Source organism: Pholcus phalangioides, unplaced genomic scaffold (assembly GCF_987345545.1).
Source record: "Pholcus phalangioides strain wild (caught in Gottingen) unplaced genomic scaffold, Ppha-v1.0 ptg000012l_1, whole genome shotgun sequence".
Taxonomy (NCBI): Eukaryota; Metazoa; Arthropoda; class Arachnida; order Araneae; family Pholcidae; genus Pholcus; species Pholcus phalangioides.
The window spans coordinates 12611357-13764789 of NW_028301605.1; the positions used below are offsets into that span (position 1 = coordinate 12611357).

General features: G+C 38.5%; 10 protein-coding genes, 1 long non-coding RNA gene and 9 other non-coding genes across 28 annotated transcripts; 9 read left to right on the plus strand and 11 right to left on the minus strand.

The window, feature by feature from the left end:
- Positions 1–2642: 2642 nt before the first annotated feature.
- On the minus strand, positions 2643–53755 carry LOC149079601 (uncharacterized). 3 transcript variants are annotated; one of them, XM_089240208.1, is made up of 17 exons: positions 53399–53612; positions 28266–28374; positions 28098–28174; positions 25649–25783; positions 25413–25481; positions 25012–25217; positions 23424–23490; positions 22447–22524; positions 21728–21856; positions 21219–21357; positions 17610–20602; positions 15806–17528; positions 14010–14047; positions 9141–9219; positions 8096–8178; positions 6124–6205; positions 2643–2776 (listed from the first exon to the last, which is right to left on the minus strand). In XM_089240208.1, the coding sequence occupies exons 1-16, from the start codon at positions 53501–53503 to the stop codon at positions 6170–6172; spliced, it is 6066 nt and encodes a 2021-aa protein (XP_089096334.1). In that variant the 5' UTR covers positions 53504–53612; the 3' UTR covers positions 2643–2776; positions 6124–6169. The 3 variants fall into 3 exon arrangements, with proteins under 3 accessions (XP_089096334.1, XP_089096333.1, XP_089096335.1); XM_089240207.1 differs by having other exon boundaries at positions 15806–20602; positions 53399–53755; XM_089240209.1 differs by lacking the exons at positions 23424–23490; positions 25413–25481; positions 25649–25783; ... (1 more) ...; positions 28266–28374; positions 53399–53612 and having other exon boundaries at positions 15806–20602; positions 25012–25101.
- Positions 53756–55748: 1993 nt separating this feature from the next.
- LOC149079602 (uncharacterized) lies at positions 55749–85288 on the plus strand. Its single transcript, XM_089240211.1, has 6 exons — positions 55749–55830; positions 57229–57357; positions 58937–59010; positions 75171–75354; positions 83927–84013; positions 85070–85288. The coding sequence occupies exons 4-6, from the start codon at positions 75289–75291 to the stop codon at positions 85085–85087; spliced, it is 171 nt and encodes a 56-aa protein (XP_089096337.1). The 5' UTR covers positions 55749–55830; positions 57229–57357; positions 58937–59010; positions 75171–75288; the 3' UTR covers positions 85088–85288.
- An 11601-nt stretch (positions 85289–96889) lies between these two features.
- LOC149079603 (uncharacterized) lies at positions 96890–124373 on the minus strand. 2 transcript variants are annotated; one of them, XM_089240212.1, is made up of 6 exons: positions 124238–124373; positions 118909–119384; positions 112956–113066; positions 106929–107067; positions 104779–104888; positions 96890–100758 (listed from the first exon to the last, which is right to left on the minus strand). In XM_089240212.1, exons 1-6 carry the CDS (start codon positions 124239–124241, stop codon positions 100084–100086), a joined length of 1515 nt encoding a protein of 504 aa, XP_089096338.1. In that variant the 5' UTR covers positions 124242–124373; the 3' UTR covers positions 96890–100083. The 2 variants fall into 2 exon arrangements, with proteins under 2 accessions (XP_089096338.1, XP_089096339.1); XM_089240213.1 differs by lacking the exon at positions 124238–124373 and adding an exon at positions 123502–124015 and having other exon boundaries at positions 97125–100758.
- A 1928-nt stretch (positions 124374–126301) lies between these two features.
- Positions 126302–150659, plus strand: LOC149079604 (interleukin-1 receptor-associated kinase 4-like). 2 transcript variants are annotated; one of them, XM_089240215.1, is made up of 8 exons: positions 126302–126640; positions 129952–130118; positions 130902–131367; positions 133161–133275; positions 134360–134478; positions 134718–134970; positions 135137–135295; positions 150599–150659. In XM_089240215.1, the coding sequence occupies exons 1-8, from the start codon at positions 126444–126446 to the stop codon at positions 150629–150631; spliced, it is 1509 nt and encodes a 502-aa protein (XP_089096341.1). In that variant the 5' UTR covers positions 126302–126443; the 3' UTR covers positions 150632–150659. The 2 variants fall into 2 exon arrangements, with proteins under 2 accessions (XP_089096341.1, XP_089096340.1); XM_089240214.1 differs by lacking the exon at positions 150599–150659 and adding an exon at positions 136969–141077.
- LOC149079605 (zinc finger MYND domain-containing protein 10-like) lies at positions 141279–160091 on the minus strand. Of its 2 annotated transcripts, XM_089240216.1 has the most exons (12): positions 160039–160091; positions 159713–159844; positions 159167–159275; positions 157294–157407; positions 155705–155835; positions 153381–153527; positions 152947–153127; positions 147643–147732; positions 146439–146564; positions 142930–143051; positions 142390–142515; positions 141279–141557 (listed from the first exon to the last, which is right to left on the minus strand). In XM_089240216.1, the coding sequence occupies exons 2-12, from the start codon at positions 159805–159807 to the stop codon at positions 141479–141481; spliced, it is 1320 nt and encodes a 439-aa protein (XP_089096342.1). In that variant the 5' UTR covers positions 159808–159844; positions 160039–160091; the 3' UTR covers positions 141279–141478. The 2 variants fall into 2 exon arrangements, with proteins under 2 accessions (XP_089096342.1, XP_089096343.1); XM_089240217.1 differs by lacking the exon at positions 160039–160091 and having other exon boundaries at positions 159713–160026.
- An 11233-nt stretch (positions 160092–171324) lies between these two features.
- On the minus strand, positions 171325–195928 carry LOC149079606 (pelle-like serine/threonine-protein kinase pik-1). Its single transcript, XM_089240219.1, has 15 exons — positions 195772–195928; positions 191460–191645; positions 190383–190489; positions 187576–187778; positions 186209–186378; positions 185906–186093; positions 185497–185573; positions 183051–183165; positions 179723–179841; positions 179196–179385; positions 178576–178638; positions 178134–178289; positions 177323–177380; positions 175002–175260; positions 171325–173966 (listed from the first exon to the last, which is right to left on the minus strand). The coding sequence occupies exons 1-15, from the start codon at positions 195866–195868 to the stop codon at positions 173624–173626; spliced, it is 2331 nt and encodes a 776-aa protein (XP_089096345.1). The 5' UTR covers positions 195869–195928; the 3' UTR covers positions 171325–173623.
- Positions 195929–196228: 300 nt separating this feature from the next.
- On the plus strand, positions 196229–200568 carry LOC149079607 (uncharacterized). Its single transcript, XM_089239971.1, has 3 exons — positions 196229–196379; positions 198225–198422; positions 200395–200568. The coding sequence occupies exons 1-3, from the start codon at positions 196277–196279 to the stop codon at positions 200418–200420; spliced, it is 327 nt and encodes a 108-aa protein (XP_089096097.1). The 5' UTR covers positions 196229–196276; the 3' UTR covers positions 200421–200568.
- A 6643-nt stretch (positions 200569–207211) lies between these two features.
- LOC149079608 (plexin-A2-like) lies at positions 207212–655496 on the minus strand. 3 transcript variants are annotated; one of them, XM_089240220.1, is made up of 38 exons: positions 655364–655496; positions 485205–485266; positions 338217–339453; positions 322993–323175; positions 264302–264430; positions 245531–245631; positions 245298–245427; positions 239507–239669; positions 234497–234590; positions 232479–232593; positions 232189–232320; positions 231957–232064; positions 231548–231641; positions 231235–231419; positions 230838–231007; positions 229642–229771; positions 228601–228737; positions 228271–228462; positions 227901–227994; positions 227178–227441; positions 226824–227000; positions 226428–226677; positions 225823–225965; positions 224069–224199; positions 223631–223690; positions 223395–223472; positions 222716–222782; positions 222156–222302; positions 221138–221327; positions 220879–220982; positions 220648–220744; positions 219620–219717; positions 219151–219240; positions 218841–219010; positions 218501–218713; positions 215861–215936; positions 213599–213673; positions 207212–207942 (listed from the first exon to the last, which is right to left on the minus strand). In XM_089240220.1, the coding sequence occupies exons 3-38, from the start codon at positions 339402–339404 to the stop codon at positions 207841–207843; spliced, it is 5877 nt and encodes a 1958-aa protein (XP_089096346.1). In that variant the 5' UTR covers positions 339405–339453; positions 485205–485266; positions 655364–655496; the 3' UTR covers positions 207212–207840. The 3 variants fall into 3 exon arrangements, with proteins under 3 accessions (XP_089096346.1, XP_089096347.1, XP_089096348.1); XM_089240221.1 differs by lacking the exon at positions 655364–655496 and adding an exon at positions 519271–519292 and having other exon boundaries at positions 207218–207942; XM_089240222.1 differs by lacking the exons at positions 485205–485266; positions 655364–655496 and adding an exon at positions 418388–418529 and having other exon boundaries at positions 207218–207942.
- Positions 502842–502915, minus strand: TRNAS-GGA (transfer RNA serine (anticodon GGA)). The gene has a single exon. It is a non-coding gene; the product is annotated as a tRNA-Ser (tRNA).
- Positions 632559–655492, minus strand: LOC149079610 (RING-type E3 ubiquitin-protein ligase PPIL2). Of its 2 annotated transcripts, none has more exons than XM_089240223.1 (2): positions 655364–655492; positions 632559–635196 (listed from the first exon to the last, which is right to left on the minus strand). In XM_089240223.1, the coding sequence occupies exon 2, from the start codon at positions 635176–635178 to the stop codon at positions 633610–633612; it is 1569 nt and encodes a 522-aa protein (XP_089096349.1). In that variant the 5' UTR covers positions 635179–635196; positions 655364–655492; the 3' UTR covers positions 632559–633609. The 2 variants fall into 2 exon arrangements, with proteins under 2 accessions (XP_089096349.1, XP_089096350.1); XM_089240224.1 differs by having other exon boundaries at positions 633475–635229; positions 655364–655450.
- A 13206-nt stretch (positions 655497–668702) lies between the features above and the next one.
- Positions 668703–668776, minus strand: TRNAT-GGU (transfer RNA threonine (anticodon GGU)). Its single transcript has one exon. It is a non-coding gene; the product is annotated as a tRNA-Thr (tRNA).
- A 205-nt stretch (positions 668777–668981) lies between these two features.
- TRNAT-GGU (transfer RNA threonine (anticodon GGU)) lies at positions 668982–669055 on the minus strand. Its single transcript has one exon. It is a non-coding gene; the product is annotated as a tRNA-Thr (tRNA).
- Positions 669056–669260: 205 nt separating this feature from the next.
- On the minus strand, positions 669261–669334 carry TRNAT-GGU (transfer RNA threonine (anticodon GGU)). Its single transcript has one exon. It is a non-coding gene; the product is annotated as a tRNA-Thr (tRNA).
- A 231-nt stretch (positions 669335–669565) lies between these two features.
- On the plus strand, positions 669566–669639 carry TRNAT-GGU (transfer RNA threonine (anticodon GGU)). The gene has a single exon. It is a non-coding gene; the product is annotated as a tRNA-Thr (tRNA).
- A 205-nt stretch (positions 669640–669844) lies between these two features.
- TRNAT-GGU (transfer RNA threonine (anticodon GGU)) lies at positions 669845–669918 on the plus strand. The gene has a single exon. It is a non-coding gene; the product is annotated as a tRNA-Thr (tRNA).
- A 205-nt stretch (positions 669919–670123) lies between these two features.
- On the plus strand, positions 670124–670197 carry TRNAT-GGU (transfer RNA threonine (anticodon GGU)). Its single transcript has one exon. It is a non-coding gene; the product is annotated as a tRNA-Thr (tRNA).
- Positions 670198–670402: 205 nt separating this feature from the next.
- On the plus strand, positions 670403–670476 carry TRNAT-GGU (transfer RNA threonine (anticodon GGU)). Its single transcript has one exon. It is a non-coding gene; the product is annotated as a tRNA-Thr (tRNA).
- A 100785-nt stretch (positions 670477–771261) lies between these two features.
- On the plus strand, positions 771262–771335 carry TRNAT-GGU (transfer RNA threonine (anticodon GGU)). The gene has a single exon. It is a non-coding gene; the product is annotated as a tRNA-Thr (tRNA).
- A 304688-nt stretch (positions 771336–1076023) lies between these two features.
- LOC149079619 (uncharacterized) lies at positions 1076024–1081178 on the plus strand. Its single transcript, XM_089240432.1, has 3 exons — positions 1076024–1076554; positions 1076637–1078395; positions 1078513–1081178. The coding sequence occupies exons 1-3, from the start codon at positions 1076024–1076026 to the stop codon at positions 1081176–1081178; spliced, it is 4956 nt and encodes a 1651-aa protein (XP_089096558.1).
- Positions 1081179–1084811: 3633 nt separating this feature from the next.
- LOC149079620 (uncharacterized) lies at positions 1084812–1087032 on the minus strand. The gene is made up of 3 exons (XR_016193643.1): positions 1086944–1087032; positions 1085739–1085944; positions 1084812–1084915 (listed from the first exon to the last, which is right to left on the minus strand). It is a non-coding gene; the product is annotated as an uncharacterized LOC149079620 (long non-coding RNA).
- Between the last annotated feature and the right edge of the window lie 66401 nt (positions 1087033–1153433).

Here is a 1153433-nt window from a genome sequence, read left to right on the forward strand (position 1 = left end):
GCAGCACCCCCTTTCTCTAGTCAAAGTTTATCCGCTGCTACCCAGAGCAGTTTAACAAAGTATCTCTTCAAAAAAAAAACTTATCTCGGGGCAGGCACTTCGGGCATAAAGGTTGACGCTACTGTGCACTGTTTGAGAACCCCCTGGTCTGGCTTAATACAGGGTGAGGTTAATTTAAAAGCAAGTTATATGTTATTGAATACTAAAAAAATATACGTTAAACCATACATTTTTATTGCTTTTCATACCAGGGATTTCTGGTAGGAGAAAATAATTAATATTTCAGATCTAAATCAGTCTTTTACTAATTATTTACACATTTGTCACATATTCACAGAACACTCCTCATATATTTCGGAGGAGAAAAAATGCTATCACATTGAAAAAATTCACAAGCGTAATCTAAAATTAAGATTGCCATACGGTATTACTTGCACTTGTCTGCTTCTAATGCTACTCATATCTTATAGTCAAGTAAAAAAAACAATTAATCATAAGCAAAATCTAATCTGTGTCTCATGTAAAGACACAGTTCCTCATTTATAGTGATTAGAACCCTGGACGAAACTCATTCTGAGAGATCCTGAAACCTTAAGTTTTTAGCCTGTCAAGGCGAGAAATTTTACCTGTTAATGCCAGATTTTCTTTTAATTTGTCCATTAGCCTCCAACTGTGTAATGTCTGGAAGACTTGCAGTTCTTGGCCATCAAGAAGGTGGCTTCGCATTTGCCAAGAAAACATTTCCCCACAAAATAGATATCCAGATAATAGAAGAGATGAGAATCTGTTGGTGTAAGGCAAGGGTGCTCAACCTTTTATAGAGTGAGGGCCACTTCATTGGTTTGAAACATATGACGGGTCACTCAAGTGATCTGGAAATGTGTGATGGACTACTTAATTGATGAGAGAATGTGCTGTAGGCCACTGAGGCGATCTGTAAATGTGCCGGGGCACTTGAGTGATCTGTGATTGTGCCCCAGGTCGCTTGAGTGGTCTGTGAATGTGAGGCAGGCAACTCATCTGATAATGTATATACCCCTAGGCTGAGAACTTTCACAGGCCCTTCCATAGTGAATTTATAGCGTGAAAACAAAAAATGATGGTAATTGTCCAGCCCCCCCCCCCCCTGTGGGGGCCATGGCCATGAGTCACTTAGGTAATTTTTACAAAGTTTGGTTTTTTGGGAGCAGACCGCATCAGATGGCTCAATTGCCGCATTTGGGCCATGGGTTGAACATGTATGGTATGAGATCTGCTGTTCCCTAGTAAGGCAACTTCAGTCTTCAGAGTCCCAACTCAGTGGGTTTGGTAAGCAAGCTCAGCACTGGGACTACTCAATGTGACATCCTTCCCTCAAGTGCAGGGAGAAGAAAGTCTGGGTCCAATGGAAATTTGCCTTGCCCGCACAAAGCTGAGATTGATGGTATAGGCATTGCATCTGGATGGTTTCCCTGAACTAGAGAAGGCTGATGGTCAAAACAATTTAGTGTCCAGAGGAAATAACATGTCTGGGAAATTTTTCACGAATGAGGCAGACTTACAGCAGGAGCCCACAAACTTCTTGGCATCAAAGATCTCTAATTTTTTGCCAGCAAGGGCATTTTACAGCTAGAGGAATGTTGGCAAAAGGTGCTAGATGCTGATTGCTCGTCTACCACCGCGAAGGTTGCTGTCATGGTCCTGGGTTCAACCCCGAGGGAGGATATAGATATTTTCCCTAACAAGCTTGAGGCGGCCACCTATAGATAGGGCCTTCATTTCTAACCCATCTCATTAATGGCAGTAAATTGCAATATGGCCAGAGTTGGTGTTTGGTGAAGTAGTAGATGCTGATGGGGATTGCTTTCAGGACTTGCATCATATGCACCATACATATTTTTTCTTTCCAACAATCAAAAGGGGTAAGAATTTGATTACCTTATAGTAAAATGAGGTCACATGCCTTTCTATTAGTTCTGTATGCAAAAAGGCTTGACAAATTTACAGCCAACAAAAAAAAATGGAGCCATTTTTTTTCCTCCGAGACTAATGGTCAAAAGTAATCCTCCTAAATTTTATCAGATTTAGTGTGCCTATCAGCACGGGAAAAGGCCCTAATATAAATTCTGAAAATTTGGTATTGTCCGGCTGACCGAATAATTTAAAATAAATTTCACGCCAATATAAGTTTCTGAGTCACCATGGAGACTCAGTTCGTAGGATTTGGCAAGTCCATGGCATCAATCATGCGTTTAGCCAGTACCACCCTCCTTCAAATTGGATATTTCAACATTTTGTATTGGTTTTACACTCTAAAAAAAAATAATTCAGTGACTATCCGATCCTCATACACACACGTACACATTTATATAGCTACTTGTGAAACGAGTGGCAATGCATACTTGACTCAAACAAATATTGAAACGTGGCAAAGCAAATTTCATACCAAAATCAGGCAATCTCAATTCAGCATTATAAAACATTGTAGAAAAATCCACTGGGTAAATATACTCTAAAAATTTGCAACACAAATTAAAACAATACAGTTAGCAAGCTTTTGCAACATCAGTCGGGGGAAAGGGGGAAAAAAACTAGCACAGTTTCACTGCGCAAAGCAGTCTTCAATAAATTAAGTACAAAAGAATAAAAACGAAGCCGATTTCTAAAGCATCACTCTACAATACAAAAATGTTAACTGCATTCAAAAGCTGTACATACACTTTATTTATACTTTATACATGATGACAATAATATTGATTCAGTCTTGTAAGCCATGCTCATGACTGGTTTTACAATTCTGCAAGATAGTAAAATAAAAATATTTTATCACTCCAATTATCGCAAACTGACGCATTAACACTATAAGAAAAGAATTTTTCCATGTGAAGAAATGTGAAAACTCTGTTCTCGAAAGGTATTGTTATTTACTCGCATCATGAAAATATTGTTGCCCTACAGTTAAATTTTATGTGTGAAACGCAAACAGGATCCTGTTTAAGGTTTATTCAGGCACACAAAACAGTCAAGGCCCACCTTTGTTCTGAGAGATCCATCTCTCTGAAACACATTGGGATTAGATCGTGAATTTTGCCTGATAAGAGTGAATGAATAGGCTAGTAGAGAGAGAGAAATATTTTTTGAACAGAGACGAGACAGATCTCTCAGAACTGAGACAGGCTGTGACTAGTTAGTGTGAATAGAATTCAAGTTATATAAAAATCAATCAGTCAGAAAAACTACAGGGGAATTACATTTTTTGTATAAGGGGCCATCCAAGTATTATGTCAGCATTGATGGGGCTTGGATTTGCTGACTTTTGATGACAGGGAGGAGGGATTGGAGATGCTTACATTACCAACCACCCTTTATAAATATATGAAATATTCTTAAAGACATCCTCTTTACTGGGAATGCCAAGAAGAAGAAAATCCTTTTCCTAGTTTGTGTTCACCTGAACATCACCCCCTTCCCACTGATTAGTCCTCTATCAGAGCAGTGTTTTCAACTGATGCTTCACAGCTGCTCTAGGACAAGAAAATAAATCTGATAAATAAACGCCTGTGGGGCTCTGCCACATAGAAATTATGTACTAAAAAATCCTCGAGATAAAAAAGGTTGAAAACTACTGCTCCATTGACCTTCTCTAGTAGACTTCTACAGACCTCCCCCATCCTCACTTCCACAGTGTCACACTTTGGCTTATTGTGTCCACTCAGCGTGTCACATGTGTCGTCCTTGAGCTTGAGTGATTTGTTGGACTCCCGTACATAAAAACATACATGCTCTTCAAGTGAGAGTGGGGAGAATGTGTTTCACCGAGGGTGTGCATGGCGATCGGAAGGGTGAATCGCCTACTTTTGCCCTGCTGCCAATGCTATTGATAAAATTTTCTGTGAATGGTGAATCGCCACCCTCCCCCCACCTCTGTACCATCTATGCTCCTATATGAGTTACACAAGAAAATAAGCTGCGATGATCAGGAGCGGCTTAAGTGAGGGTGCAAGGGGTACGGTGCACCCGGATGGCATCTTGAACTCACGTTGGACACGAAAATTTCTAACAGTAAAAATTTGCATGACATCACGTTGAAAACAAAGGTGTTGAGGTAACTTGAGAAAAAATACAGGGCCTGGGACAGTATTACCAGAAATAAAAATGCACTCTATCACAAGAGGCAAACAGTAATTTTTCCGGAAGTCAAATAACACAAAGGAAATAATTCGTCCTCTCACTTACCCGGTCCCTGAAGCATTAGAAACGGCTTTGAAATAAATTTCTTTATAAAAATTGCTTCGTTATACATCAACTTCACAGGATAAGTCAAAGTAATGGTGGCCCATCAGTAAGTAGTTTTGTGAATTATCTGGTATAATCAAGAATAGTAAAATAACGAGAGAGAAAAAGACAACAACTCTGCATTGAAAACGTCATATTTTCTTCAAAGGCGGGATATATGGTCAAGGGCATTTTCTCGATGGAGACTTGTGTGCGGCTTTCTCTTGAAAACAAAATAGGCTTATCCCAAGATCTCCTACGATACAGCTCTGTCAGCCTCCCGCCAGAATCGTCTTTAAGGGAGACCCATAAGGCTTTGCACCCGGGGGGCAGGTAAGCTCGAGCCACCCCTGACGAAGATTTACAGGACAAGCAAAGAGACTAATGCTCATGGGAACAATTTTCTTGTATGATGGAAAGCTGTGAGCGCAACTGGTTTGTGCATAAGTGGGATATTTTTTAAAAAACGAACGTTTGGTGTATCCATTTACTATTCCCCTGAAATACTTCATCATGCATAGTGTGGGCCCACTTTGCACTTGAAAAAAACTGGTAATCACTGGCTGCAGTCAAGACCAGAAGCATTCTCAATAATTCCATTGATCACATCGATAGCCAACAAACCAGTTGTTTTTAAGCAACCATCTTGCCAGAATTTAGAGAAACCATGATGAAGAAAGAAGACAAGAGCTGAATGCTCGGTACTTCGCACCAATTAGCAACAGCAATCTATGACCCCTTTAATTAATGCTTAACTGAAACCAGTAATAATTTAAACTTGAAACCACAAGCTAAAAATAGAATGTGTTCCGTCTATAGTCATGTGAAAAATAATCCCAGTGCATACATAGCAGTGTCAGACGGTGTTGGTCCGACTCTGCATATTTGGAAGGACAATTCATAAAATTCACAATATATTCTAGAAGGACAATCCAATCTGAGGCATAAGCAGAGGATTGACCTCTGGAGGGAGGCATGATGAGTTCTTAGACTTTGAATAGCATTGAAATCAACAGAAATTCATTATAACATATAAAGGTATTTTTTAAATATTTTTTGCACCAAAAAAAAATTTTTTTTGATCGTCTGGGAATTAAAACAACATTCCTGTTGAAATTTATCGGGAGAAAAAGAACACCAGAGGAATGCTGTAACCTGGGGAAGAAAGAGAAACCGTATGCAAATCTGCGTCACAGTGAATAAAAGATGTGGATGCTATCTCATATGTTACAACTGTTAGAACATCTGCACACTGGAATAACTTCACAGGGCTAGCATCCGCGCCTTTTATTCACTGTGATGCAGATTTCCATATGGTTTCTTCTTCCCCAAGTTGCCTCGTGTTCTTTTTATCCCGATAAATTTCAACAGGAATGCCGATTTAACGTTTGAGGAGCAGCCATTTCGAAAAGTGCTAGTGCGTTTCATGTTAGACCATGTATTCTCTGAAGACAATTGCTTGTATTGGTGTACATCTACATTGTACCTCTTCAAGTTTTTCCCATCTTTTCTGAATCACCCCGTATACTTCACGTTAGTTAGTTAAATATTCACTCAATAGTCTCAAGATTTTTAACGAATATCTCTTTCTCATTACTTTGAGTACTAGGAAGAAGATATTTTTGTTTATTGAGGTACAACTGTACTAGCATGCAGGGCCAGAAATGAAGGCAGGGGGCAACTGCCCTGGGCGGAAAATCTTAGTAAGGAACAAAAATACTTTTCCTTCTTTCTTTCAAACTGAGGTCTTATTTAACTCGACAGTGATGGAGACAAAATCATGTTTGTGTTGACTATTCCCCTCCCCAACCTTATATAAATCCTACTTATGGCCCAATTATTACGATATAAAAAAATACAAAAACATACCCTTTCATTTTGAAAGTTTTGGAGATAGACCAATTCACGAACACAATCAGCATTTCCTGTACACTACTGGACTTTTTTCAGGCTAATAAGAAAAATTCACATTTCCACATAAAATTTTTAAAAAAATACATAGATAAATTATGCATAAGTACACACACACCACCTAAACATATCTAGAGATATGCTCGTCTGTTATGTATATATCTAGGGATATATATATATATATACATTTTGGCACATGAAAGGTTCGGAACAATTGGTCTACACAGACCAAAAGTGAAAAAACTGCTGCACATCATATAAGAGCCTAATTGTTTCTTCAAAAAATTAATGGTGATATCATGTACATACTCATTTTATTGGTCTTTGATACATATAATTATAGTTAATTTGTGTGCATATCACATCTATACATATAGGGTGATTCAGAAAAGCATAGCCAAACTAATTGACTATAGTAATTTCGGCTGCTTGCACAGTGATGACTTTCTTTTTTTTTTAAATCGGAAACTGACTCACATTTTCGCTTTAAAGCTGAAAGACCATTGCAAACCATCTTCAGCTGCACTATCGCTGTTATTATCAGAGTTTCCCAATGGAAAGCCCGATGAGGGGCCGATAGTTTAAATAAGGAAGGGGCCGCAGTTAACCTAATCCAATTTTTGGGGTCAAAGTCGAGAGCGTGGAAACTTGCCAGGAAAATTCGGAAATTGATTACAAAAAAAAATCTGCTACGTTCTCTCTAATTTCGCTAACTTTTCTGGACTTCCAGCAACTCTTTCAACGAGAGACCATATGAATTATCAGTTCGACATGCTTGTGTAGCAGTTTAAAAAAAACATCTTGGGGTAAAGAAGCGAAGGGTAAATAAATATTAAATATTTTCTGATTGAAAATTTTCATTCAAATGTAAAAAATATCTCTTTAGAGTGCTTACAAAGTGTGAAAAGCACGCATAGTTATATAGCTCGTAAGTTTTTTCCCAGCACTGTACTTTACAGGGTAGTCAAACTACTTTCCAACAGAGGCCACTATTTTTTCAAGGTCACGCTATAGTACGACTACAGAAGATAGGAGGAGGTGGTGCTGAAAAGTACAGATAAATAAAACACGCTCTTCTCGGAAAGAATCATTTCGCAGAGAGCAGAAACAAAAATTTTTGCTGTCCTTTTTGAAATTCCTGGCATACTGAGGCAAAATTCACTATTTTGGCTATTGGGCATAGAAAAATTCTAAAATACATTATTTGAGCAGGATGGCGCAAGATGTTAATTTTAGTGCAGTGTGGTGCGATTGGAGCAGAGTTCCCACCCCTGAATAATGTTATCAGCCCATAGTTTTCTCCAACCAGAATTTGGGAAAACTTCAAACATGTTTGGAAAAGTTTCAAACCGCATATACACGTGGTAACTATGCTACATCTAGTTTCATATTGTAAACAGTCAAAAAATTAACACACAGTGCAAGAGTGTGAGTGTGGCAAGCTAACAGGAGACTGGGGGAAGAATATTACCCAAAATTTCACAGTACGGACGAAAGCTCAGTTGTGATGTGAAAATAAATGAACAAAGCTCAACATTTTTGCTCATAATGCGAATGCTCGTCATCACTCATTAACCGAGTCAAAATCTGTTAAAAACTTTTGCTCCTTAACCAAAGCTCTATTGTATTTACACTGGTGATCACATCATATGGCTAACAAAGAATTAATTATATTAATTTTTTGTCTAAAGCTGGGATTACACTATAAAAGTTTGATATAATATTTTTTATAAAACTTGGAAAAAAAAGCCAAATAAGCCTATTGATTGTATTTGCTCGAATGTAACCAATACGCTTATTGCTTGCACATTTTTCAAGTTCTATTAAAGAACTTTTCTAAAACTTTTATAGCATAATGTTGGCCAAAATAGGTCATTGTTCACAACTTTTAAGATACTTCCTCTCATATATAAACCATCAATCTTCATACCTTCGATGCCTCATTTTTTTGAGCATTGGCTAAACTCCTGCTTGAGAGCTGCACAGATTTCCTTAAAACACCAACATGCTTGTCTAGAAAGAAAATATTACACTTTGTATTTTATAGACTTTCTACCATGAAATATTCATATGATCAGTACATGGCACTTATTCAAGTCACTAATAATGTTATGTTTGGATATTATTATCCCTTTTGAAAAGCACAGACTCACTCTTGAGTGTAAGAAAAGTTATGCATCTCTTCCCTAATAGCAATACTTATGCGTGTGTGTGTTCATTTTTTTTCTCACAAATCATAGCATGATCCATGCATGTCAGTGATTCTCAAACAGTGTGGTGCAACATCCAAGGGCACCATGAAATCGGTTGGAGGTGCCGCATGCTATCATTAAAGTATTTAATGATAGAATTTATTGAATTCAAATTAGGGCAATGGTTCCCAATGAGTAAGTTGCTAAAAATTTAGGGTGCCATCAAAGTATTTCGAGATAGAATCAGAGTGCGGCAAGACATTCCAAAATATCAGCTGATGTCAGGGTTGCAAAAATTTTGGAAAGATCAATATAACTGGGATTTTTTAATAGAATGATATTTCATTTTAGAATTGACATATTTTTTAGACCAACCACCTTTACAATAATGGGATCAATATTTAATTTTTTTTCATAAATCATCTCAATTTGCAACAAATTTCTAAGGTGAGATATGAGAAGTTTTGAATTTGTGTGGCTACTCAGTTGATAAGGTTTTTTTTTTAGTTTTCAGAGATATTCCAGTGTATTGTAGTTCGGCTGTTGCTGTAATGAAACTTTTTGTAACAACGAAAGCCAATTAAAATTTTAATATCAATAAAATTATGAACTTATCTGGTCCTTTTATCGAGAAAAGTCATTCTATTGTCTGTACTTAGTAATCAGATAATTGCATGATTTGCAATGAAATACTTGAATAATATATGTTAATCATAAACTTGAAAAAAAAAATACTAGCGAAGAACAAAATAGAAAAACTAAAGTGTGAAAAGTATGTCTTACCCCTTGACTTGATATCATCGGGAACTTCAAAGGCACCTCTAGACTTTGCTGGGACTCTTGGTGCAACAGACTCTTCAAGCTAGAACAAGAGATTAAAATTTTTATAACAATTTGAAGATTATCACAATGATTATTCATATTTCATTCTTTTTATGTGATAGAGCGTATTTTAATGATTTCAAGGCAATATTTTGCATATTTCTGCATTTTCAATGGGAAATGCTTTTTTTCCTTGCCATCCCATCTCCTACTTACACAAGATAAAGAGGAAAAAAGAAGGATATTGGTGTTCAGAACATCTGTACATTCATCCTAGTGACAACATTAATTCCTTCTTCCCCCCCCCCTCCCCCCATTCGTGCTAGAGCCATAATTTTACGGAGCAGACCTGTTGTTACATGCTAGAGCAGTTTTCCAACCTTTTTTTGTCCCATTGCCCCATTCTTCAGAAATTTTTCTCCCATCTCCCCCCAACGCAATCTAACCCATAGGATCCTATGTTATACCCATATCTTCTACCACCCCCATGAACTTTCCATCGCCCCCCCAAGGAGGCATTAACGCCCATGTTGGGAATCACTGTGCAGAGGCTTGTCCTCAAGTTTTCCTGTTGATCTCTCAAGTTCTATTTACACTATCCTCCTCAAGAATAACATGGCAGTAAATTCATTTATAATTTTTGTTTATTAAATTGATTTATAATTTATGTTATGAGTTCAAGAAAGTGTCATCTGTCTTCAAATCCAAAAGCATCAATTCAGTAAGTTATTTGTATGTATGTATTACCACATCAATACAGAAAAACAAGACAAAATTCAGTTGAGCTTCGTTACGAAATCAAAAAAAAATACAGAAAATATTTCATACTGAACTCTAATTTTGTATCAACCACCAAACAGTGAATTGATTATGTTCAACGTGAAAAGTATTTAATTTGCATTAAGCAAACATTGTCTTGAGGAGGTTCGGCTATACAAGGTGAATAGGTACAGGGCATATGCCGCTGTGGTGTTCGAGTGGTTATAGTGCCGGACTCGTGATGCGAGGATCCGGGTTCGAACCCCACAGTGGTGGTCGGCTGAAGTTGGTTTTCTGTGGTTCCCAACTTCAAGGCGCTAATGCGAGCCGATCTCCCCGTTAAAAAGTCTCGCCACAGAGAGCGACAGTCCTACAACGGTAAATCATTCAACCATAACACTTCACTCATAGTTAGTAAAACTGGGGGCAGATGACAGCGTTACACATAACAAGCATTACACAGAAACAAAACTTTACGTCAGGTTGCACTACACGTACACGCACATTCCCGCATGTACCGATTCGTTGGGGGGTTCCGCGGGGGGAGGGGTGCATGTGTGGTGTAGCAGTAGTAGGTAGGGGCTCGGGGATCCATGATGTTCTTAAGTCAGCCACCTCGTTGGGCAATTTGCCTGTTGTGGCGTTGTATTTGTATTTGTATATGGCATTTTACTGGCGAACTGTTGATTCTAGAGTACTTTCAATTAGAAAAAGTTTCTGAATAGAGTGTGGACCTCAGATATGTCATTCATATTGCAAGGGGTTCTATAGATTAAAATAAAAAAATTAGCTTTTTATATGAACAAGCTGTGTTCAAGCATCCAATTAGAAAGTTATTGTCCTGAGGCCAACAAAAAAAGTCCACGTTTTTCAGTGCAATATTAATGGAGATATTAAAATTATAAAAATGGAGTAAAGTTTAGAAAAAGCATCAAATGCAGGAAATACGGTTTACCCATAGTTAACACTGTTTTTTCCAACTTTGCTCCATTTTTCAAATTTGAATTTTTTTTTTCGGCATCTGGAGAGACGGGGAAACAACTTTCTAATTGGGGTTTTGGGCACACAGGGACTGTAGAAGAAAGTTAATTATTTGGATACTTATTTTATTTTTCAAATTAGAAGTATGCCTCTAGGATCAACAGTTTACCAGTAAAATGCCATATGACCTGTGCACCCAGCATATACTCCATTTATCATTTTAATATATATTATCATTTTAATATACATATAGTTTTTCAGTTTTTTTTTTTTTTTTTGGAATCTTGCACATAGCAAAAGGCATTTAAGATTTTTAAGAATGACACTCCTTCGAGACCACTTTCAAAAAGTGCAAAATATGTAAATTACAAGCTCCAATGTAAATAAGTCAAGGTGAACCAGATGGTTTTACTGTATTGACATCCCTTTTTTTAAAGGGATTTGTTTACATTTTACTGTTCAATACCAGTGTAATCGTTTTTGAAAAATGAAGCACTTTCATTCCTAGCTCTTTGCTGAGTATTGTATACATCGTTTATGCCTCTGCATGCCCTAAAAATGCAGAAGACAATGGAATGCTATTGGGTAGCATAAGAATCACCAAACCTAGAATAGGTCTGTGTATCCAACTGCTTCATAATGCAGACTGTTGCATCACCTATACACAAAATGTGTGCCATAATTTTAAATGATGACTGCTAGTTACTGTCCAAGACCATGAAAAGTAAATAGAAAACTATTTTTTCCATCCAGACAGTTTTTAATAACTACTCTACTAAATTTTGTAGATAGGATTTGGTAATTGAGGAAGTAGGACATTTTACCAAAAAGTAGGATGAGTGGGAGTCCTGCACAATTGCATTAATATTTTAATATTTCTCATTGATACATCATTTCACTAAATTAACTTTACTAAAAATAGAAAAGGAAAATTTTTAGATCATTTTTCTTGTTTTCAAAAAAAGGTGCATGGTGAATTAAATTAAATGGTCTATTTTTTCATTATTTAGCTTTTTTATTTTCCAAGTAAGCAAACAAATTCACAATTTTTTTCCCAATCTCTGTGTTATGTTTGGGACTGTATTGAATTACAAAGTTTTGAAAAAGTTAAGCTCAAAAGATGATAAATACAAACTCAAATCTGGAGCTGCATTCAATTTGCTTCTATATTTATTTTTTACGTAAGTATACAAAGAAACCGCCCGTTCAGTAAGCCCGTGCTAACGAACGGCAACTAAAACATTATGGCTTTTCTAGAAAGTTCAACGTATTCGTCACAGTGACAAGCCCAAAAACTTACTAGGTTCACCATTCCATCATTAAAGAGGATCTTCAGAGGGGTATCTGATACGAGCTCAAGCAATTTCCCCTTTTCTGAAATCGACAATGAAACCAGTTCAAAATACTCTTCTTTGAAAGGATTAAATGTCCACCGATCACCCATTTCCGGCTCTAGATATTTTTCAACGAGGATTTTAATCCGTCCAAGTGGCCAGCTGTTAAATTTAACTCAGCTTGTAACAAGAAATCGGGAAGTGTTTCAAACACTTCCTAAAAAATGGGCTAACTCATGCCAAAGTTCGAACAGCAACGTCAGGATGTAACCCTGGGACAACCACCTAACTTCAGTGTGCAAAAGAAAAACGTTGTGAAGGATGTCCATGTCTTCACTTCATCAAGAACGTTTCACAAATTTGGAGGCAACGGTTTCGATGCAGGGTTCTGTCTGTGAATATAGCTGAGAGTCCATTTCATTTTGGGAGCGATTTCTGCCACGCATGCACGACGGCCTGAGTATCAACCTTCCGTGGATGTGGTGAGCCCAATGCATTTTGACCACTGAATTTTTTTCTCAATGAAATAATGATTAATTGCTTTAAATAAGTCTTTAACAGTCGTACAACCCCTTCGATGGATGACAAATAAAAAGATTTACTTCGAACTCTCTTTCAAGTACTTAGCAATTACAAGTAGCACAGAATATTGTGCAACGTCTGTACTTTCGTCGACTTGGATAGAAAAAAAATTCACAACCTTTGACGTGACTTATGACTGTGCTCTCAACACTGTCTGACATGTCCTGTATTCTTAGAGACACTATCATTTGACAGAGGTATTAAACTCATTAGAGAGCACTTTCCTCTGCAAACATGCATCTGACAGCATATTTTCACCAATAGTGTAATTTTTTCCTTGTTCCTCAATACGATAGCTAATGTAGTAGGAGGTTTCAGTAGCTTTGGAAGAAACTTCTGAAAGATTCAAAATATGTTTTCACATTTACGGGTGCACGGTATTTCATTTTGGTGTTTCAATCCGCTTCCGCACAGATCCAGTTTTTAGCCACTGATCCATAGCGCAAATCACATGAGTAGTAGGTGCTTGGTAGAAAAGTTGACATAGAAAATTGTGGGAATAACACGCACACGCCTCAATATAAACGCCACAACAAAAGTTGAACACAACACGAATTAATTCTTTGCTTTTATGCACAGCCCAGCATGTGCCAACAATCAAATCTAAAACGCTGAAGAAAAGTGAGCCAAGAGGAAGCAGTCCGCAAATACGGATCATAGGGCAGAAGGAGGAAAGGCCAAAATTTCCAGCGAACGCAACCCCCTCTGTTATAGAAGATTTTATTGATAGGGAGGTCAATATATTACAGCTGACAATATTAGTTATTAGTAAAAACCTCTACCTACTTTTTAAAATTCTTTTTAATGTTTTTTTATTATTTTGTTCTTTTTTCAGATAGATGGCCGCCATTACCATTTTCTTTTCACATACTCCATAACAGCCTCACGCGTACCCCCGGTTGGAAACCGCTGTTTTATACAAACATATTTCTCATTTTTTAGGGCATAAATGCATTACTTATGGAGCATTTTCAAGTAATTTTTAGATCATAAAAATCCTAGCCCTATTCATCAAAATCTCAAAAACATTAGGTGAAGTAGCCCTGAGGTATTACACGCAAAGCCATTACGACACCCATGCATCTACAGACTGTTGGATTTAAAAAATTGAAACAAGAACAAAAAAGTTTTAATCAGAAAAATAAATATGCAATTAAAAGTTGGTGTAACTTACTTCGGATGATGAAAGTGGAACATTATTACTCGACGAACCTGAAATTTAAGAAAAAATTATGTTGTACTTAGAATGGCCTTGAAATTACTGGAAATCCCACATGGTTTCAAGCTTCAGAAATAGGGATATACAAATTGTAGTGCACATGCTAATTATTTTACAGAGATGTGGCCAAGCTGCTCAAGCTTCATGACAGGGTTTTAAACATCTCCAGCTGAATCATTTGGAGTGTAAAAAGAACGTGCTTTGCTGCTAAAACTTTTGCATAAACAGTGATTCTGCATCAGAAGCCACACTAAGATTTTCTACTTTAAAAGGGGCCTCGAGAAATTTTCCCATTCCCTTGATTAAGATGTTTTTATAGTTTGATATTTTTTTGATGGGAAACACATGAACTTGTTACACAGTTATAGATACCCTGTACAGTAGGGTGGATCAAAAAATCAAAATGTGGATAAAAGAATTGGCGTGGGGTGCATTTAAGCATATACTAGTATAAATGGAAAATTTTTTATGAAATTAATTTTCAATTAATTTGTTCCGGTGCCCCAAGACACTTAAATATTTGCAAAAAATTGATTTTTATGCAAATTTTGAATTTAAAAAAATTAGTTAAAGAATCAATTTTAAAGGGAAATAGTATAGGCAAAGAATGAAAAACCATTTATTGTTTATTATTAAATATAAAAATATTAAGTGTAGTAAAAGTTGGAAGCCGTGGTAAAAGTTGGAAGGAATGGTCAAAATATTCATGCCATACCCTAGCAGTTGAAAGATGCATTCGCCTAGTGTCTGAAGTGTCAGAAAGTGTTTGTGGAGTGTAGAGAAGAGACACGGCTTCATATTGAATAAGATAAAATCAAGAAGGCATATCAAACATTTTAGTACTAAAAAGCATTACAACATTTAGAAATATGTAAATCTTCAAATTAATATAATTAAAAAAGCCATTATATAAGTTCACTTTCTATAACTTTTATGATTTATTGCCCTGATTTTTAAATTTATACTTCATGTGTTATTATAAAATTATTATTCATAAGTTCATACTTTAATACCTGAATACTCTGCAAAATTTATAAAAAAATTTTCACTAATTTACAATTTTTAATAAATTTTAATAAAAATGAGAATTTTTTAACTATTTTTGGGGCACCGGAAGATATGAATGGATTTCAATAAAAAAATTATGCAATTTGCATAATTTTGCGTCTTTGATATGTATATGTTCGCATATAAAACATATACATAACCAAGACAAAACTTTCCCACCCTGTGCCAAAAGTAATTTGGAAAATTAACAAACATTTTTCATTAATTTACAATTTTTAATACATTTTCATAAAATGTCAATTTTTAATTATTTTTTGGGCACTTTCGACACCGGAAGATATGAATGGATTTCAATAAAAAAATTATGCAAACTAATACACCCAAGACAAATTTCCCACCCCACGCCAAAAGTAATTTAGAAAAAAAAATTCCCTATACTTTTCGATCCACCCTACTGTACAGTAAACACTTGCTTTCGTGAACTTGTATGGATTTGAACTATTAGTTCATAAAATAAAAAGTTTTTAAATGGGAAAAACCTTCAAAGAAATGCCGTATTGCTTAGAACTAGGGCTCTAGTTTGTAAAAACGAAGTTATTTCATAAAATAGAGTGGTATATAAAGGTTTTCAAAATTTTGAATTTAAAAAAATTGTGGAGCCCACTCAGAAAATGATTGAGAGTCTACTGTAAATCAAAGCATTTTGCAGTACAAATGTTATATTCTGTGAACGAATTACTTACTTTTAATATTTTTAATGTAGTGAACCTCAGTTGTAGTCCTACGCTTCACCCTTGGTGGAGCTACAGGAGCTGGCCTTTTCTCTCTTGACACACACTTTAATTTCTGTTCGTCAGAGCAATTAATGTTAAATGAACCATTATCGCTCTCACTGCTGCTCGAATTTCCTTCCGACGATGACAATGATGATTTGTTGATCTTTGACTGCACGCTACCAGAAGGCTTCCTGAAACTTTGAATATTGTTTTTGCTATGATACTTTTGATTTCTCAAAGCAAGGAAAATGCTTGCGTCAGAGTGAGAATGTTGCAAGCCATAGCTTCTTGACTGTCCACCATCTTTGCGCCGATGGAAGACTTTTACAGAATCCTTCGGTGGTATTGCACACTGAGAGTCAGATATGTTTTCGAGAACAGCACAGAGCTTTGGTTTTTGCACCATAGCATAAACAGGACCATCTTCTTCAGAATTATGACTGATAATTCTGCTTGTTGAACGAATCTTCATAGATGCACTTTTCTGAAGCTTTGGTGGATCTGGAGCTTTGGCAGCTTTCCTCGAAGGGGACTTTTTTGGGCTTTGTTCAGAAATAGAGCTCTGAGAACCACTCATGGTGTTTGTTGTGTTCTCTAGGAGTTTCTCTGTGGTGAGCAAGGGTGGAAGTGGAGCATGCTGGGCTTTACGTGATGGTTGTCTACTTCTTTTAAACTTTGAATCTTGATCACTGGTATTCTTATTGAAAACATATGCTTCAGCACCATCAATAGATTGTGCAGATCTGTGGAAAGAAGCTTTCACCCTACCATGAACAGACTCAATCGGCTGAATTGGAGTTCTTTTGTTCTCAAGGTTTGTACCACACGATTCCTCTTTCGGCCCACTTCTTGGATGAAGGCGTAATTTTGCAGATGGAGTTCTGGAATGATGGGTGGCCTTTGATCCTTGGGTCACTGAGATGTTATTTTCCGAACTAGCTGAAGTGCTTGAACCGAAAAAAGATAATTTATAGTCCTCTGCCAACTTACTACCAACATTTCTGGATACAGAAGGTTTACACACTTGGGAAGGGTTGGATTCTTTTCGAGGCTGAGGAAAAAGCGAAAGTTTGAATTCATCAGCTAAAACAGGCTGGTGTTTATTAGTGGAAGGTTTGACAGGATAAATAACTTCATATTTATGATCCGAGCTCTGTGAAGATTTTGAACACACAGTTTCTGAAGGCAACAGATTGTTAGTGGATGATGAATGTGAAACAGCCAAATCCACAGTTGTATCTGAAGCAATTGATCTAGGAAGAGTTTGACATTTTTCAAGAGCAACGTTTTCGTAATCGGGATTCCAAGTGCATTGCTGTGGCAATGTTGTGTAGGATGCAGATTTCCTTATGCCTTCTGTTGACATGTTGGAACTGTTCCTAGTCTTGCGAGGCAGAGGAATAGGAAAAGGATTCTGCTTTCTATTCATCTCAGAATTGTTCTCATCACACAAAGGAACCTTACGCAACACATTAGGTTCTGAAGTGTCTTGGCTGTTAGGTCCAGATACCTTCAGGATTCCATTCTTGCAGAACACATCAAAAGTCTCGCACATTGCATCCATCTCAGGAGGGGGAGGAGGCATAGACGGTGGAGGTGGAAAATGGAAAATGATCTCCTCGTCATTCGGGTTTTTCAAAGGCATAGTATTTTTTTCATGAGCATCAATACCGTGAGCCAAATTTACAGACTTTTCATCACCATTGGAACCATCTGAACTGCATAAGGTTCTTTCTCTATCCGATACTTCTGAATGATGGTCCATGCATACCATTGATTGCTTTTCACCATCCTTTGGCACATCCAGAAGTTGACTCAGATCATCCGACAGAGTTTTCGTGGTCAACTCATCTAGCATTGTACTCAGTTCCACAACAGCCTCACTGACTAGAGTTTCCGCAGAATCAGATTTAAAGTCTTGCTTTCCTTCCTCTTCGTCATCTCCAATGAACTGCATCTCGTTTTGCTGCCAAGCTAAGCTTACGCAAGAATGAGATTTCATAACCGGGAAATTTATAGCCTGACGTCTCAGTGGAGGACTGTAACAAACACCCGACTTTTTGTTCTTGGTTGCATTGATATCTTTCTGAGAATTTTTCAAATTACTGTCTCCAGAACTTGTTGTTGGCCATATGACTTCATAACCAGGAGGTTTTGAGCTGCTTGTTTGAGAACTCTGCGAACTAATTTTAGCTTTTGTGGGTTCGGGTAATTTGCTCACTGCACTCGCCAACTCTTCATCCATAGAATATGACTGCCTTGATGTAAGATCAATTATAGCACCACGAGGATGGGTCCTCAAAGTACTTTCAATTTGTTCAATATTTTTCTTCGTAACTGAATTTACATTAATATACAAATTTTTATCGCCTCTATTGTGAGAGCTGTTTATGACGCAGACTGGAACTTCAATCTCTTTCTCCACATCTGAAACTTGTATTTCTTGTACTTGACTAGCCACTTGCTGAACCTTGGTTACTGCAACTGGCAATTTTTCATCAACTTTAAGATTTAATGCAAGAAGACCTTCCAGCTGTTCTCTGTTTTTGCCAATGACCGTCTTCTTTGGTAATGCTGGCGGATTGGTGAATGAAGATGACTGAAATTCTTTATCTACTATCGTATCATGATTTTCTTGTAAGTTATGTTTTGAGAAGGTGGTTGTCGTACTTTCACCAGCAATCTGTGACGAGGGATTTTTGTTGCTAAGAGCTCCATTACTATGATTTTGACAATGTGGTTTCTCTGATGATGATGCTTTAAGAATAGTTCCGTCTTCTTTTTCTTTGCCTTCATTACAATCTACTTTTACAGCAACGTTTGAACTCAGTGGCCAGAAGAATTTAGAATTTCCGACGTCTTCGCCTTTCGCTACAGCCAGGTTTTCTATTCCCAGCACAGAGCGATGATCAGGGGAAGTTGGAGAGTTCAAATACTTCTCGATTTCGGGAGACATACTTTGGGATGCGGATGTCACTACATGAAATTTTGAGTGGGGATAATCACTTTTTGCTTTGTTCGAGAAGGGTTTAAATGGATCAGCTTTTACTTTTGCGGCAATGCTTGGTGGAACACTAGAATCAGATTTAGGACAACTAAGTGCCAAGGACTTCTCTTCAGGTAACACTGCTTTTTTTGCTTTCACTTGTGTGGACTCAGATGGCATTGCAAGAGGCTGAGTATCCTTACCACTTCCCATTGTTCTATCAAGGATAGGATCATTAAATTTTGTCTGATCCAAAAAAGTATACGAATCTTTTGAAGTTTCTTTCATCTCAGATTTTATTTTTAAGCAATCAAAATCAACAGGAAAGGCTTTAGTTTTTGGTGAGATCGGCTTCGCAGATGGCAAATCATATTTTTTAGTAGCTATTGGACTATGACCAGATGACAAAATATTCACTATAAACCTTTGCTGTGTATTCTCTACATTATCTGGAACGTGCACTGGCCTAGGAAGACAGCTTGTGATGATTGAAGCTGCTCCTTTGTCACGCTTTGATGACTTATCTCTCCCACCAGTATCTTTGGCAGCGATCTTCAGAGGTTCTGAGGACCTTTCTGATCGTATAGATGATCTATTAGTATCGTGCCAAGTTGTGTGTGAATTTTGAACTGACCTGCTTTGTGATTTTGGCCAAATCGACTGCATATTACGAGAAAAATTACTGATGTTTTGTCTTATGTGACTGATCGATGTAACTGCTGATTTTTTCAGAGATCGTAGTGTCAATGTTTTTGCTTCTTCTCTTTTAATCTCTTGTTCAGATTTGACAGAGGAGGATCGAAACTTTCTTGACATTATACCAAACACAGACTCTTTATCACTGTCCTTGTTCATGGAACTCAGAGAAGGAGGTGCAGAGCCAGCACGAGAAACATGATGAGAATGGTGCCTAAATAAATTTGGTCTATCGTCATTTTTATTCTTCGAGGATTTCTCGAACAGTCCTTTCAGTCTGGCGATACTTGGACGACGGGATATTTTACTGCCAGCAGAGATATTGGAATTAACTCTGCTCTTCTCATCAGACCCTTCACTACTTGATGCTTTTGAGATCTGTGCAGAGCAGACTTGGCTCTCTGTAGCATCGCTACATTCACTATCAGCTCTGAAAACACTATTCTTTGACTCAACATCACTCTGAGATACACTGCTCCATGTGGGACTGGTGGGGATGGTCTTATTTGTAGCAGGCTCCACAGATTTTGATGAGGATGTCCCAGCACCAGGTGAATTTGAATTACCTAACTGCATTTCAGAGTTTTTACATTTTTGAGGAGCACCAATATATATCCCACTGCCAATGCTGATTCTCTCTATATCCGGGCTGCTGTCTGTGTCGTGGAATACGTCTACAAAGGGATCAAATCTATTAACAATTTTCGATATGCTATCACAACTTGGTATATGCAAATAAGCTCTCCCGCAGCGAGTTCTTACATGTATCTCTGATTTTGAATCATCGTCATCGATGTAAGGTATAGATTCTGCACTGGAAGGACAGTTTAATATGGAAATGGCAGTAGCTGTGTTCACCAGCTTGTTTTCACTACTTGTTTCTTCTGGTCCTTGTTGATCCGACGATAGAAAATGTCCTGCATCATTTGCTTTCATTTCGCTATCTGGAATCGGAAGTTTCTTTGATGATGCATCTAAGGAATCTGCAGTCGCTGGAATCAGGCTTTCTTTGTTCAGAGGTTTGTAAGTTGGAGCCTTATTTTCCAAAAGATTCATTCTTGACTCCGGTAGAGCTTCATTACCTTGAAATAAATACATGAGATTGATTTTTGATTTTTAGAAAAATCTAAGCAGTTATCAAAGAATTAAATTCTGTGTGTGTGTGATGATTTGTCATTTTATCTAATACAGTAAAGTTCTGTTTTCATGTGCTCTCCTAATTTCAGCAAATTTTTCAGCACTCCTGCTTTAATTCCTACTCTTATGATAATACACTGATTTTATTAATCACATCAACAACCTTTTGTGAATATTACTTTTTTGCAACTCGCATGTTTTTCTCAGGTGGTAACACTTAATTTTCAAATCAATTTCTTCCAATTTGAATAGATTTCTGCAGAAATCTGCACATTTCAGTCTTAGATAATATTGCTTTCGGCTGCTTTGTTTTAACCATGACTATGTCTTGCATGCAGGTAACCTATTCAGTTGAAATTCACGGTTACGCTAATTCTGTCATTTTATGCTCCAGATAGAATAATTAGACTATGAGTGATAGTTAAAAACCAATTCTAAATGCCAAACTGACCCAAACATCCATAAAAATAATAAATATCATGCATTGCTGTTATTTTTTTAAACATGTATTAATCTAAGAAAAAGGCTGATAGGCTAGCTCCCTTGGTAAAGAAGCAGTACCTGAAAGATTATCTAGCTTTATCCATGGATCCTCAGGACGCATTTCTTTGTTTTGGATATCATCGAACTTCAAAGATAGTGTTTCTTTTAAGCTTGAATTGACAAAACTTTTTGTATCTCGAAGCTCCAAAACTTTGTTCTAAGAGAAAGAGAAAATACAATTAAATTAATTTCCGTATAATGAAGAGGAAAATTCATAGCACAACATATTCATATTTCAATTACTACATATAAGTTAGGTTGTCATTTTGGTTTTAAAAAAATTGAAAGCATGAATTTTCAGGGATTTTTCAAAAAGTTTTTGAAAGGAAATAATAGTGACACTTTTGTAGTACAGCACAGTTACAGAAACACATCAGAAAAGCATTTAATCACATAGCATATCAACTATAAAACATAAATCAAAGTGATTGTAATTAAAGAGCATGAAAATTTAAGATGAAACAAGTGACTTTTTTTTTATTAGCTCATGAGAAGAGCTATTAAATAAATCTACAATATGTATATACCTTTTCATGGCCATTCAGTGATAGAGGATGACCACTTTTGTCTAAATTTTCATATATGTGACTATCAATAATCTTCAACTGCTGCATAAACATCTCTGCTACAGCTTTATACACCAACATGTATTGCTCCTTCAATACCAAAGAAAAAATATATGAAAGATGAAAATTTTTTTTTTCCTCAAAATATGTAATTGAATATCAAAATAAAGTAACAAGTTCATAGAATGCTACTCATTTGTGATTAAGGTGTTCAATTAAAGAAATTATGTGTGTTTTATCCATTCAAATTCATATTTATTTCATCTACACATATATTACATGAATTGTTAATTATTACATGGATGTAAATGGGATGAGGGAGAAAAGACCATCATGGTATAATTTGAATGAGAGTCAGCTTTAAATAGGAATTCTCATAAATATAGAAAAACATCATTTTCGTTTACAACTAAGGTTACATAAATACCAAAAGTTACTATAGGATTATTCATCAACTATAACTATATTAAGGTCTATAAATATTACAAAACTTCTCAGAATAAGTACAGACTTTACATTATGTGTGATCACAAGAAAAAAAAATTGAATTACAAAGTACTTAAACTTTTCTCTTCATATTAGACAATTTTCATAAAAATGTACAAATAATAGAAGGTATTAGTATTCATTATAACAAATCAATACACAAGTTTTTTTTTTACAGGAATAAAATGACAAACCTTAGTTTGAACCATTGCTATCCTTTGTCGCCTCATATTAGACACTATGTCGTGCAATGAGAAAGTTTCATCAAGTTTCTGCAATGAAGTTTCATGAAATAACTGGTGTCAGATAAAATTGAGTAATGAGGAGTGATGGATGAATAAAAAAATTAGCAATAAAATTATTCATATAAAAATGAACACACGTTTCTAAACATGCATTATGTAACTTTAAAAACCAGAGTTTTTCTAAACTTATTTACTTATTTTGTCTTACCATCTCATTTTTAGAATAAATAAAAACATTGCTCAGTGCATTACCACTTCTTGAGAGGACCTATAGCAAGGGGGCTTCTAACCTTTTAATATTATTGGCATCCTTGGAAATTTCAAATATCGCACAGCACACCTTTGACGACAAAACACACCCCGCTTCCCATCTCATTGAGATATCGAAGCGTTCCCGGAGGATGGGTGTGTCTGGAAATTTTATTAAATATCTTCAGAATAATAAATACAAATATTACATATGGATTGCACATATAAATTAACACATAATCAATGTTCGTCAATGGACGGAGTAATGAGAATGAGTGCACACCTGCACAATGTCAAGCCATTTTTGTAACACCTAAAATGCTAGGATACACTGATTGGGAATCAATTATATTTAACATAGTAATAGGGCTATATCACCAAAATATCTTGCAGCACCAATAACCAATCTCATAGCGCTCCCTTTGGGAATCATTGACCCACAGGAACCTACATTTACCTGTAACTTCTACTGCCACTCACTGCAGGAAACATATCTTTCTTTGAGAAATATTACTTTGAATATTAATTTTTACACAAGATTACTAAATTTTAAGAAAAAGGGGGATTTTTTTATGACAACTACGAAACAAAAGACAGTGAAATAAAAAAAACACAACAGTTAAACTAAAACAAAACAAAGAAACAAACTAAAACAAAACAAAGAAACATAAACTAACCCCTGTTCTAAGACAAGCCCAAATGAAATCAATGGCACAAATAGTCCCAGTTCTACCACATCCAGCACTAAATAAAATTAAAAATAAGTAAAAATAAAAGAGTAAAAAAAACAGACTGCAACACAAAAAACAAAGGAAAAATAATAAGCAAGCCAAAATAAAGTAACTTTAACTAAATAAAACTACAGAATTTTTTCAGAAGACAAACTTCTAGTTTCAAAAATAAAATTTTGCCCCCCCCCCCTCCTTTCCCATAGCTTACACCACAGACATATTCAATAACTTTTTTTTTCTGCTACTCACTCCCCCTCCTGAAAAATTAAAAAATTGAAAGTTAATTATTTGAAGTTCTCGGATAACATGACAGTGTTTTTCTACGCAAACCATTTTATTTTTCTACCGTTATCTTAAGTATAACTTGTTGACAGAGCAGCAGCATCTGGAAATTCCAGCAATTTTGAGGAAAAAGTTTTTTCCTCCATCTTTCCCAGGGCTTATCATGACTTATGCCCAAACTCTCAATACACTTGCAAACATGAAGATGTTATTATGTGTTGTCTTCAGACTCTGCTTTAGCATAGTAAATTAACATTAATAAATAAGTATAGGGAATTTTAAATGGCAATACAAGTTTTTTAGTTGCCATGATGACCTGGCATTGGTCAAGACCGGTTTTAGGCTCTGATACAATCTTTAACAATGTTAAAATATGTATTTTAATGCGAAAGAAAATTTGTTTCTTGGATGTCTGTAGTAATGAGTTTGACATTATACAGTATACATTGTATAATGTGTTCAAGATTTTTTTTTTCTTCTGTGGGGGGGGGGGGAGAAGCTTTATGTTCTTTCCTACAAAATAACACCACAAAAATAAGAACACTATAATTTCAGAACCCTCCCTCGGCTTTGCATATGTATGCCAATGAATGAGATATACATGTTTTCATTTTCAAACATTGCTTCTCATAAGTTGTACTTAACCAAGGTAGCTGGTGTTGAAATTATGTTTCGACTTATTTGATAATATGACAACTTTATGTATATTCAAAATAGTCAAAAAATATCCAAAAAACTCAAAAACCAGTTTCAGTAAATTATAGAATAACCACAAAATTTCCATTTGTTATCTGTTTGAATTTTTACAACAACTAATGAGAGTAACAACTAAGGCTGTTGGGTAAGGTAAAAAACAGACTTTAAGTACCTATCTAAAAATAATGGACTATAAGTTGATAACTGGGTATTATTGTTCTCATTATCTGTGAAAAAACTGTCCATTAAGTTGGAGGAAAAAAAAATTTCATGCCTTACAAATATTAAACAGTAAAGATAATCTAGAAAAACTGATTTACCAGTTTTAAATAATCACACATGATGTATAAACATTCTTGTAATTGGTTGAACATAAACATTAATAATTATTGACCATATAGCACATGTTTTTAATTATTTTTTGACAATTTTAAAATTAATCAAGCAAAATATGTTAACAAACAGAAAAGTAGAATAAAACACACTATTTCTATTTCAAATCAAGCACAGTGAATTTTCACAGAAGAAAACTTATACCTGTTATTGTTCAACCTACCTACAATGCACTAATATAGGAGCAGTTTCGGAGGCTTGGAGCTCTCGAACCAGTCGCACCAGATGTAAGATAGGCTGTACAGTATCTGGTACACTATGATCTGGCCATGTGTTGTAGTGAAACTGCCATATTTCTCGAGATTCACCACCCAGCTTTACAACAAAATTACGCACCAGGAAATCAGGACATACCTGCTTTTGACTGACCTAATGACATAAAGAAAAATTATCATTTAATTCTGAATTTACAGTGATCGTTAAACACAAGACTGAATTATGAAGACATATATTTGAGTCAATAAAGAAAGACAAAATACATGTTATAGTTTTATGTTTAATTGGGTGCATGCAAATTAGTATTTAACAAAAGAAAAGTCAATTAAAACTAAAATATCCACTCACTAGTTTAACAGAAACTTTCCCAAAGTTCAGGATTTCTTCATTTAGAGGCCAATATGAAACACACTTTGTCTAGAATTTTGGGGTAAAAAAAATGATTTAATTATCATTTTAATACCCTGCATTTTTTTTTTCTAGCAATAATTGGCTACCATTCAAACTGACTTCTCTTAAAGAAAAACTTCAAAAATGCAACCAAAAAAATGACAAAGCTCTCACTACATGTAGCAGAAACATACTTTTCCACCTTCCTGTTCACTACAAGCCATCACTATGACTTGCACATCACAAAACCACACCATACGCCAAAAATCTATCACAGTGTTTGAGAGAGGGCCCTGAGCAGCTATGTAGGCAAAAGCACCACTCCCACCCTAAGAAAAAAATAAATTGTGAATCAACTGCTGAAATTTTGTATCATTAAAAAGTTTCAACTCACTAAGTTATACATAACCTATACATATATTAAGCAAATGAGAATAAATGGCGAGAGCCATCATATGACAAGTTTGGGTGACCCCTCAAACCAAATTTATGAGTGTGTTATATTAGTGAGAGCCTACTGTACTTGATTCAATTTGTCAGCAATTTAACTGGTTTAATGTAATAGGAGTAATTCATATTGGAAGAAAGCTACAAATATAAAACACAAAAGGTAGTAATTTTTTTATGTAAGAGGGCTCTATATGACAGGGCTGGACAAATCCCTGGTGCCAGATCGCCATGGCAACTAAAAATTAATATTGGCTAATAAAATTTTCTTTGTGTAGTTACTAGATTGCAGGCTGAGCGCAGCCAAAAATGTTTGGAGTTTATATCTGCCAACATTAATGAGAGTTATTACGTCCTGAAAAAGTCAAAAGCAGCATTATTTTGGACCACCTTCTTAAGATAAAAAAAATTTTATGTCTATAAAATTGTTCCGGCACCTAGATTTTTTTGCAATTTTTTCAGCTCTACTATATGGCACTGAGCTATGGAGAAACTGGAGTGAAGACTTCCCAATACAATAACAAGGATGTGTGCGAGCCTACGCAAGAGAATACAGAAGTGGGAGTGACTGAGCGAAGAGGGCAAAACATTGCATTTTGTATGTGTACTTCAGTATCTAAACTATGGGGAAACTTCCATATTCAGTATTTTTTAGTTGATTTAATTTCTTCCAATTGTTTTCATATAATTTTATTAGTGTAGTTGTCCATCAGCACATATACAAATGGTGATATCGTGTTCTGCAACAATTAATACACATTACCATTGCTTTCTTTATATTGGCACCTCTGGTCTCCCTTGAGCTTCGACTGTATAATTTTGAAAATGCCTATTTAATGCAACGGTTTTTTTTTTGGATAGTTCCAAGTTCATTTAAATTCTAATGTATCGCCTGTGAAATACTTTTTATTGAAATTTTTGGCTACTACCTGATCATCTTCCTTAATGTGTTGATTACTGTTTTGAGCTATGTATGTAATATTACAAAGTCTTAATCAGAGGAAAAGGTTTTAGGTTACGATACTCTTGAAATGTGAGAAAACATGACAGTTGCAGAGTCATAGTGAAAATAAATCTAATTAAAATATTAAAGAGGTTCTTATATACTGTGAATAATTGCATATGTTGGAGGGGAAAAAAACGGAATGTATAAGTCTCATATTTTGAATTTCCCCATTGCATTAACACATTGCTTCAAAAGGGTGTGATGCAGTCGCCTAGGGACAGCTCGCTAAGTCGTCACTCAACTTTCCTTATAGCTCAGTGATATATGATGACAAATTTTCCCTGCATTGCATTTGAATGTAATCTTCATTTGGAGCTGCCAAATTGATTCCGGAAAGCATTTTAAATATCAGAAGTTTTAACAAAATTAGTACTGTATCATGCTTCAAGATTTTTTAAATAAGCAAGTAAAAGAATTTGTACACAAGAAGGTTAAAGTACTTGACAGTAAGGTTAAAGTAATGAAAACAAATTGTCACCTTATAATGAAACTCGTACCTCAATTTTTTTACATGACTTTTTGACAGTTTTGAATTGAGAGCATCATATCTCACCAATTATAGTCCTCCTACCATGAGATGAGATTTGGCTACGGTACGTCATGTCACGTCAAACGATTTTATTTTATCCTAGAAGGACATGCCAATCGTGAAAGCTCAGTCACTGATGAACTTTTCCCGATGTGCAATCGTTTTACCAAAAAAAAATTGAATAAAATCATCCGACATGACGTGACGTGACATGACGCAGCGAAAATTCATCTCGTGGTCGGAGGACTATACAGCTTTGGTGGGGGGGGGGGGGGGGGAATCAGCAATGATCTGTTCTCTATAGAGGAAAAAAATTAACCCCTTTTGTGTGTTATTCAATGGGACCTCATCTTTTCTTTGCTCTTCCTGTAAAATTGGGAATTTTTGATGTACAAGGTTTTCATTATAAGGAGACGAAATGTGCACAACACTAGAGAAAAGAAGTGCATCAGGAATTTAGCAGACAATCAGGCCCGTCATTTGGGGGGATGCAGCTTTTGAAAATACACTAATAATGGTATATATATAGTTAGAAATACATTGAGTACATGTTCTTTGCCCCCCCCCCCCCCCCGGAAAAAGTTGAAATGACGGCACTGCAGACAACTTAGTAAACTATGTACATGAATCTAAGTTCATGTGGAGGCTATAATAAACTTACTTTGATGTAGCTTGCATTGATATACTCTGAGCCAGATACTCCAGCATATTCAGGTAATACGACTCGGCAAAAGTCATCTGAAACGTAGAGGGGTTTCAACCTTGGAAAAAAACTAATACAAGTTTGCAATGACTTTCATCAACAAATGTACATGATATAACAACTTACAAGGCACAATGTCTTTGTATCTGTTTTTCAGCCGGTTCTCTTCCTTTTGCCCGAATATGCAGGAATACTCTGGATCAATCCGCAATTGTTCAGTCAGCTGTTTCAAACGCTACAAGAAGAAATGAAATGAGAAATTCTTTCAATTTTAAATAACTTACTCATACACCTAAATAAAAAGCATTAAGCTAACAAAACGTGGCAAAAATAGTACAACTGCATGAAAATATTTTGAATTATAGTTTCACCGTCATAACAAACTTCAAAAGACAAAAAATTTGGTTCATTATATCCAATTTAATAATAGAATATATACTGTGAGATTGGACTGAAAATTTTGTTTTTTTAAGAGCTTGGTTATCAGCTGGGTCTGCTGTAGCAGGTTTGGACAAAAAAAAATTTATTTTTCAAATATATATCATTAACAAATATTTTATTATTATTCATTGCAAGCATGTGTAGTGAAGTATAACCAGTCTTTTCGGTCACCCCCCCCCCCCCCCAGATGCAGTCACTCCTCTTTTACGGGCAAATAATATCTTATGAAGGTTTTTAACACCTGGCTGATGCAGAGATATATTTAGGAAAGAGAAAATTCATCTGCCATGCGGAGAAATCGCTCTCTTTCCTAAATATATCTTCGTACCAGCCAGTTGTTAAAACCTTCGTATGGAGAGTGACATCATCCTCGGATAAGTCCCCATCTGGTGGCGGTCAGCAATTGCGAGCTTTGGCCTGAGTTAGATCCGATCGTTCATGTAAGGTCCCATTCAGTGCACATGAGCTCCAAGAAAAGATTGAGATATTCGTTGCATTTATAGTCCAGTGGTCTAGGGCGCTCACTCGGATAGTAAAAAGATGTTGGTACAATTCCCCATTATGGTAGTTGAATTTTCTCTCTTTTCTAAATATGTCTTTGCATCAGCCAGCTATTAAAAACCTTCTTCACATGGATTGCGGAGAGTGACAACATCCTCGAAAAATAATAACTTCCCTAGTATAATAGAAGTATGTATTTCAAACTACTAATTAAGTCTTAAAATTTTTTTTTGCCCTGCTCATGGCTGCAGGGGGGGGGGGTTTCCTGTACATATTTTGGTTTTGGGAACCCCCCCCCCCCCCCGAACTGTTGAATGAGAAGTTAAAGGGGATTGTTTGACCAGAGGACCATGAGACCTACATTTAAAGTGCTTCATTCGTGAAAATAATATGGCAATGATCTGATGTGAGAGCTTGAGAATTGTACACAAAAAAAAAATCCATATTTTACATTTGATGCTATCTAAATTATCTACTGCATTTCAATGGGGAGATCTCAATATTGAGGGGTAATATAGTTATAAAAATTGTGAAAATTGCACATTAAATTTTCTACAGTAACTTTTCTCTCTCTCTCTCAGCAACCTCAACTAAACTGCACAATATACCCTGTAAATATTTCTCTAGGAAGTTTCTAACAGATTGGTGCATACTGGAAAGAGTTGTGTGTGTGTGCACATATACATATTCATACATAATCTTTATCGATTTAAGCAAAAAGCTCCTCTGCAATACAGTGTTCATGTGCATGGTTCTAATATATTTATGGTGCCAGAATTGTACAGGTTTCAAGTTCAAGAAGTTCAGCTATTGTTTGCTATTTGACACTTGCTCGTTTCAGGGAATTATTGTAGGAATTCAACAAATTTCAAAATAAAGGAACCCACATTTGCCTATCCCATGCTCCGCTTCCACAACTTGCGAAAGATGTGAAGCAGGATTAAATCCAGTTATGCCATGTTATTATCTGGGGAAAAAGCAACGATTCTTATTTTTTCAACACAAATACAGGGGTTGTCCCCCCCCCCGCTACCCTTTCACTCCGCGTTCGCGGCACCTTTATCCGATGTAGAGGCACTTCAGCAATTTCCAATTGTTCCAAAAGACATCAATTAAGATATGTCCCAATTTAGGCTACCATTGCACTTTGAATTTTATTCCCAATATAGCTCACAGCCTCATTCACCGATCTCATAGTACAATAAAGTACGTTGATTTAATAGGTTTGGACAAGAAATTACACTTCATGCACACTGTACTTGAATTCCTTTAGCCCCCATTCTCCCAAAGAAAATTCCCTGTTCACAACATGATCTAGAAAGGCATTACTCAAGACTGTGCAACAAAGAGAAACACAGTGCATACACATACCCTACATAGAATCATATCTATTCCTATCTATTATTTTTTCAGACTTTCTGGATGACTCAAACATGGTCATCAAAGCCTGCGCCTACATGTGGTTTTCTTTCTCCTTTCAAGTCCTCTCAGGGCAAACCACTGTTACAAATCACGGTTCAGACACCGCAGGGAAAAAAATAATACTAATAAAAAGGAGCGACAAGCGTGCACGCGCACGCAGATGATCCCTGTAGGTTAGAAAAACTTACAACTGACACGCCTTTTCACCTTTTCTTGAGGGTGTGCAATGTTTATTTATAACTGTTCTTGGGGAATGAAGGAGGAAGAGGGGGGGGGGGGTCGTTTCGAATGGCTCTTCAGTTCAAGCATCCACATCGTTGATGACAATTACGTCACAGCGTTTAACAACGTTTACAAAAAAAAAAAATTATAAAACCACCAAAAAATAGCGCTAATTCAAGTGTCCAACGGTATAAACGCAGTTTTCTTCCAAACAAAACCGCCAACAGGAGCCATGCAGTCGAGATTCTTTCCCTTGACGTCCACTGAACTTGACCACATAAAGCTAAAGTGGATCCTTAAACAATCCATCAATGAATTATTTTATTACTTTACTACTTGTATTTAGCGGAAAGAGTCCGAGTTTGTGGAAGCTTTGAACAAAAAAAAGTAAAGAAACATTGAAGAAATTCTCATCAAATATTTCCGTCGAAATTGATGACAATTTTGTTTTGTAAATAGCACTACATGGCGGCCGAGTGGTAAACACGCCAACCTTTGGTTAAACAGGACTGAAATCCATGCAGCAGTGACTCAAATTTTTTTCATCCGCGGCTCCCTTGCCCTGACAACGTTTTTCTGCGACTACCAGGGAAGAAAAAGCCATTTCACAGCACTGAATAGGCAATAATCAATCTCAACAGTTCACCACTACGCCACTGATAGAAATCGGCGACATCCCAAAAAAGAGCCGCGACGCACACTTTGAAGAACAGTGCAATAGAATACACAGGGGTGCAAGTGCCCCTCATCTATTTCGGAGCATCAAATTTCATTTTTGGAGCAGAAATTTTAAAAATGGAGCAGAACTAAAAATGAACTATATCTGTAATATAAGTAATTTTTCTGTGAAATGCCAGAAGTTTTGCCAAAAATGGTTGAAACAAATAATTCTAAATAAATTTCCTTCATAAATTAAAATCCATTTAAATTTTTTCTGAATTATCTTATCTGTCACTACTAAACATGCATTACTGAAATGACGAATAAAAATTATTAGACTCTTTTCAAATTAAGCAACATGCATACTAAAAACCTAGGCAGCAAGAATTTCTGCTGCTTTAACACCAAAATCTTATTCATCCTGATATAGCAAAAAAGTGTGTGCAGGATATAATAAGGGTTTCCGTGAAAAAAAAAAAATTAGCTTCTCACAGAATTTAAAGGAATTATTAAATTTAAAATCAAAATGCAAAAAATAAGAAATATATAAATACCTTATTTACTTAAATAATTTCTCAACCTAATAGCATGTTAATAGATTACTAATCACGAGTCGCTTTCAGAAGTTCAGCATCTCAATGGCAATTTTTTTTCAAATTTTTCATGCCCTTGAACATAATATTTTGTATGTCTTATTCCATTAAAGCATTGGATGGACAAATTTTTTAATGTTTGAACAGACTTTTATTTATTTGTTAACAATGAACTCTTTCACTGCCTGCGTTACCATGTGCTCAAGATAAATAAGCCTTCACCAAAACTGGCAAAATTATGAACTTTGGGCTGCTTTCAACGTTACAAAGTTTGAATATGTCTGCCCAATGTCTATCTATTCTCTGAACTGATTTCACTTCTTGTAATTCTTTGCATTGTAGTGCAACCCATCCATCACACATAATTAATAGTTCTGTTGGTGCTACAATGTTGAGCAACATCCCAGCAATACGTGAGGGAGAGCGAAAAACAAGAAAGGGCGCAAACATTTCATTCTCTCCAACATGTTTTGGAAAGGTAGGACATTAATATAAAAAAGGTATCTCACAGAAGTTATGTAAAATGAGCATGCTCCTAGTACAAACTCCTTCCTTTGACTATTGTTAAGAGCATGCCCCTCCCCCACCAATGCAGTGGCGCACCGTGCGGCCATATTGGGTGCCGCTCTATTAGGGGTGCCAAATGGAGTTGAAAGGGTGAAAAAAGCTTTGTTGACCAAAAAGGAGTCGTCAGTAGCGCCAAAAATAGATTCCGCATGGGTAGAAATTTTTTTCCTCGAGCCGAGAGTTTTTTAGTTGATTTCCAAAGTTTATCATCACTAGCAATATGCATATCATTGTGTAATTAGAACTGAAGTATTCTGTGATAATTGCACGAGGAAGCACATTGCTCCCAAAGCAGAATGTTTGCATTGTTCTACAACGAGCCCTCGGCTGATTGGAAACCTTCTGCGGTAATCTCTAAGAAAAAGAACCATCTCACAAGTGAGCCAATTTTTTTCTGGCCTGAAATTCATTGGCCGCCATAGCCATAAGTCCGACCACTTCCGCGAAGAGCCTACGCTTCGGACACAGACCTTAATGTATATGTCACGGTAAATGTGATAAATTCGGTAATTATACAAAATAACCGATTTTTATCGCATTTACCGTGAATAGTATAACTATCTGTAACATATAAATTAAATAAACTCAAGGGATCCACCTCTCAGAAAGGTTTTTGAGAAACATAATGTTGCTCTTTTCGAGAATATATTAGGGTAATCAGATTTGGCAGGAGGGAAAAGAATTCACGACTTATGTATCAAATACAGTCGCATCCCGTTATAACGAACTCCAAGAGACCGGAGAAATTACTTCGTTATAAAGGAATTCCAAGTTTTTCCATAGTTCCTATGTAAACTTATCTGGGATGATTAAAAAAAGTGTTCGTTAAAACGAGATTTTCGCTGTAACGGTATTCGTTAAAACGGGATTCGACTGTACTGTAATCGTGAATTCCTGTGCAGCTGTCACAAGAAACAATTTCCAGCCAGATATTTCAAACATGCAAAAACGAAAATCAAATTTAATGAGTTGTTTAGAGACTAAATTTAAAAAAAAATGCATTACTGATGTATATACTTTATATGTAAACAGAAAACCGAAGACTAAACGTAATAGTATGCAACAAGTTCGAGTCTATCTCCGGTCGTCTCCCAAAAAAAAAAAAAAAATATTTAAAAAAAATGTACAGCAGAAAGACATTTTTTTTTCTCTCCCATTCCCTTCCTCGTCTTTTTTTTTTAGGGCGACACTTCGGTCTTGAAGCAGCTGACGAGTCACATCAAGTCCAAGTAGTGTAGAAGAGAGGGGGGGGGATCATCAAAGTGGCATTGGCACTGAATCTTAGAATGTGGTGAATGTCTCTACACTTACAAAAAACACAATAACAAGATTCACATCCTCGCCACATGCTTGAATCAACCGAACTCATTCACATGTCCGGCAGCTTTTACAACTGAATGAAATTGGGTGAAAGAAAAAGAGGTTGCGATATCCTGCCATATACCGTAATGCTGTAAGACACGAATTTTTTTCCTATTTGAAAATAGGTCTGAAAAACAGGTTATATATTTATATATATAACTTCTTTCTCGATTCAAATATCAATGCAGTTAGACCTCGGTATAACATCACCCTTAGAAGCCGAATAAAAATGACTTCAAATGCGAGTTGACCTGATCTGAAGCGGATTAGTCGGTTGAGGGACCCGGGCACAAGAAAAAACATTGGGCCCTTAAATTAGAAAAAAAAACCTGTAAAGTTTGGGTTTTTCGGGGCCCTTCAGAAGTTGGGGCGCCCGATGCGCCAGCCGTTAAATCCGCCTCTGGACCTGATAATGAATGAGCTAAATTTGTTGAATATCAATATCCTAGCAGGGATCTTTAAAACCCAACGTTATAAGCAGGTGACCTTAAAAGCGATAAACAATGTACCGAGGTGTGACTACACTTGATATATTGATCAAAAATAAAATTTGAGAATATATGAAGTTCTTCGTCATACGAAACCACCAGAGACCTGGTTTTTATTCCGTTATTTAGAAGCAAATTAAACCAATATTTTTCAACCTTTTGACACCCGTATCTGCCCATGCTTTGTAACCGTTTTACCCGTAGCTCACTTAAATAGTCCAGAAAAGAATCACTTGCTTCACAAAGTACTTTAAAGTACGGAACAGGCATACAAGTTATATCGCCAGCTTATCGTGACGCAAACTTTAAGAACCACTGCCTTAAACGCGTCGCCTATATCTCAAAAGAGGTATAACAGGTTAAAGTTGATTATTTCTATGGGAAGATCTCGATGAAAATACAACGATACCTTAATGTGGATACGTTTTCAAATTATGATACCATGCCATGCTGTACCAAAGTCGTCTTCAACCATTTTCCATTCGCGAGCACTGCCTGTACTCGTCATCAAAATAAGAGCACCCTTACTTCAAGTTTGACATATAAATGCATGAAATCAGGATGATTTCAATCCTTTAATGCAATTTGTGCAAGATGTTTAATTGGAACGTTTATCAAGTGCTCGCGAGCATCGAGCACTCTGGGTACTTCAGGGAGCAACGGGTTAAATGCCGGAATTGCACTAAAAAGTTTCACAAAATTTCTTTTACAAAATTTGAAAAAAAACAACCAATAAACATATTGGTTACCTTTGTAACCGATTCGCTCCTCGGTTGCGTTTTTCAAATTTGGCTGCTATAAAAGAACTTTTCTAAAAATTTTATAGTGTAATCCCGGCCGAAGATGACTGCTGTACCTTACTGAAAACAGGTTATATTTAAAACGCCTGTATATTACGCGGTGCCTTCCAGGCAGGTGCGAAAGGTGCAGTCGCACCGGGCCGCAATTTCCCTATAAGGCCGGGATTACACTATAAAAGTTTTATAAAAGTCATTTTATAAAACATGAAAAATTCAACCAATAAGCTTTATTGGTTGGATTTTTTAAATTTTATAAGGGATTTTATATCAAACTTTTATAGTGGCCTACGCCCTTTTCTTCTGCAATGGGAAATATATGTGGAAAATTTAATTTTTTCCCCCGAAACCAACATCTCGTAGGAAATGAAACAGCTTCCAGTTTCAACCGCAATAATATCAAAGCGCTGATAACTATTAAAATTAGTGAAGTAATTCTCTAAAGAGCAAATGGGTAAAATTGTAATGGGATCAAAACCCTCTCCCCCTAATATTTGTAATACTTATGGAAACATTTGGTTTGAGCGCCCCCAACAATATCTTTGAGCCCTTCCAATCAGGGCCACAACTAGATGCTTGGTTCGTTGGGACGGGCAGGTATTTTGGCACCACCTTCTAATGTTGAAAGAGATTGTAAAGGATGAAATTTTTGCCCTTTCTCTCATCGGGCGCCTGGGGGTACCAGACCCGCTGCTTCCCCCGCCTTCCCAGTTGCGGCCCTGTTTCAAATATACATTGCACCTATGAAAATGAATATAATAAAATGGCTTCTTTTTCTGAACATTATTTTCTCTGCAACATCCGGATTCTGTGCTCTATCACACTGCTTACACAATTTTCGTTACATGCTCTATAACCAAAACTACCAAATTGCTGTTCGTAACTTGGAAAATTCGTAAGTCGGGGAGTAATTTAATGATGATTTTTTTTTATGTTCATCGGGCAGCGAAATTCTTAAGCCCGGCCTTGATTGGTATCACCGGATAGATCTCATCAAGGAAAATACAACGTTAGCTCATTCATTGACATACTTTTTCGAGTTTGGTTATATAACTAGCAGTCTTGTACCGCAACGAGGCGGGAAAAAAACGCATTCATTTAGATTACACAGCCCAACCGAATTTTTTATACGCTGTACTGTATATTAACGAATAAAAAAAAAGTCGATATTCATGAGAATTGGCCATTCTTTCAACAGTTGAGTGATAGTTTATTGTTGCATCAAAATGATAATATGCAAGAAATTGGTTTCTCGTGCAAGTTTCTTGGTTGTTATTATTTTTAATGCACCCAATACTGCAAACACGAACATGCTGGTTGCGTACTACTTGGATAAATAACTTTAAAAACACAAAATGGCCAGGTCATTTTCGTAAAAAATCAGTAGCGAGAGAAACAGACCCACCAGATCTTATTTTAAAATAAATTGCACGAAAATCGGCCCGAGGGTATTCAAAAAAAACAGTCATGGAGCCGTGACTAATGGCGAGTGCCAACTAAGTTCGGCAGACCGTGGAAAAAGATCGGAACGCGGCTCTTGCGTGACAAGCATCACTTTTTTTTTTTAAAATTCACGCTGTCCGCATGGGAGAGTCCTTCTCTACTTTTGAAGGACCCACCAGAGACACAGAGCCACTCTCAGGCGCCACTCGATGAGGGGAGACACCATTCGTGCCACGTCACAGTGACTCCAGTGAGCTGCAACGAAGTTCGCAGATAACTCGCGAGATACAGGGAAAACCACTTCCACACCTTCCCCTTTAAAATATTCGTTTGACATCCTAATTGGATGGGATGATATGTTTGTATGAGTTAAATATATATATACAGAACTGTTATCTGTTTCAGATCAACAAGAAAGGGGGAAAAAACCTCCATCGTTTTACAATCGGCATTCCCGAACACAATGAAAAATTACTCCGAAGGATAATCCTCTGGCGTGTCCTGTAGTTCTTGAAAGTATTTCCGAAACGTTTTGAGGCCTCCGCTCACAGAACTTGCAGGTTAAATACATTCTACACGTTTCCAGTTGAGGAAACTTCGATTTCTTCCAGTTTAGTCACTTAAAAGATGAAAAACAAGAAGCCTAAAAAATATGTCTGTAGGCGCTTTTGCCATAGACACACAAAACTGAAGGGTGGGGGGGGGGGGGTGTTTTCGCTTCAACAAGATTTATCGACAAAACTTGCACATTTTTTTTTATCTTGTATCCATATTTTTCTAGGTATTATATTCTATTTTCTATCCACAGATGTCAAATCTTCTCCATATTTTCTTACCATTGAAAAAATTATTCGGCATTATAAATACTTGAAATCAGTGTTACCGAAATAATAATTTTCAAGACTAATTTCACTCCTCTCCAAAATTTTGAGGTGTAATCTTGTAAAGAGAAGTATTTTTATGAAACTCAGAGAATTAACTATTAAAAAAAAATACCTGAAGTTTTAAGTGTATCTACTGTTCAATGAAATTTGGAGTAAAACTGAATTTTGATGCGTGAATCACACATCTCGATGTGTACTGACGAATGACGAGCACTGCTTGAACTCGCGTTGTTCAATTTAACAAACTTATTTGGTAGCACAGTAGAACCTCGATAACTCGACACCCCAAAAGTACCGACAAGCATGTCGACTTGAAGTGGATGTCAAGTTAGAAAGGTTTCCATTTGATCTCTCCCTCCCAATTTTTAAACATCATTTATGCCATGTACATGAACTTGTACAAGTTAAACAATTCCATTCCATCATCTATAAATTAATTAAAAAAAAAAAAAGATTTATCCGCAGTTTTCTACGAAAATTTTCTCCGGAATCCTGAATAACGATGGAAAAAGCGCAAGTGTATCGAAATATTTGTTATTCGCGAATGAGCAGTGAAATTATCGAAAGTTAAGGGGGAAAACTTTAATTTTTTACTTAAAAATTTCGATCTGAAAAAAAAAATTCAGCTTATTCAACCATTTCTCGCTCAAAAATTTCAGATATCATCCGCGCTTACTTGTGAATTACCATACCAGGGGTATGGTACCCCTAGGTAGGAGGAAATATTTTCAAGACCGACAAACGTCTCGTGAAAATTTATTAGCTGGCCAATTTTGAAAACTGAGTTGGGATAGAATCGTAGCGGGATTTAGATTTCTTGTGCCTTGTTAAAGAAGTTTCTCTCCATTGAGGTTAGTATTATACTAACCATGAGAGTTATTGAGATTCTACAATATTTCTCGAAAGTATTGCTCTTTTGCTGCTAAGTAGCATGTGTATCTCGGGCCTTAATTATAGTCCTCCGGCCACGAGATGAATTTTCGCTGCGTCATGTCACGTCACGTCGGATGATTTTATTCAATTTTTTTTTGGTAAAACGATTGCACATCGAGAAAAGTTCATCAGTGACTGAGCTTTCACGATTAGCATGTCCTTCTAGGATAAAATAGAATCGTTTGACGTGACATGACGTGCCGTAGCCAAATCTCATCTCGTGGTAGGAGGACTATACATGTTCTTATCCCCGATACTCCAGCGAAAGAGGGATCGTTAGCATTCATTAGCTTAACAACATCTATCTAGCTCTTGCTATCACAGTGAATGAAGTATCGCTGCCAAGGCAGGGATTACACTATAAAAGTTTGATAATGCCTCCGCAGATATCCAAAAATTCGTGATGCAAAATTTTGCTTTAACCTAATCTGCTTATTCATTTGTTCGTCTATGCAATGTAGACTGATTTTGTCTTTACCGTATGCTACATCAACTCGCCTATAATTTTGATCAGTGTGAGGATATCCCGGGCATAGCATATGCAGGACTTTCTGAAAGGGAGGGTGTTTTTTTTTTCCACTTCTCACGAGGAAATTCTATTTTGGTTTTCACTCGGATTCAACTCAAAGAAAAAACATACTATCAGCTCATCGGGAGCAGGGGGAATCCCAAAACTAAAACCACTCCTTGCGTAAGCCAGTGATCATGGGTGTGCAACTTACTGCCATTAGCAGCTTTTCCATTATTATTACACCTCTAATTTCTGTAATTCGTCTAGACGAGATTTTAGCGAGGCAAAATTCATTCGCGTTTATTTCAATTGATTTTCTTTTAAGGTCCCCCATGTACGATAGTTCTCAAATTATAGAAGTATCCCCCAGGGCCGCAACTAGATGCTTGGTCAGACGGGATGGGGGGGGGGGAGACAAGAACGCATTTTGGCGCCCCTTGTAATGTTGGAGAGGTTAAAATGTGAAATTTGCGCCCCTTTCGTCTGACACCCGGGGCACCAAACCCGCGTACCCACTCCCCACCCCACGTTGTGGTCTTTTTATCCCCGCTAACACAAACTGCCTCAATACTGCGAAGCTTCGGGATTTCTTGTTGTGCTGAAAGAAACCGATTCCTTCTATACACCAAACGATAAACAAATTCATAATTTTGGACAAATCGATTCCGGGAAATATATAGAGTGAACAGTTCCCCAGTTGTACAGGGGCGTGAGCCAGCGTGGAACAACCCTTCGGGGTACAGTGCTCGCATCCCCCTCCCCCACAGTATAGAGCCAATGTCTGGCTTTACAATTGTACAGGGGCGGCTCAAGACGAAATTTTCACCCGTGCGAGACATAGTTTCGATGTCCCTTTGTGGTAAAGCCGCACTAATAAAACCACCATGAAAACTGGAAACTGTTCCCAGCTAAATAAAATGCATCAAAAAATTCAGTTTTCTTTACGAATCGTTCTACCTGATGTATTCACAGTTCGTATTTAGCGAACAAAATATTTTATTTTTCTAAATTTTTCTGCAATAATTTTTTTCTTTTATCTCCTGATTTGGCGCCCCTTTTATAGCGGCGCTCGCATGGTTTGTACAGTTCTAGAGCCGTCCCCGCAGTTGTGCATCTTTACACATACAATCAACATTCGAAATTCAAACGTCAACAGAGACGAAGGGGGCAAAAAAACTACAATAAACTCCCATAGAAATCCACTCGATTCCTTCCGTGACGGGGCGTGTTCAGCACAAACTCCCAAAGTATTATTATTATAACAAACGTCCGTCAAAGCGGAAATGTCGTTGACCGCCCTAATAACAAAGCTCGAGACGACAGGGAGAAAGCTTCCGGGTCGGGCATGTACGCCACTGACAAACTAAAATAAGGATTGTCTTCATTCGATGCATGTAAACTAATTACTACCAAACAGTAGCGCAATACACACACACACAAAAAGCTTCTTGCCCACGACGCTGAATAAAGAACTATATATAGAAATATCAACACGAAATTCTCGGATAAAGGTAGGAGAGAGAGGACCATACACAATTTTATCTTAATGATAAAAAACTGGAAGGAATGGAATATATTGCGACATAGTTTTTCTAGAAGTCAATGAGAGCATTACGAATATAATAAACAAAATGACGTCGTTGGTTGGCTTCGAAGAAAACCACCCACAAACAGCGTGCGAAGGAAGAGAGACACATTAAAAAATATAATAATAATAAAGGAAGAAGGAACTGCATTTCTTCGTCTTACGGGCCAATCGTCTTAAGTCTGCTTCCATTTCAGGGTCGAGCGGCAAATGTATGTGTGTGTGTTTACTATTATTTTTTATTCTTAATTTTCCGGTCTCACAATATACAGCAAGGACATTTCCATGCGGATCTTTGGTTAGCGTTCGGAGGAATGAAAAATTCGCAGGAAATAAATCTGTCGAAAAATGGTGTCGCTGCTGACACACTAATCACAGCATGTTTTTCTATCAAGTCATTTCTTTACCATGATATTTTTCATTATTTTGAAGGTCTAATGCCATTCAAATTACAGTTTTCGACATTCTGGATTGTCTCTCGGACTAACTGAAAGCGGGTCCGCGAGCAGAATCTCAAACACTTTATACAGGTGCAAAAACGTTTATTTAATTCATGAAATTTACTCCTGCACAAAATAATTTCGGTGATCAACAGGTTTTGTTTTTGGAGAGAAAGGGAATCCCATTTATTCATAGGCTTAACTTGAGATTCCAAGGGCCAGAGCCCCTTCTCCCCTCACTGTAACGAATTTGCCCCCATCTCTGCTATACATATTAAAATATTATGCCCAAGCCCCTAATCTTCACCTTCAGATATTTTCCAAGTCTAATATTTTCTATTACATTTGCACAGTACAGCAGAGTACTCCTGCACAGTATTGCAGTCTGTCAGCAACCGGATGGGCTGTCTTACAGAAAAGAGATGTAATACTTTTCACAGTTATCCAACAGCAGGATCCTGCTTTAAACAGGGCTAGAAAAATCGGAAGAAAAACAAAATTAGGCGTCAGCGAAGCATAAGTTTTTCTTGGAGCAAAACTATACAAAATTCCTTGTTACAGATACACACACACTGATGGGAATTTCGAAAATTGAGCAATTTTTGTTTTAGGCTCCCCCCCCCCCCCACACACACACACACACACACACACACAACAATTTAATAACCACACATCAATACTTTTAGGCACAATGACAACCTAGGACTTGTCATGCACTCAAAGACATGGATTGATATCTTAGTAAATTTTATAGTGCATAAAAAAATTTAATACAGAAGGTGGATCTTTGAGAACAAGGGTTTCTTTCCAATCAGCCTCCTACTTGTGGGAGGTCAACCAGTTGCTGAAAGTTTTTCTCCACTATATTTTGCTTTAAATTGTTTAATTTCCAGACGCCTGTGTGGCTCCCTTATACACTTGATTTTTACCAGTGGTTTACCCCCCCCCCCCCCAGAATATCCCAAGTCCGCAACAGTAGCTTTTTTTGAATTGTGCTACTATTGCAGTTCTTATCAAATAGAAAACAAATTTTAGGAGCCAGCCAAATTTCTTAGATGCTAAAAATGATTTTAATCTGAAGGAAAAACGGCCGTAAATAATGTTTTTTTTTCAACTTTTCCGGGGCTTTAAATACTTTACCTGTGTTAAAAGATACATGTCATGAAATCAAAAAAAAAAAATTGTGTCATATATAGACTCCAATTCAGTAATCACATACAGAAAATTTAAGGCACCAATTCCGATTTTATAGTCACCATGGTGACTTGTACCCAAGGCCGTCTTAACGCATGGGCCGACCCGGGGGCCTGAAGAGAAGATTTTGAGGATCTGGGATTTGTCAAAATATGCACTATTATAGCCGATGAATTGGATTCAAGAGGTTTTTAAAATTTTCCCGATCCACATTATAACTGCCATATTGGAAATAAAAGCTTATTAGGAACCCAAAATAAAGCAGATCAAGTTTGACGAGATATCTCGGGATTGCCGCTTAAGAGGTTGAGCTTCTCAGAAAAATCTGGTTGATCATTTCCCGACCTACTCTCAATTTTTATTTCCAGAAGAAAGAAATGTAATTCAAAATCCTAACCATCTAATGTTCTTCAAGTTTTAGTTTTTTCTCCTTCACACAGAATTTTCCCGACTCTTACCAAATATTTAAATATTTCCTAGTTTGCAAAATATTTTGCATTTCATCACTTTCTAGGTACTTGGGAACCCTGCAGGATGGGATCAAGAAAAATTTACGAGATTATAACGCGTGAGAAGAGACTATTATCCAACTGTACTCAAATCTGGACAGCTCCTGTAGTGTGTTCGAAGTTCGCAATCTTGTTCACCAAGGTCTGAGTGTTTTTTTTCGAGCACGTGAATTAATAATTAAACCGGGCGTTATTTTGTTTAATATATCATCTCTATCCTGTTTTCAGCCGGGAACAATTACAAATACAATACAAAATATACGCGTATATGAATTTCTCCTTGGGAAGCCCTTCCGTGACTGATCACTTTTTCCTGTCTCTGCTTAGATTAAGCACTGCCCACTTAAACAAACATAAAACCCGAACAACAAAAAACTATAACGAGGTTTCCCGAACATGTTTTTATGCAAGGGCTCGGGGATGGCGTACCAAAAGTAAAAATGAAATGAAAGAAAGGGGTATGGTGGAGGGGCTATTTCCTTAAGTCATCTCCTGATCAAGCGACAGGCCCATTTAAATTCATCTACATTCTACATAATACACGGATGGCAAAACGACAGTAATGGAAATGAAAGTCCAAAAGAGAAATAACAAAAAGAAAAGACACTTTTCTTTAAGTGGGAAACTGTGCTGTCGAAATAATGACTCGACGACACAATGGCCAAAGACATCACTGGCAGAGTTCCATGCTCCACGTGACTATCACAAAGACAGGAGGAGAAAAAAAAAAATTTCATTGGTAAGTGTGATTTCTTTTCTCAGAGAAAGAGATGTCTATCCTCTCTGTCACACACACACATATAATAAGTCTTTCATAGTCTCTTTGGAGAGTTTGAACTTGCACTGTTTTCATATCGTGTATCTGCCAGAACTTCCGGACCAAGTGGTCTCTTCTAATCACGAGTCTGATGAAACAAAAAAAAAAACGGGCCGGAGGGGAAAGCGAATTTCCGAAACACGTTTTTTCAGACCGCAACCAGAAACAGCTTTCATTCCTTCAGTAAGAATATACACTAGTGATGAAATTATTCTGAAAAAATAAGAAAAAAATGCGAAGAATTCCCATTGCACGTGAGGTTTGTAACTACATCGAAGAGAAGAATAAAAGGATTCGGTCATGCACACTATAGTGCCAAATTTTTCTACAAAAAATATCTTTTAAAAAAATGCATGGATAGTAAAACCTTCCAACAACGGCCACTAACGGGACCGTGAGAATGTGATCGCTATTGGGAAGCGGCCGTTATTGGGGGATAGCCATTTTGTACCTTGGAAAAAAAGAATTAATCTTTTTACTGTAACATGTGAAATAATCAGTTCTGTAATTGATTACGATAATCATATAATTTATTATATTAGAATATATGATTATATTGATACTGTAATATATAACAGTGATTGATTAATCGAAGGGCCGCAACTAGAGGGGATCGGGCGGGTCTGGTGCCCCGGTGCATGACCAGAGGGGTGCAATTTCACCCTTTAAACACTCCTTCAACCTTACAACGGGGCGCCGAAATGCGTGCTTGCCACGGCTGACCAAGCATCTTGCGTCCCTGTTAATGGATCTACAGCGATATTTCGACATCCTAAAATTTAGGCTCGCAATGCTGAGATAGAACACTACAGAAACGACTTAACCAGAAAGACTGATATGAAATAAGACGGTGTACCACCAACCTCAAATAATTCTTCATTCCCACCCATGGTCAACTAGACCAGCGTTTCCCAACCGGGGGTGCGGGAGAGCATTTTTGCGGGATGGAAAAGAATTGCAACATGTTGACTGATTATTCTGGAAAATTGAAATTGAATTTTCAATTCCTAAAAAATATATAAACCATACCAATATTTTGACGCCTCATCTTCTGACTTCTACTGGAGGAAATGCATCATACGCATTTTGCGTTGTAAAATTTTCTTTTTTAAATTAGCGATTGTACTTGTTTTATATTTCGGTTGAGAAAAAATACCATTATTTTCCTAAACTATTTCGTGGTTTGTCTACATTGGTATTTCGTGATGTTAGCATGTTGTGCTTAGATTTGATACTGTCGTCACACACTACTCAGGAAAAACGTCTAAAAATTCAGTTAAGCATCGAAGAAACATTATAGCTGTTGCGACTGTAATCAATAAGTAAAAACTATTCAGTCAAAAAATATTCAGTGAATCTTTTTTTTTCCAAATCTGAAAAAAATTTTAAATAGCAAATTTTTTTTTAAATATTAGATACAGCCGAAAAGACATTAAAAACAATAAGTAAAAGAATTCATAGAAATTAATTATCGAATAATTAATGTAATAAATTATAGAAAAAAAAAATCAGAATTTCCTAACAGAGAAAAAACATTATCCAAGGGGGTGCGAAAAGGTAAATTGAATTGGTCTGGGAGTGCGGGAAAGTAAAAAGGTTGGAACCACACACTGAACTAGACCATACATGCTCAACCCATGACGCTCAAACCTAATTTTGTAAGAATGAACTGAGCGGCACAACAATAGACCAGTTAAGTGGCCCTTTTTCCCACTCCACTGCCTTCACTATACACATTTAGCATTTGTACGCAGGAAAAGAAAGCATACATAATTCCCCCCCCCCCCATAGAGTTCGGAGGGAAAAAATCCCCTTAAAAATGATTTTTCTCACAGCGTATTTTAGTGTGATACGCGTATTTTTTTTCCGACTCCATGACCAAAGTGGTCATTCAGAAATCTTTGTTCGGAGATTACTTGTAATGTTGTCTATGGGACGCTTTCGGTTCCAACAAAATGTGAAGCTGTCCGGAGGTGACCGTTGGGGGAGGTTTTAACTGTAACACAATCTATAATATAGATTCTATAATTTCGGGAACTCAATGCAACAGGCCCCAAAGCAGAATGTGCCAAAATCTGCGACGCACGTCGCAGAACAATTCGGAAGAATTTTAAGAAAAAGTGCAAAAACACTATTGTATGTATGGGGATTTTTACCGCAGAACATTTCCAGTCAGCCGAGGGCTCGTCGCAGAACAGTGCTAAACATTCTGCTTTGGGGGCAACGGGGATATAATATACCCGTTGCACTGCGTCCCCGAAATCTCATTTTGGAACAGCAATCAAGTTTCAAAAAATAAGGATGAATTCATTCCTCTTAATTTATGACTACTACTACTACTATACCACACATGTACCTCGTCCATATTCCTCTGCGAATTTCTAATGAATTGGTACATGTTGGGATGTGCATGTCCGTGTTGCGAACCTAACGTGAAGCTTGTTTCAGTGTAGGCTTGTTATAGTGCTGTCATACACCACATATTTTTCAAACTATGAGTGAAGTGTAATGTTTGAAGATTTCACCGTTGTAGGCCTGTTGCTCTCTGCGGCGAGACTTTTTGATGGGGCGATTGGCTTACATTCGCACCTCGAAGTTGAGAACCGCAGAAAACCAACTTCAGCCGACCACCACTGCTGCGACAGTGAGGTTCGAACCCGGGGACCTCGCGATGCAAGTCCGTCACTACGACCACCACAGAGGCTTAATTTATGACTAAAGACAAAATGTAAAGATTAGACATAGCAAAAGATTTTATACCGTATAATCGCTTGTGAAAATATCGGTAGCAGAAACGATTAAGAGCGTGATTTCCGTATGGATAAAACTCAGGTTGCCGCATCCGTGACCGAGCCAAGTCCAGGCGAGGATCAAGGTAGACCGAATAATATGGAAGAAAAATCGGTGTGCCCCGGGAAAATGCGATACGATCTTATGAACCTCACAATCGCCCGTTCTGACACATCGCCTTGGATCCACGCCTGGTGAAGTCCCAATTGTGATTTTTTTTAAAATCATTATATATATATATATATATACACACACACACACACACCTATGGATTTGTTCAAAAATCTATCGACACATCATTTACTTTTACATAGCTGTACCGTACAGTTTTAAAACATTTTCGTTATGGTAAAGGAAGGCAAGTCTTTTACCCAAATTTTAAGTCGTATCTACATAAATATCGTTGAATTTGTCCACGCGTGGCATCAATAGGTTGTAGGAATCTGGGGCTTCCTACTCGAGTAATGAGTAGAATTCGTTATCCCATGTCAGCGTTGCTTTGGGAGTTTCGGGGAGGGGGAGAAGGAAAGCCTGGTTTTTTTTCTTATAAAAGAATAGTAATAAATAGGGCTCGAATTTTTATGCCCTAAAGATGAAACGTCGTTGCTGATAGGCTAAAAAAACCTGAATTTACCGATCAACAACGACGTCTCATCTTTAGGGGCATAAAAATCCGAGCCCTAATAATAAATAAAACGGAGCTCGAAAGAATACGCAGGCCATTTCCTAACGGGTATACTGTTCGGAACCTCTTCGGGAACTATTTCTAGAAACTGCGGGAGCAGCGCGGAAACAAGAGCAAAAACATAAAATAAAAAAATAGGCAAGAAATTCGAAGGCAACAAAAACGTAAAACAAGGCCGGCCGCAGACGAATAACAGACAGAACAAAGAGTCGGGAGTTTCTACTATCAGCCCCCCCCCCCCCACCCCCTCCCGGTTGCCGACAAGTGTGGCATGCAAATTCAAAGAATCGCCACAAAGTCTTGCGAGACGAATTCAGAAAAATAAAATGAAACGGGTAAACCCTAGTATTCTTAAAGGCGTGTATTTCTCGAACTGTGGTCCCCGTCCCTAATCAGATAAAGAAGCGGTTCTGAAATTTTTGTTACCCAAGGCTTCCTTACCCTAGTCGAAGTTTATCCGCGGCTCCTCAGAATAGTGTAACAAAGTAAAACAACCTCACAAGCACAGAACAGGCGAAATCAATGTCACCTGTTCGTCGCAACGCCCTTTTGATCCGCGAAGCACACTTATAGAACTACTGTATTAGAGTGATGGGGGCTTTCCACAATTAGGGCCAAGGATGTCTGGTTAGTCAGCTAATTTATAATGTTTAAATCTCTCCCCCCCCCCTCCCCGAACAAACATCAGGCTCTGGGCAAATACCCCATTTGCACCAACAAAAGTCAGACACAGCTTCCGAACAGGTCATCAAAATCCTTTTCAAATCTCATGGCACACCTGAAATAATTTATGAAATTCTGAAGCCACCTCAAAAATGGTATTCTTATTGGAGTACAGTATTACTTGTTGCTGGCTTTCACTATTTTAATTTTTCCGCAACTGAATAAAATAACAGTGCACTTGGGTATCCTTAAACCTACAAAAAATATTTTTGCCAAAGATATTTCGATACCTGACCATGGTGGAACAATTGAGCTTGATGGAGTCTACAAATACAAATAAATACAAATACAATGCCACAACAGGCAAAATGCCCAACAAGGTGGCTGATAAAAAGATGCCCATAAAAATATGGATGTTATATAGTTAAAAAAAAACAGCAACCCAATTAAAAATGCAATTAACACAAATTATGAACAATATATACACATGATAAAATATTATACAACGCCCATAAAAAATACTTATGGTTGTCTTATCCTAAGAATGGATAGCTTCTCGATTTACCCCAACATGTTTATCGTATTTCTTTTTAAACGTGACAATTGTGTTACAATTTACTATCTCCGGGGGTAAGCTATTCCATTTATTAACAACCCTATTAGAGAAAAATTCCCTGCGACAACATAACCTTGCATTGTCCCTCATCAATCGATACTGGTGTCCCCTTGTAAAAGCAGTCGATTGGCGATGTACTAAAAGTTCATGGTCCATCCCATCCATCCCATTGAAAATTTTGAACACTTCGATCATATCTCCTCGACACCTGTGTTCATCCAATGTAAACATATTCAAAAAATGAAGTCTCTCTTCATAACTCAAGCCCTGTGTGCCAATAAGGACATGCGTAGCTCTTCTCTGCACCCCTTCAATAACACAGGTCTACAATGAAAAAGCTTTCTTAAAAATAATTAATGTTTTTTTATGGTTTTTTGAATGCTAATTACTGGTAAAGTAATTTTTAAATTTCACTCGTCTAGTTTTTGAGATAAGTGAAAATTAAATTTCAAAATAAATGCATAGGCAGCATAGAAAACACATTAACACTTATATAGTAAAAACTTTATAAACAAATATAGTAAACTATTTCTAAAGATATTCCAGTGAATTGTATGGTGATTTTCAGGTGCTGATTCCGAATATAGCATTGGTTTTGTCAGATAGGCTCTACTTTTTGAAATAAAGTGAAAATCTAACTTCAATGGTAATGCATAAGCAGCATACAAATCACATTTAAACTGTGCATTATGAATAAATATAGCAAAACATTAGCAAAGATATTTCATTGATTTTAGTGCCTATCATTATAATAACAGCTAGTATATAAATAAGAAGTATGTATTTATAAGGTGATAAAATAAAAATTCTAAAATATTTTGATTTGATTTAAAATATGAAACAGTTTTGTGAAAAAGCTTTACGTGACAGGAAAAAAAAGATTGCATTTTTGGAATCAGCACTGAAAATAGTATAAAAATCAGTTAGAGCAAAACTAAAAAAAGCTTTCAATAATTTTTTTTTTACCTTTGTAATCTACAAGAAAACTAAAAGTGGAAAAGCGACACGCGAAAACAGCATAACCTGGAATGAACCAAGAAGAAAAGAAATCCAAGCTTCCTAAAGAAAACCAAGGCTCACCCCAAGCTGTAGCAGCACTTGAAAAAAAAAAAAGTCTCCAACGAAATATGCTGGGTTAAAGAGAACTGCTTTAAAAATTAACTCAGAAGTTCTTTTTTTCTTTTTCCTAGAGTTATGTACAGCAATTAAAACAATGTAGCATATAACTAAAAGTTTCTCAGAAATCAATAACTATCATGGAAGAATTCCTGGGTGGTGCTCTGTAGCTCATGAAAGAGTAAGCATATCCAATATTTTGCACACAAGTGTGACAAACTAATATGTTTATGCCAATGCTAAATATTTTTATTCAGTGATGACCAAACGTCCCAAAATACTCTCTAAATCCTAAATAGATGTGATACCGATGATGGATGAAAAAGCCCGATAGGTTTCATCAGTACTGACAATTTCGAAAATCTTGTGGCATGAAACTACTTGTGATATAGAAGAGTTGATCCACTTTGCCCAAGAATATTTAGAAGACACCAACGAATAAGGCAAATACACAAAAAATAATAAAAGTCCTAATGCATTTCAACACCAATGGGTGCCGTCTTCAGAGGAAGATCTTCTCCTCTGAAGACGGCACCCATTGGTGTTGAAATGCATTAGGACTTTTATTATTTTTTGTGTATTTGCCTTATTCGTTGGTGTCTTCTAAATACTTGTGATATTTGAGTAGATTTGAATTGGGATAATGTTTTTATACTTCATCTCCTATCCGGACCATACTTTACTCAGGGCTTGACAAATAAAAAAAAAGCTAGGCAGTAGCCAAATATCTTAGGAGACAAGGACATTTTTTTAAAGAATTTTTCCAGGTAAAAAAGCCAAAATAAATTTTGTTTTTCAGTCTTGGTGCCCTTTTCCCATGTTGGCAGGAACACTCACATAAGTTCTAAACATTTTTGTGTTGTCCTCATACTCAGATTTAGTCATACTACACATGGGAAACTTTAGGCACTTACGCAGATTTTTTAGTCACCATGGCAACTTGTTGCTTGGGATTTTTCAAGTTGTGCTTTATTATCTTTATGTAAAAACTGATTACCTAATATCTCTCGGATCAAAATCACTTGAGTAATAATAATAACTAAAGCTGGGATTTTTATGACCTAAAGATGAAACATTGTTGCCGATAAGTTAAAAAAAAAAAACAGGAAATTCATGTTTTTCAACCGGTCAGCAACAACCCTTCACCTTTAGGCCATAAAAATCCAAGCCTTAATAATAACTAAATCACCCTTTTTATAAAACAAATGAAATTACACTTAGTAACCATTTGATAACTTTAGACACAAAGCGATTTGTATCAGATGACAAAATACATATTAAGAGATACATACTTTTAAAGACTTTTCATTACCTCAAAAGTTTTCTCATTCTTGCCACACTTCTATAAAAGAAACGCCACAACCCTCGAATTCCCCTTTAACTCGCCTGATTTCAGCAGGGATAATTTGCTCAGGCTCTATAATTAAAGCCAAAATTCACAGACTATCAAAACAGCTTTTTGACTGGTTACCATGGGGTTCTTATAATGCAAATTACAAGGGGTTTTTTTTTTGTCATATCTTCCAGTGTCCTCCATTGCTGCAATCGGAACTAGAGAAGTCAGTTAGCTCATAAGTTAATTTTTCATCTGGAGAAAAAGAAAAGGAAGTGCGCAAATGTATTTTGACAGGTAATGTTTCTCGAGTTCCTAAAATGTGCCACAAGTAACAACAGAGTAACAATGAAGGCTGTGGCAAAAAAAAAATGTTTTCAATCTGCATTGATACGTTTGAAGTTGAACAAACACTCTGTAGAAGATAACTTCCACAGGGTAACTAATAAGATAGAAAACTCTGCAAAAACTACACATATTATGAGGTCTATTACTCTTGTCCAACATGTAGGGATTTCGCCTTATTGGCTTTCCCTGGTCGCATTCTCTTGGTGACCCAGTCACATCCTTCTGGAGATTTTTCATTATGCTAATGGTTAGATTTTTATCAACTAAACAGCATGCAACAAATTTGCAATGAACGATTTTGTATTCAATGCCTAGGGTTTCCATTTCCCATTGGCCTGCGTGTATATTTGTGCATTTTTCTTTGAAAATATGTTAATTACTCGTCGTTGTTGCCAACAAAATGTGGCCAGGAAAAAGATCAGCTTTGGTTCAAGGAAAGAACTCATGTGTAGAAAATATATCATGGAAATTTTTATCGCAGAACATTTTCTGTCAGCTGATGGCTTGATGCAGAACAATGCAAGAAATTCTGCTTTGGGGGAAAATATGATGGATAAACATGTACGTTCATTAACATTTTTTCAAAATTTGTTTTTTTCTGAATTTTCACAGATCTAAACACTTTCTATGCCCAAAAAGTTCGGATTGACAGAGCTCGACCGATCTTCCAGTCAAGTCATAATTGACCTACATTCCAATTAAAAGTAAATAGAGTGCAAAAGCATGAACAAAGTACCGACAATATTTGCATGGTTTTCATGACAGAGGCCTCTCACCCTGAGGGATGCAGGATAGATTTACTGCATTTTACCACAGAAAATATCCAAGATAGAGGCCTGTAAAAAAATGTAAATTTGGGTGACCTCAGGCCCATAACTGGGCTGGGGGCAAGTTACCTCTTGAAACTGCACTTACTCACAGGCATTTTGCTTTCCTAATGGTATTACTGAATTGTCATAATCTAACTAATGGGAAATGCATTAATAAATCTATGTAGGTACTTAAAGCCATTTAAATTATAAAACTTGTTTTCCTGATGCTCCATTATCATAAACCTGAAAAAACCCTGAAATTTAAAAAAAAAAAAACCTAAGCTTTTGCCAACCCTGGCTGCAGAACATCACTTTGCCCAAGGTGGGGGGGGGGGGGGCGCCATGGTTCTGTGCAAACATTGCCCACTTTCTCAAGAATGCATAAATATTGTACACCCACAATGAGTTGACCTCTGGCTACATCATGAAATATCACGATGGCGTTTCCATTTATCTTCTGTAAAAAGGTCGCAGGGAAAAGGAACGGGTTGGTATTTTCCGTTGGCATCTTTTGCGCTATTTTAGCGAGTTTCCCCTCCTTGGAAAGTGAACTCTCCATTTGTGCATCAAGGTCAGAGGCCAACTCAGTATGGGCATACAATTTCAATCATAACAAAAAAAATTCCCCAAACTTTCTAACTAAACATCTTTGACCCCTTATCACAAGGACCTCCCGATTCCTGCTCTATCCAGGGGCTTCTTCATCTTTGAGTCTAGTCTCGCTGGTTCCCAGCAGAGGACAAAGTTTTTCCTCACACCTGAGGCAGATATTTGCGGTTTTGCCACCTGGGCTGGTTTGTGTGGGTTACACAAACTTTGCCACCCTTCCCCAATTCTAGTTTAATTTTCTAAACCATTTATTTCTCTATGCTAAAAAGCCACCCCCCCCCCCCAATATGCCTTTGTCTCTTATTCACTCATTTAGTCACTCACATGCTTGCACATATTTTTGATCACATATGCTTCAACGTGCTCTTTTGGTATTTTACTGACCTGGTCCCTTACTCTTTAGATCACTCACACACTTGCAGTCTCTGGGTCCCTCTTCTAGTCATTCACCAACATAGCTACTTGCTCTGTAGGTCACTCTTTTGGTCATTCAACTAACAGGGTTCCCCCCCCCCTTTGCTCTGTAGATCACTCGTGTGTTTGTAAACCACTCTTGATCACTCACTCCTTTGGTCTATAGGCATACCCTATTAGTCATCACTGACCTGGTCCGTCCCTCTCGGGGTCACTCACTGACGTAGTCCCTCGCTCTCCACGCCGAGGCTGATGTATGGTTTGACCGCCTGTGGAATATACGAATTTTGCTGAACTGGGAATTATAGCCCGCTTAGGCCCCCCCCCCTCCTCCTCCTCCTGTAAATACGCTTTTGCCTGACACTAGAAAATCCAATATAGGGGTCTCGCTCAAAAATGTGTATAACAGTCGGTCTGTCAACTGACTGATAGATATATAGATGGCATCACAATCATTAAGATCTATAAACTAAATCACTGGAATATCTAAGTTGGGGGGCTTACTTGAAATTCCACCTCGTACTGATCGTCGCAGAGCTTACGTCGAGCTTCAAGATCATCGACGTGATCCAGAAAATTCTTCAGAACAGTTCGTAGTGGAGTTTTCATCTTACTAGTCGTCTACTAGACACTTCTTTATTTACAGTGTCCGATGCTCAAAGACGTTCCGATTCCCGCGACGTCACCCATTTTTTCCGTCTCACGAACGATTACTAGACGTCCCACAAGCGTGAACTAAAGCCATCAAAGAAAAAAAGACGTGCCCGCTTTTTATCGTGGCAAGTAATTAAATAATTTCAAGTAAGTTACATCACCGGATACACATGCACACCCATCATCCATACTCCGCAAACACCACTTACGGATCTGTTCATAACAACGCGCGCCTGGAGCGGGATTCACGGGCAGTAGCCAATCGGTGCAGAAATCATTGTTGTAAGTGTCACTTGGTTAAAGTAATTCTCACTGCGATTGGTGGAATTTCCGCTGTGGAGCAGACGTGCGTTTGAAGGAACGTATTGCTATAATACCGTTCTGTTCGAGGGAGAGATTTATAAGGAGAAGGTCACTCCGTCTGGTTAGTCATTTCCATGCCCGGAAATGAAAAAATAAGAAAACCACAATTCACATGAAATGCATTTTTTCTATAGATTTGTTCTTTTTCATCATGAAATAATTAATAAATATATATATCATACTATCAAAAAGTGAAATTTTATCTTTATAAAAGTAAATTTGTGTCTCAATTTTTGTTTGTATCTTTTGTGACTGTTTAACAACAGTCATCTTTCGTGATCAGATTGGGATTTAGAAAAGGAAACAAAAATGCTTTAGCCGAGGTTCGAACTCAGACTCGAGCAGTTAAAGGCTTTATGTGTTAATCACATTGTATTAATGCAGCTTAGTTTTACTCCAGGCTACAACAACGTTAACGTAAGAGTTTTTAACCTATGAGTCGCGACCTCCTAACCAGATCATGGCCCGCCGCTCTGTCTTAATCAGGAGATTCTAGCAGGTGGTCGATCTAGCCTATGCTGGAAAATGTGCGTGTGTTAAGAACTTAACGTGAAGTTTGTTTCTGTGTAATGCTTGTTAGATTGCTGCCATTTGCCATCGATTTAAGGATTTATCAAACTATGAGGGGAGTGTGATGATTGAATATTTGTACCACTGTAGGTAGCTTGTTGTTATCTGTAGAGAGAGTTTTTAACGGGAAGATCGGCTCACATTCGCTCCTCGAAATGTGGAACCACTGTAAACTACGGGTTGTGACCCAGAACTGGTTTATAGAGGCTTCTGAGAGTGGGGGGGGGAGGGGGGGAGGGGGCGACATATTTATTTTACAACCTATTTGTTGCGCCAGTGGTTTCGGGCGTGTTGGCGATTTCGGTGACGTGGGCGAGGTTCCAGATATTTTTGGGGCCTCTCTTGAACCGTGATTTTATGTAAAGTACTTTTCGGCGTCAAATGTTTTCACAAAAAACATGAAAAACTGAAAATAAATCTTGGAAATTGAAAATTTGTGAGAATTTGAAATCAATGAAAAAAATAGGCAATTGAGAAGAATTATTGACAATTGATTGAAAATTAATGAGAAAAATAGTTGAAGAACTGGTAAAAACTTACCAGTTCCAGAACTTCAGAAATAATGAACATTCAGAATAAATGAAAATTCAGAATTTATGAGAACTTTTAGGTAATAAAAATTACATTATTTTAGAATCAATTGAAAATAATTGAAAATTAATGAAAGAAATAATTTCAGAATTCATGGAAGAAATAATTTCACAATTTATGAAAGAGAGAAATAATTTCAGAATTTATGAAAGAGAGAAATAATTTCAGAATTTATGAAAGAGAGAAATAATTTCAGAATTTATGAAAGAGAGAAATAATTTCAGAATTTATGAAAGAGAGAAATAATTTCAGAATTTATGAAAGAGAGAAATAATTTCAGAATTTATGAAAGAGAGAAATAATTTCAGAATTTATGAAAGAGAGAAATAATTTCAGAATTTATGAAAGAGAGAAATAATTTCAGAATTACTGAAAACTTTCAATCGTTTTGGGTACCTTGTGCAATTTGGGGTCAAGGAGGGCTCAGCCCCTATTGGCCTGCCAAGGACTGATTTCACTAATTTCGCAAACTGTAAATTTTGTTAATCAGGAATATTTGACATTTTTGAATTAAAAATTGACCAATTGGTTGCGAAAATGATCATGTTGTTGATTTTGGGTAGTGGATAAAAAAGCTCAAGAACGGTTGGTCTATCGCACGACCATAATCACTGCTGTGGACGCTATTTGAAAAGACATTATCACGTAACTTAGCGTATGTTTATCTATTGATTCGAAAATTATGTCTTTTTTTTAGCGTAAAACCACCACTCCGAAGATAGGTTTACTGCTAGTACAAAGAGGAATCAATATCGAAGGTAAATTTCATTTATGAGTTGTATTGAAGTAGGAAAAAAAAAATTGTGCACTGTGCTTTGATGAATAATTGTACATAATTATTCAAAATTTTCAATGCTTCCAACGTAATGCCTAGCAAGCAATTAAATGTTCCTTTTATCACCTCGTTTTTCTGAGGCCTACATAGCTAAAAATACCTGCCTACAATTTACATACTTTTGAAAATTATAACCAGAGGGCTGTAACTAAGCTGGGTGACCGGGGCACTGCCCACAGGACTCCGAGCTGAATAGAGGGCCCAGAAAAATTTACACTTATTTTGCATAATAATAACCTTTTCAAGAAAGGCCCTCCAGTAAAAGTCTGTCCCAGGGCCCCGAAAAGTCACACTACGGCCCTGCCAGATCTAATAATCAAGAAGCCCCCCCCCCCTTGGCACACTAGGACCCGGGCAGTGGAAGGTGGATCCATACGTTAAGATGGCACTGATTTCATGGTAATGCAGAGCCTAAATGCAGTGCCCCCCCCTCCCTGCTCACCCAGGCACGGCCCGTGGGCCTCAAGGGGAAAAAAAGGACCTCACAAAAATGAGACCTGGTTGAAATTTTCGAGAATTTGCTAGGTAGGGTCTCAGAAAAAACACTTGGTCCGGGACTTACGATGCTCTTGAGACAGCTCTGACTAAATGCCTATTCAATAATGAACGAATAAGCAGGGCCGTCTTAAAAACATCATGGCCCGCGGGGCGGAGCGATTTTTGTGAGGTCCCCCACGTATCTGGCTAGAAATGTCTGCCTACCAATTTCGCATACTTACTCTCGAAATTTTTAATTACATCCAATTTTCATGAGGCCAACCAGGCTGTGTCCTGGTGGGCCCCATGTGTTAAGGCGGCACTGCGAATGAGTTCTTTGTACTAGGAGTGTTCAAACCTTTCAGTCTATGGATCTGATATGTACGATGGCTGCCTCTCGCGGGTCACCATATTGAAATGAGTGGTATCCACTGGAAAGATGGGCCTTGGGGAAGGGGGGCAGGCGGGAGATAAATTTCAGTCTAGGGCCCCGGCTCCATAATATGGAGGCTATGTGTAGGCATACGGGTGTAGTTATCATGTCTAAGCATTTTTCCCACCCTTTGATCTATCACCACTGAAATTCCCAGAATGCGTGAACTGAAGTTGCCTCCAAGCAGGGCAGATGCTGTATTCCAGTACAATATGGGAAAAGTGAAAAAAATAGCTCTGGAAGAACAAAACCCTAGCATCACGAATATTACCGGGCCTTCAAATAAAAGAAGAAATCAACCAGGCCGTGGGGTTCCAAAGGTTAAGAACTGTACTTGCATTATTAGATTAATTTTTTTTTCATTCTTCATGCATTATAATGTATGGTTGCTGTATTGCTTCATTTCAATAGCTTCGATTGATCTGGAAGAAATGAAGAAGAGGATTCTTCTTTTTCTTACGGTTCTGGCGTCGGCCATGAAGCTCGGGACTACCTACGGACGGTATCGAAGTGAACTGAACTTCATCCATTGCCTGTGCAGTACGTAGCTATACATTTCTGTTATGTATCCTGCACTGTCATCTTCGCAAACACCTATCAATATTACGCAGCCGCAGTGGCGTATGTACAGGAAGGGGCTTAGTGGGGCAGCAAATTTGAAGAATGAGTGGTCAAGAAAATCAGTAGGATGGGAGAAGAGCGCCAAAATTTGTCGCACAATAAAACTTTAAATCCATCTCTGATTAGAAAGCGACGGACCAGGTCAGTGAGTGACGAAATGGGTGACCTAGAGAGTTTGGAAGCATGTGAATGACCAAAAGAGCTACCTAGAGCGTGTGTGAGCATGTAAGAATGAAAGACTAACCAAGAGACCGAGGAGCCACGTCGGTGAGTGACCTGCAGCGTGTGCAAGAGTGACGTGGGGGTGCAAGGGACCAGGTCAGTGAATAACCAAAAGAGTGACACCTGGAGACCGAGGGGCCAGGTTAGTGAAGTAACAAAAGAGTGACCTATTGTGTGAGCAAGAATGTGAGTGACCATGGCTTCCACATTCTAGAGCAGTGCCCCTATGCTGGGATCCTTGACGGGTCCCCAAGCCAGACTTTTCTATTATGAATTTAGACCATGAAAAAAAATATGGTGTCCTGTCAGCCACACTCTTGTGAGAGCCATGCGAGAGCCCGGAACAGTAACCAGGGGGCTCGACTAAAATCTCAACCCTAAAGCTTACGCTTTCTTCCTGGAGCTCAATACACACGTAGTAACACGGGTGGTGGGGGAATGGTGAAGCGTGTTTGTGAGAAGGGGGGGGGGGAATTCGAGGTATGAGTGGTCAAGAAAATCAGACTGGAATGAGAGAGGGGCGTCAAAATTCATGAAACCCACAGGTGGCAAAACCATAAATGTAAATGCGCTTCTGCACACCCACTTCTACGCTGTGACATTCCAACCTGTGGGTAAATTAAACCAAACACTGGTCGTAGGTAGCTGCAGCCTTGACGTGGTTTAGCATTCGTACCCGTGGGTTAAGACTCTCGCGCTCTCGCCCGTATGCCAATCCGCTGATTAGCAACCTGTTGGCAGGGCCGTCTTAAGAGCATCATGTGTCCCCGGGTTTCGATTTTTTTTCTGAGCCCCCCCCCCCCCCCGTACCTGGCTACAAATGCTTACCTTCCAATCAACATGCTTACTCTCGAAAATTTTAAAAATCTTATTTTCTCATTCCTCCTCTGCACTCAAGGCACTCTCCCCGGGCCGTGAGCGGGTGGGCCCCATACGTTGAGACGGCCCTGCCTGCTGGTCAATGTGGCACCCAAGAGCACTCGGTGATTATTCCCGATTTAATGCTGTCACGTTGCTAATCAACACCTCAATTAAGCAATTACTCAAAGATTAACATTACGAAGATTTGAGGGTAAGCATACGTCAGAGTTGCCGGACGGGTGCTCTTCTGTCGCAAATGGACATTGACAGTGCTCGAAAAACACGTTTAAATACATGTACTTACTTTCGATAATTAAACAGATCTCATATTACCATGCTTCACGCCAAAATATTTCAATTGATGCGACTTTCTTGTCTGCAAATTTGTAAAAATTATATTATTGTTATTCTCCAGCTACCCCATCGGAATATAAGGAGCCAAGACTTCAGTGCATGGACTCGTTGGTACCACAGGGCAACCGAAATAAAGTAAGTGCACATGACACTCACTGATGTTCCATTTTTATTTCATTAAATTAGATATACTGTGTTTAGTGAGGAAAAACAACGTGAATTCGGAAAGTGGTGACCGTATTTCTTTGAAACAAATACGGGACGTTGAGATACCGTATATACCGTGTGTATATGTTACTGCCAAAGCCAGAAATTGGCCAATTCGCGGCGGAGCCGGGCGCTTCGCGAACTGGCCAATTTCGATAAATATTGACCCGGTAACTGGCCGGTGATTCCTGGCCAAAGTCCGATAACTAAAAGACATGATTCGAGATCATCGTCAAGTTGGCATATGTTTCCGTGATGATTATGCCCACGTTAGTTATGGCAACCCATCAAACGCACTCACGATGCGGTAATTATTTTTTACCCAAAATTTGGCAAAAAAAAAAAAAAAACTATATTGCAGTGTTTCCCAACCTTTTGGAATTCGCGGTACCCTCGAGAATAACGTTAGAAACTTGGGGCACCCTTCCTTGAATACACACAAACTGCAGTTTGCTACAACAAAAATTGCCGAGTAAAAATATATCAATAAAGTTTTGTGCTTTTAATCATTAAGGGGCCGTTCAAGTATTACGTAAGGAAATTTTTTTGACCCCCCCCCCCCCACTTGTCAGCAAAAGTAAGCAAAACGCTGACTCCCTCTCCCACTTGTCAGCAAAATTTCGTCATCAGCTCTGCCTCTCTGATTCGGGCGACCGCTTCAGACTCTCCCATCCACACTCGTCTTGTATATGACCGATGTTCGATGCGGATGGAGAGAGGTGGCCACGGGAGAGTCAACATGAGAGGTGGTGGCCCAGGAGAGTCGTCTTCTGTAATCTGGCAGGGTAGAGGTTGACGTTAATTTGGTATGGAAAATATTGCATGCCCCCCCCCCCTCATGTTCCGAGAGGAGACTCGTCTTTTGCGTCTATCTGGCCCCCAGTACCTTGAGAAAAAAAGCCTCGTTTTCGACAACTTTTTCCCGAACTTCCTAGTTTCGACCCACCTGATTGGTCGCGGAAGTGTCACATGACACCAGTGTCAGGCTTTCGGCAAAAGCCCGCGAAAAAGATGACTCACTAGGGAGGGGAAAGGAGCAAGAAAGAAATGGCCAAAATGCGTGTCTAAACCAATGCCGTTTAAACGCATGGGGCCCACCCGGGTACGACCCGGGGGCCCTCAAGGAAAGAGGGGCCTCAGAGAAATTAGAACCGGTTGAAATTTTCGAAAATTTGTCAGGTAGGGCCTCATTCGGCCTGGAGCCCCATCATGCTCTTAAGACTGCCCTGGTCTAAACATGATTTTTCAAAAATCTGGAGTTTTTGTGCGCCCGCACGTGGTATTTTGTGGAAGAGCCACACTCTTGGGGCCAAGGAGCTGCATGTGGCTCGCGAGCCGTGGTTTGCCGACCATGGATTAGGGCAGTGGTTCTCAACCGGGGGCTATATGACCTCAGGGGGCCACGGATGAAAATCTGGCGAAAGGGGAGCCACGGCTACGGATACGGAGGCCACGAAGAAGTTTGTGGAATTAAATTTTTTTAGTCACTCTGACTAAAAAAAATTTAATTTCAAACGAAAAATGCATAGAATATATTTTTCGCAATTTTTCCCCATTCAAGTAACATTAAAATGAGGAAGGAAATAAAAAAAAAGCGTTGCATGTAATCTCGGTGGGTTTGGGGATGACAGTGGACCCTGACAAAAACTATAGAAGAGGTTTAAAGGAAAATGGAGTAACTGTAAAAACAGAAAGTTGTGTGCGCTCCAAGACTTTTCATTCAAAGAGGGCTGCCATGAAGAAAGCAGACAAAGATTTGTTGACCATTCATTGACATTCTTTTGAGTGCTGGTAGTAAATGTAATCCAAGAAGTAGATGGGTGAAAAATGAAAGCTTTTAAAAAAACCCATCGTTTTCATGCAGTTACAGACGGATAGCCATGTAGCTTAGCACGAAGCTATCTTCGACCGGCACTGAGTGGTCTGATCATTGATCATTTTTGTCGCACCACGGTCATTTTCTGAACGCGAGGGCTAATTAGACCCCGGGACCTACAATTTATTGCCGATTCCGAACGGCAGACTTGTTTCTTATACTCATCGAGAGGTTGGTGCGCTAACCCCTCGATGGGGGACTCATTGCGGTAATAATTTTCCCTTGCGGTCAAGTCGCCATTTTTTGTTGTACCTCTGTGTCAGGAAGTTTTTCTGACAAGGACAAACCGGGTATCGAACTCGCGACGCCTCTAAACCTGAGTGGTCTGATGGGGAATATATTTATAAAAATCTAACTTTTTATACCATCCCCGTGTGCCAAAGAACCCAATTAAGAAGTTGTTTCTCTGTCTTTTCCGATGACAACTAAAATAATTTCACGTTTCTAAGTGCAATATTCACCGAGATATGCAAATTCGAAAAATTGACGAAATTTGGGGGAAAAAAACAGCATTAAATGCGGGTAAAATGGTTTCCTCGCATTTAATGATGTTTTTTCTCCAACCTTCTTCGAATATCTCAGTGAATATTGCAGTTAGAAACGATGATTTTTTTTGTTGGAGACCGGGAAACAACTTTCCAATTGGGTTTTGGGGCACAGGGTGTCCACATAAAAAGTTAATATTTTTATTTTAATAACTATGTAACCCCTAGCAACATGAATCAAATATCTGAGTACTACACATTATTCAGGTACTTTTTCCAACTGGAAGTATGCCTCTAGGACCAATGGTTCGCCAGTAAAATGCCATATGCCCCGTTACCTATGCGCCCTGTACATTAAATATAGTACGGACTGTTATGTGAAATATTGTGTTGTGTTTAAGCCAACTCGCACGTTACAGATACAGATAGATTAACGTCCTCTATGCCTGCTAAGGGCTTTAGGACAGCTTTAGTTCAAAACGTCAGAGTGCAATCTTGTATAAAAACATTTGCGAAGATGAACAGGAACAACAGAACTGTGGGGAACAAAGTACAATGAAGAAACAGTCTTAGCAAAAAAAAAACAACAAAACAAAACAAACTGGTAGATGATGCAAAGAAAAAAACCCACAAAAATCTCAGCTTCTAGAAAAATGAAAGCAGCCAATGTTAAAAACGGTTACATTTTCCCATGAAAATTTCAAATTCCTTGATCAAAGTGCTCGGAGTCACTTCAATGAGTGTGTGCCAGTCAGATATCTGATTATTACCAAGGCCTACATTCTGCAGAAAGCATTCCCTAAAAATTGACCATTTAGGACACGTAAATAAGAAATGATTGTTAGATTCACAATTGTTGCCACAGATACAGATAGGTGAACTTATTTGATGAATCCTGTGAAGGTAACCATTGGTAGGTGCTCTGTTGGTCATGAGACGATAAAAGAGTGATTCAAACTTGCGGCTAGTAAAATAGGGCGAAAATTTTTTAACAGCATCGAAGAAACGATCTGCAACTGGATAAAGGGGTTGATTACAAAAATATTGATGAATTGATGATTGCCAATTTTTGTGTGAAAGATTAATCACATCCTCGAAGTAAGCATATGTAGGGAAAACTGGATTTTCGGAATCAACTGCTGTACGTGCTAGATGATCTGCAAGCTCATTGTAGAAGACCCCCTTGTGGCCTGGACACCAAACTAATGAGATTCTTGTCGCCCGCAATGATGCTAAATATAAGGCATAAAAAGTTGCTAAAACCACGGAATGTGATTTTGGGTTGATGTTGGCGATTGCTTGAATAGCTGATTTGCTATCGGATAAAATTATGTAGTTTTCATTACTGACAATGAATTTTAGTGCTGCGATCATTATTGCAACACATTCTCCAGTGAAGACAGATGAGCAATCATGGAGCGCTGCTTGAAATGAATTACGAGTTTTTGCACAGAAAATTCCAATAGAGGTATGAGCTCCTTTTGAGGCATCTGTAGCTATAATAGTAGAACAAGACCAGAATTTTTGTTCATGTTCATAAAAAAGTTGCTTTGTGAGGAGATCATTTGATGATGTTTGAAATGGAAGAGAACTGGTTGTGAAATCAATATTGGTGATAAGCCAAGGAGGATTCGCAAAAAACAGAGGTTGAAGAGGAATAAGTAAATTGTTGTCCTTGATGAATTGAATAATAGAAGGATCCAAAATTTTAGTATGTAAGCCTTGACGGTCAAAACTGAAATTAGAACAGATATGTTTGAACACAGAGCTGTAATGGGAAGCTTTTGCTTTGATAATATGATTAGTAGCATTTTTTAACAAAAACAGTGAAAATGGAGGTTTTCCACAGATGCTGAGTAACAGAGGAATCGGTGTTGAGATTGGAAGACCAGTAGCAATGCGAAGAGATTGGTGATAGATAGCAGAACACTTTTGAATATTTTTCTTGGAGCTATTATGCCACAAGAATGAACTGTAATTCATAAAGCTTGAAGTAATGTTAGAACAGATAGCCAAAAGTTTATGCCCTTTAGCTCCACGAAGCCTGCCTGCAATCAACTTCATGATATTACAAATGTTAATGGCTTTTTTGGAAATGTGATTGATCTGGGGGCTCCAACTCAGCTTTTGATCCCAAATAACTCCAAGAATCTTGATATTTTCCTCGTAATTTATCTGAGCACCGTTGATTTGGATATTTGGGAGAAAAGGAACATTTTTTTTCGTAAAAATGCTGTAACTGCATTTTTCAGTAGACAGAACAAATCCCCACTGATCCATCCAATTTGAAACAAGGTTTAAGGCAGAATTCAATTCGTCTGAAACGACATTCAAGTCTGATTTACTGATCCAAAGAAAAATGTCATCAGCATAAATGAAGGGATGAATGGAGTTGGGAAGGTGAGAAAGAATGTCAGAAATATAAATATTAAATAGCCATGGAGAAGTAACACATCCTTGAGGCAATCCCCTTTTTAAGTCAATCCAATCTGACTGATGGTTTCTCCAACTAATGATGCATCTTCTGTCCATCAAAAAATTCTCCATCCATTTAACGAAAGTACCATGAAACCCAAAAGATTTGAGCTTGTATAAAAGAGCAGAATAGATGACAGAGTCATAGGCGCCTTTAATATCAAGAGAAACAATGACGCCAAATTCTTTGAGCCTGAAAGTATTAGAAATAAAGCATTTTAAGTCATTAAGAAGGTTTTGAGATCCAGAACGTGGTTTAAAGGCATAAATGTTCGCTGGGAAGAGTTTGTATTTTAATGAGATCCAGTTGAGTCTGTACAGAATTATTCGTTCCAAAATCTTCAGTTTTACGTTTGTTAATGTCAGTGGACGATAAGACTTAGGACAACTTGGGTTTTTATTAGGTTTGAGTAAAAAAATTACTTTTCCATACTTCCAATCCACTGGAATAGTTCCAGAGAGCCAAATTTTGTTGTATTCAGCACACAAAAGATGAATTTGATAGTCAGGAATTAAAGAGTATGATTTAGCGTTGATACCATCAGGACCTGGCGATGTGTTTGGAGTACGACGAATTGCAGATTTGAGCTCTCCAATGGTAATCGGAACATTCATCAAACTAGAGAAGTCTTGATGGGGGCCACTGAAACAGTCAAAGACCTTGTGAGTGTAATTATTTATAAGAGATGACTGGAGAAGATTTAGCTGATCCATAGGGTCCACCACTTCTAAATTGTTGACCTGGAACACAAGATGACGATCCACTTGGAGTTTAGACTGGATGAGTTTGAGTTTTCTAAGAATTGTAAAAATCTTAGGATAAGTGGCATGAATAAAAATATTTTCTGACATAAATTCCCTTTTTCGGAGGTTGAGCTCCTTCTTGAATTTTGCATTATTTTTCTTAAAGATGATCCAACACGGAGGACAAGGGCATCTCAGATATTGTCTGAATGACCTTTTCTTGCAGATGAGCAATGATCTTAAGGATGAATCAAAATACTCATTATACTGGTGAGGATGTGATTGCACCTTTTTTGTAGCTGATATGCAGGATTTTTCTACATGATCAGAAAAAGAGCAAGTATTGTCAAATGATGTCAACTTTTCCTTGAAAAAATCCCAGTTTGTGATGGCTATTTTGCGAGAAAATTTATTTACCCGAAGATTGATGTCGAGACAAATAGGCAGATGATCACTGTCGTAAAGGGAGTCACTGCTGTACCAGTTAATTTTACCCATTAAGTTTGAAGAACAAAAACATAAATCTATTGTGTTCGACGAATTGCTTGAAAAATGAGTGGCACACTTGGGTTGGATCAGACAAACTGGGTTTTGTTGAAGCCACAAAAAAAGATTTCTGCCAGCTGTGTCTGTCCGAGGACTGTTCCAAGAAGAATGGGACGAATTAAAATCACCAACAATGATGAATGGAGATGAGATTTTAGAAAGAATAGTATTCATGACTGTAGGGATTTCGGAAGTGTCAGCCAAATAGGTGTTTGCTATATGAATGTACTTGTTATGGAAATGAATCTTGATAATGATTACTTCAACGCCTTGAAGACAGAATTTATGAATAACGTGTGAAGGGTATGTAGAGCGAACAGCAGTGAGAACACCACCTCTGCCTGAGCTGTTGTCTCGGTCACATCTGTATATTATAAAGTTTGGTAAGTGGAAACGGTCATTACATGTAAGGAATGTCTCCTGGAGACAAAGTACATCATAATCTTTTTGAAACGAAGAAGGTGTAATCTCTTGTTATTGATGCTGCGCAAGTTCCATTGAAGCACCTTCAATGATGTAAACATACAGAAAATTGAATAATCTTGACTAAAGTAGAAAGAACAAAATCTTGAAAACCATGAATAGCTTATTCAATGAAGTAAAATTGAAAATGAACATATCTGCAAATCTAGCAGTTGAACACAAAAACAGTACCGACTTGTACTGAAATAAGAGAGGGGAAAAAGAAAAACAAAAAAAATTATCATTGATTATGATGGTTTGAACAGTTTCGCTTTGGTGTGACTGTAGAGGACTCTAGCAATGGCTGCTGTGCAGGAGTATCCTTTGAAAGAGGAACTTGTACTTTATTTTTCTTATGAGGCAGTTCACTGGTGAATGCGGATGCGATCAGCTCACTGTTAAGTGCAGATGACAATAGTGGTACAGCTTCCTTGATGACTTGAGATATCAGATCTGGAACAATTGACTGAATAGCTTTAGTGATCAGTGCATGCGTGGAGATTTTCACATCTTCAATTATTTTTTCATGCATTGATTCGATTTCTTTACGGACCAAATTTTGGATATCGATTTTTAAGTCTGTGATAGTTGATGGCACACAATTTATACTTGCTCTGTCAGCAAAAGTTGGCGATTTATCTTGGAAGAATTTGCGAGCTTGATGAATTGGAATCCGCTTGATTGTTTTGTACTTGATTATTTCTGCCTCTTTAATATATGTTGGGCACTTCTTGTCCATGGGATCATGACCTTGAGCGCAGTTTATACATTTAGGAGCATTTGAACATGATTCTGTATCATGATGATCACCACAGGTCCTACAGATAGTGTTCGTAACTGGACAAAATTTAGTACGATGGGTAAATTTGAAGCAACGAGTGCATTGGCTTGGTTTTTCTATAAACTCTTGAGGATGGAAGATTTGGAACCATAATTTGAGATCAGCAGGAATGGAACTGCCCAAGATGGTAATTAACAAAGTATTTGTGGGTATGTTATTTTTCACAAAACGTCTAATGCACAATGGAACCAAACCATTGTCCATCAGCTCTAACGCCACATCACTCAGCTTTTCGGAACATGGAATATCTCTCAGAAGCAGTTTTGAAGATAATGTATCAGTAAGTAGAGTCGCTCTGACCCGAATATTTCCAATAGAGGACAGCGATAGGGCCTCCAATACAACTTCAGGTGATGCTGAAGTGAGAAGTAGGTCACCATTTCTTGCGAATCGGATTTCATCGATGAGTTTTGCATTCAGGAATTTTTGTTCAAGGCACATACGTAATTCCTTGGGCTTTGATTTAGGGATGGTCGTATCTCCAACAATCTTGACGGTGAACTGTAAGTTTGATCCAGATAGATTTTGAATAATGTCCTTGGGGCCGATGTCCGAAACCCAGAGATTATTTTCCGCCGATGTAGAAGGTAAGTCATTCAATGTCTCCATGGGAGAAAACATATTAGAGGATAGAGAATTCAATGATTGATGGTATTCATTGGGAGAGAACAATGCAGTATTAGAAGTATCTACACCTACGTCACTGAAGAAACACCCCAGATACTAACTAGTTGGCCAAAAAGAGCAAAAAAAAATATTATATATACGTTTGAACACTGAAAAAAACAACAAAAGCGAAGAATTAAGCGAAACAGAGAAAAAAAAACCCCTGAAAATTTAGCAAACAGGAAGAAAAAGCCGACCTCAAACGCGTGACGAATAAGCCGCCATTTTTTGTCCTTTCGATATGAACGACTCTCAACTCGCACGTTGCTTCGTTCGCCTGCGAGAGAGCGGCCACATTATGAACCAAAAAGCCACTTGAAGGAAGCTTGTCATCCAACGAAATATCAGGTTTTCACCGTATCGAAATTGAAGTCAACAAATTGATAATTTTCTTATTTGAAAATCTGATTAGGGGTCATTCAAGTATTACGTCAGCATCGAGGGGAGGGAGGGGGGTTTCGGATTTGCTGACTTTTGATGATAAGGGTGGGGGGGGGGGTTTGAAGGTTGCTTACGTCATCAATCACCCCTTTTTGAAGATATGAAATATTCTAAGCTGCTGACGAAATTTTGCTGGGGGGGGGGGGCAGTGTTTTGCTGACTTTTGCTGGCAAAGGGGGGGGGTCAAAAATGGCTGAAAATCTGCTTACGTAATACTTGAATGGCGCCTTATTTATATTTTCCGATGGGCTTGAAATCCTGATAATGAATCATTATTATGTTCACATGAACAGTTTTGTCACTGCGTTACGCAATGACAAAATCCGTGACTCAAAATGTTAAACCGTCCGCCAATAGCAGTTTTTTTTTTTTTTTGCCTTGTAGCATTTGCCGCGAATTCACAATGACACTAACAATTTTAAAAGGGAATTAAAATTAATTTAACACTCTAGAATACACTACAAGACATTCATTTTAAAAATATTGTTGGTGCTGCTACCTACTTTCAAAATCAGAAGTGCCTTATGTGGTGATGACGAAAAGCTCAGGTATAAAAAACTAAATTCTTCATTCAAGTTTTATCCTTATAAACAAAGCTTATAAATTGACCTGAAAGATCAAAATTCCAGTTCAGTAATTTTTTCAAGACCCAAGGAGACATCCAAAACAAAGTACATGCCTCCACTCAAGCAGATGACAGGCAAGATCGTAAAAAGTGAATTTTTCCACACTGCACTTTATAGTAATGTGCTGCCATCTAATGTCAAATTTAAAAGCGACTCATGTGGTGAAGATGAAGTTCAAAGTGAAAAAAACTATATTCTTTATTCCGCTCAGTTCCTTATAAACAAAGCTCTTAAACTGAACTGGAAATTTAAACTATAAGTTCGGTTATTTTATTTGAGCATAAGGAGACGTCCAAAACAAAGTGCCTCTTAATGAGCAGACGACAGAGAAGAAGTTGGTTCCCTACAAGCTAAGCTCACAAACAGAACTGGAAGTTCAAACTGCCAGTTCAGTAATTTTTTCAGGACACAAGGAGACGTTCAAAACGAGTAACCTGGAGAGAAGCAGACGACATTACTGGTCGGACTTATTACTAGAGGGAACATCCAGCCACCGCGACTGCAGCGACATCAAATGCGAGGAAAATTACGGGCTTCGGTGAAAACAAACTTCCCGCCTGTCGATTTGTCCGTAGAAATGTACAGTTCGGTCTCTAAATATTGGGTTTTAAAGATTTAAAAAAAGGATAGAAAGAACTCATTTAAAGGTGAAAAACGATTAAGTTATTTATTTCATTAATACCGGAATCATTCCTTTCATTAATGTGGAATAATTTCTTTCATAATTGCTTGGATTTTCCTTCATCAATTCTGGATTTTCCTTCATTATTTTTTGAATATTCTTTCATTAATTCTGGAATTTTATTTCCTTTATTAATTATTATTTCTTTCATTATTTCTGAAACAATTGCTTTCATTAATTCTGGATTTGTTTCTTTCATTAATGCTGAAACTATTTCTTTCACTAATGCTGAAATTATTTATTTTATTAATGCTGGAATTATTTCTTTCATTGATTCTGAAATTATCTTTCATTAATTTTGGAATTATCTCTTTTTCATTAATTTTGGAATTATCTCTTCCCTTCATTCTGAAATTATCTTTCATTAATTTTGTTATTATCTCTTTCATAAGTCTTTCACTAATTTTGGAATTATGACTTTTATTAATGCTGTAATTATCTCTTACATTAATTCTAGAATATGTTCTTCCATTAATGCTGACATAATCTTTCTTTAATGCTGAAATTATAACTTTCATTAATTTTGGAATTATCAGGGGGGGGGGGGGTCCGTGTTTGTTTTCACCGAGTCACGTGATGTTCCGACGAAAGATGTTGGAGGAGACCGCTGACGTAATACTCTCTCCAGAGGCTTGATTTATATACTGTTGGTGCTGCCATTTAATCCTCGAAATTTCAGGCAACTCATGAGATGATGAAAGAGAGATCGGGAAGAGTTCTTTTTGTTATTTTTTGGCGTGAAATTTTTTTATGAGACGAAAATTTGGGTAACAAAAATTGTACATTTGCAACAATCGATTTTATGTAGAAAAAATAATTATTTCTTTCCAAAAAAAACATTCGGACAATATGGATGATCGAACAAATAAGTGAAAACACGGATTATGTGGTCTTCAGAAAAACGAGACGTAGTTGAATTTTTCGAGAATTTTTCATGTAGGGCCTCCGAAAAGTCCCTTGGCTCGGGGCCTATGATGCTATTACGACGATCCTGCCTGTCAGCCCTACTCTTGTGGGGGTCATGGAATTCTAGTACCTGATTCCTTTACTTCTATTAATTAACATTAAACAAAACCATCAATAAAAAATTCGAAAAATGATCAAAGTCATCGAATTGCAACGTATATTTGATAAAGAGATGATGAAGTGCTTTAAAAGCATGACAAAACTTTATGACTGTTCAATGTGATTCGAGCCACGATGAAGTGTCAGCAGGTGGACCGCGCGCTAATTATTATTAATAATCTATGAATTTTGTAAAATTAGTTTAAATGCCATTCCCTCTCAACGGATCGTGTTTGATTACGATCCAAACTATCAACGCGTTCCTGAAATAAAAAAAAAATTAGAATAATAAAATGCGTTCTCTCTGAAAAAAAATTCCCCTCCAAGATTTATGTTCGCAACTCGAAAGTTTGTAAGTCGGGAACAACTACATAAAATGTTTTTAGAGGGAGCCGAAATTTTTTTTTTCTGCATTGGGTTGCGAAATTCTCCTGAGATCGGACCTGTCTCCGATTTTGAATTTAAATATCTCAGGGTATAAAGCAGTTAAAACATGTGATTTGTTTGTTGGGCTCAGAAGAGAAAGAGCAACAACTGTCTAATTGGAAGTTAGAGGGGGGGGGGGGTCGTACAAAAATTTACATTTTTTTGTTTTGTACACTGTATTTTCATCCTCAAAACTCATACAAGGTGATTTTTGGTCATATTTTGAGAATTTTGAAAAATTATAACCATACCACTACGACGAACGATTGATGGATAAAGGCTGTACCATTACTCCAAGGAGAAACCATTGAATCTTATGATGGCCATAATATTACCAATACGCATGGCCGCAACTAGTGAGGGGGGAGCAGGCGAGTCTGGTGCCCCAGGCGCATTCAAAAGGGGGCGCAAATTCAACCATTCAACCTATCCTTCAGCATTACGGGTGGGGGGGGGGGTGCCTAAGTGAGTGGTTGCCCCGGCTAACCAAGTATCCAGTTGCGGCCCTGCCAATAGGTATCTTATTTCTGACGATTCACCGTTATATATATATTGGGTATTTTTTCTTTTTAGATACATTGTCAAGTTTGTAATTTACACCTGGTAGCATTTCTTTTACTTCTATGGATGAAACTACACAGTTGATCCACTAATGACCCACAAAAATCATGTCCTTATTCTGTAGAACTTGGTTTGCTGCATGGGGCCCATCTGGTCACTTCTGGCAACCAAGTGACAATTAGATCTGGTTCCGATTTTCAAGAGTAAATATCCAAATAGGTAGGTAGGTAGGAATTTTTAGCTGTAGGTAGTAGTGCCTCTTCCAGAAAAGTCGCTTTATATGTGGGCGTGTGATAATGTTAAGAGACAGCCCTGGGCGTACTTTATGAAAATTGCGAAAAGCTAATCGAAAAACTTGGCAATAATGTGAAGTCTAGTTTGCAATATTATTAGATTCCCATCTTTCGTGCCACTCTTGTGATAATGATCTTTAACTATTACAATCAAGTGTTCTTACAATTTTAGGATCTTCTATCGGATGATGGATGTTGAAAAAAAATCCGTGCATTAAAAAGAAAATACTATATGATATCTTTTTGGTGGTGCTCCTTTAGTACGGATGCCCTAAGCACGTGCTTATTTTGCTTAACGGTTAATCTGGCCCTGACTGCGTACATGATTTCTCTGGAATATGAATGTTTCAAACAAATATTTAAAAAATTTTCACACGTATTTTAGTTCATTTTTTTAAGTTCATAGCATGGCTACAACATGAACCTGTATCCTTGATACATTATTGAAAACGATGTGAAAGGTTGAACTTTTCAATTGTGATTCATTTCTGTGTGGCTACTCCCTTATTATATACTACTTTTATCCGCGTGAAGAGAATAAAATTAATAAAACTGCTTGCTACCACTTTTTACGATTTTTATCACTATAAGAATGCGTATTTTGGAAGCTGCAACTGACATTTTCTCAACGAAACCATAATCACATTTACTCAAAAATAAACTAATTCGAAATAATACAAATTTTTCATCCAGTACAAGTAACTTGATGACTTTGTGTCGTCTTCAAGCGCAGAATTTACATTGATTGAAAATAATTTATTCTATTTTTTTGTTACTATATTCCTATTACGTTTATTTTGCTCTTTCGTTATTTTCATAAATTAAAAATTAATCAAATTAAATTCAAACATATACTTCAGACAATTTTTGGATAACTATCTTCTAATGGAAAAACGGAAGGGGGGGGGGGTAGAAAATTATTGGTGTCCGCAAGAGGAGCCACAGGAATGAGAAATGGTTGAAAGGGGGGCCATGGACAAAAAAAATTTTGAGAACCACTGGATTAGTGTACTCCTCTCTCAGTCCAAGCCAAAAAGCAGCCACACCGACGCCTCACTCTTGGCGAACTTGCCTTTGAGTGTAAAATAGGGGAGCAAAGATCAATAAATTCATCTCGTTCGTAAACAGTGAAATCTATTTCCACCGCACTGTCCTGCGAAATCAAATGGTGAGACAAACCAGTCGAGAGTCTCAGTGGAAAGAGATGAAAAAAGTACGTAACTATTGAACCTTGCAATCTTGATAGGTGTTGACAAATGAGGTTTTATCAGCTTATCGGAAGGTGATGTCACTCTCCTCAATTACTACGAAGGTTTCGACAGCTGGGCTGATGGGAAGATAAATCCTAGAAAGAAAATCCAACTGGACTTGCCGGGAATCGAAACCCACGTCCTTTCACTTGCCGAGGAGCGCCTTAGACCAATAAACTACAAAGCCAACGAATCCTCTTCTCCTAGAGTTCGTGTGCGCTGTCCCAACACCATCTACAGCAGAAAGCGTCCAAGCGAAGCTCGTGACGTCATTGAAGAAGTCCATTTCACCTGTAGCCATTGGATACAGCAATAGCAGGCCGACGCATGTGATATCTTTACCTTTTTTTGCGGTATATCTAATGATTATAGGTGAAATGGACTTCTTCACTGACATCACGAGCTTCGCGTGGATTCTTTCTGTTATAGATGGTGTTGGTTGAACGAGACCGTACATGGACAGCCAGACCTAACTCAGACCAAAGCCCATATTGCTGACACTGCTACCAGATGGCGACTTATCCGATGAGTCTGTCATGCATGAGAGTAATTAATTTGACTTAATTTATTTTTATATTAAGACCTTAAGTGGACTGTAATATTTTTTTTTATTTATCTCCATAACATCTCGCGGGACCCCTTAGGCGATATCACGGCACCCTAGGGTGCCGGGGCACACCGGTTGGGAAACACTGCTATATTGTTTGTATAGTTATTTTTATAGTTTTTCTCTCAAATTTCACTTCTTTTTCTCTCATCACATGGAACTAATCCAATACAGTTGCTATGTATGGACATGTATCACACGTTGGCGAATGGATTTGGTTCGGGCCATCTTGCATCAGCACACCGAACTTTGACCACGGATCTCCAGCCACTTCCCGAATCAGCCGGCCAAAGCTCGAATCATTTCTGAAAATCAGAATTTGGCGAAAAACACTTGGCCAATTCGCGAAGTGGCCGGCCCCGTCGCGAATTGGCCACAAACATAATATACATACAAGGTGCATAGCAAACGGGAGCATGGCATTTCACTGGCGAACCGTTGATCCTAGAGGTATTACTTCTAATTAGAAAAAGTTTCCAAATAACGTGTAGTACTTGGATATGTCATTCGTGTTTCATTAGTTATTATTATTATTTGTGTAACTATTTATTGTTTTGACTTACAATGAAGCTCCGGAAGGGGCGGGATGGTTCTGGGGGCGGGAGAATTCGGTCGTGGGGAGTGATGTGGATTTTTGGGTGGTCGGGTGGCGGCTGTTGGGGCTGAGGATGTTTAGTTGGGGTTGGGGGCGCAAACGTCCTGGTGGTGCCGGACGGAGATGCAGGGCTATTGTTGGGTTGGGAATGTGAGGGAGGCATGGTGACGAGAGAGTTTTGGTGAGGGGCGCCCTGGGAGGTTGGATTTTCTTGGGGTGGCTTCGCTTGGCTGAAACACCAGTAGGATTTCCCGGTGCATCCGCGGTCTTATGGACCACTGTGCTTAAATTGAAATAGCGATAGAGCCTGGACGTGCTCGGTTCATTCTGTATTCTGCATTAGTTATTAAAACAAAAAAAGTAACCTGTTATATACAGTCCCTGTATGCCCGAAACCCCAACCAGAAAGTTGTTGCTCTGTCTCTCTTGATGCCAAAAAAAAATTCCGAATTTCTAAGCTCAATATTCGCAGACATATTCGAATTTTTACAATCTACGTCATTGTTTTATGTTTCACGCAACATTGTTTTATTTGTTTACAGAAATTTCGCCCCTGACAATTCGTCTGCCCATGTGAGTGACAAAGAGAGTAGGTAAGTGATCAAGGGAGTGTCCGTATGAGCAGTGCCGTAACTAGCCATTCCTGTGTCCTGTGCAAGAATTTGCATTTAGGCCCCTTCTGCCCCCCCCCCTCCAAGTGGGTCTTGTGTGGGTACACCTGCCTAGTACGGCACTGCGTATGAGTGACCAAGTGAGTGGGTGAGTGACCATATTAGTGATCAACTAAGTGGGTGATTGACCATATGAATGGCCAATTAAATGCATGAGTTTTGCAATGAGAGACCGTATGAGTGAACAAGTGAGTGTGGTTAATCATACGTTCACTCATGCGGTCACTAACTTGATTACGAGTACGATCTTTCACTTGATCATTCATGTTGTCATTCAATTATACACTCACTCACACTTACTCATACGGTCATTCACTTAGTCAATCACTTTGTCACTCACTCACCTAATCACTTGGTCACTCACCTAATCACTTGGTCACTCACCTAATCACTTGGTCACTCACACAGCCAGGACGCAGTAAGTCACTTACAGTTGGTCACTCACTGTCGGTCACTTACTTGTCTACTCAAACAGTCAGTCACTTGCTTGGTCAGTCACTCGGTCACTCATACAGTCAAAGGCAGGCGAAATGCACAGGGGACGAGACTTGCAAGGGGCGAAATGTCGGCGGCGACGCGACGAAATTTCCGGATCCCATTTTATTAATATATGTACTTTTGTTTCCTTGACATGACAAGAACGAATTCTATCTTATTTTTATATGGTCATTTGTTTTGGTGCAGTTTGACCTAACTGTTCCTCGCGCCAATAAAAACAAATCCAATCCAGATCATTTATCGAAGTAACGGCCTGATTGTGTGTAATTCCAACGCAGATCGGGGAAAGCACCCTCTCTTGCGGGAAACTGGCCATCGCTACCAATTTCGGAGACACCATCAGGAAAGGACAAAAACGTGCAGCTCCAGCCCTGGGCCTTTCAGGCCGGTACCACGATGGAAGAAGTTTGCAAGATCACGAATCTGAGACCTTACGAGCCACTTGCCATGCCTCTTAGACAAGTAAGAGCCCATCTTTTGCTAATTCTTTTTATATACATATAATTGCGATCAAATGTTTGCATAAAATTTGCCCCCCCCCCCAGTAGGGTGATGGCCAAAATGGTCTCAAATGCTGCAGACCCCCCCCCCCCCACAAAAAAAAACCTTCATGAAACTATAGGGTTAAGCGGAACACTAGTTGGAAAACCATGCTCTAGATGTCTGGATTGTGCCCACCATCACTTGTGGCTGAGGTTCTGTAATCTCGGAACCCCTTCGCATCGTGGGCATGGGGCTTATTCACAGCGGAACGGGAGGGGGGGGGGGGCCTAGAGGGCTATAACCCAAGGTGACAAATTCGAGGATGAGTGATCAAGAAAAAACTAGTGGGAGAAGGGTGGTGTGTGCGAAATTAGATTAGCGAGCTGATCTCCCGTATTAAAAAAACATCCCGCCACAGAGAGCCCAATCAGGCCTACAACATTTGAAAATTCACGCATGACACGCCAAGCAAAAATAAACCAGCCTTGTCTATTTCTGGATTCAGAAGAAAGAATGCGGCATTATTCAAGCATGCCAAAGAAACAAGTGTCACGTTAGTCCACAACACGTATGCACGCACATTCCAACATATACCAATTCGTTAGAAGTTCCTCGGAAGAATATGGAGGAGGTATATGTGTGGTTTAGTATTAGGCCATAAATCCACGTCTGTCTTGCGAACGACAGTGAATAAACCAACGAGTGAGGGACCTAGAGGATTTGCAAGCATTTTTGGGAAACCTAGAGAGCAAGTGAAAAGGTCAGTGAAAGATTAAAAGAGTGACCTGGAGCACGGGCAACTCAACACAAGGCCAACGAAACTAGTGACTTTTTACGTCCGACCACTGCCGTCTTGACGCACGGGCCCACCCGGGCACGGCACGGGGGACCTCAAGAGAAGAGGGCCTCACAAAAACGATAACCGGTTGAAATTGTGGAAAAGGGGCCATTCAAGTATTACGTAAGCATATTTTCATCCATTTTTTGACCCCCCCCCCTCCTTCCCCCCCCCCCCCGTCAGCAAAAGTCAGCAAAACACTGAACCCCTTCCCCCTGTCAGCAAAATTTTGTCAGCAGCTTAGAATACTTCATATCTTAAAAAAGGGGTGGTTGATGACGTAAGCAACCTTCAAACCCCTTCCCCCCCCTTGTCATCAAAAGTCAGCACATCCGAAATTTCCCCCCCCCCCGATGCCGACGTAATACTTGAATAACCCCAAATTGGCCAGGCAGGGCCTCAGAAAAATCACGTGGCCCGGGGGACCATCATGCCTTTAAGACGACCATGCGTCCGATCGAGGGATGTATTATATTCCCTACGTTCATGCCCAGAGCGTCATACGGAATGTATCACTTCACCAAGCACACAGCGTCGGCCGAACCCCAGGATCGGACAAATAAAATCGCGTGATATCTAGCTTCGTTTTCCGCTGAGGTGGTCGAATGGTCATAGTGACGGACTCGCGTCGTTCCATCTCCGGGACCCGGGTTCGAACCCCACCGTCGCTGTAGTGGTGGGCGGCTGAAGTTGGTTTCCTGTGGTTCCCAACTTCGAGTTAAAACAGTCGTTTTTTAACCGTCGTGAGATAGGTTCGTTTTACCCATAGACTTAAGATATAAATAGACCGCGCACGCTATTCATAAAACTTGTCGAACGTGAAGAAAAGATGAGCAGTATTGTCGGGGAAAGAACAGGTTTCTGCGCTATTACATTTGGCGCGTTTTCGCAGAAGCTAGGATGTTGCTGTAACGAAATTTGACTCAATTCGATCAAGTTGATGAAAACTTTCCTTCATTTTTTCAATGAATTTCACTCATTTTTATGTGAAATATTTAGGGAGTATCAGATTTGAAAAAATAAATTCTATAAAATAAACAAATATTGGAAAACGGAACAACGTATATGTTGTAAAGCCTAATTCGTTTATATTTTTAAATATTCTCTTCATTCACTTTGTCGCTTTTAATTTCGAAAATTTATTTATACGAGGGGTTATTAAAACAAAAATATATCTTTCCAGAACATTACAATTACTCTATATACTCATAATTAATGTATAATTAATTATAATGCATCATATTATGTTACGTAATGTAACACATTCACACTCATACCATATTCAGTCATGAAATAATATTCAAACAATAAGAAAAAGTTTCATTTCTAACATTCCTGAAAAACCTTTTATAACCTCATCACACAAAACTGTAAACACTTACATAATACTTCAGGATTAAAATAGATTTTACTCAAGAAAATTACAGAATCTCATCATCAATTTCTCTAAATTATAAGAATTAAAATTCCATGTAGAGTATATATGTAATAATTTAAAGTGTGTGTATATATATATATATATATATAATATTTTAGGATATAATATTTCATATATATAATATATGAAATTATAATATTATAATATTATATATAATATATAAAATGCATGATGAAATTTCCTACATGTGTAAGCGAAAGAGGGTTCTCATACTTGGGGATTTCAATTACCCGGGTATTGATTGGGAGAACCTTTCATCTGGAAATCAGTATGAAAGAGACTTTCTTAAGTTGGTGCTCGAAAATTTTTTGTATCAGCATGTATCAGAAGCCACTAGGGGTACTGCTATTTTGGATTTAGTTCTTACTAGTTCTGAGGATCTAGTTGAACATGTTTCGGTGGGGGAAGAGTTTTCTTCCAGTGATCATCGTATCGTCAGATTTCACTGTAACTTTTCCTCGGGTAAGGTTGATAACAAAAGACTGGTTCCTTGTTTTCGGAGAACTAACTTTGATGTTTTGAGAAGAAGGTTAGCGGAAGTTTTCAAAGACCGGTTGGAATCAGTAGGGGTGGTAAGTCAATGGGAAGAATTTAGTACGAAGCTGTCCTCTGTTTTGCACGACGTCATACCCTTTGTTCGAAAAAAGCGTGTTTGTACATCACACCCTGGATGGTTCACGGATAGCGTGCGGAACCTTTATCTTGAAAAGAAAAGAGCATTCAGAGAGTATAAAAGTGGACGTGGTGACCTATCATTGTTTACTGATAAAAGAAGACTGTTGAAGAAAGCGATAAGGGATAGTAAAAAGGAAGTTGAATCTAGGTTGGCAGATAACATTGGCTCTGACCCAAAATCATTTTTTCGATACGTCAATAATGGATGTAAGGGGACAGTTGGCCCCCTCTCGATAGGAGGCTCTAAGGTAGAGAGCAATGTAGGCATGTGTAGTGCTTTCAATGACTTTTTCGCGTCGGTTTTTAATGGAGATAATGATATTCGATATACGGGTGTTGCATGGGGTAATAAAACCCTCAACGATATTCAAGTAGAAGACGTGGAGGTCCTAAATCTTCTAAGAAATGTATGTGCAAGCAAAGCTCCAGGACCAGATGATATCTATCCCAGGGTTCTCAGGGAAGGTGCTAATGAATTGTTGGGGCCAGTCGCACAGATATTCAGGAGTAGTGTTGCTGAGGGTATCGTCCCGAGAGATTGGAAACTGGCTAACGTTGTTCCGATATTTAAGAAGGGTAGTAGAGAGGTGGTGTCTAATTATCGTCCAGTGAGTTTGACGAGCTCCCTCTCGAAAATTTTGGAAATTATCATCAAAAGGCAGTTTGTGAAGTGGATAGACGAGAATAATGTATTGTCGGATAATCAGCATGGGTTCAGGAAGGGGAAGTCATGTGTAACTAACCTCCTTTGCTTCTATGATTACGTGACTAAGGCTTTGGGTAAGAGCAAAAATGTCGACGTTGTTTTCCTTGATTTCCAGAAGGCATTCGATCGGGTCCAACATGGCAAACTCTTGAAGCGTTTACACGAGATTGGAATAGGGGGCAACTTGCTGAATTGGATAGAATCGTGGTTAAGAGATAGGTCGCAACGAGTTATGGTGAACGGGGAATTCTCTGGTTGGACAGACGTCACAAGTGGAGTTCCTCAGGGAAGTGTCCTTGGCCCCATACTTTTTTCACTTTTTATCGACAAACTCGATCAGGGTATCGATGGAATTACTAGCAAATTCGCAGATGATGTGAAGCTAATGGGGGTAATCGGGAATGAAAGCGATAGGGAGTTGCTCCAGACCAACTTAAACAAGATTGCAGCATGGGCAAATGAATGGGGCATGACGTTTAGCGTAGATAAGTGCATGGTCGCTCATTTTGGTTCGAACAACCCACGGTTATCTTACGAGTTGAATGGTGTCACTATCCCGGATGCAACTAGAGTCACCGATTTGGGAATTCTCATTGACGAGCGACTTAAGTTTTCTGAACATTGTTCAGCGGTTGTCAAAAAAGCGAATAGAATGCTTGGTCTCATTTTCAAAAAGGTCTCTTCGCGTTCTCCTAAAGTCATTCTTCCGCTTTTTCGAGGTTTAGTTCGTCCTGGACTGGACTATGCTGTAAGGTTTTGGAGACCATACCTACAGAGGGACATAGACTTGATTGAAGGGGTGCAGAGAAGAGCTACGCGTGTCCTTATTGGCACACAGGGCTTGAGTTATGAAGAGAGACTTCATTTTTTGAATATGTTTACATTGGATGAACGCAGGTGTCGAGGAGATATGATCGAAGTGTTCAAAATTTTCAATGGGATGGATAGGATGGACCATGAACTTTTAGTACACCGCCAATCAACTGCTTTTACAAGGGGACACCAGTATCGATTGGTGAGGGACAATGCAAGGTTATGGTGTCGCAGGGAATTTTTCTCTAATAGGGTTGTTAATAAATGGAATAGCTTACCCCCGGAGGTAGTAAATTGTAACACAATTGACACGTTTAAAAAGAAATACGATAAACATGTTGGGGTAAATCGAGAAGCTATCCATTCTTAGAATAAGACAACCATAAGTATTCTTTATGGGCATTGTATGATATTTTATCATGTGTATATATTGTTTATAATTTGTGTTAATTGCATTTTTAATTGGGTTACTGTATTTTTGAAACATATGACATCCATATTTTTATGGGCATCTTTTTATCAGCCACCTCGTTGGGCATTTTGCCTGTTGTGGCGTTGTATTTGTATTTGTATTTGTATTTGTATATTTGTATATAATATTTACACATGTCACATATGTGACATATGTAATCTCTTCGCTCCAAAAGTATGCATATGTTAATCTTAATTTAAGGTATTAAACCGTTTTTAGAATGATTCTTTTTCAAGATAACATCTGAGGTACACAATATATGACTTCAGGTCTTAGTACAGATATTGACTCAAAAAATCAATTGAATAATTAATTTTCTTGTTTGAAGCGGCAATTTCACATACAACAAACATAAATTAATGAATAAAAAAATTTCTTTTCTGTAATAGTTTTATCTCAGGTGTGAAGAGGGGTAAAAATACTAATATTTTTAGAGGTTGTTATGCACTTTTATGCAAAACTGCAATTGTCTAGAGAGGGGGGGGGGGGGGAGTTTTCCTCACATTCTATTTAAATAGAATATTTTTCATAAATTTCTCCTCCTGAAAAGCATATTTTCTTCCAAGTTGAGCAAAAGTCGAATCTCGCCAAATCTTGCGGAGACGTATATTTCAGTTAAAACTTCATAAAACACAATTTCAATCATTTATTGCCAAAAATTCTATTAAAACATTTAATAATGATTCATGACATTTGAATTTTACCAAAACTTGGAACTTTAATTGAATTAAATCCAAAATGGAATCGTTAAAAACTGAGACTACGTCAGAAATCCATTGCATCGTCAATTTAATATTCCAATTTTTAATTTATAAGAAGGGGAATAAGCAAAAAAGTATTCCCTTGTGAAAGGATACTGGTCCCCCCTTTCCTAAACCGCTCAGAACATCCGAAAGCTGCGCAAGTGTTGGCCATTCTAATCAAAAATAAGACAGCGCGTGTAGATCGTCATACGAGTAGCCATAAGGAAAGCATTGCCAGCGAGATTCCCTGACCAGCCTTTCGACTGGAGTCACGTGACTCCGGATCTTTGCTTCACATTGTAACCCCTCGCGCGCACTCTATAGTATTATTACTCTGTGGTTTTACCCTACTGTTGATAGACCAGGGTTCTCTGAATTGATACGCAAGGGGGGGGGGGGGTTAGGGCTTCCGCTTGGTGCACGTTGCACTAAGCCCTGGGGTCAACGGCTTTAGCTCTGTAGCTATAGCTAAAAACCACTCGACGGGCGTTAAGAGAGGTGGCAACCCCCCCCCCCCCCCCCCCGCCACTTGAACCAGACTCTCGACTCGGGAATTACTTCCGTCTCGTCTGTCGGATCTGTACCGAGCAGGATGGCGACGTCCGTTCAACAATTAACCTGTATCGACCTTAGGGCTGGGTCAGGGATGCATACCTATATTCCCAACTTCGAGGAGCGAATGCGACCGTTCTCCCCTTTATAAAATCTCACCACAGAACACAATGGGCCTACACATAACGGTGCAATTATTCAATCATTGCACTGCGCTCAAAGTTAGAAAAATTGACGGCAGACGGAAGCACACTACACATAACAAGCATTACGCATTGACAAACTTCACCCGTTAGATTCACAGCATGTACACGCACACTCCAACATGTACCAATTCGTTAGAAATTCCGCAGAGGAATGTGAACGAGGTGCATGTGCGGTTTAGTAGTAGTAGTACCTCCGTTTTCCTTGAATTGAGTCGGCTGTGTCTAGAGGTAGAGCATTACAAACTAAAATTTACTCAATCCCGGGGCCAGTATTAATTTTGGTGCCCTTCCCCGCGGGTATAAAGTAAATCCAATACCTTTCCTGGTCCATCACCACGGCAAAAGATCCCTCTGCCGTCCCTTCGTTGCGGCCCTGCCTATAAAGAGTTTGCTAGCACGTAAGTGACCGAAAGAGCGAACTACTACTACTAATAATCATATATGCCCCTCGTACACATTCTTCCGCGGAATTTATAACGAACTGGTACAAGCCGGAATGTGCGCGTACGTGTTGTGAACGAAGTTTGTAGTTGTGAAGTTTGTTTCTGTGCAATGCTTGTTTTGTGTAGTGCTGCCATCAATTTTTCTAACTATGAGTGAACACGGTAATGATTGAAGAATTTACCGTTGTGTAGGCCTGTTGTACTCTGTGGCAAGACTTTAACGGGGAGAGGGGCCAGCACCTCTTAGAGATAGAAGGCCTCCGCAGTTTGCATGTGACGTCAGTAAGTAGTTCATTTTCCCTCAGAATATTCCGGGAAAAAAAAAACTCCCTCCTCGTGCCAGTATCATCGTTGTGAGGAAAAGAAATGATCGGGGTCAGAATTGGCGATTTCTATGCCCCACATCCAATCACTATGCTTTGTTTGTGAGCCAATCAGGTTGATTCTACGCCAAAATAAGAAGAAACTAAATAGGATGCTGTGTTTCAAAATGCGGCAAACTTGCTAGGTAGTCCGAATACGTTTATGGCAAACAGTGCAGAGGCCTTCTATATCTAGGAGATGCTGGATGGGCTCGCATTCACACCTCGAAGTTGAGAAAAAAGTGAAGTTGGAAAAAGAAAAAGTGAACTAGAAAAGGCAGCTAGGTTAGTGAATGAACGAAAAAAAACGACCTAGAGAGCTAGGTACTAGGTGAGTGAGCGGCTAAAAGAGTGACTTATAATCAGAGGCATATTTAAATTGAGGGGGGGGGGAAGGCAAACCTGCCGTGGCCCAGGGCGGAAAATTTGAAGAATGAGCGGTCAAAAAAATCAGATTAGCCTACTTGTGCAACACCACACTGACCCTAGTTTACTGGCGGCGAAACCATAAATCCGCCTTTGATCATTAATTCTAGCACCAGCATTTGTAGCAGAAGGCCTCCGCGCGAAGCTCGTGACGTCACCGAAGAAAGTCATCTCACCTATAGCCAGGGCCGGATTTAGACAGGTGCGAAGGGTGCAAGCCGCTCCCGGAGGAGGCACAATGCATTGTTGCTAGAAAGATTATCGAGCTGTGGCTTGGGTATAAAGCTCCTTGGTGTTCACTAGGATGCTCATGGCAAGCAGGATTCTTAGGGCGGGGAGGGATGGTTTAGCACCAAGAAATACTGTTTGTGCACACACAAATGCACTGGGGGGATTGGGAAACCCCGTTTTAGAGGGTCGCAAAGCTGTTCTTGTATCGAGCCGCAAAATACCTAAGGCCGTCCCTGCCTATAGTCATTGGATATACTGCAAAAAAAAGGGGGGGGGGTAAAGATGGCGCATATCGGCCTGCTTTGATGATCCAATGATTATTGGTGAAATGTGTATAACCTTCTTCAGTGAGACGTCACGAGCTTCGCGCGTAGGCCTTCCGCTATAAACGGCGTTGGTTATGAACAGGGCCGCAACTGGGAAGGTGAAGGGGGTAGGTGAATTTGGTGCCGGGCGCTGGGCTAGAGGGGGGGGGGACGTCGAATTCACCCTCTGACCTGTTCCTTCTACACGGCGGGGGGGGGGGGCCAAAATACATGCTTGCCTTTATTTATTTTTTTTCTTGTTTTGACTTTGCTCTTGAAAAATGCTAAATCAAATCGGCCAACGCGCGTTAAGCCCTTTTTATTTTTTTAAATGAATGTAGGCGGTGACAGCGAAAGGCTGGGTCATTGCCAAATGCATACTGGATCTGGTGAACCTGGACCCATATAAAACGGCCGACATGATCCAGGTAAGCAAGTCAGTATATTATGTGCTTGTAATTATATACGTTCTAAAAGCATTGCAGCGTCAAGGGCCCAACTTTTACGTGGGCACCCACAGTGTCTGTCAACCATTTTCGTTTGGATCACGTGATTATATGCTGTCGAATAGCGATTTGCATATTCTTAAGGGTGCACACTCTTATCGTTGTTCAATGGCTATTTCCTGAACCGTTAGTTTTAGGGGACAGCTCTCAATTAGAAAAAGAAAAATGTTTCAAATGATGTCGCCCGTCATCTTTGAATACTGTTCAAATGAGGAAAAAAAATTAATAATAAAAAAGTTACAAAATTTGAATTTTTAGACGGTCCCCGGGCACTATCAGTCATGTCTAGAAAAATATTCTTCATGCTTCAACATGTGCTATAAAAAAAAGGAAGACTGCGATAAGAGTGGACAGACACCCGGTATATATAACGAATCAGAGATAAATACGGAATTTTCGTTCGTTAAATCGAGGAATCGTTGTATCGGGTTTAAGATTGGCAAAAATACGAACAGACAAAAGGAACTTCTAAAGCCGAATCCACACACGCAAAGCTATGCAGCTTTAACCCGCGCTCAATCTAGACTTGCGCAGTGCGGGCTGTTTTTAATGGTTTGATTTTTCGTAGCCGCCTTCGTAAAACTGGTCTTGCGCAGGTCAGAATCACGTAGCGCGGCGGGTGCGGACAAAAAGGCAGGGCCGTCTTATGAAGTATCATGGCTCAAGGGCCAATTGACTTTTCTGAGGCCCTACCAAACAAATTCTCGAAAATTTCAATCAGATCTAATTTTTGTGAGGCCCCCCAGAAGGCCTTTGCTTGAGGCCCCCATGCCGTGCCCGGGTGGGCCCACACAAATTTGCCGCTTTTCTCCCATTCTTATAATTTTCTCGGCCGCTCATTCCCCTAATTTTCCTCCCCTCTGAACTTGCCACCTTGGGCCATAGCCCACTAAGCCCCCCTCCCCCGTAAATACGCCACTGAATGCATTTTAATTACACAAAAAAGTCGTCAATTCTTTTCTATCTTTCTCGTTTCAGAGATGTTGTTATTATTAACCAGTGTGGTGTCACGAATCCCGAGACAATTTGAAGACATTATCACTAGGATGGACCTGGTCGCCTCTGGACTATTTCCGTACACAGATATTGCGCCGGCGAAAAATGTTTTCACGCTTTTTCTTGAAATTAGAAGAAAAAAAAATTGGGACCTAGATTGTAATTTGATGAATAAAACAATTGTTATTTCCTTTTTTTACGAAAAAAAAATATATACATGTTGTTGAAGATTTAAACAAGTAGGGCCGCTTTGGCCCTACTTGTTTGTAACCCTACTGCTATGCTTTTCTTCATGTTTGTACATTGCCGCCCTCCCTGTTTTGCATATGTTATGCATTAACACAGAGAGAGAGTTGCAATTAATTAATATGAGTTTAATAATTAATAATTTCATTAGGTAATACTTTTATTAATTATTATTTTTATTGATTAATATTTTTTTTAATTTGAAATTTTTGCCTACTATGCTTAGAGGACACTGGAGCTTGCTCCACTTCGAGTGCCCTTTTTTTCCATGCCCCACCAGTTTAAATTTCTTATAAAATGGCCTGGTTGGTGTCTGTGGCAGGACTTACATTATTGTACAAAAAGAATTTGTAATATGATGTGTTTTCTATTATGTAGATGCGTATTTTTGATGTAAATAGTATACTAATAGACTATTTTACGATGCCTTTGATGGATATGATAGATAGCACTCTCTCTATATAATCATGATTATTTTAAAATATTTCTATGTAAGTTTAGACCGTGTTTCCCATCGACCACGGCCGTCTCAAATTGCTCGGGGGGGGGGGGGGCTTTTTTTGCCGTAAATCAGTGGTTAAGGGGGTCATTCAAGTATTACGTCAGCATCGATGGGGGTTTCCGATTTACTGCCAGGGGGGGGGGGGGAGTTGGATGATGCTATGCTTATATACGTCATCAACCACCCTTTATAAAAATATGAAATATTCTTAATGGCATCCTGAACTGTGGTTTGTGAGAACCTGAACTAACAATCCCCCTATTGATAAGTCTCCTAGAGAGCCACTATAGTGATCTCTAAATGTTTCGTGGATCCTTCAAGTGATCTAGAAATGTGTTTGGGACACTTAAGTACTCTCGAACTGTGCACCGCATCATTCAAGTGATCTGTAATTATCTGGCCACGCACCACTCAAGTAATTTGGGAATGTACCGGAGTTAACTTGAGTGATGTAGAGCCGCATTGGGAGTCTAAAACTGTCACTCAAGGGATTTCTAAATGTGCCACGGATCGCTTGAGTGTTCTGGAGCTGTGTTGCGGGTCACTTAAGCAATCTGTGAATGCGCCACAGGCATATTTGAGTGATCTGAAAATGTGCCACGGGTCGCCTAAATGCTCTGGAATTGTGCCATGGGTTGCCTAAATGCTCTGGAATTGTGCCATGGGTAACCCAAGCGATCTGTGAATGTGCTGCTTAGGGGCCGTTCAAGTATTATGTAAGCAAATTTTTTGCCATTTTGGACCCCCCTCCCCCGTCAGCAAAATCAGCTCTGCCCCTCTGAAACCTAACGCATATTGGTGGGATCAGAGACGTACACGGGGGGCATAGAGGGGTTCTCTCGTGCCCCCTCTCCACAATAAAATATTTATTTTTTTAATGCAAAAAAACCCAATTTTTTTAAAATTGAAATTTCGGAAGAAAATGCCTTTTTATGTTATTATAATCAATTTCTGTGAATTTCAATGTTATTTGAAGGCTATGAGCTCAAAATTTATCTTTAATAAATTCATCGCGACCCACCCTCTAAGCCATATAATGATAAATCGATAAACGTCCTTGGCCCGCGGACTAAATATGGCCCTGGGGGTTACTTGATGTCGCCTGCCCTGTTCAAACCTAATTTTGTAAAAATGAACTAAACGGCACATTTACAGACCGCTTAAGTGTCCCGTGGTACAATTCCAGAACATTTAAGCGGCCCGTGGCAGATTTTCAGATCACTTACATGACCCGAGACACACTTCCAGAACACTTAAGCGATCCGTGACACATTTAAAGATGACTTGAGTGACATGTGAAGTAGTTTTAGAGCACTCAAGTGGCCCCCAGTGCGGATCTACATCACTAAAATTACTCGCGGCAGATTCTGATTATTTAAGTGATGCGTGGCAGAGTTCCAGATATGTTCGGGCCCTTTAGCGGCCCTAACACATTTCCAGAGCACTTGGATCCGTGAACCATTTGGAGATCACTAAAGTGTTATCAATAGGAGGGATATTACTTCAATTGCCCACAAACTAGCGAAAAGTTTTTCTCGTTTTTGGCGCACCGAGTAAGATGCCATTAAAAATATTTCATATTTTCATAAAAGGTGGTTGATGACGTAAGCATTATCCAAATCCCCCCCCTCCCATCAATGATGACGTAATACTTGAACGGCCCCTTAGTTCATATTTACAAAATCAGGTTTGAGGGGGGGGGGGCAGGCCGCATCAGATAACCCCCAGGGCCATATTTGGTCCGCGGGCCAGAATTTATCATTATATGGCTGAGAGGGTGGGTCACAATGAATGTCTTAAAAGGAAATTTTGAGTTCTTAGCCTTGGAATTAACAGAAATTGATTATAACAACACATATAAAGGTATTTTCTTTCGAAATTTTGATTTTTTTAAAAATATTTTTTGCATTTAAAATTATTTTTTGATCGTTTGGGCCCCCGCGTACAGTCTCTATAGGAGGTGGGGGGACAGAGATGAAATTTTGCTGGCAGGCGGGTTAAAAATGGCTGAAAAATTGCTGACGTAATACTGAACGGCTCCTAAACACTAAATCAAATAAAATGCAATATGCGAGAGAATTAAAAAATCAGACGATTAAAACTCTTCAATGGTTTACGGACCCGTCAGGACGCTATTGCGACTAAGAAAAGGGTCTAACTGTGGTTCCTAGGTTCATGAACTCATAACATTTAATATTTAAATTTGAGCCGGTTAAAATCCGGAAATGCAATGTAGGAGTCCCAAAGTGGTGAAAGGAAAAATGAACTTTCAGCTTCAATAGTTCGCCACTAGATTGTGAAATCACAAAATTTTTAACACAGGGCTCGATGACAATTCTAATGAAACCTTTTTCTCAAAATGGGTAATATAGACCTACACCACTCTCTCTGACGTCACGCCTCTCTTTTATTAATTACAATTAAAATTTATTGCGGTAAGTCCATCAGTAACTGTCATGGGGTTGATCCTTTTCCATGCACCATTTCAGAGCTATTCCGATTGCCAAGGTTCTAGCAAAGCAAATCCTCCTAGAATATGGCAGTATGTAATAGGAGGCTTCAGTTCTAGTGTATATTTCACAAGTTTTCTAGACCGCAGGTTTCCAACATATAAGATCGCATAGGGATGATTGGAGGGCTCAGAAGCCAATCAGCGTTAGGTCAAATTTTCTGGAAATGACTTTCGTATTGGCAAGTTCCTCTTCATTGTTGACTTTCAGTTGGCATTCAACTTGTCATCTTTATAATGCAACAGCTGATAGCGCCACTCATACTAACCTGATAAAAAAAAAAAAAAAAAAAAAACCTTTAAAAAATATCATTCTATCTCATTTTTCTAATGTTTATTGATTAACACCGATTGTCTTCTGAGCCCTCCAATTGATGGTTGCCAGACTATTGCACGGAATCCAAACATCCAGGGACACAATTAAATATTTTGACTCAAACACCCTTAACGTTGGTGTGTTCATCTTCCCGTATTATGCCATTAGAGCAAGACCTCCTGGTAGGTGAAAAAAAACTGGGTAATTAATAAATTTTTAAGTAATTTCATATCTCTGGCAGAGTTCACAGTCTAATCTGCTTGATATGTCTATTTTCCTGACTCCTCCGAGAAAAAAGAACTAAATATACAGCAATTGAAAAAATCTTAGCCTTCCAATTTTTTTTCGAGTCATTCATTTTTCCCCCTGACTTTTATCAAATATGTGTGCATATAGTTCTCTGATCTTTGCCAAATATCTCCCATTCTCCTTGACTTTCCAGGTCGCTAGGACCATTGTATGGCAAAGCTCGGCAGATCAAGAAATAATTTAGATACCAGCCAAAATTTTTGAGAACCACACGAACTTCTTTTTCCCAAGAGAATCAATCCAAAATAATTGGTTTTTCCCCCATGACGGTATAAAAAATGTTGGTTTGATGTTCATTTTTTTCATACATACACTAAAACATAATTTCAAAAAAATTTTGTAACGTCCTGAGAGTACAATTAAGTAATTACACATAAGTATTGGGCGCCGATGCCAATTCTGTAGTAGCTAGGGCAACCTGGTCGTATAATTTTGGGTAGTTATAGCAGGCAAGTCACATGTACACTATATAGCTCTAGGTCAGTGGACGCTTTGGAGAGAGAGAGAGAGAGAGAGAGAGAGTTCAGTTTTTTTTAAAATAAATAACGTGATCAGCACGTATTGTACTTGAATTGTTCTGAAATTTCGGTCATGTTAACCCATGTTTGCACTCACAATTTGCAGTGACAATTTAGTCACAAGTGCATTGCGGAGACAACGACAAAAAAATTAAATAAGAAAAAAGTTTTTGATCGACCGTGTCAGAAAAAGCTGCGAATGATTTGCAACTTTCACAAAATACACTGCTGGCCACCCAAATTGCAACACCAAGAAAGACAAGAGATATCGCAACAATATTTATTTTGTAGATAACATGTTGACCAAGCATCAAATGATTAAATTTATAGACTTCTGTGAAGTGTGGTTCCGGCCAAAATCAGTAGCCAGAGTAGCCGCCATTGTTGGAGATCACCGCTGCCACACGCCTGGGCATTGATTCAAAGAGACTTTGGATGTGTTCTTGGGGTACAGCAGACCAAGCAGCTTCCACGCGTTGCCAAAGTTGATCTGGTGTGGCAGCTGGGGATGTAATCTGGGTCAATCGTTGAGCAACCATGGACCACATGTTTTCTATCGGCAAAAGATCCGGAGAGTGAGCTGGCCAGGGAAGCAATTCAATCTGGCGATTGACGAAGAACCTTTGGACAATGCGTGCCACGTGTGGTCGCGCATTATCCTGTTGAAATATGGCTGTGGGCAAGCCCTGAAGGTAAGGAAGGACAACTGGCTCCAACACCTCGGAGGTGTAGCGCTGGCTTTTTAAAGTACCGGCAATGCGTACTAGAGGAGTGCGAGTGATATCCAATACCGCCCCATACCATATTACCCGGTGCAGGACCAGTGTGGCGGTGCATAACGCAGCTGTTCAGCATCCTCTCTCCACGGTGTCTCCAGACTCGAATCCGACCATCGTGGTGTTGCAGACAGAAGCGTGACTCGTCAGTAAAGACAATTTCATTCCATTGTGCCGTCCACATCCTTCTTTCATCGCACCATTGGCGGCGGAGGCGTCTGTGGTTCTGCGTCAAGGGTAGACGAAGCAATGGACGTCTTGCGGACAGACCACTCTGCTGTAAACGGCGTCGAATGGTACGCGCAGACACTGGATGAGGCGGTACAGACTGAATGTGCTGTGCTATGGTTCGTGATGTGGCTGAGCGATCCGTCACTGTCATACGCACAATACGCCTGTCATCACGTGAAGTGGTGCACTGAGGTGGATGCGATCGAACACGTCGGTCCGTCGTACCCTCCTGCATCCAACGATCACATATCCGCATTACAGTTGTTTGGTTTCGTCCAACACGACTACCGATTTCCCTGAAAGATAATCCACAATCTCGGTAAGCCACTATCCTTCCTCTGTCGAACTCGGATACTTGATCAAAAGATGATCGTTTTTTTGAAAAAACCACAAGAAAAACACAATTGCCGTACTTCAAATCGTCGAAATCTCCAAGCCTTACATAGCGCTTTGAAGTGGCGCCACAGGCGCGCGTGATGTGCGCCTGCGCTGAAATTCTAATCATTTGCATATCTCACCTCCGCTAATGCATGTCGTAAATTTCATATTATTTGCATGCTTCCTTCAGGGTGTTGCATTTACGGTGGCCAGCAGTGTATTTTATTTACCATTTTCAATATTTGTGTGCACCTTTGTGAAAATTGCGTGTATTTTAATGCAGATATGAATGTTTTTTCTGAAATTCTGATTTTCATTGCACATTTTGTTTTGCTTATAACAAGTGGAGTTTCCAACCAAATTCTATGAAACTTGCATAAAATTTTATAAAAAAAAAAAATTAACGTTGTACTGAAATTTAAATTGAAACACAAAATGTGCAATGAAAATAAGAATTTTTAAAAGAAACATTCATATCTCAGTGAAAATACAAACATTGAAAATAGTAATACATTTTTTGAAGGTTAATACAAATCATTTGCAACTTTTTCTGATTATAAGGGTTGATCAAAAACATTTTTCCTCATTTAATTTTTTTGTCACTCCCCTAAACGCACTGAACAAAATTTTCACTGGAAATTGTGAGTACAAGCATAGCTTTACATGACCAAAATTTCAGAACAATTTATTTTTCAAGAAATTCAAAAAATCTCCGAAAATTACTCTGAAGGCTTACCTATGGCTATTAAAAGGTTAGTCAACATATATGCTTATACCACAAACGTTTGATTCGGCCGGCATTATACTATAACTTTGGAAAAGCTCAGATAAAACTTGCAAAATGAAACCAATAAGCCAGGCCACAGCAACCTGTGACCCATTTGAGTTCCAAAAATAATTATATTCACAGGTATATAGTGTATACCCGAAATGACTTTATACACATTTTGGTTGATTTTGACCCACAGCCAAAAAAGGCTGCAGACCCCTGCAATAAGCTTATCGGTTACATTTGCGCACATACAACCGATTATCTTATTGATCATTGCATTTGTTCAGTTTTACAAAAGAATTTTTATAAAACGTTTATAGTGTAATACCGGCCTTAAGCCTACATGGTAATTCAAAATAAATGGTACAAAAAGGAAATATGCCTGAAACCGTATGCCTGAATTTATTTCACACTTACACATGTGATATGAAAGGTAAACTCTCCCAGATCCATTTGGCAACATTAAGAAAGCAATCTCTCATCTCCTAAACGTTCACTAGAAGTGTGAAATAAAAAGCTGTCAGTGTGTGCTTGAATATGCAAAAACTTCAAAGGCTTCTGATTTTTTAACTAATTCGGAAGCAGAGCCACCCTTAAAGGTGTACAACAGGTGCAGTCGCACTGGGTCCCGCACCCATGGTAAATATATATTATATTAGACTTTCAGAAATTCTTTTAATTCTGAATTTTCATCAGTTCTAGACTTTTTTTCTCATATGTTGATTCTGAATTTTTGGAATATTTCTCTTCAAAATTCATCAAGAGAAGAGAGAAAGAACAGAGTCTAAAATTTTCATTTTTCAGAAAACGTTTCTCTCAGTTTAAAATTACGTTCAGAGCGCTGAATTCAATTTTTATGTTAATTTATATTTCTCTATTTACAATTTTTTGCATGGATGTTTTTCTCAGCATTCCTGTATATTCCGAAATAATAGAGATGCTGATTTCCCTCCTACACAAAATATAAAATCGGGGCAAAAAGGGTCCTGACCATTTTTTGGTGTCCCGAGATTGAGATGCACTGGGCCCAGCACCTGGTAAGGGTGGCCCTGTTCGCTAAGTCCTGTAGAAATAAACTACTCTGAACCTAACCTGTGACTTTTTTTACTAATTGTAAAAAATGAGAAGCAATTAAGACGTTTTTGCATATTCAAGAACATTGTCAAGTTATCTCCCTTAATGCTTTCATTTTGAATAACAATTCTTCTAGCGAACATTTAGGATATATGACTTTTTTTTTTTAATGTTGACAAATGAAACTTGGATAGCTAACCTTTCACATTGTGTCAAACATTAGTGAAATAAATTAATTACAGTACTAATGGGCATGTTATATTTTTCCGTACCATAAATTTTAAATTACACTGTATTTAAAAAAAACCAGTAACAACAAGTGGCAAATAATTAACAGAGAAAAACAAGAGAAATTTTTGGATGCAAATTATCCATTTAATAATAGGGCTAGTTTACATGTCACGTTCAGGGGGAAATGGGAAAACAGGTAGCATGAGTAAAGAGACTGAAGGAAAAAAAACACAAAACAGTTCTTGACTGACAAATTTTTAAAAGAGCTAGGGACGGTACCCTGTACCAAAACAGAAAAATTTCATAAAAATGGAGGAAAGCTGAGAGAAATTAAGAGAAAAACAACTCCACCGTAAGAAATACAGCATGTACATCATCCACACTGTGAAAAAAACAATAATTCCCAAAAAAAAAAAAAAAATTTTTAACATAAAAAAAAAAAAAACGAAAAATATAGAACACACTGAACGCCACTGTTCAAGCACTTGCACATCATATTGGTTGAATAATTTTTTTTTTCGTCGCCAATGAATTAGATTCATTGACGAGTTTTTTTTAATCATCTTATCCATAATACGATGCAGTTTCCTTCATATATATATTACATTTTCATAGATACACTGTTGGGTAATACAGCAAAAAACTTTTTTTTTTTTATATTCCAAGCAGCACTAAACTACAATGCGCCTGAACGTCTTTTGTTTTTTAATAAAAATGTTAATTTTTTTTTGTTTTTTAAATTGATTTTCCTCTTATTTTGAATCCATTATCATTCAAAGACATTCACTCCTCTAACATGCGAGCTACCATCAAACATGATGCACGAGGATAAATTTTTCTTTCTTTTTTTCATTGCATTTCCGTTCGTAAAATATCCTGAAGGGGGGGAGCGCCAAAAAAATTTTTTTTTTTTTCCTGTTTTACAGTAAATATACAATTTGAAAAATTCTTATAAAATACTCAATTTTGTTTTTTTTATTATAAGCATTGAAAAGACATTCAAGTAGACTTTGACAGGAGGCAAGATTTTTTTTTTGTCAAGAGGATTTTTTTGTCGCTCCGTGTCTCATATTAAAGCAAGTAACATAATTTACAATATCATACAGATGATTACGCGCACGTACACACATAGAAAGATAGAGAACATGATCTCGAGGAACCGAATCATTTAAAGTACATGATTTCTTCTTTTCCGTTTCACTGCCACGCAACATGGTCCAGCTAATTTTTTTTTTTTTCCTTTTTAATTGTAGACGGTTCACCAAACGGGTCTCTGCATGTTTTATTAATGCACACATTAGTTTTTTTCCTCCTCCGATTTGGTTTGGATATATTTTTTTCGAGAATTTTTCTATAGCATAACCACACTGGAAATATACGTTATCAGGGTGCTAGCACACATTTTTTTATACATACATACAGAGGCCACAATGTCATATCGAACAATTACTATTACAATGCTTCGAGAAACGAAAGACGCTATATACTATGTGTCTACCTATTATTATTTTTTGCCATTATATTTTGAGTAAGAAAATATATATTCGAGTAACATTTTGAGTAGGTTTTTTTCCAGTTTAGTATGGTACGTACAATACAGACTCCTCACACATGCCTTTCAATCCGCTTAAAATTCTAGGATTACAATGCTTTTGAACAAGACCGGGGAGGGGGAAACAATGCATATCATTATCGGACCAGAATAGGTATATTACTCTAACCAATGCTGTTAAAGTCATGACAAGTTTATGCTCAATGATATATTCAGAGAATTTCAAAACAAAGCAACAATTTTTCCCCACTACCATCAATTTGAAATCAGAATGGTCAACGCTACATCTTTTGAATGATCATGATAAGACTCATTTGAATCATCCACATTTTTTCAATGAAACCAACCACCCTCTGTTTGTGTAAAGACAGTCTGATGTACTTATTTATGTGCAGGTGCAGTTCAAATTACTAATTACACAGTAGTGTTTAAATCCAATGATGAAACCGTATTTTCCTTTTTACGCTATACTAATGGTATATGGATGAACCATCGCGGCCAAAAAGTTAGTTCCGAAAAGCCGCACAGACGTCCATTTACTTATCGTAGCTCCAACTTTATATCCAAAGAGCCGTATGAAATCAAGTATGTGAAGCTGACCAATATAAAAAAAAAGCAAACCATTTTTCAAATATATGAAAAAAAAAAAAGAAACCCAAGCTATATAGGGAACAAAAATGTGCTCAGAAAATATATTTAAACCTTCACTCAGACATCAAGGAATGCAGCTATATCCTACATTTTTCGATTATGATATGACCTCGTTTTAGTATTATGGAGAACAGGACAGGAAGATAACTCTTCCTTTGGCATCAATCCTTGATTCAAGGAATTCAGGGGAAAAAAGCTGCACGTCTATCAACGTTCAAACCAACTCATATCGCTGGCATTAAAATTAAAATAAAACAATACACAATAAAATAATTTCGCATTTAAAAAAGAAAATGTGACCGATATATAATGCAGAAAACAGTAAATATATGCAGCATCGTTAAAAACGTCAGCTCAAAAACTCAAAGCAGGCATTTTTAAATGCACATTGATATACAACATTAAAAAAAACAAAAGAATATGGCTCAAAAACTGATGAGGTAGAGTGACGTTGGTTAATTGCAGCGAAAGATTTAAAAAAAGCTAGCAATTAGATGACACATAATTTTGTACTCAGAAATATATAATTGATCAATTTTTTTTTTTTTTGAACTAAAATAAAAAATGAACTGAGCAAGAACATAAAAATTTCCAATAAGAAAAATACAATGAAACATCTATGGAAGGGCAGATCTTTGCAATAGGACCAATTTTATTTCTGGTTCTGAATTTTTCCTGTACACATAATTTCGCCTTTATTATGAAATTCCGAAGGGCCGGTTTCCTGAGGGATTAATGATGGCCCTCCAAGAGAGGTTTCATTGTAATTATTTGTCTTATAAAATTGCAAAAATATACAGTAGTCACTCGCTTTACACGATAAATTGGTTCCACGTAATTATCATGTGATGTGAATTGAACATAATTCTTTGCAAATGAATTACCGAACATATACAGACCTGCCATGCCAGAAAATAAAAAGCTTGTAAAAGTACCTTTGAATGCTATGGGCATAAGAATCATCAAAATAAGTAGTAATTACATAGTATGACTATATTACCCATATTTTTAGTTACCATTTGCGTCCGACTATCCTAAAGAAAAAAGTCCAGTTTTTTTTCCACAAATGCTTCCTAGAATTTCATATTTACTGGACAATTTTGTTATACGTTCAATGTTTTTTTGTGTGAAATCATTATATTTGACCAAGATTTGTAGAAGCCCTCAATTTCCCCGCGTATCAACAATTTTAGCAACAAATTGTGAATTTTACCCACAACTGGCAATGTCTCATATTTTCTTGCATATAGATTGATTTTTTTGTAATTTCTGCTACAAAATTTGATAAGCATAGCAATACTTGCAGAAAATATGGCAACTGAGTCAACTAGCCATTATAAGATGAACACTGATACATATTTATATAAAATTTATTTTCTGTCCGTGTGTATATTCCCTACACATATCTACAATTTTAGCTTGATCGTCGCCAAATATTGAATATATACCAAACAGGGCACGGATTGAACAATATAGAGGTATAGTCAATAATCTCATTTATAACCAATGCTTTAAAAGTTTCTCAGAGTAGGGCAAATTCCCAAAATGGGAGAAAAACCGTTGGGCACAACAATGAAATGAAAAACAAGTCTCAACAATCACTTTCAAAATATTTACTGTGGTTCCCTAGCAATGTGTTTCAGACATACATATGTCTTTACAATGGCTAGTCACTTTTTCAAACCTCCCAGTAATTGAAAAAAACCCGGGCAGCACCGGGTATTATAGCTGGTATATATATATATATATATAAGAAACATTTTCAGCATGAACAGGCTGCCAAATTTTATTAAGGTCATAGATTTAGATGGTAGCCTGTATGAAAAGTCAAAGCCATGTCTGGAGACTAGGTAATGCGATATCGCAAGAGCTTTTTCATGTAATAGGGACAGGATCACTTTTTTATGATTAATATCAATAGCAGCAAAAAAAAACAGCATATTCAACATTTCTTTTCTTCCTTCTTTTTCTTCAAGTTGATGGCAATTTAATTGAAAATTAGCAATATAAATTCATAATCCGGAAGCCCTGAAGGCAAAAATGTAGCATTGCCAGGCTAAATCCAGAAAGTTGGCAGTTCTGTATAAATATCACGAATTCCCGCTGAATGAATGAATTTATTTAATACCATTTTCATTATTCTGAAAACTTTTGATACTGATTAATCCCATGATGAACAGAATGTATCTGGTAAGCATGGATTCTTTTTTTTTATATCCAGAATGGCCTGGGATGATCGACAAATTACTTTTTAAAAATAAAACAGTGGAGACACATTATTCATATCTCTCAATATGTGGAAATTTTTTTATAGCGATCCAGAGAATTCTGAATATCTCTAGCAAATTTAACAATGTCGCATTTGGAAAATTTTCTCAGATCACAATCCCATAACTAGTAGCTTTGGAGAATGAGAATTAGGAAGGCTCGTGTGGATCCAAATCCTGTACAAAAAAAAGGGATTTTCAAAAAACAAAGTAGGAATTTCCTCCTTTTGAAAAACATATCACACTAGCCATCACAATCATCGCCATACAGTGGGTTAAATTACATCTATGCCACAACACTCAAATTAAATCCTGCCAACCAAAAAAAAACCCACCATCAGAACTATAAAAAGTGAACATAGATTTAGCAGGAAATATGGCCATTCAAAGTACAAGTCATCTCACTGATTTGACTTGAGGGGCTGGGGCCGATGCTGGCTGCTTGTGACCACCCCTGCAAAAAAGAAAATTTTCTCTTCCTTTGATGCCCTGACGAAAATTTAAATTATGCTTGTGACATCATTTTGGGGGAGAAAAATAATCAGCTGCCTTTTTAGCAGTTGTTTGATAGGCTCAAAAACAATGCTCCTAAAATTTCATCATTATCTCCAAGAAGTGTTCATTAACAGGCTCTGATGAGTGAAATTAGAGCGGATCATTCACTTTTGCCTCACCAACATCATTGAAACCAACAGATTTTGTCATGACAAATTTGTAAGCTAATTTTTATGATTAAAAATCAAACGAAGCCAAATTTTCAAAACTAATCTTTAAAAATTGAATAACGACAACGTGTAAAGCGAGGTATACCTGTACAGCGAAATCTCTCTGAAAGAACCACCCTATGTCCCTCAGAAAACCAGCTTTTCGAGGAAATGGCAACCTTAATTTAGGCGGATTAATGTGTAGGGGAGAGGAAAAATTCTAGACCAGTAAAATTGGCCCTATTTGGAGGTAGACTTCCAGAGAGGTTTCGCTGAATTTACTACAACTAATACATTTGCATCCAACTAATTTTACAGGGGGAGAAAAAAAAATAAGAACACATTCTAAATAAATTCTCAGATACAGAGAAACTGATAATTTCATCCACTTCCTACTTGCATTAATCACCAAATTTATCATCATTCTATGGGCAAACAAAATAGAATACAATTCCGGGTAATGCACATGTTTTACACAGTTCTTCCAAGTACCCATGAACACAACAACTCAGCCGATGTTGGTCTGATATGTGATCTATTCGCTATGATTTTCCAAAATCTGAAAAATTCACCCATAAAATTAAAATGACAATTGCGACAATCCCCAAAAACATGGGGGGGTCAGGAAACACATACACAAGATTCAAATTTTGAATTCAAGTCACAAATCCCGTAACAGCGAGAAAAAAAACGTTTTCAAGTGGAAGCTGAATGAATCACTAGTTTTTTCCCCAAAAACAAAAAGTCCACGGTTTGAGGCCTCGCTCATTCACGCGCTTTCACACGAACACACACGCACGTACACAAAAGGTCACCTTACACAATTATACAAATACTTCAGCTTTATACAATGATAATAAAGGGGGAAAAAAATGGGAAAAATTACACATAAAAACTATCAATGTGTGTGAAACAAATGAGGGGTGATTTAAAAAAAAATGATTAAAAACTCAAAACGATTGCACACGTAACTAAGTTTAACAGACATTCTGCAATCATGTTTACATGAAACGAAAAAAAAAAATGTTTGAACTGTACAACATGTTAATGCACAAAAAAAAAAATTAAAATGTACATTTTTTTCACACCCTGATGGTTTTGAAATTTTTTTTTGATGAACTAATACGAAAAAAAAAAAGAAAAGGGGAAAAAAAGCATGCAACATGACACAATGATAAAGTAAAACATAAATTACATTGATGCAATAATGCAAAAATTACTACAGCACAAATTTTTTTTCATTTTTTTTCCATTTGTTCAAGTTCATATAGCTAACTGTTATACGATAGGGAACGAGAGAGAGGATGAATATATTTTTATCATTTTCCTTTCACAAAATATTTCAACCTCAGTATTATTTCACGGATAGGATCTCATGTACGAGATCACACACACATGTATTTATATATATAAAGTTTCCGCAAAATTTCAAAGAAGTCTCATGATGGTACTAAGTTTTGGATGTTTTTTAAGGGAATTTTTTTTTTTTTAATGACGAAGACAAACTGGGCCTAAAAAAAAAAAAAAAAAATCAGTGATTGGTTTTGAAAAGGGGGGAAAATCTAATCACTGGTAAAATTATTTTTAAAAAAATGGCAATAAATGAGGTTTCCTGTGAAACTAGGAAAAAATAGAAGAGAAAAAATTGGGCTGTCAACACATGGCCATTTTACAATGCATTGATAAATGCAATGTCAACATACACATATTTAAAATGTGAGTTCTATGAAAATACACACAGCGCACAAATAGTAATAATCTATTTGATGCGCATATTTGTTGAACATGACTACAGAAGGAGGAACTGAAAAATATTTTTTTTTAAAATCCCCAAATTTAAATAAATGAAGACAGCCCTTAATGAAAAGCAAAAAAAAAAAAAAAAAAAAAAAAAAAATGGTTCCAAGAAATGGAAAAAAAAGTATTATATTTCGCCCTTTTTTAACAAAAGGCATATTAATTAGGTCCACCTATAGGGATCCATATGGGCCTGATTATAGGTAGAGGTGCTCGTTGACAAATGAGCTGCTGCCACAGTGGCGGCAGTATGGCTGTGAGCCTGGGTATAGTTAGCAGCTAGGACACCAGCGTGGGCAAAGCTAGGAAGAGAATACTGGGCATATGTCATTGCCAATGAAGTAGCATGGGGATTAGAGAGTGGATGCGACAAAGCGAGAGAAGTGGAGAACGACGGCAACGGTGCGACGTTCGAGCCCGACGTGGAAGAGGAAGATGCCGGAACCGTCATGCCAGAGGGGCTGGAGCTGAGATCCTGTGCAGCGGGTGATGAGGCAGTAGATGCTGGGGTCGAGCAACCAGACGGTGGTGTAGGCTGGGAACGATTCATAGGTTGCTGCTGTGAGGATGCACCTTGCTGCTGCTGCTGCGCCTGCTGTTGTTGTGCTTGCTGCTGCTGCTGTGCCTGTTGTTGCTGCTGTGCCTGCTGCTGGGCCTGTTGTTGCTGCGCTTGCTGCTGCTGCTGGGCCTGTTGTTGTGCTTGTTGCTGCTGCTGCGCCTGTTGTTGTTGTTGTGCTTGCTGCTGATGTTGTTGGATAATGCTGAAAGAGTCTGCAGGACTGTTGCGGTTTTCTTCTTCTGCTCTAGCCTTGGCTTGATTCTGGGCTTCGAGATTTTGCTGGTTGGATAGAAAGTTTCTTCATGAGAAAAGAAAAATATTGTATGCACATCTTTTAACAATAATAAACAAGTCAGTTAATTGATAAAAATTCCAAAGACTTAAAAAGTGGAAACTAAAAATTTCAGTTTGCTACCATGAATTTCTGAATTACTTTTTACGAATATGATTTTCGAAAGAAAATGAAATCACCATCTCAATGGTTTAACTTTTCAAAACATTAGCCCAGATCCTCAAACTTTTTGTCATATTATACCCATCTGTTTTTCTTAAATGTTATAAATCTGCACAATTTTTGAGAGTAATAAAATAGGGTAGACTTTGAAACCAAATAACTGATGGACAACACTTGTGAAGACAATAATGTTCAATATCTTATTGGAAAGGTGAAGATTCAAAGTTTCTAGTCAAAATAATAAAAATAGACAGGAAAAAGACACTAAAAATGCCTAAAATAGGCACTAAAAAGCATTTATAATCAATGGTAAAAAGAAAAAGTAACTGAAAGCCATGATATTGAGGGTTGCAAAATTGGTTAAAATCCTGGCTGCATTCACTCAATCAGTTACTTTTCAGTAATAGATTATAATAACTGTGTGCATTATTAGTCAATTTAATTTGATATTATCCCATGCCAAAGAAAAGTGTTCGGATCCATCAAGGTTAATTTGGAGTTTGATTCAATTGAATACTTGATATGTATAGCTTATAGAAAACAAGCAAAAAAGTTCTAGCTGAAATCAAAGAATTATAAAAAAATCATAACATTTTCAAATGGAATTATTTGAAAAAAACATTTTTATGATAAAATTTTATCAAAATTTTTGAATATTGAGCTTTGTATTCAGTTGGTCAGCATCAATTTTAAAAAATCTATAAAATTCTGGACATGATTTTTGCGTATCTGAAATAACCTTTCATGATTGTTTGCAGTTTATCTATGGTATTAAAAAAAATCAAAATAACATGGGCTCTAGTGCTAAAGCCCTGTCAGCTCTCATCCCATCCTGTTGTAGCTAATGATGTCAACAGATGGGCAATTGGGTTAGTCACTGGTCAGCTATTCAACTTCAATGCTATGCAACACATGTGAAGCAACAAACTTCTAATTTATCCTCAGCTTTTCTTACACTATACATGGGTTGCTTTTGTCTAGAACTCACATTCTTGACGTGAATTCAACTGTATTTTGATTGCTATCTGTAAACTACGTGTAGAGATGAAGTTTTGTCACTCCTATACCTAAAACCAATTTCCCATCTCTCAGGCAGTTATGCCTATTTGTGTCTAAATAGAGATGGGAGAAGGAAGGTATTCTGATGAGAATTAATACTAAGTGTTGAAGATTTTAGAAATATATATAGATATTAGATAAAACTTCAAAAAATATATAAGTTTTATCTAAGAAATATCTAATTCTACAGAAAATGGCCTCTAAAATTCATGAAAAACATAAAACATAGAAATAGGCATTTATAGCAGCCAAATCTCAAAAAAAGACATTTTCACCAAAAAAAAGTTTAAATATAGGCAAAAAAATACATTTATGGCATTTTGTCAGCTTCCGGGGCCCCTAATCATAAGAGTTTGATCTCAAAATGGTGCCACAGAATACCACAATAGTGTTGCAAACATGAAGTACAGAAACTTGTGCCACAACACTCCAACCCCTGTTCTGGTGCATTGATTTTCTGACGGCAAGAGTTCTGTGCCCCGCCCCCAAAGCAGAATGTTTTGCTTTGTTCTGCACAGAGTCCTCGGCTAACTGGAAATGTTCTGCAGTAAAAATCGCTATAATAGTGTTTTCTATACCTTTCTTAAAATTCTTCCAGATTTCGGCATATTATGCTCTGGGGTCTGTGGCATTCATTCATTGTATCATACTCAGACATAAAAAATCGGTATAGTTTTGGACCCCGGCCTGCTAATACCCTTATGTTAGGTGTAATTGGAGCTTAGCAAGTTATACAAAAATGTAGCAAAATAAAATCAATAAAGAGCATTTGATAAAAATCACCGCACCTGGCAGTCCAGTGGTTAGGGAGCTAGCCTCTGACTGCAGGTCTGCGTTTGAATCCCGGTTCGGGCATGGATGTCTGCCATTATTTATATTTCCTGTACAGATCTTACAAATTTCTTGGGAATATGCAATGATTACGTTATTTTGAAATTTAAAAAAATTTAAATTAAAAAATAAATGTCATGTCCAAAATTGGCAATTTTTTTATTTTTCGTCAAAATAAGATAAAATATGACTAGTAAATTGTTTTTGAAACATTGAAAATGATTTGGGAGGATACAGCAATGGGGTGCACAACCTTTTCTGTCTGCGGGCCAGATATGCATATTTTGCTGCTCGCAAGGCAAAAACTTGTATAGACAAGTATATATATATATATATAGAGGTGACTACAAGACCCTATTTTACAGGACATTCTCTTTTGGCAATCCAAACCTTTTCATAAAATGTCTTTCGTTCTTTTCCCTGTATTTTCAATGATGCATGCTTAAATTTTTATTCTTTACTGAAATCAAGAATTAATATTATTTTAATAAACTTTTGATTATATGATAATTATGACTATCATAATTATATAAATATATTATATGACTTGGCCACCTCGTTGGGCAATTTGCCTAGGCGTTCGTATTTATTATATAATGTATAACATACGCATCTTTTTGGTGAATTACATCTTAATCCATTGCGACTTGAAATAGTTCTAATAATACATACAGGGTGATTCAGAAAAAATGGGAAAAACTTTAAGGTGATAGTACACTCCAATACAAACAATTGTCATCAAAGAATGCATGGTCTCACATGAAACTCAAATGCTCAAGAGCGCTTCAAAACGGCGGCTCTGCAAATGTTAAAACTCCATTCCTGGTGAAATTTATCAAGAGAAAAAACACCATGCATGCAAATGTAATCTGGGGAAAGAAGAAACTGTGCAAATCTCGTCAGTGAATAAAAACGTAGGCGCCAGCGACAGGATGGTTGCACGTTGGAATAACTTCACAACAGTTGCAACATAAGGGATAATGGTGCACTTTAATAATACTGAAAGAGCAGACATGTATGAATGAAATGCATGTTTGCGTAATGAATGTGTAAATGAAATGCATGTCTGCTTTTTCACTATTACTAAAGTGTGCCACATTATCCCGTACATTACAACTGCCTGCTATACGTTAGAGGACCCAGTCACTAACATATAGCAGGATAACGACCAGCCTTGTGGTGCCACACCTAACCTAATCTGGAAGCATGGCCGAGGACAGTGAGGGTGATTCTGATGGCGTGGAAGATTTAATGAAACGGGGGCGAGGGAAATCTACATATAAAGCTGAATATAGCATTTGCATAAGCAAGAAATTTGTATGAGCTTGAAACTGTTTTTCTAAAACTGAATAAAAAAAATATATCAGGCTGATGCCAGAAGAGCATGATTATCATGTATGGCAAAGATGATGGAACGCACAACCAGTTTGTCGATTAAGTGCTGTTCTTCACAGAGAAACCTGTTTCATAGTAGAAAAATAAACCACGGGTAGGTCAAGAGCTATACAAATTTTACCATTAGCAACTAATCTGACAACAATCTGCAGACCCATCTGGCAACTAATTTACTCTTCGACCCGAAAATAGCACACACACACAGTTAATGCTTCTAATTTTTTCTCTAAAATTAAGAGAAAATCTTATTTTCAGCTAAACAAGGACAAATTTCTAAAAATTCCAGAGAGTGGGAAGGATAACAATTTTTGGAGTCTCCTACCTAAACCTGGAGTGTCTGAATAATCAATATTGACATGACATGAAAAAGATAAGTGCCATAATGTAGCATGATAATTCACTATATATATTTTCAGCAATTTATAATATAAACAAACCTGTATAATGTAAATCAGATTAGACGAAGAAAAAAGATTTATAATATTTTTCTTATCAAATAAAAAAGAAAGACAAAAATAGATCGGTTAAGATTTTATCCACTACAAAAACTCAGCACTTACTGTTCTTCTATATTCCTCCATGGAATGCTCGTATTGCAATTTTGCTTCTAATTGTCTTTCTACATAAGGTTGCTTATCGTCATCTGACATACTCCGCCATCGCTCACCACCTACAACCATGAAACGTATACCAGTTTTACATACGTGATTCTTTTTTCAGTTTCAGTGGAAAACAATTATAACAACACCACTATGATAATAACCATGTCAATTAAAGTTTGCTTCGACACATTTCCATGTAGAAATGATGGAAGAAAAAAAAAATTATCCAGGACTAGACAAACCCCAGATTGCGACTCAAAAATTGGTATTAGTACCTAAAATTTTTTCTTATATAGTTACTAAATTGTAGGCTGAGAGTAGTGAATTGCCCTGAAAAAGTCAAAAGAAAAATTATTTTAGATCTTTTCCCCTTCGGGTAAAATTTTTTTTGGCACCAAAAAAATTAAATTGTTCTGGTGCCTAGATTTTTTTTTTATGATTTATCCAGCCTTGGCTTATTCTGAAATACAGGTAGGAATTCAAATACAGTGAAAATCCTATACAATGATATTACTCTAGTCCTGATGCAGTTTGCAGTGACGATATTCCATCAGTAACAGTGTTTCTTCCCAAAGTGGGAAATATCGCCTCCTGGTGGGAGATGGAATGCGGGGTGGGAAGTGACAAAGTCCATTTCAGAACAGTTTTGGAACAGCAAAATATAGGATTCGGAGCAGATATTTATACATTGGAGCAGCAACATTAACAAGAATATGTTCGTTAATCCTCACCCCTTTTCAAAATAAAACAACTGCACTGTTTTGTTATCAAACATCTTTTCACCAGCTTGTTTTTTGTTTTTGTTGTTTCAGGCTTTTGACACCTTTGTTTGAAAGAGCGGCTGCGAAATTTTTTTGCACCAGTCTATTTAAGATGATTCTTGCTTACTGAGGTTGCTGTCTGGAACAGCAGCACTTCAAATGGGCTAAAAAAAATTTTTTATACTTGGAAAGAAATTGTTGCAAAATGGGAGAGAATTTCCCAAGAATCAACATGATGTTTGGTGATTCAGCACTCATTATTTGGCGAGATTGGCAATCTGACTCGTTATTTGGCGATTTAACAAAATTATCGTTATTCGCCAAAGTTTCTAAATTAGTATTGGTAATTCGGCGGACATGCTCTTTTTACTCCGGGAATGAAATTCGTTTTCACGAAACATCGGGATTTGTCACAATAACGATTGACTACAGTAATTTCTACTGCTTCCGGTGGAGACTTTAAAAAAAAAAAAAATGGGAACTGACTCATATTTGCGCTTTAAAGCTGAAAGACAATTGCAAACCATCTTCAGTTGCATGATCACAGATATTATCTGGGTTTCAAGATGGAGGGGCTGATAGTTTAAGAGAGTACAGCGGAATAAAACACACACTTCTCGGAAAGAATCGTTTCCCGGCAAGAAGGAACAAAAGTTTTTTGGCGCCTTTCGAAAATTCCGGGCATGCTGAAGCAAAATTTGCTATTTTGGCTATTTGGAGCAGAAAAATACAAAGATATACTATTCGAGCAGGATAGCGCAAGATGTTAATTTTTGTGCAGTGTGGCACAGAGTTCCCACCCGTCACTGTATAAATACACAGTATTTCATCCATGATAATAACTTTCATTTTGATCCTTTGTCCAAGAAAAAGTTCAATGCTCCAGGGGCAATGTAATTTTTTTTCCCCACCACAATTATGGTAAATTTATCTAACCATATTATTTCATTAGCTTCTCACCCGTTCAATCTCCCCGGCCCCAAAACAGAATGTTTTGCATTGCTATGCAATAAGCCCCGGGCTGACTGTAATGTTCTTATGGTAAAAACTTCCATATATAATAGTATTTTCTACACAAAAGAGTTCTGTATTCTTCAAACTCTTCCCAAAATTGTTCTGCCATGTATGTCACAATTTTTAGGTATATTCTGCTTTCTGTCTCACTTCTTTGCAAAGGAATTAGAAGGCCAGAGAAAAAATTTTACAAACTCGAAAATGCAGGCTGTATATATCAATATTTCAGTAGATATTTTCTCAGGTGGGCAATACAACAGAAATTATGGTAATTAAGAATTCAGGATTTCTCTGTACTTGTCTAAAATGAAACAAAATAGATTAATTACTTACCCAATTTAGCCATAGCTGCCACACCACCTTCTGGCTCTTTTCCAGCCATTTCCTTGCGAAAGTCTGCCATGAAAATCATGAAAGCAGTTCCTGGCCTTTTAGGTTTATTAGCATCACGAGCTGGCTTGTATATCTGCATCTAAAGTTAAGTCAAGAATACATGTGAATGAATATTCAAGCCATCACATTCATTCAAATTCAACTAAAAAGCTCTATTTTGTATTCAATAACTATGTATTGTCTCTGTACGTATAAATCAGGGTTGGCAGGTTTTTGACGGTTTAAACTGTCGCACCAAAAACCTCAAATATTGCTTTTTGATTTTTAAAATTCCTATTGGAAATGCACATGTTAATTGTGTGTAATGTTTAAAATGACAATGTTAAACAAAGAATAAATACTTAATGATTGTAAAATAATTTTCTACTCCATACAGAATTATTTTGGACAATATGTATATTTCACCAGAAAAAAAATTTATAATTTGAATAAAGCATAGCATAAAAGCTGAAGTGAAAACTATGGAGATTCGATATTCAATTTAAATTGATTCTTTACCTTCCGAAATTTCTTCAACTGCTTCTATATGTGTATAGATATAAACACCTGCTGTACTCTTTTTATAACAGATCAGTGTTTAAAAAACTCTTTTACACCATATATGTATAATGTTAATTTCAGTTATTAAATTACCTAGATAATCATTGAGAGAGATACTTAAAGCAATGTCCTTATTGTGCATAATGTTAGTATTTTGATTACTAGATATATTATAAGTTGTAGGACGGAAATGTCCTTTAGTTTGGAAGCGTTCTTGTTGTATATGATGCTTAAGAAACTCCAGCAGCTTATTCTTTTAGTGCAAAAGTAAGAATATCAAAATTTGACAATGATACGGTATATTTACTAGCATTTATGTGACTGCAATCGTTGGTCTTCCAATTGAAGCTGTATCTGAGCATGCAAAACAATGCTTTGGGTATAAAGTATTGCCAACTCTGCTTTGATTAAAAACACTCTTTGAAACTTTGGATTTTAAACAACCAAACCAAACTATTTTTAAGTGAGAATAAACGAGTTTAATTATTGTATTAACAGATGTTATATGAGAATTTTTATATGAACTAAAACTTTGGGCAGATCACAGAATTTATAATATCTAAATAGATATTCTATAACTCAGTAATTATAATTCAACATATAAAGCACTTTAATCTACATAAAAGTGTTTTATTATTTAACATATCAGGTTAAAAAAATATTCGACAACATTGACAATAAGTTATTAACTGTTTTAATACTGAGATAGTTTCTGAGGCCAAAAATCTAACACCGATGCCCTATCACACATATTTTGAATAAACAGCTCTATTTTGCTTACTAAATTGAACACAGGTAATCAGTAGGTAAAATAAATTATAAAATATAATTTTATATGTTCTAGACTTTGTATTGAAAAATTCAAAATTGCAAATTAAAATTTTTTGTTTTAATTATTGTAATAAATTGTTTGAAAATAGAATATTTTAATAAGCAAAAAAGTAAGTTTTGCATCATGTTATATACTTATGTTCAAAACATTATTCAACAGCATTCATTTAGGTTTTTGACAAATTATACCAGTTTTTGACACTTTTCATGTAAAAAAAAACCCAATCCTGGTATAACTGTTTTTCTTTTTAAACAGCCAAATTTTCCAAATGCCAAGCATAATGAAATATTACACATATATTTTTCTTCCAGTTTATATTTGTATCCTTTGACAAGAACCTTATTGTATGCAAAGTGTAAACTACATGAATCTTTATTAAATGTGGTACTGCACTGAAAAAAATATATTTCACAATATAAAAATAACTATATTCTAAATTACAACATATAGTAGCTATCATTGGTTTTGGATATTTTTTTAGTAAAGTCTGAATTTCAGAAGAAGTAGTAGGTTCAATCAGGTTCCAATGATTGAAAAAAAACATTATCTATGAGACTATGTTCTGTTCAAGACAGGTTTCACCGTATATTAACACTGTTTAGGGCAGATTCTGAGTACTGTATTCACTTGAGCAAAGAACAAGGTTCTCATTCAATTTCCACAGCTTCAAAAATCTAGGTTGTCTGAAGATCATGAGCAAAGGATTAGTTGCATAATTTTTTTTAAATGTCTAGAGACAGCTCACACTGCAATTATATTACAACCATTTAACCATATATGCACTTTGTACACATTCCAATGTGGAATTTCTAACGAATTGGTACGAATGCATGTTCTGTGTCTATGGCAAGGCCATAGCATGCTTTCTTGGAATCCTGGGGCACCCCCTGAAAGATTTTATGACAAACACATAGGGGACCCCCCATTTTGCTCGAGGCAAGGTTGCCCCAGTCTAATTACAGGCCTGCTATGTGTCCCTAACATAATGTTGTCAGAGGTGAGCTTGTTTCTTGTTCTTGCTGGTACAGCCATATTTTTTCGTCTATTTTTTGAAGTGAAAATAGTAAATGCTTGAATATCCACATGATCATGGTGAAGTATCATACTGTAGGTCTGTGTGCTCTCTGCAGGAAGACTTTTTCAAATGGGAGACAGGCTCTCATCTGTGACTCGAGGTTGGAAAACTGCAGAAAACTAACTTCAACTAACCATCATAGCGTCGTCAATCAGGTTCGAACTTAGATCCTTGTGGTTAGAGTAAAGCACGATACCCACAGGATGGCCCAGTTGCAATTTTAGCTCGCTGCTGGGCCAATCTTTAGAGGTGCATCACGTGGCATTTCAAATGCACACAACAGATCAGAGGACAAGTGAAAGTTAAAAAAAGAGGAAGGTCTGTGTATATAGACGAAAGATGATTAATCACAAAAATGTGTGTTTGCCTTAATACATGAATTTTATGTTTTTGTATGGGAATTGCCAAAATAAGGACTAGCATTAATAAATCTAGTTTTCTTTATTTTAATCTCTAAAAATCATATTCCGTCTTATACATGAGATCGCTCTAAATACGAGTAAATATGGTATATTTTTTCACCAAAACCGGAAAAAAATAGCTGCTCCTCCCTCGCAGAACAATGAATTTAACTTCAAAATACAATCACCAGCTACCATTTAAATGTTGAGTGCAACCTGAAACATTTTTTTATTCCTCACAATGTAGTTCAAAATGGTTTTTCATTCTGCTGATGTGACCCAGAAAACCAAAAAGCTTGGACACGCTTGTTTTCGATCCATACATAGTCTAACTTCAGTACCTTTTAGAAGCACAGGGAAGACAGAGTTGACAAGGTTTTGGACAGAAGGGTTTTTACCGTACTGTCCAAAGCCTCCAAATCAAATAATAAACTTTATACTATACAAATTATATTATGTTATTAATTACACTAAATATAAAATTTTGAAATTCGAAACAATATGTAAAAAGATTGTACAACTGATATCAGGCTATCAAGCTATGGGATTGCATTCAAAACTGAACTGTCTTGAGGTTAAACAATTAGATTTATTGAAACGTGAAAGATACAAGAATAGGATAAAAATTTAATCACATGAAAATTAGAAAAATGCAACAGATATGACTACAGAATGAAATTAAACGTATGTAATAATCAAACACTAATAATCAAGCTCAGCTGGGCCTCTCAACATTCGATAACACATAACTGATTTAGCTGCCCTATCTGTGCCAAGGTGATTTCTAAGATTACAAAATTTAAAAACATTCTTTCAATTTATGCATAACTTGTGGGACATGAAAAAAAAAAAATGTGTTAGGACAGTCTTTTGTTAAGCTGCCTTCTTCCAGTGTTTTTCTGACTGATGTGATAGGATTGTATATATAGCTTGAATTTATTTAGTGAAATATTAGGTTCTAGCCTCATAAGAGAAACAATTTAAATTTAACAACAATTTTTTGGGATCTCAAAGTCTTATCATATAGGCATAATCTGTGTTTGTGAAATTGTGTTCTGTGGCCTCATTTTGTTCAGGTATTTTCCTTTATTTAAAATTAGTATTTGAAATTAAAAATGAAGAATTTAAAATAGTAAGTTAACTTAAAAATTAAAAAAAAAAAAAAAACCATTCAGAAAGTCAAAATAGAACAATTTGCATTGAATAAACACTACACCATTGATATATTTTACATCATTATAATGTTAATCTTATCAAAAAAATAATATTTATGTTGAGTTTCATAATAATGCAGTAATTATAACTGACTATGCATATTTGGTATCTTCAGTATAATACAGAAAAATATTCTGACAGATTCGGCGGGGTTTCGGACAAGCCACTGTCCTAAATACAGTAGCTGATTCACAAATGAGAAATAAGATGCGAAGTAGGAATAACATTTATAACAAACTAAAAAATTGAAAACCGCGTTTATTTAAATAGTTATATGATCCCATGTATCCTGTCCAAAACCCCAACCCTGATTCAAGATTGTGAGATGTCAAATATAGGTAAGTAAGGGATCAAAGATCAGGCAATGGGGGGAAAGTCCGGATATTATATTTCTTTCAATATCACAGAAGACTCATTTCTTTTAGGCCGGGATTACAATATAAAAGTTTTAGAAAAAATTTCTAATAAAACTTGAAAAATGCACCCAATAAGTGTATTAAATACATTTGAACTAATGTGAACAATACTATTATCCGTTGTTTTATTTCAAGTTTTGTAAAACATCTTTTATCAGACTTTTATAGTGCATAGCTGCCAACTTTTGAAAATGAAAATTCGGGAGATTTTCGCGCAAACCCGTATTTTATCCTAAAACCACTCCCTAATAAATACAATAGGGATTTTCCAAACATAAAAGTTAAAGCGTAGGGAATAAAATCCCTACTCAAAAACTGAAGTTAAATTAAAATAGGGATTTTACACACATGGAAGTTAAACCCTTGGGAATAAAATTCCTACGCAAAAAACAAGTGAAATTGGAGGTCAAAACTTCAATGATGTAAAAATAAATATTGTGTTCAATCAGAAACACTGTGAACAAACATTCTGCGCGAATGACCCCAAAATCATTGGAAGATGAAGGAAAATACCGTCAATTTTTGAAGAACACTGACTTTTTGTGACACTTGCTTGTTTTTTTTTTCATTTCACATGAGTGATGATGTCACTCTTTCCACCATGACCTATATCCGTAACACAACTTGTACAAAAAGGGAAAGTCGGCCCTCTTCTGGAACGTTTGATGAAAGGAAATTCATTGGAATAAGTATCTTTAAAATTGATTAAATATATTTTTGCTCATCAGTATTCATGCTTTGTTATATCGCACGTACATAACTTCAACAAAAGAATTTTTGACCATATGAGCGTCACTATAATCTTCAATTATTATCCAGGACTATTGGCTGCTAAGCCATTCCCCTGCACGATAAGACAAACAACTTTCTTGTTACCATCAGAGGGTTTGTAAAACTTCCTTAAAAAGGGTATTTCCCCATTTACGACGTGTGACATCATTTCGAAAGGGGAAAAAAAAGAGGCTTCATGCCCCACAAGAAATTTCTTAGGGATTGTTTTCATAAGCGGGGATTTTTTTTTAATGAAGTAGGAAATTTTTTAGGGACAATTATGGATTTTTGTGATTTTCGTAAAAATTCGGGAGATTTAAGAACTTTTTGGGAGGTCGAGCGATGAAGCTAAAATTCGGGAGACTTGGCAGCTATGATAGTGTAATGCCTGCCTTAAAAAGAGATGATACAAAAAATATGTCAGCATCTTTACATTTCCTCGACACGAGAAATCTACAATCATGGGTCGCAAGAGTTTAAGAGGAAAATATTTCTAGATAACTACAGAAAATTACATTGAATTAATGCGCACAAATGGTTGGTTTTTTTTAATAAAGAAGCTTATTATATCATAGTTTTATGATACACAAGCATACCAATCACATTCATTCAACAATAATTATAATAAATTTCATAACATTTTATAAGTCGCAAGACCTTCATAAAGCAGATTACAAAAATAAAATGCCCAATATTACAATAAGAAATCATACTAACTTCGCGTTGGTAACGTTCCTTGTCACGAGCAGCAGAATCGAAAAACGGTTCTTTTTGCTCATCTGTCATGGAATTCCATTTCGCGGCGCATTCTTTGCCAAACTCGCCGATCTATTGAAAGACGAATAATCAAATCAAAATCAGCAAACAGAAAACATGAATAACTTGCAGAAATATCTTAGTTAAAATATAGGATTCTCCTCGCTCCCAGCGAGCTTTTCAAGTTACCTACCGAGTCCATAGGAGCGACTCTAAACAAGAACACCAGGCTTTTTCCCTCTTCCCCACCTAGACACCTGGGGTTCTTTCCACATATATATACACATTTCTGGAACATTAACACATTCACTACCACCATCTCCAAAGCAAATGCTTTGTCCTCAGCTAACTGAAAATGTGTGTGTGTTCTGCAGTAAAAATTCTCATAACTGTTTTCCCCACACAGATGAATTATTTTTCCTACATTTTTTCAGAACTTTCTGCAGCAACACTACTTGTTCTGTGATGTACGTCACAGTTTTGGGTATGTCCTGCTTTGCTCTCTAACCCTTTCAGTGGTATGCCCAAAAATGTTTTGGGACTTTTGCGCAGAGTTAAACAAAACCAATGTGGCTGAGTTATAAAGTGTAACGAAACGCGAGTGTAAATAGAATCCCAGTGAACGCTCATTGAAAATAATGAACTGTATTTTCTGAGTATGAAGAGGATTTCACAAAATTATGTAAAGTAGAAAATCGATTAAAAACATGAAATGCAATTGAATGTTTGTTAAACTTATCACTAAACATATGGGGGGGGGGGGGGTCATTGTTATGAAATTGCCATAAATCCTGTCAGCAGTTTAGGCAAAATATATTGGATAGAGTTTTTAGTCATTTTCTATTTATAGTCATATGTCTGACATGTTAGTTCTATTTTCAGTTCTATTTAGATTTCTACAAATCTATTTTAGATTTTTTAAAATTTGCGTGAACTAGAGATGTGAGGTCAGAATATTCTCCCGGATGTAAAAATTATGGAATAATTGGGAAATGTTTTTCTTTTAAATAATTGAAATATAAATCAGTTTTCATTGCCTGAAACATTTACAACAAAACAATTTTTGGTATAATCACCCCCAATGACAACTTCTAATTCGAGAATATTCTCTAGGTCATGATGAGAGGTTTTAAAAGTTTGGTTACGAAATTTTAGAAACCTTTAAATTAAGGCCGGGATTACACTATAAAATTTTGATAAAAGATCTTTTATAAAACTAAAAATACAACCAATAAGCGCATCGGTGACATTCGAGCAAGTACAACCGGTGATATTTATGAGTGGTTACCGGTGAGTTTTATCAAAGAGCTTTTACAAAACTTTTATAGTGTAATACCAGCCTAAAACCTTAAAAAATATTTTTAAAATTAGATAAATTTTCAGAAATAAGTTCAAAACAAAAGAAATTAAACCAAAAGTTTATTGATAAGCTGGGTTTATTGGAAGCTATTCTTATACAGTCACCTTCATTCTAAGATACAGAACTGTTGTTTTCTTCAATGCACATACGTTTAAATTCTGTACCACTCACATCTCTTTAAAAGTTATGCAATTCAGCTCTTGTTGGCTTAATTTTTTTGCTTTCAAACTCTAATATTGTGGTATAAAAACTTCAATATTCCCATCTTCTTGACAGGAAGAGAGACAGGGACAGAATATTCTCTCAAAGGACTACTATTATAAATTACTTATATTCCTTAATGTTCTTATCGAAAATAATTATTCTCAAGTTATTTATCAAGATTATTTATTATAATACATGTTATTATATATATTCTTGATAATACTCTCTAGAAAGATTTCGAAATCTGAAGAATATCCTCACCGAAGAGAATATTCTTGAATATTATCTGGAAGGACTATTATTGACTTCAGAATAGGCCTAATTATTTTCTATAAGAATATTCCCCAGTAATTTATAATAGTCCTTCCAGAGAATATCCTCAAGGATATTATATGTAACTGTATTGTATAAATAACAGGAGAATATTCTCATCAAGAATAAGAAAAGAATATTCTTAAGTTATTTATAATAGTAGTCCTACCTGAGAATATTCTCGAATATTGTCCTTGATAAGATTATTCGAGAAAATTTGACATCTCAAGTGTGAACAAAACTTTTTTTTCCTTGAGAGGGAAGAAAGGTATTTTCTTCCTTAAGAAAATGTCTTTCTTCTAACTATTTTTAAGCCTATTTTTTAAATTATATAAAATAACTACCTTAAAACAAAAATGTACAGTTAAGTGTCTATATATGGAACAGCAGCCTCACTTGGGACGATTTCAGACGTTTTGTTTTAATATGTTGGTAGCCATGACAGTTGTTGCAAGTAGTTACAGGTCATCACGTTTGCTGTTGTATTAACATTTCGTGATAGTTTCAGTAGAGTAGAACGTGTTTCAGTTGAGAAAAGTTTACCCATATGTTTTTCTGAAATTTTTTTTTTTTTTTAAAATGAACTATACTAGGGTTTGTACCACAATTATATTTCGACACACTGGGTTTCTATAACTTACAGCAATATTTCTCTCATATAAAAGGTTTCATCTTTTTTTGTCCCCCCTAATTGTACAGCAGAGCTTGAGTATAAAAAAAAAAAAAAAAATCAGTTTGTCAAAACTTGGAACACTATCCCATGTAAAGCATTGTTATAAAGTTAGAAAATGCATTGCCATGTTTTTGAATGTTTATACATGACCTACCACATGTAAAGTGTAATCAGATTCCTTGATGTAAACAACCCCCCCCCCCTTTTTTTGCTACTTCAGATAGACAGTCTGTCTACAAGAACTTACTGTCTATTTACAAGAACTTACATGAACAAAATAGACCTGTTCTTGTTTCCTGATGTTGATAACATTGATGAAGTTTCAATAAATGAGATAAAAGAATTATGAAACCTCTTAAGACCTGACATCAATGGAAGTAAAAAAAAAAAAAAAAAAAAAAAAATACAAAAACGTGAATACTTTTTTTTAGCAGCTATTGTGTTGCCTTAAATAACAACAATGGATCTAAGACACTTGATAAAAACATTCTTTTCTTGATTGAGTTTAATGTCCTTTTTTAAAATATACAATTGAAAACTATTTTCAATCTATAGCATATTTTAATTTAGAAACTTCTATTATTTCTGAAAAGCACGTCTCACATAACCAGTTTTGAAATAACATGTAAAACGTTTACGTAAAATATGTCTTTTTCTTGGCACTAGGTAACTAGAAGGCAGATTTTGATCCTAAAATGGGATAACAATCTGTTACAGTCCAGAAATCTGGCTGGACTGCAACATTAATCAAGCTGCAGTAATGGTTCATCAAAAGACTTTGCTTTACTAGAGTACCCATCATGCTCTATCAAAACAAAAGCAAACTATAAAATCGGCTGTACACCCCGCCTATAAAATTGACCAAACAAATAATAGAAATAAATTTTGAAAAAATAATACTGAAGGAAAAAAAAAAAAAATGTTCAGGGTACCAGTGCTTGTCCAAGTTCAAAATGAGCTACTAAAATAGATGGAAGATGTTGTGTGAACCATAAATATGAAGTTAGTGCTGAAATAGGCAAAATGCCATGTGGGATCCCGTAACATGGCTAGAGTCAAATTTATTTTAAGTAGTTAAGTATTCATTTTAAGTAGACTCAAATTTATATCAAGTTTTAAGAGTGTCCTTAAGATTTTTTTTTTGGATCTTCTGGTTGACAATTTTTGATAATTTTCTATTAATTTTTTAACGAGTACTATAAGAATGATCCAGAATAAAATTCAGGAGTGAACTAAATTTTTTGGAACCAAGCATGCTTCCCAACAAAAAAAAATCCTAAATAATCTTTTGCTTCTGACTTGGAGCTCTTTTCCCACATTGGTAGACAAGCTGACACGACTTCTGAAGATTTTGCTGGAAAAAGTATGCAAGACTTCAATTTTGCAAGTCTACATATTTTTCCTAGCAAATACATTTAAAATCACTGCAGGTTTTCAGTGATGTTTTTCTCGCTACGGGTTATTTTATAATTTCGCTGACAATTCACAATATGTTTGACAAGAATTTATGATCAAGTTTTCCTATAATTTTTGTCGATCACATATGGTCACCCCTAATCAGAATGAAATAATAACCTCATGCACAGTATTTGATTATATCTGATATTTAATTTTTTCATCAGAAAAAGGTCTTGAACACAAGTGGTAATAATGACAAAATTATGCAGAATGTGTAGTAGGTTTGACTATCTCTTTAAGACCCATTCATTATTTTGAATTTTCAAAATGTTTTTGCATTTTTGATACTCAAAATGTTTTCTGTTATAATTTTTTTGTACAGGAAGAAAATATAATTCACTACAAATTTCTTCAGCCAAGATGATGCAAAGTATATCCATCTTCACACACAAGTTTTCCCAGAATTTTATTGCTAAAATTTATGTAATAAAATCACTTTTCCCAGAGGAAGTTTCTCCTGGAAGCCATATTAAAAAAAACCCTGAAAGTGTTCAACTTTAAATTCTGCGATAAAAGCCAGCACCAGAAAAAGTTCATATTCACCATATTTCTAACTCAAAACTTACACAATCCTTTAAGTGAGGGGCTTGACTCCCAGAGATCTCAAAAGAAAAATTCTACTGTGAGAAAAGGCAACTCACACATTTGTGGCACCAGGGTCTGAAAGGATAAACAATGTTCCCAGCAAAATCTGCTTGCTCATTTCCAGATCAAAACTTCGGAAGAAATAAATATAATTGAAAATCTTAATATTTTAGACCTTTTTTTGCCTTTCAGAATTTACCCCCAACTTTTGCCAAATATTTCACATTTTCCCTGACTATTTTTAATTTCTCGGATTTTCGACTTTCCAGGTCACTGGGAACCCTGATACATCAATTTATTACCATATTATAAAACAGCTTGGCAAATTGAGAAAATATTTAGGCCCCAGCCAGATTTCTCAAGAGCCAAGCATAGTTAGTTCTCAATAAAAATTATCCCGAATAGCATTTATTCAATTTCTTGCCAGACCCCTTTACCCATGTTGGGAGAAGTGCTGCCATGAAGGAATAATTTGTGTCACTCTGATTAACCAATTACACATAAAATTTTAAGCGCTCATTCCAATTTTCTAGTTGCAAATGTCAACTTGATGCCTGGGGATATGTCAAGACCTGCTCTTAAAATAAATCACAGAAAATAAAAATCAAAAATTTCAATATATCAACAACTCCAGGAGAACCTCAGTTATTGAGACATCTGCGAGAAATACAAATTCAAAAGATACAAAACTTCTAAGTTATCTGGAAAAATTTATTTATTGGGCTGAATTAATCATAAAAACAAATATAAGCTAAAAGCCATTCTATTCTGAAACCAGTCACCTGGACAAAAACTTCTAAAAGCTAAATCTTTAACCCCTAGACTGCAGAAATCTCTCAAAACGCCTGCATAAAAAACCCTTTTTTCAGTTATATTTTGTGATAGATGGCACTCAAACTCATGTATTGCAAATACAATGCGAAACTTGTTTAATAAAAACAATGCATAGTGAAACCTGTTTTCGGCTGAATCAAAAATTAGACCCTTCATTGATTAATGCTTGTGCATCTTTATAAAATAGGGACCTGTCTGAAATGGAATATTATTTTAATTTTGACGTTTCGTACAGGTTCCATTGCATAACGTCATTTTAAGAACTCCAAGTTAAAAAGAAATTCAGATCATCACAGGATGATTGAGCAGGCTACTACCCATTATATGTAGATGATGGGAACACTACGAGGTTTAAAAAAAAAATGCTGCGAGTACCCAGATAACCAGTTAAAGAAGATTGGCCTTCTCAAATGAAATTTGCACAATACATATTTAGTAAGAATTATTTTAATCAATACAAAAAAAAAAAATCTGTACGCTGATATTACCTTGGGTATTTCTCGTCCACTCCTTTTCAACTCTTCCCGGTACCATTGGGTGAAATGAATATATGCTGTTGTAGCCCGTTTCGGGGGAGGAATACCATCCTTATTTAACTTGTACTTCTTCTTCGATTTCCCTCCTCCGGTATGATGGTGGTGTCCGCCGCCATGGGCACCATGATGGTGTACATTAATGGCATTACCAGTATTTGCACTACTGCTCGTGGAGCCTATGGCGCCACCATACGAATAGTAAGCGTTACTGTTACCTAAGGAGGTCCCCAGACTTCCTGCTGAATATCCCTGATTAACTGAGTTCACAGAGAGGTTTAGTGCAGCAGGAAGTGCTGGGATTTGTGCCATAGCTGAATGCAGAGAAGAACTGTTCGCCGCATTCACAGCTGCAGCATGCTGAGCCATCGCCTGCTGATAGTCGTATTCTGTAGACAAAGACATGTTCTGATGGCGAAAAGGTAATCCATCTGCAAAAAATTGAAAATCACATAAACCAAACTGAAATTTGTGCATACTATTTCACAAATAAAAAAAATAACCCATAAGTTATAGCACAAGGATTGCTTGCATCCTGGAATCGCGGGGGCCCAGTCAAGAAATAATAATGTCGTTTGCGTGCAGTATGGTCTGTCTTGTAACTATCCTTGGTTCAATGTGCACCCCCCCCCAATACTGGAAAATATGTGAGAATCCCATCTTTTTTTTAAAACCTTTATACATCCTCTCCACCACCTTAAAGACATGTTGGTGAGCAAAACCTTCTTTGGCCCAGACAGATGTAATGTCAATCAAAAGAATAAAGGAGCCTTTCACATTGCAGGTTGTTGTGCAACTTGGCAAATCAAAGAAAAATCTAGGCGCAAGCCAAATTTCTCAAAAGTAAAACGTTCCCCCCAAAAAAAAAGACATAAAATGATTTGTTTCAATCTTTTTTAAACTCAATGAACATCTTTTTTTTTATGTTGGCAGACATGCATTCTAAAAATTTTGTATTTCCCTCAAACTTGAATTTAGCAAGGGACGATTCTCATTGTACCCACTCACTGATGAGCGGCCTAGGTTTTCTGAATACTGTTCAACAGTGGTAAAAAGAAATGTACAGAATATTCAGTCTCATTCTCTTCACGTTCTCCTAAAGTGATCCTTTCACTTTTCCTGGGGTTAGTTCATCCTGGATTAACGTATGCTACAGTATAAGGTTTTTTGAGACCATACCTACAGAAGAACATAGACTTGGTTGAGGGGCTTGCAGAGAAGAGCTATGCGTGCTCTTGCTCGCATACAAAGCTTGAGCTATGAAAAGAGACTTGATTTCTTGAATATGTTTACACTGGAGGAATGCAGGATACGATTGAGGTGTTCAAAGTTTTCAACCAGATGAATAGGATGAGACACGAGTTACTAATACATTGTTAATCGAGAAGTATGATGAAAGTAGTGGGGTAAAATCTATACCTATCCACATTCAGATACAAGACCCATAATTTTTTTTCCCTATTAGGCAGTGTATTATTTTATTATTGGTTTTTATTACTCTTTTTTCGAATTGCTGTAATTTTTTTTATTGCTCTTATCGTTAGGTAGCTGTATTTTTCACATCCGTATTTTTTTTTCAGTCACCTTGTTGGGCATTTTGCCTGTTGTGTCCTTTGTATTTGTACGAGTGACATTAAATGCAAATACCAAATTTTCAGTCATCCTAAGGAAAAAATAAACATTTTAGCACTTGCTATAGATAGGATAGTTCATCTCCAACTGCTGCTGGCCGGTGCCATTCCAGTGATGCCGATTATTAAGGTTGAAAGAATGCTGCAATTTCAATCACTAGCACAAGTGATTCTGATTTTATTTATTTTTGCCATGAACTCTTATTTTTCGAAAAATTTATACCGTTTCAAAAGAATTTTTATAACTCCAAAATGGTTTCCAAAACCTTTCGTAACAAAAACCTATAATGAACCAATCGAAACCTCTCCCCATGATACCAAGATAATATATTCTGAGAATACTCTCCAATTAAAAAGTTATCATTACGGGGTGGTTATGCCAAAAACTCGTTTCAGACAGTGAACACTGAATTATACTTCATAATATAAAACAAAAAAAATATTTGAATTTAAAAAAAGAAAAATATCCGATTATTCTTCAATTTTTACATCCAGGAGAATATTTCTTATCTCTCATCTCTAACAAGGACAATGTTAATGGATAGAAGTTGCTACGAAATATTTTATTTTGTTTTTATTTAGCAAATCAAGATTTAAAAAAAAAAACCCGGACCATGAGTTTCTCTAATGCCAATCTATGTTAGACTTGAATGTAATTTTCATCAGAGGCCTCTCCAAGCACCTTTAAAAAAAACAAGGGCTTTAAAAATCTGGGAAAGGGGCAAAAATTAATCCCAGCTGTTATTTCTTGGGAGCTAAATGTTTATTTTCAACAGAAAAGATTCAAACAAATTTTTATTGGACTTTTTGGAGATTTTTTAATAGACCAATAATTACCCAAGGATATAAATTTGGAAAGCTTTGCCTCATCGCCCCAGACTCCAATTCAATAATCACCTGTATGAAGTTTTAAGTGCCAATATAAATTTTCTGTCTTGGTGAAATGGTACCAAGGATTTGACAAAACATGGTAGAAATAACCATGAAAAATATTTGGGTGTATTGATTCAAAGAAGGGAAAGAGTGAATGATGTTTAAAATTAAAGTCTTTCTTAATTCATATTTTTCAAATTGATAATCATGTTAAATGCGAGTTCATGGACCATATCTAGCAACTCTTCAGCCATGGGTTCAGCATTCATGTTCTGTGTGGTAGGGAAAAAAAAAAAGATTTAGACACCAGCCAAATTTCGTAAGAACCAAGCATTGATTTTTTCCCCCAAATAAAAACCAGTCCTATAAATTGTTTTTTAATTAGGGACTTAATGACCTCGTTCTATATCGGAAGACACTGTCATAAAATCATAAAAATTTAAGACGTCTCCCGCAGGACAAGGCTTGACAAATGAAACAAATCCAAGTGCCAGCCAAATTTCTTTGGGGCCAAGAATGATTTCAATTTCAGGAAAAACAGTCCTATAAACAGCTAGGCCTATTTTAAAACTTTTACAGGATTTTATACTCTTTTCCTATGTCAAAAGACTTTCTGAAACTGGGCAAACGTGTCATTCATTCATGGACCAGGGCTGGACAAATGGCAAAAAAATCTAGGTTGCAAATAAATTTTACTCGGGTAAAAAAGTCAGAAATAATGCTTCTGACTTTTCCAGGGATGGTGACCTTCTTTCATGTTGACAGATACGCCGCTTCGAATTCCAAACATTTTGTGCTGCTCTCAGCCTGTGATTTAGTAACTACACGAAGAAAATATTCAGTGCCAACAAATTTTTTTAGTCGCCATGGCAACCTCAGATTTATCCAGTCCTTATTTAGTAATCATGCTTTAGGTGTCCATACCCACCTTATAGCCCCTTATTCATACCCTTTTACAGCCCAGAAAATCTTATCGTTAAAAAATCGTACCTAGAAAATTTCATCTGTCAAGCCCTGCCCTAGAGCCTGATAAATTGACAAAAACTTATGGTACCATCCAAATTCATTAGGAGCCAAAAATACCATTTTCACAACCTTTTTTCAGACTCTGTGACCCCCTTTAAAAATCTGTACACAAACACCGAAATTTTTATTCAAAAAGACAAATGTATCTCAGCTGCTTCAGTTTGAACAATTTGACAGGTTTGCAAAAAAGATGGCACTTATTGCTGCGATTGACCACAAAGGATTTGACATTATCATTTAAGGCAAACTTAAGTGATTTTTCAGCGAATTTATAGTGTAAAACAAATGAAATTTTAGGTTAAATGTCCCGAGTATCCAGCTGGAGCCCCCCTTTAACCTCTCTTTGTGATACAGCGATGAAAACACTATTTTCTTAAAATCCATTTTTACAATTTTTCCTCGAGGATATTCACCTCAAATATTTTTTTTTATCGACTAATAAATGACAGTGATAACTATCACAAGTTTTTTTTTCATAGAAATTTCAAGCTACCAAAAATTAATCAATTAAATTAGTTCACAACCTTGACTGACCTGACTTTAAAAATAGAAGGGTAAAAAACCTCAAAATATGTCGCTCATATCTCATTTTATTAATATTTACGTCAATTAAAACAAAAAAAATAAAAATTCTTAAAATTAATAGAAAATGGGTTTGAAATCAAATCCCCCCCTCCCACCATCCAAGTACAATAGTTAACGGTTCACGCGGCCGTTAGGCCTATTTAGCCATCCACCATGACTTCATATATACAAGCGCGCTCATGAGGATAGATGGGGCCGACTGGAATATACACAAAACACAAAAGTTGTAATCAAGGAATTAATTTCCCTTTAAACGAGCACACGTAATATCCGAACACATTGCATATCTATAATTTTTTTTTTAATATTTTATCATTATATATAGGATTCATAATTTTTTTAAAGATAGCATGCGCCGTTAAACATCAAACAACCAACTAACTATCCGGCGTAAATAATATCCGTTATAAAAAATGCAAAAAAAGAAACATACACAAAACTTCAAGGTCATCCAATGAAAAATTTCACATAAATTCGGGTTTTCTTTTGTTTCCAGCGCCTAGGGTTAACGAGATATTTCTCACGAATCGACTATCTCCGAGAGAAGAAAAAAAAAAAAAAGTTGAGATGACTGGAAGTATCGCAGGCGATCCCGCAACAATTGATTATTTGAACAATTAAAACGAAAAACAACAATACTGCCAAGAAAAAACAACAACGACCCCCACCCTAATTAACGGACGGAGATTTCCCCCTTCTCCCATTGTTTCATAACGCGAACAGCATCCATGAGCGCGGGAAGGGGAAAGAGAAAAAAAAAAAAGGTTATTCTTCCTCTCCGCCACTGTGCGAATGTCAAAAAAATTTTCCTCTACAAACTGCACATGTGTGCCCAACACAACGACGCTAAACAATCGCAGACGACATTTCGTTTTAATGACATTCGTTCGTTAATTTCAAGCGATCGACATGCTCGGAGATAATTTTTTTGCCTTCGGATCGGCGATGGCTTTCTCATGCAAATGAATGCGCAGCTAACTTAACACAGCAAGCCACAAACCGTGCCATAACTCATAACAAAATGGCGGGAAAGGACACAGGCTTTAAATTTTAGATATTCGGCAATTAAAACGCTTTTAAAACCGTTTAAAAACGCCGATCGGCTACGGGATCGGCAACGATCGGTTACATAGAGAAACGACGAAGACATTACAAAGGATTTTACTCACCCATAATTTCAGTTTATGGATTCAAAAAATTATGTTTTTAATTTTACGCCAATGGATGCTACATACGACAAAGCGACGCTGTTGGTACTACATCTACAGTGTTGGATTTTGTACTCTCGAAACCGATTCTTTTCTCTTTTTTTTTTTTGACTGCGTGTGGAGGGGGAAAGACGGAAGGGGGGATTTTCATAATTTTTCATAAGCGCACCCTCGAGCTAAAAGACTTTTTATTTTAAAAATACATTTTCTTGTTTTGAAAGAAATTTAAAATTACGTTGAGGAATTTTATTTTTTAGAAAAATCATACAATTTATGGAAGAATTTTTATTTTAGTTATGTCATTAAAAAAATTCAAAAATCATATCTAAAATTATTATAAAAAATTGATTTTTCTTCAAATTAGAATTAAAACGTTCAGAAAATTAAGAAAAAAATGAACTTTCAAAACGTTTTTAATATATTAAAATAGTATATTATTTTTGTAAAAGAAACATTTTTTTTCGTTAATTCAACGTTCGAAAAGTTTGTGATGTTAAAAGATTTATACTTTTATTAAAACTTTCGTTAATGTTAGTTTTAGGTTTTTCTGTCAGTTCTTTTTAGAATTAAATATTCTAGACTTAAAAACATTCTAGATTTATATTTCGAATCAATTATTCATGAAAAAAAAGATAAAAAGTGGAACATGGCGATTGCCGACTCACGTGTATAGTCTGAAGCAAATATGATATCATCTGTTCGTTGAATAAAAATTCATTGAATTTATTTTGTTTTAATTTACAAAAAAAAAATTGTAATGTTGGAGGATATTTCTTTTCTTCATGAAAAATATTCACGTTCATCATGGCCAATTTTTTGCTAACATACGCGATCCTAGGTTCTTTTGCCTACATGCGTTTCAAAATTAGTCTTATTTAGAAAAGTAGAAAATAGTTGGGATGTTAAACAAAAAAAAAAGGTATCAATTTTTAAATGCTTGTTTTTTTTTTTCAGGATAATTTATTTCCTTCATAGCCTACTTGGTTTTAATTGGGCAGGTTCGTGGAGCACATCTGTTTTTTACATTTATCTTTATCTATGTATTGTTTTGAATTCCCCTGTGCAAATAAAGTTCAATATCATGGTCTTGAAATGTTACTACAATAAATATGGACGCTTTATTATTTATCCTCTTTGCAGGAGTATGAGGCACACACACACATGGAGATTGAAAAACTGACCAATGATAGGTGCTGTTTTATGAATGTTTTTCGTGATTTTAAATAAGAGCTTTCGAACGATTGATGAAATCAATAATCCATTTACTTGAATACCATACATTCTACTATAATTTTCGGTAGTATTCCGAGATCATGTTAGCTTTATTAGACCAGGGATCACCCACTTTACGATCAAAGACGTAATATTGCGTCCGAACGCCAGTGGAATAAATTCAAACAAGTCTATGTTTTCTTTCCTCTCTCCCCATCACCACGAAACTTTGTTGCAACCCTATGAAAGAAAGTCAGTTCTTTTCACCTCCGTTATGAGGAGGTAAAAGGATTCTATTCTAAGGTTAAATAGGTTCTACTATATAAAGGCACATATCAGTGGAAAGAAAAAGGTAGGCGAGGGTGAAAGAGAAATATAATTCATACCTACTGTCTCTTATCTGTAATATAAAAGAGAGTATAGTAATATATTGTTTTTTCCTTTCAGGTTTTTGTTCTTACTTTTCTATTTTTTTCCTTCCTTTTTCTAACATGCCATTACGTTAGAACAAGGTTACCAAGACTTGTATGGTATTTATCGTCGATTCATCAAACAGAGATCAACCGAATTTCTTGCCAATCGCTTGTAAGCGAAGCGGTTAAAAAATTATAGATTCCCCATTTATGAATTTAATAAGGGCAAAATTATCGTACAAAGGCAGGAAAGAGATGAAGGAAACGGATTTGATTTTCTTCAATCGTGATGAAGCTTTTATTTGGAAAGATCAAGAATATCCATAAAACGTCACCTGTCATTGGTCAATGCTTTTCAACATAGCAATGATAGTGTTGCTATGGACATAGATAACAAAACAACCCTTTACACACACAGTACTTGTGTTATGTTTTTCTCTACTTCTCTCAAGCTTCCTTCATTAGCTGTCATGATGCTAAGAAAGGCTTCTTTTTTGAAAAAAAATGTTATAGATTTTTAAAAGAAAATCAATCAACTAAAAATGGCTTCATCAAAGCCAAATATATCAGCTGGAGAAAAATGTCAAATACCTCCAGATACAAAACTGAGGCGTTTAAAGTTAGAACACTGGAGAAAAGTAGTCGGTATATTGTCAATTAACAATAGGTGGCAAGATGTTGCTAGTAAAATTAGAAAGCCCAGTGGCTATGAATTCTTATATTCCTCCGCGGACATTGAGTAAGTTCTGGATGGTTTCGGTTTTTTTTCTCTTTTTCTCCAACAAAAACATCAAAAATTCAAAAATTTCACGAAAAAGTGATAAAATATTGTATGATGTTAACATTAAATCTTCTATTTTCCATAGAAAAAAGAACACATCATGGAGTTTTAACTTTATAAGGAAGGAAAACTTTCTATAAAAGTTCCATATCATTTTTGCTTGCAATAATAACACACTGCACCATTTATTTATTATTTCCTACATTTATATTGCTGGAGAGAAGTTAAATATTCTTCTTTTTTTAATAAAGTGTAATTCAGCAGTCAACTCTAGATAAAGGGGGGGGGAAGAATCTACAGGGGGTGCATGAATTATAATACTTGTTTTGGAAACAGCATAACATATTTATTTTTTGCACAATAATAAATATGGTTGAAAAACAATCCTTTAAGCAGCCTTTAAACTTTTTCTGATCGGTATTATAACTGCCACAGCGGACATCTCTAAACCTTCTAGAAAAACATTGTCACCTATTTTAAAAAAAAAGATATTTTTTTCTCAATTACATGAGCTGATAAATGCTTTCCCCCATCGACACAAGCTAATAATAAAATAAGGAAGAGAAAACTATTGTTTTCTGTTATTTATGCTGTGTGTGCGACGCAAGAACATTACCTCAAAGGGAAAACATCCTTTCCGTTGTCTAACTGAACAGAAGCTGATTCCGCCCACCGGCAATTCATCAGTTAAAGGGGGGGGGGGTGAAAAAAAGGTTTGACTGTGAAATATTTAATGCAGTAATTGGGCTTGCCAAAATAAAGCAGATCAAGTTTGACTAGATATCCCGAGATTGCAGCTATAAGAGTTTAGTTCTCCAAGCATAAAGATGAGACTTGGTTATGTCATGTTGGACGATTATTATTATTTTTTGGTAAAGCAAATGTGCATTGAGAATTGCTCCTCAACAAGAGCTTCATAGTCCACACATCTTGCACCAGGGTTCCTTGGCTGTGACCTTTGGCATGCTCCTACATCAGATTTTTCATGATCCCCTCTATAGTAAATAGGCCTATATATTGAGAGCAAAAAACAACAACAAAAAAACCAATCATCCTGAGGCCCTCGGGCTGGAGCCTTTTCAGCCCCACCCTTGTGGAGGTCCTGCTAAATTTTATGTTTGACTTCTCCATGTGCAAAATAACAAAATCATTTGATGTGATATATCCAAGTCTCATCTTGTGCTTGGAGGACTTAATGTCAGTGTCTTAATGTTTATGTGGTGCATATTAAAGCAGCATCCCAGGCATGCATGATGTTCTGATTGCTTATTGCACAATGTCTGATTGCCTATTCACTTGCTTTTATGTGATAACAACAGCGAGTGTGCAAATAGTTGATAAGGTTTTCGCGGCCATCATTTGATGAAAATTGTCTGTTCAGGTTTGAAGACTCGCATTTTTTAGTTAGTTCTCAACGGAACATTAGAACTAACAACTCATCAAAGATTGTGCTGCTTAAAATTAGCATTCCCACGATAAACCCCATTTTTAAGTAGTCATTTGTCTATAGCGTATTATTCCGTCATGTGGTTAGAGACAGGCCCATCATTTAGGGGGGGGGGGCTTTTGAAAATACACTAAAAATGGTATATATATATATATATACATTGAGTACATGTGCTTTGCCCCCCCCCCCTTCCCCCGGAAAAAGTTGAAATGACGGCCCTGGTTAGAGATGTAAAATTCTTGAGAATAATCTTTAGGAGAATATTCCCCTCGAGGAGAATGTTCGAGAGTATTCTCTGGAAGGACTGATATTATAAATAATTTGAGTATATTCTTGTTCTTGATGAGAATATCCTCATTATTTATAATAGTCATTCCAGAGAAAATATTCTCAAGAATATTTATAATAGTCATTCCAAAGAAAATATTCTCAAGAATATTTATAATAATATATATATTATAATAAATAATCTTTATGAATAACTTGAGAATATTCTCATCCAGGAGAATATTCTCTGGAAGGACTATTATAAGTAACTTGAGAACAATTATTATTATTTTTTATGAGAATATTCTCCAGTAATTTATAATAGTAGTCCTTCCAGATAATATTCACAATATTAATAATAATATTATAATAATACAAATGATTTCAATAAAGAACTTGAAAATATTCTCTGCTGCCCCCCGGAAAAAGCTGAAATGACAGCCCTGTCAACATGGCTAAATTGCACAACTTGCAAATAAATATGAAAGATAAAAAAGGTTTTTAATAGCTTCCTTTGCCAATCAACTTTAGTTTGAATTTTGCTTTGAAAATTTTCTGAAAAAATTTACTTAGTTTTAAATATAAATTTTTTAATCTTTAAAGGTTTTCAAAATCTCAATAACAAAAAACCTATGAAACCTCTCACTATGACCATATTCTCAACCTAAAAGTTGTCATTATGAAGTGATTGTGGCAAAAAATTGTTTTGTTTTAAATGTTTCCAGCAAATGAAAACCGGATTATATTTCATAACAAACAAAATTAGTAGAATGTTTTAATTATTTAAAAGAAAAATTAATATTCTCGATTATTCTCCAATTATTACCAGGAGAATATTCTCACCATACATCTCTAGTCATGGTAACATAGAGGGAAATTAATTGGCCAGATGAATGGTTTAAGTTGTTAATGTTAGGGAGGATGTAAGTGAAACTTTCTCTCTCTCTCTCAAAAAAAAAAAAAAAAACTATAACTGAGAAAAAAAATTGCTCCAGTAAGATTGTAGAATCACTGAACTGAGAGAAAACTCGCTAGAGAGTTATAACGTATACAGCACTCACTGAGAGCTGTGCGATAGGCCAACCGTCTTACTCAAACAATGCTCTCACACCAGTTACTTTTCCTTAAATGTGCAGTTCATTTTGCATATTACCACCAAATGATTAGTGAAATTCTAAAAGCATGAATATGATTGACTTGTTTAATACAAGCTCAGTTTCTCTCAAAATACGGGATGGCATCTACACTTCCATTGATTGTAGAATTGGAGGCTCCATGAAACTCAAATATAACCACGCACTGTCAGCAACTTCACCCCCTACTCACATGAACATTGTTACCAATTTAAAATGGGTGATGTTAAATGCTGAACCCTGTATATTAGAGGTGGTATGTGTTGCTAAAAACTGTAAATGTTATACTAAATGCAGTTGTACGATTAAAAAAGGTGTTTCAAAAAGAGCCATTCAGTTATTAGAAATGTGTAAATTTTTCTGATTTATATGTTTAAATCACTAAATAACTTCTTTATCTCCTCCCCCTCACCTAATTGAAGTGAATTAAAAGCTCAGTCAATGCACGGGACGACTCCAGCTGAAGCATTTCTGGACCATTGGAGCACATCCTTGAAAAACCAACCAACTATTCAAGTTCTTTTGGATGTCCTGGTTGAAGCAGAATTGTATCAAGCTGCTGATGCTGTTTCTAAAGCATTTCTTGGTGGTATGTTCAAAAATTTGTTTGAAGAACAATAAATAATGTAAATTATCACTGAAAAAAAAAATCCTGTTCATTGACTAACATTCTATGGCACAATATTTATTATACAGTCCACAGTTGCAACTTTCGTTATTTTGAGGAAAAAAATATGGGTATCATATGATCTGCATGTGAAAATTTCATTTTTAATGATGAAATCTTAAGCAATAGAAGGAGTTGTTTGTGGCATTTTTGCAGAAAAAAAATTTCAATCACATCTATATACATACATACAGGGTGCATGGGGGCATTTTACTGGAAAATCGTTGATCCTACAGGTATACTTCCAATTAGAAAGCATTTCCAAATAATGTGTTATACTCAGATATGCCATTCATGTTTCAAGGGATTGTATAGTTATTGAAATAAAACAAGTAACTTTTTATACAGTCTGTGTGCCCTAAAATCCAATTAGAAAGTTGTTAGTTACCCTGTCTCCCCTGATGCCAACAAAAAAAAATTCCATGTTTCTAAGCGCAACATTTTCACTGAGATATTCAAATTCGAAAAACACAGGAAAGTTGGAAAAAAAGCAGCATTGAGTGTGGGTGAAATGATTACAGCGATTCAGATTTTTTAAATCTATAATTTGCAGATTTTACACTGGAAAATATGGTACAGTATCTCAGATCAAAACCAAACACAGTCCTTGCACAAATTTTCATTTCTAATTAATCATGACTTTATTGGCGAGGTTAATAATTTGAATAACTTAATACTTCTTTTATGTACTTTTTGTTTTTTCAGAACCAATTTGTCTCGGAAATATTGTGGAAATTAATACAGAAGAGCTTGATTTACAACTACAGAACAAACTGGCTATGAAGGAATGCGACACCTCACAGGATACAATCACCAAGTCACGAATTAGCGATACCAATGCAAATCTAGTCACATCTTTCACTCGAGAAATTAGTGACAGAAGTGAAGCTCCTAACAGAATTCCCATGAATGGTGTCGCTGCCAGTTACTTTGATGATCAAAATGAGTCTGTAGTTAAAATACTCCCCTTGGATTTGTATAAGTATTCTGATTTGTCAGCTGCAACAGAAAATTTCTGTAATATATCTGTTTACAGTGGAGGTTGCAAAATAGGTGAAGGAGCTTATGGGACTGTTTACAGAGCATTTTTTCAGAGAAAATGGGTCGCTATTAAGAAGTTGAATGGCGAAGTCGACAAGCAGTTCTATACTGAATTGGAGGTTTTGTGCAAGTGAGTGAGGTTTGACCTATATTACACGTAAATAATCTACCTATAACTTGAACACTGATGGTATATTAAACCATGCTATCATAGATGATCTCAATTTGCTTCTAAAGGAGAACTATAATATGCGAAGAAAACAGGTGAAAGTTTCCAATGACTCAAGCTTTAGGTGATGTGGAAATTCAAGCACCACTTAAATTAAGGTAGCACAATAAATTACACACTTACGAAAATGAGTTGCTGTTATCAGTATGAGGTTTTGTGCAAGTGAGTGAGGTTTGACCTATATTACACGTAAATAATCTACCTATAACTTTTCATTTCTAATTTCTTCTAATTGCTTAAGATGGACAATAGTGATTTTTGATGGAGAGGCGATCAGAACACAATTAAATGCTACCACAAACCACATGATAACAGAAAAATAATGACAAGATCTGTCTTAACATTGTTTCAGTTTGATTATTTGATCAATTTATTAGAAAAATCACTGAAAAGGTGGGAAAAAGAACAGTATCTTAAGCTTAGAATGAGCTTGTCCAATAGTTTTTTCGGTTCTTTCCTTTATTTTCAGCGATTTTCAAATTCAAATACCTTAGCAAATATTGCACTTAAAAACATGAATTTTTTTTTGAGGGGGGGGCTTGAGAGAAAAAGGGAACAACTTTTTTTCACAGGGTTTTATAGGGTGGACAAATAAAACGTTAGTTTCTTTATTTTAATAACTATACCATCCTTTGCATTATGAATGATGTATCTCTGAGGCCTAATTTGAATAACTTTCTCTAATTAAAAGTATGCCTCTGAGATCAATGGTTCAATAGGTATTCCATGATAAGGGTACTTTTCTATGCATGTTGTATGCCCTTCATCTACAATCTATTTTCATCTCCTCAGTTGAAGCATAATTTTATTGTTAATATGATTCTAAGCAAGCTCTCCTCATGAAGAATAGCCATCTATAGCTGTGAACAAGTATATTTCTAATGAGAAGTTTTCCAACTGTTAGTTCCTTTATTTTGATATGGATGGTGAGTCCACAGTTTTTATGTCAGCCGCTGTTGTAGTCAAGTGGTCATTGTGATAGACTCGCATTGCGTGGACCCCGTTCAAACTCTACCGGCGCCACAGTAGTGGTCCGCTGTAGTTGGTTTTCTGTGGTTCCCAACTTCGAGGCATGAATGTGAGCTGATCTCCCCATCAAAAAGTCTTATCACAGAGAACAAAGGGCCTACAACAGTACAAACCTTCAATCCTTACACCCCACTCATAGTTCAAAAAATAGATGGCAGCACTATAACAAGCATTACACATAAACAAACTTCACTATAGATTCCCAACGTGCACCCACATTCCAACATGTACCAATTCATTAGAAGTTTTGCACAGGAATATGTACAAGGTGCATGTGTGGCTTAGTGGTGGTTTTTACGTTATGATCACGCCTTCACCGAAAATAACTTATATACCACCTACCGATGACAATAACTCTTTTTTGGAGCGTGATAACTTTAATTCATTATAATCACAAGCGATAGTTGAATTTTTTTACAGCTAAAAACTAGAGTAACTGGAATCATTGGTTCATACTGTTTTCATATTCCAGTTTTCCTTGAGGATATGATGAAGATGGCATATCATATGACAATGATATAAATTTTGAAGTTTTGGGATAGGTTATTCCTCAGATTTATTGCATTATAAAAGAGCAGGAACATTGATTTTCTTTTCTCAATTGATGATACTGATGCTGTATTTTTTTGCATGTTTCATTAGTAAAAACTATTTCACTTTCAAAGGTACAAGCATGAAAACTTACTTCCGTTATTGGGCTATAGTTCAGATGGACCATACTGCTGCCTTGTGTATGCTTACATGAAAAACGGTTGTTTGCAAGAAAGACTGGCATGTGTGGTATGTTGATCCTCTATTTAATGGATTTAATTCATCATTAAAGTTAAGTTAATTCAGAATTAACTTTAGCGAAATTTAAGGAATGATGAGATGATGGAGGATATTCAGATCAATCTTTGTGATCACAATCAAAAGTTTATAGTCTAAATCAGGGATTCTGAAGTATTTTGAGTTCAATGGAACCCACAGAATTTGAAATATCTTGAAGCACCCATGCCTATTGTCAAGGTACTTCAGCAAAACTCAGAATTACCATGACACTATGATTGGAATTTTCATGAGAAGTACTAATCACTACATATTTGAAATTTTAGATTTAACTACATTTCATAATTGTTGAACTTACAATTTAATCCTCAAAATATTTTGTGTAACCACTGTCTGATTTCATGACAAACTGTTGGTTTGGCATGGTTCAGGCAATGGTTCTAATGGTTCCAATAGGCAATGGATCTTTTTTTTGGCTCTCGTGTCTATCTTGCCCTAGCAACCAATTAATCGCGGCTTCCTTTTTGTTCTTCGGTTATTTGCCTGTGGCTTCTCTTCCTATAACAATCATTCAACTGTAACTTTCTTTCTATAGTGGTCATTTACCTGCGGTTACTTTTCCATAGCAATCGTTTACAAGCAACTTCATTTTTGCTAATGGAATCAGTTACAAGGTGTTACTTTGCCCTAGCAGTCATACACACAGTTCCCTTTCCCCCAATTATCATTAACTAGTGGGACACTTGCCCCAATTATTTTGTACTCACGATTTTTTTTGTAACTATCATACATCTATGATATTTTCTTGGCAGTAAGTTGAATAGTTGGGTGAAGGGCCAATTCCTCCTAATAATTATGTAGGCACACATCAATATCTTCAGATTGGCATGATCCAATCAACAAAGCTTGGTACTGCTCTGGAAACCACAACACACTTTTTGAGAACCATTGCTCTAAATGTTTATCATGCAAAGTTTATAAATAGTTATTTTACAATAAGAATATGGATGTCTCCAACAAATTTTTGTTCCTCATTCATTCGGGAAAAAAAGCATCATTCATCTGATATTTAATATCTTTATTATTTTTTTAACAGGGCAATACTCCACCTATCTCATGGAAGAAACGCGTAGCTATTGCATACTATACAGCCTGCGGAATCAACCATTTACACACTTATGGAACAAAACCTTTGGTACATCGAGATATAAAGAGGTAAAAAATTTCTTTATTCATTTCTTCCTTAATTTCTTTTTGATAAAAAAATAAAACACATTTTTCAAATACACCTTTTTTTTTAGTGTTCAACAAAATTTTGACAGTTGTGACATGAAATTTTACTGATCGATAGAAACGACAGTTGGAAAAATATCTCTGGAAAAACTACATCATAAAGCAGATAATTAAGCATTTCAAATAGAGTAAAAGGAAACAATTATATTTTTTGTTTTTAGTGCAAATGTTTTGTTGGATGAGAACCTCATGCCTAAAGTTGGCGACTTTGGATTAGTAAGAGTTGGTAGCAGTGGAGGGTCCTCGACCATTGCCCTGACATCTAAAGTTTGTGGAACACATATTTATATGCCATGCGAAGCATTCCGAGGCGAAGTCACCATAAAGGTTGATACCTTCAGTTATGGTGTTGTTTTAATGGAGCTGTTAACAGGGTTAGCCCCATATGACCCATCAAGGAGAGGAGCAGATTTGGTGAGAGAACAGCAAAATTATATATATATATATTCAGTTTGTTTTAAAATATTTTAAACTAAATTTTATCGTATAAGGTATTGAGTAGCTGGAGAGAAAAACATGAGAAATTTTTCTATATAAATAAAAGTGGAAAGTTTTGTGAAAGTTTGATCTCAATTTCAAGATATCCTTCATGGAAGACAACTGTTGTGAGGTGGAAGATATTGTAGGATTACTAGACTCAAGAGGAGGACAATGGGATAGAAAGATCGCTCTTTCTCTCTATGAAATATCAAGGAGCTGTATAGAGACACGAAGCAAGGATAGACCAAAAATTTCGGAGGTATTTTACATTATAATATCTTGTGTGTCTGTGATTGATTTCAATTTGTTTGGATGCATGTGCAGTGACACTAGATATTACATATGCAACATTGTATGGTTGATAGTCTTAATTTTCTCTCTACTACAAATCTTGAACACTGATATAATTTTCTTATACTCCCAATACTGATTCAGTGTAGATGTTATGAGTAAAGCTTAGAATAAGGCTAAATTTAGCTTCACCAGGGTAAAGCTGGCTTTATCCAACTGATGTGAATAATTCCTGACATAAAAAAAAGAGATTTTCATCATTTCCAGGAATTTATTTGAATAAAGTGCACAAAGTACACACACCTACCTGAATAGAAATGTTCTCATACTAGTACACAACAGAAAATATTGAGCAGTTAAATCCTTAATCAATTATGTGAAATAATTGGCAGTTGATGATGACAGAAAATTAAACAGGTAGCGAGCTGAAAAAGCTTTAGCACCAATTTTGGAGAGACCAATATCATACTATGCTTATTCATGTAGTTTTAAAGATTAACAAAATTTGTTGATCTTTTCATTTCAAGGTGCAAATGTGAGCCGATCTCCCTGTTAAAAAGTCTCGCCACATAGAACAACAGGCCTGCAAACGGTACAAATATTCAATCATTATATTTCAGTCACTTTACTTCTGAAATATAGATGGCAGCATTGAAAAATCAGACACAACATTAGATACTCACTCAGACTATTAGGTACATACACTTACGGCACAACTCACTAAGTAGTAAATTGTCGATGGTAATGGACCTGAGTTGTGCTCGGTTTGAAAGAAAGATTTTTTCTTTACATTCATTAGATAGCTGCGATTTCTCGAGCTAAACACTACAAAGAGAATTTTTTTAAATGTCTCCAAGTATGATAATTCTAGTGATAGAACTAAGTATCCTTGATGTAGCTCTCACAGCACTTTATCTTGCTACTCATTCTTGTGGCTGTATGCGAAGAACAGGGCCCAACATTGCTAGAGCTAGGTTTATACAGTTCCAGGCCTAATCTCTAGTGTAGATAGAAAATAAATGAAGTCATAGAACATCTTGTGTGATTTGTTTATTTTCCCCAATCAAAACATGTTACTTCAGATTTTTTTCCTTTCAAAAGAAAAATTATCCCAAAATTCTTCATGTCCTGAATTACAGTTATAACCGAACATTAGAAAGCGTTTTTGAGCGAGATTGACAGTTGAAAATGATTAAAATACATTAATGAGGTAATTTTCTCCTCTGTATTAAATAAAAAAAACGCTAATAACATTTCAAAAGGGAAATTAGGATTTTTGGGGATTATTCTCCAATGGTGGCAACTTATTCAACAAAAACTATGTAAGTTTATTAGATTTGAAATTTCATTTAGATTTCAGTAACAAGTTTTTTTTTTTGTTCTTTAACAGCAGTGAGTTAAAAAATTATTGTGGGAATTTTCACTGTGTTACTTATATTTTGAGGTTGGACACTATGAAGCAGAATATTAGCCATTAAAGAGTAACAAGTAAAATCTGTGCAAGTTGAATTGCATACATATAGCAATATAACATTACACAGACTGCTGATAAAACTTTTTTTGTTGAACAAGTTGAATTGCATACATATAGCAATATAACATTACACAGACTGCTGATAAAACTTTTTTTTTTGGCTTTAGGTTCTACCAAACCTCAAGGAACTTTTAGATGCCATCAAGTAGTTTTGAAGAGAAGCTAATAATACATGGAACTTGTCTCTTTTAATTGTTATCTTTAGCTTATTTTTAGTAGTTAATTTATTCATATTTTTTTAGTTCTAACTCAGCAACACAAAATATACAGTGGAACACTTATATGACAATATTCAAGGGATCAGAGAAATATATTGTTATGAAGGAGTTATTGTTATCTCAATGGGATATATATTAACACTATGAAAAGTGCATTGGGACCAGTGAGTAATATTATATGTGATTATCGTTATTAAGGGTATTATTATATAGGATTTTCACTGTGTTTTGTTTTTAAGGAGAATAATCACCATGCAATGAATGAATCTTTTGAATTAGAGAGGATTTGAAAAAGATTTTTGTTGATTCATAAAAGATGGGGAATACTTTTGTTTGATGGGGAATAAAAGAAAGGTAAGAATCAAAGAATGGAAATGAATGAAGCCTTACTCTTGAATTATTAAGCAATTTGCTAAGATTGAATGACTGCGGAGAAGAGCTGCTAGGATACTAGATTAATAATTGTAATTATGCAGGGTTTGACCTATGAAGAGTAAATTTTTTCAGGTAATTGTATTTGTGAGGAAAAATGTAGGGTAGAAATTACAAAAATATCTGAGACTTTTCAAAAGATGGATGAGAGAGAGAGAGAGAGATGGTCTACAATCAATATCTTTTTGTCAAAGCTCCATATTGATTTCACCTGGTGAGAAAAATTCTAGGTTCTGTTGTGTAGAGAGTTTTATACTAAAAAATTTGTGAAAATAGAGAATAGCACACATTTCTGGATTGCATAAATCCCATATGGTGCACGTCCTCTTGTACATCTCTTGGAGACAAAGCAGGGAACCGTGGATGGTTCGTTGTATAAATACCACTGCACATTAATTTTTTTTTTAAATATATCATTCACCTCAGGATGCATCAAGAAGCTACCCATCCTTAAATGATAACCATATTTATTTATGGACAGTATTTTTTCTTTTGCTGAAGTTTTTGATACCTCATTTATTTATTTATATTTTTAGCTCAGCGTTGCATACACAGGGTAAAATGCCAACCATATTTTTTGAGAGCATTTCTTTTTCAAATTTTTAGATATTGGCCACTTTTTTTGCCTACACTTGTTGTGTTATTTTTATTCATATACCAATACCGCATGAGATATTAAGGTATAATTACAATCGGAAACTTTATAATATAATTTCATTGGCAACATGTACATTCTTCATTAAACTGTAAGATGATATATCTTATTACATACAGGTCTGTGCTGTTGACTGCAGACGCCCAGAGTGCAATTAAGATCCATAGATGTAGATATTATAATAATTCTATATATAATTCAGCATACCTCATTTGCCTCAGGGAAATTCCCCTGTTGCACTTAGTGAGTATAATTCTGCACTTAGTTATGGCAAGACCGTTTGTTAGTTAGAACAAGTACCTACCACGGCTGGTTACAAACTCAATTATTATGATAAGAAAAGTCAAATTTAAGCAATTATATCTTTTTGATATTTGGTTTTTAACATGAATGCATCTTTTAAATCATCTGACAATACTGGGAGCATTCACAAAAAGTTGCGAGACGAAATTCTTTAAATGCTCATGTCTCTGGAAGTACCCAACACAAGTCAAAAGCAATGGTATTGTCAGGTGCACATTGCAAAGGGGCATTCAATGATATCACTCTGGTTTCAATATCTCTTCTTGTCTGGACATCAGGGTCACTGCCCTGATTCGTAACATATTGTTTTATGCTATATCTCCAGCAGTTCACAATGAAAATAGACAACATGAGTGTCATTTGTTAGCTATTCCAAAGAAAAAGCAGATGATAATCAGTACCTACCACATGATTCAAGGCACCAAAAAAAAAAAAAAAATGCATTCACATCAAAACTTGCGGCCGTATCTATGAAACATCTTACCCCAATTTTTTTAGCAAAATTATTAATAGAACACTGATGCAGTTACATTGTTTTAACACTTTATTTATGAATTGGAATTTTTTTTCATGATAGTTTAAGGTGTTCCAAAAGAATTTGATCATTTTTGTCGCACCACTGTCATTTTCTGCACACAAGGGCTAATTAGATCAACACCTGCAATTTACTACAATTTATTGCTGATTCCGAACGACAACACTTCCTTTTTATACTCACTAAGAAGTTGGTGTCCTAAAAAATTTCCTTCGTCGAGTCTTCCTTAATAATACTGAATAATGAATTTGATAATACTGAACGAAGCCTTGCTATTTTAGTTCTAGAGCTGTTGATATAGATGCATTAGGATTTTATGATTCTGTTTTCAAGAAAATATGGGCAGTGCATTATACCTTAAATTATTTTAGTTTATTTTTTGAATTATTACTGTATTTAGGCCATAACAATTATATTTTTATGGATTTTTTTTCCAATATTATTTTCTTTATTTTATCCACTTATTTTTATTTTAATGTTTTAAGTTTTTTCCTTATTATTTATTTATTTATTTTAGTGACTTTGTTGGGCAATTCGCCTAGTGGCTTCAGATTTTTTTTGTAAGAAAGTTTATTATAGAAGTCTTGAATGTGTGTGTGTGTCAAGAGATTTTGATTTTACTCAATTAATTTCAATTTATTTTAATTTGACTGTGCATTGGAATATTGATTTTGTTTTTCAAGTCATGTTAATAATAATGAGCACAATTTACACTTGATTAAACATAATGTGATATTAATTTTGTGATTACGCATGTGATATTAATTCAAGCATGAAGGGAACAAAAGAAAAATTGTCAGACAAAATTAGTAGTATATTTTAGAGGTTTTTTTGTACTTATACATATGTGACTTTTTAAGAAATATTGATTCTATATTATGAAGAAATATATAGTTCATATTTTTGGATGTTTTCTACTTTTTTTACATGATTTCTAGAATCCTTTGTGTATACAATATCATGTAATACAATGCTGGCTACATTACATGGAGGAAGAAAAATTATTTTTAGATGCAGAAAATTTTGTTTACACATGGAATGTTATATGATATTTCTGTGTAACATTAAAAGTCTATAATTGTTATCCCATTCAACACAGAATCACATTCTTTTCATATTTAAATGCATCCATATTTATATCACCTTTAAGACAACAGAAAAAATTATGAAAATAACTGAGTCTGTATGAATGTCAGAAACGCTGAATACAGAAATATCTCATAAGTGTATTTCTTAAATGGGTTATAGTCTTACATACAGCTTGGATTTCATAATATAATTCAGGATGGTCAACTTCTCACTGCTCAAGGGCCAACATAATTGTCAGCTGCACCAGAGACACTTCTCCCATGTATAAGCGCACCAGTAAAATGGCCCAAAAAACTCTCAGATGTGTGTCCATCATAAGTAATATGGTGAAATGCTGGTGATTCAGTTATTAAAATTTTACCCTGGGCTCTCTTAAGAAACTGTTTGAAGAGAAAACAGATGTCCTTTTTTCAGCCTAATGCATCAAGGAAAGACTTTTTTTGGTTATTAAGCTAAGGTGAACTTGGAAAGAGAAGTCATCTGGTCTCTGCCAGGAATTTAAACCAGATCCTCTTGCAAACTGGGCAAGTGTGCTACCATATTCACCACTGGAAACACAACCTTGCTTTCCTTATTTCACACATTGTAGCATGAGGCGCTGAAGTAGAGACTTTAGTAGACTCCCTTAACTTCAACAAATAGCCCCCCCAAGTAGGATGGTAGATAGAGCAAGACGGCTTTTTCTTAGCCGATAACATCAAGGAAATAGACCTTTTTTGAACTCCAAGTAATCTGGTTTGATTCCTGGCAGAGACCAGATGACTTTCTTTGAGTTCACCTCAATGTTAAAACATTGGGCTTTTCTAGCTAAAAAAAACTGACTGTGGTTTGTTTTGTAAGTTTTTTTTTGGTTTTTTTATCAATGGAAAGATTTTAAAACAAAGTGGATATTATCCTGCTGAAATTTTATGTAAGAAAAGAAAAGCATGTCTAGATTATTAATGACTAAATATCTCAATTTGGAAAGTTAATGTACTTCAAATAAGTGTGCACATGAAAAAGAAAACTGATTGTTTGAATCATTGCTGTCCATTCATTTTTTTCAGTCTAAGACCATGAAAAGTACATTTTTGCAGAAAAAGAATTATTTTTTTAATCTCTTGTTCATTAGCATATACCATAATTTTTTATTTCAATAACAAATATTAAAAACTAAACTAACAGAACTGACCAGAAACTAATCAAGACAGTTTTTGAAATTTATTTATTGTGCAAGGAAAAGAAGAAAATCATCTCAGTGATGTTTATTAACCCAAAGGAAAAAACTTGAAATTCCCCCTCAACTAGAGTTACGTTTAATACTGTTCAATTGCAGGGCTAACTTCAACTGCAGCAGAATATCAAAGTTTTATTTGAAGCCTACGTCTCCATGTTTTATCATAACATCATTTCTTGTCTTTTATATCTTTGGATAATAAATCACATATTGGCTTATGCTTGCTCCAATGTTCCACTTGACATTTCCTAAATGAAGTAAGCAGTAATGGAAAGCTTGAGTCAAAACTAGAAAAAACATGAAAATTTAAGCTATGATAAAATATCATTTACTGTTGTCAATGCACCATTATATGGGCAACAAATCACGAGCTAATAGATTTTATATAAATAAAACTTTTTTAACATTAATTCAAGTTTAAACAAATGCTCAAGGCAGCTGAAATTTCTGAGCTTTTCCTTCCCCAAAAATTCCATACATTTTTAATTTTCACTGTCATTTGCTTGAATTTCTGTGCTAATTCACATGTATTCAAATTACCAATTCCATGTGAAAAATTTGAACATACATTTTCTATTTTTTCCCTCCAGTTTATTGGTATTTTTAGTTATGGGGGTATATTTTAGGTATATTTTCTTCTCCATTCTTCTCGCATGTCCATACCATCCCAATCATAATTTATGATAATTGTCTTCACACATCTGAGCCATAATGGTACCATTTTGAAACTTTTTTCTAAGACATCCGATTAAATACCTTTTCTTTGAAGGAGAATGAATGTTGTAACTTTCAAGTAAATGACAATAATGATAAGTAAATTTTGTATAGCAATTTAATAACGATTTTTACTCAAGTGGTCTTCAAAAACTGTTAGTAAGCCAAGAACATAAAAAAATAATGTTTTATGAGACAAGTGTGTGGCATGCCAAATCAACTAAAATTATGCTAATTGCATACAGATTTACTCAATATCAGACATGACTGAAATTGCACTGCACATGGAAAAGATCTTAAATACTTGATAATTATATTGTTTACAAATTCATGATTTTAAAAAAAAAAAATCGATACTGTACTTACCTTCCACAATACCACTCATTTTTGCACCTAGAACACCTTTTATCTCCTGCTTTAAGACAATTGGCACAAGTACTTTTGCGAGACGTAGCTGCTTCCAAACTCTCCATGTCATAGACATCTGACAAACTGTAAAGCAATAATTGAAATAAAAGAAAGGAATAGGACACTGTACAATATAAATGTCCTATTACACATAGGCGTGAAGTTATTGAAAATATAGGGAGGGTTTGGCCTGCTTGAGCAGGAGTTGGACGCTCTGGCCCATTCACTCAATACAAATTTATACCTATGACATTACATAAAAACTGTTACTACACTATGTTTTGTGTTACGAAAATAGTCTTTCAAAATAGTAAAAAATCAACAAACAATTTTGAAGCGATCAATGAAGCAAATCAAATTTTTTCACTCAAAATTTGATATAGGAAAGTTTAAAAATATCAGGATCACAGCGGAAATTACAGATACACACACACAGTATTTTTAAAAAAAAATTTTATTCAAAGTGAAATAAGTGAAATTAAAAGAAAAAATACATACCAGTTATAGAGACTCGCCAGATCTGATTCAACTGGGGAGAAATATTTCACAGCTTGTTTCTCTGCAATCGATTTCCATTTCCCCTCATACCTTCGTATCAGCTCATTTCTTATTTCTGGAACCTAAGGAAAGAAAATATAAGAAACTAGCTATAATACCCGGTGCTGCCCGGGTTTTCTTCCATGAGGCTGTTTGGATCACGTGATATCTCCCTCTTTCTTTGAGGGACATGCAAACCGTGTCTAAGTTAACCAATATGACGACTTCCTGAGCGACTTCATGAAATAAACAAATCTAGATTTAAAGAAGCATAGAAACGAATATATATTTTTTTCCTTTTTTTAAGGGGCGCTAGGTATTTCGATCCCCCCCCCCGAACTTTAATTTATCCATCTGCCTGTTTCAGCTTTAAAAAATGCTTAATTGAAGCTGTGGAATTTCGTCGATGTACTTTACGGGCCCATAATTCATTTTAAAACATCCTAAACTATGAATTAATGCAGTTGAATATCAAAAGACAATACGGAGACATTATTTTTCATGCTTGAGAAGATGTAAATAAAAAGTTGAAATCAATGTTATTGCATGAATGTCCAACTCAAAAGTAGGTCCGGCTAATTACTTCATTTTTAATCTCCTGGGCTTCGTATATCTCTAAGCGACCTCAATATTTCAAAAATTGAGAATTCAATACAATTTTTAAAATTATTGATGGGGCGGAAAATCCCACTAATTTCCGCATTTCTACAGTAAAATCGACAATTTTAGCACTGATTTCTATGAGGATCACCCTTTTCCTGACTTTCAAAGCGATGCTGATGATGATTATGATGTCTATTCAAAAAGCCTCGTTACTGGCAGGATTGGAAATGTATCAAACCATTATAAAGGCATAAACTATTATACATATACTAACAGGATTAAAGAAGTGACAAACCGTTGTAAAGGCATATACACGTCTGAAACGCATTGCTAGGGAACCACGGTAACCAAAGTAAACGTTCGGAAAGTGATTGTTGAGGCCCAAAAACCATTGTTGCCGGACAGTTTTTTGCCCATTTGGGGCATTTGCCCTGGTCTGACGAAATTTTAAAGTAGCCTATCGTTCAAGTCGGGTCCCATTTGGTTTATATGCAAAATTTGGCAACGATCGATCTAAAATTGTAGATTTGTATAGAGAACATACACACACACAGAAAATCAATTTTATATATATAGACTAGCTATAATACCCGGCGCTGCCCGGGTTTTCTTCAATGAGGCTGTTTGGATCACGTGATATCTCCCTCTTTCTTTGAGGGACATGCAAACCGTGTCTAAGTTAACCAATATGGCGACTTCCTGCAATAAACAAATCTAGATTTAAAGAAACATAGAAACAAATATATTTTTTCCTTTTTTTAAGGGGCGCTAGGTATTTCGATCCCCCCCCCCCCGAACTTTAAGTTATCCATCTGCCTGTTTCAGCTTTCAAAATTGCTTAATTGAAGCTGTGGAATTTCGTCGATGTACTTTACGGTCCCATAATTAATTTTAAAACATCCTAAACTATGAATTTATGCAGTTGAATATCAAAAGACAATACAAAGACATTAATTTTCATGCTTGAGAAGATATAAATAAAAATTTGAAATCAATGTTATTGCATGAATGTCCAACTCGAAAGTAGGTCCGGCTAATTACTTCATATTTAATCTCCTGGGCTTCGTATATCTCTAACCGAACTCAATATTTCAGAAATCTAGAATTCAATACAATTTTTAAAATTATTGATGGGGCGGAAAATCCCACTAATTTCCGCATTTCTACAGTAAAATCGACAATTTTAGCACTGATTTCTATGAGGATCACCCTTTTCCTGACTTTCAAAGCGATGCTGATGATGATTATGATGTCTATTCAAAAAGCCTCGTTACTGGCAGGATTGGAAATGTATCAAACCATTATAAAGGCATAAACTATTATACATATACTAACAGGATTAAAGAAGTGACAAACCGTTGTAAAGGCATATACACGTCTGAAACGCATTGCTAGGGAACCACGGTAACCAAAGTAAACGTTCGGAAAGTGATTGTTGAGGCCCAAAAACCATTGTTGCCGGACAGTTTTTTGCCCATTTGGGGCATTTGCCCTGGTCTGACGAAATTTTAAAGTAGCCTATCGTTCAAGTCGGGTCCCATTTGGTTTATATGCAAAATTTGGCAACGATCGATCTAAAATTGTAGATTTGTATAGAGAACATACACACACACAGAAAATCAATTTTATATATATAGACTAGCTATAATACCCGGCGCTGCCCGGGTTTTCTTCAATGAGGCTGTTTGGATCACGTGATATCTCCCTCTTTCTTTGAGGGACATGCAAACCGTGTCTAAGTTAACCAATATGGCGACTTCCTGCAATAAACAAATCTAGATTTAAAGAAACATAGAAACAAATATATTTTTTCCTTTTTTTAAGGGGCGCTAGGTATTTCGATCCCCCCCCCCCCCCGAACTTTAAGTTATCCATCTGCCTGTTTCAGCTTTCAAAATTGCTTAATTGAAGCTGTGGAATTTCGTCGATGTACTTTACGGTCCCATAATTAATTTTAAAACATCCTAAACTATGAATTTATGCAGTTGAATATCAAAAGACAATACAAAGACATTAATTTTCATGCTTGAGAAGATATAAATAAAAATTTGAAATCAATGTTATTGCATGAATGTCCAACTCGAAAGTAGGTCCGGCTAATTACTTCATATTTAATCTCCTGGGCTTCGTATATCTCTAACCGAACTCAATATTTCAGAAATCTAGAATTCAATACAATTTTTAAAATTATTGATGGGGCGGAAAATCCCACTAATTTCCGCATTTCTACAGTAAAATCGACAATTTTAGCACTGATTTCTATGAGGATCACCCTTTTCCTGACTTTCAAAGCGATGCTGATGATGATGTCTATTCAAAAAGCCTCGTTACTGGCAGGATTGGAAATGTATCAAACCATTATAAAGGCATAAACTATTATACATATACTAACAGGATTAAAGAAGTGACAAACCGTTGTAAAGGCATATACACGTCTGAAACGCATTGCTAGGGAACCACGGTAACCAAAGTAAACGTTCGGAAAGTGATTGTTGAGGCCCAAAAACCATTGTTGCCGGACAGTTTTTTGCCCATTTGGGGCATTTGCCCTGGTCTGACGAAATTTTAAAGTAGCCTATCGTTCAAGTCGGGTCCCATTTGGTTTATATGCAAAATTTGGCGACGATCGATCTAAAATTGTAGATTTGTATAGAGAACATACACACACACAGAAAATATTAAAAAATGAGTGGGGGAAAAAATCATCACTGTTATTTAAAATCATAAGAACGTTTCATTCACTACCATTGCCCACTTATTTATGTCATCAAAATCAGCCCTTTTAAAATTGTGGACAAATTTTAAAAGGAATTTTAAAATTTAAAATCTACCATTTAAAAGGTAAAAAATATAATGTGAAAATCTACTTGTTCAATTAGAAGATCAGGTTTAGCAGGCAGTGTGTCAAATAAAACTAGCTCTTCCAAGAAACGTGATAAATCCTGCAGCAATGGAAATTGATTAACAGCTGCTTCTGTCACCAATTGTTTCAGCTGAAAATGAAAGGCATGTTATTTTGATGGAATAGTGCGATTTTGATTTAAATATTATGGAATAAATATCACTTAACATGATCATATAAAGCAGTGTTTCCAGAAGTGGGCCATATCGTCCCCTTGGGGCGAAGGAACAATCCAGGGGGCAGTAGAAGCTATGGGTTTAGTATTTTAGTATAAGATCCTGTGGGTTGGCTTAAGTTGGGGGCGATGAGAACAAAAAACTTTTGAAGAAAGAGACGATAAAATAAAAAAAATAAAAAAACAAATAATAAAAAAGGAGCTATAATATAGAGTGCATCAAAACAACTAAAACATAAGAAACAATATCATAAATACAGAGAATTAATGCATATTCATGAGCTAACATTTATGAAACTCATATGAAATAAATTTAGAAAAACTGGTCACCCTAAGTTTTGGTTTTTGATCAGAGACAACCGACAGTCTCATTTTTTTCATCTGAAAGAAAAATTGCCATCTTGGGCACATTAGGTGTTGGAACCGAGAGGATTCAGGGCACTTGAGCCTCCACAATAATTTGTGGATATGCAATTCATAGCATGCTCTTTTCCCCTGCATGTGCTCTGAAATATTCTACATATGAAACTGGAATGCCTGGCAACCCCTCCTCCATGCTTTCTTTGTGTCTGAATCCAAGTACCAAGTGATTTTTCTGAGGCTCTATCTCGCAAACTCTTGAAAAATTCAACTACTCATTTTTCGGAGGCTCACCTTGTCTTGATTTGTCAGGGTGGGCCCATGCATTAAGTCAGCATTGTCTGTATCTCTGCTTGGACACAAGTACAGTCAAACCCTGACTTAATGGCAAAATATTTATTTTGCATAATTTTGGCATTATATTGAATCTTATTCAGCAGCTTCTTGCACAGGAAGGGAAGGGAGTTGTATAGTCCTGCAAACTGATCAAGGTTTTTCTGAGATTTGAGTGGTGACAAAAAAGTTTAAGAATCTACTGCAAATTCGAAACAGGTTAAATTGAAGCTCATTTGCCTAAACAAAGATGTCTTATCACATTCTTGTGTATCAATAAGAAATATTTTAATAAAAATACCCTCATAAGATGACTTTTTCGAAATTCAGTGATCTCGTACTTCTGCGTACACTGGTTATTCAACAGCAGTTGAAAGAGTGAAATCCAAATCTAGAGTCAAATAAATATTTACGTTAGCACAAACAAAGTAACAAGGGAACACAGTAAACTAAGCAATAATAACTTTCAGGCAAAAAAAACAAAAAAACAATTTAGATCAAAACTACTATATTCATACATTTCCATGGCTTTGGGGTAACATAAAACTGTTATATGTGCCATTTATTATTTCCTACTCAATATAACTAGGTTTCATTCATGCCCTATATATAAATATACAGAAGAATGTTATTGGGTAGCATGAGAATCACCAAATCTAAAATAAATAGGCCTCATAACCCAACAGCTTTACCATGCAAACTGTTGTCACCTATACACAAAATGTTATTGGCTTCTCTGGGTTCGCTGGAAAGGGTTATGCTCAGAAAAAGGAGGGGTTCCCCCCTATTTTTTCAATAACTCGTTTTGGAAGTGCGTCTCTTGCAGATTATTTCAAACAAGAAACTCAAAATTTCCAAGAAAGAAGCAAAATATGTGTACTTTTTCCCCCTTTGTGGGCCCCCAATTTGGCTCGGGCATTATCCCGGTCACCCCAGCCTGAGGCAACTGAATAAGGATTATTATTAAGCTATTTCAAGTAGCTATATGCCAGCCTAGTTCCATTCTAATGAATAATTTATTAAGCCTAATGCAGAATCATCTTTATATAATTGGGCAGAGGCAATCTCTTTAGCTATCACTGGAGCCAAGATCATTTGCATATTTTGGCCTTTTTAGCACTAATGCATAAAATCGAAGAATTTTCAGAATAAGCACATATTTTTGAAGATTTAAGAGCTCCATCACTTTTTTTAATATATAATTTTTCAAATAAATATTGCTCATAATATTTTCATAGCATCGGTTTTTTTTCGACATGTGGGATTTAGTGAATTAATAGATGCAAGGCTCCCACTTGAAAAATTAGTGTAGGACGAGGAGGGCACCCCTCTTTGACAACATAACCAGTGCTGTCTTAACACATGGGGCACAGCCCACGGGCCTCAAGAGAAGAGGGGCCCACAAAAATGAGATCTGGTTGAAATTTTCTAGAATTAACTAGGTGGGGCATCAGAAAAATCACTTGGCCCGGAGCCCATGATGCTCTTAAGACGGCCCTAAACATAACCATAGCATAATAAAAAATCCCTAAAAGTTTTTTGAAAACTTTTTAAATTAATTTTTTTTTGCATAGCACTATTTCAGTATCCTGCAATATTCACTCGAGCCAAAGCAAAATGACAGAAATGACTTGGTAACAAAAGCAATTTTTGGCCAAAATAAAGCGTATTAGCAACCACAGATAATTCTTTTCTGTGGCTCCTCACAATATATATATGTATAGACTCTTGTCCATAAATTAAGGATAATTCAGAATCACACGGAAATCGAAATCTAAAGTAAAAATTTCACCTGTAGAATTATCACACACATCTGCAAGAATGATATGCAAATTTCAGGAAGCTACCAGATGATGCCGATAGTACGTCACAATGACGAGAGTGTAAGAGGGGGGTATATAAGGAATGATGGCAAAGAAGTGAAATTGTTCACAAGAGTTCTGTAAGGCGCTCAGTGCCATAAGCGAATAGTTATGACACAGAGAACGCATGTGGATGATTTTTTACGTGGTAGAATTATCGGCCGCCTGGAATGTGGGCATACTCAGATGGAAGTATACGAGGAACTTGGAATTGCCCAAAGTGTCATCTCTAGGCTTTGGCAACGATTCCAAGATAACGGAAATGCCAGTAAACGTTACAGTACAGGTCGCCCCCGAGTTACAACGCTGAATGAAGACCGGTATTTGGCAGTAACTGCCAAAAGAAGCAGACGGAGCACAACATCCGACCTGTCTCATCAGCTATCTGCAGCCACGGGTACCACAGTTTCAAGGCAAACCGTGTACAGACGTTTGGGAGATATTGGTCTATATGCTCGCAGGCCTGTCAGATGTGTTCCGCTCACGGCAACTCACTGTCGGCAGCGATTAGCCTGGAGTAGAGAACATGCAATGTGGACATCTTCACAGCGGGCTTGCGTGATGTTTTCCAACGAGTCCAGGTTTAGCTTGCAGTCTGATTCATGTCGGACTTTCATATGGAGAACGCCAGGTACCCGTTACCACCAAGACAACATCATTGAACGACACCGTTACGGTGGTGCAGCATTGCTCGTTTGGGGTGGAATTATACTAGGTTCCAGAACAGATCTGCATGTTCAAATCGGAACCATGAAAGCCCAAATTTATCGGGACATCATTCTGGAACAACATGTACGTTTGTTTAGGGGTGCCATGGGCGCAGAAGTTGTGTTTATGGATGACAATGCCCGTCCTCACCGAACAAACATCGTAAACGAATGCCTTGAATCTGAGGATATAACCCGTATGGAATGGCCAGCATTCTCACCTGACTTGAATCCCATAGAGCATGTGTGGGACATGCTTGGCCGACGAGTTGCAGCCCGTAAACCACCTCCTACATGTGTATCGGAACTTCGGAGAGCATTGCTTGCTGAGTGGAGTGATCTTCCCCAAGATCAGATCGATAATTTGATACTCAGCATGCCTAGGCGTTGTACGGACTGTATTTCATCGCATGGGAGACATACAATGTATTAACCATCATACCAACCATGTAATAGTAAGTTTTTGTAAAGGAGGTATTTTTTACAATTGCTCCAGGGAGCAAAAATCATAGTTTTTATGAATGGTATCATACATACACCATCGTTTTTGTTCTTTATCTTTTGTTTAATAAATGGGCTTTATGAATAAGTAACATTTGTTTTGTTTCTGAACCTTTATTTGCCGGAGCTGGCATTATCCTTAATTTATGGACATGAGTGTATATATATATTACATTTTTTTTTTTAGTTTTCCACAGTCCAGTCTGTCAACTCTCTTTGACAATGCACACAGCAAATTATGAAGACATGTAAGTTTTTTTAAGAATGACACTCTTTTGAGATTACTTCCAAAAGCACAGTGCAAAATGTGTAAATTACAAGGTCTGATATAAATACGTCAAGGTGGACCAGATGGTTTCATCGCATTGTCCATCCCTTTTTTTAAAAGAATTTTTTTTGTGGAAAAATTTGTTCCTCAAGTGGGGGGTCGGCTTATACTCGGGTCAGTTTTTGATGAGAGAACATCGACCCCCAAATCAGTAGTAATTTTTGCAGCAGTGTTCGAGAAACCGGCATTATTGGTATGGGATATGTTGAAATCCCACATGGAACGGATTATGTCAAAGCCGAGGCAAAGAAATGGAAAACATCATTGGTTTCGATACTAGGTGGGATAACGTCGATTGTACAGAGAAATTTGTCGATTGTACTCCAAGACTATTTAAAGAATTTGTGGATTGAATGGATGAGTTCCGATGATAAAGAAACTACAAAAAGTGGTGCCTTGAAGAAACTTGACATTGGCCTAGTGTGCCAATGGGTACATGAGGCGTGGAATTCTGTTTCCGTCGATCCTTCAAAAAATGTTGCATCAGCAATGCGATGGACGGAACTGAAGATGATATCCTCTTTGAAAGTGACAATGGCGATGACGGCCCAGATGAGGATAAAAACGAAGATGCTGTGCCCTCTGTGATGATCTGATGGATTACGATGAGCTTGGAGACTCAAAAGAAATGGGTTAAAAAGTTTGAATCGTTTCCTATTGTAAATTTTCGTAAGCTGTTGATTTTGCATAAAAATATAAGATTTTTTTTTCTCTGAAATGCACGGATTTTTTGGGGTCGGCTTATACACAGGTTTTCAATTTATTGCAGTTTTGGTGGTCCTGAAGTGGGGGAGTCGGCTTATACACGAGTATATACAGTAATTGAATGTTATTGGGTAGCATAAGAATCACCAAACCTAAATAAATAGTCCTCATAATCCAACTGCTTTGCTATGCAAACTGTTGCGTCACCTATACACAAAATGTATACCATAATTTTGAATGACAAATGTTAGTTACTGTCCAAGACCATGAAGCAGCAACTGGTTTTTAGGAATTTTCTTTTTTATATACAGGAACCTACAAAATGATTTTTTTTCAACCAGGCAGAAGTTTTAATCACTACTCAACTTGTTGAACTCTCAAACTAAGCAAATAAAAAATAAATAAACCACCAAATGGTCCACATACACCCCCCCCCCCAAATAACTTTAAAAACGATACAATTTCTGCTTTAGCAGAACCATTAATTGCAATCTACTGCATTTGTTTATTTGGCATTGTGTCGATGATTCGCTCCTCAATTAAAATCAATTATACAAATTTTGTTGATAGGTTTTGGTAAAAAAAAGTAGGACATTTTACGAAAAGTAAAACAAATGGGAACCCTCTAGATGTTCGTAATACTGTATTTTCCAAACATCAACTGTTTTATTCCAAGGCTATTTCTAGAAATATATCAAGTGTCCAATTTTTTTAGAAGCATTGTTGAAATTCTATTGTTACTGGTATTTTATTACTGAGCAGCTACAACAAACTAGAAAGTGAAAATGCCTAAACAAAAAATGCGTAGAAATTATTTCCATATGCAGTATATAGGTATGAGAATATTTTTTTAAATGAATATGCACAATAAGAAATAAAAAATATGCATTTTAAAAACATAACCCTTTTTTTTTGCATGGTGATTTTTTAATGCATATTTTCTCAGTTTTGGAAATTTTTAACTTTTTCAGGATTTTTAATGCATATTTTAGTATTTTTTTAAGTGCACATTTGCATATTTTTAGTGCACACAATTTTTTAGTGCATATAATCGGGGCTCTGGCTATCACTCATAGCAATAGGACAGAATGTAGAAAAACAGTTTGTTTCTAATCACCAAGCTAAGAGGGCCTTACTAATCAAGAAATAGTTAGATCTTTGAAAACCGGACGTATGCTGCTTCCCATCTGAGAGAAAAAGTTAAACCATAAATAAGTTAAAATAGTTAGACCTATGGTGTCGCTGCCGACATGTGCAAAAAGAGAAAGTCACACTCCCAGAGCAGTGATTGATGTACACGCTCAAAGCGTCATCATGTGATGATTCGAGTCATCATGCAGTTCGTTTTTTGTCCTGTACATAATTTGTCGTGTAAATAAAGTCTGTCCCTCGTGTAAGATAAAATGCATGTCTGTCTTGAATTGTAACAATTGTTTAAAACTATCATGTTTCGAAAACCATGAAAAATAAATATATGAAGCTAAAAGAAAATGAAATAATACCTGTCCTTCAGTATCCGACAGCTTTTGTTGATCATCAACTTTGACCCATGAATCGACGACAAAATTTTCCACATCTCCAGCAGACGTTCTTCTCTGCCATGGCTTAGCAAGCATCAAGTCCACAAAAACCATCGGCATGTCATGAACTGATAAAAGTCGATGTAGACCACTCAGAGGCAGGCTGAAAAAGATGAATCATGAAAAGGAAAAGTAATCTTGATGCTTTGATAATAATTAATGATGTAATAATTCACTTGAACGTATATTTCTGAAAAAAGTTTGGAGTCTCACACCCTCAAGGAAGGAAAAAAATCTAGTGCTTTCATAAAAAAATTCATTAAATTTTCCCCAGTTAGAAATATTGGCTGTTAAAAGGTTAAAATGATGAACATCAATGCTTTGTAATAACCAACTTAAAACTAATGTATACATACACCTTCAGATGTCTAGTAATATAAGACAAAAATGAAATTGATGTGATTCCAATGGAAAAAGATAACATCTTTTCTTTTTGCAACAGCTCTGACAAATCCCGATCTTCTTCAGCATAGTCTTGGCTTTCCTCAGCTTCTTTTTCATTGCTAAAAGATGCAGGAACATACAAAAAAAAAAAAAAAAAATATTAAATACAATGCTACACTGCATGGTCAGTAATTGACAAATACGCTGTAAAATGTGATAAATTAATTAAACATATCACCACATAATGAAATATTTCTTTTTTGATCATTTTTGTCACACTACGGTAATTTTTTGCACACGAGGGCTAATTAGACCGGGACCTACAATTTATTGCCGATTCCAAATGGTAGGATTGTTTTTTTATACTCATCGAGAGGTTCGTGCGCTAACCCCTCGATGGGTATTTCTTTTTTTTTTTTTGAGACCAAAGTCTGTCATTTTGTGTTATCTGATGTCATTATTTTACACTGCAGGAATGAAATAGATTCAGTCAAATATTGCAGTGTCATCTTTCACAAAATGTATATGCCTGTAGCGGAGAAACAACTCAATATTAGAAATACGGGGTGGGCAAAAAGCCCATAGAAACTTTAAAAATTCATAAAAACTGGAAAAATAACCAAAATAAAATCGGTTTGCAGGGTTGGCATCACTAGGTCACTGGAATTTCTTTAAGACAGGAAAAAACCTCAAAACAGCCGATAGGTGGCGGTGCAAGCGGTACGGTCAGAGGTGTCATGTATACAACAGACCAGCTGCCCTCTGCCGTTGCTGGATTTGTGACACTCCTGCAATGTGTTTATCCCCTGTGGTGGTGGTGGTCATGTGGACCACATACTGCTGTAATAAATGATTTATGATTTGGAGGCATTCTCTTCGTTATTTGCATATCTTTTCTTTGACTAGTGTACGTCATCGCCACCTCTCCGCTGTTTTTCAGTTATTTTTTCCTGTCTTAGAAAAATTCCTTACCTAGCGATGCTAATCCTGCAAACCATTTTTCATTTTGGTTATTTTAATGGTTTTTATGAATTTTTAAAGTTTCTACGATTTTTTTTTGCCCACCCTGTAGTTCAGAACACTTTAGTTAGTCAAGTGGAAGGACTCATATATGTGTTTTTTCTATTGTTGGAGTGGTAGACAATCATTGGCCTATGCAAAGGGGGGTTTTGGGGTTATAACCCCCCCCCCCTCCCTTCAACCAAGATCATAGTGTTATTTTGCAGGAAAAAAGTAACCCCCCTCAGAAGCAAAAAAAATCTGAAAACCTCCCTCGAGAAAATTCTGCGTACGCCTATGTAGACAATAATGCAATAATGATGATGCATATGAGGAATCAGTTGTAAAAGTTTACAAGTGTTTGTCCCATTATATTTTTTTCAAGTTTCAAACCAAAATATTTGGCACCTTAAATAAATCCTAGATTTACTTTTGCGATATTTGGTGAAAATTTTTAAACAAGACCTACCTACTCATCCCTTGTCCTTAGCAGCCCTGACTATAGAATTATTGTATTCAAGGCATTAATACAAAATTTATTCATGTATTGTGTTTGCTAATATAAATCCTGTTATTTATATTTTTCTAATTTTAAAATGCTATTTTTAGAGCACTTTTAGAATAGCTACAGCAGCAAGAGAAAATGGTAAACAAACATTTAAAAAAAATTATATGAAGTATTGTTTTTTACAAGAGATATTTCCAATGTACCGTGTGCCATTATTTATATACATCTGAATGTAACAAAATGACTGGACAGTTCATGAAGAAATACTTGGAAGAACTATTCAAAAAAAATTGTAAATGATTTTGAAGATCTTTGAGGAAAAGAGTAAATATAAAAAAACATAAATGAAAAACTTGTGATCATGGCAAAAGAGCTGAATTTAGAAACAAAAATTATGGGAGCGGGGTGCGGTTAGTCCACTTTAATGAAGCTTGTGAGGAAGAATTTACTAATAAAGGTTACATAAATTTAGAAGCTGTGAAGTTTAAGAAGAAAAACTAAAGCAATACGTAGCATAAGAGAATAAGTAACATATGAAATAAGTGCAAAAGTATTAAAAATGACATCAAAGTTACATAATTGGAATACGTGCACATTCAATAATTGTAATGATATTTTATCAAATTGTGCTAGAAAATATTTCAATAGGCTGGACAGATAAATATGGTTCACGTTCACACTTCACAAGAATTCATGATTATAATGAGCTTGATAAAAGAAAATAATTTAAAAAAACTATCAATATATCTGAAAATGAGGATCATAACTTCAATTTCTTTTAAGCCTCACCATAGCAAGAGTGTCACTTTCCTATGACAAAAATCAATGAGGTCTATCAGAACATCGCTGGCAGATTCCACTACTACTTCATGGAAAAGGAGAGATCCTAACAGGCCTGCCACAATAGTTTCGTGATAAAGCTAGAGTAAAATGAAAAATAGGAGAGTTAGTGAATGAAAAATTTCCAGAAATTTAACCAATAGTATTATGTTGAAATAAATACACATTAAATCATGTAAAACCAGTAGTTTAATACATTTTTGTGCAACGCACCACAAGCTCCATTTTTACAAAAAGTTCACAGACTGATATTTTTAGGCATGTTCTTGGTACAGGTGGTAAGCAGAGCTAGTACTAAAAGTATATATATGAAGGGCCATTTGTATGCCACCCCTCCATAAATCTCAGCATTTTTTTCTTTCATGCCATGGTGAGCTGATGTCATTTGTTCCTTATAAAAGATTTTTTTGCTTAGTATTGGAAGATTTACAATACTAAGCAAATTTACTTCTCAATATAATAGATACACGATTATATAAATTTAGTTTCAAAATGATGATTTGCTTAAGAGCTGATAAAAATAGTCCAAATGATGATGACATAAAGAAGTATATATAACACATATTTTATATTATATACATTTGAGTGGTATTGATACAAAACCACCAATACTATCCTTCAAACAGAGCCACCAGTTGCCGGAGACGAAAGAAAGATTGTCTAAGTGAAAGTGTAATGAGGAAGTAATGACATTGCTCAGTTTACTAAAAAAAATGTTTAAGAAATTTATTATATAGCCTCAGACAATATATAGAAACCATTTCTCTGTGTAGAGAGATTAACAAAAATGTGAGCTTTATGGTAGGTAAATTCATTATAAATTGAAAATTTGTTGCATAAAAGTTTGTGTTGTATTCATTAATACTGCTCTATACATGAATTTTACAATTATGAAAAGTACAACGATTTCATTGAAAAACTAAACCACAAAAGATACCTGATTTTTGTAGTAAAATTAGAATGGAAAATTTTTGTTCAATTTATGTATTCTGAAAAAAAAAAATACAGCAACAAAAAAAACGGCACTGGCTGGTTATCAGGATGATTGGTAATTGGCAAGGAAAATAAACCAAACCTTTCATGAGATTGTTATGACAGTTGAAAAATAAGGTGACTGCTTAACCCACTGACGCCAGTTGGTAAGAAACTTTGCCATACAAAATTAAAATTTTTTCTTTGCCAATAAATAGTGGGAGTATGATTCCACTTCAGTGTTTTTTTTTCTTTCTAAAAATCAGTCATCTTTAATGGGTTAAATCACAAGCACAAAACAAATCATTCTACCATCAAAAAGCACTTTAAATTGTGCCAATATTGAAAAAATGCACGTCCAGATAACCAGTATGGTAAAAATCCCTATTTAGTGGTGGGTTGAGTTTGGTTTTTGAAGATGATATCCATATAACGTCCAGATAACCAGTATGGTAAAAATCCCTATTTAGTGGTGAGTTGAGTTTGGTTTTTGAAGATATCCATATAACTCGCCAGTACTAAAAATATAGCAAAAGAAATTATTTTTGAAAAGTGTAACTGCATACCACAAAATACAGGAGCACAGTTGTAGAAGGACGGAAGTCTAACTTCAAAATCTCGGGAAATACTTTCTCCTTCCATATTTCAGTGACAAGTAGCTCATGAATCAGGGTAGGAACCTATGAGGAAGAAAAAAAAAGGAATCTCAACTCATAATGACAAAATTTTTCAGTCTGCAACAATAATAATCATTGAGATGGTGCTTTCCAAATTATGTGCAGCAGTACCCTGGAATACTGTGATCAGCTTCTGGAGTTGCTGCAATTACATTTTCCACTAGTAGATTTAATAGATAGATTAATAGGATAATCCACTAAAAAAATTACTTGTTTCCTGTATTATACATGAATTCAGTGTCATTTTAACGCATGGCCCAGGGGCCTCAAGAGAAGAGGGCCTCACAAAAATGAGATTTGGTTGAAATTTTCTAGAATTTACCAGGTAGAGCTTCAAAAAAACCACTTGGCCAGGGGGGGCCCCATGATGCTCTTAAGATGGCCTACATGAATTGTCTGTGATTTCAACTTATTACTTAACCAATTCAACCATGCCGCAACTGTTATGTAGGCAGTTGTATATTCTGACTTGGGGGTACTGCGAGCAAAGCATTTTGATGAGGTGCACCAAAAAATTAAAAATTAGTGAAACCAGACAAGCTGGTTTGAAAGACCTCTCTACACCAATGGTTGAATTGACCTAGAAGACGGGAATGCATTAGCAAGATCTAAAAGTCTGTCTACACTGTTAGATGTTCTGGTTTTGTTTCTTTGAAATAATGGTCACCCATTATTTGAATGAATGGAAGATTATTAAATTATCTGAAATAATAGGTGACCATTATTTCAGAGGTGCAAAACCTCTCATCTACGGCTAAATGCAGCCCACCAAGTGGTTTCACCCAGCCCTGGTTTTGTTTCTTTGAAATAATGGTCACCCATTATTTGAATGAATGGAAGATTATTAAATTATCTGAAATAATAGGTGACCATTATTTCAGAGGTGCAAAACCTCTCATCTACGGCTAAATGCAGCCCACCAAGTGGTTTCACCCAGCCCTGGTTTTGTTTCTTTGAAATAATGGTCACCCATTATTTGAATGAATGGAAGATTATTAAATTATCTGAAATAATAGGTGACCATTATTTCAGAGGTGCAAAACCTCTCATCTACTGCTAAATGCAGCCCACCAAGTGGTTTCACCCAGCCCGCGAAAGGTGTTCCTGTAGAAAAAGTATCAATATACACAACACCATAACATAAGCTGATCACATTTCCTTCATAAAAATATGGGAAATCTGTATTCATATGGGATGTCACCAATTATCGCTAAAAAATTGTCAAATGCAAGTAAAAGGGACAATTACAGCCAGTGACAAATGCAAATAAGGTTACAAATTGCAGCCAAAGATTGTCAAAGGCAAGTGAAATTGCTAATTCTAGCCAAAAATAGAATAATTCACAAAAAACTGTATATGTTTGATAGATATGCGAAATAAATATATTTACGTGACAAAAAAAATTATGGTGGAGTCATGCAGAGGCAGCTGTTGGGTCATGTAACCCATACAGCTGCATAGGGTGCTGTTCCACGAATGGTGCCAATTCCATGTCGAAAGGACAAAAAAAAAAATGTCAGGGGCGCCAAAAATAAGTCCTGTACAGGCAGAAAAGCCTCATTGAACAGTTGGATGGCAGAAATTATGGAAATGTCTGGTGAAATACAGGATGTGTGGTCACCCTATATAGGTTATATACAAGTTTCTGGCCTGCAAGTGGAAGAAATGTCTGGCCCGCAGACTGAAAAGGTTGTGCTCTGCTGCATTACCTGAGTATACATGCATACATACAAAGTTGTGATGTAAAAAAGTAATATACTACCTTTCCTATGGACAAAAAAAAGTCTTTTACAAACTCTTCTCCATCACACCTTACACTCAGAGATGACTGAACTGAAAGTTTGTAGATTAGTTTGTGCTGTTTCAGCCATCTGAAGGAGAAAAAAAACTAATTTTAGTATGCATGTTCGATAATTGCATATGCCTTTTTTTACGACTCTAAAACACACTTTGTTTGGATGGTGGAAGGGATTCTACCCCTAGGTTGGGATCCTTGGCAGGCCTCTTCATAGTTAATTTATAATGTCAAAAAGCAAAAAATAGGAATCATCTCAGGCCCCCGGGCTAGAGCCCCGTCAGTCTTACCCTTGTTGGTGGAGGGGGGCAATGAGTAGAAGTAATGTTTTACACCTTTCAATTATCTCACTAATTTTGCCCCCCCCCCCCCACAACCATTGTTGATTTATTTTTGCATTTCCCCAAATCTCCAAGAGTATGCATACCCATAGGTTGAGAACCACTGAATTTAGAGATTACTATAAAATTACAAATTAGAAACGAAATATATATTTATGAAAGAAGGTTGTACTTGGGTGATCCCACAGTAGCGAGGTCAACCACGTTCAAATCTTGAATAAATGCTTCAGCTTCGTTCGGAAAAATCACGTGTCCGCGATTCTCCATCTTGTAAAAATAGTTCTAGGCAATCCTTCCACTTCCTCTACAAGATGAAAGAAAAAGGACATAGTGTTTAAAGACACAGTTTCCATGGCAACATTGTTTTTATATATTAAGCGAATAAATCCCAAGCTTTCCTTAACCACAGCCAATACAAATATTTAAATAAGAACATTTTAGAATATTCAAGTAAAATTCCTATATCATGACATTTGAGAAAGTGGAAATTTATTTTACTTTCAAACCCATACATGGGCGAAATAATTTAAAATTTATTCCCAGACGGCTGTGACCGACATGAAAACTTTTGCTGATTAGGTTGGTTTTTTTTTTCATCAAAATCTGAGTTATATTTTTATGAAATTATAACAATAAATATTCATATTAATTCTAATAATAATTTTTTTAATTATTTATTATTTTTGTATAACCAATTCAGAGAATATCATGTGAAATTTACCTGTCAAGCATCATCATCATCACCACCATCGTCTGATGTTTGTGGGGACAAAATGTGTTTACATCTTGCCCTGATTCAAAATGAAAGTCATTGATTGACACCATAATTATGAAGTGTTCCTACCCGCGATGTAAAATAATTAGTAAGAAATGTCCCTCTCGTGATTTAAAATAATTAGTAAGAAATGTCCCTCTCGTGATTTAAAAGAATTAGTAAGAAATGCCCCTCTCGTGATTTGAAAGAATAAATTATGATGGAGTCTCAGCAAGTTTTTGTTTGCTCCGCAGATGTTGCGGCTTTCGTTGATGCCTTGGAAACGATCGGCTACCCCATGGTAGAGACTCAAATTGTGGCTGCTCAAACGTAAGTTATATTATTTCTCATTGGATATCAAGTAATTCAATATGCATCATCTTGATGGCCGCAATCTCCCTGAAATGGAGGTCCTAGGTGAAAATTTTTGATGGGAGGCCCCGATTCGAGCTTAAGTGAATGGATTTTCTAGTAAATTCACATTGATTGATAAATATCCTTTTCCTGATAGAAACCACAACGAAGGACAAGAACCACAAACATTTCAGGCCCTGTGTCATCACCAAATAAGAAATATTACTGCTCTCGTGCTGATTCCAGATCCTGTTTGGGTTATTTATCCAAATCTTTACCCTGGTCATGTAGCGGGAAAGAGTGACACATTAGGTCTGAAAGACTGACTTATTAGGACATCATTTTTGTATGGCCGAGGGTATACATGGCCAACACAACATTTGTGTTCGTGTATATATGAGACATGGGGTTGCCTCTGTGGTGGTCATAGTGACGGACTTGCATCACGAGGTACCGGGTTCGAACCCAACCGTCACCACAGTGGTGGTCGGCTGAAGTTGGTTTTCTGCGGTTCCCAACTTCAAGGCATGAATGCGAGCCAATCTCCCCCTTCAAAAAGTCTCGCTACAGAGAGCAACAGACCTACAAAAACTCAAATGTAATTCAATCATAACACATCACTCACTTCACTTCTCAAATATAGATGGCGGCACTGAAAAAAAAATCAAGCATAGCACTACATACGCACTCAGACTGTTAGGTACACACGCACAGTTATACTTCCGGCACAACTCACTAGGTAGTAAATCACCCATATATGGTGATAGACCTGAGTTGTGCTATGTTTGAAAGAAAGAAAGGGGTCGGGAAAAAAACCGCAGAAGCTGACTTGCTTGGACATACTTTTTTTTTTGTTGCATGACCCAAATTAAAAAAGTTTAGGGTAGCAAATATGCTATCGTATTAACAGCATATCTCATATAAATTTTTAAACATATATTTGCCCCTGGTCATGCAGTAAAAAAGTTATATCCATATATAAATCAGACATTGGGTCAACAGCAGCTGACTTGTACAGACATAATTTTCACATGACCAGGGATAAAAATTTGGGACTGCAAATCCAATATCATGCAAATGAAACATCCCATTTGGGTTGTTAACCATGTCTTTACCTCTAGTCATGCAAGGTGCGGATCTAGCATGGAGCGATCACGCCTTCCAAGAGCTGAATAGTATGGGAAAAATTGGTCTCTTCTATAAAATACAGGATGATGCAAAGAAACTATATAATAAATCACCCCCCTTTCTGACACATCACCCTGATCCGTTACCTGGGCCATTCAGTTGAAATTATGTGCATACAAGTGACGTATTGGGTCAGAAAGACCACAGCTGATCTGAACGCAAGGCTGACTTGTGTGGACAAAGTTTGTTTTTGCCCCATGACTGTAGACGACATTAAAATTCCACTATCATGCTAATGGCACATCCCATTTGAATTGTAGGACATATTTTTGCTGTGGTCATGCAGCGGAAAAATTATGTCAGTACAAGTGAGACATTGAGTCTCAAAGACCATAGCAGCTGACTTGTGTGAACATAATTTTTGCATGACCTGGAGTAAAAAGTTTTGGATTGTACAAATCCGAGGGGACATTCTCTGTCAGTGTGGTCATATTTGGCAAGGCTGGAACTAGAAGGAGGCAAAGAGGGTAATACTGTCTTGTGGTAAACTCGCTGCTGTGGTGGTCGAGTGGTCAAGGTGACAGACTCGCATTGTGAGGACCCGGATTTGAACTCCACCTGTGCTACAGTGGTGGTCGGCTAAAGTGTTTATTTCTCTCACTGAGGTCCATCATTTCACCTTTCACACAACAATATTTTGTCTCCAGGGTAGTTGCTATGGCACATTTTGATGTTCCCCAACTTCTGCTCATACCCAGAACATGGCCCGCCGCTCCATCTCAACGAAGAGATATAAGCACACAGGTGGTCAAAGACCTGGCTGAATGTTCCCATTTGGAATCATTGACAATGCTCGTCACACCACAGATAAACTGACTGAATGAATGAACGCCAGGACTTTGCCACTGGACTTATCCCGTTGTCGAAATCTCTTCCAGCCCAACTTCGTGGCAAGAAATAAACAGATAAACTGACCAAGGATCAGTCTTCTACTTGAGTTGATCCCAAAATCCCAGTAGGTGATCCGAGTTACGAAAATCTGGTTAGATATTATCATGATAGAAATGTCCAGCAGAGCAAACATGAAGTTACATGACATCAATAATTAAATGAGTGAAATCATCATACCATGTATAGGACATTGTGAAAATCATCGCACCTTAGACATAGACAGGTCACGAACTTTGGTATATCCAAGTCATGTCTCTGTAAAGAGCTTAAGTAAGATAAGATTAAGAGCTCTGTAAGATAAGATTAATGATTACATTTTAAAACGATATGAATCTGCTGGCAATGGTTAAAGTGCCATCGTACAGTCGTTCAAGCAAACTTGCTTTAGATAAGGGACCTGATTTCAAGTGAGGAAAAACATTGACCAAACACTCTATTTATATGAGAGAGAGCAGGGGCGTAGCCAGAAATTTCATTCGGGGGGGGACCAAAGTGACAGAACAATGGATTTGGCCTTTTTTCCCCCCTTTTTTTCGGTCATTTTCTCACATTTCGGGGGGGGACCAGACCCCCAAGTCCCCCCCCCCCCACTACGCCCTTGAGAGAAAACCAGTGTTTTTCCAGCCTACACACCCTGCTTTTCCTATCTCAAAGAGATGTCGAAGTGTTCCCGGAGGATATATGTGTCCGAAAAGTTTTATTTTAAACAACAAAACATTGTCGTCTCAGACGAAGGCATCAAAAACATATATAGGTAATCAAAATTATAAACAAGATTATATGCGCTATGATGCCATATAGGGCAATGCTTGCATGATCTCCAGAGTGTGTATGGCGCGGAGTTCTATCCTGGGGATCCGCGGTCCTGTTTAAATGGTCCTCCTCTTTAACATTTCATTTAAATGTAAAAATGTCAATTTTCTCAATTGTAAAATTTGCGTTCGAGACAGATATTTTGTCAAAACTGTTCGTAACACACTGCTATAATGTGATGAAAAACATATTTTTGTCTCTCTCTCTACAGAAATGCGGACGACGATGAACCTGACGAACAACTGTGCAGAGAGAACTCTTATGTTATAGAGAATGTGGATATCATCAAGCAACAAACGCAGCTGCCTTCCGCTAAGAGGTTCCGCTTGAACGCGAAAGAATTCAAAGACGTCATGGAGAAGCTTTTCGAGGAACAAAAAGCTGTGGTCACCGAAAAGGCTTTCATGAACGTGAAGGGAAACAAGCGTTTCAAAAGCGACGTCTGGAGCTGGTTCGGCGACGTGAAGCTCCTCATCAGCAGGAGTGAGGCTAAGAGCCTCAACATCCCTTATTACTTCAGGCAGTGCGGTAATGAGCGGATGATGTTATCGAAGTTATTCGTTGCTTGCTTCAGGTGCAACGCGCTCTTCATCCACGACGCTCAGCGATCTGGTACTTCGACCCTGCGAGCCCACATGCGAGTCTGTTCCAGGCCGCGTCCCCGCAAGAAGAAAGGATCGCCAACCATCATATTCTTCCAGAGCAAGAGGAACACCAACATAGCTTGCAGGACCGTCACGGACGTGGAGAAAGTTTCGGCTCCCGAACAGGTTCTCAACTTCTTGCTGAGCGCGCAGAGCTCTTTCGACACGGTCGACGATCCCGAATTCGTGAAACTCTTGGAAATGTGCATGTCCATCGGGATGGTGTATGGCGACATAAACATAGAAAGCATGCTTTGCCCGCAAGAAAAACTGTCCGACTTCTTGTTGCATGACCTGTACATGTCTTCCGTCAACGCCTTCTACACCGAATTCCAGTATTCCTATGGCGCCAGTTTCTCAGTGAATATATGGACAGATGAAGATAACAAGAACCAGTATATAAGCATCATGTGTCATTATGCGACAAGCAGTGGTGAATTGAAGACGGTCGCCATACACTCGGAGGAATTTGACACCGAGTTGAAGACTCCAGAGGAAGTTAAGGACTGGTTCACCGGTTTTCTCACGGACATGCCTGTCGTTCCGTTCAAGCGATTGATAGTTACAGACAGTCTTTCTCAGTGTTCAGTCGCTTTCAAGGACGAGGAAAATGTGAAATGTGCCTACCAGGGTCTGAACTTAGTTCTCGAAAATGTCGTAGGAAAAGCATTATCACCGGAAGAGAACGAATTCCTCGATTTCACTCCCCTCGTTACAGGATGCAACGACATCGTGTGTTATTTTGAACAAGTGAAGTCGCAGTACGGTCTGCCCGAGCAACTGAAGCCGTACAATAAAGAGAATTGGTCTTCCATTGTGCCCATGTTGCGATCGATACACGGGCAGTACGAAGACATCCTCAACATTCTCAATAAGACGGGCGATACCCATTTATTCTCGGTAGACAAGGCGATCATAGCCGCCGTCATAGAACTGTTCCACGTCTTCGAGGAAGCTCAGGCAGAGCTGTCCAGCGCCGCCAATCCGAGTTTGAACATCCTCATCCCGTGGATAACGAAAATCAGGAAATACTGTTTGAATTCGCAGAACGATTTCCTCGTCGTCCAGCAGTTGAAGAAGATGATTCTGTCCGAAGTGAACGATAGATTGGCCGGCAGCGTGACAGTGTACCACAGAGTCGCGACCTTGTTGGATCCACGCTTCAAGCGATTGGTTTTCTTGCCGAGGGAGGACCAGATTGCTGCGAATATAAGGGCGAAATGCCTGGTGAAAGAATGCATGGAAGCGCCGCTGGTCGAAGAGGTCAGGGAAGAGCAGAGGCTTCCTAGCGAATCCGGAAGCAAATTTTCCGATTCCATATTGCCGGAAGTGACGAACGAATCTGGCGCAAATACCGAACAATCCGCTCATAAGGAGGTGGATAGTTATCTCGCTGAGCCTTTCAACATCGCCAATTATGAGGTTGGTCAGTCGGGTACTTTCAATCCGTTGAAATTCTGGGCTCAGAATTCGGACAAGTATCCGAACCTCAGTCGTATCGCTTTGTGGATATTGTCTTGCCCGGCCAGTTGTAAACAGACTGCGGACTCGTATTCGAGCAATAACTGGCTTATAAACTGTTTCAGGATACACCAGAAACCAGATTATGTAAATAAAGTGTTGTTCGTCAAATCATTCAAGAATTTGTAAAAAAAAAATTGTTGTACAGTGTGTCACATAGTCAGTCTGTTAAGTAATCGAGAGAAGTATAAATCGTTGAAAACTGTCTCATAGATGCTCATTTGTGTATTTATCTTGTGCAATCAATACTAGAGGAATATTGTTTTTAGGAATTTCTTCCCCCTGCCGCAGCTGCCGCTTGCATAATCGAGATCGTTCATGCATTTAGTGGTATCATGCACCCATCATGGAGAAGTCATGAAATAAGAAAAAAAAGTCACCGATTTCTTTTACAAATAAATTTTCGGATTTCCCCCAGTAAGTTCCCCTTTCTCTATTTTATCGCTAAAAATCAGTTGTGAATCCTGGTCGATATGACAGGAGGGGGTCCTGTAAAATATAGGGTGTTTTATCACCCTATATTTTACAGGACAGATGAATTTTCCCATACAATTTGGCCAGGGGCGGGCTTAAATATTTTGCGGCCCTCTAAAAAGTTTCGCAACTCCCCAGTAACCATTAACCCTGGTGCACGCCAGACTCACATTTGCAGCCAATAATTAATATTAAACGACTATTTTTTTTCAATGGTCATGAAAAAGCATTTGAGAAAGCCATTCGACAATAAATTTGAACAATAGTGCGTTCAAGTGTGCCTCCAGGCACTTAAAGGTTGTGGAGGGGGGAACTGTCAGGCTAGGGAACCGATTATCTGTGGAAACCCTTGGCCAGAGGGCTCGATGTCTGAATTTTAGAGTCCTTGGACAGAATTTTGAGCTATTTGATTTGTTAAAAACATTTAAGTCGAAATGTAATCAAAGTATTTTTTTTCTCGTTTTGCGGCCCAGTGCGCCCGCACCCTTCGCACCTGCCTAAGTCCGGCCCAGTATTTGGCTCTCGGGAGGGTTTATTCATTTCCCCCCCCCCCCATCCCAGATCTGCACCTGAGCAAAGGCAAACCTCTTCAGCTGCAAATGAAGTCGAGGCAGATATCTTCAGCTGCGAATGGAGCAGAGCCAGACAACTTTAGATTCGAATGGAGTGAAGGCAGACATCTTCAGTTACGAATTGAGTGGAGTCGGACATCTCCAGCTCTAAATGCAGGTGTCTTCAGATGCGAGTGAAGCTCATGCAGACATCTTCAGCTGCGGATGAAGCAGCAGAGGCAGGTGAATCAATGGCGATGAGAAGTGAAGAGTGACTTATTGCGAAGATGCATCGGCTCATTCTGTATTTTGGGACATTCTCCCCATATTATTCCACTCTTGGGAGGGATGATCGTCTCCCAGATCCATGCTTGAGCAGGGTTCCGATCACAGAAGTCTGATAGATATCCACGATCACGCAGTGGTAGTTGCTTGAAAATGGTTTTCGGATTTTTAAGCAAATACTCCGGTTTGTGAGCATATAGCGTGGTCCAACCCTTCGGGGTAAAAGGCTTATATCCCTCATGGGACGGATGAAGCAGACGGAGCCCGGGCTATGTCTGGTCTTACAGTTTGTGAGCAAAAGAGCTGTTCTGCAAAATAAAGCATGTTAAATTACCAATGTCGCCATATAACAAATGTTAAATTATCAGTATCGCCAAATAACGAGTGTTAAACAGGCTCGTCATTTAAGGGGGAGGCATGCTTCCCCTCCCCCAGGCTTTAGAAATGGTATATATATATGTATACATACACTAGGTATATGTTCTTTGCCCCCCCCCCCCCCCCACGGAAAAAGTTGAAATGACGGACCTAGTGTTAAATCGCAAATGCCGCCAGATAATGAGTTAAATCAGCAATAATCCAATTAATCAGGTCTACTGTGGAACATGAGGGCTTAAATAATAATAAGTCAATTTAATTTGCACTAATTCTACTTAGTCCCGGGCCGCACAAAATCTCTCAGGCCAGCTGTTGGCCACCTCCCTGCATGGCCCCCCACAAAGGGGGGGGGGGACTGACAGGGCTCTAGCCCAGGGGCCCGGGCAGTTCTCATCATTTTTTGCTTTTTCACGCTATAAATTAACTACAGAAGGGGCCCTCAAAAGATTCCAGCCTGGGGGGCCCCCCTCTCCAGGATGTGGGGGCCATGCCTCCCTGCTACATCGGCGGAATTCGGGGGGCGGGGCGGGGCGGCGTGGGAGCATTGCCCTCCCAGCATCAAAGATGAAGTTGACTGATCTAATGCACATATGTATAGATAGAACCACTCACAATCCCGGACTGATGCAAAGCACCTTACTTCCGTTAACATATAGCATATATGTATAGATGAATTGACGCATCATCATCGTGCCCCCGACCCAGACTTCCAAGTCTATCTCCGATCACGCCTGCTATAAGTTACCATTCTTTTCAGTCTTTTACGAGTTGAGAAATACTGCTAAAAATAAGCACGTACGAATGTTGCCGCATTTGAAAATCTGAAGAGAGGCGTTAGTTTTTAGGACGGATTCTTAACTTTTTCGTTCTATAGACTAAATATATAACCCTCTGTGCTAATAAGATGAATCTACAGCAGGTCATTTTATAAGAAATTTAAACTGGTGGAGCAATAGAAAAAAAAAGGGGCACTCGAAGCGGAATATAAGCTCCAGTGTGTTCACACAAATGATATAGCACAGGCGAAAATTTCAAATTTTAATAAAATTAATGAATAAAAGTATTAAGGAATTATTAACTAATAAAATTATTAAACTCATAAATTAATTATAACTTCATGCAAAACAGGGTGAGCGGCGAAGTAAAAACTTAAAAAAAAACCTTGGCAAGAAATCTATCAGAAGTTTACAGAGCCTGCTGCAATCAAAAATTATGTACAATGGGGGTCACATTGTGTGGCATTAATTCAAAACAATATAAAAAATATGCGAGGTAGAAAATTATTGCATGTACAAAAGTATTGTCGATTATTGCATGTACAAAAGGATGCAAGATGAAATTGTATAGCACATGCAGAACAGTATATAACATTTGCAAAAATAGATACATGAAGGTATGCAAAAAATGCACTAAATAGGCAAAAACAAGAGTGCGGCATGATCGGAAAGGGTTGCGTGGTACTAGCATTGATTCAAAACAATATAAAAAAACATGCAAGGTAGAAAATTATTGCATGTACAAACGTTTTCGTATGAAGATATGGTATTTTTTCTCCCAAAAATCGAAAATTTAACTAAAGATAAAATTCGAAATATCTTGCTCCCATAAAAAAAAAGAAAGATTCATTTCTATGTTTCTTTAATTTAGATTTGTTTCTTTCAAGAGCCGCCATATTGGTTACCTTGTATGTCCCTCAAGAAAGAGGGAAATATCACGTGATCCAAAAAAGACTCCTATAAGCTCAATGTGGAGCTGCCATGTTTGTTGACATTTGAAAATCCGGGCGGCTTTGACCAGTGGTAAAATATCCGATAACAAATTTGCTGTCATCTATGAATTTGTTTTAAAAACAGTGTTTAAAAATAGTACTCGTCGACAGTTTAACGTTTGCTTTCTAAACAGTAGATGAAAGAATTTGTCCTATTCTTCTGTTTGCCATACATCAATGAAGTTCTAGAGTTATCGGATAGATGGCAGCAAAAGGTGCAATCTTTTGACACGAACTTGCAATACATTGGACACGAACACTGAATTGGCCACATTTCTCGGAAAACACGAAAATTCATGATCTCAAACACGGGATATTGCCAATTGTCTCCAATAATGATGCCAAAGGGGAAAAACTACTAATTACGCCAGAAATTCTCTAAAAAATTGCTAAATGGTGGGAAAGGAAGCACTCATATCATAAGTAAAGATATACTTGATGAAGATCTTGGGAGGATCGTTATGTCCAAGCCCAGCTGACTAAGGGGTAAAAGTAACAGAATATTTGTGATATGAGGTAAAACAAAATTCTGAACCCCCCTATTTCAATGTGTTAGAATTTGATCTTTGAGCCGCCAAACTGAAGGACACCAGATATTTAAATGCCGCGCTCCTGTCTTTTCCCAACATTCCGGAAAGAGCGAGATTTGATAAGGATCAAAGAATTACATTCAGCAAAAATCTTGCCATAGAGAACAATACCCTCACAACAGTACAAATAGTCAATCCATGCTTTGAAAAATAAATAGCAATACTATGACAATCATAACACTGAAACAAACTTCATGTTACGTTCACGACACATACATGCACATTCCAACTCGTTGGAAATTCCTCAGAGGAATATGGACGAGGTGCACGTGTTTTAGTAGTAGAATGCATTCACAGTCAGTTCAATGGATTTTCCAGAATCGGTGGTTTGAAAATTTCCCGGCATGCTGGTCTCCCTCAATATTTCCTGGTATGTGGGAGAATATGGCAACAGTTTGAAGCCCTCAGGCCCTAGACTACTGTCTAGCCTATAGGGTCATTTCTGGATAAATCACAAAAAAATCTAGACGTCAGGAAAAAACATTGTATCCAAAGCAAAAGGTCCAAAATATTGCTTCTTTTAACTTTTTCAGGGTAGCCCTCTTTCATGTTGGCAGAGAAGCTACTACAAATTCCAAAAATTTTGTGCTGCCTCAGCATAGGCCGTGATTGACTTGGAAGTCTGGGGCGGGGCGGCAAGGTCATTATTGCTGGGGAGCCACGATGATGTCATTTCATATATACATTAGAAGATCAGTCGACTCCACCTTTGACGCGCTCCCCACGCCCCCCGTATCTCCGCCTATGTGTCTCAGCTTGTAACAGAGAAAATTTCAGGAACCAGTGTAAATTTTTCAGTTGCCATGGTAGCCTGGTACCTGAGGTTTCTGCAGCCCTGGTCATCTGTATACATCTTTGATTTCAGGTGAACAGGAGGATCATATGCTCTACTGACCCCTTTACAAAATAATAATCACTATATTTAGCAATGTTAAAACTAAATAATTTTCCCATCCGAGCTCTCACAGACCTCCTAAAATTTCTGCTCCATGTTAAGAACCTATGGTATAACATGATGCATTTAATTTCAGTATGAATCGGTAGTCTTTTTATTGATCTGATTGTAATGGGTAATTCAACCTATATGTACTGTTCTGTGCTGAGAACATGGGGGATAATTAGTTGGATATTCCATTTTCCGTCTCGATGCAGCCTATATGTGTTGATTCTGAAAGTCCTTTCTTTCCCTTTCCTAAATGCATGAACTAAAACCCAAAAGCGAAAAAATGTCTGGGATTCCAACATTATAGAAAATCAATTAATGTGAATTTACTTTAAAAAGAACAAAAAAATCAATTATAATATGATTTCCTGAATTATGGTTCATCCTGTTTGAGAGTGATTTGGGACGATGAGAGTGATTTCCCTTACTTTTTACTTGAAATTCTGGATTCTCTGCCTGATTAGGCACAGGTGGCAACTGTAGAAAACATTGAACAGTAATTGAAGGGTGAAAGTGGTAGCTGGCAAAAATGTCAGGAAATCAAAAAAAAACTTTTTTTGCAGCACTGACAACATTTGCCGTTTTCACTCTTCGATTTATTATAAGTAACATAATGACAGAAAAACATGTGAGTGAGACATTTCTGAAGCAATATTTTACTGAAACACACATGAAATCAAAAACTATTACAATAAAAATTTTCTGACGATCATGTGAATTAAAAAACTAAATTGAATGAAGATATCATTATCATGACAATCAAAATAATTGCAATTATTATCAAAAAATCATATGTAATACTCAAGTTGTTCTTCAAGATAAATTTACAGCTTCCTCTGCTTCCTAATACAATTTTAAAACAACTTTTCAATATCATTTAAGCTTCCAACACCTAACAATTGAATCATCAATGTTGTACCAACCTCTATACAGATTTCATTCCTAACACTGGGTTATATGCCTCAATATTTCATACTTCCGGGCTACTATGCTACTATCATGCCCCCCCCCCCCACATGGCTAATGTGGGCCTAATCTATCTTTAGCGGACCCTGAAGACCAGACTTTCCACAGGTCCCTCTAACACACAGTGAATTTATAGTGTGAGAAAGCAAAAAATGGAAAGAATCATCTAATGTAGAGAAAGTTGTTAAGAAGTTGTAAAGAAAAAAATGTTCTCAAACTTTTTCTACCCGCGGAGCCGCCTTTCCCTATTCAATGCTTATCAACGAGGTCGCCCGTTTCCCAGAGCTGTTTAACAAAGGTAACGTTCTGATGAACAGCTTCCTGTTCCCACAGTGCAAAGCTAAATGGTTTCGGCTGAAAAGCCATAGGATAACAAGTCATGCAACCATTTTGGCACATTTCTGCTTGCAACATCTCAGGTCACCTTAGCCCATAGGTAACAGAACCTGTAGAGCTGAGGCTATTTGAGCTCCTCCCCACAAAAAAGTTTGTAAAGGAGTTAAGCCCTCATAATAATAAATGAATATACAATGCACCATCCTGTCTAGGAGCTTGAGCCACGTATATACAGGATGAATAGCAATTTTTTAGCATCATTCAATGTTTTCTTCATGTCTGTGCTTTTTCCTTAGCCTTTCAGATGGCGGTGGGTGACTCAAAAACCTTTAAAAGCCTGGGATTAGTAAGAGGACAAAACAGTACTATGATGACATACCCCCGATCATCGCACCTGCTATGGCAAGGCAAATATTTCAAATTTCGAAAAAAGGTGTATAAGAATTTAACTCACTAACCTAATGGTGTATACTTTCATGCATTGAGATTCTAAAGTTTAGGTTGCAGGGACCCAAGAGATTTAGAACTAAGTGACAGAGTCTGTCAATATGCCAATATCATATTAGAAAAATAACTGTAAATCCATTATACTACTACGTTCAAAAAGTTGCGGAATTTTAGGCACCTCAGGACAGATAGAACCTGTTTATTTGGTATTTCCTTTGAAGTAACTACCCTGTAAAGTTATGAATTTTTGCCATTGCTCATACAAAGATGTAAACAGGACTGTCTTAAGAGCACCATGCCCCCCCCCCCCCCCAGGCCAAGTGATTTTTCTAATGCCCTACGAGGCAAATTTACATGCATACTTCTCAAAAATTTCTACTGTATTTCATTTTTGTGAGGGCTCCTCTTCTCTTGAGGGAATCCCCCCCCCCCCCGGGCTGCGCATTAAGATGGCACTGGATGTAAATGAGAATTGCAGGCTTTTATCATGCCCTCAGTGTGATAAATGGCAAAATTCATTGCTCCTTGCTGCACCTCTTCAGAATCTTATATTCATATCGGAATGTGATGTTTATGATGATGTCAGTATAAACAATGGCTAAAACACATAATTGCACAAGGTAGTTACTTTGAAGGCTATGCCAAATAAACAGGTTCCATCTTTATTTATTCTTCCGCAATAAAATAAAATAAGACTCAGAACTTTTGAACATAGTAGTAGTATTACAGCAATAATGTGCATCTTTTTGCACACATATACCTACTGTAGCGGCTCAACATAAGAGGCAAATGAAGCACCATCTCTTCTAAATGATATAATAATCGACTTTCCCATCTAGCACCAAGAAAACTCTATAAACTATCTCTAATTTCCGACTTTTGATTTGTTTTGTTCATTTGCCCAGATTGCTTACTATTTCTCTGACTTTCCAGGTCAGTGAATATATCCACGCTTAACTCTACTTTACTCTGGACTCAAATATTTTCAAAACACGAATGCAACATAGTATTTCAGCTAGAAGTATAAGAGCGAAACGGGAATATCTGATAACTGCTATCTAGTAATAGATATTTCTAAGCAATAGGGACACATTTACAACACTATGTGACCTAATAGTTCTTACAATATGCGTGGAAACTAAGCAAAAAATAATTTTTGAAACATCATTATTGAATATTCTCATGACATTTCCGAACCAATGCTGTAATCGATGCTGCTGAATTCCTTTGACATGTCAGAGATAGAGGGTTCTGTTCCAGACGGTTCAAAATTACAAGAGCTTTCCTCGCTCATTTCTGATACGGGCATGTGAAGTATTGTGAGCATAGGAAGTGGCACTTTGTTATCTGAAACTTGCTCGTCTGAGCTACTGGTTCCCTGAGACTGGATGCTAGTGTTTTCGTTGGAACCAACTGCTCCGGCTGATGCTCCTGAAGAAGGTACAGAATCGACTCGTGCTTGAGCAATGGTTGCAAGTTCTTTAAAAATTCCCGGATCCTGTCCAGAAGCAGCAGATGATTGCCTGCAGAAAATAAAAGCATAGTGTTCAACTTAATACTAGCCACAGATTCTTTAGGATTTAAATTGAAAACAACAACAATTATTAGTTTTCCTCCTAATAATAAAAAGTAGTCTGACAAGTTACTAAATATTGCCAATGATAAATATTTAACATTTCCCCCTTCAGACAATGATTTTATGCATTTCAACTATAATAGAATAATCCTAAGTAAAGAATCAGTGGTTCTAAACTGCTTTATTTCCCTCCCTCCCCATGAATTCAATTTAGATCCTTATACTCCTTTGAATAGTCAAAAGACCATCATTTGATTGCTTTCGTCGCATCGCTGGCACTTTCTGCATGAGAAGGGTTATTGAACCAGAAAACAAAGCCTGAACTTAATCCCAGCCCTCCACTGAAGATTGTGTTACAGCAGTTGAGTGGAAATGGTCACAAACTGTTAGGGCCAATTGGACCAGGGCCTACAAGCTTGTAGCAGATTTTATATCAAATATGTGTTCAACACATATTTTTCCATGTTTTTCACAGATAGTAATGAACAGAGGCTGTTTAATGACTTCTTTCTCCCATACCCCCCCGAGGAAGTAAAGTGGTAGAGAGGTTGGTGTGTTAATCTGTCAGTGGGAAAACTTCCTACAGTACGAATTTGTGGTCATCTTATTACAATTTCTGGTATATCCCTGCATCAGGAAAGATTCTGGCAAGGACTAATCAGGTATCCAATTGCAACGCCTCTGAATATCCTTTGATGCAGTAGACAAATATCTCATCAACCTAGGCTGCGCCACCCATCAAAACAACATAAAATATTTTGTAGATCACACCTGGTTAGGATTCACTGTTATGAGCTAACATAAACATTCACAACTACTACTTAACACTTCTTTTCAGTAATAGTCCATTGGCTATGAGCAAACTATAGATCAAAGATGCGAAAGCGGGGAGGGGGAGGGGGGGGGGAGAAAGCACAGATCACCTTTGGATTGAAACAAAAATTAAATGGTTATTTAAATTTTGAAAAAAGAAATAACTTACCGGATTTTCGATGCTTGTTCATATTCAGCTTGTGACATAGTTAAAACTGGAACTGGAATGTTGATGTCATTGGGCATAGGTGAATTAAAATTTACAGCAGGAGAATATGAGCTCGCATTGGATGTGCCACAACCAATACCAGCTGTTCCAGTTGCAACCTGTTTCTCTTTGCACATGTCATAGAATCTTTGCAGTGCTATCGGAGTACACTGCTTCAGTATAGATGTGTCTACTGCACCACTTCTATCGTTCGACAGTCCTTGAAAAAAAAAGTTACATTAAAATTTTTCTAAAAATAACAGAAATTTTCTTTCAAACCACTTAGTCCGGCTATTGTGGCTTTTGCCCATGTAAACATCTTTTCCCTTGATGTCAGTTGAGGATCCAGCTAGCCAGAGCAGGAATTAGAATTTTTGTCCAGGAAGGCAAAAACTTGACCCCCTGTTACCCCCTCTCTTCTTACTTGTGATGTATGTCTTTATGAGAAGTATTTTTTTCACCCGTTGCATGTTTTGAAGTAATTATTTCTCCTTTTTTTTATACTTAAAATTTGTCGCCTGTGACAATTGCCCAGTGATAACTGCTCCCTCTTTCTCTAGTTGCAGACCTAGTTGTGGTGCACCCTTGTTATGTGAGAAACTAAAACGGGTATGGCTTGTTTCCTAAATACAACCTCTGACAATAAAGTTCGGTGAATGAAGTCAGAACGGCCGATCTGGCAACACTGGCAAAGCAAAATGCTGCACATGTGTAGCGACAGGTGTTGACCATCTGCCGCCACTGTTGTTCAGTTGAGCGTCGTTTGTGTTCCGTGAAAAACTTGTTTTACGAAGTGCTTGTTCAGTGCGTTGGTTCTTAACTAAGAACCGGAAAATGAATGAACAAAAGATCAATTTAAAGTACCTGAGGGAACAACGACGAATGCTGCAAGGTACATTGAAATTTTGACCCGTTTCATGAAATGTCTACGCAGGATACGACCTCAGTATGCACAACAAGGTTCATGGTTTCTTGTTCACGACAATGCTCCCCCTCACACAGCCAATATCGCCAAACAGTTCCTGGCAAAAAAGGGGGTGGTGCAAATTGAACATCCACCATACTCGTCAGATCTCAATCCTCCAGACTTCTTCCTATTCCCACTACTCAAACTCGCTTTGAAAGGAAAGAAATTTGACGATATTCCTGACATCCAACGAAACGTGACGAGGCTTTTGAACTCCATCCCAAAAGAAGACTTCTTGCAAAGTTTCCAGGACATGTATAGGAGATCTCAGCGGTACATAGTAATGCGAGGTGACTATTTCGAAGGACAGTAAGGTAACTTTTGTTAGCGTTTCATCTACGTTAATGTTACAAGACTATTCACCAAACTTTATTGTCAGAGGTTTTATATATTTTTCTAGTTCTTGCTTAAACTGCATATTAGCAGTTAAGCTCATTAACGATGACATGTTCAGACATTGCTGAGCTACAAGAACTTACAGCATAATTAAAAAACCTGCATATGTCATGCAAGTTTTAATACATACATGCAGATAAAAACACTAATACAGTAAGTAGATGTTGTTTATTAAAACCATACATATTGTTATCATTTGGGTATTGTTATCACTATTGCATAGTACAGAATGGACAAACATTACAACAAGAGACAAAACATGTTTGTAGTTATCAGGATTTCGGTTTATATATTATCAGATTTTTTCCTTTGAAAGTTTTTCTTTCCACATATTTTGGAAGATAAGGATAAACAACTCATCTCCCCCATAAGTTATAGTTATCACCTGCAAGACTATGTAGGAGGTCAGATGGTTCCCCCCTCTCCCCTTATCAGGAAAATATTTCCAAACTCTGTTCATGATGTCCTGATCAGAGGGTAATAGCAGTATTTAGTAGCTACTAAATAGTAGCTTTAACCAGAAGACTTTCACAGTAAGGGATCTGTATAACATACCGTGCATTAAAAAAAACATTCTTATTCGTGATACACATTAAACAATTCTATTCTGATTTCTCAGTTTTTGAATTAAAAAAAATATTTTAGTTTAAAGGAAAAAACCTGTTTTATAACAATATTTTAAAAAAAAGATACAATTTGACATTTTGAAACCAGTTATGTGGATAAGAAAAACAGAGTTGTGTTCTGCTCAACCAAAGGGCATATGGTCATTATGCTTACAGCCACGATTTTTTTTGGACATAGATATCAATCGGTTATTGTTGCCAGAAATCCAGAGTACAGGTGTAATCACATTAAGTGACATGAACTGTATATCCGTTATTCAATCCATATTTAGAAAGAAAACCATAAAACTCACTTCTGATGTTGTCATTCATAGATAACTCTTCTTTGCTTTTGCGAAAAAATTCTAAAACCTGAAATAGGCAAAAGCAAATTAAAAAGACAAAACAAACAGATTGAATGAATAATGATAACACAAGAGGAAAAAAATTGGCCATATTTTTCATGAATCTTGATATGGGTCCATGTTAGAATCCGACAACACTAGAATGTGTTCAATTTGAGCCCCAAAGCAGAATGGTTTGCATTGTTCTGTAATGAGCCCTCAGCTGACTGGAAATTTTCGGTGGTAAAAATTCTCATAATAATGTTTTCTACACTTTACCTAAAATTCTTTTAGATGGTTCTGCAGCAGCACTGATTGTTCTGTGACAGACTTCAGTTTTCAGCGTATTCTGCTTCAGGGAATTTGAATAAATACAAAATGTATATTATTGACTTTTCATTTCATATGGAGATGGTTGATCTTTTCTGATTATGATCGGAATAACTAAGAAAATTGATAACTATTAACTGGCTATAGCATATTTCAGATTAAGTGAACACGGATTTATGTGGAGCATGAATGTAGATAGATAGTGAAAAGTTTTATCCCAAAATTTTTGTTTTTGAATGAAAATTTTTTTGGACTAACTGGCACAGTACTTTATACAATCCTTTGTTAATCATTTAAAATTACATAACCACAACTGCACTGTACTAAAGAAATGGCGTTAACAGTAAAATTGAGGTATATTTATGTACTCGAGAAATATAACACATACATATAGTTTAATAAATGTGTACTGCACATTACTGTGTGAGCTTAAATCTATGAATATCCTTACACGATTTATGGTAGGTCTCTTATTTTTATCTTTGCTACAGCATTCTTGACCTATATTCAAGATCTCCATAAACCACATCATGTTCTCCTCCCCAGCTCTAGCATCTCGAATAGAATCTAAACGACCAGATGATCTGCAGTCACTCACAAAAAATACCTACAAATTTTAATTTCAGAAAAAAAAAAAAAGAGCTAAAATTAATGGATTTTGTTGTGAAAGCGATCATAGGCATAACAATGCAATTAGACATTAAAATTTCTTGGAAATGCGCATGCAGAAAATTGCTGTATCAGATGGGAAATATTATCTCACAATTCAACATTACTTTGGCGATGGTTTAGTAACAAATTGCAAGGTACAACTGTAGAACAAGCCAAAATAAATAGCTATTGTGAATGACAAAAATTACTGAGTAATGTAATAGTTTATTTATTGCTAATACCAGAAGTTTTTCTTCTCTTTTGGAATCATATGGTCTGAGACCAGTAGCCATCTCCAATAACACCTGTGGAAAACAAATCAAGTGTTAGCTTTCAAGTTTACATTCTGTATTATTGATAGATTGCATAAACTTAATACTGTTGTCAAAATTATACTGCTATATTTTATGGAAAAAAATTATCAAAATTTAGATTTTTTTAAATTCAAGATTTACTCTTATTATTTACAGATATTATTTTGGATCCTGTTTATAACTTTTTTCAAAAACATGGTAAAAAAACATTGTAAGCAGGAAAATGCTTGAAATGAGAAATCTTTATGAGGATTAGTGAAAACTGGGATCACGAAAATAAGTCATACTGAGTGGGAAAACGTACTAAGTGGGAATGGTATAAGCAGGATCCACAGTATATTATACTCTCATTATTTATTATAAAAGATATGTGTGCGAACTATTTTATTAAAAAAGTGTTGCGGAAAATAAAATCTCAGAAAGACTCCCATAACAATATTACTAGAAAATATTCCATTCAAAACCTTTTTTTTTTTCAAAAATGAAGCTACAAAAGTGCGATTAAGAGGGCAAAAAAACCTCTTAAAAATTCAGAAATAAAAACTTACAACACCGTAACTATACACATCCACCTGAGGAGACAATTGACGATGACGTAGATATTCCGGTGGCAAATAGCACTCAGTTCCATGAAGTTTTGTCACTTTAATGTGAGTATTATCAGAATCTGGACCTTCTCTGGTTAGGCCAAAATCCCCTATTTTTGCTTCCATGTTGGCATCCAGTAGAATGTTGGCACTAAAAACAAGACATAAAAGTCATTTAAAGATTTAATACAGCGGTTCGTTGCAATTCAATATTAATCCATTCCTAAATTAATGCAGGATTGCAAAACTGAAAAATTACAAAAAATATTTTCTATCTCAGTCTATAAGTCTGATTAGTTTATTGCCAGTCGTAACTATCCCATCACTCGGATAAGGGAATAAAGCCATACCATAATGATTTCTTTGCTTTATATATTTAAATATTAAATTATTTTTATCCAACCTGAATCATTCAAATCCTTCATCCCATGAATTTGAACTGACTGTACAAGAAAAATTTTATAGAGGAAGAAAAAACAAACCCTCACCTTTTAATGTCACCATGTACAAGAGGTTTTTCCAAAGTGGTGTGCAGATAATTTAGACCTTTTGCTGTACATTCGGCAATACTACTTCTCTGAGACCAATTCAAGGGAGGTGTGTTGCTCTGTAAGATTTAGATGGTAAAATAATTATATTTTGTAGCACGGCATAATTTTTTGGACAGTTATAATACATCCACCATAGGAAAAGTTCTGACCATACCATTTCAGAAAGTCTAGTTGGTATGGCGCAAAAGTTTTATTCGAAAAAATAATAATAAAACAGTGTCTGTAATGAAAAGAGGAAAAACAGTCTATTCTAAAAAAAAATTTAATTAAAAACATGAAAGAAAAGCTTTCCCTACCGATCGCAAGTTTTATTTTCCGTACCAAACTCAGAGTAATAAATTTAGTTATCAAGTCACGAGAAACAGCAATAACACTAAATGTCAAACAGTAAGGACAAGCCCGCTTCTTCTAATGCAACTAAATTGTTTTGTAGAGAGTTTTCTTTTGAACTAGATTAAAAGAGTTGTCAGATATCCTGCTTCAACATACAAGTCTTTTCTCATTAAGGATGACTACGTCCGAAACTAACAAACTGAATCAAAAACAAACTGAATCAAAAACAATTTGAATACAATTAAGCACTTGGAAATGAAAGAACAAAAGAAAATAATTTCAAGCAAGAAATTTTCCTTCATTTCCCCAAGAGAAAAAAAATTAGCTAAACTGGTTGAAAAACAAAGAAAACTGTATTTTCCTGTGTATAATCCATGGACTATATGTTAAAAAAATCATTGGAATTTTTCATTGTGGATTATACACCGCTGCATATTATCTGCAGCTTTTTTTTCTAAGAGGAAACAGAAGTGAATGTTTGAAAAATTAATTTGCAAAAAAAGTTGTTTTAAAGGTTAATAGAAGACATAGTATGTAAGTGGGTAAAAAAAAATATTTTTTTCTTCAAAAGCATGACAAAGAATATCTTACGTTCCTTAAGATTTCATAAGTGGTGAATGAAATTTGTCAATAAGGATTATACGACACTACAAACATCAGGAAAGGGGAAGTACAATGACTAATAAATGATCTAAGGGAAGCAAGGGAGACGAACATTTTCCAATTAAGTTTAAAGCATATTCTGCTTTTAATGTGTTAGGGGGGTATGATTCTACAATATTTTGGTAAACGTTTATTAATACAATTAATCAAATTTTTTAACAGTCATTTTTAAATATCAACCCCTTATAACAAAGTAGTATATAATACTAATTAATAATACAAAATTTTTTATAATTAATGAAAAAAAAAACTTTTATTTTATTCATGTACCCATTTGCTAAAAGTAAAAAATATACGCTAAGAAATTGAAATCACTGCATATGCAACTCATTACATTTATCTGCTAAATCTGGTAAAACTATCTGTTAAATCCTGGAATTTCTTTGCTGAATCTTGTCATTCTTTTAGAAAATCAATTATTTTAGGTTAGTCAATGATTTCAAAACTGGTTTCAACATTCATGCTGCAGCTTCCTTCTCTTGGGAATTGTAGTGTAGAAACGAGTGTTCTGCTCCTAAATGGTATTGAGTTGGAGTATGGAGTAATAAGCTGACATTTCTCAAATATGAACACTGCTATCACAGTGGAGATGATAAATGTTTTGGTCTTCCAAATCCCCATCAAACTTAATTTGAAACTGAAATTGCAACCAGTTTTCTTCGAATTGACTCATATTTTTCCTCATGGCGAAACATAAGAGCATGAATTTGTCTGAAACATCACTATAGCACTGAAATGGAAAAGCATGGGAAAACATAAGAATTTCTCTACGAACTATCCTTTGCCAACCAATACAATGAAAATGTACCCATGCACCTGCTTATGTGTCATTTTCTGCAATCTATCTCTGATTCTACTTGCTGTCTCATCATTGTTTATGTTGGGCTTGTTATCTGCATGCAAATAAAGTGGTACATGAATGAGGGGAAAAAAGTTTCATGAATTTTTGCCCTTTTTGTCAAATTTTTAGATGATTCACATACCAGTTCATTTTTTAAAACATATTATCTGCTAACATACGGTGACCATATTAACCATGTTTTATGGGATAGAGTTTTTTCATATTATTCTGCAATTTTGGAACTTTTATACAGTAAAATCTGTCTTTAACGAAACCTGTATTAAGCGGAAAACTGTTTTCAACAGAAAAAGATCTTAGTCCCGTAATTTCAGTGCCAAAATGCACATTGAAAAACCTGGATTAAAAGGAACTTGTCTAGCGTGAAACAGAAAACTACCTTCTTAACAGAAAATTTCACACAAATACTTTGAGTGTTTCCTGACCAATAGACCAGGGGGTCATACAAAAGTTAAAGTGCTCTACCAAAATTCTATGTGCAGTCTCTGCTTGCCAATGTGAGTTCTACATCATCCACCCAAACATTAGAAAAAACTGTTTCTGTTCTTGATGCTGTGGTTTCAATAAGCCATATTTGCATATGGAGCAGTTGCTTTCTGAAATTGTAACAAAATTTTTCGGAAAAGTAGGATTTTCTACAGGAGAAATGTGTAAGGGTTGCATTTCCAAATGATTTTTATGCAGAACTTACAATATTGTATGTAAAATGCTTTTCGTGATAGCTGTGCTCAGCCGGGCCGTAATCCGAGGCAGGTGAAGGGAGCAACTGCCTGGGTTGCAAAATTTGGAGGCAGAAGAAAAATTTTAGGTGAGAAGAAAAACACTGTGATAAAATCATCAAATTTTACAGTGGTAGAGTCAGGAAAATCATGTTTCCTCCCCAAAAATCTTAGTTATGGCCCTGGTGCTGAAGATTACATAAAGATAGACGACAATGTCCAAACTGAATCTGACACAACAGACATTGACATCCTCATTGAAAATTTTAGAGAAAATCAAAAAAAGAACATAAATAACATCAATTCAGAAGAACAGTGTGGGGTGAAATTTGTACAGATGCTGTGGAAACCTAACTTCACACATTATGTCAATTGAACCTCTATTACGGGGAACATGTGTTCAATTGAAAAAAATCTTGGTCCATTACAATTCCATTAAATACAGGTTTTACTATATTTTCAAAACATGATTTTATTATTCTAACATTAACCGTGCTGATAAAATTCCAAATTTTTCTTTAGAAATATGGTTACTTGGTTATGTATACGAACATAATTTAAGAGATCTAATCAGTTTAGTTAAATAAATCAATTCATGCACGAAAAAATAAAAAGATCATTCTGATACAATGCTATAGGAGGAAAAGGAAACAGGAGCAAAGAAATAAAAACAAATTTACGTTATACTAACCCTACACAACAGCCTATCTTCCAAGGAACCATTCACCATGAGTTGGTACACTAAGCATGGCTCAGGGCCATCTAATGAGACACCATATAAAGGCAGAATGTGATCAAACCGACAACTGAAGGTGAAAGGTCATGCATAAGATGAAGCATGCAGTAACAAAACAAATATTTGTGAAGAAGCAAAACTAAAAGCATAATAAACACATGCCAAAAAAAAAAAAAAAAATTAAACAAAAGTAGCATGGTAATGCATACTTAAAACAAATAATAATAAGGGATTTGCTCCAAACTGTGATTATTATTATTTCTCTGGTTTCATTCAAAGTAAGCAAACATTTTTGAAATCAAACCATATATTGTAATGTTTTAAAATTATACTACATATACCCTGTCAAATATTCATGCATAACATAAATACAATACTACTGTATTTCCTGGAGTAAGTAATAATCGATAATGCAATAGGACTTATCCAAAATAAAGAAGGCTGATCCCATTTCAAGTCAGAGCTAACGAATTTGCTTGTTTTCATAAGCAACCATACAAGTTTAAATAAATTTATCAGAATTAGCTCAAAATTATTTGTGCTATTTCTATGTCAAACCCCTAAGATTGTTTTTTTTGCCTGGTTGCTTATACCATTCCTTCAATACTATTTTTCTTTAAACACCTCTCTTCCCCAGAATGAAAATGTATCTTCTTAATGCATCAGTATAAGCAATGTCAGGTTTGAACTCTGTTGGCTGCAGGGGACGGCTTGAGAAATTTTCTACCAGTGATGGATCTACTTTTGGTGCCCCCCCAACCATGTTTTTTTTCACCGACAAAGCTTTTTTTGCTGTTTCAACATGGATTACGTGCCCATCCTAGAACATGAACCATGCAGCCACATGGTCCAAGAGCCACCCCTGTCAACAAGACTAATCTTGTCCACAATTAAAATAATTCCATTCAATGGATAAATGAAATTGGGCTTGAACAAAAATTTCATACCAACTTATACGGCGTACAATGTCCATGTAAATTTTGATTTAGGGGAAAATAATTATATCTCCAAATATAAGAAATAAATGAAATGCTGCTAGTTTTTAGAAATAGAACTAGGCATATTATTGGAACTTTAAACTTACTTAATTTCTCTTTAATTTATGTTGTAAATTATTATAAATATAAGAAAGGATCCTAACAAAAAAATATCTCACTAGTACCAAGTTTGAGGGCAGCCAATTTCAATATGAATTGTGTGTGAAAATCTGTATTCCAACATGCTACATCATCTACAATTCCCTCAGTGGCATTAACGAGATAACTCTTAATGCTTTGTTTTTTGGTAATTATTTGGCTCATTAAAACCTTCTTATTTCTGCAATGACAAGCCCAGCTATATGTGTGAGGCAGGCTTTGTTCACTAACATGTTTTCCCATTCTCCCAACCTGTCAAATCAAATACCAGTGGGAAGAGTCAACTTTCGTAGAAAGGTGAAAACCAACAATTAAAACTCAGATACAAGAATTAAGACACCAAATAGCTGTTTTGAGGCTAATATAGCCTGCTTTTTCAGTGGTTATAGCGCAGACAAATTACTCATTTAAATAAAACATGTAGTTGATGTGAGGCTGACACTGCGATGGTGATAATGGCAAAGGAAGAGACTTGATACTGATGATGATGATACAATTACGATTGTTAGGCGGGGTGTACCAATGATGGAGTGGAAGGAAGGGGCAATTTTAAGGATTGGGCCTAAATATTGGAGACATATGGAGTGCTGGAACCAAAGAAAAAGAATTTCTATGATTACGAAATGCTTCAAAGAAATCTAAATCGATGGGTGAAAAACATTTTTGAATGATTTTGGCAGAATTACAGTCAAAGTGGTGATTGTTGGCCCAACAATGTTGTGCTCTGGAAGTATACCATTGAAGAAAGTGCTATTTTAGCCTCAAAACAGCTGTTTGGTGTTTTAATCCTCATATTTTGAGTTATAATCATTGGTTTTCATATTGACACTGTGCTCGAAAAGCATTTCTTTTATATGGAGTCAACTTTTTTCAAATTTTGATAACAAAGAGAGAGAGAGAGAGAGACAGTACCCCCCCCCCCCTTCTTTAGGATGGTATAGGAATATGCATACAGTACGCAAATAATAGAAAAAAAAAGATACAGTATTTCTCTTCCTTGGTTATTTTATTCTTCTCTGGGTGCAGGGGAGCATTATCACCTGCATGAAATCAGAAGTATTCTTCTCGAAAAAAAGTGACATTTTGCTGAGGTTTTTGATTTCCGCTGTGGTAGTTTTACAACGCAGATCAGGGAAATTTTAAAAACTGCAGAGAGGGTTAATGAATGGTGGGGAAAACTTTCTTGAAAAAAAACCCCATGCATGATAAAAAATTGAGCATTATGAAACTCCAACGCTAACTGCATAATTTGAAAGTTAACTTACCATTTCAAAATGGTCAATTCATTTAGAGATTGTTTTAAGCTCACCAAGTGCCGGGAAACAGTATCACCACCTTCCCTCTGCAATATACAAAAAAACCTGTTTATTATGCTTCAACATAAATTAGAGTGACATGATCTAAAAGATATTTATAATGCACATGAATCAGGAATGCTATACAATTTATTGCTTGGCAGAGAAAAAAATTCAAATTTCAGTACAATGAGGAATCTATATAATAAAAAAATTTCTGTTATGGTAAGCTGTCATTACAATAGACTTTAATTGTACTATAAATTGAAGTTATTATTTCATGCTCTGCATAGATTAGTATGTATTATGAAACCTTTACTACATTAAAAATGCTAAGCCTCATTGCAAGAAACTGTTCTCTAGATAAAAAATAGCTTACAGGCATCAATCTTTTGATTGCAACAGCTATTCCTTTCCATTCACCTTTGTAAACAGCTCCAAATCCACCTCTGCCTAGAATGCGGGTTTTAACAAACTCATCAGTGGCCTTTAAAATTTCTTTGTAAGAGATTTTCATAATGTCTGGCAATGACTTCTCGAGTGACTTCAAATCCCCGCAAAATTTTTCTATTACAAAAAAAACAACCAAATCCTGAATTAGCAAACAGTTACAATCATTTAAGCTAAAAATGCAGATATATTTTATACATTCAAACATACTGACTCGATGCATAAATCTTACCTTCTAGTGTATTTGTAGCAGCTTTTCCATTTTTATCTTTCTCTGGAAGTACTACACGCCCATTCTGAGAAGACTGAGGAATGTTTCCCATTTTCTCTGAAGCACAATTATCTGTATTTGATTCATCACAGTTAGCTCCATCAGCTCTGACATTCCTTATATCAGGAGATCTTGATAAAAAAAAAAGGTATACTCATATCATATAAATATGTAAAATAAATTATACCTGCGTTATGCTCACACACACATTCTATCATTAAAAATTCAAGGGAAGGATAGATCAAACTGCCATACTCAAAAATATTAAGGTGAAGAAATCATCATAAGGAATGGGACATTCAATAACAAAATAAAACATTCAATGATGGGATCCAATGGTTGCAAATGGTTTATCTCCCAAGGGTGAGCAAAACACATTTCATTTGCTCCAGGGTGAAAATTTATGATTGGCACGCACTACATTTTGAATATGGACTTTCCTCTTCCAATGACGCATCACATTAGTTTGTACGTTTCATACTTTTAAAGCAATACAAGGGAACAACCGATATATGTTGATCCAAAATTGCAAAAAGAACCACGGCTACACGCGTTTCGAAACTATATGAAGTTCCTTCATCAGTAGCAAAGAGTGAAAATACTCCTTATAGCAGGAGTTACTCGCTATTGTAGACAAAAGAGTAGAATTCAAAATCAACTGGCAACAAGAGCAAAGGAGGAAGAAAGAAAAAAGAAAAATGGTGGAGCGAATCACTAAATGAGAACATGAAAGTGATGCTGATGGAGTAAAAATTATTATTGCCGAAACTGTTGCCAGATTTTTGAGAAGGGTGGTGTGCTAGTTAGGCCAACTGGTTAGAATTTTTGTTGATGTGGAATGATTCGAAGAAGTCCAAGTCAGACAGTGAGGAGCTTTTTGAATAATTTTGGCAGAAGAGAAGTCAAATTTATGGTCAAAGGACCAGCAATGTTGGGTCCAACATTGTATCATTATATTATATGCTGTTAATACACTCAAAGTATAGAAAGTGTTACAGATAATGTGTATTTGTAGACTGTAATTAAGACCATGAGATTACAGAAGCCAGTTTTTGAGTTACATCAGCACAGTTTACTGAGAGCATAATTTTCCTTTGGTTTTAATGGAAATTGTTTTTTTATATAAAAACTCAGAAGATTATTTTCAACATAATTTTTTCCATTAATTTCTCTTGTAAACATAATTTTTAATAATAACAATGAAATAATTTCTGTACAGAAAAATGTGAAGGATCACTTTACCATTTTCAGAAGACATACTTTTTTTTATAGCAACATGTGGAAAAAAACTTGGTTCTATTAAAAAAAGAAGAATGAAAATCGCTTACAATCTCGAGGAATGGTTTGTTCTTGACTGCTGATGTTGATTGAGACTGTTGAGTTTCGTATTTACAGATAACGTTTGCATGCTTTCGTTGATGTTCATAACATCTCTGGTTGGTCGATGTAAAAAGTCATGAGGGTGTCCTTGAGATGGTAAAGAATTTGATCCCTTCACTGTACATGTTATTCCTGTTTCCATCATTGATGCCTTATCGAAGAAATAATAAATATACATTTTCTTTTAAAGCATTAATGATGAAAAAAAAAACTGAACAGGTTGCTTTTGTTTCACTGCGATTTTAGAAAGAAAAATGCAAATAAGTTTGGCATAAGAGAAATCTGATGTGTTTATACATATGTTATATGTTTCAATAATACATTGATTTTGTGATAGCCATGAATTGAGAACACTTGTTATGCTTTTCAATTAAAATGGAAAACTCTGCACCATCTGCTATAAAACTTAACAGATATAATTTTAACAGATGGGGATAAATGCGATCAGTAAAAACTGAAAAAAACCCTTCATAAAACACTTTAATAAAATGTCATTACACTGAATTATGATTCATATGCAGTCTGGAAACTTTAAAAAAAGAGCTCATTGATAAAAATTTCAAATGATTCATACCCAAATGGCTCATATAAAGTATTCATGAATATTCATTTATCTGAATAAAAATATCATATGTATAAATTTTGCATACAGTTGAATCCTGATTTATGTATATGAACGAATCAGAAGAAACCACAATTTTATTTGTTAAATTGATCAGGAGCAAAGAAAAAAAAAATATCGAAACTGCAAATATTAAAAACTACCTATTTTGCACGCGGTTGCTGTGTAGCAACTTACTTCTGACAACAATTGAAAAATATCTATATATATAAAATTGATTTTCTGTCTGTGTGTGTGTGTATGTTCTCTATACAAATCTACAATTTTAGATCGATCGGCATCAAATTTTGCATATATACCAAATGGGACCTGACTTAAATGATAGGCTACTTTAAAATTTCACCAGAGCAGGGCAAATGCCCCAAATGGGCAAAAAACTGTTGGGCAACAATGGTTTTTGGGCCTCAACAATCACTTTCGGAACGTTTACTTTGGTTACCGTGGTTCCCTAGCAGTGCGTTTCAGACATGTATATGCCTTTACAATGGTTTGTCATTTCTTCAATGCTGTCAGTATATGTATAATATTTATGCCTTTATAATGGTTTGCCACATTTTCAATACTCCCAGTAATGACGTCGTAATCATCATCAGCATCGCTTTGATGGTCAGGAAAAGGGTGATCCTCATAGAAATCAGTGTTAAAATTGCCGATTTTAATGTAGAAATGCGGAAATTTGGTGAGGTTTTCTGTCACATCAATAATTTTAAAAATTGTACTAAATACTTAATTTTTGAAATATTGAGTTCGCTTAGAGATATACAAAGCCCAGGAGATTAAATATGAAGTAATTATCCAGACCTACTTTTTAGTTGGATATTCATGCAATAACATTGATTTCAAACATTTATTTATATCTTCTCAAGCATGAAAATTAATGTCTCCATATTGTCTTTTAATATTCAACTGCATAAATTCATATAGTTTAGGTTGTTTTAAAATTAATTATGGGCCCGTAAAAAGTACACAGAAAAATTTCACAGCTTTAATTAAGCATTTTTTGAAGCAGAAACAGGCAGAGATTTGAAGTTCAAAGGGGGTAATCAAAATACCTAGCACCCTTTAAAAACAAAAAATATATATTTGTTTTTACGTTTCTTTAAATCTAGATTTGTTTCTTTCATGAGTCACGCAGGAAGTCGCCATATTGGTGAACTTAGACACGGTTTGCATGTCCCTCAAAGAGGGAGATACCACGTGATCCAAAAAAGCCTCACTAAAGAAAACCCGGGCAACGCCAGGTATTATAGCTAGTATATATATATATATATATAAGCTTAAGAATAAAGTCTGGATACATAAAGAAATTACTTTATGGAATTTGATTTTTATTTACAATAATCCAGAAAGCATGAAATGCACTTACACTGCAAAAGTAATAATAAATAATGAAATATAATAATGAATAAATAATGAAAATCATTAGAAATAATAGTCAGAAGGGAGAAGACTTTGCATATGGAGCCAGGCCAAAATTCTCAATAGCTGAAGCAACTCTTGTGTAGGAGACACATACAAGTTCTGATGGCAGATTGTTCCATATTTTTGGTCTGTCAAAATTGTCATTTTTTGGTAACTGAAAAATGCTTTCTCTTCGGATGACTCACCATTCTTTCCTTGTCAAGACACAGCACAGTGTTTTATGGTATTGATGTACTACACATTCGCCACTGAAACCTTCCCATGCACACCATAAATGGCTTTATTGTCTCCTTTACTTAAAAAGGTACAGATTCCTGCTTCCCCTTCCCATTATGTTTGTCTCTAAAAAAAGACCTGAAGGCCAAATCTTTGGATTGTGGTTTTGGGTGGCGAGAAATAAGAGAGGAAAAAAATTAAAGACAGCGTTTGAAAGAATTCATTATATTGAGGGCTTTGATAGGAGTTTGACCTTTATTTTTGTCAGAATTTAGGCAAAATACATAAAGCATGGAAATCATTGTGAATCAGGGTTTGTTATATCAAAGTCCAACTGTACATATTAAAGATTGAGAAAAAAACATTTCTGATCACTTTCTTAGCTCATCTAATTTATCATTTAAGCAAGCGACTTTTGATGGTATCATAACCAAGTTCGGTCTCATGAATGAAATCCCCTTACAATTATTAAAAACATTAAAGTATGTAACTCACAAATGATGTCAGTAGTGGTCTCCTGTACTGTCCAGTTTCATGACTTTTCCCAATAGAAGTAGAGTCACTGACATCTGTGTGAATAAGTTTGTGGTATTTTTCATCGACTGGAATGAAAACAAAGCAAATATTGAACAAAAAGAGTATATCAAATATATTTTGACAAAAGTTTGGTATAACACATAAAACACACTTTCCTAGAATCAGCAAGCACCCAAAAATCCTTCCCCCCCAGAAATTTGAAGTTGTAAATTATTTATCTGATTGATTCTGGAAATTTCAATTTCATTTGTAAAGACAAAGAAAGTTCCCCCTCTAACACTATTTCGTCTTTAACGAAGTGGCTGGAAACCATTTCTTCAGAATGATCTGTCAGAATAGAGTGTTGGTTCTAGTTGTACAGAGATACCCAAACTTATGTCAGTAATTTGTTCCAAGACTAATGATGTAAATTGAGGAGAATTTTTCCACTGATAAGGTCTATATTTTTAAAAGAGCAAGTCCTTTTAAAATAATGAATCGTAAAAAAAAATATCTGAGAATGCCTACACTGAAATGGGCAGATACTCTTCATCCCTTCTTACTACTTTGTTTCTTTGGAACGCATTCCCTTCTAAAAACACGATGTCGAAACCCCTTAAGCTTTAATCAAAGTGCATTACTGTTTAGCGACAAAAGACGTTAATTTCTATTTAAAGTAAATTTTCATGTGTGTGAAACCTGTGAAAAGCCTAATCCTTCTTTACTGGACCGTTAGTGCCAACTCTTTGCAGAAGCTCACCGGGAAGAAAAAATATGGGCAAAACAGCAAGAGAGCCTGCAAAGCCTTCTTGCACAGATGGCAAACAGCTAAGAGAGCAAACCAAACAAGTCCCAAGAGTAGTGAATGTGCAGCGTGTTAATCCAAGTTTTCAAGACCATAAGTCAGGAATTACTGTACATAAACTGTTTCCTGTTGTAAGGCGATTCTCATAGTTTTTCCATAAACAAAGGAAATAAACTTGCATTATTAAACTTATCATGTAACTACCATAGGTATATCATACACATTTGGATTCGTAACAAAAATATAATTACCATATGGAAGAAGCATCGTCATTGCTCTCTGGTGGTCCATTTTGGCTAAATACACGAACAAATGTTTTATGGTGCCATTGCGTTCACTATATTTATCCAGCAACTCCCATGTCGGACTTTTGTCACGATGTATAGCTTGTCCTATCAATTTGAGAGTAGTGACATCGACGTGCATGTGAATGCCACCTATAGGAAGCAAATATTAATTATAGGAAACATACAAGCTGCAGTATATTCATATAATGAAAGGTATCTACAAATTATTTGAGTTATAGAACATGTCAATTATGAACACAAAAGGTCAAATAGTTATATAAAACGGCTGATAGTTTAGACCAGGGCTTGAAAAATCCTAGGCACCAGATCACCACAGCATCTAAAAAATTTATATTGGCACATATACTTTCCATTCCGCATGGTGAGTGACAGAAAGAGTGAACTAGAGCAGGGTAGCCACCTTCTCTCTGTTCGAGGGTGAAAATAATGGCCAGAGTTGCCGGCCACACCAAGAAACTCCAGTATATAAGCCACATGGACAAGGTGAGAGAACTCTGGCATATAATCTGCACCCAGCCGGAAGGCTGCAAACATTTTGATGGGATTTATTACTAATTAACTAAACTCTTCATTTAATTAAATACTAATTATAAATAATTATTAATGAATTATAAACTGAACTCTTCATTAAAAAAAAAAGTATTCATATGTTCTCTCATAGACAGCGAGATCACTGCAGAAGGAAACTGCATATATAGGAATTGCAGCATGGACTACCAATTTCTTACTAGACCAGATTCAAATTCCCCCCCCCCCCCTTCATGCTCAGGGCTGATGGTGGGATTACAGGCAAACTAGTTAAGAGTCTAAGAAGGTGTATTTAATGTAAGTCAGTAAGTATGTGTTTATGCATGAGAAATATTGTCAAAATCAGGAAATTGCACAATACATTAGTTTCAAAAAATATGGAGAAGAAACATTTCTGGAATAAATAAAGTTTCTAGGGTTCAAAGGCAACTCTTGGCTTAAAGTCATTTTAATTGATGAGAATATTCCCGGCTTCAGTGAGGAGTTTGTTCAGGACTGTTTTTTTATCCTTCTTTGAGCAGCACTTTATAATATCCTTCAGGAAGGACTTTGCTAACTCGAGTATGTGATACGTTGAGTTGGAGCTGGCCGGGGAATCATAATCCTGCTCTGGGAAGAAGGATGGGCCACCATCATCATCATTGCACGTGTATTAGTTAGTACTTTAATGGTGAACTTGGTCTGCTTGTTTGATGATCGGGCTGCTTCTGGCTAAGTCCTCACTGGCTACAATTTTTCTAGAGTTTTTTTCAAAGTCAGAAGATGCATTCTGCAAGTCTGCAAAACTGGATTTGGAAAATTTTTTGGGGTTGACATACATGGTTTCACAACTCATTAGATTCAGCGAAGTCAGTAGATCCTTTATATAGACCGCTCAAGTGGCACAGTGGTAAGATGCGTATCTTCCACTATGAAGGTTACCGCCAAGGTTCATGGGTTCAAATCCAGGCATAGAACATCAGAAGAAAGTTCTTTACCTACCGAGCCTAAGGCAACCACTGATGGATGGAGCTTTCATTTCCCACCCAGCTCCACTGGTTGGAAGTTGCTGTATGGCGATATATGACCAGAGTTGGTGTGCGGTAAAGTAGCAAAGTAGTAGATCCTTTGTGGCCCAGAGAAATTTCTACTGATGGCTTGATTTTGGAGTTTGTTTTCTTCATGATTGCAAAACCTTTTCTCAAGCATTTTTATGTAAAAAGAGCGGAATAATTTGTATAGCCCACACGAATGAGGCAAAACTATAAATCTGCCTCTGCTTGTGACTGCACAAGACGCCACTCAAAAATTATGGGAAGGCAGCTGCAGCAATTCCCATAATTTCGACCCCCTTTTCCCCTTCACCAAATCAGTGGTATAGGGGAAAAAATAATTGAAAAAAATATAGAAAGAAGTGTTTTGTCTGTGAAATTAGATATGAATTTTATGTATTTCATCCAGCTGGGAGTTTTCGTTGTCATTTTTACTGATGTGATTCATATGCCAAATGGCATTGAAAACAATGTCTTGAGCCACCAGTGCGACATAAAGAAGAATTCATACTTATTTTCCATGTTCATAGTTCATAGGGTGCAAGGAAGAAAAGAATTCCTTCACAGCAAATACTGAGGACTACGTTCTTATAATATGCATCATTTTTCTTTTATTTTCATGTCCAAAAGTGACCGTTAATTGGAAATCCTAATTCAGAAGTTACCTACCTTTTATGGATGTGTTCTGTTCAAAGAAAATGTGGTGTTATTCTGAGGCAGGGCCACAATGAGGAGGGAGAAAGCAGAACTGATGTGCCCACCCCCTCATTAGGCATTCACATTGGATGGGCTCAAACCCAATATTTCCACAGGTATTATGGAGATGGTGGCAAATACTGAGAGTAGGGCTCAGGTACAAGAGTTTATACCAGTGGATCCTCAACAGCAATATATTGTGTAAAAACAAACAAACAAATTAATAATGGCATTCATCTCAGGCTCCAGCTCTACCAGTGCACGACTAAGTGGCGTGAGATGCTCATCTACTACTGTGAAGGTTGCTGTCACGGTCGCAGCTGCAAACGCGAAGGAGGATATAATTAAGATATTTTCCCTATTGAGCTTGAGGCAACCACCGATAGACAGCACCTTTATTTCCAACCCGTCTCATTAACGGCAGTAAATTGCATTATAGCAATATGGCCACGGTTGGTCAGTGCCGTCTTAACCAATGGGCCCACGAGGAGCCTCACGAGGAGAGAGGCCTCAGAAAGATGAGAAGTAGTTACATTTTTCGAGAATTTCTAAGGTGGGGCCTCAGAAAAATCACTTGGCCCGGGGACCCATATGATGCTCTTAAGACGGCCCTGAGTAGGTGGACCACTCTAATCATTACTAATTGTTTATTAACTTTGTCAAATTAATAAAAATTCCCTCTCAATGGATTGTGTTTTATTACTATCCAAACCATGAATGCGATCCAGAAATAACGAAAAAATGAGTGTAATGAGATGCGTCTCTCTTTCTGAACAATATTTTCCCTTTCAAGATTTATGTTCCTAACTGGAAAAGTTTGTCAGTCGGGGGAGCTATTACAAAAATTTCTTTTGGAGGGGGCCGCAGAATTTCTTTTGCACCACACCGTGAAATTCTCAAGCCCGACCATGAGAAAAAGTGAGGTGAATTTTTGAAGATATTTCTTTTTTTTCCTTTCCCATCTGTTTGTCTTTTGTATTAAGAGAAGGTATTTTTTTTTTCGGCTCATAATATGCAGGGAAATTGAATTTTCTGGATGTTATGCCGAAACTAATACATATTTGGAAAGAACAGTGATTTGTCTTCTCCGGGAATCGAAACCGGGTCCCCCTGCATACCAGGCAATTGCGCTAACCAATACACCAGAGACACAATTTTCAATTCTTTATAACACGCATTAGTAGCGAGAAGTACTGAGGTGTATTGGTTAGCGCACTTGCCCGGTATGCAAAAGGTTCCAGGTTTGATTCCCGGAGAAGCAAGTCCCTTTTCTTTCCAAATATTAGTTTCGGCATAACATCCAGAAAATTCAATTTTTCGGTATATTTGTCTTTTTTTTATGCGACTCTCTAAGGCAGCTGTTCTCAACTGCTTGGGGCTAAGTGTGCACCTCCTAAGACCTCCGCAGCAGCTCGAAGAAAATAAAATAAATCAGAAATTTGAAAAGTAAATAAAAAAGAGGAAATAGGGCTCTGCCAGTAAGACGAGATGACCTAAATAAGGGTATTGTATCTGTCAGTATAGTGGCACAATCTGTGCCAAACACAGAGAGTTAATTCTTCACGGGGACCTACCCTCGGGGGCCTCAGGTCACCAAGTGGCCCGGGGGCCTCCTATGCTCTTAAGACGGCCCTGCGGTTGGTATTTGGTGAAGTAGCCCTCCCATTCTGTAGGAAGGCCCCTCAGCTTGGTCCCATCAAGAGTGGGAATGAGAGGATCTAGCCCTGTGGTGCGGGACAATTACCATTTTTCATGCTAGAAATTCACCATAGAAGAGCCTGTGAAAAGTTTGGCCGAGGACCCTGCTCCAAGATGGACATGGCCCTCAGGCCTGAATTCTTCAAGGGGGATTTTTTACACTAAATTTGTACAGAATATAAAAGGATTCATCCCGGGCTCCCTTGACTGACGAGGGGTTTGTGATTATGTTGAGGGCCCTCATGCAGTTATTAAATTGAAAAAACACTACAATATATTTATCCAATAAAATACACACAAACCTAATTCTTCCCAACGCCTATCGGCATCCAGTATTCGGCAAAGTTCTCTCCTCGGTTGAAATGGCAGCTCGTAGATATAGTAAGGATTTCTAGCCATCTTTGACAGTTAATAAAGCGAAAGGCAACTCACAATATTGTTATCAGTTTCATCCAAAACGGGATGTAAACATACTCTTGCACCTATCATATGGCGATACAGCTACAAAAAATCACTGATAGGTGTCACTGCTAAAAATCAAATTATTATGGTTAGTATTGAAATCATGTTTTAAATCTGCATTGTTGAATATTAGAGCATTAAAAAAACATTTAATAAAGAAAGTTAGTATTTTCCATGGACTCAAATAATTTATGAATGAATATCTTGGAGAAATATTTGATGCCATCATGTAATTCATTAAACATCAGGAAAACAGCCATAGCAGCACAAAGGTCTGTATAATTTAGAATCCGTGTTCGTTGTTGACAAACGTTCACGCAAGAAATGTTTACGTGAAATTATTTGATGAAACTTGGCATGAAGGAAGTATATTACGCCGAGCTGCCGTATCATATAAAAAGTGAAATATGGGCAATGTTAGACATCGGGTATTTATGGAAAGAATTAGGTTGGTGATTTTGTCGATTTTTGGCTGTGCAATCACGTATCGTTTCCTTCAAGTTTGGCGATAATTGAACCCGATTTCCCTCTCCTCGAAATTCGGCCACCATATCTGCAAAACTAATGCCAAAACTGCTCAACGCTGAAACGGAAAAACTTGTCGATTTCGTTGAAAAAATATTAATCCCAATTTGATGATTAACTTTGCCAACATCATTAGGCTATCAATCGTTGTTATCAACACCATTATCAACTGCTACTAAAGTATTTAAAGTAAGAAATAACAAGGAAAATCTTCTCCCCTCCTGAAGCTTTAAAATTCTACACAATCACAAGAAATAAAAACCTTATCAAACCACTAATGAACATATTAAAAGTCGCCAAAGGAAAAAGGGATTATTTCGCTTATGTTCGTAGAGAACACTTTGAATGCGTGAACGTAATTTGTGAAGTTAATTATGTAATTCCGCAGTTTGTGGAGCTCATGACATAGGTGCTGGAACCCTTTGAGCACCCCCCTCTCAATAATTTCTGAAAAAACAATGCAATGCACCTTTTCCCCTCCTGCGTACACACTTGAGTCCCGTATATATGAGACGATCAGCAACTTTCAGCCCTTCCAATGTTTTCTTCATATCAGCACCTTTGACTCATGAAACTGATGTATGACAATAATCAAGGGACTAAAGGAAAGCTTGGTTGAACCAAATTTATTGGTAGGAATAGACTAGGCTAGGATTTTTTCAATGCATGACCCACCAAACTCTAGTAACATGTGATCAATGGGTCTCTTTAGAATATCAAATGTGGCATGCACTGTGTCAACAGTTGAAGGTCCTGACTAGGCCTTATATTTACATATTGTTCATCCGTCATGAGTTAACTCGTATTTTTGTACTCATACAGAACTAGGGTTACCAACAACCTCCTTTTTGATGTCATTTCAAGCATCCTCCTATGTTTCAAAAAAATCGCCTTTTTGTCCTCCTTTTCAGGTTCCTTGAATTATTTTTAATTTTTTCTGTGCGAACTTATTTTTCTCCACTTTGAAACATATTTCTTCATTGATACGAGTATTTTTGTGTGTTTTTTTACCCCCACACGCATTCAACAATAGCCGTCAAAATTCCCAAGATTTTTTCTGTTTCTGCTGTTTTTAGTGGTTTTAGAGTTGGAAAAAATTGTTGTTGTGACTGGTTTTGTTGGTCTGAAAAATGGCGCCATCTATTGCGAAAATCAGGATAAATGACATTAACCCTCTGGCTGCTCATCCTGCGATTTCCACGGGCAACTCAAATGTAGCAAAATCTGCTCATCCCGCGATTTCTGCGGGCATGTGTTTTTCTTCTTTATTGAGAAGCGCATCCCGTTTTTTCCCCGTTTAACCACTGAAAAAAAATTATATACAGTATTAGACGTTTCATTTACGTTTTGGCCAACAGATGTCATTAGTTGTCCACTAAATTGCGGCATTTGAAGGCACGTGGTATTACCGCTCAAACTTCACTTTTTGAGTGAAAAAAATTACACAATTTTTGAAGCAATTTCGGTCCACAAATTGAGCAGTCAGAGGGTTAAGGGTATCTTAAAGGTCTTCGGATCTTGTAATTCTATACATAACCAGCCTGATGAGTGAACTTTTCCTTAAAAATAAACCAGTCTGCAATGTGTTAAGACCGTTGGTGCTGAGATTGTAGAGTAATATCATTGTAGAGGTTATCATTACATAGAAGTTTCACTGTACATTGCATCCAATGAATGAAAATTTATGTAATTTTGTCATGTCTAAGTGTGTTGAGTTACAAATGCATTCAAGTTTCCTCTGTTTATCACAAGAATATTCTAATTTCAGTGAAAGCTATACCCAGTGGAGCAAAAGATTTGCACATCGATATAGAGTCCTTCGAATTGATGAGATACAGAGGTGACAACAGGTTCTCCGAAGCCGTTTTGCAGAAATTGAGCGAAAGGAACCTGACCATTAAACAGCTGTACTTATTATTATACAAGATCCATCACAGGAAGGGTATGGCAATTTTACGCCCTTATGGTAGGTTACTCTATTATAGTCATCATTTGCTTTTCAACATTATCTACCATGATTTCATGCTTGCCAATTGTCAAGGTTAACAAATTTCAATCAAAAATAAAATATATAGACATCTCTATCCGAGGATGACGTCACTCTCCACCATCCATACAAAGGTTTTTAACAGTTGGCTGAAGTGAATTTTCTCTCTTTCCAAAAATATATATTCGCATCAGCCAGCTGTTAAAAATCTTTGTATAGACATTCTAACTGATTATATTCTAAAACTGCTTACATGACCATCACGAATTTTCAATCACCATTTAAATAACTTGTTGTTACTATGATGAAAGCACATACACCACACGCTTTTCTTTTACTATATGGCCATTATATCTGACAGTGCTTTAAATGGTAATTTTGTGCATGCTAGATCATTTTTACCATGTGTGACCAGGCATACTATTACACCCCTGTTCTCAAGAGGAACTGTTGAAGGCTGCAAGGCCAATGACATGGTAATTTTTTTTAAATAACTTACACACAGGGCAGCAACTAGACATTTGGCCAGTCGGGACAATCATTCATTTTTGTGACTCCTTGACGTTAACGTAGAGATTAAAGGGTGAAATTTACATCCCTCTCTGGTCTGGCATCCGGGGCACCAGATATTTTTTAATGTACACAATACGGTATAGATCCCTCGAGAAAGTCTCTTGGAAAAAGAAATTTGAATCTGGTCGAAAGAAAGAAACTGATCAAGAACTGATAGGAAGTGTGTTTTTTGTCATACATTTGTCTTCATTATGGAAAAACCATTACAAAAGCAGCTCCTCATAGTATTCGCTGTGGTCCATATACATGTGGAGCTGCTTTTGTAATGGTCTTTCCACAATGAAGACAAATGGAAATGATCGTCAACAAGAGAGAGGGGGAAGAGAACATCTAGCCTCTAATTCTGGGGTGCTCATAATGGTGGTTACAAAATACTATGATGGCTTGAGCACCCAGTGCGCCCCCGACTCTGACACTACTATGTGGATCCCTGTGTCTGGCCCAGGGTCCTGAATTCAAACAGGTGGCCCCAAAAGTATTGTGAACTTTCAGAAAATTATGTCTGTCATAAATTGTGAATTTTCATTAATTCTGGAACTATTTCTCTCAATACTTTATTTTATTAATTCAATGGGTGGGCCCATGCTTAACTGAAAATTAATTTTCAATTAATAAAATAATTTTCAATTAATTAATAAAATAATTTTCAATTAATTAATAAAATAATTTTCAATTAATTAATAAAATAATTTTCAATTAATTAATAAAATAATTTTCAATTAATTAATAAAATAATTTTCAATTAATTAATATGATATTCTCTGATTCAAACTTCAATTTTTTCATCAATATTAAATTTTCAATAAATCCTGTTTTTGTTTTTTCAATCGGTCAAAAATTATCTTTAGTTCTATAGAGTTATTTCCTAAATTATAGTTCCCATTTATATTTAATTTTTTTTACTCATATTTCTTTTCTGTTTAAATGTTCACTCACCCATATGTATAGGACGACCTAGGTTTTTAAAACAGTGAAAAATTTAATAAAAACTCTTTCGTATATGCAAGTAAATACGGTAAGTCTCAATAGCTATGAGTACCTTCTTAAGGCATGGGCCCACCCGGCAAGGAACGAGGACCCCAAGAGAAGGGGGGGGGGGGGGAGAGCCTTACACACACAAAAATTAAATCTGGTTGAAACTTTCGAGAATTTGCCTAGTAGGGCCTCAGAAAAATCACTTGGCCCTGGGGCCCATGATGCTCTGAATATGGCCCTGATAGCGATCCAACTACCCAAATTTGACACTGATCTTGACCTCTATCAATGAACCCTTCTAGTCATAGCTGATTCAAATGAGATTTTCATAACTAGCAAAGCTAATTGAATTGACTATTCATATATATATGTGCTATATGGTTTGAAATGTTGTTTTTTTTAGTTGAAGAGACTATAAGAGACTTGTGATTCACAGGAATGAGGTGTGTGTGTCTGCGGCTGCAACTTTTTCCTTACCTGGTGACGAAAAAAAAAGGAAGTTGAATGATAATTTTCTATGTGATCAAAATGTATGCAATATTTTTTAGTTTTCATAAAATATTTTAATGAATAGAAATGATGTTATTGAATGAGTGTTTTTTTTCTTTTAATCATAAAAAAATTTCATAACAATATATGTAACTAGCTATAATACTCGGCGCTGCCCGGATTTTCTTGAATGAGGCTGTTTGGATCACGTGATATTTCCCTCTTTCTTTCAGGGACATGCAAATCGTGTCTAAGTTAATCAATATGGCGACTTCCTGCGGGACTCATGAAAGAAACAAATCTAGATTTAAAGAAACGTAAAAATGAATACTTTTTTTTCATTTTTTAAGGGGCGCTAAATATTTTGATCCCCCCCTCCCCCCCCGAACTTCAAGTTATCTATTTCTGCTTCCAAAAATGCTTGGTTAAAGCTGTGGAATTTCTTCGATGTACTTTACGGGCCCATAATTAATTTTAAAACAACCTAAACTGTATCCATTTATGCAGTTGAATATTAAAAGACAATACGGAGAAAATATTCATGCTTGAGAAGATATAAATAAAAAGTTGAAATCAATGTTATTGCATGAATGTCCAACTCAAAAGTAGGTCCGGCTAATTACTTCATATTTAATCTCCTGGGCTTCGTATATCTCTAAGTGAACTCAATATATATTTCAAAAATCGAGAATTCAATACAATTTTTAAAATTATTGATGTGACAGAAAACCCCACCAAATTTCCGCATTTATACAGTAGAATCGGCAATTATAACACTGATTTCTATGAGGATCACCCTTTTCCTGACCCTCAAAGCGATGCTGATGATGATTATGACGTCTATTCAAAAAGCCTCATTACTGAGAGTATTGAAAATGTGGCAAACCATTATAAAGGCATAAACTATTGTAAATATACACATACTAACAGAAGAAGACTAAAGAGGTGGCAAACCGTTATAAAGGCATATGCACGTCTGAAACGCATTGCTAGGGAACCACGGTAACCAAAGTAAACGTTCGGAAAATGATTGTTGGGGCCCAAAAACCATTGTTGCCCGACAGTTTTTTGTCCATTTGGGGCATTTGCCCTGCTCTGACTAATTTTTAAAGTAGCCTATCGTTCAAGTCGGGTTCCATTTGGTATACATGCAAAATTTGGCGACGATCGATCTAAAATTGTAGATTTGTATAGAGAACATACACACAGAAAATCAATTTTATATATATAGATAAATCAGCAGTTCCCAAGTACTTTTAGTCATATACCCCCAAATCTTAATGTGTGCCATATGAATTCCCTCCCCCACCTTAAATAGCAGCTGAAACTGGAGGCAGCAATATCGAATACAAGGATATCCTGTGACGTGTTTAAAGGAGTAGTGGAAAATCTACTGCCTTTTAAGGAACATTTATAAATTTTCTATTCTCTTTAAGACCTAATTTTTTGTTCTAAAATTTTGAGATTATTTTCATGCAATTTAACTAGGGGTTTTTAGTGTTGTTGGTTACTATAATTTTTTCTTTTCGAATTTTAACTTAGAGAACATGCAACCTTTTCAGAAATCACAAGAATTTAACCATAATTTCTACCAAAAGTTTTTGGGAATCATTTTAATAAGAAATCCTCTCGTTTTGCAACACCTCAGTGCTGAGAGACGCTCAAAGTTTCAAAACATTTGAACCAGGGGTGTTTGAAAAAAATGTTCCTTACCCGACAAAAAACAGTTTCGAGAAAAGAGCATTCCAATGGAAAACATTAGCATGTACAATGCCTGCCAGCAGTTTATATTAAAATTAAAAAAAATACTTTTAGTGCAGGTAACTCGAACGCGGTTAGATGTAGAAAGTTTTATGTAGTATTTAAAAATTGAAATTTTTTTTTTGGAAAATTTGCGTGTACCAACCCAACGGCCCTCACATCCTGGAGCAGGGCCCTATGCTAGGATCTTTTGCAGGCCCTTCTTTAGTTAATTTATAGCATGAATGAGCAAAAAATGAGAATTGTCCTGGGCCCCATGGCTAGAGCCCTTTTAGCTCCCGCCCTTGTGGGGATCATAACCAACCCCCTTAATACACAGTATCAGGCAATTTTCCCATTTAAATGTACAGTTCAAAATTAAAAAATGGAATTGTCTTCTATGTATAAAGATAAGAGATATATAAAATTATCTATCTCATTAACTCTGGAATTATTTTCCATCAATTTTGGATTTATTTCATTAATGCTCATTAAATCTAGAATTATTTCTCTCTCATCAATTTTAAAATTATTTCTTTCATTAATTCTGAAGCTATATTTCTTCTTTCATTAATTCGGTTACGTCTTTCATTGATTCTGAAATTTTCATTAATTACAGAATTATCTCTCTCATTAATGCTTTAATTTTCTTTTAATGCTGGAATTATTTCTTTTAATTATAGGAAAAATAAGTAGTCCCTTCCTTCCACAGGGCCACCCTTACCAGAAGCTGGGCCACTTAGCCCCGATATTTTTCTTCTGAGAGAGGGGGGGAGTGGAAAATTCAGAATATATGAGAGTTTTCAGAATTGATGAAAATTCATAATTCCAAACTAATGAAAATTCAGAATTTCATTCAAGAACTCATGAAAGTTCATAATTTTAGAACTCAGGGCCGTAGTGTGCCTTCTCAGGGCAGATTTTTCCTTGGGGGCCCCCCCTCTAGAAAGTTATGCCAAACAAATATAAACTTTTGTGGAGCCCCCATTTGGCTCGGGGCCCAGGGGCAGTGTCCCAGCCTAGTTATGGCCCTGCCAGGACTGATGAAAATTCAAAATTTCTAGAATTGATGAAAATTCAGAATTCCAAAATGATGAAAGTTCAGAATAAATGAAATACTTTCAGAATAGATGAAAGTTGAGAAAAAATAAAAGAAATAATTTTAGAATTGACGAAAGTTTAGAATAAATTAAAGAAATAGTTTCAGAATTGATGAAAATTTTCAGAATTCCAAAATTGAAAGTTCAGAATTTTTTTTTAAAACAATTCCAGATATGGTAAAAATTCAGGATTTATGAAAGAAATTGTTGTTATCGTAAATGCAGAGCCCGATGCGACCGCACCTGTAAAACACCTTCTAAAGCGAAAGGTGTTGACCTGGCGCCTCTGGGTTTTGCAGAAAGTTTTAATTTGGCCCGGCGTGTCAGAAAGGTTGAAGACCCCTGGATTACAAGCCCTCCAGTGGGTTTTATCGGGGCGTACCACAGAGTAATAATACTATATAATAATACTTTATATCTTAAGTCTATGGGGCGTACGCAAGATCTTTGTAGGGGGGGGGGGCACACAAATTTTCTTCCCGAGAGAAATTGGGCACAACATATATCCAATATTAATTTCCACAATAATTTCAGTTTTTTTCTCTCGCCGAAATATTTTTTTCTAATTTTCGGTCGTCTTGCGGTGGGGGCACGGGGATATTGAGAATTCCCCCTGCGTACACCTCTGGTTTTACCCATGTTTTGCTCGCTAATGTATACGTGCCTCAATACCTTTGTCCCATATAACAAGGGTGATGTGTAGGGCAACTCATGTTTCTCGGAACATTCTCTTACTTTCCCCTAATATCGGCCTTTCCGACTTTATTGAAAACACCGTTTTTTATTGTAGTTTTAATGAAAACATAGGTAAAAATTTTTTTATTCTTCACTGAAATCCAGGATAAAAATTAATTTCCCAACTTAGACGCCCTTAAGGGTGTTCGACAGATGCTGTCGCACCGGGCTCCGCATTTCTTTCGTAAATTCTGAATTTCTACCATATCTGAGATTTCTTTTTTAAATCTGAACTTCATTTTTAGAATTCTGAAAATTTTCATCAAGGATACACTTTGGCATCCTCTCGTAATGCTGAAGGAGAGGTTAAAAGGTGAAATTTATGGTCTCTGATCTAGCGCTGCCCGGGCACCAGACCCCCCCCCCCTCCCCAGTTGTGACGATGGCTCCATAACTTCATATTTGCCCAGTCCTGGACTGATGAACAGGCCCTATTCATTATAGGATGTGATAAATACTTCCATTATTGAGATTACTGATTTCAAATCCCTCACGATGACATTGAAAAAAAAAGAAGACCGATATGATTTATTTCTTTAAAAATTTATTCAACTGATAAACAAATATACAATAAAAAAGCACATTTTAGTTGCACAAAAATTCCAACGACACTTTTTTTTCTTGTTTACCATTCGTTTTATCAAATTCAATTGAAAAAATTTTACTAAAATGATAAAGAACGAAACATAAAATTCATTTTGTTTCTTTTTTTTATACACAGACTTTTCGAGAAACTTGGAAACTTTATATAATAGCACATTATTCACATTTCAAGCACAAATTCTGACAAAAATGTGCAATTTTGAAGAAAACACAATGCAAAACAAAACTGAACTCGAGCGAGAACACAATTAACAATGGCGTGAAATTCATTATTGTGAATGAATATTAAAAGAAATAAAATAAAACAAATTCAAGGATGGAGCGTTTTTTTTCCTCAAGTTTGCGGGGACATAAAAAAATGCATTCGTATGTACAAGCATTAACGCATGTACTCACAATTCATTTAAAGCGTATATAGACAAAAATGTACAGCGAAAAACTGTACATCTGCACACCAAGTAGTTTTAATGTGGAGAAATCATATCGAGAAGACACCAGAACACTTTTCCAACAGCGAAATCTTCAAGTACACACACTCACGCAATCTCTCTCACATGACATACACTCGTACCTTCACATACACACACATACAAGCTCTTTGAAAGAATTAAAGAGCGATATTAAGCTCTTCATAGGAATTTCTTTTTTTTTTCTTAAATATTCTTAATGTTGTTGTGGACAGACAGATTTTTTTTTCCTTCTGAAATATCAAAAAACCAGAAAGTTTCAATTATTTTTTTTTTGGGAACACAGATGAGAGATGACGACACTCTTTGATTATCTATAAAATATTGGAACGAGGTTTTTTTTACTCGATATAATATATGTATATTATATATATTTCATGAAGAAATAACCTTCCATGCAAAAAATGACGAGAACAATTTTTCTTTTCTTTTTTTTCCATTTGTAAATGTACAGCTATCCTCGTAGAAATTATATCAGGCAGTATATTAAGAGACAAGAAAATGATTTCCACAAATGACTTATTTCCCCTCCGAATAGAAATTGTTGCAAGAAAATAAATCTTGTTAGATACAGTAGAACTTCTCTATCTCGAAGATGAAAAAAAAAATTTCTTATCAAATAATGTATTTTTTTAAGATTTTCTCAAAGATTTTGAAAGAATAGAAAGTGCAATTGCTGCAGATAGTATGTACCAATTGCCTGTAATAATCGTAACTTCTAAATTTTGGTAACGTCTATCAATTTTTGCGCCTTCAAATGGCAATTCAAGATTTCAATCTTTAGATCAGGGATTCACATTATCAAAGTTTGATATCCACATGAATTGAAGACATTTATTGAGAATATCATTGAAGATTTAGCCACTGTATGCAATGCGAATGGATTGTTCATCAAATGCGATTTTAAGTAGCTTTCTTAATTGGGTTTAGAATTGGTTTTTCGATGAATTTTTGCTTCGGTCGATTTAAAGAGGTTCCACTGTATTTCAGAATTGCATGTACGTAACTATGTATCCCTCGTGAAAAACAAATTTTTTCAAAACACAGACAGAAATTTTTGTGAAACTATTTAAGACATATAATGGTCTCGATATGGTAACATAATGATCTCGGGAGGTAGCCGCGACACAGCACCATCAATGACAATACTTTTCCTTCCTTCCCGATAATTTTTGTACAAGTATAATAATGGTATCACAGTGCAGCAAGATATCAAATTACAATCATTATCATTCATTTCAATCACACGAGGCATGACGCGTGTTCCATCTTTAGACCCACACCACACCAATTAAAAACTTGCCGCAAAGTTGTTTTCATCCCGACTTGATATATTCACGAGGAAAATGTTCCATATAACGTGTATAGATATAGATATTTATATATAATGTATATAAATTGTCTTCCATCCAAATACTCTGGTTTTTTTTTTCTCGAATGATCATGCACAATCTGGTATACTGATTATCTTTGGATATAAACAGCGGCAAAGATTACAAAAAATAAAATAAAATATAGTAAAAAAAATGCACAAATCACAGTCGAAATTATTAAAAACAAAAAAGGAACTCGTATAAAAAAAATAACGACAAAAAATCAAAATATATGTTCAGCTGGAAGACAGACAGAAGATGGCATCGAATGCAGAGAAACACTAACTACTGGACATAATCTTTTTTCTTTTTTTTGTGAATATATTCATAAAAATAAAGATCTAAGAAAGAGATAGAGGCGAAACAAAGAGTGGATTTGTGGAGAGCAGCTTAAGAGCATATGTTAAAAAGAAAAAAGAAAAAAAAGAAATCCTAAGCTGGGTTTGAAGTCTGAGAGAGAGACCTCCCGCGGATGAAAACTGGGACGTAGCTTTACAAGGCACTGATTATGAATCGAAAAATGAGCAGTTCCTCTGTCTTGTGAAAATCGGGGGGAAAATCGATCCTCCAGTAATATGTATATATACACACTGTATGTATATATTAATACAAAGTATATATATATTTTGTTTCGTCTTGAACAGCCACCTAAAGACCTAGGTTTAACACTGATACAACATCGAGTGCAATTAATATTTCCTTTTTTTTTTGTTCCACACACTTCATTTTAATTCATTTTTTTTGTGAGCACCAACCACTGCGAAACAACACATTTTTTCTCGCAAAATTGCACATGACAAAAATTTCAACATCAGAGCACACATGTTCAAAACCAGTTTTTGTTTGATAGGAAAAAATTACAATCGGGGGGAGAGAGGAACACAACAAAAATAACATCTGAAGTTTGAACGGCTGTTCGTTCATCCAGAATATATAATAGTTTTCCAAGAGAAAATTTTTCCCCCTCATAAATCTGTGAGTGTATGTTTCACTTTCTTGTAAAACTGTTCACGAACATGTATAATCACAGCACATGGGCACACGATTCCACGAGAGATGCACATGAATATGAGATAATGACAGCAACCATCAAAGTATGCTGCACATACACGATTACAATCTTCATTAGTTTATGTTGTTTCTTTTGCCGCTTGTCAATATACTTGCAGACAAAAATAAACACAAAGGACAGTTTATTCTTTTAAATGGATTTCTCATGTCCCTTTCTTTTGTTCAGCCTCAATATACCCATATATATAGATATCTTTTTCTTTTCCTCTTCTTTTATGCCAGTGGACTGGAATGTCAGGATAGAAATGGACTATACCATAACAGTTCTGGGTCATGCATCCGCATCTCCCGACATTATAGAGTGTACTTGATCTAGCTTCCAGAGCAGTCTGTTCTTCTTTGAGAATTCGTCCTCTTCTAAAGTTTGCATCAGCTATGGAGGAAAAACATCAAGACACATTAAAGCAAGATCAAAGTCATTAATTATAATATTCATGCTGTTCATTTAACAATATCATGATAATTTCCAAGGTTTATTCCCTTGCGGTTCCCAGGTTTCAGAACAAATACAAGTGATTTTCTTCCTTACCTGAATGAACCCTGTTCAAAGAATAAATACAAATACAATGACCACAACAGACAAAAAAAAATGCCCATAAAATATGGATGCTGAATATATATCTAAACCAAATCAAAAATACAGCAATCGTATAAGAGCAATAAATAACCAATAATTATGATAAAATACAAATATACAACCATAAAAAATTATGGTTATCTCATCTAAGTATGGATAGCTTTTCGATTTAGGGGACGTTCAAGTATTACGCCAGCAAATTTTTAGCCATTTTTGACCCCCTCCCCCCCCCACCTTGTCAGCAAAACTCTGACCCCCTATCTCAGCAAAATTTCTTCATCAGCTCTGAATCCTAACGCATATTGGTGGGGTCAGACATACACATACGGGGGTGAGCCTCGTGCCTGCCCTCCCAGATGATTAAAAATTTATTTTTCAATGCAAAAAAATATTTTTTATTTAAATTGAAATTTTTGAAGAAAATTCCTTTATATGTTATTATAATCAATTTCTATTAATTTTAATGCTAATCGATGGATGAGAACTCAAAATTTCTTTTTAAGGAATTTATTGCGACCCACCCACTAAACCATATATGAGAAATCATATAAGCCCTTGGTCCGCGGACAAAATATGGCCCTGGGGGCTATCTGATGCGGCCTGCCTTCTCTAAACCTAATTTTGTAAAAATGAACTAAGCAATACATTTACAGATCGCTTAAGTGACCCGTGGTACAATTCCAGATCATATAAGCAGCCCGTGGCACATTTTCAGATCATTTAAATGACCTGGAAGATCGTTCCAGAACACATCCGTGACACATTTAGAGATTCCTTGAGTGACATGTGGCATAGTTTAGAGCACTTGAGCGGTTCCCAGTGCGGTTCTACATCACTCAAGTTACCCATAGAACATTCCCAGATTACTTAAGTGACCTGTGGAATAATTATGGATCACTTGAGTGATGCGTGGCATAGTTTCAGAGCACTTACGCGGCCCGGACACATTCCCAGATAGATCACTTGCATCCGCAAAAAATTTAAAGATCACTAAAGTGGCTCTGTAGGACATTTACCAATAAAGGGGGAATATTACTTCAAGTGACCACAAAGTATCGAAAGGTTTTTCTTGCTTTTGTGCGCACAGAGTAAGATGAAATTAGGAATATTTTATATTTTCATAAAGGGTGGTTGATGACGTAAGCATTATCCTAACACCCCCCCCCCCCACCTTGTTATCAAAAGTCAGCAAAACAGAAACTCCCCCATCTATGCTGATGTAATACTTGAATGACCCCTTATCTCAATATGCTTATCGGATTTCTTTTTAAAAGTGTCAATGGTGTTAGAATTCACGAGCCTCTGGAGGTAAGCTGTTCCATTTATTCACAACCGTATTACAGAAAAACATCCTGCGACACCACAACCTAGAATTGAACACAACCAATCAATATTGATGTCTCCTTGTCGAAGCAGTTGATTGGTGGTGTATTAATAAATCATAGTAAATTTTATTCATCCCATTGAAAATGTTAAACACTTCAAACACATTCCAATGACATCTGCGCTGTTCCAATGTAAATATATTCAAAAGATCGTCTCTCTTCATACCTTAAGTCTCATGTGCTATCAAGAGCATGTGTGATTCTTCCCTGCACCACTTTGATCAAGTCAATGTCCCTCTTGTAAGCATGATCTCCAAAACCTAATGGCATACTCCAATCTAGGGCGAATGAAGCTCCAGAAAAGTGAAAGAATCACTTTAAGAGAACATAAACATTTTAAGAATGCAACAGAGCATTCTATTCCATTTTTTAAACACCACTGAACAATGTTCAGAAAACCTAAGCCGCTCATAAATGAAAATTCCCAAATTGGTGACCAGTTACACATCTGGGATAGTAATAACATTCAACTTGTAAGAGAAATGTGGGTTGTTTGAACCAAAATGAGCGCCCATGCACTTGTCAATGCTGAAGGGCATGCTCCAATCATTAGCCCATCCTGCAATCATATTCAAGTTCATCAATACCCTCTATTTTTCACTTTGATTCTCGACTACTCCCCAGAAGCTTCACATTTGTGAATTTGCCCACAATCTTCTCAATACCCTGATCGAGCTTATTGATAAAAGTTGAAAAGAGTATGAGATCAAAGACATTTCCTTGAGGGATCCCTCTTCTAACACCTGCTGAATCAGAAAATTCCCCGTTCACCATAATCCGCTGTGATCTATCTCGCAATCACAATTCTATCCAATTCAACAATTGGCTCCCATTATCATGTAAATGCTTCAAGAGATTACCAATGTCATGATAATTTTCAGGTTTATTCCCATCCGATTCTAGGTTTCAGAACAAATACAAGTGCTTTCACTCCTTACTCTGTATGAACCCTGTACGAAGAAATCTATTATACATTTTAATTCTTAAGAGGTAGAATGATTAAGGGTATTGAAGATAACCACTAAGGTTCATCCCTGCAACTCTACTAGTGTCAATTATATAGATATTGAGAGAAAAAGGTAAAATTGTTGCACTTAAAATAAATAAATATGCTTTGTTAGTGTCACGATAAAATGAATAACTGGTGCAATATTACCTGGATGAAGGAATCGCTTCCCTGAAAAAGGGGAGGATGAGAGAAAATGAACAAAAATGCAAGGAATTGGCCAAATGGATCGTTGGGGTTAAAAAATTAAAAGTGATATTTATTAAAATTTTGGACACAGAACTTTGAATAAAACAAATGTTTGTACATGAAAAATGAATTAACGTATAATGACTTCAACGTTCATATAAAAATCAGCAATGGGCGCTAGTGTACCGACATGGATTAATTCGACATATGTTCAACTAAAATTTATCATGGCAATTACTAATACTGTTGTTTGACTCTGTGTAAGCCAAAAAAAAAAAAAAAGGTTTCTCATGAATTTTATGGATTTAGCGATCATCATACTCACTGCACACATGTAGAATTGGAGTAGAAAGCACGGTGGTTCAGTGGATATTGACGATTAGTCCTTAGCATGGATCAAACTTTTTTCATATTTAACACCTGGGGCTATGGTGACTACGTCAGCTTAGATAATACCAGTTATCAGAAGGGACGCTGAAATCTGTGGTAAAACTATTGTGTTAGAAGATACATTACGAGCCCTGGATGGATAACGCTGTGCCTTACTTTTTCACATCACATATCATGGTTTAATACTCATTGAAAGTAGAACTTATGCAAGGACTATTTCAAGCACTTTTCCGGGCGAAATTTTAAAATTCAAGGACATTCATATTGTGGTTGATAAAAATTGTGATTTAAAAAGGAAAAAAGAAATTAATTGGATTTTCTCAATTTATATTCGACATTTACTCCTTTTTAATTTCGAGTTTGAAATGCTAATTTATTAAAGAAAATTTTTTAAAGCAATTATAGTTCTCATTTCAACTTGTAGACAATGAAAAGTTCTGATGGTCTTGCTTTTAAAAAAAATGACATTGTTGTTTAATATGCAAATGACATTTAAACAGAAATCATTTTATGTTTGAAACAGTATTGAAATTTGTCTTCGATAAACAAATTTAAAAAGCATGTAGTCATATATCTAAGGTGACCATATGACCTGTATTTCTTGGGTCATTCCTGTATTTTCATGTAATTTTGGCCATCCCGACTTTTCCACGAAAAATGTCCCATTATTTTCCTTATATTTTCGACAAAGCCTCCTACTGAAATGTTCATTCTTTACTGAAGTATTAAAATTATTTTAACAATCCTGTGAATTATATTATGGTGATAATTATGACTTTAAATATGTAACCAAACATCTTGAATATTTGTTACGTTAACGTTTCCCCCTTCCATGTAATTCATTTAAATATACTGCTTCAATGTGATAGTGCATTTTCTGCCTTTGGTGAATTTTTGGTAATTTTAGCAATAATTGGCAACTTTGATTACTTTTTGGCATCATTTTTGGTGGCAATCTGCGATTTTCTCATATTTTCATTGAAGAAATATGGTCAGCTCCAATTAAATGAATTGGATTATTATATGCAACTGGCATTCATTAATATAGTAGTTTCAAATATTTTGAAGCAATATCTTATGTGCAGCGTTTTGCTGCCAGATTTTAGGCAACATCTTTCTAAGCACAGAAATACCTCAGGTATGCCTATACCTATATATGCCTTATATTTAATATTGTCTCCCAACTCATCATTGTTGCTTCAAACATTTTTGCCCTGTGGAATATGGTTTATAGGGGGGGGGGGATTTAGTTGAGGGGGAGAAAAACTAGAAGAAATTCACAAAACATTTTTTTCAAGCACTTTTGAGGATTTTCAAGGACTAAAATCCCTATGTAAATAAAAATCTGTGACACTTTACACAATTTGCACATTTCCATGATTCAATGAGGAGGATAATCAGCCGTAGTTGATAGAGGATTGGCAGCTCTCTTCACTAGGGTGACACTCGGTCTGTACGTTTGTTCTTATACTGTTGAGCGAGAAGAATGTGGGTGTTCTTGAGAAGAATGGATTGAAGCCAACAATTCAGTGTGTTCTTTGTGACAAACACACAAACCTTCTTGGGGAGAAGTATGTATATAAAATTTGCAAGACTGGGGTCGAGTAAAACAAAAAAGCAAACCCATGCCTGTGATGGCACAACAGTTAGCTTTGTACATGGGTACAGGGCCATACACAGGATCGAGCATTCAAATGAATAGAGAAATCGGTTAATGTAGCATATAAAGGGTATTTTCCTTTGAAATTTTTTCCCTCTAATTTTTTGGTCGGTTTAGGAAGGGGGCCTACATATGTCTCTGCGCGGGCAGATAAGAGAGGGGACATGGGGGAAGCAATGGCCCCTCCCAAGATCACAGATATGTATGGATGATCTAATATACAGAGTGTTTGTAAACTGTTTAGAAAATATTGAAGACCTGATAGCACCAATCAAGGCAAACAATATTTACGATCAAACCTATGGTTGCAATCCACACAGAGCATCAGAAAAGCTTAAAGTAAATTGTCCACATGGAAGTTTTACACATTTAAAAAATATATATAACAAACAAAATTATAAGTTTCGTATTTTGATCAGCGAAAGACTCAAAAGAGATGCTCAGTGTGACATCATTAGCATGCCTCACAAAACTTCAAGTCTACCTGCGCCTATGGCTTGGTACAATATCCATTTATGTGATAAGAAGGAAAACATTGCTTATAAGCTTTCAGTTTATAGCAATCTACTTGCTAAACTGTACCAAAATGAACAAGATCTGGCTGTGAATTTATAAACAGGGTTATACATGACTTTTTCCACTGCATGAGGTACAACTGGTTTCTTCAAACTCGCTGATTAGAACAAGTGTGCTCAATATTTTGGAGAACATGGGCCATTGAAAGGATTTAACCCTGACATTTACATCATGTAATTATGTACAGCCCAACAACAATATTAGCATGAAAAAAAAACATTGTTTTTATTTAAAAATAATATTTACCTGATCACTGTACTTTGATGCGTAGGTATACAGATCTAACAAAGCTACATTTGTATTAAACTCGTGAGCATGAACCTGGAAAAAGAAACATTATTGAAGTAACTGCACATTTCAGATATATATATCGAAAACAAGAAAATGCACAATCATTTTCAAAAACATGATATCAATTGCCTATCATGTGAAAATAATCACACAATTCTAAAAACTCTATAAAAAAAATTCAAATCTCTATAAGTTCACGAAACGGTCATGTGATTGGCCAAAATACAGCTAATGCGATCAATGAATTCAAATACAATAAACTCGATAAGTCAAATACAATACACTCGATAAGTCATCGCCCTAATGAATCGTTACTCTGGTTAAATCATTTTTTCGGTCCCATTCAGCATTCATAGATAACTATGTTCATAAGCCTTGGTTACTGGTTGCTAATTTCGATTAATTCATCCTCATGGAAAAGTTTGTGAAAGAAGAGATGATTTCTATGGCTCCTTTTAAGGAAAGGAGATAACAGCACTGCTATATGTTCGAAAGTGACTGCAAAGCCTTATGCACTAAAACAGAACAGCTCAAATAACGAAAGTGACACTGGGGAAGTTCATTTGCCACAAAAAACAACAAAAAAAAAACCCAGCTCTTGAAATTTTAAGAACTGTTCGAGTTGGATCTGATTCCTGTATGGGCTCCTCACAATTTTGAAACTTAAAATTTCAACTAAATATCAGTGTTGAAAAAAACACATTTTCTCCCAATTGAGAATGCCTTCTAATATCCGCTTTGCTCTGCCCAAGGCAAATTCAAATTTGGCTCTGAGTTCAAGACTATGTTAAAGATTGCTTACATTTTTTGCTCTTTCTCTAAAGTTGGAAAATTTTTGATATGTACAAGGATTATATTACAAGGTGGCAATATGTATAATTCACTGCATTATTGTGGTGTAGAGAAATACTATTTTTTCTAACAGCTGATCTCATTAGTCTAAATTAATAATAAAAAAAAAATACTGGTATAAATCGTAAGTGTATCAGTGTATTTTACCATAAGTTGAATACTAAAAGCTGAAAAAAGTGAAAATTTAGTTTTTTTGCAATCTATAAATCTGGTTAATATAGTAATATTTAATTCATATTTAAAAAAAAAAGTTATATTACTTTGAATGTATATGATTTCAACACATTGAAACCGATGGCAATTCTCTTATATATAAGTCGCCACTCCCCTTAAATCATTATAATTCCTCTAACTTGGCAACTTATCGAGGCTTTACTGTACTCTTGAAGTTGGTATCATTATACAAGAGTTTTGCGGTACATTAATTAATCAATGAAGATGCAAAAGAGCATGTACAAATATATATACAAGGGTTGTTAGGGGAAAAAAACTGTACAGAAGACCAAAAATATACTATAGGCAAAAAATTAATGTATTATTGTGTACACATTGGCAATGCTGAATTTGATCTTTAGCTTCTTCCTTTGTGGTCTTTTGTTGTTGCTATGCCAAACCAAAATAGGAATTTCATAAAAAAAAAGAAATAACCCCTGGAAAAAGTGATTTCTATTTTCTGTAACACAAAAGTCATTCATCTGATTGCCCGCATATCTCCCGACATCACAATCAATGTTGTAATTAATGCTGCAACAATAACCTACAAAGGCTTTGATGGGCTATTCAAAACAAACTGAGGGAAATATGCGCAAGTGATGTTCATCTGTTTGGGTTTCTTAAAAAGATTCAAATAGTAAATTTTGAACTCCCCCCCCCCCTCGTCTGGACCAGCGCTTTCGAAGATGGGGGAGGGGGATTGCTTGAGCACCCACAGCAGTCTGTAGTATGAGTTCAAGCACCCAGAGCAGTAACTTAGATATCAAAATCTCCTACACAAAGCTCAAGAAGAGCATCCACTGCTCAAAACACTCCTGATGCCCCTGGTCTGATCCTTGTGCCCAGTGACTCCATTTGTTTCTTTAACTGAAGAAACATGGAGAACAATATGGAGTTATAATGTGGTTCGGATAGCCAATGGCTGATTACTGTGACACTGGAATACAGAAACTAGCACTCAGACCAAATAAATGTCGGGACAATGGTAACATTTATGTAGAAAAAGGTGTGAACTAAAGGAAAATTTCTACTAGAGGTTTTTGAAATAAAAATATTTTGAATAGCAGCCATTGTATCTTTACTTTCTGAACAGCCCTGGAATATCTTTCATTAATATAATTGAATCAACATAAAGAAAGAATTGGTACTAACTCTTGATTCTTCAGCTAACATAGCATTCATATCTTGATCGCTAATTGCAGCCATATTTTTTATGTCTTTGTAATACCTGAAAGAAAAAATTGAATAGATTGTGAAAAAAGGTAATTAAAAATCAATAAAAATTTCATTTTAACTATATTTTTCAAATTCACAGTATTTGCAGTACACAATTAAATTTTGTAGGCCTGTGTAGATGTTTGATAAAAAGTAAAACTGTCTGGGGTTTACGTAATTTAGATGAAATATGATATGACAATTTCAAATATAATGCCAATTTTTCTGTATCATGTAAGGATTTTTTACAATTGTGAATTCAAAAAAATTTGAATTTGAGACATTTTTATAAATATGTGTATACAAATTACACACTTGAAAAAAAGTCAAATGAATAATAATGAAATCAGATATATATCTAAAAAGAAATTAGGGTGTTAAATATTTTACACAATAAATTATTCTTTTTCTTTAAAGGAATGCTTGCGTCCTTTTTTTGGAACTGCTGTATTATCTCTTTTTAACCCCCAACAGTAATCTGCCATCATGTTGACATTCCAGTGTCTATGCATTTTATGTCTCAGTGAAATCCCTCACATTGTTCCTCACTCAACGCACCAAGATTTTCATGTAAATATTCAAAATGGGTGTGAAAAAGTATGTTTTCAAAGGTTTGTGTTACAACCCAGTTCCTTAAAAGTTTTGTAGAATTTTTTCCCACAATCATTGTACAGTTAAGGATCTTTGTTATCTCCTAGAAATCTGTGACGTGTTTGAAACTAACCCATGCTTTTTTCTCGATGGATTTCATTTTTTTCTCAAATTTTTTGGTCCTTCATTAACCGTCTTATATCAAAGCCGATGAACACACTTACTTTGACTTTTCCTTCTGATAAATGTGGGAAAACATCAAATAAATAACAGAAGCAATCACCATTTTTGTCCACAGCTTTCACGAATTATTTCATAAACCTAATTTTATGTACAACGGTGGTAAGAGGACTTCCTTTGGATCCACTAAGTTCTGCCAAATGACATTCTTTGATACTGGATTAAAATTTTCTCTTTGAGGCCATTCTTTCCTTACCCAGTGTTAGTTTTTAGCTTTACTATTCCATTCACATAGGAAACATGGCGTTTATGTATAACCTTGCTGTCCTAATAACATTGTTATAATTTTTAAATCACCCCAAATTTGCCATTTAAAAAAATTCTTGATATTTTATTTTAATGAGAAGAAAATAAAGGTATTCACATGATACTTTCAATATTTCGGAATGAGCTACAAGCAAGATCGTTACCATTATGCAGTAAGACACCTTTTAAGCTTCCCTTACTAGAATCTTCTCTTACTATAAAGTCTCCACTGAGATGGATAATGATTAGTGGTGCAAGACAAATGAGCTACAAGTCCAGGAATATCTATAGAGTATCTCTTGTGCAAAATACCTGGTTTAATTCTTTTTCTCGATTTCTGTACCAACAAAATGCTGTTCAAGTAGCAAGTAAATTTTTATTTTAATGTTGTGGTCCTGAGCACTTTCTTTTGAGATTTAAATCCCATACTAAATCATTTAACACACTTTGTGCAAATTTTTGTGCATTCATGCTTGTGTTTTGGCTTGTGTATAATATTTCGTTTTCATTACTGCTCAATTATTCAGAATCAGGTGATAAATGAAAGGATGTAGGAGGTACAGGCACAGGTAAAGCAGGATCATGCAGTACAGGTCTAACAGCTGAAATGATTTCTGGGTAGACAACATTCCCTTTGTTTTTGCTATTGTAGACTTTTATGTTGGTTAACTAGTAATAGCAATCATCATGACTTGCTGACCATTGGAATAGCAAACCATTGCATACCATTGGAATAGCAAACTATTGCATACCATTGGAATAGCAAACCATTGCATACCATTGGAATAGCAAACCATTGCATACCATTGGAATAGCAAACCATTGCATACCATTGGAATAGAAAATGGACGAGAGTTTATTTCACCTTGAATCCATTTCCGTAAATGTTCAGCACAAGCCTGACAGACTTTATGCGGGGCACATTTCTGGTCCTGGTTGCCAAGTTGCATACCGAAGTAAGCATGATATGCTTTTTTTAACAAAGCTGGTTATGCTAGGTTGTCTTTTCTTCACAACGTATTTACCACAAATGTAACAAAAGCAGTCTGGGTTTTTTATTTATACAACCTTGATGCCATACTGCTGTAAAATAACCTTACAAAATAAGCGTGTAATCACTGCAAACGAGCGGGTTAAACTAGACCACGGTGAAATAGAACATCGAGTGGCACTACCTACAGCATTGTATTTTATATTTATTATCAGTTTACTCAAAAATTAATTATATTTATTATCATCATAATTTTACTCAGCAATTAGTTTTAAATTCTAATAACAATGTATTTTAATCGATCATATTTCATAATATTGTTATTAAATAGGTTCCTTGTTTCTTGATTTGTGAAAAATCAATGGGTGATGGGAAAAACAGATGCCATTTTTGTGATCAGCATGTCTGATTTACTAAAAAAAATCTGCCATTATGCAAACCCCAGATTCATGTTGGCTTGTGTTATCCATGCGGTTATTAATAATCACACATAAGTTTTATCAACTCACCTCTCTACCCAGTCTTTGTACACAGGAATATCTTTAGCATACAGTAGCTTGCTACTCGGGGAGTCTTTCCCTAGACGATGATCCGACGTGGAGCATGCATCCATGAAAGTCTGTGCTACGACTGACAGACATGAGTCGACTATGTTCGATTTATGAATGTCAAACACAAAATTTGGATTCTTAATGAGATTCACCCAGAATCTTAACGGGAGACTGCAAAATTGGAGAGAAAGAAAAAATTGTCAGACCAATAAAATTGTCAAGCATTTCATGTTAATTTATGATGTTTTAACTGAAATAAGCATTTCAAAAATTTAATCACTAAATTAATTCTTGTTACCTGTTAGACTTCCATGTGTGAACTACTTCGGGATCAGTGATGCCATGATTGAGAGCCTGATCATCTAAAAAGTCAAACATGTACTTGATAGCTAAGGGTAAGGCACTCCCACGGTGGGCAGTCGAGAATATTGTCTCGAAGAGATCATCCACAAACTTTTGTAGAGTGCCCTGGAATTTAAAAAAATGTGACTCATAAAAATGAAAATATTTCAAAGTATGTGTACTCAACAAAGGATTCATCAATCGCTTAAAGATGTTTCCATGAATATATACTGAACATGCAAAAAAAGATTGCAAAATATGATTACCTTGGTTGCTAATAACCTCGTTAAGTATATTTCAGAAACCATCTTGTTCCCCCTCTCACCTTCTTTCTGTTCAGCATCATGATGTCGAACCTGAATGAAAGAACATATACAAAATTAATATAAAAAAAAAAATCTCATTTTCACATTTCACTGAATATTAACCATATAAAAAGAAACTTCCTCACTAACTTTATTCATAACTTAAAGACAATATTTGGACATCTACTTTGAAAATTCTGCACACAGTTGTGCGATTTCATAAAACTCAAATATATAAACCAACATGTTTTTACAAATCAGCTCCCTGGTTCCAAACAAAATGCTATTGTTTTGAAAACTATTCCATTTACAAACTAATTTCCCATTCTAGTTTGTAAAAACGAGAGTTGGCTGTATACTGGATGTGTAAATTTTGTTTAACTTTAGAATATTAAGTTTTTTTGCAACATTTTATACAACAAAAACCTACCAGATGCCAGTACTTATAGCCACCTTCAGGATCATGATTCATTGGTGATGTCGCCCTACTAAGTGGCGGACTAGTTTTGAATGGAAAATTTAATGTTTCTGAAAATAAATAGAAAAAAGTGCTCAATTAAGTTAACTATTATAAAATATGCATGTTAAACAAAGACTATTGGCAATTAATATCATACCATTAACAATATTGACGAAAGGAGTAAATGTAGTGTTATCACTATACCAACTTATAATCTATAAATAAAGCCTTGCATTTTTTTAATATCAGAAGTGTTTCTTAAACGTTTTTCATACAAATAAACACTAAAATTTCTTTAATATGGTTTGATACTCTGATTAATGTCATTCTTGATGATTTCTTTACTTTCAGCAGTATATTTTGGAACATTTCACCACAAAAACGAATGGCTCATCAACAATCATCCACTACTAGAAAATTCCTTTTATGCATCAATTTTAACCAAAACTGAAAACCATTTTGTTTGAATACAAAAATACTTTTTCTGTACATGCTTTCCTTTGTTATTTTGAATTCAATTATAGCTATATCCATTTGATTTTGACACGTATGGGTTTAAGAAATATAATTCTCATTAACTTCATTTCATCCAGATCATTCACTGGTTAGTAACAAATGTTTATCATCTTTGTCTCTTCATTTCCATTATTGAGAATTTTTTTTTTTTTTTTCAGGGGTTGTAGACCTATGTAATTCAATCTAAGCCCTTTTTACATAGATCTATATTCTGGCCTGATATCAGAATGTAATAATGTTTTACAAATGGATTTGTATCAGAATCTAACATTTTACAATATGGATCTTATCCATATCGCAAAATGTTAATGAATAAAATGTTAACCAAAGATACAATATCTTTGTGCTACTGAAGAATTACTCTTATATCGTCATTAGTTTGAAATGTTGCAATCGATCAGTTCTTACAAATTGCACTCAATTCACAAAATCAAATGAACTCCTTTTTAACCTTGAGAACTTAACAACGAGCACTATCTCACCATATTTATGAGATTTCTCCAACTTGTCTGTCATGAGGGTTAAATTGTACATTGATGACTGCTTTGGCACTAATGTCAGAAGAGCACCATCAGGGACCTAAAAAGTTATAAATAATGCATAAAATTTTTTAGCGAAAAGAAGAACCTTGTATCACCAAGAAATTAGGTTTGAATTCTGATGTCATCACTACGGAAATAAAATTTACTGGAGAGTTTAAAACAATGTATTACTTTGTAATGGGCAAGAGAATTCAATCTCCTCCACTCCCCTTCTGTTTTTGTAGTTGAATCTTCATCAGAAAGGGTAAGTCTTCCGGAGTTGCCAGCTCTCCATTCTAAAGACAAATATATTATTGTGTTTTAAATATTATTGAAAATTTACATGGATACATTCTGCAGCAAAAACTCAATATCAGATGATTAAAAAAAATATAGTGTTGAACACAAAAACAGTTTCATGAAGTACAAAAACTTTACAAAACTATCTTACCTAAATCTAATACGTCTTTACTTGGGCGTTGAGAAAATGATGTGCTCCTATATATAGCGTCCAGCGCTTTTTCTTTAACTTGAGATATGGTATCGCAGTCCAGCACTTTGACTGGTGTTTCAATGTTTTCTCCATGGGGTTCCAGACCCTGTACATAGACCGTCTGGGAAGACATTGAAACATACACCGTCTGCAAAATAGCCAGAAAAATTGATCAGTAAGATGTAAAACTGAAATGAATAAATATCATTTTTTGTATCGTATCTTACACTATGTTATTCCAAGAATAAAACTTTTAAAATAAATTGTTTTCTTCTCTTCAGATTAAAAAAAAGTATTCAGTTGAGAAAATCTGGAAACATTTCTCTTATTAATTATCGGTTATACCATTAGAGGCGTTGCATCAAAGGGGAGATACATACAAGAGACTCCATACATATCTACTCATACGAGTCAAACTTATGCAAATGATTATTTACAAAATATAGAGGGGTAAACCAATTTCAGTCATTTCATTCTCCTATAAATTTCACTAAAAAATCACTTCAAGTTGCAATGAGTTTGATGAACATTAGTTTTCTCACATCAGTTGAAAGTGGATGCTTTACAATTCACAAGATGCACAGACAATTGCTGATTCCAACAAGATCACAATAATATATTTTTTTCACTTAAGATTTTATAGCAGATTTCCCTGATGCAATCACAATAATTTTGTAAAACAAAGCAAATTTCACATTTACGGTTTTTCAAGTTAACATAAGTATCTTCAACTTGTAGGCCCTTAAGACAGGTTCACACTGGGCCGATATGACAAGCGATTCAATCCATGGTTAAACACAAGAAACTGGTTTTGGTTTCATGTTTTTAACCAATCTGGGCAGATTCCTCACACAACAAGCGATATGATGCTCGACGTATCAGTCCATTGTCAACCTGACCTTAAATTGGATACACTTTGTGAAAATCCAGTAAGAAAAAAAAATAAATTATGTTGCACTAACACATTTAAACTTACCATGCTTTTGTATTCAATGGATTGTCGGATGAGCTTCTCTTCAGAGAGGGAGTACCGAGCTTCGCTCGTTACTGCATCGACGGGACCTTTATCCACTTGTTGTTTGATGGCACGGTACAACATGAATAGAGGCTCGCCCGCACACTCCTATAAAGAATGAATATTATGAACATCAAATGCGACTTACAAATCATTACACAGAAGAATACGTAGAACAGTTTTAACGATTAAAATGCGTTCACTATTACAATTATTAAAAAGTCACCCCAAATCTAGACAAATTTTTATGGGAAATCTGTATATCCAACACCCCTCTCAATTTACCACCATCGATAATTATTGCGTCCAAGAATTAATAGGATGCTTTTCTACTCATTGAAACATCTATAATTAGTCTGCCATAAAATTATGTGGATATGGAAAATGTTCCACGAGTTCATGGACTGCAATCACTATTGAGTCAGAGTCACGGAAATGAGTGTGTACAAAAAAATGAACATCAGTAAAGACAATAGCAAAAAAAAAAAAAAACCAACCAATGAATAGTAGATATAGCTTACCCTAAGGAACTTATAAAGAAGGAATGTGAACCAAGCAGAAAGCATTTTCTCTGCTACGGATTCCGTTCTGAAAGAAAGAATTGTGTTCAATAACAACACACTTTAAATGAAATAATATTATAATATTTAACATTAAATTTTGTAAACAGAAAATACTAATTCATCATCAATCGACATTTTTGTGGAAAATATATTAAAAAATATAAATATAAAAGAAATTTATTGTTGTCCTTCATGATGATGCACAATAAAAAAAAGGAAAAATATGTGACTGAAACAAATATGTTGATACATATGGTTAATTACACAAACAATCATTTTCTCTTAATTAACACCTTTACTTTTTTGTCTAATCACATTGTAATGAATAAAAAAAATTCTTTTTAATGATTAGTTTTGGCTCAGGTTTGAAGCGGTTACAGTTTAAAGAGACCTTTTTAGGACTCCTTAACACCTGAAGCTGTCTTGTCCGCCATCTTAGTGTGAATTTTGATCTCAGAAATACCACTATAGCCAATTGCTGTTCCCTACTTTTTTTTAACGATTAGACGTCACTTTGAACGAAAATTGGTTATACCACTCTAAGATGGAGGACAATAAAGTCAGCCCAGTTATATAGGCAACTTACATGTGCTTATCAGAAAAATATTATGAAATAAACTGAACAGAAAATGAATACCTTCTCAAAAGCAGTTTCGGATGACTTTTACCTTCCATGCATTTTTCGATCAAGTCTGCAAGTAAAGTCTTCAAAATGCTAAGAGAAAGGGAAAGAAAGATTTTGAGACAATGAAAATATAATAAACTTGATAACTGATTAGAAAACTAAAACAGCAATCTACAATTAAATAAGCAGGGTAATTATATCTCAAAATTAAATTTACTTCTTACTTCATAATCAGCAAAATTACTCACTCAGTGCAATAGTCCATTTTCCCTTGCAAGGTCACCATTATGAGAGACGCAACATTGACTCTAAATTGAAAAAAAAAAGATTTGTTCAACACTGTTTTGTAAAATAAAACGAACTAAACATATAATGGGAAAAATATCATTGATGTCATCTCATTTCGAAAAAAAAATATATATTCAGAGATTAAGGATTTATCTTCATAAATAGCTACTAAAATTGTTTCTTTGATTTCCCAATTAACAAATACGCAAGAAGACTGAAACATTACCCATTAAAAATCATTACCATTTATTCTGAAACATCCACTTCACTTTTATTTTATGTGTATTTGATGAAGAAATTCAAATCGAAGAGCAAAAGAATATATTTTATGAAATTGTTAAGATGAAAGTCACTAATTATAAAAAATGTGTGGAATTCATACAAGTAATCAAACTCACCTATCTCTCATTGAAAAATATCGATTTGATTCAAGAGTTCTGATGAAAAGAAGAAGGAAAGTTTTGTTCATGATCAGATGACCAAACAATCGTAAACCATTTTCAATAAGTGGCCTTTTAACTGGATCAATCTAGGAAAACAAAAGCAAACAATGATCACACATAACTCAAGTTATTAATTTAAAAGAGAAATCTCATTGATTCTGAACTATTAAATATAATGTCCAGGATGCCCTTAAGTGCTATTAAATAGCCCAAATGATCATTTATTAATCATTCAACCATTTTCTCATATCAGAATTTTTGTATATGTATGATTTTACAATCACTGTATCTTGAATATATGTATATAATTTTATATATATTGAAGATTTATCATCGGTAAAAGAGCATAATATAATTTATTTGCTGAAACATCTTAAATGCCCATTGAAGTTGAAAATCACCGTTTAAAATCTATGCACATACATTTCATGCATTTCTATGTGTTGAAGTTGAGCAGTTGTTTAAAGAACTGTTGCTCTTTGCCTACAACAATAGAAGTGAGTGATTCAGAGTTGAGAAATGAAATGTGTTGTGTGATAAAAAAATGTCATCGTTTGGGCAAAACGACAGGAAAAAAGTTAATTTAGTGAAAGAAGCCTACAAAGAGAAACAAATGTTTTGGTGAGGCTACGATTCTTAGATGGCCACAGTGAATTGGAAAAGGATGTTTGTCAGCAAAACTGGCTCCTAGATCTGGTTGACATGGAAGTGTTACGAATGATCCAATTGTTACTACACTGGGAAATTTTAGAAACTCTGTAAATTATCAAAGGATAGCAGCGTCAACTAATATTTCGAAAATGTACATATTTCATATTCTATGCAACAATTTACTATTTCACCATGCTTTATTCAGATTAGTCCCTCATCACCTAATTAAAGAACAAATGCAAACTAGAGTTCACCAATATCATGGGTTGAAACTGATCTAAGTTTTCTATAGACAACAACAACAGGTGATGGAAAAACTTGGGTGCATCATTTTGATCCCATCACAAAAAAATTGGGGATGGACTGTATCATAGACATGGCCACAAGTTTTGACATGAATATTATTTTTGTGCTATGAATCACGTGGTAGGTACTAATATAATGAAATTGGTATCATCAGATCTGTCTTTGAAATAGCTAATGAACGATGCTAATGCAATCTATTTTCATTGTGCACTGTTTGAGATAGTGGAATACAGAGAAAACAATTTGGTATGAACCACAGCAGCGGGCCTGGTGCTCAGACAAAAAGAGATATTGGAACCGGAGTGATATCTGACGATATCGTTGCTTTTGAGTTGCGCACGTTGAGTACTTCGTAAGATATAAGAGCGTTTAAAGAATTATGTTATGCAACTTTTTGCGAATGCTCCCAGTATTGTTAGATGATTTAAAAGACATACTAATGTCAGAAAAGAACTTAATGCAAAGAAAATTTAATGCAAATGCTGCCATTATTTCAGCAGTGCAGGTGTCACTGAGACAGCTTACAGAAAACGCCTTCTCTACCTGCTTTGAAAAGTGGATTGAACAATGGGACCATTGCACATCATCCGAAAGAAGATATTTTGAAAAAAAAGAAAATTTTTTTAATGTACCTATTATTTCTTTATTTTAATCTCAGTTCTTATAGAATGCACCTTGTATATATCTGGAATATTGTACAATTATTGAATTTATATGTAAATAGAATTTAAGTGAGAAAGAATAAGTCATACCTGCATTTCTCTGAGAACAGAATGATCATCACTGTTTGGTAGCAATACTTTCATGGCATAAATTCTATAATCAAGGAATGGAATTCCCCCAGTCGTTAGGTCACCAGTCAGATCAGTCATTTCAGTCTGAAGTTCAGCAAATGCTGTTTGAAGGAAAAGATACATATATATATATATATATATATAGAAAAGTCTGATAATCTTCATTACCCAAAAACATATTTTTTGAATATTCATACTGTACATGACTGCACAAGCGATTACTAAAAAATTATTATGTATAATTTTATTTAAATTTTAATATAATCAGAGTAGGATTATATTAAATGTAGAGTATAAAAATCTAGATATTATTTGAACCAATACTGTTAGGCATCTATAACCGTATCACACAATGAGGTATTTCATATTAAATTGCATATAAATATTTAACATAAAATATCACAGAATAGATACAATATATGTATAATGCACAGAAAAAATGTTACTAATTAGTGAAGTGACAATAGCGATGTGGATCAAGTAGTGAATGCATATTATATGAGTCTGATAGATATTGTAATAGACTTTTCTCAAGAAAAAGAAACCCACAAAGGAAACAGTACCTTCTTTGCATTCACTAGCAACACGGAGTTCAAGTACATCCATTTGTTCCTGCATACTTTTCAAAACTCTGCTGCTCTCTGTAGATTTTCTCCTATACGCTATCAGTATGATTATAACTACTATGATCAAAAAACATGCTCCAACAATAACGCCAATGATGACTGGTTTGGCTAATGTGGCATCTTGGTTGGATGGCAGTTCATAGCTTAAGCGACCTATCGTAAACTTTAGATGATCTCCAACTTCAACCTGAGTGTATGGAGAAAGTAAAAGATATGAATTATAATCTTAAAATATGAGCGCCAGAGCAAAAATCATGTACTAGAGATCAAGAATTCAATAGAATTTCCCAGACAACTATTCCTTTTCACAGTGATAATGATTAAACTACTTACCACAACTTGAGGTACCTGCTTAGGATCAGGTTTCCCATTAGCATCTCTAGCAGGAGGTTGCTTTGTTGGAGGACGACATGTCAGTTGAGAGCGAGACAGAGACGTTACATTGCAAAAGCTGACACCGATACGAACAATCACGTCAGTCTCTTGAGAAGCTCGGTCTAGATTCAGGCCCTAAAATGCAGAAATGGAAGAAACACTTTAAGAAAAATTCTCTTCCAGCGAAGAAAGCAAGAAGTCCTGAAATGACAGTATGGGAATATACTCACAGATCATGAATCAGAACTCTAATAAAGTCTCTTTTCTTTGTTATAAATAAAATTGATCCAACTGATGAGAAAGCCAACTTACATTGATAGTCAGATAATCACTCTTGTAGTACTTGACTCTGTTCTTTTCGCTGAAAGGATAATATATCGGATCAGGGTACATCATGAATTTCGAGAACCTCGGATTGTTGCTCAAGTTTTGCACTTGTTGGACGTGATCCATTTTGAAACCATATTCCAACTCGATCGGATGAGCATCAGTATCATCAGAGGCAAAATCAAGTTTCTCTGCGGACACCCTAGGACTCCTACATTTCATTTCTGTGGCAGATTCTATTTGGCAGGTCTGAAAAAAAAAAAGAAAATGATCACACATCAGAAAATACAGTGAAACAGCCCCCTAACGACACAGAGAAAATGTAGCGATTATTGGGAGGTTGAATTATAATGTGGTTATTGAGAGGTTCTGGTTATTCAGAAATTCTTGTTCAGAGGTCAACCTTAAATTTAATCCAATAGGATGTGTGCTGAAAACAAAACCTTCTCCACAAGAAAATATAGTCGTCGTTCAGAGGTTACCATTGTTCGAAGGTGGCTGTTATAGGAAATTTCACTATATCAACATATAGAGAATCAAATACAATTTATTTACGTATAAGTTCTATTCACATATTTAATTCACCTGAATGAACCACTTTAGATTTACTTTAAAAATTGCACCCCCCCCCCTTCCCCTGAATGATGCAACTTCACATGCATAAAAAAAGCAGGTTATGGGCCACTGAAATGTTTAAATTCAACTTACACTATTGTATTCTTCGTTGTCTACGATGACATACATAAATGGATGTACTATTGAATTCAAGTTTGTGCCCCTGACAATAATGGTGACACCTCCACTAGAAAAATAAATGAGAAATATTTTCAAGAAAATGTAAAATTGAAATGAGTTTACATGCATTAGTTAGATGTATGACAATGTTTTTCATCACTCACTTAAAAAATTTAAGTGAATAAAAATAAAAACATATTATTATTAAGTCAACACCATGCAGTTAAACTGTTAGTACTGCAACAAGAACCGATTATATAGAGAATAAAAGTAGTAGATTGAAACTCTCACATTTACAATCAAGAAACATTAAAGAAAAAATAATTGCATGACGAACACTTACCTAGGTATTCCTTTTGGGACACCTCGCTGGCCAGTAGGACCAGATTCTACCACAGCTATTTCAGGATCTTCCACGTAAAAGAACTGATAGTCTTCAAATACCCTTAACCCGTTGTCAAATTTGATTCTCACTTTGTCTTTCATAATCACCTTTGAAGCAGAGGTAATGCAGACAACTCTGTTGGACAACCGACTAAAAAAAACAGAAAAAAGAGGATTTAGATGAATTCATCAGAACTTTAGAATATTGTGAATAAATTTCATAAATAGAACTACACTAATGACTTTTCGAATCAAATTGAAATACAATAAAAAAACTAGCTGGATCTACCTGGTGACATTACACGGCAGACCACCTACAAAGGCTTCAGCTTTGCTACCAGCATTCATGTGAAGTCCCCATATTTCAAGTGCTGTGCCGCCCGACTTTGGACCTTTAGCAGGTTTAACTTCAATTATATGAGGATTCTAGAAATGAAGCAAGTAGTGATGAGTAAACAGAAGAGATGTTTTTAAATATGTTTATATAAATTGAATTACAGTATTTACTCGCATATATGATTAGGCATGACTTTAGAGATAAAAGTAAAAAAAAAACTATATATAGATTTATAATAACTCCTTATTTTGTTTATTTATAGTCAATAGCATTAAATGCACGTATTAAAGCAAACAACCAATACATTCTCAGCACCACTCTCATCTGAAAAGAATCTCCCTCCAAAGCTCTTTGCTAAAAACTTTTTTTTCCACTCACTGCACAAAGCATCTTGCTTCGACCCGTCAGGTTGCTTTTGAAATGCAACATTTCACCATGTGAGTGAGTCATCTGTAAAAATTGGCCAAGCAGTAAGTTATTATTTCAGCGTGAGCTCTAGATGGTTAGAAAAAAAGAAGCTACCTAAAAAGATGCAATGAATTTTTCGCTCATACATAAAGGACAACATAGGTTTCTGAAGTAGAGAAAATTGAATAAAAACCTTGTCCTATATGCGAGTAAATACAGTACTAAAATTCATCAACTAAGTCACTGTTGAAAATATAAGGTGATTCATACATTCTACTCATTTAAAACAATATAAATTAAATTACACTGAATTTTTTTTTTTTACTGATCTGGAACAATAAACATATACATCGTAAGCTGCAGCATAAATTTTATACAAAAACGTAAAAATTCAGGCATTTTCCACTTAAAATTAAATTTCCAATATGGGAATAAGATAGTTGCATTTCTCTAACACAAAAAACATAGCTTGGACAACAAAAATACACGAGGGGCACAGATATAAACTACACTTTCTGATATGCACCAATCCCCAGAACAATGTTTTCAATGTGCATGTGCAGATTAGTAGTAAGCAAAACCTACCACAAAAGAATAATGTTCTCTTGATCGAGCAGTATAGTCGTTCAGGACTTTCACTTCCAGGTAACCAGTTATAGGACCACTTACTAAACCAGTTGTAAGATTTCTTGGACCTTCTACTTTACAAACAATCCTGAAAAACAAAGAAAGCATTTGCAAACAAAGCAACTGAATTGCTCTTTTTAAGCAATTTCTTTTTGGATAGCAAAGTGGAAGCTAATAATTGATACAGAATTTCCATCTTATGATATGCACTTCTGTCAGGTTACATTTTCTTTGGACATATCAATTAGGGCTGGTCTGATCAATCGAGTCGGTTAATCAATCAATTGTAAATGACAGTTAAAAAATTTATTTGAATTAATAAACTCAATCAATCCAATAAAAATTAAATTTTTTCATTAAAAGTTTATAGTTTAACTAGATTTATGTGACGGAACTGATTAGATACCTTAAATTATGTTCCTATACATCTCAGATAATTGACCCTACTTAACCTTGTAATACTAACTCTAAGTCTTAGAAACGTAGATGTATACGCAGTTAACATGCAGTTTTTATTTCAGTTAGTGTTCTAAGATTAAAAATATTAGAACCCGATCAAATTTTTTGAAATAGGAAAATACAAGTCAATTCATTAGAAATTAGTGATAATTTTAGTTTCACATCGAGTATGGAGGTTTTGGGAGGCAAGACCAAACTTTTTTGTCTCAGATGTGTACAACAATCTTTTTATTCTGAAACATCATAGCTCCCCTCCCTCATCAGTACCATTTGAGAGTAGCTTCAAAACAAAAAAAGTAACAGTATAAAAATCAAAATTAGTTTCGAAATCAGTGACAGACATAAAATATTAACTTAAGAAATTCCAGGATATGACAAGTATGTTCAGCATATTACAGTAAATAGCCTCCAAGTGGGCGGTCTTCATTCCTTAATCTATTTCTATAGTTGTTTACATCCATTCAGCGGATAGGTGTGTGAAATGTGAATGGAATAAATTTCAGAGCATCACAATTGATATTATATAGTCACCAATATTATGTTTACTAGGAATGATTAGCATTTGAAAATATTTGATAAAAATTCAATTAATGAAATTTTTTGATTGACAGTTAAAAATTTTAATTGAGTCCCAGCCCTAATGTCAACATTCAAAAACAGAAACAAGAATCAAACTTGATAAGAGGAAGCCTTACTTGGTTGTTTTAACATAAAGCTCAGGATGAGGAATGCATGGTGCGATAACTCTGTGATCTTCATGAATCACTCGAACACCATCTTGGATATCATTGAAGATGCGACCAAGGTTTATTCCTGTGATGGTGATATTGGTTCCACCTTCCCATGGGCCTGATTTTGGATCAAACTATGAAAGAGATAATTGCTTCATTACAAACACCAATATATAGAAGCAAGGAAAATTATGGATATACTATACGCATGACTGACACTAACAAAGCACTAAAACTCAATGAACTGATGGAGAAAACAATATTTGCCAATACTGTAAAATGATGAAAAAATTTAACATTTTAATTCATAAAAAAATTTGACTAATATATTAGCAATGACTTTTTGTAATGAGTTACTTACAGATATTATTTGTGGATTTGGACAGGTTTGTTCTCGATCAAGCCACAAAGTAGGTAAACGATTACAGTGTTCATAAACTTGACAAGAATTCTCAGTGTCTTGACACCATCCACATGCATACTTCTTTGGAAGTTCTAAGCAAATACCACAGCTCTGAGCCATTCCGGAACACCTAAATATTAGAACTATGGAAAGAAAAAGAAAATACTGAATATCATATTGAAACTTTCAATAACATAATTTTAAACACTTGTCAACATGAAAAGCACTTAATTAATTGGACATTTCAGAATATAACTTGACTATCTCATACCATGAATATTCTCTGGATTGTCAAATGGCTTGTTCACATCCCAGATGACTGCAAAAGCTGCCGTTATATTCGGGGCTTGCGTACTGTATGAAAACTGAAACACACAAACATAACATATAATCGAACGAATTGAAAACAATTTTTTTACAATGACAACTATTTATGCTTTATACATAGCTAAGCACACCGAAAGAACAGAACGACAACAGGCTTTACGATCATTTAAGCACATTGTCCCATGAGAACTCTGAAGATCTATTGAATACTAGCTGTTAACCATGCAAATTTAAAATTTCAGTAAAAATCAACAATAAATCAGCTACGCAGACCAGTGTACATCTGAGAACTTGCATGCTATTGGAAACATGAAAATTACCATCTAAAAAAAAAAGACAAGAAAAGAACTTACCACCATCTCGTCACAGTACATGATTTCACCAATCAACTGAGCGTTGACTTGTTTGACTCTACCTTCAATGTTGAACTGACACAGAAATCTCATTCTTGCGATATGTTGCTGAATAGGAATAAATTAAAAGACAAGTATAAAATAAGACATGCATTTTTTCTGATGCTTGATAGTTTGTCATAAAAATTGGAACTAGCCAATTAGATTTTTTGAAAAAACAAAATTCACATACTTGAATATTATCAACTTTTACAGTGATGCGTTTCACGACACTCGATGCTACCAAAATTTCAGTGGAGCCCTCAGCTGTTTTATTGATACGAGGACAGAAGCCAGGACCAGAACGAATACTGGGGCCAATACTCTGTAGAGAAAGTTAGAATATTTAGATCAGTACCATCGAATATTGAACACTGAAACAGAACTTCAAATATGGCTGCTGATTGAATAGATTCAAATTCCTGACAGTATATGTACAAAATATAAAACTCAGAGGGTGAAATAAAATGTTAATGTGCTTACCGATACACCTGTAACGAGAACATCATTTCTGCAATTTTCACCAGTGTCATGCGTGCATCTATGACCAGTAACACACCAATCACATGGAAAGTCACTGGATACACACTGGGTACACCTGGAAATAATATAAAAAAAATTGAGTTAGAGAGAAAAATCAATATAAACAAAAATAGAGAAAGCAATTAAAAAGGTGATTCAACATCTAATAACACTCGGAAAAAGTTAAATGACAGAGAAATGATAAAACTCTGATTATATGTTTATAGTCTCTCAATTACAAGCTGGAAAAATTGTACTTTTAGAAAAGCCCGATTCTTTCTGCTACACATGGAAGAATTAGGGTGAAGGGGGAACGTTAAATATTTTGAAAAACATATTTCGGAATCCATCGAGTTCGATATAATTTTTTGGTGTTTATATGCGATTATTATTTGCATTCTGAAACTATTTCATGAATTTTCCATGATCAATAAAACTCTTGATGTGTACCCAAGGACTAGCTTTAATATTTTGCAGCCCTGTACTAAAACATTTCCTGCCCCTTAAAATGGTTTTCCCAATATTTCAGCTTCTTTGAGTGTGCCAGAGAGGTGTATAGTGGTAAGATGCTCATCTCACTTCCACCATGAAGATTACCGTCAAGGCCCACAGGTTCGAATCTGAGGACGAACATCAGAAACAAGTTCTACACCTGAGTCTGGAGCAACCACCGACAGATGGCACCTTCATTTCCTATCCAGCTTCACTAGTTGGAAATTAATGCATGACACTATATGACCAGAGTTGGTGTGCAGTAAAGTAGTGTCCTCGAAAACACCTTTGCCTGCTAGGTTTATAATAGCGCACGAGTACCACTATCAAACTATGTACTACTATATTATGATAATACAAACATTTTTTGGCAATAAATTTGGGCAGTAGTACCCACCGTCCACCAAGAAAAATTATAACTGCAGACCAGGGCACTTAGAGGTTGCGAATCACTGTTCTACAATTAATTAGAAAATCTGTTCTGGGGCCCCCACAAAAAAGCATAGCCCACAGAGCCATGTATACGATATTTATATGCAATGCCATGACTCTCCATAAGGTTGAGGCTGAATGGGCTCCAGCATAGGGATAATTTTGTAACGTCTTGAGACAAAAACAAACATGAGAAAATTTTTAGTCACTTTGTTTTTTCGCCTCATAAATTCTTTCAGGGGGAGCATGAAAGGTTTGGTCTAAGGGACTAGCAAAGATCCTAGCCTAGGGGCTCTGCTGCCAGATGCCAGGGCCATTCAACATGCACCACAATGGAAGGGCTGTAAATACTTCCCCTGTATTGGATAGAATTTTAAGCTATCCCTTTATTAAGAAGTCAAAATTTAACATAATAAAAGTACTTTTATTCCATTTTTGTGGTACCTAAAATTTAACCGCCCAGTGCGGGTTTTACCTATCGTATCTGCCTAAATCTGACCCTGGGTGTTGACCTACAGTAATATGGTATTTAGATTGGTATCTAATCCCTTAATGCATACTGGAAATAATGCATGCCAGGATGTAAGGCTGTAGCTTGGGGGGGGGGGATTGTGAGTCTTGTCCCCCCGAAATGGGAGAAAATGATCAAAACAAGGGAAAAAGATAGCCAGATCTATTGTTCTATCACTTTGGCTCCCCCCGAAATGAAAGTGATCCCCCTCAGAATGAAATTTATGGCTACGGGCCTGCTAGGATGACTCATGAGTTCTTGATCAACTATTAGCATGACTAAAAAAAAATTGACCAACAAAAAGAAAACCAAAACATGTACATCAACTAGATTTTTGCAACGGAAGGTGAATCACATTAAAAAGGGTCAGATTTGATCAGAGATCACGGTGAGGGGGGGATGATAGATGGAAAAAATAATTCTGCATTAATTGGATAAAACTCATGCAATGAAAGGAGTGATATTTGACCAAAAAAAGTCAGACTTAGTAAGAGTTGATTTGAATGAAATAAGTTATTTGAGAAGATTGATGAGATTGACTTACGATGTGTAAGTACTGCAGTCATAAAAGGTAAAGTTGGTAGCTACAAAATCAGGTCCTGATTTCTGCCGAACTGATAACTTGGCAGTGAAGTGATCTGTAAAAAAAACGAAAAAAAAAATTATTTCATAACAACTAAGCCACACATGTTCAACCCATGGCACAATGTGACCATCGGAGTCATCTCATGTGGCCAGAGACCTCAAAAATAAATTTATAAAAATGAATTAAAGTGGCACATTCCTCGATCACAATGAAATGTGCAGCGTGATCCGCTGCACATTTCCAGGTCACTTAAGCAGTCCGTGGCACATTTACAGATCACGTAAGAGACCCGCGGAGCAATTCTACATAACTTAACAGGCCTGGGGTACTTTAGTTCGCATGGCGGCGATATCTGAGAGCTGTTTTGTAAATAATTACTATTTGTAATTTTTTTTCTTTTCTCTCTCACTTTTTTGAATGTTTTATTGCCGTGCGTGTAACACATTTGTGATTTATACGTGCATAATAAAGCACCCGACATTGTCCAGTTCCTGATCCGGGCCAATGGCTGAAAAATCGTTGATGGAACCTGGGCGGTGAACGGTAAGAAATGGCCTGTGGGTGCTATTACAGCTCGCTGAAGTGACCCGTGGTACATTTTCACGTGGAAAATTTACAGACCATCCAAGTCAGGGCCGCAACTAGGAAGAACAGGCAGGTCTGGTATCCTGGGCGCCGGACCAGAAGTGGAGCCGAATTCACTGCTTCTTCTACATGAAAGGGGAGCCCGAAATTCCGGCTTGCCCCGGGTGACAAAGTATCCAGTTGCGGCCCTGACCAACACCCCTCCCCACCCTATAGATAAGAACACCCCCATAGATCTTATCTATAGTGAGTGTTGCCCTGATTCAAGTGACTCGCGGTGCAGTTCCACATTACTTCAGTGGTCCGCTGCACATTTCCAGATCATTTAAGTGAAAGCACATTTAGAGATCACGTAAGTGTCTCGCTGCGCATCTAAAGATCGCTTAACCCATTCAACTCCGATTTAAATACCCTATGTGTAAACGCTGCACTCAGATTTTATCCAATCAGCTCGTATGAATCGCCGTGGCACGGCGCGTGACGTTCACGTCAACTGAATTAAAGACCCAGTTAACGCGAAAGGACGTGAACGTCTCGCCATACGAGTTGAATTGGTTAAGCTGCCCGCGGCACATTTACAAATGAAGTGGTCGCACTCTACAAAAGGGGTGACCACCCTTGATCTAAGCTTGTGAAGAGGAAAAAAATATGTAAGTGCATATGTGGGCACCATATGTGGTTGCCGGAGGTGATAATGACATTTAAATTGAAGTAGCTATTTATCCATAGTTAAATTTTATTTGACTCCACTAAGACTGTTCAATTCTAGATACGGTTAAATATACGGTTTATTAATTAGAAGAAACACACGGCACGTTAACACATATATACGAAATAAGAATACACGGACACACAGTTAAAAGACATCTCTACTCTGCAAGAAACCAAAGCCTTCTCTCTCAAACAGCGGAAGAGAGGCCAAGAAAAGGCGCGCACACATAACGAGGTGTTGGCAGATTTATGCTATTCGAAACCAACACCTACACACTCTTGCCGACAGCATCGCCACAGTACTCCCCCACGAGTCCGAAGGACGTTAAGCTTGATAAGGTGTTACAAAACGGACTTTCCGTCCGAACCTCGTGACGAAGCCCTGTGGCGAGGCTGGGGCATTACATATAGATGATTTGCAAACATTAGATTCTTTGCATTCGAGAGAATTAAACAAAAATGCAGGTTTTAAACGATCAATAGAAATACACTTAGATTCATTATTGATACGCAAAGTAAAAAATTTATCAGTCCTATTCAAAACTTCATAAGGTCCTTGGTAAGGCTGCTGTAGCGAACGCCTTACAGTGTCAACCCTCACAAAAACGTGTGTGGATCTGGCCAAGTCCTTGTGCACAAAAATGTTTTTTGAGGAATGATTGGACAAAGGCGAAGGACGAAGCTTTGACATAGTCATACGCAAGTTCGTGACATAATCAGATTTTGAGGTGTGCTTACCGGAATCTTTGAAGAAGTCTCCTGGTAACCTCAGAGATGTTCCGTAGACCATGTCCGCCGGCGTAGCACCAAAATCAGGTTTGAAACTTGAGCGTATCCCGAGTAGAATGGTAGGAAGAACGTCAACCCATCTTTCAGTGGCGTGACACATGATGGCAGCTTTCAAGTCCCTGTGGAATCTCTCGATGGCTCCATTGCTTTGTGGGTGGTAAGCGGTAGTACGCACCCTGTCCACACCCAGCAACTTCGCAAGAGATCGGAAGAGTTCAGATTCAAACTGAGAACCCCTGTCCGTAGTAATGCGTTCTGGAACGCCAAAACGGGAGATCCAATTCGACAGGAAAGCGAATGCCACAGTTTCAGCAGTCTGATCGGGTACAGGAATAGCTTCCGGCCATCTGGTGAATCGGTCACTGCAAGTCACAACGTAGCGATTTCCTTTACTTGGTGGAAGTGGACCCACGATGTCAATATGGACATGCGAGAACCTTGCGGAAGGTAATCCGAATGCACCAATAGGAGAATGTGTGTGACGACCAACTTTGGATCGCTGGCAATGGATGCAAGTTTTGCACCACTCTTTGCAGTCCCTTTCTAAAAATTTCCAGATGAATCGTCTGCGAACCATTTCAGTAGTAGCTTTGGCACCAGGGTGGGAGAGGTTGTGCACTGCATCAAAAATAGCGCGGCGAAACGTTGACGGTACGTAAGGTCTAATTGAACCAGTGGAAACATCACACTGTAGAGTGACTTCAGGAGAACCGAAAGTCATTGGTTTTAACTCGAGACCTGAGTCCATTTCACGAAGTAATCGCAATTCTTCCTCATCCTGAGCGCGAGCCATCTCGGCGAAATCGATACTAGGAGGTATTTCAATTTCCGATATTCTTGAAAATGCATCGGCTACTGCATTTCGATCGCCTGAAATGTGCTTGATACGGGTTGAAAATTGACTAATGAATTCTAGATGACGAATCTGCCTAGGTGAACATTTTTCACTTTTTTGGGAAAATGCATAGACCAATGGTTTGTGGTCTGTGAGAATTTCGAAGTCAGATCCCTCCAGCATATGTCGAAAATATTTAATTGCTGAATATATCGCTAACAATTCTCGATCGTACGCACTGTATCTGCGTTCAGCTGAAGTTAGCTTACGCGAGAAGAATCCTAATGGCTGAGTTTGATCATTAACTGCTTGATTCAAAACTCCGCCAATCGCGAAATCAGACGCGTCGACAGCTAGAAGGAGATGCGCACTTGAAATAGGATGAGCCAATAGAGCAGCATTGGAAATCATTTCCTTGCATGACTCGAATGCAGATTTTGCTTCCTCAGACCAGACGATTTTTGTTTTATCCCGTTTTTGTTTGCCTTTAACTAGATCATGCAAACATGCTTGCGTAGAGGCAGCGTTTTTCATGAAACGATGATAAAAATTTATTAGTGCCAGAAAACGTCGCAGCTCATCGATTGTGTTGGGCAATGGATAGTCCAAAAGTGCGGTAACACGATCCGGCAACGGGGAAATGCCCTTTTCTGACACAAGATGACCTAAAAACTGAATTTCTTTGAGTCCAAATTGGCATTTGTCAGGATTGAGAACTAAACCGTATTCGCTTAGTCTCTTGAACAACACATCGAGATCTTGTTCATGCGACTTCTCATCAGCTGACGCAACAAGAATGTCGTCTAAGTAAACATAGCAGAAGTCGAGATCCGAGAGGATGCTGTCAACGAATCGTTGAAATGTTTGTGCGGCGTTCCTGAGCCCAAAGGTCATGAAAACATACTCAAAGAGACCGTGCGGTGTAATCACAGCCGTCTTGGGAATATCACTTTCTTTCACAGGAATCTGGTGGTATGCCTTTACAAGATCGAGTTTAGAAAATATTCTTTTTCCAGCCAGACCGAAAGAAAAGTCTTGAATATTGGGAATAGGATAACGATCAGGAGTAGTTACGGCATTCAACCGACGAAAATCACCACATATGCGCCAACCACCTGTCTTTTTTGGGACTAGGTGGATAGGACTAGCCCAAGGGCTTTTGCTAGGACGAATGATGCCTTGCTTCAAAAGCAAGTTAAATTCTTTCTTGACGGCAAAAAGTTTTTCAGGAGAAAGACGTCTAGCCTTTGCGAAGACGGGAGGCCCTGATGTTTCGATGAAGTGGATAATGGCATGTGGTTTGGGTTGAGAATTTAAGACCGAACCAGTGAGATTTGGGAACTTGGTCAAAATTTTATGGTATGTAGTGGCACCAGAAACTGTAGTTAGACCGAGAGAAGGACCAGTGGTAACGACACCAAGAGAGTATAGAGTTGTCAAATTATCAACCAACCGGCGATTCTTGACATCAACAAGTAAACCGAATCTCTCCAAGAAATCGGCACCCAAAATAGGACTTGTGACGTCGGCCACTAAGAAATTGAATGAGAATATTCTCCTCAGTCCGAGATCAAGTTCAAAATGCTTAGTTCCATATGTGTGAATTTTAGTGCCATTAGCCGCATATAACGAAAGGTCGTCAGGCTTGGAAACTTTGGCAAGTTAACATAACGAGGCGCGCACACATAACGAGGTGTTGGCAGATTTATGCTATTCGAAACCAACACCTACACACTCTTGCCGACAGCATCGCCACACATACACGCAGAACATCCTAAATATCACCAAAATCGGAGCGATTTCTGGAAGTCGTCGTCCATATTGGAACGCTACTAATAATTATTTGAATTTATATATTTTTATGTAAATTGCTTACATATTTCTATACCGCCACTGAACTTCATGTTATTTTTCTTTTTTTTTACCAGCCAACCCAACAAGGTTATATCTTGCCATTGAGGCAATTTACAACTACCCACAAATTACCGGGTACTATTAGAACCTGACGATCTGATCATGGAATGTGGAAGCACTAGAACAAAACTTACGTTCACCAGGTGGAATTGCCGGCAACGAGTCAGTATGCGGCGTGGGACAGTTCACCCCATCAGCTGATCTAGTGGCGTTGGTGACCAGTGTCTTGCCAAAAGCCGTGAAGGCACAAAAAAACTGACCATCCAAAAGTGGTAGATTGTCTATCAGTAGGCTCAACTGTTAAAAAAGAAAAGAAATTATGATAAAAATAAGTTAATTTTTATAGCAATAAAATTTTTTTAGAGAAAAATTCATAATCATCAGGTTATCGACTTGGACCGAACACCAGAGCCGCCCTTATCAGATGCGGGGGGCCTGGTGCGAAAATAATTTCGGGGCTTCTTAGCCCCGATTTTGTATCTTTAGTTGAGGAAGGAAATCGGAATCCAAAAATTCATGCATAACCACAGAACATACACGAATGTTGAAAAATATATATTCATCAATGAAAGAATTAATCAAAGAAAAAAAAATCCCCATTATTGATGAAAATTAAGAATTAACAAGAGGAAAAAAAAATCTATAATTGAGAAAGAGAATAAAATTCAAAATTAATGAGAGAAAAAATCCCAGAACTGATCAAGATTCAGAATTAACGAGAGAAAAATGCCAGAATTGACCAGAATTCAAAATTAATGAGAAAAAAATCCTATAATCCACGGAAGTTCAGAATTAATGAGTAAAAAAATTCCGTAATTGAGAAAGAGATCACAAAATTCAGAATTAATAAGAAAAAAAAATCTTATTATTAACGAAAATTCAGAATTAATGAGAGAAAAAAAAAAAAAAATCACAGAATTCATCAAGATTCAGAATTAACGAAAGAAAAAAATCCCAGAATTGATGAAATCTCAAAATTAATGAGAGGAAAAAATCCCACAATTGAAAATATACTTGGAAAACATATGTTTCTTCAATGCGGGGGGATCCCCACAAAAACCGCGGGAACCTCGATCGCTCGTGTCGCACACTAATGAGGGCGGCTCTTCCTAACACTGATAACAATCAAAATGATCACATAATCCAAAATTTTTCCTATACAGTCGAATCCCGTTTTAACGAATACCGTTATAGCGAAAATCTCGTTTTAACGAACATTTTTCTGATCATCCAAATAAAATTTACATAGGAACAACGCTAGGTAACCTGAAATTCCTTTATAACGAAATTTCGTTTTAACGAAGTGATTCCTCCGATGTCTTGGCGTTCGTTATAACGGGATTCGACTGTATATATATATATCAAACTATTCTAACTTGAAAGTTTCAAGATAGAAGTAATATTGCAAGGGCTGCATGGTTCACATATTGAAAAAGAGGAAAAAGCCAGTGAACCGAAAACTCGACCACCAGTGATGATTGATGATATTGAAGGTAGGAAAGACTTGGTCACACAGCGAATTGATGTAATCTACCAACTCTTCAAAGATTCCAGGAAAAAATATAATACCACAAAAAAAGACCTATATATTAAAAAAATATCTTTTGATGGATTGACTAAATAACAATAATAAAAAAAAATGACGATCCTCAGATACAAAAGGTAATTGATGAATGACGACAATAGATCATGATGAAAATCTCTGGAATGCAGTTTATCAATCATATCTCAATACGAAAGAGTTGCATATACATTTTTTTCCTATTCCTGTTTAGGTATGATGCAAGCATATTCGACAAAAAAAGAAATCAACCCAGAATAAGAAAGACCTATGATTGAAAATCGTATCCGTTTCGATATTTCGGAGCATTTCTCAATGGTTTACGGAAATTTCGCCTCCGACATTTCGACCACGGTACACTTCACCTGCCCTGACCGTACGAGTACGTGAGTGACTGTAAGAGTGACCAAGTGACTGGCTGAGTGACCATAAGACTGACCAAGCGGGTGGGCGAGTGACTGCGAGTGATAAAGTTAATGACCGTACAAGTGACTAGGTCAGTGCACGTATTAGTGCTCGAGTGAGTGAATGACCCTATGGGTGACCAATTGAAGCGGTGAGAGACCGTATGGGTGACCAATTGAAGCGGTGAGAGACCGTATGGGTGACCAATTGAAGCGGTGAGAGACCGTATGGGTGACCAATTGAAGCGGTGAGAGACCGTATGAGTAACACGTGAGTGGGTGGTGACCATATGGGTGTGGGTGACAATATGTAACCATATGAGAGACCAAGTGAGTGTGGTCACTAACTTGATCATTCACATGGTCACTTCTTTGGTCACTCGTATGGTCCATAACTTTATCAATAATATGGTCATTCACTCATAGTCACTCACTTGATAAATCATATGAACATTCACTCATACAATCAATCATGAGAACATTCACTCATACAATCGATCATGTGAACATTCACTCATACAATCACTCACTCATACACTCAGTCATTCGCACACACTTGGTCACTCATACAATCAGTAACACTTGGTCACTCATACAATCAGTAACAATTGGTCACTCATACAGCCAGTAACACTTGGTCACTCATAGTCAGTAACACTTGGTCACTCATTCAGTTATTCCTGCACTCATACAGTCACCTACATGATCATATGGTCATTTGCCCAATCACTTAGTCTTGGTTAGTCTTACAGCAAGGGCGTACCTAGGATCTGTACTAGGCAGAGGGGGGGGGGGGCAACTCACCGATACTAAATTGATACGTCTGCGCTGTGTCTCAATTACTACACTTCAATTTATCTTCAGGGGGGCAGCGGCTGCCTCCTCTGCCCCTCGCTGGATACGCCCATGTCTTACGGTCATTCATATTGTCTCTCACCCACTCACTTTGTCACTCATAAGTCACTCGGTTGATCACCCACCATCACACATTCAAGACAGGCGAAATGTACCGGGGCGAAATGTCGAAAGCGAAATTTCCGGATCCCTTTATCAATACATAATTAGGACGTGAAACAGCCTTTCATATAACAAAACCACGAGCTTTATTTCCAATAAGAGGTCGCTATATAATTCTGCGCATCGGAGTTTTGATGCATAACCAGTTGGATAATCCTAGGAGCAGATTTTCTGCGCCGCTCGCAACGTGAATCACCCAACGCGACACGCCGTCCACTCACCAATAGGAAAAGCAGTACGACTGTTTTCCTACAGAGCACAACACGCCTCACGCCAGCGTTTAACGTCGGGCGTGACAGGCTGAATGCTTCTAGAAGAGTCACATGCATCGTGCGTTTCACCTAAATCTTCTATTCACACACTTTCGTTGCGTTTTCTTTCCTCTGTTCTGTCTCGCTTTTTTTTTCTTCGTACAAAATGACAAAAACACGTGGATATGCACCCGACAGAACAGATGATGCGCCACGCTAGAGAAAACACAAACGCGTAGCGTGATAAAGTCACACGTTTCTGCCGGCGCGAAATGATCTTATTCGGTTCACGCGGCATAGGAAAAACCACCTCGTAGGAAAACCCGGCTTATATAACTAATTACGGTCGAATCTGAAAGAGAGATGAAATCAAACTCGAGCCTTGCGGAATCCCTAAAAATCAAAACTAGCACCAATAGCGTTCAATTTCATCACTGGTATTATTCCTGACAATGCAAAACTTCTAATTCAGTTCATTAAACAACATATTATACGACGAAACTCTAGAAAATTCGATTCGAATACCAAAATAAGCAGTTACTAATTAGAATAATTAAAAAAAATATATATATACATCTTAAGAGGGAAAAACACGATTCAGCTACGACGAGAAATCTCGAATCGATGGCGAAAATTTTCTAGAAATTAATTGCAACGTAAGCGATGGAAATGTTACAAAAAGCGACCATTAAAAAAAAAAAAATTGTAACAGGGACAAAACGCTCGTTAAGAGCTCTTAATGAAGTCTGTCATAAGCCTGGCATTAAAACTAGTCGCTTCATTAAATTCATTACGACGAAAAGTGAACAATTTTTACCTTTTTCCGCTCTCTTTCTAATTTTTAAAAATGGCTACGTATATATATTTTCCGACCTCGATTAAAACATCGTTTTCCTCTCTCTCTCTCTCATATTAATGCCACACACACACATAAAATGAATACACCGAATGAATAGCTGAGTTGACATTTTGTGAATTTTGATGCGCCATGCAGAAAGAACCGGAGAAGGGGGAAAAAAAAAGATTTAATTGGAACCAAAGCGACCAACAAATTTTATTTCGTTGAACAAATTTTGTATATATAGTAATAAAAACCTCAATTTAGGAAGCGGTTCAGACTTTCTACCGTAAGAGGGAAAAATGAACATTTGATACGTCCACGAGCACAGATTGCGCTAACAGCATATGCGTCGGAACCTCGGGGCTGAGCCAGGGCCGTAGAGAAGGGGAGCAACTGTCCGAACAGTGAAATGTGGGGCAGCAGTTTTAGGTGGGGAACAAAGAACACCATTACAAAATTATCGAATTTTAAAGTTATGGGGGCGGAAAAATAATGTTTGCCGAGGACGGCGAAAGTCACGGCCCTGGGCTGAGCAGAGGTGCATTTATGGTTTTGCCGCCACCCTCTCTCATTCCAGTCCAATTTTTTTGACCACTCATTCCTCGAATACGCCTCCCTGTGCAAAAAACCGCTTAACCCTTTCCCCCTCCATTGTTACTACGCCTGTATCTAGAGTCCTTCTAAGTAATTCTTTTGGCCAATGAGATTTTTTATGAACCCCCCCCCCCCACCATATCCTGGAGCAGAACCCCCAGGTTGGGTTTTAGGTGAGCCCACCAAGAGCTAGATTTTAGACAAACACTTCTATAGTGAATTTATAGCATGGAAAAAAAAGATTGTAATTGTCCTGGGCCCTGTTAGTCTCACACTTGTGGGGGGGACCCCCATGCACCATGCATACTTGCTTACTGTTTTGGGCTCTCGCATGGCTCCAACAAGAGTGGGGGGGGGGTGTCAGGGCTACAGCCCTAAGGCCCGGGAAACAATTTTTTTCCATGCTATAAATTCAATATAGAAGGGCCCGTGAAAGTTGGTTTGTGGACCTGTCAAGTATCCCGGCCGGGGTAGTGCTCCAGGATGTGGGGGCAACGGACACCCACATGCTTTCAAACACTGTAAGGACTCTTTTAGTTCTTCACTAACCCGGTCCCCTCTCTTCAGGTCATATTCATTTTTATTTCATCTTTTATTTATTCACCTGCTCTCACGCTAGGTGACTCTTTTGATCACTCACTGACCTGATCCCTAGCTCTTCAGGCCACTCTCTTGATCATCACGTGTTTAGACACGCTCTAGGTGACTCTTTTGGTTACTCACGTACTTGCACACTCTGTTATTGGTCATTCACATACTTACCCACGCTTTAGATCACCCTTTTGATCACTCCCATGCTTCCAAACTCTCTAGGTCACCCGCTTCGTCACTCACTGAACTAGTCTCTTTCTCTAGGGGAGATGGATTTAATGTTTTATTGTCTGCGGTCAATACAAATTTTGCTGCCCTTCCATCCTACTAATTTTCTTGACTCGCTTATTACTCAGTCTTGCCCCCCCCCCCGAATTTGCCGTCCTGGGCTACAGCCCGTTAAGTTCCACTGTAAATTCGCCGCTTGGGCTGAGGTTGTTTGAGACGGCCCCTATAAATTTTGTGAAAAGCTCTCCCAATAATTAATAAATATGCAATGCAATGCTTTCCTCCTTTTGCCAGCATACGGGCGAATCCCGTTTATAAGGTAGGACTGGCAACTTTCACCCCGCCTCTAATGTTTTCTTTATGTCGGTGCCTCTGGCTAAAAGTGAGGTCCATTAAATAACACAATCCAAAATCAAAACTATTATGTATATCACTCACTATGCGTGCAGTTGTTCGCTGTATCTGAGGCGGATGGACTTCCGTAATTGTGGTGCAACGTCCGCTCTTGTAGGATAGCCAGTATAAAGGATCCTGTGCCGCCTCGGCACACGCGCCTCTGAGACTGCATCTACGTTGAAAAAAAAAATAATCCATGCTTATTTACATTCCGCGATCCAATGAAGAGTATGTACAATGTATAAAAAAAATGTCTTCTGCCATGACAAACTTACTTATTTTCCAATGAGCACCATCCACAATATGGGTCGTAAGCTCCGAGGCAGTCCATGCAAGTTTTGTACACGTGACATTCCTGCACTTTTACCATCGTAACCTATAAAAGAAAATAACGGGGTATTCTTAGGTATTCAGATGAGTTCCTCAATATATAATTTAACGACCATCTATTTCAGTATTTTCCAACCTTTTTGATGTCACGGACCCCCCCCCCCCCGTAGTAAAGTCAATGCACCACAGACCCCCTGTAGCATCAGGAAGTCTATTTCAACGTCCCCGCGATAAAACACAAAATGTGTTTATCAGTGTTTATCATTTTCATATAAAAAAATTGCAATTTTAAAGCAAAAAATGTGTCATTCACGCAATAAAAGTAATTGAAAATGATCCCGCGTACCCTGTTATAAAATACTTACGGAGCCCAGGGGATCCGCGGACCACACGTTGGAAAACACGGGTCTATTTTTTTTTCCCTCAGTCACAAACTTTATTCAATCAAATTCATTCGAAAATATAATGTATAATGCGATATATCTAAACATATCCAAGTATATCGATATGTATGAGTTGTCAAGGGGTAATTATGTCCGTACTGACAACCAATCAACGAAATTAATGATCATAGTCATTATGAAGACATGGGAGGCACTATTTCTCAATCAAAGTGTTTCAAGCTTGGTTTTTTTTTTTTAGCGATTTATTTATAGCTTCATCCCTGAAATATTTCTCAGCTAGAAAAACAAATTTGAAACAACACAAGGCCAATGAAACTAGAGATCACGTGACTTGATCCGTCCGATCAAGGGAATTATATTCCCTACGAATATAAATACACATATTCCCCGTGTTCACTACAAGCGCGTCAGCTGAAATGTGCAACGTGATCTTCGTTGGCCTTGAATTGAGGCGTCAGTGGATAAACAGGATGTTCTGACGATAGGGTAGCTAGAGGATTAGGGGTATGAAATTATTCTACAACATTTCATACTAACAGACGGGCACTTCGTGTCTTTAAAACAGTACGAGTTACTTTGTAGTAGAGAAAATTGAGAAAAATTTTACTCAATGTAAGAAACGCTTCGATACCGAAGCCCGTCGAATTAATTTACTACCGATACGATGCGCACGTGACTATGAAACGGATTAAATAAGATACACCAGCAGCACAAACCAGTTGAAAATCACGCAAAAGCGCAAAGAAGAATTCTATTCCCGTTAGAACCAAACGTGCTGGCGAGTCACACACAACAACAAGTTGTTCTATTCCCAGGAAGCTTTCTGCCTAAAACCCGAAGCATAGATAAATCTTGCTGACCGATTTCACCAGCTAAAAACCAACAAATCAAGAGAAGGCCGTTCGTCCCATCTTGTACAGCAAGGCGATAACGAAAAAACTACCAAAAGCAACAAGAATTTCGGAACAAAACAAAAATCGCTTCCGAAGAAAGGTAAAAACAAAGGATGAGGGAAGGGGAAAAAAATAGGTAAAACTCCTGAAAAATTCAAGCGTCATTTCGATCGTACGTGACACAGGAAAGTACACCAAGCGACATCGAGAAATAAGAAAAAACACAACAAAAACCCATCCCCACTGATACAAAAACTACATATACGCGGCTATTCCCGACCAATACGGTAAAGCCACCCACACTGCCCAACGTCCAGCGCGAACGCAACACAAACTCCGAGTTTCCCGTTACCTATATTATAGATACATATATTATAAATAATTGGTGTGCACCTTTTATTTTTTCCTACACTCGGATATTCTGTTGGGATCGTTACTCATAAATAAGGCAAATCTCGCGAGAATCGGCAGAAAAAGTGGTTATACGGATCGGTAATCTGTGTGTGTATCGGTTTAACTGCACAAGTTCGTGCGGTTTTTCGGGTATTTCACGATAAATAATAGAGCGACATGTGAAAAAAACATTTTTTCCCCGCTTTGTTCAGTGTTGATTCGATTTCTGAGCTTGAATGCACGTTTTTGGTCGAGTGGAAAATAATATTATCAGTATTGAATCCACAATGAAATCGATTGAATTACTCAAAAATGAGATCCCCGCTCCAGTAATATTTACTCAAATAGCACCGATTTTAATTGAGAAATTAAATCTTGCATTTATACAAAAATCAATACATCTCTATTTTTTAGGAACGAATCCAATTTCTTTAAAGACATGTGTTTGGAAATGATATCGACAGATGAACGATGAAAAAACATCGTTATCGCTTAGGTGTTTGAAAATAAGTTCAACTGTGTGTGTGTGTGGCGGATTACATGAAACCACACACATAGTTGTGTGTGGGATTTTAAGTTGATATTTGGCTGTTTGAAAACCATATGCCTACAACATGGGTGTTTGAAAACAGTTGTCATCGTGAGGGTGTTGGAAAACAGTTGTCATCGCGTGGGTGTTGAAAAACAGTTGTCATCGCGTGGGTGTTGAAAAACAGTTGTCATCGCGTGGGTGTTGGAAAATAATTGTTACCATGTGGGGCTTTTAAAACAATTGCTATCGTTGAAAACAGGTGCAGCGAATTTGAGAGAGAATAGACCCGCGGGTGTTTGCAAATCATTTTAATGCACCGTGCTTGAAAAAAATTTGACCGGTGACCATTTCGAGAACGTTGCATCCTCCCGTGAATGTTTGAAAACAGTTGTCATCGCGTGGGTGTTGAAAAAATCATTGTTATCGCTTGCATGGTTAGAAAACGTTGCAGCGGATATTGGACGAAAATAAATTTCTTTTGCTACCGCAATAAAAAAGTCGTCATCGCGTGGGTGTTTGAAAAGCATTGTTATCGCTTGGGTGGTTGTAAACAGTTGTAGCGGATGTTGGAAGAAAATAAAATCCGTTATTACGTTGGAGTTTAAAAACAGTTGTCATCGCGTGGAAGAGTAGTCTTTACCATGCTGGGGATTTTTTAAAACAAATGTCATTAGAAACAGTTGTAGCGGATTTAGAAAAAGATAAACCCATGAGTGTTTGAAAACACTTGAACCAGCGGCAGTTTGAACAACGTTGTTATCACGAAGGTGTATGTAAATCATTAATATAGCATAGATGTTAACCAGTAATTATTCGAATCCCTCTGTGGGTAAACAAAAAAAAAACAAAACATATTTTTAGAAAACAAGATTGAAAAAAAAAAAAAATCCACATTAATTCGAAACAAGAAACACAGAAAGCTCCTCATTAATTCCAAACAATTATGCGACTTGCTCCTAAAATAAATAAATAAAACCTCTCAACGTTCAAAGATCAAATGCAACTAAATACCCCCAATTTCATAATGCACAAAATAAAAACACTAAAATGGAGCTTTTCCGAAGACTCGGAATTTATAATCCCATTTACGAAACATTAACGCAATTTTGAAAGGAGAAAAATAATAATAATAAAAAAAAACATCTCCATCAATTTTGAAGAGTCTTTAGCAGAGCCCACTTTAATCTCGTAATGGCAGATGAAGCTGCAATATCGACTTAAAATCACACATCGATCTTTTGGAAGCCTTGGAGACACAGCACACCCTCCTCTATACTCTAGTCTATATACCCCCCCCCCCCACCCCTTCTCATATATATTCTCTATCTCTCCACGACCTCATAAGAGAAGGCACAACCAAAGAGAGATCCTATCTTCTTATAACCACGGTTCCAATAAGAAAACTAGGAAAAAAAAAACCACCCCGTATTTTGTTGTATCTCGTGCCCATACCTACTTCTCCCAGGCACTAGCATTATAAATCAATATTTGTAAGACTCCTTTAGCGCCCCCACCGCCCGCCACCACAACAAATCCACCCTTGTATTCTCTCTCTCTCTCTATATATATATTCTCCAGCAGCGTGGGTACGTACCACTTTTCTCTATACCTTCCCACACAAGCATTAACTCAGAAAAATGCCTCGAAAAAAGGACATACTGTATTTTGGATGGGTGGAAGGGGGGGGGAAGAGAAGAGCGTGGCTTCTACGACAGGGCTGATTCCGACCAATCAGAGTGCGAGTTTCCAACCAGAACGAGAAGATCTGGTGGTGGTGGCACGATGGTGATACAGAGCGAAACCAAACTTGAGGGGTAACTTGTTGAGCCTTGGCTACCATGGCGACGGCAAAATGGCGGACCACGACGCTCTAATATTATGTTCGCGTTTTACCGATCTTTCTTTGAATGACTTCAATTTTTTGTCTCATTTCCCAATACATTATTGAACACGGATAGGCCATTTACAATGGGCTTCCCTCCACAAAACTTGGGCGTATTTTACAATTAAATTATTTGGCTTCAATTTGATTATTCACACAAGTACTACAAAACAAAACTATGAAGTCTCGTTCGTTTACGGAAGCCTTGATAAATCATATCTGAAGTTGATTATGTATAGCCGAATGCAAAAAATTTCAAGAAAGTTTTGGAATTTCTTGTGCACAAGCTGAATTAATTATTAGATTATACAATCATTCAACTATAATAACAACAATCTACCATCAGAGGTCTCCTATCTTTCAGCCCAAAAAAATTTCCATGGAGCCAGAGTGTCAACAAGTCATATTGCAGTATCTAGATTATTGCGGCATCATAGTGGTGTCTTAACGGGGGGGCTCAACGCGGCCTGGCCTCCGAGTTAAAAAGAAGACCCTTTTTATTTGGGAATTTCACTTATTCTGGGATTATTTTCTCTTTCAACAACACGTGAACCTTCATTTAATTCCTGAAATACTTTTTTTCATTAATTCTCAAAACATTTCTTTCAATAATTCTGGAAATATTTTTAGTCTATTTTGGATCTTTACGAGTTGCGAAATAGTTTTTTCGTATTGGTTCTGAAGTTATTTCTCTCATTTTCAATCATTTCTTCAATAATACTAAAATTAATTCTGAAATTATTTCTCTCATTAGTTCTAAGAGAGAGACTACTTTCTTCTCATCAAATTCTGAAATACATTTTTTTATTGTGGTTTTTTTTTAATCATCTCTCTAAAATCTATACGAATGTAATATTTGTCGTTGGCGGCCCACAGGAAAATTTTGATAGGCCACATGTGTGTCCCGCGGGTCATGCGTTGAAGACGCCTGATCTACACAGACCATTAATACTTATAGAACTTTTTGAAAAACAACAAATTTTTAGCATAGAGCGCCTGAAATCTTCAACTATCTATATCCGTATGAATATTCAAAATGTCTGATTACTTTAGAAGCCGAATCGGAAATCTCGGTAGACTTTCAAAACTAAATATTTTGATACGGCAAAAACTCAAAATGTCAGCCGATACATACGCTTACCATAAACCCTCATAGGTCTCGGGACGGCATAAAAGATGCATTTAAAACATCTAAACAAAATCCTAGTGATTAAATATTTTGATATAATATTGATTTTGCTCTTCAAAAATTTCTTTGTAGAACTTATGCCATATTATTGGCGCATTTTTGTTACTTAAAATCGATCTCTAACAACTTATCCTTTATTTTTACTCGAGATAGAAGCATAAAATACATAACAAAATATTAAACAGATTTTTTTTTCAATTTTTAAAAGAAATCTAAAATGACAAGTGCCATCGCAGATTTTCAAATACATGTGAATATACTTGCATTAAAAGTCTAAATGCTATATTTTATCCAGAACTATCATCAGACACAACGAGACAGGAAAGAAAAATTCACAATTCTCAGACTTTACATCTAAGTAGAGATTTGATCTTATATTTTCTGTTTCTAAAAAGACTGAAGTGTCAAGCTGAAATTAACAACGGCTTGATTACATATAATTATTTTCGTCTAGACGATCCGACGAAACCAGCGTATAAACAAAAATAAATGTTGAAAACTACGGGAATATGAAGGACACAGATTAAATATCATACTAGCTACTCAGAAAAAAACTAAAAAGCCGCAAAAAAACTCATTTAAAAACTTCCAAGAACTTCATCGAGAAGTTTGAAAGAAATCTTTTTCAAAAGAAGCGAAAAAACTCTCTCCTGGAGTATAAAAAATATACAACTACGTATAATGTCCAACCAAGCTATAAGGCTTGTAACCACGTCTTCAACACACAGATATGCAACAACTACGATTACAAACTTCCAGCCCAGACGAATATCAAACGATTTCCTCCCAATCCTTATGAAACTTTTACAAGACTGCAAAGTTTTTCTCCCCAACGGGGGCCTAGACTTACTCTCGCCCCTAACCATTCCACCTGAAAACTTCTCCGAGCCAGCCCCCACTCACGCAAAACCGATCGAAAATTCACTAGTTCCCAAGGGCGCCGTAAACAAGGAGTTTGGCATCAACACGTGCAAAAGAGGGGCCACCACTACCACCACCACGGGAAAGGCGGAAGGAACACTTCCAGCATCAAGTCCGCGCGTCCTCCAATCTCCACCTTAAAACACGACACGAGCACATAAGAAAAACCCTGTACAAACTGAAGGCAACAGAGTGGATGAAAATACTGTTGGTAAGGGTGGGTTTCGAGAGGAAAAGCGTGACACGTACATATATATTACGGGGGGCGCGATGCTGTCTCGCGCCTTAACGGCTCCGTAGACGCCGCAAAGGCGTTACGATCGCCTCGGTTCCAGCACTAGCCAAGTCCTGAATATTTTAACTGACGTTCCGATGCAGAGATAGGCAGGGGGATGGGGCGAATTTCCGAAAAGAGAGAGGAAAAAAAAGCTCCACAAGGTCTTAAGTACGCAAGGATCTCGCCAATTTGTACTCGGCTCAACGAGGGGAATGAAGACTTGTCCTTTACGGAATGGTACGGGAGGTAGATATCACACACAAACACACCAACTCTATCACCACCACCACCGTGTGTAAGAGGCACAACGACGCAAGGATTTTTAATATTTCAGATATCTTTCTCCTGGGGATATAGAGAGAGAGAGAGAGGAGGCTGCTGCGTACCATGTACATGTATAGTGTATAAGCCAAGGAAAAGGCAGATGAAATGCCATTTTCCACTCCCTTCTCAGACCTCTTTTCAAGAGCACGACGTGGAATGGAGTAGAAGACGGAGAGCAGGAAAAAAAAAAGAAAAGACACCCACGGGAAATGAACTTTTACGCCAGTCAGGCACATTGGACTCTTATTTCCTGTGGATCTCCTTTATATATATATTGCAACAAAAAAAATGTCCGGGAAAGGAAAAAGGAACGTTGTACTGTTTGTGAAACGACGCACAATTAAAAGAGTGACGAGACGGAACAAAAACCAATTTCGTCGCGAAATTTTGGATTTTCCCATTTCTACCTCATTAAATAATGATAATACCGTAATGAAAAATATGAAGAATGCGAATTTTAAGACCAGTAATTTGATATTTTAGATATACAGGGAAGTGTGCAATGAATTCTTAAATAGTTTAAAAATTCATAAAAATTGAATGAATTGAACTAATTGAATGCAGTTTGCGAAAAAGTTATTCTCAAGAAAGGAGGATTTTTTTGGCACATTAAAAAAAAAATTAGTTAAAAATTTTGTAGATAGAGGACACTGCACCAAAGCAAATCACTGGAAACATGCAAATGGATCCCTATATAATGCAGAGTGTACGATTAACAGCTCATGCCTGGATTTTCCTGTTACTTAAGCTTATATAAAGAATGCTGATTCGCTGATATCTGCGTGAAAGTCGAAATAAATATTTTTGACCTGTTTTCATCGCAAAAAATGTTTGGTGCCTGGATCTTTTTTGCGATTTCTCCAACCCTGATCTAAATGCCATTCACACGGTTGCCATCAAACGCGATTACGTATTTGACTAGTTTGGGCCGATAACCGGAAACCATCCAATAAAATCAATAGGAAAGATAATTTTTCCTGAACGAGATCCCTTAATGAATACGATTGGTTTTTCTCAGATATAGCGTACCAAACTCCCGATACCCAAGCTTAAACGCGTATCCGTAGTATACAGGGTGTGCCATAAATTCGTAAATCAAATATTCATAAAAATTGAAGGAATCGTATAATTGAAATGCAGTTTGCGAAAAAGTTATTCTCACGAAGAGGTGATTCTTTTTTGGAAAAGAAAAAAAAAATTAGCTCGAATTTTTTGTGGATAGTAGGCGCTGAATGGAAGCGATTCACTAAAAAATACGCAGTATCCTATATACAGATTGTACGATTAGCAAATCGTATCTGAATTTTCCTTTACTGCAGGTTTTCATTGTGATGTTGACATTGGTGAATGTATTGCATTATTGATGTCTTTTTACCTCAGCCGCGAATCATCGGATAAAGCTTTATGAACGTTTCGGACGCAGAAGAGAATAAATAAATGTTCAGGTTGATAGCGAATGAGTGAAGCGTCTTCTACCGACAAAAATTTGAAATACTTTTTTTTCCTGTAAAAAAAAAAAAATATTTCTTCGTGAGAATAACATTTCCGCAAACCGCATTCAAATGTAGCAATTTCTTTCAATTTTTTTTATGAATTTTTAATCTACTTACAAATTTATGGGGCTTCTAGTATAATATAACTTATAATTCTATCATATATGTGAATACACACGATTAATTCTTCTTTCATGAAGGAACTGCCAGCTCAGGCACGATTACCCCTGTAAAAGTGTTTACTTTGTAACGAGACCAACTATGCAGGAAAAACAAACTTCGGTCGTTCGGAACTGCAATCACGTTTACTAATGCTCAAATGTATTTTTTCTACACTTCACCTTCTTTTGACGATTCCATACACAGGTCTCCGGCAGAAAAGTGGGATTATGGTATCAAGTTGAGCACCTATTCAATAATACTCTAAAAAGCTAACCAAAGAAAGACTTGCTAATTCATATGAAGTGAATGCCGCTCATAACGTTTTTCAAAAACGCCGTCATCGTTAGCGAGAAAACGCTTTAAAGGGGGAAATCTTGATGAATTTCAGTGAGAGACGGGACCACGAAAATAATTCGTAATAAGTAGGAAACGTTCTAGGGGGGGGGGGAATGGTATCCACTGTATACGATTATAAATTATTTGAATGCAACAAATGTTTAGTGTAGTTAGCTAGGGTACTTGATGAATAAAGATCATACTTCATACATGTGGAAATAGTGCCAAATCTTGTTATAACGACATTGAAGATTTGTGAAATTTTGGTCGCTATAACAGAGGTGTCGTTAAAGTCTAGGTTGAAATTTTCAAAACATTTTTTGATGAAAAATTTCTTAACGAATCTTTCGCATGAAGTTGTTACTCTATTATAATTAAGGTGACCATATTTGATCGAGAAAAATACGTAAATTGGGATCATAAATACGGGACATTAGCAATTCTTGCCTAAAACAATGCCCATTGTCGGCAAAATCGTCTATCATTTCTTAACATGGCGAGAAATGCAATGCTAAAGCAAATTTGCAGTAATTTAAAATGTATTTCACGGGGGAAAAATGAACACAGCAAATATTAACTAAAATTATAATTTTGTCACTGATTATAAAAATAATCAATAAACTATAAAAAATATCTTTCTTAAATAAAAATTAAAGTATGCTTCGTTGTGAAAGTATGACATTTTTATAAAAAAGGCTGGGAATGGAAAATTACGGAATGTCCCGTATACGGGTCGTATAACAACCCTAGTTATGATAGATGAATAATACAAAATAAAAGACAAAAACTGTGTCGTTGTATAAGAGGTCGTTATGTAGAAAATTTCGATTTCTCAATCAATGTTGCGGGTGCTCCGACCCGTGTCACAAATTACCGTGGGTGTTCGAGCACACCCAGCTCCGACGCAACTGATGAAACTACAATTGCATGGTCATTATAAAAGACGTTTGGGTATAACTTTGGCCAATGGTGCCAACTGCCCAGAGAAAAAAACTCCGCGCAGGTGTGCCCTCAGAGAGACAGGATTTTACCATTTTAGTTCTATGGCCTGTTGCTGGGGACAAAAGACCAGTTCATAAAAAAGAGCATGTTCATAAATTGGAGGTTCGTAAAATCGAGCAGCGACTGTATTGCTTTGTTCCCCTTTTGCGGCCCCTAAAATTTAGCAAACGCATCCTTCACATCTGTCTAAGTCCATCTCTACATATGACAAAGTTCAACCGTATCGTATCAGTTGAACGATTATCGAAATTATAAGGTTCCATCCAGACTGATCACTGTACTCGGACGTGAACTGTAAAGGAGTTGGACAGACACCTGCCACACAGTAATTCCTATCGGAAAACACTACACGTAGCATTTATAAAACTCCCGTCGCTCACAAGCAAGACAGGCAAAATGATACACAAGATAAACTTTGGGATAGACGGGAGCGTGTTGATTCCGAGAAACGAACACCTACAGATAAGGACGAAATGAAAGTAAGTGACAATCACCTACGCTTTTTTTCCCTCTATCTCTTATCGCTTACACGCACTACCAAAAAAAAAAAAAAAAACGGGACGCGACATTCGGAAATTCGACACGTCAGCAAGTAGGACCCACCGACTCCTCGAAGACGCTGCCACAAACAAGGCGAATGTACAACCGTGGACGCTTCACCAATACCTTGACAGACAGACAGGAAAGGAAAGGTTGGTTTGGGAAAACATGCCCGAGAGAGAACATGGATTTGCTCTCAGGATCGGCGAGATGGAGCTGACCCGTCCCTCCATCTCTCTCTCTCTCCTAGTAGTCAAGGCGGCCGACGAGATAAATAAGTGTGAGGATAAAAAGAAATCGGAAAAAGAAACATCACGAAAGGGACAACGCTACTCTCACCGGAGGGAATAACATACTCTCCAAGGCAAATCGGTTAGAATGGCTTTTGTCAAATGAATAAAAGGTATACCAGAGCGACTGTCGGCGTTAATGGGAAGGTAGAGTGAAGGCAACTCCGTGTGGTCAGTCTTTCACGAAACGGGTGTTCCAACGGAGCAGGAATGGCGGGTCACCTACCACACCAGTAACACTGGATTTTGTATTCCCATTCATGACAGAAAAAAATCATATATATAGTCAAACTCGGTAATGACGATCTTGGTTGTAACCGAGTATCTACAAGACCTCAGGCACAGAATATAGAATGACGTTAACGAACCTTGCTAATAACGTAAAAATGCCACGAATTCATTTATAACGACATATTTTTCGTCGTTTTATGAGGTGTTTGATGCAACGATGGGAAAAAAGTACTTTTAAGAAATTCATGGGGCCCAGACGTGCTCCTGATTAACAAGGACCGTATACGGGACATTACTCTATTTTTAAATAATTTTACGGAGATGAAGCTATTTTTTTTTTGCATAATTTATAAATTGTGTGAATATGACTGAATAATCATCATAACATATCCCATGCCAGTTTCTTTCGTCTGTGAAATACATTTTATATCACTGCATATTATCTAGTGTTCTACATTTCTCGCCAAGGGTTATTCGTCAGCCTTATTCGGCGATTTCTATGACAGTAGGAAATATTTTTGGCGAGAGAATTGGTGGTATCTCGTACTTATGACCCGAATTTCCCGTTTGCTATCGAGTACACATGGGTCAACCCTAACCATAATGAAAAGAAAAATTATGCGTGAGAATCTCGCACGATAGAAGTGAAACTGCTAGGATTATGACTAGATTCACGGATTTTTGAAAATTTGTAATTATTATAAATATGCCAATATAATATAAATTATGTCAAATAAATTTAAAAAAAATCCATCAAAAACAGCTTGCACGCATGATAAAATAACCCGACATTAATGTAATTGAATAAAAATTTATTTAAAATAAAAGAAATTGTGCGTTATGACAGCGCAGCCAATTAGGAGCTAGCACTGTGACGTCACAAAACTCGCGTTCGCGCAGGGGGATGCGGCGTCATGGGAAGCAGAAAAGGCTATAAACCTTGTCCGACACAAAAACCATCCAAAGCACCCCCCCTCCAAACATCACCACAACCCATCTGCTTCTCGGACCTTCATCACACAATCAGTAAGAGGGGAAAAGAAAATGGGGTTTTGAGAAAAAAGAAAGCGTTTCAGTTTTTATGATGCATTTCCTTTCCCTCACAGAAATTCACTCTTGAGTCGCTCTTTAACTGTTATGCCCCTATAGAAGTTTCACTTCAATAACAGCTTCTTTGTGCATAGCATTTGATTGCATCTTATTAAATTTGTGGTCAAAAAGGATCACGGTCACGAAAACGGTAACCTCGGTTCTAAAGACACCTCGGTTACAACGGAAAAAAAAAATATCCCAGAATCTTCGACGTCATTATAACTGAGTTCCACTGTGTACACGTGGGAGGGATTGACTTTTTTTTCAGTACTTGGTCGCAGTGACTAGAGTTTTTGAACCAAAAAAAAAAAAATCAATTTACCGCAAAGTTGGATGAACGTTGACCGTTCCAACCGAAGGGGAAAGATTCATCGCATCAGTCGAACGCACTAACAAAAGCAAGGAGCTGGCATAAGTAGTTGAAATGATTCAAACCACACGCACAAACACCAGCTTCCACAATAGCATGGCAGCACAGACCCCAACAAAACAAAATTCGGTTGGTTTACACTCAGGGTCGTGAAGCACACGCACAGACACTTTGATGGAAACAGCGCAAATACCATCGACAGAATCCCTGTCCTCTTCACCCAACAGAACCAAACCAACCATTCCGCTGTTAGGAATACAACAAACAATGCCGAGCATACATTCAATTCTCGTTCAACAAAGGCTCCGCCAGCACAATCACGAGCGATTAGCGTAGCTTTCCCCGTGTACGTACACAGTCCGGACACATCCTCACACAAATAACGTTTTGGCCACAGTCCACGATTCCATGAATTGAACCGCTTTCTCCTTTACTCCTAGCAGACTAAAGCTCGTCTTTCTGTCCGCTTTCCCCCCCAACTCTAGCAATGGGCTAGAGCTCGGACAACGAAATGACTGGACGGAAAGCGACTTCATCTCTTGGAATGACTGATCGCCAAAATCACGGAACACATTATGAAAGGAACCACCAGAGCATTATGTAATAATCTCTTGGGAGTTACTCAACTGAGGAATTTTACCACTCTTTGGGAAACAAAAATAGGTAGTAATTTTGCTGAGTACTTGAATTCTAGAGCAGTGGTGCGCAAACCGTGGGTCGCGACCTCTCCCCGAGGGGGTCACGTCAATGAACTGGAGGGTCGCGAGAGATTCACCAAAACAAAAATCTCCAAATAAGAAATTCATTTTTATTAAAAAATATGTCAAAACTAAAAGCCTTTATTCAGCTGAGCTAATTACCATTTATCATACAACAATGAGCAATTTTATCAAATTTACTTACATCTCGCATAAAGGACACTAAGTACATCAAAAAACAAAGTAAATATTTATTATGGTATCGAAAAATGAATATCTTTGGATGTGAATATCCCCTGATTAAAATCGAAACAAGTGTTTCGAAAAGGGATTTCAGGACAACACGTTTACTGGCAAAAAAAATCTGTTCCCGGGACATATGGTCAGCTTATGTAGGGGTCGCCGATAAATTTTTTGGTCAAAAGGGGGGGGGGGTTGCACTCCAAAAAGTTCTAGAGCTTTCAACCAAGTACAGTACTTTAATACCTGACCACGTGATCAAACTGTCCCAAAAACATAGTGAAAAGTTGGAAAATTCGCTTTCGCAAATGAATGCAAAATTTTCGAATTGAGAAATAATTTTGCGTATGAACGCAAAGTGTTTTTGATCAAAAAAATGTTTTTTTTCTCCCGAATGAATGCAAAACTCTCAATCTTACAAGTTATCGCTAATCATGAAACATGGATTTAATTAGAAATAATATATAGATGCCACATTCAAGCCCGGAATTGAACGTAATTACGTATTTGAATTGAGGGGTCTAGAAACTAAAGCCGAATGTATGTAATAAAATAAACAGGGATTTTTTTTCTGAACGCGATCTCTCTTAATATGGATACCATTGACTTTGCTCAGATATGGCGTATCACAGTCCCGATTCCTAAGCTTGAGTGAGTATCCGAAGTACAGGGTATAGTCTGTAAGTATATGTCAATAGAAGGCGCTGTACAAAAGCAAATACCAGGAAATATGTAAATCAGAGTTCTGTAAAATTCAGAGCGTACGATTAACAGCTCATTTCTAAGTTTCCTGTTATTCATTTCTAAGTTTTCGCTTGCATAAGGTTTTCATTGTGATGTTGAAACTGGTGGATAAAGTAAGTTTGGTGAAGTTGTTTTACCTAAGCCACGAATCGTCCACCGGCTTAAGCTTTACGAACGTTTCAAACGCAGAAGAGATTGAAGAAAAGTTCAGTAGCTATCGCTTCTGCCACACTAGCTGTCCATCAAAAAAAATTTTGAAATAATGTTTTTCCCGAGCCAAAAAAACTCCCTCTTCGTAAGAATAACTTTTTCACAAACTGCATTCAAATATACCAATTCAAAATTTTACGAACTTTTAAACTATTTACGAATTTATGCCAATTTCTTGACTTGATGATTCCCTTTACTTTTGGCCATCTCAATTTTTTTATTTAAGATGCGCCGATTATGATAACTATGACTATAAATTTGAACAGTCATCTCACATATTCACCATGTTTTATTTTTAGAGAGAATTCATTTTAATCCACCGTGATTTGCAGTAACCATCCATTCCCCACCATTGGCGATTTTAAGGTGAATTAGCAGTTTTGTTTGTTTTTGGCATCGAGCTCCCGTATATTACAATTCCCCATATTTTTCTTGAGGAAGCATCAGCCTAGGATTACAAGGACCGGGGAATTTTCTTTAGGTAGGGATTTTTCATTTCCACGATTTGTTTAGGGATTTTCCTTTAAAGAAACGAAAAATCAGAAGAACTTTGTTTCCGACCAGCAGAATTTTATTAGGGCTGAAAAATCGTTCGGCTTCGGGGTAAATCGGAAGCGTTGGCACATATACTGCATATGAAAGTTATCCCTAGATACTGAGAACTCGCTTATACTCCACTTCAGATAGATGTAAGAAGCCCCTAAGGTATTTTTTGTTACGCCATCTTTTCGGGAACACACTCAATTCAGTCAGATAGCTGATTTAAAACACGTACTCACGTGAAATGCTAATTGAAAATATTCATTCCTTCGAGTGTTACATCAAATACAAATACAACGCCACAACAGGCAAATTGCCCAACGAGGTGGCTGAATTAAGAACATCATGGATCCCCGAGCCCCTACCTACTACTGCTACACCACACATGAACCCCCCCCCCCCGCGGAACCCCCCAACGAATCGGTACATGCGGGAATGTGCGTGTACGTGTAGTGCAACCTGACGTAAAGTTTTGTTTCTGTGTAATGCTTGTTATGTGTAGTGCTGTCATCTGCCCCCAGTTTTACTAACTATGAGTGAAGTGTTATGGTTGAATGATTTACCGTTGTAGGACTGTTGCTCTCTGTGGCGAGACTTTTTAATACAAATACAAATACATCGCCACAACAGGCAAATTGCCCAACGAGGTGGCTGACTTAAGAACATCATGGATCCCCGAGCCCCTACCTACTACTGCCGAGCCCCTGCCGGGGAGATCGGCTCGCATTTGCGCCTTGAAGTTGGGAACCACAGAAAACCAACTTCAGCCGACCACCACTGTGGGGTTCGAACCCGGATCCTCGCATCACGAGTCCGGCACTATAACCACTCGACCACCACAGCGGCGCCACCATCAAGCATGATAGATACACACTATGCATTAATTTAAAAGCTTAAAAACGAATCACAAAGATCCTATCACACCATGGGGAAACTGGAAAATAATTCTGAATACCAATCAAACAAATGAGGGTGCCTCCAGCAAAGAATATTACTATGCCATTGGGTTACCATCTCTCATCCTTCAATATGTTCATGTGTTCAAAAGTTCTCTTCAAATCAATGCCTCTGAACTCCCCGAAATCTGTCTCTCGATCGGTTTTCCTTCATAAACAACGTCCTCCAGTTGAATGAGAGTTGAAAAAGCACTTGCATCTACTCCTCTGGGTAGGTGAAAAAAACAAAAAAAGACCAGGAATTCCGTATTCAGTGAACAAGACACGGAGAGGAAAATAGGACCCACACGATGTGGAGACACTAAAACAAGCAAGATAACGGACCAAAAACACAAAAGCCAAGTTCTTGTGGGGGTGTTATGCATGGCCGTCTCAACATCATCCCGGGTCCTGGGGGCTCCCCATACACAGCTAGAAGTAACAGATTACATACTTATATTTTAAAAAATCATATTACCAGACCTCATTGTGTACCCCCGACCCCCCCCCCCCGGATACGAGACTTCGGGTTATGCCCACATCGTCCATGGGTTAAAATATGGCCCTGGTTCTATGGACAGTTCTGCTGGATTCTGAAAGCAGTCACATATTTTCGCACTATATTTTATTTCACTTTATCCTTCAGTCTCCCGCCCCTTTACTAAATGTCGTGGCTTATCTTTCATCCGATTTTGACTTGTAGTCCACCCCCCCCCCCCTCAGAATATCCCAGGAACGCGAGGGGGGCCATATGGCTCCAGGTTGGGGACCACCGCCGTATATAACAGTTATCCCTAGATATCAAGAACCCTCATATGCTCCACATACTTCTTGACATATAAGAAATCCCCTTAAGGTATTTTGTTACGCCATCTTTCCGGAAATACAACCGGTTCGGTCCGATAGCTGATTTAAAACAATCATGTGAAATACTGAGAGTTCAGAATAATTGGGAATATGCATTCGAGTGGTTTATCAAGCATGACAGATACATAATACGCATTAATTTGAAAGCTTCAAGTCTTTAACGGATCACGAAGATCCTATCACACGTTGGAGAAACCACTCAAACGTATGAGGGGGCCTCCAGCAAAGAATATTATTACGCCGCTGGGTTATCACTTCTCATTCTTCAACGGAAAGAATTTTCTCTTCAAATCAATGCCTCTCAGCTCCTTGAAATCTGGTTGTGAATTGGTTTTTCCCCCCACATACAAGATCCTCCAGTAGAATCAGGGTTTAAAAAGCTTGCATCCACTCCTCTGGGTACGTGAGAAGAGCAAAAAAAAGACAAGGAATCATTCAGTGAACGGATCTCATCCTCTGCGTTGGAATTGAAGAGGTTTTCAACACAGGAAGGAAGGAAACAACACTAATTAGAACAGGACACCGGTAGGAAAAAGGACCTACGATGTAGAGCCACTAAAACAAGCAAGATAACGGACCAAAAGACAAAAGCCAAACACAAAGACACATCCTTCCTCTCACGATCACACAAGCAAAAGGGACTTGACACCTGGTTAAAGGCCATACCTCTGTCTCTTCTCTCCCCCCCCCCCACCATTCTAGGGAGCCCTAAATGAATTCACGAATTTCAGAAACAGCACAGAGAGAGAGAGAGAGAGAGAGAGAGAGAGAGAAAAAGGGAAAGATAGTCCTTTTCGTACGTATGCCGGGTGATTGAGTTTGCGATATCGGAACAGAAAGGAGAGGATTGTTGCAACAGTAGTTTTATATAGACAAGGGCGGCTCATCCGAGTTACTTCTTGGCTCCTGCAAATGTTATTAAGTTGAGGAGGAACCACCCCTCCCTCTCCAGATAACAATCGCAGGGATTTTCACTATTCGTCCGACTTGCTTTTCGCTCGCCATTCTTTCCTCTCTCCTCTCAGAAGTTCAGGACACAGCTCTGATCATTAACCTCTCGGCTAGCCTTCTAGCTTTCCTCTACCCCTACCTAAAGCCATCAGTTCCCAGGCAAGCAAACATCCTCTCCATCTCCTCCTGTTTATTTGTTCTTCGCGGTTTCAGATCTTTTCCTACCGCCACTGCCTCCCTCACACGAAACGCCCTATTCAATTTTCTAGAACACGGTTCCATACAAGTAACCGATACAAACAGGGTGGAAGAAATAAGAAACAGCAACAAAAAAATGATTCCGGTAGGGCAAGGGTTGAGGAAACAGAGCTAAAAGGAAACGGGAGGAAAACCTTTTGTAACAGAACGAGTCGGAAATTAATTATTCTGAAAGATGTCACGCAAGCTCCGGGCACTAACCGTACACATACAGAGGCTTTTCAAGAGAGGAATGCGGCAATTGTTTCAAGAAGCATTGTATGTGCCGGGGGTGGAGCGCCGTGCCGAGGCGAGGTGCGCCAGAATGGTATTTAAAGACATGAAAGGGGGGTGCGAAGGAAAAGGGCTGCCTGTCGGTTGTCTATCTTTTCTGTTTGTTAAGTTTCCTTTGGGAAAAGCAACAGCTTGCACACACACATAGGCACTACCAACAACATGAAGGAGCACCGTTAGTAAGTGAGGAGGAGGAGAAGGAGGCGACGGATATAGACAGAGATCATAAGATTCCTTAAAGGGAGGTTTTAAGAATCTGAAGAACGGAATTTATGGAATTTTTAGGATCAAAAGGCGAACAACGGAAATCATAGGAGGAGGAAAAGTTCTCAAGAGAATATTTTACGAATTTTCGAGTGATCATGCTGCTTTTCTCAAAATAAGCGGAAGATCTCGCCCTAAAGGGGTGTGTGTGTGTGTGTGTTTCGCAGATGCACGAAGAGAGGATGAGAGAGAGAGGAAAGCAAGACGTGGAAACGGGACCACTTGTTTCCAGACACACACAGACACACACGCAACTAGCGTTAGACAGAACCAAAAACACATCAGCAACTTAGATAGATAGGCAGTGGAAATAATTATAATCAGCTTGGAGGCATGCGTACCTACTCTTCAGAAAGCGTCATCGAAAAGGGCAAAAGTCGATGGACGGGATATTTATTGACTTACCCTTTTCTCGGTCATGACGTACAGGTGGTTCCTTGTCTTGTCGAATACCATGTCCGGGTTGACGGGGCTTCCCTCGTCGATGACGATGTCGCTGTACTCTGCTGCTTTGGTGACCATTTCTACAACCGCCTGCAACAAAAGAAAAACAAATATTTAAAGTGAATATCCTGAAAGTGAAAGAAGAGCATGAAAAATAACGAGCGGGAGTGCACGTATATTCCGCAATTAAAAAAGTCGAAAATTGTCCGATAGAGGGTGCTTTCATAGCTATATAGCTATATTAATAGGAAACTGAACTGAAAAAAATAAGTAAACACGCACGTTTATTGTATATTGCGCGTATGCTGCTCAAAATCACCTCCATATTATTGTCAATAAAATGTATGAACCTGACCGTAGGTGACCAGGGTTTGACAAATCCCAGGCGCCAGGTAACCACGGCGACTATAAAATTGGTATTGCCGCCTGAAATTCTCTGTGTGTGATTGCCAAACCACTCTTCCTCTACACGAAAAGTGTTAATAAAATCGCGGTAAAGTCTAAAAACCATTATTTCGGAATGTTTTCCCTCTCTCTTAAGGGGAAAAAATATGCTTAGCTCCTAAGAAATTTGTCTGGTACCTAATTTTTTTTCGGGTTTTCAAGCCCGTAGGTGACCATTCACAATGTTCTACACATGCACCGAAACGTTGTATTTTAGATGTGATGAAGCGTAAAACGCTCTCTACGCCGGCTGATTATGCAACCAGATATATTATTTCACAACAATCACATTGTGAATATAATTATATCTTATAATGGCTGTCTCATCCCTTACAATAAGCTCTTGCTGCCTTGGCACAGTGGGTGGGCATGGTCTCGGACCAGGTATGTGACGTCACTGCTCGAATACTTTTTAACTGAAATATCAGGGTAGCCGATTCTGTCGGGGCGAGGACGTCAGTCGGTACCGACTTCGGCTTCATGAGACTGTCTCAAGCCCTTACTATACGGCCATGGAATCATATGGCACTTCTGAAAAGTACGCGTGCAAGTTTCGATACCGATCCGGCTCCAAAATGCTATAAAATAGTCTACAGGTAATAATGCCACAACTTATTTTACGATCACCTGGTACATTTGATAAAAACGAATACTAAGAGATAAAAACACCTTAAAAATGAATCACAGTGTTCCCTCCCCCATCATACATTTGAATTGCAAATGAACACATACACCCCCCCCCCCCCCACAACACAAGAATAATTTAAAATTCTTCACATTTCAAAAAGAACATTAACAGGAAAAAAAAAAAATCGACATACAACCCACAAACATGCGTGATTCTGACAAGCACGTGTACACCCGGCGATTCCCAAGAGAATCCTCGCATAAAAAAAAAAAAAAGGACGTACGCATCCACACAAAAATCACGTTACCTAAGTCTAACGCAGGGAGAAGAAGATTGACAAGCAACGGATTTAGGCGTCTGCAAAATCAGGAAGTATCCAAAATCCCGTACAGACTCCATACTTTTAGGAAACTTTAAAATACAGTAAAAATTAAGGATTTATATATAAAGAATATAGATGGTACGGAAACAGGGAGGAGATGGAGTGGGGGGGGGGGGAAAAACTTGTGGATTATCCAGTTAAGCCATCTTTCTCAATGCCCACCCGTGGAACCTTTCTTTCTCGCATCGACATCCCCCAGAGAATACGAGAGCAGAAATTAGGGATTTACCGAGGACAGAACTGAATTGCGTCCCAGCGATTCTGCAGAGAGCGGGTCTCTTGATCCACTTAAGGCACCTCCTCCATATCTCTTCGATCTAGCGGCAGCACAAAGACGGGAAAGAATGCTACGTTATGAGCAGCAGCAGCAGCAACAACAACGTACATCGTCGTGTGGCGCATGAAAAGGTGAGCCACGCACCATGAATCCGTTCACAAAAGTGCGAACTTATTGGAAGATTTTTAAACCCTCCGAGTAGAGCGAGAGGCTCATTTCCCAAGACATCTCCACGATGTTCTGGGAGAAGCGGCGGAGGAATGATTGCCAGCGGGGACTTAAACCTAAATTGATTCTTTTTTCCTTTTATGAACTTCATGTAACAAATGACCGTTTCATGTCAAATTTCTAAGGGAAGAGATTACGCGTAGAAATCCGGAACGAAAAAGAAGGATAATAGCCAAGATTCAATATAAGAAAGCAGGCTGGAAAAAAATTTGATAAAATATTTTGGGTAAGGTATAACCACTGTTTACTTGAAAAATATAAATTATTGACTAGATTCAGATGAACAACTATACCGTAGGTCTTCAACCTTCCAGAAACCGCGGGCAAGATTTAAATTGCCCAAGAAGCCCCTAGGGCCACCAACTGTTACTTGAGGTATTTATAATTTTCAGGAAGAATCCAGATTTTTCAAGGGCTTACTCGCGTAATTTATAGTGGCATCTTAATAAACGGGGGTCAACGGGCTCCCCCCGAGTTGTATTGGAGCAAAAATAACTGAGGACATTTATTCTGAAATTATTTCATATTAATTATCTATTTTGATTAGTTCTGACATCACATTTTTCGCCAAATCCAGGAAAATTTTCTGATTTACTGGTTAATTAAATTGATTGATATTCCTTAAATGTTTATTCCAATTATTCACTTCTCAATATATCATGAAGCCATTTCTTTTGAGTAAGTATGCAATTATCAATTTATTAATTGTGAAATAATTTCTATCAATAATTACGAAATTATTTCTCGCGTTGATTTTTATAAGCTTTTTTACCCTTAACTAACCATTTCAACCAATTAAAAAAAATCCGCTGTAGTTAAATTGCTATGTTGACATTGTTTCAACTAAAAATATGCTAATAGCATCAATTTACAGCCATTTTGTAAAAAGTGGGGGGGGGGGAAATTAATCAATACGTTTCAACGGGGATGATTCATAAGAGGGTTAATAAGAAAAGATGCATTTCATCGCCTCCTTGGAATCTCGATACTGCATTCTTGATCCGAACGGAAAATACGCATAATTTATGGTAAAAGTTACTGGAAAAAAAACATCAGAAAAATCGATTTGACGGCAATAGAAACGTTATTAGACGGGATATAAGCAAAACTACATACTTTCGCCCCGCCGATAAATATCTCCAACAGTACCCGAATGGTGGCGGATAAATTTTCCTCGAGGGTGGAGAAAAGATCAGGTGATACGAGACAGTGAAGGAGATATACTCGGAGCGAAATAAAAGAGATAAAATAAAACTGCGATCACAAATGGAATCATTTTGTCGGCTCTGCCAATGATATTTCTTTTTTTTAATATTATGTACTCAGTACTAGTTAGGATGCCCTTCGGAATAGTTATCCGGTGATCCAGACAAACAGACACAAAAGCCGCTCGAAGGTTCTGTTGTATGTGTGTGTGAGAGAGAGTGTTTTCAGAGTAGTTCGGCTGTATTTCTAAAAGCTAGACCAAAGACAAAAATATTCCCCTGCGATATACAGCGACATTTATGCGTGCAAAAGGATTGATGACATGATTTTTGGTTTCCGAGCGAGACAATAAATAATTTACGAGTCTTGTTTTCGGAGCCTGTTCCAACTGTTGTTATTCACTGATGGGAGCTGGGACTGAGCTATAGTCTGCGATCTCAAAATAGTATTTTTAAATCAGTCTGCCGCATGTAAATGTACGTATTTCTAGGTGTGCCGCGGGTGAAAGAAGTGCGAAAACCAACAATTTAGTTTGAGAAATTACACGATAACAATCGACGTAAGAGAAAAACAAATTGAGACTATTATTGGATCGTTCACTTTGGAAATTAGCTATTTAATTAATGTTTAAGGTAAATGTTCCATTCAAAATTTTCTTGACAGAATTCAAGCAAAAAACGGAATAATGGATTTTTTTTTTGTCAACAATACTTATGTCAAAATTTTTTACCATGTTTTCCAAAGTGTGTCTTAAACAAAATGAGTTTTAACGATGTTTTCCAAACAAAATGATTTTTTAACGTTTTCCAAAACAAATTATTTTTCAACAATTTTTCCGTCAAAACTGATTTTCCAACGATGTTTCCTGAAGAAAATATTTTTCTATAAATGTTTTTTTTTTTTGTTAAAAATAGTTCCCAACAATGTTTTTGGTAAGAAAAAATTTCCAACAATTATTTTTTGCAAAAAATTTTCTGCAACAGCAAAAATGATTTTTTATCAAAAACAATTTTACAACGATGCTTTTTTTGCAAAAACGATTTTCCAACATTTTTTTTTTTTCCACAAAATGTTTTTCCAACAACTTTTTCTGAAAAAATTATTTTCCAACAATGTTTTCTGCAAAATTGCTCACAACAAGCTTCAAAAATAAATTTCCAATAACGTTTTATTAAAAAATAATTTTCCAACATTAAAAAAAAAAAAAAAAAAAAAAAAAAAATTCATCTTGATTAAAAACATTTTTCCTCTTCAACAATGCTTTCGCAACAACTTTTTCCCAATTCTACGTCAAAATCGTTTTACCAAAGCGACAACTTTTTCAATACCGTCTTCATCAGGAACGTTTTCTTCCAACTATAGCTTCATCAACAATATCCACTTTTTCTTTCTAATGTTCTTCAAATAACAATTCCCGGTTTTACGGAATCATTTTTTTCCTCAAGTCATAATTCCCTACTTTTAGGAATAAAACGATTCCATAAAGACATTCATAACCCAAAACCACTACGATGCAACCAGTTCTTTAAAATAACCAAACATAATCAAACACAGGCCTCTGAAAGACAACATATTCAAAAAACGGTGACGACATCAACTTCCCTATAACATAAAATTGCTTCTTTCGAATAAAAACCTCAATTACCGAAAAAATTAAAAAAAAAAAAAAATCCTACAAAACCGTAAAAATAAGTTATAATAAGCACATTAAAAGAAAATAAAAGAGCCAAACCACTTATTATCTTCCTGATGAAGACATTAATATGCCACAAAAACGCAAAATAACCCTCGTAACTTTACAGGTAATTACAGCTTATTGAAGAAACTGCTTTTTTTTTTTTTTGAAATTGACGACACTCGAAAATTAGAAAATTTAAAAAAATATATATTTTGAATGGAAGGCAGCTATTTATCCATCGAATTATATCGAGTGCCATTCGACGGAACCAAAAACAAAAAAAAACTTAGAGAAACGCACCTTCTTTTATATTCAGAAAAGCCATTCATCGATAAGCAAAAAAAAATTTAGAATATTTTAAATATTCGGAAATTCAACTCGTTGAAGAAAAAAGAATTCCCGCGTCGAAATATCTTTAATAATTGAGTAAATGAATAGCTATACTTGACTAAGAGTGGATAGTCATTGAGGAGAGTATTCGATGGCCATCTTTCAGCCCGTTTTATTCCTCTTGTCGAGAGAGGAAACGAAAATTGTTGTTAACAATAAATAATTAATTCCCAAATTAAGCGTTGTGAAAGCATGGGTATAAGTGTTTCCCGTCTAGTTATATGTCGTTGATTTTTGGGATTCCTCTCCCCCCCCCCACCTGAAATTAAACAAAACATTCTGTACAAAATATGAACTTTTAAGGGCGATCTTTTCTAATTTTTATTTGGGGTTTACAGGTATTCTAATTGAAATTGAATCGCTTATTTCGAAAAGTAACTTAGTGACAGAATAGTCTATGATAACAGCAAAATATTTATGATGAAATTTGGTGAAGATATGCAATCACCGTTGTTTATGATCATGTCTTTTTGCGATGTGCAGAAAATTCACTGACACGACAATTCACCGACATGACAATTCACCGCCGCAAAATTCGCCGACATGACAATTCACCATCACGAAATTCACGGATATGACAATTCGCCATCACGGAATTCACAGATATGACAATTATCTACCGGAGAATTCACCGACATGACAATTCTACGACAATTCACTACCACCACACAATTCACTGACATTAAAATTCTCCGCCGGAAAATTCGCCAGCTAAGAAAATTTACCGATACGACAATTCTCCGCCGGAAAATAAACCACTCTAATAAAATTCACTACATAACAATTCTCAGCTGGAAAACTTGCCGTCAAGCAATTCATCGACACAGTGAGTAAGTAGATTAGCAGGTGAGTGAGAAAGCGAATGATTGAACGAGTCGCTCACTCATGCACTTACTCGGTCATTCATAGGACTCACTCAGTCACTCACCCATTCACCACATCATTCATATGGTCACTCATTCGATTGTTCATTCATATGGTCACTCATTCGATTGTTCATTCATATGGTCACTCATTCGATTGTTCATTCATATGGTCACTCATTCGATTGTTCATTCATATGGTCACTCATTCGATTGTTCATTCATATGGTCACTCATTCGATTGTTCATTCATATGGTCACTCATTCGATTGTTCATTCATATGGTCACTCATTCGATTGTTCATTCATATGGTCACTCATTCGATTGTTCATTCAGTAACTCACCCACTCACTTGCTCAATTACTTGGTCCAATCAATTACTGGTAACAAACTGTTGTCAGTGAATTTTCTCGCGGCGAATTGGTGAATTTTCGGGCAAAGAATTGTTATCGGTGAATTTTTGTCGGTGAACTTTCTCAGCGATGAATTTGTCAGTGAATTTCCCCAACGGCGAGTTTTCCGTCGGTCAATTTTCTGTAAATCCTTTTGAATATACAATACACTTAAGAAAGAAAAGCGTTCCATGCCCGAAAGAGTCTGGGAGGAAAACTACTGCAGGGAAAAAGTCTGTTGAGGAACACCATCACTGACCAATAGAAACGTGATACACCCCTACTGAAATCGACTGGACATGTCAGACAATCGTACACGCTACTTCATAGTAGTCCACAGCATGCATGGGCATCGAAGACATCAAGGAATGAATGCTCCCGACGCCGGTTGAGAAGGGAAGGGAAAGAGCAGGACATAGAGAGTGTCTGGCGCAAGATTAATGCAACAGGGATTCCGGGACGCAATGAGTGGTGATTCATCTTGGATTTTGAACACCAACAAGAGGAAGACATCTACGGGGGATCGAAGCGCGTACGAAAAGACAGATACGAACGTCTGCACTCCTACGAATACTATAGAATCACGGGGAAAAAGAAGACAATTTGAAAAGAACGGAATTCAAATTGTCTTGAATATCAATTGTTGATGTAGTGTCTATGAAATTGAGACTTGGTTGCCAATACGTTGGTCACTCTGAAACTTTGGAAGCACATAAAAACTCAGCAGTTGGTTCAGATTTTTGAATCTGGATTGAAGATCTGTAGTTTCTCACGTGACCAAATGTTTCGCTTCCGAAGGAAACACATGCGAATGGAAGGGAAAAATGGATTTTTTTAGCTGTATCGAATGACCATACGACCGTTTTTCCGGGACACCCTCACAATTTTGACCATCTCTACTTTTGTTAAGATGTCCCGATTATGATAATTTTGACCAAAAACGTGAATATTCAGGTCTGTCTAATCACCCCTTACTTTGCTTCTGTGCAGCGTACTCTACCGACCAAAATCTGAACTAATTTTTTTTCCACACCGAAAAAAAAAAACTTTCCCTCGTGAGAATAACTTTTTCCACAAACCGGATTCAAAATTTTCAACTCCTTTAATTTTTAAGATTATTTTAAACTATTTACGAATTTATAGGACACCATACGTATGCATCATTGATAACACGGGCACACGTTCGTCATCTAAAGTGCCACTGATACCAGATAAAAGATCGGGGGGGGGGGAAAGGAGGGTATAGACCAGATAGAACCACTTCATGGGTCCTGGCCATGTCCAACACCAAACGAAATAGAAGAAACACGAGAAACTTCCGAGTGGAGGAACGGAGATAGAAACTAGAATAAGGCAGTATACAGTCCGAAAAGGAGCTCTTCCCAAATTGAATCTCGCGCGTAATTGCCGAACCCTCTACGAATCTCCAATCCCCTCCCCTCTACCAACTACTTCTTTACACCGCTTTTCCAGGGCCAGGTTATATTTAGTGCCCCGACGACTTTCCTCGAAAACCCCGGCAAAGCTTCAGCAATCAGTTCCCTTTTCTTGTCTAATTAAACCGGATTAAAGGAAAACAGGGGTGTTCACCCCCCCCCTCTTCCCCCAAACCTCCGGCTTTCTCCGTTTTCTCTTCAAAGAATACCCAGGACTGCGTTCGGCTGAGAATTTGCATCGATTGGCTTTTAATGAGCGCGCCTGCAACAGCGAAAAGAGCCAGGCCATTCTTAAGTGAATGAGAAGAGGATGGACCGTCTCTCTCTCTACCGCTTCATATGCGAGTTACACACGACCCTACGCTCTGCCTTATATTACTTTGCCGTCATTATTATCGAAAACTTTCATCCGAAAGGACCGACGATGATGGGTAGGTAGGTAGAACTCAGATACGAAGTCTTTCGATAACTTTTGATCACTTTTCGGATATTTGTAGAGAATGAAATAGACATTGCCCCCGAATTTTTTTTTTCCGGAAAATTAAAATATGACGAAAAACATTTTGTTCGTAAGTAAATTCTTTTCGTAAATTTTTTAGCTTATGATTTTCCTAGGGAAATGAAATTTATCACAAAAGAATCCCGAGAGATGTTTCAAGCTTCCATATAAGGGCAGCTACTGGAAGCGTTTGATGGCGGGAAAGTTTTCTAACGTAGGCGTTGTCAAATGAAAACCGCGCGGGGCTACAGAACTGACAAAGAACAGCGAGTTCCACCAAAGTCGAGTGTGACGTTTTGTACAATGCAATGCCACGTGAGCATTACATTAGCATGAGATAACGCAGAGGTATGATTATATTGGCAATCCAATTCACTCGAAGCTTCAGCTTGATAAATGCGGCCGCTGATTGAGTTTCCTTGAACTCAGCCAGCAGATGGAGCCAGCCGATCTGGCGTACTTGAAGACTTTGTGAACTCTGCATTATAAAAGAAGTTCTGGGATTCTAGTAGGCTACGGATGCCGTGCACAGGCGGAGTTAGACTTGCAAGTCCGGGGGGGGGGGCACGAGATGATGATGTCAATGTCAATTCATATATACATACATATATACATTAGGTCAGTCAACTTCACCTTCGACGCTGGGGGGGGGGGGGGCAAAGTCCTCCACGCCCTCCCGTATCTCCGCCCATAATGCATAATGCCGTGTCTTTGAATGCCAGTTGAATGCCTTTGAATGACAGTCTATCCTATTATAGTAAAAACCCCCGATTTCCTCACCACGTTGCTTTGGGGAATTTATAACAAGTTGGTGTAAATGGTTTTTTTTTTTTACCAATTATTGTACTTAATTTTGTATATCACAGGCTGTGTTGTAATCACGCTGGCCATTATTGGTCTTCTTGTTCTACTGGAGGTCACACCCTTCATAAGTATTTTTGCGATTTTAACCGACTACACGTGGTTTGCGATACCATGTTCAGTGGCAGTTTTTGTTCCTATTGATGCCTAATATCACCCCTCCGAGTTTGTCGTCACTTCAAGGCAACACCCTGTATACGAGTGGCTCTATATTCAGAGATATGAATGTTTTTTGTTCCAGAAGTGTTTCTATCTCTGCAATGTTTTTCCGGGAAGTACTGGAACCCCCACCATGCAGTCCGGAGATTTTACCCCAGTGACTTCCACTTATTTGCCCCTCCCAAAGTGAAAAAAATCACCTATGACAACCGATTATCCTCGCGGGCTGAGGCGAAGGACATAGCGATAAATCAGTTGCTTTCGTAGCCAAAAGGCCTACTTTCAGAAAGACATTTAACCCTTACAGAGGCAATCCCGAGATATCTCGTCAAACTTGATCTGCTCTACTTCGGTCACCCCGAAATACCCCGGGTTTTAACATGCTTTTATTTCCAACGTGGCAGTTGTAATGCGGATCAGTAAAATTTAAGAAAAACCGCTTAAAGGGTTAATCACTTTCGGCATCGTTTCATTCGACCAACCCTCTATTCACAAACCTGCGACACAAGTGCCAATGTTAACACGCAAAAAGGGGCACATTAAAAGAAACTTGGATTTTTAGAAAAAAAATTTGTAAAAGATACAAGACAAACAATTCAAAACGAATAAAAAAAATAGCTTCAATTTTGAATTAAATAAAAATATTCCGGGACGCTCAGAGATTTCTTTCAAATACGGGACGTCTTTCAACCTTGAATGAGAGCAATGATAAAAAAAAAACAGCACGGGTAAATATTTTTTTATTTCGGAAAGTGGCACTAGCTAGGAAAACGTTGGCTACCACTAATTCAATTCTGTATGCTCGAGGTATGGGGCAGCATGTCAGAAAAAGAAATATTACGGGTTAGCCTTTTACAGATTTTTTTTGTAATACCTTGTCTTTCTATGGAGCTCACTTGTTTCAAAAAGAGAATACCTGTTATTTATTGAAATATGACATAATTTCTCATACCTATGTGTAGTGCAACGAAAGTACTGCAAATGAATAGAGTTTGCTCAATATTGACGAAAATGGACATAATGCCCTTTACCTACAGCATACAGAATTATTCCCACAATTTTGTGCCCAAAGAGTGAATTCATCTCAATTATTATCCGGTAATGAGACTCTCCAAATGCACTATCCAACAAAACCAACCAATATCCTCAGTACTGAAGAAGTCTGAACCATACTCTACGTAGAGATGGATAATTTTTCCGAGAGCTTTTCCGAATAAAGTCAAAACAGCATATGTTCAATCACCTCGAAAAACGAAGGCATTAGACTTAATCCAGAATCGATACCCACCGACAAAACGGTAGAGAGAGACGCAGAGAAGTCATACGAGATCAACTGGTCCTACGATTGCGACCATTCGATTTCTCCCCTGCCCACCTTGACCTTGCATACCTAGTACATTAATCGAAAAGCCATTTCTCACTAAAACCCTAAAGACACGGACATATACAGCCAATCTCACCACCATCACCCCCCCCCCCCATACTCACAGCAACATCTTTTCCATTCCACCCGACTTCCCTGCTGAAAGGACAACACACACACACACACCTTGAGAGGATGGGTAAGATCCTTCGCAGCATCCCTTATTCCAGATGCACACTCACCAACTTCGGTATGAGGAAAACACACACACACACCCTTCCCATAACCAAGTACGAGGAGGTACAGTACCCTCCTTTATCCGACCGATCTCGCAGATAACCGTCGTCACAGAGAAAGAGGAAGGACCCAAGGTTTCCAAGACAACCGGGAGTGCGGATGAAGAGGATACGTATGTGAGGATGAAGAGAAACATCCTTCCACGTACTCCACCTACTCATCCTCGGCATCTTTTTCGTTACCATGGATACATGGCAATCGCATCACTTACAGGTCGAAATGTATATACATCCTCTCTCTCGCACACACTTCTCTGAATGGTATGAAGAAGCGAGATGGCAGTTCTTTCTTAAAAGGTAGGTATTAGAAGATCGTGAACGCATTCGCATCTGAACGCATGCTTAGCATAGCCCGCGGCCTGTTATATATGCTAAGGGCATGGCAGGAGGGACAAATGTGGCCCTCAAAGTCATCCGATGCGGTTCACGGCAAATAACAAAACTACTGAAGTGGCCGACGAGAGATTATAAAAGCTCGCGTCAAATTTTCAGATAACTGAAGTGGTCCGCGACACGTTCCTAAATCAATGAATTGACTCACACTATTCAAAAGGTTGAGCAGAGCACCTTTGTCATACATTCTCAACCCATATGTGCCCACGGGCCAAACAAGGCCCATGGAGTCATATGATGTGTGTGTGTTGAACCCAAGAAGTCAAACCTAATTTTTTAATAATTAATTAAGCGGCGCATTTACAGATCATTTAAGCAGTGCCGTCTTAACGCACGGGCAAACCAGGACACAAACAGGGGCTTCAAGCGCAGAAGGGCCCTCATGATGAGATCTAGTAACAATTTTTAAGAGCAAGTATGTAAATTATTAAGAGTATTTCTAGTCAAGTAAGGCTCAGTATTCAGTATTCTCAGAAAAATCACTTAGCCCGGAGACCTATGAAGTTCTTAACACGACCCTGCACTCACCCGCAACATGTATACAGAACACTTAAGCGGCCCGCGGCACATTTTCAAATCATTTAAGTGATCTATAGATCACGTAAGTGACCAGAGGTGTTCTTTTAAATCACCAAGTGGCCCGCGACACGTTTTCAAACCAATGAAGTGGCCCGCACTCTTAAAGATTGAGCAGCCTTGCCCTGAGCCATTGTCTCTCAAATTGTGTGTCGCGGCTCTTAGGGGGCGTTGCCAACTTTCATCGCGGCGAGCTTTGAGAAGTGGTTTTCTTTCATATGGGAAAATATCTAACAAACTATTCTGGGGAGCCACCGATGACCAATGAATTAGGCAAGGGAGCCGCGGGGGTGACAAAAGCTTGAGAACCACTGCCCCTAAGCATTACAAAATACCTGACCATCCTCCCTATCCCGCCCAAATCATCAAAGGGCAGAAGAAATCGACAGCAAAACAGCGACTAGTACGTCATCTCTCCTTTTATCGGCGGCGTGACTTGTCCAGTCGCAATCTCCCTCGTTAGTAAAAACCTTACCGGTAATGCCCGTTCCCTCAGGCTCCAGAGATGTCCAAGAGTTCCACTTTTACGACTGAGAGAGAGCCGAGTTATACGACTCTCGGCGAGAACGTTCCGGAAACTCGAGGTAAAAGCGTGAGTTATGGCAGTAACGTAAGCAAAAACAACCATAAAAACACCCCCCCCTGATATTACCTGCCTGATGTAGAGCTCATATACCGTCGCCTAAATGAATAAATATTTATGGAATGTATTCTACTCTATGGAATTCCTCACATCATGGCTTCGAAGTGTTTTGATTAATAGTCGAGTATGTGATGTGTGGAGTTGAACGTGGAAAACCGCGTGGTAAATGAAAATGAGCGACGAAGATTGCAGAGAAGAAAAAAATGCACCACTTACTATGCAAAAGCCAAATGTGGAATTTTTGCTATGGAGCATTACGTCATGAGTTCGGAAATGCCATTTTCGACGCGAAAAGTAATACGAGTGAACTGAAAGATCAATCAGCCAACCACTCCAGCATTTCTGCGGCATAACCACGATCCAAATTCAAAGCGTCAAAGTCACGTAACGTGATGACTAGAGCCCCCAAAGCAGATTATGCCAAAATCTGAGCTCGCAGAACAATCTGGAAGAATTTTAAGGAAAGGTGTAGAAAACAATACACTGAAGTGCCAAAAGTCATGGGATTCATATCTTTTGGTATTGCTGCACTTCGCCGGGTAAAAGGAGGGCCCCCACACGAAATCAAGTGGTGTCCCATGACTTTTGGCACTGCAGCACTGAAGTCATGGGATACCTCTTAATATCGTGGGATCCGCTTTTACCTGGCGAAGTGAAGCAATATCAAAAGGTATTAATCTCATGACTTTTGGAATCAGAGGAAAAAGGTTGAAAAACACTGCTGAAGGAAAATCCATTGCTTTTAATGCCACGCCAGTTACGTGACATTAAAAAAATAAATTAGTGCGGCTGTGTTTTTGCATGGTAAATTCCAAACACGTCTCAGCTGAGCACGAATATGTTCGCCAATTATCACGAAGAAATACTTGAATACTCATCTTCCCAGTCCCGACCGGTCACTATTTCAATTTCACGTGTTTTTCCTCAGTCAACATCTCAAAACGGACGCCGATGCTACTACTACTAAACTACACACGCACCTCGTCCATTTTCCTCTGCGGAACTCCTAACGAATTGGTACATGTTGGAATGTGCGGTGTCCGAGTTGCGAACCCCACCGAAAGTTTTTTTTCCCCGTGTAATGCTTGTTAGTGCTGCCATCAAGTTTTTCGAACTATGAATGAAGTGTAATGATTGAATAATTGCATCGTTGTAGGCTTCTCTGTTCCTCTCTGCGGCGACACATTTTAACGGGGATATAGATTCGCATTCGCGACTCGAACTTGGGAACCACAGACGCTAAGTTGAAGTACATAGCCAAGGATTGGTGGTCCTTACAGCTACAAATATTCAATCACTACACTTCATTCACGGTTCGAAAAATAGATGGCAGCACTAAAAAAACTTCTTTTTTTTTCAAACCGAGCACAACTCAGGTCTATTGCCATACGCAATTTACTACCTAGTGAGTAAGTGTAAGTGCGTGTACCTAACAGTCTGAGTGCGTATCTAGTGTTGTGTATAAAAGTATGGCATCTGAAGACACCACCGTTCACTAAAAAAACTACACGCACAACTAGATACGTACTCAGACTGTTAGTTACACATGCAAATTCCCGGCACAACTCGTTCGGTAGTAAATTGCCTTTGGCGACCGGAATTGTGTGCTCGGTTCGAAAGAAAAAAACCCCCACAGCCGAAGGCTTCCTTTGAGAAGGGTCACTTCTAACCGGTACGTCTATTTTTAACGTCATGGACTCGCATTACTTTTTTTTCATTGGACAAACTTAAGCATCATCAGAATATTATTGAGTAAACACAGCAGATGATGACACCGAAGAAGGGTTCGGTTAAAATATTAAAGCCGTATTGAATTATATATAGCGAGTAAAGGAGAAGACACTAAAGAAATCGAACGATCAATAAAAAAGCTTACGTAAACAAGACGGGAATCTTCTCTCTTTTTATGCTCTCAGAGGTGAGCACATGAACTTGCAAGAACTCTGCCGTCCGTATTTTTCCAAAGAAAAATCGATCCAGAGAAGTGGTATCGTAAATTTGTGAATTTTTTTCCCCCCTCCTTCTTTTTCCTCCGCTGAAAAGATGCTTCCCAAAGCATATTTTTCTACCACCGAAAACTATCATTCCTAAGGCGTTTTTATTTTTTGCTTTTAACTCCCCGTGGTAAGCACAAATTTCCCAAGGAACCGCGAGCACTACTAAACTCTTATGACTGCGGGCATAACTTAGCAAGGAGCTGCATTTTCTGCCAGCCTCAGGAACATATATCTGTTCGAAGTGCACTTTATACCTCCACAGCATACAAGGGGAAAAAAAACAAACCACGACCACAACTATCCATTGCCCTCACGGTAGGAGACGGTAACAGCTCCGGCTGGCTTTCATCCAACAATTCACCCGGCCACGTTATATTTTGACCAGTTATTCCACAACCTGATGTATAACAGAACAAAAAAAACAGGCTTTGATACTTCTCGAACGAACGCCATCTATCTCGATGAAGGAATTAAAAATAATGTGGTTATTAAGAGATTATGAAAATATGATTAATGAAGTGCCATATGCCAGATCGGCGATAGCCTTGAAAATAAGAAGCAAGTAAGTTTCAGTCATGACGGGAATGGATAAAGCTAGGGCCCACGCTCATGTTCAGCCTGGTCCAGTAGCCATTCGCAAATATTTGCTTCGAATGTTTGCCTCCTCCTACTGCAATGAAGTTCCGTAATTGAATTGAATTAATTTCCGAAGGGGAATGTGTACGAGGAGCATATACGGTTAAGTAGTAAGTGGTAGTAGTAATGAAGCACCAGCGGCATAGACTGGCTGCACACTGGCCCAATGTTGCTTGCCGCATATTTGCATCCAGAACACTCTCCTTGTTATGACTGTTGGCGTTCTTCGACCAACGTGTGGCCAGACAGATTGGAAAATCGGGAAGGAAGGTAGCTCCTTTGACTTGGGGGGTGGGTGGGCGATTGGCCTCTTCGAACAGGCTTCCAATACCTTCCAGCAATCAACATTTGACGATCAATGATGGAGCAGCCACATTACTCGCCCATGACCAACCTTGGAACGTATATTGCGGCCAGGCTGGCCACGATGCGGCTTAAGCAGTCCTCTTCGAAGATATATGTAACCCTTTTCATTTCAACCATTAACAGGCCAGGCTGTGAAAGAACATTTTATACAGGTCCGATAAAAGCTAGGTCACCAAGGCTGCCCCCCCCCCCCAGACAATATACTACCATAATAAAAAAAATCGGCGAATATTTTTTAAATTAAAAATATGCTAAATGCTACACAAACCACACCCCCCCCCCCCCAAATAACCCAAGAATTTTCCGCTTTGGCATAATCATTAATTGCAATTTACAACATTTGTAATATTTGGCAATGTATCGATGATTCCCTCCTCAATTAAAACCAATTACACAAATTTTGTTGATAGGATTTGGTGGAAAAGTAGGACGAGTGGGAGCCCTGCACCAAGGCTAATGGAAAAAAAAAACTAGTATTGGCGCCTAAATTTTTCTACACGTCAGGGATTCTTAACGTTCCGTGTTCCACGGGCCTTTTGTGCGAATAAAATGAAGGCCAGGGACCCACTTAGACAATGCAACATTCAACAAATTGAATGTAAAAACTAGTTGTTTTCCATTCAAGCTTCACACTATCAGTTTTCAGCATTTATTTTTCAACTATATTTAGCTCACAGACACTAAAGCTACTTTTTCCTCGCATTCCCTGTCCGAAAACTGACAGTGTTCTCTATGACAGTGTTTCTCAAACAGGGTGACGCCAACCTTCATTAGGTGCGAGCTGGAGATATCGATTTGCGAGCTTTTTATTCACACCCTGAACTGTTTTTATAAGTATGTGTGTGCCAAAATACAATCAGCGCTCGATATAACGACCCCCTCCCCATTCGTCCCGTCGAGAACGCACGTTATATTGAGAGGGTTGTTATACAGAAAGTAAAACATATGATAGTAGTTCTATGAAAACATTTGGGACTTATCCTACCGGTAGTTGAAATGGAATGGTCGCTATAACGTGTGGTCGTTAAAACGACCATCAACTGTATCTACTAAACTATTCTGAGAAGCCGGAGATGAAGCATGAATTGGGCAAGGGAGCCACACGTGACAAAAGTTTCAGAACCACTGCTCTACGAGATAGCAACTGCGGAAGACCGACTATTTCTAGTTACTGACCGTAATTTGAGATCTAACATGAACTCGATTCGACTTTTTTAGATGAAAGTTTGTGCCGCAGCCCACAGTCATATCCCAGAAAACAATGTGAAGTGGAAGGAGGGGTCACCCACTTGGGACGAGACCACCCGGCACAACGACCAAGAAAGTACATAATCAGAGAGCAATAAGGGAATTTGATATTGCAGCAGCAGCAGAGAGAGAGATCTCCCATCTCACAAAGGGGACGACTGCAACCCTTTTACGAGATGCATTCTGCATATAACAAGCACAGCACTCCCCCCCTCCCCCTTTAAGTATTGTGCAACACGTCACAAGAGAGAGAAAGACCGGAGCTTTTCACTTAATTAAAAACTATAGCAGAGTGCTGGCGGCAGCGCCCATGCCATGAAATTTCCCAGGAGACCTTATAAACTCAGTACTCCTCTTCCACATAACACGCGCTCACATTGAACATACTGCACATACCTCTCCAGGGTAGAGAGAGAGAGACTCTTGACAAGTTTCAAATTTGTCCGTCAACCCGTGACGCTTGCCTGCCTGTACGTCTACCCGGACACGAGTCAAAGTTAGCGAAAACACACACGAGATTTTCCAGGCACCACCATGCACGAATACAGTATATCTTAGCGAAATAGGAAATAGAGAGAGGCGGGGGAAAAAAAAAAAGAGGACAAAATACTGTGGTTCGCATAACATCTCGCCAGAAAGGAGTACATCAACAACCATTTCGTTGCCCATTCAAAGAAGAGAAGTGCGGCTAAGGGCCAAGTTGACCTGGAATGGGATATGGGCCAGAGAAAAAGAGCAGAGAGGAGAAATATATATATGGGAAAACCTTTCAAGTTTACGAGTAGCGGTTCAGAGTGCTCTCTCCATTTCCCGTTTTTTATGTTTCCCGTTTTGGTACATACCAAAGTGTAAATTTCATCTTCTTTCAGCGTTCTTTGACCGAACTATTCTATTTTTACTCACAAATAGGCACATACAAGCGTACGATCCAGGAATTTTTCCAGGACGGGATTCGAGAAATAATTAATTTTGATACTAACTAATCCGAATTAAAATCTCCGGAAAATCTTGTGAGTGTTTTCGTCGTGTTTCGAATATTGCACCAATTTTGCTTGAAATTTGACATACTTTGACACACATAAATGACTTTTTCATAGAAAATGAAGATATATTGTTCAAAATTTATTATTGTTTTCACCATTTCGAGACACTTTCTAACAAAAAATGTCATTTAAGTTCTTTTTTAATGTAGCGCGTGAGCGCAAATCACTACTAGATTCGAAAAACTATCAATAGAAAATTACAGACTCAAAATTGAAAATAATTTTTATGAGTGGTCAAGGAGTTAAGAACCACACTGGCCACGAGAGACGGCCAGAAAATGATAATTTTAAGACTCCCGAAAGAGCAGGTGTGTCCGCTTTTCTAGTTTTCTGGGCCACATCGGTTTGAGGAAGAACAATTTCGGGCCACATTGGAAGGAAAAACTGATTAGGGCCGGGGATTTTGGAAATATTTCAGGGGGATTTTGGAAATATTTCAGGGGGATTTTGGAAATATTTCAGGGAGATTGTGAGTTATGATGTAAAAAAAAATCCCTCGTGAACGAAATATTATTCCGCCAGGGCCTTTCAATTTTTTTTTATACAGGTGGTGTAAAACTTTAATCTTCTTGTAACAAAGAGCCCGTGGAACACAGATTGTTGAGACCTCCCTACCCCCGGTTTAGGCAGGACTCCCGGCAAAATCTGCTTGGTCATTTCTCTGACCAAAACTCCTGAAGAAAGAAATATAGTAGTTCGAAATCTTGAACCTCTCAAATATTTTCCGAGTTAGCCTTTTCCCTGACTTTTATTAAATATTTCCATATTTTTTCCTGACTTATACCAAACATTTCACATTTTCCCCCAAACTTTCCGTCCAAGTCGTTGAAGAACCCTGTTAGGAAAACACTAAAAATATACAGAAAATAGAGTGAAGAGAATACTAAGACACAAAACCCGTAATTCCAACGTAAAGAAAACAAGCTCTCTCCTACTATTCGATGGCATTTGCAATTTATCGATAATCCGAGGTGAACGGGACGAGGCCACCTCAGATTACTTAAAACTCGGATAATCCGAAAAAACAATGCAATCGGCTTTTAAGGGGAGCGTGTCTCAGGCCTACGCATTCGGCACTTAACTCTTACTTATTTTATTCTTAATTCAAAGACTTATTTCCTTAAGATTAGGGCTTCCAAGATCGATGGCCTCTTTAATAAGGGCGACTGACAAGGGCTTTCATATTCCTGCGACCCGTTATGAATATTCTGATTTTTGCAATCAATCGCATATTTACCGAAAGGGCGGGGGGAGAGGCTATAGCTTTGTGCCGCAAGTTCAGAGGGGCGTCAGATTAGAGGAATGAGTGGCCAAGAAAATAATTAGAATGGGAAAAGGGCGGCAAAATTTGTATTACGCTCAATAAATCCCCCTTTGCACGGACAGCAAGGGTCCAGTGAGTGACCTAGAGATTTTGCAAGTAAGTGAGGTGAGTCGAAGAGTGATCAGGCAAGTAAGTGAGCGAGCAAAAGCGAGACCTAGAGAGAGCTCTGAAAGAAATAAACCGCAACATTCATTTTGAACGTTACATACCATCGTTTTGCTCATCAACAGTTAAAGCCGTATACTGAAGTGGGGAGAGAGGACAGTGCCATCGTAATCCATGGCCCCAACCAGCACCTCCTAAAGATAGGCTTCCGCACTCTGCTTGTGACGTCAGTAAGTAGTCCATTTTTCCTCAGAATATTCAGGGACAAATAATTCCCTGCTCGTGCCAGTATCATCGTTGTGAGGAAAAGAAATGATCGGGCTCAGAATCGGCGATTTCTATGCCCTACATCCAATCAATATGCGGTATTTGTGAGCCAATCAGGAAGATTCTACGCCAAAATAAGAAGGAACGAAATAGGGTGCTGTGTTTCAAAATGTGGCAAATTCGCTACGTAGTCTGAATGACGTTTATGGCAAACATTGCAGAGGCCTTCTATCTCTAGGAGGTTTTGCCCCCAAATCGGGAGACTCAGGTGTAGACAGTAGCTCACGAAAACAAGATCTGGTCAGATTTTTGAGTATGCAAATTACGTAGTAGATATTTTTGGCCAGGTAGGGGCCCCTAAAAAAATCACTTTGGCCGGAGGCCTCTGAGGGAGGGGGAGACATAGAAAATAAATAGTGGTCTGTAAAGTTCAAGATCTTTTGTCATTACAGGACGTCATCTATTGTAAAAATTAGGAAAAGAGACATACCCCAAGATTTCACGGGCAGGAATAGTCCTCCTTTCTCAGTTTCCCAACCTTGTTACCCTACTTTGCTATCCTTCAGACACTGCGTTAAAGGAGTGCTGCCATCTTTTGAGTGAAATTGAAAAAAAAAATCCCTTGAATGCTTTTCTATATTTCTATGCATAACAGCTCATAATTATGTGTGAAAATTATTGCGAGCAATTGTTTTAAAAATATAAATTTCTTAAAATCGTGCCATTAATCATTCGTGCAACCCCCTGTATATTACCTTTCAGTCATCGCAATGAGAAGATCCCTAGAGAGGGGAAAAACTAAATGATTCCAACTAAAATATAACAACACAGAGAAGCAGAAAAATCAACCAATCCAAAGCAATATAGGAGGAGGATAAAAACTAAATCCAAGATCAATACGAAAAAAGCCGGTGAAAGGAAAGGGGGAACGAACCCCTTTCTTCCGATTTCTTGGGAGCATCCAGATTTATGGAGCATATTTTCTCAGCGAGCCTATAAACTACGGGAGGAAAAAAAAAAGGAGAGCCTAGAATCGGATCTTCGATGATAGAGATATATATCTCTCTCTCTTTTCCTACCGATTTCTTCACTCTTATCGAATTACGTTCGGAATTTCTGCCATCTCTTATCCTTCTTTTGCGCGGATTATCAGTATAAATAAATATTATAGCGTAATTATGGTACGTACCAGTATATTATATACCGTGTCAAGGAACTCCTCGACCAATTCGAATATGTATTGGCTGCGACAAAAAAAATTACCTATTTTCCACGGTGGGGAAGAGAGATTCGTAAATCATCGGTGTGTACAGGGTGCCTTGTGAATTCGTAGGCGATTTAAAAAATTCATAAAAATTGAAGGAATTGGTTTATTTGGATGCGGTCTGGGAAAAATATATTGTCACGAAGGGGGGGGGGGGCGGTTGTTTTTTTTCTGGTAAATAAAAATAATAATTCAAATTTTCGTCGACAGAGAACGCCGTACGAAACCCGAAAGAAAACAAACCTCTGGAAATATGCAAATCAGATGGGTATAAAATGTAGGATGTATGATTAAAAGCTCATTTATGAATTTTCCTGCGACTGGCGGTTATGTAACGTTTTCATTGCGATGTTCATGTTGGTAAAGTGGTGTAACCTCAGCCATGAATCGCTTCGGACACCACAGCGATTGAAGAAACGTTCACGTCGAATCACCCTTGCCGGACTTTCATGCAAATGCGATGATTTTACCAGTTAATTCAATGTTGCAAAGGTCATTTATGAATATATTAAATAATAATGGTCTCAGAACAGAGCCCTGAGGTACGCCTTCGATTGTTTGTAATGGATTACTAAGATTATTTCCAACTTAAACTATTTGAGATCTATATATACATATATATTTAGCTAATTGAAGTCTTAGATTACTCCGTGGCATAAAATAATACGAGCAGGTTAACAAATAATTAACATTTATTCGGTTAACTTGCGAGCGTAACTGAATGCGACCGACGGTTACAACGACAACAAGAAGACTCTGCAATATTATACAGGTACATGAGAGTATCGGACAGAAACGTGAGTGCGCGAGACACGAATGTAGAGCCGGAGAGGGGCGCGCGCGTCACAACAGTCAATCTCAAGGAATATTGCGTCGCCACATATATATATATATAACAACTGTATTACAATGAAAAAAAATACAAAGATCAGAGAACAATACCTATGTTCACAATTCATCGCAGAGCAAAACAAAGGGGATCCGAAGTCGAATCTCATCAACACGGAGAATAATTCGCATCCAAAAAACCATTAACAGCGACGTCAGCATCACAAGTAGCGAGCAAACAGGGTGGAAAAATAAAGTCCTATTTCAAAAGCGGTAACAGAAGTTCATTTTGACAAAAAAAAAAAAAAACCATGGACACGTATTTGTTATTGCAGGATAAAATAAATTTTCGCGAATATCTCGGAAACCTTTCCAAGTCAATAAAAACACCCACCCACGCAACAACAACACGACACGGCAGGAAAAAGCTATAGATGGGTGTAGTTGAGAAACATCCCCCATAGCGAGAAAAAGCAAAAAAATAACATAACACGAAAGCAAAAGCGTTTTTGAATAATTAAAACCATTTCTTTAGATTGCACTTGACGCCACCGCCAAACTCTTTTTACTCTCGCATACAGATCTATACACACACACACACACACACACACACACACAAAAAGAGTAAAATTTTTCTTTAGATGGGGCATGGATGTTGGAAATAGCGCTCGGGAGAAATATGCACGGAGACATTAAAAAACATCGTCATCACATTAATGTCTTGCTCCGGAGACAAATGGCCTACGACAAAAGGCGAGAAAGGAACGACGAAAAAGGCAATTTGCATTAAAAATTCCGAGACACCGAGGGGCAGGCGCGCACACACTCTCTTAAAGACTTTTTGAAGAATTCAGAGATAAAAAATAGAGGAATCACGCTTACATTCTACACACACAAGTACACTTTCTCGCACACCCGGGGCCCCCCCATTTACATAGAGAAAGAGAGGCAGGGGCCCCTTTCGAGTTAACAAAATTAGAAACAGCGAAGGTACAACAGAATAATCAGCACAATAAAGAGCTACAAAAATCCCGTTAAGATGGTTTTTAAAGGAGAGAAAGAGAGAGAGTCATATTTTAACTATTTTCCCTCGGAAAAACGTCGGGAATAAATGGCAAAACGGGACGTTTCAAGTCTAATTTACGGGCTAATGATACGTGAACGGACCTCCGGATGCATAAACATAGTCTGCGAGAGGAGGAAAAAAAAAAATGGGTGACTCTTCCGATTGTGTATTATGCAAACAAATGTATGGCGGTGACTGGGAAAAGGATCGTTTGAACCGTAATTCATGCCGTCGTCGTCGAAGAGAATCTGTTTTTCGGGACTTGTCGTAGAATTAAAGTGTGTCGAGAATATAAAAATTTTAAAAATGCCGGTGTTTAACTGGCATGTTTGACACACGGATTTCAATGTCAGAAGGATATCTTGATGGATTACACAAAATGATTCTGATGCTTCGTTGCAAAACTTTTAGCACGAATTGTGGTACTAATTATGAGCTGATAAAATCTATCAACGGTTTACGGAGACATTGCCCCCCCCCCCCGACATTTGGCCCTCAGAAATCTCGCCTGCTCTGACAGTAAGAACGACCAAGTGTCCCCATCAGTGATCGAGTGAACTGGACATTTCAACTATCCTGACCGCATGAGTGACCATATGGGTGGGTGAGAGACTGTATGAATGAGTATGAAAGAATAAGTAAGTGTGCGATTGACTGTATGAATTACCAAGTGATTGACCATGAGAGTGACCACGATTAATCGAGTGAGTATTTATATAGTGACTGAATACTCTGTCACTATATAAATCACTTGGTGATTGACTGAGATACTCAGTCACTAACTTGGTCGCTCATACGGTCAATCATTTGATCACTCATATGGTCACGCACTTGGTCACTCACGTGGCCATTCCCTCTCACATACTCGTACGGTCACTGAAGTACTCACGTGGCCATTCCCTCTCACATACTCGTACGGTCACTGAAGTACTCACGTGGCCATTCACTCTCACGTACTCGTACGGTCACTGACCTGGCCACGTGGTGCACAATCTCCGTCATAAGTCCAGACGTCCCCCCACACTGTGTGTCCTGAAGAGATGTAAACAATTTCTCCAAATGGATGTGGATCACGGTGGAGGTAGTCAAAGGATGACCGAAACAGGCGGTTAGAGGGAGGGAAATATGACCCCGCAAAGTCGTTCTACCCGGTCTGTGAAAGATGTTCCGGTAGAAAAGTATCAATACATACAACACGATATATCTATATACCGAGGCTGACCATATTTGCTTCAAGGGAAATCGGGATCCATACAAGACATCGCTAACTATTAATAAAATGTCAAATCGAAAGATTTTCTGGCTATTATGCCGAGGTGAACATAGGAAAGAAAAGTTTGCTGTCCCAACCGGGAATCGAACCCAAGACCACTTGCAAACAGGGCAAGCGCATTTATAGTTATACCACAAGACACAATCTTTCTTTAGCGTGACTTGCTGAGTAGACATATATTTCAGCCTCTTTCAACTTCAGCGTTAGTCCTCCAGGTGGAGGCAGAAGAGATCGGCAAAATATTCAGAATACCTCTTGATTTAATGTACCGTGGGCAGGGGGAAAAAACATTCATCTCAATCATCGAAATAAATTGTCAAAGGTAAGGTGAAATGCCAATTACAGCGAAAACAAATTTGTTACTGGTAAGTAAAGTTGCGAACTGTTGCTAAAATTGCTGAAAAATTGTGAAATACAGGGGACGCTGGAACTCGCAATGAATTAGAATTTGAACTTGCTTCGGTACAAACAGTTTCGATTTGCGAGTCAGTGCCAAAATTGAACCACTTCCGATCGGGAAAGGGCTGCCTCCTCGGACGAGTCAAATTCTATGCTGCATGTAATGAATAGTTGCTGTCGGATACGGGCGCAGACCTCAGAGAATAAGACTCTAAAACCATTGCTTGAAGAGTATGAGCCCCACAATTCAACGCTAATTCTGCAAGCCGTTTCAAACCGTTACTAATTCGTACTTACAGATAGAGTTACATCAATAATTAATTATTCATCGTCTTTAGTTGGAAGCATGGGGACCTTTGAGAACGGTGAAACTTCATGCCTAAATGTTGCGAAAAAAAAGAGCACGGCAAAGACATTCAAGTACTCTTCTCTGCCACTCCCTCCAATTCCAAACTTCATTCGAGCAAATCTGGATCAACTCTATAGGACTAAACTGCAGTCAGCAGTTAATTAATGTAACAACCTCCAACTATCTTTACTTTTTTCAAGGTAATCTTGCCGCTACTAAGAATTTGATCTTCCAGACGCACCCATACTCTGAGAACGCTTTGATATGTCATCTAAAAGATGTGAAGAGATGCGTGAATGGTCCGAATACATCATTATCAACGTTACGCCAAATACCCAAAACCGTTTTTGAGAAATTTGGTCACATTGATGCTACCAAATCTCAATTCTGTATCTTTCATAAATTTAACGCACGTTAATACTATTCTGGGGGGATAGGATTTTTGTAAAAATCCATACACGGTAAAAACTGCCTCCGGAAACAACCGACCGGTCATTCAATCATCCAGCCGAGGATAAGCGATATAACGCCTCCATCCCACGCAAGACAATGCCTTCAGATGGCATTAAAACCTGGAACACACCTTCAACACGGAGATAACGTCACCGAAGGAGAGTGGACGGAGAGAAGAAGAGACCGAAGCAGAATTACGATTGACTTGTTCCCAGCTATGCACAGGTGAAAGTCGCCTCAACGAAAATCTCTTTACGGCAAAGTTTCTCCCATTTAATTCCATTAAAAGCCTTACCACGTCTCAAGTAGTTAGAAGCAAGAAGAAATTCTTGGGCAGAGTAAAAAACAAAATAAGACTTCTGCTGGGGGAACCCAATAGATGCATCATAGTTTCAACTGGTATAAGTATTTTATCCATTCTACTAGCTGCACACAAAAGACCCCGAAGAAATGAAAGAATTTAATCTGACTCGAGAACTTATAAAGAGCATTTTTATTCTATCTCTAGGCAATGAGCAATTACACACCACATCGTGGATCACAATACAGGGTTTAAGGCAATTTCACCCATGGTACGTTTCGTCCTCGGTGCATTTCGCCTGCCATGACCTTGTGACCTTATCAGCATGAAATTCTTAAAATGATGTATAGATGGCGTTAGCTCCCTCCCTCCCATTACTTCTGCATTCTCCGACACGATTGTTTATACTAGTATGGGATGAGTACACAAGGGCTGGTGTAGTGGTAGAGTGTCTGCCAGCAATCATTAGTGTACCAGTCAGAATGAGTTCGATTTCAGATGTTTGTATCCAACCCCCCTTTTACCATTTGAAACGACCAAGCTTGACTACCATCCGTCTTTCACGGCAGAAAACTGGGGGGGAGGGAACTTTTTTTTCCCGCTCCCGCAGAGAAACAAGCATTTCTTCGACTATTCCACCAGCCGAAGGGTTGAATAACACGAAAATTCAATCATTTGCCACTTTCACTTCACAATATGAAAGACAGATGGTATCAACAGTAGAAAACGAAACAAGCACAACTATGACAAAATGAACACGTTGGGAAAAAACACACACGCTCTGTTCCTGCATGCACCAAAATTCGATAAAAAAATCCTCAAAATAAAAACTACATATTTCTTCCGGATATAACGCGACTTGACTGAGTAATAAGACAATCTCAAATCTCTTCCCGCAAACATTACACCGATTCACTAGCAGTAAATTAAAACGTATTTAGAATAGTTCCCGATAACCTTCATTAAAAACATTCATTCACACACACACACACATAGTTATCCCTCTCAAACAAAGTCTCAAACAAATGTATCCATCAAACAACACAATCCAGAACAAATCATTTTAAACCACCCAAAATAAGATACAGCACAATGTTTCATTTACGTGTCCGGGACAATACGCACTGTCCCGGAAAAATCTAATAAAAACGATAAACTGAGACAAGCGGTTTTTTCCCCTTCCCCCTCTCTCCATTCTCCTCATATCTCTCTGCACAGGAAAAGAATTTACAGAAAATATAGAATAAAAAATAATAAAAATGTGGAAATACCAGAGCATAGGATATATTATTACCACAAATAGAAACCGAAGCTCGTACAAACACACGTAGGACGACGACCCCGGGAACATAGAGATCTGTTTAGAGATTTACAGTCCAAATAATAAAATCTACCTCTCCACTCTTTTCTTTTTGAGAGAGAATATTACGGTAAAAATACGATAAATTGATTACTATGCATAATAACAGATTATAATCGCAAATCGTCTCGGTAAGTTTGTTAAAAAGTTTACACTTTTACCGGCGATTATGTACACGTCTCATACTCAAGCGTCGTTCGCAAAAATTTGATAAACACTAAGGAAAGTACCACCTTTATAAGTAATTACATATCAGTTATGCACAATATCTAGTGTAATTGGTGAATTCGACAAATATTAAAAAAAAATTCCCAAATAAATATATCGAGGTTCTATTCCAGAATTCGTCAAATATGAGTTTGTTATATTGAGGTCCGGTTGCATACGCACAAACACTTCCCGTTATAACGAATTTTCATTTAGAAAAATCCCTCGTTTAACGAACTTTTAAAAGTTTTTTTTCAGCGTACATAGTTTGTTGGGTGTTCATTATATCGGGATATGGACATAAAATTGATTGAATGAGGGAAATCATAATATCAGGGTACTCAAAAAATCACATTCCACAGGGGGCGCCCCACGATGCTCTAAAGACGGCCCTGGCAACAACCGGTTCTTATATGCATAATAACCCGAATTATCACATTTACCGTAACACATACATCAAACAACGGCAGCAGCCAATCATTTTAAACCACTCAGAATAAATCGTAAATAACTCACATCAAAACAAAATTTTATTCCCCCAATACAACAACCCAACTAATACACACCCGTATCGAACAAGACAGAGAGAAAAAAAAGGGGGAATAAACATACTCAAAGAAAACAAACGATATAGCACAATGTTTCATTTACGTGTCCGGGACAATACGCACTGTCCCGGAAAAATCTAATAAAAACGATAAACTGAGACAAGCGGTTTTTTTTCCCCTCTCCTCTCTCTCTCTGCACAGGAAAAGCATTTACAGAAAATAGAGAATAAAAATGTGGAAATACCAGAGCATAGGATATATTATTACGACAAATAAAAACCGGAGCTCGCACAAACACACGTACGACGACGACGACGATCCCGGGAACATAAAGAGAGATCTGTTTAGATTTACAGTCCAAATAATATCGTATAATCTACCTCTCCACTCCTTTTTTTTTTTTGGGAGCGGGAACACCATTCCACTGCATAAAAATTTTCCCCGGATTAAAAAAAGAAAAAAACCGGAAAATATACCAAAAAACATACACTCGCTAGACAAATAAACCTCCAGAAAACTAAGTTATCGAGGACAGGAAACAACAGGGGGAAAAAAAAAATTTCCAGGATTTTTTTCATTATTTTATTTTCAATTCCGGGACGTGAAACGAGCGTCGAATGATTCAACGACGTGGAATATATAAAAACGAGATTGAAAGAAAAAAAAATGGCGGATTTATATAAAAGTTTTAAGACCCCTTTTCTCTGGGAATAATACAGGAAAAAAAAAAAAAAGATTAACCGGAATCGAAAATCCCTAGAAATATATGAATTTTTCTTTCATTTGAATTTATTTTCCTGGAATTTTTGATGTTCAGCTGTGAGCTGATTTGCATGTGTTTTTATTTTTGTATTTTTGATAGATTATTTCTTACTATGGACGATTATATACCGTCGTTGGAAAAATTGTGTGGAAAAAAGAGCGACAAATTTTTCCCGGACGTGAAGTGCAAAATTTAAGACCTACCGCAATTTTTATTTCCCGTCATTAAATGCTGGAAACGTTCGTTTTCGACGTTTAGATAGGATTAGAATCGTAAAGACAAGAGCTGGAACAAGATTTATTCGTCTAAGATGATTTAAAAGAAACTATTGCTCCCGGAAATGTGAGAATATTTCGCCAGCGTAAGAAATGGATAGATAAGTGCTCCTAAAAATAGAATCAAACTCGGTTATAACGATCTTGGTTGTCACGACAACTCGACTATAACGTCAATGATTGTCGTTTCCGGCTGATTTTCTTAATGTTAACGAGTCTTGCTTTTATAACGTTGATGCGAACGCAGTAACCTCGAATATATAGCGATACTTTTGATACCATTTTTTTTTTATAGCGTTTTCTCTAAGAAATTGCTAGAACTTCAGTTCATCACACTGAGAGAATGTTCGTTTCTTGCTCCACTAATACTTAACAATTTAAAACAAAACATTTATTAGGTATTTTGACATTCCCGTATTTCTAAAAATTGTGCATAAACGTTTTTTTAAAGATATTTTTGGCAATATTTGGTAACATTTTTCATCCGATATTTGGCACTGTCCCGTGGAATACATACAAACGAGATTGAAAAATGGTGTATTTATATAGAAGTTTTAAGGCCGTTCTGAAAATAATAATAAAAACAAGATTATAACCAGAATCGAAAATTCCTAGAAACATATGAATTTTCATTCGAATTTCTTTCCTGGAATTATGATGTTCAGCTGAGAGCTGATTTGCATGTGTTTTTATTTATTTATTTTTTGATGCATTATTTCTTATTATCTGCGATTATATACCGTCGTTGGAAATTCATGCTTAAAGTGCGAGAAATTTTCCCACAAGTTTCTTGAATCCAGTGAATTTTTTAAGACGGAAAGTGCAAAATCGAAGAATTACGCGATTCCCCCCTCCCCTCATTAAATGTTGAAAAACCTTAGTTTTTCGATGTTTAGATAGGATTAGAATCGTAAGATAAAAACTGGAATAAGATTTATTCGTCTAAAGAAGTTTTAAAATGAGATTTAAGAGAAAAAAAAATTACTCGCGGAAGTGTGAAAATATTTAGCACAATATTCATTTCTTAGATAAGTGCTCTTAAAAATGCAGACAAACTCGGTTATGATAATTCATAATTCGCGGTAATCATTTTTATTGTAAAAATTGTACAGAAAAACTATATAACTATATTGTACCAATAGACTTTTTCTCTCAAATTTTTCTTTCTTCAGGCTCTACAGTGAAACCCCCATAGATATTTTATAGTAGCACCCCCCCCCCTCCGGTTTAGCACCAAAATTTTTCAGTGAACAAGTTTTCCATGTATACAGGGATTACACGGGTTAATTTGTGATTCGATATAACGCCAAACTCGTTATAGCGCCAGAAATCTGCGAGACAAATGGTGGCGTTACATTGGGGTTCAACTGTATATAGCCATGTATGACGCGCTGGCGATGAATGGTTTTGGACCCTACCGGACTATCAGCACTTAGTACTTTGACTAGGGATCTCTGGCCAAAACCCGAATCATTTCTGAAAACCACACTTTGGCCAAAACTCGGACTTTGACACTTCAGGCCTTGGCAGTAACATATACGTATACTACTAAGTACTGTGCGTCTTTCCATTAATATCTGCGGATATTACCGCCATATTGGTATTTAAAACCTACAGTTCATGGAGTTGTATGATTTTTAAACATTGATATTGTATTTGAATGTCCAACATTGAGTTTGGAAGCAGTTTTTTTTTGGAATGAATCGGAATGAAAACCCTCAGGTAAATACGTGTACGCATTATTACTATTAATTTCAAATAGCCATAATAATTCAACTAAAATCCTCACTCTGAATTGATATACGATGCTATACACGAACACTCGGCCAACGGAATGAGATTTTAAATTAGTAAATTCAGAAGCCACGAGTAGAGATTCTGATGGAAAAAAAGAAAAATTCGAGTATATGTATAACATTGGGGAAAAAAACAAACAAACTACTAGACGTACAATAAAGCACGTAAATACGTAATTCCAAATACTTTTCAGCAAAAAAGAAATAGAGGAAGCGGTTTTTAATTTATTTACACACAACATAGACTCTAACCCTATCCTCTTCGCAGTACACGTTCTCTACTAAGCAGCAGCGACAGAAAAGCACGACATTCAAGATGGAAGAAAATTAGTTTTATGCAAATTACGAGACTCAAAGCGAGGTTTTTTTGGTATTCTTTAGAAATATGAAAAAAAAAAAAAAAAAACAACTAAAAATCGTCGCCAGGAATGAAATAAATAGCGAAAGTGAATAAATGGCGAGAAAGTCTCTTACATCGGATTACTTTTTTTTCTTCTGGTAGAAGAAACACCTTAATTTTTTTTACCTTTCGGATAGAAACATGATAAATCCAGGTAACAGGAAACTAAGTTTCTGTTTAAAGCTTCCGAATGGCAAGAGACGTTGTTAGTAGAAGCATTGTTTGGAAGGCCATTGTTACATGCAATGTTATATTAGAATTAACATCGCATACCGTCTATTCCCCTTGTCGGTTAGAGTGCACAATTCTCATTTGGAAAAAAAAAAGAACAAAACAAAACCATAGCTGGAGAATGAGAATTCGGGACGTTTTTTCGCGCGGATCCAGATAAAGGGGTTTTTTAAAACATTTTAGGGAATTTTTTCATTAGTAAAAGGGAAATTTTAGGGACATTTTCCCGTTGCAAAAACCGTGACACCGTTGCAAGTCATCGCCAATCATGGCCAACCAGTACGTTAAAAGTCCTTGTGTTAAATTACCTCTCAAAAATCAAATCCCGCAAACCAAAAAAAAAGTCCGTCGGGAACGAAACGGGACATATGCATAAAGCGGATACACACGATTGTGCCAATTTTGGATTTCGAAAAGCCGGATTGGCGCTTGCTGATTGGGCGAATTTTGCGTTTTCTCCCCAAATAAATAGAATATTTTTTGTGATTTGACGAAATGGCAACACTTTACACAAAGCTTATGAAGCAGTTTTTTTTGGGTAAATTTTTGGGGAATAGATTTTCTCTTAAATGTAGAGATTTTTTTACAATTACGGGCAAAATTCAGGGGATACAAGAATTTTTCGGGAGTCCGAGAGATAGAGTAGAAATCCAGGAGTCTTGGCAGCCTGTCAGCTATGCAAAACTCTTCACATTGTTGGCTAGACCACAAATACCAATTTTCATTAAAAAAACTTCTACATTATTGGTTGGAAATATGCAAATCAGAGTCCTTTCATAAAATGCTGGGTGTACGATTAACAGCTCTTTTCGGAATTTTCCCATCACTGGCGCTTCCGTAAAGCTTTCATTGTGACGTCAAGTCAGGTTTTCATAAAGCACTGCTGGTGAAGTTCTATCACCTCAGCCAAGAACCCGCTGATGAAGCTTTACGAGCGGACGCAGAAGAAATTGAAGAGAAGATCTGATCAATCATTCCAGCTGGACTAGTTTCTCTGGCCCTCCATCACAAAAATTTGAAATTTTTCGCAATAACTTTTTCGCAAACGGCATTCAAAAATATTCCAATTCCTTCAAGCCCTTTTAATGAATTTTTAAAGTATTGATGAATTTACAGGACACCCTGTATTACAGCATAAGCATAATGTACAGAAAAAAAAAAATTCAGACAAGGTAATTTGAAATTCCATACGAAAAAAGAACCCAAGAACTTCCCTGCATGGAAACGTGGTCATAGCTAACACATTATGTCGATAACCATTCAGCAGAAAACCCAGTTGAAAAAAACCTGAATAACTCATTTTGGATTACTCTCACCACCAATAAGAAATGCGCATAAAAGGGGTAGTTGGTTCAAAAGACACAAAATAAAAACGATATCTTTCCAAGAATATACATACAAGCATACTTTTCGGTTCGTAACCCTTCGCGGTCAACGAATTCGACGTTACTTCCAGAGAAAAATGAATGAGAGGAAGGAAGGTATCAGTAAGAGAGAGAGAGGCCATGAGAATGGAAATCAATGACCGCCAAGGCATCAGCGAACTTGAAAGCGGAGGGAGGAAAAATAAAATTTGGATCGGCTCCAGTTCCAATTTTTATTTTTTTCGGTTCTTTTCTCTCTCACTCGAAGTTCCAGTGCCCGAGTTCCTTCCTCTCACGAAAGTCATTTCTGATCCATATTTTGGTTCCGGAAACTGTTCCCGTCTTCTCATACTTATTCCCATCCCTGCCTACTCACGTATAGTAAATATAATTCTTCTCATATTTAGATGTATCTCTGTAACTCCGACCACAACCAGCTTTGAAGATGCATGTGTATATATATATACGCGCACACGTAGAAAGGGAATGCTGATGTGTAGGCAGTGGCGTACGTAGCATTAAAGACTAAGAGGAGAAGAAAAAAAAATTTCTAAACTGGACAGTGTCCAACAACGTACCGATGAGTTGCATATGAATTCAGTTTTTCTTGGCTGAGTCATTCAAATTCGCTTCCGGAACGGGCATTAATCTATTTTTCTGGGCATTTCGATATTCAAGAAAAATACACTAGCAAGAATTGTATGTATGTATGCATGCATGCATAAAAGACGCCAACATGTGATCGATTCGTGACTCGATTACCGATTGTAGGTACTTTCAAGTCCGTATAACGGCAGGGTTGGTCTAATTTTGTCCAATCACGAAAAAACCTTGAAAAAAAAAAAAAAACCCACCAAAAATTTACACCTTGAAACTGCACTTACTCACAAACAGTATGTTTTCCAATGATGTTATCGTATTGTCAAACTGTAGAGAAATACATTCATAAATCTATGCATCCAATTCATAATACAGTGGTATAAGAGAAACACATGAAAAAAAACCCACCTAACATTACACCTTAAAACTGCACTTACTTGCGAACAGGACGCTTTCTAATGGCGTTATTGTATTGTCATACACTATCTTAGGAGAAATACATTAATATATGTATGTATTTAATGCAATTTAGATTATAGGGGTTAGAGGAAAAAACATTTTATAATCGCATTGTCATAATAAGAGACACCTCCCCCAAGAATTTTTCTGTAATGAGCCACCACTGATATAATTACATGAACAAATGCCTATAGGTCTATTATATTTATGTAGGCTACACAGCACTTGTAACTTGCTTTCCTCATGCTCCAGTAACAAAAACCCTGAAAAAAACCCTGGTTTTTGTCAACCCTGTAGAACGGTCTTTCATAGATCTGTGTAGGTGACTATTTTAAGGCCACCAGGAAAACTTAAAAAAAAAACAAAAAAAACCCCTCCTCATGTTAGCTGTAGAACTGGGGTGTCTATTTTTGTGGATTGCACTGGAAACAGGAAATACTGTGTTACGGGCTACAATATGAAAACTTATAAACGACAGTTGATGGGGCTATTTCAAAGCCAAACTGGTCATTTTCAGTCGATAAAAAATTATACCGCTTATTGGATAAAAAGCTCTTTTCGGTAATACATAGGGTATCCCATAAATTCGTAAATATTTTAAAGATTAATACATATAGAAGAAATTGGTTCATTTCAAATGTAGTTTGTAAAAAAGTTATTCTCACGAAGGATGATTTTTATTGCCACAGGAAAAAAAAAAATGTCGATAGAGGGCGATGCGCGCGCACAAAAATTAATTATAGAATTCTGAACAAGAGCCTCTCTTCAATTTCTTCTGTTCAAAATTCAGAAATGAGGTATTAATCGTACGTTCTGCAATTTATAGGACTCTGATTTGCATATATCCAGCGATTGCTTTCATGCAGCACCCTCTATCGACTAAAATTTGAACCATTTTTTTTCAGGGGGGGGGGGGGACCTTCCTGAGAAAAACAAATTTGCATTTTAACTACACAATACATTTTACCAATTCTTTAAATTTTTATGAATTTCTTTCAAACTGTATGCGAATTTATGGGACACCCTGTATAAATGCGCGAAATACACACGAACACACGTAACATTAGTGAAATATTTATGTTGGTTTGAAATCGCGAAGGCAGCCTTGTTAGCTGTTACGGGAAAAACTGCGTGTCTGTCAGGTGACGCCTCAGTAAGAACACGCAGATGTGAATCATTCAAGAGAAATATGGTAAGAAAAAGTAACTATTTTTTTAGAATACAGAACTAACCGAAGAAAGGCTGACGGCCTTTGCCTAGAACAGTGTTTACCAAAGTGGGCAACGGAATGGTACAGGACGGTGATAGAAGTTACGGGTATAACATAGGATCCTATGGGGTCGCTTCAGTTGGGGGAGAGAAAAAAATTTCTGAAGAAGGGGGTGATGGAACAAAAAGTTTGGGAAACTATGGCCTAGAAGTACTACTTAACAACACATGCACTTCGGATACATTTCTCTACGGAATTTCTAACGAATCAGCACATGCCGGAATGTGTGGCCCTAACGTATTTATGTGTTTCTCGTGTTTTGGTGGTGCTGCCACCTGTCTTCAATATTTTGTAAACGGCCGATGCCTTAAAATCGATTTAATAAGTACAAACAGTCACGCTTCGGGATGAGGAGAAGAGGGAGCAGAAAAATATGGTCCAATGCGCATGGTCGTAACTAGGAACCATAAGGATAGGCGAAAATTATTTTACCGCCTTTACCACTGCGAAATTCGACGACTTTATAACTGTTTTTGTTCCAACATAAATATTACCAGACGCGGCAGTTTCTTCAACCTCTCTGCACCCCTCTAGTTCCACCCCAGCAAAGCTGCCCTGGGTAAAAAAAAAGGTCAAGAAACACTGGGCTGGAGGACAGTGTTTCTCGTAACTGGGCCTTAAGTCCATTGGTGGCAAGAACGATACCCACTCGTCTGCTGTCCGACACATGCGTCAAAGCGGGCCGGACACACTCTGATCGCCACTCAATAGCGTTGCCAACGGAATTCTCGAAACTCACTGGAATGCTTCGCGGAAAAACCTAATGGATCTGGTCGAAAACAACACACCGCAGAGGAAACAAACTCCGAGACTAATTTCACCAACTAAACACGTATGAAACCCGCTCTTCTCTCTCACACACACGCTCGCTTCTCCCACAAAAGTTTGGCTCATCGAAAAATTCTCGGCCAAACTAGCACAAGGGGTAAATATAATGGAGGAAAGCAAACTATTTTATACAAGGCAGATTCCAAGCGGAGAGAGATTGTTTGTATAACCGGAGAGGAAAAGTTCGTTCCCTAACACGCGTTCATATAAACGATTAGTAACACGGGCGAATCATTTCCTACAGAGAGAGAATATCCACGGAAAACGTTCATCCATTTTCTTAGTTTCTCTCTCTCCCCCCTCGAGCCGTCAAAACCATTAAAACGCGGCAAAAGTATTCGGATGCAGTTGGAACACGGAAAGAAACAAACATATATACCAGCAAAGCATACCTACAACTAATATGCGAGATAGTTCAACACAAACCGCGGAAAACTTTTCCTCCCCGCGGGCGCCGGATTTGTTATTATAATGATAATAATAGTATTAATTGTTAGAGCTTGCAGCCCGAGCTCTATTCCACACACACACATACACACACGCGCGCGCGAGCGAGGAGCTCTTAAACGTTTACGTGAAGGAAATATTTTAAAATACGTTCGGCGAGCCACATAATTGTGGAAAAGATCCATCTCACGAGCCATGAAAAGGTTCCGTACGCCCATTACCTCCTTGGAAATATCATTCGGAAAGTATGCGTACGAACTCGCTAAAGACGCTTCAAAACCCATTTGAAAATTTAAATTAGGTAACGAAAACTGCGAGATTAATTGGATGGGGTGAAACATGGCGAAATAGTCACAGCGGTCACTGTACAACAAAGTTCCTTTACGCCGGGAGTGGGGGGGGGGGGGGAGTAGGTTTCGTCGCGTGGCCCTCCAATCCGTTTTATGAAATAGGCGAAAACTATTGAAAGAGGATAAAATAAATGAGGAAAAAAAAAATTACGAAGCCCGTGAATTCTACTACCGTACCACTTTGTGTGCATCATTGATACATTATGATACGTTGATTACACATTTTTGATGAGTTGTGCATCATTTGATACATTACAATGGCCTCCACAAGTGTTGGTGCCAACAGGGCTTCAGCCCGATGGGGGAGGGGCGGCCTAGGACGATTCTTATCACTTTTCGTTTTTTCCCCCACTATAAATTCCCTACAGATGGGCCCCGTGAAAATTCTGACATAAGGATCCGCGAAGATCCCAAACTCGTAATCATGCTGTTGCATGTGGCGGTGCCGTAGTCCAGGACCGTCTTACCAAGTTTGGGGGGGGGGGGGGAATGGCGTATTTTAGAGCATCCACGACCGCTCCAAAATGTATCTGAAGAGGAAAAAGTGTGCTATACCAAAAAAGAAAAAGTTATATACCAAAGACGACGAATATTAAGAAATTTTCAAATATAGTTTTCTTACAGCTAATATATAATACAGAAGCTCTTACACGGGAGCTAAACCACAGATGTCTCTTATCAAACCGAATTCTTTCAACAAAACATCACATGGCTCTCCAACTGGAAAATATCCCACGTAAATTTTACCTAAGGATATTTTCCAATTCTAAAAAAAAAGAAGCATCCCCTTAAAAATCAACCGAAACCCTTAAATTTCGAGGGCTATCGAAACGGAATCCAAGACATGATCCTCACGAAAGGACAATATAAAAAAGATGGGTATTTTTTTTTTCTTTACATACATATAGACCAGTAAAAACAGAGAAATAAAACACAGAATTTTACTCGAAATAGAAGAGAAGATATACATACTGAAATGAATGGAAGCACAGAATTAAGAAAGTAGAAGAACGTTAAGGATTTTCCTCAATTCCCAACCTAGCACAATTCAATGCCGACTGATTCTTAGATAAAAATAAATGTTTCTAAATTCGAGATATCTAGGTGAATATTGCACCTAGAAATGTGGAATTTTTTTTTTGTTGTTGGCCTCAGGAGAGACAGGGCAACAAATTTTTAATTGGGTTTTTCGAGGATGGAATTTGTACAAAAATTTAATTATTTTATTTTTTAATTATACAACCCCTTGCAACATGACTGACGTATCTGAGTTCTACATGTTATTTGGATACTTTTCTAATTGGAAGTATGCCTCCAGGATCAACGGTCCACCAGTGCGTGCTGTTACCTATGTACCTTGATTATGCTTACGTGAACTCGGAAACAAAAATCATCTTGTCCTTGCTGGGACTCGAACCCAAGCCTTCTTATGCCACAGTGCGTGAAATAAAGAAGGCAGGTTCGTCTCCAATGGTGCAAATAGCAACATGCTTGCCTGATATGCAAGAGAACTTGGGTTCGAGTCCCGACGGGGATAAGATGACTTTCCTTTTTGAGTTCACCGCATTCATCCATTCAAACCGAGCACAACTCCGATCTATCACCATAGGCAATTTACTACCGACTGACTTGTGCCGGAAGTATGAGTGTGGGCCCCCTCAAATCCACCGGGCCACGAAAGCGATTGTATACAAAGTGTACATTACACAAAATACACTCAACTGCCTGACATTTGCCCAGTTGCCGCCTAGCCCTCAAAGTCCAGCCGCCTCGCGAGCAGTTGCCCAAATGGCACGGTTTTAAGGGAGCTGCCTCGCGACTGTTGCCTATGCGGAACAGCTTTTGTCCTTATTTTATTAGAGTCCGATTCTTGACTTCCTCCTCCTTCGCCGCTTCCTCATTGGAAGTCGAGTCCGAGCCGAGTTCAACTCAGCATATAATGCCCAGAAAAATATCTTTCTTTGGAACTGAATTCTTTCAACAAAACAAATATTCAAAGCCAGAAAAAGCATCACATGGCTCTCCAACTGGAAAATATCCCATGCAAACTCTTTACCTAAGGACATTTCACAATTCAAAAAAAAAAAAAAAAAAAGCATCCTTAAAAATCAACCGAAACCATTGAATTTCGAGGGCCATCGAAACGGAATCCAAAACATGATCCTCACGCAACGACAATCTAAACAAATATGACTATTTTTTTTCCTTTACGCACACATATGAACTAGCTTAAACAGAGAGGAAATAAAACATAGAAGAATTTCACTCGAAATAAAAAAAAAAAAAAAAAAGAGAACAGATACACGCTAAAGGAAATGAATGGAAGCAGAATCAAGAAAGTAGAAGAATGTCGAGGATTTTCCTCAAATCCGAACCGAGCATAATTAAATTCAATTCCGACTGATTCTTAGATAAAAATAAATTGAATCTATCTCCTCGTGAAAGTGAAGACACTTTTTTATTTTTCCGTCCATACGCGACGTACGTATTCTAAAAATATTCCCAGCGCTATTCGATTACTGGCCTGGAATAAAGAGAAGTTCTCTTTCTCCACCAGAAGAGAGAGAGAGAGAAAGCAAAAAAATACAGTAAGATAGATCCAGAACCACACGAGAGGAGAGAGAGAGTTCTTCTCTCGATATTCTAAGAATTGCATTCGAGATTCGATTCCTATTTTCGCCACGTCTGGGATATAACAAAATAAAAGGACAGTGGAGTAAAAGTCCTTGGCAAGAGTAAAAAGAAGCAAGTCGACGGATATTAATCGTGGAACCTTGAAGCGAAATGATGGTAGTGGATGTTTCTTAGATGCGTCATTGTTATGTAGAAATGACGAGAGGGGGGGGGGGTATCACGGGAGTAGTCGTTAAATCTGGGCATCTTGAGACAGGAAAGCCGGAGATTAATTTGAATCGCGAACTACGCAACTGATCTTATATATATGAAAAGTACATAGAATTACATCGTTGTGAAGATCAAGTATAATCAGATTTTCTTAAGAGTACGTAATAAACCTTACTTAAAAATTAAAATCTGGAATACAATTAATTATTCCAAGAAACGAACGAGTTTTGATGAGAAATTTTGAACAGTCCGAACCCACTCTTTCTAGATGGAAACTAGTATATTACCCTGATTATTTTCGGACTATTGAACTGTTTTTTACAAATATAGTCAGCCTCGCTTAATCGGAAATCAACGATTCCATCCAACGACTCTGAATAAGAAGGATGTCCGATTTCGCGGGTAACAATTCAATTGTCATTTCACAATGTTAGTACTGTATACATCGTTTTGAAAACTCATGAAGGATCAATATTGACAAAAGCTTTCTCGAATGAATCAGACATCAAAAATGAAATAAAAATTATATTTAATTACGACGCCTAAGATCTTTACCTTTCATTGGGAAAGTTAGCGCCCTCTATTGGCTTAACAGAGTCCGTATGAAGATATGTACGTATTAACAGTTGACGTGTTAAGCATCTATGAGGCCAGGATTAATACAATCAAAGTTTGATAAAATCCCTTTTACAGACCATGAAAAACTCCAGCCAATAAAGCTCATAGGTTACATTCGACCAAATGCAACCCATAATCTTACTGGTTAAATATTTCAAATTTTATCAAAGAACTTTTAGAAAACTTTTATAATGTAATCCCGGCCTGAGAACAATTTTGCTTCTGGAGCATTTTATCCGTATAAGTGAGGTACCTGTTAATCGGTCAGACGATTAAGCGGGGCCGACTGTAGTCGTGATTTGCTCTGACAAATTCTCAATTTCCACAGGCTACAATTTGAGTTTCAATTTGAGACATAGATGCATAGGGTGTCCCATAAATTCGCAAACAGTTTAAAAATTCATAGAAATTGAAAGAATTGGAAAATTCTGTTTGCGAAAAAGTTATTCCCAGGAAAGGTGATTTTTGCGTACATGAAAAAAAAAATCAACAAGTATTTGTCGATAGAGGGCGCCGCACGAAGTTAAATCAGGACCTGAACCTTTTTTCAACCTTTCTTTGTCCGAAACTGTTCATTAAGCTTCAAGCAGCGATAAATTACCTCATTAACACAGTAATCTACCAATTTCAACAATAAAAATCTTATGTAAGCGCCAGTAACAGGAAAATTGAGAAAAATGAGCTGTTAATCGTGCATCCTTCATTTTAATAGGACACTGATTTGCATGTTTAAGGAGATTTGCTTTCGTACAGCGCCACCTATCGACAAAATTTCCCCCGTGAAATAACTTTTTTTCCAATTAACTTTTTTGTTTCGTTCCTAAAAAATTGGTCTGGCACCTAAATTTTAGGGTGGACTTTGAAGAAAATTTCCAAATTTGAAAACTACCATTAATTTCTATGGACCAGAAAAATAATTGAACTTTTTTTTTTCTCGTGATCATCAAATTGATTATTTATCGATTGATTGTAGCTTATCGGTTGTTATATCAATGAACACACGTGTGAAAAATTGAGAGAATTAGCACACTATGTCGAATTTCTGAAAAACTAATGAGCAGATTTTAATGAAATTTAGTGCGAATACAGTTATAACAGAGAAAGAGATGCACCATACAAAAGTCATGGTACGCACGCATAATTGTCAGTAAAGCTCATCATTGCAGGAATGTCCAAAATCCACGTTGCGAGATCGAACCGAAAGAGTAATATGGGGTATGGTCCTCTCTCAGTCAGACAGGTCGCACAGCGCCACGGCCTACTGGATGCGAGGCAGTTGAGTAGTCCCTGAGGCAGTCGGTCCCACTCCAAGCAACAATGCAGTTTTCAGCTCTGGGATGGTTCTCGGAGGTGGGTGGCGAGATGCAATTGCCCTCCCAAAAGCATCTTCAGATATGTTCTGTAATCTATAGCAGCGGTTTTCAACATTTTTTGACTCGCGGAGCCCTTTTAAGTAAAAAATTCTATGGCGGAGCCCCGTAGGCAAATTTTTTAATTATTCATCAAAGTTACTGATTTATTTTTACTATATAAAAATATTTATAATTATTTTTTAAATTTTACTGGTTTTTTTTATATTTACCTCGAGCGGCCGCGGAGCCACTGGAGAGTGGACAAAGGAGCCTCCGCGGTGCACCGGTTGAGATCTGCTGATCTATAGCATAGTTTCCCAAACTTTCTGTTCCATCACCTCCTCCTTCAGAATTTTTTTTCGGGTTTTTAGGTGAGGAGATCTGGCTGGTCGATCCATACGCCGAATATTCTCACTATCCAGATAATCGTTGACAAGGTCAGCCCGATGTGGACGAGCGTTGTTGTCCATGAACGGGAACCGAGGGCCAACTGCGCCCCTGAAAAGCCAAACCATAGGGCTCTAAGATCTCTCTATACCTCCTAGCAGTCAGGGACCCCCCGTCCAACCAGCACCACCTAGAGATAGACGGCCTCCACACGCTGCTTGTGACGTCAGTAAGTAGTTCATGTTCCCTCAGAATATTCATAGGAAAAAAATTCCTGCTCGTGCCAGTATCATCGTTGTGCGGAAAAGAAATGATCGGGCTCAGAATCGGCGATTTCTATGCCTCACTTCCAATCACTATGCAGTATTTGTGAGCCAATCAGGAAGATTCTACGCCAAAATAAGAAGAAACAAAATAGGATGCTGTGTTTCAAAATGTGGCAAACTTGCCAGGTAGTCTGAATGAAGTTTATGGCAACCCATGCGGAGGCCTTCTATCTCTAGTAGGTGCTGATCCAACACGATGCCTTAAACAGACACAATCTGCGAATTCTCTTAATTTTGCACACGAGTGTATTAAACTTCCTAGATAGAATTTTTTCTTTTTTTTATTTGGCTTTGCATGACTCAAAAAGTCCACAGATAGAAGTCACCTGATTGAGAGCCGAAAAGAAATTTAAATACATATTCCAAGCAGGTGATCATCTCTTATCAATCACGAGCGCTGGAATCAGTTTTCAACGAAGAAACGACCACGACGAATTCACTCACTCTGGTAATACTTGCAACAGAGAATTGGAACACTCATTTGACGTAAATGGAGCGACGACAACAAGAAAACAAAAAATCACTGACAATCGATTTTCTATCTTTCCAGAGGTGGATAGATAAAGGGCCATTACTTAATCACTCATAAATTCTGTCTCTTCCCCGCATCTTTCTCTCTCTCTCTGCTTTCGTTTGAATCATCAACTTAATATGATATATAAAAAAAGTTCTTCCCACAAAAATCTACATGATGAGACAGACCAAAAAAAAAATGCACGAAACAGGCGAAAAGATTAAGATTAAAATGGGACAAAAAATCGATGGAAAAAAGAGTAAAAGTGGGTGGAATTGAACAATTAGGAATCTGTACTTCAAATTAGTACTCGAATCGTTACGACGATGCTGATGCCACCCGTTAAAAAGAAACAGGAACGTTAAACCTAGAAAAAAGCCGAAAAAACATCACTTAGGACTTCTTTTCTTGTGGAAAAACTTGCTTGGACTTTAAGAAACTGCACAAAATAACACAAAAATTTTGCTTTCGTTACAGTGGAATTTCAAAAATTGTTCTAGCATTTTTCTAATTTGAAATCTGTTTCAATGGACTAGACAGGAAAATAATTGAATCTTTTTTTTCCCCTCAAGATAACCAAATCGATTATTTATAACTTATATATAGATCATACTCATACATCAAACTCCCAAAATCAGAAAAAATAAAATTAATATAAATTTTTATTACTCGTCTTTTCATGACTCAAGAAGACCATAGGTAGAAGCCATTTTGATGGGGAACCGGAAAGAAAATCCAAATAAATATTCCAGCAATGATCATCTCTTATCAATCAAAGAGTGCTGAAATCAGTTTCGATGAAGGGAAGACCACGGGAAAGAATTATTTTCTTCGTATTTCTTGCCATAGAGAATTGAGACTCGAATTTGACGTAAATGGAGCGATGACAACGAGGAAAAAAAGAAAAAAAAAATCACTGACAAGCGATTTTCCTCTCTCCAGAGGTATTTGGTAGATAGAGAGAGAGAGCCATTACTTAATCACTGATAGAGATTTCTGTCTCTCCCACAGCTCTCCCTCTACTCTCGTTTGCATCATCAACTCAATATGGTACAAAAAAAAAAAGAAGTCGTTCCCACAGTGCTGGAAATTTACATGATGAGAAAGACAGAATAAAAAAAAAAAATTACAGGAAACGGGCAAAATGATTAAGATTAAAATGAAAAAAAAAAATCGATAGAAAAAGAGTAAAAGAAGTGGGTGGAATCGAACGATTCGGAATCTGTCCTTCAAATTAGTACTCGAATCGTTACGACGATGCTGATGCCACCCGTTAAAAAAAGAAATTGAAACAAATTTTACCGATCCCGAAGAAATTGAGGATAGTTGTTAGAGAAGACTCTAACCACCAACACGCAGCCATCACTTCTACCTGATAGTAGTAGATACCAAAAAAAAACCCCAAATACTCTCAACACGGAATGACAATTTTTTTCTCCCATCTCTCTCTACTTTTTTTTTAAATTTCGTTCGGGCGGTTTCTTCAAGATAATGAATTAAATTTAATTAATCTGTTTTTGATTATTCTCTCCATTCTCTCTTATTTTTTTTTCTTCATCTCTCTCTCGACGAAAACGATACAAAGAGAACTCTCTCGAACAAAAAAAACAAGATATACCGAACACGTGGAGAAGTTGGAGACTGGGAGCTAGCTAGCTAGATACAAGGGAGGTTAATTTCCGATAAAGACGACTTCAAAGAACGAAAAAAAAAAATTACAAGTCGTTGAGCGAGGGGGCCCCAGCTTTTTGAATAAAGAAATGATTAAAAATGTATTGATTAAAGAAAATCTATCACACCGTAATGGCGCCTAAACGACGGTCCCATACAGTAGGAAGAGACGTGAGAGTGAAGCAGGCCAGACCCTTCTCTCTATCCTAAATTGCTTTGCCGTGGTCGCTAATTTATTTCCAAGACAGGAAAAGGATTCATTTAGTTAATTGGGCTACTAATAGACAATGCATGTTATTCAGTTTCCACCAAGACTAGAGATATCCCCCCCCCCCACCTACCATCCACGCAAAACGGCTGGGACTTTGCTCGGAAGACAGCTTATTTTCACGGGGTAGAGAGAGATAGAGCCTTCATTTTCAATTACGTGCCTCGATAGAGAGGAATTGGTTACTCCTGTCACAATTTAGATACTGTTCCTCCTCCTCTCAACCCAGAGATCCTAGATTCCTATACAAGTAACGCGTACGTATAGGAATATTTTGGGGGAGAGAGAGAGAGGAATTATCATTGAGTGGTAACAAAGGTCGATAGTCAAATTAGTCGACTCAAAATACATCCATGCCTGGAAAGAACGAGACGAGACTCGGATACAAAATTAAACTGTATCTCGATCTATGTATGAATTTACGGCAGCTTTTCGAAAACATAAAAAGGACGCGTCATAGCTAATAGCGAACCTTGTTGTTGCCAATGAAATTCGTTCGTAACAAGATTATGGAGAAGAGAAGCCTCGACACACACACACACAAAAATGTTCTCCGGTGTCTGCGCCAGATTCGGGATTCTTCTCGGGACAAATTATCCCCGAGAAAATTTTAATAAAAAAAATATATATCATGTACTTTAACTCACAGCGTCGGTAAGTGAAAGTTTAGATCGCAATTTACGAGACGTTAAATTGACGATTCAACACACTGCTCATGTAACACGAATTAAGCGATAGTAAATGATGGCTTATGTTATGAATTTACATTTTTATTTCGTTACGTTTTTAATGGCAGAATTTAATTTTTCGAGTGCGATGAGATCATCATTAAATAATGATTGGAGAGGAAGTTGTGAAACATTCACTTACGAATCGTGGAAATTACTGTGAAATAATAATTAAAACTAATTTTTTGATTTTAATATGTGTTACTCGTAACATCTTTTTCACCAAACAGAATTTATACCTGAGAATTTATTTTCCTATACGGTTCTAAAACACATTTTTCACATACGTTTCTACACATTTTTTATATATCCTCAACTCTCGTCTCATACATTTTTTTTGTACATTTCTTATTTCCAATTTTTTGTCTATATTTCTCATTTTCACTTGTTTTCAAATTTTTCTACCATCTCACTGGTTCCATATATTTTGCCAGATTTCTTATTACGTGTTTCAATAGAGAGAAATTGGTTACCCCTGTCGCAATTTAAATACCGTTATTTATCCTAACCCAGATTCCTATACACACACACGTACATATAGGAATATTTTAGGGACGGAGAAGAGAGGAGTTATCATTGAGCGATAACAAAGGTCGGACAGTCAAATTAGTCGACTCAAAATACATCCATGCCTGGAGAGAAGAACGAGACGGGACTCGGATAGAAAATTAAACCGTACCTCGATCTATGTATAAATTTATGGCAGCTATTTGAAAACATAAAAAGGACGCGTCATAGTTAATAACGAACCTTGTTGCCAACGAAATTCGTTCGTAGCACGATTATGGAGAAGAGAAGCCAAAAATACTCTTTCGGTGTCGGCGCCAGATGAATCCCGGAATTTTCCTCTGGACAAATTATCCTCGGGAAAATAATTTAAATAAATAAAAAAAATAAATAAAATAATAATGAATAATTTATTTAAACCTCGACGACGACAAGCGAGAGAGGGTTTAGATTCCAATTTACGGTATGTTAAATTGACGATTCAACAGCCCGTAACATGAATAAAAACGTTAGCAATCAAGGTTTATGTAACGAATTTAAATTTCGTTATAAGTGTAATGGCGGAATTTAATTTTTCGAGTAATGATTATTGTTATATAACGATTCGAAAAGAGGTTGTGAAACATTCACTTACGGATTGTAGCAATTAATGAAAAATCGAAAAAAAAAAAATTTAAATAAATTACCAATTTTTTTATTTTAATTCGTCATTCACATCATTTTATAACTACTACTTCTTCAAACCTCACCGATTCCTAAAAATTTTACGTATTTTTCTATATGTATTATCCTTACTTGTTCTGCATACTCTGCTACATTTCTTATCCACACCCGTTTCAATTTTTCTACATTGTTTACTACGTGCCTCAATAGAGAGGAATTGGTTACTCCTGTCACAATTTAGATACCATTCCGACTCCTCTCAACACAGGGCTCCTGGGGCCCTACCATCCTTCCATGCTTATAAAAGGATATCCGAGAGAAACTGACGTCTAGCGATCGCGATCACTATAGGTGTCTATCCTGCGAGCGTTTGCGCATTAGAGACAAATAGATGTTCGAGAATTGATATATTTAATTACGAATGGCTATCATCAAGTGTGGAGCAGTTGGTCGGACGACGACACAGAATAGAAAAAGCAACCATAGGGGGAAAACGATGCTTGTTGAAGTGGAGGGAACCCCTGACAGATTCGGATTACGGTATTTTACACTCGCGATCACGTTGCGTTTGTGAAAAATTAATGTTTTTCTTTATTTTTTGAGAAAAATTATTACAACATAATCACAAAACCTCAAATACTTTCATTTTACAATGCAAAAAAGTGATAAAACGTGTGTGGGGCGGCTGGCTGATAGGCCATCCCCCGCAGAAAGCGCATCGTGACTCCACACACACATCTCGGGAATGTCTGAACGTTTAACCCAGTGATTCCCAACGTGGGCGATGGAACGTTCCAGGGGGGCGACAGAAGCTAGGGTATAACATAAGATCCTATGGGTGAGATTGCGTTGGGGGGGGGGGGGGGATGGGAGAAAAAAATTTCTGAAGGGGGCGAGGGGACCAAAAAGGCTGGGAAACTACGGTTTAATCTTTTACCGGACGAATTCGGATTGATTTTTTTACGATTTTGTCGTTTTTCTTTCCTCCTTCGGATCCTTCAGTTTGGATATATTAATCAAAAAATTCATGAAAAAATATATTTCTGTATGTCTCCTGGACTTGCTAATGTCCATAGAAACAACAATATAACATTAAAAACAAAAGAAATAAATGTTATTCTTTCTTAAAAATAGGTAACTGAAAAAAATTGATAGCATGTGTTGAAATGACTGAAATTTTTGCTTTGTAAATTGAGTTTGGAATCTCACATGTTCAGGAAAAAAATGTAGAGATTTTTCATAAACAAAATTCGTAATTAAATATACAAGTTCTCTAACATCTATTTTTCTCTAATGCGCTCTCAGAATGGACACCTGTAGTAATCGCGAGCGCTATAGACGTCAGTCTCTCTAGGATATTCTTTTATAAGCATAGAGGGATGGTAGAGCCTCTGGATTTCTATAACAGTAGCACACAAGCACGCATAGGAATATTTTAGGGAGAGAGGAGTTAGGTAACAAAGGACGATAGTCAGATTAGTCGACTCAAAATAGTCCCGAACGAGACGGGATAGACAGCATTTTGCAAATCTTGATCTATGTATGAAGTTATGGCAGCTTTTTTTGAAAACATTAAAAAGGACGCGCCATATGCTAATAACGAGCCTTGTTGTTGCCAATAACATTCGTTCGTAACAAGATTACGGAAAAGAGAAGCCTCGACACGCACACAAATGTCCTTTGGTGTCTGCGTCAGATTCAGGATTCTTCTATGGACAAATTATCCCCGTGAATAGAATTTGAAAAAAACATACTTTACTCGTGACGTCGACAAGCGAGAGGGTTCAGATTGTAATTTACGGGACGTCAAATTTGACGATTCAACAACCCGCTTCAGCGTAACACGAATTAAACTTCATTCCGTTATGCTTTTGATCTCGGGATTTGATTTTTCGAGTGCAGTGACAGTGATTATTATTATGCAACGATTCAAGAGGAAATTATGAAACATTGATATGAATCGTGCATTAACTCTAAAACTGAAAAAAAATATTCAAATAAATCAAATTTTTTTATTTTATTTTAATATGTCATTCGTAACTTCTTTTTCATCAAACCGCACTAATATGTAGGAATTTAGTTTATTACGTTACTTATTCTCACTTAATTCACCATATTATTTCTATATACATTTTACATAATCCTCTCCATTTCTTTTCTCTTATATAAATTTTTCTTACAAAATATAACCTTCAGAAATAAAAATTATTCTTTCTACGTAGAACAATATTTCTAATAAAACGAAAAAATATAATCCTTATCCTCAAAAACATAAAGCCTTCTGGTCATATTATATATATTTTTCCAATTAAATATTTTCCACTGTTTACGAAAATTTTCATTTGTTATCTTTACATGTTAATATGTTTTTATAATTTCACAAATATAAAATTCATGATAAATACATAATTTGTATAATTTCGTTTATCTTTACATCATCCAATTTGATATAATTTTTTAAATATTTCTTATGTCGGCTCATATCACATATACACATTTTGCTATATTTAATATTAGTTCCACGTTACTCATTTCCATTTTTTTCAAACTATTCATTCTTCTACACATCTCTAAGACTTACTCTTTTTCAATTTTAAATAAAGATGGCAGAACTTCTCACAAAATACGTATTCTCTGGAATGCACCAGTTCAATAGAAATTCTTCAGAGGAATGTTCACGAGTTTCATGTGCGGCCCAGTAGTTACCGCCTTACTCTTTCAATTTCCATTTTTATTTTATATTTCAGTTTTTATTAAAATTACCATACTACTACTACTAAACCACACATGCATTTCGTCCAAATTCCTTTGCGGAACTTCTAACGAATTGGTACATGTTGGAATGTGCGTGTCCGTATTGCGAACCTAACGTGTAGCTTGTTTCGGTGCAATGCTTGTTATAGTGCTGCCATCTGCTACATATTTTTCGAACTACGAGGGAAGTACCAATCGATACTGGTGTCCCCTTGTCGAAGCAGTTGACTAACGATCTATTAATAACTCATGGTCCATTTTATCGATATCGTTGCGAAAAAAAATCATCATGATTTCATACATTTTTCCTACATATCTTATGCTCACCCTTTCCTGGCGTCTTTTTCCTATATTTCTTATTCTCACCCTTTCCCGGCGTCTTTTTCCTATATTTCTTATTCTCACCCTTTCCCGGCGTCTTTTTCCTACATTTCTTATGCTCACCCTTTCCCGGAGCCTTTTCCCTACATTTTTTCACCGCACCACATTAAGCACTTCTCATTTCGATATTTTGTGCAACATCTCTTATCCCACATTCAATATAAAGTAGGCAGGCTCTATTTTTTTTTCTATCGAAACACTCACATTTTCATTCAATTACTCTACATTAAAACTCATTTATCAATAACGAACATTCTATACAACGAATTTTCTGATACAACGACTACAGACTATACTTATTGCTTTTCTGCATCCTATACTTATTACTTGTCATCCCTCCTAGTGTATAGAAATCTATTTTCTCACAATATCTTCTACATTCACGTTTACGCGTCTACGGATGCATTGACATAAAAATTGACGAAAATCCTAGAGATTTCAAGGGATATATAAACGGAATTTCACCCGAAATTCGGTTCAGTAAGCCATTGCCAGGATAGTCTCAGTCAGCAACCATTTTGGACGATGTCGTCTTCGTCGTATCACGAAAAGCTGAGGGCTCCAGCTTGGGGGAATTCGTGACAACGGCAATTAGCGTGAGGTTTTTGGCGTCGGACCGCACCCGCAGTGCAAAAGACATTTATACACATACACAACAACTGAAGGGGGTGGAGGGAGTGATATGGTTGGACGTGAACCACCATCAAGACTCTACATGGAAGGGATATCGATTGCAAATGGTTTAGTACACAGACACGCACTGGCACGGAGTCCCATCGAACTGAAAACCACCACGTCTCCCACTCTTCACGACAATAATAATCGGAAAAATTTTAATTTCTTCACGAAATTTTTCCCGGAAAAAACCGCGAAGACGAGCACGAAAATATACTCACCGACAAGCCCCTGCCAACCCTACATAATCAAATTATTCCTCTACATAATTACGATAAATTGATTTTTTTCCCCCGCTTATGAATAATTTTGAATTATCATCGATAATTGTATTATGGTTTGATATTTGGTGTTACAGTACTTCAAGACAGTTTGGGAAATCAAGAACGTAATTCGTTAAGATGGCCAAGAGCTACTCGTGTTCGTCGTACTCGGGAAACTCGTCTGCCTTCTAATTTTTTTTTTGTACGTGCCCCTTTGGTCTGCATGATCCAGAAATCAAGCAACAATCACCAACAAAAACGATGGACTGATAAGGCTCTACACACACACACACGCTCGTACTCGCTTCGGCAGTACATATACTAAAACTGGAACGATACACACACACACAGGCGTGGTTCTGCTCGCTTCCACGCACTGAGACGAAGAGGTTGCTCAGTGGCTGACAACTGGAGAAACTCGTCAGGTACTCAAAAAACTGTTCCAACGTGAGTGATCAAGTAGTCGATGCTCATTTCGGTAAGACGAAACTGAGCCCACTGGCACATCCGCTTCTTAACCGAAAAAAATAGAACCCGATTTACGATCTTGCCAACTTCACAACTCAACAAATAAACGGACCCTTAACGTCTGATCAAATTTTAAAGTACTTGACGACTCTCACTTATACGTTTTTCTCAGACATTAAAGTTTTTTTGCATTCCCGGTCGAAGATAGGCCTATAGCATGATATTATATCCATTTATACGCGCCTCTCACTTATGCGTCGTTTTTCAGTGTTCTCTTGCACCGACGAATAAATGAGAGATCACTGTCACAACTTGACACACGTAAAACGAGCCTATAGTTGCAGCCCTGTTCGTACAACCATTCACATCAGTCGTGTGCCCAACAAGTAATACGACTACAAGCCGGAGCACATGTATATGGACCGAATAGTAAGGAAAACGTTTCCGAAATCTGCTACGGAAGTAACGAATGCGTTTAATTTGAACTAAAAACTCTTCTTATACGAGTTTCCAAGTTCTCGATCACTCCCCAGAACACCACAATCATTCATCCGGTGATCCCTTCAACAAAACCAACTCATTTACCAAGCATTAAGTATTGGAAAATGTACGGAAACTTCTGGAATGGAGTAAAACGACCAGAATCAGTCGACTCTCACACAGTTGTTCTTATCACAACGGATATATATATATTGCTCAAAAACTGCCTCACACACACAAGTAATAACTATAGGGAACCGAAAAAAAAAGAGGCTAATTTATGACTGGACTAAGCAACTTCCTAAGCCAACACCGAGCTAAAAGACAGCCTGAAAACACACACACAGTCCCGTGGTTATACTCGCTCGCTTCCACGCACAGACGTAAAACTGAGACGAAGAGGTTGGTCGGTGGCTGACACTTAATTAAAAACCTAATCATGATTAATGATACGCATATTGGATCCTTTATCAGCTTTGCAGCCGCTCTCTTTCGCTCTCCCCCCCCCCCCATTCTCTCTCTCTCTCTCATCTTTCAGACTTCAGTAGGGTGATTTTAGCGGTTTTGGTGCACAATAGGACTGCGCATTTGCTGCGCATCAAACAATAGGGCTCCCCACTTGCTGCGCATCAAACAATAGGGCTCCCCACTTGCTGCGCATCAAACAAATGGGTGCTTCGCACTTGTTGAGGCTCGCTAGATGGCGCTTCCTATGACGTCATTCCTAAATTATCGTTCTTGCCTATGATGTCATTCCCAAATTATCGTTTTTCAGGGGGGTCATTCCTAAATTAAACTTTATTTCCCAAGTGATGATTTTTTTCAGGGAACATTCCTAAATTAAACTTTTGAATTCATTTTCTGACTTAGAAAAAATTTGCTCCTAAATTAAACTTTATTTCCTGACTTGTTTTTTTTTTTTTTGGAGGGATGCTCCTAAATTTTTTTTTTCCATCCCAAGTGATGAGATTATTTCAAAGAGGGGTCATTCCTAAATTAATCTTTTCTTCCACAAATTATTGTTTTTTTACTGACTTAGTTATTTTTCTAATGATTTTTTTTTTTCATTCCTAAATTAAACTTTTGAATTCATTTTCTGACTTAGAAAAAAATTTGCTCCTAAATTAAACTTTATTTTCTGACTTGGTTTTTTTTTTTTTCTCAACACCCTGGGAAATTTAAAGTTCATTACCGTTCTTTCAACTCTTTCCCAAATTATCGTTTATTTTCTGACTTCCCAAGTGATGAGATTATTTCAAAGAGGGGTCATTCCTAAATTAAACTTTATTTTCTGACTTTGTTATTTTTTGGAGGGATGCATTTTCTAACTTAATTTTTTTCTATCCCAAGATTTTCCCATAACGTCACTTCGAAGATATCACCAAAGAGAAGGATCTTTCCCAAATTATCGTTTAATTTCAGACTTTTTTTTTTTTTTCTAACTTGGGGATCTTTCCTACATTAAACTTTATTTTCTGATGATTTTTTCATTCCTAAATTAAACTTTATTTTCTAAACTAAACAAAGATGAATCGTTTCATTAATTTTAAAATAAAATTTTTTTCAAGTCACAAATAAACTTTTGTATGTCCAAGCTGAAAAGTAAAAATAAACCAAAGGAGCAATAAAATACAAAGTCATTTTATATGATTTTCATTTATTTCAAATAAATTTCTTCTATCTTAGATTTCAAAACATCAAAATCAATCGCATTAAAACATTTTTCCGCTACATCGTAATTTTCCGCCAGAGTTTTAGCGACTTCGCGAAAGTCAATCAGGGTTAAAGCATGATCAAAATATTTATAAAACATTAAATTATCATTCAACTGCAGACATTCATGACCCAACTGATTAGCATATCCCATGGAACACCCATGGCAGTCAACAATTTTTTCGATGCTAGCAAAAAGTTTTTCACTCACCAATTTAGCCAAAATGTCGGTGATATCCATAGAACTCGTTCCTTTAGTTTGGTTTTCGCGCACACACACTTTCAGATAGTCCAAGCAGAGCGTTTTCTGCACGAGCTCACTGATCACGGTATGAAGTGGTTTATCATCCTCGCTCCAGAAGAGTGCCTCGATTGCCTGGAAAGTCATTTTGAGGGGGTTTTCGGAGCACTTGAAAATTTTGTTGTCCCCGCGATGTAGAGTTTGAATTAGCACATCATCACCGCTGTAGTCCACGATCAGGTTCTCCGACACTAGGAAAGTTCTATCAACGCGTTGCAGCATAGTACGACGAGAGAATTCGGTTCTCAAACATTCCCACACGTACGGCGAAAGAGTCACTCCATTTTTAGCTGGGTGCATGAGTCCATCGCGTTCGAAAAATTCTCGAATATGTACGCGCACTTCACCACTGAAGATCACGACGCTGACGAAAAAGTTCTCCTTCACGTGAAAGATGTTGGGAGGCGGCGCTTCCTTATTGAATCCACTGCTGCGAGATCTCTTAGCCGATGGTGGTTGAGTGTTCGGTGATGGGCGCTTGTTACTCGAGAATTTTTCGAACGCGATGGACTCATGCACCCAGCTAAAAATGGAGTGACTCTTTCGCCGTACGTGTGGGAATGTTTGAGAACCGAATTCTCTCGTCGTACTATGCTGCAACGCGTTGATAGAACTTTCCTAGTGTCGGAGAACCTGATCGTGGACTACAGCGGTGATGATGTGCTAATTCAAACTCTACATCGCGGGGACAACAAAATTTTCAAGTGCTCCGAAAACCCCCTCAAAATGACTTTCCAGGCAATCGAGGCACTCTTCTGGAGCGAGGATGATAAACCACTTCATACCGTGATCAGTGAGCTCGTGCAGAAAACGCTCTGCTTGGACTATCTGAAAGTGTGTGTGCGCGAAAACCAAACTAAAGGAACGAGTTCTATGGATATCACCGACATTTTGGCTAAATTGGTGAGTGAAAAACTTTTTGCTAGCATCGAAAAAATTGTTGACTGCCATGGGTGTTCCATGGGATATGCTAATCAGTTGGGTCATGAATGTCTGCAGTTGAATGATAATTTAATGTTTTATAAATATTTTGATCATGCTTTAACCCTGATTGACTTTCGCGAAGTCGCTAAAACTCTGGCGGAAAATTACGATGTAGCGGAAAAATGTTTTAATGCGATTGATTTTGATGTTTTGAAATCTAAGATAGAAGAAATTTATTTGAAATAAATGAAAATCATATAAAATGACTTTGTATTTTATTGCTCCTTTGGTTTATTTTTACTTTTCAGCTTGGACATACAAAAGTTTATTTGTGACTTGAAAAAAATTTTATTTTAAAATTAATGAAACGATTCATCTTTGTTTAGTTTAGAAAATAAAGTTTAATTTAGGAATGAAAAAATCATCAGAAAATAAAGTTTAATGTAGGAAAGATCCCCAAGTTAGAAAAAAAAAAAAAAGTCTGAAATTAAACGATAATTTGGGAAAGATCCTTCTCTTTGGTGATATCTTCGAAGTGACGTTATGGGAAAATCTTGGGATAGAAAAAAATTAAGTTAGAAAATGCATCCCTCCAAAAAATAACAAAGTCAGAAAATAAAGTTTAATTTAGGAATGACCCCTCTTTGAAATAATCTCATCACTTGGGAAGTCAGAAAATAAACGATAATTTGGGAAAGAGTTGAAAGAACGGTAATGAACTTTAAATTTCCCAGGGTGTTGAGAAAAAAAAAAAAACCAAGTCAGAAAATAAAGTTTAATTTAGGAGCAAATTTTTTTCTAAGTCAGAAAATGAATTCAAAAGTTTAATTTAGGAATGAAAAAAAAAAATCATTAGAAAAATAACTAAGTCAGTAAAAAAACAATAATTTGTGGAAGAAAAGATTAATTTAGGAATGACCCCTCTTTGAAATAATCTCATCACTTGGGATGGAAAAAAAAAATTTAGGAGCATCCCTCCAAAAAAAAAAAAAACAAGTCAGGAAATAAAGTTTAATTTAGGAGCAAATTTTTTCTAAGTCAGAAAATGAATTCAAAAGTTTAATTTAGGAATGTTCCCTGAAAAAAATCATCACTTGGGAAATAAAGTTTAATTTAGGAATGACCCCCCTGAAAAACGATAATTTGGGAATGACATCATAGGCAAGAACGATAATTTAGGAATGACGTCATAGGAAGCGCCATCTAGCGAGCCTCAACAAGTGCGAAGCACCCATTTGTTTGATGCGCAGCAAGTGGGGAGCCCTATTGTTTGATGCGCAGCAAGTGGGGAGCCCTATTGTTTGATGCGCAGCAAATGCGCAGTCCTATTGTGCACCAAAACCGCTAAAATCACCCTACTTAGGTAACTCCCTTGACTGTTGGTCAAGAAAAATAATTAAATATTCTTATACAACTCCCTTATGCCACCTGTTGGGCTATTTTCAACTTTTGTAAAAGCAGTCCCCCCCCCCCCCCATTCTGGTGGGGAAAAAATTTACTTTTACTGTAAATTTAGCAAAAGTGGAAATACTATGTTTTGAATATAAGCTCTTAATCAATTAAGTATTTACGGTTCCCTGGAAATAACACAGAAAAAAGTTGGTAAGACAAGTGATTATTCGAAACCTGCGAGTACATGGCTTCATTGTGGGAGTCACAGGATATTTCAGAGGGACCATTAGTGGGAACCTACGTGGAGGGAGCCATAGACACTCTATGGCTTCCAAAAAAGCAAAAAAACACCTTAAAAGCTGATCTAGAAAACGGAGAAACAGACAATTAAAAAAACCTTTTTTTTTGACTTGGTGGCAACATTCTTTCAAAATAGAAGCTAAGGTGGGAGAAATAGGAGGAGGAGGTCGAAAGAGCACCTTCCCCCCCCCCCCGAGTAAAAAATGTTTGAAAAATATTGGTACGATTCAAAAAATTTCAAATGATTGCCGCGCTTGGAAATGAGTAAGAGACATCCCACTTCGTAGCCTGAAGAGGTGTGTAAATGCCTAGAAGGCTTGCTAATCCCTAGAAACGCACAGAAGGCATATTTACCTTCTAGAAATGCACAGTAAGTATTGCTTACTGCCTAGAAGCTTATTCATTTTTGCTAGAATGCATAAAGTGCTCTTACCCTTGCAAATGAGTGGCAAGTTTTCTAGCCACCTGGGAATGATCATTTGTAAGTGAAGAAATACGTTTAAAAAAAGAAAAAAGAATGACTAGCAACACTAGGTGGGGACAAACTTGAAACACTTATCTAGGAAACTTCTGAGAATATTACCTGAAGTGACGCTCGATTCTCACTGCAAAAACTACACCGAAACCTTTCAATCACCAGAAAATAAAACAGTATCTACACACCTCCACCACCACAGAAGTCAATTATTATGCCAAGCAGGAGGCATATTTGATATGTACACACATCCACATTCGCACGCACCCGACTACGGAAATACGTGGAATATTTCCCTATAGAAAGATTTCGAGCCAATTTTTTTTTTCTCACGACTACTTCTATCCAACCACACACACACACACACACGCTGCTTATACAGTCATAGCTTGGTGAACCGAAAGTAAATACATAGCACAAGACCACGACAGAATTTCCAATGAGACCGTGAGAGAAGGCATGGAGCAAAAAAAATAAAATAAATAAAAATAAATAAAATCGCCAAATCGCAGCCCAAAGAAAATGGTTCGCTATTCGCCATCCTCGGCGAAAAAAAAAACCCAAAAAAGCCCATAGCCATCCCTGACCATCACCGGAAAATTTTTTTTTTTACCCCAGCAACCCATCTGGTAGCAATCAGAGAGAAAGAGAAGGAGGCCGTGGAATAGGTTCCGGGCGAAGTCAAGCAAAAAATCCAATACGATTTGGGCCTTTTTATCTTAACCAGACAGAACATACGTGATCAGATTAGGAAGATTTAGAACGCCGTCCGAATGGCAAACAAGCGTCCGTCCTACCGACTAAGTCTTAGCGAAGGCTTAGGAATGGGGAAAAACCATTTAATATTCAAGCGGAGGGGGGAAGCCAAAAAACACGAAGTACATACAAGAAAATAAAACCCAAAAAGTCTCTCAACAAATATCCCCGGCACAAAGCGTATTGAGGTGCACTGAATAATTCTCCTCCCCCTTCAATGTGAATCAACATCCCAGATTCAAGAGTTCTACATGGTAGGCAAGAATGTTGTACCCACACACGCACCCGTGTATTCAGAAAGGAATTGACGGAGAACTGAACAGCTAACAGGCAGAAACTGCAACGACATTATGTAGAAATTTACCAGCGGGGAAGGATTCATTACAACTCAACCAGAATGCAAAAAATTGAGTATTACTGCTGAGGAAATGTTTTGAATCTAGTAGATCGGTAAAACAGTGCTTGTCAGAGGAGGCGTCGTACAAAGCTGGGAAAATTGATGTGTGGGACTATTTATGGTTTGAAGTGGTTCTTTTTATGGATGCAACAATTTATACTAAACTATTCTGGGGTGCCGCAGAGATGAACAATGAATAGGGGAATAGGGCGGCAGCGGGAGACGTGACATTTTCAGAACCACTGGGTTAAGTCAAATGAGCCGTTGGTCACTCAAGCCATCTGCAAATGTGTCTAAAGTCACTTAAGTGACTTGTAAATGCGCAGCGAGTTACTCAAGTGATCTGTGAAGGTGCCACGGGTCATTGAAGTGATATGTACAGCTGCACAACGGGTAATTTTATTAGTCTACTACCAAACCAGTCACGCACCTCGTCCTTATATCCTCTGCGGAACTTTTAACGAATTGGCACATGTTGGAATGTGTGTGTGAGGGCGTAATTGAATCTTTCGTGAAGTTTGTTTGTGTAATGTTTGTTATGTGTAGTGCTGCCACCTGCCATCAAATTTTCTAACTATGCATGAAGCGTAATGATTGAAAAGTACACCGTTGTAGGCCTGTTGCTGTCTGAGGCGAGACTTTTTAACGGGGAGATCAGCTTACATTTGTGCTCCGAAGTTGGGACATAGACGAACGAGGAATGTTTGAGGTCACGGGCCACAAAGATGCAATTCCGAGGTATATATTTGACTCGCGAGTCATGGGATGAACATGTATGGTGTACATACCACGCATCTGTGTATTCAGAGAGGAACTGACAGAGAAAACTGAACGGCCAATGAAACTAAGACAAAAATTGCATTGAAATAGTTTTGCAGAACGACCATTTCAAATTCACTGAAAAAAAAGTATATTGCTAAAGAATGCTTTAATTGAGTAAAATATTGTCAATGTGGGACTTACCTTCTTGAGATGACCAGATGACGTCCCCAGGAAAGTGACCGTGTAGTCATGAGTCGAAGTGGCAGCCACGGCAGTCAGTAATATGCCCGAAAACCGCAGAACAGGGGCTGCTTCGACGGGCATGCTGCCACCGAGTGGGGTATTCACATCCATTCCGCAAAACTCGTCGTTGATTTGAAGATGCTGGAAACAAAAAAAAAAACGGAATCAAATACATGCAGAAGAAACAAAAGACTTATAAAATTTTAGAACTTTTATCAAATTTAAAAAAAAAAGACTTAAAAAAGCCATTCTTTTTAACCCTTGTTGAAAAAATACCATATCGGGAGTTGGTTTTAATAATGTTCCTGGATTCCCCCAAGTACAGTCAGCCTCCGCTTAATCGAGTAACAGATACTCCGCTTAAACGGATAAAACCCTTCGCCACCGAAATTTGTCTCACAGAGACAATGTTGAAGTTCCCCGCTTAAAATATGATGACACCTACCTCTCCCACCTTAATCGAATATTACGCTTTATATGTCTACTGTTGATACACATCAATCACATTTCGAATAATGTAATGTAAAATGTTATTAAATTAAGATAAATATTGAGTGTAGTTACTGGCCTCCGAGTACCCAAGTTGTCTTCAATACGTACATTTAAACATTTTATTTTTGTTCTCTGTTGAGCCAACAGAGGGCGATAACTTTCCTAATGAAAAGTAAAAATCTTAGGTATTGTGATCATTGCAATTAAATATAATTTTCTTTTCATTTTTGCGATGTCTGATTTATACGAGCAGCTTTATCAATGCTGATTCTTCATCAGTTATCAATATACAAACTATACTAACGTTGTAAAATGACAATTGAATTGTTCTCCGATTAATCGGATAGTGTGCTAGAGTCGTTTAATTTTTTTTTCTTCAATTGCATTAAATTTGCAACGTCTGAGTTTGAGATTGTCATCCATATTTTTTTCCTTCATTTCTCCAACTATTCGCGCAGTCGGAGGGTTAAAGCCGAATTAAAAAAAAACGGACATCATCTATGGGGCTATAGAGGTTGTCCGTTTTTATATAAGCCTAGAATATATAGGCCTTAACATAGATGTTAGAGGTACTATCTAGGCCGTAGATAGTACTCTCGAAAGCTTCGCATCCAACCCGGTAGTATAATCAAAAACGTAATGTAACTGAATTTGCAATTTTCGAACATCACAATTTTTCAATTTTCAATTGTAAAACCAAAATTTACTATTTGCCCGAAATATTTAACGTAAAGTACAGAGAAAAAACCATTTCTTTGATTGTTAAACCATGTCATTTTCCAATTAATATTTTCCATTCATAGACTGTCACAAGAGTGCATACGTTGCAATAAAATTGATGAATGGGCTATTATGAATACTTACTAATCGTCTTGGTGAGTTTGATAAATTTATCGTTTAATACTAAAGCGTCGTTAATAAATTTGATAAATCTTAAAAACAATCAATTTTAGCGCTACTATGCCTAATAACCAAGTGTCGTTGGTAAATTTTATAAATACTTGAAATTTATGGCCTTTACCTGCGATTATGCATCATAATACCCTAACTGTAATTGGTGAATATGATAAATATGTAAAAAAAAAATTCCAAATGAGTCTAGCATGTGTGATGAATATAGTCGGACCACGATATAATCATAACAAATTTTATGTTAACATGGTACCCCGACATAATGATATAATACATGTATGAATTATCATGCATAGTATATCACATACAGGGCGATTTATTATGTTTACCAATGACGGGACGCTTGGGTAGGCCTATTATGCATAACTGCCTCGGTAAATACGACATCCATATTTGTCATGGACATCTTTTTCTCAGGCACCTCGTAGGCCATTTTGACCGTTGTGGCGTTGTATTTATATATTTGTATAAAAGTGATAATTTTTCCAAGCACAGTAAGACCCCTCAGATGCGGTCACCCCTCTTTTACGGCCAAATAATAATTTCCAGTTGAAATACATACTTTTATAATAAAAGTATGTACTTCAAACCCCTGATTAACGGTCACCTCTCTTTTACGGAGGAATATTTTTATCCCGTCGGCGTCCGCAAAAGAGAGGTTTTACTGTACTTATAAAATTTACTAACGACGCTTGGGTGCTATGTATTATCTCCGGTAAATGTAATAAACTTAGTGAAATTTATCAAACTCACCAAAATGGCGCATAATAACTGAATTCATCACATTTACGCATGCCCATAATTTGAAACCGGCCGCGTCTGATGCACTGTCCTATTTACAAAAATAAAAAAAAAATCTCATCCTTCCTTAACCAAAACATTCTTCTAACGAGGGTACGAGCGAACATTCCATTTTGCTCTTGTATTTGTAAATAACACCACACAGCCAATATCCATACAACCAGTTAAAGATTCCATTTTTACCCGGTCCGCCTTGTTTAAAACTTCTCTCCGGGAGAGAAAGAGAGAGGAGACTCAATTTTTATTTATCTCTCGCCACTTCTTTATTTTTGATGATTCTTCAATTTCTTTTCTTCTCTCTCTTCCCACGGTCACTGCTAATGCCAGATCGTATCTAAGACATCTTTATTTCCTCCACACACACACACAACTTTTTTTTTTTTTATATATATTATTGTTTTATTTTTATCCACAGGAGTAAGGTGGGAAGCTTTAAGCCAAAAAAGGAGTGATTTCTGGAATTCCTATTGGATACTGCATCCCAATTTCTTCCTCCACATCTCATTGGTTCCCCGAGGGACTAGAGGTATCTTTTCCTCGACATACCCACCACACATACATACCATCCACACTATAACTTCTTCTCCGTCCGTAGAAAAAGATGAGGATCTCCATCACGGTACACGCATCTATCCATTCCTCCCTCTCTGCCCGTCTTCACGCGATACCATTTTCCCTTACGCAAGATGCAGCAGCAAAAACTCTTCACAAACCTCTCCACATACATACACATATATATATATATACACCAAAGCTCTTCTATTTCTTTTTCTAAGGTTTCTTTTGATACTTCTTATTTCGTTTCTTTATGTTTCTTCTTTTCTTTTTATATATATATTATATATATAAATTGTAGCAGGTGATTTTGCGTCGAATGCTATTGAAGAAAGTGGCCTCCGGGAGCTTTAAAAAGAATGAGCTGAACACAGATGAAAAAGAAAAAAAAGAAGATACGTATAATGTTATTTTTCCTATTTTTTTTTACTTATTTCCTCTTCATTTCTTTGTCTGACAGGCAACGTTTGCCTTTGAGAAAACGGAAAAATTTGTAGAGCTTCTTTTTTACTGGTTATTTATTTAAAAACCGTGTTTATATCTGTCATCAAATATGCACGTACATAAAAAAAGGCTCCGTAAAGAGCAACGACGTATATCGAGTTTTTGTACGTGGGAGGAAATGTTGGAACTGACAAAAGGATTCGTGAATGGCGAGGAAAATATAAAAAAAAAACAGCTGATTATAACTTGGGTATAAACACATCGTAATAGATATTCAGCTGCCTGACACTGGAGTGGTTTTCGAATGCGGTTTTTAAATCCGGAGGTCCGAGAGCTTTTGCTAATCATTATCTATTTTTACCGCACACCAACTCCGGTCATTTATCGCCATACGGCAATTTTCAACCGGTGGAATAGCGGGTGGGAAATGAAGGCGCCATCTATCGGTGGCCGTCTCAGGCCGCTCAATAGCTAAAGCACTGTTTCCGATGTTCTTTGACCGGATTTGAATGCGTGGACCTTGACGGTAACCTTCATAGTGGAAGACAAGCATCTCACCGCTGTGCCACACGATCATCACCTGTAAACGCATTAAAGGGTTAATACGATGATCAAATCAAAATGTGACTGATTCGGTTCATGTAGAGTAGATTCAGGGTCTTCAGATCTTTGATGTAGAGCACCAATGTGACACACTCTGACGTAAGTCGAATTCAAATCACCATAATACTAATCTTTGAATGCAACTTGAATGGGATGTCTATCATTATAATTATTTTATATGAAAATGAAGACTAACTTCGAGAACTAGATTAAACACTGGTGTTGCCACACACAAACACCACCTATAAGGCTTTTTTTTTTTTTTTTTGACCGAGCACAACTCAGGTCTATCGCCGTAGGCAATTTTCTACCTATCGAGTTGTGCCGGAAGTGTAATTGTGTGTACCTAACAGTCTGACTGCGTATCTAGTGTTGTGTATGATTTTTCAGTGCTGCCATCTATATCTCATAAGTGAAGTGAGTGATGTGTCGTGACTGAATATTTGTACTGTTTGTAGGTCTGTTGCTCTCTGTGGCGAGACTTTTTAATGGGGAGATCGGCTCGCATTTGCGCCTCGAAGTTGGGAACCACAGAAAACCAACTTCAGCCGACCACCACTGTGGCGACGGTGGGGCTCGAACCCGGGTCCCCGCGATGCGAGTCCGTCTCTATGACCACTCGACCACCACAGCGGCCACCTATAAGGCTGTGCTTAGATGGCAAAATGTAAGAAGTCACTTTTTTTCACGAGGGCAAATTTGAAAACAATATTTTGCAAAAATGTGGTACCGTGGCTTTTTGACTTGTTGCAATTTGCCTCCGTTGGCATAAACCGAAAGAGATGGACGAAATTTCGTCACCTTCCAAAACTTTGACGAATGAGACTCCAGAATGGGAACAACTATTTTTTGGGAAAAGTGACTTGTGACGTTTTGCCATCTGATCACAGAAATTACTTTTAACATCATTCTACGGATCGATGAATTTCGAGTAAGAATTGTTTACGGGAGCAGATAAATTAATAAAAAACAAAACAAAAAGCAAACACCAGGATAAAAATACAGTATGGCCGGGATTACACTATAAAAGTTTCATAAAAGTTCATTTATAAAACTTTTATAGTGTAACACCAGCCTATCACACACGTACTTGCACTTAGAAGGAAGGAGAAAGCTAAAAAGTCTAGCAATTACTTCTAAAATCGAATATTGAATTAATATGCGAAGAGTAAATGACATAACGCACAGCTCAAAACACATCATAAAACACTATGATTAACACGCCAGATATCGAATATGCATGAAATCGTTATCTGAAAAAATCAAAATCCCTTTTGATGTCACCCATAATAAACCTTCGTAAAAATCAGAAGAAAAAAATTAATATCGGGCGATGAACAAATTTCTTAGGAGCTAAAACAATATGAATTTCAATTGCTTATAGTGGTTAATTATTAATTAGCATTTCGAATCGAAACAAGAATTTTATAAGGCGGCTTTTTTCCTCAGCCAAAAATATATCAAGGAAACGGATGTTTCCGGATTTTATGCCGAAATTTGAACTCGGAAAGAAAAGTCATCTGGTCTCCACCGGGACACGAACCTCAGTCCCTCTTGCAATCCGGTCACTTTTTCATTTGATCAGCATCTTAAATGCGTAGCTTTGCATATGTGCAAAGGGGTTTTTAAACGTTCATTACTGCAGTAAGTGTTTGAAGATGAAAATTCAGAATCACTTTTGCACATAAGGTGAGGTCATATTCTTTCTATTCCACATTTGGAATTTGCTGGGAGATGTCTCAACAACTCTTTGTTTGTTGCAGAGCATGCGTGTCTGTGATTTAGCCAATTTGTCAAAATGATTTGTTTGCATTTCTTTTACCTTGAAATTTGCAACCCGAATTTTTTCCTTACTATAGTTTGAATCGCAAAGTAGGTATTTATATATATTCTGAATGCAATTACTTCAATACATTTACTTTATGGGCGATTTGTGAGGCTCTTTACGGCCTCATTTAAGGCCCCGTAAAAGCATTGCTATTCGAGATTTTTCAGGCCTTTTTATACGTGTCAGTAACTGCGAAAACAATTGAACAGTTAAGGGTTAAGCGAGATCAATTGCATTTTGCAAGGTCTTCTTTGAATGAAACCAATACCAAATAGTGATAGAAACAGGTCCGTAGCCAGAAATTTCCTTGGGGGGGGGGGAGAAACCAAAGTGATGGCACAAAAGATTTGGCCATCCGTCCCTTTTTTCGGTCATTTTCTCGGATTTCGGGGGAACCAGACCCCTAAGCCCCCCTCGCTACGGCCTTGAATAGAAACGATGAAAGCTAGAAGCAGCTAGCGCCAAAACTCAACTCGAAACACCCACGAGACGTCATGTCAAACCTGCCCTGTCAACCTGAAACATCAACAATGTCTAATTCAACAACGACGGGGCCTATATACATATGTCCTTCCCTTTATAAAAACATTTATTATTTGAAACCTTCCGAACTTGTACGTTACGTTATTTACTTAAGCTGGGGGGAAAAAAATGAAGATATTAAAAAAGAAAAACGTGAAAAAATCACGCAACATTTTGGACTTGAGGCACTAAGATAGGGTAAAGAGAGAGGAAAAATAAGCCGTTCGCCAAGTCAGCAGAACTAAAGAAAGAGAGAGAGAGAGAGAGCTTTTTTGCCTTCCGGGTAATACGATTTGCAATCCATTCTACGATCAATACACACAGAACAGGAGATTTCTCCCGAAAACTCAGCAAAAAAGGCCGGGAAATTGGCTGGCGACGTTAGGAGACGCAAAACGCCCATTTTCTTCATGTGACGACGAATAAAAGAGAAACGTGTATATTCTGAAGTAGGGAGAAAGGACAAATGAAAGGAATATGAGCACGCTAGATGGAAAAAAAAAAAAAATCGACTTTTTTTTTATCCCCCTTCATATTTCTTTGCTTTGTACAACACTATCGGTCACGAAATCGGAGCAACGTACATCAACCAACCGCACTTACGAACTGGAATTCGACATCGGGAAAACGGCTGAAATAAAATCGATTGAGATCCCGATCCCGAAATTATTCGCCTTATGCAGCAAATTTCTGACATCACACAAAAAAGTCTTAGTTACGAGATTTCGATCAAATATTATTTTTTTTGCCCTTTCAAAACCACAGATCACAAAAATCAAGATTTGAATTTTAAATCAAGTTAAGTGCGAAGTTATGAGATATCCTGCGACTTTTCAAGACGTATACCCCCTTCGACCCTCAGGACTTGTCATATTAAATTCTGTGGAACAAAAACCAATTTCCAAGCAGGACTCCCATTCAAAAAATTAGAAAAAGTACCCCCCAGACAATCATAGCATAATAATATAAAACAAAATAACACGAAAATAATTTTTGAAAAAAATTTCAAAAAATTCCAAAGTAAAATAATAGAAATGATTTAGCAACAAAAACAATTTTTGTCCAAAACCGCTTGCTAGCAACCACAGATAATAAATTCTATGTAACACAACACGCGCCTCTCCTCACAATATATAACATTCTTTTCCAAAGAGTCCAGTCTGTCAACTCTCTTCCTTGATGCACAGTTTCTAAGAATGATCCTCCTTGGAGAGCAATTCCAAAAGCACAGTGGAAAATGTGTAAAATTACAAGGTCAATGGGAATAAGTCAAGGAGAACCCGATGGTTTCACAGCGCTGTCCATTATTAATTTACATTTTACTGTCCAATGCCAGTGCCATCGTTTCTGACAAATGAAGCACTTTCATTTCTAGCTCTTTGCTTAGCACACATTGTAAATATTGTTTACACCTCTGCACATGTCGTAAAAATACAGAAGGCAACTGAATGCTATTGGGTAGCATCGGAACCACAAAACCTTAGAATACGCCTATGCATCCAACTGCTTTGTTATGCAAACTGTTGTTTTCCACCTATACACAAAATGTGGACCGGAATGGCGAATGCTAGTTGCGGTCAAAGAATACGAAGTGGTAAATAAATACAATATTACTTTTTTTTCTACTAAGACAGAAGTTTTCAATGACTATTTTACTTTTTGAACATTCAAAACTAAACAAAAGAAAAATTAATAAACCAAATGGCTCATATACACCTACAAATAACCTGAAAAACGATACAATTTCTGCTTTGGCGAAATCATTAATTGTAATCTACTACATTTGTATTATTCGGCAATATATTGATGATCCCTTCCTCAATTAAAAACACACGAATTTCGTAAACGCAATTTGCTAAAAAGAGAAAAACTAGAAAGTAGGACGAGTGGGAGCACTTCACGATCAATATGTTCTCCATAGTTCATTCAACGTTTTTTACGAATATTATCAAATCCACTGTTTTTTTATGGTGATCCGACTGCTACTATTTGAACGGGGGTCTTCAACCTTTCAGACACCACGGGCTACCAACTCATACCGAGATATTTATAATCGTATATAAGAATAATACAGGTTTACTCTCATGTATTTCACAGGGACATCTTAATAGAAGGGTACCAATAGGGCCCAGAGTTGTATTGGGGGCAAAAATAATTGAAGACTAGTTTATTCACAAATTATTTATTATTATTTTTATTAATTATCAATTCCGATTAGTTCTAATGGTTATGGATAAAAGCAACTAAGAAAGGCACCATTTTTTCATGGTGAATGAATTTACAAAATATGGACTGACAGACTGAAAATGCTTCCTTGTACCCAGATTGATTTCTCTGCGCAAGAATCCATTGTCCAAATTGTCTAAGCATGCATGTTATTTTGTCATCCCGCACAGGTATTTAAAATTCTGTGCGCAGAGGAACAATTTTTTTTTTTACTCTGCAAGCACTCATGAGCAAACTAATAACCTCAGCGCGATACAGAGCAACCAACACCAAGCCATAACGACGACTAACATGTCCAAGTAGAATGCACCAATTAAAAAAAAAAAAAAAAAAGGCAATTCTTTCATCCACTCCTACAGAAAAGAGGAATGGATGTTCTTCTTTTAGAAATCTGCCACAGAGAAAGAGAGACACATACAACAACAGTCTTTTCTTTTCTAGCTTTTGTTGTCCATTAGGTATTTTCGGTATTTCACAAGCCTTCTCTTATATAGCCTGAAGATAAACAACAACGCCAAAGAAATAAAAAAAAAAGAGAAGAAATAAGAACATACAACGAGAACGACGCAAAAGAGAAGAAAGGCGCGAATGCAACTGACAGCCATTCATTGAAATTGACGAAGGAGAAGTGGAAACGAAGATGGGCTCACCCCCCACTACCTTCTACGAGAAAAAACACACACACAACTCTGCAACTACTTCTACTACCTACAAGACTCTGGAGTTTAACGGGGGACCTCGCACAAAGTAACATGTTCAGATGCAGACGCGAATTTCGTAATCTGAAGGTCTTCAACCATTTTCAAGAGATAGATTGACAGCGAGGGCATCCTATGCGTGGGGTTGTTAACCCCCCTTTTGGCCGTGGACCCCAAATTAGCAACAAGATCAACTTTGCGACCCAAAGGTCTATTTCGAATTTAAAAACGCAAAAATATAAAATATCCCAATGCAGCAGAGTTTTTGTGGTTCTCAAAATTTGTGAAATCAGTCAGTGGCGTCTTGATGCAGGGCCGTAACTAGGTATGTTGCAGCCCTACTTTATCGCACACCAACTCGGGTCATATATCCGCCATACGGCAATTTCCAACCAGTGGAGTTGGGTGGAAAATGAAGGCGCCATCTATCGATGGTCACCCCAACCTCTAACTTTTTATAGTTAGTGCATATAAACTAATAAAATCACCAAAATTTTAGAACAAGAGCATATTTTTAACATTTTTTCTATTAATCGCATGGTACTAATTTTCCCAAGATTATTTTTATCGGTTCTTCAAACTTAGTCATAATTCTTTAATTTTTTTCAAGGAAATATTTCAACATTGTCCATTAGGCCTAGTGTTCATTTTAGGACATATTTTTGATATTTTTAAAAATGAACGCTTTTCTACTTCTAAAAGGGAATGATTTCATTTTCTTCGCATACTTTTGATACTTCTACTGCATATTTTTCTTTTTAGTCCACATTTTAGTGCTTTTAATATGCATATTTTGTTATTTTTCTTTTTGCGCATATTTTTCCTTTTTAGGGAAAAACATTTTTAAATGCACATTTTTTAATTTTACGCATATTTTTCAAACATTTCTATACATATACATGGCCTTTTAGGCGTATTGAAGAAAGGCATATTTTTTATTCTCTGTCCACACTTTAACATTTTTGACTGCTGACTTCAGCATTGCTAAATGTATATTGTCACAATATTTTCATTTTTCGGCACTTTTAAATGATTTTTTTTTTTCATTTTTGTGTATACATGTATTTTTAGATTTTATTTATCTATTTAAACATTTTTAGTGCTATACTTCGACATTATTAGATGGATGTGTTCATTTTTAGCATATATTTTGATTTCATGGCATATCTCGCATTTCTAAGTGCACATTTCAGCGTTTTTAGTGCGAATTTCAACGTTTTGTAGTGCATTATGTGAATTTGTCTGATTTTTAGCACATATTTTTGATTTCATGGCATATTTTGGCATTTATAAAGGCAGGTTTATATTTTCAGTGCTGCACTTGAACATTATTAGATGGATTTGTTGTAATTTTTCGCACACACTTTAGATTTCATGGCATATCTCAGGATTTTTAAAAATTCAGCGCCTATTTCAGCGTTTCACTGTACATATTTTGCCACTTTTCAAACGCATATAATCAGGGCTCTAGTCATCACGATTCCGACCGCGCACGTAATAAGACAACTTACTATTCCGGGTATAAACGGGAAAAAAATCAGTTTCCTCTTTTACAGAAAACAAAATTAAGATCAACGTAAACCGAATTTCTGGGTAGGAAAAACAACCACAGAGTGTACACGGGCTAATCTATTTTCCCCCCAGACAACGTTAGCCCGAGGCCTGCATGCATCTACATGACTGCACCGAGGAAATGAATCACATTGCCCCAGCATCAATCCCAGGGACCTTCCGCTATTATACATGCTACAAAAAACAAACAAGGTAAGAAAAAAAAAAAAAAAAGGAAGCTGGAAGTAAACGCTTGGACGCCGAAAAGAAAAGGCCATGTGACTTCTTCACCCGGAGCAGGGACGCAATGCACTGATCTGATTAACTGCTCTGAAGAAGCTACGAGAAAAACCCAGTAACAAAATTAGAATGGATACCTGCCGGTTTTCCTTATTTTTCTTTTCTTAGTCTGTACTTCTTCCCTGAAACTAACCACATTATTCTCACTTTCTCTCCGAGAACCACGTGGCGTAAAAATAAAACCACCGCCAAAAGCTAAGTAAGTAGCATAGCCCCGAAAAAAAGAAAAGAAATTGGCGAAGAACATTTCGCCCAGACTTGAAAACTTTTCTCCATTGGTTATCACTAACCACTTACAAACATCTCGAGTTCGAAAACTCACAAATACTAATCTAATTCGACAGTGGCGTAAGTCATCACCTACGCCTGATTGTTTCCTCTCTATGTAAATTTATTCAAAGCCGAATAAATTGTCACTGCCATAATTCCGAGTCCCACTATCCCCTAGACGACACCAAAGAAAAACGTGGCTAACCGCGGGAAAACTGGGTTTTCAATATGGATAGGGCTGAATTATTCTGGCTGAAGCGAGCGTTTCGGACAGAGAACTCATTGCAGAATGGTTCAGATCAATCACTCCCGCAGGAATAACACGAAGCGCCCTCTACCCATATAAATTTGAAAAAAAAATTTCTGCGCAAAAAAACACGGTCATAAGCCACTTGATTAAGTGATCTGGAACAGTACCGCAGGTTGCCGAGTGATCTGGACCTGTGCTGTGGGTCACTTAAGAGCTCTGGAAGTGTGGAAAGGGTTACTTTAAGTGATTTGTTAATGTAATGCGGGTCATTTATGTGACGTGTGAATGTGCAGCGGGTCGGTTAAGCGCTATGGAACTGTGCGCACTGATCTCTAAAAATGTTGTAGGGTCACTTCAATGCTCTGGAAATATACCGCAGACCACATCACTTAAGTGATCTGGCAATGTGCTAGTAATGAGATGCCAATTAGTCCATTTTTGTAAAATTTGGTTTTGGGCCACATCAGATGACCTGTGACTCCGAGGGCAACATTTGATTCGCGGGTCATGGGTTGATCATGCATGGAAGAAGATCATGTTGAAGGAAAGTTGACAAGTGAGAGCCCTGCTGGTGTCATCCTGGAGATGGCAACGTAAGGAAGGGCCTCTCAATGATTTCGGCGGCTCCCTTCAAAGCCCAGATTTTGTATATTTCCGAAAGAGTGCAAACATATAGAAGAAACATTCATGAATACGAAAATGCCGATCAACCACAGCACTCAAAATTGAAATTTCAGAACTGGCAAAATTTCAGGATCAATGATTTTACCCATAACTTCACGAATTACACGTTTAAAAACAGCCTACGAATATCTTGGTGTGGACTATACGACGCTGAAGATTACAGATGATTCCCAAGAAATAACGGATATTCGAGATTGGAATCTAGGCTGGGGACAATTTGGCCCAAACTTCAAGAAGTCCAACTAGTCGTAAGTGGCTTCTTAAGGTTGACTTCAGTAAAAATCTCTGTTGTTGTGGCACTAGTGACTCTACTACACCATAGACGCGAAATTACCAAGCAGCGGAATCCCAAGAAAAATGGCGATGGCTTCCTCGAGAACGATGGCAGTATAGTCCACGTGGAGATTTCATTACCGTAACAAAATAAGAAAAGAAAACAAATCCCACGGAATATACAGCATAAACAAACTCAGCCAAAAATTAATTAAGCACATTAGAAGAACTCGAACACGCGCCAAACGCAAACATTACATACCCACAGGGGTTTAAACACACCACCACAAAACGGATATTAAAAAACAACATTGGAAGGGAGACACACACACACACATGAAAAGTGCTTCTGCCCTTTTATTAATATCGCCCCGGCGCGATTAATCTTCGCCAACGGGCAAACCGAGCCACCGATACATTCCCGGGGGCCCCCGCGCCGCCCACAATTAAGCCATTTAAGATCCCATCGAAAAAGAAAAACACCAATGAGAGAGCAGAAAGGACATACCACAGATAGTCCCCTGGAAAAGATGCAGACTTTCAGGATTTCTAGATTCCGGAGAAGAATAGCTGCTCTGGAATGATCTAGTGCCTCGTTCCGCCGAAATTGGTAGCATAAATAAGGGTAGAAAAGGCGGGAGGGAGGTTTTATGTGGGCGGCAAACATTAACATTCGAGCTGGCTCTCTGAGAGGCAAGGGCCAAGGAATAGGGCGTCCGAGGAAGCCATACGGAGGAAAAGACCAGAAGCATCTCTTTTCTTCTGGAGAAAGAGATCGAGGGGGGCCCCGAAATAGCGAAAATAAATTCCAACCATATGCATTCTCCGCTTCCGAAGGGGGGCACTGATTCTAAGAGGCTATATTTACCTACGAGAGTATCGACAGAGCTTTGAAAGGCATTTTAACGTTTGACGATGACTTTCGTCGGAGAAGTCGTTTTCGTTATGCTATCCTTATGTTGAAGTATGTTGCCCAGATTAAGCAACAATAATGATTTTTATTGAAATAGATTAAGCTGTTGTATATGTGACCGAACAGTATAGCCTGGGAAGGGTTAACCTAGCACCCTAGGAGCAGCGGAGATTAGATTCTAGGCTAAAGTACACAGTCACCTTATCGCGAGATTTTGAATGCCTTCGATGCACTTTGAAATGCGATGTTGCTCCTCCCATTTCAGATCCAATCCCCCCCCCCCCCCTTGAGGCGTTCTAAGAACTGTTAAACGATTCGATATGCACTGGAAAGAACATTCCAGACACGAACACATCTGGACATGTCTTACGCAGGGCCGTCATTTAAACTTTTTCCGGGGGGGGGGGGGGGCAAAGCACATGTACTCAATGTATGTATATATATATATCTACCTATTTTAGTGTAGTGTATTTTCAAAAGCCAGGGGCCACCCTAAATGACAGGCCTGGTGATACGGTGTGCCGCAGAAAAAAAGCAGGCAGACTTTCTGCCTGAAACTTAAACATGTAAAATGTACGCATTTGTGATTTTCACTTTTAACACTTATGACAGATGGCAGCACAATTGGAACGATAAAATACTCATAACCTTGATAATATAAATACGTTAGGGCCCCCACATATCCGTACATGTCCACATACATTTACCAATTATTAAAACATTCCTCAGCGGTATGTTTAGGAGGTGCATGTACGATTAAATAGTAGTAATAAGGTTTTTGGTTCTCCTATTTTGTGTTTTTTGTCCCCTTCGCCGGTTCACAATCCTTTAATTTCCTCCAATCCACGAAATTGCTCACTAATTTCATACGTCCGCAAGCACACAAAATGTATAAAAAGGGTTGAAAAATTTTAATATACAGGTTGTTGATTATACTGGGACACCTGCTGCCATCTACAAAAAAAAAAGGGGGAAAAAACACGCACACTACAGTCGATTGTCTGAAGGGAAATATCACGTTACCTGTTAATTTTCAATCATATTCAGCGCTTACTCAAAAAGAAACTACCGAAATTCTACACCAAACTTGAAGAGACACTGACAGATATTGTGTAGTATCAAATTTACACAGGTGTGCAGCATGAAAATAAAAAATATAATGTAATCGTACCATGAATTGTTCATTTTCACGATGCACACACACAGGTATTAAAACTAAAAATCTCATTTTTACTTCAAGAATAATAAGAAAGTTTTGCTTTCATTTATTTGGTGGCAGCATCGGTTCCAGCGTAACGCATATTCATATGTTCAGCACACCAAAAAAAAAGTATTGCTGAAATTCTAGGGCGAACTTGAAAACATAGTAACCGCTATAAGGGCGCATAAAATGTACGCGTTGTGGAGCATAACAATAAAAAAATATAGGGTATTCTAGCACATATTTTCCATTTTCACGGTCTGGTTTTAAACCAATCAATCAATTTCATTCCAGTAACTCTGACAGATATTTTAATTTTAAATTGATAGGTGGCAGCAGTTGTAGCAAACAAAAATTACACTCTTTTGTCTGCTGGTTGGCAAATTATTTCCCCACATGAATTGTTCACTTAATTCCATCGATCAGCAAGAATTGAAAGGTTAGAAAACACCGTTCCATAGCATTATAGATGGCCATCTACGTTAAGATTTTGAACTAAAAACATGTAAACTGCCTGAACAAACTTTGTTGCCCGTCTCAATTTTAATAATAGATTTACTTTTTTTTTTAACCTTAAGCGTTTCTCAATATTGCGTATTAAAAACAATCACTTCATTTCAGGACACCCTGTAGGTGAATAGAGGAATTATTCAACTTACCGTCGGGTAACAAGGTTGACTCGGGTTGATGAAATCCAATCCACGGTGGCCATTCCCATTGAAACAGTGTTGGATGTTCTGCGTAAACTTCCTATGCACGGCCGACAGGGCGTAAACGCACAAGGCCGAGTTGGCACTGGGTTTGTTGTAGATGTCGGCCTCGTCCTTGGACTTGGCGAAGACGGCGAAAAGCACACTATCCTGAGCCGATATTCCCAGAGATTTGGCTAGCTCGGACCCCGGCCTACCGACGTACGCGGCCTGGGCCAGGTTGTAGACTGTGCCGTCCGGCGAACGACACACGAGAGGGACCTCGGTGTACGAGTAATACTGCACATCTCTTTGGCAAACGCGGACGAGCTTCGATATGAAACGCGTCGGCGGGTCGGTGTACTGCTTCTGGACCGTCACGAAGTACGAGAAGCCCTTGCTGCTGAACCCGTACACGTAGGTGATCGGATATATCTCTCGGGACATCGTGTTCACCATGATCTTGGTACCGGTCGTCACGCCAGCGTGTGCGATCACAAACATGTTGCTCGGGTCGAGACTACGACTGCTCACGGCCGGGACGTCAGACCTGTAGGGACCGTTCCCCGTCCACGACACGCCGACGTACAGCACGTGAGTCCTCGGCAGGTTCTTCGGTCCCGGGGCTATGAAGGCCACCGTCGAGGCCGTAGCGTTGTTGGCTGCCACGGACTCGTTGGCAGGCGTTTCGTAGTTCGACACGTCGTTCAGATCGTGCACGGAGCATATCCCCTGAAACAAGCTGCCGCAGGCGATGAGCTTGCTCTGGGAATAGTCGATGACGAGAGCTTTGTTGTGATATTCGGTCGGCCGCTTGGGCTCGTTGGGGCACACCCTTGTCACGGGGCACTTCGGACTGTCCTCCTGTGGCCCCATGACGGCGGTGGCTTCGAGCTTCAGGTCCCGCGACAGCTGGTATATCCGGTTCACTCCGCCGACGTACACGCGCTCCGTGTAGTCATGAACAGTCATGTGATTGAATCTCTCGATGTTGGGGTCCTCGAAGAACGGGTATCCGGCCGACGAGCACGTCGACGACAACATCACAGTCATCAGTACGAGAAACAGCTGCGACGACAGCGACGAGGCGCTGCTGCTGGCGTTGCATGTTAACGGAGGTGGCGCGGGCCAGGACAGCCACTTCTGCCGCTTCTTCATAGCGGCAATTATGGCTATGAACGTCACCGACCCACTGTGGCGGCGCTTACTGCAACAGAAAAAAAAATAGAGTAAATACATGTTTTCATAATAAAAATACATTAACGTAAAACAATGGTCAAAAATATTATCTCCATTTACATCGATAATCCATTATATTCTGACTACCACTTGCTTGCAGCGAACCTAGAGATTTGAGAACGGCGCCGAAGCGCCTCATACGATCATATACAGCAAGGGTATTCAACCTTTGAAAAAAGTGCGGGCCACTTAATTGGTTTGAAAACGTGCCACAAGCCACTTAAGTGATCTGGAACTGTGTTGTGGGTCACTCAAGAGCTCTGGAACTCTGACTGATTTGTAAATACGCCACGAGCCACTTAAATGATCTGGGAATGTGGCGTAAGTCGCTCAAGTGGTAAGGAAATCTACCCCTGTTCAAGTGCCACTCAGTTCATTTTTGAAAAATTTTGTTTAAAGCCACGGGCCACATAAGATGACCCCCCCCCCCCCCGAGGGCAACATTTGGCACGAGGGTCGTAGGTTGATCATGCATGCTCTGCACATTAAGAAGCAACGAACCGGGTATAAGCTCATTTGGAAACACTCTCAAATGCATTTATCTTAGCCTAGTAACACATTTTTCAATAATTCCAAATGCTTCATTAAATAAAAACATTATATTATCACAAAAAATGATCATATCACAAAAAATGATATTATCACAAAAAAAAACGCTATACAACATTATATGTATAGCGGTTGATGTGTATTAACAGTTGACGTGTGAAGCCTAATGTTCCAGTAAGCGGGAAAAAATCGTTGAAATGATCATATTAAGCTAGGAACTTGCCCTTTGGTGCCGGAGGATTTTGTCCGTTTTAGCGGGGGTATCCATTTATCTGGTTATCCGATTAAGCGGAGCCGACTGCATTCTAGGGCCACGCATATACATACATACATACACGCAACACGTTCCTGCACATGTACGGATTCGCTAGAAATTCCGCAGACGAATGTGCACGTCCGGGAAGACACAGGAGGGTGGTTACTGCAACTCATTGTTCATAGTGCGTCAGATCAGCACCTCCTAGAGATAGAAGGCCTCTGCACTGTTCGCCATTCAGACTACCTAAACGTCATGCAGACTACCAAGCAAGTTTGCCTCATTTTGAAACACAGCATCCTATTTCGTTTCTTCCTATTTTGGCGTAGAATCTTCTTGATTGGCTCACAAATACAGCATAGTGATTGGAAATAGAAACCGCCAATTCTCAGCACGATCATTTCGTTTCCTCAAAACGATGATACTACTTTACCGCATACCAACTCCGGTCATATATCACCATACGTCAAATTTCCAACCAGTGGAGTTGGTTGGGAAATGAAGGCTCCATCCATCGGTGGTCGCCCTAGGCTCGGTAGGTAAAGAACTTGCTTCTGATGTTCTATGCCTGGATTCGAACCCATGGACCTTGATGGTAACCTTCATAGTGGAAAGCGAGCATCTTTACCACTGCACCACTCGGGCACAATGATGATACTGGCGCGAGCAGGGAATTTTTTTTACCCTGAATATTCTGTGGGAAAATGGACTACTTACTGACGTCACAAGCAGACTGCCCTTCTATCTCTAGGAAGTGCTAGTCAGATCCCCAGCTGCTACAATACTGGAGAGTGCCCGCGACCCAGAAAAATGTACCACTGCACACTTTGATGCAGACTAGAACATTATACGTTGCAAAGCAATGATTAAAAAGGCTCACACACGAAAGTTTGAATTAGAAAGAGGGTGAAGAAAAAAAATGGGGGACTGTCAACATTACCAGAGACGCCATAGATAAGCAGCCCCAGACGAGACCATTCATTAACAATTAGTATGAATAGCCGGTGTATCAGCGGGAAAATTCATTAACATCGAATAACTAACTCAACATCCGATAGAATAAAAATGAATGACACACGTAATTTTTCTCCACCCCCCGAAACTTCCTTTGCTCGAGGCACCGTCAGATCCGGTGCTCGATCGACAGACACGTCGGATAAGAGATAATCGAATTTGTTGTCTCGCCCAATCAGAAACCAAAACGCCAGTATCCGTTAACTAGTAATGAAACTATACTATCGGATACATAAAAGGAGATATTCAATTTCACCTAGTAGAGAACGGGGAAACAATTTGTTAACAAGTCCCAGAGCTACACAAGGGCTTTTACAGTATTAGAGTACGCGGCGAAAACACCCCAAAAAACAGAGATGGACGATTTTTGTTCGGCCAAGATACATGAAACGAATAAGCTACCTGGATATTATGACGAGGTGAACTTGGAAAAAGTGTTTTCTTCACCGGCAATCGCACTGATCATAACACCACAGAGGGACGCTTTTTTTCCCCTTAAAACACGCACAGTAGCGTGACTCGCTGAGTAGAGACACTTGTGACTCTCTTAACTTCATCTAACGTCCTCCAGGTGGCGGCAGTAGAGATGCATGATGATTTTTACTCGGCCTAAGATACACGAAACCACCTCACACCCAGATAACTTTTTTGGTATATGAAATCAAGAGACTAATTTCTGCCAAAATACAGAATACGATTTTATTGAAATATTTCATCACTGAGAGGCCGCAGTCCATTTCTTTCGAGGTTCCCCCATATCCTGTCTCAGGTCCTCCCCAGAACAATATTTTTCACGAGCCCACTCCTGGCTGCATATTTACAAATCTCATTACATTGATACAAATAGAGGAGAAATTGAGCGTCCCGTGATTGGTTAGTCATAATCAGGGCCGCAACTAGGGGGGGGGGGCAGGTTGATCTCGTGTCCCGGGCGCTGGAGCAGAGGGGGCGCAAATTTTATTCTCAAACGTCTCCTTCCACATTATAAGGGGGGGGGAAGCGACAAATGCGCACTTGTGTGTGTGTGCCCTGGGTGACCAAGCATCTAGTTGTGGTTCTGGTCATAATGACCGACGAAGGAATGTATTGCGGAGTTATTGGCGAAATTGAAGATGAAGTTATAAAATGGTGTTTTTTCCTCCTTGTGCTTACCATTCCTTTTGTCTTTTTTCCATTTAAACTTTACCGTTTGAATTGCTAATTCGTCGAAAAGCTGAAATTCATCTTAAACTTCACCAAAACGCCATATATATTGGCTATTTCCGTCACTCATTGCGACCAATCCCGATAACAGTACGAATTTCTTCCTTACTCGTATGAATGTAGAGTTTGTTAATATTCTGCCTCATGGTGAATTTGGAGCGTAAACATACAGAAACTGATGAGATTAATTTATAGCGAGATTTTGCCTATTTTCTATTCTTCTAGCGACGATAGAAACGTATAAAGCGGGGTGGGGAGGTGTTCGACGCATCACCAGGGCGGTCATATATGGAAGCTTTTTTGTAGTGGACTGTCGACTACATGCCCCCCCCCCCGACAAGAGCAGGGCTGACAGAGTTCTAGTCCAGGACGATTATTATTATTTTTTTTTTCCCACAATAAATTTTCTAGAAAAAGGGCACAGTCAAAGGTCCCGGTCTAAGGTCGCTGCTGCAAGATGTCCATGCCCGACGAAAAGGCTTCCATTGAAGTACGTTAATTCCAAAATTACACTTAGCAAATATCTCAGAACTAATGAGAGAAATAATTTCAGAATTGATGGAGAAAATTTTCATCAATTCTGAAACATTTGATTAAAAAAAAATTCACAAACTCGTGCTTTCCTCTTCATAACTAATGAAAAATATTTTCAGAAATACTTTCGGAAGAATTGACGGAAATTCATATTTAATGAAACAATGTTTCCGTACTAAGGAAAATTCAAATTTCATGAAAAATTTCAGAATCAATTAAAATTCATATTCAATGAAAAACTTATATTTCTGAATTAATGAAAAAAATTATCTCACAATGAATTAAATTATTCAATTATATAGGGTCCCCTCGTTTGGGTGCCGTTAGGCCCACCTGTTAAGATGCCACAGTGTAGATCTAGATACCGCAATATGATTGATTTGTTGGCCCTCGGGCTTCATGGAAATTTTTCTGGCCCGCAATTTCTGAAAGGTTGCAGACCGCAGTTTTGCGGTACGTAAATGCATACCAACTTTGGTGGTGGGGGTAAGTAAAACGAGGAAAATTAATAAAAAGGTTTAAAACATTTACGGCACAATATACAAAGGATAAGCGAACCTCCTAGGCATTCCTAGGGGTCCTCACTCCCTACCACGCATTTCTAACGATTCTAGCAATTCCAGGGGGCACCCGAGGTCGCCATCTACCCGCTAAACGCATTTCAAATGTTGCGAAACTGATTCCCAAGTTGTTTAACTTCCGCACCGAATTCTATTCCAGGTATTCCGTCGACATCCACCGGTACGAAACCATTCATAACTCTTACGACGAAGTGATTACAATCGAAATAGTTTACACGTGGTGATGCGCCAAGTTACGAGAATCGCCCACCGTCAGTTTACATACCCAACATATGTAGGAGCACGTAACAATGCGACCGGAACTCCGAACAACATGTACTCGACCAAAGGGAAAAAAAAAAAGTTTCGCATCAATCAAATGGAAGACATGATACAGTGGCGTAATCCATCACGGAATGATGAATGGACCAACAGGAACTATGAGGCGTTTCCAAGGCGCGTACGTACCCACTCCCTCTCTTCATTTATATTTAACATGAATTAAATTGAAATTGCGCCATCCAAAAACAGTTGGATGACTGCACAATAATCATGCACGTCACAAAAAATTTATCATGGTATTTCGGTTGATCATTAAATGGAATAAATGAACAGAGAATGGATAGTTTCCGATTAAACTTCAGATGATGAATAAGTTCTTTCTCGCAAATTCGTGTCGTTTTAAGTATTCATTCGTTGCCTGGCCGTTCTCCGCCATGTTCGAAACCATTATTACGCTGACACTCGTCTCACACGGCTAGAAAAGTGTTTCAGATGACCGTATGTATGGATCACGGATATGCAATCGTGATCATGGTAGAGACACTTGCTGGACAAGAGAGACAGTGTTTATTTATGTGGTTTCATCAAATCACGTGTCTTCTATTCTGCGACACTATATCAGTTTCCCAACCTTTTCTGTCCCATCGCCCCCTTCTTCAGAAATTTTTTCTCCCATCGCAATCTAACCCATAGGATCCTATGTTATACCCGTAGCTTCTACCGCCCCCCCCCCATTCCATCGCCCCCAAGGGGACGTTAACGCCCACGTTAGGAATCACTGCTGTAAATAATCAATATTTAAATAATTTTTGGATTGTAACATAGGATTGTACATTGTTAGGAAATCGCTGCAATTGAATGGAGGGAATGAATCATTTTGCTGTATAAGTCAGGAGTTCTCAACCTGTCGTACGTGTACTCTTCTATTCCCGGGAGTGCGTGACGATTATTCAAGAGTACGCGAAAATAATCAAAACTGTGGGAAAAAAATGTAAAATGGGGAGTATAGTAATAAAAAAAACAGGCAAAATATTTGTCATGGTATGATACAAGCAAGTACATGGCTCATTTTATATATTCTTATAGGAATACATACATCTCCCATGAATTACTACTTACGTCAGGTGAATTTCAAGCAATAGGAAAGACTCCTACGCATATCTACGAACAGACACTCCTTCCTACTTTTTATGTGGGAGGGGATGGGAGTACGCCTATAAAGTATTTCTAGGAGCACGTAAGTTTCCTACGCAATTACAAGGGGGTGCGCACGGCGTTGTAGCAATCATACAGGTGCGCAAGCCTTCTACGCATTTCTAGGTGGTACTTGAAGCATGAAAAAATTACGTGCAACTTGATACAAGAATGGATTTTCGTCCAGATGGGGGGGGGGGGGGCGAAAATCTTTTTACATTTCCTTCTATGCATTTTTAGAGGGTTCGAAGGTACGCAATACACCTCACTTGCACCTTTCTAGGGCTACCCACGCCTTCTACGAATTTCTTGAGGGTCTGAGCACACGCCTCTTGTGCTTTCTAGGGTTACATACACGCCTTCTATGCATTTCTAGAGGGTCTGATGGTACACAACATACACTTTTCATGAATTTCCAAGTGTACGCGCAAAATATGCCTCTTGTGAATTACCAGAACTACGCACGCCGTATTCCCCATGCATTTCTAGGAAGCTGGGTTTTGTGCGCAACTCCCGCTTCTAGTAAATTTATAGTACTATGCAAACCTCCTAGGCAATTATAGGAGATAAAGTTGTTGCGCCAAAGTTTCGTTGTTCCTACTGCAGTAGGGCCCCAAAGCAGAATATGCAGCAGAACAATCTGGAAGAACTTGTGTAGAAAACACTATTATTATTAAACACCATTACTGCAGAATATTTCCAGTCATAGTATTTTTGCACGCCCAAATGGCATGGTGGTAAGATGCTCGTCTACCACCGTGAAGGTTGCCATCACGGTCCCAGGTTCAAACCCCGGGAAGGGTATAGATATTTTCTCTAATGAGCTTGAGGCGACCACCGATAGATGGCACCTTAATTTTCAACTCAACTCATTAATGGCAGTAAATTTCAATATAGCGATATCGCCAGAGATGGTGTTTTTCGCAATATTCAGCTGAGAGATAGTCGAATTCAATCAAAAATCTGAGAAAAGTTGGGGAGAAAATACAACATAAATAAGGGAAAATAGCGTTGCCTACCGTTAGATCTTCCTGGTCTTTCATAACTTTTCTCCGATATTTGAATTCGAATATCTTAGAGTGAATATCGCACTTAGAAACATGGAATTTTTTTCTGTTTGCCTCGGGAGATACAGGGCAACAACTTCCTAATTAAAAGTAAGGGGGACCATATAAAAATTTAATATTTTATTTTATTACACACTGTATTTTTCCCTCTCAAAACTGGCACAGGGTAATTTTTGAACGACTTTTGAGAGTTTTCAATGGGAATCTTGCCTCTACGACGGACGATTGATGAGATAAAAGGCCGCATTAGCGCACCCTTTATAAGAAATGGGGGGGGGGGGGACCCATAACAAAGTTATAATTGTGTGTGCGCGCTTTTCTTTTTTAAAATAAAAGAACGCACAATGAAAGCACGAACGTCGGAAAAAAAAGCATATTTTCGTAGAAGGAACGATATTTCTCGTAAATCTCGAACGCATAAGAGAAAAAGAATCATTCCAACACACACACGACATAGATAAAAGAAAAGAATTAATTCCTCGAAGAAATATTCACTTCGAAGACAGAAATATGAGAACATTTAAGAGAAGATTGCGTCGAGAAAATAAATACAGCGTACATTTATTTTTTTTCTCCCCACGTTAAAAAGAACAACGAAAATGAATCTTTTCTTCCGTGAACCGAATGAATGATAGCGAAGAAGAGAGAGATACGCATAAAATAGAAGAAAAAAAGGCTTAAATATTTGGAGATTAGAATCACGTAAGACCCCATCGGGGATCCAAAAAGAAAGAAAAAAAAATTACATATACGAGGTATATACGTTATACAGAGCGAGAGGTAAAGAGATCATTAAAACACAGAGGCATTTGAAAACGGTTATTTCCAACTCATTGAGATTCGTAAAACGTTTACTGCGGGGGAAAACTCACTATGCATAGTCCATCAACCCTCGGGAGAGAGAGAGGGCTTCGCAAAATATAATTACGCTGGAATATTTATAGACCGAGATATATATATTTTATTTCTTCTCGTTCTAGCGAGAATCAGTCTAGTATCTACGGTTATAACAACACTCGATGGTTCTCGCGAGAGATGGATGTAAATGTGTAAGAGAGAAAAAAAAAAATTGAAAGTGAGAAATGAAGCGATTTTAAAGACTAACGGCGACATTCGTTTAATAGACTCGCCCTTTCATTGGGAGAATTGTCGGTGCGACGAGACGGTCCAATGATGCAATAAATTAACAAACGTTTATTACGAGCTAATATGTATGTTACCGCCAAAGCCAAAAGTGGCGGGGGATTCTCGGGCCAGTGTTCGATGTACAAATACAAATACAACGCCACAACAGGCAAATTGCCCAACGAGGTGGCTGACTTAAGAACATCATGGATCCCCGAGCCATTTTTTGGAGGCCCTACTTACCACTGCTACACCACACATGCAACCCCCCCCCCCCGCGAAACCCCCCCAACGAATCGGTATGTACTGATGTAAGACGGTCTGGTTGGCCCTAAATCCACGTTTTTTTTATCGCTAACGTGTGATACATGGCTATGTATAATAGCTGTATTGGATTAACTCTATGTGATGAGAAAAAAAAGCTTCTTAAACCTGTCACAGCATTGAATTTAACATTGTAGGCCTAGAGACAACCCCGCTTCCCGTCTTGGAGAGGTATCGAAGCGTTCCCGAAAGATAGGTGCATCCCTAAATTTTATTAAAAACATAAGGCACATAGTCGCCTCAGACGAAGGAACACCAAAAAATGCATACATTTAATCATCATGGAAACATGATTTAAGATTGACGATTGCTGATGACATCCGTCACATCAACACTGTCACAACAACTGATGCGTTTTCAAATAATGCTTACATCTCTCACACCAAGAGATGTATTATCGATGTAATTATAGATTGCATAGCTTATTTTCACCAAACTAGGCTCGCGATTCTTATTTCATTACAGGATTCCCAGAAAAATCTGATCATTTCCTTGTGAATGAGATTCAAAATCTTAACCTTCCATATGTTTTCAGAATTAGTTTTTTTTTTCTTCTTCACAGAATTTCCCCCCTGAATTTTATCCAATATTTGAATACTTGCAGATTTCCTAAACTCTGAAAAACATTTTTCATTGCTTTGACTTTCCAGGTTCGCCGGGAACACTGCATTAGCTAGACGCAGTTAATGTTCAGAGTAAAATCACAATAATACAACTCGATTAATCTCTGGAAAGTCATTCTCCACCAGACTTCGATGACACATAAATAAATTCCACGAAAAAAAACCTAAAAAAAAAAAAAAAAAAAAAAAAAAAATCCGAAGCTAACAGCCATCATCATTTCTATTCTTATTCAGTGACTTAAAAACGATCATGCAAAGCAAACACAATCAACGTAACGATCGAACGAGATTCTTTCATTTAAAAATCACAAGAAAAAAAACACAAAAAACACAAAAAATTCAAATTCCTCCAACCCAATCGACAATAGCCAACATTGTGTTAATGTGGGGGGAGGAATTTCAAACAACAATAGAGGGGAAATATACATCTTTGTTATAGCCTGGGAGAGAAGGAACAAAAAAAAAACATTAAATGGAACGGGGAGAAATATTGTAATAGAGATGAAATCCGGGGGTAGAGACAAAAGCAAAAAAAAAAAATGAAAGAAAGAAAAAAAATCCAATATATAACTTGAATAGGAAAGGGAAGTCGTCTATCCCCCCTTAAAAAAAAACTATTTTCCGCAAAAGCGGACATTTCATGCACTTATTCCTTGCCATTACGCTATGCTTAAAGCATCTCTATGACTGCTTAAACGCTAAACGGGAAACAACGCCAACTAATGGAATATCTTCCCCCCAACAAAGAAAATAACGATTTTCTCTCTCTCTTCTCCTTTTCCTTATTCTTATATTTTCATTCCTCCTTCAAGGGAATGATGAGAATGATACACACATACGCATGCTTATGTGTATGCATGGATATATAGATCCCAGCTTAATGCCAAAACGTTTTCTACCATGCTGCGTTCAATACAAATACGGTAGGGGCACACGCTTTTCTTTCACATATAAACACAGAAAAAAAAATTTTCATTCAACTTGAAGAGAAAAATACTAAAAAAAGAAAGAAATTTAGATGTATACAATGAAAGCATAAGCCCGTGAAAAAGAGTTATACGACAGTAACATTATCATGTGAACAACTATCGACCCCGCTACTTGTCCGATCCCGTGACGAAAATCGGCTTATAGGCACGTTTGGAGAGAGATTTTTAAGGGAGGGGGGTTCGAGTACCACGACGTTATATTCCTGGTATTTGCGTGATTGACTTGCTTAGTCTAACGAAGCTAATAGAAAAATGGAAGAGGAATGCGGATAGAACAATTATTTCAGACTTTTGGAGAGAAATACAACACGGACTGCACGAAAGGTCCTGGTCTGTGAAAGATATATGTTGTGGTAAACGTGGTTATTATGCATACTTACCAAGCATTCTGGTTATTCTGATGAATTTCTCTAAATTAACCACTCTTACCGGCGATTGTGCATACTTACCCAAGCGCCGCGTCGTTGGTAAACATAGTATATCATATAGTACGATTTATCATGATAATTCATACATGTATTATACCATTATATCGGGGTACGATCGTGAATTTGTGTAGCATAATATTGGGGTCGGACTATATTCATCACATGTACTAGACTCATTTGGATATATTTTTTTTTTCATTTTTTATCATATTTCACCGATTACACTAGGGTATTATACATAATCACAGATAAAGGCGATAAATTTCAAATATTTGTCAAATTTACCAACGACGCTCGAGTATTATGCATATTCGACCGTAAAGTGATAAATTTATCAAACTTACCAAGATGATTGATGACTATGCATAATAACCGGTTATTACGTAACAGATTTATCACGTTTACCGGATTACTATTTAATATCATAAAGAGTGATTTAGGCTCACAGATTTTCTGTTGTGTTATCTTACGAGGAGCTGTTTCTGTCATTTCTGGAGATTTTTTGCCTCCTTTTAAGTCAGATCCTCAACCTCAGTGCTATGCAACTTGAAACTAGCGAAAAACCGGTTTTGAGATACGGGTAGCTCATCGCGGGCTATTTTGATGGTCGATTTTGCATAGCTACCTACCCCCGGAAAACCGGTTTTGCGCAGCTCGAAGTAGCGTAGCATGGCCGGTATAGACAAGGCATTAGAGTTGTGACGTGCAATAAAATTTTGTATCGAAACGGGGAATTTCAGAAACATATCAGCTGATGAAAGTAGCCTATGGCAGAAGTTTCCAAGATTTCAGTTATATAAGGTGGGACCCCCCCCCCCCCCTTGATGGTTACGAGATTAGACTGGGGAGGGGAACTAGTTCTAAAAGCCAACGATAGATGGTGCTGACATTCATTATATGCAAATCACGTTGCTGACATCTAATGAAGAATGCACGTGTATCCATGCAATTGACGTCGTGATTTGCATAAATCTGCTTCGAATCTTGCATCTCAGCCCCTTCTATCGGTGCTTTCTGGAACTGACTAATGTGAGAGAAATAATTTGCGTACCGGCAAAAATTGAATTTGGAAACCGACAAAAAACGAATGAAAGTGGGGGGGGGGGGGTAAATTGTGACAGACAAAAATGCACGAATAGGGGAAATAATTTGCAGACTGGTGGTATAAAAAATATACATGAAAATAACTTGTGGGCTGACAAAAGAAAAAGAAATACTAAAAATAATATGCGGACTGGCAGAAAATGAACGAATAGGATGAACAATTTGCGGACTCGCAAAAAATGAATGAATAGGAGGAATAATTTGCGGTCCGGCGGAAAAACAAATACGAAAATAATGAGCAGACCGGCAAAACCAGATGCGATAACAAATTTAGAGACAGTATTTCATTTTTTAAATCCGAAAAGTACGTATCAGCTTTAGATAATAGTAAGTAAAAATTGTTTGCGGACTGACCAGCGAACCAGTGGCTGAAGACCACTGGCTTATATCATCACGGATACCACGCGACACTTCACCCACAATCCAAATAACAGTATTTAAACTGTCCACGGACAAACACACCTAAACCGAAATTATACCGTCACGGTACAATATTATATATCTTGATATCGAGATGAAATATTCAGTAGATGTGGGGAGAGATTCTCTTATTTTGAAAATTTATTTTCAAAACATTTTTCGGAAATTGAAACGCCTTCCATTGAGCGTGGTTTTTATTCTCCCATGTGTGGGATTCCCACGCGCCTGGGACAAATCGCTTTCAATCGCGCGCTCGTCCCACCGGGACAACGGAATAATAATAATAATATAAAAAAAAAAACCCTGGTGGATGTATATATAGAGCTCTCGCTTTTTCCCATAGAAATACCAGGAAAAAAAAATAGCTTTTTTCCTGGTTTCGTATACGAGTGAGAGGTTTCAGAGAAGGGGAAAAAAAAGACCTGGTGTGGGGGCGGGGGGGGGGCTTTTTAATCGAAAAAAGTTGTACCAGAGATATCAGTTTCGTCAGGATTGGGAATCGCAAATGGATACGATCCTCGGGGAGGAGCAAAAATATAAAAACATTTTATTCTTTATTTTTTCTCTCTTGTGCTACCGATTCCACTATTATATAACCTTGTACGATTTCTCCAGGACGGGAGCTTCTCCACGCAGCAGGTGAGAAAACGGGAACTTTTTCCCAGATTAAAAATCCAGGAGTCCCGGAAGCGTGCGAAATTGGATCAGGGACTCTCTTATTCTATTTTTTTACTTTATTTTCCCCTACATCCTCGTCCACGCTATTTAGGATTAAGAGAGGGGGTCCCGGAAGAAGCGTCCCTAGGACGGAATTTTCCGTGTCTTTTTACGTCATCGTCTCGTCGTCCGGTGGGTGATTATCCTGGGAACAAAGAACGCGGATACAGCCCCCCGCGTTCACGTCAGGAGAGGATGAGGCATCTTTTCAAAAATTCTATTCACTGTCAATACGATACCATGAGGGAGTTTTAATAGACAAAGTCGAATCACGTCAATTTGACCACCAGCTAATATCCGGAATATTTTATACAGTTCTGGCAGCTGCTGGATGGTCTTCAAGTAAAGGATGCTGAAAGGTTGCGACAGGTATCGGGGATAAGCAGACTGCAGTCCATTCGATGAGAGGAGAGAGCAGGCAGATCAACAGCACGACACTGACATTCAAGCATTTCCATCTTTGCTTCAGAAAATGGGAGACAGATGGCACTTCACCACCAAACACACTCCCGCTCTGTCTCCATGGGAGATACAAGCTGGGTTCCCAAGGGGTGTGAGTATTCTGAAAGAACCGGGGCAATGTTTAGATGGCAGCACGAACACAAAACATGCGCAAATCGACAACACAAATATGTTAAGGCCCACACATACACTCAGAACACTCATCCCGGCATGTGCCGATTCGTTAGAAATCCCGTCTACGAGGTGCATGCACGGTTAAGTAGTAGTCCATTCGATGGGAGACAGCACCAGCGAGAACACGAAATAAGCACGACTCTGGCAACATAAATACGTCAGGAAACAACCACACATACACTCAGAACACACATTCCCGCGTATACCGATTCGTTTACATGTGTTTTGGTCAGGTATTCAGCAGAGGAATGTGCACGAGGTGCGTGTAAAATTAAGTACTAACAGTCCATTCGATAGCTGCTGGGAAAGCGATTGGCTGTCCAAGATCTGTAGTGTAACTAGGATAGGGCCTATTTCTGAATTGTGCTCGATCAAGTCTCAGAACTTCGGAAAATCATGAAAGAAAGTAGCCTCACACGGAAAAGTCCTGGCCATTCTCTCAAACAACTTCACTGTTGCGCACATTACGTATTGATTATTGCTGCGCATCGCGATGAATATTACAAATTTAGGTGGAGCAAGTTAGAAGCAAAAGGAAACATTTCTACATCAAAACATGGCTAAAAACAGTATGGAAAAATTTGGTTCATATGGTCATCCCATCCTAGACCATATCAGAGCAAAAGGCCATAATCTAGTTAGAACGAGGAGGTAAATTCACGGAATTAATTTCGTATTTATTATATTTACCAATACGAGCTGAGTATTATAAATAATCATAGGTAAATATGACATATTAGCACAATTTATCAAACTTACCAAAATAACCGAATTTACCGGCTTTATATACGAGTGCATTTTACGCGGTAACTACGACAACTAATCCCACAGAATTCTTCCATTGAATGCCGAGATTTATATAAACTAAATTTTTCTGGAACAAAATATAAATCGGCGAGAGAAATAATTTCCTAGTTAATGAAAATCTATAATGAAAAGAAATAAAAATTGAATTATAGTTTTTAGAATTATCGGGAAAAATTTCAGGATTAGAAATTCATTAAGAAATAATTTAAAAAAAATCGGAAATAGGTGAGGAAAAAAAAAATTGAAAATAAACAAAAAGTCAAATTTAATAAAATAATTGAAATGTAAAGTGTTCAATAATTTGGGGAATCCTGTTTCGTTAACGGGGGAAAAAAATCCAGGCATGACTGGCTGACCCGCGCGGGCTTCGTGGAAAGTTTCAATTTTGGCCCGCAATACCCAAAAGGTTGGAGAGCCCTGACGAAACTGAACTGGCTATTCGAAAATTAATAATTAAAAAAAAAAAAAAAATCCAGACATCTTTCCAGATTCTTTTCAAATCCTACAAACGCTACCATCTAAAGCCGGGATTACACTATAAAAGTTTTGTAAAAGTGCTTTTATAAAACTTGAATACAACCAATAAATGATAGGTTACGTTCGAGCAAATGCAATCGATCATTTATTGGTTGTATTCAAGTTATAAAAGCAATTTTACAAAACTTTTATAGTATAATCCAGGCCTTAGACCGGTATTACACTATAGAAGTTGGATAAAATCCCTTTTATAAAACTTAAAAAATCCAACCAATGAAGCTCATAGGTTACATTCGAGCAAATGCAACCGATAATCGTATTGGTAGCATTTTTCAAGTTTTATAAAAACACTTTTACAAAACTTTTGTGGTGTAATACCGGTCTTAGGCTGGGATTACACAATAAAATTTTGATAAAGGATCTTTTATAAAACTTGAAAAATTTCACCATCAAGATTATTGGTTACATTCTAGAAAATGCAACCGATGATCTTATTGGTAGCATTTTTCCAAGTTTTATAAAATGACTTTTATCAAACTTTTATAGTTTAATCTCGGCCTTAGCCAAATACACACACACACATCAAGTCTTTCGCAAAGCCTCCTACGCCAAATAAAATAAAACAACTGGTTCTTTTTCCAGACGGGAAATTATTTTTATCCCGTCGAACAAGGAGTTTTACAGAAAAAATAACAATCAGATCACATTCTTTATCCTCGAGTCACCTCTAAGTGGAATCAAAAAAAACTGGAAAAATAAAATTAAAAGTGATTTTTCAAAGTAGAAAAAAGGACTCTAATCTCTAAAACATGGATACCAATCACCACACACACGTTTTTTTTTCTCCCAAAACGTACAGAAACGTCGTACCCGTGTATGTGTGTGTGTGGAACTGGAAAATTCCATTTAAAAATATATATCCCTTTTTTGTTCGCTCCTATACGTGAAGTAACGAAGAACGATGGGACAGAGAGCATGGAATACAATAAAAAAAAATCAGGAAAAAAAAAAAAAAGGAGAGAAGGGACCGTGAAATTAAAGAGCACGTGGATAGGATAGACGGGAAACGTCGTATATATACGCGCATGTAAGTTATTCCTCTCTCTATCTCTCTCTTGGAAACTGAACTGAAAGACAATCCTACTTTTCGATTACCTCACGAACTGTCCCGTTTTTTTTTTTTTTTTATATCTTATTTTAAACGACAGTCCAGGAGAAAAAAAATAGGAAACGATTCCAATCAAACGGCGGAAGCTATCACGTTACCTCCCGAATTCCAGAAATTGCCATCGTTTCCAACTTATCGCCAAAGTCGGAGACGATTCCTCGCCAATACCGTACGTATTCCATACGGATATTTAAAAAGGAAGTTACTTTTCCTGCTCAAGTAAAAAAAAAGTGAATTTCAAATTGCTGATAATTCAATTTTTTTAGGAAAATACGAGAAAAATCGAGATAGCTATGTAATTTAGATAATGGTGTATAGTTGAGTGCGAACTACAGCTAGATTAGATGCGAAAAAGGCAGCTCATAATGTGAGAAACGAAAATTTTAAATTTCGTGCAAAGGCTCATTAAAAAAAATTTAAATTTGTGAAATTCAAGTTTTTCTCTATAATAGCGAAATATACAGGGTGTCCTGTAAGTGCTATAATGCGGCCTTTATATCATCAACCGTCCGTCGTAGAGGTACGATTCCAGTTTGAAAAGGAAACATTTAGGCGTTCGAGAATTATCCTGTACCAGTTTTGAGAGTGAAAATGCAGTCTCAGAAAAAAAGAAAAAAAAAATTAAATTTTTATATGGCCCCTTGTCCTCTAACTTCCAGTTCGAAAACTGTTGCCCTGTATTTCTTTAGGGATTACAGAAAATATTCCACGTTTCTAAGAGCAATATTCGACGAGATATTTGAATTCAAAAATCTAAAAAAAAGTTATGAAAGAACAGCTAAAACTAGCATAAAACACTCCTTTTGCTTCATGCTGTTAGAAGTTTCATCCAAAACTTGGGACAGCTTTCTGACACTGCAAGGTTGAATTTAAAAATTCGGACAGTTTTGTTTTGGCACTGCCAAGTGTTATCCGAAACTTCGCACAGGTTTTACGCACTGTCAGGTTCTATCAAATAATTCGGACAGGCTTTTAACACTGTTAGGTCCCCCCAAAACAGAATGTTTTGCTTTGTTCCGCAACGAGCTCTCGGCTGACTGGAAATGTTCAGCATTAGTAATTTCCATAAGGCCGGTATTACACTGTAAAAGTTTTCTAAAAGTCCTTTTATAAAACTTGAAAAATCCAACCAATAAGATTATCGGTTGCATTTGCTCGAATGTAACCTATGGGCTTTATTGGTTGAATTTTTCAAGTTTTATAAAACTTTTATAGAGTAATCCCGGCGTAAGAGTATTTTCCGCATTTTTTTTTCTTAAAATTCTACCAGACTATTCGGCGCAGTAGCACTATTCTGGCATATTCTGTCTTAGGGGGTTAGGTTTAATCTAAAAATTTTGAACATTTATTTTTGACACCGTTATGTCGAAATATTTGGCATGTTTCTAACACCTTTCACGAAAACAAATCGGACAATATAGCCTAACATAGCCAATTTTCAGCTAAAAATTCTGACCACCACAATAGCCGAAAAAAACCCTATTGTACCTAAATATCGATAGAGAACGGAACGTCACAAACATATACGAGAACAAAAAAAAGACAATAACACACATACGCTCAAATATCCATAAACCCTTGACAGCGCCACCTAGCGAACCGCCAGGGAACAAATCTCTAATCACAGTTACGATTCACCGCCTCCAGTGCTGATGGAAAAGAAGTGAAAAAGGATATAGAAGTTTTTTTTTTACGTTTTTCTTTCATTCTTGGAACCACTAGAGAAAAGAGAAGATCTTTTCTCGATTTTCTCACTCTCTTCCGCATCTTATCGATAAAAAAAAAAAATAACAGGAAAAGAAAATCTTTTTGGTCCTCCTTCTCCTTATTTCTCAGCGATATTTCTGGTTGGACGCAGCTGAGCCATCATTAGCCCGCACTATGGGAAAAGAAGCGCAAAAAGGGGTGGGGGGGGGGAGAGCCAAGGATGAAAAGGGTGGAAAAATGTGCCCCTACGGGTAATGGATGTCCCTAATATTAATTCGGAAAAGCAGAGCACTGCTGTTACTCTTCTATTTTTCTTCCATCTTATAGAATATACCTCTCCTTAAACCACCAAACGCTACCATATTGTATTCTCGTCGTCCCTCCTTTTATACCACCACCACCTCGCTCCTTATCACAGAGTTCACATTTTTATATTTACGGTCAAAGGACAATGAGCTGAAGGAATACGCCCCGAGCTAAGAGAGAGAAGCAACACGCTTAAATATTCATTATTAAAAAATATATATATATAGATATTTTTCCACTGAAACGATATTTTTTCATTGGAATAATACGTACATAATCTTAATGATGCAAGTTGACGAAACACAATGCGTTTATTATGGATATAGTATATTCAGTTATCTAACACGGTCTTCGTGCTGATATACGTAATGAGGAGTTATTAATGCCGGAATAGTTTTCCAGAATTTTGAAATTCCACCCGTATTAAATCACGTGGATAAGGTATTTCGAAAATGTCAGTAGGAGAAATAATTCTTATACACAGGGGTCATATTTACCGTCCCTCACTACCGCTTGTCCAACTGTAAATCTACAGGGAAAAATTGGCGCTTCATGGCAAATATGGTCATTTTTGTACAGCGGAACTCGCTAAGATTTGACACCAAAACTTTTTCTGTCGTTTTCACACGTTTCTCAAAAAAACAATTGGACAGTTTTTGACACTGGTCAGAACATTTGGAAAGTTTTTCCGATACCGTTTTTCCATTAAAATAATCGAAATTTCTTATAAACCGCCAGATTTTTATCTAAAAATTAAGACAGCGCTTTTTGACACTGCTGGGTTTCATCTGAAAAATCGGACGGTTTGCCGACCCTGCAATGTTTTCAATGGATAATACGCATATGATCTTAATGATACGATGGAATACAATACATTCAGATTTGTTTAGTTATCTGCAGCATGTTATATGTGCTGATTTCTCTAATCTAATACGCAGTTATCAGTGTTGAGATAGGTCTTCACAACTTTGAAACTTTCAGCGTATTAAATCAAGTGGAAACGCCACTTAATATACCCTTATGTACAGGGATATGAAGTATCTTCCTCAACCCTTTGTCCAACCATATAAATCTGAAACATATTCATGAACAAAATACCGCTTCTAAGCAAATATGACCATTTATATGATGAAATAGTATTTATGAAATGAAGATTAGCGAAAAACCCGCGAAGATTCGACACTTTTGGCTCCATCAAAACGTTTTTCGAACCAAAAAGACATCCGACATACACAATACTGTGAGTATATGACAGGGCTTGCAACATCCTATTCGCTAGTTCACAATGGCGACTAAAAAATTTCTATTGGGGTGCAGAATTTTTCATATGCGATCACTAAATAAGGGGGGTTTTAAGAACAATATATATTTTCAGAATTTATTTCAGCACACGCCTGATAACACGGAAAGGAATCTAAGTCGGAAAAAGATTATTCAGAACCCTTTTGTCTTGGAAAAATAAAATAAAAATGTAATAAAATAAAAATCATCATATACATGGGAAGGTGTCGTATATTCAGCAAGAAGATTCAGTGTCCAACTTGATAGGTTTACAATATGAAGTCAAGGAAATGATCAGTTATCAAAACTTAATCTCACCATCGTCTTCGTTGAGTCAACTCATAGGATCCCATATAACCGCGTTTCTAAAACTTTAAAGGCCCAAGCACCAGTAAAATGCTTGAAACAGTACGACGGGACCCGCTTTAGGGGATAAAAAAAAATCTTTCACTTCAGTCTACGGGTCTGACTGCAAAATTGAATTGGTTGATTAATTTCGATTTGACCAAAACTGTTTTCCATAACAGGTTGAAAACCGTTCCATATAGTATCAGAGGCTTCCACTTCCTCTCCCCCGGGGGGAATTCAGCACTTTTTCTTGAATAAAGTCTTAAATACAGCCGGCCTCGCGTAAACGGATAAAATCGTCGGCACAAAAATTTTTCTCATATAGACAATGTTAAAGTTCCCCGCTTAATATGAATAATTTCATCGACTTTTCTCCGCTTAATCGAATATGTATTACATCTAACACGTCAACCACTATACACATAATGTTTTTATTTAATAACACATTTCGAATTCATGGAAAATATGTTACTAGGTTAAGATAAGAAAAACTATTTGAGAGAGAGTAGGCACTGGCCTCCAAAAATTCAATACGTGCAATTAATTATTTTATTTTTGTTCTCGTTGAGCCAATAGAGGGCGCTGACTTTCGTAATGTAAAAATCTTGGGTATTGTGATCATTGCAAGTAAATATAATTTTCATTTCATTTTTGATGTCCGATTATTTTCGAAAAGCTTTATTAATATTGATCCTTCATGAGTTCTCAATATACGAACAATATTAACGTTGTAAAATTGCAAATCAATTGTTCCCCGCTTAATCGGATATTGTGTGCTGGAATCGTTGATCTATCTATATACATGTATATAAAATTGATTTCTTGTATGTGTGTTCTCTATATAAATCCACAATTTTAGATCGATCGTCGCCAAATTTTGCATATATACCAAATGGGACCCGACTTGAACGATAGGCTACTTTAAAATTTCGTCAGAGCAGGGCAAATGCCCCAAATGGGCAAAAAACTGCCGGGAAACAATGGTTTTTGGGCCTCAACAATCACTTTCCGAACGTTTACTTTGGTTACCGTGGTTCCTAGCAATGCGTTTCAGACGTGTATATGCCTTTACAACGGTTTGTCACTTCTTTAATCCAGGTAGTATAATGGTTGGTCACATTTTCAATACTCTCAGTAATGAGGCTTTTTGAATAGACGTCATAATCATCATCGCTTTGAGGGTCAGTAAAAGGATGATCCTCATAGAAATCAGTGTTAAAATTGCCGATTTTACTGTGGAAATTTGGTGGGGTTTTCTGTCACATCAATAATTTTAAAAATTGTATTGAATTCTCGATTTCTGAAATATATATGGAGTTCGCTTAGAGATATACGAAGCCCAGGAGATTAAATATGAAGTAATTAGCCAGACCTACTTTTGAGTTGGATATACAGGCAATAACATTGATTTCAACTTTTTATTTATATCTTCTCAAGCGTGAATATTTTCTCCGTATTGTCTTTTAATATTCAACCTCATAAACGGATATAGTTTAGGTTGTTTTAAAATTAATTTTGGGCCCGTAAAGTACACCGAAGAAATTCCAAAGCTTTAACTAAGCATTTTTGGAAGCAGAAACAGGCAGAAATAGATAATTTAAAGTTCGGGGGGGGGGGGGGGGGGGAGAGAAATCGAAATACTTAGCGCTCCTTAAAAAAGGAGAAAAGTATTCATTTCTATGTTTAGTTATCTAGATTTTTCGTTATTTCATGATTCGCGCAGGAAGTCGTCATATTGATTAACTTAGACACGGTTTGCATGTCCCTCGAAGAAAGGGAGATATCACGTGATCCATAAAGCCTCATTGAAGAAGACCCGGGCAGCGCCGGGTATTATGGCTAGTATCAGATAAAGCGGGCCGACTGTGCTGGTCATGAACCCCATCAACTACGAAAACATGAGAATAATCCATGTTATCCACACAAGACGACTCGAAGGGATCCAAAATAGTGGAAGGAGTCACCCTACACGTCTTTAACAAAATATCAACGAAAAATAAATATAAAGGACTCAATTCATCAGCCCCAAGGACAGGAGGCAACATTATACAAGCAATAAAAAAATCATGTTATCAATAGTGCAGTTTATATCACGAAAAATAGGTTTCAAATCAATCACAAAACCATCGAAAATAAAATGATCCCAATCACACGATGTGGATAAACTCATCTAAAACTTTTACATGAATCCGACATCACCAGAAATTATTGTTTACAGAAAAATGCACGGTCTCGTAAGCGGCAAACGAGTTTAAAAGAGAGAGTTGAAGCAACCCGACACATTATTTATAGCAGAAGAATTGTCAGGATAATTTACACGGTCATCTCTTTTCGTGAACTTCGAGTCAACAATACAGCTAAGAAACGTGGAATAACGAAAAAAACCTTGACGAAACACAAACTTTCCATAATTTCCGACTAGTTTTCAGTTACCTGTGGAGTTTTTTTTTCTTGTTTTGAACCCGTTACCCTCTAATGATCAAACGCAGGCGCCATTTCCAGAAAAACAAAAAATCCCGTTTGATGTGAGCCGCTGCATTCATCTTTCCTCGTGTTGATTTGCGGCTCTATATATAATATATAGCCTTCTATATTTTTTTCCATTCATAATGAACAGAATATCCTTATTTTCCCTCCAATCAAGGTATTTCTAGCGGCTTTGTTTTCAAGACTAGTTTATCACGAGGGAACGCAAGTACAATAGCGTGTTCACACACACACACCTATCAAATCTAGCTTATACCGGGACAATTCTAAATTCATGGGACAAACTTTAAGAGGTGATCCAAGACACCTAAGGGGCCGTTCAAGTATTACGTCATCATAGTAATTTATGTGAAAAGAGTTCCAGTTAATATAGTTTTTAAAATTAGTTTTCTGTGCTTGGATTTAAACAGATATTTTCAGCCGAATGCCTAAGCATTATTCGGACGGGCCGAATATTCGTCCCATCTCTACTACTATAAATATGCCGCGCGTCACTCAAGCAATCTGGAAATGTGCCACTTGGTTCATTTTTACAAATTTAAGTTAAAGGTCATGGGGCCACACATCAGATCGCTTCGAGGGACACATTTGGCTCTCGGGTCATGGGGTTGAGCATTCAGAACTATATTTTGCGGAAAAAAATCTGTACATACTCCTATTTTGAGAGAGTCCTTGAAGTAATAATACCACGCCTCCGGGATCTATAGGGTAGGAAAAAAAAAAATGTTTTTCCTGCAGACTTCGAACACATTACCTTCACTTTACCGATATCCACAGGCATTGAAGATGATGACTGTTCCACGCTTCTCCCCCCCCCCCCTTTTACCACAAGAAAGTCCATGAGAGGAAAAAAATGGCCATAACTAACGGACCCCAGCGGAGGAGGAGTTAAATGGAATATTTCCATGGCCTTCAATACAGAAGGGGAAAAGAAAAAAAAATTGTTAATAATAATCATCAAAAGACATCGCAGTAAAAAGAGAGAGAGACGAGAAAAATGGTTCGATGCGAGAACGGTAAAAAAAAAAACCAGCAAAAAACCGTTTTCTAGGGGGATTTCCGTGCCTTTCTAATGATTCCGTCCACGGAACAGTTCGTATTACAGGCCGTGGGTAAAAACGAACCGATGGCCCAAATGGCGGTGTTGTTGTTGCTGCTTGCCGTATCCTGCTTCTTCTCTTTATGAGAAACTCGTGCGAATGCGTATTTTTTTTCCGAACGCTTCCCTGTAGGCGGGGACCGAGACCTGCGCTTGGAAACATGACCCGCTTGCTATGGTTTCTCGGACATTATCCGCTGATAATTCTCCTTTAGGGATCTATTCTTCGGTTGATGTGGACAGCAGAGACATATTGGAGAAAAATTGGATTATTAAAGATGACAAACGTCTATCAAAGATGATCCGATGGAACGCACAAAAACGGAAAAATGATTTGTAGAGGGAAAATAATCATAACATTCCATCTGCGTGATGACCTAGGATGTGATGAGGCGATTCGCATGAATCCCTGCCACAAACATTGATGGTTACAATTATTGTGGAGACATCTGACAGATTATTAAGGAATATAAGCATTAAAGATCTGATGAATTTCTTAACAGAAGGATAATTTCCATTCTAGGGGCCGATACTGTGTGTGTGTCAATAAATAGGTAATGGAACATTGATAGGAACATAGGAAAATTTGATTATCATATTTTAATGTGTATAGGGAACCCTCCCCCCCCCCTAAATTTTTGGGCTTAAAATTTCAAAAGTTTTCATCAAAGATATACAATCGGCCTTGCATAGGCCTTGGTATAGGACTATTCGGATAGTCCGGATATTGACTCCAGCACACAATATCCGATAATAATCCGGGAACAATTCAATTGTCATTTAGTATAGTTTGTATATTGAGAACGTCCAGTTCTATAAGAGGAAAAATAGCCATAACTAGCGGACCCCAGTGGACAAGGAGTAAATGGAATATTTTCATGGCCTTCAACGCAGAAAAAAATATATATATAACTGTGCTGCGGTGTGCTTCAGTCAAGGGCGTTGCGCGGGGGAGGATATTTCTAGGGGGTCTGCCACCCCCCCCCCCCGAAACGTGAGAAAAATGAGCGAAAAAATGGACAAAGATGGCCAAACCTATTGTTCTACCACTTTGGTCCCCCTCCCCAAACGAAATTTCTAGCTACGCCGCTGGCTCAAGTGACGTGTAAATACGTCGCGGGTCACTCAATTTGCTCTGATATATATACAAAAATCATAATTTTTCCCCTTCGACTTTGAATTATGCACAGAAAATTGTAATTAAACGAGAAATTTTAACATCAGGGTTTCTCAAAGTGCGCGTAGCCAACGTTAGTCAGAAGCGCCGCATCGAGCTGTTGATATTGATGCGAGTCTACTCGATGCCACGAAGTGTTCATTTCCGAGACTACTCTTGTACCCAGTTACTTACTTTCCAAAGAGCCGCAAGTGGGCAAAAGTTTTAGAACCACTGGTTTAGATGGACAACTGGTAAATAAATACCAGTTACTGTTAAGACACTGTGACATGACTACGAGCTTCGTCCGAGACTTTGGTTTGTACACGCCATCATTAACCGTTTTCAATACAGTGCTGGATGTAGCCCTACGTTAAAATTTATTAATTTCTTTGTGTCTGATATCGAGACCCCCGTCTATGTACCAGGTGTCCCATAAATCCGTAAATAGTTTAAAAATTCATGAAATTCAAGGAATTGGTATATTTGAATGCAGTCTGCCAAAAAGTTATTTTCACGAGTGGGGGGGGGGATTTCTTATTATTTTGATAAATAAAAATTAAAAATTTTTGTCGATAGAGTGCGCTGCACGACAGCAAATCATTGGAAATATGCAAATCAGAGTTCTATCAAATGCCGGATGTACGATTACCAGCTCATTTCTCTGAATTTTCCTGTTATTGGCGCTTTCTTAAGGTATTTATTGTGATGCTGACATTGGTGAATAACGGTAAAGTTGTTTTACCTCAGCCACGAATCGTTGGTGGGCACTTTGCGAAGGTTTCGGACACGGAAGGTATTGAAGAAAAGTTCAGGTCCAGAATTAGCGATATGCTTTTGAGAAAAGCCTCCTATCGACGAAAATTCTGACTATTTTTATGTACATAAAAAAAAAAATTATAATAATAATTCCCATTCATGACTAACTTTTTTGCAAACCGCATTAATAGCAATCCACTTCTTTCAATATTTGTGAATTTTTAAACTTTTTACAAATTCATGGGATACCCTGTACTTAAATTTCTTCGTGACTTGCAGCGCCATAAGTTGTAAAAATTCGTAACAAATTTTGAAGTTCTGGCCGTCTGAGTTTTTCATTTCGCTTCCCGGTCTTATAGTTTATTTTTCGAATAGGCTCGTCAATTTTGGGACACCCTGTATAACCATCAACGGATTACACCACTCATGGGGGGACATTCCAGTTGGAGACTATTAAATTCCTTTTTTTTGCACAAATTCGCCAAATCATCATGATAAAATTTCTCTTACAGTCTCGGGGACTTGAATGAAAATCCAATTCTGTACCACGCAAATTCACCAGAAAGGGTGCCGCTATAGAAATTCCTAGCCAAGAATTTCGCCCAGGGCACAACCGTAAGCCAATTCATACCAAACAGAAGTGAATTTTTATTCTCTTTCTTTGGGACACAGTTTTTGGGGCAAAAGAAAAGGTGCGCGCGCGTAGCCTACATTGAATTTGGTGCATGAAATGTGCTTCTATTTGGGATGAAGAAGAGTGCCCGTAGGAGAGACCACAGACGCGGTCTTTTTGCCCACAGGGGGAATAAAGACGTACGATCTTCTTTTCTGGGAGATTTTCTATAGAAATACTTTCTTTCTTATTCCTTCGGACGCTGTCCACATCATCCATGGAACTTCCGATGCCCGGTGCCCTTTCCTGTATAAGAGAGGGCTGTTCCCATTTCTTATTTCTTTCCATTTTTACGCCCGTCTCAGAGTAAGGAAAGAAAAAAAGGCAAGGTGCCATGTACACTCGCCGTACATATAGTCGGCTTTTTTTTGACATTTTTTTCTATTTCTTTTGGCACGTGCTGTCTTATCCAGACTAGAGCCTTTCTAATGCTGTCTGGAGTCGAAGGGAGGAGAAATAAAAGGGCTTCTTGTACCGGTTGGCATCAAAACACCCTGCGCCATTTCTCTTGACAGGCTCTACTCATCTCGATGTTCCCTCCCGGGTTCTCCCCACTTTTTCTTTATGGTTCGCCAGACCCAATCGAAATTTCAAGTTTATTTTTTTCCGAAGTCAAAAAGAAGAAGTGGATGAGGATTTTCCTCTCTCGAAATCCTCTCCTGATCTCCTGGAGGACGTGGAGAAGCGGAGAAATTACTAGCACATGCTGGGCCTCCAACACGTGCAAGTGATGTCTGATTTGGGAGTGTGGACACGTGTTCGTTGGGCGACGAAGCTGAATCTAGAAATTTTCGGAATGTACAAACTTTTTTTTTTTCAGATAGCAGAAACATACCCGGTGCTCTATAATCGAAGGATCAACAAATAGATGAACAAGCCTTTTTCATTGTTAGAGGAAAGCATCTTCCGGGAACAATGGTAATGGAATATATTAAGGGTGCGAGAAATTCTTCGGAAATTAAACGAAATCAATCGATTGGTGCATGAGAAAGTGATTCTAAATAGTATTATTGTCATGAAGTTATGTTATGCCATTAGTTTTCCCCCCCGTAAAAAAAAGTTCACAATTTTACGCTCAGATGGCGCTGAGCCGCGAAACATGATGATAGCAGCAGCAAAAATTAGACGCAAATGATTATGGGGCCATATTAGAAGTGTATATCTCTTTTTATAAGTCTTTTCAAAGTGCGCATTTTTTGAACACACCAAGCATTCAAACGATACTTGATTACAGCTCAGGCACATGATAACATGGCTTGCGGCAGAATCTTGTTTTGTAGCATGGTTCACATACGTGACTGTGTGTGAAATTTCGAAATATTCATTTACTGACGTTTTTCATGGTAATCGCAGGTATTTCACTGCAAACCGACTCTCATACCGGGATAGCTTGAAAAATCCCAGGTGCCAGGCCACCATGGCGACTGGAAAATCTGTATCCGAGCCTAAAATTTCCTTTGTATGTGCTTGATAAATCGAAGCTTAAACATGACACAATGTTATTATTTCACAATAATGTCTCTTCCAACGGCGGAACAGATCATTTAAAAGTCGGAAAACACATTGCTTATTGCTTAGGTTTCTTGGTACAAAAAAAAATTATGCTGCGCTCCCAAGAGGAGAGTCTAAATTATTCTCCGATTTGTCAAACCGTGCATACTGGTACATTCAATATCGAACCAGCTTAGCTATTGCGCCTGATATGCGTGAAATTTTGAAGAAATCGGCTTAAGCAGACAGGCATTTCACTGGAAACGTATCACTGACTTTTTAAATCACGTGCAATGTCGGTTTTCAGGTTTTTTGTGCTAGGGCCTGATCAGCCTCTTTTTAAGGGAGTGTGAGAGAAGGACATGAATGTACACACTGTAGAGATAGGCTATGGCGCATTCTTCATGCCGGGCATCAAAAAACGCTTAATTACAGCCCTATATATAAACTAAAAATCAATTTTGTTATCAAGATGAAAAGAACGAAGGCGGACTCACTGTGGTTTAGACCAGTGTTTCACAACCACCGGGCCCTGATATCATTCATACCTGCCCGCGAGTGTTTGGCAGTTTCCTTTTCCCTTATTCATTCGCCGATAGTCGTGTGTTTGACCGGGCCTTCCCCTTACAAAAACAAATGAAACCGGGCCGCGGGCTTCCGAAGGTTGAGAACCGCCGCTTTAGACAAACAGGTTTTACCACTCCAAGTGGCGTCTAATCATTAAAAAAGCGGGACGAGAGGAACAGCAATCAGGCTATAGTGATAACACTGACGTCACATTTCACTTCTAAGATGGTGGATGAGGCAGCCTGGTGTTTCAAAAAGCCCTGTTAGGATAAGGGTAGAGTTCTACTCAAATTCACGAACCTATTCTATGTAAAGGTAGAGAGTATAGGCACATGTTTTTAGTCCGCATAGCAAATGGGGAATCGCGTATTCTGCAAAAAAAAGAAGCTTTCACGAACAAGCAAGTTTCTCAATAACAGGCTTTTGTGTAAAACGCTATTTTTCCCTCCTTTTCCTCTCCGGCATGCGAGAATGAAAGCCCATTGTTCGTTTGGAGCTATTTCCAGAGCCTATCTTTTAGGATGAAGTCGAACTGAAGAATGGTGGGCGGAAAGAAAGGGGGGAAAACACTTTTCTTTCCCTTCTTCCAAGATATATTAAAGAGGAAAAAAAAAAAAAAAATGGCAAACTCAGGGAGGAAAAAAAATCGATCCAAGTCGCGCCATTTAAGAAAAGCCATCAGACACTCGAGAATTCCCGCAGAAATATTTCTTAACCGCATTAAACCCGATTTCTAAGTTTGAAATCAAGGAGAACCAAAGAGGGCAGTTCAAGCAGATTTCGGAGTTGATAAAAGTAAAGAACAAATTTCAAAAAAGAAATTGACACTGCATTTATTTTTAGGCACACTCCCCCAACTGCATTTATTCAAATCGGCACAGAAAACGCTTGCCGATTCGTCTGCTGGACCATACACAGCCCCTCACTGCGACATCGGTGCTGAAATTTTGGTCTTTATCAAATTTTTGGGGTATCGAATGAGTTAAAAATAATTCTGGGAAGCCACAAACGTACTTGCAGCACTGTCTCAACTATACGAGAGATTTCTCTCCGACCCCCTACAAGATTTCCATAGACGTAAGAAATTGGGGCTGGCCCGAGATATCAGGTATACTAATTATACGTATCACGCTCTTTCCATGCCAAAGCTTTCCGGGCAAAAACGCTGTGAGGAGTCTATAAATTAGAAACCGATTCCCCATGCTGCATATTAAAATAGTTGATTCGATTATATATATCAGAGTCTACACAAATCCAACGTTTCATACCCATCGGAACAACCTGTATAAAGGGGCCTACACACGTTCAGTTATGCCTGCACAGTTATACCTGTACAGGCATAACTGCGCAGGCATAACTGAACGGTTCGATGCATCCACACCATTCAGTTATACCTGTGCAGGCGAAGCTTCTGGAACCGGTTCTAGGCAATCTGTGGGGATATTTTCGTTCTTCGATATCTGTCTTCGAGGTCTTTTGATCAGTTCGGATTTTTTCACATAGTCTACAAAGTTCGGGATTTTCTAGTATGATTTCCACAGATGATGCTTTGGGTGTAGTTGGATTGGTTATGGCACTGAAAGTTATTGACTCAAAAAAAAGAAAAAAACGGGTAACGTGGTGCAAAGATTGGTGAATGATCGCTATAACGTGAGGTTGTTGTAACGAGCGTCAACTGTCTACGAAAACAAGCATCGTTTCTCCTCTGAATATACGGATAAGGGATACATGCTCCTTCAGCATCGTTTGATAGCATTTTTTTCCCGCGATAGCGTCGATTTAAAAAAAAAAAATTTGACTTGGAAAATTTTTATGGTAACTCACGTAGTGTTTTTCTTTGAAAGAAAACAATGCATTTTTCGCGCGACCTCTTAAGATTAATTCAAGTCAATTCGAAATTGACTTATGGTATGTATATTAATAGTATTACTCAATATATGATATAATTATATTATCAATCGTATATATATCTCTCTCTCTCTCTCACAGAATTTTGCGATTGTTTTCTTACGTTTAAAACTAGCGTAATTTCATCTGAATTTTTTCTTTCAATGTTTGAGCTGAAAGTTGAAATTCGTTGCAATCTGACGAGATGTGTCCAAAAAACAAATTCAATGAGATTCATTAAGAATTACATGTAAAAGAAAATAATAAATTTATTATTTTCCCGTGAGTGATTTTTGTCCCGTTGATGCTTGCTGGTTTTCGGTCAAGAAAGGAGTGGGAATCCGGCGTTTGAAATTGCAAACATTAACTGACTCGTATAAACACCTGCTTGATTTCTAGGAATCTTGATTTCTAAAGGAACTACACGTGAAAGAATACTAAAATAATCTGACGTTATATACGGGGCCTCTAAAATCTCCAAGAACCCTGGTTAAAAACCTCTTCTCTAAATAATCAATAAACAATTAATAGTCATAGCACATTATTTGAATATAGAGTTTGTGTGTTTCGGTGCATAATTTCGGGCAAATTTATTGAAAAGAGTGATTTCAGAAACAAAATTGCGAATTTTAACAATGGTCGAAATATTTCTAAAATTTTATTTCGATTTTTTTATTCGATATGAAATTGTAAGAAAATATCGTGAAAATTAGGCCATTAGAAGATTTTCTTCTAATTAAATGGAATCCCTCTCCAAAACATGTTATTCAGTTATTATTGTTCTATTACATTATCAGTGAAAAAAGAAGAGGGGAGAAAGTAGGGCGAATATAAGAAAGCGGGAAAAAATAACTGCACAGTTATACCTGATGGCCCATACACACGCTCAGTTATACCTGCGCAGGCATAACTGTACAGTTATACCGAATCGAAAAACCATTCCCTTCAGGTCGCCTGCGCAGGTCAACTGACGGCCCCTACACACGCTCAGTTATGCCTGCACAGTTGGACTGTACAGGCATAACTGCGCAGGTATAACTGAGCGTGTGTAGGGACCTTTAGCAGCTAAACTCGATAGGCAGGTTATTTTGTACAAGTCGGAACGCAAAATGATTTTTAAGTGAATTTATTGATTTATTCATTTAAAGAGAAAATATAAGCGAACCCCCCCCCCATCCACTTCAAAAGTAGTCGATTTATCAGTAAACAGCACCATCCGTTAACTAATTTCGCAACTAATTTCGAAATTTGGATTTTTTTGGATAAATTTCCGTTTGGATTTAGGACCATCCCGAATCGGACGTTTGCACGGGTTTCTGCGAATTTTGTCACAATACTAGTGCGGGAGTCGGATCCGCCAGGGGTGGCGGCCGTGGCTGTAGTATCCTGGTCTCTGGGCCTTTACACCGCCCGGTTATCCCCGCATACTCACACCCCCTTGGGGTAAACAGCTCATGTCTCCCTTGGAGACAGCAGGAGTACGTTTGGTGATGGTCACAAGACTACGCTTGCAAGAGAAAGTAGGGATAACGGCCGGTTATCATCATGCATCGGCGCAAGGGCGTACACAGGACTGACCTTTGGTTATTTTCTTTCGAAATTTTAGTTATTATACAAAGATATTTAAATTTTTGATGTTGTTGGAGGGGGCACGCGCGAGACCCCTGTGCTCCTCCCTGCGTACGCCTCTGATCCTGCTCCATTCCCACAACCACAAATTTTCACAGCGCTTTGACCCCTTTTGACCGACAGGAATACAAACTGACCAATCTCTCTAAAAAAAAATTTCCAAACTCCCTGCAATCCTCCACCCTTCCTTGCACCAACTCACCAAGTTCCCAGTTTGACATCAACGAACCCTCCCTCCATACAAACGTCACTATCAGAACCAAATTAAATCAATCAACTCCAAAAAGTATCCATCCAATACCCGAAAGCATAACAAAAAACACCACGATAACACGGGGAATCATCAAATCTTTCTCTCGGAATCACTTTATCGCTCTGCTCCGAGAGAGACAGACCACGAGGAAATTCCATACCGAGCAATGACGAGGCTAATAGAAAGAGACAGGAGAAGGATGGCACAAATAGAAAAAAAAGAGGATCCAAATCGATCACACCAAACAGTGAATAGGATTCACACCTGATGCTTATTTTTTTATTTCTCCTATCAAGAATCGATTCCATTCTCATAAATAATCCATCTCCAGAGAGAGAGAGAGAGAATCCTCATATCTTCTACAACACACTTTAAGCAAACCTCCAGTCAGGTAAAGTAAACAACTCCGACCAGGAGAGAGAGCACCATCTACACACCTCGGGCAGAAAGCAGCTCCGGGTATTTTATTTATTTTTTTTTGGATATATGGAACTGGATTCCGAAAAGGTACCCAAATTAGGTTCCCAGAAGAGTTTTTAGTGGAGAGAGAGAAGGGATCCCACACCGGCTGCCAGAGGCGGTATCCAAACGGATGGATATTCCGATAACGATACTACAGTCATTACAAGCCAAGCGTGGAATAGGAAAAAAAAAAAAGCGGGAGAAGATGGTCGGATATTTTCGGCGGGTGAAGAAGAGACGATATAGCGATAAAACGATATATCCCCCGCCGCCCCTCCACCTACGACCGACCATTCTCAATTTGTGGATCAATGGCTGCTGCTAGGAGACTCCCAACGAAAAAAAAAATAATAATAAAATGGAGAACCAGGGTCAAGTGCTATATCTGGAGCGATAGACCAGGGAGGGAGGAAAAAAAATCGTCCTTAACAAGATAGATTCCATACCACGTCCTTTTTTATTTCTCATGGTTTTTCTTCTCTCTAAGGTATGAAGATTCCCAAAGAATTGGAGAGAGAGAGTTTTTTCGCTTCTCCAATGTTAAAGTCGCTCCAAAATATCAAGAAAATGACACAAAAGTGCAGTAGAATCAGGACTACCCGGCATAATGGGGCGGAGAGGGAGGGCCGGATAACAGAAAAGCCGGATAGGCCGGAATTGTATAAATGCACGCTTCCACCATACTATCAAAAACACCACATGTTAATACCGAAAATCGCTCCTATTCATATTTATCATTTATTAGCTATAATACCCAGGGTTGTCCGGGTTTTCTTCAATTGCTGGGATGATTGAAAAGTGACAAACCATTATAAAGGAATGCACATGTCTGATACGCATTGTTAGGGAACCACGACAACCGAAGTAAACATTCCGAAAGTGACTGTTGGGGGTCCAGGAACCATTGCCCGACGGCTTTTCGGTCCATTTCGAGCATTTGCTCCTGCTCTGACGAACTTTTAAAGTAGCATTCGGTTCAATCCCGGTCCTGTTTGGTATATGTGCAAAATTTGGGGACGATCGGTCTAAAATTGTAGATTTGTATAAAGAACAAACATACATACTTTCACATTTCTATATAAGATTGCCATTTTGCGCCTGTAAGTAGTCATTATCTTATATAAAAATGAAAATTAACGCATTCCTCTGTAGATATCGCCAAATTGGCAACAGACGACTTGACAGCTCCGATGATTTGGCGACGTCATGGCGCCAAGAGAGAAGGCCGGACAGTCGAGATTCTACGGCATTAATAGCAGACACAACCAACAGGGATGTTTTCAACGTGGGACAAATGGCTTTGTTACCCTGGGATATCGGGGGGGGGGAGGGGCGGAGCGACACAGGTGAAAATTGGGTGAAGTCATGGTAAGGGGTTATGGTGGGAACAGAAAGTTGTGAATAATAATTAATGAAGAATTAATTTTTTTCCCCGAGCTGATAATTTTTTCATAGTTAATGGACACGTATTGGAGAACCAAAAAACCATTAAAAAAATCTCTATTTCGAACTGTACTGCTTATACAGGGCTTTATTGGAGACATGCAAAGCCTCAAATATCGCGCGTAAAATAAACGTGGTGAAGTAATCCAGCCGACGCTCGTTATAACCATTCCACGTTATAGTGATCATTCCATTACAACGACGGATAGAATGAGTCCCAAAGGTTTTCATAGAACGATTATCATTTTATGTTTTACTTCCGATATAACGACCCTCCCAATATAACGTCTGTTTTCGCCGGAACAAAGGAGGTCGTTTTATCGAGCGCCGACTGTATTACATTCCAAATACAATCGGCCCGCTTTTAATCAACAACTCCAGCACCAATACATGTCCACAGGAGCAGGGACGCAACTGGGGCGGGGAGGGGCGCTGAACTAGCGGGGAAGGCACCGAATCCACCCTTTAACTGCCCCCCTTCTACATTATACGGGAGGGGGGCGGGGCAAACCAGAATTTTGATCAAATTGCGATACTGACTCATTGGAAATCTTAAGAAAATGCTCCACGACCTTTCCGATATCGCACAGAGAGAGAGAGAGAGAGACAGACAGACACCAGAGATGGCGTCGCCGCGAACAATAGATCGAGAATAACGTTACTCCATTAACGACATCCTTAAATGATTCAGTAACGATGACGGATGATTTGCAGAGATGACCCGACTCATTCTTCTCATATCTCTGGTCCTTTTTATTGATATCGACAAGATCATCATTTACCGAATTCCAGGAAAAATATAATAATTTTCAGATTCTCTCTCTCTCATGCATCCAGTATCACCACATTTTACCGTTACTTTCAAAGGGTGACTATATTTCAATAAGACAAAATCGGGACATCCAACAAATTGTCGCCAAACATCACCATTATTTCGCCAAATGTTGCTTATTTGAGACGAAATTTCACCTTGTTCTCCAGAGAAAATTACAAAACAAGCGGGGAGGGGGGGGGGAGTGTGGAACTATGACGTGTGCAATAAACTTTTTAGAAACTCCATTTTTCCGTCACTTGAAAAACACGGGAAACATATTCGGAACTACTGGCTCCATCCACGCGAGAAAGTGGCTGAGGGCAAACTTGGAGGAAAAAAACAAAAACTTCTTGTTCTCATATCCGAAGCGAATATCCACACATTCAGCTGCACAGAATCTCTAACACACCCTTGAAAAGCTATCCAAAAAAAAAAAAAACGGGAGCCTAAATGAAAAGCCAAGTCACACAGCTCCTACACAAAACCCCCTAAAGCTCACACAGGAGTGAATAGAACTAACAATAATACATTAATACCCCCAACAAGAACCAAGAACAAGACGTTAGTTACTCACTATGAGGAGATACACGGAGAAGAGAGATCGACTCTCGCTCGGTTCGACGAGCTCATCCAACAACTCCCAAGGGCCCCCAAGAAGGACCCCCATTCCTTCCAAAGAACGTGTGTACGATTGTTCTCAGACTCAAGCCGAACCTACTACCCCTCTTCAGCACGCACAAAACGACACGCCAGCATCAGTGTATATAGCATACATACATCACAGTACGCACAGTACTCACTCGCATCAGGAGCCTTCTCCTCCTCTAAGGAGTCATCAGGCCGCGAAAGCATAGAGGCTAATTTGGAAACATTTCCGCCAGGCTACCTCGCTCCAGGGACAGAAAAGCAGCACAAACGCAAGCCAAGCAAGCAAGCACAACCGACCTCTTCTTCATAGTTATACGGCAATGAAGCTATTCTTCGATGGTGTATCCTATTTCGAAGTTTAACGCTTTCGAGAGGAGTCTCTCCTCTCTTCTGTCGACCCTCTCTCTCTCTTCTCTATTTGTTCCTTGGAAATCCTATTCCTTACCATCATTCCGCCTTACCTACTGCACCGACCGAACCAACCTTCAACCCACCCTATGGTTTTCATCTACTGCTGCTGCTGCTCCAGGACAGGAGCAGCAGCCAGTTGCTCTCCGGGTCTCCTCTCCTTCTGCCGATCCTGCTTTTTCCTCCGTTCCACACACATATACAGAGGAGAGAAAGCAAAAATCGATACCACACACACACACACTGACACAAGCAAGCAAGCAAACGAGAGAAGCTGCTGACATATGAATAATAACAAAAGGAAAAAGGGGGGGGGGAAGCCTGGTAGAGCGATGGATGTAGGCGGGACGGTCCCGGATGTCACTAGTTATTCTTGGAGACATATCGCAGGCCCTTCCTCTTTCTTTAACCCGGGATCTCTCTCTCTCTCTTTTTTTATTATTGTTATTATTTTATTTTTCCGGCTATGTGATCAAGGCTATTGACGATGATGGTTGGGCGAGTTAACAGTGCATGTGTGGCCCGTCTTTCCTCCAACATCTGGCATTCTCCAGGACAGCGTTGGATATGGAGTCTTGGTTAGCCGACGAAGGTTTATAACAGAATCCATCAAAACAGGAGGAAAAATGATTACTTATACGAAGTTCTGGAGGAAGAGGAATATACGTCTGGTTCAGTAGTTGAAATATTGGGAAAGATAAACGATACACTATTCAATTCTTTTGAGAGGGAGGGAGGGAGAGAAACGGGAAAAAGAGGAGAAATAATAACTATGAAGGACGATTTCCTTCTATGGCTGCGATTGCGCAACCGGATCGTGAGATTTTTCATCCGATTTCTCCTAACATAAAATCGTAAATCCATAAATCAGGGTACAGCGATTTGACTAATGAAATTCTTTAGCCAAATTGTGTGGCTGTCGAGTGGCGGACTCGCATCGCGAGGAACCGGATTCGAACCCTACCGTCGCCACAGTGGTGGTGGTGGTGGTCGGCTGAAGTTGCTTTTCTGTGGTTCCCAACCTCGAGGTGCGAATGCGAGCCGATCTCCGTTAAAAAGTTCCGCCGAAGAGAGCAACCGGCCTACAACATACAATTATTACACTTCATTTATAGTTTAAAAAAATTGATGGGAGATGACAGCACTACACGTAACATGCCCATTGCACAGAAACAATAGGTTCACAACACGTACATTCTGGCACGTTCCAATTCATTAGAAATCCCGTAGTGGAATGTGTACGAGGTGCTTGTGCGGTTAAGTAGTAGTAGCCAAATTGATGGAAATCGCTTGTAATTCGACAAAATTTCAGATAAAATCACAAGCTGAACATATTTCATTGAAACAAAAACAAGATGCCCGACCACATCTTTGGCTAACAGTGGGCGAATCAGGTACTATAGGACACACCAAAATTACGCCAGGAAAAAAAAAATAAATCTTTGAATAAAGCCTTTGCCAACTTGTGCCAACACTTCCCACTTCTAACCATTCATTCGGTTTTATGGCAGCGTTTCTCAAAGTGGGTTTCGCCAACCTTTGTCGGGGGGGTGGGGGTCACGGCAAAGCTGAAGGTATTGATTTTTTTGTACCTATTTCTACTTTGAAGCGGTTCTTTCATATGGGAAAACATCTATCAAACTAATCTGGGGGAGCTGAAGATGAAACATGAATGGGGCGACAGAAGTTTTAGAACCACTGATTCATGGGATCGTGATAATATCAGAGTAAATCCTCTTGAAATTCAATTTAGTAAGTAATATGTGAGAGGGACAAACAAAAAACTAATGCGAGACAGCAGAAAACTGACCCTAATACCAAATCCATAAAACATTTACATAAGAAATATGGTAGAAAAATTGCGTCATACCCATATAAAGATACTGTATAATCACTGCACAATTCCAGTAAAACTTACCTGCGAAAGAAAAAAAAATATATATATATATAAATTATTTTAATAAATCCACTAGAGCGCATGCGCATATTATAAATACGACATAAACTAGATCACTCAATGTAGATTATCTTAGCGCAACATCGATTAATAATCATTTTTAATAGTGATCCTAATGGTGTCTACGCTCTCGACACCGAAGGAGGATCGAAATTTCACCGGCAGACAAAGGGCTCTTTCTATCTCCCTTGGCGTTCGATTACTTATCGGTGTCACCTTGGAAGAGAAGAACAGTTTCTTCCTTTCGCGTCACACCACTTATTATTTTCAATCTCGTATATCATCTGGGAGAAAGGATTCACGCATTTCTCGCTCTATGTCCGGAATCGATGCATAACAACTATACTATACCACCATCTTATGAAACCCCCCCTTCTCTTCCGCGACAAACTAACACACCACGGGAGTCATCAATCAGAGCTTGTCATCAATCTCCAACACTCTATAACTACGACTGGACATGAGTGCGATGGCGACACCATACATATGAAAGAGACACGGCGGACAAGTCCACTCCAGGGCCGCCGAAAGCGTCTCAATCAACACTTATCGATTATCATCAACTGAGCTTCTGGTCAAGTCCTGTTGTAAAATCCCGGTGAAGAGTAAAAGTGGTTATTGACTCCTCACATTTTCCCTCCAAGAACCTACAGTGATGAGGGGAGAGGGGTTCTCAACCTTTTCACGGGCAGGCGAAATTAAAACTTTCCACGAACCCTGTCACAGGAAGTGATACATCTCGCCGCCTTAAAAGCCTTTTATTTCAGTAATGACAAGCTTAGATAAGAAGTGTCCCATAAATTCGTAAATACAGTCGAATCCCGTTATAACGAACTCCAAGAGACTGGAGGAATCACTTCGTTATAAAGAAATTCCAGGTCATACAGCATTGTTCCTATGTAAACTTATCTGGGGGATTAGAAAAGTGTTCGTTAAAACGAGATTTTCGCTATAATGGTATTCGTTAAAACGAGATTTTCGCTATAATGGTATTCGTTAAAACGGGATTCGACTGTAGTTTGTACGCGATTTGCGTACAGTTATTCTTACGAAGGTAGATTTTTTTTTGGTACAGAAAATTTTTAGTCCAAATTTTTATCGATAGAGGGCACTGGACGTAAGTTAATCAGACTTCTGGACCTTACTTCAATCTCTTCCGCGTCCTAAACGTTCGTAAAACTTCAGGCGGCGATTTAACGGGTGAGGTAATACAACTTCAACGATATGTTTTATCCACCAATGCCAACACCACAATGGAAACGTTATGCAAGCGCCAGTAATTGGAAAATTCAGAAGTGAGCTAGTTGTTAATCGTCACCCTGCATTTCATAGGACTCTAATTTGTATATTTCCAGTGATTTTCTTACGTGCAGCAACCTCTACCAACTAAAATTTGAACTGATTTTTTTTTTTGTAGCAAAAAAATTCCCTTTAGTGAGAAAAATGCATTCAAATCCAGTTTCTTCAGTTCTTATGAATAATTAAGGTATATAAGAAATTATGGGACACCCTGTAGACTGTTACACATCCATACATTCTATACCCTGTACAATCTTTCACCTGAGTAAGATTTTTTTTTTCCCGGGGTTAAGGGCCGATATTTCATAATCGAGTCTGACATCATCAGGCTCACCGATACCGTCCATCCCTTTGGGGAAAGACCGCAAACCATCCCAAGATGGTCTGTATGGGTGGTCATGTCGGTCTGTTTGTAGAATCTACACGTGTTTTCCTAAGGCTGCGATATCACCTGCTAGACGGAGTCTAGGAGAAGTTATTGGCACAGTATCGGATCGGATTCTACTGCATCACCGTACCAGTTAGTACGAAAAACTTGAGAATAGGAGACCTCTCCGACTGAGCAATCAATCATCGTAAAAAACAATTTGATTATCGGGGGGGGGACTGAGGGACAAAAACAATCACTAGATAGCTACAAAAGTGATGACAAAATCCTAATTAGGAACGTGTGCTCGGGTAATTAAAAGCTACTTGATACGGATTACGTTACTGGCTCGGACCCAAGCGGATTTCAGTAGTTCGTGCGTTCATTTTCTCTCTCTCTCTCTCTCAGCACGATTTATCTCTCGATTGCAGTCGTTTCACCTGTCAGAACCGTTTCCTTTAATCTAGTCCAAAAAATAAGAACAGAAAAAACGCGTCACAAAATTCCTTGCCGTTATCAAACACGGGCATCGGCACGTTCTTACCTTTTCTGCGAAAGAGGATTAAGAAACTAATATCGGACCGTCGGAATGAGGAATTTGAACTCCAAAGGATTAGTCCTATTTCCCCAGATGGATAGATGATCTTGGACTCCTCCCTACGATCGTGTCACCCACTGAGGAGGATTGGATGGGGGGGGGGGGGGCTAATTACTCAGTACGTCTGACAGTTTCTGGATACTGAACTAGCGGTGGATCCAAATGTTTTTCGTTTTTGATGTCCCCGAGGTAACTTTGGTACGGATTTCGAAATTGCATATAAAGTGCAGAATATATGTTTTCAGAAACCTTTAGGATTGAGATGTGCTTGCTTTTTCAAGGATTTTGTCAGATCTGGTAACATTGAGCTTTGAAGGACCGGGACACACCCCACTTCACATCTCAGATATCGAAGTGTTCCCGAAGGATGGATGTATGTCCGGAAATTTTATTAAATAACAATGTACTCCGAAACATACTTATCGATTTAGAGCAATTGGGCCCAATAACAACGATTAATTCGAAAATCTCGCATACAACACCTGTCGATCGCCCTCTCTGCGTCGGGAGCGTCCTTGAGGTTCGGTGAGCGTCTTGTGTTACTGAAGGCCCGTTTACACGACGCAAGCGCTTTAGTTGGTAACTTAATTTTTAGTTGCCAAGTACGATACAATGTATGCAGACGATAAGGGCCGTTTACACGGCTTTAGTTGACAAGTGCGCAAGTGCAGAAGTGATTTAGTTGGTAAGTCAGATAAGAACGGTTCTATTTTTTCCGGTTAAGTAGACCTATGCGCATGCGCCAGTAGGCGTGACCTGCCGCTCTGGAGGGGTCTTTTTGCTCTCTCACGGAGGGGTTTATTTTGATCTCAAGCGTGAACCTGTTCATACTCCGTCGTCTCCTGAAGTTTCGCTAGAATTCCGCCGAAATATTGGATGGTGAGGTGGCCAGAGGACACAATCTTCAAGTTTATTGAAAAATATATTCGCCATGAATGTTTGTTGAACTATAGAAATGGAAATTACCTTGTTCAAACAAGCTAAAATTATTCGATGTTGGGAAAAGTTATGGAATATTCTGTCGACGTGATGTCAGGAGTTATATATTTTTGAACCTTCAATTTTTTTTATCTGGTGGGGAGGATTTATATATTAAAAACTGGAGAGGGGGGTTTCGAATATTTCTCTCGTCCAGAACGAATTTGCTGCCATCTGTTGTAAAAATACATGATCAAATATTCAACATAAAGATGTCATCTCTATAGATCAAATTAAAAAATAATAATGATTTCGAAAATTTGGAAATAATTTTTGTTTAATGAATTTTTATTATTTAATTTTTAACCCTTAGAATTTCCTACGAATGCCAAGAATTTTCTCCCGTATTTTCGGCTTCCATAATTCATAATTATCTCCTCTTTAACATCGATTAAAATATCATATAATCGGTATTTACAACTTAGAGGAGAAATAGAGAAATCTTATATTTCTTCTCGATGACTTACAATATATACAAAATATTTATAATATGTTGTGTGTTCTTTTTTCCCCTGTGGCGTCATCTCTCGCCCCCTTGCGTGGGTGGCAGAGGCGAAAAAAGGGGACAAGCGAACTGTTTCCCTTGCGTGACCTACTTCTTGCTCAGTGTGTTGCTCTCGCGCAAGTGAGAAAAGAGTTTCTCCTTTTTTATTATTTGGAATTAATATTGTTAACCTATGTAAATAGTTTTTTAAAATTAAATGAACTTAAATATTATCAACCGTTTCTTCAATTGGAGTCAGAATATACATCGTCCTCAATGTGTATCATATAACTATTCCCCCCTTGAGTAAGTGAAGATGAATAAATTTATATTCTTTAAAAAAAATATAATATAATGTGGCTGTGATCACAGTAATCGTTAAGTTCTACCTGATCATCTTCATCCATCGTTACGGAAGCTATGAGCTTTAAAAAAGGCACCGCTCTGAATGCCAGATAAATAAAAAATTATTACTATTATTCTCCCGCGCGTTGTGCGTCTGTCTCTCTCCGTGGATTTGAGTAGACTGAAGCGCGCATGCGCTAACTGCGCTCACCTCCGTAAAAATTATCCAATGAGCGCCTACTTGCCACTTATCGTGTGGACAGTTTCAAGAAGAATCGGTAAGTTGAAATTAAGTTACCAACTAAAGCGCTTGGCTCGTGTAAACGGGCCTTTACGGTGGTATTCATCAACATGGTTTAAACTATAGTCGAAATTTTTGGAAAAGACATCAACATAGATAGGTAAAAAACCTGAATTTAACCAATCCGTGTCGATCTCTTATCAAAAAATTGTGACAATAGTTTAAACTATGTTGGTGAACACCGCCCTTAGAATGACGACGTTCCACTCACTCATAGTCAGTTCCGATTCTTGTATCGCAGCTTACGTTGCTGAGGGGACCGGAGGTCCAGCAGTCAGTGTCTAGGTATAGTCATATGCGCCTAGTCTAGGCCGTCATATTCATTCTCGTTTAGATGAAATGACTTCATTCCTCTGGTCATGTCACAAAATACGCAATCTACAATGAGCAGATCTGCTACTTTATCAGTGGAAAATCTGGAGTCGCAGCGGCATAATCGGGTATTACGGTGGTCATTGCAAATAGAAATAAAAATCATACGCTGATTACGTTCCTGCAGAAATAGATGTAATTACTGGATAATCTTGTTGATAATGATTATATGAATTGTCTCGATTTCGAGCACGGCCAAGCCCAACATATGCGACGCACACAACTAGCAACTGATGGACCACCGCATTCCTGCACCGCCACAGCTGTAAACGTTCAATCTGTTCCGGCTACGAAAACGCCGCTAATTACGTCTGCGCGACCTCAAGTTATAAGTATGCGCAGTAGTGGATCTCAATACGCGAGTGGATGGTGTGTAGTCGGCATCGGCAAGTTTAATTCGTAGGTGGCCACCTTTTTCTATCAAGCAGCAGATGTAAGCTGCAAGTTGTGCTGCTGCTTTCCAAGTAATGTAGCAGTTTCATCATACGCTGATAATTGAGCGGACTTTGCAGAACCCTTTTCTTCCAAACATATAGTTTATCTGCCGGCATATCACCAAATGTGGAACTCCGCCGTGTGTGGACATTGTGCCACAACAACCCTTCTGCAACGCATTTGCACTTTGAGTTTGTTGAGCGCCCAAACCTTTCCAAGTACGTGGGGCGTGGTCCCGTGCTCCGTTAGAAGGATTGCTTTTACCCGTAGACCAGACTTTTCCATGCCATAATACTCGCCGCTGTACCTTGTGTGCATCTTTTTGAGAGCATTCATCCCATGCCTTTTGCCAGCGATGGAGGGTTTCGCGAAGAATTCGACGAGCATGGCTCCAAGGCAAGGGTCGTTCTTCTATAATTGGTAGAGTTGTCGCTTCTTTGGCCAACTTATCCGTTTTTTAATTTCCGTCGATGCCAACGTGCGCTTTTACCCAACTCAAGCATATTAGCGGATTCCTGCATAAGATTAGACGAATTGCTCGGACATCAGAATGCAGCGTGAGAGAATTCATAATAGAATAGAGACTGGACGCGCTGTCGGTGTATATGATGTTCTCTGTCTCAGTCTTTAGACGTTTCTCATGGATCCGAGAAAAACACTGATGGGAAACAAATCAATGACACTCAATCTTTCTGTTGATGGTAGTAAAATGACATTGAAAAAAAATCAAACAAAAAACACAATGTAGTGGTTTAAAGTTAAGTTTTTCCATCCATTTTCTACTTCCAGACCGGTAAGATTAATTTAATCTCACCGGTCTGGAAGGAGAATGTTACTTTATTAAAGGAACAATTTTGCGGACCGGCATAAACTGGTGAAATAATTTGCGATCCGGTGAAAAAAAACAACAAGAGGAAAAATTTCCACACGTTCTAACATATTTTATCATGCTGCCACCTATCCAATGAAAACAGAACTATTTGTAATTCTTCAAGTAAAACTGGTTGTTGCTTTCAAACCGGTCGGCGACATGAAAATTACTGTATGATACCGTATATATACATTTTATTTTCAAGCTAAATTTTTGCGTGAATTTTAAGCGCCATAACACCAGTTACTATGTGCTTTATGCAGACATTTTTGACATATAGCAAAAATGAAACAATTGCACTGCGAATCCTGCAGCCATCTATCAAGTAAGGTCAAACTAATTTTTATAATTTTTCAAGTAAAATCGGTTATTGGTTTTGAACGAGCGTGCGGCATGAAAATGGTATAGTTTCACATACTTATTTTCATACTACACATTGACAATGGTGAGAATGCGAGTGCCATAATACTCGTTACTATGTTTTTATGTTTTCCACAAAATGATTCTACGGCAAACGTAAAAATAAAACAACCAGTATTATATTGCGCATAAGATTTACACAATCTTATTGCGTAGCATGAAAAATAAATGAAATCATATCACATATTGTTCGTTCTAAAAGTATAAAATCACCAGTCAATTTTACTTAAGGATAACAAACAGTTTCATTCTTATTTGATAGGTGGCAGCACGAGTCCTAAAGCAGAGCTTCTCATTGCGAACAATAATTATGCGCCGTGAGCTCAAACATTTTACTCCGAATTGTAGCAAAATTCAAGAAAAAAAAAAAATCAAAGTGGAGAGAAAGATCCAAAAGGACCCGACAAATTAAAACCAGATCTAAAATTAACGATTTAGCTCCAAATTGGCTTAATTTCAACTTATGAATTGGATCCGTTCCTAGAATCGTTCTCAAGTCAAAAAAGTTGTTTGTTTCTTGAGATCCCTCGGGCTCAGGATTGGCTTCCCACAGATTTTTCGTACAAGTTTTGTTGTGAGGAACTCAAGGAAAGATCGAAATTAATCGAATTCATCCGATTCACAGCTGACCAGACAAAAATATAAAAGAAAAGTATTAAAAAAAACCATCCATAAATTGTTGCTCGCGTAAGCAAAGCAACAAGAAATGAAAAACTCCATCGACGCCGCCGTTTCGTTTCTTCCTCAGCCAATCTCATCCCTAAACACACCTACCAATCTCTCCGTCTCCATTTTTTACTGTTATTCAAAAAAAAAAACCTACCATAAAAATCGACTCGGGCCAAAATCAGTTCCCATCTAAAGAATCATCTCCTCCCTCCATCAACCCAACATTAATTTTCGCGCATCAATTTACTGCGTCTTCCACCACCAACCACCACCGCACATTGCCATCAGCAGCAGCAGAGGCAGCCAAATAAAAAAAAGAGAGGGATGTAGTGACTACTACAACCAAAGCCAGGAAGAAGACAGAAAGATTGAGTGCTGAATAAAAAAAAAAAAAATACTAGATGGGAAGTTGTGTGTAGCATATAAGAAACTGGCATCCCAGAAAGGATAGCACGGGATGAGGGGTGGTAAAAATCGCGAGGAAATCGCATAAAACGGAGGAATCCGTAGCAATTCTACTGCAGTCATTTGTCAAGGAGATGTAGAAGGTGGTGGATAGGAAAAAAAAAAAGAAGAGATGACTATACAGAAGAAATAAGAAAGAGAACCTAACGCACTGTTCCTCTTCCAGAACTTTCTATTTCCCCCCATCCAGAACACATGGCAAAAAAAAAAATGCTTCGCTTGGCAACCGCCGAAGATGATGATCATGCAGTCAACGCCGCCATCTTTACTCATACCTTTGCCCCGGTTAACTCCTTCCCAGAGACATCAAACTGACCCGATATATACTTATAGACCGTGAGCGCTGAAGAAACGCTGCTTCTATCCAGTGCAAAATGTCCAGCGAGTCTTCCGTCCAGACCCTCATTTTCTTTGGTAATGGGAGGGACATGGACGACTTGGGAATCGTTTCTCGTCCCGCCAGACATATTAGAAAGGAGTCGGTGTGAAGGAGGGGGGGGGGGGGAGGATAACGGGCCAAGTGGAGGTGGCACATCCAGACTGGGAGAGTGGATAAGTTGATGACGATTGGATTTCAGTTTCGCTGACCCGACGGATGAGACTAGCGAGACAAATCGTTCTGGACCAGACAGGAGAGACATCTGGACTGTGGTGTGGTTCTAAATCTTCTAAAACTGACATCCGAGTATCTATTTGGTGGGGCCTAAACACACGAAAATATGATTTCTTCGATTTGTAGGAGTTTGGAAAACCAACCCTAATCGATCCACACGGAGGCATCGAATAATTTTTTTTCTTCTGTAATAAAGAGTACTGCAGCAATGCAATTGAATTTTTGTGTGCAAAAGCATAAAATACTCGGGAAGGAATGGGAATATTTGTGTAGCAAATCTGAAACTGGCATCGTAGAAAGGATAGAGCTGGATGAGGGGTGATAAAAATCTCGACGGCATCGCATAAAACGGAGAAATTCATAGCGATTCTACTGCAGTCATTTGTCAAGGAGATGTAGAAAATGGTGGATAGGAAAAAAAAAGATGACTATAGGGAAGAAATAAGAAAGAAGCTAACACACAGTGTTCGTTTTCTGGAACTCTATATTCCCCCATCCAAAACACACAGAAAAAAAAAATGCTTCCCTTAGCAATCGTCGAACACGATAATTCAGTCAATACTGCTATCTTCACTCGTATACCTTTATTGTGCTCCTGTATGCTCCTTCCCAGAGATATCAAAACTGACCCGGTGCATACTTATAGACCGGGAGCTGAAGAAATAGTCAAAAATGCCCAGTAAGTCTTTCGTCCAGACACTCATTTTCTATGGTAATGGGAGAGACATATACGACCACTACTAAACCAGACAGGCTCTCGTCCACAAACACACAGCGGAACTTCTGAAGAATCAGTACATGTTGGAATGTGTGCGCGTGTAGTGAACCTTCTGTGTGAAGTTTGTTTCTCTATAATGGTTGTTATGTGCAGTGCTGCCATCTGCCATAAATTTTTCTAACTATGCATGAAGTGTAATGATTCAATAGTATAACGTTGCAGGCCTGCTGCTTTCTGCAGCGAGACTTTTTAACGGGCAGATCAGCTCACATGTTTTTAAATAATAATGTGATCAGCACGTATTCCCAAGAGATCTTTACGATCTGTCCAGGGAATTTGTTAGTGTTAGTAGACATTCATGCGCGAACCCAGACCTGCGCAGTCTGAAGCTAGCTCCCTAACCAGTGGACTACCAGGAGGCCTTTAGTGCCTCGAAGTTGGGACATAGACGACTGAGGAATCGTTTCTAGTCCCGCCAGACATATTAGAAAGGAGTCAGTGTCCCAACCGCAAGTAGGGGGAAAATAACGGGTCAACTTATAAGCAATGGGAAACTTTTTTTTTCTGTAAAACTATCATTAACTGTCACAATAGTCTCATGTTATAATAAGTCTAGAAATGCTGACTATCCGAATATTTTTTCGAGGAAAATTGCAACTCCTCCCAGACTGACTGACTGACTGAGGTAGATACATTTTCTCAGGGCGTACCGAGTCTTAAAGACTCCCATAAGCTTCCCTGTTTGATGCTGCTCCGTACGAGCTGGATGAAGAAGTTAAGAAGCTGTTTGTATGTGATAGTTGAGTGTGTGAGTGCAAGTGTATAAGAGGCGTGTCAATAAAAGATAATAAAATTTACAGCCCATGCTGTACTCAGAGAGTCAGTATACGTCAAATTAATTCAGATCATATTAGAAAAAATGAATTCGGTAAGTTGTGGCTTACTTATCACAGAAATTTGAAATTTGTAGAGCTATGTCCGAAGGAGGTGAAGTATCAAAATTCAAGAACGCATTTTATACACAATTACAAAATCAGTCAATTATCTCAGCAAATAATTGACAAAAAAGTGTAATACCGCACCTAATGGTTACAAAAGAGTATATATATGTTCATTCTAATAAATGGCGTGAATACAATATATATGATTACACGTGGATACAAGATTAAATGCGATAAATATTGGTAGGCGTTCAGTATATATGCAACACTATGCTTCCAATCAATGAAGAGAGAATTAGAACTATTTACACTTTTTACAAAACTAAACCAATTCATTGGGCCATATCAGGCCAGTATGTTCTTAGGTCGAAGAAACCTCAACACCTCTACCGCAGGATAAGGCGAGATGTCTCTTATGTGCTGATATTCTGATGTTTCAGCTCTATCGAAATATCCTCTACATAGTTTGACTAAGTAGTCATGTATGGTTTCAATGTTCAAATCCTTCATTATGTCAAGATTTCTGATATACCATTGTGCCCCGGTATATCGCCGAAGTATTTTATTTTGCTGCACTTGTAATTGTTTGATGACCGAGGGTTTCGCTGTGGAAAAGCATGGTGCTGCATAGCACATAATTGGTCTAATGACTGACTTGTACATAATGGTTTTGTTTTTGAGGCTAAGTGCAGAGCGTGTGTAACAGACTCTGTTTAGAAGTCCTGCAGCCTTAGCGGCTCGAACTTTTGCCTCATGAATGTGAGCTTTGAAACTGAGCTTTTTATCCAAAATAACACCAAGATATTTTGTCTGAGACTTGGGTTGTAATATGGTCTGCCCCACTGTGATAGTGGTGTTCGGAGGGAGTTGTCTCCTTGCAAACCATATAAAGTTGCATTTACCCTCGTTTAAGACCACTGCATGTAGCTGACACCAGATCTCGACCCTTCGGACCATTTCTTGCAAGTTCCTCAGAGCTTGCTGAGGGTCCCTAGAGCCTCCCAGAAATCGCCTTCGGCTGCATTAGAACAATATTAGCTCAATATTTGACTGAAGGGTAAAAGCACAAGAGTTGAACTGTTGTAAGATTTTGAAGAATTCAAAATAGTGACTTCCGCAGTGATTCTGAAATCTTAAATCCCTCGTATTAAACCGTATATATGCCCACCTCGTAAACGTTTCTCTGAGGAATTTCTAACCCATTGGTGCAAGTCGGAAAAATTTGAGTGTGTCTTATGCGTAGTCTTGACATATTTATGACATCAGAACAATGTGCTTCATGTTCCAGACATGCCGTCACCTGTTTCCAGTAATAGAAGTTCAAATCTTGTAGAGAGATGAAATTTGGATTCACACTTGAGCCAGATACTGAATGAACAGTAGCCTGTAAGAGGCACTGAACTAAATTTCGAAAGACTAGTGGTCTGCGGGCTGTAGAACGTGGTTAGATCGAATGAGGAAAATATATCTCTGAAGCCTATTTTAAGATGGCAGGACGTGAATCAGTGCGATACTAATAATACAATTTTGGTACCTAGAAGCTATTTACCCCTCTCTCCTATCATTTCATCACAGAATTCAACATTCATGCCTTCTCAATATCATCCGTCATCCTTCACAAGGACATCATTCACAATTCCCGAAGGAGAAAAGCCAACATGAGGCAGACCTTACCCTCCTACTGAATACTGGATGGGATGCCGTTATATCAAGGGAGAAATGAAAATTACAGTTTTCCCTTATCCGAAAATTTCCCGCGCTGAGGGGCAGACAATATTTTTCCTCAGCCGTTTCAACAAGTTGTATCAACATCCATGGCAACAGTTCCCCGGGTGAAATGGCGGACTGAAAACGATCCGTGTACTTGAAGACAGTCCGACCAATCTCCCATACCATACTGATTTGTTTGGTGGGTGGAGCAGGAACGACCGTATCAAACACAACGAGAAAAAGCCAGTCGATAAAAGACTTGAGGAATAATACCCCGTACCCAAGGAATATAAGCAGATAAACAGGATGGATGGGCGTGTCTCCAGGGAGAATGTACCCATAAAAGACAAGAAGATAGACCCAGCTCCTGCAGGAAAACGAGCCCGACCCATAAGAATAGTCATACCACCGATGAAGGTTTCCATCTTGTATCTAGGCCAATAATCTTGATCACTCTCCGCTATGGTAATTGAGTTGAAATGAAATTCGGGGCTTATCATATTACAAGAATGAAGCAAAAGAAAAAATGGGCGCATTTCTAAGTAACACAATGCGGCAATGGGCAGGAATGTGAATGTATAGCGGCACCAATACAAATTACAAGCAAAATTACATTATATTACGCTTCAACTTGCGTGCAGATATTCAAATTATGAACATGAAAAGCACAAGATGAAGCTTATTTGACACGAAAGCTTTGAACCAGCCAAAGACCCGCTCTCAAACATTTATAAAGTTTTCAGTCGGTCCAACTTAATCGGATACTCGGATATCCCGCTTAAACGGATAAAACCTCCCGGCACCAAAATCCCCCCCCCCCCCGCTTAATATCAACGATAATTTCAACGACTTCTCCCCGCCCGCTTAATCGAATATTACGCTTCACACGTCAACTGCTTATACACAATGTTTTTATTGAATGAAACATTTAGAAAAAAAATTAATGTAAAATATGTTACTAGGTTAACATAAATACATTAGAGAGCAGGTTTGGCCTCCAAGTATGTCGTCTCCAATACGCACCAGGGTTACAATTCGGCTCGCGAACGCACTTCAGGGACGAATTAAGTTCGCAAAGCGATTGCTGACTGTATTAAGAAAATTGCATAAGAACCATAAACAAGTACAAAATATACAGCGTTATAACAAAATACACAAAAACAAACACTACAATCGATATCATACCTGTACAGATTCACGCCAAAAGATAAATAAAAAATTACACGAAAAAAAAAAAAAAATCGAAAAAAGTTGGCAAACTCGAGAAAGTGTAAAAACTCATTTCGGGAGAGAGCACACGAATACACACACATGGCCTCCTCCCACTCCCGTGTGTATGAGAAAGAATAGCAAGAGTTTAAAAAAAAAGAGAAACTTCTGAACTTTCCGGAAAATTTCCGGGCAAAAGAATTTCAAGAACAAGAGAGAGAGAGAGAGAGAGAGGAAAAAAAAAAAAGCAACATCTTGGAATGTTTTCATCGAACATGAAACATTCGTTGCCCAAGCACGTCGTTGACGACCCAAAGTTTTAGTATAACAAGTTTTCTCTCCCTTTCTGGTGTTTATTTTTTTTTCCCCTCTACTATTATTATTATTATTACTTAGTAAAAAGATTTTTTTCCCTCCTCATTTTTTTCCCAAAAGAAGTTCCAAGATTTTTTTTTGTCTCGTCCGGAGAAGATTCTTTTCTTCACACTTCACAGAATGTGAAAAAAATGTCCAGTCGTTTAAGGTTTCTTATATTTATTTAACAGCCGACCTCTCATCAACGGGACGGAAAAATAACCCTAAAACAAAAAGGTACAAGGTATGATATTCGGTTAAGAAAAATGAGGAAAAAACTACGATGAAAATCCGCTATACCATCGCGAAAGATGTAACAAAGACCGTTGTTAGGACGAATAACGGCGTCTGTTACATATTTTAGGGTTTTTGACCGAATAAGGGGGTCATTCAAGTATTACGTCAGCTTCGATGGTGGGGTGGGGGGGGGGGGTTGGATGACGCTTACGTCGTCAACCACCCTTTATGAAGATACGAAATATTCCTAATGGCATCTTATTCGGTGCGAAAAACGGGAAAAACCTTTCGATAGTTATTGGGCACCTGAACTAACATTCTCCCTATAGATAAGTCCCCTACAAAGTCACTTTAGTGATCTCTAAATGTTTCACGGGTAATTCAAGTGCTCAGGAAATGTGTCCGAGCTACTTAAGTTCTCTGGAACTGTGTCACGGATCACTTCAGTAATCTGGGAATGTTCCGCGGGTAACTTGAGTGATATAGAATGGCCGCTTAAGTGCTCTAAAACTGTGCCACATGTCACTCAAGGTAGCTCTAAATGTGCCACGGATTGTTTAAGTGTTTTGTAACTGTGTCGGGGGTTACTTAAGTGATCTTTGAGGTTTACTTCAGTGATCTGAAAATGTGCCACGGGCCACTTAAATGCTCTGGAATCGTGCCACGTGTCATTTAAGCGATCTGTAAATGTGCCGCTTAGTTCATTTTTACAAAATTAGGTTTGAGAGGGGGCAAGCCACATTTGGTCTGCGGGTCAAGGGTTTACCATATATGGCTTGAAGGGTGAGTCGCAATGAATTCCTGAAAGAGAAATTTTGAATTCTTATCCTTCAAATAGCATTGAAAATGACAAAAAAATTGATAACAATAATATGTATAAAAAGGTATTTTTTTTCGAAATTTTAATTTAAAAAATAGTTTTTTTCTTGTATGGGGGCCCCTCCCGCGTACGTTTCTGATCCCACCAATATGCGTTAAGAGGTAGGGGGGCAGTGATGACGAAATTTTGCTCTTGGGGGGGGGGGGGGTTAAAAATGTAATTTTTTTTTCTCCCATCGCTCCCCAACGCAATCCAACCCATACGATCCCATACTTCTACCGCCCCCGGCGGCGTTAACACCCACGTTGGGAGTCACTGATTTAAACAGTTACACATCTATATGCAACTTACATAGGCACAAAATTAAGAAAATAAAAACATTTCTCTCTCAAATCCAGTTGGCCCCGCTTAATCGGATATCAACAACACAATATCCGATTAGGCGGACACAATTCTGTTGCCATTTCTCAACGTTAGTATAGTTTGTATATTGAAAACTGACGAAGGATCAATATTAATAAAGCTTCTCGAATATAAATCAGGCATCAAAAAATGAAAATTACATTTAATTACTATGATCACAATACCTAAGATTTCTACTTTCCATTAGGAAAGAGCGTCCTCTGTTGGGCCAAAAGAAAACAAAAATAAAATGGTTAAATAATGTACGTATTGAAGGAAACTTGGATACTCGGAGGACAGTAACTACTCAAATATGTATTTATCGTGATTTATTAACATATTTTACATTCATTCCAAATGTTCCATCCGGTAGAAGCATTATGTATACAGCGATCTATTTATATTAACAGTTTACGTGTGAAGCGTAATACAGTCGAATCCCGTTTTAACGAATACCGTTTTAGGGGCCATTCAAGTATTACGTAAGCAAATTTTCAGCCATTTTTGACCCCCTCCCCCCTTGTCAGCAAAACACTGCCCACCTACCCCCGTCAGCAAAATTTCGTCAGCAGTTTAGAATATTTCATATCTTCAAAAAGGGGTGGTTCATGACGTAAGCAACCTTCAAACCCCCCCCCCCCCCTAGCGGGGAACTTTAACATTGTCTCTATGGGAGATATTTCGGTGACGGAGGATGTTATCCGTTATCCAATTAAGCGGGAACGACTGTAATTCGGTGAATTCAGAGTTAAGATCAACATAAGACAAATAATATAGAGAAATATAAATATTTTAAAATTTTATGCAATAGGGGCTATTCAAGTATTACGTAAGAAGATTTTCAGCCATTTTTGACCCCCACCCCCCTGTCAGCAAAACACTGAGCTCCTCCCTCCTGTCAGCAAAATTTCGTCAGCAGTTTAGAATATTTCATATCTTCAAAAAGGGGTGGTTGATGACGTAAGCAACCTCCAAACCCCCCCCGTCATCAAATCGGAACCCCCCCCCCCCCGATGCTGAAGTAATACTCGAATGACCCCATACAGGAAAAAAACACATATTTGATTCATAAATAAAACATCAAATTTTCATATTCAATTACCAATATTCCGAAACATAATCCAAAAAATTAATATCCGAGGCTTTTTTTTTTCTTTCGTTCTTCCCCCCTCTAATACGGATATACGATATAATTTTTAAATGAAAACTCGTGATTAGATACGAAATTCTCGCAAAATCCCGTGAATTCTCGGTTCTAGGAGGAGACACGACATTTAATTAATTCAAACAGATCCGTACACACACACACGACCCGCGATGCTCTCTCTCGTGTTCTTTCTTTCTTTTTCAATTCTCTTTGATGAACATATTCATAATTAATTATATTTGAATTATTGATATTCATAAATTTTTTAAGCCGTCCGTCGAAATGAAACCTCACATGTATGAGAGGGTGGGAAAATTCCTCAAGGAAGAAATAAAAACAAGAGCGAAATATTCAAATCGTACTTCGCAATAAATTTTAAATGAGAATTTTTTTTTTCTCCCGATGCCCCCCTTGAACTAATGAAATAAATCAGAGTCGGCTCTTGCGGATTGAAAATATGAGGATTCCCACTCCTCCTACCTTATTTTAAATCCCCCCCCCCCGTTTCGATTGGATTCCCTTGAAAAAACACAGGCCAGCGATATAATCGTGATTAAATTACTAGATGGTAATGGACGGGGCTATATGCGAGGCCTGCAGGTAGATATATCAAAGCCGTTTCCCCCCCCCACACTTCCCAGACTAGAGATAAATAATTTCTTGAAGACTTTCGAACTTGATTTCAATGATATTTCCAGACACATTGATCAAATTCGTCGACAGAAATGGGTCCGTAAGGGCCGCTGTAGTTTCGAGTATATGCAAGGTGACCCATGAATTCGTAAAGAATTGAAAAAAAAATCGTTAAAATTGAAGGAATTGGTACATTTTTGGAATGAAGTTTGAGGTAAAAGTTATTCTCACGAAGGGGGATTTTTCGGTACGGAAAAAAAAAACCCAAAAAAAAGTTCAAGGTTCTACTAACAGAGGGCGCTGCACGAAAGAAATCACTGAAAGTATGCGAATCAGAATCCTGTATGTACGAATACAGTCGAATCCCGTTATAACGAACACCAAGAGACCGGAGAAATCATTTCGTTATAAAGGAATTCCATGTTAATGCACTGTTCCTAAGTAAACTTACCTGGAGGATTAAAAAAATGTTCGTTAAAACAAGAATTTCGCTATAACGGTATTCGTTAAAACGGGATTTGACTGTAATAGCTCATTTCTGAATTTTACAAATAGAAATACAACGCCACAACAGGCAAAATGCCCAACGAGGTGACTGAGAAAAAGATGTCCCTAAAAATATGGACGTCATATATTTCAAAAATATAGCAACCCAATGAAGAATGCAATTAACAAAAATTAAAATCAATATACACACATATATTGATTTCGTATTACTTGCACTCAAAGTTTATATTTTGATGTTGACATTGGTGGATAAAGCATTATTAGTCAAGTTTTACCTCAGCCGTGAATCACCGGCTGGAGCATTACGAAACATTTCGGATACACAAGAGATTGAAGTAAAGTCCAATAACTCTTGCTGAAGTAGTTTGAAGTGCCCTCTATCGACAAAAAATCCAACTATATATATTATTTGTTTTTCCGCGGAAAAACCGGTTTTGAGGTGTGGATATAGCAAGCACAGCTAGTTTATGGGTGGATTTTGCGTAGACACCTCTCCAAAACCGGCTTTGCACAGATCAGAATCCCGTAGCGCAGCAGATGTGGACAAGGCTTTACAACTGAACACAATTTGATGTTGCGGCTCTTGCTTTTCTCACACAAGGTCAAGGCAATCTATAACAGTGTTTCTCAACCGCCGGGCCGCGACTGATCTGCCGTTTCCTTTTCCTCCATTAATGTTCCGTTAATCATTTGTTTGACCGGGTCTTCCATTTACAAAAATAGATGAAACACGGCCGCGGGCTTCCAAACGTTGAGAACCACTGATCTATAACAAGACTTAATAATTAAAAAAAACACAATTTAACCACAAAAATTAAAACAAAGAGAGAGACGTAGACGATACTCTAAATCATTTAGCGTCGCCCATGTTCCAGCATGTGCCATGACGAATACGGTCCGGAATATTTTTGAGCCGAAGATGTACACTGACATTGGAATCGTCCATTTCTGGATTGGGTGGTGGTCGGAAGAACATTCCCGATGACATTAAAAAACCCCCCCCCCCCCCGATTCCAATAATATTTTCAGACATATTAATGAAATCCCTGGACAAAAAAAAATGAAGCCATCGACGAGCCATAAATAAATCGGACATATTTATAGATTACTTTCGGGGGGAAAAGGAAGGAGTCACGTGACCGGCCTTACACTCGTAATGTATCGATTACTCCGAGATGGAAGTGAATGAACTTGGAGGGAAAGGACGTAAAATCCATCTCGACTTTGTATATCTTCCGTTGTAAATCCACCAGCACTCACATCCACTGACGATAATACAAAGCATGGCTATTCTCGAAAGATACAATAACGGGGGTAGAAGTGGAGCGCCGGGTTTTTAAAAAAGATCCCAGGGTAAAGATACACATACGGCCCCCCTCGTAACATAAACCATGCGTTTAAACACGGCTGAACGAAAGTTTAAAATAACTCCCGTCTCCAGAGCGTATAATAAGGGCTACATGCCAGTGTCCTGCACGCTTCATTTGAGGTTTCCTCAACCAATGGCAGTGGAAAATGTTACAGTAAATAAGATTGCAAGATCACCGTACTACACGATGTGTTCCCTCCCCCTCAGAGAAGTTCAGACATGGAGGCCAGGATAGCATCATGATAGATGTGCGCTGCCGAGCGTAAATGACGAGCGGTGAGTGTGATATTGGCAAGGCGTTGTTGTGTTTCTCTCCCCACATACACCAACCATTCTCTCTACCCGGGCACTCTTTTACAATAAACCAGCAATTATTCATCTAAGTCTAGATCGAGCGGAGCGGAACTACACGGAGGGGAAGCTTCCAACCTCCCCCTGAAAAACTCAAGGAGCATGTTGAAAGGTGAGAAACTGTTGATGCGGCCGCCTGATAATGGCGTATCCGAGTCTTATGAGAAAAATTCGGCGTTTCTGTATGCGGTGACTGTTGAAGATTTGAAAGAACAAACGTCCCGAAACTAGAGCGGCAGTTCAAGCTACCGTCCGTCCGAGTGTTGGCCACCTACGCCACTGTGCGGTAATTTTTCTAACCCCCCCCCCCTCCACAACTTTTAGCACATCCGAGTTCATGGCAGACTTGAACTTTTTTGACTGGAAAAATTCAAGTCTGTTGTGACTTGACTTGGATGATGACTTGATATACTTGACTGCTGTGCTTTGTGTGGGGGGGGGGGGGGGGCCGACGAATTGGCACAAATTGAGATAAAAATTCGTTCCCCCAGTGCAGCGGCAGCAAAGGCGTGCTGGGGAGTGGAGGGGGGCCTATCTTGTCCCTCCAGGCAGGTGTAGTAACTAATCAACTTCTTATACAGGTACATTTAATGCTGATCTCGAAAATCATAGTACTGAATCGCATCATCACGAGGAACCCTAATGTACTTGTGGGTCCATGCATTAAGATGGCCCAGCATTCTCGATATTATGGGCCTAACCCATACATGCTGAACCCATGGCCCGCGACCTCAAATCAAATTTCGTACAAATGAACTAAGCGTCACAGATCACACACTTCCAGATCAGTTAAGTGACTCGCGGCAGAGTTCCAGGTCACTCAGGCGGCCCGCGGCACATTTATAGATCACTTGAGTAACCTGTGACACTGTTCCAGATCACTTATTCAAGTGATCTGCACTCTCTCCTAAAGGTTGAACACCCAGCCAAAGAGAATGTCAATCAACACGTCAAGTTCAGTGATGCAATACTGTTAGATTGGAATGTGAGCTAGTAAAGACACAGCAGCACGGCTTCGGCCACGTGCCAAGGAATCGACCACAAACTACTTTTTGATATAAGAATATACAGTGCGATCCTGAAGTCAGCTAACATTTGAGAGTTCAATAATTCACTGAATAATGTACGTAGAGACGTAAAAATTGACACAAATGCGGGAAAACAACATGAAGGTTTTATTGAAATATATAAAATAATAATTACAAAAAAATTACCACTACTGGATGGCACTGGACAAACTGTAAATCTATAATCAATATATTAATCTTTGCTAACAGATGCATTGTAATGCTAACTCTAGCTTTTGTTGTCAGATGAAGCGTCGTCTGTTGGCCATTTTAGTAATTATTTGATTTGATTCTCGAAATTATTTTACATGATTTCTATATGTCGATTCTAGCCAGCATGTGTGCCGATTTTCTTTTCCTACGTACAAAATTCCGTGAACAATTCAACTTTTAAATGTTAACTGACTTTTGAATCACATCGCAATATAAGATAAATACATTAATGGACAAGAGGGGCTGAAGAGCCCCACCCCCTCCGCTTAATTACTTTTAAATCTCTGCCTAACGGGCCCCAGTGCAACTATACGGGCTGCAAATCTGACATCAAATTTAAAGCAGGACCCCCGCGGAAAACCCGGTTTGAGATGTGGCTAGCATAGCGCGGGCTATTTTAATAGTCAATTTCGCGTACCCAAACTTTCCAAAACATTTTTGCGCAGCTCAGTACTGAGTAGCGCGTACCCAGCTAAGACACTGTACGTGAAAAAAAAAGGGTTAACGTAAGGGTCTGCCACAGAGTTTTGGCCACCCTTCATTAGTTTAGAAGCGTGTCGCGAGCCATTTGAGTTATCTGGAAATGTGCCTCAGGTCACTTGGGTGATCCCAAAGTGTGCGTGGGCAATTCAACGGCTGCATTCACCAACACAGTTTAAACTACAATCGCAGGTGAAAGGATAGAAGATCGAAACGGACTGGTTAAATTGAGGATTTTAACCAATCTTTGTCGATCGCTAATCCTTTAAACCTCTGTGATTGTAGTTTAAACTCTTTCGGTGAATACAAAAAATTCAAATGAAAACTTCTACAATCCACGAAGCACACCACCCCTCGAACACACACACGATGTACGCAACCCACCGATCAACACAGACATCCGCAATAATAAATCCGAGGCAACACGACCGACCGACACACACACACATCCACGAATTCCACCAAGCCGGCCATTCGAACCAGATACCGAAGGTGGAAATCCCTAAAACTAATGCGCAATAAGCGCTAAAGCATAATTATTAGCACGCAGCTGCACGTCATTACATGTGCCAGAACCCTAAATCACCCGAGGAACGGAGAGAGAGAGTTTTCACCGCTACCCCCTCTCCAACTTGATCGTGCACCCACGGCCCCTGGAAAATGTCCCCCCTCAACCACGGCCCCACAGCACGCCACGGTTTATCAGTCTGCATCGAAGTGGGGGGGGGGGGGGGAGGAGGCACGCGACGGTACACGAGTGATTCAATACGATGGTGTATATCTTAAGAGACCGGGGTAGAGGGCTTTCTCAAATTAATATCATGAACTCCCCGCCATCAATGAAATCCCAATGTATACACACACACACACACATACATATATATATATATATGAATGAGGAGCAAACGCCAAACTGACCCTTGCTGCTCTTCGATCCGTTATCCACATGCATACATACACAGGCGGCCACGAGTTATTGCCCACCATCCGCGATATCGACCATAGATGCAGAGGTTAACGACAGCTTACGGTTGCCAAGTACAGGAAGGACTACTCTGATGTGTTATGGGGAGGGGGGGGGGCGGTCGAAGAAGCAACTGGAAAATGAATAAAAAAAACTCCGTCGAACACAATCACGGCGGCATAAAATTTGGCGTTCAATTTCGCCAATGCTTTTGAGCACCGTTCTATAGATGCATTCATTTCGTTCCCGTCTACGGCAGTGCAAGATAACCATAGGACATGGAGAATCTCGGCACCCATAGCAGCGCCCCAGTGGCGTGGTGGTAAGATGTTCGTCTACCACCGTGGGAGGTTGTCGTCACGGTCCCAGGTTCAAACCCGGAGAACAGATATTTCCTTAACGAGACCAACGATAGATGGCGTCTTCATTTCTCCAACCAAACTCATTTGCAATGCAGCGATATGGTGTTTGGTGAAGTAGTGGTGGTACCCATAGCATGGGGGAAGGAGGAGGCAAATGTGATGGCGTATGATGACGCGCTAAGTGGGAAGCAAGTGCAGAATGGGCTCGTGGGCGGCGACGGTCAGTTCCCCCCCTCCTAACCAGATCACACATGGTCCGCCACGCTGTGTCTCAGTGAGGAGATATGAGCAGGTGGTCAAAGTATATATATAGTTAAAGTTCTATTTCTAAATGTGAAAAACATTATGTGAACTGGACGAAGAAAGCAAAAAATGTGAACATTGAAAATTTCAAAAAGAAATTAAAATCGGCGCCGTTATACAGAGTATCATTTTTTCAAATCATTGGGCTCGAAAGTTTTTGCACGTTATTCGTATTATTCAAAACTGCGTCGAAGTCAATGAAAATGTACTTTCTTGAAACCTGTTGTCCAAGTTTTCACCCACATGGTCTCAAAACTGTTTTTTGATCTAACCTGAGCATTTTAAATTTTTATTTGTCTGTAATACTCATTTCTTTTTTCGAATTGTGAAGTCTTTCAAACATATCCCAGGGCTGTTATGAAATTTTTCTATATATACTCGGAATTTCGTTAATTTTTCAACCTCTCACAACAAGAGTTGAAAAACTAAGGTTGTCTGTTTTTTTAACCGAAAAATGCTTGCAACAAAGTTGAACTCAGATACTGCCTCTAAAATGTTGCAGGATTTGGTTGTCGGTCCCCCCCCTTTTTTTTTTTAAAAATAAAGGTGGGTAGCTAGCATTGCACAGGAATCGGAGCTAAGCTACAAATAAGAGCTAAGCTACAAATAAGCCTGTATAATGAAGTTAGAGCTTCTACACGGCTAGCCTCTGAACCCTTGCTATATTATTCACATATATCATTGTCTTGTACATATATTAAAAAAAAACCCCTAAATGGTGAGTATTTTCACCCCCTAAAAAATTTCAGAGGAGGGGGGGATACGCATTATCGAACGATGCCGTGAGTGATTCACACATTCATTTTTCTTCATTTGTCGTGTGTATGATCTTGCCTTCCGATCACAAAAAAGAAATTAACCGGGCCGCGGGCTTTCAAAGGTTGAGAACCATAGTCCTAGATTATACAGGAGTTATAGAGGATATCGTGAGTAAGCGCGGATGGGTGATTAGACACGTCAATCCTCGAAAAATTGAACACCAATGATCCCCACCTACAAAAATCACACACTAGACGCCAAAAAAACCTTCTCTTTCTTGTCTTTTCATTTAAAAAAATCGAAGATCACAATATGCAAATCTGCGTTAGCCAACGGTCCAAAAATTGCCGATATTAAAGTTCCAAGCAGGCACGGCGCATGCGCGAATGTAATTCGACAGAGTCACCAATTTTTTTTTTTTTACACAATACGCTCCATCACGTAATAAGACTAAGATAAATCACTCCAAATCGGCAACGGTAGGTGTCGCTATCAATAACGTGATACGGAAAAAATATCTCGCCCATTTGTGTTTATAAAGAAGAGTCATTGTCTCGGGAGACGTTTGACATTCATCGCACGAGCGACATGCGATACTCAAGTCAGCAGCAACAAAGTAAAAAAAAAAAAACGCACACGCGAAACAATAAACGCGCCATTTCTGCCGACATCACACAATCACCAGCCCAGAGAACGAAATCTCATTGTGAAAAAAGAACTGGCATTTTTACTACCTTTTTATTCATTTTACTTTCGGCGGTGGTAGAGGAGAGAGAGAGAAAGTACCTTACCACCCACAGCCCCGTCCGTCTTATAAGACAAGACCATTACCGAATCCTTTGTTTCTCATTCGTCACTTTTGCGTGACGATCCTTTCTTATTACTCTTCTTTAATGGCCAAAAAAGAAGGTTGAAATTGCGATGCGAAATGCACAAAAAGCTCCCTCACTATCTAATCATTGCCATTGTTTTTTTCGAGAATTGTGGCAATCAGAATCCCATTCAGTCTCTCTCCCTCCCCCCCTTATGCTGTTATTCTCCTCCTCCTCCTCGTTGCCAAATCAATTGGCAGTATAAGCAGAATTATTACCGTTCCCGAATGGAAAAGAAAAAACTGTAATGCAGTAGCCTCACGCGAACAGCTTTATCGCTCCGAACAGATCCATTTTGAATATTTATTTTACTCATTCTTATCGAATATCCGACTATAGTCTCATCGATAAACAAAATCGAGATTCAATGTATGATTTCCATTTGATTCAACTGACACATTTGATGTTACCCTAATCGATTCGGGAGTAATTTGCGCAAATAAATGAAACCGGCACTACCCGGGTTCGGTCCCTGCGGCTCCTAACCTGTGGTCTCTCCCAAAGGGGATACGGGAACGGGCCATGCAGAGATGTGTGGAAAAACAATCAGCAACACCGGGAAAAACGAGTTAAATAGCAAGGCATTGATTATGGCACAATATGAACCGAGGGTAGGATACGCATGCTTCCTACGCAAATCTAGGAGTATGCACACCTGATTGGTACGTATTGGTAGTGGTATAGATGTACACGTTTTCTTACTTTTACTTTTATTTACTTTTACTTTCAATTATTTTATTATTATTTATTTTACTATATTACTATATGACGTTATTTTACTTTCAACGCGTTTCTAGGACAAATAGTAGATGGATAGCATTTCTTTTCCATTCATTTTCGGGACGAGGTTCCTAAGCACTTTAAGCGGTTCGTGACGCAAGGCTCTTATGCATTTCTACGGATAAGCATACATACCACGCATTTTCTTCATGTAGGCAGACTTTTTACTTATTTCTTCCGGGGTAGGCAAGCCTTCTACCCATTTTCAAGGGCTAGGCAAGCCTTCTACTCATTTCTTACGGGGGGAGGTAGGCACGCCATCTATGCATTTCCAGTGAAAAGCCAACACCCCACGCATTTTCTTATTGTGAGCAAGCTTCCTACGCATTTGAGAGGAAGGCACGCTTCTCACGCATTTTTTGCGGGGAAGACACGTCTTCTACGCATATCAAAAAGTGTAAGTCGAACTGCTCTTGTGCCGTTTTACTGAGGTACACAACACGCCTTCTGCCTGTTTTTAGCGGGGGGGGGGGGGTAAGCAACCGTCTACGCATTTAAGAGGGTAAAGGCCGCTACACACGCCATTCACGCATTTATAGGGTAACTAAAGCGCCGCAAGAATCCTAGAAAGTTAGGCATTTCTTGACAGCAAACAAGTCTCCTACGTTTTTCAAGCGGTAAAAGCACACCTCATACGCATTTCTAAAAATACACGATGTATAATTTTTTGTGATTCCCTGGGTCCGCAAGAAGCCTACGCATTCTACGGAGCATCTTTAATTTGTATATTTAATCAACTATTTACTAAAGTTGATAAATACACACACACACCATTTGCGTGATGTGAGCCCCCCCCCCCGCCCCTTGCACTATAGTGAAGACCAGGCACGTATGCAATAATGAAATGAAATTGCATCGATAGCTATATAGGAAAGAATTACTCGCAAATTACTCAAGTAGTTGCTTTTAAGCAACCATCTTGACATTGACTGATTAACGTCTCTGGAATTTAGGGAAATAATGATGGAGAAGACGGGAGCTCAATGCTCTGCAACTAGCAACGACTAGCAACGGCAATCTATACCACTTCATTAATTAATGATCAAAACTTAACACGCAAGTTAAGAATATTGTTTGTTGTTCACTGTACAGTTTCTTATGTGATAAACGATCCCTGTGCTTTCATGGCAAAGTACACCACTACAGTGTCTACGTATAATCTCGAAGGGCAATCCCAATCAGAGAAGAGTACGCAGGGGGGCGCAACAGGCTTGGGGGCTGGCATAATGAATTTATTAAAGAGAAATTGAGTTATTAGCCTTCAAATAGCATTGAAGTTAACAAATTGACTATCACAACCAGTGTCGTAACTATACCATGTCCCCTTTAAAAAGTCTCGCCACAGAGAGCAACAGACCTACAAACAGTACAAATAGGATTCAATCGTAACACATCACTCACTTCACTTCTGAAATATAGATGGCAGCACTGGGGTTTGAAGGTTGCTTACGTCATCAACCACCCTTTTTGAAGATATGAAATATTCCAAGCTGCTGACGAAATTTTGCTGACAAAGGAGGGGGGGGGGGTCAAAAATGGCTAAAAATCTGCTTACGTAATACTTGAATGGCCCCCTAGTTACGGCACTGATCACAACGTATGCATTTTATTTAGACATTTTTCTACCAAAAAAAATATTTGGTCGTCTTGCGCGGGGGGGGGGGGGGAGGGGGGAAGGAGGGCGAATGATCCCCCCCACCTGTGATTTCAATATGCGGTACGAGATGGGGAGGGACATTGACGACAAAATTTTCCTGCCAAAGGGAGGGGGGGGGGATGTCACAAATGGCTAAAAATCTGCCGACACAAATATCGGGATGGTCCCTAATTCTAGAATTGAATTTATAAACACAGGGGTGGGGGTGGGGGGGAACATTCAGCATACAAAAATTTCGGGATGATTCAACGCAAGCGCCGACGCCAATCGACACACGTCACATTTATTTGTTTCCATTATTCACAGAAAGTCATAGTTAAAAAAAAAAAACAAATAATAATCCTTTAAAGAAAATTCTACCAGGGATCTCTCAGCCCGTTACAGAAGAAAATCCCTCGTTCTAGCAATGCCACCTACGCGCACATAATACTACTTGACTGTGCCTTAAACAAAAAAAAAAAAACTTTAAAAAATTCATTCTCGCTCGAGCATCTCCTTATAGCCTTAAACAAAATTTAAGCACGAGAGAACACGAGCCAAAGTCTTTCCTCTGTGTAATGCTTATGATGGCAAAAGCATGTGTGTGTGTGTGTACATAGAGAGAGAGAGGAAAGTTACCTGTGCACTATTCACATCGGGCGATATTAAAAATTCAAGGCACTTTTCCTTAGAAAACGAGATACGTGGGAGGCTTATATTCAAAGTAAAATGAAAAAAAAAAAACCATCAAAAGATGGCGGGGCTGTTGTGCGAGTGGGCCACGTGAGAGTGTTATTCTCTTATAACCAATGACGTATAAAAAAAAAAAAATAATAACATGATGGAGCGAATGTTAAAAGAAAAACGGCGTTTTCTCGTATGTGTAAAAATATATACACAGCACATGCGAAAAATTCCGATCTTTATGTAATGAAGACCCTTTTCTTCACAGGCCGGATATTTGAATCTGTTTTTTCCTTGGTAAAGAAGTGAGGACGATGAACGTTTTCGCAAAGATGGCGGTTTCAAACATGTTCATATACGCACTGGGATATATTTCAGCGTATTTCTGTGCAAGCATACTTCAGTGAAGTAAGTCAACGTGGTTTTACGAAACCAAAAGTAGAACACAGACTGGGTAATGAAAACACGAAACAATACACACAATCTATACTGTATGCCAGGGATCTTCAAAAATTTTTTTTTTCCAGTTGCGCGAGCACTGCCTGTATACATCATCAAAAGAGCACTCATTTCGGCAAGTGGGTCATACGAAATCAGGATGGAAATTGAAAACCTCTATGAAATCAGGATGCTTTCAATCCTAGAACGCAATTTATGCAAGGTATTTTAATTGGAACGTTGATCAAGTGCTCACGAGCGTCGATCACTCTGGGCTCTTCAGGGAGCACCGTGGTGCTCGCGCGCCAGGGGTCGAAGATGCCTGCTGTACGCGATAATATAGGGTGTTCTGTTAATGGACCAACAAACTCCGAGGGTTGTTAGTAGACCGCAAGAGGAGCAAAAATTGCAATGGAACATGGAAACATTGCACAAACCACGTTGAGGGGAAGGTGAAATCGCGAAAAGCGCATGCGGGTTTCGCCGTCACGCTGGAACGACAAAAAAGTACAATACTAACTTCAAAAAGATTTATTTGATTAATTATTACAATTGTTGGAATTGGCGGCCGCTGACGTCATTTGCAGTTTGCAACGACGTGAAAACGATTCCCGGAAGAGCTCGAAGATACCAGGTACGCCTTTGATATCTGTCGCAGCGACGACAATCCGCGCTGTGAGATCCTACGGTGTGTGCACAGGCGTCGCATAAACGAGTGATTTAAGGTGAGACATAGGAAAAAGTCACACGGATTGCGATCCGTCGAACGTGGAGGCCAAGCACGGGTCCCGTGCATCCGATACACTGAACAATTTTTTTTTGTCAATCCAACAAAGTCCAATTTGTCAAATAATTATCAACTAACTGATGCAGCCTTTGGCAATGATCTAATTAATGGCTACTTCTTCCGTACAAAAACTTTTGATTAGTTTAGGCCAGCGTTTGTCAGAGTGGGCGTCGCCAACATTTGTCAGGGACGTCGCACCTAGCTGGAGATATTGATTTCTGTGTGCATATTCACGCTTCGAAATGGACGCGATCTCAGCTTTGACCAAGTGCTGACCAGAGTTTTGACACAAACACAATAAAATGCTTTCCTAAGCAAGAAATATACTAATTCCAAATGTTGAAATTCCAAATGCTTTTAGACTATGTGTTTTCCCCTTTTTCCAGATTTTTTCTCAGACCTTTATCAAATATTTTCTTATTTCTCTGTGTGACTTTCGCCAAATATTTTTGATTTCCTGAGTTTTCCTGATAATTTTTCCGTTTCCCGGAACTTCCGAGTCTCTCAGAACTCTGCTAAATTTATTCACCCGAGGCAGTCAATACTTCCAAAGTCACAAATAAATAGCTAGGAAAATTTTTTTTCCTCAAATTCAGCTATAAATTATGGCTGAAAAAGATTCAAAATGATAGAAAAGATGGAATATGAAAATACCATAATGACCCTAAAAATCAATATTAGTGTCGCGAAAATTATGTAAATAGTCATTATTTATCATTTATTATGCCATCTTTCGCATGTAAATAGCCATATTCGCATTTGGCTGTAAATATCGCCAAGTTAGCAACAAACTGGCGACAACTCCAATGATTTGGCGATGCCATGGTGCCAAGAGAAATGTAAAGATTTTTTTGAGAGAGTTTATTTTGGGAGGTTTCTTTTTTACCTATATAATGGTGCCGCCTGATCGGAACTGTGAGTTTTGTTGAGATTTCTTGTGTAAGAGAGGTCTCCCTCTGGTTAGCGTTTTTCGTCAAATCGCTGCTTGTAAATACGTGCACACATAACTGTTCTGTAAAACAAATTTGTATTCGAACTGCTTCGTGATATGCAGTCTCGAGCGCTTATGAGACACATTAGGCTATCAAAAAAAAAAATATATATACAGTATATATATATTTCTTTTTAAAGTGAAAAGTTATCATTGGAAAATTTGGAAATTGTGTCTGCGGACAGCCAGGAGGAAAAAAAAATTTAAACAATTTTGTTCAAGTAAATATCAAACTCCTATTGTGATGAAGATCATACGTAAACATAATATATCAGAGAGACGAATTTAAGTAGAAATAACAAAATGTGATTGAGTAAATTTTTTTTCGTTTAACACAATTTTGTCAAAATTCGTGATTCTAATGACCATTATATAAAAAAAAAAACTCCGAGAGAATCCAATTCTGGATTAAGTGATATTCCTCCCAACAAATATATAGGTTATTCACGTTAGTAGCCATCAATCCTTCGTAGAAATGGATAAATAGGTGGATCGACACCGATCCATCAACTGAGTCGAACCCAGCGTGAATCATCACGACGAAAAATCCTTATCTCAAAACAAATATACATTTACCGCCCATTGTTTTTCCAGAAATGCAGAAGGAAACGCTCCCTTAACGCAATTTTAAGCGTCCCGTATGTGGGCGTCCAATCAACGAGAAATCGCATCGGGGGGAAAAAAAATAATAATAGAAGAGCGATTCGTTCCGAATCGAACAATAACATATAATAACAACATGGGAGAGGAACATATCGCGTGTGTGGACTCAATATAATATCTAAAAAACCATCATCTAAATAGTAAAAGGGTTTTTTTTTCTTTGTAATGGGGCAGAGCCTCTCACTATGACCCACTTTGTACATTTTTTCCTTTATTTACGAACGTTTCCGTGAATGTATCTAAAAATATTTAATCATAATATATATGGGAGAGAAATTAATCTTCTTGGAAAAAATACATTGCATGACCCTCACGGGGCCGGCTGATGGGTCTCTATTTCGTGGGCCAGTGGACCAACTTCATACTTTGGAATTTTTCGAATTATATATTCACCAGTAAACCAGTGTATATTAATTGTACTGCGGGGGCCCTCGAGCACCCATGCTATCATAGGGAACCTCTACGAAATATCCAACTCGCTTTCTCGCACCACGCCGACCACGTCTTTACGATTCCTCGTTGGGACCTCGTTTTTGAAAAGACGTGCTTTAAACCATGAATATTCTCCAGGGAAGGGGTTTCCAAAATATGCTCCACGGAGCAAATAGGGCCCCGTGTGCACTTTCCAGGGGCCTCCTTCAGACCAACCGTGGCCCCCGCTGTCCCCCTAGGGTTCTCAGGGGCCAGGCAGCACTAAAAATAAAAATCAGTGACATTCAGTTAAAAAAAAAAAGGTCAAAATAGTCTCCTCCAATTCTAAAAAGGGCTCTTCGAGCGATAAAGGTTAGGAACCACTGCGCCAGGTCATTCCGGGAGCATATACAGTAGGTAACTTCACGGGTTCCCTAGAACATGGGCATTTTATGAAGATTCCATAGCCGTGGGAATAGAATCAATATCACATGTTCTCAGAATATTGATATAAGTTTGAAATAAAAATGTTTGTTATTTTAAGGATTCCTTTAAAATACAGATCAATCATGAATATTTTTTCAAGTGAATTCTGCAACATGTGCACGTAACTTCAGGGGGTTCCCTGGAGCATGGCATCAAATTTCTTAGAAGGGAATTTCCGTTCGTGCACCCTTGGGAACTTCGAAATACATAGCGGCACCCCTGCCGATGTCAAGGCACTTCGTCGGCACCGCGCCGTGACAGATGTATTGAGAATTACAGCCCCGTTCAACATAATAACAATTTATTCAACATAATTTCACCCTGCTTGACACACTTCCGGGAACCACGACGGATCTCACGGCAGATATCAATTGTACTAATGTCCTCTTTAAGAATCACAGCGTTAGAGCATGGATACATATAGAAGGGTTAACTCCATAATTTGTTGCCAACTGGTGTTTAACGGTGAAAATGTTCATTGCGTTAACAATGAAAAAAAAAAATCAAGTCAGAAGTATTCGAGTTGGAGGTCCGCGAGACAGTTTCGTAATACTAACTGAACACACAAACCAAAAACAATTGCCTCATTCAACTTTTTATGTGGAGGATAGTTGGACCGATAAAACATTGATGCCATGGACACCTCCGAAGCCGCAAAGACTGGCCAAGGCGAGAAAAGCTAGTACTATTAAGGGATGCTCAGCTGATAAAAGTACTGAAAAAGACGATTGGCCCCTATTATGCCAAGAAGACCACTCTATGATCGAAAAAGAGAAGCCGAGAGATGATTTGAATACATCAGAATTCACTATGAACCCTACCGAGAAGCGACTATGGTCTGACGTCACCAGAAGCGGAAAAACCAGCACCCAGTGGCTCAAACAACGAGTCACCTTAAAAAAGCGGACGATTAACAACAAACTCAAGGACAAGAGTACGTCCCAATCCGAGTCCTTTACGCAGACAGTATCTAAGACACTTGGCAATGCAAATGAAGGTCAGTCTACTGACTTTTTGTCTTGGGCGGACCGTTGTGAAGTTTATGATCAAGAGACGAAGATCTGTCCTAGCGACACCAGAGCTATCGGGCATGCTGCATACGTAACCCGTAATAAGGCCTTGAGACGCGATATGCAGAGGAGCAGCGAACCATATCAGCAAAAACGTCATACATTCAACCACCATGCGTTATCCGAGCATTATGCCTATATTGATGGTGCAAGGCGATGGCAGTCACGGCCACATTGCCATACATACCGTCCGCATGAATATGCTATACGACACTGGAGACAACGAAAACATGGTCATTGGCCAATGCCTAGTAAAGGGCTGAACTGGAGACGCAATCATCAGACAGATAGCTATAATTACAACAACATGCTGAATGGAAAACACCGCAGATTCTGGCAGCTTGATCATTATAATAAGACCAATCGACCACAAAATTCTACTTACAGCAGGTCGGACGACGGCGATAGAAATGAACCTGCTCGGTGTGTGGATTGCGCGCTCGTCAATGTAGCTTATCACTATTGTTTCAGCACAAACCATCTATCAAGAAGCAGGGCATGCCCCAGCTATCTCCTCACTATAGGCTTGCGCAATACCGGACAAAACATTTCAGTGTGAAGAAATATACTAGCGATGAATACCATATCTCTCAGCAAATGAGATAGACACGGCTGCTTCAGATCAACTTCGATAAAACTGCAGCCTCATATCTATGGCTTAAGGAATTCAACGTAATACGAATCACAGTAAAGTAAATACAATCGTAGCAAGATGTGTACGAATGACCATTTAGTCGACAACCAACGTCATCTAAGACATCAAGAATGAATGACGGGGTACCCAGCAGCAGTTGTGATCACAATTCCCTGAGGCTCCTCCAAATAAATATGGACCGATCAAAAGAATGTACCCGGAACTTGGTGACGTTCTCGAAGAAGAATGCAGTGGATATTCTGCTTATTCAGGAGCCCTGGCTTCATCGCGGTGTCATGTGTGGTTGGCCCCAGGAATGGTCCAGATGGCAATCCCTCGACGGGAAAAGCGCTATTATAGTTCCTTCCATATGCATTCATCCAGCAACCTTCAGAATTGGCCGACATCTTGTAGCTGTACAATTAAGTCTGCTGCATAAGGAGCTGGTTCTCGTGAGTGCCTACGTCTCCCCGTATGAGGATGTGGAAGATACGCTTAAGGAGATGGAGGAAGTGTTTAATATGTCACCAGGGATAGGGAAAATATTCTGTACGGATCTGAACTGCCACTCTTCGCTCTGGGGGTATAAGGATACAGATTCCAGAGGAAGATCACTACAGGAATTTCTAGGAGGTTGCAACATGTTTTTATTCAACTCCAGTCGTACAGCTCCCACGTACGAATTAAAAGGAGCACGGGGTTGGCCCGATTTAACATTCACTACATCCGCTTCAATTATGGAGGAGGTTACCTGGTCAGTGGGAGGCGATGACTCTTTCAGCTCCCACAAATACATTCACATGTTCTTGAGAGCTGCTTATTCTTACCATAACACTCAGACAAGGTACAGAACGACGACAAGAAGGTTACACAAGCTTATGTCAGTAGTTAAGCCGATTGTCTCTGAGTTGCATCATCGAATCAGCCACGTCGCAACCGAGGTCGATGTGAATGCTGCGGTAGACAAATTTATGTTCCAACTTCAGTCATCATGCGCCGACACCCTGGGCTTCACACAGAAGAAAATGTCCCACATGATAAATTGGTGGACGCAAGAGCTGGCTATCGAGAGGAGAAAAGTAAGAGCTTTGGAACGCAAGTTTTTGAAGGCACCGGAGAATACCAAAGGTGCAGCGAGAATCTCATATAAAAAAGCCAAGGCGAAGTATACGCGGCTGGTGAAAAAGACAAGGGATACGTGTTGGGCGAACTTTTGTGCCGAGCAGAATCGCCCTTTTGGACCAGCGTATCGTTCGGTCTTCAAGTGTCGTCGAATCTCGCCGCAAATTACTATGCGTCAAAGTGGTTCAAACGCTACAATCTTGGAAGCCGCTGAACTCCAGCTTAACACTATCTTCCCGGACCCCACAGACGATATAATCTTGGTACCACGATCCAGTAATACTTTGAGTGGCGACCTCCCAATCTCGACATCTGAAGTGCTGCACATCGTGGAGAAATTAAACAACCGCAAGGCTCCTGGATTTGACAACATAAGTATCCCTATATTGAAGTCACTCTTCAAGAGATACGCCACAGAGATTACATCTATCTTCAACAAACTACTAGAGATGTCGGTGTTCCCACATCATTTCAAAATAGGTAAACTGCTTCTGCTCTTGAAAAAAGATAGGGACCCGGATTCTCTAAGGTCATATCGCCCGATATGCCTGCTGCCTACTATAGGGAAGGTTTATGAGAAAGTACTGGTGCAGAGAATCGTATTTCACTTAGAGAAGGTCAATTGGATGAGTCCTCTTCAGTTTGGATTCAAAGCTGGCGGATCAGCAGAAAAAGCTATCGCTGAACTCCTTCGAATTATTCGACAGAAGCATGTCCAGGGCCAGTTGACTGCAATAGTCTCTGTGGACATACGTGGAGCTTTTGACTCCTTGCGACACGAAGTCATTATCAATCAGCTCCGAAGAATGCCTCTCCCTGAGAACCTGGTGCGTACAACGGAGAACATGCTACAAGGTAGACATATTACAATGACCACCGATGGCGGCGTTGCAATCAAAGCCCAGCGGAAAGGATGTCCACAAGGTTCTTGCAGCGGTCCACTCCTGTGGTCTTTGGTCCTGGACACTCTGCTTAAGCTTAATTGGGGACAGCACATCCATATTCAAGCTTTTGCGGACGATCTGGTTTTTGTGATTTCTGGTGCTAATCACGACGACATCACTACTGAATCTCAGCTTGCGTTCAACCAACTGACTAGATGGCTTAATGAGAATCATCTTGAGATGGAGGCCGAGAAGACGAAGTTTCTTTGGCCCCATCCTAAGAAAAATAAACCGCGCATTATAATCAACAATATCCGCATTTGGCCTTCGAAGCAAATAAAGTATCTAGGAGTACATATAGATAGCCGGCTTAACTTTATGCCACACTTGATGAAACAGATTGACAAAGTTCATGAGACTCTGCAATTGCTGCGAAGAGTTGCCGGACCACGGTGGGGCCTCCGACAGAATTTCCGGAATATGCTCTACAAGTCGGTGGTGCAGCAGCAATTATCTTATGGATGCGCTTCTTGGTATCGGGATCCCACGCAGAGGCAAAGAAGAGCTCTGGATATCGCCCAGAGACCATTTCTGCTTTATGTTTCAGGGGCATACGTCACCACGGCCAACGCCGTCTTATATGTGGCAACTGGGAATCCACCTCTCAGTAGTTTTCTTGATTACGAGGCGCGCAAAACACGACTGCTTCACCTCGACGAGGATATTGTGGTGGCAGCTAGACGACTGCGAGTTGCAGACTTCGAAAAGATGCTCAAGACCTGGCCACAGCACCCAAGTATGGACATAGCAGTAAACCAGACAATACTGTCCAATAGTAATCTTGTGATAGCGCCCGATACAAGATTAGTTTTTACGGATGGTTCAAAGACTCCAGAAGGAACCGGTAGTGCATTCGTGGTTTTGCGGCAGGATGACTCTCGTGAAGTATCTTGGATGAGAAGGCTTGCTACTGAGACCAGCGTCTTCCAGGCTGAGGTATATGCAATTTTGCATGCAGTTCAATGGGCGCAATCCGAACAGCATCCAGTGCTCATATTTTCAGACAGTGCATCTAGTCTGTGGGCCATAAAAAATCCACGTTCACCGTATTACAACGTCAGAGAGATTCGTCGCATCCTGTGTGGGAATCCAAGAATACGGTTGGCCTGGGTGAAAGCGCACTCTGGAGTAGCTGGCAACGAGCAAGCTGACCAACTTGCTAAGGAAGCCGCTAATCTTCAAACTCCAGGTGAACACCCATGGCCAAGGAGCTTTGCTCAACGCTTATTGCGTGAGGATCTGTTGAAGACGTGGCAATGTAGTTGGAATTCTAATGCGGCCAAAGACGCCTATAAAGTCCAACGACGGGTCCGTTGGCACCATTATGTTTGGCCCAGAGAAAAGATAATAGTGGTAACAGAGCACGGTCCATTTCCGGTTTATTTCGAACGGTTTAAGCGCTCAACTCACTCTGCTTGTAATTGTGGAGCTTCTGGATCTCTCTGGCACTATGCGACGCAGTGTCCAATGACGGCTCAGTTCCACTTTGGTAAGATGCCAGAGTCTTATACCTTAGCCTGGAAGATAAGGACCCTTCGTAGTCCTACGAACTTTCACCGCCTCATAGGTCTTGTCAGGTTTCTGGAGCAGAACGTTCACCATATGCACGACAAAACCAGAGGAGCACGTGAACCGAGAGGAGGCACCGACCCGACGTATGTGCCATCAAGGGAGTGCAGCAGTCAGTTGAGACAGTACGATTTGCGCCCAAGACTCAGAGGAGTTACTGACGTCACGCACCCGCCCTCGCGAGAGAGCGGCAGCCAGGCGATTATTTACAACTTGCGGCCTAGACGACGGCGGACCGATACTAGACCGATTCACTACTGAAGACCGATACCGACAATCGAACTGATATGTGGGAGCTGGACAATGGATGGCTGTGATTAGCTGATTTACTCTGCGATTCGAAATTTTATATTTATTATTGACAATCATTAGATTTAGATTATTGACAATCATTCAATTAACTGACGATGGCAAGATTCTTATGGGAGGGCTATCATCGCATAATCTTCTTTATAATTTCGATTGTCGATTGGCGTTTTATGTTTAGAGTTTAATCATCTGTTATATGATTTTAGATTGACGATCGTCTTCATATATATATATATATATATATATATTTTTTTTTTTTGGTTGCCTTCGTATGAGGCGACAATGTTTTGTTTTTATAATAAAACTTTCCGGATACACCCACCCTTCGGGAACGCTTCGATATCTCTATGAGATGGGAAGCGGGGTGTGTCCGGTCTTCAAAGGTCAAAGGTATAGATGCAGTATAATCCAGATCGCCGAAGCAGTATAATTCAGACCACTAAGGACACCATAAGTCATCAAAACCGGCATAATGATGCTAGGTTGCCTAGTCTGGATAACCAGATAGACTTATGCTCTGATCGGTTTATTATTTCAAAGAGAGTACGGGTTTTATAGTTATATACTGAGATAATTTATTTATGCTATTATTTATAACATTATTGTTGGTTTCCGCTGTTATGTTTTCTATGCGGGTGATTTTTTTTCCCGCGCCCGCAGTCAGTTACGACCTTGGCGAATTTTCGTCAGGCTATCGGACGTGTTTGGCGTAGGAAAAAGAAGTCGCTAAGGGGATATGGATTATACTGCATCTGTTCCCCTCGTCCATATTCCTCTGCGGAACTTCTAACGAATTGGTACATGTTGGAATGTGTATGTATAGTGAACCTTCCGCGAAGTTTGTTTCTGAGTAGTGCTGCCATCTGCAATGAATTTTTTTCAACTACGAGTTTTTTCTCAACTCATAATGAGTGAAGTGTAATGAGTGAATAATTGTACCGTTGCAGACCTGTTGCTCTCTGCGGCGAGACCTTTCTAACGGGGAGATCGGCTCGCATTCGCGCCTCGAAGTTGGGAACCGCAGGGAAACCAACTTCAGCCGACCGCCACTGCGGCGACGGTGGTGTTAGAACCCGGACCCCCGCGATGCGAGAACATCACTATGACCACTCGACCACCACAGCGGCAGTCCAACAACACTGCAATTATTTCATAGGTTCCACAAAGCCACAAACGATGAGGAAAAGCTGAACTCCACAAAATCAATCTAGATAGTGGAGAGCGAATCTTCCGGAATTCGTGGCTTTAAAAAAAAGCACAAAAGGGGGGTTTTTCCCGGTGCGTGGCGGTATTTAAAACAGGTGTCAGTCTACTTGACTACTATCGGCAAATACTGAATCATGGTGGCATTCCCTGTACATATATATATATAACCCATTTAATACAAAACTTTTCCAGCCGATATGTTATAACGGGGCAGAAGAAGAATAAATTAATATGTGACTCAGGGGCAATTTATTCCCCCTCCCTTTATCGTATTTATCGATCGAACAAAACTTCGGTGGATTCGAAATTCGTCTTCATTTGCATAAATTCGATATTCCATACATATTTGAAGTCATGTCTTCGATTTTAATTTTTTCTTTTTTTTTGGAGAGAGAAAAAACATTTCCCATGCAAATATTTTTTTTTTCATATTATATTGGAAAATAAATATTCTCAATAATAAAAACGGAATTAACTCTACGATTGGATTAGTTTCGGCCCCGGGACGCGGCACGTACGTACGCGTAACAAACACATTACACTGACGTGATGTGTTTTCGCGTCGTGTCAGAGACGGTGGTAATTCTGTGACGCGTGGAAGAGAATTTCGCGTCATATAATTTTTCAATGTCGTAGAATTTCCACGAATCAGAATTCACGTCGTCTCCCTGACGAGACATGATGATCGCGTCACGGCAGTGTAGCGTGTTTCGGCCTTAACAGGTGCCCGTTAGTGAAAATCTGCAAAAAAAAAATTACCTAAATCAGTTATGAGCTCTCCTAACATACAGAAAATCAGGGTTTTCCCAAGCATGAGCTTGCAACTACCAGATTGTGCATACCAGTGTTTCCTCAACGTTTTTCCGCCCATGCCCGCCCTTTCCCCCCTTTGGACTCAAATTTTCTTATCATGCCCCCCCCCCGCTCATCCAAGAGAGCGAGGCTCCTTTCTACTCTCATTGAAATGAACTAAATCAAAACTAAATTTATTATGAACAAATGAGATCGAAACCCTGGGAACGGATCCAGAAGGTGAATGAATGATCGTCCCTCCTGAGTGCCAAATTATGTGACCAAAAATAGGCCTGTGTAACATCAGCGCCTCCTAGAGATAGAAGGCGTCTGCAATGTATGCCATAAACGTCATTCTGACTACCTAGCAAGTTTGCCACATTTTGAAACACATCATCCTATTTCGTTTCTTCTTATTTTGGCGTGGAATCTTCCTGATTGGCTCGCAAATACCGGATAGTGATTGGATGTGGGACATAGAAATCGCCAATTCTGAGCCCGATCGTTTCTTTTTCTCATAACGATGATACTGGCACGAGCAGGGAATTTTTTTCCCTTAATATTCTGAGGGAAAATGGACTACTTACTGACGTCACAAGCCGACTGCGGAGGCCTTCTATCTCTAAGAGGTGCTGGTAAAATACGGGATAATCCAACGAACCTACACGATAAATCGATTGTCCCAATCATAGGCCCTGACGCATGACCACATGGGGACCCCCATGGGTTGAGACGACGTTGGTTCTATGGACCGCTCTTCTGGATTCTGAACGGTCTGGCCACAATTTTTTTTCCACACCATATTTCACTTGGAGAAGCTCTATCTCTTCACAGTTCTTTGTGGGCCTCCCTTCACCTCTTGTCACGACTCCCCTTTCATTTGTTTTTCCACCGCGGTCCCCCTAGGATACCTCAGGACCGCAAGGGAGGACATATGCCGCAGGTTGAGAACCACTGTATACTATCCTATGCCAGTACAAAATATTACATATCACCCCAATACTTAATTTTTAACAAATTTTCTAAAGCAAACGCATTAAAAACAGCTTGCGTGCATCATAAAACAACGACATCAATGAAACTGAATGGACATTGACTCAAAATCAGGGAAACTGTTCAGTTCATAAAATGACGGATAAGATTTGAGATGCATTCATAAACACTTGGGTTATAAACATTTTTTTTAAAAATTTAATTTGGAATAAGACAGAGAGTCGATAAAATCTCTGTTTTTCATCATTTCGCGAACTGAACATTTTTCTTTATTTTGAATCAGTTTTCATTCAGTTACATTTGATCTCATGCAACACCTCATCATGCCCGTAAGCTGTTTTTTTAACGGATTTTTCCTTTTAAAATTTACAAAACATTAATTATTGGAGACATCAGAAATTTTGAACTAACATAGGATAGTATACACAATCAAATATATGTGGTAAAAATCTGAAATAAATTAATGGATAAAATTGTTATTAATACTTCTACTTCCCTATTCTCAACGAGTGTGCCGTAAGAACTTGTCGAGGGTGCCGTGTATCAGCGGGGGAAAAAAAAATCATATTGAAATATGTACTTTAAGAGCAGTGACATTTTGGGTGCCACGAACGGGCACAAGTGCTAGCAGATGTTTCATGGCAAAATGTATCAAAGGTACTAATACAGCTGGAGCTGGAGAACTGGAGAAACCGCGAGACACCCAGGCTCTGTCGCAAGAAGCAACGCAAGCACTTTGCCCCCCCCCTCGGGGGAGGGGGGGGGGAACAGGGCATCTCCGGTAAAACCAAAATTTATTGATTCGTCAAAGATTACATATAGTGAAAGGAAATCAAAAATTATGTAAATCGAAGAATCAAATTAATCAAGTTAAAGTAAAGTGCAACGGGCACGGATAATAAATAGTCATGGAAAGTTGTATAAAAATCGTATAGCAAAAGGCGCAATCAGAAATTTGAGTGATCAAGGATTGAATCAAATGACAAGAAGGGCAGAGCATCTCATTGCACTCCGGCAGTTCAATACAGTCAGTCTAATTTCTCCGAGACGTCATTAATTAGGTTTGGGATTCATCCTGGTCCTCGCTCGCAAACAGTGCCACCAGCGCACTGTCAGGGTGAAGACGCGGCGATCTCCTTACCGGCGCTGGTACCGGAGTTGCAGGAGCTGGAGGAGACGGATCCCTTATCTTCTCTTACTTATACTTACTCTTACTCTTCCCTTATCTTATCTTACTAATACAGCTGCCATTCCATGTATCTCGGCAATGTAAAAGTAATAATTATTCTAATATAATTCCTGAAGATGCCGAGATAGTGGAAAATTCGGGAATCCCTGCAACTTAAACATCATCATTCACTAATATCAGTGAATTTTAAGTTGCTCCAAACCGCCTATTTCCGGGGTTGTAACGGAATGCAATTCTTGAATGCAATTTTTTTACAGGGTGTTTCATAAGAGAGTTGACTAATTGCTCAATAGCACGATATTGGACACGAGCATAGAACACTCTTGGAACTTTAGGGTGGCACAATGGTGCTCGCGAGCAACATGTTGAAGATGCTGTACTAGGACGACGCACGCATCCTACGCATTTTAAGGGAATACTTGAGTCATACCAACCCATCAATATATTATAAGAGCAAATGAGATTTCATATGAATTCCAACAAAGCATCATATTCCCACTTCCTCAAGAGGAGGACGTATAAAGGAGGCCACCTTCCGTCTTTAAAGTGAATTAGCCCCCCAAAAAACGTTTATAATATTCAAAAATCCCGGACAACCAAAAACCTCAAAAGATGGTCCCCTTGAAGAGGTAGGTTTGTATTCACAAAAATGAAAATAACAGACCCAGCCTTTATGAGATGTCGCGGACCCCATGTAATGTAGGTCAATGCTCGAAGGAGCCCCTGTAGCGAAGGTCAATTTCGAGCGATTCCCCCCACTCTTATGGCCCTCACATCCTGCAGCACGGCACCCTAGAGGTTCCCCCGGATAGATTTCTCACAGGCCCTACTGCAGTGAATTTATAGTGAATATGTTTTTTATATAAAAATCGTCTTGGGCCCGCACTGGAGCCCTCTGCACCCTTGTGAGCGCATGCCAACTTCGCATGAAATCCACAATGTATTTTGTTTTTATATAAATTGCACATCGTAGAAATTTGAGCAATAATTCAATATCATAGCACTAAATGTGTCATTCATGCAATGGTAGCAAATGGAAATGATTCCCGTGGACCCCTTAAAACAAGGGTGCTCAACCTTTAAGAGAGTACGGGCCACTTCTTCGGGTTGAAAACGTATCGTGGGCCAATAAAGTGATCTGGTAATGTGCCGCGCGCCAACTGAGTGATGTAGAACTGTCACTAAAGTTGTCTGATAACATGTTGCGAGCCACTTGAGGGACGCGGAACTGCATTACGAAACGTTCAAGTGCTCTAGAGATATGCCGCAGGTCACTTAATGATCTGTAAAGGTGCCGCGAGTCACTTATGAGATGCATAAATGTACCACAGGCCACTAAAAAGTGACCTATAAATATGCCGCGGGCCACTTCAGTGATGCAGAACTGTAATATGGGCCGCTAAAACTGTCTGAAGCGTTGTCGCGGGTAACTTAATGACCTGTAAACATGCCGCGGGTGCTGTGGAACTGCACCGCGGGTCACCGAAGTGAACTAATACCAATCCCAAATGTGTCGCGAGTCCTTCAAGTTATCAGTGAATGTGTGAAATATATTCAATTTTTACACGATTACGTTTGAGGTCGCGGGCCACGAGATATGACCCCCCGAGGGCTACATTTGGCTCGCAGGCCACGGGTTGGGCCTTAAAAAAAAGTACTCACGGACCCGCATTTTCAAAACAGAAAAACACCACAATAGATCATTACTTACTTATAACCATGAAAATCCACCGTATCCCGGCACAACGGAGCATCCAATACCGAACCGCAATCAACAGTTTGACGACGCACGCATGTACGAACGACACAGAACGGGAAGTATCTTCAGGAAAATTATCCAAACACGACCGAATGTATTTGCGGTATCGCCCACCATTCACATCACTCCGATCACAAGTAGTCACAATAAGAAATATCCGCACAAATTCATGGGAAAATGATCCGGGGCAACCGGTGTCTCATCCATCCCCTGGCAGATGAACCATGTCCTCAAATTGGGGGGAAAAAAAATATAATAATAATCACACACGAAAATTTCAGAAGAATGTCATCCGACGAAAGTGGACAGATGGACGAAATGCGTCGCCTCCACAAGTCGCGATTAAAAAACGGGGGAACCCTCGATGAGGTCAAGCAACAGGCATCATCACAATCCAATCCAGAGAGAGAGAGAGAGGCACACACACACACTCACTCACTCTCTTCCTCGTACCTTACTAGATGAAAGAAGGGCCTTGGGTTCTTGTAGTATCGACAATCTGCCCCGGCATGAAAGAGAGAGAGGCATGATGACGATCATGCGTGGGGAGAGACGACAGGGGCTATAAGACGAGGGCGTGTTACCAGAATGGATGCAGAGCAGGTTAAAACCCACCCGACAGCAGCAGCAGCGGGCGAGCCCATCATGTCGGCCAGGGACGAAAGGAAAGGGGGGGGGGCCCGGGATCGGTGGTGCCATCTGGTGCCTCGCGCCGTAACGAGGCTCCGTTCCTTGATGCGAAAAAGCGATTTTATCATTTCACCTCTTGTTTTCATAAATGCTCTATTTCAGATATAACAAACAGAATTATTTCGTTCAAGCACAAGGAGAGCCCGTTTTTTTTTTTCGATAATTAAAAAATGGGGATTCTCGAGTTGTTGCTCGCGGAAGAATCCACGAGAATCTTGCATGTCCAACAGTAATTTCAGTATACGGATCCTCGGGGGTCCACGAAAGTCTTGCGTACAACATATAAGAAGGATTTAAGTTTCAAATTGAAGACAGAGGAGGAGCATGGCCCGCACGTCCTGTAGCAGGGCCTCAGGCTGAGATTTTTAGCGTGCCCCTTCTAAAGTAAATTTATAGCGTGAAAAGACAAAAATTTAAATAATCATTCCGGGACCCCAGAACGGACCCCTGTCAACCCAACCCTCGAGGGAGAAAGGGATGGGACACGTAAATTCAATCCGTGATGAGTGAAAGTTACAGAATCGTTTTCGCAGACCTGTTTCCCCAAACCGGGGGTTCCGCGGAACCCTACAGTTTCCAAAAAAAGCGGTAACAGATCAACAAGGAAAAATCATGAATTGCGGTGTAGTTGAAGTTAGCGTAGGAGAGGAAATACAGAATTACAGTAAAACCCACATCTTAACGAACAACCCTCAAATGAAGCCCGCCCTCCTTTACGGCCAAAATAATATTTTCTCCTTTTATAATAATAGTATACATTTCAAACCCCTTATTAACGGTCACTCCTCTTTTACGGACGATTTTTTTTGTCCCATTGGTGTCCGTAAAAGAGAGGTTTTACTGTATTTCAATGATACTGTGGACCAGTGTTTCCCTATTATAATAGGATAATTATTATTCATTGTGTTATGATTATCATTGTCTTGTTCATTTACCTGAGCACTGATCTGCGGCTCCCCAGAATAGTTTAGTAAGGGTGGTATTACACTGTAAAAGTTTTGTAAAAGTGCTTTGATAAAACTTGAAAAATACAACCAATAAACTGATCGGTTGGATTGGCTTGAATGTAACCCATCAGCTTATTCGTTGTATTTTTCAAGTTTTATACAAGCACTTTTATAAAACTTTTATAGTGTAATACCGGCCTAAGATATTCTCATTTATAAAAGAACCACTTCAAAGCATAAATAGGCACCCAAATCCACCTCTCCAGATCACTGCGACGCCCCCAGGAGCGACGGTGCTCACTTTGGGAAACACTGCGTTAGGATCATAAACACGCACTTCATTGTTATTCTAATGTCACCCTTGCGTCGACGCCACTCGCTTCCTTTTACCATCAAATTACCACAGAAAACGGTCTAACAGCGTACCTCACGCCCATAGATTTGAAAATCCCACGATAAATGAAGTTAGTAAGCATTTCTGAAACTACAGTCGAATCCCGTTTTAACGAATACCGATATAGTGAAAATCTCGTTTCAACGAACACTTTTCTATAATCCCAACAGATAAGCTTACATAGGAACAATGCATAAACCTGGAATTCCTTTATAACGAAATTTCTTTATAGCGAAGTGATTTCTCCGGTCTCCTGGAGTTCGTTATAACGGGATTCAACTGTATATCACAAATACAAAAAAAAGAAAACGATAATCACCATCGATACAAAAACGTCAAATGGGAGTAATAACTGAAAAAAAAATTATGAAAACGGTTATAATAATAATAATAATCCATAATCTCTTTCCTAAAAAAAGAATAAAAAATTAGCATCTTTCATATCTTCTTAGAATTACTTCAGATAAACATGATAAAATGGAGGCCTTTCAACGTTTATGCGTCCTAAACAGGAAGCGAAATTGCTATTATCTTTCAAACATAAGCCTTGATATATATATAGCAATAGCTTGAGAGAGAGAGAGAGAGATGTGCAAGGCCCCTCAGAGATAAGCAAAAGAAATAAAACACACAGATCCATTCCAAACTGCTATATCCACCCACCCCGAAAATTTGGTTTCTGCACAATTTCACAGCAAACAAAAGGGACAGACCGGGCCTTCCCGAGCATATACAACAATGGCCCAACCAAATGTGATGTGGTCTTATCCTCAAAGAACATGGTGCCAGCACACACACATACCCCCACGCGCAGCGGCAGCACCGTAACTACTCCACTGACCGATTTACTGAGTTGGACATCGGCCAAAGCCCCGAGAGAGTTAAAAAAGAAAAAAGAAGCTTTTTCAGGGACGTATAGTGAAAAGATAAATAGCGAAAAAATAGAGACTTTTTTTGAAAGGACTGCCCACAGTCGACTTTGGCCAGTCCCTATATATTCATATTATGTATTTATTTCACTCGGCGTTCTATTTTCTGGCACCAAATCCAATGACGGATGCCGAATTTCTATACAAGAAAGAAAATATTAGTAAGGGTTGACACACACACACACACACACACAAGCTATATATACTCATCCATTTCGTGTTGAAAAAAAGTCATGTTTCCACATGATTTGAATAATTTCAACAAAAATACTCAGCTAATAAAAACAGCACCACGATCCCTAGTCGTTTTCTACAGCAGTGGTTCTCAACCTGGAGCTATAGGCTCCCTTGTGGTCTTGGGGTATTCTAGGAGGAAACACGGGTGAAAATCGAGTGGAAGACAAATATGACCGGTGTTTAAGGGGGGGGGGGCCACAGAGAACTGAAAAAAAAAATAAAACCCATCGTCTAAAGTAGTGGTTCTTTAGACCAAGGGCTTGCAACCCTGGGATATCCTAGAAAGGGTCATGGGTGGGAAACAAGCTAAAGAGACGACATGGCAGGGGATAGAAGGTTGCCCACACAGACCTCCGAGGAAAAGAAAAAAAAAACCACATTTAAATGAAATCGGCGAGAAAAAAGTGTGACCACTTACAGAATCCTGCGGAACTTCCCTTAGAACCAGGGCCATCCTAAAAGTATGGACCCGTTCCGACATGGGCTGTTCCACATAAGTTCGCAGCCTGGGTATAAATGCAAATTATTGCCCCCCCCCCCCCAATACAGTCGAATACCGTTATAGCGAAAATCTCGTTTTATAACGAACACTTTCCCAATCCCCCAAATAAGTTTGCGTAGAAACCATGCTAGGTAACCTGGAATCCCTTTATAAAGAAATTTCATTATAACGAAGTGATTCTTCCGGTCTCTTGGCGTTCGTTATAACGGGATTCGACTGTAAATAATGTTCATTGAGGTGAGGGCAGTGACGTATGGTGGGCATGTGACTATAAAACACAAAAGGCGACGAATTTTTTGTACCCTAGACAAGTGCCACCCCCGTATGCCCATGCAAGGAACAGGCCATGGGGGGGGGGGGGGACTTTACACGTAGAGATCTGTTACAATGATTTTTGAGATTCAGGACTGCAATAGGTACGCCTAAGTACGGGGTCTCAAAAAACATCACTTTGATGGTGATTGCTTATGATGAGGTCCAAAGATTAAGCGTATTTTTTTAAAAGAAATTGTTCGATATGAATTCACTTAAAAAATCGATTCAGTCAGCTGAAAGAGACTTGGTCGGGGAGGGGCGGGGTATGGTAAGAAAACACGGTCCCAAGGCCGAGCGACAAGGAACGAGTTAGCCAATATGCAACACGTGCACAATTCGTTAAAATGAACAATTCAATCACGCCATTGACGATTACGGATCCGCTACAAGAATCACGGGTCAGTCGTGCGAATGTAAAATATATCAGAGCAAAAAAAGACTGCCATCGTTAAATAATACGAGACGTGGCACACGGTTGCCCGGCCCACCTTATTATACTTTTCCAACGTACTCTTACAGTAAAAATGACGTTCAAGTACGTTGACATGAAAATGACTGACGCGGGTACATGAAGAGGAAAAATACGCAAGAGACAGATTATGGCATGCAAATAACTATGCAAATAAATATGACAGAGTCAAACTACTCGACGGCCATCACAGAAGTGGTCATTTTCTTTCGGCCGCTTGACAAGCCCATTTTCAAACTTCCTTTTCCGGTCACGTGATTTGCCGATACATCCGATCGTATTCCTTGACGGTTACGTGACGTATTTGAAGAAAGAAGGCAAAAGAAACTGCCATGCTACATACACATCGACGTGAGTCTGGATAACTAGAAACTGTCATGAGGTATTTTGCGAAAACATTAAAATAACATTCAAATACAAATACAACGCCACAACAGGCAAATTGCCCAACGAGGTGGCTGACTTAAGAACATCATGGATCCCCGAGCCATTTTTTGGAGGCCCTACCTACTACTGCTACAAAAATATTCATGCTGAATTCACACTTGTAAAATAACACTGCAGCGTGTTCTTATCCCGTTAATAAAAATTGAAGAGAAGACAAACATCCATGTGAACATGATCTTACATACACACACCTTCCATCACTAATTTCCGGACAGAAATAACACGTGAGGAAGAAGAAAACAGGAAAAGGAAAAATCGAAGAAAAAGGCATAAAAAAAAAAAGCACTCGCAGCACTTCAGTGCCATTAAAAGGTACATATAAAAGGTACCGGCAGCCGTATTTTCGCCGCTATCAGTCCGATGCAGGCCGTCAGGCAACAACATACTCACCATTGCTCCCGTTCCTCTTTTTATTTGCTTTCTGCAGCTTTTTTTCCGGGGGGGGGGGGGGAAGGGAATCTTTTACTTTGGCTGCTCTGAAGCTTCACAGAAGTGATAAATATGGAATTTCCCAGGAAATTACTACAAGGTGAAGACGGAAAAATGAATTTTGAACGAAGGGCGTGAAATACTGGCACTATCATAAATAATAACTATTTCTTTAAAGGATTCTAAATAAGTGTTTCCCAAAGTGGGCGATGGAATGGCCCAGGGGTGGGGGCGATAGATCTACGAGTGTAACATAGGACGGACGCTATGGGTTCCGCTTGAGTTAGGGGGCGATGAGAGAAATATTTCTGGAGAACGGGGCGATGGGAAACTATGATTTAAATCAGGCATCCTCAACCCGTTGCTCGCGAGCACCACGGTGCTCCCCCCCTGAACCACTCAGAGTGCTCGTATCTGATTTCGTGTTCGCGAGAACTTGATGAACAATTCCAATAAAACGTCGTGTTTTAAGTCTGCCTGCTCTCGCTTCCATGAGCACTCCTGGGCGAGCCATCGCTCACATATCCACTGGTTCTTTCTGCATTATGGCAGTTGACTGAGATATATTTCGAATGATCACTACAGGTGAGATGTTTTCGCAGTGATACCGTTAGCCGAATATTTTTGTGCGATAACATTTGTTGATCGAATCTCTGGCGCAGGTGAGGGATTACAATGGCCAAAGGAGCTTTGGTCAACGCTTATTGCGCGAGGCTGAGGCGACGTTTTGCTATTTATAATAAAACTTTCTGGAAACACCCATCCTCCGGGAACGTTTCGATCTCTCTCCCTCTCTGAGATGGGAAGCGCGGGTGTGTCCGGTCTTCAAAGGTGACGGATTATAATTTTGCCTTCTGTTTGATGTACAAATTTTTCACCACGCTCCTCCCGTCCTGGTCTAAAGTTTTTGGCCGCCCATCCCACTGTGAACATGCCTCGATCCAGGCGACTATCCACGTTTGAATGGTTATTTTCTAAAAAAATTGTTGAAAATGACTTAAGAAATCCCAGTATTAATTATTAGTCTTTTTTCTTCCGTGATGTAGGCTTAAATATCGGGTTATATCTAGCATCCATATTTGTATGGGCTTTTTTCTCTTCCTCCACCTCGTTCGGAATTCCATCTATTGTGGCCTTTGTATCGAGCACCGGAAAAGAACCACGCTTGGCTCAAAAGAAAAATTCGGCTAGCTCCTAAATCCTTTTGCAATTTTTCAAGTCCTGGTGACTTTATGAATTTCTATATCCAGCCAACACCACCTATAGAACAAGGTCTCCGCACGAAGCTTGTGACGTCAATGAAGGCGGCCATTTCTCCTATAGCCATTGGATATACTGCAAAAATAAAAGGATAAAAACAACGCATGCGTCGGCCTGCATTATCCAATGGCAATAGGCGAAATGGCCGCCTTCAGTGACGTCACGAGCTTCGCGTGGAGGCCTTGTTCCATAGGTGGCGTTGATCCAGCTCGAGATAAGGGAACACGTACCCCGACACATACCAACGCCAAAACTAGAACATATAGCAAGCACATCGAACTTATATTGAAGGCTTCAACACCCGGGCATGGCAAAATTCCGGCATTTCTGCTCTCACACAGTTCGTGCCAAAAAACGTGAAACAGAACCCGAACTACGATAAAAAACAACAACAACAACAAATAACATCCCCACCATCACCAGCGGTCACTCAGAAGTGGAACGTGACCATGCAAATGTATATACGACATGATGCAAACTCTAACGAAAAAAAAAAAAAAATCGAGCCGTAAAACAATAAAGAAAACAAAACGGCGTTCAGTAAGTTGCCGGAGATGGGCCCACGCATCTCCACAGCAATAACTTGCACGCTTGGAATTCTCATCTCTCTCTCTCTTCACCCAGTGGCGTAATGGTGAACAAACAGGTTGGGACCGCAACGCAAATTACGTTCCATAGGGGCCCCTATTTGAAGAAAAAAAAAAAAAAATTGCAGTGGCTAGTTAACCGACCAACAATGGTGGCGGCTTCTTGCTTATTCGTGCTGCCGAGATTTACGAGAGTATAAGCTCGAAAAGTAAAAAAATCAGTTATCACAGTCAGTTATCTGACGACTATGCAGTGAAAATACCACTCCATAAATATGGAGTTGGAGGAGCGGTGCGGTGCGGGGGGAAGGGGCCCACAGAAAAAAAAATAGATGTGAGACTTGGGTTCTTTATCAGCTCGTTCCACGCGGTCGTGAGAATATGCGAATAACGCGCGTGACCACAAGCGAGATCCACAGACGAGATGGTGCCCGGGCCTCTCGCACGTAAAGTACGTATCTACGTACGTACGCACGCTCTCGAGAACCAGCGTTGTTTTTGAAAGGTTAAAATAGAGGGAAAATATATACGGAGGCGGAACCGGGTTTGTTCTAGGCCATGGGCTTCTGGAGAAACTAATGGTTTTTGTTTTTTTTTGTTTTGGACCGGTTGGTGGTTCGGATCACACAACCATCCCCCGTTGTTTAGAAACTCGGGTCATCCATGGGGACTGGGGTCAATTACAGTTTATAAAACAGTCCGGCCTGCATTGGTCTATGTCAGCGGTTTTCAACCGGTGCTCCGCGGAGCCCTTGGGGCTCCGTGTGCAACTCCCAGGGTCTCCGTGGAGACTCGAGGAAAATAAAATGAAGCAGTAAATTTGATAGATAAGTAAATAAGAGAGGCCTACAAGGTTCTGCCATAAAAATTATGTACAAAAAAGGGCTCCTCGAGTCAAACAGGGCTCCGCCATAGAAATTATATACTGAAAAGGGCTCCGCGAGTGAAAAAAGGTTGAGAACCGCTGGTCCATGTTATCATACGTCCATGCGCCTGTCGATAGCGGTTTACGGAAAATTCACCGACGAAAAATTCACCAACAACAGTTCGACACGAGTCAGTGAATCAGTAAATGATGCAGAAGTCAGCGAGTGGTGAGTGACAGAGTGGTTAGTGTTGGTAAGTGAGCAAACTAGTGATTGAGCGAGTGACAGCGTGAGCGACTTAGAGACAAAGTAAGGAAGATCTAGTGAGTGTCATGATGAGCGACACAGTGGTAGGGTGACATGAGGGGGATCTAGTGACCTAATGAACAAGTGAGACACCTGGTGATTGAGTGCGTGCAGAGTGAGTGACATAGTCAGGGAGTAACAGAGAAGTGACCTAGTTGGTGAGCGAGTGACCTGTGACCGAGTGAGTGATAAAATGAGAGAGACACAGCGAGCTAGCTCTAGTGACAGGCTGGTTTCCCTCATTCGTTCACACTCGTTCACTTGCTCTCACGATCACCCATTCACTCACGTCAAACTGATGTCGGTGAATTTTCCGGACACGGTCGATAGCGTTTATGGAGAAATGGATTTTGTGTATGTCACTTGAAAGAGGTAGACCGACTGATCGAATCAGAGGGCGGAGATGAAATAAGTTACCAGCTCGAAGTAACTGCCTGAAGCCATAGGCAGAAATCCAATTAATTTGCAAGAAGGTCTAGGTCTTTCAAAATAATGTTTTTGAGCTGTGACAGCAATCCATCGGACAATGACACAATCCCAGCGTACCGGCAAAATTCTGTTTTCAAAATTGCTCGACGGTTAAGGAAACCAAGAAACACAGGTTCGGTCGAACTGTCTCAAGATTAACCTACTTTTTAATGATGGACAAAAACTAGAAAAGGGTCACAGGATGACGAGTCCAGACCGTGGGTGAATGTTCCAGTACTTCTCCCAGCGTCGCTCGATTGTTCAAGATCGATATTGATGTTCAGTTATATATTGTTTGTTGTTTCGAAGCACATCAGGTTGTTAAGACTCCCGAAGGGTTTCCCGGGGTGTGGAGTTTAGCCTTGTCCGCTAAGAGCGGGGTATATGGTTCCAGGGTTGAAAGGCTTCAGTGACCTTTTCAAAGCCTTCTGAAGAGATTTTAATGGATGGACATACTAGACCTTAGCGAAAAAAGGTCCTTCGAGCCTGACCAATCAGCGGACTCCTTTTCCTGAATGTTATAGTATCCTTTAGAAATGGGCTGCCATTTCAATATCTAAATTCTTGGCAATTTTCGAAAATTTCCCCCACCATCAAAATTTTCTATTGATTTTTATGAAACAATGTTTCTCGTGAAAAGTAAATGGCATTTGAGGCAAGATAGATCGCCAATCAACAATTGTGCCAAACAGTAGCTATGAAAAAAAAAAAAAGAGAGACTCCCCTTTTTCGTTAAGGCAGGGGTTCTCAAAATCTGTGCCTCCAGCCTTTGTCGGTGGCCCCGACAAAAATTTTTCGAACGGATTTTCTGTTGAACAGCACTGGGGGAGTCAGCGGAGCTCGTGAATAAGCATTGAATATCGTGAAGGGGCGGAAAAGGCAGAACCCCTGTGTTAAGGTCTAGTAATAGACATTTCAAGAAATGTGTGAGAATACTGGGTGGTGAAATGGCAGGTATCTCTAGTCATAGCTGTAGGATGTACCGACTTTTCCAGGACGGCTCACAATCCCACGTGTGATGGAGGTGCATCATTTCAATACTTTCCAAAGAGAATTGGCGAGAAGACTAGTTTCATGGGAAACACTGCGTGGAAAGTCTAAAATCCGCAATCGACATTCCAGATCATAGTCTCGTCATCCCATCCACATCACTTGCGAGTAACATTAGGGAGTGGGGAGGTGAGAATAAACCACTCGCGAGCCCAGCAAACCACTGCAGCAAAAGTTCGAGCAGTGCGTACCCACCTTGTGCGCGGCATTCAAAACTCCACATATAAGGCGCTACCTGCCAGGTATGCTGCGTCCTCGAGAATTATCCACCGCACTCAGTCCACAAACAGTCTCGGCACACAAGTAAGTGAATGATCAGCACTTATTTCTTTTTCCTCTGCATCTCGGAAGAAAAAAAAAGACAAGAGATGGTCGTTACGATAACAATCGCATCGCACACACATTGCAGAGAGCTAGATAGACACACACACACACGCGCGCACAGTAAGTGGAGAAACGAGAGAGAGCCCCGCTTATACTTTTACTACGTACATACTACTCCACATCTCCAGTAGTAGTAGTAGTACTTTTATGCAGAAAAAGACGGAGCTTTTCAAAATAATCGATTTTTGTAAACCCTCTCTCTCTCTCTCTCTTTCTTCTAAAATACGCTTCTTTTCCCTCGAACCCCCCTCTTTTCCCTTCGAACGGAATCGATATTTAACTTGTTTTCGAAGATCGATTTTTCGGCAGGAAAAGCTGCTTTCGACATCTTTCTCGCTCGCTCGCTAACGGACGTCGGGGGGTACGGTAGGAAAATCCCAAAAGTGGAAATAATAATATATATGTACGTATATATATATATATAAAAAAAAAAATTGAAATAAAATAAGAAAAATACCCTAAATAACGTTTAAGAGACACGAGTGGTAGCTGCTTGCATGTACTCTATATCCGTATCCCCTCCAAGAAACTCTCTCTCTCTCTCTCCGTCTTTTTAAGACGTTTGCGCCAAGTTCCTACCGATTTAGACTTTGTTTTTTGTTTTTTTGCATAGTTATTCGATTTAAATATGTTTTCTCTAAATCGTTTGTTTGATGACTGTCTTTCTCTCTCTCTCTCTTCCGATATATTTTTACTTTTTTTTCTTCTCCGGAAGGAAATTCTTACGTCGTGTTTACTCGGGAGTTTCGGATCTTACTGCTTGAGAGAAGAGAGAGAGAGATACGGTCGTTATATATGGGGGGGGGGGGAAAGATGTGTTTTGCCTATTTCGGGGCCTTTGAAGTTGAAGACATAAGAAGTGACTTGAAGTGAATTTGGTCGTCTGAATATTTACAGTCTTGAGTACGCAATTGGATCTTTTCTTAAAACAGTTTTTTTTTCTTATTCTGTACGTCATACACTTTTACTCCCTGTCCGGTAGTTTCAGGCGTAATTTCATGCATACCTAATTTTGTAAGCAATGCCCCCCCCCCCCCCCGCAGCCTGTGTACACGTATTTATCGACACTAGTCCTTTAGCACCATCTTGGCACTTTCTGCCCCCCTGCCCTACCTTTTTGTTTCGATTTACTCCGGCGGTGACGTACCGGTTAGAAATCCCTTGTAATACGGACTGGGTCGGTGAATCCAATAGGATTTCTATTTACTGTGATGAAGCTCATATGGCTTGTAAAACTAATTTCAATTTCGGTCGTTTAGGACATTGGTTATCAAACTTTTTCCCCAGTCGAGGCTCGTTGGAATAGTCCATTAGAGAACCCCCCCCCCCCCCACCGCACAACTGAACAGGCTATATCACATGGTTTCAACTCGCTTCGACACCATAGGCGGTGACGGGGAAAGGCCGATGGGGGCGATAGTCCCCACCCCCGTTCCGTGAAAAAATTACAATTGGTATAGGCGGAAGGGCAAAGGTGGGCACATATTGCTTCCCCCCCCCCAACTTCGTTCACTTTTCACATCCAAGGTCAGTGTTTCTCAAAATGTGCGCCGCGGAGAGCAGGAGATGTTCATTTGTGAGTGACAATCTATGCTTTGAAGTGTTTTTTTTTTTATGACCGAAAATATCCACTAAGCTATTCATTCTGAGGAATCAGGCAAGAGAGCCACGGCCAACGAAAGTTCGACAACCACTACCCAAGGTGATTTGTCCTCCCCGTACCAGGAGTCCGTATCCACTTATGTTCGACACCCTTGACAAAAGTTGTCGACGCCCCTAGGTGTTGTGACGTCCACTTTGAGAAGCACTGGCCTACGACTATCCAAAATCTTTCCTTTTCCATTCTGGCATGCTTCATGAAAACCCATTAGCATTCACCAATTTTCACTCCAGGATAATGCCAAATGTTGTCAATCAGTAGCAACACGCCTTGCGACCTTACATAACATAATTTTTTCCCACAATGAAGATCATATTTAAAGTATGCATTCTGAATCCCTGCTCTAATGTAATTATAACATTTCACAAGGATAAATTTCCGCATCTGCACAAGTATGCAATAGTTCCGTAGTTTTCGTCATGCCGGTGTCCACTGAATCATAAAATTTTGAAAAAAAGGATCAATTAATAATACAGTACATAATATAATTCAGAACTGAGAGCGCAAACCTGAACATGAGCAATTTTTCTCGTACAATGTGCGGTCGTAATTCAAGCGGAGAACAGCTAGACGGCGATGTCATTGAAAGCACAGAGGGCTGGTTTTACCGCTTACCGTCATTTCTATCGTGGATTGGCTGGATTGTGGAAGATGCGGGCATGCATTTCATGTATGGTGCTGCGGTCAAGAATGCTCTGGGTGCCCAAAAGACTGTAGAAGAAGTGTTCCTGTCAAGACGCGTGCCAGATCGGGGGGAAAAAAAACCTTTGAGGATTTGCTACAGTATCTGTGCGAAATGGGCTTCTTGTGGCATCCCCACATTCCTGGCACGCCCTACATTCTGCATGGCATGTCGCTGACAAGGAAGACATTTCGAACAGACACTAGTGCAATCTTTCAAAGGTTTTCGATTTGTCGGGAAATACTCCACATGCAGTATTTAGGCTTCCAGAGCATTCCCGTCCACAGCAATATGCATGAAATGCATGTCCGCCTTTTCCAGATTCGTGAAAACACCTATCTCTCGCGATTCACTACGGACTGACGAAAGTGGCAAAAATAGCACTTTACAACGTTGAATGACAGCGCCTTCTAGTGGTTCACCTCTTGCGTTACGAATACGCATTGCACGACACACAAAACGCTTGCTTAAATGCATGCTATCCCCTTCTTCTACGTTTCGAACACGAGTTCCGAATCCCCTCAGTATGAAAATGATTGAATCCCACGTTCTGAATCGCGAAATTCAAGTACAAACCAAACTAAAAGGAATCATTACACTGGATATAACTGAACATACACACAATTTAGTTCGTCCGCTTGCATCATTTAGATATGGAATTTATTAATAACGCAGTGCAACTAAACAGACAAAAACGCTCGTATTTTCAAAAGATAATAATAAGGCCACGCTAGCGTATAATAACACACACGGAAAACACAAAACCCGATCTTGAAATAAACGTACAAATATATGAGAGAGTTCATAGATTTCGGTTCATTCCGAATATCAAACACACGCAAACTCTCCATCTTTTGCGATTTCGATCCTAACAAGTAACCCATCCATTTCTCCAAGAAGCACAAGAAAGTACAAATTACCGGCGATTAAATTAAATTACTCCCCGTTTCTTGAAACGCTTCTTCTTCTCTCTCTCCACCATTTCTTTCTTACCTTTTTCTTATTCTCTGGATCATTCTCCCTCGCTCGGTATTTTAAGATCGCGGAAGATGCTGAGCGAGGATCGAATGGGAGGCAATTTCTGTGAAACTGAACGAGAGCAATTTGTAACCCATGCGCCTTCTAAAGTGAGCACTGCAGCACTAGGTAGGTAGAGAGTGAGAGAGAGAGTTAGGTAGGTAGGTAGGTTGGTTATACCTGCTGCCGCTGCTTGGTAGGTGCCCATCGTGGTGCCCGGGGTAGGAGGAGGAGGCGGACATCCGTGAAATTTCATCGAAATCTCTCTCGTTCAGTAACACGGCCCCGTGGTGTCTTTAAAACGGAATAATGACGAGTGAGAAGAGCCAATCTTTTACCTGGCAAATTACTCTCGCCCCGCTATTCCATCAATTATTACCGCTACGGAGGAGGAGGCTCCTCCGCCCCCCCCCCAAGAACAAAAAGAGATATTTCTGACAATGACGGAGAATGAAGATGCGTGTTAGTACATACTTTCGTTTAGATATTATTTCGTCTTTACGAATCTCTTTGCGACTTTCACTTGCGTTTAATTGATCCGGAATGCGATTTGGGGCCGCCAAACCGCCCATTATAAAAGACGGATATTTTCGTTATGACCAAGGCCCGGATGTTGCTGCCCTGAAAAATCTTGAAAAATTATTTTTAAAAAAAAGTCTTGAAAATTGGGGAAAAAAATGCCATCAAAATAGTAAAACAAATTTCGCTTAAAAAACCGGCCACGTTCGAATGTCGGAAGGAAAGGTTTTTACAGCATGAAAATTATATGTAAATTTTTTTTTCTTGAGTTGTTTTTCTCTCTCAAAGGTTTAGAGATTTCATCAAATACAACAATTTTCCCTAATAAAGGTTAGAAAAATTATGGAAAGATTAGAAAAAAGAGAGATGGTCCACGACGATGGCATAGACGGTCCGCAGGCAGACTCGATAATTCAACTCTAACTGAATGAAAAATTATTCGACTGTAATTTATATTATCAATATGGGTTCAAATTTGTACCTTCATAATTAAGTTCACCATACCTCATCAAGATAATTCGGGATATTGCGATCCTAAATACGAGATATCACTGATTACAACCAAACGATGCATTATAGCTTCAACATTTTTCTCATATTTCATTGAGAAAAATAAGGGGAACTTGGAATTTAAATAAAATACGGGACGTCGCCCAACTGTAATCAGAAACGTTGCTACAATTCGGTGAAATCCCTAATTGTAGTTGAAACTGAGGAAAAAACGTTGATCCTGACAAATACGTGAGATGAATATTTGTATTGATAGCCATAATTATAATGATAAATATGAAAACGATGTTTATTCCCTATTTGAGTAAACATTAAAAATTTAAATAAACATCGTTCAAAGAACTGGACAAATGTATAAAACAATTCAGAACAACTGAAAATACAGAAATGTCCCCGTAATACCGAACACAAAGTGGTCAGCCGAATTGTTTCAGATATTTTACTAGACCTTGGGCTTATCAAGGTTATACGCTGCAATATATCGATCCTCCCGACACATCACCGTGGGATAGAATTCAGTGAGCTTCCTTTTTGGTGGGGTTAAGTGCATTGCCATCTCAACATCATGGTCCCTGGGCAAAAGTGATGTTTTCGGGGTCCCCCATACTTAGCTAGAAGTAACAGCTTACATGTTACATACTTGCATTCGAAAATCGTTGCACCAGATCTCATCGTGTAGGTAGGCTCTCTTTGGACACGAGGTCCTGGCTCATGCCCACCCACTGCGGGGGCCCGTGGGATGAGATTGCCCTTATTATATGGCCCAACCATAATAAGTATGTAGTTTAATAAGTATAAATATACAGGCTGACCATATTTACTCGAGAATACGGGAAAATACAGGACATCGCCAAAAATGATGTTTCAAAGTCGCCAAACTCATGGTAAAATCAGAAAAAGGCACCAATCGGCGGGAAATGAAGCCCCCCCCCCCACTCCAAATTGCAGCGAATTAAAAAAAAAAAAAAAATGAGTGAGATGCATATTCTTGTTTGTAGTCGTAATTACCGTAATGTAGTAATCTGCGTTGGAAAGATAATATTAATCGTTGATTTGAAGAACAAAAAAGTCAAGTTGGCTTCGTGGGAAATACGTGAAGAACCGGGACATTTCTCGGAAAAAGTCGGGACAGCCAAAAAAAAAAAAAAAAAACCCAGAAAAAGCCGGGACTGGAAATGCGGAACGTATGGCCACCCTAACTACACATCTCTACTGAATTCCGAAAGTACAGCCACATCCCCCCAACACATTTCACCGGAAAGTTTCATTTCCTCCATACGCATAGAATAAATTATTCATTCTCCGTCTATGAATTCTTCAGCCCCCCACCACCACTACTTTTAGCCGGGCTCCCCTTTCACCTGTGGCCTCAGGTTGAGAAACACTGCTCACTAAACAATCCAAAAACGCCAAAACATTAAGGAAATTAGAACATTTAAAAAAAAAAAAATCGATAACGTCCTCCAATCAAGATAATAATCAAGCAAAAAAAAAAATAAATAAGAAATTACAAGATCACGTCAAAAATACACAAAGTCTAACAACAAAAGCCAGCAGGCAAAAAAAAACAAAATCTTGTCAAAATCACATACAGCGACTGTGCAAAAAAAAAAAAAGATCTTGGAAAGGGGAAAAAAAATTGCTCCCATAACAATAAAAAAAAGGTAAAATCGATAAAAACCGATTAAAAATCTGCCAAAAAAGGCTAATTTTTGAAAGTTTGATTAAAAAAATAACCTTTATAAAACTTTGACAAGGAGAAGGGGAAACTAGTGCTAGAGGCTAAATTTGAAAGGAAAAAAAAGGAGCGAAGCAATATGTGATTGTTTATCAGTATGGAGTTCGAAATATAAAAAAAATTGAGGAAGAGGAAGTCAGCAATGACGTAGAAGTTGCCAAAGATCGGGACGGGGAAAAGAGTGGGGGGGGGGGCTGTGCGCGGTTGGAGAGAGAGAGAGAGAAAAGAGGCGGAAGTGATAATCTACTTCCGGTGGACGCCCAGCGCCCGGTTCCCATGGCAACAATCACTGGCACGTCCACCGCCCCGCACCGAACGACGCCCCGGGAGCGCCACACATAAATACTCCCCCCCCCCCATTCCTCTCGTAGTTAGCTAATTACGTGCGGACTTTGCTCGGGCTCAGCTCGCAAACAGGTTGGATCTAACATGCAATAAACTAATGAGCAGCGCCTAACAAACAAATATTCGGCTCTTTCCCCCGTTTTTTTTTTTTATAACTCCCAGAGGAATTATCCGACCCCGTTTGCACGGGAGCGGACCACTTTCTATGTATTGCGGACATCTATTTTTTTCTTCGCTATAAATGACGTAAAATGGGTTCGAGTCCCCACGAGTGAGATCGTCTCGACCTGCAACGGCAATATAATCAGAAAATTATCTTAATGCCGGAACTACCTGAGTAGAGTTTCTCAACCCGTGGTCCGCAGGCAGTCTTGATAATTCGATTCTAACCGAATGAGAAACCATTCAATTGTTGTGAAATTCAAGCAGTCGACGCTCGATATAACGACCCCTCCCCCGCTCGTCCCGTCGAAAACGGACGTTATATTGGGAGGGTTGTTGTATCGAAAATAAAACATGTGATAGTCGTTTTACGAAAACATTTGAGACTTTTCCTACTGGTCGTTGTAATGGAATGATCGTTATAACGAACGTCGACTGTATTACGAATAACCATATCGGTTCAAATAAAAATTGTACCTTCATATATAGGTTCACCATATCTCATCAAGGTAAATCCGGGAAATAGCGATCCTAAATACGGGACATCACTGATAGTAGCCAAAACAGTAATTTATGAAAATTTCCTAATTACTGTAAAAAAACGGATGAACGATGGGGGAAATAAAAGGCAGCTTCAAAATCACAGTAAACAAAAACCCATTTGAAGATGGGAAAAACATTCGAATGAACGGATGACCATATTTCATTAAGAAATACGGGACATCGCCAAATTGTCATCAGAAACGCTGCCACAATCTAGCAAAATCCGAAATCGTAGTTAAAATCGCTAAAAAAAATTGAGGGGAAGGAACACGTTGAACCTGACAAATACGCACAAGATGAATATTTGTATGTATATAGCCAATAAAAATTTGTATTTATATAGCCATAATTACGAGCTATAAGCTTCTTTTATAGGTGGTGTTACACCAAGCCGACCGCACAGAAGCACATTACCACCGCGGAAACGGGCTACAAACAATCCATCCCTTTTTTAACTGTGCATTATAGACCGTTGTAGCCACTTGCTACAGTGGCGTACAGATTTCCCATATTCACGTTTAACCTTATCATCATTCCGAGACAACGCTTATAGAGCACGGACTCATTTAACAATCACTCCCGAGGCCCACCGACCTTCTGAAAGCCCACCGCTCCAGAGAGGTACATACACAGTAACTATATTCCAATCGCCTGTTTCTCTCGAGTGTATTATAAGTAATTACGACAAATAAAACGATAGTAACCATAAGCAGCCATGATTTAATTACTCGAAAAACCACGGGGGCTATTAGCTAATGAAAAATCAACCACACATACACACACACACAAAACTTTTATTTCACACACACACACGCCGAGAGGATGAAAGGAGCAAAATCCTGGATCCAAGCCAACGTGTAATTGAATTTCACTGACCTGAATACACACTTTTGTGTAAAAAAGACGGGGTTATATGGGGAAGCCGATGGCGTATGGAATTCGTCTGCAGCATGGAAAACTGAATAATTCAATCAAAAAAGTATTCATTACGCAAAGAGAGATAATCGGAATATGTATTTTCGGAAGCGGGGCAAAGCAGTCATTTTTATGCGGCAATTGGCCGCGCCGTTAATGCCGTCCATAAAACAGAGAGGAAAGCAGCCATCGCTCATAGACCTTAAACAAATAATAAAAACTACGTTTATTTCAGTATCCCATCATTTCTCCATCAACATCGTTTCGAATACGTGTACTTTTTTTTATTGCGAAACCTGACATTTCGCGATTTTGTATATTGATTGGGATTCGTATCTGAATGGGTTTACGGAAATTTTTCGCCTGCCCCGAATGCATGAGAAACCATGGGAATGTGGTCACCCATACGGTCACTAACTTCATTAGTAGAATAGTCACTCAAACGATCTCACTCGATCATTCATATGGTCAGCCATAGTCACTCACACTTTCTCACATGGTCACTCACTTGGTTCTTCATAAGGTCATTCACTCCCCTCACTTGGCTACTCATACATTTGATCATTTTCGTCGCACCACGGTCATTTTCTGCACACGAGGGCTAATCAGACCGGGACCTACAATTTATTGCCGATTTCGAACGGCAGGCTTGTTTTTTATACTCATCGAGAGTTTGGTGCGCTAACCCCTCTATGGGGGACTCCCTTGCGGTAGCAATTTTTTGCTGCGGTCAAGTCGCCGTTTTTGGTTGTACCCCTATGTCAGGAAAGTTTTCTAACAAGGACGAACCGGGTATCGAACTCGCGACACCTCTAAACATCCTTTGGTACTTTAGGCGAGTATCTTATCGACCAGGCTACCGCACCCCGGCTACTCATACAGTCACTCACACTTACTTCGTCAGTCATATACGGACGGTCACTCACTCACCTATAACCTTGTAAGACCGGTAAATTTTTGAAAACATTAATGTCTGTTAAGTATTTCACCCCCACACGATCGTTCGAGCTCGGGCTTAAAAAGATGTAGTCACTCGCACTCATTTACCTAAACCCCGGTCGCTCACCTACTGACTTGGCTATTCATACGGCTATACAATCACTCACTTGATCACTCATCTAGTCCTCCGCCTGGCCACTCCTGTGGTCATTCACTTACCCATGCAATCATTCGCACACTGACTTGGTGCTTCACCAATTTATGTGGTCACTGATACGGTCAGGGTAGGTGAAATGTACCGGAGCGAAATTTCCGGATCCCATCTGAATGCGTATGGGACGGAAATGGAATCTCCGACGACTAAGTGTCACACACGAATGATCAGCTGTATTGAAATGGTGATAGGCAGCAAACAGCATGTACAATCGTCATAATCATTATGGAACTATTTATACACTTGAAGTAAAAAACAAAGTTATACAGAAGAATGTCACACAAATTCGTTTCGTGAATAGTTTAAGAATTCATAAAAAAATTGAAGGGATCCACATAATATTTGAATATCAGTATCATAGTTGAATGCGGTTTGCGAAAATTATCATTATACGAAGAATTTCTCATGGTTCAGGGTAAAAAAAAAATTAGTTCAAGTTTTCGTCTACTGAGGGCGTTGCACGAGCGCAAAATCACAAATTTCTAAACCTGAAGTTTTCTCCAATCTATTTCCATGTCCGAAAGCTTCCGTCGGCGATTCGTGGCTGAGGTAAAACAACGTTCACCAATAATGCTTCAGCATCACAATGGAAACCTTATGTGCGGTGGGAACTCCAGTCCGTATACTTCTTGCGAGCCGATCTGCCCGTTAAAAGGTCTCGCACACAGAGAGCTACAGACTTACAACAATACAATTGTTCAATCATTACATTTCACTCATAGTTAGAAAAACTGACGGCAGATGGAAGCACTACACGCAACAAGCATTACACAGAAACAAAACTTCGTCAGGCTCACTACACATACACCTTCCAACATGGAGCAGTTCATTACAAATTCCGCAGAGGAATACGGACGAGGTGCGTGTGAGGCTCAAAGCTCAGTAGTACTGCGTATGCTCCAGCACCCTCTATCGACAAAAAATTGAACATTTCTTTTTACATATTTATAAAATACCCCCTCCGTGAAAATAACTTTCACAGACGCCAAGTCCTACAATTTTCATGAATTTCAAACTACTTACGAATTTATGGGACAAGTGAAAAGCAGATATAACTCGTATATATGAAATTTCGTCATTGCGTGCTTTTTATGGGATGACCAGATAATAAAAAGCTTATATAATTTTTTTTTTTTTTTTAAATCCCCAAAACGCAAATTTCAATATCCTTAAGAACACCAGAGCATAAAATATATTTGAAAAAAAAAAAATGAACAAGAACAAAAACCGAGGAATATCGATCGCGCTCGAAAGAGATACGTCGATGGGAAATCCACTGCTTGCTGGAGATGTCACGGTCACCCTTTTATCGGCTTAAAAAAGCACATCCGCACACCCACTACACACTGAAGTTGGAGGAGTATTTAGACGTAGAAAAAGAATTCAGAATTTTTTTTTCTCCTTTGGATCACGTGACTCAGCAGAAAACTGTAACCTCTCGCCATACAAAAGCACGAAACTAATGGACAGATTTTCAGACATGCGTCTCATCTCCGCGAACAAGAACCCCGAAAAATACTCCATCGACAGCTTCTTCGCCCCCACTAGGGTCGGTCTCTCAGAACCCATTTATTCGATGAGAATATTTTTATCAACACTGAATACAAAATACTATCGTCGAAAATGTGACTCACAGCATTTAAATTTTGCGTAATTTGATATTGTTCGTAGCGGTTGACGAATATACAGGGCGGGCAAAAAGTCCGTAGAAACTTTGAAAATTCATAAAAACCGGAAAAATAACAAATAAAAAACGGTTTACAGGGTTAGCATCCCTAGGTCACGGAAATTTAAAAAAAACAACAAAAAACAGCCGATAGGTGGCGCTGACGTACACAAGTCAAAGAAAAGATACGCAAATAACGAACAGAATGCCTCCTAATCCTTTATTACAGCAGTATGTTGTTACACATGACCACCACCGCAGGGGATAACACACATTGCAGATGAGTCACAAATCCAGCAACCGCAGAGTGCAGCAGGTCCACATACGCGGTTTACAACGGTGAAGTAGTTGTGGATAAGAAGCGCAAGTTCTTATAACCGTTTAATTTGCATATTTCCACCAGCGCCACCTATTGGCAGTTTGAGTTTTTTTCCCGTCTTAAAAAAATTCCCGTGACCTAGCGATGCTAATCCTGCAAACCGTTTTTCATTTGTTATTTTTTTTCCGGTTTTTATGAACTTTTAAAGTTTCTACGGATTTTTTGCCCACCCTGTACTATGTACTACTATACTATAGTCTCTCACTCAATATCACGCATCTGCAATGGTAAGCAAAACGCTGCACATGGTCAAATGAAAAGCACGAAAATGCTATTTTTACCACGATGGACACAGCCGAGGTTTGGCGGCACGGAAGAGACGGATAACATGGTTCTCGCATTACAAATCAATCATCTGACGTTAAGGTAGCGCCACCATTGGATTTTACACTCAGCCAATTAACCATTGCGATTACACTCGTTGGCCCCCCCGAATATCCCAGACCCTGTTGCATCATCCGATTCTCCGGGTTGAAGCGAGGCCAATAGGACATCACATAACTTACACGGCAAAAAAAAAAAAAGCGTCTTCCTTGCAATGATAAATTCGCGCAACGTTTGGCACGTCTCAAGAGTCCTACTATTTCATCCACATGGTGCGTGTATGGAGGAATGGCAAGCGTCTCACCAATATCACTCACTCTACAGTAAGTCGTGCAAAGCAACCCCAAAGTAGTTTGTTTACTTCGTTTTAGGCTTAATTGAGCTCACGCAATTGATATTAAGAACCAAATTCGTGTTTCTTGTTTGTTAATACAATAAAAATACCAAAAATTCCATTCACATCACTTGCTTTTCCACCCACATGTTAAATGGAATGTGTGTTGCACTTTTGTGAATTTTGATCAGTTTTCCTATTGGGGGCGGGGGAGCGTATAAAAAAATGTTCACTTTCGAAATTTTGAACGCCTTTTGAACACTTTTTAAATTACAATCATACCGCTACGACGGACGGTTCGTGAGATAAAGGCCGCATTAGCACTTATAAGGCACCCTGTATAAGACGGTGTGAAGTAAACCGCTCATGGAGTTACTTTGCACTAATTAAAAAAAAAATTCATAGAAATTCGAAAAAAAATTGTTACGATGGCTTTTTAAGGCAACAAAAGACCTGTTCTCACATTGTCTTAGACCATGGGTTCTCAACCTATGGGTTGCAGAACTTCCGAGATGGGTTGTTCAATTCATTTAACAGCCAGGAACCCGAGATATGGATCCCGACCAAACTTGATTCGAAAGGGCGTCCGAGATGGGTCGTAAAAATCCTCTTACAGCTAGGGATTCCTGAGCTGAGGGTCATAGCCCAAATTTGATTCGCAGGGGCCCTAGATGAATCGTTCAAATCCACTTAGTCCTGTTATAAATGCACTTATTGCATCACCTATTTCTCTAACTTAGCAAAACAGCAAACAGTTCCATGGGTCGCGAAGCTGATCTTGTTTATTTTGAGTCGATGATAAAAAAAAAAAAGGTCAAGAACCCGTCTTATAGACAAAAAATCAACATCACTTCCAAAAACCATTTGAATAGGTGCCAATTCACAGACTTGAAAAATCTGTAGTTTATCACGTAATGACACATTCCAACGAATAAAAACGAAAACCCGAGGACATTTTTCGGAATTCCAAAGGGTGACCATATGTGTCCCGTTTTCTCGGGACGATTTTTTGGTGTCATTTTTTTTTTTTTGGCAATAATTGCCCACTTTGCTCGCTTTTGGTGACAAAAAAAAACCAATTTTTCTTACTTGAAATCCCGATTCCCCAAATTTTTCCTGAGACAACGTGGTCAGCTTGGAATTTTAAGAACAAAAAGAGAATTTTCTTTAGGGATTTTCCATTCAAACAAAGCACAATTTTGAAAACTCTCGGGAGTTTTTCTATAAAGATACGAAAAATCGGAAGAATCAGATTCCCGACCGGAAGATTTAATAAGGCTGAAAAATCAGAAAGCCTCCGGGCGAAACGGAAGCATTGGCACCCACGCATTTAGTATACCCAGCACGCGTTATCCTAACAAACTCTCAGAAATTATGCAAATTAGCCCCGTTAAGGTTATATCAAAAATTTTTTAATAAACAGGAATTCCCCCTCTCTCACACAACATGGTCAACACGACATTATCCCGGATAGCAAACTCCTAAAAACAAAATCTATTTAGAAAAAAAGAAATGCAAAACTATTCAAAATGAGAGAAAAAAAAAAAGGCATTTTTCCAGAGATTCCATTACACCGACCTATTTGCGTTTCTGAATTAACAAGAGAAGAATTCACACACACAAATATCATCATGACTTTTTTTCGACAAAACTATTTACCGAACTGAAATTCTCACGGATAATTCAATAAAAAAAATCTGGCAAAAAGGTAAAATTTATTAAAGTATTTTTGTTTTCTTCTTTTTGAAAAATAGAAAGGAATAAAAAGAATAGTTTATCAGCATTTACATACCATTCGTACAAATAACACAAGTGAGAGAGAGACTCGATCGATGTCTTCAAAGAAGAAAAAATACAAGAAACTCGAACCAATTTGATAACTTACCTATAAAAATGGAAAGAAAACGTTTATTGAAACAACAAACTGATTTGCATTTAAATTGACTGCTCAGTAAACTTTGCAGGGAAAAAGGAAAAAAAATTAAGAAATAATAACCAAAAAAAAAAAATGAGACATCAACGAGAGCATGTCTTTGGAAAATATAAACGTGAAAATTGTCTCGAGGAAAAAATAAATTACATGTTTGAAATAAAATTTAAAAAAATCGGAAGGGGAAAATGACGCCATAAAAAAAAAGGGAAGAAAAAGGGATATTTGAGGGAAAAATTTTTCATTTTTGTTGACGAAAAAATAGTTCATATAATCGAAAAATTGTTATTCTAATTATTTTACTTTTTTTTCTTTCTTAATCAAATTTCGACGGCGATCTATTTCCGGTTTTATCGACTCTCTGCTGGATGTGAAAGAAAGGAAATGCGAAATTATGCTCGTTCGAGTTTCCTCAGACCGAGTCTAGTCTTTGGGCTATTTTATTGGTCCGTTTCCTTGACTAATCACTGCTCTTACTTTCGATTGAAATCTCGTAAAAGGAATTTTTTACGTCTATGAATTCTAGTATCATTCACAATATGCTTAATTTCAGGCCACCACATTGGCCCGCCCGTTAAGTGCGGCAGAGTTGCCAAGATGCAACGTCACCGCCGAAGTAGGCTCCATTCAGGTCAGGTCAATATGCCTAAAACGCCGGCATTACACTATAAAAGTTTTAGGGAAGTTCTCTTATAAAGCTTGAGAAAATGCAACCAATAAGAGTATCGGTAACATTCGAGCGAATGTAACCAATAGGCTTATTGTTTTTTTTTTTTTTAGGTTTTGTAAAGGACTTTTTATCTAACTTTTATAGCGTGATCTCTGCCTAAGGCCGGTATTACACTATTTGCATGTATGTAATATATCTTTCTCAAGATCAATAAATGGTTAGGTTTCCCCGGAGGCACCCGAGTCCCCAGGGACAATGTGCTTATATCACTGAGTGTGACAGAGCCTGGATGTCTCTCGGTTCCTATCACTATCACTATAAAAGTTTGATAAAAGTCCTATTATAAAACTTGAAAAATGCAGCCAATAAGGTGAACGGTTACATTATCTAGAATGTACCAATAACCTTATTGGTTAGATTTTTCAAGTTTCATAAAAGTGATTTTATCAAACTTTTATAGTGTAATACCGGCCTAAGACGGCGATCAATGTCGATTGATGGATAGTTAAGTTAGGAATGATGAGTATGAGATACACACAGTAGCGAGTCACAAACCGCAAAAGCAAAATATTTATTCATGATGTGGCGCAAACAATCTAGCCACGACAGTTATTCACGATGTGGCGCAAATAATCTAGCCACAACAGTTATGCATGATGTGACGAACATAAGCCATGGCAGTTATGCACGATACGCCTGCCACCACCACTAGCCGAGGCAGTTACGCATGATTGTTAACTGACGTGGCTAGAATGTTTGTGCCAATCATTTATGAGTGTCGTGCCTAGAATGTGCATGCCATGCATAACCGTCGTGGCTGGGATATTTGTGCCCTCTCTCGTAAATTACCAATCATGGGTCAAAGACAGCTTAGCCAAAACATTTATACATTATGTGGCACAAACAACCTAGCCACGACACTCATGCATGATGTGACACGAACATCACAGGCACGAGAGTTATGAATGATTATTTGCAAATAGTCCAGCAAGAAAACATTTTGAATGATGAGTCGCAAACAGCATGGCCACAAGTATTATACATTATGTAGTGCAAAACAGCCTAGCTTCCCAAAAAAAAAATAATAATGAAAGTAACAGATATCAACTACAATTGTCTCAAGGGGGAAAATAAATTACATGTGCAAAATGGGGAAAAAAAATCGGATAACGATATTATCACGACTAATAATACGAAATTCTTCCGATTTAAATTTCGTTAAGGATTATCACTACTAATAAGGAATTTTGTATACCTACAAATTCTAGTGTCATGCGTCAGCCCTACAAATGTGTAAAAGCTGAAACACACTACACTGACGTGACGTCACCGAATTTCCACGAATCCGAATTCACAACGTCTCTGACATCACATCAGTGTAGTGTATTCCGGCCTTTACAGTGTGCCTAAGACAACAATCGATGGCGAATTTCAGACAGTCCAGTCACGAATGATGGGTCACAAATAACATAGCCTTATGACCGTTATGAACGATTGTTCACAGACAGCCCTAGCTACGAAATTTTTCAATGATGAGTTGAACACAGTCAAGCCAAAAAAAAAATTCGAATGATGCGTCGCAAACAGCTTGGTCACGATAGTAAAAAATGATGGGTGGCTAACAGCATAGGGAAAAAATTCTCGTGTCGCAAATAATTTAAATACGAAAATTTAGGATGATGGATCGCAATCAGCCTAGCCACATTTCCGAATGCTGGGCCTCGATTAGCCTCACCACGACATTTTCGAATGCTGGGCCTCGATTAGCCTCACCACGACATTTTCGAATGATGGTGAAAACAGCCTAGCCCACAACATCTGCGACTGATGGGTTACAAACAGAGTAGCCAAAAATTTTTCGAAAACGATGTGTCACAAAAACCTGGACACGAAAATTCAGGAGGATGGGTCGCAATTAGCGTAGTCACATTTCCAATGATGGGTCGCAGTCAATCCCAGCTGCGACATTTTTGAACGATGAGTTGAAAACAGAGTAGCCACAAAAGTTTCTAACGATGGAACGCAAACAGTCTAGCCGAAAAAATTTTGAATCATGGGTAGATTGATTCAAAATCAGTGAAGATTGAATCGTGACTAGAAACAGATAGTCTAGTCACGAAAGTTACGAATGATGTGGTGCAAAATCCTAGGCGAAAAAAGAAAATCAATGATGAGTCGCAAACAGATTAGCCAAAATAGTTATGCATGAAGTAACACAAAACATCCTAGCCACAACAGGTATCCACGACGTGGCACAAAACATCCTAGCCACAACAGTTATCCACGACGTGGCACAAAACATCCTAGCCACAACAGTTATCCACGACGTGGCACAAAACATCCTAGCCACGAAAGTTATCCACGACGTGGCACAAAACATCCTAGCCACGAAAGTTACGAATGATGTGTCGCTGCAGGCAGCTCCTCGCACCCCTAAACATTTTGAATGGTAGGTCATAGCCTAGCCACGAAAATTAAGAATGATGGGTGGCGTACAGTTCAGCCCCGACAGTCACGGATGATGTGTCCCAGACAGCTCTCAGAATTTCCAAATGATGAGTCGCAGACAGCCAAGCCACGACAATGGCCCATCGCAAACAGTAGAGACAAAAACACATCGATTCGTCGCAAACATTTTGTGCACGATAATGATCACTGGCTAACCATAGACCGCTAGTGATGGGTCACAGGCAGTGAATGACGGACGGCTTGACCACAGCCGAAACTATATACCGCCGAAAATTATGCCGGAAAAAAAGCAAAGTTATTGAAACTACAACTATTATTAAAAATTTATATAATGCAGCAGTTATTCAAATTATTACTGGATATACATGACAATTCAAAATATAAATTCCAGACTCAAATCGATAAAATTCTACAGTCCAGTTGTGCCAAACTATCCACGGAAAAATTCACATTTATTCTGCAGTGGTCCACCCAAAGATGTGCGCGCTGGTTTTTGTATAGAGAGAAATAATACACGGAAACGTCTCCAAACAAATTCTGGTTTATCACCATCTTTGCTTTGTATTCGAGGAAGTGGACGGACACAACACGCACACCAACCTCAACCCTCTTCATCTTCTCAATCACCGCCTTATTCCATCCATCCATCCACCCGATGCCAACGTGATGTTGATAAAATAGCGCCAATTGATTTTCCATTATCTCCTAGGGTCCAAAGAAGCAAGAAGATGATGCTGCTGGTGGTGATGGATGAAAAGGACACAGTGTGGACGGAGAGAGGATCGCCAAAACAAGCCTCTGGGCGGACAACGCACGCTCCCGCACGTATATATGCGCATTGGCCAAGGCAAATGGCTCCCAGGCTGAGACATGAGCAGATTCCAGCATCGGGGCAAACATTTTTTAGCCTTTTTTTCCCCCCCATTTCCCGGAATCCTCTTCTTCACTTAGACCCCCCGTCCCTCCATCACTCTGGGATTAAAGAGCTGGAGATGGATACGTGAACAGAAACCATTAGGGCTACCATTTCCCGTATTAACGCTCACTTTTGACACCCCTCTTCGGCAAGAAGTTACTTTCCGAGGCACAATGGTAGCCGAAATCCGTGCGGAGTGTAGATTACACCATATAAGCCCTATAATTATGACCACGAGTCGGTCAACTCATTAAAATGACGAAGTGTTATCGCCCATGCGATTGGTGTATTTGGCACCGGATCAAATGGGTTTTTTGTTTTCGAATATGATCCGTTTCGGAAATGGACAAGTATATAAACTATGGTTTATTTAGGGGGAAAAGTAGCATTTTGGATGAGCCATTCCAGTCCGCGGGAAAGAAATTTGTATTTATGGGGAGACCATATGGCCTATAACTTTACGGTACACTTCAGTAATTTTCGTCGCCAAAACTGTTTCATAAAATGTGAAAATGAGACAAGGTCAACTTGGAGGAATTTTTCATGACATATAATGCCTTTGACAACTTTTTTGGTTGAGATTGGCGACTTCACTTGCCTTTGGCAATAGGTTTGGCTGTAATTGGCGATTTCACTTACCTCTGACAATTTTTCAGACTGTATGTAATCAGCGACTTTAACCTTGAATTGGGAATTCTTTTTGCTGCAATCAGCAACTTTACTTACTTTTGACAACTTTTCGACCGTCGGCAACTTGACATGCATTTGACAGTTTTTACGGCAACCGACAATATCTAAAACGAAGCATGTGATTCCCCGTATTTTAACGAGAGAAATATCGTCAGCCCAGGCATTTATCGTGTTGTGCGTATCGATACTTTTCTACTGGAACAATTTGGCCCGCGATTATTATCTGCATTATCGCGATTATTCTGGAATACGAACGAACACATAAGTCAAAGGGAATTGGAACTTTCAAAAGTTTTGTCAGCATCTCAAGAAAAGGGGGGGGGGGACAGCAGATCCAGTGTGATCTCTTTGGCCATTCAGAGACGATTAAATATGATCGTCGCCAGTCACGGACGGATTTTCCAAGCTGTTCGAAAACGATTGACTATAGTCACTGTAATGTTATCTGGTATCCAGAGAGATTGAACAAGGTCACTGCTACTACTAAACCAAGCTTATACGCTTGTAGCCGGACTTACTGTTATTCTGCCATACAAATTTATATAGATATACCGTATATACTCCTGCAATAAAATGAATAAAATTTCGGATACACCCATCTTTCGGGAGCGTTTCGATATCTCCTTGAAATGGGAAGCGGGGGTTGTTCCCGGTCTTTTAATGTTCAATGTCCAGAAAGAAGTCGATATTTCCTGGGTTATCCACAGACTATCGAATATGGTCGATGAGATTTTTTTCTTGGCAGTCTACAAAAGTGTTGAGTTTAGTCGCTCTAATCCAGGGATGACAAATCCCAGGCACCAGGTCACCACGGCGATTACAAAAATTAAATTGGTGCTTAAAATATTTTATGATTGATTAGATCAGAACATGACGGCAACACGAAATTTTTACATTTTCGGTCAGTCTCCTAGCAGCATGGACGGAAGTACGGAGGGGGGGGAGACAGCATCAATGGTGGAGCCGACTAATCTAATGTATATGCGTATAATATGAACTGGCATCATAATCATGATCGTGCCCCCCCCCCCCCGACTTTCAGGTCTACCCTTGATATATCGGGGTCATCCATATCCCACCTATGCCCAACACGGGAAAAGGGTCCCCAAAATCTTGAGAAGTCTTGATGGGAAGAGAACCCTTTGGGGTGGGGATTCATTTCGGGAAGTTTCTGCTTGACTCTTGAAAAATCTGGCTGGCACCTAAACTTTTTTTTCGATTTTTCGAGCCCTGCTGTTATCTACCCCTCCATCTGCCCAGATACAACCTAGCTGTGATCTCTTTGGCTGCCCAGAGACCCCGTAATGATCTCCAGGATATTCGAAGAGGTCACAGCGACTCCATTACTGCCACCACTGAAGATGTACCTGGCAAAAGTGAACGAGAACGTCTGAAAGTCTACACCACTGGACCACGGCTCCTCAGTCCGAAACTATCCACTCATCACGACACGGGACGTAAAAGCCTTTTCTCCTCCATCCAGAGAACAATTATTTCAGATTACATTTCACACGTCCGAAACATCCAACATTAAAACACTCGGCATATTTACACGCGGTATTACAGAACTCGCAATCAAAGTACAGTTCAAACTGATAGATCCGCTATACGAAACCGGACCCACACCGAAAACATTCCGTTTCGCTCTCGGGAAACACCACGTTTCCCCTATCATTTGGAAATTACCGTCATTGCGGGAGAGAGAGCACCCACCCCTCTGCCCAAAACATTACGCTACTCCTCCCAGTCCTTTACGATCCACTGAGTATAACATAACGTACAAAATATTACTGACTGTAATACCATCCATATACACACACGAGAAAACCACCCACTACACACATCTCTCCGTATTTCCCATATTCCACTCGAAACATCCAAGATGGAAGGAGAGCACGCCAATCTGATATTAATCCGCCGGCAAAACCCTTATACGAAGAAAAGGAGCACCTGGTTTTAATCCACTTAAGCCTGCCTGCTCGCCCCCGTTGTTATGTTCCGGCCACTGCATGGAAATCTAGGTAGCCACAGTAGTGTATGCACCGTACACACACAACAACCACCTCCTACTACTACTTCACCGATGTGCACAAATCGGTAGCATTGAGGGAACGAAGGTACACGCCATCCATACTCTCGCGGCGGCGGCGGCCTCCATTGTTAATGGATTGAGCACATTAATTGCGCTTATTCATGTGTCCATTCGTATGGCGGCGGCAATGTAAGGGGGAGAGAAGACATTGAATTTCACGATGGCGGACACAGAAACAGCCAAATGCAAATGGGAGGAGTACAGTGCAGGCAATCAGGTAAGTACATGGAAGGGACAAGGAATTTTATCTCTTCCATGGAATAAAATTCAGAGACGAATTTCAACCACCGGAAGAGTCTAGTTCCGTTATAACGAACTTCAGGAAACCAACTGCCTCATGCCGCCTGGCAGTCGAGTGGTTAGGGAGCTAGCTTCTCACTGTGCAGGTCTGGGTTCGAACCCCGGTTCAGGTATAGATGTCCACTAACACTCCCTGGGCGGATCATGCTGATAAAAAAAAAATTCTCTAGCCAATTACCGCCAAATGTCGCCATTTTAAGGACGAAATTACATCATTCTCTAACGGGAAAAATCCTTCGAACCGGGACGTCTAATCACTGAGGTCCTTAACAAGCGCGGATCCGGAAGAGGATGGGGGCGACCGGTGCTCGCAATAGCTTAACGATATCACAGAAATTTGTCTGTGCAGTAAAATACGGGATGATCCAATGGACCTATAAAATACTGGCGATGTGCACCTGCCGAGGTATATATATATTTTGTTCAAGCTTTATAAATAGGGCTGGTCCGATTAATCGATTAATTGTTAATCGCAGTTAAAAATTTTAGTTGAGTTAATCGACTCTATCTCAATTCAATTAAAATTTTTAATAAAATTTTGTGAACTAACTCGATTGTTTTTTGAAAAAAACCTTCGATTAGATGTCATGAAAAATCATGTTCCATACAGAACATTTTGGACCATATTTAAAAATATTTGAATCAATATTTTGGTCAATTTAGATCCAATAGAAACAGATTCAATTTCAAATTGAGTTTGATGGGAGTGTAGGTGTCGCTGCTGTGCTCCTTTTGTTATGGTCTCCATTATAAACAGTAGTTTTTCGTATTCATGGAAGCATCAGCTCCCCTCCTCGCAAGTACCATTCGAGAGGAGTTTCTAGGAAAACCAGCAACAGTACAATCGAAAGTCGTTTCGAAATCTGTGAATAACAACAAAAATCAACAAATTTTTCCCCCTTCAAAAAACGACAAGATCAGAGTAAAGAAAAAACAGTTTTTGGCAATTATGTTCAGCATATTAAATAGCTTGAAGAGGGCAGCCTTCATTTTTTAACCTATTCCTATACAGTCAAACCTCGTTAATGAGTCACTCTTGGGAAAGCAAAAATATGACTTAGTAAAGCGAAGTGACTCGTTAAACGGAGTAAGCCAGAGCTGCGCTAATTCCCGCCTGAGGACAATTGTATCTTCTAGAAAGTGACCCGTTAAGCGGAGTGACGTGTTAACCGGGTGACGCACTAACGAGGTTTCACTGTATTTGTTTACATTTACCAAATAGGTGAGTGAAATGAATGAAATATATTTTTATAGTATCTAATTAATATTATTTGGTCGGAAAATATTCGATTAAAATTCGACTAATCGATTAAAAATCTTTAACCAGTTAAACATTTTAACCGATTCCTAGCGCTATTAATAAATACAACGCCACAACAGGCAAAATGCCCATAAAAATAATTAATAATAAATGGTTAGGTTCCCCGGAGGCAACCGAGTAGCCTGGGACAATGTGCTCACATCACCGAGTGTGACAGAGCCTCGTTCACTATCACCTATAGCTATATAATAAGTCACTTTTCTGACATATCGCCCTGGATCCAGCTGACTCCGCTTCATTCGCAGCTGAAGATGTCTGTCCCCGCTCCATGGGCGGAGTGGCGTGGGGGAGCATATTCCTCTCCCCCCACCCCAGCGCAAAAAGTGGAGTCGACTGATCTAATGCATATGGATTGACATCATCATCGTGCCCCCCCCCCCCAGACTTCCAAGTCTATCTCCGCCTTTGCCCCGCTCCATCATAATCTAATCCTGCCTTCGCTCAGGAACGGACCCACGGGGGAAAAGGGCGACCCCTCTCAAGAGCCGAATAATGTGGGAAAATTTATGAAAGAAAATTTATATGCAAGGTGGCTATAATTAAAGTTCCAGTAATGTGAGCAGTTTTTCTTCCGAATGCAGCCAAATTTTTAGGATGTCTTAATGATACCATGGGGGTGAGATATTTCTGAAATAAAAACAAAGTTCAATTTTCGACCACCAGGTGAAAAATTGGAGTTTTTTTTAATTGAATTTCTTTTTCCCCATGGATCATACAGCGTATATACCAAATTTCGATGAATACGTCTACTAGAACGGAAGCTACATAGGTCCGAATAGTTTCAGTATACCGACACTGTTCCACGTGGTGGTTCCGACTATGTAGCGCCCGTTCTAGAGGACATATTTCATTGAAACTTCGTATATACGCTATATGGTCCATGGGAGGGGGGTGGGGGAGGAGGAAAATTTAATTAAAAAAACACCACTTTCTTCACCTGGTGGTCGAAAATTAAAATTTATTATTTTTTACTTCATAAATACCTCTCCCTGGGTCTCATTAAAATATCCCACAAATTTGGCTGAATCTGGAGGAAAAACTACTCAGAATACGGGAACTTTAATTATAATCACCCTGTACTTTCAGAATTAGTCACAGCCTTAGTTCGATAATTTGTGGGATCGCTGTTGACCCATCCATTAAGATGCACTGCCCGAATAGCCCCCCCCCCCCGAATATTATTTTTGCACCAGCCCCGTGTCTGGTAAGGGCAGCCCGATTCGAATGGGCGAAATTTCCTTTTCATCTTGGCGGCTTATTTTATTGAAAGAGATAAATTGAGCGCAATTCTCCCATACAAAATTCGCGAGAGGTCAGCAGTTTAACGTATGTTGTATGTCACAAGATGCCTAGTAGCGGTGGCGGCAGAAGTCATGGAGGCCCGTCACGAGGCCTCCCGCAGACACGAGTTGTGTTTTATACAGCAAACGGCACATCCGGTTGTTGCTGCTGCTTGCTCCTTGATGATGGTGATGTTCTCCATCCATATTCTTCCGAGACTTGTTTATGGAGGCTTTTTTTTCATCGCTGTTTATAAACGTAACGCCCGCTTCGTTTTTTTTTTTTACTTGGTGGTCTTCAATGACTAGGCCTTTTCTGCCTTGTAATAGCAATTTTCTTTCAGCGACGTTTCATGCATTTTTTTTACACTCGTTAAATCTCGCCCCACCAAAATGTCGGAAATAAAGCTAAAAATAATAGACTTGAAAAGACGGTTTCTACACTTTTCCTTTTATAAAACCATTGTCGTCATGAACAAAGTCCGAAATGTCATTGTTGACGAGAAAAAGCCATTGACCGGAGCTATCTCGGAGGTGGCTAATGTAAGACACGCTTTGGTATTGCGTCAAATACGTTTTAGAAATGCTGAAAAATACATTAGGAAAAACAGAAAAACTTTTTAAGTAGACTACGTGTGTGTGTTAAAAATGTCAATTGTTGAAATGTAAATGCGCCTCATTTACAAAGAATTGCATGTTTTTGAATGCAATATTAACGGAGATATTTGACTTTACAGCATTTATAGCTGGGGTGTGGGCCCACAAATTGCGAAAACTTTGAATTTAACTTATTACGCAAATTAAGGTATCCGACTACCTTTCTTGTCACTTTTCTTTAAAATGGTTCTGGAGTGAACTATAAATACATTTTTTGATAGAAAGTGCCTCGAAATGGCCAAAACAGTGACAAATTTTGGTCTATCTATTATATTATCTATGAAAAAGTCGTTTTTATGTCAAATTTTAGGCAAAATTCATGTGATATTCGGAACACGATTGCAAAAAAAATGTATTAATGAAATGCTTTGTGATTTTCACAGTGCATTTAGCTAGGAATGTTGCAGGTTATGAACCAAAATTTAAAGGATTGCACGATATGTTCATAAGTTACACCAAAATATGTTTAAGTGTGTGTGAATTTTTTGAAATTTCATCCTACATTTTGTCTATAAAACACTGTAATTCAAAAAAATATATGTTATAGACCTTAGATTTTGGTTCATAACTTCAACAGTATATAGGGAAATATCACATTAAAATTTCGTAAGAATGCAATGAATCAATTTTTACAAATCATGTCACAAAGTCAAGTAAAATGTCGAAAATAGCATTCTTCGTAAAACACGTTTAAAGTCTTTATTCGCGTATTACTTGTATGTAAAAACGCAACACTAAAGTGAACGTAACTGCATAAGCATTTCCCCCAGGTAGTGAAGAATTTAAGGGAAAATTGGCCGTAGGTGGGCCTCCCTCAACGGCCTACTAATTAATACGGGGAAAAAATGACTACGTTCCGTACTGTTAAAGCAAAACAAATCAAAAAAACATAATCAATTTAATCAAAACATGCGGAAAACCAAGTCAAATAACCACATAATTTGGCTGAAACTCGGTAAAAATTGAAATCTGCAGCAGCATCGGTTCTTGTTCATTAAATGAACCACCGAAAAGGACGGAGAGAGGAAATTTTCGCTGCCGACGAAAATTTTCACTGAATAAATTATTGGTCCGCCATCGACCGGTGGGAAAATTTGAGACCGCAAAAGAGGCTCGCAATTTATTATTACAGATAATGAAAGCAGTTCCTGAGAGAGAGAGAAGCGAGCCTGGTCTGGATGCAAGTATCATGTTATGTTAGGTGGGTGGAGAAGAATGAGAATGCACCACACGTGGGAATGGGGACGAGGGGGCGAAAAATAATAATTGCATGAATTATGATCCCTCGCTTAAATGAGCCAGGGCCCCCACGTGTGTCTTCTTTTTGGGATGCCGAGACGTGAAATGCTCAAATTTATACTCCATCGCTATTTTAATAACGTCCAGGAAAGACGGAAGTCGGATAAACTGCTCCATTCAAATCCTGCGTCTGATCCATCTGTCACGCATGCGCCTCATTCAATCGATCCTGGATACGCATTTGAATAAAAACTCATTTTTGATGGGTGCTCAGTTTTAAGACCGATATTGAATGAGCTCGATATGGATTGTTTTGCATGGGAATTTTTCTGTTTGTGGATTCTTTTTGTAGCGCGCCAATGAAAGAATTATTTTGTGTCGAATGGAATTTCACCAGTTCAGTTCCTAGAATTTTCCTCTCGCCAAATTAATTCCTCAGTAACCTCAATTAGAATCTTATATGTACTCTTAATCTTAAACACAACTTGTTTTTGAGATTTTAATCTCACCTACCCGACGTTCTATGTCCACGTCGAACTCCCAGGATGGGCCTATGGGTGGTTCGAGGAAAAAAATATCTCTCCCATGGTTATTTTTGGTGTCCTACGACCATATTTTTTGGGTGTACCAAGGTTATTTTTTGTGTGCGTTTTGCAGTTTTAACTCGCACTTGGAGCGCCCCGTGCGGCAGCAAGGCTCAAGAGATGTTCATGCAGGCCCGGATCTATGGTAATGGGGAGGTGATCAACCCCCCCTCCAAGCAAAATGCGATAATTCGTGAAATTTTCGGATCAATTGCAATATGATAATATCGCATTCAATAAATCCGTTGAAAAAAAAAAAAATTACCTGTATCAACGTTTTTGATTAAATAACAAATCCAAGAAAACTTCGACTTAAAATCGGGAAAAAAATGGGGCATTTTTTTTCCGAAAAAAAGTCGAGTCGGAGGGAAAATGCGCGACATATGGTCACCATATTTACACACCATTGAATAATCATCCCTCCCAACAACGAGCTCTAGATCCGCCCCCAGTGCCCATGACTTCATGTCATGTTAGAAGACTCAGATGCGGATTAAGGCAATACCTCCTAGATACTACGTCTAGGAGGTATTGACTAAGGTCGGTTGAGGCCCCATGCGTAGACGAAAATAATGGGTCCTTTGACCAAACTTGGTACTTATATCATCAGAAAAAAGTGTTAAGTTGGGCTTTCGCGGCGATCTGTAGTAGTAGTGTCTTCTTTTTAGGATGCCGAGACGCGAAAAGTTCAAATTTGTACTCCATCGCTAATTTAATAAGGTTCAGCAAAGACGGAACTCGGATAAACTGCTCCATTCAAATTCTGCGTCTGATCCATCTGTCACGCAAGCGCCGCATTCAATTGATCACGAATACGCATTTGAATAAAAACTCATGACGATAGGGTGTTCCACGTAAGACCGATAACGAATGAGCTCGATATGTATCATTTTACGACTTGAATGTATAGTAAAAACTCAGTGATGGTAACTCATGGAAAAAATTGGTTCTCGTGGGAATTTTCTTGCACGAAATTTCAAGAAATCATCAAACAAAAGAATTTTTCTCGGAAGAAAGTTATCAAAATGCAACGTAATACCCGATTACGTATTTTCACCGTTAGATGGCAACACATGTTCTTTTTTCGAAAGGTGTGGGAAAAATTTAATGAAAGGAAAAAATTTTGAGGGAAAATACGCTTGAACTTTGAGTTTTACTAGTGATGGTAAAACTCAGGGTTACCTAAGGGGTCTCCAACCTTTCTCGAGTCGCGAGAACTGCCTATACCTATCGTCAAACAAAGAGCAACAAACAATTCTTACGGCATGAGTGCTCAACCTTTAGTAGAGCGTGGGTCACTTCATTGGTTTGAAAACATGTCACGGGCCATTCAAGTACTCGACAGCCATTCAAGTGATCTGCGAATGTGCCGCAAATGACTTGAATGATCTGGAACTGTGCTACGGGTCACTTCAGTGACTCGTATATAATTTGATAGTCACCCCTGCATAAGGCTGTTTGCGACCAATCAGAATTCGAAGTGGACATACGGTGGGCTAATTTCGACATGGCCAGGCATTTTAGGAATCCTCACTACCAGATGAACATTCAGCCGTCTACCTTCAAACATGGCCAAGTTTTTTGCGATGTTTGGGATGAACCTTCGGCAGCTTACTTTAGACATGGCCGGGCTGTTTACGACCCATTACAAGTTAAAGTGGACTTCCGGCTGGCCACCTGCACTGCGACGAAGCTGTTTACAACCTATCAGAACTTCTAGTGGACATACGGCGGCCAAAATTTAACATGGCCAAGCTGTTTGCGACCCACCACGATTTCGGGGGGAAGGAAGGGGGCGGGGGGCTTTATGGCTGTCTACCTTTGAAATAGCCAAGCTCTTTCCTACTCGTCACACTTTAAGTGATTACGTAATACGGCTGTCATGGGCCAAGCCGTCCACGAGCCATCAAAGTTTGAGGCGGGCATTGGTCATGTTAGAGGTCGACAGCCTAAACTATTTGCAATCCGCCACAATTCGAGGACATTGCGCAGCCGTATGCACATTGGCAAAAGGGGTGCTGGATGCAAATGGGGAATTACTTTAGAGGACTATAACGGTGCATGATATTTACTCGAAACACCTTTTGGTATCTGACAATCGATAACGGCCAAGAACTTTTTCCTGGTTCCCTCGCAGATTCCGACAGAGATTCATTCGAAGAAAATCGACAGCAATATGACTGACTCCCCAAGTCATAAAAACTCGAAATGCTTCGCCAGATCCCAACGGCACTTTCCTACGATCATCATCATCATCGTCGTGCTTTGTAGGAAAGCCAAAACCAAGCAAAAGTAGATTTTGGCCCCGAAAAAAAAATACGGGACATCAAAAAGATTAAAAAAAAACAAAAAAAAGAACCGAAACTCCATAAAGGAAAAGCCTATTTTCGCTTCTAAATGATACCTTCCGTTAATGGTTTTTAATGGATTACTGAAAATATACACTCCTTTTCTTTTCGTATAGGGGGGAAAAAAAGAAAGCTCTCGGCTTTCTTATTTCGGCTCTCTCTTGTCACGTGACCCCCGAAAGGAATGGCGTATATATAGTCCCGTTTATTATTATTATTATTATTATTTCCTCGGCCTTTAACGTTCCGCTTCCCATGGGAGGTATAGTAGAGAAATTCTCTACTTTTACTTTTACCTGTCAAATGATTTTTTTTTTGGTGCTTTTTTCTTTGGACTCGGCTTGGAGTTCAACAAGCGGTAAAATTGCAGACGCCATCAATAACTGTCTCGGTGCTTTTTCGTACCTGCCAGTTACAGGTGGAAATTTCTTTTCTTCCCCCCCTTTATAACCTTCCGTGGGAGGGCTTTTCTCTTATATATATGTTTTTTTTTTTTTAGTTACAGGGTCCAATGGATATACCCCTGGAACTAGCCAGAGTGTCGGGTATCTATCTATCCATGTGTCAGGTTTTTGAGTTCAAAAGAGTTCTATCGTTAAGATAGGAAAAGGTATGGGGAATAAGAAAGAAAGTGTTCTTGTGAAGAAATTTTTTTTTTGTTTCTCTAGTCGTAACATGTAACGTTGTAGGTCTTTTATACACAGGAGGGTTATTTTTGTCACTTGAGTCATGTGGAAATGGGCCGCAGGCCACTTTAATGATGTAACTGCACCGAGAGGGTGATTCCAGTGAATTTTCTCATCGATTCTGGAATTGTGAATTTTCTCACTGATTCTAGAATTGTGAATTTTCATCAAAATATCTCGAATCGTGAATTTTCATCAAAATTTCCGGAATTGTGAATTTTCATCAAAATTTCCGGAATTGTGAATTTTTATCAAAATTTCTGAAACTATTAATTTATCAAAAAATTCTTGATTTTCGCAATTTCTGGAATTCTTGATTTTCGCAATTTCTGGAATTCTTGATTTTCGCAATTTCTGGAATTCTTGATTTTCGCAATTTCTGGAATTCTTGATTTTCGCAATTTCTGGAATTCTTGATTTTCGCAATTCCTGGAATTCTTGATTTTCGCAATTCCTGGAATTCTTGATTTTCGCAATTCCTGGAATTCTTGATTTCCGCAATTTCTGGAATTCTTGACTTTCGCAATTCGATATGCCAGTGTTTCGGCCATTTGGCCAGAGCTTGCCGCAACTCGGATACATTTTGTTGTATAAAGTGTGGAGATGTGGGCCACAAGTTGGCAGCGTGTGCTGGTGAAGGCATAAACACTGGCTGCAGGAGGGTGGGACCACGATACAATCACATTAAAAACAATTCTTCTTAAAATCAGCATCCTCTACCCATCCCCAAAAAAAACCCCTATCAGTTTCTAGAGAACTGTCAAATCAATTCCCACCAGAAGCCTTGGAAAATAAAATAAAAAACAACACTAATCCGTGATTTAATGCACAGAAACCAAAACAAAACGCCAAACCAACAAATTAAAACAACATATCACACTATATAAAAAAAAAAGGGCCCAAAATAAATAAAGACGCCGTTGTCAGGACATTAACCATAATAAGGCACGTATAAACAAGAAGGCTCGGAACGATTTCGTTTTTAATGTTGTTTCCATCGTGGAAACTGGTTGTAAGCCAAAAAAGAAACTCGCTCACTCTCTCTCGTACATAAGAAACGTGCCGCAATGATGGCTCCTCCTCGTACAACGAGATGGAAAAAAAATACATATTAAAGGTGGACGAGGAACGATTCGAACCACGTCACGTTTACGTATAAAAACCACGTATAAGAAAAATAAAAAAGGGTTATTCTTATTACTTTCTTCTCTTTTCGGCGGTTGTTGCTGTTGTTGCCGAGAAATAAGGCGCGCGGAATTACCTGCACTTAAACCGTAGACACGAAAAGGCGGTAACTCCAATGAAACCGCCAGCTTTTGTCTGAAACAAAAGAAGGCAAAAACCCGGCTTTTAACGTTAACTAACACTTTCCGTCTAACAAAAAAAAATGTCTCTTATTTTATTTATTTAACACGCGTTAGCAGTGGCGGGGGAAGAGAAACGCATTATGGCAACGGAATGACGTTTAAGAGATGGCGAGTTAGCATTTCATTTTCGCTCATTACAGGAAATGGTTATGGCGTTTCCGAGTTCTCTTTTCATTACCGGGTTCCTACTTGGTTGGTCGGATGAACGCGCCCCCCCCCCCCACCGTTATCAGGAAGTGGAATGACCATAACTTACGGGAATGAAAAGCTAAGGTTAGACTCGGCTAGAATTCGGTTTCGTTATTTGAAAATACTCACAGCTGAGAGAAGTTGGAGATTCCCCCCCCCCTCCCCTCATTTGATCATTTTTGTCGCACCGCGGTCGTTTTCTGCACACGAGGGCTAATTAGACCGGGACCTACAATTTATTGCCGATTCCGAACGGCAGGCTTGTTTTTATAATCACCGAGAGGTTGGTGCGCTAACCCCTCGATGGGGGGACTCCCTGCGGTAGCATTTTTTTCTGCGGTCATGTCGCCGTTTTTGTTGTACCCCTGTGTCAGGAAAGTTTTTCTGACAAAGACGAACCGGGTATCGAACTCGCGACACCTCTAAACATCCTTTGGTAGTTTAGGCGAGTATCTTACCGACCCGGGCTACCGCGCCCCAAATTCATGTCATTATTGTGATCACCGACAGCTCAAGTGAAAAACATACGGCAGCGCCGGCTGGTGCGCATACACAGGTGGGAAGTGTTTTAGACATTGAAGGACCGGACACACTCCGCTTCCCATCTCAGAGAGATATCGAAGCTTTCCCGGGGGATGGGTGTATCCGGAAATTTATTAATTTATGTGAAAATAACAAACAACGATATACATATACACAATAAACAATCTGGAGTAAAAATTGTGATCATAGCATCATCCACAGATAATCAGTCGGTAATCGTAATAGTCCTTATATAAATAATCAAAGAATAATTTTTGTCTTGTATGTATAAACATCAATCATAACTATTGTTTTAGACAATAGTTATGATTGATGTTGACGAAGTTGGTCTGGTCAATCCATGAATTTACCGTCGAAAGCTAGTATAGTCTGGTTTCTTGTATACTTCGGATTTTGGTCTCGTTAATTTTCTCTACATAGCTCCAATTTTAGTATACGAAGTGGTTTTAGTATTTTCGTACTGGCCAGACTCCGAATTTTAATCATGACAAACACCGTGGAACCCCCTTCAATGAGGAATATCCATGTGACCGAACTTTTGTCTCTTAAATGGAGGTGTCCTTTATTCAGCGGTAAATCATTTTTTATTCGCGGGGGGGGGGGGGGGGGGCATTTATCAAGACATCCGTCTCTTAAACCAGTGTTTGACCTGGGGTCCGCGAGTACTTTGTAACGGGGTCAACGAAATCATTTCCATTTACCATAATTTTATTAATGACACATTTTGTGATGTGTAATTTATTCAGTTTTTTATACGATACGAAAACTATAGAAAACAATTGATTTTGGATTCAAGAAGGACGGCGAGTTGGAAATGGACTTTCTGACGTTACAGGGGGGTCCCCAGATCATTCACAACAGGGTGTGGGGGTTCCGCAACATAAAAAAAGGCTGTGAAACATTGCTTTAAACCGGTGATTCTCGAAGTGTGTATCATAGCTGCTATCGGTGAGCCACAGCGGTGAACTATCGATATTGATATGCGCATTTTTGCTGTTCTGAAGCGATTCCTTGTTAAAACTATTCTGGGTAGACATGGGCCATGGACGAGCTGCATGTCTGGTTAGTAGTAGTGAGATAAGATAAGCCACGGGGTGACAAAAATTAGAGCCACTGCCTTGAACAGAGGTTTAAATCTACACCATTCTCGCGAACGACAAGGCAAGTAGGACAATGGTTTATTAACAAGGGATACCCGGACATCTTTGAAGAGTTTCGAGGAGGAGGGAGGTTCAGTAAGCTTGGGTGAGATAATAAACTAATTATTTTTATACGTCGTGCTGAATATTATTCTGAGGAGTCCTTGTCCTCCATATTACTGACCCAAAAGGGTCCGTAGAATGAACTAAAGGTTAAGAACTCAAGCCGTTCCATAATCTACAAACAATCAAAAGGGGGTCTCTGTCACTGAATCGAGACGTACAGTCATAGAGGATATGTTGCAGTGTAACAACAAACCACATTCATCGATGGATATTATAACATTCAAATCGATCGCACATACTCGAAAATTCATCACCAGAATCCGAAATCTTTTGAAAAAGCGCGACAGAGGCACAATATTCGGCTCCATCATCCCATACATAAGAAAAATACGAAAAAAGTATACTAAGCAGCAAAACATACGATCTCATAATACCATGGGAAAATGAAATTTTTTTAAGGACTACAAAATAAGATATAAGAGAGGGGGGAAAAAAAAAAATCTAAGGGAAATTCTAGATGAAAATTTTCCCCTCAGAGAGTTCGGAGGTAAGAAAGAGAGAGACAAGAAGAGATCTCAAATTGCTTTTCCCGGGCACGAGGCGCCTTTGGATTACTCCGGGACATCGTCATTTCTCACGACCTGGATAAATTCCACAAGTTTCCGACAAGACCGCTGACAATAAAACTCGTCCGAGAACAGAATTCGAGAGAAAAAGAGACAGAATTACAGAAATCCTTTTTTCTCCCGGTCTTCTCTCTTCTCCTGCTCTACCAACTCTACTCTGCGGAGGAGAAGCTTCGAACTGCCATAAAAATCCGAATTTTTTTCCCTCTTTTCTGCCCTTTTTTTTTATATTCATTTATTTATTTCCCTCTCCTTCTTGCTTTATATCCCCATAGGAGCTGATGTCCTTCCTTCCAGAAAAGAGAAGAGAAGATTCGGAAATTCTGCCAAAAGCAGATGCTCTTAAAGCTGACGTTCGAACAAGTAGTATGTGACGTGCTGAAGTGCCCGGCAATAGATTAAGAGACTGTGCGATGGTGCCAAGCACACACCATACATACGTACACGAGATTTTCCCGTACCTCCCTATTTCACTCATATTTCTTTGTACCTTAACTTCTTGACGTTCCGGCTATCTACTTTTATGGATGGCAGCAACAAGGTACAAGACCCAAACATTACGGTTGTTTCTTTTACTCTCTTATCCTATGGGAAAAACTATTCTTCTACAGAAACCACAGATTCAATAACAATCGGAATTAGAAACGAGAAAGAATAATAACATAAATCATCGTTTAAGAACAATTTATGCATCAAGTAACATCTGGAAATGCGTAAAAGGCGTTCATACACCTTCTACGCCGTAGAAGTACTTTTACACACCGTATACAAAGTTTATTTATTTTAATTATTATACAACCCCTTGCAACATGAATGACATATCTGAGTACTACGTTATTTGGATACTTCTCCTGATTGGAAGTATGCCTCCAGAATAAACGGTTCACCAGTAAAATGCTGCAAGAATTAAGTAATCAGCCCGTATACGGGGTGATTATAAAAAAACTATCCCGATATATGGGCCCCTAACTATCATACCATTCACAGTGTCACTAACAGTTACGGTTACAGTGAGAAAATTTCGAAAATATCAAATGGCAACACCAAGTTTTTTGTATTGGAATGCGATACTGAAAAACACTAAATAGCGTTGGAATGGCACCTGTAGCACGAAAATCCCCGGAGCTAGGCAAGGAAAAAGGACTTTGCCGTGCACCAGAGCATTAATGTTCGTTTCATTCGTCACACCGTTTGTTCGGCTGAGATCCCAGCCTGATTAGTCCTCCACAAGGTCATGTGGAAAACACAATAAAATGCTTTATTTTATGCTGCTTCTCTGTCCTTATTGGTTGTCCTCACTTTTAGCCTATCTACCGCCGGTGATTTTCATGCTACAGTTGCCGTTCGAACGCTATTTAGTGTTTTTCACAATGGAGATCACATTCCAATACAAAAAACTTGGTGTTGCCATTTGATATTTTCTCACTGTAACCGTAACTCCTAGAGTGACACTGTTGTTTTCCATGTCATTCTTGAGCGCATACATCAAAATACCTTATGCCAAAATTTCATTCAGTTTCTGTGAATGGTATGATAGTTAGGGGCCCATATGTCGAGATAGTTTTTTTTATAATCACCCTGTATATATATTGCATATAAGAAACATCACTGAACTGGAACTACTGCTGTCACCTATCTAATAGAAAATACAACTGTTGTGATTATTCGATTGATATTGATTTCTGGTTTTTGATCGACACGCCGCATAGAAAAAATCAATATAGTATCATGCTAACAAATATTTTTTGAGCAATAAAATTAATTGAATTGTCAAGTTTGCTTAGAAATTTTAACAGTTGTTGTTAGTGTGCGGTAAACTAACATTAGTACAAGATGATGATAATTGCAATCGATAAAAACCAGAATCAAACCGAGACTGGTCGATATTCTTCGCGATCATAATTTCAAAAGACCAAGGAGTTCTTGGTTATTCTTGCGCATCTTACTCTAACGTTAGTTTACCGCACAAAAACAACAACCGTTAAAATTTTTAAGCAAACTTGACAATTCAACTGATATTATTGCTCAGCAAATACTTGTCAACATCATACTATATCGCGTTTTTCAATGCGGCACACTAATCAAAAACCGGTCATAAATTTCAAGAGTCACAACGGTTGTATTTTTTTTTTTTTATTTGATAGGTGACAACACTAGTTCCAGTTCAATGATGTTTCACACGTAATATAATGTACAGGATATGGGTAATACGGGGTTTGCGTATGTAATTAATGTACAGGGATAACGGGGGCATATTGTAGTTCACTGGCGAACCGTTGATCCTAGAGGTATACTTCCAATTAGAAAAAGTATCCAAATAACACATAGTACCCAGATATGTCATTCATGTTGCAAGCGGTTGCATAGTTATTAAAAATAAAAATGTCAACACATTGTTGTCCGGCATTTTTTTTCATGTCACCGGCTATTATTTCGGAATTGGATGTGGAAGTGAAACAATGTAAATAAACTTTTTTTTATAATGGTTTAATATATAAATGAATTTTACTTAATATTTCATTTTTGCATTTTTAACTTGACGTGTTTCATGAGCTAAATATTAGCTAAAGAAGCTTGCGGTATGCTGAACAACAATTACACTCTATGCTCTCCAAGAATGCACTGACCGAACGAAGCTGACGCGAAACAAACAAAGGCGAGTTTACTCGTGACCGGTCAACAATGTGTTAACCTTTTTTACGGACACCCTGCATTCAAAGAACCCGTTTTTACTGTCTTTCCTGATGCCAAAAAAAAAAATATCACGTTTCTAAGTGCAATATTCACTGAGATATTCGAATTCGAAAAACGTTGAAAATTTGTGATTGGGGTTCTTGAGCACAGGGTCTCCGTATAAAGACAACGTTTTTATTTTAATATAAGTACTATTCAATACCCCTTGCAGCATCAGTAATCCATCTGATTAGAGAAAAAGAATAACACGAGGGCTGTTCAGTATTACACGTTATTTGGGTATTTTTTGTAATTGGACGTATGCGTGTAGGACAGGGATTCCCAAAACTGTTTCGGCCATGCCCCCCCCCCCCCCTCAAGCATCTTGTAAAATCCTGATGTTCTCCCCTACTCCTTTACAAGACACACGGGGGGGGGGGCAGAGACGACCGAAAACTGAAAAAAAAAATTGTATGAAAGGTGAAATATTCAGAAATATTGAATTAGTGAATCTTTTCGAATGATGTTTTAATCAGTTCTGTGAAATTTAAACGTTTTTTCCAAGGTTAAAAATTCAAAAAAATTTGTAGGGATTCTCTGTGCTCCCCAGAAGCGTCAAATCAGCCTGCGCGCCCCCCGCACCCGCTAAAAAGTAGGCAGTACTTAGGCTCCTGTCCCCTTTTCGTGACATACACAGTTGAACCTCTTGATAACGGACACCCATGGGGTTTTGTCCAAAAAGAGTGTCCGTTAATGGATAGCGAAATACATTGAGGCCCGTCGACGTAATTAAAACAGCGTCCGTTATCAGGAGGTGAAGGCTGAAGATGAGTGAGATTTTATTGTTTGAAAAAAAAAAAAATCTCTTATCCATGGGGAAGGAAACCAAAAACCTGTCTAAAACCGGAGTTTTTGAGACAGTGCGGGGTGAAAAAAGTTCTCCCCGAAATCTGCTGGCAGTAGAATTAACACTGTTCGGATATATACAGAATTTAAAAAAAAAAAAGAATGACAGAGATGAAGACTTTAAGAATCTCCTGCAAGTCTTTAAACTCCTGCAAGTCCATGGAAGCCACAAAAAATTCCGCGCGTAAAACGTAGGAGGCTTGCAAACAGCTAAAAATGAGGCGGCGGCTTTCGTTCCCGTGGAAATGCGTAGGTGGCTTGCGTAGGCCCACAGCTAAAGAGGCCGTTCCTACCCGCAGAAATGCACAGGAGGCTTGCGTACGAGCTAAAGGAAGCGTTCGCATCCGTAGAGGGCTTACGTGCAGCTAAGGAGACGTCGCACACGCAGAAATGCACAGGAGGCTGTGCGGGGGGGCTACAACTAAAGAGACGTCCATACCCTTAGAAACGCGCAAGCGATTCACACACCTTTTGTAATATTGCTCTCTAACTAAAACGAGCTCAAAAAATTCACTTTCTCCAAAAAAAAAAAGGCAAAGCTAAACCAATTTAGAAAACACACGATAATAACACCGAGACTTTCATTTTCAATTAGACTTCACAACAAATTAATTTTATTCCCTTAAAAAAAAAAAACCGGATAGATGGAAACAACTAAATGAACAAGAGATAAAGATGTCGTACGCTTCATTAAATCAGGAACATCCAACACAGAATGTTAAGGGGAGCAAAAAAAAAAAATGATAATCAATACGGAGCTAATAAGAATATATCACTCGGAAGACAAGCAAAAAAAAAAAAAATTAGCACTTAAGGAGTTCTCCCCGAAATCTGTTGGCAGTAGAATTAACATTGTCCGGATATATATATATACGGAAACAAAAAGAATATATAATAATAAGAACTAAAGAGATGAAGACTCAACGACAGAGAATGAGAATTGAGAAATTCCTGCAAGTCCATGGAAGACATACAAAAATAAAAAAATTCCCAGAAAAAATCGATCGAAAAGTAGAAGGCACAGGAGATAGGTTCGAAAGAGGGTAACGTTAGGGGAATGTCCGAACGATGTCCCGGAAAGAAAAAGTCGAAGAAGAAAAGGGATATTCAAAGTGTCAGCGGTAATTTGTCACGCTTCTGGGATCTCTCTCTCCTCTTTTCTTAGAAGTTTCCTCCTTTTTTTGGAATTTTTCCTGGTTTTTTTTTTTCCCGAACCTGAAGGACGAACATTGTCTTCCCAATTTTTAGTTCTTCCTCAGCAATATCCTTTTTTTCTTCTTTCATTATTTGGAAAAAAAAAGAGGGAACGGCGACGCTAACGAAAAGACTATAAAAAGATGCAACACACACACGAAATAATCTAGAAAAAGAAGAATCAGCTTTTAAATGAAGGTAGAGAAAGAAACTCCTCAATATCTGCTGAAAAAGGTAAGATGGGGGAAAAAAAATTTACTATCGGATAATGCATTGAATTGACCATTGGGAGAAGAGTTTCTTTCGAGAAAAATCGTGGAATCGGCAAAAAAAAGGGTAAGGAATCTGAATAGTAGAGAGAAGAATTGTTCTTATATCTGCAGAGAAAGGAAGAATAGCATTTGCATTTTCCTATGTTCGATTTAAACTAGTGGAGCCGGTCTCTTTTAGCCATATTTGATTGTGCGGAGCGTGTCGTGCGACACCAGAACGAAATGCATCATACATGCCCGACTCCTTGCCCGAGGACCAAATGTGGCTCTCAAAGTCATCTAATGTGGCCGAAGTAATAAATAACCTAATCACTCAAGTAACTCCCGAAAGATTATCAAATTCACTCAAGTAACTCCCGAAAGATTATCAAATTCACTCAAGTAACTCCCGAAAGATTATCAAATCACTCTCGTGGAACATTTTCAAACCCCTTGAGCGATTCAAAGCACATTTCCAAATCACTTGACGTGGAACATTTTCAAACCCCTTGAGCGATTCAAAGCACATTTCCAAATCACTTGAGCGACAAGCGGTACATACCCTAGTGGCTCGTGGCACATTTGCAGATTATTTAAGTGGCACTTGGCACATTTTCAGAACACTCGAACGGCCCGTGGCACTCTAAAATATCACTTAGGCTGCCCGCGACAGCATTTACAATTCTATTAAGTGACCCGCGACATTTTTAAAGGTCACTCTAGTGGCTCTTGGCACATTCCCAGATGATTAGAGCAGCCCGCGGCGCACTTTCAGATACCTAAGTGAATCGAGGCGCATTTCCAGATTACTGAAGTAGCCCGCGACACGTTTCCGAACCAGTGAAGTGGTCCGGACACACTCGAAAGAATTGAGCACTCTTGATATATACGCACGCCACTTAATTCATCTGGAACAGAGCCACCGGTCACTTGAGTGACCTGGAACTGCACCGCGGGTCGATTAATTATATGGAAATTCGTCGTAGCCTACCTGAGTGATCTAAAACTGTACCGCAGTACAATTTAGTGACGTAAAGTCAATCGAGTGATCTAGAAATTTGCCACGGGTCACTAGTAATCTGGAACTGCACCGCAGGTAACTTCACTGATCTAGAAATGTATCGCTCAGCTCGTTTTTGAAAAAATTTTGCCTAAGGTCGCGGGCCAAATCAGATACTTCCGGGGGCCACATTTGGCCCGCGAGTCATGAGTTGAGCATGTATGTGTTAGGGGAATGTCCGAACGATGTCCTGGAAAGAAAAAAGTCGATGAAAGGGATATTCAAAGTGTCTGTCAGCGGTAATTTGTCACACTTCTGGAATCTGTCCTCTTTTCTTAGAAGGATTTCTTAACATTTTTCCTACTTCTTATCTCTTTTTTGGTACCCGAAGGACGAACATTGTCCTCCCAATTTTAGTTCTTCCTCAGCAATATCCTCTTTTTCCACTATTTGGAAAAAAAAAGGAGGAATGGCAAACGCTAACGAAAACACTATAAAAAGATGCACACGTGAAATAATCTGGAGAAAGAAGAATCGGCTTTAAATACGGTCTCGATATTCGCTGAGAAGGAAAAGAAACTCTCCAATCTGCTAAAACGATGAGAAAAAAAATGTTTCTATCGAATATGCATTGAATTGACCATTCAGAGACGAGCTTCTTTCGGAAAAATTGTAGAATCGTCAAAAATGTATGGAATCTGAATAGTAAGAGAGAAAGAAGTAAGTCTTCATACATCTACGGAGAAAGACAAAATGCAAGAACAGTAAGTATTTGCATTTTTCTCATATCCGCATTAAATATTGGAGCGAATCAGAATTTTTAGCAATACGGTCGAGCCCGGATATAAGGATATCACACGTGAAAAACGTTCGCTATAACGAATACGTGATAAATACTCGAGTTTAATGAGAAGAATCCACTCAAAACGGCATCTCTTAAAAAAATTATTGACGTGTCACAAATATTGACGATATTGACATAGGTTTGAATAAGATATTAGAACCCGTATACTGAGTCAGTAGTTCTCAAAGTGCATGTCGCAGCTTCTACTGGCGTCACCAACTTTTGTGGGAGGCGAGATGCCAACATTGCTGCGTATCCGTTCAATGCTTTGAAGTGGTTCTTAGAAAATTCTGGGGAGCCACGGATGGCAAGTGTTTAATAACCATAGCATTATAAGTGGTCCGTCGAATTTTTACACGCATTTATGGTCCCAAGCAATGTCCGTCTAGGTCTGCATCAAAATTAATTTTTACTCCATTTTTTCAAGGAGTGAAATCACTGTTTCAAATTTAAGATAAATAAAAATAAACGTGCGATTAAAAAGGTATCGATGCTGTCGATGTTAACCATTTAAGGGCTCCAAATTGATTATGCAGTGGTTTCAACAACACGGCTAACCCCTTTCCGTTGACTTTTGACATTCCCATCGTTTTTAATACGTTGCTGGCCAAAATAGAAGTGGCCCGTCTATTTTATTAGTAGTCATCTCTTTGCTGGGTGACCATATTTCACCAGGAAAAATGGGGAAAAAATTAGATTCCAAACACGGAACTTTGCAAATATCGCCAAAAAGTAATTAATTGCCAAAAAAATTGCAATCGTTAATTAAAAAGTGCCTTTAGGTTTGGGGGGGGGGGAAGCTGAAGCAAATCTGCAGTGAATTAAAATTTATATATTTTACTAATAAAAAACTTTCAATGTGACAGGTACTTGTCACGAGAATTTATATTTACAGTCATAATTATCATCTGTCACAAATTATTGAAAAGACTATCTTCATATACAATTGCAGCAAAAATTAAGATTCTAGGTCAGCTTCGTCGCGAACAAAGAAAGAAAAAGCGTTCAAAATATAGATATCGAAACCATAAACATGTAAACATGCATGGTAAATTCAAGTTTAGTTTTCAACAATGCGATGGAAAAAACCCCCTTTTGTTGCTTAAATATCCTTCAAAATTCTGTAGAGGAGTGAAATTACTCTTCACAATTAATTTTTCGGATAAAAGATGTTTGGTCCTGGAATCCAAGGACTGAGAAACTGGCATATAGGAAACTATCACAGGGCCGTAGTGTATCTCTCGGGGGGCACAGGGACACTTTTTTCTTGAGCGCAATTGAAAGGATTACGCTAAAAAGGGAGGATTTCAATCCCAATTTAGTTCGGGGGCCCGGTAGTATTGCCCCGGTTGCCTCCGCCTAGTTATGGATTTGCACTATGGCTATGCTGAGCCCTCTTTATTCATGTCGTTCCTAGAAATAGGCCTCTGCACTAAGACTACCTAGCAAGTTTGCCACATTTTGAGACACAGCATCCTATTTCGTTTCTTCTTATTTTGGCGTAGAACCTTCCTGATTGGCTCGCAAACACCCCATAGTGATTGGATGTGGGGCATAGAAATCGCAAATTCTGAGCTCGATCATTTCTTTTCCTCACAACAATGATACTGACACGAGCAGGGAATTTTTTCCCCTGAATATTCTGAGGGAAAATGGACTACTTACTGACGTCACAAGCAGACTGCGGAGGCCTTCTATCTCTAGGTGCTGCTGGATAAATGCCCCAGTCAAGTGCCATAGAGGTCAGGTTCGAGAGAAATGATTCTCTTAATGTCCGTCGTGTGGTTTCTTGCTAAGGAAAGTAATCCAGAGTCTCTCATCAAAAATTAGGCACTGCATAACGGCAACGCCAAACTAAACTTCACCCCACAACAGTAAGGAACGCCGAGCTAATTGGAACCACACCCGATTTTTACAATCCAGTTCCGTGCCAGATCACTAAACGGCCAGCTGGCACATTTGCAAATCACTTAGCTGACCCAGGTCCAGTTCCACACCGCTCAAGTGGCTCGCGGCACATTTCCAGAACATTTAAAGTGATCAGCGGCACCGTAACAGGTCACTCAAGCGGCACACTTGTAGATCGGACGAGTAACCTGCGGCGCTGTACCAGATCACCTAATCCAAGTGGCCCCCGCGACACGTTTTCAAAATCAATGAAATAGCCAGCACCCACCTAAAGAATATCGAACACCCTTGATGTGCACCCCCGACAAGCCTAGCCCTCACTCGAGAGTATTAAAAAAAAAAAAAATCAACCAACCCGTACTTCGAAAACAACCTCTTCTCCACTTGTTGGTATTTGCAGACTTGATTTCCCGTTTCCTCCACCGCTTTTTTTTTCCATTTAATTACCCATTCAAAAACTTGATGATCAACATTGCACAGACAGAAAGAAAGAAAACCATCAAAAAGCCTAGAGGTCAATGAATAACTCGTTGAAGGTCATTCATTGCTAATGACACGGAAGGTGAAGAGGTAGAAAGAAACGCAATTCTTACGGAACAGGGAAGCTTAATCGGAAAAAAAAAAAAAAAAAACCATATAAAGGGGAAAAACCTCGTATAATAACAAAAAAAAAAAGGGACATTAAAAGCGAGTAAAGAACATTCTCATCCTCATTTCACTAACTCCACAACCTCATTTCTCGACGAAATACACTCCATATGAAACCCACCCCAAAGAAAGAAAGAAAAAAACACGATTCGAGGGTAATTTTCACTCAATGCGCTTTCCAGTTATTGAAATTATTTTCCCCAAGAAGAGAGGCCCCCCAATCCATTTTTTCCCCCTATTCTTCTCCCGAAAAAAAAGGGAAAAACTGGAAAAATCTTGAAATAAAGAAACAAAATTTTTTTTTTCGGATGAAAAAAAATCTATTATCACTTTCAGAGCTTCTTCGCGGTTATTGAACTTTCTTCTCGGAGAAAACTTTCAGTAATGTACTTTGATTGATTTTTTTTCTTCTTTTTCACTCTGTCCTTGATTCTAGTATTGTGAAAAAAATGGAGTTTCTCCTTTTTTTCTTTTAGCTATATCTCCACCACATAAGCAGCAGCAACCTGCAGCTAGGTAGGCATCAGAGAAGAGAAAAAAACACAAAAGAAGGTCGGTTCCTGCTGTCTGTCTGTCTGGCTTTACTTTTAAAATCGTTAATCTTCTTCACGGCTCTTCGAGAAGCTTCTAAAGATAAATAGAAAGCCACTGCCAGTGAATAAAAATTAAATAAACGTACGAAAGAGAGGGACAAACACGCGTTTGATATCTGACAGCTTCAATACGCCACTGAATTGCGTGGAAGCGTTCTGGACATATCTTCGGAAATGTTCAAAAAAAAAAAAAAAATAAGAAACGTTTCCGAAGTTTCCAACTAGATAACAAGTGAATGCGTTAAAGTGGAAGAAGTAAAATACTAAAAAAGAAAATGTATGAATTCCCAACGCCGTGTTTGGGCTACTAAAATGATGAAAGTGAATTTTCCATGAGAATTATTCTCGGAAGCCCCCGTTTACATGTGCAATAAAATATCCCGGGAAGGTACCTGTAACAGGGATTTTCGCTACAACCCGTTTAGCTTATGCCGGTATTTCCCCCTCTTCTTTCCGGAAGTCGTCACTGGTCACGTGGGTTGAACGGAAGTGGTTGGTGCAAGATGGCTGACGAAGGAGCTTCCTAAGGGAAACGGTGGAGGGATTTGCGACAAATCAGAGGAAAAGTCTGTCATTCAATATACAGGGACCCTGTCCATTAGATGGCATAGTGCAGTGTTTATCAACCGCCGGCCGGGCTCTGATATTCGTACCTGGACTTCGATTGACAAAAATGAATGAAACCGCGCCGCGCGGTTGAGAACCGCTAGTATAGTGGATGGCCCTGGGTGTCATGTGAAACAGTCGTTCTCAACCTTTAGAATCTCGTGGCCAGGATGATTTTTTTGTGAGTGGAGGGCCCGGTTCCAGGGTTGCAAATAGGGTAAAGCAGGTGGGTCTGGTTCCCGCGGCGCTGGACCACAGGTTGCGCCGAACTCACCCTTTTCCTCAGGGGCTCTTAATTTTTTTCAGCCGCAACCCAAAATCCGCAACAAGATCAGCTTCGCGACCACGAAACTGTTTGTTTTCCAGAATCAGTGAGGCAATAAGTGCATCCACAACAGGATAGCAAGTGCAATTGTACGACCCATTTCGCAGACCCACGCGAATCAAGTTTTGGTCGTGACCCATAGCTCTAGAATCACTGGCTGCAAGTAGATTCGTACGACCCAAGATTGGATAGTGACCCATAATTTAAGAATCGCTGCTTCAACTTATCCTTCTACATTACACGGGGAGCTAAAATGAGTGCTTGCCCATGCTGACAAAGTATCTAGTTGCGGTGCTGCAACTAGATACTCATATACACTCCACTAATAGGAAGTGAATAGGAAAGTGAAACTGTGAATCACATGAGTTTGACTGATTGTCAGAGCCCGGCGATTGAGAAACACTACTGTAACGTACAGCTAAATTTTTTGCATTCTCACTTCTAGTGTGTGGATAAAAAGTTTCTAATAAAAACCCCCTTTTCACATTTTATTATTTTATTGCATTGCAACTCCTGCTGTCATCTTCCGAATAAAACACGAATTACAAATTGAAATTGGTGACTGGTTTTTAATTGATGTACTTCATAAAAAAAAAGCAATACAGTATGTTATCATCAATTGTTCTTCGAGAAATAATACTAATTAAAACATTAAGTTTGCCACGGAATTTTTAGTTATTTGTGTATTGTTACCTTTAGTAAAACCAGCAAATTGTAATCCTCAATCTTGTGATTGTAATCACGAAAGCTAAGGAAAGTGCTCGCAGATTTTATTAACGTTATTCTACTACACACAAACAACTGTGAACATTCCGAAGCAAACTTGATAATTTAATTATTATTGATCGGAAGACATTTAATAATATCACACTGCATTGGTGTTTTTTTTATGCAGCCAACGCAATAATTAAAAACCGGTCACACTAATTTCAATCAAAGAATTACGACAGTTTCATCTGGTAGATGGCAGAAGGAGCCCAAGTTGAATGTCTCTACGTGATACAGGGCGATTTTAAATTCGTGGGAAGAACTTTAATACGTGCGTAGGCCGACTATACTTCTCCGAGGAAAGTTGGAAAAATTGCGGTCCGAATACAAGCCAAATGTAACGAAACATGATGCTAAAGATAACCAAAGTTGTCAATTATTGCTATATTCACCAGTGGCGAGAAATGAAGCACTACTGCAAATCGCAGATTAAAATGAAAAAAACAAATAAATAAATAAAATAAAAGTTCAACATGATCAACGTGAGGTGGAAATGTCATATTTATAGTAATAATCATGATAATATACATATTATTTTTAAATAATATACATACAGTCAAACCTCGTTAGTGCGTCACCCGGTTAACACGTCACTCCGCTTACCGGGTCACTTTTTGGAAGTCCCAATTGTCCTCAGGTAGGAATTGGTACAGCTACGGCTTCCTCCGTTTAACGAGTCACTCCGCTTACTAAGTCATATTTTTGCTCTCCCAAGAGTGACTCATTAACGAGGTTTGACTGTATATATTCATAAGTAAAAAAAAAAAATATTTTAACCTTTGATTTCAGTTAAGAATAAAAATTTAATTAAGCTTAATTGGAAATGCGAGAAAAAACGGGTTATTTTCATAAAAAAAAATCCAGGAAGGCGAAAATCACGGGTCATATGGTCAACCTACTACTGCCAAACTCCCACGCTACACCGTAAACCGACACTAAAAATCAACAAAAAAATAAGTGGAAAAATCTCCCATTGAATCCAAAACAAAATTCCCTTCGAGATTCTATTCCAGAACAATAAGGAAAAAAAATATATATATAAATTAATCACGAAACAAAAGCTATTTAACAAGATAATTATTGTAAGATTATAACATCCAACATTATTATTTCGAAAATTATCTTTTAAAAGAAAAAAAACAAAACAAAATAAATCAACAAATACGACGACGGATCAATTAAAATCGCTAACTTGCAGCTCATACCGTTTTAATTAACGCGTAACATCGGAAAGAAGGGAAAAAACAAAATCATAATCCCATAAATATACAGACACTACAAAAATATAATTTGAGAAGTATTTAAAAGTAAAAATTCCTATATAATCGGAAATTTCTAGAATAAACAAAACATGACGGATTAAAAGTGAAAAACTACGGATCAGATAACGATGAAAAAATATTTAAAAACATAATTAGCGAAAGCTCCAAAAATAATTTTTTTCCCCTTTTTTCTAAAATAATAATAATTTAAATAATTTTTTCTTAAAAAAAATAAATAATTCTGACGGACAAGATCGATCAGCGTGCAAGTAAAAAAGGTGATAATCACCGCAGTTCATGGCACGAGATAACACGTATAAGAGAGAGAGAGAGAGAGAGATCCTGGAAATTCCTGGAAAAAAATTTTCAAAAAAAAAAAAAAGGATTCTAATCCTTTAAAAGGAGAGGTAATTAGGGACAGGTCTTTAGAAGAAAGGAAGAAAAAAAAAAGCCTAATCCGTCAAAATAAGCATTTTTTTATCTAAATTTTTTCGACAAAATAGATAAAAACGAAAATATATATATATATATATCGTGTATTTTTATTTTTTTTTAAGTGTATTTATTTGATCAAATGGGAGCTTCGTTTTTCTATAAAACAGTGATAATGTTATTTTCCTTTTTTCTATATGTAAATTGTACGCAACTGAACAGGATTAACTAGGATCATACGATAGAGCATTCCTCTTTTTTTTTACGTGGAAACATACAGATGCAAATTACATTAATGAAATTTCCCCAAAAACTTGTTCATTTCTTTCGTTTCATCTTTACAAATGGAATTCCATTACCGATTATATTCACTGCAAAATGCCTGAAACCTTTTTTTTCCTTCTTCCCAAGTTTTCAGAAACCGTCTTCACGAAAGCATGGGATTTGTGAAGCCTGGATACAGTGGAACCTTCCTTCTAATGGACGCCTCCCGTTAACGGACACTTTTTCTGATCCCTGGTCCCGTGCTTTAAGGGGGTTGGTGCACGCAAATTTTCCAATTTTTAAATACTATGAAATTTTCTGCGTCTACCTGTGTTTAAGTTTTTGTTCTACCCATAATAAAAATATTTTAAATGTATTTTTACATTAACTGCTGGCAGGAATTACACATGCTAATGTTTTTCACTAAAATGCGTTTTTCTCAAAACTATGTTTATTGTTAGATAAGGAACATTTTTTCGAACACCGCTCATTCAAATGTCATGAAACTTCGTGTGTCTCTCAACACTATAGTGTTACATACTTTAACACGAGCTTTTAGGATTTTAATTGTTGGTTGTTTTTTTTTTAATCGAGATTTAACTCCAACAATATGCAACTTTTTTAAAAATCATCAAAGTTTTCCCATATTTTGTGCCGTAAATATTTTAAAATAATTTTAATAAAAAATCCTCGTGTTAAAGTGTGTAGCACTACAGTGGTGAGAGACATACAAAGTTTCAATACATTTGAATGAGCGGTGTTTGTTTATTGTTAGATAAGGAACATTTTTTCATAGTTTTGAGAAAAACGCATTTTTGTGAAAAACATTAGCATGCGTAATGCCTGACAGCAGTTTATATAAAAATACTTCAAAAATACTTTTAATACAGCTAGAGCAAAAATTTTAACACAGTTAGACGCAGAAAATTTCATAGTATTTAAGAATTGAAAAATTGGAAAATTTGTTGCACGCAAATTTTCTAAAAAGACAAATTTTCCAATACTATGCAATTTTCTGCGTCTATCTGTTCAAATTTTTGTTCTGCGTGTGTGTACTAAAAATATTTTAATATAAACTGCTGGCAGGCATTAAACATGCTAATGTTTTTCACTAAAATGCTTTTTTCTCAAAACTAAGTTTTTTGTTTTACATGCGGAATAGTTTTTCGAACACCGCTCATTCAAATGTCTGGAAACTTTGTGTGCCTTCACTAACACTATGGTGTTACATACTTGAACAAGAGGATTTTTTATTAAAATTATTCAAAAAAAAAAAATTATGGGACAAAATATGGGTAAATTTTGGTGAGTTGTGAAAAAGTTGCATGTTGTTAATGTTAAAATTCAAGAAAAAAATAACTGCAAAATCCTAAAAGCTCGTGTTTATATAACACCATAGTGGTGAGACACACACAAAGTTTCAAGACATTTGAATGAGTGATGTTCGAAAAAATTTTCCTTATCTAACAAAAAATTTAGTTTTGAGAAAACAACACTTTAATGAAAAACATTAGCATGTTTATAATGCCTGCCAGCAGTTTATATTAAAATATTTCAAAAATATTTTTAGCACAGGTAGAACAAAAATCTGAACACAGACGCAGAAATTTCATATTTAAAAATTCAAAAATGTGTTTTTTTGGAAAATTTGCGTGCACCAACACCCCCTTAATCATATCCAACTAAGATTATGTTTGATCCCAAGATCGTGTTGGTAAATATGATAAATCGTCAATTAACTACTTAATTAACTGAACATAACTGTTGTGTCCAGGATGATGGATTCGAATGGGAATGTTGGTTTTGCTTGCCGATACGTGCGAAGAAAGTACTGATAATGTGTTTTTATCTCTCTTTCACATTTATTTTAATTTCATTTTTATTGCAAATATGTCTCGTGCCGTATCACGTAAGGGTAAAAATCATTAATTTACTGAAGAGAAGATAGATTAAAATTTTCCCATATTTATCAGACTTTACAACTATATTTTGTAATTACGCATAATCGCAGGTAAAGGTGATAAAAAAAAATGTGCTGATATTCAATCAAACTCTATCAAGACGATTGGCGATTATGCATAACCACCGCTGTATCACTTCTACAGTAACTTGTACGAACGAACTTCGACCGAAGTAATGTCGTATGAATGTGAAAGTCGTATAATTGAATGCTTGTTACATGGGGAGAAGGGGCTAGCCTCCTGTTATTGACACCACTGGCTTCCCCCCCCCCACCACGATTCCTTTTTGTCATTCATATAGATTCCGTACCCGCAAAGTATTTCTACATGTTTTTTTTTTACCAGTCCAGATTATTTCTATTTACTTTTTGCCGGTCCGCAAATTATTTCTTACTTTTTGCTGATCTTCAGATCATTTCTCTCATTTATTTGGTTTTTTTTTGCCAGTCCTCGAATTATTTCTCAAATTTACTCTTTGCTGGTCCTCGAATTATTTCTCCCATGCACTTTCGCCGGTCCGCAAATTATTCACAGCCACTGACATCCAATCGTCAGCTCTTTCCACACACACACAACACATCCGCACCATAAACGCGAGAACGAAAATAGGAAGTAAACCGAAAAAAAAAAAAATCCAAAAATGGAAGAAAAGTTTATTTAGCTTTAATAAGTGCTTCCCGATATCGGTTTCCCAGCTCATACCTCGAGCCCATCCAACCAGTGAAAATAAAAACACCAGGAAAAAAAGAATTTCGGGCTTCCTTAGCCATACTACAAAAGCCAAGACATGGAATGATAGGAAACATGGCAAAGAGAGAAAAGCGGGGGGTGCCCTGGCACATCGCATGTGTATGTATACACACATACAGTGTTTGTTACCCGGGGGGGAGGGGGGGGGCGCAGCCTGCCGTTCTTGACCCCCACTGGCTCCCACCAACGGGTTCCTTCTTGCCATTCTTCCAGATTCGCGAAGAAAAGAGGACCTGACGCTCCGGATTTTCTGCGCCATTAATCCGGAGCGGGTGTTTCGCGGAGATGAAGAAGCCATGGAAGAGTACTGGGGGGGGGGGAAGAGAAAGGTACTGTGTGTAACACTGTACTACTCTGCCAGAGAGAAGATTGCGACAGAGGGCGGAAAAAAAACAAAAATTGACTTCCAATAAGCAAGCGGGAGAAGAACCTGCGGATATATCCGTGGAAAGAATGCGCCTCTCACTCTCTCTCACTCGCTGTCCATGGGAAAAAAAAAAGGCACAAAACTCTGGATTGTTGCTCCATCGATTCGCATAAAAATTATCGACGCGAAGTAAAAGGGAAAATGCGTACAGATACCAGGCAAAAGAATATTAAAAAGAGAAGGATATTCTTAGACGATGAAGCACTGAAGAAACATTCGGCGTATCTAAATATTATCAAAAAATATTTCGATAATAAGCTCGTGATAGCTCCTTTATCTGCTCTTATCTCTGGCGATTTTATGCACGTATGTTATCGTCATTGGATTACGATAAGGCTATTTGTTAAGCTGACATAAAAGTCCATAAATTCCGGGGGTAATTGTAGGATGGGGGGGGGGTCATTCAAGTATTATGTCAGCAGGAGGGAGTTTGATGCTTACGTCATCACAGGGCCGTCATTTCAACTTTTTCCGTTGGAGGGGGGGGGGCAAACAACATGTTCTCAATGTACATATAGATATACCATTTTTAGTGTATTTTCAAAAGCCATGGGGGGCAACGGCCCCCATGTGACGGGCCTGCGTTATCAGCCACCATTTATAAAAATATGAAATATTCTTAATGGCATCGTACTCGATATACAAAAAACTAGAAAAACCTTCCCCTTGTTCGTGGGCACCTGAGCCGACATTCTACCTATTGATAAGTCCTCTATACAGCCACGTTAGGGATCTACAAAATTTCCACGGATCCTTCAAGTGATCTGAGGAAATATGTATCTAGGTCGCTCAAGTGGTCTATAAATGTGTTGCGGGCCACTCAAGAGCTTTGGAACTGCGCCGAACGTCACTCAAGTTTTCCATAATTACATGCCGCGGATGTCTCAAGTAATCTGGGAATGTGACGTGGGTAACTTTAGGGATCTCTAAAAGTGCCATGGACAGCACTAAGTCCTATAAGTATTCTGGTGCACAGGCCACTCAAGTAATCTGTAAATGTGTCGCAAGCAGGGCCGCAACTGGGGGGGGGGGGCAGGTGTGTCTGGTGCCCCGGGCGCTGAACCAGAAGGGAGCACCGAATTCACCCTTTAACTGCTTCTACGTTACAAGGTGCGCCAAAATGCTGGCCTGCCCCGGGTGACAAAATTTCTAGTTGCGGCCCTGGTCGCAAGTCACTTAAGTGGTCTGTGAATGTGCCACGGACCGCTTAAATGCTCTGGAATCAGCGATCTGCAAATGTGCCGTTAAGTTCATTTTTACAAAATTAATTTTGAGGTGGCCACATCATGTAACTCCGAGGTGCATATTTGGTCCGAGAGCCATGGATTTAGTATATATGGCTTACAGGGTGGGCCGCGATGAATTGCTTAAAGAGAAATTTTGAGTTCTTAGACTTCAAGCAGCATTAAAATTAACAGAAATTTATCATAATATATGAAGGCATTTTCTTCAAAAAATATCTTTTGCATCAAAAAATAAATTTTTGATTCGTCTAGGTGGGGGGGGGGGGGGGGCATAAGAGAGACTCGTGCCCCACCCGAGTACATCTCTGATCCCAATATGCGTTAGGAGGTGGTGGGGGGGGGGGCAGAAATGACGAAATTTTGCTGACGGAGGCCACAGTTTTGCTGACAAGTGGGGCGGTGGCTAAAAATCTGCTGAAGTTATACTGGAGTGGCCCCATACAGCAGAGTTATCAAATCTTCAATCTGATAATCATGCCACAAGACTATTTTGTCATTCTTCTACAAGCTTGTGCGCAACTATATATATTTTATTGGTAGGATACCAGCTTAAGAGGGTACGATATCAAATACAGTCAAGCTCAATTATGACGAGGAGGATGATTTCGAGAAATTTTGTCGTTATAACCGAGTTTGATTTTTTAAAGAACTTTTTCGACCAAAATATAATCAGATGTCATCAAATACTGTGTGAAAAATTGTTTCGTTTCGATTGGGGTGACCGAATTTTATCGTTGAATACACGGAAGAAATTAAGATGATGGTATGCATCAGCCAATTCTCGCCAAAAATGTTGCCAAATCTCAGCCGAGTAGCCAAATACTGCTCATGAAAAACCCTTATGAAAATCCAAGCACATTTACCATCTTTACTTCAAAAGACCATACTTCAGGCAAGATAATATTAAAAAAAATAATCTTAGTAAGAGATAAGCACTAAAAAAGAAACATTTGACGAGTCCAAATATTCGATAATAAGCCCGTGATAGTCGTTTAACTGCTCTTATCAGACCATTTTATACACGCATATTATCATCATTGGATTATGATAAGGATTGATAACCTTTTATTAGGTTGATATAACGTACATAAAAAAAAAAAGTTACTCTCTCCCGAGGATAAATATATAGGGTATATCAAAATTATCAAATCTTCAACCCGATAATCGGGTCACGAGACCACAATAATTCGTTCATCGTTTCTCCACAAGTTGTATCACGTGTATTTTATTGGCTGATACCGTGCATAAGAGGGTATGACATCAAAAAACGAAGAAAACAACTTTTTTTAACAGCCATTTGAGGAATTTCGACCATTGGTGGCGTTAATTTCCAACCGGAATAACGTGACAGCGTCCTGCACCGAAAGTCGCTGGTCCAAAAGCTTCACAAAAGGACTACAGCAACGTTTCCCGACCGTGGGTCCGATAGCACTTTCTAAGGGGCCCGCATTATCATTTCCGTTCACTATCAATGCTTGGCTGACGCGTTTTGTGCTGTGAAGTAATTTATCCAATTTTTCATATAAAAATTATAAAAAAATAATTACATTCTTGATTTTATGCGCGGGTTGCATTGAAATTGGCGCACTGACGCCATACGGAGTTCGCGAAGCACCGAGTTTCACTTACAGGGGGGGGACTGCGACGTCAAAACGTTGAGAAACGCTACACTGCAGTCAAACTCGGTTGTAACGACACCTCGGCTATAACATCAGTAATTGGCGGTTCATTCTGATTCCTACGGAGAAAAATAAACCCTTGCTTGGATGAAAACGTTAAGGCTTCGGATACATGGACGGATTTTTCATCATTTTGCTTGTTTCATTGAAAATAGGAAATTCGTATTTAAAAAAATGTCAGGAATGGTAGCAGAAATAATTTCGGAATCAGTAGCAGAAATAATTTCAGAATTGGTAGCAGAAATTATTTCGGAATTGGTAGGAGAAATAATTTCAGAATTGGTAGGAGAAATAATTTCAGAATTGGTAGCAGAAATAATTTCGGAATCAGTAACTTGAATAATTTAAGAATCGACAGAAATAATTTTGGAATCAGTAACAAACAATTTGAGAATTGGTAGTAGTTATTTATCTCGTGAATTTGGCATGTAGAGCTTTTTTTGCTTCCCGTGAAATCATTCAATTCCTGGCAGACTTTCTGTAGCACTTGATTGTCAACCGATGGCTACCTACAGCGAATAATTAGCAATTTCGCCAAATACTGACAACATTTTTGGCAAGAATTGGCGTTTACGATCCCAATTTCCAGGTATGTTTTCCCCGGATGAAGCATGGTCACCCTTAATCTAATTCCCTCCACCCGAAATCATTTCTGCTTATTCAAATTATTTCTGTGGATTCTTAAAATTATTCAAGTTACTGATTCCGAGAAATTATTTTTGTCTGCTACCAATTCCAAAATTATTTCTCCTACCAATTCTGAAATTATTTCTCTTACCGATTCCGAAATTATTTCTGTCGATTCTCAAATTATTCAAATTACTGATTCCGAATATACCTGTCACAAATTCAGAGATTAGATCTTTCAGTAGTTCTAAAATTATTCATGTCACTACTGTTCAGAAATTATTTCTGCTGCAAATTCCGAAATTATTAGTCAGTGATTCTGAAATTATTAGTCAGTGATTCTGAAATTATATTTGTCACTGAATTTTAAAATATATCTGCCACAAACTCTGGGATTAGATTCTTTCACAAAATTCCGAAATTATTTCTCTTATTAATTCTTTCAAAAATTCTAAAATTAAGGGCCTCCAAATAGCGTTTTGAGCCCTCCTAAACTTGTTAAGACGGCCCTGGTCATGTAACACATGCACAGTGTTCATGGTAGTGGAATGCGGCCTTCATATATTTGCTATTATTTTTTTATTTTAATCGCGTCTATGACTTTTTTGGCCATTGCCTAAAAATGATCAGCGGGCCACGGCGAACAGCTCCGAAAGCCACATTTGGCCCGCGGACCATGCGTTGCAGACCCCTGTGAAATATATATATATATATTTTTGTATAATTTGAACGCAGCTAAATATTTTTTCTCTGAGTATTTAAAATTGAAAACGCCATACCCGGTTACAACAAAATTCCAAGCAGTGTTCGATGTCGTTACAACCGAGTTTAACTGAATTCGGGAGAAAAAACTGATTCGGGTCCATAAGAATAATGTAGGAGATTCCTGGAACCGTTGATCGTAACACGGCCCTTAGCGTAGATATTATTTTCAAAGGGTTCACACAATGCCTAAAAGTGGCCCATGGCGGAAAATATATATATAGCAAGAGCCCGCAATATGTGAGGGCTTCCGAATACACACAACGAGGAAATTCACGTAATTTGCTTGGTATTTTTGGGGGCTAATTGGTGATCTTTTGGCAACTCTGAAATGTCCCGATTTTGCAATTTTTATTCTATTTTTACATTTCAATTCGATGGTTACTTGAGATCGACCCCATCCATCGGGACCCGAAAAAAGGGCTCAGAACCAGAAACCGGAAGGTCCCATTCAGTGCACGCCACTGCTTTGAGAAATTCCACATCCCACCACCGACAACTAGATGTGATTCCGGAGCTTTGGTACGCCTGGAAAACGATATTTCTAGAAAACTGGTCAAGCAGCGTTTTCTAGATGGCGTACGTCATTTTCCAGCCTGGTCCACCGCTATAAAAACCCCGGCCTTCCTCCATCGACGCGTCGGCATCAGTTGGTTTATAGCCCACTTGATACGTACAACAATCACCGACTTCTTTGGAAAGCCTAAGCTGCCAGTATATACTAGGAGAATAATATACTCGACTCAGACTGGCAGTCGAGTTTTGACGGCGGATGAGGGTGATCTGATCTCGAAACGCTATGTGCTGGTGCCTTATATAAGCTATTGATTGGAAACCTCCAAGAATCAGCTATTATTGCTCAACTCATCAATAGCTTACTATTGTTTCGGTTGTTTTTTATAATTTACTGTTGTCGCAATCAGGGCCGTAGATAGCCCTTCGTGTTCCCTGTGCAAGAATTTGAATTTAGGCCCCCTTGCAAGTGGGCTCTGTGCGGGTGCACCTGCCTAGTTATGGCTCTGGTCACAATTATTCTTTGTTAGTATACATTCACATATAGTAGTATATATAGGAATGTGTATAGTATATACAGGAAATATACATTCATAGTATGTGAATGTTTATTTCCCATAATCAAAACGTACACGAAATGTACGCATTGTTCGAAACATTCTATGAAAGTACCGTTCAGAAGCGCACGGGGCGGACCTCCAAAACGGAGACGTCAGGTAACAATAATTACACTGTATATATCAATCTAAGGCTGTACCTTCCAGATAATCTACGTATAATCCAAGTCGTGGATGTACTCAACTTCTTCCGAAGAAGGTATCTTGAGGTAAAACTTGGTATAACAGTAAAGTGACTATGAGATTGCCCCATCCAGACAAAATAAAGTTAAAAATAACAATACATCTGTTTTAACAAGCAATTCACACCGACCTCAGTTCGACATGAGTGAATAAATGACCGGGTGAGTGAATGAATAAGCGAGTGAATGTGCGATTGACTGAGCAAGTGAACGAGTGTCAATGAATGAACGAAATCAGCCTGTCAATCACTGGGTAGCTCATTCTATCACTCACTGGGTTCCCCTCTCCGTCACTAACCAGGTCCCTCATAATATCGCTCTCAGTAGGCTGGTTACCCACTTGATCCCGAGATCGCTCATTTACTTTTTAGGTCATTGGTCATTCACTCATCGGGTCACTCCTATCATCGACTCCCTAGGCTGCCCACTCACTCATTTAATAAATCAATTGCTGACTCAATCGGTCATTCCTCGCTCGCTCGTATCGAACTGCTGCTGGTGAATTCTTAGTCGAAGAAATTTTCCCAGCGGTAAATTTTCCGGCGATGACTGCGACTACTTTACCGCACACCAACTCAGGTCATACGCCCCCCATACGGCAATTTCCAACCAGTGGATTGCGTGTGAAATGAAGGTTACATCCATCGGTGGTCGCCCCAGGCTCGGTAGGTAATGAACTTGCTTCTGACGTACTATGCCCAGATTCGAACCCATGGACCCACTTGATGGTAACCTTCACTTCAGTCGGTGACTGCGACTTGCAGTACAGTACTTCGATTCTCGCAATAATTGGCAACTTCCCTCACACATCTTTTATAATTTCACAATTTCCGAGCCTTTCGTTCTGCAGGCTTAATAAATCAAGAAATGTAATCCGTTTTTAAGTTATCTTCGATTACGCGTTTGACAATAAGCTCAATTGAGAATTGTTACATTTTTCATACATGATCACAATCATTCTGGAAAGAATGCATAGGAATAAACAACGAATTACCTTCAAGATCTGTGCTTTAAAATCCCTTTCCCGGCAAATCAGATTCAGGAAAAACACCACCTCTGAAACCAATTAAAAAAAAAAAAACCAATTTATGATAACAGTAAAGGTAAATAATCATAATATACAAACGAAAATAATTTATTAAAATTTATTTAGTCACTCTCGAAATGTACATAATCAAATTTAAAACGAATATTAAATTGGCGCGAGAATCACAAACTAACCGGGAAAAATTTCGCGAAAGGAAACTTGAAATGGGATAATCAAATAATCAAATCTTATTACACTCTGAACTAATGAAATATGAATCTCTTAATGAGGAACTGCGATCCAAAAACGGGGGGAATATAGAAATCGAATTTACAATATTTGCAACTGCACGGGGTGAAAAAAAAATGAGCGCCGTCTCGTCTCTTTAAATGAAAATCTTCAACATTAAAATGTTAATAACAGACATGATGACAAACAAGCCATGGAAAGAGATTAGTGAGAAAGTGATCGAGGTCGCCATCAACGTGACAAAATCGAATTAATTACGGCAAATTTGATTCATAATTGGTAATTAGTCAAAGGATGGAGAACACGGTAATATGTCGCACGTGCTGCCCGATTATTTTTCCAATGACGTAAACGTGCTGTTGCGCAATGGAATGTTGCCAGGTGCGTCTCATACTGTAAAGCAATTTCGGGTCGCGAGCTTCATGTCACACATAGGCCGGGGCAGATCTTGAGGGGGGGGGGGGGTGGAGGAAAGACTTTTATAATGTCGAGATTATGTTCCGGCCCGTGATTATGAACTAATTCCGAATTGTAGATTTCTTGTACCATTTTCATCGGCATTTCTATAATATAATATTTGTGTGTGTGTATTATTTTTCTTTCTATATTTCCCACACCAATTATTATAACCTATCATTGAAAACCAGATTCCATGGGAGAAGTCAATTTTTAGGAAGTTTTGAGACTCTTAGAATCAGTTTTTTTTAGTTATTTCTCTTTTTCATTGACTATAAACTGTTTTTTAATGCTATTTCAGACATTTTTTTAGCCTTTTTGACAGTCCATATCAGACATATTCGGAGCCTAAATTTCCAGGCTCTAGGGATATATGAATATAAGAGGGAAAAATGTGGATACGTTTTTTTGAACAATTTTTGCTAGTTTTCAAATCGGATGATTCTTTCTTAACCTCTACACGAAAATTAAGGATCATACACTTCCTACGCTACACTTCCATCTTGCATAAGGTAATACCAAGTATGTACATCAAAAAACAAAATAAATATTTATATAATACTTAAAAAATATATATATCGTTAGAAGCCAATATCGCCTAACTAAAACCGAAATAAGCGTTCCGAAAAGTGCTTTTGGGATAGCGCATCTACTAACAAAGAAATAAAACCGGGACATATGGTCAAACTGTCGGGGGGGGGGTGTCTCCGATAAATTTGGGCTAAAGGAGGTTCGTCACGCTTCGAAACGTTTGGCAACCACTACCATAGACTAAGATATCTCTGAAACTATTCTATGAATCGTTGAATCATAGCGTCGAAATCGGGACAAAGCGGCCGATCCTCGTCGTATTTATACAAGACACAATTAATGGTCAAAGATGGTTGTTCTCACCCACACAAACAAACCGAGGTACGTATCAGTTACTAACTAGTAAGGTCACTATTCATCTCAATTAAGAAATCACGATTTTGAGAACATTTTTCGAAACTAGCCATATACACACAAGGGAATCATCCGAAGGCGCAAAAGAAAAAGTAACCCGAGCACAATATGTTATCCCTAAAGCCTTTAACATTAGTTTCGATACCATTAATGTCTTTATCTCTTAATGGTCTTGACAGTTTTTTTCCTCACAGAAAACCTCTTTTCTCTTCATCTCCAGGGAAGTAAAAAACCAAAGAAATCCTTCTCTGTACGGACAGGAAAAAGAAAACAAATTTTCCTGGAATTTTTGTTTTGTTTTTCGGGAGTTTCTCACACTGTTATAATAGAAAATGGGAGCCACACACACACAGTGAGAGAAAAGCTTAAAGCCTTTATTTGTATACAATACCCCCTTTTCCCGGATTCTTTTGTTTTCCTTCTCCTCCGTTTCCGTAAGCGGATTAAAGACGAGAGAGAGAGAGTCCGAGAGCGCAAAATAAACAAATTTGTGTTTGTGTGTGGAGCTTCTACACAAAATTTCCTGCAAGAAATTTTAAGAATTATGAAGTTTTCGGTCCTCGAGCATTAAAGATTATTTTTATAGAAGATTTCCGATAATTAAGCTTCCCCCCTGTCGCTCGGGGATGTTTTACACGCGGCTTAAAATGAGTGAGAAACATTTTTGGACGGATATTTCCGTCACGGACGGGAAGAAAAATTAGCGTATTAATTTGTGGAAGACTTTTCAAGGGAGATAATACTCTAATGTTCGAAACACGTGTGAATAAAATATACAATGGTAAATAATGGGTTAAAAATCTCACCTTTTTTTTTTTGGGACGCTTTGACATGGGGGGAAAAGTCAAAATATCATTGAAAATACTATTTAACCATTGATTTATTAGACTTTTTTTTCGTATATTTTTGATTAAACATGTTATTCTGTGCCAGCGGAAAATTTTGCATATCTTTAATATGTTATTTTTAAAAAAATTTCAAAGAACGTACATTGCAGACAGCTTGCGAGCAGGATAAAATGACATCAACGTAGCCATACAATATTGATATTAAAATGAAGAAAATGGTTCATTTCATAAAATGAACTGAACGATTTCTCCGATACATACGCAAATATTTGATTAATAAAAAATAATTTTTTTTTAATTTTTGAAAATTTAAATTTTAAATAAGAATGAGTCAATGAATTTAGTTCGAATTTTATGAATTTTACTTAATTATTATTTCATGAATTTTACTTATTTCATGAATTTTATTCAATTATTATTTTATGAATTTTATTTCATTATTATTTTATGAATTTTATTTAATTATTTTATAAATCTTAATTATTTTATGAATTTTATTCAATTATTATTTTATGAATTTTATTTAATTATTTTATAAATTTTAATTATTTTATGAATTTTATTCAATTATTATTTTATGAATTTTATTTAATTATTTTATAAATTTTAATTATTTTATGAATTTTATTCAATTATTATTTTATGAATTTTATTTAATTATTTTATGAATTTTATTTAATTATTTTATAAATTTTAATTATTTTATAAATTTTAATTATTTTATGAATTTTATTCAATTATTATTTTATGAATTTTATTTAATTATTTTATAAATTTTAATTATTTTATGAATTTTATTCAATTATTATTTTATGAATTTTATATAATTATTTTATAAATTTTAATTATTTTATGAATTTTATTCAATTATTATTTTATGAATTTTATTTAATTATTATTTTATGAATTTTATTCAATTATTATTTTATGAATTTTATTTAATTATTTTATAAATTTTAATTATTTTATGAATTTTATTCAATTATTATTTTATGAATTTTATTTAATTATTATTTTATGAATTTTATTCAATTATTTTATGAATTTAATTTAATTATTATTTTATGAATTTTATTTAATTATTTTATAAATTTTATTCAATTATTATTTTATAAATTTTATTTTATGAATTTTATTCAATTATTATTTTATGAATTTTATTCAATTATTATTTTATGAATTTTATTCAATTATTATTTTATAAATTTTATTTAATTATTTTATAAATTTTAATTATTTTATGAATTTTATTCAATTATTATTTTATGAATTTTATTCAATTATTATTTTATGAATTTTATTCAATTATTATTTTATGAATTTTATTCAATTATTATTTTATGAATTTTATTCAATTATTATTTTATGAATTTTATTCAATTATTATTTTATGAATTTTATTCAATTATTATTTTATGAATTTTATTCAATTATTATTTTATGAATTTTATTCAATTATTATTTTATGAATTTTATTAAACTATTTTATGAACTTTAACTTTAATTTCAATATTGTATGGTTACGTTGATGTCGTGTCATTTTGTCATGCACGCAAGCTGCTTTTAATGTATTTTTTTTAAATTAAGTATCAGAAATATGTAAAGTTTCATACTAGCATAGGATAGCATATTTAATCAAAAATGTGGGGAAAATTTTCTAATAAATCAATGATTAAATACAGTCGAATCCCGTTATACCGAACTCCAAGAGACAGGAGAAATCACTCGGTTAAAGTGACAACGGGGCCCCGAGTCAAACAAAAGTGGGACCCCTACATTATTTCAGAATTTTTTTTCATTGAATAATAATTTACGTCAGTTCCGTAAATTTCCCAGGGATTATGAGTTTTCATGAATTGCGAAATACTTTTTTGTCAGTAATACTGAAATTATTTCATAATTGTTGAGAGGAAATATATAATAATTTCTCTTGAAAGTTCTAAAAATTATTTCGTATTCTGAAATTTTTTCCTAAAAATAATTTTGAACTCATTTCAACATAATTCTGGAATACATTTTTCATTGAGATTGTTTTTTTAGTAGTTCTATAATAGTGTAAGGTTTTCGAAGGCGAGCCACTACAAAAAACTTCTTGGACCACCGGTGGCCCCCCTGCTTTGAGGACCCCTGATACCAAGCACTTCATGCGAAGTCTTACGCGAAGTTTTATTCAAGAAGTGGTCCGAGTTGTCGTAAAGGTGCTCTCGAACCAAAATCTTAAGACCCCTACCAGGAATCATAGAAAAGATGATTAAAATTAAAAAAAAAAACCACCACTCATCTATTAAAACTCTCACATACACTCGAGCACGACCACCAAAACATACCAGCGCTATATAAAGACTCCCTCTCTGTCCCGTTTTTTTCCCCTTCTCTACCGTTTATCCCATATTCCAGCCCTATCCTCTCTTCGCCGTCCTCACTTAAAAGCCACTGCGCACAAACCCGAGGATGAATTGGAAATTGCCAGAGGACATGCGAGGAAGGCATTAACCGTCCACCGTAAGGAGCCGAGTAGATCCGGAAGACAGAATGGGACATCTCAGAAACCCAGAGATGGAGGGCAAAGAAAGGCGAAGGGGGGGCGGGGGTGCGGCGAGGGCCACTGCGCGCCACGAAGTCAGTCAATACTGGCCTGAAACGACGAAACAAACGACCGCTCTTTAACGGGAAAAGGATGTTTTGATTAGAGTGGCATGCTCCGACGTGAAAGATCATTAAAATTAAGAACACTGGCGGGTTTTCGCCCCCCCCCCCACGCAAAACTCCCGCCACCAGAGGGAAAAGGACGGAAATCATCCAGAAAGAGGATTCAAAAAGCAGCGGCACGGGAATCGAAACCCCACTTTCCCCCTTAAGCCCAACTTCCAGAGAGACAGAGGCGTAGGAGACTTAACAACAGCAAACTACGCCGCTTTCCCCAAAAACGCTCAATTACGGGTGATAGTGGCGAGGGCGGCCATGATGTGGGGAGATTCTCTCTCTCTCTCTAAAATCCTAATATCTTAAAGATTCTTCAGTTTAAGAATATTAAGACGGGAAAAAGAGAAGGATCCAGAGAGCGAGACATCAATTCCTCCAAAGACTTAGTACTTTTTTTCCTTCAGCCCATCATTCAAAGGGAAAAAATTCCTTCCAAGAATCACGAAATTCCTGGAAAATGGAAAAAAAAAGAGAAAGTCACTCTCACTCCGTCGCCATTTAATTACGAACCCACGGCTTCCCCGAACCTCCCGTGGGAAATAATACGACAATTTAAAAGAATATATTTCCAAGATGGTCGGTGAAAATGACGTGGAAAAAGGAATGTATTAACGCCCCTTTTAGAGGATATGGTTTCGTTTAAGAACATCGGGTGCAGTCAATCCCAGGAGGACATTTTTTTGGTTTTTTTTGATGGCTCGTCCCTTAAAATACGGGACGTTCTGACGGTTTTTTTAATGGCGGAATTTATGATTACCGGGAATAAAACCGTATTTCATTCATGTCCGTGGAAGAGGATTTCAATTTGTTTCAATTCGGAGGGAGCATATGTCCAAAACAATTCTGCGGTGTTTAACTCGAAATAAAGACAAAAAAATTCGAATTTCATTTGGGAAGACCTCAAAGAATCCTCGAACGCATACGGGACAGACCGAGCGCGACCAGACTCTGTCGCTTAAGCGATTTTAGCGCCATTGTCCCGGAACGCGTGGTCGCGCCGGAGAGAATTCTGAAACAAAAAAATAATAACTGGGGTCCCTATCGTGGGATCTAAATGACCCCTAATCTCTATGTGAATGAGCATATATTGACAATATACATAAAAATAAGAGATTCAAATTAACAGGTATATAGGGGGGCCTACAGAAATGTAGTACAAACATGTGGAAATGTGATTAATGTGTAACGCAGGCATCTTCACCACGGTGCCCCTTGAAGCACCCAGAGTGCTCGATGCTTGTGTTAATGCTGCAATTAATGCTGCAACTTGATCAATGCTGCAATTAAACATCATGCACAAATTGCGTTCCAGGACTGAAATCATCCCGATATCATGCTGTCGAATGTCGAACTTGGGGTGGTGAAAAGGGTGTTTAGGAGAAAGGTTTAAGACCCCTTGCGTAACGTATAAATATAGTTACGAAAATTATGCAAATAGTGATTATTTATCATGTATTATGTAATTTTTCACCTGAAAAATAACCATTAATGCAATTCAATGTAAATACCACCAAGTTGGCACGTTTGGCAACAGCGCCGATAAGTTGGCGATGCCGTGACGCTAAGGGTAAAGGCAAGTAGCTCAAGAGAAGATGGTAGAATTCACTCGAAGCTCCTCCCGTTCTATAAAGTGGCGATACCAAAAGAGAGCTAGAACCAGTTTGTGGAATTTTAGTCGGGGAAAACAAGGTGTTATTTGTAGGTCGCTCTCTCCCCCTATTTGTAGGTCGTGTTTCAAACCGCTGCTTGTGAATACGTGTACATAGCTGTTTCGTAAAACAAATCTGTGTTTTCCGTGAAATTTCTTCGTGGTTTTCCATCACAAGTGCCTGTGAGAGACATCATCCGGAGCAATATCGACACATCACCTATATGACCATTCACAGACGTACGAAACCGAAAAATTAGACGGGGGCTCCGGCGCGTGGGGGCCCAGAGGACTCCGAGTCATGTTCACTCACATACAATTTCGAAAAAAGCATGCGCGGGGCAAGACAAATACGAGAAAAGGCAGGCTGTGCTGCATGCTTGACCGCATACAGCAGGGATTGACAAACTAGAGAATTTACGTGCCAACCGAATACTTTAGAAGCCAAATGATTTTTTTTATTCCCGAAGCTGCTAACCCCCCCCCCCCTCCCATACAGAAAATCAAGAGTGGGAGTCTCAGCAACAGAGACTGTGCTGCCTCCAACAACGTTGAATTACAGTTGATAGCAAGCACAGGCGGCTTCGCAGGAGAAAAATACCGTCCACGGAAGAATAACCAAAAACTTAAAATCCATCGACAGCAGAGAACTATTAATAAGCACAGCTCCTCCGAATTCCAAAGAAACAGCAGCAAAAAAAACCCTTAAAAAATGCAAAAGCCAAAAAAAAAAAAAAAAAAAAAATGCCAGGGCAAGTGTGAATATGGGGGGGCCGGGAAGGGCCAGAGAACGAACTTTGGCCGAGAGCCATAGCAGATAACACACACACACACAACACTAACTCTCTTTCACGGCTTAATCGTTAAAATTCGGTACCTAAGGACCAGGAAAAAAAGCAAAAGAAAAAAGTATATTACAAGTAAAACACAAGAGGGGAAAAAAAATGGATGGAGACAGAAACTGCGCCTTTACATGCAAAGCTCGCATTAAAATGATATGCGATTTAAGAGGGAGAAATGCGAAAATATAGGCAGGGAGGACGAGAGAGAGAGAGAGCTAAGATGAGAAAACTACCGAGCTAATCGCCGGGTTCTCCTCGCTAAAAAGGATTAATATTTAAACATTTATCGCCCCTTGAGCACTCATTCGGCTTTTTCCGGCTCTCTCTTTTATCTCCTCTCTCTCGGACATGTTACAACTGTGATAAAAGTAGAGAAGCACACAAACATTCTCTTCTATTTTTTTTTTAATCTCTTTCGGCCATATTTCAGCGATCCCAAGGCTGCATAAATTAAAGACAAGAACTGATTTCCTTCTCCCTTTTTTTTGTTTCCCGTAATACTCCCGGGATTTTTCATTTTTATGACCGTGTTCATTTCGCCCTAACGGGACAATGCGAGCATTACGTATTGAACGAAGTGGTTAGAGAGAACTGGCTGGCTAACCACCATTTTTTTTTTTTTTTCTTTATGAGATGTCGTTGTTGGATTTGTCTCCATTAACCGACCACAGAAGGAGAAGGTGGCTCGATGCTGCGGTCTGAGTTCGTACGCAAAAGAATTGCGACCAATACGAGGAAATTAAGCGCCACGAATTCGCACCGAATTTTTACATCGGTCAATGCACGTCTCGGATTGCTCTTCTGATTTCTGGGCACGAAAGGTATTCGCGGAATGTTCTCCATCATTCTCGACAGTGTCCCTTCTCAGACAAAAATTTGAATTTATTTTTTACTGAATGTGAAGCGAGAATAAGTGGCAAAAAAAATTCCATCTAATAGAAAACTACATTACCGCACACCAGCTCCGGTCATATATCGCCGTATGGCGATTTCCAACCGGTGGAGTTGGGTGGGGAAATGAAAGCGCCATCTATCGGTGGTCGCCCCAGGCTCGGTAGGTAAGGGATCTATTTCTGATTGGCTATTTATTTGGCTGGATTCGAACCCATGGATCCTTGACGGCAACCTTCATAGTGGAATACGAGCAGCTTACCACTCCGGTGCCATCTGATGGAAAACTAGGAGTTGAACTGCAAGCATTTTTACGAAAAACATTCTGAATTACTGCCAATAGGGCTTCTTCCTCAGCCCAAGATATCAGGGAAGATGATTATATGATATAATACTTGATATTTTCTGGATGTTACGCCGAGGTGAACTCGGAAAGAAAAGTCATCTGATCTACGCCGGGACTCGAGCCCAGACCCTCTTGCAAACTGGGTGAGCATGCTACCATCTATACCACTGGATACACGACCCTGCCTTACTTATTTCACGCACTGTGGCGTAAGGCGCTCAAGTAGAGGCATTAATAGCCTCTCTTAACTTCAGGAAATAATCCAGCTAGATATCTCGTACTGACAAAATCCCGTCTCTCTCTCTCTACCGTCCCACCCGGGAAAGGGGCATTTGCTGAAATTGAGAGAGGCTACTATTGCCTCTACTTGAGCGTCTCACGCCACAGTGCGTGAAAATAAGGAAGGCAGGGTCGTGTCTCCAGTGGTATAGATGGTAGCATGCTCCATCTCAATGTGAGAAAATGACCGAAAAAACGGAAAAAGATTGCCAAATCAATTGTTCTATCACTTTGCCCCCCCCCCTCTCCCGAACGAAATTTCTGGCTACGGGCCTGCTAGCCCGGTTTGCAAGACGGCCTGGGTTCGAGTCCCGGCGGAGACCAGATTACTTTTCTTTCCGAGTTCACCTCGGCATAATATCTAGAAAATATTTGTTTCCTTGTATACAGGGTGTGATCAAGAAGTTGCAAACTAAATTGAATAATTATGTGTAAGGAAAAAAATACAAGTTTTACCAGTAAAATTATTGGAATACAGGATTTCTTGTGCAAAGAACGGCATTATGCTAAGATCAGGAAAAAAGCACATGAATATGTTGGAAAGCTTGCAAAAGGCACTTGCCATTCTTCACCTGCTTAGCTTTGAAAGCTAAGGGAAGGCACCTGCCAAGAATACCAAGAATAAAAAACCAGGGAAAGGTCCATGTATATATAATACAAGTGCGTGCTAATTTCAGAAAGTTCATGAAAATAAATATTACATTGATTTTTTAGCTCGTGTTCCGTGTGAACTGCCTTACGAATGACGCAACAAAAATAAGCACCATCTGGTGGACATCTTTACAACATCTTCATTTGGCGAATTTTTGACAGTCCGGAATTCAATTTCATGTGTGGGCGCCAACTGCAGCGATGTTATTTCTTTTTTATCAATCATATTAAGTAGACATTTCCGTTGACATAACATGCGGCTAGTCCAAGAAAAAAAAACACACACAAACACACAATGCTTATCAGCGAAATCCCACTCGGACCCAACAAGGGAAAATCAATAGGCCAAAAAATACCACCGATCCCCACCGGGAAAACGAACGCTATCGGCTAAAACAAAAGACCCAAATAAACATTTCCCGACGCTATATCTCCAGATAAAGAACTAAAAGCTACGGGGATTATTAGAAGAGTAATAATAGCGCGCTTAATCGATTTGCTCTGTAGGCACCGGTGCGCCCGTCCTGTCTCCATGGACCCATCTCTTCCGGGAATAGTAATACACACACACACATACAACAGCTACGTTAATCCTGTAGGTAAAACATATAAATAAGGCCATTCTCACACCGTGAAACGCGACGCGTTTCTCTGTAGCGATACACCGCCAAATATAACCATCTAATGAGCGTTCTTCATCAAGCCCTAAAAAAAAAAAAGAGGGAGGACGTGGGGTGCTCCCCGTGCATTCTGGGCGAGTTTTACGAGTTGCTTCAGCAGCTGTAAAATGGATAGTGAAGACAGTTTGGGCCATTGTATTGCATTCACCAAGGTGCATCTCCCTCACCCACATAGTCAGCCTACCAGAAAACGACAGCCTTTAAAACACGGGGCCCTCCTTTTTAAAGTGCCGGGAATGCTCGGAGGGTTCAAAAATGCCATCTTTTTACAAGGCATAAACACTAGGGTCATAAACTAAATCAATTTCCGCGTGGATGCGCCGAGATCAGACGGGGGGGGGGGGGAGCAAACGCCTTCCGCAATAAAAATTTCTGAAGCTGGGCCATAATAGGTGCGTTCCGGCTCTTTCCATGGCTAAATATTTTCAAACATCCCGGTTATTGACTCACTAAAAATGGGAGTCCGCCGGTCCTTAAAGCACAGAAAACCAAATCTTCCCATGAACAAGGCTACCACATTACTTTTGTTAGCGCTAAATGCTGGCCATGGATTGCTCACCGCATGCAGGGGGAAATTAGCCAATAATATCCAGTTTACAGCCACAAAATCAGGCGCCACCTATTTTCTACAACTGGACGTAGCAACTGTGAAGCAGGAAAGATCTGGAAGTGAACCGAGGGTGATCTCGAGCATTCACGGAATGCGTGAGAAAGGGCATTTTGACAACGACTGTATGATCATCTATCCCATAAACAGATTGTTCATCGAACTGAGGAGCACAGGGTAGTCACCTGCAAATTTTGGAAAACTCTTTGTGAAGGTGAGGCGACTGCAAACTCCGGTGAAGTAATGAAAAGACAAGGTGACTGCGAATTCTACAAATTTTGGATAGATCAGGAGAGGCGACTAAAGATTTTAGCATGCTCAGGCAGGGCGGAAACTAGAGGAGAGGGGGTGGGCCACTGCCCCGGGCGGCTAAATTTAGAAGGCCACAGTTAAGGAAAAAATCAATGATCCACAATCAAATTATGGAAAGCTCAGCAAAGGTGAGTGGAAATATTGCAAAGCTTGGAGGAGGGCTTGACGAATCCCAGGTTGCCATCGCAACTAATACATTATCATTGGAACCTACAGAAGGCAACTGAAAATTTTGGGAAGATCAGGGAGGGCGACTGCAAATTTTGGAAAGGTCAGGTAAGGCGACATAAAATTTCGGAAAATCCGAAAAGGCGACATCAAATTTTGGTCAACTTAGGAAAGTCGACTACAAATTTTAGAAGCAAGGGAAAGGTGACTGAAAATTTATGGAAAGCTCAAGAAAGGCGATGGTGCTTTTCTTAAAGCCTAGGGGAAATCAACTCAAAATTTCGGGAAGCTAAGGAAAGGCACTTGTAGGTTATGGCAGACCAGAGCATAGCTACAGCAAAACCTTCACAATCAGAAAATTCTGACACACAGCAACTCGATATCCACACTATTGTAGACGGATGTCTCCTCGACCCGGATGCCAACTGTCCTAACAAATTACTCCTCTTTGATATTGCAACGAAAACCATGTTCGCTAATCCCCACCGAGTCGATCAGTCAGTCCTAAGCAAGCCAAAAAAAAGAAGGATCAGGCATTCCATGGCAACTAATAATGCCAAGCTAAAAAGGCAGGAAGACGCGTTATAACTCCTAGGGAAAAGGTTAGAACTTGCGCCCCCTTTTTACACTTTCCTCCTGAGAAAAGAAGTCTTTCTCCGAAATAAGTGTCGTCTTCGCTCCTAGACCATGACCGGCCATCTTGAGATGCCAGGGCAGAAAAATACAAGGAACATCAGCAACATGGATGAAGGAAGCGAGAGAGAGAGTCTTGACTTGTCGTAAAATAAAAGCTGACATATATATATGGAGGACGTGGTATTGCAAATGCAGTTGAGAGAGATATCTTCCATGGGTATTATTTTTTCTTGGTTGGAGCTCCTTTCTCTCCCTCTGAAAAAGTCTTGAGTCCCCTTTTTTTTTCCCGAGCCATCCGGTCGTATAAATGGATTTCGCTAAGCGACACAGGGCACCCAGAATAAATAAGGAAAAAATAAAACTTTCTGGATCTCTCCTTGTTTATGGCCGCACAGGCGACTCCGTTTATTACAGTTAGGATGAAGGCGACGACAGCAAATGAAGGAACTTCAGGCAACAACTAAGATAAGAATAAAAAGAACAGGGTCACCCTCCCCCCCCCCCCCGATGCCAACACAAGTTTTATTTTTTTCGTATTCTCATACCCACGGGGGAATTCATTCAGGTGTCTCTGATTCTCGTCCTGGTTGGAGAGTAATTTAACGTTAATCAAATACAACACGTAAAACATATTACCGGCATTTTTTCTTCTTCTTGTTGTAGGAAACATAGATCTTAATCAAGATATACTGGATATGGGTTAAAAAAGTTGAAAGAAATATTCTCCGTACTATGGCGGTCTTAGCGAGTTCGAGAGCTTTTCAACAGTTTTGAGGGGGGGTCCCCTCTTAGGAGATTAATTTATAGATAAAAATTATTGGATAATATGAAAACCCTTAATGATGTAGGAGCATTTATTTGGTACGGGAAGCCCCCGGGCTAACCGTTAAGACTTCGCTGCCTATATTGACGCAGTTTTATACTAAGCTGAATTCATTCAAGCACTCTTTAACACAGTGATAACAGGAATTTCAAGTTGTAAATGTACACGTGGAGTAGTAACATTGGATTCACATCCCGAAACACCGTGGGGGGGGGGGGAAGAAAAGAAAAATACTCAACCTCTTATTAGTCGTAAACATCAACTATGCCTGGTGTCAACCGTTTTTGAGACGTAAGCATTGACTATGCTAGGTATCAACCATGGAGTCGGGTTACAGTTGTGAACCTATTTTGAATAAGGAGCACCAACTACGCCAGGTGTCAACCATTTTAGAGACGTAAGCACTGAGTACGCCAGGTGCCATTATTTTTTGTGGCGCGAGCACCGATTACACCAGGTGTCTTCCACCGTTTGACGTAAGCATCGACTATGCTTAGGTACTAAACTTTCAGTCACGTCACAAGTGTCAACAAATTTTGAATAGCGAGGCAAAAGGTGTTACATTTTTGAGACGTAAGCACCCGACTATGCAAGGTGTCAACTCCCCTCCCCCCCAGTCAATAGCGATTTCACCATGTGCAATCAACCTATTTCCCTAACAAGCATCGTTAGAAATGTGAAAATATAGGCGGGGTGGGAAGACGAGGCTAAAAGAGAGCTAAGATGAAGCAAAACTACCGAGCTAACGCTGGTTTTCCTCGCTAAAAGGAGTTAACATTTAAAGATTTATCACCCTCCTATTTTCGACTAACGAGCTCCGATCACGCCAGGTGTCTTCAACTGTTTTTTGAGTCACGAGCACTGACTATGCCAAGTGTCTTCAACTGTTTTTTGAGTCACGAGCACTGACTATGCCAAGTGTCTTCAACTGTTTTTTGAATCACGAGCACTGACTATGCCAAGTGTCTTCAACTGTTTTTTGAGTCACGAGCACTGACTATGCCAAGTGTCTTCAACCGTTTTGAATTGCGAATATCGTATTTTTTGATGACGGGTATAGAATACTAGAATTATAAATGAAAATTTATAAAAATGATCGGCTGCTATTCGGCCCTTTTCCCGAATACAGTCAAACCTCGTTAATGAATCACTCTCGAGAGAGAGCAAAAATATGACTTAGTAAGCGGAGTGACTCGTTAAACGGAGTAAACCATAGCTGTACTAGTTCCTGCCTGAGGACAATTGGGACTTCCAAAAAGCGACTCAGTAAGCAGAGTGACGTGTTAACCGGGTGACGCACTAACGAGGTTTGACTGTATTACTTAGATTTACACAGATATTCAGTCGAATGCCTAAGTACACCAAACTAATTTTAGAAAATAATGGTAATTGCAAAATTTTCCCCCATAAATTTGAATTTTATTGACTATATAAAATTGCGTGGTGTATATCTCTTCCTATGGAAAATTTAATGCCAGGAGAATTCCTCGGACAGAGAAAACATGTTGAGAAAAAACTGGAAATACAATCCTACTGCAATCAAAGGTGCAAGTGAGCATGATTTAGACAAGTTCACTAACTGAAGAATGTACTGCACAAGATACGTACTGAGCTACTGAAAGGGGGGCAAAGAACATCCAGAGAGGAAAAATAATAAGAAAATAAGTCTAAATTTTTAGGATACACTGTCTGGTTGCGCGTAAATAATAGACATAATTAAGATATAAAACTAGTAACAAGTGCTACAAAAAATTGATTCCGTAAATAATAACGAAATACAATGCAGTCAATGCCCGTTTCAACGAATAACGTTATAGCAAAAAAAAAAAAATTTCGTTTTAACGGAAATTTTCTAATCCCCCCAGACAAGTTTACACAGGAACACTGCGGAAATCTGGAATTCCTTTATAACGAAGCGATTTCTCCGGCCTCTTGGAGTTCGTTATAACGGGATTCGCCTGTACATCATCGTTAAATTTGATTTTCAGAATCATGGCAATAATCTTCCGATTACAATTTTTTAAATTAATATTCATATAAAAAAATTGCGTAATTAAAAATTCAATATAAATCACATTTGAAATTACCAATAATTTCATTTCCAGCAGTTCAAAACAGCAATTATATTTATAATTCTAAAGAACTTTTAGAAAATTGATTTCGGCCAGATTTCTACTCTCTTTATCTCATTCCCTATAGAATACGAAAAGATTAGAAAAAAAAATAAATAAAAGGCTTTCACTGATTCTTTCAAGTTCTTTGACAAATTTCTTAGAAATTGCTTCGAAATTTTTACACCCAGCGGTCTATGTTACAAAATAAGAAACCCCGCGCATCTATAGAGAAAAAAAACCCGAGAAATAAGAACACGAGCAATTAAGACCTAGTGAAAAATAATTCCGTGAAGAATCTCTCCACCTCACGAACTGCAAGTTCGGGGTATGTTTGCATCCAATTAAGACGTTTTTTTCCCTATTTGAGGAAAACTAAAAAAAAAAAAAAAGGCAGATTTTTCCCTCGAATAAGAAAAATAGAGGATTGAGCAAACGTTTCATCCGAGCAAATTTCCCCAGCGCACAACACACACACGCCATGGAACCTTAAAAATCGCAGGACAGCAAACAGAACATCCGCTAAACGAATTTAGGGCCAAATGACCCGAGGGCTCCCGGAGAATTCTTACTTACTTTACTCACACACACACACACACCTTGTGCGACGCCCAACAAGTGACGAATATTTCCGCCATTTGTCTTTATGCGTTAAGTATACAAGAGAGAGAGAGATTAAGTAAACACGCGGAGAGGGCAGAAAGACGTTTACGCTATACACCACTCTCATTTTTCTCAATATTTTCATTTCTGTCACACGTAAATATTAATATAATGTCAACGGTCCACAGCTTATAAACGTGAGGAAACGTATTTTTACCATGATAGATTATTTTTTGGTGCTCAATAATAATTATTTTATATAAAAAGCGACACATAAAGCGTTCGTGGTAAGATGACATCGTGTAATCGCACGAGAACAAACAAGTTCGTATATAAGACATAAGAGCCCACCGACAGTCATACAATAATGTTGCATTTGCGTATAATTACAATTGAATTCACAAAAAGATATTTCGCTATTTTCGGATATACGTGCAGAATATGTATGAACAAATTTTTCGAAATGGCCTTGCCGTAGATTACGTGAAGGTTTCATTTCGAAATTTGCAGTCAGCTCCCATGAACCTTCTAAAATTTACAGTCGCCTTTCCCCCATAAATTTTCCCGAACCTCGAAGATTTGCAGGCACTTTTCCCGAACTATCAGAAATTTTTAGACGTCTTTTCCTGAGTTTTCAAAGGCTGTATTTGCAGCCATTTTCCATGAGCTTTCCGCTATTTTGCATTTGCCTTCCCGAGTTTTCCAGTTTTCATTTGGCTTTCCCGAGCTTTCCGCAATTTTCAGTTGCATTCCTCGAGCCTTCGGCAACTTGCAGTCGTCTTACCATTGCTTCAACCATAGAATCAAAGAGACATAGACCTGCCAATACCAGCATGAGGTTTTAGCGTGTACGTTTTCCAGTTCAGCCCAGGATCACGACTGGGATTTTCGTGGGTGAAGGGGCCGCAAACATGATTTTTCCGTCCTCACTCCTGTAAAATTCAATGATTCCATAATGGTATTTGTCCCCTCATAAAATTTGCAGACCACTAAAGTTTTCCGCCACGGACAGTTAGTTTGCAGTATAGGAAATTGGACGGCCAGTCAAAATATCCATGTTCGATTTTACACCATGAATTTCATTACAATATTTCTGTAGACTTCGAGAGATGGATGTTCCCACTATTTTTTCCCAAGACAGACCATGGGACTTCCAGCCGCATTCAGCACCCACCCACGAAGTCAGAGACCACGAGGGAATAGCTTTATATATCAACGTACAACTTCCGTCTTTCCAGCTGTCATCCATGAACCCATAGGACAGTGTTTCTCAAAGTGTGCGTCGCGACTCCCAGGGGCGTTGTCAACCTTTGCCAGAGGCGTCGCGGTGAACTGGAGTGTGCTGTAAGGGAAAATATCTACCAAACTATTCAGGGAAGTCGCAGACGAACTAAGAATTGGGCAAGTGAGCCGCCGCTGGTGACAAAAGTTTGATAACCACTGCCATAGCACATGCCGGCCGAACTAGTCCCTGCTTACAGATTCAAAAGAGTATTTGGTTTCATGCAGTGGAAACCCGTCCGTGTTAACCTACTACATGAATGACCACAACGAACGAACGACTGACTCTGTGAGGGCCGATGAAGGACATTCTGAAAAAATAACTGGTGGAAACCGGTGCAAACACTTTCGCAAATATTGTCAATGATTGATTTATTTTTAAATGCAACCGCAATTCATTACACAAGTGGTAACAGTATGAACAATGCATTTCATACAAGGATGACGTCACTCTCCGCTACCATACGAAGGTTTTTAACAACTGGCTGTTGCGAAGATATATTTTGAAAAGAGACAAAATTCAACTGCCCCTGCGGGGAATCGAACCCACGTCCTTTCACTTTCCGGGTGAACGCCCTAGACCACTAGACTACAGAGGCACAGAATCTCTCAATCTTTCCTTGGAGCTCGTGTACACTGAAAGGGACCGTACATGGACGGCCGGACCAGACTCAGGCCAAGCTCACAACTGCTGACGTTGCCACCAGATGGCGTCTTATACAAGGATGACGTCGCTCTCCGCTACCATACAACTGGCTGTTGCGAAGATATATTTCGGAAACAGTTGAATTTTCTCTCCTTCCGAAATATATCTTCGCAACAGCCAGTTGTTAAAAACCTTCGAATGCATTTCATATCTAAACTAACTCGAGCGACCCTCCACACCATTCAATGCCCCATAAATTCATTCATAGTGACGGCTTTTCACGTGATTTACTCCATCGCTTGTACGTCACGTCCCGCATTTATTCCCATTCTGCTTTTGGCACCAACACTTGGAAATAAATTGATGAGACGTGTATACCATATACACACTGTATATCTTCGAGGGCCCTTGAGAACAGCATTTTTCCCCCCTCCCAGCAACACCTGTTGCTTATCTATTGTTACTGGAAACGAAGGGTGGAGAACTCGATTATTATAAACAGTAAAGTTGCCAGAGTTGCCGTGCAAAAAAGATACGGGGTGAAGTGGTTTCCCAATTTATACAACGTGGCTGCCGGTACAGGTTTCTTTCTTTTCGTTACAGTAATGCTGGGAAAGGCCGGTCGGTGACCCGCCAGATCAGGGCGGAACCTTCCGCAATCATAAGCACATCACATACGTACGTGAATGTATCTATGGAACATTTTCAAGAGGTTTCCTGAGGGTTTTTTTTCCCGACGTTGGGAAATGCCATTCTGTGCTGTTTAATCCTCCCTTCCCCCCTCCCTAAGAGGCCATTTCTTGTTCCCCCTGTGAAGTACTGAGCGTATAGGGGCGACCAAATAAACATCTGGTACATCGTTCGAGTGATAAACACGGGACTGAGATACATTAAAACGCAGTTCGGCACATTCAGCTACCGCGAATGGTACCGAAAAGATTCGCCCCCACGTTAATATCCTTAATGGAACCTCTAACGTGTAGGGGGCGTGCTGGGAATCCCCGAATAATACTGGGTTTCCGGGTGATTGAATGTATAACAGAGTGAGCAACCTAGTGAGTGAGCGACCTAGGGAGAGATTGGGCGATTGATATAATGAGCGACCTAGTGGGTGAGTGAAGCGATTTTATTCTAGGCATATTATTCGGCATTTAACCGTAAAATTGGTCAGTGGAGGCTTCGAGATAAGGCTTGCGAGGCCAAAAGCCACTGTTTTTTAGGAGGCTCCTGTTGATTTCATTGCCATTTGCGAGGATCAATGCGGCTAATATCAGTGATTCTCAAACTTTTGTCTCCGCGGCTCCCGTGACAAATTCATGGTTTCCCTGCGGCTGTCCAGAATAATAACAACCTGTATTTCCTTAACTACAATTTCCCCTGTACTCTCCTAGTAGTTTTCCTTCAAAAACTGCTTATCAGAATACATCCAAATTTTTAGGATATCTTAAGACCATGGGAGAGATTTATGGGGAAAAAGTTCAATTTTCGACCGTTAAGTGAAAAGCGGGCGCTTTTTTATAGCATTTACTTTTTCCCCCATGGACCATATATGCCACGTTTCAATGGAATACGTCTTCCAGAACAGACGCTACATAGGTCGGCGTTGCGCTAGTATACTGAAGCTCACTCACTCTGTTAAAGGGCAGAGTGAGCTTCACTCAGCAGAGAGCGACTTAGTGAGTAAGCGAGTGACAGTGAGCGACCTGGGTGAGTTGGTGAATGAGTGAGCGACCTGGTGATTGAATGTATAAGAGAGTGAGCAACCTGGTGATATAATGAACGACCTAGGAAGAGATTGGGTGAGTGATATAATGAGTGACCTAGAAAGAGATTGAATGAGTGATATAATGAGCGACGTAGTGGTTGAGTGAGTGACGGGGGCGATCCCACGAGTGATAGAATGAGCTACCTAATAACTGACCTTGCGAGAGCGAGCTACCTCTAATGACAGGCCGGTTTCACTCATGTCGAACTGATGTCGGTGAATTTTCCCAGCGGTGAATTTTCGATTTGGTGAATCGTTAGTCGATGAATTTTCTTAGCGGTTGAATAACTGTTGAATTTTCCGGACACGACTTCCAGCCGTTCTCTTCGCAAACCTTCCGAGAACCCCTCAAGGAGAGACCGCGGACTATCATCTGGAAAACCGCTTCTCCAGAGGAACAGTCAAAGAAAACCCAGTAAAAATTCTAACCAATCAGATCCAAAGACCTTTCGCGGAAATGAAATTCCCTATAATTGATATAACGTGGCTGCACACTCCCCATCCCATACTCGCACGAAAGAGGATAGACAGATAAGACGTGCGCGTGTCTCGCGTGTTTGAAATTCATTCACACCAACCAAAACACAAATACGACGTGTCAGAAACACAAACAAGTCGGAGGGGTGGCGTTTGTCATCTCACAAAACACAAGGAGATGCCACAAAAGGGGGGGGGAGGAACAACGCGGAAATTGAGCGGAAATGGCAAATTGCGTCAACGAGAGGAAAAGAGGAAATCCATGGGAAGACAGAGAGGGAAAACACGGACAAGACAACGAATGTACTTGACTGACATGACACAAGACAGACACAAACACAAAGAGAATTTCTTGAAACTTCTAGAAAGTCGATGATATCTCCCGTAGAAATACATGCAGATCCCACAACCTCCATCTCCGCACGTGCGGATTTTTATGCTTTGAGGAGAAGACGTCGCGGACGCCTATTCACGTCCTCGGAACAGGAAATTATATTTTCGCCACACATTGGAAACTTTATCTCGTATTCACGTACAGAATCCGCAAACACGTCTTGTTCGGTGTCGCCTTTGTATTCAAAGTACGAAATAAATTCTGTTTATTCAGGGACGAAGGAGAATCTGAATCCACGTCACGAGCCGACTTGACGTGTCTAGCCGTGGCGGAGTGTTGTGGATTTCTATGCGAACGTGGGGATATATCTGCATTATGATTTGATGTGAACTCCACTAAATTACGCCCAGACGGTCTCCTACCCTTCTCCGAGTCGCGAGCACTGCCATCATCAGCTCAAGAGCACCCACACGAGACGAAGTATATGCACAATAAGGCTCCAGTGTCAGCACGCAGTTTAATTTATCTACTCATCACCATTCCAACTACACAGTACCATGGCTCCCAATCAAAAAATTAGATAAAAGTCCTCCCTCCTAGATACCATATCATAAAAAAAAAAATTTAAATTTAATACAAAAAACAAATTAATAAAAAAATGAAATAATGAAAAATTACAAAAAAATGCTAAACCTTTGTAAAATAACGAACATAAACAGGCAATACTTGAAGTTGGCTATTTACCAAAAGGACAAAAAAAGTGTTTTCCGGACGAAATACTTCTGTGAAAATTTTTCAAAATAATATTAAAAGAGAAGAAATGGGAAACGGAAGCAATATTTATTTTAAAAAAAAATTAAAAATGGAGAAAAAATAGTTTTCCTATAAAAATTCCTACATAAAAATATTTCATAAAAAAAATTGAAAATGAATAAAATAACGAATGAAAGGAGGCATTAGTTCAGTATTTGTAAAAATAAAAAATGAAATGTGATTAAAAATGAACACCACTACAGATGAACTATTTACAACAGCAATAAAAATGAATAAATTAACGAATAAAAATAGATTTTAATTCATTAATAGTAATGGAAGTAATAAAAATGGACAATGCTCAACATGAAATACAGTATTTGTACAAAATATATATATATATTTAAAAATGAATAAAGTAATGAATATAAATAAACAGCATTTCAGGTGAAGTATCTACGTAGAACAAAAATGTAGGAAATGAATAAAATAATGAATAAAAAGATACTTCCGATGAAATCTTCGCAAAATATATTGAAAATGAATAAAATAACGAAAATAAAAAAAAAATGTTTCAGAAACGAACTATTAATGTATTTATAGAAATTATTGAAATGAATAAAATCTAGAATAAAAACACGCAATACTTGAGATAAGAAATATTCATATGAATATTACAAGTGAATAAAATAACGAATCAAATGACACTACTACACGGATCAAGTATTCATAAAGAATTATCAGTAATGAACGAAATAACGAATAAAAATAGATTTTTCTACCAAAAAAAATTGAATAAGCCATTGTTGTACTCAAACTATTGTTGTCTAGAAATTTTAATACTGATTAGGGCTCTCCCCTCCCCCCAACACATCATTAAGAGGAAAACCCATATCACGATATTTGGGAAAGCCCTATATAGATATTTTACAAATTCCTTAATAAATTATGGTTCCGAACAACGAAACTACATAATTATATTCATCCCGGGGACTAAGCCCCCCCCCCCCCCCCGACAGCGATGTTGTAAAGCCCACGACGCCGACCTGCTCACATCTACATAATTTTCTGGGGCATTCATCAGTTTCGAAAGAATAAAGCACTGAAAAATGTCACGTAAGTTAGGCACAGTTACGTAACCAGGGCTCAGAAAACGACCAACAAACTACGCCACTGAAAATTAGATATAACCCGTCGAAAATTCGGTCCGAACATAATGACAAGTTATGCCAAGAATTTGCGCCCTCGGGAGGTTTGGCAAAAGAATGCACGAGCACGTCGTCGTCCAGCATCACGGATAAGACATGCACGCACCTTGGAAACGATGCCGTCCAACGCTGTAATGTTATACACGCGCAGACAAGAGCATGGCTGCGCGGCGGGGGCGACAGACGCGGGGAGGCCCCTCCCACTGCCAATAGCCGGTCGTTTACGGAAAAGAGAGTTGTTTTCGGGGGCAAACAACGGGTCATTAGTCACCCGGGTTAATTCTCGCCAATTAATGCTGTTTCGGGAACACGCCCTGGGATAGAGATTTCGCCCCGCAAAATTAGGCCATTCTTGACCGACCACGGACATGCGAGCCCCGAATTTCGTGTAAGTGTATGTGTGTGTGGGCGATGACCGTACAAACACGTACACTCCTCTGTCTCTCGAAATGCCAATCAATAAATTTCATTAGACGACATAAACTACATTAGACAGCTTTTCCATTAAAGGAATACACGAGCACGGGATCAAATACCGAATACATAATAATAATCTTAGACGAAACGGCCCGCAAACCGAAAATTTTGCCCTTACTAAGATGAAGGCGGTGGTCCTTGTGCATCGCGCCCTAGCTAGCGATATTGATGTGTAGTTGTTCAGTGCTTTGTTGAAGGTGATTTTTTTTCAACTGTTTCTAGGGAGCCCTGGGTGGAAAAAATTTTGAAACCCTAATTATTATATGGCAAAAAATAAAAATAGTAGAAAAGGTAGAGCTCCGGGCGTCCAACGGTAGTTGCTGCCACCTTGCCCCTTGTGGGAAGCCCTGAATCCAGAAATTAAAGAAGGCCACAAACTACCTATTAGGTTGATCCCCGCACCAATCTTCACAGCATGGATAATAAGGAAGAGCAGAAACAAAAAACAGGTTAGTTTTCTGCCGAACGCCAGCTTTTGCGGAAAATTTACCGCCATAGAATTCACCGGAAGGAAATTCATCGACAACAATTCACAGAGAGGAAAATTCACAGGCAACAGTTCATGGAATGGAAAATTCACAGGCAACAGTTCATGGAATGGAAAATACACCGACAGCAATTCATGAAAGGGAAAATTCAACAATAAAACTGCAATTGCACCGTATGCAATTTCATGGAAGGGAAAATTCATCACAGAAAACAAAAATTTATCATTAGGAAAATTCACCTATAAACAAACAACTGTCATAGAAAAATTCACTGACAATAATTCATCAAAGGAAAATTCACTGACAATAACTCATCAAAGGAAAATTCACTGACAATAATTCATCAAAGGAAAATTCACTGACAATAACTCATCAAAGGAAAATTCACTGACAAACAATTCATCGAATGAAAATTCACTGACAAACAATTCATCGAATGAAAATTCACTGACAAACAATTCATCGAAAGAAGATTGATTCACAGACAAAAAATTAATTCAAAAAAAAATTCATCAAAAAAAAAAATAATCGAAATAAAATTCACCGATAAGCAATAACACAACGTAGGAAAATTCACAGGCAAAAAGTTCATTGAGGAAAAACTCATCGTAAAAAAAATTGACTAAAAAAAGGAAATTCATCGAAAAAATATAAAATATTGCAAGAAAATTCACCGACAACAGCCAATTCAAAGGAAAATTCCCCGACACCAATCCATGGAAGTAAATTCACCGACAACAGCTAACCACCACGTGTATTTGAAGCTAACTTGAAGCTAAAAAGAGGTCGAAATCCGGGTTTTTTTAACCAATCGGAGATGATGCAGGTTTTCAGAATCTGAAATACGCACTATGTTTGCACCCTAACGCGAGAGTAATGCCGATACAACTCAAAAGACACGAATCCACACAGCTCACAACAGACCACCCCATGGCCCCCACAAGGGGTGGGCTGACTAGGCTCCAGCCCTGGGGCCGGGACAATTTTCACAAGTTTTTGCTTTATCACGCTGTAAATTCATCATAAAGGAGCCCCGTGAAAGTCTGGTCAGGGGCCCGCAAAAGATCCCAGCCTAGGGGCTCTGCTCCAGGATGTGGGGGCCCTGCCCCCCCCCCACCAACAAAATATCTAAAATAATAAAAAATCGTAAGAAACCGAAAATGTTCTATCATCACAAACACAAAACTACGCCATACATATCTTTTACGGAATTACTCCCAGACATATTCCTCCCAACTACGAACAGACCCACAAATATTTTAATATCAAAACAGAAATGGATCCAAACCATCTGGACCCGACCCAAAAAATACACTAAAAAACGTTCCATTTAAGTAACTTCGAATCGAAATACGTTGTATTTTTAGGAGGGGGGGGGGGGGAAAGAGAGAGAAATTATTTCAAACGATAACCTTTTCCCGTTTGAAACTAGGAGAAATGTCCCGACGTCAAAATCGGCCAGAAAAGGAAGCGGGGGGGGCCACAGGGTAAGCGAGCGCGGGGGGGGGGGAGGGGGGCCACGCGAGACTATTCTTTTTCGACTGGGACGCCCGAAGATTTATTCTCGCCAAAAAGTCACGGAAGCGGAAACGGAAAAACCATATCGAAGTTTCAACTTCCTCGTTCCCAGAACTCGCTAGTGATAACCGATATCCGAAAACTATATCCGCTTTTTATTTTCATTTTATTACTTTATTTTTTCCAATTATGGTTAAGCTCTAAAACTTCATTGCATTTTATAAAAGCCTTTGTGCCCAAGCCTGGGTCCACGCGGGACGCGAGAGATAAATATTATTCAATAATATACGCGGGGCGAGAAATTACGATGAGTTTTCGGGAACGGTTTCTCTGAACTATGAATTAATTCTAACATAATTATCAAAGGAATTTATTATTATTTTTTTTTAAATTTTTTACATCAAATCTGACATTGTTGCGTACTAGAGATTTATTTTTCGATGTTATCTATGGATCGGGTCCCTTCGCCCATTTTACGGGACATTCCAGTACTTTTTCTGTATTTTCCACATTTTGTTCATAAAAATGTCCCGTTTGTTTCGCAAAGCTCACAGGGTAATAGTCTCAACCGAAAAATCGTATAGATGGAGATAATTTCAACAATATCCCTCACTGTATTATCATTACAGCCCGGAAGTAGTAGTAAAATTTGCGTTTCTGGGCCGTAGTTCTTCAGATATTGATATTGCCTACACTGATTATAAAAATGGATATGCCTGCCCTCTATGCTTTTGTCATTAGTAGGGAAATGCGACGTCTCCCATGGAAGCTTCTAAGGCCCAGAAACGCACATTTCACTACCATTCCCGGCCTATATGCAAATGTGATTGCACACTTCAGCACTTTTCATAGTAAATGCATAAAAACAACGCGCCAGGTATTATTATAGCTTAGTCATATATATAAATGTGAATGTATGCATGTTATTTGTACAAATCTACAATTTTCGACAGATCGTCGTCAAATTTTGCATATATATATACCAAACAGAACCGGAATTGAACCATAGGCTACTTTAAAAGTTCATCAGAGCTGGGCAAATGCCCGAAAAACCGTCGGGCAACAATGGTTCCTGGGGCCCCAACAATCACATTCGGAATGGGCCGTAGGTTCCCTAACGATGCGTTTCAGACATGCACATGCCTTTACAATGGTTTGTTTTGCCTTTTCTTTAATGCTGCCAGTGTTATGTTTAACAGTTTATTCCTTTATAATGGAATAACTTACTTTGTTAATATAATAACAAAGAATAACTTAATTTGTCACTTTTCCAATCCTCCCAGTAATTGAAAAAAAAAACCCGGGACGCGCCGAGTATTTTTGCTAGTCTTATATAAAAATGAAAATTAACGCATTAATAAGTAAATATCGCCAAATTGGCAACATACTTAGCGAAGTTTGGTGAGAGCTCCAATAATTTGGCGACGTCATGGCGTCAAGAGACTAGGCCAGACAGCCGAGATTCTACTGTATCTGTCAACCAATTTCCTCCACTCTCGAAATTCATAGGATCAAATTTCATAATCACGAGACACCACCCCCATCGGGGCGCCAAGACGCCCCTGAAGACGCACAACTAAAATGGAGTCTTTTTTCGGGAAAAAATCTTAAAGAAAAAACGTCCATAGTGAATATTTTTCCTATTTTCCTCACTCTCCAGTTGCGCAAAGTCCCCCCCCCCCCCCACGGGAATGAAAGGAATCGTCTAAGTAGTTTGTAGCGGCCAAGGGTCTCGTGTTTTATCTCTGGATAACAGGCCCGTTACAAAGTCTCTCTCAAGCCTCTCCCTTCAGCCTACCCTTGACTTTCCGCACAACAATGACCGAATTTGATGAGAAAGAGGCTCTCGCCGCTCGCTCAGATTAAAAGGAAGGAAGGAGGGGGGGGCACGGCTTGTTGTTGCTAGATTGGCGGCAGTGGCGTGTGTATATATACGCAATCAGTGTTGCCTCATTAGAGCAACATTTACTTATCAGCACTAATTACGCCATTGATAACCCCTTCGCCGCTGCCTGTCGATCCGCCGCTTCCATGCCATATCGCTCGCTCCCTCATTCATGAGGAAAACGCACGTTGCATATATTTAAGGCAAATGGGTGAAATGTACACTAATTGTGACCAGGAATGAATAAATTTCGCGTGAATGAAAAAAAAAAATGACATTCACGATAGATATCTCCATTTATTCGAGCAGCTAGAACTTCAATATTAATTATAGTGAAACTTCGATACAACGATTATCTGCCGACCATGCAACAACGTTGCAGAGGAATTACCGTTACATCGAGAGGCAACATTATCATCGCATGCCATCAAGTTCATGCTGCTGTTGTCATCTTTTCTATTCTACATCGGCATTGTTAGTACCACTAGAAAATTAGCTTTTACACGTGCATTTATTAGTCACGAAATTGATTAGTTGATTGATAAAATTCAGTTGCATTGCATTAAAGTGAAGTTGTTTATTGCCTTACACTTTCGTCTCATACACGGAAAGTAGCAATACCAACTACTTCCTTAGCGCTTTCGGGGACCCTCCGTATGCCTTTACAATGGTTTGTCGATTCTTCAATGTTGCCAGTATATATATGTATAATAGTTTATGCCTTTATAATGGTTTGCCACTTTTTCAATCGTCCCAGTAACGAGGTTTTCTGAATAGACATCGTGATCATCATTAGCATCACTTTAAGGGTCAGCAAAAGTATGATCCCCATAGAAATCAGTGTTAAAATTGCCGATTCTACTGTAGAAATGCGGAAATTTAGTGGGGTTTTCCGCCACATGGAATAAAATTTGAATTGAATTTTCGATTTTTTAAATATTGAGTTCTCTTTAAGCAGTGTTTCTCAACCGCCGGGCCCTGGCATCAGTCAAACTGGGCCGTGAGTGATTTATCTTTTAATTCTTCTCCATTTATTTCCCATAGTCGTGTTTATGACTGGGCCTTCCACTCGAGAATAATACTCAATCGGGGTCGCGCAGGAAGGCGCCATATTGGTTAACTTAGACACGGTTTGCATGTCCCTCAAAGAAAGAGGGAGATATCACGTGATCCAAAAAGCCTCATTGAAGAAAACGCACACTGTTTTGGTGGGGTTTTTTTGAAATTCGTAGAGAGCCTGCGTACCTGAAAAAAGCTCGTAGGCGTCGTCCGTACTTCTCGAAATGCGTAGGAAACTCGTGTACCCCTACAGAAAAATGTGATTGCATCCGTATTGACTGAAATTCGTGGAGGGACCATTTTCCTTCTTCTATACTGTGCCATATATAATTTTTGTACTATATTAATCACTTCACCCATTTCTTTTCCCCCGGGGGGGGGGCGTCCCCCCTCCCCAGCATCAAAGATGAAGTCGACTGATCATATACGTATAGATGAATTGACATAATCACTATCATGTCCCCCCCCCCCCCGAGACTTTCAACTCTATCTTCGCCTATGCCTTAGAAGCGTCAGTTTCGATAGAAACAGTGGAACTTCGGTTAACGAATTTTCATAACAAGCAAAAATTTTGAAAAAAATTAGATTCTTTTTACGCGCGGTCATTCGCATTACGAACAAAAACTTTTGAGCTTTTATTTATTGATTGTCAGGTTCTGCTTGGCCACGAAGTGACTGCAGATAAACCGATGGACCTACATTGCATGCAACAGTTTGGAGGGTATATTTTTCTGAGGAAGAGAAAAGTGCTTCACTTCAAGTAAGATCAGAAACGTGTAAAATTCCAAATCAAATGAACCAATCAAATAAAGCTGTAGCAGTGCGCGGGCAATGAATCTGTCCAAGAAAAATGCAAACTATTCATTTCTGAGAAATCCTAAAAAGGAGGCAAAAGCAAGTGTCATTAGATACGATATATTTTTCAAAGTGGGACAAAGAGAATAAGTTTGCAGAAAATAAGTTAGTCCGTAAATCGTCCTAAACGGTAGTCCTCTCTTTCGTGTTATCTATATATATAAAATTGATTTTCTGTGTGTGTGTATGTTCTCTATACAAATGTACAATTTTAGATCGATCGTCACCAAATTTTGCATATATACCAAATGGGACCCGACTTGAACGATAGGCTACTTTAAAATTTCGTCAGCCCAGGGCAAATGCCCCAAATGGGCAAAAAAAACTGTCCGGCAACAATGGTTTTTGGGCCTCAACAATCACTTTCGGAACGTTTACTTTGGTTACCGTGGTTCCGTAGCAATGCGTTTCAGACGTGTATATGCCTTTACAACGGTTTGTCACTTCTTTAATCCTGTTAGTATATGTATAATAGTTTATGCCTTTATAATGGTTTGCCACATTTTCAATATACTCTCAGTAATGAGGCTTTTTGAATAGACGACATAATCATCATCAGCATCGCTTTGAAAGTCAGGGAAAGGGTGATCCTCATAGAAATCAGTGCTAAAATTGTCGATTTTACTGTAGAAATGCGGAAATTAGTGGGATTTTCCGCCCCATCAATAATTTTAAAAATTGTGTTGAATTCTCAATTTTTGAAATATTGAGGTCGCTTAGAGATATACGAAGCCCAGGAGATTAAAAATGAAGTAATTAGCCGGACCTACTTTTGAGTTAGACATTCATGCAATAACATTGATTTCAACTTTTTATTTATATCTTCTCAAGCATGAAAAATAATGTCTCCGTATTGTCTTTTGATATTCAACTGCATTAATTCATAGTTTAGGATGTTTTAAAATGAATTATGGGCCCGTAAAGTACATCGAAGAAATTCCACAGCTTCAATTAAGCATTTTTGAAAGCTGAAACAGGCAGATGGATAAATTAAAGTTCAGGGGGGGGGGGGGATCGAAATACCTAGCGCCTCTTAAAAAAAGGAAAGAAAAGTATATATTCGTTTCTATGTTTCTTTAAATCTAGATTTGTTTATTTCATGAAGTCGCTCAGGAAGGCGCCATATTGGTTAACTTAGACACGGTTTGCATGTCCCTCAAAGAAAGAGGGAGATATCACGTGATCCAAACAGCCTCATGGAAGAAAACCCGGGCAGCGCCGGGTATTATAGCTAGTATTATATATATTTTATTGTATGACTAGCTATAATATCCGGCACTGCTCGGGTTTTATTCAAACTTTACTGGGAGGATTGACAATTGTCAAACCATTGTAAAGTGAATATGCATATCTGAAACGCATTGCTAGGGAAGCCAAGGTAACGAAAGTAAACATTCCGAAAGTGATTGTTGCCAGACGGTTTTTCGCTCATTTCGGGGATTTGCCCTGCTCTGACGAACTCGTAAAGACCGGGTCCGGTTTGGTATATATGAGAAATATGGCGACGATAGATGTAAAATTCTAGATTTGTATCGAGAACATAAGCCCGCACACACACAGAAAATAAATTTTATATATATAGATATTATGGTTGTGTTGTACATGTATTATTGAATGAAGTCATTTTTATCTGAATGAATAAATGTGGAACGTATTATACGAATTTCCATCATTTCCTACGGGGAAGTTCTATTCGAATGACGAGCGATTCGTATAACGAGCACGTTGGCGGAACGAATCAAGCTCGTTAACCGAAGTTCCACCGTATCTTAAAACTAAGGCTATTGCTTCAAAAAGATTTCCCAGAAAATGAATATTATTCCAAGGGTTCCTCAAGGGCAAAAAATAAAATGAGGAACACAATCGAACAGGAAAAATATCTGCGACAAGGAAATGCCTGGAATATATATGTATATTTTTCAAACCATAAGGTAACGGAAAAACTTCCCACAAAAACGGGACCGAGATTCCGGTACCGGAACCCCAAACAACAACACACCTTTAATAAAAAGCCATCACGTGGGGGGAGAAAGAATTTACGAACGAGTATACACGTTATCTCGAAGCTCTTCCTCTAATGACTTACAAGACTGTTCCTTATAATAAAAGACCATCTTCCAGAACTTCAGGAGAGGGAAAAATGGAGAAAGTGGGAGGAAAAAGAAAACGGGATTAACTGTTATCTTGGACATTACGGAATTGAAAGAACACGTGGGAAATAACGTCTCGCGCGGGTGGCGGGACGCGATATACAACACCGTCCCGTAATATATCCCATTCCGTTATAATAAAAGTGGCGAATCTACCCCCCCCCCTCCCTCGAAAACATTTAACGCTCTAGCGAGCCCGCCCGCTGTAATTAATAGGCCCTCTAGCTACTTCAACGCGAAAATATTAGTCTCGCAGGCCTTTTTTCTTATTATTTTTCCTTGAGAGAGCGAGCGAGACAAGAGCGATACAAGATCACGGCTTTGTTAAGACCTAAAAGAAGAGCCCAAGGTATTGCCGAGAAATCGTTCGGTGATAGAGGATGCGGAAGAAAAGACGCGGAAGAGAGGACGCGGATGGAGAACAGAGAGAGAGATTGCCGGCTTAATCTAGTGATTGGGATTTCTTATACTCGAGAAACTATTGTATACCTTCTCGGATTCGTTATTGGATATATACACCGGTGAATTTATCTGCAGCTATGCGATGACGCTAATAAAACGGGACGATGGATGGTGATTGAAAAGGTGCAGTTATAATATCATGATGTTAATATCGGTAACAGCTCGTAGGAAAATTAGAGTTCCTGTTAAAGGATTATTTATAGAAATATTGTTCGGAAAGCAAACGTTGTTAGCAATGTTTTCCGGCTGCGACATGTATTTTCAAGCATTGTGGGCGACGACGCTTTTCATAATGGAACGTTTGTTGAAAATATTATCCGGAAATAATTTTCGAAAAAGCGTTCAAATTTTGTTCAAAAAATACGTCGAAAATTGGCAGAAAAAAAAAACCCGGTGAATTTGAATATTGAGGAATTTTTAAAAAATACGGTGGTTCAGTGAGAATTTCTCACAACTACGCGTGTTGACAAATTTCCTAGAGATACATTTGATGAAAATTTTTCTAGAAAACGTTTTTTTTTTTTTTTTGAGAAATTTCGTAGAAATACGTTTTTTGAGCAATCTCTCAGAAAGACGTTAGTAGAGAAATTTCGAAAAAAAAACCGTTTGTTCAGAGATTTCTTCGAAATACAAATACATTTGTTGAGAAATTCCCAAAAATACGTTTCTAGAGAAATTCCCAAAAATATGCGCTTGTTGAGAACTTAAAGAAAAAAAAAATTTTTTTTGAGAAATTTCCTAGAAATACGTTTTTGAGAAATGTTCAAAAAAAATATGTTTGTAGGGAAATTAAAAAGAAAAAAAATAATAATCTTTTCCCCCATTATTTTTCCTTGAGACGAGCGATACAAGATCACGGCCTTGTTAAAACCAAAAGAGCCCAAGGTATTGCCGAGAAATTGCTCGGTGATATAGGAAGCAAATAAATTTTCCTGGCTTAATCTAGTGATTGGGATTTCTTTCGTACTCGACTATTGTATACCTTCCCCGATTCGCATTTGTATACATATATATATACCGGTATTCACTTCGGTATATATATTATTATCATTATTTATCAGCACCTATGCGTTGACGCTAGTAAAGCGGCACGCTGCATGACGATTGAAAATAATATTACGATGTTAATAGTGATAACAGCTAGTAGACAATGACTTTCTGCAAAGGATTATTTATGGGAATATTGTTCTAAAAACCGTTAGTGAATGTTTTCTGGCTGCAAAATCTATTTTCACGCATTATGTGCGACGATAATGGTTTTATAAAAAGAATTTTGTCAAAAAATTAGTGAGAAATTTTCCCAGAAAAGAATTTGGCTCTTGCGTTCCAAAAATACGAGAAATTTCCAAAAATGACGCTTGTTGAGAAATTTTCAAAAAATACGTTAGTTCATGAGCTTTCCAGAAATACATTTGTTGAGGAATTTAACAAAAAAAAGCGTCAAAGAATTTTTTCAAAATGCGTTTGTAGGGAAATTTATATATATTTATATTAATTAGGATTTTTAAAAAATGCTGTGCGTTGGTTGGGAATTTTTCTGAATACTCTCTTCTATAAAAAAAATATTGGGAAAAAATACCCCAGAAATATGAGATCTCTGCTGCCACCTATCGAACAAAAAAAATTAAACTATCTGTAGTTGTTGGTTTCAAACCGGTATGCAGAATGAAAACGAACGAAATGTGTTACAATACCACATTTCACTTGTTTTTATGAAATTTATTGATATTTCAAATATCAAGGTAAATATAACGCGTCAAAATATCGATTGATATGTTTTTACGCTTGGCGGAAAATTAATTTTTGTGACCGGCAAAAGACACAATAACCGATATTTTGGCGCATAGAATTCACACCGGTATGCAGAATAAAAAAAATCTCCTTGAGAATCTCGCACGATAGAAGTGAAACTTCTAGGTTTGGCATGACTTGACACAATACTGCGATTGAATTTAATTTGAATTATTTAAAATTGAATTTAGAAATTTTAAATAAAATGCCGTAATAATTCCATAGTAAATCCTATGTGCGGCAGATTTATTCACAAAAAATTTCTGGCGATAATTGATGTTGGCTCTAAATCATAGAGGGGAAGAGCTTTTTACTGCGACTGAAGTCTAGTACAGGAGTGAGCACTAAGAAAAAAAAAAGTGAAGGGCTGTGGATATACAGCATTGTGACAGAGTAGCCGATTAGGAGCTGGCACTGTGACATCACAAAACTTGCAATCGAGTGCGAAATGTGTTATTGTATGGCCGGAGGGGGGTGGTGGCGTCACGGTGGAAAAGGAAGTAAGGAAAGGTAATAAACTGTCTTTGTCCGACAGAAAACCATCCAAAACCCTCCCCCGAATCTACTTTATTTTCGTACACGACCGAATGTCTATTGACATCCCCACCACTTCCACCACAACCCATCTGCCTCTCGGAACTTCATCACAATCAGTCATTCTACGGAATTCGTTTTGGGAACAAAGAAAGCGTTTCACTTTTTTGTGATGGTTTCTTTTCCCTCACAAACTTTCACTCTTATGTTACTATTGAAACTGCACTTCAAAATTATAGTTCCGTGCCACATTGTTCATTGTCATTCTGCACATTGCTTTAAAACCATCAACATTTTAAGAATCATAGCAGATTCTGTTTTCATTCAATAGATGAGATCGGGGATCCTAGTTCTATCAGTGCTTCCTATTTATCATAGCAAAAATATAAATATAAAATATTTACTCGAGTAAATCCAGTGGTAATACTTTTTGGTATCTACTAATAGACCTTACATAACAACACCGTATTATCATCTAATACGTACTACCGGTAATTATTCTGAAAAAAATCTTGCTCTACGTATGCATAATATCTCAATATTATCACTCACTAAAGACCAAATTACACCAAAACTGCGTGAACGTCACCAAGTAGGCCATTGACGTGTCAGAGAAAAACACTTTTCATTCTTACCTTAAAAAAATAGAAAATACAAACGATTATTAATACATAATTCATGTGGCATATTTATTATTAAGCAAAGCACGCGCAAAAACAGAATACGTTGTTTACTATTTACATGTATAAATATTTTTTTATGAATAAGAATCTTCAGCACAGGCATGTATAACAATAAGTCAGAGGTTCTTAACCTTTTGTGTTGCACGGACCCTTTATGTCAATAGGACGAAGGTCACGGAGCTTTCTGCCAAAGAGGGCAATATCGGTGGGCCATGGAATGGTCCTGGGGGGTAGAAGATATGGTTAGGGGGCGATGGAACAAAAAATTTGGAAAACAACGTTCTGGGGGGGGGGGACTCTCAATGTATCCGTGGATTTCTGGTTGAGAACCACTGCAATAAGTGAAGAAATAATGTGCTGTCGATCGTGACATACAATAAATTTTCATACAAGGATCGATCTTTCATCGATCACTTCCCTGATGTAGACGAGTAAACTCGTCCTAATGTGCTTGCCAATGCCATGCCAGCATTTTTTTGCCCTAGATTTACTAGATGAAGGTGGAGGGGAAAAAATGATTCATCTCATTCAACATTAATAAAAATCAACCCTTGTATATCCGAAAATTTGGAGGCTTTCAAGGGCTTTCCATTCAAATTCTTAGATATTGTTTGTTGGCTAACATCCATCCCTTCATGAAGCCTCATCACAGCAACCAAAATATCGGAAATTCGAGAGTAATTTTGCATTTCAAATGCTAAGTATCTTATCAGACAGCGCAATTCATTTGAGAAAATGAAGACGACTGATCGATCTTCCACGGAGACAGCTAACGCCGCCGCAGTTAGAACAAGTAAAGGAGAATTGGCATAAATTTCCAGGAACATAACAACGGAACGAAATTAGGATAATAAGAAACTCAACACAAATTACAATTCCATGTAACATACTCGACATAGAACGACACGCGTGTATACAAATCCCGCTGAAGATAGCTCTCAAGCAAAAAGAAAATAGAGCTTGTAACCACAGACAGACAGGAATCCCATGGGTTGCGGATTGCCCATCCCTCGAGAAGAGTACCGTCCCCACTTTAGCATTTTTGTTGTGTGTGTGTGTGTGCGTTTCCCGGCCGGGAGTAATATCCTCTTGGGGAAAACCGGAATCCCCGGCCGGAATAAAGTAACAACATTAGGTCCTCGCCATTAGTAATGGAAGCCCCTCAACTGTGTCTTCCGTACCCACTATTACTACTCCAGAGAACTTCCCAAAGTGGACACCATTATTCTCTGGGAAACCGAAAAGGGAACCGCTGTTTGTGCGTCGCGGAGAGAGAACTGCATTCTGTTCTTCACTAAAAGCTACGCGTCCACTGTTTTATCATTAGAGATAATTGAGTGCACGTTGAACAAAGCGTGAATATATATACACACACGAGAACAAAAACTATTTTTTTTACTTCTAATTCGAGTTATTGCCGTATATATGCTTTATCAATTTAGCTTTTATTCGATTGTTGTAGGTATCGACCGCCGACACGAATTCTGAAGCTACGTATTAACGTTATTCGACATTAGTCATCGGGGGAGGGGGCCGTTGCTGTTTAGTCCAGTCTCCCATAGGTGTTGGAGATTCGCAGGATTGTCGAGGCTTTCGCTCGAGAAGAATCGATCCATGCGAAGATATGCTACCTTTAAATCCCTTCAACCATCTATTTATTGAGGTTCCGCAGAAAAACATCGTTAAGGTTTACGGCCAGGCCTTGGCAAATGGAAAAAATATTTAGGTGCCAGCCATGGTTTTTGCTCCAAAAAACAAACAAAAACAAAAAAAACAGTCCCGAACAATGTTTTTAGACTTTTCCGGGACTTGATTACGGCTTTATCGTGAGGAAGACTTAGGTAACGAATTCGCAACGAACAATGAAAGCATTCGCAATTGGTTCAGTGATGTGTACGGTGTTGTGAACAATTCTTGAGCTGTTTTTACTGGACCCACCTTGAATCGGTTTTTCAATGAACATAAAGAAAAGAACACAAAGGAAGTTTGTGTACCCACGAGTGGATTAGAACCGTTGCAGGGGGGGGGGGGGGGTCGTGCATTGCAAGATTGGCCGCGCTATTGCATGCGCGCCTTAACACTAGGGATTTTGAAATTCATTCTTGGCCTGTATTGGCATTTAAAATAACATTTACAATTTTTTTTGAGTGACCCATATAATAATTTTGCCGGACTTTTTCATACTTTTATGCATATTTCAATAAGCAGCAGTGGTGATTTTTTGAAGACATCACACCTTCGGACCCTTTCCTTGTAAAACCCCGTACACATGCGCAATAAAACATCTCGGGAAGTTCCCGGTGACGGGGATTTTCGCTACAAACCATTCACATGACGTTTAGTTTATGCCGGTAATCCTCCTCTTCTTTCCGGAAGTCGTGACTGGCTACGTGGATTGAACGGAAGTCGTTGATTCAAGATGGCTGACGAAGGAGCTTACACTAGTTTTCGCGGCGCAAAGGATTATGGGAGAGGAGGTCGGTCTCGACCACCAATGCACCCCAAGAAAGATGGGCTTTTTTTGATGAGCTTCTCTCCCACCGTTTTTTCCCTACGAGAAGGAAAAAAGTTGTCATGCGGGTAATTATCACCAAAGCGACCCCTTGCACCAATCTTGCCACATGTGAACGGGGCTTTAGTTACACTTCTACCAGCCATTGAATTGGGGATTAACATAGTAAACAGTGAAGTTGGTTCAAAATTCACGTTTAAAAAATTTAGTTCAACTTTGTTGTAATTCACCTATTTCCGGTCTAACTTGACAATCGCAACATGTTTCATCTAATTATCATTATTCAGTTTTATTGCAACAAGAAATATATGATTTGCATTTCTCCTGCTTCTGTGGGAACAGGAGAGACACTCTCAAAGCAGTCTTTAGATGAAACATTACTGCTGCTTAACGTTGCACGGACGCATACACACCAACTGAATTTGTCAAATTTTTTATCCCAAATAAGTAAATTCATGATCAAACCCTCCTTCTGTTTATTCAATGCCCGAAGAATGACTTTTTACGGCCGTATTCACCGACAGAGTTTAACTGCAATCGGTGTTTAAGGTTTAAGGATTAGGTATCCACACGGATTGGTTAAAATGCCGAATTTAACCAATCCGTTTCCACTTCTTCCACCCAATGTTCTGTGACGTAGGAGAAGGACATCTGAGAAGGGAGGAATTTTAAGAAAAATGTAGAAAACACTTATGGGAATTTTTACTGCAGAGTACTTCAAGACAGCAGGAAAGGAGGCGGGGGGGGGGGGGGGTTCGGTGTAGAACAATGCAAAACATTCTGCTTCTGGGATAAGTGCGATCTATTTCCATGGTCCAAACCTTCACTAATGTTCATCAAGATATTACTTTTGTTTCAAGATATAGTTATGATAGTAAAATTCGAAAATGGGTTGGAAACATCCGAGAAAGGGACATTTCTTCAAAATTTTATTGATGCGAAAAATTGTAGAACTGGTACCAATATATTTCGCGTAAAAAATGCTGGGGGTACGATTCAGGCCAAGAAAGTGAGAATCACTCATAGTACAGTCGAATCCAGTTATAACGAACTCTAAGAAACTAGAGAAATCAATTTGTTAAAACGAAATTTTGTTATAAAGGAATTCCAGGTCTTCGCATTGTTCCTATGTAAACTTTTCTAACGGGGGGGGGGGGATCAGGAAAGTGTTCGTTAAAACGGGATTCGACTGTATTTAATTGCATCAGATAAATGCATCATCGCAAAAAAGTCATAAGAGACCTCGGTTGTAACGACCAATTTCAGCGGCCCATCAACGCCGTTAAAACCGAGTTTGAGTATACATATCTTGTTATAGCATCTGTATAACAGAGACTATTGCAATCACACATTTTCTTTTCCATGACAAATACTTGAAAACACCACTTTTGCCAAAACTCCCCGTCAAGAAGTTTGAACTAGCGAATCTCACGTGATTCCCGCACACAAGAGACAAACCTTCCCCCCCCCCCCGATATAAATCATAAAAAAAAAACCGAAATAAATCGCGTGACTTCACGTTAAAAGTAAGACGAGACAGAGAGAGCTATTCATTCATCAACTAATAACTATTCAAATATGTATTTCTCACGTACAAGGGCAACGTGGGAAGAGAAAATTACCGCCTGTCCACCTCTTCGAAGCTTAACACTTGAAAAGAGGAGCCCTGAACAAATATCCCCATCCACACTAATTTCAGGCCTTCACACTCATGCTATATATACACGAATAACAAAAAATGAGAAAAAGCATTTCATTAAAAGAGTATAAATCTCGAAAAAAGATATTATATATATATATATAAATAAAAGATATCACATTCATTAGAAACGGGAGGACGAGAGTGTGGGCAAAAATTGCAAGTAATAAAAGCCTTAGAAAAGTGGGGAAAAAATGAGAAAAACCAGTTCTTTTAAAAAAAGTCATTGGAAGTGCCATTTGATGGGGAAAAGACGACGATAGCGTCATTGGAAATGAATGTAATGTTGTCGAACCTCGTTTATACGTCTCTCAGTTATACGACTTTCACGTTTGTACGACGTTTGTACTCGGTCGCAATTGGTTACTATACGTTTTTAATGTTAAAATAAATTCATTTATCCGACGTTTTTCCACTTCGGCTCGAACTCCGAATCTTTAAAAAAAAAAAAAAGTCATTTATCCCCATCAAATGCGTGCAATCTCTTAGACCAGGGGTTCTTAACCCTTTTTTTTCCCCAGTCGCGACGCAAAATCAACAAGATCGGCTGTGCGACCCACGGACAGGGCCGCAACTGAAGGGGGGGGGGCAGGCGGGTCTCGTGCCCCGGGCGCTAGACCCGAGAGGGGCGCAGATTTTATTCTGAAACCTTTCCTTCAACATTACAAGGGGGGCGTCAAAATGAGCGCTTGCCCCGGGTGATCAAGCATCTAGTTGCGGCCCTGCCCACGGAACTGTTTGTTCTTTGAAATTAGTGAAACCATTGACGCAATAAGTGTATTTATAATAGAACTGGTTAAAGGATTCATACGACTCGTCTAGGAAGGCTCTGAGAATAAGGTTTGGGTCGCGACCCGTATTGTTCAAGAATCCGTGCCTGTGAATGGTTTTGTGCGACCCATTTAGGAAGCCCCTACGAATTACGTTTGTGTCGGTGATCCATAGGTCAAGAGACCCTGGTTGTCAGTGGATTTCTACTACCCATCTCGGAAGCACCTGTGGATTGGGTTTGGGTCGGGAACCACAGCTCGAGTCCCTGGCTTTTAGTGGGTTTGAGCGACCCATTTTCGAAGCCTGTGCGACCCATAGGTTAAGAACCCTTGCCTTAGACCGAGAGTGTTCAACCTCTGGAAGAGTGCGGGACACACCATTGACTTGAAATGAGTCACGGGCCACTTAATTAAACGATCTGGCGCAGCACCGCGGGTCACTCAAGTGTCATAATTGCATTGTTGTCTATATGTGCATATAGTTTTGCAGTAGTTATACGAAGTTAAGTTGGTTTTCTGTGGCTCCCAACTTCAAGGCGCGAATGCGAGCCGATCTCCCCGTTAAAAAAGTCTCGCCACAGAGAGCAACAGACCTACAAACAACACAAATGTAATTCAATCATGACATCACTCACTTCACTTCTGAAATGTAGATGGCGGCACTGAAAAATCTAACAACAGTACATACGCATTCAGACTGTTAGGTACACACACAGTTACACCTCCGGCACAACTCGCTAGGTAGTAAATTACCCATAAATGGTGATAGACCTGGGTTGTGCTCGGTTTGGAAAGAAAATAAAGTAGTTATACGCTTGTATAACAAGTTTTCGTGGGCACCACTCGTGGCCTGCAGATGATGTGCGTCTGTGCACCTGCCCATGTTCCCGCATACCCATGTACTTGATATATGATTTTATGTACAATAAGTGGGGGAAGTGTGGGTAGGGGTCCTGCTGCTGGTTGGCTTGTGGCTGTCTGGTCTGGTGTGGGCGGTTTGCCGGTATTGGATGTCGTTGGATTTTTCACCGTGGTCCATGTCTCCCGAGACGAACCAACTTATATCCCTTGGGGGGACGGGGGCACGTTTGATCTGGTGTTGAGGTCCCTCAAGGGATCTAGAAATTTGCCGCGCTGATTTTCAAATATGCCGAGGGTCACTAAATGATATTTATAAATGCGCCGCGGTTCACTAAATGATATTTATAAATGCGCTGCGGTTCACTAAATGATCTTCAAATGTGCCGCGGGTAGCTCAACTGCTTTAATAATACAGCGTTATTAAAGCAGTTGTGCTGCACAACATGTGTAGCGTTAATCTATAAATGGGCCGCGAGTCACTTCAATGATCTGGAACTGTGGCGCGGGTCACTCAAGTGGTCTAGAAATGTGCCGCGGGTCACGTGTTAATCGGAAAATATGCGGCGAGTCACCTAAGGATCTGAAAATGCGCCTCAGGACACTGTAATCTGGAATTGCGCTGCGGGTCACTCACGTGATCTAGAAACGCATCGCCCAGTTTATTAATTATAAAATTAGGTTTTAGATCGCGGGCCACATTGCACAATGGGCCATGTGTTGAGGCTGTTAGTGGGGGAGGGGGGGGGGTAGCTTTTATCAGAGAAGACTCAGCTATGCGCATTTATAGGACGTTTTGAGCCAGGCCTCTGAGACGTCGTATAAACGAGGTTCCACTTTAAGAAGAAAAATAATGAAAAAAAAATAGAGAAAGTGATGGGAAAAAGACCATTTTATATAAGGCGTTAAAGGTCGCCCTAAAAGAAAGAAAAGCCAAAAAAAAGTGACAGTCATCAGTGAAGGCCGGATACCATTACCCAGTGACGCGCAACTGCACAGAAAAAAAAATAGCAAGAAAGAAGAGAAACTGCTAATTCAGGTAAAAAAAAAAAAATAATAAGAATCTGTCTGAGACTTTTTGAAGAAGTAGAAAGAAAAGGACATAGAAAAAAATATACGTTCACAAAAAATACACAATTACAATCGCACCATTACACTGACTTTTATTCTACGTATTACAGAAATAGTGTGTGTGCAGAAACCGCATCTTATTGCGTCAAACTTAATAACAGTGTGTGACTGTGGTCACTTCCGTGTTAGGTACCCGGACCTAGAATTTAAAAAAAATTATTATTTATAGGTTTCATAAGACTGGGGATATAATAATATTCCCACAGGTGCTAATGCTTCCGATTTTTCGTATCTTCATAGAAAAATCCCTGAAAGTCCTCAAACTGAGCTTTGTTTGAATGGGAAATCCCTAAAGAAAATACTCTTTATATTACGGTTTGAGGCTGAACCCGTTTCCCCGGGAAAATATGGGGAAAATCAGGATTTCAAGTAAGAAAAATCGGTAATTGTAACCAAATATGATGGTTAAAGAAAGCTAAGTGTGTGGTAATTGCCAAAAAAAAAAAATCAGGACAGGGAAAAATGCGTCCCGGAAAAACGGGATTCGTATATGGTCAAGCGTTGCAATTTCAAAAACGTCCCCGGTTTTTCCCTTTTCGACATGTTTTCTTTGATGCGGAATGTGTCATCACAGGATGAACTAGATTTTTCATGTCTGTGAATTGGCACCTATGATATTTATGTGCAGGGTTTGCGCTGCCGATCGCCATTGCGCCAAATCGCTACATAATATTCAATTTGGCAAATTAATAAAAGATCATATTCGCCAAATCTCGAGTGTCCATTGGGCCTCTTGATGGTCGAATAGCCTTTTAACGCAGTTGTTTTAGAATTCACATTTTATGACGTGTCAATTTGTCTTAGGTTCTCTCTCATTTGGCTACAACTTTTTCCATCTGATTAGCCAAATTGCTACAATTGATAAAAAGTGAGGGAGAACCCTGTTCATATGGATTTAAGAAAGAGGAGCCATAACAATATCACTGCTAAACTACACAGATGCACCTCGTCCATATTCTATATTCCTTGAATTGGCACATTTTGGAATGTGCGTGTACGTTGTAGCGAACCCTGGTGGGCGATGGAATGGTCCAGGGGGCGAAAGAGAAGCTACGGATTTAACATAGGATCCTATGGGTTCACTAGAATTGGGGGGGGGGGGACGATGAGAGAGAAATATTTCTGAAGAAGGGGGGGGGGCGATGGAATGAAAAGTGTGGGAAACTATGCTCTAAACCAGCGTTTCTTAACCTTTTTTTTGCCCGTGGCCCCTTTTGAAGCATATATTTTTCTCGTGGCTCTCCTGTCTTACCCAGAGTCTTTGACCTTCACCTAGAAGCAAGGACCTTTATACGTATTGAATTGATTTTTTCAATGAATTTATACTGAATGGAAATTTTGCAAATAAGATTGGCCTCCAGGCCACTGGCCTGGAATTTATTGAGCTCTCCGCTAATCTGAGTACTATTCAGAACAGTCTCAACATCATGGGCCCCCCCCCCCCCCAGGCAAAGTGATGCTATGGTAGTCCCATACTTAGCCGGAAATAAAGAGCCTACATATATCCTACTTATTTTCAAAATTTATTGTACTATGCAAAATACCATAAAGTGGGGTAACTTATGGACATGAGAACCCCGGGCATTGACCTCTCACAAGAGTGGGGCTGACAGAGCTGCAGCTTGGGGCCAGATATGGTTTTCATCACTTTTTGTTTTTCACACTATAAATTTAATATAGAGGAAAGGTCTGAGAAATCTAGCCGGAGGCCCGCGAAAAACCAAATCCTAAGGAACCTGCTGCAAAATGAAGCGGTGATGCCCTGGTGGGTCCATGCCTTTTTTTTTGGGGGGGGGGCATCAGGAAGGGCAACAGCTTTTGGTTCTTGAGCATAGGATGTCCGCATAAAAAGTTACAATTTTTATTTGAAAAAACACGAATGGCATATCTGAGTACTACACGTTATTTGGATACTTTTTCTAGCTGGAGGTATACCTCTAGGATCGACGGTCCACCAGCAAAATGCCATACGCCCTGTTACCTATGCATAATCAGTCATTTCAACTTTTTCTGGGGGGGGGGGGGAGAACATGTACTCAATGTGTTTATAATTTTACATGTACCATTTTTAGTGTATTTTCAAAAGCCAGGGGGTGACGGGCCTGTGCATAATATAGATTATGAAACAATTGATTTCAAGCCGGTAACATATATATATAAAAAGACATTCCAAAGCCACATCCAGCTATTTCTATTTCAAACCATCAACATCAGTATCAAGATGAACGAGCCTCAGGCAGTCAGTTAGTGACCGAAACCAAAAAGAAAGGGGAAAAAAAAAACTAAATGGGCTGCCATTAGCGACCTGACAACATGGAAACAACATGAAAAGAAAATTAAGCCGGTGAAACTATCCACAAGAGAACGAGTCTAGAAAACCTGGAGCATAGTCAGTCCGTCCTTCCCTGGCCACAAATACAGTTTCTACCCGAACTCCAGAGTCATTTATTTCAATACAAAACACACACACAAAACAATTTCCAACCTCAGAACATAAAAAAAACACACACACACACACAGCCAAGAGAGAAAAAGCAAAATAAATAAATAATGGCGGGTTCCACTTAAGAAACGAACTAGTCCGTGAAATTAACGTTTACTTAAAAGACGATCTCCAGAATGGATAAGATACAGTAGTTGTTTCCCTCTATCTAGCATTTTTTTTTGCTATTGGCTTGCAAAATGGCTTGCGATGCCGAAACAACAAAAAAATAGAGCCAAGAATTCTTGTATAGTCTCATTGTAAGGTTTTTTTCCTCTCCAACCCTACACGATATGCATGGAACCATGCTTTAGTGCCTTTTCTAGAATATTCCAACCGACCCGTCGCTTCTAATTTTCTCGCTCATCAAAACTCATTTGGGGGCCCCCCCCGCTTAATCGTTTTCCATCAACCGTACACACACAGACATTTTCTTAAAAAACAAATAAGGCATGGACGAAGATGAAAGAGGCTCCCACTGTTGAGGTGAGGGCCTTGGAAAAAAAAAAACTTCCTACAGAGGAGGAGATACGCTTGAACAACACTCTGGGGTCCCCCCCACTAAGATATTTATTTTCTTTCTATCGATAAATATCGGGTTCAAGGTAAATTTTTTCGAAGTCACTGATGGCAAACATACCAGCAGTAATTAATTTCCAAACAATGTGTTTTCATGTGCGCAACTTGTAGGAGACATTTTGACACGTGGGCACGGCTTAAGCAACCACATGACTACGGAATCTAGTCACGATCTTCTCGGGAGTAAGTATCTAAATTGGTAGTCAAATGCTTCTTGATAGGTGGGCTCCCAGAAAAACAACTTTCTGTGGGGGCCAACAATGCTCATGTTCTTACGAAGGCTCTGCTTGCGCTAAAAATCGGTTGCCGGAACTAGAGGGGAGAAAGTGCTGGGCCCTGCCAGCACTAATGGGACGCCTACCTGAAAATATACAGTAAAATAAAGCTACTACTACTTCACCAAACACCAACTCTGACCATATCGCTATATATTGGTGGTCGCCTCACGTTCGTTAGGGAAAATATCTTATCTATATCCTCATTCGGGTTTGAACCCAGGACTACTTTTGAAGAGTAGTATCTCAGAAATTTTCGGGAAGATAATTTTTATACCCTCCCCAAGCCTTTTGTGCCGCTCCCTTCGAAGGTCTATCCTGCGTACACCCCTGATTAAGAGTTGGTGTCTAAGCTCCCTATCATTTTGCGATGATGCTGTCGAGACGGCAGTAGGGACAAACTTCTATTTTTGGACAGATATTCAAAAATTTGTTCCGTGGAACAGCCTCATTATCATCAAGGGTTCCGCTGCACAGCCTCATAACCAACAAGGGTTCCGCGAGCTACTCTACGTTGGCACACAACCACTGGTATAAAGTCATCAAACATGAGGTTGATGGACCTTTTAATTGACAATCGGATAACATAATGAACTCGTATGTCCGTACATACCTTTCTCACCATGTTGTAATGAGGCTCGAACCGAAGCCCGGAGGGCTGAAAAAGAACCTTCTCCGTGTGAGCAAAGAAAATGCATAATGCAAATTCAACGCTGTCCACACACCGTGTTTGACAGCGTACGAGGAGAAGGGGTGCGGGAGGGCAGACGTGTACGGACCCTCTCGTGATAAACACAATGGAGAAAGCAAACAACTCGGCTGAAACAACGCAAACAACACACAAGCTGGACCCAGCGAACACAGAAAACGAACGTGACTCGATTGGCTAAAAAAAAAACAAAAAGTAGATGCGAATATAATTGCATATCACGGGCAGGTTTCGCCTCCAGGGGGGGTTATTTTTAAAAGAGGAAAATGAATAAAGTAAATGGAGCATTTTTTGCGGACTGAATGGAATAACGATGACGTTTCAGAAAATTAAATCGGCAAAAGGTCGATCTTGGAAACAATTGCAAACACAATTTCAACACGCCTCGGTCGTCTACGTTTAAAGGCGCATTTAGGGTGGATTCACATCTACACACACTCTCTCATGTGTAGACGTATCTGACACGGCAAACATTCTTCAACATGAAACCAATGAACGCATTCACATCTATCGTACCGCGGCTGCACAGGCGCAGACATTTTTATGTTAAACAATGGTCGCCGTGTCTGTCCGACAAGACACAGTTGGTGCGTCTAAAAATTCTGGAATTAAATAAATTCAATAGAATTAAATTTTTCCTACAAGTCCAGCAACTAACAGCAATAAATAGTTTCATTCAAATCAAAGAAAATCAGGTAAATTTGAACGATATTTTCGCCAAGCATAGCCGAAGTCAACTAAAGATTCGCCAAAATATTTCTATTGGTAATTTAAGAAATTCCCAAACAGAAAGTGTTGCCAACTTAGAGGTCATTCAAGTATTACGTCATCGTCGATGGGGGGGGAGGGGGGAAGGAGGAGGGAGGGGGTTTTCGATTTGCTGAATTTTGATGACAAGGGAGGGGGGGGGGGGTTTGGATAATGCTTACGTCATCGACCACCCTTTATGAAAATATGAGTTAGGATTCAGAGGGGGAAGGGGTCAGCGTTTTGCTGACGGGGGGGGGGGGTAAAAAATGGCTAATTGCTTACGTAATACTTGAAAGCCCCCTTAGTTATTTTCCAAGTAGATGATTTTCTACTTGTTTCTGATGAAGAATCTGTTGGAAACACTGCAGGTGGAGAACCAACCAGACCTTGGTCCCCCGTCGACATTTGTTCAAAGGGTCACTGAGGAAACTAAATGGAAAACACTACAAAAGGACTCAGCAATACAAATCGAAGATAACAGGGATCCTTTTAACTCCACACAAAACACACCGCCAATCCAAAAAAAGACAAACATTTTCGGCAGAGATAACACAAGGCCAATAACAATCACGGAAAATACCTTATCATGCGAGCAACAGATGGTAGTTGGTGCTTTTAAAATTTCAAAAGAAACCCATCGGAATAGAGAGAAAAACCCTAATTACAACTCATCAATTAGACCCGAGTAGAATGACTGCCACCATTTTCCATTTCTAGGCTCCTTTCTACTTCCCGCACACACACACAAAGAACTCCCCCTTTTCAGCCAAAATGTAAAAAAAAGGGACCCCCCCTTTTTTACCTCCCCCCCCCCAACTCTACCACATACCTAGGGGACCCACCCATTCTCACAACCCTCAGAAGTTAAAGACAACATTGCTAATTTAATGACATGGGGCCCCATTTCCTTGTGGAAAATCTTCCCCTCCTCCATCCCAAAAGGTCTTAAATTTCTTGGAAGCACTAGAAAGCGAGCACCACCCATCGGGGAGGCGGGTTAAGAATTGCTGGTCTTGAGAGAGGGCGCCCACTTCCCCCCTCAAAACCCGCCAAAGAATGAGTATGGTATAGATGGGGAGATTTTTTTTTTTTTGTTTGCTGGCTTTTGGAACATCCACCTACTTACTGCGTGTATCACCCATGGCGCCAATGCCAGGAGAACCAGGTAATCAAATGGTCAAAATTATGGGCAGGGAAGTCGAGTGGGCGAAATTTATGGCTGAGGGAAGGTGAAAGAATGAAATGTATCGAAGGGGAAAATGGGCACGACCTTTCACAAATACTCTCGTTTTTTACCCCATTGGGGGGGGGGGGGACCACTTTCCGTGTTCCGACGACATGCTCGGAAGCTGGTATGGACCCTTTTAATGCAGAAGTCTTCAACATTTTTCGAGTCACGAGCACTGCCTGTACCCATCATCAAAAGAAGAGCACCCTTACGGCAAAGTTTTACATACGAATGCATGAAATCGGGATGTTTTCCATCCTTGAATGAAATTTGTGCAGGGTGTTTAATTGGAACACTGACCAAGTGGTCGCGAGCACGAAATTGGACGCGAGCGTAGAGCACTCTGGGCACTTCAGGGAGCACCGTGGTGCTCGCGAGCAACGGGTTGAAGACGCCTGCTTTAATGGAACAGAAATTTTTGTAGATGAATATTTCATCCATGTGTGTTGAGCTTGAATTCTGTAGATTTGTTGGGGAAAACACAAAACAGTGCTGGAAAATAAGTCCGTATATCAGGGGGGAAAGGGCTGTTCCTGCAATGGGAAAAAGGGTCCCACAAATTTTCAGGGCCTTGAAATTGGATGCTTTCTGTAGTATAGGCACAGGTCTATCCTCCACGCGTCTGCCTCGAAGAATACTGTATATATGTGCCCCCTCCTCCCAGAAAAAATTCATATGTGCCCAGTCCCCGAACTTAGGAGAAACTGGCGCTGGCAGTATCGCCGGCCGTCGCTGAGGCTGAAAGTGACAAGCGCGGATCTGAATAATATTGGGGGGGGGGGGAAGAATTTTTTGTCTGTCCCGTGAAATACGGGATAATCCGATACACACGATGGGTCGTTCCTCAAATCCGCTTGCTTTCACTCCATTCACAACTGGCGATATCTGCCTAGGCTCATTCCTAGCTGAAGATTAGCGAATTCACAAGCGAATTAATCGACCGTAATGTTAATTAATGTACGCCATGGAGAAATAAATAACCGGATTATACATTGGGACAGACTTTGTGAAGCCACAAATTCCACGAAAAATCACCATTAAAACAACATCACAGCCAAGTTTAATGTTACAGTAGGAGGGTATTACGACCAATATAATAACTACAGGAACTGGTTCTAGTGTCTTTTCATCTCGCCGTTGGTGTATTTAAAAGCTCACCATTACACTGGATATCATCATCTCTCTCTCTCTCTCTCAGACACCTACAGCAATTTTTCTTTTCCTCAGGCAAACTCCAAGAAGCTATTGAAACGAACCATTTACTCTCCATGTTACAAGCTTCAATGATTCAAGAGGATCCGCCTACTTACTGATGAAACCCAGAGTTTTCTTACCACGTACGGATCGAGACTATCACATTGATGCTTAAACGAATTCGTTTCCAAATTCCAGGAGCCTAAATTACTATCATCATCAATATGGCGACTTTCCAGTGATTCGGTGGGGGAGAGACAATGGACCACACTCTCAGGGGTCGTGCAAGGTAAGCGTAAAATAACTTGGCCTAATCCAGAGCGGTTTTGCAGCTTGAACTGACCGTCGGATCAATATAAAATTTTGCACGCCAACTATCCGGAAAAATCCGTTGAACGCATCTGCGATTAAAAAATGCTCGATACCGAGGGCGCTTTCTGGAGATGAACAGAACTTTGAAATGATGAAAAAACTGATTTCATGTAATGGTATCATGCATTTGAACGAGTCAAGTGATGCTGCTGGAGGCGGGAAGTTGGTAAAAATGCCGCATTTGCCTTTTTGGCTGCTATTTTCTAACTTTTAAGAAAACAAAAATTGGAAGAGGAAAATTTTCACATGTTGCGGCTTCTTATTGCCGTATTGTTGAATTTGTATTTATTTCGACAGATTTTTAAGCCAAGCGTTTTATTTCAGAGGCGAACTTTGCTATTTTCAGCATTGACAGTTTCGAAATAATTCCTCTTTTAAAAAAATCCCGAACTATCGATATTAACTAATATCAGAATCCCCCCAACCGCATTCCAACACAGATAAGCGCAAATGCCCGAGAGATAGGCCTAGACATATGACAAACCTTGCGATTATCAAGCATAGAACTACCAGTAGAAACAAGTTTACGGGCCTTTAATGCATTACTTTTTAATTACTCTCCCCCCCCCCCACCACTGGTTACAAATGCTTTCCTAGTGTGACTAGTTTCTGCATTTTTAGCACTTTTTTTTTTCACTGTTGATTTTTGCACCAAATCTGCTTGAACTTCTAGTGATTCTCCCTAGATCAGTGTTTCCCAAAGTGAGCAATATCGTTCCTGGTGGGCGATGGAATTGTCCGGGGGGGGCGGTAGAAGCAATAGAATTAACATATGATCCTATGGGTTCATTTGAGATGGGGGGGGGGGGCGATGAGGGAAAAATAAAATAAAGAGTGCGATGGAACAAAAAGTTTGAGAAACTATGCCCTAGATCAGCGGTTCTCAACAGGGCTCCGCCGGCCACTCGAGGATAATAAAATAAGTAAGTAAATTTGATAAACAAAAAAAAAACAAGGAGGCCTAAAGGGTGTACCGTCATAAATAATATACTAAAAAGGGCTCAACGAGTCAGAAAAGGTTGAGAAAGCAGCACATTCCGCTGATCACACGAGACGCGGCATATTTACAGACGGTTCCAGATCACTTAAATGACCCACGACATATTCAAAGATCACTGCGGAACATTCCCAGATAACGTGAGTGGCCCGCGGCATATTTACAGATCACCTAATGCACCACCTAGAGGTTTCACGAGTGTCTTCTAGATGAGCCAATACCTTCTAGATAGTACGACCGCTATCTAAGCTATCCAGGAGGTACTGGTTGAGCTGATATTGAAATTCCTTCGCGATGCAACCCCCACAACAAAACATTCAAAGGATTTACGTATAGAGACCGTAAAGATCACGTGAACAACTATTTTTCGCACGTGATTCTCTACGTATTCATTACTTTTTTTAAGCACAGAAATTATTCAGTGCATCCCTTGAATAGTATTGGCTATAGTGCACAAATTTCGGCATCAATCCGACTAGTGGTTAAATTTTCAAAACCCTCCCACACAATACCAACATATTCTATATACCCACCTTGTATTTTCAAAATGCTCTATAATCCCCAATCCACCAATACAACTACTTTCATTATTATCAGTACGACAGCGTATCAGTTTCTGCGGTGGTGAAAGAGTGGAGACATACGATATCTGTCTGAATGTCCAATACATACAAATCATTCATATATATTAGATGGAAAGCTCGAGGTCCACGGTCGCTAAATAATCGGGCTATTACCGGATTCGACATCAAATGAATCTTTCCCCGGCATTACCAGCAATATAAATGCTCATCTAACCACCGCGGCATGTATCAAAACATATATATGACAAACGGCGATTCAGCTTAACCTTAATAATAGTTTCATTGGAGAGTCGGTATTCATTCTTTCATTAGGGGGGGGGGGGGATCACATATTAAACAACTCGCATAATCTACCAAACCGACCGAATACGAATGTGTGTGTGCGCACGCGGGGCAATAAAGTCTCAAAGCATCAGATATATAATCTGTGAGCGGTTAGGCGAACTAAGTAGGGAAATACTAGCACACAATCCTCTGACGACGACAATCGACACCATCATAGCCGATAGAGACATTTGACACTCGAGAGAAAACCATCTGACATTTTCATCAATGCCAACAGATGAGCCGTATCTACATTTGTGCAGGGATCGGGTACCAAAGAGAGACAAGACACCGCGGTGTGTGTCTCCGTGAAAACGGATTTAGTTTAAAAGCCACGTAGACTTTTCCAAGAGAATTTTCATTCTCTCCGCAAGAGCCTTACAATAAAATTCTGGAGCATGTCAAGATACACTACTACTTAGCCGTGCACGCGCCTCGTGCCAGGATAGTCAGTCAGAGAAAGCCTGAGGGTCACTTAGGAACTATTCCCAATTTCTCAGGGTGAATCCAGCGAACCCTTTCAACTATGCGAACCCTTTCAACTTTTTTTAAAATACTTTTTCAAATGCTTAAAATGAATTTTGAGCTCATCTGATGGGAAAAAAAAAAATCAATCTTTTATTATTATCACCGCAATTTTTTTAACTGTCCGTTGTGATGGGGTCCATTAGAATGAGGTTCCACTGCTTTTCAGAATTCTTCCTACCTCAGAACTAATGAGCGTATTATTTAAACAGCATGTTCAAGTAATCCCTGTATCGATCCGGCTATTGGTTGAAATTTCAAAACTCTCCGAAAACACACAAACCTATTTTCAATACCCAACTTGTGTATTCATCTATAACAACTCTTTCCATCATTATCGGAACGACGGCATATCAGTTTCTACGGTGGTGGAGACACACGATATCAGTCTGAATGTCCGATATCTACGAATTATTCATATATATATCAGGAATATATATATATATATATATCGTGGAAAGCACGAGGTCCACGGTCGCTAAATAATCGGGCTATTATCCTAATGTCGGATTCGACGTCGAATGAATCCTCCACCGACATTACCAGCAATATAAATGTCCATCTAACCACCACCGCGGTAACATACATCAGAAACGGCGATTCAGCTTAACCTTAATAACAGTATCACCGGAGTCGGTATCCATTCATTCTTTCATTAAAAGGAACGAGGGATCGCATATTAAACAACTCGCGCAAATCTACCAAACCGACCGAATGAAATGTATGTGTATGCACACGCGGCGCAATAAACTATCAAAGCATCAGATATACATAATCTGCGAGCGTTTATGCGAACTAAGTGGGGAAATACGAGCACACACAATCCTCTGACTGACGACGACAATCGACACCATGATGGCCGGTAGAGACATTTGACGTCGATTCCGCTACCATTTTCATCCATCTATACAAACAGCTGAAGCCATATCTATATTTGTGCAGAGATCGGTTACCAGAGAGAGAGAGTGAGTGAGTGAAAGACAAAACACCCTCATGTCTCAGTGAAAACAGATTTAGTTGAAAGCCATCTAGACTTTCCCAAGAAAATTTCCCAGTCCCTCATCATAAGAGATTCCGAAAGTTATTTCCAAAGAGATTAAAATACTTGCGCAACACAAGAGTACTTTTCAAGTTAAATTCCTAGAATGGAGTCCCGCAAAAATATCCCAGCTATCATGTTTACAGACAGGAGTTTAAAACATTCATTAAAACTGGTTTTGAGTGAAACTTTCCAGAGATAGGAATTTCTCTAATAACTCAAGAGATGAGAAAAATATCAAAAAAATACTGAAGATAATGACAGATAAATAAGCACCGTTTTTCAGTAAATCCCTCCTCTCCCGCGTTGAAAACGCTGATTACCGGATTAAGTTCGTAATTTCTACGGAACACATGGGTTATAGTTTTTTCTTGCCCTCCTTTCCAGGTAGTTAAATATGAAATATGTCCAATTTCGAATGGTCTGGCTAGTTATAGGTGGGTATGTGACGTGAAAAATCGATTCCGTGCATTTAATGATTCGGTACTAACCGGTGACGGAACCGAGTGAAAGAGCTTTCCCATAAATTTTTTTGGACTGTCGGGAAATGAAAAATTGCTCAAAATGAGATAATCCGACTGTAGTTTGCTCTATCGAGTAGGTATTGTAAACGGCATACACTTTGTTGGGTACGAAATTCATGTTTCTTTGGCAACAGTAGCTTCACAAAAAGAAAAAAAAAAAAAAATCACACTGGCAAAAACTATGGCTCTTCTTCAAATGGAGATTCAGCAACGATATGCATTCAGACTGAGCTTCAACATAAATACCAATTCAAATACATCTTTGATAACGATGCCTCTGCCACCACAGAATACGACAATAATGGTCGTCCTTCTAATAAAACTATAAAAGCTACATCGATGGCTTCGAACAAAAAGAGAAAAAACGTTCGACCCCGATGGCTCTTCTTAAAAAGCAAAAAAGGTTCGACCATGATGCCTCTACTAACACAACTTCGACAACAATGTCTCTTCTGAAAGAGCTTCGGCAACGATGGCTCTTTAAACGGGACATTGACCGCAATACTTCAAGCAGAGCTTCGGTAACAATTGCTATACAGAGCCTTTACAACGATAGATCTTTCAAAAGAGGTTCGAGAACGATGACACTATTACGAGAGCTTCGGCAACAGAAGTTTTTCAAGAGATGTTGAGGACATCTCTTGAGCGTTTGAAAATGGCTCTTCACACAGAGCTCCGAAAACAATGATTCCTCCCAAAGAGCTTCAACGAAACTTCACACTCTTTAGCAACAGCTTCACAAGAAAAAAACGAGAAAGAAAATGGCAACAAAATTCATCGAACACTGATTCTTCAAAGAAAGCTTCAATAACGCGCGATCGCTCTTCAAGCACTTCTTCAAGCAGAGCTTCGATAACAGTTGTTAGACAGAGCTTTTACAGCGATGGTCCTTCGTGCAGAGCTTTGGCAACAACGATTCCTCACAAAGACAGTTTCAACAAAACTTCTCAATCTTTAGCAACATCTTTCAAAAACACACACATACAAGATGGAAACTTTATAATTCCCACAACACTGATTCTTCAATGACAGACAGCTTCGACAAGTATGGCTCATCACAAAATTTCGATTAAAAAAATCGTTACTTGAACAGCTTCAGAAAAAAAAAAAAAAAAAATTGTAAAACGATACAGTCGAATCCCTTTATAATAAAACTCCAAGAGACCTTTGAAGACCGGACACACCCCGCTTCCCATCTCAGACAGGTCAACTCCATGAGACCAGAGAAATCACTTCGTTATAAAGGAATTTCAAGTTTTTCTATTGTTCCTATGTAAATTTATTTTGGTGGGAGGGAGATTGGAAAAGTGTTCGTCAAAACGAGATTTTCGCTCTCTACAACGGTTATTCGTTAAAACGGGATTTGGCTGTACTTCCCCCAACAGCTCTTCGACAACAGTCACTGTTCCAGAAATTTCAACAGCAGTTCTTCACAAAATAATCCACGGTTGAGCGAAAAACGATTGATCCCAACCCAACGATTACTCGCAAATTGCATACGTAGAAAGAGTTAATTACGAATCACACACAGTATATGAAGCATCACAACAGTAACTAACGTATAAAAAAAAAATTACACGTAAGAGTTAATTCATCAAAATTCCAAGAACCCAACCATCTGTAATACCGCGTATGCAAATGACCTTTTAACACCAGGAAATAACTCCACGGGTGTAAATTACATACGTGATAGTCATGTGTAAAGAGGATTAAGGTGTTATTTCTCTCTTTCCACACAAGTTAACATATAATTCATAACAAATAAAAAACAAAAACCAAAACTGTGACGCCTAATCTCTAAAAACCTATCAGAAACGTTTTGTTTATATCGACAGCCACACCCTGACTGGCAAGTGAGAAACTGCCAAAGCATTAAAAAAATACATATAAAAACGCTCTCGCTTTCACAGAAAGGCGAGGCAGATTGGCCAAAAAATGCAATTTTTTTTTTCTTCTCCTCTTGGCAACACCGGGCAGCAGCATTTTTTCGCCCACGGCCCTATCAACGTGCATCAAGTCACTTGTTCAAGAGAGATTCTCACTGATGATGATGATACCGAAAAGGTGTTTAACCTTGTCCTTGCCACTAGGAGTCGTAACCGGTCTATCTCTCTTGAGAGAGACATTCCTCACACACACAAGTCGCAACTGAATAAAAGTTGCAAAAAAGAGCAATATTTCCACGTCGGCTGAGGGAAATGAAAAAGAGGACCGAAAAACCTGTTTACAACGGTTGAGAAATGAGTTTTTTTTGGAACTGAACAGAAATTGAAATGACTTTACACGTAACAGAAACAGTAAAAAACCCTTTCGGTTTCTCTAATTCAGGTTTTTTTCCTCCTCTTCACGACCTTCATTTTTCACAAAACAGATTTATTTTTATCTGGAAACTGAAGAAATGGTAGAAAGAATACAATAACAATAGTATAAAAAAATGTGGAAATCTAGTATAAAATACAAATGAGAAACATCCTGTTGAGAAGCCACGAAGATAAGGAACAGTGGGACGTTATGACGATCTTTTCTTGCGTGATTATGAAACACACTCAAACCTCTCTATCTCGAAACTGACGTGGGAAGGAAGAAAATTTAAGAGTTTTTTATTACAGTCGAATCCCGTTTTAACGAATATCCGAATATACGTTATATCCCGGTTATTAAAACGCTTCTAATACCTCAGATAAGTTCACATAGGAACAATGCCAAAAAAACCTGGAATTCCTTTACAGCGAAATTTCGTTGTAACGAAGTAATTTCTCCCGTCTTCTTGGAGTTCGTTATAACGGGATTCGATTGTAGTAAGAAAGGGGGAAAAAATGGCGAAAAATTCCTTAAATAAAAACTAAAAATTTACCGTACCATATTTTACTGCATGCTATTAAAATTATTGGTTTCGTAAGCGATGTTCTATCGCGGTGTATACCAGCGGTCTTCAACCTTTTTTTCTAGTTGCGAGCACTGTCTGTACTCATTATCGCAAGAAGAGCACCCTTACAGAAAGTAGGACATGTACCACGTATACTATATCACGGTTCTCCAGCTCGGCGCGTCATCGTGCGATCGACACAGTCGTTGCAGTGTCAGCTGCAGCGTGGGACACTTAAGTAATCTGGAAACATATCACTCGGTCCATTTTTTACAAAATTAGGTTTGAGTTCGTGGTCTATATCAGATGACTTCGAAGACGACATTTGCCAGGAAGGCCAAGGGTTGGCCACGCATACTGTATCACAGTCGTTACATACGATCGACACAGTCGTTGCAGTGTCAGCTGCAGGTTGTGTGTGTGACGCTCTTTTGTTTAAGACAAAAAATATATTTTTAGCGGGAGGGGAATTCGAAGAGTTTCGAGGGTGGGAAAAGTAAGAAGAATCATCGGAAAACAGGCAGAGGAACCGAGAAGTAATGCCCATGGTACACATACATCACGAAACGGTAACTTTCTTTTCGTCGCCTATCCACTTTTGCAGTATTGTCTTTGCTAATAAAGGACCCTTCCGCGAATTACGTGTCACGCGTTCATTAAATTAATCTTCATTAAAAACCAGTTACGCCTTTGTTACCCGCTTCTTCTCGTTTTTTCTCGTCCGTTCCCTTTTACCACTGTTGGACGTTCCATCTTCCCAACTCCTCTTTCGGCTCATCCAGCCTCTCTCTCTCTCTCCCAGAGTGTTGTTCATCTTTCGCAATATACCGTCTCTACCCTCGACACTTCGAGAGGGAGGCAGGGTAGGTAGGAAAAAGTAGAATGGAGCGTTAATTACCGAGAGTTAATCAGGAAGACGCGAGCTTATGAAGGGTATGTGGTGGGGGGGGGGCGGCCCTTAGTGGAAAAGGGTGATGAGTTTTTGGCTTCAGCCACGCCGTCCACCTTCCCATGGAAGCGGACCCTCACGTCAGAAACACTCTACGATCCCCCTTTACGTATTTTTTTCACTGTAAAAAGTAAAAATTTTTGCATCTCGGTTGTGTCGGATCCCTTTTTTTTTTTTCTACTCGGGTGAGAGCCATGAATTTACGGCGCGTTAAGTTCTTGGCTGTCATTAATTCACTTGATGCTTCTATCGGTGATGTCAAGGGTGGCAAAACAAAAGATTCCCCTCGAGGGAATGCGTATCTCGTGTTGGATTTTCAAAGACACACACATAAGAAAAACTGTACATCTGCAATTTGAACACCCCCCCCCCAACTCCACGGAGCCCACAAAATTAATGTCACGATGTTTCTACACAAGCGAAGATATTTTTGATTATTTACAAGGGGACCGAACTGCTTATTGATGTTAATAGCGCGATAGCATAACAATTTTCACAGGAAATTGGCCTGAATTTTCGGAGAAGTGCAGTCGGCCCCGCTTAATCATATACATCATCGATTCGCAACATCCGATTATGAGGGGGAACAATTCAATCGCCATTTTACGACGATATTATAGTTTGTATACTGAAAACTGATGAAGGATCAACAATAATAAAGCTTCTCGAATAAATCAGACATCAAAAACGAAATGAAAATTATATTGCAATGATTACAATACCTACGATTTTTACCTCTTATTAGGAAAGCTAGCGCCCTCTATTGACTGAACATAGAACAAAAATAAAATAATAAAATGTATTCATTGAAGACAACGCGGAGGCCAGTACCTACTCTCAAATGCATTTATATTAACCTAGCGACACATTTTTCATTAATTCCAAATGCTTCATTCGATAAAAACATTTATGTGTATAGTGGTCGATGTGTATCAACAGTTGACTTGTGAGATGTAATATTTGATCAACCCCTTCACGTAGATAATCATTAAATTTTTGCGATCACATTTACTTTTTCAGGACATTTCAGGTCAAAATAAGAGAAGCATATTCTTCCAAAAAGTGCATTAAAGCGAGAATCGATCACGGATCAAATTTAGGACCTATATTACACAATATTTTAATGGATGATTATCCGCACAGGGTGCCTAAGGGAATTCTATCTTCATATGCTGACGATGTCCTCATGATATGCACAGATAGGAGAGCTTCTAAGGCTCTTAACAACCTCCAGGAGCTGGTGGAATACCGGAATTTAGTAAATAGGGCCAAATTAAATGTTTCATAGAGTGTTTCTATGTGCCTGACAGTTTCCACAAAATTCTTGTATACTCTCCACTTGTTAATATTAACTGGCTACATATGTAGAGATACTGTCTATATAATTACCCAGTTTTCAGTATACCTTGTAGAGCAAAGAGTTTTTTAAACTTTTTATACCCGCGGCGCCCCTTACCCTAATCAACGCTTATTTTGTGGCTCCACAGAGCAGTTTAACAAAAGCTCTCCAAAAACTTTGTCAGGCCGCTGCTCCGCGACGAACAGTTTGATAATCCCCTCGGCTAGAGTAATATTTAAAGTTAAAAAACGTCTGAGCATCGACAGTTTCGGGGAATGTGGTTCGAAAAATAGTGTGGTCTCTCGTCAGAATTTAAATTAGAGTCGTCGACGATTAGTGTTATTGGCTGCTGAGACGATTTGGCCCCCAAAGAAAAATGTTTTGCATTGGTTCTGCAACGAATCCTCGGCTGACTGGAAATGCTCCGACAGTAAAAATTCCCATAATATATATAGTGTCTCCTCACTACACTTTTCTTAAAATTCTTCCAGACTATTCTACAAAAGCACTGATTGTTCGGCGATGGCAGATTTTGGCATATTCTGCTTTGGGATGAACATTTTGTGAAAATGAATAATACGGTATGTGATCAGAGGCGGATTTAACGGCGGGCGTACCGGGCGCCCCGACTTCTAAAAGGGCCGTGAAAATCCCAAACTCCACACTTTCTTCCAATTTAAGGGGCCCAATATCTTCTTTTGCACCAGGGGCCTCGATCGACTTTCATCCGCCACTGGATGCGACGACGCTTAACCAGAAAGTAATGACCACTGGTACCATCAGTCACTGCGATTCACCGAAACCGAACATTCATCGATGAATGAAAATCAAAATATCAACCAATTCTCTACCTACAAATGATAAATATCCAATTCTCAACCAAACCTGGGTAGGGGAGACAAAAAATCATTTCCCATTTGAGGGACGCGGCATTACCACCAATTCGTATCGACGAATCTTCAAAATCTCATCACAGATGCCAGTCACAATCGAAAACAAGACCAAGTACATATAGCTACAGAATCGCATTTTGCACTCGTGTTTTTTTTTTACTCCTAAGAGAGAAAAAGCATTTTTTTTACAACAAAAAAACAGCAGTTCTTAACACGGCGTAGAAATACCCACGTACAGAAGTTTCGGATCAAACGCAATTTTAATTCCGCGGAAGGGTACCGCCAGACCGTGAAATCGAAAGTAAAAAATACAGACGGGGAGAAAGGAAGGACGGTAATGGAAAAAAAACTGCACAAAAAGAGAAAATCCCCAGATATTGGGAATGGAAAAACTGCAACCGTGACGCATACACAAACACGTGTACTGGCGAGACTCGGGGGTACCGCGGCCATAGCAAAAGGTTGAACAGTGGCGCAGAAAGGCGGAGGCACACACAGAACAGGAGCAATGAACCATGGTCCTATGGTTACATGCTCCAGACGCCAGAAGGAAATTGGAACATTCTGTCGATGGGGTATATTCACTTGTCAACATGCATCACGTACTGGCCACTCTGCCGATGCCCACATTTCCGCCGCTCCACCCCCCGATATCAGACCGTACAAGCTGTTAAAACTCCATACGCAGCGTCTTCGGCCATCCATCTACGCTCTCCACCCATCCAGACAATGTCCCTTCCACGGTCGTCAGTACTATCGCGATAGGTCCTCTATTTGACTTGGGTCACTGATTCAGAATACGTATGGAAAGCACTTATTCGGCATTTGCGTGGCGGTGGTGGTGGGCTACCCTCCCTCGCGTAAGGCGACACCGATATTGCAGATCAGTTTCGGTCAGATTTCACTGATGGCGGGAGATTCGCATTTCGGGAATGGGAGAGAATTCCGAATGACGTCATCGCCAGTAAATGAAGACGCTGAAGGAAACAGAAAATGAAAAAAATGGGTATTTTGAGAACTCTCGCTAGAAAGTCGAATGTCAAACAAATGCAAGATTACACTAATCAGATACCGGAGTATAAATCATCACATACATGAAAAATTACAAAAATCAAGAGGCTCGAAAACACACTCGCGGCACCATCATGAATGATCCTACACCAGAGGTGGTCTTCAACCTTTTTCTAGTCACGAGCACTAACAGTACCCATCATCAAAAAAAAGAGCACCCTCTTGGCAAATTTGACATGCGGATACATGAAATCAGGACGATTTCAATCCTTGAAGGCAATTCGTACAAGGTGTTTAATTGGAACATTGATCAAGTGCTCGCGAGCACGAAATCAGACACAAGCATCGAGCACCGGGTTGAAGATGTCCGTTTCCCACCTTTGACTCAATGCCAATCACGGTGTATTCGTTCTAATCACAATCCGAAATTATTTTAAGCCCCAGAGCAGAATGTTTAGCACTGTTCTTTGACGAGCCCTCAGCTGACTGGAAATTTACTGTGGTAAAAATCCCCATACACGCAAGTGTTTTTTTGCACTTTTTCTTAAAATTCTTCCAAATTATTCTGCAGATTTTGGCACATTCTGCTTTGGGGATTTTAAGGAAGTGGAATACAGTAACGAATAAGGAAGCAGTATATAGTAATAGATATAGAAGCAAGAAACGTATGAAATTCCAACTAGAAATTACACATCTCCGTCAATTAAAGGGATTTTATGCGTCACAAAGAATGGAAGGGAATGGTTGCTACTTTTCCAGCAGATAGGGATCATTCCCTAAAAAAGTGTATACAAATCGTTTCCGAGACGTTGTATGTTTTTAAATAAAATTTCAGAGCAGTCTGGCAGTAAATTTTATTTTTCTAGTTCTTCATTTAATTCTTTGCCATATGGAATTTCTTAATTTGTTTCAGATGGTATCTAATTTTTCTTTTTTTTTTAAAATCATTGTTTGTAGCAAAATCTCAAAATCTGGCCGTCCCAGCTTCAAAAAATGTGTTAGAGACTTGATGCAAAAAAAATCTCTGGAATTTTTCTTTCCACAAAACTTGGAATCGAATTTTATACACGTGACATAAATGAACAAAACTGACAAATTTTTTTCCTTATGAAAAACTATTTTTTTTTTTTGTTCGCGTCCCCGTTTTAAAATGTGTGAAATTTTTCGCGTTTTAAAATGCCCCGTGTTACGGTCATTTGGGAAATATATTTTTATACCAGGATTAAAACTGATAACACTTTAGAGCTCCTTGAAAGGTTCACTTACAATGCTTGATCAACTTTTTTGGATCTGACTTTCGCAAAATGACTTAATATTCGCGTTATGTCTTTAATACCAGATTTTTCTCTGCCGGATGTCCACTCTGTTACGTCGTTATCATTAAATAATTAAGATTTTTTTTTCCCCCATCAATATCAACATTAATAGTCATGCAATTCACCACCAGAAAAACTAACCGACCATTCATAAACTTGTAAAAAAAAAATGCTTAAATTAAAATGAAGGCATAAAAATAACTATCGGTGGTCCTGAGACGGGTCTTCAAACAACGCTCAGACAGCAAAGGATCTTTCAACAACGTCCAAACAGTTACAGGTCTTCAAACAATGCCCACACAGTGACGAGTCTTCAAACGATGCCCGCAACACAGCGGCGGGTCTTCGAGCAACGTCCACATAGAACGATTTCTCTAGCAATGTTATCGCATTCATGCACTGAACGTTTGTAGTGATTGACAATGATAATCTCTTTAATTTACTTTAACGAAAACAAACCACGAAAAAACACTACAAACGCATGGCACTGACATAAGACACACACAACCACGTGCCAAAACCACAACAAAAAACCAAGCGTCATATCCCCACGGCTTTGACATCCTCCCAAAACAACGAGGAAAAATATTATATCTGGATGGCTTTGACTTTTCTAAATATTTACAGGATAGTCAGTAAGTTACAGTAGCCCCCCTCCCCCCGCTAGCGCAGCGAGATGATTGCCACACAAAGTGTATTTACAGGATAGTCCCTTCTTCAGCAACATCAGCGATGACTTAATAACAGTCGCGGGGGGGGGGGGATGGTACAGAAATGATTAAATTTAGCAGGAACAAAGCATTTAAACAACGATAGAAAGTACACTAAACACATTCAAAACTTTAAAAAAAAAACACCAATAAAACACTGAAACAATCTTTTCGGTCTCGCAACCAGTTCGGTCAGGTAGCTTATCCCAAAATCCACCGGACCACGGAACACACGGAAAACCACCAAGAGATCGACCTCAATCAAATTAGATTACACAAAAACCACATAAAACAAAGTGCATAAAACCAATTAAAAAATTTAAAACTGGTAAAAAAAAATCGTTCATCTTACATATATACACACGTCACTTAGGATCTGATAATTCCAAAAAAATTGAATAAAACTAATTTAAAAATATATATATATATATATCCCTAATTCATTTCACAATTTTTTTTCCAGCGCACAAACTAATACAGCACGATGATATCACCACGGGAAAGGAAGCGACTTAATTCCCACATCAGTCTATTCCCATATCCACCGGCGTTATCAAAACATTCTTGTCATTTCTAAGCCGAAAAACAGCATTAAAAAAAGATAATAATAAAAGTACTACTAGTAAAATATATACCGTAAGAGAGGAGGGTTTTTAGTACAAACTCTTAACGCTTAAAATTAAAACGAAGGCATAAAAATAATAATAATAAAAAAAGACCACCTCAAGTAAGAATTTAATAACACGGCCGTCAGCCATTTAATTATCGGTGCCCCCCCCCGACTTATTAAAATGCGTCGCTCGTTCCCCGCCGCCGTTCAATATGCATTCTAATCCGTGCGGCCCCACAACACACACACACAAAAAAACATCCATCCGCACCAATTCTCTCTCTCTCTCTCTCTCCTCTACATACGCACGCTCGAAATGCTTTTCATTAAAACAAAAAAAACAAAAAACCCCGGGTAAAAAGACAATCGACAGGCGTGGAATAGAGAGAGAGAGAAAATTATTAATCGCCGTGTATAACGTGTTTAAAGAGCCAACGAAACACAAAATAATAATAATAATAATAAAAGCATAGCCCGCCATACCATAAAATGATGGAGCAATAATAATAACCAACGTTGAAAAGAATGGAGAGAGAGAGAGAGAGAAAATAATGTTTTTATATGGACGAGGAGAAAAAAAAATGGTTGTGTAATTATCCCAAAGCCGGTTTTTAATATGAATAACACATACACAAAGTTGTAATATACAACGTTGCTGTTTATTTTAGAGAGATGTATTATATTGGTAATGGATAAATATCCTTTCGGGGAAAACAAAAGACGTGTGGATATTGATTAGTGAGTGGTATCATGTGGGATTATTACATAACGTGGTGTTAATTGATGTGTTTTGTATTGTCCGTCGGATTAGGAAGGTTGCTATAATCTTTTGTGCTAAAATGGGAGAAATGAAATAGTTTCCTCTCTCAAAGGGACTTTCAACTATTTCCCCCCCCCCTTTCCCATCTTTGTACAAAATACAAATAATGAATACAGTAGAACTTCGTCTATCCGAACAACTCGGTCAACCGAAAACTTTTTCAACTTAACTCCTTTTCAGTTTTCTATAGTGAATGATGCTCAACAGTTGGTATTTTCTTGGAACTTGAATCCTCTTTCCTCCCAACTCGACAGCTTTGCTCTACTATACAATAATTCACTTCCAAATAATTATTAAGATTTACCAGATTTTAATAATTACCAGATTTCATCATGTGTATGACCACTATCGATATTAGAGATGGGATGAATATTCGGTCCGGATAATGCTTAAGTATTCAGCCGAACGTCTGTAAATCTAAGCACAACAAATTAATTTCAAAAAATATCAATTGGAGTTTTCCCCCCATAAAGTACAAATTTACTGATTATATTTTGCGTCATGTACAGTAAATCCCGCTTATAACGTTCCCATTTATAACATTTCCCCGCATATTACGATTTATTTTCGTAGTAATTATCATTAAGGTTTCCCGTTTAAAGCGTTTTTTCCCCGCTCATGTTTTTTCGTGATGGTTTTTTGAAAAAAACGTCATAAGCCGAATCCACTGTATATTCTTTTGTGTCAAAGAGGATTATCAAAGAGGTAAATAAGAAAATTGGTCGAAAATTTTATTTTGCAATTACTAGCTGAGAGTAAATAATGGTTGACATTATTTACTCTCAACTGTTCTTAACTAGATGTAAAATTGGCAATAAGTGTTGGGGGGGGGGGAAATTGATTCTGTAAGTTATGCATATAGAAACGTTCTCTCCACTTGTCAATACAAGATTCATCGAAAGACTGGTTATTTGTGGAGATGAAGATTACAAGGAAGAAAATTCGTCCCTGCCCCCACGGGGACTCGAACCCCGGTCTCTCGCTTGCAGGACGAGTGCTCTACCATCTAAGCAACCTTGGAGCGTATATATATATATGTTGAAAGGCACCGTACATGGACGGCGTCAACAATAAACTAATAGCTCGTGAATGACATAAGCCAACCAGATGGCCACATGCATATAGAAACGTCCTCTCCACTTGTCAATACAAGATTCATCGAAAGACTGGTTATTTGTGGAGATGAAGATTACAAGGTAGAGCACTCGTCCGGCAAGCGAGAGACCGGGGTTCGACTCCCCGTGGGGGCAGTGATGAATTTTCTTCCTTGTAATCTTCATCTCCACAAGTAACCAGTCTTTCGATGAATCTTGTATCTGTAAGTTATATCAAAATGCAATATACCATCGTTAAATTTGATTGTTAGTATCGTGGCAATAAAAATCTTTTTCAACTACCTCAGTTTTTTTTTTAAATATTTAAATAATAAATTAATTAAAAATCAATGATTCATTTGAAATTACCAATGGTTTTATTTTCAATCAAAAACGTCAATTTTATTAATAATTGCGATGAATTTCAAGAAAATTTATATTCGACCGCCGAATATTCGGTATCAGGCCAAATCCCTATCCATCCCATCCCTAATGGATAAGAGGCCCCGAGTCATGCGCACAGGGCCCTGGTTCTTTATATGGACAGTTACATCCGACATCCAGGCCTGTCAAAGGATCACTTTATATGGACATCTTTGCTACATTCTGAAAGTAGTCCTCTCCTCATCCCCCCTCACCACTTTTCCTGGCCCCCCCCTTGCATCGCATTTCCACCCGTGGCTCCCTTAGAGATGGCCATATAGTCCCAGGTTGAGAACCGTTGTGCTAGGTCCCGTATTTATTTGAATATACATGGTAAATGTATGGTCGGAGGTGGGGGGGGGGGGAAAGCCATTATACCAATATATTTTCTCAATTTCTTTGGTGTCTAAAAACGTACATTCTTCAGAGAGTAGGTGGGTTCTCAACATTTTCCTTTATCCCATGCTCCCGCCCCCATTAGACCATATTTTCTATATTTTCATCACTCACTATATCGAATACTTCCCATCCCTCTTGGAAAAAGGTATTTTCAATTATGAAAAAGTATTTAACTTTCTCGGGACCAAAAACCTCCAGATCAAACCAAGTCAATAAAAATCTCAAACGTTTCAATAATATTTCATATAAACCAATAATAATTTACTAGAATATTGTTAATTTCAAGCTCGAACAGATACGGAAAACCAAAGCTTCAAAATAGAAGGGAAAAAAACAGAAAAATAACTCTTCTTCGTAAAAAAAAAGCAAACAACTCTACAGCTAGTATCAGAGAACGCCATTTTGAGACAATTGAATTACCGGAAAAATCCTCCACACCCACCCCCTCCGAAAAGACCACCTCCGGCTGAGCTCAGCCAGATACACACACACACACGAACACAATCAGACAGTGGAACGACGAAAAAAAATATAATAAAATAGAAAAGATTGGTAGCCAATGGGTTAACACGAGAACAAAAAAAATAATAATACACGGGGAACCCCCTCGAGGGAACTCTTGAAAATCAATACGTACCCGTTTTTTTTTCGTACGTACGCTGATCGATACTCTTGAAAAGCTGAAGAACGGTCTCGCTTAAAAGCGCGCTAATGGGGACTAAATCCCAGATTAAAGAGAAAGGGGGAAAACCTGGTAAATGGGAACCTAGACAAATCTCTTGCAACCCCCCCCCCATTTTTTTAAATGAAAACTGACTCACTTGCAAATTGACAGGCAGGGCCCCCCCCCCGGCTCCTACAGGATAGGGAAAAACTCATTGGCCCAAAAAAAAAAAAATATTACCGGAAAAAAAAAAAAAAATTCTGGAGCCTCTCTCAATAATTAGACCATCTGGTCCGGGGGTGGGTAGAAGCCGATCATGGCGCTTTTGGCATGTTCCCGTACTCTCATGGCATTAGGTACCGAGGCACAGCCCAGAAAACACGGATTAACGTCGATATGGAAGTATAGGGGGTAAAGAAAATACACTTTGTGATACCCTAATGGCATGGTGAAGCAAAAAAAGGGGAGAATTATAGACTTGAATTGGGGATTTTAGAGGGGTTTTTCTTGGCGCAAACTTTGATATCCGCTATTTTGCCCCTCAATGTACAGTGAAATACCTTTGGGGATTAGATCTGGTTATAATAATCTAGTTTTCCCGTCATTCAAACTCTGATGGGTGATGGGACGTTTTTTTATTATAGAAATGAGCCTCCAGGACATGTCTCTAATCTATTTCATTCGAAATTTAGGAGGAAAGCATGAGGATGAAAAGGAATTGACAGAACTGGGCGATTCTTACTGGATTCTGTTCCAGGCCACGTGGAAAAAAATATTGCTGGCATGAGCGGAGATAGACTTGAAAGGCTGGGGGGGATGGAAGGCAAGGTGATGATTTAAAGCGAAAATGTGAGTGCGGGCCACTTCACCGATATTTGGAACGAGTCGCGGGTCAGTTGATCAAGTGATCTGTAACCAGGGCCGTCTCAAGAGCATCATGTGCCCCGGGCCAAATGATTCTCTTCTGGGGGCCCCCCCCCCCACCTGGTTAATAGAAAAGTTCTAGGAAATTTCAACCGGATCTCATTTTTGTGGGGGGGGGGGGTCCTCTTTTCTCTTGAGGTGCCCGGGTGGGCCCATTCGTTAAGACGGCAACAGCGTCGCAGGTTACTTGAAAAAATCTAAGTGTGTCGTAAGACGATTAACTGTTCAAGCGGAGATACACCTCGGCTCCCCCATAAAAGCCTCTAATTTTGGCATTGACAAGCCCAGCTATTTTGCAGAAACGGGAAATGTAAAAATGGAAAACTTTTCCCTATTCCGCTTAGTACGCAATTGCTGCAAATCGGGAGAAAGCATCATACTTCATTAAAAAAAAAAGTCACATTTTGAAGTGGGGGGGGGGGGGATTTTCAGTGACTTTTGATTGTCGCTGAAAGGATTAAGCTTGGAATTTAAGCTCTTTGGAAAAGTGCTTCAGGTAATCAAGTGATCTATAAATACGCCGCGGGCCACTCAGGTGATCCGTAAATAAACCGCGGATCACTTATGTGGTCTGAAACTACCACAGTGATCTGCAAATATGTCGCGAGTCACTTGAGTGATGATCTGTTAACATGTCGCGGTTCACTCAAGTACTTTATAAGTGACCTAGAAATATGCCACAGGCCACTGAAGTGATCTAAAACTGTGCAGCGGCTCATTTGAGTGATCCAAAAATGTGCCTGGGGACGCTCAAGTTCTCCAGCACTGTATTGCGAATCACTCAAATGATGTGGGACTGCATCGCGGGTCATTTAAGTGAACTATACACGTTTCGCGGTCACCAAAATGTTATCTAAAACTGTGCAGAGGGTCACTTCAGTGATGCAAAAATTTGTAGCGGGCCGCTCAAGTTCAAGATCTCGAAACACTGAAGTGATCTTTAAAATTACTGTGGGCCACTTTAATAATCTGCGAATGTGCCGCGGGCCACACGAGTGATGCAGATCTGCACCACGGGTGACTTGAGAAAGAAAAAAGTGCCGCTCAGTCCATTTTCACAAAATTCGGTTCGGGGTCGCAGGGTAACATCAGACGACTCCGAGGGCCACATTTGGCCCGCGAGCCATGGGTTGAGCCCGCATGCCCTACAACAGCGGTTCTCAACCTTTTTTTGACTCGCGGAGCCCTTTCAAGTAAAAAAATTCTATGGCGGAGCCCCGTAGGCCAATTTTTTAATTATTCATCAAAATTACTGATTCATTTTTACTATTTAAAAATATTTATAATTATTTTTCTTTAATTTTACTGGTTTTTTTTTATATTTTCCTTGAGCGGCCGCGGAGTTCCTGGAGAGTGCACAACGAGCCCCAAGGACTCCACGGAGCACCGGTTGAGAACCGCTGCCCTACAACATACGAATTCCTCGATAATATTGCGAGACTACTACTACTTCACCAAACACCAACTCTGGCCATATCGCTATTGCAATTTACTGCCATTAGTGAGATGGGTTGGAAGTAAAAGCGCTGTCTATCGGTGGTCACCTCGAGTTCGTTAGGGATAATATCTTATCTATATCCTCTCTTGGGTTCGAACCCGGGACCCTGACAACAACCTTCACGATGGTGGACGAGCATCTTACCACCATGCCACTCGGGCACAATATCGCGAGACTGTCACAAGAACAAAAAAAAGCCTCATAAACAATGCGCAAAGATAACAAGCATCTCCGGGAAGATGATCACAAAAATTCCCGAAAGTCACAAAACATTCGCTCTACAGTCATTCCAAATTATTTGACAACCGTAATCAAAATAGACGCAGCCATTCGAAAATAAACCAACGGGTCTTCCGAGCAGATTCCCCCCGATCTCAACACACGGCTCATTTGATGGTTACAACATGGCCCCCTGGGATCCCTCTCCAGCCGGTACACGGTACAACAACAGTATCGCGTTCCGATCAGTCAAGAAAAATTCCAAAATTCTCTCGTTTCTATAACTTCCCAAGTAAAAAAAAGAAAATTCCTACACTAATGGGACGAGGGAATGCGGCAGGAGAAGAGAGAACTTCGTCGCAGTAAAAACATCTCGACATCCTAAATTCGTCACCTCTAGCTACATCTATACACACACGCAACACTACTATAAGCCCTCCCTCTAAACACTACGAGAAAGGCGGAGGGTTGTGCGGGGGAACAAAAAAGAAGCCCCAGCTGTTCCCATGCAGAAACGATCTCACTGAAGTTGCAAAGCTCTCAAGAATAAAATACTCTAAAAAAAAAAAAAATGAGTGAGCTCGGAGTTTTGTAAATAAATATACGCGGATTCTTCTCGTTTCTTGAGAAAAATATAAGAAAAATAATAAGAAACACTTCAGCAATCAACGCAAAACATCTATCTCTACCCAACATAACACACTCTCTCTCGCCCTCGACATAATCCACTCGTCTCCATTCGCGGGTGGAGAAGATGGGGGGGGGGGCGAATGGAATCATAACTGCTTGCTAAAAATATGGATAAGAGGCTTATACGAGCACACACACGCACACTCGGGTGCACATGCTGATTTTGCACACTCACCGAAAAAACTTTTCTTACACGAGGAGAAACGCGAAACATTGCTGCGGTTGTGGGAGATGGAACTTATTCCTCCTCCTCCAGGAAAAAGTCGAGGAGAGTTATTCCGGGAAAAATATAAAACGGAATTTATTGAGGAGAGTGGAAAGGGTGAGATACTTTAGAAGACACACAAAAAAAATGTTTATTTTACGCTGTCGTCTTCCTCTATAAACACAGATGTGGAATTTTCTAGAAGGTATGGGGGGTACAAAATGAGGAAAGTTTATCTGTTCCTCTCGTGAACAATGTGTGTATATTACTTCTTGGATTCAATTCTGAGGGGGAAATGAATTAGAGGAATGATACACTGACATCACGTGGTGTTTGTGTGCGAGACAGTTGTTTTGAAACTAAATTAAACTAAGTTGAGCCGCGTACCCGTTACGAGTTCAAGGGTAGGGAGTGCGAGGACGCGCAACTGAGAAACCGGGGGAATCTTGGGGAAACCTTGTAAACGTGTGAGCGAGCTAGAGACGTGGTCAGCGAGTGATCAAAACAATTAGGTGAGCAAGTGAGAGCGTGTGCAAAAGCAGGTGAGTGACCTAGAGCGCGTGCAAAGTAGGCGAGTGACCTGGAGCGGGTGCAAAAGCAGGTGAGATCTAGAGCGTTTGCAAAGCAGGATAGAGACCTAGAGAGTGAGCGAAGCAGGTGAGTGATCTAGAACAGCGTTCCTCAACCGCCGGGCCCTGTCATCAGTAAAACCGAGCCGTGAGTGGCTCACCGTTTCATTTTCACCCCCCTATTTCCCATTAGTCGTGCGCATGACCGGGCCTTCCACTCGTAAAAAAAGAAATCAACCGGGCCGTGGGCGTCCAAAGGTTGAGAAACACTGATCTGGAACGCGTGCAAAGCAGGTGTGCGCCCTAGAGCGCGTGCAAAACAGGTGAGTGATCTAGAGCGCGTGCAAAGCCGGTTAGCGACCTAGAGCGCGTGCAAAGCAGGTGAGCGACCTAGAACGCGTGCAAAGCAGGTGAGCGACCTAGAACGTGTGCAAAGCAGGCGAGTGACCTAGAGCGTGTACAAAGCAGGCGATTCACCAAAAAGAGTGGCTTAGAGAAAGGGGGCAAGTCTAAGCAGGCCAGGGCAGCAAATTTGAGGGAATAGGCCAAGAAAAAATAAGAGAAACGTTCCAGTATAATCAACGCAAAACATTTATCTCTCCGAGCATAACACACTCACACCTCGGCATAATCCATTCGGGGTAGAGAAGCGAGAATGGAATCATAACTGCTTGCTAAAAATACGGATAAGAGGCTTACACATACACACACACAAGGGCGCACATGCTGATTTTGCACACAGTCATTGAAAATTTTTCTTATTTCACACGAGAAGAAATGCGTTTCCGAAACGTTGCTGCGGGAGATGGAACTTGTTCCTCCGCCCGCGCTTCAGAAAAAGTCGAGGAGAATATTTCGGAAAAATAAAACAGAATTTATTGAGAAGAATGGAAAAGGGTGAGATAGATGAGAATAATACTTTAGAAGGGAAACAAAAAATGTTTATAGAGGAAGAAGACAGCGTGAAATAAACACAGATGTGGAATTTTCTGGAAGGTATGGAGTTGAGGGAGGTGCAAAATAAGGGATACTGTTTGTTGAGAGTTACGTACAGTATTGTTCACGAGAGAAAATTTTGTATATGTGAGACTAAATATAACTTCTGCGTTTGTTTCTGAAGAGGGGGAACGAATCGGAAAAATAACACACACGAGACATTACACAGTGTAACATTTAATTTAAAAGTAAATTAGCGAAGGAAAGTCACGTTGTAACTTAACGAGTTCAAGGGTAGGGAGTGCGAGATCATGCAACTGAGAAACAGCGATATCTTGGGGAGCGCTGGTGCCCCGGGGGCTGAACCAGGGGGAGGGCTGCTCCTTCTACATTACACGGGGCACCAAAATGCGAGCTTGCCAGCTTGCCCGGCTTTTCTAACCAGATCACGGGCAGCCGCTCTGTCTCAATGATTAGATATAAGCAGCTGGTCGAAGAAGACCTGCACGGAATATCACAAAACCAAGACTTCACAAAGCATCTAGTTGCGGACCTGAGATCTTGGAAAATCTTTCTCAGAGGGAATCGAAGTCCCGAATTGCGGTAAAATTACTAATCTGCATGTTGGCGATGAAGCTTAGGGCTGTGCCAAAGCCACTCCGCCCCCCTAAAAGACGGAGTCGGTTTTATGGTTATGCCACCGTTACAGGGCGTAGCGGGGGGGGAGGGGTGTCAACGAAATGTGTGAAAATGGCCGAAAAAGGGGAAAATGATGACAAATCTATTGTTCTTTCACTTTGGACCCCCCCCCCGACCGAAATTTCTGGCAACGCCCCCGCCACCGTTTACCCATTCTTGTCTATTTTTTTACCATTCATTCCTCAAATACACCGCCCCGGGTTATATAGTCTGCTTAGCTTCTACCCCGTAAATATCTCATGGCCTCTCACAAAGGTAGGACTGACAAGGCCTGGAGCGATTCTTCTCATTGTTTTTAAAACTGTAAATTCACTATGGAAAGATCCGTGTGAAATTTGGATGGAGGAGGGGCTTGATGCAGGGAGCCATGAAATATCTTTGTCTCTAAGTCACTCACATTCCCTCACACTCTCTAGGTCGCTCACTAATAAGGTCCCTTACTATCTCTCTCTCTCTCATACTTACATTCAGAATCATTCTTTTGGTCACTCACTGGCATATTCTCACTCTCGAGGTGTCCCCACATGCTTGTGCATGTGCTTTGGTCATTACGTGCTTGCACACTCCCTAGTTCACTCTTGTGGTCGCTCACATGCTCCGTCAAACTAGACGCAACCCAGGCTCTGTCCCTTCCGGGATGTAAGCCTTTTACCCATGTGGGTGTCGCTCACATGCTAGCACACACACCAGGTCAGTGTTTCCCGACCTTTTTTTATGTCACAGACCCCCCCCCCCCCCGTAGCAAATTTCAATTTCAAGCGTCCGTAAAAGAAGGGGAATACCGTTAAGCAGGGGTTTGAAATGCGTACAATAAACAGAATCAAGTGGTTATTTCGCCGTAAAAAGAGGGATAACCATTAAGAAGGGTTTCACTGCATTCTCCATGCATAAATCAGTCAAGGTCGTTATAACAGAGTTAACCATTCATGTAAACAAATCGAAACAGTCGAATTCAGTTATAACGAATTCAGTTTAAAAAAAATCACAAAACTGCTGTGCGTTAAAACCAAGGTTGAAGTTTCCAGATGCGCCTCAATGTCCTAGGTCAGAGCGTTTTTCAAACTTTCTGGACCCAAGGACCAGTAAACTACCTGAAGCAATTTGAAGGACTACCAGCTTACAGTATATTCATTTGGACTATAGAATGTTAAAAACGTTTACTAATTATAATTCAATTTTCAAGTCTGCTTGCGGACCATCACTGTAGACCACAGATTGAGAAACAGTCCTAGGTCATTATTACATCTCCTGCAGCGCTAAAACCGAGGGTCATCTCATCATTATTCAAAAAGTTACAGACGTCATAACCGAATTTCACAATAGTTTCGACGCGAGTTAATTAAAATCAAACAATAAGCTTTCAGATTTCGTTCTGATTGTACGTAATGTCTTCGGAAGCGCGCAAACACACACACAACAAACAGCAACTTCAATCTCCACTCACGCCATATCTCTTAACCGAAGAAAACCCGTATAAAACGGGACACACCGACAGCAAATCGGAAATTGACAGGAAACTAAGGAGGGGAGGGGTTCCAACGATAACTAACAAGCTAAACAAACAAATATCCCCGTCATTTTTAAGCATTTATCGTGCGAGAAGAGAGATTCATTTCCCATGTTATAGAGAAATGACTGGCAGAAAAGAAACGGCGGAAATTAGTTTAGTCCCGCTTTTTACGGTAAAAAGAAATAACAACAGCCAATCAAATAAGAGAGATATACGGAAAAATTCATATTCTTGCTAATCGTGGAAAAACATGTCAGGTATCAAAACATGCGTCAAATAATCCCTGGCATCCACAGAGTAGTAAAAATACAATAACGACGAGCCCGAGAGGTACTGATAAGATAAAACGAGGAGCAAAAATATATCCTAATACGCACTTGAGATTCGATAGGAAAAATGGAATATTTTCTTTTCATACGCCACGGTCAACACGCGTTTATTTTGTTATCGGTTCATAAACCTCGTAAAAATACATGGTAATGACGAAGCCGGAGAGAGAGAGAAAGATATCAGCGGCGTATCGAAACATAATTGGCTCCTTCTTTATAGGAAGTGCAATGAATAATAATTCCGCCGTCGGGGTAAAGAATATCCAGCCTTATTTCCTATTCGGAGGCTGCTGCTGCTGAAACTCTTTTTAATGCTTTTTTTCTTTTCTGTCGTGTGACGATCAAGATGATGCTCGAGCACCTTAACAAGAACTGGCAGCTGCTGGCATGTCGAAAATGCCAAGATCAGTGGCATGTCACGTGTTGTTGCTGTTGCTTTTTTTTTTGTCGTTTTTTCCACCTCTTGGTTAATTAGTTCTTTTTTTCTTTCCGCGCATGCGCTAATACCTACACCTAAGTTGGAGCGGGGAGAACCCAATCGACGTATCAGATGGCGAGTTGGTTGAAATGATGAGAAATTTGGTGTTTTCTAGCAAGTACTATAACCCAAGCATCCATTGTATAATAATACCGGTGGTACGTGTAACCAGCTATTCAAAGACATGTGCGGAAAGTGATCAGTGATGGCCGAAAGAAGCCGGTAAAAGCAATACAAAAAAATGTGAAATATTACTTCTGGTTCGAGCGACACATCTAGATACGAAAGCTTCCTGCGCAATTTATAGCAGCAAGCTAAGCTTCTCGCACATTTCTAGCAGTACGCAAAACCTAAAACATTTCTAGTGGTGCACAGGACTACCTACGAATTTATAGAAATAACACAAGCGACCCACGTGCGGTACACACGACTCGGACGCATGTCTCGGGGGGTAAGTAATCTTCCTACGCATTTTCGATGATTGCACAAGGTCCTCGCACAATTTGTAAATTACCCAAGCCACGTACGCGTTTTCTGGATTACGAAGCTCCCTGAGCATTTCTAGCGATATCCTCAGCTTCCTGTGTATTTCCAGCAGCAACCGAAGTTTCATGCCAATTTCTACCAGTAACTCGAGATTCACGCGAACTTCCAGCAGTAACCATAGCTTCCTGCGCATTTTTTTAGCAGTACGCGCACCTAAAAACATTTTCAATCAAGCGTCCTACAAAATTTCCACCAATACACGAGCCAACCATGAATTTCGGAGGCTCCGCACACGTCGGACGCACGTCCCGGAGCGAGCCACCTCCCTACGCATTTTTCCCAACAATGATGAGCCGAGAGATACGATAACAGAGAGGAATACATTCTACTACGCACTTGAGATTTAATAGAAAATATAGAAAAATATTTTTTTTTAGGAAAGAATACGCCACGGTCAACATCTCTATTTTGTTATCGGTTCATAAAACTCGTAAAATACATCGCAATGACTGCAACCGGAGATATATCAGTGGCGTATCGAAACATAATTGGCTCCTCTATAGGAAGCGCAATGAATAATAACTCACCATCGGGTACAGAATAGCCAGTCTTATTTGTTATCGAGAGGCTGCTGCAACTTTTTTTTATTTTTTATTAAATGCTTTTCTTTTCTGTCGTGTGACGATCAAGAAGATGTTCGAACACCTCAACAGGAACTGGCAGCTGCTAGCATGTCGCCGGCCATCGAAAGTGCCAAGATCAGTGACACGTCACGTGTTGTTCGTCTTTTTCCACTTAGTTTATCAATTCCTTTTCCCACATACGCTCGCTAATATCTAGAGGGGTGGGAAGTGACAAAGTCCATTTCGGAGCAGCTCTGGAGCAGCAAAATTCAGGATTCGGAGCAGATATTTTTAAACTGGAGCAGCGAAATTAATACAAGAATATTTTCGTTAACCCCCACCCCCTTTTTTCAAAATAAAACAACTGCACTGCCTTTTGTTATCGAACATTTTTTCATCAGCTTGTTTTTTGTTTTTGGTGTTTCATGCTTTAAACACCGTGTTTGAAAGAGCGGCTGTCATAAAATTTTTCGCACCAGTCTATTTAAGATGATTTTTGCTTACTGAGGGCACTATTTGCTGTCTGGAACAGCAGCACTTCAAATGGGCTAAGAAGTTTCAATATTTTTAGACGCGGAAAGAAATTGTTGCAAAATAAGAAAGAATTTCGGAAGAATCAACATGATATTTGGCAATTCAGCACTCGTTATTTGGCAGTATTGGCGACGTGACACTCGTTATTTGGCGATATAGGAGAATTAACACTCGTTATTTGGCGATATAGGAGAATTAACACTCGTTATTCGGCAGTTTCTAAATTAGCATTCTCAATTCGGCGGACATGCGATTTTTACACAAAACATCGGGATTTGACGCATTGGCGATCGGCTACAGTAATTTCTGCTGCTTCCAGCGGCGACTTCTTTTTTGAAAGTGGAAACACTCACATTTGCGCTTTAAAGCTGAAAGATAATTGCAGACCATCTTCAGTTGCACGATCAGATATTATCGGGATTTCGCGATGGAGGGGCCGATAGTTTAAATAAGGCAATAGTTTAAGTACAGTGGAATAAAACGTTCTCTTCTCGGAAAGAATCGTTTCGCGGCAAGCAGGAAAAAATATTTTTTGGCGTCTTTTCCGAAATTCCCGGCATACTGAAGCAAAATTCGCTATTTGGCGCAGAAAAATAAGAAAAAAAGACACAGGGCAAAAACTTTTCAATTGGGTTTTTGAGCACAGGGAGTCTCTACAAAGAGTCATTTTTTTAATAGCTATACAGCCCCCTTGCAATATGAATTACGTATCTGAATTCAACACGTTATTTAGATGGTTTTACTAATTGGACGTATGCCTCTAGGATCAGTGGTTCGCCAGTAAGGGGCCGTTCAAGCATTTTGAGTCGTACACAAACTTTGGGTATTTCTAGCAGAACGCACATCTGCAACACACTTTTGGTGGAGCGCGCAAGCCCCTACGACATCATAGAAATAAAAAAAAAATGAATAATAAATTTTAAAGGGTGCGTACGCATGTCTTGGAAAGGATGTGCGTGTAGGTAACCCTCCCACGTATTTCTACGAGCACTTTCACTTCTAGGAGTACGCACATCCACAACGGCCTTCTATTGGCTCACAAGCCTCCTGAAAAACTAATAGAAGTACACGCAATTTAGTCGCATTAACATAAAAATGTGCTCATCTAAGGTTTCGCGAATATCGTGCGCCTGGCTTGCGGTAAGCAAGCTTCCTAAACATTTCTAGAGAAGTAAACGTACCTACAACACACCTTTAGTGGTTCTCAAGTCTTCTACGAATTACCTCATACATGTCAAATGGTGCGCATGCCACTTACGCATGTCTTGGGGGGAAAGCAAGATTCTTACGTATTTCTACAAGTTCACGAGCCTTCTACACATTTCTACTAGCACACGAGCCTATTAAGCATTTCTAAAAATACAAACTTCCCACTCCAGCCACATACATATTTATGAAAGCCTACGAATCCTAATGGGTACCCCCTCCTCCACCAACGAATTGCGTATTGCCATCATTGAAATGATAGACAGGTAACGCCACTGGTAAATGACGGCTAACTGAAGCCACTGGTAAACGATGTCGAGTGATTTTTGTACCATCTCAACGATTGTAAGTGAGGGGTACTGGTTAACGATGGCTAGTAACAACGAGTAAATGGCGATCGAATAAGGGCGCCCCGAGTAAATGGTCGCTAGGACAAGAAAGCCACTTAGGCAGTTGAGAGAACCCATTGTGTTTCTTGTTTTATAATTCTAATAACTAATGGTGCTGGTTAAAAGTGTCACCAAACAGTTGTGAGAATCTTTCCGCGCAGCATAACGCCAAATCGCAACTGCTGTACCGCTGTTTCCTAAAATCGTATCAACATTTTCAAGTACACAAACAGAGTTAAACACACAAATAAAATGCAAATCGAATGTCGAAAAGCCACCTACCATGCCCATAACATCCACTGTTATCATTTTTCATCGCCACGGGTACAGGGGAGGGGAAAAAATCATTGGAGTCCTTGAAACGGGACGAAAACGGAGGAGGTACAGTACACACAGAGCATGCATGTTTTTTTGGACATCTGTCATGAGGATCTTTAGTACACGTAAATCCCCTCTCACAAGTGCCGCCCGAACATGTCTCCCATGCGCGCACACACATGCCATTCGGACTTCATGAATAGGATGTTGATTGACTCTTTTTCAATTATTAGTACCCCACGGGTTAAGATTACATCTCGGGACAAGGACAAAAAAAAATAAATCCCTAGGGTTGTATTGGAAATCGACGACGACAACTATGATTAAAAAACTACAACTGATAGATCCCTGGATCGCAGGGATAAAAAAAAATCCCCGAATTCTTATCAATAGGGATTTTTTTAGTCTTTGTTGAACAGAAAGGAGGTGGGGAGGGGAAAGCTATCAATCACATTGAGGGGGGGAAAAAGCATTGAACCAAGTTTGTACCAGGACATAAAAGGGTATAACTTGTATTCCATACAATGGACGACGACCCACGATCACAGTACGCATCAATTTTCAGTGGATTTTGTAATTAATGGGCAAAAAAGGAGGGGGGGGAGGATGGCACAGCTTTTAGTTTTCGTACTGTGATGACAGTGTCGGAAAAATATTTCATCGCGGGACAACGACCCTTGCTATACCGAGTTGGAAAAATTTCAAATTAGCCCTGCACAGGGTAATTCGCAATGAATGGTGGAAGAAATGAAACATACCCTGTGCCTACCGTAATGAGTTTTTTTTTTTTGTTTTTTTTCACGAAGAATTCGAAAGGATAGCTCTTCAAGTTTTTACGACACACGTTCGATGCAGGCACTCCTTATGGCACACAGTGCCACGCTCACCTCTGGGGGTACACAAAAAATAATCGCTACGGAGGGAAACGGGTAAAGTATCGGTATATAAGGATATATCGGTACAGCAAAAAATGTATAGGGAGTACGAATGATTCCTACGTATATCTGAGAGCAGTGTTTCTTAACCTTTTTCAGCTCATGGCCACCTATGGATCACTTTTTTTTCTCGCGTGGCCCCCTGTCGTATCTCAAGACAACCTCTACCCTCATCCAAGAGTGAGATGCTTTCTATCTTTTATTATGAAATTTTAATAAATCGGGTCAATTTCTGGAATCCTGGCCAGGCACGGATTCAAATGGTGGATTATCATCTCTCCCCCCAGGAGTCAAATTATATTGTAAAAACGGTCTGTGTAAAATACGGGACGATTTAACGAACATGCACGATAAATCGACCCTACCAACAAATCGACCGTTGTTCTGGCTGCCCTCCATACTTGGCTGGAAATAACAGCTTTCACATGAAAAAATCATAGTACCAGATCCCATATAGTGCAGTCCCCCTCCCTCCATTATAGACACGAAGACCCGGGTCATGCTCACATGGACCCAAGGGTAAATTAAGATGCATGGACGGATCTGATGAATTCTGAAAGTAGTCATATTTTTCAACCATGTTTCACTTTTAAAGCTTTTCTCTTCACAGCTCTCTTTGACTCCCTTCACCACCTGTCGTGTATTACCTTTCTTTTGATTTTATCCCGTGGCCTCCCTAGAATATCCCAGGACCACAAGGTGGCCATATGGCCCCAGGTTGAAAACCACTGTCTTAGAGTACGTTCGTACGTTCGCAAAGAAGCTACGTTCTCTGAGTACGCAAGCCCCCCCCCCCCACCCACTCATTTCTAAGAAGAGCTTGAAGCATAAGGCGTGGATGGCGAAGTGTGCTGTGCGACCCGTTGTGTCGTCGTGCTCAGTGGAATAAAACCCTTTTCCCTTATCTAGTACGCACAGAGGCGCGAGTCGCACTCGTACAGTATATAGAGGAGGTATTCTATCCTAAACAATCACACCAAAGCACTGCTAAATATATTTCTCCCTATTTATAAATTGCCGATCTGATAATTATTATACCTATTTGTGTACTTTTGCCGGCTTGCAAATTATCTCTCTCATTTGTGCACTTTTTGCCTGTCTGCTAATTATTTCTCCTATTTTAAATACGAAATAAATTTTTTACAGCAGTCACAATTATAGAATTTTTGCACCATTAATCATCTTACATATTCAAATTCAATCAATTTAAATACACAGGCCAAGCGTTAATTACCGACTGCCCGAAGCACAAACACCCAATATCATACCAAATCAATCTAAAATCAGGCCTGATCTCTCTCTCTCTCTCTCTCGGAGGAGTGATAACCACCAAACGATAACAATCTCCAGTCGAGGAAAACAAAAATAACAAGCCGGATGACGTAACACTAGTAAACAGTGTAATAATAATAATAATTGCTCCACTGGCCAACCGCAACTGACCTACATCCTTTCGTCCGTGCCGTGAAGATGTAATCCGGAACGCCCAGTCATCGCCATCGTCTCTAAGAAAATCGCCTCCTTTTTTCACTTAATAGTTACTTAATGCATACGTCAGACGTAAACGAACTGACCCAGAAACGTTCGAGCCAACACTTTATAAGGAGACTTCAGCGCGAAAGTCTTAACAAGGTTGCTGCACCTCGGGCCTAGCCACCCCGCGAACACTTGGCCGGAAAATCATAATACCACATCACGAGCCAACACAAAGAGCGACAGATGTCTAACTCGGAGCCCAAAGGGTCAAAGTTATCGACCGACCTCTGCATAACGACCGCTCCTCTTTCATATAAAAAGTTATGAAACGCAATCGTACTTGAGTGGATTCCGTGTGTGTTCTTGGACGTGCGCCAAGTGTGTGACAACAGCTGACTTTGAAAAGCATTATTATTATTATCACCAAGTAGGCCCTTTAAATAGGCCCCTCTCTTCTCTCTAGATATGCGACACGTCATCGCCCTTTGAGAAGAAAACACAAGCTCTAACACGAAGTGACGCCAGGCGCATTTCTAGTTCCACGCCGTGCGTATATCCTTGATTCAGTGTGAAAATACAACGCACAGGGTCGTCTTAAGCGCATCATGAGGGCCCAGGGTAAACCGATATTTCTGGGGCTTCCTACTTGGATGACCGGGACTTGCTGTCTGATAATGTTCCTGTTTTCGCACACAACCACCATGCAAGAGACCCGTGCCTACTACTACTTGACTGTACATGGAACTGCAGGCCACCATGGCCACGGAAAATTTGGTATTGGCGCCTAAACTTTCCTTTGCGTAGTTACTGAATTGCCGGCTGAAAGCAGCACAAAATGTTTGGAATTTATAGCAGCACATCTGGCAACATGAAAAAAGTCATTATGCCCTAAAAAAAGGAGAAAAAGCATTATTTCTGACTTTTTTCATGTCAAAAAATTTTGGCGCTTAGATTATTTTCCGATTTGTACATCCCTGGTCTAGGGAAGGTCCGAAAATATCTGTGTCGTCCAGGAACCACCTAAAAGTATTTATGGCGAAAAATAACCATGGTCTAGGAATCTTCTGGAAATATCCATGGTACAGAATCATGGTCTAGGAATCTCCTGAAAATAGCCATGGTACGGAATCATGTGGTCTAGGAATCGTATGGAAAATATCCATGGTACGGAATCATGGTCAAGGAATCGTATGGAAAACATCCGTGGTACGGAATCATGGTCCAGGAATCGTATGGAAAATATCCGTGGTACGGAATCATGTTCTAGGAATCGTATGGAAAATATCCATGGTACGGAATCATGGTCTGGGAATCTTCTGAAAATATCCATGGTACGGAATCATGGTCTAGGAATCTTATGGAAAATATCCGTGGTACGGAATCATAGTCTGGGAATCTTCTGAAAATATCCATGGTACGGAATCATGGTCTAGGAATCTTCTGGAAATATCCATGGTACGGAATCATGTGATCTAGGAATCTTCTGAAAAAATATCCGTGAACTAGGGGATAGTCTGAAAGTGTTAGTTTACATAGAATCATGTGGAAAATAACCTTGGGGGTCTATGGATTCTCTAAAAAATACTCATGGTCTAGGTCATCATGCGAAAGAATGACCATATAGTCCAGGAGCCGTCTAAAAATATTCATGATGTCTGTGGGAATCATTTGGAAAATAACTATGGTCTAGGAGAATGAACGGTTTTAAATATGTGTGGTCTACCCTAAAAATATTCATTATAAAAATTTACTCAAAATTAATATTGAGGGCCCACGGAAAATCTTTCCAGCGACCTTTATAGCGAATGAGGGCAACACAATTACAGTCAGGACGACGGACCTGATACCACTAGAAATTTGAATTTCTTCACATCACGATATCGATGAAAGGCACCACTGAACAATCCCCACAACAGATGGGCCCCCATCAGTCCGAAAATTCTAAACACTCGACACGTGACGCCAGAGCTGTTTAGGGACAGATAAAAAGGTACATCGTGTAAAAACGAACAAGGTCCCAACATGTTCAGATGAGGTGGGAGGGATATAAATATCGTGTAACACATGACGACACGTGCAACAGGAATGATACAGCTCGCGTCGGACGCATGCCAGAATGCGTCCGGTATATACGATCGCGCACACGCACAGTCAGTGGCATCTACGTGCGCCAGAAACAACTAGGCCACAAAAGATGCTACATCCCAACCGCTTGCCCGGCACGGTAACCGCTTCCACAATGTGTAACATGTTCTCACAAAGGGCACCGACTATTATACATCCAGAGGCCTCGTTCATATCTATCCGAACAGTTGCATATCCTCATGCCATACCGGCACGATCCAAGAGAGAACAATGGATTCGGCTATACATCACAACCTCCCCGATGCGAGCGTTAGTGTGGGAAGCACGTGAATGAACATGCACGCGCTCGCACTGTTGGCGGGGCGGCAGCGACGTGCGGGAAGCAGTATAGCGCCGGCTAGAACCAGCGGCCGGCCATCCATCCATCAGGTGCATCGTGCAGTCTAGTATCTGATCAATTTCGCGAGTTGGAACAGGCCGACCGTTCGGAAACGGGACACATATAGATGGATACCCAAGGAATACACGAGAAATCGTGCGAAATAAACGACGCACGCGTGCACCCAGAGCGTCTGCGCACGTCTTCGAATTGACACACGTGGTTGAACGAGGGGACACACGCGCGTGCAATTAATGTCCATACGTAATCTAACTGGTAATCTACGTGAGTCTTCGATTAGCTAATGAGAGTAATGATACCATTTGGTCGGGAGGAGCAAGACGGATTTTACGATCCACGCTCTTATCTACAGACGGCTTGGTACCGCAGTACATTCCTACGCGTTTATTTACCGTCGCTCACCTAATTGCCAAATTAAGGGTTCCCTCCATCAGTGTAATAATAAATTATATCCGTAACTGTGCGCACATATAGACGTTCCCGATGAAATGATCGAGCAAAGCACCTTAACATGTAAACCCCACCGAAAGGCCGTTATCATAGATATTTTTCATGTTATTTCATGCGAATTGTTGGAGCAACATCTATATATTCTGAGGGAAATCCATGAAGCAATGCCTATGTGCTATAGCGCAGAGGTTTCCAACGTCAAACTTCACTCGTGGAACTCTCGATGGTTTGTTTGTACGGTTGTTCCGCGGAACCCATCAAAAAAATTGAGACTTTGTTTTCTTACTTTTGTCCATAACCAATAAATGGGTAAAAATGAAATTTTATCAGCAAATATATGCCTTATTTAAAATAACTGAACAGAGTGCATTAATATATTACACTTAAGAAACTTTCTTGAACTGGAATAACTGCTGTCACCTATCGAACAAAGAAAACAACTGTTGTGATTGATTCTCCGATTTAAATTGGTGATCGGTTTTTGAATATTAAGCCGCATAAAAAAATATATATATATATATATTAGTTAATATTTTATAAGCAATAATATTAGTGAAATTATCGAGTTTGTTTCAAAATTTTAACAGTTGTTGTTTGTATACGGTAAACTAACGTTAATAACATGCGCAGAATTTAACCAGGATTTTGAAAACTTTGTCATATCACAAAGGGTCTCCTTCGATTAGTTTCACAAAAATCAAGCAGCACTATAATCTGCGCATTTTACTAACGATAGTTTACCGCATACCAACGACAACTGTTAAAATTTTGCAGCAAACTTAATGATTTAATTAATATTATTGCTCGTAAAATACTTATTAATGCCATACTATATTTATTTTTTTTCTACGCGGTACATTAATCAAAAATCGATTACCAATCGAAGAATCACGCAAGAGTTCTATTTTTTTTTATTTGATAGGTGACAGAGCAGTGATACCAGACCAATAACGTTTCTTACATGTAATGACACTCGGTCATTCATATATCGCTCACTAGTTCATTCGCTAACTCAATTCGGGCATTCACTTGCTAAATCACTCGGTCACTCACTGATGAAGAATTGTTTGTCGGCGGGTTTTCCTACAGATGAATTGAGCGGCGGTGAACTGTTGTCAGTAAATTTTTCCGGCGATAGAATTTTACGCAAATAGTAAATTTGACGCCCATCATTCTCGAAGAATTTATTAAAAATTTGTCAAGCGCTTTTGTATAACTATTAGTTAAGAGAGTCAATTACGGTAAAGAGAAGCAGGTGAGATAACATTAAGAGATCTCGAAAACTAAGTAATCCGCGTAGAACGAAATGATATAGATCCCTATAACCGAATAATGAACACAAGTATGGGTCATATAGCCTCGCCCTGGAGCACATCCAGTTGAATAACAGGAGTAGGAAACCTTTATTTCTCAAGTAATGTAACCCGGATCTCTCCGCGTCTAAATACCATCCCGAGATGCCAGAAGCCCGATTAACGACACCTATCGCTTCGGCCGAAACTTGGAAGGACATTTCCGGAATTACTGCCCGACAATGGTGTGTACATTCGGAACGTGGAAGAAGATTGAAGAGCCACACACACACAGGGTCTGGTGACTCTCTCTCTCTCTCTCAGTGTTTCTCTTCATTCCACAAGTTACGTGCGGATGCCTTCAGTCGTCGACGCTTCCTTTAATGGCCGTTTCAGGACGAGGCTTTTCGCGAAACGCTTTCCATTGTCCTTGGGGAACGGAGAGGAATTAGCGCACGTCCAGCTGAGGAGAAACGGAAAGCTTTTGATTATAGCCAGGATTAACTCGCACGTCAGAGGAAAGAGAAGATACGAGCACATACAAATAGTTGGACAGCTTGTTTCTTGACACGCTCGAGATGCTTGTAGATACTTATCCGAAAGGCATTAGCCACAGGTATTCTACATACAGAAGTATTGCTACCATTGTATACTCAGCGGCACCGTCAACTCTCTACATTTAATTTGAAAATTCTCATCAAGACACAGATCATACATGGGAGAGGAGACTTCTTTAATCCTTTAAGTGGCACTGAAGAAATACAGTCGGTCTCGGATAACCCGCTTAAACGGATAAAATCCTCCAGCAACAAAATTTCTCCCATAGGAACAATGTTAAAGTTCATAGCTTAATATGATAATTTGAACGATTTTTCCCGCCGCTTAATCAAATATACCCACCACAGGCCAACTGTTAATATGCCTCAACCACTATACTCATGTTTTGAACTAACATTTGGGAAAAATTAATGGAACATATGTTACTAGGTTAAGATCAGAGACGGATTTATCAGAGGCGCGCCAGGGGCCCAGACTTCTAAAGGGCCCCAAAAACCCTAATTTAAAATTTTTTCTAATTTAAGGGGCACAATATTTCCTTTTGCACCCGGGGCCTCGATCGACTTTAATCCGCCACTGGTTAAGATAAAAACATTTTTAAGAGTAGGTACTGGCCTTCAAGTACTCAAGTTGTCTTCAATACGTGCATTTAATAATTTCATTTTTGTCCTCCTTTCAGGAAATAGAGGGCGCTAAACTTTCTTGATGAAAAGTGAAAACCTAAGGTCACGTCCACACTCATGTACAAAGTCGCAGAAAAAGATGGATATTTTAGTCGCTGAACACGGCCACACTCATGTACAAAATCCCGCAACACGTGTTCTGCGACTTGTCACTCGACAAATAGAGTGATTTGTTGCGCGACTGTGTATATGAGTGCAGACATGGCCTTGGGTATTATGACCATTGTAAGCAATTTTCATTTCATTTCTGATGTCCGATTCATTATACAAATAAATACAAAGGAAGCAACAAAAAAGATGGCTGAAAAAAAAGATGCCCATAAAAAATATGGACATCTAATTATGGATAGCTTTTCGATTTATCCCAATGTGTTTATCGTACAACGTGCGTCAAACGTGCCAATCACGTTTAGATACAACGTCCCCCGGAGGTACGCTATTCCATTTATTCACAAACCTATTAGAGAGAAAAATTCTCTGTGACACCAGTACCTGGAGTTGTCTCTCACCAAAAGATACTGGTGTTCCCCCCACGGGCTGAGAGACGGGGGAAGGGGGCATTACCTCCCCAGCGTCAAAGGTGGAGCATTTTCTTTTCTTTCAAATCGAGCATAACTCGGGTCTATCACCATCTAGGGCGATTTACTACTTAGTGAGTTGTGCCGGAAGTGTAACTACTGTGTGTGTACCTAACAGTCTGAGTGCGCATGTAGTGTTGCGTTTGATTTTTCAGTGCTGCCATCTATATTTCAGAAGTGAAGTGAGTGATGTGTTATGATTGAATTACATTTGTGCTCTTTGTAGGTCTGTTGCTCTCTGTGGCGAGACTTTTTAACGGGGAGACCGGCTCGCATTCGCGCCTTGAAGTTGGGAACCACAGAAAAAAGGCGGAGCCTACTGATCTAATATATACGCGTATATATGAATTGACATCATCATCGTACTACCCCCCTACAGACTTTCACGTCTACCTGCGCCTGGTGTCCCCTTGTCTATGCAGTTGATTGACGATGAATAGCTCACGGTCCATTTTATCCATCCCGTTGAAATTTTTAAACACTTCAATCATGTTCCCCCCGACACCCGCGCTCTTCAAACTTGAACATATTAAAAAAAAAAATCTCAAGCCTCTCTTCATAGCTTAAGCCCCGTGTGCCAAGTATTCTAGAAGCTTTATCAACACTGATTGCAGTGCCCCCTGTGAACAAAAATGAAGACTAATTTTTTTTTGTACCAAAAAAAAAAAAAAATTCCTCTTCGTGAGAAAAATTTTTTCGCAAACCACATTCACATATACAGAGGATTCCTTCAATTTTTATGAATTTTTGAACTGTTTACGAACTTATGGGACATCCTGCAACGTGGTAAAGTTATTACTTTTGCATTATAATCTCGTATAAGGCGAAAAGTGAAATTAATTCAGTGATAGTACACAGAAAGACGAAATAGGTGGCGTTTCACCACTGAATTCAAAATCTCCAGTAAGCGTAAATTTCATCAAGTACCTAACCAGTTAAATGTTGTTACCGACTCCTGGTGTAGGTAGGATGTCATGCTCCGGGTCGCAGTCTTGCTCAAGGCCTTTACTGGTCACCATAGCCAACCCCCTCCGTCTGTAATGACCACGCTACGTCTTGTGAGCAATGCAGACAGGTTCTGTTGCATGCAAAATTAAATTTTTTTTTTTTTTTTTTTTTGTGTTGCTCCCCTTAGGAAAAATCTACAATTGAAGCGTTCGGCCGAATAATGGTCCATGCTAGATTTTTCGACCGAATATCGTTCCCTATACCTTCCGTTGCACGTTCTTAAAAAAAAAGTTCCTGCAGAAACCAACATGTAGTCGCTATGCACCATTACACAGCTGAAATCCATGCAAAAAAGATTGTTTTCCTAATTCAGCGATGACTTTTGTTTCTCTTCTAAAGTATGAAAAATAAAATAAACGACATTGAACGTTGTTCGGCCGAACGTTTCGATTAATGATTGATCGCTGCCAAAGTTGCCTCATAGATCATTTTGAACAGACATACAGGGTGGGCAAAAAGTCCGTAGAAAACTTTAAAAATGAATAAAAACTGAAAAAGTAACCGAAATAAAACACGGTTCGCAGGGTTAGTATCACTAGATCACGGGAATTTTTTTTGACAGGAAAAAAAAACCGGTAGGTGGAGCTGGTACGAGCGGCTTCTGTGGAAATATGCAGATGAGACGGTTATAAGAACTTGCGCTCCTAATCCACAACGAGTTCACCGTTGTAAACAGTGTATGTGGACCTGCTGCACTCTGCCGTTGCTGGATTTAAGACTCGCCTGCAATGAGTTATCCCCTGTGGTGGTCATGTAGAACACATACTGCTGTAATAAACGATCTGGAGGCATTTTGTTCATTATTTGCGCATCTTTTCTTTGATCTGTGTACGTCAGCACCACCTATCGGCTGTTTTTTTGATAATTTTTTTCCGTCTTAAAAAAAAAAAAATTATCGTGACATAGCGATGCTAACCCATCAAACCCTTTTTTATTTCGGTTATTTTTCCGGTTTTTATTCATTTCTAAAGTTTCTACGGACTTTTTGCCCACCCTGTATAACAAATGAATTGTTGCGAAGAGATAAACTGTCTAGTATCTCCGTCTGTAAGATATAGAACGGATTAGAAAATCTACGCTTAAGTACCGGGTATTCCGATAGCCATGAACATAAACAGTTAAAAGAAAATGCATAAAGTGGTTCAAAAATTTTCTGTAATTACCATATCAATCATGAATCCATCTATCCATAAACTACAAAACCAATAGGATCACTGAGATCACTCACCTGAAAGAAATAGAAAAATAACGATTTTAAAAGAACCGAATGCAACACATGGAAAAATACATCAAATAACATATCCATCATTAACGACATAAAATGTTTTTGTAAGTTATTCTCGACAGAAGAGCCCATTTTCCTACTCAATAACTATACAAATCTACAATTTTAGATCGATCGTCGCCAAATTTTGCATATATACCAAATGGGACCCGACTTGAACGATAGGCTACTTTAAAATTTCGTCAGACCAGGGCAAATGCCCCAAATGGGCAAAAAACTGTCGGGCAACAATGGTTTTTGGGCCTCAACAATCACTTCCCGAACGTTTGCTTTGGTTACCATGGTTCCCTAGCGATGCGTTTCATACGTGTATATGCCTTTACAACGGTTTGTCACTTCTTTAATCCTGTTAGTATGTGTATATTTACAATAGTTTATGCCTTTATAATGGTTTGCCACATTTTCAATACTCTCAGTAATGAGGCTTTTTGAATAGACGTCATAATCATCATCAGCATCGCTTTCAGGGTGAGGCAAAGGGTGATCCTCATAGAAATCAGTGTTAAAATTGCTTGATTTTACTGTAGAAATGTGGAAATTTGGTGGGGTTTTCTGTCACACCAATAATTTTAAAAATTGTATTGAATTCTAGATTTCTGAAATATATATTGAGTTCGCTTAGAGATATACGAAGCCCAGGAGATTATATATGAAGTAATTAGCCGGACCTACTTTTGAGTTGGATATACAGGCAATAACATTGATTTCAACTTTTTATTTATATCTTCTCGAGCATGAATATTTTCTCCGTATTGTCTTTTAATATTCAACTGCATAAATGGATACAGTTTAGGTTGTGTTAAAATTAATTATGTAAGTAATTATAAAGTACATCGAAGAAATTCCACAGCTTTAATTAAGCATTATTGGAAGCAGAAATGGATAACTTAAAGTTCGGGGGGGGGGGGATCGAAACACTTAGCGCCCCTTAAAAAAATAAAAAAGTATTCATTTCTATGTTTCTTTAAACCTACATTTTTCTTTATTTCATGATTCGCGCAGGAAGTCGCCATATTGATTAACGGTTTGCATGTCCCTCGAAGAAAGAGGGAGATATCACGTGATCCATAAAGCCTCATTGAAGAAAACCCGGGCAGCGCCTGGTATTATGGCTAGTACCAAATAAAAGACATCATGAGCAATCATGAGCCCACGGGCCGATTAATATATGTAATGCTAGATCAGAGATGTCCTAACCTCTTGGACTTTATCGGCAGTATTGGGAGGGGAAAAAAACTGCTTAGGGATGCACTCGAAATGCAAATGGTGACTGATGAGAGCCATTTGAAGCCAAATTTACCACATTCCTAGTTGGGAATGTTCTTTTCCTTTTAGTAGCTACACAGTCGGCCCTGTTCAGATTCCAGCACACAGATGAAATATCCGATTAAGCGGGGAACAATTCAATAGCCCCATATAGTTTATTATATATTGAAAATTGATGAAGAATCAATATTAATAAAGCTTGTGGAATAAATCAGACGTCGAATGTGAAATAAAAATTACATTTAATTACAATGATTAATTAATTAGAATGCTAACGAAAAGTTAAAAAAAAACTTAGCTAAAGTTACCGCCCTCTATTGCCTCAACAGGGAACAAAAATAAAATAATTGAATGAATGTATTGAAGATAACTTTTGAATAATTGGATGTCAGAACCTACTCTCAAATGTACTTTGCTTAACTTAGAAACATATTTTTCATTAATTCTAAATGTTTCATTCAATGAAAACATTATGTGTTAGTAGTCGATGAATATTAACAGTTGACTTCTGAAGCGTAATATTCGATTAAGCGGGGAAAAGTCGATGAAATCATCACATTAAGTGGGGAACTTTAGCATTGTCTCCTATGGGAGATATTTTGGTGCCGGAATATTTTAACCGTTTCAGCGGGGTATCCATTTGTCTGTTATTCGGATAATTGGGGGGGGGGGGGATCCCGCTTGAAATCTACAGAAACAGTACGAATGCATTAAAGCAATATTCATTTATTTCAGTTTCATGATGCTTTCAGGGCCACATAAATACCTGATCTTGGCTGCAGGTTGGACACCCGGAAACCCCCTCCCCCTACACTGTGGATGCTTTCTAGAAGTCTAACACATTGACATTAATTGCTACGTAAGGTCATCAGTGCCCGAGCGAGCCCATATATAACCGCAATATGATGATTCATATAAATGTAATTCCAATAAATTACGCTACTGAGTACGACATCGCGTGACAAGCGCCAAGCGATTACAAAGTCTGTATTGGCACCTAAAATATTCTATATACGTATGTGATTGCTACGAGTTTAAAGAATGGCACAACATTTTCTAAATTCATTACATAATCACTTCAAGTTAAAAGGTGTAATCAAGTCCCGTGGTCAAAAGTAAAAAAAAAAAAACCCCAACATTTTGGTCTGGCTTTTCTGGAACAAAAACTGGGTCCTAGAAAATTTGGCTGGCACCATGGGCGAAGATATGGGTGTTGGGGGGGGGGCCGTGGGGGGACATTGCCGCCCCCCCCCCCCAGCGTCGAAGGTGGAGTCGTCTGATCTAATGTATATATTGTATGTATGAATTAACATCATCATCCTGCCCCCAGACTTCCAAGTCTATCTCCGCCCATGGCTGGCACTTAAATATATATACAGTCGAATCTCGTTATAACGAACTCCAAGAGACCGAAGAAATCACTTCGCTATAACGAAATTTCGTTACAAAGGAATTCCGGATTTATACATTGTTCCTATGTAAACTTATCTGGGGGGGACTAGAGAAAGTGTTCGTTAAAACGAGATTTTCGTCATAACGGTATTCGACTGCATATGTATATTTTTTCGATTTTTCAAGACCTGGTTTACGAGATCCCGACGAAAAATTGACAAAAAAAAAACAAACCCTCCGGCACTTTTTAAAGGTTTACACAACATAGAAAGGTGTAAACAGCTAACACACACACACACACCTTAACCGAAAGAAAAAAAACTAAAAACAAGCCTACAAACTCCAGGACAAACATATACGGAAGGGTGCCCGCCGAGTAAACAGAAAAACATTTACACTGGGCATTAAAACAAACTCCTCCAAGTTGTATGCCTAGATCCAACACACACAACACATACAAATAAAAATCAATGCCACAGACAAAAACCCACACAAGGAGTCCACGCTGAAATTACCATACATATTGCCGACTCCCGAGGTTAGGAAGGCGTCACATATGAAGAGAGAGAGCGTTGCCACCACAGTTCCCAAGGGAAGGACACACAGAACGCGTATATATATATATCTGGAGATTCGTATCGTTATCCACAACCCACAGAAAATACGAGTAATCGGTAACTCACATACACACCGCAGACCTATAATACCCGCAGCTCCCAGAAACTCTGGTCCATTCATTATTATTAGGAAAACTGAGTAAGGGCAATGGCAAGTATATTGCCACATGTGAAAGCCGGACGAAACGCAGACTCGAGGAGAGAGTGAGTGTAGAAATGCTGCTGCTGCTGCCACCGCCTGCATACAAACCGCTAATATTGAATTTATATTAAATATTCGGGGGGGGGGGGCGGCCCGGGCTCGCTAGATGCGACCGGTTGGCTGGTTCGCCCAAATTCGCCGGGGCAGCTTGCGGCACGGTTGAGTGATGTGACGAATGTTATATGGAACTCTCTCTCGCTCGCTCTCTTCCCCATTCCCGAACCTTCAACTCGGTCCAGGAGATTGAAATTAAATATGCAATTTAAATTTAGATTAATTCGACGGAACGACAGTGACTGACAGGAGTCGGGTGGGGGGGGGCCCGAGCTCGGTGGATACTTCTCTGCGTTCCTGGGGGGCGGGACTAGTAATGGAGGTAAGTGGAATTATATGAGTATTCGCTTTAGCGAGTACCGCAGCGTTTACTGGCGAATGCTCCAGGGCCTTGATTCGAGTCCGCAAGTGGCTAGGTGGGATCGACGAAATGGAAATTACGAATCGGACACTGCAATATATTAAGGAAAAATTATCAACAATATTATTTTTGATATTTCTGTGGTTGGAACTCTCAAAATATCAATTTAGTTGACCGGCATGACGACTTCTGGACCGTCCGAGATCGACTAAAAATATCGAAAGCGTCATCTGTAGTTTGCTTCATGAATATTGCTTGGCAATAAAGAGATAATAACGATGGGAACACGTTGCCCACAAAATACTGTCAGTCGATGTTGTCTTATTTGATAATGCTGCTTCCGTTCACACTCGAATTATTAACAATGGTGCTTCTACTCAAATTATCCAACAATGGTGCTTCTACTCAAATTATCCAACAATGGTGCTTCTACTCAAATTATCCAACAATGGTGCTTCTACTCAAATTATCCAACAATGGTGCTTCTACTCAAATTATCCAACAATGGTGCTTCTACTCAAATTATCCAACAATGGTGCTTCTACTCAAATTATCCAACAATGGTGCTTTCATTCAAATTATCCAACAATGACGCTTAAATTCAAATTATCCAACAATGACGCTTAAATTCAAATTATCCAACAATGATGCTTCTATTCAAATTCTACAATGCAGCTGCCATCCAAATTCGAAATAATTCCACAATGCTGCCTCCATCCAATTTTCAAACATACGTTTCTTCTATTCAAGTTCTAATTATTCCATATAACTGGAATGATTAGAATAGCAATTACGTTATAATGATAAGTAGGCCGGCCTACTGTTCAAATTCAATTTCTGACCATTGAATGGAAGCAGCATTCTTGAAACTCGGACCATTCACCAATTTTGCTTCCGTTCAAACACGAGTCATTCAACGATGTTTACATTCAAACATCATTGTTAAATGATGATGCGCGGGTCATTCAACAATGCTCTCTTTCAAACTGGAATCACTCAACAATTTCGCTCTCATTCCAGCATCACTCAACAATTCTTAACCGTTCTCATTTCCAAATGCGCATCGTCCAACAATGCCAACGTCCACGTCTCTTTAACACTTAAAAATACGCTTCAGAAAGTCAGGCTCAATCTGAAATAACTTAAGTAACCCGCGATGCAGTTCCAGATCACTTAAATGGCCCGCTACACACGTTTTCAAATAATGAAGTGGCCTGCACTCTTTTAAAAGTTGTGAACATTCTTGCTCTAAAACATACATGCTCACTCACTCAACACATGGCCCGCGTGCCAAATGTAGATCTCGGTGTCCCTTGATCCGCGACCTCAAACTCAATTTTGTAAAAAAAAATGAACCAAGCGACACATTTTCATAACACTTGAATGACCTGCAACACATTCATAGACCACAGTTCTGCGCGACACTTGGGTCGTTTAAAATCGCTTACGCGGCCCGTAGAGCGCTTTCTAAAAAGGAAAAAAAAAAAAAAAAATCACTCGTGACTTACGGCACAGTTCCAAAGCGCTTGCATCGTCCGCGATGATGTTCCACATAACAAGACGCGGCACAGTCCCAGATCAATCAAGCCACCCTCGGCACATTTCCAAATCACCCAAGTGACTCGCGGTGCGTGTTCCAAAAATCACTCAAGTGGCCCCGATCTCTTCTGTTTGAACACGCATAAGCGTCCATAAATCACAAACCCCGAAAAGAAAATCAAGAGCAAAAGATCGAATTTTCCAGCAAAGAATATTACCATGAAGCTCCTACTACTATTAATATTAAACAAAAAAAAAATGCTAGATGTGGGATTTAGATCTAGCTAAAAGATCTGGGAGAAGCTGAAAACTGTTGAAAAAAAAATCCCGGCACAAAAATAAAACTGTTTAAAATTGCCACCTTGTCGCGTCCCCACGCGTCAGAATTTCATCACGAAGAAAATAAATATCCGAAATTTATGAAATAACAGTTACACGCACACACGACCACTGCAAAAATCGCAAAAAAATCCATAAACACACGCCGGACTCCCCCAGAAAACGTGACCATCGTTCGAAAGTGCCATTTTCCAGCCTATAGATATAAGCCATAAAAAAAAAATTAATCCTAGGAGCACGTCGTAAATGGTCAACGCCGCCTAGATGACCATAGGTGTTGGGCAAAAAAAAAATTTTTACAGGGCTACGGACAGACGCACATATTAAAAACCGACTGCATATTGAGAGCAGAACAACCCATCCATCAATTTTGTTCTTTCATCTCCTTGTCACAGACTCTTCTCCCCCATCCCCAGTATGAAGTATCCAGGACACACACACACAAAAAAGGAAAAGGAATCCATACTTCGGATACCGGAGACTGGAGATTGAAGCTGGAGGAAATCCCAAACAACTAGAGATCATCCCTTTTCTCGGTGACACCCGAAAGAGATCCAGGACGGGGCAGATATATATATATATATATATTTCTTATATCCTCGGCAGCGTAGGAAGGAGGGGGAGGGGGTAGGTCTTATATATATTTTTTATATAAGATGCGGTTTATAAGCCCCGACTCCACACCAGAACCCGACGACAGAGGTGCATACTTCATGCGAGAGGGTCATTTGTAAGGCCAGGGGCAGAGCTTTGTATTCACCGGCGTGAGATATGGGATCGAATATATATTTCATCGGGTGAATACTCGAATATGGATCGGATGAAATAAAAATACACGTATATACAGGGAGAAGAATTGCGTGAAAAATGAAGCGGAGGTATAACCTACACGGGTTACTGCTCCGCTGGGATGGATTTTCAGGGTTTTTTTTTTTAGGTATTGATAGTGTGAACCACGCGATGAAATCTAATTTAGTGGAATGATTTCCGATGACCGTCCGAGACGCGGAAACGTCAACTTTTGGCGAAGAATCAAGGGCGGAAATGACACCTGTGGCCCCAAACTATGCGTCTGGGATGAGATATATTACGCTCGCGAAGAACGGTATCGATTCCCGTTCCCATCTAAAAATATCCCATTCCCGTAATTATAGAGAACTTTTAAGTAGGAAAAAAAAAGAAGGCTAGGTTAGACATTTTTTCAAAGGATAGTGTGACGAAATAGGATAAATCCTTTGGAGGTAGAATCTGCGGTGGCGAATGACTTTTTTGTTCAGCGCGTATTAGCGTGGAATTTAAGACGCTGGCGCGAAAATGGGCGCTAAGGCAACCTTTGGAGTTGGAGCGAGACAAAAAGGACGATATTATTGTCTTCTGTAATTGCTTAGACTAGTTCTTGCGCAGGAATGAGGGGGAATCCAGGGGTGGATCCATTGCGAGTGGGGGGGGGGGTTATCATCCCTCCCAAGCAAAATGCGATAATTCATGAATTTTCGGAACTTCTATACGATAATTATTGCAACAAAATTGAAGAACAAATTCAAGAAAACTTCGACTAAAAACCGGAACATTTTTGAAAAAAGTTGGAATGGAGGGGAAAAAAACAGGAAAACGGGAAGGATATCACAGAAAATACGGGACAAAATCCAAAACAGCGAGCTCTAGTTTTTTGTACGAGATGCGGTTTATAACCCCCGGCTTCCCCATCAGGACGAGCGACAATGCTGAGAGTGGTACAGTGGTAAGACCTGTCCATTTGGACATTGGACGGTTTTGAATATGTGGAACCAACCATATATAATCCTGTTTCACAAAAAAAAAATATCACTACATCTTGGACAGATTTTAATGGAATCATAGGTTCAAATTTACAGATTTTACTGTACATATAGGGGACTACTTCATCCGGGAGGGTCATTTCCTGGCCGTTAATTGAGTTGAACGACCCACCTCGGACAATCCTTGCGACTGATTTGTAAGGCCAGGATAGAGGTTTGTATTCACGGACGTGAGATGTTGTATCGAATATAGATCGGATAAAATAAAATCACATATGGGAGAATTGCGTAAAAAAAATGAGGCGAAGGTATAACCAACACGGGTTACTGCTCCGCTAGGATGGATTTTTCCGGTTTTTTGCTATCCGTACCACGTGACGAAATCTAATTCAGTGGAATGATTTACGATGACCGTCAACACGGAAACGTCAACTTTTGGCGACGAATCAAGGGCGGAAATGACACCTGTGGCCCAAACTATGTGTCTAGGATGAGATATTACGCTGTGAAGAATGGTATCGATTCCCATTTCGATATCTAAAAATATCCTATTTCTGTAATTATAGACGGCATTTGAGTCGGAAAGGGTCTAGACATTCGCAGACATTTTCAATAGCTAGTTTGATGACCCTTTGACAGGCTGCCAGCAACTTGAATGAAAATTTTAATGACTAGTGTCATTAAGTAATGTACAGTTGTCGTGTGAACGCAGTGGAGGATTCTTCAGCACAAAAACTGTATGAGGTTCCACACCACCTTTCCTATAATCGTGCATTGTTACCATGTGACTTCTATAAATTCAGACCACCGGCATGCGCAGAGAAAGACATTGAGCCGCTCCTCCCCCGAGACTGCAAATACCTATAATAATAAAATTTGCTGATCCAGACTTTCCTAAAAAAAAAGGGCATGAGTGTGGACGAGCATGGTCCCAATGAAAAATAAAATCACATCACACGAAAGAATTGCTGGGTCGCTCAGTCATGATGGCGGCGCCGCATACAGATTGCCTGGTGTGCCATTGCCAACGCACCAAATCAAAAACGTTAACCCCACGACGCCTTTTCAATAAGTTTCATAAATGTCTGCATTCCAAAAGGATGTTCCAGATCTTTCCACAGTGAAAATGAGAGGGGGGTGATATAGCACAGGAAGACAAAAACAATTTCTGCAATGGAATCTATGGTCGCAAATGACCTTTTTTGTTTAGCGCATGTTAAAATGGACTAAAAAATGATGAGAGAAGGGGAAAAGGTCCTGAAGTAATCTGGAAAGGGAGAGGGTAAAATATTCCCACATATACGATAGCGTTGGCAACAAAAACGGACGACATTGTTTTTCTCTTCACACTTGCTTGTCACTGAAAATAACTTTCCCCGTCTCTTCTCATGATCACAGCAAGGTTGCCGAATTTTGGCGACTTCTAAGGTGGGTAATGCACATATCTGCTGAATAAGCGGGTTGCGACTGGATTCAAGTAGCAAAAATTCCCTTGACTTGTACTGTCGCTACTTTTTCATTTTGGCGGTAGAGTTCTGGGACATCCTGTTTTATTATAGTTCTAAGTGCATTCTGCTACACCATCTAGGTCATGAATGCTCAACCCATCCCCTCGGAGTCATCCGATGCCGCTAACTTTTTCAAAAATGAATTAAGCGGCCCATTTTCAGATCACTTAAGTACATGCAGTGCTGTTCCACATTACTTGAGTGGCCCGTGTCATATCCCAAGACCACTCGAATGGCACGCGGCACATTTACAGATCATTCAAGCTACCCCACGACACAGTTCTATATCACTCAAGCGGCCCGAGACCCATTTACAGAAGACTTGGCCATCCGCGGCATGGAACTTGATCTCCCAGATCACTTGAGAGACCTGCGACATACAGACCACTCAAGCGGTCCGCAGCACTTCCCAGATGATGCAACTGGACGCGCAAATGACCGGCGATGCTGTCTCAGATCACTCCAGTGGTCTGCAACACGTTTTCAAATCAGTAAAGTGGCCCACGCTCCCCTAAAGGTTTACTGCTCTTGATCTAGGATGTCTTGTCCATCCGCTTTAAGAAATCCACTCGAACGAATTCCGTTCCATCCACGCTAATAAATATATTCGAAAAATTTTCGAAAATATCTAAAACTTCTTCGAGGCAGGCATCGTGACCAGTGTCGTCTTAAAGCATGGGCCCCACCCGGGCATATCTCGGGGGGCCTCACGAAAGTGGGAACTAATTGAAATTTTTGAGAATTTTTTAGGTAGGGCCCCAGAAAAATCAATTGGCCCTGGAGGCCCATGACGCTCTTAAGGCGATCGTGAAGTGAGCAAAAATGTAATCTTCCAACAAGAACTTCAGCTTCATGTTGGATAAATGCAAAATGCACGATATAAATGGAAAAAACCGGCCACAACCAGATCCCACTGAACCATCGAAATCACAGAAAACATTATCCGACAGTGTCTAGAAAAACGTCTCTAAATACGAGTCAGATCTGTGTGTGGACTGCAATAGAAAATTCAACAAAAGGGGATGAAGAAAACCAGTAAAAAAAACCGGCATAACTCTGTAATGGTGCTATATAAAGGAAGAATCTCGTTCCATATCTCTGGTCCAGCCTAAAAAAAACAGAATTATGCGACTCGCCAAATACATAATCCCACGCGAAATAGATAGAAAGAGAGAAAGCAAGAAAGAGAGAAGAGGTAGGTCACTCATAACAGCGGCGCCTCGCGTCCCATTAGTATTCAACACACCCTGCTGGGACAGAATAACACGGGATTAGAAATTACGACAGCAAACATACACATACTTACATGCACGTAAGGAACCAATGGAATCGAAACACGTTACCTGATTATATAAGCTTAACCACGTATCCAAAACCAGCCAAAGAACGCAGGGGGAAGGGGGGGGGGTTACAAAAAATAAGATGTCACTAGATACGAGAGGATTAGAAAGTGATGTAAGGTTGCCGGGAATTCTCTTGGACGTGTAGGGTCGAAGAAATTTCATCTAAAAACAATGCGCAGAAAATCCAATTCGCTTGAACTGTTACCAGACGATCGCGGTGTTTTAACGTGTTTAGCATATCCACGGCATGACCAAGACGTGAAAGTGTTTAATGCACAGAGCCATCAACACGTGCAGAGAACATAAATAATAAATACACCGAATAACCAACATGTAAATAACAAATTCATGGAGTGACCCCACATGTCGTAAATAACAAATCCACAGAATGACCAACACATAAATAACAAATCCACAGAATGATCAACACATAAATAACAAATCCACAGAATGACCAACACATAAATAACAAATCCACAGAATGACCAACACATAAATAACAAATCCACAGAATGACCAACACATAAATAACAAATCCACAGAATGACCAACACATAAATAACAAATCCACAGAATGACCAACACATAAATAACAAATCCACAGAATCATCTAGATGTAACATATACAAAAAAGACATACAATCACCAAGATATGACACATCCACAGAATGACCAACACCTAAATAACACATCCACAGAATGACCAACACCTAAATAACACATCCACAGAATGACCAACACCTAAATAACACATCCACAGAATGACCAACACCTAAATAACACATCCACAGAATGACCAACACCTAAATAACACATCCACAGAATGACCAACACCTAAATAACACATCCACAGAATGACCAACACCTAAATAACACATCCACAGAATGACCAACACCTAAATAACACATCCACAGAACGCAAGACACATCCAACAGAACCACCCAGATGTAACACATCCAACAGAATCACCGAGATGTAACACATCCAACAGAATCACCGAGATGTAACACATCCAACAGAATCACCGAGATGTAACACATCCACACCAGCACCTAAATGACACGCACAGAAGATTTGACCCATAAATACGACCAACACGAGAACATTCAACCAGGACAGTAACTAGGATTTTTGCCGCTCCCCACAACTTTCAAAATACGGTAATTTTATAACGGTGTTCTTTGTTCCCACCTAAAATTTCCGCCCCCCCTAAATTTTGCCATTTATTACACTAGTCCCGGCCCAGCATTCAACAACTAAAACAAATACCGTTCAAATTTAATATAAAACCCTGAGCTCCATACGGCAAAAGGGCAACAGAAAATTCGGGCTTGACGAATTTGCTAAATAACGCAGAGCTCGAAACACGCAATCACGCATACACACAAACCAACAAGTAAAAGAAGAAAACACACAAAATATAATCCTCACCATCAGCAGAAAAGGAGGGGCTTATAAGACACACACACAAAAAATACCAACAAAAATATTGTTATTAGTCCAGGCCCGAAAAAAGAGAGAGAAAACTTGGGCACGGTAATCACATCCGTGACTCGTCCGTACGCAGAGCAAAAAAAAAAAAAGATGGCGAATGACATGGAAAAGATGGCGGGTTCGACGGGGGGAAAACGACGATACTGCGAAAACAAACCAAAATGGCACGATCGAAGGAGAAAATAACAAAAAAATTCATAGGAAAAGCTATTAATACGGGAATGGAAACGGTCGAAAGGGGCCACCTTACGATGAGAGAATATTTTCGTGACCAGAAAAATGTATCCAGGACCGACGACGATATTAGCCAGGAGATGATAACGACACGCAGGTTCGTATCAAATATTCATTCCATCCACAGTAATAACAACAAAAAAAAGCCCCAAACGCAAACTTTTATCCTTGGATTACATAAAAGAATAGGGAGGATTCAGAATATCGGAAACTATATAGCGCGTACATGCTCAACGCATGGGCCCGCGGGCGAAATGCGGCCCTCGGAGTCATCTGATGTGCGGTCTGTAGCCCGAAACCTAAGTTTTCTGAAAATGAAGTGACGCATTTCCAGGTCGATTAAGTGACCCGCCAGAGCAGTTCCGCGTCATCTTGAGCGATCAGGGGATGTGCCGAGTGCCGCTTAAGTGCCTCGTGGTATGTTTACAGGTCGCCGCAACACAGTTCCAAAGTACTTAACGAACCTGCAACACATGCACTGATCACCCACTATCCGCGGTGGAGTTCCAGATCAGGCAGCCTGCAGCACATTTAGATATATATATATTTACATTTGTCAATCCCTGTTGAAAAGCAATAGTTGACCGCGGCGTTTCTCGGTGGACCATTGCTGACAAGAGATATTGTTGGTCAATTACTGTATCAAGACGATTTTAGATTATATATCGCTGTCCAGAGCGATTTTTGATCAACTATTGAACCAGAACGGTTCTAGGATCATGACAAGAGACATGTTGACAAGAGCTATTCTTGGTCAACTATAGCACCAGAACGGTTCTCGATTATCCATTGTTGACAAGAGCGATTCTTGATCTAACTATTGTATCAGAACGGTTCTCAGTTATCCATTGTTGACAAGAGCGATTCTCTGTCGACTCTTGTACCAGAACGGTTCTGGGATATCCATCGTTGACCGGAGGGATTCTTGTTCAACTATTTTATCAGAACTATTATTCTCGGTTGCTAATTGACCACCATCACGATTCTCGGTCAACTATTGTATCAGAACGGTTCTCGGTTATCCATTGTTGACCAGAACAATACTTAAAAAAAAAAAGAAGATACAAGCTCAATAATTTCAAATCAGCAATTACGCGTTCAATGCAGTCCGTAAATACTGGAGATGTTGTTGCGCGTGCTACGGTGCATAAAGCGTACAGAACTTCATCGTTCCAGTCAAGATTCACAAAATCAATCGGTCAGGCAGGCATTCACGGTATCCATCATAGAAAACTGTCACGGAAAATAACACGAACATACCAAATATAACTAATCATTTACATCAAAAATACGAGTCTGTTTTCTTAAAGTTATTCTACATATATGGACAATAACAACCAAATATGGCGTTCATAATCGAAAAATAATGCAACCAACGACCAGTAGTACAGATCTCAATCATCAGAATAATCACTGCATATTTTCCTCGAAGCCGTTCCGATTAGATCGAGCAGTTATCAGATCGTTCCCAACACTTAATTCAGTTATGATGGCCCGATTAGTTAGTCGTAAATGCATCTTAAACGTACGCATGAATTGAAAAAAGAAAAAAAAGCCTTGACCGTGACGGTCCCGCAACGTCTAGTCTCTCTCTCTATCAGTGCAAACAATTCGCCATTCGGGTAAAACCAGTGCAAACAACAAAGCCTCGAAACCAGTTTACACTGGAAGAGGGTCATTACTGCTACCTACTGCATACTAGGCATTCATTAAAACTCGTTCCAGCCTGGTAGGCAAAGAATATTGAAGAGCACCAGCACGTGATTCCCCTTTCCATTTTATAGCGATACGAAACATTTATCGTGGAATCTGAGCTCACCTATTTTTCCTATGTCGAAGAGCGATGACAAGCAATCTTTACCGAGACTTAGGCGCGGATCCGGGGGGGGGGGAGGGGGATCGCCCCTTCTAATAGACGAATAGTAAAAAAAAATTTGCCTCTCCAGTAAAATACGGGGCGATCCAATGAACCTACCGAATAAGTCGCATATCACGACACATCGCCCCGGATTCGCTCCTGCCTCTGCTACTTTCTCAACTGAAGATGTAGCAGTCGAACGCTCGCCATTTGCAGCTGAAAATGTCTGCCTCCTCTTCATTCTGAACATGTCTGCCGTTCACAGCTGCAGATGTCTGCTGCTGTGGTGGTCGAGTGGTCACAGTGACGGACTCGCATCACGAGGTCCCGGGTTCGAACCCCCCACCGTCGCCGCAGTGGTGGTCGGCTGAAGTTGGTTTTCTGCGGTTCCCAACTTCGAGGTGCGAATGTAAGCCGATCTCCCCGCATTAAAATGTCTCGCCGCATAAAGCAACAGGCCTACAAACGGTAAAAAATCATCAAACACAACATTTCTCCCATAGTTCGAAAAATATGTGGTAGATGGCAGCACTATAACAAGCATTACACAGAAACAAGCTTCACGTTAGGTTCACAATATGGACAAGCACATTGTACCAATTCGTTAGAAGTTCCGCAGAGGAATATGGACGAGGTACATGTGTGGTGTAGTAGTAGTAGTTGAAGATGTCTGCATTATCATTCGCAGCTGAAGATGTGTGCCCCCATTCGCAGCTGATGTCTACCCCATGGCTCCCACAAGGGGTGGGCAGACAAGGCTCCAGCCCTGGGGCCCGGGAGGATTTTAATCATTTTTTTTTGTTTTTTCACGCTATAAATTCATCATAAAGGGGGGCCCCGTAAAAGATCCCAGCCTAGGGGGCCCTAGGATGTGGGGGCCATGGTCTACCCCTCGCTTCATTCAATAGCTGAAAATGCCTTTTTCTCACGCATGGATTCAGAGGGGGGAGCGGCGATTGCCCCCTTCAAGCACCCAACAATATGGGGAAATGTGTCCCGTAAAATACGGGGCGATCCAACGAACCAACCGAATAAGTCGACCCTCCCAACACATCGCCCTGCATCCGCGCCCGCCAAGATGTGTTTTGAACAGCCTTTCAACGGGAAGTACACACTGCAAGAAAGAGTCGAGAGTCCAGTTCGCTACTTCACCGAAAGGAAAATCGTTCATCCATGTGCCATCAGTCAAGGCTATACAAAGACAAGTTATGGAGAATTATTTACTACATATAAAAGGTGCTCTTTTTTTCCACTCCCTCTTCTTCGCTGCTGCAAACGCGTGCACTGGAGACACCACCACAGCACTTGCAGTCATCCATGCATACACGGCAAATGATACGAGCCTGGAAAAGAATCATCGCATGGCTGCCCGCGGAAACGACCTCAAAGGACTGCTGCCAGTACTGACACCATTCCTGCAGGTCTTTTTCGTGATGGAAGGAAATACATTCCAAGGTAGAGAGAAAAGAAAAAAAATGGCTTGGAAGCAATGAGACGCAACAGGCAAAATAATCCGTGGGTCGTACGATATCGGAGACACATTATTGGTAAACAGAACGGAATATCGTATATTTCAATCGATTACTTTACTTATCACCTCAATCTTATAGTTAATTTACTTTCAATGATTGAGTACTATTTGCAGGGTTGCGAGTATCTATACATCGGGAGTAGTCGCCAACCGTTTTCCGAGTCGCGAGCACCGTCTATGGCCATCAGAAGAACACTCCCCCCTATGAAAAAACAAACTCGTCACCTTACTTAAACTCAATTACAGTAGCCACCTAAGGGGCCCTAATCAACTGGTCCAAATAGACAGTTGATAACCTCCGAGCAGTGTTTTCAACTTTTGGCACCAATTTAGTAGCTGCTCACTCGCCCCGGAATGGATATCCCCGGAACGCTAGGCCTTCCTCAAACGGGAATATTGGTGCTGCTTTAATACCAGAGGACTCGCTATCCAGGCGGCTGTACACGTTTCTATGGCGTCACTCGGACAGGAATGTTGGCATATAGGCGACTTGGCGAGCTAGTCCCCTCGCTACTCCAGTATCGCGACTATCAAAATAGTTCTTCATATTCTGCGCAGTGGAGTCTTAACGGATGGCTAACGTCCCAACCCCCCTAGTCCAATTGGGGGGGGGGGAATTTATTGAAAAACACGATGATTCGTAATTTATCCGAGTATTTTATTAATACTGCATTATTAATTATGAATTTTGATAAAATTGTATGCCTTTTTGGATGTCAAACCTCTCTCCCTCTATCTATCTATATACAAATATATTATAGGCCTATATAATGACATGTCCTGACTGACTGATTCATCATCGCCGAGCCGAAACCAATGGAGTTATGAATATGAAATTCGATGAGAGTTTTATTTTATGAAGTAAATACTATTACTACACCCACTAAGGACGGGTTTTTCGAAATTCAACCCCTAAGTGGTTCATAAGGGGGGTTCAAAGGTTATACAGAGAAATCATGCCGAGCCAAAACCACTAAAGCTATATTTATGAAATTCAGTCAGTAGTTTTATTTCATGACATTGACTCACTCTAAGAAGGTTTCTCAAAATTCAACCCTCAAGGGGGGGGGGGGGGGGTTGAAATACTATGTAGAGAAATCATGCCAAGTGAAAACCGCTGAAAATTTGGTCAGTATCTTCATTTTATGATGCAAAGAATGGTTAAGCAGGGATTTCCCAAAATTCACTCCCTAATGGGGGTCTCAAGGAAGAATTTTCGGATTACCAAATTCAAGCGAGCGAAGCCGCGGGTAATAGCTAGTCCATAATATTTCCATGCAATTGAGTCCCACGGGGAGGGGGGGGGGGTGACACAAAACTATTGGGCTCCGAAACCACTATGTGCCGAATATTATTCTGTAAAAGGGGTCCGTGGTTCCATCTTTACGGCACAGGAGGTCCTGGCTTTCGTTTTATTGGCACAAAGGGTCAGTGGAACACCGGGCGAGAACTGGGGGGGGGGGGGGCAACTGCCTCGGACGACCAACTTTAGAGGGTTGAAAATCTTCGGAAAGAAAAAAAGAAAAACACCGTTACAAAATCAAAGGATTGCATTGGTGGGGGGGGGGGGGGGTGAGGGCAAAATCGTGTTGCCTCCCCTCCTCTCAAAAACCCTAGTTATGGCCCTGTAACACAACAACTTAGGAGCCCTTGTGCTAGAGCAGGGCGTCTTTATTGAGCACTGGCTATGCCCATCATCAAACGAAGAGCACCCTCACGGCAAGTTCGACATAGGTACGCCTGAAATCTGTATAATTGTAGTCCTTGGATGCAGTTTCCACAGGGAAATTTAATCGAAGCTTTTATCAAGTGCTCGCGAGCCCCACAGCACTTTGGTAGCTTCGCCACCGGGGAGCACCGAGGTGCTCGCGAGCAACAGGTCGAAGATGCCTATCCTGTGCTAGAGTGCAACGCATACTTGAACTGTGTGGGTGGGTCAACCATACCCAGGTGTAAAAAAAAAAAATCGACCTCAGGCATCGAGCACACTCGTGACGTTTCTGTAATGCGACACGGGTCGAATTACACACGTCCTCCGCACACATCTACGTGTTAAAGAACATTTACACGGCCATTAATTTGCGAATTTAATGCCCCCCACCCCCTTTTTTTCACAGCGTCATTTCGGACTCGACCGATTCCAAGCGATAACGGCATACGGGCCGTAAAAAGAGCTGCGAAACATGCGTGCGGAACCGCGAGCAAGAACACGAAAACCAATCCCCGATCATTTGCCTACAATTTCATTGTATTCGCTCACGATTATTCCGACACAAAATTTTAAATCTCACGTAAAAGATCCACAGCGCAATATAGGCATTTCACAAAAACACGATCTCTACTATTATTTTTCTTCTCTTGGGCAACACAACTTCTTTCGCAGTCAATTATAGAAGCCAGAATTGCAAAAAAAAAAGAAGGGTAAATCATTCCAATTTACCCTCCTCTTCAAGGTTACAGTCATCAGAGAGAAAATGGGCCCTCGTTAGTTCCTAGAGGGGCGGAGGCCCGAAAGAGAATAATTGACACCTAGGACGAGAAACGGGTTGCCTATTCCTCTCCTGCGAAAAAGGGCGAAAATGATCGAGTCGAAAAATAATAAATTTCTATGGAACCGCGTAGGCGTCCCTTCCTTTTCAAGGGTAATATACCATCAGGAGGAGGGGGAAAAAAAATCGCAGAAGATTCTAGGAAATAGTAGAAGGAAAATGTTGAAAAAATATAGGCCTAGCGCTGAAACGGATTGCATTACACGCAAAAGTAATACGTCTGGGATTATGCCCATAAATTCCAGATCGATTCCAATTTAAGAAATGCTCAAAAGGCGTTCAAAAACTGTTGTTCGGCAGCAATGGTCTTTCCTCTGACTACGAAAATGCAACAGTAGTTGCTGGACAATGCCTTCCCGAGTGAAAAGAAAATGCCCATGTTCAACAGTGCCTAACTATCGCTTCTCAAGCAACGTAAGGTTTCTCCACGTTCAACAATGCATTTTTAAACAACGTGGGAAAAATTTCCAAAATCAACTTTTACGCAATGTAAGAGCTTCATTTACTATTAGTAATGTGTTTTTGAGCAAAGTAGAATCTTTTCACGTTTAATAATGCCAAAAAATGCATCTTCCCACAATGTGGCAGCTAGCTCTACGTTCAACAATGCCAAACAATCCAAAAATAATAATGCGGCATCTTTTCTGACGTTCAATAATGCATCTTTCTAAAAATTTGGCAGCTTGCTGCACGTTCAACAATGGCAGACAACCTTTTTTTTTACAACACGGCAGCTTTTTTCAAGTACAACAATGCAAAAAACGCATCTTTCTACAATATGGCAGCCTTTTCCAGGTTCAACAATTCATCCAAACAATGCATCTTACCACAATGTGGCAGGTTGCTTCACGTTCAACAATGCGTTTTTAAACAATCAGGAAGCTTTTCGTATTCAGAAATGCATTCACAAACTTGTACAAGCTTTCTTTCCCTATTCAATAATGCACTTCCAACATCGTAGGACCTTTTTACACATTTAGCAATACATTTTTAAAAAATCAGAAACTTCTCATTTTCAACAATGTAGAGCCTTCCATTCCTGTGTTTTTGAATCCTTAAACATATCAATTATATCGGCAATTAATAGATATTGCAATGCACTCATCGATACAACACTGCATGCCACGTGATCCGATTGACATAAAACGTTCATCGGCAGCAATATCCGAATGAATTTTTGCTTGTATCGACCCAAGTTCGTGAAACGACATCAGACATTTTTCATCGATTTTGATTATCATTCAACACAAACTTGAAAAAAATAGTCACCATTTTGCAATCAATCACAAATAATATTAAGACTTTAAAATAGCAGATCGAAAAATTCATTGTCTTCAAGTAAATGGATTCCCATTCCAAAATATGTCAAGCAGAATTGGCAAACAGCTCACGATGGCATTGCTGCCGGAGATTGACTTTCAAGAGAAGTAGAAATTATTATCACCTCCAACAATGCCTTCAACAACGTAGCAGTTTTTCTCTTGTACAACAGCGCTAAACATTGCGTATTCTAAGGAAGTAGAAGCTTTTCATCGCGCATTCAACAATGCGTTATTAAGCAATGTGATGAAACTTTTCCCACAAAACAAAATGAACTGTCAGTCGGAAAATTCTATTCACGATCAACAATGTGGTTCTGAGCGAAATAGAAACGTTTCCACGTTCAATAATGAATTTTTCAACAATGTGCCAACTTTCTTCTCGTTGAAAATAATGCACTTTTTCTTAACAATTTGCAAGCTTTCTCAACTCAAATCAGAAATGTATTCCCAAACATCGTACGAGCATTCTTTCTTCATTCAACAATGCATTTATAAACAATGTAGAATCTTTTGCCACGTTAAATATACATTTAAGAACTTCAAAAACGTTTCAACAATGCATTTCAAAACAATATAAGAAGCCTTCAACATTTTTTAATGCTCTTCAATCTGCGAACGCATCAGTTGTATCGGAAACCGACAGATATTGCAATGAATTCATTACGATAGATCGATAAGCTACAACCACGTGATCACATCGACTTGCTAAAGTTAATCGAAAAGCAAAATCCGAACGTTCGTGGGAAGTCACCTTGGACATTTCCCATCGATTTCAATGATCTTTCGCTTCTTTAAAAAAAAGGGGGGGGGAGTCACCATTTCGCAATCAATGACAAATAATTTTAAGACTTAAGCAGATCGAAAAATTCATTGTCTTCAAGCAAATGGATTCCCATCACAAGGTATGCCAAACATAATTGGCAAACAGCTCTCGCGACGGCACTGTTGCCAGCGCACAGAGATGGGATTCTTTTCTCTCCAAGAAGAGTTCGTTAACTATCAACAACGTTATTTTCCTCAGAGTGAACTGTCGCCATACATCGGACTTTTCTTCTCGGGAGCCCTCTTTATTCCCATTCCCCGTCTTTGACAAGAAGTAGCAATTTTCCCGATCGGTCAATATATCCCGATTCCGTGGGAAAAACGCCAGAAGAAGTCCCAGAAACTTTCGAAATGCAATCAACGATCGTCTTCTCTCCATCTTATATCTCTCTTTTTTTTTTCTTTTAGACCACCATCTTCACTATTCTGAGATGAGAGAACTGTACAGAGGCCCCATTTTCTTTACCTTTTATCAATTTCAATCGATTTTCTAGAGTGTGAAAGTTCCCCCACTCTGGGTGGGGGCCGAACCTTTTAACTTCACGGTTTCTTTCAGTAGAAATTGGATGAAGACGATCCGAAACCCTAAGAACGGTGACTATTGCCGGATATTTCCAGAAGAGATTATCAAAAAACGAAACAAAAGCATTTACTCATTACTTTAATGCAGCGCTTCTCAAACTTGTGGGACCCACGGCTCCCTCGCCCTAGTTTGTCCGTGGCTTTCCAGGATAGCCCAGCAGATATTCCGCATCCGGCAATACTGTGTCGAGCTTTTAGGATTTCAATGGTTGGTCATTTTTGTTCTTGAATTTTAGTTTTAACAACATGCAACTTTTTTCAAAAATCAAAAATTTACCCGTATTTTGTGCCATAAAATTTTTTGAATTATAATAAAAAAAATTTCATGATAAAGTATGTGTTTGAGAGAGAAACAAAGTTTCAAGACATTTGAATGAGTTGAGTTCGAAAAAAGTTTTCCTTATTAACAAAAAACCTAGTTTTGAGAAAAGAGCACTTTAATGGAAAACATTAAGTGCTCTTGTAGTTGCGCTCATTAATTAGCATGTGTAATGGCTGTGCCATCAGTGTACATTAAAATATTTCAAAAATATTTTCAGTACAGCTAGAACAAAAGCCTGAACACAGACGCAAAACATTCCATAGTGTTTAAAAATTGAAAAATGTGTTTTTTTGGAAAATTTGCGCGCACCAACCCGCTTAATGTTTTTCATATTTTAGGAGAGAGGCGTATTTCCTTCGCTCGAGCTAGTAACCACATGCAGGAACATTTTAGGCGCCAATACCATTCCTTTATTAGCCATAGCGACCTGGGATTTGCCGATCCCTGGTGGAAAATATTTCCGAACACATCAAAAGAGTTGGAGCATTTCGAACATTTATACCCTAAGTAACGCGTTTCTCCACGTACATTAATATTTACTCTCGTGACACTTTTCTCATACGTACCATTTAAAATTGAAACCGCCGCGTTTATCATATACATCCATAAACGTAAAATATCCATAATACATACACGCCGAAAACCGCACAGGATTCCGTTCCGGAAAATTCAAACAAAACAATACATCACATATGCATATCTTCCCATCTCCCTGCAAAAGTTTACATAACCAAAACCAATCGTCACGGCACATTTGAGGAAAAACGGACATTTTCGAGAGAGCCTTATGAAACCAGATGCCGGAGTATATACACATTCGAGAGATAGAGAGAGTCCACATTGATATACATACATATAACACGTAAGACATTCGGGAAAAAAGGAAGCAATAACACGACAAGGGTGCAAACAATACCACGCCGGAAAAAAAGAAAATAAGGCACAAAAATCCACGTTATACACCATATGGCGAGAAAAATAAAATTCGTATTTTTCTCAAGTAAAGGGAAGAGCAATACGGGATCTGGAAGAGGAAGATTTCCTGGAACACCGCTGCATAACATAAAAGAAACAATTCCAGGAGAATAATTCCACAAAAAAAAAACAACCAAAAAACCACTGCTGCCGCTTCCTTTAGTGGAATTTTCTCGGCGCCCGTGACACTGTACTCCTATACCCGGAAGAGGGGGGGGGGGAACGGGCTCTCGAGAAAAGAAGGGGCCCTGAACGCTGCTCTCAAAAGGAGGAAAAAAAAATTGGGGGCGAAGAGAGAGAGAGCGAAGGAATTTCAATTTTAAAAATTGGGTCCCAATTTCTAACAACTTGCTTCTCTCTCTCTCTCACACACACGAGGATGCACCTTGAAGGAGAGCTTAGGGAATAAAATGGGGGGAAAAAACACAGAAATATACAGATGTACAGAAAGAAAAAGAGCGTTCGTTCATCCATTTCTTGCGTTAGAAATTTAAAAATAAACACACTAAAACGCGTTATATGGAATATAGAGCATTGTTTTTAGCATTTCTTCCCCCCTCAGGTGTATATGTAGCTGATGGTAAGTAACGTTATATCGAATATCAGGGAGCGAAATATAACGCGATGTCGCAATGAAATAGAAAGACATACAAGGTGTAGCGGCGTTGTTTGTATTTTTTGTTTTTGGTAAAAATTCATTTTCAATTCAGAAATGTGGAGAAAATGGAGAGAGAGAGAGAGAGAGAGAGATTCTCTTCGTATCGGAGATTGATCCTTTTCACGATCCCTCTCTCTTCGTGGATCAAATTGATTATAATAATATCGACACATGGGAATATATATACGCGCAGAAATGTCGCCAACGTGGGATTTTTTTCCAACCTATTTTTGACGATCTTGAAATTTGTCTTTTAATTTACATCCAATATATTACAATGATAATTAATAATTTTAAATTAACTTCCCGATCACAGCAAATTTAATAACTTCATTCCATAAAAGGGATATGCACCTTATGGTAAATAAGAGAAACGTTATATCCGATGTCGCAATATGAAATGGAAAGAGATAAAAGGTGTTTTTTTTTTGTTAATATGGAGAGAAAATTCGTTTTTCAATTCAGAAATGTAGAGCAATTGGCGAGAGATCCCTCTCTTCTTGGATCAAATTGACTAATATCGGGGGAGAGAGACACACACAGGCCTATATTAACGTTACTGAATTGCACTGTTGTTATACGATTACTCGTTACCTCAAAACATATTCAAGTGTGACGTCAATTTAAGAAATTGTAAACTAATATAAATTTAACAATTAAAATTACTGTAAAATTTATTCATTTCATTTGATAATAATAAGTAAAAAACTGGGAATCTGATTTGACAAAAATTATGAGGGGGGAAAAAACATTTTTTTAGAAGAAATAAAATTCTAGTTGAAAATCGGAATAAAAATTTTTCCGAAATTTATAAATTTAAAAAAAAAATTAAATTTCTTCGTAAATTTGAAAACAAACTTTACGACACTTATTGCTTCTCTCTCTCTCTCCCACACATACGAGGTACGCACCTTGAAGGAGACCAACCACCCTTCCCCATTATTTGGAAAACGCATCATTATGAAATCAGAAAATTCCGTGTCGTCCAATTTGGAAATCGTTAAGAGAGAATTTGGGAGCCGCAGTTCCGATTTTCCTGGTCGCCACGGCGACCCTGCGCCTGGTATTCATCAAATCGTACCTTACCGAAATAGACCTATAGCATTATTTCTTGTGTGTGTGTGTAAGGTGACTAAGCACTAGAATAAGATTCCGCCGCTCCCTACAGAAGTAAATCATGTGGTACTAGTCACACGCAGGCGTTGCACCACATAATAAGTTAGTTAATAGGTCGGGATCAGTTCTCTTTCCCCCTCACCACATGTTTATTGCGACCGATAAATAGATATTCGGGCAGCACTATCGATATTTATCACCGGATCGGAGAGGGGGAAAAACACGGGACATGGAGAATATAAAAGTACCTTATACACACACACACGTTTTCGCTCATTTGTGTTACTCTCGCACGCCCATTTCTTTTTTAATACACACACACACACACACACACAGGTATAATAATAAAAAGTACCTACGTACAACCCACTCACGTACACATCAAATAGGTGCTTTTCTTCCCCTCCACACGGTATCTATCTATACCCACATACGGCTGGGTTCATTCGAAGATATATTATAAGGAGGGGTTGCATATTATATCTAGAGAGAGAGAACAGAACTGGGTGCACACAACACACACATTGTTATGTTCGGGAAAAAGGGGGGCGAGTGCATAGAATTGACGCTGAGTCACGGGTACGCATTTATTAAATGACGACGTGAGGAGAGAAGAAGAAAAAAAAAATTACATTTATATATTGGCACCGATATGGGGTTTCGAAAGTATGGGGCCCCCGATACCAATGTATGTGGGAAATGTGCAGGAGATGTGGTGTGTTGTCGTATCCGTGTTACTAACTGCAGGAGCTCATTGAGGATCCTAGCGCAGTGTTGCTCAACCTACCTGAACTCGAGGATCAATGAAATGTCTGAAAGAATTCGACGGGATACTTTTTGTCCCGTAATACGGGACATTCCTGTATTTTTTTTCGTTGTTCCGAATTTTTTCAAACGTGTCTCGTATTGCCAAATACAAATGCGTATTTGAATTTCAAATATAAACTAAAAAAAAAACCCAGCGTTTCCATAACTAATTATGATAATTATAGCTATAAATACAAATATTTATCTCATATTTGTCAAGTTCAATGTTTTTCCGCCCTTAATTTTCCAGCGGTTATAACTACAATTGGAGTTTCTGTCGGCTTATGGCAATGTTTTTGATGGCAATTGGCGACATCCCGTGTTTTATCGTATTTAAGATCCCAGTTTTACGTTTTCCCTGGATGAAATACGGTAATCTAGTCATTCGAATGTTTTTTCGTCAAATGCATTATTCCAGTCCCGTACTTTCCTTGATGAGGTATGGTGAACCTAAAGTATGAATGTATAATTTTTTATTTGAACCCCATGTGGATAATACTGATATCAATTGCAACAACTGAATAATTTTTCATTCAGTTAGGATCATATTGTCAAGTCTGTCTGCGGACTACCTATGCCATCGTCACGGACCATAGGTTGAGAAACGCTGATCTAGTACATGCATGATGAACCTGTGGTCCTCTCAGTCATGCGATATGGCGTCATTTTGGAAAGATGAAATGTTAGCAACACGTCACCAGGTCACGTAAGTGACTCGCGTTGCAGTTTTATATCACTTGAATGGCCCATGGTATATTACTCAAGTCGCGCGTGACATATTTACATATCAACAGCCTGCGGCATATTCGAAAACCCCTTGAGTGATCCGTGGCAGTTCCAGATCTTTTGAGCGATCGGCGGCACACTTTCCAGATAACTTGAGCCATCTGCTGTTCATAGGCGGATACGGGGGAAGGGATTCAAGGAGTGGGTGTCCACTTATGATGCTGTTTCAGATCACTTAATGAAGTGGCCCGTGACACGTTTTTCAATCCATGATGTGCCACCCCCCCCCCCGCACTTCACTAAAGGTTTAACCACCCTTAATCCAGCGTAAACTTTCTCAAGCCGTGGGCCTCGGAGTCATCTGATGCGGCCCGCGACGAATAACCAAGCCATTTCAAGTGGACTACGATGGATCATCAAATCACTTAAGTGGCCCTCGGGAGATTTTCAGAAGATTACTCTTCACTGGCTCACGGCACATTTCCAGATCATTCAAGCTGCTCACGTGGCACATTTTTCGATCATTTAAGCAGCCAACGGCACAAATCCGAATGACTTGAGCAACTCATCGCACACCACCAGTTCACTTTCGTGGTTCACGGTAAATTTGTAAATACTAAGAGCCACTTCAGTGGCCCGCGAAAGCTTTCAAATCACTTGAGTGGCTCACAGCACACTTCCAGATCACTTAAGCGGCGGGCGGCATCTTTATAGATAATTTCAGTGGCTGTCAGCGAATTTCCAGATCATTCGAGCGACTCGAAGCGCATTTCTATATTCACTTGAATTGCCCTCGGAGCATTTCCCGATCACTAAAGTGGCCCGCGAAGCATTTCCAGATCACCCAACGGCTACAGGTGAAATGTGCGACTTCAGTGACGTCAAAGGTTCGCGTGCAGTCTTTCTGCTATAGGTGGCGTTGGTTTTGACTGGAAAAAATCACAACCCCCGCCTCAATGTCAGTTTTCCGGTGAGTTGAAGCTACGTAGCGCTGCGGATCCGGCTCAATGTGCTGAATTTTTCTGCAGCCCTCGTCACTTTTCGATTCGATCACACCTCGTATTATACAAGAAGAGAGGATCTGCCAACAGAGGGAGGGGGGGGGGGATGTTGTCGGGTTTCCGAACTTCGTTAGAGCTACTACTGTAGTCGTCGTCAACACGGATCTCTACAGTACTAATGCTTCTTCTCCAATACTCTCGTTCTTAATCCGGGGTATTATCACATCTCCCCGCCCCCCCCCCAAAAATATCCATAACAAGAGTATTAGAACGTCCCACGTTCTCGGGACGAGGGTAACGCGACAGACGTTAAAACGACTTATGAAGCGACATAATGCCCATTATGCACTCTTAACTAACAGCACGGGCCTAAACATTGGGATGATGTGGGATAATATAGAGCGCGGAGTACATGTTAAACCGTTTTAAGGCGATTAACAAAATCATTCTACGACATGATTGAACATTCCTCCCTCTCCCCCAACCGAAGCTTAATCTCCCTCAACGGTGAATATATAATCCAGCTTAGCGAACATTAAGGGTGGGTGAAAAATCACAGCGTCAAATTTCTTGCAAATGGCAGCTGCCGGAGAAAAAAATGTCGAGGCATCGTCACACGCTCCGTTTTGTGATCTTAAAACCCATGCGACTCCGTCGTACTTTCACAGGATTGCAGTTTAAGCAGCAACGTGGGAAACAGGTGATGACGTCACTGCCACCCGCCACGTCATTCTGACATAATAATAAAGTTTCAAGGTAGATCAAGCTGCCAACTTTGGAGAATGAGAACTCGTGAGGTGTTCGCGGGGATCCGAATTTCGCCCAATTATAAATATAAAAGATTTTTGGAAAACAATATGGGGATTTTTCATTAATATGATATATGCCTTTCATAGTTTATAAATCTGTCGTGCACTGGAAGCTAAGTAGCGCATACGCGAAAGACCCGAGCGAAAACAAGTCGCTTCTATGCACTAGTCCGGACCAAAAACAAGTCACGTATATATGCAAGACCGGAAGGAAAAAAAGGCGAGGGCATGCGCAAGACCGGAGAGAAAAGTCGCTTCTATGCACAAGTCCGAACCAAAAGCAAGTCACGTGTATATGCAAAACCGGAGAGAAAACTAGTCGCTTGTATGTGCAAGACCGGAGCGAAAACAAGTCGCTTCTATGCAGAAGTCCGGACCAAAAACAAGTCACGTGTATATGCAAGACCGGAGGGAAAAAAAGGCGAGGGCATGCGGAAGACCGGAGAGAAAACTAGTCGCTTTTATGTGCAAGACCGGAGCAAAAGGAAGTCACGTGACGCGTAATACGGTCGCTCCGGTGTTGTGCATATAAGTGATTTGTTTTCGCTCGAGGTAGCTTCCAGTGGCCGAGCAACCTAGAGGGAAGAGACTACGATCGACCTGAAGTTTCCTATTTTTTACACGATTTCCCAAAGAGTTCGTCCTTGAGAATTCGCTCAAGGATGCGTACGCTACTACCACTTTCCACCAACCACAGCAGGCAGATCGACAACCGTGGCGGCAAGCTCTAGTGATCAATTAAATCATCTTATGCATGATAGTGATAGATCCGAATCCGAGAACACACTTCTCCTCTTCTTCGCAAACAACTTCCACAGTCAGTGCGCCAATTTAGCCATCGACGCCTCTCCATTGAAGAGAAAAGGAGGCTTATGCGTGAGAAATAGAGAGGAACAGAGAACAAACCTCCTCATCTAATAATACATCCGAACCCCACACCTCCATCGAAAATAGGAATCCGAGCAAATCGGACTCTCGTCAACAACACAATAAAACGGCAGAAAAGTCGGAATCCGAGAGTTCGCCCCCACCGTCGCACCCTCTCCAGCCCAACCTCCCTCCAATTCCAAAGAGAACAGATAGAACATACTTCGCCAAATCACGCCTCAGTCTTACTGAAGGCGTAATTAAAAGGAAATGGTCATGGTATGGCAGCGATGGTGGAAAAGGTGGAAGAATCACACACACGAGGTATGGGTGGATCTGCGGGGGAGGGGGGGCGATCCCGTGGAATCTTCCATCTCCTATGGAATGGGACCGATTCATCATCATCTTGGAGAAGACGACGGAGGTATGGTCAGGAGGGGAAAACAGAAAATCGTGGACGATGGAAGGAATGGAATTGCTTGTCCCCTCTTCCTTTTTTTTTTTGCTTCTATCCCCACGAACACTCCAAGTCATTCGTTCTTCCATGAAATCTTGTACCAGAAGAAATTTCATCATTCCACGACATAAGTGCAAGCTTCGGATTGGACATGCGTCGGAGGGCGTCTAATGCAATGTGGAGGACGAATCGCAAATACACACCTTTAAAAAAAAAAGCAATTAAAAATGTATTTCAGGATTAGCAGCTGATCATTCGCGATTCAAACAAATCCAGGAGGAGGACAAAGCCAGTCCTAGATAGACAGAGTAGCATCTAGGAGGCTTTGGAGAGGGTCGCGCAGCATAAGATGGATTAACTTCATCAGTCGACTAGCCATAACACCCGGCGCTGCCAGGGCTATCTTCAATTACTGGGAGGATTGAAAAAAAAAATGACAAACCATTATAAAGGGATAAACTATGATGCTGACAAACCATTGTAAAGGCATATGCATGTTTGAAACGCATTGCTAGGGAGCCACGGTAACCAAAGTAAACATTCCGAAAGTGACTGTTGAGGCCCAGGAAAGAGTGTTGTCCGACAGTTTTGTTTTGCTCAGCTCTGCCAAGTAGCTTATCGTTCAATCCGGGCCCTGTTTGGTATATAAGCAAAATTTGTGACGATCGATCTAAAATTGTAGATTTGTATGGAGAACATACACACACACTCAGACACACAATCCATTTTATTTATATACACTGCTGGCCACCGTAAATGCAACACCCTGAAGGAAGCATGCAAATAATATGAAATTTAACAACATGCATTAGCGGAGGTGAGATATGCAAATGATTAGAATTTCAGCGCAGACGCACATCACGCGCGCCTGTGGTGCCACTTCAAAGCGCTATTTAAGGCTTGGAGATTTCGACGATTAGCAGCTGATCATTCGCGATTCAAGTGCGGCAATTGTGTTTTTCTTGTGGTGCCGCTGTGGTGGTCGAGTGGTTATAGTGACGGACTCGCGATGCGAGGATCCGGGTTCGAACCCCACAGTGGTGGTCGGCTGAAGTTGGTTTTCTGTGGTTCCCAACTTCAAGGCGCAAATGCGAGCCGATCTCCCCGTTAAAAAGTCTCGCCACAGAGAGCAACAGTCCTACAACGATAAATCATTCAATCATAACACTTCACTCATAGTTAGAAAAACTGGTGGCAGATGGCAGCACTACACATAACAAGCATTACAGAGAAACAAAAAAAACTTCACGTCAGGTTTCACTACACGTACACACACATTCCCGCATGTACCGATTCGTTGGGGGTTCCACGGGGTGTAGCAGTAGTAGGTAGGGCCTCCAAAAAATGTCTCCGGGATACATGATGTTCTTAAGTCAGCCACCTCGTTGGGCAATTTGCCTGTTGTGGCGTGGTATTTGTATTTGTATTTGTATTTTCAAAAAAACGATCAATTATGCCTCGTAGAAAACAGCGATCATCTTTTGATCAAGTATCCGAGTTCGACAGAGGAAGGATAGGGGCCTACCGTGATTGTGGATTATCTTTCAGGGAAATCGGTAGTCGTGTTGGACGAAACCAAACAACTGTAATGCGGATATGTGATCGTTGGATGCAGGAGGGAACGACGGACCGACGTGTTCGATCGCATCCACCTCAGTGCACCACTTCACGTGATGACAGGCGTATTGTGCGTATGGCAGTGACGGATCGCTCAGCCACATCACGAACCATAGCACAGCACATTCAGTCTGTACCGCATCATCCAGTGTCTGCGCGTACCATTCGACGCCGTTTACAGCAGAGTGGTCTGTCCGCAAGACGTCCATTGCTTCGTCTACCCTTGACGCAGAACCACAGACGTCTCCGCCGCCAATGGTGCGATGAAAGAAGAATGTGGACGGCACAATGGAATGAAATTGTCTTTACTGACCAGTCACGCTTCTGTCTGCAACACCACGATGGTCGGATTCGAGTCTGGAGACACCGTGGAGAGAGGATGCTGAACAGCTGCGTTATGCACCGCCACACTGGTCCTGCACCGGGTATTATGGTATGGGGCGGTATTGGATATCACTCTCGCACTACCCTAGTACGCACTGCCGGTACTTTAAAAAGCCAGCGCTACATCTCCGAAGTGTTGGAGCCAGTTGTCCTTCCTTACCTTCAGGGCTTGCCCACAGCCATATTTCAAGAGGATAATGCGCGACCACACGTGGCACGCATTGTCCAAAGCTTCTTCGTCAATCGCCAGATTGAATTGCTTCCCTGGCCAGCTCGCTCTCCTGATCTTTCGCCGATAGAAAACATGTGGTCCATGGTTGCTCAACGATTGACCCAGATTACATCCCCAGCTGCAACACCAGATCAACTTTGGCAACGCGTGGAAGCTGCTTGGTCTGCTGTACCCCAAGAACACATCCAAAGTCTCTTTGAATCAATGCCGAGGCGTGTGGCAGCGGTGATCTCCAACAATGGCGGATACTCTGGCTACTGATTTTGGCAGGAACCACACTTCACAGAAGTCTATAAATTTAATCATTTGATGCTTGGTCAACATGTTATCTACAAAATAAATATTGTTGCGATATCTCTTGTCTTTCTTGGTGTTGCAATTTGGGTGGCCAGCAGTGTAGATTGATTACAATAGTTATTTTATCATATCCGTTATACATATGAAAAATAGCAAAAAAAAATTTTTTTCCTCATAGATACATCATAGTGCTCAAGCATATGCACAAAAAAAATTTTTTTTCCTCATAGATACATCATAGTGCTCAAGCATATGCACAAAACAAAATTTATACTAACTTTTCAAGTATTTTATAAAAAATAATTCATTACTCTTACGTATCGCGGAGTCGTCTTTCTGCAAAAAACCACAGTAATTACTCATCATTGAAGGGTGCCCCATCTGCCTCTATTCCCTAAAAACCTCTTCATTACGGATGCGAATGTCTGCCATGCGGCGAGTTCTACGTAAAAACAAAATCACTTGATGGTTTCCTTATTTTGAGGACTTACATAAATACTCCTCCTGTTAGTTTTGTCCCATCTAATTTCGGAAAAATTTTCTTTTAGGTGCGAGAAACCTGGGCCAGATTTTTACCCATAGTCTTCATTATGTTTTCCCATCACGCAAGATCGACATACGGGGGATTCTCTACATCAGCGGGTCTCAACCTTTTTTGACGGTTGAGAACCGCTGCTCTACAAGGATTCTCTTCTAGATTAATGGTTTTTGAAGGATAATAAAAATTTAAGTTAGCACAAATTGATTAAACAACTTATAAGGTATTTTATCAGTCTCTTTTCCATATTTCATTTACAAAAATATTAAAAAATATCTAATTTTTGATCGTCTTGGGAGGGACCGAAACCCCCTCGCGTGCACTTCTGATCAGCATTCCCCCCCCCCCCCGACAATTTACTGTGAAGTGGTGGCAGCAAAACTTATTTGGGACATTAAAATGCATCCGCGACATTCACTTAACCCCCACTTTTTTTGACTAAAAGGGTTGTACATAAACATAAAGCCTGTACATATGATCAAAAGCACAGATATAAATGCAGCAATTTGAAAGGGGTCATTCAAGTATTACGTCAGCATCGATGAGAGGGGGGGGGGTTGACGAGGCTTACGTCATCAACCACCCTTTATGAAGATATGAAATATTCTTAATGGCATCTTATTCGGTGCGCCAAAAACGGGGGAAAAAAACCTTTCGATAGTTATTGGGCACCTGAACTAACATTCTCCCTATTGATAAGCCCCCCTACAGAGGCACTTTAGTGATCTCTAAATGCTTCACGGATCTTTCAAGCACTCAAGTGATCCGCAATTATGCCACGGATCACTTAAGTAATCTGGGAATGTTCCGCGGGTAACTTGAGTGGAGTAGAACGGTACCGGAGGGCCGCTTAAGTGCTCTAAAACTGTGCCACATGTCACTCAAGGGATCTCTAAATGTTCCACGGATCGTTTGAGTGTTCTGGAACTATGTCGCGGGTTACTTGAGTGATCTTTGAATGTGAAAGTGATCCTCGAGGCCTACTTCAGTGATCAGAAAATGTGAATTTTTTTCACCATTGCAGAACGGGCCCGACATTAACTTGGGGAGAGGGGGTGGGATTTTAATTTTCTTTGTAACGCCAGTTGAATGGGCAAAAAATTAGCGAATATGTATATCAAGGGATTAATTAAATTGCTTCACACTTAGGCACAGATAAGGACAATGATTTTTCAGTTGGCCTTGAGAACAGGACCGTAAACTAGGATTTTTTCCGCCCCTACAACTCCAAAATTCGATAATTTTATAACCGTGTTCTTTGTTTCCACATAAAACTCCCCCCCCCCCCCAGTTCTGGCCTTGCTTGAGAATATCAAAAATTACGACGACTACGAGCAGCTCTAGATCAGATCACTAAGGCTCATTTCAATCACAAAAATAACTGATATTCACACTTCAACACTCACCAAAACAAAGAGATTTCCGGCAAATGAACTCACCTGAAACGAAAAATGAAGGGAAATTTATAAGAAATATGCTCACGTTATATAAATAAAATGATGTACATTATATGCATTTATATAGTTTTAAGACATCGGAAATTATAAAAAAATGTTGTTTTTAAAAAAAAAAGTAAGGTTAAAGCCACCCCATAGGCCGTCATTACATTATGAAACTTTCATTGAAGTTATTTTATAAAACTCGAAAAATGCCACGAATAAGCATATCGGCCAAATTCGAGCGAATGCGTCCTACGGGCGAATTGGTTGTTTTCTTTTTCAAGTTTTACAAAAGATCGTTTGTAAAAACTTTCACAGCGTAATCCCCGCCAAAAATTAATGAAAAAAATGCATCGTTTGGCGACTAACTTTGGTGATTTCAACTTTAAAAAAAATCAAATTTGGCGATTAAAACAGTCCTATATCAAACATTTTAGTTACCAAAAGATGAGACTTAACTAGCAAAACAATATATTATGCATTGTGTGCTTAACCAAATGAATATTGTTGAACTGAAGAAACCACATTCGGAAGGAGGGATAGTGGAAAGCATTAGAACCATAGACTAAAGATATAATATTCCGTATAATAATATAAAGATATATAATTCTTACTCTGTGATTAGAACCCACTTGTATCAGTGAAAAATGCATTGTCGAAGAACCCAAATAACCATTATTGAATTGAAGAAAGTATTTTTGAAAAGGATGAATTAAAAATCGGTCTTCTATCGTTGGAATATATTATATTAAGCATATTCTATAAAGCATCATCGATCAACCCAAATAGCCACTGTTGAACTAAAGAAACCGTTCTCGGAAAGGGAAGAGGGTGAAAATCGGAAATTCAAATAGCCATTGTTGAACTAAGAATAATTTAAAAAAAGAGGGGGAAATTATGCATTAGCCAAGCAATTATAAGAAACCAATTTAGGAAAGAGGGGATGTTAAAACCCATCTCATAGCGTTGAAAGATGCGTTGTCGGGTCAGAGTCATTGTTGAAAAAAAAATTTAGGAAACGAGGGAATGTTAAAACCAGTTCTTATATAGCTGAAAAATGCACTGTCTGGCTATCCAAATAGCCATTGTTGAACTAAAAGGAACCATTATACAACAGATACGGATAACTGGATGAATGAAGAGATATCGGTGTTTCAGGGAAGGAAAAGTCATCTCTGCCATCACGGGGATCACAGAAATGAAACACCGATATCTCTTCCTTCATCCAGTTTTCCATATCTGTTGTACCAGCGTTTCTCAACCTTTTTTGACTCGCGGAGCCCTTTTTTGTACGTAATTTTTTATGGCAGAATCTTGAATACCTTTCTTATTTACTAATCTAGCAAATTTACCGATTCACTTTATTCTCCTCGAGTCGCCGCGGAGCCCCTGAGAGGTGCACACGGAGCACTGGTTGAGAACCGCTGTGTTGTACCAACAGGGGAGAGCGACGTCTTTCTACATAACTTATAATGTTGTTATATGAACGTTCATTTCTTCTTCACACTCATGTCAATTCAATGTTTATTGCAAAATATGTGCAGTGCACGTATCATGTACGGGTAAAAATAATTAATTGGTTTAATGAAGAGAAGAAAGGCTATAAAATTTTTCTATCGGACTTTCAACTTCATTTGGGAATTATGCATAATCGCCGGTAAAAGTGATAAAAGTAATGAAATTTAATGAAACCTTCTTTATATCGGGGCGACTGATGATTATGCATAACACCGTGTACCATTTTTACACACAGTAATAACGTGGAGCAGTGATTCCCAACGTGGGCTCTACGGATACAACATAAGATCCCATGGATTAGATTGCGTTGGGGAGGGGGGCGATGGAAGATAAAATTTCTGAACAAGGGGGCGATGGGACAAAAAAACGGTTGGGGAACTATGACGTAGAGCAACAAACTGCGACCGAGGCCAAATGTCGTATAAACGAGGTTCTACTGTACATCGTACCTCCCCGTCAGCGGACAAACGTTTTGGTCCTATGGGTGTCCGCTATCGAGAGTTTCCACGGCAGTAGAAAGAGTCGAACAAATCACATTTTTCTTTCCCGCAATTTCATAGAATCATTACAACGTCACCATCAGAGGCTGCCTGAGAGGTAGGTAGGTGATGGGAAAGAGAAAGAAACATTTCTGACAAACGATCTAGGAGTGACGCGTTGATGGTCTACTGGTCCGGAATTCCCACGACCGGCGTTCGGAATGCGTTCGGCACCTTCTAGGTCTAGAAGGTGAAAATGAAAAAAAAAAAGGGCGTTGGTGTATCACCTGGTGGCGAAGGAAAAAGATGGAAAGCGTAGGGAGAGAGAAGGAAAAGCAAGCCAAAATGAAAAAGTTGGCGTGGATATTTTCCCGACTATCTGTAACGACCTTAAAATGTTTTTTTTTTTAAAAGAAAAAATCCAACGCCCACCTACAACGTCACCTATTTTTTTTTCGTTTGCACCATTTATACAGGTATTTGTGAGATGGTGCCAGGATTCGAAACACCGTGATGTGTTTAGACTCGTCATTAATCTTCACTGAAATGGGTTCCCTTCACTCACCAATCTTCTCACCGTTCTCTTTCTCCTCGACCGTCCTTATAGCTTTTCACGGGTGGCGCGTATACGCCCTTCAATATATACGTAATATACGTATAAGTTTTTGGACTCTTGGCTTTTTTTTTTTGATCCTGATAAATGGTGCGTGTTTCTGTGTGTGTGTGTGTAACGTTGAAACGTTATTTGTTCGATATATATTTCTCATTTATTTATTTATTTATTTCTTCGTGTTTTTCCCCCTCACTTTATTTATATTGGGAGGATACTGTAAAATTGATGGTTTAATTCGTGTATCTGTAGCATGGCGTCGTGATCTGCATCTGATACTTGACACTGCATGAGCGAGTAACGAAGTATCGTCTCCGATCGAAATTTCACTCTGCTTTGAAATGCGGTGAAAAAATTAGATTCCGGTTAATACGGTGTTTCCTTTAGAGCATTGTTTCCCAACCTTTTTTGTCCCATCGCCCCCTTCTTCAGGAATTTTTTCCTCCCATCGCCCCCTAACGCAATCTAACCCATAGGATCCTATGTTATATCCGTAGCTTCTACCGCCCCCCCCCAGAACTTTCCATCGCCCACAAGGGGGCGTTAACGCCCACGTTGGGAATCACTGCTTTAGAGCAAACCGTGAAATTTCTATTCAAAATGGTCTTGGAAAATGGTGGGAAAAAAACACGAGCTCGAAATTTGGAGGAAAAAAAATGTCCTTGAAATTTGGTGAAAAAAAATTATGTATCGTCTTCCGATTAATATTTCGTTTGAAACAACCGTTATAACGAACTCCAAGAGACCGGAGAAATCACTTCGTCGTAACGAAATTTCGTTATAAAGGAATTCCAGGTTTTTGCATTATTCCTATATAATAATCTGGGAGATTAGAAAAGTGTTCGTTAAAACGAGATGATTTTTTCGCTGCAACAGTATTCGTTAAAACGGGATTCGACTATCATTTCGGTGTGACGAAAACAAATGTAAGTTTGTGCCACTTTCTTACAAATTAAGTCGAATCCCGTTATAACGAACTCCGAGAGACAGGAGAAATTTCGTTATAAAGGAATTTCAGGTTTTTGCATTGCTTCTATATCAAAGGGGGGAATTAGAAAACGGTTCGTTAAAACGAGATTTTCGCTATAACGGTATTCAACTGTAATATAGGCCTACAGAGGATCTCATAACTTACTGCAAAGTAAAATATGTTTGATACAAAACTACAATCTTATTATAAAAAATTACAGCCTGTTGCCACACTTACCCCGTTTGACCCTACGAAAAATCTGAAGAATATGGTTTCCAACAGGGAGATTTTAATAAGGCTTAAAAAAAATTGAACGGCTTCCTGGCAAATCGAAAGCATTTGGCAACAACTAGGCTAACCATATTTCCTCGAGATAAATACGGGACATTGGGATTCCAAATACGGGACATCGCCAATTATCGCCAAAACCAAACAAAGTTGCCAGATATTGTTGAAATTACGGAAAAATCACAATGGCGGGAAATAATGCGTCGCTGCAAATTGCAGTGGATTAAAATGTATTCCACGAAAAACAAACGTTCAAGACAAATGTGGGAGTTTAATATTTTCATATATAGTTGTAATTATCGTAAAATAATTGAGTTAAAAAGAGTTGAAAAATAATGTCAATCTTTGACTTCAATAAAGAATAAAAATTCAAGTAGGCTTCGCGTAAAATACGGGAAAAACCGGAACACTTTTGCCAAAAAGTCGGAATGGCCAAAAAAACAGAAAATACCGGGACTGTCCCGGGAAATACGGGACGTATGGTCACCCTAGGCAACAACAATACAGTAGAACCTCTCGATAACGGACACCCATGGGGGGGGGGGGGAAACAAAAACAAGATTTTTTTTAAATAAAAACCATTTTTAGATATTTTTACAACATTTGGATAAGTTTTTATTCAGAATTGTATGAAATTTCATGTTTTCTTACGCGGAACTTTTTCTAAAAACTTACTTTAATTATTTCTCATTAAATATTAATTATTAGTACCTTTAAATAATTACTATATTATAAAAGAAAAGAGTGAAATTTCTAGTTAAAAAACTGTTGAGATGTAAACTGAAGAGCCAAAAAAACTTGGGACAGGCATGCGTATGCAAATAAAGAGATATGGAACCAATCAGAGTACGGCGCTGCTGTAACACAAGTGTCTGGTATAATTGTTAGATCGGTAACTGCTGCTACAATAGCAGGTTATCTAGATTTAAGTGAGTTTGAACGTGGTGTTATAGCCGGCGCACGAGAGATGGGAACGGCATAGCATCTCCGAGGTAGCGATGAAATTTGGATTTTCACGTACGACCATTTCACGAGTGTGGCATGTCAACAGGGGACTGTTCAAGCTGGTGGAGGCTCTGTGATGGTATGGGGCGTGCGCAGTTGGCGTGATATGGGACCCCTGATACGTCTAGATACGACTCTGACAGGTGACAGGTACGTAAGCATCCTGTCTGATCACCTGCACCCATTCATGTCCATTGTGCATTCCGACGAACTTGGACAATTTCAGCAGGACAATGCGACACCCCACACATCCAGAATTGCTACAAAGTGGCTCCAGGAACACTCTTCTGACTTTAGATACTTCCGCTGGCCACCAAAATCCCCAGACATGAACATTATTGAACATATCTGGGATGCCTTGCAACGTGCTGTTCAGAAGAGATCTCCACCCCCTCTTACTCCTACGGATTAATGGACAGCCCTGCAGGATTCAGGATGTCAATTACCTCCAGCACTACTTCAGACATTAGTCGAGTCCATGCCACGTCGTGTTGCGGCACTTCTGCGGGGGCCTTACACGATATTCGGCAGGTGTACCAGTTTTTTTGGCTCTTCAGTGTATATATTCTAAGTATTTTTAAAAAAAATCATGAAAAGTGCCAAAAACCCTCAGCCCACAGGGACAAACGTAGTCGAAATAGCTCAGACCCGAAAGTGTTAACAGAAAGAAAAAAAATCACGGTATCTCCAAAATCAGTGTTTTAACCATTCAAACTATCAAAATTGAATCCGAAAAGACACAAAAACCTCCACGAAAAACAAAAATTCTCTCGGGCGGAAAACAAAAAAAAAATATCAAAACTGCGTAACGACCCGAAGGGGAAAAAGAAAATTATACGCGCGCACACACACGAATACGTGTTTATTTATTAAAATACATATAAGACGTTCGCGTGATGATGAGCAAAGGGCGCGCAAAAAGGATCTAAAAAAAAATAAAAATCCGCAATAGCTTGTTGGAAATGCCAAGAAATCCGCAGGGCACCTTGAATAAGGAGGTGGTAAAAATCCGGACCGTAAAGAAAAAGAAATCCGCTGAAAGGAAGGTGGAAAACAACATCAGTGAGGGAAGAATAAGAAGGAATCGAAGGAAGTTGAGAGAAGAGACAAATCGATTCAATCGAGATAAATCGGAAATACAAGAAGGAGAAAAGAAAGAGGACGAACCAAATTATTTGGTTCGAGAGAGAGAGAGAGAGAGATAGCACAGAATAGAAGTTACACCAAAAAAAGAAAAATCTTTTTCTATATAATATCGAAGCGTCATAAAGTGTTGAATGCACTCGAAAAGCTATATAATAAAAAAAGTCCAACAAACACACGAAATTCCAAGAGAAAATTATGGGGTAGGTGGGAAGTATAAAGCATATAAGGATCTCGGATTCTGAAATAAATCCTTTAAAAAGAATCCGCAAACGGAATTTGCGATTATAGGGAAGAACAAAAAACCCGGAGTAAAAAATGTTCAATTTACTAAGTGTTGTAACTTCATGTTGTAGAAGTTCCAAGAAATACGAAATAAATATCGGTTTCCATTCATGAGAATTAGCGCAATCATTAGATCGGGGTAAAATCGAGAAGCTATTCTATACTTTGAATATAAGACAACTATAAATATTTTTTTACGGGCATTGTATTTATTATATTTTATCGTGTGTATATACGGGGCGTCCATAATTAAAATAGCCTATTTCAAAATTGACTACAGGCGAAACTTGTGAAATTTTGTGGAGGACTTCATGAAGTAATGGGAATTTGTTTCAGGGATAAAAAGAAAATAGTTGCACGTGTCGCCACCAGAGGACGTTTTATTAAGAAACGGCACATTTAGGCAAACGTTTAGAATTTTAACAATTGTTAAACACTTTTGCAATTGCCACTGCAACAAAACATGATGGACATCATTTTCAGATACCATGTGAAATCGCAATATGGCGTGTTCCACAACTGACCGAAGTGGGTGCGGGGAAATGGAAAAAAAAAAAAATCACGTGGCGTAAAATGCTATTGCCTTTGAGGTCACGTGAAGTTCTTGGATTGTCCGTCCCAAGGTTTTTAACATTCATTGGACCTTTTCGAATCCTCTTCCAAGTTTTTCGAATCCTCTTCCAAGTTTGATATTTCCGTACAGAGGTTACTGCGGAATCGCGGTTTCGGTAAAATAATTTCACCAAGAAAGCGCGATGTCTTAAACTTATCGTCATTGTGAGCCGCAAACACATTGAGAAACACGATCTCCGTGAATATTTCTAGGCTGAATGACATCACATAAATTTACATGTTCACTACAGGTATTCAAAGTGAAACACCCTCTGGTGGCGACATGTACAACTAATTTTTCCCCCCGAAACAAATTCCCATCACTTCATGAAGTCCTCCACAAAATTTTGCACTTTTCTGATGACTGGTTCCGCCTGTAGGACACTTCAAAAAAGGATCTTTTAATTATGGACGCCCTGTATATATAGTTTTTTTAACTGGGGGTTGCTGTATTTCAGAAATATATATGACATCTCCATATTTGTTATGGGCATCTTTTTCTCAGACTCCTCGTTGGACATTCTGCCTGTTGCGGCCTTGTATTTGTAATAAATTTACGATTGCTTTACAGTGGAAAGTGTCATATCCGGAACTGTAAAAATAATTTTAATACTTGCGTGTTCAAAGATACTTGTATGCGAAGTGTTGTGGCGAAATGAAAAACATGATTCTTTAGCCGATTTTGTTAGATTCATGTAAAATTTAATAAATAAAACAATTTACTAATCGCAATTGCATTATTTTAGCCATTTTACAGCTGTACCGAGAAATTTACTCAATTAACAGCCTTTCATTCCAAATAGAGAGGTTTTGCTGTACTTAATTCACATCAGTAAATTAATTATTCACAGTATGAAAGTCATTGTAATATATAAAATTGTGTGTCTGTGTGCATTCAGGGCCGGAACTGAGGGGTAGTGGCGGCAGTTTTAGGTGGGAACAAAGAAACCGTTATAGAATTGTTGAATTTAAAAGTTGCGGGGGCGGCAAAAATCCTAGTTACGGGCCCTCGCTGGGGGGGGGTGTATGTTCTCTACACAAATCTACAATTTTAGACCGCTTGTCGCAAGATTTTGCATATGTACCAAACGGGACCGACTTGAACGATAGGCTACTTTAAAAGTTCGGCAAAAACAGTTCCTGGTCCTCAACAATCACTTTTAGGATGTTTACTTTAGTTACCGCGTTTCAGACATGCATTTTATGCCTTTACAATGGTTTATCCCTTCTCTAATGCTGCCAGTATATAAATATAATGTATGTATAATAATTAGTTCCTCTATAATGGTTTTCCATTTTTCCACACACACAACCCTCCCAGTTATTGAAGGAAACAACTCCCCTCCCCGGGCAGCGCCGGGTATTCTATGGCTATAGTTCAATACAATTTCCATTTCATTTTTGTGTGGCGTCCGATTTATTTGATAAGCTTCATTAATATTGATCCTTTCCGCCAGTTTTCAATATACAAACTATACTAACGTCGTTAAACGGCAACTGAATTGTCCCCGCGTAATCTGATATTATGTGCGGGAATCGTTGATATCCGATTAAGCGGGACCGACTGTATCTCTCTCTCTCTCTCTCTCAATGGAATATAAAAACCATAAAAAAGTCTTTAAAAAAACCAAAGATACACAACGTCAGGTAATACACTCCGAACAGAGAAAAGAATAACCTGTCTTAAGTTACACGGTAAACCCGAAAAGATAGATATATGTATAAAAAAAAAACTCGAGATAAAACACACACATATACACGGTTCATGGACTCTTAGCACGGCAGGGCGATTACAAGAAATGCAGGACTACTTCTCCGAAGCAAGACACGACATCAATCTCTCTGGCTTTGAACACTATACGAACGCCAAGCAAAAAAAATAAATAAAAATAAATAACAAGAGGCCAAGGCGAACGAACACAAGAAAGAATGTACTCCTACAGAGAAGGTACTTATACGTAGAAGCAGCAGCAGCAAGGCATTAATACCGATATGTACTTTGGAGCGAGATACAGTTCTCGGGCTCGTGATACATCAAGAGTATTTTACGAAAACTGAACAACACATGAACTGCTTTTCCCAAGTTTTTTTTTATATTTTAGATGAACTACCTGTAGTGTACATTTTCACATTTTCTTTCTCGGAACATACACGAGACCTTCTTGCTCCGTGGAGCCATACATTTTCTTTTCAAAGTGGAAAACCGCACAGAAAAAAACACGCCTTTCTTCTTTTAAAACTTCTTGGTAACCTTTAAAACTTGGAATTTCTAATATATCGGATGGATTTTTTGCCTTGACTTCTTCCCGAGCTCATATTTCATTCCGAAATTGCATGTCGTGAGCGTAATATTTTACCCAATCTATCCTTTTTTAAGCATAAAATAATTTCTCATAACGAACTGAAATGTAAATAGTGTATGTTTAATATAATACACTAAAGAGCCAAAAAAACTGGTACACCTGCCGAATATCGTGTAAGGCCCCCGCAGAAGTGCCGCAACACGACGTGGCATGGACTCGACTAATGTCTGAAGTAGTGCTGGAGGTAATTGACATCCTGAATCCTGCAGGGCTGTAAATTAATCCGTAGGAGTAAGAGGGGGTGGAGATCTCTTCTGAACAGCACGTTGCAAGGCATCCCAGATATGTTCAATAATGTTCATGTCTGGGGATTTTGGTGGCCGGCGGAAGTGTCTAAAGTCAGAAGAGTGTCCCTGGAGCCACTTTGTAGCAATTTTGGACGTGTGGGGTGTCGCATTGTCCTGCTGAAATTGTCCAAGTCCGTCGGAATGCACAATGGACATGAATGGGTGCAGGTGATCAGACAGGATGCTTATGTACCTGTGACTTGTCCGAGTCGTATCTAGACGTATCAGGGGTCCCATATCACACCAACTGCACACGCCCCATACCATCACAGAGCCTCCACCAGCTTGAACAGTCCCCTGTTGACATGTAGGGTCCATGGATTCATGAGGTTGTCTCCATACGCGTACACGTCCATCAGCTCGAAGCAGTTAGAACCGAGACTCGTCAGACCAGGCAACGTGTTTCCAGTCCTCAATAGTCCAATGTCGGTGTTGTCGGGCCCAGGCGAGGCGTAAAGCTTTGTGTCGTGCAGTCATCAAGGGTACACGAGTGGGCCTTCGGCTCCGAAAGCCCATATCGATGATGTTTCGTTGAATGGTTCGCACGCTGACACTTGTTGATGGCCCAGCATTGAAATCTGCAGCAATTTGCGGAAGGGTTGCACGTTTGCCACGTTTAATGATTCTCGTCAGTCCCGTTCTTGCATGATCTTTTTCCGGCCGCAACGATGTCGTAGATTTAATTTTTTACCGGATTCCTGATATTCACGGTACACTCGTGAAATGGTCGTACGTGAAAATCCAAATTTCATCGCTACCTTGGAGATGCCATGTCCCATCTCTCGTGCGCAGACTATAACACCACGTTCAAACTCACTTAAATCTCGATAACCTGCCATTGTAGCAGCAGTAACCGATCTAACAACTATGGCAGACACTTGTTGTGTTATATAGGCGTTGCCGACCGCAGCGCCGTACTCCGATTGGTTCCATACCTCTTTATTTGCATACGCATGCCTGTACCAGTTTTTTTTGGCTCTTCAGTTTATAGACAGGGTCTCCCTTGTAAGTGCTAATGTCGACTTTATGTCATCAACCGTCCGTCGTAGAGGTATGACTCAAATTTTAAAAATGCTCAAAAGGCGTTCAAAAGTTACCCTGTACCGCGTAGGTGACAATTCACAGACTTGAAAAACCTGTAGTTTTATCCCGTGATGACACATTCCGTATCAGAGAAAACATAAAACAAAGGGAAAAATCGTTGACTTTTTAGAAATTTCAATGGGTGACCATATATAAAGATCATTTTTCCGGGACGCATTTTTCGCTGTTCCGATTTTTCTTTTAGCTATGATTAGCCACTTTGCTTGCTTTTGGAATCATATTTAGCGAAAATTAATAATTTTTCTTACTTGAAATCCTGATTCGACATATTTTTTTCTGATGAAACTGGGTCAGCCTGAAATTGCAAGGACGAAGAGTATTTTCTTTAGGGATTTTCTATTCAAACAAAGCACAATTTGAGGACGTTCAGGGATTTTTCTATGAAGACACGAAAAATCGGAATAATTATAGATTTCTTAATTAGAAACAAACTTATTGTATTGGCGAGTTTACGCATTGGACTCAGAAGTTGCCATTTTCAGGGACTGTACACAAATAGAATGAACCTTGAATATTCACTCGTAAATCACTCGCACGCCATCTATAAATACAGTCGGCCCCGCTTAATCGGACACCCCTGGTTAAATATCCTTATAAATTTAAAATTCCAAAAATTTAATTTTAAATAACATCGAGTCAATGCAATCTCGACCTTTTGCTTCATTTCATGAATCGAATAGTTTCCTTTATATTTTTAATTAATTTTTATTCAATTACATTGATGTCATAGTACAGTCAAACCTCGTTAATGAGTCAGTCTTGGGAGAGCAAAAATATGACTTAGTAAGCGGAGTGACTCGTTAAACGGAGTAAGCCATAGCTGTGCCAATTCCTGCCTAAGGACAATTGGGACTTCCAAAAAGTGACCAGAGAAGCGGAGCGACGTGTTAACCGGGTGACGCACTAACGAGTTTGACTGTTAACGATTTGACTACCCTGCACGCAAGATGATTTTAATAATTTTCCGTGAATTTAAAAAAAAAAAGCAAGTATTTAAGATATATAACACTTTATACCAGCATAAGATAGCACATACAATCAAAAACATGTGTAAAAAATTTGTAATACAGTCAAACCTCGTTAGTGCGTCACCCGGTTACCGGGTCACTTTTTGGAAGTCCCAATTATCCTCAGGCAGGAATTGGCACAGCTATGCCTTACTCCGCTTAACGAGTCACTCCGCTTGCTAAGTCATATTTTTGCGCTCCCAAGAGCGACTCCTTAACGAGGTTTGACTGTAAATCGATGAATCGATGGTTAAATAGTATTTTTAATGATATTTCTATTAGAGCATAGCTTTTCACCATTTTAAAAGATACGACACCCCCCTTAAGAGAGGGGCCGACTCTATTCAATTTTTTTTACCAAATTAATAATTTCATATGGAAAACATTTCTACTCCAAACCTCTCAGAAAAGAAAAACTGCGGTGCACACAACGATAACGTTAAATCCGCAAAATACGCGCAGCAAAACACGGTAGCAGTTCCTGTATCGGTAATTGTTCTGGAGCCTGGAACCAAACACCTTTTCTTTTCCACAAGGAAAAGAAATCACCGATTCCATCGTCCTCAATAGTTCACGTACATGTAACGGTAATAAAAGAGGAGAAACAAAGTAAAAAAAAGTCACACCATTTTTGTTAACGGTTGCAGCTCAAGTGATGAACAGTTATTGCAACAGCGATAACACACTGTGTTTGTTCAGCAGGCGTTAACACGCACACAAATGATGATTCATACTCAGAAAAGACAAATGATACTAACAAAAAAAAAAACAAATTCTATCTAGTTTTCATAACAAAAGGAAATTTCATCGGATTACGGGAAAGACACGAATATCCTCGTACCAGCGAGCAATCACAAAATTGTGACCAGGCAGGGGCGTAGCCAGAAATTTCGTTTGGGGGGGGGGGGGGAACCAAAGTGATAGAATAGATTTGGCCATCTTTCTCCCATTTTTCCGTGATTTCTCACATTTCGGGAGGGGGGCAGCCAGACCCCCCCCCCCATAGGTCCCCCCACTAGCTACGGCCTTGTGACCAGACACAACAATGACAAATGAATCCAAATACGGGTGTCAGACTCAAAAGAAAATCTGTAGTTTGTCACGTGACGAAATATTTCCTTGCAAAAAAAAATCGAATTTGAATTATATTAGATTTTGAATTTAATTTTATTAGAATTTGAATAAACAAAGTGCGAATTTGAATTTTAAATTCCTTGGCAGTACAGTGGAATCCCGTTATAACGAACTCCAAGAGAGACCGGAGTAATCACTTCGTTAGAAAGGAATTCCAGGTTTTTTTGCATTATTCCTATATAATAATCTGGGAGATTAGAAGTGTGTTCGTTAAAAGATTTTTTTTTTTCGCTACAACGGGATTTGACTATCATTTCGGTGTGACGAAAACAAATGTTTAATTTTGTGCCACTTTCTTACAAATTACGGTAGAATCCCGTTATAACGAACTCCGAGAGAGACAGGAGAAATCACTTCGTTGTAAAGGGATTTCCAGGTTTTTGCATTGCTTCTACAATCAACTTAAAAGGGGGAAATTAGAAAAGGGTTCATTAAAACGAGATTTCCGCTACAACGGTATTCAACTGTAATATAGGCCTATAGAGGACCCCAGAACTTACTCCAAAGTAAAATATGTTTGATACAGAGCTACAATCTTATAAAAAAAATTACAGCGAAAAATCTGAAAAATATGGTTTCCAGCCGGGAGATTTTAAATAAGGCTTTAAAAAAATTGAATGGCTTCCTGGCAAATCGAAAGCATTTGGCAACAACAATACAGTAGAACCTCTCGATAACGGACACCCATGGGCGAAACCAAAACTTCCGCCGGTCCGGGTGTATACATGACAAATCTCGGCGGATCGCATCTTTTAGTTCCGACAGATTGGATGGACAGGATCGATACACCCGGGACCATACCGCTCGTACCAGCGCCACCTATCGGCGTTATTAGCGTTATGTAACGCTTCTACGCGAGAGGTCTTGCCGTGTTTGCGTGAAAGACATGCGATTCCTACCGTCACGTTCATGCAAGATGGAGCAACTAGTCATATACTACTACTCCGGTCAAAGCGTTCCTGATACAGACGTTTGAGGAAGACAAAAGCATTAGGCGGCGTTGCATAGGTTCGCATGGCTTCCTCGGTCTCCAGATTTCACACCGGCAGACCTGTGGTTATGGGAATATTTGCAATCCCGGGTTCTATCGATCCGGTCCACCCAATCTGCCGAAACTAAGAGATGCGATCCTCTGAGATGTGTCATGTATACATCCGGACCTGCTGCACTCTGCCGTTGCTGGATTTGTGACTCGCCCTGCAATGTGTTATCCCAGCACCTCCTAGCACTGTTTGCTATAAACGTCACAGACTACCTAGCAAGTTTGCCACATTTTGAAATGCAGCATCCTATTTCGTTTCCTCTTATTTTGGCGTAGAATCTTCCCGATTGGCTCACAAATACTGCATAGTGATTGGATGTGGGGCATAGAAATAGCCAATTCTAAGCCAGATCATTTCTTTTCCTCACAACGATGATACTGAGCAAGGAATTTTTTTCCCCTGAATATTCCGAGGGAAAATGGAGTACTTACTAACGTCACAAGCAGACTGCGGAGGTGGTCTATCTCTAGGAGGGGCTGGTTATCCCCTGTGGTGGCGGTGGTGGAACACATAGGGGCCTACTGCTGTAATAAGCGATTTGGACGCATTCTGTTCGTTATTTGCGTTATCTTTCCGTTGACTTGTGTACGTCAGCGCCACCTATCAGCTGTTTTTTAAGTTATTTTTTCCGTCTTAAAAAAAAATTCTCGTGACCTAGCGATGCTAACAAAGCGCAAACCGTTTTTTTATTTCGATTATTTTTCCGGTTTTTATGAATTTTTAGAGTTTCTAAGGACAATTTGCCCACCCTGTACATTGAAACGATTCTCATGTTAAAACGTGTTGGCATCAAATGTACAAAAAGAGTCACACCATCTTGATACGTGCTCGTAACATCCTTCGATGAGAGATCACGAATCCCTCCAAAAAAAAGTGACCCAATAACCCAGCTTAACGAACGCATTAAAAATCTTAACGATGCGATTTCTGGTTCGGAGCGATCTTCTTCCCATGTAAAACGATAACAGTGATAATAATAATAATAATAATAAAAGAAGGAAGCAATCAACGTTTTGGGAAAGAGATGCCCGAGTATGTAAATGGCCTTATGGCGTTTTTTTCCCCCCTACGTGAGTGTAAATGAAGCATTCGGCATAATCACGACAAACACACGCTTTTAATTAAACCCGATCAAGAACATGTACGTGAAAAACAATGCATTTAGGTCATTTGAATCACTAAAAAAATCTTGGCACCACTGGATTTTCTGGAGCATTGTTCAACTTTCTTAGGGGTCATTCAAGTATTACGTAAGCAGATTTTCAATCATTTTTGACCCCCTCCCCCTTGTCAGCAAAACACTGACCCCCCCCCCCCCCCCCGTCAGCAGCTTAGAATATTTCATATCTTCAAAAATGTGTGGTTGATGACGTAAGCAGCCTTCAAATCCCTCTCCCTCCCCATTGTCATCAAAAGTCAGCAAATCCGAAACCCCCCTTCCCCCTCTCGATGCTGACGTAATACTTGAATGACCCCTTATAGGTCTGTGCGGACCGGCGAAAAATGAATGCTTGTAGTAATCAGAAGACCGACAAGAAAAAGTAAATATTGTAAATAGAAATAATATATGCGGACTGGCGCTAAACGAATAGAAGAAACGATTTGCGGAACGGTAACAAATAAATTAATGGGGAGGTACAGGGCAGAGCAAATCCCAGGCGCCAGGTCGCCATTGGCGACTGGAAAATTGGTATTGGCGGCTAAAATTTTCCTCGTGTGGTTACTAAATTGCAGGTTGAGAGCAGCACAAAATTTTTGGCATGTATAGCAGCAGCGGCATATCTGCCAACATGAGACGGTCACTATGCCTGCCCACTGAAAAAGTCAAAAGGAATTTTTGAACCTTTTTGTTCGGGTAAAATATTTTTGGCACCTAAATTTTTTTTTTGCGATTTGCCGAGCAGTAATTAGCAAAAGTGCAAAAAATAAACAGGAGAAATAGTTTGCGGACCGTCAAGGAAAAAAAATAAGGATATATAATTAGCAGACTTTCTGATGGACTAAGGCTGATATTACACTATAAAAGTTTGATAAAAGATATTTTATAAAACCGGAAAAATTCAACTAATAAGCGCATCGGTTACATTCGAGCAAATGCGACCGGTGATCTAAGTGGTTGAATTTTTCGAGTTTTACCTCAAAGAGCTTTTACAAAACTTTTATAATGTAATTCCGGCCTGAGACCGGCATTACCCCCCACAGAAGTTTGATAAAAGTTATTTTATAAAACTTGAAGAATGCAACCAACAAGAGTTATGCTCGAGCGAATGCACAGTATGTAAAATCTCTCTTTTACGGACAAAAAACAAAATCGTCCGTAAAAGACGAGTGACCGTTGATCAGGGGTTTGAAATGTATACTTTTTAATATACAAGGGAAAATTATTCTTCAGCCGTAAAAGACGGTTGAACGCATGTGAGGGGCTTCCGTTAAGAGGGTTTTCTATTTTTGAAATTTTGTAAAATAACTTTCATCAAACTATTATAGTGTACCCCGGCCTATAAGAGACATAAAAACCAATTTCGAAGCGGTATCATACTTGATTGTAAAAAATCTAACATTTCTAGCGGTTAGGGGCCATTCAAGTATTACGTGAGCAGATTTCAGCCATTTTTGACCCCCCCCCCCCGTCAGCAGCTTAGAATATTTCATATCTTCAAAAAGGGGTGGTTGATGACGTAAGCAACCTTCAAACTCTTCCCCCCCCCCCCGACATCAAAAGTCAGCAAATCTGAAACCCCCCCTCCCCCACGATGCTGACGTAATACTTGAATGACCCCTTATATGAATTGGCCGACACGTTGTGTGGCGGATGAAAAACACTTGTTCTCTCTAGACGTCAAAACTGAATAACACCAAAAAATTGGATAGGAGAGACGAAAATAAACACGTCACACGGAAAAAGAGGCCAGATATCCGGTACTTGGACGTGGATGACGAATGCTTTCGAAGTCGACATGGAAATCGATAATCGTTCATTCATTCAGCCAGCCAGCTTCCTTCCGCCAAGAGTGATAAAGACCAGGTATTCATCATGGTCTCGTCGATTCGCGGCGTGTTTTGCATTATGTCGAGCACGTGTATCATGATATTATAATCCTCCCCCCACTCTTGCTTTTAAAGTCTTAACTCTTCCCCCCCCCCCTTCTCTACAATCTTTTGGAGCTTCGGTTTGCATTTCCTCTTAGGGCTAAATATGCACGCGATTCGCTCGTTTACCTTCCAGAACTTTCTTTTTTTTTCTTTCTACCTTTAACTCTTGAAATAGATTCTTGATTGAGTATCACCTCACACCTATTTTTTTTTTTTTTTGTTTCTAGAGCTATGTTTCTATCGGTGGGTAGCGAGAACTTTACAAACTCGAAGCCGAAAACCAACCGTCATGGGCGGAGATACGGGGGGGGCGTGGGAGGGCATTGCCCCCCCCCCAGCGTCAAAGGTGAAGTCGACTGATCTAATGCATATATGAATTGACATCATCATCGTGCCCCCCCCCCCACACTTCCAAGTCCATCTTCGCCTATGCCAACCGTATCCATACAATATTACCAACTCGTCACAATGAACTGATTCAACACTATCTTGGAAGTCCTCCGCGCGAAGCTAGTGACGTCACTGAAGGAGGTCATCTCACCTATAGCAGGCCGGCGCACGCGCTATCTTTATCCCTTTTTTTTGTTAGTATATATGGTGTTGATCCATATTCAGTCGAATCTCCGCTATAGCAAGCAGGGACGTATGTAGAGTCGATTTTTGGAGGGGACACAAGGAATTTCTCCCAGAGCCGTAAGTGTTCCTTTATTGAAGTTGGGGAGGGGGTACATCAACACCTATCGCGCTGATCGAAACGGACCATCAAAGAGCTGGACATACCTGAAAACCGGTTTTTGCACGGGTTGAAGCTGTGTCGCGCTGCTGGTGTTGATCAGGCTTCAGAGCCGTTTGTAATCTTCCAATGACCACCTGCCATGAATATTGTTAACATTGTTTGATGATTAATTGTTTGAATTGACACCATTTGAATGACACATGAATTCAATGACATTGTTAGACATTGAATGCCACTGTGTATCAAAGGCTTGCTTGCGTACCCATTGTAAGGTTTAGAAGACTTGCTTAACCTTATTAATGCGCAGCTACCCCCCTATGAAACACGTACAAGAGTTGCCTACCCAGAAATGTTTGAGAGACTCTCACGGTACACCTTCATATACACGTACGTGGATCGCAGCGAATACCAAGGAACAATTGCGACATTAAATACGGAAATGCTTGCCAACAGAGCGAAGGAGAACACTTCCTGTCCACGTCTCGCAGCCTGATAACGATAACTTAAGGGAAGGAAGGGGGGGGGGGTGTGAGTTTGATTAAACCTTAGCTTTTCAAAATGCACAAAGGAAAAAAAAAAACTTTCGACAGAAAAAATAACGCTATCGGAAGCCCAGATAACATTGAAAAAATTCGTTAAAAAGCTATGATACATGTCTGTTAGGCCGGCATTACACTATAAGAGTTTGATAAAAGTTCGTTTATAAAACTTGAAAGATGCAACCACCAATAGGCGGATCAGTTAAGTTCGCTCGAATGTAACAGATGTGCTTATTGGTTACATTTTCCAAGTTTTATAAAATAATTTTCATCAAACTTTTATAGGGTAATGCCGGCATTACGCTTCTTTTGTGTGTAAAACTGATGGCAATACCCGAATGATAACATTATCAGCGATTCTAATAAGCGGCGTCGGCCGTATTCACAAATTGAAAAAAATGTAGAAATGTGTTTTTGGCAAATTTACGGCCACCGACCCCACACCAAACCCTTTACTCCCCCTACAGAAAAAAAAAAAAAATTTCAAGAGCACAAGCCCTCCAGAATTTCAAAACCGAACAAAAAAAAAACCCCAAAACCAACCCTCCCACTATCATCCGATTAAACGTAAAGAAAAAATATCCTCGAACACATTCCCCGCAATACGCATACATTAAAATCAGCATAAAAGAAACACACACATATATATATATATATATAACTATCTTTCTAAATCAGCGATCACATTATACTAACGATCATTTTAAACAACCAATTAATTGTCCTTCGTACGAGAGAGAAAAACGAAAAGAATGCCACAAAACTCCGACAAAACTACCGGTTTCTTTCAATTATACAAAAAAAATTACTCCTTTTTCCCCACTAGAATCCAAATACTCCAACAACAAAAAAAAGGGATTAACGAAGAGAAAATAACGAATTACACGTTAAAACGGGGGGAAAAAAAATTAATTCAAAATTGAATAAAACCAACCACGCAAAAGAAAAAAAATCCCTATGAAGGGTGTTGAAAAATCCCTTTTAAAAAAAAAATTCAGCAAACACAGATATTTCCCTACAATTTCAAAAAATAAAAATGGCCAAATCCCGGACTCTCAAACTCCCCCCCCCCCTTAAACAAAAGGAATCTTCCCTTTTTCAGTGCAAATGATAGAAACAAATTACAATGAAGTAAAAAGCCCGTTAATTATTTTCTGAACTGTCAAGAAGGATTTACCCCCAATTTTTTTTTTCATTAAAAAAGAAAATAATGAAAAAATAATGAAAAAACCAACCAGAGATAGTGTTGGGGGGGGGGGGGGGATTTGATCAAAAGTATTTCTGATCCAGTTGGCAGGAAACAAGATTTATAATTTAAAGCATTTAAGTTGTTTTTTTTCGTGTAGAATCCTATTTATTGTCAAAAAAGGGAGAAAGAAATTGTGTTTTTTGGTGTACCCCCTAATTTCTTTATTTTCCCTTGCTATTCATTATCAATTTTTCATTCATGGGCTACTAAACTCACGAGTATGACAGGTATGTGTGCTCGTTATTGTAAGAGACATGGCTGCTTTTTATCTCGTATATTTCAATTATTATTCATGGTTGAATCGAGCCCTTCCCGTACACGACAAGCCTTGTGTGGAGTGAATTATTATTTTTTCAATTAATGGTTTATTATTTTTCGGGAAAATTATTTAATTCATTGAAGAATGGATTTTTTTTTTCTTTTTCCTGAAAGTGCAGGAAATGTACTCAGCATTCAGCAATAGAATAGAATTTGGAAATCAGCAATAGAATAGAATTTAGAAATCAGCAATAGAATAGAATTTGGAAATCAGCAATAGAATAGAATTTGGAAATCAGCAATAGAATAGAATTTGGAAATCAGCAATAGAATAGAATTTAGAAATCAGCATTCAGTTCAGCAATAGAACTCAGCATTCAGCAATAGAATTTAGAAATCAGCAATACAATTTAGAAATCAGCAATACAATTTAGAAATCAGCAATACAATTTAGAAATCAGCAATACAATTTAGAAATCAGCAATACAATTTAGAAATCAGCAATACAATTTAGAAATCAGCATTCAGCATAAAATTTAGAAATCAGCATTCAGCATAAAATTTAGAAATCAGCATTCAGCATAAAATTTAGAAATCAGCATTCAGCATAAAATTTAGAAATCAGCATTCAGCATAAAATTTAGAAATCAGCATTCAGCATAAAATTTAGAAATCAGCATTTAGCATAAAATTTAGAAATCAGCAATAGAATTTAGAAATCAGCATTCAGCAATAGAAATCAGCATTCAGCAATAGAAATCAGCATTCAGCAATAGAACTCAGCATTCAGCAATAGAATTTAGAAATCAGCAATATAATTTAGAAATCAGCATTCAGCAATAGAAATCAGCATTCAGCAATAGAAATCAGCATTCAGCAATAGAACTCAGCATTCAGCAATAGAATTTAGAAATCAGCAATATAATTTAGAAATCAGCATTCAGCATAGAATTTAGAAATCAGCATTCAGCATAGAATTTAGAAATCAGCATTCAGCATAGAATTTAGAAATCAGCATTCAGCATAGAATTTAGAAATCAGCATTCAGCATAAAATTTAGAAATCAGCATTCAGCAATAGAACTCAGCATTCAGCAATAGAATTTAGAAATAGAACAGTTATTGAAATGGTGTTTGAAAACCCATTGTTCTCATGAACATGGGAAAACTAATGATGCAATGAAAACTGTTCACTGCGACTATGACGTTTTTAAATTATGCCCGGGAAAAAAAAAATTCATTTTTACATATTATTCAGAATTGCTGCAGCTTTCGTGAACATTGTATGAAGATGTCACCGCTATTTTGAATTATATATATGAAGATATTAGTCACACCAATAGCTTGTGTGGAAGTCATCAATGTGATGTGAACATTGTTTGAGGCAGCCTCTGTCATGAAAAAAATTGTAAGAAGTCATTGCGGTCGTAAGTATTGTTGAAGAAGCCAGTATTGTTTGAAGGAGCATCTGCTGCTACGAAGATTGTTTGAAGAAGCAATTGTTCGTCTTAAACATTGTTCAGTGCACTCGAGCAGCAATTGTTGGTCTACGAACATTGTTTAAAGCATCAACTGCTGCCATAAACATTTTCTCAAGTAGCCACTGTTGTTCTAACATTGTATAAAGCAGCTAATATCGTCACAAGCATTGTTTGAAGCCGTTGTTCCTTTATCGACATTGTGTGAAGCTGCCACTACTGTCATGAATAATTTTTCATTACAGTTGTGAGGGCTTCAAACACTGTTCATGATGGTAGTGACAGCTTCATGACACTATTAACCAGCTCCAACTGTTTGTCATGGACATTAAAGCCGTCATCACCGTCACTAACATTGTTCCTTTGGCATGGCACATTGAAGATTCCAATGTCATCAAGGACATTTATAAAGATGCTGCCAATGAACAATCTAAATGTGAAAGTATATATGTCTGTTCATACAAATCTACAATTTTAGACCGATCGTCACCAAAAATTTTGCATATACACCAAACAGGACCGGGATTGAACAGCATTTAAAAGTTCGTCAGAGGTGAGCAAATGCCCGAAATGGGCGGAAAAATCGTCGGGCAACAAATGGTTCCTGGGCCCAACATTTTCGGAATTTTTACTTTGGTTACCGTGGTTCCCTAAAAATGCAGAAATGTTCAGACATGCACATGCCTTTACAATGGTTTGCCACTTCTTGTTGGGGTAAATCGAGAAGCTATCCATACTTAGAATAAGACTATAGCCCATAAGTATTCTTTATGGGCATTGTATAATATTTTATCATGTGTATATATTGTTTACAATTTTTGTTAATTGCATTTTTTGGTATATTTTTGAAATATATGACATCCATATTTTTATGGGCATCTTTTTCTCAGCCACCTCGTTGGGCATTTTGCCTGTTGTGGCGTTGTATTTATGCTGCCAGTTTATGCATAATAGTTTATTATACAATGGTTTGTCACTTTTCCAATCCTCCCAATTGAAGAAAACCACTACAGGGTATTCTTGCTAGTGTTCGATAAAAAAGGGTCATTCTTAATCATGTAATTTTTCGAAGCAGTCATCGCTTATATAGTATATATGAACATTTTCAAAAACATTAAATTTCATAATCATTAATTTTTTTTAAGTAGCTAATACTAATATACAATCATTTCCGAACTTATTCTCTTTTAAATCGAAATTTCCGTTTGGTTTTCTCTTTCAATAAATAGTAAATTATTCAGACCCGAAATTTTTGGGGGGTCTCCGATCGTTACAAACGCACCTAAAATCCCCCGTATCCCAAATTCAATCATATTTTTTCCTCAACCAGAAGACGAGTCAACAGTTCAATCCCGCCAAATACATCCACATTGAAGACAATGATACCCGGAAACAAAAACGAATAGAATCCGAGAGTTTTGTCTTCAGGGGGGAAACGAGATTTTCGTTTAAACGAAAGAAAGAGTGTGTTCGGCCAATTCTCTGTGCTAATCCTAACTTTATTACATATATTTTTTTGAAAGAAATATGGGTCAGCGGTAATAGTGTAGTAGATGGTGGGGAATAAAAGAAAACTATAGGAAAAAATGCACAATGCCATCCGTCCGTCCATCCAACCATAACCCAAGACCTCAATGAAAAAAAAAGAGAAATGGAGAAACATTTATTTTGTCCTTTTTCCGCTACCAACCATTTACTGGTGAGAAAAACGAGTCTGTCTTGCTGCTTCAACACACACACACACAAGAATTTTCCACAGAATATGTTATAGTGGAAGTATTCAAATTCCCGACGATCGATTTTTAATAATCTCTATTTTGTTACAATCGGATCCCGTTATAGCGAACACTTTTCTAATCCCCAGTACCGTCTTAACGCATGGGCCTCAGAAAAACCAGAAGTAGTTGAATTTTTTGAGAATTTTCCCAGGTAGGGCCCATGATGCCCTTAAGACGGCCCTGCTAATCCTCGAGATAAGTTCACCTGAGAACAATGCAAAAAATCTGGAATTCCGTTATAATAAAATTTCGCTATAACGAAGTGTCTCCGGTCATTTCGAGTTCGTTATAGCGGGATTCGACTGTATAGTCCACGAAACACTTCGTTTTGATAAAGGAAAATATTATTTTAAGGATTTTTTTTCCGCTGAAAAGAAATCCTATAGGGATTATCCAGCAGTGATTTTTTCAAACATGTCCGCCACATGATGGCAGGCCTTTTCAAAAAAATTTCAAGGTGCGCGAAGTTTCGAAAATGATCAAAGGAAAAAAACCCCATTTCGACGACGTGTTGCGTAATACGGGGCTTGACCAATCCCTGGCGTCAAGTCACCATGGCGAATACAAAACTGGTATTTTGGTGCCTAAAGTTTTCAAAATGTGGTGTTACTGAATTTAAATCTGAGGACACCACACGATTCCTTCCCCCCCCCCCACAGCGTATCTACCAGCATGCATTCATTCATTCAAACGGAGCGCAACTCCTGCCCATCGCCATGGGCAATTTACCACCGATTGTGCGGAAGTGCGTGTGTATATATAGGTACTGAACAGTCCCAGTGTGTATTTAGTGTAATGATTGAATATTTGTACCATTGTAGGTCTGCAACTCTCTGTGGCGAGACTTTTCAACGGGGACGTCGGCTCGCACTCGCGCCTCGGAAAAGTTGGGAACCACGGAAAACCACCGCGGTTTGGACCAGGGACCTCGAGATGCGAGTCCGTCACTATGGTCCATATCCACCAACAACGAAGTGGGAAGCTGTATTAAAAAAATTGAAACAAACAATTTTGGGAGCCAAAAAAATCCGTAGGACATTCACCCTGTTGTCCCAGTGCAGCTAGTCATCGAATTTTCGAGTTATGAATTCAAAGAAATCAAGAACGGTCATTTTATGCGTGCGATTGGTCAGGGAGTTTGGAGCTTAATATTGTAAAACGTCATTGAACCCAAACCGGAATAGGTTAATACAAGATATACAGAAAACTGGCTGTTACGTAAAGATGCTGATTTTTCGAAAGAAAAATTTCCCTCTCCCTCGACACGGGGACGCAAACTCCTGCCCTCTCGCATTCCGGACAAGTGCGCTACCACTATGCTATAGAAGCAGATGGATCATTTCTTCCTTGGAAAGTAAACAGAATAGATTGGTGATAAAGTTTGTCTAAGCATCACAATGATTGGATAATTCGAACAAAAGGCGTATAAGATAGATTGGGGGGGGGGGGGCATGCTATGAAATCTATATTTCATAGATGCCAATTGTGAAAATTAGAATTAGGAAGGTTTTTAAGCGGATCAAAAGTCCATATAAAAAATAAATATAAAAGGAATTTTTTATAAATAAAAAGTAAAACTATAGGGATTTTCTCCCTTTTGAAAAAAAAAACGTGACATCGTGCAAGAAATCACCGATCAGCGCCAGCTAGTTAGGTTAAAAATTACCTGCCATTACTATTTTCAAATCAAACCACGCCAACAAAAAAAAAAAAACGGGACATACGGCAAAGGCAATACAAGTCCTCTTGCCAATTTCGGATGCCACAAGACCGAATTGACGCCAGCTATTTGGCGAATTCTGTCTTTCCCCCCAATATGAAAATGAAATACTTTTTCGTTATTTGATGCAATAGTGACAATTTACAATTACGCTTGTGACGTCATTTCTGGGACAATCAAAAACGAAAGCAGTCTTTTTTTTGCTTGAGTTTAATTCTTCCTTAGAAAAATAGGGATTTCTTTTTTACAATCGTGATCAAAAATTCGGGAGACTTGGCAGCCATGCTGTTTCACTCCCCCCTGAATAAACTCGTCAATCCAACTTTTTGAATACAAGTACGCACAAACAAATTGCAGAAGAATGTTCAAATCATTGAAAAGTATCTCCCTAACGTTATTCTAAACACAGGCAAAAGAGGGAATGCTAAATTCAAAGGGCAATAATTACAATGTTCTAAAGCGAAAGAAGGAAGCGATCGTTCGTTTATTGAAGCACCACCACCACCAATCAGTTCAGTCCACGTCCTACCCATGCACTGTCTCGCAGTCTTTGGCTTTTCTTAACCTTGAACGAAAATCAATGATTACCAAGACAGGGGTGGTTGGAGGATTAGAAGGTAAGGGGGGGAAAACGTTTTACCAAAACAAGTAGCTCTTCGCTAACTAAGTTTTCGCGAGGCTCCTTTTCCGGGATTGTTTTCATGCCTCTCACACTCACTAACTTCTCCAACAACCTCTCACTCGCCATACAGAATACTCGCGGAATCGCAATCAGTGCTAAATGGGCGCCTCTGTGCCATTAACAGACCGGCTTGTATAATAGCCCTTCCCTCCTACTACTACTTCTCGCGGTACTACACTTAAAGACACCAAAAAGCCCTACCTAACCCCCTCACTTCACTTTTCCCGTCTTATTTCAGCAATCCATTGAATTACCTCTTTTTCCCTTCTTGATACAGGGTAGAATAGAATGAGGAAAGAGATCCTCTTTTACCTCCTTACATCAACCAACCCCCCTACCGTTAAAATGATTCTTTGCTTATTTGAAGACTTTCAATCGCCACTGATGGGCTTGTGGTGTAAGACGCAAATTCGTGCACATCCCCCCCCCCTCCCTCCCATCAAAGCTTAAATTATTTGCGTTGTGAGCCTTCAAACAAAATCCATTAAGAATTTTATTGCGGAGGAGTTTTTGCCCTTCCAATGGCCCCTTTTTCATCAGGACCATAATAGGCTGTTCTGATTAAAAGCAAAAGAATAGTTAAGTTTATTCTTCAAAATAGAAATGTGTATTCTGGCAACACGGATCAATAACAAACCCTTAGAACTACATGTATCATGCAATACTGTAATCTAGCGTGCATCTGTATATGGGAGTAAGAAGGTAAACAAAATAATGATATTGTTGTGGTATATTTCAACGAAAACTTTAATGGCACAAAAAAGTAACCAATACAGTTCTTGCATCTTTTTCATCGTCAGAAATAAAAACGTACACAGCAAATGCCACAAACAGTTATTCAAAAACAAAAAATGTAATGGGAATCCATTACTTTATGGTAAGAGTGTTCAGACCGTTTCGCTGATTTTAAAACGTGTCACGGGTTACTTAATAACTTCACGTACAAGCTTTTGGCAGCAAATTTGGATTATCTCTTATTTGACGAATCGGCGATAAATCTGGTAACCTAGTCCTACCCAAATCGCACGTTAGAAAATGGAAAGGGGGAAAAGTACAAAAGAGAAGGTAGATAATCGTTTTTTTAGACTCCTCTTTTCACCCTACTTAATCTCCTCCGCTTTTACATGCGTGTAGTAGAAAGATACATTATGTGTGTGTGAAAAAAAAATCATTAACAAGATTATTCTTTATTCTTTTATTATTCTTATTCTTTATGGGCATTGTATAATATTTTATCATGTGTATATATTGTTTGTAATTTGTGTTAATTGCATTTTTATTTGGGTTGCTGTATTTTTGAAACATATGACAACCATATTTTTATGGGCATCTTTTTATCAGCCACCTCGTTGGGCATTTTGCCTGTTGTGGCGTTGTATTTGTATTTGTATAATATAGAAGGAAAGGAAAAAGCAACTTCAGTTGATGAAAGTTGCCATGAAGCTCCGCAACGGTGAAGAGAGCAGAAAGGAAACTAGAACTTGCTTGAATTTATTCCACTGGCGTTTGGACGATATATTACGCTCGTGACCATAAATAGGTTAACCAATCGGGACTAACGGCATTTGCTGTATACCTCTCCGTCGCTGACGATGAAGAACGGCAAGGAGTTCTTGGAGAATATGAAATACAATTCGCTCCATGAAGAGGAGATACGAGACTAAGAATAGAAGTTTACAATAGAAACGCAATTTTTCCACAGAATTTCACAAGGAAACAAATGGTTTCGCCATAACAATGCCCGTACATAATACTCGAAGACTAGTCTTTGGAATGTCAGCCTCACCACGAGCTGAAATCTCCGAAACCGCCCGAGATGGCTTTCTTCTTCTTGGTCGGAACCGAATCCTCGGGCCGAGAATCTGACGACGGATTTCCGATGTACTTTCCGACTCCCTCGCGAAACGTTTTCATTTTCTTCTTGAGTTGGCCCTGTTCGAACGCGGGCCTGTTGAATTCCTGCTGCTGCTGTTTCTTCTTGGCTTCGTCCTCGGCGCGCTCTTTGGCCAAACTGTCGTCGGCTTCCTGGAAGGGATCGACGAAGACCCTGGCCTTGATGATCTTAATCTCTTTCTTAGGGCGATCCTCGTCATCCGTTTCGATGTTCTCCATCGCGCTCAGAGTGTCCAGTCCTCCGACTACGCGGCCGAAAACTGTGTGCTTCTTGTCGAGGTGCTGACACGACCGGTAAGTTATGAAAAACTGAGACTTATTCGTGTTTGGGCCGGAGTTGGCCATGCTGAGAATGCCCCTGCCCTTATGACTGAGGTTAGGTCTGAATTCGTCTTTGAATGGCTCGCCCCAGAACGACTCGCCACCCTTGCCAGTGGCGTCGGGATCTCCACCCTGGATCATGAAGTTACGGATGGAACGGTGGAAGACAGTTCCGTCGTAGTACTCCTTCTGAGCCAATTTGGTGAAGTTCTCGCAGGCTCTGGGTGTGATGTCGCAATGCAGTTCTAGATTCAAAGGTCCGAAATTTGTCTCGATCTGAACGTATCCCTTCTTCTTGACCCTCGAATAACGTACGACATCGTCTTCCAGAGCACAAGCTTGCTGGATGGTGGATACTTCGACAGCGGTGGAAGTCGAACTAGCAGCGACAGCTCCGGTCGAGTAATGGGCAGCGTTGAACCTGTCCACAGAGCGCTGCTCTGTGGATGACTTATCGGACTCGAGCGTCCACTTGTTGCCTTCTCGCTTCAGCTCGTCCAACGTTTCCCTGGTCACCGAGTCCACGGTCCTCAACTGTGACGTACCAGAGGTCGACGGCCCTTCGCCATCATCATCCTCGTCGGGGACCTTGAGCCCCTTCTGTATGTGGTGGAAGCTACTGAAGTTGAACTTGTCCAAGTTAGTTGGATCCTGCAAGGTGATGATATCCTTTTTGGTGAATGGTTCGCTGGACAGGAGATCGACGAAATTCTTCGCCTTGATGTTCAGCTCTTCCACTGCCTCGTAGGAGAAGACGTTGCCCGTGGTCCTCACGGCAACGATGTGAGAGTTCTCGTTGAATATCTTGTACAGCACGGGGCAGTGGTACTTCCCGTCGGAGTTCTTGGTGAAGTTCAGCTTGACGAGCGAGCCGCGCTCGAGCTTCTCTCCCGTCGCCGGATCGATCCCGTATTTATTCAAGAAAGGCAATATACTCATCAGTTCGTATATGACCCCCTTCGGAGTACACACCGGGTGCTCGAACGGCTGCAGCGTCAGGGCGCAGTGGTCGAAAGGCAGCCTCCGAAACTCCGCCTTATCTCCGACTTCGGCGGTCCTCTTCTTGCCACCGTACAAATTACTCCATTCCGAACAAGTCAGGTACAGTTTATCTTTCTGGTGCTGTTTTTTCCCCATTTTTCGTTAAGGCAATACCTAAAGGAATCAACAAGGAACAGAGTGTAACTCCTGGAACAAGGGAACGCAAATAAGAATGAAAAAAAAAAAAATCAACAAAAATCGAAATTATATAGTTATAAATAACTTGTAATGCAATATTTACCAAAAAAAAAAAAAAAAATGGAAAGACTGAAGCAATTATACATGAAATTCCCCACGTGCTGTTTATATAAGGGGAAGAAATTATTCCAAAAGTTCCAATATACATTGGTGGCATCGCATTCAGAATAAATAACACTTTTAAGCCGCGTTTACATGTGCAAGATGGGGGGGGGGGGGTCGCTTTGGTGATTATTACTAGGCTGACCATATTTCCCCGAGAGAAATTGGCATTCCAAATACGGGACATCGCCAAGAACAACGCCAAAAGTGCAGAAAGTTACCAAATAGTGCCGAAATTACGGAGAAATCGCAATGGCGGGAAACGAAGCGCTACTGCAAATTGCAGTTGATTAAAATGAATTCCACGAAATAAAACGTTCAACAAGACAAATATCGGAGATTATATTATGATAATTACAACTATAAGTGAGAATATTAATCATTTATGAGTTGGAAAATAATTTCAATCTTTGACTTCAATAAAAATCCCAGTAGGCGTCATGTAAAAAACGGGGACACTTTTGCCAAAAAATCGAGACGAACAGAAAAAGAAAGAAAATACGGGACGTATGGTCACCCTAATTATTACTGGCACGGCAATTTTTTTGCGTCATGGAGGAAAGAAAGGAGGGTCGCAGATCCGTCAAAAGAGTTCCCATCTTTGTTGCGGAATAAATTAAATTAGGGGATGCGGAATAAATTATGAAAACTACTGTAAGCTCCTTCGTCAGCCATCTTGAACCAACCACTTCCGTTCAACCCACGTGACCAGTGACGACTTCCGGAAAGAGGGGGGGGATATCACTACCTCCCACATACAGGAGTCTTGTACATAGGAGGTAGTGGGAATACGGGCATAAACTGCATAAACTAAGCGCCACGTAAACGGGTTGTAGGGAAAACCCCTGTGACGAGTAACTACCCGGGACATTTTATTGCACAAGTAAACGGGGCTTTAGCCTGCTGCGGCAGCATGGCATTGAGACATACTGTCGTGTGAAAGATTCTGCAACATTAGCTCAAGTTCACATAGATACCCCGCCATCCCCAGACTTGAAAAATCTGTTTGTCACGAGACGAAATATTTAACTTCTGGGGAAAAAAAAAACCATCACACAAGTAAAAAGGACTTTTTTTGGGATAGCATACCCTGACCATATGACCCGTATTCCGGGACATTGCCGTATTTTATTTTCAATGACCTTGGCCACTCAACATTTTCGTTAAGATCTATTTTTTCGACGAAACCTACTTTGAATTTCGGATTCCATCTCAATCCTAAATACCTCATTAATGAGTCAGTTGGTGGTCGCAGTCACCAACTGACTTCTCTGGAAATGTGCCGCGAGTCACTCAGGTTATCTGGAAATGTGCCACCGGCCACTGAAATGATCTATAAAAAAAAGAGCCGCGGGTTCTTTGAGTGATCTATATAAGTGCGCTGCGAACCACTCGATTTACCTATAAGTGAACCGTGGGTCACTCAAGTGATTTGGAAATGTCCTTGGGATCATTTATTGATCCGGGTTATGCACTATTGGCAGCTTAAATGGTCTACAAATGTGCCAAGGGGCCACTTAAGTGATTTGATAATCTATCGTGGAACCTCTTCAGTGGTTTGGTCATTTGTCACTTGTAACATCAGATGACACCGGTTGGCAAAAAGACCGCGTGTTGAGCACACATACATTATATACCACTTTTTTTATTTTGATTATTGTAACGCCAATGAACAAAGGGGCCATTCAAGTATTACGTACGCAGATTTTCAGTCATTTTTTACCCCCCTCGTATTCAAAATTTCGTCAGCAGCTTAGAATATTTCATATCTTCAAAAAGGGGTGGTTGATGACGTGAGCAACCTTCAAACCCCTCTTCCCCCCGATGCTGACGTAATACTTGAATGACCCCAAATAGACTATTCTTCGTGTTTTTGTTTCTGAATCACGTTCTCTCGACATCACACATGATGAGTTTCCATACAATTCTGACAACTGCTACGTGGTGGTTTCGGTTTTATTTGGCAAAAACCATGCATAATATCTAACACAAAAAAAAAAAAAGCACAGGAATTATAATTGGACATTTGCGGGGTACGAAACTAATCCCACCCGATAAAACATGCCGCCCCGACGGGGGAATAATTCTCCCGTTTTTCTTACGGTGTATCAGAGAACCGTCGTGACCTCGAGAGAGTCAACATTCCCCCGATAAGTCTCAAGTCAACTAAACCCATGGTATATGTGCGACACGGTCAGCAGGGTCGGAAGATAACCCTAAAAAAAGAAAGAAGAAACATGAATAGAAATTGTTCCTGTGAATGCCATTATTGCTTTTTTTCCTCGCAACAGAACTCACGTTAGTAAGTAATGCACATGTGATATTTTAACATCACCGATTAACGAAACAAAAAAGAAAACCCAACACAGGCTTAATGTATATTTAGTAGCGGCGGTTGAGGCGTTTATACCTACAACACGTACAAGAAGAGGTGAAGGGAGGCCGAGAATTTGTTAGCACCGTGCAAGAAAACTGAAACATGCGCAAGAGAATATATTGTACGAATGCACGCCATTGCAATTAAACGCGAGCCGAAAGTCACGACTGCTGAGCCCGGTTTTTTTTCTTTCGGCCTCATTAGATGCTTTTTTTTTAAATTTAGTTTCAGCTTAATGTTCAGCGCTAAAACAGCTTATCACCGTCGAATCAAGTAGAAAATGCTTATCCTCACCACGGCGGAATATATTTATATCCCGTATTTAAAAAAAAAAAAAGAGCATATTTTAAATACGGAATGTGCCCACACCCATGAGCGAAAAATCAAAAACGAAAGGGCTTCTTCTAATGATCAACACCGTGTAAGGTTTCGTGTTCGTCACATTTTCCCGCGCGGCGAGTGTATTGCCGGAAATAAATTAAGAGCATCTTTTGGTGTGTGTGTGTGTGTTCGGGATAGCTTAAATATTTCATTTCGCTGATGTTCGCGGCCATGTTCGTGTCCTCCGTCTGCGCAAGAGATTGAGGATGACATCGAAAAAGAAAAACGTTTTTAGGGCTGGCGAGACATTTTGCTACATTGTATGACAATGAATCGCTTGGTGACCATGGTTACTGAGATCAACATTTAAAAAACGCATTGTTGTCGGACAGTCAAGTCCCTACTGCAGATTTTAGAAACGTGTTGAATTCGGAACGTTTGTGACCAATATTTCAAACGTTCAGAATATAAAATTGAGTAGGTTCTGAATCAGTGGTTTCCCAAACTCCTTGAAGCGCGACTGCCCCCCTTTCGACCAAAAAAGTTGATCGGCGACCACCCTACGTAGGCTGACTAAATGTCCCGGTTTCCCGGGACGTTCCGATTTTTTTTTTTTGCCAGTAAATATGCTGTCCCGAAAGTACTTTCCGGAACGCTTGTTTCGGTTTTACTTGGCGATATATACTGACTTTTAACGATATTTAATATTCCTTTAAATATTATATAAATATTTATTTTGCTTTTTGATGTGCTTAGTGTTCCTTATGCAAGATGGAAGTGTAGCGAGGTGTATGCTTCTTGACTTTCGTATACAGGGCGATCAAGAAAGAATCATCCGATTTCAAAATGATTCTACCCTTGAAATATAAATGCCCCACATCATCTACTCAAAAGATCCCGAGGGATTCATACGGCACCCTAAACGTATCGTTAAACCAGTCTGCAGTCGAATCTACCTTTGCAATCCTATGTCGTGGTGAATCGGAGAAAAATGGTAATAGGTTATAACGACCCCCTCACGATTATGGGGCCCCTGGATGTTAGCTTTTGTGCTTTTCGGATAGGTTATAAGTACGATAGCTCATAAAACCTGAAAGCATCCAGGGACTTCCAGCAATCGTAATTGCGGGGGGAATGCACTAGAAAGAAAGAACTTTAGTACAAATGCAGTACGGAAAGAAAACGTCCGAACCACACCTTTGCGAGTGCAATTTCAAAATTATAATTCCACAGTTGCTCTTAGGCAGACTATTGAAAATGTACACATAGTATGGTTACAGGTTGCGCAGTAAATCATAATGAAGATATAGAAGTCCTGACGAGTAAATATTGGGTTAAAAATATCCCAGAAGCATTGAAGGAGGAATTTGAAAAATTGGACATACGTCCTGCTGCAGTTCAAAAGTTTGATAGAAGAACTTGGCTGCACAAAAGAAGCGTAAAGTACCATAAATACTGGCCTGCGTTTTGAACAGGTATAAATTTCGTTCACGATATTTCTACATCTATAAAATTGATTTTCTGCGTCTGTTTTTTTCTCTATACATATCTACAACAATTTTAGACCGATCGTCGCAAAATTTTGCATACATGCCTAACAGAGTCAGACATGAACGATATGCTACTTTAAAAGTTCCTCAGAGCTCAGCAAATGCCCGAAATAGGCAAAAATCTGTCGGGGAACAATGGTTCCTGGGCCTCAACAATCACTTTCGGAATGTTTACGTCGGTCACCGTGGTTCCCTAGCAATGGTTTGTCACTTCTTCAATGCTGCCAGTATAATGAGTAATAGTTCATTCCTTTATAATAGTTTGCCACATTTTCCATCCTCCCAGTAATTGAAGAAAACCCGGGCAGAGCCGGGTATTATAGCTAGTAAAATATATTACCAAACCGAAAAGAAGGATCAGACGTAATCTCAACAATGCTTTTCGAAACCAAACATTTTCCCGTCGTTATCAGAGACAGATTCGTTACCACAAGACACGGCAGTTAAGTCTGTGAGTAGGCATATATAGGCATACAGAACGAAGTCGACTCCCTGCTAAAACCCGTTATCTCACGCGTTGGAGTGATAACCAACGAACTAACTCATACTGCTTCCTAAAATTAAGACTTCCATTATCAGACATTTACACGAGATACATGCTTAGAAGCTGTCATAAGAAGTAGACGCAGTTCCTGGAAGTTGCTATCCAGGGTTCCGTTCAATTCATTTGCATGTAGCGAATCAGCACGAACACGAAACCAAAACTAAACATCATATTATTGTTCGAACAGCACCATCCAAAAATATTCAAGCTCAAGTCAACTCCCCACCGAGCTTCATTTAATATCAAGACCCGCTGTTGGGGGATTAACACTGGAATAATAATCCACGGAATCACCCGTAAATACGGTATAAATTAAAGAGGTGAAAAAGTTGATGTTTCCCAGAGCCAGTGGGTAGTTCCTAGGAAAAACCCCTTTGAACAGATGCCAAGAAACGAGATATATAGCTACATACGCACGCACACATTCGAACTTAAATACGTTTACGCAAGAAATGTAGTTTCTAAAGGTTATTTCCAGTGATTTCGGAATCGCTTGCCAAGACGGAGAAACGTTCACGTCAGCGGCGTAGACATCTATCCATCGCTACATTTTCATGTCAGCGGACCTTAAAACCCATCAGCGTTTAAATCTGCGGAAGGGATCCCGGGCTGCATGCCAGCCATGGCACTACTGCAGCAGCAGCTTTTACTCCTCTCTCTCTCTCTACTTGTCTGTGGAATCTCTCAAACACATACGAGATACATTTCGCACGTCAAATGACAAATAGTAGAAAAGAAAAACAAACATTACACGAATTTCAACAGGAAAAAGAAATATGTATATATTTTTAAATTATCAACGCGAGATCCAGCTAACGAGGAATTCACGAAGCACGCAGCGGTGTAAAAAAGCGCCAAAATTTATAGACAACGCGTGTTTCAGTGACGGGAAGCAATAATGGAAATGAATAGTCCCCGTACGAAATCAAGCGATGACGTCAATTTCGGTGAGGACCTAAATTTGATTAGCGTTGTGATTTTTTTTTCAAATCATATTTGAATTCATAGAAAATATTCGATCAAAAGCATAGCTGCCAACTTTCGAAAATGAAAATTAGGGAGATTTTTCACGCTCGGACCCGTATTTTATACTAAAACCCATTTGCTGACAAGGGGGGAAGAGGGGTTTCGAAGGCTGCTTACGTCATGAACCACCCCCCTTTTTGAAGATATGAAATATTCTAAGCTGCTGACGGGGGGGGGGGGTGTTTTGATGACTCTTTACTGACAGGGGGGGGGCAGAAATGACTGAAAATCTGCTTACGTAATACTTGAATGGCCCCTTTGTTCATTGGCGTTACAATAATCAAAATGAAAAAAGTGGGGGTATATAATGTATGTGTGCTGAACCCGTGGTCTTCAGAGCTGATGACGAAATTTTGCCGACAAGGAGGGGGGGGGGGGGGTTAAAAATGGCTGAAAGTCTGCTTACGTAATACTTGAATGGCCCCTTATCAGTATTCATGCTTTGTAAGTTTTGACCACGTGCGCGCGACAATATAATCTCCAATTATTATCCAGGACTATTTAACTATTTCCCTGCACGATAAGGCAAACAACTTTTCTTCTTACTATCAGAGGATTTGTAAAACTTCCTCAAAAAAGGAATTTCCCACTATTATCCAATTTGCGACGCGTGACGTCATTTCGAAAGGGGGGGGGGGGGAAAGAAACAGAGGCAAAAGACTTTTTTGCCCCACAAGGAATTCCTTGGGGGTTGTTTTCAGAAGCGGGGATATTCTTTTAAATGAAGTAGGGAATTTTTAGGGACAATTAGGGATTTTCGTAAAAATTCGGGAGATTTAAGAACTTTTCGGGAGGTCCAGAGATGAAGCTAAAATCCGGGAGACTTGGCAGCTATGCAAAAGTAACACACGCAAGCAACGTCCCTTCACGTTTGGGGGCGGCCTTAAAACAAATTAATCAATATTGTATAAAGTAAAACCCCCTCTAAACGGTCACCCCCCCCCCTTTTTTTTTCGGCTACATAATTTCCCTTGAAATTAAAAGTATGGTCTTTAATCCCTAATTAACGGCCAACTCCCGTTTACAGGGTTTTTTTTTTTTTTGTCCCGCCGCTGTCCCTAAAAGCGGACGGGGGTTTCACCATTACTAAACAGCGCATGAACCTCGTCCAGCGCCAGCCTCGTCTACGGCTGGCTCGCCAACTGAGGGGGGGCTGTAAACCTCCTCGCTTTAGTTGTACGCCCTCAACTCAAAAAAAGAAATGCACACAAACCTTTTAAACCCGGACGTATGGTCACTGGAACCCCCAACATATAGGCTGGCCGTATTTGCTCGAGAAAAATACGGGGAAATCGAGCTCCGAAATACGGGACATTGAGCGCCCTTTTTGGTGATAATTGGCAAAGTAAGCAAAGTCGCCAATCACGGAAATGAAGCGCCACTTCCAAATTTCAGTGAATTTAAAAAGAAAAGACAAACGTGTGAGATGAATATTCTTGTTTGTACTGGCAGGGCCGCCTCAAGAGCATCATAGGCCCCCCCCGGGCCAAGTGATTTTCCTGAGGCACTACCTGACAAATTTTCAACCGTTTCTCATTTCTGTGAGGCCCCCTCTTCCCTTGAGGTGCCCGGGTGGGCCCATGCGTTAAGACGGCACTGTGTACTACTGGTAATTCTTGTAATGTAATTTCTGAGTCGGAAAGATAATTTCAATTGTTGATTTCAAGAACAAAAAAGTCAAGTTGGCTTCGTTGAACATACGTGAAAAACCGGGATATTTTTACAAAAAACACCGGAACTATCCCGGAAATACGGGACGTATGGTCACACTACTTCAACCAGACCTGACCTCACAGCAAAAAAAACCACATGTAACACTTCCAGTCCCTAACTACGCAAAAAAAAAAACTCAATAAAAACAATCGGAACCTTGACCATCCATCACACACAAGAAAAAAAAAACGGGACTTGATTAAATACCGAAAAAAAAAAACTCAAATTAAAACACGGTCACTCCTCATCGTTCCATAGGGAGCATTCGTATGCATACCAACAATGGGGGGAAAAAACCTTATTTTTTAATCCCATTTGCTTTACGAGGCGATTCGCACACACACACACCCCATTCCTGGGATCCATGTAATTTTCAAGTGGGGGGCCCCGTTACATTAGATTAAACCTTGTGTACAGGGCCCGTACCCACTCCGTCTATTTCTCATGTGCACTAGAAGAACCAAAGTAAAGACATTCCTGAAAAAAGGGGGGGGCGACGGAGGGAGCCCGGGACGGGTGCGTGGCGAATAAAGATAACGACGGCAGAGAAGAAAAAAGAAAATAGCAACATATACCACTTTCTCTTATTTTTTTTTAGGGAAAGTCCAGTGGCAACACACAAATTCTGGCACGATTCCAAAGAATCGGCGAGGCCTTTTTCGGTTATGGGAACAGAAATATTAAAGAAAAGAAATAACATAAGAGAAAGGTCTTAAAGCTGGTTTCTTCCATTTTGTGTTTACATTGAATAAGAGACCGGGAGAAAATAAGAAAAAAAATAATAAAATAAACCCCAGATGGCGCTTTTCTTTATTTCCTATATATTCCGGGTCTCTTTTATCCATATTCCAGATGCATTATTATTTTCATTTCCCCCCCTTTCCCACATCTGTTTCGGAAGCCTAGTGCTCATCCTTCGCGAGAAGTTCGGGCCATTTTCATCGGTTCGAGACCGAATCGTCGCGTGGGTCACTTGATAGAGTGATCTGAAACCACCAGCCCGCGGGGCTACTGAAATGATCACTCGTGCGTCGCGAGGCATATGAGGTGCGGATCTCTGAATATTGCCGCGGGTCGCTCGAGTGATATCGAGAGACTGTGCCCGCGGGCCACTCGAGCCAGTGGTTCTCGACCTTTCCAGGCCCGCGGGCCGGTTTCGTTCATTTTCGTGGGTCGAGGGCCCGGTCAAACACACGACCGACGGGTAATGGATGTGGGGAAAATGAAACGGCTAATCACTCGCGGCCCGGTATAAATGATATCGGCGCCCAGAGGTTGAGAAACCCTGACTTAAGCGATTTGAAAATGCACAGTGGGTGCTCTAGAACTGCACCGCGGATTATTTTCCTCAAATTTTGTGTAAAGAGGTGATTCATTTGGTGAAAAATAACTTTGTGTGAAGCGAAAATCACAAAAAAAAAAATTAAACAATACGTTTGGGGCCTTCAATTTTTATTTTGTGAAGGGTCTGGGAAACGGACGCAAATTTCGGGGTCATATAAGTGCTCGGGAACTGTCGCTCGAATCACTTAGGTGATCTGAAAGGTGCCGGCGGTCACTTAAATGTTCTGTAATTGTGTCACGGGTTGCTTACGAGCTCTGTAACTGAACCGGGGGTGGTCCGTAAATGACACGGGTCACTCAAGTGATCCGCCTACCCAGAGACAGAAGGCCTCCGTATGCTGCCCGTGACGTAGTAAGTAGTCCATTTTCCCTCGGAATATTCAGGGTAAAAAATTTCTGCTAGTGCCATCGTTGTGCAAAAAAGAAATAACTGGCCTCAGAATTGGCAATTTCTATGGCCCCACATCCAATCGCTATGCGGAATTTGTGAGCCAACCAGTAAGATTCCACGCCAAAATAAGAAGAAACGAAATAGGATGCTGTGTTTCAAAATGTGGCAAACTTGCCAGGTAGTCTGAATGACGTTTATGGCAAACACGTGCGGAGGGCTATCTCTAGGAGGTTCTGGCCTACTACGGTGCACATATTCAATCATTTAACTCACTTCAGAAATATAGATGGCAGTACTGAAAAATATCAACCTATATGTTAGGTACACGCACTAGCATACTCAAAAACTCACACGACTCACTCAGTAGTAAATTGTCCATGGCCATAGATCAGAGTTGTGCTCGAATGAATGAACGAACTCAAGTGATCAGTAAATGAAGACGGGAAACGTTAGTAAGGAGGACGTGCACCGCAGGTAACCGAAGCGGCAGATCACTCAAGAGGCCCGCGCATTGCCCCTCCCCCCAGGCTGGGATCTTTGGCGGGCCCCCGAGTCATAGAAAATTTATAAAAACAAAAAAATGATGATTGTCCCGAGCTTTGTCAGCCCCACCCTTGTGGTTGGGGGAGGGGGGGCATGGGCCCGCGGCACACACACACATTCACTTGGTTTTTTTTTACAAAATTAAGTCTGAGGTCACGGGTTGACCTAGAACGACGTCATCAATAAATAAACCAGATCGTTTTGGTAAGAAGAAACGTCGAATTTCTATTTTTGCTGCTTGTTTTCTGAAATGAAAGTCAAATTCATCGTGAGTCAATAATGATCGATGGACATGAAATACGGCATGTTTCGCAGGGAGCGGAATTTTCTATGATTAATAGCTTACAGATTTTCCCACGCGATTCATGAAGGGGAGGGGCGGTTCCCACGTAATTTGAAAAAATACTAACAGCAATGGCACAACCATATTCAAAAAAAATTTTTTTTGATAGAAAACGTAATTTTTACATCAAAGGTAGGGCTGGACAAATCACGTGAGCGGGTCGCCATGGCGACTAAAATATCTGTATTGGCGCCCAAAATTTTCTTTGTGTAGTTACTGAATTGCAAGCCGAGAGCAGCACAAAATGTTTGGAATTTATAGCAGCAGCATATCTGCAAACAGGAAAGAGGGTCATTATGTTCTGCAAAAAGTCAAAAGAAACACTATTTTGGACTTTTTCCCCCTTTCACGTAAAAAAAATTTGGGCCCCCCCCCCTTCCCAGCGTCGAAGGTGGAGTCGACTGATCTAATCTATATATGTGTGTATGCATTGACATCATATTCGTGCCCCCCTTCAGACTTCCAAGTCTATCGACGCCTATGAGGAGGGGGGGGGGGAGGTCAAAAATGCCTAAAAATCTGCTGACGTAACACTTAAATGGCCCTGTATGTCATCTTCATTCAACCGGATAATATTATACATAACATATATCTAAATCCGAACTAATTCAACACCACCTATAGAACAAGGCCTCCGCACGAAGCTCGCGACGTCACTGAAGGTGGCCATTTCACCTATTACCAATGGATATGATATAGCAGGCCGACGCACGCGATATCTTGTACCTTTTTTTTTTGCAATACATCTAATGGCAATAAGAGAAAAATGGCCTTCTTCATTGACGTCACAAGCTCAGTGCGGAGGCCTTGTGCTATAGGTGGTGTTGACTAAGCCCGATCAATTTCCACTCGAAACCGACAAGCTCGAACACGAGTCGCGTCCGACAAATTAGTCATCCTCTCACACAACGTCATTCTCCAACAGAAAAAAAAAAATAGATTACAAGTGTTTCTTATCGGAAGGAGAAAAAACACAAAATAACGCACGCTCAAGACCTGGCAACAGTCAAAAATCCACGAAGTAGGGCCCTCACTTGTACAAACAAGTGTTTTTCAGTCTGTGTGTGTGTGTGCGCACAACGGAAACGGCAGACCTTTTTGTTTTTCCTCGTTCTGCCGATCCCAACGCATACGAATTTATCACACGCACCGAGATACTCTCGCGCCAGAGATAAAAACGTAATAAAAACTCGAATAAATCTCCAGGATGGGCTGAAACGACGAGAAAAAAAAACATATTCGGAAGACACTCAAAAACCAAAACACATCCGGGTTCACAGGGAATGTGAATCAGTATTTTATGATCAAAAATCAGGAACCCCCTATAACACTGGAGAAAGTGCGATAGACCCAGGGCGGGTCGGGGGAAAAAAAATCTACCCCGTGCGGGATTATTTTTGGCGACAGGGCCAGTCTTATCTGACGCGAGGCCTGGTGTGAAAATAATCTCGCGGGGCCTCTTCTTAGCCCCGATTCTACATCACTGCATTAACCCTGTTGCATCATCACTGAATATACCGGAATTCTGAAAAAGAGTATCTACTGATAAATTAAAATTCAATTTAATGAGTTAAAAAAAAATCCCCAGAATTTAGGGAAATTCAGAATCAACGGGTGAGGGGGGGGGGATTACAGAAACCAATGAGAGAATTGATGAAAGAAATATAGATTTGGTGGAAATTCAGGTTCAACGGGAGAAAAGTCCAGAATTGATGAAAGAAATATAATTCCAGAATTAATGAAAGAAATATAATTCCAGAATTAATGAAAGAAAGAATTCCAGACTTGATGGGAATTAAGAATTAATGAAAGAAATAATTCAAGAATTAATGAAAAATAATTTGGGGAATTGGTGAAAGCCTCTAATAATTTAACGTGAGTGAGGGGTCTAACAGAGCGCGGGCCCGGTGCGACCGCACTTGCCGAATAGGGCAGTAACTAGGCTTTTTGCCGGCCCTAAATTTTGTCACCCGGGGCAGTTGTCCTGTGCTCCCCCCCCCCCCAGATCCGGCCGTGTGCAGTCCTAAAGCTACGTGGAAGCGACGCTGACCACGTTTTTTTTTTGGTCGACAAAGTCTGTTTTTGCCCTTTCAACTCGGATTTTCCAAATAATTTGTTTCCGCCTAGGGCTATTATTATACTCTCCTCCCTTTCCCAAGTACCTAGGAGGGAGGCATGATCACAAATACCCAAAGAAGAAATTCTCTCATACACGGGGTTTTCATGCACAACTCTCAATTCGATCATAATTTCTTCCAGGGCGGTCGAAAGTAGCCCGAGCAAAATCAAGCTAGATTATGGGGCACAAAAAAAAAAAACCGCTTAATAATATAAACTAATAGCCTAACAACAATAAAATACAGCAAGGCAAATGGGACCGGCGAAGGAAAACCGGTGGAATGAGGTCACGGGCCATGCCCTGCTTTAAATGCCGGTTATGCATGCAAATAACATCGCGGGCGCAAAAAAGAATAATAATAAAAACGAATTACAATCGGCACACACCTACATACTACGCACATGACCCGCCAAGAAACGGAGTTACAGCCCCAAAACGAGCCACATAAATTAATATAATACTTATTTTTCTCTTGGTGGCAGGCATTACATTACACGTACATACGCACATCGATCAATGCCCATCGAAACTCTCACGTTAAGAAATAGTACGTATGTCGGGAATCAGGAGCGACAATATTTTCAGACACATTTCTGAGTATTAGTGAATTTTCTCAAGGAACCGGTAGTAATAATCGGATTCAGTTTTAAAAAATGGATGATCTCGTGCCTAATTAGGAACGAACGCTTCGTGGTTTTGAACTGGTTTTTGGCGTTTCTCCTCCCGACCGACAGCTGAATCGGTTTCACGCCATCGTCATTGGAGAATGAATATAACCTTGCGATTAGCGCTGAACTTGTCGGAATCTAATTAACCTTTCCCTTTTCCGATTAGATTCCGCTGACGTCACACACAACCTAATAATAATCAAGCGAACGGGTCGAACTTCCGGATATAACGTCACTCATCACGTTCAACAGGCTCGAAACCCTAGTCGTAAATCAGAGATAATAGCACTTACAATCACAGAGGCGGATTTAACGGAGGGCGCACTGACTTTAATCCGCCACTGCTTACAATATATACAGTCGAATCCCGTTTTAACGAACTCCAAGAGACCGGAGAAATCACTTCGTTATAACGAAATTTCGTTATAAAGGAATTCAAGGTTTTTGGATTGTTCCTATGTAAACGTATCTGAGGAATTCGAAAAGGGTTCGTTAAATTCAGTTTTTCGCTATAACGGTATTCGTTAAAACGGGATTCGACTGTATATAGCGAAATGAATTTTTTTAGACCTCATTAGGTCCTGAAATAAATTCGATTACGTACTTGCGTATCTCAGTGCATATTAACGCTGTGATTGCGGAGGGGGGCCACCAGGGCACGGGAGAGTTCTCGTCATTTTTTGCTTTCTCACACTATAAATTGACTACAGAAGGAGCCCGTGAAAAGTATGACGGGAGGGGGGGGGGCCGCAAAAGATCCCACCCTAGGATCCCCGATCTAGGATGTGGGGGCATCTTCACCCCGGTGCTCGAATCCGAATCACCCAGATTGCTCGGTGGTCTTGATCAAGTGCTCGCGAGCACGAAATCGGACAACGCTCCAATTAAACACCTTGCACAAATTGCATTCAAGGATTGGAATCGTCCTGATTTCGTGCATTCGTGTCAAACTTACCTAGGGCGACTGTATGTCCCGTATTTCCCGGGACAGACCCGGTATTCTTTGTTTTTTTCTGGCCGTCCCGGTTTCCCCCGTTTTTTTACACTAACCCTACTTCAATTTTTATTGAAGACGTCAAAGATTGAAATTATTTTTCAACTCATAAATTATATATTATAATTATTACTATAAATATATACACATATGGTAAAATACCATACAATGCCTATAATGTATTTTATTATCTCATTCTAATCCACTGTAACTTGCAGCAATGCTTCATTTCCCGCCACTGTGATTTTTCCGTAATTTCGCCAATATTTGGGAACTTTGTTCAGTTTTGGTGTCATTTTTGGCGATAATTAGCGTTGTCTCGAATTTGGGATCCCATATTTCTCTCGAGAAAATATGGTCAGCCTTAACTTACCGTAAGGGGTTACATGAAAAAAAAAAGTTTTCCTTTCAAACACCAGTGGCGTCGGAGGTGCTCAAGCACCCACGGTAATTTATGGCATGGATCCGAGCATCCCCAGAATTGATTCAGAAATTGAAATTTCCGACATAAAACTAAAGACGAGCACCCACAGTTTCGAAAAATTTCTGACGTCCCTTCACAACTAGAGTGATATGCCCGGGACAGTCCCGGTATTTTCTGTTTTTTTGGCCGTCCCGACTTTTTGGCAAAAGTGTCCCGGTTTTTCCCGTATTTTACACGAAGCCTACTAGAATTTTTATTCTTTATTGAAGTCAAAGATTGACATTATTCTTCAACTCATAAATTATTTATGATAATTATAACTATATATGATAATATTAATCTCTCACATTTGCCTTGGTGAACGTTTTTTTTCGTGGAATACATTTTAATTCACTGCAATTTGCAATAATGCATCATTTCCGTCATTGTGATTTTTCCGCAATGGCAACAATATTTGGCAACTTTGCCAATTATCGCCAAAAACGACGCCAAAACCAATGTCCCGTATTTCCTTCGAAGAAATATGGCCAGCCTATTCACAATACACACACAAACATTTTTGTGTACGTGAACAGTAAAACACCCCGTAATATGAGCTATTGGCTTCAAATATTGATTATTCAACTGGTGGGGGAATGTTAATTGAAGTTTAATACACACTTTCGGCCTAGTACTATAAAAAGTGGAGGACCAATGTTGTAAATGGTCAAGTTTCGGCCTAGTACAACCGAATCCCATAATAACGAACACTAGAGAATCACTTTGTAAATTTCATTATAAAGGAATTCCAGACTTTTACACTGTTCCTATGTAAAATTAGATGCGGGAGAGGATTTGCATTGATTTGTATGATGCAACGTTTCAATTTGTCTATGAGTAACCGGTGTGCAATGAACAGCACCATACAAATCAATACGTGAGCAATGGCTAAGCTAACGCTGTCCTGTCTAGTCATGTCAAACCGTGGCGTACACAGTGGTAAGATGCTTGTCTTCCACTATGAAAGTTGCCATCAAGGTCCATGGGTTCGAATCCATCCAAGAGAAAAAGTGCTTTACCTATCCAGCTTGGGGCGACCACTGATAGATGGCAAATTCATTTCCCACCCAACTCTGCTAGTTGGAAATTGCCATATGATGATATATGACTAGAGATGGTGTGTGGTAAAGTAGTAATGTCAAACGGGTGTGGGCCCAGCCTTAATAATACTCAATCACTGATGATCAACCTTCTGCCTGCCACTTGAATCGTGTCTACATGAAATCGGTAAGCATCATAAAGTATGTGCTAAGAAACTAGATGACCGCTAATAAGAAAAAAAGGCTATTGTACATTCAAAAAATTGATCAGATCATGACAAGCGCAGAGTCAGGGGGAGGGGGGCAATCATCACCCCAAGAGCTGAATAATGAAAATTAGTCTGTCTATCTCTGACAAACGTACACTTAATGAAATGAATGGCAGGACTTTGTCCCTCGATTTACCCCATTGCTGAGATATCTTTGAGCTTCGAGACAGGTATGTACCTACACTTTGTTCCAGACTAACAGTCTGAGTGTTATATCAGATTACCTCAAGCGATAAGTCTGATTTTTCAGTGCTGCCACCAATATTTCAAATTGTGTGTTAAGTGTAATGATTGAATATCTGTACCCCTGTGTAGGCCTGTTGCTCTCGATGGTGAAAGCACTTGTGGGAATGCCTTGTTAAGCATGATATGGGTACATGCGAAACACTTTGTTGAATCATCACGGATGAATTCAATACACTGGAAATTTGAGTTCGATCAGTATTAATGAATCTATCGTTTCAAATGTGATTAAATAAAGTTAATTAAATTGTTTCAAATTTCAATGCCGGATACTAGCACAAGTGACAAATTCAATCATTTTCAATTTCACTGATGGGTACTAGCCTTAAAGATGAATTCGAGAGTGAAAGTGATAAAAAAAAAAAAGAGTCAAATGAGGAATGCTTTATAATGGTGTCAACGTAAAAAGTGCCTGGTAGCCCTCTCAGTCACCGGCTGTGGTGGTCGAGTGATCAAGGTTCAAACCTCACCGGCACCACAGTGGTGGTTGGCTGAAGTTGGCTTTCTGTGGTTCCTAACTTTGAGGCGCGAATGCAAGCCAATCTCCCCCTTAAAAAGTCTCGTAATGGGCTTAAAATGGTACAAACATCCAATTGTTACACTTCACAGTTTGATAAACAGATAGCAGCACTATTACATGAGGCTGATACAAATATATATGCCCCAAAGCAGAATGTGCCAAAATCTGAAATGTATGTTGCAGAACAATTAACGCTACTTCAAATCAATTTGGAAGAATTTTTAAGAAAAAGTGTAAAAAAAAACCCACTAAATGTATGGTATTTTTACCATAGAACATTTCCAGTCAGCTGAGAGCTCGTCGCAGAACAGTGCTAAACATTCTGCTTTGGAGTATATATGCATGCACATTAAATCAGTCCCCCCTCCCCCCATCTTTGCCCATGAGCCCAGGGCAGCAAATTCGACGACAAATTTCAGGAATGAGTGAACAAGAAAATTATTTGACAGCCTCTGCATAGAAAGTCTATTACCATGGAAGTAGCATAGAGATAGTCCAGGGCAGTGAGCAACCAAAAGAGTAACCTACAAAGTCTATTAGCATGGGAATGACATACAGCAAGGGACCGGGTCAGTGAGCAACCAAATAAGTGACTTGGGGGTGCGCATGCAAGGATGTAAATGACTAAGAGTGACCTAAAAATGTGTGAACATGGGATTTGACCTGGAAAGCAAAGAACCAGGTCAGTGAGTGACCTACAGAGTCAGGGACTAGATCAGAAATTTACCTGCGTGAGCACGAGTGACATAGAAAGTGTGTAAGCAGAGGAGAGACCTGGACTTGTGCAAGCATATGAACTCATAAAACAACAAGCACACAAGCATGTGAGTGACTTCGAGACACAGGCATAATCACTGGGAGAGGAGCAAGTGGGTTATAGTAAGAGGAGGCGAACTCGAGAAATGAGTGGTCAAGAAAATGACTCTACAATGGGAAAAGGGTGACAAAATTTCAGTAGCCCACGGACAGCAAAACTATAAGTACACCTCTGACCAGAACCTTCATCGTTCAATCACAGATGACCTGTCAAACAATTGTTTCACAGTTTATTATTGAATTATCAATGAAGACTTTGATCAGTTAAGAATATCAGTGCAGAGTTCACCCACAGGTGTTAGGTAGTCCTTGTCAAATCATTGATACATTCGAGTGTGATTGAATTACGGTAATTGAATCATTATTGAATAACACAGATGAATCAACAGTGGTAAATCAAATGGGATGAGCGAATTTCATCCATGAAAAAACATTTTAACAATTCCAATTAGAATCGTACAATGATGAATTGAATCCATCAAAAACATTCATAGCGATATTGAATAGTTATTACACAAATTCAAAGTAACCCATACTCAGTACCTCCCCGAATTACTGATTGGCTGTTTATAATAAAATGTTGAATTGTCTCATTAATTCTGAAATAATTTCAATTCCATATACTTTTCATAAAATAATTTTTCATTCATTCTCGAAATTGTTCATTGTTTCTAGGGAGTCGCCAAATTGAAAACTGTTTCATACTCGAGACAATATTTTTCATTAAAAAAATTCTGAAATTATTTTTCGTTAGTTCATGAAAACAGATTCATTCTTTTTTTTGGTAGGATTTTTTATTAATGGAAATTATCTTGTTGCATCATTTTTGGGACAATTTCTCACCAATTCTGAAATTATTTGTTTCATTATTTTGAGTATAACTAACCAAATTCCGAAATTGTGCAATTTTTTTTTTTTGAATAATTTATCAAATTCGGAAATTATGTTCAATTTTATGGATCATTTTTCCTCAATTCTGAAATTTTTTCATTAATTACAATTTTTTTTTTCATAATTTATCAAATTCTGAAATGATCCATTTAATTTTCGACGACAATTTTTATTCTGATTATATATATTATCCCATTTTTTCATTGATTCTGAAATTACGGTGCATTATACCATAAATAATTTATAAAATTCTGAAACTGTTTCATAATTTTTCAATGAAAAATTAACGATAATTGTTCTGAAATTATTCAAACAGTAATAAATTATCAAATTCTGAAATCGTTTCATAATTTTTTTTTTTGAATAATTTCTCATAAATTCTGAAATTACTCGTTCCGATATTTTTGTGACAATTTTTCATCAAACCCAGAAATTGTTTCACTATTTTCTGAACTAATTTTTCATTGGCTCCAAAAATTGTAATTTCTGTGAATAATTAATCAAATTTTGAAATTATTTGCTGCATTATTTTTCATCAAATTCTGATATCTGTTCCGTTTCAAAACAGTTCATCAAATTCTGAAATCCGTTCCATTTGAGCAATTCATCAAATTCTGAAATTATCTGTTCCAAGCAATTCATCACATTTTGAAATTACCCATTTAAATTTTGGAGGCAATTTTTAATAACGATTGATAATAGTTTCATCATTTAAAGATAACTTTTCACTAATTCTGAAATGTGTTCATTTGTTTCATTATTTTATAAATAATTTATCAAATTTTGAAACTGTTTCATAATTTTTCATAAATTCTCAAATTACTCGTTTCATTATTTTTGGGACAATTTTTCATTAAATTCTGAAATTATATGTTCCGTTTCGACACAGTTCATCAAATTCTGAAATTTGCTGCATTATTTTTCAATTCTGAAATTATCTGTTCCATTGATTTTGGGAAAAATTTCCATCAAATTTTTAAAATCATTTGTCCCGTTTAAGCAATTCATCAAATTTTGAAATTATCCATTTAAATTTTGGAGGCAATTTTTAATTCTGATTGTTAACAGTTTCATCATTTACAGGTAACTTTTCACTGATTCTGAAATGTGATAAATTGTTTCATTATTTTATAAATAATTTATCAAATTCTGAAACTGTTTCATAAATTCTCAAATTACTCGTTTCATTATTTTTGGGTCAATTTTTCATCAAATTCTGAAATTATGTTCCGTTTGAGCAATTCATCAAATTTTGAAATTATTTGCAGCATTATTTTTCATCAAATTCTGAAATCATCTGTTCCGTTTCGACACAGTTCATCAAATTCTGAAATTACACTTCATTTATTCTCGGGACAATTTTTCATTAATTTCTAAAATTCTCCCAAATGCAGAAAATTCCGAAACTCTTTCATGAATCCAAAATTTTCATTAATTTTCAAATGTGCGAATTTTTCTTTTCGAACCAAAAAAAAAACACATTCCACACAAAACAAAAAAAAAAAGTCGCCAAGGTGTAACGCTAACAGACGCCACACATACATCAGAATTCAATCCAAAATCAAAAAAAAAAATCACTTCCAACAATTAAAAAAATCACCCAAATATATAATTTGAATCACCAACAATCAGAAAATCACCACCAAACACATCAAACACAACAAAACGAGGCTAAAACACAAACTACAAGCAACAGGTGGCTGATGCCGCTTCTGAGTGTGTGTGTGAAACTTATAAACAGGAGGGGAGGGGCGGGGTGGACAAGAGTAAAAAACAGGGGAGAGGGGGATTAGCGCCATTCCTTACCTGTTTTCTCCGAACACCGCTGTAGTTGTAATAACAATCTCTCTTCTCTCGTCGAGATTATTCAACAGAGTAATTTCACACTTTTAATCCACGTATTCAAAATCTCAGTAGAGTTCGGGGGGTGTGAGAAGAGCGTAGATAGACCACTACAACCACCACAAGACCTGTTGAACGATGCCTTCTTGATACACTTGATACCGAATTCCTTACCGCGATTCTTTTTCCCGTAGAAAAGTGAGGGGGAGAAAAAAATGATTACATTCGGGGTCCTGCGCGCGAGTAAAAAAAAAATGAAGAAAACGCGGTTTGTGATCCGTTGATATATAAATAATAATCACTCTGTTGTTCTGTGGAAATTGTATAAAATTCGCACTAATGGTGTATATCGATGAAATGGGGGGTTTTTATATAAAACGCCGCACGGAAAAAAACCAACACTCACACAAGCACAAACACTACGGAAGAAGAACACTGTGATGAGAAATGTATCTGTTGGCAACAGAAACGCGAATGAAACTGACACACCTCGACACGATACTGCGGCTGTGTGTGTCTGGGGGGGAAGAATTCTCTGGAATATGGCCGCTGATTTCTCTCTTTCTCTCTCGGCTTCGGGTTCTCTTTTTTTCCCCACCTCCTTCTCCTCCTCCTCCTCTGCAGGAGAACGATCGCAGCGCCGCCGCCGCCAGGCTGCTGCGTTTTGCCGTGTCCGTCGCCAAAATTTGCGCCAAGTTTTTAATAATGTTTTTTTTTTTTTTGAGTTGAGAAATGTGTTTATATCAGCGTTTTTTCTTTTTCGAACGGGGTTCCAGGGAACCCCCCTCGGGTTTTTGGTGTTTTGGTTTGTACGGAACTCTTGACGAGAGTTGGGTACCAGGATATTTAATATCGATCATCTCTTTTTTTGTATTTCTTTATTGTTTTTGAATTTTTGTAAATCGTTGTTTTTGTACTTTTGCATTGTTTTTTGCATTTTTGCATTATTTTTGCACTGTTTTGTATTTTTACGCTGTTTTTGTATTTTTGCATTGCTTTTGTATTTTTACAATATTTTTGCACTGTTTTGTATTTTTATAATTTTGTATTATTTTTTCAGTTTTGTATTTTTGCACTATTTTTGCACTTTTGCATTTTTACATTATTTTTGCATTTCTTTTGTATTTTTCCGTTTTTTGCGCTATTATATTTTGTTTTTATGAAATTCTATGTAACGGGTCATTCAAGTATTACGTCAGCATCGGGGAGGGGGTGGTGTTTAGGATTTGCTGACTTTTGATGGCAGGGAAGGGGGGGTTTGAAGGTTGCTTACGTCATCAACCACCCCTTTTTAAAGATATGAAATATTCTAAGTTGCTGACGGGGGGGGGGGTGTTAGTGTTTTGATGACTTTTGCTGACGAGGATCCTATGGGTTAGATTGCGTTGGTAGGTGATGGGAGAAAAAAGGTTAGGAAACTGGTTTAGAACCTTCTCTCTCATTCTTTCTCATGCACTGTTTTTATCTAATCAAATTAGTAGGATACTAGCTTGATAATCAAATCCTGTTAACATGGCCCCCACAAGGGGTGGGCTGACAAGGCCCCAGCCTTGGGGCCCGGGACGATTTTCATAATTTTTTTGTTTTTTCACGCTATAAATTCATCATATAGGGGCCCGTGAAAGATCCCAGCAAGGAGCCCTGCTGTTTGGTATGTGGGGGCCATGCCTGTTGAAATCGTGGATGACGTCAAACCACCTTTGGGACCCGCCGGCTATGACCGGTTCTAGACATTTTCCAAGTGTAAGCGGATAATATTTTGGTGAAAAAAATCGCCCCCCCCCCCCACTCAGTTGGCGCCTTCTGTGCATCGTAGTTCGCGGGATAAAAGGTCCTGCCCTGGCCACATGTTGAACTTGTAAGCACTATTGGTCACAGCTCCTGAGTGCCCTAAACCAAAAGTGTTCAACCTTTAGCAGAGTGCGGGCCACTTCTCTGATTTGAAAACGTGTCAGGAGCCACTTAATTAATTGAGTGATCTGGAACAGCGCTACAGGTTACATTAGTGATTTGTGAATGTGCCACGGATCAGGGTCGCCTTTACCAAACGTAGGGCCAAATGCGTCTCAGCAATCTCATGACAACAAAAATATTTAGGACTACCTTTGCCTGAATTTTGTATTCATCATGGGGGGGGGGGGGAGGAATCTGCGTCCATTATTTCAGTAATGCTTAGAAATGTCCATAAAAAAAATTTTAGACCCACAATTAAACGTAAATTACACAAAATACTAATGAAAATTCAGCACCGAAGGCGATTTTTAACGAATGAGAGAAACGATTACAGGAAACGAATGAAAATTTTAGAATTGATGAAGGAAATAATTTCAGAGTCGATTAAAATGTAGAACGAAAACAATAATTGCATAGTTGATGAAAATTCAGAATTAACGGAAGAAATGATTCTAGAACTAATGAAAATTCAGAATTAGTGGAAGAAAATATTCTAGAAGTGTGATGAATATTCAGAATTTGTGGGAGAAATATTCTAGAATTAATGAAAATTCAGAATTAAGGAAAGAAAATATTCTAGAATTAATTAAAATTCACAATTAGGGGAAGAAAAAGTTCTAGAACTGATGAATATTCAGAATTAGTGGAAGAAAAGATTCTAGAATTAATGAAAATTCAGAATTAAGGAAAGAAAATATTCTAGAAGTGATGAAAGTTCAGAGTTAATGGAAGAAAAAATTCCAGAACTGATAAAAATTCAGAATTAGTGGAAGAAAATATTCTAGAAGTGTGATGAATATTCAGAATTTGTGGGAGAAATATTCTAGAATTAATGAAAATTCAGAATTAAGGAAAGAAGATATTCTAGAATTAATTAAAATTCAGAATTGACGGAAGAAATGATTCTAGAACTGATAAAAATTCAGAATTCGGGGAAGAAAAGGTTCTAGACCTGATGAATATTCTGAATTAGTGGAAGAAAAGATTCTAGAATTAATGAAAATTCAGAATTAAGGAAAGAAAATATTCTAGAATTGATGAAAATTCAGAATTAATGGAATAAAATATTCTAGAATTGATGAAAATTCAGAATTGACGGAAGAAATGATTCTAGAACTGATAAAAATTCAGAATTAGGGGAAGAAAAGGTTCTAGACCTGATGAATATTCTGAATTAGTGGAAGAAAAGATTCTAGAATTAATGAAAATTCAGAATTAAGGAAAGAAAATATTCTAGAATTGATGAAAATTCAGAATTAATGGAATAAAATATTCTAGAATTGATGATTATTCATAATTAGGGAAGAAAAGGTTCAAAAAATGATGAAAAAAAGGGGAGGAAAGATTCTAGTATATTAATGAAAATTGGGAATTAGCTGAAGAAAAAGTTTCATATTTCCAATATGGAAATTCAGAACCAGTTGAAGAACTATTTCCAGAATCAATGAAAATTCAGAATTAACGGGGGTAAAAAATTACAGAATTCATGATACTTCGTCATTAATGCTAGAAATAAGGTAAGAATTATTTCTGAAAGCCTCCAATAACTTGACGCGAGTGCTGCGATTATATCTGTAAATATGCCACGGGTCATTTGAGACATCCGGAAATGTGTCGCGGGCGGGCCACTTAAGTGACATGTAAATATACCGCGGACCGTTCAAGTGGTCTGGAAATATGTCGCGGGTCACTCAAGCGATGTGTAACTGCACCGCGGTCAAGTGATCAAGAAATGTGCCGCTCAGTTCGTTTTTACAAAATTAGGTTTGAAGTCGCGGGTCGCATCAGATGGCCACATTTGGCCCGCAAGCCATGGGTTGAGCATGTATGCTCCAAGGAGAATGAATTACTTGATACGCGCTAGAGCGTTATATATATACACACACACACACAATATAAACATCCATACGTTTTTTGAAGATTCTCTCATAATCTAATAACAATAACCACCCAGCAATTTGATACCATTTTCACTGCAACTAAAGATAAAAACGGGGGGGGGGGGGGGTACATGCAACGAATAAGAAATAAGAGAGGGGGGGGGCGAAATAATAATAATTGTAATAAGAACAACGGTAAAAAGAAGAAAAAAGGGGGCGAAAATAGAGTGGAAATGGAATTAAGCATGCATAAAACATCAGGGCGCTGCCGGATCTCATCAATTATACCGTGGTTTTTACCAAGTCCGAGGTCCTCTGTTTTCAGGACGGGGGGGTTGAAACAAAATAATAATATTCTACCGGGTTTTCTAATTGAAACAGTTAATGGTGATCACGTAATTCACCATTTTTTTTTTTGTTTCTCCCACCGCCACTGTATTAATAGGTGAAGAGAGAGAGAGAGAAAGAGAGAATTAATATTTGTGTGCATGCGGCAGAGTGAGAGAGAGAAATTGCATGCCACCAGGCACATACACCCATCTATAAGAATGCGATATTTTCGCCCCCCCCCCTCTCCCGAAAGCAATCTTAATTTGCATGTGGGGGGAGGGGGAGGGCGTGTGTTCAGACAAAAGGCGTCACCAAATATATTTCATATGCGCCAACAATTTTTTTTTTTTTGTATTTTATTTCTAGGCTCCGATATTCGTGTTATCACCACCCTTCTCGTTTATCTATTAATATCATTCGCCCCCCCCCCCTCCCTCATTAAAATAACGCCCATTTTAGGTTTTTTTGGGGGGGAGGGCGAGGGGGGAAAGTGGTGGGTGGTTCGATTTATGGATAGATAAATTGTTACTGTTTTTGGGATCGTTATCTTCACCCGGGGAAAATCCGGGAAAAATATCCGATAATTTTTTTTTTTTTTTAGTACTTAATGAAATGTTTCTTTCCCGCGTGCGTGTGTTATTAGGTCTATCGCTTATGGAACTGGGTGTTTGTGGAACTTATTGTATTAAGTGGTGCAATAGCCTGTGGTGTGCTGGTACATGATTAGCCGTCAAAAAATAATCAGCTGTGAGGGAAAAAGGGGGGAAGGGAGGGGTTAACAAGGGTCTCAAACGTAAATTTGGTTACGCAATATACAAAGTCACGCCGGATGCGGACCGGCAGCTTCAACCCGAGGAAAAACTGGTCTCGAGCACAGCACCGGCTATTTTAGCGGTCGATTTTGAGTAGCCGCCACCCCCTTCCTCCATCCATACGGCATCGAGGCAGTACTCTGGTTGCCCCAGCCCTTTTACGGGCCAGGGTCCACCCGGGGGGAGGGGCTCGGAATAATAGGATTTGGTGAACTTTTTATCAGGAGCATTTTTGATACAAATTATTATGTGAGTATTTCCAACCAGAAGGGAGGGGGCTCAGATATATCACTTTATTCAGGTGCATCCATTAGCGGTTGTGAGCCCGCTTTAACCACTTCACGATGAAGGACGTAATATTGCATCCAAACGTCGGTGGAATAAATTTAAACATGTTCTTTCGGTTTCCTTTCTCCTCATCATCGTTTGTTGTAACCTTATTCCCCCCTCCCCCTCTTGGTTTTTTTCTATTCCCTGATATAGTGATTTCCCCCCCTCATATATGATGTATCTTACCACTACATACATGTAAGAGTGAAAGGGAACAGATAGGGTGAGGGTGAAAGAAGAGAAATCTACTTTGTACCAAGTCTCTTATCTTCTTATCGGGGAGAAAGATATTCATTTGTGCACCTATTTGTGCTTTCAAGTGGTTTTTCTATAAGTGAAAATATCTGTTAAGGGGCCATTCAAGTACTACCAAAGCATCGGGAGGGATGGGGTTTCCGATTTGCTGACTGTTGATGACAGGGAGGGTGGGGTGAGGTGGGTTTGAAGGTTGCTTATGTCATCAACCACCCCTTTTTGAAGATATGAAATATTCTAAGCTGCTGACGGGGGGATGGGGGGGGGGGGGTTCAGTGTTTTGCTGACTTTTGCTAACAAGGAAGGGGGGGGGGTCAAAAATGGCTGAAAATCTGCTTACGTAATACTTGAATGGCCCCTAAGCTATTGTGGGGAGCCACAGATGAACCATGGGAGTCGCGGTGTCAAAAATTTGTGAACCACTGCCCAAAGTGATGGATACCTGATGTCAAGGGGGGGGGGGGGGGAAGAAGCCTATGCAGTTCAAAGGTCTCCGCATTTTAAGTTCCGGCGTGCATGTGTTGCGAGCCTAACGAGAAGTTTGTTTCTACGCTTATGCTTGTTATCGTGCTGCCATCTATTTTCCGAAATAATCAGCGGATTGATGTCACCGTCCATTGCGCGGTGCCGTTTAGCATACATACGCTCCGGGAAGAAATTTTTCATCTGGTTTCATAGACGTAATGGTAGCACACTCGTCCTGCATACGGGAGCGCGTATTCTTCGTAGAAGCAGAGATCAACCTTTTTCTTTCCAAAAATATCAGCATCTGTACAGAAAAGTCAGTGTTCTGTGCACCTTGTGTTTGAAAATGTTGTGCACATTATTTGAAGCTTCTATGGTCCAAATTTTATTGCGCTTTGGCCATAAGAATGTCTTCTCGAGCCGTTTGAGATGTGCAGGCTGACCATATTTCCTCGAGATGAAATATGGGAAATTGGGATTCCAAAATACGGGACATCTTCGATTATCACCAAAAATGACACCAAAAGTTAACAAAATTGCCGAATATAGCTGAAATTACGGAAAAATCACAATGGCGGGAAACGAAGCATTACTGCAATTTGCGGGTGGATTAAAATGAATGCCAAGAAATAGAACGTGCACCAAGACAAATGTGGGAGAATAACATTCTTATTTATAGTCGTAATTATCATAATATATAATTTATGAGTTGAAAAGTAATTTCAATCTTTGACTTCAATAAAGAATGAAAATTCAAGTAGGCTTCGTGTAAAAAAACGGGGAAAAACCGGGACATTCTTGCCAAAAAGTCGGGACGACCAGAAAAACTATCCCGGGAAATACGGGACGTATAGTCACTTTAGAGATGAGGAAGTGTAAAATACGGGACGTATGGTGAGAGATTAGGAAGTGTAAAATACGGGATGTATGGTTGCCCCATAGATGAGGAAGTGTAAAATACGGGACGTATGATCGCCCTCGAGATGAGGAAGTGTAAAATACAGGATGTATGGAGAGAGATGAGGAAGTGTAAAATACGGGATGTATGGTCGCCCCATAGATGAGGAATTGTAAAATACGGGGCGTATGATCGCCCTCGAGATGAGGAAGTGTAAAATACGGGACGTATGGTGAGAGATTAGGAAGTGTAAAATACGGGATGTATGGTTGCCCCATAGATGAGGAAGTGTAAAATACGGGACGTATGATCGCCCTCGAGATGAGGAAGTGTAAAATACAGGATGTATGGAGAGAGATGAGGAAGTGTAAAATACGGGATGTATGGTCGCCCCATAGATGGGGAAGTGTAAAATACGGGACTTATGGTGAGAGATGAGGAAGTGTAAAATACGGGATGTATGGTCGCCCCATAGATGAGGAATTGTAAAATACGGGACGTATGATCGCCCTCGAGATGAGAAAGTGTAAAATACGGGATGTATGGTCACCACAGAGATGACGAAGGGTATTTTCGTTAACCCTGTGCGTAATTTTCCCTATTGTCACAGACGAACCTGTGGCATCCGGAATGACATTCTTGAGAGGAAAAAATTTTCCACCTGTAAATTTTTTTTTTGTTCATCATCATCATCATCATCACCATCGATTACCGCAGCTTTTCGTCTCTTTTATCACCCAGAAAACAACCAACGCACGTCACGTGATTTACTACAACAGCAGCAGCAGTCCTACAATTTATGATAGAACGTAAATTAAGTAATTGTCGTAAATTCCAACATTCTTTCATTATTATTATTATTATATTCCCCCCCCCCCCCAACCCGATTTCCAAAAGACCAATCACCGGTCCGGGAAAAACCCAGACCCAGCATTTTGTTCCTGATTAATGGCCGTTCGTTCGGCTGCCTCTAAAATTCGTGCAAAAATGGAAAAGGGGGGGAAAAAAAAAATCCAACCGTATGTCTCATTTAAAATGTGAATGATGCCCATTCCGTGCTAATTCCATTCCTTTTCTTTATTCATATTTCATTCCCGCCATGTTATTTCGGATACGTAAGCTCTGCCCGCCCTTGTTATGGTATTTGACCATTAAACGCAAATATATCATTCTACTTTTCAAAGCGCCGTATTTTTAATTACTTTTACTGAAATTTCTATCGATATTTATTTCTAGATATACCAGACATGTGCATTACTGTACAAAATATTCCAAAAGTTGGCGTTATTCTATAGCAGCATTTCTCAACCTGTAGTTCGTGGACCAGAGGTGATCTGCGACAATAGCAGAGGGGGTCCAGCAGGCAGACTTGATGAAATTTTTCACCCGTTGTAATTGATATCATTAATATTCATATGGGTTCAAATAAAATTATATTCCATTATACATCTTCGAGGAGTGAATGCAGGAAATTGCGATTCGAAATAAGGGATATCAATTTATGATAGAAATGTGCCAATATTGTGCCAATCACCAGGCTAACCATATTTGCTCGAGGAAAAATACGTGAAATTGGTGCTTCGAAATACGGGTAAATACTGAACATTGCCGATAATCGCCAAAAACGATGCCAAAAGTCGCCAACTCGCGCTAAAATCACAGAAAACTCGCCAATCGAGGAAAATGAAGCAACACTTAAAATTGCAGTGAATTAAAAAAAACTTAATAAATATAAGACATAACATTCTTATTTGTAATCGTAATTATCGTAATGTGATTTCTGAGTTGAGAAAATAATTTTAATCGTTGATTTAAAGAATAAGTAAAAGTCAAGTTGGCTTCGTTGAAAATACGTGAAAAACCGGGACATTTTGGCAAAAAAAATCGGGACAGCCAGAGAAACGGAAAAAACCGGGACTGTCCGGGCAAATACGGGACGTATGGTCACCTCACATGTCACTACATTGTTTTTGCGGATTGCTATTTACTGTTAAAATTGTAGAACGGGTGTGGATATGTAACTGTGCCGCGGGCACCTTGAGTAATTTGTAAACGTGAAGTGGGCCCCATGAGTTATCTGCAACGTCGGTTATTCAAGTGTGCCGGGGTAAGTCACTTAAGTCATCTGGACCGGTGCCGCGGGACACTGATTTGGAACTCGGGTCACTTAAATGATCTGGGAATGAGCTGCGGGTCACTTCGGTGATATGAAACTATGCTGTGGGTCAGTTAAGTTTTCTGGGGATACGCTCAAGTGATCCTTAAATTTGTCACGGGTCACTTAAATGATCTCGAAATGGGTCGCGGCCACTTAAGTGAAATGAAACTGCACCGCGAGTGCTTTAAGTGATCTGTAAATGTGCCGCGGGTCACGTGAGTCATCTGGAAATGTTCTGCACGCCACTTAAGTGATGTGAAACTGCACCGTAGATCATTTAAGTGTGCGGGTCCTCAAATTATCTGAAAAGGTGAATCGCTTTGTCCAATATTTTTCTTTTATCTGATGCCGTGGGCCACATCAGATGACTACGAGGGCCACATCTTGTTGAGCATGAATGGTTCAAGTGCACTTGTTGCATATGTACAGATCATGCCAGTGATTCGTGATGTTGTTTCATATCACTCAAGTGGCCTGCAACACGTTTCCAAACCAATGAAGTGGCCCGCACTCTCCTGAAGGTTGCTCCCCCTTGCCTTATGTTATTCTTTTCCAGGTGAATTCACCTTTTATCGAAGGATCCCTCAATGCATTTCTGATATCAACGATTATCTGAATCATTTCGGGGATGTTATTTTCATAAATTAAACCATCTTGCGGATGATATGGACTGCATCTGCAGCTGAGAATCAAGCAGATGTTCGGTCCGCAACGTCTTACATCTAGAGGGAGAAGAAGATATTAGCCATCCGACAAAGCATGGAAAATTAATCAATTTCCTTCACCGAGAAATGTGTTCTGTGCCGCTTTCTAATCGATGGATTCCGGTCGTTCTCCCGAGATATCCAATATAATAAATGTCGATTCTGACCCGGTTGCTTCCAGTGAAATAAATCACGGTGCGAAGTTAATTAATTAACTAATTAACTATTCCGTAAAAGCGGGGGGTGAACGACGTCATGAATGAGGGGGTGGGGTGGGATGGGAGAGTATTGATTGATTTTTCACTTTTAGTTTCGCGATATGTCTCTTGGGTTCAGTGGCACGTGAACTTCGACTAATCGGTTGTACTGTTTAGAGATCGGCGTTCTTAAACCTTTTTTTGCAGCTACGGAACCTGTGGAAATGTGTTGAAAAATTTCGCGGACCTGTGGCAAATGTGGAAGATAATTTGAGGACTGACAAAAAAATAAGTCAATAGGGGGAAACTATCTGAGGACTGCCAAAAAAAAAAGCGAATAGTGGAAATAATTTGGGGACTAGCAAAAAATAAGCGAACAGTGGAAATAATTTGAGTACTGGCAAAAAAAAAAAAAAAAAAAAAACAAATAGGGGAAGCAATTTGAGTACTGGCAAAAAAAAAAAAGCAAATAGGGGAAGCAATTTTAGGACTGCCAAAACATAAACGAATAGTGGAAATAATTTGGGGACGAACAAAAAAAAAAATAAGCGAACAAGGGGAAACAATTTGAGGACTGGCAAAAATAAGCAAATAGGGAGAAATAATTTGAGGACTGGCAAAAAAAAAAAACAAATAGGGGAAACAATTTGAGGACTGCCAAAACATAAACGAATAGGGGAAATAATTTGTGGACTGGCAAAAAATAAGCAAATAGGGGAAATAATTTGAGGACTGGCAAAAAAATAGGCGAATAGGGGAAATAATTTGTGAACTCGCAAAAAATAAGCGAATGAGGGAAATAATTTGAGGACTGGCAAAAAAATAAACGAACGGGGGAACAATTTGAGGACTGCCAAAAATAAGCGAATAGGGGAAATAATTTGAGGACTGGCAAAAAAATAAACGAACGGGGGAAACAATTTGAGGATTGCCAAAAATAAGCGAATAGGGGAAATAATTTGAGGACTGGCAAAAAATAAGCGAATAGGGGAAATAATTTGAGGACTGGCAAAAAAAATAAACGAACGGGGGAAACAATTTGAGGATTGCCAAAAATAAGCGAATAGGGGAAATAATTTGAGGACTGCCAAAAAAAAAGCGAATAGTGGAAATAATTTGGGGACTAGCAAAAAATAAGCGAACAGTGGAAATAATTTGAGTACTGGCAAAAAAAAAAAAAAAAAAACAAATAGGGGAAGCAATTTTAGGACTGCCAAAACATAAACGAATAGTGGAAATAATTTGGGGACGAACAAAAAAAAAAAAAAAGCGAACAAGGGGAAACAATTTGAGGAGTGGCAAAAATAAGCAAATAGGGAGAAATAATTTGAGGACTGGCAAAAAAAAAAAAACAAATAGGGGAAACAATTTGAGGACTGCCAAAACATAAACGAATAGGGGAAATAATTTGTGGACTGGCAAAAAATAAGCAAATAGGGGAAATAATTTGAGGACTGGCAAAAAAATAGGCGAATAGGGGAAATAATTCGAGGACTGGCAAAAAATAAGCGAATAGGGGAAATAATTTGTGGACTCGCAAAAAATAAGCGAATGAGGGAAATAATTTGAGGACTGGCAAAAAAATAAACGAACGGGGGAACAATTTGAGGACTGCCAAAAATAAGCGAATAGGGGAAATAATTTGAGGACTGGCAAAAAAAATAAACGAACGGGGGAAACAATTTGAGGATTGCCAAAAATAAGCGAATAGGGGAAATAATTTGAGGACTGGCAAAAAATAAGCGGATAGTGGAAATAATTTGGGGACTAGCAAAAAATAAGCGAACAGTGGAAATAATTTGAGTACTGGCAAAAAAAAAAAAAACAAATAGGGGAAGCAATTTTAGGACTGCCAAAACATAAACGAATAGTGGAAATAATTTGGGGACGAACAAAAAAAAAAAAAAATAAGCGAACAAGGGGAAACAATTTGAGGACTGGCAAAAATAAGCGAATAGGGGAAATAATTTGAGGACTGGCAAAAAAAATAAACGAACGGGGGAAACAATTTGAGGATTGCCAAAAATAAGCGAATAGGGGAAATAATTTGAGGACTGGCAAAAAATAAGCGAATAGGGGAAATAATTTGAGGACTGGCAAAAAAAATAAACGAACGGGGGAAACAATTTGAGGATTGCCAAAAATAAGCGAATAGGGGAAATAATTTGAGGACTGCCAAAAAAAAAGCGAATAGTGGAAATAATTTGGGGACTAGCAAAAAATAAGCGAACAGTGGAAATAATTTGAGTACTGGCAAAAAAAAAAAAAAAAAAACAAATAGGGGAAGCAATTTTAGGACTGCCAAAACATAAACGAATAGTGGAAATAATTTGGGGACGAACAAAAAAAAAAAAAAAGCGAACAAGGGGAAACAATTTGAGGAGTGGCAAAAATAAGCAAATAGGGAGAAATAATTTGAGGACTGGCAAAAAAAAAAAACAAATAGGGGAAACAATTTGAGGACTGCCAAAACATAAACGAATAGGGGAAATAATTTGTGGACTGGCAAAAAATAAGCAAATAGGGGAAATAATTTGAGGACTGGCAAAAAAATAGGCGAATAGGGGAAATAATTCGAGGACTGGCAAAAAATAAGCGAATAGGGGAAATAATTTGTGGACTCGCAAAAAATAAGCGAATGAGGGAAATAATTTGAGGACTGGCAAAAAAATAAACGAACGGGGGAACAATTTGAGGACTGCCAAAAATAAGCGAATAGGGGAAATAATTTGAGGACTGGCAAAAAAAATAAACGAACGGGGGAAACAATTTGAGGATTGCCAAAAATAAGCGAATAGGGGAAATAATTTGAGGACTGGCAAAAAATAAGCGGATAGTGGAAATAATTTGGGGACTAGCAAAAAATAAGCGAACAGTGGAAATAATTTGAGTACTGGCAAAAAAAAAAAAAACAAATAGGGGAAGCAATTTTAGGACTGCCAAAACATAAACGAATAGTGGAAATAATTTGGGGACGAACAAAAAAAAAAAAAAATAAGCGAACAAGGGGAAACAATTTGAGGACTGGCAAAAATAAGCGAATAGGGGAAATAATTTGAGGACTGGCAAAAAAAATAAACGAACGGGGGAAACAATTTGAGGATTGCCAAAAATAAGCGAATAGGGGAAATAATTTGAGGACTGGCAAAAAATAAGCGAATAGGGGAAATAATTTGAGGACTGGCAAAAAAAATAAACGAACGGGGGAAACAATTTGAGGATTAGAGAGATTTAGATGGCTTTTTTCTCAGCCAGAGATATCAAGGAAACAGTTATTTTCCGGATATTATGCTGAGGTGAGCTCGGAAAGAAAAGTCATCACGTCTCCGCCGGGACTCGAACCCAGGCCCTCTTGCATACCGGGCAAGCATGCTACCATCTACACCACTGGAGACACATGAATCTGCCTTCCTAATTTCACGCACTGTGTCGTGAGGCGCTGAAGTAGAGGCATTAGTAGCCTCTCTTAACTTCAGGAAATGGCCCCCGGGTGGGACGGTTTAGAGAGATTTAGATGGCTTTTTTCTCAGCCAGAGATATCAAGGAAACAGTTATTTTCCGGATATTATGCTGAGGTGAGCTCGGAAAGAAAAGTCATCACGTCTCCGCCGGGACTCGAACCCAGGCCCTCTTGCATACCGGGCAAGCATGCTACCATCTACACCACTGGAGACACATGAATCTGCCTTCCTAATTTCACGCACTGTGTCGTGAGGCGCTGAAGTAGAGGCATTAGTAGCCTCTCTTAACTTCAGGAAATGGCCCCCGGGTGGGACGGTTTAGAGAGATTTAGATGGCTTTTTTCTCAGCCAGAGATATCAAGGAAACAGTTATTTTCCGGATATTATGCTGAGGTGAGCTCGGAAAGAAAAGTCATCACGTCTCCGCCGGGACTCGAACCCAGGCCCTCTTGCATACCGGGCAAGCATGCTACCATCTACACCACTGGAGACACGTGAATCTGCCTTCCTAATTTCACGCACTGTGTCGTGAGGCGCTGAAGTAGAGGCATTAGTAGCCTCTCTTAACTTCAGGAAATGGCCCCCGGGTGGGACGGTTTAGAGAGATTTAGATGGCTTTTTTCTCAGCCAGAGATATCAAGGAAACAGTTATTTTCCGGATATTATGCTGAGGTGAGCTCGGAAAGAAAAGGAATGCGTGAAATTAGGAAGGCAGATTCATGTGTCTCCAGTGGTGTAGATGGTAGCATGCTTGCCCGGTATGCAAGAGGGCCTGGGTTCGAGTCCCGGCGGAGACGTGATGACTTTTCTTTCCGAGCTCACCTCAGCATAATATCCGGAAAATAACTGTTTCCTTGATATCTCTGGCTGAGAAAAAAGCCATCTAAATCTCTCTAAACCGTCCCACCCGGGGGCCATTTCCTGAAGTTAAGAGAGGCTACTAATGCCTCTACTTCAGCGCCTCACGACACAGTGCGTGAAATTAGGAAGGCAGATTCATGTGTCTCCAGTGGTGTAGATGGTAGCATGCTTGCCCGGTATGCAAGAGGGCCTGGGTTCGAGTCCCGGCGGAGACGTGATGACTTTTCTTTCCGAGCTCACCTCAGCATAATATCCGGAAAATAACTGTTTCCTTGATATCTCTGGCTGAGAAAAAAGCCATCTAAATCTCTCTAAACCGTCCCACCCGGGGGCCATTTCCTGAAGTTAAGAGAGGCTACTAATGCCTCTACTTCAGCGCCTCACGACACAGTGCGTGAAATTAGGAAGGCAGATTCATGTGTCTCCAGTGGTGTAGATGGTAGCATGCTTGCCCGGTATGCAAGAGGGCCTGGGTTCGAGTCCCGGCGGAGACGTGATGACTTTTCTTTCCGAGCTCACCTCAGCATAATATCCGGAAAATAACTGTTTCCTTGATATCTCTGGCTGAGAAAAAAGCCATCTAAATCTCTCTAAACCGTCCCACCCGGGGGCCATTTCCTGAAGTTAAGAGAGGCTACTAATGCCTCTACTTCAGCGCCTCACGACACAGTGCGTGAAATTAGGAAGGCAGATTCATGTGTCTCCAGTGGTGTAGATGGTAGCATGCTTGCCCGGTATGCAAGAGGGCCTGGGTTCGAGTCCCGGCGGAGACGTGATGACTTTTCTTTCCGAGCTCACCTCAGCATAATATCCGGAAAATAACTGTTTCCTTGAATTTGAGGATTGCCAAAAATAAGCGAATAGGGGAAATAATTTGAGGACTGCCAAAAAAAAAGCGAATAGTGGAAATAATTTGGGGACTAGCAAAAAATAAGCGAACAGTGGAAATAATTTGAGTACTGGCAAAAAAAAAAAAAAAAAAAACAAATAGGGGAAGCAATTTTAGGACTGCCAAAACATAAACGAATAGTGGAAATAATTTGGGGACGAACAAAAAAAAAAAAAAGCGAACAAGGGGAAACAATTTGAGGAGTGGCAAAAATAAGCAAATAGGGAGAAATAATTTGAGGACTGGCAAAAAAAAAAAACAAATAGGGGAAACAATTTGAGGACTGCCAAAACATAAACGAATAGGGGAAATAATTTGTGGACTGGCAAAAAATAAGCAAATAGGGGAAATAATTTGAGGACTGGCAAAAAAATAGGCGAATAGGGGAAATAATTCGAGGACTGGCAAAAAATAAGCGAATAGGGGAAATAATTTGTGGACTCGCAAAAAATAAGCGAATGAGGGAAATAATTTGAGGACTGGCAAAAAAATAAACGAACGGGGGAACAATTTGAGGACTGCCAAAAATAAGCGAATAGGGGAAATAATTTGAGGACTGCCAAAAAAAAAGCGGATAGTGGAAATAATTTGGGGACTAGCAAAAAATAAGCGAACAGTGGAAATAATTTGAGTACTGGCAAAAAAAAAAAAAAAACAAATAGGGGAAGCAATTTTAGGACTGCCAAAACATAAACGAATAGTGGAAATAATTTGGGGACGAACAAAAAAAAAAAAAATAAGCGAACAAGGGGAAACAATTTGAGGACTGGCAAAAATAAGCGAATAGGGGAAATAATTTGAGGACTGGCAAAAAAAATAAACGAACGGGGGAAACAATTTGAGGATTGCCAAAAATAAGCGAATAGGGGAAATAATTTGAGGACTGGCAAAAAATAAGCGAATAGGGGAAATAATTTGAGGACTGGCAAAAAAAATAAACGAACGGGGGAAACAATTTGAGGATTGCCAAAAATAAGCGAATAGGGGAAATAATTTGAGGACTGCCAAAAAAAAAGCGAATAGTGGAAATAATTTGGGGACTAGCAAAAAATAAGCGAACAGTGGAAATAATTTGAGTACTGGCAAAAAAAAAAAAAAAAACAAATAGGGGAAGCAATTTTAGGACTGCCAAAACATAAACGAATAGTGGAAATAATTTGGGGACGAACAAAAAAAAAAGAAAAGCGAACAAGGGGAAACAATTTGAGGACTGGCAAAAATAAGCAAATAGGGAGAAATAATTTGAGGACTGGCAAAAAAAAAACAAATAGGGGAAACAATTTGAGGACTGCCAAAACATAAACGAATAGGGGAAATAATTTGTGGACTGGCAAAAAATAAGCAAATAGGGGAAATAACTCGAGGACTGGCAAAAAATAAGCGAATAGGGGAAATAATTTGTGGACTCGCAAAAAATAAGCGAATGAGGGAAATAATTTGAGGACTGGCAAAAAAATAAACGAACGGGGGAACAATTTGAGGACTGCCAAAAATAAGCGAATAGGGGAAATAATTTGAGGACTGGCAAAAAAAATAAACGAACGGGGGAAACAATTTGAGGATTGCCAAAAATAAGCGAATAGGGGAAATAATTTGAGGACTGGCAAAAAATAAGCGAATAGGGGAAATAATTTGAGGACTGGCAAAAAAAATAAACGAACGGGGGAAACAATTTGAGGATTGCCAAAAATAAGCGATTAGGGGAAATAATTTGAGGACTAGCAAAAAATAAGCGAACAGTGGAAATAATTTGAGTACTGGCAAAAAAAACAAAACAAATAGGGGAAGCAATTTTAGGACTGCCAAAACATAAACGAATAGTGGAAATAATTTGGGGACGAACAAAAAAAAATAATAAGCGAACAAGGGGAAACAATTTGAGGACTGGCAAAAATAAGCGAATAGGGGAAATAATTTGAGGACTGGCAAAAAAAATAAACGAACGGGGGAAACAATTTGAGGATTGCCAAAAATAAACGAATAGGGGAAATAATTTGAGGACTGGCAAAAAATAAGCGAGTAGGGGAAATAATTTGAGGACTGGCAAAAAAAATAAACGAACGGGGGAAACAATTTGAGGATTGCCAAAAATAAGCGAATAGGGGAAATAATTTGGGGACTAGCAAAAAATAAGCGAACAGTGGAAATAATTTGAGTACTGGCAAAAAAAAAACAAATAGGAGAAGCAATTTTAGGACTGCCGAAACATAAACGAATAGTGGAAATAATTTGGGGACGAACAAAAAAAAAAAAAAATAAGCGAACAAGGGGAAACAATTTGAGGACTGGCAAAAATAAGCAAATAGGGAGAAATAATTTGAGGACTGGCAAAAAAAAAAAACAAATAGGGGAAACAATTTGAGGACTGCCAAAACATAAACGAATAGGGGAAATAATTTGTGGACTGGCAAAAAATAAGCAAATAGGGGAAATAATTTGAGGACTGGCAAAAAAATAGGCGAATAGGGGAAATAACTCGAGGACTGGCAAAAAATAAGCGAATAGGGGAAATAATTTGTGGACTCGCAAAAAATAAACGAACGGGGGAAACAATTTGAGGATTGCCAAAAATAAGCGATTAGGGGAAATAATTTGAGGACTGGCAAAAAATAAGCGAATAGGGGAAATAATTTGAGGACTGGCAAAAAAAATAAACGAACGGGGGAAACAATTTGAGGACTGCCAAAAATAAGCGAATAGGGGAAATAATTTGTGGACTGGCACAAAATAAGCGAATAGGGGAAATAATTTGAGGACTGGCAAAAAAAATAAACGAACGGGGGAAACAATTTGAGGATTGCCAAAAATAAGCGAATAGGGGAAATAATTTGAGGACTGCCAAAAAAAAAGCGAATAGTGGAAATAATTTGGGGACTAGCAAAAAATAAGCGAACAGTGGAAATAATTTGAGTACTGGCAAAAAAAAAAAACAAATAGGGGAAGCAATTTTAGGACTGCCAAAACATAAACGAATAGTGGAAATAATTTGGGGACGAACAAAAAAAAAATAAGCGAACAAGGGGAAACAATTTGAGGACTGGCAAAAATAAGCAAATAGGGAGAAATAATTTGAGGACTGGCAAAAAAAAAAACAAATAGGGGAAACAATTTGAGGACTGGCAAAAAAATAGGCGAATAGGGGAAATAATTTGTGGACTCGCAAAAAATAAGCGAATGAGGGAAATAATTTGAGGACTGGCAAAAAAATAAACGAACGGGGGAACAATTTGAGGACTGCTAAAAATAAGCGAATAGGGGAAATAATTTGAGGACTGGCAAAAAAAATAAACGAACGGGGGAAACAATTTGAGGATTGCCAAAAATAAGCGAATAGGGGAAATAATTTGAGGACTGGCAAAAAAAATAAACGAACGGGGGAAACAATTTGAGGATTGCCAAAAATAAGCGAATAGGGGAAATAATTTGAGGACTGGCAAAAAATAAGCGAATAGGGGAAATAATTTGAGGACTGGCAAAAAAAATAAACGAACGGGGGAAACAATTTGAGGACTGCCAAAAATAAGCGAATAGGGGAAATAATTTGTGGACTGGCACAAAATAAGCGAATAGGGGAAATAATTTGAGGACAGGCAAAAAATAAGCGAATAGGGGAAATAATTTGTGGACTGGCAAAAAATAAGCGAATGGGCGAAATAATTTGAGGACTGGAAAAAAAAATAAACGAACGGGGGAAACAATTTGAGGACTGCCAAAAATAAGCGAATAGGGGAAATAATTTGAGGAGGTGCCATAAAATAAGTGAATAGGGAAATAATTTGAGTACTGGCAAAAAATTTAAAAAAAAACGAATAGGGGAAACAAATTGATGACTGGCAAAAAATAAGTGAATAGTGGAAATAATTTGGGGACAGGCAAAAAAAAAAAAATAAATAAATAAATAAAATAAGCGAACAGGGTGAAACAATTTTTGAGGACTGCCGAAAAATAAGCAAATAGGAGAAATAATTTGTGGACTGGCAAAAAATAAGCGAATGGGCGAAATAATTTGAGGACTGGCAAAAAAATAAACGAACGGGGGAAACAATTTGAGGACTGCCAAAAATAAGCGAATAGGGGAAATAATTTGTGGACTGGCACAAAATAAGCGAATAGGGGAAATAATTTGAGGAGGTGCCATAAAATAAGTGAATAGGGAAATAATTTGAGTACTGGCAAAAAATTTAAAAAAAAACGAATAGGGGAAACAAATTGATGACTGGCAAAAAATAAGTGAATAGTGGAAATAATTTGGGGACAGGCAAAAAAAAAAAAAAAAAATAAATAAATAAAATAAGCGAACAGGGTGAAACAATTTTTGAGGACTGCCGAAAAATAAGCAAATAGGAGAAATAATTTGAGTACTGGCAAAAAATAAGCAAATAGGGGAGATAATTTGTGGACTGGCAAAAAATAAATTTTCCGTCTTATTCCCGAGTGAAAACCACAGGTGACATGAAAGGGCGAGTAAGTTAAAGAATGTAGAAAGAGAAATCATTTACAGCACCCAACAAGTATCTCAGGTAATAGTACACCCTCGATTTAACAGACTAACGATCAGCGATAAACTGAAAGTTTGTTAAATTCGATTTTTCTTTTCAAACTCATAATCATCGATATTTCACTGCGTTTTCATAGATATCAACTATAATAACGGAATAAAATATTTACACTAATTTTGAAGCATATATAGGTCTTCCGTATTATTATGGGTCTTTTTTTTTTGTTCATTTCTGATGAAACATCCTTAATTAATGTTGGCGCGTATATTACGACGAGACAATCGGGAATTGAAATTACGAGAGATTTACTTCGTAGTATCCTAATACAAAATAAAGTAACAATATCAAAATACGTTAATATATGTTAACCGAAGTAAGTTTCAGCGTTCACTCTGCACCATTGAAAATATTAAAGTTTTAAAAGCGTATTTTTTCTAGCACCTTTCATCAATCTTCAGACACACGATGTTTTAAGCGCTATCCAAACTTACCATGTTACACTGGTTAGGAGTCACATGTGTGTGTTCAATTTATTTTCACCCCCAAAATATGGAATAGTCATTCAAACAATATTCAGTATGATATTTGAAACGTCGTAAATGTAAAATTACGTAGCGGCAAAATGTCTTGCGGACTGGCAAGAAATTCTCAAAAACCGGCACCAGTCCGCGGACCAGCGGTTGAAAAATACTGGTTTCAGATCAGAGGTCATCTTCAATCTTTTTCTAGTCGCGAGCACTGCCAGTACCCATCATCAAAAGAAGAGAACCCTTACGGCAAGTTTGACGTACGTATGCATGGAAAAATAAGGATGATTTTAATCCTTGAATGCAATTTGTATAAGGGGCCGTTCAAGTATTACGTCATCATCGATGGGGGGGTTCCGATTTGCTGACTTTTGATGACAAGGGGGGAGGGGGGGGGGTTTGGATAATGCTAACGTCATCAACCACCCTTTATGAAAATATGAGTTAGGATTCACAAGGGCAGAGCTGATGACGAAATTTTGCTGATAAGGGGGGGGGTCAGCGTTTGCTGATTTTTGCTGACAAGGGGGGTGGGTCAAAAATGGCTAAAAATTTGCTTACGTAATGCTTAAACGGCCCCTAAGGAATTTTGTTGAGACGTCGATAAAGTGCCCGCGAGCACGAAATCGGACACGAGCATCGAACACTCTGGGTGCTTCAGGAAGCACCGTGGTGCTCGCGGGCAACAGGTTGAAGATGCCTGGTTTAGATCAACGTTTTCCAATCTTTTTTACCCTTACGGAAGTCTCGCAGTATTGTATATGTTTCAGAGAATCCTTATAAAACGGTATTTGTGTTGTAGGGAACTCCTACATTGCAAATGCTCCTCTAAAATAATCTTCAATTTCAATCAGAACTCTACCCACGATTCTTTTCTGTCTAATTATGTGGCACTTGATCTGAGTCACTTACTCTCAGGGAATGCAACTTCTTACTTTGTCACCCGGTGCAGACACGTCTTATTTTGCCTCTGCTCCTTATTAGCAGCACACATTCCGTATAAACTCTTCTCAGCGAATATCCCTTAAAAACCAACCACATGTTAGGAAACATTTCGTCGTAACTAGGTTATATAATTAATTCACCCCAATGTAGAAAGTTCTTTATAAAGCCATCGACCGTACGATAATATTAGAATCAGCAAATGTTATTAATCAATTTCCACCATGGTATGAAGGAAAAGTGGATAAGTGGTGTGTTCCTTTGATATATTTCGTTGTATTTTATTTCCGGAATGGTAACAACATGTCCACCATATCAACATGGAATCGATTCATTACGGAAAAGAAATGTCTAGAGTGTCTAGACGAATTTACAATGGCCAGAGGGGGATATAATTTCCTTGACAGTATTTCTCCGAGTGATTTATGACGAGTCCCGGTTCTCTTTTTTTTTATTTGGTCGGTCCTTTTTTTTTTGGCGAGTGATTAGTGACTATTATTGTTATTATTATCCATATTGTGTGATTTGATCCATTATTTATTCTTCAATGGCTAATGCAATATATGACAAATGGAGAAGTGATTGAAAAAAAAATACATAAGTGGACTATGTATAGCCCGGAATGAGTAAAGACGGAAAGATTATTTGTGGAGTTGCGTTTCACCTAACTTCATCGGGTATGGAACGAACCTTGTGCCGAGGAAAACCTTCTTAGAGCCAAGGACCTTCATTTGGTGTGGGGATGTAGGTCCCTACTACGGGCACATGTAAAGCCCCGTTCACATGTGCAATAAAACATCCCGGGAAGTTCCCGGTAACGGGGATTTTCGCTACAAACCATTCACATGCCGTTAAGTTTATGCCGGTAATCCCCCCCTCCCCCCTCTTCTTTCCGGAAGTCGTCACTGGTTACGTATGTTGAACGGAAGTGACTGATTCAAGATCGCTGACGAAGGAGATTATACCATGGAGGTATTATGGGGTGGAGATGACAAAAGGAGGTAGAGGTAATACCTCCATGGCTTATACTAGTTTTCGCGACGCAAAGGATTATGGGAGAGAAGGTCGGTGTCGACCACCAATCCACCCCAAGAAAGATGGGCTTCTCTCCCACCTTTTTCTTCCCTACGAGGGGAAAAAAGTTGTCATGCCGGTAATTATCACCAAAGCGACCCTCAATCTTGCACATGTGAACGGGGCATGTGCAAGATTGGGGGTCGCTTTGACCTTCACTATTGGCTGTTGGGATGACAAGTGTGTGAAAGTTCAAGCCCCGGCCCTTCATTGCTGGCTGTTTTGCCCATAAATAATAATATACTTCATATGCAACGTAGGTCAGTTTTTTAGTTTACGCGTAACCTTTGATGTTTACGCGACTGTTCCGAGGAATCTTACTTACTGACCGTACACAGCCTTGGTCTGAGGCAAGTAGATCCCGTTTTACCTCGAAAGAGGTGACAGGATTGATGTTAATTATTATGGATCTGTATTTATGGAAATTTTTCCTGAATATATTCAGGGGTTGCCATCTATCTTGTGAAGATGAAACTGACAATATCAATGGTTCAATCTTATGCTGCTATTTAAAATGTACCACTACTTCTCCACCGCACATGCACATCACGAATGCAACGTTATGATGTTCGACTTATGCGCGGTTCGTCTTGGGGAAGTGTTGCCATCTGGTTTCCGTATTGGAAGTGATAGTTGCAGAGGCCTCGAGCACTACCATACAGCAATTTTAAAAATCAACTTAGCTCACGCGGAATATTAGTTGCACCTATGCCGCGGGGTCCACCTAACATTCCATATATAGTACCAAGGAGGTCTTGGTACATTCCAATATTCAATGGCATATCAGAATCGTTGTTTATCTGCAAGCATTAAGATTAATATACAAAATTCTCTTCAATGTTTCACTCTTTGAGCCCCACAAAAAGCTCCCTGCAAAAATTATGGCCACCAATTTGGCGTATAGAGATTTCCAATTAATAAATTAATTTTCCTATAAACTCCATCAACGAATGTCATCAACTTAAAGTATCTAGTTTCAGTTAATCGATGTAACCCATAAAAAAGGGATTTATCGATATATTCCTGTAGTTCAACAAACACGGCGTATTATCAATTTAGATTAGTAATATATTATCAGTTCAGATTGATAATACCGGCTCATGAACGATATTTTTAAACAGGCCTTAAACCCATTTTTTTTCCATTAAACAATTCCCTCAGTATCCTCTTTTAAAATTGATTATATTATCCGGGATAAAATTATTATTTTAACCCCGAAGCGTTGAGAAAGAAGAGAAAACATTTTTTTTTTCCCCAGATTGAAAATATTGCAAATATTCACAAAACATCGAACATAAAAAAAAATAGATGGAATTTTTCCTTTTATAAGCCAACGCCGTCATTATCTCATTTCTGACTGTAAGAATAAAATTCATTCCTAGAAAAAAAATTCTTATTTCTCAAGTTATTGAGTTATTATTTCACTTCAAAGAATCAGGTTCTCATGCAGGTGATATCTGAGACGTATTCCCCCCCCCCCCGGGAGAAAATAATTGTAGTATTTTTTATTTGCGTGATATTTGCTTAACCCTTTAAGCCAGGGGGGGGGATCTTCAAAGCATGACCCGCGGTCACATTAGGCAGTCGGAGCTTCTTGTCCGATTATTTTCAGAAAACGGTGTTGGAAACATTGGAAAACGACCAATTATAGATTAAATGAAAGAAGTAATTTCGAAACTGATGAAGAATATGATGAGAGAAGTAATTCTTGAGGAATAAATGAGAGAAGTAATTCTTGAGGAATAAATGAGAGAAATAATTCTAGAATAAATGAAAGAATATATTTTTGAGCATTATATACACATAAATATGTATAAGCTGCATATTTCAGCAGAACAAAGAAGAGGGAATTCCCCCCCCCCCCCCCAAGCTCACTCTTCACTAGTTTCATGTCCCACATTGGGGATTTTTTCGACGATATTAGCAATAGGTATTGCATGCCCATACTGAGTTGGCGTCTGAATGACCTTGACGCGCGAAGGTAGGGTTCATTTTTGAAGGAGGGGGGAAAAGTGGGGGGGGGAACTCTCTAAAATACCGCCAAAAACGCCAACGGAAAATACCAATCTGCTCCTTTTCCCTGCGACCTTTTTACCGAAAGAAGATGAATGGTATCGCCAATCGTGACGTTTCGTGAAGTAGCCAGAGGCCAACTCAGCGTGGGTGTACAATAACTGATATTTTTATTTACTTTTGGCATCATTTTTTTTTGGCAATGATAGACAATTTTTTCAGCGATATTAGCAGCAACTAGTGGTTTATTTGTGTGCCTTGGTCATCCATTTTTGACAATGATTGGTGATTTCCCGTAATTTCTTCGAGGAAATATGGTCAACCTAATAATATTATGGCATATTGTTAGGTTCCCACGGCATATTTCAAGGCATATTCACACACGCACGCACGCACACACAGATATAGGTGTGATAAACCAACAACGCGTATATAAGACCGAGTTTTCCTTGGGCGAGGCGAATTGCTCATTATATGAAGTAGAAGTCGTTTCTTCCCTCAACCCGCTCCCTAGCGCGACCCAACCCGCATGTGTAAAAAGGTCTTCCCTCAACCCAGTGCGGTAACTAGCCATTCCTATGCCCTGTGCAAGAACTTACATTTTGGTCCCTTCTGGCCATTCTTGGGCCCTGTGTGGGTGCACCTGTTGTCCCTACTACTACTACTAAACCACACATGCACCTTTTCCATATTCCTCTGCGGAACCTCTAACGAATTGGTACATGTTGGAATGTGCGCTTACGTGTAGTGAAACCTGACGTGAAGTTTGTATCTGTGCTGTGTAATGCTTGTTATGTGTAGTGCTGCCATCTACCACATATTTTTCGAACAATGAGTGAAGTATAAAGTTTGACGATTTTACCATTGTGGGCCTGTTGCTCTCTGCGGCGAGACTTTTTAATGGGGGGGATCGGCTTGCATTCGAACCTGTTGCACCTGCCTAGTTACGATCTGCATCAACCTCAAGTTAGGTTATAACAGCATAACTCGAAAATATGCGAAACTCATTCCCGTTTCTATAAATAAACTAGTTCCCAAATAAACTAGTTGGGGGGGGGGGGAGGAGGTGTAGCGCCATCTTGGTGAAGCCTCCTTAGTTCCGTCTTAACCAGGACACGACCTGGTGGCGTCAAGTACAGGGGGGAGGGGGCCCTCACGATGATGAGATCTAGTAACAATTTTCATGAATATTGTTAATTGGGTATTTCCAAGCCAGGTAGGGCTGACTGGGCTTCAGCCCCAGCACCCGGGACGATTCTCATAATTTTTTGTGTTCCTTCACGATATGAATTCATCATAAGGGGGCCCGTGAAAGTCTGGTCTGAAGGGCCCCCGCAACCCGCAAAAGATCCCAGCCTAGGACCCTGCTATAGGATGTGTGGCCCTATGGGACCTCGGAAAAATTTCTTTGTCCGGGACCTATGATGCTCTTGAGACGACTCTGCATTTAAGCGACCCGTGACACATTCACAGGTCACGTGACATACGATGCTCTTTTATATTATATTTAAGTGGCCGGCGACACGTTTTGAAACCTATGAAGTGGCCGCACTCTCCTAAATGTTTAATTAACACCCCCCGATTTAGTTTGACAACACTTTGATACACCAGAAAAACACACACAAAAAGTTGTATCGCAAATTTTGAAACTCTTAGGCATTTCTGAATCATGTTCGATCGATCCATCTAATCAGCCACTCTTTATCGTTATAACGAAATTTCGTTATAAAGGAATAATTGTTCCCATGTAAAGTTATCTGGGGGATTAGAAAAGTGTTCGTTAAAACAAAGATTTTCGCTGTAACGGTATTCGTTAAAACGGGATTCGACTGTAATTCAAAAATTTGTGATACTTATATAAGTATAATAAGCCCACATAAACTAAGAGGTGTGAGGGAGAAAGAAAGGAGTTGCAGCGCCATCTCTTAGTGGGGTCGCCTCCTTAGTGCCGTCTCTTAACCAGGACACGACCCGGTGGCCTCAAGTACAGAAGGAAGGCCCCCCCCCCCCTCATGATAATGAAATTTAGTAACAATTTTCAAGAGTCAACATGAATATTGTTAATTGGGCATTTCTAGGAGCTCCAGGTAGGGGTTTCAGCCCTGGGACCCGGGATGATTCTTATCATATTTTGTTCTTTCACGTTATGAATTCATCATACGGGGGGGGGGGGGGAGGCCTGAAAGTCTGGTCTGGGGATAAGGTCCCAGCCCTGGAAAATCTCTTGGCCCGAGGCCTATGATGCCTCAGCATTTAAGCGACTCGCGACATGTTCACAGATCACGTAAAGGGACCATTCAAGTATTACGTAAGCTGATTTTCAGCCATTTATGACCCCCCCCCCCCCTTGTCAGCAGCTTAGAATATTTCATATCTACAAAAAGGGGTGGTTGATGACGTAAGCAGCCTTCAACCCCCCCCCCCCCCCGTCATCAAAAGTCAGCAAATCCGAACCCCCCCCGATGCTGACGTAATACTTGAATGACCCCTAAGTGACTAAGTGACATACGGTGCTCTTTCACATCACTCAAGCGGCCCCCGCGACACGTTTCAAACCATTGAAGTGGCCACCTGCATGTTTAACAACACCCCCTCCGACGGTATAGTTGACAACAATTTGATGCGCGCGAGCACACACACACACATAAAAGTCGTATCGTACAATACTTTTCCTTCATACCATGATCGAAATTGATTAATAACATTTGCATCCCCGCGACCCTTTATCTTCTTGGACCACCCGAGCGCAGCCCAGGGGCCCTCAAGAGTAGGGAGGGCGTCCTAAAAACGAGATCTGATCGAAATTTTTGAAAGCATATAAATTTGTAGGTAAGCATGTTTAGCCAGGTAGGGCATCATCAGAAAGCTCACTTGGCCCGGGGGCGCATGATGCCCTTAAAGACGGCCCTGCCGAGACTCGTTCCCAAACCATTTCGAATTTTGAAAATTGAAACTTTTGAATTTTAAAACTCTTCGACATTTTTTGAATCACGTTCGATCGATCCATCTATAATCAGCCCCATTCCATTAAACAAGCTCTCGTACTAAGCAAGGAAAAACAACAACAACACGCATATAAAGCCGAGTATTTCCATGGGCGAGGCAAATTACTCGTCATCTGTGAGGTAGAAGTTGTTTCTTCCACATCCAACCTCGAGTTAGATTATAACAACGTAACTCGAAAAATATGCGAAACTCATTCCCGCTTCTATAAGCGCACCAAATAAAACTCTTAAGAGCGGGGGGTAGCCAGAACGAAAGGAGGTGCGGCGCCATGTCTTTAGTGAAAGTTGTTCGCACAAGTTCTTTTTTGGCTCCTCATAAGGTATTGAGGACACGTACATTTTTGCTATGTCTTGAGAAAAAGGTACCACCCATCTCCCTAAGTTGTAAGTAATAGGAGTTCATAACCTGTCAGCAGGGCTTAGCACTTACCCAGGAAGACATCACTCATCCGGGCCTCCTCTCTCTCTCTCCTTATCTCACCTTATCTCTTAAACTTTTTATATACCTTTTATGTAATTTACATTTTTTATACGTTCCAGCACGTACTGGAAGATGATAATAATAACAGTTCCTCCTATTATTAACCTATAGAGTATTTTTCTCCTCCTAATAAATATTTTGTTTATAATTTTCGTATAATCGAATTTTACACAGGAGCTGGCTTGATTATTTGTTGGTCGTGCCCAAAATGGTCCGTCTAGGTCATAGTTCCCCAACCTTTTTGTCCCATCTCCCTCCTATTCTTCAGAAATTTTTATCTCCCATCGCCCCTTAAAGCAATCTCACCCATAGGATCCTATGTTATACCCGTAGCTTCTACCGCTCCCCCCCCCCCCCGGATCATTCCGTCGCTTCCATGGGGACGTTAACGCCCACGTTGGGAATCACTGGTCTAGGTCATAGTTTCCCAACTTTTTCTTTTTGCCCCATTGCCCCCTTCTTCAGAAATTTGTTTCTCCCATCGCCCCTCAACGCAATCTCACCCATAGGATCCTATGTTATACCTGTAGCTTCTACCGCCCCCGGAACATTCCCCCACCCCCAAGGGGGCGTTAACGCCCACGTTGTGAATCACTGGTCTAGGTCATAGTTTCCCCAAACTTTTTTGCCTCATCGCCCCCCCTTCTTCAGAAATTTTTTTCTCCCATCGCCCCCAACGCAATCTCACCCATACGATCCTATGTTATACCCATAGCTTCTATCGCTTCCCTGGAACATTAAATCGCCCCAAGGGGGGCGTTGACGCCCACGTTGGGAATCACTGGTGTAGGTCATAGTTTCCCAACCTTTTTGTCCCATCGGCCCCTTCTTCAGAAATTTTTTTCCCATCGTCCCCAAAGCAATCTAACCCATAGTATCCTATGTTATAACTACAGCTTCAACCGCCTCCTGGAATATTCCATCGCCCCCAGGGGGCGTTAACGCCCACGTTGGGAATCATTGGTCTAGGTCGAGGGTGCTCAACCTTTACGAGAGTGTGGGGGCCACTTCATTGGTTTGAAAACGAGCCTCGGCAGGGCCGTATTAAGGGCATAATGCGGCCTCCGGGCAAGTGCGTTTTCTGAGACCCTTACCTGGCTAACCATACAAATTTATATGCTTTCAAAAATTTTGATCAGATCTCATTTTTATGACGTCCTTCCTACTCTTGAGGCCCCATGGGCTGCCCCCGGGTGGTCCAAGACGATAAAGGGTCGCGGGGCACTCAAGCGATACGTAAAAGCATCGCGGGTCACTTAAGTGGTCTGAAAGTGAGCCACAAGTCATTTAAATCAGCTGGAAATATGCCGCGGTTCACATAGAGATCTGTAAGTATACCAAGAGCCGGTTTAGTGCTCTCAAACTGTGCTGTGGGGTCTCTCACTCAAGTTATTTGCAATCATGCCGCCTTGAGTGACCTGGAAACGTGCCTTGGACCACCTAATTGATCTGGTACTGTGCCGTGGGGTCACTAAAGTTATCTATAATCATGCCCCGGGCCGCTTGAGTGATCTATAACTGCGCCATGAGTCACTAAAGTGATCTGTAAATATACCACGGGGTCACTTAATGGAGCTGGAAACGTGCCGCGAGTCACGTAAATCATCCGGGAACGTGTGTCGAGCCACCTAAGTGATGTGGAACAGCACCACTGGCCACTAAAGTGATCTGGAAAGTGTAATCCCGGCCGCTGGCCACTCAAGCAAACTGTAATTATGCCCTGGGCCCAGTGCTGTCTTAACGCATGGGCCTACCCGGGCTCGGCCCGGGGACCTAAAAAAATGAGAAGCAGTTCAATTTTTTGAGAATTTGCCAGGAAGGGCCTCAGTGAGATCACTTGGCCCGGGGGGCCCCATGATTCTTTTAAGACGGCCCTGCTCGGGCCACTTGAAGGAACTGAAATTGCGCCGTGGGTCGCTAAAGTGATCTGATAATATGCTATGCCGTTTTACTTGGGTGTGGGCCTCTATATATCACTTCTCTCTCTCTCTCTCTCCTTATCTCCCCTTATCTATAAAGCCGGGATTACACTATAAAAGTTCTTTTATAAAACTTGAAAAATACAACCAATAAGCGTATCGAATGTATTAGAGCGAATTTAACCAATTGGCTCATTGGTTGTTTCTTTCAAGTTTTGTAAAAGATCTTTTATGAAAATTTTATAGTGTAAGGCCAGGATTACACTATAAAAGTTTTGTGAAAGTGCTTTTATAAAACTTGAAAAATTCAGCCAATAAGTTTATCGGTTGCATTTGCTCGAATGTAACCTATGAGCTTTATTGGTTGGATTTTTTGAGTTTTATAAAAGGGATTTTATCAAACTTTTATAGTGTAATACCGGCCTAATAAGAATTTTATTTACAATTTTCGTACCATCGAATTCTTACGCTGGTATTAGACTGTAAAAGCTTTTAAAAAGTTTTTTTATAAAACTTGAAAAATGCAACCAATAACATTATTAGTTGAATTTGCTCAGATGTAACCGATATGCTTATTGGTTGAATTTTCAACGTTTTATAAAAGAGCTTTTATCAAACTTTTACAGTGTAATCCTGGCCTAACAGAAGCCGGATTGGTATCGTAGGTCGTGCCCGAAATGGTCAGTGTAAGTTTTTGCGGGCCATAAAGAAGTATCGGACTTTTTTTTTTTTGTATTGAAAGTAGGAGGTTAAGCTCCTTCTGTGACCTCGACTTCGGGTGAGCGGTTAATAAAATATGTCTCCAAGATCACAGGTCAGCGACGATGCAAATTTTTGCCATTGCAAAAATGTAAATAATCACAGCGGTTGGTTTCCTGTTTGTTGTGAATCCATCAAGCAAGCAAATTGCATTCATGGGATGGGTATTGAAATGAATCTCTACGGTCTATGGGTCTTATACTGGGGGAATTGGAAAAAATTAAGTTATGCCAACCCATGAATAAATGTTGCAATGATCACTGTATATGTGTATAGGTGAGGTGTAGAAAAGTGTGATTATTACTATTATTTTTCACATATACAGGGTGTCCCATCAAGACCGCCCAAACTCTGCCCAGCCAGATTCCTCGCTTGGAATCATCGAGCTTATATTAGCGGAGGGAGTATGACGTCAGCGGTCTTCGCCTTGGCAGTGCTGACAACGTTGTCCGCAACATCATTCGTCGGAAGATCACGTGACTCGGTGAAAACGCACGTAATCCTCCGCTATTTTCTTATGGTATAAATAGGAATTTAAAGCAATAAATGAAAGAAATGATTTCAGCATCGATGAGATAATTCCAAAAATTAATGAAAGAGATAATTCAGCATTGTTGAAAGAGAAAAATTCTAGAATTAATGAAAGAGAAAAATTCTAGAATTAATGAAAGAGATAATTTCAGCATTGACAAAAGTGATAATTCCGGAATTAATGACAGAAAAATTATACAATTAATGAAAGTGATAATTTCAGTTCCAAAATAAATGAAAGTGATAATCCCAGAATTAATGAAGGATAATTCCGGAATTATTTAATGAGGTATAATTCCAGAATGAATGAAAGAAATAATTTCAACATTAATGAAAGAAATAATAACTAATAAAGGAAATAATTCCAAAATTAATGAAAGAAATAATTAAGACTAAAGGAAAGAAATAATTAAGACTAAAGGAAAGAAATAATTAAGACTAAAGGAAAGAAATAATTAAGACTAAAGGAAAGAAATAATTAAGACTAAAGGAAAGAAATAATTAAGACTAAAGGAAAGAAATAATGACTAAAGGAAATAATTCCAGAATTTTCAAGAAATTTTTCAGTATTAATGAAAGAAATAATTTAATCTTTTTTCACCTTTAGATGAGTTCTTCTCTCTATCATTTTTTTAAATCTTTAAATCCCACTATTTAGAGACCGAACTGTACATTTCTATGGGAAAAATTGCCAGGCGGGAAGTTTGTTTCCACCGAGTCACGTGATTTCCTTGCATTAGATGTCGTTGCCATCGCGGCAGCTGGATGCGCCCTCTAGTAATATAAGATCGATGCTTGGAATATATAAAAAAGCGCCCTAAGAATTGTACCTGTACCACCCATAGTTTTCGAGAAAAATGCGACAAAAAGTATGACGTCATATCCGGTGCTATATCAAACGACGGCGGCTTGACGTCATTCCACGGCGCGCGCATGCTTGCTTCGATATGCGCGGTGGACATTTTGAACATCTTCCGATGCAAACATATGCAAATACCGATGTTCATGTTTCCAATGAAGTTTTTTCCTTGCACCGGATATGACGTCCTACTTTTCTTTCGCATTTTTCTGGAAAACTATGGGTCGTACAGGTTCAGTTCTTAGGGCAAGTTTTAATGTTTTCCAAGCGAGGAATCTGGCTGTGCAGAGTTTGGGTGGTTTTGATGGGGCACCCTGTATACAGGGAATAAAACAGGGGTCACTTGTTTGGTCATTCACATTCTCAAGGTCATTTACACGCTTGCACACGCTGTACGCTTCTCTTTTGATCATTCACATATTTTCACACGCTCCACGTCCCTTTTTTGGTCATCCACATCCATGCACAGGCTCTAGGTCCCTCTTTCAGCCATTCACATCCTTGCACACGCTCTACGTCCCTCTTTTGGTCATCCACATCCATGCCCCAGCTCTAGGTCCCTCTTTCAGCCATTCACATCCTTGCACACGCTCTACGTCCCTCTTTTGGCCACCCTCATCCTTTCACACACTCTACGTCCCTCTTTTGGTCACCCTCATCCTTTCACACGCTCTACGTCCCTCTTTTGGTCACCCTCGTCCTTTCACACGCTCTACGTCCCTCTTTTGGTCCCCCTCGTCCTTTCACATGCTCTACGTCCCTCTTTTGGTCACCCTCGTCCTTTCACACGCTCTACGTCCCTCTTTTGGTCACCCTCATCCTTTCACACGCTCTACGTCCCTCGTTTGTTCACTCATTGACCTGTTCATTTGCTCTCCAGGTCACTCTTTCAGCCATTCACATGCTTGTACACGCTCTAGGTAACTCTTTCAGCCATTCACATGCTTGTACACGCTCTAGGTAACTCTTTCAGCCATTCACATGCTTGCAGACGCTCTAGATAACTCTTTCAGCCATTCACATGCTTGCACACGCTCTAGGTAACTCGTTCAGCCATTCACATGCTTGCACACGCTCTAGGTAACTCTTTGGCCCCCTCACTAATCTAGTCCCTCACTCTTTAGGCGGAGGCGGATTTACGGCTTTACCACCTCTAGGTGGTAAAAACTTACTGCCAAACAAAAATTTTGCGACCCTCCTCCCATTCTTCTAATTCTCTTGAGCACACTCATCGATTTCTCAAAATTTCCCACCCTGGGCGGCAATAAATACGCCCCTGATCATCACCAACGGGCTCTTAATTGCAAGTAAGACAACATCCAATCACGTGATCTCTGTGGGGGGGGGGAACTTCTCATCACTCAAAAAAAACCTACCTTAAAAGTAAATTATTTACGCTTCCAGAAACACACACACACACAAAAAAGGGACTGTGAGGAGAAGAAAACTAATTTCCCTCTGATTTTAATCAAAAATTACATACACAGGGCATTCAACTTTTGCATCATATGCCAAAACCATACCCGAATAAATCCTCGAATGAATCACACAGGGCAAAAAAAAAATGAAATAATAATAATACATATTAAAAGAGACCGAATAAGAAAATCTCTTCCACATGAAAATACGACGAATTCATATTCATTTACCGCATATTTATGAACTGAATATCCCACCGGGCGGGGGGGAAAAACTCGTAAAGAGATATTACGGAATAGTCCCGAAAACAATAAGCCATTTTCAAATTACTTAATCCCACCACAGAGAACCGTCCATTTCCACAATATACTATACATGCGTACCGCGGTTCAGGGCGGGGGGGGGGGAGGAAATTCCTAGAACTTTCTAGAAAGCCGAGCGAGGCGTGACCCTTTTCCTCTCTCTCTGAAACCCAGAGCTTGGAATACGAATGGCAATCCTAATGCAAAGTGATTTTCTAATTTCAGTGTTTTATGCATATATACATGACGCTAAAATACGCATGGGGTACGGGTCCCTACTGCGGCGAGAAATGGAAGTAAAAATGCATGCACGTTCATTTTCCTTCATGTGAAGGGAGGTTCACATGCAAGAGATCAAATTTACAATCTAAGGATTTAACAAAAAAGGAAGGATCCGGAAAGTCCCTGAGTAATGCCACCGCGAATTGCATATTTTAAGCCCTTCTTCTTATTTTAGTTAGTAGTAGCTCCACGTGTGTATATATATGTGTATATATTAGTTTCCAGGGGATATTTGGATCCTCCACAAGCTCCACGCACAAGCGAGATTAAAGTAATACATCCTGTCCTTTTTTTGTGTGATTTTTTGACGTTTAGGAATCGGATTGGATTAGGAATTTCCATGGAAGTTATTTTGAAGAGAAATAAGGGGTGCTCTCTCTCTCTCTCTCTCCATCATGCCCTGCAATATAGGATTTGTCAGAAATTTATCCTAAAATAGTCTCTCTCTTCTCGCAAAGACCTCTTTGGGATGTAATTTACGGAATTGTACATAATTTATTCAGTAGGGGGGTGGCGCTAATGGTTGGAGGAGGTCTGGATTGTTACGTTTATGATTCTTTTGTCCTCCATGGTCGTCAAGACTAAGGTGCTATGGGATAGTTTTTGCCTTTTCCATCAGGTGCAGCGCTTTTGAATGGTATTTTAAGTTTGTTAAAGCTTGTAGAATAGTTTTCCTGCGATAAATTTGGTATTATAAGAGGGCTGCAAATTCAAAAATACTACATACTTGAAGCAACGCATTGTATATTTAACTTAAGAAGTTAAATATACAATACAACACTTCTTAAGGAATGAGAGAGAGAGACAATGATATTGTGTGTGGTATGGATTTTTTTTTTTTTTTTTGCTGTGAGGGCTCCCTCTCAGCTCTGAGCATTTTCACGTGCTTACTTTAAGCTTTGAAAATCCGTGTGCACCTTAGCTTTCAAAATGGATGTCTTTCCCGAACATCCAAAATTTACACGCATCTTTAGTGAATTTTTCAAATCTTCATGCATTTTCACCAACGAATAAGGCAAATACACGAAAAATACACAAGCTCCTAATGCATTTCGACACCAATGGGTGTCTTCTTCAGAGGGAAAATATATTTAACCACACTTATCACGCTGATGGAGGATCCCACTTGGATTGAATACCTGAATCTGAACTCCCGGTTGCTCAGCGAAGAAAAAAAAGTACGTCGTGGTCAGAATGGACCTGAGAGCCTGCATGTGAAACTAATGCAGCGTCCTGATTGGATGCTTGCGATATGGACCTACCCGATTGGTCTATTTGAACCACAATAAATCAACATTTTGGATTTCAAAATTAAAAAACAAAAAGTTACAAACGTTATTAAAGTGGCACATGAAATTTATTTACATATTTATAGTTGTTTTTAACTATCCTGATTTGTGAAACTTATCAGTGCTGAAATCGTAATCTTTATGGATATCGGTGCTTAATTCCTGAATAAAATTCCCAATTTTAAGACCAGTAGTTCGTGACAATGTGCCGCGGCGCGGCATTACTCAACCGAACCGACATTTATGACTGCGCCTCATCCCGAAATTACATTTATGATGACCACGAGGCTGACAAAATTTACATCATCTCGGAATCCAACCAGATGCTGCCACCACTGTTTATGCATGTGCGTATGTATGTATGTGTAACAGAACCGTTTTTGGTTTTGTTTCTGCTGCGGGTGTACGGTATACCCACACTCCTCATCTTTCATCCATCTCCCCCATCCTTGCCTAAAGAACTAATGACCAATTCACTTAGGCCATCATAAACGGTCACATTTCACTCTCCAGTGCCGTATAACGCGCTGCTGCACGTATCTGCCTCTGCCATCTAGCCACTCTAAAATTGCTTTTCCCGGATATTTGAGTACCCGGGGATTTCGGTTGACTTGAAACTGCCGGAGAGAAAGAGAGAGAGAGAGGATGGGTAAGGACTATACGTGTGCACCGGGGTGTAATTATATGCAGAAACCTGTTATGAATCCTCCGGAGCCATAAATTGACGATGCTGGTAATTGCCGGTGGCGCACAACATCCACACAGCAGCTACCACCACCACCACCACCAACAACAACTGATATTGTGTTTGCCGTTTTGTGGCTCCTTCAAACATCTCACTCTCTCTCTCTCTCTCTCTCTCTCTCGGCGTGTCTTTGGCTTGTCTTTTCCCGTCTACCAAGCGCCCATGTAAATAGGGGAATAGAGGACAAACTTTGAGCTTTGCCGAGTCAAAGTAACCGAATTGTACAGCTTGAATCGAGCGCAAAGGTCGAATTAATGCCATTCACATGTTGCGTGAAATACTCGAGTGTGAGAGCGTTCAGACGTTCCCGTGGCTCACAGAACGCGAGTCTCCTAAAGTAAATATTGTGGAGGCAGTATGAATATGAAATCCCTGTGACACACACATCCGTTTCTATATTCTAGTCTCAATGTTCTAAGGCAGCGTTTCTCAACCTATGGTCCGCGACGATGGCATAGGTGGTCCTCAGGCACACTTGACAGTTTGATTTTTACTGAATGACAAATTATTCAATTGTTGTTGTAATTTGTATTGCTAATATCCATATGAGTTCAACTTCATACTTAGAGTTTACCATACCTCATCAAGGAAAGTTCGGGGAATTGAGATCCTAAATACGGGATATCACTGATTGTACAAAGCACTCTGATTCGCCAAAAGATGTACTTTATGGAACAAACTTACTAATTTCTGCAAAAAATGCATGAAGGGAGGGGGAAAATAAAAAGGGCTGCTGTATATACTAATCACAGTAAACAAAAATATATTTGACGACAAAAAAAAAACTATTCAAATTGATGGATGACCATATTCCGTTGAGAAAAATAAGGGGAGCTGGGATCTTAAATAAGGTAAAATACGAGACATCGCCAATTGTAATCAGAAACGTTGCTGTAAGTCGAAAAAATCCCTAAAAACTGAGGGAAAAAACTTTGTACCAGACAAATGTTTGAATATTTTTATTCAATGACCTGATGAATATTTTTATTTCTAGCCATGATGATTATAATAATCATGAAAGCGTTGTTTATTCATGTTTTTTGTAAACATTAAAAATGTAAACAAGCACCACTGGTAAAAACTTGACAAATGCGTAAAACGATTCGGAACAACTTAAAATATCGAATGTCCCGTAATACGGGACCCAAGTGGTCCGTCGAATTGTTTCAGATATTTTACTGGTCCTTGGGTTCAGAAAGATTATATTACTACTAAACCACACATGTGCACCTAGTCCATATTCCCCTGTGGAACCTCTAACGAATTGGTACATGTTGGAATGTGTGTGTATATGTATAGTGAACCTTTTGTGAAGTTTGTTTCTGTGTAATGATTGTTATGTGTAGTGCTGCCATCTGCAATCAATTTTTTAAACTACGAGTTTTTTTCTCAACTCATAGGGAGTGAAGTGTAATGAATGAATAATTGTCACGTTGTAGGGCTGTTGCTCTCTGCGGCGAGACTTTTTAACGGGGATATTCGGCTCGCATCCACGCCTCGAAGTTGGGAACGGGTTCAGAAAGATTGAGAAACATTGCTCTAAGGTAGTGATGGGCATTGATGAGTACGGCCCGTCAGGGTGGTTCCATCTGTGGCCCGTCAAATGTGCTCCGGCAGAAAAGTACACATAACACAATAAATATCTAGGCTGACCATATTTCGTTCATGAAAAAACGGGAAACAGAAAATCAGAATTGATATGGGATATCAAAAGTTATCGCAAAAAAAAAAGAAAGTCAAATGCAAATTTAGTTGATAATTATAGCCAAAAAAAAAATTGTCGAAGGCAAGTAAAGTTGCCAATTTTCAATTGAAAAATTGCCAATGGTGGGGAAATAGGGTGCTACCACAAGACGCAACGGCTTAAAATTTATAATTCACCAACTATGTATATGTTTGAAATATGTGAAAGATGAATAAGGTTCATAGAGCCCTGACCTCAGTAAAACTGGGCATTGGGTGGTTCACTGATTACATTTTGATCTATTTGTTACTCATTAATCGTGTGTATGACCGGGCATTCCACTCATAATAAAGAAATAAACCGGGCCGAGGGCTTTCAAAGGTTGAGAACCACTGCTTTTGTCCGTACGGAAGCTGAAAAACTTCTTGGGAGCCCGCATGGAAGCCATTTTTTCGGGGTTGCATGGAAGCTGAATTTATTCCTAGAAACTGGTAGAAGAAAAATGTCTTTGGGACGTATGAAAGCCGAATTCCCTTTTCAGAAGTGATTCAGCCATTTCTATAAAAGCCATTTCTTCTGGGGCGTATGAAAGCTGAACCTATTCTGAAAAGTCGGTATGAGAGATATTTCTTTGGGGCCGTACTGAATCACTACTCAGAAGCCTGTGTCAGAGAAATTTATTCAGGGCCGTATGAAAGCTGAATCACTTCTTAGGCCGGTATTACACTATAAAAGTTTGATAAAATCTCTTTTATAAAACTGAAAAAATTCAACCAATAACGCTCATAGGTTACATTCGAGCAAATGCAACCGATAATCTTATTGGTTGAATTTTTCAAGTTTTATAAAAGGACTTTTAGAAAACTTTCATAGTAATACCGGCCTTAGAGAAGCCCGTATAAAAGATATTTCTTCGCGGCCGCATAGAAGCTGAGTTACATCTTTGAAACTCGTGTTTGAGTCATTTCTTTGGGTCTGGTGAAAAAAGTCCGAGATACTTTTAAAAGCCCGTGTTTTGGGCCTCACGAAAGTTGGATCACATCTGCGAAGCTCGTAGAGAAGAAAATTTACAGACAGACAGACAGAATTTAATTTTTCTCGTCGCTGCCCAGCCCGTAGGGACTGCCTGGCGACTTACAGACTGCTCTTGCCAGCTATGAAGGGGGTTATAGACAAGTTTGTGCGTGTTTGTGTAGATGTGAAGTGCTTGTAAGTTAATAGAAAAAAAAAACCACATACAGTCCGATAAATGCTACCATCTGAATAGTAAAATACACAAAGATCAGACAAACTTCATCAAAATGTTACTCTATGCAATAGAGTTGATCAGCAAAATCAATAGTAGTAAAAAAAAAATATATATATATATATATATATAAACTGAAGAGCCAAAAAAACTGGCAAACATGCCTAATATCGCGTAGGGACCCGGCGAGCCCGCAGAAGTGCTACTACTACTACTAAACCACACATGTACCTCGTCCATATTCCTCTGCGAAACCTCTAACGAATTGGTACATGCGGGAATGTGTGTGTACGTGTGGTGAAACCTGACGTGAAGTTTGTTTCTGTGCAATGCTTGTTATGTGTAGTGCTGCCATCTGCCACAAGCTTTTCTAACTATGAGTGAAGTGTAATGATTGAATAATTAACCGTTGTAGGCCTGTTGCTCTCTGTGGCAAGACTTTTCAATGGGGAGATCGGCTCGCATTTGCGTCTCGAAGTTGGGAACCACAGGAAACCAACTTCAGACGACCACCACTATGGTGATGGTGGGGTTCGAACCCGGTTCCTCGCAATGCGATTCCGTCATTATGACCACTCGACCACCACAGCGGCCCGCAGAAGTGCCGCAACACGACGTAGCATGGACTCGACTAATGTCTGAAGTAGTGCTGGAGGTAATTGACACCACGAATCCTGCAGGGCTGTCCATAAATCCGTAGGAATAAGAGATGATCTAATTCCTAAGATGATGGAGATCTCTTCTGAACAGCACGTTGCAAGGCATCCCAGATATGTTCAATAATGTTCATGTCTGGGGATTTTGGTGGCCAGCGGAAGTGTTTAAAGTCAGAAGAGTGTTCCTGGAGCCACTTTGTAGCAATTTTGGACGTGTGGGGTGTCGCATTGTCCTGCTGAAATTGTTCAAGTCCGTCGGAATGCACAATGGACATGAATGGGTGCAGGTGATCAGACAAGACGCTTACGTACCTGTCACCTGTCAGAGTCGTATCTAGACGTATCAGGGGTCCCATATCACGCCAACTGCACACGCCCCATACCATCACAGAGCCTCCACCAACTTGAACAGTCCCCTGTTGACATGTAGGGTCCATGGATTCATGAGGTTGTCTCCATACCCGTACACGTCCATCAGCTCGAAGCAATTGGAACCGAGACTCGTCAGACCAGGCAACGTGTTTTCAGTCCTCAACAGTCTTATGTCGGTGTTGTCAGGCCCAGGCGAGGCGTAAAGCTTTGTGTCGTGCAGTCATCAAGGGTACACGAGTGGGCCTTCGGCTCCGGATTCCCGATATTCACGGTACACTCGTGAAAGGGTCGTACGTGAATATCCAAATTGCATGGCTACCTCGGAGATATATGCTATGTCCCATCTCTCGTGCGCCGACTATAACACCACGTTCAAACTCACTTAAATCTCGATAACCTGCCATTGCAGCAGCAGTAACCGATTTAACAACTATGCCAGACACTTGTTGTGTTATATAGGCGTTGCCGACCGCATCGCCGTACTCTGATTGGTTCCATATCTCTTTATTTGCATACTCATGCCTGTAATAGTTTTTTTGGCTCTTCAGTTTATATATATATTATGCGATAAATACAAGTATTATAATGGACACAAAAATGAAATCACTTATGTACAATTCACCAAAATGCTACATAATGAGAAAAAAAAATCTAACATACAAAAGAATTAATAGAAAAACAAGTGTATTAGAGCCGAAATTATACAAATTGGTGCAGTTCAAGATCAATCATGTACATTTAACCACAATGTTACTCTATTAAATAGTGTTGATCTATAATTTTGATAGCAAATTAAAAGTACAAAAATATTATGATAGATAGACAAAGATTATACAGCTCAGTAGTTCAGACCCTAACGCACCGACCATGGCACGTGCAGCACGTTTTGAGGCCTGAAAAATTTTAGTCTTTGACGTGGGTTGTAATCGACGAGCTCTCTCAGATGCTCGTATTCTGAGTTCCTCATCCTTTCAAAGTGATCCTCCGAGATTTGTTGGATGTAGCTGAGGATGGTTGGAATCTTCAGGTCTTTTCTAATGTCAGCCCCTCTGATGTACTTTGGGGCACGCACAAGGGTTCTCAGTATTTTATTCTGTTGACTTTGCAGACGCTGCATGTTGGTTTTTGAAACATGAGCCCATACTGGGGCGGCGTAGGTCATGATGGGTCTAATGATTGATTTAAACAATATGACTTTGTTTTTAAGAGTCTTGCACTTGGAAATGTAATGCGTGACATCATACCCATGGTTTGGGTAGCCTTAGTTCTTACGTGATTTATTTGAGGAACGAAGGATAATGATTGGTTTAGAATACATCCAAAATATTTCACTTCCTTCACAGGTCTTATGGCTTCTCTGCCCAGGTAGATTGGTGCTCTACTGAATTTGGTTCTTCTTGTTAGCCAGATGAACTGACACTTGGCATGATTAAGCTCAACCTCCTCCAGAGTCTCCTGAAGATTTTCTCTGCATTTATCAGATTTTCTGTTGTTGGTGATAATAGTTGCATCATCCGCAAAGAGTCCCAGTATGCCCATTTGGGGGGCATCATTGTCATTGATGTAGATGGAGAAGAGCTGAGGCCCAAGAACTGATCCTTGGGAAACCGAGGCTCTTATTGCACGAGTTGAAGAACTAGTAATACAGAAGAATCGGGATATAGAAGTCTGAATAAAAATTAAATTACCTTTTTGAAAATTCTAAAGGTAAGAAAAATACAGATAAAATTAATTTTTTATCAATATTTAGGTATTTTAAATTATCTCCCGGGATGGTGAGATTATGTAACCATCAAAAGTGGATGATGTGTTATCAAAAGTGGAGATTATGTGTTCGTAAAAGTGACACAAGATGACGTTGCACGTTCTTAGAAGGAAAAAAATGATACGGTAAATGTGATAAATCGGTTTCTGTACATAGTAATCGGTTATTATCCATACTTAACAATCGTCTTGGTAAGTTTAATAAATTTATCGCTTTTACTAGTGAATTATGAATTATTATTTATATATGCATGACACCCAAGTGTCGTTGGAAAAATTTGATAAATACTGAAAACAATATCACACTTACTAGCAATTATGCATAATAACCAAGTGTCAATGGTAAATTTGATAAATACTTGAAATTTATCTTTCATTTCTGATTATGTATGCATACTACCCGCATGCAGTGGTTCTCAGAGGTTTTTTGTTTCGCGGGAAACGTTTTAGCATATATATATTTCTACGGCGGAGCAGCCGAGCAGGCCCCTTTCTTTCCAAATTAGTCTAGTAAGTATGACAAATACAGTCGGACTCCGATATAATGATAACAAATTTTACGATCATACCCTGATATAATGACACAATACATGCATGAACTATCATGTATAGTATAGTACGATTTATTATGTTTACAAACGACACGCAACGCTTGGGTACCCTGCATAATCGATAGTAAAAGTGATAAATTCAGGGGAAATATATCGAACATACCAAAAAAATGCTTGGCAAGTATGCATAATAGCCGGATTTATCAAATTTACCGTAACATATGTATTATATTTTGCATCGTATGATAATATAATAATCGTTTTCACCCTAGATTTAATTTAAATTTTTTAACCTTTTTTTTTTATAATCAATTCCTTCAGGAGCTTCGAAACCTCCAACGTCAAATAAATGCCACGTGTAACGAAGAAAATTTTCCGCCTATAGAATAATCTATCGATCTCACAAAAATGAATTACTGAATTTGATTGGTGCGTAATTGAGGTGTCGACGCCTCAGTTAATGGGCTGCTATTCGGAGGAAATACGTTTGAGAGATTATCTGGCGATCGAGAAAGATTGGAAAATTTTCCTCTCTTTTATTTACCTCCAATGATAATAGTAATAATAATAACTGATAATTTCTCGTTATTTATTATGATTGTCTTCATTAAGCATTCCACGCCCATGTTTATTCGTAAAAGGAGAAATACGAGGAAGGCCGTGTCTTGTTTCCAATCTATAGCTTCAATGTCAAAGGCATCAAGTTCTTTATTAATGGGAAGCAATTTATTAATGACTTTAAGATAAGAAACGAAATTGTACTTGTTTTTTAGAAATTTTGTTTCTATAATATATTGATGCAAGATTTTCCATTCGATATAAAATGTTATTTGACAATAATTTTGAAGAAAATTAGAAACATATCCTTTTTTTTTTTAAATTTTTTATTTTATTCAAAATTTATCTTCTTGGGATTTTGAAATACATTCTTTTACTATAATATGTTTTAAATTAATGATCGCTCTTTCGTTTCGGTGGCTTATAAAAAACGATTTTAGGATAGATAAGGCTATTCGGATTATGTATTTATGTATGTATGTAAATTAAGTATGTAAATTATATTAGCTTCTTGAGTGCTTGCTCAATATTTTGTAAGAGATTTTTTTAGATAACTGTTTTTTTCGGATGACATGATTGTCTGGAAAGCTTTTATCCATGGTTGTTTGGGAAGCTGTTTCAGATAGGATGGCAGTTTGGGAAGCCTTTTCATGGCTGTTTATGAAGCTGGCTGAAGCTCCTTCATGGTTGTTTAGAAAGATTTTTGATGGTTATTTATGAAGCGTTTTCATGGTTGTTTGAGAAGCTTTTCATGGTTGTTTTAGAAGCTTTTCGTAGTTGTTTAGGAAGTTTCTTCATGGTTTTTTGGGTAGCTTTTTCACGGTTATTTGGGAAGCTTTTTCATGGTTGTTTAGGAAGCTTTTTCATAGTTGATTAGGAAGCTTTTCCATAGTCGATTAGGAAGCTGAGTGCTTACGAAGTTTTTCCATGGTTGCTTAAGAAGCTATTTCAGATAAAGTAGTTCTATAGAAATGGGCTGCTTCGGATAACATGGATGTTATGTAAAATTTTTAGGGTTGTTTGGAATGTGCAGCTTCGGATAACATGGATGTTTAAATTTTTTAGTGTTGCTTGGAATGTGTTGCTCCGGATAACGTGGCTGTTTGAGGAGCCTTTTTAGGATGATTTTTCATGGTTATTTGGAAAGCTTTTCATGGTTGTTTAGGAAGATTTTTCATGGTTATTTAGGAAGCTTTTCATGGTTGTTTAGGAAGCTTTTTCATGGCAGTTTAGGAAGATTTTTCATTGTTATTTAGAAAGTTTTTCACGGTTGTTTAGAAAGTTTTTCACGGTTGTTTAAGAAGTTTCTTCATGGTTGTTTGAAAAGCCTTTTCATGGTTGTTTAGGAAGCTTTTCATGGTTGTTTAGGAAGCTTTTCATGGTTGTTTAGGAAGCTTTTCATGGATGTTTAGGAAGTTTCTTCATGGTTTTTGGGGAAGCCTTTTCATGGTTATTTAGGAAGCCTTTTCATGGTTATTTAGGAAGCCTTTTCATGGTTATTTAGGAAGCTTTTTTATGGGTGTTTAGGAAGCTGTTTCAGATAACATAGCTGTTTGGAATGAATCGCTTCGGATGACATGGCTGTTAGTAACGTGCTGCTTCGGATAGCATGGGTTGAAAACTTTCAGGGTTGTTCAGGATTCCGTTGCGGATAACGAGGCTGTTTTGAATGTGTCGCTCCGGATAACATGACAGTTCTGTAAGCTTTTTCATGGTAGTTTAGAAAGCTTTCTGTGGTTGTCTATAAAAATTTTCGTAGTTGTTTAAAAAGTTGTTTTCTATAACTAGGCTGTTTGAAATGTGCCGCTTCGATAGAATAGCTGTTTTGTAAATTATTTCAGGGTTAAGAGATGCTATTTTCACGGCTCGCAATGCAGTAGGAAAGAGATTGATTGGATTGGATTTTAAATTTATTGGCGCAAGGACCAATTTGGTCAAACTGCGCCAAAACAAATATAAAAATAAGAAAAATGCCCTTTTGTCATGTCAAAAACTAAAACTGTGCATGATAAAAAAGCAACATGAAACATAAAACAATGACATAAATTGTAAAAACTATAATTTGTCGTATAAACCAATGGCTTTGATGAATTTAAAAATGCGAGATGCATCGCAATGGTCATTTAAAATGTCATGAAGTGAAAGATGATTCTGCCCAAAAGCGGTCGTAAAATGATGACGATTGTGTGAACAAGTAAAAGCATGAGCAATGGTAAATGGACTTTGACAATGAGGGCACTCTGGTTGATTCTCTCGTTATAATAGATATGATTGTGTGAGGCGACTGTGTTCCATGCGTAACCGGGCAAGCAGAACTTCCTCCTTTCGGTTAGTTCTGCAGCTCGAACGCCAGTGGCCAAGTGTGGGCTCGATGGCATGAAGTTTATTATTAATTTGATTGTTCCAATGATCCTGCCAGTGGCGATGCATCACTTCCCGGAGGATTGAGAAGTGGTCACTGGCAGGAACCAGAAGGCTATTGTCAATGTTAGTTGTTGTTCGAGCTGCGTTGTCTGCTTTTTCGTTGCCCCGTATTCCTACATGACTTGGTACCCAGTAAAATTTTACTGTGGTACCGTGATGAATGAGGTGATGCAGTTCATGAAAAATGGCATGAATAAATGGATGAATGTGAAAAGTAAGAGAACACAGTGCTTGCAATGAGCTGAGAGAGTCGCTATAAATGATGCATCGTCGGTGGCGTTTGCGTCGTATGTGACGTAGAGCCTGAAGGATTGCGTACAGTTCTGCCGAATAAATAGAGAATGTGTCAGGAAATTTGAACGATGTCTCCTCACAGCAGATGTAGGCACAACCGACATGCCCAGGGCTCTTTAAGCCGTCGGTATATATGGGGAAGTACCTATTGTACCTACCCCTGTGACTGAAAAATATCTGTCGATATATGACATCTGCTGTGGTGGCTCTAGAGTATGATGATAATGAAAGAGAGACATCTGGCAGAGACTGCTCCCATGGTGCCAGTTGCCAAGCAATTGGGGCCACGCGACTAATGTTTATTTGTAGTTCTATGAGTTCCCTCATACGAAGACCATAGGATGGAACACATGAAGGGCGAGCAGCAAAAAGTCTATGGAATGACGGATTGAAAGTGACATTATAAAGTGGATGACCTGGCAAAGACTTCATTTTGACATAATGTTTCAAAGAAAGTTGTTGGCGTCTTGTTGTAAAAGATGGCTCGTTGCATTCAACATACAGACTCTCCATAGGAGATGTCCGGAAGGCTCCAGAGCAAATGCGGAGAGCGAGATGATGAACGGGGTCGAGCGCACTCAGATAGCTCCGAGGTGCTGACCCATATACAATAGAACCGTAGTCAAGCTTCGATCTTATTAGAGCTTTATATATGTGGACTAGCGACTTACGGTCTGCTCCCCACGATGTAGCAGAGATGACTTTCAAGAGGTTCATCGTCTTCATGCAACGAGCTCTTAACTGTGCAATATGAGGTTTAAAAGTGAGTTTCTTGTCGAATGTGATGCCGAGGAATTTTGTGTTTTCTACAATAGGTATTAGATTATTCTTAAGAGACAGCTGTGGGTCATCATGAAGGTCCCTACGCCTACAAAAGTGCACAGCGACAGTCTTGTCGACTGAGAAAGAAAAGCCGCTATCATGAGCCCACTTGCTGATCTTGTTGAGAGCTGTTTGTAATTGTCTCTCGGCTGACCTCATATTCACTGATTGATACGATATTAACAGATCATCCACGTAGAGTGCACCAGTGACTGACAACGGGAGTTGGTTCAACCCCGTTGAGTGTTAAAATGAAAAGTGTAACACTTAAAATGCTACCTTGAGGTACACCTTGTTCTTGAATTTGGGGGGCTGATAATGTGCTTCCGATCCGCACCTGGAAGATGCGGCGAGCCAGAAAGTTCTTAATAAAAATGGGCAAGTTGTCCCGCAAGCCGCAATTATAGAGGTCGGAAAGAATTCCGTGCCTCCAAGTACGGTCGTAGGCCTTTTCTATGTCAAAAAATATGGCTATCATGTGCTCCCTCTTTACAAATGCTTGTCTAATTGATGTCTCAAGGCGTAGCAGATTGCACGTTGTGGACCTGAACCGTCTAAAGCCGCTTTGATGTTTAGATAAAATATGGTTAACCTCAAGGTAGTGCACAAGGCGATAGTTGACCATGCGTTCCATGAGCTTACATAGACAACTGGTCTGTAACTATTGAGTTGTTGAGGATTTTTGCCAGGCTTCGGGAATGCAAGAACTATGGCTGCTCGCCAGATGTCAGGGAATGTATGATTGACCCAGATCCGATTAAATAAAATGAGTAAATGTGACAGTGATTCTGGTGAGAGATGTCGAATCATGGAATAATGAATGGCATCGGGCCCTACAGCTGAGTCAGGACTTCGCTGCAAGGCCGTTGTCAGTTCATGAAGGGTGAACAATGAATTGTACCGCTCCGGTGTAGAAGGCCGGAAGGTATACGATGTGCGTTCCGCTGATGATTTAATGCGATGAAACGATGGGGGATAATTCGCATCGCTGGAAACAGCGGCGAAATGGGCGGCGATGGTGTCCGCAACATCCCTCACATCGCTGATGATAGTGCCATTGATATTTAAAATGGTGATAGGATGAGACTGATAATGACCATTGATTTTTCGGATCCGGTCCCAAATGATTTTGGACGAAGTTGATGAATTGATTCCCGTCGTGAACTTTTGCCAGGACTCACGTTGAGCCTGGCGCCTGGTCCTTCTCGCTATCGCCTTTGCTTTTAAAAATGCCAACTTGTTCTCATGGGTAGGATACCTCCGGAACCTACTCCATGCTTTCTTTTGAGCTTTAATAGTGAGATTACATTCGTGGTTCCACCAAGGTTTAGGAAATTTAGGAAGTTTCGAGGAGACTTTGGGTATTGTTTCATTTGCTGCAGAGATGATACAACTGGTCACAAGGTCGACACAGTGGTCGACGTCGGGTTGCGAAACCATATCCTCCGTGATTTCTGCCTTGACCGTGAACTCGGCCCATCGGGCTGCCACAAGCTTCCACCGAGGAGGTCCCTCAGGTATGCTATGGTGTCGAACAAGGCACTTAACCACTAGAGGGAAATGATTGCTCCCGTGGAGGTCTGGATCAACCGACCAGGACCAGTTCGGCAAGAGTGAAGGTGAGCATAATGATAAATCTATTGCAGTGAAACTATTGTTTGGGGCATGGAAATGAGTGAAACTGCCATCATTCATGATGGTAAGGTCCATGTCATCTAACAGTCGTTCAACCATTTCCCCACGAGGGGTGTTGCTGTTAGAACCCCAAATCATGTTATGTGCATTGAAGTCTCCAAGAAGAAGAAATGGTGGTGGTAATTGATCAATCAGTTCTTCTTGATCTCTCTGTAAGATGGTGTCATTTGGTGGCAAATAAATAGAACAGATGGTAACTCTTAGGCCTGTAGAGATTTCCACCGCGATGGCTTGCTGGTTCGTGCGCAGCGTTAGAACGCGCGACGACACGTGATGTGGAACCAACAGAGCAATACCGCGGCAGGCTCTACTCCCGTCATCGTAGTCAATACGAAACAGGGAATGTCGCCCGATGTTCCATGTCTCCGAGGGCTTCGTGAAAGTTTCCTGGAGTGCCACGCAAACAGGATGATAGCGATTGATCAAATCCTTGAGATCTTCGTAATTAGATCTAAGACCACGAATGTTCCATTGAATTATGTTGGCCATAAATTTCAAATAGATGTAGACGGTTCAAGGTCTTTGAACTTATTTCGGTCTAATTTCCGGCGAGTACCACCGGATTCTGGCGGATTATCGAGATCCATGTCACCAATTGATTTGTCATCAAGCAGTGACATGTTTTGTAATGTAGGGTTCTTCTTTGCTCTCTGAATGGCTTTTCTCGAATGTCCGGTCTTGAATAGTTTTATTTTAGATTTATTTCCAGCATTGATTTTTGGCTTAGTACCTGTAGTTACTTTGAATGTGTTCGCTGTTGCTTTTCCCGCTTCTTCGGAGGTGGTGGACTCCTTCCGTAATCCAGCAGAGCAACAGCAGCCACAACTATTACATGGTTGGTTAGATGATGATGTTTGAGTGGATGTATCAGCTATGGGTTCGGTCTGAGTTGTTACAGATGCTTTGGCGATATTGTTAGTCGTATTAGCTGTTGATGGATTCGTTACCATATTAGAGTATGATCTACTAGCTATTAGAGTTTGGTTAGGGATTATACGACGGCGTGCTTCAATATATGAGATGTTATCAAGGACCTTGATCTTCTGGATCTCTTTTTCTTCATTCCATTTCGGACATTTCCTGTCAAATGCGGGGTGATTGCCACCGCAATTGACGCACTTGAATGATGTTGAAGTGCAGTTGTCCGAAATGTGGTCCCTCTCACCGCACTTTGCGCAGGTGGGTTGACTACGGCACGCCATTCGTGAGTGACCGAATTTTTGGCAGTTGAAGCATCTTACAGGGATAGGTATGTATGGCCGGATATGGAGGTTATAATAACCGATTTTGACATCTTTCGGCAATGTTGGGGATGAAAATGTCAGAATTATATTATGTGATGGAGCTAGATTGCCATCTTTGCGGCTCATGATATGTTTGGCAGATGTGTTGCACCTTGAGACGCTAGCTCCTGGGTTAGTTCATCTTCATCCATGTTAATTAAGTTAGGGTCTGAGATGACGTCACGTGAATAATTCAGCGTGGGATGGATTTTGACTGTTATGGGAATGTCTCCGAGAGATGTGAGCTTTTGAATGAGTTCGGCTTGTCTGGGAGTGTTGGTTTCGATGAGAAGGTCTCATGAACGAAGAGCCTTCACTGATTTTAAAGTTCCAACTGCGCCATAGAGAGCTTTATCTATCAAATGGTGATACTTTTGACAGCTGTTTATCATTATCAGAACTGTGCAAGAAAAAGAATGAGACAGTAGATAGATTTGAAGAAGCGGTTTCTGTGACAATTGTTTCACTAAGTGCAGTTCTTTGACGTTTTGGTGCATTTTTTGTTTTTCCCATATTTGAATGGGTATTGTTCCACTCTCACCCACCATGCCCACCATGGAGCCCTACGAGGGGACGCGCCCACGTTACCGGTGAAGGTTAGTAGCAACGTCAGGTTAGGCGAGAACTATACACCACCGAAACAGGCGAGCAGACGCGTTCAAGATCCAAGATCGTCGTGAAGCAGCACCAACAAACCTCAACAACGTCCGGCAGGCCCGGCCCCTCTACCTGCCCAGTAGTGTAACCCCCTTCAGCCACCGAGGCGACCACAGCCGATTGACCTGGACGGGGCTAATCCAAACCTCCCGTTTCGGCTGAATCCGAGGCCAAAGCTTGCGCATCAGGCTAACCAGGATCCCCATCTCCAGCCTTACGGGTCTCCACGCACGGCAAACACGCAGGTAGACAGCGTCCCGGATGGAGCATACGCTAGAAGCAATGCCCCATCCGGGAGGACCCCTCCCCGCCTGAACGGGGCGCACAATGAGGGGTTGGACACAAAAGACATAAACAAGTACAGGACAAAACGAGACGCAAGACATGTACTGCAAGATGTGTAGAAATAAACATGTAATTTGGGCTATTGAAGGTGAAGTATATGAGCACAAAAAAGCGATGACAATGACGTGTGATAGATTTGGCGTTACCCAGAGTGCACCATGAGGAGGCCTATCACATTACACCCCGAGATTGCTTGGATGTTATGCCGATACGAACCTTTGGAAAGAAACGTTGATTGTTTAGGGAAACGAAACCGGGTCCTCTTGCACACCGTTTTCGTATCGACATAACATCCAGAAGACAATCTCTTTTCTTAATTTTTTTAAGGTTGTTTCGGAAGCCGCTTCGGTTAACGTCTCTGCTTGAAAAGATTTTTCATGGTTATTTAGGAAGCTTTTTCATGGCTGTTTAGGAAGTCTTTTCGTGGTTGTATAAACAGCTTTTCAAGGTTTATTTGGGAAGCCGCTTCGAATACATGGCTGTTTGTAATGTTTCTTGTTTGCGAAGCTATTCAAAATTGCATGCTTTTAAAAGAAAACTATCTCTCGGACTAAACGTTTGTTTGGAAAGATATTTTTTTATTAGATCTTTCGTTAAAAAACTATTTATTCGATTTCATGGGTTTTTTTGTTGTTGTAAAAATGATTTTTTTTAGATTAGATCAAGGGTTCTTCACCAGAGACTCACAGAGTCCTTGAGAGTTCTTGGAAATATTTTAAGTGTCTGTGGGATTGGAAAACAATCAAACAGCCATTTTTAATTAGAATAATCATTACACAGTATTCAAGTATTTTTAACATTTAATGCAGCGTTTCTAAACCTATGGTCCGCGAAGAAGATCCGCAGGCAGACTTTAAAGTTCAATTCTAACTAAATGAAAATTATTCAATTGTATGCAACTAATATTATTGATATTCAAATAGGTTTGAATAAAAATGACGTGATGTTTATTTCGAAAGCTATTTTAGGCTATGTGTGTGTCTGTTTCAGAACGACACTTGAAAAGCAAGACAAGAGTACCTACTGTAGAAGCATGATTGGAAAGATGCAAATTTATTACCGTTACTATTGAAATTTCGTGCTGCATATACGAAAATGAAAGGGTAGAGCAAAGTTGAAAAAATTCAAGAGAGCGTAACGCAATTGTAATGGTATTGAAACAAGAAGAAAAAAACTTTAAGTATGAAAAATATTTAATAAATCTTTCAAAAAAAAATTCTTTATCTAAAATGGCAACAATATATCAAATATTCAAATGCCCTGTCATTTGCAACCAACAGAAAAGGTAGAAATAAAATTATGATAAAGTAATCCATGATTATGACAGTTTGATTTTTCAATTTAATTCTGCATTTATTCATTATTCCACGCTTTTATTTTCGTCCTCCTTCGAATGATAAAAACGTCTTTCTATTTCCGATTCAATTTTGAATTCTGAGCTTTCCAAAAATCGAGATCACGAACTTGTTATTATTCACATCAGACGCCGTCATTTTCTGACAACGTAATTTGTTGTTGTTTGAATTCAGTGACATCTTTAGGAAAATATCATTGATGGGGGGAACGGAATTAATGTATTCATTTCCTGTAAAGAAAACAATTATATTTAAATAATCATTTTTTTCCTCACGAAAATGTAAATAAACTGTATTTCTCAACAATTGATTACATTATGTTTCCTCGTAAAATATTCTATTGTACCGATTGACGTCTATAACAATAAGAAGTAATTCCCTCGGGTTTCCAATCTGTGCTGCAGACATTAAGAAAAAGATTATAAAATTTCTATTATAAGCATGAAAATAACTTTTCTATCTTATTGAATGATATTGTTCATGAAATATACAAATTTCCTGAGGCCATTGTTAAATAGTAAAAGAGTATTTGTAGTTCGATTTTCTTTTTGTGTTTTGTAAATTGATTTTTCATAGCTTTTTAGGAGGTGAAATTTTGCTTTTAAAAATCAACTGATAGCACGAGAGGATTCTTTCGGAAAAGTAATTTTTTCACCAGAAAGGATTGTTAAAACCTTCCTTGTGTGCGAGAGATATTGTTCATTACGGTTGATCCTAAAGACACTTTTGGAAAGTCATTATTAGTTTGAGGTCTTTTTTTACGGTATAAGTGATGCCATTGAGACAGAGCCTCGAGCCATTATCTGATTTAGGAGGAGGAGGAAGTATAGGTGACGTTATTGTTAGCTTGGGAATTGTTTTGGAAGCCATTATTTTGCACCTACTGGACTTGTTTCAGCTGCTTTGAAGCCCTTAGAGGAGCTCTCCAAGGTGCAGAACGATGGGTATCATGATAATTTCTTGTCCTAGAAATATTTATGCCACTGTGTTTTCAGATATTCCACTACTACTACTACTTAACCGTACATGCAACTCGTACACATTCCTCTACGGATGTTCCAACGAATCGGCACATGCCGCAATGTGTGTGTGTACCTCTAACGTATTTATGTTGCCGGGTTGCGCTTGTTTCGTGTTCGTGCTGCCATCTAGCTTCTATTTTCTGTAGTAGAGATAGGAAAATTTCCCACTGCTAAAGTAGCAGCAGATACACATTGTAGATGTGTGTTTTTTTGTAACATGAATAGAGGAATGAAGACATTTCATCTAAACGAGGGCGAACACTGTGGGCGTCTGGACGTCCTGTCTCCGCAACAACGTGAGCTGCTGTGCAAGAACCTGAGTTGACTATGTAACCATGAGTGGAATGGCATCCATCCTAGGTTATCGTTCAACACCAGATACTCACCGAACCTCAAGGACGTTTCCTGCTCCGAGGGACCATGGACCGTTGTTGTATGAGAGATTTCTAGATTAATCATATACTTATGTTTCGAAGTACATGATATTGTTATATGAATGATTGTTGATGCTACTAATCAATTTACTTCTATTGCCTTTGTCGGAAGCGGCTCAATGCCACTTGTTTTTTAATAAAATTTCCAGACACATCCATCGTTCGGGAACACTTCGATATACCCATAATTCAATAATTTGTCCACTTCCTATTCGGAAGATGGCAGCACACGCAAAACGCATTAATCTTGCATTTAATACACAGATTTATCACAAAGATACAATCCCGATGAAGCTGTAGTGATTATTATTCCTAGATACCTATTCCAAAAGTCATTGTTTTCTAGATACCTATTCCAAAAGTCATTGTTTTCTAGATACCTATTCCAAAAGTCATTGTTTTCTAGATACCTATTCCAAAAGTCATTGCTTTCTAGATACCTATTCCAAAAGTCATTGTTTTCTAGATACTTGCTTGCAATCTCTTACGATACTTTTTAAATTGTTTGTAATTTGTTTTTTATATTGTTAGATACTTGTTTCAGAAACTAATATTTTTTTATCTTTGTTAGAAAAGTCGTTGTTGGACTGACGCTTGTTTAGAAAGTCGTTGTGTGTCAGACACTTATTCGGAAAGTAATTGTAGACACTGGTTTGAAGAACCAATATTTTTTGATTCTCGTTGAAAAGGCCTTTGTTTGCTAGGTTCTTGTTTGGAAATCCATTGTTTGCTAGGTTCTTGTTTGGAAATCCATTGTTTGCTAAATACAGGTTTGAAAAGCCGTTGTTTGCTATAGTCTGTTTCAGGTTAACTTTGCAGTGAAGAGAAAGGTAGAGAGTGTATTCCTTCGCCGCAAAATATAGGTCTCATATATCCTATGATTTTGAAAAAATACTGAAAAAACATCGTTTTGAACCGATGTTTACTTGTTTAAAATTTTTAAATTGTAAGAAATAATGGTTACCGTTATCAAAAATCCATAGCAACGGCAACGACACTCTGGCGCGATATCCTAGAAATTTTCCCCGCCAATATCACTGTCGTGTTTTTTCCGTTACACAATTTTATACTGTAATATATATATTTTTTCGTTATTTGGTTGAATTTTCTATAACGATACAATTTTTCATTGTTTTACATGCAGTTATAGGCTTACATAAAAACCAATATTCAATCAGTTTTATTTTCTCCCAAAAATAGGCTTCAGTGAGTTCAGATATTCACTCATAGATTACTGGAAGTGTTTCTCTTCCACGAGAGTGCCGATACTATTGTGAGAGGCTGTTTATGGGTGCAGAAGTTTTGGTTAGGTTTTCCCTTTTTTTAATTATTTATTTTTTGCCATGTTTATGGGATAGTTTTAGTTTCCGATCACGGAGAGTGTTGACAGAGTCGCGACTTCCACTCACACGAACGGACGCGATCTTCCACCCACCTGTTTCTCCCGATGCCCCTTGCCTTTAGTGTCTCTTCAGATAAAATAAATGAGGGGGGGGGGGGGTCCACAGTGGTTTGGGCTTTCATCTTTTATGTGACAGTTGTGTCTTTATTTTCACCAGAGATAGACACTCTAAAGTTCTCTCTGCTCTTCCATTCCTAAATACTATATTTTTGGTTTTTGAATACTCGCTGTAAACAAAACTCGATAAGAATCATCCGTAATAACCATGAGCAGCCGCACATCAACCGTAACAAAAGACAAAAACTGTCGTGTAAACAAGTGGAATCGACGTATACCGTTCGGGGAAGGGGGGAGGTCAAGCGACGGAAATTTCGGCGAGAAAAGTGAGTAGAAAAATTCTAAACTTTTTCGTATCATTATTATTATTTGGTGCTATTCCCGCATTTACACGTGAAAACAGAGCTAATCTGCTTCTTCTCAATTTTATTTAATATTAATTTTTTCTATTTAAATTGAAGAAAAAATTAAAAATCCCCAAGTTTTTGAGAGTCATGGTTAATATACAGTATTTTAAAATTATACGTTGCTTTCATAATATTGTTTGGATTTTTTTTTTTTGTAAAAAAATGAGGGAAGGGAAACATTGCAGAAACGTATGCCTGTTTTTTGAAATTTTTAGTGTTACTTACGGCACATCAATGAAGAGTAAGTGACACGCTGATAGAAGATAATTATTTTTTCTGAATTTTAAAACACTTTCTAATCAAAAAACAACAAATGATTTCAAAAACCTCACTTTAATTTCTGAAAGTATCGGCAATGGTTTTCTTTTAATTCTATAATCATTACTAATTTAACTGTGCAATTACGTTACACGTAAAAAATATTTTTCTCAGTGAGATTGGCGAGAATCAGCCATACCTTACCGAGGCCGCGCATCGATACATTGGTTAAGAGGCTTTCGTTCCCATAGCAACGAGTGATGCGGTTCCCTCGTAGCTTCCCCTTCACTGCAAAGTTAACCTGAAACGGACTATAGATACTTGTCTTTAAAGCAAACATTTTTTTTTTGACGCTAGTTAAAAAAGCCGTTTACCAGATAAGTGTTTAATTGCAAATGAAATGTCGTTTACCATTCTGTTGGGATAGCCATTGCATGCTAGATACTTATTTAGAAAACAAATATTTTCCTGATGCTTTTTAAGAAAAGTTTTTGTTACTAAATACGTGTTCAAAAACTCATTGATTATTAGGAACGCTTTTGAAAAGGCACTATTTGTTAGATACTATACATACTTGTAGTATACTACTGTTTGCCAGGTACCTATACGGAAAGATATTGTTTGCTAGATACTTTTTGGATAGCCAATGTTTGCCAGATACTTTTTGGATAGCCAATGTTTGCCAGATACTTTTTGGATAGCCAATATTTGGCAGATACGTGTTGAAGAAGCCAATATTTGGCAGATACGTGTTCAAGAAGCCAGTGTTTGTTAGATACTTGTTTAAAAGCCAATGTTTCTTAGATACTTGTTTAAAAGCCAATGTTTGCTAGATAACTTGTTTAAAAGCCAATGTTTGCTAGATAATTTGTTTAAAAATCGAATGTTTACTAGATACTTGTTTGGACAACCAATCTTTGCTCGATACTTGTTTGAAAAGCCAATTTTTTCTAAATACTTGATTGAAAGGTCAAATATTTGTCAAATACCATGTAATCTGAAACCAATTGTTTGCTGTATAGTCAGGAGCGCCTTCATGATTGGAGTAGCCTAGTGGTCAAGAGATATTACAGTTAACATCGTTGCAGTGCAAGATATTTCTTGGTCAAGAGAAATTTTCACTTGTTTTTCATTGATTTCTCAAAAAACTACCATTTTGCCACGCGTTTTAGCAAAATGCGTTTTTCAACTATATGTTCAAGTATACTTTGTAGCCCATCGATTGTAGAGGAGGTTAAATGAGCCATCATTATACCTAAGTATTGAAAACCTTTGTTTCAGATAAAATAAAAGCGTTGGCTTGATTTACAAAGAAAATCTTATTTCCTTGTTATTAGAGATTTAAATTTTAATACGTGAAAAAAAAAATTCACGGAATTTTTAAAAATTGAAACTTTTTTTTCCCCTTTATTAATTAAATTTAAATTTTTATTCCTCGATTCTTTCTTTTGAAAGGGAAAATAAATAAATAAATCAAATTCATAATAAGATGCATAATTCAAAATTAAAATTAATAAAAACGAAGAAATCCCCCCCTCGCTTTTTAAGCGTTTATAAATAATTTAGGTTCTTTTGCATGGCATTAAAATCAAGGGGGAGAACCATCATTCCAAATGAGCTTTCTAAATGCCATTATAAGAAAGAGACATTCTTTTTCCATTATCTTTTTGAAATAGATAAGAGAAGATACGGATAGATACAATAGAAGAGAAGAGAGAGATATTCGATTTAATTTACGAAAGTATGGGGGGGGGGAAATCTGATTAAATATTGAAAAATTAATATAATTGAATGAATACATATACGCGTATATATGGATATGAATTAAAATTGAATTAAAAATGTAATTAAGATGAAGAAGCGGAGTATAAATATATCCATAACAATATATCGGATTAATTCTACGTTTCTTAAAACTTTCATATATATTAAAGGCGTATTTATGTTTGGGTTTAATCATTTTTGTTAAGGATTATTTCGATGCTGTATTGAATTTTGTATCGACGTATGCATTTAAATTTGAAAAATATGTACGTAGTTTATTTTGAAAAATACTTACTCTGTCTTGATCATGTTGGCTAAGTGCAATGTTTTAAACCTTTTTGCTTTTGCGGAGCTCTTGAAATAATTTCTATTTTTTTAGAGAACCCTTGTGGAGAGTGTTCTAAGTAATCCTCGAAAATGTTATGTCTTTGTGAGCTCTTGAAGCAATATTAATGTTCTAGAGAAGTTATTCCCGACGTGGGCGTTAACGCCCCCTGGGTGGGGGCGATGAAAAGTTCCGGGGGGAGGAAACTACGGGTATAACAGAGGATCCTATGGGCTAGATTGCGTTGGAGGAGCGATGGAAGGAAAAATTTTTTCTGAGAAACTATGCTCTGCAGCAGTGGTTCTCAACCGGTGCTCCGCGGTGACTTGAGGAAAATGAAATTAATCAGTAAATTTGATAGATAAGTAAGTAAGAGAGGCCTACAAGGTTCTGCCGTAAAAATTATGTACAAAAAAAAGCTCCTCTAGTCAAATAAGGCTCCACCATAGAAATTATATACTGGAAAGGGCTCCGCGAGTCAAAAAAAGTTGAGAACCGGTACTCTAGAGCAGTGTTTCTCAACCGGTGCTCCGTGGAGCACTTGGGGCTTCTTGTGCACTCTCCAGGGGCTCCGCGGCCGCTCGAAGAAAATAATAAAAAAAACAGTGAAATTAAAAAAAAATTATTATAAATATTTTTAAATAGTAAAAATAAATTGACTTTTTGATGGGTAATGAAAAAATGGGCCTACGGGGGGCTCCGCCATGGAATGTTTTTACTAAAAAGGGCTCCGCGACTCAAAAAAGGTTGAGAACAACTGCTCTAGAGCAGTCTCCCAAACTTTTTGTTCCATCATTCCCTTCATCAGAATTTATTTCCTCTCATCGTTCTCCAACTCACGTAAACCCATAGGATCCTATGTTAAATCAGTAGGTTCTATCGCCCCCTTGGACCATTCCATCGCCCAACAGGGGGCTATATTGCCCACTTTGGGAAACACTGCTTTAGAGCATAGTTTCCTAACCTTTTTTGTCCCGCCGCCCTCTTCTTTAGAATTTTTTTTCTCCCATCGCCCCCCAACGCAATCGAACCCATAGGATCCTCTGTCATACCCGTAGCAGCTTCTACCGCTCCCCTGGAACTTTTCATCGCCCATGTTGGGAATCACTGCTCTAGAGCCCATAAAATTATATGCATGATGTAGAAATCACGTGCAAAATATTCATTTTCTAGAGAACCCTTGCTAACAGTGTTCTCTAATCGCTGGCCCGCGAAACATTTTGACCAGTTCATATAACTCGCATATTGCTTTGCGGCAAGTGGTTATTATGCATAATAATTTGATTCATCACATTTACCGTAACGTGTTATAATTGGTCTGTAACTGTGTCGTGGGTTGCTCAAGTGATCTATAAATACACCGTGAGTCACTTATATGATCCGGGAATGTGCCGCGAGCACACTTGAGTGACACGAACCGCACCACGAATCACTTAAGAGATCTGCAAATGTGGCGCGGATCACTTAAGTGACCTGTAAATATACTGTGGGGGGTCCCTTAAAGTTATGAAACTGCTCAATGGGCCACTCAAGTGATCTAAGAATATGCCACCGGCCCCCTTTAAGTAATCTGAAAATGAGCCGGTGTGGCCACTTAAGTGATGCTGAACTGCACCGCGGTCACTTAAGTGACCTTTAAATGTACCGCTCAGTTCATTTTTACAAAATTATTAGAAAAAATTATTATTACAGTCTAATCCCATTATAACGAATGCCAAGAGACCGGAGGAATCACTTCGTTATATCGAAATTTCGTTATAAAGGAATTCCAGATTACCTAGCATTGTTCCTATGTAAATTTATTTGGGGGGGATTAGAAAAATGTTCGTTAAAACGAGATTTTCGCTATAACGGTATTCGTTAAAACGGGATTCGATGGTATTACGTTTGACGTCACGGACCACATCTTTTGAATTCGAGGTCCATATTTGACCGGCGGGGTCATAGGTTGACCATGTACGCTTTAAAGGTATGTATCAAGTCTTTTGAATTTGAGGTATGGAATGAGGTACAAACATTGTTGACATGATTATCTCTATGTACACATTAAAAGATAAATGTAACGTTCTTAGATAATGAGATAAGAAGGAAGTGTCACGCAACGTACCGAATCAGTTCGTCAAAGGTATAGCTGAAAATTTTAGTCTTAAGGCTGTGTGTGTGTGTGCTATTCAAACAACGAAACACTTCTCATCTATTGTTCAAGGGAAAAACCAGCAGCACATATTTGCGATAACAAAATGGTACACGTGCCATTTGAAATCGCTACGATATCGCGATGTTTTGTTCCCGTTATTACGTAGCGTATCGTTATTTCGTGCCTCTTAGATTTTCTCGAAGACAAGACTCTCTCTCTCTCTTTTGTCCCCGGGATAAATTTACTCATATTTCAGGAATGGATTTTCGGAAGGATTTACGCGTAAACGGGAGAATCAGCTCGTTTTGTGTGTGTGTGTGTGTGTGAATGGTTCCTCTCCCTTTGTCGTTGGAAGTTGGCATTCAGTTGCCGAGGAGCTGAATAGCAGTAATACTGATGAAGAGGTTACCTGAGAAGTTGTTGTATGAGTTCGTCTTCTCTCTCTCCAACTAATACTTCCAGCCGAGAGAGAGAGAGACGATTTCCCATTTTTGGAGAAAAGGAACATTTTCCCGAATAACAATAAGAGCCCTTATCACTTCTCCATTCTCTTTTATACTAATGAATGGCATCTCGTTTTCCCTTTGACAATAATTTTGAAAGCTTTCCCGTCAGTCGAATGCGAAAAACTGTGTTGTGTACTAGTTTGTGAAATCGGTTCCTCGAAAACGGGAAATTTTTTTTTTCTGTTTGTTTGTTCCGGAGATTCTAAATGATACTTTGTGTGTTTAAGCGCGGAAAATGTAGGAAAATGCGGTTTGCTCGAGCTGTAATTGGTTTCCAAACGAATGTCACAAGTTTGCTGGGAAAGTTTCTAAAATAATCTTAATTATGTTAATATCGATCGCCACCGATTGAATGATGGGTTTCATATGAAGAGCTCATAAAATTGTGTAGCGCGTAAACATTGCTTAAAATAGAGAATTCAAGTAATATTTATAAGCAATTTCTCTTAGGCCGGGATTACACTATAAAAATTTGATAAAAGATCTTTTATAAAACTGGAAAAATTCAACCAATAAGCGCATCGGTTACATTTGAGCAAATGCAACAGGTTATCTTATATTAGTTGATTTTTTCGAGTTTTATCGAAGAGCTTTTATAAAACTTTTATAGTGTAATCCCGGCCTTATACACATAAATAAAAGAAAAAAATATATATATCACCAAAACATGGAAACCTCTGCTGCCATCTATGTAATAAAAACGAAACTATCTGTTGTAATTTTTCGAGTAAAGTTAGTTGTTGATTTCAAACCGGTATGCAGCATGAAAAGTAACAAAATGTTTGGTGTGATATCATATATTTATTTACTTTTACGCTGCGCACCGGTGTGAATTTGTATGCGCCAAAACGTTCGTTTGCGTTTCGATTCACATTCGTCTACGACTTACCCCCACATCCGTTTGACTCATTTTGCTGACGTTTACGAATTCTCTGAATATCTCTGATGTCTACCACATTGATAAATGTGTAACTCTGGCTAGGCTAATAATTTCATTTAGATATAGGAAGCCTCAGAATATCACTTGCCCGGGAGGTCCACGATGCTCTTTAAGTTTAGAGGGTATCTTCACCCTGATTGGTACATATTTGAGGTTCCCAAGTAGTACAAAAATCAGAAAATTATCAAACGCAAAAACCTGAATCGTAAAGAGAGAGAGAGAGAGAGATATCCGATAGCAGTTTCTCCAATGAAAACTCAAATTCCTCAAAGATGGAGTTTGACTCTCGATCAACAAACACGCGGTATTTTACGATTCGCATTTACCGCCTGTTTCTACACCCCATCCCCCCATGAATTTTATTTAGCTGAATATGTATTTCTGTTGAAAGAAAATTACTAAATGAATGCTATGATCAATACGGCATTCGCTCGGAATCCTGGAGAGATCTAGATCTCTCTCTCTCTCTACCTCTTTCTTTCTCTCCAGCTGATCTCTCCGTATTGACTATATTATGCATTCCACAAATGCGATGATTTTCCAGAAGTCTCATTGAGCCAGAGAATCTTGTTATCTGCGTTGGGTATATGCCAACTTTTGGTTTGTATGCATTCCATGGCCGTAATGGATCGGAATTCCCCCCCCCCCTTGCCTCTGCTTTATTTGTTTACTGCAAATGTCCCAGATTCTTGTTGTTCTCTGGTAGGTGGGGAGGATGGGAGAGGAAGAATCTTCAAGGAATGTCTGGTCCGAGTTATTTTTTATATATATATTCTACTCCGAGATCAGTGGTATTTTTAGAAGGGTGTTGTGTGAGGATTATGTTGATCGAACAAATTTTGAATATCGGGCAGTAAGATTACTTAAAATGTCTGAGCATCCTTTAATATCAAGGGATTTGATTCTGACTTATATTTCACATACTAGCTATAATACCAGACAGACCAGACAGGACCCAGGCTCTGTCCCTCCCGGGATATAAGCCTTTTACCCATGCGGGTTGGGTCGCGCTGGGGAGTAGCTATAATACCCGGCGCTGCCCGGGTTTCCTTCGATTTCTGGGAGGAGCGAAAAAGTGACAAACTATTATAAAGGAATAAATTATTATATATAATACTGGCAGCATTAAAGAAGTGACAAACCATTGTAAAGGTATATGCGCGTATGAAACGCATTGATAGGGAACCACGGTAACCAAAGTAAACATTCCGAAATGGATTGTTGAGATCCAATAATCATTGTTGCCCGGCAGTTTTTTTTTGTCCATTTCGGGTATTTGCCCTGCTCTGACAAACTTTTAAAATAGTTATCCTTGAATCGTTTATGTCGGTTCCCGTTTGGTGTATATGCAAAATTTGAATTTGATCGATCTAAAATTGCAGATTTTTCTACACACACACACACACAAGCAATTTTATATATACAGGGTGATTATAAAAAAAACTATCCCGACATATGGGCCCCTAATTATCATACCATTCACAGAAACTGAATGAAATTTTGGCCTTTATGTATTTTGAGGTATGCGCTCAAGAATTATATGGAAAACAACAGTGCCACTCTAGCAGTTACGGCTACAGTGAGAAAATTTCGAAAATATCAAATGGCAACACCAAGTTTTTTGTATTGGAATGGGATCTCCATTGTGAAAAACCCTAAATAGCGTTCGAACGGTAACTGTAGCATGAAAATCACCGGCGGTAGATAGGCTAAAAGTGAGGACAACCAATAAGGACAGAGAAGCAGCATAAAATAAAGCATTTTATTGTGTTTCACACATGACCTTGTGGAGGATTAATCAGGCTGGGATCTCAGCCGAAGAAACGGTGTGACGAATGAAACGGACATTAATGCTCTGGTGCACGGCAAAGTCCTTTTTCCTTGCCTAGCTCCGGGGATTTTCGTGCTACAGGTGCCATTCCAACGCTATTTAGTGTTTTTCAGTATGGAGATCGCATTCCAATACAAAAAACTTGGTGTTGCCATTTGATATTTTCGAAATTTTCTCACTGTAACCGTAACTGTTAGAGTGACACTGTTGTTTTCCATATCATTCTTGAGCGCATACCTCAAAATACCTTATGCCAAAATTCCATTCAGCTTCTGTGAATGGTAGGATAGTTAGGGGCCCATATGTCGGGATAGTTTTTTTTATAATCACCCCGTATATATAGATTTATGGTTAGTACTTTAACATTATTAACCAGGCGAGAGACAGGTACCCTACTGCCACCTATCAAACAAACACAAAAATATCTTTTATAGTTCCAGAAGTAAAACTATGTAGCTTCTGGTTCAGCACTTTATGACTGGTTTCTACTTTCCGGGTCATCATTATGACTTGCATTTGAAATTGCGAAACCTTTCCAAAAATTTCCACGTATTTAAAGAAGAATTTTTTCCCGATTACGACCAGATGACTACTTTTCCTCCCAACAAGAAAATTTACTCTGCCCATCGCTTTTATTTCCCTGACTATGATACATCAACACCTGCCATGTGTTTTTGTGGCTTTCTAGGATGAGAAAGACCTTTCTCTATTCTTCTCGCTCAATCTTCTTATCTAACGTTGAACGAGAGCTGGCCAGCATCCACTGCAGATGATTGGTTGGAGGAGAAGGGAGGGGGTGGTGGTGGTAGAAAACTTGTTTAATTGTAAAAACAGCTTCATTGCTTTGTTAGAAGATGAAATATCTCGGGGTGACAGAAATGTATATAAAGCCGATCAAGTTTGACGAGATATCTCGGGATCGCCGCTTCTGAAAGTAAAATTTTTGCTTTAAAACCGGCGTACGGCCAAAAAATGAACAATATACGGTATGAACAAATATATATTGCTTATTTTTATACATGTATAATAGTGTAAATTAAATGCGCCGTATATAATACCGGTTATTATATTTTTATGTTTTCCGCTGAATTTTAGCAATTATTTTTGGTTTGCATGTACATAGTGAAAACAAACGGGCGATATTACAGGGTGGGCAAAAATGTCCGTAGAAACTTTAAAAATGAATAAAAACCGGAAAAATAACCGAAATAAAAAACGGTTTGCATGGTTACCATCGCTAGGTCACGGGAATTTTTTTTGACAGGAAAAAAACTAAAGAAACAGCCGATACGTGGCGCTGGTAGGATCGACTTCGAACTTGCGCGCGTAATTCACAACCAGTTCACCGTTGTAAACCGTGTGTGTTGATCTGCTGCACTCTGCCGTTGCTGGATTTGTGACTCACCTGCAATGTGTTATCTCCAGTGGTGGTGGTCATGTGGAACACATACTGCTTTAATAAACGGTTTGGAGGCATTCTCTTCGTTATTTGCATATCTTTTCTTTGACTTGTGTACATCAGTGCCACCTATCAGCTGGTTTTTCGTTTTTTACCTGTCTTAAAAAAATTCCCGTGACCTCTAGTGATGCTAACGCGCCGATATGTGGCGCTGGTAGGAGCGACTTCGAACTTGCGCGTGTAATTCACAACCAGTTCACCGTTGTAAACCGTGTGTGTCGATCTGTTGCACTCTGCCGTTGCTGGATTTGTGACTCACCTGCAATGTGTTATCTCCAGTGGTGGTGGTCATGTGGAACACATACTGCTTTAATAAACGGTTTGGAGGCATTCTCTTCGTTATTTGCATATCTTTTCTTTGACTTGTGTACATCAGTGCCACCTATCAGCTGGTTTTTCGTTTTTTACCTGTCTTAAAAAAATTCCCGTGACCTCTAGTGATGCTAACGCGCCGATATGTGGCGCTGGTAGGAGCGACTTCGAACTTGCGCGTGTAATTCACAACCAGTTCACCGTTGTAAACCGTGTGTGTTGATCTGCTGCACTCTGCCGTTGCTGGATTTGTGACTCACCTGCAATGTGTTATCTCCAGTGGTGGTGGTCATGTGGAACACATACTGCTTTAATAAACGGTTTGGAGGCATTCTCTTCGTTATTTGCATATCTTTTCTTTGACTTGTGTACATCAGTGCCACCTATCAGCTGGTTTTTCGTTTTTTACCTGTCTTAAAAAAATTCCCGTGACCTCTAGTGATGCTAACGCGCCGATATGTGGCGCTGGTAGGAGCGACTTCGAACTTGCGCGTGTAATTCACAACCAGTTCACCGTTGTAAACCGTGTGTGTCGATCTGCTGCACTCTGCCGTTGCTGGATTTGTGACTCACCTGCAATGTGTTATCTCCAGTGGTGGTGGTCATGTGGAGCACATACTGCCTGTACATAGTTAAAACTAACGGGCGAGGGAATGTTTAGCGATGTACCTTTACTATATTTCTTGTAGATGGCAGCAAGGGTTCCAGTGAAAAGTAATGTCCATCGCATACAAAAAATTTATACTATTTTGCTATTGATAACACAAAACGGTAATACATATTTTGTTCTAGTATACACGAGAATAATGGGAATTATGAGACATTACACGCTTTTACACATGAGAGAAAAATGTTTTGAACTGGAATCCATGCTGCCACCGATCAAATGGAAACGAAACTATCCGTTATAATTCTTAAAGCAAAATTAATTGTTAGAAACCGGTGAGCAGCATGAAAATGAACGATATTGCTACGAAAAATATCGTAGCGCAATTTTATAAGAACCCCGCGGGACAATAATCTCTTGTTTCCAAACCAGAAATGTCAAGATATGCTGGAAGCTTCTAGATTATGGGCGTTAACGTCCCCAGGCGGGCGATGGAATGTTCCAGGGGGCGGTAGAAGCTACAGGTATAACATAGGATCCTATGGGTTATATTGCGTTGGAGGGCGATGGGAGAAAAAAATTTCTGAAGAAGGGGGGCGATAGGATAAAAGAGGTTGGGAAACTATGATCTAGAAGAAATATTGTCTGAGGCTTTCATGGCCGGCGTTAAATGACTTGCAAGCGGTTCCGGGTTATAGGCCATGGTCTCCTAGACCATGACCAACTTCAGCTCAACACCAGGCAACAGAAGGCTGGCGAAACATCGCAAGAACTGGCCATGAACAACGAGAGGCTCTCGCAATTGGCTTACTCCGGTTGACCGAGATAGATTGACCTTGCAAAGCTTCATCGATACCGTCAAGGAACTGGACATCCAGCAAGCGCTGCATCTGGGAGAATACAAGGACGTAAAGAGTGCCCTGGTCTACGCTATGAAGTTCGAAGCTGCCCATCAAGCTTCAAGGAGAGAACGACGAGTAGTTTCTAATCGGATGTGAAAACGAAGAGGTCCTTCCCCGGAAGATATTGGCTGTTCGGGACTTCACGATTCCGCCAAGAATGGAGAGTATCATCCACGGCACAGCTGGGACGGCCAGGGACTGGTAGATTTTACTGGGGAAAACAAGAATGGCCTACTGATTGCAGCCGCTCTTGTGGATTCAACGAAGGGCGTCGCCCTTGTCAGATTATTCAATATCAGCAACAAGCCGAAGGAGGTTCGGAAGGGTGAAGATATCGCCACGTGTGTTCCCGTTATTACGTGTGTGGTTCGTGACTCGTCCGGAAATCAGCCACAGGATCCTGTAAAATTGTTCGAGAGCCTCTTAGGAGACACCCAGCAGGATCCTGACCAGAGAAGACGTGCTCAGTCGACAATCAATTTTCTCTACCTCATCAGCTGTTGTTGGCCGAACCAGCTTGACGCAACATCACATCGACACGGGGGGGGGGGGGGGGGCATTCACCAATTAAACAACATCTTAAAAGACTATGGTTTCTGAGAAATTCTGTAGTGTTCTTCGTGTTATATAAAGTGTCTTTCTTCTATAGTGTTCTGTATATGTACCAGAACACTGGTATAGATGTATGAAAAATCCCTGCTATAATTATAGAGTTGAACGATCCTCAGGTAGATGATGATTATGCTCCTGTTAACCCACAACCTCGGTCTATCAACATCAAGGCGGTTCACTGAACCAAATAAGCATTGTAAATCTATTTTCTCTCATGGACATTATATCACCAAGTTAAAGAATTCTTCCCCTTGGGTATTTTCAAAGCTATTCTCGTCGTTAAGGTACCAATTCGGACTCTTATCTTAAAAAAGTCGCATATTCCCCTATTTTTTCCCCTTCAGTTTCAAAAATTCGCACTTCCTTCCCCTCTTTTCGAGAAAAACATGAAAAAGTAAAAAAAAAGGGACGTTTCCCCCCCCCCCCTTCATTTTCCAGGCACTCATTTGAGTTCTTTTTCGTACAAAACGAAGAATATTCACATCTCATCAATCAAATCTTCTCCATTCGTCCTCTCACATACACATTATTATTATTATTTTCTTCTAAGGGGGAAAAAAAAAATTTAAAAAACCTCCAATATGTAAAAAAAGGGAAAAATATTCCGGGATTTTTTTTTTTTTTTTCAGGATAGATACTAGAAAAGAGGCCATTTCTTAGTTTCCACTTATATTAACTCTAACCCATTGCTCATCATTATGAAGTCGATAAGGCTAAAGCAGCTACTTTGCTATGATGAGCCTTATTTCCCTTTCATTCCGGAAAAAAAAAATGAAAGAAAAATGAAAAAAATGAAAAAAAAAAAAAATGATGAGGTCGCCTTGGGGTTTTAATGTGTTTTCATGTAAATATATATATAAATAATTTTTTTTTTCAACTTGTAGGGGAAAAAAAACCTATGTGGAATATATATTTTCTTATTTTCAGAATGATGACCCTTTAAGAGCATCTTGAGTTTTCAAAGAGTGATCCATCATTTCCCTATTTTCTTCATTTCTTTTCCGTTCTCTATAGAGTCTCTTAGATATTTTCTTTATTCTGAAGATTGTGTGTGTGTATTTCTTAAGCAGGAATGGGCCGCGGGGGTGGGGTGGGGGGGGGCTTTCTTATTTTTTAAGTCGTTTGTCATATGGAGATGAAAGATTATATATACATATGTGTTTGTGTGTGTGTGGTTTTTAACCGATATATTCTATTATTATACAGTTTGAATTCTCCGGTGGGTAGAGTAAAGTTGTTTTTTCCTGACCGGTCATAAACACGACCCCCCTCGCGATTGAGGGGGGAATTTGCTACCGTTTTGATGTTGGTAGGTTTTAGTGTTTATTGACGTTCTTTCACTTATCAGCCTCCACATCTTATCCAGGGGCGCCCTCCTCTACCCTAATCCAAGAGGTCCTTTGTACTTATTGAAAATTTATTTTTTTAAAGTAAATTTACAGTGAACAAAAACAACCTCGGTCTTTGGATCATTCAGTGCCGTCTTAAGAGCATCATGGGGTCCCCGGGCTAAGTAATTTTTCTGAGGTCCTACCTGGAGATATCCCGAAAAATTCACCTATCTCGCGTTTTTCTGAGGCCCCTCTATTCTCTCGTGGTGCCCGGGAGGGGCCCATGCGTTAAGACGGCACTGGGAAAAGTGTTCACGAGATTTTCACTGTAACTGTATTCGTTAAAACGGGCTCCGACTGTAATTGCAACAAAATCAAGATCATTAAAAATCGGTCGTTGTGAATCGTGCGTGTTGAAGCAGCAAGACAGGCTCGTTTCTCTAACTAGTAATGGTTGATAGCGGTGTGGGGGCCCATGCGTTAAGATGGCACTGGGATCATTGGGTGCTAAAGTTCCCTCTTCGTGAAGGTTCTATGCAGGATCGTCTCAACATCATTAGTTCCAGGGTAAAATGATATTCTGGAGCTGGAAGTAACTTGTGGATACATACTTGTGTGGATTTATTCTTAAAAACTATGTTTGTGGATCTACCTCAGTATATACAGTAGAATCCCGTTATAACGAACTCCAAGAGACCGGAGAAATTACTTCGTTACAACGAAATTTCGCTGTAAAGGAATTCCAAGTTTTTGCATTGTTCCTATGTAAACTTACTTATCTCTGGGATTAGAAAAGCATTCGTTAAAACGATATTTTTTCGCTATAACGGTATTCGTCAAAACGGGATCCGACTGTGCCACAGTGCAAGTGGTTTGTTGTGATCTCTACAATACCCGAAGGAGTCAAGATGAATTTATATAGTAATTTCTTAAATAATTTAACTCCCAGCACCTAGAAATCAGAAGTAACCATTCAAACAACTTTTCCATCGTAGTGACCCTATTACAATCCTAATTTTTTTAATAAGGGGCCGTTCAAGTATTTCGTCAGCAAATGTTTTAGCCATTTTTGACCCTCCCGTCAGCAAAATGTCGTCAGCTCTGCCCTCCCCTCCCTACTTCCTAACTCATATTGGGATCATAGACGTACGCGGAATGGGGACTTGAGCGACCCGGACACTGTAATCGGTTTCAGGTGCTAAGTGGTAGAACCTGGGATAACTACACGCTTGGGGGGGAAAAATATTGTGGCCACAACGCCCTCCTTGTTGCGAGCACCGTAACAACACATTTCCAGATCATTTGAAGGATACGTTAACATTTAGAGATCACTACTGATGAAGAATTGAAACACTAAAATTTCATGCGTATGTAAAATTAACGTCCAATAGTTCTGTTGTGAAGGGAAGCTAATTACCTAACAGTTGCTCTGATTGGTCGAAATTAAAAAAAAATTACTAGTAAAGTCAAAGTGTACCAGTATATTTTTTTTCTTCTGTAATCTATAAATTTTCTTAATATTGGAATCGTAATTCACATTTTAATAAAGCCTAGGAGTAGAATTTCTGCGCCGTGTGCAGCGTGAAAACGCTGATTGGTTAAAAACTTGAAATTCAGGTTTTTTTTTTTTGACCAATCAGAGTTTTCACGCTGCACGCGCTGCAGAAACCTGCTTCTAGGAGAAAACCTGTCATGAATGTTATATTACTTTAAATGCATACGATTTTCAAAATGTAATCGCCCTCTGAGGGCAGGACTCGGCATAAAAATTCCTCACATTCCGCATTTTCAAAATACTGCACATTAAAACTGACGGCACTTCGCGTAAGTCGTCACTCCGCTTAAGCCGCCATAATTTTCCGATAACATGAGGTGACGACTTATCGAGGTTTTACCGTAAATTTCTCGGATCTTGTTTATTTTTATCTTTAGGAAACCCTCTGGTGGGTGTTTCTTTAATTAAATTGAAAAAAAAAAGCGCATGAACAACGACAACTACAACGTTTTTCCTCCTTTTCTATGAGATCTTTCATTTGCCAAAAAGAAAGAAAAGAAAAGGCAATGTACGGAGACAATGTCTTTCCGCCATTGTCTGCACAAATGTCTATGTAATCTGCTTAACTGCATTCTGTGAAAAGAGCACGGATTCGTTGCGCGTCCGATGGGGAGCTATTGTTTCCCGTTTAAGCGGCAGGAATCTCTTGGTACATACTTTATATATATGTTTTCCGCCATCTTGTTCTTTTACATCCTCGTACACAAACACGCTGATGATTTCTGTGAATAAATGTGTTGGGTTGTGAACCATTTTCTCCTTTATAAGGGATCTGAAGGTTTTTTTGAGGAGAGAATTCAAATGCGATATCAACATGGCGACTTGATGTGTGTGAATGAATGAGAAGTGTAATCAGTATTTTTCGACGTGCGACTGTCTGCAGAAGCGCATTTATGGGTTTGCAGCTTGTACTGCGAGGGGGGGGGGGCGGCTACACGAATTTTTGCCGCCCTTCTCCCACATTCTAGAGTCTAATTGTCTTGACAACTCTTTCCTTGAATTCCCCCACCCGCTTGGCTTCCCTCCACTCCAGAAAGTACATTTGTGTTTTTGAGTCACTCTTTTGGTCATTCATATGCTTGCACATTATTTTGGTCACTCACGTTTTGCATGCACTCTAGGTCACGCTTTTAATTGCTCACTGACATGGCTTCTTGCCGCGTCAGTTTTTTGACCAGTTACACCTTTACACATGTTCCTGCTCTAGGTCACTAATTGACCTGGTTCCTTGTTCTGCAGGCCATTCACTTGTTTGTAGGCACTTTAGGTCACTGTTTGGGCCATTCACAAGCTTTCATATGTGATCTAGATCACTCTTTTGGTCATTGACATGCTTTCACACTCTCTAGGTCACTCTTTTGGCCATTGACCTGCTTTCACACTCTCTAGGTCACTCTTTTGGCCATTGACATGCTTTCACACTCTCTAGGTCACTCTTTTGGCCATTGACATGCTTTCACACTCTATAGTCTAACATTAACATGTTTGTACGCACTCCAGGTCACTGTTTTGGCTATTCACAAGATTTCACACACTCTAGGTCACTCATTGATCTGGTCCCTCACTCTGTGAGTGCATTCGCATGCATTCTCACGCTCTAAGTCATTCTTTTGCTCACTCGTGAGTGATGCAAACTGTCTTGGATACTTTCTTAGTCATTCACTGGCTTAGACTCCAGCTTTCTGGGCACACAGAGCGGATTTATTGAGGGGTGTACAAAAATTTTTCTTTTCTCCCATTGTACTAAGTTTCTTGGCCAATCATTTATCAAATTTGCCGCCCTGGTCTATAGCCCGCTAAGCCCCCCCCCCCCCCTAAAATGCCACTGACTGTTTGACTTCAACGATCTCAATGGAAGAATAAGAGTTTTCGTTAAAGAAAATGATTATTATTTCCGATTATCACGGTAGGATTATCTCCCTTGAGTAGGATGATGTCATATAATCGTATGTAACACACATGCCTGAAAATTTTTTACATGCCTAATAGAATAGAATATCTTGAATTTGGCGAGTGCGATTGAGGAATAATAAAACTCTAATTCTTTGATACGTCACTAGATGGAAGCACGTTGATTTTTACTCGATTCACATGTCTGCTTGCATAGTTTTTGTTGCTAGGAAGTTTTTTTCTTTTTCAGGAAAATGGCCTTTTTTATGTGAATTTATGCCTTTTTTTGCCTATTTCTCAACTTTTTTTTTTGTTAAAACGCCCTTTTTGAATTTTTCCTGCTATAAATGCCTATTTCAACATAGTCCTAAGTTTGTTCGTGAATTTCTTCCATCTAGAACTTGGATATTTTGAGCACATGGAAAACTGCAAAAGACCTGATCTTCTTAAAATATTTTACTCTTATTATTAATTATTATCAGAAAAATCACCCATTTCTAACTCCCCATTTATACAGGTGCAAGTGCTTGAGAGTTTGAAAATTTATTTTGTCCTGTAATGACTTTGCTCTAGAAGCCCAGATGTCTTCAATCTTTTTCTTTTCGCGAGCACTGCCTGTATCCATCGACAAAAGAAGAGCACCCTTTCGGCAAGTTCTACGTACGAATGCATGAAATCAGGAAGATTTCAATCCTAGAAAGAATAATCTGTATAAGGAATTTAATTCGAATTTTTTGATCAAGTGCTTGCGAGCACGAAATCGGTCACGAGCATCGATCACGTCAGCGAGAAGCTGCGGTGCTCGCGAGCAACCGGTTGAAGATGCCAGCTTTAGCCGAATGGTGTTAGACGAGAACGTTCTTGTGTTTTTGTTTCAGACGAGCACAGCTACCATATGTATGAGAGAAGTGGAGAAAAATATGAAGTTTGTTTCTCCTTGTAACACATAATCTCGCTCATGCATTGCCCTACACGTATACGTGTAGCTCGCCCGTGGGCGGAGATACGGGGGGGGGGCATTGCCCTCCAGCGTCAAAGGTGGAATCGACTCATCTAATGTACATATGCATTGACATCATCATCATCGTGCCCCCCAGACTTCCAAGTCTATCTTCGCCTATGAGCTGGCCGATCACTGTCCCAAGAGGTCATCAGTTGATGTCTTGATTCACCCAGACCGTGCAGGAGTTGAAAGGACTCTGGCCCTGGGGGTAGGGGGGGGGAGAGGACATTTTATTATTTTTTGCATCACAAATGCACTGCAAACAACCATGGCAAGTTATTTTAGGTACATGTATTTAGTATTCAATCGACCAGAGACACCCTCACGCGAGCCGATTTCCCCGTTAAAAAGTCTCGCCAGAGAGAGCAACAGGACTACAAATACAGTCGAATCCCGTTATAACGAACGCCAAGAGAGACCGGAGAAATCACTTTGCTATAACGAAATTTTGTCATAAAGGAATTCCAGGTATATTCATTGTTCCTATGTAAGCTTATCTAGTGGGATTAGAAAAGTGCTCGTTAAAACGAGATTTTCGCCATAACGGTATTCGTTAAAACGGGAATCAACTGTAGTACAAATATTCAATCATTGCACTTCACTCACTTCACTTCTGAAATATAGATGGTCTAATGTATATGTGTATGAATTGACATAATCACTATCGTGCCCCCACAAGCATTAATGACCATGCCCCCCCACCCAGACTTCCAAGTCCATCTCCGCCTACGCGCACTCAGCCTGTTAGGTACTTACACTACTGGCAAAACGCACTAGGTAGTAAATCACCCATAGATGGCGATAGATCTGAGTTGTGCTCGGTTTTAAAGAAAGAAAGAGACGCCCTCGGGGCGTTTTCAAGTGCTAAAATTATCTTAGTTTTGCAGAATATGGTATCTGAAATTCACAAATAAACACAAAATAATGTCGAAATAGGCATTTATGACAGAAAAAAAGAGCCATTTTTACAAAAAAAAAGTTTGAAAAAAAGGGGATGAGGGGCATTTACGGCATTTTTGCCGAAACTCCCGAGTTTAAGTTATTGCTTTCCGTTGAAAGACGACGGTGTAAAATTCAAATGCCTTATAATTAAAAAAATTAAATTCTAAATACTATGAAAATAGAAGTTATAATCAATATCAGATGATCATGGATATATGTTTCGATAATAAATTACAGAAATATTAGATTCTGTAATCGGACTCGCATCGCGATGATCATCCGGGTTCAAACCCCACCGTCGCCGCAGTGGTGGTCGGCTGAAGTTGGTTTTTTGCGGTTCCCAACTTCGAGGCGCGAATGCGAGCCGATTTCCCCTTCAAAAAGTCTCGCAGCAGAGAGAAACAGCTCTACACAACGGTACAATTATCCATTCATTACACTTCACTCACCATGAGTTGAGGAAAGAAAAACTCAGTTTAAAATTTTAAAAAAATCATTATAGATGTCAGCACTACACATAACAAGCATTAAACAGAAACAAACTTCGCTGAAGGTTCACTTTACGTACACACACACACACACACACGCACGCACACACACGCACACACATTCTGGTGGCAAAAATATCAGTATATGTGATCTATTAAGCTGTGTGAGTTAGGCCTGACTTTCCATGTGCGATAAATTTTCATCTAGCAATCTCCTTTCTGAACGCACTGATTTTCCATACCTTGTCCATGTACGGTCTCGTTCAACGCATATAAGCCCTAAGGAAAAAGGTTCGTTGCTTCTGTAGCGAATGTTTCCGAATGACAAATTATCCCCTGGATTTATGGATCATCAGCTCAAGCATAACTACGTAGAAATAATGTTAATTATATAATCTATGTTTTTTCCGTCAAATTCTTTCTTTTTTCTACCTGTTAAGAATGTGAAGCAAAACCCACACCGTTGCAAGGAAGTTTTCTCATCGGAAAGGTCAATTTCGTAATTAAAACTTGGTTAAGGAGATAAAAATCAATGCATAAGAACTTTCAATTAATGAACGGAATCGTTCCGAAGACTCATTTCGTGTAAGACGGAGACGAAATTACATTTACCGATCGAGAGAAAGAGGGGGAAAAAGTCGATTCCCCCTCAGAGATAGAGAATTATCGAAGAAAGTACGGCACACACGTGTGAACGAAAAACCTGTCCTTATATAAGGATATATAAGTAACGAAAAAAAAAAAAAGAAATATCCGATGACGACATCATCAAACGAAGAAGAAGTTATGATCAATCGGGGCGACCAACAACAAGAAGAAGAGATCAATCTAAAGCCTTATACGGTCTATCTTCCAAAGCAATGACCGAATTGGATGTCGGGATCACGATGCCTTTACGACCGTTTTCTTCAACGACTGTGATATGGTTTTCCATCAGGATCGATTCGATGGAGATTTGTGATGGTTTTGGACCCGAATCCCGGCGAGGGCGTGGAAGAATTCGGTCACGAGAGAGATATAATTATTTTAGTCTAATTTTGCTATGATGAGACAAAAATGAACTGAATCAGCGAAATAAGTCTATGTCGTTTGTTTTCCATCCGGTGCCACCTTGGATTCCTGAAATATTCCGGGGTTGAGGGTACACGGGAATAGATCAAGTAAATGAGGACTATAGCAGGAGATTCAGGGAGCCACAGAGAACTTTGCAAATCAAAAACTGAATTGAGCAAATGAAGCAGATAAGTGAAAATATGTATGAAAATACTGAGAATAGTTCGAGAATCCAATGGAAACCCCTCCACAAAAGCCGTGGCGCCTTAACGTGACAAGCTATTCAAGGGATGTGCGAAAAATAATCAGCATACGTATTCGTAAGCATACTTGTCCATACGCAAGTGGCTTTTAGTGTATTTCTAAATACACATAAGCCTCCTGCGCACTAATTTCTTTACGCATACCTCTTATGCACGTGTGTGCGGGGAAGGGGGAATAAACAAGTTTCTGATTGATTCTGGGAAACTCCAACATCACTTTCTAAATGCAGTTAGAAAAAACATTTACGTTTCACTCAAAATAATTCTATGAGAACTCCTTTCTGGATTAATTACCAACATCTCACTGATAATTGACAGTCACTTCACTCAGAATTTTAACCACTAACAACTTAAGACCCCTGTGCATGACACAAATTCTAATTGAAACTACACTACTTCCTTCTCTTATGCAATGCTACTACTATCGGAACGTTTTGGGAAACCTGAAGTCCCACGAAACACCTATCACCAAACGCTGATCTAACCATCCGCCACTCCATCTACCGCGATAACAATTCCGAATCCGGATCCACACCAGCATCGCTACGTAGCTCAACTCGTGGCACAAACCGGTTTTGAGGTGTGGCCAGCTCATTTCGCGTAGCTGCCTCCTCCAAAACCGGTTTCGCACAGCTCAGAATCGCGTATTGCTGCCGATGTGGGTCCACCTTAACGCTTTTTTCTCCGTATGGCATTAGAGAGAGAGAATCCTCAACGCAACAACTTAAAAGCTCGCTCTTTCCCAACTTCATTCCACATTCATTTCACATCAAAATAATAGGGGGAGGGGGGATAAGAAAAATAAAAATTCATCCAGAAAGCGAAAAAAAAAAAATGTATTCCGGGAGAAGAATATTTTATTTTTATATATTCTCGTTATTTTTCCAAGACACGAACGAGAATAAAAGAGCAATATTCCCTGAAAAAGAAACGAAAATAAAATTGTATGTGGATCGTTAAAAGGCTCATCAAAAAACGTTTATCTATTCAGATCGATCTCGTTACAATTTTATTAAGTTATTCCGCATATTTTAACGGAAGAAAAGTCATAAGCTAGTTTAATAGTAAAATTGCTCTCATCTTTTTCCTCCAAAAATTTTTTCCGTTTTCAAAAAATTATGGAAATTATGAAAATGTTACAGATTTTTTTTTTCTTAAATGTGTCTAAATTAAAATAGTTGCCTTCTATTTTTGTTACAGTTTAAAAATATATGTATAAATAAATTTGGCTTTTCAAATCTCTTATCTCTTAGAGAACACTCGTGTTGATTTCCGGATTTTTATTTTATTTTATTTTTTGGAAAAAAAATGAAAATATTCTCTTGGATTTACGGATGAAGAAATACCACGTATTATTATATGTGTTACCATTTGTTTCCCCTCCATTCGAGATATTTTAAAAGTTTATATGAATAATCTTATTCGAAATTTTTATTTCAAAGTTTTCTTGTAATCATTGTTGTTATCCGGAATGTTTTTGGTTACGTAAATGTTGAAAGATTTTATTTAAATTTTTTTGGTAGAATTTTTTTCAAAGTGTTTGGGACTTATCTTTCCTCAGATTTCAATAGCATAAAGTTATGTAAATTCAAAATGGATTGCTTTTTTTACGTCACTTACGATGACTGCAATCATTTTTTTTATTTAAAATTTTTCTGATTTCGAGTTCAGTTTTTCTCGTGAAGATTTTGGAAGCAATTGTTTCGGTGTTTAAAGTTCGATAAAATTAATTACAATAAAAATTTACATTTATTGAAAAATTTGAATTGCATTTAAAAAAAAATTCGAAACTATTAAAGAATTGAAACTAAATGAAAAATTCAAATTAAATCGAAGAAATTGAATATGGATAAAAATTAAATAGAAGAAACTGGTTTAGGATAAAAACTAGAATTAAATAAAAAAAATATGAAAATTAAATTGAATAATCAGAATTAAATAAAAAATTTAAATTAAATTAATAAGATTGAATTAAGAATTCAGATAACAACTAAAATTAAATTGGCATCAAAATAAAAATAAATGAATTGGAAAGTTTAAATAAATATAAACTAAAAGAGGAAATTAAAAAGAAATAATAATGAAAATTATGATAAAAATTTGAAATTATTATTTAAAGCAAAATAGTTCAAAAATGGGTGTAAAAAAATTTCTTACGCAAACTAAAAATATGTTCAAAAATTTAAAACGATGTTTAAAAAAATTTACAAACGAATATTAAGAAAAAAAATTGAAAAATTAATTTTTTAAGGAAACTTTTACAAAGGTCAAAGGCAAAAAACTGCGATGAAATTCTGTGAAATAATGTATAGATAAATTGAAATTTGAAAAAAAAAAATCCGAATACAGGAATAAAAAATTTGAAAACTCAGTAATTTTACTAAATTACTTTGAAAATTAATCCTTCAAATTTTTAAAATCTATTTTAATAAGAAATTAAAACTATAAAAAAAAACTTTTTATAAAAATAAAAAACGCTGAATTTTCTTCCAATGCATATTCCAATATATATGGGGAAAAAAAACTATTCACTGTTCTAATATACCAATCAAAGCAGCATTCATATAAGTATTTAAGAAAACCTCCCCATAAAAATGAAACAAAAGTAAGATATCTTCGAATGCAAAACGGTATCAAATCATAAAATTGAGGGTCTCTTCAAACGACTATATGGTAGAATTCCACTCCGTCAAACCGAAAGATACACAGACCACATCACCGTATGGCAATATCGGCTCATTGTCCTCACGGACTGGATACCTCTGGCAATTTATTTATAAAAAACATACATTACAATCATAATCTAAGTATAAAATCATAATCTAAGTATAAAATCATAATCTAAGTATAAAATCATAATCTAAGTACAAAATCATAATCTAAGCATAAAAAATCAGTTGCGAGATCACAATCTACATTTACAATTGGAAATCAAGCATATAATCTTATATTCCACATTAAATCTTAATTCGAATATAAAATCCTAAATCGCATATTGAAATCAATAATAAATCAGATAGAATTCCTCTCTCCTACAAAATATATAAAAATAAAGCAGACTTTTTCACTGTCCCGGTATTTGTATGCTTTTATTATCATTTATTTACTCTGATATCTTATCCCAGAAGATGATTCCGCAAAATACTGTAACCGGTCCTCCACCCGGCAGTAACAGGTTTAAAAAATTTTCTTTGAAAAAAGAATTAAAAATATGTTAAAAAAAATTAAAAAACTACTTTTCAAAACATTTTCTTAAAAACCAAAAAGAAAAAAAAACAATCAAAAAAGTGTTTACAATTTTCTAAACCCATGTTTATAAAAGCCAAAAATTGAAAAACATTTTAAAAAATTGCCAAAATTGTTTTTCAAGAAATTATGAAATAAAAAACGTGATTCAATTCAATAAATAACATTCTAAAAAAAATTAATTTTCAAAAGTTTTTCTTACCTTTTTAAAAAAAATGGAAATGAGCAGAAAAAAGACAGAAAATAATTAGTTCTTCAATTATCTAATGTGTTTTGACAAAAAAAAAATTAAATTATAAAGAAAAGCATTTTCATGAAAACACAGAATCTTCTATACACATTACAACACACACTACACAGAGAAGAGATAAAAAGCTATTCACTTCTAATATACCTTTCAGCAGTATCCATATAAATATTTAAAAAAAACCTCCATAAAATCCATAACTAAAATAAAAGTAAAATGAAAAAGGTATCTTCGAATGAAAAACGGTATAAAATCCTAAAATTAAGGGGGGCCTCTTCAAAACGACTTTATTTGGTAGAAGAATTCCACTCCCCCCCAATAACAAAATATAAAAATAAAGCAGACTTTCACTGTCCCGTATTTTTATGCTTTTATTATCATTTATTTACTCTTATATCTTATCCCAGAAGACGATTCCATAAAAATACTGTAACGGGTCCTCCACCCGGCAGTAACAGGTTAAAAAAAATTTTCTTTGAAAAAAAAGAATTAAAAAAGTGTTTACAATTTTCAAAACACATGCCTATAAAAGCCAAAAATTAATGAAATATTTTTGAAAATTTCCAAATTTTTTTTAAAGAAATTATGAAATAAGAAAACGCGACTCAATTTTTTTTTTCAATAAATAACATTCTAAAGAAAATTCCTTTTCAAAAATTTTCATTATCCGTTATAAAAGAAAATTGAAATTGAGAAGAAAAAATATTTAAAAAGTAATTAGTTCTTCAATTATTTAATGCATTTTGACAAAAGAGAAAACTAAAATTATAAAAAAAACCCCATAGAATCTTCTATACACATTACAACACACACTACACAGAGAAGAGATAAAAAGCTATTCACTTCTAATATACCTTTCAGCAGTATCCATATAAATATTTAAAAAAAAAAACCTCCATAAAATCCATAAATAAAATAAAAAAAAGTTATCTTCGAATGCAAAACGGTATAAAATCCTAAAATTAAGGGGGGCCTCTTCAAAACGACTTTATCTGGTAGAAGAATTCCACTCCCCCCCCCCCCCCAATAACAAAATATAAAAATAAAGCAGACTTTCACTGTCCCGTATTTCTATGCTTTTATTACCATTTATTTATTTATTTACTCTTTATATCGTATCCGAGAAGACGATTCCGCAAAAATACTGTAACCGACTTTGAGTCTTCCACCCGGCAGTAACAGGATCAATCATGCATAATTTAATACTAAAAAAAAAGAAGCTATAAGGGTGTGGTATTATAAGGAATAACGTAAGAGAAGATGGCGGGATGGGAAAATAGGTGGGCCATTTTCGGATCGGGAAAAAGCAGGAGAAAAAAAATAAATAAATACAAAAACTGAATTCTTTCCATCAAAGGAGCTGTAGCGTAAGAAGATGGTAGAGAAATTTTATATTTGATTTTATTTTTTAAGGATCTTCAAGAAGGTAGGAGGAGGGCTTTTAGCTAAAGAGACGTGATCAAAATCCCTAATAACAACATATTTTTAACTTTAGAGCGTTTTTTTCTCTTGGAACTGAACCTTAAATTCAAAATTGAATCGAATTTTATTTTATTTTTTTAAATGTAGGTAGGTATAGTAAAGGGTGGCACATCACTTCACGGGGATTTCTCCTTCCCCCATTTTTTTTTACATTATTTATTTATTTTATTATTATTTTTTTTTATAAGAAATTCCAGGTTTGTGAAGCCTCTTGAAGCAAATTTTCTCTTGACGTTTTACAAGTTTATTTCAAAGTGGGTTTTACAATAGCGAGACAACAAACTAAATCAAGGACCGTTTCTTCTCCGTAAGATGTTTATTTATTTATTTTTCTTGTATTTTTTATTTTTATTTTTTTCCGGATAGGCTTCGATGGATATTTTATTTTTTATTTTTTTGTGTATTTTCCGTCTTTCTTGTTTTATTTATGCGTCGAGGTCCCCTTCCTCGTGAAATTGCTGCTTGTTTTCCTAAAGGGGATTCCTTGACGAACTCCACTTTCTTGACACGAGTCTTCTCCAGAAATGCATTTGCTTTTTTTTTTCCCCCCCTCTCAGTTGAAATTTTGTTGAAATCACTGGATTTATTTAAATTCTAGTGGCAATGTCAGGATTTAGTTAGTTTTTTTTTTTTGGAGGAAAATAGGATTCAATGTGAGGAAATTCTGGATTTTACAGAAGTATAATGTTGATAACGTTGATGCTTTCTATGTGTTTTATAAATCCGGAAATTCTCTCTCTCTCTCTCGAATTAAGTACGAATGATCATGATGGATTATTGAATTGGATAATAAACAAATATGAAATTTTATTTCGTTTTTTTTTTCAATTTGAAAAGAAAAAATGTGTCATCAGATGTTTTTCCCTCTAATAATTACCAATAGTTATTCCAAGCCTTTTCAAAAATAACCCGAACGTGAAAATCTCTTGGTTTAGTACATACTTAAAAAAAATGAGGTAGGATATGCCATAGAGACACGATCGTGAGTTTTGACGTGAATACGTTATTTGGGGCTTACCTTTGCGTGGGCGGTACTGGCATAATAAAATTTAGTATCATCGGATTTGTCTTTGGAATAGCTAACAGACAATACCAATGTTGTCTATTTGCGTCGTGAACTTCTTGAGATATAGCGCAAAACAATTTCGTTACGAATACGGGCTGCGTTCCTAGTGTTCAGACCGGAAGACGTATTAAAAATTCGTAGTGTATCATCGGTTTTGTCTTTGGAATATCTTACAGATGATACCACTGCCTTTAATTTGCGTTGTAAACCTCCTGAGATATAGCATAAAACAATTTTGTTACGAATACGGGCAGCGGACCTGATCGTACCACCGGAAAAGGTATTAAAACCAGAAGAGCATCATTGGATTTGTTTCAAAAATGCCGGCGAAGCAATTACCTTCCGTTTCCATCGCGAAATTCTCGAGATATAGCGTGAAACAATTTCGTTACGAAAGCGGGCCACGAGTCTGGCGCCCAGCCCATAAGAGGTATTAAAACTAGAGTGGTATCATTGGATTTATCTTAACGAGATGAACTCGCAGATATACAAAACACTGATATATGATGAATACTTCTTGAGATATGAGCGTTTAAAGTGTTTCGTTATGCAACTTCTTGCGAATGTAACCATTATCGTGAGATGATTTAAAAGACGCGTTAACGTCACACTGCATGTTGGATAGCATAACGCCTTCTCATTCCAGAATGCGCAATGTAGGTACGACATTTATGATGCATTAAACCGCAAAACCCCTTATTCTTTTACGTAGCCAGCACATTGCAGTTTCTATTACAGTAGTACTATTCAACCGTACACGTGCACCTCGAACGCATTAATATGCTGAATTTCTAACGAATTGGTGCATGCAGTTATATGCGTGACCCCTAACATATTTATGTTGTCATAGTTATGCTTGTTCCGCGTTATACTAGTGCTGCCATCTGTCATTCATGTTTTGTAGTGAAAATGATTATGCCTAAATTTTCGTGTTATGGAAGTATCGTGTTGAAGGTCTGTTTGTTCTTTGCGGGGAGACTTTTTCCGCAGTGACTGCAAAACCAAGTCGAAAGTAATACTGACAACGTCAAGTTGCCATTTCTAGCTCACTTGAAATTGAATCAGCTGGATATTTGGCAACCCTCGTATATAGAGCCGTCTCTATAAGTTCATATTACTGGACCTCAAATAGTTTTATAGGGCTGTTTTTGCCAACTTTTATACAAAATATCTTTTGGTGGTAGAGCACTGAATCAAATTAACAAAAATTAAATAAAATATATGGTTAGACTTGATAAAAGAAAATGGGGACTCATTGTAGGAAATGTGTATTTTGGGGCATTCGAATTCGTGTGAATGAAGATCTTATATGATTCGGGAGGGTGACCCCCACCTATTTGAAATTTTTGAACTGGGACCCCGTTTTTTTCACCCATTAACACATCACTGATCGTATATAGAGTGAGCAACGTCAACTTCATTTCAAGATCCATCAGTGAAGGAAAACCTTTCCCTAATATAATGCGTCTCATTCAAGTACATCGACGTTTCAATCCATAGAAGTACATCGACATGTCAAATCATTCAAGTACGTCGAGGTGTCAATTCATTCTTCATTAAAGTACATCTACTCGTCAATTCATTCTTCATTCAAGTACATCGACTCGTCAATTCATTCTTCATTCAAGTACATCGCCTCGTCAATTCATTCTTCATTCAAGTACATCGCCTCGTCAATTCATTCTTCATTCAAGTACATCGCCTCGTCAATTCATTCTACATCGACGTCTCAATCCATTGAAGTACATCGACGTCTCAATCCATTCAAGTACATCGACGTCTCAATCCATTGAAGTACATCGACGTCTCAATTCATTGAAGTACATCGACATGTCAAATCATTCAAGTACGTCGAGGTGTCAATTCATTCTTCATTCAAGTACATCGACGTCTCAATCCATTCAAGTACATCGACGTCTCAATCCATTCAAGTACATCGACGTCTCAATCCATTCAAGTACATCGACGTCTCAATCCATTCAAGTACATCGACGTCTCAATCCATTCAAGTACATCGACATGTCAAATCATTCAAGTACATCGACATGTCAAATCATTCAAGTACATCGATTCGTCAATTCATTCTTCATTCAAGTACATCGACTCGTCAATTCATTTTTCATTCAAGTACATCTATTCGTCAATTCATTTTTCATTCAAGTACATCTATTCGTCAATTCATTCTTCATTCAAGTACATCGCCTCGTCAATTCATTCTTCATTCAAGTACATCGACGTCTCAATCCATTCAAGTACATCGACGTCTCAATCCATTGAAGTACATCGACGTCTCAATCCATTGAAGTACATCGACATGTCAAATCATTCAAGTACGTCGAGGTGTCAATTCATTCTTCATTCAAGTACATCGATTCGTCAATTCATTCTTCATTCAAGTACATCGACTCGTCAATTCATTTTTCATTCAAGTACATCTATTCGTCAATTCATTCCTCATTCAAGTTCATCGACGTGTCAATTCATTCAATTACGTCGACATGCCAATTCGTTATAGTTCATCGACGTATCAATTTATTCAATTACGTCGATATGCCAATTCGTTCTAGTTCAACGACGTGTCAATTTATTCCCGTTCATCGTCGTCTTATATCATTCAAGTACATCGACGTGTCGATTCATTCAAGTTCATCGACGTGTCAGTTCGTTCAAGGACATCTAATTATTAATTCATTCAAGGACATCGACCTGCCATGTCAATTCATTCAAGTACATCGACATATCGTACACCATCAACAGCATCATTTCCGAAAACCCCCCAAAAAAAAATTCCGATCAGAATTCCCCCACCGATACGGCGCTTTCAAGCATTCACGTCAACACACCAAACTATACACATAAATATCAGAACTTCAAACAAATCCAAGAAAATCACGTTCCCTCTTCGACAAAGTAAATCACTACAGGGCACAAGTACTAGAACACTTACTAATATACCCACACTAAAAAAAAAAACATAGATGAAATATTTCGAATGAAAAGTTCTCTCTCTCTCTCTCCCTGTTCAAGCAGAAATTAATCACGAAAATTCTCCAAAAGTGTATTCATCTTTCATGAGTTTTAGTGATTGGATAATTAGCAAAAAAAAAAAAAAAAAGATGAAAAGCTAAAATAATTTTTTTCTCTCTCTTCTCTCTCGTTTTAATAATTTTCAGCAAAATATCCGGACTCTGTTTGCACAACCAATCCCTCCTCCTTATGATGAAGAAGCAACAAGAAGAGGGTATTCATTCCTCCAGACAAGTACTACGCCACTGAAGAGAGAGACGTCAAAAAGAATCGGGTACGGATAATAATAATAGGAAAGAAGAGGGAGGAAAAAAAAGGGCAAATTTTTGGAAAAGCGGGGGAAAAAAATATAATTAGCTTCTATATTCCTTTTCCTCGCCCCCCCCCTTCTTTTATAAATAAATAATTTTTCTTTCGGGAAACGGGAATATTAGTTGTTTTGTGCCGGGAGATATTCATGATTATTTGATACGCATCTAATTTTGTCGAGGAAAAATATCCGGCGGATTTTCATATATTTCCAGTGTTTTTTTCCCCCCTCCTGTTTGTCCTGGAAAACATAAAGTTAATTGGATTCAAGTAAAGACGGGAGATAATTCTTTCCCGTGGCATGGAATGTCATAGGGAAAAATTTATTATTTTATTACGCATGGGCGTTATATTTATCTCCTTTCGTCTGATCTGTACGTTAGGAAATATGAGATGGCGTTGAATGTGGACACTGAAGTGGCCCGTAATATATGTATAGATTACTCAAGTGACTTGCGGGACATTACAGATGTATCCCCTTAAGCCAACTGGCGGGACACTTTTTTGAAAATACTGTGGATTTTCACAAAACAAATGGGGTCTGAATGAAAATACTGTATGAAATGAAAGATTTATCTCTAAGACCGGGATTACGCTATAAAAGTTTGATAAAAGTACTTTTATAACGCTTAAAAAATGCCACCAATAAGATTATTGGTTACATTCTAGAAAATGTAACCGGTGATCTTATTCGTAGTATTTTTCAAGTTTTATAAAAGGGATTTTATCAAACTTTTGTGGTGTAATCCCAGCCTAAATTTTTTTGAGGTATTCTAAATTAGGTCCTCAAAACTATCCCATTTTCAGTACTTATGCCAGACACTGTACACTGAAAACCACACAATTTATTTGAATAGTTTTGATACTGGCTCATTCCATAACAAATATGACTGCAGTAGCCGCGCTATTTCCCGCCGTTGACGATTTTTCAGCAATTTTAGCTACAGTTGGCAACTTATTTACCTTCTTATTGGTGGAAGATCGTACCAAGAGCGACTCGAGATACGGAGGGCTCGAGCTGACCTAATAATGTGCTGTAAACTGGTACACAACATGGAAAATATTTACCTTTCGACAACTCTTTTTTCAAAATTTCGGACAGACGACCTTAACCTCCACAGTCTTCAATTGAAAATGCCAGTGGCCAGAGGCGATCGCTATTTATATGGCTTTAGATGCCGTTCAGCTAGACCATAGTTTCCCAACCTTTTTTGTCCCATCGCTCGCCTTCTGCAGAAATTTTTTTCTCCCATCGCCCCCCAACGCAATCTAACCCATAGGATCATATGTTGTACCCGTAGCTTCTACCGCACCTCTGGAACGTTCCATCGCCCCCAAGGGAGCGTTAACGCCCACGTTGGGAATCACTGAGCTAGACCATAGTTTCCCAACCTTTTTTGTCCCATCGCCCCCCTTCTTCAGAATTCCCCCCCCCCCCAACGCAATCTAACTCATAGGATATTATGTTGTACCCGTAGCTTCTACCGCACATCTGGAACATTCAAATACAAATACAACGCCGCAACAGGCAAAATTCCCAACGAAGTGGCTGAGACCCCAGGAAGGCGTTACCGCCCACATTGGGAATTACTGAGCTAGACTGTGGAACAGCCTCCCACGGGACCTCGTTTCTGCCCCTCCCCTTATGCTGGATTCGTTTCTTCCTTGGACGATTCTAACTTCACACCTTATATGAAGTGTTTTTCTATTTGATTTATGTTTTCTTGCGTTTTTAGTTTTGAATCTTACCAGTGTAAGTGCAATCTTGCCTACTGGGTTGTGTGATAAGCAAATAAATAAAGTGCTTGATACAGTATGATCAAAGTTCGAAAAAAAACAACAAAAAACACGAAAATCTATATCATTCATGGAATTCCACGAGTTTCCGTCCAATTTAGATGCTTTGATTTTTCGATTGTAAACGAAACGTAAAAAAAACATATATATATATATATATATATATATATATATTTCTTCTGTCTTATTAACGTCCATATCCACCATATGCAGAAGAATAATTTCTTCTCTAAAAATCTAATTCCTTAAAAGCGTTTAAACATTTCCAAGATAATCAACTCCCACATCCATATCCTTTTCAGTAAGTTTTTAATGATTCCTCTCCGTAATGTTGGCATAAGTAGGAGCCAAAAGCATCGTAAAACATTGGGGCGCCCTCCCCGGAGGAGAGGTTAATTTATTATTTTCCTTTTTCGCGCAATGTAACTAAAAAAAGCTGCACTTCGCATGAATATTCGATTAAAATTTACGGTCCAAGTAGTGTATATACATAGCATAGCAAAGCGGGCGGTGACTCCTTACACAGATTCTCTCGTGAAAAAAAAAAAAAAATTTCCTCTACTTTTCCTTTCCGTAATTCTGGAAAAATTCTTGGTGAATTTTAAATCTCTTCATTGAGTTGCCTCCTCGTTAAGCAAATGAAATCTGTAGCTAAGCATACTGATTTTTGCAAATTAAATTTCTTTGTTTAATGCTTTCGAGCTGTTCATTAGGCGTGTTGTAAGAACGGCTGCTGCTGCTGCTACTTTTATGTAGAGTATATTTTTCTACATGGCTTTCACCGCCGGTTTTTTTTTTCCTGTTTTTTTCATTCTCCTCCTAATTTTGTATACGTAAGATAGTATTCTTTTACCGAGATTGGGGGGAGGGGGGCGAAAGAAGTCCAGGCTTGTTTCTGTTGTCAGGGGAAAAATTGTTTACTAATGAGTATCTCGAACATAATTCCGTAACTAAACTCACAATACGTTGTTAAAATATACAGTTTTGGTTCTTTTCCCGATGCTTCATTTACTCGTGGTTTAGTTTTGGAAATGGATAGATAAGAGAAATGAATCGACTTTCGGTGGAAAGAAATCTTTTTTATGGATATGTTACTTAAAAAGCCACTTCGCGAAATTACCGGCCCAGTTAATCCGGCCAATGTCCGGAAATCTCGCTTTCGCTGGTCCCTATATGCCGATCTCCTATTTATCCCTATATATATGGATCACTAAGATATCGATATTCAGATTCCTTTGATCGTTAGGGTTGCCATAGTTAACAATAATTATGATTACCTATGGTTAATTATAAATTTCCGTAATTATCAGAAAAAATACGCCAACGAGTCGATGATCCCGATAATAGGGATCGATGTATCGTATGGGGATAGATATATGGGGCTGGCCAAAGCACGGTGAAATTTCGGACATTGGATGGGTAAATTGGCTGTTGTGCCAGACATGACCAAGGCTCTGTCAAATGTGGGATGTAAGCACAAAATAAATTGGGCTGGACAGTTCGCGAAGTGGCCAACTTCTTTGGGCTTTGGGAGTAACATACTATGTAGTGATATCAAGAAATTTGAAAGACACGGTATCCCCATAATTAAAGATTCTTATTTCCAAACTGCATACAGGCAAAACCAGTCATCAGAAAATTGTGATATTCTTTTATGACTTAATACAGTAGAGACATAGTACGAGAGAGAGAGAGAGAGAGAGACTTAATACATTTTCAATTCATTGCTCGCGAGCACCATGGTGCTCTTTGAATCACACAGAGTGCTCGATGCTCGTGCCCGATTCCGTGCTTTTTTGTGGACATACGCAGCAATATAAACGAATTTCGAAACGGGTAGGAATGTAGAAGACCAATTTTTTCGGGGATATGCGCAGTAATATTAACGAATTTTGTAAATGTTAGCGATGCAGAAATTAAGCAACGTTCGGTGGAAAATCTGAATTTTTTTTCCCCTATGGATAGGCCTATGTAAATAAAGCAGCCTAATATTAACGAATTTCTAGTCGTTCTAAGAATAGTTTATTGATTTTCTTGTACAGGCGAAGATAAAGATGGAGTGAAGTGAAAAAAAGCAATAATAAAAAAAGGGTATCTTTAAGCCCTTTGATTGAAGACATTGTCAGGTAAAGATATATCCGGAAGCTCGAGAGGAATTTAAAGTAATCCTGAAACACAGGAAGGATTTTCTCTTCTCTGATCTCAAAAGGTAAGTTTGGGTGAAGAATTTGCGTTCGGGACTCGCCGAAAAGTACCAGGGCAATTCTTCTTCGTAAAACCAGTCAATGAATACGATAAAACCTATCCTCTCTGCCCTTAAAATTATTCCTTTTTTTTCTCCCAAATAAATTGATTATTTTCGGCCTCGGATATTCAGACAAGACGTGCGTAAAATGTCACGTTTCCACGAGATTTCCGGGATATTCTGGAACTTCTGTTGTCATCGTATATTGGCAAAAAAAAAAAGATGATTATTTTCTTGGAAGAGATTTGATTTCTTGGAGGAGAGACTTGAGAAGAGTCGGCACCCCTTTATCGAGTAACATATAAACTCGGTTATATATGTTTCTGTAAATGTGATAAATCCGGTTATTATGCATAATCGCCTAGCATTTTGGTTAGTTCGGTGGATTATCCTAAGTTTATCACTTTTACCCGCGATTATGCATAGTTCCCAAGAGTCGTTGGTAAATTTCCCTGAATTAATCACTTTTACCGGTGATTATGCATAATACCCAAAAGTTGATAAATCGTATATTATATGATATACTATACATAATATAATATACGATACATATCATCATTATATCGGTGTGTGATCGTAAAACTTATATCGGGTCCGACTATATATATATATATTCATCACACATACATTAGACTCCTTCGAAATCATTTTTCATACTTAACAAATTTACCAATTCTTTTTAATGTGTTATGCATAATCACAGATAAAGGAGATAAATTTCCAGTATTTATCAAATTTACCAACGACGCTTGGGTATTTATTATGCATATTCGCCGGTGAAAATTAAAAATTTATCAAACTTACCGAGACCATTGGTTAGTATGCATAATAACCGATTTATCACATATGATGTAACGTATATACCCCGTTTATTCTGATAAAATCCCCTGGAACCAAAATTTCCCCCGCTTAATGTAATAATTTCAAAACAATTGAGAAAGAACTCATATTATAACTATAAATACGTATTAAACAATATAAATTTTATTTTTTTTATTAATATGACATTAAAATATCAATGTTACAAATCAAGATTTTTAAGAAAACTGGATCTTGAGGCCTTCCCTAGTGTCTAATCTGGCTCCGGTACTTCTATTTATTTTCTATTGTTTTTGTTCTCTGTTTGGCCCATAGAGGGCGCTAACCCTTTTCCTCCTTTTCGGTGAAAGTGAAAAATTTGCATAACGTCATGGCTTTATGCAAAGCCTATTTAAATAAAATGAAAAAAAAAATAATAATAATTTTTTGGGATGTTTTATTCATTCCAGGAGCTTCATTAATGTTGATCTTATATTCACTGAGCATACACTCAGAACACACATTCCGGCATGTGCCGATTCGTTAGAAATTCCGAAGAGGAATGTGTACGAGGTACATGTTCGGTGGTTCCCAACTTCGAGGAGCAAATGCGAGCCGATCTCCCCATTAAAAAAAAGTCTCGACACAGAGAGCAACACGCCTACAACGATAAATTATTCAATCATTACACTTCACTCACAGTTAGAAAAACTGGTGGCAGATGTCAGCACAACACATAACAAGCATTACACAGAAACAAACTTCACGTCAGGTTTCACTACACGTACACACACATTCCCGCATGTACCAGTTCGTTAGAGGTTCCGCAGAGGAATATGGACGAGGTGCATGTATGGTTTAGTAGTAGGTACATGTTCGGTTAAGTAGTAGTAGTAGTAGTGAATATTATTGCAGTTAGAAACGTGACAGCTTTTTTGTTGGCCTCGAGAAAAAAAAGATAGAGAAACAACTTTCCATTTTGGGTGTTGTGAGGGTAGGATGTCCATATAAGAAGTTAATTCTTTTTATTTCAACAACTATGCAACCCTTTCTAACGTCAATGACGTATCTGAGGTTTTACACGTCATTGGGATACTTTTTCTATTTGGAAGTATACCCGTAGGATCAACGGTTCGCCAGTAAAGCCCTCTTTACATGGGAAATAAAAAAAAATCCGGTTTCCTTGACTCCGCAGTAGGGAAAAATCACAAAGGATTATGGGAAAGGGGGTATACGTACTGCAAAAATTTTCGTAAGAACCGGGAATGGAGAAAGCGGGTTTCAAAACCCGCTTCAAGGATTTTCACCAAAACCCGTTTACACGCAGCGGCGCTTTAACGTCACTTTTCAGATGTCGTCAGAGGTCACGTGGGTAGGTCGGTTCAATTCAGGATTATAGGAAAGGAGGTTCCATTCCCCTAAGTATCCCCAACAGAACGGGGCGATTCCTGCTCTACATTCCTTTCCATACGTGGGGACAAAAGTCGCCAGGCGGGTGCTACAATTTCCAATGCTACCGCAATATTGCTGGTGTAAACGAGGCTATAGAGAAGAGAGGAAGGAAATATCTCCTTCTCTCTTTCTCTACGAGTGAAAAAAAAGTCGTCAAGCGGGTGCCAGACCTGTCAATGCTACCGCAATATTGCGCATGCAAGCGTGGCCTATAATGTGGCAAAGAGGAATTAAGTATCACTCACATGCGCCGGAACCTAGGGGGCTGAGACCATTTGAGCCCTCCCTCCAATAAATTTTTTGAGAGGCTGAGCCCCCCTCCCCTAATAGTTGTTGAAAAAAAAAGCAATGCAATGCACCTTTCCTCTCCTGCGTACGTGCTTGAGTCCCGTATATACGGGACGACCAGTAACTTCCAGCCCCCTCCAATGTTTCTTCATGTCGGCGCCTCTGGTATCAGCTTGTATATTGAATACATGTGTATATTAATTAATAAAAACCTTAAACAATTTTTTGAGGCCTTTGTTTGACTCATTGCTTTCGGCCCTACGGGGCCAACTCGTTGAGTCACCACTGACTGCGATAAAGGGGCATCCGTATCACGAGTGTGTGATATCTTTTCACAGTTTATCACTCATACATTACCATCATACAATACATGAGGCATTCAGAGCTAAAGTGGATCAAGTCCAAAAGTATGAAAAATTGGTTTATTGCGGATTAATGCTTGTTAATGGGTATATTTTCAGAGCCATGGTGAACTAAGTCCCTGCTATTGCTATTTTCTAACAGATGGCAAGAAAAATACCTGAAATGTGCAGATATTGGCTTCTCGAAAGTGACTATGCCTACGAAAATTTCTAAATTTATTGAGAAGCAAGACCCGCTACACAAAACTCCAAGGTTGGTCACTGAGGCAAAAAAAAAGCTTTCACTTTTACCATTTCTTCCTCCAAACACCCATTTCAAAAGCCTATGGACAGAAACTGCCATTAGGCAGGGCCGTCTTAAGAGTATCATGGCCCCCCGGGCCAAGTGTTTTTTCGGAGGCCCTATCTGGTAAATCCTAGAAAATTTCAACCGGCTCTCATTTTTGTGAGGCCCCCTCTTCTCTTGAGGCCCCCGGGGCGTGCCCGGGTGGGCCCATGCGTTAAGACGGCACTGCCATTAGGTCACAAACATCCCTGAACGAGGAAATTGCAGAATCAGATAATGACGAACGAATCTCTCTTTGATGACGCCATTGAAAGTTTAATTTCAAATTTTTTTTAGGTTATTTTATGATACAGGTGTTAAAAAGTAATAAAATATTTCCATTTTCACTGTATTGTATTCATTTGATCGACTTTATGTTAAAAAAAAAAAAAAACATTTCAGGGGAAAAAGGGATCATGTCCAGTAAATTCTGATTTAAAATTGAATTTCCACCTCAATTATTGTTTTTGAATTTTCAAATTATGACTCATATTTAAGTTAGTCTTCATACTGAAACAACAAAAAAAAAATTATCCTCTAAATCAGTGGTTCTCACCCTGGAGCCCATATGGTCCCCTTGCGGTCCTGGGATATTCTGGGGGGGGGGGGGCGGGCAAGGGAGAAAATCAGAAGAAAGGTGATCCACGACCGCTGATGAAGGGAGTCATAGAGCGCCGTGAAGAGAAAAGAGCTTTAAAAGTGAAACATGGTTGAAAAATATTACTACAGTCGAATCCCGTTTTAACGAATACCGTTATAGCGAAAATCTCGTTTTAACGAAACTTTTCTATTCCCCCCAAATAAGTTTACATAGGAACAATGCAAAAACCTGGAATTCCTTTATAACGAAATTTCGTTACAAGGAAATGATTTATCCGGTCTCTTGGAGTTCGTTATAACGGGATTCGACTGTACTTTCAGAATCCATCAGATCCGTCCATAGAATCAGGGGCATCTTAACCCTTGGGTCTACGTGGGCATGACCCGGGGTCTTCATGTTTATAATGGAGGGAAGGGGGACTGCACTATATGGGATCTGGTACTACGATTTTCATACATGTGAAAATCATAGTACCAGATCTAATACCAGCTAAGTATGGAGGGCCGCCAAAGCAACGGTTGACGTGTTGGGAGGGTCGATTTATCGCGTATGCTCGTTGGATCGTCTTGTATTTTATACACAGACCCTTTTTTTACCATATAATTTGACTCCTGGGAGAGATGATAATCCATCATTTGAATCCGTTTCTAGCCAGGATTCCAGAGATCGATCTGATTTATTAAAATTTCATTGGTAATAAAAAAAAATAGAAAGTATCTCACTCTTGGATGAGGGTAGAGAGGGCCCTGGATAGGACAGGGGGCCACGAGAAAAAAATATGATCCATAGGGGGGCCATAAGCTAAAAAAGGTTAAGAAACACTGATCTAAATCACTTTAGGATTAAACTAATTTTGTATCCCGTTATAACGAACTCCGAGAGACCGGAGAAATCACTTCGTTATAACGAAATTTCGTTATAAAGGTATATCAGGTTGTTTGCATTGTTTCTATGTAAACTTATTTGAGGGATTAGAAAAGTGTTCGTTAAAACGAGATTTTCGCTATAACGGTATTCGTTAAAACGGGATTCGACTGTATAATAAATTTTAACCTTGATTATCTCAAAACTATAATTTACGGACTTAATCCACTTTAACTCTCTGAACGCCTCACATATATCATTCGACAAATCACTGATCGATATTTGTTCAAAATCTTACGAACAAAATTCATTTTCACAAGAAATCAATTATTTTTCTAAAAATCCGTCTTAACGTAAATACATAATTTAATTTTCTAATACAGTCCAATCTCGTTTTAACGAATACCGTTATAGCGAAAATCTCGTTTTAACGAACACTTTTCTAATCCCCCAAATAAGTCTACATAGGAACAACGCTAGGTAACCTGGAATTACTTTATAACGAAATTTCGATATAACGATTCCTCCGGTCTCTCGGCGTTTGTTATAACGGGATTAGACTGCAACTATATTTGTGTGTGGTAATTAAAAGAAAAAAATTAGAAAAAAATGAAAAGAAAAATTTGAACTTTTATAAAAGAAAAAAATTTCATCGTCAAACAATTGAAAGTATTTTATGGCATTGGAATTAATCTCTAAATACTCTCTCTCTCTGATAATTAATTAAAACAATTTCATCATCATCATTCACTAATTGATACGGAACCATGCAATAACCAGCGCTAAGAACAGGATTATCTCCCGAAGAATATTTATTTCGAGATTCTTTCCTCGCGGAAATCTATTAATTATTAATAATTACTATTTTAAAGTCAGTTAATTGAAAAGTTTATTCCAAATTAGTATTCTCAGATAATGTAAATTTCCATTACACATCTTTCAGCTTGAATGAGGATATAAACATTAATTAAATTATTATTGCAATGGAATTTTTTTTTTTTTGCGCATTATTCTGTCAAGCCTCGTTAGTGCGTCACCTGGTTAACACGTAACTCTGCTTATCAGGTCACTTTTTGGAAGTCCCAATTGTCCTCAGGCAGGAATTGGCACAGCTATGGCATACTCCGTTTAACGAGTCACTCCGCTTACTAAGTCTTATTTCTGCTCTCCCAAGACTGACTCATTAACGAGGTTTGACTGTATACAGGGTGTCACATAAATTTGTAAATAGTTTAAAAATTCAAAAAAAATTGAAGGAATTCATATATTTGAATGCGGTTTGAGAAGAAAAGTGTTTCTCACGAAGAATTTTTTTTTTTGGTACAGGAAAAAAAATCTAGTTCCATTTTTCGTCAAAAGAGGGCGCTTCGTGAAAGTTTGGCAGTGAGTGATTGGACCTGAACTTTCTTCAATTTGTTCTGCGTCCGAAACGTTCATCTGGGGTATCGTGGCGGTGGTTGAGCAACTTCCGCAATGGTGATTTGTCCACCAATGCCAACACCACAATTAAGATCTCGTGCAAGGGCCAGTAACAGGAAAAATTCAGAAATTAGCTGTTAACCCCCTTCAAGCGGTTTTTAAAATTTCCTCGATCGGGATTATAACTACCACAGAGGAAATCACTAAACCTTCTAGATACTGCAACCTATTTCCAAGAAGAATATTTTTTTCCAATTTTATTGGCAATAACAATTGCTTTTGCCCCCGAAACAAAGAATAATAATAGCAGAAAAACAAAAGGAAGAAGAGATATTTTTTTTCTATTACTTATTCCGTACGCATATTCTTATGTTATTCCAAAAAGCGAGAAAAAACAGTCTCAGTCGACAGTCTTCTTTTATCAAACTTTGAATAAAAGCTCATTCCGCTCACGGGGTGACGAGATAGGAAAACATGTCTGACTGTAAAAACAACTTCAACACAGTTGCTGGGTCCGTCATTAACGGAATGAAAGGGTTTGACCTCTTCGCTTACTAGCTTTTGGCAACAAATTTGGATTGTCGAATCGGCGATAAATGATGTATTGCCGATAAATCTGGCAACATTGTTCTAACCTAACAGCACGTTGGAAAAGGAAAGGGGAAAAATATAAGAGAGAGGGGGGAAAAGTTTGAATAGATAAGATAGAGATAAAGGTTATTTTTAGTCTCATTTCACCCTCACCCTACGTGTTCTCTTTTGCTCTTACATGTATATAGTAGAAAGATACATTATATCATATGAGAAAAAAAATCATTAACAGGAATATAAAAAAAGGGGGGGGGGAGAAAAAGCAACTTCAGTTGATAGGGCTATTATAAAGCTTCGCTGTGGTGAAGAGAGAGGAAAGAAGGCACAGAGAACTTGTTTGAATTTATTCCACTACCGTTTAGAAGCAATATTACATCCGTGATCGTAAAAGGGGTTGAGGGCCGAGATATTTCGTGATTACCGAAATAAAGCTAATGAAATTGGACGAGATATCTTGTCATTGCCACTGTAAGTATTGATCGTACACTTTGCCCTTGCATTTTATAGGACTACTATATATAATACCCGGCGCTGTGTCCGGGTTTTCTTCAATTACTGGGAGGATCGAAAAAATGACAAAACAATATAAAGGAATAAACTGCTATACATAATACTGGCAGCATTAAAGAAATGACAAAACATTGTAAAGGCATGTCTAAAACACATTGTTAGGGAATCACGGTAACCAAAGTAAACATTCCGAAAATCATTGTTGAGGCTCAGAAACTATTGTTGCCTGATAGTTTTTGCTTGAGGCGGCCACACCGTCCAGAGCGGCGATTGATGTACGCGCTCGAAGCGCCATCGTGTGACGATTCGAATCATCACGCAGTTCGTTTCTCGTCCTGTACATAATTTATTGTTTAAATAAAGTCGGTCCCTTCGTGTAAGATGAAATACATGTCTGTCTTGAATTGTAACTCACGCAACCGTTCATACCCGGCATATGCCCATTTCGGGTATTTGCCCAGCTCTGGCGAACTTTCAAAGTAGCCTATCGTTTTAGTCGGGGTTCCGTTTGGAATATATGCAAAATTTGGCGACGATAAGATCTGAAATTGTAGATTTGTATATAGAAGACACACACATACACAGCAGGAAAATCAATTTTATATATATAGATGATTTACATATTTCCAGAGATTTGCTGTCGTACAGCGTCCCCTACCGACAAAATGTTGATATTTCTTTTATGCATCCCCCCCCCCCCCCGTGGGAATAACTCTTTAGCAAATGTCCTTCAATTTTAATGAATTTTTTAAAACTATTTACGAATTTACGGGCCACACACCCTGTAAAAAGCCCATACATTATCGACTTTAAAACGGGAGCAATTCGATGACGCTTATTCACGTGCTCATTTTGTCGCATACCATTCAACAGGAGTGAAGAGTGAAGAGACACCTACATCCCCCTTCCTCCTCGAAATGAAATCTCGAGATTTCTCGAGAATTCATTAGAAACCGTCTCATTAAAAACGAATACTTTCCACCTCCAACGAGAACAATCACACAGAGTTCCCACTCCGCCATTATTTTTGAATCACTCCTACTCACTGCGTCTGTGTAATTCGAATACGCACCAAGACCAGGGAAGGGTTTTAAATGCTATAATACTTGAACCCGAACCTTTTCTTAAAACGCTTTAATTAATAACAAACTCATAACGAATCTGAGGAGGGTGCTCCGACATTTCCACCTAGCTGCATAAACTTTTCCGGCTTTCTCCCCGCCACCCCCCTTACCATTACCTTAACTCCTGGAAATTAGTTAATAAACTTTGTTACACCGCTAATTATTAATCGCCAGTATTTATCACTAATGGCAATTTTAATTCGAGCTTCTATTACGGAGGTAGAAGGTAGGGCATTAACTGTTACTTTATACGATGGAATGAAGATGGTGAATGGGTGAGAGAGAGGGAGAGCACCCCGTTATCACCCAGGGAGTGCAAAACTGTTAGGAATCTGGGAGATGAGCTTGAAGGGAATGGGAAAGAAAACTTATTTTATATGTTAATGGGTGGAGAGAGCGCGAAAAATGAGTCGTAAGTAAGTATTTACCGGGAATTTTTCCTAATTAGCTGGGAGTTCGTGATTTCCTACGTGTGTGTGTGTTTTATTATGCCCTAGTATACGCAGTTTTCTCTCTCCCCACAAATATAACAGTGTTTAAGAGGAGAGAGAGAGAGAGAGATTCATTACCCGGCGATTAATTTGAGTTGGAGCTGGAGCTCAGCTATGCGTTTTGGGTAATAATTAAGCGGTTCCGATCGTTTCTCTCGGATCACTACCCATCGACAGATTTAAATGATCGGCTCCAATTTATTTTAATGACGAGAAGCTTGATTTGCGTTTTAGGTGGTTAGGTTTGGTTTGGGAAATAGAAGAAATGGAACAGGTATAATATTTTCAGTGTTGGTTCTGGATTAAAAAAAAATGGCATACGCCGAATTGGATCAAGGCTATGTGACATTTTTAGTGAGAAAATCTTCCAGAACCATTAGAGAAGATCGGCTGTTTCTAGAATGTCACGTTAGGCGTGAGAGCCGTATGCCTCTCGGCAACAAATGTCAGATCGGAAACGCATGTTATGTCTCATCTGCTCGTGCATTCGATAGTCATCTCAATTACGTGGGAGGCTGGGCCCATCGCTGAAGACAACATCCCTCCAGTCAGTCATATGGTGCATGTGATGATCAAGATCAACGCTGGTCCAAAGATCAAACCTCTATGTTAAGTGGTTAGGGGTTAAGTGAATGGTTAGAAGGTGAACCTTATACCAGCTTCTGTCCGGCATCTCCGGATGAACATACCCTTATGCCACGTATGTTGACACTGGCCCCTTGCCTGAATGCCGGGGTCTCACGAGCAGCTGTAAATCAGAGGAGTTTTCAGACTCTCAGACTTCGACTACTTAACTGTACATGCACCTGGTACACATTCCTCTGCCGAATTTCTATTCGATTGGTATATGCCGTTGTGTGTGTGTGTTATATGCGAAGTCTCTAACGTTTTTATGTATTCTTTTTTTCACTTTCACTTTATTCATTTGATTTCTTACATAAATTCAAGATCAGAAAAAAAAATCAGCCAAAGGGTCAAGAGACCCATACTGGTTGACACATTGCAAATGTTGCCGGAGTTGTGCTTGTTTCGTGTTCTTGAAGGTGCTGCTATCTATCTCGCATACGTGCTATATCTTATCCACACTGCTGCCAACATCTAGTAGCCTAACAATTCAGATCTTTCCGAATAAGATGGCGACTAAAACGCCTGTTGTACGAACAGGCACTCCGGAAATTATTGACACGTTTTCGTTCGAAATCAGGCAGTTGCTTGATTGCTTGTAGCATCGTGGTGTGCGTCTAAAAGACAAGAGAAAAGTAGTAGGAAAAAAAGAAAAATTGAAAAGAGCTTATACGTAGAAAAAGTATCAGAAATCAAAAGGGTAAAGGAAAAAAAAGACGGAGAAAAAAGAGTTGTAAAAACAAGATGGAAAAAAAGTGAATTTCAGAAAGAAGATGAGGAGAAAATAAGAAAAGAGCTACTGCAAAAAAGACACAAAAATAGAAGTGTTGCACAAAAAAGAAGGAAACACGATGTAAGAGAAGGAAAAAAGGTGAAATTAAATTTAGAGAAGATCTGCGTAAAAACAGACGAACAGAAAATAAGAAAAGATCGGGGGGAAAAAAACACGAACGATAAATCAAAGAAAATCTGAAGAACAAAACATGAAGAGTAAATGAAAGAAGAGCTTCAGAATGAAGAATGAATAGAAAGAAAAGATTTGTAACAAAAAAAGATGAAAAATAAATGAAAAAAAAAATTCGCCGAAAGAAAGGTGAACAGAATTTAGAAAAGATCTGTAAAAAAAGATTAAGAGTAAATGAAAGAAAAGTTGCAGAAACAATAGGAAGAGTAAAGGAAAGAGGAGCTGCAGAAAGAAAGGTGAACAGGAACTAAGAAAGCATCGGTAACAAAAAAAAATTATGAAGAGTAAATGAAAGAAGATCTACAGAAAGAAAGATGAACAGGACTAAGAAAAGATCTGCAACAAAAAAATGAAGAGTAAATGAGAAGAGGTGCTGAAAGAAAGAAATAAATGAAAAAAAAAAGCTGCAGAAAGAAAGATGAACAGTATTAAGAAAAGATCTGCAAAAAAAGATGAAGAATAAATGGAAGAATAGTTACAGGAACAATACGAAGAGTAAAGAAAGAAGAGCTACAGAAAGAAAGATGAACAGAAACTAAGAAAACATCTGCACCAAAAAAAAAAAATGAAGTGTAATTCATTTACAAGAAGAGCTGCAGAAAAAAAAGAATGAAAGAAGAGCTACAGGAAGAAAGATGAACAGAACTAAGAAAACAGTTGTGGTGAAAAAAAGGTGAAGAGTAAATAAAAGAAGAGCTACAGAAAGAAAGACTAACAGAACTAAGATAAGATCTGTAACGGAAAAAAAAAATATGAAGAGCAAATGAAAGAAGAGAGATAGAGAGAGAAAAAACGAGAATATAGAAAAAGAGCAGCATAAATAAAAAATTGCACTTAAATGAAAATAAGATAAGCAGGATATAGAAAAAGAGATACACAAGTAAGATTAACATCAATTAAGTTTTAAATATGCTCAAAAAAAAGAAGACAAAAAGGTAAAGAGCTACAGAAAGAAAATGAACAGAAATTCAAGAAAGACGAACAAAAAAAAAAAAGCTCTAAATAAAAGAAGACAAACACAAAACAAGAAAAGATATGCTGCAAAATAAGATGAACAAAAATGAGAAATCTGTGGAAAAACAATATCAGCGCCGAGGAAAATGAGGTAAAAAGGGGGGAAAAACATTGAAAGAGCAGTAAAAGAACAGAAAAGAAGACAAAAAAAAAAAGAAAACAGCAGAAAAAGCATAAGGAAACAACAATCATAACGGTGAAGAAAAATATAATAAATGATGAATAGAAGGTAGATTATGGAACTCAAAACAAATTTCTTATATCGATAATGAAAGCTTTCATTACTACAAAAGAATGAAGCAGGATAAAAAAAAAATTCCAAAGAGATAAGAAGACAGAAAAAATAAGATAAAGAGATGAAATCATGGATAGATGCAAGGAACGGTATGAAAACGAAAGCGGCACATGATGAGGAAGAAAGCATTAGCCACAGATAAAAAAAACACATCATAAATCTCGATGAAGTATAAAGACAGATTGCATTCGTCTTTTATCTATATAACAAGTGAAATCAATCAAAAAATCATTATAGGTACGAAAGATTGGAAACTAATACACGCGCGGGAAATAAGAAATTTAAATGATCGGTATTATTAAAATAAAAAGCAAATACATTAGAACCTCTCGATAACGGACCAAACATTTTGACCGCTGACGGACGAGTGTTGTCTGCTAATGGGGAGGTACAATAGAATACTGGAAGACATTTATACGACGTTTGGCTTCGGTCGCAATTGGTTCCTGCACATTTTAATATTAAAAAGTGAATATGGTACTGCAGAAGTGATACACTGGTGGTCATGCATAGTCACCGATCGTCTCGATAAAGTGAAAGTTTGATTGAAATTCATTAAATTTATCACTTTTGCCGGCGATTATGAATAATACCCAAATAAAGTTGGAAAGTCAGATAAATATGGAGAAATGAAAACCTTTCTTCTCTTCATTAAACCAATTAATTATTTTTATCCGTACACTTGATACTTACACAAGACATATTTTGCAATAAAAATTGAATTAAAATAAGTTTCTGAAGTAAAATAAAAGCATTCTCTCTCTCGCAACAACATGAACAGTCTTGTAATGTTGGCTTTCTTCACATGTATCAACAAACAAAAGCAGCATTTATGACATGAGCATTGTCATTCGAATTCACCATAGTTTAGTTAAGTAAGTAATTAATTGACGATTTACCATCATTTGCCACAACACTAGCATTAAACATAATCTTAATTCAATATATGACATGAATGTCGCTCTCCACTTGTTAATACAAGATATACAGAAGACTGGATGTTGTGAAGATATTTATTATTAGAGATGTTAATTTTTTAAGGAAGGAAAAAAACTCATCTCTGCCTCTACCGGGAGTCGAACCCGGGTCCCTCGATTGCCGGACGAGTGCTCTGACCACTAAGCTACAGAGGACATAGAGATTTTCTTTCGCTAGAGCGTATATATGCCGAACAGAACCGTGCAATGGACGGTGAAACCGATCAGCTAATAGCTCATGGACGACGAGCCACCAGATGGCTATATATATATATACGTCCTATGGCTATAGGACGACGAGCCATCTGGTGGCTCGTCGTCCATGAGCTATTAGCTGATCGGTTTCACCGTCCATTGCACGGTTCTGTTCGGCATATATACGCTCTAGCGAAAGAAAATCTCTATCTCCTCTGTAGCTTAGTGGTCAGAGCACTCGTCCGGCAATCGAGGGACCCGCGTTCGACTCCCGGTAGAGACAGAGATGAGTTTTTTCCTTCCTTAAAAAATTAACATCTTTAATAATAAATATCTTCACAACATCCAGTCTTCTGTATATCTTGTATTAATTCAATATGATAAATTCACGGTTTAGGGCCCGTTCAAGTATTTCGTCATCACCGATGGGGGGGGGGGGTTCCGATTTGCTGACTTTTGATGACGGGGGGGGGAAGGGTTTGGATAATGCTTACGTCATTAACCACCCTTTATGAAAATATGAAATATTCTTATGGCATCTTACTCGGTGCGCCAAAAACGAGAAAAACCTTTTTATAGTTTGTGGGCACTTGAAGTGACATCCCCCCCCCCCACTATTGATAAGTGCCCTACAGAGCCACTTTACTGATCTCTAAATTTTTCTCGGATCCAAATGATCTGGAAATGTGTCCGGGCAGCTTAAGTGCTATGGAACTGTGCCACGCATCACTCAAGTGATCCGTAATTATATGCCGCGGATCACTTGAGTGATGTAGGGGGGCCACCTAAGTGCTCTAAAACTACTTCACATGTCATTCAAGTCATCCCTAAATGTGTCACGGATCGCTTAAGTGTTCTGAAACTGTGTCCCGGGTCATTTAAGTGATCTTGAAATGTGCCACGGGCCACTTAAATGCTCTGGAACTGTACCACGGGACACTTAAGCGATCTGTAAATGAGCCGCTTAGTTCATTTTTACAAAATTAGGTTTGAGGAGGGCAGGCCGCATCAGATAACTCTCAGGGCCATATTTTGTCCGCGGGCCAGGGTCGTTTATCGATTTATCATTATATGGCTTAGAGCAGTGGTTCTCAACCTTTCCAAGCCCGCGGCCCGGTATCATTCGTTTTTGTGAGTCGAAGGCCCGCTCAAACACACGACCAACGGAAAATGAATGAGGAAAAATGAAACGGCTAGTCACTCGCGGGGCCGATGTGAATGATATCAGGGCCCGGTGGTTGAGAAACACTGGCTTCGAGGGTGGATCGCAATGAATTTATTAAAAATAAATTTTGAGTTCATAGTAACATTGAAATGAACAGAAATTGATTATAATAACATAAAGGTACTTTCTTCCGAAATTGCAATTAAAATTTTTTTTTTTTGCATTAATAAATAAATTTTTGATTGGTCGGGGGGGGGGAGGCACGAGTCCCCCTATACCCCACCCCCTCCGTGTACTTCTCTGATCCCACCAATATGCGTTAGGATTCGGAGGGGCAGAGCTGATGACGAAATTTTGCTGCAACGTTTTTTTTTGCAGTATTATATCTGGATTATTATTTTTTTTTTTGGTTAGGCCCATTTGTTTTGGTTTGTTATAACCACAGTGTATGTTGTTTTAAGCAGGGTATATCAGAGATAAAAATGTATAGACGTGAATGGGCCAAATTTTAAGGACTTCCCACCGGTTATGTTATAAGTGTACCCGATTGTATATGAAACTTTTTTGAATTTCGGAAAATGATGCTATAAAAAGCATTTGAAAAATAAGGTTAAATTAATAGAAAATAGAGATACTTTTTTTTTAAAATGCGAAATTTTTGATTAAAACCGTTTCATTTATTCGAGTTGTTGTTTTTCTGTGTGAACGAAAGTGACATTTTTCATTTGCAATTCGTTATTGGGAATAAATGCAAAATTTCTGATCTGAATTTTTTTTTGCGAATAAATGCGAAATTTCTGATTTTAAAAAAAATTTTTTTGCGAAATTTACATATCCCTAATTACAGTTGTGGACACTTCAAAAAACACGACGTGTTCTTCAGCCTAGGGAAAAACATCCATCAATGGGGATAATAATAATCGACCATCCAGAAGAACAAAACACCGAAGACGGAAAGGTAGGAGTGAAAATAGCGCGATAAATATTCCACGTGCGTACCAGATACCATAGAAAAGTGTTATCTTATTTTATTACCACCCCCAAAAAAAAAGTGATATAAGATAGACTCGAACGCTCAAGAAAAATTTCATATTTATTTTATTGGAAAGAAGGTAAATTTAAGAATAAGGGGGGAAAAGAAAAAGTCAATATACAGAGCCAGAGCACAGAGAGAGAGAGAGAGAGAGAGGAGAATTCCAAGTAAACCGATTCATCCACTTTGTAAAATGAAACTGCGCCAGAGGGTGGCGTCGCTCGCATAGAAAATATGTAATAACAAAATAGAAAAACACATTCTTTTGCTTGTTTTTTTTTTTTTTGTAGGGGAAAAAGACGGTTTTTATCGGGTTCGATGCGTCAAGAAAGCGGCAAAATCGAGCAACAGACGCCGTATATATACGTCTAAATATCAGCTTTCAAGGGAGGGGGGGATGGGGCTCCCCCCACCCTCTTATCTAATGGAATAGACAAGCTGTCAAAAGAGTCGATCTGATTACACTCTGGAGCTGTCGATACAAACTCAGTTTTATACGTCAAGCCCCAAAAGAAAAAAAAGAATAAGACGTTAGATGGCGTGTATATGGAGATGTCTGTATGTATAATTTACGTCTATGTGTGTGTGTGTGTGTGTGTATATATATATATATGTATGTGTATGTTTTTTTGAGTGGTGACAAATGGAGGGCAGAAACGTTGAAACACTGTTCACGAATGACCGGAAGTGACCCGTTCAGAGTCAATTTTCTTCCGAGGATCGCTTGACAGTTTTACTCTTTCTCTTACGTATTTTCTGAACATATCTGTGAGGAAACACATTACAGTTATTGAGAAGTTTCTTTTGTGTTGGAAGAAACTGAATTGGTTCTGTGAGAAAAAGATGTGAATAATTGGAAGAAACTGAAAGAAAATGAAAATTTTTTCTGTATAAGGACTTGAACCATACATGGCACCCTTTGTTTGTAATATGAATAATGACTGTATGTGACCGAATTAGGGTCAGTTGAGTTTTTCCTACCAGTCTTACTAGGGGGTGTTACCATCTTCTGATTCTTAATAACCAATCATCCTTACGTAAGAATCAGTTCATAAGAATCGAGCTCCAAATGCAACCACGGTGTGATTGTTAAAAGTTATTCTTAAGGTCACGTGACGAGGAAAAGACAGCGAAATTCCCTTTTAGGGGAATTTTCCAGCTGATCAGTCACAGCTATGCAAAATGCAAATGTAAACTGGACAACTTCAAGCATCCTATAAACTGAACAACTTCTTCAAGGGTCCTATAAATTGAAAAACTTCTTCAAGGGTCTTATATAAATTGAAAAACTTCTTCAAGGGTCTTATATAAATTGATTAACTTCTTCAAGGGTCTTATATAAACTGAATAACTTCTTCAAGGATCCTATAAACTGAACAACATCTTCAAGGGCCCTATATAGAATGAAAAACTTCTTCAAGGGTCCTATATAGAATGAAAAACTTCTTCGAGAAGGCCGTATGAAAACCGATTATTTTTTTCGAGTAGCCTACCCCATAGAAACTGAATACTTTTCCGAGGGCCGAATACAAAAACGGAATAATTTCTTCGATGGGCTATAAAAACTGAGTAAAGTTTGGTTAAATTTTTTCTAGCCCCTATAAAAGCTGAATAACTTTTTGGACGGCTAATCGATTTCACTCTGGACCGTAAAACTTCTGCCGGGGCAGTTAAACAAGCTGAATAGCTTCTTTGAGGCTCGTACGAGAAGTTGATCAATTTTTTTGGAGGGCTTGTAATTGCTGTTGAGTCTCTTCCAGGATTGTATAAAACCAAATAACGACTTATGCGTCGTGGACGGGGCGTGCGGTACGCGTTAACCTTGAGTGGTTTGCTGAAATTCCCCCATCCACATGTGCACCACTATCACGAAATACTTCTCCGCGATCCAAACAGCGCGCACTGGACGAACGTCAGACTTGGGAACAAGCCGCCGCCGACGAAGGATTCGTCAAAAGGAGCTTGCGAAATATCGAATGGTGACGAGATCTGGCCCCGCACAATAATAACCATGAGGGGGGGGGGGGTTCCCGCTTCGCAGGATGAATATAAATTACTTTAATTCTTTCCATTATTTAGATTTTTAATAAATATTTCCATAGTTGACAGCAGTCATCTTGTTTTATTACCACAAAAAATAAGACTTTCGCGAGCGCATTCCCACAAGCACGTGCCAATTCGCCAAAGAGGCAGGCAGCCATATCTCCAGCTGGAACGAAGTTAATAAAACTGAAGTAAAAAGGAAAAATCGAAGCACCATAAATCTGATTAAACGCAATGAATAGAATTCATATATCAAATATTCAGTGAAAATGGAACATTCTAGAAACATCTTACATCAAGACGAATAATTCAAGAAGAGGAGGGAGGGGAAAGGAGGAGGCTGTGGTAATAACATATGAACAAGATATATAAATGGAATTTATGGAATAAAGTAAGAATGTCGAAATCTTACGCATCATCAAGGAAATGTCGAATCATGTTCTGGAATTTCATGTCTTTTACGTGAAACTTTAATAATAAGCTTCTTCTTTTCCAAAAAAAAGAAGAGATGGAAAGAGAAAATTCATCAGTATAACTAATATAGAATTTTCTGGAAAAAGAGAAAATTTCTCTCTCTCTCTCCCTGGCATCCTGCTTCAATAACTTCCGTCCGGAAATGATGCTGGGAGAAAAAAAAAATTTCCATAAATTTCCAAGTTTTCATCAACGTTGGAATTCGAGAACATTCGCTAAATAACGTAAGTCGAGATGGTTTCTCTCCCCCCCCCCCCCTCGACTTTTCACGCAGATTATTGATCGAAAAAGATCGTTCAGAGAGAAGGAGAAAAAATTTCTCTTCCCCCTCTGTCTTCATTATATATTTAACGTGTAGAATGTTCTAGAAAAATTCTTTCGACCAATCATTTTTCCCAATACCTGTTGATATAAGAGATTTAGATGCAGGTCTTTTTTACCTATTGTTTTTGGGGGAAAGGGGTTGGGTTTCGTAACCACGTAGGAAGCCGCCAACGCACGGAATGTCTGGATAATTTTGTCTCTCAAGAGTACGGTAAGGATATTATTAAATCCTAGTGTTTCTCAACCTTTTTTTTGCTTCGCCCGGGGCCCAATGTGACCAAATTTTCTTCTGATGGGCTTCGTGTCTTATCCACTGTACCTTTCTTCCGCCATCATCATCCAGTACCGAGATCCTTTTTATGTATTGAAATTTCTTGGAAATTTGAATATTGATTTCCTCCCCAAAGCAGAATATGCCAAAAGAACAATTAGCGCTACTGCAGAACAATTTGGAAGTACTTTAAGGAAAAAGTGCAAGAAAACACCATTGTGCGGATTTTTACCGCAGAACATTTCCAGTTAGCCGAAGGTTTGTTGCAGAACAATGCAAAACATTCTGCTTTGGGGATATCTGGGTGTTCCATATAAGGGCCGGCTAAAGCCCAGCGAATACAGAAATTCAGACATTGGCCGGATCAAGTGGGATTGCGAAATTGCCAACTTTCGGGCTTTAGTAGTAACATATGAATAATGTAAATGCTATTTACTATACTGTACGCTTTTTAAAAATGTATTGCAGAAAGTCCAAAAATATAAATATTGTTACTAAAATTATGTAAATAGTTCTTATTTAAATGACTATGAATGTTACTATGACCGTCGCGAGACAAATTCGTTTTATCCAGCTGTTGGGTATTTTGCCCTTGCTTGTATGGTAGGGCTTTAGCTTGGCGCTGCCGTTACGTAGTGCTCAGCCCTGCGGTCGAAGGCTATAGCCCTGTAGCTTTAGCAGAAACTGTATGACGGACGACGAGAGGGTTGGCGCCACCCTTCGAACCTAGCTCCGCTGGTGCTCTCGACTCGGGATTTATTTCCGTTTTGCCGAGTCAGATCTGTGCTGAGTGGGATGGCGGCGGGAGAAAAAGAGCACCGTGCATGCAAATGTAGAATAAATAAAAGAAATAATCTCAGAAAATTGATGGAAATTATAATTGGAAATTTAGAATTTATGAAAGAAATTATTGTTACCGTGAATGCGGGTGGCCCCCAAAAACGCGGGTCCTGGTGCGACCGAACTTGTCGCACACCCCCCTAAGGGCGATTCTGGTACACACAAATAGAGACAAATGTCATCAAAGAATGCATGGTCTACCTTGAAACGCTAACGAGTTAGCGCGTTTCGAAACAGCCACTCCGTAAACGTAAAAACGGCATTCGTGTTGAAATTTATCGGGAGAAAATGAACGCCATGCATGCAAATGTGACCAGGGGAAGAAGAAGAAGAAACTGTATGCAAATCTGCGCCTGCGCCACGGTAAATAAAAGGCGCGGACGCCAGCCATGTGTGAAGTTATTCCATCGTGCAACCGTTCCAACATTTATAACGTACGGGATAATGGCGCACTTTAGTAATACTGAAAAAGCAGATACGCATTTCAGCTGCAAACGGAAGTACCACAGAGACAGCACGAACGTACGGTGAGCGTTTTCCCCACAGGCGGTTGCCCAATCCGAAAGCATTTCAACAGGAATGCCGTTTTAACGTTTGCGGAGCGGCCGTTTCGAAACGCGACTAGTGCGTTTGCGTTTCATGCTAGGTTGGACCAGGCAGCTTCAAACCATTGCTCGCGAGCACCACGGTGCTCCCTGAAGTACCCAAAGTGCTCGATGCTCTTGTCCGATTTCGTCCTCGCGAGCACTTGACCAACGTCCCAACTAAACAACTTGTACTAATTGCATTCAAGGATTGAAACATCCTGATTGCATGCATTCGTATATCAAACTTGCCATACTTTTGGTGATGAGTACAGACAGTGCTCGTGACTGCAAAAAGGTTGAAGACCTCTGGGTTAGACCATGCATTCTTTTTGATAACAATTGTTCGTATTGGTGTGTACTATCCCCTCTTAAAGAGTTTTCCCCATCTTTTTTTGAATCACCCTGTATAGACATGCATCACACGTTGGCGATTAAAAAAAAGGATTTGGCTACTACAGGGCCGTCTTCGAGAATGTGTTGATTATTTTCCAAGAATGTGTTGATTATTTTTCAAGAATGTGCTGATTTAATGTGCTGATTATTTTTCAAGAATGTGTTGATTATTTTTCAAGAATGTGTTGATTATTTTTCAAGAATGTGTTGATTATTTTTCAAGAATGTGTTGATTATTTTTCAAGAATGTGTTGATTATTTTTCAAGAATGTGTTGATTATTTTTCAAGAATGTGTTGATTATTTTTCAAGAATGTGTTGATTATTTTTCAAGAATGTGTCTCCGATCAGCAAATCGAGTTTCGGACAGGGATCTCCGGCCGCTTGCTTCACGGAATAGAATGCGAATTGGCCGCACCTCGGGCTTTGGCAGTAACATGGACACTTTTGAAAGTCCCCCACCAAAACTCACTTCTCCACTAAAATAGCTCCAAAAAGTGCTACCACAAAGTCACCACATCACAAAAAAAAAAAAATGCGATAATCATTTATTTTTGGTCCCTAATCGTATTTATCCAATATTTCTCAGACTATACCGTTGATATGTCACGAGGATATTGATCCAAGAAACCCAAAAAATAACAGAAGGGACGCGGTTTCATTTTTTAATAAGTGTTTGAAAGCAATAAAAAGAAGGAAAAAAAAGGGGAAAAAGGAAAAAAAAAAAAAAGGAGGCTGATCCTCTTCCTCTTCCGCTTTATTTCCTGCTATCCTTAGAGTTATCCCAGAAAAGACAGAGGACACGTCACCACAGGACCAAGTATTGGCCACCGTTTGATAGATATCCGATGTCTTATCTCTAAGGTGGGTTTTCCCTTCTTTCTACTGTTTTTGTTTTTTAAGGGGGATTTCCATTGTTATCTGAGGGACACGTTCCAAGTAAAGCTCTTTTCGATTTCCTACCTTTAAGAGAAAAAGAAGGGGAAAACAACAACGCGCAGAAGAAATTTCTTAAAGAAGAAGAAGACGTTGGGACGAAAAATTTATAAATAATAATTTTTTGTTTTTTTTTTGTTTTTGGGAAGAAATTGAAGTTTTTCTCTCAAGATCATCACTAAAGTGAATTTTATAGTTCAAAGATATCTATGGGAATGAATTTTTCTTTTTTTTTTTTTCCTTACGGTTTCTCTAAAGAAATTGGATTTCTTTTCAGAGAAGGATTTTTTTTTTCTTTGTTTTGTGACAAAAAATAAATAAATTTTGTGGCGGAATTTATTGAAATTTTTTTTGTGATTTTTTTTTTGGGTTGGATAAAATATGAAAAATTTCGTTGTTCTAGTCATGAGAGGATTCTCAGAAGAATTTTGTGAGAAGATTCACTTTCCTGAAGATCATCAAAAATACAGGGGGTGAAGTGGATTCTTTTCCGAGACTAGGTTGATTTTTTTCCCCACGAATGAGTTGATTATTTTTCAAGAATGTGTTGATTATTTTTCAAGAATGCGTTGATTATTTTTGAAGAATGTGTTGATTATTTTTGAAAAATGTGTTGATTGTTTTTAAAAAATGTGTTGATTATTTTTGAGGAATGTGTTGATTATTTTTGAGGAATGTGTTGATTATTTTTGAAAAATGAGTTCATTATTCAAGAATGTGTTGATTCTCTCAAAAGATTCACTTTCCTGAAGATCAAAAATACAGGGGGTCAAACAAAAGTCGATTCTTTTCCAAGACTAGGTTGATTATTTCTCAAGAATGTGTTGATTATTTTTCAAGAATGTGTTGATTATTTTTCAAGAATGTGTTGATTATTTTTCACGAATGTGTTGATTATTTTTCAAGAATGCGTTGATAATTTTTCATGTGTTGATTGTTTCTCACGTGTTGATTATTTCTCACGTGTTGATTATTTTTCATGTGTTGATTATTTTTGAAGAATGAGTTCATTATTTTTGAAGAATGTGTTGATTCTCAAAAGATTCACTTTCCTGAAGATCATCAAATATACAGGGGTGAAGCAAAAGTCGATTCTTTTCCAAGGCTAGGTTGATTTTTTCCCCCACAAATGAGTTGATTATTTTTGAAGAATGTGTTGATGCTCAAAAGATTCCCTTTCTTGGAGACCATCAAAAATACAGGAAGAACCAAAAGTTAATTGTTTTTCAAGAATAATTTTTTTTACCACTAAAATGGTGGAATTTATTTAGAATTTTTATGATTTTTTTTTGTGTTGGAGGAGATATGCACAATTTCGTAGCAGAGGTCATGGGATGATTCTCAGAAGATTCTGAGAAAATTAACTTCCTTGGAGATCATCCAATTATACAGGGTGATAGTGATAGTAACCGAGAGACACCCAGGCTCTGTTACACTCGGTGATATAAGCACCTTGTCCCTGGGGACTCGGGTGCCTCCGGGGAACCCAACCATTTATTGGGCTTGTGAAAAATATACAAGGTGGGCAAAAAGTCCCTAAAACCCCCAAAAATGAATAAAAACCGAAAAAACAACCGAAACAAAAAACGGTTCGCAGGGTCAGCATCGGCTTCGATATCTCAATAAGATGGGAAGCGGGTTGTGTTTGGTTTTCAAAGGGTCAGCATTGCTAGGTCACGGGATCTCTCTTAAAACAAGAAAAAAATATATATACAGGGTGCCGGGTATACCAAAACTAGATTCTTTTGCTAAGAACAAATTTTGCCCTACCCAAATCAATTTTATTGTGAAATTGATTTTACACACACATTTGTATATATTATATATTTATTAAGATTTCTATGATTTCGTTGTTGTAGTCATGAGGGGATTCTCAGAAGAGTTAGAAAATGCATGTAAAATGTTGTTACTCTGGTTATGAGATGATTCTCAGAAGATTCTTACCGGGGAATAGAACACACGTCCTCTCCCACTTGCCGGGCGAATTCACTAGATATATGTAGAAACCCCAAAAACTTGAAAACCAAAAGATGGCTGCTTGCGCCCTTTCCTTATTTCAAAACGGAAAAATGAATACAAATGGATCCCGTTTATTTGGCGTTTCCTTAGAAGTAACTACAGTGTGCTATTTTGCATTTTTGCCATTTTTCATACAAAAATGTAATTTCCGATTGCAAGTCTTTTTGTCACATCCTCCTGTGCCTTCGTCGCTGCACTTCTTCGGAACCCGAGAATCGGTGCCCCTTAAGCAAATTCTTTATCCGATGGAAAAAAGGAAACATTCACATGGGGCAAAATGAGGCGAATAAGCCAGTTGTGAAAGTATCGAATCTGATGTTTTGACAGGTAAATCTGACAGCAGGAGGGACCTGTGAGTCAGTACATTGTCTTGATGGAGCACCCACGACTTGGCCTTCCAATGATCTGGTCGCTTGCGTTTCACCGTGGGGACCGGTGTCTGCATGATTCGGCCAGAAGCAAGCGACCAGATCTTTGGAAGGCCTAGTCGTGGGTGCTCCATCACGAAAATGCGCCGGCTCACAGGACCATTCTGAAATTTGAAATTTGAAATTTGAAATTTATTACACACACACATATTACAACATATAATACAGACGCAATATACAAAAAAAACAACAAAAAAAAAACATATATATTACCATTTATATATTAGCCCAAGGGATTACATAATCCGTCCAGGGCATATTGATAGTGTAGTATATATTGGGGTTGACAACAGACCAATGGTGTATATAATTAAAATATAATATCGTCCTCATATTACATTCGTAAAGAGAGAAAAAAAGATGCATGTATATGGGATTAATATTCAATTGTGTTGATTTTGTTTATGAGTAGTTTTCTGAATTTGTGCAGTGATTTTTCCGCCTTTATTTCGTTATTCAATCTATTATATTCTTTAGGTGCTATGTATATGAATTGTTTTTGTATTATGGTTTTGTTTGGTTTAATTATGGCGTACTGAATTCCGTGTTGTCTTGTTTGTCTCAGCTGGTGTTTAATTCTGAACCAATCGGGATTTTTCTGAATAAAGAATAATATTTTGTAAAGATAGAGTTTATTGATGTTAAATCTATAATCATTGTGACAGTCTTGGATTATATTTATTTTTTCAGATATATTATTCCCAACTTTTCTCAGAGTGTTTCTTATTACATTTATATTTGAGTCATAATCACCGCCCCATACCGATACACCATATTGTATGACTGGTAAAATCCATGCGAAGTAAATAGTACGAAGAAATTTAGGGGATATAATATTTTTCAAGCAGTAAATCCTGGTATTGATGTATTTTAGTTTATTGCTTACTGTCACCGCTTGAGTTTTCCATTTAAGGTTTTTATTAAAAACGATTCCAAGATAGTTTATTTCATCGGACTCCTTAATTTCAGTACAGCGACACTCATTGCGTGAGCAATGACCTACATGATATTGTATTGTTATTGGTTCTATATTTCTGTTATTATATAATTGAAAATGCATAAATTTAGTTTTATTTAAATTAAGGGTCAATTTATTATATTTTAGCCATTGTGAAATTATTGTCATATCATTTTCAGCTTTATATTTAAGGGTTAGGTTATCATTATCGGAAATGAAGAGCACTGTGTCATCTGCATAACTAATAATATTTCCATTCATTTGTAGGTGTTGTATATCATTTACATAAATCAAAAAGAGTATCGCTCCGAGTACCGATCCTTGTGGGACACCGCTTACTATTTGCTTGAAAGATCCTATTTCATTTTTAATTTTAATTGCCTGTTTTCTGTTCGTTAAGTAGCTTTTAAACCAGTCGTGTATTTTTCCTCTTATACCAGCCTTATTAATTTTGTCCAGAAGTATTTTATGGTCAACGCTGTCAAATGCTTTACGTAAATCCAAAAAAACAGCAAGGGTTTTTTTATTGTTATTGACATTCTTGTAAATGTATTCAGTGAGTTTTAGAACTGCCATTTCTGTGTTTTTATTTTCAAGAAATCCAAATTGGTTTTTTGCAAAGTAAGAGTTAGAGTTGAGGAAATCCATAATTTTCATTTTCATAACCCGTTCTATGACTTTAGACATAATTGGAAGTATTGATATTGGGCGATAATTATTATAATTATTAATATTTCCAGTTTTGTGAATAGGTCTAACAATGGCATATTTAAGTTTTTCAATAAAAGTACCTTCAGTAATTGAAGTATTGATTATATGTGTTATGAACCGCAGATGATGTTTACAGACTATTTTTAGCATTCTAGCATTAATGCCATCGTATCCAATTGCTTTGTTATTATTTGATTTCATAACTATGTATTTAACATATTTTTCTTCCACTGGAGTAAAAACCATAGAATTAATTTGGTTATAAGACATTTGAATTGGACAATGATCGTTATCAGTATCTGTCTCATTTGATTCATTGCTGACTACATTAATAAAATAGTCATTCATTTTTTCTACCACAATACCGAGATCTAATCTGATGCCAGATAACCTGTCAAAACACGTCACTGATATACTTCTACAACCAGATTATTTCCCCTGATCTTGCCCCATTTGACTTTTTTCCTTTTTTGTTTCTCGGATATTGAATACGGAATTGGAATGTGGTGTTTTCACAGGTGATCTGACATCAGGAGGGACCTATGAGCCAGCACATTGTTATGGTGGAGCACCCACGACTTGGCCTTTCAATGATCTGGTCGCTTGCGTTTCACCGAATCATGCAGACGTTTAAGGACTCACAGGTCCCTCCTGGCGTCAGATTTACGTGTCAGAACGTCACATTCCAATACTTTTACAAGTAACTTATTCTCCTGGATATACTTAGAAAATACTTACTGGAAATTACTTACAGGATTACTGGAAATACTTTCCTGATCTTACCCCCACATGTGAATTTTTTATTTTCCTTGGATAAAGACATTACTTTAGTGGCAACGTTTCTCAGGTTCCGAAGAAATTCAGCTAGCAGCGACGAAGGTAGCCTACTTTAGGGGGCAGTGTTTCCTCAACCACAGGGCTCTGACATCATTCATACCGGGCTGCGAGTGGCTGGCCGTTTCCGTTTCCTCCATTTATTCTCCGTTATTCGTGTGTTTGACCGGGCTTTCCACTGACAAAAAATAAATGAAATCGGCCCACGGGCTTCCAAAGGTTGACAACTACTGCTTTAGGGGTATCACAAAAAAAAAAAAAAAGACTTGCAATCCACATTTACATCTCTGTTTGAACAAATGGCAAAAATGCATAATTGCATACTGAAGTTACTTCGAAGGAAACACCGAATAAACGGGTTCTATCTGTATTTCATTCTCCCTCAATGAAATGTCTCGAAACTTTTTGAACGTAGTAGCAGTGTTGTGATAACAGTAGACTGTTGGAGGAGAACCAAAATAATGAGAAGCTGTTGCGGAGTTGAGTAATGATAGCCAATTATTGAAGGTCATTGTTGATGACAACAATGATTCCAAGCAAGTCATTGTTTGGAATAGCATAAAAGGCATCAGCATATGGGTATATCGGACAGATCACTTGCATTCGCCGTCAAGACTCGACTGCCAGTCTGAGTCGAGTATATTATTCTCCTAGTATATACTGGCAGCTTAGGCTTTCCAAAGAAGTCGGTGATTGTTGTACGTATCAAGTGGGCTATAAACCAACTGATGCCGACGCGTCGATGGAGGAAGGCCGGGGTTTTTATAGCGGTGGACCAGGCTGGAAAATGACGTACGCCATCTAGAAAACGCTGCTTGACCAGTTTTCTAGAAATATCGTTTTCCAGGCGCACCAAAGCTCCGGAGTCACATCTAGTTGTCGGTGGTGGGATGTGGAATTTCTCAAAGCAGTGGCGTACACTGAATGGGACCTTCCGGTTTCTGGTTCTAAGCCCTTTTTTTTTTCCGAGTCCCGGCGAATGGGGTCGATCTGAACCATCAAATTGAAATGTAAAAAGAGAATAAGAATTTGGAAATTAGGGTCGAAATGGACATTTGTGAAATGGACTATTCATGTCAAGAATTCTTATTCATTTATAATGAACTGAACTGAACCTTTAATGATTTGCACAATCGTGCCTATCAGTACACCAGTGGATGGCAAGTACAAATATTAGTGATTAAATTATTGGAGATACACAAGACAGAACAAATGCATAAGGTTTGAACACAAGAAATATAAATGCATAATATAGTTTCGAATCCAGATAGATTTAAAAAATAAATAAATAAATAGAATGAATAAATAGAATTTCCTTTACTATTCCCTTGAATAGTTTCCTTGATATCTCTGGCTGAGAAAAAAGCCATCTATATCTCTCTAAACCGTCCCACCCGGGGGCCATTTCCTGAAGTTAAGAGAGGCTACTAATGCCTCTACTTCAGCGCCTCACGACACAGTGCGTGAAATTAGGAAGGCAGATTCATGTGTCTCCAGTGGTGTAGATGGTAGCATGCTTGCCCGGTATGCAAGAGGGCCTGGGTTCGAGTCCCGGCGGAGACGTGATGACTTTTCTTTCCGAGCTCACCTCAGCATAATATCCGGAAAATAACTGTTTCCTTAATAAATAGAATGTTACCTGGGCGCATGGGCTGAGATATGGAGCAAACAACAACAGAAAGGGCGTCGAAACTACTGCCCCAAGAAAAATAAAATTTTTGATATATCCTCGATAAATCGAAAAAAATGTAGACACATAGAAGGAGAGGGGTTGCTAAACATTAGATAAAAGTTTGATCGGGAGTAGGTATGGCGAAGGTATTTAGAGATATGAGTATGTCTTTGAAGGGCAAAGAATGTGCATTCCTTAAGAAGGTGAAAAAGATCATTGTAGCTATTTAGTTGATTGCAATACTGACAAGGTTGATCAGGGTTAAATTTGTGCAATATACCTTTGTTAGTATAAAGTATAAAAGGGTAAAGGCGAAGCCTGGCCATATTCTTACGGACCGCCAAGGGGAGATTGAAGAGAAGGTAAGACTGTAGGGACAGCGAAAATTCAAAATTATCGGCAAAATGAAATAATGTTGAAGCAGACAATCGAGATCTGTCTTCTTGGAGAGAGATATCAGTAAAATTATAAGTAAGGGATGTTATATACTGGAGTGAGGTAAGGAGTGGATGTACACCAGATATCAGGTCGACCGCAGTTATTCAGAAGGGTCTTTGCTGAATTTGCCCAGTTTTCCGAATCTGTGTGCCGGCAGAGTTCAAGAAAGCAAATTTTTGGTAGACGATTTTCGTCCATTTTTTGAAGCCTAAGCCAGTACGTGCTAAGTTGGTTAAACATTTGACTGGCACTGGGGCGGCGACCAAGCTGAAGTCTAACAAGATAACCAGGACAATATTTGCTCAGATTTAGTAACTTTTTCAGAAAACTCGTATGGACTCTTTCCAGCATATCAGCATGGAAGAAACCCCAAACTGGTGCAGCATAACAACGAGTAGATCGTACAAGGCTATCGAATAATTTGAATGCCACACACAGCGAGGGGTTTCTGGAGCTACGCAGTAAGTCAAGTAGTTGGTTCATGGCCGCGAAAGCCTTTTTAATCATGAAATTAGCTGCTAATGAAAATTTTCCTGAAGATGAAAAAGGGAGGCCAAGGTAGACATAGCTACTGGCTATTTCGAGTTTAACGTTACCCCAAAAAAAGTTAGTATTTTTTGCGAGACGGCCAGACTTTCTAAATACAACAATTTTTGTTTTGTTTAAATTAACAGTAAGGTGGTTAGATTCAAAGTATGAGTCAAGAAGATTGATTTTTTTTTTTGCAACTGTATTTTTGAATCACCCAGTATTACAATATCATCTGCATACAGGAGGATGTTGAGTTCAGTGGAGTTATTAATTGAAATGCCATGGACATGAGGCTGACAAAAAGATTTTTCAATGTCAGCTAAAAAAAAGGGAAAAGAGGAGGTGGGAGGTAGATTCGCCCTGCAAAATTCCCCTGGCTACAGGGAAAGAACTTGTTAACCCATTAGTGCTTCTTACTCTTGCACGGGCATCACTGAAAAGCAGATCGTAAATTTTAATAATTTTATGGCTTACTCCTAGGTCAGAGAGCTTCCACCACAAAATGCTTCGATTAACAGAATCGAAGGCTTGACTTAGATCAACAAAACACGCAAAAACTTTGCGAGCTGGTTTTCGAAGATGGATTTGAACAATAGAGCTAAGTGTGAAAATGTGATCAGTGCAACTCCTGTTCTTACGGAATGCGCCTTGAGATTCAGGGAGGATCCCGTTCTGTTCCGACCAGTGATATAACCTTTTGGTTAGTATAAGGGAGAAAAATTTTGAGGTGCAGTTCAAGAGAGATATAGCTCTGTAATTGCTCGGGTCCAACGGAGAGCCTTTTTTCATAATTGGTGAGATTATTATTTCGGACCAAGATCGAGGAATATCACCGCTTTCCAGAATGAAATTAAACAAATTAATGAGGAATGTATGTCCGTCAGGAGGCAAATTCGTCAAGAATTCATTGGAGATGCTATCGCTCCCTGGGGCTTTATTACGTTTCAGTAACGAAAGCACTGAAAAATATTCGGTAACTGAGATGGACGCTTCTAAAAAACTGCAAGAGTTATTAAAGTAAGGGTGGGCAAAGGAGTGGGTTAGGTTAGCTGTTGAGGGGGCAGCAAAGAGATTAGAGAAATAATCGAACCAACATTGTTTAGAAATTATTGAGGGGTTAAAATGTGTATTTCGTCTAAAAATGTTCAAAGCTTTCCAAAATTCTGAGGAATTAGTTGAATTTTGTATTTTATGGTGGATTTCCTGGAAATATGTGTGTTTTTTTGCGGGTACATGAATCACGGAAAGATTTTTTCAGTTGAATATATTTTGTGAAAAGTTCGGGGCAATTTCTCTGTCGTGCTTTTCTTAGAGTATATCTCACATCTCGCTTTAAAATGCGGCATTCCAAGTCAAACCAGGGAGATTTAAGATATTTACGATGTTTTTTTTTAACCCGTTGATGCATATTTGCAAGAGTTGCTGCATGAAAAACACTATTTTTGAAAAATTCAAAATTAGCATTGGAGTCGGTGATTTGGTGAGTGGATGTGTCAGCTATGCAATCTGAAAAGGTATTTTGGAAAATTTCGGTAAATTGGGGCTGCCAACGTAGCTTAGATTCAATGTTGTTGTTAGGGAAAACATGTGCAGATGACGATGAGAGGAAGTAGGCAACAATTGGAAAGTGGTCAGAGTAAAAAAATTGCTTGACCTCAAAGTTTATTATGTTATTTATTGCAAACTGTAATGGGCAAAAAATATAATCAACAATTGATTTCCCAAATGATGAAACATAGGTATAATTTCCATCTTGATCCCCGGGATATGAACCGTTTAAGATAGCTATAGCATTAGTTTCACAGAAATCAATTAGGGCATTGCCCCTTCTGTCGCGTTTACGGTCAAGAGAACCCCTACTGCTTAAATTTCCAGATGCAAGATCCGGAGGTGCCCGACCGGGGGGATCCCCGCAGTGGCAGTTCAGGTCCCCACCAACCAAAAACCATTGACCTCTACTGACCAGAGTGTAACAAAAATCTAAAATTTCAATAAAATTTTTCGTTTTGGAGCTCTCTGGGGGTATATAAACAGTTCCAATAATTAGATTTTGAAATAATAGAGTATCAGATAGGGAGATCTTAACAAATATTGCGAATTCAGACATCATTAGTATTTCCAAGATAGTTAATGATTTATGTATAGCAAGAATAATACCGCCAGTAGGTCTGCCGAATATGGGGTTTTTTTTGCCGGTGAAATAAATAAATTGAAATCACTCCATGCCCGCACCTCCAGGTCTTGGTCTGTATAAAATTTTTATGTTAAACCGAAAAATAAGAATTGAGAAAGATCAGAGATACGTTTTGATGAAAGTTTCGACCGTAAGCCACAAATATTATAAAAACAACATTTTAAAGCATTATCATTATTCTGACAATCAACTAGGGGGTTAACATGATTCAAACAATTGTTTTCCGGAATTTGATTATCCTGAGGAGAGTTATTTTCGGATTGCGGCACGATTGACCGGGATCAGACGTCGGTATTAATTGATGTATTTGATGGGACCTCGATGATCGAGTTATCATTCAAATCAACCGAAAAACATTTACCGTCCACAAATAGACAGTCCCGTATCAGTCTCACCCTCTGTTTTGCCTTCAAGCTGCTATCCATGAGTGAATGAAGGAGGAATCTGATTCTGCTTGTTGTGGCACAAAAATCTTCTCTCACACGTAAACCATCGAGTAAGGTGAAGTTGGAACGGCGTACACTCTTAAAGGCACTAAACACATCATCGCGATCAATACGGCGAACAAATTTCACTATCATAGTGACACACTGTAGATTACCAGAATCTCCATTTCGGCGGCGGAGTGGATGAGCAATGTCGATCATCAGACGGTCGGCTCCAGACATCTGTAGCTTTTTTTTTTTTCACAATATCACGTACGACGGAGCACCAGTCCTGGACATCATCAGAGGGTGGAATCTGTACGTTCTCCAGGATTAGATTATTTCTTCTATTGTAGTCCTCAGCTCGGTCTAGGCGTCTCTGGATCGCCTCAATTTTTCGTTAGCTGCTCTGAGGTCCGATCTTTCCCGGCTAGCTCTCTCGAGGTCATCTGTGATGTTCGATATCTTCGAATCCACAGCATCAATTCTGACAGCAAGATCTGCAAGGGTCTCAGAATTAGCCAGCATTATAGATTTGAGGTCCATCAGCATGTCAGCAGTGTTGGCGTCAGTTCCACGATGGGCGGGAGGTGAATCAGTTGAACTGTGCCTTTGACGTTTTCCCAAGGTACCCGTAGTCTGAGGGGGTGAATGAAGCAGTCGATTTGCAGGCGAGAAAATTTCGTCAATGTTTTTGCTCTGTTTTTTAGGATTCCCCATTATAAAACGTTGTACAAAGATTCTGATCAATAAATCTGTGGGGACCTGAGAAATTAATAGCGAGAACTAATAAACACGATGAAATAAATAAGCAAGTAAAGGAAAAAAGATAAAAATATCAAGATGGCGTCGGAGCAAAATAAAAACGTGGCCTTTCCTCTACTGAGCAGGTGTTGCCATCAATTCACCGAATCATGCAGACGTTTAAAGGACTCACAGGTCCCTCCTGGCGACGGATTTACGTGTCAGAACATCACATTCCAATACTTTTACAAGTAACTTATTCTCCTGGATATACTTAGAAAATACTTACTGGAAATACTGTCCTGATCTTACCCCCACATGTGAATTTTTCATTTTCCTTGGATAAAGACATTACTTAAGTGGCAACGTTTCTCAGGTTCCGAAGAAATTCAGCTAGTAGCGACGAAGGTAGCCTACTTTAGGAGGCAGTGTTTCCTCAACCACCGGGCTCTGACATCATTCCGTTTCCCTCCATTTATTCTCCGTTATTCGTGTGTTTGACCGGGCTTTCCACTGACAAAAAATAAATGAAATCGGCCCACGGGCTTCCAAAGGTTGACAACTACTGCTTTAGGGGTATCACAAAAAAAAAGACTTGCAATCCACATTTACATCTCTGTTTGAACAAATGGCAAAAATGCATAATTGCATACTGAAGTTACTTCGAAGGAAACACCGAATAAACGGGTTCTATCTGTATTTCATTCTCCCTCAATGAAATGTCTCGAAACATTTTGAACGTAGTAGCAGTGTTGTGATAACAGTAGACTGTTGGAGGAGAACCAAAATAATGAGAAGCTGTTGCGGAGTTGAGTAATGATAGCCAATTATTGAAGGTTTCTAAACAAGTCATTGTTGATGACAACAATGATTCCAAACAAGTCATTGTTTGGAATAGCATAAAAGGCATCAGCATATGGGTATATCGGACAGATCACTTGCATTCGCCGTCAAGACTCGACTGCCAGTCTGAGTCGAGTATATTATTCTCCTAGTATATACTGGCAGCTTAGGCTTTCCAAAGAAGTCGGTGATTGTTGTACGTATCAAGTGGGCTATAAACCAACTGATGCCGACGCGTCGATGGAGGAAGGCCGGGGTTTTTATAGCGGTGGACCAGGCTGGAAAATGACGTATGCCATCTAGAAAGCGCTGCTTGTCCAGTTTTCTAGAAATATCGTTTTCCAGGCGCACCAAAGCTCCGGAGTCACATCTAGCTGTCGGTGATGGGATGTGGAATTTCTCAAAGCAGTGGCGTACACTGAATGGGACCTTCCGGTTTCTGGTTCTAAGCCCTTTTTTTTTTCCGAGTCCCGGCGAATGGGGTCGATCTCAACCATCAAATTGATATGTAAAAACAATAAGAATTTGGAAAAAATTAGGTCGAAATGGACTATTCATGTCAAGAATTCTTATTCATTTATATTGTTTGATTATTCCCGCCGCACTTTTATAGTATGATAGTAATTTTGTAACCTTGAATATATATTTGTATGAGCTCATGGTGATATTTCTACCCAATACTACCTTCATGGTAATTTTTATGTGCATTCTCAATAACATAAAAAAGGAAAATTTTTGTACTGTAAATAATGGGTGTGGGTCATAATCCCGACAGACGAAATCCCGACAAGTCACAATCCCGACAGACGAAATCCCGACAGGTCAAAATCCCGACAAGTCGAAATCCCGACAGGGTCAAATTCCCGACACGGTCAAAATCCCGACACGGTCGAATTTAAAAATTCAATTTCGCCGTATAAGCCGCACTTCGCGATTTCTGTCGGGATTTGAATTTCTCGCGGCGAGGGGCGTTGGGGCGCCGATGAGACTGATAAATTGCGATCAAATAAATTTTTCAAATTTTAATTTCGCCGTATAAGCCGCACTTCGTGATTTTTGTCGGGATTTGAATTTCTTGCGGCAAGGGGCGTTGGGGTGACGATGAGAATGATAAATTGCGATCAAATAAATTTTTTAAATTTTAATTTCGCCGTATAAGCCGCACTTCGTGATTTTTGTCGGGATTTGAATTTCTTGCGGCAAGGGGCGTTGGGGTGACGATGAGAATGATAAATTGCGATGAAATAAATTTTTCAAATTTTAATTTCGCCGTATAAGCCGCACTTCGCGATTTCTGTCGGGATTTGAATTTCTTGCGGCAAGGGGCCTTGGGGTGACGATGAGAATGATAAATTGCGATCAAATAAATTTTTTAAATTTTAATTTCGCCGTATAAGCCGCACTTCGCGATTTCTGTCGGGATTTGAATTTCTTGCGGCAAGGGGCGTTGGGGTGACGATGAGAATGATAAATTGCGATGAAATAAATTTTTCAAATTTTAATTTCGCCGTATAAGCCGCACTTCGCGATTTCTGTCGGGATTTGAATTTCTCGTGGCGAGGGGCGTGGGGGCGCCGGTGAGAATGATGAATTGCGATCAAATAAAATTTTTAAATTTTAATTTCGCCGTATAAGCCGCACTTCGCGATTTCTGTCGGGATTTGAATTTCTTGCGGCAAGGGGCGTTGGGGTGACGATGAGAATGATAAATTGCGATCAAATAAATTTTCAAATTTTAATTTCGCCGTATAAGCCGCACTTCACGATTTCTGTCGGGATTTGAATTTCTTGCGGCAAGGGGCGTTGGGGTGACGATGAGAGTGATAAATTGCTATCAAATAAATTTTAAAATTTCAATTTCGCCGTATAAGCCGCACTTCGCGATTTCTGTCGGGATTTGACTTTCTCGCGATTAAGGGCGTTGGAGCGACGATGAGAATGATGAATTGCGATCAAATAAAATTTTCAAATTTTAATTTTGTCGCATAAGCCGCACGTCGCGATTTCTGTCGGGATTTGAATTTCTCTCGGCGAGGGGTGTTGGGGCGACGATGAGAATAGTGAATTGCGATCAAATAAAATTTTCAAATTTTAATTTCGCCGTTTAAGCCGCACTTCGCGATTTCTGTCGGGATTTGACTTTCTCGCGATTAAGGGCGTTGGGGCGACGATGAGAATGATGAATTGCTATCAAATAAATTTTCAAACTTTAATTTCGCCGTATAAGCCGCACTTCGCGATTTCTGTCGGGATTTCCGTTTGTCGCTGCAAGTGGTTTGTGGTGCATATCATGATCAATGGAGATCAATAATTTGGAAATTCATTTACTTTTCCAACTTGGCGAAAAGCAAAGGATTCAGGGTTGCCTTTTTCTGGCATTTATCGATTTTTCTATCCTCCACAAACACTGCTGTTCCTTATTATTTTCTTTGAGAAATTTTCGAAATTCTTTCTCGCTCAAATAGTTTCAAATAGACTTAAAATGTCAAATGATATTGCACAAAGTTAGACCGTTTCATGAAGATCTTAATTTAAAATTTTCAAGGTTTTCGAAAGCAATGTAATAGTAGAGAAATATTTTTATTCATATGTATAAAATTACATGTCTTGACAGCTTAATTCACTGATTCATCGCCGAGCCGCAACCACTGAAGGTCAGGCCCGTATCTAGAAATTCCATTCGGGGGGGGGGGACAAGGTGGTCAAATAATATATTTGGCCATGTTTTACCTTATTTCAATCATTTTCTCTCATTTCGAAGGGACCGGATCCCCAATTCCCCCCTTCTCACTACGAAGCTATAAACATAAAATTCTGTCAATAGTTTTATTTTATACTGTTGAGACTCCCAAAAAAATTTCTTCAAATTCTATCTCTAAGTTGGTCTTAAGGCTTTGAAGAGAGTATGCAAATTGTGTGGTAGTGTAGTTGCATACAGGGTGTCCTTTAAGAGTTAGTACGGCCATTGTCTTCTCAACCATCCGTGGTAGAGATGATTTCAGTTTGAAAAATGCTCAAAAGGCGTTCAAAAATTACCCTGTACCAGTTTTGAGAGTGAAAACACAGTGTGTAACAAAATGAAAAAATATAAATTTTTAAAACTTCTAATTATAAAGTGACTGCACCGTATCTCCTGAGACCAACAAAAAAAATCTAAGTTGACAAGTACAATGTTCGCCGAGATATTTGAATTCAAAATTCGAAGGAAAGGTGGAAAGGACAGCATAAATTTGGGGAAGGAGCGTTGTCGATTAGTTTTTGCTGTCTTTTCATAACTTTTCTCCAGTTTTCGAATTCAAATATCTTAGCGAATATTGCACTGAGAAACATGCAATTTTTCTGTTGGCATCAGGAGAGACAATGCAACAACTTTCAAATTGGAAGTTAAAGGACGGGAAATCAAAGAAAAATTTAGATTTTTTTGTTTTGAGCCACACACACTGTATTTCCCGAGGATGATATCACTTTCCGCTATCTATACGAAGGTTTCAACGGTTGGCTGATGCGAGATGAAGTTAGGAAGGAAAAATTCACCTGTGCTCTTGCTAGGAATCAAACCCACGTTCTCGAGCTTTCTGGGTGAGCCCACTAGACTACAAAGGCAAAGAATATCAATTTTTCCTTGGAACTTGTATGCGATGAACGGTCGGACCTAACTCAGGCCTCTGGAATCACGAAGTGCGGCTTATACGGCGAAATTAAAATTTGAAAATTTATTTGATCGCAATTTATCATTCTCATCGGCGCCCCTACGCCCCTCACCGCAAGAAATTCAAATCCCGAACCGCGGCTTATACGGCAAAATTAAAATTTGAAAAATTTATTTGATCGCAATTTATCATTCTCATCGGCGCCCCAACGCCCCTCGTCGCGAGAAATTCAAATCCCGACAGAAATCGCGAAGTGCGGCTTATACGGCGAAATTAAAATTTAAAAAATTTATTTGATCGCAATTTATCATTCTCATCGTCACCCCAAGGCCCCTTGCCGCAAGAAATTCAAATCCCGACAGAAATCGCGAAGTGCGGCTTATACGGCGAAATTAAAATTTGAAAAATTTATTTGATCGCAATTTATCATTCTCATCGTCACCCCAAGGCCCCTTGCCGCAAGAAATTCAAATCCCGACAGAAATCACGAAGTGCGGCTTATACGGCGAAATTGAAATTTGAAAATTTATTTGATAGCAATTTATCATTCTCATCGTCACCCCAACGCCCCTTGTCGCAAGAAATTCAAATCCCGACAGAAATCGCGAAGTGCGGCTTATACGGCGAAATTAAAATTTGAAAAATTTATTTGATCGCAATTTATCATTCTCATCGGCGCCCGCACGCCCCTCACCGCGAGAAATTCAAATCCCGACAGAAATCACGAAGTGCGGCTTATACGGCGAAATTGAATTTTTAAATTGGACAGTGTCGGGATTTTGACCGTGTCGGGATTTCGACCCTGTCGGGATTTTGACCTGTCGGGATTTCGTCTGTCGGGATTGTGACTTGTCGGGATTTCGTCTGTCGGGATTGTGAACGGAACCCGTAAATAATGTATGCGTGTAATTCAAATGTGAATGCTGAGCACTGTCAACGAAGGATCTGTTCGATTATTCCCGTCGCAGCGCAGGCTCTGTATGTTTTCTGTGCGTGTATATTGCATATTCTGTAAAAGGAAACAGGACTTTGGCTTTGTTTCTTCGTTTCCCGTCACAGTCGAGGCACTGTATATATGTAATTTGTATACATTGTGTATTTAGAACATTCTCAAATCTCTCCCACTTCAAGATGCCAGCTTCTTCTTCTTTCTTGTCCACAAGTCTTTTCCACACTTCTTTCGAAATCCCAGGCTTCGGTCTCCGGCCCTTATGTGCCACTGGGTGCACGTGCAATTTTTCTCCCCAGTCATTGGATTCAGTCACCCATTTTTGTCAAATGGCTTGTACGTTGCATCGAGTTGATGGCTGTCTTCATGGGGAGACGCGAGTGATTCGAAACTTGCGAGCACGGGGCAAGGGGAGCCACCACTATAAATCTTTGCTAACTTTTCCGACAACTCTGCCTCTTTTGAGGTAACGGAAGTAAGGTGTTTTGCATCAGTCCGGGGTTGTGAGCGGTTCTATCTATCTATTCATTTTTATATAGGGTGGGTGAAAAGTCCTGGACACATTTTAAAAAATAATAGAAAATCAACCAATTGACATTGGTTGCCAATGTGTTGGCGCGGTTGTCACTAAAACACTTATTATAACCAATTAAAAAAAAAAAAATCAAAATTTCACTCACAACTGGTATTGTATCACTCGACATAACACATAAAAATAGAACACGAACAGTGCATAATTAATGTTTATGAAAATTTGCGTGTAGAACTACATATTTCAACATGAGCGAGCACCCTTTCATCAGTTTAGGGGCCGTTCAAGTATTACGTCATCATCGATGGGGGGGGGGGGGGTTCCGATTTGCTGACTTTTGATGACAAGGGGGGAGAAGAGGGGTTTGGATAATGCTTACGTCATCAACCACCCTTTATGAAAATATGAGTTAGGATTCAGAGAGGCAGAGCTGATGACGAAATTTTGCTGACAAGGAAGGGGGGGGGGGGTCAAAAATGGCTAAAAAAAATTTCAAATTAAAATCAAATCAAATCAAATTTATTCAACATACAGAGATTTATATTAGTTTAAAAAGATATATATATTTATCATCCAGAGGCTGTGATGTCTATACGGATGATTGAAAATATACATGATAATTAATGAATAAAATATATAACACATACGACATGAACAGAAACATTAAAAAAAAAAAGAGACAGATATACAACATAAAAGAGACAAAATTATCACTGTCAAATAAAAAAAATACGTAAAGATAAAAAAAAATCAAGAACGAAAAAACATACACAACACACAAAAGTTCTTAATGCATGGCGAGAAATGTAAAATAAAACATTGTAGACAGAAAATATATGCACATACATAGACAAACACAAACAAGAACAATTTATTTTAATTGAGAAAATATACATAATTAAAGTGGCAAAGCTAAATTGAATAAATTTTATTGCTCCTCCTAAAGGTCAAAATAAGAGTCTATATCGTCTATTGAAATTGATTTTTTAAATGCCGCGTGTGTGGATATATTTTGTATTTCTAGTGGTAGTGAATTATATAATTTCGGAGCTAAATAATAAAAATGTTTACGGAAAATTTCTTTCTTAAAAGTAGGAATACGGTAAATCATATGCGGTCTCCATTTGCTTACGTAATACTTGAACGGCTCCTTAGATGTAACCCGAGCAAAAAAAAAACCAAAACAAAAAAAAACAAGATGTTCTCATTGAAATGTGGCAATTTATCAAAAATGAGAAAGAAAATAGTCAGAAACGTTAATTCTCCATTTTTTGTGTTGAATTTTATACATGTCGAGTTTTTCCTCAGACAACGCCATCTCTGAGTGAAATTTTGAACATTTTTTAATTTATCAAAAAAAAAAAAAAAAGAAAAACTCGAGGCCATAATACGTACTTTAGTGCAAATTGTACTTTTTTTTGTCAAGTGGTTGAATTTTGAATTGTGCCCAGGACTTTCCGCACAAACCGTATTCATTTTGGTAGCCGGAACAGAAATCAGTTCAAACTTCCACTGATAGGTAGCGCAAGCTACGTCACCTTTTTGACCCGCATGCATTAAAAATATTTTTTTTTTCGTCTGGGGGAAGGCGCACGAGCCACCCTATGCCCCCCCCCCTTCCGCGTACGTGTCTAATCCAACCAATATGCGTTAAGAGCTGGGGGCAGTGATGACGAAATTTTGCTGACAGGGAGGGGGGGGGGTTGTTAGAGTTTTGCTGACTTTTGCTGACAGGGGGGGGGGGACAAAAGTGCCTAAAAATTTGCTTACGTACTACTTGAACGGCCCCTAATTTCTTTAGTTAATTTAAAATTCTCATACACGCCTGAATCCAGTTTTTTTATTTGATATGTTCATATTTTTACACATTCCTGAGAAGTTTCAGCATTCCTGAGAATTCTGTAATGATATCATTGTATTCCGGATGAAGAATTTTTCCAAAAAAAATCGATCTATACATAAAAGCATGGATCAAAAAGGCCCCAAAAATGAATGGGTCCCAGCTATTGTCGCTGAAATCAGCGAGACACCCGTAAAAACAGCGGTGTAACAAATGGATTCATAACCGGAATCGTACGAACCACTATAGAGCCCCTGCGATCCATAGGTTGAGAACACCCTTCTGCATTAAGAAAAATCCAAATAGACCAAAACCCTAATAAACATAATTCAACCGACAGGATATGCTCCATAAAAAATGCATTCATGCCCTAAAAAACTAAGAATATGCTTGTATAAACAGGTTGACCATATTTCTTCGAGATAAATACGGGAAATCGCCAATCCTTGTCGAAAATGATGCCAGAGGTGAGTAAAGTCTCCAATTATTACTGATATCGCTGAAAAATCGCCAATTGTGGGAAATTTTTTTTTTTCAATTTTTCCAAAAATCCACATTTCAAGCTAGGGAGGAGAGTTTGAGAGGAAACCCACCCTCCCCCGTCATTAATCTGCTGAAATTAACAAAATAAGGCTCTAAAACCGTGGTTCCAAAGTAGGGGGAGGGAGTGTCTCGGACCCCAGGGCTCCATTGCCTTATTATTGGGTGTCAACATCCTAATTGGTGAGTTGGAAAAAAATGAATTACCTATGAAGAAAAGTTTTAGTCTAATTTACACAAAAAAAAAACTGCTGCAACGTTGGCAGATTGCAGTAGTAATACTGCACTCGAATCGTATAGACCCGGGTTCGAACCCCACAACCGCCACAGTGCTGGTCGGCTGAAGTTAGTTTTTCTGTGGTTCCCAACTGATGCGAAAGTGTGAGCTTATCTTCTCCCGTTGAAATAGTCTCGCCACAGAGAGCAACAGGCCCACATCGATATAATTATTAATCATTAAAATTCACTCAGAGTTAGAAAAATTGACGGTAGATGGCAGCACTACACAAAAAAGGGATTACTCGGAAACAAACCTCACGTTAGTTTCACAACACGTACATTCCAACATGTACCAATTCGTTAGAAGTTCCGTCGAAGAATATGCGCTCAGAGAAGTATCATTGTACTGTGCTAGTACTCCATAGATTCTCTATCTAGTAGCACCATGCACAAGCACCTCTATGCTGAAGCCATAACCTGTGAGTAGATTGTTTTTAGTGAACATTGCTATGATTTGACAAAAAATACTTGTGGTTGCATCTCTGGATAAGAATGTGACGCGTTGTTTTACTTCTTTTGCAGTCCAGTAGATGGCATTGCTATCGTATCATATTTACTAGCACCAGACACGGATCCTGGGGGGAGGGGGCGATCATCCCTCGCAAGATCATAATAATATGGGGGTGGGGGAAATTTTTCTATCCCGTAAAATATGGGACTATCCAGCTAACGTACACAATAAATCGCTATTCGCGGCACTTTTCCCTGAATCTGTACCTGACTAGTACTGGATATGATTGTTGGAGAACGTTCTCGCTGAGAGATGGCTGTAGTTTCTACTGCCATAAATGAAGATCCATGGCAGATACCAAGATTTCCTGGGGTGGGAGGGTCCACGACTAAAAGTATTTGGGAACCACCGCTGCTCTAAAATATGAAAACATGCCTTGGACACTTACGTACAAGGTTTTTGGCAACAAATTTTGGATTATCTGTCTTTGATGAATCGGCGATAAATCTGGTAACATTTCCAAACCTAACAGCACGTCAGAAAAAAGAAGGGGAAAGGGGGAAAAATATACAAAAAAGGGAAAAATATAAAAAAATAAGGTGGATAAACGTGTTATTATTTTTTTTTTTTTTAGTTTCTTTTTCCCCTCACCCTACGTGTAAACTTTCATTCACTCTTACATGCATATAGACGGGAGATACATTATATGTGTGAGGAAAAAAAATCTTTAACAGAAGTATAGAAAGGGTTTTAATTTTTATTCCACTGGCGTTTGGACGCGATATTACGTCCGTGATGGTAAAGGGGTTAAATTCTGAAAATCAAGTAAAATGACTCAAAGTTACTGAAAATCATGAAAATAATCCTCTCTCGCGTAAAAATAGCGAAATGCGCAAAATCATAAAAAAAAGAACACGCAAACTCATTGGAATCCGAGTCCTCAATAATTCCTATAACATTCTCAAGAAAACGGAATCCATTCCTAGACTGGCGAAAAGAAAAATCTAAATTTCTATACATTCCCTTCATCCTTTTCTCGAGTATCAGCCGACGTCAGCACGTTTCAGCTTTACGGCATAAACATGTAAGAGAGAAATGATCAGTCAATTATTTAATATTCCTATCAGAAATTAAATATGGGAGGGGGGGAAAAATGAAATAAATTAAATAAATTATTTTAAGGAAAGAGGGGGGGGGGGAAGAGGGGAAGAGAGAATTTTTTGACGACGGTATTCGAGGGGGGAAGGGAAACAAAAATAAATTAAATGAGAGTCGGGACAGTCCTCACTCTCACTCACTCACTCTCTCTATCTCTCTCATGCCCAGGCAAAAAAACACACACCGAAAGGTTGGTTCAGCTCCATAAACTTCGCCTTTCTCCCTAATTAATTCTCATTTCTTCCCCCAAAAACGAATACGGAGGCAAGAAATTAGAAAACAAGGCTTACACATATCTACTACATACAGAAAGAACGAACGCCAAGCTAACCCTCCCCACAATGACCATGAAGCATCGCGTTTGGCAATAAATCGCCAAAATAGCAACCCCGCATTTTTTCTTCTTCTTCTTCTTCTTCTTCTTCCTCCAGAATAATAAACAACTAGAGAAATTGCCAAAAGATAAGCTTCAGCACTCTCTTCTTTAACAGAAATTATACAAGAATAGGGTTGTATTTTTTTTTTCTTCTTCTCTCACGAAAAAAGATGAGCCAACTTTTCGTGTGTGTGTGTGTATGGTAACCCTTGTCTCTCTCGCTATTCATTAACCATTCTATTATGTTTCATTTTTCGGTCCGGGAAGGAGAAATAAATAAAAATTAAGGTAAAAGAGATGAGATGTTGGCGAGGGAATTTTCCGGCTTTTTCATTTTTACCCTTGGATTAATTAAAATAGAAGCCATTTTTTTTTCTTTTCTTTTTCTTGGTTATTTTGATGGTGGATGAAAGGATGCCATGAAAGAAGTGGTAATATGAATCTTTTTACTCTTTTTTCTCCCGCTGGTGATGATGGTGGTGGTGATGGTTCCGTGTCTTCTATTGCTGCCGGATTAATTCTTAAAAGCCTTAAATGGAAAATATTTTGATGGGCAATTTTTCAACGAATTTTTTGATATTTTAATTTTTTTTCGGCAAAAATTATGTTGTTCTCTTGTTTTAGAGTCTGTCAAATCGGAAGTGGTTGAAATTTGCAATTTCCGGTTTTTAGAGGGTTGCTTTAAACATGAGGAAATTCATGTTTAGTACATAGAGGAGATAAACTGATTAATTTAGAAAGATGGGGGGGGGGTATTGTTTTGATATAAAGTCCGGCTTATTCACTGATTGTGTGTCCGATAACATGCTATCATATTCTTAATTTTGGATCGTGTTGAACCTTTTTCAGTATCTTTTTAACCACTTTACGATTAAGGACGTAATATTGCGTTCAAACATCAGTGGAATAAATTCAAACAAGTTCTCTGTGTTTTCTTTCTTCTCTCCTCAACATCATCGCAAAGCTTTGTTGCATCCCTGTATTTATTTTTTTCTCTTGGTTTTTTGTATACTCTGATAGCGATTTTTGAACCCACATATGATGCATCTTTCTTATAAGAGTGAAAGAGAACAGGTAGAGTGAGGGTGAAAAGAGAAATCGACTTTATATCCACGCTCTTATCAACTTATCTGTTATACTGTTTCACCGTTTCATTTGTTTTTTTGTTCTACCTTTTCTCTTTTACTTTTTTTCCTTTTCCTTTTTTTAACGTGTGGTTAGGACAAGGTTACCATATTTATCGCCGATTCGTCAAATAGAGAGCATCTTAATTTCTTGCCGATCTCTTGTAAGCAAAGGGATAAATCGGAGGTGCTACTTCCGCAGTAAGAAAAGTATCAGTCAAGAAAATAAACGCAGTCTGCCCCCCCCCCGTATTCGCGGTTTTTTTCTTTCATTGGAAATTTGTTTTGTCAACACTCAGCAATCGTCATTCCCGTGTTTTGTTCACAAAATTTGAGTTGTACGTGTTCAGGAAAGCTCATTTTTTTAGTGCTACTGATAATGTTTCGAAAAGACAAAAAAAGTGAAAACTTTACAAAAAAAATTGATATGTTGACTAAGCTTGGCTATAGTAAATCAATTGCTGCTGTGACCCGCCATTACGGAATCAACGAATCTACGGTGAGATATACCAAGAAAAAAGGAATCTTTAATTCAATCAGCTGTAGGTGCACCTATGGCAGCGAAACCTTGGCATCGCTTACGGGATCCATGGGTTTCTCCTACAGAAAATTATGTTTTTTTGTGGTCAAGACTGCTACAAAAAAGGTGTTCCAATTGATTATAATATTATAAAGGAAAAAGCGCAAAAAACTTTACTCTTCTACAAAGGAAGGAGCTGGTGAAACGTCTATTTCATCATAATTTTATGCAAGTAAAGGTTTGCTTCATAGGTTTAAGAAACGATATGGATTACGCAATGTAAAAATCACTGGCGATCAAGCCTGTGCCGACCAAGAGGCAGATAGAACATTTCCAAAGATATTGTAGAAAATTATTGAAGAGAATTGTTATGCACCTCAGCAGGTGTTTAACGTTGACGAATCTGCACTATTTTGGAAGAAAATTTCGTAAAGAACATCTAAGAATCAAAATCAACAAATGCGAAAGAATCACCCAAGAAGAAAACCCCAACTCACTATGTTGTTTTGTGCAAATATTTATGGGCACATGATAAAGCCTACCATTATTTTCAAATCTGTGAATAAAAGTCAAAATTGTCAGTATTTTAGATGAACAATAAAAAAGGCTTGGACAACGAAAACACTTTTCCTGGATTTGTTTAAATGGTGTTTCGTTCCAGAAGTCAGGAGATACCTTGAGAGTGAAGTCATGCCATTGAAAATCCCTTTGATGCTGGATAATGCTCCTGGATAATGCTCGGTGGTCTGCTAATGATCACCCAGATGTCAACGAGTTCAAAGTTGATGGTGTAGAAGTCCTTTATATGCCTCCTAATACAAAATCTATCATTCAGCCCCTTGATCAGGTAATGCGAGCATTCAAGGCTCACTATACACGTCACGCAAAGGAGATGATTGTGCACACTATAGAGGAAGATGCAAATGCAGAAAATGTCTTGAAGATATGGAAGAATTGGGTTCCGTTCACAATCCCGACAGACGAAATCCCGACAAGTCACAATCCCGACAGACGAAATCCCGACAAGTCACAATCCCGACAAGTCACAATCCCGACAGACGAAATCCCGACAAGTCACAATCCCGACAGACGAAATCTCGACAGGTCAAAATCCCGACAGGGTCGAAATCCCGACAGGGTCGAAATCCCGACAAGTCAAAATCCCGACACGGTCAGAATCCCGACAGGGTCGAAATCCCGACAAGTCGAAATCCCGACACGGTCAAAATCCCGACACTGTCGAATTTAAAAATTCAATTTCGCCGTATAAGCCGCACTTCGCGATTTCTGTCGGGATTTGAATTTCTTGCGGCAAGGGGCGTTGGGGTGACGATGAGAATGATAAATTGCGATCAAATAAATTTTTCAAATTTTAATTTCGCCGTATAAGCCGCACTTCGTGATTCCAGAGGCCTGAGTTAGGTCCGACCGTTCATCGCATACAAGTTCCAAGGAAAAATTGATATTCTCTGCCTTTGTAGTCTAGTGGGCTCACCCAGAAAGCTCGAGAACGTGGGTTCGATTCCTAGCAAGAGCACAGCTGAATTTTTCCTTCCTAACTTCATCTCGCATCAGCCAACCGTTGAAACCTTCGTATGGATAGCGGAAAGTGATATCATCCTCGGAAAATACAGTGTGTGTGGCTCAAAACAAAAAAATCTAAATTTTTCTTTGATTTCCCGTCCTTTAACTTCCAATTTGAAAGTTGTTGCATTGTCTCTCCTGATGCCAACAGAAAAATTGCATGTTTCTCAGTGCAATATTCGCTAAGATATTTGAATTCGAAAACTGGAGAAAAGTTATGAAAAGACAGCAAAAACTAATCGACAACGCTCCTTCCCCAAATTTATGCTGTCCTTTCCATCTTTCCTTCGAATTTTGAATTCAAATATCTCAGCGAACATTGTACTTGTCAACTTAGATTTTTTTTGTTGGTCTCAGGAGATACGGTGCAGTCACTTTATAATTAGAAGTTTTAAAAATTTATATTTTTTCATTTTGTTACACACTGTGTTTTCACTCTCAAAACTGGTACAGGGTAATTTTTGAACGCCTTTTGAGCATTTTTTCAAACTGAAATCATCTCTACCACGGATGGTTGAGAAGACAATGGCCGTACTAACTCTTAAAGGACACCCTGTATGCAACTACACTACCACACAATTTGCATACTCTCTTCAAAGCCTTAAGACCAACTTAGAGATAGAATTTTAAGAAATTTTTTTGGGAGTCTCAACAGTATAAAATAAAACTACTGACAGAATTTTATGTTTATAGCTTCGTAGTGAGAAGGGGGGAATTGGGGATCCGGTCCCTTCGAAATGAGAGAAAATGATTGAAATAAGGTAAAACATGGCCAAATATATTATTTGACCACCTTGTCCCCCCCCCCCCCTCCGAATGGAATTTCTAGATACGGGCCTGACCTTCAGTGGTTGCGGCTCGGCGATGAATCGGTGAATTAAGCTGTCAAGACATGTAATTTTATACATATGAATAAAAATATTTCTCTACTATTACATTGCTTTCGAAAACCTTGAAAATTTTAAATTAAGATCTTCATGATACGGTCTAACTTTGTGCAATATCATTTGACATTTCAAGTCTATTTGAAACTTGAGCGAGAAAGAATTTCGAAAAATTCTCAAAGAAAATAATAATGAATACCAGTATTTGTGGAGGATAGAAAAATCGATAAATGCCAGAAAAAGGCAACCCTGAATCCTTTGCTTTTCGCCAAGTTGGAAAAGTAAATGAATTTACAAATTATTGATCTCCATTGATCATGGTATGCGCCACAAACCACTTGCAGCGACAAACGGAAATCCCGACAGAAATCGCTAAGTGCGGCTTATGTGGCGGAATTAAAATTTGGAAATTTTATTTGATCGCAATTCACCATTCTCATCGTCGCCCCAACGCCGCTCGCCGAGAGAAATTCAAATCCCGACAGAAATCGCGAAGTGCGGCTTATACGGCAAAATTAAAATTTGAAAATTTTATTTGATCGCAATTTATCATTCTCATCGTCACCCCAACGCCCCTTGCCGCAAGAAATTCAAATCCCGACAGAAATCGCGAAGTGTGGCTTATACGGCGAAATTAAAATTTGAAAAATTTATTTGATCGCAATTTATCATTCTCATCGGCGCCCCAACGCCCCTCGCCACGAGAAATTCAAATCCCGACAGAAATCGCGAAGTGCGGCTTATACTGCGAAATTAAAATTTGAAAAATTTATTTGATCGCAATTTATCATTCTCATCGTCACCCCAACGCCCCTTGCCGCAAGAAATTCAAATCCCGACAGAAATCGCGAAGTGCGGCTTATACGGCGAAATTGAATTTTTAAATTCGACCGTGTCGGGATTTTGACGGTGTCGGGAATTTGACCCTGTCGGGATCTCGACTTGTCGGGATTTCGACCCTGTCGGGATTCTGACCGTGTCGGGATTTTGACTTGTCGGGATTTCGACCTTGTCGGGATTTCGACCTTGTCGGGATTTCGACCCTGTCGGGATTTTGACCTGTCGGGATTTCGTCTGTCGGGATTGTGACTTGTCGTGATTTCGTCTGGCGGGATTATGACCCACACCCGGAAGAATTATATGCATACAACTATCGCTAATGCCATTACTGTCATGACTAGAGCCGTGGCAGCTCTTAAGAGAGAAACAATCTACTCGGGTTGTATTAACCTTTGACCACAATGTGCACTCCAGGACCCAAACATTTCTACAAAGCCAACCGATGAGATTATAAAAGACATTGTCAAGTTAGCGAAACAGGTGGGGGGGGGGGAAGGGTTCAATGATATGGATATAGAAGAAGTTGAACAGCTAATTAATAGCAATTCAGAGGCAATAATCGAATAGGAATTAATGCAGCTGACTGCCCCTGAAACTGCTCAAAAACGGTTCAAAAATCACCTTACACCAGTTTTGAGAGTGGAAAATACAGTGTGTCACAAAATAAAAAAAAATTACATTTGTACACGGTCCCCGTGTCCTGTAACTTATTCTGTTTCCAAGTGCGATATTCGATAAGATATTTGAATTTAAAAAAGCAGAGCAAAGTTGGGAAATAACAGCAAAATCTAACGCACAAAGACCCCTTCCCCTTATTTATGCAATCCTTTCCAGCTAGTGAAGTTAGAGCCTACTGGCGTTTCACAAAAGGTTTGTTATACTAAATAAATAATGCAAATAAATAAATAATAATGATCAGTTCTGAAACTATTTTTTTTCCTTAGTGTAAAATTATTTCTCATTACTGAAATCTTTTATTGAGAATTTCTCATTACTGCTCTGAAATTACTTCAATACAAATGCAAAGGCCACAACAGACAAAATGCCCAACGAGTTGGTTGAAATCCTGGAATTACCTCCATAGTTCTGAAATTATCTCTTTCATTAATTCTGAAATTATTTCTTTCATTAATTCTGGATTTGTTGCTTTCATTAATTCTGGATTTGTTGCTTTCATTAATTCTGGATTTGTTGCTTTCATTAATTCTGAAATTATTTCTTTCATTAATTCTGAAATTATTTCTTTCATTAATTCTGGATTTGTTGCTTTCATTAATTCTGAAATTATTTCTTTCATTAATTCTGAAATTATTTCTTTCATTAATTCTGAAATTATTTCTTTCATTAATTCTTAATTTGTTGCTTTCATTAATTCTTAATTTGTTGCTTTCATTAATTCTGAAATTATTTCTTTCATTAATTCTGAAGTTATTTCTTTCATTAATTCTGAAATTATTTCTTTCATTAATTCTGAAATTATTTCTTTCATTAATTCTGGATTTGTTGCTTTCATTAATTCTGGATTTGTTGCTTTCATTAATTCTGGATTTGTTGCTTTCATTAATTCCGGATTTGTTGCTTTCATTAATTCTGGATTTGTTGCTTTCATTAATTCTGGATTTGTTGCTTTCATTAATTCTGAAATTATTTCTTTCATTAATTCTGAAATTATTTCTTTCATTAATTCTAAAATTATTTCTTTCATTAATTCTGAAGTTATTTCTTTCATTAATTCTGAAATTATTTCTTTCATTAATTCTAAAATTATTTTTTATTTCATTAATTCTAAAATTATTTTTCATTAATTCTGAAATTATTTCTTTCATTAATTCTTAATTTGTTGCTTTCATTAATTCTGAATTTGTTGCTTTCATTAATTCTGAATTTGTTGCTTTCATTAATTCTGAAATTATTTCTTTCATTAATTCTGAATTTGTTGCTTTGATTAATTCTGAATTTGTTACTTTCATTAATTCTTAATTTGTTGCTTTCATTAATTCTGAAATTATTTTTCATTAATTCTGAAATTATTTCTTTCATTAATTCTTAATTTGTTGCTTTCATTAATTCTGAATTTGTTGCTTTCATTAATTCTGAAATTATTTCTTTCATTAATTCTGAATTTGTTGCTTTGATTAATTCTGAATTTGTTACTTTCATTAATTCTTAATTTGTTGCTTTCATTAATTCTTAATTTGTTGCTTTCATTAATTCTGAAATTATTTTTCATTAATTCTGAAATTATTTTTCATTAATTCTGAAATTATTTTTCATTAATTCTGAAATTATTTTTCATTAATTCTGAAATTATTTCTTTCATTAATTCTGAAATTATTTTTCATTAATTCTGAAATTATTTCTTTCATTAATTCTGAATTTGTTGCTTTCATTAACTCTGAAATTATTTCAATAGTTCTGACATTATTTCTCCCAAGTAATTTGTGTGATCGATTCTGAAATTATTTGTCCCAATATAATTCTTGACATCATTTCAGACTGCAAAGTGAGAATTTTCAGCATTTCTGTAAATTGTGTACATATGTATATATACAGGGCGTCCGTCTTGTAAGTGCTGATGCGGCCTTTATCTCATCAACTACCTGTCGTAGAGGTACGATTCCAATTTTAAAAAAATGCTCAAAAATTTTGGGAGTGAAAATACAATGTGTCACAATATAAAATAAAAAAATCTAAATTTTCATACGGTCCCCCGGTCCTCTAACTTCCAATTAGAAAGTTGTTGCCCTGCATCTCCCGAGACCAACAGAAAAAAAATTCCATGTTTCTAAGAGCGATATTCGCTAAAATATTTGAATACGAAAATCGCAGAAAATTTATGAAAGAACAGCAAACACTAACGGGGGGCAACGCTCCTTTCCCTCAATTTTTATGCTTTTCTTTCTTTCAAACCTAGCACAACTCAGGTCTATCGCCATCTATGGGCAATTTACTATCTAGTGAGTTGTGCCGGAAGTGCGTGCGTATTTAACAGTCTGAGTGCGTATCTAGTGTTGTGTTTGATTTTTCGGAGCTACTACTACTAAACCACACATGTACTTCGTCCATATTCCTCTGCGTAACTTCTAACGAATTGGTGCACTTTGGGATATGCGTGTCCGTGTTGTGAACCTAAAGTGGAGATTGTTTCTGTGTAATGCTTGTTATAGTGCTGCCATCTGTCACGAATTTTTCGAAATTTCTGTAGTGCTGCCATTTATATTTCAGAAGTGAAGTGAATGAAGTGTAATGATTGAATTACATTTGCACTGTTTTCAGCTCTCAGTGGCGAGACTTTTTTTTAAAAGGGAGATCGGCTCCCACATTCGCGCCTCGAAGTTGGAAACCACAGGAAACTAACTTGAGCCGGTCACCACTGCGATCAGCTGAAGTTGGTTTTTTTGTTCCTCTTTTATGCCGTCTTTTCACAACTTTTTTCTTAATTTGCACTTAGAAACATGGAATTCTTTGCTGTTGGCTTCAGGAGATACAGGGCAACAACTTTCTAATTGGAAGTTAGGGGACGGGGAGGGGGGCAGCGTATGAAAATTTAGATTTCTTATTTTGCTCTACACACAGTATTTTCACTCTCAAACGCCTTTTTGAGTAATTTTGAAACTGGAAATCATGAAATCATACCTCTACGACGGACGGTTGATGGGATAAAGGCAGCACCTCCTAGAGATAGAAGGCCTCCACACGCTGCTTGTGACGTCATATTTAGGGAAAAAATCCCCTGCTCGTGCCAGTATCATCGTTGTGCGGAAAACAAATGATCGGGCTCAGAATTGGCGATTTCTATGCCCCCACATGTGGTATTTGTGAGCCAAAGATCTTACGCTAAAAATAAGAAGAAACGAAATAGGATGCTGTGTTTCAAAATGTGGCAAACTTGCTAGGTAGTCTGAATGACGTTTATGGCAATCCGTGCGGGGACCTTCTATCTCTAGGAGGTGCTGATAAAGGCCGCATTAGCGGTCACAGGGGCACCCTGTATAGCCCAAAAAGTGTGTTTTCTCACCAATTTTTCTTTTCAATTCTTATGGCACCTGTTATTGAAATCTTGAACCAAATTTTGCTTCCAGAAAATAATAATAATAAATCAAATACTATAGTCGATAATGTATCCGCACTGAGTTCGGCTCAGTCTCTGCCACCCGGACTCTTCGAACGCACCTCTACTTTAATTCCGGTGCATAATAACAAGGCTAAAAAACATTGAAAGTAGAGAGGAAAAACCGCAGAAAGATATTTCAAAAGAGCGCAGAAAGAAACATTGATATTAAAACCCCAGAAGCGACATTATTTGACATGGAGAGACATCCAGGAAATACATTTATGATGCTGAGAGAAATATCATTTCGCATCTCTTGAAAGAAAAACCAAAAAAAAAAAAACCGTTCCTTTTCGTGGGATAAGAGAGAGAGAGAGAGAGAGAGCGCTTGTTTGTTAAAACTACTGGGGCAGAATGATGCAAGTATGCATCCTATGCATATAGATATCCCCCAAACCTCCCATAAAAACTCCAAACGGAGGCTACAAACAGCTTTTCCCAACCACCACCGCCGCTTTCCTGCAGAATCTATCCACCAGGCAACGGGAGTGGCAAAAATATCCGTACGTGTGAAGAATTATAGCCAAGTTTGCGAGAATCTGAAAGTATAGAATGAAAAAAAAAAAAAAACCCACATATATACGAGAAGGATATTAAAATACTGGGGGGGGCAATAAAGCAGCGAAAAGATGGTATAAGGGCGCTCCAGCATTCGCCCCCACTTCGCCAAAAAAAAAAAAAAAAATGAAGCACGCAGTTACCAAAGAGTTATGTCGGTGGTTTGGCGCTATCTTGTCCCTAAAATACCGCTATTTTTGCCTCTTGAATTTTTATTCCGCGCGTTCATTTTCCGCGTTGCATTATGGGAACTTTAAAATGTGAATTTCGAGGGGGGGGGGGTTGGAAAAAGGGTCTCACCCTCCCCCTCCACAATTGATGAATGGAGTGCGTGCCCTGGAAAAGCCTTGGTAGTTTGCATGAGTTGGAAAGGAATAGGATATTATATTGAGCTAGTCCATCATGGAGTGCGGTTCTCTTGTTTTGGTGGTGGTGGTGGTGGGGGTGTTTGTTTGTGTTTAACAGCCCGGATCGGTTTCCAGGACCGATCTTCGTTCTTGACAGTTGAATTATTAGAAGCCGTATCTATGTTGGTGTGTGGTTGTTTATCCGAATGATGGGATGTCGAGAACCTTCGTCATGTCTCATGGACTTTTCTCACGGAAATCACCGGAATAACAACCAACATTTGTATACTTTTGCGTTGAATGTGTGTTCTTGTAAGATGTTCGAAAGGGAACGGTACCTCTCAGATTTAAATTTTGACTGCTTTGTGCTGGGGGATCATTCAAAGAACAATGCGTTGGAGGGAAATGGTACAGCAACGTAATGTAATGTAATTTACTCGTTTAAAGCTACGCATAGACGTAAAAATGGTCTTTTATTTTCTAGGAACGTCATTAAATATCATAAAACCAATCGGTTTCTACGTTCCAGTTTTTAATAATTAGTTGTACTGTACAGGGTGCCCCACAAATTCGTAAATAGTTTGAAAATTCATAAAAACTTGAAGGAATATTGGTATATTCGAATGAGGTTTGCAAATATATTATTCTCACAAAGTGGGTTTTTTTTGGTTCAGAAAAAAAATTTAGTCCAAAATTTTATCGGTGAAAGGCACTGCATGAGAGCAAATCACAGAATTCTGGACCGGAATCTTTCTTCAATCTCTTCTGAGTCCAAAACGTTCGTAAGGCTTCAGCAACTTCGTCAATAGCACTTCATCCACCAATGCCACCGTTACAATCAAAACCTTATATAAGCGCTAATAACAGGAATATTCAGAAATGGGCTGTCTGCATACCTCCCTGCATTTTACAGGACTCTGATTTGCATATTTCCAGCTATTCGCATCGTGCAGCGCCCATTAACGCGTATAACAAACCTTTCTTTGCCAAAAATTGAGTCCCGGAAATAGGGGGAGATTTCTTATTACATGGGCAGTATTATAGATATTTAACACATTGCTCACACAATTCCCAGTATTTTACAATGAACATGAGTTTGATGATGATGATAATAAGGGCCCGGATGTTGATGACACATTTTTGCCCCAGGGCCGTCATTTCAACTTTTTCCAGAGGGGGACAAACTTTTTCCAGGGGGAGGGAGCAAACCTTTTCAGGGGGGGGGGGCAAAGCACATATATATTTGTATATATATATACCATTTTTAGTGTATTTTTGAAAACCGGGGGGGGGGGGGTTGCAACGGCCCCCCTCTGCCCCCCCCCCCTCCCGAATGACGGGCCTGATTTTTGCATCTTCTGAATTTTTCTGCTTTTTTTCACTATTAGGACATTTTTTTTTTGAGTTTTGGGAAACTTTTTGGCATTTTGACAATATTTTTTTACTTATTTTTTCACAATGAAAAGGATTGAAAAAAAATTATTAATACTGATTGCACTGAGCATTCATTAAAAAACATACTTGAATTTCTCCTTAACCATAGGAGGAAAACACAAGATTTTCTCGGGGCGGGGTGGAGGGAATTCTTTTAACTGTAACCCCCCCCCCTTCCCCATTACGTCAGTCATGTCCTTCACATCTATCAACACGGCCCCTCCGGTCAGATTTTTTACGGGAATCTCAATAGTGGGATTTCTTGTGAAAATACGAAAAATGACAAGAATCGTCTCAGCACCCCCCCCTCCCCGCGCCCCTCCGGACCGAAGCCATGCCAGGTCCACCCTTGTGGGGCCTTAACGCCAGTGTGTTCCTAACCGATTCATGAATTGTAAGTCGTTTATTAGAAAAATTGTTGTTTTTGAGGAAATCTAAACGTTAGGGGGAAAAAAAATTATATGATTTTGATGCTGTCAAAAAAAACTTTTCTTTCCACTTTCGAAAATTACCGGTTTTTTTTCAAGAGAACTTTGTGTTTTATTATTTCGATAGCATTTTTTTTCCATTTTTTAGGGAATTTTTTTCCTATTTTTAGGACATTTTTTTTCATTTTTTAGGGCATTTTTTCCTATTTTTAGGACATTTTTTTTCATTTTTTAGGGCATTTTTTCCTATTTTTAGGAAATTTTTTTTCATTTTTTAGGGCATTTTTTCCTATTTTTAATACATTTTTCTCCTATTTTTAGGACATTTTTCTCCTATTTTTAGGACATTTTCCTCCTATTTTTAGGGCATTTTTCTCCTATTTTTAGGAATTTTTTTTCCTATTTTTAGGGCATTTGTTCCCTATTTTTAGGGCATTTGTTCCCTATTTTTAGGGCATTTGTTCCCTATTTTTAGGGCATTTTTTCCATTTTTACGGCATTCTTTCAAGTTTTTAGGTCATTTTTTAAAATCCTTTTTTTACGATTTTTTAATAGCATCAACATCCGGGTCTTGATAATGAACTAGTTGATGTAGCTGATTGTGATGTATCAGAAAAGAGTGATGATATCTAAGGAATTTCATGATTTTTATGATGAATAAAAAATATTTTTGATGAAATTTTTTCCCAAATTTTAAGCCTAAAAAGAATCATGAGGTTCCTTAAACTCGTTAAAATACGGCAGTATAAGTTACAATAAGCGTGAGAAAGAATGTAGCCGTGAAATTTTGTCGTTTAATTCAAAATCCGTAGAATCGAGAGCCATTAGATCGAGGGATTTACTTTATAGCTTTTCTTTTTCCCTCTCTAACAGGTCTTTCAACACGTTAAATGGTGCATTTAAAAGATTCTGGAAAATTCTTCTAACCGCTTTTTCTTTTTTCTTTCATCTGTTGAAGTCAACGTGGGAAGATAAAGACGACGCTCTTTTCCCAAGAAAAGCGTAAAAGAGCGTCCAAAAAGTTGGTACAAAAAAAAAAACGACTTTTAAGCGTGACACCAAGTGAGGTGAAGTGAAGGTCAGTGGCGTAAAAAGAAGAGGCGGAACGCATTCAGAATTTGAATAGGGCGATTCTTTCTTTACTGATCTTTGCTGGTTCTTTTATCCGAAATCTCGACAGAGACTGACTATAAGAAGCAACTTTCCAACTGGAAATTTCAGGAATGTTTTCTTATACGTTTCCTTTTTTATATCCCTTAAATCCCGTTAATAAGTTTCTTATTGTTCACAAGAAATAAATGATAAAAGATTATTATTTCAATAGTGATTTACATACGAGTAACCTATTACTTGAATGAATCTTTGTTTTGTAAATATACATACCCATTTTTATTTCTTATCTAAGTAATATTTATAAGATTGTATCTATTGGCGTGATTTGAGAGAGCTTAAAAAATGTGGATACGAACTGTAAAAAATAGGGATTAGAACCGTGTAAATAAATACTGATTATGGAATTTATGAAAATATAAGAAAAAGTAGAATGAAATTTTGATAAAAATAATAATAAATAATAAAAGTGGAAAATTGGAACAAAGTTAAAAAAAATTGAGGTTCAGAATTTTTTAAAATATATTGGTATAAAAATTTTCAAAGAAATTGAAGTCGTAAATATTGTAGGAAGCTAAGAATAGGTGAAATATTTGGTTCAAATCGTCTAATACATTAGGCCTACTATAGTCACATGAAGAATAAGAATTGTTAAAAAATTGGGAATAAAAATTGTAAGAAATTAGAAAGAAAACCGGTAAAAAATCGTAGAATTAGAATTAAAAAATGGTGAAGAATTAATAAAAAAAAGCAAAAGCTAGAAGTTTTAGGGGTTATAAAATAAGGAATAAAATAACCAATAATAAAAAAAATGATGAATAATTAGGAATAAAAATAATCATATATATATGTCAGGAATAAAAATGAAAAAAAATTAGGGATAAATGTAAAAAATTGTAAATAAAAATGTTAAAGAATTAAGAACAAAATGTGACCGAAAGCTAGAAATTTCAGCGCTTATAAAGTGAGGAATAAAATAATTGATAATTAGCAACAAAATAACCAGTAATTAGATATAAAAAATGAATTAATATGACAATAAATAATCAATAACTAGAAGTAAAAATAGTCAAAAATGCGAAATAAAAATAATAAAAAATTAGATACAAAAATAAAATCAAGAATTATGAATGAAAATGGCAAACAAATCAGGAATAAAAGTGGTAAAAATATCAGAACTAAAAATAATAAGAAATTGAAACCGCAACTGATCTGAAAGCATTCACTTTAAAAATACGTATTGAAAACAAAACTATAAAGCTGTAAAAAAATTTTGAAGGCAAAAAAGAATATTAAATAAATTTAGAAGATCTGAAGCGAAAATATATGTTTTTGTCGAAATTTTCAAAACAGTCATCTGAAATAAAAAACATATCAGAAAAACGCTAGACCATGGTCTCCCAAACTTTTTGTTCCGTCGCCCCCTTTATCAGAAATTTTTTCCTCTCGTCATCCCCCAACTTAAATAAGCCCATAGGATCCTATGTTAAATAAGTAGGTTCTATCGCCCCCTTGGACCATTCCGTCGCCCACCAGGGGGCGATATTGCCCACTTTGGGAAACACTGCGCTAGACCGTTCAAATGAAAAAAAAAATATCGAAAAAGTTTTAAAAATTCTAAAAATTAGAAAATAAAATAAAATCACAAAACAAGAAAATTAGAAAAAATGAAAGAAAATTGGAAAAATGAAAGAAAATTAGAAAAAATGAAAGAAAATTGGAAAAATAAAAGAAAATTAGAAAAAATAAAAGAAAATTGGAAAAATAAAAGAAAATTAGAAAAAATGAAAGAAAATTGGAAAAATGAAAGAAAATTAGAAAAAATGAAAGAAAATTGGAAAAATAAAAGAAAATTAGAAAAAATAAAAGAAAATTGGAAAAATAAAAGAAAATTAGAAAAAATGAAAGAAAATTGGAAAAATGAAAGAAAATTAGAAAAAAATGAAAGAAAATTGGAAAAATAAAAGAAAATTAGAAAAAATGAAAGAAAATTGGAAAAATGAAAGAAAATTAGACAAAAATGAAAGAAAATTGGAAAAATAAAAGAAAATTAGAAAAAATGAAAGAAAATTGGAAAAATAAAAGAAAATTAGAAAAAATGAAAGAAAATTGGAAAAATGAAAGAAAATTAGAAAAAAATGAAAGAAAATTGGAAAAATAAAAGAAAATTAGAAAAAATGAAAGAAAATTGGAAAAATAAAAGAAAATTAGAAAACATGTCGAAAAAACGTAAAACTAAAAATTAAAAAATTATTAAAATTGGAAAAAAAAGTTTTTATTTTTTTTTCTAAAAACAGAAAATACTGAAAAAGTATAAAAACATGAAGAAGAAAAGGTAAGAAATTAGAAAAAAATATTAGGGAACCGAAAAAAAAAGGAATAAAATCTGGTTTCAAAAATTGATTAAAATATTAGAATAAAATTAAACTTAAGTAAAAATTAAGGAATGTTAATAAAATTTAATTCAAATACTATATTTGAATTCCGAATGAAAAAGAACGGAAAAAATTTGTATAAAATACCTATTCTTATAAATTTAGTAATTCAGCCAAAAACTTTTTAAAAAGGGATAGTATGTAGAGAAAAGGCAACGGGACAACTATTATTATTATGTTATTACAACATGGAAGATAACCAAACAGAAGCGAATACCCAATACAAAATTTGCGCATCTGAATCATCCAATCCTTGAATATTGATCGCGATATGTAAATCAGTCAAACATACAAAACACGTGAAACTGAAGTTAAAATCAATTCGAAATTTTTCGTGAAATTCAAATACGATTTTGATCAACATTAAACGGATAAACACTAACACTTTTAACGTGTGTGTGTGTTTCACAATTCCTTCATGTCGATTACAATATTCCCCGGAGAAAATTTTCATAATTTCAGAAACGATTCTCTCTCGAAACCACGAACAGGAGTTCGTAACACTTGCTAAATATTTTAAGCGCCCCCGACCCTCCCTAAGGGGGAACCCAAAAGAGTTTAAGAGGCACTCTTCTCCCCCGCACAGTTCAAAAGGTAAAAGATCTTTGTCGCATATTTATGCTGTTATAATACGATACGACAGAGCGAGAGAGAGAGAGAGAGAGTTCCAGAACATTCCGAATATTCAATAAATGGCCCCTTCATTATGCAAATAAAATTCCAAGCAATCATCTCCGAAGGTAGAAATGGAGGAAGCAAACAACTCTGATAATATGTATCGTGCTTTCTCACATTCCCCCCTCCCACCTCTCTCTGCCGCCGTTTATAGAAGGTTCGAGAAACTCAGCCTAGAGGCATTCAGTTTTAACATTGTGATGGATGTTTCAGACGGGATGGAGGCAACTGAAACCTAAAGTTTGAATTTCCATAATTTTCCAGATCTTTAAAACACCGGAAATGATCCCGAACACGATTAATACTCTTAGGGATATGAGTGGGGGAGGTGCTCGTTTTGGTCCTCCATTTCTCTTCCACCTATTATTAATACGCGTGTTCTCTAATTAAAGCACCAAGAATGTTCGCGTAACAGCGTTACGAGCTTCGAGCATGGTACTTAATCAAGGGTATGTTTGTGAGTTTTCTGTGTGATTCTAAATCGGAACATGTTATTGAAAGAAAAGAAAAAACTAATGCAAATTAAGATATGTGTGTATTTCATTACTAAATCAATACTTTCCATATTTCTCCAATCCATCCCTTATATAAGAATTTCCTAATTCTTCAAAATTTTGTGAAAATGATTATCACGTGTAGTATTGAATACTATGAAAATACTTGAAAACTTCGTCCTTGTGGAACTCGGCCCACATGTGGCACAACGGTGATTTTTTTTTTAAATCAGCGAAAGCAATAATTTCAGAATTAATGAAGGATATAATTTCAGAATAAGCGGAAGAACACTAATTTTCACAGAATTAATGAAGAAAAAATACATCCAAACTACTGTAAAATAGTCTCAGAATTAATGAAGGAAATAATGTCAGAGTGAAAGAAATAATTTCAGAATTAGTGGAAAAAATACATTCAGAATTAATGAAAAAAATTCATTCAGAATTAATGAAAAAAATTCCTTTATAAGTACTGTAATAGTCTCAGAATTAATGAAAGAAATAATTTCAGAATTGGCGGAAGAAATAATTTCAGAATCAGCGGAAGAAATAAGTCTTTATTCACGTATTATTTGTATGTAAAAGCGCAACACTAAAGTGGACGTAACTTTGATTCTAAGCGTCTTATGAACAAAACAAGACCTGTTTCGGAATCATAACAAATAGGGCTTCTTTTATAAAAAATGGAAATATATATTTTCTTCCAGAATGACGTTTTCAACGTAGTCGGATACCTGGTGAAGTATTGTATGGAGGAAAAATAGCGAATATATCCGTAATGATAAGATACCCTCTATAACATAGTTTCCCAACCTTTTTTGTCCCATCGCCCCCTTCTTCAGAAATTTTTTTCTCCCACCGCCCCCCAACGCAATCCAACCCATAGGATCCTATGCTATACCCGTAACTTCTACTGCCCCCGTGGAACATTCTATCGCCCCCCAGGGGGCGTTAACGACCAGACCAGACCAGAATTGAACGTTTCCGTCGCTGCCCAGCCTTTGCAGGCTGTCTGGCGACTTACAGATCACCAGGGGTGGTATGAGAAGGAAAAAGACAAGTTTGTGCATGTGTGTAAGGTATGTAGTGTATGTGTGTGTATAGAGAATGAATGAGCCAGGAGAGTATTGTTTACAAATCTTCGCGAAATGAATGCTCATCGAGATAAAACACAACACAATCGAAGAACAAGGGGGAAATGTCTTAAGGGAAGTAGCTGATGATATGCTACCCAAAAACCCCAACATTATAAATATTTACATAATCGAGAGACACTGACCAGAGATGTTTGAGGTACTGTTGAACCGTCATCAGTCATATAACCATAATTAAGAACGTCAAAGAAAAAGTTATAATGAAGACATGACACATACCATCTCTGTATTGTAATAACATCAGTTTCAACACGACACGAACCCAATGCACCATTTTATGCAAGCTCAATTTATGAATAAATGAGAAAAATTATTAATTGCGAAACAAAAAAAAACAAAAAAACCACATATAAATGCCTCTGAATTGCAATCACAGCATCCGCAATATCAAACAAAACTGATATTAGATTGATAAATTGTTTTGAAAAAAAAAAAAAAAAAATCAAAATCATGAAAATGTTCTGCAAATTACATCAATTCGTCACCCAATCCACGCTCAGCAAGTCCATTGGCCTAGAGTGTACTGTGGGTATTCTAGGGTCATAATAGACAATTTCTCTAAGATGCGGGTGTTCAGAAGATCGTAGCCTGTCAAAATGAGCATTGGCAAGCTCCTTGATATAGTCCAAGATTAGTGGTAAGTCAAGATCTTTACGGATGTTTTTTCCTCTCACATACCAGGGGGCTCTGGTAAACTGACGAAGAATGATGTTCTGCTGTGTCTGTAAACGTTTCATATTTGCAAGACTGGCATGAGCCCACACTGGGGCAGCATATGTCAGAATAGGACGAATAATAGTTTTAAAAAGAATTACTTTATTCCTCAACGTTAGCCTGGCCTGTGGGAATGTGATTCTGGATAGCATCCCAACTGCTTGTGAGGCCTTATTTCTTACGTACATCACCTGAGGAGAAAATGAGAGCGACTTATCTAGTACACAACCTAGATACTTGACTTGGAGTTTTCTCGTCAACACCGTATTGCCGATGTATATGGGAGTTCTTGAAAACTTGTACCGTCTTGTGAAGAGAATATATTGACATTTTTGATGATTCAACTTTATATCGTTGTCTTGGCACCAGTCCTCAACGTCTTCAGTTGATTCTTGTAAATTTTCAATACATTTTTTCCCTTTTTTGTGATTGGTCAACAGGATGGCATCGTCAGCAAATAGACCAAGCATTCCGCGCTGAGGAGCTGGGAAGTCATTGATGTATAGCGCAAAGAGCAGTGGTCCCAAACAAGAACCCTGCGGGACAGACGCTCTTATTGGTCTAACAGTTGAGAGACAGTTGCCATTTTTGACTTGGAATCTTCGATTGGAAAGGTAACTGTTTAAAAAGATGATGAAATAGTCAGGCAAACCCAGGTCAATTAGTTTGGATAATAAGGTCGTGTGATTCGTTTTGTCGAAGGCCTTACATATATCCAGACAGAGAGCACAGACATGTTCCTTGTAGTTGAACGCAGTCATCACGAACTCGGTAACTCTGTGCAGCTGAGTAACGCAAGAATGCCCCCGCCTGAATCCGTGCTGCTCACTTCGAAGAATGCTGTTGAAGGACAGGAAAGCGTCAAGACGTGAAATATAGATACGTTCAAAGACTTTAGAAATGTTACTGAGTAAGCTGATAGGTCTGAAGTTTTGAGAGAAAAGTGGGTCAGTTCCAGATTTATGAAGAGGTTTGACAATAGAAAGTTTCCAGACATTAGGAAAATAGCTTGTCTGAAGCATGCTATTAAATATATTAGTGAATGATTTGAGGATAGAAAGAGGAAGATTTTTAAGAGCGAGATTTGAAATTTCATCATGACCTGAAGCTTTTTTAGTTTTGAGTTTGTTAATCATGCCCCTGATTTCGTCAACATTGGTCAAACCGGCAGCACGGGGCGTTAACGCTAACGATATTAATCTCTCAAGTTCTTTCCTAGTGGTAATGTGCAGTGACCCATAAATTCGCAAATAGTTTAAAAATTCATTAAAAAATTCAAGGAATTGGTATATATAGATGCGGTTTGCGAAAAAAAAAATTATTCTTACAAGGGAGGGTTTTTTCGGGGATTTGGGGGGGGGGGTGCAGCAATAAATTTAGTTTGGATTTTTGTCCATAGACGGCGCTGCAGGAATACCGATCACCGGATTTTGGGGCTTGAACTTTTCTTCAACCTCTTCAGTGTTCGAAGCATTCATAAAGCTTCGGTCGGCGATTCGCGGACTTCATAGTGCTTTATGACGGCCGACTCGATACAACGCTAACGAACGCTGGAGGTCCCGTGACTTTATCCGCCTGAACCTCAGGCACGGCCGACTCGAGTTCGGTCACGTGACAACTTGTGGCTAACGCGCTGGGGATGAACGAAGGGAAATATTTCCTAGGTCGAACAAGTGAAGTCACGAGATCTCTAGCTTCGCTGGTCTTGTGTTGAGTCGGCCATGGCTTTATTCACCGACGTCGACATCATAGTGAAAACCTTAAGTAAGTGACACAGAAACAGGAAAACTCAGAAATTGATCGTTAATCGCACATCCTGCATTTAACACGACTCCGTTTTAGCCGCTGTGGTGGTCGAGTGGTCATAATGACGGACTCGCATCACGAAGACTTGGGTTAGAACCTCACAGTGTTGGTCGGCTGAAGTTGGTTTTCTGTGGTTCCCAATTTCCAGGCGTGAATGTGAACCGATCCTCCCCCCCCCCCCCACCTCGTAAAATGTCTCACCACAGAGAGCAACAGGCTTTAAACGATACAATTATGCAATTATTACACTTCACTCACAGTTAGAAAAATTGATGGCAGATAGCAGCACTACGCATAACAAGCATTACACAAAAACAAACTCCACTTCAGGTCCACAACACATACAAGCACATTTTCCAGCATGGCCCAGGTCTTCTTCGACAACCCACCAAAATATCTTCATTAAGACAGAGCGGCAGGCCATGATCTAGTTAGGAGGACTTCGATTTACGTATTTCCTGTGATATGCGTCCTCTATCGGCGAAAATCTGAACTGTTTTTTTTTTTTTTTCTGTACCGAAAGACGAAATCCTCTTTCGTGAGAATAACGTTTTCGCAAACCGCCTTTACACCAATCCTTCGATTTCTACGAATTTATAAGCCATTCACGAATTTTTGGGACACCCTGTATATGAGGAACATCGAAATCACGTAACATATAAAGATCTGTATAACAGGTCAATATCCCAATGTCCGAAATGACCCTTCGAGCTGCTTATCGGAAACACATCGTATATAGAGCGGCTTTAACCATTTCTCTCTTTACGTCGTAACACATGATATGTTTGCTTTCCATTTTGCTTTCTACAGGTAATCCAACCACCATCAATTTAAACCGGTCTATTTGCAAAAAAAGAAACGTAAATATTTCTTCAGAAAAATGGAACAAATATGAAGAGATCGCACGAAAGTCTCACATAATGGCTTCCTCCCCGCACTCCTTCTTATCATTATAATCCAAAGATGGGGGGAGAGAAAGCCCAATGTCCAAGGGGGGGGGGAGAAAGCCTGCAGCCTCCATTACAACAACACTGTGACATAAAAACTGATTGATTATTCCGTCGCCGTGGCAACCCGGCATAAAACAACAACTGCACAGCGCGAAAATGACTTGCATTAACTCGCATTAAAAGCATTAACTCGGGCAATACGTAAATTCAGTTGCTGTTGGCATAAAAGGTGGGAGCGTGATAGATTGGGCGTGTAGTATGTATATATACATGTATGTACAGTGTGTGTGCGGATGGTACGGGGGAGAGGGAGTGATGATGGTGGGGCGGAGATGATTATACAGAGACATATATGTATGTGTATTGACCAGTGGTGTAGTTGGTGATTCGAGCCTTAAGAGAGAGAGAGAGAGAGAGAGAGAGAGAGAGAGGTGAATGTGCAACAGACTGTTCGCATCTACACGTGAAGCCTTTCGATATTTTCTTGAATATTTTAGGTTATAAGACCCACACTCATACATGCTCAACCGATGGCTTGCGGGCCAGATGTGGCCCACGACCCCAAGCTCAATTCTATGAACTAAACTGCATATTGCCAGATCAATCAACCTTTTCAGACACAAACTTCATTATTTGGGATTTTCAATTTTTTTCATTTCTGGCATTCAAAAAATGCATTAAAAATACAAATGTCAATGAAATTTTCAATTTTTTTTTTGTAAAGGGATAATTCACCAAAAAATTTGGTGAATTATTAAAATTATTTGGTGAATTATTAAAATTATTTGGTGAATTATTAAAATTATTTGGTGAATTATTAAAATTATTAGAATTATCAAAGTTATTTGGGGAATTATTAGAATTATCAAAATTATTTGATGAATTATTAGAATTATTAAAATTATTTGGTGAATCATTAAAATTATTTGGTGAATTATTAAAATTATTAGAATTATCAAAATTATTTGGTGAATTATTAGAGTTATTAAAATTATTTGGTGAATTATTAAAATTATTAGAATTATCAAAGTTATTTGGGGAATTATTAGAATTATCAAAATTATTTGATGAATTATTAGAGTTATTAAAATTATTTGGTGAATTATTAGAGTTATTAAAATTTGAAACTTACACAATCCTTTATGTCAGGGCTTAACTCCATGCGGCCAAAAGAAGAAAGTAAATAATGCAGGTTATTTCCATATAAAATTTTTTCTAGAATTTTGTTGCTAAATTTTATGCAATAAATCACACTTTTTTCAGAGGCACTTCCTCATGGAAGCCGTCTCAACCCCCCCCCCCCCCCTCCCCCCACTGAAAATTCAACTTTAAGTGCTGCCCCTGATGAAAGCACTGAAAGTTCACCATATTTCTAGATTCAAAACTTACGCAATCCTTTATGCCAGGACGTAACTCTATGCGGCCAAAAGAGAACCCACACATTTGTGGTACCAGGGTCCGAAAAGAGTTATTTTCGTATTTTCTTGAATATTTTAGGCTGTGAGATCTGCATCAAACATGCTAAACCCATAACCTGCGGGCCAGATATGGCACTCAGGGGTCATCTGCGGTGACCCGTGACCCCAAACTTAATTCTGTAAAAATGAACAAAGCGGCATATTTAAGTGCATAAGGTAGGATCACTTAAGTGGCCCGCGGTACAGTTCCACATCAATTGAGTGACCAGTGACATATTAACCTGATCACTCAAGCGGTTTGCGGCACATTCCTAGGCCACTCAAGCGGGCCCGTAGCGCAGTTCCAGATCAATCAAGTGGTCTGCGGCACATTCTTAGACCATTCAAGTGGCCCGTAGTGCAGTTCTAGATCTTTCAAGCGGTCTGCGGCAACGTTCCAGATCACTTAAGTGTTACGCGGCACATTTTCAGGCCACATAAGTGACCTACGACGTAGCTCTAGATCACATAACTGTTTTGCAGTACATTCCCAGCTCATTTAAGTGAGTTGGGAAGTGAAGTGAGTTCCAGATCACTTACTCACTCACTCACTCACTCACTCACTCACACACACACACACACACACACACACACACACACACACACACACACACACACGCGCGTGGTCTGCAGACACGAAAAAATATTTCGATGTTCCAGATATTTCAATCAAATGGCCTGCGGCACCGTTCCACGGTGTAACATTGTAGGCCACAGAGAGCAACAGGCCTACAACGTTACACACATTCAATCATTACACTTCACTCACAATTTGAAGTATAGATGGCAGCACTGAAATATCAGACACAACACTAATCCAGCAACACACTCAGACTGTTAGGTGCACTCACTTTGTTCCAGACGGAGGAAGAGATCTCGCCAACGGGATAAGTCCGGTGTCAGAGACCCTGGCGTTCATTCATTCGGCACCGTTCCACATCACTTAAGTGTCCCGCGGCACATTATCAGACCACAAAAGTGATCCGCGACGTAGCCCTAGATCACTTAATTGTTTTGCAGTGCATTCCCAGCTCATTTAAATGATCCGCGGCACATCTGCAGACCACAGTAACATCATTTCAATCATGATCATCATCTCAGTGTTGCTATCACCTGGGGTGGAATGGATGCGCCTATGCATCTACTTCAGCGCCTTACGCGTAAATGAGGAAGGATTGGTCGCGTCTCTAGTCCAGAACGCTAGCCCGGTTTGTGTGCAAGAGGACTAGGTTCAATTCCCGACGGAGACATGTTGACTTTTCTTCCCGATTTCAACTCTGAATATAATATCCGGGAAAAAAACAATATATCTTTCATCCTTTAAATATGTCTTACCATGTATAACTACAATCACATAAACCTCCAACAGAACATCACATATGTCAAAATAGAAAAAAAATCGATATTTCCAAAATACACATTTCAATCAAAAAAATTTTTTCTAGAATTTTGTTGCTAAATTTTATGCAATAAATCACACTTTTTTCAGAGGCACTTCCTCATGGAAGCCGTCTCAACCCCCCCCCCCCTCCCCCCACTGAAAATTCAACTTTAAGTGCTGCCCCTGATGAAAGCACTGAAAGTTCACCATATTTCTAGATTCAAAACTTACGCAATCCTTTATGCCAGGACGTAACTCTATGCGGCCAAAAGAGAACCCACACATTTGTGGTACCAGGGTCCGAAAAGAGTTATTTTCGTATTTTCTTGAATATTTTAGGCTGTGAGATCTGCATCAAACATGCTAAACCCATAACCTGCGGGCCAGATATGGCACTCAGGGGTCATCTGCGGTGACCCGTGACCCCAAACTTAATTCTGTAAAAATGAACAAAGCGGCATATTTAAGTGCATAAGGTAGGATCACTTAAGTGGCCCGCGGTACAGTTCCACATCAATTGAGTGACCAGTGACATATTAACCTGATCACTCAAGCGGTTTGCGGCACATTCCTAGGCCACTCAAGCGGGCCCGTAGCGCAGTTCCAGATCAATCAAGTGGTCTGCGGCACATTCTTAGACCATTCAAGTGGCCCGTAGTGCAGTTCTAGATCTTTCAAGCGGTCTGCGGCAACGTTCCAGATCACTTAAGTGTTACGCGGCACATTTTCAGGCCACATAAGTGACCTACGACGTAGCTCTAGATCACATAACTGTTTTGCAGTACATTCCCAGCTCATTTAAGTGAGTTGGGAAGTGAAGTGAGTTCCAGATCACTTACTCACTCACTCACTCACTCACTCACTCACACACACACACACACACACACACACACACACACACACACACACACACACACGCGCGTGGTCTGCAGACACGAAAAAATATTTCGATGTTCCAGATATTTCAATCAAATGGCCTGCGGCACCGTTCCACGGTGTAACATTGTAGGCCACAGAGAGCAACAGGCCTACAACGTTACACACATTCAATCATTACACTTCACTCACAATTTGAAGTATAGATGGCAGCACTGAAATATCAGACACAACACTAATCCAGCAACACACTCAGACTGTTAGGTGCACTCACTTTGTTCCAGACGGAGGAAGAGATCTCGCCAACGGGATAAGTCCGGTGTCAGAGACCCTGGCGTTCATTCATTCGGCACCGTTCCACATCACTTAAGTGTCCCGCGGCACATTATCAGACCACAAAAGTGATCCGCGACGTAGCCCTAGATCACTTAATTGTTTTGCAGTGCATTCCCAGCTCATTTAAATGATCCGCGGCACATCTGCAGACCACAGTAACATCATTTCAATCATGATCATCATCTCAGTGTTGCTATCACCTGGGGTGGAATGGATGCGCCTATGCATCTACTTCAGCGCCTTACGCGTAAATGAGGAAGGATTGGTCGCGTCTCTAGTCCAGAACGCTAGCCCGGTTTGTGTGCAAGAGGACTAGGTTCAATTCCCGACGGAGACATGTTGACTTTTCTTCCCGATTTCAACTCTGAATATAATATCCGGGAAAAAAACAATATATCTTTCATCCTTTAAATATGTCTTACCATGTATAACTACAATCACATAAACCTCCAACAGAACATCACATATGTCAAAATAGAAAAAAAATCGATATTTCCAAAATACACATTTCAATCAAAAAAAACAAAAAAAAATTAAACAGTAAAAAAATTAGTTACAAATGAATACGGAAAAAGGAGAAGAAAAAAACTAGATATTATATATACCTTAAGAAATCAGAAAATCCGGAAATCGAAATAAAAACGGAAATCAATATGTTTTGTATATGAGGCTTTTCCTTTTAAAAAAAATAAATAAAATAAAGGTTAATGCTAAAATAAGTAGCTTTATTTATATATATATATATATATATATATAAACCTTACATTCGTATCGTTCCCTGTGTGTATATATCGGGCTATATCGAGGCTAAAGTCAGCAGTCTTCAAGTCAACAACAACAACAAGAAAAGGTACAATTTCAAGCGCAAGGGATACTTCTCCTGTGGCAATAGAGATTACTTCCCAATACTCTATAGACCCTTTTTTTTTATCCCTTTGCCTTGTATATATACTGTACACTCTTCTTTTTTTCTATCATTTTTCCCCCCTCTCTTCAATATTATTATTTTATTTTGTTTTCTCGGAAGTAGTAGGTAGTAGCCATGATGCCGCTGCTACTACTGGCTAACTCGCCTTATCGATTCTAAGAACTGAAATTTCCGCTTCATAAGTATTATACGAGAGAAAGATATTTGTGCTATGGATGAGGGAAAGAATGAAAAAAAGGGAACGAGGGGACCATGCTCCTATGACGTTAAGATGGAGGAAACCAATATGAGCGGAAATTTTTAGGAACCGCATTTTTGTTCTTTTCTTCAAAGGCTCTTTTTTTTAGGTTTCTTATATTTCTTTATATTTCGTTCTTCTTCACGTTACGTATTGTTTTTGTTATGTTTTTCCGAATACGAGGGTTATTTTTCCAGTTGAGACGACACACAACTGGTAACGCAGGTGGGTAAGCAACTCACCTGCAGGTGAGTTGCTTACCCACCCTGCCTTAGGCCTACCCGAGCGAATGCATCACAAACAGTGCCTAATGAGAGAAACAGATATTTCCTGGATATTATGCCGAGGTGAATTCGGAGAGAAAAGTCACCCGGGCTCCGCCGGGACTCGAACCCGGGCCCTCTTGCGAACCGGGCAAGCATTTTGTCATCTATACCACTGGAGACACGATCCTGCCTTCCTTATTTCAAGCGCTGAAGTAGAGGAATTAGTAGTCTCTATTGACTTCAGTAAATGACCCCAGATGGGACGGTAGAGAGAGAGAGAGAGAGAGAGATGGACGGCTTTTTTTCTCAGCTCAGGATATCAAGGAAAGAGATATTTTCTGGATATTATGCCGAGGTGAACTTAGAAAAAAAAAGCCATCTACACTACTGGAGACACAACGCTGCATGACAGCATGCTGGTCCGGTTTGTAAGAGGGCCTGGGTCCGAGTCCCGACAGAGGCCAGCGTCATAGGGGCTCAGCCCCCCCCCCCCCCGCCGCATGCGTCTCTGATCCCAACATGTGTTAGGAGGTGGGCAGCAAAGGTGATAAAATTTTGTGGGGAGGGGTGTCAGAGTTTCGATTACTTTTTCTGACAAGGCGGGAGGGGTGGGGGTAAAAAATGACCAAAAAATCTGCTGACGTAATACTTGAATGGCCACTCATATGATCACGTGTCTAAGGCTTTGGGAAAAGGCAGAAATGTCGATGTTGTTTATCTTGATTTCCAGAAGGCATTTGATCGGATGTAACATGATAAATTCTTTAAGCGTTTACACGAGATTGGGGGCAACTTGATGAATTGGCTAGAATCATGCTGAGACATAGGTCACAACGGGTTGTGATGACCGGGAATTCTCTGATCTGATAGGTGTCACAGGTGGAGTCCCTCAAAGAAGTGTCCTTGGCCCCATATTTTTTTCACTTTTTATCGATAAACTTGATCAGGGTATCGATGGGATTGTTATCAAATTCGCAGATGACGTGAAGCTAAGGGGGGGGGGGTAGTCAGGAATCAAAGCTATGGGGAATTGTTCCAGACCAACCTAAACAGAGGATTGCAGCGTGTGAAAATGAATGGAGCATGCCTTTTAGCGTTGACAAGTGCATGGTCACTAATTTTGGTTCGAACAACCCACGTTTCACTTACAGTTGAATGACATTATTATTCCGGATGCAGATAGGATCGCCGATCTGGGTATTCTTATTGACGATCGGCTTTGGTTTGAGCGTTGAGTTTTTCTTCAGTTCTGAGTTTTCATTATTTTACATTTAATTATATATTTATATATTTTGTGCGTATATTTTTCAGCATTCAGTTACTTTTTATAATAATGAATTCATTTTTGTATGCTAATCGCCATTTTCAACAATCGCAACCTCGAAAATATTTTGTGAACTGAAATTGTTTGGACGTCTCTGGCGTCTGGTTATAGGGCTCTGGCTCTGCTTTTTGTGTCTACAGAAGTGTTGCCACTATTTAAAAAACAACAGTCATATATTTGTGATGGAGGACCAGCATAAAGGGGAAACGTTTGTTTTAAATATCACGGACCAACCTATAATCCTATCATTCACGTTGAATAAATCAAATCGGAGTAAGTTACGTGATCGATGTTACTCGACATTTCGCGATGTCCTCACGACGAAACCGACCACCTGAAGCATACGGTCAACCCTAAACGACTCCACATGCAATCAATAATACATAAATTTTAAGGAACGACTGGTTGTTGGAACAAATGCAAAACTAATGACCAAAGTCTGCTTCGTTCCAACGAAATATGACCACGGACCGCGCGTTGCATTTTATAACGTCCATCTATAAGTTGGGTCCATTCATCTTCAATTCTCTAGCGTATAACAAGCGTTTTAATATTGATATAAGTATTCGGCGGAATATTCTCTCCCTGCCCTCTTTGCTTGTCAAAGTAATTCACCGGTTTGCATCAAGTCCTAGCGCAGCTCTCGCTTCCTTCATTGTGACTGTGAGAAAGGTCCTTGCAGGTCCTCTTCTCGCAACCCCTGAAAACTCAAGATTAATAGCTAGGTGTAACATCTAGAATATTTTAAGGGGGTTTCTCTGCATATATATATATATATATAGAAGACACGTTCATACATGCAGAGGCAAGAGAGAGAGAGAGGATTTTCATAAAAGCTGGAGACGGTGGAGACTTGGAAAGGGAGAGGTCACCATCACTTTCAAGAGAGAGAGAGAGAGAGAGAGAGAGAGAAGTAACATTTATGCTCGCATATGTATTACGCAATTACGACATTGCCGTTATGGCCTCGGCAACGCTTATTGTCACGTGTATTTGCATAGTAAAAGCTCGTGTAAGAGTGTGAGTGTGTGTAAAAGCGAGAGGGTCATGCTATTAAAGGACAGCTTCTTTTGAAAAGCGGCTTTCTCGACAAGTCCCCCCGCTGATATTCTCCAGAGGATGGTTTGGTTGCTTGGAATTTCAAATGAGCCGCTGCTGCTGGAGAAATCCTTTACTCCAGAATCGAGATTTTTCGAGTTTTCCCATTGTTTAAACTGCTTCGGACACACATTAATGTTAACGTCGAAATGAGTTCGACGAAGAACTTTTAAGCCAGCCGACAGTGTTTTATTATGTGACATGTTTGTCATACGCGTATTGCTTGAACCGCTTCCAAGGTGACTCTGGTGCTAGGGAAACGGTGGCGTTTTGTAATTGTCTGTTTCCATCTCAAATGATTGCTCCAGAAATGCATATGAGAGGCTATGATTATTGATATTGTAATCATGCATTATTATTATGATATGAGAAACGTGCATTGAGATGAAGATATTCAAACCGAATCCTTAGGTTTATTTCTGAAAATATAGTGCAATCGTTTATGAATAAATGAAAGCTTCTATGTGCTGTGGAAGGAAAAAGAAGTGAAATGGATTTGCCGATAACGAAATGCTTTTCTTTCTTTCTTCTGTTTTCCATATTTGCTTTTTTTTCTTCTGTTTCCTACATTTTCTTTCTTCTGTTTCCTACATTTTCTTTCTTCTGTTTCCTACATTTTCTTTCTTCTGTTTCCTACATTTTCCTTCTTCTGTTTCCTACATTTTCTTTCTTCTGTTTCCTACATTTTCTTTCTTCTGTTTCCTACATTTTCTTTCTTCTGTTTCCTACATTTTCTTTCTTCTGTTTCCTACATTTTCTTTCTTCTGTTTCTTACATTTCCTTACTTTCTCTCTTGTGGTTCATATATTTTCTTTCTCCCTTATGTTTTCCATACTTTCTTTCTTTCTTCTGCTCCCTATACTCTCTTCCTTTCTTTCTTTCTTCTGTTTTCTATATTTTCTTTCTTTCTTCTGTTTTCTATATTTTCTTTCTTTCTTCTGTTTTCTATATTTTCTTTCTTTCTTCTGTTTTCTATATTTTCTTTCTCTCTTCGGTTTCCTACATTTTCTTTCTTCGGTTTCCTACATTTTCTTTCTTCTGTTTCTCACATTTCCTTTCTTTCTCCCTTGTGGTTCCTACATTTTCTTTCTCTCTTATGTTTCTCATATTTTCTTTCTTTCTTCTGCTTCCTATACTCTCTTTCTTCTGTTTTCTATATTCTCTTCCTTTCTTCTGTATCCTAGATTTTCTTTCTTTTATACTGTTTTTCCCTTTCCTTCACGTCTATTGTTTCCATGTTCTGTTTTTCCTCTTCTGTTCCTGTTCCTAAAATTTTTCCCTGTCACTCTAATTTTTTCCCCTTTCCTTTCTTCTGTTTGTAGTTATGAATGCGTATTTCTTACATTTTTACAAATATCCATCTCCTACTTTTCTTTTATGGTGGTTTTCAGTCTTTGATTTCGTTATAATTTCGTTGTGTTTGCACCGTTCTACAATTTTTTTCTTTTTCTTTTGCGAAGTATTCAGTTTTTACAAAAAGTATTATTTTTATGCTTTCTGTATGTTTTCCTTAATTAAATTTTTTTTTTCCCCCTTGTTCTACTTTTATTTATTTTTCATTTGTTTTTTTTCCTCCGTCCCCAACCTATTTCTATTTCTTTCTTCCATGTTTCTTTACTGTGCTCTTTTGTTGAAGAAGCTTTCTCTCCTTGTTTTCTTTGTCTTCTATTGTAATTTGCATTCGGCAATAATTTTATTAAAGACTTGTGCTGTCTTTCTTCATCGAGTTTGTTTTTCATGTCTTTCTTCATCGAATTTGTTTTATGCCTTTCTTCATCGAATTTGTTTTATGTCTTTCTTCATCGAATTTGTTTTTCATGTCTTTCTTCGCTGACTTTTCTTACTTTCTTTTGCAACTAGTGGTTTTAATTTGCACTCACCAACTTCTTTAATCACCACTTCTGCTTTCTTTCTTCACTGGGTTTTTTCAAACTTTTTCACCTCTAATTTTTCTTTCTTTCTTCAATGAGATTTTTCTTTTCTTTCTTCGCCAACTTTTTTTTTCTTTTCCCCTGTTTTACTTTCTCTTTTTCGACCTCTTTGTTGACCTGTTTTGCTTTCTTTTTCAAAATCCTTTTTCATTTCTTTTTCCACCCGTTTTGATATTTTTTTCGAGCACTTTTTGCAACAGTTTTGCTTTCTTTTTTCCGACACCTTTTTTTTTTGTTTTTACACTCGTTTTGCTTTTTTTTTTAACTCTTTTTCCTTTTCTTCTTTATGTCCTGTTTTGTTTTCCTTTAATTTTTCGCCTGTTTCCACCTGCGGTTTTCTTCCTGTCTACTCAATTTTCATTCACCTCTTCCTTCACTAACTTCATTTTCCACATCATTCTTTCTTTTCATTCTCTTCTTTCTTCACAAACTTTATACTTTTCTTTCGGCATCCTTTCTTTGATTTCTTTCTTCATGAACTTCTGTCTTTTTCACCTTCATTCATTTTCATCTTCCCATTTTCTTTTACCCTTTTTCTTTTTTTCGCCCCTTTCTTCCTGTTTCCCCCCGTTTTTTTCAATTCTCTCACAATTTCTTTAATCTATTTTTTGTCCATTCACTGTCCCGATCCTTCCTCATTTTTCTTCTTCACTTTTGACGCCACAACATAATGAAACAAATAACTTGACACACGTTCACAGTGAATAAGACTTCTTTGTAATTGATTGACTCGGTAATTAGCGATAATTATACATTCATCTTATAAACGACCACCACCACCAGAGACCATGCAGACCATAGAATCTTTCTTTTCTGCATTTTCCACTTCATTCCTTAAACTTCATAAAAAGAAGTATTCTCCTTTAAAAAATAGAAGCAAATAATGCTCATCCATCCGAAATGACCGGTCAAACCATTAGAAAAAAAAACAAAAAACGAAAACTCACAGTTCATTAGACTATCCTTAACATTCTGTTCAGTGAATATCCCCGACAACAGAACATAAATCTAGTTATAGCATTCAACAACAACAGCAGCGGCATAAGTATACTCCAGAAAACAGTTTTCCACGGAAGCATGTAAAACTCTTCTAAATTGATTTGTTGCAACCGCGTTCAACATTCCATTAATCTATATGCGAAACGAATTCGTTATCTTCATAAATCTAATTACAAATCCGTTACGTCTGCCGGAGAGATGGTAGCCATTAATTTTTATTCCGACCCCCTACTATAACGTACTCCTTTATTTATTTATTAATGTATGTACGTTTTTTTCCCCCTCCCTTCACTTCTTACCCCGTTACTGCGTTATTATGTAAAATAGATCGATAACTTCATTTCAGCTCTATATATACCGAAAAATTCGCTTGTTTCGTTCTACGAGAGCGAAATGACTTTTTCTTTCCCATTTCTTTCCTTTTTTTTTTCTTCTGTTCTTTCTTCTGTTCCGTTTGTTGAATGGGAAGTTGATTTACGATCATATGTGGAGGAAAAACTAAAATATAACCCGTTTCTCTCTCCTCCTATTGAAAATGTATGGGAACGTAGATCTTTTTTGTACTGAAATCTGTCGGATTTAACCAACGACGACGTCGACGAAATAACGACATTTTAGTCGTTTCTCGGTTGATATTTTTGCCAGTATTAGATCGCTCATCCGTTTCGCTAGGTTTTTCTTTTTTTTTTTGGAAATGCGAAACCCGTGGAAGCGTGAAGAATTCAATTTATAACGAAGTAAATTCGTTTAGCGAGAGAATGTATGTATCTGGTACTCTGATTCTAGCTTTTGTAACGAGATGGAAATGGGAAATAATATATATATATATAAATATAAAAACGAGCCCTAAATTTTGTTAAATAATGATCAAGTACGAGATTTAGACATGCTTAAATAAATTGCCGCTGTTGGATTCGAAAGAGGAGAGAAAAATGATCAACAGATCGCTTTCCGTGTTATTTAGGGGAAAACCTGGGAGTAGAAATGATTATAAATTGATGTTACATTAAAATGTGTTTTTAGAGAGTTGGATTTCCCTACGTTGCGTTTAATTGAATATAGTTAATGCGTTTAATTTGACTGGGTGATAGCAAACACGCCACGAGAGTCTTAGTATCGTTTAGTTTGCAATTAGTAGTATTACTACACTAATGCTCGAATTATTCGAGAATGTTTGACATGTTCGGAAAAATACACGTATGCTCTGTATATATTTTATTAATGACACAGAGAAAGAGATGTTGATTTTTCGAATTAAGTAATTGTTGGGGGGGGGGGGGTTAGTCTAAGTTATATGTTCATTTATTTCGAAGAGAAATTTACTCGGGAAGAAACTATAATATTTTTTGTTCCGCCGCCCATTTCTTCAGAGATTTTATTTTACCACTGCCCCAAATCCATAGGATCCTGTACTGTAGGCATGGTTTCTACCTCACCCTGGATCATTCCATTGCCTTTGCAAGAAGCGATATTGCTCACTTTGAGAATCATCAAATTAGTTCTATACCAATAGCTTGGAACTAATTCAAAATAGCTGAGATATACGCAAACTAATAAATTTAACTGATATTTCTTTTAACGTTGAAATAATTGAAGGAGGACATTGTGTGTGTGTGTGTGTGTGTGTGTGTGTGTGTGTGGTGGGAGCATCATTTTGAAAAGGCCAAAATAATCACTGAAAATCCCAAAATTTGCACTTAAAATCCCAAAATGTGCACTTAAAATCCCAAAATGTGCACTTAAAATCCCAAAATGTGCACTTAAAATATCAAAATGTGCACTTAAAATCCCAAAATGTGCACTTAAAATCCCAAAATGTGCACTTAAAAGGCCAAAATAAGCACTTAAAAGGCCAAAATAAGCACTGAAAATCCCAAAATAAGCACTGAAAATCCCAAAATAAGCACTGAAAATCCCAAAATGTGCACTTAAAAAGCCAAAATAAGCACTGAAAATCCCAAAATGTGCATTAAACGCCCCAGAACATGTATTAAAAATCTTGAAAACATGTATTAAAAATCTTGAAATGTCAAAAATTCCGAAATGCATTAAAAAAATCACCATGCAAAAAAATGCAGATGTGTTTTTAAAATGCTTTTTTTCTATTTCTTAGTGCATATGAATTCATTGACAAAAAAAAAAAATCACATATGCGGCGTATGTATGGTATATATACACCGCATATGCAAATATCTTCTACTTCCGGAATTTGTTAATTTTCAGCTGCTGTTGTAGCTGCTCAATAACGAAAATAGCAGTAACAAAAGAATTTCGACACTATTTCCTAAAAAAAAAAATTAACACTGAAATATCTCCAGACTTACAATAAAACGGTTAATATTCGTAAAATACTTCATAAATATCTATTAATTCACTAAATTTCACCTGCGGGGAAAAAACCTATGTAATGAAAATATCATGAACAATATTTGTTTGAAAAATTATCAAAAAAAAAAAAAAATTGAGGGAGCTTAAATAAATCTTCAAAAATATGCACTTATACTAAAAATTCTTTGATTTTATGCATTTATATGCATTAATGCTAAAAAGGCCAAATATGCAAATGCATATGGTGCGGCTCTATTAATGAAATTCGAGATAACAGGTGTTTCAGAGCATGCACTCGAAACTGAGATGAGAAACAAAAATCCATCTCTCACGGTTACTGTTATCGCAACAAAATTCGAAAAGCAACGCTTAACTTCTATGAGTTGCAAAATGATTGGGTCAGTAGAAGAAACCAATGAATGGCGTTATGGTACCTGGTATCACCATAAACGCCGGCGCAGGACGCGGACAAATAATCATTTGATCATTGTTTGTCGCACCAAGGTCATTTTCTGCACACGAGGGCCAATTAGACCGGGAGCCCTACAATTTATAGCAGATTCCGAACGGCAGTCTTTTTTTTTAAATACTCCCCGAGAGGTTGGTGTGCTGACGCAACCCCCCCCCCCCCGATGTGGAACTCCCTGCGGTAGCAATATTTTTCTGCGGCCATGTCACCGCTTCTGTTGTGCTCCTCTCCTGCCTCCTGTGTCAGGAAAGTTTCTGACGAGGATGAACCGTATATCGAACTTGCGCGACACCTATAAACATCCTTTGGTACTTCCGACGAGTGTCTTATCGAACTGGGTTACCGCACCCGTAGAGAAAGAAAGACGATCTGACAAATGGATTGGTGCGCTAACCACTCAATCGAGAACTTCCTGCATATCTAACCGAGATGTCCGACGAAAAGGTTTGCACACCAACCACTTGGTGAGATGTTCTTTCTTTTTTCTGCGTCCTGCGCCGGCGTTTATGGCGATAAAGGTACCGTTTTATAACGCTATTCACGGTTTCTTACTGCGCCAATCTTCTTACTTCGCAATGCATAAAAGTGAGTGTCGCTATTTGAATTTTTTCGAAATTTTGTTGCAGTAACAGTAAAAATAACAGCGATGGATAGGTTTTGTTTCTTTTCTCATTCTTGAGCGCATACTCTGGAACACTTGCATCTCGAATTTCGTTATCGTCCGTAGAATTTTGCGGCCGCTAACGGGAGGAGCTCATATTTCGGCAAAGTTATTTTATGACCACCCTGTATGACAGACAGACTTGGAACCGCAGTAGTTCGAGACACCATTGTCTATTTCAAGATGGACTTATTGAATCGAATCGCGGTGTTCCGAGTGCTATTGGACTAGCGCGAGATTGTTACAATGGTGAGAAGAACCCCAGTCTAGCTGGAGTCCATTCTGCGATCAAGGGGGTCAATGGCAAAGACATAGAGTGAGAGGAAACTCCCGATGCTTATACGGCCGGACAATAAAACCGCCAACAATAACCGTTAGCTATTAATTATGGTAGTTACAGCTGTTCAAGACATCCTGCTCCCCCCCCCCCCAGATCCATGGCCACTACACCTACATGAGCCTACGTTTACCGATAGAATAGGCACACACACACACGCAGGAGTATTGATTACGCACAAACCCCTTTACTTTCCTCTCTCTCTCTCTCTGTCTCTGGCTTTCTGTATCATTTTGCTCTCCCCCACCTTCGAACCACCATCGATACAATGACAGCTCCAAATGACGTCCGCAGCCATTGGGAAAACTTGGGTTTGAGGTTTATATGGACATACACACACACACACGCGTACGCATTCAGGACATTCAATGGAAGGACAACGATAACCAATGATGGTTGTGCAGTGGCGTTTGAGGAAACCTTCAATGGGATACGTTTGCTAAAGATACTCTCTCTCTGTCTCTCCCTCTTTGAGATTTCCTTTGTAAACGTATCCAGTCCTTTGTATCGAGTAATACACCCTTTTCTGTCTTCATTCATAATTCCAACAATCGTATTTGGGCAGCGAATGTATCTGTTGAGGTAAATGGGATAAATACGGTTATTATACGTGAAAACCGGTTATTATGAATAACCGCCGATCATTTCGGTAAATTTGATTAATTTACCTAAATTTATCGCCTTTTACCGGTGATTATGTATAGTATCCAAGCGTCGCTTCGTTGGTATGCATTATAAATCGTACTATATATTATGATTTACATGATAATTCATACACGTATTGTACCATTATATTGAGGTAGGTTCGTAAAATTTGTTATCATTATATCGGGGTACGACTATTTTCATCACACATACTAGACTCTCATTTGGATTTTTTTTTTCATATTTATCAAATCCACCAATTACACTACGGTATTATGCATAATCACAGATAAAGGCGATAAATTTCAAGTATTTTTCAAATTCTCCAGCGACGCTTGGGTATTATGATTATTCGTCAGTGAAAGTGATGACTGTGTATCAAATTTACCAAGAAGATAGGTAAGTATTCATAGTAAATGGTTATTTATGTATAATTATGATTTATCACACTGATCGAAACGATAATGTTATATTGGAAAATGCCATGTAATGCTGATAATTAAAAAGTGCTTCATAAATTTGTAAATAGTTTAAAAATTCACAAATATTGAAGTGGGTTATAACTCACTAAGGCCCCCCCCCCGCGTTGATACGCCACTGTGTATTTCTGGAGAAGTATAAACGACAAAACACACCTTATCACGAAATGAAGCAAAAGAATGCAAATGCTTGAAGAGCTTAGAAGCCATTTTTCAGTATAGAGTGCATGGGCTATGGCTGAATTGACGTCGGGAACTTTCTGTTTAGACAACGAATATGTATTTATATTCCAGATGAAGCCCGGGGAGTCTGCAATAGTAGCTCCAACCCGTAGTTCCCGTATTTGTAGAGCCCATAAGCCCAATCCTTTAGGCCCCTTTCACACGGAGCGGATGCGGACGCGGAAGCGGGTCCGCATACCCTTTCACACGAGCACTGAAGATGCGGGTGTTTCGCCCGCATCTTTAGGTTGAAATTCGTGCATAAAAACTATTTTTTCGCAATTTTTGTAACTGTTTTTCTCCTTCACCCCTGATTCAGTGCCCATATGCAGCCTAGAGGTATTTTTTGGTGGTTTAATCTAGAGCCACATAGAATATGGGAATAAAGATGTCTTAATTCCGATCCTCACAAGTAGTCGATGGGAGAAAATGTCTTCAAATATTTTCAAAGATTTTGAAAACAAATCTGTCTTTCCGGAAAAATATGAAAGAAAAATTACAAAAACATCCAATGTTCGAAAAATCCAATCCAAAAACATCCAAAACTAATATGTTCCTAAAAAAAAAATTCAGCAAATATCAAAGAATTTGCAAGTAGAAAAAAAGGGGAGGGGTGGGAACGTTCAAAATGTCTGTGCTTAGAAATATTCACATCACAATTCTGTCTTAGGCCGGGATTACAGTATAAAAGTTTTATAAAAGTTAGTTTATAAAACTTGAAAAATGCAACCGATAGGCCGATCAGTTAAGTTCGCTCGAATGTAACAGATGTGTTTATTGGTTACATTTTTCAAGTTTTATAGTGTAATACCAGCCTTAGGCCGGGATTACACTATAAAAGTTTTGTAAAAGCTCTTTGATAAAACGTGAAAAATTCAACCAATATTATCTTATTGGTTGAATTTTTTGAATGCAAAATGTGTGTGCGTGTGTGTGTGTGCACCGGTTGCATTTTCTTGAATGCAACCGATGCGCCTATTGGTTGAATTTTTTCAACTTTCATAAAAGTTATTTTATAAAACTTTATAGTATAATCCCGGCCGGATTACACTATAAAATTTTTATAACAATTATTTAAAAAATAACTTTCATAAACCTTTTATAGTGAAATCCCATCCTTAGATTAGTCACTTCTGAAACTTACAATTTCATTTTTTTAAGTTTATAGACTGAATATTGAGTAAAATAAACTTGTAGGTATCGGGGGAAACCACCAAAAATATTCAAGTGCTAGGGTCTTCAATCTAATTCTTAATCCGGCCCTGGGTGAACACCGTACGTGGATAACACTGTTTAATAAAATAATTTTTTTTTAAGTTTGAAAAAATTAAAAGATTAAAAATTTAAAAAAAAATTATTATTTAAAATAATATTTCAAATATTTATAATTTTTTAAATAATTTTAAAAATTTAAAAAGAAAAAAATTAAAATTTCTAAATTAAATTTGAAAGTTATTAAAGTATTTAGTCAATTAAATATTCGTAATGAACAGAACGGCTTATAATTTTGGTCCCGTCAGTGGCCCTTGTTGGCAGGTTTTATTGTATAAAATTGTAAAGTATGGACAAAAGGCAGTTAAAGTTCAAATCTCAGAAGGAAACAAAGGGATAGACATATGTGGGTACATCGTATTTGATGAACAGGGACCCTCATATGGTGTTTTTAAGGGTATTTATGGCAAATAATTAAAAATATTCCGTGAAAAATCACCTTCAAAAAGTAGCCAAAGATGCGGACGAATTCGCTCCGCATCCGCATCGTGTGAATAGCTCCGAATAAACCTATTGTCAAAACTTCTATGTGCGGATGCGGAGCCCGCACTTTGACACATGCGGACGACGTCCGGACCCGCATGAACATTTCCTAGGTGCGGAGATTTTTCGGCTCGTCTGAAAGGCGCAGTATATTCCAATTGTTAAAACTTCTTCCGGACCAGCATCCGCATCCGCTCCGTGTGAAAGGGCCCTTACTCGCTGGCCAAATGTGGTCCTCAGTGTCATCTGATGTGGCCCGTGACATCAATCGTAATTTTGTAAAAATGAACAAAGCCACACATTTCCACACATTCACTGAAGTGGTTCCAGCACACACTGCCAGATCACTCAAGTGATCCACTGTGCATAGTTCCAAGTCACTTCAGTGGCCAGTGACATATTCTCCCATGAATCAGGTAGCTCGGGGTTAAGTGACCAACGACACATTTGTAGCTTACCCAAGCGCTCTGCACACAGCCAGATCACTTGAGTGACCCCGCGGCATATTTAAAGGTCACTTGAGTGACCTGGTGCATATTTTCAGATCACTCAAGTGTCTTGCACCAGATTTACAGATCACCGCGAAACAGTTCCAGATCACTTAAGCGACCCGGGGCATTGCTTATGCGAGCACGAGTAAAAATATACCACAAAATTATAGTGCAATACACAAGGGGTAAACAACCTTCCCGTGAAGTTTTATGGATACGCAAGCCTCTTACGCATTTCATAAGGGAAGCATCCGTTTCATGCTTTTCAAAGGTAAAGCATGCCCCTATGTGGTTTCAAAAGTGACGAAGCTTTGTAAGCAACTGAATTGGTTCGCATAATTTCCACAAATTTCTTGACGTTAGCAAGCACCCCACGCATTTCAATAGAATACGTATTTCCAGAAATAAGAAAGCATCCTATGCTTTTAAGAAGTGGAATTTTTCTAGAAGTCAGCAAGCATCCTAAGCATTTCAAGGGGAGACGCATTTCATGAAAGCAAACCACGCATTTCATGAAAGCAAACCACGCATTTCAAGAAAGCAAACCACGCATTTCAAGAAAGCAAACCACGCATTTCAAGAAAGCAAACCACGCATTTCAAGAAAGCAAACCACGCATTTCAAGAAAGCAAACCACGCATTTCAAGAAAGCAAACCACGCATTTCAAGAAAGCAAACCACGCATTTCAAGAAAGCAAACCACGCATTTCAAGAAAGCAAACCACGCATTTCAAGAAAGCAAACCACGCATTTCAAGAAAGCAAACCACGCATTTCAAGAAAGCAAACCACGCATTTCAAGAAAGCAAACCACGCATTTCAAGAAAGCAAACCACGCATTTCAAGAAAGCAAACCACGCATTTGTAGAAGTCAGCAAGCAACCTAAGCATTTTCTAGAAATTAGCAAGCATCCTACGCATTTGTAGATACCAGCAAGCATCCTATGCATTTTCTAGAAACTTAGCAAGCATCCTATGCATTTTCTAGAAAGTTAGCTAGCATCCTATGCATTTTCTAGAAAGTTAGCAAGCATCCTATGCATTTTCTAGAAAGTTAGCAAGCATCCTATGCATTTTCTAGAAAGTTAGCAAACATCCTATATGCATTTCATCCACGCATTTATGCATAAACGTAACGTTATGCACGACGTAAGAAAGCATCTTATGCGTTCAAGGAGTACGCATATCTTTCTAAAAGTAAGCATAAATTCTATACATTCCTACGCATTTCGCGGGGTAGGGGGATTTGAGTGCACCTACTTATTTCTAGGTGGTGAACAAGCCTCCCATTTCAAGGAAGCCTCCTATGTATTTCCAGGGATCATTTCAGTACACCATGTACTACCGAAGCCAGAGGAATGGAGCTGCTGGAATTTCTTGTCCCGGAAATTTTAATGGAAACGCTTCGCGCGAGATTTTGGCTCATAATTATTGGACAGCCGTTACCATCTGGCGGAGAAATACCGATAAGTTTGATTCCTGAAACTGATGATATTTTCATCATGATTGATGATGGATCGATGTTTTGGATTTGATGGAGGGTACATGTTGTAATGTGGAGTCTGTTCGCTTCGCCATCCTGAACACTCACGTGTACGTTAAATACACTAACCGACATTGATTTTCTATAAGTATGGATATTTTTGTCACTTATTCACTATTAATAAAGGTTTTCTTTAAGCAGAGAATTAAATTGACGATAATTAATAGAATTTGTAAAAGTTTGGTTGTCAAAACTTTAATGTGTAGTGGTTTCGTTGAACAATCAAAAAATGAACAGAAATTAATTAATTTCAATTGTGTCCAATTTTCGTGTATAAAAAAAACTACATTTACTTCTATTCTGTGTTTTTCGCGGTCCGTTTTTGAAAATATGACAAGGGAAATTTTTTCACTAATGTAACTTGAACAAATCCATGTTTTGACTATTTTTGACTGGTGAAGTTACACTCCGTCCATGTTTTGGTTGGTGAAGTAACTACGTCCATTTTTGATTATGCTTTTATTAGTGAAGTTATTTTCGTGTTTAGACTAGGGAAGTTACTCCATCCATGTTGCAACAAGTGAAGTACAGTAACTTCATCTATGTTTCAACAAGTGAAGTACATTAACTACATCCATGTTTTGACTAGTTTGGATTAGTTTTTACATCCATTGTTTTGACCTATGAAGTAATTCCTTCTATGTTTTGAGTAGTTTCGATTAGTGAAGTTACTGCATTCACGTTTTGATTATTTCATGTTCTGATTAATGAAGTCTTTATTCATTATTTCAATCAATTTTGATTATCGAAGTCTCTATCCATGTTTTAACTAGTTTTGATTAATGAAGTTACCCCCACCCTCCATGTTTTGACTGGTAAAGTAACTTCCCTCTATGTTTTGGCTAGTTTCGATTGGTGAAGTTATTGCATTCATGTTTTGTTGGCTTCAATTAGTGAAGTTATTTCCAATCTATGTTTTGACTGATAGAGTTACTTCATTCATATTTTGATTGATGGAGTTACTTCATTCATATTTTGACTGATGGAGTTACTTCCTTCATGTTTTGACTGATGGAGAGTTACTTCATTCATTTTTTGACCAATGAAGTTACTTCATTCATTTTTTGACCAATGAAGTTACTTCATAATTTTTTGACTGATGGAATTACTTCATAAATGTTTTGGCTGATGGAGTTACTTCATTAATGTTTTGACTTATTTTAAAGGACGATGTTAATCTATCAATGTTTTGACTGGTGAAGAGTAAATTTATCCATGCTTTGACTAGCTTCAATCGTTGAAGTAACTCAATTCGTTTTATTCTCGAACGTCATGGTTTGTTGAAACCAAACCGAAAAATCCACGGGGAAAACCTTACAGCAACAATTATACTTGATCAATAAATACCATCTGAAAAAAATAATAATATTCCGTATAATCAAAAACAAATAAAACGGAGGGAAAACAAACGAAAAATAGACAAAGAAACCAAATCTATCTGCATACCACCAACCGTTAGGAGAGAATCTTATCCCATTCTAAAACTCAACCAACATTCTCGAAACACATAATAATAATAAATAAATAAAAAAATACACCAAGAAGTCAAAAAAGCAGCGGAAGAAAATCAATTGACGCCATCATTTACTGTGAAACTACATGTTTCTCTACCGTGTTATTACCTCAAATGCTGGGAAAAAAGCAAAAAAAAAAAAAGGAGAGAATTCCTCATAAATAAAAACCCAAGTCGGAAAATAAGAAATAAAAATAGCCATTCAAAGACAAGACAAGTAAGAAGATCACTCCATCTCACAAAAAAATAAAACAAATACGGGAAAAAAAGATATCTAATGTCAAGTGAAGTAGAAAACTTTACCATAAAGATATACATTTTAAGGGAAAAGAACCAAAAAAAACCAATTTTTTTTTTTACTTCCAAAAAGAGCGATTTATGTTAGTGACAGCGCATTACCATCATGTCAAGGAAGAATAGGTTCCCTTTTTGCCATTTTTATTTTCATTTTACTTTTTTCTTTTCCAGGAATATGGAAGTAGTATGTGCGGCACTGAGAAGAGAATTATGATCAAAGGACCAGAGAGAGAGAGAGAGAGAAAGTCAAGAAAAGTAAGAAATGGGAGAAAAATATTAGATGGAAGGGCAACAGTATTCAAATTGTGTGTGAATAACCATCTAAAGTCAGATGGTACCCATTATGTGGAATATTTCCATGATAATGACCCAAGTCGGCCACTAATACTTGGGGAAAAAAGAAGTAAAAAAGTGGAATTTTTGATGTTGGATGAGAGTTTAAAAGAAAAAGAGAAATAGATGGTTCTTTCTGATTGGTTGATGGAGTTTCTGATTGGTTTGGCTTTTTTTTGTGTGTGTGTGTGGGTGGGCGGGTGGAATGGAATTTGTGTTTTTTATGGGTTTTTGTCTTGTGTTTTTTCGTAGGTATTTGAATATTTCTTGAATTATTTCTTAAATGTGGGGGAACAATACATTGAATTGAGAAGTTGTGTTTTGTTGCTGATGTTTATGTACAAAAAATTGTTGAAATACAATTTTTTTTAAATCGATTATACCATGAGTGCTCAACCTTTTGGAGAGTACTGGTCCTTGATTGGTTCGGAGAGGTTGTCGTAGGTCACTTAAGTGATCCGTGAATGTACCACGGGTAGCTTGAGTGATCTATAAATGTCTCACAGGCTGCTCGAGTTACATGGAACTGCGTAGCAAGTCATTTAAGTGATTTGTAAATGTGCCGTGGGTCACCTAAGTAATCTATAAATCTGCCGCGGGTCGATTGAGTGGCGCGTAAACGTGTTGCCGACTGCTCGAGGGATATTTAACTGCGCCGCAGGTTATAAATATGCAGATCCAGGTCACTTAAGTGATCGATTTGAAAATTCATTAGTAGAAAAATAAAGTGACAAATGAAAGAATAATCAAGAAAAAGAGAGAGAAAAAAAGAAAAATAATCAAGGAAACAGATATTTTCCGGAAATTATGCTGCGGTGAACACGGAAAGAAAAGTCATCTGGTCTCCACCAAGACTCGAACCCTAAGAGAGAATAGTTTTTTTGTAGATTTTGATAGCGTATAGATATGAGTATAAAAACTTTCATTTTTCTCCATAAAAGCGACAAACCTTCCATTCCTTAAGGGGCCATTCAAGTATTACGTAAGCAGATTTTCAGCCATTTTTGACCCCCCCCCCCTCCCTCCGGTCAGCAAAATTTCGTCAGCAGCTTAGAATATTTCATATCTTCAAAAAGGGGTAGTTGATGACGTAAGCAACATTCAACCCCCCCCCCCCTTGTCATCAAAAGTCAGCAAATCCGAAACATCCCCCCCCCCCCCGATGCTGACGTAATACTTGAATGACCCCTAAGATTTCAACGCTGATCAATGAAATTTTCACACACATGCGCACTGTACACCACTGAGGACTGTATGATGATATTCTTTCCTCAACGAAATTACGGTTAATTCTCGCACCTACGGAATGTATGTATAAATGTATAAATATATCGGGACGATGTTTGGTAACAACAAGGTGATTTTGTTGGTTTTCGGATAAAGATGTACACACACTGTAATTACCCGTGAGGCCGCACGGAGCACAACTGCAGAAAGGGCAAGGATACAAATACAGAATAAGGATTTGGACGAAATATAACTAATACAGAGAAAATGGTAAATTTTCATATATTGCATCTAGCTGGAAACACAGATGTACAATAAATATTTGCCAGTATATGTAGAGAAGTGCGGGAATACAAGCCAAGCCTTATCGACAAAATTGAATGTGTTATTGTTCACATTATTACTCATGGCGTACGTACACCATTACTTTCCCAAATACTTTGTTTCATCGCCTCCTTCTTTAATTCCATTTCCTCTCATCGCCTGCCAAGTCAAGCCAAACCAAACGATCCTATACTAAACCTATGGCTTCTATCACCCCAATTTAGCCAAAATTAACGGATTTTTCGGAGAGTACTTCTGGTACGGCTTATACGCGGGAGAAAGAGAGAGATAAAGCAAAACAATCCATCGGACGGGTGAGAATTTTGACTATTTTCTATTGTTCTCTACATATTGTGAGATGTTTTTACCATCTGGGTGCGAGTTTCTGTATTCCTTGGGAGCAAAATTATTTTTGGTTCGTCTCAGAGACCGTTAGAGGATTGCTTGAATCACCTAATCTCCCCCATGCTTCTCTCCTTTTAGATGTTCATTCGGAGAGGCCAAAAAATGTGGAAATAAGCCTAAATTTCGCGACCATTTCGTGCTACCATCAACTAGTTTCATCAGAATGAAACAGTTTTTCCGATATCTGTGCGAGCGTTCTTTCATACCAATTGTATAGATTCCCAGCGTTTCGTTTTTGAATGTCGTACACCCCCAAGCGTTATGATGTAAGTCTCAAAAATTCAATTTCAAGCCGCAAACACCCTCCTCCTCCTCCTTTGATATATGGTGGGAAAACGGTATCTAAGCCACCACCTGAAAAATAAAGCGAGAGAGATACCAACGGTTATACATAGCGTTAATCCACATTCGTGTCGAGGGGGTTAATCCCTTTTTACTCTTTTCTCTTCTTTTTTTGTTGAACACATGTGGATGATAGTCATCAATCACACCGTCCGCCAACGACCCACGCACACCTTCTGCGATCCACTTATCTAGTCCGCGCGCGCGAAAAAGGATGGCGTATACCCGGGGTCGTGTCACGTGATCACTCATCTCGAAATGACATCACGTTTCAGAGCCACCAACACACACACGAACTCTGAAAGCTTTTCATAACACATCTTTCTCTCACCCGGTTCCCGATCCTGGACGGATGAGGCTTATTGTTTTCAAGGATACGGAAAAGAGAGAGAGAGGAGGGGTTTTCAAAAGAAATTTGCATAAAATGGGGCCAAAGACTGACGTAATACCCAAGATAAAAGCCTTCACATCCAAAACGTATAACATCTGACAGCGAAAGGATCAGCAGTTGTTATTGTGGGAACAAGTAACGTGTTCAACACTGTGTATCCGCATGCGTGTGATTTTTTTGGATTGAGTTTTATATCTCTCTCAGCGCGCCATTTTTTTAATAATCGCATTTCATCAAGTACATTCGGCCCCGCTTAATCGGATAACGGATAAACGGATACCCCCCCCCCCCCGCTTAAACGGATAAAATCACACGTGGTACCAAAATTTCTCCCATGGAGACAATGTTAAAGTTTCCCGTTTAACATGATAATTTCAATGACTTTTCCCCCCGCTTAATCGAATACAGTCGAATCTCGTTTTAACGAATACCGTTATAGCGAAATTCTCGTTTTAACGAACACTTTTCCTCCAGATAAGTTTACATAAGAAAAATGCAAAAATATGTATTCCTTTGTAACGAAATTCCAATTGGACGAAGTGATTTCTTCGATCCTTTGGAGTTCGCTATAACGGGATTCGACTGTATTCCGCTTCACACGTCTACTGTTAATGCATATCAACCGCTACACACATAATGTTTTTATCGGACGAAACATTAGGAATTGACGGAAGATACGTTACTATGTTGAGATAAATACTTTTGGGAGTTGCACTGACCTTCGACGTCATCATTCATGGTACAAAAAAAGTAATTAGCGAAGATGCAAGTAGACGCGATCAAGTGCTTTGTTATCTCCTTCAATATAGAGGGCGCTCCACCGAAAAAGAACACTTGAAACGTGTGCGTTCGCCGTGATTTTCCTAAAACAAACTCTCTTCCCCGCTTTTAATACCCCCGAGGTGATATCGCACAATATCCTCATGAGAAAACAATCAACGAATTCATAAATTAATTAAGTAATTGATTTTTCGGTGTGACATTTCAAAGTGCAAAAGCGTTAAGGGTTTAAGGGCCTCGGGGCTTTTCCATGGCCTCTGCCTCTCTCTTCTCTCTCTATCTCTTGTTGAATATAGGCATATATATAGAGATGCCAATCTGGAGTGTGCCCTGAAGGGTTTTGGAAAGGTTCATCCATCCATCCAAAGCGACCTGACTTGTCAGCCTCAAGCCTTTCCCTAGCAGCTGTCGCTGTCACTAATTATTCAGATATTAATTTTGCGAACCCTGGGCTCTGTGCATACCTCTCTTCTCTCCTCCCCCCCCCCCCATTCGCAACACCTCCTTCATCCCATGGTGTACCAGGGCGCTAATGTTGAAATTCGTTTTTAATTAATCCTTCGGCGTTTTGCTCAGCTAGTAAAACCTCGCCATGTGTACGTTTCAGCTCGCGATGGAGGTGCGTGCTCCCGTTTCGCAACACAAGAAAATTCCCACCGTTTTATGAAAGGGGTTAAAATCGTAAATTAAAATCAACACTTTAAAGCATTTATTCACTAACCCCCCCCCCCCCCTTTTGGACATCACTGATTTTTTTTAAGGGCTCATTCACATGAATATCGTCACTTTTCCATTTATTAACCTTTCTAATCCGATTTCATGAAATTGATGATTTTTTTATGACTTGAAACGTGCCGGGTACCTCTATTATTGTGAGATTAACCAGTGAATTAACTGTCAATTGTCATCAGAAATTATACTCTCAGTGGCAATTCAGTTAACAATCGACTGAACTATAGTAAAACCTCTCTTTTGCGGACATCGGCGGATCAAAAAAAATATCGTCCTTAAAGGAGGGGTTGACCGTTAGTGAGGAGTTTAAAATGCATACTTTTTATTATACAAGGGAAAATTATTATTGGCCGTAGAAGAGGGTGTGTGTCTGTAAAGAGGGGTTTCACTATTAAGATTATGTGTATAAACCACAAAAAGATTAAACTTTTCATCAAAATATATGGAGGTAATTCAATTATCTGATAAAGTCTAAAGCTAATTGAGAAGTTAAACCGCTAATGCCATTGGCAATCGAGTGCTCAGGCCATTGAATATCAGCTGCTAAAATTCGGTGGATATTAACTGTTAAAGTCAATTGCAGGAAAATGCTAATGGCAATAAACTACCGATTCGAATGGCAATTAATTGCTTGAATTCACTGATTAATTAGCTGTTAAAAATCAATGGCAATAAACTGTTATGGTCTAAAGCAATTAATTGGGGAAATAAATGGAAATTGACTGCTGAAAGTCAATGAGTATCAACTGCTGAATTCGATGAATATTGACTATTGAAGTCATTTGAAGGCGACTATTCATGGCATTGGTAATAAATTGCTGATTAAGTAAAAAAAACCCTGACTAAATAAGCTGCTCAATTCCATAGCAATTAACTGGTGGAGCTAATGGAAATTAACTGCTAAAAAACCAAAACAAAGAATATTAACTGATAAAAAGCAATGAATGTAATTTTTTTTTTTTTTTTTTAAATAAATAAATATTTTATTTGTTTCCAAAGTTAAATAATACATGAAACAGTGAAATCTCAATATTTGTTTTCAAGAGGCCTGAGCCTGTACAGAGCAACTAATTAAAGATAAAGACGAAAGAAACAAAAAAATAACACAAAACTTATAATAAAAAAAAAAAAAAAAAAAAAGTTAAATAATGAAATGAATTTTCAAATAAATTTTTGTAATAATTATGCTGATATACAAGTTCACATTTGAAATAATAACAATTGATATGAGGCAACTACAGGCGTATGGATAATAATATAATTCGCTTCTATAATTGAAAATATACATCTATATCGTCTATTGCTATTAGAAATTCAAAAAGTGATTTTTTAAATGATGCAAACCTAGATATATTCTGCATTGCCAACGGTAAAGCATTAAATAGTTTAGGAGCAAGGTAGTAAAAATGTTTGCGAAATATTTCTTTTCTAAATGAGGGTATGCAATAAATTTCGTTTGGTCTTCCCAATGATATGGACTCTCTTTGAGTGCATATTGATTTATTACGATATATGTAGAGTATGATTCGGTAGATGACGTTATGTCTTATGGGGAGTAGATTTAAATTTCTATAAATTGAGATTTGAGAACGAGCACTGTAAATAGTTTAAATTAACTGATAAAAAACAATCAGTATAATTAACTGCTAAATTCGATGAATATCTACAGATAAAATCAATTGCAAGAAACTGCTAATGGCAATGGCAATAAACTGCTGATTCGAATGGCAAGTGATTGTTAGGATAACCACCGAAGTCCATGGAAACAAACTGCTAAATTGTAAATCAATTTTTACTGATGAAAGAAAGCGAATGGAAATTGATTGCTAGAAAACAATGGAAATTGATTGCTAGAAAACAATGATTTCGTTAACTGCTAAATTCGAGGAATGTTAACTGCCGAAGCCAATCACAAGAAACTGATAATTAAAATAAATGCAATAATGAAAAATAATGAATTATAAAAATAATTAATTGAATTCTAAAACGCAACCAAATGGTGAGAATGAGTAAATTTAACTTTTGAGATTCAATTAATTTCAACAGCCGAAGCCAATGACGATTCATTACTAAGATTCATTGAAAATTAACTGCTAAACAAAGGGCCAGTTAATTGCTAAATTCCAAAGCAACTAAGTGGTAGGAGTAAATGGAAATCATCTAAATTCGATGAACATCCCCTGTTGAATTCAGTTTGCAGGAAACTGCTGATGGTAATGCATACATAGTGCGTATTTGTGCAGCAATCAATTGTTTGGATTCATTGAAACTGCATCTAACATTTCAAAAATTTTAAGAGCATCAATAAATAAAAGCATTACTCCATTTATGAAGTGGCAGCATTTCCGTGAATCTCATTAATTATCGAAAAAAACATCACATGGGCTCAGTCAGCGGGGAAACTAACACCAGAAGAGATTCACTTCGATGATCGGGAGCAGCTAATTACGGATGACAGATTACATTCATATATTATTCGTTCTGCCGAAATGATTAGATTCCATTACACAAGAGCACACGCACACAGACATCGCAGGATTCATTTCCATGTCTTTCTCCACCACAAAAGAGTCATCTCTCGGAAAAAAGAGGATTTTTGAATAGGACGTGAGAAGAGAATAAGAACCGAAATTTGAGTTTGAACTACAAAAACATGGGGTTAACAATCGTTTTAGTGATTAGTCTCGAATATTTCCATCGGGGATAAAATTGGAGCGCGGAAACAAAAGGATATATACGACTAAGAAATAAGGTGAATGGAAGAACCTGGTTTTAAGACGTATAATCTCGGCAATAATTCATGAACTTCTTTAAGATAATCCAGGCAGAACAAATTATTTCGGGATGTATGCACACTGGTTGTAAATGATAATCCATCATAGGGATTCGATTCAACTCATTTATATCGATTATTTCTTGTTTTAAAAAATTTTAATTTTTTTACTTCTAACACTTTTGATCGATAGCTTATTTTTTGAATGGTTTACGGAAAATTCACCGACCAGCAATTCACCGACCAAAAATTCATCGCTAGGAAAATTCACTGACACCAGTTCGTCATGAAGCTACCGAGTCCGTGAGCGAGTGATGTGAGTGGGCTCGCTCAAGTACTCGGTAGCTCGCTCGCTCACCCACTCGCTCACAGACTCAGTAGCTCGCTCGATCATTCACTCACTCGCTCACGGACTCGGTAGCTCGATCGATCAATCACTCACTCACCCACTCGCTAACAGACTCAGTAGCTACCTCGATCACTCACTCGCTCACGGACTCAGTAGCTCGCGCGATCATTCCTCCACTCACGCACGCGCCCACTCACTCGCTTGCTTACAGACTGAGTGCTTCTCTCGATCACTGACTCACTCGCTCAGGGACTCAGTAGCTCGCTCAATCACTCTCCTACTCACGCACTCGCTCGCTTCTTCACTCACCCACTCACTCAGTAGCTCACTCGATCACTCACCCACTCGCTCACGGACTTAGTAGTTAGCTCGATTACTCACTCGCTCACGGACTCAGAAGCTCACTCGATCACTCACTCGCTCACGGACTCAGTAGCTCGCTCGATCACTCCCCCACTCGTCCACTCACACGCTCATGGACTCGGTAGCTTCGTGTCGAACTGTTGTCGGGGTGAACTGTTGGTCGGTGAATTGCGTGGCGGTGAATTTTCCGAACATGGAATGATATGAACGAGAAAAGCGAGTAACTGAGTGAGCAAGAAAGCACAAAAAACAGTTTTTAATGACGCGTGAGTAATTGTGGATTTTTGTTAGGAATTATAAATATTTTTGGTTTTTTTTAAATGTACATGACTACATTCGTCTTGAAATACCTAATTTACATGAAAGGGAAGAACAAGAAGAAAAATTCTTTTCCAATTTTTGTAAGATTGATATCAATTTTCCTTAACGAAAGTGGTTTGAATCGCTTCAAACTTTTGACATGCGTATTTCAACTGAGTGACTGAGTAACCGAGCAAGTGAGTGAATGAGGGAAGGATTAAGCAAGTAACCGAGTGAGTGGGGAAGTGAGCGAGCAAGCGATTGAAAAATGGGACGAACGATCAGGTGAATGAGCAGTAAGTAGTGAGCAAGTGAATGAGTAAGGGCCGTATTCACCGACATGGTTTAAACCTGTAGTTACAATTTTTGGATAAGAGATCAACATAGATTGGTTAAAACCCTGAATTTAACCAATCCGTGTCGATCTCCTATCAAAAAATTGTGACTATAGCTTAAACCATGTCGGTGAATACTGCCCTTAACAACGTAGTGAAAAAGCGAGCGAATAAAAAACTAAGCAATACGAAATCAGGGAGTGAGCTAGAAAAAAGAGTGAGTAAAAGAATTGGAGAAGGAATGAGCGAACAAGTGAGTGCATCATTGAGCAAGTGAGTGGCTGAGGACCTTGCCCAACTGTTGTCGGTGAACTTTCCCGCCGATGAGTTTCACTTCGGTGATTTGAATAATCTCTCACCGCATCTTTCCAGGACAAAAAATTACCTTTTAGTAATCACCGATTTCTTGTATTATGAAAGAAATTCCGATTTTAGTTATAAAACACTTGCTAAATGCCCAAAATTGACCCTGAAAAGTCGAAATAGAATTCAATTATTCACATTTGAATGCTATTGAATAATATTCATAGTCAAGTTCTTGGAGATTTTTAGAAACAAAAGGTTCTCTATAGCAGCGGTTCTCAACCTTTTTTGACTCGCGGAGCCCTTTCTAGTATATAATTTCTGTGGAGGAGCCCTGTAGGCCTATTTTTCATTCATTAATCAAAGTTACTGATTTATTATTATTATTCACAAATACTTATAATTATTTTTTTCCGAATTTACTGTTTTATTGTATTTTTCTTGAGCTGCCGCGGAGCCCTGATTAGTTCACACGGAGCACCGGTTGAGAACCGCTGGCCTATAGGCACCGCAATTCATTCAAACAGAGCACAACATCGGTCTATCGCCACCGGCAATTTACTACTGATTAAGTTGTGTCGGAAGTGTGAGTTCCCCTCCCCCATCCCCTGGGTTCCCTGGATCTCCTGGAACGCGAAACCGTTATGCGAGGCCGCGAGAATGATTATATACGAAGTATACAAATAACACCTAGTACACACGCAGCTCCCTTACGACATTTGGCCAATCGTGGCCCAGCTTCGGAAGTTCAGCCGCCTCGTGACAGCTGCCTATGTGGCGCGGCTCTTGCCCTCCCACGAGTAAGGATCTTAAGTGTAATCAGTGGGGGAATTTGGGTGCTGGGTTCCCAAGTGAGCCCTTTCCTCCTTGTTATTATTGCCAGCCGGCGCTGGGGCCAGCAACCGGGTCTTTGGGTAGTGGGCTCTCCGGTGAGCCCTTGCTGCCTTTCCGCAGTTGCCGGCCGTCTGATATGTTGGCCATGGGTCTTTGATCTCTGCAGGTCCCCTTGGTCCATCCTCATGGGTCATGCCTACGTTGAAGTCCCCAAATCATGAATACTGCGAAGCGCCACACACACACATCACTTCTGAGATATAGATGGCAGCACTGAAAAATCAAACACAACACTAGATACGCACTCAGACTGTTAGGTACACACACTAACACTTTCGGCACAATTCACTAGGTAGTAAATTGCCTATGGCGATAGACCTGAGTTGTGCTCGGTTGGAAAAAAAAACTTAAAACCAGAGTGCCCACATTGTCAAAGTCCATTGACCATCGCTCATGCTTTCACTTGTTCACATCATCGTCATCATTTTACGACCGCTTTTTTGGTCGTAGTCATCTTTGCAACATTTTAAATGCACATTGGGATGCATCTCGCATTTTTAAATTCATCAAAGCTATTGGTTTTTATAACAAAATATAGTTTTATAAAATCTACGTCACTGTTCAACGTCTAAGTTCTGTTTTGTCAAGCGTGGTTTTTCTTTCTTGACGCGACAAGAATACATTTTAATTGGTCAATTGTTTTGACGTAGTTTGACCAAATTGGTCCTTGCGCCAATAAATCGAAAATCCAATCCAATCCAACCTAAAAACCACACCAAAAAAAAAAAAAAAAAAACTAATTTGGCAGCATTTTACACCGCCAAAAAAACAAAAAACAAAAAAAACGTAACAAACCAATCAACGGAGATTGGAGACGACAAACAAATCCATTATGTTAGAAAATTAATACAAATACACAGAAAAATAAAATAAACAATTCGATCAAATAATAGTGTTTTGAAAAACACCATTAAAAATATTTCAAAAAATAAAATAAATAAAACAAAAATTTCAAGAGAAAATTCATGCGTGCGTTATTCTTAGCGTAATTACGAATGTTTGTAAAAAAACACAAAAATCCTTTCAATTTCTTTCAGTTAATTCTTCAAAATGAAATGAGTTTAAAATTTAAAAAAAAAAAAAACAAAATTCAAAATAATAAGCAAAAGAAACCCCAAAAATAAAAATTGTTTCAACAACTTTTCACGCTCTAAAATTCGTGAGTCGGTTGCGGTTTTGTAGGGTTTTAATTTCCATTATGTTTAACGAAGAAACACGTTCTCTAAAAAAAATAAATAAATTTTTTCTCGTCTTTAAAACAGTTTTTAATGACGCGTGAATAATTGTGGATTTTTGTTAGGAATTATAAGTATTTTTGCTTCTTCTTTTAAATATGTATAATTACCTTCGTCTTAAAATACCTAATTTACACGAAAGAAGGGGAAAAATTTCTTTTTTCCAATTTTTGTAAGATTGTTATTAATTTCTTAGAAGAAACCGCACTTGAGAGAAGTGCTTCAAGCTTTTGTTATGCGTATTTGCTGTGTATATATGTGTGTGTCTCGCTGTTTTTCGCTAATTTGTTTCCATCTTAGAAAATTTTTCTCATTAATAAGCTATATATATATATATTTCAAAAGAGAAGCATTATTTTCTTTGAGGATTTCTTGAAAGGAAATTTAGTTCTCAGTGGAACTTTTCGTATGGAAAATACATATAATGCGAGATGCTATTACTATAATTATATTTATAAATTAAACTTATTATTAATTACTAAAAAAAATTATTAATGGGTTCATACCCCACTGTTGCCACAGTGGTGGTCGGCTGAAGTTGGTTTTCTGTGGTTCCCAACTTCGAGGCGCAAATGCAGGCTGATTTCCCCATTAGAAAGTCTCGCCACGGAGCACGGAATAATAACCATTTTTTCAACTGTTAACCATTTCTTTTCCCATTTTTCTACCAGGGTTATTCTTCTCCCAATTTTCTACCAAGGTTATTCTTCTACCATTTCCTACCATCAGTCATTTTTCTTGGAAATTGAAGCTATTTTTAATGAATTAAGTTACCACGAGTGCAATGACTGTCAATCTGCTATGAACCAATATGCTTTTCTACCATCAGACCCCGGATCTGCATTTGCTTGAAGCTAGCCTGTTTTCGTGCTGCTAAGTAGCATGTGTATCTCAGGGCCTTAGCCATTCTTCTTCCACTTTCTACCATTAGCCATTCTTCTGCGTTTTTTCCACCATTAGTCATTCTTTTTCCATTTTCTATTAGTAGTTCTACAATTTTCCACCATTAGCCATTCTTCTACCATTTTCTGCCTTTAGCAATTATTCTACCATTTTTTCAACTGCTAACCATTTCGTTTCCCATTTTTCTACCAAGGTTATTCTTCTCCCATTTTTCTACCAAGGTTATTCTTCTCCCATTTCCAACCATCAGTCATTTTTCTAAGACGTCAGATAAAAAAACATGTATTGGATTTTCTACCTGATTTTCATTGATCTCTACCATTGAAGGCCCGAAAAATTGGAGATTTTCAATGCTTGGCGAAGGGGGGGGGGAGTAATCGTAAAGTCTCTTAAAACAGTTCAATTTCATCGATGGACCGACATTGTTGTTCCGTTCGATATAATCAAAACACCATAAATGTGGCCAGAAAATCAATCCATCCGCAATATTATGTTCACAGGAATACGGGTTAAGTTCCACAGGAGTATTGTTATTTGAATTTAAACGATTTCCAGATTTCAACGACTTATCACGAGCTAAAAGTAGAAGTATTTTATTTCTGCTTCTCAGGCTAAAACCCTTTCGTTAGCAAACAAATACGAAGTTACATTAGGCACCAGAAAAAAAGTGGGAGGGGGGGGAGGTGAGTAGATACACGTTTAAGACTTTGGAGGTGACAAGAACATCAAATACAGGGTGGGCAAAAAGTCCGTAGAAACTTTAAAAATTCATGAAAACCGGAAAAATAACCGAAATAAAAAACGATTTGTAGGGTTAGGTCACGGGAATTTTTTTGACAGGAATAAAACTCAAACAGCCGATAGGTAGTGCTGACGTACACAAGTCAAAGAAAAGATACGCAAATAATGAACAGAATGCCTCAAAATCGTTTATTACAGCCAATCCAGCAACGGCCGAGTGCAGCAGGTCCACATACACGGTTTACAACGGTGAACTGTTTGTGGAACAGGAGCGCAAGTTCTTATAACCGTCCCATTTGCATATTTCCACCGAAGTCTCTCTTACTAGCGCTACCTATCGGCTGTTTTATAGAGTTGTTTTTTCCCCCCCGTCTTAAAAAAATTTCCGTGACCTAGCAATGCTAACCCTGCAAACCGTTTTTTTTTTATTTCGGTTATTTTTCAGGTTTTTATGAAGTTTTAAAGTTTCTACGGACTTTTTGCCCACCCTGTATATACATAATTAAAGGAATAAAACAAATATAATTTACATGTAAGAATTGTCAATTTGTATTTTTATAGAATTGCTGAAATTACATACCCGACCCGGGGGGCTGGGTATTCAAGAAACTGATTAAATCGGGAAAGGAAGGGTGAGAAATATCGAAAAGGTGATCGCGTAGGGAGATTAACATAGGACAGGTGCAAAAGAAATGTAAAAAATCTGTGGGGCATCGCCCGTCATAGAGGATGCAGTGAAGGTTGAAACGGCTACAACCCAGCATAGAATTACCGCGAGCCTGCAAAAGGGGCTGATATGTAGGTCTTGTTATTAGAACTGTTAAGATTCTCAGCGTAGAAGGAGGAATCGAGATATCTGTAGAGAGGATTGGAGTTGCTAACGGATTCCAAACGTGTGCCATTCAGTTCCAAATTACGCAATTCGCTGGGGAAAAAATCCTGTCAAAACGTTACAAAGCCTGTTGCCCCAGTCCTGTTTGGTATGGAGACGCCAATTTATACTCAGTTTAAGTATATGGTTGTGCGAATGAATTTTTTTCTCTATCTAACCACTTGAGAGTACGTTTAAACTTATTGAAAGAAACTGGGAGCCTTCCGAACTCCATGTAGATTATATGGAAAACGGTATGAATCCAGATATCGTAACTTTTTTTTATGAAATAGCGTTGAAGGGGGATCGAATACATCAGATCCGAAACCCCAAATTTCTGAGCCGAAGAGAAAAGATGGGAGAATATAGTAGAATCAAAAACTCTCTCTAAAATTTGGCAAAAAAAGTCTCTAAAATTTGGCAAATGTGTGAATAGGGAAGAGTATAAGAGTTTATTGATGCGTAGTTTGGAAAAGGAGTAGGCTTGGTCTATATGCCTTGTGAAAGATCCGTTGTAGTATAAATTAATCCCCAAATGCTTATAATGATTGATCAATTCCACCTCTTTGCCAAAAAACGACCACCTGAAAGTGACAGGTGGTCAGAATCCTCTCCTAAAAACCACAATCTTGAATTTAGATAGGTTTATCTGAAGGTAGTCTATATGAACAAAATTCTCGAATTTGTTTATCAACCTCTTACCTCTTTGCCGATGATATTGTCCATCAGAACAATATCATCGGCAAAAGCTAGGACATTCACCGTCTCATTGAAAAGCGAGACGCCCGAACGTTCCGAAGAAAGGGTCCACAAGAAAGTCGTTGATGAAGATATCAAAAGAGAAGAGGACTGAGAATGAACGCCAGAACTTTGCCACTGGACTTATCCCGTTGCCGAGATCTCTTCCAGCCCAGTTTCGTGGCAGCTAAAAAGAGAAAAGGACTGAGTCCGCATACCCCTGTTTTAGCCCTTTTAGAATAAGAAACTTCTCTGATAGGCGTGCATGAGTGAGAACTGGGCCATGTTTTGAATTATACAGACCAACTATTGCGTTAAAAAATTTGTAGCTCAAACCAAGACGGAAAAGTTTCTATTTATTGAGTCGAACGCAGTCCTGAAATCCACAAAGAAAGCAAATAGTGTCTGACATCCTCGTGAGAGGCACTTTTGAATCAAGGTGTGCAAAGTAAGAGTATTGTCTAAAATGGAGCGCCCGCTTCTAAACACAGTCTGAAAGGGAGGATAAAATATCGCTGACAGAGAACCATTTTTTCAAGCAGTGGGATACAATACGGAAGCGTATCAGAAATTTTTTAGATTTTGAAATTTAAAGCTAGAAATAAGCGGTGAATGCTTTTTCTTGTTGTGGATCTGCTTCTAGCAATAGCGAGAGTTATTTTTTGAAGAGGGAAGGATAGGTCACTTCTAATGTGCCGCGAGTCACTGAAGCGATGGACCCCTTAATGCTCGCTGGTCGCTGAGTATGCCTGGGCAATTCAATATGATGTGGAACTACATTGCAGGTCACTGAACTGATGTGAAACTGAACAACACTTAAATGAAGTGATGCGAAACTGAACCGCAAGTAACTGAAGTGACATAAAACGCGACACTGCTGGTCACTTAAGTGAAGTTGAGGTGCACCGCAGTGTTCGCTTCGATATCTCCTTGAGATGGGAAGCGGGGTGTGTCCGGTCCTTGAATGTTCAACGCACCGCAGTTCACTGAAGTCATAAGGAACTGCACCGCAGGCCTCATGAAGCGATGTGAAACTCAGCCGCAGGTCACTGAAGTGACGTGAAATGGCATCGCAGTGCACTTAAATTATGTTGAAAGAGTGTAATAACACTTAAAAGTGATGTTGAACTGCACTGCAGGTGACTTGGGCCAAGTGATGTGGGCCACATCTATGTTTCAAAGTGGGAAAGTCACAAGAATCCAACCATTTTCAGTTGTCCTGAGTGATTTTAAAAATGAAAATAAATAAAAATAAATCTTCACCAAGAATTTATATCTGCTGTGAAAAAGCTAGAAAACGACATTCCTTCCACATCCCATGGTGGAATCCAAACCCAAGAATGGTTGATAGAACCAAAATATCCACGTTCAGAAGACGACTACCGCGACTCCTACACTCTGCGAGGTTCCATCACAATCAAGATTTAGATAAATACAATTACACCACTGAAAAACTTACCTAGAAGACATTGAAAAATCCCATTACCTATCCATAGTCAACGCCAACTCACAACAGAAAGCGCAGTCACTAGACTTAACCTAAGAAACATTTATCAAGATTAAAAATACCTTATTCTCATAAAAAACCATTCATGAATTGCATTAATACAACACACACATACACGTACACGCAAAAAAAAAGAAGAATCAAGTATATAATTGTAAGCACATATACACAAGCATGAACCATGCTGCCAGAATACGCGTTCGACTTAATTAAAAAAAATTACAGGAGAACCTAGTCTTAATTTCATAAATATTCAGTAAAGAGGCACTTACAGAATAAGAAAAAAAAACTACAATAATAACACTATAAAACGAAACACCAACACACACACACATACACTTAAAATTTACTCGCGAAAGCTGGAGAAGCAACATTAGCAAAACTCTCTCTCCGAAGAAAGTCTCTCTCTCTCTCACTCTCCCTTGATATATTTATGTACAAGTATATATTTTTTTCCTTAATACTTTGCTAATTTAATTACTTTGCTGGATTTGCATATTCTTAAGGCGTTTGCTTGCCTCGTTGAACGAGTTCAAAGTTTAAAATTAAAGAGCGAGTCTTGACTCTTAAATGCTTTGCCATTAGTCTTAGACTCTCGCTTGCTCTCTCTCTCTCTCACTACCTTCCATCACTAGAAGTCTTTTAAGATGTACGTGAGTCTGTAATAAGAGACTTTTGGGCTCGAGACTAGAAGAAGAAAAAAAAAAGCAACGACTGTTTTAGAGTCAGGGGTGTTCGATATTTAGATTTAGTTTGTTGGATGTGCGTGTGTTTGAGAGTCACGACCGTGTTTAGTGCGTTGTTGTTTTTCCATCGAAGTCATCAAGGCTACGATTCTTGCAGAGAATAACAATGGAGTTGATCTTTCCGACCGAAATTGATGGTCGGGGAAGGAAAATAAAAATCGTTCTATGACCGGCATTAAATGCGACACGTGTTGAATGTTCGAGAAATTCTAGTATTCGACAAGGAAGAGATGAGGGAAAAAAAAAATGTCGAATTATGGTAATTTGAAGTTCGTATAATGCGAATGATTCTAAGCGCGATAGCGACGATGTTATCAAACGTTATGTAAATACCGTTAAATGATACGATCTCGTCTCTCTTCTCTTGAACGATGTAAATTACGTAAACGATATCGGGAAAGCAGTTTACGTGTAGCATTTTAACAGTCCCCTTGAAAAAAAAAAAGTACGTATACAGGGTGTTGCAAAAAGAATCACCCGATTTGAAATGCGTATATTACGAAAAATATTGAACACAGACTCTTAAGATTAATTTTATATTACTTGGCTAATCAATTAAAGGTGCTCGATATTGGGATGCACGGAATATGTCTAAATTGTCTATACGGTAGTCAAATTCGTCCCAAACTTTTGCGAGCATGTTTGCATCCGCTGCTGCTGTTATGCGTATCTTCAGTTCGGCTAATGTAGCTGGAAGAGGAAGCACATGAACGTAATCTTGCATAAGCCCCCACAAGAAGAAATCGCGCACTGTGAGGTCCATCGATCTTGGAGGCCAGTGATGTTTAGCTGAATCGTCAGGTCCCGTACGGTCGATCCATCGTTTAGGAATGCGATTGTTCAAAAATTCGTCCAAGCTCTAGTGTGGTTGTGCAAACAGTACAAATATTCAGTCACTACACTTTTGAGATATAGATGGCAGCACTGAAAAATCATACACAACACTAGATACGCCCTCAGACTGTTAGGTACACGCACTTACACTTCCGGCACAACTCACTAGGTAGTAAATTGCCTATGGCAATAGACCTGAGTTGTGCTCGGTTTGAAAGAAAAGAAAGAAAGAAAGTGTGGTTGTGCCCCGTCCTGCTGGAAAATGAAGTCACCCAAATCGTTTCCAACTGTGGGAAAAACAAACACTGAAGTGCCGGCTGAAGGAAGAGCGTTAGCGCTACCTGTCGGGAACTGCGTGAAATTCAAAATTTCTCTTTTTCTACCTACACATTATTCGATCGAAACGAATTAAAAGCTGAATAGTTATGATTTTTTAAATCGGATGATTCATTTGGAACAACACCCTGTATAATGTTGGTTTTCTATAAACCCTTTCAGAATGTGTGTGTATGTGTAGAAAGCATCGGAGCACTCTGGGTGATTCGGGGAGCACCATGGTGCTCGCGAGCAACAGGATTGAAGATGCCTGATCTACAGGGTGTCCTGTAATGGCTAATGCTTCCATTATCTCATCAATCGTTTGTCATAGAGGTATAGATTCAATTTAAAAAAATGCTTAAAGTGTTAAAAAAAATTACCCTGTGCCAGTTTTGAGAGTGAAAATACAGTGTTTAAAACAAAATTAAAAAAACCCTACATTTTTATACGGTCCCCCTTGTTCTCTGACTTATAATTAAAAAGTTGTTTTCCTGTCTCTCCTGAGGTCCCGAAAAAATTCCACGTTTCTAAGTGCAATATTCACAGAGATATTCTCTAATTCAAAACTCGGAGAAAAGTTGGACAAAGATAGCATGAATGAGCGAAAGAAGCATTGTCCGTTAGTTTTTTTTTGTTGCTGTTATTTCGCACCGTCTCTCCGATTTTTGAATTAGAATATTTCAGCTAATATTGCAGTTTGGTTGCAATTAACATTTTCGTTGGGCTCAGGAGATACAGGGCAAACAGCTTTCTAATTGGAAGTTAGAGGACGGAAGGGGGGGGGGGCACCATATAAGAACTTAGATTTTTTTATTTTATTTTGTTACACACTGTATTTTCACTCTCAAAACTGGTACAGTGTAATTTTTGAACGCCTTCTGAGCATTTTTTCAATTGGAATAACACCTCTACAATAGACGGTTGATGAGATAAAGGCCACATCAGCACTCACGGGACACCCTGTATATCCAAATACTTCGAAAGTTTCTCTCAATATCTTCCGAAATTCGATAAAAAAAAAGAGTATTTCGCAGTACCGTACACGCCATTCTTCCAACTCCGTCACCGAATATTACTTCACGGTATTATCTTTCTACGCTTTATTCCCCCCACTGCCCTTTCTTAAAATACATATATACACACACACATGATAGACATCAGTACCCACACACGAAAGAGACGGTACTAAAGTAGATACAGGAGAAAGGGCGTCGAAGTATATATAAAAGACGCCATTTCTGGAGGCCAAGTACCATGTCATCCGAAACTAAAACCACGTTATCGTTTGTTAAAAAACATCCGAAACGTGCTCAGACACTGACATCTAAAAGACCATTAAGTCCTTCCGAACCATTAATCTCCAGTACGACGAATACCTGCCGGTGACAGCAAAGACTTTGGGAAATTGAAATCTTTTCCTTGGGAAAAATCAGGAAAAAAAAAAAAACAAAACCGGCTAAATCCTCTTTCTACCTGTTCGATCTATTTCGTAATATTTTTCATTTTTTTTTTTTTACCGGGTACTTGGATACAAATTCCTTTCAATCCATGTCATATGATACTATACGACGATTTTTCACCATTATATCGAGATGTAAACATGAATTTGATACCAAAGGGGGAAAAAAAATCATATCAATGGGAAATATACATTGGGAAAAAAAAAATCGGAATCAAAGGTGGATTGCGCTTTCTTTGAAGGGTTGAGTTCATGTATGAAGTGATTTCATGTTTTAATGATGAATTTTTTGTGAAAGACTTCGAAAAAAAGTCATTAATTTTTTTTCTTCTTTCAGTCCTTTCTTCATGTGTTACACTTAAATGCTTTTCAATGGAGTGAAGTTTAAAACGAAATTTTCGGGAAATTTTTCGAGAATTTTCTATTCTTTTGGTAGCAATATATATATAAAAAAGACTGAGTTGGAGTGTATTTTATTTTTAAATTATATTATTTTACTGTATTTGAGTTTGAGATCTTGTTTTGAAGTTTCTGTTTTTTTTTTTTTCCAATTTGAAATTTTCTATTAGTTTCTACGTTTTTTTTGCAAAAACAAATACAAAATACATGTAAAAGACAGAACAAAAACCACATAGGAAGAACAACGCATGAACACAATAATTATATATTAGGCCCCAAGGGACATAACGTCCTTCCAGGCAGCCCTATGGATTAAATTATTATATTTTGCTGCCATTTTTTCCAAGTACCATACGTTATGTCAATAAATATTATGTAATAAGATATGAATATTTCAAAAATTTATGCACTCTAAAAATTTGAATTATCAGTATTGAAAGTATATTTGAATAATATACGTTTCAAAATACTATTCATATATACTCATATAAATACGTACATGCTCATAGACATACGTATACACACACACACACACACACATATATATATATATACATGCCCCCCCCCCAAAGGGGGCTGACAGGGCTCTAGCCCTGGGGCCCTGGACAGTTCTCATCATTTTTTACTTTTCACGCTATAAATTAACTACAGAAGGAGCCCGTGAAAAGTCTGACCGGGGACCCTCAAAAGATTCCATCTTGGGGGGGGGCCCCCCTCTCCAGGATGTAAAAGCCATGTATATATACATACACATACATATACCCCCTTTTGCTGTACCATGACATCGTGAAAAATGTCTGTTCGTTTCAGCTGTTTTTAAATTATGCCAATATTCTCTATTGATGTCATTTATATTGTATTCTATGAAAACAATCTTAAAATATATTATTGTTGTAGTACACTTACAAAATATTTTTCGTCTGATGAAAATCAAATAGAGTAACTAACTATGATTGATTTTAGATTATCATTGACGCGTGGTTTATTGGAGGGATATGCCATTAAATGTTCAGCAATTTAAATTTTTTTACTAATTTAATAAAGAAATAATAATTAATATATAATCATAAATTAAATTTATCTCCAGCACGACGTTATTCTACAAAAGAATCACTTATCGAAATATTCACATTAACTGTAAATAATTACATTAGCTCTGCAACGGTCTACAGTTAAAAAAAGTGCCACCTGTGTTCTAGAAAAAAATTCCTGCAATAAAATTATGTGATATACAAAGAGAAATTATATCTTTCTTACGCATTTCTGTCGCAACTTCATGTAATATGCTCTTAAAGTTACGGAATATTTCCTTTTCTGTAACCTTTGGATTACTTGTTGGTAGATAGCAGTGATAAACGAATGATGTGATCGGTAAAAGTAGAAAAATTCGCACTGTGTTTTAATCAGAAATCTCTACCTATTGATATACTTTGGCAAAAGCATGTGGATTGATGACAAGTAAAATTTATAAACGTTAGTTGTTGTTCTTTATTTACATACTAGCTACAATTCCCGGCGTGCACGGGTTTCCTTCAATTACTGAGAGGATTGAAAAGGTGACAAATCATTACAAACGGTATAAACTATTATACATAATACGGGCAGCATTAAAGAAGTGACAAACCATTTACAATGATTTACAAACCATTGTAAAGGCATATGGATATCTGAAACGCATTGCGAGGAAAACATTCCGAAAGTGTTATTGAGGCACAGAAACTATTGTTGCCCGACAGTTTTATGCTCATTCGGGGCATTTGCCCAGCTTTGACGAACTTTTAAAGTAGCCTATCGTTCACGTCGGGTCCCGTTTGATATATATGCAAAATTTGATGACGATCGAACGAAAATTGTACATTTGTATAGAGAACGCCCACGCGCGAAAATTTTATATATATAGATTGTATTGATGCTGAATAAAAATCATCAGCATAAACTCGAATAATACCCGTGAAATCAAATTAAAAGGAAATGTGCGCTCTTTCTATATATGCCGTATGTGCTGCAGGCATGTTATGCCCTGTATGTACTTCACAGCTCCAAAATTTTTCAAAATTCCTCGGAAGATATCCACCAAAAACGGTATTCATTCTATACTAAATTTAATTACGTGCTGCATAAGTTTGTTTTGTCCGAGGAAATCTCAATAATGCACTTTATGCATGTATACAAGTGCTCTATAACTTAATTTTAAAGACGTTGCTTATAACATACACGTCCGTTTTAATATTTTATTGGGCAGTGTATATTTTATCATGTTATATATATAGCTTTTCGTTTTCATAATTGCATTTTCATTTGGGAGGTTGCTGTGAAATATATAACATCCATATTTGTTATGGAAATTTTGCCTATGGGGGCCTTGTATTTGTATTTGTGTGGTAAAAATAAGGTACTGAGTTTGCGAACTAATATGAAATAAATACGTTAGTTCATAAATTAAATTCCCAGTTTTGAAATGGGAGAAAAGCAGGGTGCCCCATAAACTCGTAATTAGGTTAAATTTCATGAAAATTGAAGGAAATAGTATATTTGAATGCGAGAAAAAAGTTATTCTCAAAAAGTGGGAGTTTTCTTGGTACACAAAAAAAATTAGTTCAAATTCTCCTCAATAGAGGACACTGCACGAAAGCAAGTCGCAGAATCTTTTTTTCAATCTTTTCTGTGTCCGAAAAGTTCGTAAAGCTTCAGTCGTTGGTTCTCAGCTGAGGCAAACAAACTTTACCACCCACCAACGAAGCTTTTGCCGCTAATGTTTACATCGCAATGAAAACCTTATGCACGCGGTAGCAACAGGAAAATTCAGAAACGAGCTTTTAATCGTACACCCTGTATTTTATAGGACTCTGGTTAGCATATTTTCAGTGATTTGCTTTTGTGCAACACCCATTATTGACAAAATTTAAACTTTTTTTCTGTAGTAAAAAAAAAAAAAAAATCACCTTTTGTGAAAACAACTTTTTCGGAAATTGGATTGAAATACAGTGAAGTCTCGTTTATATCCGACCTTCGTTTATCCGGCATTCCGTATTATCCGACGTCCCACTGAAAAAAAAAAAAAGAAGAAAAAGCTCAACGCGCATCAATCGGCAACAAGAACTGCAAGTTGCGAGATTGAGCTTAGTCTATCTTTTGTTGCTGTAGTGATTGACAAGGCCACCAGTTGTAGTGATTGACAATGATAAAGTCTATTCACTTCATTTAATTAACAAAAACAAATCACAAAAATCACTACATACGGATGGAATGGACATACACACGCGCAACAACATGTGACACCTCAACCAAAAACACCGATCGTCATCTCCAGACGGCTTTGACTTCTCTACCAACCACAAGGAAAAATATATATAATATCCGGACGGCTTTGATCGATTCCCCACATTGCTCTCGACTGCACAGTGGTGTGCCCGTCTACACTAGGGCTCATGAACTGTCATTCGTTCCACCCTCACACACTCACTGTCGCATCTCACTACTCAGTGCAGTGTAGTGCAGTTTATCATTGTATGGGGGTGGGGGGGAATCGGTTTTTCGTCTGTTACATGCGTCTGTGTCTGCGTGCGTCAATTTTACAAACGTGGTTGTATTGTTTGAAAGTTGAAATTTACGCAAGTATGGCGAGAAAAAGAAAGTTGTAAAACATGATAATTTGGTTCGTAATGTGTAAAATTATAACATAGTTTGACGTTTAATAGGGTTTTTCTAAACACCTTATTTTCCGACATTTTCACTTATCCGACGTTCCGCCAGCCCATCTATGTCGGATAAGCGAGACTCTGTCGTATATATACGAATTTATTCAATTTTTATGAATTTTTAAACAATTTACGGGTATGGGACACCCTGTACAACGATTAAAACTGAATATAAAGCATGCAATGAATTCATTGTTATTGTCATATTTATCAGTAGAAAAAACGTAAAATGTATATTTCACCAATGTTTTCAGCTTGAATTCCAAGCATTGCTTGGAGATAAAACCGTAAAATATCGAAAGTGAAATTACTTTGGAAGTGTATTGTTATATGCGAAGTAACATTGGATGTCGTTGACGTTACAAGCGAGGTTCATCAAAATGGGTTTTGTTTTGTTTGGCCAAAACCACAAGTTATTGATGTTATGTTCGGGGTTTCGTGATAATCGAAGTTATTATACATTATAACTGAGTTTGACTTTATTTCGTACATACAGTGTATTGAATCACCTAAGTGTTTGCTTTGCTGCACTAGGAGTCATAGTGTAAAGAAAACAACTTACAAGTCACATAAATATGCTATTATGCTTCTAATCAAGCCATCAGAAAAATTCAAATTTTTAACTTTCGAAAAAAAGCATATATAATCGATGATAGTAATGATTAGAAATGCATAATCGATTAAATTATTAAGGGGTTTTTTTTTGTATGAGTAGTTGCATATACCACTTTCTTTCTTTCAAACCGAGCACAACTCCTGTCCTATCGCCATGGCAATTTATTACCGAGTGAGTTGTGTCGGAAGTGTGTGAACCTATCAGTCTGAGTGCGTATCTAGTGTTATATCTGATTTTTCCGTGCCGTGCCATCTATATTGGTAATAAGCTGCCATCGATATTGAAGGGTAATGATTAAACATTTGTACAGTTGAAGGCCTGTTGCTCTCTGCGGCGAGAATTTCTGAATAGGAGATCGGATCGTATTTTACGCTTCGAAGTTAGAAACGGCGCAAAACCAATTTCAGCCGACTACTGTGGCACGGGTGGGGCTCGAACCCGGGTCTTCGGGATGCGAGTCCGTCACTATGACCACTCGTGCAGTGTACATACTATACTGTAGTCTTTGTTAAATTTTTTTTTCACCCATGGCTCTTTTTAGACCACATATTCTTCTCGTTACCCCCGCCCATCCCTTCATTAGTACGTTTCTGAGATCCCATAATTTTCTGATCACTAAGTTAAGCTCCAGCTCAGAAATCAGCAGTTTCAATTATGGACAAAAGAGCACAAAAACTCAAGTCCGTCTACCACATTTCGTCTCTATTAAATTTGTGTGCCATATCAGAATCAAATTATGCCTTCAAGGATCAAATACGAATTTGAAACACCAGTGAAATCAATAAAAAAAATACTTGAATATATATTTTTTGTGCATAATTATTTACGCAATCCAAGTAGATCATTATCAGAGAGAGAGAGAGATTCTACTCCAAATACACATATTATGTAAATTTAATACAGTAGACGCTCATTATAACGACCTCCACCGTTTCACTTAAAACGGACATTATAAAGGGAGGTTGCTACATCTAAAATTAGAAAAAAAAGCTTCTTATATACATGTGTAGGGTTTATGTGGAAGTACAAAAATTCCATTAGTAATTTCTTCAATAAGGCAAGCAGTTGCATAGTTAGTACGTAGTTGGTATGTAGTAAATGTATAGGGTTAGGAATAATACTATTGAAATTGTGATAATTAATTGCATGCACGAACGTCCATAAGTGCAATTTAAGGTCCAAGTAGAGCTCCTTGGAACTCCAGTCTGACTTATCCACCATCTTTGAGTGAAGTGTGACGGCAGTAGTTAGTAAAAAAAAGAATTTAATTTTCCAGAGTAATCTGGAAGTGTGTCCGGACCGCCCAAGTGCTCTAGAATTGTGTCGCGGGGCGCTCAAGTCCTCTGGAACTGTGCCGAGTGCCACTCAAGTGATCCGTAATTGTGCCATGGATCACTTAAGTCATCTGGGAATGTGCCGCGGGTGACTTGAGTGATGTAGAACTGCAGTGGAGCCTCGTAAGTGCTCTAAAACTTTGCCACGTGTCACCCGAGGGATTTTTAAATGTGCCACGGACCGCCTAAGTGTTTTGGAACTGTGTCACGGGCCACTTAAATACTCCAGAGTTGTGCCGTGGGCCATTTAAGTGATCTTTGATCTAATGTGACGCATTTCATGCATGACGCGTTTTATTTATTTTTACAAAATTAGGTTTGAGGTGGCGGGCCACATCAGATAACTCCGAGGTTTATCTGATCGAGGCTAGTTGAGGCCACATATAGTCTGCGGGCCGTGTGCTTAGCATATATGGCTTTGAGGCTGGATCGCAATGAATTTCTTAAACATAAATTTTGAGCTCTTAGCCTTCAAATAGCATTGAAGATAAAATCTATATATATATTTTTAATGTTCAATGTAATGTTTTTAATGTTGTTGAAAAAAAAAAATTTTGATCGCCCGGGGGGGGGGGTTCCACGGGTCCGGTATGACCACCCCCCTTCCTCATATGTCTCCCAGTATGCGTTTAAAAGACGTGGGGGCGGGGCAGAGTTGACGGAATTTTGCTGACAAGGTGGGGGGGGGGTGTCAAAAATGCCGAAAAATTCTACTGGCGTATTACTTGAACAACCACTTTTTGTTTTTGACTAGTAAGTGCAACAGTTGTTCGCCCCACTTCCCCCCCCCCCCCCCCGCTAATCAAACTCATTAATCAAATTGACTCATTGAATACAAATACAACGCCACAACAGGCAAATTGCCCAACGAGGTGGCTGACTTAAGAACATCATGGATCCCCGAGCCATTTTTTGGAGACCCTACCTACTACTGCTACACCACACATGCACCCTGCCCACACCCCCCCCCCCCGCGCGGAACCCCCAACAAATCGGTACATGCGGGAATGTGCGTGTACGTGTAGTGAAACCTGACGTGAAGTTTTTTGTTTCTCTGTATTGCTTGTTATGTGTAATGCTGCCATCTGCCACCAGTTATTCTAACTATGAGTGAAGCAAAGCTATGAGTGGATTAGTAATTTTAAAGGAAAAGATTTTTTTCCTCATTAATTTGTTTAATTTCATTCTGGAAAGCGGTGATATTCCTCGATCTTGGTCCGAAATAATAATCTCACCAATTATGAAAAAAGGCTCTCCGTTGGACCCGAGCAATTACAGAGCTATATCTCTCTTGAACTGCACCTCAAAATTTTTCTCCCTTATACTAACCAAAAGGTTATATCACTGGTCGGAACAGAACGGGATCCTCCCTGAATCTCAAGGCGCATTCCGTAAGAACAGGAGTTGCACTGATCACATTTTCACACTTAGCTCTATTGTTCAAATCCATCTTCGAAAACCAGCTCGCAAAGTTTTTGCGTGTTTTGTTGATCTAAGTCAAGCCTTCGATTCTGTTAATCGAAGCATTTTGTGGTGGAAGCTCTCTGACCTAGGAGTAAGCCATAAAATTATTAAAATTTACGATCTGCTTTTCAGTGATGCCCGTGCAAGAGTAAGAAGCACTAATGGGTTAACAAGTTCTTTCCCTGTAGCCAGGGGAATTTTGCAGGGCGAATCTACCTCCCACCTCCTCTTTTCCCTTTTTTTTAGCTGACATTGAAAAATCTTTTTGTCAGCCTCATGTCCATGGCATTTCAATTAATAACTCCACTGAACTCAACATCCTCCTGTACGCAGATGATATTGTAATACTGGGTGATTCAAAAATACAGTTGCAAAAAAAAATCAATCTTCTTGACTCATACTTTAAATCTAACCACCTTACTGTTAATTTAAACAAAACAAAAATTGTTGTATTTAGAAAGTCTGGCCGTCTCGCAAAAAATACTAACTTTTTTTGGGGTAACGTTAAACTCGAAATAGCCAGTAGCTATGTCTACCTTGGCCTCCCTTTTTCATCTTCAGGAAAATTTTCATTAGCAGCTAATTTCATGATTAAAAAGGCTTTCGCGGCCATGAACCAACTACTTGACTTACTGCGTAGCTCCAGAAACCCCTCGCTGTGTGTGGCATTCAAATTATTCGATAGCCTTGTACGATCTACTCTATGTTATGCTGCACCAGTTTGGGGTTTCTTCTATGCTGATATGCTGGAAAGAGTCCATACGAGTTTCCTGAAAAAGTTACTAAATCTGAGCAAATATTGTCCTGGTTATCTTGTTAGACTTGAGCTTGGTCGCCGCCCCATTGCCACTCAAATGTTTAACCAACTTATCTCGTACTGGCTTAGGCTTCAAAAAATGGACGAAAATCGTCTACCAAAAATTTGCTTTCTTGAACTCTGCCGGCACACAGATTCGGAAAACTGGGCAAATTCAGTCAAGACCCTTATGAATAACTGCGGTCGACCTGATATCTGGTGTACACCCACTCCTTACCTCACTCCAGTAGTTCTAACATCCCTTACTTATAATTTTATTGATATCTCTCTCCAAGAAGACAGATCTCGATTGTCTGCTTCTACATTATTTCATTTTGCCGATAATTTTGAATTTTCGCTGTCCCTACAGTCTTACCTTCTCTTCAATCTCCCCTTGGCGGTCCGTAAGAATATGGCCAGGCTTCGCCTTTACCCTTTTATACTTTATACTAACAAAGGTATATTACACAAATTTAACCCTGATGAACCTTGTCAGTATTGCAATCAACTAAATAGCTACAATGATCTTTTTCACCTTCTTAAGGAATGCACATTCTTTGCCCTTCAAAGACATACTCATATCTCTAAATACCTTCGCCATACCTACTCCCGATCAAACTTTTATCTAATGTTTAGCAACCCCTCTCCTTCTATGTGTCTACATTTTTTTAGATTTATCGAGGATATATCAAAAATTTTATTTTTCTTGGGGCAGTAGTTTCGACGCCCTTTCTGTTGTTGTTTGCTTCATATCTCTGCCCATGCGCTCAGGTAACATTCTATTTATTTGTTCTATTTATTTTATTTTATTTTTTTGTTTTTTTTTTTATTTTTTAAATCTATCTGGATTCGAAACTATATTATGCATTTATACTTCTTGTGTTCAAACCTTATGCATTTGTTCCTGTCTTGTGTATCTCCAATAATTTAATCACTAATATTTGTACTTGCCATCCACTGGTGTACTGATAGGCACGATTGTGCAAATCATTAAAGGTTCAGTTCAGTTTAAAGGAAAAGACAATTGAGATGGTGGTGAATATTGGAGGGTTGTTTTGGCGGTACGCTACCCCGTGCGGAGATAATATTTCTATGGAAGAGAACCAAATATTGCTTGAACGTTGGGACCGCTCCTGCCATCTATTGGATAAAAGCAAAGCTATCTGCTGTTTCTTTAAATAAAACGATTGTTGGTTTTGAACCGATGTGCAGCATCAAAGTGAGCAACACTTGGCATGAAACAATTTTTTTTTCTTCAATTTTTATGTTTCATACCGGTGTGAAATCAATGCGTCAAAATATCGGTTACTATATATTTTTATTTTCTGTAGGAATTGATTTTGGCAAACTCAAAAATGCAGTGACAGATATCATGACGTATAGAATTCACAAGACCATGCATGTAGATGGCACTCAAACTCATACGTTACAATCACTGTACAGTGAAACCTATCTGAGACAGAAACTTGTCTTCGACGAAATCAAAAAAAAATTGTCTGTTCATCGATTAACACTTTCATGTGTATCGCACAAAACGGAAACCTCTCTAAAAGTAATATTATTTCAGTTCCTTTTCGTACGGGTTTCATTGTGCAATACAATCGAAAAGAAGGTTCGATACAGAGAATCTACGTTCCCGACCCTTAATCACCGACAAAATATCGATTGGTGGCAGGCAGGCACTCTACCATCACTCAATAATGTACACCCATCCTATATAGTACAAGTAAATCTGTTAGAAAATAGCGAAATAGTAATAAAGCGAGAATATATATATGCGTACCCCATCTATACGTTATTTTAAGAACTTCATACTAAAAAAAGAATCAGATTATCACAGGATGATTGAGCTGCTACGCTGATCACCTGTGGATGATGGGACCATTCTGAGCGGAAAAAAACTTGTCTTTAAATACTTTAAACAGTAACTGGGACGAAAAAATATAGGCTTTTCCCATAGAAACCTATGGGAAATGGCGTTTCATCCGACGAAGATTTCACCTAATGAACGTTATTCCGGAACGAAATACCTTCGTTAGTCGAGGTATTATTGTATACGTAAACGCTGATCAATCAATATGATATGCAACATCATTTCGATTCAACTCATTCATCGTTTTAATTCAACTCATGATGATGCCTATAAGGCTAATTCAAACGTCTAATATTTTCGTCCTAACTGATTTTCCATTAAAGAGAGTTTCGTTTCCATCGCTATTTATTGCACCAAGAACCATTTCGGACTTCTTTTTCCCCGGCACCGACTCTATAACTAACACAGTCGATCCACTCTCTCGTAATTAAGTTTAAACTCGGAAGCGGCGCATCTCGTCCGTCTTTACGTTCTTGGACGGATCTCGTCGAACGAATCTAATATACATAAGTGTGTCTCTCACTCACTCCTGTAGACTTTTATAAAAGCCTAGAGAGAGAGAGAGAAAGAGTTGAGCAAGATAGAGAATAAACAGTTATCAATAAACGCAACAGCGATGCTTTTCAACTCGATGCTTCATTTAAAATGTAACAGGTTGCCGTAATTTTCCAGTTCCTCTCGCGAGAGAAGACTGTATATATATCCATCATGTGGAAAAGATGCTACCTCTCCATTCGTTCCTTATTTCTAGTTTGTGTTTTGGTAACGGATGGATCCTCGAAATTCGTTGGACAGTATGAGATGCGATGTCCGTAATGCGGTTTCACGTTCCGAGAGAAAACGACGACGGCGATGATGATGCCACTTTCGATTTATTTTGGATGTCGACAAATGATCGTGGACGTGGGATTTGATAAACTCCTTTTCCCCCTCTTCACGATCCATTTCCTTGTGGTTAGGTGACGTATGGCTTTGGTATAGCGTGTTGGTCGACTTTCAAAGACATACGTCAAGATTCACGCACACGCTATTATTTCACCGATTTAGTAAATCCATGAAACAGGTCAGTATTTAATGCATCTTACGGCCCTGCTATGCCCGACACGACATTCAGAGAAGAGATCAAATTTCACAGCAGCCTTAATTTTACTTTTTTTGAACAGATAATTCGCCGGCTTGCGCAACTGTGATGTTGCCCGTGTCTAAATACGGTCATGTTGACGCCATTCGACAGTGTAATGCAGTTTGTGCTGTTTTCGGTCGTAAGTTGGTGGCATTTGTTGCTACACTTCATGCACGTGCCCAAATACGGCCACGTAACGCTATGCGGCGATGCAATGCAGACGGCTGCGCTCGTGGAATTACTAGTCGTAAGTTGGCGGGAGTCGAACCCGGGTCCCTCGATTGCCGGACGAGTGCTCTGACCACTAAGCTACAGAGGAGATAGAGATTTTTCCTTCGCTAGAGCGTATATATGCCGAACGGAACCGTGCAATGGACGGTGAAACCGATCAGCTAATAGCTCATGGACGACGAGCCACCAGAGGGCTATATATATGACATGAATGTCGCTCTCCACTTGTTAATACAAGACATACGGAAGACTGGATGTTGTGAAGATATTTATTATTTGAGATGTTAATTTTTTAAGGAAGGAAAAAACTCATCTCTGCCTCTACCGGGAGTCGAACCCCGGTAGAGGCAGAGATGAGTTTTTTCCTTCCTTAAAAAATTAACATCTCAAATAATAAATATCTTCACAACATCCAGTCTTCCGTATGTCTTGTATTAACAAGTGGAGAGCGACATTCATGTCATAAAATATTTAGCTTTCTAGAAATTCTAATCGAAAGGGGGAAAAAACCAGAATCAACCTGTTTCTAGTCTACGCTTTTATCGGTGATCATATGAAGGTAGTAAACTACATTTTCGCACACCAACTCATACAGCAATTTACTACCTATTAAGTCAGGTCAGGAATCTTTCTTTCCAAAGAAAGTCCTGTTATAGTTCAGCTCTCGTCTTGGACGTGGTCATCTCAGGTTCAGTAGATAAAAAACGTATCATCTATGCCCACGGAACTGAATGTACACTTCATGGTGGTAGACGAGCATTCTACCACTTTGGAACCAGGAGGTATCCAGACCACGTAGCCCTACAGCGATGTTGTTCATTGCCCTTACGAACATGAGTACATCTGGAACACCTTTTATTCAATAAATATTCAAATATAAAAAACAAATCATCAACATTACGAAAGATGGCGATCAATCAAAATATTGACACTTGTATAACGATTCATTAAAATAACGTTAGTTGGTGTACTGAACGTCCATGATAGCAGAACACCCATGAGATGGTGTAGCATCCATGACAGCGAATATCCCTTAACGTCCATGATAGCATCTTACCACTGCACCACTAGATCGCCGAAAGTGATGAACTAAAAAACTGAGTCACTTTTTACTCAGTCTCCAAGGTTTCGAAAAATTTCCTTAGTAGCACTGTATTGCAAAGAACGGGCAAATCAAGTCTTCCAGTCACCCGAATTTCTTATATCCAGGCTATTGGAGATCGATTCGAGTATCCCTATACGAAGATTAAGGGCATTCCTCATCTGTAGCACTCTCAGTTCTCGAGGTTTACGGTGGCACCTGGCCACACAGAGTAGCACCTGGCACATCACCAGCAACAACAGCAGTGGTAATCAGAGTGATTTAAATCAGCACGTCCAGGGGTGTTAGCGTCCTATACACAGACCAGCGTAATAGTCGGTTCGTCATAATGCAACGGCTCATCGGTGTGTATCCTAATGATAATATAATAGCTATTCTTATAGGAAACTTGCGCGGTCTTGTATCCACCTGTTGCAGGTGAGACTAATTAAACGCATTTTAGCGAAAATAAAAAATAACGAAATGCGTAATGGTTTATGGTGGTGTGGGGGGTCCCTAATATATTCCACACAAGTATCTCCTTGACACTGTAATAAGTATCTTCTTGTTCTCCTTGTTCTTGAAGCTCTCGAAGTAAACGGAGAGAGAGAGACACTCTCTCTCATTAAATGCGAGAAGATGAATTGAATTAGAGATACCACCACGGTCCTCTCTCTTACATACAACAGTTTGCTCTGAAATTGGCTGCTACTAAAGTTATAATTAATAGGGTAAGCGTTAAACGGCTCATGTTTTTGCGATGCATCGGCACTAAAACAAAAGCTTAATTGCACTCGAGTTTCATTAAAAGAAATTACCAAGAAAGTGGGAGAAGGGAGCGGCGTGTCCTCTTTTACGGCTTTTTTTCGCCTGTAATTATTTCCGGTGATTAAAGAGTGTTTGGATGTGAGCGATTAGTTTCAACTATTCTCTTTGTGAGTTCGAGTCTGTTTCGTAAAATGGCCCCCATTGTGTTTTTAAGAAAAAAACTTATTATTATTCATTAAAAACTATTAGTTATATCAGTATGAGGACGTACCACATACACCTTTGATATATGCATCTCCAGTCGATAGTCTTGAAAAGTGATTTATAGTCCTCTGCAAAGCGCATTCAATGCACTGGGAAATGCTCAGAATCACGTGACATCCGGTGATTCTGAAATTGTCTGCAGCCATAGAGAATATTTACCACGATTTCCCTCAGATGAGATCCTTTTCGATATTGAAACGATCGACTTTGGTAATTTGTATTTCTGAATCCTATTGACTCTCGTCTATGGCAGAACCTTTTACAGGTTATTTATGGTCATATCTTTAAGTTTCATAAGTTTGTGCAACACATCTGAATAAGCGGTTTTCGTGTAACTATGCGTGGTCTCTCGTAGTACAAGCGGTGAACCACTAGACGGTGCTGTCAATGAACGCATTAAATGCTGGTTTTTTCCACTTACTGTTATTTCAATCGTTAATTATAAAATTGCTATTTTCACTAAGGGGCCGTTCAAGTATTACGTAAGCAAATTTTTAAGCCATTTTTGCCCCCCCCCCCCCGTCAGCAAAATTTCGTCATCAGCTCTGTCCCTCTGAATCCTAACGCATATTGGTGAGATCAGAGACGTACACGGGGAAGGGGGCATAAGGGGGGCTTTCTCGTGCCCCCTCCCCACAATCAAAAATTTATATTTTTAATGCAAAAGAAATATTTTTTTGGAAATTTGAAATTTCGGAAGATAATACCTTTATATGTTATTATAATCAATTTCTGTTAATTTCAATGTTATTTGAAGGCTATGAACTCAAAATTTATCTTTAATAAATTCATGACGACCCACTCTCTAAGCCCGCGTATGCCTCTGCCAGTGGATTGCAAGATGAAGGGCCTGCCATGAGTTGAAAAGTTTTTTCGAGCTGGCAGGAGTCTTGTCTCGTCGGGAAAACACGGATAGGTCGTGCATCCAATCGTCAGTGAACTCGTCGTTGTATCTTGTAGGCGTCTTTTGCTGCGCATGCATTCCAGTTGCCACCGACAAGACGGACTTCGAGCTTTCAGAGCATTCCCGTCCGTATCACCATACATGAAATGCGTGTCCTCCTTTAAACCGTTTGCGAAAATAGCCATTCCTTCCGAAATCAACCATTGAAATAGCGATAAGTGGCATCAAACAGGGCTTTATGCAATCATTGACAGCGCCGTCTAGTGTGTAATAGAGACTAGCGACGAAAACAGTTGTATCGTTTTATTCTAAGCCGCACAAACTCGAGAAGCGAGACGAAAGAGAGAAAGAAGACACTGAACAAGGTGCGCGACTTGAACAAACCGGTTTGTCTTCACGTCGATCTGCTGATTTTCGCTATCTGCTGATTGGTCCGTTTGTCCCTTTTTTTTTCTTTCCTTCTTCTGCGAATAGATCATCATTATCATCACGCCCTTTTACATTTCAAAACCCCCCGCCATTTTCTCTATCTTCTTCTTTCTCCTTGACTATGCGGAGACATCTCTTTCTCCACTTCTATGCAATTTTTTCTTCGTAGTCGTATTTCTGGTATCGCGCACCTCTTCGTTCCACTATGTGCTCGACCTAACCATCCGAAATCAACAACATTCTCTGACACATCTTTAAAACCTCTTTCTTTCCTCACTAATGAAAACTAACTCAAAAAATTCGTTCTTAATTACATCTTGTCTAAATGAGTTAGACCTTGTCTATGGAATATAAAGGGCGTCCATAATTAAAATATCCTATTTTAAAGTAGCCTACAGGCGAAACCAGTCATCAGAAAATTGTGAAATTTTGTGGAGGAATTCATGAAGTGATGGGAATTTGTTACAGGGAAAAACATTAGTTGCACATGTCGCCACCAGAGAGCATTTTATTAAGACATGACACATTTAGGCAAAAATTTAAATTTTAAACAATTGAAAAACACTTTTGCAATTGTTACTGCAACAAAACATGTTCCACGTGATGGCCATCATTTTCAGATACCATGTGAAATCGCAAGATGGCATGTTCCACAACTGACCGAAGTGTGTGCGGGGAAATGTTCAACACGTGTCGTGAAATGCTGCTTTTGAGGTCAGGTGAAGTTCTTGGATTGTCACGACTTACCAGAAGTTTCAAATTCCCCCAAAGCTAAAAATCGCATCGATTAAGGTCCGGGGGATCAAGTTACACCATAGATTAGGGAAGTGTCTGCTGATGACACGTTCTTCTGTATAAAATGTGTTTTAAGAACATTCTTAACACACACACTTGTGTGGAGGAGCTCCGTCTTGCATAAAGATTGCGTCTGCAAGGTAGTGACGCGCTTGCAGAGCCGGAATAATTTCGTTCTGTAACAGCAATGCATATCTCTTTCCGGTGATCGAATATGTCACTGGAGCTGTAGAAAGTAACTCCTCGCAGAAGTAGGGACCGAGAATGATGCAGTAAATCCATACACCATACCGTCATTTTTCGTGAATGCAGTGGAACTGCTAAGATAGCGCGTGAATATTCTGGTTCCCAAATTCGGCAGTTGTGAGTATTGACTGCACTATCCAAGTGAAAATGTGCTTCGTCTGTCCAGAGGATATTCCAAAGCCATTCTGAATCGACCTCAACGCGAGCTAGAAACTGCAGTCATCACCCGAGTCAAGTATCATAATCATGTGGAAGTAACCACTGCACAAGTAAAAGTTTTTACGGATAATATCGGAGGATATTCCGCATGATATTACGGACAATTTAACGTGGCTTATCCAACGCTTGTACTACACGCCTGACACTACCACGAGAATTTGAAGCTCTGTCCTCTTCCACCTGAAGCGAAACTTCCTGTACTGCGTCTGTAGAAACGGGGTTTCTTCCTCTTCCATGACGAACAGCCAACGATCCTGTGGTTTCAAATTTCGTTATCATACTCCGAAGGGTTTTCAACATTCATTGAGATCTTTTCGAATCCTCTTCCAAGCCCGATATTTCCGTACAGCACTTACTGCGGAATTGCTGTTTTGGTAAAAAAATTTGACGCAAAGAAAGCGCGATCTCGTAAACTTATCGTCACTGTGAGCAGCAAACACATTGAGAAACACGATCTCCGCGAATGTTTATATTTTTTTATAACAGCTGCTGAGTGACATCACATAAATTTACATGTTTACTGCAGGTATTCAAAGTGAAACGCCCTCTGGTGGCGACATGTGCAACTATCCCCCCCCCCCCCTGAAACAAATTCCCATCACTTCATGAAGTCTTCCACAAAATTTCACACTTTTCTGATGACTGGTTTCGATGGTAGGCTACTTTTAAAATAGGGTCTTTTAATTATGGACACCCTGTATATAACTAAATTAGGTTTTTTTTTAATCTCGAAAAAGCGGTTTTAATTTGGTCAGGACGGAGGAGAAAGCATTCATATGAGGTAACCTTTCCTTGCCCAATATCGAAAAAGCCACCAAAAATTCAATTTTATTCTTCTCTCTCCAACTCTCTCTCTCAGTATAAATACACCACTGTATGGATAGATCCTCAGCTCCTCATAAATATCAATTTACATACGCTTCTCCTCCTTTTTAAAAGGAAGGGGGGTATGGGGGTAACATTCTATCGATGAATATAAATGATACTGAATCCGACAGAGCAGAGGGCATTAATTCGAATCATTTCGGATTGCTATTCTGAGATCGTACTTGACAAATTCGTGTACATCGAGAAACTCGTCTCTCTCTCTCATAGAATACTTAAGGATTATTGCGCTTATACAAACTCTCGAAGCCCTCGTTTTATAATGTAATTATTATACTCTCTTCAGAGGGATTATCTTTGGGCTTATTCTGGAATTCCCCGTCTCGTAAAAGAGATCGGAATTTGATTCGTCCTGATAGTTATTTAACAGCTAGGGAAATATATGGAAATGATAGGACCCTTGTGGATGTTTTGAAAATTGTCTAGCCGATATTTTTAGATGTTATGGTTGTCGTTATCGGGACAGAGAATTGTAATTTTCCACCTTTTTCATTCTTTGTGATTTCTCGAGATGGCAGCGTCTACTCGACGTCGAAAACACTAAACGGAATGCGGTACACAGAAGAACCAGACACACTCCCACGTAAAAAACATCACTAAAAAAAAAGTTTCGAATGCGGTACACAGTTGGCTTAGGGGTTACTAGATTACCAATCTCCGTAATGAGGTATATTTTTGGTAATGTCACTTTTATCTACTGACAACAGATGATGCCACCAGCCCGAGGGGCGCAGTGGTAAGAGGCTCGTCTTCCACTATGAAGGTTACCGCCAAGGTTCACGGGTTCGAATCCAGGCATAGAACTTCAGAAGCAAGTTCTTTACCTACCGAGCCTGGGGCGACCACCGATGGGTGGTGATTTTATTTCCCATCCAGCTTTACTGGTTGGAAATTGCCGTTTGATATATGACCATCACCAGACCAACCGTGACCCCCGCTCTGTCCCCCTGCGGGAAATAAGTTGGTCCGTCTCAGGAGACTTGGGCCACGGTGGAAAAATCCAACGACATCCAAGACCAAATCCAATGAAAAACATTATCATGTGTAATGATTGCCAGCAGTTTATATTAAAATATTTAAAAATATTTTTAGTGCAGGTAGAACAAAAAGCTGAACACAGTTCGACGCAGAAAATTTCATAGTATTTAAAAATTGAAAAATGTGTTTTTTAGAAAATTTGCGTGCACATCAAACCCATTAACTGTTCTGGAAATGTAGCGCTTATAGTTCATTTTTTCAAAATTAGTTTGTGGTCGCGGGCCATATTATGTGATTCCGATGGTCCACATTTGGCTTTATGATGACTATGAATATAAATATACATCACCCCCCATATTCGTGATGTTTCAAATGGTTTCTTTTTCCTTCGCGGAACATATATTTACATTCACTGCGATTTTGGTCATTTTGGACAGATATCACAAAGTCCGATGAACTTCTCGCGCATTCAAAATTTGATTCAATTTTTAGACCGTAAGCTATATTTGCTGCACGACAAGAAATGGGGACTTCAGAAGAAGCAGGATAAATTTCAGCCTTCCAGACCAGTAAAGCTAGTACCAAGGAGAGTCTATAACTTGCGGCCACGTAGGGGTACTGGAAATTCACGAAACTGATATAGCGTTGAATGGCGAACTTTATTGGAAAAACAATAAACACTTAACATGTGAACGAGGTGAATCAATGCCACCCATAACCAAACTAGCCAGCCGATGTAGCTTCGGAAATGATGAAATTTTCATAATTGCCCAGGAGAATTAAGATGTAGGATACTTATGGAACAGGAATGTGCGCCTATATAGAATGATCTAAAACAACTTGGTGTCCGAACATTGGCTGACCAGGATTCCATGTGACGCAAACATGACATCGATTTGTCTTCGTACGGCCTACACGACTATAACTTGTGACATCCAACGGACGGACGGACCGCCACCAATGGAACTTTGGCTATCGAGTCCAGACGTGCCAAGGGCGCTATTATGATGAATAGACCACTATTCATCATAATTATTCCATTTATTTGTGTACTTCTGTAATTAGACTTGTGTTATTCTGTTATACAAATTTATATATATATATATATACTCATTTAATAAAATTCGGATGCACCCATCTTTCGGGAACGCTTCAATGTTCAGTTCACTGCGATTTGCAGCAGAGCTTCATTTCCATCGGTAATTGGTAACTTGGCTTCTTATAGATAATTGTTTTTTGTTTTTTTTTGGCGACAATTAGAAACGTCCTGTTTTTCGAAATCTCCACTTGAGTATCGATCCACGCTTTCATTCTGATATAACCTCGAAGCAAAATTTCACTTACAATTCATTTCTCCAACACACGGAATCAAATTTTTTTATAGTAAGCCAAATAAATAAACATCGCTATCTAACTTCCACCAACACATAGCCAAAAACTCCACATTATCAAACAGTATTTACTGCGTACAGAAAGTGAAACAAATTATCATTTCATACAAATATTTAATATGTTATGTCACGTCAAATTTATGATCCCAGTACAATAATATATAAGAAGGTTCGTGATTTCTCTTTCCGTGGAAAATTCTTGATTGAATTTCATAGATCAAAGAAAAACAAAAATATCGTGATAATATCGCGCGATCTCGAGATTATTATTATTTTATTTACACTGTATATATATATATATATATATATATATATATATATATATATATATATATATATATAATCGCTATAAGAATTTGAAATGTATTATTTTGATTCGAAGCGAAAAGATGAGAACTTTATTAAAATTAAATATTTACGCTCTCTCCGTTCAAATTTGAATTTTATTTAATTTCTTTTCCCTAAAATTTATCATATCCTGTCACAAAAATCTCTGTTTATTTTAAAACTCTTACTATAATATTACATTTTTTTTTTAAATTTTCCTATAAGTCGGGATCCATAACTTAATATTTATCAATATTATTACTTTTTTTTCTATAATAATAATATATATTATTCTAGAAACTAATTAAGAAAATTTCGCTAACATGATTCCAGGTAATGTAAATATTTTAACAGCTGCGACTTAGTTTATTAAGCGTTAGCTTTATGCGATGGAGGGAGATTTTTTTGTATTGGTTTTCGTTATTTTATGTGCATCCGTCTGTATATGGTAAGGATTCTAAAACATATATGCCGTTTAATGTGATAAACGGCATCATTTTACATACCACATTTACCGTCATATATGTTTTGCAGGACGAATGCTCATGAAATTTCATGATGGTTATCATGGTTATAATGCTAAGGTTATCATGGTTATAATGCTAAGGTTATCATGGTTATAATGCTAAGGTTGTTATGGCTATAAATTATGGTTATTATGGCAAAGGTTATAAGGCTAAGGTTATTACCATACTAATTGTGTTGGTAAGTTTGGTGAGAGATACTAACCCCCGGCCCGGAAAACATAGTTCGCCATATGGGGTTCCCCGAAGGGAGCATTAATTTTCTCAAAAAAACCAACTTTACATCTTACCCCAGGGAGCAACCATTAACAACTAGCGAGCAGCAATTTAGTGTCCCTGAGGTTTATAATAATTACTTCACTTAAGTATTATGTCTTACATTGTAATTATCACTTTGTATAGATATACATTCACATATCATCATATGAGTCCGACAATAAGAGTTCAATGTAAAAAAAGAGAACCTATACACATCGGGTCATACAAAAGCAAATCAGTCCGTCAATCACTTAACTTTTCACGAGATCGAAGAAAACTGTGGTACAAGTTATATTTCAGTCAATTTATGAATTATAACTTACAGTATTAGATATTGACATATATTTTATATGCACTGCAATACACATGTTATCACGAACTAGAAGATTACATTACATTTTCATACGGTAAGTTCGGTAAATTTATCACTTTTACTGGCGAATATTCGTAATACCGAATTTGTTAGTAAATTTGATAGATAAAAAACTCATTATCACTTTTACCGGAGATTATGCATAATATCCAAGCATCGTTGGTGAATTTGATGAATGATATAAACCTTATCACTTTTACCGGAGATTACGTATAATACCCAACCATAGTTGATAAATTTGATAAATGCTGTAAACTTTATCACTCAAGTGTCGTTGGTGAATTTGATGAATACTGGAACCATTATCACTGTTACCGGTGATTATGGATAATAGCAGAGCATCGTTGGAAAAATTTGATAAATATTTGAAATTTATCTCCTCTATCTGTGATTATGCATAATACCCTGGTGTATTTGGTAAATTTGATAAATATGAAAAAAACTACAAATGAGTCTAGTATGTATCATGAATGTAGCTGGGCCCCGGTATAATAATAACAAGTTTCACGATCGTACCCCGATATAATGATGCAATACAGGCATGGATTATCATGTATAGCCTATCATATAGTACGATTTATCATGTTTACCTACGATGCGACGCTTGTGTATTATGCATAATCACCAATAAAAGTGATTAATTTGGTGAAATTTATCAAACTCATCAATTACGCTTAAGTACTATGCATAATCGCCGGTAATAGTGATTAATTTAGGGAAATTTATCAAATTCATCAAAATGCTCAGCGATTACGCATAATAGCCATATTTATCATATTTACCGTAACTCATATAATGCATTCTCTGTATAAGCCTGCATGCCGTAAAAATCAAGGGACACCAGATATTTCAATGGTGGGGGGTCTGGTGGAAAAACGATGTTTGGTAAGGACCATTCAATCGATTTTTAGAATGAATATATTTAACAATATTCCAGAACCTGTGACTCGAATTTCCCAGCATGCCGGAAAATACGGGTGTCTCCCTTGCTGTTTCCCGACATGCCGGCTAATGCAGGAGGAATATAGTAAGTTTTCTGGAATATCTCGCTTCTTTGAAATTCATTTAGAGATGAGTTCTATGATACGGGATGTAACTGGTTTCTGCGGCTGACTGGCCGCTTGGTGGCGCTTGGGCGGACGTCGCAGCCTACCAAGCATTTCGTGATTCTGTATGTTACTTACGCCAACATTCTTCAACCGGATTCACGGAAAATTCAATGCGGAAAAATACACCACTGGGAGAAATTTACCTTCAAACAATTCACTGACAAAAGCTCGTCCGTCACCAGTGAGTAAGTGACCGAATGAATTGGTGAATGCGCTAGTGAGCGAGCGAGTAACCGCACGATTGATCGAGTGAATGTGCGATTTAGTGAGTGAGTGACCGTACGAGCGATTAAACGATAAAGCGATTGACTGGATGAATTATTGACTGCATTCGTGAGTGGAAAATCGATTGAGCAACCGTAAGAATGACGAAGTGTGTGGGTGTGTGAGCAATGGAGTGAACGTATGAGTGACTAAGTGCGTGGGTTAGTGAGTGATTGTGTGACCGTATGAGCGACCAGGTGAGTGCGTGTGTGTGTGTGAGAGAGATTGAGTGACCGTATGAGCGACCAAGTGAGCGTGTGTGTGAACGATTGAGTGACCGTATGAGAGCGAATTTTTATTTTACTTTTTGGTTCAGATACCCAAATCAGACAACACCAGAGTGTTGCGAGTGCATAACCTTTTCAGTCAACAGGGTAAACACACCCGAGTCCTGATTCTCTTCTGATTCCAATGATGTAAAAGCGTGAATTTCAGCTCTTCACACCGCAATATCAGTGTCCCCGTAACACTTCTCCATAGATAAAATCACTGAAAAAAATTGTCAAACATGATATTCCTGCCAAAAAAAAGAAAGAAATCGAAGCAAACAAACGAACGAAAAGAAAAAAAAAATGTATCGTGTCCTGAGAGATCGAAAAAAAACACACCGAACAAAAAAAAAGAAAAAACGCTCATACAGTCCACTCGGCACGCATTTGTCGATCCACTATCGCTATAGTTTTCGACGAGTTCTTTGCACACACTGTATGGGTATCTATTCTTTCACATAGTATATGCGTGTGTACTGTGTATATATATATATATCTATATTTTATTTTTACAATACGTTCGGGGATTAGATATAATGGAGTCACGAACAAGGTTCTCGGTACTCCCAAAAGCCCCGAAGCTCACTTTGGTACACGAAACATGTTAGAATTCTATCCGGTCACGTTCGGCTATCCCGAAAAAAAAAATAGTATATATATATATATATATGTGTGTGTGTGTGTATGTGTATAAAATACAATACGAGAAAAGATATCCGGTAAAAAGAACCAAAAAGAAAACGGTATATAGTGTTGTACACGAAGAGTGAAATTAAATATATTTACGGCCCGTAACGTCATTTTGTTTAATCATATCCATATTACACACTTATATGGAATTAATGCTATTTTTTTTAGGCCAAAAAAAAAATTGAGGAAAATATGGTCAGAAAATTGAATGATAGAGAGACGTTCAGTGCTCAATGGTGCCATAAGCGGGTTCTGAGCGCGATTGTGTTAAATGTTGATGAAACGTTGCATTTGCGGAGTTGGTGAAAGATCTCATATTCGTCGAATGAAGACTGCCCATTTCCCAACGTCATGAAATAACGGATATGCGTTCACCAATCACGACCTAGCAGCTTTGATCACGAAGCTCCCAAGTGGTGCAGTGTTAAGATGTTCGTCTACCACCATGAAGGATACCGTCGGGTTCGATCCTGGGGATGGATAACAGGTTCTTTCCCTAAATGGACCGAGACGATCAATGATAGATGGCGCCTTCATTTCCAATCCGAGTCGATTGCCATTAAATTGTCACAAGTCGATATGGCCGGAGTTGGTGTGCGGAAAAGTAGTAAAAGCTTTGATGGCGACTGTTGACCAAATGACCTTTCCCTCGCGAATGTCGTCAGACAAACAGTATCCATCCACCAACGTAAGATAAAGTATTAAGTCTTGCCAGAAGTGGTTATTGATCACCATTGCGTCAAATCGTGATGAAATGTTACATTTGTGAAGTTGTAAAAATTCCCATCCTCTGAATAAAGACTGTTCATTCTCCAACGTCATCATATAATTGCTATTCGTTCACCAATAACGACCAAACATTTGTGAAAAGTAGCAGCTTAGACGACGACTGTAGACAAAATGACCTTTCACGTACGAATTTCACCAAATAACAAATATCCATCCACCAGGCGTAAGCAAAAAAAAGCTCGGTGGTGCCAGAAATGGGTTTTGATTATCACTAATTAGCCCAAAGGCCGACATATCCGAACACTCCACGTGGCGTTTAGAGGGTGCTCTTATCCATGCAACCGAGAGAGAGGTCTTCCTCCGTACAGCAGCGTAAAATTCCCGAAATAAATACTTCACATTCTCCACCGAATAATGATGTTTATTAATGATGGTGTAAAATTTTTGTGAAATAAAAGACCGTTCACACTTAAACGTCACCAAATAATGTTGATTAATAATGGTGTAAAATTTGCAAAATAAAGACTGTTCATTCACCAACGTCAGAAAATGATGACTATTCGCACACCTACTGACCACCAGAGTTGAGTGAAAAGTAGTAGCTTTGTTGACAAAATGACTTTTCACTCACCAATGTCGCTAAATAACCAGTGTTGGTAAGTTGGTAAATAATCAGTAGCCAATCATCGGTGTCGGTAAATAACCAGTAGCCAATCATCGGTGTCAGTAAATTACCAGTAGCCAATCACCAATGTTGGTACGTTGGTATATAACCAATAGCCAATCACAAGTTATGGTAAATAACCCGTAGCCAGTCACCAGTTATGGTATATAACCAGTAGCCAATCACCAATGTTGGTATGTTGGTATATAACCAATAGCCAATCACCAATGTTGGTATGTTGGTATATAACCAATAGCCAATCACCAATGTTGGTATGTTGGTATATAACCAATAGCCAATAACAAGTTATGGCAAATAACCAGTAGCCAATCACCAGTTATGGTAAATAACCCGTAGCCAGTCACCAGTTATGGTATATAACCAGTAGCCAATCACCAGTTACGGTAAATAATCAGTAGCCAATCACCAGTTATGGTAAATAACCAGTAGCCAATCACCAGTTATGGTAAATAACCCGTAGCAGTCACCAGTTATGGTATATAACCAGTAGCCAATCACCAGTTATGGTAAATGATCAGTAGTCAATCACCAGTTATGGTAAATAACCCGCATCCAATCACCAGTTATGGTAAATAATCAGTAGCCAATCACCAGTTATGGTAAATAACCAGTAGCCGCCAATCACCAGTTATGGTAAATAACTAGTAGCCAATAACCAGTTATGGTAAATTACCAGTAGCCAATAACCAATGTTGCTAAGTAACTTATTCATCATCACTATCAAATAACAAGTATTCATTTGCCAACGTCCATTCTACATTGAAATTCTTTACTGAATTCTTTGAATTACTGAAATTCTTTCTTTCATCGATTCTCGGTTTTCATTTATTCCAGTATCATTGTTCTTATAATTTTTGGATTTGCAATAATTCTGAAATTAGTTCTGTCTAGGTCATTCTGAATTTACATTACTTCCGCATCTATGTTGTTCCTTTCAATAATTCTGAAATTTTATCAATTTTCAGATCATTTCTTTCAATAGTTTTGAAGTTGGTTCTTTTATTAATTTTTTTGGATTTTCATTATTTCTGAAATCATTTCTTCCGAAAATTTTCAAAATGTTCCGTAATCATGAAATTATTTTACTGGCATGAGTTTTATTCTCACTTGTTTCTGAATTTTTACTCTTTCTGAAATCCTTTCTCTCTTCCAGTATTCATATAATCGTTTCTCTTCTTAATTCTGAGCTTTTAGAAATTTCAAAATTAATTCCATCATTGATTCTGAATCTTCATCAATTATGAAATTATTTCAATCGTTTATTTCAATGTTCAATTATTTTGACATTGGTGCGCATTATCATCAATTCAGAATCTTCGAGAATTCTAAAATTATTTCTATCAACAATTCTGAAATCATTTGTACTTCTAATTCTGAAATTATTCTCATCATTAACTCTGAATTTTGAAGAATTATGAATATATTCTTATCATTAACTTTAAAATTATTCCTATCATTAACTTTAAAATTATTCCTATCATTAACTTTAAAATTATTCCTATCATTAACTTTAAAATTATTCCTATCATTAACTTTAAAATTATTCCTATCATTAACTTTAGAATTATTTCTATCATCAACCTGAAATTATTTAAATCAATAATTATGATTGTTCAATTTTACTGTATCATTTCTCTCTAATTCTGAATATTCAGCGATTCTGGATTATTTCTCTGATCAATTCTGAATTTTTAATGATTCTAAAATTATTTCTATCATTAATTTTGAAATGTTTTTTGTTATTAGCTTTTAAATAGTTCCTATCATTAGTTCAGTAATAATTTCTATCGTTAGTTACGTTATAATTTCTAACATTAGTTATGTTATAATTTCTAACATTAGTTATGTTATAATTTCTAACATTAGTTATGTTATAATTTCTATCGTTAGTTATGTTATAATTTCTAACATTAGTTTTATAATAATTTCTACAATTAGCTATGTAATAATTTCTATCATTAATTCTAAATGTTCAATTGTTCGAGAATAATTTTTATCACAAATTCTACACCTGCTGAAATTTTGAAATTACTCTTCTGTATTAATTCCGAATTTTCAGAAAATTATGTGGACATTCTTGCATGCAGACCCCTTCCTCAGATTTTTTTTCAGATTGACCCACGGGGGTGCGAAACAGATTATTTCGGGCCCTTGAAGGCTCTGGACAGCCCTGTCGAAGCCACTGACTAAGTCAATCACGTTCAGTCATATTCATTTTATTGCACATTAAATATATTTTCCTACTTTCGAAATGAGCGACGTCAAATGGACGACTGCACCCTGTACACGAATCCGTAAATTTTAAATCCGTGAAATAATTTTTGAATGAATCAGAACCGTAGCAAAAAAAAGAAAAAAAAAGGAGAAATGTTTCCAAGTACATTTACTGATTAAATTACGGATAAAATTACATTAAAGTAATTTGCAGTTTCAAAAATTGTGGCTGTCTTTATTCTTAAATTATTTCTATTAATAATGAAATAATTTTTAACATCAATTCTGAAACTATTTTTCTATCATTAATTTTCAAAATATTTCTATTACTGCATTAATTATCGAAACCATTCCCATCATTAATTCTGAATTTTACATGATTATGACTATTATGACTATTTCTATCATAAATTCTGAAACTATCCCTATCATTATTTGCGACTTTTGAACAATTAAGAAATTATTTCTATCATCGATTCTGATTATATTTTTATCATAAATTCTGATTATATTTTTATCATTAGTTCTGATTATATTTTTATCATTAGTTCTGATGTGCCGCTGTGGTGGTCGAGTGGTTATAGTGCCGGACTCGTGATGCGAGGATCCGGGTTCGAACCCCACAGTGGTGGTCCGCTGAAGTTGGTTTTCTGTGGTTCCCAACTTCAAGGCGCAAATGCGAGCCGATCTCCCCGTTAAAAAGTCTCGCCACAGAGAGCAACAGTCCTACAACGGTAAATCATTCAATCATAACACTTCACTCATAGTTAGAAAAACTGGGGGCAGATGACAGCACTACACATAACAAGCATTACACAGAAACAAACTTTACGTCAGGTTGCACTACACGCACACGCACATTCCCGCATGTACCGATTCGTTGGGGGGTTCCACGGGGGGGGGGGGGTGCATGTGTGGTGTAGCAGTAGTAGGTAGGGGCTCGGGGATCCATGATGTTCTTAAGTCAGCCACCTCGTTGGGCAATTTGCCTGTTGTGGCGTTGTATTTGTATTTATTTGTATTTGTATTTCTGATTATATTTTTATCATTAGTTCTGATTATATTTTTATCATTAGTTCTGATTATATTTTTATCATTAGTTCTGATTATATTTTTATCATTAGTTCTGATTATATTTTTATCATTAGTTCTGATTATATTTCTATTATAAATTCCAACAATAAATTCCAATTTCTATTATAAATTCCAAAACTCTTCCCGTCAGCTACATTTATAATTAGAGACATAATTTTAGATATTATTTAGAGTTATACACACTAAATGTACAGTCGGCGCTCGGTATAATGACCCCTTCTTCGTTTCATCGGAAATAAACGTTATATCAGGAGAATCATTATATCGAAGAGTATAACATATTATATGATAATCGTTCTACGGAGAACATTTGGGACTTATCCTACCGGTTATTGTGATGGAATGTCCGATTGCTATAACGTGAGATCGTTACAACGAGCGTCGACTGTATTTATCCTACTCTTAAAACGAGTGACGTCAAATGCCTCCTGTACATGAATCCGTAAATTCCAAATCCGTGAAATAATTTTTGAATGAATCAGATGCCACATCGAATCGCTCCAAAAAAAAAGGAGAAATGTTTCCAAGTACATTTACTGATTAAATTACGGAGAAAATTACATTAAAGCAATCTGCAGTTTCGAAAAATTGTGGCTCATTTCAGAGCTCCGCTAACGATTACGGATTTTTTTTTTTTTTTTACCTCGAAAATCCATTTTTTTTTCTTTGAAAATCCTGTAATTCCTCTTCCTGTTCCTTTTTTTTTTTTAAAATATATAAATCTTTTCCCTCCATAGAGAAAAGCTGGTGTAAATGAGGCAAATTAATTTGAGCCGGTATTCGTCGGCGATGGTGTCAATTCAAACTCAAATTGAAACCATAAATTACTTCAAAGCCCCTCCTTGTGCCCTCTTTTTTTTTTGGTATTTAAATTAGTTGCCTTTTAAATAGGATAGTACCTTTTTTTTCCCCCTCTTATGGATGGAAATAAAAATTGAGGGAAAAAAAAAGGAAATTGGAGATCATTCAGTGAGAAAAAAAAAATTAGAAATTTCTAGAGCTATATATATTGTAAGGCAAAAAAAAAAATTAAATGCTTAGGAAATTATAGAAATTTAATTTCATTTTTTTTTCTTCTTGGAGTTTATGCTCTTGTTTGTGATGTGTGTACAGTTTTTTTTGTGAATTTTCGTGAAAAAAAGGGAATTGAGATATTTATTATTTGCTCAATGGATTGAATAATTTTTTTTTCCTCTTTTCGGAGGAAGAAAATAGCGTATTATTTGCGAGAAATAATATCAAACGCGTAAATTAGTAAAACAAAGAGCGAAATATACTCGTCTTTTTTTCTAATTCTCGGTGATTTTTTTTATTTTTTTTGCCGCAATTTCATTCCGGTGAATTGAAGCCATTATCCATTAATGTCTTCCTCATTACCAATAATGTCGATTGCGAGATGTTTTTGGTTCATAAATTTTTAAGGAAATTGCGTTTTCGTTGGTATTTGAGTATCTATAGTTCGCGTTATTGTGCGATTTCAATATTTCAGTGTGTTGTCGATATGGAATGGGATATTCACCGCCAATAATTCACTACCATGTAATTCACCGCTAGGAAAAATCACCGATCAACAATTTAACGACAGAAAATTCACCGGTTAACAATTAATCCACGGGAAATTCACCGACTAACAATTCATCGCCGGAAAATTATTCACCGACCAACAATTCATCGACAGATACTTCACTACCACCAATTCACTGTTCATTCATTCATTCAATCAATCACTCATATTCACTCACTCAATCGCTTATTCATTCACTCACTCAATCGCTTATTCATTCACTCACTCAATCGCTTATTCATTCACTCACTCAATCGCTTATTCATTCACTCACTCAATCGCTTATTCATTCACTCACTCAATCGCTTATTCATTCACTCACTCAATCGCTTATTCACTCGCTTATTCATTCACTCACTCAATCGCTTATTCACTCGCTTATTCATTCACTCACTCAATCGCTTATTCACTCGCTTATTCATTCACTCACTCAATCGCTTATTAATTCACTCACTCAATCGCTTATTCATTCACTCATTCAATCGCTTATTCATCCCCTCACTCAATCGCTTATTCATTCACTCACTCAATCGCTTATTCATTCACTCATTCAATCGCTTATTCATCCCCTCACTCAATCGCTTATTCATTCACTCACTCAATCGCTTATTCAATCGCTTATTCACTCGCTTATTCATTCACTTGCTCACTCCATCATTCATTCACTCATGTCGAACTAAGGTCGTTGGGTTGTTTGTCGGCAAATTTTCCACAGCGATAAGTTTTCTATTCTGTGAATTTAATTGGTCGGTGAATTTTCCTAACGGTGAATTGTTGTCAGTGAATTTTCTGGACAACGGGCAGTTTACTTACTTAGAGACGCCTCGTACAGATTCCTCTGAACCATAGATGCACAATAGGGTGGGTCAAAAAAAAAGATTTTTTTTATATTTTCGAATCCCTATAGTGTGGAGAATCTGAAAAGGACCTGAAGAACATTATATCAAGAGTGAAAACCGAAAGTGAGAAGCTTGGACTTTCTCTGCCTAAATACGAAAAAAACAAAGATCGTGACTATAGCAGATATTCACAGTTTTCAACTAGATGGCGAAAGTTTTGAGATTGTGGACAGATTTGATATTTCCTAGGATCAAGAGTTTTAAAAGAGGGAGCTTGCACTGAAGAAATAAAAAGACAAGTAGTTCTGGGTAAAACAGCCGTGAGAAAGCTTAATATAATAATGAAAGACAAAGATGATGTATCAATGAAAACATAAATTAGAATTATAAATTTGCGTTGGTCTTTCCTGTCTTTATGTATGGATGTGAAAGCTGGACACTACGGAAAGCAGATAAGAAAATAATTGATTCCTTCGAACTTTGGTGCTGGAGGAGGATTCTGAGAATTCCATTCCAAGTCAAGGTTGACTGTTCTCTAGAAGCAACAGTAATTAAACAGAAACTCTCTCTTGCTTTAGCCATGCAATGCGCACAGAAGGCTCACTAGGAAAAATGGCAATGCTTGGAAGAATGGAGGGAACGAGAGGGAGAGGCAGACCAAACACCAGATGGATAGAAGAGGTGTTGCAAAGCACTGGAATGAAGCTAGCACAACTGAGAAATGCTGTGAATGACAGACCAGCCATGATCTATAGAGTCACCAGGAGTTGAAATCTACTCGATGGTTCATAACAAAAACAATAGTGCGGAAGAGTTGCCTCCTTTAATACTGAGAAAAACGACGTAAAAAATTTAAAAATCGGTTGATATCTTCCGGTCGCGCATCTTACTTGAAGTTTATGGAAATTCGAGGAAATTGAACATTTTTCTTGAATTTTTCAATTCTAATTAAGACAGTATTCTAGTCTTGAAGTGCGCATACATAAGCTTACTTGCGTGGGTTATAATGACTTGCTCCTGACTTTAGTTTTTACTATTTTTCTTTCCCCACACCTAAAGTATACTAAAGCATTATTGTAACATATACAGGGTTCAAAGTCAAGTTCATTTTTTTATTCCAATTTTTCTCCAATCTTCCCGAATCGTCGATTATGGAAAAAAACTTTCAATTTATATAGAAAAATAGGAAAAAGTGTCATTCAGTTTACTCAGACCATAGAGAGAGAGATACAGAATTCAATTACGACTGAGTTAATTACTAAAAATTTAATTACTCCGCTGATCCGAAGAGAAAAATCCATGTGTCTAAGTGAAAAATTCGCCGATTTAGTGCACATTGAAAACTGTGGGGGGGGGGCGGTTCTTAGAATTTAGAAAGTTTTAATGACCTGCAAATTTTAAAGAATGTTCTACTTATTTCTCTCAAGTTTGTCTTTCAATACACGCTGTTTCGCTCATTTTTCGTGATTTTTGAATTAAAATATCTTACCTAATGGTGCACTTAGAAACATGGAAATTTTTTGGCTCAAAAGAAAAAGTGGGGGAGGACTTTCTAACTTCAAGTTAGAGAGCTGCGGGACCGCAAAAAAGAAATTGAATTTTGTATCGCTGCCACATACGGTCCTTAGCAAAATAAATGACATTTGAAATGGGAATGTGATTTAACTTAATTTTAGACCCTGCACAGGGTGATTGTAATTAAAGTCGCGTACTCTGAGTAGTTTTTCTCAAAAACTGCTCAACCGAATACAGCCAAACTTTTAGGATATCTTAATGAGACCATGGGAGAGAGAATTGTGAAAAAAATAGGTTCAATTTTGTACCACCAGGTGACAAAGTATCGCTTTTTTATCGAATTTTCCTTTTTCCCCATGGACCATATAGCTTATATACCAAGTTTCAATATAATACGTCCTCCAGAACAGTCGCTACGTAGGTCGGAGTAGTGTCAGTACATACTGACGGATGTTACATTGGTCTGAGTCTGAGCAGTGTCAGTATACTTAAACTACTCAGACCTATGTAGCGCACGTTCTGGTAGACGTATTCATTGAAACTTGGTATATACGCTATATGGACCACGGGAAAACGTCAAATGCAATAAAAATCGTCACTTTTTCACCTGGTGGTCAAAAATTGAACTTTTTTAAATTTATTTCATATAAATCTCTCTCCCATGGTCTCCACTAACATTAAAAACTTATGTATGTATTGATAATTTATCGACTTGATTAAAACTTTTTATTGCAATTAGATCTTTCACTAACACCCTCTAACATAGCTGTTTGCAATTTATTATACTAATTACAGCTTTCTAATATGATTACATCTTTCGTTAACAGCATCAGAATTTCAATACATCAGCTACCTGTGTGTAATTTATTTCTTGCAAATAAATCGTTTTCTCGGGAAGAAGGAAAGATGCCATCTTTATTTATTTATTATAATTACATTTTAATTATTTTTATCAGGGAAAATTTGTAATTTCCGTCTTTGATTTGTGCTCTTCAATCCTTTTGATATTATAAGAATTTCTTCAGTTTATGAAGTTATCAGTATATATATAAAGACTGTACTTCACCACACACCAACTCCGGCCATATTACTTTACTGCCGTTAAAGAGAGGGTTGGAAGTGAAGTCGCCATCTATCATTGATTACCTTAACTTTGTTATGAAAAACATTTAATCCCCTATATTCTTCTCCGGTTCGAATTTAATACCCAATAATAATATTTATAATTACAAATGAGCATCTTGCCATCATATTAATTATGAGGAGATTGGAAAAAAAAGTAAAATAAGTGACATACTCAAAATAATATGAGTTTTATACGATGCTCTTGTTTACCCAGTCACACACACTAAATATTTGAGTGTGATAATGGATAAGAGGTTTAGTTTTTTCCTGGCAGTATGGTGACGCCATAAGCATTCAAACCTTTCAATTCGCAAAGAAATTATTCTACACAAAATGGCCATCACGCCGGTAATGCTGTATACCGCACCTGTGCGGTTTGTTTCCACATAGAATGAACATTATCGCTCTTGAGAGATTTCAAAACAGGATTCTCTAAGACGGTACACTGGACTTCCGTAGTTCGTAAGGAACGTTAATATCAGACGGGATTCTGACGTGCTTGATATTACGTCTTATACCAAGAAAAAACTGGCAAAAAATCTATTTGACAAATTAACCGATTCTGAATTTCAACATCTTGCTGAAATTTCTACATATGATAGCAGACAGAGCACTATTGAAAAGACCTAAAAACTTTTTGCACATGCCCAGACCAGCACTGCTAGGTCTATGAACAATTGTATGAAAATAACTGGAATTGATGGCACTGGGCTCCTGAAGTCGAGATGATGCTGCATGCCAGTATAATGAAATAATATCATATTATTACTAGTGTATAATTTTGGTGAAATTCTTGCCATGGCCCTGATAAGACTCCTTTTTTTGATCCAAAAAAAAACCGATCCGTGTGACTTGGCTCCCTTTTGGGTAGATGTTGATGGTATGATCTTGGTTTTCTTGTTATGATGCTGCAGAATTGTACATACATATAATATTATTCTCACATTACTCGCATATGTTCGCATTTAACATTACATTTCATTGAGATACATTGTATATTGATACAACTTTTACACTGGGTGTACAGTGTAATCATATTATAATTCTTCTAAAAAAAAAACCCTTGGATGTCAGGTGAACCTACGCACCCATCTTATTAGTATTAATTATCATTGCAAAGCGCACTACTGTAACATTAATTGGCAGAGTCATGATGAATGGGTTTTGATAGGTTATCACTACCCATTGGAACCCTATATCACCAATTATGGTTTTCAGTTAGAGAATTCCTTTTCCCCCCCACCAAACTAAGTGATTGTTGTTGGGCTCATTTGTTTGGAGATTGCTTATGTTGTAATGGCCACGTTGACTCTGGGCAAAGAGCTTACTGAAAATGTAATTGCCTCTTTCTCCCGAACTTTATAATATATATTCTATCTTTTTCCCCTCTTTTTCTTCTTACACACACTTCTCTAGCCACTTTTTTTCACACAGCCGTTTATTGGCACTTTCCAAGCGTGGTGATGGAGTCTTCTTCGGTGTCACCGACAAACCGTGATATTCAGGTGATATTCGGAGAATTCCTTCACCCTCTTCAAACTAACAATGAAGGGAGTTTGACGGGTTAATACTACCCGCTGGGACCACCAATTACCGTGAAAGGTTCTTCCTATATTTTAAGAAGAAAGTGCGGTGTGTATTGATACTTTTCACCTTTCGCGGTTTATATTTGGCCCGCGGACCAGATGGAACCTCTTGGCAGGCCGCATTTGGCACGCAGGCCAGAGGTTGCACGCCGCTGGTTATAAGCATCGAAAACCCCCGAACATGGCTACGTGTAATTTATTTCTTGTAAATAAATCAATTTCTCCGGAAAGAGAAAAAAGACGACATATTATTTATTTATTTACTATTATTTTTTATTAATATTATTTTCCTTCCCAGGAATTTGTCATTTCCGTCTTAGTTTTGTACTTCAACCCTTTCAATATTATAAGAATTTCTTCAGTTTATGAAGTTATCAGTAGACTCTGGAGAGAAAGAGAGAGAAGAAACTGTAAGAACAAAATGGGGGAAAAATATATATATAATAAAAAGAAAAGTTAACGCTAACGACTTCATATTTTTCGAAAAATCGGGCAATTTCTTCCCAATTTCTATTCTTTTTCCTCCGGAATCCGGTAATTCTTACTCCATCTTTTTCTTCTACGTCATATTCTGGCTATTACCTCCTCCAAGAAACCTGGAAAAATTGAGTTTTCTAGATAAAATAGTATATAATAATAAAAAGAAAAAGCATATGAGGAAAATATATAATAATAATAATAAATAAAATAGGAACAGGAAAAAATCTACCAATTTGTCATTTTTATGGGCCTCCTTCCGTATAACAACCGGGAGAAAAAGGGATAAAATAATAACAATAATAGACGAAGAATATCTATAGATACGATTCGGAAGAAATTTATTACTTAGTTTGCTATTATGATGAGCAATTGAGAAAAGTTTTCCTAAAATATATGTGTCTTTTCGATTCATTCATACGTATGTCGTCAAATAATCGCCAAAAGGTTAGCATACGTCAACAACTTGTCTCTCAAATCCTTGTTGAAGAATGGACGGCTTTATCTTGACCTCTTCATGATGTTGGAGGATTCTATATTCTTCGAATCTTACTTGAAATAAGTCTTTGAGATTTATACACAACCTTGCAAAAATACCCCAGGTGTTGCTCGGGTACAAAAATGGGGAAGGAAGCGTGTTGCGAACTTGCATAATTACATAAATGGGGGAGAAAATATATTTCGAGAACTTGCATAATGACAAAAATGGGAGAGAAAACATGTTACGAGCATAAGTTATTACAAAAATTGGAGAAAAAAACATGCTATAAACTTGCATATTTGCAAATATGGCAAAGAAAACATGTTGTGAACTTGCATAATTACAAAAATGGGAGAGTAAACATGTGAGAGAAAAATAGCATAATTACAAAAGAAATCGAGAGAAAACATGTTGTGAACTTGCATAATTACAAAAATAGGAGAGAACATATTGTGAGAGGGAAATGGCAGTTACAAAAATTCGATAGGAAACATATAGTTTTTATCTTTAGTTACAATTCAGAGGAAATTTATTACATAGTTTGTTATTATGAGCAATCGAAATTTCTTTCCAATACCTAAAAACATTTTAATAATACATAATTCAATCCGTGGAAACTTGCTGTAGCACAGCATTTCTCGCCAAGTTATTTATGAGGATTGATTGGCGATTTGGCTGACTGACAGTTGGTAACATTTATAGTGAGGATTGGCGATGCCCCGTCTGTTATACCTTTTTCCCGTAAAATATATTTTAAATCACTACAGACTTGCTGTAGCAGTGCAGCCTTTATTCACCAACAGCTATATTTTAGGAATAATAATTATCGATTTAATGACAATTGGCAACATATTTAGTCTGAAGTGGCGATGACCCGTGTTCAACTTTTTTCCCCACCTTGAAAATGCATTTTAACGTCATACTTGCTGTAACATTGCATTTCTCGCCAAGGGTTATTTTATAAGTAATAATTGGTGAGTTAGCCGACAATTAGCACGATTTTATTTAGCTTGAATCGGCGGTATCACTTATTTTTATGATCTCAATTTCTCGTATTTTCCCTGATCAAATATGGTCACCTTTATTGGCTTGTCTTGAAAATTGAAAGGTCTTTAAAACGTCAAACACGGTAATGATGACATCTCGGTTGTTACGACAAATTTCTCGGAACCTTCGATACCGTTGTAACCGAGTTTGACTGTATAATTGCATATCTTCTGATTTGTATAAGTTGTGAACCTTTTAAATAGGGTAGCTGGTATTTCCAGCCACAGGTAGAATGTCCCGAGAAAAATCACTTTCCCGGAGGCCTGTAATGTCATCCGGACAAGCTTGACCGTGTTCAGCTTTTTATCCCCATGAAATGCATTTTTGAATCACTGCAGACTTGCTATAGCTCTGCATCATTTCTCGTCAAGAGTAATTGGCGATTTAATGGCAATTGGCAGCATTTTTAGAGAGAATTAGCGGTGTCCCGTGTTCAACATTTTTCCCCCCGCGTGAAATGCATTTTCAACGACAGACTTGCTGTAGCAATGCATTTCTAGCCAAGGGTTATTTTTTATAAGCAATAACTGGCGATTTTCAGAGAGAAACGGCGATGTCCCTTATTTATGTGATCTCAACTTCTCGTATTTTTCCTGATCAAATATGGTCACCATAATTGACTTTGTATCGGAAATTGAAAAGTCTTTAATACTCCAAAAAGTGTTTTAACCCTTTCAGACCCTGGTGCCATAAATGTGGTGTGTGTGTGTGTTAGTTTTCCCACTATGGGATTTTTTCTTTTGACCACCTTCAGACCCTGGTGCCATAAATGTGGTGTGTGTGTGTGTGTTAGTTTTCCCACTATGAGATTTTTTCTTTTGACCACAGGGAGTCAATCCCTCACTTGAATGATCATGTGTAAGTTTCTAGTTATAGAAACACATGGTGAACATGAATGTTGGGGGCCTTTCATCAGAGGGCAGCACTTAAAGTTAAACTTTAAGAGCATTTTTAAGCTGACTTCCAAGAGAAAGTGCCTTCGGGAAAATTGGGATTTCTTACATAAAATTTAGCAATAAAATTCTGGAAAAAGTTATATTCGAAGACGAATCATCATTCGAACCTGCATCATCCTGGTTGCAAAAATTTGAACAAAACGGATTATGTATTCGCAAAAAAAATTGATTGAGAAAAACTGAGATTTGAAAAAAAAAATTAGGATTTGATTTCATTTATTGTCTTTAATGATTTTTTTTTTTCGAGTTTCAAGAATGCAAGAACATTTCGAAAATTCCAAAGAAATGAATGTTTGGTCTAAAAGGGGGTAATGATACAGTCGAATCCCGTTTTAACGAATACCGTTATAGCAAAATTCTCGTTTTCCCGAACACTTTTCTAATCCTTCAGATAAGTTTACATAAGAACAATGCAAAAACATAGAATTCCCTTATAACGAAATTTCATTTTAAGGAAGTGATTTCTCCGGTCCCTTTTAGTTCGCTTTAACGGGATTCCACTGTACCTCGGTCACAACGACAAAATTCTCGGAATCATCGATGTCCTTATAACCGATTTTGAATGTATATCTCCTCATTTCTATAAGTTGAAAAACTTCTATCTTAATTTGCATACATGCCCTATATAATCTTCATATCCACCCCCCCCCCTGCCTTCCCATTTTCTCTGGAAGAAGTAAAAACAAAAAAAAGGAGTTTTATCAATATCCTTTTCTGCCGTTTTACTAATAACGCACATCCTCGCGCTCCTAAATAATGCATGAGGAAAGAGAGAGAGAGAAGAAATAAATAGACTTCCATCCATTGCAAACATTGCTTAATGATAAATGACATGCAAGTAGCACAAGTAGATAAGACTCTTTACATATATAATATGTATATGGGCATACATATTTTTCCCTGAGATGATTTCCCAGGAACAAAAGCTGTTCATGGAAAGTTGGGGGGGGGGGAAACAGCCCCCACACAAGAAAATGAATATTTAATTTCATACATAACAACGCGACTATATCATCAAGTAACACGTTGTCAAGTTGCGTTCCAGAAAATTCCAAGAAGTCGAAACAGTTCCGAATTGAAACGGAACAAAGCCTATGCAAATGACTCGGAATTACAGGTGAGCGGGGGAGGAGCGAATACACGTGCGTTTGATGTTGAATAAATTTATGTATGATGCCTATTTTTCTACCCAACATACGCAAGCCATGTACAAAATATTTTCATGTTAATGTTCACACCTTTTATTCCTTCCCTCCCCCTTTTCATGTCAGATGAATTATGGATAAACGTTGATAGATGCGCATTTGTCGCAGAATATTTCGAATATTTGTCACCTGTAAATATCGGGAGATAAAATAGCATTTCCCTTTTATATTTGGATAGAAATGCATTTCATATATTGTTTATTGATTTCGTTTCTTCTTCAAAATATTGTCTGTGACGGTGAATTTAATTTATAAGGATTTCGTTTTTTTTGTTTATGAGTTTTTAAAGTTGGGAGTTGCGTAACGAAAGTTGACAGTTTCTGACAATTTCACGTCAGTTCTATGTGTATGGGGACTGACCAGTGTCCGGTTGTGTCCGAGAAATACCTGTACTATATTTTTACTGTTTTTTTTCCCATTGTGTTTTCGATTGGAAACGACATTACAACTCGGTTTGTGTTGAAATATTGAGACATAATAAAAAAAAACAAAAAACAATCGGAAATTGATGTCGATTTAGTGTAAAAATAAATTATAGCAAACAAATTTTAATTTCAAGACTATTGTTTTTTCAAAACGGTTAATTTTTTATGGTATTGTAAGAACAAAAATAGCTGTCCCCTTATGCAGTGCCGTAACCGGCCTGTACTAGAATTTGCATTTAAGCCCATTCTGCCCCATTTTCCAAGTGGGCTCTGTGCGGGTGCACCTGTTGCACCTGCGTAGTTACGGCACTGCCCTTATGCAATATTATTTGGAAATATATTAAGCAATTGTGCTACAGTGTCATTCATGGTTACTAGCTAATCGAGCGTTTCTAAATTGCCTACTTTCACGCCACCATAAAGAGAATCAAAGTAAAATTTCAAGTATCTCACGGCACCCCCCCCCCCTCATTCATGGCCCTCCACAAGTGTGGGATTGACGTGGGAGGGCCCGGGACGGTTCTCGTCATTTTTTTTTTCACGCGATAAATTCACTGTGGATGAAGTCCGTAAGAATTCTGGTTTGGGGGAACGCCAAATATTCCAGAATAGGGGCCTCTGCTGTATGGTGTGGGGCCATGCCTTCCTTACAGACAGTTTAAACCAGTGGATCTCATACTGGAGCCATATATGACATATTCTAATTGGGCCACAATAAAAAGTAGGTGAAATGGGAGCCACAACACAAGCGGTGAAGGGGGGGGGGGGGCAAAAAAGAGCCGTGAAGGAATGAGACTTTCAAGTGAAATATAGTAGGAAAAAATATGACTATTTTCAGAATCCAGCAGAGCTGTATAGGGCAGCACCATTATACCTCGCCATTATTAACATCGCGCGAGAGCAGGAATTTGATGCTCCCGAGGTTATTACATTAAGACGTCATTATTGCTTTAATATACTAATATACATGCGTTTTATCAGTCTCCCAAATATTGAATATATGATCCAATCATATTATCTAACATCGACTGGAACATACTGACGCAAACCGGTTCGAAATAATACAAATTTATTCACATAATATCTCATTAATAAATAAAATTCCTATAACAACATGAATATACTAAATATTAAAATGAAAATTAACAAAATTTTAACATGTTACTTGTCTTTTTATTTAGAAGACACCAACGAATAAGGCAAATACACAAAAAATAATAAAAGTCCTAATGCATTTCAACACCAATGGGTGCCAAAGAGGAAAAATTTTACCAATTGGTAAAATTTTTCCTCTGAAGACGGCACCCAAAAATACAGTCGAATCCCGTTATAGCGAAAAAAACAATTCGTTTTAACGAACAATTTTCTAATAACCCAGATAAGTTTAGATAGGAACAATGCTATGTAACCTGGAATTTCTTTATAACGAAGTGATTTTTGGTCTCTTGGAGTTTGTAGTAATGGGATTCGTCTGTATACGGGGGGGGGGGGGGGGTCCTGTGTCTCACCAACAGTCTGTCGTATGATTTTGATTTTAAAAATGCTCAACGGGTGTTCAAAAATTACCTTGTACCAGTTTTGAGAGTGAAAATACAGTGTGTAACAAAGTAAAAAAAAAATCTAAATTTTTATTCGGTACCCGTGTGCTTTAACTTTTAATTAGAAAGCTGTTGCCCTGTCTCTCCTGGTGTCAAAAAATCCTTATTTCTAAGTATAATGTTCACAGAGATATTCGAATTTTGGGAATTTGGGAAAGAACGGCGTTAAGTGCGGGTAAAATGGGTTTTCTGCATTTAACGATGTCCTTTCATAAATTTCTTTCGCTTTTCGAATTCGAATATCTCTGTGAATATTGCACTTAGAAACAAAGACGTTTTTTCGTTGGTACCAGGAGAGACAGGGCAGAAACTTTGTAATCGGACGTTCGAGCACAGAGCGAGGGGCATTGAAAAATTTATATTTTTTTTCATTTTGTGACACACTGTATTTTCACTCTCGAAACTGGTACAGGGTAGTTTTAGAATACCTGTTGAGCATTTTTTGAACTGGAATCATACCTCTACGACGGACATCGATGACTGATTTATTGATTGATTGATAGATAAGATAGATAGATAGATAGATAGATAGATAGGTAGATAAGACAGACAGATAGATAGATAGATAGAACCGCTCACAACCCCGGACTGATGGAAAGCACCTTACTTCCGTTACCTCAAAATAGGCAGAGTTGTGCCGGAAAAATTAGCTGAGATTTATAGTGGTGGCTCCCCGTGCTCGCAAGTATCGAATCACTCGCGTCGTTCTCCCCGTGAAGACAGCCATCAACTCGATGCAACATACAAGCCATTTGATTAAAGTGCATAGCTGAATCCAATGACTAGGGAGAAAATTGCACCCAGAAAATTTGCACGAAAATTTCGTGTGCGCCCAGTGGCACATAAGGGCCGGAAAACAGCAAGTGTGGAAAAGACTTGTGGGCAAGAAAGAAGAAGAAGCTGGCATGTTGAAGTGGGAGGGATTTGAGAATGGTTCCAAATCACAATGTGTACAAAAATATATACAGCGCCTCTCCACTGTGACGGGAAACGAAGAAAGACAGTTGGTGAGGCGAAGGCCGTGCTAGCACTCACAGGGCACCCTGTATACATATTGTATACACGTAACATCCACAGTTTTAAATAAAGATGGTCAGTTCTTGAATTTTCTAAGTATCGTGTTGGAGGTCTACTTGCTCTCTGCGCAGAGACTTTCTCAAATGCTAACCTGAAAGACAAAGATGAAATATTTTGCGCTTAATCATAATCAATTCATCTCGTATGATTTCAGTCCCGTTATTTTAAGCCCCACATTCCATATCTTTATTCCTAATTACCCACAGAACTCGGAAAATTATTCATGAACGTCTTTTTCCTCTCCATAAAACACGAAAAGATGGCGATGAATAGAAAAAAAAAAATCTCTTAGTTTGGATATTTATGAATTCCGAAACCAATGATATGCAGTGAAGTCCTCAATAGGGGGGAGGCGAAGAGCTGTCAAAGAGCTATCTGACACCTCTTATCCTTCTCCACAACCGCCTAACCTATCATCATCAACTCCCATGCTTTTCAATGACGTTGTAACCAGGCTTTCTTTTCTACTTATATATTTTTTGTTTTTTTTTGGGGAGGGAAATTCACGAGGAAAAAGTAACTTTTCAACTTCTCCCCAAAGAACATCAATTATAACTGTCAGTCGTGTGCAAGAGAAAGAAGAATGAGAGTGAGAGAAAGAAGTATATGTATTTATAAAGATCATGAGGGCAGCACTGGATCACATAGAACCGTCTCCGTGGAAAGGGGGAGAACTCGATGAAAAGCTCGTTTTTAGCAACATTCTTAAGAAATAAAATGAAAGATCTTATAAGGTCTGGTATATGGCGTTCCTCAAAAACAGCCTTTCTTATTTTATTCATTTCACTGCAGTTTTTTTTTTTTAAACAGAGAAATAAGTGTGATCTCTGAATTTTAGATTCGGAAAAGGGGGGAAATGTTAATAAAAAGTACCTGGATGTGCGTAGTTTATTTTGCTCTACCCGCTCCGACTGGCAACCCTTGTAAAGTGGTTTACCGTGCAACTAGATATTTCGTTTATCTCTTCTTGGCATTGAAAAAAAGTAAGCGTAATGAATTTCACAAGACTGTGCCAGTTAATTTAGGTGTGGCTGAATTTTTGACAACCTCTATAAATGAAAAGATAAAATAATTCGACGGTGAATAACATTCGCCAAGTCGCACGGAGATTTACAGAACTGTCTACCTATAAATGACTATAAAATTAACTGCTAAATTTTGATTATTTTTTATTAATGATTCACAACGGCAACCGGTAAAACTGGTAAAAAGAAATTCGTGTGACATCTGAAAATGTGACTAAACTTCAGGTTTTGCTGACGGAAAACACAAAAATTTCGCATATTTGGGCTCAGAAATTTCGACAAAAACAAATGCGGCTCAAAATATAGACACCAGCAGCATCTAAGATTGCGTAAAAAAGTGAGCGTTATTCAAAAAGCTTGATGGTAACTCGCTTGCCACTCTCTCCAACAGATGGCACTATCATAAACCCCGACGTTCCTTACTATTCTACTATTCAATTGCCTAAGATTTAAAAAAAAAAAAAAAAAAAAAAACGTGTTTGTTTTTTTTATTTACAATCAACTTTTTTTTTTCTGAATGAAAATTGGAAAACTTTATACATATTAAATATATCAATATATTAAGTTTTGATCATTTTTGCCACACGAGGGCTAATTAGACCGGGACCTTTAATTTATTGCCGATTCCGAACGGCAGGCTTGTTTTTTATACTCATCGAGAGGTTGGTGCGCTAACCTCTCGATGGGGCCTCCCTGCAGTAGCAATTTTTTGCTGCGGTCAAGTCATCGTTTTTGTTGTACCCCTGTGTCAGGAAAGTTTTCTGACAAGGACGAACTCGCGACACCTCTAAACATCCTTTGGTACTTTAGGCGGGTATCTTATCGACCGGGATACTGCGCCCCTTCTTCGGTTTCAATAAAATAAATTTACTTACTTAGTTTATTTATTTGCTTACCCATCCACAGTTTGGGGTTAGTGAGCTTTTATTGTCTAATTTTTGTTTTTGGACTGATCGAAATTGTTTAGAGAAATGTCGTTTAATCAAATACGGAAAAGTAATTAATTATTGCTGTATATGAATTTATATATAAAGTAAGTTAGGATTATGCGGAACACTGTTAATGGAAACCCTAAAACAAGAAGAGTGCTCAACCTACAGCCGGGTTTTCCTAGGAGCAGGTTTTCTGCGCAGCACGTAATGTGAATCACCCAACGCGACACGCCGTAAACTCACCAATAAGAAAAGCAGTATGACTGTTTCGCGAATGCGAGCCGATCTCCCCTTTAAAAAGTCTCGCCACAGAGAGCAACAGACCTACAAACAGTACAAATATGTAATTCCATCACAGCACATCACTCTCTTCACTTCTGAAACATAGGTGGCAGCACTGAAAAATCCCACATAACACTACATACGCACTCAGACTGTTAGGTACACACACAGTTACACTTCCGGCACAACTCACTAGATAGTAAATCGCCCATAGAGCCATTGATGGCGATAGACCTGAGTTGTGCTCGGTTTGAAAGAAAGAAAGTACGACTGTTTTCCTACTGAGCGCAATACGGCTCACGACAGCGCTTTACGTCGGGCGTGATTGGCTAACTGCTTCTGGAGGAGTCAAATGCGCCGCGCGTTTCAGCGATCTTCCCTTCATTTTTGCTGTGCTTTCTTTCCCTTCCCTTCAAACCGGAGCATGCAGACGACAGAGTAGCTGATGTCAAGGCCATATACTATAATATAGCCACCCTGATCTGATGCGCCAAGCTAGAAAAACACAAGTGCGTAGCGTGATTATGTAACACGTTTCTGCCGACGCGAAATGATCCAGTTCGGTTCACGCGGCGCAAAAACCTTACTCCTAGGAAAACCTGGTTTTAAGAAGAGTGTGGGCCACTTCATTGGTTTGAAAGCTGATCGCGGGCCACTTAAGTGATCTGGAACAGAATGATGTGGAACTGCACCGCGGGCCGCTTGAGTGATCTAGAACTGCACGGCGGGCCGCTCAATATATCTGTGAATATGCCGTGGGTCACTCATATGATCTGGGGAATATACTGCGGGCCACTTAAGTGATGTAAAACAAGTGACAAGTAACATGAATTTAATTCAAAACACGGACTGAATGTGTCACTTGTAAAACGTTGGCTGAGCATTGTCACCTGTTTGTCGTCCAAGTGAAAAAAGAAATCGTTATTACATAATTACAGAAGGACAAGGGATAGGGACAATCATGCGTCCTTTTAAAAAAAATTAGAGCACCCCTGAAATTTACGAGAGCAGTTCATGAAGTGCTCAAGCTAGAGAAATCCCAAATTAAGAGTAAAATTCTCATATCCTACGACAGGCATCTTCAACCCGTTGCTCGCGAGTACCTCCGTGGTCCCTGAAGCAACCACAGTGCTCGATGCTCGTGCCCCATTTCGTGCTCGCGAGCACTTGATCAACGTTCCGATTAAATTACCTTGTGCGAATTGCGTTCTGGGATTGAAATTATCCTGATTTCATGCATTCGTATGTCGAAATTGCCGAAAAGTGTGCTTTTCTTGTGATGATGGATACAGGCAGTGCTTGCGACTTGGAAAATGTTGAAGACCTCTGTCCTAAGAGGTTCTTCTTGAGTATATCGGCGGCAAAAAATTTACATAAAGTATATTGAAGGTTTCTTAAATTGTCAAACTACTTTTTTCCCCCTCTTTGTTTCAAAAAATTAAAGCATCTGACTTAGAACGGATTATCACATGAATATTTTAATGCAAATTTCAATAAACTTGTCGAATTCGTGTTTCCATATCTTTCCTCGTTATGTAATTAAACTAATATTCGTTCAATACGCGTGGAAAAACGGGACATTTCTGCAAACCCAAAATTACATGTGTATTTGGTGCGACAGTATGGGGAAACGCGTACTGATATCGTACTAATACATTGCACTGTGGCCATCTTTAGCCTTGGCCATGGATTGTTTGTATCAAGACATTGAATTTATAAGTCTCCAGCACAAATCTGGATCGGACCTCAACCATGAGGCCCATCGTGGCTATCTTAGAGCTGCAATTGCTCGATTTTTTTAAGCGCGATTCCAAATTCTCTTGATACGATCAGCATCAGGTACAATCAAGCAGATATGATGAAACCACTGATGTATTGATAATGTTTGATAGACATTACCGAATTCTTGATCAATAATTCGAGCTTTTCACCTTCAAACGAAGTCTTCAGTTGCAGGAACCAAAAAAAAAAAGACTAATAAATCGGGACTTCTCTAGATGGAGGTGTATATTAGGTTCTCACGTTTTGATTCTAGAAGTTGAAGACTCGTATGGGGAACAGAATTTCATTTGTCATCAATATTTTGACTATGTGAATTGCTGCAGCATCGATATAGCTTCTTATACATTGTCAAAATGCGGATAAAAAAATGAAATTTCCATCTCCACACAAGTCTTCAACTTCTAGAATCAAAAGGTAAACGGCCTAATGTACACTTCCATCTCAACTTTTGATTCGTCGGTCTCTTTATTTTGGTTCCAGCAGCTAAAGACTTCAAAACGAAAATTAGATTAAGAATTCGGCAATGTCCATCAAACATCATCGATACTTCAGTGTTTTCGCGATATATGATTATTATACCTGATGCTGATTCTACTAAGGGATTGCGGAGTCACGCAGAAAAAAAGAGTGAACCAATTGCAAACCAGCTGCTATCGGCTGTAAAATAGCCACGATGGTATTCGTTGTCCAATCCAGATTTGTGCCGGAGACTTGCAAATTCAATGTCTTGATGCATAAAGTCCATGGTGGTCAATGCCAAAAATGGCGACAGTACAATGTATTCGTACGATATCAGCACGCGTTTCCTTAACGATAAAAATGGAAAATATTTTTACATAATTCTATACTGATGAATTCCACCACGACAATGTATCATCAGATATAATCCCTCTATTATAACAAATAGATATCAAAAATTGCATTAAATATAATGGAAAAATGTTACAATATAAAAAGAAATCTATTCAGCATTTTACTTTTCCTAAGGATTAACTTTTTATTGTACGAGTAGTAGTGGGGGAGGGGGGGGGTGATAAAATAAAAAGATTTAAATTTCGTAGGAAATTTATTCAGCAATAAATGAATGAGAGGAATAACGTCTTCGAAGAAATCTATTCCACCAGATATCTCATTGTAATTCGAGCGCAATGGATTTTACCCAACCAACCAACTTCTACCACAGATACCAATTCCATTTGGAAAAAGAAAAAAAAAAAAAAAACCCCCCCTTCAACTGCTGTCTTCATAAAATTCCACCTTATCTGCCATAAAATCCAAAATTTTAACAACTTTGTTCCATCGGTACGTGGAACAAAAAGAGGAAATTAAACACCGTGAAATAAAATTCCTTAAAAAAAAATTTTTCTTTTTACTGGAGGAAAATGTAAAAAAAGGAAATTTTTAACAGGAGAAAAGAGCAGAAAAAAAAAATATATATATATATATATATATACCGTGATCCTAGAGAATTGGAAGCAGAAGTGTAATAAGGTAAAAAGGGAGATAAAAGCTTCCAAAAAAAAAAAAAAGAGAAAAAGCAAAAAAATCCGGAGAATCCGGAGAAAGATTAAACTGGAAGCCGAAAAATTTGTGAATTCGAAATCTCTAGAGAGAGATAGGAAGTGTAAAAGAAGATGAGAGGAAATAGCTGGTGTTTGGGAGATAAAAAAAAAAAGAAAAAAATAATAATAATACCGAATATCTGTCGAAGGGCACCAGGTAAAAGGAATAGGAAATTCTACAGAAAAAAAAAATATTATAGTTTATTTTATTTTAGCTAATATAATTTACCCGATTTCAAATCGAGAGGAGAAAGAGAAGAGCCCTCTTTTCTTATTTTATATCATAGAAAACACATTAACGTTAAACGGATTTTATTTCTGAAAAAAAATTTCAATTATTTTTATGCCGTCATATTGTTTATCTTAATCATCCTTTAATGTAGATTTCACTGATTTATTATTATATAAAAAGAAATATATTTTTTTGGTTGAGACTTCAGGTTGATTTAGTTTTGGTGTTATGAAATGATGAAGAGTTTCCGATAGCAGGTATTGGGAAAAATAATTTTTATTATAGAAAGAGAGAATTTTTGTTTTTTGTTTTTCAACCCCCAGTAACATTAAGTAAAGAGACTTTTTCTTCATCAATATCTTTCCGAGGTGAACACAAGAAAAGAAGTCTGCTAAGAAATAATGGTTTAGAATGAGGTATTTTATGTATAACAGTAAATGAGTGACCATCATTACCGCAATCTGTGACGTAAGCATTATCGTGTGTTAAGCCTGATTCATTGATGTTATGTAGTATATTGGAGCCCTAGGGTGACCAGATGAGGTGCCTACAAAACCGGGACAAATATCGGGAATCGTTGTTAAAAACCGGGTCATCCATTAATATAGTAACTTGAACGAAACAAGGATATTTTCAAAACTCTCATTTGGTTGGCATTAAAGTGTGAAATAACAAGTTAACAATTGTATTACGAAAATATTATCACACTACCTCTATACAGAGGTGCCAAAATGAGTAAATAAGGATATAGGAAACAGGGCGAGAAATAAGCGAAAAACCGGGACATTAAAAGCCACCCGAATTTTTAGATGCTATAATACGAGGCATAATAGAAACATTTAGCGTCTCATGATTGGTCAAAATGAACCAATACGTCAATAGAGCAGTATTTGGTGCAATTTCATTTGCCAAAATAGAAAAAATGGCGTTCTTTCTTTTTAAATTTATTCAGTTACAGCCGAAATTGTATATCTGCTGTGGTGTAGTATGTAGAGTAAAGGCCTCCTCACACGGGGAAACTCAAATCAAACTCGTGTAGCCTCAACTTGAGTGTTGAGTTGACTTGAGCGAGTCGAGTTGCCCGTTCTCTCTCTCACAAAGCACTACTAAAAAAAAATCTCAAAATCCGGGAAGATAGTAAAAACGACAGACTGTTTAGTTCACCTTCTTATCTCTCTTTATGAACTGGGGCAGGAAAAAAAATCAATTTTTTAGCGATTCCAGCAGCGAGGATATTTTATATTATGATTACAAATAATTACAATCATACACTATTATTTCCGCAAAGAAAGGATAACTAGAGAGAAGAAAATTATGGGTACATCCATACATTGAAAATAACAATCATCGCATACTATTTGTTACGGCCAACGGGAATAGGATTCCTTGCGTTCAACGGAATTAGAAAAGGGACTTATACCTGGAATTAATAAATCAGCTGATTACCTGTGAGCTCTGATGAGTGACTGTTAATAATCCTAAAGAGGAAAGTTAAATTAATGTGTATATCCATTATTTTTAGAGTCGTTGTAGAGAAGATGAAGAAGATGGAGAAGCCAGCCTTACTTCCTTTTTAAGAGCTGCTGATTATGCTACCACCATGGAGCGAAAAAATATAAGTGCGTTTATCTAGGAAATGTACAAGGTTTTCCCAGATAGCCCTACACACGCGTGTGTGAGTGACTTATATTTATTTAACACGCATTCCGTTCGAGAGGGATTTGGGGTTAGGGTTGTATCAGAGAACATTTCTGTAGAAAATAAAAGTTACATGAAATATAACTGTTTATCTTGTTACGAAATTCAGCATCGGGTACCCCTCGTACAATCGCGACCAACGGAAATATGAAGGAATATTTCAAGAGTCGCGTTACTTTTGTTGCATTCGACTAGCATAAATTGTCACCAGCGACTCCGTCGCGACGGATATTTAATCTCCAATACGCAAATATCCTCGTGTGAGGAGCTCTACAGAAATATACGTGTTCGATTATCTTCGGTTAGGTTAGGACACATGACTGCTACAGTCGAATCTCGTTTTAACGAATACCGTTATAGCGGAAATTTCGTTTTAACGAACACTTTTCTAATCCCTCAGGTAAGCGTACATAGGAACAATGCAAAAACTTGGAATTCCTTTAATAACAAAATTTCGTAAATAACGAAGTGATTTCTCCGGTCTCTTGGAGTTCGTTATAACGGAATTCGATTGTGTATTTATTGCCGATTCGTCAAATATAGAGCATCCGAAATTCTTGCCAATTCGCTTGTAAGTGAAAGGGTTAATAACCCTAATATTTACGTGAAATGTATTAAGTTATTGGTATATTTTCTAACTCTTCTCAGTGCTCATAAAATATTCATTGATTTTCAAATCGATAAATGAATGGAGGAAAAAGACTCTTTCACCGTTTTTCTACGTCATTTTTTTTTTCTTCTTTGAATGAAAACATCAAGGGAACAACATAGCGAATAGCGCTTGCTTCCTAAGTTTAATTTCCGAACTTGGTATTTTTAGGAAAGATTCCGAAATGAAGGTACCTCCCGTTCAGAAGTTCATATTTAAATGTACACAAAGTAAAAAGAAACAGAAAAAAAAAATGCATGTATAAACCGGGGAAGGAGACTTTGAAGTTTGGAAAAGGGAAAAACGTTCCCTCTCTCTGATTAACTTCGACGTAAGAAGATGCCTTGAGGACTCAGATTTTTGGAGCCAACCACGAATCTGAGTGAGTCATCTACCGTAGGAATGGAAAAAATAAAATATTGGGGAATGAATGAATTCTAGAGCCACATTCCTCTTTGAAAAGCTAATATTTTACGGATCAGTTAGCGTGGATATTCCCAGAAAAATTCTCCCATCTTTCACTGAAATAGCGAGAAAAATTTTGAAACGTGAAAATCATATTTGAAGTAATTCATTAAAAACAAAAAAAAATGTATATATAACTGCTAATCGATGCCATTTTTAGACATCCGTAACGTAGTGATATTTCACTCAACTTCAATCGTTAACGCGTTGTTTCTGAGTAATTATTGGGTAAAAATTCGGTCCATACAGTAATTTCGATATAGTAAAACCTGTGTATAATGATACTCTACGTCAGTGTTCTCAAAGTGGGCAATATCGCCCACGGTGGGCGATGGAATGGTCCAGGGGGCGATAGAGGCTCCGGGTATAACATAGGATCCTATGGGTTCGTTTGAGTTGGGGACGATGAGAGAAAACATTTCTGTGAAAAGGGGGGAGATAGAACAAAAAAAGTTTGGGAAACTATACTCTACTGAGAAAAGTGATTCCCAACGTGGGCGTTAACTCCCCCTGGGAGGCGATAGAATGTTCCAGGGGGAGGTAGAAGCTACGGGTATAACATAGGATCCTATGGGTTAGATTGCGTTGGGGGGCGATGGTAGAAAAAATTCCTGAAGAAGGGGGAGATGGGACAAAAAAGGTTGGGAAACTATGGCCTAGAACGAGAAAAAATATTGCTGTAGACAGGCTATCATTGTAGGCAGCGATTTTCATGAGTAATTTTTTTTTTAGCGTAGATGAGCATCTTCGCTAATTTCTTATTGAATAGGAATTCTGAAGGGATCTCCTCCTCCAAAACCAGATCATGGCCCGCCGCTCTGTCTCAATGAACAGATTCTAGCAGGTGGTCGAAGAAGACCCGGATCTATGCTGGAAACTGTGCGTGTATGTGTTGTGAACCTAATAGGGAATTTGTTTCTGTGTAATGCTGGTTATGTTAGTGCTGCCATCTGGCATTATTTTTTTTTATAACTATGAGTGAAGTGTAATGATTGAATATACAATCGAAACCTGATGTAACGCTACCGTTTTTCTCGCAGATTTCTTTCACTATATAAATTTGGCGTTACATCGAATCCTAAATTAACGTACATAATCCCTATATATGGAAGATTTGTTCACTAAAAATTTTGGTACTGAATCGGAGGGGGGGGGGGGAGTTGCTACAACGGGGTTCGACTGTATATTCTTCTGGAATCAAAGCAAATATCGTTATAGACAGTATCGTGATAAGTAGCCTCTCTCTTCTATCTGGACTACTGCGGCGAAAATGCAGGCCGAATAACAAAAATGCCTGATATAGGCCGAAGTTCTATAAATGCTCACTTCCTATCCCCCCCCCCCATACAATCGAAAATACCCTTTTTACATGAAAAATCGCTCCTATTCATGTTTTCCTACTTCTTAGTACAGGCCAGTGTTTTATAAATGTTTGCTATGTGCTGTACTGTTAACCGAGTAACACATTTTCAATTAGTTCCAAATATTTCATTCAATAAAACCATTATGTGTATAGCGGTCAGTGTACAGTTGATGTGTGAAGCGCAGTATTCGATTAAGGAGGGAAGAGTAATTAAAATTACCATGTTAAGCGGGGAACTTTAAGATTGCCTTTATGGTGCCAGAGTATTTTAACCGCTTAAGCGGGGTGTTCGTTTATCCATTATCCGGTGAAGCGGGGTCGACTGTATGTATTGATCATTATTTCCGCTCTCTTTAACAATTATTACTTCATCATTCAGGTAGTAATATATGAATCCTTTTATCTCTGTGCAAAAAATAATTATTAATATTTCCATTTCTCTCTTAAGAAGCATGAAAAATTATCAAAAGCCACATTGTGATATCAAGGAGTTCAATTTTCTTCAATTTAATGCAAATGCTATTTCGGACCAAAAAATAGTCTCATCCCTTAAATTTTTATTTTTATTTTTTTCCTTGGCATTACAAGATTTTCGAATGAGAAAAGAGTACACAAAAATGAAGAGTAAATTCACATCACGTTCAACGAAGTTAATCTGGATTTTCATTATATCTATTTTAGGTGTTTTCATTTGAATTTTCATCAATTACAAGTTCTCATCTAAATTTTCAATATATTTCAAATTCTCATCTGACCTTCCAATATGTTTCGAATTCTGATCTGATCTGAATTTTCAATATAGGCCTATTTCAAGTTCTCATCCAAATTTTCATCTATTTCAAGTTCTCATCCAAATTTTCATCTATTTCAAGTTCTCATCCAAATTTTCATCTATTTCAAGTTCTCATCCAAATTTTCATCTATTTCAAGTTCTCATCCAAATTTTCATCTACTTGAAGTGCTCATCTGAATTTTCATCAATTATAAGTTCTCATCTGAATTTTCATCAATTAAAAGTTCTCATCTAAATTTTCATCAATTAAAAGTTCTCATCTAAATTTTCATCAATTAAAAGTTCTCATCTAAATTTTCAATATATTTCAAATTCTCATCTGAACTTTCAATATATTTCAAATCCCGATCTGATCCGAATTTTCAATATATTTCAAGTTCTCATCTGAATTTTCATCTATTTTGTAATTTCAAGTGTCTCAATCACAAGTCCGATAAAGAAATTCTATCAAATGCCTATCAACCTCTCTGAAACAATTTTCACGAGAGCTTCTCGTAAATCTCTCCCCCTCGAATTCTCACACTTGATCAATATAACGTAACTAAGTTTAACCCAAGTTTTTCAGTTTAAATTATTGGGCGTCATAATCTCGACTAACTTACGTTCGAAAAATCATATCGATTATTGTCTACCAGAAAAGTCTCAATAAACTTTTATTTCCTCCGTTGCAACGTCAAACATTCTACTCGTGACGTCTGACTTCTTTACCAAACTTATATATGGTCCCCCCATTCTTTCATATACAGCTGAGGTCTGGAAACCCCCCCCCCACCCCCACACACACACACACACACACAGACAAGTAATATCGACAACTATCCAACATAAATCCGCTTGCTTTAGTCACGACTGCTGATCCTCTTTTAGTTCCGTTTCCGACCTTAAACTCGAACTTAATCTATACCCACTCGCTACTCATCGACTTATCTCTCGCTCAGCCATGCTAGAGTCTGTATAAGATTACCAGCTTAGCCTGTATAATATTGCTCGTGGTCATCTAAATTTCGATACATCCGGTATTCTGACTAAGCCTTCCCATGTCTTAAAAAGACTTGACCACTTCAAAAAAATTAAAACCTGTTTTTGCCTCTACCGACTGTTTTAAATACAGTTTCGTTCCAAATACCACAGTTGAATGAAACAAACTCCCCTCCACTATTGTTTACTCCCCTTCGATTTCAGATTTCTTGTTAAATGTTACTAAATATCTATGTGTAAATCAACCACATCCTCTTGTATGGGTCTTTTGACCAACAATATTGCATAAATAAATAAACAAATATTTCAAGATCTCTTCCTAATTTTCATCTTTTTCAAGTTCTCCTCTGAATTTTCATGAATTTCAATATTTCACACTGAATTTTCTCACCGATTTCAAGACTTTTAACTGAATTTTCTCACCAATTTCAAGACTTTCAACTGAATTTTCTCACCAATTTCAAGATATTCATTTATTTCAAGTAATCATCTGAATTTTCATCAGTTACAAGTTCTCATCTGAATTTTCATCAGTTACAAGTTCTCATCTGAATTTTCATCAGTTACAAGTTCTCATCTGAATTTTCATCAGTTACAAGTTATCATCTGAATTTTCATCAGTTACAAGTTCTCATCTGAATTTTCATCAGTTACAAGTTCTCATCTGAATTTTCATCAGTTACAAGTTATCATCAGTTCTTAATTTTCATCAGTTACAAGTTATCATCAGTTCTTAATTTTCATCAGTTACAAGTTATCATCAGTTCTTAATTTTCATCAGTTACAAGTTATCATCAGTTCTTAATTTTCATCAGTTACAAGTTATCATCAGTTCTTAATTTTCATCAGTTACAAGTTATCATCAGTTCTTAATTTTCATCAGTTACAAGTTATCATCAGTTCTTAATTTTCATCAGTTACAAGTTATCATCAGTTCTTAATTTTCATCAGTTACAAGTTATCATCAGTTCTTAATTTTCATCAGTTACAAGTTATCATCAGTTCTTAATTTTCATCAGTTACAAGTTATCATCAGTTCTTAATTTTCAGTAATTTCAAGTTATCATCTGAATTTTCATTAATTTTTGTTTTTTAGTGTGTTCCTAATTTTATCAAAAACGTTTCCAGCCCATACAGCGTCAATATGATTTCGTGTCATACGGTATTGCATCAATAAGGTTATCATTACATCTCCATAACATGTATTGACCAGCATTTTTTTTAAACATAACTATTTGATTATTCAGTAAATAATATATGAATCATTTTATATCCGAGCATAAAAATAATAATTAATTTCCATTATTTAAATTTCTCTTTTATAAAGCATAAAGAATCATCACAAGCAACAACTTGATATCACAAGGAGTTTTATTCTCTTCAATTTAATGCAAATGCTATTTTCGGATCCAAAAAAAATTTATTCGGTGTCTTATCCTTTAAATTGTTATTTATTTATTTTTTTTTTTCCTTGGTATATAACAGGATTTTGGGATAAGAAGAGAGGATACAGAAAAAAGAAGAGTAAATTCACATCACGTTCAACTTAGTTACATCACTTGTGCGCTTGAGGTAAATTGGTCACTGCTTTTCATCCGGCTGTTAATTGCATTCTCTGATTATATCTCCGGTTTTCTCCTTTAGTTCTTTTTTGTTTCCTAACGGTTCTGATGGGAGACGATTTTGGATTATTTCCTGAGGATGATAGGAATGGTTTTCTTGACCTCTTTTTTTTTCCCGTGTTTTGTAGTGGTTTTTTTTTTCTCTTTAGTTATCCGGGAAAATAATATACGAAAATTTGTTAATGGATTTTTTTGTTTTTTAATTAGATGATTGAATATTTTTTCTCCATTAAATTGTTTCTTATCTATTTGAACATATATTCTGAACATGATGACCAGGTTGTGTTTATAGTGATGGCTTCGAGATGATGATTGTAGTGATGATTTAGCGTTGGTTTACTTGGAGTTTTTGACTCTTTATATTTATGACACTATGTGTATTTAGATTTTCTCGGGAAATTCGTCATCACCAATTCACACAGGAAAATTATTTAAGTATATTATCAGAAATTACTAGCGACCTGGATGCGATAAAAAAATAATGAGCGATTGGAGCCCAAATATATATAGTTTAAAATAAAACATACAAGTGACAAAAGTTTCTACCGTTGTCGTCGGACGGCTGTGCTCAGGGCATCCTTGGATTATCCATGCAACCCTGAACTAGGAGAGATCTTGGAAGTTCTGTAACGAATAGAAGAACTAGGAATATATACAAAAGAAATGAAAAAATATGCTCTAAAAATACTAAAACATGTATTAAAAACGATACTAGCTACTACCTAATAGCTACTCTAAAATTTCGCTGGGCAAACGCCGAAAATGAGCAAAAACACTATCGAGCAACACTGTTTCGTAAGCCTCAACAATGCACTTTGGAATGTTTACTTCGGTTTCTCCGTGATTCCCAAACAATGCGTTTCAAACTTGACTGTCCCTTCAAAATGGTTTGTAGCTTTCCTCAATGCTGTTCCCTGTACATAAATAAAACGGGGACAGCGCCTGGTATTTTTGCTAGTACTCTGTGTAATAAAAATGAGATAATATGCGCTCATAATCCCGATAATAATAATAAAAACAGCAAATATGGTTTTAAAATCCATATTTAGTATTTCAATTTGCATATTCACTTACTGAAAATATTCTCATTCAAATAACATCTGTGTTTTTTAGGTATTTTTGATTGCTTCTTGCTTCCATCTTCTCACTTATGGGGGGGGGGGGGGGATCACTCTAAAGAAAAATGAAGTACACATGCTCATCTGTATCGCAATAGTAAATTTAAACAAATAATTAATAATTTGTTTTTAGCAAAATTAAACGAAAAATGCCTGAATACTCTAGTAATCCGCACGAACAATTTTTCACCATGGAAAAATACGAGATGATGAATATTTAAATTAGAAACATGATAAATTCCAAAAAAATTATAAAAATTAAAATTAGTAGAATAATAATAAAAAATTTCAATTAAAATAAAACATGTCAAAAATAAATGAAAAAGCAGGAAATATATTTAAAAACAATTAAATTCTATACTATTGCGTAAAAATGAAAAAAAAAATTAAAAACAATCATAAGATATACAAAAAAAATTTAGTAATAGAATAAAACTGAATTAATATGAATTCAGAAACAAATAAGAAATTTAAATATTAATTTCAAAAAATTTAATAAGGAAAACAGATAAGAAAAAAATTGTGAAAAATACTTTAGTTAACAAATTTAAAAAATCCTTCAGCTCCATGACAGATTTCAAAACACCGAAAAAAATTTATAATTGAAAAAAATATAAAAAATATAACAAAAATTTTAAAAAAATCATTTTTTTTTGAATAAAAATAGGGATTAAATTTGCATTTTCAATTTTATATCGATGTACAAAACCCAAAATTTAAATTACAATACCGAAATATATTTCTCCATAATAAAAATACATTTCAATATTCGAACATAATACTTGAAAAATGCGTTCGTTAACTCCGTTTGGGTAGAAGTAGTAAGAAATAAAATAAACCACGTGGTTATATATAAAAATAAGAAAAATGAATTCTTAAAGGAAAAACCTGAATATGTGAATGTGTCCATATGAAAAAAAAAGATAAAAATTCGAACAAAATAAAATCCTTTTTCTTGTTGCATCTGCAAGTAAAAGTCCTCGTTCTTTAGGGAATAAAAGACACGAACTCACGCACCGATTTTATATCTTTTTTTTTCCCCGTTCCGGAAAAGTCCAGAAAATATCCCGAATATTTTTCCTGGAAATCAGGAGATTTTCTAGACATTTTCTAAGATTTGTCCAGATTTTCTATCCAGGGGGAAAAAAGAAATAAGACAAATAAAGGAAGACATCTTAAATATGTTTCGTTTCTTCTCTTTTTCCTATTCGTATTTGTTCGAGATAAGATTGAGACTAAAATATGAAAATGGTTCAATAAAATATCATCGAATGCATTCAATGCGTATGAATTTCCAATATTTTTTCAAAAAGCTATCGAAACAATAACAGTATTTTTCCCTGCAAAACTGTTATTGTATATTGGATTCTATTGTTGATGGGAAGATTGTTCAAGAGGTTTTGCTTCGAATCGTGTTGGATACCATTTCACTGTTGAAATTATAATTCGATTATTATGCATGTTGATTCACTGGTGAGACGATAATTTGATAATCATGATAACTAGTAGATTGCGTACAGAAATTAGATGGCTACTGTTGGGATAGTTTGACGACAGTGCCGAAATTACACTTGTTAATACACAAGGTAGAGAGTTGTCAGTGTCAATGCTGTTTGTGTTTAGTATTCGGGCATTTTTTTTAGCATTACTATGTCGAAAGTAATATTCATAATAGCAAGTAGTGTTGCACTGGTGTTTCTGAGAGTTTCCTAAAATCACTGTTGTTCGAAGTACTTTATAGAAACCATTGTTGTCAAGTGCTGTTTAAGAAGCAAATGTGTTAAGCACAACAATGGTATTTTTACACTAAATTGTTGAAAATGATAGAATTTTATGGTAGGTAACACAGAATACTATCGAGGCTATTATTAATGGAAGCAATATTATATTGAAAATATTGTCGATCAGTTCAGCTCAAGGAAGCTTTGTTGAAAACTATAATATGTATAGGATATTGAAAATTATCCTTACTGGTATGTGAAAATGCCTGTAAAATATGCATTTTTTCACAGTACCGTAAGCCATGATTGTTGATAAAAGTACTGTAAATGATGCACTGTCGATAAAAGTAGCATAAAGGATACCATTGATGATAAGGATACCATTACCATAATTGAAGTATTATTATTATTTTCGGTACTCTCTCTTATCAATATTATCATAAACAAATTATTGTTGAAGACAGTTCTAGCACAAATAATGCAATGCGGTTGTTGATAAAGTACTGAGACAGAAACATTCCTGATTTAAGAGCATTTCATGCCTTCTGAGCAAAATAAATAAATTTCTATTGCAAATAAATAAATAAAAATTTTTATTGTACCAAAAAGGAAGTATTGATGATAGTTAACAAAATAAAAACAAATTGCTGTTGAAGTACACAGTGCCATGAGAAAAACAGCGCCAAGGTGTTTCTGCATTGTTCATAACAGTATCTGTAGAGAAATTGAAGATTATAGAAATGGTAAACATTTTAAGTGCCAAATCGCAAATTTTACAGGAGAGCGAAAATACGTTTCAGGTACCATAGACCAACCTGTTAATTGACATCTATACTGACGTGTTTCTCAACTACTTAGTCGGACAATCACATCATTTCTCAGGTTGACTTTTCTTTTTGTTATTTACTGAATTCACCATTTCTGGTCTTCAATTATTGTTCGGAACAGTACAATAAAGAAATTACTGTTTGCAACTGGATCATAAAGAAATTACTATTCTTAACAGCACCATAAAGAAACTACATCTAACAAATTGTTGTTCAATTATTGAATTCAGTAGTTCAATTCAATATTTTTTATTTAATAGTTCAATTATTGTATTAATAAATAATTGTTTATTCTTACTTGTTGTCACAGAAATTATTGTCCGTTACAGTACCATAATAAATTATTGTTCATAGCAATATTCTTGATGAAATTATTCTTCGTAACAATATCTATAAGGAAATTATTTTTCATAACAGTAGCATACAAATATAAATGCAAACACAAAGGCCACAGCAGGCAAGTTGCCCAAAGGGTGACTGAAGAAAAGATGCCCACAAAAAATATGTTTGTCAGATATAAAAGAGGAAACCACATAAATAAATTATTGTTTGCAACAGTATCCATAAATAAATTATTAATCGTATCAGTAACGCTAAGAGATTATTGTTAGCATATCAACAATTACTTTTGAAAATTATAAGGAAAGCATTTTTTGATAAAAAATACCATACGGAGAGCATTATTAATTTCCATACTCCAAGTAAAGAATTGTTGATTGCAGTACTTAAGTATTCTTAATAACTGTATAACGAAAGCAGTGTTGATAACAATAACTTACAAGGTGTTTAGTCAATGGGAATTCCATCTATATGTGTATTAAATGGACAAATATTTTTACTCCGGAATAATTCGATGTTAGAAAACATCTCAATAAACGATATTCAAAGATCTTAAAATTTCTCTTTTAGCAAAAATATAAATATATTTTAAATTTTTAATTCAGAAAAAAAATTTAAAGGGAAAAATTTAACTTGGAAGAAAAAAGCAATAAAGAACATACTTTACGGGATTTCAACGGAAAAAAAAATTATTACAGAAGAACATTTAAAAAAAAGTAAAATTTCTTTGATAAAAAATCAAACATTTTTGAGAAAAAATATCGAGTATAGTTTAATTTTTCTTTCCTTATCCCAAAGGGTGCAATAGAAACTTAGGGCGAATATTTAAGGGCAAACACCGGTAACTCTTATGAATTAAAAAAAAATGAATTAAAAAATTTCTAAATTTTATGTCTAATTTTTTTCCCAAAAGAAAGAAAAAAAATTTATTTCGGAATAATATTCCATTGAGACTTTCCATCTGAAAGCTGATTTGGAAAATATGCATTTCTTAGCTAGTTTTTTTTTAAATTTCCCGTTACAAATTTTTTAACCTCTTATAAAGACACTAAAAAAAAATTTAAATTTTTGTTGTAGAATAAATTAATACAGGGTGTCCCATACATTCTTAAATAATTAAAAAAATTCATAAATATTGAAAGAATTTATATAATTTGAATACGGTTTGCAAAAAAGTTATTCTCACGGAGGAATATTTTTTTGGAGAGGAAGAGAAAACAAAAACGGTATTTCAATGTTTTTTTTGACAGAAGGCGCTGGACGGAAGTTAATCACTGGAAATATGCAAATCGGAGTCCTATAAAATGCAGGGCACTCCATTTTCAGCGCATTTCTGAATTATTCTCTTACTGGTGCTTACATTTTCATTGTGATGTTGGCATTGGTGGATAAAGCACTGTTGGTGAAGTTGTTCTACTTCAGCCGTGATTCCCGGCTGAAGCTTTACGAACGTTCCGGAAGCAGTAGAGATTGAACAGAAGGCCAATCAATCCTGATTGAATAACGTACAGCGTCCTCTTATCAAAAAAAAAAAAATGGAACTATTTTTTCTCTGGAACGAAAACAACCCCTCCCTCATGAGAATAGCTTTTCCGCAAAAACCGCATTCAAATATGCCAATTCCTCCAATTTTAATAATTTTTTTAAATAAATTATGAATTTATGGGACACCCTGTACATTGGCCAACGTCGGAAGCAGACTGGGGTGGGGCCCCACTCCTAGACGTCTCTAACATGATCGAATGCAGTATTTCATTTTTGAGTAAATTTTAGGGGGAAAAAAATGTCATCAAATTTGAATTATAAGTTTTTTTGGACAAAATTTTACACAAAATCTTTTTGGTATGGGAATAAATATTAGTTCAGATTTTCGTCGATGAAGAGCGCTGCACGACAACAATTCACATAAAACGTGCACATTGCAGTCCTATAAAATTCAGAATGTATGGTTGACAGCTGATTTCTGCATATTCTTGTTGCTGTCGCTTACATGAGGTTTTGATTGCGATATTGACATTTTTGGATAAAGAACTAAGGATAATACTTTTGGATAAAGATAACTGGTAAAGATTTTGTAAATACGCTACGAATCGCTGGCAGAAGCTTTACAAACGTTTCGGCCACAGAAGAGATTGAAAAGAGGTTCAAGTCTAGTCACTCCTGATTGCATAACGTACAGAGTCCTCTATCGACGTAATCTGAACTATTTATTTGTTTTCTTGCTCTGTAACAAAAACAAATCCCTCCTTCGTGAAAATAAATTTTCTCGCAATCCACATCTATACCGATTCACCTTCAATTTCAATAACGTTTTAAATTATCCACGGATTTATGGGACACCCTGTACGTTGACCATCATCAGAAGCATACTTAGAAGGGGGGGAGAGGCTCCCGACGCCCCCCCCCCTCCAAGAAGAAACAAATTGGAAATTCTTCTTAAAAAAATTAAAATAGAAAAATATCTTAAAATCTAATTTTATTCAATTTTCATTCATTTAAAATGCTTTTTTGAATTTTTGTAACTCCGGAAATTTCTCGGAAAAGAATATTCTATACGGGGGGGGGGGGGGGGATTCAAATTTTCTTGCTTGATACTCACTCTAACGTATAATCTGAATAATATGAACTCCTCTAACACATGATCGAATACAGTATTTCATTTTGAGTAAATTTTAGAAGAAGAAAAAAAATTTTCATCAAATTTACATTACAAGCTTTTTTGGACTCCTTACACGAAATTTCTATTCAACGAACTAGGAAAAAAAAAAGAAAAAGTATCCTTTTCCGGGAAAGAAGGAAAAAACGACTCACCATTTCCTGAAAAACATATTACCTAGTTTTTCCTCTTTTTTTTTTTCATGTTTTTTATTTATATTTTTTTCCAGTCTTTTATAGTATTTTATTTTCACGTAATAGGAACATCTGACATTTCCTTTTTTTTTCATTTTCCTTCTTCTCCCGTTTTACTTCGACCTTATTTCATCTCTTTGCACCAACTGTTGCTTGGCTCGGGAAATTTTCCTGGGTTTTTTTCCACAAAAAAAAGTAAATAAATAAAAGCGTAAAAGGGACCGAATGGAATAAATAACAAAAAAAAAAGGAAAAAAAACGGGACGGAGAAATTCCGTCTTTTTTTTTTCCTCTTAGAAATCCGGGACGGGAGAGAAAAAGCTCATCTTACAGTGACGTGCTTTTACACAGAAATGAAAAAAAAAAAACGAATATATTTATTTTAATTTTTTTTTTTAGGAAATAATATGTGTTTTGGACTTTTCCCATATGCTGTTTTTCATAATATCCCGCTTTTCTCTCTCTCTCTCGTTTTTGAGGTGATTTCAGGGAAAATTCTTAAAAAGTTGAGGATATTTGCGTATTTTACTTACTTGTGTAACGTTGAGGTAACTGAGATATTGAACTTTTTTTTTCCCCCCATTTTGCTTCTTTTCTGGTGGAGTTTCTAGAATTTTCTCTTGCTTGATGGAATTTGTATTCGAGAAACAGGAAAAATTACAAATAGACTTTTCCGGAGGCATTCCTGCGAATGTTTCTCACGTGTAAATGTCAATTTTGTGTTCGCACTGGAACTTCTTGTCGTTGGAAAAGACAATTTTATTTAATTCTGTGGATATGGGGGGTCTATTTATTGGTGGCTGGTCTACAACCGTGACCGAAATCAGAACATTTCGGTATTCGGGGAGAGATTTTACGCGAGTTTTACGACATTGCATGCAAGGTCTATCGCAGAATATAAGTACAGTCGAATCCCGTTATAACAAACTCCAAGAGACCGGAGAAATCCTTTCGTTACAACGAAATTTCGTTGCAAAGGAATTCCATGGTTTTTGCGTTGTTCCTATGTGAACTTATCTGGGGGAATCAGATAAGTGTTCGTTAAAAAGAGATTTTCGCTATATCGGTATTCGTTAAAAAGAGATTTTCGCTATATCGGTATTCGTTAAAACGGGATTTGACTGTATTTTTAACTTATTTAATAGTTCCATCCCGTCGCGACACCCACTTTGGGAGACACTTAAAGGGTGTCCCATAAATATTCGCAAATAGTTTAAAAATTTTTGAAAGAATGGGAAAATTTAAATGGAGTTTGCGAAGAAGTTATTCTCTCACGGAGGAATTTTTTTTTTCGGTGTCAAAAAAAAAAAGATAGTTTAAATTTTTGGGGATAGAGGACGTTGAATGACAGAAAATCACTAGAAATATGAATTGAGTTCAATATGAGTTCTATAAAATGCAGGATGTGTGTTAACAGTCCATTTCTGAACTTTCCTTTACTGCAGCTTTACGAACGTTTCAAACGCAAAGGAGATTGAAGAAATGTTCAGGTCCAATTACTCCGGTAGAATTACCCTCTGTCGACGGAAATTCGAACTAAATATTACATGCACAGCTAAAAAAGATCATTTCCTCAATGAAAATAAACTGTTTTAGATTTTAGATTAGCTTTTTTTATAACGTGTTCCTCACGTATTCCCAAGAGATCTGTTCAGGGAATTTGTTGGTGTTTGTAGACATCCATGCGCGAAGATATATTGTAAAAAACTGTGATGTTTATAACAAAATAGGCAAATAACTACAAGTTATTTGCCTCCGGAGCCTCAGTATGGTACAGAGAGCCATGGCTCCCACAAGGGCTCTAGCCCTGGGGCGCGGGACAGTTTTCATCTTTTTTTTTTTTCGCCTTTTCTCGCTATAATTTAAGTATAGGTCCCGTGAAAAGTCTCACGGGGGCCCACAAAAGATCCCAGCCTATTAGTTCTGCTCCAGGATATGGGGGTAATGTAGAAAGCCTACAGTCAACATATGTCAGAAGCTTCAATCTATACAGCGACAATTTTTGCTGTATGTCACGGGGGCATACAACACTACCCCAAATAACGTATTCCAAGTTATGTGCGGACAGATCTTCAGCTCACTTACGAGGTTAAAAACCGCTAATCTACGACTTGAAGAATTTCCAACCGGAAGGACAGATTCTTACAAATTTATCACGGGATGGACAGATCACACGGCAGACGATATCGCACCAATACAAATATAATGATTAATAAAAACGACATTTTCAATCAATATAATTAAACACAATAATAATACGCAATACAATAAAATAAGCATAATATAGAAAATAATAAACATAATAGCCATAATTAAACATAAAATACGATAATGCTTACAAATTAACTTACTCTAAACAACGAGAGAGAGGAGGACTATCGTTTAGGACGATTTACAGACTCGTTGTTTGCAAACTTATTGTTTTTGCGTGAATTTCAAAAAATAAAAGAAAATAAATAAAAATCTAGTGACACTTGCTTTTGCCTCCTTTTTAGGATTTCTGGGAACTTCCAGTGTTCGTTGCTCGCACACTGCTACAGTTTATTTGGGTGGTTCTTTTCTACATAGTTTTGTACAGATTCCCACACTCTCCACATCTCTGTAATCTCATTTTATGTGAGAGGGACTTCTCCTTACTTCTCTCTTCCTCAGACGAGATACCGTTCATAAACTCTTGCTGGTGCGGGTAAAAGAGATCCATAACTTCATCTACCGTCAACTTCCAGACATTTTTCACGAATAGTTCTTGAATGCCATCCTCATGCAACTCAAGTCCATGGTCTTCCCTAAGCACATAATCTCTCTTACAAGTAGTGGCTCCTGTTCATGAGCTAGCCCCTCAAAGCCACGTTCAATAATGCAATCAACCCACAGTTTTCTCCAGAATTTAAAAATAATTTAATGAAAACTTCAAGCGACATACGCATGGCTGAAATACTACACCTAGTTTCGTATCGTAAATGTTCACACTCGCACGTGTGTTAATTTTCCGAGTGAGGCACCTTACCGGAGAGTGTAAGGAAGAATATTACCCAAAATCCCATAACACGTGCGTGGGGAGAAGCAAAAACCCACCAATTCAGTTGTGATAACGTCAAAATAAATAAACTAGTTTAAAATGGTAGAATTTTATGGTAGGTAAGACAGAATACTATCGGGCTATTATTAATGGAAGCAATATTATATTGAAAATATTGTCGATCAGTTCAGTTCAAGGAAGCTTTGTCGAAAACTATAATATGTATGGGACATCGAAAATATTATCCTTACTGATATGTGGAAATGCCTGTAAAATATGAATTTTTTCACAGTACCGTATGCCATGATTGTTGATAACAGTACTGTAAATGACGCACTGTCGATAAAAGTAGCATAAAGGATACCATTGATGATAAGGGTACCATTACCATAATTGAAGCATTATTATTATTTTTGGTACTCTTATCAATATTATCATAAAAAAATTATTGTTGAAGACAGTTCTAGCACAAATAATGCAATGCAAAATTAAGCACAAACTAAGCAAAATTTTTTGCTCATAATGCGAATCAACGCTCGTTAACTGAGTCAAAATTTGTTTCAAATTTTTGCTCGCTATGTGAATTGCTCGTTTACCGAAGTTCCACTGTACACGGATGGATCCAAAACAACAGAGGGAGTGGGTGCAGCTAACAGCATATTCAGCGACAACAAAGAAAGAGACTACTGGATCGCCAAACTCCACGATCGGAATACAGTATTCAAAGCCGAAATACTGACCATTAAGGAAGCTGTAGAAGGGACAAAGACATTGCCTGATAATACCATAATAAAAACAGACAGCCTGTCATCCCTAAAAGCGCTCAAAGATCCACTCACAGCAAATCCAATGGTCCGTGAAGTCCGTGAGCTACCTATTCAAAACAGCAAAATTCAACAGTTCTGGATTTAACAAAGCACACATAACAAAGATCCAGGAAATGAGCGAGCTGACTTCCTCGCAAAACTGGCCACCAAGGAAGGAAACCCCCCACCCCATCTCCTACTAATCCTTCGATCAAAATACAGGAGCAAGTGGATGCGAGAAACATTACATAACTGGCAAAAAAAAAAAGAAAAAGAAAGATTGGACACCGAAAGCACAGGGCGTAAGATACACAAAATTCTACCCAAAGTCAATGTACACCACCTGCCATGGCCCAGAAACATCCCCATCTTTTTCACAGAACACGAGCCTATCTAGCAAGATTCAAGATAGTAGCATCTGCGAAAAAGAGGGGGAAACAATTTTCATTTCGTCTCGGAGTGCCCCGAGAGACCACAGAATCCCACTTTAAATTTTTAGACTAGAACAAGCTGAAACTCCGGAAACGACACATCTATCTGAAGTCCCATGCAGAGTCTGCTCAAGCGTACCTGTCGCCCGTATGCAAAGTCTAGTGACTTTGACGCCCCTAAAGACGACCCTGGCGGGTGAATGACAGGGATTTAGCATGATTTGAAAATTATTATGTTTTTTTAGTACAGAGCAATACACCACACACACCATTGCTTACCGAATAAAGTGTCATGACCCCGCTTAAAAAAACCATCGTTCTTAATTAATATGCAAAATTTTAATTATCCAATTTTACCACTCTTGATTACGCCAGGTAACTTGATCCATATTGCAGCTCTTGCTGATAAAGGCTATGAGGTTGTGAGGGCTATGATACTGATAGCGCTCACAACCTGCAGCAGAGCCACCTAAGCTGGAGCCTTTCGCGGGTCCCTCTAATTTACAACGTGAAAAAAAAAAAACACGCCAAGAATAGTCCCAGGCTGCTGAAGCCCTGTTAGACCCGTAGAGGAGATACAGAATCCTCTGCCTCCTATACTCCCTCTAAGGTTAGACCTACCCTAGTGGGGAACATACATAGTTATTTTTTACACTTATCCCGTAAAGAAGGATAACGAAGCAACTTTTTTTAAGAAATTTATTTCAAAGTCGTGCTCCAAATAAATCAAAAGCCGAATTTTCCCATTGCATTTAGTTTATCGTTCCAGAAAAATTATTGCGACTGGAGGCATCAAAATGCTCACTTGCCTTTTGTGACAGAGTATTCTTGCTTCAGGTATTACGGTCCCAGGCCCTGTTTTTTCCCACAAGTTTTATCAACATCTTTCGTCGCAAAGTGTGGCTCAAAACCGATACGACATTTTTGAGTATTTTTTTACTATTAGAAATTTTTTAAAATTTTGGTGTCTAACTAAAGCCTAAGCTGCCGCCCGGGTGGGCTTCCCCCCTCGCTTAAGCCGTAAGCTTCAGATCCCAAAACGAGAAGAATTCCCAGCCATCATTCAATGATCACAAGACTCTCAGGAGTGAAGAAAGATCTATTCAGACAACCCTCCCTCCCTCGAAGATACCCTCTGTTTTCCAATTACAGCATCCAGATGTAAATATACATGGTTAATTAGTGTAAATTAGAGTGTGTTTAATATCTTACTTTCTTTGATACATATATTAGGTATGTCTCTATTTCATAATTATTTCATTAGTCTTTTATGTTAATCCTGATTGTATCGTGCATTGCAAAACATCTCTGAAAAATTTATTTGATGCAAACCTTTTCTCGCGAAGTTTTAAATGACATGTTGATACATGAGCTTGAAAAAAAGGAGGCGCATTTGGAGATACAGTAAAACCCCTGTTTTACGGCCAAATAAAAATATCCCTGCAAAAAGCCTATTTAAATAATGTATTTCGAACCCCTGCTTAACGGTCACGCCCAGATACGGTCACAGACTCCGCTTTCATCGTTCGTTCTATTAAACTAAAACCCCTATGCGAACACCAATCGTTGCGATTTTGGTTGAAATTATGCTCACTAGCTGGCAGCACAAGTTGTAATGTTTCATCTTTTTTTAGCTACTTTTCAGTGAGATTTTAGCTTGGAGTTTTCGGTAACATTTGGCAAGTCTGATGTCAGTTTGCTGGTCGTGCTCGTATTCACGTATGATTTCACGTTGTTTAATATGGCTTTTACAAGTATAAATATTCTCTTTCTATCACTAAGAGAAGAGATTCCGAAGAGAAAAATTGAGGTCATCGAATACAGTGAAAGTCGTATGCAACGAAAAACTTAAATGGGAGTTCATGTTCCTGCAAATGAATACAATGTCGGGAGGACGTAGATATGATTCAATTTGAAGGAAAAGGAATATTGGCAGGAAAAATGGCTGAAAAACGGAAAGCAAGCGAGGAAAAATAAATTTCCGAAGACAGAGAAGAGCTTGTTATAGAGCAGTTGTGTGCGATTGGTTCGTTTCGACAAAAAGAAGCTCTAGATGCTGCAGAAGAACTCGACTTCAAAGCTTGAAATGGTCTGTTGAATCGTTTTTGTGTGCGACACGAAATTGCATTTAAGAAATTGTGCGGTGAATATGCTGATGCTAATGATGAAGTGTGCGAAGATTGAGTAAAAAATTGAAAAAAAAAAAACAAAAACGAGGGATTTTCAGCCAATGATATGCACCACGGGTGGCCAACAGCTTGCCCGTGGGACGAATGCGGACAATGTTAGAATAGAGGTTGGAATACTCAGCAAAACCAACCTAACATCGATTGATCAGTTTTTCCAAAAGATGTCACTTCAGTGCATAAACTTTGTATAATATTTATTTTGTAGTTTCAATTTTGTTATCTGTGCAAAAATTATGTACTTTCATGATTTAAATGCCTCTTATATTGTCAGAATTTCATTCATTTGGAAACAAGTAACCATTTCAGATGTTGTTAGTACCGTATATTAATTATTATTATTATTACAGTTTCAACAGGAATTCCCCCCCCCCCTCTGACGCGGTCACCACATTTTTTTGCGGTCGAATTTTTTGTCGCGCGGGTGTCCGCAAAAGACCGGGGTTCTACTGTAATAACTTTTAAAACCAATCCTCATTGAGCTTCAGAGTTCTCAATTTCTCTATTGTTTCTTCAGATTTAGTCCAATTTTTTTCCGGCTTGCACGTCCGTAAATCAAGACAGACTCGTATAAACCGAATCAATTTTTGTTGTTGTTGTTCGTAAGCCGGATTTGTACGTAAACAGAGAGTTGATAGTATTCTTAGAAAACTCTCGTTGGCAACAGCTACGAATGTCACATGTACACGGGGTCCAAAAAAAAAGAAGTTTCTCGTTTTCAAACCGCACCACCACACAGAGTATCAAAACCACAGGAAAATATAAAATAAAATGGGGAAAAAATCTCGATTTCTCCCTCCACAAAAATGGTAAATTGGTTTTCTTCCTTATTTTTAATCTCCTCAGATTTCCACGGAAAAAAAAAACTTCATTTTCTTTTTCCTCTTTTCACAAAAAAATAGAGTTTAAAGTTTGTGTGTGTTCCAGTTTGGCAAAAAAAAAAAAAAGTGCGTCGGAAGCCAAAAGCTGTCAAAAAAGGGTGCGGTTCCATCTTCGGGCAAAAAAAAAATCCAGAGACGACAGCAAGGTTTCACCTTTTTTGTCGTATTTTCAGCAAAAAAAGGAAAACGGGGAAAAAAAAAACGGTGGCCCCCGCGGGGAAATATTCTCTCACAGATTTCAACCCCCCGGGAATCTGGAAAAATCCGATTTTTTCCAGGATTATTATTTTTTTCTCCGAGGGTTTTCAGTGAAGACTCTTCCCTAGAAGATAATTGCTTATTGTTCCATTGAAAGAGCACCAGAAGCACCATATGCTTCATTATTCCCCCCCCCCCCACTTACACAGACGTCTATTTATGATATTTTTCCGGGACAATACGTGTATATTATATATTATTTATTATCCCGTTGGAGATCATTTTTCAATTTAGCGTTTGGTGCTTTCATTAATTCCAGCGAAACTTTAGTTCATTATGTTTGTGAGGGAAGTTTATTAATTAATACATCAAATATGTGCCTCGAGTGCAGCGGTTAGTATTAATGATTATGAAGATATATATATGCGTATGCAAATTTTTTTCCTCCGATTTTTACGTTTTTTTTTAAAATGTTAAAATGATTTCAATGGTAAAAGAAGCAATATGATTAGTTGTAGTGAAAAATGAGCCCTGCTTACACTGGTAGATATCTGAATATACAGGGTGGTTATAATTAAAGTTTCCGTACTCTGAGTGATTTTTTCTCAAAAAGTGCTTATCCAAATACAGCCAAATTTTTAGAACGTCTTAATGATACCATGGAGGGAGAGATTTTTTTTTAAAAAGTTCACTTTTCGACCACCAGGTGAGAAAGTAGCGCCTTTTTATTGCATTTTACATTTTTCATAGTCCATATAGCTTATATACCAAGTTTCAATGGTATACGTTCACCAGAACGTGCGCTATATAGGTCTGAGTAGTTTCGATATACCGACACTGCTCAGGTTAATATAGCACCCGTCAGAATACTGACACCGCTCAGGCCAATGTAGCACCCGTGAGTATACTGACACTGCTCAAGCCAATGTAGCATCCATCAGTATAGTGGCACTGCTCAGGGCAATGTAGCACCCGTCAGTATACTGGCACTGCTCAAGCCAATGTAGCACCCGTGAGTATACAGACACTGCTCAGGTCAATGTAGCACAGCACCCATCAGTATACTCCGTCAGACCAGACGCGACCCAGGCTGTCCCTCCCGGGATATAAGCGTTTTACCCGAGTGGGTTGGACCCCATCAGTATACTCCGTCATACCAGACTCGACCCAGGCTGTCCCTCCCGGGATATAAGCGTTTTACCCGAGTGGGTTGGACCCCATCAGTATACTCGCGCTGCTCAGGCCAATGTAGCACCAATCAGTATACTGCTCAAGCTAATGTAGCACCCGTCAGTATACTGCTGAAGCTAGTGTAGCACCCATCAGTATACTGACACTACTTCGACCCATGTGGCACCCGTTCTGGAGGACGTATTTCATTGAAACTTGATATATACGCTATATAGTTCATGGGGGAAAAAAGAAATTTCAGTTAAAAAAAATCGCCACTTTTTCACCTGGTGGTCGAAACTCGAAATAATTTTTTTATTTTTCAGAAATCTCTCTCATGGTCTCACTAAGATATCCGGAAAATTTGGCTGTACTCGGATAAGCAGATTTTGAGGAAAAAACTACTCATAGTAAGGGAACTTACAATCACCCTGGTATACCCTGTATTATATATATAATACTTCTCATCTCAATATCTCGGTTTATTCATCAATATTCCACTGATTCAATGGAAATACGCGATGATGTATTGGGCGCGTAAATATACTCGATGCAATACCATAATGATAAAACAGGAAATATCGCGAGAGGAAACGCTTAATCGTTCCCGTTTTATGGACTCTACACAAAAAACAAACTATTTCAGATACCTACTTAATTCATTCATAAATGGGTTTCCAGAGGAAAATCTCTCATCGATGTTGGCATGATCAAAGGTAATAAAACATCACATATATAGCGAGAACACTTTTGAAGCGGCATGTCTGGTAACAACATAACGGGCATGTGAAGAATATAGTAACTAGTGTGTGTGTGTGTGCGGAAATGTTAGAATCTCACGAAACCGCCGTTATATTATAGGTTTTCACTCATACCCATAATGACTTTCGAAAAAATCCTTGTATCCGACATTGGGGAAAATACCTGCAAAATATATTATTAATAATAAATTTTTTTTTTCCTAGTTTATCCAAGAAATAATAATAATGCATTTTTTTAAAAAAAAAGTGCATTTTCGTCGTTTTCCCAATATCTTATTTCAGTTTTCGTCATATTTCGCCTTGTTTATTTGGACAGACTCATCAATTACTTTACGGTGGAAGTAACTTTCCTCACAAGTTTTTAGTTTTTCTTACGTCGGCATCAGTTCGGAAGTTTATGTTGAGTTGATGAACAACGTGATTTTGCTCAAGACTAAAGGGTACAACATATTATGCTGTATATAAAAAAAACGTCTTCGGGGTCTGCGCCTTAAGTAATGAGGCTGCTGGGGCTCAGTTTTTGTTCTTTCTTTCCTGTGTTTTCATTTTCACACAGCAATGAATTCTAATTACTTTGTTCTCGCATGTGAAAAAAAAAATATATGTGTATATATATATATTTACATACTGCGTGAGAATCTTAATTATACAATGTGTCCGCTTCAAAGAAATAAAGTAAATTTGCTCAACGGGGCATCAACTTACTTTTTTTGGTACGGTGTTCGTTTCCCGTCTATTTGGTTCATTTTTTTTTTTTATTAGATACTTGTTTGCTTCGTGATGTAATCAGGGAGGTAGTTAGTGAAATTATCAAGTTATAAGTTCTATTTTGTCATATTTCCGTCCGTCTACAATGAGAAGATCCTTGATTACTCCTCTCCGAATAGGGGAGAAGTAATCAAACGGTGAGGACGAAAGAAACGTTTTTAAACTTTTCTGCCCTATTTTGGATTCTCTGAAATAACGCAAATTCAAGTCTTAGAGCAGGGGGGTGTCAAACTCAATCGGACCGTGGGCCGTTTGCTTCAATATTATATCTGACTAGCTATAATACCCGGCGCTGCCCGGGTTTTCTTCAATGAGGCTTTTTGGATCACATGATATCTTTCTTTGAGAAGAACTTACAAACCATGTCTAAGTTAACCAATATGGCGACTTCCTGCACGATTCATGAAATAAAGAAATCTAGATTTAAAGAAACGTAGAAATTAATTTTTTTTTTCCATTTTTTAAGGGCGCTAAGTATTTCGATTCCCCCCCCCCTTTTGAACTTCAAGTTATCCATCTGCCTATTTCAGCTTCCAAAAATGCTTAGTTAAAGCTGTGGAATTTCTTCGATGTACTTTATAATTACTTACATAATTAATTTTAAAACAACCTAAACTGTATCCATTTATGCAGTTGAATATTAAAAGACAATACGAAGAAAATATTCATGCTTGAGAAGATATAAATAAAAAGTTGAAATCAATGTTATTGCATGAATATCCAACTCAAAAGTAGGTCCGGATAATTACTTTACGTTCAATTTTCTGGGCTTCGTATCTCTAAGCGAACTTCAGTATTCAAACAATCGAGAATTCAATACAATTTTTAAAATTATTGATGTGACAGAAAACCCCACTAAATTTCAGCATTTCTACAGTAAAATCGGCAATTTTAACACTGATTTCTACGGATCACCCTTTTCCTGATCCTCAAAGCGATGCCCATGATGGTTATGACGTCTATTCAAAAACCCTCATTACTGAGAGCATTAAAAATGTGGCAAACCATTATAAAGGCATAAACTATTATACATATGCATTTACCAATAGAATTAAAGAAGTGGCAAACCGTTGTAAAGGCATACACACGTCTGAAACGCATTGCTAGGTAACCACGGTAACCAAAGTAAGCGTTCGGAAAGTGATTGTTGAGGCCCAAAAACCATTGTTGCCCGACAGTTCTTTTGCCGTTTGGGGCATTTGCCCTGCTCTTAACTTCCCCTTAAAGTTTGTTATTTAACTCATTCAAATGTCCCACAATGCTAATTAAGAATGCTAGTTATCACACCATTATCTTAACTAATTAAGAAACGAAACCTTTTGATCTTTGATTTCTAGAAACAGTTTCAAATTGTTTATAAAAGTAAAAAACAAAAGTATTTTTTTTAGAGTTTTATGACAAGACATTTCATTTCACGCAGTGCACCACCCAGATTCTATCGCCAATTGTCAATTTTAGCTATTGCCCCGGATGAGGGAGCTGGGCGTTGTCGGAGGATTTATTATGCATATATAAATGTATTACATATTGCGTGAGAATAAAACACTTTTTTAAAAAAAAATCGATACAAATTTTAAAAGTTACAAATGTTAAAATTAGAAAAATTCAAAATATTCAAATTTTATATCCATTGCCCTGTAGGTCTACTGAGCCCTTTGCTGTTTATCGTGGCCAGGCCAGGTCCTGGGCTACGTCTACTCTTCTGGACTTGGTAGCTCGGGTGAGCCCTTCGTATCAGTGAGTGACCCGCGGCCCAGTTTTGCAGCACTTGTGGGACCTACGGCACCATTCAACAGCACTTAAGTGACCCTTGGCACTTTTACAGACCACTCAAAGTGGACTCGCGTTCCGCCAGCCTCTCCAACTATCGGTGTTTGCTCGGTGCTAGTCAGTGTCATGTTTTGAAGTCCAGTGTTTTCTCTTAGCCGGTGTCACGTTCTTTCTGTTAGTATAAATTCCTACCCGCTCCATCTCGCAGTGTTTGTGCCGAGTTCCGCAGTGATAAGATGCTCGTCTTCCCCTATGAAGGTTACCGTCAGGGCCCTTCGATTCCAATCCAGACATCGAACGTTAACAGCAAGTTCTTTACCTACTGAGACTGGGGCGGCCACCGGTAGATGGTGCCTTCATTTCCCACATAACACCAGTGGTTGGAAATTGGCGATACATGGATGTATGACCGGAGTTTGTGTGCGGTAAAGTAGCTGACAGTATTTGTTCCTAGTCAGAGTCACGTTTTGCCTGTCGTTGCTATCTTCCAGCTTTCGATGTTCGCTACTAGTCAGAGTCATGTTACGGCTGTCAGTGTCGTGTTCCAGCTCCCGGTGTTAGCTCTCAGTCAGAGAGAGAGAGAGGGAGTGTCACGTTTTAGCTCTCGGTGTTTGCTCTTAGCAGGTATCATTTTCTTTCTGTCGGTGTGTTCCTAGCCGGTGTTATGCTCCAGCTGTTAGTGTTTGGTTCTTGTCAGAGTCACGTTTTGCCTGTCATTGTTATCTTCCAGCTTTTGATGTTCGCTACTAGTCAGAGTCATTTTACGGCTGTCAGTGTCGTGTTCCTGCTCCCGGTGTTAGCTATTAGTCAGAGAGAGAGAGAGAGAGAGAGTGTCACGTTTTAGCTCTCGGTGTTTGCTCTTAGCCGGTATCAATTTCTATCTGTCGGTGTGTTCCTAGCCGGTGTTATGCTCCAGCTGTTAGTGTTTGGTTCTTGTCAGAGTCACGTTTTGCCTGTCATTGTTATCTTCCAGCTTTTGATGTTCGCTACTAGTCAGAGTCATTTTACGGCTGTCAGTGTCGTGTTCCTGCTCCCGGTGTTAGCTATTAGTCAGAGAGAGAGAGAGAGAGAGAGAGTGTCACGTTTTAGCTCTCGGTGTTTGCTCTTAGCCGGTATCAATTTCTATCTGTCGGTGTGTTCCTAGCCGGTGTTATGCTCCAGCTGTTAGTGTTTGGTTCTTGTCAGAGTCACGTTTTGCCTGTCGTTGCTATCTTCCAGCTTTCGATGTTCGCTACTAGTCAGAGTCATGTTACGGCTGTCAGTGTCGTGTTCCAGCTCCCGGTGTTAGCTCTCAGTCAGAGAGAGAGAGAGTGTCACGTTTTAGCTCTCGGCGTTTGCTCTTAGCAGGTATCATTTTCTTTCTGTCGGTGTGTTCCTAGCCGGTGTTATGCTCCAGCTGTTAGTGTTTGGTTCTTGTCAGAGTCACGTTTTGCCTGTCATTGTTATCTTCCAGCTTTTGATGTTCGCTACTAGTCAGAGTCATTTTACGGCTGTCAGTGTCGTGTTCCTGCTCCCGGTGTTAGCTATTAGTCAGAGAGAGAGAGAGAGAGAGTGTCACGTTTTAGCTCTCGGTGTTTGCTCTTAGCCGGTATCAATTTCTATCTGTCGGTGCGTTCCTAGCCGGTGTTATGCTCCAGCTGTTAGTGTTTGGTTCTTGTCAGAGTCACGTTTTGCCTGTCGTTGCTATCTTCCAGCTTTCGATGTTCGCTACTAGTCAGAGTCATGTTACGGCTGTCAGTGTCGTGTTCCAGCTCTCGGTGTTAGCTCTCAGTCAGAGAGAGAGAGAGTGTCACGTTTTAGCTCTCGGTGTTTGCTCTTAGCCGGTAACATGTTCTTTCTGTCGGTGTAGTCCTAGCCGGTGTTATGCTCCAGCTGTTAGTGTTTGCTCCTAGTCAGAGTCACGTTGTGCCTGTCATTGTTATATTCCAGCTTTTGGTGTTCGCAACTAGTCAGAAAGTCATGCTATGGCTATCAGTGTCGTGTTCCAGCTTCCGTTGTTTCTTAGTCAGTATCACGTTTTAGCTCTCGGTGTTTGCTTTTAGCCGGTATCATTTTCTTTCTGTCGGTGTATTCCTAGCCGGTGTTATGCTTCAGCTGTTAGTGTTTGGTTCTTGTCAGAGTCACACTTCAGCTGCCAGTGTCATGTTCCAGCTCTCAGTATTTGCTCTCGCGGTGCTAGGTATTTGATGCACCGCAATTCGAAAATTTCCACCACTGCTTTTCTAAACCGACTGATGTTTAATTATATTGTTCTCTTGGGCTGAGGGAAAGCTTGATGGTGTTGATGCATCCTGTATGAGGTGTATATATATATATGTATGTGTATATGTGTATTACTGATGCTGCATCCACACCCTTCCGATAAAGTTCGAAACTACTCAAGCAAATGATGGAAATCTGGACGCATCAGGTTCTCTAATATTTGCTCTTATCTGGTGTCGAGCTCTTCCTGCAGGGGGTGGCGTCAATTGTTCCAGCTGTCGTGTTTGTAATTTTTCTTATTTCTATTCCCATTAATGTTTTCATTCCGACTTCCTTCCGATGTTTTATCAAATACACGCCACGAGCTGTTATATAAGTATCTAATGCTAGAGGTATTCGAAATCCTTAATAAAAACAACCAAGAAATGGAAAACATTTCAAAAGAAAAAACGGGGGGAAAAGATAAATAATTTTCCAAGAATAGGAAAGATCTATGAAACAGAAAGGAAAATATCTCCTCTCGGTTCTTTTCTTTTATTAAATAATCCTTGTTATCAATCAAACAACATCCGCGTGATAATTAAAACTTGATCATTGAACTCAACACGCATCGGAGAATCTCATTTTTTCTCCCGTCCCGGAAATGGGAAAAGAATGTTCGTTTGTTTAATTAACCCAAACAGAGATTAATTGTTCAAAGACTTATCTCGAGACGTTTCTCCGATCAATCTTTCTTCGTGAAATGAATGAATGAAAAGATGATGTTAAACTACCAAATGTCTCGTGTCTCTTCTTCTTCTATCTTAATACGAACTAAATGGAAATTGATTGTCCTTTTTTTCCTCTTGTTGCTGCTCATCGAAAGGGAAATGTTTTCAATTCCCTTTCGATAATACAAGAAAATTTCCAATTTTTAAAATTAAAAAAGGAGATAACACAGTTAGAGAAGATAACAAAAGTTCCATGAGGTTATGATTTTTTTTTGGCTGTATTTGGCAATGTTACTTCCATTTGACAACTTCATTTACCTTTGACAAATTTACTTGCCTTTGACAAATTTACTTGCCTTTGACAAATTTACTTGCCTTTGACAACTTTACTTGTTTTTCAAAACTTACTTGTTTTTCAAAACTTACTTGTTTTTCAAAACTTACTTGTTTTTTGGCTGTAATTGTCAATTTTATTTGCCTTTGTAACTTTACTTGCTTTTGACAACCTTTTTGGCTGTGATTGGCAACTTTAGCTGCATTTGATAATTTCTTTTGGCTGTCGTTGGAAATTTCACTTGCCTTTGACAACTTTTTTTTTTCTGAGATTGGGGAAATTCAATTGCCTTTGAGAAATTTTTCGGTGTAATTAGCAATTTTACTTGCCTTTGACATTTTTTTCCGGCTGTAATTTATTGAAACAGCTTTTTAAAAGCCACTGTACATCGAAAATTAATTTTTCACTGTTGGTTATGTCTTGAAGGACAAGAAGAGAAGGGAGAGAATCACTGCAAATAAGAAAATTAGAGCCAGGGAATTCGATACTTTTTTTCAGAGCGTGATTAAAACAAAGGAATTCCGCTTGGAAAACCGAGAATTTATCACAAATGCGATATCGATGATGTGAGATTTCGATCCTTTGTTGATAGAGGAGAAAGGCCAATCCAAATTTGCCGTTAATTTTGCTTCCGTCAGTGTAATACACAATATCATACTTCTCTTGGATTATCCTATCAAAATTTTTAATTAAGATCGGTTTTCTGCAGCCGGATGAGGGATTTTTGACACACTAAGCTTTCCATTTTCAGCAGCGTTGTCGTTGGATGAAGTGATGGAGCTTCGAGAAAGCTGGAAAAGGGTTTGGCTGTCTTTCACAACTTCACTTGCCTTTGAAAAAAAAGTTTTTGGCTGCCATTGGAATTTTTCTTGAGTTTGACAAATTTTTCGGCTGTAATCGGCAACTTCACTTACTTTTGACAAATATGACGGCTGTATTTGACAAATTTACCTGCTTTCGGCAATTTTTCCGGCTGTAATTAGCATCTTTACTTGCTTTTGATGATTTTATTTGGCTGTAACTGATAACTTTGCGCGACTTTGAGAATTTTTTGTGTAATTAGTAATTTTACATGACTTCGACCACTTCACTTGAATTTTACGGTTTTCCGGTTCAAATTGGCAACTTGCTTCTGACAAATTAGTTAATCTGTTTTTAACACCTTCACTTGTCTTTGGGATATTTTTGGCTGTTATTGGTAATTTTACTTGCTTTTGATAACATTCCCGGCTGTAATCGACAATTTTACTCGATTTTGACAGTTTTTTCGGCTGTAATTGTCAACTTTACATGTATTTGATACTTTTCATTTCTTGCGACTATTATAAATTTTATCTGCTTTTGACAACTCCACTTGACAACAAACTTTTTCTATTGTAATCAACGACTCGACTTAATTTTGAGATTTTTTTTTTTTTTTTTGCCGTTAATTTGCAACTTTACTTGCCTTTAACAATTATTTGTTGGAGGCCATTGGAAACTTTTCTTGCCCACGACAATTCTGTGGTGTTCGGTCAGAACATGATAACACCAAAATCGCATTTTTGAGATATAAGCATTTTCATTGGCATTTAAAAATCAAAAATAAAGCACACACACATACACACAAATGAAAATATCATACATCAGCATGTTGTTTCACCGTACGCACGTATCTCGCTTCTAATTAGTTATAATTAGCAGTACTTACTTTTAGATCAAAAGTTATTTTTTGAAGATATCATGTTCTGACCAAAACACCACAGAATTTCTTCCGCATGTGTGGATCCCAATTTCCTATATTTTTATGAAAGAAAATATGTTCACGTTAGTTATTTATCGTGTCGTGTGTTAGTTTTCTTTAATAAAAAGAAATAATACAACGAAAAACGGTAACAAAAGTTCGATAAGTTTATTCTCACTAGTATATTCTTCGAAAAAATTGGGAAAAGTGGAAGTGATAAGCCCTTAGACATCGGTGGCTAAAATAATAAATTTTGATGATAGCAGAGAGCAAAAAAAACAAAATAGTTACATTTCCAAAGGTATTCCTAGTAAAAAGGAGCTTTATTTTGAGAGAAATAGCTGCTGAAGCATACATTTCTTATGCGGAAGGATCGCGGGAATTTATACAGACGGCCAAGACCGGTCACTTCGTTTTTATTATGCCATTCTTTCTCCTTTGGTACTAGTTTCACAGTTGCCGTTTATTAGATTTCTTGCACTTTTTCATTGTTCTTCATACCTTTATACAGCAAAAATCATTTCACAACTTTATTCACCTTTCAAAAATTTTCCGGCTGTAATTGGCATATTTGCTTGCTTTTGACAATTTTATTTGGCCGTAATTGGTAACTTTGCTGAACTTTGAAAGAATTTTTCTGACTGTAATTGGCAATTTTACATATCTTTGACCACTTTACTTGCTTTTCACGGTTCAAAGTGGCAACTTAACTTGCTTTTGATAAATTAGTTTAGCTGTTTTTAACCACTTCACTTGAATTTTTCTGGCTGTTATTGGTAATTTTACATGTCTTTGATACCTTTTTGCTGCTATTGTAAATTTTATCTACCTTTGACAACTTAACTCATTCATGACAACATTTTCTGTTGTAATCAACATCTCACTGGCCTTTAGCAATTTTTTTTTTGAATGCAATTGGAAACTTTTCTTCTTGCCCACGACAATTATTTCTTCCGTACGGATCCCAATTCCCCATATATTTTTATGAAAAAAATATGGTCACGCTGGTTATTTATCGCGTCGTGTGTTAGTTTTCTTTAATAAGAGGGAATAATACAACGAGAAACGGTAACAAAAGTTCGATAAGTTTATTCTCACAAGTATATTCTTCGAAAAAAATTGGGAAAAGTGGGAAGTGATAAGCCCTTAGAAACCGGTGGCTAAAATAATAAATTTTGATGATAGCAGAGAGGAAAAAAAACAAAATAGTTACATTTCCAAAGGTATTCCTTGTAAAAAGGGAGCTTTTATTTTCAGAAATAGCTGTAGAAGCATGTATTTCTTATACGGAAGGATCGCGGGAATTCATATATACGGCCAAGACCGATCACTTCGTCTTTATTATGTCATTCTTTCTCCTTTGGTACTAGTTTCAGTTGCAGTTTATTAGATTTCTTGCTGTTTTTTTTTTTTGTTGCGTCGTACCTTTATACCACGTGTAGTTTATTGCGCCTCTGGCAGGAGAAAATAGGATCTAGAAGAGTCCGGTTTTCTTTCCTCTTCCCTTGAAAACTACTATATTACTATCTTTTGGTTTTGGTTTACTGTTCTTTTTGTTCAAAAAAAAAATAGATATAAATATATATTACACCATATTAGCCCGCGTCTTTACCATGGAGAGAGAGAGAGAGGGTAGAATCGTTCACTTTCGATTTATACTGTTGGTGATATATAAGGACCTGTTGTTGACTCGGTAGTGGAAAAAGTCACAAGAACAAACTTTCCTGTCCGTTGAATCATGTTTTATATTAAGGGAGTTTCTTAAACTTTGTGTGTGTAGATAATATTACTGCCGAACCCGAAGTGTGGCCGGCCAATTCGCGAAGTAGCCGGAGAGCCGAGGCCAAAGGGGTTTACGGAAAATTCACCGACCAACAATTCATTCGCGGAAAATTCACCGACAACAATTCATTCGCGGAAAATTCACCGACAACTGTTCGACGCCAGCCAGTAAGTGACCGAGGAATGACAGAGTGAGTGAATCAGTAAATGATGCAATAGTTTGTGAGTGAGTGACAGAGTGAGCGACCTAGAGATGAAGTGAGCGACCAAGAGGTAAAGTAACGGCCGTATTCACCAACACAGTTTGAACTACAACCGCAGGTTAAACGATTAGGGATCGACACGGATTGGTTAAAATCCTCAATTTAACTAATCCCGTTTCGAACTTCAATGACTCCCGACATGAAAAAGAGTCATTTTATGCCCTCAAAAGTCAAAAGAGCCATTATTTTGCACCTTTTTTGTTAATGTAAAAAATTTTGGCACCTAAAAATCTTTTTCTGTGCCTCGATTATTTCGGGATTTGTCCATCCCTAATATATATATATTACTGCCAAAGTCCGAAAAGCGGCCAATCCGTGATCGGGACAGTTACTTCGTGAATTGGTCAAGTGTTTCAACCAAAGTCCGAATTGCAGAAATAGTTCGGAATATTTACTTTGCGAAGTGGTGGCTGGAGATTCATGGGCAAAGCTCGACAAGCTTTGAAGACGGCCCGGTAGGATCAAATCTTTTTTCTTAAATCGCCAAAGCGTGATACATGTCTTTATATAGCAGCTATGTTAGATTAGCTCCATCTGAAGAGATAGTAGAAAACAAATTATACAAATAATTACAGTGAAACCTCATTAGTGCGTTACGGTTAGCACGTCACTCCGCTTACCGGATCACTTTTTGGAAGTCCCTATTATCTTCAGGCAGGGAATGGCACAGCTATGGCTTACTCCGTTTAATGAGTCACTCCGCATATCAAGTCATATTTTTGCTCTCCCAAGAGTGACTCATTAACGAGGTTTGACTGTATATAACCATATAGTTTTTTCTGCCAAGTTCTAGAGAAAAAAATGATTACCGTGGTTTGATGGGTTGCAATAACTAACGTGGACATAATTATCACGAAAAAAATACGCCTACTTGACTATGATCCCAAATCATGATCCATGTTATCGGACTTTGAACAAAATTCGCGAACTGGCCAGGCAGTGTACGAATTTCGGACATTAGATGGATCAATATTTAACGAAATTGACCAATTCGTGAAGTGGCCGGCCCGTCGCGAATTCGCCAATTTCGGACTCCACAGACTTCGATTGATTCGTGCCGTTTTAAAGAAAGAGTCCCAAATCCGGTTCACCGCATTTATCGATTCGCGAATCCCTTTCAAAATTTAGTCCATACCTCCATGCATAAATTTTATTTCTCAAATATAAAGGAAATTTCCAATTCACCTTCACGGGAAACAATTCCATAGAGGAGCTTTAATATATACAGGGTGGGCAAAAAGTCCGTAAAAACTTTAAAAATTCATAAAAATCGGGAAAATAACCGGAATAAAAAACGGTTTGCGGGGTTGGCATCGCTAGGTCACGGGAATTGTTTCAAGACAGGAAAACAAAACGTTAAAAAACAGCCGATAGGTGGCGCTGATGTATACAAGTAAAAAAAAAAAAAAGAGGCGCAAATAACGACAGGGGTGGTCATGTGTTCAAAAACGCTTTGGAAACCATTCTGTTCGTACCACCACAGGGGATAACACATTGCAGGCGAGTCACAAATCCAGCAACGGCAAAGTGCAGCAGGTCCACATACACGGTTTACAAAGGTGAACTGATCGTGGATTAGGAGCGCAAGTACTTATAACCGTCTCATTTATAAGCACCTAAGTCGCTAGTACCAGCGCCATCTGCTGGCTGTTTTGAGTTATTTTTTTCCTATCTTAAAAAAAAAATTACCGTGACCTAGCGATGCTAACCCTGCAAATCGTTTTTTTCTTTATTTCGGTTATTTTTTCGGTTTTTAAAATTGCTACGGACTTTTTGCCCTGTATATGAGACACAAAGAAGAATATGGTAGCGCCTTCTCTTACGATATTGCAACGCATACCAATTTCATTTGTACGAATTACTGCGCATCCATTTCCAGTTCGAAGCAGCTTCTTTACATTCATCCGGGAATCTATTCCTCCAAAATAACAGGAAAAAAAACGGAAGCTACTTTTCCAGAGAGAGGGAGTCGATATCTCTTCAGGTACATTTGACCAAACGAATTTTAAACCATACTTTTCTTCTGAAGTAGAAGAAGAAGAAGAAGATCCAGGGTGGAACAAATTGAAAATCCTGGATATATATATATTATCTTTCCCGGGTTATAAGTCTCCTAAAAAAAAAATACTTTTTTTAGGAGAAAGAACAGAAATCGAATCCGAAGTCGTCGGAATTTTTACCAAAGATTCAACGTTTGGCAGGTTTCACTTTTCCCGATTTTTTTTTTTTTGCTATACACTATATCTATTATTTAGATTCTTTGCCAGAGTTTGGCGCGATCTCGTGTGAGTGACACATGGTTTATTGGAGTTTGGATTCCGGATTTTGGGAATTTCCATTCCAGAATTTATTTAGGAGAGAGGTGGAATATTTTTTTGTCATGTTTGCTAGTCATCGCCAAGTGCAGTCGACTTTTTCTGATGTATATATGTTGAGATGGGAGGGGGGGGGGGCGGGAAGAGTTGATGTTGCGAAGCCCAAGAAAGCACAAAAAATTGTCATTTACTTCATACATAGGAGAGAACCTCCTCCATCTTGTGTGTGTAGTCAGACTCATGTTCTCGTCAAGTCTTTTTCTGCTCCTTCTTCGTTGACGCGTTATTCCATTTTTTTCTACATTTCTGTCAAAGTATGGTGTGCAATTTTTTTTTCTTTTCATACGTGTATAGTTTGGCTTTTTTTCTGCTTCTCGATATCGTTGTAGTACAACGTGTACCCGTGGAAGTATATTGATGCAGGGATTTCGTTTGGCATGTGTGTGCGTTTGTGTGATTTCTGGGGATTTTGGTTTTAATACGACGTCGTTCAAACGCGATTAAATGATTGATATTGTAGTCAACTAGCCATATTACCCGGCGCTGCCCGGGTTTCCTTCATTTACTGGGAGGACTGAAAAAAATGACAAACCATTACAAAGGAGTAGACTACGGGGGTGGGAAAAAAATCCGTAAAAACTTTAAAAATGAATAAAAAACGGAAAAATTACCGAAATTAAAAAAATGGTTTGCAGGGTTAGCATCGCTAGGTCACGGGAACTTTTTTAGGACAGTAAAAAAAAATAACACAAAACAGCCGATAGGTGGTACTGGTACTAGCGCCTTCGGTGCATTTATGCAAATGAGACCGTTATAAGAACTTTCGCTCCTGATCCACAACCAGTTCATATGTAGACCTGCTTCACTCTGCCGTTACTGGATATGTGACTCCCCTGCAATGAGTCATGATCCCCTATGGTGGTGGTCATGTGGAGCACATACTGCTGTAATAAACGATTTGGAGGCATTCTGTTCGTTATTTGGGTATGTTTTCTTTGACTTGTGTACGTCAGCGCAACCTATCAGCTGTTTTTTGAGTTAATTTTTTTTTACTGTCTTAAAAGAATTCCCGTGACCTAGCGATGCTGACCCTGCAAACCGTTTTTTATTTCGGTAATTTTTCCGTTTATTCATTTTTAAAGTTTTTGCGAGCGGACTTTTTGCCCACCCAATACTACGCTGGTGGCATTAGAGAAGTGACAAACAATTGTAAAGGCAATTCATAAAGTTTTTTTACTAACCAAATTAAAGGTGCTCAATATGTCCACCCTGGGATGCACGGCATATGTCTATAGGGTAGTTAAATTCGTCCCAAACTTTTGCGAGCATGTTTGTATCCACTGCTGCTGTTATGCGTATCTTCAGTTCGGCTAAAGCAGGTGGAAGGGGGAGGTACATAAACGTAGTCTTTTATAAACCCTCACAAGAAGAAATCGCACACTGTGAGGTCTTGTGATCTTGGAGGCCAGTGATGTTTAACTGAATCATCAGGTCCCGTACTGCCGATCCATCGCTTAGAAATGCGATTGTTTGAAAATTCTCGAACGTCCAAGCTCCAGTGTGGTGTTGCCCCGTCCTGCTGGAAAATGAAGTCATCCGAATCGGTTTCTAACTGTGGGGAAAGCCAATCTTGACAAACACTAAAATGGCGGCCGAAGGTAGAGCGTTAGCGCTCCCTGTAAGCAACTGCGTGAAACTCGAGATTTCTCTTTTTCTACCTATACATTATTCGATCAAAACGAATTAAAAGCTGAATAGTTTTTATAAATTGGACGATTCTTTTTGAAACACCCTGTATAATGTTGGTTTTCTATATTTCAGACCCCATTCATTCAAGAATTCATTTTTTGGAACTTTCAAGAAAAATATTTTTTGCACTTTTGATATTTAAAAAATACATTAAAAACACAAAAAATGTGAATAAATATTTTTTTTCAAATTTTCATTTTTTTGTAATGAAATATAATTCATTCCATTCAACATTTTTCAACCTAGATGATGCAAGGTATATTCATCTTCACATCAAATTTTTTTCAGAATTTTACTGCTAAATTTTTATGAAATAAATCACACTTTTCCCGAATGCACTTTCTCCTGGAAACTATCTGATAAACCCCCCTCAAAGTTGAACTTTAAGTGCTGTCCTCTGACGAAAGCCCCCAAAGTTCATGTTCATCATATTTCTAACTCAAAATTTATACAATCTCTAAACTCAGGGATTGACTCTCTGAGGTATAAATAATAACAATTATGCACAGTGAGAAAAAAAGCAACCCGCACATATTTCTGCATGAACGGTCTGAAAGGGATGTCAGTTTCAGCGGGACAATAAACTTCGTCCGTAAGAGCGGGTGACCGTTAATCAGAGATTTGAAATGTGCATACTTACATTATACAAGGGGGAATTATAATTTGGCCGTAAAAGAAAGGTGACCGCATCTGAGGGTTGTCCATTAAGAGGGGTTTTACTGTATTTGTATTACATTCACAAAATGATGGCTAACGGATGGGCGCAATTAGAGCTCAGAGCTCGGTGTCAAACATGAGGGCGTTATATAACTGGATAGGACATATAACGGTTAATTAATTTTGTAAAATCATAAATACTTTTTTTTTAAATGGAGGAATTATTTTTTCATCAAATGTGGATGTCATTGTTTCTAAATATTGTTTTTCATTCAATTTTAATTGAATTTGAATTTTTCTATTGGTTCTGAGAAATTGTTTTTTCATTAAATATGAATTTTTATCGTAATTTGATCAAAATTTCATAATTGATCAAATTATGAAATTTTAGAAATATTTTTTAGTATTTTTTACAATAATTTCTACAATATTATTTTCAACAATATTATTTTCAACAATATTATTTTCAACAATTTTTTTTCATCAATTCTGAGAATATTTTTGTCAGAATTTTTGAAAAAACTTCCTGGTATTTTTTTTCTAATGCGCCCAGGGTTGAACATTTTGCAAGTACGTAAGGCACAAAATATTACGGGTTGCAAAACCAGATTTTAATGCACTGATTACGTGTTATATTTTGACTAGAAAATACCGTATTTACTCGCGTTTAGGATGAGTTTTTTATTGAATTTTCACTGTACCTATGTCGTCCTATAAGGGGGAGTGAATATCTCAAATAAAATACCATTAAAAGATTTTAAAAAGAATGAATGAAAAATTGGGTTTAATTTAAGAGATAACTCCAGAACTAATAATTCCGACTGATTGAAAATGAGAATTTTGGATTTTTATACAAAAAATTAAAAATTGATGAAAAATCAAAGTCAGAATCGTGGAGGAATATAATTGAAAATTAATTAATGAAATAATAAAACAATTATGAATGAAAAAAACTAATGAGAGGAAATATTTCCGGAACTAATGAAAACTCAGAATTTATGGGACATAATTTCAGAATTTCTGAGAGTTTTATAAATTTTTAAGTTTTCAATGCTTGTTTGCATTGAACCATTCTTTTTATCCCAGAATTTATTCAGAATTCCACCATAAAAAATAATACCATACTCCATACCAAATACACCATACTCCGACTTACGTCACCTTGCGTTCACGTCGTCTCGCCCAAAAAAAAAATCTCATGCCATTATCCGTAAATAAACGAAATAAAAGGAGTCTATTTAATAAAATTATTTCTTCCTCTTACTTTGATCTCTAAAAATCATACCTCGTCTTACACGTGAGATCATCCTATATGTGAGTAAATACGGTACCTATATAGCCATAATCATTGATATCGATCATTGTAGTGTTCGATGTATTAATTAATAATTTTCCTTAATGACGTTAAGTTTTGCTGGGAATTAATGAAATAACACAAGACGTCTAATTGAAAAATGAGCCCCAGAGAATAATAATTAAATATATAATATACATGTATTCTTCAAAGGTATCATAAATGGCTGTCCGCAAAGGGATGATAAAGCATCTGGGTGCTCGTGGTGCTCTTTCAATGGAACAATAAGCAATTATCTTCTAGGGAAGAGTCTTCATTAAACTCTGGGGGGAAAAAAAGATAAACAGTGGGGAAAAAATCGGATTTTTGGGATTCCCGGGGGGGGGGGGTAACCATTTTTCCAGTCATCCTTTCACAAATACGATAAAAAAATAGAAAAGTTAAACCTTTCTGTGGTCTTTTCTTTGGATTTTTATAGTTCTTACCCGAAGTTTGAACCGCGCCCTTCTTTTGACAGTTTTTGATTTCCACACACTTTTATTATTTTCGAACTTTTACGCCCGTGGGAGGAAAGAACTTTGAAATAAATTTAGAGAAAAAAAAGAAATTTCGAGAAAATATTCAAGATTAAAAATTCGGGACGAAACAAAATTTACCATTTTTGTGGAAATCGTTTTCTTTTCTATTTTTTAAATGGGTTTTAATATTTGTTTTGATGCTGACACTTTTTTAGAGCGTTTTTCTCTTCCTCTGACATATTATGTGACTGTCGTAGAAGTTCAAAAGAAAATTTTTTTTCCTTGGTGTTCTTATTTTTACAAATATTTCTCGATTATTACTCATTTTTACAATTATAAATTGCGTATTTTTTTCCTGGTTATCGTTTACATTGAAAAATTTTCAAATTACATTTTTTTTCGAGTTAAATTTTAAAAAATATTTTTGCAGCTTAGTTCTTTATAATTGCAAATGCAATGTTATTTTAGTGTTTTTATTTTTACAATTTTTCTTCAGTTCTGGTTAATTTTTACACTGTTGCACAATTTCAAAAACAATGTTTTTACCAAGTCCGTTTCAGGTTAACTTTGCAGTGAAGGGGAAGCTACGAGGGAACCGCATCACTCGTTGCTATGGGAACGGAAGCCTCTTAACCAATGTATCGATGCGCGGCCTCGGTAAGGTATGGCCGATTCTCGCCAATCTCACTGAGAAAAATATTTTGTACGTGTAACGTAATTGCACAGTTAAATTAGTAATAATTATAGAATTAAAAGAAAACCATTGCCGATACTTTCAGAAATTAAAGTGAGGTTTTTGAAATCATTTGTTTTGTTTTTTGATTAGAAAGTGTTTTAAAATTTAGAAAAAATAATTATCGTCTATCAGCGTGTCACTTACTCTTCATTGATGTGCCGTAAGTAACACTAAAAATTTCAAAAAACAGTCATATGTTTCTGCAATATATTTCCCTTCCCTCAGCTGAAATTTATTTACAAAAAAAAAATCCAAACAATATTATGAAAGCAACGTATAATTTTAAAATACTGTATATTAACCATGGCTCCCAAAAACTTGGGGATTTTTAATTTTTTCTTCAATTTAAATGGAAAAAATTAATATTAAATAAAATTGAGAAAAAGCAGATTAACTCTGTTTTCACGTGTAAATGCAGGAATAGCACCAAATAATAATGATGATACGGAAAAGTTTAGAATTTTTCTACTCACTTTTCTTGCCGAAATTTTCGTCTCTCGACCTCCCTCCTTCCCCGAACGGTATACGTCGATGCCACTTGTTTTCACGACAGCTTTAGTCTTTTGTTACGGTTGATGAGGTGCTCATGGTTATTACGGATGATTCTTATCGAGTTTTGTTTACAGCGAGTATTCAAAAACCAAAAATATAGTATTCAGGAATGGAAGAGCAGAGAACTTTAGCGTGGCTATCTCTGGTGAAAATAAAGACACAACTGTCACATAAAAGATGAAAGCCCAAACCACTGTGGACCCTCCCCCCCCCCCACCTCATTTATTTTATCTGAAGAGACACTAAAGGCAAGGGGCATCGAGAGAAACAGGTGGGTGGAAGATGGCGTCCATTCGTGTGAGTGGAAGTCGCGACTCTGTCAACACTCTCCGTAATCGGAAACTAAAACTATCCCATAAACATGGCAAAAAATAAATAATTAAAAAAAAGGAAAACCTAACCAAAACTTCTGCACCCATAAACAGCCTCTCACAATAGTATCGGCAATCTCGTGGAAGAGAAACACTTCTTGTAATCTGTGAGTGAATATCTGGACTCACTGAGCCTATTTTAGGGAGAAAATAAAACTGATTGAATATTCGTTTTTATGTAAGCCTATAACTGCATGTAAAACAATGAAAATTGTATCGTTATGGAAAATTCAACCAAATAACGAAAAAATATATATATACAGTATACAATTGTGTAACGGAAAAAACACGACAGTGATATTGGCAGGGAAAATTTCCAGGATATCGCGCCAGAGTGTCGTTGCCGTTGCTATGGATTTTTGATAATGGTAACCAATATTTTTTATAATTTAAAAATTTTAAACAAGTAAACATCGGTTCAAAACGATGTTTTTCTGTATTTTTTTCAAAATCATAGAAAAAATCAAAATATTCTGTATAAAGGTTCATCTTAAACCTCCGATATATGAGAACTATATTTTGCGGCGAAGGAATACACTCTCTACCTTCCTCTTCACTGCAAAGTTAACCTGAAACACACACACTATAGTTCCTTTTTGCAATTTTTTACAAGTTGTATTCCAGTTTGTTGTTGACAAGTTGAAGTCTCTCCCAGTTATCGTTAATATTTTTACAATTTTGAATAACAATGTCTTCCCCAATTATCGATTTTACGATTTTAAAAAAAAATTTAAATTCAACTTTTTTTTCCTATTTACCGTTTTGACGTGCGGTTGGGATAATTCGAACCTATACCCATGAAGAAAGAAAGAGGCCTCTTAGACAGCTTTGTCTTAACGTATGAGCCCATCCAGGAATGGCGCATGGGCCCCGCAAATGAATTGGGAGGGTCCACAGGATCATATTTGATACTATGATTTTCGAGAATGAATGTATAAACAGCTGTCGCTGTGTGTGCCATCTACGAACGGGGCTCCAGAACATCCGTTTGCCCGAGGACCCATGTTGTGGAGATGGCTCAACATATAACTAGGGCAACATGGAAGTTCTCACTGAATATGGGTCCGGATACCGACCTTATTTATGAAATTTTTGTTCACTGTAAATTCACTGAATAAATAAACTTAATTAATAGAAACCGCCTTGAAATAAAGTGAACAATTTCGCGGATCAGCATAAACGGGAGAAACAAATTGCGAACAGGCGAAAAAAGTAAAAGAAACAGGAGGAAAAATTTCCTAACCTTCTTTCTCACTTATTTTTATATTCATATTCTACAAGGACAACCGCTGCCACCTATCAAATAAAAACAAAACTATATTCAATAATACTTGAAGTAAAATTCTCATTGGTGTTAAATAGGTGTATAGCATGAAACTGAATATGCAATATGCTACTGAAAACTATTCATTTTTTTGCTTCGCCTGTGAAAATTATACATGCGGTGGAAATTATTATACGAAGCTACAATATCCGTCACTATGTTTTTGGTGCTTACAGGAAAAAATTATGTGACAAACATAAAATAATATTGATCGGTATATAGACACACAAGATTTACACCAATATACGACGTAAGAATTAAAAATAGTATATGTTGTTAATTTTTAAGCTGCAAACCGGTTTAAACCAATAAATAATTATAAAAAACAGTTATGCTTCTTCTATTTGACAGATGGCAGCTGGTCTCTCATTGCAACGCATCTGTATTCCAATCAATATTTATGCGTTTATGGAATTTGCTAGCAAGTTAATGTGATGCAAGTGGTGATAATCAAGTGACTTGGCAGTGTATAAAACTAGCATTTATTTAAACTCAAATATTTACATTAAACATTCAAAATTTCCCCGTACATTTTCGCCTTATTTAATTAGCTTCACGTGTGTATTTCATAATTAAATTGCACAATTTTCTCCAGTAATTTTCCTCTACTACATTATATAGTAAGAAGTACAAAGTATTATTCATCTTGGAAAACTTCCAGATGAGGGGATAAATGTAATGATTTTTCTAGAAATAATGCGTATTAGAGAGAGAGAGAGAGAGTATTCTTTATTTATCACATTGGTAATTATTTCTTTCGCTCGAATAATATAATAGCCTTCTCTGCCTTATTTTCATATTTGTATTTAAATCGGTGGTTAAATTTGGTTTGAAATCGGAGTACAACGTAAAGTTGAATGCGTGGTGTATGGTATAATTAACGATACGTAAATTTCGTATTTACGAAATAAGAGGTAGTAATAAATAATAAACCCTAGAAATTACGGTTTTTGTGTGAGAAAACGTCAAGATACCACCCGCATACAATGAATGTTGTACAAAAAAGTCTGTTTTTAACTATTTTTCTAGGGTTTTTTTGCAGTATGTTATTATCCGGATTATTTTCTTGGATCATTCCTTTGGTTTTTTATATCCACATCAGTTTCGTCTTAAGGCATGGGCCCGAGGGGCCTCAAGAGAATAGGGGCTTCACAAAAATGAGATCTGGTTGAAATTTCCGAGAATTTGCCTGGTAGGGCCTCAGAAAAATCACTTGGCCCGGACCCACGATGCTCTTAAGACGGCCCTGATCCACTGTGCATGTTTTAGGCAGGGTATGCTCAACAGAGGTAAAAATATATAGACGTGAATGAGCCAAATTTTATGGATTACAAAACCTTATGTTATACCCCATGGTTATGTTATATCCGGGTTATGTTGTAAGTGTACTCGACTGTATATGCAACTTTTTGCGAATAAATGTGAAATCTCTGATTTTAAAATTTTTTTTGCGAAATTTACGTATCCCTAGGTATAATACTAAAAATTATTCATTTTCATGCTGCACCGGTGTGAATTATATTGATGATAGAATGCCGATCACTCTATGTCATATTGTTCATTTTTTATACTGCACACCGGTTTAAAAACCAAATAACAGTTTTAAGAATCATAAGAAATATTTTTGCTTCTCCATTTGATAGATGGCAGCAGGTCTCCTGTCCAGCCGCTTCTGTATTTCAATAAATATTTATGCGCATATATGGAATCTGTTAGCACGTTGACGCGATACAGGCCGTCATAATCATGTGACTTAACAGAGTATAAATATAGTGTTTATTAAACTCAAATATTTACACTAAAATTCAAATTTTCCCGTTTTATCTGTGTATTTTTCCTCTGTATTAAATTAACTTCACTTGTGTTTCTCTCATAATTAAAAATTCCACAATTTTCTTTCCATTAATTTCCCTCTCTATCCTAACATTATATAATAATAAAAAATATAAAGTATTATTCATCTTCGAAAAATTCCAGATGGGGAAAAAAATTTAATGAGACGTTTTTGTAGGTAATGTATATTAATATTCTTATTATTCTTTGCTTTTCTCATTGGGAATTATTTTTTCCCTCGAATAATATAATTAACTTCAGCCTTAATTTCATATTTACATTCTACAATGGCAGCTGCTGCCACCTATCTCTTAAAAACAAAACTGTATTTTACAATCCTTGAAGAAAAATTGTTGTTGGTTTCAAAACGGTGTGCAGCATGAAATTGAATACGTGATGTAGTATTAAAATTTAATCATTTTCATGCTGCGCACCGGTTTAAAACCAACAATCAAATTACCTAAAGAGTTATAAAAAAATAGTTTTGATTCCACTTGATAGATGGCAGCTGGTCTCGTACTACAACGCTTCTGTATTTCAATCAATATTTATGCGTATATGGAATCTGTTAGGGCACGCTAACGTGATACCGGTGGTCATAATCATCTGACTTAACAGTGTATAAATATAGTATTTATTAAACTCAAATATTTAACACTAAAATTCAAATTTTAGTGTAAAAGAACTCGTTTTATCTGTGTATTTTCCCTATGTCTTAAATTAGCTTCGCTTGTGTGTTTCTCATAATTAAATTACACAATTTTTTTCCATTTCCCTCTCTATCCTAACATTATATAATAAAAAAATATATAAAGTATTATTCATCTTGGAAAAATTCCAGATGGGGGGAAAAAAATTTAATGAGATTTTTCTGGAAATAAAATGCATATTATTATTCTTTGTTTTTCTCATTGGGATTAATTTTTTTCCCTCGAATAATATAATCCCTTTTAAAAAAAGGAGGGGAAAATAAAACTACTGTGGAAACACAGTAACGTTTGGTGAATTTTTTCACTGAATTTATGGTTGGGGAAAAACAATTTATAAACAGAGATTATAAATACGCATGATGATTATTTTGATTTTAAAAAAATACAACTATTATTATTTTTAAATTGAAGGAAATGAATAATGACTTTATCATGATGCATTCGTTGACAAAAACAAAAAATGAATTGCTTCAGAGAAATGCACCGTAATTGAACGGAACTTCAGAACTGTACAATAGCAATTTCCTGCACGCAATCCATGAATTGTATTTTTGAGAAAATAATAATGCCATACAATCCGCAGTGTCGTATACAGTAATCTGTGTAGTGGCAGATTCCCAGATTTTCGTGTTTGTTGAAAGGTATCCACCTGCTATTTGTGGATACATTTCGGAATAGGATTCCTGCTGCCGTTCACGCCTCAAAGTCAGAAAACCAAGGAAAACCAACTTCAACCGACAACCTCTGAGCCGCCTTAAAGGCATTCATGATGCTAGTCCATCGCAATGCCCTGCATCAGTGGTTCTCAACCGCGGGCGGTGGTACTGGGATGCTTCAAGGGGGCCACGGAATTAAATGGAGAAAGGGGCCATGGCAGGTGGTTTGGAGGGCTGCAGAGAACTGAGAAGAAAAATTAAGGTGTGAAGAAATAAAGCTTTTATATTAGTGACTATACACTTAGAGAATCCAACAAATTCATCCATGAAACCAAGGTCGTCTTAGGGCAGGGACCTTACCGCCTACATTTTGCAACAGGTTTCCTAGGATGGTGTTTTTCGCCGCTCTCCGGCTAGATTTTTCACACACCTATTTCTATATTTCTATATTAAATTTATAGTGTAAAAAACAAAAAATGATGAAAACCGTACCAGGCCCCGGGCTGCAGTTCTGTCAGTCCCACTCTTGTGAGAAGTCATGCCTGGGGGCCTCATGTCCATAAGCGACCCTACCTTATGATATTTTGTATAGTACAATAAATTTTGAAATTAAGTAGGAAATATGTAGGCTCTTTATTTCCAGCTAAATATGGGACTACCATAGCACCACTTTGCCTAGGGGGAACCCATGATGTTGAGACGGTCCTGATAGAGCTCGGACTAGCGGGGAAAACAATAAGTTCTAGGCCAGTGGTCTGGAGGCCAATTTTCTCCGCAAAATTTTCGTTCAGTATAAATTCACTGAAAAAAATCATTCCAATACGTATAAAGGATTTTACTTCTAGATGAGAGTTGAAGACTCTGCGTAAGACAGGGGAGCCACGAGCAAAAAAAAACATGGTTCAAATGGGGCCACGGGCACAAAAAGGTAAAGAAACACTGCCCTACATGACCGACCGCACAGCGGCTATAACCTAACCTGATCAGGATCCGCCACTCTGTCTCAATGAAGAAACTATTAGCAGGTGGTCGAAGACCTTTGCCATGATGGGAAATGTGCGTGTATGTGCTATGAACCTACGTGGAGATTGTTCCTGTGTATCCTGGAACAATCGGCCATCAGTTTTTTGAAACTATGAATGAAGTGTAATGATAGAATAATTGTGTCGATGTAGGCCTGTTGCTTCTGTAGCGACCATAGAAAACCAACTCCAGCCGATTGTGGGGTTTGAACAAGGGTCCTCGCAATGCGAGTCCTTCACTGTGACCACTCGACCATCACAGCGGCAATAACCGATAACTGAGAAAAACATTAAATAATAACTGCAGAAATTGATATAAGCAATAACTGGAAATAAAACTGTAAATTGTATAAATAAAATATTATCTAAAGGAATGTTTATGGGGAGTGCATGTTTGGTTAAGTAGTAGAAATTTAAAATTGGAAAAATAAACAGTAATTATGAAAAAAAAAAACTGTAATATTTATAAAAAGTTGTTAAAAATTCAGAACAAACAATACCTGGGAGAAAATATAATTCAAAATTGTAAAACAAGCGATTTTTTGAAGAAATTATGATTCAAAATTGTAAAAATGAATGATTACTGGGGAAAATTTTTAATTCAATATTTTATAACATTCCAAAAAAAAAATACAACGACTGTGAAAAAAAAGTACTTTACTAAAAATAAAATTGTAAAAATAAGCAGTAACTCACAAAATGTAATTTGAAACTTAGGAATAGTTAATGACAAAAAAAAATTAATTTAAAATTACAAAAAAATTAAAAATTGTGAAAATAAATGGCTGGGAAAAGTGTACTTTAAAATCATAAAAATAAACAGAGTACCAAGATTTTTATTCTTTAAACGAATGATAACTGGGAAAAATTTGTTAAAATTGTAAAACTGAACGACGATTGGGGAAAAATTGTGACGGTTTTTATAACAGTAATTAATAATTTAACACCATAAAAAGACATTAAAAATGATCGATAACTACCAAAAACTGTTAAAATTGCAAAAATGGACGATAACTGTGAAAAAATTGTAAAAATAGTTATAATTAACGATTACTGAGAAAAATAATTTGATTTTTAGTACAATAATTAATAATTTGGCATTGTAAAAAAATTTAAAATTGAAGGATAACTGGGGGAAAAAATTGCGATATTCTTTGTAACAGTAATTGTTAATTTAGCATTGCGAAAAATAGTAAAAAGAAGGCGATATCTGAGAAAAATTTGTTAAAATTGTGAGTCGTCATGTAAAAGTGAGCGATGACTGGGAGAAATTGGTAAATAATTGTAATAATTAACGATTACTGGGAAAAAAATTTGATTTTTATAAATAATAATTGTTAATTTGGCATTGTAAAATTATTGTAAAAATGAACGATAACTGGAAAACGTCGAGATAAAAACAATAACTGAAAAAAATTGTTAGAACCACAAAAAGAGCCAAGAAAAACCACACGAACAACTATTCGTCAGTCCATGAAATAAAATAATCATCCATCAGAAAATACCGCTCTTAAATAATCAAAAATAATCGAACTAAGTACACCAACGATTATTTAATCTCGGAATAATACCTTTATATTTTTCCTTCATAAATACCGATAAAAGAAATCCGTCTGTGGATAAATCAACCTTTATTATAGAAGAAACAAATAATTATTATTATATTTTGAGGTTTATTTAATAAATTGTTTTCACAACCGATTACGATACAAGACATCGATAATTTCTTAATGACGTAATAAACAGCCATTTTCTGATGAAGGAAACACCTTAACACACACACACACGTTGGAAAAAAATCGAATATTTCTCTTCCAAAAATGGCGTGAATTTAACAAGAAAGAAATTATAATCATCATTAAATTATGTTTTAATAATTGATACGGAAAAAAAAAAGTATCGAAATTTATCACCTTTAATCGCAATTTACTCGTATATTAACTTGAAGAAGAGATCGTTTAAAATAAATTAAAACTCGATTTTAATGTGATAACATTGATTCGAGAGGGGGAAAAAAAGGTGTTTTAAAGTAATTAAGAAATAATTAATTTTATTATCGTTATCACATATTGTCGTGAGGAGAATTCATGATTCATGAAGTTTTTAATCGATTCTTTTCATCTGGTATTTAAATCGTATCTCTTGAATATCTCTCTATGTAATTTATCGTTAAAAATGGGTAATTTTTTTAGCTTTGTGACCAATGGCCATTCTTTTTATATAATGATCTCATGTATGTAAAATTATCAAAAACGTTGGCATATTTCCACGTACCTCTATATTGCAGCATTTCTCAACCTATAGTCCGCAGACAGACTTAATATAATTATTCATCCGTTGTAATTGTGATAATAATATCTATACAGTGCCGTCTTAACGCATGGGCCCACCCGGCCCGACAGCCCCGAAAGAACAGGGGGTACTCACAGAAATGAGGTCTGGTTGAAATTTTGTAGAATTTACCAGGTAGAGCCTCAGAAAAACAGCTTGGCCCTGGGGCCTACGATGCTCTTAAAACGGCTCTGTATCCATATGGGTTCAAATATAAAAAATTTCGCCTTCATACTTAGGTTCACCATACACCATCGAGGAGAATGCAGGAAATTGCGATCCTAAATGCGGAATATCACTGAATTTTGCGAAAAAAAAAATTGCAATTTATTGCTTTCAACGTAACTTGCTAATTATATCTAAAATTGCTGAAGTGTGTGGAAATGAAGAGGGCTGCTACAAATTACAGTAAACAAAATTTTATTTCTGCTGGCTTTAGAGCTAGCTTAAAATTTCGTCAGCAGTTTAGAATATTTCATACGATCAAAAAGGGGTGGTTGATGACGTAAGCAACCTTCAACCGCCCCCCCCCTCCCCCGTCATCAAAAGTCAGCAAATCCGAAACCCCTTGATGCTGACGTAATACTTGAACGACCCCTTCTTGGTGCGCAAATGTTTTATTGTGTTGCTTGAACTAGCATAAGACACTAGAATGAATATGTTCTCCCTCTATAGGTCATTACAAGAAATGTTAAAAGCTATAAATTCCAAAATCGTCCATCTTGAAAAATGTATAGGATGGTGTCGGTTTTGTTTTTCCCCTTGGCAACACCGTTGTTATTATCACAAAATATGTACGTATGATCCCCTCGAACGCATCATTGTTGTTATTATAATCATTTATTACGATTTTTTTTCTGGCTGATGATGCCTTATTTGTATTGATGTTACCTGAAAATGAGATTTTTATTGAGATTTGTTCTCGAAATCATTAACAGCATTTACTTCCTCATCAATTTAAACAGATTTCTCTCTCGTTTACAGTATTTTTTAATTGTAATTTGTTTTTTATTCTTCATTTTTACGCCGGAATATCCCCCATCTCATTAATACTTCTTCTTAATGTTTCTCTCATTATAATAATGATGATAACTTTCATTGAAATAATGGAATTAAAATGCCCCCCTTTCTTTTTATGGCACTTTGGGTGGGAATGAATTGCTTTTAATGAACGGTGGTGATTTTTTTTCCTTATGAATGGTTTTTTTAACCTTTAATTTTTGGGGAAATGCGTATTTTAAATTAAGTTCTGTTAATGACATCTTCTACCTGTCGCTCACGATGGAAGAGGGTGCTCGGTAGAGCACCCAAGAATGCGCGATCGGTGCTTCAACCCCGTTTCGTATAGCCCCAACGAATTGGTAATCGAATAGCCATTTAGAAAAGATACGTTTGTGTCTGATAAGGTGCTCTGGCTCATAAAAAAATTGAAGTCTCCCTTAGGGTCGGTATACACATGCGTATTCTGTGGTTCCCAACTTCATCGTGGGAATGCGGTCCGATATCCCGATGAAAAAATTCTCGCCACAGAGAGCAATTACACTTCACTCATGCAGGGCCGTCTTAAATGCATCATGGGACCTCGGGGCAAATGATTTTTCTGAGGCCCTACTTGGAAAATTCTCGAAAAACTCAACTACTTCTCCCCTCTTCTCTTGATTCCCCCAGGCCGTGCCCGGGTGGGCCCATGCGTTTAGACGGCACTGCACTCATGGTCGGAAAACTTAACGGCAGATGGCAGCACACTACACATAACAAGTATTACGCAGAAACAGGCTTCACGCGTTATGTTCACAACACACATATACGCGCAGCTTCCAGCGTGGCCCGAGTCTTTTACCACCTGCTAAAATCTCTTCACTGAGACAGATCGGTGGGTCATGATCTGGTTAGGAAGAAGGAGGTAGCAGCACGAGAGCACGCTAATTCCGAGCATATGCTACCAATAAGCAAATCATTAGCACGTGTATATTCGAAATATGCGATCGCATCGAAAAGCAAACTACTCAATGAACCGCACGACGGTCTATTTTCCCGTGCTTGTAGGCATGCGGTTAAAGGGAAAGAGAAGCTGTCTTTCCTTTCTTTCAAACCGAGCACAACTCAGGTCTATCATCATCTAAGGGCGATTTACTACCAAGTGAGTTGTGCCGGAAGTGTAACTGTGTGCCTAACAGTGCGTATATAGTGTTGTGTTTGATTTTTCAGTGGCGCCATCTATATTTCAGAAGTGAAGTGAGTGACGTTATGTGATTGAATTACATTTGTACTGTTTGTAGGGAAAGAAGCTTTTTTTTTTCTTTCAAACCGAGCGCAACACAGGTCTATCGACCTGGGCAATTTACTACCTACTGAGTTGTGCCGGAAGTGGAAGTGTGTGTGTACCTAGTCTGAGTGCATGTCTAGTGTGTGGTGTTCGATTTTTCAATGCTGACATCTATATTTCAGAAATGAAATGAGTGAAGTGTGATGATTGAATAATTTGTCGTTGTAGGCCTGTTGCTCTCTGAGGAGAGACTTTTTAATGAGGGGGGGGGGAAGGGGAATCGCATTTGCGCCTCGAAGTTGTGAACCAAAGAAAACCAAACTTCAGCCGACCATCACTGTTGCGACGGCGGGGCTCGAATCCGAAAGAAAAGAAGCTTCTACTACTACACCCCACATGCACCTCGTCCATATTCCTCTGCGGAACCTCTAACGAAATTGGTACATGTTGGAATGTGCGGGTAGTGAAACCTGACGTGAAGTTTGTTCCTGTGTAATGCTTGCTATGTATAGTGCTGCCATCTGTCACCAGTTTTTTTCTAACTATAAGTGAAGTGTAATGATTGAACAATTGTATTGTTGTAGGCTTGTTGCTCTCTGAGGCGAGACTTTTTAATGGGGGGGGGGGGTCGGCTTGCATTCGCACAACGAATTTGGGAACCACAGGAAACCAACTTCAGCCGACCATCACTGCAGCGACGATGGGGTTCGAACCCGAGACCTCGCTCATTAAAGTGCTGCATTTGGTAAAAAAAAAATCTGGATTTCAAGTGCCAAATTCAAAATCATTACTTATTTTTGGCTTCGAAAAGTGCAGATAGATAGATAGAACCGCTCACAATCCCGGACTGATGCAAAGCACCTTACTTCCGTTACCTCAAAAGAGGCAGAGTTGTGTCGGAAAAGTTAGCAAAGATTTATAGTGGTGGCTCCCCTTGCTGGCAAGTCTCGAATCACTCGCGTCATTCTCCCCATGAAGACAGCCATCAACTCGATGCAACGTACAACCCATTTGTCAAAAATGGGTGACTGCATCCAATGACTAGGGAAAAAGATCGAAAAGTGCAAATTATTGAGTTTCGCGAAAAAAAGTGAAAATTAAATTTTCGTATTAATTCATAAAAATTGTCATTTATACATCGCATTTGCCCCATCTATGTTTTAAATACGAAAAACTACGTATCCTTTTGATTATTCATCAAGTACTAAACAAAGCATACATAAGAAAAATAGGGCTGTATCAAATACAAATACAACGCCACAACAGGCAAAATGCCCAACGAGGTGGCTGAGAAAAAGATGCACATGCAAGCCTGTGGCTGTGTGCTAGGTCCTAACAAATGTATACGCTCGGGGAGCATACTATCAACGAGAACGCTATCTAATAGCAAATAAGTAAGCTTTTTTAGGAGTATTTGTATCACGATCGTTAATGCATGGCGTAAGGGCGGGTGATTTTTAATTTTTGTTTTGCACAATAAAGTCAAGTCACTATACTTAGGGGAGGAGCGGCCCCCTTGAGTACCTGTTACAGGCCCATAGGCGGCGATAGACTTGGAAGTCAGGGGGGGGGGGTGGGCACGATGATGTCAATTCATCTACGCATTGGATCAGTCGACTTCACCTTTGATGTAAACCGCCCATGCGCCATCTGTATGGACATATAGTACCTAGTACATGAATTATTTAGACTTGACAATGTTTAAAATATAATGAGGAAAAAGTCTTAAAAATTCCTAGTGTGAGACCCTAGCAACGTCTGTGCACCTCCAAGTAAATAGAGCACCTATATAGAAAATTTTTATGTATCGATTAAAATTTAGGTCATCATAATCCGAAGTCTTTGAATGTAGCAGTTCGATTGAAAAGTCTATCAAGGAACAAGTGAAAATAGTAAAAAAATACTCAGTTGTAACGATTGTCGATAGATGACGCTAACTATAAGAATACCTTTCACATGGTATTTCAATATGTATCGAAACAGCTTTAACCAGTGTTCAAATACAGTCGAATCCCGTTTTAACGAATACCGCTATAGCGGAAACCTCATTATAACAAACACTTTTCTGATCCCCTCTTAAAAGTTTGCATGGAAGCAATGCACAAAAAAATGAAATTCCTATATAACGGAATTTCGCTATAACGAAGCAATTTCTTCGGTCAATTGGAGTTCGTTATAACGGGATTCGACTGTACATGTACATTGGTCAACTTTGTCGTAATTAATTTAATTTGAATGTCTATACCTCCTTTCACGAAGAGGCAACACCTACAGGTGAAATTTCGAACTACTATTTTCTTGTTGCTAAAATTAATCCCGTATTAGGGCGCGGTAGCCCGGTCGATAAGATACTCGCCTAAAGTACCAAAGGATGTTTAGAGGTGTCGCGAGTTCGATACCCGGTTCGTCATTGTCAGAAAACTTTCCTGACACAGGGGTACAACAAAAATACGGCGACTTGACCGCAGCAAAAAATTGCTACCGCAGGGAGTCCCCCATCGAGGGGCTAGCGCACCAACCTCTCGACGAGTATACAAAACAAGCCTGCCGTTCGGAATCGGCAATAAATTGTAGGTCCGGGTCTAATTAGCCCTCGTGTGCAGAAAATGACCGTGGTGCGACAAAAATGATCAAATGATCCCGTATTAAGTAGATTGATCGTTCCTTGTCGCACCACGGTCATTTTCTGCACATGGGAGGTGAATTAGACCGCTCTCTACAGTTTGAAATTACTTTCATTTGTATACTCATGCTTCTAACGGGCACGTGTGCGACTCCTGTGGGTGAAATTTCGAACTATTATTTTCGTAGAGATATAGATGGTTTTTTTCCCAGCCAGAGATATCAAGGAAACAGTTATTTTCCGGATATTTTTCTGAGGTGAGCTCGGAAAGAAAAGTCATCACGTCTCCGCCGGGACTCGAATCCAGGGCCTCTTGCATACCGGGCAAGCATGCTACCGTCCCACCGGGACGGTGCTCTAAACCGTCCCACCCGGGGGCCATTTCCTGAAGTTAAGAAAGGCTACTAATGCCTCTACTTCAGCGCCTCACGACACAGTGCGTGAAATTAGGAAGGCAGATTCATGTGTCTCCAGTGATGTAGATGGTAGCATGCTTGCCCGGTATGCAAGAGGCCCTGGGTTCGAGTCCCGGCGGAGACGTGATGACTTTTCTTTCCGAGCTCACCTCAGCAAAATATCCGGAAAATAACTGTTTCCTTATTATTTTCATGTTGCTAAAACAAATTCCGTAGAAATTAGATTGGTCCTTTTGTCGCAAAACGGTCATTTTCCGCACACGAGGGCTAAAAACCCGGCTACTAAAGCAGGGTTTTCCTAGGAGTAGGTTCTTTGCGTAGAGTGAACCGAATTGGACCATTTCGCGTCGGCAGAAACGTGTTACATAGTCTCGATACGCGTTTGTGCTTTCCTAGCGTGGCGCATCAGCTCACTTTGGCTATATAGTATATGTGGCCCGGCCACCAGCTATCCTGTCCTCTGCATGCTTTGATTTGAAAGGAAGAGAAAGGAAACACAACAAAAATGAAGAGAAGATTGGCGAAACGAGCGGCGCACGACGCATGCGACTCCTCCAGAAGCAGTCGGACAAACGCGCCCGACGTAAAGCGCTGGCGTGAGGCGTGCTGCGCTCTGTAGGAAAACGGTCGTACCGCTTTGGGGTCATTCAAGTATTACGTCATCATCGGGAGGGGGGGGGGGGTTTCCGATTTGCTGACAAGGGGGGAAGGTGGGTTTGGATAATGCTTACGTCATCGACCACCCTTTATGAAAATATGAGTTAGGATTCAGAGGGGCAGAGCTGATGACGAAATTTTGCTGACAAGAGGGGGGGGGGGGTCAAAAATGGCTAAAAATTTGCTCACGTAATACTTGAGCGGCCCCTTTTGTCACTGGTGAGTGGACGGCGTGGTCGCGCTGGGCGATTCATGTCACACGCGGCTTAAAACACCTGCTCCTAGGAAAACCAGGCTTATATATGGCCATTATCATTTGCATATCCATTCTTCTCTTACAGATAGCGGCTCCTATTAGTGAAATTTTGAACTTTTTTTTTGCTGAAACAAATTCCGAATAAACTAGATTGGCAAGTTTTGTCCCACAGCGGTCTTCTTCCAATGACTAATTGGACCACTACCTATAAACAGCTTAAAGGTTATTTCATTTGCATATCCCTACTTCTCTTGCGGAGAAGCAACTCCTACAGGTGAAATTTCGAACTATTTTTTGTTTTTACGGAAATAATTGCCGAATTAAGTAGACTGGATGATAATTTTTGTCGCACCGCGGCCTTTTTCTGTACACGCAGGCTATTTAGACCGCTAGCCGAAGCTTAAAGGTAATTTCATTTGCATATCTATTCCTCTTTTACGGCCACTATAGGCAGAATTTCAGGCTATTTCCTGTTATTCGCTAAAATAAATTCCGAATTAGGTCATTTATTTTCTGCAAATAAGGATTTTTTTTTTAACCGTAATCTACCATTCAAAATTAACTTTGATGACATATCCATTTTCATTTTAGGGGTCATTCAAGTATTGCGTCAGCATCGAGGGGGGGGGAGGGGGTTTCGGATTTGCTGACTTTTGATGACAAGGGGGAGGAGGTTTGAAGGTTTGCTTACGTCATCAACCACCCTTTTTGAAGATATGAAATATTTTAATATATATTATATATATATTATATTCTGCTGACAGGGAGGAGAGGGGTACAGTGTTTTGCTGACAAGGGGGGGGGGGTCAAAAATGGATGAAAATCTGCTTACGTAATACTTGAATGGCCCCCTTACAGAGAAGCGACTCCTACATAATTTAGGACTACATATATTTGGGACTATTTTTTCTTGTACCTACATTCAACTCCGAATAGAGTGGAATGTTCATTTTTCTTCACACGAGGAATAATTAGGACCCTACTTGCAATTTAAAGGTAATTTTATTGTTGCTAAACTAAAATCGAAACTCATTATATGAATTCCGGCGTGAACCTATTTACTCGTTGAACAAATCCTATATGAATTTTTATGAATTTCGGAATGAGATTTCACTAAAAACTAACGGAAGCCATTGGCGTTTGCTCCAGGACGCGCTTCAAAAGCAAAATTCAACGCGCAGGCTCGTCTCCGCGAATTAAATCCAGATTCTTATCGCGTAAGAGACATGGAGACATTTTCCGTATGTGAATTAAGAAACGCAAAAAGAATTCAAAGAGACAGAACTCTCCGCGGTCGTGGATACCAGAGAGAGCAGAGCAATATGTCCGTCCAACACGAGCCGAGATCATTCATTCCCCCCCCCCCCGGCCGTATAAAAGCGTTCGCATCCAACGGATTAAAACCCGAAGGCACTGGACCCTTTCTGTAGGCGATAAGGAATGATAAATTTGCCTCCGTCACACCCAAACCAAAACAGGCTCGACAAGGTGGGATAAGGTTGTTGCTCGCAGTGAGAGAGAGAGAGAGAACGGGTACCATCACACACCACCACCAACTGCACCAACCTAGGGACGAAAGGCTCATCTCTAGTAATACGATAGTAAAACGATTCCTCGCCGAGTCTGACGTCCAGTGAAATGCACGCCAAGCTGAGAGAGAGAGAGAGAGGAAACTCTCTCGCGATAAAATTACGGATGGCGGCATTGTAATCTTTATTCGGGTGCCACGACAACGCAATGAGAGAGAGAGAGAGAGAGTTTCAGATGTCTCCTAGTTTTCACGCTCTAGGATAAATCTCTCGCTGTTCGCGTGTACAATTTACGATATTTTAATCTGTCGTCGCGAATGTATTTAAGCTGGAAACTCTTATCCGTTGTCTGAATAATGAACTGACGCGAGGAGGGTGTGGGGAGGGGCGCTTAATGAAATATTAGCCCCTTTGAAAAAATATTCTTTGAACGGAATGGCTCGTAAGAACTCTTGTAGATCTGCAGAACTGAAATTTTTGATATTAGGATCAACCTTTGAACAGAATTAACTAATAACCTCGTGGAGATGAATGCAATATCTGATAATGAGTATCCGGACAAGTTCGTAGCGAGTGGGGGGGGGGGGGCAACTTGCGGGTCTGGCTCGCCCCCTCCCCGAAATGTGAGAAAATGACTCAAAAAAGGGGGAAAGATGGCCGAATCCATTGTTCTATCTATCCCCCCCCCCCCCGATGAAATGCAAGTGGGTCGCCTCTCCGAACGAAATTTCCGGCTAAGCACCTGTTGTTTAGTGGCTCTTATCAGTGGCTATATGGCCTTCACGGACACTCAAATGCATTTTCAGTGGAGGCCAAGGGACTGGATAATTCAAATTGCCCGTTCTCCCTCACATTATGCTAGTACGAAAATTTCAATATCCAAGAGACAGAGTGAAAATGAGTTGGTTCACCACATGATGACAACAATACCGTTTTAATGAATTTGGGGGGCGGGGGGCCTTGCCTGAAGACCTTTTTTGAGCCCGGGGGAGGCCTTATTTAATAAAAATATTGGATTGCGAGAGAAGTCTGCATTCAAAAATACATATATAGTTTTATGAAAATGCAGAATTAATGAAAATTTTGAATCGATCAGATAAACAATGGCAGCATGATTGAAAATTCTGAATTATTTGGGCTTGGTCCAAATTACGCTTGGTCCGAAATTGCTCCTACACATTCTTAGGATTCTTAAAGCATGGAAGGTTAAGAATCCCGTATACATGAATTTCTAAGGTTTTCTAGTTTTCTACTTATCTAGAGAACTCGCTTTGCCTCGCTAATTTTTTACTGACTGGCTAGCAAGATATAATCTTCTAATTCAGTGGTCCTCAACCTTTTGAGGTCGAAGCACCCCTTTATGATAATAATATGAAGGTCACGGACCTCCTGTGCCACCACCAGTGCCAATTAAACGAAGATCGCGGACCTCTTTTTTCAGAATAATACTCCGTATCTGATAATGTGGGAGCACTAAGTTAATTGTTTTCTCATTCAAGCTGACGGATCCCCTGGGATCTCTAGGAGGGACCCCCATGTCCCCGCTACTCCCGTCTGATGCATCATATTCTTTGACCACCAAAGGCTGTCTTCGGAAGAAGCAGCTTTTGCTTTTATGAGAAAGTTCCAGGAAATACATGGTATGTATTTACAAAACACTATAACAACACTGACCTTCCAATTCAGTAATTTCCCCACCGAAACGCGACTCCAGTCGATCACCAACGTGGAATCCATGGTAATCTCAAGACACTAGATACAAAGCAAAAGAAAAATACAACACAAACTTCGAATCTCATGACAAAATCAACAATAACGGAGGGAATCCCACAAATGTCAACATCCCAATCGCCATAACAATCCACTGAATCCCCCCAAAAAAAGAAGAAGAAGAAGAGAAATATGACTAAAAGACCTCAAATACAATAAATAATATATCCTTTTATTTCCATTGATGCCTTTGAGAGACTTATTTCAAGTCTTGCTGGTGTCTCCCCCCCACCCCATCCCAGGAAAAAAAGGAGAAGGAATTGTCATAGAAAAGGCGCCGGACAGGAGATTTAAACCTCTCATATATCAAAGATATGGAAGGGAACCATGTCCACTGCAGGGACAGGGAGGGAAGCCTAAAGAGAAAAAATTGGCCAAATTTTCTCCTCCTCCTTGTCCTTAAAAGGAAATATTCCAGGGGAGACGCTCCAGAAAAAAAAAAGTCCCTTCAATCCCAAGCCAGACATAAAATAGCCATTTAAGGAAAGACTATTAAGGATTGTGGGGGAAGGGGGCGCTACTGTAGTAGAGGGTCCCTGCCTATATTCCATTCGCCCATACTGCATCCATGGGTATACATTCATACGCATATATATATAATACCGACTTTTCGTATCCGATATATATACAACATGATGCGGCATGCTGGCAGGAAGAGTGTATATTGCTGTTGTGGGTGTGTGTGGTGTGAGAGAGAGAACGGGAAAAATACGTAACCAGTGAAGTGTGTTGGGCATGGTGATTTATGGCATCCCAAGAATACATTGGAAAGCGAGAGATTCCTTTCAACCGGAAAATATCCTCCGTTTTCCTGGACCGAAAAAGAAAATAAATTCGTGAGAGGATTTCAAGAATAGGAGACACAATATACAAGGAATATATTGGGAAAAATGGAGGATTATTTCTCATGTTTCGATATCAGGAAAAAAATTTTTTGCACAATTTCTATGTGGTTCTTGTTTATTCTCGGATATAAAATTTAAAAATATATATATTTAATTTTGGTTGCACAGATTTGTGGGACAGGCCACAATAATTTAGTTTCGTAGCTATTTAGTTGTTGGTACAAAGTTTTGCTGATAGATGGCGAAGAAATAAATAATATAGAAGTTTATGATATTTAATTTTGGTTGCAGATTTGTGAGACAGGCCACGAAATTTATTTACGTAGCTGTGCGTTGTTAGTGCAAAATACTGCTAATAGATGGTGCAGAGGATTTTTTTCTCGTTAATGAAAGCTAAAAAAATTAATTTTGGTTGCAGATTTGTGAGACAGGCTACACGTAGCTGTTTGCTGTTAGTACAAAATTTTTCTAATAGATGGCGCAGATGATTTTTCTTTAAATGAAAGTTAAAAAAAATTAATTTTGTTTGCAGATTTGTGAGACAGGCCACAAAATTTATTTACGTAGCTGTTTGCTGTTAGCACAAAATTTCACTAATAGATGGCACAGAGGATTTTTTCTCGTTAATGAAATCTAAAAAAATTAATTTTGGTTGCAGATTTGTGAGACAGGCCACACGTAGCTGTTTGCTGTTAGTAAAAAATTTCGCTATTAGATGGCGCAGATGATTTTTCTTGAAATGAGAATTGAAAAAAAGTTAATTTCGGTTGCACGTGTGCAGGACAGGCCACAAAATTTATTGACGTAGCTGTTTGCTCTTAGTACAAAATTTTGCTAATAGATGGCGCAGATGATTTTTTCTCGTTAATGAAAGCTAAAAAAATTAATTTTGGTTGCAGATTTGTAGGACAGTCCGCAAAATTTATTTACGTAGCCGTTTGTTGTTAGTACAAAGTTCTACTGATAGATGTTGAATTGAAAGTTACAAATTTTAATTCGATTGCAGATTTGTGGGACAGACCGCAAAATTTATTTACGTGGATTTTTTTTTTATTTTAGTGCGAAACCTTACTGGGAGATAGCGCAGAAACTTTCTAATAGAAAATCGCACGCCACGGTGATCTCTATTGTCATTCATAATCGCGTTGCATTATTGTAGATACGAACTTGGTCAACAATTCCTGTAAATTTGGCTATGAAAGGATTCCTGAAAGATGTGTTCTGGCACCCAAGGGTGTTTAAGTATAGAGGAGAAGTTTGCCGGCCCGGGGGTTAGTATCTCTTAAGTATAGTGGAGATGGAATTGATTGATGGTGGGCTTTTTTGCTTGGATTCCAAACAATTTTAAAACTAGCCATTTGAATAAAATACTTTTTCAAAGAAATTTGGGGGAGGGGCTGTAACCACATACTTTGTTTATAGGAATCCCTTAAGTGTCGAATTCCCACGGGACAAGGCTGGAGGAGCCCCCCTTCCCTTCCCCAGAACCAACTCAGCAGCCACCACGAGGGCGCCCCCTCGCTATTAAAACCGACACCAAGCAACGCACTTCAGGAATAGCCGGGCTGCCAGAAATACCTCCAGGTATTTGCATAGTGCTCCGACGTTATGAAGCTGGAAATTGCAGAGCCAACTATCAAGACCGTACCGAGAATTTTTACCGTCCGGGGCAAACATGGATTTTTCTGTCCCCACAACTTTAAAATTGAATAATTTTATAACGGTGTTCTTTGTTCCCACCTAAAAAACTGCGGCTCCCCTAAATTTTTCCACCCGGGCAAGTTGTCCCCCGCCGCCCTGCTCCCCTCTAGTTCATTCCTTGGCAACTATAATGGCTTCTCGTGGAGAAATGGTTATTTATTCAAGTTTTTCTTAGTTCGTTTGGGAATTTTTCCAGTACACCATGTCCGTCCAATTGGCCCCAAGAATTAAACGGGGGGAGGGAAGAAGGCTTTTAATAACTCATGTTGATTTTGGAGCAGTGATTTCAAAAGGTTGCGCTACGCTACCCTTGGCTGCCACATATATTTTGAGGGTTAAATTATATTCAAATTAGTAACAGTGATGCGATTCCAGAACAATGCAAACTTGGGGTGATATCGCCCCTTAGAGGGCAATGAAATGGATTAGGACGGAGAATCTGCATGTACACGCAGTACGAGATTCTGTTGATTGGTTCAGCAAAGGGGAGGCGATGGAAACAGTTTTTTTCTTCTGAAAAGTGAAACGATGAGGGAGAAAAGTTTCGTTCGGAAAGACTGTTTCGAATATCAGTACAAATGGCCACATCCGTCAGTAAGATTTCATACTAACGATGGAATAGTTTTCTGAACGAATTTTATGACCTGGGCCAAGAGAGTGTTGTGTTAGAGTAACTTGCTTAACATTAGGCATTCCGAGATGGATTTTTCCTCAGTCCGAATACATCAAGGAATCAGGCATTTTTCTGAATATTATGCCGCGAGGTGAACTCGGAAAGAAAACTGATCTGGTCTCAGCCGGGACTCGAACCAGGTACTCTTGCAAACCGGGCAGGCGAGCTACCATATACCAGGGCCATATATTAAGAGCTGTCTCATGACAAGCCGGAGTCCGTCATCAAACTGACGTCATCGCCCAACAGAACCGATTTAATTGTCATTGGCTACCCTGGTATTTCAAGGTCGGCTTTAGTTTAAAAGTATTAGAGCAGTGTGATATCACGCACCTGATCCTAGACAGAACCATCTATGCCAGAAGGCCTCCGCGCGAAGCTGGTGACTTCACTGAAGACGGTCATCTAACCCAGTGTTTCTTAACCTTTTTTTGGCCGAGGCCCCGTTTGAACCATATTTTTTTTCCCCTCGTGGCTCCAATGTCTTACCCAGAGTTTCCGACCCTCATCTAGAAGCAAGATTCTATATACGTATTAAACTGATTTTTTTCAGTGAATTTATACTAAACGAAAATTTTGCAAATAAGACTAGCCTCCAGACCACTGGCCTGGAATTTATTGACTTCCCCGTTAGTCTGAGTTCGATTCAGGGCCGTCTCAACATCATGGGTCCCCCCAGGCAAAGTGATGTTATGGTAGTCCCATACTTAGCTGGAAATAAACAGCCTACATATTTCCTACTTATTTTCAAAATTAATTGTACTAAACAAAATATCATTAGGTGGGGTCACTTATGGACATGAGACCCCCGGGCATGACCTCTCACAAGAGTGGGACTGACAGAACTCTAGCCCGGGGCCTGATATGGTTTTCATCATTTTTTGTTTTTCACACTATGAATTTAATATAGAGGAGGGGTCTGTGTGAAAAATGTAGCCGGGGGCCTGCGAAAAACCCCATCCTAGGGAACGTGCTGCGAAATGTAGGTGGTGAGGCCCGGGTGGGTCCATGACATAAGATGGCCCTGGTTTTATGGGTGGTTTTGTTGGATTCTGTAAGTGTATAGTCACTAATATAAAAGCATTATTTCTTCACACCTTAATTTTTCTTCTCAGCTCTCTGCAGCCCTCCAAACCCCCTGTGATGGCCCCTTTCTCTATTTTCTTCCGTGGCCCCCTTGAAGTATCCCAGTACCACTAGGGGGCCATATGGCCCCCGGTTGAAAACCACTGATCTAACCTATAGTCACTGAATATAGCAAGCCAACGCATGCTCCATCTTTACCCTTTTTTTGTAGTATATCCAATGAGGCCTTCTGCTGTAGATGGTGTTGTCCGAAACCACGTCCGCTAAGCCAAGGCGGCAAGAGCAATTTCAAAGGAATAAGACGCCCCCCGGGGGGCATTTCTCGAAGTAAAGGGAGATTGCTAATGTCTGTGCGTGTGCGCCTCACTCTCCAGTGCGTGAAATTAGGATGACAGGATCGTGTCTTGAGTGATGTGTGTATGGTAGCACGCTTGCCCGGTTTGAAAGTGGAGCAGGGTTCGAGTCCCAGCGGAGATCAGATGCCTTTTCTTTCCGAGTTCACCTCAGCATAGTATTCAAAACAATGTCAAATTCCTTGATTGAGAACACTAAATTAATATATAAAACTCTCCTGATACAGTCGAATCTCGTTTTAACGAATACCGTTATAGCGAAAATCGCGTTTTATCGAACACTTTTTCTAATCCCCCAGATAACTTTACATAGGAACAATAGGAAAAAAAAACCCCTGGAATTCCTTTATAAGCAAATTTCTTTATGACGAAGTATTTTATCCGATCTCTTGGAGTTCGTTGTAACGGGATTCGACTGATTCGATTAAAAAATTTGCGTCTTAAAAAACCGTCAATTCATTTCGGAGCACACTGTATATGAATTTATGGATTTCACAAAAATGTACGCGACAAGATTCGATACAAGAGGGTGGAAAGGTACCAAACTGTATCTTCCTAGGAAGATAGACCAAACTCTGTTGAATCCACAGTATGTGCAATTTATTTCCTGGAATATATTACAAGGAATCTGAGGTGACGGCCATTATCATCATCGTCATCATCATCTGATTGTCTTTCAAAAGCCCTCGCCTCCACCAAAGACTGCACCGTTGCCTTGTTGAACGTGGAACTGGATGACATTGTCGTCGTCATCGTCTTCTTCTTCTTCTTCTTGTCCGCCATTTCGGAAGAACTCGGCGTTTTCTACAAGTTCGGCTCTCCTGTCGGTGCATTCCAACAGCACGAAGCAGGCGACATTGACGTTGGGCAAAGGGGTCAAAACTGTAAACCCAAAAAGTGGAAATAATTACCTCAACTGCAAGAGTTGTTTTAAAGTTGCCCGCGAACCATTTAATGGGAACCGGTTACAATGGAGTATCTAATTTTGGTTATGGATAACATGAGGGGGGAATGACGAGCGAAGTAAAGAAAAACTTAATATGTACTGATAAGGGGCCGTTCAAGTATTACGTAAGCAAATTTTCAGTCATTTTTGACCCCCCCCCCCCCCTGTCAGCAAAATTTCGTCATCAGCGCTGCCCCTCTGAATCCCAACTCATATTTTCATAAAGGGTGGTTGATGACGTAAGCATTATCAAGCCTACCCCCCTGTCATCAAAAGTCAGCAAATCGGAACACCCCCCCCCCCCCATCGATGATGAGGTAATACTTGAACGGCCCTTAAGTGATATGATGTTACGTTGAAAATGCTAGTGAAGTGAATAATCACGGGAAACAAAAATAGAGAAGGAAGTGGATTGATGATTTCAATACACAGGGTAGAATGATAACTCACTAACTTTGATATGTATTTCAAGGAAAAAATTGAGTGTGTAATGGACGATTTTGGCTGATCCTGCGTGTTTGGCTGAATACACAGCGAAGGATGTATCAAAAGCTTTTTTTTTCCCTGGGGTTTTAAGTTTAAAAATGGAAATAACTATCATGCTTAGTGATTACGCCATTAGTGATTCCCCAAGATGAAAGAGATGTAGAGATCAAGAATAATATTTTAATATTGATCTGGCTCTTTTTACATAACTTAATCACGGTCAGGAACGACTTGGGTATTTTGCGGCATGATGCAAAAACAGCTTTGCGGCCTCCTAAAACGGGGTTTCCCAATCTCTCCGCCCCCCCCCACAATTGCATAGGCGAACGCAAATGGGGGTCTTGGGGATAGCCCCTTCCCCTCATGCCGAGATTATGGTGCATTTTTACAATTAAAACTGTAACGCCCCCTTGGAAAAAGAAAACATTTTAAAATCCCCGCGTAAAAAATGAAAAGAATGAATGTAGGGATTAAAAAAATGTAGGACATATTTTTCGTTTCATAAGACATATTTACTGTTTTTTAAGAGCATAAATGCATATTTTATAGAGCATTTTTAGAGCATAATAAGTTTTTAGAGCATAAAAATCCTAGCCCTAATTATTACATTACTAAATTTCAAAGGCAAGTTAATTGCCCATTTACAGCCAACAAAATTCCCAAAGGGAAGTAAAGTTGTCAACTATCTCGCTAAAAACTACTGAGAAAACGCCAATCGCGAAAAATGATTGGTACTGCAAGTCTCTCAAAATCCAGTTCACCGAAAAAAAAACGTATTCCCGGCCCGCGACCGCCAGAAATACCGCATATCTGGATCGCGGACTGAAGAGGTTGTGCCCTCGGATCAGAGTGTCACCTATTCCTATCATAGGCGGAGATAGGAATAGGTGACTTGGAAGTCTGGGGGAGGGCACGGTCATTATTGCTGAGGGGGCAAGATGATGATGATGTCGATTCATCTATACATATATGATATGCATTAGATCTGTCGACTTCACCTTTGATGATATGGGGGGGATCCCCCGTATCTCCGCCCATGATTCCTATGAAGTGAACAACAATAAATATAGTGATTAGTATAAGTTCAAAGTTTCCAAACTAGATTCACCTTGAAGTATACACGTTGTCTATACCAAATCAGCACTCACCTCATGATTTCAGTGTATATAGTCGGAATTAAGCTCGGGTATAATGTATCGACAAAGACTGCACGTGATCGATGATTCGATCGTGTTTCGCGTCGCATATCTCAGCGAATAGCCCCTCAGTAACGACCGAAAATGACACACGTCCACGCTCCTGGTGTCAATCGATTTCAAACTATTAAGTCATCGAAAGTGACAAACATACACATACGGGCATTTCTCACCGGGATCAAAATGAACGAGAGTACGTCCAACACACATTCGCGGTGCTGAAATGCTACGTCGTACTTTGATGGGTGCGCCCTCTTGTCTTTTCCAGGCCCCCGAGATTCTAGTTTTGAGGCCTACTTAAGCTTCGAAGCCAGCAGCCGCTAATCCGTCCGAAAAGCGGATTTAACGCGTTATCGGTTAGCACGGCTTTGGTTTTCGAGTTATTCGTTATCGGGGGATGACAAGGAGTTTAATTTATGAACGTTATTATATCTGGCCTTTGCAAATGAATATGGCGCGAGTGAACAGTGCGGTGTAGGTTCTATTATAACATCTCTTCCCCTGGTGAATCCAAATCTTTTGTCTGATTGATGCGACGGAACTATATCCCCCGTTTTAAGCCGAACACGAGCATGCAATACGATCGTAATTACTAATAAATTCCAAAAATGTTGAGGTTATAACATTATAAGGGTGGATCAAATATGAAAACGGTACAGTTGTTATAATTTTTGTTTGTTTTTGTGTGGGTGTGGCGAAACTTTGTGTAGAACGGGAGGTAAAGAAGGTAACCCGATCTCCACACTGTGGAATGTACTTTCCCCCTTAGGTAGGCTGACCATATTTCCTCGGGAGAAATACGGAAAAATACGTGACATCGCGAATTATTGCCAAGAACGACGCCAAAAGTGAACGAAGTTGCCAAATATTGCTGAAATTACGGAAAAATCGCAATGGTGGGAAACGAAGCATTATTGCAAATTGCAGTGTATTAGAAAATGAATTCCACGAAGTAAAACGTTCAGCAAGACGAATGTGGGAGATTAATGTTCTTATTTATAGTTGTAATTATCATGATATAATTCATGAATTGAAAAATAATTTCAATCGTTGACTTCAATAAAAAATAAAAATCGAAATAGGCGTCACGTAAAAAACGGGAAAAACCGGGACACTTTTCCCAAGCAAGTCGGGACGGCCAGAAAAAAAAAGAAAACCGGAACTGTCCAGGAAAATACGGGTCATCCGACAGTATCGTCCAACGGGCAATCGGTTGTTTTTTCTTTTTTCATCTGCGGAATGTTTGCGTGTAAAGAAGAGCAACGTGCTGTTACTCGTTTTTCACCAGCAGAAGGAGTTGGAGTTCGCGAATTGCATCGGTGAACGAAGGGAGTTTAATCAGGGGTGTCTCGAGCCCGGGTGCAAAGCCTCATGTGCCGCCCTTAAAGACGACCCCGGTGAGCTGCTGATAGGGCTTCATACTAGTGCAATGTTTCCTCAAAGTGTGCGCCGAGGCTCCTAAGGGTGTTACCAACCTTTGTCGGAGGCGTCGGGGTGAGCGGGACATATTGGTTTGTATGACTACTCAGGCTTTGAAATGGTTCTTTTATATGGGTAAATATATCCATCAAACTTTTCTGGGGAACCACGGATGAACCATGGGTAAGGGAACCGGGGATGACAGAATTTTTCAGAACCACTATCCTAGGGGACTCTGGGATAAAACTAATTCTTATCCAACAAAATGCATTTGACCATACGTCCCGCTTTTAAACAAAGTGAGCCCCCGCCCCCCTTGTGGTCCAGAGTTATTTTTAATAATAACAACGTGATCCTCGCGTATTCGTAAGAGATCCCCCCTATGGATTCATTTCACCGCTCTCAATTATGCCGGATAACTTTCTCCACGTTGCAGCTCTCGTTGATGAACCTTTAAATTTTCCTTCTCACCTTCAGGGATTGAAATCTTTAATTAATCTCAAATATCCAACATAGAGTTGAAGTTTGTTAATGCCAGAATACGTACTCCAAAAGGTTTCCTTGGCAGAAATTAGGAGAGGAGAGTGAGAGAGAGTGAAGCCCTTGGACAAGAGACACAACTTGAATTCTTTCTTTGCCTTTATTTGACTGATCCTGGGGACACAAAAATGCACACTTGCCCCCATGTGATAGAGCTCAATTCTTGTTTCTGGTATTCTGGCTGCCAGGCCCTGTCTGTTTCATCACGTTTTCTCAACGTCGTCATTGCCAAGGTATGGCTCTATGGCTCAAAAGAGTGACAGCGTCGGTGTTTCATAAATTTTTACAAGTTTTAGTAATAAAAACTCACAAGTCTAAGCGAAAGCCTAGGCTGCCACCCCTTACAGAGTGTCGCCCGGGGTGTATCGTACCCCTTGCACCGCTGAGATTTGTACTTTGCCGCCAATAGTAGGGTAATCACCAATTTTTTCACAATGAAAAAACTCACCAAACAAGGTAGTGTTTCGCTAACTAGTCTAACCACACTCAAGAAGTTATAAACATGTTAAAAAATGTCATTCTATCTACCTACTAAGTGCTGACATTTTGTTGAAAAAAATGCATAAAACCATTTTGTTGAAAACCATGCATTGTCGCTCTACGAAAATACCAGCGAAATAACCAAGGTCACCACAGCAAGCAGTTCCGTCTGAGAAAGTGTTACTTGAAATATAGGAGTTCTCATCCGCCATCTTCGAGCAAAAGTGTGACGTCAGTTAGCATCGCTATAAATAATCGCCGTTCCCTAACCTGCTTCATTTTTCAACTACTTCCGAGACATCACGGCGGTGAACCTGTACTTTGCTCAAAACTACCACGCTCAAAGATGCACTCAAAGAGTAGACCCAACGCATATAAGCATACACACACTCATGACACCTTCTGCCATGCCCTAATTCGTATCAAGACAATGACCATTCATAGTACAGTACTTTCAGTGTACTCTCGGCTCGATGATGCAGATCTTCAGTGTTTGATATTTTCTCCCACTTAGAATGAATTTGGCATGATGAGGCATAAATGTCGTTGGTATTTCATAAGGACAAGAACCTTAAACTGAAGGGGGAGTGAGTTATAAAATTACGTCATACATCATTACGTGCAAAGAGTTCCGAGACTCATTTTATTACGGAACAATGAAATACGTACAGAACCTATTTATTTGGTGTTTCCTTTGAATTCATTACCCTGTGCAATAATACATTTTTGCCATTCTTCATACAAAGATGTAAATGCGGATTGAAAACCTTTTTCTTGTCACAACCTCCAGTGCCTTCGTCGCTGCTCGCTGCACTTTCTTCGGAACCTGAGAATCATTGCTCCCTCAAACAAACTTTTTATCCGAGGAAGAAGGATAAAGTCATATAGGGCAATATCAAAGGGGAATAAGCTGCTTCTGTGAAAGTATCAGAATGTGATGTTTTCGCAGGTTATCTGACATGAGGAGCAGTGGCGGATTACCGCACAGGCGCATGAGGCGCGCGCCTGGGGCCTCGGCAGAGCGGGGGGCCTCCAAATAGTTGTGTGCTTCATCCTACATTATGAATTTACATGCGCATCAACAAATCTCTTGAACTAAGTACAGTATTTACTCTCCCTTTTTTTTTTTTAACCGCAATTTTTTTTTTTTTTTATGTACACTGTACGTATAAAAGGGCCCTACACACGTTCAGTTATGCCTGCACAGTTATACCTATACAGGCATAACTGCGCAGGCATAACTGAACTGTTCGATGCATCCACACCATTCAGTTATACCTGTGCAGGCGAAGCTTCTGGAACCGGTTCTAGGCAATCTGTGGGGATATTTTCATTCTTCGATCTCTGTCTTCGCGGTCTTTTGATCAGTTCGGATTTTTTCATAGTCTATAAAGTTCGGAATTTTCTAGTATGATTTCCACAGATGACGTGTGCTTTGGGTGTAGTTGGATTGGTTATAGCACTGAAAGTTATTAACTCAAAAAAAAAGAAGAAAAAAACGGGTAACGTGGTACAAAGATTGGTTTAAAAAAAAGGCAACAATATTCGCACGTTAAATTATTACAGGAATTGAGATTTGCACCAAAAGATTGGCATAATTTTCTCAGAATGGATCAAGATACCTCTACTCAAAGGTTCTTTTTTTTTCAATTCCTTTCGGAAATTGCTTCGCAAACTGTTTATTTTTTTAACAACACTGTCTCTTTTCGCTAGAGGATCTATTTCTCTCATTTTCCACACCAATCTCTCATAACTATCATCTTTCTTAATTTTGTTATGGCAATCTTTAATTTTCACCTGCCACAAGCATTTCTTATTCCTATACATTTCAATGAATTCTTCCAAACATTCGCGCTGCCCGTTTCGAAGATCGCTCGTCATTATAAACCTCGAGTCGTGAAAACTAAACTAAACTCTGAACTAAACTCTGGTGGAGTGTTGAAATCGGTGTTTCCCAAAGTAGGACTATTCAGGCTATGAATGGACACAAGGGGGTGATGGGGAGACGAGAGGAAAACATCAGTTTTCGAAAACTCAGACCATTTTACCAAGGAAGCCTTTGTAAATATCGGCCTTGGGCAAAAAAAAAAAAAAAAAAAACTAATATTGCACACAGAAATTCGTACTTGTTTCATCAGAGCTAAAGTGTTTTTTTCTCCCTTTGAATGTGCGCTGTACATTCCAGATGTATTGTAACTGTAAATTGATCGGTAAAAAGCCTACTGTCACAGATCTCCACACCATCTGGGGTCCTGCATCCCCGGGGGCTGTTTTTACTAATCAATATTGTCATTATTCGAGCCATTTCCCCCCCAACCCCCACAAAGATGGGATTGGGATCAGGATTCTGGTTTCAGAGCCCGAGATGATTCCAATCATTCTTTTTTCCCACGTTAAAAAATTCACTATAGTTGCAGCTCGGCAAAGAGAATAGCCTCTGTGCCCTGCGGCAGGATGTGGGTGGGAAGGGGCAGGGGGGTGACGCTCAAGAGCCGCGAAGCACACTTTGAGGAAGACTGCTGTAACGGAAGATGTTTGTTGAATCTACACCATATAAGTACAATAATACATTTTGATGTTACTAAAACCTCTCATAATGACCGATTTTCATGACTTCAGTAAAAGGCACTACTGCCTACTCATGCTTATCAAGAATGCTATCCATATCTACAGTGATTATGACAATACGTATAGGCAATAAAAGAGAAATTTTGGTATTACAATCGACGCCCGATATAACGACCCCTTCGTCTCGTCGAGAATGGACGTTATATTTGGAACAAGGTCGTAGCGAGGGGGAGACTTGGGGGTGTGGTCGGGCCTGATTGGGACGGTCGTTATATAAGTAAAACATAAAACATTTGGGACTTACCCTACCAGTCTTTGTCGCTATAACGTGAAGTTCTCATAACGAGCGTCGACTTTATCTTCGAAAACAAGCATCGTTTCTCCTCTGAATATACAGATAGGGGATACATGCTCCTTCAGCATCGTATGATAGTATTTTCTTTTCGCGATAGCGTCGATTTAAAAAAAATAATTTTTTTGACTTGAAAATTTTTACGGTAATTTACGTAGTGTTTTTCCTTGAAAGAAAACTGCATTTTCACGCGACCTCTTACGATTAATTCAACTCAATTAAAAAATTGACTCATTATGAAGCATAGTATGTATATTAATAGTATTAATCAATGATATAATTATATTATCAATCGTATATCTCTCTCAAAGAATTTTTCGATTGTTTTCTTACGTTTAACTAGCGTAATTTCATCTGAATTTTTTTCTTTCAATGTTTGAGCTGAAAGTTGAAATTCGTTGCAATCTGACGAGATGTGTCCAAAAAACAAATTCAATGCGATTCATTAAGAATTACATGTAAAAGAAAATAATAAATTGCAGTGATTTTTGTCCGGTTGATGCTTTGCTGGTTTTCGGTCAAGAAAGGAGTGGGAATCCTGCGTTTGAAATTGCAAACAATTGCAAACATTAACTGACTCGTATAAACACGCAGTGCCGTCTTAACGCATGGGCCCACCCGGGCACGGCCCGGGGGCCTCAAGGGAAGAGGGGCCTCACAAAAATGAGATTTCGTTGAAATTTTCTAGAATTTACCTGTTAGGGCCTCAGAAAAACCACTTGGCCCGGGGGCCCATGATGGTCTTAAGACGGCCATGTAAACACGTGCTTGATTTCTAAAGGAAGTACATGTGAAAGAATACTAAAATAATCTGATGTCACGGGGCCCCTAAAATCTCCAAGAACCCTGGTTAGAGAGCTCCTCTCTAAATAATCAATAAACAATTAATAATCATAGCACATTATTTGAATATAGAGTTTGTGTGTTTCGGTGCATAATTTCGGGCAAATTTATTGAAAAGAGTGATTTCAGAAACAAAATTGCGAATTTTAACAATGGTCGAAATATTTCTAAAATTTTATTTCGATTTTTTTTATTCGATATGAAATTGTAAGAAAATATCGTGAAAATTACGCCATTAGAAAAATTCCTTCTAATTAAATGGAATCCCTCTCCAAAACAAGTTATTCAGTTATTATTGTTCTATTACATTATCAGTGAAAAAAGAAGAGGGAAGAAAGAGAGAGAAGGGCGAATATAAGAAAGCGGGGGAAAAAAACTGCGCAGTTATACCTGATGGCCCATACAAACGCTCAGTTATACCTGCGCAGGCATAACTGCACAGTTATACCGAATCGAAAAACCATTCCCTTCAGGTCGCCTGTGCAGGTCAACTGACGGCCCCTACACACGCTCAGTTATGCCTGCACAGTTGGCCTGTACAGGCATAACTGCGCAGGTATAACTGAACGTGTGTAGGGGCCTTAAGATTATGGAAGAAAAACGGGAACTGAAAGAAAATAACAATTTACAAGACGCAGCTCTCAAGGGCCAGTTCTTCCCCTACAAAGAAGAGACATTGTAAAGCGATCATTCAGGGAGGGTCATTTTCAAACAGTATTTCCCTAAGGGCACAAGCAGGAGGAGGGGTGAGAACAGCAGGTCCTAATGTCTGTCCGAAATGAAAATTGGAGTGAAGGCATAAACAGATGTCTCATTCATAGCCCCCACAAGGGGTGGGCTGGCAAGGCTCCAGCCCTGGGGCCCGGGACGATTTTCATTATTTTTGTTTTTTAACGCTATAAATCCATCATAAAAGGGCCCGCGAAAGTCTGGTCGGGGGGCCCCCCGCAAAAGATTCCAGCCTAGGGGCCCTAGTCCAGGATGTGGGGGCCATGGTCTCATTCCACAGTATTAAATGCTTTTATGGGCGCCGATAATACGACAGCTTTGGTGTAAGGGTACGTCCATAGTGAACCGCTTCTCGCTACTCGCTTCATCGCGGCTGAAAAAAGATCGTGAAAAGTCATTGGGGCGGCCATAGTGCGCCCGCCTACCTGCTTTTACCGGCTCAAACTGCTTTTACCCGCTTTAACCGGAATGAATTGTTATTTCTTTTTCTCGCTCGACCGGCTCACCGCTTGCACTTTAAAACGGATTCTTTCCTCTAAGTGTTCGTTTTATAGTGGAATAGTAAATCGACGGAGTTTTTGTAACGATTAATTATCGTCATTACTAATCGTTGATTAATTATGACATAATAAAAGCGAAATCGTTAATCATTAAGTAATTAAGGAAAATTAACAATTATAGTGAATCCAATTGGAGTTTTTGTGAGAATTAATTATTGTTAATACTAATCGTTAACTAGATATGACATAATAAAAGTGATATCGTTGATTAATCATTAATTAAGGTTAATTAACGATTATACTGAATCCAACGGAGTTTTGTGACGGATAATTGTTGCTAATACTAATCGTTAATTAGTTATGACATAATAAGCGAAATCGTTAATTAATTAAGAATCATTAATGATCATACTAAATCCAACGGAGTTTTTATGACGCCTAATTATTGTTAATACTAATTGTTAATTAGTTGACGTAATAAAAACGATATCGTTAATTAATCGCAATACCGTTGGATTTCGTTTTAGCGTTAATTAACTAATTAAGTTGATTAACTAATTAAGTTGATTAACTAATTAACGATTAACTAATCGATAATTAACTAATCAACTAATAACGATAAAACTGAACTGGCCGATAATTAGTTAATCAACTAATTAACGTTAATTAGTTAATCAACTAATTAACGGCAAAATCCGTTGGATTTCGTTTTAGCGTTAATTAGTTAATTACCTAATTAAGTTGATTAACTAATTAACGGTAAAACGAAATCCAACGGATTTTGCCGTTAATTAACTAATTATCGGCCAGTTCAGTTTTATCGTTATTAGTTGATTAGTTAATTATCGATCATGATTTAGTTTTATCATTAATATAAACTAATTAACGATAAAACTAAATCAAACGGAATTTTGTAACGATTAATTCTCGTTTTCTTAATCGAAAATTTGTTGTGGCACTAAAAGCGAAATCGCTGATTTGTCATCAATTAATTAATTAACTATTATTAGCGATTACACTAAACCTATTGCAACTTCAAGGCGAGTCCTATTCATTTCATGTACATTCGTCATTCTTTCATGTTTCTTCATGTCATTCTTTCAATTTTATGATAAATATTTTTTGTTGTCAACAAAAACACAATAGATCACGTGATAGCTTCACGATGCCAACTGCTCATGCAAGCAGACGCTCCCGCGAGCGGTACACTATAACCACCACCGGCTAGAATCGAGCAAGATCATCTCGCCTTCTACAACTGCCGCGGTTTAAGCAATAAAGCGAGAAGCGGGAAGCGGTGCACTATGGACGTACCCTAAGCTTTCTTATACAGTATAATGGATGGCAAGATGGCTATCGGCAAGCTGCGACATCGACAGGAAGAGACACTCGTACTAATTAAAATGAATGTAGTAGAGCTCTTATTGTGATTTTGTCTCCCACTTGTTTGACTGAAATACTATAAGCTGGTTCAAACAACATATACATTTGCAATCTATGACTGGAACCATACGACCATATGACAAAAAAAAAGTGGGGTTTGAAATGAATGCTGAATGACATGCATTCTGAATCACGTGATTTTTCTGTTTCTCTTTTAACACTCCCTCCCCGGCTGCAAAAAATCAAGGGGGTTTCTTTTCCTTCTTTCTAAAAAAAAAGAACTATATTTTTGGATTGGTCAAGGAGGCTTGGGTAGACAACATCTTTGTGTCAGACCGAAAAGTGTTTATTGTTAATGTAATTGTAATGTGTGTTATTGTAATGAAAAAAATTTTCATGCCGATCCTCAAGATTTCCTTTAGGATTTAGATTGCAGAATCTCCAAAAATAACGGTAAGCAAAACTAAAAATATATAAATTATCTGATAAATTTTTATTTGAGCATTTCAATTCAACTACAGTAGTCTCTCGAGAATTCGGTCGTGCTCTAATCCAGCACGTCCAGGATATTTAGGTGGTGTGGTGTCACTTTTCTCCTGATGCCCTAACCCCTTAACACGTTCTAATATTTCTTAATTGCTGATCAAGTCCTGACTATGTCTTTGCACGAAATTCCATATATTATTTCAATGGGTTTCTTCAAAGTTAATCCAGCAATTTCGGTAAAATCTGGCACACCGTGGTCTAATACGTACCGGATTAGCGAGAGTCTACTGCAGGGGTCTTCAACCTTTGAGGCATAGCAGGCCATATTGAAACATTTTATAAAGTACGCTGGCCACAATGTTATACTGTGGCATTTTTCGTTATTAAACGAAACGGGGGGGGGGGGGGGAGGGACATAATGTAGAAGATTTTTATTCACTCTGAATACAAATAATACAAAGGCAAAGGCCACAACAGGCAGAGTGCCCAACGAGGTGGCTGAAAGAGAAAATAATAATAATTAATATAATAATAGTAAAAATAAAATAGAATAAACAAATAAAAAATAATAATTTCTAAAAAAAATCTTTAAAATAATTTCTTTCATTGACAATAATTTTAATTCATTCTGAAATAATTTCTTTCATTAAATTTTAATTCATTCTGAAATAATTTCTTTCATTAAATTTTATTCATTCTGAAATAATTTCTTTCATTAAATTTAATTCATTCTGAACTAATTTCTTCCATTAAAAATATAATTCTTATATTTACTCTGATATAATTTCTTCCCTCTATTCCCTCTATTGAAGAAATGTTTTTCTATTAAATATTATCAGTATCTTTATATCAAATCAAATATATTATATTTGAGATATTATCAAATCTTTATTAATCAGTAATATTAAATTACTAAAACTATGACGGATCTCCATTTTTGCCGTGTGGCTGAAGGCACCAGGACGGACATCTTAGATTACTAAAAATATGATGCAGAATTTTACTGTGATTTTTTTTTTTAATGGGAGTGTGATTATTTTCATCTAGTACCAGAGAATATCATTATATTTCCTTATCTTATTTTTGTGTTTATGGTTTTGGTGATGCAAAAATAAAAAAAAAGTTATGATTTTCATAATATTGTTCATTTTAGTGAACCATCTCGTTCTTATTAGGGCCAAAAGGGTGCAGTGGTGGATAAACGCAAATTTGTGGGTGGGGGCAGTGGTTGTGACCATGTGTTCAATTTTTCAGGACGGTTCCGATTTTTTTTGGAAAAAATTCTGAATTTTCCTCCTTTTTTAAGCAAATTTATTTTCTTGGTTTGTTATTCAGTCAAAAACGTAGAAAACATTTTTTTTCCATTTAATTTTTCTGCTCTCGGGGGGGGGGGGGGTGACAGCCCCTACCTTTAATCTTTAATCCGCCCCTGATAGGGGGGCCTCCAGATCAGGTTGCGCCTGGGGCCTCCCAAAATCATGATCCGCCACTGATGAGGAGGGTCCTATGAGCCGGCGCATTGTCGTGATCTCGCACACTCGACTTGACCTCATGCAGACGTTTAAGGACTCACAGGTCCCTCCTGGTATCAGATTACCAGTCAAAACATCACATTCCCATACTTCTACAATCAGTTCATTCCCCTGGTCTTGTCCCATAAGACTTATTCCTTTCCTTCCCCCCCCCCCCCCGCCCTCAGAAAAGAATTTGCTTAAGGTGCAAAGACTATCATGTTTCGGAAAAGTGCAGTGACGAAAGCACTGGAGTATGCGACAAAAAAAAAGGCTCCTAATCCGCATTTATACCTTTTTGTGCATCTCTATATTCATTCTTCCTTAATAAAATAAATTTTGAACGTAGTAGTAGTACATCATGAGATGCTCTTCGACGGAAAAATCACAGATGAACTCACTCACCCCACAAAAAATACGCCAAGGAGCTTCCAAAGAGTCCAGTCAACATCAGCCCATCAAGTATCGACACGTCGTGCACAGTGTGCTTCCCATTTTCATTGTGTATATTCTCGCAGAATAGCCTGGATCCGTACATCTCACAAGAAAATTCCATCACCAATTTGGTCGTCCAGTTCGTCAAGTTTTCCGAATCTGGAACGTAAAACCGTGCGGGATCAATAATACAGTACTTTCGATGTATAACTAGACAGTATTCGAGCCTGGAGACTTATTGTGCCATAATTTTTAATTAATTGTCAACCATTAAAGTTCCATAGAAGAATGCCTGCCAGCATCGCGACGGATTGATTGCCGCGTGTGGTCAACCCACCGAAGCCGCCCAATTTTTCCTCACCAATTAATTTTCACTGTGGGGTCATTCAGGTATTGCGTCAGCATCGAGTGGGGTGGAGGGATTTCGGATTTGCTGACTTTTGATGACAAGGGGGGGAGGATTTGAAGGTTGCTTACGTTATCAACTACCCCTTTTTGAAGATATGAAATATTCTAAGCTGCTGACGAAATTTTGCTGAAGGAGGGGGGGGGGGAAAGAAGGGGGTCAGTGTTTAGCTGACTTTTGCTGGCAAGGGGGAGGAGGGGGTCAAAAATAGTTGAAAATCTGCTTACGTGATACTTGAATGGCCCCTGTACAGTCGAACTCGGTTATAACGTCAATAGCTGGCTTTAGTCTAGTACCACGTACCAAATAGCCCAACGGTGTTTCAAGTTAAGAAACACTGCGCTAACCAGCCTATATATGGGGACTTTTTGAAGTGGAGCTTCTCTATAGCGACTTAAGAGTGAAAGAGACACAAGAGTGAAAATTTGTGAGGGGAAAAGGAAACCATCACAAAAAGTGAAACGGTTTCTTTTTCTTCGAAACTTATTTCGTAGAATAACTGATTGTGTTATGAAGTTCGGAGAAGCAGATGGGTTGTGGTGGTAGTGATTGGGGGGGGGGGGATGTCAATAGACATTTCGCCATGTAAGAGAATAAAGTGGGCGGGGCCGTGGTTTTGACGGTTTGTGTCGTACAAAGGGAGTACCTTCCCCCTCCTCCTCCTGACGCCACTCCCTGGCCATACGAGAGTATATTTCAAGCGCGAATGCAAGTTTTGTGACGTCACAAGGCCAGTTCCTAATTGTCTGCGCTGTCATAACACTGTACATCCAGAGAGCTTCACTTTTTTCCTTACTCCTCACTCCTATACTAGACCCGATATTTCAGTCCCGATAAACCCCTCCCCTGATTAATATCCAACTACGATTACCGCCAGAAATTTTTAGTGAACAAATCTGCCACACGTGGGATCTATACTATGGGATTATTACGGCATTCAATTAAATTTAAAACTTCTATGAATTCGATTTTAAATAATTGAAAGCAAATTCAATCGAGGTGTATCTAGCCATGCTAAACCTAGAAGTTTCACTTCTATCACACAAGATTCTCACGCAGATATATATATATATATATTATGGCAGTCATGGTAGTATGGTCAAGCGGGGTTAAGTTCAGGGAGGTGAATTCGAAGAATGGGAAGTCAAGAAAATCAGACCAGAATGAATGGGAGAAGGGCGGTGAAATTCGTGTAGCCCATTGGAGGCGGAACCATGAATCCGCTTCTGCTGGATCATCGCGATGCCCACACGGAGCAGATGACCATTACTGGAAGGAAGAAATTTCCTTGTCGTCACATGTGGCACAGTAAGTGACATGGTTGTCATATTTTGGCGATTTCTGAAGTGAAGTAAGGCACATGTCCCCCCACTCCGAATAAGTGGGTTGCTGCCCTCGTTTCCATCGCAAAAATTATTTATCATTTATTTTGGCGCCATCTATTTTCCACAATCGGAAATCGTACCTCCATTCAGAGAGAAAAACTCTAGCGAGAACTGACCGGTTTTATGTTCGTGGAAACTATCAGGAAAGTTGTTTTTTTTGCGTATGTCTTATCGATCAACTGCAATGTATCATCATCTAATCATCAAATCATCTAATCATCAAATCATCTAATCATCTAATCATCAAATCATCTAATCATCTAATCATCAAATCATCTAATCAGATCAAGTAATCATGCTAATTTTCACCAAAAATTAGATAGTAATCATACAAATGTTTAATGTAACAAATCTTCACTTTACCTTCAGCTCTCCAGTCAGTCTTCGCGAGGAAGGCGACGTTCCTGGCGACGTGAAACAGGATAACCAAGGACGCAACTGTAATAGAAATCAGTTCATTCGTTCATTGATAGGTTAGTTTCATAAGATTAGGTTTCACAGAACTTCACCACTTAAATGTGCGTGATGAAGTAGTGCTGTCAAGAGAAAGAATTTTTGCGATGAAAACGAGGGCAGCCACCCACTTATTCGGGGGGAACATGTGCGTTACTTCTCTTCAGAAATCGCCAAAATATGACCACCGTGCCACTTACCGTGACACGCATGTGACGACAAGGAAATTTCTTCCTTCCAGTAATGGTCGTCCTATTCGGGGGGAACATGTGCGTTACTTCTCTTCAGAAATCCCCAAAATATGACCACCGTGCCACTTACCGCGCCGCGCATGTGACGACAAGGAAATTTCTTCCTTCCAGTAATGGTCATCTGCTCCGTGTGGGCATCGCGATGATCCAGCAGAAGCGGATTTATGGTTCCACCTCCAATGTGCGCTACACGAATTTCACCGCCCTTCTCCCATTTTGGTCTGGTCATTTTCATGACCACCCATTCTTCGAATTCACCTCCCTGTACTTGAACCCCGCTTGACCTCCCATCCCAACAGGAACGCCTGTATCTCTCAGTCGTTCTTTTGGTCACTCATATGTTTGCGTGCTCTTTTGGTTACTCATATGCTTGTGGTCATTCGCATGTCTGCACTCACTCTAGGCCTCTCACTCTTTTGGTCGCTCGCTGACCTGGTCCCCTTACCTTCCATGTCTCTCCATCCACTTGCTTGCACACTGTTTTCGGTTATTCACAGGTAACCCTTTTAGTCGCTCACAGACCTGGTCTCTTGCTCTCCAAGTCACTCATTTGGTCACTCACTCTGGCCTAGCCCCCCCCCCCCCCTCTAGATGGCGGATGTATGGTATAGCCTATTTAAGCTATACAAATTTCACCCCGTTCCCCCGCTCTACAAATTACAATTTCTTGACCACTAATTACTCAAATCTGCCACTCTTCCGAACTTGGATCCCCTGTAAATACAACACTGACCTTCCGACAGGCAGCACATGGTGATCGACTGAAGGTGGTTTTCTGCGATTTTCCAACTCGAGGGACATTGAAAGCATTATGGTGCTCGCGAGCAACAGATTTGAGATTTTTGTCTAGTCAGTCTTACAAACGTATTCGTCTCGTCGTTCCCTTTCACAGGACAAAAAAAAAACCATTGCCCCAATCACTAAAAGAAACCCATAGGATCCCCCATTGCAGTTCTAGCAAGTTTACCGCCTGTACGTAATTAGTTTCTACCGCCCTGTACGCTAGTCCATTCCTCAAAATGACGACATCGCTTCCTCTTTTAACACCAGAAGGACCGACATTTCGTTCTACCTAGAACCGGGATTCTTAACCTTGTCCTGCCGCGACCTAAAATCAACAACAAGATCAGCTTTGCGACCCATGGGACTGTTTGCTCTTCGAAAATTAGTGAAACCAGTGACGCAATAAGAGCACTTATAACAGACTGTAAGTGGATTCGTAAGACTTATCTCGGAAGTCATTCAGCGAATAAAGTTTGGAGGATCGTGATCTACAGCCCAAGAAACCCTGGCTGTAAATGGATTTATACGACCCATCTCGGAAGCCTCTTCGAATCGAGTTTGGGTCGTAACCCATAGCTCGAGGAAAAACACCGTCCAGCCGCCCGCCCCCATCCGACAATGGCTAAAATTGACAATAATCGATAGAGCCTGGGCGGTGTACGGTATAAAACAAAGCCGCTTGGAACTTGATACTCTTAATGCAGCTTTGGTATGAAATGAGCTCAAGAAATCATGGCTATAAGTGGATTAAACGACCCATTTCGGAAGCCCCAACGTGTCCAGCTTAGGTCGGAACCCATAGCTCGAGAGCTTCCCTGGCTGTTATTGGACGATCGCGTGGATTTGGTAATCTGAAAATATTGTATTTATATTGTATCTATATATACTGTCACAGCGCGACGCGTCAGTATATATATAGTAACACGATTTCTCTGTGGACTTCGGATGAAAATTATTTTACTAGGCTTACTTACTAGGTTAAGCGGCAAAATCGAACCACAGCTTAAAAATACGGAAGAGTAGCACTATCGCAACGTTATGCCGAAAAACATTCATTCGAACACATAGGCGTCTCTGTCACGACTGAGTCGTTACACCAGAAGGTAAACTTATAGATGGTGTGTATGTGAAAACATTTGGAATATTCCTACCGGTCGTTGTAATGGACATGGTCGCTATAACGTGGGGTGTCGTTATAACGAGCGTCGACTGCATTACTGTATTATTTGATCAAAGAGAATAGCCGTCTGTGTACCTACCTCTCAAGATATTACCGCAATGTGGAATTTCCATTTTCCTGCTGCAATTAGACAAACGCATATCGATATGATCGACTGAATCTCCGGAGCGTACGATTTAATTGAGTTTCAAAAGAAATGCGAAGGGATATTGTCGCCAACACTGAAAAACATTCGAATCGATCTCTATATTGTTGTCTTTACACTCGGAAACGGAGTACGGTATGTGGGAAAATAGATCCGAAAATATATCGCCTCCAGCATTTCGCCCTCTATATTCACGTTTCGTCTCCGATATATTTCGCCCTGCCTATACAATTTACCCTCCCTGAGATTATGAGTGATCGAGTGAGAGTAAGTGAGTGAGTGAGTGACCGTATGAGTAAGTAAGTGTAATCGACGGTATGGTTGATGAAGGACCATATGAATGGTCAAGTGAGTGACCGTATGACTTGTCAAGTGAATGGCCGTATAAGTTAGTTGATCGGTGTTCACTCCAAGTGAGTTGACCATATGAGTGGGTGATTGACCATATCAGCAGCCAAGTGAGTGGGTGATTGACCGTATGAGTGACCAAGTGAACGTGCGAGAGACCACATTAGTGACCAAGTGAACGTGCGAGAGACCACATTAGTGACCAAGTGAGTGAGTGTTATATCGTGTGTAATCGATAAATTATCCTTATATCGTGATTTCACTGTATTTAAAAAAATCATGTATTATTCATATTTTTTCAGACTACTCATTATAATTATACAAGGGGTGAAATGTCGAAGCTAAAATGGCCGGGGCGAAAATGTTCCACTCACTCGATCACTCATACAGTCACGCACTTGGTCACTCATACGTTCACTAACTTGATCACTCATACAGTCACGCACTTGGTCACTCATACGTTCACTAACTTGATCACTCATACAGTCACGCACTTGATCACTCATACGTTCACTAACTTGATCCCACATATGTTCACTTACGAACTAACTCACTTGGTCACTCATATGGTAAGAGCGGGTAAAATGTCGGGGGTGAAGTTTCCGGGGGCGAAATGTACCGTGGACGAAACGTGCCGGGGGCGGAATTTCCGTCAACCATGGGAAAGAAATAAGCTTAAGGTGATAAAAGATAGTGGTTTTCCACGATTTTGAGATCCTTTACGGGCTGTTTTCCTTGAGTAGGTACAGCTTCCACTCGAAAACAGCAAGTGGTGCCAATATGCCAGCATGAGCGTATGGCTGTACCGCAAAATTTTTCTTCCCAAAATATCTTCGTTTCCCCCCCCCCCCCAGCCTTTCCAATTATGCATTTCTCGAATCATTCACCGGGTTGGGAATTACAGCACACGGGACAAGCTCATATGAGCGGTAAATTTGTAGAATGGGCGGCAAATATGGGTTCTATATAGGAATACAAGTTGAATCTCCTGCACAGTTGTAGAAATACGCAAGACCCCCTTCACATTCCTAGGGTACACACCCCTGCTAAGCGTTTAAGGGTGATTAATATTTCTTTTAATTTGCAAGACTCATTATATCATAGCTCTCCCATTTTGTTATGATAAGCGATCATCCTACGTATTTCAAGGGGCACTTGTGCCTTCCACGCATTTTCCGGAGACACGCAACAAACCTTCCTCGCATTTAATTGGTATACAAACTTCCCAAGACTTTCTGGGGGGGGGGGGGGGGGTTATGCAACAAATCTCTCATACATATCTCGGGATGCACGAGCTTCTTTCGCATTTCAAGGATTCAAGGATATAGGCACATTACTACGCATTTCAGAAGTGTGGGGGGGGAGGGGGTACGCTCACTACCACGAATTTCTAGGATGCGCACTCCTTATACTCACTTCTAAGAGTGCACGCGCCCTATACGCATTTTCATGAAAATTAAAATTTCGAAGAAAATACCTTTATATGTGTGTTATTACCATATAATCAATTTCTGTTAATTTCAATGCTATTTGAAGGGTAAGAACTCACAATTTCTTTTTAAGAAATTCATTGCGACCACCCTTTAAGCCATAAAGGGTGACAAAAAAACAGACCAAATGTGTCCCTGAAGGTTATCTGATGTGTCTTGCCACCCCCCCCCCCCAAACACAATTTTGTAAAAATGAACTAAACGGCGCATTTACTTATCGCTTAAATGTACGGGGCACAATTCCAGAGCGTTCAAGTAGCCCATGGTGCATTTTACATTTTTAGATCACTGAGGTTAGCCTCAAAGATCAAGCACATTCAAAGATCACCTAAGTAACCCCCGACACAGTTAAAGAACACTTAAACAATCCGTGGAACATTTAGAGATCCCTTGAGTGACATGTGGCACAGTTCCAGAGCACTTGAAGGAAGGACCAGTGAAACATTTAGAGATCATATAAAGTGGCTCAGTAGGGGACTTATCAATAGGTGCAATGTTAGTTCAGGTGCCCAATAAGTATCGAAAGGTGTTTTTCCGTTTGTGACGCACCGAATAAGATGCCATTAAGAATATTTCATATCTTCATAAAGGGTGGTTGACGACGTAAGCATCATCCAAACACCCCATTCCCTCTTGTCATCAAAAGTCAGCAAATCGGAACCCCCTCCCACACATCGATGCTGGCGTAATACTTGAATGACCCCTTATCTTCTGATTCCCTATTCATTTAAATCCTTGCAAAGCGATTTCCTGGTAGAATGATTTCATCCTCCCTCCCTCCCTGATGACGTTAACCAGGCAGCTAAAAAATGTCGTTTATCTTCCACGTATTTTCACACCTGAATACGGGAGCTACGTCAGATTTGTGTTTGCCCAAGGGCGGTATTCACCGACATGGTTTATAAGCTATAGTCACAATTTTTTGATAGGAGATCGACACGGATTGGTTAAATTCAGGGTTTTAACCAATCTATGTTGATCTCTTACCCAAAAATTGTAACTACAGGTTTAAACCATGTCGGTGAATACCGCCCTAAATGTGTCATTTCTTAATAAAACGCCCTCTGATGGTGACATGTGAAACTAATTTTTTTTGCCCTGAAACAAATTCCCATCACTTTAATGAAATCCTTCACAAAATTTCACAATTTTCTGATGACTGGTTCCGTCTGTAGGTTACTTTAGAATATCTTTTAATTATGGATATATGCAATCGTTGTGACAATATTAGCACTTACAGGACACCCTGTATATGAACTTGCAATTCAATGGTTTGAGTCAACCACTCTTATGGGTCAAGTTTGGGTCAGGACCCATAGCTCATAAATCGTACACCCGTAGCTGAAAAATTAATAAAACACACCTCAACTCCTCGAAAGTGAAACATCCGTTACATTCCTACCTGCCAAGATCGAATAAATATAGCCAAATTGGCGACCTGTATCATAAATCTTTCTTATAAAACAAAAAACCGAAAAACAAATTAATTAATTCCAGTGCAAACAAATCCGACCAAAAAAAAAAAAAACAACAACAATAACGACGATAATATAATCTTATTAATTTATTATTATATAGCATATACATTCTCTCTTCTGTTTCCAAATTAACGTAAATAAATTAATTAATTTCCAATTTATATTTTGCGCTTCCCCCAAGATCTAAAATCCTTATTAATAGTAATAAGGATAAGCGAGAAACAAACAAACGAACGAACGAACGAACCTAATTTACATACTATCGCAAAGCTTTTACGTTTAAACTCGTCAGAAACTCAATAGTAATTATATATATAAAATATTTTGATATTTTTATTAATGAAGAAATTTTCTTTTCCTTCCCCCCCCCCCGATCAAAAAATACGTGATTAATGAAAAATAAACACGTCACGTATTTAAGAGAGAATTAATTAATTAATCAAAATACGCGAATTATTATTTGTTTACGACTCGAAGATTAGAAATGGCGTTGAAGGGGGGAAAAATTCAATTTTCTCGTAATTTCGAACGATTTTTCTCTCAGAGAATTTCGATGCGAATGAATTATTACGATGAAAAATCGTAAGTTGAGAAATAGTTAATTAATTTATTTTTGTTGCTATACGTCTTATTTATTTGTGTACACTTATATATGCGTCTGAATTAAGGAATGCCTACGTGGTACGTTTTGTGCCGCTGGTATTGCTCACATTCAGAAGACGTGTGTTGAATAACGTGTGCATTGTCCCGAACATCCTCAATTGTATTCTATGATGCACAAGAAAGGAATGAATACGTAAGCCAGGAAGGGGGGTGGGGGCTCTTAACCTATGGGTCGCAGGTGCTGCCGGTATGGGTCGCTCAAGTCCACTGACAGCCTCGGGCTCTTGAGCTATGGGTCCCGACCCAAACTTCATTCGTAGGGGCTTCTCTAACATGGGTCGTGCACATGATCTTAGACAGGGATTCTTCAGCGACTACTGCTGAACCAGTCATGCACCTCGTCCCAGCGCAGCACTTCCTAGAGATAGAAGGCCCCCCGCATTCTATTTGTGACGTCATAAAGAATGTCTGGAACCCAGCCCACGCTGCCCAAATCTTCAAGACCCCCCCCCCCCTGAAAGCGGCGGCGAAACAAATAGATTTATAACCAGATCGTAAGCTAATTTGTAACGAAGGTTTTAACAACTGGATGTTGCGAAGATATATTTTGGAAAGAGAGAAAATTCAACTGCCCCTGCGGGGAATCGAACCCACGTCCTTTCACTTTCCGGGTGAACGCCTTGAATTTTCTCTCTTTCCAAAATATATCTTCGCAACATCCAGTTGTTAAAACCTTCGGAGAGTGACGTCATCCTTGTCTAAGTCGCCATCTGGTGGCAGCGTCAGCAATTGTGAGCTTGGCCTGAGTCTGGTCCGGCCGTCCATGTACGGTCTCTTTCAGTGTACACGAGCTCCAAGGAAAGATTGAAAGATCCGGTGCCTCTAGTGGTCTAGGGCGTTCACCCGGAAAGTGAAAGGACATGGGTTCGATTCCCCGCAGGGGCAGTTGAATTTTCTCTCTTTCCAAAATATATCTTCGCAACATCCAGTTGTTAAAACCTTCGTACGATAGCGGAGAGTGACGTCATCCTTGTCTAATTTGTAACGTCCGAAATTTCGTACGACCCGAATTTGGGTCACGACTCATACCTTTACTTCACCCTGCCAGACACAAAGATTCCCAGCGTTCATTCATTCATTCATTCGTATTCAAAAGCACATAACATCGAAAAAACATTAGCATATTCGCGCACACAAACACGCGAACGAAAATTAATTTCCCGGGTCCCAAAAACAGATAACAACGGAAACATATTCCGAAAGAAAAATTTCTCCTTAAAAACATTTTCTTCTAAACACTATTAAAGAAAATTAAGTCTAGTTTTAATTAAAAACGTTCGCTGAACCGTTTAACTTCTCTTCTCTCGTACGCTATACACACCTATTTTATTTTTTTTTCAGCCATGTTTCTTACTCGTTTTCCCCCCCCCCCCACTCAAAAGAATCCTTAAAACGAGGCAAAAATTTTTTAAAAGATTGGCGTAAAAATGCGCCCGCGAAACCGTTTTGTTTCCACGGTCGTGCATCCGCGCAAAAATATGCAAATTTCTTAAAGTGTTTTAAGAGAGCAGCAATGCGATATATATTTTTACGGAAACACTAGTTAAAAATTCTTCATAATTTTTTTTTTAAGTTTTTTAAATGAAACATTTTAAGAAGCTGGCTGGTGATGTTGGCGATGATGGCGGAAAAGGATCTCGCCCCCCCCCCCTTTTCCCGGAAAGACGAAGGACGTAAGTAGATAGATAGATCCTTTTCCCCGTGTTTTTCATTGAAAAATTGTTTCCTCGCCGCTATGAATCCGAGTTTGTTCAGGTGGTTCCGTTCGCACGGATACAGCGATACTCGAATGTACGTACTTAAGTACAGCTAGGAGATAAAAAGAAAGAATTGTTAAAAGTCTCTTCTCTCCGCGTGCATTCCTTTTGTGTTACTTGCACATCCGGGAGGAGGATTCTCCGTTCCGATGCGAGAATTCTTGGGATTTTACTTGAATTTCTCGCCGAGGAAGACAATAAAGAAATTTAGTTTTGAAAGTCTTACTTGGGTCCCTGAATTATTTCGCGAGTTTTTGGTTTTAATAATGACGAGAAGAATCCGCAGAGTTTTGGTTCACTTCAACTCGAATGTGAGTAGTTTGAAACTGCGAGAGGCTCTCAAAGTGTGCGTCACGGGTTCCGGAGGGGGAGGGGGGATCCGCCAGGCTCGGGGGTTGCAAAGCTTCCGGCTCGAGGGGATCCGACTGGCCCGAGAAAGGTGTTTCGGTAGAAAAGTACTAATACACACAACACGGTGGTTACATAGGCTGATTATGATTCATTCATTAAAAAAAAAATCCGGATTCATACGAGATATCACCGATAATTGTCCTATATTGTATTGCATAGCAAAAATTGTCAAAGGCAAGTAAAGTTGCCAAGAAATTGTCAAATCCAAGAAAAATTGCGAAGAAATCGTCAAATCCCAGAAAAATTGCCAAGAAACTGCCAAATCCAAGCAAAGTTGTCAATTACACCAATCATAGCCAAGAAATTGTCAAATGAAAGTAAAGTTGCCAAGTACAGCTAAAAAAAATTGTCAAAGGCAAGTAAAGTTCCCAATTACATCCCAGAGAAATTGTCAAAGACAAAGTAATTCACCATTAAAAAAAAACTATATATGTTTGGCAGTTATGTGATAATATATTCATTTATATGACTTGATAAAGTCATAATTATCATAATATAACTTTCTATGGGGACTCTGCCCCCCTGCCTTTGGCGGCCAACCCCCCCCCCCCCCCCACTTCTCTCCCGGACATATCTTGTTTATTTCGTCCCACTTCATCAGCGTGCTATTGTTAACGAGCTCATGTTTTTATTGTATATCGAGTGTGACCCTACTGCAACATTGATTCTAATCATCCCACTAATGTAAACATCCCAAAATGCCGTGATCGAATTTTATTCATAACCTTACGAATTTTGTGCTCCATAGATATTCATTGCGCTGTGTTTCTAAGTCAATAACCACAGGCCCGTGTAAATGACAAGTCCAAGGAAACAAAGATAAAACAGTTAATTAATCTTTAATTATTAGGCTACTATAAATAAGGGCATTAAATATACGATTTACAAATAGAAGCTAGGATAGTGCATTTACATAATTTCAATTTACATGGAGAGTGATAAATGGTTCGTAAAGTCGGAAGTGTGACTTACCCCAAATCCGGTGAAGATCAACTTCACTACGGCGTAGCTGCCCATCTCACACTTATCTTGTGGACTTCCACAACCTCTCTCTATCTCACTCACTCAGTCTCTCCCAATCTCTCTTTTAGTCTCTCTCTCTGTGTCCCTCAAACTTCATATATATATTTTTCTTTGGCTATCCGCCTACTCCTACCTATATTCCATCAACTTCATTTCATTCGCTAATTCCGATTTTCTTTCCTAAATTTTCTTTTCCGAACTTCTCTTCACTTTACATTATTGGATAACATTTTCCTATGGACATGCGTTTCATTGGCTACTGCTATCCCTTTGGTTCGGTTGACGTTCCTGTGGGAACTATTCCCGGAATTCACAAATCTCCTTTCACCTAATACCATCTGCTCTAACCCTGGACTTTCTCACGCTTTTACCTGTATACAAAATTCTGACCAGCTGCAAATATCATTGAAATATGAGCGCGGCCGCTGAATTTTATTACCATATTCTTCTTATACAACTTATACCGATTTCTTTCATAGTGTCCTGCACCCTTTATGCGATTCATTTCAGTCCCCATATTTATAGATCTGCTTATCGCTACTTTTTATACTACTTCTTCGATTCTGTATTCCTTACGTGCTACGCGCCAAATTTATAGGTTTCTTTCATGATCCATATTCTTTGGGACTCTAACTCCTAACACCTGGATAACACCTGGCTGGTATGGCTTTGAAATACATAATTTCAAAGTCCATCCTTTCATACCATTATTCCTCGAACGATACGATTATTTAACTTTGCTAATTCCTTTACAGTATAACATTCCTCCCCCTGACGCTAAAATTTGCTTACAGCAAATTTTAAAGCTTCAATCAACTTATGAGGATATGGGGTTGTAAAGAGGACTATAGTTACTGACTGTACTACCCTATTACTTGGGCTCTGCCAAAAACTGTTGGGGTAAGTCACCACTTCTTTTACAATATATTGAAACACGAAAAAAATATGAATAGTTATTGAACATAAACATTGTATAAAATTTCCTATATATAATAAACATGAACTCAAGCAATGATATCAATTTCACCATCAACTTAATAAAAGATGAGGTATGGTACATGGCATAAAATCTCCTATGCATTAGAGCCACTCTATGACAGTCCAACCGCAAACACTATACTTATTCATCTGCAAAGAGAACTTTTGGACTTAGTAGAAAATAGACAATCTCACATAAATAAAATTATCAAAAAAATATTTCTCCATCACCTGCATAAAATAGGGACATATTGACATTTTTTTTTTTTTTTTCATTTGAAAATCATTTGGTGAAAATATCTGCATTCTCCTGAAATATATAAATATAAAATATAGCACGTGTTTGTTTCCATGAGTATAACCATATCATCGTTTACAAAATGATAACATAGTGGAACAAGTGAATACAAATAGGAAGATAGTTAACATAATGAGTAATAGGAATCGCATCCCTTGCGATATAAAAGATGTAGTAATATTTGTCCATGGTGCAAACCAATGACTCGGCGATACATGGTTCGCATAAAAGGCCAAAGTTGATAAGTTCGGGTGGAGAATTTCGAGGTTGGGATTCTCCAAACAGAAAGTTAGGGGTTGACATGTATGAACTGTCCTTCCATATAAACACAGTTTATCCGATATGCACCTGGTTTCTGCTTTGAACTGCACCACTTGTTTTTCTGGCGTAGTTCCCAAATGTAGAGTACTTGTCGCCACCGCGATGCGTTGAAAACTCACTGACACTGTCCCTTCGGCACACGAACTATAGGCGACAAAGGTCAATCGTGCTAAAGGGTTGCACGAGTAACAACCTTCTGCTGTAATTTCTTCCGTATGGAATTTCGGGCACACTGTACGTCGTTCCATCACGATGTGGTAATCTTCGAATGACAGATGCACATTGACAGGTTTGCTGAACAACAATTCAGACATTAGCTGTTCATTTTCGTCGATATAAAAATAGTGGTAACCGATAGTGCGTGGTAATGCTGAGACTTTATTCTCGATCATTCTGTGGAGAGCCGACGTCACCATGTGACAATGTAGCACTTCTTCATAAGCGCTACACTGTATACTGTTCTCATCGAAGATGAAAGAATTCGTTAGCGAACTGTTAGCTTGAATTTGTCCAATAGCGTTGCCTTGAGGTACTCCTGCTGGAGCTGCATGTTCGATGTACGCCTCCCTTTGTTTTCCTACTCGCATTATGAGTGAATTTTGCATTAACTGGGTTGGTTGGTCGTACGCGCCAAGGATATGAATTTTAACACCTTTTGTCGTGGACATGACATGATTTGTGACCGTCGCTTGAGATGACGCGTTCATGCTCTCTGTAATTTCCAAATCATAAAAACACGAGTATCCCGTGACGGCTCGTACTTCATAAGTCCTTAAATGATCAGGGACTAGGAAGGCTCTATAAAACAAACAACCTTGGGAGTCAATGATTGTGCATGTCGAGGAACCCGAGTCCATCGCTATACATCTATTTATTCCTGGGTATTGTTTAGACTCAGTCGTTTCCGCAACAAAACTTTTAGCTGGAACACAATGCTCGCCCCATCCACACATAGTGTTTTGAGGACACGCTACTTGGGCGACGGTTTGCAGTTCCGTAGGAAACGTGAAGTATTGTCTCTGGGTATTCCAATTACACCTGACCTTGTTCAATTTTATACTTAGAGAAAATATATTATTTTTGTTTTCATCTTGGAACCACAAACACTGGGTGAATTTCAAATTCTCGAGGGTAATCGTGGCGTGTGTGGTAAGTTTACAAGTGTCTTTGTCATGCACATTTTCACATTCGGTAATCGTTGAAGTCACTATTAAATGGTTATTGCATGTGGTGTCTAGCGAGCATACTACCGATAATAAAGCAAACAGCACCAACAGGGTCACGGTTTGGTTAGGCATTCCAATCCCGTTTAAAAATTGTTGCGTTTGATCAACGGAGTGACGTAACCGGCGACCGACATGGACCCATCCAATCATTGTTAATCTCGCTGTACCTCTAATTATGCGATAGGTGTGGTACACCACGCTGAAAACCGATTTGATAATTGTGAGAACAGTCGTCAAAGCTGTTTTGAGATATATGACCATAATAGAAGTCATTAGTATACACAATGCATACACAGTATATTGTATGGTCGGTGGCAAACATCGTAAATGTTCAAAGGCCGCTACACAGAAAAGACAGGGCAATTTCCGGCAAATGGTTCTACCATTGATGCGTAATTCTTCTCTCATCGTTAATCCGCCCTGTTCAGCCACAAATATAAATTGAAGGAGTCCCGGAAATCTGAGGAAATTCTCGGGCACCACTGCTTGCTTAACGGAATTATTGAAGTGAACAATTTCTTCTAGTCCTTCCTTCCTTACTATTAAAACACCCGATGTAGAAACTCTAACTACAGGGTCATGAAATTCGATAAATTGTCCGTTATGATTAAAAATGGCTTCTTCTTGATCTAACAAAGCGCGGCGATGGCGCTTGTGCACACTATCATGATCTACACGTTGATCACAAAAGGTTAAGGAAATTATACGCGGATCTTCAATAACATTGAATCCATCTATGTGAAAAATAGTGGATTTGCCGTGTTTGATTTTACAAAAACACGTCGCTGGGCTTTTACACGTCATTTCTTGGCAATATTCGGCCGCCCCATTGCATGGTGTGCTAGTGGAGCATCCGCATGGGAAACCGTCTCTTGTACACTCGAAAATTTTAGTAGTTCCCGGAACCGTAAGATTCTGCTTCATTACGAATTGACGGGGTTGTATTAGTTTTTGTGCTGTGCGCGGAGACCATATATAGCTTTTCCACACACGTACACAATTTTGACATCGTTTGGTCACTGCACAACTAGTCGCGGGCAAGTGCGCATGCTGTGCCTTGGATAACACGTGTGAGCATCTTTGGATGGCATCCTTCATTTCGCATATCTCAACATTGTGTCTCGCCATTGCTCTGCTGCTGGTGAAAACTAGGAATATAATCTAGAAAGAGAAAAGTTGCGGTGTTTTTTTTTTTTTTTTGTACTGATTCTTATTGATTAAGGAAAGTCACCTTCCTGTATACAAACCAGATTATATTAGATATATCTCTCCATGAATATATTAAAGTTAAAATGGCAGCAAAATGTTACCATTTACTATTTTCTTATTAATTAATAGTAATGACATTCAATAGTTTCTGAGCTAGCGAATCTGCGATTCGGTCCAGAACAGTCTTTTCGGATTCTTGGTAATCACTTGGTTGTGATATCCAAGACATGAATTTTTCAGCCATGGTTGTATCATTTTCTACATGACTGTTATCGCTATTGGATGCATTAGAATTTTCTACCGAATTACTGTCCGTCCTTTGATCAATAATATTTAACTTCTGTACTCGACCATATTCATCCCGCGGTCGAAGATTATAATGGGACTCTTCTCTTATAGTTCCGGAACTTTCCCTTTCAATGGATTCTTGCTCACCCCCCATTTCATTTTCGTCTATAAAAGGAAGGTCATCCCAAGCAATAGAAAAATTCTGTGGGGTGACATTCGGTTCGGCGTCTGTGTTGCCCCCCTGGTCATCTGTAACTGGTATTGTGTTATTTTTTGGGTATTGGTATGAATAGAGAAACTCGGGGAGATCCAAAAAGGCATTGTCGTCATTGTTGCTTTCTGTAGTTTGCGGTATTTCCGTATTTTCGTCCTCAGTCGTTTCTTGTCCTTCGTCTGCGGAATTCTCATCATCTATTATTTCCGGGTAAGGTTCGTAGGGTCTTTCTAATTGAATTTTCGTTAATCTGTCACTATGTACGCATTGACTAGGTTTCTCTGGTTTATAAATATGTTTTATACAAAATAGTACTGGTGATTTTTGTTCAACAATACGGTAAGGACCTGAAGATAATCTGCATAATTTACGATTAACTCCTTTCTTAAGTAAACCCGGATTATATAAATAAACCATATCACCTAATTTCAACTTTTTATCGAATGCGGTTTTCTCCCGATATTGCTCTTGCTGCTCAGCCGCTGCAAGCATACTTGTCCGCACAAATTCGTGCGCTTTTTGCAACTTCGGTAGCAATTGAAGAACATAATCTTCATGCGTATAGTAATTAAAAGTTTGGGGTTCTTTCAATAACTCCTCCGCTGTATTCATGTCTTTCCCAAAAAGGACAAAATATGGACTTTCTTTTAGTACCGCATGTACAGCGCTCCGGTAGGACATGAGAACATGGGGTAAAAGATCATCCCATTCATTTGATTCGTCTAAAAGGCATGATAAGGTATGCGTTAAGGTAGCGTGACACCTCTCATTAGAACTATTTGTTTGCGGATGTAACGCGGATGTTGAAAGTGGTTTTATTTTAAGCTTTTCCAGCATTGCTCGGAAAACTGACTTATGTAAGTTGGATCCCCTATCAGTGAGACAAAATTGCGGTCGGCCATAACGCGCAATTATTTCCGAATAAAATGTCCGTGCTAAAGTCTCTGACTTGGTGTCAGGTAACGCTACTGCTTCAATGAATTTACTAAAATTATCCATCATCACCAATATGTATCTATTACCGTGCGAAGTTATGTGAAAAGGACCCATTATATCAACCGATACTAACTGAAATGGCTCCGTAGGGATAAAATTACGTTGTAATGAAGCCTTTTTACGTGGGTCATGACTACGCCTTTCTAAACAAATACGACAAGTATTGACATGAATTTGACAGTCTCTGTAATAGCCGGGCCAAAAATACTGACTCCTCAGGCGCTGAAAAGTTTTGTCAAATCCCATGTGACTGCTTAAATTGTCGTGTATTTCGGTTAATATTTCATTACGCAAAACTAGGGGTATTACAACCTGTTCGATATAATCATCCCTGATGGGACGAATATCTTTAGATGCATAATGACATAAAAGACCATTTTTCATGAAATAAGCGTCACCCATCTTTTTAACTGGTTCCGCGTTTTGCCCAGTTAACATGTCAATAATAGGTTTTAATTGAGCATCGCGTCTTTGCTGTTCACGGATTCGTTGTTCTAATGATGAGTGGCCGGTCGTTACAGTATTTATAGCACGGCTCAAACAATCTGGTGCTTGATTCGACTGTCCAGCAACGTGCTCGACTTGAAAATCATATTCGGCTAAATTCAAACACCACCTGGTTAAACGAGGGTTTTTTGTCTTAAGCGAAATTAGGTATTGGAGTGGTCGATGATCGCTCTTCACCCGAAATCGTCTCCCAATTAAATAGGGCCTAAAATAGTTTATCCCCTCCATGATAGCAAGTAATTCTTGCTCCACTGCTGGATAATTTTGTTCCGCAGGTTTAAATTTACGGGACATGTACGCTATGGGGTGATTACCTCCATCATACTCTTGATACAAACAACACCCAATTCCTATTTTGCTGGCATCCGCGGACATAATAAATTCCTTGGTAAAGTCGGGAAATGCCAGTACAGGTGGGTTTCGTAGCGCTTGCTGAAGATATTTAAAAGCTTCTTGCTGCCTTTGGCCCCATATAAAATTTACATTTTTCTTAGTTAATTCAGTAAGGGGTTTGGCAATGTCAGAGTAAAATGGTATGAACTTCTTAAAAAAATTACACATGCCCAGGAAACGTCGAACTTCCTTTACCGTCCGTGGTTGCGGAAATTCGTCGATAGCTTTAACATTATCCGTGTGGGGACGAATTCCATTTTGCGAAATTATATGACCTAAATATTTAATCTCGGTTTGAAAGAATTTACATTTCTTCGGTGCAAGCTTTAAATTGTACTTCTCGAGTAATTTAAATACTCTGACCAATTTCTGTAAATGTGACTCAAGATCCGGACTAGCAATTAATATATCGTCAATGAAACAATGTATATAATCATCATTTAATTCTGATAGAAGACTATTAGCCAATTTTTGGAAAGCCACAGCACTATTCTTCATCCCCATGGGTAAACAATTGAATTGGAAACAACCCTCCTCATTACGGAAGGAAACTAGGGGTCTATCCTCTTCGGCGAGTTCAAGCTGATAATATGCACTACAAAGATCCAGGCTGCTAAAATATTTGGCTCCCTTTAATTGTGCCAAAATGTCCTGGATTAAAGGTAATGCATACTCATCCGATTTGATTGCCTCATTTGTCCGTCTAAGATCGACAACCATGCGATACGTATTTTGTTCTCGTTTTCTCACCATGATTGTCGGTGCGGGGTGAGAACTGACACAAGGCTCAATTATTTTACTCTGCAACATGTCGTTAATTTGTTTCCTCATCTCTCCTCGTAAGTGATAAGGTGTCCGATATATCGGCGACTTTTTTATTTCCTGATCCGACCACGAGATTTTATATTTTCCAAGAGACGTGCGCCCAATTTCACTGATATCGCGGGCGAAAACATGGGCATAGCTCAAAAGCAAAGGGGTTAGTTTCTTTTTGATCCCTGGTGGCAAGTCACCTAAGTCAAAGTCCTGTTCTGATAATTTATTTAATTTCTTATTCTCCAATGGTATTGGAGGTTCACCTATTTCGTCACACTCGATTACTGAAACTTTTCCCAGCTTCGTACCTTTACTTACATGTTTATGATGTTGTGACACATTGGCAATTAACACATTAATTTTCCCATGCTCATCGACCTTTCCCACTGAATGGGCCACCCATACCGAATTTGTCATATTTCTATTCCTTGGTGAAACTTCTACCTCATTTCCACATTGAAGTTGTGGAACCTTCACTGATATAATTTTAGACGATCGCGCCGGTAACCACAGTTTTTCGCTCAATGTGATATTTACACTACTACTGCCATTAGGAGTCGCACCTGGTGTACCTACTAATAAGGGGATATTCGTAGACTGATTACGCAAACATCCACTTCCTACATCCAAAATAAACTTTCCCGATTTTATAAAGTCAAAACCTAAAATGGCCTTATACTCTTTACTGAGCTCATAGTCGGAAACATATACTTTCTGATTAATTGTAAAAGATCCAACTTCTATAGGTACACTAAAACATGAATTATGGGGCAGTGTTTGTCCCGTGACACCACGAATTTCAATCTTATCATTTAGTATCTCTTGACATTGCGCATTATTTACAATTCTTTTCATGAGAATGGGGTCAATGACACTTATACAAGCCCCGGAATCCACGAGAGCGGGGAATTCGAGTGAACCCACTCGTACTATTATAATAGGTAGGTTATGGCCTAAAATTCCCGGTTGGTTAAGGAAGGATACGCAATTTTTGTGTAGTTGGCCTCCCCTACCCAAAAATTGTCACTGCCTCTCCGTTTGCTGACCGTTCCTGCTCTGACTTCTATAATTCCCTCTTCGGGAGGAAAAGTTTGCTCTATTCATTGGAGTCGACCTCCTCGGAAAAACGCTGACATTCGGACAATGTCGAATGAAGTGTGCGCTTGATCCACATTGAAAACAGGCGCGGTTGCCTTGTTGGGGCGCTCTAGCTAAAGGCCGTGGTGGGTCATTGTATCGTTGGGAAAAGTTACGAGTGTGGGATTGTTGATTATGAATGGGAACGAAGCTGCTCCTATTGTGAGACCCTTTTACCTCTCTCATCTCCTTGGAGAGTTCCTCAAGTTTAGTACGCTGTTGTACCGACTCATTCATAATTTCGGCCATCATTGATTGCAAAGATGCGAAATCGAAATTTGACTGCGGCTGTTGACTCGAGGCTACATTAACGGTCCCGAATGAACGGCAAAGACCTTCATTATTTTCTATTAACGTGGCGATTTTAATCGCCGTTGCTAGATCTTGGGGATCCTGGTTTAACACACTTTTTTGAATTCGGGGATTAAGTCCCGCTAGAAATTGGGATAATTTTGTGCGGTCGGCGAGACGCTCCACTTCCGGGCTAGAAAAATTTGCCCCTTCAAGGAAACCGAAAGCCGCATTCTTGATTCGTGAAGCGAATTCTTTGACGTTCTCATTTGCCTTCTGTTTACAACCCGTGAAATTTTGCAAATGATATGTTAAGGGAAATTCGTTGTGGAAAAACTTCAAAAATTCAGTTTTGAAACGTTCATAATTTGTTTCCGATCTCAGTTCCGGACTGGTGGCAACAAATTCGGCAGCGCGTCCTTTCAATTTTGATTTCAGGACAATTAATTTTTCATTATCCTGCCAGTCTGCTAATTTTGCGGTATCCTCTAGGGATTCAATGAAATATTCGGCCGAAAACGACGGTTCTGAACCGGAAAAATTTGCGATTAGCCCTAAATAGCCAGTGATTGTGTTAACCTTTACTTGGGGTGCTTCACCCGATGAATGCACCACACTACTACCACCGTGATTAGGCATTGTAATTTACCGCTTACGAAAAGTTATTGAATATTAATATGAAATTACGTTATATATTAATGCAACCTTGGACTCACATTGACACGGTACTGGTCTGAGGCACCATTGTTAACGAGCTCATGTTTTTATTGTATATCGAGTGTGACCCTACTGCAACATTGATTCTAATCATCCCACTAATGTAAACATCCCAAAATGCCGTGATCGAATTTTATTCATAACCTTACGAATTTTGTGCTCCATAGATATTCATTGCGCTGTGTTTCTAAGTCAATAACCACAGGCCCGTGTAAATGACAAGTCCAAGGAAACAAAGATAAAACAGTTAATTAATCTTTAATTATTAGGCTACTATAAATAAGGGCATTAAATATACGATTTACAAATAGAAGCTAGGATAGTGCATTTACATAATTTCAATTTACATGGAGAGTGATAAATGGTTCGTAAAGTCGGAAGTGTGACTTACCCCAAATCCGGTGAAGATCAACTTCACTACGGCGTAGCTGCCCATCTCACACTTATCTTGTGGACTTCCACAACCTCTCTCTATCTCACTCACTCAGTCTCTCCCAATCTCTCTTTTAGTCTCTCTCTCTGTGTCCCTCAAACTTCATATATATATTTTTCTTTGGCTATCCGCCTACTCCTACCTATATTCCATCAACTTCATTTCATTCGCTAATTCCGATTTTCTTTCCTAAATTTTCTTTTCCGAACTTCTCTTCACTTTACATTATTGGATAACATTTTCCTATGGACATGCGTTTCATTGGCTACTGCTATCCCTTTGGTTCGGTTGACGTTCCTGTGGGAACTATTCCCGGAATTCACAAATCTCCTTTCACCTAATACCATCTGCTCTAACCCTGGACTTTCTCACGCTTTTACCTGTATACAAAATTCTGACCAGCTGCAAATATCATTGAAATATGAGCGCGGCCGCTGAATTTTATTACCATATTCTTCTTATACAACTTATACCGATTTCTTTCATAGTGTCCTGCACCCTTTATGCGATTCATTTCAGTCCCCATATTTATAGATCTGCTTATCGCTACTTTTTATACTACTTCTTCGATTCTGTATTCCTTACGTGCTACGCGCCAAATTTATAGGTTTCTTTCATGATCCATATTCTTTGGGACTCTAACTCCTAACACCTGGATAACACCTGGCTGGTATGGCTTTGAAATACATAATTTCAAAGTCCATCCTTTCATACCATTATTCCTCGAACGATACGATTATTTAACTTTGCTAATTCCTTTACAGTATAACACTATGGAAAAGGGGAAAGGGACGTGTGAAAGCACCAGCCTACTGAAGAAGCGAATTTTAATGAAAATAATAATAAAGCAACAAAAAACAAATGAGTTTCATCAAGTATCCCCAGAAAACTTCCCCATGGGGGTCCCCAGATTCAATTCGCTGAATTTCAGTGGGGCCCCACACTGGATATATCTTGGGCTACCGATGTGTTGCAAATTTTACAATGTTAACCACAAAAATCAATGAGATACATTCAGGGGCACCGAATTACAACCTGCCAACATTTCCATGAAGCCCTGACCTGCAAGCTTGTCGGACACCCCCCTGTGAGAATTTTTCATTTTTATCAATTTTACAACGAATAAAATCCAGGGCCCCACATCCAGTAGCGGGGACACAATACGCAGATTTTTAGTGGGGCCCCAGACTGGCTATATCTCGGGGTTCGGCTGTGGCAAATTCTACAACAGAAAAGAATGAGATTTATCCAGGGCCCCCAAAATCAAACCTGTAAACCTGGGGCCCCCCGACTTGGAAGCTTGTCGGCCATCCCCCGGTGCGAGTGCCATGAAAAATTTTCATTTGTATTCGTTTTACCAACGAATAAAATCCAGGGCCCCCAAAATGAAACCTGTAAACATAGGGCCCCCGACTTGGAAGCTTGTCGGTCATCCCCCGGAGCGAGTGCCATGAAAAATTTTCATTTGTATTCGTTTTACCAACGAATAAAATCTAGGGCCCCCAACCAATTACCCGGGACACCAATTCGCATACTTTTGGTGGGGCCCCAGACTGGCTTTATCTCGGGCTTCCGCTGTTGCGAATTCTACAACAGAAAAGAATGAGATTCGTCCAGGGCTCCAAAATGAAACCTGTAAACATGGGGCCCCCGACTTGGAAGCTTGTCGGTCATCCCCCGGTGCGAGTGCTATGAAAAATTTTCATTTGTATTCGTTTTACCAACAAATAAAATCCAGAGCACCCAAAATGAAACCTGTAAACATGGGGCCCCCCCGACTTGGAAGCTTGTCGGTCATCCCCCGGAGCGAGTGCCATGAAAAATTTGCATTTGTATTCGTTTTACCAACGAATAAAATCCAGGGCCCCCAAAATGAAACCTGTAAACATGGGGCCCCCGACTTGGAAGCTTGTCGGTCATCCCACGGAGCGAGTGCCATGAAAAATTTTCATTTGTATTCGTTTTACCAACGAATAAAATCCAGGGTCCCCAACCAATTACCAGGGACACCAATTCGCATACTTTTGGTGGGGCCCCAGACTGGCTTTATCTCGGGCTTCCGCTGTTGCGAATTCTACAACAGAAAAGAATGAGATTCGTCCAGGGCCCCCAAAATGAAACCTGTAAACATGGGGCCCCCGACTTGGAAGCTTGTCGGTCATCCCCCGGAGCGAGTGCCATGAAAAATTTTCATTTGTATTCGTTTTACCAACGAATAAAATCCAGGGTCCCCAACCAATTACCAGGGACACCAATTCGCATACTTTTGGTGGGGCCCCAGACTGGCTTTATCTCGGGCTTCCGCTGTTGCGAATTCTACAACAGAAAAGAATGAGATTCGTCCAGGGCCCCAAAATGAAACCTGTAAACATGGGGCCCCCGACTTGGAAGCTTGTCGGTCATCCCCGGTGCGAGTGCTATGAAAAATTTTCATTTGTATTCGTTTTACCAACAAATAAAATCCAGGGCACCCAAAATGAAACCTGTAAACATAGGGCCCCCGACTTGGAAGCTTGTCGGTCATCCCCCGGAGCGAGTGCCATGAAAAATTTTCATTTGTATTCGTTTTACCAACGAATAAAATCTAGGGCCCCCAACCAATTACCCGGGACACCAATTCGCATACTTTTGGTGGGGCCCCAGACTGGCTTTATCTCGGGCTTCCGCTGTTGCGAATTCTACAACAGAAAAGAATGAGATTCGTCCAGGGCTCCAAAATGAAACCTGTAAACATGGGGCCCCCGACTTGGAAGCTTGTCGGTCATCCCCCGGTGCGAGTGCTATGAAAAATTTTCATTTGTATTCGTTTTACCAACAAATAAAATCCAGAGCACCCAAAATGAAACCTGTAAACATGGGGCCCCCCCGACTTGGAAGCTTGTCGGTCATCCCCCGGAGCGAGTGCCATGAAAAATTTGCATTTGTATTCGTTTTACCAACGAATAAAATCCAGGGCCCCCAAAATGAAACCTGTAAACATGGGGCCCCCGACTTGGAAGCTTGTCGGTCATCCCCCGGAGCGAGTGCCATGAAAAATTTTCATTTGTATTCGTTTTACCAACGAATAAAATCCAGGGTCCCCAACCAATTACCAGGGACACCAATTCGCATACTTTTGGTGGGGCCCCAGACTGGCTTTATCTCGGGCTTCCGCTGTTGCGAATTCTACAACAGAAAAGAATGAGATTCATCCAGGGCCCCCAAAATGAAACCTGTAAACATGGGCCCCGACTTGGAAGCTTGTCGGCCATCCCACGGAGCGAGTACCATGAAAAATTTTCATTTGTATTCGTTTTACCAACGAATAAAATCCAGGACCCCCCAACCAATTACCCGGGACACCAATTCGCATACTTTTGGTGGGGCCCCAGACTGAATATATCTTTTGCTTCCGCTATCGAAATTTTTCAACGTTAAAGCAGCAAGAAAACAATGAGATCCATCAAGGGCCCCTGGAAATGAAAACTTTTTACTTATACGTGAAATCTTCCCCGGGTACCCCGACCCTGTGTTGGGAGCACTGCTGTTGTGTGTGTATATTATACATATATATACCTCTCGGCATGGACCTCCCCCCCACAAAGGAAGGGCTGACAGGGGCCACAACGATTCTTATCCTTTTTGATTTTTCACACTATAAATTAATCACAGAGGGGCCCCTGAAAAGCTGGTTTGGGGGCTCGAAATCTAAATTCCAGCCTAAGGGCTCTGCTGTATGATGTAGGAGCCTCTTGGTACATGCACATAACATGGTCCCGATAGGTCAAATGGGTCCCGATATGTGAATATCGACCCAATATCGTCGATATATGATATATGATATCATATCGATATATGAATCGAAACCGACTTCCGTAACAGATTTCCGTCACTCGGTTGCTTAGCAACAGGCCCTTTTCGAGTTTGTTTGTGATTTTATATTATAGAATAGATAAGTTGCGAAAATGATTCTGATTTCAAAAATTCAAGTGAGCCTTATTGAAAATTAGGAATAAAATGCATTTCATATAAAAGTTATGATGGCTAAAATTTCGGGAAAGCCCCACAATATACGGGTCATATGGGTCACCTTGTATACGCAAATTTCTGACCCGTGCGGCAAAAGTACCAACAACAATAACAAAGACCTGTAACAGCTTAGGCCTATCATTATCTGCGACTTTCTGCCTTTTTACCCAAAAAGAAGGGTGAGCTGAAGCGGAGGTTCAGCACCAACACTCCCCGAGTTCCGGAGTCCAGTCGCTCTCACCTCTCATTCCATCTCACAGCACCCCCCAACCAGCCGGCCAGCAAGAACGGAGCCAAGGAACAAGCCCCGGCCACGCCCCCCGCCACCCCGGAGAAGAAACCGGGAGAGCCATTTGTTGTATCCCGGCAGAAATACCGCATGTCTGGATCACGGGCCAAAAAGGTTGTGCGCCCCTGAGTCAAACATTTCCAAGGACGTCGAGGCAGGCCCTCGGGTACTCGGGCAGTTAGAACCCTTAACCCCCCCCCCCCTGGTGGTAAGTGAGTTGTGTCGGAAGTGTGCGTACCGAAAAGACAACGTGCGTATCAATTATTATGCGCAAAGTTGATGCCGCCATCTATATTTCGACTTGTGAAACGTACTAGTCTATAATGATGCGTGTTGTGCTCGGGGGGGGGGGGGGTATGTGCAGCCATGCACCTCCCTGGTTTCAATTTAACGAAATAATATACCAGAGGAGAAAAATACTCTTGATTTAACAAATGTTGCAGCATCTCACAAAATTCCCCCCTTCGAACTCATACAAAAATAATATAAAAATATACCCATAATAATTCATTTCGAGCTTATAGTTATAATTACGAGAGAATGAGTATCTCATTAATGACTATCAACGTAAGAATATAGTAACATTGCGGCTTTATAATTATTAGTATATTCTTTATATTGTGGCTTATAATAATAATGTAATTATTAGTATGAATCTTTAGAAATCTTTTTACATAACAATAACAAAACCCTTTGACTTAATTAATGGAAAAACAATTAGTTTAATGATAAATTAACTTTTTTCCAAGACAATATGTGAGATTGAAATTCTCCATTTTTCCTAAGAACAAATAAATTAAAATACATTTTCAAGAGAACTCGGGAAATTTAAAGTAACCAGAAGGTATATGTGATCAGTATAATTAGAGACAATATTTTATTTGGTTTGAATACAGTGTATGGTCAACACACCATCTGTAGCAGAACGCCTCCACGCGAAGTTCGTGACGTCACTGGAGAAGGTCATCTCAACCCCCCCCCCCATAAGGGGTCATTCAAGTATTACGCCAGCATCGATGGGGGAAAGGGGTTTCCGATTTGCTAACTTTTGATGAGAAGGGGGAGAGGGGGGTTTGGATGATGCTTACGTCATCAACCACCCTTTTGTGAAGATATGTAATATTCTTAATGGCATCTTTATTCGGTGTGCCAAAAACGGGAAAAAACCTTTTCGATTGGGCACCTGAACTTTCTCCCTATTGAGAAGTCCCCTACAGCTGGGGGGGGGGGAGGATCTACAGAGCCAATTTAGTGATCTATAAATGCTTCATGGATCATTCAAGTGCTCTGGAAATGTGTCCGGGCTAAAGAAATTAAAGGATGCAATGCATCAATTTTTACAAATCATGTCACAAAGTCAAGTAAAATGTCGAAAAGCATAGCATTCTTCGTAAAATACGTTTAAAATCTTTATTCGCGTATTACTTGTATGTAAAAACGCAACACTAAAGCGAACGTAACTTTGATTCTAAGCATCATATAAACAAAACAAGGCCCGTTTTGGAATCACAACAAATAGGGCTTTTATAAAAAATAAAAAAAAATGAAAATCCATATTTTTTCTTTCATAATGACGTTTTCAACGTACTCGGATACCTCAAGTGCAAAGTGTGTGTTTGCGCGGAAATTAATTTTTCCATAGGAACATAACTTGAGACATCAAACATTGATCTCGTCAAATAAATTAAGCTAAATTACAAACTTTTTCCCTCAACCTTCAAGGCCGTATTCACCGACATGATTTTAAACTGTAGTCAAACACAATTTTTGGATAAGAGATCAACATAGATTGGTTATATATAAAAACGAATTCAACCAATTATATATATATATATATCAAAAACTCAACCTCTTAAGCAACTTCTTATCAAAAAAGAGGTGAATACGGCCCTTAATCGGATTGATCGAGTCGATTAACTCAACTAAAATTTTTATGTTTTACTTTCAATCGATTAACCGACCCGATTAATTGATTGATCGGACAAGCCCTATTTTTAACCTCTCAATTTTTTGTATTAATTTTTTTTTTTCATTCTCTCAGTATTTAATCACTACAAACAACATTTTTCAATTTCTTCTCGAATTTCTCAAGACAGGTATTTCTCGCTAAGAATCAGAGGAATATTAATAAGGCACAGAGCAGTTTCTTATAACAAGATGGTCTTTAATTAATTAGTTTCAAACTGATTGATGAGGTCTCATTATGACATATTGCATGTGGGAAAAAAAGTCTATGAGGGTCAAAAAAAACGAGAAAAAATATATTTTTTAACTGCTTAATATTACATGTTTCCGTATTATTTACTAATTAATCACCAAAACATAGGATTTCTGGGCTTATAATTCCAATACCTGATGATCTTTATAATCCACTAATTATGAGACCGATTTATAAAATAATTGAGACTCTTATATTAATCCAATAGAAAATTAACTGCGAACTATACGAAAAAAAATTATTCGATAAAATACCGCAAATTATTTCAAGCTATAAATTCACATAATTGATAATTAAAGGTGTCAAATCCACGGACTCCGTCTAATATTGCGATGAATAATACCAAGTGATTTAATTCAAAACTAGGGGTATGGATATATTACAAGGTATTGAATAATTTATTTTGCGCCAGAACCCCCCACTGTACACGGAATCGGTAAATGAGAGATTAACCGGATAAAACCGTGTTTAATGCTTGATTTCGGTATCCGACGCCGAGATGACAGTTTCTGAGTATTGAAACTGGTGTAATTAGTGAGTACGAAATAAGGTATTAATTGGATTTAAACGTTTCCTAAACGTATATTTGATAGTCATATCGAAATCATCTCATACCGATTCGATAACATTCTGTGAATGCGGAAATCAACATGATTAATCTCTTACCTAAGAATTATTATGGTGAAAGGATACGTCGTTTGGGGTATTTAGGCTCTTATACTTCATGGTTGAAACCTTGGGTTCTTCAACCGCTGGTCCAAGGACAAATTCCGGTCCGTGATGCAATTCGCCCGAAGTCCTACAGCTACTGCAACATTGGAGAGTTACATTAACGCAAGATTGAGAAGAGAGAGCTCTTTCACATTATTTGCTATTTAATGTGAAAGGAAAAAGAATTATTCACACCCCGTCTATTATAAAAACCGAATGGAGTAAAAATAGCTGAATTTTTGTGGCAAATGTAAAGCTATATTAACCGATATTATGGTGCACAAAATTTAAACCAGTATGCATGAACTATAAAACTTAAATATACATTGATATTGAACCATATATTGCTCATTTTTTTATGCTGATGCTGCACACCGGTTTTTAAACGAACAACCAGTTTTACTTCAATAACTGTGACAGATAGTTTTATCAATGTTTGATAGGTGGCAGCAGTTGTCATAGTGAAATGTTTTTTTTTCTCTCGTGTATAATAATAAACATTATTGCATATTATTTTTACATTGTTTTCATCTACAAGAAATAAAGAAAATGTACATAAGGAAAGGTATATTCATACTCGGCATATCAAAAGAGGAATAAACTGAAATTTTTCGGGAAAAATAAAAATATAGTAGCAAGTCTCGGGCTAGGTATGATGCTTCATAAAATTTACACTGATGAGGATCATAAAAATTAACAATGTATAATATTATGTTACCTATCGTTCATTTTGATGCTGCAAACCGATTTCAAACGAGCAACCGATTTCATTTCAAAAATTATAACAGATGGGTTTTTATTCTATCCGATAGGTGGCAGCAGAGTGTTACTTAGACGCTGTTTCCCGCACGTTTTATAATAGTATAAATATGTGATTTGATATGACAGAAGGTTGGGAAATTTTCCTTCTATATTGTTATAAATTTTTATTTGCTTGTTCACCAATTTTTCATTACATTAATGCCCTACAAGTAGTGACCTTAAATGTTGACCTTCCTAGATATTTCTCAGTGGCTTTCGTAAGCCTTGAAGTACATAGAATGCATGCGCATCCCCTTGATCATTTCATAATTTTTGTCGCCCATGGTCATTTTCTGCAACACGAGGGCTAATTAGGAGGGACCTACAATTTATTGCTGATTCCGAACGTTAGGCTTGTTTGTACACTCATCGAGAGGGTGGTACGCTAACCCCTCGAAGGGGGACTCCCTGCGGTAGCAATTTTTTCTGGTGTCATGTCGCCGTTTATGTTGCACCCCTGCGTCAGGAAAATTTTCAGACCAGGACGAACCGGGTATCGAACTCACGACACTTCTAAACATCCCTTGGTACTTTAGGTGAGTAACTTATCGACCTGGGCTACCGCGCCCCACGCCTCGAAGTTACGAACCACAGAAAGTCAACTTCAGCTGAACACCACTGTGGCAACGGTGGGGTTCGATACGAGTCCGTCACTATAACCACTACAAACCGAACATGAGTCCCACTCTGTCCCCAAAGGGGATATAAGCGGTTAAGCCACCATGCAGAGGTTGCAACAGCAGTAACCAAAACTCAGAGCAGTCAGAAAAGTGAGCGTAAAGCGCCACTGACCACTCGACCACAGCAGCGGTAGTCAGTTCCCCAGCCACACTATACAGGGTGCATAGGTAGCAGGGCGTACGGCATTTTACTGGCGAACCGTTGGTCCTAGAGGCATATTTCCAATCGGAAAATGTATCCAAACAACGTGTAGCACTCATATATACCATTCATTTCCGAGGGGGGAGGGGAGTTGTATCGTTATTAAAATAAAAATTACTTCTTATATACCGTCCCTATGTGGCCAAACCCCATCTAGGAAGTTGTTGCCCTGTCTCTTCTAATCCCAATAAAAAAAAATTCCACGTTACCAAGTGCAATGCAATATTCACTGACACATTCAAATTCAAAAAACAAATGTTGGGGGAAAACACAGCGTTAAATGCGGGTAAGACGGTTCCGTCCCACGTCTAATGAAGGACAGGCTGAAATATATATCCAGAGATAATATTATCGCGTCAGTACTGAAAAGGCATTACTTCAAACGAGATTTCATTGAAGAGACTCGATCGAAATTAATAGGTTTCCAAGAAATCGACAGAAATATATGGCCTTTTCGGGTCGGAAAAGATTCGGTTCCTTTTGTTTCCAGGACGGAGGAAAAGTAGCGGTCGTACGAATATTAATACGACGAAAACATTGTTCCAATCTCGATTAATAGACCATTAACTTCGATGGATGATTTGTTCCAGCAGGGCATGCGGCCGTTCCGAGACCAACTGCAGCGAATACCCATCGATTGACTTTCACGCAACAAACATCACACAAATGCACACACGCAGTAAAATAACGCGCATATACGAGTATAGACGGCAAAGAGATCATTGAGTTTAAATCCATCGGTTTCTTCGGCGCGTTTCTCAATTAGTGGATCCATTAAGCGCTTTAGCACAATCTTACGAATCCATCACGAACTCATTTAATCGTAAATACATGTTTCAACCCTATTTATCGATACCTTTATGTTAAGAGGTCGTTTGTTTCGAGTTCGAATCACCGCAGCGTTAAATCAAATGCCGTTTTATACCTTCGTGTGTGTGTCTGTTATAGAGAGAAATATTTCGGGATGGTGGAGAGAGGGAAGAGATGGGCCTGGAACAGTAATAACATACGATTGTGACGCCTTAATGTTCTCTATTTATAGCTGATTTCTCCTGCCATCGCACGAGAGAGAGACCTTCAGATTAATTCTGTAAACGATAATGAGTCCAGATAAATTTAAGTATAGGGTGGCGACGGTGGTGGTGGAAAAGGCACCATCATCGGAAATGTCATTTAACTGGCAAATTACCTTATATTGTCTTCATCAAAAGCGGCATTAAGTTAATGTCTCAACACTGGCGAAAAATCGCCGAAAGTCTTTTATTGGCGTTTTTTTACTAATATACATATACATGGCTGGAAGAAAGGAGAAAATGAAAAAAAAAATTGTCTTTCTCTCCTAAAATTCTTTTTTTTTTTTCACTACTAATCGGGCCATTTCTTCCGGTATTTGTGGTGTAAAAATCTGGAAATGGCGGCCGGAATGGCTGTGAGAGATGGGTGTGATCGTAAGAGCGTTTTTTTTGGGAGAAGATACCGCTTTGCAGAGTTATGTACAGTAGGACTTCGTTAATTTGAAATCCAAAGTCACTGGAAAACAGTTTGAATTATCCAATTAATCTGTCCCGGATTTGTAAAAACGACAGTGAATTGAAACGTCAACATTTTCAACTAGGATATAATAATTATTTATTATTAAAATTCTATCATCAGTTACGAAACTGTTTCCAAAATTTTAATAATTAATAATTATAATAAAATGGATCTTAGATTAGCTACATTACTCCACTGTTCTGGAGAATCAGCATCACTGCAGAATTTCTTGAACATGCTCAAAGCCTGATTTAAGGAAAACAGTTCATAACCATCCATTTTAAAACTGTGCCGCAAATTATGCTTATCATTCTTATGCTACCAAGGAAATATGCTTTCATTAACGTGCTACAGTTGATAGCTTCTATATTCAATGATTCAGATTTTGAACGGTATACACACACAACATGCATACGTTGATCAACATAATCGGTATCAAGCGGTACACAGTCTCTCGATGCATTTGATCTTCCTTTCTTTCTATCAAACCGAGCACAACTCAGGTCTATCACCATGTATGGGCGATTTACTACCTTTATGAGTTGTGCCGGAAGTGTAACTGTGTGTAACTAACAGTCTGAGTGCGTATGTAGTGTTGTATTTGATTTTTCAGTGTTGCCATCCATATTTCTGAAGTGAAGTGGTGAGTGATGTGTTATGATTGAATTATATTTATACTGTTTGTAGGTAGGTCTGTTGCTCTCTGTGGCGTTTCAAAGGTGGGGGAGATCGGCTCGCATTCACGCCTTGAAGTTGGGAACCACGATGCACTTGATCTGAACAATGTTAAAATAAGCATTAAATTATCAAAAAAAAAGTCTTTAAAAATTTGTTTCGACCATTTGATCATTTTTGTCGCACCACCGCGGTCATTTTTTGCACACGAGGGCTAATTGGACCAGGACCTACAATTTATTGCCGGTTCTAAACGGCAACATTTTTTTTTATACTCATCGAGAGGTTGGTGCGCTAACCCCCTCGGTATGGGACAACCTGCGGTAACAATCTTTTTCTGTGGTCATGTCACCATTTCTGTTGTACCCCTGTGTCAGGAAAGTTTCTGACAAGGACGAACCAGTTATTGAACTAGCGACACCTCTATAAACATCCTTTGGTATTTTACGCGAGTATTTTACCGACCTGGGCTACCGCGCCCCTTGAAAATTTTTTGTTTAACAACTGGATCGGGAAAAGCAGTCTGGCTTCTTGTGGAATTTTTTACAAACTAAATTTGCTTCTACAAAAATTATGGATTTGGTTTTTTTTCCCTTCAACTTTGAATTATCCAAAAAATTTGAAAAAGAATTCAAATTAAACAAGAAATATTGACATTAAATTAGATAGGCGAACTCAAGGGGTAGTTCGTAAAAGTTCGAATTATTTCAAATTCGAATAAAACAAGTTATACTGTATATGAATTTTAGCGATAACACAGTTTGCCGTGCTCTCTTCCGTGGATATCCAGAAGTTAGTTTTGTAAAGAGTGAGAGATATGGTCGTAACTCGAATTAGAGAGTTTTAGGGGTGCTGGGCCGTCTTTACTAGCAGCGCAGTCCAATGCGGAAATAGTAGTGCCCCCTTCCCCTGCTTCAATTTCAAATTTGTTAATAGTTCTAAATTTTTTTCTATCATTTAGAACAATGAGTCTCAACTTTTTGCCATGTGAAACCGGTGAATAAACAAATAATAACATCGATGAGCTAGGGCATTTTTGAAATAATGTGCATGTTTTAGCCGTCTTCTTGAAGAGAATTGTGATAAACTGAGTTATATGAACAAAAAAAATAGGGGTAGGCTGTGTGTGGGGGATCATAAACACGGACATAAGTTTGACGTGAATACATTATTTGCGCCTTGAATAGCATAATGAAATTGTCATTATCATCGGCTTTGTCTTCGGAATAGCTAACAAACGATACCGATGTCTTCTATTGTCATTGTGAAGCTGCTCGAGGCGTAGCGGAAAACAATTTTCAGAGCAGCGGGGCCTAGTGCCTAGACAAGAAAAGATATTAAAACCGGAGTAATATCGTTTAATGCACCTTTGGCAATGCGCATCTGACAAATACCATTGTTTTTGACTTGCGTTGAGTACTCCTTGAGATATGAGCGTTTAAAGAATTTCGTGTCGCAACACTTTGCGAATGCTCCAAGTATCGTCAAAGGATTAAAAATACGTAAAAACGCCTTCAGCGAAAATTGTAAATGATTTGAAACTCCCGTGTGTGTATGAATAGTGCTAAGAAAAATGATTCCAGAGTGGAGAATTCTCATATTACGAGATAGTACGCTCCTAGTCTAAAAAAACTTCTTTGATCCATAGTTATACAAAGAATGAATGCTGCTTTCACAAAATCTTAATTGTCTAGCTTCAGACCAAGCGCTTTGTAAGCATAAGTAGGTAGTACGTACACCCCCGCCCCCCCCCTCCAGGTATAGAAAAATATTACTTATAATTTTAAATTACAATCCAGAATATATCTTGCATACATGATGAGATATTAGCATTAGCAAGTAAAATAAATTTTTCAATTTCTCTCACGTAAATCCAGCAAATTCCCGGTATTTCAATACATCATCATAACAATGGTCCGATTTCTCTCACGTGTCCGCCACCAACACATAAACATGGTTATTATTACACCATCGTAAAAAAAACATTTTCATAGGAACAATTCCCGAGGAAAAACTTCGAATTCAGTCCATTTCACGCTACGCAAGAGACATTATTAGCGGTTTCTCTTCACGTATGAGTAAATAGACGTTATGAACACGTTAAAAGTACATTTTTACTTGAAAAGATAGAGTTGTGTAGGGTATAAGCAAAAAAATAAAATAACCATGGAGGAAAAAAAGAGAGGTTTCTTATTCATTTGCTAAACCCAAGATTTACTGGAACAGAAACTCCGCGATTAATTAAGATGGCGATGGAGGAGAAATGCAACGCGTTTGGATCATTAATTAGCGGCTCGCATTAATTGTTGAGAACGGAAACAGGTAAAAAAAAATACAACAATACAACAACAACTAAAGTTCCAGAGAGGGTTTTTTTTCTTCTTCTATCCAAAGAGCCCTTTCTGTACTGATTCGTCTCGAATTAATTATCGTTGGTCTTGTTACAAGGTCTTGGATACTTTTTCTGGGAGGGAGATGGGCGCAAATTACACGTTGAAAAATGCACTAATTTGAAACCTTTCAGTATGTGTGTGTGTGTGTACTTGGCGTAAATGCACCATTAAAATCATTAGCAGAGTGAGGCATTAGTTTGTGTGGAACCTAATATGTATATGGCGTCGGAAAGTATTAGGTAATTGGAGATAACCAGAGACTTTACTTTTTAAGAAATATATATATTTTTTTTTACCTTGTACTTAAATCAATAGGAGCATTGATCAATCTCTTATTATTATGAAGATCAGTTTCGGGTTTTATCTTTTGGAAATTCCGTTTGTGTTTTATTGAGAAAATCATTATTTTTGGGGAAATTTCTATTAATGGGTTATGAATTTATGGGAATTCATGTTGAAAAATGAATTACATTTTTTTTTTTCATTGTCCAACTGCCAAGATTCATTTCTTTTTAAATTTTTGGATTTCTTTCTTTCTCTCATTTTAAGTATCGAATTTTTATTTCCATTTTAAGAGTTTTTTATTCATTTTTAGATTTATTTTCATTTTAAGTTCCAATATTTTTTTATTTTTCTTGTGTCAAGATATTTTTCCTTTTTTTTTCAGTGCCAAGATTTTTTTTGATTTTTTCCTAGTGTATGACAAGATTTTTTCTGATTTATTTATTGTGTTCTGTATGTATATATATGTGTGTGTGTGTGTGTCAAGATTTTTCTGATTTTTTTTTTAATGTCAATTTTTTTTCCATTATTTTCAAGCATCAATGTTTTTTTTGCCATTTTTTTCTAGCATCATTATTATTCCTCATTATTTTCGAAGCATCAAGATTATTCTTCATTTTTATATTATTTTGCATTTTTTCAAGCATAAAGATTTTGCATTTTTTCAAGCATAAAGATTTTGCATTTTTTCCAAGCATAAAGATTTTGCATTTTTCCAAGCATAAAGATTTTGCATTTTTCCAAGCATAAAGATTTTGCATATTTTCAAGCATAAAGATTTTGCATTTTTTCAAGCATAAAGATTTTGCATTTTTTCAGATTTTGCATTTTTTCAAGCATAAAGATTTTGCATTTTTTCAAGCATAAAGATTTTGCATTTTTTCAGATTTTGCATTTTTTCAAGCATAAAGATTTTGCATTTTTTCAAGCATAAAGATTTTGCATTTTTTCAAGCATAAAGATTTTGCATTTTTTCAGATTTTGCATTTTTTTAAGCATAAAGATTTTGCATTTTTTCAAGCATAAAGATTTGGCATTTTTTCAAGCATAAAGATTTGGCATTTTTTCAAGCATAAAGATTTTGCATTTTTTCAGATTTTGCATTTTTTCAAGCATAAAGATTTTGCATTTTTTCAAGCATAAAGATTTTGCATTTTTTCAAGCATAAAGATTTTGCATTTTTTCAGATTTTGCATTTTTTTAAGCATAAAGATTTTGCATTTTTTCAAGCATAAAGATTTGGCATTTTTTCAAGCATAAAGATTTGGCATTTTTTCAGATTTTGTATTTTTTCAAGCATAAAGATTTTGCATTTTTTCAAGCATAAAGATTTTGCATTTTTTCAAGCATAAAGATTTTGCATTTTTTCAAGCATAAAGATTTTGCATTTTTTCAAGCATAAAGATTTTTCATTTTTTTCAAGCATAAAGATTTTGCATTTTTTCAAGCATAAAGATTTTGCATTTTTTCAGATTTTGCATTTTTTCAAGCATAAAGATTTTGCATTTTTTCAGATTTTGCATTTTTTCAAGCATAAAGATTTTGCATTTTTCCAAGCATAAAGATTTTGCATTTTTCCAAGCATAAAGATTTTGCATATTTTCAAGCATAAAGATTTTGCATTTTTTCAAGCATAAAGATTTTGCATTTTTTCAGATTTTGCATTTTTTCAAGCATAAAGATTTTGCATTTTTTCAAGCATAAAGATTTTGCATTTTTTCAGATTTTGCATTTTTTCAAGCATAAAGATTTTGCATTTTTTCAAGCATAAAGATTTTGCATTTTTTCAAGCATAAAGATTTTGCATTTTTTCACATTTTGCATTTTTTTAAGCATAAAGATTTTGCATTTTTTCAAGCATAAAGATTTGGCATTTTTTCAAGCATAAAGATTTGGCATTTTTTCAGATTTTGTATTTTTTCAAGCATAAAGATTTTGCATTTTTTCAAGCATAAAGATTTTGCATTTTTTCAAGCATAAAGATTTTGCATTTTTTCAAGCATAAAGATTTTTCATTTTTTTCAAGCATAAAGATTTTGCATTTTTTCAAGCATAAAGATTTTGCATTTTTTCAGATTTTGCATTTTTTCAAGCATAAAGATTTTGCATTTTTTCAGATTTTGCATTTTTTCAAGCATAAAGATTTTGCATTTTTTCAAGCATAAAGATTTTGCATTTTTTCAAGCATAAAGATTTGGCATTTTTTCAGATTTTGTATTTTTTCAAGCATAAAGATTTTGCATTTTTTCAAGCATAAAGATTTTGCATTTTTTCAAGCATAAAGATTTTGCATTTTTTCAAGCATAAAGATTTTTCATTTTTTTCAAGCATGAAGATTTTGCATTTTTTCAAGCATAAAGATTTTGCATTTTTTCAGATTTTGCATTTTTTCAAGCATAAAGATTTTGCATTTTTTCAAGCATAAAGATTTTGCATTTTTTCAAGCATAAAGATTTTGCATTTTTTCAAGCATAAAGATTTTGCATTTTTTCAGATTTTGCATTTTTTTAAGCATAAAGATTTTGCATTTTTTTAAGCATGAAGATTTTGCATTTTTTCAGATTTTGCATTTTTTCAAGCATAAAGATTTTGCATTTTTTCAGATTTTGCATTTTTTCAAGCATAAAGATTTTGCATTTTTTCAAGCATAAAGATTTTGCATTTTTTTCAGATTTTGCATTTTTCAAGCATAAAGATTTTGCATTTTTTCAAGCATAAAGATTTTGCATTTTTTCAAGCATAAAGATTTGGCATTTTTTCAGATTTTGTATTTTTTCAAGCATAAAGATTTTGCATTTTTGCAAGCATAAAGATTTTGCATTTTTTCAAGCATAAAGATTTTGCATTTTTTCAAGCATAAAGATTTTGCATTTTTTCAAGCATAAAGATTTTTCATTTTTTTCAAGCATAAAGATTTTGCATTTTTTCAAGCATAAAGATTTTGCATTTTTTCAGATTTTGCATTTTTTCAAGCATAAAGATTTTGCATTTTTTCAAGCATAAAGATTTTGCATTTTTTTAAGCATGAAGATTTTGCATTTTTTCAGATTTTGCATTTTTTCAAGCATAAAGATTTTGCATTTTTTCAGATTTTGCATTTTTTCAAGCATAAAGATTTTGCATTTTTTCAAGCATAAAGATTTTGCATTTTTTCAAGCATAAAGATTTTGCATTTTTTTCAGATTTTGCATTTTTCAAGCATAAAGATTTTGCATTTTTTTAAGCATAAAGATTTTGCATTTTTTCAAGCATAAAGATTTGGCATTTTTTCAGATTTTGTATTTTTTCAAGCATAAAGATTTTGCATTTTTTCAAGCATAAAGATTTTGCATTTTTTCAAGCATAAAGATTTTGCATTTTTTCAAGCATAAAGATTTTGCATTTTTTCAAGCATAAAGATTTTGCATTTTTTCAAGCATAAAGATTTTTCATTTTTTTCAAGCATAAAGATTTTGCATTTTTTCAAGCATAAAGATTTTGCATTTTTTCAGATTTTGCATTTTTTCAAGCATAAAGATTTTGCATTTTTTCAAGCATAAAGATTTTGCATTTTTTCAAGCATAAAGATTTTGCATTTTTTCAAGCATAAAGATTTTGCATTTTTTCAGATTTTGCATTTTTTCAAGCATAAAGATTTTGCATTTTTTCAGACTTTGCATTTTTTCAAGCATAAAGATTTTGCATTTTTTCAAGCATAAAGATTTTGTATTTTTTCAAGCATAAAGATTTTGCATTTTTTCAAGCATAAAGATTTTGCATTTTTTCAAGCATAAAGATTTTGCATTTTTTCAGATTTTGCATTTTTTAAGCATAAAGATTTTGCATTTTTTCAAGCATAAAGATTTGGCATTTTTTCAGATTTTGTATTTTTTCAAGCATAAAGATTTTGCATTTTTTCAAGCATAAAGATTTTGCATTTTTTCAAGCATAAATATTTTTCATTTTTTTCAAGCATAAAGATTTTGTATTTTTTCAAGCATAAAGATTTTGCATTTTTTCAAGCATAAAGATTTTGCATTTTTTTCAGATTTTGCATTTTTTCAAGCATAAAGATTTTGCATTTTTTCAAGCATAAAGATTTTGCATTTTTTCAGATTTTGCATTTTTTTAAGCATAAAGATTTTGCATTTTTTCAAGCATAAAGATTTGGCATTTTTTCAGATTTTGTATTTTTTCAAGCATAAAGATTTTGCATTTTTTCAAGCATAAAGATTTTGCATTTTTTCAAGCATAAAGATTTTGCATTTTTTCAAGCATAAAGATTTTGCATTTTTTTCAAGCATAAAGATTTTGCATTTTTTCAAGCATAAAGATTTTGCATTTTTTCAGATTTTGCATTTTTTCAAGCATAAAGATTTTGCATTTTTTCAAGCATAAAGATTTTGCATTTTTTCAAGCATAAAGATTTTCCATTTTTTCAGATTTTGCATTTTTTTAAGCATAAAGATTTTGCATTTTTTTAAGCATAAAGATTTTGCATTTTTTTAAGCATAAAGATTTTGCATTTTTTCAAGCATAAAGATTTGGCATTTTTTCAGATTTTGTATTTTTTCAAGCATAAAGATTTTGCATTTTTTCAAGCATAAAGATTTTGCATTTTTTCAAGCATAAAGATTTTGCATTTTTTCAAGCATAAAGATTTTTCATTTTTTTCAAGCATAAAGATTTTGCATTTTTTCACGCATAAAGATTTTGCATTTTTTCAAGCATAAAGATTTTGCATTTTTTCAGATTTTGCATTTTTTCAAGCATAAAGATTTTGCATTTTTTCAGATTTTGCATTTTTTCAAGCATAAAGATTTTGCATTTTTTCAAGCATAAAGATTTTGCATTTTTTCAAGCATAAAGATTTTGCATTTTTTCAAGCATAAAGATTTTGCATTTTTTCAAGCATAAAGATTTTGCATTTTTTTCAGATTTTGCATTTTTTCAAGCATAAAGATTTTGCATTTTTTCAAGCATAAAGATTTTGCATTTTTTCAAGCATAAAGATTTTGCATTTTTTCAGATTTTGCATTTTTTTAAGCATAAAGATTTTGCATTTTTTTAAGCATAAAGATTTTGCATTTTTTTAAGCATAAAGATTTTGCATTTTTTTAAGCATAAAGATTTTGCATTTTTTCAAGCATAAAGATTTGGCATTTTTTCAGATTTTGTATTTTTTCAAGCATAAAGATTTTGCATTTTTTCAAGCATAAAGATTTTGCATTTTTTCAAGCATAAAGATTTTGCATTTTTTCAAGCATAAAGATTTTTCATTTTTTTCAAGCATAAAGATTTTGCATTTTTTCACGCATAAAGATTTTGCATTTTTTCAAGCATAAAGATTTTGCATTTTTTCAAGCATAAAGATTTTGCATTTTTTCAGATTTTGCATTTTTTCAAGCATAAAGATTTTGCATTTTTTCAAGCATAAAGATTTTGCATTTTTTCAAGCATAAAGATTTTGCATTTTTTCAAGCATAAAGATTTTGCATTTTTTCAAGCATAAAGATTTTGCATTTTTTTCAGATTTTGCATTTTTTCAAGCATAAAGATTTTGCATTTTTTCACGCATAAAGATTTTGCATTTTTTCAAGTATAAATATTTTCAATTTTTTCACGCACAAAGATTTTGTATTTTTTTCAATCGTCAACATTTCTGACCAAGATTATTCCCCATTTTCTCTTTTTTTAGGCATCAAGATTATTCCTCATTTTTTTTTCAAACGATTTTTTTTGATTTCTCTCAAGCATGAAGGATTCTTTTTTTTCCTTTTTTTAAGCATCAAGATTCTTTCATTTTTCTAAAAATCAAGATTATTGATTTCTGAAGCATCGAATTTTTGTTTAAAGTATCAAAATTTCTTTCTGAATTTGAGCATCAAAATTTTCTTAAATATTTCAGGTATCAAAAAATTCCTTTTTTTTTCTCTCTCTCACACATTTCAAAAGTATTAAATTTTTTCCTCATTTCAAATATCTTTTTTTTTTCATTTTAAGTATCAAGACATTTTCTCGTTTCAAGTATCATGTTGTTTGTTATTATTATTTTTTTTTTTTGTTTCGTTTTTTCAACCATCAGCATTTTTTCTCATTTTTACTCAATTTACCAGTTTTTTTCTCACTTTTTTCGAGTATCAAGATTTTTTTTTCATTTTCTTTTCAAGCCTCGGGCATTTACGACGATGCGTTTAAACTTTTTTTTCCCACGAAAAATATCGATTCTTTCTTCTTACGTTTTAATTTTCTCCAGTGCCAATGATATTTTTCCAACTTTTCGAGCATCAATTTTTCGTTTTTACAATTTTTTTAATGTACCAATATACTTTGCAAAAAAAATATTTGCATTTTTTCCTTCAAATTCTCAAGATTTCCTCTTTCTTTTCAACAAGTACAAAGATTTTTTTACCCACTTGTTCAGAGATCTAGAGACCAATTCTACTCTCCACAGATATAATCATGGCTAATTAAACTTAATTACGTTAACCGTGATTTCATTAGGGATAGAAATTAATTAATTTCGACCAGAGTTCAATGAGGATGAGGAGGAATAAGAAGAACCTCCTCATGTTATTCATGGGTCCAGCATCCGACCAGTATTTCATTCCCTATAGCGATCGAATAATTGTAGCCGAATCTGAGCTTATACGTGAGCCTCTCGTCGTGATATTGTACTGTAGGTAATGTCTTTGGCTGACATGGAGCTGCATATGGAATAAGTGTTATTCGGACATGGATCTATGGCTAATGTATTAACAATTGTGCATTATCTTGCTGAAGTATATCGATACGAGTGCCTTGATACTCACCAGCATCGAAGTACGTTGTTTTAAATAGGTGTACTGCCCGAAGCAGATGTTGGAACTGATTCGTAATGCTATAATGTAATTTCGGGATGTTGATGAGTATTTTCACGTGTGTGATTATTTTGTATGTAATTATTACAATGCAACGGCGATAATTATGTATCTAATTAGTCATCGGGCATTGTAAATATCTTTGCGAGATGAAGCAAGTGTATAGTCGTGTTGTATGTTATTTTGCATTAATGACAATTCTGACGCGTTGATTGTTTCCAAAACAATTGCTGTCGATGTGTGGGAGAGAAGATGTAAATGCAATACCGTCCAGCATTTAAATTTTAAATAAATGTGAATATATGTAATTCAGCAGTCTCTAGTTTTGCCTGGCTATCGAGGCAAAACATCGCTCTACACCTGTCGTTGAGTGTGTTGTTTTTAAAATAGGGGGTGTGTAAGGACAGTAATTCTTACTTCCAAAAATTGCTCTTACACAGATGTCCTTGATTCCAGATAATTAATGGTATAGGAGATATATTGATATGGTATAGGAGCCTAAGTTGGCCCATTTAACTTGAGTCTGCTTCTATTTCAGATTCTACCTCCGAATCACTAGCAGTTTGTTCACTGCTTCCAGTTATTATCAAAACAGTTTCTTTATTATTCACCAGATAGTTCAAGACTTGTTGTAGTTTTCTCGTTGCAGATCTTTGTGAAATAATTTTCCGTTTCCATAAGATATCTCGTCCGTTTGGTGGCGCTTCTAAATGGTATCCCTTTGTGTACTCACACTGTGTCACATAGTGTATCACTCTTCCCGAATGGCCGCATCTACACGTGCTGGTCTGGTTGATATTGAATCTTTGCATATATTCACCGTGTTCTGCGAGGAACATTACTCTATTTCTCTCGGCATCACTTCTTTCTTATTTTACCCACTTTTGGCATAACGTGGAGGGCCTTTCTTCCAGTTGTGCATGTTTGGTATCGCGTTGCAGTCTGCGGAGAGACTTTTTCAAATGCGAGACCGGCTCGTACTCGTCTCTCTAAAAAACTGATGCATTGCTCTCCTCGATCATGAAAAATATCCACAGAATTCCCCCCCCCCCCGAAAAATATATATATATTATTAATCCCGTACAGTTATTCCGGAACAATAACCACTCGGGAATATTCATTTGAAATTTTGATTGAAATTTTCCGGGAAGAAGGATCCCGGGATTACGCATACATACATATAACATCAGAAACGAATTCTATTTCTTTTTCTAGGTCCCAATTCCGTAACTATACTCTCTAAGCTGAATCGAGACCAAACAACCAGTCGTTATAAATGATGATTCCTCTTGCGTAGTGGAAAAACTATATAAATCGCTACGAAATAAACTCGCCATGCATTACATTTTTTTTTTTTTCCAGTTTTCCATGTGAGCGATATTTTCGACTTCATCGCTGCAGTTTCTTAGCTTCATATATGCTATACATAGAAAAAACACGGGAATTCGAAAAGAACGTAAGTAACATTGTTTCAGTTGCAGCTTTCTTTTTATTCAAAAATATTATAAATCATCTTTCAGTTCTGTAACAAGCTTTATATTTTATTTTTTTCCGTGCATTTCCTATCCCTTTATTCCTTTTTTTTTCATCCGCTCACGTAAAAAGGAAAAAAAAAATGGAATAAATAGATGAACAAGAAACACATTACCAAGGAAAAGAAAATTCGTATATAGAGTAAAATAAGAATATTTTTTCCAGTTTTTTTTTTCACCATTCGTCAAACAGGAATTCCGCAAAACGGGAAACGGAAGTGGAAAAAAAAAATAAACAAAAAAAAATAAGGATGCAAAGTTTTTTTTTTTTTTTTAAATGAAATATTGCTCTTTTCATCTGTTTTCTATTACACGAGTTGCAAAATTGTACCAGATTGTTGTTGTTGTTATGCCTCGTTTCTGGAATGAGAATATCCTGGCAATGTTCCCGCGTCTAGTATTTAACCTTAAGGTTATACGTTAAGTTATTTATGAAGGATAAAAGGAATACAAAAAAATAAAAAGAGGATTCGTGCGCAATTAAATTTATGTTCGCGCCCATGAATTACTTATGGGATATTTGTTATTTTGCCTAGAAAATAAATTTAATGAGTATTAAAATCATGGGTTTTTTTTTTGTTTTGCAATTGGTTGGTCATTGTTGTCGGACGGAGGGGTGATGTCATACACACGAGGCCGGATCCTATCTAGATCCGGTCAGAGAATGTAAATTGAAGTTTATTGGAGGAGATAGGGCCCAGAGTAAAGGAAAGATAGAGAGAAGCGCCCGAGTGGCGTGGTGGTAAGATGCTCGTCTACCACCGTGAAGGTTGCCGTCACGGCCCCGGGTTAGAACCCGAGGGAGGATATAGGGGGGGGGAGTGGTACAAATCCGCTAACCCCCATTCTACTGGCTCTTGTGTTGTTGTTAGGCACGATCGAGTTAGGCACTGCCCTAGAGGGAGACGCGGGAAGCTTCAGTGAGTACCACCATTGCACCTGTTGCGTCTAGTGTGTGTGTGTGCTGTTTGGAAATAAGCACATTTTCCTCATTTTTCTATAGTTTTCACTAACCGTTCAACTTGCGACATTCGTAAAACGGTGAGCGTTTTTCAGTTTTGCTAGAATATACACATTTACTGCTCATTATCAGGTACTTGGTACGAAAATTTAATTTGTTTTCTTCCGGTACTTTGTCAGCTGTAGGGTCCAAACTACAATAATGTTGTAATAGGGTAATTCCGCCACTCCAATGTGGGACAATTCCGCAATGTGGCGGTATCGCCCTAATTCAATTAATAGGTAATGAAGATGAGAACGCTGCTTCTGAAACTGCAGATTTCACTGTAACCAGTGCAACTCCTTCAGTATCAGAAGACTTCTATACTAATCCTCAACCAGGCATATCTTCGTAAAGATAATCAAGAAAAAAACAATTGAAGAGCTCCCACCAGTGCCAGCAAAAGACCCTCGACCCAAAACCAAAACTTGCAAAGATGGGAAAACAACACTCAGCTATTTTAACATCCTCGCCTATGAAGTCAGTTCTTGAAGACAGTAAAATTACAAAAAAGAGTTGAAAGAAGAAGAAAAGAAGACACTAAAATTAATTAGACACTAAAGAAGTTAAAAGAAAAACAGAGCATCCAAGAGAAAAATAAGGTCGATAATGAGACCGACAAAAACAAACAAAACAAAAAAAATTGAAAATACACAGGATTCAAACTGGGGGAAAAAAAAACAACCGAAATCAACGCAAAAGTCAATAAATTGCAGGCTAAGAACCTTACAAAAACAAGCAGCCAAGAATTGCGGCTGGAGGAAAGCTCAACTTTGATCAGTCATCGTCATCGACAGAAGATATTGACGAGAAAAGCCCACGTGACGGTAATGAAGATGATGACGCGTTTTTTCGTTTATCTGATTCTGATGTTGAAATGTGTATGATTTGCGGGGAGTCTGGTAATAACGAACTTCGGTACCACTGCATCATGTGCTCAAAGTGGGCTCATTCTGAATACAGTGGATACGACAGCCCAAAAAATTACATTTGTGATTTTTGCACACGCCCATAAAAATTTCCCACTTTTTATTATGGCGTTATAGGCCTATCAATATTGTCATCTCCTTGACAACTTAACTCTAAATTTAAACTAATTACTGGGTTAGAAGTGTTTGTAACTTTTTGTAATTTGTAATAAATATACGTTTTAATGTACTGTATACCTAAGTGTGACACTCATAATTTAAAAAACTATAATAGATTTAGCTCATGGTGGAATTACTGCCATAACCATGGCGGAATCGTCCCACTATATGGAGCAAATCCGCCAATTGCACAAACTTATTTCCAAGTTATAAAAGAATTGTTTTTGTTTTTTTTTCAAAAATAACAGAAGGTACAGAAATGATTCATTATGTGTTTAAATATTAAAAAATATTTTTCAGTTACTTTAAAGTGTGAAAAAAAATGCTTTTGTCTTAAGGTGGTGGCATTACCCCACTGTCCCCTAGATAAGATATTTTCCCTGACGAGCTTGAGGCGGCCACCAATAGACAGCGCCTTCATTTCCAACTCATCTCATTAATGATAGTAAATTGCAATATTGCGATATGGCCAGAGTTGGTGTTTGGTAAAATAGAGTAAAAGAAAGAGGCTTCCTTGTCAGACTTCATTACAATAATGAATTGTATATGACAATAATTAAAATTGCCTCTTAGCAATAAGCATGGATCTTGTCAATTTCAGTAATAATCGGCAAATTTACTCAAGTTAGGCAACTACTTTGACTATAATTGTTGGCGTGCCATATTTTTCTGCATTTAGGATCAACATGGCCCCGTAATTATCTAGAAGATATATGGTCAGCCTAGCTCAGTTCCTTTGATGTGAAATTTCCATACAAGATATTTTCAGTCCAATTTTCGTAACAAGAACACGGATAAAGAAATTATGCAGGAATCTGTAAAAATCATCTAATTAACGATAAAGTCTAATTGATAATAATTATTAAAACAATTTTCCAAACTGCCAAGGAAGAGATCGGGGGAGAAAGTTGAATCCAGTTTGCGGTCGGAAAAGTAACCAATTAAGTAAATTAATTTCTGTAGGGTCTCCTGCACGCTTTGAAATCTAATCAGCGGTATGAGCAGCAAGCAAATATTTGTCCGGGAGCTTATGACAAATCATTCATTTAAAGTCCTTTTTTTTCCCGTTCTCCTCTTTCCCCGAAATTGCTAACAACGGCCTCGATATTCGATACCAATTTCGGGGAAAAAACTATCCATGGCGTGTAGCCATTCCCAGTTTGCATTTGATGGAATTAATATCCGAAATTAGGTTTAGTAAATTAATAATAATGCACAATGACGCTAAAAGGAAAAGTTCAAGAAAGACTCTTTTTGATGATCCAAACATAGAAATTAAGGTTTCTTGTCATTCCCAAAAATTTTCCCGATCCTGAAACGTATAAGCAAAAAACAAGAGAAATGTCCGATAAAAACGTTTATGTGCCCTAACCATGTCGTACAATAAATAGATTTGTCCGGCTCTGGTTCCTACATCGAAAACATAATAAACAAGCACTACGCATTCCAAACTTCGTATACTACGAAATGCCGTACGTTGCAAATATGGTAAAGATAAAAAAAAGGAACGATAAGAAAACAGAGAAAAATCAAATTTTTTAACGCTATTTTAATAATTCAGGCAGGATTGTCAAGGCTTTGGACAGTACGGTAAAAGCCCCTTCTTCCAAAACTGTCCTATTTATAAGTGAAAACTTTACAATTTGATGAAGTAACTTCTATAATCAAATAATAACCTTTATACATTATATAAATTATATTATGTTATTAATTACATTAAATATAATAAAATTTTGAAATTCAAAACATTATATGACTGATATCAGGTTATCAAGCTATGGGATTGCACTTGAAAACTGATCTGTCTTGAGGTTACATATTATATTTACTTAAACATGAAAGTTACGCCGGATAAAAATTTGTCACATGTAAATTGGAGAAACGCAGCAGATATGACTACAGAATGAAATTAAACACTTATGTGATAATTAACCACTAATAATCAAGCTCTCAGCTGCGCCTCTTAACATTCCATGACGCATGACTAATTTAGCTGCCGAAGATGATTTCTAAGATATTGAAAAGTTTCAAAATATTCTTTCAATTGATGCATAACTTGCGGGACACGAAAATAAAAAAAGACCAATGTGTTAAGGACAGTATTTTGGTGAGCCTTCTTCTTCCTCCAGTGTTTTTGTGACTGCTGTCCACCATGTGATAAGATTGCACATATATAGGTTGAATTTATTCAGTGAAATATTAACTTCCAGCCTCATAAGAGCAACAATTTGAATTCAACAAAAATTTTGGGGCTTGAAGTCTTTTATCATCACATAGGCATAATCTGTGTTTGTGAAATTGCGTTCTGTTAGTCATGTGTAGGTGCTACATAGTGGCCTCATTTTGTTCAGACATTTTCCTTTATTTAAAGTCAATTTTTTTAATTCAAAATTGAGAATTTGATATAGAAAGTTCACTTAAGAAAAAAAGTTTGAAAAGTCAAAATATAAAAATTTGCATTAAAAAAACATTATACCATTGATATTTATTTACATCATTATAATGTTAGCTAACAAAAACAATAATGCAATGATTATAACTGTGACTGCGTATTTAGTACCTTCAATATAAAGCAAGAAAAGTGTGCTGACAGATTCGGCAGGGTTTTAGACAAGCAGTCCTAAATACAGTACCTGCTTCATAATCATGCATGAAAAATAATATGTGAAGTAGGAAAATAACATTTATGACAAACTAAAAAAAATGAAAACAGTGTTTAATTAAAAAGTTATACGAGCGATATTAATGTACCATCAAATTTCCAGCTTAAAACCATCAATTTTGTGAAACAATTGACTTAAAAAAAAAATAATAAACCAAATGGCACCATTTGAAAGGTTTTTGATTTAGTTGTTTTATATTCTGCTAGTATTTTCTTCATATGTTAGTACATGTGGAAAAGAAATCGATAGGCTTCCACATTACATTATGGAACTTGGAGGTTTGGAATGTTTCAGATACTTTTGGACAGTTTATCCCGCGTGTCCTGTCCGAAACCCCAACCCTGGGTTCAGGCTCATGTAAGCAGAAGAAACATGGTATTAACCGATATTTCCTTGAATATGATTATTATATGTGTTCACAACTTATCAAAATAACCAAATAAACATGTTGTAAATTGTTAAGTAATTGATTTCTCGGATAAAAAGAAACGATAGGAAGTGAAAACGTACGGCCAAAATTCATACGTGTGAAATTAGAAAGTAGAATTTAAAGTGAAAAATAGATGACGCTGAAAAACGAAACTAATTTGCATTGGCCGCACAAATACTGAAAATGAAATTGTTCAGAAAATTTTCTTCACCAGAATAGAATAAAAAAAATTATGTTAACTAATATTTGCCTTGAATAACTTTGTAATTGAGCTCAATTATCATGAATTTTATGAAAATAATGACTTGAAAAAATCAAATAATAAATTAATGAATCGAAAAAGTATATAAGCATATCGCTATCAATTCACAAATTATTGTCTTAGTTCAACAGCAGATGGCGCTATAATGCAATTTTTCTTTTCTTATTTTTGCGCATCAATTGAGGCTGAAATGGTTGAAGTTGGGAAAGTTCATCGTAAGCATTTGGAAGGTACATGATATTTACAGGGTATTTGGAGTGAGGTCTCTCTCGTCAATGCCGCTTAAAGCGTTAAAAGCTAAATAATCTTATCTCCGAAAACAAAATCGATAAAAGAACCAATTCTTGGGCAACATTTTTTTGTAACCGGTATCACCAATCCCATGTGCTGAAGATAATGCTATAAAGAGATAATACGAAAATTCAATTTTTCCATAAATAACGCGAAAAAAAAATCTCAAAAAATCCACATCTTTGAAAGAGAGAGACAGGAAAAATTCTATATAATAAATTCACCCTTAAGGCGTTTCTCACAGTTTAATCTATCTCTCTCTACTCTTATACAGTACACGCGCGAAATCATTTCTCCCCGTTTAAAACTCCAACGGGATCCGGGGGAGAAAAAATTGGAATAAAATTCTCAGTAATATTCGAGAATATTCGAGAACTTTAAAGGGTTAAACTTCACGGAGAGAAAATCGCGCTCTTTTCACCAGCACAGCGCACCACGTATTCTCGTCTTTTCTAAGCACAATGCCAAACTTTGTTCCTTTACTGTGTAACATATGCATAATACTCGTAGGTATACGTATGTCGAGAGAGAGAGGTGTCGAGACTTAAGAAAACTCTCTCTCTCTCTCTAGGCGTCTTTATTGTTTTGTAATGCAAATTTCGTATCATCGCGGAGAGCGCGTTTTCGCATCCCCCCCCCCTCTTCACAATTTTCAACACCAGAGAAGGTGCTTTTAATTTAGCTAAAGCAATGTCTTGGTATAATGGGATTTATGTATATTTTCCAGTTGCTTTCGGTTTAGAGGAGGAAAAATTGCCTTGAAAAATCCTTTTCCAGAAAAGAGTTTTCACGTGAAATTTTAGTGTCGTCTCTTCTTCTTCTTGTTGTTGGGAATACGATCGAAGTGTTTAGTTGCTTCTTATAGTTTGAAATTGCATCTTTTTTTCCCCAGCAATTAATGCGTATACCGCACGTAATGTAATGCCATGAATCACGTAGAATAGATTATCAATTATACGTTCCCACGGGCGCAATTAGTAACCAAGAGCAATGAGAACAATAATATAAAGAGAATTCAGATCAGAAGTTCTTCAAGAATCGTTGAAATAAATGCGTAATTCCAGTACTAATGAAAAGTAATGCACAAATTTGGAATTAATGGAAAGGAACTCATAATCCAGAACTAATGAAAGGAATTCATGAATCCAAAACTTATGAAAGAAATTTATAATTAGAGAATTTTGAAAAGAGTTCATAAAAATCCAGAGTTGATGGAGAACAAATGCCTAATAAAAGAAATGCACAATGAAAAAAAAACAATAGTTCAAATGCATAATTCTAGAAATAATGAAAGGAATTCGTAGTACCAGAATTAATGAGGGGGAGTGCATAATGCCGGAATTGATGAAAGGAATTCGTAGTACCAGAATTAATGAGGGGGAGTGCATAATGCCGGAATAGATGAAAGGAATTCGTAGTACCAGAATTAATGAGGGGGAGTGCATAATGCCGGAATTGATGAAAGGAATTCGTAGTACCAGAATTAATGAAAGGAATGCGTGAATCCAGAATTAATAAAAGGAATGCGTGAATTCAGAACTAATAAAAGGAATGCATAAATCCAAAATTAATATAAGGAATGCGTGAATCCAGAATTAATAAAAAGAATGCGTGAATCCAGAATTAATAAAAGGAATGCGTGAATCCAGAACTAATAAAAGGAATGCATAAATCCAAAATTAATATAAGGAATGCGTGAATCCAGAATTAATAAAAAGAATGCGTGAATCCAGAATTAATAAAAGGAATGCGTGAATCCAGAACTAATAAAAGTAATGCGTGAATCCAGAATTAATAAAAGGAATGCGTGAATCCAGAACTAATAAAAGGAATGCGTGAATCCAGAACTAATAAAAGGAATGCGTGAATCCAGAATTAATAAAAGGAATGCGTAAATCCAGAACTAATAAAAGGAATGCGTGAATCCAGAACTAATAAAAGGTCTATGTTTACTACTGAATAAGCTACACGGAAAGTGTGCATGTATATCTAACAGTCCGAGTACGCATCTAGTGCTACGCTTGAATGTTAGTGATGCCATCTATTTTTCAAACCACGAGTGAAGCGTCGCGATTGAATATTTGTACCGTTGTCAGGTCCGTTGCTCTCTGTGTCGGTACTTTTTTAACGGGGAGATCGACTCGCATTCACTCTTTCAAGTTGGGAACTACAGAAAACCAACTTCAGTGTGTCACCACTGTCCCGCAGGTGGGGTGCCGCAGAAAATTTATTTCGTTATAAGTCGATTAAAAGAAAAAGGAAACCAAATTACATACGCCATGTCGGAAGAAGTCGGGTATGGGCCCAGTGTATATTCATACATTCAGGGTTTACCAGACGTCCATATGGAAGACCCGGTCCTGTAAGGCCCCTTTCACACGGAGCGGATGCGGATGCGGAAGCGGGTCCGCATACCCTTTCACACGAGCACTGAAGATGCGGGTGTTTCGCCCGCATCTTTAGGTTGAAATTCGTGCATAAAAACTATTTTTTCGCAATTTTTGTAACTGTTTTTCTCCTTCACCCCTGATTCAGTGCCCATATGCAGCCTAGAGGTATTCTTTGGTGGTTTAGTCTAGAGCCACATAGAATATGGGAATAAAGATGTCTTCATTCCGATCCTCACAAGTAGTCAGAGTGGCAACGGTCACTGTTGTTTACAAACACGCCCGTGTAACGCTGTTGAAAAAAAATTTTGTTTTCTGTTCGATTCTTCGATTTCTAAATACGGTGAGTGACGCAGAATATGTTTAACTATGCCAATAATTGAAAATTAACATCGTTTATGCAATTAGCTGCGTTAATTAAGATGCAAATGAAATAAATAAAATTGGATTTAACCCTAAAGTTAAATGACAAACGATTAAGTCGCCATCTATATTATAAAAAAATAAACACTTGAAAAAAATTATTGCAAGATGAACTGCAACGTTTGCTCTGCCACGATATATGATATTAATGAGGTGCTGAAATGCAAGTGCTGTTCAAAATTATTCCATCCAACCTGTATAGGGAAAACTGAAGCTGCTTTCCGCAAAATGAACAAAGAGTCGAAAAAAAATTATGTATGCAAAAATTGTGTTGAGCCCAGTGAGGGGTCTGAGGGTAGTCATCAAAATGTTAAACATGTCTTGGATCAATTCAAGCAAGAGATGAAAGCAATGATCCAAAATAACCTGGCTTCAATTCAGGATACCATGAAGGAATACAAAAAAGATATAGGTGACATTACTAAAAGCTTAGAGTTTCATATGGAACTATTAAAAGAGGTTGACAACAAGGTGCAAAATTTATCCAATGAAATAACCCATTTGCGTGATGAAAACTTGCAATTAAAGAACGAAAATATTCAACTGCATAGAGACATATTTGAACTAAAAGAATCACTTTCAGATATAGAATATAGGAGTAAAGCAAATAACATCGAAATAAATGGTATTCCTGAGGAGAAAAATGAAAACATAATTGAAATGTTGAACAACATAAAGGATGTGCTCAACATCACCCAAGATACCAAAATTGAGAAAACACATAGGGTACCATCATTCACAAAGGGGAAACCTAATCCAATTATTGTCAGATTCAAGGAGGAATCATCAAAGACGACTTGGATTGATGCTGTTAAAAAGCACCCATCCTTAGATACTGATATCATCAATAAGAATTTTACTCCTCAGAGAATTTACATCAACGAACATTTGACTCGACACATCAAGCAACTGTTTTATGCTGTAAGGAAATTCAAGTATGAACAAAACTACCAGTTTGCCTGGACTAAAAATGGGAAGGTGTTTTTAAGACAGACGGAGACATCCACGGTATTAAGGATAAGAAACACCAAAGAATTGGAAAAAATACTTGTAAACAATGTTTGACTTGGAAACTGAAAACTATATAGAATTGAACAACGATAGAGTGCCTGTCTTGAATTCGCCTAATTCTATAAAAGAGTTTCTAAATACCGATGAAACAGCTTGTAATACGACACTGAAATATATTGTCTGTAATGTGAGGAGTATGAGGAAAAACTTTGATAATTTTATGGTATTTTTAAAATATACTAATGAAGATTTTGATGTGATATGTCTAACTGAAATCTGGATTAAGGAATGTGAAGTGAATATGTACACAATCCCAGGTTATTATAGTTTTTATAATTGTCGTGAATATAATAAATCAGGAGGGGTTTACATATACATTAGAGAAGGTATAAAAGTCAATTCAATCTCTAGTCAATTTCAGACAGCAGAAATTTTAACATTAAAAATTTGTGATTTCAATATTATATTTTCACTATTTTATAGATCTCATAATTATACCATTGAACAATTTAATAATGAACTTAGAATATATTTGAACAAATTTAAAAACTCGGATATGGTAATTATGGGTGACATGAATGTGAACCTATTCAATGATAATGACATAAATATTAATGACTATTTGAATTTATTCTGTTTAAATGGTTTTTCTTCATTTGAAAAATGTGTTACAAGAATCGGATTTACTGATTCAACTGATGTTGACCATGTGTTTTACCGTTCGCTAAAAAATAATTTTCAGTGTAAAATGGGCGTATATGATGCGGGAATCACTGATCATCATCTACTAATTGGTTACATAAGAAAATGTTCACCATATAATAGCGATAACAATTCAAATTATATAGAAAAAACTTGGATAAATTATGAATTATTTGAACGATTTATTAGGGGTGTTGATTTCACGCGGGTGTTTGATGAAATCGATACAAATCAGGCTTATATACGTTTTATTGACATCCTTAGATTGAATTCAAGCTTATTTATAAAAAAAAAATATGTTAAAGATAGAAATAGGGCAAAGCTTAATGAATGGATTACGGATGACCTAATTAAAATGATAAATATTAAGGAGAAACTATATATGAAGCATCGTAAAAATCCATTCAGACATGATTATGAAATCAAATATAAACAATATAATACTAATTTAAAGAAAGCAATCAAAAAACAGAAAGATAATTATTTTAGGGAAAAGTTTATCAATTTGGGATCAAATAAAAGAAGTCAGTGGAAATTTATAAACCATTTATATTATATGCCCTGGACGGATTATGTAATCCCTTGGGCTAATATATAAATGGTAATATATATGTTTTTTTTGTTTGTTTTTTTTGTATATTGCGTCTGTATTATATGTTGTAATATGTGTGTGTGTAATAAATTTCAATTTCAAATTTCAAATTTCAAATTTTGTAAACAACAAAAAAATTAGGAAATTACCCAATTGTGATGATCAAAATAAACTAGCTAACGATTTTAATGATAACTTTATAAATCGAGTAAGGGACACTGAAGTAAACAATCAAACAAATGACTTTGTAAACAACGAAAGTTCTCAACTCAATTCAATTGTTCTTCACGAAATTGACTTGCCACAAACTGAAAGCTTGGTTAACTCAATTAATATTAATAAGCCAGCAGGAAGTGATGGTCTGACACCAAGAATGATTAAAATTATCTATCGTCACCACCCATCACTAATAACCCATCTGATTAATAAATCTCTAGATACTGGAATATTTTATAATGAACTAAAAAAGTCGATTGTTACGCCTATATACAAGAAAGGTAATAAAGATGACATGAACAATTACAGACCAATTTCGATTTTATCTATTATGTCAAAATTATTAGAGAAATGGGGAAAACGACAACTTAATAGTTATTTACACGCCATTGCCTACTACTCACATCATCAATTTGGTTTCAGGGAAAAAAGGAATACTGAAATGGCTATGATTAGATTAATGGATTATATACAAAATAAAATTAATAATAACAAAAAAGTAGCAGCTGTATTTATAGATATCAGTAAAGCGTTTGATACAGTAAACTGGGATATCTTATTGGAAAAACTAAAAAATATTGGAGTAAGAGGGCTCCCACTCGATTGGTTCAGATCTTTTATAACAAATAGGAAACAGACAGTTAAAGTAGGCAATGCGATAAGTCAGGTAAAGGCAATAGATACAGGCGTACCTCAGGGATCGGTTCTTGGCCCAGTACTTTTTTCTATTTACATTAATGAAATTCATAATATCAATATTTCCGGTCAACTTGTTTCATTCGCAGATGATACAGTTCTAGTTTCCTCCGCTGAAACAACTGAAGAACTGATAAAAAATTTGGAAAAAGACATTCATGCAATAAATAAAAGAATTCGAAACCTTCGACTTAGGCTAAATGCTAGCAAAACTAAATGGGTTCTTTTTAATTTAACTAACTTAAGCACACAGACAGATTTAATGAAATTTCATGAATGTAACGACTTTCTTTCAAATACTATATGTACCTGTTCATACATTGAAAGAGTACAGCATTATAAATATCTTGGAATCATTATTTCATCTAACCTAAAATGGAAAGATCATACTGATCAAGTTGTTAATAAATTACGAGCAATCACAGCAATGACGTATAAATTAAAGGCTATCATCTCACACCAAAGTTTGAAAGAAGTATTTTTTGCATGGGTGTTCCCACATATTTTATATGGACTACAAGTTTGGGGGGGAACATATAAAAATTCAATCCATACTATTGATAATCTTTATGACTGTTTGCGACGTGACATTATACAAACTAACAGTTCTGCACAAAATAAAGTATCATTGATCCAATTTAATATACGGCAACTTTATCTGTATAAAGTTTTAGTATACATCTATAAGAATCCTGATTGGTATCCCAGAGTGAATATACAAAGAACTATGAGATCACAATATTTATATCAAATACCATTACCTAAAAAAACAATTTTCAAAAAATCAATATGTTTTCTTGCTCCAAGAATATGTAGAGAATTTGATGATATTATTAGACAACAGCAATCATTTTATATGTTTAAAAAGACTATAAAGGATCGTATACTGGAAATAGCAGATATGGAGCGGTTCGTTTCGTTCGATAGTTAATGCAATTGCAAATGATATAAGGAGTAAAATTTGTTTATATCTTTGTTGTGTAAGAAAATATATCTGTATTTCGACACATCAGACTATAGTTTAACATTTTAAGGTAATATAGTTGGTGTGACTTGAATGCAGCAATTGTAGTAAAATATATCTATGTATGTTGCCAGAAATTCTTTATGTAATGTATCAATACGACCCATGGAAGGTTTCTTATATCCCTTTGGGTCGAAAAGTGTTTGTTTAATTTTTTTCTTTTCTTTTTTTGTCTGTTTTGTCAATTGTGCTGTTTGTTCAATTAAAAAAAAAAAAAAAAAGTCGATGGGAGAAAATGTCTTCAAATATTTTCAAAAGATTTTGAAAACAAATCCGTCTTTCCGGAAAAATATGAAAGAAAAATTCCAAAAACATCCAATGTTCGAAAAATCCAATCCAAAAACATCAAAAACTAATATGTTCCTAAAAAAAAAATTCAGGAGATATCAAAGAATTTGCAAGTAGGAAAAAAGGGGAGGGGTGGGGACGTTCAAAATGTCTGTGCTTAGAAATATTCACATCACAATTCTGTCTTAGGCCGGGATTACAGTATAAAAGTTTTATAAAAGTTAGTTTATAAAACTTGAAAAATGCAACCGATAGGCCGATCAGTTAAGTTCGCTCGAATGTAACAGATGTGTTTATTGATTACATTTTTCAAGTTTTATAGTGTAATACCAGCCTTAGGCCGGGATTACACTATAAAAGTTTTGTAAAAGCTCTTTGATAAAACGTGAAAAATTCAACCAATATTATCTTATTGGTTGAATTTTTTGAATGCAAAATGTGTGTGCGTGTGTGTGTGTGTGCACCGGTTGCATTTTCTGGAATGCAACCGATGCGCCTATTGGTTGAATTTTTCAACTTTCATAAAAGTTCTTTTATAAAACTTTATAGTATAATCCCGGCCGGATTACACTATAAAAATTTTATAACAATTATTTAAAAAAAAGCAACTAATAAATTTATCGGTTGCATTTGCTCTAATGCAACCGATAAATTTATTAGTTGCTTTTTTCAAGTTTTATAAAATAACTTTCATAAACCTTTTATAGTGAAATCCCATCCTTAGATTAGTCACTTCTGAAATATAAAATTTCATTTTTTAAGTTTATAGACTGAATATCGAGTAAAATAAACTTGTAGGTATCGGGGGAACCACCAAAAATATTCAAGTGCTAGGGTCTTCAAACGACTTAATCCGGCCCTGAGTGAACACCGTACATTGATAACGTTGTTTAATAAAAGTATTTTTTTTAAAGTTTAAAAAAATTAACAGATTAAAAATTTAAAAAAATAACAAATATTTAAAATAATATTTCAGATATTTTTAAATAATTTTAAAAATTTAAAAAGAAAAAAATTAAAATTTTTAAATTAAATTTGAAAGTTATTAAAGTATGTAGTCAATTAAATATTTATAATGAACAGAACGGCTTATAATTTTTGTTCCGTCAGTGGCCGTTGTTGGCAGGTTTTATTGTATAAAATTGTAAAGTATGGACAAAAGGCAGTTAAAGTTGCTATATCTCCATCTCAGAAGGAAACGAAGGAATACACGTATGTAGGTACGTTATATTAATGAGCAGGGACCATCATATGGTGTTTTATGATGGTCATTTTATCATTATGGCAAATAATTTAAAAAAATTCCGTGAAAAATCACCTTCAAAAAGTAGCCAGAGATGCGGACGAATTCGCTCCGCATCCGCATCGTGTGAATAGCTCCGAATAAACCTATTGTCAAAACTTCTATGTGCGGATGCGGAGCCCGCACTTAGGTTTTGACACATGCGGACGACGTCCGGACCCGCATGAACATTTCCTAGGTGCGGAGATTTTTCGGCTCGTCTGAAAGGCGCAGTATATTCCAATTGTTAAAACTTCTTCCGGACCCGCATCCGCATCCGCGTCCGCATCCGCGTCCGCATCCGCTCCGTGTGAAAGGGCCCTAAACCACAACCTTTTCAGTCCGCTGGCCAGATATGGGGTATTTCTGCGTTCACGAGCCCAAGATCTGAAATAATATCGGGTGACCCGTATTTTACGGGACGTTCTCATGATACAAGATTTTCGAAAAACTTGGTTGTATCTGGAGATGATACTGTGGGAAGAAAATTCATGTCTACACCTCCACGGGGACTATTTCCATCGCTTAGGGGTAGAGCACTCGTTTGGCAAACGAGAGACCTGGGGTTCGAGTCCCCGTGAAGGAAAAGAGATAAGTTTTCTTCCTAAATCATCATCACCTTCAGATATAACCAGGCTTCATGTCGCATATTTGTCAAATACACGTTTGACATCTGTTTGGTGAATCCCATTTTAACCCATTGCGACTTGTAGCAGCCCTCTATCTCCAGCTGTTGGCAATTTTTCTGGAATTTTAGCGGTGGTTGGCAACTTTACTTACTTGATTGCTAGAGCTCGGAATTTTATGAATTATGAAACATCTTTGCGTGCTGATCGGTTGAAAACCCTGAAATTGAGTTTTATAACCAATCGGCAACCACGTTTCATCTTTAGGTCATAAAAATTCGAGTCCCTACTTACTGTATTAGTTGGTACTACCTACAGACTTTACTGTATTACTTACAAACATCACCGAAGATACTCACCTTCGGTGATGTTTGACAAATTGATTTGCTTTTTAAGTAAGTTGCAGCTTTACTTACTTTTGATAATTTTGATTTCCCTTGACAATTTCTTTGGCGATAATTGGGTATTAATGTATAGATCCGCGGATTTACCGCATTTCTGTAAACGAAATACGGTCAGCTTTTTACTTATGTTTTCTATCGGAATGCCTTTCGAGAGCTGGATGGGAACGAACCCTTGGCGGGACGCATTTCGCTCGCTGGGCAGGAGGCGGTGCATCCCTTGCTGTTCCGTACTTTCACATAATATACTTGAAATGTCTTTACTTCTGAAACATCACGTACGATATTTCGGTTATGGAAAAATAAACATTCACATGATATGTATAGTAAGAGAAAGAATAATACAGTAAACAATAAAGAGCAACCGAAACAATAGTAAGCTGTTGCTCAGTTGAGCAACAATAGCTAATTCTTGAAGGTTTCTAAGTAATATCTTATATAAGGTATCAGCGCCTGGCGTATCGATCAGATCACCTTCATCCGCCGTCAGAACTCGACTGCCAGTCTGAGTCGAGTATATTATTCTCCTATTATATGCTGGCAGCTAAGGCTTTCCAAGGAAGTCGGTAATGTTGTACGCATATTACTATATGCTGGCAGCTAAGGCTTTCCAAGAAGGTCGGTAATGTTGTACGTATCAAGTGGGCTATAAACTAACTGATACCGACGCGTCGATGGAGGAAGGCCCGGGGTGTTTATAGCGGTGGACCAGGCTGGAAAACGACGTACGCCATCTAGAAAACGCTGCTTGTCCAGAATTTCTAGAAATATCGTTTTCCCAGGCGTACCAAAGCTCCGGAATCACATCTAGTTGTCGGTGGTGGGATGTGGAATTTCTCAAAGCAGTGGCGTGCACTGAATGGGACCTTCCGGTTTCTGGTTCTAAGCCCTTTTTTTCGAGTTCCGGTGAATGGGGTCGATCTCGGATAAGACAAAAACAGAATTAAATATCTAAGAATTTGAAATATTTCTAACTATTTAGGATGTGATCATGTTGACCTTCACTATCACGAACACTATATTTCATTGAAAATAATTACAGAAAATTGTAATCAAATCACATTGTATATATATATAGGCTCGTTATCGCTAGGTCCTACTGTGTGTTATTGTAAAGGAATATTACTTCATAGGATTTTTTTAAAATTTTTTTTGGCATTATAATAAATGCAAAATTAATATGTGTAAAATATATGTAATATACAAATGGCAGAGTAATATCTTGAGGAACTCGAGGTGATATGGCAAGTGGCTACAGAGGCCGTCCATTGGAGTCAATTACACCTGATAAACAACATGAACCAGATAGGGCCATCTCAAGACCATCATGGGCCCCCGGGCCAAGTGATTTCTGCGAGGCCCTACCTATTAAATTGTCGAAAATTTCAACCAGATCTCATTTTGAGAGGTCCTTTCTTCGCTTGAGGCCCCTTGGCCGTGCCCGGATGGGCCCATGCGTAAGACGGCACGGGAACCAGAGACAATTTTTTAGTGTAATGAGTATAAATGCATCCACTCGTCGAATTTGCGGACTTTTCGATTTACGAGCCAAAATATTTGACGCGCTTAGTGAATCTCGAATCGACCTTGGTGAGTCGGTATTAGTCGGCGAGTTCCGGGTTTTAGGTTGTATATACGTATCAAAATCTTCAGAAGGAAATATATATAGCTGGCCAGAAAAAATGAAACGTGTAGCCCATATACATATATATATTTCGACCTTTTACGTCTACCACTAGTTCTCAACCAAGTACTGTAATGATCTCTCTTGGACATTTAAAGGCGGTCCATGGCCAGAGACGGCCTTGCCATGGGTAAAAAAAAAAAAACGTGTAGAGTAATTCTAGGTTGAATGCCTTTTGTGTTCGCGCTGCGTTTAAGTGTGCACGTACCCATTCGTAGTATAGCATCTGTACGGGATAAAGTGAGAGCCACACACAGAAATCGGCCCTTCAGAGAGGCCCGTACCCTCCCGAAAATGCGGGTTGCGACCTTGGGTTGCATTAAAATAATTGTTCGTCTTGACGTGTGCTATCAACTCCTATCATTTTGACATATTTTCGGGACAACTCTTCCTATGATTCCTTCAGTACCCTCTAACATAGCTCCAAATCTTCACCGGTTGGTAATTGCACACTTATTACTGATTTTTTTTCTACCTCTACCAGTCAATTTGCCAATTAATTATCAAGTAGAATGCTAGCATTTGCTTCGCATAGATGGTTTTTACCCGAAAAATTTCAAAAAAAAACAAAACACTATGGTGGAAGCTCAAAGTTTTGAGCATTTCTAAAAACTCGCGCCTACACCTTAGAAATCGTTCGAAAGACTTGATTTCAAACACTTCCGGTGGTCTAATTAATTAAGGCACATGTTTTATGAATTATCCAAAAAAAATAAGAAACCAATCCCGATGTATCAATCTATCTTATTTTCCCAGAACCGGATATCCGGAATTAATAAATCCTCGAATAAGTTCCGGCTTAATCCGTTCTCCTCTCCGATAAGACACGTACACACGGCGACGTATTGTCACGTCCATATCGTCAAAGCTTTAAAAAAAAAATACGATGATCGCGCAGTTCCGTTTTTTCCAATCAGAAACAAAGGGAGATAGGCCGAAAACCTAGAACGTTCTTCAATTATAAATTTTTTGGTTATTTTTCGAGAAATATATTAACTATGAATATTTTTGATTAAATCTAGTCCCTCCTAAGAAATGAAACAACGTGAATTCGATCTCCGTCGCCATTGTTTACCCGAGTTAATTAAGTGCGTGTTTGTGTTTCCAGGTTGGGGGGGGGGGAGAAAAAGAAGAAGCTTTTTCCGTAGAGAAAGGTCTTTTCGCTAAGAAAAATCAATGATATTAATAACGCACGATATCAGTAGTAATATCAACGTCGTCGTCGTCGATGCAACGATATCGCCGCCAAGAAAAATCGAAATCTGCGTGTGAAAAGGAGAATAATAATCTGATATTTATACACCGTCAACAATGAATAGATGCGGCCAGTGGCGGATGAACTGAGAAATCTCGGAGCCAGTACCGTATGAAAATCAAAATTATTAAATAGGGTAATATTCATTACTGGATATCATCGATCAAGTCGAGAAAAAAAAAAACGTTTTTGGCAATAACATACGTTTGGCAATAATAATTTATTGACGTTTTGGCAATAATAATTTATTGACGTTTTGGCAATAATAATTTATTGACGTTTTGGCAATAATAATTTATTGACGTTTTGGCAATAATAATTTATTGACGTTTGGCAATAATAATTTATTGACGTTTGGCAATAATAATTTACTGACGGCAATAATATACACGTTCGTTTCAGAAAAATTAGAACGTCCCAGAAATTTACGTGAGCAATTCATAAAATGCTCGTTTTAGAGAGCCGAAATTTACAGTGTGGATGTAATTTGCATTTCCATCTTTTAAGAGGTTCTTCTTGGGTATATCGGTGGCAAAAATTCGTTTAAAGTAGATTGAATGCCTCCTAAAAAATGCCAAAATTACCTTGAAAAAAAAATCTGACTTAAAATAGATTATTTCATGAATATTTTCATGCAAATTTACATCAACTTGATTCAATAAGTGTTGTATATCTTTTCTGATAATGTATTTAAAAGGTATCCCACTACCTTTCTTGTCACTTTTCTTTAAAATGGTTCTGGAGTGAACCTTAAATACATTTTTTGATGGAAAGTGTCTCGAAATGGTAAAAACAGTGACAAATTTTGGTCTATCTATTATAGTTTCTATGAAAAGTCGTTTTTATGTCAAATTTTAGGCAAAACTCATGTGATATTCGAAACACGATTGCAAAAAAAATGTATTAATGAAATGCTTTGTGATTTTTACAGTGTATTTAGCTAGTAATGTTGCAGGTTGTGAACCAAAATTTAAAGGATTGCGTGACATGTTCATAAGTTACACCAAAATATGTTTAAATGCGTGTGAAATTTTTTGAAATTTCATCCTACATTTTGTCTATAAAACACTGTAATTCAAAAAATATATGTGATAGACCTTAGATTTTGGTGCATAACCTCAGCAATATATAGCAAAATATCACATTAAAATTTCGTAAGGATGCAATGCATCAATGTTTACAAATCATGTCAGAAAGTCAAGTAAAATGTCGAAAATAGCATTCTTCGTAAAACACGTTTAGTCTTTATTCGCGTATTACTTGTATATAAAAACGCAACACTAAAGTGAACGTAACTTTGATTATAAGCATCATATAAACAAAACAAGGCCCGTTTTGGAATCACAACAAATAGGGCTTTTATAAAAAATATAAAAAAAATGAAAATCCATATTTTCTTCCAAAATGACGTTTTCAACGTAGTCGGATACTTTAAACCAACAATAATCCAATCTCCGCATAAAAGAGCTTGAAGAAGGCCTGGGAGTAACAGAAGTCGCCAGAGAAAGAAAAGTAAACGAAAAGGGACATTCGAAAAAAGAGAAACAGTGTGTAAGTTTGTACCGAAAAGACATGACGGTTTCGTTGGGGATGGTGGATAATAAATGTAATAAAGGGGTGTTGTTTTTTTTTCTTTTGGGAGTTTAGAACCCGGTTATTTCGCCCTGAAATCGCGGTAGAAATACAGTCGAGGACATACGGCCGACAAGAAGAAGTGGGGAAAGTTTCCTGGCAGTGTGAGAAAACGCGTACTATTGGCCCTTGATCATGAGTTTTATGCATCATACATCGAATTGAAAAATCTTCGGCACAGATCTGGATAGGACCTCGACCATGAATCTCATCGTCCTTGTGAAGACCATTTTTTTTAACCACGATACCACAATCTCTTGATATGATCAGAATTGGGAGCAAACACCATTGCATCACGAAACCAAAGAAACGTCATTGAGGTTTGCTGGTTTATGACTGAACTCTTGATCCAATCCGCGTTTTTCATCTTCAAACCAAGTTTTCAGCTGCTGGAACTAAAAAATATAGTTCACGAATCAGATTACTTCTCTGGATGCAGGTGTACATTAGGGTTCTACCTTTTGAGTCCGGAAATTGTAAGAAGACGGAAAAATTTCAATTGTTCATTTTCTATCAAGATTTCACACATGTCCAAGAAGTACCGATGCTGCAGCGATTCTCGTATGCAAAGTCTTGATGACAAATGATATTTCCACCAACATGAAGGATTTTATAATTTCTGGAATCAAAAGGTAGGATAAGAAATTATACACGTTTCTGGATATTTATGCAGAAGTGAACTCGAAAGAAAAGTGATCTAGTCTCCACCGGACTCGAACCCATGTCCCCTTGCCAACCGGGAAGGAATACGCTATCGTATACACCACTGGAGACACTACCCTTCCTCCCTTATTTCACGAATTGTGGCTTGAAACGCTGAAGTAGAGACATTAGCAGCCTTACTTAACTTCTTTCTCCCTTAACATGGGGGAGGGGGTCATTTCCTGAAGTTATGTCCATAACCAATAAACGGTTAAGAATAAAATTTTATCGGTAAAAATGTGCCTTCTAGAAAATATCGAAAGTAAGTATACAGTAAAGAGTGTTATATATTGCGTGTGAGAGACATCAATGAACTGGAACCCCTCCTGCCACCTATCAAATAACACTGTTATTAGTCTTCGATTGACGTTAATGACTGGTTTCTAATCAATGTGCTACATAATAAAAGTCATTGAATGATAATATTAATAATATTTTACAAGTAAAAATATTAAATAAATTGTCACAGTTGCCCCAAAATTTTAATAGTTGTTGTTTATGTGAAGTAAATAAGTATAAGTATAAAAAATTCTTAAAGTATATCTAGGAAATTTTCTTTCTCTTCGAAACTTTGGTAATACTTAGGGGGCGCGTAACCCCCTTCCATAGAAACAGTAGTTCTTAGAAATTATCAGGCTACTGTGACGTTATATAAACGATTTCGCTTTTATTTTGTCATGACGTCTCGTTGTTCACACGATAATATTACAATGTTATATAACTTAATAATACTATAATATATTGATCATAATAATAATGATATATTTACATGTAATAAATACAGCAGCTTGCCGCAACGCAAGTTCTATGTTTCGTTCCCCTAATGAATCTATTTTCATTATGAACCAATAACAAAAGGAATGGGTCGGCACCCTATGAATCAATAAATGATAGCAGGGCCCAGCTTGCGCGTGCCGTTATTATTGTCAACTTGATGCAACTGAACTACATTTTGGATTAAATCAGAAAAAAATGAAAGCATTTTTTTTAAATGATTCAATAAACGACCCAATTTCTAAAACCTATGGGAATCAAGTTTTGGTCGTCACCCATAGCTTAAAAAGACCTGACTGTGAGTGGATTTGAACGACCCATCTCGGAAGCCAGGGCAACCCAAGTTTGGGTCGCGACCCATAGGTTAAGAATCCCTGGTATAAGAAAAATAGGGATAATGACGATTTGAGAGAGTCATCTCACACCATCTATCTCTAAGATGACCAAAAATTTAGAAATGTGGCTGGAAGTACATCTTTACCGCTGGAGTTACGAGCCACAACCACAGGAATTAATGGATACCATATATTGACGATAATTGATGCTAACTAATTATATGTGACAGTATGATGTATATGAATAAATGGCAAGAGTCACCAACGATGACTAAGATGCTGGAGATGTGTGTGTGCAACATGTTAATAATGATGTAATTAATAGCATATGATAATATAGATAAAAATAACAATGGTGAATAATATACTCAACTCTTGAGGTTTAATATGGAATACAGTGTGTGTAAGTCATGAAGTATTTACAACTGACAGAAACCAGATTTATTTGAAAAACTTCGAAAGTCAAGCATAGCGCCAAAAAGGCAGCTTTATACACATAACTCGAAATTATAAAATTAGAGAAAATGGGAAGACGTAAAAAATTAGAAGAAATTGAAAAATTGGAAAAATATGGATCAATGAGGAGGTCGTTCTCAAGGGGGAACCCCCCCCCCCCCACACATTGCTCCAAACTGCAAAAATGTTTCTAATGATGGTAGGCCTAATAGGCGTAAATTTACCATCAGTTCCCCGACATAAAATATATATATATATATCAGTGCTATTATAATTGGAGATTTCGCGAAGACGTTCGTAGTCGAAGTTGTGTAGAAAAATTATAACAGTTGCTGAGAGCTCTTTTGGCTCTCTTCCTATAAAGTATCTCTTCCTATGTGCCTATTTCTGATGTACCAGAGGGACATGTGCGTGGTAAAACTTCGGAGTGTTACGTTTTGGAAACGTTCAAGAGCAATAATACAGTATGAGGATTTCTAGCATACATCCAGGCAGGGGCTGCGTAAAGTAATGTAGGGCGTATGATCTTTTCATACAAAATGAGTTTGTTATTGATAGAAAGTGCCCTATTACGCCTGCAAATTTTGCTAAGGCGTCCTTCTGGCTTGTTTGGCTTTTTTAATAACTTCAGAACAGTGATGGGGCGAACGGAAGACGTTTATCAAAAATTACACCACACTCAGAATCTTGACTGACTGAAATGAAACTTCACATTCTCTAATATTTTTCGGTTATAGAATACGGGGTGGGCAAAAAGTCCGTAAAGACTTTAAAAATTCATAAAAATCGGGAAAATAACCGAAATAAAAAACGGTTTGCAGGGTTAGCATCGCTAGGTCACGAGAATTTTTTCGACAGGAAAAAAAACTAAAAAACAGCCGATACGTGGCACTGACGTACACAAGTCAAAGAAAAGTTACGCAGATAACGAACAGAATGCCTCCAAATCGTTTATTACAGCAGTATGTGCTCCACATGACCACCACGACAGGGGATAACAACAACTTCACCAACAAAGCTTTATCCTTCGCACTCAGCATCCTTGTTCACATACACACGGTTTACAACGGTGAACTGATTGTGGATTAGGAGCGATAAGTTCTTATAACCGTCACATTTGCATATTTCCACCAAAGTCACTCGTAACAACACCACCTATCGGCTGTTTTTTAGGTTTTTTTCCTGTCTAAAAAAAAAATCCCGTGACCTAGCGATGCTAACCTTGCAAACCGTTTTTTATTGCAGTTATTTTTCCGGTTTTTGTGATGTTTTAAAGTTTCTACGGACTTTTTGCCCACCCTGCATTTACTAATATCGTACTGCATTGACTTTTTGCTTGCGGCACATTATTCAGAAAGGGGCCGTTCAAGTATTACGTCATCATCGATGGTGGGGGGGAAAGGGGGAGTTTGGATAATGCTTACGTCATCAATCACCCCTTATGAAAATATGAGTTAGGATTCAGAGGGGCAGAGCTGATGACGAAATTTTGCTGACAAGGGGGGGGGGGGTACAAAATGGCTAAAAATTTGCTTACGTAATACTTGAACGGTCCCAAACCGGTCACTCATGTTAATCAAAAAATAACAGCAATTTTATTTGATAAATCGCAGAAGGAGTTCCAGTCCATTGATGTTTCTCACAAGTAATATAATACTGTACTGTATGCTTATTTTTTCACAATGTTTTATTATAACTCCTGAGATAAAGATGTGCTTCCATCCACATTTCTAAATTTTTCGCTACTTTAGAGATTGTAAAATAAAAATTCTAGATGCTGAAAATAATTCTCGAAATGCTGAAAAAATTATTTATATTGCTGTGTGTACATTGAAAAAAAAAATTTCAGAATTAATTTAAGAAATAATTCCAGTGTTAGCAAGAGAAGAAATTCAAGAATTAATGGGGGAAAAAATTTAAGAATTAATGAGAGAAATAAAAAAAATTTAAGAATTAATGAGAGAAATAAAAAAATTTAAGAATTAATGAGTGAAATAAAAAAATTTAAGAATTAATGAAAGAAAAGAATTTAAGAATTAATGAAATAAAAAAATTAAAGAATTAATGAAAGAAAAAAATTAAGAATTAATTAGTGAAATAAAAAAATGTAAGAATTAATGAAAGAAAAGAATTTAAGAATTAATGAGTGAAATAAAAAAAATTTAAGAATTAATGAGTGAAATAAAAAAATTTAAGAATTAATGAAAGAAAAGAATTTAAGAATTAATGAAATAAAAAAATTAAAGAATTAATGAAAGAAAAAAATTAAGAATTAATGAAAGAAAAAAATTTAAGAATTAATGAAAGAAAAAAATTTAAGAATTAATGAAATAAAAAACATTTAAGAATTAATGAAAGAAAAATTTAAAATAAATAAAGAAGCAATTTCAAAATTAACAAAAGAAACAATTTCAGAATCAGTTCAAAAAATAAATTTCCGGGGGTCCCCCGGAATGAATATGAATTGGTGGTCCGCGGGATTCGAGGGGAGTTTCAGTTTGGCCTGAAGCATTAAAAGGTTTAAGATTTCCTGATCCAGACGCTAAAAATGCAATATTTCAACACGAAATGATCATAACTAAGAAGTTTCTAACGAGGAAAATTCCTACTATACACCATCTATAGCTGAATGTGTTTATTTGAGAAGTTGATACATAAATTAATATATTAAAATAGGGTCTTCCATTAGCTCTAATTCATGGAAATGTTGCCTCAAAAATGAATTTTAAAAAATCACAAAATTTATTCAAAAACCCACTTTCTAATCCGTTCAAATACCACTTAAAGTCTATTTTTGATACTTAATGCCTCGGAACTCCCTGATAGAAATTATTTCTGAATTGCTTGCTATGTATGTGACTGAGAGAGAGAAAGAGAAAGAAACTTCTGGAACAAAATCTAATTTTCTCCAGGAAAACGACGTATTTATCGGAAAAATCGTCTCGATCGAAAAGTTTGCGGTTATATTTTCTTGGTATCTTTTAAGCTGAAACTTTTAACTTTTCGATGCTTTCTCTCTCTCTCTTCGGTAAATTAAATTCCCTAATGGATTTTATAAAGCATTTAATCCCTTTCACGTAAGGATTAAAACCGAAGTGGAGATTAAAAGAGCGCGAGTGTTTCCATTAGCGAAAGCGAAAAACATTTCAAGTCCAAGTGGGACTCGAGAAATACTGAAAATTGTTTATATTTTCACATTTAAATTTTCAGCAACATACAGTATGAGAGAAATAACCTATGGAAGTCAAGGATTATGTGGGAAAAATCATAAAACTCTGTTGAGTAACAAAAGTATCGAGCATGAAATCATTAGGCCTTTCGTATAATCCCGAGTTTTCAAGTTGATGGGTATTGATTTGCATTAGCTGTATTGTGTTGAAATGTAATTGTGGTTCTTAAGAACCGCAGTTTTTTGCTTTCTATTAAAATGTGGGGAGAGCGGCCACAAAGCGGTGGGTTGATCCAACATGGAGAAGTGTGTTAACGGCGACCGAGCCAACAAAGTCAAGGGTCAAAAATCACCAAGTGGGTACAGTTGTGATTCGGTCAATCGTAATACTCCAAAACGAGATTCAGAAGATGAAGAATGAAACCAACTACGGTACAAGCTTGCGGTAGACGACAGATACTAAGGTATTGAACTAGAGGTATCAAGTACCATCGCGTGATCCCGAAGGTAACCATGACCTTCGCTCTGTATCCATAGGAGATATAAGCTGGTAACCCAGAGGGTTGGGGCCATGGTGGAAGAGCGGTGCGACGCCCCGACCGCTAAGCACCGAGAGACCCACCAGCGGGCAAGAAGACGCAAAACTGAAGCTACATTGCGCAGGTGCTTACAAAAATACACACTGTCACCGGCAGGCGTCGAAGGGGGCCGCCCCGGAAAACTTTAGACCTATATACAGCGTGGATACAATCGACCGCCCAATAATCGCACACGTGATTCTTTGTGAAAAACTAATGCATAAAAGTGTTTTCAGATTTTTGATTTAAACAATAATTATATGGAGTTCTATAACGCATTAAAACTTGATGTCACGTTATTTTCGAATCCTGCCAAATTCACCGAACGCATAACTTGCCCCTTTCCCTCAAAAAATTTGACTAAACAATGAAGGGGGGGGGGAAGTGTTGATTTTGAGAAAAGAATTTTTTATATAGATCTCATTTGGCTAATACTTTACAACTTCGGTGATTAAATTTGCCAATATAGTGGGGAGAAGGTAACATGTAATAACAAGGTTAAGATCACTCCACACAAAGAAGAAAGAGCGTTAATCAAAAAAAAAAATCAAAACTTGGCTTCTAAGGGGATTAAATATTTCAGTTCATTTTCAATAATGCATGGGGATTTTTTTTTTCTACGTGGGTGCGTTCTGTGCTAAAAACCCAATTACAATGTCATTGCCCTGTTTCTCCTGATACCGACAAAAAAATCCACGTTTCTAAACGCAATATTCACTGAGATCTTTGGATTCGAAAACCGGAGGGAAGTCGGAAAAGAAACAGCATTAAATGCGGATAAAACTGTTTTCCCGAATTTAACGCTGTTTTCTCCCAACTTTCCCCCATCTTTCAAACATCTCAGGGAATACTGCTCTTAGAAACGTGGATTTTTTTTTTTTTTTTTTTTTTTTTTTTTGGCATCAGGAGAGACGGGGCAATAACTTCATAATTCGGTTTCGGGCACATACAGAAGTTACTTTTTAATTTATTTTAATAACTATACAACCACTTGCATCTTGAATGACACATCTAATTACTACGCGTTATTTGGATACTTTTTCAAACTGAAACTATACCTCTTGGATCAAAGGTTCACCAGTAAAACGACATACTCCCTGTTACATATGCACCTTGAATATGATCATGGATTGTTATATATGATTTCTTTTTATTTGTTATTGTTTAATAAATTTCTGGATACACCCATTCTCCTTGGGTGCGTCCGGTTCCTCAATGTTCAATGTCCCTTCAGTGTACGAACTCAGAGTCCCCCAGCTCCCTAGCTGATTTAGCATAGTTGGTTACTTACGGAAAATCTCTCACAGTTTCAAGAATTCCATCTGCGTGTGTTCCAAAAAGCTCAAGTCCAGACACGCCGTGGTAGTTGCAGCAGCAACAGCCTCTGAAAAGATGCTTACATAGCAATAAAATTCAAGCATTTACCATCTTCACTTCAAATATGAAAGATTGGCGGCGGCACCAGCAAGAACAACTCTGACAACATAAATACGGTAGGAGCCACACATAAACTCTGAACACACATTCCGGCTTGTGCCTATTCGTTACAAAGGTGTAACGGCAGCTCAGCACGAGTCAGTTCAGCGCCGATGATTCAGCGCAGACAATTTAGCGTGGTGACAATTCAGCGCGAGACAATTTAGCGCCAACGATTAAGCGCAGCTATTGTGTTTTTGCTTATTTGCTTTTGCAAAGCCGTCAAAGTGGTGTGGATTCCATAGTTCTATAGAAAGTTTTGGATCTCTCCTACGATTTCTTCACGTTGGCCTTCCAAACCAGGTGTCTTCGAAATAATTTACATTATCATGTAAATCTTCTTCATTGTCTCTCCAGTACTCTGCAGTAGCCTCCGGGAACGCTTCGATACATTTTTTATGACGACGACATATTTATGTGTCAGAAAATTCTAACCGCACCTTATTTACAAAATCATTTCAAAGCATAGGCGGAGATATACTTGAAAGTCGGGGGGGGGGCACGATGATGATGATGATGTCAATTCATATGTACACATATACATTAGATCAGTCGACTCCACCTTTAACGCTGGGGAAGCAATGCTCCCTCATGCCCCTCCCCCGTATCTCCGCCCATGTTTCAAAGCATTTGAAAGTACCTGTGCCAGTTTTAAGTCTGGAAAAACTGAGAAGGGAATTGTTATTTACAAAACACAATCACTGCGCTGAATCGTCGTATATTCCGTTAAAAATTCCTCAAAGGAATGTGTACGTGATTCATGTACGGTTAAGTAGTAGCATGTAGAAATGTCCTCTCCACTTGTTAATACAAGATCCATCGAAAGACTGGTTATTCGTGGAGATGATGATTGCAAGGATTATTGAATTTCCTTCCTTGTAATCATCATCTCCACAAATAAACAGTCTTTCGATGAATCTTATAAGTAACAATGACCCAATCACCTATTGAATAGTCATACCAAGTCGTACGCATCATTATTCTCTAAAAGAAGTGTATCATTTCCGAGATAGGCATAATTGGCAGACACGCTGTAAACCGAGCCATCCATTGCAGTGCGTATCGGCTTAAAAGGGCAATAGTTTGGCACGGGGTTCTCTATATCTCTTGACATTCAAAGCTGACCTCTTATAGTGTACGATGAGTTCGATACGATTCAATCTCTTTCATCGAGCCATGGGGGGGGAAAAAAAACACTGAACATTCAGTGAAGACCATAAAAACGTTTGGTGATTTCCAACGGAGTGCTTTCGAATCCAGACTTTTATGAGTTTGTGTGTGTGTCTCTCTCGAAACTATCACCTAGTCATTGCAGAGTCTTCCCCCCCCCCATCTTTGTATAACCCATCAACGTTAGACTTGCTTCATACACATGCACGCAAGAAAGAAAATAAGTCACGGAATTCCTTGCTGCAGCAACTATCTTCTTTTCAGGGAGAAAGAGGGTCCATCTTTTACATGATTGGTAGTTAGCCGAGGACTTTAAGGGACCTGATGGCGTCCTTTGCACGTGATAGCTTTCTTTCCATTTTCAATTTTTTATTTATTTATTTTTCCTTTTTACAATCTTAGCGAAAGATGGTGTTTCGGGAACGTGTTTCTCCCGTTTTATATACGTTTGCCGGATCTTTGGAGAGGAAAAAGCTGAACTTTTATGATGTTACTTTCTTCGATAAAATGTCGCTGTTTTTTTACCTCCCCGTTTTGAACGACGTTTTTTTTTAGGTTATTTTTCTCTCTATTTTCCTCATGGAAGTGCTTTTGCTGTTTTTTTTTCTTTTGCTTTTGCGAAGAATTTGGAAAATGTTTCGTTGAGCTGAGAGGGAAAAATCAAAGGTGACTTCATAGAAATTGTATACGATGCCATGCCATCACTGTTACAATGTGTTCCCGTGTATCAAATATTCATCACAGCCGCTGGTCAAGTTCTTACTTCTTTTTATTTTCGGGCAGGTGCCCGAAAGAGGACGCGTTTGAGCAAAGTACATTTACATTCTTAAATATTCTAGATGTAACACGAGCGGTTCAGCGCCTCGTGATCGGCCGCGTTCAACCGATATACGTCACTTGTAGAAAATTACTTGGCGAAATTTACATCCGGCCAAGTTAAATAGGGTGTTTCAAATTCAATAATTTATGTATTTAATTAGAACAGAATTCCGTGGTCACAGCTGTGGTTCAGTCAGTAGAGCATAGGGTTCTCACGACGAAGATTATTTGTTTGAATTATTGTTTTTCCTTGTTTCCATCTTGGTTCTTTTGACAACTTTTGATTTATCTTTCTTAGTCGTGATTTTTTTAAGGTTTTGGAAACCATTCCTAAAGGGAGACATAGGCTTTATTGGGGGGGGGGGGTTCAGAGAAGAGCCACGTGTGCTCTTGTTGGCACACAAGGCTTGAGCTATGAAGGCAGACTTTACAGCCCCGTTTACATATGCAAGATTTGGGGGTCGCTTTGATGATTATTACCTGCATGGCAACTTTGTTTTCCTCACGGGGGGAAAAAAGGAGGGACAGAGATCAGTCAAAAGAGTCCCATCCTTGTTGCAGAATAATGGTAGGTGACTACGACCTCCTCTCCCATAATCCTTTGTGCCGCGAAAATTACTGTTAGCTCCGCCATAGAAATTACATACCAAAAAGGGCTCCATGAGTCAAAAAAGGTTGAGAACCGATGGCTTAGATGGTAGAGCATTCGTCCGGCAAGCGACAGACCGAGGTCCGATTCCCCATGGAGGCACTGATGAATTTTCTTCCTTATGTAATCTTCATCTCCACAAATAACCAGTCTCTCAATGATCTTGTATTGACAACTCGAGAGGACATTTCTATATGCATAGTCGAGTTATCGAGATTCCACTGTATTTGACATCCACATTTTTTTTTTGGGGGGAATTTTTTCCGCCACCTCGTTGTGCAATTTGACTGCTGTGGCCTTTGTATTTGAATGATAGCAGGAACATAAACGTACTGATCAAGTATCGTCAATTTCTTTGAAAAAGCCAACCAGAAAAAATATTTTCTCCACGAAATTCCTATATATAAAAAAAATAATTTACCTTCTTTTAAAAAGAATAATAATCGGAAGAAAATTTAATACTAATTTTTATATACATTTTTTTTAATGACCTCTTTCAAGGCTTTAGAAATTCTCCGAAGGAATTTCTGAAGAAAGTTATTGTCATTTTTATAATCTACGAAACTACAAGTTATTATTGTATATTTTTTTTTAGGAGGGAAAGGAAACTTTAATAACAGGTTCCGTCCATTTTTTCTCGACTAAAAATCGATAATAACTTTTCAAAAGCTTGAAACTTTCCCCCGATTCCGTTAGAATAATAATAATAATAATAATAATAATAATAACAATAATAAAGATAATAATAAATAAAAGAAAAAAAAATGAATTTTCCTTTCTTTTCTCTCTCGAAAGAAAAGAATCGTAATTACCTGAAAAACAAATTATTTATTTTTCTTTCATCTCTAAGAATTATTTTCTTTTGTGCGGAAATCGATCAATTTTTTTTTGACGTGAATACGTTTTTAAAATCTTTATTGCGGAAAAAGCTGAATTCTCATGAAAGAGGAGGCTCTAGCCATGTACCCCCCGACCCGGGGAAGGGCCCGGTGATCGACTCGAAGGGACCCTCTAAAAATTTTGGTTAAGTGTGTCTCGCTTAAGGTTATGAGGAAGAAGGTCCATAGCTCTAGTACCCTGTTTGCGCACCCCTGAACTAAACCAGATTGGTCGTTCCAAAGACGAGTGAAATTCGGTTTTTTTGGATTAATCACCATTGCGGTCTTGCTGCTCCAAACCAATGGCCAATTAAAGAGTTAAAGAAGACTCATAGATCCCCCCTGAGCTTATTCTATTGTTGTTCGTGAAAAAGATTTATAGATTCTCCATATTTTCATGAAACCATTACAATGCCTCCCCCCCGTCCGCCTCCAGCAACACCTTGAGGCACCCCAGGATTCCTAGGACCAACTTTAGAAAATTGGTTGGGTACTATACAGGGTGTCCTGTAAGTGAGTGCTGATACGGCCTTCATCAACCGTCCGTCGTAGAGGCGTAGTTCCAATTTTTAAAAAAAATGCTCAAAAGGCGTTCAAAAATTACCTTGTACCAGTTTTGAGAGTGAAAACACAGTGTGCAACAAAATAAAAAATCTAAAATTTTTATACGATCCCTTTGTCCTCTAATATCTAAAGCTGTTGCTCTGTGTCGCCTGAGGCCAATAGGAAAAAAAATCATGTTTCCAAGTGCAATATTCGCTAAGGTATTTGAATTCAAAAATCGAAGAAAAGTTATGGAAAAAAACTAACGGATAACGCTACTTACCCTCGTTTATGCTGTCTTTTCCCAACTTTTTTCTCAGATTTTTCAATTTAAATAACGAATATTGCACGTAGAAACTTGAATTATTATTTTTTTTTTGGTAACAACTTTCTAATTGAAATTTAGAGGACAAGGTACAAAAATTTAGATTTTTAAAATTTTGGTGCACACTGCATTTTTACTCTCAAACCTGGTACAAGGTAATATATGAATGCCTTTGAACATTTTTTTAAGCTGGAATCATATCTCTACGATGGACGGTTCATGATATAAGTGCCGTGCTAGCACTTACCGGACACCCTGTATAATACTGCACTGTACAATTTTTTCCAATATTTTCTACAAGGCATATTCTTGCTGATAAAATTTTATTTCTACCTGTTTATTGATTATGAATAAAAGTATCCAAGAAAGGCACCATTTCTGTTTCATGGTGTATATGTTTACAGAAGTTTAGAGTCAGAGAATGACTTAGAATGCTTCTGTGTTCACAGAGATTTTTGCTGAGCAGAGGAAATATTTCCTATATTGGTAGTATATAGGTAGTATGCAATTTTGTGACCTCTTGTTTAGACGTAATCAACGAGAAGTTAGTTTGGGAATGAACAACACATTATGATAGTCGTTTTTGAGTCAGTTTTGCCCTTTACTACATCTTCAGGAAAGAAATGTCACCAATATGAACATCGCCATGAGTTTTATACGGAAAATATGTAAGTTTGATCATTGTTTCGTTTTTTATTTAAGCAAATAGAAGACATATATAAAATCCACGATTTCCTTTAGTTATAAATGATTTAATTTCTTTTCAGTTAAACGAAAAAATGTATTAAAATTGAATATTTTCGATCGGATCAGCTCACTCCCAAGGAAACGGAAGAACGGGAATTCGATCTCTCTTTCACCATTGTTTACCCGATTTAATTAAGAGCGTGTTTATGCTACCCGAGTCGAGAAGAAGAAGTTTCTAGAAAAGTCTTTCCGCTAAAAGGAAGAATCAATGAAATTAATATCACATCGTTTCAATGGGTATATCACCGCCAAAGAAAATCATTCCTTCCGAGGAGAAACATCGTGTGAAAAGATTTTTATACGGAGGAATGAAGGCACACCACGTACTTTCAACTCGAGGTATTCACAATGAATACAGCCAGTGGCGTATGTGAACTGAGGAATCGCGGAGCCAGTATATTGTACACATGAAGAAAGTAATCAGAATAAAGAGCGATTCCCCTTATTAGCTATTATCGGTCAAGTCGGAGAGTAATAATTAGTTTCGAGCGACGACGGTGGAAACTTTTACGCCCGATTATGTAGATCCACATACCCGCACACACACGAGTGGACTATGCAAATAACTTTGTCATATGCATGTATTAATATGTATGAACTTCTCCGGTAATCGATAGGAAGTTATTGGCTGTGCACTTTGATCTCTTGGAAGAGGGATTTCTTTCGTTTGATACGACCTGTTTCCATCATGAAAGGGACTTTTAGATGATTTTTTTTTATGTACAGAATTATGTGTCCTCTATATATGTATTTCTATATTCGTCATCATTGCAGACGAATATAGAGGACTAATGTTCACTAATGATGTCCTCTATATTCGTCTTCAACCTATATCCGGCACGCTCTTCCGCCACATCAGGCTGGATATACAGTCTGCTGTATAAGATATACTAGCTATGATATCCGTCGCTGCCCTGATTTCTCCACGCATTGGAAGCATTACAGGAGTAACAAACCACTGTAAAGCAGTAAACATGTCTGCAACGCATTGTTTAGGAACCAAAGTAAACATTTTGAAAGTCATTGCTAAGGCTTACAAACTATTGTTGCCCGATAGTCCCCCCCCCCCTCTTTTGGGTTTTTGCCCAGATCTGACGAATTTTAAAAGTAGCCCATCGTTCAAGTCGGTTCCTGTCTGGCATGTATCTATGCGACATATTGCGACGATCACTCTAAAATTGTAGATTCTCATACATAACGTTCACGCACACAGATAAAATCATTATATATATGGGACTGGGAGGGGGGAAGATAGGGCTCAAAAGCCGATCAGTGCAAGTCAATTTTTGCGTTAAGTGTCTCTTCATTGTTAAAACATGCAGTTGCGAAAACATTCAAGTCGCTATCTTTATATTGCAATGGCAAATAACGACACTTATACTGAGCACGGAACCAAAAGGTATTTTTATTTCATTTTTTATGCTTATTGACTTACACTGATCGGCTTCTGAGCCCCTCCATGCATACAGACAAAAAAAAAATGTATTTTATGTACTTATTTTTAGAAAGAAAGATTCCCTTCTTTGGGGACTCGAATGCACCCCCCCCCCTTCTCTCCGCATTTTCCGATGAGTGCGCTACCACTACTCTTTAAAATCAGATGGGATGTTTCAATCAGCGAATAGCTCGTAAATGACATCAACGCTATTAGCTGATTGCTTTCGCCGTTTATAGCACTGTACCCTTCGTGAAAATGAGAAGCACGAAAAATCAATTCAAATATACTAATTCCTTAAATTTTTATGAATTTCTAAACTATTTACGAATTTATGGGAAACACTGTTTATTGCTCAAATTTCTTACCCATATTGCCTGTAAGTAAAAGAGTAATATCCTCGAATGTTAATATTGTATTCATAAAACTCGTACTAAATATTGTATTAGGGGGATAATGCAACGTGAAATGATCCTATCCCAAGGAGCAAACAAAAGGGGCTTTTTTTTAAGAAAATGTATACATTGGAAAAACTAATACATACAAAAACATGTTTGGAATGTTGTTTCCATTCGCGTCTAATTCACCAAATCGACCAGTGAAAATGCTTCGTGAAAAATTTATGATTATAACTTCATACTTATATATAAACCATTCACATATCACTCCGAAATTTAGCAAAATCTACCGAAAGTTATCTCGGAACAAAATCCAATTTTTTTTGGAAACAATGTTTTTATCGGGAAATCGTCCCGATCGAAATTTTCCGCAGGTATACGTTATGTCTTCTTTCTTTCATTCTTTTATTTCAAAAAATGAATCTTTTATTTTAACAGAACGTAACTTTTGATTCTTTTATTCTTTGTCTTCAGTAAATTAAATTCCCCTAATGGATTTTACAAAGCATTTAATCCCTTTCACGTAAGGATTAAAAACGAGTGGAGATCAAAAGAGAATGTTGTGGGGTGGGCCCCCCCCCCCACCCCTCACTTTTCACCTCCATTAGTGAAAGCGGAAAGTACTTTCAAGTGGGACTGAAGACCAAAACTATTTACGGCGTCACAGCTATAAGTACTATGTATCAAATTTTTTGTATATGATCGAAATAATTTACGTATTAGTTGATTAATAATTCATGTATAATGGAAAGAATTCAAGGATATAGGAAAAATTAGTAAGTAACATTATTCGTCCATCTGATACACCTTGGTCTAATTTTTGATAAGCGTCTCTCGTTTGTCCATCGATGTTTTGAAAAAAAAGCCGCTCACTAAATTTTTTTTTTAAAAAGCCAAACAAGCCAGAGGGGCCCTCAGCGAAATCTGCTGTCGTTAATACGGCCCTTTCTATCGACAATAAAGCCAGGTTTTCCCAGGAGCAGGTTTTTTTTACGGTGCGTGCAGCGTGTAAACGGCGATTCGTCAAAAGAACCTGAATTTCAGGTTTTTAACCAATCAGCGTTTTCACGCTGCACCCGACGCTGAAATTCTCCTAGGAAAACCCGGATATAAAGCTTATTTTGTATAAATTTATCATACGTCCTACAGAACTTTACTAGACTTTACAGGACCTACGACTACCGAAGACCGATGCCGACAATCGTACTGATGTGGAGGCTGGACAATGTGAAAACATGGATGGCTGTGATTAGCTAATCCACTTCGATTCGAGAAATTTTATATTCATTATTGACAATCATTCGATTAACTGACGATTACTAGATTCTTTATGAGATGGACTATATGCCATCCATGGGCGGTAATACGGGGGGGGGGGGGGGGTCATGGGGGACATTGCCCCCCCCCCAGCATCAAAAGTGGGCAGATCTAATGTATATGTGTATATATGAATTGACATAATCATCATCGTGCCCCCCCAGACTTCAAAGTCTATCTCCGCCTATGATGACATCATCTCATTATCATGTTTATAATTTTGATTTCCTATTGGCGTTTGTTGTTTCGATTTTAATCATTTGTTATATGATTTCAGATTGACGATCGTTTTTATGTATATTTTATTTTTTGTTGCCTTTGTATGTGTCGGAGGCGACAATGTTTTGTTGTTTATAATCAAACTTTCCGGATACACCTATCCTTCGGGAACGCTTCGGTATCACTCTGAGATGGGAAGCGGGTTGTGTCCGGTCTTCAAAGGTCAAAGTACTTTACGCAGCTCCTTACAGGATGTATGCTAGAAATCCTATTATTATTGCTCATGAACGTTTCCAAAACGTAACATTCTGAAGTTTTATCGCAGGTCCGCCCCCCCCCCCCTGGTTCATCAGAAATAAGCATATACGCAGAGATACCAAGATTGAGGCAATTATGGACTTCCGGGAACGAAACGTACCAGGAGCGAAGTGTCAACAAAGTGTCAGCGGCGATTATTTCTTCATCCCCTCATGTCAATGTCGGGTCCTGCAGAAACCCTCTTTCTTGCCAACGGTCCAAGAAATCGCTTAGAAAATCAGTACTTCGTTTTAATAATAATAATAATAAATGGGCAGCCAGCCCTACAGGTAGAAAGATCTTCGGCAGGCCATCTCGAGTACCATCATTCTGACCGAGATCGATTAGCCAAGGGGGTGGTGCTGGTTAATTGCTGTTCACGGTACGTCCGTGATGCGGTTAGCCGTAATATCCGCGTACATGTTCGAACGTGAATGCGTGTGTGTGTATGCGGTACATACACATATATATATACACACACTCAAGAAATGTTATGGTTGGGCAATGGTATGGTCTCGCCCACATACATACGCACATGCATACTTGTGTAGAATATAACTCACGGGGTTGCATATATGTACATATAACGGAGGGAGTTGTTTCCATTTCCATTAGGCGGATTGATGAGTAACTCATTTTGGAATTGCGAAATTCGGTTGCTGGAATTAATTCGGGCCGGGTGTCTAGTGTAGGTCAGGGAAGACTGTACAGTGGTACTGTGTAGAGTAGAGGGGTGGGGGTGACTATGAATACCTATGAGAGAGGGAGAGAGAGAGAGAGAGAGTGAGAGGAGGTTCGACGTGCGCCAATTTTCGCATAAACCCAACCGGCTGGAATGTCATTCGCGCTTGCGTTCTTGAAACACTTGTGGTAGGTTCCCATGAGAGGCATAGCTCTCTCTATCTATCTCCATATTCCTCCGCACAACGGACACACAAGCATTCTTGGCTGATATTTATAATTGGGAGAGGGGGAAAAAGCACGCCAATTTAAATGCGTAGAAAGAAATGTATAGTATCGTCAATAAGTGGAAATTTGCACTTTTAAAGTAAAATTTCAAGTCTATATTAAGACATCTATCTCATTTACTAAGTGCAGTAGACTATATCCGGCCTAATGTGACGGAAGGGCGGGCCGGATAATAGAAAAGCCGGATACACCGGAGTTGTTCAGGGTGTCCTGGAAGTGCTAATGCGACATTTCAACTTCCAGCGATTTCAACGGAAAACGATCGACAAATAGAAAGTGACCTAAAAATAAGCTCTCGTCTCCAGAAAATGAAATCCTACAAAACTGCTAGTTCCGCGGAGGCGACGGCGCCACTGTAAGGTAAGGTGAAAGTAAACCTTCCAGGAAAAATCTCAACGATTCTGGCGATATCTTTACACTTGTCTTGGCGATATGACATCGATAAATCATCGCTGTCGCTAAACCTGCCAAGTTTGCCGTCAATTTGGCGAGATTTACAGAGAATTAAATTAGCGATTATCTACAGGCGAAAAATGGCATAATACGTAATAAATAATGAGTATTTGCAAAATATTTCGTAACAATATCGATATGAAAATCTTCCACATTAGATGCTTACTCGATCCTAAATACCTTTTTACGGGTCTCCGTTGTCACTATAAGATGAATCCTTCCGTTATTTTATCAATTTTAAAAAAAAATGAAAACCAGTATCTCTTGCATGTAAAAAGGATAAAATAAAATAAAGCATGTAAAAATAAGGATCATATTTCACCGCGAAGTTACGACGAACGTCTTTCCCAAAGGCTCAAAAACCATTCCAATGGCTTTCTCAAGTTCGAATTCTTACTAGGAATATACATAACCCTCGCGAAAAAAACGTACATAAACTAAATCCATATTTTTTCGGAAATCCCAACATATCCAACAACACATCAATGTTGAAATTCCAAGTTGTATATATACATACTCTCGTGAAAACTCTCTTCTACTTTTCATACGTGGTATCTCGAGTCGGCCATTGGTCAACGGCTCTTCACCTTGAAAAAGGCAAGTATAAAACGTCTAAAAAAAAACTTCCTAGGAGATACGTAGGATGAATAGTTCCAGATATGTTCGAAAATCCCTATTGCCGATCCAGTTTTTCGGTATCTATTTGTAAATACGTATACATTCTGGAGGGTTTGAATAAGATATTGGAACAGAATAAATAAAAAATGAGCAAAAAAGAGAATCCCTATTTGGCAACCAATTTTAAACTTCACTCACACACACACACATACACAGACTGAGTCGTGTCTTGTATCTTTTGAAACATCGAAAATGTTCAGTCATTCATATGGATATTCAGATACAGAGGAGGGGCGAAGGGGGATCACGGGAATGGTAGGGAGAATCGGTTTTCATGGGGGAGATCTACATTTACATTTCAATCACACGCCGGCCATCTTGTTGCAGTGCAAAAGATTTGCTGTTTTCGTATATCTCCTATTTTCCATACCTAATCGAATGGGACCTGCTGCCGCTTCTGTATCGGTGGGAAGGGATCAGATTCTTCGTGGAGATACCACCATCCTCTCTGGGGGGTTTTCCTTCTGGTACTTTTTCCTTGTTAGTTTTTCATGCATTGTGTGTGTAAGGACGAGGGAATGAGTTCGGTTCGTCTTTTTTTTTTTTTTTGTACGTATATGTTATTCTGACCGTGGCTTGTGTCGGTACAGAAAGGAAATGGCACATGCGTATACTGGTTGGTGGAATCGAACAGGAAATTAGGGTTGGTTGGTTTGCTTCGGTACTTTCTCTCGTCCCAGTATTTTATGAGGTTTCTGGTCCGTGCTGGTGGGATTGTTGAGGTGTAGTTTCTATGTATGAGCTGCAATGGGTCATGAGATGTGACATGGAGCTTTCTTTTTTGCATGGTTATTCCGAAATCTTTGGGGAAAACAAACATTTATGACGTATGGATTTGGTTTAAATGTAACCATTTTTAATTGAAGAAAAGCAGTTTGGAGTCTGTTTTAACTATGCATGCATAGAATGGCCGTGATGCGCTAAAAATAATCAAAATAATCACCAAGGTGAGTGTTCAGCAAGAAAGCTTTCGAGCAGTTGAAAATTGTTTCAAATTTTTTGATCTGATAAGGAAAGGGTTTCAAGGTGAAATCTTAAAACATTAAGAAAACATTTACGCACATCTTGCCTAGAAACACACACGAAAAAAAATTATGGTTGTCTTACAATCAACCTGGTTAAAGTTGTTTACTCACAGTTGTTGTATTCTCAGTTTTTTTAATTGTATGGTTTACGTGTTGTGTTCAGTCCAATGAAAAAAAAACCTGCGGCCGTGTCTGTGACACAGCCTACCGCATTTTCCCCTCTTTCTTTGTCCGTGCCCCCCCCCCCCCAGATGTAACGCATTGAAAACCCGCAAAATATCATTACGTTCAACTTAGTGTAGAAAAACAACGTATTCACATAGGGGAAAAAAACTAAGAAGTGTTCATTATAACGCAATAACAATTTATAAATCCCCTCTTTTGTGCATAAATTAAGTAGGATTATATTAAAAAGAAAATCATTCTAAGTACCTACTATTTTTCCTTTAAAAAAGAAAAAGGAAATTATTCACAAAATTTCAAGTCAAAAAAAAATATTTTTTTTTTCCTTTAGAAACTGAAACAAAAGAATTATAAAACCCTTAAAAAAATCCCAAAAAATCCAGGAACAATATGCATACTTCCTGGATCAAACAACCTGGTTTCCGAGGAATTTCGTTTTCTTATTTTTAGAGAAGAAGAATAATAGCATTTTATAAAAAAAAATTCAAATACAAAAGACTAATTTTTTTTTCTAGTCCAACAATCAAAAGCATCGAACAATAGAGGAATTAATAAACGATAAATAAGGGAGCAATAGATTAATTAATTTAAAAAAAAATTAGATAATTATAAAAAACAAAAGAGAGAGGCGTGATTATATAAATATACGTACGCGGGAACGAACGTCTCTCCATGCGTAGAAATTATCAAAACACAAATAAATTAACAAAAATGTCCCCCCAATTAGCTTTAACACAAAAATGAAAATATAAATTCAATTATGTTTTTAATAAAACAAACGCACATCACACAGTTGAGCAATGGGATCACAGTCGAACGGATTTAAAAGAATTCATTTATTATCTTTACGCTTCCCGGAGCATAGTTTGTAATTAAAACAGTCTCGGATTACTTACTCTTTTAACTAGTAAAAGGAGGGTTTTATGAGAGAGAGAAAACAAGTTTCCTATATTAATTATCGCAAATTACGGGGAAATGCTCATTTACACAAACCCGACATTTTTTTCTCTCCCCCCGCCCCTTGTTTTCGTCGATTAGGTTCTGGAAAGAACAGAATAAAATAATACTGTAATATATGTGTTATAATAGAATTTATCGGGAGGATCTGTTGTAAAATTCCCCCCTCGTTAACATTGGAAGGCATTCGATTGCGACTTTTAAGTTTCCTTATTTCCCTTTTTTCTCTAAAATTCAATAACTCACTCTTGTTTCTTGTAATAAGTGGATTATTAGATGTGGATTATTGTCCCCCCTCTATCGTAAATCCTTTTCCATTCCATTTGTAAAGGATTTCAATTTGTAATCCGCGATTTTATAATGATGTACGTGCTCTATAATTTCCTTTTGTTTAATGTAAACATTATCTTTGAAACTTGGTTATTTCTGAACAGAGGATTACGATACAATAATCCTTAAAAAATATAGGATAAAATCTTATATCCTTTTCTGTTTTCTAAATATATGTGTGTGTAACAGTTATAAGGAATTACATATCGGATACATATTTATTTATTTATTTTAAAAAATAAACAATCATTTTCGTATGAGAGTGTGACGACAGCGTTTACCACTGGATGGCCGCTGTCAATAGTAGGAAAAGAGCGCGCCTGCGCGGTAGAAGTTCCGTTTTGTCGCTCAAACTAGACACAAGTGGTCTTCAGTCGCAAACACTGTCTTTATCCATCACCAAAAGAAGAGCACCTTTACGACAAGTTTGATATACGAATGCATGGAATCAGGATGATTTCAATCCTTGAATGCAATTTGTAATCGGATCACCAAATCGGATACGAGCATCGAGCACTCTGGATGCTTCAGGGAAGCACCATGGTGCTCGCGAGCAACGGGTTGAAGATTCCTGAACTAGACGGTCGCGCGGACCGCTGGTATTGATATGTTCTTGTAGGTTCTGTAACGTTCGTTGTGTAATAAATGTTTAATTATCATTGAATTGTGTAGGAAGTGTTTGCCTTTTACCGCCTTACTCCTCTTGCAAGAGAAGTCGATAAGCTGCTCTGTCTTATGTGTTATAGGATGGCATCTATGATGTACAGGGTGTTTCGAAAAAAAGATGGGAAAAATTTTTGTAGGCGTCATAGAGTACTGAAATGGTATCACCCCACCACATCATTTCTCTCTCTGAAATATGTAACCTTTTTAACAATTTTATTCACTTACCCAAAATTTTAACTTCCCAAATTCCTAATACTTCATTAAATTTTCAGGATTATATAACACTAGCTATAATAAAAGGCGCTGGCCGGGTTTTCTTCAATGAAGCTTTTTTGGACCACGTGATATCTCCCTCTTGTGAGGCCCAGAAACCATTGTTGCCCGACAGATGTTTTTTGCCCATTTCGGGCATTTGCCCTGCTCTGAGGAACTTTTAAAGCAGCCAGTTGTTCAAGTCGGATCTCGTTTTGTATATATCCAAAATTTCGCGACGATCGATCTAAAATTGTAGATTTGTATAGAGAAAACACTCACAAAGAAAATCAATTATATATATATACTAGCTATAATACCCGGCGCTGCCCGGGTTTTCTTCAATGAGGCTTTTTTGGATCACGTGATATCTCTCTCTCTTTTTCTTGAGGGACATACAAACCGTGTCCAAGTTAACCAATATGGCGACCTGCGCGATTCATGAAATAAACAAATCTAGATTTACACAGAAACGTAGAAATCCCCCCACCCCTCCCTGAACTTCAAGTTATCCATCCGTTGTTCCAGCTTCAAAAAATCCTTAGTTAAAGCTGTGGAATTTTTTCGATGCACTTTCCACGGGCTCATAACTAATTTTAAAATATCCTAACCCACATGAATTTATGCAAATAAATATCAAAAGAGACAATATGGAGACATTAATTTTCATACTTGAGAAGATATAAATGAAATCAATGATGTTGCTCGAATATCCAACTCAAAAGTATAGGTTTGGCTAATTACTTCGTATTTAATCTCCTGGGCTTCGTATATCTCTAAGCGAACTGAATATTTCAAAAATCGAGAATTCAATACAATTTTTAATATTATTGATGGGGCGGAAAATCCCACTAACTTCCGCATTTCTACAGTAAAATCGACAATTTTAGCACTGATTTCTATGAGGATCACCCTCTTCCTGACTCTCAAAGCGATGCTGATGATGATTATGACGTCTATTCAAAAAGCCTCATTACTGAGAGTATATTGAAAATGTGGCAAACCATTAAAAAGGCATAAACTATCATACATATACTAACAGGATTAAAGAAGTGACAAACCGTTGTAAAGGCATTGATAGGGAACCACGGTAACCAAAGTAAACGTTCGGAAAGTGATTGTTGAGGCCCAAAAACCATTGTTGCCGGACAGTTTTTTGCCCATTTGGGGCATTTGCCCTGGTCTGACGAAATTTTAAAGTAGCCTATCGTTCAAGTCGGGTCCCATTTGGTATATATGCAAAATTTGGCGACGATCGATCTAAAATTGTAGATTTGTATAGAGAACATACACACACACACACACACACAGAAAATCAATTTTATATATATATATAAAAATAATATATAGATAGATAGATAGATATATATATACATATAGATAGATAGATAGATAGATAGATAGATTTCAGTCATCAACCAAGCTAATTAGAACCTATTGAGATAAGCGAGGTGAAGTCACTAGAGTCTCGCGACAGTAAGTCGTCTGTCATAATGCGAAAGTTGAAGTCAATTTCTTTGAATAAAATGGTGAGTTATCACCGAATGATTGGTTAGTAGGGTTTGTTTCGATTTAAAGATAAGAATTCAAGGGAGATTAACGATTTTATTTTCCTTTTGAAACCACTCCGTATTCAGTGGATCCCGCTTATAGCGTTTTTCAAAAAACTATCGTGAAAAAAGTTGTAATCAGGAAAACGCTTTCAAATGTGAATTTCAATGAGTATCAGTGAAAGTTGAAAGCCGATGTGTTGGTCGAGTGGTCATCGTGACGCACTCACATCGCGAGGACCCGGGTTCAAACCCTACCGTAGCCACAGTGGTGGTTGGATGAAGTTGGTTTCTGAGACTCTCAACTTTGAAGCAGAAATGTGAGCCGATCTTCCCTGTTGAAAAGCCTCGCCAAAGAAGAGCAACAGTCCTTCACAACGATGCAATTATTCAATCATCACACTTCACTCATAGTTAGAAAAATAGATGGCTGACGGCAAGTAGGCTACTGTATAGCAAGTATTACACAGAAACAAACTTCACGACAGATTCACCACATATTCCAACACGTACCAATTCGTTAGAAGTTCCGCAGAGTAATATGAGTTACTTACCCCGACCCGGCGAATGTGATTCACCATACGGGGGTTCCCCGGAGGGAGCATTTATTTTCTCAATTTTAAAAAAATAAAATTACACATGTTAAAATGTATATACATTCTATCCCCGGGAGCACCATTTGCCCCCGTTTTGTAATGTTAACAATTCAACTTACAAAACAATTTACATTGTATTACAATTGAAATAACCGAACAAAAGATTACTACAACTATTGCAGCTTACATCATACCTCGGGCAGCACCATTAACACCACACGAGTAGGAATTTGATGCTCCCGAGGTCATTACATTAAGACGTCATTATTGCTTTAATACATTAATATACGTGCGTTTTATCAGTCTCTCAAATGTTGAATATATGATCCATTCATATTATATAACATCGACTGGAACATACTGATAATATAAATTTATTCCAAAATAATATGCCACGAATAAATAAAATTCCTATAACAACATGAATATATTCAAATATTAAAATGAAAATGAACAAAATTTCAACATGTTACTGGTCCCTATTCACACAACACTTGCTATATATGCACATTGTTATATTGATATCGCAGAGGAATATGGCCGAGGCGCATGCGTGGTTCAGTAGTAAAAGTTGAGAAGTTGGGACTACGAAAATAAGTCGTGAGAACGTTATAAGCGAGATGTCTTTTTTTGAATCAATGCTGCCTTAACGCATGGGTCGACCAGAACACGGCTTACAGGGCCTCAAATTCTGAGGAGTCTTGCAAAAATGAGATCCGGTTAAAATTTTCGAGAGCAAGCATGTAAATTGCTAGTGAGACATTTTTAGCCAGGTGGGAGGGCCTCAGAGAAATCATCCTGCCTGAGGGCCGACGGTGCTCTTAAGACTGCCCTGTTTCGGATGCCATCTTTTTTCCTTCTCCCAAGATATATATAAAAACCCTATCTCTCTGGAAAGGAGGTGCTTTTTTTGTTGAAAGAACAAAAAAATTTCAATATTTAATAAATGTTACTAATTTCTTTTGCAAAAATTCGAATAAAAATCACCCGAGTATTTAATTATCTCTTGTAATTTTTGTAAATATGTCAGATTTTTGGAAACTTTTTACAGTAATTTCCCCCGCCATCTCAAGATATACATATTGATTTTCATATTTTTTTAATTTTTTTTGCAACTTGCAAATTCTTTTCAACGTCGTACAAGAAAATGTTGCACTTTTAAAAATATATACGAGGGAAAAAAAAAAAAATCGCGATGCAAAAATAGTTTCCAAAGGCGCTCGAGGCGCAAAGAGTCACGGAGGAGAGCAACTAATTATGTTTTGGGTCAAAACTTTTAAGGTTCAATACTTTTAATTTCTTATTCGCGAACGCCTTAAGACTCTGTCGCAATAAATTCACTTTTGGACTGTCAAGGATTGAAAAATGAATACCCAAAGTTTTTTAATTTTCCCCAAGTCTTTTCGAAAACTTCTAGATTCTTTTTCCTCGTGTATATATATATATACAGTTTCCTTATATACTGTGTATATACCGTATTTTTTATTTATTTATTTATTATTGTTGTTATTATTCTGTTGCCGGTAATATACCCCGAAGTGTTTCGAGAACACGTATGGGAACAGGTTAATTTCCGCAAGTAGACAAGTCACGAAAGATTATTAGATATCGCGAAATCGTATTTTTCAAAGTAGAGATAATTTCTTGGTGAATTAAAATTGAAATTTGTTTCGTTTTCCCTGAATTTTGAAGGGTTTTTTTTTTCCATTCTTGTTGAAATCGATTCGACGGCAAGAAGGTAAATTATACCAATATCTTGAAGAGCTTTTCGAATTGGAAAAATATTACCGCGCACACATAACGGTAGCTGAAATACGGTAAAGCCCGCGTATAACGAAATCGGATATCATGAAGTATCGGCTATAACGAAGTTTTTCCCATCGCAGTAAAACTTGAACGTTTATGTTATCTTCATATATTTTAAAATTCAAAATTTGAGTTTTAGGAGATACAAAAGGAAAGCATTGGTATCAGGGCCGTCTTAAGGGCATCATGGGCCCCCGGGCTAATTTTCCAGGCCCTACCTGGAAAATTTTCGGAAACTTAAATTAGTTCGCATCTTTGTGAGGCCCCCTCTTCTCTAGTGGCCCCCGGTCCGTGCCCGGGTGAGCCCATACGTTAAGACGGCACTGATTGGTATTTCCTCTGGTTATATAATTTCCCCATCCAATCCAAATGCACATTAGGCCACAACAGGCAAATTGCGCAACGAAAAGGCTGAAAAGATATCCATAAAAAATATGTACGCCATAATGTAACCAAAATACAGCAACAAATATAAAAACACATATTACGAAAGAAATAAAATACAGTATATAGACCGCCCATAAAAAAAAAGATTGGGGTTGTCTTATCTAAGGGGTCATTCAAGTATTACGTCAGCATCGACCGGGGGGGGGGGGTTTCGGATTTGCAGACTTTTGATGACAAGGGGGGTGGGAGGTTTGAAGGTTGCTTACGTCATCAACCACCCCTTTTTGAAGATATGAAATATTCTAACCTGCTGACGGGGGGGGGGGGGGGTCAGTGTTTTGCTCACTTTTGCTGACAAGGGGGAGAGGGGGTCAAAAATGGCTGAAAATCTGCTTACGTAATACTTGAATGGCCCCTAAGTAGGGTTAGCTTCTCAATTTACTCCCAATGCGTTTATCGTATTTATTTTTAAACTTATCACACACAATTGTGTTAGAATTCACGACCACCGGAGGTAAGCCATTTCATTTAGTAACAACCCTATTCCTGGAAAAACAACCTGGAATTGTCCCTTACTAAACGATACCGGTGTCCCCTTGTCGAAGGAGTTAATTGACGATGTATTAGTAACTCATGGGCCATCTCCTATTCATTCCGTTTAAAATTTTAAACCCTTCGCTCATATCCCCGACACCTGCGTTCCTTCAATGTAAACATATTCAAGAAATCAAGTCTTCCTTCATAGCTAAGCCTTGTTGTGAGCCAACAAGAGCACGCGTAGCTCTCCCCCACCCCTTCAACCAAGTCTATGTTCCCCTACAAGTATGGTCTTTAAAATCTCACGCCATACTCCAGTCCAGGACCTTTTGAAAATGAAACCGAACATCATATTCGATTTTTATGACCCCCGCTGAACAATGTTCGGAAAACCTAAGCCGATCATTAATGAGAATTCCCAAATCAGTGACCCTAGTTGCATCCGGAATAATAATTTCATTTAACTGGCGTTTCAGTAACGTGGATTGCGCGAACCAGAATGAGCGACCATGCACTGATCCACACTGAAGGTCATGCTTCATTAATTAGCCTATGTTGTAATCATGTTCTGGAGTGCGTCTGGAGTATCTCCTTATCGCTTGGATTCCCGACTAACCCCCATTAGTTTCACCGACACCTCCGAATTCGCTAACAATCCCATCGATGCACTGGATGAGTTTATAGATAAAAGTAAAAAGATACGGACCCAAGGACAGCTTTTTGAAGGACTCCCCCTTTTTACACCTGACTAATCCGAAAATTCCTCGTCTACCATAACTAAGAAGTTTTGACCTATCTCTCAATCTCTCACAACCACGATTCTATCCAATTCAACAAGTTTCCATCAATCCGAAACTGAAGTAAACAAACGCTTAAAAAGTTTACCATGTTGTATCCTGTCGAATACCTTCTGGACTCACTAGACCAGCGGTCCTCAACATTTTTTGACTCGCGGAGCCTTTTATGGCATATAATTTCTATGGCGGAGCCCCCGTAGTCATATTTTTTACTTATTCAACAAAATTACTGATTTATTTTTATTATTCTAAAGTAATTATAATTTTTTTTTCAAATTTCTGTTTTTTATATTTTCCTCGAGTGGCCGCGGAGCTCCTGGGGAGCGGCACAAGGAGCCCCAAGGGCTCCGCGGAGCACCGGTTGAGAACCACTGCACTAGACGATGATTTGAACACGGCTTCTCTACTACCCTTTTTAAACATCGGAACCACATTAGCAAGTTTCCATTCCCCTGGGACGATACCCTCAGCAACACTACTTCTTTAAATCTGTGCAACTGGCCCCCAGCAGTTCATTAACACATTTCCTAAGGGCCCTATCTGGTTCAGGTGCTTTGCTTGCACATACATCTTTAGAAGTTTTAGGACTTCCACATCTTCCACTTGAATATCGTTGAGGGCTTCGTAACCCATGACACATCCGTACTTTGGATATCACCTTCTCTATTTAAAACGGACGCTAAGAAGTCAGTAAAACACTATACATGCCGACATTGCTCTCTATCCTAGATCCTTCTAACGAGAGGGGAGGGGGGCAAGTGCCCCCTTTCATCCATTATTGACATACTTGAAAAATGATTTTGGCGATAATCCCAGTTCAAAAGCGACGATTCCAATGTTCAAGTACAGCCAATGATAACCAGCTGATCGGATCAAGCGATCCACTCCAAGTAATGAATGCCTAAAGACATATTCAAACCCCTCAACATGGTAGTCGGACAAAGCCACATCGATCATTCCGGATGTTTCGAGTAATAATAATAAAAACGAAGCGAATTACACTGATCGATGTGGTCGGCGGTGATAGTTTTGCAAACATTTACTCCATTGGCTAATACCACGTCGTACTGTTCTGTTCGTTGTTTGAATTGTTCCTGGAGAGCTTTTACTTCGACATTAGAAGCCAATGAAAAGAAGTAGGTATGCGCAAATAAAACAAAAGAAGGGATAGACCAGCAGTTATGTGGCCGGGGGATAAGAGCTCGTCTTTCGTGAATAGAAAAGACAGAAAACAAAACAAAAAAAAAACCATGTAAAGGCCCCCTAATAGTAGAAGACCGCTCAAATATCAACAGTCGATTTGCTTTCACGAGTCATTACTTTCCATCCACCCTCTTAGTCCATCTCTTTCCCCACCAATCGCCATCTTGGCCAGTGTTATTAATATCTTCTCCTCTATTGACCACGTTCGTTGAGAGTCGGTCACGAGAGAAAGGAAAGCAGGAGAGAGAGAAATACCAGAGAGAAACTACCGAAAACAGACGGCCATAATAGAAGCTTTTGCTTAAGGAGAATACATACAAAAAAAATTATACTTGGTCACATATGGATGTCCTCAACTCACGTGGATATGGTATTCCATTCGAAAATTCTTTTTTTTTTTTTTTTTTTGAGGGGAATGGAGGGATTCTCTCTCGTTCCCCCAACGCGGGAGGCATTTTTGATAGATGGATTCGTATCCGGAGCTGAGATGTTATACAGGGGTCGGTCATGACACCAAGTAAAGCTTGAACATTCGATGGGTAAACGAAAATCAAGGTGCCAATCGATACATCCGCGATTACAAAGCCAAAAATAAAATAAAAAAGGATACGGTCTGATCATGAGTGGGTATCCGGACACCTCGTTGTTTCAAGTAGCCGACAAATGCAGCAGCAGCAGCAACTACTAACGGGTGGGTTCACCCACTTACTAAGTTGTCAGCAAGGCTATAATGTGATTTTTATAATGTTTGGATCAAAATAGCACGCAATTCTTACGAAAGAGCTGAGTTTGCTTCAAAAAAGAAATACTCAATAGAATTCAAGTCAGTGATATATAAAGCAGGAGGTGGAACACTTGGGAAGACAAAAGCGCAACTGCCCCGGGAGTCAAATTTAAAAGAAATCGCTCTTGTAAAATTATTGGAGGTGCCAACAAAATTCCGTTTGCCCCTCCCCCCTCTCCAATTCTAGTTACGACCCCGGGGTATAAAGTTTTATTCCTAAACACCTATCCTATTCACCAACTACTCTTCCTAGACACATCTATCGTATCACTCACATGCATGCAAGCTCTCTAGGTCACTCACTGGCTTGGTCTTTTGCTGTCTAGGGTCATTCTTTTGGCTACTAACTGGCCTGGTCCCTTGCTCTCTACGCGGAGGCGGATTTATGGTTTCACCGCCTGTGCAACTTTTGTTAGTACCAGATATATTCATACTGGTGCCGTTCACGAGACATTAGCTGATTGCTTCTCGCCGTCCATCTCACCGTAACGTTCAGCATATACGCTCCGAGGAATAAATTTCTCATTGCTTCTATAGGGTAGTCTCCAGGACTACTACTACTACTACTACTACTTAACCGAACATGCACCTCGTACACATTACTCCACGGAATTTCTAACGAATCGGCACATGCTGGAATGTGTGTTGTGAGTGTATGCTTGGCCCTAACGTATTTATGTTGTGGATTTGCACTTGTTCATGCTGCCATCTGGCTTCCATTTTCTGAAGTAAATATGGAAATGCTTGAATTGTCATGTTTTGTCAATATCGTGTTGTAGGCGTGCCTGCTCTCCGCGGAAAGACTTTTCCGACTCTCGTGCCTCGGAGCTGGAAAACCGCAGAAAACCAACTTGAACCGACCACTACGGTGCCGTCAACGAGGTTCGAACCTGAATCCTCAGGACGGGAGTCCAGCACGATGCCCATACGACCGCACAGCGGCAACCCAGACTGCAAGATGGAGGTAGTTCGAGTCCCAGTGGTGGAAAATGGGAATTTCTCTTTCTTAGTCATCGTCTCGGCGTAACAACCAGTTTTCTTCCATACCTCGAATAAAGATGCCATGCTCAACATGTTGTTGCATACTCATCTGTAGTTGAAATTTCGTCTGACGTCATACAATACTTCATGGGGATGAAGTTTGAATTTCCTCTTTCAGAAAACACTTTTTTTTTGTCGCAGTGATGAATGTGGCGGCTTCAAAATGTTCAAACGAGCAAAACTGCTGTTAACAAGGGAAGAATAATAATCAACGCTTGAAAATAAGTACTAAAAAGAGAGATCCTAATGTTAAACTTGAACACATTTTCAACGGCAAAAGGCATCATCGCCAATGTTGTTCACTTTCCCCAAACAAAAAAAAAAGAAGCTTTGCCCAGTCCTTCACCACCATCAACGTTAGAGAAGTCAACTCTGGTACCATTATATAAGTCATGTCCTTCCACTCAAACAGCAAACAAAACTTCACGAGAGAAGAATGAGAACCATGTTAACAAAACGGTAAAAGACTTTATCCTTTTCTCAGGGAACAGTTTGATAAAACGGTAGGGGGAAAGGGAACAGTTTGGGAGTTAAGGGAACAAGAAGATTCGTGGAACATTCTGGAAAATAAAAGCATTCGGTTCGCGCTTCGCTGCTTTGTTTGCTCGAGTACCGGGAATAATGAGCCCAAATATGTTGGTGCGCGTTTAAAAGCGGCGATAAATGCTCTCCAAGAACGCAAAAAAAAAGAAGACGCCTTTTATATTCGACAATATATTTGAAATAAATGTGTTAGAATGAATCGACGTATTAGCATCGTCTCGTCGTTTACAAAAAAAAATTGACGTCAACAAAGTGATTCGATGTTGGACAGCCATTTTTTCTTGTTTTTAATGTGACTTTTACTTCGTTGTAGTCTGTTTTTAATGTGCGAAATGATTCGAAGGAATTTTCTAGAATTTTTTTTTGTGTGTTGTTGTTGCTTGGGAAAGTGTAATGGTTGGTGGAAAGGAGGATTTATAAGAAGAAGCGTTGATGCTTTATTTAGAAAGGGAAGGAAACGGAGCAGGAATATTCAACTTCTCGATTCTTCAAAGCAAACGTGTTCAACCAGCACCTCCTAGAGATACAGGGCCTCTGCACTGTTTCTCGCGCATTCAAAATTTGATTCAATTTTTAGACCGTAACCTATATTTGCTGCACGACAAGAAGGGTGGACACTACGTCTACCCTTCTGTGGTTACTTGAGGGATCTCTCAAGTGACCAGCATCATAATTGCAGATCCCTCATGTAACCACATCATAATTGCAGATCCCTCATGTAACCACATCATAATTGCAGATCCCACAAGTGCCCAGCATCACAACTGCAGATCCCACAAGTGCCCAGCATCACAACTGCAGATCCCTCAAGTGCCCAACATCATAATTGCAGATCCCTCAAGTGACCTGTGACACATTTTTCACATCACTTAAGTGAACTGTGACACATTTTCCACATCACTTAAGTGACCCGTGGCATATTTTCGGATCACCCAACTGACCAGCAGCATAATTGCAGGTCACTCAAGTGACCCACGACACATTTGCAGGTCACTCAAGTGACCCGCAGCTTATTTACAAAGCACTCAAGCCACCGGCGGTGCAGTTCCACATCAGTTTAGTCACCCCACGGCACCTTTCCAGGACACTCAAGTAGCCCATCGCATACTTCCAGGTCACTTAAGTAGCCCGCCGCGTATTCCCAGATCACTTAAGTGATCCGTGGCACATTTACATATCACTTAAGTAGCTCGCGGCACGTTTTCAAACAAATGAAGTGGCCCACACGCACTCTCAAGAAGGTTCAGCATTCTTGCTTTGAAAAAAAACAGGCGTTCCTTCTCTTCAACAAAGGGATTCGACAGTCATTTTTTCTTGTTTTCGATGTGACTTTTGCTTTGTAATGGTCCTTTTTGTTTTTGTTCTTCGTTAATGTGCAAAATGAATCGAAGGAATTTTCTAGAATTTATTTATCGTGTTAACGTTGTTGTTTCTTGAAAAAAAGTAATGGCGTTGATGGGAAGGAGGATTTAAGGATCTTTTTAAGAAGGAGGTTGACTCTTTTCTTTAAAAAACGGAAGGAAACGAAGGAGGAATTTTCTTCTCGGTTCTTTAAAAGGGACGTTCCCTCTCGAGTCTTTGTTAGAGCTTTTAGCCGTATTTTTCTTAAGCCCAGGGGGGGCTTTAGAAATTTACTTTAGTGTTTTTCTTTCGTTGCTTAAGTGAATAGAAAGCGTCATCTTTCTTTTAGTTATCTTAAGATAAGGTAGGGCGTTAACCAAGTAGAATTTGTGAGATATTGTTCATTTGAAATTTAAAAAAAAAAATAGTGAATTTTAATAAATTATAATGTTTTATAAATTCGTAAATAGTTTTAAAATTCATGAAAATTGAAGGCGAGAAGTTTCAAATTTGGCAGGTATCATCAACCGCGAATTCAGCCGAGAAAATCGTCATCAGCTGCGAATGAAGCCGAAATGGACATCTGCAGCTGCGAATGGAGTGGAGGCAGGCATCTTCAGATGCGAATGAGCTGAGACATATCTTCAGCTACGAATGAAGCCGAAGCAGTACCGTCTTAACGCATGGGCCCACTCGGGCACGGCCCGGGGGCCTGAAGGGAAGAGGAGCCTCACAAAAATGAGATTTGGTTGAAATTTTCTAGAATTTGCCTGGTAGGGCCTCAGGAAAACCACTTGGCCCGGGGGCCTATGATGCTCTTAAGACGGCCCTGAGCCGAGGCATATATCTTCAGCTGCGAATGAAGCTGAGGCATATATCTTCAGCTGCGAATGAAGCCGAGGCATATATCTTCAGCTGCGAATGGAGTCGAGGCAGGCACCTTCAGCTGTAAAAGAAGTCGAGGCAGATATCTTCAGCTGCGAATCAATCCGTTTCAGATATCTTCAGCTGTGGATGAAGCCGAGGTTGACATCTTCAGCTTCAAATAGAGGGAAGGCTGGCACCTTTAGCTTCGAATAGAGGGAAGGTTTGCCTCTTCAGTTGCGAGTGAAACCGAGGCATATATCTTCGGAGTGGAGGCAGGCGTCTTCATTTGTGAATCAAGCTGAGGTAGATATCTTAAGCTGCGAATGAAGCCGATTCAGATATCTTAAGCTGCGAATGAAGCCGATTCAGATATCTTCAACTGTGAATGAAGCCGAGGTTGACATCTTCAGTTTCGAATAGAGATAAATGTGGCATCTTCAGCTGCGAATGGAATGGAGGCAGACATATTCAGCTGCGAATGGAACGGAGGCAGACATATTCAGCTGCATATATGTCGAGGCAGATATCTTCAGCTGAAAGGCAGACATATTCAGCTGCAAATATGTCGAGACAGATATCTTCAGCTGCGAATGGATCAGAGGCAGACATCTTTAGCTGCAGATAGAGCGAAGGCAGACATCTTCAGCTGCGGATGAAGCGAAGACAGGTAGATTCAGGGCGATATGTCTGAGAAGTGGCGTATTATGTAAGTGCAACCGATCATCCCGTATTTTACGGGACAAATTTTCCCCATGTTACTCGGCTCCTTTGAGAGGCGATCACCTCCTCCCCATCATCCCATCTGGATCCGCTCTTCGCCCGATGCGATAGCATCCTTCGCATCTGCCTAAGTCCGGTCTTGGACATGCCCCGAAAATTTCGGCCTAGTCGATGTATGGGGAGGGGCAGAGATGTCTCACCGACGATTGTTTGTGAAAATATTTGTCTCCCTCGCCGACCCGGAAAAACACAAGTTTTAATATATGAACCATCGATGCCGTCACACCACTTCCTAATTACGTTCCGCGACATGTAATAACTCCTGATAGAGCTCCACCTGATAACTTTTTATTAGAGTCATAGCTCCCGATACCACACGTCGGGGAAACCCCCATTTCAGATTCTCATATGAGACTTTATACTCATATAAAAATATGTACACATATTGCCGGACATATGGAATGTTTATGTTGTCGTCCCTTGATGTGTGTTTGGTTTGTGGAGCTAGCGTTTGGAGATTCTTTCGCCCCCCAACCCTATAAGGCGGGAAGAGGATATCCTAAGAGATACTAAACGAAGAGCTATGGCACATACAACACGCGGCGAGAGGATAACACAAATGAAAACGGATTGCAATAGGCGGTGCTCTGTGCTAATATTTAACGACCCGATGGCATGACGTTACACTCACTGGCTTGCTCGCTTGCAACCCCCCCCCCCCCCGTTCTCCTTGCCTTACGAGCAGAAACGCAACTCGGAGATTAGACTTAATTCGAAGGAAGACCATCCTCCTATGTGTTCAAGTCTCCCCTTTCAGTCGTTAATTCAGGGGCGCTTGCGAAAACCCCCACCAACAATCGTAAGAATTGTTGTGCATGGGGGGGGGGGGTCGGTCTCTTCACTGTTGGTAATGGCGTGGCTCTCGCGACATCACATAACGGCCCTACTAAGAGAGAGAGAGAGAAAAAAACAGGGGACATTGAGCAATAAGTTTCAGAAACCCCATCCCCCTTGATCAAACAACAGAAAAGGGTCATTTAACACACACACATACACGCGGAATCGAAGGCATTAACCTTGATTAAAAATCAATGGTGATAATGTCTGTTGGGTTACCTTGGAGAACAATAATGCTAATACCTTCTGGGTTGGTGATGGCTTTTTTTTTATTTATACATCGAGGTCGTTATTATGTGAATACTGTTCCATAAAGCTGCACAAAACATTTTCGTGACCATTTTTAGGTACAATTTTTCAATCATTTAACCGCAGGCAGGTTTTGAAAGCGTGAAACAACGCGCGCTGTTAGACCACCTCCTACGTTGCGTGTGGGAGAAATTTGTTTAGGAATCGAAATCAAGTTCAAAAAAGTTCTTGAATTTGCCGCTAGAGGGTTTTTTTGGCCTGATGGAACGTGTTCATTTTATTGCATTTGACCTTAAACTATTGCTCGATCAGTTTCCGTTCGAAAGATATAAAGAATTTTATCGCATGAATATTTTTGGACTCAAAATATTATTCCGATATTTGCGTTATTCCTGGGGGGTCCTTAACCTGTGGTTCGCGACCCGAAACATTAGTCGCGGGAGCTCCTGAGAAGGGTCGTACGAATCAACTTCCAATTTGGTTCTGAATCCATTTGTTGAATCACTGGTTGAATCAACAAATTTGTTGAATCAACAGGCGTGTTGACGATTTCGGTTGACTGAGCTGTGACCCAAACATTTTTTGGGGGGCCCTCTTCAGCCATAATTTCACTATATTCAGTATTTTTCATCTTCATTCACAGTTGAAAATGCCTGCCTCCTCTCCAGTCGTAGTTGAAGATGTCTGCCTCCACTCATTTCGCCGCTGAAGATGTCTGCCTCGGCTTGATTCGAAACTGAAGATGCCGGCTTCAACTCGATTGACAACTGAAGATGTTTGAAAGATTCACAACTTGAAACGAAAATTTAAATCTGTCACCAATTCCTAACGGAAATAGAGTAAGAGCTCAGCACCCAGAGTTCACCAGATCCTCCTGCCGTTCCTTAGTTGAGGCCCTGCTCAAGTTCATAGGAAGGCCCAATGAGCCGCTATTACAAAATGGAAATTTACTCGGTCACCCGGTGTCAGTGCACATTTTGGCACTTGCTCCCCCGTAATTTTGAAAGACTCTCTGCCCAGGTCTTTTCTGCCCTTCCCTAGTTCCATTTTGGGACTCGTGATGCTCTTAAGATGGCCCTGGTTTTGACACCTTTCCCTGAAAAAATAATTAAAACCTCACGGCCTCTTTGCCCTGTGGTCCAAAGCGAACCCCCCACGGCCCCTTTATTGGGGTGACGAACTAATTAAGTTCGGCTTAAAATTTTAACTGGACAAAGTACAGTTGTATGCAGGTCTTATTCCTCATAAGTTCGGGCCCTGGGCAAATATCAATTTTTGAGCCCCCCTCCCCTATATGTATTCTTCTTTGAGGCATAGGCATAAGAGTAGAAAGAGGGAACACGTGTAGTCTGACCATATCTGTTCAAGAAAAATACGGGAAATTGTGCTTCGAAATAATGGAAAATATGGGGCATTACCAATTATCGCTAAATAACGACGCCCAAAAGTAAGCAAGGTTGCAGACTCGTGCTAAAATCACAGAAAAATTGGCAATCACGGGAAATAGAGAGCCATTTCAAATAGCAGTGAATTAAAAAAAAGTGACAAATATGAGAGATATTGTTATTTGTAGCCGTATATATATATAATTATTACCGTAACGTAATTTTTTTAGTTGGAAAGATCATTTTAATCGTTTATTTGGAAAAACCGGGACATTTTTGCAAAAATGTCGAGCCAGAGGAAAAACAGAAAAAACCGGGACTGTCAAAAATACGGGACGTATGGTGGTCGCTTTGTGGCTATGTCTAAAATACAAAAGACAATCATTTTCGGGACTCTGAGAGTTTGTGGGAATCGGGCACCTGCCCCGTTTGCCGTCACGAAGAACAGCCGTGGTTATGACAGTTGTGCGTGTGTGAATTTTGCTTCTTTAGTAGGGTGACCATACGTCCCGTATTTTCCGGGACAGTCCCGGTTTCTCGTTTTTTGCATGACACTACTTGGATTTTTATTCTTCATTGAAGTCAAAGATCGAAAACATTTTTGAACTCATAAATAATATTATGATAATTACAACTACAAATAACATTAATCTCCCACATTTGCCTTGGTAAACGTTTTATTTTGTGGAATCCACTGTAATTTGCAGTGTTGCTTCGTTTCCCGCGATTGCGATTTTCCCGTAATTTCAGCAATATTTGGCAACATTGTTGACTTTTGGCGTCGTTCTCGGCAATAATTGGCGATGTCCCGTATTTGGAATACCAATTTCCCGTATTTCTCTCGAGGAAATATGGTCACCCTATTCTTTAGGAAGCCATTGATGGAATTCGTGCTGTCACCTATTGATAAAATGGAAAGCTATGGAAATATCTCTGAACCTTGTAGACCGATGGTAGCACAAATATCACACATTACTCAAACTATATTTGCTTCTAATTTCGCAAGAAAAAAAATAATCAAGCGTATTTTTTTTAAGGTCTTCAGAAAGCGTTATGAAAAAAAAAAAGGCGAGAAATCACCTAAAATTGGTCCCGTAAAAAAGTTCTTGATGGTTTTGGGGAAGTTGTGAGAGAGCTCTTGAAATGAAATAGATTTTAAAAGACAACGAAAAAAACAATGTTTATTGGGGTCTGAGAAGTATTTATTGTTTTTGAAATATTTAAGTATGTGTTTGTATTAGTAGATGGCAGCACGTTTCATTTGAATTTGTGTGGGGAAATATATCACACGCGAGGTAACCATACGTCCCGCATTTGTACGGACTTGTTTGGCAAAAATATCCCGGTTTTTCAGCGAAGTTAACTTTACTTTATATTCTTCCCAACCCAGAAGTTACATTACGACTACAAATAAGTCGTATTTATTGCGCAAAATTTTCTTTTTTGAAGTGACACTTTATCTCCCGCGAGCGGCGACTTCTCTGTGATTTAAGCACGGGTTGACCATACGTCCCGGAATTTTCCGACCATCCCGAATTTTTGGAAGCCTACTTGAATTTTTGTACTTTATTGAAGTCAAAGATTGAAATTATTTTTCAACTCGTAAACTATATTATGATAATTTAACTGTAATTAATCTCCCACATTTGCCTCGCTGAATGGTTTTTCCGTGGAATTCATTTTAATCCACTGCAATTTGCAGTAATGCTTCATTTCTCGCAATTGTGACTTTTCCGTAATTTCAACAATATTTGGTAACTTTGTTCGGTTTTGGCGATGTCTCCTATTTTCCCGCATTTGAAATGTTCATGTGTGGTGTAGCAGTAGTTGGTAGGGCCTCCAAAAAATGGCTCGGGGATCCATGATGTTCTTAAGTCAGCCACCTCGTTGGGCAATTTGCCTGTTGTGGCGTTGTATTTGTATTTGTTGACGCCCCTAGATGGCAGCAGCATACCGTTAGCGAGCGGCCGTTGCCTTGATGGCTGCGCGCGCAACGGAGTAGTATGACCGCGATCAAGCCGACAACAAGGCGGCTCATGTATCGTTTTCCCTCTCATGTTTCAATAAATTCAGTTAATTTCATCTTGAATTGTCCTTAATTATCGATGGTTCGTTCAGCGGAATATTCGACGCTAGTTACCAGAGACCCATCCTGAAAATCACGCCACAAGATCGTGAACATTTATGGTGCCGAAATCCGGGAAGAAAAACGCAACCAGCGACAGCGGTCTTCAGATGGAATCTTTGGTAAAGAAACGAAGTTCGGTGAAAGGCAAGATCACGCGGCTTTGCAACATCATCAAGCCGAAGCTCAACAGCGATGATCTCCCACGGCATCAGTTGGAAATCTATCAAGATCAAGCCAAAGAACTGTGGACGGAGCTCAACGTCTTGCATGATGAAATCGTCATCTTGTCAACGGATGAACATCTGGAAGCCCACGAAGCGGAATTCGACGATTTGGCAAGTCGGATCGACGATCTTCGCTTCAGCATGGCCCAGGCATCAGGATCGACGAAACAATCAGGTACTATAAATTCAGAAGCTAGTTCCGTGCGCTTACCGAAAATTGAACTGCCTTCGTTCAGTGGCGAACTTAACGATTGGTTGCCATTTCGCGATATGTTCACAACGACCATCGATCAAAATAAAAGTTTAAGTGACATTCAAAAGTTACAATATTTGAAACTATGTGTCAAGGGAAACGCCGCTCAAGTAATTCACGCGATCCCGCTCGCAGGGAGCAATTACGGCAAAGCATGGGCGCTTTTGTACGATCGGTTCAACAACGAAACAGATTGTTCAGGCAAGTCTGGACAAGCTGTTTTCGCAATCGAACATCGCACATGAGTCAGCAACATGCCTACGTCGGCTTCTAGATACCACAAATCAGTGCCTGGAAGCTCTACAATCGCTGCAGCAACCGGTGCAACATTGGGACAGTATCCTGATCTACTTCCTGTCCAAGAAACTGGATCCGGAATCTTTGCGCCAGTGGTCTCTTCATTCGCAGGGGGATAAGAAAATTTTCACTTTCAGTGAATGGCGGGAATTCATCGACAATCGGGCTCGCGCTCTTGCAGCTGTCAGCACAAGCAAATCATCAGGTTCAGCCAAGTCGAAGACGCAAGGTCACCCGACGAATTCATTCGAATCACGAAAATCAGTGTTGATAAATCATGGTGTTTCTAGCACATGTGTGGTTTGCAAAGGAAACCACCCCATCTTCAGATGTTCGACATTCCTCGACCAGAGTGTTTCAGCTAGAAAAGCAACGGTCGAAAAGCTTCGACTTTGTTTCAACTGTTTGGGATCATCACATATGGTTCGGAGTTGCTCTGCAGGACACTGCAAAAAATGCAACGGTTCACACAACACACTACTGCATGAAGCGGATGTCGATACCACAACGACTGTCAAAACGACTTCAGTCTTTTCGTCACAGTTGTCGCGTACAAGGAAGACGTCGACTTCCAGTTATGTCATCTTGCCGACGGCCATCGTCAAAGGGTTCGATAAAATGGGTCAAGCTCACACATTCAGGGCACTTCTCGACTCCGGAAGCCAATCAAGTTTCATCCGAGAGGCATGCGTTCAAACACTAGGTCTCCGACGACATAATTGCAACTTGAATCTCTCTGGACTATCGTCAACCAAGCTTGGCAAGGTAAGAGGACTGGTTCACTTCAACATATCTTCATGTGACAACGAATCGACTGAACTGGTTAATGCTTTTGTGTTGCCCAAAATAACATGCAATTTGCCGCAAACAAATATTTCTTCAAGGGGGTTGACACAGTTCAAAAACTTGAAACTAGCAGATAAACATTGTTTCCGTACTGGTGCTGTGGATGTACTATTGGGTGCAGATGTTTTTGGAAAACTGTTGTTGCCTGGACGAGTAGCATCTCATGATGGTTCACTTCATGCCCTCGAGACAGTGTTCGGCTGGGTCATCTCGGGGAAGGTACATACCACAGACATACCGAGACCTGTTTCAACAACACTTCTCGTACAGAGTACAAGCTTCGATCTCAACAAGTTCTGGGAATTGGAAGAAGTCCCGCAAACTTCATTGTTGACAGCCGAAGAGCAAGCATGTGAACAACACTTCGACACAACCCACACACGTAATTCATCGGGAAGATTCATCGTCAGGCTTCCTTTCAAGAACATCGATGGAAAATTGTCATCATCCAGAGACGTAGCTGAGACACGACTTCTACAAAATGAAAGGCGTTGGAGACACCAGCCAGAAGCTCAGAGAATGTATCGTGAGTTCATGCAACAGTATGAGACTCTGGGACACATGAAACAGCAGGAGGTGACAAGTGACAATCAAGACAAGTACTACCTACCTCACCACGCAGTTATGAAGCCAGAAAATCAAGCCAAGTTTCGTGTGGTTTTTGATGCTTCAGCAAAATCATCATGGGGTTTATCACTGAATGATAAGCTGATGGTTGGACCAACATTGCAAGACGATATTGCCACACTTCTTCTCCGCTTCCGAACTCACAAGGTCGCAATGACAGCAGATATTGTCAAAATGTATCGTCAGATACTTGTTCATCCGGACGACGCGAAGTACTAAACAATCTTGTGGAGGGAATCGCCAGATATACTCATCAAGGAGTATCAATTGCTGACTGTGACATACGGAACTGCATCAGCACCTTACTTAGCTACCAAGTGCCTGCAGCAGTTGGCTGAGGATGAAAAAGATGAGTTTTCCAGAGCTTCTGCCATAGTCAAGCAGGATTTTTATGTAGACGATTTGCTCACTGGAGCAGATTCAGTCGAGGAAGCTATTCACATTCAGCAGGAAATCATTAAACTTCTTCAAAACGGTGGATTCGTCATAAAAAAGTGGGCATCAAATGAAGACGTTCTTGTATCGCTACCGAATGACTTTCGTGCGACAAGTACTACGTTCGAAATAGAGACTGACATCAAAACTTTGGGCATTTTATGGAAGCCAAAGGATGATGTATTTGTTTTCAATTCAAAATCACCACCGGTAAATATGCAACAGTGGACCAAGCGCTCTGTTCTATCACACATCTCCAAGGTGTTTGACCCACTTGGATGGCTGGCTCCTGTTATAATCAATGTCAAAATTCTAATACAAGAAATGTGGAAAGCTGAACTGTCTTGGGATGAGCAATTGCCAGAGAACATTCACAATCGATGGACAGCATTTTATGAAGACTTCAAGCAAGTGGAGGACATTCAAATTCCAAGATATATGATGCAAATCTCTTCACATATGTTAGAAATTCACGGTTTCAGTGATGCATCAGAAAAGGCGTACTCCGCGGTTGTGTACATTCGAACAGTTTCCAGTGAAGGAGTTGCGAAGGTTCAACTAGTAACAGCAAAGACACAAGTAGCCCCTGTGAAGCCAACAACCTTGCCTCGACTTGAACTTTGTGGAGCAGTGCTGCTTGCAAGACTCATCAAGTTTACATGCAATGCACTACGTCTAGTCAACACAAACATATGGTGCTGGACTGACTCTACAATTGTTCTCGCCTGGCTCTCTTCACATCCAAGCCGGTGGAAGACGTTTGTGGCTCATCGAGTTATAAAAATTCATGAGCTTCTCCCTGAGGGTCATTGGAATCACATTGATGGAACCAACAATCCCGCTGATTGTGCGTCACGAGGAATACCGGCCAACAAATTGAAGGCATTTACCCTATGGTGGTATGGCCCAGAGTTCCTTTCCAAGCCAGGTCAGCTAGCAGACAAACCTGTGTTGTGCAGCTCCGTGGATGAAGTTTTGACTGAAGAGAAGAAAAATATTTCTTGCAACCAATCTGTGTTTGTTGGTATTGCACATGACATGGAAATTATCGACAGGTTTTCCTCACTTACTTCTCTTCAGCGAGTCACGGCATATGTCTTCAGATTCGTAGACAACTGCAAACTTGCTGCACCTGAAAGGAGCACAGGGTTTCTTACCACTCAAGAGCTGACACACGCATTATATACATGGGTCAGGAGAGTTCAAGAAGTAGAATTCAAATCAGAATTGTCTTCGTTGAGAAAATCAGGAACGCTACCTTCAAACTGCAATATTCTTCGGTTGAATCCATTCATCGCCGATGATGGAATTATCAGGGTGGGCGGAAGATTGCGACATGCACATTGGTTGGGAAGTCACCGACATCCAATTCTTCTTCCAAAAGAGCATCATTTCACTCAGTTGATTATCCAGCATTATCATACAATGCATTTGCATGCTGGACCTCAACTTCTCCAGTCTTGCATCCAACAGCAATTCTGGATTGTTTCTGGAAGAAGTGTCATCCGGCAATTTGTGAGAAAATGCATAACCTGTGTTCGCTATCGTGGCGCAACAGCTCTTCAAGTCATGGGCGACCTACCGGCAGCAAGAGTAACACCATCTCGAGCATTTCTTCGCTGTGCTGTCGATTATGCAGGACCTTTCACTATCAGGATGTCAAAGGCATCTCGAGCAAAACCATGCAAGGCATACCTGGCACTTTTCGTATGCTTCTCAACCAAAGCTGTACATTGTGAAGTTGTAAGTGACTTGTCAACAGAGGCATTCATCGCCACTCTGAAACGATTCATTTCCAGGAGAGGAAAGCCGAGTGATATATACAGTGACTGTGGAACTAACTTCGTGAAAGCTGACAAGGTGCTGAGAGAGTTTGCTCGTCTCTTTTCATCTCGCACTCATAACGAACGTATTTCCAGTCATCTCACCGATGTCGGAGTAAACTGGCATTTCAATCCTCCAGCATCTCCTCACATGGGAGGTCTTTGGGAAGCTGGAGTGAAAGCCGTGAAATACCATCTCAGGCGAATCACTTCCAACATACAGCTAACATTCGAAGAGCTGTATACCTTGTTGTCACAGATTGAGGCATGTCTCAATTCTCGTCCTCTCTGTGAACTTTCAAATGATCCAAACGACGTGTCTGCTCTCACTCCCGGTCACTTTCTCATAGGTGGTCCGTTGACAGCATTGCCCGAGCCAGACTTCACACAAACAAAATTCAATCGTCTCACCCGTTGGCAGTTGGTACAGCGCCTTCTGCAACATTTCTGGAATCGTTGGAGAGCTGAGTATCTTACCCAGCTACAGCATAGAAGCAAGTGGTTGAAACCAAAAGAAAATCTCGCTCTCGGTGATCTCGTTCTAGTGAAAGAAGATCGTCTACCACCCTTGCAGTGGAGACTTGGTCGAGTGACAGAGTTGTTTCCGGGATCCGACGGGATCGTCAGAGTTGTCTCTATCAAGTCCAAGGATGGGACATTTAAGAGAAATGTACAAAAACTTTGTCGTCTACCAGTTGACAACTAGTATGACTGCTCAAGGTTATATCATGTATCACATTTTTTAGATTTCATGTACAATAGCATATGTTTCTGCGCATCTATACAATTTGCATATATATATATATTTTTTTTATAATTTTCATATGCAGCTGCCATTGTATTTCATGTAAACATGTCAGTTTTGAAACGATGTTTCAAGGTGGGCGGCATGTTGACGCCCCTAGATGGCAGCAGCATACCGTTAGCGAGCGGCCGTTGCCTTGATGGCTGCGCGCGCAACGGAGTAGTATGACCGCGATCAAGCCGACAACAAGGCGGCTCATGTATCGTTTTCCCTCTCATGTTTCAATAAATTCAGTTAATTTCATCTTGAATTGTCCTTAATTATCGATGGTTCGTTCAGCGGAATATTCGACGCTAGTTACCAGAGACCCATCCTGAAAATCACGCCACAAGATCGTGAACAGTATTTGTATAATTCTGGAATTCCCACTTATTATTGATACCATTATTTTTGAAATTATCAATTTCATCAATGCTGAAAGTACCTCTTTCATTAATTCTGGAATTATCTTTAATTACTCTCATGAAAGGAACAGAAATGAATCGATCTGCCTGTTTTTGCTTTAAAAAATGCTTGATTAAAGCTGCGGAATTTAATTTTATTTGGGCCCATAATTAATTTCAAAACATCCCAAACTATACGGGATTGATGCAAGTGGATAATACGGAGACATTAATTCTGATTTTCGTGCTTGAGAAGATATAAATCAAAAACTGAAATCAATGTGTTATTGCATGGATATCCACCTCAAAAGTGGGTCTGGCTAATTATTTTATATTTCATTTTCTGGGCTTCTCTCTCTCGTATCTCTAAGCGAACTCGATATTTCAAAAATCGAGAATTCTATGCAGTTTTTAAAATTATTGATGTGGCGGAAAACCTTACTAAACTTCCGCAATTCTATGTTAAAATCGGCAATTTTAACATGATCTCTACGGGAGATAGTGTTTGTTTGCACCGAATCACGTGGTCTTCCGACGGAAGATGTTGGGGGACACCTTTCTCAGCACTGCCAAGGCGGAGAGCGCTGACGTCACGCTCCCTCCAGTAATATAAGCTCGATGCACAATCATGATTACTATTCACCATGGAGGAAAGAAACAACTGAATGTATTCTTTCCTCCATGACTATTTACGATGCTAGTGTTACTCCACGAATTTCTACTCAGACCATACGTTCTGTTTTTACAGGACACGAGCATTCTCAATATTCCTGCAAAGTATTGTTCAACTGGGTCTTCTAATTTTCATAAAAATTCCAGTGTGCAACGCTTTTAAGTTTTTTTTATTTTTAATAAAAACTCCCCCCCCCCCCCATAGACTCGAATTAAGAAAAAGTTACATCCCCCCCAAGGCAGGTTCTGCATTGCCCCTGAGCAGAATATAATTCCATGTCAGTCTTTCCCTGCGGAACAGAGAAATCACATCTGCATACTGTTCATAAATTATAAGAGTTTCCTTTCGTGGACGCTATCAGTGATTGATAATCTTGGGCATATGAACTCTTAAAAGCTTTATATTCAGCTTTATATAGCTTAAAGTTTTATATTTTCTTTCTGAAGACATATTTAATCGGAAGAAACAATTTAAAAAAAAAATTCAAATTACAAAGCTGCCGACGAAAAAACGTGTTTACCGCACGGCTGTTAATGGAATACAATAACGATAATACAGGAATTTCGGCAACTAAGGCCATGCCCCTGATAAATGATTGCCGATAAACGCTACGAAAACGAAGTCGCGTCTTTGCCAGTTGCTAAAATCAACACCACCTGTAGAACAAGGGCTGCGCACGAAGCTTGTGACGTCAATAAAGGCCATTTCTCCTATTCATATTGGGTGTATTGTAAAAAAGGTAAAGATATCACATGCGTCGGCCTGCTATATCCAATGGCAACAGGTGAAATTAAGACGCCTTCATATATTAAGGAGTGTATTAAGGAGTTCTAGGTGATATGTTCTTCAGTGACGTCACGAGCTTCGTGCGGAGGCCTTGTTCTATAGGTGGTGTTGCGTAAATGCGGTCACACGTTTTCAAGGCTGCTCGATGGAAATGATTACAGCTGTCCTCTATGGGTGTTTTCCCTAACGACGACGGTAATTATTGACGCCACGACAACGTAAAATCTAATTTTCTGCCAAAATCCGGAGAGCGGGTGGAAGGATGAAAAATCCGGAGTCTCCCGCCTGAATCGGTAGAGTTGGCAAGTCTGCGAATCTGTTTTTTCCCCCACCACAGAGCTTTTCCCTGCCTTTTATAAAATATTTGCGTATTCGTCATTTCGATTCAGAAAGAGTGGTTTTACGCTTACCTAGGGTGGGAACCACAAACTATGGATGCTCTGCTTACCATAAGGCGATTTCAATTATATACATACTTTTGGGCACTCCCCTCATATTATGAGGTGGGGGGAAAAATTTATACATCAAGTATCATCATTCCTAGAATGACCATATTTCATCAGGAAAAAATATGTGAAGTGGGGGGAACCCTAAATTATGGGGTAATTCAATTGGCAACGTCAAAGAAACTACCAATTGCAGTTGACGCTCGCTAAAATGTACTCCATTTCACAAACTGCACATCAACTGTACTGCAAAAATTTTTGGAATGAAGGGCTACAGAAAGAATTGAAATATATTTTGGTAAAAAAAAAATTAAATTGACACATCATATCTGTGAGATATAATTATCATTAATTGATAAATGATGAAAATTATCTTCATTCAAATAATTTCGGTAAAGATATCCCATTAAGGTTACTTAATTGCTGATAAAAATATATCCCATTTTAAGGTTAGTTAATGGGATATATTTTTTTTAATGTGTGGAAGTATGGCCATCCGCATGATGGCAATGAAAACAAAAATGCAATGTTTCACCTGATACAATAAAAAGAAAAAGCAAATAACAAGGGAAACAAATATTTGTGGTCTTTCTTATTATTCACCTTTTCATCATTGATTTCTTTACTTTTCTAATATGACCATTAAAAATGGTGATCCTCAAATTTTCAACTGTGTCCACCATTCACTTCTAGCAAATTCTTGCTAGAGACTGTACTGCTACGACTACTACTACTAGACTGCACGTGCACCTCCTCCATATTCCTCTGGTGAATGGGTATAAGTCAGAAGGTGCATGTATGCATTATAAACTTAACGTAAAGTTTGTTTCTGTGGAATGCTTGTCTAGTGCTATCATCATCAATTTTTGGAGCAGATAAACTGGCAGTTTTTTTTTGCTTGTGTCATGCGTAATTTTTTTTTAAATGCTCCAGGCCTGATTGCTGACGAAGAGACTCTTAAATGTGAGATCAGCTCGCATTCTCACCTTGAAGTGTGAAAGAATCACTTACAAAAAAAAAGCTCACTCACGAAAGAATTAGTTACATTCCTGGGAGTCAAAGTTTGAAGCTCACATAATGTAAACTATTTTTTACAGAAAATTTGAACACAATTCATTGACCAAGACAAAATTTTGAAACTTTAAATTTAATAAGTATGGGAACAGTTGATGCTGAAACAAATATATGATTAAACAGTAACACAATGACATAGGGAGTAAAAAAAATTCGAATGTACATAAAATTTTATCATTTTCCCTATATAATAATAAATCCTTTGGGAGAACAAACAAAAAATAAAAATCCTTTGTACGTTGCTGCATACACATACTGTTCTAAATTATCATGACCCTAAAAAAAGAGAAAAATACCTAGATATATTACCATAGGGGGAAAATCAATCGATGATCAATGCAACTTGAGTGTACAATATAATGTTGGAATTTATAAATATTTGAGGCACTATATATTAATAGGCGGAGATGTGATTGGAAGGAGAGGTCATGGGGACCAGGGCCATAACTAGGGGGGGGGGGCAACTGCTACAGATGGCAAAATTTAGTGGGGTGGGAACAAAAAACACCATTATAAAATTATAAAGTAATCGGCGGCAAAATAATTTTTGCCCCGGGCAACAAAAATCCTAGTTACGACGCTGATGGGGACTATTGCCTCCCCCCCCCCCCCCACCATCAAAGACAGAGGTGTTTGTCTACTTTTACACAGAGCACTCACATTACATTTCCTGCTGCCTGATACTATACAGTGGGATTGCTGTATGCTTGGTTCAGAAAATGTGTATGTTATGGCCTATATGTTAGGCTCCTTTGATATGCGATTACACCCAAATGGTTTGTCTCAGGTTTGTGAAATTTCATTACTTTTCGCATCAACTAAGAAAAATTCCTAAAATATGTAAGTTTCTTAGCTGAGTGGAAAAACTACTACCTACAATAACTACTACTAAACCACACATGCACCTCTGCTATATTCCTCTATGAATTTTCTAAAGAATACCTGGGTACCTGGTGGAAATATGTGTGTGTATGCTGTGACCTAACGTGAAGTTTGTTATGTGCTGTCGTCTGGCTTCCGAATTTAGAAGCAGACAATTCACCCTCTGTGGAGAGAGACTCTTTCAGAAAGAGAAGACTTTTTTTAGAAAAACAATTACCACTGTCTGCTTGCACAGCTTCTGCTTGCCCTTCTGCTTCCACCTCAGCTTGTGCTTCCACGACAGCTTGGGCTTCCACCACAGCTTGGGCTTGCCCTTCTGCTTCCACGACAGCTTGGGCTTCCACCACAGCTTGGGCTTGCCCTTCTGCTTCCACCGCAGCTTGTGCTTCCACCACAGCTTCAACATGATTAATTTCTTGTAAACTGAAAGAGAAATGTTTATCTTGAATTGTTCAAACACTACTTCATAGCAGAATGATAGACTGGATAGATAATTTGGAGCTAGTGGACACTTTGGAGTTAAGTGTTTTTCTAGAAATGTGAAAAAAATATCAAGTTCTGAAATTTTGGTCATGTAAACCCTATGACCTTGCTCACAACTTCCAGTGAAAATTTAGTTACAAGTGTATTAAGGACACCAACACACACACACACAAAAAGTTGAATAAGAAAAACTAGTTTTTGATTTACACTATCAGATAGAGCTGCATCTGATTTTTAACTTTCATAACATATTTTACATAATATTTTCTATGGTTGTATGCATTTTAATTAAAATCATCTCTCAAAGATATGAATGCTTCTAAAAATTCTAATTTTCATTAACTATTTTTGTTCATAAAAAAGTGGATTTTTCAAATTCCACAAAACTTGACAACGTAAAAATTATATTTAAATTTGGAATTGAATTCAATATAGAACTTGGTTAATTTGAAGTTGAAAGTCACTGGAAAAAAGTTCAAATTATCCAAAATTTGAATTATCCAATTAACCTATATTGGATCTGTAAAACAAATACAAATTGCAACTTAATCATCCATTTCAGCAGATCAAACATGTCAACGACCATGTCCCTAATGAGCTTGGGACGTGAACACCAATTTTTTAAATCATTGTGGGTGGATTGACAATCAATAAATTACGAGTGATTATAAGACTACAAAACATTTAATTTACTTCACGGACAGATAAAATATAACACATCATGAATACACAATTTCCATCACACCCTGTTTGAGATGTTGTGTAATTGAAAAATGCTTTCATTCCATCAGACTACTATTATAATGACACATGCCCTTCATTAACAATACTAAAGCAAAAAAAAAAATCAATTTTAATTTCTAAAAGTTACTGCAATAATTACAAGATCTTAGCTGGAAATGAGTTTCCTTTAATTTCAAGAAATCAAAATCAGCTTACATGATTTCTAACACTGCTTGACATTCTTGATCTCTAGCAGGAATGTTTTCAACAACATCTTTCACATCTAAATAACGGTGAGCAGTATATCCCACACTAGGGGTTTCAAGAACTATCAAGGGAAGTGAAAAAAAAAAATTATATAAATGTTGAAAAAAAGAAAAAGTTTGCAACTTGGAACTTTTTTTTTTGCTTCACAAGAGAGACAAAATTCAATCATTTTTACCTTGCTGGAAAATGAAAGTATTGTAGCATTTCACAAATGCGCTTTCCGCATCAATACGGTGTAGCTTACAGCCATGGCCTAAAATCAAATTTATATGTAGAAAAAATACACATAAATTATTCATGCATCACCTGATATGAACGTTATGTCATACAACCCCCATAGTAAGATACAAGGGGAGGCTAATGGGGCAATCCCTCCTCCAGTGAAAAAAAGTATTTATTAGCATAGGGAAAGGCAGAGGCTAACCAACTCTCATTCACTATGCAAATCTTGATTTCTCACCCCTTTCCCAGTCCGCTTATGACCAGCCTATACCTTGTTTCTCTAAAATTATGCTCAGTTAGATGCACCCTCAGCTAAGGGGATGAATTTAGCAAATCTATTGCAACTTATCAGAAATATATTATATATTGTGTGTGTGAATAGTAAAACAAATATTTGTTGGTATTATAGACATTAACATTCAAAATAATCAGAATTATTTAGATTAAAAAATGGGAGAACACGCTAAATTAAGACAAATAAAATACGCATCTCAGCAGGAATCTGGCAACATTCTGGGAAGAGTTTCAATGTCTGGAATGAAATCTTTGACAAAGTCCATACAAAATAACTACTATGGGTGAACAAGAAATTTAAAGAGTTCAATTTAAAAACTATTCCTAATTATTATTTTTCAAAATAAGATTGATATACCACACACAAATAAACACCACATATGAATCTCACATACCTACTGGCATACTCTGTATCATTTGAACTCTACTCTTCTTCTCAAGGAATTTGAGCCACAAAATTAGACCTCTATCAGGAATGACTAAACAATAAAAATTTATGACACTGCAAATTCAATTTAGAACAAACCAAAGAATATGCATAATTTTAAAATTCAATAACACAGAGGTGTACGCAGATGAGCTTGTGCTCCCCAAGCCAAAAAAACAATTTAATATCAAAATAAAATACCATTTATATATTAATGTATAATGTTATATGTAATACCCGCTGCTGCCTGGGTTTACTCCATGCACTGGGAGCACTGGAGAAGTTGAAACCATTGTATAAAGGAATGAAAAAAATTCTGAAACCATGTTTCGAACCACTGTAACCAAATTAAGCATTCCAAAAATCATTGTAGCAGAAAATGAACCATTGCTTCCTGATAATTTGTCAAGCTCTGACAAATTTTTAGAGTAGCCCACCGTTCGAGTAGTGTCCTGTTTAGTATACAGTGGAACTTCGGTTAACGAGCTTAACTCGTTCGGCCAATATGCTCGTTATTCGAATCAAACTTCCCACTAGGAAATAATGAAAACTCAGATAATTTGTTCCACAATTATTTATTCACATAAAAATGACTAATAAAAACGGCATTCAATCAATAATTATACATAATGCAATAAAATATACACATAATATAAAGAACGCCATAAATAAACATAAAATATGATAATGTTTACAAATTAACTTACTCTAAACGACAAGAGGAGGACTATCATTTAGGATGATTTACAGGCTGACTGTTTGAAAACTTATTAGTTTTGTATGACTTAAAACAAACCCTTATCCACATAGGCGTAAACTTATTGAAAATGTTAGGGGGGGGGGGGGGGACGCGGTATAACTGGAATTTTTTTTGAAAATTACCCCCCCCCCTTGTTTTTTACAGACGTTTCCCACAAAAAAAATTTGTAAAAAATCTGTCGTTTTGATTCAAAATCTATGCTTAGGGGCCGTTCAAGTATTACGTAAGCAATTTTATAGCCATTTTCGACCTCCCCCCCCTTGTCAGCAAAATTTTGTCATCAGCTCTGCTCCTCTGAATCCTAACGCATATTGGTGGGATCAGAGACGTACACGGGGGGGGGGGGGGGGGGGCATGGAGGGCTCATGCCCCCTTCCACGATCAAAAATTTATTTTTTTAATTGAGTTATTATAATCAATTTCTGTTAATTTCAATGTCATTTGAAGGCTATGTATGAACGCAAAATTTATCTTTAATAAATTCATTGCGACCTACCCTCTAAGTCAGCGATTCTCAACCGGTGCACCTTGTGCACCCTCCTCCAGGAGCTCCGCGGCCGCTCAAGGAAAATAAAAAAAACCAGTAAAATTAAAAAAAGTAATTATAAATATTTTTAAATAGAAGTAAATTGGCCTACAGTGCTCCGCCATAGAATTTTTCTACTTAAAAGGGCTCCACGAGTCAAAAAAGGTTGACAACTGCTGCTCTAAGCCATACAATGATAAATCGCATAAAGGCTCTTGGCCCGCGGACCAATTATGTCCCCCTGGGGGATGCAGCCTGCCCTCCTCAAACCTAATTTTGTAAAAACTGAATTAAGCGGCCCATCTACAGATCGGTTAAGTGTCCCATGGTACAATTCCAGAACCTTTAAGCGGCCTGTGGCACATTTTCAGATCACTTAAATAACCCGGGACACAGTTCCAGAACACTTAAGCGATCCGTGACACAATTAGAGATCCCTTGAGTGACATGTGACGTAGTTTTAGACCACTGGTCCCAAGTGGCCCCCCAGTGCGGTTCTATATCACTCATGTTATCCGCAGCACATTCTCAGATTAATTAAGTGATCTGCGGCATATGATTACGGATCACTTGAGTGATGTGTGGCACAATTCCGGAGTACTTAAGCGGCCCGGACACATTTCCAGATCACTTGGATCCGCGAAACATTTAGAGATCACTAAAGTGGCTCTGTAGGGCATTTATCAATGAGGGGGGGGGATGTTACTTCAAGTGCCCACAAACTACCGAAAGGTGTTTCTCGGTTCCGGCGCGCAGAGTAAGATGCTATTAAAAATACTTCATATTGTCATAGAGGGTGGTTGATGACGTAAGCATTATCCAAACCCCCCTCCCCCCCCCCTTGTCATCAAAAGTCAACAAATCGGAACCCCCCCCCCCCCCCCATTGATGATGACATAATACTTGAGCAGCCCTTTAATAAGAAATATTAAACTATCATAACATTACTGTTGCTAAATTCTCAAGCAATTTTACGGTATTCATTTCAAGATTTAATAGAACAAACATTTATTTAAACCTTGTGTAAAATGTCCTATTTATTTGTTTGTTTTGCTTTTGGTTTCTATATCTAAGCAAAAAGTAGATGATGAATTGAGTTCCGTTGTTGAAAGATTTTTCTCTTAAAGAAAGAACTAATAGTGTACATGCTTGCTATCAGCAAGGCCGGAACTAGAGAGGGGACAGGAGGCAACTGCACTGGGCGGCAGTTTTAGGTGGGGACAGAGAACACTGTTATAAAATTATCGAATTGGGGGCGGCAAAATCATGTTTGCCCCGGTCGGCAAAAATCCTAGTTACGGCCCTGGCTATCAGCATACCATAGCCCATTCAATAATTATTTCAGTACCTGTCAAAAGCCATTGAAACAGTCAATCATCTTAAATTTTATGGCTTTTTCAGTAAAAAATATGCATGAGAAAAACTACAGTCGATCCCGCTTAGTTTTTCCTCTTACAACGTTTTTTCATGACGTTTCGTCACAGATGTTAACTGATCAGTGAATATATGTTGTTTGAATTTTGGGGGCTCAAAGTTATAAAGGCTTCATTTGCCCATGAAGAAATTGGGTAAGGGCCTAGCCCGGTGCTCCACGCCAAAGTTCATGGAAATGGAAGAAATTAGACCCTGTATACAGGGATAATGTATATAAATGTATAGCAACTGAAACAAAACATCGTACAAATAAGTAAGGTCAGAAACGTAATAGGGAGACGTATAGAAAGGGTTCCATTACATTTTCCTAAATGCAGTAAAATCTCCACAAATGATCACCTGTACTCAAACACAAATATGCATCAGTGGTCGCCTCTACTCAGCGTAAATTTCTATGCCTTCAGCGACCGTAGGCTCTTATATTCATTTATCGAATTTACTGATTTAATTTATTTTCTTCGAGTGGGTGCGGAGCCCCCGGGAAGTGTACACAGAGCACCGGTTGAGAACCGCTGCTTCAGTGAAAAGTTTCCCAAACTTTTTGTCCCATAGCCCTTCTTTAAAAAAAATTTATTTCTCATTTCTCCCAACTCAAGCCCACCCATAGGATCCTATACCAAACCCATAGCTTCTATCAACCCTTTGGACAATTGCATCGCCCCCTTCCCCCAGGGGGCGATATTTCACACTTTGAAAAGCACTGCTTTAGTGGCCATTCTTGGTTATTATACAACTTAATTTAATGAAAAGTCATGGGAAATTGGCCTTTTTATTTTTGATTTTTTTTGCACTATTTATAAAGTTGTTATGATTAGTCCTGTTTGTTGCATTTATATAAATTAACCTCTTTTTAGCATTAATGTGTGTATAAATGTATGTAATTGAAGAATCTTCAGAATAAGTGCAAATTTTCAAGTTATGCAAAGGATTAATTAAATTTTTGTAATTTTTCAAATTAATATTGCTTACAACACAATGAAAGTTCATTATAACAACGGTTCACAACCACGAGAAAAGTTTTTGTTGTAACGTAGTTCTCATTATAAACGAATTTTCACTTTTTGGTCTGTAAGGACATAAAATTATTGAAAATTGCTGTTTTATCTGTATTGGGAGGTCTTTGAGATCATTTCGTTCTAATATTAACGATTGAACAGAACTCTAGTCATGTGAAATTGATTTTTGATCTCAAATCAGTTGATTCTCTAAGAGTATAAGACGTTTTCCATAGAATTTCGTATCATCAAAGCCGTTTAGACGACCAACTGAACAATTAAAAGTTTGAACTTATTACATTCATGCTCACTTCCATGGATATATGGATCAGTCAACATCGTCTATCGAATCAGAAATTTGACATTTTCAAATAGTTTGGTGTTTGGCTGCTCGACTCCAAGGAACTTCTAGCTACAATGGACCATACCCGAAGCCTGGGGGCTTTATTTGCTTCTTATTTCTTCTTCTTTCTTTTTTTTCAAGTAAAAAGTAAAATCTCTCAGAGAGGAGAAAAATCCGCCCATTTTTGACATTATTCATGTATGCACTTGTAGTTTGCTTCTTTTTCGAGCAACTTTTTATTTCTATTAGTGAGCAGCTACAGTACTAATAATAATTTCTACGAAAAGATGCATTTAAAAACGCATTTGTGTCTCTTGCGTGGTTATTTGTTCTTTAGCATATATTTTCTCAGTTTTAGTTCATATGTTGGCATTTTTTAAGTGGAAAATTCAGGCTCTAATTACAGTCGAATCCCGTTTTAACGAATACCATTATAGCGAAAATCTCGTTTTAACGAACGGTTTTCTAATCCCTCTAATAAGTATACATAGGAACAATGCAAACAATCTGAAATTCCTTTATAATGAAATTTCGTTATAATGAAGTTTTTTCTCCAGTTTCTTGGAGTTTGTTATAATGGGATTCAACTGTATAACAACCATTTCATGTATTGTTACCAAAGTGAATGGGACAGGGGCGTAGCCAAAAATTTTTAGACCCCCCCCCCCTCCCCCCCAATAAGCTGGAAGCAACAAACTGCATATTTACATACTTTCTCCATTGAAAATCACAGTACCAGATCTTGTTTCACATAGAGAACCTGGGTCATACCGAGGGACTTTACCTGTTCAATATATGGAAGTACATTGTCCATATGAAATGCATTTATTTGAATATATTGGTGAAATACTAAATACATATATCGATTTGTTGCATGCACAGGTTTGGAAATGTCGAAATTGATGAAAAATCAATTTTTTTTTCCTTCCACAGATCACAGAAATGCCAGTTAAAGGTTCGAACCTGCTTGTTTTCCTTCTAAAGGCATTGTGTAGAAATTATGGAAATTTCTATTGGATAGACAAAAGAGCTGGAATCTTTGTGCTGATTTGTTGGAATCGTAGAAACAAAGATTGGAGTCCGGATTACCTGAAGGTTTTCCAGGAAATTAGTAGAATGGGAGAAGGGCGGTAAAATTTGTATAACCCCCAATAAATCCACCTCTGCCCAGACAACTAAGTGCTAGGTCAGTGAATGACTAAGAAAGTGGCCTAGAGAGTTTGCAAGCTCGTGAGTGAGCAAAAGAGCGACTTAGAGCGTGATCAAGCATGTGAATGACCAAACGCAATGACCTACAGAGCGAGGAACCTGGTCAGTGAGTGAACTAGAGCGTGTGCAAGCTTATGAATGACGAAAAGAGTGACCTAGATTGCATTCACAAACATGTGAATGACCGTCCCCTAGCGAGACGTACAAGAATTGTAACGCTTTTCAAAATCCGATTTTCCTATGGGATTTAACATGGGCTCGAGCGAAAAACGGACGCCGTCACAACTTGCACGGAAACGATTGAAACAAGTAACTGGCGTCGGGGTCGACCTCGACGCGTGCGGGTGGTCGTCTCCGATGCATTCGCAGCGTCCCCTAGCGAGACGTACAAGAATTGTAACGCTTTTCAAAATCCGATTTTCCTATGGGATTTAACATGGGCTCGAGCGAAAAACGGACGCCGTCACAACTTGCACGGAAACGATTGAAACAAGTAACTGGCGTCGGGGTCGACCTCGACGCGTGCGGGTGGTCGTCTCCGATGCATTCGCAGCGTCCCCTAGCGAGACGTACAAGAATTGTAACGCTTTTCAAAATCCGATTTTCCTATGGGATTTAACATGGGCTCGAGCGAAAAACGGACGCCGTCACAACTTGCACGGAAACGATTGAAACAAGTAACTGGCGTCGGGGTCGACATCGACGCGTGCGGGTGGTCGTCTCCGATGCATTCGCAGCGTCCCCTAGCGAGACGTACAAGAATTGTAACGCTTTTCAAAATCCGATTTTCCTATGGGATTTAACATGGGCTCGAGCGAAAAACGGACGCCGTCACAACTTGCACGGAAACGATTGAAACAAGTAACTGGCGTCGGGGTCGACATCGACGCGTGCGGGTGGTCGTCTCCGATGCATTCGCAGCGTCCCCTAGCGACGGGAACAAGAACTATGATGTGTGAAAGAACCGGATTTCCTATGGGAAATAACACGGGTTTGTCCGGAAAACGGGCAGCGTCACGACATGGAGAGCGGCCCTTAAACCCGGTCCCCCCGCCGGGCACCTACTTGCGACGCGAAAGAGACTCATAACGCGTATAAAAAAAACGACGTTGACAATACGAAAGATCTGTCTTTCTACGCTGATGCTGCCATCTGTTAGACAAGAAACGAACGCAAGGAAAACGCGTCTTTCTGTCGAGCCCGAGAGATGGCAGTATCCGTCACCGTTTGTTGATAGTCTCTGGGGTACGTTCGTGATCAGAGAAAAGAAGAGTGTGTGCGTGTGTGGATTGTCTAATGAATCGCAATGAGCGCGAATTCCCAAAGATGTCGCCATACGAATCCCGCGATTTGTTTGTTCGTGATCCGGCTCCGCAACTAATAGAGAATTGTGCGGACGCACGATCCTTTTGCATTTCGCTGGGGGAGGGGGTGGCACCAAAATCCTGTCCCGTGGGGTCTACTTGCGGTCTTTGCTATACACTGCACGTTTTAATATCACCGTTGGCAATTCCGCCGCTGTGAACTCATTACCCGCCCTCCTCGATCATCTCCAAAGGTCACGCGTCGATACTTGTTTTTCCCGGGAGCGAGCGTTGATTGATGCTGCCATCTACGAAACGCGTTAGGAAAACCGAAATAGAACCAGGGCCTCAGTGGTGTGACCGGAGTATGTGTGAGAGGCACCGACTCCATTCGCTAGAGGTCGCGCCATTCTCCTATTTTATCTCTGTTCGGAGAACAACGTCGTCAACACCACAAGACCCGACACCTCGTTCGAAACCACGCACACAAACCTGAGAGCAGATGCAGAAACGGGCGTGAATTGACGGGACATTGGAAAACGGGACGTCGGATTCCGTTGCCATCTGAGAAACGCTTCGGCGAGCTCCGTAGAATTTTGGAGACACCGACATCCATCACGTAGTGCCAGGGTCACCCGCTAGACTGGATCGTCGTCATCATCATCACCACCGAAGAATAGGCTTCTTTGTGTGGTTCGAACTTCGCGGTCATTTGGCTTCCATCTCTGTGGGCGAGTGTCTCTCTCGTGTTAATAATAACGACCGTTGGTTGCGTTCTTTGTTCGGCTGCCGTTTGTGTTCTTTGGATAATTATTTCGTCGCGTGGGGGTAAGTCTTTCATTGTTTTCGGTTCAATATGTTGTTGTCGATTCCGAATTTGTGCGAAGGCACGTTACGCGATGTCAATGGCAGCGACGTACCGCAATTACGTTGTAATGCAGTCGAATCCCGTTATGACGAACTCCAAGAGACCGAAGAAATCACTTCGTTAAAACGAAATTCCGCTATAAAGGAATTCTAGGTTTTTTTGCATTATTCGTACGTAAACTTATCCGAGGGATAAGAAAAGCGTTCGTTATAAAACGAGATTTTCGCTACAACGGGATTCGACCGCGTTATCGTTTTCAGATGTTATCGTGAAAAGAAAGATGGGGGGGGGGGGGGTGGTTATATATCATATACGGTGTGAAAACGGGGCGGCACGTTGTGAAGACGTGGTCAGTAAAATGGCGCGCGGGTCGTCGTTAATCATCGAGTCGATTTTCGAAACGTCGGTAATTATGCCCAGCGACTGTTGTGAATGCGATGTCAGGATGGCCGAGCGGCGCCAGACTCAAGGTTGTTATAATTGCAGTTTGGCCGATAATCCGTGTGAGGTTAGTTTGTGTCTCTTTTGTATTCAAACGAAACAAACGGGAAATTACGAGATACACACGTATGGTATGTAATACAAACGCACATATTTATTGTTACGCAGCCCCGAAAGGTACGGTCCTCCCTCGGCAACAGCCCACTTCTCCATTAGATGCATTCATTTCCCCGTACATAAATATAATTAACATTGCTGCTACTTGTGCAATCGACGTTATTTTTGGTGCGTAACAAAAAATCTCTTCCAAATGGTGTTTCGTGAGTCACTCGATGAATATTTACTTGTACCTGTTTCTATGTATGATGTCGCGTCTCCATTCTGTTTTATAATAACGGGGACGATTTTCTTTTCGTGTGATTCGGTTCGTGAATTTTCGCAACGGAAACGGCTCTTGTGTTTCACGGCGTCCGTTCAAAAAGCGCCGCCCCGAGTTTTCGCCGTCCGCAATATCGGATGGAAAATGTTTCGTGTGGCCGTGGTTGTTTTCCATTTGAATTGTATTTCGGTTATACGCGTCGCGATAGATTGTTGTTCGACGAGGCAATCGATTGGTCGTTTCGATACAGTCGCGAGTTTATTTAAGCGTTCTCTTTATTTCGCGTCGAGGCATTTCCCAGCGCGACGCGTCTTCTCCGTTCTTTGATACGCGTTTCATTATTGTATTTTATTTTTTAAGCCGCGCACGCACGGGAGAAATGCGACGGAATCACTGGTGGAAGCGCTTAGTTATTTTTTTGCGTGTTATGTTATACGTACGACGCTTACTTATTTTGTCCGCAGGGATAAGAATTATTGTATTACGCGTATTTACGATCATTCGGAAAGAGTGCATTGTTGTTTTTTTTTTTTTCAAATTATTATTACTTGTCGGGCGTTATTATCGACTGCAGTGGAACCTCCCGCGACGGGCGCTTCCCGTTAGAGCGCACCGAAGGACAAACAATCCTCGTTTAGCGAACGAAATTTTCGGTGGAGGTTTCACTGCAGCGAATGTCGTTCTTGCTCGATTTGATATTTACTTCGGCAAGAACGAAAAAAGACGCTTCTTTTTCAGCCGGGATAAAGTAAAGCTAGCAAAGAAGATCTCTGACGGAATGACGACGTCAGTTGTTTAATTATTGTTTTGTTTCGTCTGCAGCGAAAGAACTCGCGTACCCACCGTAGATGAGTGTTACATTATGCGTACGATACTTGCTTATTTTGTTCGCGGAGATAAAACTATTGTGTTATACGTTTTATTACGTTTATTCGCTACAGGAACGAGTATTGTTTTTGATTCCAAAAAGTGTCTTTTGTTATCGAAATTTTTAAAATTGTGTGTTTTGCTATCGAATAAATTTTGTGTCGGTTTTCGCGAGGTTTCACTGCACCGAGTTTGTTGTTTGCTCGGTTAGTCTGTTATCGTTGGGGACAAATTTTATGTTTACTTCGTGCAAGAGAGAGAGAGAGAGGACGAATAAAGACGCTTTGTGATGTTTGTGTTTGCAGAATTTATTTTTTCGGTTTTGTTTCCCAATATGCGTGCGCAGATTTCATTTTTATTGGTTACACACAGTGTCGCTATTTAAATATTTGTTTCGCAACTGCGATTTCCGTGAGGACACGTTCAGCGTTTATTTATACCCGGCGGTTTCCGTCTCGTGGGCGGGGCGCATTTATTTTGGTGTTTGGTTTTTTTTTTTTTAGTTTTCAGCGGAGCCGAAACGAAGGCGTCGCGGAAGAAGCGATCCAATGTCTCGGAGGAATCGTTGGTTTCTTTTCGGGAGGATGTGGTCGGAGCGTTTGATTGTTGTTATTCTTCTGTTTGTGGGGGGGATCGCGGTGTGTTCGGAGGGAGAAACGTAAGTACCATTTCATTTGTTTGGCAGAGATGAAATTATTGTGTTGCGTTTATTTTCAAATGTTTGACACGATGTGCTTTTTTTCCTGTTTGACGATAAATTGTGGGGGGGGCCAAAAAAGGACTTTTTGTTTTCAGCGGAGGAATGAATAAAGACGCGTGTTTGATGTTTGGTTGCGAACTCTTATTCAAGCGGGGACGCGTCATTTCTGGCACGGAGTATTTCTTTAGGTAAGTGTTACATTATGCGTACGATACTTGCTTATTTTGTTCGCGGAGATAAAACTATTGTGTTATACGTATTGCGTTTATTCACTACAGGAACGAGTATTATTTTTCGAGCGTGTGTGAGATTCCAAAAATTCGTATATTTTAAGTGGTCGGTTTTGTTATCGAAATTTCTCGATGCGGTGCCACAACGGGCACCCCTCGTTAGTACAGTTTCACTAGCGAATAAATTTTCGCTGCGCCAAGTTTGTTTTTTTGCTCGATTATTGTGGAAAGTATCGTTATGGGGGACAAATTTTATATTTACTTCCGTGTGTGCAAGGACGCGTCCTCTTTTTTTCCTTTTTTCAGCGGACGCTTCGTGATGGTTGTTTGTATTTACGGAATTGATTTATTTTTTCGGTTTTGCTTCCCATATGCGTGCGCAGACTTCATTTTTATTGGTTTTACCGAATGTTATTCAAATATTTGTTTCGCAACTGATAAGGACTTTCGTCGTCATCGAATTATATCCCGCGGGGCATTTTTGTGTTTCGTTTATTGTTTTTCAGCAAAAGACGACGCGAGTTGCCAACGTGTTGACGGAATCAGTGGGACGATCGATTTCTCGAGAATGATGGCTGTTCGGAAGAAACGTAAGTACCTTTCCATTTGTTTGGCAGAGATGAAATTATTGTGTTATTATTTTGTATATATGTGTGTGTGTGTGGGGGGGACCGCGATAACTCCGTGCCGAAAGGACGCGTCCCCTTTTTTCTTTTTTTCAGAGGAAGAGGATCCGGAATAAAGACGCTTCTTGATGATTGTTTGATGTTTGGTTGCGAACTCTTATTCGAGCGGGGACGCGTCATTTTCGGCACGGAGTAATTTTATTTTTAAGGAGATTACACTGAGGTGACGTTGAAACAACGTCAGTTGTGTCACCGCCAACTTGTGTTGGAAATTTGCGATTGTTTTTTTTTTTTCGGCGAATTTTCGGGCGTGGACTTTTTTTTTAATGCTTTTTTTAATGCTTTTTTTAATGCTTTTTTTAATGCTTTTTTTGCCTGCGCCTCATTTATTTTTGTGTTTTTCGAGTGTCGCGGCCGGCAATAACTGCAATCGATGGTCACGCGGTGATATATCGATGACGCGAATGTCGTATCGATAGGGTGGACGGGCTATCGATGTGGGTCCGTGACAACATCGATTAATCGGCCGGCCACCCCCGCGGAATTGCTTAATACGCAACGCCAGGTATTCGTTCGCCGTCCGGTGGCGCCCTCTGTCGCGGAAACAGCCAAGCGATAACGCAATTGTCAAAAAAACACGAGTCTCGACGGTGCGCAGTGCCCTCTATGTACAGCAGTTTATTGCCGTTGTCGCTGCTACGACCGATCGCATTCCCTGTTGGGCCGACTCTTGCGCCATCTTTCGGCTGTTGTACATCGCTTCGATCGCGTATTCACTCAATGTTAAAGAATGGCAGCGCCATCTGAGAAGCGGAAGGAAAAATTTCAGATTGATGGGTTCCTCTACTGCTGATTACGTCTTTTTTCCACGGATTTCCGCCGCTAAATCAGCCGTCGATGATGTGAGAATTAACTCATCACCAAAGGAAGCCTTTCAAGCGGCGTTACCATCGAATTACGAAGGAATTCATCATTTCAAGCATCGTGATTTAAAAATTAATTAGTCATTGTAGCTGAATTGCATTTTCCTGACCTCTATCTTGGATTACAAATGGTGAAATCACCGCAGAAAATCAACTTTCCGTCCATAACCTTAGAATTATATATCTAGTTTTTTGTGAAAATAATATGCAATACAGGAAAATAAGGGCGATTTTCGACATACCCGTTAACTTTCGGAAAACTAAGCATATGGATTCCCGTTTTAGTGTTAATTTTGAAAACATCATACCTGCAATAAAATTTGGGTTATCGAGACGTGCCTAATATAACACCCAAATAGTAGCCAATCACGTATTTCAGAACACAGAGGGCGCTGATGTCATGTTTAGATTCCGGTTTATCCATAGGAGTGAGTGTTCACGCTTGCTCTTAATGCAAAGCGCCGTCAGGCTCGACTGGAGAGGCCGAAATTTCTTTTCGATTTTTTCGGTTCTCCCTCAGACTAGCCTGAAAGCCAAGCTTCTCGAGTCGCTGCGGATGATTTCGAGCGATCGCGTTATTATGCTTCGCTGCGCTTTTTTTCATGCGGAGCGTCCGCACCGCAAGAAGCTTATTTGCAGGGGAGCTTGCCGAGCCCGGGTCGGCAAAATCGTTTAAAGCCCACGGGCGCGTAGAACAAACTGGTGGCAACACTACACGTAACAAGCATTGCACAGACACAAACTTCACGCCGGGTTTCGCTACACGTCGACATATACCAATTCGTTAGAGGTTCCGCAGAGGAATATGGACGAGGTGCATGTGTGGTTTAGTAGAAGAGCTTGCAAGCACGCGAGTGGTAAACAGAGCGATGAATGACCAGAAGAATTTGCGAGTGATGAAAAGAGAGCGACCCAGAATTCGCAAACGTGTGAGTGACCGACCCGCAGAGTTCGCAAGCGTGTGGATGACAAAAAAAAAAAAAAAAATGGTCCAGACAGTGACGACCGAAATAAAAAAAATTAATTTTTTTTACGTCCAGAAGTCCCAGAAGAAAGGTGTTGCCCTGCCTCTCCTGACGCCAACAACAACAAAAAATTGGTCTTTTCGTCGCACCGTGGTCGTTTTCTGCACGCGAGGGCTAATTAGATCGGGACCTGCGATTTATTTGACCCCTCGACGTGGCGATTTCCTGCGGTGGTCGTGTCGCCGTTTCTGGAAAAGTTTCGGACAAGGACGAACCCCGAGAGTCGAACTCGCGACACCTCTCAACATCCTCTGGCACATTAGGCGAGCACCCGCACCCAACAAAAAAAATAAAATATACGTTTCCACGTATATTTCCACGTTTACAAGTGAAATATTCGCAGAGATTTTTAAATTCCAAAAATGGACAAAGTTTGGGGAACTAACGCGGTGTTTCCCCAAACCCGGTGGGGCGATACGGTACCCGGTACGGGCACGACGTAGGATCCTATTGGTTTGCTCGACTTTGGGGCGACGAGAGAGAAATTCTGATGAAGTAGGTGGTTTAACAAAACGTTCGGGAAACTGCGAGCTGACAGAAAATGCTTTCTTTCCCCCCCCCCCCCCTTCTTTGAATTCGAATATCGCGGCGAATGTTGCACGTGGGATCTCTTTTGTTCGCCTCGGGAGAGACGGGGCAACAACTTTCTAACGGGGGCGCCAATAAATTGCGGTGCCGGCTGTTAGCTTACGGCGGCAAATTTGGGGAATGATCTGTCCGGAAAATTCGGCTGGAATGGGAGGCGGCGGCCGAATAGGCCGTGGATCTACATCGCGTCGAAAATGCGGTGGTCCCGATCGCGGCACGGGGTCGTGTAGATTAAAAGATTAATGGACCGCGTCGTAACGATTCTCGAAGGATGATCGTCTATCGGTGGGGGGGGGGGAGATATCCTGTGTCGCTATTCGTCTGCGAGTACGTCCACCCCTTTCTGTAACGGCTTTTTTTTGTCATAGATCTGAACGACTAGTAGTTGAAGTAGCGGCGATGAATCTCCGAAACCGGTACGACGTTTAAGAAATCGAGGGGGGAAAAGATAAGAGCAGGTTTTTTTTCGTGCCCTCCATCTGTTAACGAGTGCGTTTCGATCCGCTCCAAACCGAGATGTCTCGCTCCTGCACGGAGCATTTCACAGAGTTACGCGAGGAAAATTATCGGCTCTCTTTCCTTTTTTAAAAACCGCGGTTTGAATGAACGAGAGACGGAATCGAAGGTTTTGAGCGACTCGCGGTCGAAAAATGCAAATCGAAACGGATTCTCCGCCCCGTGGCGTTCGTTCGAACAAAATTTTCCGAGACGATTCCGCGTGTTTCGTTCAAAGTATTTGTAGACGGGCGTTCCGTGTTGAGACGGTCGGAAGACGCCAGGTCACCGTGGCGACTAGGAATTCGGTATTGGCGCCTTAAATTTTACGTGCATTCTTGCTAAACTGAAGTACGGCCAAATTTTTCGATTTCGTAATAATGTGTCTTTCAACATGGGAAAGGGCGACAGAGTAAACACGAGAACGTTATTCGGGACCTTTTTCCCTTAGGGGGGCAAAACATGATAGGCACCAGCCACCAAATCTTTCAGGAGCCAAACTTTTTTTTTTTAAGCTTCGTCCGGCCTTGCTTTGTATCTATTCAGGTCTGGACGCGCATATCCGCACGGTGCCAGGGCAGCACCTACTAGAGATAGAAGGCCTCCGCACTCTGCTTGTGACGTCAGTAAGTAGTCCATTTTCCCTCAGAAATATTCGGGAAAAAAAAAATTCCCCTGCTCGTCATCGTTGTGGAAAAAAAGAAATGATCGGGCTCAGAATTGGCGATATCTATGCCTCACATCCAATCGCTATGCGGTATTTGTGAGCCGATCAGGATGATTCTTTCTACGCCAAAATAAGAAGAAACGAAATAGGATGCCGTGTTTCAAGATGTGGCAAACTTGCTAGGTAGTCTGAATGCCGTTTATGGCAAACAGTGCAAAGGCCTTCTATCTCTAGGAGGTGCTGGCCAGGGCCGTAGGTTCGGGCGTAAGTCGGCTCGTCCCTTTTCAGACCACTTTTCCGTGTGCGTTGCCGTTAGCTTAACGGAGCTGTGTCGACTGTTGCGAGATTTTAAAGCAGCCGGTAAGGCGCAATCGAAATGTTCGGTAGATTAATTAGTGATTTGGCCATAATAGCCGTAGTGTAAATTGATAATAATTAATAATTGTTCCAAGTAATCTATGTGTGTTTCGTGTCTGTCTCTGTGTGCGCGTGTATGTTTTCCGTAGAGATTTTCATTTCGAATTGGTCTCCGGCATTTGCTCACGTTTGAATATCGTTTTTAGTTTGGGAGGGAGGAGATCGTTTCCGGAGTGATAAAAAGAGAGAGGCGGGAAAACGTCTCGTGCAAATTTAAAAGATCTGTGGGGGAGAGCGGTACTACTCTCTTGCTCGCGTACGCGCTCGTTTTTGTTCGGCGTCGACGGCCATCGTAAATATAACCTGTAGGGGGCAGATGGCGTCAAATTGCGATGACACCTCGGAGGAGCGTGTCTCGGCTCAGTAGGAACATGCTGTACGAAAGAGTATCTTACCCTGCTTGTGGAATCTTCTAAACCAAAAACTGGCTCCTCTGCAGACGGCAAATGGAGATAGAATCGATAACAATCGGGGGGTGTTCAGTCTGTCGGGGCTGGATTCGATAATAAAACCTCGCCAGTATTCGATAATAATCTAAAGCGCTGATTGCCAGTCGCTGACATATTTATTTAGCACGAGGGTGCTCAATTTTTCGGGAGGTGCGGGCCACTTCGTTGTTTTGGAAATATGTCGCGGGCTTCTCGAGTTATCCGGAAACGGGCCTCCAAAATTATCTAAAAAAAATGTCGCGGGCCATTTAAGAACACTCGAGAGATCTGGAAAGGTGCCACCTACCACTCGATAGGATAATCTGCAAATGTGCCACGATCCACTTAATCTGGTAGTGTGCCGCTAGCGATTTTGAAATGTGCTCGAGACCACTTGTCTTGACTTTTTTTGTTGCGACGGGCCGCGTCAAATGCTTCCGAGGACGACGTTTGGCCCACGGGACGTGGGTTGAGCATTTATGGCTTAACGTGTTGCGTGATCTGATGCGAGTACCAACTTTAAAATGTCTCCTATATTTTCATACGAGAGAAGAAAATTTCCAACCGTTTTTCTATTTACGTTCAAACGATAAGAGCATCGGAAATTAAACGCAATTATTTTTCCGAGTTCATAATCATTATTTTGACAAAAATTTCGTTCATGTGCTGCTATACGAAACATAATTTAGGACTTTCTTTTTCTCATCAAAGTTGTGAAAATGTCTATGCGTGTGTTTTATTGCATATTGCGGCAGTTGCACAGAAGCGTCTCGACAGTTTCGGTCGGGGCACGAAAAATGTTTTTTAGGACACCCCCCCCCCCCCCGTAACGAGAATTCATATATTTTGTGGGGGGAATCGTCATACTGAACACGCACAAAAAAAGTACTAAACACGATTAAATGTGAATTAACGGCAAGAATTGTGACGGAGGTAATTTTAAACAAATGTGAGAAATCGTTTCCGAAATTCATGAAAAACTTGGAATCGATGGATTAAAAATAATTCAGAATTAACGGAAGAAATAATTTCGGAATCGATTGAGAATAACATAAATGAGTTCTCTCTCTCCTCTTTTACGAAAAATATATCTGATCTCTCTCTCTCGCTCGAGACCGCACCGTAATAATTATAAACTAAACCATTGGCTGACGGTTCTCGGCCACGGTGATGAGACGTGTGAACGGCTGCATCGCTTAGCATCGTGCAATTCTTATATCGACACACGTGTCCAGACCTTTATCGTCTTTATATCATCATCATCAACTCGTCGAATGAGATTCTTCGAAGCCCGTTGATCCCTCAACAAAAAATAAACTAATTTTTTTTTTTTTTTCGACTTGTCAAACCTCGGCAGGCTAAAAAAGAAAACGTTGCACACACATTCCAGATACGTTAAAATACACGGCCCGCAGCTACCGAAGGGGAAAGAAATCTTTTGTTCCGGGCACCGAAGGGTGTTTTCTCCCTTTTCCGTTGAAATTTACGGGGAAGGGGGCGACTTAGGAGAAGCAAATCTCAGCTGGGAAGCCTATACCGCCACGGCACCCAAAGCGCGATTCTTATCGGTCTTCTTTTTTTTTTTTCCCCCACGATGTAAACTAATAACCTGGCCTGAAGGTAACGACGCACGTAAAAATTATGCAAGATCGATTCTGACACGTGCTACACCAGCGTGGGCCTACGCTACCGCGGGGCTGAGCAAATAAACAAAATGTTTAGGCGCCAACCGTATTTCGTGGTTTTTGTGTGCTCGCGAGAAACAGTCTCAAATAATGTTCTTTTCAGGGACATTACCATACCTTCTCGTGGTGAGAGACCCAGGTTGGACAGTGGCAAAAAGGTGGGGGGTTGGGAGGGAAACTGCGGAAAACATTGAAAGTTTTGCTGCAATTCAGTAAAAAAAAGAATAAAGAAAGAGGGTCACCTCCAACATGCGACAGCAACTACTACTACCGTGACGAAAGAAAAAGAGCGCTTCTTTCTGTAACCAAAACTAAACTCCCTCGCCGAGGGGCCCGAAATGGGTTCTGCATTCCAGACAACATATGCATGGGGTCATTCAAGTACTCCTACGTCAGCATCGATGGTGGTTTCAGATTTGCTGACTTTTATGACCGGGGGGGGGGGGGTTGGATAATGATTACGCCGTCCTTTATAAAAATATGAAATATCCCCAATGGCATCTTACTCGGTGCGTCAAAAACGAGAAAAACCTTTCGATAATTTGTGGGCGCTTGAAGTAAAACTCCCCCCCCCCCGTATTGATAAGTGCCCACCTTAGTTATCTCTAAATGTTTCGCGGATCCAAGTGATCTGGACATAGGCGTGAGCAAAATTTTCTCGAGGGAGAGAGGGGGGGCTTCCGATTTCCCCCTCCCCTTCTGCGGGGATTTTTTTTCACTTTTTTCTTGTATAGGAACACTATAATCTTGCCTCGGGGGGGGGGGGAAGGGTACAACCCCAAACCCAATGGATCTGGAAATGTATCCGGGGGGGGGAGGGGTCGCTTAAGTGCTCTGGAACTGTGCCACGCATCACTCAAGTGATCCGTAATTATGCCGCGAGTAACTTGAGTGATGTAGAACCGGACTGGGGGTCGCTCAAGTGCTCTAAAGCTATGCCACGTGTCACTCGAGGGATCTCTAAAGGTGTCACGGATCGCTTCAGTATTGTGGAACCGTGTCCCGGGTCGTTTAAGTGATCTGAAAATGTGCCACGGGTGGCTTAAATGGATTTGGGCCACGAGCGATCTGCAAATGTGCGGCTTAGTTCATTTTTAGAAGATTGGGTTTGAGGGGGCAGGCCACATCGGATAACCCTCGGGGCCATGTGCGGGCCAAGGGTTTACCATGTATAGCTTAAAAGGGTGGGTCGCAATGAATTTATTTAAGATAAATTTTGAGTTCATAGCCTTCAAATAGCATCGAAATTAACAGAAATTGTTTATAACAACATATAAAGGTATTTTCTTCCGAAATTTCAATTTAAAAAAAAATAGGTTTTTTTTTTGATCGTCGGGAGTTGGGGGGCCCCGCGTACGTCTCTGATCCCACCGATATGCGTTAGGATTCAGAGGGGGCAGAGCTGATGACAAATTTTTTTTTTCTCACGGGGGGGGGGGAGGAGATACACCAACATATACCAAACGGGACCGAGAACCGTAGGCTACTTTAAAAGTTCACCGGGGCTGGGCGAATGCCCGAAAAACCGTCGAGCAACAATGGTTCACGCGCCGCACAACAATCATTTTCGGAATGTTTACCGTGGTTCGCTAACAACGCGTTTCAGACGTGCACGTGCCACTTTTTCGATCCTACCGGCGGAACCCGGGTATTTTTGCTAGTGAAATATAAATGTGTGTTACATGAAATCCGGATTAACGATAATAAATCGCACAAATAATAGAATTTAATTGAGTGGTCTCAGAGTTATCTGATGCGGTCCACGACTTCGAGCCTAATTTTGGAAAAATGAACTAACATTCCAGAGACCCGCGGCACAGTTTCGTGTGGCTCCGTCACGTTCCCAGATTACTTAAATGACCTGCGGCATATTTACAGATCACCGCGGCACAGTTCCAGATTACTCGCGCTGCTGTTTCATTTCACTCGAGTGACCCGCGGCACATTTACATATTATTCGAGTGGCCGGCGGCACATCAACTCCCAGATCAGTAAATATTCCACAGCATTTTTTTCCCCCGAACCGAGCGCAACTCGGGTCTATCGCCATGGGCAGTTTACTACCTAGTGAGTTGTGCCGGAAGTGTGTGTGCGTAACAGTCCGAGTGCGTATCTAGTGTCGTGTTTGATTTTTCAGTGCTGCCATCTATATTCCAGGAGTGAAGTGTAATGGCTGAATACTTGTGCTGCTTGTAGGCCTGTTGCTCTCTGTGGCGAGACTTTTTAATGGGGAGATCGGCTCGCCTCGAAGTTGGGAATCTCAGAAAACCAACCGCAGTGGTCCCCACGATGCGAATCCATCACTGTGACCACTCGACTGCCACAGCACTATTATAGATCGTATCAAGTGACCCAAAGCACTGTTCCAGATCGCACAATCAAGCGGTCCGTGACACATTTCGAAAAATCAATAAAAATGGCCGGCATTATACACAAGGCTGAACACCCTTGATGTAACGCCACCTAGAGGTCACGATACACCCGAAAAATGCAACGATTAGAATGGTCTGCAGTTCAGGAACGTCTCTTTTTCTTTTTTTCAAAGACGACAGAGTAGTTGTCAAGAGTTCGTAAAAACGTGTCCGGAATGCCTTCGAACACGCGCGTCCAACCCATTACCTGAGTGCCAAATGTCACCCTCGGTTATCTGAAGTGGCCCGCAACGAATAACAAAACCACACAGGCGGCACACGACACGTTTCCAGATCATTTAACCTGCCAACGGAGCATATCGAGATCTCCTGAGTGTGACCCCCAAGCACATTTCCAAATCACTTGAGCGACCTGCGGCAACCGCCCCCAGTTCACTCGAGTGGCAAATAGTTCGGTTGCAGTTCGGTTTGAGTGGCTAGCAGCACACTTACACATCACCTAAATACATTTACACTTAAGTGACCAGCTACATTTTAAAGACAATTTTAGTGCCGCTCATGACACATTTCAGGATCATTTTAGTGGGCCCTTGACACATTTCCAGACCACTCGAGCGGCCCGCTGCACACTTTTAGATGAACCAAGTGAGACTCGCAGCACATTTCCAGATGACTCGAGTGGCCCGCGACACGTTTCTGAAACAGTGAAGAGGCCCACAATCCACGAAAGTGTGGGGCCACGTCATTGATTTGAAAACGCGTCGAAAACTCTTTAATAACAGCGCCACAGATTATTTGTGTGATCTGTAAAATGTATCGCGGGTCAATCAAGTGATCTGGCAATGTGCCACAGACCACTTGAATGATCTGGAAATTTGTCTAGAGCCACTTAACTGAAATAAGAATGTGCCGCGAGCCACTCTTGAATGATTTAGAACAAAACACTGCTTCTCAGCCAGCCCTGATATCATTCGTAGCGGATTAGCCGTTTCATTTTTCCTCATTCATTTTCCGTTGGTCCTATGTTCGATCGGGCCTTCGACCTACAAAAAATAAATGAAACCTTGCCGCGGGCTTGAAAAGGTTGAGAACCACTGATCTAGAACAACAACAACGTCTCGGGTCACTCAAGCAGGGGTCAGCACGGATCATGGCCTCAAAATTAGTGAAAATAGTGACCAAAATGTTTGAAAAAGTGACCAAATAGTGACCGAAATGTTTAAAAGTGACCAAATAGTGACCAAAATATTTTTAGAGAGAGAGACCAAATGGACAATGAATTTTTATTACCAAATTGAATGAATTGAATTTAGTTTTAACTTTGCATTTCAATAGAACTCATTGAAATTGCTTTTTTTACATAATAGATAGAAATAATTAAATCAAACTCAAACGCATTCTGCTAACCAGAAAAGTTTTGAATGACTTATCAAATTTATCAACAACTATGTGTGAGAGAATAACTACATTACATCCTTTTTAAGTAACAGCAGCAATGCCTTCCCCCATGTTGCTTTCCACAACCCATCTTAAAATCAATTTAAGCAGTAAAAACTTCAAAACGGGAAAAAGTTTTCACATTCAAAGGAGGGAAAAAAATGAAATAACACAAAATTTGATGAGAGAATTTGTCCAATCTACATTCCAGTGGATTTTTCATTCATGTTATGCTATGAATGACAGTATACAAAATGTACTCAAACTTTTTTTAACTAGTACAAATTTGATTTACATACCTAGGTTTGTATAATATGTTCCAACAAATTTTAAGAAATTTACTTAATGATTAAAAACCATAAAATTAAATTTTTAACATTTTAAATTATTAAATTAAAAAATTACTTAAATTATTAAATTGAATAAAATATTTAAATTATTAAATTAACTAAATTATTTTAATTATTATATGTTGAGGGAGGGGCAATCCACCCTCCCCCCCAGCGTCAATGGCAGAGCCTACTGATGTATACATATATATATGATGTATAGCAATTGTCATCGTGCCACACCCCTAAGACCTTAAAGTATCTCCACCTATGGCTGGACTGGGAAAAGTGGGCGAGTACTATTTTACAGGCGGGGGCACCAAAATAATACTGTCCTTGGGTGAGGAAAAAAATAAACCAGTTTTGAAATTTGTAAAAATATATATTTTCCCTTTTTTTACACACAACATACACCCCTGCAAAAAAAAAAAAAAACACATTTACTCCTTTACCCAGAAACACAGGGGTGGGAAGTGACAAAGTCCATTTTGGAGCAGCTTTGAAGCAGCAAAATTCAGGATTCTGAGCAGTTTTGGAGCAGCAAATTCAGGATTTGGAACAGCAAAATATAGGATTCGGATCAGTTTTGGAGCAGCAAAATATAGGATTTGGAGCAGATATTTATTGGAGCAGGGAAATTAACAAGAATATTTTCGTTAACCCTCATCCCTTTTCAAAATAAAACTGCACTGTCTTTTGTTATCAAAAATCTTTTCATCAGCTTGTTTTTTGTTTTTGGTGTCTCAGGCTTTTGACACCTTGTTTCAAAGAGCGGCTGTCATAAAATTTTTCACACCAGTCTATTTAAGATGATTTTTGCTTACTGAGGGCACTATTTGCTGTCTTGAACAGCAGCACTTCAAATGAGCAAAAAATTTTCTATAAGTTTTTTATACTCGGAAAGAAATTGTTGCAAAATGGGGGAGAATTTCGGAAGAATCAACACGACGTTTGGCGATTAAGTACGCATTATTTGGCGAGATTAGCGATCTGACACTCGTTATTCGGCAGTTTCTAAATTAACATTCGTAATTCGGCGAAAACACACTTTTTACTTCCGGAATGGAAATTTTTTTCACGAAATATCTGGATTTGACGCAATGACGATCGACTACAGTAATTTCTGCTGCTTCCAGTGCCGACTTTTTTTTAAACGGCAACTGACTCGCATTTGCACTTTTAAGTTTTTTTTTTTTTTTGAAGCCGAGCACAACTCAGGTCTATCGCCATGGGCAATTTACTACCTAGTGAGTTGTGCCGGAAGTGTAAGTATGTGTACCTAACAGTCTGAGTGCGTATTTAGTGTTGTGTATGATTTTTTAGTGCTGCCATCTATATCTCAGAAGTGAAGTGAGTGTAGTGTAATGACTGAATATTTATACTGTTTGTAGGATAGTCGCTCTCTGTGGCGAGACTTTTTAAAGGGGAGATCGGCTCGCATTTGCGCCTTGAAGTTGGGAACCACAGAAAACCAACTTCAGCCGACCACCACTGTGGTGACGATGGGGCTCGAACCCGGGTCCCCGCGATGCGAGTCCGTCATTACGATCACTCGACCACCACAGCGGCGCACTTTAAAGCTGAAAGACCATTGCAAACTATCTTCAGTTGCACAATCACGGATATTATCGGGGTTTCACGATGGAAAAGCCGATAGTTTAAATAAGGCGTACAGTGGAATATATATAAAACACGCTCTTAGAAAGAATCGTTTCACGGTAAGCAGGAACAAAAAATTTTTGGCGTCCTTTAAGAAATTCTGGACATACGAAGCAAAATTAGCTATTTGGCGCACAAAAATACGAAAACACTATTGGAGCAGGATGGCGCAAGATGTTAATTTTGGCGCGATGTTCCTACCCCTGGAAACAGTATAATTTTTAACAGAAAAAAAGACTCAGCGGCCTTCCCCGGTAAATTTCCCATGAACCTTGTAAGCACCAACGTGGCGACTTTTTTTCGAGCCAAGGAATCGCCGTTTTGCGGTAGTCAATTCAAGATGGCTGACAAAGGGCACATAAAAAATTACAAAAAAATATATAATTTATAATATGAATTAACCTAATATGCGAAAATCGATAGAAATATATCGGGAAATACGGAAAATTAGGATGAAATAACACAAAAATCGAATCAACAAAATACGGGGTTTATAAATGCGGTTGATACAGAGTTTATGGATGCTGCTGTCAGGGCTACCTATTTTAGCGCGAAACCAAGTTGCCACGTTAGCGCTGACTCCTCTCGTAACTTTCAACGAACAAAAATAGTGAATTCGCCCCCATCCGGGACACCCGATTTACCATGGCCGTAATACAATTGTTTTTTATGGAGGGGAAACGTAATTTTACTGCCCCTTGACTGTGAAATTCGATAATTTTGTAAAGGAATTTTTATTGCCTTTTCTTAAATATACCATCCCATCAAAAACGCCACCCAAGGCATTGCCCCCATCCCCACTTTTGGATCTGATCACGGTATGTAGCAATCCGGGTCGCAAGTGCGAACGAAAATTTACTATCGCTCGGGGCCGGCATCCACTCTTTTTAACAGAAAATGAGTAAACTCGGCGCCTTTCCTCGTTCAACACCCGTGGAACCAGACCCCCGCCCTCTCCTATTGCGGTCATAACAGACTCGAGACAAACGTTTTAATAACTTCCGAGGTCTAAAAATAAGATTTTTTTACACATCAAGAATAGCGCGCAAGATGTCGATATTTGTTGGGGGGCAGAGCGTACCGACTGAGCTGAAGAAAAACAATGATCAGAAGTTCATTTTGAACTCTTTTTCCATAAAAGTTGCAAAAACAAAAAACAAGATCATTTTCGTTCATCAAAAATACGGCCGGCAATCAAAAGGGAGAAACAAATCGAATCCCGACATACATCCATGCGGAAAAAACAGACATCTCACCTATAGAGAAAAAACCAGTCTATATATCCGTGCTCCCGTGAGGGTACGCCGCCGCCGATTTGCATACAGCGTCGGAACAACCGGTTCCCGCACGTGCATGGAGAGGAAAAAAAAAAAAGGAAAACAATCCAACAATATTAAGTCAACAATCAGTATCTGAAGATGCTCTAAATTAAGTTACGGCCCGGGCATAAAAAAAATTAATATTAGGCCCTTTAAATTAGGAAAAAAATGTGAAGTAGGGGCCAAAGGCGCGCTCGGTGTGCCCATCGTTAAATCCGCCTCTAGTTACGGCTCGCATGCACGTTAACTGAGTTTTTATCAGCCTGATGACAAATTTTCATCTGCTTTGGAAACCGTTGTGTTAAACTAAATGTTGAATTGCAGGATTCTGTGATCTTTTCATAAATAGTTCTCCTTTCGATCATATCTGGGGCTACGGTTTCTTGCTGAGATTTAAATCCAGTTAGAAAAATTGTACGAATTTTATTTGTCGATAGATCGCGATTTTCAATCGGATGATTTTTTTTTTATTGTAAGTAAATTCAAAATACATGCGAGCTTCTTTAACCTTGGCCAGCTACAAGAGTATTCTCCAAAGCGTATTAATACGCTTAATACGTATTAATAATACGCGTCTTTAATACGCGCTTTGGTATTCTCCCGCTGCGCGTAAGTTAGTTTCTGCACGGGCTCTCTAATCGTCATTTCAAATAACATTTAAAAAAATTAACAAAAGTAACGATAGAACAAACAACAAATGTAACTTGCTCGATGCTCCAAGAAAGGTATTCGGCCCTTAGGACTAAAATTTTTCAAAACAAAATAAAGGATCAATTTTAAAATAAGATGAAAATGAAAGAACGAGTGAGCACGTGGGGAAATAAGAAAGAATGGTAGTATGGGGAGAAAAATTCTTTGTTGTAAGTACGCCTTTTATGCTAGTTTTTTTTCCGACCGGCTTTTCCATAAAATGACGATTCTTTAACCAAGGAGCTTACTTTTTCCAAGCGCCTTGAAATCAAGTTATGCTGACGTCACACGGTATGCTCCCGGGAAGATAAGATGCCTTCGATCGTAGTTCAATGAAGGGAGGGAGAAAATTAGCGATATTGAACAGGTAAAGTTCCTCCTTGAAGAAAAGAAAAACACTGACAGCAGAAAAGCGCGCAAGACCGAGGTTTTTTTGCTAAAAAAGTGGAAAAAGTGACCTGGGCCTGAAAATACGTAATAAAAGTGACCAGTTTCTAAAAAAGTGACTTTTAGTGAAAAAAGTGACCCGTGCCGAGCCCTGCTCAAGTGATCAGGTCTCTTAAATGAAGTAATAAAGTGCCTCGAACCACTCAAGTTATCTGAAAGTGTGCCAGGAGCACTTGAGGCGGGACACATTCGGCCCACTTGCCATGCATTGAGCACACGTGTAAGCTTTACAATAACATAGAGACAAAAAGTTATTTTCTGAAGGTTCAGAAAATAAACTGGGTTCAGCTGGCGACTAATCAGATCATTCCCTCCCCCGTAAAATCAGACGTGGCCCGGGCTCTGTCCCGATAGGGATGAACGCTCGTTGCTGGATCCCTAACGAGGAAACCTCAGTCTGTCCTTAAACTTCTCTTGTGGCAGCCTTTATGGCAAACAATCTGAAACAGGAATCGGAATGAAAATTTAAGCACCTGCGACATGAACAGAATGGGAACTTACCGGGCTGTTAGGCCGCCCGCGGTCTGCTATTATCTTAATGTCGTTTCGCCCGCAAGCTGTGGCGGGCATCTTCGGAGGTGAGTCTGGTGCCGACGAGGTTTTCGGCACTCGGTAGCACCAGACTCACCCCTGAAGATGCGCCACAGCTGCGGACGAAACGTCAGAAAGACCACGGCCCAGCAGCCCGGTAAGTTCTCCTCAATTAGAGGGATGGCCGTGAAAGCCTACGCAACTACGACGTAGTCTCGATTCTTGGTTCCCTCTGTCTCACCGAGGGGTTTTCAGTTTAGGGAGGTTTGTTTTCCCACCTGCCGATCCTGTGAGAGAGACTCTGCAATAAAACTGCAATCGAAGGACGACAAAAAAAATTCTTATCTAGCAATCGCATGCAGAGAATGTTCGGCGACCTGGCACACCATCTATTTTTTGTCATGCATAAAGAAAACTTGCATGGATAACAAATCGGTACTAGAAAAACAGAAATGTAAGAACATTTTCTTACTATTTATTTACGAAAAAGAAATTTCGAGCACAACGGACAAAACCAATGTTTTAGTCCTGGTAATTTTTTTTCCCGTGCTGGTGAAACCACTTGGTAAATTCGGGAAATTTCGCGTTGTTTCCAAAGACTCCCGTTTCGTCATTCGACGTAGAAAATTTTTGGCGCCTTGGATTTGTCAAGCTCTGATATATACGAAAAAAAAAAAAAAAAAGCATCGAGCGACAGCTTGCACGACTAATTCATACAATAAGATAAAAATCCACAGAAATCGATTTCAAACAAATTTGGATGCAATTTCGTAGCAATCATTTCGTTCCGTCGAAATATTCGGCCAGCCATCGCAACCACGTAAAGGCAGAGTGGATGCATACGGGTAAGAGCTCGATGACACGAATCCAACAAATTCTCATTCGTTATTGTATCAGAGTGAGCGACTCGGGAACTGGGCAGAGACGGTACACATAGCTGAGAAGAGTGAGTCAAGAGAAAGAAGAGAGGAAGGAGAGCAGGAACAGTAGGATTGCCTATAAGGGCCCAACCGTGCGTTGCTGCCCACAAGATCTTCGAACGTTATTCGAAGGAGGGCAAAAGCTGCGCCGCATGAGCAACTGTCGCGAGGCAGTGCAATGAAAACCGCGCCGATTAGGCAACTGCTCGCGAAGCGGCTGAACTTTGAAGTTGGGCCACGACTGCCCAAACGTCGCGAGGTGTGTATTATGTGTGATGTATATATTGTATATAATCGTCGACCCGGGAATTTGGCGGGGGAAACACTCGTATTTCCGGCACAACTCAATCGGTAGTAAAGTGCATGGGGCGATAGAACGGAGTTGTGCTCGGTTTGAACGAATGAATGTATCGAAACCCAGAGCGCTCACTTACGAAGTGTACAAGAGTTGAGGCCGAAAATTCACAATTTTGAGACTTGTCTCGAACGTGGTGAACAAAATGGACATTTACGGGGAGATTTCAAAATCGAAACAATGGGCATATCGTTAGTAATACTGTAGCAACGACGCCTCGGCTTAAAAAATTACGTAGAGGAATGTGCACGAGGTGCATGTACGGTTAAATAGCCTACACATATAACGAATTCTATTTATTGCCCCCTTATCGAAGTTATGCGACTGAAAAAGCACCATAATATTTCGAAAACACAAGAGGGGAATTTTAAAGCGCAAAAACAATTCGAAATTCAAATGAACATACTTCAGGAAATAATTCGATCGTGAAAGTGCTACACGTACCAAAAGCGCGGGGGGAAGGAGAAAGAATCGTAATTTTCTGCAGCATCCAACGTTTTGTCTCTTGTTTATTTGCTCACCAAGATGTTGGTGCGCTAACCCCTCGGTGTAGAGTCCCTGCGGTAGCGTTCGATTGGAAAAAACAAATAAAAAAAAGTGCAAGCAAAATTCATTTCCACAATTCGGGGAGGGGAGTGGGGCTGTGGATCATACGGTATGCTCGAACTAAAGCGGTGTTTCCCAATCGGGGGTGCGGGAGAGCATTTTTGGGAAGTGCGAGGTGGAAAAAAAAAATACAACAAGTTGACTATTATTCGGGAAAAATTAAAATGAAGATAAAAATTAATTTTTCAATTCCTAAAAAAGATATGGATCAATATTTTGACGCCTCATCTTCTGACGGAAATGTTTCACACGAATTCTTTGCATCGTAAAAGTTTCTTTTTGATTAGCGATCGTACTTGTTCTTCATGTCCGTTGAGGAGAAAATGCCATTATCTACTTGAACTATTTCGCGGTTTGTTTACATTGGTACCTGTTATTAGCACATGTTGTGCTCAGATTTGATACTGTTGTGAACACTCGTGACTCCGAAAAAAACCGTCAGAAAAATCAGTCGTGTGTGAAAGAAACATTAAATTGTAGTTGGGCGCGGTAGCCCAGGTCGATAAGATACTCGCCTGAAGTACCAAAGGATGTTTGGAGGAGTCGCGAGTTCGATACCCGTTTCGTCCTTGTCAGAAAACTTTCCTGACACAGGGGTACACAAACAAAAAAAACGCAGCAGGGAGTCCCCCATCGAGGGGTTTGCGCACCAACCTCTCGATGAGTATAAAAGACAAGCCTGCCGTTCGGAATCGGCAATAAATTGTAGGTCCCGGTCTAATTAGCCCTCGTGTGCAGAAAATGACCGGAAATGAAAAGTGCGACAAAAATGATCAAATTGTAGTTGTCGCAATCAAATCAATAAGAACTATTCAGCGAAGCTTTCTTTTTTTTCAAATTTCAAAAATGTAAGTTTTTTTTTTTATTCAGTTTCGTTTTTGAATTAATTAAAAAAAAAAAAACAATAAAAGAATGAAGCCAAAATCAAATATTAGCCACAGCTGAAAAATACATCAAATAATAAGAAAAAGAATTCGTAGAAATTAATGAATTATTAACGTAATTAATTACAGGGAAACCCCCCCCCCCGAGTTTTCTAACAACAGATAACGCACGTATTATCGGGGGGGGGGGGTGTCAACGGGTCATCTCCGTTCTCCCGCTTATGCCAATAATACAAGTTTCGAACAGAACGGGGAGCGGCGGCTGTAACCGCCTCTGCCTCACGAGTACTGAGGTTCCAAGTGCCTACGTGATTAAAGAAATAAAATACATACTTTTCGAGAAAGCGTCCGTCCGCCTTAACAAGGAAAGAAATACAAAAACACGACGACTTGGCGTGGGAAGCTGAACACAACCCCTAAAACCTTTGGAAAAGCGCTTTGCGCGCGCGCGTGGCCGCTTTCCCTCATCTCGCTTATCGCGGAAAAATATTTTCGAAAAAAAAAAATGAAAGAAAAGATTAACGTTTCTGGATGCTGACAACCCTTTTTCTCATGGTACGCACCTCTGCCTGCTAACACGCGGAGGCGTACGCAGGGTGGAGGGAGGCGGGACACGAGAAGCTTTTTAAGGTGCAAAAGGGCGCCAGACCAGAAATGGCGCGAATTTCACCCTCTTATCCCTCCTTCAACATTGCAAAGGGCGCTAAATTGAATGCTTGCCCCGGCTGACTAAGCATCTATCTGCGAGCCACATGCTAACAAGCAAATAGTCCACAAAATCTTCTCGCACACAGTTACTGTAGGGAAACTGACATTCTCTTTGAAAGCTCACGTCGAAAAAAAGAAAGAGGAGTGTGTGCACGGGAATTGGAAATTCCGACGTTTCGCTACTCACGTTTCGCCTGCCCTGACCGCACGAGTGAGTAAATGAGTGAGTCACCAAGTTGCGAATTATATGAGTGAGTGACAGCATGTGTGTGTGTGCGCGAGTGACTGAGATAGTGCGTAAATTATTGTGTTATTGTATGAGCGAGTGAGTAGCTAAGTGAGTTAGTTGGTCACACACGACCTTGATCACTCGTACGGTCATTCACCCGCTAACTTGTTCCTGTTTACTTAGAAGGATACTCGTCCGGTACCTCGGAGTCACGAACTTATGTCACTCACCTACTCACTTGTTCACTGAACATCCCCTTCGATTAGACGCTCACATGGTTAGGATAGGCGAAATGTGTACAGGGGACAGAACGTGCCAGGCGCGAAATGTCGGAGGCGAAAAATTTCAGTCGATAAATCGATGCGTTCCTTTCACACAACAATTATTAAAAATGCGACGCAAAATGGTAACAACACGCATTCCTTTAAACTAGAATAGACTTTACGGCACCAAAATACAGAAAACAATAAATTTCATCCACCCCATTTAAAAAATGTTCTGCGGTTATTGATTCAATAAATCCATGTCTGCCCCGGGTAACGAAGTATCTATTTGCAGCTTGAAAACGCTATTGAAACGCTAAGTAAACAAAGTCACCTCTTGCCAGTTGCTTATATATATATAGATGCTATCACCAATACTTTTTTTCTAACGATGACGATAGTCACTGACGTCACGGCAAAGTGAAAGCTCGCGGAAAATCTAAAAATTCGGAGAAATTACAACAAATCCAGAAACCAGGGTTAAAAATTATGAGAGCTGGCAGGTCTGAATAAGGCGTACAAATTTAAATACACGTAAATTGGTATAAAAAAATAAAAATTCATAAACGCACGTTCAGGAGAATTTTTAAATATGGAAATTAGTCAAAATATTCAAATTTTCAAAGAAAACTTCCGAAAGAATTGCGAAAAATCCGGCTCAATTGTAATCGAAGAATGAGTAACGCTATGCAAATTCACATATTGGTAAATATGCCGTGGGCCCCTGACGGAGCTTTTCTAAACCCCCACAAAATTTTGTTACTGCCGAATATAAGGCGTAACAAAAATTTAATTATAGATTCAGTTTCAAATAGATATAACATATCAGAGGATGCTGTGGTGGTTGAGTGGTTATAGTGCCGGACTCGTGATGCGAGGATCCGGGTTCGAACCCCACAGTGGTGGTCGGCTGAAGTTGGTTTTCTGTGGTTCCCAACTTCAAGGCGCAAATGCGAGTCGATCTCCCCGTTAAAAAGTCTCGCCACAGAGAGCAACAGTCCTACAACGAAAACTCATTCAATCATAACACTTCACTCATAGTTTGAAAAACTGGTGGCAGATGGCAGCACTACACATAACAAGCATTACAGAGAAACAACAAAAACTTCACGTCAGGTTTCACTACACGTACACGCACATTCCCGCATGTATCGATTCGTTGGGGGTTCCGCGGGGGGTTGTGGGCGGGGTGCATGTGTGGTGTAGCAGTGGTAGGTAGGGCTCATAGGTAGGGTAAAAAAGGGCTCGGGGATCCATGATGTTCTTAAGTCAGCCACCTCGTTGGGCAATTTGCCTGTTGTGGTGTTGTATTTGTATTTGTATTTGAAAATCCTTCCGAGAGGTGAATTGTATAGACAGATCCGCTCATAGGGAATTTGGTGACATTTAAATACACCCAAGCTCTTTCTTATGAGTTTCTTTTTTTTCTCCTTTCCATTCCTACTTTTCCTACTTCCTTTTACCCCCTTTTCTCAAGTAGATGTGTAGGGACTGTATCCCCACAATTAACATTGTCAAATTTCAATTTTTTTTTTTTTTTTTTTTATCTTTAGGATGTCGAATGCTTTGGGAATATTTCACTCCCAATTATTTTTTACCGGTAAATGTTACAGGAAAATTGGTATAACGATCGCTTCGGTAAATTTGATGAATTTTTTTCATCACTTTCATTGGCGATTATCCGTAATTCCTAATTCAAGTCGGTAAATTCGATAAATATAAAAGAAAATTATCACCTCTGTTCTTTTCATTTAACCAATTTATTAGCCTGCGATACGCCCAAGAGACACGCATTTTGACATAAAAATGAAAGTAAAATAAGTGTTGAAAGGTTTTATTCACACACACACGATTATGTTCGAATAAAACAAACATTACGATCGATTGAGAAATTGAATTTTCTGGATGTTACGCCGAAACTGAAACTTGGAAAGAAAAGTGATACGCCTCCTCCGGGAATCGAACCGGACACTTTTCAATCCCTTATAACACGCATTAGTAGCGTGAAGCGCTGAGTAGAGTCCCTTAACTATAGCAATTTTCACCCCAGTTGGCGTTTTTGTATGAAGAGATGACATTTTTTCGGCATGGAATATACTGAGAAATTGCATTTTCTGGATGTTATGCCGAAACTGATATTTGGAAAGAAAAGTGAAATTACAACCTATTGTTTCAACCGTTAAAAGGCCAATGTTCCATAAATGGAATATAGTTTTCATTCACAAAAATATCAGATAAAAATTGATTCAAACATTTCCGGTTTTTATCGTATATAGCGTTCAAAGTATTTTTGAAATAAATTCGGAAACTTCAGGTTGATGTAAACATTTTTGACGGAATTCTGAAATTCAACATTTTCTGTGTGTGGGCATTTTTTCCCCCGTTTCGATTAAAATTTGCCAAAATTTCAATTTTGAAGTAAGTTGAAAATTATTGTGTGTTTCTACCACTTAATGTATCAAAGTAAATCAATTAGTTTATTTGTACTCTTACCCCCTTGGAACCTCAGGTTGTTGTCATCGTTCGGGGGGCTAATTCTGGGTAATATGACACAGAGGAATGTGCTCTCTGGGGTGGATTGTTTATATTCGGCGAGTACTTTTTTGTTCTTGCATTCTTCCAAATGTATGTTTTTGCGAATTTCGACAATCCTAGATAGCCTTTCTGTGTTCAGCTGAGTGTAACCATATCAAAAAGACATCTCCCATTACAAGAAGCTGTAGGATATTTGGAAAATCTTTCAGATTCTGAATTAGAGGATGTAGATATATGCCAATTGCGTGCTAATGAAAATGAACATCATGGATGAAGATGATATTGTTGAAAATTATCTAGTATCAACGGTTCCAACTGATGTATGTGAAATGCCAGGTAATTCTGCAACAACGAGTATGAGGTGTTAGAAAACTCCTGAAATTTGTTCTTCAAAAGATGTAGGGCAGAAAAAAAGGAGCAAAACGTAAATAACACTCGAGTTTCAAGAAAAGGCAAAACAGTTTTGAGAAATCCAAAAAAAATATTATTGCATGGAATAAAACAAAAGTTCTTTTTAGAATCCGAGCAAAACCTCAGCTCTGGATTTCATTGGAAAAGATTTGCCATATGACCATCATGGCATGTTGGATAGTTCGTTCATTCAGAGTTGGGAGAATGCTCAATTTTCGATGTGCTCAATTTTCAAAATGCTTTTCCGATGCTCAATTTTTAAGAGACATTGTTTGAGAAACGAAATCTTAACTTTTTCAATTTTCAATATATTCAAATGAAATTTTCACCAAAGTGTTCACAAAAACATACAGAATATGAATAAAAATAATTCAGACACTTACATTTGAAATTTACATGCAAAACAATTATGTAAACTTTGTATTTGTGGAATTTTTGAAACGTATATTTAAACCAGAGGCACAGCAGTTACCAAAACAACTTTTATTTCAAATTTCTCCTAAACATATGAAGTAAAATACTGGAGGAAAAAGATAATGGTTTTTTGACCGTTAATATGTTTATTCTGGCTCGCAACACAAAATTCATCGAAATAAGACTGGATCGCTCCGATTTCAAATCATTCAACTAGATACTGAAATGCAACCCATCATCCCGGATTCCAATTATTATTTTTTTGTTTATTGATTCTACCATGCTTGTTGACCATGCAATATTTCATGTGCATATCTCAAAAACCTTTCGAGAAAAAAATGTTTCCTAACCCCGTGAATGACGTATCTAAGGCTAACCATTCAAGCAATATTATTTATGAAAATATATCATAACCTTGCAGATTTTCAATACATTCAAAAGAAATTTTCACTAAAATGCTCACAAAAAAATGCAGATTATGAATAGAAAAACTGTAAACCTTAGAGGAAAAAAGTCATTTAAATTTAATTTTTTTTATTAATTATTAATTTTTTTTATTTTTAACACAATTTTTTGGATGCACAGCATAAATTTTCAATTTTTTTTAAAATTTAATCCTATTAATATATTAACAAGAAGACTGTAGAAAAGTAAACATTATTTTGACAGTTAATACATTTGAGTAACAAAACACAATTGTACTTATATGACTACATTAATATAATGATTCATGCTTAGTAAAAAGAAATTTATATTTTATTTTTCATGTACGCTTATACATTTATTTCAGTATTCACTAAATTAAGTTTCACGAGTAGTTAATGCAATAATTCAAAACAATTGGCAAATTTCAAAATTCTAGGATTAAATGAATTCATGAAATAATTAGAAATGTGTCAAATGGGAGTTTGTGAAAAAAAAAAGGTTTTTGGTGAATAAAATAATTTTTTAAATTAAACCTTCAAGTGCAGATTCTTAGAAAAGTGTTCAAATCCCAAATAATTAATTTCACTTTTAATTGGTCTATGAATATTTTTTATGATGCAACGAAGGTGAACTTTTGCAATCTGATATATTTTTGCATAAAGAATTATTTTGTATTTGATAAATCCAGATAATATTAATCAATATATATATATATATATATATATATAGATGTATTTTTGAAGTTTTCCAACATGCTTAATTATTAAGTTATTTTACCACAACAGTGTTAATTTTTTTTTTAATTACTTTGATTTTTACAGCATATATTTTAATAAACATATATTTAATGTATATGATAAATATGAAATGGTTATACTTGTGTGGCAAAAAAATCTACATTATAATATTTAACACATGCCTCTATATAATTTTTCCCAAGAAATAATTTAAAATTGCTGATAAAAGGCCAGAATATGAGGCATTAAATCACAAAGAATGAAACAATTATCAGCTACAACCTAATTGTTGTAGCTGAGGCAGATGGAAGAGAGTAGAATTGAAAACCTAATGTATATAATGCCTGGTAGTGATGTATTAGATGTGATGTTTCTTGTTGTGATGATGCTTGTAAAAAATAATAGCTTCTGTGAATATATAAACTATGGCATACTTGTCTTTGTCCTTCAGAGGGCAGCTGGTGTTTTATTTAATTATAAGACTTTATCATCCTAGCAGGTGATGATAAAGTCACTGCTGCTGCTTCATTGAGGAAACTAAAACAATAGTGTTAGAACTAAACTGCTGCTCCCCATCAAATGATGCAAGTCTCAATTATGAAATTGTGGAATAGAGCAGCCTTACTCTAGGGTTAACAAATTTTTCTTATGATAACACCATTTCCATTTGAGCTAAATATTCTATATCATCATTTTGGAATTCAAAGTAAAATGTCAGAAAAGACACTTGAAATTTATAGTGTTGGAAAAGAAACTGAATCCGACTGTCATAAAAAGTGTTATGCAAAAGTGTAAAATCTGTTGCCCATTACATCATTGGACATCAATCTTTTGATCTTGAGGAGTGGAGCAAGTTCTGAACATTTATCTACTGTGCGTTTAAGCATCATAGAGCTTTTTTTCTCAAAGTATGAAATATATATGAAAGCATGCTTTAATCCTTTTAAATGGCATAAGAAAAAAATAACAAAAGGTTTAAGGATAGTAAACTTGTATTTTTCATGTATAAATGAAATAAATGGTTGTACAAAATCAATTCCAGGGCAAAAAATATGCCATGCCTGTAAGGACAAGGAATATAAACATCAATAAATTAGGTGAAGAAAATAGAGATGAACAGTGATAGTAATGTAGAGAAGTGACTTGGAAAAATGTCAATTACTAAACAAGAAGCACTTGAAGAAATAAATTCGTCTCTACAGAACATAGAAGAGTCACCAATTAAACTTCATAGGGTAGCTCCACAGCGCAAGTCAAACAATGCCGAAAGAAAAGTTGAATCTGCTTGTAACACTTTAAAATCGAAGGTTTGTAAAGTTTTTGAAGAAGAATTACCAGAAAATGAATCTCAAAGCACACTTAATGAAGATATTAAACAGAAAGCAAATGATATGATTATTTTAATAAAGTTAATTAGAAATATGACTCAATTTAACCATTACAACAAGGGGAAAACTGCAAATTTTAACTCTGGCCCCTGCTTTAGAAAAGGGGAACAAGGAAAAAAAATCTGAAGAGTTCAATGTCACTGAATATGCTGTGCGAAAAGCAGGATAGCTTTCGTAAATGAAAAAGCAAACGTGAGAAAAATTAAATTTTAATGATTTTTTTGCAATCTGATTTTTTAATGCAAAGGTTTAAATTTTCTTTCCTAGTCATAATCTACATTTTTTTGTCAGCATTTTAGTGGAAATTTCATTTGAATGTATTGAAAATCTGCAAAGTTACATGTTATCACAAATAATATGGCTTGAATGGGGTTAGCCTAAGAGACGTCATTCGTGAGGTTAGAAAACATTTTTTTCCTCAAAAAGTTTTTGAGATATGTACATGAAATTTTGCATGGTCAACAAGCACGGTAGAATCAATAAACAAAAAATAATAATTGGAATCCGGGATGATGGGTTGCATTTCAGTATCTAGTTGAATGATTTGAAATCGGAACGATCCAGTCTTATTTCGATGAATTTTGTGTTGCGAGCCAGAATAAACATATTAACGGTCAAAAAACGACCGTTAATATGGATGTGGTAGCAAATACCCACATCCTATGACAAAATTATAGGATGTGGGGGGGGGGGGGCATATTTAAGACATACAAATTTATGTATCATAAATTAGTAACCAAAAAGAATGGGAAAAAAATCAGATAGAAGAAATTGTGAACTCCTAGGGCATTTTCTAGGAAGTCGGGAGGGGGGTGGGGGGAGGAAGACCCAAAATAATACGTAAAAATTTGCATCTTAATTAGTGTTTAAAAATAATGTCTGAATGGTGCTGTAAATATGGAATTTTGACAAAATGACTGATAACTTTGGTCCAGACAAAAGTTTTAGAGGGATTAAAATCCTACCGACGGGCATTTTTTAGGTGGGAGCCCAAACGTAAAAATTAACATAACATCAATTAGCATCAAAAATAAGATGTGAATATCGCTGGAAAAAATGAAATTTTGGCAAAGACTGACCTCATTCTGCTGAATGGTACCAGGTATCCCCTCACAAAGGTGTTGCTTCAGCGCTTCCCAATTAAGCAGGAGATTGGTGTGTTGACGAGTGAATGCTCTCCACAAGATCTGTGGTAAAAACTCTCTCTCCGGACTGTCTTCTATCTCAAGAGACGTGGTATCTGTAAATACAGTAAAACCTCAATTAGTCGTCACCTCACATTGTCGAAAAATTATGACGGCTTAGGCGGAGTGACAACTTAAGGGAAGTGCCGTAGGTTTCAATGTGTAATATTGAGAAAAATGTATAAAATTGAAGTCATATAATATTTATTAAACTATGGATCAAAATTACGATATTATTGAAATTTACAGATTGCAAAAGAAAAAAATAATAGAAGTTTTCTACCTTTTTGATTTCTTATCACTTAACTTATTGTGGTGAAATACACTAGTACACTTTGATTTACACTTGTAATTTTTTAATTTAGACTAGTCAGAGCAACTGTTAGAATAGTCAGCTCTTCTTCAGAACAGAACTATTGCGCATTATTTTACGCGTATCATGAAATTTAATTTTAGTGTTTTAATCCTTCATCAGTAGTTCATTATACTACTATAAGGTAATCTTTCACATACTAACTGCAAGGTGATCTCGGACACAGGGTCAACTTTGACATGAGGGGGCCCTGGATAGGAAAACGCACACATTATAAGACCTCAACTTCGGAAAAATGTCTGTTTTTCTACAAAGATATTTTGTTAAAATTTGAAGTCGTAAATTAGTGGGGAAGAAATCAGGTCTAGCTGGAATAGTCCCTAACGTTTCAAAAACCTTAGTTGGCAAATGAACTTCCCCAGCGTAACTTTCGTTACTTAAACTGTTCCGTTTTGGTACATAGGCTTTTTTCCTGACCTTTAAGCATATGGCAATACCATTAATCTATTTTTTTAATTGGGAGCCATAAAAAAAATCTGTTCATCTCCCTAGATTGGCTCTATGTAATAAAACTACAAGATCTGGTATAACTGGTCCTAGTAATTTTCCAACTAGATTTTCAATGGTCTTTTTGGAAAAATTTCCATCTAGTGGTTTTCTTTTTACGTCATGTTAGTTGTTTTTCTACTCTTTTTCAAAAACTTTTCCTGTGTACTATGTAGCAGTCTTATTAAATTACGTGAAAATGCGGGAATTTCCCTGAAAATACAGGATGCATGGTCATCTAAACACAATAGCTAAAATTAATTCTGGTTGTTCAAGCCCAGTTTCTAGTTGTTTTTTATGAAGAAGCTAGTTGGAAAATTATTTGACTGTTTGGGGAACCTGACAAAGAGGGATTTGTTCTTGCAGATTGTGCACGCCCGGGCATGTGTGTGCATTGCAATTTTTGACAAGCCTTCCCCTCCCATATAATTATGAGTAATGGGGGGGGGGGGTCCCTTCTGTTGTGTGGGGAGGGGTCGGGAAGAGTCATTTTAATTATCCCTCAAAGCATATATGCTCGACTCACGGCCGGCAGGTCAAATGTGGCCTTCCGGATCATTTGATGCGCCCCGTGGCCTCAAAGCTAATTTTGTAAAAATGAACAGGTGCTACATTTACAGATGACTCAAGTGACCTGCGGCATCATCAGATCACTTGAATCACCTGTGACACGGTTCCAGAGCAAGTTTCGAGCCATCCAAGTTACCCGCGGCACAGTTCTACATCAAGCGACCCACGCCTCATATTTACATGACTTGAGTGGCTCGCGGCATATTCCCAGATCACATAATTCGTTGGCGGCACATTTACAGGTTACTCAAGTGACCCGCGGAATAGTTGCGTATCACTTGAGTGACATGAGACACGGCTCCCGAGCGCTCACGCGGCACTGTTCGACACCACTCAAGTGGCCAGATCACTCGAGCGATCGCTTCATGCTCACAGTTCTCTTTAGTGACCCGTGGCAGACTCATAACATTTAAGCGGCCCGCTGGCATATTTCCAGATCACTTAATTGAACCGCGATACGTTTTCAAACCAGTGAAGTGGTCCTCAACTCTCATGTAAGTTGGGTACCCTCGGTTCAAGTATTCGTTTGAGAAGAATGTATCGAATGGGGAAAATTATGCATTCTTAAATTATTTCTATGTTCTATATGCAGTCCAGGAACCTAACACATGGTCATTTTAAAAGCACGGTGTACCCACGGACAGATAAATGTTCTGGGGGCCTGTACCTGACTGAAAATATTGACCCAACCAATTTACATACGTACTGTTGAAAATCCCGGTGCCAGATCCCATTATTATAGGCCTGAAACGAGGTTGGTAGGGAAAGTCCAATATACATCAAAGGGAAATTTTAAAGCACGAAACAATTCGAAATTTAAATGAAGATGCATTACGAAATAATTCCATCAAAGCGCGGGGCGGGGAAAAGAGAAAGAATCATCACTTGATCATTTTTATCGCTCCACGGCACACGAAGAAAGGGAACGATTCTGAACGGCAGCATTCGGCATTTTGTCTTTTTTTATGCTCACTAGCAGATGGGTGCTCTAACCGCTCGGTGTAGATTCCCTGCTGTAGCGCTATTGCGCAAAGTTGTAAAAAAAAAAAACCAATAAATAAAGAAGTGCAAGCAAAATTCGTTTCCAGAACTGCTGATACAAACAACAAATTCGGAGAGGGGAGAGGGCTGCGGTTCACGTGTATGTTTGAATCAACGGCTAAAGCCACAGGGAACTGAAAACGATCAAAAAATTGAAAGCGTGCTTTCAAATGTCTTGGTAAAATAATTAAAATATCGAAAGAAAATGTCTTTGTATGTTATCTTAATGATTTTCTGTTGGTACCGAAGGCCTTTTTTTTTGTAGGTTGTTAGGGGTCATTCAAGTATTACGTCAGCATCGATGGGGAGGGGGTGGGGTTTGGTTGATGTTTACGTCATAAACCACCTTTTATGAAAATATGAAACATTCTTAATGGCATCTTACTCGGTGCGCCAAAAACGATAAAAAATCTTTCGCTATTTTGTGAGCACCTGTACTAACATTCCTCCTAATGATAAATACCTTACAGTTCAGCGATCTCTAAATGTTTTACGGATCCTTCAAGTGCTCAGGAAATGTGTCCGGGCTGATTAAGTGCTGTGGAAATGTTTCCGGGCCGCATAAGTGCTCTGGAACTGTGCAACGCATCACTCAGTGATCCGAAATTATGCCACGGATCACATAAGTAATCTGGAAATGTTCCGTGGGTAACTTGAGTGATGTAGAACCGCACTGGGAAGGGCGGGGGGAGGGAGCTTAAGTGCTCTAAAATTGTGCCCCATTTCACTCAAGGGATCGTTTTAGTATTCTGCAACTGTGTCGTGGGTTACTTGAGTGATCTTTGAATGCACCACGGGCCTACTTCAGTGATCTGAAAATGTGCCACGGGCCACTTAAATGCACTGGAATTGTGCCACGGTTCATTTAAGCGATCTGTAAATCTATCGCTTAATTCATTTTTACAAAATTGGGTTTGAGGGGGCAAGGCACATCAGATAACCTTCAGGGCCACATTTGGTCCGGGGGGGGGGGGGGGGCAAGGGTTTATCATATATGGCTTAAAGGGTGGGTCGCAATGAATTTCTTAGAGAAATTTTGAGTTCTTACCCTTCAAATCGCATTGAAATCGATTACAATAACATATCAAGGTATTTTCTTTCGAAATTTTTTTTTTTATATATATTTTTACATTAAAATTTTTACATTAAAAAAAATTTTTTTTTTCGTCTGGGAGGGGGAACACACGAGCCCCTTATGCCCCCGCGTACGTTTCTGACCCGACCAATATGCGTTAGGAGGTGGGGGGCAGTGCTGACGAAATTATGTTGACAAGGGGGGTCAGAGTTTTGCTTACTTTTGCTGACAAGGAGGGAGGGGGTCAAAAATGGCTAAAACTTTGCTTACGTAATATTTGAACGGTCCGTTACTGAGAATTCTCAGGAAGGAATTATTCGTGGTCCCCCCCCCCCCATACATCGATCCTGGCTAAGCTACTTCTTTTTCCCGAAGGGCGGCACCCCACGTCTTTAGCGGATGCAGAATCCTCGAACGGGGTGGAAGGAGGCCAAGGTCCACCTCCGTGTCATCCCGCTTCTGCCAATAGTACAAATTTCGTACAGAACGGCGGGGAAGGGGGGGGTCACTTGCTTCACCCTCTGTATTCGCCTCTGCCTCACGAGACCTTAGTGCTCATTTTCTGGTGCCTACGAACGTCCGGAACAAAAGAAACGTGAAAATGGCAATAACAATCGAATCGACAAACCTGGTACAAATGTGTCGACATTCCACAGTACACAACGGTTCTGCAGTAATCGCACTTTGCCGAGGTGATGGGGACGTAAAACGAAAATCAACTATCACAATCATCAAGTGCTCTACATTATAATGGCACAAAGTGATTAAAGAAACAACATATACGTACTTTTCAAGGAAGCGTCCGTCCGCCTGTTTTTGTAGAAAAGCATCTAAACACGGGAAAGAAATACAAAAACCCTGCCGTTTTGAGAAACCCCAGATGAACTTCACGCGGGGAGCTGAAATGAAGACAACCAACGGCTACTTTTGGAAAACAGCTTCCTATTGCGTCTTCCGACCACTTTCCCTCTCCCCCTCCCCATGTCGCTCACAACCGAAATATATTCGAAAAAAATGAATACCGCAGAAGAAAAGATGTGATGTTTCGATGCTGACAACCCTATAAACTCCCCCCCCCCCAAAGGTTTTTTCTAGTGTGCGCACCTCTGCCTGTTGACGGAGGCGTACGCAGGATGGAGGGAAGGGACACGAGAGGCTTTTTGAAGGTTGGAAACTCAATTTCTGTGGAAGAAATTATTTGCCGCTCCTCCTGCGCAAAATGGATGCTGCGAGGGTGCTTCAGGGTGCAGGCGCATCTGGTGCCCGGAGCACAGGACCAAAAATGGCGCGAATTTCACCCTCTTATCTTTCCTTCAGCATTGCAAGGGGTACTAAACTGCATGCTTACTCCTGCTGACTAAGCATCTAACTGCGGTCCTGCTGCGAGCCATGCTAACAAGCGAATGGTGCACGAAATCTTCTTGCACACAGTACTGTAGGGAAACCGACATTCTTTGAATGTAATGTTTTATATTAAAAAAAGGAATGTGTGCGCGGGAACCGGAAATTCCGACATTTCGCCTGCCGTGACCCCATGAGTGACGTCAGTAAATGAGTAAATAAGTTTGTGTGCGATGTATTGTACGAGTGATTGACAGTATGAGTGTGTGAATGAACTGTAGGAGTGACTGAGATGGCGTGTAATTTGTTGTATTATTGTATGAGTGACCGTAAGTGTAGCCAAGTGATTCGATTACTCATACGGTCACCCACTCCCCATTCGCTCATACGATCACCCACACACTTACTTGTTCACCTCATACAGTCAAGCTAACATTTCAAACTCTGAAATAAAAAACGAGTGAATTTTGAATTTTAATTAAATCTGATTTAAGTATAAAAAAAAACATCCGATTCATTTGATATTTTTTTTTTTTTTAAAAAGAATGATTTTTACTAACTCTGATAATTAGTAATAGTGGTTAAACGATGCCTCACGTGACAAAAAAAGTTGTAACTATTTTATTTTTTAATTTCTTTGCTGTTCTCGGTCATGGAAAAAGAAATTCCAGATTGAAAACCAGGAAAAAATTTGTGAAAGTTTTAAAAAAATCATTGGGAGGATCACGTTATTCCAAAAAAAAAAAAAAATTTCTTTGTAACAAAAAAATCTTTGTAAACAAATTTTTAACTTATCTTAAACTACTTTTTCTTTTCCGAAATGTTCGTACCATACAGAAATTTGAATGAAAATTAGTTGAGCTGGAGGGTCTACTCTTTCTCCTGTGCCAATTCTTGTTTCTCTCTTGTTTTTTATTTAGTCCCCTTGCTCGTAAATATCAACAGGGACATCACAGCTGCTGGGAGCAGATTCGGTGAAGATATATTGTCATTCACATTCCATCAGCCACGTAAAAATTCCCGGTTAATTAGTCAAATTCTTACGGTTAAAATGTAATTAAATACATATTTTTTAATTGTAACAGATGTGTCGTATTTTGGAGTCGTGCATGTGAACATCTTTTAAAGTTGATTTTTTTTTTTCTTTTAAGCAAAGCATTGCACAAACGCAACGGTCAAAAATGTGTTATATATATAATAGGGCATATCATCTTGACTAACCATGTAGATATTTAAAATACTTTGTAATAACCTTTGGAGAATAACCTCATCGCAGAGAATACGGTCGATTCGCGTTTTAACGAATACCGTTATAGCGAAAATATAGTTTTTAAAAAACCTTCTTAATCCCCCAAGATAAGTTCACATAGGAACGATGTGAAAGTCTGGAATTCCTTTATAACAAAATTTCGTTGTTACCAAGTGAATTCTCCGGTCTCTTGGAGTTCGTTATAAGAGGATTCGACTGTATTCGATAAGTAAATAAATGATTCTCACCATAAATGAGAGAACATTCCCCCAATTAAAATTTGTCATCAAAAAGGTATTAATGTCACAAATTGTTTTAAATGTTTCAGGCAATGAAAACTGAATTATATTCCGTAATAAATCTGAAATTATAAATTATTTCACTGTCGAAAAGAAAGAAGAGTATATTCGATTATTATCCAAATCTTACTTTCAGGAGAATATTCTTGTCTCCCATCTCTAGCCATACCGCCAGCGAGCACAAACAATTGCTAGTATGGAGAATAGTATCTTCATTTTCAGGTCCAGGCTCGAATTGTGCTGCAAATCACGTGATGAGAAGGCTGTATGAAAATAAACAATATTAACTGCTGTAGAAAATAAATTATTTATCTTTATCAGGGAATAACAAATACCAGGCGCCAGGTCGCCATGGACCGATAAAATTTGTACCGGCCCCTAAAATGTTCCAGGCGATATTACTAAATTTAAACGAGCGCAAAATTTTCCAAGGTTTTGTAAGCGTGTCAACCAACACGGATAAGGTTCCAGAAAATAACATTTCTTTTAATCGCTTTTCCTCGAAAAATATATGCTTGTCTCTAAAGAAATTTGGCGGAATTCGCCTAATTTTTTTTCGTTCAATTTATCATTCCCTGATCTACGTGAAATCCTGGTTCTCGTCTAAGCGAAGTCGAACCAGTTGACCGTAAACTCAACAGTTCTCCAAAATGCAGTTATTATGACAGCCGGCATGATGAGGGGGGCTGAAAAATTCAGGGGAGGCTCGAATAGGTTACCGTGCCCCCCCCCCCCACGCTAAAGTTGATTTTCTGTGGTTCCTAACTTCGAGGCGCATATGTGAGTCGATCTCCCCGTTACAAAGTCACGGAGAGCAACAGGGCCTACCAACATTCAATCACTACACTTCACTTCTGGAATACTGATGGCAGCACTGAAAAATCAGACACAACACTAGATAGACACTTGGACTGTTAGATACACACACACTAACACTTCCGGCACAACTCACTAGGCAGTAACCTGCCCATGGCGATAGTTTCGTTGCCTGTGATCAACGTCGTCTTAACAGCAGTGTAGACCCGTGGAAGTGATATTCCGGAGCACCTGCTTAGCTGAAAGTAGCTACTTATAAATTCCTATGCCTCTCGAAAATCATAGCACCAAATCACGAGAGCCCAGGCCCGTCATTTGGGGGGGGGCGGTCAAATGGGACCATTTCCCCCCTTCCCCCGGCTTTAAAAAATACACCAGCAAAATCTCTTTTTTGTGGACACTAGTGGGACAAAGCGGCCGTTCAAGTATTACGTAAGTGAATTTTTAGCCATTTTTGCCCCCTCCCCTTGTCAGCGAAATTTCGTCATCAGCTCTGCCCCTCTTAACCCAATTCATATTTTCATAAAGGGTGGTTGATGCATTATCCAAACCTCTCCCCCCTTGTCATCAGAAGTCAGCAAATCGGAACCCCCCCCCCCCCCCATCGATGATGACGTAATACTTGAACGGCTCCAAAAGAAAAACGGGCGCGGTAGCCCGGTCGATAAGATGCTCTCCTAAAGTACCAAAGGATGTTTAGAGGTGTCGCGAGTTCCATACCCGGCTCGTCCTTGTCAGAAAACGTTCCTGACACAGGGGTACAACAAAAAACGGCGACTTGACCGCAGCAAAAAATTGCTACCGCAGGGAGTCCCCCATCGAGCGGTTAGCGCACCAACCTCTCGATGAGTATAAAGACAAGTCTGCCGTTCGGAATCGGCAATAAATTGTAGGTCCCGGTCTAATTAGCCCTCGTGTGCAGAAAATGACCGTTGTGCGACAAAAATGATCAAATGAAAAACGATCCCTAAAAGAGAGGTGACTATTAAGCAGGGGGGTTTCAAATGCCCACTTTTATTATATACAGGGTAATCATATCATTTGGCTGTAAAAGGAGGGGGATGGGGTTTAACTGTATATGTACAAATATATATGTGATTGAGTATATGTTCTTTGCCCCTCCCCGGAGAAAGCTAAAATGACGGTCCTGGTTGGAATAAAATTTCGTTATGAATGAATGAATTTCCTATTTTACTAATCGTAACATTCGTTAAAAAAAATTGTTGTAGCGGAATTCGATTCTAAGCAAAGAATTACTTATTTACGTTCTAGATAACAAAAGAAGTTAAATTTCAAGAATAACTCAAAGCAAGCGAATTTTGTTTTACGTACCATATTTCATGCAAATAATCCGTAATTTCCTTTTTGGACGAGTGAAAGCCGAAAACACAACAAATTCCTCTAGTTGCACGCGTTCAATTTTTGAAACAAATACTTGAAATACTTCGCATGCAACGCCATGTGTAAATTCTAAATTCTTTACTCAAGCAGTTTTTTTTCTTCAAAAAACAATGAAGCAAGTCTGAAACCGATTTTACGGAACCATTTTTGGAATGTTCTTTCTGTACCGTTTTGTTGATTTTCATAAACTTGTTCGTTATAACGGATTTTTCATTTTCTAATATCGCAATTTTAAAGTGCACAGTTCCTCTGTAAACTTATTCAAAGATTAGAAAAAGTTTTCGTTACAACGAGATTTTCTCTCTGTAACGGTATTCGACTATAGCACGTAATAAATATGAACCGAAAAGGAATAGTTTTCGATTACATTTCTTCATCTCCTTGTAAAGATGAGTGCCAACCCCCCTCCCCCCCGATTTCCTTAAAATGGTGTCGTCCGACAACTCTTGCGTTGCAAAAGATGCCCATGTCACTATCGGTTTGTCTTTGTGCCAATGGTCTACTCCGCGGAGCCCTTGGGGCTCCTTGTGCACTCTCCAGGGGCTCCGCGGCCGCTCGAGGAAAATAAAAAATACAGTAAAATTATAAAAAATAATTATAAATATATACATAAATTTGTAAATGGTCAAAATAAATCAGTAACTTTGATGAATAATTAAAAAATTGGCCTACGGGGCTCCGCCGTAGAATTTTTTACTTACAAGGGCTCCGCGAGTCAAAAAAGGTTGAGACCTGCTGGTGTATAGTATAGTTTTCCAACCTTTTTTTGTCCCATCGCCCCCTTCTTCAGAAATTTTTTTCTCCCATCGTCCCCCAACGCAATCTAACCCATAGGATCCTATGTTATACCGGTAGCTTCTACCGGCCCCCCCCCCCCCGGAACATTCCATCGCCCACGTTCGGAATCACTGCTCATACCAACCCTTACCCCCAAAAACATAATAGAATGTGTCTAATGTGTTTTGCTACATTCCACAATCTTCTTATCCATCTATGTGCATTAACATACCAGGGTAGGGTGGGGGAACGGTTGGCACAGAGTTCACCCATGACCCGAGAGAGACATTCTTCCATTTTCTGGATCCACACACGTGTCGTTGAATAGTTGGGGAGTGGGGGTGGAAGAAGACGCACACACACGTGTACGTTGCACGTTTTGTACATACACTTGTTTCCCATCCCCTCTCCAGCAGGAAGTAATAAATCCTCTCTGCTTGTCAGTGTAAACGGTTGACCGAATGGCGGGGGGGGGGGGGATTTTCTTTAATTTTTTTTAAAGAAAGACATACTTGTGGTTCCCAACTTCTTTTAGGCCAGGCCCTACCAAAACATCTCTGAAATCCTGATGCGCATGGCACCCCCCACCCTACAGGGGAGTAGGGGGGCGGGGTGCGTACCTTCCCGGGGCAGACATTTTTTTGGGAGCCCTTAAAATGGGGGGGGGGGGAAAAGAAGTGTCGATTTTCTGTGATAGAAATATCTTATGTGTGCCCCTCCCCACTTGGCTCGGGTCCCGTCTGTCCCAGCCTAGTTACGACCCTGCCCCGTACTTTTGTCAGGGGTACCCCAGCGATGAAAGGAGCCAGTACTTCTTATTTGCCCTATTATTTTTAAAAAAGTTTGTGAACTTCATTTTTCTTCATTCTATTTCGCACAGGGGCTCAGTGGTGTCGGAGCCGGAAGTGCGAATCTCAGCACCCCCAGAAAAGATTCAGAAATAAAAATTTTGTATGTAAAGGCGCAACCCACGGATATGTTCCGATACCCTTGCATATGAATGACCAAAAGAAGTAACCTAGGGACAGTGGCTTCAAGGCCATAATTTATGGCATGGGTCTGAGTACCCTGAATTGATTAAGTCAAATTTTCTTATATAAACGTTAAGATGAGCACCCACAAGTTCGAAACACTTACGACGCCCCTGCGTTCGATAATACGTTTCCGAGATTCGTCATTAAGCTCAAGTCAGTAGATCTGACCGGGAAAATTGACCCAAATGCTGCTACCCCCCCCCCGTTTGTGGCCATGGGTTCGAATGTGGTGGGAAGCTATGCTGTATTAGTTGGGAGTGGAGGAAAGATGACATTAAGTTTCCATCATGCCCCACGAGGCACGAGGGTGGGGCTAACAGGACTCTAGCCCTAGAAACGGTAATTTTTCCATCTTTTTTTTTTTTTGGCTTTTTCATGCTTTAAATTAACTATACAAGGGCCCGTAAAAAGTCTGACCGTGGGCCCAAAAAAATCCCAGCCTGAGGGTCCCTGCTTCAGGATGTGGGGGACCATGCCCACCACCACTGTTAAATTCGATTATTTTGAAACGGTGTTGTTCCCCTTTAAATTATGCCGCCCAGGGCAGTTGTCCCTAACGCCTACCACTGGTTCCAGAGCACACATTAACTCTCGTCTAACCATCACTTGACGTCTTTTCGTAATTAAGAACGAAGAAAATTTTGTGGGGCGGGGCCATCTGAGACGGGTTGCCACAAGGTTTCTAGAATATATATCCGGGTTGCCAGACGGATTCAATAACCTAAGCATGGCAGTAAGGGCAAGGTCGTCTTAAGAGCATCATCGGCCCCGGGACAAGTAATTTTTCCCTACCCGGCCAACTGTCGTAAATTTCAACCGGCTCTCGTTTTTGTGAGGCCCTTCTTCTATTGAGGTGCCCGGGTGGGCCCATGCACTGAGACGGCATTGAGTGGGAAGGGTGGTGTGGATTGTACACACAGAGTAAGAATAATAATTTATATCTTTAGTCTATGATTGTACAGTATGTGTTCGAATTATGCTCCTCTTCCCTCCCCCATCTTACATCCGGAGCCCTACGTCCTACCCTTTTCTTCCCAGGGGCGCCTCAAGTGACCCGAGGCCCCAGGTTCTAGTGTAATGGCAAAAATACGAAAAAAAGAAGGCATTAATCATCATTAATACCACACAAAAAATTATTTCTGAAATGATACATACGTTTCCACAAAAGCGTCCATCGGCCCTTTGTTCAAGAAAAGCGCAGCCACATAACAACGCAGGCCAAGCCATGGAAGGGGAAAGGGCCAGAGGATGATTCCATTCCTTGTAACTTCCTGTGGGTAGGTGTGAAAGAAAAAACTTAAACCAACGGTTTCTGGAATTCCTGAATGTACACGTGTCTTCTTCCACTCTCCCTCTGTGAGCGTCAGGGAGGGGAAAAATATCTTTTTTTCCCTCATAGCTTAACTTCTTTGATGAAAGCCAAGACAGAGAGATAGATACGGGGGTTGGGGGGGGGGGCAGCCTTTGACCCAGCGCCAAGTTAAAAATAATTTTAAGCATTAATGCAAAAAGAGGTGCCCAAATCAGTGGTTCCCAAGGTGTGAGTCACTGAGATTGGGGGGGGGGGGGGGGGTTGCAAGAGATTCTCCAAAATAAAAACGTCCAAGTAAGAACTTCATTTTAAAAATATGTCACAAATACCTTTGCTTAGCTGAGCTAATTTCATTTATCATACAACGTAGTTTTACCAAAATACTACTTGTACAATAATCAATATATCAAGTTGATACTTATACAAGCTTGACTCAGAGAAAATCACCCGATTTCCAAATATCACATTTCTTAGGGGCCGTTCAAGTATTACGTCGTCATCATCGATGGGAGAGGGGGTTTCCGATTTGCTGGCTTTTGATGACAGGGGGGGGGGAGTTTTGGATAATGCTTACGTCATCAACCACCCTTTATGAAAATATGAGTTAGTATTCACAGGGGCAGAGATGACGAAATTTTGCTGACAAGGTGGGGGGAAGGGGTCAAAAATGGCTAAAAATTTGCTTACGTAATACTTGAACGGACCCTTACAACTCGAAAGCAGGGAATTTGTAAAAAATTTGAGTATAAGGGGGAAAATGTGTAAGTTTCACGAATTATTTCTGTGAATGGTCGATTTCAAGTGCAGAATCATTTTGAAATCAGAAGATTCTCTTTCTTAATCATCCCCTGTACACAAAAATCAAGGAACATGCACCTCGCTACACTTCAATCTTGCATACAGATGTAAAAGTCACGAGAATAATCTTTAGAAAAATATTCTCTGGAAGGACTATTTTCATAAATTAATAAATTACTGGGAAATATTCTTATCGAAAATAGGAAGAATTACTTTCAAGAGTTATTAATAATAGTCCTTCCAGAGAATATTTGTAATAACGTGTATTATAATAATCTCCATAAATAACTGGACAATAATTCTCGTTATTTTCTATAAGAATATTTCTCTAGTAATTTATAATAGTCCGAGAGAATATTCTTTGTCCCTTCTCGTCAAGAAGACAGGAATATTGAACAATATTGAAGTTTCAGCAACAAAATTAAAACCAGCATGGCTGATTTGCACAACTTTTAAAGAAATACGAGTGATCCTACAGAATTCAAGTGCAAAACAACAGTTCTGTGTCTTCTTCAAATGAACGCGATCATATAAGAATAGCTTCCTTTATCAATCAACATAGGTTCAAAACAAAAGAAATTAAACCAATTTCTGGAAATGTATCCAATTTCAAAACATTTTTTTAAGGTTTTAATCTCGAGGTTTCTAAGATCGCCACAGCCAAACTTTTAAAACCTCTGACCAAGAGAATATTCTCCCACTAAAAGTTGTCATGTCATGGGGGGAGAGGAGGTGGTTATGTCAGAAATTGTGATTCGTTTTAAATATTTCAGGCAAGGAGAACTGATTAATATATTTCATAATATAAGCAAAATTAGTAAAAAGAAAATTACGTTATTTAAAAATAATGTATGTAAATATATACATTATCCTCCACATGTATAAATAATATTAAGAAAACAAACATCGAATATCATTAAATGTCAATATTGCCTGATTAAAACCGAAGCATTCTAGTTGAAACGAACAAACAGTGGAACCTCATTACAACAGACCGATAGAGGCTACAGGTTGTCAATTTCAATGAAAGTATGTTTATAACGGAAAAAAAAATCACACACATAGGGGTGTTATACAACAACGTGTATGTCAATGAAAGTACAGTGGTTGGCTATGTGTGAAAGAGTGTTTAAAAAAACCAGCTTTCAACATAGTTTGAATTGAAAAACGTGTGTACGAAAACACTGTTTTGATCTTGATTTTTATGGCTGGCAAGTGGTAAGAGGTCCACCCATGTCAAAAAAATTACAATGATCAACATTTAATCGTTACTTGGAAATGTGAAATTCGTCAGACAGAAACACCATTATTACTATTATTACAATTTCTTCACCTGTCCGTTATAATGAAGTTCTACTGTATTTGCACGAAAACAAAAAGCGATTGTCAATTTTACTCAAGTTCAATAACGTGATTCATACAGTTATGTCTGAGAACTGAAAAAAAAGGTGACACCATGACCGAAGGTGAATAAATAACAAATAAGCTTAATGAAAATTTACGTACAAGTGATAGACATTAAACTAGTCTGGCTGAATTTCAGTGCCTCACACAATAATGGCCCCCACATCCGGAAGCAGGTTCCCCTAGGCTACTTAACTGCACACCAACTCTATTCATATCGCCATACTAGAATTTCTTACCGATAAAGTTAGGCGGGAAATGAAGACATCATCTATCAGTGATTACCCAAGCTTGGTAGGTGCCAGGTCCCGGATCGAGCCTGGCAGTAGTAACCTGCACACGGTGGAAGATCTTACCATTGCACCGCCGGGACCCTAGGCTGGAATGTTTTCTTGTGGGGGGGGGGGGGGCTCTATAGGGAATTTATAGCATTGAAGAAACGGAATTATGAGAATCGTCCGGGGAGACAGCCTTCTCAGCCCATTCTTGTGGGGGGCCATGCACACAATTTCTCGTCCCTGCTTCAAAACGCGTGATAAACCAAATTTGACAGGGAAAAAAAACAATTATTTTAGCTCCATAAATACACGATAACTCACAGAAAAAAAAATATTTTTTTTCTGCAAAACATTAATACAATGATAAGTCCCTCTAGGATATTCTTCAAGGCTTTTCAGGAAATGCCCGTACACTAATGTTAAACTTTCGTTAAAACGATAATCCCTCTCTTGCCATATTTTGTTTTGGTCTCAGCAGAGTATCGTTATATCGAGTTTTCACAATATTTATTTATGTCATCTATTCAATCATTATCCAAGGCATTGCAAACACTGATTCACAAATAATTTACTCACAGGTTTGGGTGATTTCACCAATGACAGTCACTATGAGGGTGAAACTCGAATATGAGAGGCACAAGCAATTAGTTACTTTACAAAACAACATATTAGTGATTGCAAATTTATCATCTACGTTGAGGGACCTGCCGCTGAACCATTTAAGGAAACGATTTCATACATCGATGAATATCATCCCCCCAAAATTAAATGGTTCAACAGAATTTGAAATTGCGTCTCTCGAAAACGTAAAATGACCCTAAGAATCCCTTAACCTCCACTTGGAGTCGCCCTCTAGTGTTGCTTTTGTTCACACCCACCAAAACCATCGAAATAACAAAAACCAGAGATTACTTAATTCAAATTAACACAATCACACGTTGAAAAAGCATCAAATACCTTATTAATGACAAGAAGAGACCATTTCTCGGCTTCAACGCAGCAGGCTTTGACAACAGCATAAATAACACGACGATATCATTGATATGATGCTTTGCTTTGAATTGGCGGCGAAACAATTCGACATTTTCTGATGAGGCACACAGGGAACGATGGTGTTTTTATTCATTTTTTAAATTTCGTTGCGAAATTTTGATTTCTTTTTAGGGAACGAGCCCATATTTGAAACCCTCGGACATTAATGGGATGCATCGAATTTTTAAAATAAATTGAGGGCGCTGAACTAAAAACTTGACGAGTTGAGAGTGAAAAATTAACTTCCCCTTTCAAAAATAAATTTAAAATATAACAACCCATTTATATTATTTTAAAATATAACAACACCCCAGCTGCATTTATCAAGTTTTATAATAGGACTTTTATCAAATTTTTACAGTGTAATACCGGCCGAAGACGCATTAAACACCCGGGGTCTCTATCTACCTCACTCCATCTCTGAGTTCAAGGATGACACGAATGTTTTTATCCTAATTTTATTTTCCATTACCAGGGATTGCAAATTAAAAAAAAAAAAAAAATCTAGGTTGCTAATACTATTTTGTGCGGCGGGGGCAGAAAGGGTCTTTGGAACAAAAAAGGTTATGAATCCCTTATTACATTGAAGATGAAACTATTTTTTCGACACACACAGCAATGCCCAAGACAGAACTCACGAGAACACAGTTATAGCGAAAGAAACATCGCAGCAGAGCCTGGGGTGGCACGATGATGATGTCAATTCATATATACATCAGATCAGCCGGCTCCACCTTTGACGCTGGGGTGGGGGCGCTGGCTTTTGAAAAAACACTAAAAATGGTGTGTATATATATATATATATATATATATATATATGCAACATTGAGTCCATGTTCTTTGCCCCCCCCCCCTGGAAAAAGTTGAAATGACGGCCCTGGGGGGGGGGGGGGCAGTACCTCCTACTAACTCCGCGCGTGGTACTTTGGTAGTAGAAATTCAATAATGACCGATAAACTCGAAATTGATTTCTGACCAGGGAAGCAACTAGAACAGCGGATCTGGTGCCCCGGGCGCCGTACCAGAGGGGGCGCCGATTTCCCCTTGAATTATTTCCTTGAACATTACAAGCGGGCGCCAAAATTATTGCCTGCCCCCGTTGACCAGCAGGTATGGAGTTGTTTGAATTTAACTTTCAAATGCTTTTTCTACATTACACGGGACACCAAAATGTGTGCTTGCCCGGCTGACAAAGTATCTAGTTGCGGTCCTGCATATAAGAACCTCAGCCTAAACACATGGGTCCCCTTCAGGGGCTACGAAAGATCTAACTTTTTGGGGGGTACAATGAATATTTTTAAAGACTTGAGTTTTTCAACCTTAAAATGAAGCATTTGAAAGGAAAAAGGGTTCAATTTTGAAAATAGACATCCACTGTAGTATGTATCAAGGTTTCTAGAATATATAAGGTTAAGTATTAGCAAGCGTGCGCATCAGAATGAAACTGGTTTTGACGTCACCCGATTCCTCACATGACCCCCTCAAACGGGAGCATAATGTAAAATTGTTGGTTTTTCATGAATTTTTTCGCATAGTTTTCACGCTCAGAACTTCATCATTTTTTTTGAGCGGATGCCACAAAAACCGCTTATTGTCAAGATATTTTTTTTTTATTTTTAGAAAATTTATTTGATTTTTAATGAATTTTTTTCCCAACTCATGTATGCAATGTTAAGTCAATGGAAGCAGCTTCTCTCTTCCGCGAGAGGGAAATTCTAGAAACCATGAGAGGGAAATTATCAGGAACGCGTCTTTATGGAGAAAAAAACATACAGGGAAAGAAAAATATTAGATACATTTGAAAGTGTTTAATAATTTTGGTTGAATTAAAAAAAATGTGTTGGTAATAAGAGTTACTATTTATTATTAATTATTTATTAATTATTATTATTTATTATTAATTATTTATTATTATTTATTATTAATTATTTATTATTATTTATTAATTATTATTATTTATTAATTATTATTATTTATTAATTATTATTATTTATTATTAATTACTAATTATTATTAATTATTATTACACATTGCATTCAAGGATTGAAATCATCCTGATTTCGTGCATTCGTATGTCAAACTTGCTGTAAGGGTGCTCTTCTTTTGATGATGAGTACAGGCAGTGCACGCGACTAGAAAAAGGTTGAAGAACCCTACTTTATAAAACGTTTGGTCAACCATAGCGTGCACAACTTCCGGCCCCCCAGGGCCGGAATTAGGCAGCTGCAAAGGGTGCGATCGTACCGGGCTGCAAAATATTAGGGGCCGTAAAAATGGGTTTTACTGCATTGATTATGTATAATATTTTACGCTAACTACATACTTTGAAAAGTCAAAACTTGAAATTTTATTGAATCCATTGATGAAAAATACGTCGATTTATTAAAAGACACACATACATATGGTAGTGAATCTGCAGCCCCCCCCCATATCCTTGGATGGGGGCCTTAATTTTTGAAAGGACCCCGAGACTAAGATTTTTATCTAGCTTCTTTGGTTGAAATTCAAGAAAATTTATATTTTTATATATTTATAAACATAAGACCGATAACTAAAGCCCCCACAGCCCGGTCTGCCTTTCCCATAAATTGGCCATGCCTTAACACTGTGATGAGCCCTCGGTGCAAGGGACTCACACTATCAGACTTAAAGCGCCAGTCATCCCGATTCAAAATCTTATTTCACAGTATTAGACATCAGGGCCGCAACTAGATGCTTGGTCAGCCGGGGCAAGCATGCATTTTGGCGCCCCCTCATAATGTTGAAGGAGAGATTAAAGAGTGAAATTTGCGCCCCCTCTAGCACAGCGCCCGGGGCACCAGACCCACCTGCAACCCCCCCCCCCTCAGTTGCAGCCTTGTTAGACATTATATTGTTTTACATATTTCTCGTGAACGTGAAGCTTTGTAACCACCTGCACTGCCTATACCCAGTCTGCCCATGCGCTAGAACGACCTTACTTACTGTGGCCTCCTCCTCGGAAAGATTTTTTACGGATTCAAATTCGAAGACCCCCCCCCCCCTCCCGCCCCTAAAAGAAATTTCGGTGAATTTATAGAGCAAAAATTAGTTAACCTCTGGGCCCAACCCCTATCACCAGGACCGCAAAACTGTTCTTGCACCGGCTGAATGACTAAATCCGGACCAGGCCATAGGCACTGGAACCTGGAGTTGAGGCAGTTCGAGCCCCTCCCTAATAAATTTTACGAGGGGACTGAGCCCCCCCCCCTAATTAATAAATATACAATGCAACAACCACTGCCCCTCCCGCATAAGGGCTAGAGTCCCGTATATACGGGACAACCAGTCCCCCACCCATAGTGGTGGGATGACAAGAGATTCCATACGGCTCGCGAAAAAGTGTTGTTAAGAAAGTACCTAGTGCTTACAACACGATAATTGTATCAGAGAGAGTTTGTGGCCCACAGCTAAAAAGTACACGCCTGGGTAACACGTATGCGAAATCGAATTATATTATATAATGCACTAATGATAGTAATGCAGTAGTAACTATGCAGAAATTATTCAAGCATCAATTAAACATTTTGAAATTAATTTTATCCCTGTTTTCATTGTCATATGGCCCGCAAACCGAAGAGTTTGAACATCCATGTCGGGGCCCAAATCAGACATGGGGGGGGGGGGGTATCCGTAACCTGGATCAAAGACGTTTTGTTAATCAGTGAACGCATGTTGTTTAAATGTTGGAGCTCCTGGGCAGGGCCGTAACCCGGAGGGGAACGGGTGGGTCTGGTGCTCCGGATCCAGGGCTAAATTTTCGACATTACAAGGGGACGCCAAAATACTTGCTTGCTCCGACTGACCAAGTATCTATTTACGGTCGTGTCCCAGAGCAAACGCTTCACTTCCCCATGCAGAAATCAGGCCCTGTTCTATGTTCTACAAGTAATTTGATCAACCAATGCTTGGTCAGCCAAGCAAGTACATATTCTGGGGTTCCCTTGTAATCAGGGTCGCAACTAGGGGGGGGGGGGAAGGACAGGTGGGTCTCGTGCCCAGGGCATGCCCCTCCACAAGGGGTGGGCTGGCAAGGCTCCAGTCCTGAGGCCCCGGGACGATTTTCATTATTTTTTGTTTTTCACGCTATAAATCCATCATAAAAGGGCCCGTGAAAGTCTGGTCGGGAAATTCCAGCCTAGGGGTCCCACTCCAGGATGTGGGGGCCATGGCCCAGGGCGCTGGACCAGAGGGGGGCACAAATTTTATTCCCAAAAATCTCCTTCAACATTACAAGGGGGCGCTAAAATGCGCACTTGCCCCGGGTGACCAAGCATCTAGTTGCGGCCCTGCTTGTAATGTTGATTGAAGGAGAGGTGAAAGGATGAAATTTGCCCCCCCCCAGACCAAAACCGCCTGCTCTCCCCTAGTTGCGACTCTAAATGTAAGGCCGAGTTATAAGTAAAAGATGAAAACATAACTTATTCCAATTTATACATTCCCACTGAACGTTGAATATCAAAAGGCCATCATTTATGGGGAAAATGTTTTCCCCCATTCTAATAATTCCCTTTCCGTTTCCCTTTTTGATTTTACAAACGTGCATACTTCCCATTGATTTAACATTGCACACATGGGTCGAAAAAAAAAATGTCAAAAATAAAAAAACTTTCAAAAAAATAAAAAAAATATATTTTGATAATAAGCGGTATTTGTGGCATCTACTCTGAAAAAATGATAGAGTTTTGCGAATTAGAACTATGCAAAAAAAATTATCAAAAAACAGTAATTTTACTCAGTGTTCCAATGGGAGACGGTCGCGTGAGGAATCGGGTGACGTCACTTGATTTTTCGAAAAGAGTAGCTAGAAAACCGGTTTTACAGCGGTATGTATCTCTCTTCGCAGCAAAAGCCACCAAGATTCGAAAAAGAAAGTGTGGGTGTTGCTCGCATACCCTCCTTCTCTCTTCCCCCCACACTTTCCAGCGTAACATTTACATTTAAGTGTAGAAACGTGTGATGGTCGAGTTCGGAAGAGTACATTTGATTTTTCAGGGAGAGGGAAGATGCCCCCATCCCTAAAGAAAAAAAAACAAAAAAACTCTTCCTACAGAATTTTTCTTCTTTTTGTTAAAATAAAATCAAGAAATCGTTTGTTTTTTTTCTTCAATGGAAACAAGGTTCGATTGAATTCCCCGCCATTTCATGAGTGAACACGAATAAATAGCCATTCATCATTCAGTTCCGAAGATGATTTTTTGTATTAAAGAAAATCTAGCAGTATTTCTTCTCTGCTTCTGGCCAACGGGGAGTGCGCGCCATTTCTAGCGGAGCATATGAAGAAAGGCTAAAACTGTCTTCCTGGCACCTGCTGTAGGCATTAATTCATTCCACGACGTAGACTTAATTTTTTCTTCTTTTGTCAACAAACAATAGCCATGGATAATTTAAAATCGAGACCGTTGGGGTATTATATTTGTAAAATTTTAAATATATAATATACTGTACGCAGTGCCGTCTTAACGCATGGGCTCACCCGGGGGCCTCAAGAGGAGCCTCACAAAAATAAGAAATGGTTGAAATTTTCGAGAATTTTCTAGGTAGGGCCTCAAAAACATCACTTGGCCCATGAGGCTCTTAAGACGGCCCTGACTGTACGTTTGTATTCCCACAAGGGGTGATTCAAGAACTAAACTAAGGGAAAGCAGGCGAGTCTGGTGCCCCAGGCGCTGAACAACAGCTGGCAGGGCCGAAACTAGATACTTTGTCACCGGGGCAAACTGGCATTTTGGCGCCCTTGCCATGTAGAAGCAGTTAATGAGTGAATTCGGACACCCTCCTGGTCTTGCGCCCGGGGCACAAGACTCGCCCCAGTTGCGGCCCTGAGGGGGGCACCAATTTAAACTCTTCTTCAACACTACAAGGGGCGACAAAATGAGCCCTTGCCGCTGATTACCCTTGTTTGAAAGTATTGGCAGGGCCTGTTTCTCATCAGTTTGGGCCCTGGTCAAAGATGATTTTTTTTTGGGGGGGGGGGGGTAATTGTATATAGTATTGAGGCAGACGCATGCCCCAGGTCAAACTTATCACGGGGGGCCCCTCTTCTTTTCCATATATGACAGTCGTAAATGAACATATTGCAAACAATCTTGAACTAGCGCATAAATAAATAATTTGAGGGTCCTTATTTGACTTTAAATTTCTAATTCTTTTTCTTCGACTTTACCTTAGGGTGGGGGGGGGGGGCAGAGAAACACATTTTTTCTTTCTTCTTCCAGGAAAAAAAATGGGACGATTTCAAAACTTTACATTTATGGCATTAAATGCTTAAAACGGAAAAAATCCCGCGATGGATCCTCAGAGCAAAATTATATTTTGGGACCAGCTCGAATTGACTGCCTACACCAGGGGTCTTCGACGCATGGCCCACATTTGCCCCTCGGAGCTGTTTGTTGTGGCCCGCCATAGTAGATTTTAGAACATGGCTGAAAACATTAAAAGACGCTCAATTCTAGAATCAATGAAAGACAATATCGGAATTAATGAAAGTGGCAATTCTAACAATTTTGAAACAAATAATTTAATAATTAGTTTAAAAAATTACTTCTCTGAAATTATCAAAATCCATAGCAAATGATAAATAAAATGAATAATTTCAGAATAAATGAAGGTCTTCAATTATTTACATGCCGCGTCCGACTCGCGACCCTGCAATTAAGATGTCATTACATGAGAGGCCCTTGTAAATCTGGGGGATTCTATCTCACAATTTTGTGCTCAGATGGCAAAATGTTATGCCAGTTTTCCCAAAAAATTTAGTTGTTCGCATTCCGGAGTAAAGTTTGTTAAAATTTTGAAACGTGGCAAAATTTCGTCTTTCTCTTTATGAGGAAACAACTGAGACATCTTGTAACAAGTCAGAAATCCACCGTATTGCATGTTGGCAAAATATTATTTGACAATTAAATAACAAATTTGCTATCGTAAAATTTTGAAAAAGTGACATATGATAGTTTCACTATCGGAGCACCTCAGTATGAGGTGGTGGCCAGCGGCCAATTTCAATGTGGCCCATGATGTCTAAAAGGTTGACAACCCCTGGCCTACAGAGTTATTTTGGAAAATCATACTAGCAAACCTCTCGTTATCACGACCTCTCCCCCATGCGTTAATACAGCTCTGTGGTACGGATATCCATCTAATTCAGGGAGTGACAAATCGAAAAAATTAAAGCACCAGCCGAATTTCTCAGGAGCCAAGTACGATTTTTTTTTTTGCTCAAGGAAAACAGTCCTTAATGGTTCTTTTTTACCGACTTTCCAGGAACTTAATCATAGAACCCCTTAAATGACACACTGGCATGGAATGAGGAAAATTTGTATAATTAGATTCCAATCAAGCAATAAATACAGTAACTTTTAGGCACCAATAACGATTTTCTAGCCATCATGGCAATCTGGCGCCTAGGGTTTGTGGAGCCTTGATCTCTCTCGAACCATCCTTAGTTTGCTGAGGTACCACAATGCGGTGATCGCATTACATACCCTCCTTATCCAGCCTACACCATCTACAGGTGCAAGTGTTAATAAATCTACACAAAAGTCATGGCTTTAAGATTGCTCCCATTTTTCAAAGGTCGCACACAAAGGCCAAATTAAAAATTTAAAGGTGCGCACAAAAAAAATTTAATCAAATCAATAAATGAAAACGGTCTCACTCAGTTTTGACAAAAACTATTCTACGATTCATTTCAAAACTAATTTAGTGAATATCAAAAGTCAGGATTCATTACTAAACCTAACGTCGTAATTAAGGAGTTAATGCTTTTCGTTTGCATTGTTAAAATTTCGAACTTAATTATAAAAGAATCGAGTTGATCTTTTTTTCAAGTTTCCGCGACACACTTGCGAAACTCTTACGGCACACCATTTCAAACGAGATTCAATGGCGTACGTAATGACAAAAAAAAGAGCGTAGCAAAGAAACGTGAAAAATCACAAAAACAATAAAATACTTGTGAAATGATACATACCTTACAAATTCCTTTCAAGGAGTGAATTCGCTCTCTGTTTAAAAAAAGAAAAAAACACAGAACTGACACCTTTACCATTTTGAGAGACCGTTACGTCAGTGTGAAGACTTCCTATGTGTGTGTGGGAAGAAAAACTTAAACCATTTTCTGGAAACCCCATGTGTGTATGCCTGTCTTCTTCAACCCCACCTCCCCCTCATCTACTGAACGGCACGTGTGAGCCTTGAGAAGGGAAAGAATATATTTGGGGGAGAGTCATGGCCATGGAGGTATAATTGGGTGGAGATGACAAAAGGTCGCGTGCCTTTCCGCAACCCTATTGGGCTTGTTTGTGCTGAATGGACGCTATCCGTTGCTATAGCAACTTATACGCTGCCTATTCGCGTTTACATTGCCGCATTACTTTACCGATAATACCTCCATGATCATGGCATTATACTCTGTTGTTGGTCCATGCTAATTTTTAAAATCTAAGGCAGAAACGAAACGCGGAGGGAGGGGACAGTCTTCACTCCCTAACCCACAGCCATTCAGAAATATCTTTAAGAGATTAGTGAAAAAAAGAAAAAGATTGACTTTTAATATATTCTACCTCTCCAAGGGCAACTACCCAAATTTCTCATGGAACTGACTCCCCTTTCCACCCCCCCCCCCCAGAACACACTAGTCAGCTCCACTCTCCACCAAGATTTGTCTACCTATGTACATACTCTGACTAGGGACTTATACAAAGATGGGGATCTATCCTTTCAGACACTTCATTTCTACTCACTGGCAATGTATTTTGAAGTTGTATGCTTCTGCTCTCACACAAGGGTTTTAATGCACAGAAAAAAATTACATTGGAAATGGTGGCAAGTTTTTTTGTCATTTTGAACACACATCCAGATTCTGCTATGCAGAGCAAAAACCCATTTCAAACTTTACAGGACACACTTCAACACAAAAGCAAAACACACATTCAACTGAAATGAGAACATTTAAAGAGATAGCATGTGCCAACTGCAGAAAAACATTCCTTCTCTTATTCGTGAAACAATAGAGGACACTCAAGCACACATGATAATGGCCATCACAGCACCAACACAAAAGAAACATTGCACATCTTTCCATGGACTAAAATTTCAGAATTTCAAGTCACATAGTGTTTGCTACATAAAAAAATTTCCGCAATAGCACAACAACATTAGGATAACGTATCGATGGCTGAACATCGAATGAATACAGAAAATCAGAAAGAGGTAAAAAATTCTTGTGTCTGCTATCAAACTGTGTAGTAAAAATGTATTCACTCAATAAAACCCAAAATATCTCTTTCCCCCCCCCCCCCTGTAAAATAGTTTTACTCTAATTTTTACAGCATTCTGGAGGAGAGTATCTTGTACGATAATTAGTCTCTTTAGAAATAATCCAAACTTCTCTGTTGAACTATGTCAACGAATGTATGCCATTTCTACGTCGAACGATATTAAATACATCATTCTATATCGGTGTGCTACTGCAGATTAAGGAACACTGCTTTGATTTCACAAAGAAAATGAAAAATTCCAAAACCATCTAAAACTGGCAAAAGATGAAAAAAAATTCTCAAAATCATTACAAAACATAAAGATGATAGTCAGCTAAAATTAGTAGTTACCCCAACCATTGCAAATATCCGAATCATTGAGAAACATGGTGATACACAGTCATGAAAGTTAAATGTTGTGTTTCCACTTTCCAAACATTAAGTATCTTCAATCCTCGGGACTAACAGATTAAGACGTCTTTTCTATAAGTTTCTATCAGCAGCTCAATAGTATTTGACAAAAAGAAAAAAATGAAACTTACAAATAACAAAAGAAACGAAAATAACAAAAAACAAAACTGCATGCACACAAATATCACAAAAGTGGACAGACAATGCACACATCCATCTCTTTCACACAACACTAGACATGACAACACAAGACAAGGACAACACACACTAGACATGACAACACAAGACAAGGACAACACACACTAGACATGACAACACAAGACAAGGACAACACACACTAGACATGACAACACAAGACAAGGACAACACACACTAGACATAACATATATAAAACAAGACAAGGAAAACACACTCATTCATCCCTTTAACACAACACTAGACATGACAACACAAAAAACACATAACACAAGACAAGTACAACACACACATTCATCCCTTTCACACAACACTAGACATGACAACACAAAAAAACACATAACACAAGACAAGGACAACACACACATTCATCCCTTTCACACAACACTAGACATGACAACACAAAAAACACATAACACAAGACAAGGACAACACACACATCCATTCCTTTCACACAACACTAGACATGACAACACAAAAAACACATAACACAAGACAAGTACAACACACACATCCATTCCTTTCACACAACACTAGACATGACAACACAAAAAACACATAACACAAGACAAGTACAACACACACATTCATCCCTTTCACACAACACTAGACATGACAACACAAAAAAACACATAACACAAGACAAGGACAACACACACATTCATCCCTTTCACACAACACTAGACATGACAACACAAAAAAACACATAACACAAGACAAGGACAACACACACATTCATCCCTTTCACACAACACTAGACATGACAACACGCAAGACAAGGACAACACACACTAGACATGGCAACATAAATAACTCAAGACAAGGACAACACACACTAGACATGACAACACAAAAAAACACATAACACAAGACAAGGACAACACACACATCCATTCCTTTCATACAACACTAGACATGGCAACATAAATAACACAAGACAAGGACAACACAAAAAACACAACACAAGACAAGGACAACACAAAAAACACACAACACAAGACAAGGACAACACAAAAAACACACAACACAAGACAAGGACAACACAAAAAACACACAACACAAGACAATGACAACACAAAAAACACAGAACACAAGACAAGGACAACACAAAAAACACACAACACAAGACAAGGACAACACACACATCCATTCCTTTCATACAACACTAGACATGGCAACATAAATAACACAAGACAAGGACAACACAAAAAACACACAACACAAGACAAGGACAACACACACATCCATTCCTTTCATACAACACTAGACATGGCAACATAAATAACACAAGACAAGGACAACACAAAAAACACACAACACAAGACAAGGACAATACACACATCCATTCCTTTCATACAACACTAGACATGGCAACATAAATAACACAAGACAAGGACAACACGCACTAGACATGACAAAACAAGACAAGGACAACACGCACTAGACATGACAAAACAAGACAAGGACAACACTAGACATGACAACACAAAAAACACATAACACAATCACACACAGGTGTTGTCCTTGTCTTGTGTTATGTGTTTTTTTACACATAACACAAGACAAGGACAACACACACATACATCCATGCTTTTTGAACAACATTAGATATGACAACACAAAAAAAAAAATTAGAGGGACACTAACTTGATTATGGGGAAGAAAATCATCAATTCCAAAAGTCTAAAACTAGAAAAAGACAAAAAAAAAAACCTTAAGTGGTAAGTCGTTACAAAACATAAAAATAATAATTAGCTTGAATGTCTCAAGAATCGAACTCACCCCAGCCATTTCACATACCCGAATCATTGAGAAACTTGGTGATTCAAAGTCACGGAAAGTATAAAATGATATACCTTTACTCTCCAAACATTAAATATCTTCAGTTCTTAAGACTAAAAGGTTAGGACTTCTTTACTAAAAGGTCTTTCTACTAAGGGTATCGCTAGGTGTATCAATTTACGAGATATTCAAAACAGGGAGTGTGAATAGCCGAACCATTTGCTTGGAAATCAGTTTTGAAGAAGATTGAGTCTTTATAAAAGCCATCGTTCGATAATCAACAACATTCAGCTTCATTTAACATTTTTTGCCAGTCACGAGCTAACTCCTGCTTTTTGATGACTGCCCCGCTCACTATTAAAATATGAATGAAAAATTCTCAGTAATATGTTTTCAGTGCCTGGCATGGTGAAACTCTGTGTCAATGGGCTTTCAACTTACTTGGAGAACCACCTAACATGAATATTGATTCGGTTTTGTAATTTCATGTGAGAAGAGGACATCATCTAGGATATCTGTTTGCTGGTAACTGGCAAATCCTTAGACAGTAGAAACTCATTAATTACAGACTAATAGGTGCTGTGGATTGTATTTTTTTTAATGAAATTATGATTTATAACAAATAATTCTTATAGGGTGTAATGCAACAAGGTGTACATCAATGAAAGTGCAGTAGTGAAAAGTGTTTACTATATGTCAAATAAAAAAAAGCTACCTGTCATCATAGGTTGAATTGAAAAAGATGTGTACAAAAACGCTGTATTAATTTTCATTTTTCAGACTGGGGAGCGGCAAGGGTCACGCAGCGAATCTATGTTCATGAAAAAAACAACACAGCAATATATTCAAGGATGACATCACTCTCCACTACCATACGAAGGTTTTAACAACTGGATGTTGCGAAGATATATTTTGGAAAGAGAGAAAATTCAACTGCCCCTGCGGGGAATCGAACCCACGTCCTTTCACTTTCCGGGTAAACGCCCTAGACCAAGGAAAGGTTTAGAGATCCGGTGCCTCTGTAGTCTAGTGGTCTAGGGCGTTCACCCGGAAAGTGAAAGGATGTGGGTTCGATTCCCCGCAGGGACAGTTGAATTTTCTCTCTTTCCAAAATATATCTTCGCAACATCCAGTTGTTGATACCTTCGTACAGCAATATATGTTTAATCACTTACTTTAAAATACAAAAATTGTCAGATAAAAATATGCCTCCCCCATTTTATTATTGTTACAATACAATGTGTTTCAAAAAGAATCTCGTCTGATTTTAAAAAATCATAACTATTCAGCTTTTAATCCATCTTGATCAAATAATGTAGGAAAGGGGAAAATCTCAAGTTTCACGCAGTTGCTGACAGGTAGTGCTAATGCTCTTCTGCCACTTCAGTGTTTGTCAAGATGGCGACTGCACTGCACAACAGAAATTGTTTTGTGATCTAAGCTTCGCGAAGTGAGAGTCCGTAAGAACTGTTCAAAATGCTTTTCGTCGAAAATACCCTGGGGTTAAACTTTGTATCGCTCAGAGCATTAGGTGATGGTATAAACCAGCGGTTCTCAACCTTTTTTGACTCGCAGAGCCCTTTTTAGTACATAACTTTTATATCGGAGCCCTGTTTGACTCGAGAAGCCATTTTTTGTATACAATTTTTATGGTGGAACCTGTAGGACTTTTTTTTTTTCATTTATCTATCAAATTTACTTATTTATTTTATTTTCCTTAAGCCGCCGGTTGAGAACCGCTGATATAAACAATTCAGAGATACATGTTGTCTGTGTAAAGGGAGATCCCC

Bases quoted from the DNA above. Each gene is read 5' to 3' on its own strand.
- LOC149079606 (XM_089240219.1), bottom strand. From the start codon at position 195,868: ATGGCTAGAAATCCTTACTATATCTACGAGCTGCCATTTCAACCGAGG. The intron at 186,379-187,575 runs GTAAGCGATTTT...TTTTTTATCAAG, and splicing joins ACAAACCATTCCTCGAGATT to ATCTCCTGATATAAGGAATG. The intron at 186,094-186,208 runs GTAAGATTTATG...TTTTTGTAATAG, and splicing joins TGCTACAAATACACTAGAAG to AAAAATTTTGCGGGGATTTG.
- LOC149079603 (XM_089240212.1), bottom strand. The intron at 113,067-118,908 runs GTAATATCAGCG...GTCTTTCAATAG, and splicing joins GTGGACGAGAAATACCCAAG to ATCGGCGAGTTTGGCAAAGA. The intron at 100,759-104,778 runs GTAAGTGCTGAG...CTATCCAACCAG, and splicing joins TGGAGGAATATAGAAGAACA to CAAAATCTCGAAGCCCAGAA.
- LOC149079604 (XM_089240214.1), top strand. From the start codon at position 126,444: ATGGCTTCATCAAAGCCAAATATATCAGCTGGAGAAAAATGTCAAATA. The intron at 126,641-129,951 runs GTAAGTTCTGGA...ACCTAATTGAAG, and splicing joins TATTCCTCCGCGGACATTGA to TGAATTAAAAGCTCAGTCAA. The intron at 130,119-130,901 runs GTATGTTCAAAA...TTGTTTTTTCAG, and splicing joins TTCTAAAGCATTTCTTGGTG to AACCAATTTGTCTCGGAAAT.
- LOC149079602 (XM_089240211.1), top strand. From the start codon at position 75,289: ATGGAAGAAGTTTGCAAGATCACGAATCTGAGACCTTACGAGCCACTT. The intron at 75,355-83,926 runs GTAAGAGCCCAT...AAATGAATGTAG, and splicing joins TTGCCATGCCTCTTAGACAA to GCGGTGACAGCGAAAGGCTG.
- LOC149079605 (XM_089240216.1), bottom strand. From the start codon at position 159,807: ATGGAGAATCGCGGACACGTGATTTTTCCGAACGAAGCTGAAGCATTT. The intron at 153,528-155,704 runs GTGAGGCTTAAA...TGCATCTTTTAG, and splicing joins AAAGTGACACTCTTGCTATG to CAATGAAAAAGAAGCTGAGG. The intron at 143,052-146,438 runs GTAGATTTTCAC...TTCTTTCCTTAG, and splicing joins CTGATCTTCTAATTGAACAA to GTTCCAGAAATAAGAAATGA.
- LOC149079607 (XM_089239971.1), top strand. From the start codon at position 196,277: ATGAAACTTGGCATGAAGGAAGTATATTACGCCGAGCTGCCGTATCAT. The intron at 196,380-198,224 runs GTTGGTGATTTT...TTCTAATTTCAG, and splicing joins GTATTTATGGAAAGAATTAG to TGAAAGCTATACCCAGTGGA. The intron at 198,423-200,394 runs GTAGGTTACTCT...TGTTTTTTTTAG, and splicing joins GGCAATTTTACGCCCTTATG to TTGAAGAGACTATAAGAGAC.
- LOC149079608 (XM_089240220.1), bottom strand. From the start codon at position 339,404: ATGAAGAAGCGGCAGAAGTGGCTGTCCTGGCCCGCGCCACCTCCGTTA. The intron at 231,420-231,547 runs GTATGAGATAGT...TTCTTTCCATAG, and splicing joins CAATCCAGAGAATATTCATG to TTCTAATATTTAGGTGTTCC. The intron at 207,943-213,598 runs GTAAATATTATT...TTTCCTCCATAG, and splicing joins CATCAAAGTACAGTGATCAG to CTGATGCAAACTTTAGAAGA.
- LOC149079601 (XM_089240207.1), bottom strand. From the start codon at position 53,503: ATGAAAACTCCACTACGAACTGTTCTGAAGAATTTTCTGGATCACGTC. The intron at 25,482-25,648 runs GTATGTTTCTGC...CCAAAATTCTAG, and splicing joins GTGAACAGGAAGGTGGAAAA to ACAAAGTGTGTTTCATATTG. The intron at 9,220-14,009 runs GTAAGTTACACC...CTCTTGTTCTAG, and splicing joins TTCCACTTTCATCATCCGAA to CTTGAAGAGTCTGTTGCACC.
- LOC149079619 (XM_089240432.1), top strand. From the start codon at position 1,076,024: ATGGTGCCGAAATCCGGGAAGAAAAACGCAACCAGCGACAGCGGTCTT. The intron at 1,076,555-1,076,636 runs GTAATTCACGCG...ACAACGAAACAG, and splicing joins TCAAGGGAAACGCCGCTCAA to ATTGTTCAGGCAAGTCTGGA. The intron at 1,078,396-1,078,512 runs GTCAGATACTTG...GAACTGCATCAG, and splicing joins AGATATTGTCAAAATGTATC to CACCTTACTTAGCTACCAAG.
- LOC149079610 (XM_089240223.1), bottom strand. From the start codon at position 635,178: ATGGGGAAAAAACAGCACCAGAAAGATAAACTGTACCTGACTTGTTCG.